Below are 1,153,433 nucleotides of genomic sequence, written 5' to 3' on the forward strand. Positions count from 1 at the left end.
TGAGCCTTCAGGCTGGTGACCTTCTACATCACCAGTTCTGAAGCTCCATTAACCATCTCTCATCTTTCCCCTGCTGACCCCCTCACACACACACCCTGCAACCTCACTGTGAGGGAGCCACATTCCCTGCTCTGATAGCCAGCTTGGCCCAGTTCTTTTCCTGTGCACCCCTAGAATGACCAAACTACCATAGAAGATAAGCAGCAAAACCCCGGGGAGTTTATGCAAAATGCACTAACGTCACCACACATAGAGAACAGAATCTAGGGACAGAGGTGAAAGAACATTTTTTGCTCCTCAGGCTATGGAAATTGTTGCTGGAAGGAACTAGAGAGGAAAGAGGTCCGCTGGCTCAGCGTCTGTTTTAGAAAGGAATTAGGAAGTTTGAGTGCTGATGGGATTCAAAAAGCCTCAGATTAAAGGCTAAAGGAAGCAAATAGGGAAGCAGCCCTGTGTCCCACTCAGAAAATGAATCTTGTGCAGTTCTGGTGCTCCTCCAGTGAGGGTCTCCAGTGGAGTGGGCTGCAGCTCCCACCACTGCCTCCAAACCGCCGTCACCCAGCAAGGCCTCTCCCCGGGGCAGCAGCAGGATCTGGAAGACTGGGGTGTTCTGTGTTGAAGCATTTAGTAAATCAAATTAATTTTAGAGCTATCTCATAAAGCAGTCAACCACCTCAGTGTGCTTCCGGGCCCTGAGCCAGCTGTGCAGGCCACCATCTTCCTTTTCCTGGAGAGAACAGAAGGAATGGGGTGGGGTCTTAGGGCATCCCTCCTCACAGCGGGGAAATAATAGGAGCTGCTGGCAGCCCCAGTGAGCAACACAAGCTTTTCAAACATCTTTCCCAGCTTCTGTCCATCATAGCATAAGAAGCTTTAAACACTGGTCTTTCTCCACAAAACTGCTACATCAGAAACTGAAGTTTATCTCTCATTGGCCTATTTCCTTCAAAAGCCAAGACATTAGACATGGGATCTAACTATTGACTCAGCCATTTCATTTTACTTAGCGAGACATGTTTTAATAATCAGAACATTGTTCTGGAAGATTGGAGCGTTCTGTGTTGGAGTAATTAATAAATTAAATTAATTTTGGAGCTATCTCAGTAAAGAATAAAGTTATCTTTTCATTTGTGAGCATATAGTCATTCTGCAAACACCGGCATAGACTTGGTATTGTTTTTTAAATGCATTTTATTAAAAACAGCCATTTGTAAAAGAAAATGCCTGTGTGCAGGCTAAAATCATCCTTCCTTTGTGAATTCTCACTCTCAAAGTTAGATAATTTCAAACATAACTTGAGTATTTACTACAACAGGAATTGAAACCTCAAGTGCTTATGGGGGCCAGACATTTGTAATGAATAAAATGGGCCATCTCTTTTTTGTCTTTAAATGCACAGGCTTCTTATCTATATTTTACTGGAGATATTTAGCAGAAGAAATATCTATGACAAGAACAACAACAAAAGCCCACTGAAAAAATAGCAATTCAGTCCTAGGGCCTGGAAATAATAGAAAAAAGTGGGAACAGTGGCAAGCTGGAGAGAACATGCCAAATCTATAGAGCAGCAGCTGCTCAACCATATATTGCTGTGTGGAAATCAAGCCTATTATTGCCAGATTATCTATTTCTCAAGAGAAGCCAGAGATTCAAATTTCCATGTGACATCTTTCATTTTCAAAATGATAGCTCAATAGTATTATTTGCTGCCTATAGGAGATATATAGCCAATATAATGACACAGATGGATTAGCAGTAAAAGGATGGAAAAGATTTATTATGCAAACAATAAGCATAAAATGAGTGTGATTATATCAATACCCAAGTAGATGTCAAGACAAAGACTATTACTATAAATAGTCACAGCAATTGGACATTTCACAATGATAAAAGGCACATTTATCAGGAAGACAATTCCAAATGTTTGTATACCAGTAACAAAGCTTTAGAATACATTAAACAAAAACTGACAAAACTAAAAAGAGAAATAAGTCAATAATCACAATTGGGCATTTCTAACATGTCTTCTCACTGACAGCAGAAATAGACAGTTAGTATATAGATTATCTGAACAATGCTATGCACCAACATGACCGAAATATGTTCCCAACAAATGCAGAATAAATGTAAATAGAAGAAATAATAAGGGATATAAGTCAATAAAATATAGAATAGATGAACATTACAGAAAGTTTAAAAAGCCAAAAGTGGATTCTTTGTAAAAATTAATAAAATTGGTAAAGCTCTAGTTAGACTAATTTAAATAGAAATCCAGATTACCAATGTGAGAAATAAACGAGGGCATATCACTTCATATCCTATAGCTTTGAAAAGGAAAAGTAAATATTTTGAACAAATTTGTGCTTATAAATTCAATGACTGAGATGAAATAGAAAAATTCTTGAAAAACATAACTTGCCAAAGTTAACACAGGAAAAATAGTTTAAATGGCCATACATATAAATATATATATGTATGTATTTTTTAAAAATCTATTTTGTAATCTAAAAAATCCTTCCCACAAAGATAAGTATAGACCTAGATGGGTTCCCTGGTGAAATCTATGAAACAGTTATCAAATATTTAAGAAAGAAGTAATACCAAGCTTATATAAACTCTTTTAGGAAATAGAGAAGGAAATTCTTCTCAATTTATTTTATGAGGCTAGCATAACTTTGAAACAAAAATTGTGACAGACTAATGTCCCTCATGCATAAACAGTTCCTTATCAAAATATTAGCAAAACAAATCCAGAAAATGTGCAATAATGGAAAATATATCATGACCAAGTAGAATTTATCTCAGAAATCCAAGATTGGTTTAACATTTGAAAATTCACTTATGCAATTCACCACATTAACAGAATAAAGGAGAAGAATCACATATTATGTTGATAGAAGAAGAAAAAATATTTGGCAATATCAACCCCCATTCATGATTAAAAACTCTCACCAAACTAGGAATAGTCCAAAACTTCCTTAATTTTACTAAAGGCAGCTAGGAAACATACAGGTAAGACCATACTTAATGGAGAAATATTGACTCCTTTCCACTTAAGATTGGGAACAAAGCAAGGCATCTGCTCTTCTCATGCCCATTCAGTATTGTACTGGAAGTCCTAGCCAGTGCAATAAGACAAGAAAAATAAAAACCATGAATACTGAGGGAGAGGAAAGTAAATAAGTATCATGACTGTCTATATAGAATATTCTGAGGAACATTAAAAAATACTAACAAACAATAGAAAATAAATACCATTTACAAGAGTACCAAAGAGAATATTGCATGATAAATTTAGGAAAAATTTTAATACTTCTACACTTCAAATGTACAAAATGTACAAAAATACAAATGTTTTCTGAGAATTATTAAAGTAGACCTAAATAGAGACATATATTCATGATTGAGTATTGTTAAGATGTCATATTTGATGCAATTCTTGTTATACTCCCAGTAGAACTTTTGTAGAAAATGAAGAGGTGATTGTACAATATATGTGGAAAGCAAAGAATCTATAATTTCTAAAATCATTTTGGGAAAAAAGAGAACTTATACTACCTGATTTCAAGACCTATTATAAAACTTTACTAATCAAGTGTAGGAGATAAATCTTTGTGACCTTCGAGTAGGTAAAGATTGCTTAATGGAACACAAAAAGCAGAAATCATAGAAGCAAAAATGGACGAGTTGGATTTCATCACAAGTAAAAACTGTTTGCTCTTCAAATGACACCTCTATGAAACTAAAAAGGCAAGCCACAACCTGAGAGAAAATATTCCTAATACACATACCTGTCAAAAGACTTGTGTCCAGAATATATAAAGAGTTCTTACATAAGGAGAAAACCCAATTTAAAAAACAGACCAAAGAATTTAACCAATGCTTCACAAAAGAAGGTATACACAAATGGCCAATAGCATCTTTGTTCTTCACCAGGAAAATGAAAAGCAAAAATCACAGTGTAATAGCACTGTACATCATTATGCTTAGTTAAAAATAAGACTAATGTTGTGATGTTGGTGAGGATGTGGAATAACCAGAACTCTCATACATTATTGGTGAGTGTCAAATAGTATACCACTTTGTAGAACTGTTTAGAAGTTTCTCATGGGGTTAAATATATACTTGTGATCCAGTAATTTCAAGAGAAGTGAATATGTTTGTTCACATAAAGATTTACAAGAATATGCCTAAGACCTTTATTCATAATAATTCCACTGGAAACATCACAAATGTCTATCAGCAGGTAAATAAACCATATGTGTTATATTCCAATGGAATGCTATTCAGAAATATGAAGAAATAAACTGCTTGTACATACAACAAGATGGATGGATCTCAACAATATGACCCTAAATGAATGACACCAGACATAAAATAGTACATACTGTATGATTCTATTCACATGAAATTCTGGAACAGATGAACTAATCTATTGTAATAGAAATCAGAATGGTGGGGAGGGGATGTTGGGTATGAGTGTGTGTTAGAATTAGCTGCAAAGGGACATGAAAAATCTTTCTGAAGTCATGGACGTGTTCTATATATTGAATATGGGATGCTTACATAAGGGTTTACATTTGTCAAGTTCATGCATTTCATAGCTTGTAAATTGTACTTCAATAAATTTGAAAAGCAGAGAGATATTTGTAAACCTTAGCAGAATAACAAGGATGGAAGCTGTTGGCTGACCTCATTGGTATGAAGATAACCTTAAGTTCAGATTCTTTCCTGGCAGTCATCCAAATGGCATTTTGCATTGTATGTTGTTGGTCCTAAAAATTCAGTCTTGTAGAGTTTGAGATCAGACCTCTAATGAGCAAGCATCCTTGAGTAAAAAGAACAGGCTTTCTTATTCATTGATGGGATGGTTGCCTTGTTGAGGTCCTAGACAATGCCTGAGACAACTGCTGGATAGGCTCTCCTCTGTGGTCTCTGAGGGGGACCTCAGGAGCGGCGAGAGCCCTGCTCCTGACATCAGGCTAGCTAAGTAGGCACCCCTCACAGTATTTATGCACTCCAAGCTTGAGGGTCCTCACAAGCGAAAATGGGGACAGGAATTGTGTAAGGATTAAATGAGACGTGTATGTAAAAGTAACCAGCCAAGCACTTGGCATATAGTAACCACCATATTTTGTAATTTTATTACTTGTTTTTGAGGATAATTCATTTTATTTTTAACTTTTTAATTAAATGATCCTTGATGCACAATCTTATGATGGTTTTACATAAACAACACAGTGGTTTCAACATTCACCCATATTATCAAATCCTCACTCCCTCTATTGCAGTCACTATCAGTGTAGTAAGATGTTGTAGAGTCAGTTTTCTCTATTCTATACTGCCTTCCCTGTGACTACTAATATTGTGATTGTGAATTATAGTGTCCCTTAATCCCCTTCTCCCTCCCAACCCACCCTCCTCCCCCCTCCCCTCCCCCTCCCCTTTGATAACCACCAGTCCCTTCTCCAAGTCTGTGAGTCTGCTATTTTGTTCCTTCAGTTTTGCTTTGTTGTTAGACTCTACAAATAAATAAAATCATTTGGTATTTGTCTTTCTCTGCCTGGCTCACTTCACTGAGCATAATATGCTCTAGATTCACCCATGTTGTTGCAAATGGATTTGTTTTCTTCTTATGGTTGAATAATATTCCACTGTGTATATGTACCACATCTTCTTTTTTCTAATTTTGGTATCATTAATATACAATTACATGAGTAACATTGTGATTACTAGATTCCCTCCATTATCAAGTTCCCACCACCTACCCCATTACAGTCACTGTCCAGCAGTTTAGTAAGATGCTATGGAATCACTGCTTGTCTTCTCTATGTACCACCTCTTCTTTATCCATTCATCTACTGATGGACACTTAGGTTGCTCCCATGTCTTGGCTATTGTCAATAGTGCAGCGATAAACATAGGTATGTATATGTCTTTTTGAATCAGGGATCTTGTTTTCTTTGGGTAAATTCCTAGGAGTGGAATTACGAGGTCAAATGGTATTTTTAGTTTTAATTTTTTGAGGAACCTCCATATTGCTTTCCACAACAGTTGAACCAATTTACATTCTCAGAAGAAAATTCATTCTATCAATTGAGCTAGGGAATACACAACTATCAAGGTACAGATGGGGATATTGTTATGAATATAAAATGCATTTCTTTATATTGTCATGGGTGACTATTTCCCTCCTCTTTAGGACAGAAGAAACTGGTACTTCTGCTTCTCTATTAGCTAGATCTCACATTGCAAGTGACAGAATTGCAACTCATGCCAGCTTCAGCAAATGGGATTTTATTTGTTTATATAACTGAAAAATCTAGGTCCTTATGTTCCAATAGCTCTCCAACTCTTAATAACTTCCACAAAAGTTCCATGTTGAGTCTCACAGGGCCTGTTTGGGTGAGGTTCACATATCTGAACAAACTTTTGGGTTGATGAGGATGGATGCAGTACTGTGTGATAGGCCCACCCCTTTAGCAGAATAGGGTCAGCACCATCAGAACCACGTGGGGAGAGAGGCAAAGATACAGGTCCCCAAAGGAAAACACAGCTGCCACTCTGTTCTGTTCTAGTTCTACACATCTGGCAGGTGGTTCCTGCACTGCAGATCATTCTCCCCTATGTGTGCCACACTGACTCCACAGTGGATTAGGCACATGCAGCTTAGTGTTCTGTGGAGAAATGCACTTCTGGGAAGCTGCCTGCACATCACATGATCCTGTCACCTACTTTCCACATCGATCCCCAAGTGAGGCACTGGTTCTTGAAATTCCTAAGTTCTTAGCTCCACATTGAAAAAACAGACTATTTCTGAGAAACATCCATGCTTTTGTCTTATTATTAAACAGACTTTGAAATCTCTTTCCATTTAAAGAGAGTTGGGATTTACTTCAGTACCACTTTTTTGTACAATGAAGGTTACTTAGTTGGGAGCAAAAGAAGGAAGAAATTGTATTTTCAAATATTCCATTTTTACAAGTGGGCAATTTTGTCCCTTAGGGCACTTTAATTGCTTCCTGTTATGAAACCAGTCAAATAGGATGAATGAATTAGACCATTCATTTGAAAGCCATAAATGCTAGCCTATTGGACAAGAAAACAAGCCTTCCTTTTTCAAGTGGCAGTCAGAAAGTGTTCAAACCAATGCGGGTGCTAGGCTGGTAGAATCATCATCATCATTTCATACTTGGGGGCTTTTCGCATTTTGCAAAGTGCTTATATAATGTATGTGTAGAGGACACTTGATTTTCTGTGATTATCAATCCTCAATCTCTGCTTTTTCTTTCTAACAGTCAGACATTCTGTTCAGATACCCAACTCACCCAGCAGGATTTAGGGGATCCCCAAGTAGAGTTTCTGATTAATCTAGTTTAATTAGCACATAGGGTTCCCCAAGAATGGCCAAGTAGAGAGATGGAATAATCTGCAGTGGTTTTGCACCTGAGTGTTATTTACCTCTGGACTTTCCCACTCTGTGATTTCTTATGTAAATTAGTGGATGCCAGGGATTTCTTTTATTTATAGCCCAAACTTATACAATGTCCCATACCCTATGAAGCACTGGCCTTTATTCAGGAAATGCTCAATGAAGAATGCTTTCTTCTTTAGCTATTCTGGGCACCAAAACTCAGGCAACATTTTTCAGCTGGATCAATGCAAGATTGCCAGGAATGCTTTCGGCTGTAAATAACAGAAAATATGATGAAAAAAGTTCATTAGACACTTAAGATTGTCACATGGAACAAAAAGTCCACAGCTGGTAGGGTGGCTCCATCATGCCGTCAGGGCGCTGGGCTTCCTCATCTTTCCTTTCTGTCATTATCTCTGTGTAGGCTTCAGACCTCATGTTTATTGCCACATGACTGCAAGGCAGTTTTTATGCCTCCAGATGCAGCATCTCATTTCAGGCAGGAAGAAGAAGGGTGGGGGAGAAGCAGCACCCTATTTCCCAGACTTCAATTTATGTCTCATGGCCAGAAATATATCACAAGGCATCCCTAGATTCATGGGAATCGGGCAGAGCAAGTGTTCCTTGTGGAACATATTGCTACCCTAACAAAATTTAATTTTCCTTACTAAGAAGAATGGGAGAATGGTTATTAGGTAGGCAGCTAGCAACGTCAGCTACACTAGTTTAGATATTTATCTTTAGTTCTTTAAGGATCTAAGAAAGTTCTTTATTGGGGATTTTATAAAGATAGTGAAAAGGTGAAGTAAGAAGGACTGAGCTCATTCCATCGAATTAACTCTAAGCATAAATAAAGGAGCCCCAAACTAGAAACAAAAACAACAATCTTGCATACTCTATCTGAGGGGAGTGATCTAAGCCTTAGCCAAATGCAGCTAAGGGAGATGTTTCTCCCAGATCTTCATCCCTCATTATCATATTCTGTGCCATTCACATTCACAGACCTTCCTTGGGTCCCACACTGATGACATATGTTTTTTTTCCCCTTTAGCAGAGCTGGTGGATCAATTGTGTACTCTCTGACCATCATAGATGTCCAGTGATCCATCTATCCACCCATTTATTCATTCAGTTGAAGTTTTCTAAATTCAAAGTAGAGAGTCTATCAACAATACTTCCAGAACTATAGCTCTGGTAGTGCAAAGGCTACTGCACAGGTCTGTGTAAATGTTCCTTTAATATGCTCTCAAAATGCTTTGTTTTGCTTCCTCTCCATCAGAGCTGAGTGGCCGTTTTCTGCCTATCTCTGTTCTGAACAAGCTCTAATCTTCACTGAAGGAGTGGAAGCAGTTTTGTTATCTGCCCTAACTTTTGACAGGAACAGAAAAGCTTTCAAGTTGAGTATTGCTTTAAAAACTTCCCCTTAGCTGTCAGTTATCACTGACTCTCTAAAACTTACAGAGATGTCCACTGCAACATAATTAAGCAACAACTCCCATCCCTCTTTCCAACCAGCACCACCAGCCTCTAAGCTCAAAGTTTTGCTGTTTAACCTCCTGGGATTGATGGTGTTTTCACACAGGGAGAAAACAAGAATAAGAAAAGTTAAGGAACAACATAATATTAACTCTTAACTCTGACAAGGAAGTCTGCAGGCTCATTTCCAAAAATCCCAGTGACTACTATTATTTTGCTAAGAAATGGAGAGAAAATTTTTTCCATGAACACATGTGAACATTATTTTCCCAAAATTGTTAGGCAGTATCTTGGGAATGTACAGAGAGGAGGTCAAGACTGGGTGAATGGGCCGTCATAACAGAGGGGCAGAGAGGACGTGTTTTGATTATTTATTGCCCTGTAATATCCGCTCCAAACTTAGCGATGGGAGGCAACCACCATTTTATCGTATTTCAGGGACTGATATCTAGTGGGTTGGCTGGGGACTGGTTGGTACTTCCTCTGCTGCCTTCCCTTGGGTTCTCCCCTGCAGGGGCAGTCGGTTGGCAGCTAGGACTGCCACTAGGCTGGATATCTGAGCTCAGGTGCTCAAGGTATGGCAAAAGGTTCCCTGGGCTCAGAAATCCTGAAAAGTCACTTCCTCCAAGTGCCTTTGGTCAAAGCAGTCAGAGGCCAAACCCAGATTAGGTGGAAGGGAATATGTAAACATGTGAGAGAACTTTTTAACTCTTCGAATGCCACAAGGAAGAGAAGGGAGGGCAGTAGGCACAGCTGGCCTATTTCAGAGCTTGCCTTGTAGCCAGTACCAGTGTCCCCCAACAGATTTGTTTAGGAGACAATCCTGACTTAGGGGCCCTGTGTTGTGAAATAGGGTTGTATGCGACTTTGCAGTCAGGCTTTGAGACAGGATCTCAAAAATACACTCATTTCCATCCATAGTTCCACATATGCTTCTACTAATCTCTTCAGAAGGAATATAAGGACTGCTTTCAAGTACTTGCCGAAAATGCAAAGCAATAACCTCATTCTGCTATGGCCAGGGCAGCCTTCATAACCACCTGTAAGAGCACCTTATTTAAGCAAAATGTGTTGATTATTTTTAGCATAACTTAAGCCCTGGGAGACTAATGAGGTGTTAACAGTGTGTGTTAATTATGTGATTTTTGTTGTCTTCATTAAAGTTAAGATTCTCAATCCTATTTGCCACCTGAAATCTCAGAGGAGCCACATTACTCTTCTGACCCTGGCATTCTTAGTTTCCCGCAGTTCACACAATCATGTCAACAGATTTTGTTGCCCCTGCGGAGAAACAGATGAGCACAGCTCACACAAACAGAAGACCTCGGAGACCCCCTTTTTAATTCTTATCCATTTTTAATCTCCATTCTTAGTTGCTGGATCTTACAGTGAGCCCATGGTGCTGGAAGCTAGCGACATTTAGCTCATTTTTGATCCTTTAGTGTCCTTCAACTCAACAGAAAACTGCCAGAGAAGCCAAAAACCAGGAAGAAGGAGAAGCACAAAAATCAGTGTTCATTGCTTTTTGCAGCATTTTAATTAACCAAGGAATTGTGTTGCATACACATGACTCTGATTATTTTAAACTTCTGCAGTATATGCTATACCTCTGTCCTGAGTGACAATACATCCCATCCAGAATAACCTTTTCTCAGGAAGAGATAATCACCTATCCCAGACTCATTTGAAGCAGCAATCAACATCCCTTTCATGACTTTGTCTACGTTGCTGATGTTCTGGAAAAACTTTATTTGGCAACGGTGTTAGGGCCTTATTGCAAGTCCAGGGGGTAATGGAGTTTGGGATTTCAGCTGAGGGTGTCTTAATGATGGCCTCATCAGGGTGTATGAGGTTGTAATGAAAATAGCAGGTGAATCTGGCTGGTGAATGGCACATTATGAGTCTTCCTAGTAATTAGAGTGTCTAAAAATGGAATGGGTTGTCACATGAAGTGGTGAGCTCCCCATCAGAGAAGCAGGGGTGTGGAAGTCAGGGCTCCTTACCAGGTGAGGGTTAGCCTTGATATTCTTTAGGGCATCTTCCAGCTTCTAGATTCCATGATTGTTTTAAGCCCACACAGAGCAGTGGTCTTGACTTCAGGAATTTGCAAGTTGGGTTCCATGATGGAGTGTGACAGAGGAGAAGGGGCAGGCCCTCTTGGGTTCCAGTGCCTGCTGCTCTGACTCTCACATTCTATGTGACTGTGAGCAGATCAGCTAAGCTCTCTGTGCCCTGTAAAATGAAAATTGAAATCTATTGCTTCAAGAGCTGTTTTAAGAGTTAGAAATAATAATTTAAAATATAAGGCCCAAGGTAGGTACTGACTACATCACTGATCTAGTTACCCTTAGGAGTCTAGTTCTTTCACTTTTTTATTCATTCTCTACTTCAATTTGTAAAAACAGAAGAAATGGAGGGTTCATAAAGATACTGGAGATAGATCATGCTGTTAGCTGGACTAGTTGAGCAAAGAAGGCTGAGAAATCTTCATGGTAAGTTACCAGGTAGTCTCCTGAGCAGGTGGAGCCCCATCCTGGGAAAGAATATCAACCTGTTTGCCCCTCCCCCTATCCCTTGGTAACAACTAATCTGCTTTCTATCTCTATAGATTTGCCTGTTCTGGATGTAGCACACAAAAGGAATCATACAATATGTGACCTTTTCTGTCTGTCTTCTTTCACTTAGCATAAAGCTTTTTTAAACATAAAAAAAGTTTTTTATTAAGATATCATTGATATACAATTTATGAAGGTTTCACATGAGCTACATTGTGGTTACTACATTCACCAATATTATGGAGTCCCTCCTACACCCAATTACAGTCACTGTTCATCAGCATAGTAAGATGTTAGAGAGTCACTTCTTGTTTTCTCTGTGCTATACAGTCTTCCCTGTGACCCCCCTACATTATGTGTGCTAATCATAATGCCCCTTAATCCCTTTCTTCCTCCCTCCCCACTCACCTTCGCCTATCCCTCCCCTTTGGTAACCTCTAATCCCTTCTCTAAATCTGTGAGTCGACTGCTGTTTTGTTCCTTCAGTTTTGCTTCATTATTATACTCCACAAATGAGTGAAATCACTTGGTACTTGTCTTTCTCCGCCTGGCTTATTTCACTGAGCATAATGCCCTCTAGCTCCATCCATATTGTTACAAATGGTAGGATTTGTCTTTTTCTTATGGCTGAATAATATTCCATTGTGTATATGTACCACATCTTCTTTATCCATTCATCTACTGATGGACATTTAGGTTGCTTCCATATCTTGGCTATTGTAAATAGTGCAGCAATAAACGTAGGGGTGCATATGTCTTTTTTGAATCTGGGATCTTGTTTTCTTTGGGTAAATTCCTAGGAGTGGAATTCCTGGGTCAAATGGTATTTCTATGTTTAGTTTTTTGAGGAACCGCCATATTACTTTCCACAATGGTTGAACTAATTTACATTCCCACCAACAGTGTAGGAGGGTTCCTCTTTCTCCACATCCACAGCAGCATTTCAAAACACTAGTCTTTTCGACATTGGCCATCCTAACTGGTGTGAGGCGATATCTCGTTGTGGTTTTAATTTGCATTTCCTTGATGATTAGTGATGTGGAGCATCTTTTCATGTGCCCTGTTGGACATTCGAATTTCTTCTTTGCAGAAGTGTCTGTTCAGATCCTCTGCCCATTTTTTAATCAGATTATTTGCTTCTTAGATGCTGAGGCATCTGAGTTCTTTATATATTTTGGATGTTAACCTCTTGTCAGATATGTAGTTTACAAATATATTTTCCCATACTGTAGGATGCCTTTTTGTTCTACTGATGGTGTCCTTTGCTGTACAGAAACTTTTAAGTTCAGTGTAGTTTCACTTTTTTCATTTTTTCTTTTGTATCCCTTGCCCAAGGAGATGTGTTCAGGAAAAAGTTGTTCCTGTTTATATTCAAGAGATTTTTGCCTATGTTTTCCTCTAAGAGTTTTATGGTTTCATGACTTACATTCAGGTCTTTGGTCCTTTTTGAGATTACTTTTGTGTATGCAGTTAGACAGTAATCCAGTTTCATTCTCTTACATGTAGCTAGCCAGTTTTACCAACACCAGTTGTTGAAGAGGTTGTCATTTCCCCATTGTATATCCATGGCTTCTTTATTGTATATTAATTGACCATATATGTGTGGGTTTATATCTGAGCTCTCTATTCTGTTCAGTCGATCTATGGATCTTATGCTAGTACCAAATTATTTTGATTACTGTGGTTTTGTAGTAGAGCTTGAAGTTGATGAGCATAATCCCCCCATCTTTATTCTTCCTTCTCAGGATTGCTTTGGCTATACAGGGTCTTTTGTGGTTCCATATAAATTTTACAACTATTTGTCTAGTTGTTGAAGAATGCTATTGGTATATTGATAGGGATTGCATTGATCTGTAGAATGCTTTAGGTAGGATGGCCATTTTGACAATATTAATTCTTCCTATCCATGAACACAGTATGTATTTCCATTTATTGGTGTCTTCTTTAATTTCTCTCTTGAGTGTCTTGCAGTTTTCAGGGTATAGATCTTTCACCTCCTTGGTTAGGTTTATTCCTAGGTATTTTATTCTTTTTTGATGTAATTGTAAATGGAATTGTTTTCCTGATTTTTCTTTCTGCTAGTTCATTGTTGGTATATAGGAATGCCACAGATTTCTGTGCATTAATTTTGTATCCTGTGACTTTGCTGAATTCAGTTATTAGTTCTAGTTTTGAGGTGGATTCTTGAGGTTTTTTAATGTGCAATATCATGTCATCTACAAACAGTGACTGTTTAACTTCTTCCTCACCAATCTGAATGCCTTTTATATTTTTGTGCTGTCTGATTGCTGTGGCTAGGACCTCCAGTACTATGTTGAATACAAGTGGGGAGAGTGAGCATCCTTGTCTTATTCCTGATCTTAGAGGAAGAGCTTTCAGCTTTTCATTGTTAAGTATGATATTGGCTGTGGGTTCATCATATATGGCCTTTATTAAGTTGAGGTACTTGCCGTCTATACCCATTTTGTTGAGAATTTTTATCATGAATGGATGTTGAATTTTGTTGAGTGCTTTTTTAGCATCTATTGAGATGATCATGTGATTTGTGTCCTTCCTTTTGTTGATGTGGTGGATGATATTGATGGATTTTCTAATATTGTACCATCCTTACATCCCTGGAATAAATCCCACTTGATCATGATGGATGGTCTTTCTGATGTATTTTTTAATTCGCTTTGCTAATACATCTGAGTTCATCAGGGGATATGGGTCTGTGAGTTCCTTTTTTTGTGTTGTCTTTGCCTGGTTTTGGTATTAGTGATGCTGGCCTCATAAAATGAGTTTGGAAGTATTTCCTCTTCTTCTACTCTTTGGAAAACTTTAAGGAGGATGGGTATTAGGTCTTCTCTAAATGTTTGATAAAATTCAGCAGTGAAGCCATCTGGTCCAGGGCCTTTGTTCCTAGGTAGTTTTTTTTGATTGGCAGTTCAATTTCATTGCTGGTAATTGGTCTGTTCAAATTTTCTGTTTCTTCCTGTGTTAGTCTTGGAAGGTTGTATTTTCCTAGAAAGTTTTCCATTTCTTATAAGTTATTCAATTTCTTAGCATATAATTTTTCATAATATTCTCTAATAATTCTTTGTTCTTCTGTGTTATCCATAGTGATTTTTTCCTTTCTCATTTCTGATTCTGTTTATGTGTGTACACTTTCTTTTTTTCTTGATAAGTCTGGCTAGGGGTTTATCTATTTTGTTTATTTTCTCGAATAACCAGCTCCTGGTTTCATTGATTCTTTCTTAGTATTTTATTCTTCTCAATTTTATTTTTTTCTACTCTGATCTTTATTATGTCCCTCCTTCTACTGACTTTGGGCCTCATTTGTTCTTCTTTTCCTAGTTTCATTAATTGTGAGTTTAGACAGTTCACTTAGGATTGTTCTTCTTTCTTGAGGTACGCCTGTATTGCAATATACTTCCCTCTTAGCATGACCTTCACTGAATCCCACAGATTTTGCAGTGTTGAGTTATTGTTTTCACTTGTGTCCATATATTGCTTGATCTCTGTTTTAATTTGGTCATTGATCATTTAGGAGCATGTTGTTAAGCCTCTTATGTGTTTGTGGGCTTTTTGTTTTCTCTGCATAGTTTATTTCTAGTTTCATACCTTTGTGGTCTGAGAAGCTCGTTGGTACAATTTCAATCCTTCTGAATTTACTGACGCTCTTTTTGTGGCCTAGTATGTGGTCTATTCTGGAAAATGTTCCATGTGCACTTGAGAAGAATGTGTTTACTGCTACTTTTGGGTGAAGGGTTCTGTAGATGTCCGTTAGGTCCATCTGTTCTAATGTGTTGTTCAGTACCTCTGTCTCCTTATTTATTTTCTGCCTGGTTAATCTGTCCTTTGCAGTGAGTGGTGTATTGGAGTCTCCTAAAATGAGTCTCCTAAAATACTCTGTTAGTATTTATTTCATATATGTAGGTGCTCCTATGTTAGTTGCATAGATATTTATAATAGTTATATCCCCTTCTTGGGCTGAACCCTGTATCATTATGTAATGTCCTTCTTTGTCTCTTGTTACTTTCTTTGTTTTGAAGTTTTTTTTTGTCAAATGCAAGTACTCTTTTCTCCCTATTGTTTGCATGAAATATCTTTTTCCATCCCTTCACTTTTAGTCTGTGTATGTCTTTGGGTTTGAAGTGAGTCTCTTGTAGGCAGTATATAGATAGTCTTGTGTTAATTCATTCTGTAACTCTGTGTCTTTTGATTGGTGCATTCACTCCATTTACATTTAGGGTGATTATCGATAGATATGTACTTATTGTCATTGTAGGCTTTAGATTGGTAGTTATTAAAGGTTCACAGGCACCTTCTTTACTATCTAACAGTCTAACTTAACTCACTTATTACGTTCTTTGAAACATAATCTAAAAAAATTTTTCCCCTCCCTTCCTTCCACTCTTTATATGTTAAGTGTCATATTCTGCACTCTTTGTATACCCCTTGACTGACTTTGGGGGTAGTTGATTTAATTTTGCATTTGCTTAGAAATTAAGTGTTCTACTTTCTTTACTGTGGTTTTATTTTCTCTGGTGACAGCTATTTAGCCTTAGGAGCACTTCCATCTCAAACAGTCCCTCCAAAATACATTGTAGAGATGGTTTGTGGGAGGTAAATTCCCTCAACATCTGCTTTTCTGGAAATTGTTTAATCCTTTCTTCAAATTTAAATGATAATCTTACCTGATAGAGTATTCTTGGTTGGGGGCCCTTCTGTTTCATTGCATTTAATATATCCTGCCACTCCCTTCTGGCCTGTAAGGTTTCTGATGAGAAGTCTGCTGATAGTCTGATGGGTTTCATCTGTATATGATCTTTTTTCTCTCTCTGGCTGCTTTTAATAGTCTGTCCTTGTCCTTGATCTTTGCCATCTTAATTATTATATGTCTTGGTGTCTTCCCAGGGTCCCTTGTGTTGGGAGATCTGTGCACTTCCACGGCTGGAGAGACTATTTCCTTCCCCAGATTGGGGAAGTTTTCAGTAGTTTTCTCAAACAGACTTTCTATCCCTTTTTTCTCTATTCTTCTTCTGGTACTCCCAGAATGCAAATATTGTTCCATTTGGATTAATCACATAGTTCTCTTATTTTTTCATTCCTAGAGATCCTTTTTTCTCTCTGTGCCTCAGCTTCTTTGTATTCCTGTTCTCTAATTTCTATTTCATTTACTCTCTCCCCTACCTCATCTAATCTGTTTTTAAATCCCTCCATTTTGTTTCATTTCAGATACTGTATTTTTCAAAGTTTCTTTCTCTTTCTTGAAGTCATCCCTGAGATCATGAATATTTTTCTGTACCTCTGTGTGAGCATGGTTATGATTTTTATTTCGAAATCTTTATCAACAGCATTTGTAATTTGAGTTTCACTTGGCCCTCTTTCTGGTATTTGAGGGATTTTAGTTTGAACAAGGTTCTTTTGCCACTTAATATTTCTAATAATTACTATGTAATTATAACTGTGTAGGCAGTGTCCTCTAGTATCCAGAAGCTCTACTCTCTGGAGTTGCCCAGCACCTGAAGCAATGGCAGGGGTTGCAGGCATGCAGTACCCATGCCTGTGGGAGGAAAGAGCTCTTTCCTGCTTCTTGGCCACAGTGCCTGCCTTCACTGCCAGGGCCAGTGAGCCAAGTGTGCAGGGAGTAGCCTCTTCATTATGCCCTTGTCACTGCCATAGGTGCGGCTGCCCTCCAGCTGTCCTGGCATGATGGCAGGGGCAGCAGGCTAGTGGACTGGTGCAGGCCGGGAGGAAGGAGCGGCAGGCTATGTATCATGGTGGGGAGCCTCAGCATGCATCTCCAGCCAGGGGGATAGATTGCCTGAACCTCCTGAAAGTTCCCAACCTTCTCGGCTGAGTGTACCAGGATAATTTTGTCCACCTGTCCTTTCTCCTGCTGTGAGCTCTGTGTAATCCTTGCCCCTTTAGCACCCCTCTCCCTACTGGAAAATCTTTCAAAGTGCTCGCTTTTCTTTTGTCTTGGAGCAGCTGGTTGTTGGTACCTGTTCTCCACAAGTGGCTGGAATTTCAGTCTCTCCAAGTATTCTACCTGTCTTTGCTTTCCAACTCCACTAATCTCCAGAGCACCATGTAATGTGGGTTTGCTCTCCCAGAGCAGTTCTCCAGGGGTGGGTGTTCAGCAGTCTTGGGCTTCTACTCCCTCCCTGCTCCATCTCTACCCTCCCACCAGTGAGCTGTGGTGGGGGGAGGGCTTAGGTCCTGCTGGACCATGGCTTTGCTACTTTACCCTTTTCTATGAGGTCTTCTCTATTTCCCAGATGTAGGCAGTCTGTTGCAGTCTTCTTTCTAGTCACTCTTTCAGGATTAGTTGTATTTGCTGTATTTTCATGTTATATGTGGTTTTGGGAGGAGGTTTCTGTCTTACTTCTCACACCACCATCTTTAAGCCCTGACGACCAGCATAATGTTTTTGAGGCTCATCCAAGTTGTAGCATGTGTCAGTACTTCATTTCTTTTTATGGCTGGATGACATTCTATTGGTGTATAGAATATCTTACTGTATATACCACAGTTCATTTATTCATTCTTCTGTTGATGGACATTTGGGTTGTTTTCACCTGTTGGCTCTTATGGATAATGCTACTGTAAGCATTTGTGTACAAGTTTTTGTGTGGCCATATGTTTTCATTTCTCTTGGGCACATAGCTAGGAGTAGAATTGCTGGATAATATGGTAATTCTGTGTTTTAAACATTGAGGAGTCAGATGTTTTTATCATGTGCGGTTCCTGTTTGTACACAGCGGCTGACATATGCTGCACACTGTGCTGCCTCTTGCTTCATTCCCTTGACAGTGGGTTTGGGAGATCTATTCAGTCATGTGCTAGTAAATGCTTAATAGCCAGCTCTCATGGGATAGGGGTGTCTTGGTTGGTAGCATTTTTAGCTTTCTATGGTACAACTGCCACTGTGGCCAGATTCAAGCTCTGAGAGGTCACTGACTGCAGTTAGGAAGAGATGCAAATAATCTGCCCCCTGAACTGGCCCAGGCTTCCTTGAGCACACAACTAGAACATTCTACATCCGAGCATAAGCTGCTGCCTCATTCCCTTTAATGACTGCATGTTATGTCATTTTAGGATGTACTATAATTTTTTAACCAGTCCCTCATGGTAGACATGTTGTTTCCAGTCTTTTATTTCCACAAACCGGGCTTTAATGGATGATCTTGTGTGAGTGTCATTTTGCTCATGTGCGAATAGAGCAGTAGACATGGTTCCATGACTTCATAAGAATCACTATGGGGAGAAATTCTCAAAAGGCAATTTATTCCTTCATTGGACAGTTATGGCTGTTAGGAAGAATTCTTTGCAAAGAAATTGTCTGTTTATGCCCCAGTTTCCTTGTGAGTAAAAGGGATGCAAATTAACTAACTGCCTGCCAGTGCCAAAGAATTAATGTAAAACTTTGAAATGAAATTGAAAAGCAGTTTTCTTCTTAAAGATAGGAATTTGTGTAAATACAGAGTAACATGGTTCACACTTGGTGACCTAAGGAGCTCTCACAAGTAGGTTAGGGAGAAAAAAATTCACACCTGAGATATTGTGACCCTGCTCTGGAGCCTCATAAGATGAGATTTCAGTCAGCTGATTAGGGAATAGGATAGTTGAAGTGTTTTAGTCAATTCATAGAAATTTTTGACTGAAGAACTGTCATACAATGTTTCTCAACCATGATGGCATCTTAGAATCACCTGGGGAGTTTTTAAAACCTTGATGCCCAAGCCACAATCCAAACAAAAAAAAAAAATCAGGCTTTGTAGTTGGGTACATAGGTATCTGTGATTTTTAAAAGCTTCCTTGGTAATTCCACTGTTCAACCAAGATTGAGAAAATAATATAAAGGGGGAATCAAATTAGGGAAATAGGAAAACACATTTTTATTAGAGCTCTCCAGAGAAAAACAAATGGTATGTGTATACACATAGAGATTTATTTTACAGGTGGCTCATGAGATTACAGAGGTGACAAGTCTAAATGTGCAAGCTGGGCCTGCAGGCTAGATACCAGGGAAGAGAAGACACTACAGTTGTAGGCAAAAGGCCATCTGCTGCTGAATTCCCTCTTGCTTGGGGAGATGAGTGTTTTGTTCTGTTTAGGCCTTCACCTGATTGGATGAGGCCCACCCACATTATAGAGAACTATCTGCTTTATTCAAAGTCCACTGGTTTAAATGTTAATCTCATCCAAAAACACTTTCAGAGAAACATCCAGAATAATGTTTGATCACATTTCTGGGCACTGTGGCCCAGCCAAGATGACACATAAAATTAATCATCACATTTTAACAGTTGTTTGGGGCTACTCAAATAATTCATCTTTAGTGTATAAACACAGGAGTTCATTGGTTATTTGAAGGTGTATTTCTCTGGTTTGGTTATAAACAGATTGTCTCTGAAATTCCTTGGCTGCTTCCCCAAGAGGAAGCATTTACTTATCACTTGTGAGCCCTACTACCAGAGCCCATAGATTTTATTAAAATTAAGCATTATGAGAAGACAAAGTGTCTTGTTCCATCATCTCTGAATTGGATGTTTTTATTAGACGATTATCAATTTTTTTGTCATCTGGAGTGAATGTTTTTAATTGCCCAAGGATCACTAGAGTGAATATAAAAAATTTGAGCTTCAGCCAATAATATATTCCTTTAAGAGAATCTGATTCCTTCTACTCTCTTGAAAGAATACCAGTATCCAAACCCAGAATTAAAAAAGGTTAGTGTTGAGAGTTCTGTCAGTCTCACCAGGAAGAAATCTGTGATTTATTGGGAGACTCATGGACAACCCAATTATCCCTTCTCTCCTTTATAAAAAGCATTTTAGAGCATTTCTAATGTCACCAACAATAAGGCTTACTTTCTTCAATAACTGGCAAGGAGTTTAGTTTGCAGAACAGTTTTCTAAGCAGCTGACCATCAGGTTGCCTGAATATCCCAAGGGGTGTGATTTCAAGTAGCAGATGAGGAATCACTTCTCTGGCTCCACAGCAGTCCCAGCCCTGTGCTTCCATCTGGGCTTGCACCTCCCACTCTTGTTCAAGCTTCCATTTCAGAGTACAAACTGGCCATATTCAGGCCAGTGAAAAGATCCAGGCCATGAGAACAATGCAGGGGGTCTGAGGACTCACGTTGAGCCTTACATGGTGGCCATATGCAATGCTCTGATTCTCGGGGTTCTTGGGTTCTGCCGTGAGCCTCTTTTAAACTGTGGAACCAGCTGACTGGTAAAGCTGGAATTGCTGTGAGTCAGCAGGAAACTGAATCAGCCTCATTGATTTGGAGTAGGAAGGTGTGGGTTGAGTTTGTTGAGACCCTGAATGGGTTTTCATGGTCATAGCAATAGTTTCATTTTGCCAGCTATGAATCAAGTAATATTCATGGAGGCCCAGGAGCAGAAGAGCTGAAGTTAAAAATAAGCCAAACTTTTATTTTTAGGCAAGGCTGAGCACAGCCCTAAAACAGGAATTGGGGCATGTGGACCTGCATGTCTTTGGAGACTTTACAGGACAGGCAGTGGCACAGGGTCTCTCCCATGCAGTGTCCCTGCCTAGACGAGAGGCAGGGTGGAAAGTGCTGTCTGAACATGGGACAGGCTGAAGTGAAGTGGCTGCTCTTCTAGTCCTCTCCCAGCCAAAGTTTGGGGTACCCAGAGCTGCAGTTTTCTACCTAAAAACCCTGCCAGAAAATGATAATCAGGTAAGGACACCTCTGCTCTGTGTAGGCAGGACTGGTACACATCTGTACCCAGCTGCTCAGGTTGTTAAAACATTTCATGCTACTTGGTAAATAGACATTGACCCAAGTCCCCTATTTGCCTTCTCACTACCAGCTATCCAGTCCTTCCTCTGGAATTTCATGGGCTTCTCTGATACTCAGAAACTAAAGGGTTAATTTCTGGCACAGTGGAGCACCCAAAAAATCTGCTTCCCTCGGCTCTCTTGAAAGAATGCCAGTATCCAAATCCAGAATTAAAGAAGATGGGTGTTGAGAGTTCTCTGAGTCTCAACAGAAAGGAATTCATGGTTTATTGGGAAAATAATGGACAACCCAGTTACCCCTTCTCTCCTTCATAAAAGGGTTTTGGAGTCTTTTCATGTTATCAGCAACAGGATTTGCTTTCTTGCATCAATGATTGGGAGCTTCAGCACCAGGGCCAGATTCATCCTGTTGGACTGGTCCTTGTCAGTACAGTAGTGGTTTAATATAGAGACCATCACCACTGGCTGTGGATGCCTGTGAGCTTCATGAAAGGAACGTGTTGGACTGGTAACCCAGGGGACTATATCCATGGTCCAGCCTACTGAGTTGTAGAAAATACTCCCCCATTTCATCAGCATTTTCCAGCTACTACAGTCCGCTGTCTGCCTTTTCCCATGTGCTCAGGCACAGGCTCCAGTTCTGCTGCTCAGACCTCTTCATCATACCGCCATGTAGTGCCTCTGGCACCACCTACCTTCTGCTGGTGACTCCAGCTTCCACCAGTCTGACCTCAAGGATGCGAGAGCTTCCTTCCTTGTGTCTGCTGAATTCCAAAAGTGGGCAGACCCTTCTACTTGATTCCCACAGGGGATCAGAGACCAGAATGTCACTTTTCACAAGACCTGGTGTAGGTGTGGGAATAATGACAGAGAAGTAAATTATGGATAAAATCTCATAGCTCTGCTGGGTCTAGGACTATCCTAGTATCATTAATAGGTCACCCTGACATGTACCCTCTGGCCTGGGGCTAGGATGAGCTTGCCTTAGCTACCATCAGAAAGGCCCCAGACATCCCCACATCTTAGAATTTAGGCCAAGCTGACTTGGCCAAGACCCGTAACAAGGAGGAAGGTATTTTCTCACCCAGCTCTAGGGCTCCCTGTGAGACGCTAACAACTTGGTCAGAGCAAATCAGCACCAGCTTCAGTCAGTCTCTCTCCAGGGGTCCAAGCATCCTGCATAGGAATCTGACCTAGAGTCAACCAGGTACAGACCCCACTTACCATGGTGGTGGTCATTTTATTGTCATTCCCATGTTACAGAAGAGAAACTAAGGCCCAGCACGGTTTAGTCACCCAACTGAGCTCACACAGCCTGTAAAGCTTCTAAGGCCTTTGGCCCTGGATAATCGCTTTGAAATTTGAGCTTTTAACCACCATCCAAAACACATTTCTCGTGAGGATCTGGGAGTTTAAAAAATCTTCTATTATGAACATGTTGCAAAGGTGCAAAAAATCATATGGCTTTCATGAGTTAAGCGTGAAGACCTCTGGTGGGTTTCTTGTGGAACAGAAGCTAAAAACAAGAAGCTTAGAGAAGGATGCATCAGGGGAATACTTTTGAAATTTTCCAGTTGATTTCTTCACCATCTTATCAGTGATTGTCCAACCATAGTAGCGGTGTTCTGGAGTTCTTCAATTGCCATGTTCCTGCTAACATTATTCACATGCAGCTGTTTAAGGTCAGCAAACACAGGTGCAATGATCATAGATGGGTGTTTTCGCAAGAGCTTGATCTGCCACATTGTAGTTTCTTTTGTACCAGGCTGCTTTCAACTGTGATAAAGCTCCATTTGGGAGTATGATTTTCTCTGCTGATCTTTTCACATTGAATTCCTCCCTGCTGCATCTTTTTTTCTATCTTTTACATCTGTCCATCAGTTGGGTCACTAAACGAGTCCTTTGATATACTTGCCAGCACCAGAAAAAAATGTTCTTATATATTCTAGGTAATCTCTTTGGTTGCCCATGTAGTTGAGCATCTATCCCAAGACTGTGAATTCCTTGGGGACAGGGACCATGTTTTAAGCATCTTTGTCTTTCCCCCCAGCTCCTAGCTCTGTGCCTTACACATTGGAATCATTGGGAATTGGTTTATATGTTCTAAGTTTCCCTCAAAGGGCAGTTTTCAGCTTGGACCCTGCCCATTCTAATGGTAGAGGCCCTCCATTCTCCTTATCACCACTTCAAGTCTATCTCATGTCAACTCTGTAACGTTTCCACTTATCTCAGCTGCACAGGGATGGTAAGAAAGAAGCCATTCTCACCCTCAAAACAGCTCCTCATTTCCTTAAATTTTAACTAAGTTCATTTTCAATATTTCACTCAGAAAAATTACAAATGCAGGTTTTTCAAAATCCTTTTCATGGTTCTCATGGAAGGCAGTCTCATACGGCAGCATACATATGGAATAATCATCTTCAAAGTAACATATTCACAGGTTTGGCAAATTAAGATGTGGACATATCTGGGGTGGGGCATTGTTCTACTTAGCACAGACAGGGAATGCATTAGGTGACCCAAAACATCTTATTGTGCCAGAAAGTTAAAACATGCTTATTAATAAATGATGGGGACATTTTAGAAGGAAACCAGGAAGGCTTTATATTAGTCTGCTTTGGCTGCCATAAGAAAGTATCACAGAATGGTGGCTTAAACAACAGAAATTAATTTTCCCACAGTTCTAGAAGTTGGAAGCCCAAGATTAAGGTGTGTCATCAGGTTGGGTTACTCTTGAGGCCTCTCTTCCTGGCTTGCAGATGGCCACCTTCTCTGTGTCCTCACATGTCTTTCCTTTTCTGTGTGTCCTGAGCAAGAAAGAGCTCTCTGTGTCTGCTTCTCTTAGGGATACCAGTCCTATTGGATTCGGCCCCCACTCGGATGACCTTGGTCAACCTTAATTTCTTCCTTATAGACCCTGTCTCTGAATACTGTCATATTGGGGGTTAAGGCTTCAGCATGTGAATTTGGGGAGTTCACCACTCAGTCCACAACAGCTCTTCCAGTTATACTGTGATCTGGACCCTGCTTTGTGAGCAAAAGCAGGTCAAGAAAGCTCTCCGGACATCAGAACATGTGTATAGGGGGCAGGATGTGGTGTGGTATGGCGTATAACCCACAGATGGCTTTTGACTCTACATTGCTTGGCTGACTATATAAGTACTCCATTTGGGCAGGTTTGTACCATTTTTCAGTTTCATCATTTGGTCTGTTTCTCCCATTAACTGTTTGATGGGACAAACAGAATTGGATTGCCATGGAATATATGAACCTAGTTAGGGCAGTCTTAAGCCTACAACTAAGAAGATAACACATTTGGGCTGGTTTCTGGCACTAAATTAGATCGTCCTAGAAGTGTCAGTAGACCACTGGTCAGTTGGCTCCCACCACAGCCAGGGCTGCTTCTATCTTCATAAATGCTCCCTACTCCCTAAACCCAGCCTAAAATGATTCTTATGGCTACACTAATGTAAACTATAAGAAAAATGGAAAAGCATTTAGAAAGCAAAAACAGAATCACTTAAAAATATGTTGCTTATATTCTTTTCTTTCTTTCCCATTATAAAATAAATGGAGAAAAATAATTCATAACCCACTTCGTTAAAGTGATTACAAGAAATTTTCCATGTCTTTCCATATGTTTCCATGTGTGTTCCAGATGATCATCCCTAAATGAATGTCATGTGGCAGTTTTAAAACATACCTGCAAATTCTTTGGCACTCCTATTGAGAGGTGGTGTCTCTGTCCTCTCCTCAAATCTGGGATGACTTAATGACCTCCTTGTAGCCACAAGAATGCAGCAGAAGTGGTGCTGTACAACATTCAAAACTGGGTCAGAAAAGGCCATGCAGCTTCTGCCTGGTTCTTTTGGGATGTTAGCTCTAGGGGAAACGAGCACCGTGTAAGAAGGACAAGTATCCTGAGACTGCCGTGCTGGAAAGCCCACATGTAGACACTGTGGTTGACAGCCCCGATGAGCTCACAGTGGACAGCCAGCATCAACTCCTAACCGTATGAGTGAGTCATCTTGTACATCCAGTCCAGTAAAGTCATCAGATGTTTGCAGCCCCAGCTGACATCTTACTGCAACTGCATGAGTAACCTCAAGTGAGAACTGTTCAGCTGAGCCCTTTTCAAATTTCTGATGCATAAAATTATGAGCAAAATAAAATGGCTGGTTTAAGCCACTAAGTTTTGAGGCAATTTTCAATACAACAATAGTAACCAAAATGAATTTTGATACCTGGAGATGGGAGACTGCTGTAACAAAAATCCAAAACATGTGGCACTGGTTATGACCCTGGGCAAGGTGTAAGAGCTGGAAGGGCTTTGAGAGGAATGTTGGTGAGAGGCTTAAAGAAAAGTAAGGAAAATGTAGAAAAGAAGCTGAAGAAAAGAGGCTATTGTTACATGGTAATGGAAAGTTTAGCAAAACCACAACTTGAAGTAATGTGGAAAGTAGACAGTGCATTTGGAGAACTCTATGATATAGCTAAGAAAACTTTTGGCCGACTGCTTAAGGTGCCACCTGGCTTCTTGAGCTGCCTGTGATAAAATGAGAACAGAGAGATGCAAACAGATAAGCTGAAAAACCAACTATTCAGTTTTCAGGTGAAATTTGGAGGAAATACAAAGGGTTCAAGAGAATATATTTATTCAGCAAAGGGTTCTTAAAATAAGAAAAAGCCTTGAGGAAGAGATTTTTAGGAAGATGTGGTTATGGTAAAAATGAAGGGGTGACTTTAAAACACCTTTTTAAAGATTTCAGGAAGACTCAAGGTGGCATCTCATAAACATTTTCAACTAGATAGATAAAAGGTGTCTAAGGATCTTAAGATCATGCTTTGTAGATCATCTTTCTTAAATAATAAAGCTTCTAGGCTTTTTTAAATTTTTATTTTGTTGTCATTAATCTACAATTACATGAAGAATATTATGTTTACTAGGGACCCCCTTCACCAAATCCCCCCCACAAACCCCATCACAGTCACTGTCCATCAGTGTAGTAAGATGCTGTAGAATCACTACTTGTCTTCTCTGTGTTGCACAGCCCCCCTGCCCCCCCCCACATTATACATGCTAATCATAATGTCCCCTTTCTTTTTCCCCACCCTTATCCCTTCCTTCCCTCCCTTTCTCCCCAGTCCCTTTCCCTTTGGTAACTGTTAGTCCATTCTTAGGTTCTATAATTCTGCTGCTGTTTTGTTCCTTCAGTCTTTCTTTGTTCCTATAGTCTTTGGGTTTAAGGTGAGTCTCTTGTAAGCAGCATAGAGATGGGTCTCACTTTTCTATCCATTCTATTATTCTGTGTCTTTTGATTGGTGCATTCAGTCCATTTGCATTTAGGGTGATTATTGAAAGATACGTACTTATTGCCATTGCAGGCTTTAGATTCGTGGTTGCCAAAGGTTCAAGGTTAGCTTCTTTAGTATCTTACTATCTAACTTAACTCACTTATTGAGCTATTTTAAACACTGTCTGGTCATTCTTTATTTTCTCCCTTCTTATTCCTCCTCCTCCGTTCTTTATATGTTGGTTGTTTTATTCTGTGCTCTTTTGTGCTTCCTTTAACTGCTTTTGTGGGTAGTTGATTTTATTTTTTGCCTTTAGTTAGTATTTGGTTGGTCTGCTTTCTTTGCTGTGATTTTATTTTTTCTGGTGACATCTATTTAGTCTTAGAAGTGCTCCCATCTGGAGCAGTCCCTCTAAAATACCCTGTAGAGGTGGTTTGTGGGAGGCAAATTCCCTCAACTTTTGCTTGTCTGGGAATTGTTTAATCCCTCCTTCATATTTAAATGATAGTCGTGCTGGATACAGTATTCTTGGTTCAAGGCCCTTCTCTTCCGTTGCATTAAATATATCATGCAAATATATATACATGCAAAATATATACAAATATATCTTCTGGCCTGTAAGATTTCTGTTGAGAAGTCTGATGATAGCCTGATGGGTTTTCCTTTGTAGGTGACCTTTTTCCTCTCTCTAGCTGCCTTTAAAACTCTGTCCTTGTCCTTGATCTTTGCCATTTTAATTATTATGTGTCTTGGTGTTGTCCTCCTTGGGTCCTTTCTGTTGGGAGTTCTGTACACTTCCTTGGTCTGATCGATTATTTCTTCCCCCAGTTTGGGGAAGTTTTCAGCAATTATTTCTTCAAATACTCTTTCTACCCCTTTCTCTCTCTCTTCTTCTTCTGGTACCCCTATAATACAGATATTGTTCCTTTTGGATTGGTCACATAGTTCTCTTAATATCGTTTCATTCCTGGAGATCCTTTTATCTCTCTCTGCATCAGCTTCTATGCGTTCCTGTTCTCTGGTTTCTATTCCATCAATGGCCTCTTGCATCTTATCCATTCTGTTTATAAATCCTTCCAGAGATTGTTTCATTTCTGTAATCTCCCTCCGGACGTCTGTAATCTCCCTCTGGACTTCATCCATTAGCTCTTGCATATTTCTCTGCAGCTCCATCAGCATGGTTACGAGCTTTATTTTTAATTCTTTTTCAGGCAGACTGGTTAGGTCTATCTCCTTCTCAGGGTTTGCCTCTGTGATCTTGGTCTTATCAATTTCTTCTGCCTTTTCATGGCGATAGATGTATTTGTGGGGAGCTGGCGTGTGTGTTGGGTAAGAGAAAGTCCCTTCTTGCCAGTTTATGACCTTCCTCTCCTGGGAGAACAATGACCTCTAGCAGCTTGTGCAGGGCAGCTGCGTGCAGACAGGGCTTCTGATCTTGCCTGGCCGCTATGGAGTTTATTTAGCTCTGCAGTTGCTTTGGGCATGGCCTGCCTCGGGCTGCTGCTCCAATATAGTGGAGCCGGTCAGAGGGGAAACAGGTGGGAGGCTGTTTATCACAGTGAGGGGCCTCCAAGCTGCATTGCGGGGGTTCGGGTGCCCAGAGTTCCCCGGAATTCGCAGCTGCTGGGCTAAGTGTCCCAGGGAGCTTCCGTCCAGCTGTGGGATCCCTGTCCCTTTAAGACTTTCAAAAAGCACTCGCTTTTCTTTGTCCTGGGTGCACTGGCTGCGGGGAACTGCTCACAGGTCTTACTTCCTGTTTCCCTAGTTTCCAGCATCCCACGCACGCACTGTGTCTGTGCTCTGGTGTGGATGGCTGGGGCTGGGTGTTCAGCAGCTCTCCCTCCCCGCTCCAACTCCTCTCCTCCCGCCGGGAGCTGGGGTGAGGGGCACTCGGGTCCTGCCAGGCTGCGGCTTGTATCTTACCCCCTTTGCGAGGCGCTGGGTTCTCACAGGTGTGAATGTAGTCTGTCTGTTGTCCTGTGTCTTCTGGTCTCTATTTTAGGATCAGTTGTATTTGTTGTATTTTCAAAAATATATATGGTTTTGGGAGGAGATTTCCGCTGCTCTACTCACGCCACCATCTTGGTTGAAAATGAGCTTCTAGGCTTCTAAGGATATTTCCCTTAGCACCTTACAGGGAGTCTAAGATAGAGAAAGATCTGTTTCAAAAACCTATTGTAGTTTTTGTCTAATGAAGGGAGCTCTATAAAATTCATAAAAACCCACACAATTTTCAAGAGAATAATATTGGCCAAAGCAATGCCATCTTGGACTGAAAAGACAGAAGCAGCAGACAATGAAGACTACCTTTAGATCTCCAGCCTTCTGTGGGAAGGAAGCAGAATGAGAAAGTTATCCAGTTGCAAGCAGTTTATTTATTATGGAAAAGGAAAGACTACCTAATGCCATCTACAGAGTCAATACAATCCCTATTCAGACTTCCAGTGGCATTTTTCATATAATAGAAAAAAAAGATCTTAAAACTTTGTGTGGAACCAGAAAAAATTTGAATAGCTATAGGAATCCTGATAAAGAATAAAGCTGGAGGCATCATACTTCCTGTTTTCAAACTATGATACAAAGCTATAATAATCAAACAGTATGGTACTGGCATAAATATAGACACATAGACCAATGGAACAGAATAAAGAGCCTGGGAATAAAGCTTCACATATACAGTCAACTAACATTTGACAGTGGAGCCAAGAATACCCAATGGAGAAAGGATAATATTTACACCACTCACAAAAAGTTGACTTGAAATGGATTAAAGACTTATACATAATATCTATAACCATAAAATTCCTAGGAGAAAAAATAGGGAAGAAGTTATTTGACACTGATCTTGCAATGATTTTTTTGGATAAACACTAAAAGCACAAGCAGCAAAAGCAAACATCAAACTAAAAATAAAAGAGAACCTTTTCTGTGGTGGGAATGTAAATTGGTACAGCCACCATGGAAAACAGTATGGCAGTTTCTCAAAAAATTAAAAATAGAACTATCATTTATCCAGCAATTCCACTTCTGGATTTTAAAACTAGGAAAGGAAATAAAACCAGATATTGAAAAGATATCTGCATTCCCATGTTTATTGCAGTATCATTCACAATAGCCAAAATATGGAAATAATTTAAGTGTTCATCAATGGAGAAGTGAAAGAAAAATCGGTATAAAAAGTGGTATATTAAGTGGAATATTACTCAGCCATGAGGAAGAAGGAAATCCCATCATTTGTGACTAAATGGATGGACATTGAGAGCATTACATTAAGTGAGGTAAGTCAGACAGAGAAAGAAAAATACTGTATGGTATCACTTATATGTGGAATCTAAAAAAAAACCAAACTCATAGAAAAAGAAAGTAAAATCATGGTAACCAGGATCTGGGTGTTGGGGAAACTGGGGAGATGTTGGTTAAAGGGTACAAACTTACAGTTAGAAGATGAATAAGTTCTGGGGATCTAATCCACAGCAGTATGTTTACAGTTAACAATACTGTAGTACATATTTGTAAGTTGCTAAGAGACTAGGTCTCAACTTTGGTCTTGATTCCACTCAGACTTTAGATCTTGGTTGTAGCAACTAGACTATTTTCTTATTTCTTATAACCAAAACTTTGCTTGGATCTGTCTAATTATGGGGAATTCATTTTCTCTTAAAGCTTTATGTTTCAAATGTGAATAGCCTGAAAGTTCTTCCTTACTAGTTGTATGTAGTATGACATATTCCTTTATGTTCCAAACACAATAAAAAACCTCATTTCTGGTCCATTCTTTAGAGTCCAAATATAGTCTGACTGTGAGTTTCACAGCATAGGAATAGATCATGCCAAGACGATCCAGATCTATGGACACAGCTATTCCCTGCACAAAGATGCTTAGCAGGAGAGGGTGTGAAAAAGGTGAAGTCTAGCTCATGTTCTACTCTGTAATTCACCTCAGGGCTGCATCTGCCCAGTAGATTGCCTTTTTCAAATTCACCCAAAGGTGTTGGATGAGCTAGCTGTGGTTCTGAGTCTTACTCCTGTGATACGTAGATGATCATTTAAATGGCTGTATACCGTAGGGTACCACTATCCAAAATCAATGCAGTGCATACAGTTCTAACATTTTCTGTGCTGTGCCCACCACCTTGATTGCAGCTGATGAGCTGTTCTCTGCTTCTTATAATTGGTAGTGGTCAGGCTGTTTGATCATCTTCTCATTCCCATTCTTTCCTCCAGGCTCCCTGTTAGCCTCACACTTGTCAGCTACATGATCTTTCTTTAAGGTTTTATTCATGTGTCTTCTTCCATTTCTCAGAGATCTTATAGACGATTCTGCAAATTTTTAAAAATCTCTTAACCTCCACACACATAGCAAATAAGTGCTCAAAATACACGTAGTTCTTTTATAAATAGAGTTTGCACACTATAATAATTTCAGAATAGGAAACATATTTACCATTTCAGGGTACAACCTATAATACAATAACTAAGCTGCATTTTTAAAAGAGTAAATAATCGAAACCTTAGATAAAAACACAGAATTCATATAGCCATCACTTACCTGCCACTTACAAGGGTCAGTATTTATAAATTAATAGCTTTGGTATTCACAGTGATTCATTCTTTGACTGGAATTATAAGGTGAAGACCCATTTCCAGGTGACCTTTGGGAAAATATATTTAAGTGCTTCACATAGGATAAATGGAATTAAAAAGTGTCTATTTGTAGCTTGTGCCTGTTGATCCTAGATCTATCACTGGAGGCAGAGAGAACATTTTATCCTTCTTCCACCTGTTGGGCATGCAGATTTTTAAAAATAGCTATCATAAATCCCCTTCTTGATTACTGCCCCCTTGTTTTCTCCTTTATAAACTGTGCCCTCTGTTCCTTCTATTGTTCACCACATGGTAATTTAAGTCAAGTTTGCCATCTTGACTGTTCTCCCCTGACTGTGTTCTTGTTAGGTTAGTCTGTAGTGAGCAAAAATGTATGTTACCAAAATGAAGGCATAACTTGGAGTGCTCTGAGAAGCATGAAATAGAGGACTATAATCTCTCTTGTTTAAGGTAATATGCCTCTCTTAATGCTACTTAATATCGCTAATTGCTTACTTAGCACCTACATTCTGCTATTGGGCCGCATCAGACAAAACCCCAAATCATCAGACATGATGTTGCTAGTAAGCCATTGCTACCCAACACTCCCTTGCATGGTTTTCTGTAGGACTTGTTTCTACCATCGCTTTGTGGTGCTTTCCTCCCAACCTCCTGCCCCTCCAGAAAAGACTACCAGCAGCCAAATCTCTGTCATGTTCCTAGACCCAGTCCCAATCCGGTCTCACCAAAACCCAGGACAGCTTTTACAACTGTTGCTGGCTGCTTATTTACCAAGCAGACTTGAAAACTTGATTTTTAACAAGAGCAACAAAAGAGAAGTGTTATCTATGAGGAAATCTGGTGACAATGATTTGTTATTATTACTGCTATTCCCAGCCCAGATGGTTCTCCAGATGAAATGGATAAAAGTTGGATCCTCTTTGTGGCTGGTGACAGGTGCAGACTTGGCCCTTCCAGTGGGGTCTCATCAGACACACAGCACACTGCTGGTTCAGGAGCTTCCCACAGGCATGTGTACTGTAGCAATCCCGAAAACTGTCAAGTGAATAATTGGCCTCTTAACTGGAGTCTTTAGAAGATTCCCTTCTGCACATCCTTTGAAAAGCTGTATCAGTCGGGTTCTTTGTTTGCAAGCAACAGAAACAGCTCTGGCTAACTTGAGTAGGATCGTTTTTTTGATGAACATGGGGGTCCTTCTGCAATTGATGAAAGGCCAGAGATCCAGACTTTGTACATGATGCAAGCCTGGGGAGCCCTGGAAATGTAGGTAGCAGGAGATAATTGAGAATCTTACCAGGGTGTGGCTAAAATGAATGAAATGAAATACAACCTTTTGTTTTCTGTTTTTGTATCATTCCCCTCAAGATTTAAAATTTGAGTGAAGAGAGTCTCATGGTTCAGATTGTTATCTCCTAGCTAGAAAAAGGTGGGGCCTTTGGTTAGCAATCTTAGGAAAGAAACACACAATAGAGAGATACTACATAAAGTTACATTGAAGAGGTGAGATTTCCAGAATGGCAGAGAGAAGAGCTCAGCATATTCTTTCCCAAAAAAACAACTATAAAACTGGACAAATTGTCAAAAACAACTTGGAGACACTGGAAACTGATGAAAGGCATGCAAAAAAGTGAGAAGTGTTTATACACGTAAACTTACTGAAACTTGGCTAAAGACAGGTGGACCCTGATGTTTTAGCCTGAAGCTGTTTCCATCATCCATTCAATTCCATCAGTACAGTCGGTCTACACAGGCAGGGCAAGCAGTGGAAACATTAATAGCAGAGGAGGCTGACTTGTTTTGGAGTGAAGCATGGGGAAAATCATGGGAAGTAGTTGTGATTGCATTATCAAAGAAATAAGGAAATTAATGTCACAGTTATTCTGAGGTTGTGATATTGGTTGGGACTAGCAATAGAATGGAAGCATAACCATAAATTTGACTGGGGCAGCTAGGGAACTAGGCAGGCATAATGGGCCTAGAAGAGCTCCAATTTATCCCTAGAGGCTGAAAGGTTGTAATCATGCTCAAGACTGAGTTCATACTCATAAGAGACTGGAGAAGACTATAGCTACCTGTGCACTCCTGGATGAATGTGAGACCTTGTGTGCATTCAGAGAAAACACAAACATGCTCAGTAGAAAATAAGAGCAGGGACAGATTTGTAAGCTGCCTTTAAAGGTATGCCCTAACCCATATAGAGATCCGTCAGCAAAGGTGGATCAATATGTTTGAGCACAATCTCTGATCATTTAGCTATGCTGAACTGAGGGTGAATATTAGAAGCCAAGCTTAGAAATAAAAACAAGAACAAAAAGACCTAGCAAAGACATTAAATGTCATACACTGAAGAGAGACTCTTCAGAAAATCCAGGCAAGTCAATAACAAACAAAAAAATAGCAATAACACAGCTCCCAAAGAGGGAGTGAGAATCTAGGGTTATTATCTAAAATGTCTAGTTTCCAATGAAAGATTACAAGACATCCAAAGGAAATGGAAAGTGGAAAAATCAGCCAATAGAATCTGTCTCTGAAAGATCCTCTAAGGTGGTGGACTTAGCTTGAATAAAACTTCAAAGGAGCTAGTAAAAATATATTCAAAAACTAAAAGAAATCATGCTTGAGAAATTAAGGGAAAGTGTGATAACAATGACTCATCAAATACAGAATATCAACTCATCAAATATATAAATTTTATTTGTGAAAGAACCAAATGGAAAAATCTAGAATTGAAAGTAAAATAAGTGAAATGAAATTTTCACTAGATGGACTCAACATCATATTTGAGATGGCATAATAAAGAATCAGTGATCTTGAATATAAATTAATAGAAATTATCCAATCTGAAGAACAAAAGAATGAGATTAGAACAAGAAAAGTAAACAGAGCCCCAAAGAGCTGTAGTACTCCATCAAACATACCAACATACATACAATAGGAATTTCTGAGTGAGAGAAGTGGGATAAAGGGTATAAAAATATTTGAATATTTTTAAATGAATGACCAAAAAATACAGTTTGATGAAAAACATTAATCTACAGATTCAAGAAGTTCTGTGAACCCCAAGTAAGATAAATATAAGTGGAAATACATGTAAGTACATTTTATACAAACTCTTGAAAACTAAAGACAAACTTGAAAGCAGCGAAACGACTCATTATATGCGGAGATGTAAATACAATTAATAGCTGACTTCTTATTAGAAGCAACGGAGACCAAAAGGTAGTAGGAGGACACACTGAAGATGCTGGGTGAGGAAAAAGTCCAGTCGTAAGGAGTTAAAATAGAAATCGCCAACAGAAATTAAGTCGGGAAATCCACAAGTATTTGGAAATCAAATAACATATTTCAAACTAACCAGTGGAAAAAAATCACAAGGGAAGTTGAAAATATTTTTAAATGAATGAAAATGAAAACAAAGCATATAAAAAATTTATGGGATGCAGCTAAGGCAGTGCTAACAGGAAAAAAATCTTTAAATGACTACATTAAAAAAGAAAAAAGTTTTCAAATCAATAATTTAAGCTTCCACCTTAAAAACTAGTAAAAAAGAGGAGCAAACTAAACTCAGAGCAAAGGAAATAATAAAAATTCTAGTGAGCAAAATAGTAAATCAAATAGGAAACAAAAATAACAGTGAAAAATCAATGAAACCATAAGTTGGTTCATTGTAAAGATCAACAAAATTGACAAACCAGCTAGACTGACCAAGGAAAAAAAGGGAGAAATGACAAAAAAATAAAAGACACAAATGACAAGAATCAAGATTAAAAGAGAGGCTATCACTACCTACTCTACAGAAATTAAAGGAATTAGAATGGATTAGAATGAACAATGAATGACAACAAATTAAACAGTTTAAATGAAATGACAAATTCCTAGAAGGACAAAAATTATCAAAATGAATTCAAGAAGAAATTTAAAAATATGAATAGGACTATAACAAAAAAATTAAATTACTACTTAAAAATCTTCCCCCCCCAAAAAACCCTCCAGACGTAGATGGCTTCATTAGTGAATTCTATCAAATACTTAAATAATAAATAACAAAAATCCTTCAGAAACCCTTTAGAAAACTTAGGGAGTGAAAATGTTTCCAAATCATTCTATGAAGCCAGTATTACCCTGATCCCAAAGTCAGACAAAGATATCACAAAACAATGAAAGTACAGACCAGTATCTTCATGAATATAGATGCAAAAATCCTCAACAAAATATTAGCAAAATGAATCTAGGAACATATAAAATGAATTATACACCATGACCATGTAGGTTTTATCTCAGCAATGCAAGACTGGTTTAACATCTGAACATTAATTAATGTAAAGCACCATATTAATAGAATAAAACACAGAAGCCACATGATTATCTCAATAGATGCAGAAAAACATCTAATAAAATCCAATATCCATTCAAATGAAAAATTTTTAACAAACTAGGAATGGAAGAGAAATTCCTCAATTTTACAGAGGGCATCTGTAAGTTGAAAAACTTAATAACTAAATATCGTACTTAATGGTGAAAAACTGAATGCTCTCCCCTCAAGATCAGGAACAAAGCAAGATGTCCTTTCTTGTCACTTTATATTTAACATTGTGCTGGAGGTTTTAGCTAGTCAATTAAGACAAAAAAAATTTTAATTAAAATCATTTGGATTTAAAGAAGTAAAACCATCTTTATTTAGACTACATGATCCTGTATGGAGAAAATCCAAAGGAATTCATACAAACATCTTTTTGAACTACTAGAATTAATATGTGAGTATGGCAGTGTCATAGGATATAAGATTAATATACAAAAATCAGTTGTATTTCTACATGATAGTAACCAACAATCCACAGAATGAAATTAAGAAAACAATTTCATTCACAATTGCATCAAAAAAGATAAAATATTTAGGAATAGGTTTACCAATAAAGTGTGAGTCTTGTGCTGCCCTGAAAATTACATAAAATTATTGAGAGTAATTTTAAGTCTGAGTTTATCAGGGACATTCCATGGATTAGAAGACAAAACTGTTAAGTCAGTTATCCCCCATATTAATCTATAGATTCAATGTAATTTCTATTAAATTTCCAGAATGTTTCTTCCAGAAATTGACAAGCAAATCTTAAAGTATATATAAAAAAGGCAGAAGTTCCTTAATATCCAAGCCAATTTTTAAAAAGAAGAAAAATGTGGGAGAACTTTCACTTCAAAACTTACTATAAAGCTATACTAATCAAGACAGTGGAGCACTGGCATAAGGAGATGTGTGTGTATATGTATGTATATAAAGCATATATATACCCAGTGTGTGTGTATATACATATGCATATAAGACATATATTTACACACATATTTTGATTAAACATAATTGAGTTTAGAAATAACATGGTCAATTGATTTGTCAAATTGATTTATAGTCAAAGATTGAGATCCTTATTTCCCATCATACACAAAAAATTAATTTAAAATGGATCATTGACATAAATTTATGATTGAAAAATATAAACTTCCAGAAAGAAAAAAGAGGAATAAATCCTTGTGAACTTGGATTAGACAAAGAATTCTTAGCTACACCACCAAAAGCATGATCCATAAAAGAAAAAAGACAATGACTTTAATTTAAAAATAGGCAAAAGATCTGAATGTATCACCAAAGAAGATATATGAATCACTGATAATCACATGAAAAAATGCTCAACATTATTAGTCATCAGGGTGATGCAAATTAAAGCCACAAAACACATCTTCCCACTGACTAGAATGGCTATAATCAAAAACACAGAGGGTAACAAATGCTGGCAAAGATGTGGAAAAATTAGACCCCTCACACATTGCTAGCAAGCATGTAAAATGTTTGCAGCTGCTTTAGAATACAGTTTTGCAGTTTCTTAAAAAGTAAATGTAAACTTAACACAGGGCCTATCTATACCACTCTCAAGAATCTATGCAAGAGAAATGAAAATATATCTCAACAAAGACATGTTTGTGAATGGTAATAGCAATATTACCATTATAATGGTATTATTTATAATAGACAAAATTAGAAACATATGTGTTCATCAACTGATGAGTGGATAAACAAAATGTGGTATATCTGTATGATGGAATACTGTTCAGCAAAAAAAAAAAAAAGTGAGTTACTGATATGTGTTTGTTATGTAAGTGAACCAAATATGGCCTCTATGTATTTGGCCCCTAGGTTGTTTATTTCTGCAGGCTGAGACACACTAGCAAAAAAAGACTGATGAAACCCAAATTTTTATACATCCAATTATTCTAAAAATAATCCCAGCAAGTAGATTTTTAGCCATTTAGAGCTTGCCTGCTTTGCATTCCCCACTAAGTCTTACCCTACATCTGCTGGCAGTAGATGAAACATGACTGGGCCATAAGGACCCCAAGATGCTGCCTTTCTCACAGACCCAGGGACAGCCTCCGCATTGCGGAGTAATCTCACCCGGACACGGAAGGCCCCTTTCTGACTCAGCCATCTGTCAGGAGTTCCCTTGCTTTCCTCCCTTCTGGAGTGTAGCTTCAGAGCCATAGCCTCTGGGTGGTCTTACCCTACAAGGAATTACCCCTCTCTTCAACTCCCAAGTACCACCCAGTAAAGCTTGCTGTGCAGTACTGTCTCTCCTGGTCATTTTTTTCCTCCCTTGATCAGCCCTGAGATCTTTTGAACCCTCTATAATGCTACAACATGGATGAGCCTTAGAAACATTATATGAAGTAAAAGAAGCCAGTCACAAAAGACTACACATTGTATGATTTCGTTTGTATGAAATGTGCAGAAAAGTCAATGGAGAGAGAGAAAATAGATTCATATTGCTCGAGGTGGGGAGAGTGAGGATTGACTTAAATAGGTGTGACTTGATGGAAATACCAGATTGTAGTGATGGTTGCACAATTTACCAATTTGCTAAAAATCACTGAATTGTACATTTAAAATGGGTGAAATGTGTGGTATGTAAAGGAGATCTCATTAAGTCGTTTAAAAACTGTATTTGTGTGCTGATTCCAAAAGAAAGAGAAGTAACATTGGCATCAAAACACAACAGATTCCCAGAAATCCTTGCACCTCAAACTGTCATTGACTCCTGCTGTCACTGTTCAGAGTGAGGTGTGCATGGAGTTGTGCAAATATACTAAGAGCAACTGTGCTAATCATGTTTGTCACTCATCAATGTGACGTTCAGTTCTCTGCCTTCTGGACACATGCTGTGATTATACTTTCTGGGACCCTGAGGTTGACAGAGCCACATAATTAGTTCTGGTCAATCCATTCTGAGTGGAATGCTGTGGGTCACTTCTGGGCTGGGTATTTGCCAGTGGAAGGAGCTCCAGAGCCTTCCCCTTTACTGCCATGGGAAACAACCATGGCCATACGATTGAAACTCTTACAGCCACTAGCCAATCTGTGATGGACAAGCAATATGGGTAAAAAATAAATCTTTGCTCTGTTACTTCCCTGAGATTTAAGGGTTGTTTCTTACCACAGTATGATTTAGCCTATTCTGACTGATATAAGGCAGCCAAAATAGAACCCAGGACTTTTGGTCCAAATCTGAGCAATGTTAATTGCTACTGATGATTTTAGTACCATTTTATTAATCAATTACAATGTACCATATGCTATGCAAAGTACTTGACATATTTCTAATTCTCAAGGCATCACTTTTAAGTAGAAATTACCTTTCTCATTTTACATCTTAGAAAACTGGACCTCAGCAAGTTGCAGTAATCTGAAGGTGATATGAGCTGATTAGCTGCTAATATGAAAAATATGAAACTCATCTACTCATCTAATCAACACATTGCCATTGCTTGCTGATCATATATGCTGGGCACCAGGGATATGATGGTGAACAAGACAGTCACAGTCTTCCCTCTCCCAGGATTTAAATACTTGAGAATCACATAGAGGCCTTAGTCCCACCCAGAGAGATTGATTTCATTGTTTGGGGAGAGGCCCTTGGAATCAATGTTTCTTAAAAGCTTCCAGGTGATTCTGTTGAGCATCTAGGATGTGAACCACTGGTTTGAGTCCAGAAGACCCAGGCCCTTTGACTCTAATCCCCTAATCCAGCCTCATCACACTCGGAAACTTCTCACTTGCTTACAACGTGGACTAGGTTTGACTGGGCCAAAGCGATCGGCTGGGTTGCCAGATTCTGCTCATTTCCTCTCACAGAACTTTCCATAATCTTGTTTCCTAAACCATCTCCCTCTATTCATTTGCGTGTGTTACAACAGAATCTTTGAAGAGAAAGAGACTTTAGTTACAAAGATAAGTGGTTTTCTAACATTTTTAAGCTCTTCTGTTTTTACAATTTTTTAAAATTCTAATGAGAGCATACCATGTAATACAGATATTAGTAAGACCTGAAAGGAATTAGGAGATAGGACCCAGGAGTTGTCTTTTCTCTCCTTTGCCTCTTACCTGGTTCTATCTGGAATCCTCGGGCATGAAGGACACAGTTTGAAAACTACTGATGACGTAGCCTTGCTCCCTCACTGGATAGGCAGAGCAGTTGACGTTCCAAGAGGAGAAGGGACTTGCCTAAGGTCCTATAGCTTCCATAGTGGCAGACCCTCAGGCAGGAGCCCAGGTCTCCTCACTCTCTGTCCAGTGTCTTTGCCACCACAACATGGATCCCCCCCCAGGCCATGTTAAGGGTAAGGGTAGTATCATAGTTCTAGAATCTGAACATGTACAACCAAAGAATAACAGAATGTCAGAAAAGCCTTCATGTAGCCAGGAGCGGTTGATTTGAGGCCTGAAGAATAAACTGGCACTGAGCAGGCCAAGAGATGTGGGTAGCATTTCATCTTAAGGGAGCTGCATGTGCAGAAGTCCTGAGGCAAGAGAGAGTGATAACTTCATCAGCTACAAGTCTGACCAGAGGACAAGCGATAGAGAGATGCGGCTGAAATAGCAGCCAGAGGCCAGGCCAGGAATGACAAGGAACAGTAGGCTGAGGAGTTTGGACTTGAACTTTGTCCTAAAGGTAATGAGAGTGACCTGGAAAGATGATATATTATAGAACACCACTCTGGCTCCAGTGAGGAAGATGGTTCAAGCTGATTTGGACATGATTTGACACAGTCCAGTTAAGCTACTGTGATAACACAGATAAGGGAGGATAGTATCAGTGTGGTGATGGCCGGGCAGACTGAAAGCCAATAAAGAGGTCATTCTCAGGGCCTGATGAATGACTATGTTGTGAGAGAATAAGAAAAAGGAAGGTTCCAAGGATGGCAGCCAAGTTTCTCCCTTGGGCATCTGGATGGATGGTGATAACACTCACAAAGACAAGGATCGCAGAAGGAGGGATCTGTGTGAGCAGGGAGGGTATGGGATCAGTCCATCAGTCAGATGCTCTTGTCTGCAAATATCAGAAACCTCTATCCCAAATGGTTGAAACAATAAGGATACATACTGTCTTATACCACAAGAAGTCTAGAGGTAGGGCAGTTACTGAATTGGTTAATTCAGAAGCTCAACACATTCATCAAAGACTTAGGATTTTCCAGCTCTGCAGTGTGATCATCAGTGTGTCTCTGAGGACCTCTCATAGCAGCAGGATAGTGCAGCAGCCTCAGGCATTACACTATACATGCTTTGTTAGCTCCCGGGGCTATTGTCACAAACTGGGTGCTTAGGACAACAGAAATGTATCGTCTCACGGTTCTGGAGACCAGAAGTCAGAGAACAAGGTATCAGTAAAGGTTGGTTCCTTCTGAGAGCTTCAATGAAAAATCTATTTCAGACCTTTCTCTAAACTTCTGGTGTTGCAAAATCCTTGGTGTTACTTGACTTGCATCTGTGCAACTCCAATCTCTGCGTCTGTTGTCATATGGCCTTCTCTTTTTATCTATGTCAAAATTGCCCTTTTTATAAGGACACCAGTTACACTGGGTTAGGGCCTAGCCTACTCCAGTATGACCTCATCTTAATTAATTACATCTTCAATGACCCCATTCCCAAATAAGGTCGCCTTCTGAAGTACTGAGGGTTAGGACTTCAGTATATCCTGTCGAGGGACACAGCCAACCTATGACAAACACCAAGGCAGAAAGGGAATGTGATAATTAATTTTATGAGTCAGTTTGGGTGACTAGCTGCTCAGATATTTGGTCAAGCATTATTTTGGGTGTTTCTGTGAAGGTGTTTTTGGACAAGATTTACATTTAAATGAATAGACTGAGCAAAGCAGATTGCCCTCCCTAATGTGAGTGAGCCTCATCCAGGCCCTTGAAGGCTTGACTAGAACAAAAACTGACTCTACCCCTGGGCAAAAGAGGATTCTTCCTGAGTGCATTCAAAATGAGACATCAGCTTTTTTCCTGCCTTCACACTTAAACTGAAACTTTACCTCTTCCCAGACCTTGTGCCTTCAGACTAGTGCAACACCATTAGCTGGGTTTTAGGCCTTCGGACCCAGATAGGAAGTAAACCATAGGTTCTCCGGTTTCCAACTTGCCTACTCACCATGCAGCCAGGCTCCATAATCATGTGAATTCCCTATATTAAATCTCTTCATGTACATGCATGCACACACACACATTACAGTTTCTCTGGAAAATCCTGATAATATAGGGGACCAACTCTTCTTGGTATCTCTCTGTTTAGAGTTAAGAAACCTTATCGGAAGCTTTATTCTCATTGACCAGATTTGGGGAAGGGACTACCATGATTGGCTTAGACCAGTCTGAATTTATCTAAGTGACTTGGGGAAAAATGTACAGACTGGAACAAAAGTAAGGGTTATCCAGCACAAAGGAAGGGGAAAGGCTTGCCAGTATCAGCTGCAGCAGAGCGTAAAGGAGTTCACAGGCAGCAGGCCTTAGGCAGCACCCAGACAGCCAGGCACCAGCCACCAGGAGGCCACGGGACAGCAGTGACCCTGCCTCAAGGCTGTAGTCCAGCAGGACAGTTCCTCAGGTATCCTGATGGGTCCAGACCTTGTCCCAGCTAACGAGTCTCCTGGACTGTATAAGTGAGAACTGGAAGGGGAATGTAGGCTGTGAATGGGGAAGTGCTGAGTCAAATCCTGTCATCACATCTTAGCAGGAACATATTTCCTTGGCCATGGAAATGTAGAGATTTCTCCATGATGTTTCATTCCCACAACTTGTTCAAATAAACCCAAAGATGCTCTGCTCTCACTGCATCCTCTGAAAAGTAGGCTCTGAACATCTTTTACCACAGAAAATAAGTCCGTCTCCACAAGCTGGATGCTGTGAAGGATCAGAAACCACCCAGTCCCTTCTCTCGAGGAGTTTGCAATCTATTCTGCACCCCAAAACATGAGCGACATAATATTCTCCTGTTTATGAGGAGTGCTTCCTAAATGCCAAACACTGAGCTGGGATCTAACATGTATCTAGTATTTACTTCTTACAACATCATGAGATATATATAGTGTTATTTTCATTTTTTACAGAAGAGGAAATGGAAGCTCAGAAACATTCCTTAACTTGTTCAGATTTATGAGTGGTGGACTTGGGACTTACTCTTAGCCCTGTCTGACACCAAAGCCTATGTTCTTGCCCATAACACCTGAATTCACCTACAAGTCACTTAGATGAGTTCAAAAGGATAAAGAATTCTTCTTGGACTTTGAAAAACAGAAACTTTTGTGGGTGGGGCAGAGGTGAAGAGCAAAGATCTCTTGAAAAGAGGGTAGCTTAAGGAAGCTCACCTTGAATGATGAATAGAATTTATTATAAGCTTTCTTTTTTTTTCCAGAGTGAGACACAGCGGGTGGCAATGAATCTTCCAAGGTCATGCCACAAGTCACTAGCTAAGCCTAGCCTGTCACTCAAATTTCTGAATTCCCAGCTCACTGAATTCAGCAGTTGAAGCAGCTATGGTAGGGCTATGTCAGTAAGTGTAAAACAAAACACTTACCTGCAATGTTTCCCCTTCTCTCCTTTTCCCACTGTGCCCCCTGCCTCCTCCACAAACAACCCTCTTATCATCCCCCCCAACAATCCATAAACTGTCCCAGGAAATGCCAGGATCTGAGAGCCATATTGCCCATGAGGGACTCGGTCAAATTCTTTGTCTTCTGGCTGTTCTAAACAAAGGGCAGTGCACAAGTTATTAGTAAATACCGAGGCTTAGTTTATTGTATAAAACTTCAATCCAACAAATAAATGAGCCATCAAGTTTGAATTTATGTAGCATTCAGAACACATTAAAGCCATCTGACCATGACAAAGGCCTTTCCTGCTTTGAATGATGAAGCCAGACCTGCAAATACCCTTCGGATGAGACATTAAGCGAGGTCCTTTCAGTTTGTCTCTGGAGACTGTCAAGGTGGAAGGAAAAGGTTCTGGCACTCCTAAAGAATTCTTTTGGGAAAATCCCATCTTGGTTAACATCTCGTTTTTCTAAAAAAGGGTTTGTGGGCCTATAATGATCAGAACAATTACAGCCATTCAGCTAGGGGTCATCTAGCTCATTGCCACAAGGTCCTAACTTACCTTGAGATGCTCTTGGAGAGACATCAAGGGACACACGAGTTCTCATTAAAGGATGTTGGTAGATGATCACTTGAGGTTCCAGCTGCTGTTGTGGCCTATCTCAGAGTAATTTCTCCATCTGCAAATCGGTTAAAATAATACCTCAAAGTAGGTGGTGAGAAATGAATGAGAAAATACAGGAAAGGGCATTTTATCAATTCCAAAGTGCTGTTCAAATAATTATATTATTAATAATATGTAAGGTCAAGAGTTCAACCCTACCTTTTCACTCCATTTTAGTTTTCTTGCTTTTGCTACAGACAATGGGAAGTTTCTCATTTCAGCTGGTATTATATACTCTTGAAGGGAGCTCTTCGGGCTTGTAGCTGTTATTAATGATTAGGGTTGACTCTTTGGAATTGAGTTCCGTCTGGCCAAGGATAGAGCCTCTCCATGAACAGGCAGTTTTCAGAAAGTAATTGCTTAGAGATGTAGAAAACCTAGGAGAAATTATGTTTGTGTGGTCTTCTTCCTGTTGCCCTCCCAACTCTCACCCAAATGAAGATCCAAAACAACCTTAAAAGTACCTCCTCCTAAAAATACCCCCCAAATTATAAGTTCAATGAATGTGTATTGGAGAGGTTTGAAAGGGCATATTCATTCAAAAAACTGATTGGACACTTCCCCTGTACCAGCACTGTCTTGGCCACTGAGTTACAAAAATGAGTAAGAGACAGGCCCTGCTCTCCAGGGGAGTCAAACATAAACAGACATGTCCAGTAATAGATACACTGTGGGTAGATTCTACAACCAAGTAGCTATGCCTTGAGGAGCCCAGGTCCATTCCCTTTGTTTCAGGACCTTTGGAATTAGGACTAATTTGTGTGAATAAGAATTCTGAGTCATCTCAGTCCCTCTTTCTTCTACCTGCAGAGACCTGAGTCATTACCTCCTCAATCTCAGCTCAGGGTAATTGATCTCAGTGGATGCACTGCAAAGTACATCCCATACAAGTTCTTTACTAGAAAGAGTGCTGGGTGACATGAGAGAGCTAGAAACAATCAAGAATTTGAAGAGGACAAAGAACACAAAGAGATGGAGGGGAGAAAACACATTCCTTGGTCTTTAGATATCTCAACTTTAGTGTAAGAGTCCAAAATAATTACCAATATTGCTAAATTCTTGAGTTATATTCTCAATCTGATTTAATTGTCACAACAACCCTGGGAAACAAATATTCATAGCCCTGTTCTACAGTTCAGGAAATGGTCACTTAGAGTAAATGTCTTTTCCAAGATTCATAGTAAAGTCAGGATTTGAACTCAAATCTAGCTGACTTCAAATCTGAACTCTGAATTGTGCACTGCACTATTCCTACTAAAGCCCTTTTACCTTGGACTCTTTGGTAAAGGCCTGATTTTTTAAAAAATATGCTTTGAAGATGAGATGGGTATAAAGTACATAGTAAAATACCTGGAATCTACTAAGTTTTGAATATATGACAGCTACTTTTCTTTCCATGGAAGGAGCTCAGAGAACAGAACCCAGCTCTAGCAGAAGGCATTGTAGGGAAGCCAGACAGATTATCACTATATTCAGGGAAGGCCCTAAGGAAAAGACAGAATTGGGTAAGTTCCTGAGACTACCTGTGGAAAGGAAGGTAGAACTTCATGCTAAGCAACAAGTTTCCAGAGTGTATGTGTCCATCCACCCATCTATCTATCCAACAAAGTCTTTGCAAGCACATCTCATGTATCTGGCACTGATATAGAGTGATGAACAAAATAGACATGGCTTTGATTCCATGAAGCTCATAGATGGGGAGTATGGAAAACAGTAAATACAGAAGTAAATAAATATGTCACCATAATTTGAGAAAAACATCATAAATATGATGTACAGGATGCTATGCTAGAGAACAGTTGAGGAGAGAACTTACTGAGAATTTCAAGGAAGGGCTTTCTGAAGAGGTGACATTTGAAACAGACGAAGGATAAGAAGCCATCCAGTAGCCATGGCAATCAGAAAAGAAGAAGATAAAAGACACCCAAATTGGTAAAAAAGAATAAAATTGTCACTATTTGCAGATGACATGATACTATATGTTGAAAACCCTAAAGACTTCACCAAAAAATTATTAGAACTAATATCTGGATTAAGTGAAGTTGCAGGATACAAAATCAATATACAGAAATCTGTTGCATTCCTATATACTAACAACAAACTAGCAGAAAGAGAAATCAGGAAGAGAATTCCATTTACCATTGCATCAAAAAGAATAAAATACCTAGGAATAAACCTAACCAAGGAGGTGAAAGAGCTACTCTGAAAACTGTAAGACACTGATGAAAGAAACTAAAGACACAAACAAATGGAAATCTATGCCATGCTCATGGATAGGAAAAATTAATATTGTCAAAATGGCCATCCTGCTAAAAGCAAATTACAGAATTAGTGCAATCCATATAAAAAAACAATGGTATTTTTCAATGAACAAATAATCCAAAACTCATACAGAACCACAAAAGACCATAAATAGCCAAAGAAATATTTGAGAAAGAAGAACAAAGCTGGGGGTATTTTGCTCTCTGGCTTCAAACTATACTACAAAGCTACAGTAATCAAAACTGTATGGTGCTGGCACAAGACCCATATATCAGTGGAACATAATAGCCCAGAAATAAACCCATGCATATATGGCCAATTAATATACAATAAAGAAGCCATAAATATGCAATGGGGAAAAGACAGTCTCCTCAATAAATAGTGTTGGGAAAACTGGATAGCTACATGCAAGAGAATGAAACTGGATCACTAACCTCATATGCAAAAGTAAACTCGAAATGGATTAAATACCTAAATATAAGACATGAAGCCATAAAACTCTTAGAAGAAAACATAAGCAAAAATCTCTTGAACATAAGCATGAGCAATTTTTTTCTGGACACATCTCCTTGGACAAGAGAAACAAAATAAAAAATGAACAAGTGGAACTATATCAAGCTAAATATCTTCTATACAGCAAAGGACACCATCAACAAAACAAAAAGACAACCTACAGTATGAGAGAATATATTCAAAAATGATTTATCCAATAAGGGGTTAACATCCAAAATATATAAAGAACTCATATGCCTCAACACCAAAAAATCAAATAACCCAACTAAAAAATAGGCAGAGGAACTGAACAGATATATTGCTCCAAAGAAGAAATACAGATGGCCAACAGGCACATGAAAAGTTGCTCCACATTGCTAATCATCAGGGAAATGCAAATCAAAGCCACAATGAGATATTACCTCATACCAGTTAGAATGATCACTATCCAAAAGATAAGAAGTAACAAGTATTGGTAAGGATGTGGAAAAAAGGAAACTCTCCTACACTGCAGTTGGGAATATAAATTGGTACAACCGCTGTGGAAAGCAGTATGCAGGATCCTAAAAAACCTAAAAATAGAAATACCTAGAAATGCCATACTACCCAGTAACTCCACTTCTAGAATTTACCTGGAGTAAACAAAATATCTGATTCAAAAAGATACATGCACCCCTCTGTTTATTGCCTCATTGTTTACATTAGCCACAATATGGAAGCAACCAAAGTGTCCATCAACAGATGAATGGATAAAGAAGATGTGGTACATACAATGGAATATTATTCAGCCATAAAAAAGAAAGAAATCCTGCCATTGGCAGCAACATGGATGAACGTAGATGGTATTATGCTAAGTGAAATAAGCAGGTGGAGAAAGACAAATAACATTATTTCAATTATGTTGGGGATCTAAAAACAAAAAACAAAATGAAAAAAACAAAATGAACAAAACAGCAATAGACTCATATACAGTGAGAAGTCATTGGTGGTTACTATGACAGAGGGGTTGGGGTGGGTGGGTGGGTGAGGGGGATAAAGAGGCATGAAATTTCAATCATAATGTAAATTGGTCATGGGGCTGGAAGTGCAGCATGGAGAATACAGTCAATGGTTGTGCAACCTCTTTCTATGCTGACTATGTAACTACACTAGTTGGGTTCAGTCTTTAATAATGTGTGTAACTATTGAATCAGTGTGTTGAATACTTGCAACCATTGTAATATTATATATCAATTGTACTTCCATAAAAAAACAATTTAAAAAAGAAGCCAGCCAGGAGGCAGGGGTGGAACAGAGTGATTTGAGACTTGCTGCCCACAGAGCTGTCCAGCAGGCCACCAACTAGGAAATCTTGCTGGCACAACAGCTCACCTGCAAGTCCTCAACCCATGTGGGAGTGGAAGCTGGTAAAAGACTCTCCCAGCATCACTGGATTGGAGGCTGTGGCCTGTGAAGGAGGCCCCACAGGGGGTCCTGAGGAGCTGAGATATCAAAAACAAGGGCACCAGTAGGGGCAGATGAGTTGCTATCCAAACTCGGTGGGCATTCTTCATGGGATGCCTTGAATGAAAGGGTTAGGAATGGGTCTGGGGGACCTGGTGGGGACTGGCCACCTAGTGAACTCTACCAGTTTGTTTTTCAAAGCCCTAAAAAGATTGCTACTGCTATTTACATTTCAATGTAAATCAAACCGCCTTCAACCAGCAAGGCTGTGTAAACTCTTGTTTAATGTCAGGTTTATATTAATATTTGCATTAACAAGATTGATTGTTTACATAACAATGCATACGTACAATCTGGGCTAGGTTTGGGTTTACACACATTTGCATAATGTTTACAGATTGATTGATTAGACAAACTGCATAAATCCAAGTAAACTACTAGTTGTTTGTTTATTTTTTCTATTGGAGCTTGGTAGCCTATATCTTAATAAATGGACTAAACTCAACCTAAGTCCTCTATTATAACCTTCACAGAAGATTTAATAGTTTTGAAAAGTAATGTTCATTGAAAAAGAGTGAGATGAAACCATTGGGGCTCTTTTTCCCTTTAATCTCCAGCACCGAGTGAGCCTGATACCGTGCTCTAGTAGAGACAAAACCAGGCTGTAAGGGCGAAACCTAGATTCAGGACTTCTTCTGCTTTACTTGTTGTGGAGTGTTTCTTAGAGAAGTTCCAGTTTGGAAGCGACCTTGACGGGTCATCTCAACCTCTGCTGCCCACTGGTCTGGAGAAGCCGAGGAAGCTAAAGCTTCCTTTTAACATTAAGCACCTCCATCTGGCTAAAGAATGATCTGGATTCTCAGTCCCCAAGCCCAAGTAGAAGAGAGCCTGGAAAAGTCAGAAGAGAAAGGTACAATGCAGAAAGAAATGAAAATGAACTAATTTTTCAAATTTTTTGTTTATTTTTCATAGACTTCAGAGAGTTCCATTAGTCACTTCCTCAGTTGTGGCGCATAGTCTGCCTGGATGCAGGCAAGTCTCTGATTTCCATTCCAGTTCATTCCCACCCACAAGGGGACACCAGTTGACTGTGCACAGAAGGTCTCTGGAGATCATGGAATCACACAAAGACTGACCAAATGAGAATAAGCAAAAGCTGTTTATTACAAGTTTCCAGTAGCAAGGGAGTCAGCCACTGTCACTTGCATTTTGGCAGAGACTCAAAGGCAGGCCAAGGGGTAGGAAAGGTTTGTAGTGGAAAAATGCAAAGGCTTCAGGTGTCCTGTGACTGGAGGCTTTTCAGGCTGGAGGAGGGCTGACTAGAAGCTGGGCATCTTATGTGATAGGCTGGGGCACATATTTGGCTTTCTCCGACTGGTGTACTAATTTGGAAGTAGGGAAGAAAATTAGGGAAGCTGTCAGTTATTAATCATGTTATGGCCATTTGGGGCCCATTGTTACAGGAGTTTAGCTTTGTTTAGCTTCTGGATTGGTTAGCAGTCTGACTTCCTTCAAGAATGGCGTTAACAGTCTTGCTCCCTTGGCTGGTGATCATAGATAAGGGTTTGGTTTCCTGGGCAAGTTGCTGCAGGTTGCAGATTGAGTTCTATTTTTATATATAGTCTGGCCATTATCCATTTGTATATCGATTTTTAAGATGTAGGTATCTTATAAAATACATAGTGTTTTCTGTGTGTATGTCTTTTTAATTTACTAAATAGTACTATGCTATAAATCTCTTGATGTTCTCACCTTTTTTTCCCTCAATACTACTTGTTAAGGGTGCACCTGAGTTGTATGTACATAGTACATTGCCCATTTGGCTGCAGTGCTCCATGGCATACATGGGTTAGTAGGCACTTGCCACATTTACATCAGGTTGCCTCTACTACCCCTGACAATGCTGAGATCAAGACCCTACTATGTTTACTTAAGGACAATATGCCATAGTAGCTGTTCATATACTCAGTACAAGAGAGCTAAGTTGTAAGGTATGTGCTCTTTGTTTCAGTATCACTGGATTGTTTTGGAGTGGTTATAAAAGTTCATATTCTATCAACAGTGCATGAAGGTTCTCATTCTTCCACATCCTTGCCAATACTTTGTAGTAACAGGCTTCCTATTTATGGAAAATGGGAGGGCACAAAGTAGTATCTATTCCCTCGATGTTTCAATTTTCTCATCACTTATTACAAGTGAGGTTGAGCATCTCACCATGTACCTACTACATGTTCAAGATTTTCCCTTCTGTGAACTGTGTGTGTTCATATCCTTTACTCATCTTCTATGGGTTTTCCTGTCTTTTCCTTGTGATTTACAGAAGCTCCTTGTATGTTTTAATGTCAATCCCTTGTTGGTTTTGGAGACTGCAGAAGTTTTCTCCCAGTCTGTCACCTTTCTTATAGTCTAGTGAGTTTTGTTGTACAAAACTTCTGGATTTTAATGGAGACAAACCCATCAATTCTTTGTGTGTGTTGGAACCACTACTGTAAGTTCTTCCCTAGTCTTAAGAACACAAAAATAGCTTTATAGGAGGGATTTTTAAGTTGGAGGGCATTGCCATAGAAGTCAATTGGTAGGTGAACTTGTAATAAATTATATTGTCACTCTATGTTATAGTTGTTACAGATATCTCAAAATTATGCTCATCACTCTTTTAAAATTGCCATAGTTACTAGATTTACTGCTGGATCTTATTAGTTAATGCTTTAATAAGGAATCATGTATTTTACTTCGCAATTTTTAAATAGCTGCATTTCTACATAATTGGTTTCCCTGGTAATCCTATCTAATTCATTTTATACATTTAAAAATATTACATTGAGAAACCCATAGGTTTCCTCAGATTACCAAAAGAATCTGTGTTAAGGACCCTATGGTATAACTTCCCCTTTCACATTTAAGTCTTAACCTGAAGTTCATCTTTGTATGTAATTTGAACCAGATTCCTGCCTCACATCATGTGCCAACACCAGAGCAGTCCTTGTCTTCCCTGCTGATTTTTGGTGCCATTTTTTATTTTGATAAAGTTTCCATATGTATACCTAAGTCTGTCCCTGTGTTTCTGTTCTGTTCTGTTAATCTTTGCCCACTCCCACCTAAATTCTAAAACACAGAGTGGAGGGGTGAAGAGAGTGTGGTGGGGTACACCTGTGAAGTCTGCATTTGGAGGTTTATTTGATTTGGGCTCTTTCATTGTTATATGTTTACTTTCCCTATGTTTGTTTTTAATATAATGAATTAAAGACTTTAAAAAATACTATTTAAAAATGCATGGTTTAGAATTACTGGTTTTTGAATGAGAAAGCCTGAACTCCCTTACATTCTAACACCAGGAATTGGCCACTTTTTCTGTAAAGAGTCAGAGAGTAAATATTTTAGGTTTTGCAAGCCTAAACTATTCAACAATTCCTTCTCAGCATGAAAGCAGACATAGACAATATGGAAGTGAATGAGTATGGCTGTGTTCCAACAAAGCTTTCTTTACAAAAGCAGGCGGGCTGGAGTGGGCCTACTGGCATGGCTTACCAACCCCTATTATATAATACTTGTAATATTTCCTTCCCCATAGGAAGTATCAAAAATCTTTATGGTGAAACTCATCAAGGAAATTATTATTTTTGATAAAGGACCCAGATCTGTGAGGCTGGGCATCAGATGTATTCAGTTCATGTGCTCCCACTATTATTAATAATAGATGATATGATTAGAAAGTTGTATAATAGAAGATAACCCAAATAGCCAGTGGCAAGAAAATCACTAGGAGAATCTTGGTAAATCCAAATCATAGAATATTATATCACCATTTAAAATGTTGATGGAAATCTTTAGTAACATATACAGATGTTTATGATGTAATGCTAACTTTAAAATAGGATAAAAATAATACATATAAGATATAAACTGTGTTTAAAAATGCATAGAGAAATACCCTAAAGGAAGAATGTTATTGGCAGCTCTGGATGCATGAAATTATGGATGATTTTTATTTTCTTCTGAATAGCATCTGTATTTTCTATGATTTCTATAGTGGAGCTATATTATTTTTAACATAAAAGGCATTTTCTAAGAAATTTTAATGGATGGCATCCAAGAAACAGTCTGGATAAATTCCCTCAATGTCAGCAGCACTGAGCAGAAAAGGAAATGAAAAAGCTTTTTTAGTAACATCCCAATAATGCAGAATGTGTAGCATTTCAAACCAAGGCTAGTTGTAGCTTTAACCATCATATTGAAAAAAGCAAGTAATTAATAATGGACAAATGTTCAGAAAATACTGAATTTATTATCCTTAGGAACTCTTATCAGAGCCCTACATGGTATCCTGACTTTTCCAGGGATTATCTCAGTTAATCTTTCCAGCAGCCCTCAAAGATAGACGCTGCTAATACCACCATCATCACCACCATCAGCACCATCATCATCTTTAGTTTCATTTTATACACGAGGAGACTGGTGCTTATGCCATTTAAGCACTTTATCCAAGCTCTGTGCATCTAGAATGTAATGGAGATGGGATGCCAATCCAAGGAGATCCGATGCCCAGCCACGCACTGGAAAAATCAACCCCTCTCCCAGTGCTTTAAACGTAACTGTTAGAAGTGTGGTGTTACCATCAAGGTGCTACTTTCAAGTGGTTATTAATTTTCACTGAAGCAGTTCCCAATAGGATCTCTGTTTACCAAAACTTGGTCTAGTTTCTTAATACTCTGATCTCTGGAAAGGTTTCATTTCTTTAAAAATACTTGCCCATCAGACCTTCTACTAGTTCAAGCAGGAAACCCTTTCCTGCCTTCTGGCTCTCCACTTGGGCCCTTTAACCCTGAATCTGTAGCTTGTGTTTCCAGTGATGTACTCAGCACTTGCAACGGGAGGGCTTCCTGGGGAAGGTGTGTGCTAGTCCTTGAATACCGTCCTCCTTCTCACTTATGCTTCTACCATGTTGATTTCTTTGGTGTTGCTCCAACATGCCCAGCTGGCTCCCACCTCAGAGTATTTTCATTTGCTGTCACCTCAGCCTGTAATAGTTGTCCCCCACATCTACCAATGGCTGGCTCTGGCTCCTCGCCATTTAGGTCTTGGCTGTAGCATTGCCACCCCTGAAGACCCTCCATGATAACCGTATCTAATATGTCCCCCAGCCCTGGCCCATCTCATTCCTATGGTCTGATTAATTTTTTCTTCATAGCACTTCACACTGCCTGTAACTATCTTGTTAATTCTTAAATGCTTGTTGTTTGTGACCCCTGTTAGTGTATTAGTTCTAGGTGGATAGAAACCCTGTTTGTTTTATTCATTGCTACGTTCCCTGTTCCTGGCACTCTGGTTATCCTCAGGAAAGGTTTGTTGTGTAAACTAGCCCACTGAATCTTCCAACAATCCATAAGACAGGTCCTACACTGCAGTTGAGGGAGCTCAGGCTCAGAGAAGCTAAAGCAATTAGTCCAAGTCCCACAGCTAAACACTGGGGAAGCAGAGTGGTGACTTGAACCCAGGTCCATCTGCCTCCCATTGTTGTAATTACCTCCGATTCAGCCTGTTGGTGAGGACCTTCTACTAGTGCAAGCAGGCATCTCCAGGACTCCAGAGATGCCAGATACATGACACCTGCCAAGGGATGTATGAAACCAATACCAATGTACTGGTCTTATATACTCACAGGCCTAAGGAGCAGGACACTGTGCCATTCAGGGCCACAAGGAGTTTGTGCAGAGTGAACCACAAGGGGCCATGGGGGCAGGTATCAAAGGGTATAGTATCAAAAGGGTGGCCTCTCCCTGGTTCTCACAGGAGTATGATGGGCAGTGAATAATTCTGCAGTCTGGCAAGCAACTGAAACCTGTGACTTAGGGATAAAACAAGAAGTACACCTGTCTACTTAGTAAGGGATGTTGTTTGACTGGGGACTTTATCTGTGGGAGCAGAATGGGAAGGGTAATTTGGGGCTAGGCCATTTGAGGCCCTCCTGATTTCACCACATGTCACGGCAGTATACAATGTGGACCCTAACTTTATGCTAACACTATACCCACAGTGAAAACTATGTTAGCAATAAAAGAGAAAACAAGAGAATTGGTAGCAAGGAGATGAAGTAGAAGTTGTCACTGAATAAGGCAGCCTAAAATTAAAGAGGGTCCACCAGCACTCACTGAGGGAAGAGCATGGTTCTTTCCAAAATACTTGGTGATCTTCACAGAAGGTTCTTTCTTATTTCAAGACTACCGAAAATTGAGCAAGGTTGGTCTTTCTGGGAAGAACCTCAAGGGCAATATTTTAGGGCATTTGAGCTCATGAAGATGATGGACGTTGGCAGACTCACATCCTGGAGCCCATTCAGCACCTACCCATAATAGCAGTGGGTCTTGGTAGTGTGATTTTAAACACCCATAAAAATCAAGCTTTATTGATGGGGAAAAACATAAGATCTCCTTGGAAGTAGGCCCTGTTTTGTGCAAAGAGACTATATACAATGTTCCAACTATAGATAACTGACCCAGGAGTCCTCTGGGGCTGTCTTGGCCTGGACATAAACTCATCCAAAGAACTCATTAAAAACAGCATGATTGGCATCTAAGTCATGTCACTCTTGCCTGAATTTTAGATGCTTGATTGGGTCAAACAAACATCAGATCATTAGGTGGAATGAAGAGGTGTTTTGCAGTTATTTTTCATTTTGCTTTGTGCAAATGTGGTGGTGTTTGTTGTTATGTTTTATCTTCAGTTTCTTGAGACTGAACTTCTCCTATACAATTACATCGCCATGTAGGAAAGAGGAGGTGGAAATCGAGGTTCAGTTTTCTGACTTGCTGGGCAAATGTACAACCTTTTTTTATGTATTATTTGGAGCGCTATCTTCTATTTGCCCCTTCCCCCATATAACATGTACACATGAGTACATGCACACACACACACACACACACACACACACACACACACACACCCCAAGTTGTATACTGATGCCACAGAAAGACTGGGTCCAGCCTGCATTTTGCCACTTGCCGTCACCCTCTTTCATTCCTGCCAGAGGAACCATGGGCAAATGTCACACCTCCTTCACCTCCTGACTGGCCTTCTGTTAGAACACATGAAGAGATGTTACATAAAATCATCTTGAAAATTGTAATGAAGTAAAGCACTAGAGAAGTGTATATTTGTATTAGGAGTAGTGGCAATGATGTCAATATGCTATAGTTAGTCCCCATTAGTAAATAATATTTACTAAGTACCCCCTCTATACTAGGTGCATTTTATTCATTGTTTTTCTCAATCTTCACAAAGATCTTACAAAAAAATAACAAAATTGTTACTCACCAATTTACTGTTGGAGAAACTGAGGCTCAGAAATTGGCTCAAAAGTTACATAGGTGGTCATTGGCAGGGCTGTATTCTAACTAATAGGAGTTTCGGGATGCCAAACAGTGGCTCCAAAAAGAAAAATGTAAATGTGTGAGGGGTGTAAATAATAGATAAAGAGATGAATAAATGGCTGCAAACAGACTGGCCCTGCTGTGTTTAGACAGGAGGGCAGGATCGGGTAATGTGCCCCTGGCATCAAATGATTGCCCTGCGCTTGCCATGGCCACGGGGCTGGACGCTCATCCCTAGAGGAGAGAAGCTTTTCCTGGTCTGGGCCCTAGATTTAAATCCTAAACGAGGTAAGCTACCTCCGGTGGTCTCTGCCAGCAGTGGGGGGCAGGCCTTCCCTGCAAGGGATTTCCTGAGTCACAAGGCGGCCCTCCAGAACTTGCTGGGCCTGCCTTAAGCCAGGCCTGCCTCAGCCCCGAGGGGAGGCACAAGCAGCCGTTGCCACTTGAATGCCGAGTCCCCTGCCTCAAGGAGGCCAGATTTAGCAATCTGTCACACACAGCCCGGCTCATTGTGACACCAGGCTCGGAGAGGCAGGCAACACAGGCAGGCAGAAAAGCATCTGTCGGCATGCCACACAGACAGGGATTAGAGAGGATGGCGGGGAGGATAATTATGGCGTTTGCTTTCCTATAAAGTGCGTGTCAGGAGGAAAGGATTAAGCTAATTGAAGAAATCTCCAGTCCTTACGTCAAAGGTGGCTGCACAGCGATTGCTTTATCTTGCATCTCACCTGTTTCTGAGAGCCCAGCTCCAGAAGACCTACCCACATCTCCACTTTGTCCCCAACCAGTCTTTTCAGAAATAGTTTGAGTTGGCGTTAGCCATTCTGCAGAGGAGAGAGGAACCAAAAATAAATGCATGTGAAGGAGGATTCTTGCCTTTTTTTTTTTTTTTTTTTGCAAAGCTCACATCAAGTTTCCCTGAGTAAGATGGAGAGCTGATTTTCCTGAGGTTTTACATATTTGTGTATGTGTGACAGGTGAAATAAATGGCACCGAGCATGCACGTACTACACAGGGACAGGTGGCAGGCGCTCTCAAACTCTATCTCTTTTTCATCTCTCTGGAACATTAGCTTATGCTCCCGAGGACCTTGTTGCATGCAAAGAGAAGCACAGACTTCAGAATCATTTATCATCGCTCTCCCCCATGCACCAGCTCGAGTCCCAACATCTCCAAACCCAGAACCTACCTGTAAGGGCTAGGCTTTTGTCTTCTGTCACACAAATGCAGCTTGGTGTTTGAATTGCCAGGTGACAGATTTTGGAGTCCTTTCTGCAATGAATTTGGAAGAGCAGTAAACAGTCAGAAAGGTTTCCTCTTTCTTTTAGTTCAAGGTATTACACAATGTCTACCCACATAATATTTGGCAAGGGGACTATTTCCCAATGTATAAAATATCACATCTGAAAAATACAGCCAATTAGCCAATGTTTGCTGTGATGCATTCTTAGACTGCCTTAGAAAATGGATTGTCGGGTGAATCCAGAAATATTTGTCTGAGTGCTTAGGACTAGAAACCTGGCTCCATTCTCCATCCCTCTCCAGCTTTCTGACCTTGGGTGAGTTATTTCAATTCACTTAGATTTCCTCAGTTGTGAAAAGGGGGTATAATGCTCACCACGTAGAGTTATTGTGAAGATAATCTGAGATGGCTGAAGAAAAACATCTGTCGTGTAGTAGGTGCTTGAGAACAGGAGCTGTCATCACTGTCATCATCTGCCAGGAAGGAATAAGATATTGTAATAGTCAGAATTCTCCAGAGAATCACAACCCATGGGCTATAAATATGGATATGTACAGATTTGTGTGTGCCTGTGTGTGGAGAGAGTGAGAGAGAAGTAGATTTTAAGGAATTGGCTCATGAACTGTGGGAGCTGGCAAGCCCAAAATTTGAAATTCCAGCAGGAGTTAATATTGCAGTCTTGAGTCCGAACGCAGCTGGGAACAGAATTCCTTCACCTTTGAGGACCTCAGCCTTTCCTCTTAAGGCCTTGAACTTAAGAGTGGCTGAGCTCTACGCACATTATGGAAGGTGATCTGTTTTACTCAACATCTACTGATGCAAATATTAATCGCATCTAGCAAAAAAAAAACCTTTCACAGCAACAGGGAGACTGGTGTTTGGCCAAACAACTGGGCACCATAGCCCAGCCAAGTTAACTATCACAGGTATGAACTGTCACAAAATTAACTCTCACAGGTATGTCACCTCTTATTTGAGGGAACATTGCACCTGACCCAGCAATGATTGTGGAATACACCTGAGGTTAACAGCATACCATTTAAAAAGGCACAACAAGAACATAAAAGGTACTCTAACTAATCAATACATAGGCCCTGCAGCCCTATTAAGCCCTGGAGAAGAAAGACTCCTGGTCTGTGGAAGGCACTCCACTTTCAGAGCTGGTGCCCCAGGTTCTAGCCCCTTTGCCTGCCCCTTTGTGAGCATGTGGCTTTTAGGCAGGCCACCTAATGTCTGAACTTCAGTGACAGCTCATAATAAGCACACCTGCTCTGCCTACTGCACAGGGAAACTGAGAATAAAACGAGGCAGCTATTGAGAAGGGCTCTGGAAGTTTCCCATCTTACAAGGAGCATCATGCTCTGGACAGATGAAGTCTAGTTATTTGTACTAAAGCAAATGAAAGGTGATTCTACTGGGTTGTAAGTTTGACCTAACTCAAGTATGTTGGCTGATGTAATCATTCATGTTTTCAATTAAAATTAATTTTCCTGCTTTCTTGGGATTTAGAATGGCGTTTTAGATGGGAATTCGATGACTGAGTTCATTGTCTGAGCACTACCCTTCTTTCCCCTCTCTTAGGACACTGTCACTGCATTCGAGCAGGGCTCAACGCAGCAGGCCCAACAAATGTTTCCTCTGGGTAATTCATTCATTGCAGAGATACTTATATAGCCCACACGATGGGCTGGGCACCACTGGGGCCCTGACTGGAGAGGGCGGTGACTTAAGGTACCAAGCACAGGCATGGCACACAGGATGTACTTGATAAATGCCAGCTAGTTATTATTTGTTCATATGTTATTATGTGGCCATTTTTGAGAAAGAAATAGGATTAATGCTTTGAAATAAAGACAAAGCTAAGCCAACATTCCTCCCAACTTCTGCAGCTTTTTCAGAGTTTCCAGGCCTGCAGTTCTGTATCAGTTCAATATCACTCCCAAGTCAGGGCACCGGGAGCCCAGAAGAATGAGGCAATTGTTCTTTGGAAAACTTCACCATCAAAAGAAATTGTCCTGTGTTGTATCTTACACTTCACACTTCATTGGAAAGCTATAAAAGCAATTACCAGGTCATTAGTAAAGGTTATTATTATTTTTTTGAAGATCTAATAGCATCTCTCCCAGAATGACCTTAGCCAGCATTTCAGTGAGAGACAGTTACTGTTGTGGCAAGAGCTAAAGCTTTGGAGTGGAAACCGGGGGACCCTGCACGGGGTGCTCTACCTTCTAAAGGAAGACAGACAACAACCACATAGGAAATCCATACTGTCATTTTAAGGCATGGTACAAGCTATAGAGAAAAAGAGAGCAGGGTAAGGGAATTCAGGACAACTAGAATGAATGAGGGACTCAAGACCAAAATCTTATTTTATCCCTTCCTCCCATCCCATTAAAGCTTTATGGAAGGCAATGTGACTGCCTTAGCGTAACAAAAGTGGCAGTGATTTTCACAAGCACAGAGCTGACATGTTGCTCCTGCCAGCACCACTGTCCCTAAGTTAGCGTCCCTCCAATTCTGGGAAGTGCTGCAGGCTCCTGCTGCCCCAGAGGCCCCACAGGGACACACAGTGAGACAGATTAAACTGAGGCAGGGCCAGGACATCCTCCACCCATGCCTGGGGTTATGATGTCACCTCTGGCAAGGCTTCAGTCTTCCTAGACATTGGCACTGATCTGGAACATTCCACATATTCCCCTACATCTGTGTATGGACATCTAGGCCACTGGTCGAGAGTAAAGCCAGAACTAGAATAGAGGCGGGTGGGCCGAGAGAGCAGTGGATAGCTTTCATTTCCTGAACGCCTCCCATGGGCCAGGTGCTCTGCAGTCACACCTCCTGTGTTTAATCTTCACAATATCTTCATGAGGTGGCCATGCCTATCCCCAGTTTTGGATAAAGAAACTGAGGCTCAGAGAAGGGAGGCAGTTTGTTCTAAGTCAAGAGTAAGTGCCAAGGGCAGGATCAGAGAACCCCATACACATTCTGTCTGTGCAGACTTCAACTTTGACCTCACCTGTGCTTTCTGCCTTTCTTCACCTTAGGGGCATCCAGTGTCATCAGTAGGTCAGCCCTGCAGGTGGTTATTAAACTGCATAAAGTCATGGGTTATTATTTATGAGCTCATATTATATTCCAGAAACAATGGTAATGACTTTACCTATATTATACAATACCATTTCATATTCAATAGATTATGTATACATCAAACTTATGAGGTGTGTCATTATGATCCCATTTTTTGAATGAGAAAACAGAGGTTCTGAGAGGTGAGGTCAGGCTCTTAAAGTCACATTTTCACTCACGCTGACATGTTGCCTCCAGAAACCTAGATTTATTTTCCAATAAGCCTACAGGTGGCTGTCATTCTCTCCCACACATACTACCAAGTAAATTTCCAATAAGAGAATTTTTTCCTGTTCTAGACTCATTTGAGGATCTGATAAAAAGTATAGAATCCCTCTCCAGAAAAAAAGCTCACAAAAACATAAGTGGGGAAAAAAATGACTTGCACTGATCTTATATTAGCAATGTATTTATTTCATGTATGTTCAATCATTTTTAAAAAGAAAATCATGCCTCTCACTTTTATTGATTATTCAAAAATTAATGATTAATTCCAGGAAGAAAAACAACTACAATAAAGCAAAAGTCTATTTTAAATCTGCTGAAAAGTAAATTTCAGTTTTATAAACAGTGGTGTTTCCCTTGAAATACAAGTTGAAACTGTAATATACACTTTGACGTGATCTGTGCGTGTCATCTTTAATATCTGATCAGTTTGACTTTTCCTTTGGAAAATATTAAATTCTGACTCACAAAAGATTCAGTGCTCCCGAAGCTTTTTGCCAAATGGGGGAAGACTTGTGCCAAGAAGCAGCAGCATTCTCCAAGACAAGGTTTGAATCACAGATCTTATTTTTTTAGAGGGCAAGTAACAAAATATCTAGCTGAAGTGGTTTAAATCCTAAGAATCTATTTTTTCCCAGGTAATATGAGGATAGGGAGTTCCAATGTTAGTTTAGCAGCTCAACAAAGTTAGAATTCTGGGTGAGCTTCTCTGCAATTCTCTTGATTTCCCCTTCATGGTCACAAAATGGCTGCAGCAGCTCCAAAGAACACATCCTCATAGGACATCACATTTTTTTAAATGTCAACAGTTCCAGAGGGGTGTTGCCATTTGACAGAAGTATCACTTCAATTTTCTTATCTGCTTCAAGTCACAGATAAGCCAGCTCAAATCCATGGAACAAAGACTTCCCCAAATCTACCTAGTTATGGCTTATTTTATTTGAAGGGTAAATAAGTAGTTGTGTCAGATGATTCAACAAAAGGGGTTTGTGCCAAGACAGTACAAAATTAAGTACAATTTTAGCCTTTTAAAAATAAGCCTTCTCATGAAAAACATCTGTATTGTACAGTGTATTTTTGGGGATGGACATAATATTGTCACACAAAAGCACTGTGGCTTTTCATGGGGGTAGACTCAGGGGGGACCCTATCATGTCCACTGATGAAAATCAAAACAAAGGATATACATAAATTCAGACGTTTCTTCTCATTGATATTTTCTAATGTAAGCTTGGTCTGAGGTAAGAAGGGCAGGAAGGCAGCCCCAGTGATGGGGATATTGCCATCTATGCCTCTCAGTGCGGATCTCTCCTCCACAGGGAGCCATAATCCCTAGAGTGCCTATTACTAAGCATGTACAGTGCTTTCCACATTGCTTTGTTTCCAGTGGAATCATACATGAGAAATAGTCTTAAATTTAAAATGAATGCATTTTTGAAGAACCCCACAGAAATACAAAGAATTATTAGAGAATACTGTGAAAATCTATATGCTAACAAGCTGGAAAACCTAGAAGTGGACAACTTTCTAGAAAAATACAATCTTCCAAGACTGACCCAGAAAGAAACAGAAAATCTAAACAGACCAATTACCAGCAGTGAAATTGAATCAGTAATCAAAAAATTACCCAAGAACAAGACCCCCAGACCAGATGGATTCACGGCTGAATTTTACCTGGCATATAGAGAAGACATAATACCTATTCTCCTTAAAGTTTTCCAAAATGTAGAAGAGGAGGGAATACTTCCAAACTCTTCTATGAATCCAGCATCACTGTAATACCAAAACTAGGCAAAGACCCCACCAAAAAAGAAAATTAGAGACCAATATCCCTGATGAACATGGATGCAAAAATACTCAACAAAATATTAGCAAACCGAATTCAAAAATACATCCAGTGAGATTCATCTCAGGGATGTAAGGATGGTACAACATTTGAAAATCCATCAACATCATCCACCACATCAACAGAAAGGAGGACAAAAACCACATGATCATCTCCATAGATGCTGAAAAAGCATTTGACAGAATTCAACATAAATTCATCATAAAAACTCTCAACAAAATGGGTATAGAGGGCAAGTACCTCAACATAATAAAGGCCATATATGACAAACCCACAGCCAACATTATACTTAACAGCGAGAAGCTGAAAGCTTTTCCCCTAAGTTCAGGAATAAGACAAGGATGCCCACTCTCCCTGCCTTTATTCAACATAGTACTGGAGGTCCTAGCCATGGTGATCAGACAACACAACGAAATAAAAGGCATCCAGATTGGTAAAGAAAAAGTCAAACTGTCACTGTTTGCAGAAGACATGATATCGTACATAGAAAACCATAAAGACTCCACTCCAAAACTACTACAACTAATATCTGAATTCAGCAAAGTTGCAGGATACAAAATTAATACACAGAAATCTGTTGCTTTCCTATACACTAACAATGAGCTAGCAGAAAGAGAAATCAGGAAAACAATTCCATTTGGTGCAACTCCACAATTGCATCAAAAAGAATAAAATACCTAGGAATAAACCTAACAAGGAAGTGAAAGACTATACCCTGAAAACTACAAGACACTCTTAAGAGAAATTAAAGAGGACACTAACAAATGGAAACTCATCCCATGCTCTTGGCTAGGAAAAATTAATATTGTAAAAATGGCCACCCTTCCTAAAGTAATCTACAGATTCAACACAATCCTTATCAAAATACCAACAGCATTCTTCAATGAACTGAAACAAATAGTTTTAAAATTCATATGGAACCACAAAAGGCCCCGAATAGCCAAAGCAATCCTGAGAAGGAAGAATAAAGGGGTGGTGGGGAGGGAATCTTGCTTCCCAACTTCAAGCTCTACTATAAAGCCACAGTAATCAAGACAATTTGGTACTGGCACAAGAATAGACCCATAGAACAGTGGAATAGAATAGAGAGTCCAGATATTAACCCAAACATATATGGTCAATTAATATATGATAAAGGAGCCATGGAGATACAGTGGGGAAAATGACAGTCTCTTCAACAGATGGTGCTGGCAAAACTGGACAGCTACATGTAAGAGAATGAAACTGGATCACTGTCTAACCCCATACACAAAAGTAAATTCAAAATGGATCAAAGACCTGAATGTAAGTCATGAAACCATAAAACTTTTGGAAAAAAACATAGGCAAAAATCTAATGGACATAAACATGAGCGACTTTTTCATGAACATATCTCTCTGGGCAAGGGAAACAAAAGCAAAAATGAACAAGTGGGACTTTATCAAGCTGAAAAGCTTCTGTACAGCAAAGGACACCATCAATAGAACAAAAAAGTACCCTACAGTATGGGAGTATATATTCATAAATGACAGATCCAATAAAGGATTGACATCCAAAATATATAAAGAGCTCACACACCTCAACAAACAAAAAGCAAATAATCCAATTAAAAAATGGGCAGAGGATCTGAACAGACACTTCTCCAAAGAAGAAATTCAGATGGCCAACAGGCACATGAAAAGATGCTCCACATCCCTAATCATCAGAGAAATGCAAATTGAAACCATAATGAGATATCATCTCACACCAGTAAGGATCGCCACCATCCAAAAGACAAACAATAACAAATGTTGGTGAGGTTGTGGAGAAAGGGGAACCCTCCTGCACTGCTGGTGGGAATGTAAATTTGTTCAGCTATTGTGGAAAGCAGTATGGAGGTTCCTCAAAAAACTCAAAATAGAAATACCATTTGACCCAGTAATTCCACTCCTAGGAATTTACCCTAAGAATGCAGGAGCCCAGTTTGAAAAAGACATATGCGCCCCTATGTTTTTCACAGCACTATTTACAATAGCCAAGAAACCTAAGTGTCCATCAGTAGATGAATGGATAAAGAAGATGTAGTACATATACACAGTGGAATCTTATTCAGCCATAAGAAGAAAACAAATCTTACCATTTGCAAGAACATGGATGGATCTAGAGGGTATTATGCTCAGTGAAATAAGCCAGGTGGAAAAAGACAAGTACCAAATGATTTCACTCATCTGTGGAGTATAAGAACAAAGAAAAAAATTGAAGGAACAAAACAGCAGCAGACTCACAGAACCCAAGAATGGACTAACAGTTACCATTGTGAAAGGGACTGGAGAGGATGGGTGGGAAGGGAGGGATAAGGGGAAAAAACCCCAAAAGAGGCATTACTATTAGCAGACATAATGTAGTGGGAGTGGGGGGCATGGGGAAGGCAGTATAGCACAGAGAAGACAAGTAGTGACTCTATAGCATCTTACTATGCTGATGGACAGTGACTGTAATGGGGTATGTGGGGGGGACTTGGTGATGGGGCGAGTCTAGTAAACATAATGTTCCTCATGTAATTGTAGATTAATGATACAAAAAAAAGGCAAATTAAAATTTACCAAAGTTTGTGAAAAAATTGGGGAAAATATTATCTGTGAACCAAGACAAATATGCCTTTGTTACTGGATTATGTTAAAGTCTTTCTCTTTTGTAAGAAGGGGTAAACTTCAGGAATATAAATTATGTGTATTTTCCCATTTAAGATGAGAGCTTAATGAAAGAACACCTTTAGAAAAGATAACAATTATATATAATGGAATATAGCAAATAAAAAAAATGAATGCATTTTCATAGATATAATTTACAAAGTGCCACCTAAAAAACCTAAAAAGAAACACTTATCTTCCCACCAAGAGATCATTCATGGGTCACAGGTTAAGAAACCTGCTTGTAAACAATTTCCATCTTTTCTTAGTGGGACAGAATGGTAAATGCTACTTTTCATGTAGTCTCAGAATTCTGTCTCTAAGAACACCACCTATGTAGGACATGCTAAGAGACTGAGATACAGATGGTTTTCAATTCTTTACTCCTCACTTTCTCAAGGGGTAGAAAAAACAGGTTAGAGAGAAAAGAGAGAGAGTGAGGCTCTCTTTGGATGCACCAGAGGTGAGGGAAAATCTGGTCTGCAGACTGACATGGACATGAGTCATGGGTTTGAATCCTGACTTCCCCATTTTCTACCTCTGGGATCTTTGTTAAATCAATTATTCTCCCCAAACTTCAAATTCTGTACCTGAGAAAATGAGAGTAATCATTACCCTTGGTTGGGCTGAACACTTTAAAATTACTAAAATTGATATTGTGTGTATGACTGGAAGTGACCAAAGAATGGCGTATTATCTAAGAGTGACAGGAGAGTTCATAGGACCAGCCTGAATTTCTACCCAGAGGCAGGGGAAGGGCCCTCCTCTTCCCCAGGGAGCATACTTGATGGGAAGGTGGGAGAATGGTAAAGTTGGTATATGATTCTATCTCCTGTGCTTGTTCATAGTGTCTGTTTCTTATAAGCAGAAATCCATGTGAGATACAAGTTGAGTTGATCCTGCCGTCTTGGGTATTCTGTCCCTCTTTAGAGGCAGCAGGGTGAGGAGGGCAATCAAGAATCACATTTGTAGTCAACACACATCAACCCTTTAAACCCGCCTGGGAAAGATGTTCTGCCACCCTTTGGTCAACATAGCAGGTAAGAAATAGGATGGGCAAGGCCAATGTGGGAGGCACCAACAGTTGGTTTCTTTATCTTGGTTTTGATCAGGCCAGAAGAAGAAACCATAGCCATGTAAAAGTTCAAGGTCACAACAAAATGTCTTGGGCAAGTCCCTCAACCTCTTGTCTTCTTCCACCCTTTCTTTCCATTTACATTACATGCATGTGAGTTTGCTGATTGTAATGTTGCTAGCATGAGCAGAGGAGTACAACTACCAGGGTAACCAGGAGAGAAGCTGGTACCATCCATTCTTAGCTGAGACCGCTAACCTACATGATCAATCTCCAACTGCATCCTTAACCCACCTCCTTCTGTGGGTTGCCAGACTGTGAGTCATGTATTTTCACTATATTGCTCATCTGTCTTACTAAACAAACATACTCTTCTATATCCACTTATTGAATATATTCATTTCCATATAATAACTGTATAATTCTTTCTGTGTGGAGATGAATATATGTAGGTATACCTACTACATTTTGTGCACTTACTATTTTACCTAATAAATGTCCCTCCTCCTGTTCAGTAGATTAAGTTCTTGAACACTAGCCATCCATGTCCTATACTTGTTACAAGAGCTCTGATAAATATTTATTTCACTTTACAAAGGAGATAAATGCATTTCTGCATTTTCTGTATTTTGAATTGTATCTCATGTTTCCTGCCTCTCAAGATGTCACAGAAATTAGATTACACTTCCTGCTTTTCTAGAGCCTGTGGAAGTCAAAAGTTGCCAAGGATCTGTGAATTCTAGGTGGCCATAGGTTCTCAAAGTCTCCTGCAGATTCTGTATCTTCCTGTGCTGCCTGGTGGGAAACTTAGTGCCCTCCTCAAATACCTGCTCTCCAATCATTCATATCACATATAAGAGGAGAGCATCATCCAAAAATAAACATTCATGGCTCTCCTCCCAACCCCCCATCCTGGGTCAACAGGGCAAATTCTGATATGGTCTACTTTGCTTTTTCTTGTCTAATTCTCCCCAGCCCCCACCTTAGCCCCTCTTTTGTAGATCTGGGTGCTCCATGAGTCAGGGAGAGATGGAGAATCAAAGGTTGGGGGTTGCATCAGAAAATGTACAGCTTTTTCTCAGACAGAGAGTAAAAAAGAAAAGAGTAGAAATGGTTAAGAAAGGAAAACCAGAAACACCCTTTAATGCTGCATGTTCCAGAAAGTGGATCCTAAGGTACACTTACTTATTTAACAAATAACAGCTCTCTGGGAACTGTTTTGAGGACTTGACAAATATTAACTCATGTGATTCTCATCTCCACCCTAAAAAGTAGGTACTATAATTAGTCTACATTTTATAGATGAGGGATCTAAAGCACAGAGAGGTTTAGTGATCTGCCAGAGATCTCACAGCTTGTAAGTGGCAGGGCCAAAACTCAAGCTCAGGCTAGCTAGCTCCGAGTTTCTGCTCTCAGCCCCACGCTCTGTTCCTTCTCATGCGGTTTGTTAACAGCATTCCCTTTTATGATATTACAGGCATTAGTGGACTTAGCTAGTAATTTTGGCTAGTGGACTGCATTACCTTGTCCATCACATCAACCTGAGACTGGCCCATGTGGGGCTTGTAATGTATTTGGCTTTTTAAAAAAGCACCCAAGTTGATGGGATCTTCTGATGGAGGTGAGTGGTTCACAGAGAAGAGTCATAACAGAACTTTACAGCCTTCTGCCTTCTCGACAACCTCCTCCTCCTCCTTCCTTCCTTCTCTCTCTTGTCTTCTTACCCTTTTCCTCCAGGGTTGCCTTGGAAACTTCAAATTATTCTCCTTCTATTACACAACTTTTATCAAGCTGCTTCTCCTCTCAAATATGCACTCCCAGAGCCATCTTGTTGCTCAGACACACACATTTTACAGAAGCCACTCTCCTTTAGACAATGTTAAAGTTTGCTTTTGGTTGAATTCCCTTGTTCCTTGGATTTCTGAAAAGATGAATCAGAACTCAGTTTTACTAGAGCATTATCCATAGGGTGCTGACCAAGGTGGAGACAGCATTCCCAGAATTAGGGAGAAGCAGCATTTGGAGTCATCCTTTAGGGTTGCCATGGAAAAATGCTCCCTTCTGACTCTTTTATGTTACTCAGCTTTCCTTCACTTCACTCTTCTGGTAAGCAAAACCTCGATGTTGGTGCTTCCTGGGTATAATTGCTTGTTGCTGAATCCCTGAACAGCCAAGGCAGAGATATTTTTCAAAAGTCTGGTCACTTTGATATCAATGGTGCCTTGGGCCCAGTGGAGAAATGTTACTTCTTATTGCCAAATTGCAAAAACACCCTCTTGAGTTTCCAAAAATACCTCCTTGCTGTAGAATTCTTTGCCTCAGAGAGGCAAGGTGATGGGTCAAAACAGCCACTGAGTAGAAGGCAGCAGGCATTAGTCACATGAGGGGGAAGTCGCAGATGAATTTTAAGAGCCACTGAAAACACAGGACCATATGGTGTCCGGGGGCATTTTTTGTTTTAGCAGATAATATCTTGGGATCTTTGAGGGAATGGTTGCACTGCCAACTCGCCAATTAATCAACCCTCCCAAGGTCGCCAGGGATGCTGTGAACTGGGCCCGGACAACGGGGGCCTGGAGAACTGACTTTAATTAAAGGATTTGTGCAGTAATGGAATCCTCAAATCCTCTGAGCAATGTTGCATGCACTGGGCCTTTCAATCCCTGTGTGCATTTTCCATGGCTGCAGAAAAGCGACAAATATCCTGAGCAAGCACTTTGAAGGAGGGTGTTGCTAACCCATTTAGAAGCCCTGCTGAAGGACACGCGGTTGGGAAAACAAGCCCAAGCAAATGAAAAAGAAAAAACAAAACTACATTCTGCAGCGGTGGGAAGGCTATCCATTCTCCAGAGGCTTGTGATAAAGTCCCGAAATGGTTGTTAAAGAGAAATTGCTTTGTGGACATCAGGTTTTGACATTACCTGCACTGAAGGGCTCACCAACTATCCTCATTTGAATTGTTAGTGATGATTTGAATAGGATAACTGATATCTGAGAATACAGTGTTGCAGTTTGTGAGGCCCACAAATTGGGGGTTCTCTGGATTAATCCTACCCTTGGGTATTATTTGACATGCAGCATATTCTTATAGGGCATCTACTGACTTCTGAAAAAAGTCAGTTCCCCTTTTTTGACTGACTGTGCACCCTCTGTGCCCATTCCACACACAAAGCCCCACCTGTTTGGCTCTTGAAGGTATTTTGTTCTTGTGACCTTGATGAGAGATTTCTCTGAAGCTGTGCTCACCCCTTTTCTGTGATTTGGCACATGTGAAATTCATACACGTGCACACACACATACCATACTCTGATGGGTTGTCCAAATTGTGGGCTGTGGCACAGAAAATAGGGGCTGAAAGTAATGCCAGTTCCTGTCCACTAACAGCTGATTGCTACATGCTTCCTATCAAGTCTCATTGCCAGGAAGCTCAGAACCTGTCTAATAGGACCTGGTCCCCAGAATCTCTTCAAATAAATGTAATTTATTTTCAGGCATCAGCTTTTCATCAGAAACTGTTAGAAGGTCATCTTTATGTGTTTTTAGAAACTGCTGTCAAATTTTAAATTTTATATTGTTCAATATCTCTTATTTAAGTAACCTATAGGCTGGTGACTCTCAGAGCTCAGAACTGGGAAAGCAGTTTACTTGTTTTCTTAATAATGAGATATGTACAGTACACTTGTCTTTGTCACAAGTATCATAACAGAATACCACAGACTGGGTGGCTAAAACAGCAGAAATTAATTTTGTCATAGTCCTGGAGGCTGGAAGTCTCAGGTCAGGGTTCCAGCTGGCTGGGTGCTGGTGAGACCTGTCTTTCTGGCTTCCAGATACCACCTTCTTACTGGGTCCTCACAGGGCGGAGAGAGAGAGGGGTCTCTTGTGTCTTTTCTTCTAAGGACACTAACCCTACCAAGCCAGGGCCCTGCCCTATGAGCTCATCTATCCTTAATCACTTCTGCCAAGGTCCTACCTCAATTACAGTCACACTGGGGGTTAGGGCTTCAGTGTAAGACTGTGCTGAGAGTGGAGGGAGACCCCATTTAGTCCCAACCACCCATGTACATGATCCATCGAATTTCCTGTCTGCCCTGGTGCTAGGCATATCATAGCAAAGTTTTGGACTCGATTCCATTGGCTTCTGTAATCTAGATTTTCATTTATAATTTGTCCATACCCCCTTGCCATCCTTCCTCAGCTCTCAGTCTTTCATCCTCATAATGATATAGGGTTTTGTTTTGTTATATTGTTTATTTACTCCATATGTGTAGATGGATTTTAATGACAAATCCTCCTAATGAAATTTGGAAGCTGTTGGGGTATAAGAATGATAAATACAAGAAAAGAGTTGTGTCATGACACCATGGGAAAGATACTCTTCAGATGTGTTTGTTTGTCTTGGAGATCTGCCTGGCTTGTTTCTGAAGGTCTTAGCTTGCAGCAGCCGTAAAACAAAAGTTGACTAACAAGAAAGGCCCAATAACAGTGGATGGTAATGCTGAAAAAGCAGGTGAATTCTGTTTTCTGTACTTTTCTTCAAGAAAGTTATTCCCAACAGCAGAGTATTAGGAACTGGTAGTCAGATTCTTTATCAGTCACTGACTCAGTAACTAGCCATCTTTTGCTTAAAATCATAGCTCTTTGGTCAGTAACTAGATTCTTCCTTCTTATTCATGCTTCATGCTTTATCTGTTATGAGCTTCTGTGAATTCTACCTCCGTACCCTTTCCCGAATACATTTTCTTCTCTTCATCTCCTCTATCCCCTCCTTACTTTGGGTCCTCGCCTGCCTTCTCATGTACATGGTTCTGTCATTTCACGTACACTATTCTGTTTCAAGTCATGTTCTGCTAAAACTAACTTGAGTGGTTTCTCTTATTCACCACTAAGAATATGACAGAATCTTAGATTCTCAACAACAGAATGTGATTCTGCCTGATTAACTAGAAAAGTAGTTGATTAAGGGTATTTAATGACTTCCATTCCAGGAAGATAGACATTCTTTCCTCTATACACGTATAATGCCTCTAAACACTAGGTATTTTATGGGTGAATAGAAGCAGTCTCTGAAAGAAGGCTGACTGGCTGGGGAACTTGGAATCCAAGGAATGATGTAGTGATGAGTTCCCTGGGCTTTCTTTTTGCCTTTCATCCCAAATTGGATGTTGCAGAAGTTAGATATCCAGAAATACCAATGGGTATAGATGAGAAGTCCCTACAGATGCCTGCTCTCTCTACCAAAATGACCAGGACAGGGAAAGCCAAGCAAGATAGAAAACTTTTTGGACAATAACCACCCCACTTGAAGGACCACACTTGAAGGAAAACACTGCAAGCCCATCCCACCCTGCCAGCAAAGGTCAAGGGCCTAGACTCCCACTCTTGCTAGGCCGTAGTGAGGTGCCCCAACCTTTCCCTGGGGTGGTGTCAGGAAAGGCTAATAGGGGACCCAGAATTTCATCCCTAACAGATAGTAAGGGAGAGAGGGAAGAAGCCATTCATTTTCCACCCGACTCCCTGTAAGGTCTGGCTTGGCTTTCTACCCTTGGTAGAAATGCCCTCTTTTGAAAAATCTCTCTTTTAATTTAAGCAGTTTCACTAGGTATATGGTCTCACATTTAACCATACTCTGGCTCAGACAAATAAAATTCAGCAGGACACATGGTATATGTACATATTAACTGTTGAAATGATAGTGTTGGTCTCAAATCTGCCTCTTAAAGTGTTCCCCATATCTTCCTTTCTCCTGCTAAACATCACCTCTGCAGAGAGGGCTACTCTAACCTGAAGTTCCAAATGATGCCTTTCCAAGTTGTGTCTGGATCCCTTTTGCAGTTCTGACCACATGTGTATAGACAGACCTCAAGAAATATTGTGGCTTCAGTTTCAGATCACTGCAATAAAGCAAATATCAATAAAGGGAGTCAAATGAATTTTTTTTTCCCAGGGCACATGAAAGTTATGTTTACACTGTACTGTAGTCTACTGAGTGGGCAATAGCATTATCTTTTAAAATGTACATACCTTAATTAAAAAGTACTTCATTGCTAAAAAATGTTAACCATCACCTGAGCTTTTGTGGAGTTGTAATCGGTGGTCACAGGTCACCATAACAAATTAATAATGATGAAAAAGTTTAAAATAGTGTAAGGATTACTTAAATGTGACACAGAGACACAAAGGGAGCAAATCCTGTTGGAAAAATGGTGATTTTCTTGCTCTATCCCCAACCTTCAATTTATAATAAACACTGTATCTGTGAAGCGCAATAAAGGAAAGCTCAAAAAAACGAGGTATGCCTGCAACTGTGCATTCAGCCATGACTGCCTTCCACACACGCTGAGGCTCCCGGGTAGGAGGCAGCATGTTCAGCTTCGCACACCCAGCAAGACACAAAGCACAAGGGCACATGGTAGGTGCTCAGTAAGGAGCACTTCACTGAGTGAGCCTGTGAATCGGAGTAGAGCCATCCCGGTGATGAGGGGGAGACAAGACATGGCAAGGCATGCAAATGTGGGGGGGCAGCCTCCTGATAATAATGTGTCTTGTGCTTCTCCTCCCCGCTCCCGGCCCAGCCTGTGTTCCTCACTGAGCAGAAAGGAGAAGCCGACTCGGATCTCCCTCCCAACTCGGTCCATCTTCCAGCAGAGGGAAGGGAGGAGACAGCACATACAGACCCACTGTCCTCAGAGGCAGGACCTGGCCAGAGTCTGTGGCTGCTCAGTGACAGTTTGGGCCGGGAGGCTAGGGAATGAACTCTTGATGATCTGCAGCCACGAACTTGATGGCGGTGTCAAAACAACCCCCTCTGTCTTCCAGAGTTCAAAATCTCAGTGTTTTTTGTCGACCTCCATCATTTTAAATTGGTCACCTAAGGAGTGTGTTGTGGTGGCTGTTGTTTCTAAGTGGCTGGAAGATGCTTTTGCAGTGAGACCTCTCCTTGGCCTGTTGCTGTCTGGAACAAATGTTGCGATCAAATTACCATCCCCTGGAAATAGCAACCTAGATGGGAAATGCTGACATCCTCTAACCTGAGCTGTGCGAATGGCACTGACAGAATATCTGAAATAAATGAATACAGGAAAAAAAAGAAAAAAGCCTGAGATCTGGGTTTCCTTACCCCAGCAGGACCACGTGGCTCTGAGCCTTCTGTGACCAGGCGGGATGGAGATGCCACAGCATGAGGGCGAGAGCCTTTGCTGAACTTTGCATAGTACTGTGTCCTGCCAGCATTGTTCGAAGGAGCAAATCTGGCTCTGAAATGAGGTCTGGTAACCAGCAAGGTGGCAGGAAGTTCCCAAACCCCCCCAGGTCTCCCCAGCCATGGCATGGGTCACTGGGAGTGCTTGGAATCTTACAGGCATGAGGTATAGCATTTATAAAGCCTTTTTGTCTTGTTCAAAATTATTTTTGAAAGAGACGAGACAGGTATTTAACACTCTACTATATGGGTAAGGAAACTGTCAACCAGGACAGGGCTCATCCAGGTCTGGAGCTCAAACTTTCTAATTCCTGTTCCAGTGCTCACCCCACCAAAATCTTGTGTGGAAGCTGAAATAATAATAGTGGTCAGAATAGTAGTGATGGTTGACATTTATTGAGCATTCATCATATGACAGGTACTCTGGTAGTTATTTCAGTGCATATTACTCATTCCCATGGCATAGACACTGTGATTATCTATATGTTATAGGTGAAGAAACTGAAGCCCAGAGAGGTTAAGTAACTGGTCCAAGGTCAAACAGCTAGCAAGTGGCAGAACTCAGCTAGACCTTTCAACCCCATACAGGAAGCCTTGCCAAGTTCAACATTAAGGGAAAGGACAACATTACTTAATTTATATATTTTGTTTTATTTATTCATCTCTTTACTCTAAAAGTGATTTGGTTACATGGCTTCAAAATTAAGGGAGATTCATGCAGTAGACTCTAGAAAAATTTGGAAGATTACTTAATAACATAGCAAGGTGTACCTGATAAACATTTACATATAAAAGCAGGATGCAAAATTCTAAGTACACTAGAGTTACAACTGTGTAAAATAAGCATGGGAAAATTAAAAACTGTAAGGAAGCACACCAAATATTATCAATAGTTGTATTGGAGTGGTGTGATTATGTGAGCTCTAATGTTCTCTATTTCTAAATTTTCTTTTTTTTTAATTTAAGGAAATGTGAAAAGCCTCCCAAAAATATAGCTCGACTTTTTGCTTTGAATCTCTGGCATTTGGGGAGCCACAGAGAAAAAAAAAAACAGTGTTATAAAAAGCAAGAAAAGTGGGAGCAGCTCATGTTTTTCATTTTTATTGTATCAAAACTTCAAGGAATTTGTCATGATTATACTAGTAAAAACTTGTCCCCACTGCCTACCCAAAGAGAGAGAGAGGAGAGGAGAGGAGCAAAGAGAGAAAAAAGAGAAAGAAGAAAGGAAGGAAAGAAAGAAAAGGGACCACATTTTGTTGCACAGCAGAACCATTAAATTTCACTGCTTTGTTTGGGAACCACTTAACAAGTCCACAAACACTAATCTTGCTGTGTAATTAAAACAGTGTAAATGTCACTATTCCAATCTTTGACATTTGGTTTGGGTCCTGACAGGGCACAGTGAATTATAGGAAAAGAATCTCCCTGTTGTGAGCACATGTGCTAATAATCCTGGCACAAGGCTTTAATATTCCTCTAGATATTTGGAAAAGTCTGTGTCGTTAGATATACGCCATTCCTTCGACACTCCATCACACGCTGCCTCGCGTGGGCACCTCATCTATTGCTGTTCTGCATTGTTGGGCAGTCGTCTTGAATCATTTAAACTTCCAAGCATCTGAGTCCCTGTATAGACGGGGCATCTTTCATGAGGGTCCCAATGTGTTCTGTTTCCTAGTAACACTCATATACACGAGAGACCATCAACCGCATTTTACTAATAATACTAATAATACAATAGCCGCCATTTATTGATCACTTACTCTGCACAAGGCTGGGCTTCCTGCTTGCCAAACCCTTTCTCATTTCCTAAGGAGCAGTGTGTGCAGTGGTCAGAGCAGGCAGCCGGCAAGCTTGAATCCCAAAGGCATAATTTTCCAGTTCTGTGACCTTTGGCCAGTTTCTCAGCCTCCCTCTTCCTGAGTTTCAGCCTCCATAAAATGAAGAATAATGGTACCTTACTTCTTAGGGTCATTACAAAATTAAATGAGTTGGTATATGTGGTACATGGCAGGCACTCAATAAATATTGGCCTTTATTATGTTAATTTTATCACTATTATTGTTCATTCTTACAATGGGAGAACTCTTGCCTCTCCCCACCCCAACTTCTAATAATTTGACAAGTCCTGTCAGCCTTACTTCAGAGTATCCTGAATCCTCCCACTGGATTTTGTCCTGGGAGGCAGCGTTGCCGTGGTGGCCCTGCCTGGAATAGGAGTCTGCCTCCCTCACTTACTATGTACATGAAACTGGGCAACGTGTACTTAAACTCTCATTTGGAGTAAACAATAGAACCTATGACATAGGGTTGTTATGAAGACAAAAATCAAATAATTCGTGTAGAACACCTGAGACAATGCCTGAACTAATGTAGGAAACACTCAGACAATGTCAGTCATTGTTGTTATTATGTCCACTAATTCCAGGTCCAAGTTGCCATCGTCGCACTTGTACTGAGGCTGCAGCCTCCTAATTAGCCTCTCAGCCTCAGTTTTTACCCTCCAATATCTTAAGCACACAACAGCGAAAGGGATCTTGATAGTGTGTAAATAAAACCATATCTCTCCAGTCCTAAGAACCTTTCAGTGGCTTCCTGTTTATTTGCTTGCTGGCTTATCTTCTGCCTGCTTAACTAGCATGTAGCTTGTTCTGGTTGGTGTAACAGATGGTTTCAAAACTTGTAACATAAAACAACCATTTATTATGCTCACAGATTATTAGGTAAGGAAGTCATAGAGGGGTGCAGTGAGGACCGTTAATTCCTTGAGGCCTCAGTGGAAGGACTCAATAGCTGGAGGCTCTCTGGACTCTTTTTCTGCCTTTGTGTAGCCTCTGTATGTGATCCTGCTAGCACAGCAGCATTAATATAGGTGGATGTCCTATACGTCAACTCAGGAGTACCACCACACACTGGAATGAGAGAGGGCTAGGAGAATGTTGTCACACTTGTATGACCTAGCTTGGAAGGGTATTCAGCATCACTACCAGCACACAGCTGTTCTCATTCAAGGGGAAGGAGTATAGACCCTCCCCTCTCCATGGAGGATTACCAGTGTCAGAGAATGTGGCATATACATACAATGAATATTATACAGCCCTAAAAAAGGAAATCCTGCCATTTGTGACAAAACGGATAGACCTGGAGGGCATTATGCTCAGTGAAATAAGCCAGACACAGAAAGGTAAATATTGTGTCATCTCACTTATATGTAGAATCTCAAAAGGTCAAATTCATGGAAGCAGAGAGTAGAAAGATGGTTCATGGGCTAAGGGGGTGAAGGAGAAATGAGGAGGTATTGGTCAAAAGGTATGGAGTTTCAGTTATTCAAGGTGAGGAAGTTCTGGAGAACTGCAGCTAAAAATTAACATACCATATACTTAAAACTTGCTAAGATCTTAGTGAGTCTATGGTCTTGATGGTGGTAATGGTTTCATGGGTGTGTACTTAAACTCATCAGGTTATATGCATTAAATGTGTATAGCTTTTTACATGTCAATCATACCTCAATAAAGTAGCATTTAAAAATAGGAAAATAGATAGGCTTTTACTCATGATTTGGTTTGTTCTCATGGTTTGCAATGAAATAAAAATAAAGTTTAATTTTTAAAAAGCCGTGGGATGAAATATACTGACACAGACATCTTTGAAAGTACAGCTTGCTGGGGAGCACCGTGAGAGCAGTGAGCTTACCTGGCTCACACTGTCCTCACAGCTCTAGAGCAGCGCCTGTCACTTAGTAGGTGCTCAATAAATTTCTTGTTGAATCAAAGAATGAAATATCCTATATGTAAATATATTGTCTTAATTTTACAGATGAAAAAGTTGAGACTTAGTGAATGACTGGTAGAAACCCAGGTCTTCCTGACTCCAACATCTGTTTCTTAACAAATTACATACTCCACTCCCTCCCCAATGTTGACCTCTGAATAAGTGAATAAAAAAATAAATCAATGAATTATTCTATGTCCTGTCTATTGAAATTACTCTAATATCACTGATTAACATTCAGATTCTAATAAGTCTTCCAATTTCCTTCCCAGATTTTTCTTTCTCAGAAGTTTTAGTACTGATGCTTAACATTGATATGTATGTACCAAGCATCCTTTTTTGATAGGATTGCATAACATCTAGTCTTAGGACATTTTAGACTATTGTTTCAAGTTAAAGGCCATGAGAATGGTTACACCCAGCCCTCAGTTGCCTCCAAACAAGGGCTGTCTAAGCAGCCTTCAAAACTGAACACATGTAAAGACTCCTTTTACTGTCACTCTCAGAAAGCAGAGGTTTTCTGTAGGCTAGTTTCTGGTCTTAGCTAGGTTTTGGTGGTAACGTCTGGGTCACTGTTCAGAGGAAGAGCGCCACCTACTGATGACCTGCTGGGCTTAGACCTTCCAGTTCATGGTCAAAGGGTGTGCAGGGGTCTTCTGAGCAGAACACTGGAGTCCTGGTTTAGACCTCCAATTCTAGTATTTGAAGTAACACTGAGACAGACAAAATCATAGCACAGTGGGTATAGGGCAGGCCAATGTGGTTCTGTGAAGCAGGATGGCAACTCAATTAAGAAAAGGTTCTTTCCAAAATCAGCTTGCATTTTTCTGGCAAGCTTGTCCACTGAATGTTCCTTTATTAAGGAGACTAATCCTGTGGCATATTTAATACCATTCTAGAAAGATGTTAACTAAGTTATTACTTTCAGTAATGAAATGGTGCCTGCACTTCCACTTTCATGTATTCCAATGTATAAGATAAGGCAGGAAAGATCAACCTCAAATAGTTCTTGTTTCAACTAGGAGGCTTGTAGATACAAGTAATAGAAAGCCAACTTCACCGAGTAAATAGTTCATACCATATGACTCCATCTGTGTGAAGTTCTAGAACAGGTAAACCTAACACAGCTGACCCTTGAACAGCATGGGGCTTAGGGGGTGCTAATCCCTGCACAGCTGAAAATTCTCATACAACTTTTGACTCTCCTTAACTACTTAATGAACTTAATAACTACTTAATAAAAACCTTACCAGTAATAGTCTACTATTGACTAGAAACCTTACCTCTAACATAGTCATTAATACATGCTTTGTATATGTGTCATATATTTGTGGTTATAATAAAGCTAGAGTGAAGAAAGTGTTCTTTCAAATTGTCACAAATCTCAAAAACATTTTCTCAATTATTTATTGAAAAATATCCATGTATAAGTGGACTTGCACAGTTGAAACATGTTGTTCAAAGGTCAACTGTATTTAGCGATAGAAATTAGAACAATGTCTGGGATAAAGGATGGAGAGGGATTAATTGCAAAAAGACACAACGGAAGTCCTCTGTTGATGAAAATTTCTAAATCTTGATGGAATTTGGGTGACTCAGCTGTATATATTAATCAAAGCCCATTGGATGGTACAATTAAAATTTGTGCATTTCAGTTATATAAATTTTTCTTGGAAAAGAAAAAAAGATGTAAGTAACTATTGAACTCTAGTTAGTGATTTGCATGTTGAACTGATTAGGAATGGAGTTTAATCATGTCTGCACCTTGCTTTGAAATCCACTAAGAAATAAGATGGATTGACAGATGCATAGAGAAATAGGTTGATGTAAGAAAAAGCAAATGGTGAAAAATGTTAATTACTGTTAGAAGTATGGTGTATTTGGGTGCTCACCATACAATTCTTCCAACTTTTCTGGATGTTTCAAAATTTCCATAGTAAGTAAAAACAAAAATGAAAAACAGAGACAAAGCATAATGGAAATAGCATACATACCCACCTTCAAGTTGAAATGACTTGAAAAATATCAAGTTTGAGCTGAAATTATCTCAACTAAGTTATCTTTTTTTATTGTTTGGTATCATTAACATACAATTTCATGAGCAACATTATGGTTACTAGACTCCCCCCATTATCAAGTCCCTACCACATACCCCATTACAGTCACTGTCCATCAGTGTAGTAAGATGTTATAGAATCACTACTTGTCTTTGTGTTATACTGCCTTTGCTGTGCTCACCCCCTACATTATGTGTACTAATCATAATGCCCCATTTTCCCCCTTATCCCTCCCTTCCCACCTATCTTCCCCAATCCCTTCCCCTTTGGTAATTGTTAGTCCATTCTTGGGTTCTGTGAGTCTGCTGCTGCTTTGTTCCTTCAGTTTTTTCTTAGATCTTATACTCCACAGACGAGTGAAATCATTTGATACTTGTCTTTCTCTGCCTGGCTTATTTCACTGAGCATAATACCCTCTAGCTCCATCCATGTTGTTGCAAATGGTAGGATTTGTTTTCCTCTTATGGCTGAATAATATTCCATTGTGTATATGTACCACATCTTCTTTATCCATTCATCTACTGATGGACACTTAGGTTGCTTCCATTTCTTGGCTATTGTAAATAGTACTGCAATAAACATAGGGGTGCATCTGTCTTTTTCAAACTTGGCTGCTGCATTCTTAGGGTAAATTCCTAGAAGTGGAATTCCTGTGTAAAATGGTATTTCTATTTTGAGTTTTCTGAGGAACCTCCGTACTGCTTTCCACAATGGTTGAACTATTTACATTCCCACAAGCAGTGTTGGACAGTTCCCCTTTCTCCAGATCCTTGCCAACATTTGTTGTTCTTTGTCTTTTGGATGTTGGCCGTCCTAACTGGTGTGAAGTGATATCTCATTATGGTTTTAATTTGCATTTCTCTGATGATTAGGGATGTGGAGCAACTTTTCATGTGCCTGTTGGCCATCTGAATTTCTTCTTTGAAGAAGTGTCTGTTCAGCTCCTCTGCCCATTTTTTAATTGGATTATTTGCTTTTTGTTTGTTGAGGTGTGTGAGCTCTTTATATATTTTGGATGTCAACCCCTTATCAGATATGTCATTTATGAATATATTCTCCCATACTGTAGGATGCCTTTTTGTTCTACCGATGGTGTCCTTTGCTGTACAGAAGCTTTTTAGTTTGATATAGTCCCACTTGTTCATTTTTGCTTTTGCTTCCCTTCCCCGGGGAGATATGTTCATAAAGAAGTTGCTCATGTTTATGTCCAAGAGATTATTGCCTATGTATTTTTCTAAGAGTTTTATGGTTTTGTGACTAGCATTCAGGTCTTTGATCCATTTTGAGTTTACTTTTGTGTATGGGGTTAGACAATGATCCAGTTTCACTCTCTTACATGTAGCTGTCCAATTTTGCCAACACCAGCTGTTGAAGAGGCTGTCATTTCCCCATTATATATCCATGGCCTCTTTATTGTATACTAATAGACCATATATGCTTGGATTAATATCTGGACTCTACTCTTTTCCACTGGTCTATGGGTCTGTTCTTGTGCCAGTACCAAATTGTCTTGATTACTGTGGCTTTGTAGTAGAGCTTGAAGTTGGGAAATGAGATCCCCCTGCTTTATTCTTCCTTCTCAAGATTGCTTTGGTTATTTGGGGTCTTTTGTGGTTCCACATGAATTTTAGAACTATTTGTTCCAGTTCATTGAAGAATACTGTTGGTATTTTGATAGGGATTGCATTGAATCTGTAGATTGCTTTAGGCAGGATGGCCATTTTGACAATATTAATTTTTCCTAGCCAAGAGCATGGGATGAGTTTCCATTTGTTAGTGTCCCCTTTAATTTCTCTTAAGAGTGTCTTGTAGTTTTCAGGGTATAGTCTTTCACTTCCTTGGTTAGATTTATTCCTAAGTATTTTATTCTTTTTGATGCAATTGTGGAGTTGCACTAAATGGAATTGTTTTCCTGATTTCTCTTTCTGCTAGCTCATTGTTAGTGTATAGGAAAGCAACAGATTTCTGTGTATTAATTTTGTATCCTGCAACTTTGCTGAATTCAGATATTAGTTGTAGTAGTTTTGGAGTGGAGTCTTTATGGTTTTCTATGTACGATATCATGTCTTCTGCAAACAGTGACAGTTTGACTTTTTCTTTACCAATCTGGATGCCTTTTATTTCTTTGTGTTGTCTGATTACCATGGCTAGGACCTCCAGTACTATGTTGAATAAAGGCAGGGAGAGTGGGTATCCTTGTCTTATTCCCAAACTTAGGGGAAAAGCTTTCAGCTTCTCGCTGTTAAGTATAATGTTGGCTGTGGGTTTGTCATATATGGCCTTTATTATGTTGAGGTACTTGCCCTCTATACCCATTTTGTTGAGAGTTTTTATCATGAATGGATGTTGAATTTTGTTGAATGCTTTTTCAGCATCTATGGAGATGATCAGGTGGTTTTTGCCCTTCTTTTTGTTGATGTGGTGAATGATGTTGATAGATTTTCGAATGTTGTACCATCCTTACATCCCTGAGATGAATCCCACTTGATCATGGTGTATGATCCTCTTGAAGTATTTTTGAATTCAGTTTGATATTTTGTTGAGGATTTTTGCATCTATGTTCATCAGGGATATTAGTCTGTAGTTTTCTTTTTTTGTGATGTTTTTGCCTGGTTTTGGTACTAGAGTGATTCTGGCTTCATAGAATGAGTTTGGGGGTATTCCCTTCTCTTCTATTTTTTGGAAAACTTTAAGGAGAATGGGTATTATGTCTTCTCTAAATGTCTGATAAAATTCAGTGGTAAATCCATCTGGTATGGGACTTCTGTTCTTGGGTAGTTTTTGATTATTGATTCAATTTCATTGCTGATAATTAGTCTGTTTAGATTTTCTGTTTCTTCCTTGGTCAGTCTTGGAAGGCTGTATATTTCTAGAAAGTTGTCCATTTCTTCTAGGTTATCCAGTTTATTAGCATATAGATTTTCATAGTATTCTCTAATAATTCCTTGTATTTCTGTGGTATCCATAGTGATTTTCCTTTCTCATTTCTGATTATGTGTGTAGATTCTCTTTTCTCTTAATAAATCTGGCTAGGGGGTTATCTATTTTGTTTATTTTCTCAAAGAAGCAGCTTTGGTTTCATTGATTTTTTTCTATTATTTTATTCTTCTCAATTTTATTTATTTCTTCTCTGATCTTTATTATGTCCCTCCTTCTGCTGACTTTAGGCCTAGTTTGTTCTTCTTTTTCCAGTTTCAATAATTGTGAATTTAGACTATTGATTTGTGATTGTTCTTCCTTCTTTAAATAGGCCTGGATTGCTATATACTTTCCTCTTGGAACTGCCTTCGCTGCCTCCCACAAAAGTTGGGGCATTGTGCTGTTGCTTTCATTTGTCTCCATATATTGCTTGATGTCTGTTTTAATTTGGTCATTGATCCACTGATTATTTAGGAGCATGTTGTTAAGCCTCCGTGTGTTTGTGAGGCTTTTTGTTTTCTTTGTACAATTTATTTGTAGTTTTATACCTTTGTGATCTGAGAAGCTGGTTGCTAGAATTTCAATCTTTTTGAATTTACTGTGGCTCTTTTTGTGGCCTAGTATGTGGTCAATTCTGGAAAATGTTCCATGTGCACTTGAGTAGAATGTGTATCCTGCTGCTTTGGAGTGGAGTGTTCTGTAGATGTCTGTTAGATCCATCTGTTCTAGTGTGTTGTTCATGCCTCTGTGCCCTTACTTATTTTCTGTCTGGTTGATCTGTCCTTTGGAGTAAGTGGTGTGTTGAAGTCTCCTAAAATGAATGCATTGCATTCTATTTCTCCTTTTAATTCTGTTAGTATTTGTTTCACATATGTAAGTCCTCCTTTGTTGGGTGTGTAGATATTTATAATGGTTATATACTCTTGTTGGACTGATCCCTTTATCATTATGTAATGTCCTTCTTTATCTCTTGTTACTTTCTTTGTTTTGAAGTCTATTTTGTCTGATACAAATACTGCAACACCTGAATTTTTCTCCCTATTGTTTGCATGAAATATCTTTTTCCATCCCTTCACTTTTAGTCTGTGTAGTCTTTGGGTTTGCGGGGAGTCTCTTGTAGGCAGCATATAGATAGGTCTTGCTTTTTAATTCCATTCTGTTACTCTGCGTCTTTTGATTGGTGCATTCAGCCCATTTACATTTAGGGTGATTATTGATGAATATGTACTTATTGCCATTGCAGGCTTTGGATTTGTGGTAATCAAATGTTCAAGGGTAGCTTCTTTACTATCTAACTGTCTAACTTAATTCACTTATTATGCTATTATAAACACAGTCTGATGATTCTTCTTTTTTCTCCCCTCTTTTTCTTCCTCCTCCACTCTTTATATGTTAGGTGTTTTATTATGTACTCTTTTGTGTTTCCTTTCACTAATTTTGTGGATAGCTGATTTTATTTTGCATTTAGTTAGTATTTGGTTGGTCTACTTTCTTTGCTGTGATATAATTTTCTCTGTTGATATCTGTTTAGCCTTAGGAGCATTTCCATCTAGAGCAGTCCCTTTAAAATATACTGTAGAGATGGTTTGTGGGAGGTAAATTCTCTCAGCTTTTGCTAATCTGGGAATTGTTTAATCCCTCCTTCACATTTAAATGGTAATCTTGCTGGATACAATATTCTTTGTTTGAGGGCATTCTGTTTCATTGCATTGAAAATATCATGCCATTCTCCTCTGGGCCGTAAGTTTCTGCTGAGAAGTCTGATCATAGCCTAACGGGTTTTCCTTTGTAGGTGATCTTTTTACTCTCTCTGGATGCTTTTAATACTCTGTCATCTTTGATCTTTGCCATTTTAATTATTATGTGTTTTGGTGTTGTCCTCCTTGGGTCCCTTGTGTTGGGAGATCTGTGGGCATCCATAGTCTGAGAGACTATTTTCTCCCCCAGCTTGGGGAAATTTTTATCAATTATTTTTCAAAGACACTTTCTATCCCTTTTTCTCTCTCTTCTTCTTCTGTTACCCCTATAATGCAAATATTGTTCCATTTGGATTGGTCACACTGTTCTCTTAATATTCTTTCATTTCTGGAGATCATTTTATCTCTCTCTGCCTCAGATTCTCTGTATTCCTGTTCTCTGATTTCTATTCCATTAACAGTCTCTTCCACCTCATCCAGTCTGCTCTTAAATCCTTCCACTGTTTGTTTCATTTCTGTTGTCTCCTTCTGGAATTCAGACCTTAGCTCCTGCATATTTCTCTGTAGCTCCATCAGCATGCTTATGACTTTTATTTTAAATTCCTTTTCAGGAAGATTGGTGATTTTAAACTCACCATGCCCTCTCTCTGTGGTTTGAAGGATTTGGGAATGAACAAGGTTCTTCTGCCTTTTCATGGCGATGGAAGTGATCACCGGCAAGTGGTACATGTGTCAGCTTGGAAAACAAAGTCCCTTTCTGCTTGCTGGTTGCCTTGCGTGTCTCCACTGCTGGTGCTGGTCAACCCCACACAGGGAGCAGCCTCCGGGTTAATCCCCTGAGCTGCTGTGGGTGGGGTGGCCCTCACGATAGCCTAGGACACTGGCAGGGGTTGCAGGCGAGCAGTGTGTTTTCTCCTGTGAGAACAGCACCCCTTTGTGATTTCGGGACTCCACAGCATTCTCCACTGCCTGTGCCGGGCAACTGTAAACAGGGAGCAGCCTCTGGGTTGATCCCCTGAGCTGCTGTGGGTGGGGCAGCCCTTGGGATGGCCTAGGGCTCTGGGGGTGGTTGCAGGCGATCAGCATGTGTTTGCCACAAGAACAGAACTCCTACGTGCTTTCTGGACTCTGCACCAGCTTCCTCTGCCTATGCCTTTCAGCTGCATGCAGGTGACAGCCTCTGCGTTGATCCCCTGAGCTGCCTTGGACAGGGCAGCATTCGGGATGGCCTAGGGCACTGGCAGTGGTTGCAGGCGATCAGCACATGTTTACCATGAGAACACAGATCCTACGTGGTTTCCACACTCCACCCTGGCTTCCTCTGCCTGTGCTGGTCAGCTGCACACAGGAGAAAGCCTCTGGGTTAATACCCTGAGCTGCTGTGGGCAGGGCAGCCCTTGGGATGGCCTAGGGCACTGGCGGGGGTTTGCAGGCAAGCAGCACATGTTCGCTGCGAGAATAAAGCCCCTCTGTGCCTTCCCGACTCTGCACCAGTGCCTGCTGTCTTTGTCGGTCGACTGCAGGCAGGGGGCAGCCTCTGGGTCTGGCCCAGTTAGCCACGTGCTGAGAGAAGCCTCTGTGTGGCTGCTGTGGGCGGGGCTGCTCCCGGTTGCTTCGCAGTAATGGTGGATCAGTCAGTTTGCCTGCAGTGGCAGTGGGGGTGAATGAACAGCAGGTTGCTTATCACTGTGAGGGGCTGCGGTGCTGTGTTGCCACCCAGGGGGTTAGGGTGCCTGAAGTTCTGGTTATTCAGCAGTCCTATGCTTTCACTCCCTCCCCACTCTGATTCTTTTCCTCCTGCCGGTGAGCTGGGGTGGGGGGAATGCTCGGGACCCACCGAGTCACAGCTTTGTATCTTACCGTTTTCATGAGATGTTGAGTTCTCGCAGATGTAGATGTAGCCTGGCTGGTGTACTGCGTCTTCTGGTCACTATTTTAGAAATAGTTGTATTCACTGTATTTTCAAAATATATATGGTTTTGGAAGGAGATTTCCACTGCCCTACTCACGCCGCCATCTTAAGAATCCTCTCTCAACTCGGTTATCTTAGAAAGAAGGACAGATTGGGGAACTCAGATGTCACCAATTAATTGTTTTTTGAATGAGAAAATGTTTAAATTTGAGATGCCCCTGAACTTCCTGGAACATCCCTGTAGTAGTTTTGGGCTCCCAAATGAAGCTAATGAGGCTAAAGAAGAAGATTCTGCTTTATCAGTTACGTGTACATTTCTGTAACCTCTTGACTAGCAAGAATATTTTAAAGATGGCTAGGAGCCTGCTTGGAATTCCCCAAGTCCATCACCTTCTTTGAATGAGAATCCACCCTCCTCAGCATCTTGTCTCTGTAAAATTCTTACCTTAGAGGGCCAGCAGAGCTTTTTAAGCCATCAAGTGAATTCAGCAAAGATGAACCAGAAGTATATGAATTAAATTTCCCCTCCAGTCCTATAGAAATCCAATAAATAAATTAAATGCATGTGGATTTAAAAATTAAAGGCCAAGGAGGCTTGAGGCAAAGTGCATTTGACATTTGAAATAATAGAAACTTGAGAGGAAGCACGTAGCAAGATAAGAACTTACCTGGTGTAATAGGGGCCCTTGATCACCACTCTGCCTCACTCTGTGTTTACAGAGCATAATGGCATTGTGGGGAAATTCAATAAAACTCTCTAGGTGCCGGGTGACTTGAGTGCTGTCCTTTAGCCGACAATGTCAGCGAACTCCCGCTCAGCCTTCCACCTAGGAGGGTGATGATTTCTGCAGTTTTTAGCGCTTTTGGAGTTACCCTTTCCTTTTAGAAGGGTTTGCCTATAGATCCAAAGCATGCCTGAGAAAGGGTCTGGCAATATGTTGCAATAACTTGAAAGATATTCTCTGATTTTGATCCAGGAATTCCACCTTGAGGAATTAGCTTAAGCAAGGAGTTTGCAGATGTTGCCAACACTTGTATGTACAAGGATATTCATCACTGTGTTATTCAACATAGTGAAAATTCTGAAGCAATCATATGTCCAACAATAGGGGACTGAATAATTGTTGCAGATGCTGTTTAACAGAGTAGTTAAGACAATAGGTGTGAGTTTGAGACCTGTCTTAGCCACCCACTAGCTTTACCACATTGGGCCAGTTCCATATGTAACCCAGCTGAGCCTCTCTGCTTCTTCATCTATAGAATGGGAATGGTAACATTACCTTATGGCACTGTTAGAAAGGTGAAATGAGACAGTATGAATAAAGCCCTTAGGTAGTGTTTGATCTCTGTAAGTACTTAACTACTGGCATCATAATTATGACTATACATATAGTATGTACATATGTATATTTATATATATATATAATAGTATATATGTGTAATATTCCTACGTAACTATTACAAATTACATTGTTTAAAGAATATTTATTGGTGTGGAAAGTGCTCCTTATATCTTTTAAGTAAAAGAAACAGTACAAAACTGAACATAAACAATGACTCAGCTGTATTAAAATAGACATAAAAACAGAAGGTAAGAAAAAAGACTAGAAGAAATGATCAAATGTTGTTAATGACTGTCATGCCTGATAGGGAGAACATGGATGATTTAAATTGTGTTCTTTGTGCTTTTCTCTATTTGCAAAATTATCAACCTGGAACACATACTACTTTGTGCAATTCCTTTTAAATAACATCTATTCGTTTACTTTGATAGAGGTGACTGAAGAAAAGAGCAGAAAGAGACCCATAATCTTATCACCCAGAAAACCGTTGGCATTTTCCTAAGAAGTTACATATAAACATGATTAGAAAATTGAGATACAGAGAAGTACAAATTAATAGTGCAACTTCCCATCTGCCTGTACCCTCTGACCATCCCTCAAAGGTAAACACAGTTAATAGTTTCCTTCAAGGAGGAAAAAAAGAAACCAGTATCTGTCAATGTAAACAGATCCATCTCATTCTTTTAATTTTCACCAAATTTTGTTTACATTCTGTTCTAGAAAAACAGTTGCTTTTTAAAGCCCTTTAACTTCACCTCAACCCACGCCCCCACTGACAGTCCCCTTCCAGCCCAGCCACAATTAACAACATCTTTGGTGAATCCTTTCACATTAATTCCTGTGTGTTTACTAACGTGATGACATCCTCATACACAGCATGTGGCATTGTTTTGGGGCTTTTCTTTTTTATGTAAATGGTAGCTACAGCACAGTGTTCTATAGTACCATAGGATATACCATAGTGCATTTAGCATTTTCCCTATGGATGGATGTTCCACCTCATTTAATTTTTATTTATTTTTATAATAAGAATGAAATATTGTTTTTAAGTTCCCCTTTCATTAAACATGAAATATATGTATATAAATTTTAAATGGGATGTTGGAAGCAAAGAATACAAAGTCCTCATGGCTCAGTTGGGTATTGAATGAATGAACTCTCGGTGGTTTCATGCTGTTCATCCATCCCATTTGGGACCCTTTGGATACACCTGGACTGTGCAGTCTCACCCAAACTGGACTTCAGAAATCAGCACTCGATCCTCGGAGCTGCTCCAGGCTCCCCCAGTTTCATCTCCACCACCCTGAGGTTTCTCTTCTCTGCACACATCAGTTCTTCTTGGACCTTCACTTACCCCCATAACTCAGGTCACACTGCTCCTCCCAGCAGGAGGGAGCCAACACAGTTTGGGACTTGCTATCCCAGCTAATGAGCGATAAACAAGAAGGAGAAGGGACGGCGGGGGTGGGGGTGGGGGGGGTTCCTTTCACCTGTTTCTATACCCTCTCAATAGAGAAATTGATACCTTGAAGTGAAATGCTGTCATGACATAAGCCTAAAATGTGTGATTCCAGTTTAGTATTCTGCCTTCCCAGACATCACAGGTATTTTGTTGCTATGCCAGTCTTTCCAGTCTTTCCAGTATTGGCTTCCTTGCTGCCCACTGCCCAACTAACTGATTTTAGAAACCGTAAAGATGAAGACCATTTTATGCAGTGGCAAAACATTAAGGAGCAAAGGAATGAATCAGGTGGGAACATTTTTGTTTAGGAAAGAACTTCCGTCATGGTAGTGAACTCATGGAACTGATGAGAAGCAAACAGATCAGAAGGCTATTAAGATTTTGAAGGGACCGTATTGCAAAAGAAACTACAAACCGGGACTTTGTTCAAGCCTTAAACCACTAGTTCAGCTGGGGTGACTTAGCCCCCTGTGGGACATTTGGCAATGTGTGGTTGTCACAGCTGGGGCAGAGATGCCTCTATCCACTGACATAGAGTGGGTAGAGGCCAGGAATATTGCTACACATCCTACGCTATAGAGGATAGACACCCCCCACAACAAAGAATTATCATGTCCAGAATTACAAACCATGGAGAACAATAGACAAGGGAGTTTTTCCCAAGGGGTTTAATTCTGGTGTAATAATGGAACCTCCCCTGCTGCCGGGCAGAGACTCTTGTTTGGCAGGATTGTATGAATGTACAAACTATGGACTCAGGGCCAGTGACTGTCCTGTGACTCCCGTGCTGTGCTTTTCTGAATGGGAATGCTTATTGCTTGTCCGTCCCTGTTCCATCATGGCCTATGGGGTACATGGTGGGCGATGGTAGACAGTTTGTCTTTTTAGTTCACAGGTCATGAACATGAACTATTGCATCTGGACTTTATGGAGATAGTACACATCACCCAGATGCGCAGAACATTAAGCTAGACACAGTAACTTGATTGGACTTTGGGTGATCTTCCTTAAGGCGGGGTATCAGTGTATTCTATGCATGGGAAGAAGGGTGTGAAGGTTATTTGGTGATGAGATGGGCAGACTGCAGTTCAGATCCCCCAAATCTAGGCTAGACGACATTGCTCAGTCTCCCTTGTGGTTTTGGTGTCGCTGTGGACCGACTGCTGAGAGGTATTGTTGGGAGCACAGGTCATGCTCAGCACTTCCCAGCCTGGCCCATAAATACCTCCTGCCAAGCCCTGTCCTCCACTCCCACCCCTACCAGGTTGATGCAGAGAAACAGGGAACTGGCAAACCCAGTGTTGAAGATGACAGAGCCACAGTATGGAGGGAATCAGGGTCCCTGAAACACTGGTTGGCAGAGAGCTGCCCACTAATCAGAGATATCTGTTTAGGGCTTTATGTGAGCAAGAAATAAACTTCTCTTGTGTTAATTGGGTTTATCTGTTACAGTGGCTAGCATTGCCTTAACTAATACGGCTACAGAAAGGAATCTAGTCCAGTGGAAATCTGGTACATAGTCCAATTTTCCTACCATACCTAGTCTCATTCTATTCACATGAATTGTGGAAACAGCACTCAGAGTAACCCTCAGCACACTTTTAATTGCTGTTCAATGTCTGTCTATAAACTCCATCAGCAAATGTGTCTCTCTTCACTACTGTTTTCCCAAAATCAGAAAATTGATCTGGGCCTGAGAATGTTCACTCAAGTTACCTCTGAACCAGGAGATCATTTCTGCTTGGGAAAGAGAGGGAGTTGATTTGAGAGGTTTAGGGCCTCCTTTGAAAAAAGACTCAAAATCCACTTCAGGTCAGGCTGCCCAAGAGGGTCTGGAATGTGAGGCTGAAACACTGAGACCTCTAGCCCACTCTCCAGCAGACTTTCAGGCCAGATGTGGCCTCAAATCTAGCCCCACTCACTCTAGGTGGGAATCCTGCCGGTCTGGTGTTTGCTGGGTTGGCCATGGCGCAGGCTGGGGGAGGAGGGGGACAGGAGGTAGCTAGCCAAGTGAGGAGGTTTATGATCTCTAGGGCTTGGCCAGGGCTCAGAGAATTCCTTTCTGGTAAAACAGATATACTGTCCTCACAGAGCATTCAGTTTTGACAGAACATTAGAGAGCATCTGTGTCAGTCTCACTGTAAAAGCTACCCCCACAGACACAAAGTCTAATTCAACCTTGGCCACGAGGGGCTTTGGGCTGTAAGAAACCACAGGACTTATGAGGTGAACAGTTGAAGAAGAAAAAGAGCACTAATTCAAATAATTTGCATCTTGACATATATATCAGTAAAATTACTCAGTGCTTTTCCAAGATTGTGAACTTTTTGAGTTCCGGGAGAGAATTCCACCCACTTCTTTATTCCCTAGGGATCAGCCACTTGCTTTGTACATAGTCAGTGCTCAGTATACTTGATGAATTCAATCAAATTGTCCTAAATAGATGCTTGGGAAGATGGAGGCTTGGGAGGTGAGTAGTCTTTTAAAAGCAGGTTTTTCATTAAAAGGATTCCTCCCTCTGCTGTATTAAGGTGTTTTCCAAATATAATAGTGTGCATTTTTTTTCAATAACTTCTATTTTTACTCTTTTCTTTAGGTATGGCTGGGACCTTGGACTTTGAAGACCTGCATCGTTCTTTTACTATTTAAGGTGAGACACATATGGTCCCTGGGCTATACTTTCAGCATTTGTAAAAGGAGACACCAAGATGTCCCGCGGGCTCACCAATATGTTGTCAGGTCAAGGGGCTAATACTTGTGCAAGCTTCTCATGCACTGTGAAGCTCTGTATAAAAAGTCTTGTTCCTCTCCTACCTCTATTCTTCTTTCCAGTGTCGTTTGAACATTATTTTGCAACGAAACCTATGCCTGGTGCTTTACACCCTTCATTTAGTTTCATGAAAATCCCATGTGATCTCCATTTTACAAGTAAGGAAACCCAAGTTTAGATGGGTTAGGAGGCATGCCAAGAACACAGCTAAAAAATGGAAAAAGCTCAGATTGAAACCAAAGTCTGTTTGATTCCAAAGCTGCTATTCTACCCCCTGCTCCTCCCTGCTTTACTCTTTCTTCCTTTTCTCCTCTCTTCTTCTCCCCCCCTCTCCCAACCCTGAGGTAAAGGTCAAGGGTGGAGAAAGCACTGTTCATGGCCTTCCTAATAGCTGTGTCCCCTGCCCTTCTTTGAACTCAGAACCCTGATTTTGTTCAGGGATAGGGTTTCCTGCATCTCAGGGGAGGCAGAGCCTCTCTCAGCTACAGGGTGAAGCTGGACTGTTTGGCTTTAAACCAATCCCAGTAATTTCATTCTTTTTGCTAACAACTGGTTTTAAGCATGAGCATGTGACTCATTTCTGGCCAATGTGAACTTCAAAGGAAGTCTTTTGGGGGCTTATTAGGAAATAAAGGGTACACATGGAAGGAACATCGGTGTGGACAGACATGATGCCTGGAATCATGGCAGCCATTTTGTTACAATGAAGAGAATTGGCCTGATACAAAATAGAGAAATTAAAGGGACATGTGTCTCTAATGACATCAGTGAGGAGGTGAACTTACCATTCCTAGAGGTGCTGGAATGACTCTGGGCTTCTTTTCTCATTAAATCATCCCCTTGTTGTTTAAACTGGTTTGAGCTGATTTCCTGTTACTTGTGACCGAAAGTCTAACTCACGTACCCTCTCCCTCTTCCTCTCCTCCTTCATTAATTGCTGTTCTTTAATGGTTGAGAAGTTCTGAGCAGGGAACCTGATTACATGAGTTTGACTCTCTGTCTACTGTGGAAACTGTGCCAGAAACGACAGAGAGGAAGGCAAGGGGGGCTCTGTGTCAGGCTTGCATGCGATCCATAGCTGCTTGAAGGCCCACCTTAGATTCACCACCTGTTGTGCCAGACTTCCCCTCTAGCTACCCAAGATGGTGACCAGAGGCAGCCCGGGTCATTCACACACCTAGCTTCAGGGCCAAGGGACTGCTGTCCATTGTCCGAAGCAGAAACAATGTTTAAAGAGAGAACTGGGGCGATCCCCCTCGCCTGCCTCATGGGGATTGAAGATCTTGAATACTGTTAGTGTTGGAGGAGGTCTAAGACATCCAAGTTCATTCCCATTATTTTACAGAGGAGGAAAGGAGGCCCAGGTAGGGGAAAGGGTTGTCCAGACTCCCAGCTGGTTAATGCCAGAAGTGGGAGAGTCTGCATCCCCGGCCTTTGGGTTCCTAACTGGGGGTTTCTGTATGGCTCAAATCTGCCATGATCAGGTAAGGTACCTGGTCCCAGATCCCTGAGTATTACCCGCATTGTCCCCGAATGCATGAAAGAAATCTTTTTCATTTGGATAAGATTCCAATTTAAAAGGAGGAAACTAACTCAGGGGAGGGGGCCAGAGGAGTGTGTGTGTGTCTGCGTATTGTGCAGAGAGGAAGAGATGTGAATGTTCTGGAGAGCGACCGTCACACTGATTTGCCTCTTAGGTTCCAAGCGTTGAGCTGACTGGTCATGCCAGCTGTGCTTCCCAAAGTCCGTCCCTTCCCGGCCTGCCACTGACAAATTGCATTGATTTGCGCAACAGACAACTCTGCAATTGCCTGAGTACATTTAATCTTTTCAAATTAAGCCAACTTCACATTCGGCATACCATATGGAATTCTTCAGGGTGTTTATAAACACAGTTACACTTAAGCCCTCGTCCACTCAGCTTAAACTGTAGCAGAAATAGAATAGAGAGCCAGAAACATACAGCTTGGAGGGACAATCTGCCACCAGGCCAAATCCTTTCAGAGGTGGAAAAGACTTTAGACATCATCTGGTCCAGAGGCTGCACCCTCAAGGCCCGTGGGCTGAATTCAGCACACAGATGTGTTGAGTTGGGCTCACTTCATGTTTCTGACAATTTCTGTGCCAACATTTAAGAACTGGAAGATTTCACATAAAAAGCCAGACTTCCTACATCCTTTGAGAAAGCTGGAAATACGGCTACACTGGGCCTCATTCCCACACACAACAACCAGGAGGGGCCAGTAGTATCTTCTCCCTCTACCAGGGGACCCTCTCCCATTGGCCAAAATTTGCACCGTAAGGTATTATCTTACACTAAATACCTGCGTCAGTCATTCTTACTTGCCTGACCCTGGTAGGCCTTTGAGTTTGTCATCCTCATCTAAATCAAGACATTCATTCACGGAGGAGGAAACTGAGTCTCCGACCCTAGCACAACCTGCTCCAAGCCACCTAACTGGCAAGTGCCTGAGCCAGGATCTGATTCCCGGTGCATGGTGGGAGGAGCTGGGCCCATCCAGGGGTGAGGAAGCCAAGCAAGCTGATGAGGGCACAAGACTGTTCCTGACCCCAAGAATGTCCAGACATTCCAGAGAGAGCTTCGAATTTCCTCAGCCCCTGGAGTTGGGTGTGGGGAAGATGGAGGAAATCAAACCAGTTTTACCCATATTTTGAGAGCCTGAGTGACCAGAGATGACTTCAGAATTAGATGAGAAGGTGAGACATTTGGTCCTTGGCCTTTGGGTCCTTGTGGAGTTCATTCCTTCATGCGCACAACCAGAATTACTGCCTTTCACCGACTACCGTAGGCTCTGGGGAGAGAAAGGTATTAAAACTGGATGCTAGTCTTCCAGGAGCTTGCAGTGGAGCAGAGGAAAGCCAACAAGCTCAAGAATTCCAACAGCCTTCCCTCCCCATCTCCAGTCAGATCTGTAGGCGGAGGGCAAGACAAAGCTGTGACAAAAATGTGAGGTACAGAAAATATATACAGGTCTCTGCTCCCAGTGTCTGACATGGAGCTCCTGAAACCTTTGGCATTTCCTGGGTGATGGGAGTGTCTTTTGTTCTAATGAGGCAACTCTGGGTGGGCTCCTGGATGGGGGCTGGTCACAGGAAAGAACTAGCCATGATTAGAAGCTTACAAATTTCATCCCCGTTCCCCATTCTCTAGAGAAGGGAGAGGGATGAAAATGGCATTGATGATCAATCATGCCTGCATGATGAACCTTTCATAAAAATCCCAATAGTATGGGGTCCTGAGAGCTTCCAGGTGGAGAACAGGTAAAGGTGTGGGGAGAGTGGTGTAGATGGGGAGAGGGCATGGGTGCAACACACCCTTCCCACATACCTTGCCCTATGCATCTCTTCCATCTAACTGTTCATCTCTTTCCTTCACTATATCCCTTTACAATAAACCGGTAAATGTAGGTAACCGTTTCCAAGTTCTGTGAGCTGTGTAACAAATTAATCAAATCCAAAGGGGAGGAAGTCAGGGGAACCTCATCTGTAGCCAAGTTGGACACAAGTTATGGGTAACCTGGGGGACCCCATGCTTGCGATGGGCATCTAAAGTAGGGGGCAGTTTCGTGGGCCCGAGCTGTTACCCTGTGAGATCTGATGCTTTCTCTGGGTACAGATTGTCAGAATCGAGTTAAATTATAGGACCTCCAGCTGGTGTCAGAGAATTATTGGTGGGGGAACACTTTTTGTGGCCAGAAGTGTCAGAAATGAGGTGTTCTGTATGAGAAATATAGAAGAAAGACACACAAGAGGTAGACAGGATTGGGTTTTGTGGGTTTGTTTGTTTTTAACACATTAAGGTGACAGGCTCGCTGGCAAATTTGGATTCAGTGATCATCCCATCCCTTCTTAGTTAGACAAAATGCTTCTCATCTAAGTCTCAGTTTTCACATCTGTATAAAATAATTAAATGCCTGCCACATAGAGTTCTTGTGAGGAAATGTGAAAAGTTCCTTGAGATTCAATAATTGGTGAATTCACTAGTTCATTCTAGAATGCTTTTTCCCTTCCTGGGTTGCTTCTTACTCTTTTCTCTTTTCCCCTTTCATTTCTCTCTTCCTTTCTAATTTGTTCCAGACATTGTTTTAAATTTTGAAATGACCAAATATTTTTCTGGCATAGCAAGTGTGGGTGATGGGCAGGCCTTATGATGAAAAGTTCCAGCACTTATTAAAATAAACCCATGTGGTCTCAACTCACAAGCTGTGCATTGTTTGTGTTACTTTTTTGAAGGGCAGAAAATGACTAAGAGTGAATCCTTAATTATCTGGTCTCTTATTTGCATGGAGTATCTTGGTTGATGGCCCTGCTCTGGGGATCTCACACAAAAAAATTCTTCTGGGCCTTGAGCATTCCAAATTCAAAAGTGAAACAAAGGACCAAGAGCCAGAAAAATCTTAAATTTTCATCCCGGGACAGATGCTGGTTCCCTTGTTGGCTAGTGGCAAATTACCTCCCCCCATCACTTTCCCCAGCAGCAATGCAGAAATCAATTATTTCCTGGCCTCACTTGAGGGCTGAGAGACTTAATTAAGCTTTCGGAGGATGGTTGTTAGTTAACCTAATTTGCTCCATAAACTAACAATCCTTTGCTTTTCTAATCACCTTCTCTCTAAACTTTTCATAAATTAGTCCCCTTTTTCTAAAGTCAGAATGTAGGATAAGTCTTCTTTTTAATAATTTGCTTCTATAAATGGGTTCTAATTATATTATTACCATTTTCCTATAAACAGGCCAACAGTAGGAAAATTCTGATGAAGAACAAGCACCTCAGGGATGGTCAAGGCCAGACAGGTGCTGGGGAGAGAAATATCCTCTCCAGAAGTGAAGAATATTCTTTGTCCTTGAAAATAGAGAAAGGTCTGTTCCCTCTAGTCATTGTGGGCACTGTAAAGAAAATTGTGGATTACAGTGAACTTGCTTATTTTTCAGTGGCATGGACAGAATCCCTCCCAGCAGCAGCAAGAGTCCCTCAGACATAAGTTCAAATCCTGGCTCTACCACTTCCTAGCTGAGTGACCTTGAACATTTGCTTCATTTCACAACCTCTTTTTCTGTAAAATGACAATCATAAAGTCTCCTTCTCAGTCCTGTTACAAGAATGAAGTTAAAGCCACATGAGTTTCCCTCTTTATATTCCCTTTTAGAGATGTACATCTATCCAATTTTCAGAACAGATTATTATAATAAAACCCTTGAGAACAGGGGTTGATCAAGTGTAGCCAGCCTTTCTCCAAAAGGATTCTGCAAAAGAATTAAACTCCATGGAAAATTATGTGTGACTATTTTCTCAATTCTCCCAAGGATGGCATGTAACTAGTACCATTTTTGATACAAAGGAGAGAAGTTAATTCATTACCTAAAATGAATGCCTTAGGGCATTAGGGCTTAATTCTTCCTACAACCTGGTTAAGAAGCAATGGTAACACTAATCATTGTAAAAGATAAACTCCAAACTTCCAGTGGTTTAATATAATAGAAGTTTATGTCTAATGGGTGTTCCAAATTGGCAGGAATAAAGTAATTCAGAGCTTCAAAGCTCTCCATGCTTATCTGCATTAAAGGGAAAGGGCAGGGAGCAGAGAGGGTTTCTGTCTACATTCCATTAGCCAGAACACAGGCACATGGCCGCTCCCAACCACAGGGGAGTTTGGGAAATATAGTGTATCTGTGGAGCCAGGGAAAAGAAGAAAATGCTTGAAGATCTCTGCCATATACAAGTATTATCCCCTTAGTGTTCAGGTTATTTTATAGTCTCTGACAGTAGGTAACGGTATTCAATAAAGGTTTGTTAAATTTATGATTGAATGATTGGATTAATCATCTATTCTTTCAGTCAGTCAGTCAGTCAGTCAGTCAGTCAGTCAGTCAGTCAGTTGATCAGTCAGTCAATCCTTGCACCCTGACTTCCTCTGCCTATCCCATGACCTACTTCCCCTGAAAACTTTCATCCAGTTGCCACATTTAAGCCCTGATAAATTGATCTGTAGTGTTAAACAGAGCATTTGGAAGGAATACTTGGTCTCAACTTTCAAAGCCTTAGATTTGAGTCTCTGGGAGAACAGTTACCAGCTGGATGACCCGGGGCCAGGTGCTTTCTTACTTATCATTACAAATAGGCTTTATAGGCTCCTTTGTGCAGAGTGGAAACCATGGCTTGTGGCCCATCTCATAATTTGGGGGAAGACTACAGAACTTGATATAAATCAAGGTACTTTAGGAAGTGCCATACAAATGAAATTCTGTTGATATTCATCTATGTTATTAGCTGGAAATACTCAAGCCATTTTTCCTCAAAGAGCATCTGTATTCAGAGAAAATTCTAAACTGATTTCTAGTGGTGAAATATCAGGAGCTTCCTTACAAAGCCATGCTTTCTGCTCAGTGTTCCTGTGTCCTAGTAATTGCATGATAATAATAATTTTCATAAGTGCTATCCTAGGGGCACTAAGGTACAGGGCTATTGTTTGAATCTGTGATGTTGGTGGGCTCCAGGATAGGGATGCATATGCAAACCTGAGCTGGTTATGGCAGTAAGATTCAAACCAACCCAGGGAAAGGGCAGGAAGGAAAAGAGAGATGGTGGGAAGGGGCTAGGATGGAGTTTCCGGCAATCCAAATTAACACCAATTGACCCAACTGGAGTATTTCCTCCAAGGAAAAGGGTTATAGAGAATCAGGGGGAAGTGCAATGAAGAAAAGAGTAATTCAAGATTTGTAGACTTGTCCAGTGGGACAAAAAAAAAGTCTTTGTCTTTTGCACAGAAAGTTGAATTCTAAATTAAACTCTTCACCTGTTGTGGAACAAGAGTTTGAAGGGCAACCTGGTGTCACAACCTTACCCCTTAGGAAGGGAGAGCTTGTGGTGTCACAGAAGACACAGATTGCAGAGCCAAATAGAGCTAGCTTCAGATCTTTGCTCTGACATGTATTTCCAGTATGTTTTTGGGAAACCTCTCTGAATTTTTGGAGATTACAATTCCTATGTCAAATGCTTGTTGTAAAGACTAGATACAACAATATGCCTGTTAGCCTGCCTAGCACATAGTAGGCATTCACTATGTGTATATTACTGTTATTAAAATAGCCAACATCCATATCTCCTAATGACATAGTGATTGACATGTCCGTTTCTGGACAACGAAAAAGTTGGCAAAGATCAAATGGAGTTTAAATATCACTGCCTTGGGGTGGGGTCTTTCCTGACCATCCTATCCAGAATAAACCCTCCTGTTGACTTCATAATTGGACTGTATTTATGTGCTTGGGTGTTATCTGACTTTTCAACCAAAGCATAAACTCCAAGAAGGCAGAGAGCTTGTCTGTCTTGTTCTTGGTGGCTCCACCTGAGCCTCAGTCTGGGATGCCCTGCGCTCAATAAATGGCTCTTAGAAGCAAGGACAGGGAAGGAAGCAGGGCTGCCTGAGTGGTCAGTAAACATTTTAACAATGACAACCCTCGCATCCCACAGAGAGAGCTGCATCCTGAAACACAGGTTCCCCTGGGAAAGGCGGCAGTTGACTGAAATGTGTTCTGACGTGTAAAGGACTCCCTAGGAGGCCCCTGCCCAGGCAAGAGTCTCCAGAGAAGGCGGGCTGGGAGATGGGGGCAGGGAAAGTGCGCATCTGGCTGCCACCTGGGCATGCGCATCCAGGTGTGCATGTAGGTTGTAAAGAGGCCCTCCCCAACCCAACCTGCCCAGCTGAACCTAATTTGCATACATCATCCACGCCCTCACATAGCATCTACCTTCCTTTTCATCCTGGTTGTGGGCAAGGGAGGAGAATATCCTTCAAGACCAGACATGAATCTTGCAGTAAACGGGCTTTACTCTGCCCTGTTGTGTGGGTTTTAACCTTTCATAATACCCACAGGGCAGACTGAAATGCTGCAGTAACGCACTATAAAGCTTCCATGTAGGCTGGGGAAACTCCTGCCATGAAAAGCAAACAGATAAAAGCAGGAAAAGCCATTATGAACCTTTTCTCCTAAAAAGAGGCAAGTAGACACACATTCTTTGTTTGCCAGACGTCCTTCTCCCTTCCTTTGATGCCTCCTTCCCTCACTCCCTGCTTCCTCCTTCTCTCCCTCTTCTCTTCTTCCTCCTCCTCTGCTCCTTTTTCTGTCTCTCTTTTTGTCTCTCTGTCTTGCTCCCGCTTCCCCTCTTGACCTACGGAGGACACTAGGTTTCCTACTAGGTGGGGGCCGAGGGAGGACAGGACCTGACGTTTATGAAGCACCTGCTGTGTGCCCGGCACTGTGCACATGAATTAGGGAGCTGTTGCATGGCCCTCCCAGCAGGCCACAGGGCAGTTGACGTCCTCGCAGGGTGACACTCAGCCGCTAACTTGTTTGAGATCACACAGCTGATGGATCAGATATCTGTCACTCTTCAGCCATTCTACTTGTTTTCCATTTCATTCCAATGGAGGAAATTTTTCTTGTAAATGTATTCATATGCCATACTCTTTCACCCATTAATATCATTTCGTCTTTAATGAAACCACTAAAGATGTACACAAAGATATGACAATGACACTGTTGGTTACAGCATTGTTTCTGATAGTAAAAAAATAATGATAACCTAAATATCCTGTGGTAGGGGTCAGTCAAATGAATTATGGAATAATTATGCAGTGGAATGTATCATAAATATTGTGACTGTTTATTGCCATGGAAACATGTTACTGATTTATTATTGAGAGTGATAAAAAACAGGTTTCAAACAATATGTAAAATACTATTTTGGTACATAATATGCACAGGCAAATATATAAAAATTCAAGAGGAATGCAAGAAAATGAACACATTATCTTTGAATAGTAGAATTATAGGTAATTTTTATCTGCTTTTCCTTCTCTGTATTTTTAAATATTTTTCTACAGTGAGCTTGCATCTCTTGCGTAGGTTGTTGTAGTTTTTTTCTTTTTAGGAGTAATTTTTAGAATAATTAGAAAGCTGCTTTTAAAACACTTTGCTTGAGGGCCCAGAATTTGGAAACATCTCTAGTCTTTTTTAGTCACTACTGAAAGGAGAAATAAAAATCCTAGCCAAATACTGACATTAGGCCAATATTGTTTCTTTTTATAATTACATTGTCAGTTGCTGATTAAAATGTAAGCGCCTGAAAGCAGAAAACATGCCCTTTTTTCCTCTTTGATCTTTGTCCCTTTGTGGTGTCCAATAAATATTCATGGTTGTTTCGTTTCTTCCCTTCACTCTGTTTGGTTTTTGGTTGGGGTTTTTTTTCTCCCTATTTTACATCAGAAGCTTATTCTTTGTGACACTGTTTATTCAGGGTTGTGAAAATTTGTAAAAAGTGGACAAGAATGAAACTTACATTTTTTTCTTTGAATATAGTTAGGGTTTATTGAGCGAGGTACCCATGTCAGCAAATGAGGTGGGATGGATATATTGAACCTACTTGGGAAAATATTTTTGAACTCTTTGCAACATCCTTTTGTGCCCAGTTAATTAATGGACTGATTTACAAATGATTACAATTCATTGAGTCGATTTGGCAGAAATTCCACCTGGCAGCGTTCTGTTTCTTGTTAGTTTGTGTTACTTGTCAGGATGGAAAACAACGCATCTACTTTGCCTTACAAATAACACAGGTTTTCGCTAATTCTGAAGCTGTTTGATAATGTGAGTGGCTCTTTCAGAGTCTTCTAATTTTCAAATTTCACTGTGTTTGGAACATAATATGTCCCTCTTTAAAATAAAACCATGCTTGTAAAAGTACAAAAGCTTTTCCTTCACTCAAGTATAGCTCGAGCACCCAGGTATGAATGGAAGGAGGAATCATGCTCATTTAATAAAAATCATGAAAATAACACCATGGTGTGTACAAGTGAAAGTCCACACCCCAACTCTCCTTTCTCCAGCCACAGGCCTGGAGGAGTCTTTCTCCTTGCCTGCTTTGTTGGCAAAAACCACAGTCCACTTCTGCTTTGAAACACAGCATTCCAGGGGTCATGTCAGCAGGCCTGGGGCGGGGACCCTTCCTCATTCAACTGGTGGTGGCTGAATGCTGTTTTAACCCTCTAATAAGATACCCCCAGAGCTTTCGCGGCCACTTGGTACCAAAATGCCAATTTGATAGAATTCTAGATTTCCCAGTTTTGCATGGTGGTGTTATTTGTTTAGTTTTGTTTTTGTTTTTTGTTTTTGCCAGAAGCAAACACTTTAATAGTCTTCCAGCTGGCAACATGCCTATCAGGAAATTTCTTTTTCACTAAATAGAACAGGTATAGAGTAAAAGTAAGAATTGATACCATGAGCACCTGGAATCTAAAATGGTCCCTGGAGATTTGAATTGTTTAATGAAGTAGCTAGTAATATGTATGGCTTTTTAAACCTTAATCATTAAAAGTAAATAAAATAGAAAATCCAGTTCCTTAGTAGCATGAGGACAATTCAAGTGCTCAAGAACCACATGTAGGTAGTGGCTACCATTTTGGAGAGCACGGATGGAGAATATTTCCATCATTATAGGAAGTTCTATGTGACAATGCTGCTCTAGAGTCTAATATAAAAGAGAGGCTAATATAAAACCGTTAGTGAAACACCTCCCTTGCAGTAGAGATATGTGTTTCAGGGTTGGGCTGCAGATATCTTACACTTTTATAATGGCTGTATTCAAATAATGTAACTGGAGAAAGGGCACAAATATATCCCAGAAACCTTACCATTCCTACGGAACAAGTTACGCCAGAAGTTAGTGCCTTAAAGCAACAACAGTCACTTTACTATCTCTCACATCTCTGGGGGCTGAGCTGAGGTAGGTGATTCTTACTCTGTGTGGTTGTACATGGTGGCTGGGCTGGAAGCTTCTTCCTTCTGTCCAGTGTCTGGTGGCCCACGTGGCCCTTGGCTGGGATCTCAGCTGGAGGCTGTCCTGGAGGAAGTAGTCTTCTCAGAGCTGGCCTGGGAGTTGCATTCAGCATCACACAGAGAAGTCCTTGCCCTCCTGGGTTCAAGAGGAGGGAACCCAGACAGCCAGTCCAACCCGAAGAGAGTCCTGGTCACGTTTGGAAGGTGTGGGATAGGCAAGCTTGGGAGCCACCATCTGCTGTCCCTTCGTAGAACAGGCCAAGTGTCCATTTCACATCACTGCCCTCTTGGTCTCTGGCCCTGACTGCAGATGGAGCCCCAGCTGGGAATTGATCACATTAAAGGAAAACTAATTACATAACTTCTGCAGTGACTTTTCCTGCCAAAGCATGGATTCTAAATCTTTATTGTGCCATGGGTCCCTTTGGCAATATGGTGAAGTCTATGCGCTTCTCAGCGTAATGTTTCCAAGTACATAAAATAAAAACAGAATTTCCAAGGAAACCAGTTATATTAAAACACAGTTAACAAAATAGTTAAATAATTATTTGGTAATGTCTAGCAAGCTCTAGCAGCAGGTGAGAGGATATCTCACCGTGACCCTCCTTACCCCAGAACCACTCAGGAGACACGAGCCCACACAAGAGTTTTTATTATCTGAAAGAGAAAAAAGCTGCCCCCAGAGAGAGGAGCAGCAGCTCGTGGGTGAGGAAGCACATTATTAAGGAGTAGGGGTACGGTGTGTTCTGCGTTGGTGATTGGATCTTAAGGGGTGGGCGACCATCTGGTTTGTGGTGATTGGATCTTAAGGGGGGGGTTAGGGGGTCTTAGGGCACCAGCATTTGCTTTCAGCAGGTCTGATAAGTGCTGTAATTTCAAAGTTCTGATGAATCTAAATGGTACCTTGGGATATCTGTTACAATTTTATGTAGTGTGGAAATATCTGTGATTTCTACTGATGACAAATTCATAGATTCTGCTAAAACTATTGGGGTTTGTTGCCTACATTCATATTTAAAGGAAATGCTAAAAATTTCAGTTAAAGTTTAGTGAAAATAAGGGTGATTTTTCTTCTTCTCACCCAGATTTGTCCATCCCTGAATCTGCCCTGCTTGGGAACCCCAGAGCTGTAGGGGTTAGCTGAGTGGGGATTCTTTGTGCAACACAGCAAGGGTGAAAACTTTGGGAAGTATAAGGTGACACATAGCCTCCCTGAAAGGTGGGTGGAGGGTAGGAAAATGGGCTAAACTGCTTAGAGTGAGAAAGTACCAGGAATCTGGATGGAGAAGGAGAAGGCTCTGGAAGAACAGAAAGCTAGAGTGGGTAGTCAGAGGTGGAGGCATAAGGAAAAAATTCCCTGGTGAGGAAATTCCATCTGGCTAGAATGGCCAAGGAAACTTCTAGCCCCACAGTAGGATTTTGCCTCCCCTCCCCCAGTCAATGACTTGAAATTACTTCTTGTGGCCACAAGGTGAGCTACTTCCCTTTGCCTGCCTTTGTAGACTTTCTTCGGGCTCATGCAAGCAGAGCTGTTGCCACGGCAGCTTCCCTGAGTCAGGTGGTCCAGTCCCTTCTGGGGGAATTTGAGGGAACTAAGTAACTACACTGCTCTCCTCTGTGCCCCAAAATTCTACATCAAATGAGAGAGCTAGGACAGAGGATATGGCTATCAAAACATTTGCTTTATTGCTACTAAAATCTGGACTGGATGTGGGCTTCCTGCTTCTCCCTGCCTCTACCACCACCCCCAACACCCCATTCTAAAGCTGGGCACCTGCACAGGAAAGGTTGAGTCTATAGAACAGACGCTTATCCAGGGTTGCCTGGCCCTGGTCTAAGGAAGGATGGTGGTGGGGGAAGAGGGCAGAGAGGGACAAACACACACACCACACACACCTATAGTATTCTTGATGGACTAGTTTCTTCCCATCTAGAATTGACAGTCACTCACCAACCAGATAAATCTTTCCCTCTTCAAAGGGAGGAGAAAGGGATGTGGTAAGAGGCCAGCAATGTCTAAGGAAAAGTCTTTAATGGCATCTGAGAGATGGAGAAGTACCCTTACCCCCAACACCATTATGTTCCAAACTGTCCTACCCAGGTATAAATAATCATTATAATTTTATTTTTACTTATTACTATTGAAGGATGAAGAGGGTTCTCTACCTTGTGATGGAGCCTAGATGAAAAATTTTAGCATGTAATCTCATTTAATCCTCAAAACAAAACTCTATGAAATTGTTGGTTTTGACTTACAGAAACAGGAATTCTGTGTCCTTTGGCCTAATGGCTCCCTCACTTTAAAGGTGAGGTCACTGAGACTTACAGAGAAGCTAAGTGACTTGCCAGGGACCCCATAGCTACCAAGAGAGCCATCTAAAACTTAATTCAGGCCTGACTCCAGACCATGGTTGGAACCACTATAGGGAGGTGGGGGCAACCAGCGACCTGCAGACAGACCTGGAGGATTTGAGGCTCATTTCATAGCACAGCAACACCCAGCTTCTCATTTCCAGGCCTGTGCCAGGGACTGAGAACAAAGAGAAATAACATACAGGTTCTGCTTCAAATGCTGCCTTGCATATAGTAGGGGCTCAATAAATATAGTTTTAACTTGGGCCAATTACTGAGGCTTACCTTCTTATACACCGTGTGAAGAAGGCCTCCTCTGCTTGGGAGAAGACTTCAGCTTTACACTGTCCAGTTCTTTACTGTTTGCACAGCTCATTCACACACATTCTCAGAGCTGGTGTGCCTCTTTGTTAACTGTCTGATGAAGGGCTGACAGTGAGGACTTAACCTGCCGCCAGAGGAGAATCTCCCCTGCTCAGAATTAAGCAGGTTTACAATAGAAATCAAGGCCAGAGAGGAACCAGCCTCGAGCCAATTTAGAGAAATGTGAGAGATTTAGAGGCAGGGCAATTTCAGATTCCTTTTGCATTTTTTCCTGAGCATGAATCCACCCTGGAGATGTCATCCTCATTTCAAATCACTCCTGGGAAAGGGTCCTACATCCAGCACAATCTACCAGGGGATTGGGCTCTGGTGAGACCCTGGGACAGTGAGACTCTGTACCCCAGGCTTGGTGGCATCTAAGCCCCTCACTGCCAAGTCCCCCTGCAAGGGTGTAGCCAGAGGCCCCACCAGTCTGCACATCCCGCCTCCTAAAAGGCCTTCGGAGTGTAACCACTTCTACTGCTGCTGTCACCACCAAAGCCCACAGGGCAACAGTCTCTTCCCCAGATTACTAATCCGCTGAAAACAAAAAACTGTTGTGTCATCATGTAGCTTCAGGCCTTCCAAAATGGTTCCCCACTGACCCTAGAATAAAGTCCAGACTCCCTCAATGGAGCCTCCTTAAGTCACTGTTGGCCTTCCTCTCCCCCTGCTCTCAGACCCTCCTCTCACACTAGGCCCCAGACAAGTAGACTTCTTTTATTCCACAAGTGTGTCATTCTCGAGAGACCCTTCCTCCAGGCTTTGATGCACGCTGTTGCTCTGCCCGGAACATCCTCCCTATCTCCACTCAGCCCTAATTACTCTGATACTTGGCCTTGACGCTTCTTTGGTACACCCTCTCTCCTAGTACTTTTCACACGCCTTTGTGTTTTCAGTTCTCTGCCTCTCACTAGATGTGCCTGAATTATAAGAGGATTTCAGTAAATATTTGTTGAATAAATAGATGAATAAGCAAACAAATAAGATTAAAATCCATACTCCAGAGGATGGAAAGCTCTTTAAAATACGTAGCCAATTATAGACTTGAGGAACTCTAGTTCTTTTCTGGCAGAGACATACAGTCTCTGGGCTCCAATGGCACATGTATATCTAGGCAGATAGAAAAGCCCATGAAAGCCTTAGCTTTCATAGTATGACGTGGTATGCCCATTATGTCATGCCAGGGGTGGATTCCCAAAAGCCCACTCTACGACAGTAGCTGTAAATTAGGATTCACTCTTTATTCTGTGGTTTTAATCCCATTCAACAATACCACGTCTAAGTCCCAAAAAATGCTATATAACCTGATGTGCTGTTATTATTCATCTCATACATGATAAAAGTAAGTTTTTCCCAGATTTGAAATGGGTGGAATCCTCAGTTTCGTGGCTGCCTGAATGGGGGAACAGCCTTTTTCAAGGACAGTTTTAACAATGTCATTGCTGCTGTCTCCTTGAGGGCAGAGTCACCTGCAATACCCTACAGAGACCAGCGCTGCCCATCCTGCAGACAGCAGGGGACAAGAAGCAGTTGTTGCCCACTTGAAAGAATCTGGATGTTGAGATATTGAAAGCAAATCACCAAGCTATGACTGAAAATATTTTTTATGCCTTAAGGACAACAGTGCCTTTAAAACCTATATTTAATATGTAAACTAAATCCAGGCAATAGATAGCATTACATAAAACTTCATACAACTAGTTCTTACAAGGAATGCCTTCTACAGCCTAAAGATATGATGACTATAACTTTGTGGAACCAAAAGAGAACATTTCCAAGGTGAAGACATACCATTAAAGATCCCAGAATAATCCTGCTGATCTAATCCATTAGCCTCAATGTTGTAGAATGAGAGTCAACAAGACAGGGTCCCAAGCCATGCGTGCAGGCATTCGTATTTGGTTTTGCCCCACAAAGCTTAGAGAGGCTACTAGAAACACATAAATTAAAATAATGAGACATAAGTAAATGCTAAAACACAAGAATCAGGGAAACTACACTTTAGAATGGAATGTCAAGTTTAGGGGTGGGGGAAAGCAAGTTTTGAAGGCCAAAGAGTCCTGTGCATTATTATAGACAAGCTGCAAATTGAACTTTGAGTTTTCTAGTGCCCAAAATGAAAAGGAAATATAACTAGTGACATTCAACATAGCACCGTTGTTGTATCTTAGAACTGCACCTCAGGGGTAGCTCTTGCATAGGAATGCCTCCATGCCTCCATTGCCTGGTAGCTGAGAGATTCCAGATACTAGCAAGACAGATAGAGTGGAGTTTTATTTTACCTTGGGTGACCTGATCTATTCTCAGTGCCCCTAAATCACATTGTAAAGGAGAAGCATATTACACATTCCATCCCCCCAGTTGTGTCCCGAGGCTCTGAATGGGTCATCCATTCAACAAATGATTCCTGATGGTTCTCTGTGTGCCAGGCACTAGCCTGGTGTGATGGGCACTGTGATGTGCTGTCCAGTTACCCTTTCAGGCATGAAGGCCTGTGGAGAGAGCTGCCGGCACCAGCCCTCAGCTGTCAGCTTACTTCGGGTCCCACCTAAGCAGAAGACAGCCACCCCACTTGGGGTGGCCCCATCTAATGACCAATCTATGGGGGGCTACAAAGGCCTGGCTTCCTTTCAGTTTGAGACAATCCTGAAGGGACATCCTGGCTTTGGAGTGTGCCATGGAGTAGTGTGGGGCTCCATAGAGTCTGCCTCACACCTCAGCTTCTCCTCTGTCCTTCCTTTCCCTTCTAATCCTGAGAGCCCTTCCTAACAACCCTCAGGAGTATACCTCCATCGCAAGACAAACTTGAAGGAGAGGAAGAAGAGGACCTACACCTGGTCAGCAGCTGCAATGTGCTTCCTGTTCAGGAAGTCCCAGCAGACGAGAGGAGTGCAGGCAGATGCGCCAGTGTCCTGGTGTTCGGGAGCCTGGGGGGTCCAGTCTCCACCACCCTTCACCTTTCTCTCCAGTGTCCTCCCTGCTGGTGGTCCAGCGTTCTTAGGCTGACCCCCCTCTCTCTTTCTTTATCAAAAAACTAATCTTGAGCTAAGAGCCTATACTTAAGGGAAATGGACTAAATGGTTTGTAAGCTCTATAATTATGATTCCTTGAACATTTTAAAACATAGCCCTGTTCTTTTAAATTTCAACCCCTTATTTCAGACAGTGCCAATTTATGCAAATGCAAGCTAAAGGACATCACAATAAACTATTTATTTTTTCAATATGCTATATTTTAGTAAATACATTTACATCACCACCACTGAAGAACATTCAATGAGCGCCCACCAGATGCTTCATACAGCACTTGAAAAATCAGTGATTGTTGAGATGTTGACATATTTAAATGTGGCTTATATTACATGAAGCAAATGAGGGTGCGTAACTTAGATTTGGGAATTACATTTATGCTACATGGCTGTTATTTCTTCCTCTTTTTCTTTTCTCCTTCTGTTAATCTCCCAGGTGGTATGTAACAAATTATTCTAGAATGCAGAGGGCCTGGATCTCTGCCGATGAGCATAACCATCGGTATACATTTTTGCCTCCATTGCTGCCACTCACAGTGGTGTAATCTGTTCCCACCAAGAACCCCTAGCCGTCCATGCTACTCGGGTGTGAGCGTCACTCCAGTAACATTTTTAAAGGCCATTTGAGAACTTCTGGAGTAAAACTTTTGTTTTAATTTTTTCACTTCTTTTCTTAAAATCTTAGAAATACAAGCTTTATCTTTAGTTTGAAAAATAAACTGGACTACATTAAAACAGTGATTAAAATTCCAGCTTTGAACACTCAGATAGACAGTGATGATATCAAATTTTATTGAGTATTTTATACTCAGAGCAAAGGATTTAAATGTGTATCTATTTATGTCTAACACTCACAACAATGTCTCCATTCATAAAGGAGAGAATTGAAGCACAGAGAGGAGGGGCAACTTGCCTAAGATTACCTGCTAAGAATAGGGAGAGCCAGAACTTTAACCCAGGCAGTATGGGCTATAGGGACCGTGTTTGAATGGCTTCCCTCTGCTCATATGTGGTCAGTTGGTATATCTGGGATACAGTACCCCCATTTAAAAGACAAGGATAGGAACATCATTTTTATTATAGGGTTGTTGTGATGTGGTAAGAGGGTGCAAGGAAAGAATTTGGTTCTCTTAATATATGTATACATGTGTGTAATATATGTACATACTATTGTCTTAGACTGGATGGCTGTAATAAAAATTACCTTAGATTTCATGGCTTATAAGCAATAGAAATTCATTTCTGACAGGTCTGGAGGCCAACAAGTCCAAAATCAAGGCTCCAGCAGATTTGCTGTCTTGTGAGAGCCCACTTCCTAGTTTATAAAAAAAGATACAGTTTTGTTATATTTTCACATGGCAGAAGGGGCACAGGGTCTGGGTTTTCTGGGGCCTCTTTTATATAAGGACATTAATACTATTCATGAGGGCCCATGACCTAATCACCTCCCAAAGGCCCCACCTCCAAATGCCAACACATTGGAGATCAGGTTTTGGCATATGAATTTTGGGAGGACACAAACATTTTCAGTGTATATATGTAATATGTAATGTAATATTTAATGCATATGTGTATAATATATAATAATACATACTTATAAAATATATGTATATATTATATTACATACATATATTACATTAACACATACATATTACATTATATACTTGTATGTGTGTATATTTCATTTTTATGTTTGTCTTAATTTGTGTTCCTCCAGAATCAAACTTTGAGAAAAGGATATAAATATATGTTGTTTGTCTACAGTCCCAGTAAACCCCAATAAGGGATATAAAGCAAGGAAGGGCAAGGTAGGTGAGGAAGGACAAGCAGTCAGCTAAGGGGCGTTGTCAAGAACACCACCACCAATGACAGCCAGAGGGCAGGCCTGCCGGGGCCTTCTGAAAGAGTGTCAGCCTCACTTCAGAGTTGTCTCAGCCAAGGGGCCAGGGAGCTGGGGGGTTAATTCACCAACTTTCCATCTGCCTTTGATTGTGGGCTATCCCTAGGAGCATTTGCTCTGGAGTCACTTGGCTTGCCAAAAGTGCTCCCAGGGCCAGAACTCAAAGCCCCAGGCAGGAAGACTCGGGGTTCACAGAGAGCGGCCTTTTGTGTGTCCAGGGGAGAGGATTCGATGGGGCACTAATAGGCTCTGCTCAAACATGCACAGAGGATGTCTGGAGGGAGATCCACAAGGAACTGGTGTCAGTGATGGAGAAGAAAAAGGGAACTAGGTGGCTGGAGGAGACGGGTGTTTTCACTCTACTGAACCCTACTGAACTTTCTGAATTTTGTGACATGTATATATCACCCATTCTCAAGGTAAACAAAATGATATCTGGAAATTAAACTGAGTTCCTGTGGAGATGCACTGGAAGCCAAGAAACATGTTTCTAGAGCACCTGGCCACTACTGATAGTCTTGCTGACATAGACACTGAATAATTACTTCCAGAGGCTGTGCTGAATCAAACGTGGCCCCTGCCCGAAGCTGGCAGCTCACAGCTTGAGGGAGACCTGACCTTTCAAAGGTGGGCCTTCAGAGTAAAGGGCTATCTGGGTACCCGGAGGCTGAGAGATTCTTTCTCACCTTTCCTTTCCTTTCTCTGCTCCCCTCTCTATCCCTTGTATGCTCAGGAGCACTTCCTACCATCTGTGATGGTCTTCTTAACTTTATTTATCTGTTTATTATCTGTCTACCCTGCTAGAAGCTGGGGCTCTTCAAAAATGGAATCATTCCAGTCCTCTTCTCACCATTTCTCCGGCATCATGAATAATGCTCAGTACAAAAGAGATGGTCAGCAAATGTTCATTGACTGAATGATTGACTACTGCATGAATGAATATTTCAAAGGGCTGGAGGAGGAGAGAAAGCCCGGATGATGACACGGGGAATAGAAGAGAAACAAGACAGGAACTGGGTGAGGGGAGATGCCATGGAAAGCATCAGGCATAGCTTCTGCCGCTTAGAAAGCTCTTCCTCCTGATGGACTGGCAGAAAGAGAAATCAGGAAAACAATTCCATTTGCAATTCATCAAAAAGATAAAATACCTAGGAATAAACCTAACCAAGGAGGTGAAAGACATTTACTCTGAAAACTACAAGACACTCACGAGAGAAATTAGAGAAGACACCAATAAATGGAAATACATCCCATGCTCATGGATGGGAAAAATTAATGTTGTCAAAATGGCCATCCTACCTAGAACAATCTATAGATTTGATTCAGTGCAATCCCTATCAAAATACCAATGGCATTCATCAACAAACTAGAGCAAATAGTTCTAAAATTCATATGGAACCACAAAAGACCCCGAATAGCCAAAGCAATCCTGAGAAGGAAGAATAAAGCTGGGGGGATTATGCTCCCTGACTTAAAGCTCTACTACAAAGCCACAGTAATCAGAACAATTTGGTACTGGCACAAGAACAGGCCCACAGGTCAATGGAACATAATAGAGAGCCCAGATATAAACCCAAACATATGTGGCCAATTAATGTATGATAAAGGAGCCATGGATATAAAATGGGAAAATGCCAGCCTCTTCAACAACTGGTGTTGGCAAAACTGGACAGGTACACGTAAGAAAATGAAACTAGATTATTGTCTAACTCCATACACAAAAATAAACTTGAAATGGATCAAAGACCTGAATGTAAGTCATGAAACCATAAAAACTCTTAGAAGATAACATAGGCAAAGAATCTCTTGAATATAAACAGGAGCAAATTCTTCCTGAACACATCTCCTCAGGCAAGGGAAACAAAAGCAAAAATGAACACATGGGACTACATCAAACTAAAAAGCTTCTGTACAGCAAAGGACACCATCAACAGAACAAAAAGGCATCCTACAGTATGGGAGAATATATTTGTAAACTACATATCCGACAAGGGGTTAACATCCAAAATATATAAAGAACTCACCTCGACACCCAAAAAGCAAATAACCTGATTAAAAAATGGGTGGAGGATCTGAACAGATACTTCTCCAGAGAAGAAATTCAGATGGCCAACAGACACATGAAAAGATGCTCCACATTGCTAATTATCAGGGAAATGCAAATTAAAACCACAATGAGATATCACCTCACACCAGTTAGGATGGCCAACATAGAAAAGACTAAGAACAACAAATGCTGGCAAGGATGTGGAGAAAGGGGAACCCTCCTACACTGTTGGTGGGAATGTAAATTAGGTCAACCATTGTGGAAAGCAATATAGAGGTTCCTCAAAAAACTAAAAATAGAAATACCATTTGACCCAGGTATTTTACTCCTAGGAATTTGACCAAAGGAAACAAGATCTCATATTTAAAAACACATACTCACCCCTATGTTTATTGCAGCACTATTTACAGTAGCCAAGATAAAGAAGCAGCCTAAGTGTCCATCAGTAGATGAATGGATAAAGAAGATGTGGTACATAAACAAAATGGTATATTATTCAGCCATAAGAAGAAAAGAAATCCTACCATTTGCAAGAACATGGATGGAGCTAGAGGGTATTATGCTCAGTGAAATAAGCCAGACAGAGAAAGATAAGTACCAAACGATTTCCCTCATTTGTGGAGTATAACAACGAAGCAAAACTGAAGGAACTAAACAGCAGCAGACTCACAGACTCTAAGAAGGGACTAGTAGCTACCAAAGGAGAGGGGTGTGGGAGGGCGGGTCAGGAGGGAGGGAGATGGGGATTGAGGGGTACTATTATTGGTACACATGGTGTGGGGGCTCATGGGGAAGACAGTGTAGCACAGAGAAGACAAGTAGTGATTCTGTGGTATCTTACAATGCTGATAGACAGTGACTTCAATGGGGTATGGAGGGGTACTTGATAATTGTCGCGTGCCCTGTCCTCGCCGGCAAGAACAGCATGCAACAACAGCAGGATTCTTCTGCAGAAAGCTTTATTCTTCAGCTCTTTGTGAAACAAATGAGTTGGGCAGGACCCAGCGGGGAAGGAGAGGCTTGCTTATATAGTTCTCATGCTCTGACCTGGTTGGTGCGGCTCCATATGCCTTATTAGCATAACCATTTGGTGGGTCTCATTGGTCCTTATGCCAAGGCGCAATTAGCATGTAGTTTAGTGGTGTGGGATGATTTGTCATTAGGAAGTTCGGGGCCTTCCGGCTGCCCTGCATTGGGCGCTATTTTCTGAGCGCGGCTGCCAACATCTCCCCCTTTTTTGTCTAACAGAAGCTCAAGGCGGAACTTGCCAGCAGAGGCGGAGACAGAGGCCTGACCTCCATCATACTTCCTGATGCCCCCTTTTTGGAGAGGGGTTCTGGGCATCTACCCCTATGCAGTCAGGCATGCCTCTCAGAGGGGTCCAAGACCTCTTGCAGTGCTTTGCCTCGCATCCTCTGGCTGGCGTTGGGACCGCTTGGTACAAAGGGTTTGGACCCTTTTTCTCAACCCTCTTGCACCATGAGCTTCTTAAAGAAAGCTGTGATTAAGCATTGAGGTACTCGGGCCTGGTGCAGTGCCACATGGGCTCAGGGTGCAAGAGCTACCTCAAGCTAAAGCCGAGCTTCCTTCTTAAGCATGTTGAGCCACACTTGGGGAGAGGCGCCAACGTCTATCGCCATTAGGGCTTGAGCAAGGATCACCTTGTCCTGCTTATGTTGGTTGCGGAGTCTGCATAACAACCAGAGTAAGAGCATGAGACCTCCAAGCAGGAACACGCCCATCCCAGCCATGCCCGCCCACTCCTTGACGTGGGAGAGAGCTCTGAGGAACCAGGAAGAGAGTCTTTCCGCTACGGAGATATCTAGACGGGTGGAGTTGATGTGGATAATTTCTCGCCGCAGCTCTTCTAGTGTCCCATCGAAGTCTTGGGACCAGTTTCCTGAAAGATACTGGGACAGGTCTTGTGACAGATTAGCTGCCCGTGTAAAATTTTTATATTGAATGCTAGTGATGCAGAGGGCACGATATTTCCGCTCACATCCCAATTGGGCCATTTGCCAGAGCACCTCTATTTGTTCCTCCACGAGATCTATGCATTGATTGAGGATCATTATTCCTCCTTTCAGTTTGCCATCAAGTGTGGACTGTTGGTCCAGGGCAGAAGCTACTGAGGCTGCAAGGTTATTGAGCTCTGTAGCCGATTTGATGGAGGTGTCTAAAGCTATACCAGCGGCGGTGGCTGCGACCGCGGTCGCGGAGATCAGGAGCACTATGGCGGCTGTAACACCGAAATCGCGCCTTTCTCGAAACAGTCATGGTGTTAGGGGCGTCTACGGGAACAGGGACCCAACGGGGGATGCGGACTACCAAAGCATTGGTAAAGTTACGCGCATCCCAACACTGAGACAGAAAGCAGGTTTCATTGGAGCAGGAGTCAAAGCTACTATTGGATAAGATAAACAGAAATGGGGGGTATACACATACTGGAGAAGGTGGAAAAAGGGAATTAGGTGACTCTGGACCTGATTTTGCTGAACACGTGTAGTTCTCGTTGTTATGGGTCATGATCATGTTCCAGTGTGCGCGCATGTGGTTATTCTCGCACCAAAAGGTGATATTTTTTACACCGATTCCCCCACCCTGGAGGGCGGAAAAGGGGGAGAGGTCGGTACACGAGCCATTGACTCCACACAGCATCCATTTATGGAAGGGGTTCATGCTCAGCTGCTGACGAAACTCGCCTTCGAGCACCTTTACTGGCCACCAAGCCTCATTGGCTGGCCGTCCCTCCATATCTGGGGAGATGGTAAACTCCTGCCTCTCAGTTGCCCACGTTACTACAGTTGACTGACAGTCAGTCCAGGGCCACAGCTCTCCCTCATAGTCGCCCACACAATGGGAGGCATATTTGGGTTGACGAGGCCTGTCGGTGGAATTGTTCCTGGGAGAGTGTACAAATGTGCCATTGATCCAGAGAACCATCTGGTGGATAGTCATGTTCTTATAGGGCGGGCTCCCTTCCTTATTAGGCCCTTCAAATTTAGCTGACATAACGGGGAGGCTACTGGCCTCTAGAATTATGTCACTGAACCATCCGTATTTCCTCCATTTCAGGGAGATACAGCCAGCTAGATTCTGAGTGGTGAAGCATAATGACCCATTAGTTACGAAGGATCGGTTTTCTCCCAGGGGAGCTACTAGGGTGTCTTTAACTAAGTAGGGCAAGTTCATACTAGCATTGGTAGTGAAAAAGCGCGGAAAAACGGCTGCATTGAAACGGACAGGCATAGGCTTAGGAAAGGCAGACAGGATTCCCCATCTCAATACTCCCTGAGTCGGGGTCTCCAGTGTCAGGAGCAGGGTCAGGAGGTATAGCGAAGTCATCTCCTTTGTTTAGGACTTTCCTCGTTAGGCGCTCCGGGATCCAGAAGGGATTTTCTTCACCCTGGGGGAAAACACACACAGCTTCCCTGGATCTGATTATGATTGGATCCGGGCCCTTCCATTGGTTAGATAACACGTCCTTCCATTTTACTAGTTCTTGTGGGTCTTTTGGCCAGTGATTATGGCGATCCGCTGCTGTATGGCCTTGAGCATCCAGATTCAAAAAATTTATAGTGAAAAGTGCTAGGGCTATGGCAGTTTTTGGTGTGGGGGGTATATCTTCAATTCCCCCTTTTTGTTTAAGTAAATAGGATTTGAGCGTGCGGTTCGCGCGTTCCACAATCCCTTGACCCTGTGGGTTGTAGGGAAGGCCAGTGATATGTTTTATCCCCATGTGATGACAAAATTGAGCAAATTTTGTAGAGGTATAGGCTGGGCCATTGTCTGTTTTCAGAATCTGTGGTAACCCCCATGCGCTCCAAGCCTCAAGGCAGTGCTGGATGACATGGGAAGCTTTCTCTCCTGACAATGGGGAGGCAAAGATGACTCCTGAACAAGTATCCACGGATACATGTACATATTTCAGTTTCCCAAAAGACGAAATATGCGTCACATCCATTTGCCAAACTTGTAAAGGCCTAATACCTCTGGGGTTGATCCCAACATGAGGTGTGGGAAGGAAGCTGCAGCAATGTTGGCAGCTAAGGACAATGTTCCTAGCTTCGGCCCTGGTTATGCTAAACCGCTTGCGCAGTGTTTCGGCAGTGACATGAAATTGTGTATGGAATTTTGAAGCTGCGGTGATAGGGTCTAGCAGGGGAAAAGCTATATTTTTGGTTGCGAGGTCTGCTAGGTGGTTGCCTTGGGTCATAGGCCCGGGAAGGCCTGAATGTGCTCTGATATGAGTTATATACAAAGGAGATTGCCTATGAAGTAGTGCTGATTGTATCTGTTTGAACAAAGTGGCTACTGGGCTGGACGCTTTGATTAGCCCGGCCACTTCTAGAGATTTGACTGCATTAACTACATAACAGGAGTCAGACACAATATTTAAAGGTTCAGGAAAGATTTGTAGGACCTCTAAGACTATGCGACATTCCACTATTTGTGGAGTGTCAGGCGTGTAGCCTTTTGTCACAACTTTGCCATCATGGACATAGGCACCTGTGCCTGTCTTAGACCCGTCTGTGTAAACTGTTTTTCCATGAGGCAGCGGGGTTAGGCTAGTGACCCGAGGAAATACTAGGAGATGATTTTTGGCGAAGTTGATGAGGGGATGTTTAGGGAAATGATTATCAAAGGTTCCTGAGAAACTGTAAGCAAGTATGGCCCAATCATCGTTCATAGCACATAATACTTGTATCTGTTCTACGCTGTAAGGGGTTATAATTTTAGCTGGAGCCTCTCCGAAATGTGTCATGGAGGTTTTTACTCCTCTCAAAGCAAGTTTGGCCACGGCTGCCGGATAGTACTCTATTGTCCTAGCCTGAGAGGCTTGGGGATGGATCCAGATCAGTGGGCCGTGCTGCCATAAAACTGCTGTTGGCAGCTCCGGGGTGGGAAGCACACACAACTCAAAGGGTTCATTCGATTGCACTCTATTTAATTGTGCTGTCATCAAAGCCTGTTCTACTTTGCGAATGGCTTGTAATGTGTCAGGTGTGAGGGAGCGCAGTGACGTTAGTTGTGGGTCTCCTTCTAGGGTTTTAAATAGTGGAGTCAATTCAGTGGTGGGTATCTTTAAGTATGGGCGCAACCAATTAATATCCCCTAGGAGTTTTTGGAAGTCATTCAAATTTCGCAATTGATTATGTCTTATCTCAAGCTTTTGGGGGCAAATTACATCTGTGTAAATGGTTGCTCCTAGGAATTTGCTAACACTAGATTTTTGGACCTTCTCGCTTGCTATATTCAGTCTCCAATTTTCTAGGGATCTAGTGAGATTTATATATGCTTCTTCTATTTCCGCTGGTTGTGGGGAGCAAAGAAGGATGTCATCCATGTAATGGATGATCTTTAGCGTGGGATAGGTCTTACGAATTGGGTCTAGCGCCCGCTGAACGTACAGTTGACATATGGTGGGGCTATTTGCCATTCCTTGAGGGAGGACCTTCCACTGAAATCTGGCATCGGGTTGTTCATGGTTAATAGCTGGCAAAGTAAAAGCAAATCTTTCCCTGTCCTTGGAGCTTAGAGGTATAGAAAAGAAACAATCTTTAATATCTATTATGAGCACTTTCCATTCTTTGGGTAAGGCAGAGAGGAGTGGCAGTCCCCGTTGTATGGGTCCAAGCATTCTCATTTGAGCATTTACTGCTCTCAGATCATGAAGCAACCTCCATGATCCTGACTTTTTCCTGATTACAAATATGGGTGTGTTCCATGGGGACACAGAGGGTTCTAGGTGTCCCACTTGGAGCTGCTCTTGCACTAAGCAATGAGCTGCTTCTAATTTTTCAGAGGATAGGGGCCACTGAGGAACCCATACGGCCTCCTCTGTGAGCCAAGGTATGGGCATGGCATCTTCAATGGCCCCTATGAAAAACCCAGGCCGTGACGGTCATTCTTTACTTTGGGCAGGATGGGCTCTATGTGTCCCTGTTGGTGTTTCCCCAGCCCCTTGCCAGGGATGTATCCCATGTCCATCATCATGCCTTGGGTGGGGGTGGAGTATTCATTAATGAGTTTGAGGCCTAAGTCTCTCATGACATCCCTCCCCCATAAACTGACCGGTAGAGGGAGTACATAAGGGGTGACTGTACCCTCTTGTCCTTCAGGGGCTCGCCATTTCAATGGTTTGGCACTAATTGAAGGGCTTGACTCATATCCTAAACCTTGTAATGAATGTGAGGATTGGGTCACAGGCCACTTGGAGGGCCACCAGGTTGCAGAGATAATACTTTTATCTGCTCCAGTGTCTAGGATTCCCTCAAAGCTCTTTCCCTCTATTTGAAGAGTTAATTTTGGTCTGTCTGCTAAATCTAATACTATGAAGGCTGAATCCCAGTCAGAGGAGCCGAAGCCCCTTTCTCCCCTCTCCGTGTTGGTAGCAGGATAATTGGCGTGGAGACTAGGTAAAACTAAGAGCTGGGCTATGCGGTCTCCCGGGGATATAGGATAGATTCCTCTGGGAGCCGAACACATGATTTTTACTTGTCCTTCATAATCTTGATCTATAACTCCGGGATGGACTGTCAGGCCTTTCAATGCAGCAGAAGAGCGCCCTAGGAGTAACCCAATGGTATTTGGTGGTAGGGGGCCTTTAAAGTCTGAAGGGATAGGCTGAACTCCCATCTGTGGAGTCAACACTATTCTGGTGGTGGCACGGATGTCCAATCCCGCGGAACCTGAAGTGGCTCTCCTTGGGGGGCCTGGTTGTTCCCGAATGACACTTGTGTCCTGGTTGCCCCATATATTTGCGGGCCCTGGTGACGGGGGCCCCTCTGGGCGTTTTTTGGCAGTTCTAAGGGTTTCCCTTCTATATCTTTAATAGACCGGCACTCATTAGCCCAATGCCTGCCTTTCTTACACTTAGGGCACAACCCAGGGGTCTTTTGGGTTGTTTGTTCTGAAGCTGGGCTCCTACACTCTCTCTTTATATGTCCTAATTTCCCGCATTGAAAGCATTTGATACTTCTGTTAGTGATCCTGGCTTGTTTGTGGCTCTGTAATATGGCCGCGGCTAGGCCCGCATTGGTGAGTGGCCCTCCTATTTCTCTACAGGCTTTCAACCAGGCATGTATCCCTTTTTGTTTCCAGGGTGTTATCGCCTGTCTGCATTCCTTGGTACATTGTTCAAATACTAATTGCTCCACTAGGGGCATTGCTTGTTCCTGATCTCCAAATATTCTGCCTGCGGCCTCCATCATACGAGCGACAAAGTCAGAAAATGGCTCGCTCAGCCCCTGAATAATTTTTGTCAAATTGCCTGATACTTCTCCTTTGTTGGTGAGGGCTTTCCATGCCTTGGCGGCGCACGTGTTTATTTGTGCGTATACCTGTAAGGGGAAGGCGGTCTGGTTGGCTACCCACTGTCCTTGGCCCGTCAGCATATCATATGACCACGCAGGCTGTCCTTCGGCCGCGTTTGCGCGTGCCTGGGTCATGCTGATATCATGCCACAATGCCTTCCATTCTATGTATTGCCCCATACTAGAAAGGCATGCCTTAGTTACATATTGCCAGTCTGCGGGTGTCATGGCTGTCTCTGTTAATCTCTCAACTTGTGCTATGGTATAGTTAGCACTGACTCCATAAGCCCGAACGGATTCTGCTAACTCCTTAACTTGTTTATGGCTCAGGGGCTGGTGAGAGCGTACGCCATTATCCTCAAATACAGGAAACATTTGTCTAATTGCCTGAAGAGTATCTGGGTGGCAAAAGGAGAGTGCACCACTCACGTAAGGTGGCGGGGCAATGGGCGTCGGGGGACACCCTGCTTTCATTTTTTCTTTGGTCTGCTTTTCAACTTTGCTGGTTCCCTTACTTCTGCACTCTGCGGTTTTATTCTCTTCCCCTTCCTCTGAGGACGTTAATTCCTCCTCAGATTCCCTATTGGAGAGTTGGAGGTCCCTCAACTCTTTCCAGGGGTATTTACTATTTTCTCTGAGGCGATCGTCACTCGCTTCTCGGGGCTCTTTCGCTTTTGCCCTAGGCGGGCTTTCTCCCTCACTCTGAGGTTTCTTTACCTTCGTTTTTGTGGCCTTTTTTCGGCCGCGCGCGCTCTCTGTTTCCCGTTCCGTTTCTGACATGCTCTCTTGGATATCTGTCAATGCTCTCTGACCTTCTTTTATTACCTTTTCACATCTCTCATCTTGCAGACAAGCTCTAATCAGTTTCCAGAGGGGCCTGGTGCCTCCCCTCAGGCTACCCTCCTCCTCCTCTCTATCAAGATCTTTCCCCAGTTTGTCCCAGCTCGGGATTGAGAGGGACCCTGAACAAATGAACCAGGGGGCCACACGGTCTATCTCCTTCACAAAAGATCCTAAGACTTTGCTGGAGACCTTCAAGTTTCGCTCTTTGAGAGCTGTCTGCAGTGCCGTGACTAATGACGGTGCATTCCCCATGGTGCCTCCTTATTTACAGAGAACCATCAACCATCATCCTAAAAAGCAGGGGCCTCTCAGAACTTACCCCTCCGGGCTTTCTTCTGACCTGCAGTTCTGAATCCTCTCCAGATGTCTGAAGGGTCCTCCCTGTGCCGGTGATGTTCTGGTTCCCGGGTTTCGGCACCACTTGTCGCGTGCCCTGTCCTCGCCGGCAAGAACAGCATGCAACAACAGCAGGATTCTTCTGCAGAAAGCTTTATTCTTCAGCTCTTTGTGAAACAAATGAGTTGGGCAGGACCCAGAGGGGAAGGAGAGGCTTGCTTATATAGTTCTCATGCTCTGACCTGGTTGGTGCGGCTCCATATGCCTTATTAGCATAACCATTTGGTGGGTCTCATTGGTCCTTATGCCAAGGCGCAATTAGCATGTAGTTTAGTGGTGTGGGATGATTTGTCATTAGGAAGTTCGGGGCCTTCCGGCTGCCCTGCATTGGGCGCTATTTTCTGAGCGCGGCTGCCAACAGATAATGTGGGTGAATGTAGTAACCACAATGTTTTCAAGTGAAACCTTCATAAGTGATACCTTAATTTTAAAAAAATGATAAAAAAGAAAGCTAGGATTCCTTCCCACTTTCTGTCTGTCACCCCCTAGAAGCTGGAGCTGCACCCTAATTTGCAGGGTGTAACATCATCAGAGGGTGATAGCATCTCTGAAACAAACTGAATTTAGATGAGTTTGTAGGGCTTCGTGCCCCATTTCCTGGGTTCATGCACCATTTGCCACTTCTGCAAGCAGGCAATGGAGGAAAAAAAACAGCCTTTTGTTCATCACCATGAAAGACAGCTTTTCCTGATACTGTGTATGTAGCATAGCTGTCATTGTTCAGATTAATATTGAGCAATACTCACTCTCCTCCCAACCGTGGGGCCAAGTGTATGTCCCTGCTCCATGATGTCAGGGTCGGCTTCCTAACTTCTTTTGGTCAGTGGAGTGCTAGTCACGATATGACTAGAGGCCTTCAAAGCACTCAGTTAATTGGCTTAGTTCTTATCTCTGGTGTTCCTGCAAGAAAAGCCCATGCCCTGCATGACCACTGCCCTTTCAACTGAGCCCCAGAATGAACACACAAGGAATCAGCCTGGACCTGATTCCCAGCCTGGAGCCTTTCCTACAGAACCCAGACCCTAAAGCAGTCACCCACTAAAACCAGCTTAGACCCAAACCAGTCAACCCACAGACCTGGCAGCAGTATTGTGGTAATACACGTTTGATTTGATAGCAGTTAGCAATGCCTGCCCCAAAGTCAGATGTGAGCATTAATAATGGCTCTTTCCCTATTAGTTGGAGCAAGTTAACTTTTGAGGATCAGTATGGTTCCTCATTTATAAAATAGAAGTAATAATAGCATTACTGTTAGCATTGTTGTGAGGATTGAATGAGATAATCAATATAAAATGCTTACCATCGCACCGAGCCCAGGGTAAACACTCTATAAATCAGAGGTCACAAATTGGAAGTGTGTTTTCAAATAATTCAGTTGATATTGGGATCAATTCCCAACTGCTAGCTGGGAGGTTTTATGTAAAAAAAAATAATCTAGACTTAGATCTTCTCTTGAAAAATCAAGTCTGGCAATACAGCATTACTATAAAGCAACAATAGATAGAGCAGGGGGCAGGGGTGGCAGCAGCATATTACTGTTTGAATAATAGAAAATGTGACCATCAGGGTTTAAATGAGTTAGGAGTTATTTTTTCTCAAGCAGTAAGATATCCAAGAATCAGAAGTCTGTGGCTAGCACTAAGGCTGAGTAATGCCATCCAGAACCTGGGCTCCTCTGTCTTTCTGCTTTGCCATCTTCACCATATGGTGTTTTGTCCTCAAGATCTCAAGATGGCTGCTGCACATCCAGCAAGCACAGCATAAGTGTCTCAAGCAAAAATTGGGGAGAGAAGGTCATCTCTCCTACAAGGCTTTCTTCTTTCATCTTGGAAAGGAAGACTTTCCAGGGACTTCACCTCACACCTTAAAGGTCAGCAGTGAGTTGTATCAGCCACACCTTCCTGCAAGTTTGTCTGGGAAATGGAACATTTCATTATTGCCTCGCCAGTTAAGAAAGAAGGGGTTTGTAAAGTTGTTGAACAACTCTAGCTGTGTCATTTCAGTTTAGCACAGACTCTCCCCAGTCAGGCTTCCTTCCATGGCCCCTGCATCGGTTTGTGTTGGCAGGTCTTGACACATGTGGTACCTGTTGTTACTCTTCTCAGCCAAGTCAGGACATTGTCTTGGAGGGTGCACTTGAGTTTTTCACTGCTTGCCTGTGCCTTCCTAAGCTCATGGCTGAACTGAACTTCCAAGGCCATGTCCTCCCCAGAAAACTTGCCCCATTCTTCATCTTTAGCTTCTCATCTGGGGCAGAAGCAATATACAATATGCTCAAAGCAGTGATGAGGAGTTTCGGTCCACCTCTTAAAAGTAGCTCTGACCATACTAGCCATATTCTTGCTGTAGCGAAAACTGAGAATAGATTCTTTTCCCTCTACTCCATTCATCCTATTTTTCCTTTTGATGGACTTTGATAGTTTCATACCATTTTTCAAGGCAGGCTATTTAAGTCCTAAGAGGTGACCTCTATTTACTGCAATAAAATTAGTGATTTATAAGAAGTCAGAATTCCTCAAGCCCCCAAACTCCGCTTTTATCCCTAACTACTGTGTCAACAAAGCACCCAGCATCCAGTATGGTTCAAAGGTCTGAATTGTGTAGCAAAATAAATCATTTTTAAAATCCCAATAGTAATGTATGGTGAGAGCATTCTTAACTTGCACTGAGTCAGGAGGAAGAGCGCAGATGCAGCCGACCTTGGCTGTAGTATATATTACTCAAGTTGATGTGGGGCAGAGAAGATTGGATATTTAATGTCAACGATACTGTAAGAGGGGGTGAAAAAATTCCAAGTTCTACTAGAAAATAAGAAGGAAAAATTAAGGTCCCATAAGCCCTAGCCTATTTTTTCTTTCCTTCTCCTCCCCCACTGTCATTTCCACTGTTTTCTTACCTTCCATCTCCTCTCTCTCCCTCCTTTCCTGCCTGCTGGAGTATTTCTCTGTCCACTGTTGAATGTTTAGCCAGTTTTTCACTGGGGCCCTAATTTAGGTTCAATGTTGACATTCTAATATATGCAGAATGTTGGTCCCAAACTTGCTTATAAAAATGCACTGATGCTGTGCTTTACATCATAATGTTGAAACCTTAATCTCTGGGGTGTGCTAAACTGCCCAGGGCCTCTGCAGAGTTTTCTTTGTTTGGGTAAATTTGCACATTCGAGCTGGTTTCTGCTTCAGGAAGCTCAGGAACCACGGAGAGCAAAGGTCAGTATGTTAGGGAGTATGTTAGTCTTGATGGGTCTGGCTGTTTAGTGACATCAGCTCACGTCAGTTCAACAAATCTGTCCTGAGCTCCTACTATATTCAGACACAGTCCTAAGTGCTGGGGACACAAAGATCTATAAGATATGATTCTTTGCTCAGGAAGCCCACCATCTAAAGGAGGTGGCTGGCCTCCAAATAAATTATTTCCCTCTCTAATGCTAAATCCCCTAGGACAATGCTTCTTGCATTTTAATGTGTGCCCAGATTCCCCAGGGTTCTTATGAAAATGGCACTTTGGCTTCAGTAGATCTGGGAGGGGCCTGAGATTCTGCATGTCTGCAAGCTCCCAGGTGATGTCCACGCTGCTGGGGCAGGCCCACACTGAGTGGTGTGGCCCCAGGGTTGGATGTCCACTGTTAGGAAGAAGCCTGGAGAGGTGCTGGGTGAGAAAAGCCTCAGGGAGCAAGGAGAGGCCCTTCTTCCAGACTCCAGAGCATTTGTTTCCTCTTAGGACACATCATAGCAGTATAAATGGGCTTTGCCTGTCCTGCTAAGGTCGCTCACCTCTGTGTGGCCACAAACCAAGGGAGCATTTTTCAGCTGTGGGCTGAGTGATGGGCAGTTTTGGTAGGGAAATATTTGAAAACGAAGCAGCATACCATTGTTGAGGGTTGAGGGGGTATAAGTGCACTATTGTTCTTCTTGGAATAGGCTTGATTTCTCTCTTTTCTGTCTCCATTGGGAAAAGGAGTTTCTCACTGCACTGCAAATTCTGTAGCTCTCCATGAAGGCCCTTTTCTCCTGTCTCCTCCCCCACATAAAAGGTACTGTACTTGTTGAATTCTTGTGGCACTCCACACACAGTAGGTGCTCCATAAGTACTTGAACAGTCTGAGTGCAAAATACATGGAGGTTGTATTCTGCTTTTTGCTTTTTAAAACCAGACACTATCCTCTAGGACTTATTTTGAACTTTTGAATATCTGTTTAAAAAACTTCTCCTTCTCCTTTCTTGTAAAGGATCATGTCAATGATGCCCTGTATGGAAACCCATTAGGAGATCAATGAGTTTCCAGTCCATGAGATTCCAAATGTGTGCTACCGTATCAGCTGTCTATTGCCATGGCTAATGCTGTGTAACAAACAACAGCAAGCCCTCATTGGCCATGAATCTGGTGGTTGACTAGGGGCTTCTACTGATTTGATCTGAGCTCATTCACATATCTGGAGGTCATCCATTTGTCCTGACTGGATAATCGGGGCATCTGGTCTCTGCTCCATGTATCCTGTCTTGCAAAAGGTTCTCCCAGGCATGTTTTCATGGCAGTTGTGGAGGATGCAAGAATGCATGCAGAGACATGCAAGTGTTTTTTTTTCAAACCTGTACCTGCGTATGTCAGCTAAAATCCCATCTGTCAAAGAAAGTCATGTGGCTAGGCCAGGGTCAGAGTGGGAGGGCATTGCAAGTTTGTATGGCAAGTGCGTGACTAAATGGAATGTAGAAAAACTGAGACTGTAAATGCAATCTATGGACCACAGCTTTCCCATGTAACACAGTCACTTTACAGTTCACAGTTAAGCTGATCCAAGCAACATCTTTGCATACAGCAAACATCTACCCTTCTCCGCTCTGGGATTGGAAAGACAGAACAGCTGCAGAAAGTCCAGCGGAAACAAAGGCATCTGCGAGGAGGGAGAGCAATGGAGTATTTACTGACAATGCTCAATTCATAATCCACATTTCATTCAAACTCAAAAGGATGTATTTACAATCTGCCAGGTTTTAAAATTCCCACTTATAAGTGGCGTCTCTGCTGCAGGAGAAATATCAACCTTGCTGCCTCTTTCAAAAGCAAGGGCCTGCATTTGCAGGGTAAAGAAGGATGATGGAACAGAAATGGCAGTGTCACATTGTTGGAAGGTGTCTAGCAGGATGCCACGGGGATGCGGTTTCATTTTGGTCTCATTTAACATCTCCATTAATGCTCTGAAAGAGGGAGTAAACATTAATTATAGTCACAAGTGATGCTGAATTGGGATTTGTTGTCTGCACCAAAGGAAGGGACCCCGACGGACTGGGCAGGAGATGAATCCAGCTTGGAGAAGGTGAACAGCACCCAGGAAAAATACCATGCCACATGGCAGGGGATGGAACAAGCAGTTTGGAAGCAATGAGGCCAAAAGGCAAGGAAACTGCCTGAAATCCTTTCTGGAACAAGCTAAAGGTATTTACAAGTAAATCAAAAGGGGGAAAAAAAGTTTGTATCAAGGAATTGGTAACAAGAAATCAGATGAAGCAAGCTAGAGCAGGAAGAAGGAGAAATAGACCCATAATTTGGATTATAAACTTGGGAGCAGGGGTACTTGGCATATTTTCCTCTATGGTTTCCTTCTCCCACTAGGATATTAGCTCCTGGTGGTGGATTTTGTCTTGATTTGTTTTCTGCTGTATCCCCAGCAGAATAAAGCTTGGGACATAGAAGTCACTTCATCAACAGTTGTGAAACGAATGCATGGATGAATGAATGAGGAATGGAGTGTGATTCCTAAAGGAAGAATTCAAAGAGGCTTTCTCTTTTCATATGGTACAAACCAGTCAGAGATGGATTAAAAAACAAAACAAAGAAAAAACAACAATTGGGGATGGGGAGGGAGTGAACCAAGGGAAGCTCAATAGAGCTCCTCAGAGAGCAGAGACCCTATTGGTTTTATGGAACAAACGAAAAAAATCGCATAATAGTGATAGTGATAGTGGTTATGGGCGTCTGCCACTGCTAAGTGCATTGTGTGCATTATCTCACTGAATCATCACGATAGAACTATGAGATATGTTCTGTCATTGCCTCCATTTGATATATGAAATACAAAAAGATTAACTTCTCCAGGGTCCCATGTTGAGAGTGGTGGGATTTAAATCTGTGTAATCATATCTCATGCTTTTTACTCCTGTATCACATTTCCTGCCACACTGGCATAAGGGGAAGGCGGGAGGTGGTAGAGAAGGAGAGAGGGAGAGAGAGCTCAGGGCTAGGAGGAGGATATGGAAAGGAAAGGGAATCAAACAGGCAAAATAGGGCAGTTGACCCTTCCCCATTCCCATCCCCACCCCCCACCACCACCCCCGCCTGCCATAAATACCATCCTAGCATTTAAAGACAGATTTTTGGGGGGTACATAGTGCCCCTTAATTTTAAACCAAGCACTTTCTCTGGTGCTCAGTTGAAGAAACCATCATTAGTCTTTGTTTATTTTCTTCTTTATTCTTCCATTTCTTGTCTCTTTTTTATGGAAGTAAAAAATTTGGTAATTTATCTTTTGCATATGTACTCATTATTTTTTTACATTATTTATTATTTTCTGTACATGACTACATACCTCTGAGTCATTCTTACATACTGAGAATTGAGGGTATAAAACCACATATCCTGTAATTTATAGGGGATTTAAGGGACTTTCAAGGCTAATTTTTTGCAGGAATTGTTTTTTGTCCTATACTCTGACTTTAAAACAAAAACCCATCGTCTTGGGCTTCTCCTCCTTTGGAACCACTCAGTGTTCCTTAACATTTTTGCCTGTGGTTCTAATTTTAAAATAATTGTCCTTGTTTTGTCTGATGTTTATTATGTGAATCCTTGAAGATCATAAATCTGATTCCTGTAATTGCCAGCATCTATAGAGGTGTGTGGTCGGGCAGAGCGAAGCTAAGGCAGAGACAAACTATTATTGGAGAGAGAATCCTGGAAATACCAAGAAATTGGGTTCAGTCCTCAAGGTACCCAAATGTGCTCTGGTTCCTGAAGTTTGTCCTCTGCTTCTAGAAGTTTCTTCCCCAAGTTACTTTTTAAAAAAATTTCTGTTCAAATTGAATTTCTATCTTTTAAAACCAAACAATTTCTTAACAATGCAGTTAATTATGTTAGGGTTTGTCCAATTCTAAAGCCTGTGCTTTGATTTCAGGATTCTAATTCTAGCATTGATGGGAGATGGGAGTCAATTTAGAAGTGTTCTGTGGGACAATGGAAAACCACTGTTCCAGGCAATTCTCATCCTGTGCTCATCTAGAAATTACTATGAATCATCTCTGAGTTCAATGCCTAAGTAGTGAAATATGCCATCAGAAAGGAATTCCTAAGGCCAATTTAAGGTGGTATAAAAAGTTGCTCCTTACAAATAAAGATAACAATAGAAAAGCATTTTCCAAAGTGTGTTCCTCTTAAAACAGCGTAATCATATAGTTTACCCTCCAAACTGGTACACTTTGGGGAATGAAAGGGGATGCCTTTAGTAATTACGGTAAGACAATGGGAATAAAACAGGGTCTTTATACCTTATGTAAAACATTCCCCAACAAAGAGGATTCCTTGGCCCAAAAAGTTTGGGAAGTCTGCATACTGTAGTTCCCTTCTTGAGGGTCACAGTAACCATTCAGTTAAAAGCTCTGAGTCTTATAGTAAAGAAACCCATTACATGTTATCTAAACTAGCATTTCCCAACTGGTTTTATTATGAAATCTTTATTTTCAGTAATACTACCTTCCCATGGACTCAATATTCCATAAGAAACACTTCAGAAAATGTTGAGCTTGAACATGTCATACTCAGATACAATGTAGCATGCTACCTACATGAATAACCTGAACCAGAGGACTCCAAACCAGAAATATCTTCCCACCAAGCTCCCATCTGCCTAAAATCTCTACCATTATTTTCTCCCTTAAGGACCTTTTAAAGGATACACATAATTGTAATGGGGTTAGGCATTATGTCATCCGGAAGGAACAACTCATTAGCTAGCGAACACCAGTGATAATTAGTTTATCTGAATAGCCACTTAAGCACCCATGGATTCTGAGTGGAGAACAGACCCCCCAGGAATTAACTTCATGGGAGGAATGGGGGAAAAGGGTCTGGAGCATGGGACCCTGGTGTGGCCTGTGCAGTATTTCAGTGGAGGGCTCTGTATTAATATGGTTCCTAACCTTTGCTCCACCAAAGATCATTTCTCTTTACCTGTTCCCCTGTATCTCTAGTTGTAGAAGATGTTGCCTCCCAAATAAACTGAACTTACTCAGTAGTGGCATTTGTAATTTTATTGTTCTCTATTTTTTTTTTTGCCTGCCCTTTGCCTTCTTTCTTCTGGGAATGCTCCTTCCCAACCTGAACCTTGAGGTTCTAGAAAGGGTTTCCACGGTCTTCTAAAATCCAACTTCGCTGGATCTACTGCGTCCCTGGGCCAAGCTGGGCCAATTGAGCCCTTCCCTGGTATTTTCAACATTTGGATCAGAATGAGCAAGTCTCAGTCCCCCTGGGACACCTGAAGCTGCTGGATGTGGGCCTAGGAGTGGCCAGCAGCCATGTTGCCAGCCATATGGAGAAATAGCCTCTTGTAACAGGGTTTCCCACCTACTATTGATTTTTGGGGTCAGATAATTCTTTGTTTTGGAGGCTCCTAGTATGTTTGGCAGCATCAGTGGCTTCTACCCACTCAATGCCAGTAGCACCTCCCCCGAGATATTTTCAAATGTCCCCTGGGTGCTAAAATCACTCTCCCTCCCTGGTGGAGAACCAATGGTCTAGAGAGTGAAGCTCACACTCAGAGAAGAGCACGGATGAGAGTTAGGGGATGAGAGAATGTCCTGGTGACATTTAAGCCCCCTTCACACTCTCCCTGAGGCTCAGCATACCCCAGTTTTTCCTCTGGATTGATTTCATGAGCCAATTAATTCCACTTTTTTCCTTAAGCTGGCTCCTGCTGAATTTCTCTAGTTGCATACAAGAGTACTATGTTCATCTATAATTGCCATTTGCATTTTTAATAAACTGAAAATAGTTCACTTCCTTGTTTTTCTCTTCCTTATTGTCCCACCTACCCCTGCCCTAAATCCAGGTGGCTGATTACATCTAAGACACCTATGAGTCAAACCCACTGTCATAGAGAAAGGAGTGAGGCGTGAATGAGGACAGAGGTAGTAAGGGAATGTGCGTCCAACAAAAATGTTTCCCCTCCTTTTTCCAGCAAGCAACACAAGTGGGCGTGACTCAAGATATTTTCTTTGGAGAGGGGATGGAGGCTGTGGAGGAGAGGGAAGTATGTTTTCCTTCCATGGAAGAAATAGGCTAAATAAAAAATAGAAAGAATGGAAAGCCGTTCCCTCAGTGTCCTAGGAAGCCTCTCCTTGGGGCTGCTACAGGCAACAGAGAATCTCCTGGGCACCTAAGCCAATGACCATGCATAGTGGGTCCTCGGAGAGGCTGTGTCCTGTCCTGTCAGCTCGGAGCTACCCAGGCATTGCCTTCGTCACCCATCTTCAGCACAAGCCCGCCATCTGCCCTAGGACTGAGTTCCCTGAGCAGCCCACACCCACAGTGCACAGGCCCCATGCCAGGCAGAGCTGTCATCCACCCAGCTTCACCATAGCATTGGGGCACAGAGCAGGGTTCTTGGAAAGGGGTGGGGGCTGGCACTTAGGGCACAGCAGGATAGCCACAAGGTTGTGGAAATACTGATGTTCCCATGCGGGTGGGCAAGTAGCTGCCATCCTGAGCCCACTGGTGTACTTTGCCAATGCAGTCCCCCCCTTGGAACCTGATGCTTCAGGAACTAATGAGTTCTTGTCTCACAGTGGTGGTCCCAGTACTGCTTCTATTCCGACTGGTTAGGGCTCCCTTTCGGGCTGTCACACACTTGGAGTATCACATTGTAAGGGAAATCAGGATTCTGGTGGACAGGGATAGGAAGGTGGCAAAAGACTTCACTTCTTTTCTGCTCTGGAAGATCCTGCATCGTCCCTTATTCTTTATGGATGCATTTATTCTGAAAGCGTTTTGGACTTGCTTTTGGAGATAAGCCGTCTTAGCTCATACTTACTGTTGGTGTGCACTGTCCGGCAGGGCAGAGATGGGTGCTGCGGTCACGGTGGAGAGCACACAGGGGCAGAGGAGGTGCTTTGGCTGGAAGCCTGCTGGGCCCCCAGCTGATGGACACCTTCATTTCCTCTGGAGGCTGAGCTGGGTTTCTGTGGTTTTCCCAGGAGCTGAGAACTGCTGGCAGGCCCATTTGCAGAAGCTCTTTGGGAGCTTGCTCACGCCTGCCCCTGGCAAGTCTGCCAGCAGGAGCTGGGCTTCCCTCCTACCCTGGGGGAAGCACCCTCTCATCCTGGCCATGTCCAGGCTTCTCTGTGCCCCACTGAGCCACCAGGGCTACATGTGTACCAGGGGAGTGATGTGACCAAACAGAGCGAAAATTAGATGGAATGGAAATTCCATTGTGACTATTTTCTTGAATTCCTTTTACTCTTTCTAATTAAGGCGTGGCAAAGTAGAGAAACTCCAGCATGCCTCCTTTACTCAACGTACACTCAGGAAAAGGAGAAACAAACCAACCACTTAAAACTACTTTTCTTGACAAGGCAAAGGAGGGGCTATGGGTAATGGTGAGTGGAGTTCATTCTGGCCAGAGTATAAGGAAGACCCGACAATGACCCCTTCAATAAATACTCTCTCCTTCCTCCTGAATCTGTATTTCCTCAGCACCACCTCTTCCCTCTGCCATTCCTGCCCCGTTAACGCAGATCCTGTGCTCATGCAACAGTCAACTATTAACTGATAAGGCTTAACAACTCCTAGCCAGTATTTGCATTTTAATAGAGAATTATTGAAGACCAAAAAGCTTTCAGCGTCCAAAAGAACAAAGCACAGAATTACAGGCTGTGAGGTGGATATTTGGGGGAGCAGAAGATTATCCAGGTTATTCTCAAGCTTTACCACGTTTATGGTGTCCGTTTCACAAAGGACAGCTGCTGTCCAACCCTCTTGCCACGTTCCCCCTTCCAGCCCCCACTGCCACACCTTCTCTACACACGCTTAGCCATTGGTGGCTTGTTTGCTGGGTACCTAAGAGAGAATTCTCACTGCCCTTTATTTCGTGAAAATTCTGATGTGCCATTCTGGTTATGGCAGCAAAGCCTGGACAGAGTGTGACCTGCCTGGGTTGGAGGCAATAGAGAGAGGGGCGAATTCTGTGGTTTAAGAAAATATCATGATGGTTAGGTGGCTGGGCTGGGAGCTATCTGCTAGAATGGAGGAAGTAGGAAGAGGTGAGAAAAAGAAAAGAGTGTCGACTATGGGGATAGATCATGGTGTTATATGGAAGAGTGGTCAATAAGAAGTTCTTGATACAAGAAAGGCCAGTGGAGTTTTATAATATGGATGTTTAATGTTTAATTTTAATGTTGGGGTACATGTGTGTGTTTGTGTGTTGGCATATGTGTGCATGTGCCATAGTGAATTAAAAGCAACCTGTCACCCTCAAAATTTCAATGGCAGCTTGCTATGCCTTGTGCCAATATGGAATGTTAAGGAAGTGCACATATTTGAGTAAGCAATACTAGCCACGGTAGCAGATAAACCTGAGACAGATAACCCCTAACCCACCACAGGTTTATTCCTCCCTCGGGTCACAGTCCAGCAGGACTGGGCAGCCGTTTGTGGCTGTGCATTTGAAATGTGGGTGAGTTAAGCTATGGTCCCCTAGCTTTTCTGTAACCTTAATGAATATAAGCTTAATGAAGTCAGAGATCTGTGTGTAACTTTTTGTTTGGAAATCATTTCAAGTACAGCAAAGTGGCAAACATGAGAATAATACAGAGAACACCCATGTACCCTTCCCCCAAATTTGCCTTGTTAGCATTTTGACCGTATGCTTTATAATTTACTCCCTCCCTCTTGTATAGAAAACATGGGATAGTTTTAATTACATAACCATGTTATATAATTATGTAATCTTTTTCCCCAACATTCGGGAGTAGGTTGGGTACATCATGGCCCTTAATTTATAATTACTTCCAGGTGTATTTCCTAAGAATTGGGATATACTCCAAATAACCACAGTACAGTTATCAACTTCAGTAAGTTTAGCTGATAAAATACTTTAATCTACCTACTGTATTCCAACTGACAGTTGACCCAATACTGTTCCTTATGGCATTTTTCCTCCAAATCAGCCTTTCTTTCTATTTGATGACATTGGGACTTTTGAAGATTAAAGAGCTTCTCTTTCAAACTCTCTCCTCTCTCTTCATTGAAGGTTCCTCAAGTGGGATTCATCTGATATCTCCTCATGGTTAGATTTGGGTTATGCATTCCCAGCTAGAATTCACCATAGGTGACATGTGTCCTCCTCAATGAACAACACCTGGAAAGTCCACTACAGCCTCCTGGCCCTCACAGGTGATGTGAGTTCTAATCATCTGGCCCAGGTGTTGTCCAGCTTCTGCGCTATATAGTTACTGTTCTTCCCATTGCAACTGATGGCCAGGCTCTAGAGAAACTTGAACCCATGCAAATCTCCTGTTCCTTATGAAAACACCTGCAAGATTTACAATCCATTGATGATTCTTGCCTATGCCAGTCTTTATTATGGTAGTGGTAAATGGTAACTTCCCACTTCCATACTCCCAGCCCATTGCTAGTGGAACTTGGTATTTTAGTTAAAGCTAGAGCCTTCCCTTGTCCCTTGTTTATTTATTTATCTACCCATTACTAAAATTGATTAATCAGTTTCTATTCTTTAATGGTTCATGGTTCACTCTTGTCCTTAATTATTTGGTACTCAGATTGCTCCAGATTTTGCGGAAGGGAACCCTTTCAAGCAGGCTCTGTGTCCTTGTGACTTACACTCATCATTTTTTTGAGTACCTCCTTAATCTCTAGTATGCATTAGAAGATGTACAAGGTTCATGTTGTACTTATATGGGTCAGGGACTTTTGTCTGTTTTGTTCCTTGCTGTAACTCCAGTACCTAGACTGTGCCTGAACATAATAGTTACTCAATAAATATGTATTGATTGCATGAATAAGGTTCTTAATTAAAAACCTCTTGAGATACTAAGATATCTGTGCTGGGCCAAACCTAAATGTTAAAATTTTGGTGGCCGGGGATAGCATGGAGAAAAAAAAAGATTTTGGTGGCTAAAAGCCTGTGGAAATGTTTAACCCCTGTAACCTACTGATTCTATTTCTAGGAATCAATCCTAAAAGGAATAATCTGAAGCTAAATATAATGTGATTCCACATAGATGTAAATATTAGCAATATTTGCACAAAGAAATTCTAGATGCAATGTCCAAAGTGAGGGAATGATTAAGTAAAACTGTGGCCCATTCACATAATATAAGGTGGCTATTAGAAGCTAGCTTTTGGGATATTTATTATTAACATAAAATGCTTTTGCTCCGATATTAAGGGGAAAGTAGGATAAAAATTTGAACATGTTGAGTGCATGAAATATGTTAACACATGCCTACAAGAAAAACAAAAGGAAATACAGAAAAAATTTTAGTAGGAATTTACTCTGTGCGGTAGGATTATGTAATTTTTCCTTTCTTTTGCATTTCCAATTTTTCTACAAGGTGCTTGCATTTCTTTCACAACTACAAAAGTTAATTTTTTAGTAAGGGAAAAGAAAACATTAACATGCATAATGAGAACTAGGTAAGGGGTGCCCCTCATGTTTGTTCTGTGTGCCACATGTTAAAAAATCAGTCCTATTTTCTGAAAAGCACTTCTGGACAAACAGATCAGACTAGCTTAGAATGGCTTCAAGACCTTATTCAAGCAACATCCTCTACCTGAAACTCTGCACCAGCCTCCTTCTGTCAATGTCTTACCTGTCCTTCAAGGTGTTGTAGTTTGTTTTCCTGCAAAAACAGACCCTGAGATATGGGTGCAGGTGGCTTCTCTGAAAGAGGAAGGTGATAAGGTATATGTTAATGAGCAGGTTACCACTAAGAATCACCTGGTGTTCAATTCCTAGAGGAACCATCTGAGCAACTTAGTGAAATGTGCCAGAGAATTGTTCCATTGTGGGATGGCGAAGCTGAGGTATTAATTCTCCAGCTTCTGTCCCACATTGTTTGAGAGCTGCCACTGGGGGCATTAACTCTGACACAAGCAGAGGAGCAGAGAGTCCCCTGAGACGAGAAGCTGTCACTATTAGGGAACTGCCCACCGCAACTGCCAGGGAGCTCAGAGATGGTCCTGGTATGAACTGGAGCAAGGCATCCACGGCATCTGCCCAAGGGCCTGGACTCCGGATCGTTCCCACACCAGCCATGCTGTCAAGTCGCTTATAAAAGCATCAATCTCTTTCTTCACCGATATTTATTTTTTGTGTATTGCCACTGCTTTCAGTGAGACTTAGGTCATGCTGTATGCCTGTCTCAGTTTCCTCTTCTGTACAATGGGGATGGTGATAGTCCCTGTGGTAAATGGCAAACATGGCGGCAGTTCTTCACCCCTCTGGTATCCATGCTTTTTATAGCATAACTTTGCAGCCCCTCTCATCAAGAGATAGAACCTATTTCCCATTCCCTGAATCTAGGTTACCCTTGTAAATTTGCTTTGGCCAAATGCAAATACAGCAGAACTGACCATGTGTGAGTTTCAAGTCTCAGCCTCTAGAGGTTTCTGTGCTCCTTGGAATCCTGCCCCTGCCATGAGGTTGCCAGAATAGGAGAGACAGAGGAAAGGGAAGGCAAACTGTTTCATCTGAGACCTTCCTAGACCAGCCAGTCCCCGGCTGCCAGATGCAAAAGAGAACCCAGCAGAGGTGCCTCAGCCAACAGCCAGCTGCCCCAGAAGCAGACGCTCCCAGCTGATACACAGACTTGCAAAGAAGAATAAATGTTATTGCATGCCACTGACGTTTATGGTCATTACACAGTATTATTCTGGTAATACATAACCAATATAGCACCAATTTCAGTAAGGATTAAAGAAGTCTATAAACATGTGCAGGATTTAGCACAGGGCCAGTACCATGATACTCTTTCCTTGAATGTGAATTATTAGTTATAGTATTGCTCTACTTTTCGGATTATTTATATGTATGTCAGTTTCTCCTACTAAAGCAAGGGCTCCTGGATGATAGAAATTCATCCTTAATAACATATTCCCTATACTCAGGAGCCCATATTTCAAGAGGGAGACAGATGTACACATACAGTCTGTTGTGGGGACCAGAGATAGCAAATGTTCAAAAGTGCTGAACATAGAGGGTTAGCACAAAGAAGATGTTCAAAAATGATAAAATAAATAATAAAAACCAAGCATTCCCACTTCAGGGCATTTTTGTGGAGGGTAAGATTGATAAGGATGAGCTGGCTGAGCCTCCATGTCAGGAAAGCACGGCCAACGGAATGACGGGCTTATTTGGTGGTTTTACAGCCAGAGCTGCTGCTCACATTTTCAAGCCCTTTCTTCCTCCAGAGACCAACCATCACATGATGAAAAAAACTAATTAGAGCAAGCATGGTGCCCAGAATAAGCAGCCTATTAAAAGAAATTTGAGTCAAATGAATGTAAAGGATATATCTTATAAATATATTGTTAAGAAGAATTTATTTTTTGTTTTGTCCAAACTTTCCTTGGGGGAGGGGTGTATTGTTTGAAAAAAAGCCTGGTAAAAATGGGAATACTTTTACAGTGTGCCTTCTGGTCCCCACAGAGATTCTCTGGAGGGTTAGCAGGCTGCATGGAGTGAGCTCCCAGCAGGGACATGTAGGCAGCACGTGCTGAGCGTGGACAGCAGGTGAACAGAGACTCAGGCAAATTCATCTTCATTTCATATCTTCGACAGCCTCTCAGCTTAGGTCAAGTCCAAAGCAAACCAAGTAATTTTATTAGAGGCAGGAAGAGGTGGTAGTAAGCACATGGACTAACTTGGATTTCCATTCGCAACCCCACAACCCACCAGCTGGGGGACTTTGACCTAGTTTTTTAATTTCTCTGCATCTCAATTCATCATCTGTAAAATAGGGATAATGAGAAGTCTCCCTGCTTGGCCAGTATGAAGATCAAAGAAGAGATGCCAAATGTCTGGCTCATAATAGCAGGCAGGTAGGGGCAGGATAGACTAGTGGCTAAACAACTGAGCTCCTGAGCTGAGGGCTTGTGTTTATAGTCCAGTTTTGCCACTTTCTAATTATTTGTGACCTGTCTGGGCCTCAGATTCTGCAAAATCAGTAAAGTGGGGGAAATTATCACTAGCTCTTAAGGTTGTCCTGAGGATTAAATGAGTTTGCATGTGGAAAGTCCTTAGAACGGTATCTGATACATGGCAAGTACGCAGTAAGTGCTGGCTATTGTTGTTCTGCAAATAGAATTATTAATAGAAATCTCTGGTGACCAGAAACCTCCTCATCATCTCACTTTAGTCCAGATATCAGCTGCAATACATTAGCTCATATGCATAAATGGCGAGAGTGGATTTAAGCAAATCATAATTCAATGAGTCATGATTCCAGTTTATAAGCAGAGAAGCACAATTCAATTTTATAGGCAGCTGGGCTGCTAATTAAGAAGCAGCCCTTAATTACAGTCCCTGATGTGGGAGACCTATCTCACGCTTGCTTGCCTTGCTTTCCTCACTTCTCCTCCCTCAATCTATGGCCCATCTGTTTCTCAGCTTATTCTTTCTTTCTCTTTCTCCATAGAGCACATGTCAGTTTCTAGAGAACTAAATACTGAAACTGTTCCCTGACTCTAGAACTCATACATCTCCTCTTGAAGAAAGAACAGTGCTTAACTCTCCAGGCGAGGGTTCTGAAGCAGACAGATGTGAGGGAGCCACAGGAGTTTGGGGAAGCCAAGAAAATGGTCCATAGGATGTACCTAAGAGAAATGGAAACCTATGTTCATATAAAAGTCTGTAAGCAGATATTTATAGTGGCTTGATTCATTGTCACTAAAACCTGGAAACAACCCAAATGTCCTTCAGCTGGTGAATGGATAAACAAACTGTGGTATGTGCACACAATGAAATACTATTCAGCAATAACAAAGAACAAACCATGGGTACAAGCGCATCCTGGGTGCATATCAGTTGCATTAGCTGAGTAAAAGAAGGCAGTCTGTATGTGTATGATTCCATTAATATGACTTTCTGGCCTGAAAATAGACCAGTGATTGCCAAGGCCTGGAATGGGTGGGAGCAGGTCGGCTACAAAGGGCCCTGGGGAATTTGGGGAAGGAAGAGAAATGTTCTATACCTACATTCATGAGTTTGTCAAAATTCATAGAACTGTATGCTGAAATAGGTAAATTTAACTGCATGTAAATTATGCCTCAGTAACCTAACTTTAAAATAAAATGGTCTGTAGGAAACCATGGAGCAGCAAAAAAGGACGTTGGCATTGCCCAAAGTCATTAACAACCTCTGTTCTTTCCTGTCTTTTATTTTTACTTTGTACATTTCATGACATCCTTGTTAGCCATTAAAATATGCATTTTTAAAGTAGGGGGCAATTAATCTCATCAAATATAGTAACACTAGCATAAGAAAATATTTCTTTTTCTAAGTAAAATCAGTCTTTAGGAAGAATCAGATGTGAATTCCATTGGGCAAAAGCCATATGCATGTCAGATGATGCATAGGATGAGGGCATGTGTTTCAGAGTCTGAAATAGAACAAAGGCAGTTAACATGTTTTGCCCAACTGATTCATAACTGACTTCTGTGCACAATGACCTCAACACACAGGGAAGCTGGTCCTGCAAAATTAGGGCAAAGCCGAATACAGACAAATGCCATGTGGGTGTTCCCAGAAGAATAGCTTTGTCCAAGTGAAGGAATGCCAGCATGGATAACAATCCAAGAATTCATATTCAAAGTACCTTCAGACTGCCCAAAGCTTAGCATTGCAGAAAGAAACCTGTTTTTCAGTTTATCACAGAAGTATGAAGGACTGTGGATTCATTGTTGTGAACTTTTTCCACCATTAACATGATTCTTTTCAATTTAAAACACACTTCACTGATGAATCATTAGTGCCCGCTTTTCATAGAGCATAACAACTCCAAAAAGTATCTGTGAATAAATGAGTAACCCAAGGCTAGGTGGGAGAGGGAACAGCAGAGTGACACGAACCAGTAAGTACTGAGTATTTGCTGAGTGCAGACCTGCATGCCCTGGTCTGGGCCCACCTCCACCTATGGAGGAAGAGGTCCTTATCACCACTTTACAGACAGGAGACGAGGGCTTGGAAAGGCAAAGCCTCTTGCTCTTCAACATTTTATATTTTCAAATGCAAATGTTCTGTGATACAGCAAGTGGAAGTGGTGATTTCTGAATTAAAATTCAGGCAGAGGTGAGGGAAGGCAAGAGGAGAGAAAATGAAAACGTAAAAAGGAGGGCAAAGTATTTAAAAGAAGGTGCTGGTAAGTGTTTAACAAGAGGCGCTGGAGTAGGAAGGGCTGGTTTATGACAAATCTACTATGGCCAAGTTGAAACCATCCATGTGAAGTCAAACAGTTTGCAAAGTTCCTGACAATTCAACAGTTAACTATTGCAAGACTTGCCACTGGGAAACTTTGGTGAGGAATGTGGGTGCACAGAAAGCCTCCAGAGAACCCCGGATGAGCTAGGACATGGGAATGGGAACAGCAGGGTAATTGGAAGAGGAAAGAAACTAAAGGAGGTAAAGGAAATAATAGAGGAAGACAGACTTCAGGGGACAAATTTGAGAACTGATGAGGAGGTCCTGCCAGTTTAATTAAGCCAAGGAAGCCCCAGAGCTGCCCATGGCCCTCTGTCCCAAAGTCCCCAAAGTTTAAGGTATGGGTGGGCCAGGGAACTGCACAGAACCTTGTACCTGAGAAAGGGCCAAGAACATAGCTGTCCCTGGTCAGGGTTTAGAGAACGGATCTGAAGAAAAGGACTGAGTTGCTGAGAAGAAATGGTGATTTCCAGTGGCAACATTATCAAACTTGCTTAGATGTCCAAGTGTAAAGGAGCAACTATCCAGTCACCTGAGCTCCTCTGATGGGCAGTATCACCCCACATCACACACACGAGGCACTGCGCCACTTCTAAAGGGACACCCCAGCATCTCTTGCTGCTCACAGATCTTACTTCTGAACACCTGATACCAACATCTATGTCCTGTTATATAGTTTCTAACTCTTGTTGCTTTGATTCTGATATTATTTCTCATCCTCCTACTTGCAGCCTCACTGTGCCTTTCAGGCTTGATGAGCCCACAATGTTCCCCTCTATACATTTGGCTTCCTGTTGGATTCTGTCCATCTCTACATTCATGGCAGTTTTAAACAAAGCTGCAAATTCTTTGACATTATTTCCTTCCAGAGGTGGAACCTGTGTCCCCACCTCTTCAACCTGGACAGGCTTGGCCCAATAGAATGTGGTGGAAGACTCCCTACATGATTCTGAGATTGGGTCATAAACAGCCTGAGCTGTCAAGAAGACAAACTACCCTGAGGCCACCATGACGGGCAAGCCCATGGAGGCACTGCAGTGGACAGTCCCAGCTGAGCTGAGCCTTTCCTCCAATTCACCAAGCCACCAGACGTGTAAGTAAAGCATCGTGTGCCCTCCTGGTGATCCCCTCCTCCAGCTGAATGCTGCCAAGTGCTCTTAGGTGACACCTCGCGGTGCACTTCTGCTGGCCCCCTGCCTAAATTCCTTACACATAAAATCATGATATATAAAGATGGTTGCTGGTTGAAGCCAACGAGTTTGGGATAGTTTGTTACACAGCAGAGGATAACTAGAACACCTCACTCCGAAGATCTTCATGCCTCCCTCTGTGAAGAGCCTCTGGCTGGACGGTGCATCTAGTCCTAACCCTGATCAATTGAGAAGTTTCATAGAGCAGCACCATGAAATGTTGGTTGGTTTATTTAATTCCACTGTATGAACCAAGAACAATTTTACTAGCCTACATTTTACATGAGTACATGTAGGCAATAAAGAATCACCTCAGCACATGTCTTTGAAAAATCAGTCTCTGGACCTGAGGACTGTCAGATACTTCTAAAATATCCTATTAATATTTGTTTGCTCCTTGTTTATTCTCTTGCTTGTGAAATATTCCCAATCAGCGAAGTAGAAGCAGGTTCCAAAGCTCCATGGACCTATTTAAGTAAGAAGATTCTGTCCATTTAAAGTGACATTTTCCCACTTGAATTTGAGAAAAAACATTTTTCAAGTTGAGCAACAAAACATGTCCATCATAATTCATGGAAAAAAGAAGAATAAATTGAGAACCTCCCTCTCAAAACGATGTCAGTCCAACTAAATAAGTAACACATGAATATGTACATTAATTATCTGACTAACTCTTGCATGTACCCATTCATTCTATGCTATTTCTTGAGCACATAATACATACCAAACACCATGCTGAAACATAATTATCTGGATAACTTCGGTAGTTTAAAAAATTTGGTGTAATTTAATGGTCTTTTTAAAAAGTTATTACTAAATAAATATGCCATCTTAAAATCAATACGGTCTTAAAATTAGGAACTATGGTAATTATACTATCAAATGGGCTCATGAAAAGCATGAATTTGAGTATTTTAATATCCTGTAATTACAATATATTGTCAAATATGCTGTGGAGTCTTGATTTAAAGTATTTAATCCATTGTGCTCCTTAGTATAATTGCATTTATCAGAGAAGGTATTGATTAGGAAGATAAGGTCATCGTGATAAGGCATAGGATCATGGGACCCGCAGAAAGAGGGATGAATTTTCTTTGAAATAGAGCAGAAGGAAAAACATTGGCTTTCTGAAATGGTGATTTTTAAAAAATTTTATCTTTAAAGATATGTACATTTTTGTCATAGGAGTAAGAGGAGTGAAAATTAGAGGAAAATAACATGAATGAAGCAAAAATACTTGGCTTATTCAGGAAACTGAGAACTTCAGTGGCTAGAGCGTATGCTTTATGAGGAAGACGATAGAGAAAGTACATGAGTCAGAAGTCAGAGCTTTACAGAGGGCTCTGTGTTTCACTTTATCCTTTACACATGAGGGATACAGAAAGATCCCTCTTTTCTGCTCTCAAAGAGATTGTGTGCATTGGTGTTAGTTCTTGCATTAATTTTTTTGCATTAGTGATCCTTTGAGATACTCATTTGACATATATACTACACTGTGTGTGTGGGGAGTCTCATGATCAGTTGTGCATGTTTTTAAAGCAACAACTGTGATAGCTGCCTAGAAAATGAATGGGGGAACCAGAGAACAAGGCTGGAGGCAGGGAGGCCAGTTGGAGGCCATTACAGTGTTCCCAAGAGAGGTGAGGTAAGTGGCAGTGCAAAGGAATGAGGGAAGCAACTCCTTCTGGTTTCATCCTATTGTTTTCCCATTTTCTTCACCACATTCTTGAATTCTGTGTGTGGGACCAGAGCAAACAGAAAGGGGAAATATGTATCAGTGGAGACAAAGAAGATACAGTACAAAGAGTACGTGAATCCAGGGGTTTAGTCTTGGAGAAGAAATTTCCCTTTTTAATTCATTTTGATTTCTTGTGGGGGTGAAAGAAGTCACTGAATGTTGATAAGAGCAGCAAAAGAAGCCCTTTCCTCTGGGATGGTATGAATGGGGAAGTGTACTTTTTATTTACAGTTGAGTTAAGTTGCAAATGTCACCCTCCTGTTACAGTTTGCAAGAGTAAAACAATGACTAAAGTTATAAAAAAACGAAATGCATTTATCATTGAAAAATTACTATGCAAGTAATTGACTATTAAAGGATATTTTAGTGAGGAAAAATGGTCACCTACTTAATCTGAACTTTCTTATACAAGTTTTCATAATTTACATAGTTTAAGCACAGTGTAGTATATATGTCAACATAGCTTTTTATCTCCTTTTGAATTATTTTCTTGGACTAATATGCCAAGGGTGGGATTATAGGGCTAAATTAACTTTTTTATGACTCAGTACACAGGGACAAACATGAGACAAGGAAAACATTCATCTCACATGCAAAATTTAAAGAGGCATCAAAAAATTACTAATGAAGATAAATAATATTTAAATGAGTATCTCAAAGGATCACTAATGCAAAAAAATTAATGCAAGAACTAACACCAATGCACACAATCTCTTCCAGAGAGCAGAAAAGAGTGAACACTTCCCAGCTCATTCTATAAAAATAATATTATCCTGGTACCAAAAGCAGACAGTGACAGTACAAAACAAGAAAACTGCAAATGTCTCTCATGAATATCGATGCAAAAATCATTTTAGCAAACAAAATTCAGCAATATATAAAAAAAATTATAGACCATGACTAATTGAATCTTATCCCAAAGATGCAAGGCTATTTTAGTATTCATAAACCAATCAGTGTGATCCACCGTATTAATTGGCTAAGAAAGAAAATCACACAATCATATTAGTTGATAAAGAAAAATATTCAATATAGTTTAGTATTCATAATAAAAACTCTCAGAAAATTAGGACTATAAGGGAACTTCCACAACTTGAAATAGAACATCTACAAAAACTACAACTAACATCAAATTTAATAGTGAAAGACTGCATACTTTCCCCTAAGGTTAAGAAGACAATATTGTCCACTCTTACCATTGCTATTCAGAATAGTACTGGATGTTCTCATCAGCATAATAAGGGAAGAAAAGGATGTAGAAAGGATATAATTGAAAAGAAGAAATAAAAGTTTTTCTGTTCGCAGATGACATGATGACCTACATAAAAAAATCACAAGGAATCTACAGAACTCCTAGAGCTAATAAGTAACTTTAGCAAGTTTTCAAGGATACAAGATCACATACTAAAATCAATTGTATGCTAGTATACATACCGGTAATTGTATACATACTAGTAATTAATTCATGTAACCAAAATTAAAAATACAATTAAAAATACTACTTATACTCTTGCTCAAAAAAACAAAACATTTCTGTGTAAGCCAGCAAGACATGTACAAGATATGTATACTGAAAACTACAAAATCCTTATGAAAGAAATCAAAGATGATCTGAATGAATAGAGAGACTTGCCATGTCCATGACTGGAAGCCTCAGCGTACTAAAGATGTCAGTTCTCTCCAAATCGATATACAACTTTAATTCAATTCCTGTCAAAATCCTAGCAAGACATTTTGTAGACACAGACAAGATAATTTTAAAATTTATATTCAAAAGAAAAGAGTAAAATAGCTAAAAACCATTCTGAAAATAGAAGTGTAAAAGGGGAGGAATCACTCTACCTGATTTCAAGACTTATTATATAGCTACAATAATCAAAGTTGTGTGGTTTTGGCAGAGGGAAAGACACATCAGGAGAACAGTATAGAGAACCCAGAAATAGCCCCACACAAGTACAGTCAACTAATTTTTCATAAAGGCCAAATGCAATTCAGTAGAGGAAGGTAGTCTTTTTCAATAAATGATGCCGGAGCAACAAGATATCCATAGGCAAAACAAAACACAAAGCATGAAATTTGATCTAAACTTTATACACAAACTAACTCAAAATGAATCGTAGAGTTAAATGTAAAATATAAAACTATAAAATTTTTAGAAGATAATATAGGAGAAGTCTTTAGGATTTGGGATTTAGTGAAGAATTCTTAGACAAAAGCCAAAAGCATGATCCATAAAAGAATAAAAGTGATAAATTGGGCTTCATGAAAATTAAAATTTTTCTCTCTGAAAGAGACCCTATTAAGAGGATGCAAAAACAAACTACAGTATGAGAGAAAATATTTTCAAATCACACATTTGACAAAGGTGTCATTTCTAAAATGTCCAAAGAACACTTAAAAGTCAACATTATGAAAACTAGCAATCCAGTTAGAAAACAGGCAAAAGATATATGGAGACATTTCACCAAAGAGGCCAATACGAGTGGCAAATAAGCAGGGGTAGATGTTCAACATCACTAGCCATTAGGGAAAGCAAATTAATAGTACTACAGGGTATCATTACATACCTGTCAGACAGCTAAAATAAAAAATAGTAACAATACTGTAATAGTTTACTAGGGCAGCCATCACACATACCACAGACTGGCTTAAGACAACAGCGATTTATTTCCTACAGTTCTGAAGTTTAGAAGTCTGAGGTCAAGGTTTCAGCAGGGTTGGTTTCATCCTGAGGCCTCTCTCCTTGGCTTGTAGATAGCTGTCTTCTCCCTGTGTCTTCACATGGTCTTTTCTCTTTGTGTGTCTGTCCTAATCTTTTTTTTATAAGGACAACAGTCATATTGGATTAGGGCCCACCCCAATGACTTCATTCAACCTTAATTACCTCTCTAAGACCCTATCTCCAAATAACAGTCACATTACTAGAAATTAGAACTTCAGGATATCAATTTGGGGAGCATACAATTCAGTCTGTAAGAAATACCAAATAACTGGGGAGGATGCAGAGAAAATGATCTCTTGGGCATCGCTGGTGAAGATGTAAAATGGTATAGCCACTGTGGAAAATAGTTGGTTGGTTTCTTAAAAATCTAAACTGAATATACACATGCAATACAACACCACAGTTGCACTTTAGGGATTTTATTCTAGAGAAATGAAAACTTACACCTGCACAAAAGCCTGTACATGATTTTTTTTCAGAGCAGTACTATTTGTAACAGCCCCAAACTGGATACAATCAAAATGCCCTTCAATAGGTGAATGGTTGAACAAACTCTGGCATATTCATATCCATACCATGAAATACTATTTAGCAGTAAAAATGAACAAACTGATGATGTTTGCAACAATTTGGAGGGATTTTAAAAGGTCGTTATGCTAAGGGAACAAAGCCAATCTCAAAAGGTCATATACTTTTTGATCCCATTTGTGTACCACTTTCTAAATTACAAAATTATAGAGGTGGAAATCAAATGGTATTTTTGCCATTTGGCAAAAGATGGCAGAGGGGAAGGGTTAATGTTACTGTACAGGTTAGCATGAGGGAGATCTTTAAAGGGATAGAATCATTCTGCATCTCAATGGTTGTGGTGGTTAAAAAATCTCCATGTTATAAAATCATGTACAAATGTACAGACATATTGTACTAATGTCAAATTCCTGGTTTTGACATTATACTATGGTTACATAAAATGTAATTGTTGTGGGAAACTCGGTAAAAAAAAAATACAGAGGACCTCTCTCTACAGTCATCCTCCCTTATGTGTGGGAGATGCGTTCCAAGACCCCCAGTGGATGCCTGAAACAGCAGATATTACCAAACCCCATCTATACTGTTTTTTCCTATGTGTACATACTTATGATCAAGTTTAATTTATAAATTAGGTACAATAAGAGATTTACAACAATAACTAATAATAACACAATTATAACAATGTGTTGCAATAAAAGTTATGTGAATGTGTCTCCTCTCTCTCACAAGATAGCTCATTGTACTTTATTCACCCTTTTTGTGATGATGTGAGGTGATGAAATGCCTACATGATGAGTTGAAGAGAGGTGAATGATGTAGGCTTAGTAGTGTAGCATCAGGTCATTATTGACCTGATGATGATTTATCAGAAGGAGGATCATCTGTTCCAGGCCATGACTGACCATGGGTAACTGAAACCATGGGAAAAAACCATGGATAAAGGGGGCTAGTGTACTATCTTTGTAATTTCCTGTGAATGCATCGTTATTTCAAAATAAAAAGTTTTCTTTTCAATTAATGATTAATAAAGTAGCAATATTTTAAATCAAGACAGGATTGAAGGGGACCAGGATTAGAGGGAGGTGAGTGAGGCAAGCTATGCAATTGAAGAACTTCATTTAAATTTTGTTATTTTGTTCAATAGATTTGTCTCAACTTTGATTTCTTTAAGTGCTGTATGAAAATGTCACTCATCTTGACCACTGAGTTTTTTCATTATCCTCTTAAATCGTGTACTCAAGGCAATGCTCAGCCCCCTCAGCCTAAACCCAGCACAAATTGTTTGTCAAGGTTTTGCTGCTCTGTAAAATATAAGCATTACCTTACCACGTTTTTACATTAAATCACAAAAATATCACATACTCAAAAAAAGAGAGTATAAAGAAAAAGTCGAAGTCTCTCACGCCTTTATCCTCTCAATCCCATTTCCAGAAGTAACCATTATTAATAATTATGTATCTTTCCAGATGGTTTTTATATAAACATATGCAAAGTATATATATGTGTATATATATATATTTAAAAACAAATGGGATCATATTCTATCACTGCTCTGAACTTGATTGTTTCAATTTTATGATATAATAGACACATTTCCACATCCTTCCATTCTGATGTATTCTACTTGAGCTGCATAGAAATTCATTTTACAGCTGTATCATAATTTAGCTATTCAATTCCCAATTGATAGACATTCAGATTGTATCTGGCCTTTATTGTTGCAAACTATGCTACATCAATAACAATCCCTAAACGTATTTTTTCTTGTTTGTTCTTATTCCAGTTTTTTATTAACATTCTATATTGCACTCTCAAATATTTTATGCATCTTTTTACTCTTTACCAGTTGTTTCAGGAGCATCTGTTTTTCCCTTCTCTGTGGCCAATACAGTCACTCATTTTTTAAAAACTTTGTTAATCTGATAGGTAAAAAAGGAATTTCATTGCTTACTTTCATACTCTTTTATTATCTTTTTACAGACTTATTAACCATTTATTCCTTTCCTACGAACCATATCCTTTGCCCATCTTTCTATCAGATTATTAATCTTTCCACATGGATTAGTATGAACTCTCTGCATATTAAGGAGATTAGTCCTTCTTCTATCAATGTATTACAAACATTTTTCTTTCTGCTTCTTGTCTTTTTATTCTGTCTCTGGAATTTTCTTTGTTTATTTGTTTGTTTTTGTAAGGGTCTTTTTTGCTGCATGGAAAATTCAGAATTTTAAAAAAATATTTTAATAGTCCATTTCATCATTACTGGCTTCTTAACCTCATGTTATTCCTAATATGAGTTTACCCGTTCAAATGTATTATTTTTTTTAATTTACCCATGTTTTCTCTTAGGGTTTTTGTTACTGTTAAGGCATTTCCTTGAGAGTTTAAGCCACTGAATTTCCTTTGGTGAAAGAAGTGATGTAGAGATCCAGATGACCTTTGTCAAATGGCTTTCCATGTTGTACAACATACTTTATTAGAAGAGTCATCTTTTCACCACTGTCTGACAGGCTAACTTCGGTATTATAATGTTCATACATACTTCTGATCATCTTTGAATTTCTTGTCCTATTTATTTAGTAGAATATTTCTGTTTCCGTATCAGTTCATAGCATGTTAATTACTGTAATTTAGTGAAACATTTAAATATTTGATATGGCTATTTTCCTTCATTATTATTTATTTCTACCTACTGGTCTTTTTCTGACTCCTCTCTCATGTTTTTCTAAATTAACTTTAGACTAATTGCATTGAATTTTTAAAAATCTGGCATTCTGACTGGCATTACACTAAATTTATAAGTTAATTTCAGGAGAATTTGTATCTTTATATATTTTTTAAATTAAGGTATTATTGATATACACTCTTATGAAGGTTTCACATGAAAAAATAACATGGTTACCGTATTCATCCATGTTATCATGTCCTCCCCATACCCCATTGCAGTCACTGCACAACAGTAATAGTAAGATGCCACAGATTCACTATATACCTTCTCTGTGCTACACTGTCTTCCCCATGATCCCCCACACACCATGTGTGCCAATCATAAGACCCCTAAAACCCCTTCTCCATCCCTCCCCAGCCACCCTCCCCCACCCCTCCCCATTGGTAACCACTAGTCCCTTCTTGGAGTCTGTGAGTCGATTGCTGTTTTGCTCCTTCATTGTTGCTTTGTTCTTATACTCCACAAGTGAGGGAAATCATTTGGTACTTGTCTTTCTCCATCTGGCTTATTTAACTGAGCATAATACCCTCTAGCTCCATCCATGTTGTTGCAAATGGTAGGATTTGTTTCTTTCTTATGGCTGAATAATATTCCATTGTGTATATGCAGCACATCTTCTTTATCCATTCATCTACTGATAGACACTTAGGTTGCTTCTGTATCTTGGCTATTGTAAATAGTGCTGTAGTAAACATAGGGGTGCATATGTCTTTTTGAATCTGAGGAATTATATTCTTTGGGTAAATTCCTAGGAGTGGAATTCCCAGGTAAAATGGTATTTCTGTTTAGTTTTTTGAGGAATCTCCATATTGCTTTCCACAGTGGTTGAACTAATTTACATTCTCACCAGCTGGGTAGGAAGGTTCCCCTTTCTCCGCATCCTTGCCAACATTTGTTCTTCTTAGTTTTTTCAATGCTGGCCATTCTTACTGGTGTGAGGTGATATCTCATTGTGGTTTTAATTTTCTTTTCCCTGATAATTAGTGATGTGGAACATCTTTTCATGTGCCTGTTAGCCATCTGAATTTCTTTGGAGAATTGTCTGTTCTTATCCTCCACCCATTTTTTATTTGGGTTATTTGCTTTTTGGGTGTTGAGGCATTTGAGTTCTTTATATATTTTGGATGTTAACGCCTCATCAGATATGTCACTTGCAAATATATTCTCCCAAACTGTATGATACCTTTTGATTCTGTTGATGGTATCCTTTGCTGTACAGAAGCTTTTTAGTTTGATGTAGTCCCATGTGTTCCTTTTTTGCTTTTGTTTCCCTTGCTCAAGGAGATGCATTCAGGAAAAAGTTGTTCATGTTTATATTCAGGAGATTTTTGCCTATGTTGTCTTCGAAGAGTTTTATGGTTTCATGACTTACATTCAGGTCTTTGCCCCATTTTGAATTTACTTTTGTGCATGGAGATAGACAATAATCCTGTTTAACTCCCTTGCATGTAGTTGTTCAGTTTTAGAACACCAGTTGTTGAAGAGGCTGTCATTTCCCCATTGTATATCCATGGCTCCTTTATCCATATATAAACCCATAAATGCATATATTCATTCTAGTCTATTCCATTGGTCTATGGGTCTGTTCTTTTGCTGGTATCAAATTGCCTTGATTACTGTGGCTTTGCAGTAGAGCTTGAAGTTGGAGAGCATAATTCCCCCAGCTTTGTTCCTCCTTCTCAGGATTGCTTTGGCTACTCAGGGTCTTTTGTGGTTCCATATAAATTTTAGAACTACTTGCTATAGTTCTTCAAAACATGGGGATTGCATTGAATCTGTAGATTGCTTTGGATGGGATGGCCATTTTGACAATACTAATTCTTCCAATCCATGAGCACAGGATGTGTTTACATTTACTGATATCTTCTTTAATTTCTCTCATGTGTGTCTTGTAGTTTTCAGAGTACACATCTTTCAATTACTTAGTTAAGTTTATTCCTAGGTATTTTATTCTCTTTGATGCAATTGTGAATGGAATTGTTTTCCTGATTTCCCTTTCTGCCAGTTCATCATTTGTGTATAGGAATGCCAAAGTTTTCTGTGTATTAATTTTGTATCCTGCAACTTTGCTGAATTCAGATGTTAGATCTAGTAGACTTGGAGTGGATTCTTTAGGGTTTTTTATGTACAATATCATGTTATCTGCAAACAGTGACAATTTGACTTCTTCCTTACCAATCTGGATGCCTTTTATTTCTTTGCATTGTCTGATTGCCGTGGCAAGGACCTCCAGAACTATGTTGAATAGAAGTGGGGAGAGTGGGCATCCTTGTCTTGTTCCTGATCTTAAAGGAAAGGCATTCAGCTTCTCGCTGTTAAGTATAATGTTGGCTGTGGGTTTATCATATGTGGCTTTTATTATGTTGAGGTACTTTCCCTCTATACCCATTTTGTTGAGGGTTTTTATCATGAATGGATGATGAATTTTGTCGAATACTTTTTCAACATCTCTGGAAATGATCAAGTGGTTTTTGTCCTTCTTTTTGTTGATGTGGTGGATGATGTTGATGGATTTTCTAATATTGTATTATCCTTGCATCCCTGGAATAAACCCTACTTGATCATGGTGGATGATCTTTTTTTTTTTCTAAATAAATCAGACTTTATTGTAAAACTCGGCCACTGACGAGACATAACCTCATTAGCATTGATTTTTTTTTTTTAGAGGGCATCTCTCATATTTATTGATCAAATGGTTGTTAACAACAATAAAACTCTGTATAAGGGGGTCAATGCTCAATGCACAATCATTAATCCATCTCAAGGCTAATTCTGGTCAGTCTCCAATCTTCTGAAGCATAACGAACAAGTTCTTACATGGTGAACGAATTCTTACATAGTGAATAAGTTCTTACATGGTGAACAGTACAAGGGCAGTCATCACAGAAACTTTCGGTTTTGATCACGCATTATGAACTATACAATCAGGTCAAATATGAATATTCGTTTGATTTTTATACTTGATTTATATGTTGATCCCACATTTCTCCCTTTATTATTATTATTATTTTTTTTTAATAAAATGCTGAAGTGGTAGGTAGATGCAAAAAAAGTTAGAAAACATAGTTTAGTGTTGTAAGAGAGCAATTGTAGATGATCAGGTGTGTGCCTGTAGACTATGTGCTAATCCGAGCTAGACAAGGGCAATAAAACAGGTGGATGATCTTTTTGATGTATTTTTGAATTCAGTTTGCTAATATTTTGTTGAGTATTTTTGCATCTATGTTCATCAGGGACATTGGTCTGTAATTTCCTTTTTTTGGTGGGATCTTTGCCTGGTTTTGTTATTAGAGTGATGCTGGCCTCATAGAATGAGTTTGGAAGTATTCCCTCTTCTTGTACTCTTTGGAAAACTTTAGGGAGAATGGGTATTAGGTCTTCACTAAATGATATATAAAATTCAGCAGTAAAGCCATCTTGTCCAGAGGTTTTGTTATTAGGTAGTTTTTTGATTACCAATTCAATTTCATTGCTAGTAATTGGTTTGTTCAGATTTTCTGTTTCTTTCCAGGTCAGGCTTGGAAGGTTGTATTTTTCTAGAAAGTTGTCCATTTCTTCTACATTATCCAGATAGTTAGCATATAATTTTTCATAGTATTTTCTAATAATTCTTTGTATTTCTGTGGTGTCCGTAGTGATTTTCCTTTCTCATTTTTGATTCTGTTTATGTGTGTAGACTTTCTTTTTTTCTTGATAAGTCTGGCTAGGGGTTTATCTATTTTGCTTATTTTCTTGAAGAACCAGCTCTTGCTTTCATTGATTCTTTCTATTGTTTTATTCTTCTCAATTTTATTTATTTCTTCTCTAATCTTTATTATGTCCCTCCTTCTACTGACTTTGGGCCTCATTTGTTCTTCTTTAACTGGTTCCACTAATTGTGAGTTTAGACTGTTCATATGATATTGTTCTTTCCTGAGCTAGGCCTGTATTGCAAAATACTTCCTTCTTAACATGGCCTTCACTGTATCCCACTGATTTTGCAGTGTTGAATTATTGTTGTCATCTGTCTCCATATATTGCTTGATCTCTGTTTTTATTTGGTCATTGATCCATTGGTTATTTAGGAGCATGTTGTTAAGTCTCCATGTGTTTGTGGGCTTTTTCATTTTCTTTGTGTAATTTATGTCTAATTTCGTATCTTTGTGGTATGAGCAGCCGGTTGGTACAATTTCAATCTTTTTGAATTTACTGAGACTCTTTTTGTGGCCTCTTATATGATCTATTCTTGAAAATGTTCCATGTGCACTTGAGAAGAATATGTATCCTGGTGCTTTTGGGTGTAGAGTTCTATAGATGTCTGTGAGGTCCATCAGTTCTAATGTGCTGTTCAATGCCTCTGTCTCCTTGCTTATTTTCTGTCTGTTTGATCTGTCCTTTGGAGTGAGTGGCATCTTGAGGTCTCCTAGAATGAATGCACTTCTTTCTATTTCCCTTTTTATTTCTGTTAGTATTTGTTTCACATATGTAGGTGCTCCTGTGTTGGGTGCATAGATATTTATAATGGTTATATCCTCTTGTTGGATTGACCCCTTTATTATTATGTAATGTCCTTCTTTGTCTCTTGTGACTTTCTTTGTTTTAAAGTTTATTTTGTCTGGTATAAGTACTGCAACACCTGCTTTTTTCTCCCTATTAGTTGCATGAAATATCTTTTTCTATCCCTTCACTTTTAGTCTGTATATGTCTTTGGGGTTGAAGTGAGTCTCTTCTAGGCAGCATATAGATGGGTCTTTTATTTTTATCTACTCAGTGAGTCTATGTCTTTTGACTGGTGCATTCAGTCCATTTACATTTAGGGTGATTATCGATAGGTATGTACTTATTGTCATTGCAGGCTTTAGATTCGTAGTTACCAAAGGTTCAAGGTTAACTTCCTTACTATATAAGAATCTAACTTAACTTACTTACTATGCTATTGCAAGCACAATCTGAACATAGATGCAAAAATACTCAACAAAATATTAGCAAACCTAAATTCCATCTTCTTCCTCCTCCATTCTTTATATATTAGGTATCATATTCTGTACTCTTTGTCTATCTCCTTTTATTACCTCTGTGACAGCTATTTAACCTTAGGAACAGTTCCATTTATAGCAGTCCCTCCAAAATACACTGTAGAGATGTTTTGTGGGAGGTAAATTCTCTCGGCTTTTGCTTATGTGGAAATTGTTTAATACTGCCTTCAAATTTAAATGATAATCTTGTCAGATAGAGTATTCTTGGTTCGAGGCCTTTCTGCTTCATTGCATTAAATATATCATGCCACTCCCTTCTGGCCTGTAAGGTTTCTGCTGAGAAGTCTGATGATAGCCTGATGGGCTTTCCTTTGTGTGTGATCTTTTTTCTCTCTCTGGCTACTATTAAAAGTCTGTCCTTATCCTTGATCTTTGCTATTTTACTTACTATATGTCTTGGATTGTTCTTCTTGGGCCCTTGCATTGGGAGATCTGTGCACCTCCATGGCCTGAGAGACTATCTCCTTCCCCAGACTGGGGAAGTTTTCAGCAATTACTTCCTGAAAGACACTTTCTATTCCCTTTTCTCTCTCTTCTTCTTCTGGTACCCCTATAACACAAAAATTGTTCCATTTGTCCCACAGTTCTCTCACTGTTCTTTTATTCCTAGAGATCCTTTTTTCTCTCTGTGCCTCAGCTTCTTTGTATTCCTCTTATCTAATTTCTATTTCATTTATCATCTCCTCTACCATATCTAACCTGCTTTTAATAACCCTCCATTGTGTTCCTCAATGATTGGATCTCTGTCCTAAATTCATTCCTGAGTTTTTGAATATTTTTCTGTACCTCCAGGAGCATGTTTATCATTTTTATTTTGAAATCTCTTTTAGGAAGATTTATTAGATCAGTCTCACTTGTTCGTTTTTCTGGTGTTGTTGAGATTTTGCTTTGAACCAGGTTACTTTGATGTTTCATATTTGTATGTGGTGCCCTCTAGTGCCCATACACTGTACTCTCTGGAGCTGCTCAGCCCCTGGAGCAATGTCGGTGGTTGCAGGGTAGTTGTGCTGGTGCCTGGGGGGAGGAAAGAGCTTTTTCCTGCTTCCTAGCTACTATGCCTGTCTCCACTGCCAGAACCAGTGGGCCAAACACACAGGTGTAAGCCTCTCTGCTTTGCGTTTTTAGCTGCTGTAGGCTGGGCTTCCCTCTGGCTGGCCTGACATCAGGGCAGGGTTTGCCGGTTTGTGAGCCAGGTGCAGGCTGGCCGGGAGGAAGATGCAGCAGGCTGCATATCACAGTGGAGGGCTTTGGAGCTGCATAGCCAGCCAGGGGATGGAGTGCCTGAAGATTGTGAAAGCTCCCAACCCTGTTCCATGAGAACTGTTCTTTTCTCCAGGTGTATGCAGTCTGGTGCAGCCTTCTTTTCTGTTGCTTTTTCAGGATTAGTTGTATTAATTATATTTTCATATTATATGTGGTTTTAGGAGGCAGTCTCTGTCTCACCTCTCACACCGCCATCTTTAATCCAATCCTCTCTTTTAGTATTTTAAATAAAACCCATGTATTTTTAATTCCTAGGCAAAAAGAACACATATCCATCAATATATTAAAGTCTTCTTGAACAAAACAGTATTGCATTATGTTGCATATCTTTGATTAGGAGCTTCAGGAGGAGATATTTTCTTTAATTCTATACTTAATACTTACATTTGTTTTTACATGAATTAATTCCATAAGTGATTATGAAGCACCTACTACATGTACCACACACAATACTAGGCAACGAAAAGATAAGGAACCAAAAATGTAGCCCCTGCTCTGACTCCTTATCAGGTAGTCTTTTCTACCACAGAGAACAATCATATAAATAATGTAGTGACTGCTCTAAAAAGGGCAATGCAATGTGTTATGGAATATAGGATCACAGAGTTTCAAGGAAAGCTTACTTTCCCTAGGACTTTGCTGGGGCCTCTAAGACATGACATATCAGCCAAATTTTAAGGAAAATTGAGCATTGGCCAGTTATAGTGTAGTACATTCGTGTATCTACTGGAATCTTGATGTTACTCAAAAAGATTATTGTAATTAAAAAATAAAAAATGAAAAATGAATCCAAAAGTATTCATTAAAAATTGGATCTCATATTTAAGCAGATTTTCATACATGTGAGTGAATTCTTTATATGGCAGATATATGAATTTTTGGCTGTTATATATGTTGTGAATACTTTCCCATCTAGCTTTAGCAACTTTCATGGGACGAAAATACAAAAATTGTAGTCAGTTAAATCTGTCATTTCCTACTTAATTTCTCATATTGTTTCAATCTTTCAAAAGCTACCATTTCTACAAAGATCTGGTAAATGGAGTCCCATTTGGGCCACCACATTTCAATAATCACAGGGAATTGCTGAATAGCATCCAAAATTGATGAGAAATGAAAAATAGGTTTCCATTTTTTCATGAGTAAAAATAAAAATAGAACTGACCAAAGAGAGAACTTGAACATTGTCTCCAAGAATAATACAGAGGATGTGAGCAATGATTTTCCATGTCCAATAATTTTGATTAAGTGACAATGAGTTTACAGCAAAGTAGAAAAGTTTTGATTGAACCCAATGCAGAACTTACTTACTTACCATCACTGTGCTAGAACAATTGAATAAACTCCAAAATAATATGAGTGCCTCCATTCCTGTAGGTTTTCCCAAGATAATAAGAACCATTTGTACCAATGGTTTACAAACTGGAGTTCTTATCTGGAGTATCCTGGAGAAGGTATAGGAAAGGGATAGGACTGTTAGCAGAAGGCCAAGCATTTATTGGTTGAACATAAAGACCTGGAAAAACTGGTTTGTCCAGTTGATAGATGGGGTGTTGACAGGTGCGGTGCTTACTCGCCTGATAGTTCAAGGTCCCTTCTCAGTATTGACTATTATTAGTAGGTAAAGGGCAGGTCACATTCTTAAAAATAACAATTTTGGTCACAGCTTTGTGATTTTGTGATCTGTACTAATTCATGTTTGGACAAATGGGCTCATAGTGAATACTTTTCCCCTCAATCCAACATATTCATAAAATTACATTAAAGTAGAAAACTAAAAGCATTGGGAATATACTTTTTTTTTTAAGATGAGAGAATAAAAAGCATGTTTTTCCATGGTTTAGAAATTCTGTGCTTGTTGGAAAGTTAGATAAAAATAGTTTAGTACACTCCCAAACTCCCAAATTAACCGAATTTCTTTTCAAAGGGCAGGCATATTCAGCATCTAAATCAATGGTCAAAATCTGGTCTTTAGTGACTTTGAACACAGACATAAAAATGCGTATTTTACATCTTGAAAAGTCTTTAATTAACTCATAGAGCCATGGCAAAAGGAGATGAGAAATTTTTTCAGCTGCATAAAATTTTCAATGAGTTCCTTAAGGATGTGGGTGGTTATCTTTGATTTTAAGATTGAGCTGATTAGTAGGAAGGAAATGTAGTATCAGAGCTTCATTTTTATTATCCAGCATTTATGCAATTCATTTCCTTTCTGAATTGAAAAAACACTTTATAATATCTTGGTTAAGGAGAGCAGTGTTACATTTAAAGACTAGAGCAGAAGATATTAGAGGAGCCCATCTGGTGACCAACCCAGGTCTCACAAGGCTACATTGTACAGATGGGGTCGCCAGGACCCAAAGTCCAGTAACTCAAGTTCATCAGATCCATTCAGGCTCAGAGAGACTGACTCACACTAACCAAATCCCGATTCTCTGAGGTCAAGAATGGGGATGGGGGGTAGTGGGCACACACATCTGCCTTTCCTTCCTCACCAAATCCTATAAAATGCTGTAGAGGTACTGCTAAAAGGAATAAATGTATTACAGTATGGGGAAATAATAGAAAGCTTTGTTAATGAGACAGAAATTTGGAATTATTCCTAAGAAAGTAAAAGCGAAAGGAGTCTTAAGAGAAGAAAAAAAAAATCCAGTAGAACATCACAGCTCAAAGCACATGCAATAGTAATTGTACCTTTGGGAGGCCTGATTTTTTAGGAAGCTGTCTGCTCAGAGCTAAAGCAATTCACTAATTCATTGTTTTATTGAATAAATATTCATTAAGCACTTATTATGTGCCAGGCACTGTTCTAGGCATTTGGAGCACATCAGGGAACAAAACAAGATTCCTACCCTCTCGAGGCTTATGTTCTAGGGGGATGAGGCAGACAAAAGGTACAATTAATAAACATGTCAGTAGGCCAGAAAAAGATGAGTGCTGTGGAAAATAAAAAAAGTAGATGGGGCAAAGGAGCTTTATTGTGGGGGAGAGGAGGCTAGATATTGAATAAGGTTGTCAGAGCAGCCTTATTGAGAAAGAAAATAGTGTGTTAGCCTAGAAGCTATCTGGGGGAAAGAATTCAAAGTAGATGCAACAGTCAGTATAAAGGCCCCAGGGTGGAAGTGGTCTGCCCGTCATGTTCTAGGGACTTCAAGAAAGCTGGAATGCCTGTAGAGGAGTGAACTTGGAGTGGAGTGGTAGGAGATGAGGTCAGAAGGTCACAGGGAGCTGGAATGTGGAGCCCTGGTATGGACCTTGGCTTTTTAATTTAAATGAAATGCAGTGGCAAGGGGAGGTGTGTAGGGGAGCCAGTCAGGTGTAGTGTTTTGAGCATAGAAGTGATGTGATCTCATGTACATTTTAAAGGGCTTGACTCAGGATGTCCTGTTGAGAACAGACTGTACCAGGGCAAGAACAGACCAGTGATCTGGGTGAGAGAGGATGGTGCTGCTGACTGGGAGGGAAGCAGCGGAGGTGAGGAAAGAGTTCAATTCTGAATATGGTTTGAAAGTAGAATGAACAGGATTTCCTGATGGCGGTGGGTGTGGGGTGTGTGGGAAAGAGAAGAGTCACAGATGGCCCACCCTTTCTGACATGCGTGGCTGGCTGGATGGCATTGTCCTTACCTGAGATAGGGACAGCTGCAGGTAGGGAAGGTTTGGTGGGATTTGGAAGAGGGCGAAGGTGGTCATGAGCTCCATTTTTGACATGTTGAGTTTTAGATATCAACTAGGCCTTCAAGGGAGGTGTCAGTAGGCACTTCTCCTGGATCTGGCATTTGAAAGAGAAATCTGGACATACACATTTAGGGGTTGTTGATAAACATATGCTGTTTAAAGCCATGAAACTGAGCAAGATCACTACATGGGGAAGTATAGATGTGGAAGAGAAAATGACATTAATTGATTAAAGGAGAAAAACCAGATGATCATCTCAATAGATAACCAAGAAAAAGCTGATGTACTTTAAACACTCATTCCTGATAAAGAAAAACAATAGCAACGAAATTCCTGGCACGCTAGAGATATAAAAACTTTGTTTAAGGGGAAAAAAGGCGTCCTTAATATATAATGAAAGAGATCATGTTTGCTAGATGGAAGACTCGATTTTTATAAACTGTTTTCTCTGATTAATATTCCTCAAATTACAAAGCCATACAGCCTTATTCTAACAAGTAAAACAGTACAATGATGTATAAAGAAAAAGTTAATCATCATTTCATTCCCATCTGAATCCCCTTTGAGGTAACAAATCTTAAGAACCTGGCATTCATTCCTTCACATCTTTTCATGGCTCATTCAGCATTACAAGCATTTATGCAGCCAGCCCACAGTTGTAAAGGTTTGTTTGTATGTGCTTTGTTTTGACAAAAAAGAATCACGCCATACACATTACGAGGTTTTTAAAATTTAATAACATATCATGGACACGCTGCAAATAACAGATGTAGATTCAACTCTAGTTTCTAGTGTTTTCCCTTAATATATACAATATATATGTATATGCAAATATACACACATATTATACATAGAAACTTTAATCTAGTTTTAAAAAAATTTTAATCAGATTTTTTTTCTATCCTTTTTCCAGCATCTACCCAAATCCCATCCCCTCAACCTGGCATAGATCCTATTAACAACCCCACATACAGCATTCCATGCTTTTCCCCAAGCTCACATAATTATAAACAAACAGAAGTTTGCATACAAATATATACATTTACACATACATATATCCTAGTTTATCACTGTGAAACATAATATAAACAATTCTCAGCATCTTGACTTTCTCACTAGGCATCTTGTAAAAATCTTTCTAATTCTAATACTTTCTTCTTAGTAGCTGCATAGTATTTTATGATGTAGATATATGCACAATACATGCAACCATTTCCTTATGGATGTATATTCTCTTTGTTTTTAGGTTTTTGCTGCTATAATTCTACAATAAACAAGTTTACATATTGCCTTCCATACTTGTTTTTTATTTTTACTGGCTACATTCCCAGGAGTGCAATCCTTGGGTCGAAGGGTATATAGATTCTTCATTTCAATAGGTGCTGCTAGACATTTGTTCTGAAAAGCCAAAGAGAATCCACATTTTCACAAGGAATGCATGAGATTGCAATAGATAATATCACTCTTTTTAATTTTTACCCATCTGTTGGGTAACTGTAATGTTTCATGATTGCTTTAATTTGCATTCCCTGATTGCTGGTGAGTTTGGGTGCCTTTCCTATGTTTATTAGCCATTTGGATTTACTATTTTCTGAATTGCCTGTTTATACATTTAAAAAAATTTTTATTATAGTATTATTGATATATACTCTTATGAACGTTTCACATGAAAAAATAATGTGGTTACTACATTAACTCATATTATCAAGTCCCTACCCATACCCCAATGCAGTCACTGCCCATCAGTGTAGTAAGATGCCACAGATTCACTGTTTGCCTTCTCTGTGCTACACAGTTTTCCCCGTGACCCCCCACACCATGTGTACTAAATGTAATACCCCTTAATCCCCATCTCCTCCCTCCTGACCTGTGCTCCCACACTCCTCCCCTTTGGTAACCACTAGTACCTTCTTGGAGTCTGTGAGTCTGCTGCTATTTTGTTCCTTCAGTTTTGCTTCGTTGTTATACTCCACAAATAAGGGAAGTCATTTGGCACTTGTCTTTCTCTGCCTGGCTTAGTTCACTGAGCATAATATCCTTCAGCTCCATCCATGTTGTTGCAAATGGTAGGATTTGTTTCTTTTTTATGGCTGAATAATATTCCGTTGTGTATATGTACCACCTGTTCTTTATCCATTCATCTGCTGATGGACACTTACATTGCTTGCACATCTTGGCTATTGTAAATAGTGCTACAGTAAACATTTGGGTACATATATCTTTTGGAGTCTGAGAAGTTGTATTCTTTGGGTAAATTCCTAGGAGTGGGATTCCCGGGTCAAATTGTATTTATATGTTTAGTTTTTTGAGGAACCTCCATATAGCTTGCCACAATGGTTGAACTAGCTTACATTCCCACCAGCAGTGTAGGAGGGTTCCCCTTACTCCAGATACTCACCAGCATTTGTTGTTCTTAGTCTTTTCGATGCTGGCCATCCTTACTGGTGTGAGCTGGTATCTCATTGTGGTTTTAATTTGCATTTCCCTGATGATTAATGATGTGGAGCATCTTTTCATGCGTGTGTTGGCCACCTGAATTTCTTCTTTGGAGAATTGTCTCTTCATGCCCTCTGGTCATTTTTTAATCTGGTTATTTGATTTTTGGGTGTTGAGGTGTGTAAGTTCTTTATATATTTTGGATGTTAACCCCTTGTCAGATATGTCATTTACAAATATATTCTCCCATACTGTAGGATGCCTTTTTGTTCTGTTGATGGTAGTTTTTGCCATACAGAAACTTTTTAGTTTGATGTAGTCCCATGTGTTAATTTTTGCTTTTCTTTCCCTTGCTCGAGGAGATGCATCCAGGAAGAAGTTGCTCATGCTTATATTCAGGATATTTTGCCTATGTTGTCTTCTAAAAGTTTTATGGTTTCATGACTTACATTAAGGTCTTTGATCCATTTTGAGTTTACTTTTGTATATGAGGTTAAAAAATAATCCAGTTTCATTCTCTTGCATGCAGCTGTCCAGTTTTGCCAACACCAGTTGTTGAAGAGGCTGTCATTTCCCCATTGTATGTCCATGGCTCCTTTATCATATATTAATTGAACATATATGGTTAGGTTTATATAAGGGATCTCTAGTCTGTTCCATTGGTCTATGGTTCTGTTCTTGTGCCAGTACCAAATTGTCTTGATTACTGTGGCTTTGTAGTAGAGCTTGAATTTGGGGAGCATAACCCCCCAGCTTTATTCTTCCTTCTCAGGATTGCTTTGGCTATTCGGGGTCTTTTGTGGTTCCATATGAATTTTAGAACTATTTGCTCTAGTTCATTGAAGAATGCTGTTGGTATTTTGATAGGAATTGCATTGAATCTGTAGATTGCTCTAAGCAGGATGGCCATTTTGACAATATTAATTCTTCCTATCCATGAGCATGGGATGTGTTTCCATTTATTGGTGTCTTCTTTAATTTCTCTCATGAGTGTCTTGTAGTTTTCAGAGTATAGATCTTTCACTTCCTTTTTTAAGTTTATTCCTAGGTATTTTATTCTTTTTGATGCAACTGTGAATGGAATTGTTTTCCTGATTTCTCTTTCTGCTAGTTTATCATTAGTGTATAGGAATGCAACAGATTTCTGTTTATTAATTTTATATCCTGCAACTTTGCTGAATTCAGATATTAGATCTAGTAGTTTTGGAGTGGATTCTTTAGGGTTTTTTATGTACAATACCACGTCATCTGCAAACAGGAACAGTTTGAGTTCTTCCTTGCCAGTCTGCATGCCTGTTATTTCCTTGTGTTCTCTGATTGCTGTGGCTAGGACCTCCAATACTATGTTGAATAGAAGTGGGAGAGTGGGCATTCATGTCTTGTTCCCGATCTTAAAGGAAAAGCTTTCAGCTTCTCGCTATTAAGTATAATGTTGGCTGTGGGTTTGTCATATATGGCCTTTATTATGTTGAGGTACTTGCCCTCTATACCCATTTTGTTGAGAGCTTTTCTCATGAATGGATGTTGAATTTTGTCAAGTGCTTTTTCAGCATCTATGGAGATGATCATGTGGTTTTTGTCCTTCTTTTTGTTGATGTGGTGGATGATGTTGATGGATTTTCTAATATTGTACCATCCTTGCATCCCTAGAATAAATCCCACTTGATCATAATGGATGATCTTTTTGATGTATTTTTGAATTCGGTTTGCTAATATTTTGTTGAGTATTTTTGCATCTATGTTCATCAGGGATATTGGCCTGTAATTTTCTTTTTTGTGGTGTCTTTTCCTGGTTTTGGTATTAGAGTGATGCTGGGCTCATAGAATGAGTTTGGAAGTATTCCCTCCTCTTGTACTCTTTGGAAAACTTTAAGGAGGATGGGTATTAGGTTTTCACTAAATGTTTTATAAAATTCAGCAGTGAAGTCATCTCATCCAGGTGTTTTGTTCTTAGGTAATTTTTTGATTATCAATTCAATTTTGTTTCTAGTAATTGGTCTGTTGAGATTTTCTGTTTATTTCTGGGTCAGTCTTGGAAGTTGTATTTTTCTAAAAAGTTGTCCATTTCTTCTAGGTTATCCAGTTTGTTGGCATGTAATTTTTCATAGTATTCTCTAATAATTCTTTGTATTTCTGTGGTGTCCATAGTGATTTTTTCTTTCTCATTTCTGATTCTGTTTATGTGTGTAGACTCTTTTTTTCTTGATAAGTCTGACTAGGGGTTTATCTATTTTGTTTATTTTCTTGAAGAACCAGCACTTGCTTTCTTTGATTCTTTCTATTGTTTTATTCTTCTCGATTTTGTTTATTTCTGCTCTAATCTTTATTATGTCCCTCCTCCTACTGACTTTGAACCTCATTTGTTCTTCTTTTTCTAGTTTTGTTAATTGTGAGTTTAGAGTGTTCATCTGGAATTGCTCTTCTTTCCTGAGCTAGGCCTGTAATTGCAGTATACTTTCCTCTTAGCATGGCCTTTGCTGCATCCCACAGATTTTGCGGTGTTTAATTATTGTTGTCATTTATCTCCACATATTGCTTGATCTGTTTTTATTTGGCCATTGATCCATTGGTTATTTAGGACCATGTTGTGAAGCCTCCATGTGTTTGTGGGATTTTTCATTTCCTTTGTGTAAATTATTTCTAGTTTCATACCTTTGTGGTCTGAGACATTGGTTGGTACAATTTCAATCTTTTTTAATTTACTGAGGCTCTTTTTGTGGCCTAGTATATGATCTGTTCTTGAAAATGTTCCATGTGCCCTTAAGAAGAAGGTGTATTCTGCTGCTTTTGGGTGTAGAGTTCTGTAGATGTCTGTTAGGTCCATCTGTTCTAATGTGTGGTTTCATGCCTCTGTCTCCTTACTTATTTTCTGTCTGGTTGATCTCTCCTTCAGAGTGAGGGGAGTGTTGAAGTCTCCTAGAATAAATGCATTGCATTCTATTTCCCCTTTTAATTCTGTTAGTATTTGTTTCACATATGTAGGTGCTCCTGTGCTGGGTGTATAGATATTTATAATGGTTATATCTTCTTGTTGGATTGACCGCTTAATCATTATGTAATGTCCTTCTTTGTCTCTTGTGACTTTCTTTGTTTTGAAATCTATTTTGTCTGATACAAGTACTGCAACTCCTGCTTTTTTCTCCCTATTAGTTGCATGAAATATCTTTTTCCATCCCTTCACTTTTAGTCTGTGTAGGTCTTTGGGGTTGAAGTAAGTCTTTTGTAGGCTGCATATAGATGGGTATTGTTTTTTATCTATTCAGTGACTCTATGTCTTTTGACTGGTGCATTCAGTCCATTTACATTTAGGGTGATTATCAATAGGTATGTACTTATTGCCACTGCGGGCTTTAGATTCGTGGTTACCAAAGGTTCAAGGTTAACTTCCTTACTATCTAAAAGTCTAACTTATCTCATTTAATATGCTATTACAAACACTATCTTAGGGTTCTTTTTTCTCTTCCTTTTTCTTCCTCCTCCATTCTTTATATATTAGGTATCATATTCTGTACTCTTTGTCTATCCCTTGATTGCCTTTGGAGATAGTTGATTTAATTTTGCGTTTGTTAGTAATTAACTGTTGTACTTTCTTTACTGTGGTTTCATTACCTCTGGTGACAGCTATTAAACCTTAGGAACATTTCCATCTGTAGAAGTCCCTCCAAAATACACTGTAGAAATGGTTTGTGGGAGGCAAATTCTCTCAGCTTTTGCTTATCTGGAAATTGTTTAATACCTCCTTCAAATTTAAACAATAGTCTTGCCGGATAAAGTATTCTTGGTTCGAGACCCTTCTGCTTCAAATACATCATGCCACTCCCTTCTGGCCTTCTTTTCTGCTGGGAAGTCTGATGTTAGCCTAATGGGCTTTCCTTTGTATGTGATCTCTTTTCTCTCTCTGACTGCTTTTAATAGTCTATCCTTATCCTTGATCTTTGCCATTCTAATTACTTTATGTCCTTGGTGTTGTCTTCCTTGGATCCCTTGTGTTGGGAGATCTGTGCACCTTCTTGCCTGAAAGACTATCTGGGGACATTTTCAGCAATTACCTCCTCAAAGACACTTTCCCTTTTCCTCTCTCCTTCTTCTGGTACCCCTATAATGCGAATATTGTTCCATTTGGATTCGTCACACAGTGCTCTCAATATTCTTTCATTCTTAGAGATCCTTTTTTTCTCTCTGTCCCTCAGCTTCTTTGTATTCCTCTTCTGTAATTTCTATTTCATTTATCATCTCCTCCACCATATCTAATCTACTTTTAATGCCCTGCATTGTGTTCTTCAATGATTGGATCTCTGTCCTAAATTCATTCCTCAGTTCTTGAATATATTTTTGTACCTCCATGAGCATGTTAATGATTTTTATTTTGAAATTCTTTTCAGGAAGATTCATGAGGTCGATTTCATTTGAATCTTTCTCAGGTGTTTTATTCATATTACTTTGAACCAGGTTTCTTTGATGTTTCATTTTTGTATAAGGTGCCCTCCTGTACCCAGAAGCTCTACCCTCTTGAGCTGCTCAGCCCCTGAAGCAATGTCAGGGGTCGCAGGGGAGCAGTATTGGTGCCTGAGGGAAGGAAAGAGCTGTTTCCTGCTTTCTGGCTGCTTTGCCTGCCTCTTCTGCTAGAACCAGTGGGCTGAGCACACAGGTATAAGCCTCTATGCTTTGTGTTTGTAGTCGCTGTAGACAGGGCTTCCCTCTAGCTGGCCTAACATCACCATAGGGTTTACCGTTTCTGAGCCAGGTGGGGCTGGCTGGGAGAAAGGCGCAGTAGGCTGCATATCACAGAGGGGGTCCTTTGAGCTGTGCAGCCAGCCAGGGAGGTGGAGCGCCTGAAGATCGAGAAAGTTCCCAACCTGCTGGGAAGAGTGCACCTGGACAATTTTGTCCACCCATCTTTTCTCCTGAGCAGTAAACTCTGTGCATCCTTGCCCCTTTAGCAGCCCTCTTGCCTTTTGGAAGTCTCTCAGACTGCCCGCCTTTCTTTTGTCCCAGAGCAGCCGGTTATGGATCCCTGCTTTCCACAAGCAGCTGGAATCTCAGTCTCTCCAGTTTTTCTGCCTGTCTTAGCTTTCCAACTCCATAATCACGAAAGTACCATGAAAGCACCATGAAATGTAGGTTTGTGCTCCCAGAGCAGATGTCTGGAGTTAGGTATTTAGCAGTTCCAGGCCTCCACTCCCTCCCTGCTCCATTTCTCTTCCTCCTGCTGGTGAGCCGGAGTGAGTGAAGTGCTTGAGTCCAGCTGGGCCATGGCTTTGGTATGTTACCCTGTTCTGTGAGGTTTATTCTTTTCTCCAGGTGTATGCAGTTTGGTGCAGCCCTCTTTCCTGTTGCTCTTTCAGGATTAGTCATATTAATTATATTCTCTTTTTATATGCCATTTTAGGAGGAAGCTTCTGTCTCACCTCTCACACTGCCATCTTTATCCTCTGCTTGTTTATAATTTTGCCCTTTTTAAAAATTTGCCTGTTCAAAAAAGAGGGTTTTATCCTTTTCTTATCATTTTGTAAGAACTTGTTGGAATAAGAAATATTAACCCTTTATCTGTTATCTGCATTGCACATATTGTTTAAATATATATTTTGACTCTCTGTTAACGGGATCTTTCACCATATGAAAGTTTAAAATTTTATATAGTTAAATATCTATCTTTTATACTTTCCATCTTTCTGATTTTAGTTAAGAAGGTGTTCTCTGTCTTTAGATTTACATGTAGTCACCTAAATGTTCTTCTAAGATTTATTGTTTACATTGACATTTTTAATCCACTTGAAATTTTTTTTGGATTTGTTGTGAAATTGGGATAAAAGTTCATTTTGTTCCACATGAACAGCTAGTTATGCCAGCACTATTTATTAAATAAACCTTTCTTCCCCACAAAATTGAAGTACTACCTTTGTCACATATTAAATTATGATATATACTGAAATCTATTTTTGGATCTGCTCTTCTATTCCATTGATTTGTCTACTCTTATGCCAATACAGTGTTGCTTGTATTACAGTGATTTTTTATTACAGTGGCTTTCAGTTGAAGGCAGGTCTCTCATTATTTATCTTCTTCATAGTTTTCTTTGCTAGTCAGGCATTTATATCTCCATATGGATTTTTAAATAATTTTATCCAACTCCCTCCATCCCCCCAAAAAAGGACTGTTGAGGTAATAAATGGAATTGTGTTATGTCTATTTAGGGGGATAATTGTTATCTATTAATCTATAAAAATGTTAGTATTTATTTCTTTAAAAAAGAAATACCATTATCACATATTAAAAATATTAACAATGTCTTGATATAATTAAATGTCTAGTTACTGTTTTAAATTTCTCCAATTATCTCATGATTATTTAGTTTATTTGTTAGACTCAGGATCAAAAGAAAGCTATAAATTGTAGTTGGTCTTTTCATCCAGAGACTCCCCCATTATGTTTTTCCTTGCAAATTACTGAAGAAAATGGATTGTCTAGTAGCATTTCCCTAGGCTGAATTTTGATAATTGCACCTCTGTGGTGTCATTAAATGTATTCCTCTGTCCCCTGTAGTTTCTGTATATTGATGGCTAGATCTAGAAATTTAGTCAGACTCAGGTTCAATTTTCTGGCAAATACTTCTATAGAAGTTGGCACAGGATGTCTCTCTGTTGCTCAGCATTCCTGTCATTAATTTGTTAGTGCTTGCACAGTGGTGGTATTTTTATTCCATCATTGCTTTGTTATTATTAACTGGAGTAGCTTTAGAAGTTTCTTCTACAAAGATACTGTGTCCTTTTCAACCACCTGGGTACCTGTAGGCAAAGGTTAAACAGGAAAACAAGATAAAGGATTAATTTCGAAGGAGGTGGTTTCCTAGAATCCTCTAAAGGTGACCACTAAGTTTTTTGTTTGTTTGTTTTGTTAAGAACTAGTGGACATAAACACACTGGATGTATTTAAAGCTATTATAGTTATTATTTGTATGTTTCAAGGGTTTGTGGGAGGCCCTTCAGGTGGAGCCGTGAGTCCTTTGGACACAGCCCTGGGAATCCTTGAGGTCATGCTAGAGAGCAGGAAACTCAGATGCTCAGGGCAGGTGGTGTGTTTCCTTCCCTAGACCTGTCACAGCTGTAATTTCAGGAGCCCTGCTGCCTTCTAGGGGAAATGGAATTTGGGACCACTATATGGGCATTTGATATTAGTCATTGTTTCTGGACTTTTTCAGTAGGTGAAGTGGAGAATGGTGTGTGTTTGCAAAAAATACATGTCATGAATTTATACTAAATAGCTTTAATTCAAATAAAGACTACAGGGTTTTTGCTTAATTCATTGATGTCCTTACTGCCACACTGAAAAATTTTAGTTGTTGACTATCCCAATAGAATTACTCACTTCCTTTAGGCCTTCTCACACACTATAGTCTAAAAAACAAACAAAAAAACCAGTCTCCATGCTGCCTTTAAAACATGAGATTTCTGAGGGCAGCTTACAATATTTTTTGCATTCTTTTTTTGCCCTTAGGGCATATCCCCCCAGTGATTGGCAATCAAATTACTGTGCTTTAAAAGTCACTTTCAATAAGCTCTCTCTGCATAGTTGTGCCACCAACCTGATTCCAGTTGGGTTGGGTTCGTTTGTTTTATTTTACTTCCAGTTTTTAGGCATTGCTTTTAAAAACTTAAACTTTGATGTATGACTATGTAAAATATATATGGTTTTAAAGTAAAATTTAAAAGCAAGGTGTATTCAGAAAACTCCAGCTTCTGTGTCTGCTTGTCCACTACCTTCCACACAGGAAGTTATTTAAAACCACTTTTATAGGTAATTAACTTTGCATTTTGCAATGTAAGTAGTTATAGATTTATGTGCATGTATACATACATAGGATGTGTATATGTGTGTCTGTATCTCCCCTTTCTTAAATGGTAGGCAATTGCGCTTTCGTATACTTCTCTGTACCTTGTTTTTTCAATTAACTAAGTATCTGAGAAATCACTCCTCCTTAATCTTTAGAACTTTAATATTTTCCTCTAATGGAGTTCCCATGCTTCTGACTTATCAGCCTTGAATTGGCCAGCATGTCCTCAGTTGAGTCTTCAAATGCACAATCTAATCTAATCTAACATATCTTCCCTTTCCAGTCCATCTACAGCATCCAGCAGGCAAGAAGTGTTATTTTATGACATTAACATTTGCCATCCAAGGGCGAAGTATATGCAAATGTAAAGATATCAGTTATATCTCATATTAGTATATAAATTTAATTCAATTCCTACCCAAGTCCTAACAGGACTTTTTAAGGGTATTTAAGCTGATTATACAATGCATGTGAGAGAGAAAGGAACCCAAATAGCCAGGAAATTTTTGAGATAAAAAGAAAAATAAGGGAAGACTTTCCCTACCAGATATTAGAGCATACTCTGAGCCCATAGTATAGACTTGGTTTACTAATACACTGTAAGACTTCTGCTCTTGGCCCTGATGAAATAGCAGGCTTCAAATTTAGCCTCCTCCCTATGCAATGAAATTACTAGACAAAATAAATAAAACAACAGTTTTCAAGCATTGCAAAATAGGCAAAACAGAGACGGAAAACAAGCGTGGTGAACCCTGAGCTGCCCAAACTTACTGCCTAGAGAGAATTTCTCAGCTGCAGCCCAGGGAACAATCACCATATGTACACAGAGTAGTCTCTGAGAGTACATGTGGGTCTTACTCAGCCCAGGCTGTTGCAATAAAATGCCATGGACTGGGTGGCTTAAACAACAAACATTTATTTCTCACAGTTTTGGAGGCTGCAAGTCCAAGATCAGAGTGTCTGGTCGGGTTTTTGGTGGGGACCCTCTTCCTGGTTATACCCTCCTATGTGACCTGTCTTGGTGCACACATGTAGAGAAGAGAGAGATCCCGTGTCCCCTCATCATTTTAGAAGAACACTAATCCCACCATGGGGGTCTCACTCCCTCAATCATCTGACCCTAAGTATCTCTCAAAGGCCTCATCTCCAAATGCCATCATACTGTGGGGTAGGGCTTCAACATATGAACTGGGGATGGGGGTGGGAGGAACAAAGAATCAGTCCAAGCAATGTGTATGAGAAAACCACATGAAGTGAGGGAAAGACCACCAGAAGGAATCAGGCAGAACAATCCCCACAACTAGCCGTAGGCCAGAGGCCACTCTGGACCCAACTAATGAAGCATAAAGACAATCTTTGCAAGGATCTAATTCCTTCCAGTAACTTAACTGTGCCCTAGAACATAAAGCAAAGCCCAAAAATATTTAAAGGAACAAAAACTATGTAGTATTGAACAGAACAAATTCAAAGTTTGCATCCAATAAAATTTTTCCAGGCATGCAAAGGAACAGAATAATATAACTCATATGATGAAAAAAAAAATCAGTAAAACAGACCCAGAAATAACACAGATGGTAAAATTAGTAGACAGTGACACTAAGAGAGTAATCACAGATTCAAGAAGGTGAAGGAAAGTATGACCATGTTAAGGAGAGAAGCAGAAAACAAAGAAAAGACCCTCATCAGACTTCATGTGAGTGACTTGGGTGTTGGCAACTGGATGCATTGAATCAGTGGTTGCTGAATTGGCTTTTAAAAAACTGGCTTTTGGAGAACTGACCAAGAACTATAACTTGGACCTGAGACTAATAGTTAGGCTAAAATTGTTCATTCTCTGAATGGAAGTAGCACAGCTGGAAGCTGTAGGCCCCCTTCTTCTTGGTGGTGAACAGGGAGTGAGAACAGTGTGGGTGTTCTGCCTCAGCAAGCTTATGTTGAGAGCAGGAGTGGAGAAAGAGAATGGACTCCATTTACGGGCATGCAGACCCAAGAGAACAAGAACTGAAAGGTTGGATCATGTAGAGAATCTATAACCCCACCCAAATGAGAAACATGGACCAAGAGAGGTCAGGGCTGGTGGAGATGGTAAAATTTACCTTCCTGGTACTCCTGCAAGAGTATGATGAATGTGCCCGGGAAGTGTACAAAGCTGGGGATAGAAAAAGGAACTATCCCCATGCACCTAGTAAGTTCAGGCCTTGTGCTGAAGATTCGAGCTTGGGTATGATGTGGCCACTGTCTCTCTCAGTGTAAGAGGCTTGCTTCCTTACTTTGTGTTTTCTTCATAAGCTTCCATTCTTATTTGCCTCCTAAATACGTCAGCACCTGTATGGCACTGGTGTCAAGGCGCTGCCCTAAGCTTCCTTCTGTTTCATTTATAGTTACCATAAAAGGGGGAGAAACTAGTACGAATTATCAGACCCTGGGTTTCCCTTAGACCCAGGGAACCAAGGCTCCTGGCCCGAGTCCTGGGCTATACATAGTTTTGTTGTATCTGTGTTCAAGTTAATAGTTACCTACTTGGAAAGGTGTCTACAGAGCCAAGGGAATATGGCCACTTGGAGTCCCTGCTCCTGGGAACTGGATCAAACCCATCACAATTGTGCTGGGGTATCCAAACAGGGAGAGAAGAGAAGATGTGTATGCCACAGGCCAGGAGCATTCATTTGCATCCTTGCCCCAGACCCCTCAAATGTTAGCAGTAAATCTGACTGGCAGTCCAAAGGTGGCCTGACTTCCTGCTTGGGGAGCTCAATGTTATTTTCACCAGCTTGAACCCTGTCTCTTGGGCCTGGACATTGTATCAGAACTCACAGCTTTACGTATCACTCTGTGTCATATCTCTGTTCCCCTTAAAAGAATTATCTATATGCCTTTTCATCTCCCATTCATTCAACCCACTTCATTTGGGTTTTCATCTCTACCACTTTTCTGAAACAGCTCATATAAAGTCCTCCATCATTTCAAATCCAGTGGTCAGATACTTGCCTTACCTTACATCTTTATTAGTTTTCTATTGCTACTGTAACAAATTATTATATACTTAGAAGCTTAAAGCAATAAGAATTTATCTTCTAGCACTGTGTGACAGAAGTTTGACAGTCTGAAGTAAAGGTATCAGGGGAACTACATTCCTTTCTGGAGGCTCTAAGAAAGAATCTGTTCCTTTGTTCATTCAGGGTATTTGCAGAATTTGGTTTCTTGTGGTTGTAGAGCTGTTTCCTTTGCTGGCTATCAGCTAAGGGTTGTTTCCAATTTCTAAAGGCCACACTCATTTCTTTTCCTGCAGCTTCCTTCCTCCATCTGCAAAGCAGCAATGGCAGGTTGAATCCCTCCCAGACTTTGAATCTCTCCTGCATCCTCTTTCATTGCATCAATGTGAGGTAGTGTTCTTCCATTTTTAAAGGCCTATTTGACTTCATTGCAAAGTATCTTTTGCCAGGTAATGTAACATATACAGGGGAAACATCAGGGGGCAAAGATCATGGAGTCAAGATCATGCCTACTATACTTAACGGCTCCTTTTTCATATGTTTATTATTCTTGGCTTAAGAGATCTGGTTTTAATGGTTGGATCTTCTGTCATCTTTGCTGGATTTGGTGGTTGATTCTTCTCAGTTGCCTTACCTGGCAAATGAAAGGGCACCAGGAGGACACCAGGGCCTGCTTCTGGCTCTCACTAATGGATGAAATGATCTCACACAGTTTCATGATTTTTTTTTTTTTTGAGAGGGCATCTCTCATATTTATTGATCAAATGGTCGTTAACAACAATAAAATTCAGTATAGGGGGGTCAATGCTCAATGTACAATCATTAATCCATCTCAAGCCTAATTCTCGTCAGTCTCCAATCTTCTGAAGCATAATGAACAAGTTCTTACATAATGAACGAATTCTTACATAGTGAATAAATTCTTACATGGTGAACAGTACAAGGGCATTCATCACAGAAACTTTCGGTTTTGATCACGCATTATGAACTATAAACAATCAGGTCAAATATGAATATTCGTTTGATTTTTATACTTGATTTATATGTTGATCCCACATTTCTCCCTTTATTATTATTATTATTTTTATTTTTAATAAAATGCTGAAGTGGTAGGTAGATGCAAGATAAAGGTAGAAAACATAGTTTAGTGCTGTAAGAGGGCAAATGTAGATGATCAGGTGTGTACCTATGGACTAAGTATTAATCCAAGCTAGACAAGGGCAGTAAAACATCCACGGATGCAGAAGATTTCTCTCAAAGCAGGGGGGGGGTGAGGTTCTGAGCCTCACCTCTGTTGATCCCCAATTTCTCACCTGATGGCCCCCCTGCGACTGTGCCTGTCTTAGGTTGTTCCTCCCTTGAGGAATCTTACCCGTCTCTGGCTAACCAGTCATCTTCCGGGGCCATACAGGGAAATGTAAAGTTGGTAAGTGAGAGAGAAGCCATATTGTTTGAAAAGGTTAGCTTTTTACTTCTTTGCAGATTTATGCCCTGTGGCTTCTATGCCCAGCATTTGTCTCGAGGTATCTTTACCACCTGGAGGAAATATGATACTCGGTAAATTCGATATGAGGCATAAATTCTATTTAAGGGTTGTAATTAGGAAGGAAGAAGAAAAGCTATAGAGGTAGCATATGGAAGAAAACATGGGAGGATTGATTATTTCTTTGACATATCTTCTTGTAGAGTACCTTAAGCATGTATAGGTTTTAAACTACTAACTAATTTGCACACACATATTAACATAATAGGAATACAGTGACATAAACATAGCAAATCTATAATTACCATCCATCTCCAGTGAAGCCAAGAAAACCATTTAGGCACCCTAGGCATTTGTGAAAATTTGTCTATGATATGATGGATATTGTCCAACTGTACTTGAACAGTCTGAGAAAAGTCAGACAGATTAAAGCAGCCCATTTCTGGGATCTGTTCACATCCCATATGTTCTTTTAACCGTAGATAGTCTATAGTCATAAGATTTTGGAGTGCTACAACTTGCACCCCTCCCAACTCCTGGTTGAGTTCCAACAGTACAGATCCGGTCAAATTCGTTGTCTCACTGTATGCACATGCCAGCCTAGACATCTCCCTCCTCATTCCAATGGCAAGTCCAGGAAATGGTGGGGTGGACGCAGCCACAACCGCAGCATCACCCAGATCCCTGTGGAGGCTTTTTGATGCTCATCCCCCGGCACGAGTCCTCCAGAGAGTGCTGATGCCGGAAGCTCCTCCTCATATCGTATCTTAGTTCATTTTCTGGGTATCCAAGCTAGGCCTTGATCTTCTGCATGGAAACAAATAGACCCTTTGCCCACACTTTGACATGCCCTCTATACCACTGTGCAGAACTCATTGGAGGTCAGCACACAGGGACTGCTTTTTTTTTTTTTATTAAGAGAAAGGAATATTATCAGAAAAGAGTACCTCCATAGCTGATCATCTGACAGACACCCTTTAAGTGATCAACATTAAGGATATTTAAAGCATGCGTTGATCTTTGATTTACCAATAGTTTTATCCTATCAAGGAGTAATCCCTCTTTTCTTTCTTTCTTTCTTTTTTTTTTTACTCTTTAATCTACACTTACATGAAGAGTACTATGTTTACTATGCTCTCCCCTATATCAGGTCCCCCCTAACAACCACATTATGGTTACTGTCCATCAGCTTAGCAAAATGTTGTAGAATCCCTACTTGTCCTCTCTGTGTTGTGCAGCCCACCCTCCCCTTTCTCCCTACCCCCCCATGCATGCTAATCTTAATACCCCCCCTTCTTCTTCCCCCACCTTATCCCTCCCTGCTCACCCATCCTCCCCAGTTCCTTTCCCTTTGGTACCTGTTAGTCCATTTTTGGGTTCTGAATTTCCGCTGCTGTTTTGTTCCTTCAGTTTTTCCTTTGTTCTTATACTCCTCAGATGAGTGAAATCATTTGGTATTTCTCTTTCTCTGCTTGGCTTATTTCACTGAGCATAATACTCTCCAGCTCCATCCATGTTGCTGCAAATGGTTGGATTTTTCCACTTCTTATGGCTGAGTAGTATTCCATTGTGTATATGTACCACATCTTCTTTTTCCATTCATCTACCGATGGACATTTAGGTTGCTTCCAATTCTTGGCTATTGTAAATAGTGCTGCGATAAACATAGGGGTGCATCTGTCTTTCTCAAACTTGATTGCTGCGTTCTTAGGGTAAATTCCTAGGAGTGGAATTCCTGGGTCAAATGGTAGGTCTGTTTTGAGCATTTTGATGAACCTCCAAACTGCTTTCCACAATGGTTGAACTAATTTACATTCCCACCAGCAGTCTCACCAACATTTGTTGTTGTTTGTCTTTTGGATGGCAGCTAGCCTTACTGGTGTGAGGTGATACCTCATTGTAGTTTTAATTTGCATTTCTCTTATAATTAGCGATGTGGAGCATCTTTTCATGTGTCTCTTGGCCATCTGTATTTCTTTTTTAGAGAACTGTCTGTTCAGTTCCTCTGCCCATTTTTTAATTGGGTTATTTGTTTTTTGTTTGTTGAGGCGTGTGAGCTCTTTATATATTCTGGACGTCAAGCCTTTATCAGATCTGTCATTTTCAAATATATTCTCCCATGCTGTAGGGTTCCTTTTTGTTCTATTGATGGTGTCTTTCGCTGTACAGAAGCTTTTCAGCTTAATGTAGTCCCACTTGCTCATTTTTGCTGTTGTTTTCCTTGCCCGGGGAGATATGTTCAAGAAGAGGTCACTCATGTTTATGTCTAAGAGGTTTTTGCCTATGTTTTTTTCCAAGAGTTTAATGGTTTCATGACTTACATTCAGGTCTTTGATCCATTTTGAGTTTACCTTTGTATATGGGGTGAGCCAGTGGTCCAGTTTCATTCTCCGACATGTAGCTGTCCAGTTTTGCCAGCACCATCTGTTGAAGAGACTGTCATTTTGCCATTGTATGTCCATGGCTCCTTTATCAAATATTAATTGACCATATTTGTTTGGGTTAATTTCTGGAGTCTCTAATCTGTTCCACTGGTCTGTGGCTCTGTTCTTGTGCCAGTACCAAATTGTCTTGATTACTATGGCTTTGTAGTAGAGCTTGAAGTTGGGGAGTGAGATCCCGCCTACTTCATTCTTCTTTTTCAGGATTGCTTTGGCTATTCGGGGTCTTTGGTGTTTCCATATGAATTTTTGAATTATTTGTTCCAATTCATTGAAGAATGTTGCTGGTAATTTGAGAGGGATTGCATCAAATCTGTATATTGCTTTGGGCAGGATGGCCATTTTGATGATATTAATTCTTCCTAGCCATGAGCATGGGATGAGTTTCCATTTATTAGTGTCCCCTTTAATTTCTCTTAAGAGTGACTTGTAGTTTTCAGAGTATAAGTCTTTCACTTCTTTGGTTAGGTTTATTCCTAGGTATTTTATTCTTTTTGATGCAATGGTGAATGGAATTGTTTTCCTGATTTCTCTTTCTATTGATTCATTGTTAGTGTATAGGAAAGCTACAAATTTCTGTTGTTAATTTTGTATCCTGCAACTTTGCTGTATTCTGATATCAGTTCTAGTAGTTTTGGAGTGGACTCTTTAGGGTTTTTTATGTACAGTATCATATCATCTGCAAATAGTGACAGTTTAACTTCTTCTTTACCAATCTAGATTCCTTGTATTTCTTTGTTTTGTCTGATTACCATGGCTAGGACCTCCAGTACTATGTTAAATAACAGTGGGGAGAGTGGGCATCCCTGGCTGGTTCCCGATCTCAGAGGAAATGCTTTCAGCTTCTCACTGTTCAGTATAATGCTGGCTGTGGGTTTATCATATATGGCCTTTATTATGTTGAGGTACTTGCCCTCTATTCCCATTTTGCTGAGAGTTTTTATCATGAATGGATGTTGAATTTTGTCAAATGCTTTTTCAGCATCTATGGAGATGATCATGTGGTTTTTGTCTTTCTTTTTGTTGATGTGGTGGATGATGTTGATGGATTTTCAAATGTTGTACCATCCTTGCGTCCCTGGGATGAACCCCCCTTGGTCATGGTGTATGATCCTTTTGATATACTGTTGAATTCTGTTTGCTAATATTTTATTGAGTATTTTTGCATCTACATTCATCAGGGATATTGGTCTGTAATTTTCTTTTTTGGTGGGGTCTTTGCCTGGTTTTGGTATTAGGGTGATGTTGGCTTCATAGAATGAGTTTGGGAGTATTCCCTCTTCTTCTATTTTTTGGAACACTTTAAGGAGAATGGGTATTATGTCTTCTCTGTGTGTCTGATAAAATTCCGAGGTAAATCCGTCCGGCCCTGGGGTTTTGTTCTTGGGTAGTTTTTTGATTACCATTTCAATTTCTTTGCTCGTAATTGGTTTGTTTAACTTTTGTGTTTCTTCCTTGGTCAGTCTTGGGAGGTTGTATTTTTCTAGGAAGTTGTCCATTTCTTCTAGGTTTTCCAGCTTGTTGGCATATAGGTTTTCATAGTAGTCTTTAATAATTCTTTGTGTTTCTGTGGAGTCTGTCGTGATTTTTCCATTCTCATTTCTGATTATGTTGATTTGTGTTGGTTCTCTTTTTGTCTTAATAAGTTTGGCTAGAGGCTTAGCCATTTTGTTTATTTTCTCAAAGAACCAGCTCTTGGTTTCGTTGATTTTTGCTACTGTTTTATTGTTCTCAATTTTGTTTATTTCTTCTCTGATCTTTATTATGTCCCTCCTTCTGCTGACTTTAGGCCTCATTTGTTCTTCTTTTTCCAGTTTCGATAATTGTGATGTTAGACTATTCATTTGGGATTGTTCTTCCTTCTTCAAGTGTGCCTGGATTGCTATATACTTTCCTCTTAAGACTGCTTTCGCTGCGTCCCACAGAAGTTGGGGCTTAGTGTTGTTGTTGTCATTTGTTTCTATATATTCCTTGATCTCTATTTTGATTTGTTCATTGATCCATTGATTATTTAGTAGCATGTTGTTAAGCTTCCATGTGTTTGTGAGCCTTTTTGTTTTCTTTGTAGAATTTATTTCTACTTTTATACCTTTGTGGTCTGAAAAATTGGTTGGTAGAATTTCAATATTTTGGAATTTACTGAGGGTCTTTTTGTGAGCTAGTATGTGGTCTATTCTGGAGAATGTTCCATGTGCACTTGAGAAGAATGTATATCCTGTTGCTTTTGGATGTAGAGTTCTATAGATGTCTATTAGGTCCATCTGTTCTAGTGTGTTGTTCAGTGCCTGTGTGTCCTTACTTATTTTCTGCCCAGTGGATCTATCCTTTGGGGTGAGTGGTGTGTTGAAGTCTCCTAAAATGAAAGCATTGCAGTCTATTTCCCTCTGTAGTTCTGTTAGTATTTGCTTCACATATGCTGGTGCTCCTGTATTGGGTGCATATATATTTAGAATGGTTATATCCTCTTGTTGGACTGAGCCCTTTATCATTATGTAGTGGCCTTCTTTATCTCTTGTTACTTTCTTTGTTTTGAAGTCTATTTTGTCTGATATTAGTACTGCAACCCCTGCTTTCTTCTCGCTGTTGTTTGCCTGAAATATGTTTTTCCATCCCTTGACTTCTAGTCTATGCTTGTCTTTGGGTTTAAGGTGAGTTTCTTGTAAGCAGCATATAGATGGGTCTTGCTTTTTTATCCATTCTATTACTCTGTGTCTTTTGATTGGTGCATTAAGTCCATTTACATTTAGGGTGACTATTGAGAGATATGTACTTATTGCCATTGCAGGCTTTAGATTCGTGGTTACCAAAGGTTCAAGGTTAGCTTCTTTAGTATCTTACTGCCTAACTTAGCTCACTTACTGAGCTGTTATATACACTGTCTGGAGATTCTTTTCTTCTCTCCCTTCTTATTCCTCCTCCTCCATTCTTCATATGTCATGTGTTTTGTTCTGTGCTCTTTTTAGGAATGCTCCCATCTAGAGCAGTCCCTGTAGGATGCCCTGTAGGGGTGGTTTGTGGGAAGCAAAATCCCTCAGCTTTTGCTTGTCTGGGAATTGTTTAATCCCGCCATCATATTTAAATGATAGTCGTGCTGGATACAGTATCCTTGGTTCAAGGCCCTTCTGTTTCATTGCATTAAGTATATCATGCCATTCTTTCTGGCCTGTAGGGTTTCTGTCGAGAAGTCTGATGTTAGCCTGATGGGTTTTCCTTTATAGGTGACCTTTTTCTCTCTAGCTGCCTTTAAAACTCTTTCCTTGTCCTTGATCCTTGCCATTTTAATTACTACGTGTCTTGGTGTTATCCTCCTTGGATCCTTTCTGTTGGGGGTTCTGTGTAATTCCATGGTCTGTTCGATTATTTCCTCCCCCAGTTTGGGGAAGTTTTCAGCAATTATTTCTTCAAAGACACTTTCTATCCCTTTTCCTCTTTCTTCTTCTTCTGGTATCCCTATAATACGAATATTATTCCTTCTGGTTTGGTCACATAGTTCTCTTAGTGTTGTTTCATTCCTGGAGATCCTTTTATCTCTCTCTATGTCAACTTCTATACGTTCCTGTTCTCTGGCTTCTATTCCTTCAATGGCCTCTTGCGTCTTATCCATTCTGCTTATAAATCCTTCCAGGGATTGTTTCACTTCTGTGATCTCCTTCCTGACATCTGTGATCTCCCTCCGGACTTCATCCCATTGCTCTTGCATTTTTCTCTGCATCTCTGTCAGCATGTTCATGATTTTTATTTTGAATTCTTTTTCAGGAGGACTGGTTAGGTCTGTCTCCTTCTCAGGTGTTGTCTCTGTGATCTTTGTCTGCCTGTAGTTTTGCCTTTTCATGGTGATAGAGATCGTTTGCAGACCTGGTATGAGTGACCACTGGAAGAGCTTCCCTTCTTGTTGGTTTGTGGCCTTCCTTTCCTGGGAGAATAGCGACCTCTAGTGGCTTATGCTTGTCAGCTGTGCGCAGACAGGGCTTCAGCTACCTGCCTGTTTGGTTTGGAGTTTATCTCCGCTGTTGCTGTGGGCGTGGCCTGGCCGGGGCTGCTCCTCCAAAGTGGTGGAGCCCGCCCTCGCAAGGCGCTGGGTTCTTGCAGGTGTGGATGTGGTCTGGATGTTGTCCTGTGTCCTCTGGCCTCTATTTTAGAAAGAATTTTCTTTGTTATATTTTCATAGCTTCATGTGTTTTTGGGAGGAGATTTCCACTGCTCTACTCATGCCGCCATCCTGGCTCCGCCCCCACAGTTTCATTTTTTTAAGAAACAGCTCTATGCTGATGACTACCAAATTTACATTTCCCGCCCTAAGCTCTCAACATGTGTTGGGCTGCTTCTTTGAAGTCTCCACTTGAAAGTGTGGTAAGCATCTCAAACTTAGCAAGACTAAAGTAGAATTCTTGATTCACTCCCTCCAGGCCACCCACTACAACCCTCCCCAGCCTAATAAACAGTTTCATCATCCACCCAGTTGATCAGACATCTCATATTCTTCTCCTTCCCCAACCATCTTCTGAGACAATCCATTAGTATGTCGTGTTGGCTTTGCCTCTAAAATAGATCCCAAATCCAACTAAATCTTGCCTGTTTTATTCCTACCATCCTAGTTTTAGTCACCAACATGTCTCACCTGGACTACTTCATTAGTGTCCACACCAGTCTCTCTGCTCTGACTTTAGCCTTTTCCCCCATAGTTTATTCTCAAACAGTAGCTAAAGCAAGTTATGCAAAAGTAAGACAGATAATGTTGCTTCCTTGTTTAAAAGTCTCCACTGGATTTCCACTGAGATTAGAATAAATACTAACTCCTTACAATGACACATGGGCACTACACAATCTGGTCCCTGCCTACCTCAATGATCTTATCTCTGTCCTCTCCCTCTAACCACTCCGGTCTCTTTCCTACACTTTACACTCATACTCATTTCCTTCTTTTCATTTTCTCTTTTCTCTGCCTCAAACATTGTTCTCCAGTTCTTAAAAAGGCTGGGTTCTTCTTATCTTGGCTCAAATGCATCTTCTAAGAGAAGCTTTTCCTAACCACCTTCTCAGTGCAGTCCCTCATATCTCCAGCACATGCATATACTCCTTATCACAATACCCTGTATTATTTTCTTCATAGCACTTAACAATATCTGAAGCCATCCTCTTCTTCCCTTGCTTAATATTTGTTACCCTCCACAAGGATATAAATGCAACAAGGGCAGGAACCTTTACTATGTTATTAATCATTATAGCCTTAGTTTCCAGAACAATTCTTGACATATAGTTGGTGCTCAATAAATATTTGTTAAATAAATGAATGAACATATATATGAGACTTTCAAACTTTCTGACAATTCATTTAGAATTTGTTTGGAGATTGTCCCTACTGAAAATAAAGAAACCAACTCTAGTATATTAAGTTAGGTTTTCTGGGAAGCAGACTCTAACACTGAGATTAGCATACAGGAAGTTTGCTAGGGAGTGCTCCAGGGGTCAACACTGATGGAAGGGAAGAGAAGAAGATAGGACTGGGCAGACAGAAAGGTTGAGCTATGATTATTCCCCCATAAGGCCTCATGATGATCAGTTCTTAGACACAGGCTGCCCTGTGGAGGAGCTGGGCTTTTGGGTTCATCTACAGACACTGTAGTAGGCCTCAGCATTTCAATTAATATTCATTTGTTCTCCTTTACTAGCTGTCTATTTTACTGGCACCCTCAGCTAGCATCCCTGATGCTCCCAGTGGCTTTCCTGGGACCCTCACATCTTAAGGGTCTGAGTATCTGATCACTATGCCATTCTCAGGATATAGCTGCTACACTTGTATATTTGTTATCAAAATGGCATGAGAGTTCCACGAAGTACTCAAATGGATCACCCGCGTGGAAAACATTCTTTTTTGCCCTCATTGTTTAACAGCAGCCTTGCCTCCTCCTGGTAACCAAGACCAATTACTTCTGCAAGGATGGTGATTCCTCTTCTTACTCTGTGTTCCTTTGGCATAAGGAGCACAAGAAATACAGCCATGGTAGAAGTATTCCCTTTTAGGAACCAGGATTCTTAACTGCTTACAACTCAGAGTTTCAGGAATGGGAAGCACACATTCCCAAAATGGATCGTTAGCAGTGCAGGAAAGAGGGGTACTCTCTCCTCCACCTCTTGATTCCCAGACCTAAGTATTCTACCTGTAGGGGTAACAGCACCATATGGACTTCATTTATTTAGAATATACACTGCATTATGAAGGCTGTCATACCATCTTCATAAGGTACTGCCTCTGAGTCAGTTCTCTTCTCAGGCTAGTGGCTTCTAGGTACTGCAGTATATGACATGAACAGTATCTCATGGTCATGTGCCTGTTCCAGCACATCCTTCAGTGGCAAGTATGTCCTTTTGTCTGACACAATACTATGTGGAATCTTGTGCTGGAGCCTTGAACATTCTGTATGTTCTTGGATAATGGTACTGGCTGAGGCCCTGGGGGCAGAAAAAGGCAAATCCATACCTATAATATTTGTCTGTTCTTGTCCAAATGAATGGCTACCCCCTCCAGGGTAGATGGTTTCTGATGTAGTTAACTTGTCATTCAGTGGCTGCTTGGTCTCTTTGAGGGTCTGTGTCATATTGGGCACTCAGCATTGGTTTCTGTTGTGGAAAGGTTGGACATTCAGTGGTGGCAATAGATCAGTCTTGTTAAGTGGGGCCATGCTGTTGCATGCTACCATGGCAACTCCATTCACGTGCCCACCATGCGGGCACTAGAGTAGCTGATGACAGAGGCTGACTTGTATCAAATAGATGTTATGTGGGTTTTTAGTACCTCATCTATGATGGATGCTGTCTGACAGACATTAAGATATGAAATAAAAATCTTCACTCTCTGTGCCTACTTCCATATGTTCATCCACACGACTTTACCCTAATCCTCATTGTCTCTGAACCCTCCTAACTTTCTGCTTCCAGACCCCTGACCAGACAGCCAAGCTATTCAGCACAGAAAATGAATCCCTGTGTATTCTCATTTCAGACCACTTCTCTTTCCATACAAAGTGTGGACCAGGTGGGAGAATTTCCCCTGACCACTGTCTTTCAAATTATGCTGAGTGGGGCAGCAGTGCAGCCACCCTCCATTTCTATCTTACACCAGCAAACCAAGTTGAGCCATTTGTGAATCGAGCTCAGGCTTTGCCCTCTTACATCAACTGATCATCAAGGATCCCTCTGTGTAGTAAGATACTTGAGCTGAGCAGTGGTACCGTGCTAAATAGGTAACATCCAACTTCTGAAAGAGAGAAAAAATATCTGATTTGTAGCATTAACTAATTTTCATGGTGTAAATACTTCCAGTATAGTCAATTTCAAACTACCAATGTGCTATTAATAGGATGATAATATTCCTGAAAAATTTAACAGTGAACTCTCATGAGCCAGTACACCACTGGAGGGAAAGGTGCTATATTAGAGTGGCAGGTGATTGAGTTCCCTGCCTGCTACCTGCTCTTAAAGCTTGCTGGTGACCTCTGGTTTTATTGACGTTCAATCCTAGATTGAATGTCAGTCCTCCTCCTGGACCCACCCCACCTTATGGCTTGGAGAGTGTGATAGAACCTAGCTTGTGAGGGGAAGTTCTGGTGTCATGGACATTTGATGTTCCATGGTGAGAGACACCTGTCTCAGTCAGAGCCTGGTAGTACTGTTTTTGAAAGGTGCATAGTTCTTTATCGCAATTGAGAATCTATAGCTTTGATCCTGAATCCTATATATCTACACTGTGATTCTCTTACGGGGGCTTGCATAAAATACACGTCTTTTTTCACCACTGATACCCCTAATATTAAGGATCTGCTTGGCTGTCTCCAAGGCCAGCTGCTTGGTCTGGGCTTGGACCTGTTAAACGGAGTCCTTTCCTGCTATGGACCTCCCTGAAAAATATCATCCTTCTATGTCACCTGCTATGTCAGTTGGAGCAGTACTCCTGAGAATATACTGCTTCCAGAATCTGACGGGGCCTAACTGGCAGGCATTGTGCTGCCTTGACGGGAGGGAGCTACAAGATACGTCATTTCTCCTTTATTTTGGAGGGGATGTCCCAACATACCCATGATCACTGAACTCAAAAAAAAAAAGTCACTTACATGGCCGGCTCCTGTATTTTTTAAGGTTTCTCTCTCTCAAGAGTGCATTTGAATTACCAAGGCCTCTAACTTCCTAGCCACCTTCTTGTACATATGGTCCAACTAGCATGATGTCACTAGTTTACTGGACCAGTGTGATACTCTGTGGATGTACTGCTGGCCTGGGTCTTTCTAGACTATGTTATGACAGAGAACAGAGTTAACATAGCACTGGGGCAATTCTATAAATGGATACTGTTTTGTGCTCCAAAGGAATGTAAATTGTTTCTGATTCTCTTGATAGCCATAGAAAAAGAATCAATTTGCCAGATCATTGGCCACATATCATGTACGTGAATGTGTGCTGATCTGCTGTAGCAAAGATAACACACCTGACACAGCAGCCGTGACTGGGGACACTCTTCAGTTAGGCTGGTGATAATCTGTTGCCATTCTCCAGGTTCCGTTTGGATTTTGCAGAGACCAGACTGGTAAATTAAATGGAGGTATGATGGGGGACCACCACTGATCCATCTTTTAGGTCTAAGGGAGGCAACCATTTTTACCTTTTTTCTCCCATTTCTTCTTAATGTGGTAAAATATATATAACATACAATTTACAATTTTAAGCAATTTTTAAGTATATAGCTCAGTGGCATTAAGTACATTTGCATTGTTGTGCAGCCTCTGCTACCACTCATCTCCAGAACTTTTCCATCTTTCAAACTGAAACTCTGTACCTGTTAAACCATAAATCCCCAATACCACCTTCCCTGAACCCCTGGCAACCACCATTCTGCTTTGCGGCTCAATGAGTTGCACCACTCTAGGTACCTCATGTGAGTGGAATCCTACAATATTTGCTCTTTTTTCACTTGGCATTATGTCTTCAAGGCTCATCTATGTTGTACATGTGTCAGATTTTCATTCTTTACTAAAGTTTAATAATATTTCATTATTGTATATACCATGTTTTCTTAATCCACTCATCCATCAATGGACATTTGTGTTGTTTCCCCCTTTTGGCTGCTGTTATGAACCTGAGTGTACAAATGGCTATTCATATCCCTGCTATGAATTCTTTGGGGTTTAAAACCAGAAGCAGAATTGCTGAATCATAAATCATATGGTAAATCTATATCTAACTTTTTGAGGAATTACTATATTATCTTCCACTGTAGCTGCCCCATTTCACGTTGCTGATAGCAGTGCACAAAGGTCTCAATTTCTCCACATCCCTGCCAACACATGTTGTATTCTGTCTGCATTTTATAATGGCCAGACTAATGGGAATAAAAGTGGTTCCTCAATGAGATTTTGATTGCCTTTCCCTAATGACTTGTGATGTTGAGCATCTTTACATGTGCTTATTGGCCACCTGCATATTTTTGGGGAAATAATCTAATCACCCAGTTTTTAGAGTGAGTTGTTTGTTTTTCATTGTTGTAGGTTAGTTTTGTCCCTGTTTTCTATTCATTGCATTTGTTCTTTATTCATTTTTCACATTTTTTTCTGCCTTCTCTGGTTTTAACTGAGCATTTTATATGAGGCCATCTTCTCTCCTTTCTTTGCTTATCAATTACACCTTGAAGAAATTAAGTGCTTTCTTGAAAAACTTAGAGTTTTCACTATACATTTTAACTAATCTTAAATTCATCTTGAAATAACCTATGGCTTCATGCATAGTGCAGGTAACTTGTAATAGAATATTCCAGTTTCTCCCCCCAGCCCTTGAGATATTGCTGTCATTGCAGTTGTTTATTTCACTTACCCATTTGCTTTAATTGTCAGTACATTGTTACTACTTTTACTTTCAATAACTATTATCTGTTAGATCATCTAAGAGGAAAAATAAAATACTTTATTTTGCTTTCATTTATTCCTTCTCAGTGTTCTTGCTTTCTTTATGTAAGTCTGAGTTTCTGACCTTTATGATTTCCCTTTCCCTAACGGACTTCTGTTAACATTTTTTGCAAGGCATTCTTCATTTGTTACAGTGATTTTTATTTCTAGGATTTCCCTTCCATTCTTTTTTAGAGTTTCCATCTCTTTATTTATATCACCCATCTGCTCTTGCATGTTATCTACTTTTTCCATTAGAGCCCTTAGTATATTCATCATATTTTAAATTCCCTGTCTGATAATTTCAAGATCTGCATCATAGCTGAGTCTGGTTCTAATACTTGCTTTCTCTTCAAAGTATATTTTCTCTTGTCTTTCATCATGCCTTGTAATTTTTTATTGAAAGCCGGGCATTGGGTAATAGAAACTGAAGTTAGCAGTAGCCCTTTAGTGTGAGGTTTTATGTTAATCTGGCTTGAAGCTAGACTGTTTAACATTTCTTGTAGCTGTAGCTGCTAGAGGTTTCAAATTCCTCTGGTGTCCTTGTTCAGTCTCCTCTGCTAGCTCTGTGCTTGCCTGGGAACTCTTCTTCCATTAGAGTCCACATCTTGCAGAGATTTCAGCTGTAATCCACTGTTACTCTACTGGAGCCCTGCTGGCCTGGCGGTAAGGAGTGGGAGGAAAAGTGTTCTAGAATCTTATGATTAAAGCTCAGTCTTTTCATGGGTCTGTGTTTCTGAGTTTTGACCTTCACAAGAATTCCTTAGCTTCTTTGTACCCCTGTAGGTGCGACAAGAAGGCTGGAGTGGGAGAAATACCCTCCCCCAGGTAGGACAAGGTTCTGGTAAAGTGTTTTCTCTTGGAGAGTAAGCCCTTGTTATAATGCGCTGGCTTATTGCACAATGGTTGTTCTTCCCCTGTCTCTACCCGAGCCACAAGCTGTATCTTTCTTGGCTCTTTGTAGTGAAAACTTGGTAGGATTCCTGGAGGTGAAACTCATGAAAGTGTGGGAGCCTCCCTCATACCAGAAATGAAGAATCAGAAGAGTTTCTTATTCTCTAGGTAGTCCACACTCAGCCTTTAGCATTTTATGAAGATGACCATTGAGATGTTCCAACCAGTTTTATGGGTCCAGCAGCCTCTGCTCCAGGTAAGCAGCTCTTTGCTATAACTCTCTGTGTGTATTTCTCAGAACTTTCCTGTGGATATATTCATTTGCTGGGTTTTCTATCTTTAAGTACTTTCACTCCAGCATGTTCACCTCTTTGAAATCACCTTTCATGCTGTCAAACACAGCAGTTCTAGCTTTACTTAATTTAGTGTACTGGGGGCTATTGCTTTTTCCATCTTCTATGTAGCAGAGGACATCATCCTACGTGTGTTCATTTCATCAACTGGGATTCTTGTGTGAGGGTTAAATACTGTATCCTGGGAGAGCACTCGAACATTGATAAATTCTCCCTTATCTATGTTCCACCTCCCACCTCTCTTCATCCAGAACCTTCAAAATTCAGTCCCATTCATACTCTCCTGGCTCTACTGGTACTGTTAGCTAGGTCTTACAACTTCCTTGGAAGTAGAATCACTTTCCAACACTATCAGCTTTTGGATGTACCTGGACAATCATACTTTCTGACTTCACCCTAAGTATAGCCTAGTGGTCAGCAGGAGGTTAGGGGTGTATTCTGAGGGAGGTGCATATTATCCTGCAGAGTAGAGGCCTCTCATGAATTCACAAGGAAGGATCACTAGGTTGTGATAGGGAGGAGTGGAGCTCTTTGGCAGGTTCAGCAGGCTGAAGGGAATTTAGGGTTCTAAGATCTTTCAAATATATCAACCTAAAGGTGCCATCCTGTGTCAGAGTCCCACTCTTTCCCAACCAGGGCCCTAACTGTGATATATCATATCCACACAAGTAGAGAATGTAATCTTTGGAAGTTTCCACTTGGCTTTCTCCTACTGTTATGTTTAAATCCTGGGACTGGTCCTCAGTTTTCTCTGCATTACTGCTGCAAGAGATGAGAACATATTTACATGCTCCCCTGAAGGTCTTCTGGCTTTCAGATTTAGCTTTGAATTGCAGATTAATCACCCTCAGCCTTTCATTATCTCTCTTTGAGGTATCAGAAATAGCCATCAAATCCCATGTGCATATAGTTCTACATTGAGAACAATGTATGCTCTTTTGCTGTACACCACATACTCTTTCCCAGTAAAACACACATAAAATTTTAAAAAACTGAGTTGTTTTCTTGTGGTATCTATGTTCCACCTGCCACCAATGATTCATTGTGGACCAGCAACCAGTGGCCAATTCCGAAATCTGATCATAGTGTCTGCTTTCTTGGACCATTCCTGGCACCAAATCTTTTTGGTTGGGTTCCATTAAAAGTAAACTCCGAGTTAAAAATTTTTGTCCAGGAAGTTTGTTAAGGAGTAAACTTAAGGATCAGCACCACTGGAAAGGGAAGATATGAAAGGATCAGACAGAGGGAAAGATTAGGTGGGGATGTTGTTGTATCTTAGGGACTTGACTGGCCTTGGTCTCTGGTTCTTGGGAGGCAACTTCTAAATCCTTGGAATTTCCCAATTGATGAGTGACTTTGTTATTTATGTCTATTCCTTGGACCACATCTGAGTTTGTGCTCATGAGATAATTCATGATGAGGGCTAGTCATGCCAGAAAGACAAAACCATGTGAGATTGTAGGGTTGGGGCTTTGAGCCTGGTGGTATAAGCCCAACTTCCTGACCTCTAGCAGGGAGAAGGGAGCTGGAGATTGAATTCGATCATGAGATCAACAATACAATCAATTATGGCTATGTGATGAAACCCCAATAAAAACTCTGAACACTGAAGCTCAGTAGAGCTTTGTGATTTGTGATGCGCCTAACTCCACAAGGAGGGGTCACAGAAGCTCTGTGTTCAGTACTCTCTCAGATCTCATCCTTTATGTATGTCTCTTTGGCTGATCTTTGTCTCCTTTATAATAAAACTGTTAGCATAAGCATACTGCTTTCCTGAGTTCTGTGAATTATTTTAGCAAATTAGTGAACCTGAGGGAGATGTGGGAAACCTTAAATTTTTAGCCTGTTGGTCAGACATGCAGGTGGCCTGGTGACTCCTGAACTTATGGATGGCATCTAGAGTACAGGCAGTCTTACTGGGGACTGTGCTCCTAATTTGTGGGGTCTGAGCTAATGCTAGGTGATTAGTATATAGTACAGAAGATGCCATTATAACAATGGTCTCAGCTGATCCTGCAGGGGCTTCTAATGCTCTGAAGCTCTAAAGCTCACAGTTGTCCCAAGTTGGGGAGAGGGGCTAGGTGCTTATACCTCCGCATTGTATTCAAACTCTCCCTGGGCAGACTCTCTCTTTAGCCAAGAAAGTTCTTGAAGGAAGTTGACACATGAAGGTTGTCTGCAGGAATTGAAGGATGTCTTTCATTGTTGAAGCAAGATTTCCATGGGAAGCCTACTACATTTTGTAACTATTTCTATTAAATAGTAGAGAGAGTACAGGGTGATTAAAAACTACTGAAGATTCTTTTGAATTTGTAAGCATATTGCAGCTAAAGAGAATTCAGAGAGAGATTGGTGGGTTGATCCTGGCAAATCCTCTGGTGTGATCATATTTTTTTCCCACTCAAACTTTTTTGATGTCTTCCTGTTGTTCTTGGGAAGGATAGTCTTAACATCCTTAGCAGGACTTCTCAGTGTCTGCATGATATGGCCCCTTGATGCAGCTTCAGGATCATGTATTCCTCATCTCACTGGGCTCAGGTTGTTCGGTGGATTGCTCTTGACTTTTTAAAGTTTCAGGGCCTTTGCACAAATTCTTTCTTCAGGTTGGAATTCTTTTCTCCCTCTTTGCCTCATCAATTTGTATTCATATTTTAGGTATTTGTTTAAGTGTCCCTTTCTCCGTGAGGTCTTCCCTAATCCTCACCCTAGATCAGGAACTTTATATGCTGTTATATGCTCTCACAGCACCTGCTCCCTTTAGATGACCTGTTCAGCACTTATCAGAGATATAACAAGATAGTTATTTATATGTTTAGTTGTTTAATACCTGTCTCTCTCCATCTAAGTATCCTAAAGTCAGGAACTATGGCTATTTGTTCTTACCTCTTTCCCAGTGCTTAACTCAATGCCTGACATGGGGTGGGGGGTGGGGTTAATACATTCTTAAGTGAATAAGTAAATGAAGTAATTAAGGGATAAGTAATAGTGATACAGCATAATGGTTAATAGTATGGCTCTGGAGTCAGACTGGGTTCAAGTCCTCCAAATCCTGACTTGTTCATTGAGAGCTCAGTAAATGAGTCTTTGCCTTGGACAATGTAGAAACTTCAGTTTATCAGTTCACATCGAGTCTATCAGACTGGGGGAACTTGTCCCCAATAACCAAACCCTAGAAGGATAATGTGGAATAAAACCACTTGTTTACCAGCAGCAGCATAGCATAACACTTAAGCATACAGACCATATGGGATGAATCTGTCATCTGGGCCACAGTACTTCTCTTTGTGTATAAGTTTCCTCACCTACAAATGCATCCAACTCATAGCTCTTAGCTCAAAGTTGTTGTAAAGATCAAATAGGTTAAAATGTATTATAAGAAATAGTGTCTGGTACCCAGTAAGTTCTTTATATGTGTTTGCTGTTATCATTATTATTTATTAATTTAGGTTGGGTGACACCTCTGGCTGGACACCTCTGGTTAGGGGCTTAAGACATTCTCTCTAGGCCAATAAATTCATGCCATAGACCAAATAATAGACCACAGGGCTGTGTAGTAGATAAAGAGGGAGAGTAAAGGAAATATTCTTTGGCAACATTTCTAGAAAGCTGTAAGGGGCTTGGTGGATGGTTCTTCTTTACTCTACAGACATCTGTCTGAAAATCCAGGGTCCGTCATTTAGACTCAGAACACTACCCCTCCTCCCAGAGGGCATGACCATCCTGGCAGATTCTGGCCCTTTGTTCTCCTTATCATAAATTCTAGAAAGACTACTATCTTTTGGTAAATATGGCCTTTTTTCAGTCATTCAGATTACAACAAAATTGATAAGGTTATAGTTTTCTGTTCCCTGGGCCCAATGAAGAAATCTCATCATCTTGATTTTAAGTTCCTTCTTTATCGTGTCTCCTTGCACATTTATGAGAAGCTGGCATCTCTTAAGGTGGGAGACTTCTGCAGGTAGAATTCTAACATTTTCTCCCAATATTTTTTCAAAATTTTACAGTTCTTTATTAGTAGCCCTCAAACTGGGAAGCAGAAACTGGAATAGAGTAAGATTTGGATTTTAATTCTTATTTTGAGACTGACTGGCTGTGTGAATGAGTTCAGGTTACCTCATTTATAAAATGAAGCAGGAAGAGAAAAAAGCTGGAAAGACTTTTCCAGATTTACAATTCAGTGATTATAAACCCTGATTTCTGACAAGTCAATACACTGTTGATGTATATTTAGGGTAGAAAGTTGTCCTGAATATATTATAAGTGAAGATACTCACTTTTCTTTGTGCTGACTTAGGAATGTGGACTTAGTACAAAAATTAAAACCCTCTTTGTCAGTTGGAGTATTAAAGTTTGTATTTAACCTTAACAATTGCAGTTGTGAGGATCTGATAAGAATCTGAGTAAGGGTCTTAAAGGGCATCCAAACAGCCATTTCATAAACTACCCTGGCTTGGGTTGGTCCACCTATCATTGTGTGAGTGTGTGTGTGCATTTTTGGGCGGGGAGCAAATGCAACAGAGCAAGCAGAAAGGCTCTAGGGAGAGAGATCCATAGAAGTCGTAAGTCATTTTACCCAACAATTTGCTAAGGCTTTAGGGACAGCACTAATGGCTGTGTGACTTTAACCTCCCTCTGCCTAGCATCCACATCTATAAATAACATCTAACTTGCAGGGTTACAGTAAGAATGAGGAGAGAGGCAGGGCTAATACTATGAAAGCACGTTATAGACACAGAGGAAAAAAAAAAAGCTAATTATACCCTTACTGCCAATTTCTCTATCACACTAAAAAATATTTATAGGTTTAATCTGTGTTCTCAGTGCTGGGTAAAAAAAGGGCAAAATTGATCCTGGTAACTCTTGACATTATCTCAACTCAGTTTCCTTACTGCAATTGAAAGTGTCTGATTAGTGGCTGCAAATTCTAGATCTGGAGTTATAAAATAATTGGGTTCCAGTCCTGGCCCTGCCCTTTATTAGCTGTACGATCTTGATTAGTTTCTTAACCTCTCTTGAGCTCAGATTTCCCTAAAGCCAGGGTAATAAAGATGGATAGAATTTCCTAACTAGGATAGACTTACCCCTCGCTCAATATCCTAAAACAGAGGGATTTAAAGGTCAAAGGTGACGACCACTCCTGAACCGCTAGCCACACAAAAGTCAGAAGGCGCCTGGAAGACGAAGCGTGTGAGCGGGCGTAAGGGCAGGCCAACGAGCCGGCGGGCGGGCCAGAAGTTCCCGCCTCCTGTGCGAGCGCGCGCACGCACGCATAGCACGCTGCGGGAGCGTGCGCGCTGGCCCAGCCCTCGTCGTCGCCGCCATTTTAGCTCCTGGTTCCGGCCGCACGGTGAAGGCTGTTGTAGCGGGAGGGGTCGGGGGGGGACCTCCAGAGTTAAGTAGCTGCCCTCCACTGCGCGGATACAGCCGCTAGCTTCTTTTTTTTCTTCCTTCGTAACCGCCAGTTCGCAGAGTCCGAAAATGTCCAAGCGGCACCGGTTGGACCTCGGGGAGGATTACCCCTCCGGCAAGAAGCGTGCGGGGACCGATGGGTAAGCCAGGCCGGGGGCGCGAGGCAGCGGCTTGGGCTTTGTTGGGATCCCGGCGGGGAGCGGGCCAGTGCCGGCTGGAAGCCCGACCCTTTGTTTCCCTCTGGGCTCGGCTCGCTAGCGGCCGATCGGGAAGAGCGGCGCAGCTCCAGGCGTTGGGCCCGGCAAGGGCGCAGGGAGATGTGTGTGGCGCGGCCGCCGCCCGGCCCAGTCGAGAGGGTGGAGAGGCCTGTCGTGGCCACGAGGGCGTCTCCTCCTCGGGCCGAGCCATGCGAGAATCACTTCGAGGGGAGCAGGCGAGTGCGAACCATGGACCTCGTGGCCTGGGTTCCCGGGTAAGGCCCGGAGCTGGCGAGATCGTGGGGGAGGGCGCGGCGAGAGTTATTCCTTCCAAGGACACCAGGTACTTCTCAGGCAGCGGGGCCAGGTAGGGGGTCTGGCAGGGCGACTGGGTGCTGAGCAAGCGGACAGGCGGGGATCGGAAAGTGAGAGGCGCGTGGATTCTAGTGTAGGCTGGGATGGGGGTGGCGGGAGTTGAGTGAGACGTGCTTGCGAGGAGTTCTCGGGAGAACGGGGAGTAGAGGGCCTGCCGGGAGGAAGGAAAACGTGGAGTATACCTGGTGAACTTGAAGGCTGCTGGTTTGGAGCCGCTGAGTTTATAGTTTGGCGGGAGAGCGCGTGCCTCGGTCCATTCAAACACTTCAAAGTAGACACTAGGCAAACTTCCGCTCTCTGGCTGCGCTCCCGCCATCTCCTTTATTTCCTGCTTAAACAGTGGTTGTTGGGCGTTTGTATCCCTGGGATAGGAATTAGAGGACATTCTTTTTTTCCAGTAAGTTATTGTTTTCTATCCTCTCTCCCACCCCCGCCCTCCTTCACAAGGAGCTTTTGAACCATGAAGACACTTAAAAATTTATTTAGTATTTATGGCAAAATGTCACTCGTGGGGAGGTTTGGGAGTTGAAATACAGAGTCATGGTATTTCACATTCCTTTCTCTTATCTTTTCCTAAAAAGTACAGAGGAATTTAATAATTGACTTAAGTAATTGCATCAGGATCATTTTTTTTTGGTTCAGTGTGTTGTCATTCCTAAAGTGTAGGGACTTATTTGGATAATTTAGGCAAAAACGGAAAGTATGAATATTCGAATACTTAGTATAATTTAATCATTTTAGTGTGTGTGTGTACACAAGTGTACAGAATGACTGTGTGAAGTCATCTGTATAACTTACGCGAATTTTTGTTTTCCCGAAGTCTTTCATTTGGATTGACTTCCAGGTATCTGTAATGTCTGGGGAGTAAAAGCTAGGAGGTTATACTTTGTGATATATTCCCGTGTTTTCAGCATGGAATGCAGAGGGATGTATCATTTTAATCTTGTGAATTTTTTAATTTATAACGTTAGACATTTGTTATCTCTCTTTTTAGGCTGTTTCCCCCACCCCCAACAAAACTTTTAATTCGTTTGATCCACAAGGCAGACTCCTTAGTGCTGGGAATGACTTTAAGGAGAGTATAATCAACTCCATTCAAGGGAGACCCAGAATTGTTAAGGTGGCTTGTGCGACTTTACACAGTTTACAGCTGGATCTAGAACCTTGATCTTTTCATTTTGACTCTTCACCCCTTTTACCAGTACCGTGTACAGACTATAACTATAGTCAGGAGTCATTACAGCCTATTTTTGATGACATTTATAATGTGTTCATAAACTAGGGAACACTTGGTTCCTGTGAAGCAAAAATAAATTGCTTGTCATCTGGCTAAGATGCAACTGATGTTTCTCACAGTTGTTCGGATTGAAACAAATATACTGGGAGGAAATGAATTCACTTACTCATATTTGTGTTAGTCTGCTATTCAAATGCTTTTCTTGGGATTAGTGGTCCCATTATATATGTGGGGTTGCTCGCTTTCTGTTGCAAAACAGATATACTTAGTAAAAGTGTGGACATTTTAGGTCAGCGCTGGTGATCTTGTGATTCTCTTGAATATTATATGACACCTGTAGGTGAAGGGAGTTCATCTTTGGAATAAAGCCCAAGTTGAGATAAACTGGAGGGAAGTTTGTATACTTGTATGTCACTTCTAATAGAATACATTTTTTTAGCAGTGAGTTAATAGTATATGGTGTTTTGGGGTTTTTTTTGGTATGATAATTTAAAGTCAACTTCTGTGGACTGCCCTGCAGTCTTGTGGATTTTTTTTAAACCCTGATAGTTAGCAAGTGTTTTTATCTGAGAACAGTGGTGGACTTGTAGTCTATGCACTCCACTGCTGAAAATACTCCATTACCCCAATACTGAGAAGGAAGGTACTTCAGCTGAAAATGTTACTCATATTCAAGCTCCCATGCTATATATGGCTTTATTTACTCCTGGTGTATTTTACTTGTGGTGTTAGGTAGAGAAGTTGAAGTTTCTGTTACATCTTGCTCTACATTTTCCCACAAAACTTTCTGTATAAAATTACTTCCTAAAATAATTTACTGTTGACATATGGAAAAACTTTGAAAATAAAGACATTTTTCACTTTGATGTTAGTTTCTGATATTTGGTAGGAGCTTTTCCTGTTAACTGAAAAAGTGAAACAAATATACCAGTAATAAGATAAAATGTAGAGTACATGCTTTGCTCCCAAACTATTCTAGCTGCTTTATATGTATAAGCACATTGTAACTACAATCCTATGATGTAAATAAGGTTAAGTAACTTGCTCCAGGGAACACAAGAAGTGTCCATACATAAAAATAGGAAGAAAAAGGCAAAACTTCCGTGAAATCTTCATTCCCATCTTTAATCCCGAGAGACAGTTTTTAGATCTCTAATACTTATTTTAATGTGAACTATAATATTTAATGGGTCTTTTCAGTATGTGTTATTTCGTTTTGGGTTTTATTCACTCAGAAATAGTCCTAAACTGTAGAATAGATAAGTGTAATCCTTTTCCTTGAGTGCATAGTAGTCCACTTGTAAAGGGGTATTATAACTTATTTAATAACTTCCTTGTTCATTGATGTCTAGGTAGTTTCCCAGTCTTCATTATTTTATGTGAAAAATGTGAACATCCTTATGTATATGTATTTGCACACTAAACATCCTTAGAAGTTCCTGGAAGTGAGATTGCCAGATAAAAAGCAGTGATTATTTAAAATACTCTTGAGTTTGATGACCAGTTTACACCTTCATTAACAGTACTGTAGTTCCTGTTGTTTCATGTAGAACTTTAACGTGATGTACATTTAAAAATAACTTTAATGATAATAAATTTATTGGGCAGTTACTATGTTCTAGGCACTTCTTTATGCACATTACATATATTTACTCATGTAGTCCTTTCAGTACTCTGACAAGATGTATGAATAGCCACATTTTATAGATAAGGCAAGAAATGACTGGTCATATAGTTAGCTTAAGTGCTGAGCCAGGAGTACAGAACCACATGCTCAACAGTCACATTTCTCTTCCCCTGGCTAAGTGAGTAATAATACTCATAGTGTACTGTTCTGAAGATGCAATTTTCAGTGGTGTATCTCAATTAGTAAATCTTTTTAACAGTAAAATTCCTTTATAATAGAAGTGCCTTTAAAAAAAGAAAACATGGATATGTGCAATAGTCTACACATGTTTCTGAAGCAGTGGATTTGAGTCCCCCCTTAACTGACATTTTATTTTTATCCTGTCTCCGCTACTGAAGGTAGAGTTTGATTCATAGGCAGCATTTCAAGGTGATTAAATTTGCGTTCTGTCTCCTTCCTGTTGCTTTATTTTAATCTAAGAGACTACTTTTTTAATACTTTTCACTTTGCAAGTTAGTTAAATTGAGGCGTACACCTTGCCAGTGGTTGTGTAACTATGATCTCAGTGCTCCTTTTACTCTTACATCACTTACCTTATTTATTGGCCAGCAGTTAACGTGTGGGTCCTCAGAATATATTTTATGCTTCTTATACGGTATTATTTTTGGTAATAAAATTTCTGATAAAGTAGGCCCTTGAAAAATGTCAGTATAGGCATTACTGTAACAAAGCAAGGTGGTATGTAATTTTCTTCATCCTCCGTTCTCTATCCCCCGTATTTCATGTCTCTTGGAATATTAGGTTCATTCAGCCTGGTACTGGGCCAGAAGTACAAGAGGAGTTCATTAAACTTTGTTTTTTGCCCCTGTCTGCCACCAGAGTACTAGAAACATGAATCCTTTTTGTTTAAACTAGATGTTCTTTAAGGGTTCTTTTATGTTCCGTGATCTTTAAGATATCCAGTCTTTGAACCATTGGTAGCTACTGTGCTTGTGGATACATTTACATTTCTATGTCCCCTATTATAAACTGTTTCTCACCCACGTGTGGGGGCAATATAAATACTCTATTAATGAGCACCTTAGACCAGAGGCAGAATGAAAGAAACAAAGAAAGGATGGTTGACAGCATAGTTCAGAGGTAGGTCAAGAAGCCCAAGTGAGTTGTGAGACTTCATTTTGTATGTTTATTAGGTTATCCTTTGGGTTCGTTTTCCATTGAGTTCCCCTCTCATCCCTGATGGGGTGAGTGCTTTAATCCTAGCTTGTATGTCTTGTGGTTCTGTAGAAGTTGAACATTGAGATAGAGGGGAAACTCATTTTTTATATATACATAAAGTGATGATACATATAAATAAATGTATACATGTGGATATATATTTTAAAAGTATATATATAAATATGAAAAGTATGTATATATAATAAGGCTTTCTATCTCTTTAAATTTCTATAGAATAATATCTTAGGAAGGACAAGATCAAATAGAACTGGTCAGCTTATAGTTTTGATCAGTGGGGAACCATCCTATCTCATACTAGATTTAACATTTTAGCTGAATTCTTCTGTGGACGGGGGGAGAGGGGGAGTTATTATTACCTTGCTGATGTACTCCTGTAGAGAATGAATGACCGTCTCTACTCTGCTCCTGGTAATTGGGGCATGGGGTATTTGTATGTCTTTTGTGTGTTATGGATAAGGAACAATGACATGTTTAGTGGCTGTGTCAAAGCTCTGTTTAGTCTTACTATTTCAAGTCTGGGTCCAAACACTTTATGACAAGTTTGTCTGCTATAGGACTTGGTTGAAGTACACTGGATTAGTAGAATGAATAAGCATAGATTATTTTTAAGTTATCATTGTATTAGGGATCATCTCTAGTGGAAGTCAATACGAGAATTGACCACTTAAAATTGATATCATTTAATATAGTGGCCATCTGCGTAATTTTAACATTTTAAACAACTTGATAGTGTTCAATGAAGCTTATTTAATAGATTATGTTTTATATTTCATTTTATGGATGATGAAAGTATACAAAGGCTTTACAAAGCACTTTCAGTGTTTTACTATAACTATTTTAAAGTTATTGTGTAAGTGTAAACAATGAAAAAAAAAGAAGTTTTAGTTCTTCTTGTAGAGTAATATATTGAACAAAATTGGAAAAGTGGGAAAGTAGAACTTAAGAAAACAAACTCCCCTACAACCCTTTAAGTCATATTTGTATTATATAATGTGAAGTGGGAATTGTCTTTGTGTCCAGAAGTAGTGTTCTTGCTAAATTTTGAATATACTTTCAGTACCAAAAAACATCTTTTCATGTAACTTGAAGGAGAATCTGGGGAAAGATTGTGATGCCATCCTCTTTTTGTCTGATTTGGCCCTACCTTTTCCCCACCCTCAGTCTTTAACCTCTGCCAAGTTAGGAAGGAATTTTACTTGCAGAAGACTGAGTTCTTGTGTTACCTCAATTGATGGCTAACGCTTACAGGAAAAGGCTGTCCCTTAACAGAATTTGAGGCATCATTATGGAAGGGAAAGATGTTTATGGGTGAGGCAAGGAAAATCCTTGATTGAAAATTCTTTTTGATTATTTCTGATACATAATTCATTGAGCTTTGTGTTGATTTATTCATTTGGTTGTTGGACATTTACTTTGTGACTGTAATGCTGCCATGAACATCTTGCATAAAATTCAGAATCTCAATTCTAAATTTTTATTTTTAGGAAGGATCGTGATCGTGACCGGGATCGTGAAGATCGGTCTAAAGATCGAGACCGAGAACGTGATAGAGGAGATAGAGAGCGGGAAAGGGAGAAAGAAAAGGAGAAGGAATTGAGAGCTTCAACTAATGCTATGCTTATCAGTGCTGGATTACCACCTTTAAAAGCTTCCCATTCAGCTCACTCAACCCACTCTGCACATTCAACACATTCAACACATTCTGCTCATTCAGCACACACAGGGCATACAGGGCACACATCACTTCCACAGTGCATTAACCCATTTACCAACTTACCCCATACTCCTCGATACTATGATATTCTAAAGAAACGACTTCAGCTCCCTGTGTGGGAATACAAGGATAGGTTTACAGATATTCTGGTTAGACATCAGTCCTTTGTACTGGTTGGTGAGACTGGGTCTGGTAAAACAACACAGGTGAGTTATTGTGTACCACAGTACTTATTTTATTAATGTTTAAATTTACTGATTGTTGTTTGTGTAATCCTGGTGTCATTACTGTTTTCTGTGTGGTAAAATATCTTGAAGAGTAGCTAGCTGCTTGGATGTTCAGCCCTTTTTAGTGACTTACAGAGTGGGAGTACTCTAGGGAGTACCTATTTTCCTGAGTCTGTAAGGAAAAATAGGAGTGCTGTTTTTCCAGTTTTGTTACTGTTAAGTATGGTAGAGTGACGCCCTCCCACCCACTTTGACTTTGGAGGTACATTTTCCAGTGTTTGGGTGGAGTGATCTGAACCACTGGAGTGGTTTTTGTTTTGATCATTCTTTTTGTTTCTTTGCTTTGGCTTTTTTATTTTTATTTATAATTGTTTTTGAGCCATGTGAATCTCTCTTATTTTAAGAGTCTCTTTTCTTGTGACCTTCCATCATCTAGTTTTACACTTAGCATCTTGTTAGTATTGTTTTAATAGGATATTTTTCTCAGACATGGATAAGCTCTTAATTTCCTGGGTGCCTGTTACAGACAGCTAGGCTGCTTCTAATGGTTGCTTTGTCTGGGCAAGTATATCTGCAGGATAAATTCCCAGAGGTGGATATTGCTGGGTCAGAGCACTGCTTATAGTTGTGATACACAACAGCCAAGTAGCCTTTTATATAGAACATACCTTCCATGAGTGTTTTATGAGAGCATATGTGGGAAACCGTTAGAGTGTACTACTGAACTTGAATTTTTACAAACCTAGGTGAAAAAATTGTATTTCAGTGTAATTTTTAGTTTACATTGTGTTTCTGTGAGTGTGGTTAACCATATTTTCATACTCTTGAGCCTGACCCATCAGTTAAAGATTTCTTGGAGATTACAAACAAAGTAGCAGCCCCTGGCCATTGTAGAAAATTTGGAAAATTCAGGAAAGTGATTAAATAAATTTGAGATTACTCAGCTTACTGCGCAGAAGTAATTATTAGTTTGTAGTATTTCCTACTGGCCTGTTTTCCATGTGTACCTGTGATGATGTTTATAACTGAGCATATTGCATATACAAGTTACCCTTTTTAAAATTATGTATGCCACCTATCAATTTGAATTTTTCCTGAAGACGTTTTGAAAGCTGCAAAAGCAACCAAAATAGGAAGATTTTATTTAAAGACAGCTTAGTGAATAGTTTTTAAGTGAAGGAAAGCTTAGTGTTGATATTAGGAACTGAAACTACTGGTCTATTTTTATTAACTTAGAAAAATTTAAATACATGGAAAGATGTAACTAAGCTTACTCATATCATACTATTTTAAGGAATTATTTCTACTGGTTTATTTAGTTTACATAATATTGCCAGTACTCAGTTAATTAACATTTGGGTAATGCCAGGTGCTGTGTACTTTGTATGTATTATGTCGTTTAAGTATATCAGTAACCCTGCAAGGATTTTACAGATGAGCAAAATAAGGCCTAGATTTATGACCCTCTTAGGCTAAGTGAGTTGCTATTGGTTACGTATAGATTTACGTGAGCTCAATATTTAGAACTTTGTCCCTGTACCTCATAGCCAAACTTACACTTCATTTCTGTTGTTCTGTGGTCTTAAACAGCTAACTTTATTTCAGAACTGAGTTTATTTAGTAGCAGTTAGTGTAGAAGAAGGTCAAGGAGGTAGGTGATTTTTTTGCTAAGTTTTTGTTCAGTTGAAGGTTTGTTTCTTTTTTATTTTGCATACTTAGGATTGCAGAGCATTCAGGATATTCAAACGGAAACTGAGCAGTTAAAATATTGAATTGCACTGAAATGCTTTTTGCATACTCTTTTTAAACTTGGACTCAAAACTATTAAGAGGAAGGAGTCAGCCACTTTTTGGTTATCTTTTTGTGCCTATCAGAAATAAATTCTCTAAATCTAATGATTTTAATTTTGACCAAGACTCACAGTAAAGACCTTTCATATTGCAACTCGGTATGTGCATACTATATCCATATATAAGAAACTGAGGCTAGTTCAGCCAGAGGAATAGGGTGAGTAAAGGGCCACAAGTTCTAGAGTATAAGGCGAGAGTATAGGGTGTGTATGAAGAGGGAAGTGAGGCAGGTGAGATGGGAACAGTAGGTTGGACCTTAATGTATCTTGCTATAGATTGGGGAGCCTTCAGAGCTTTTAAGTTGTAGGGGAATGACAAGGATTTTTATATAAATGTCCTTCTGAGTGGAAATGTTGATGACAGACTACGTAGAAAGTCATAACAAGATTTTGATTCTGTAAAGGGTGTTAACTCTGGAGAGTAAAGGATAGAAAACCAAGACTAGAGGGCTGAGGATCCATTTTTAGGAAGATGGCCTCCAATGGAGGAAGGGAAGTGGCTTAATAAAAGGAATAGCTGGTTTGAACAAGTCAGTAGCCTAGATATTTCAGTACCTACTTCCCTTCTTAATGCTATTCTTAGAAATATGAATAGATGGGTTGACTGAGTGGCTCTCTAAATATTGTCTGGAAATCCTTAAAGGTTCCTGAAACCCTTTCACAAAGGTCATAGAATTTTATTTGTATACTTCAGATAAAGCAAAAATATTGTAACACATTCAAAATAGAAGCAGATTAGAGAATCCAGCTGTCTTCTATTAAGGCAGCTATTAGAAATATGTGAAAATGTAAAACAGTTCCTCAATTTTTTTTATTTGAAAGATACAGGTATTTTTCAAAGAAAATCTGTGTGTACAATGAATTTTTATTGTTTTGAATTAATAAATATTTTAACAGTTTTTCATTCTAATATCTCTTTTTTAAAGTGGGAATGTGCTGTTCATTCTACTGGAGTGAATTAAAAAAATCTGTGAACACTCTTGCCTTGAGAACACTAAATGAGTTTTAAATAGTTTGAATTGACCAGTGAATGTTCTTTGAATTTCATTTTGATTGGTCTTACAAAGTACTTCTTGTCTTCTTTTGAGTCTTGCTGCAGTGAAGATACCTATATAAGGTTTTGCTGGGACCCTTCTCTTTGGTTTGTGGTTTTGCAGACCCTTCTCTTTCAGTTTAGTATTTTTGTTCATTTTCAGTCCTTTAAAGGGGTACATTTAAGTTCCTAGAGAAGCAGCGTAATCAGTCACCCCCCCCCTTTCATGTAATTGCCAGTGTTAAGTAATACCAAAATTGCAGAAATAACCTAACTAAAATGTAGTAGTACAGCAACTGTTTTTTTTCAGGTACACTGTATAAAAATGCTGTGTATCAAAAAAACAAAAATGCATTTCCTGTAGCATTATGTGATAGGCTTTTGGAGGCTTTGCTGGAGGCTCATCATGCCCTCCTTGGAACAGTGGAGTCCTATTTAATGTAGTGGACACATGTATTTTTCCTGTGGTTTTTTTTTTAGAGGTGAAAGAGTGGAGGAGAACTATGAAATTAAGAGGCTCTATTAGCTTCTGTTGATAGTGGAGCAGGGAGGAATGCACTGTCATTGTGGCAGCCGACCAGCTTGGCTTGTTGGCCTTTTTCCTTCCTTCCCCCTTGGCTGCCCTTCAGGGAAATGCTGCTGCTTCTCTAGGTTCTGTTGAATTTTAGATTGAGTTACTAAAAGTAACTTTTAAGATGACAATATAAGATGTTGCCATTTTGTATAAATCTCCTGAGGGGAGGGTGGAGGATAGGATCTAGTCTGCTGGCTTACAAATCAAATTTGAATTTTATTAAAAGATACAGCTTTATAACTACAAGAGTATATGATTTCTGCTTTTACCTGCATTTTGTAATTCGAATTGTGTAGGGATTTAAGTTACAGTTTTTTAGAATATTTTTTGGAAAGTAACATTTGTTAAAGGTACAATTTTTTATAAGTTGGATTTTTTTTTTTCCTGTACATATAGAAATGCTTAATGATGGGACAACTGACACTTTAGAGCATATTCAGCACAGCCTCCGTGGACCTAGCCCACTCAGAAGTACACTGTCACATAAGTGTTACACATGATAGTTCCTTGGCTTGGAGGGCCCATGGTATTACAAGTTTGAGTCAAAAGTATGCCTGATTGAATTTTGTTTTAAATTATTAGAATGAATAAAATACTTGATGTTAAATATACCTGATGTGCAGGCAGAGTAGAATTAATTTAAATGTGAAATTATTTGGTAGATTCCACAGTGGTGTGTGGAGTACATGCGATCATTACCAGGACCCAAGAGAGGAGTTGCCTGTACCCAGCCCAGGAGAGTGGCTGCAATGAGTGTGGCTCAGAGAGTCGCTGATGAAATGGATGTAATGTTGGGCCAGGAAGTTGGTTACTCCATTCGATTTGAAGACTGCAGTAGTGCAAAAACCATTCTTAAGTAAGTACTATCTTCAAAAAAGGGTGCTTCCTTTCTCTACTTACAGTCTTCCACTAGATAGGGGGCTTTGCTAGTGGAGTCTCAAGTCATCCAAATTTAGAATAGTCCAGAGAAGACCTCTTTAGTCTTACTAGATGACTTTTTAATATGGGTTCTTTTTCTGGTTAGTTATACATATAATATATTCAGTAGACATTGAAGTTCAAAGGTCAGGTTTTAGTTGGTGCTGTATCTTAAGTGAAATGTTATGTCATTTAAATGTGGTAGTAAAGTAAAGTGATAATATCTTAGTAAAAGACAGTTACTTTTAGAAAGAATGTTGTGTGGGATGGGATATGACATGTGTGGGATGGGATATGATTTGGGGGAGAGGGCTTTTAATGTTAATTATACAGCTTTTACAGAGCATATGATATGAGTAAAAGAGTCTTTTCTGTACTACAGTCTTTGAGTCTCCTCAAAGTCCTTGGTCTTCATTATAGTCATGTTACACATGACTGACTACCTTATTGAGGTTCTTTCTAACATTTTATTTAACTTCCCTAATTTGTTATGTTCATCTTGTGTTTGCATTCTGTGTAAGTAGTGATGTATGTCCCCTGATGGTAATTCTTTTGGATATCTTCTTTTTGCTTCTTCTGTTTCTTCTGTATATATGTGACATTTAGATCATTTTCTAAGAATTATTTCTTTGTAATGATGCAATTTTTTCCTTGACGTTTTTAAAAGACAGTTTTGGAACAAAATGCTATATAGGCAGTGATAGGAGTCTCTGATAGCAGAGATACCTACAGTGCTAATAGGGAAAAACTATGTATTTCATAGAAATTTTCAAATGTATACTGATGTACAATAGTACAACGAACTCCCATTTATTTATCACGCATCTTCAATTGGAACCAATCTTGTTTTACCCATATCCTGACCTTTTCCCCGTCCCATGTAGTTTGAAGCAAATCCTAGATAACATATGCTTTTATTTGTAAATATTTTAGTGTAAATCTTATAAAGATAAGATTTTGTGAGATACAACTCTGCTATCACAACTTTAAATATTTCCTTAGTCAGAACATCCAGTTACTTCAAGTTTCATGTCAGTTTTTTCTAGTTACTTTGATAGTATGTTTCATTGTATTGAAAATATACTATTTTATATACTTTTATTCAAATTAAAGAATTCAGTGTTATTTTTAATAGCAGTTGGACTTAAGTATTTACTTAAGTCAAATTTATGAGGCATGTTTTTGGCTTAAAGCTTTGTCTTGATTGAATAATCTTTTTAGTTTAGTGCTAATTACATTAGTGATCATTTTTAAGTGCAGGGTAATTGACAAGAATTACATAAAAGCATAACTTATGATTTTATACTAATATTTTAAAATGCAGGTAATTTTCAAGGACTTGATAATAAAGGGCAGATTTTACCCATCTTTAGGAGAAATACCATTCAGACATTTGATTTAGTGTGCATTAAATTTTTCTTGGTAAGCCACAATTGAGCAGAGAGAACAGAATTTGGCAATTGGGAGATGAGAAAGTTATATGCAATACTGGGCAGAGAGTATATATGTGTGTATAGTAGGAAGTGGTAGTCTTTCAAAAGATTTATGCCTATGAAAGGTTTTGGTTCAGTTAATAGGGAGTGACAGGTAACAGAAATAGATTTAATAGCTAAAAATGAAAGTGTTTCTGGCATTATGATGTTTTCTGTGGAGTGGTTCCCAAAGGCTTTTGCTAAACTATTTTTTTTTTTAAGCTTAATTCTGGACATAGTAAGCTTACTGGGATTTCTTCTAGAATCTTGTATGAAGAGCTAGAAGCTAACCTAGTACTGTATTTAAGGGATATTAAATCGTACTTAATAATATGGGGCTAGTGGTAGTTTTGACTAATGGGAATGGTTTATTGAATGCATTTTTATGAATCCCTAGATATATTTTATTTAGTATCTATCAACTCATTTCTTGAGAACACTGATGTTAAAAACAGCTAAAGCCTTAACTTAATGAGGATTAGTTACATAATTAGTTGGGAAGGAAAAGTGGATATACATCAGACAACTGTCAGTACCCTCCATCAGTTGTTTGCATATGAGATGTAAAATGCCTGTATGTGTATCTGCTATATAGCCTTAGTTTTCACTTTCAGAGGATGGTAAAGAAGATTAACTTCTGAAGATTCTGGTCCTCTGGATGTTTCCCTTTAGGTTTTTCCCCCCACCAAACTGCAAAATAACTGATGTAATTCGGTACTTAGGAAATCTAGTAATTTACATATATAAACTCTTAGCCATTCAGTCAGATAATAATTGAGTACTTTCTGTGTGTTGGGCAGTGCTATATGTATAGTAGTAAAAAGAAAATCTGGTCCCTGTCCCCAAAAGCAAATAAATAAATACAAAACTCCAAATTGTGATTAGGCTTTTGAAAGAATATTAGAATTTATATGAAAACATAAATTGAGAAGTCAATTTAGAATGGATAAGAGAAGGTAGAATTTTAAGTCAAGCTCTGAATTGAAAATAATGGTTTGCAGCGTAGGGATTAGGGTAGAGGGAGCAGTGCTTTCTCAGCAGATGAAACAGCATATTTTAAAACTTTCTGAAAAGAAAAAAATCATTCCTTTTACTTGAGAAGGCACTGTCTGTAGTTTATATTCTTAAAAATACCTGATTTGTGTAAGCATTTCTGTGCCAGATCACTGGCAAAGTTATAGGATCACTGGTAAAGTTACAGGACTGTTTTGTGGACAGTATGGATGATAAAAGATTTGTTTCTATCTCTTGCCTGATGAAAGCATAAACTCTTTGGAAACAGTGTTTGTGTATATCTATGTACTTGGATTGTATGTGGCATGGTTGAAATCTGTAATTGAGTTGATAGGGAGAAAATGAACAACAGTTTGGGTTTCAAGATTTTGTAAATCCCTTGTGAAGCTTCAGGGAGAAGTTTTGAACAAACTAGCCAAAAAAATGCTACTCAACAAGTATGAACTGGAAACTTGGAAACTATTTTAATCTCCAAAAGGTGATCTAAGCAAGAAGACAAAAGAGAATCCAGAAATACTTAACAAATGTAAGAACCTAGTACAAACACTGCTACAGTAAGGAGCTTGCTTGTACAGCTGGTTGACACTGGGGAGGATTTACCAGGAATTGCCATAGCAGATTCTTTGGGGTCCCAGGAAACAACTTTGAGGCACCACCTAAAGGACTGCTTTGAGATTCCAGAGCAGGTTTCCAACAAGACCTTATTTTAAAACAAATCACTTGAGAAGAGAATCAAAGGAAATTGATTCTAGAGCACAGACTTCTAGGGTCACATTGCCTGAGTTGTATCCTAGCTCTGCCACTTAATAACTGATCTTGGACATTACCTAACCTCCCTGTGCTTAGTGCTTGGTACTATTCAGAAGAATAGAGCTGTTAGTAACAACTGCCTGGAAAGGTTGTTCTGAGACCACATAATTAAATTTGTGTACAGCCCTTAGAGTAATTCCTATTGCCCAGCAAGTGCTAAGTCAACATTTCTACTCTTGCTGTTGCTGATGATGGTAATAGATTTCTAGTTTGAGAAATCACTGGATCTTATTAACCAGTTAGCCCAGTTAATTAGAAGGGGATTTAAAAAGTTCCTTTTAACATAGCAATTCAATTACAATTTGGGGGTTTTAACTTGAATTATGCCTTGACATTACTTGTCACAATGAAATGAATGAATGAATCCAGATGTTCTTTTAGGGCTGGAGGTAAGATGTAGAAATAGGTCTGTTCTTTAAAGACCATTAATTATACAGTTACTGAACATGTGATACGGTAGGCATAGTTCTAATTCAAGTGTAGCACTGAAGTTAAATAAAGGTAATTTTACTAGATCTTTAGGGATGATAATAAAGAATAAATATGCTTATTTACCACTTAAGCAGTTCCTATTAGAGAGACTAAAAGAAATCACTGTTGTCACCCTACAATTAAGAGTTCTATTGACTTTTGTTAATTCATAGAAAGCGAGCTTGATTTCCTAAAAGTCTACATATGTTACTACATTTGACCTTTGTGTTTATACTTAAGTACTTGCTAGGGAATAGCTAGAGAAGGGTCTCTGGTGACAGCACCAACATCTTACAAAATAAGTAAGTGGAACCTACACATTCATCCTAGCTCTCTCTAAGTTCTGTTGTAAGGGTGATAGAGCATTTCCTTCAAATGGGCAGTGTATTTTGGAAAAAGATGGCTTAGTTGACTTTTTTCCTGTCAATTTCTTAGGCATTCCTTTTGCTTGGCTAGGTATCTTCTGAAACACATACATGCGTATTTTAGCTGTTTGTCAAAATAAAGCTTTATATTCTGGCAGCTGATGGTAATGTAAGCATTTCAGTTAAGAACTAGGAGGCTTGATATACAAATGCAGCTTGATATTTTTTGTTTGCCTTCTTTTTTTTGTCCTTATTTGATATTAAAAATGCATTAAAATAGACTCAAATTATTCAAAATACCATATGGTACCTTTCCGAGTGACTTTTTTAGTAGTTTGCTCTTACTATAACCAGTATCATGCTACATACAGTGCTGTGTTGTGGTTATAGTATCATTAGTGTTGCTCATACTCTGTATGTAACAGTGTTGCTAAGATATGTCAGATTGACCTTGATCCTATAGAAGTCTTGGTTTATTCCTTTACCAATGAAAAGGAGCATTAAATATGTAAAGGAACTGCTGGTGTCACTGGCTCCTCTCCCACTTAGTTGGGAAGGTAAGCTGTGAAGCAGTTAGGAAAGTAGTTTGCGTGTCACATAAATTCTATAGGTCATTTCACAGAGAAGACGGTATGTCATCTGAGTTGAGGGGGTTAGAGAGACAGATGAACTAGAGCTAGGTTTTAAGTAGAGTAGAAGTTCCCACACTGCCTGGTTCACAGAGTGCTTAAAGAGTGCTTAATGTCTGAATAATTTTTTCATGGCACCTTAGGCCTAAAGTAATAACTCAGAATTCCACTTATTTAGTAGTTGGGTCCTAACAACTTAAGTAGTTAACATTCTAACAACTTAGTAGTCCTCTAAACAGATACCACACATAATTGAAATAAAGGAAAAATCCCAATGTTTTTATTTATTTATTTATGGCTCTTTTCAACTTATTGCATGAAGGAGTTAACACTAGTCCAAGTTAAAAGGCCCCAAGTGGTTACATTATACAAGCTGTGAGGTTTTTAAACTTGTGACAAGGGACAAAAAGGAAATTCTATTCATTGCAAATAAATTTAGATGCTTCAGTGAGCCAGAAGCACTTAACATCCATGAACCTTTTGCTGGTCTTCCTTAGCCAGCCAGCCCAGTCTGCCAGGAGCTGGCATGTGTTCTTGTGCTGGTCACCCTGCAGTTGAATTACTTCTCCATTTTCTGGATGCTCAGTTACAGTAACATTGCAGGCAAGTTTCTGTTTAAATGCCTTCACTAGTTTTCTTTTTATCATGATCAACAGCAATCCCTTAGATAGCAGTAAGGGTCTTCCTGCTGTTTCTCTGTTGAATTTTTATACGGATATAATCCTCAGTGCCAGCAGGAAGCACATTATCACCCTTACTTGCATCAGCAAAGATTGAAAGAGTGGAAGTTCTGGGTAGTGGACATACGGTGGATTCCTTTTTCCTTGGTGGAAAAGGCCTATGGAAGGAGTCAATGGGCTCAAAGAGGAGGTTGCTGAGTTCTTGGTGGTAGCTCAAAGATTGGAGCCTTTATTTCATCCTTAACCACCATTATTTACTTATGTGATGTTTGTGCCAGTTGAATAGTGCAGTTTCTTAAACCTTGGAATCAGATTGGATGGTACTGCTTTTATAGTGCATTGATTTTTGCCTTATACTTGTGTTTTATCACAGCAGCTATCAAATCCAGCTTGTCAAAGACAACGTCATCAAAAGGAATCTAGCATGATGTACAGTTGAAACTGAACTACTTCGGGGTAGTTATGTGGTTTCACATGTTGAATGCTGAAAGCAGAAATATAAATTATTTTGAATCATTGAGGCAAGAACATGTTCTTCTCTGGAAATAGGCTATTGTTTAACTAATTGAATTGATTTACTGTATTAACTTAAGTGACCTATTTATACCCAAGGAGGTAGTTCATTCTTCTCTTGGCTGGATGTAATGTATACATAGATGTTAAGGTTATATAGTAATCTAAAGTCCTATTGTGCTAGGGATTACACATAAGCTGTCCCTTAGGAGATCTTAATATTGAAAAACAATGTTTTTTAAACTGCCATGTTCATATGGATCAGATTGATGAAGCTTTTCTAACTTCATAGAACTATATAAATTGAGAAATACAGTGCTACGTAGAACTGTGTAAGTTGAGAAATATAGTACTAGCCATTTTGGACACACCAAGAAGACTAGGTTTAGTGATGAATCCAAAAATAGCCAAATCACTTCCAAGAGATAAATAACTTCATTGTAAACTGATTTATATATACTTAGGATAGATGATCAATTCTTTTTTGTATACCCATGGCATACAGAAGTAACTGATACTGGAAGAACTTGTTTTGATGGAGGAAGGTATTTGGTTAACTTTAGCAGAAGCTATTGAGTAAGTACAATAAAATTCACTGTGGGATTATTTAAATGGCTTGCTTTTTCTGATAATCAGCCATTTTGTAGTGTGGGCTTTGTAAAGGATGGGTAGGGTATACCAGATGCACCATATTTAGTAGTGAAAAGAGCTCTGTTTTATTAAATCACTATACTATATTTAGACTGTCTTCTAATATAGTTCTCATAAGTACAGGCTGCTTTAGCGTTGTCGTTTTTCTGTTTCTTACTGTGGTCATTCAGAAAGTATTCTGATGGGACTCTAAACAAAAATAGATATGGTAGGGAAAGTAAAAGTAAATAAGTATTTTTTGGTCATAGTTGCTTTCAGAGAAGTCTTGATCCCTTATGACTTTAAAGAAGTCAACTGCACACAAACTGTTTGTATAGGCATTTTCATATCATAGGCTTTTCTTTAATAGAGGTGCTCACTCATGTGACTGTATTGACTTCGTTGAAGTGGGTTAATCTAATAGAAAATTTACAACAACTTTAAACATCTTTAGTTTTAAGTTAAACCTAAAGTTTAAGCTAAGGTGAATTGATATATGATCAACTTAAGTGATCTTAAATCTGAACCATTTCCTTAAATAGGGATCCTTTGTTTGGAATTCATTATGCAGTAAATTAGCTAGTTCTTAAGGAGGGGCCCTTAAATAGGGACCCTTTGATTGGAGTTCATTATGCAGTAAAATAGGTAGTTCTTAAGGAGGTGTTTAAACTTCAAACACTTTCAAAATTCACAGTGTTTTTCTAAATTTAGGGAGAATTCATTCTTGGAGTTCTGGAATTATTCCAGACCCCTTTCACTCTTTTATAGTCATCTCACACATGTAATTTGTTTTTATAACTCATCTTTTTCAAGCTTTTCTGAAGCAAACAAGTGTGTGTGTGTGTGTGTGTGTGTGAACCCCCCGGAAGGGTAGGGGGTGTATCTGAAAACAGTCAAAGGGGTAAATAAAGCGGGAACCTGAAATCAGTCAAAGGGAGAAGTACAAGTACAGTGGGAGAAACTCACTTATTTCATACAAGCAATCCACTTCTACTCCCCCATGTCTCTTGCAACCCAGCTATGGAAGAGGAGGCCCCATCCAACCTCTCCGGTCCACATATGCCCTTGCTGGCCCTTGTAATCACCTATTAATATGGAGATGCACTGAGGCCAGGCAAGAGATTCTGGAAATACTGCTATTTTACCGGTTATCCCAAGGACTTAGTGAAGGTTAGTTAAGAAGGTTTGTTATCTAGTCTTCTGTATTGAATACTTAGCCAAGTGTCTGACAGTTGGTATAGTAGGTACTTAATGTACATTTTGTTTACTTTAAACAATAGCCACAGTATTCTCATTTTACAAATGGAGCATTAGAGAAGTGGAACTTGTTTAAGGTTAGGTACTAAAAAACAAGCAGGGAATTGAGCCTAGGTTTGTCTTGAAACAAGGGGGTAGTCTTAACCACTGGGTATGTTTACTATTCATCTCCATACTCATTCCTCATCTCCGTGTAATTCTCCACGTCTAAGTATCTATAAAGCTTTTCTAGGTGACACAGAAAGCAGTAAATCTAATTACTCAGATTAAACAGTGCCAGTCATTTTTAATAGATACCCTTTGAAGCAGATACCAAAAATGTCTTTGGGTCAGCTGAGTCACATTTTGGATTCTTTTGAAACACAGTTCTGATTTATTTGCATATTTATGCCAGGATAAAGCCTATATTTGAAAGGTAACAAAATGCTAACAGTATTGGAATAGCACTGTAACTAGGATTTTCAGAACAAATTAACTTCTTCAGCATTTATAGCAGGGTTGGTTCAAGACATGGCTGTTGACTTCTCTTACCTTGTATCTTGGAGATTATTCTAGAATAGTAAATACAAAATTGCCTTTATATTTTTAATGGCTATGTAGTTTATGCTATTGAGGGACACTCAACTTTGCAGTTTCTGCTATTAAAGATATTTCTACCTTCAGTACCCTCTTGCAACCTTGTTTGTATACTATAGAGTCATTTTTTCACACATGCACAAGTGTATATCTGAAATGAGTTCCCTATAAGTGAAATTGGTTGGGTCAAAAGTTATGTTTCAATTTTATCAGCTGTTACCAGATCACCTTCCGTAGAGATTTGATCTGCCCTGACCAATAAGTATGATCAAAGGAGTGTCTCTACTCTTGCCAGCACTGCATTGTGAACTTAAAAAAAAATATTTGTTAATATTGTGAGAAATGGAATTTTATTGTGGTTTTAATTTTGCATTTCTTTTGTATGAAATTGAGCATCTTATACATGTATTATGTGCTGTTTGTATTTATTTTTGGAACCTGAGACTAGTGCTTTTCTCAGAAATCTTTTAGGAGTATTGCTACCTCGTTGACAGTCATTTCTAAGGTGCTATTTTAAAATGCATTCCAATCACAGAGATAAATTTGAAAAATGTACAGTAATAAAAGATTGATGGAATTTGATATCTGTTCATATTGCCCATCTTTCTATGATGGTTGGCCTTTTTCTTAATGATTTGTGGGAGCTTTTAAGAAAATTAACTTTCGAAAAAAGTTACAACTAGTTAAATAACAAAATTGACATTTTGGATGTAATACCCAATTTGCCATTTGTTTCTTTGCTTTATGATGCTTCATGTCATGAAGAAACTTGAATTTTATACAAGTGTTGAATTAAGCACTTGGTTTTAATTGTTGGATTTGCATCATTGTTTTAAATAATTTGATGGGTATATTCTAGTATTTTGTTTTTGTCTTAAATGTTGATCAATCTGTAAGTTTTTTAGGAGGGTATAAGGTTCACGGTAGTGATTCAGGAAGGTGTTTACACTTTCTCTGCATCTCTGTGTGTGTGTGTGTGTGTGTGTGTGTGTGTGTGTATAGCATGTGCTCTTCCTCCCTCTCACACTCCTATGTCAAATGACATAACATTTTTACTGATGATTGTTTCCCCACATGGACACAGGTTTCCATCACTCGTAACTTAAGCATAAGCCATTGACATTCATTGAAGTTATAAATAATTCTATAGATTTTTTTTAATTTAAAAGTTTCTAGTGTTCATTTTGGAAAACTTTTCACCTTTCTGTAGATATTTTCTGTTTATGATTTTTCTTTGAACCAGACAACTTGAGATGTTTCAGAAAATTATAAATATATGTAAACACAGAACTATAAACAAGTAAGACCTTTGTAGTACATAACATTTTACCATGTTATTATATTCAGGTCAGAATTGATGACATTTGCTGAGACCAGGGTTGGCAATTGACTTGTAAGTTGTACTATGCCATCTTCATGTGTCCATTGCAAAAGATACTTAAGCAAAATTGATGCTGCTCAGCACACTGGGTTTTTGTTTTTGTTTTTGTTTTGTCTTTTTTTTTTTTGTTGAACAGTCATTGGAAATAACTTTTTGATTTACATCAACGCTGTTTTTGCTACTTTAGGCATCTGCTTTGCTTAATCTACCTCTTGTTTAATTTGATTAATTTAAATTTAGGCTAATGTGTTTCATACTTCAGCAAGCATCAGAATCACAGGAAAGCTTGTTAGAACACAGATGGTTAGGTTCACCTTAAAAATTTCTGATTAAATTCTGCGGTGCTGCCCAAATCTTGTATTTCTGATCAGTTCCTAGGTGATGTGGATAATTTTTTGAGTCTTTGTCCCAAAACAGGAAATTACTGGAGTAATAGGGTATCCAATAAAATGTAGAGTTTGGCTGTTAAATTTTTGTTTACTGTCTGTTACTAAGACTTCAAAATTATCTAATCACAGTTTTATTCCTGTGACACCCTATTCTTGTGATTCACCCTTTAGCCTGGGTAGATACTTTATTACAACTGTGAAAAGTAGTAAGAGTTGACTTAGGTAAAGGAAAATGGCTGTTGTTTTTATAAGACCACCAGTACCTGGTAATGCTTTATCTGTGTTCTGTGTTGGGTTATTTTTTTTAGCAGAGGGCTTCATAAATCTAGCATTACAGAAACCATCAGGTAGCTTTTCGCTATTACATATATACACAGATATCCATCTGAGACTTTGCTAGTGTGGGAGGGGCCCAGGATTGAGAATCAGTATATTGACACGTGTAGACCCTTGAGAAGTTAATTGCTAGTACTCAGTTTTTTACTGGAGAAGCAGCAAATTTGACCGTGTATCTTTAAGAGACCACTCAACTTCAAAACTGTCATTTTTCCTGAAGCTCTCTATTGTACAAATGGCAAGCTTCCCATATTAAGTGTTGATGCAAGAGATACGTAACTATAACATTGCATGGAATTTGAGTGATGATGAAATTAATACTGAGGAACTATGATGAGTCTGTTTCTGGGATCTGGAAGTTAGAGGGTTCCGGTTGAGTTGACCATTTAACCTGGTACATGGTGACATGCATAATTATTAATAAAGCAAGGCAAATATATACTTCATTAGTCTAGTTTACAATATTTACAGTCTACCATTTGTAACATTTCTCGTCCCAGGAGAACATCAAAGAATGAGTATTTTTGTCAGCTCTGGTTTTGAATGACTCCAATACTGTTGTGGTTGTTTGAAGCTAGAGGATTGTGGAGGAGGAAAAAGATAAAAATTAAAGATACTGGCTTTTTTTTTAAAGGAGTTTCCAAGTTAAAGTTTTACTTTTTCAGTTATGTGACTTTTCCCAGTATGTAAAATTGTGATGCATTTTACAACCTATGAAAATCTTAATAGTATCGACTGGTCGCAGTTTGGTCGTTGTCATTGCCTGTGAATCCTTTAATTTGGTCTAGCTGTACATATTGTCACTGCAGATAAGTAAAGTGCATTGTTGGGATTCCATGTGTTGAGTTTTATTTGCTAATTAAAATGTCTTCAAAAATCCACTAGGATTCCATTGAAATGACAGGTTTGGAAACTGAGCAACAGAGTGTAAATTTGATAGTGTTTACCAAATAAATATTTGTTTTTGGAAAAGTGACCAAATCAATTTTTTTTCCCTTGTAAAGCAACAAACAAGAGTTTTGTTGAATCTAAGGAAGTTACCCCCAAGTAGATGAATTTGTGTAATGTTTTGCTAGTGAGATAATGTGCCAAAGGATTTCCTGTCCTATGTCAGTAATAATCTGAAAGCAGGAGAAAATACCAAATGTCCTCAAATAGATCAAAGATTTCAAAACTAGATGCTATAGTGTAGCTGATTCATGCACTGCACTGCACTGTCAATAGGCATTGGCTGATGGTTTAAATCACACTTTTTTTGTCTCATGGACTTAGTATAAAATAATCTTGTAACTAATGATGTGTTGATTCCAGAATTGTGATAGTTTACTTTTGAAAATAAGACCAAAGAAGAAAGAAGCATAAAATACATAAAGATAGATTTGTTTGCAAAAAGTCTTGCTAAATTTAGAGTTAACTTGAGGTGAAATAAAACAGTTGTTTCTGTTGTACACTGCCAGTTTGCTGAACTTACTGCTTCAACAGATGGCATTAGTTAAAAATCGCAGCTATTTCCTGAAAATAAGGTTACAGTAATTTGTGAAAAATAGACCCAAAATGGTGAAGTTGTAAATGATGATTTCAGATTTTTATACTGCTTTTAAATCTGTAAATAAAATGACAGATATGTATTTAGCTGAATAAGCTGTGACTTCAGCATTTGCAGGCCGACTTTGTTTTGTCTAGGTGCCAAACTGAGGATAGTTGTGTTTTGTGTTCATGACAGCCAAAATGGAATGGACAGGACATAGCTGACCATAAACCCATTCTGCAAACCACCTTTCATCTGAACGTCTGGATTCTATATTAGCTGTTTAATCTTGAGCCATCCCTATGTCTGGTTTCCCTCTCTTTTTGACCCATTGATCTAGCTGATGTCATTTGCCATTTCTCTTCCATAGTTACTAGCATTTCCGTAGTGCTAATGCTGCCCTAACTCCTTGAATATATTCCTTTTTGTGTTTCTTTACCTTCATTTCATTGAATTGGGTGGGCCTGGGGAAGAGAGATGGCAGGCTTATGCTTTCTTAGTCCTTTTAAACCAGGAGCCTATGTTAGCTTAAGTGGGGAATTACTAAGGCTTTGAAGAAACATACATTTGCATTTTTAATGATAACATTTTAGTGATAAGATGCTATGAAGCAACTTAAAATGGTGTCTTTGTTTTGTTCTGCAAGTTAGAATATTCATGTGTTTTAAATTGTTTTTAATTCATTTATTTAAGTGACAGATTTTGCTTTGGCATTGTGTGAAATCATGTGATTGTTATATTCCATAATCAGACTTAACCTTGTTTTCTCAGTGCATTTCAATATTACGATCTCACTTGACAAGATTTTGATCATGTATAATTTTTTGATAACATACTTAAAATTTCTCTTAAAGCTTGATACTGCAGTTGATTATGAAACAGTAGCACATTTGTTTAGGGCAAAGTTTTTATTTTGACTTACCTAACATCTTTATATTTCATTTTTATGTCATGAAGTTCAGTTTTAAAATGCTCTAAATGAACCTTGGACAATATGTTCTTTGTGAATATAGATATATGACTGATGGCATGTTACTTCGTGAAGCTATGAATGATCCACTCCTGGAGCGTTACGGTGTAATAATTCTTGATGAGGCTCATGAAAGAACATTGGCTACAGATATTCTCATGGGTGTTCTGAAGGAAGTTGTAAGACAGAGATCAGATTTAAAGGTGAAGTAATTTCTTTTATTCATTTTGTTCATTAAAAATGTATGTGTGTAATGGTACACATACTGATCACTCTAATCAACTATAAAAAATAATTAAAATAAGCAGACAAGTACCTTTGTTGGAGTTTTTCTTCTAATCTACTTTGCTGTGTCTCCGTTTTAGTCTCTTTAAGTATACTTCGACTTCAGTGATGTATATTTAAGACAAATCTTTTCTATTTCTAACTCAGCCAGTTTTTGTGGGGGTATTTTTGTTGTTTTAATTATCTAATAAGCATCATGTTTTTGTAACCCTGCTGCTCACCCTGCCCTTTATTAAGTACAGAGGCCTTTAAGGATAAAATGTTTGTTCTTGCCCCAACACAAACATACCCATTATAACTTACAATTCTGGGGTGTTAAAATAAGTACCCAGAACAAACAGCTCCCCAGGAATACATTCACTTATACAAGTGTCTTGGTTTTTTTCTTTTAATATCACTTGTACACTGACCAGTGTTACTCTGTTAATAAGGCCTTAAAGCTGACTGGATATTCTTTGACATTTTTGTCTCCCAAAGCTTAAAAAGTTCTTCTTTTTGCCTGTTTGTGTATGTGTGTGTACCATTTGTTACATCCTAGTACGTGTTTTATAGAAGGATTGTACACTGGGCACAAATATTTTGGGTCTTAAGAAAATTGATATCTGAGTATCTTTTACATATAAAAATTAGATTTATGCTTTTGAAGAATGCAGTTGAAGAACTATGTGAGTACATGATTGATTAAGCCTTATGAGCTATTGAAGTTTTTAGGGAGAAACTCAGAGTAGAAATAAGAACTCTGGCAGAATGTTTCATGGGGGAGCCTTCTATTTAAGTAAATTTTTAATGCACTGTAATGCATGATTTACATAGGGGGGGAGGGTGACTGCACAATTAATGCAGCCTTGTATCTGAATAGCCTTTTGTAGCTGTGGCTTTTTACAGCAGTACTGTAGACTTCTGTTTTAGAAATTTTTCTAGAGAAATGCTTATTAAAGATGATTTGGAAGAAGGAAGAAAATTTGTATCTTGCAACTGACTTATTTTTTATTTTTTGCACTTCCCGTTTTTCCCTCTGTGCAAGGGTTGGCATGTTCTGTTTTAATAAAAATAGCATAATTATATTACATATTAAAGATGTCTTTTACATATTATGTAAACTTACATAAATTACATATTATATAAACTTTGGTTTTTAAGGTACTGTTTCATGAAGATAAGTTATTTGTTGGATGTCAGGTTTATTTCTAATTTTTAAAAATGTAAATACTATAGCTCAGCCTTTCTATATTTGATTTTTAGTCACATTTATTTGTATGAAGACTTTTGTAGGCTTCTTGATAACTGATTTAAATAAGAAATAAAAATACTGTGCTAGCCTTTTTTTGTTTAAGACCACGGAAGAATCCATGCAGACAGCTTCAAATAACATACTGTTTTCTTTTCAGGTAATAGTTATGAGCGCTACTCTAGATGCAGGAAAATTCCAGATTTACTTTGATAACTGTCCTCTCCTAACTATTCCTGGGCGTACACATCCTGTTGAGATCTTTTATACTCCTGAACCAGAGAGAGATTATCTTGAAGCAGCAATTCGAACAGTGATCCAAATTCATATGTGTGAAGAGGAGGAGGGAGACCTTCTGCTTTTTCTGACTGGTCAAGAGGTATCATTACTTGATTCATTATTTAACCTTTGTCATAATCTACCATGGAACAACTTTAAACTTAAAGAACTTGGCACATATTAACCATGTATTTCTTATCCCAGAATTTAAAGCTTTTCTTCAGCTAGACTGTACAGTGTGGTGGTTAGGTGCAGCAACCCCCACTGCAGTTGAAAATCCACCTGTAACTCCTGACTCCCCGGAAACTTCACTAATAGCTTTCTGGTGACCAGAATCCTTACTGATAACATTAAACAGTTGATTTACACATTTTGTATGTTATATATATTATATACTATATTCTTAAAGTAAGCTGGAGAAAAAAAAAGTCTTCAAATTGTCACAAATACTCTGAAATTTTCCAATGTATTTATTGAAAAAATACCTGTGTACAAGTTCACAGTGTAACTTGTTCAAGCGTAAACTGTATATGGAGTATATAACTTTTTATGTTTGTGTTCTAGTTAATTATGCTAAGAATGTTAAGTATTTTTAGAATTTCAGGATTTAGCAATTATTTGGAGAGACCTGGTTGGTAAGTGGTGTGTAGTAATTTGCAGTTTTTCTCAGGCATAACTTTGAATCACAGCTGCTCTGAAATACAGTTATTGAAGCTATTTAGCTTATAAGTGAACTTGGGTAACCTTGTGCCTATCCACCATCAAAACGAATGTTTTATTATGTTCTTTCAAATGTTCACTGCGGATTGGAAGGAATAACTGAAATTTCTTAGTTAGAATTTACCTTATTTTAAGATACAGATTTTATTCTCAGCTGCAGCATTATCTGAACTTGTTCCCAGCACGATGTTTATAGGTGTGCTGTGAAATTCTTGAGTGGCTTAAAGTTTAGGAAAAGCTATCTGGATAAAACAGTTTTAGAAAGGCTTTTACTAGAGATCTTCTTAGAGGTTATCATTTGTTCTAACAGGCTTTGTGCATTTTCTAGAATGTTCTTCTCAAACTAATATGTTTGCAGATCACTTAGAAAACGTGCAGATTTTGATTAAATAGGTAAAGTGGGACCTGAGATTTCTATGTACCTAACAAGATTCCAAGTACTTCTGAAGCTTTCAAAAGTTGAGTAGCAAGATTCTAGAGCTTTGCTGTCCCATTAAAACTCTTTTCAGTGCAGGAAATGTTCTGTGTTTGTGCTGTTCAATATTGTAGCCACCAATAATACAAGGGCTTTTGAGTATGAAATGTGGCTAGTGAGGAAAGGGACTAAATTCTAATTTTACAGAATTTTAATTAAATTTAAATTGCTACATGTGCTAGACCTCCTCTATTTTAGCCATTAATTAAGAATTGTTTTTATATTTTTAAAGGGTTGTCAGTAAAAATAAAGAATATTCAGTGGAGTTGGTATATGGATGCAAAGCTTAAAATATTTGGCCTTTACAGTAAATGATCTGATCTCTACTCCAGAATGTTTTTTCTTAAGTATGGTGGATTGCCTAAGTATGGGAGGAGAATTTGTTAAAACAAAGTCGGTTCTTGGTCCTTTTCCATACCTTCTGAAACTGGTGAAATTTGAGGGAAAATACAGGAGTGTTCATCTTCCATAAGCTCAGGCCATTTTTATATTTCCTTACATTTAAAGGTCACTGTTGCATAGGAATGGTTTAGCCACTATAATGCCTGTGGTACCTTAATGACACAACCCTAAACAGTATTACGGAAAATTGCCCTAGGTCTCTCAGGTATTAAAATCAGAAATCTGCTGTGTGACTGCTTGCCTCCACTAGAAGGTGAACCATCTTTCTTGTACTCAGTTTCTACAGGGATGCATGGTATATAATATTTGAGCAAATGCTGTTGTGTTAAGACTATAAATATTGAGTGATTTTTTTTTTATCCTCACAATTCTTCAGTATTGTCCATATGATTTATGATTTATGCCCCACTGGCCATGGTTTCTTTTCTGTAGAGCATGGTTTTTCAACCTCAGCACTATTATGTTGTAGGCTGGTTAATTCTTCATTATGGTGTGTCCTGTGCACTGTAGCATCTCTGCCTTTGCCCATCAGATGCAGTAACCCTTCATTCTACCCAAGTTGTGACAACCAAAAATGTTTGCTAAAGGGATGCAAAATCGTTCCCAGTGGAGACTCTTATTTGTTTGTTGGGGGAATACACTGTGTTATAAATTCAGGTTTATATATGAATCTCTTTTGGTTCTAGTCTTTTTCTGCATTTTGTATGGAGGAATTTTTATGTATTTTGTGAGCAAATGCTTTTTTGATGGTCTGTGAAACAGTAAGTATATTGTAATGCAGTGTTGAGACTGTCGAGGTATTCATTTTGTCCTTCTGTGTCTGTGTTCTAATTTCTTACTTAGTACTCCGAAATGCATAGTGTATTGCCTTAAGCAGCTATTATGTTCAGATAACCAAGCATTTTAGAATTCTGTCAGAACTATCAGATGTCCTCCTGTGAGGACCTGAAAAGGCTTTTCTCTGAGTTAACTTTGTGTAGTTATTTTAGCAACTATAGCTTAGCTGGGAAAAGGAAATAAGTAAGCCCCATGATTTTCCGATGTGTTCTGGGGTATGTGTTTTTCAATAAAATGTTGCTATGAATTATGAAACAGGGTTTTAATATGGCCTGTTAAATTTGTAACTTACCTTTAGGTGATGAGTCTTGAATTTGAAGACCTTTGTGGAGAAAGTAGTAGAGGGTACATAAAAATTATTTTATTTTATTGATTGTTCTGTAGAGCTGATTCAAAGATACCTAAAATAATTACTATTTCTTATGTCTGTGAACATTTTGTGCTTTTTACTTGTTAAGTTAAGTGGTAGATTCTGGAAATTCAGTATTCTTATCTTCATAAATTTGAATAGAGTCCATACGGAAATTTAGATTTCTCATGAAACTTTAAAATAAATTTTAAGGCCATATTACCATTTTAACCACTTAAACTACAGTGCTTCTGTAGTCATCTTAAGTTAATTTGGGAGTGGGAGAGACTACTTTTAATTGGTGAAAGGTTAGGAAAGATTTGAGTTATAGAATGTTTTGTTACACGTAAAATTTGGACCTGTGATTATAATAAAGTGTCACCTATTGGAAGTCCTTAGGGGAGCTACACTAATGAATTAGTAAGAATGATTATAATTGAAATACCACACTTGTTTGTAAAATGGATACTTTAAGATGTTGAACCCCTTCATTCTTTAAGCAGTACATTCTGTTTGTTTTTGATTTTGCTCAATAAAATGTCTTTCCACATGTAGTGAGTTCAGCCTCTTTTAATTAGTAGGGTCCAAATTAACTTACTAACATACTGGTAATTTTGGAACTGAGATCTTTCCTTAAATCAGGAACTCCTGAAGTTCTTTCTCAGTGTTTAGTATTGCTCATGACTGAGCAGATGGTAGTTTTTTGCTGATGAATGTCCATGAGCTTTGTGATCCTCCATATTGAGAGTGTTAAAGTTTGGTTAAGTTTTTGTTGCAGAGTTTCATAACTTAATGATTAGAATCTTGTTTATATAAAAACAAAGTGATGTGGGATTTCTTTTTATCCTGTACAGTAGTGATTTTACGTTAGCTCTATACATGCTTAGTAGATTGGACAGTCTAATTTCAAGTTGGAATCACCATCTTGTCAAAATTCTAGAATCTGGAAATGAATGATTTTGGACACTTAATATTCTATATATGAAATCCAGATTTTTTAAGATTTCTGACCATTTTGTGTTCTGGTCAGATATATGGTTAAATTTAACAAAATGGAAAATATTCTGAATATTGGTGTTAGTTTTCTTGTCTTTTTTTTTTTTTTTTTTTTTTTTAATTTTAGTTTAGAAAAATCTAACTGGGTTTATATTCAAATCTTTTTTTGGAAGAAAGACCTAATTTTGTATATGCATGCCAGCAGGGGGCATTCTAATCTAGATACTGCATTTGAAAGCAGTTTTTTTCCTAAAAATAATTGTCTCCTTTGCTATATTTTTTCTTCCAATGAATAGCATATTTTCATTATCTTTATGAAACTTTAGATTTCAAAATAAACTATGAACATTAAATCTTTAATAGTAATTTTCTGTGTCACAACTTCCAATAGTGTATCTGTTACCCAAGAAAACTTTATGTTTGAAGTAGATGAAAAAAATTTGTGAGTATCCAGAATGTATTCTTTAACATGGGAACAAAATTGCACATGGTTTTAAAATAATTTAAAGGAAAATCTAATTAAAAGTTTGATGTGAAAAATACAGAATAAATTTATCTGATAATTTTTCTCTCTTTTTTAAATTATTGTGTCTTTTGAATGAAAGATAGTTTGTTGATAAGGAAAACTGATTGGATTGTTCATTGGATAGGCTGCCAAATCATTTAACATACTGAGGTTAACTGAATTAATGCTTCAGTAAAATTTAAAATATGTCCCTTTGTCACCTCCTAAAAGCCTCCACCTACCCCTCTATCTCTGACTCTCTGACTCTCAAACACTCTCACTATTCATAGTGTATCTTCTCTTTAAACCTGGATTTGAATGCAAATGCATTGGAATAATTTTTTGTGGTAGGGAAATGTTTGAAGATGCTCTGAGATATTTGGGTTAGCCTAGTTCTTAATATCTGTGTTGATACTGTAAAGGTGTTCTCATTAGGTACAATGAAGCAAATCTTCCATATAATTGCATTAGTGATACGTGACATTAAAGCCTAATTGGCTTATTTAAAATATCTAGCACATCAATTTCTTTCAGGTTGTGAAAATTGAAAAGGTTATGAGTATAGTTAAATATTCCTGGGTGAGAAATTTCAATTTTAGTACAACTTGTTGATAATTAATTAGGACATCCAATTCTAAGAAAAAGGGTATTGAATGCCAGTAAGGCATTTGTATGTTTCTTTGACTGTAGAAATTTAAGGTTCCTGGATTTTTTTTTGAAATCCCAATTAAATTTGCTAAGTTAATTTTGATTAATAAAATGAAAACAAGCCACACAGAACTAGGATTATGATAGGACTTAAAATGTTTCAATGTTTATTCATTTTGTTTTCAGACTCACAAACTTTTATTTTGTAGGAAATCGATGAAGCCTGTAAGAGAATAAAGCGGGAGGTTGATGATTTGGGCCCTGAAGTTGGTGACATTAAAATCATTCCATTATACTCTACACTCCCACCTCAGCAACAGCAACGCATTTTTGAGCCTCCACCTCCAAAAAAACAGAATGGAGCAATTGGGAGAAAGGTAGCATAGAAAATATTCTCTTTAAGTGTTTCATTAATACTGAAAGAATTGTCTGTGAGATAAACTGTATTGAATTACAATGTTACGGGTGATTGTGATCTGGATTGCACACTACAAAATAATCTAGTAAATAGAAAAATGTATTAATGTGGAGTTTTGTATATCCTTTGATAATAGAGTAAAAACAGGTTCTGCTCACATGCTTGCCCCCGCTGCAAGTCCTTCCTTAGCAAACAAAGATTAGTTAGTGTGTATTAAGAAAAGAGGAGATGACCAAGTGCTGTTTTCTTCCCATTAAAGACCTTGGAAAAACTAAGCACTTCTTTCTAACATGCCTTGGCTTCTACCTAAAATTTTCATCAAGACCTAACCAAATTTCATGTCTGTGGGTATGAAGTACTGGTTTCATAGATCTCCAACAGTAGCAATATTCAACACTGAACAATATGTAATTTTCTTTAGGGAAGGAACTATACATCCTTTTGATATGGATGCCTGCCTGGCACAGGAAGGGAGCAAGGGTTCTCCATGGCACTTTGCTGGTGGAATGGGAGGGGGTTTGAGTTCTGGTTTGAAACAGAGTAGCTATTCTTACTTTTTATGAGATGGGGGTTCTAATAGAGTCTTTGAAAATCAGTTTGCACTATTTGAAAAAGTTCAAAAACCACTAGAACACTGGAATCACCTTGTCTTTTTTAAAGCTATTAGGTCCCATAATAGCTGTGTGTGAAGTAAGATTTTTAATTTTTGGTTTTAAAGTTTTCATTTTTTTAAGTGGATATGATTACTAACGTTCGTCACCTTGGGATCTGATTGTTGAGGATTAAGCTTGGTTTATATAGGATACTATACTAATGTATCTAGAACAAACTAGGCCCTCTTGGTAGCCACCATAAATTTCTTGAATTTATTCATGTAGAAAAAAAGTTTTAACCTGAAGTTATTACTCACGATTTATTTATTTGAGAATCACTTATGAAATTTATTGTTTTTTTATTTTTGTAATAGGGACTAACAGACTCACAACAACTTCTGCTGTATTTTTTTCAAATTTTTTGCTATTCTTGATGGTTAATGAAAAATCACAAATTATGAAGATACTTAAATATATATCATGGCTAACTATTTCTTCATATGGCTGTGTAAAAAGTTAACTGAACCAGATACATTTTTCGTATTGAAAGAAGTTCCTGAAAGGATGTGCAGCGCCAGCCTTGTTAATATAAACTAACCAGAGATTGATGTGAAAACATCACAGAGTTTATGTAGAAAGAGTATTGAATATGATTTTTAAAAGCCAGTCTGATTATAGCTTTATTACATTGAACTTGCCAATTATTTTTATCATCATACTATCTCTAGAACATGTTAAAATACTTCTTTCTGTATTTCTTATGTGTGTTCTTAAGTTTGGGGAGACCTTGAAATTTAAAATAATACTTTTACAATTTTGAAGTTGATTTATTGACTAAAAGGTACTTAGTCTCTGGAGTTTTTAGCTTGATTTCCTATCACTGGCTATGTATAAAGTAGCTGTTTCTTAAATATTTCTATGGTAAAGAGGAGTTAATGCATCCTTCAGGCAAATGATTTACTGATTTTTCTTGAAGTCATGTGCACTTTGTGTATCTGCACTTCCTTTAATTTTAAATGATGTTCTTATTTACCATTGAGTGTAATCAGCATATAGTAACATTTGCCATATTTGTTTTTCTTTTCTTATAATTCTCTTCATTCCATTTTGAGTTACTTTGAGAAGTATAGGTTAAAAGTTATTAAAACATTTTACATCTGAGCTCCTCTTTGCTCTGTTAATTATTAGTGTATTAGAAATTTAGGTTCAGTCTGGTGACAATCCAATACATGATACGTTTTGCAGGATCTATAACTTCAAGCCCATAGTGTAGAATTCTTTTTGAATTATTGCTTTTGTGTTCTTATAAATCCTGCGGATATTGAGAAGTTTCAGCAGTTGGATATTTATGTTGTGGTGGCTGTAGGTGATGAAAGCATTGGAGTCCTCAGGTTAGGCTTACCTTGGGATCCCATCCTGGACTTTTAATTCAGAACCATAACAGGGCCACAATACTACTTGATCATCCATTGATGGTGTTTAATTCAGCTGAAGCCACAGGACCTCTTGCTGAGAAATTATATTGTCTCTTGGCATGAGTTAACTGTATCTTAGAGGTTGAGAAAAGCACTGTCATAGCTTTCCTGGATGATCCCAGGTGGGAGGGAGGGAGGACTTCCTTGGCAATTGGTACACCATTCTCGTTGGTAGGAAAGACACTTGGAAGCCTAGCACGTTTAAGGGAAAATGAAAGCTTTATAGAAGGCTAGTTCATAGAGGAAGATTCAAACATGATCATAAATTTTTGATGCTGAGCAGAGAAGCTGCCTGGAGGAAGGAAAGAGTGCACTGGCCAGGCACTGACTGGCAGGCAAAAATGAGCAGGTGACCATCAGACCTCAGAGCCTGTTGGCTAAGGTAGAGGAGAAGAAAGGATTCATGGCCTTCTGCGGAAGGAGGAAGAGTATGAATTAAGATTCACGCAAGTTACATAAGGGAAAGTGGATGGGTCCCAGAACAGGAAGAACTAGTATTCAGTTGCTGTTTTCCTCTACTCTTACAAAAATGCTACAACTTTGATAAAATCCTGTTTTTATTATAAAGGACTAGAGACCAAGACTTGATTCTTTTGTTATGAATTCATTAATTCAACATTACTGTGCCAGTTATCAGAATGGAGCTTTTGTTGAGAAGTGCTGTCACTGATTAATATTCACAATTTAAAATTACATAGGAACATTTAGGGATTTACTGTCTCCTTCCAATTGTGTAAAACAAAATATGATTTGATTCATTTATTAAATTATTTAGTTTGTTCTAATAGAGAGATAATAGCTAGCATAGAGTAGAATGTAATTATTAAAAGTCTGGAACAAAGAGAATGTTTTAATACAATTTTTTAAATTCCACCAAAATAATTTTGTTCTGTATTACTTTCCATTTGGGTACCTTTTGTAAAGTAGTGTCTTGTCTTACTCTTCATTTTATTTATTTATGCAAAATAGTTTATAATAGGATTGTGGTAAAACTAACAAAATACCTTTTTAGTATTAAAGTTTTCAGATGTGGGCTATATTTAAGGTGGGTTGTTAATGGGCATTGGAGACCTAACCAGAATTCCTTTTATAAATAGTTAACTGAGTTCCTCTCATTTGGACTTCTAACATAGCACTCATGCTGAACTACTTCAAGTTCTTAGTGATCAATAAAGGTTGAGAATGCAGTACATATATTTATGTGAGGGTAGATACTTCTATCTGTTTTGATTGTGCTTGACATTTATTCAAATATTTGAATAGTTAAAGCTATAATAGTTTAACCATTAAAGTTTACTCACCAATAAATCAGTGCTATTCATCTTTTGACTAAGACTTAAAATAGCTGCTTTATAGATTTGGTGTTTCTAAAATCCAGTAACTATTCTTTGATTTTATTTAGTTTTCATTAGTGTTGTCTATACAAATAGCTGGTTTTCCTATAGCTTATTTTTAGTTTACTAATTATCATGGTGTAGAGCATACAGTGCACACACACACACAACAAAAGACATGTCCCTTATGGAGATGGTTCTATAGTTTTAAAGAGAAACTTAATACTCCACTATCTGAAGATATACTTAGTGTGGTGCTGCTGGGACATTTACACACAAATAAATTGATGTCCTTACTGAATTGGTATACCCCCCACCCCCTCCGCCAGAGTACCCTGGGGACTAAAAATCCAAACTAGTTTAACCTAAATGTATTAATGTATTACTGTGTCCAAATAGAATTCAAGTAGAGCAATTCAGGTACTGAGTTCTGCTTTGAAGTGGGATTATTGCAGTAAATCAAAGTAGATTCCATTAGAGGGCAGGATGTTGAAGGGGGAGGGGGTAAATCTAGATGACAGTTTACTCCTAACCCACTTAATACAAAAAGATAAAGTTGGCAGTAATGGTGAACTTTTTACCATAGGGTATGTTATCTATTTGGGATTATTTATCTGAAATAATTACTTGGTCAGTTATTGTTTGAACGCTTACTGCCAAGTTACAGCATAGAAAGCTTGGACCATTTATGTGTATTTCTATTGGTCATATGTAAGTCCCTTGACAAATTCAGGATTACTTTGTGTTGTGACCAGTTCCTAATGAGATCATTTGTCACTTAAATCTAGAACATACTTAGGGTCTGTCTCACCCCACTGTTGCGGTTCCAAAGCAGCCAGCTTGTCATCTCATTTATTTGTCTGTTGTTTTGCATTATGTATGTGTGTATGTTTTCTTCAGTCTTAGCTTTCTTATTTAGCCTTTCTTTTCTACAGCTCTTGTGGTAAAGTCATAGTAGTAGTTTCCTCAGTCATTCAGTTTATAAATGTGTTTGTCCCTTTATTGTCCCAAATCCTACCTCCATTGGTTTCAGAACTCTGTCCTTTTTCTCATGGTTATAGATACTTAGTAATTGTTAAATCTATTTTTATTACCTAAAGCTTTTTTAATCAAATCACTTTTAGTTTTTGGGAAAAGCTTGAAAATCATGTTTCTTGAAGGTGTTTTTTAATACTTATATTTTAGAGTTTTGCATTTGGATGGCAGTAGACTCATTAATAAAGATACGAGACTTGCCAAGTTGGCATAATCACAAGATTCTTCAAACACTTGTAGAAGTACATTTTTGCACCTACTTATAAAAAATAATTTGTTACACACATCCAAAGAAAACATATGCACACTAAGTGAAATTATTTTGGGAAAAAAAATTAACTACTTTAAAATACTAAGGAGTTGACCACATCAAGAAATTCCATCACACTGTATTCTGTTCTAGAAGAAATACAAGAAATTAATTTTTCACAGTAACTTTTTATTCAGAAAAAGTTAATTTCCTCCAGTATTCCAGAAAATCACAAGACCTCCAAGCATACGTAGTCACTTCTGTGTAGTTTATAAGGACTTTCCACATGCATTATCTAATTTTATTTATTTCAACCTTGTCTTAGCCAGACTAATAATAAGAATTATAAAAGGCAATTGAGGCTTGTGGATATTAAATCCTTTCCACTATAACTTAGCTACTTAAAGTTTGATTATTGGCTCTGCCACGTACCCCTAAATTCATTGCTTCTTCCACTATACCACACTTGACTTTCTAGAAAAATTAAACTTGGTTATATTTACCGAAGTTTATCTGTCAGCCTAATACCTTGGTTTTTGTTTCAGTTCTGATTATGGAGCATGCCTGTCATTTAAATACCTTGAAAATTTATAGTTGACTGCTCAACACCACAGGGGTTACAGGTACTGAACCTTCTGCCACATGCAGTCAAAAATACACAAACAGAAATTTGACTCTCCAAAAGCAACTAATAGCCTGCTGTGGACTGGAAGCCTTGCCAATAACAGTCAATTTATACATATTTTATATGTATTATATACTGTATTCTTATACTGAAATAAGCCAGAGAAAAGAAAGTCTTCTCATGTTGTTGCAAATTCCAATATACTTAGTGCAAAAGGCCACATATAAGTGGACTCACACAGTTCAAACCTGTGTTGTTCAAGGGTCAATTTTATTTCAATAACATCAAGCCACCTGTGGTTTCTTACCTATTCACTAGTTAGCAGTCTTTTCAATTGACCAATGCAAAAAGGAAGCATTATGGTTTTAACATGTAAATTATTCTAAAATATTATCCTGTTAGTGATTCTGTAGCTTGTTTTAAAACCTGCAGGATTTCCTAACATTTTGAGTCCTTTCACTTCCTATATGTGCCTATTCTTGCCTTTATACTCTTATTTTAAGTTGAACCTTCTATTGCTATCATGCTTCCATCTTCTCAGTAAGCTTTCCTTGTCTTCTCTGTGGAAGTACACCCTTTTTAAATCTCACAGAAAATCTGTGGTGTTGTTTACACTTTCTAGCCATGTCTAATCTTCCTTTACAAATGTTAAAGCTATAAGAACAAGACTGTATATGATTCATTTTATGTGTCAACTGCTTGCATATACAGGCATCTCCCACTTAATGGCAGTAATCTGTTCTTGAAAGTCAAATGTTCTGGGAAAAAATGCTAATGAGGATTTCATTTTCCCATTGTTTAAAAAGAAAAGTTGCATGTCATTTTCCAGCCTGTAACCAGTTTTCTAAAACATACCTAAAATATAGTGAAACACCCACATAAGAAAAAGAAGCCAACATGTTAGTATGTAAATGTTTTGAACATTTTTCCCTGGCAATAAAAAGTTCAAATGATTGTTAACATTGTTTTGTATGCACTAACATCCTCCTTAAGAGTGTATACTTTCTAAAACATCTACATTCAGCTCTGATGATCTGCCAGTTTTTCCTGGATTATAACTTGATATTCCCCTTCCCCTGCAATGTGCCATTTTGTTTAAACTGTTGAGTTTTGGTAATGCAAAGTTTTTCTTTGTAAATATTGCCTGAAAATGTGGAAGTATTATGCCCATTTTGTGTAGTTTGGAAATATTAAGAAGTGTTATGTCAGGGAGACATTCCATGTGAGGTGAAAGCTTTTACTGCTTTATCAATATTTTTCTTTTGATTCTTTCTTTCAATTTGAATAATCAAAGCATAATGAGGTTAAGTGATAACCTTAAGTAATGACTTGTTGAAGAAGGAAGTTGCTGTGATGAGCTAAATGAAATTCTGAATTCTTAAACATTAATTTATCTATGTAACATAGGCCATTAAAGATTAAATCTTATTTCTAGTTTATTTACTGGCTTGAAATTTGTTGTTTAGTGAAAGTTAATGGCTAATCTTACTGATACTTGGTTTTTACTTGACTTGTAATTTATGTGCTATTTATTTCTTAACAGGTAGTTGTATCAACTAACATTGCAGAGACATCTTTGACAATAGATGGTGTGGTATTTGTGATTGATCCTGGATTTGCAAAACAAAAGGTACATACTTAGTTGTATACTTTTAATTAGTGTTAGTTTATTAGTACTTATTGCCTCCTCATTTAATAGCTGAAATTTACTTTTTAGAATTATTTTCATGTTTTTCTTGTGTTGAATTTTTCAGACTTCTGTCTTTGTGTTCTAGCTGGCTCTCAGATATTAAGCCCATGTTTAATGTTTAATCCTAGGCTTTTCTTTTAAGGTTGCACTGATTTCTTTGTTTCTGTGTAGTGATGAGTGCTGTGGTCTGTAATGTCTTATTAAGGAGTGTGGGTTAGTAAGAGTATAAATTCATCATCCCTGTAGATTAGTCACTTAACCAATTAAAATTTGAGGGTCAGTTGTGTGTCAGGCACAGTTTTTAAAAACAGGTATTGTCTTAACCTTGTAGTTTAACAATACTAAGTATCAAACACTTTGTGCCAAAGGGAGTAACTATTCAATAAATATCGTGTATATTTTATTATTTAAAGATCTTTGATTACATTTTGTAGATAAAATGGAGAATTTGTTATAAATAATCATGTTTTTGATGAAAAACTTTCCCTTTAAACTGGCAGCATGTAACTGACCTCTGGACTAAGCTCAAAATACTGTTCTTGATGTCCATCCTGAACATTAGTTATAGAGATTGACAGGTTCTTTTCAGGCAGAAACCTTCAGCACTATTCACTATAGAAAAACAAGGTAAAACTGATAGAACTGAAGTCATTTTAAATTAGAAAAAGTAAAGATGATGTAAGCTATCAATGTGTTAGGTAAGAGCCTTTTTGTATCAGCTAAGTCTTTCAGAATGATGGATTCATTACCTGAAAGTAAGTTAAGGCATAAAGATGATGAATTCTTTGTTTCTGTTGCAACGTGATTTATGGCAGTCATCAATGGTACTTTATTTTGGTATCAGCTGTGGGCTTTAGATACTTCTGTTAGATCACACTTCATGTTTAACTGAATAATGAATCATTTTTACATAATTTCCAATAGGTGTACAATCCTCGAATCCGAGTTGAGTCCCTTTTGGTGACAGCCATTAGTAAAGCTTCAGCTCAACAAAGGGCTGGTCGAGCTGGACGTACCAGGCCTGGGAAATGCTTCAGACTTTATACAGAAAAAGCTTATAAAACAGAAATGCAGGTAAAGGATTTTGCTGTATCCTTCCTATATGTGTGGAAGGTTAAGTTGAATTTGTTACCAGAAGAAAATTGCTTCATTTATTTCATCTTTGCTTTAGCATACCATAAGCTCCTTAGTTTTGCTCTGAATGAAATTTATGATGCAATCTGCCAATACAACTCTTTGTTACCATTCTAAGTGGATGGAGGTGGACAACCCTATAAAGATAGTTTGCAGAAAGTATCTGATTTCTTTCTAGTTGATTCCACAAGTATTTTTCTCTTCTGAGTCCGTGGTTTCGAAGTAATGCCAAAGAAAATAACCAAGGAGACAGAGAACAGATATGTTTTCTGAAGTAGCTAAGGAGACAGAGAACAGGTATGGTTTCTGAAGTAAGAGAGATAAGGAATGTTTAACAGAACATATGTTTTTGTTTTTTGCTAGGATAACACCTATCCTGAGATATTGCGTTCTAATTTAGGATCAGTTGTGTTACAATTGAAGAAACTTGGTATTGATGATTTGGTGCATTTTGATTTTATGGATCCACCAGGTATGAACTCTCAAAGGATATTTTATCAAACCTTTCAACCAAAACTGACTTCCTCTGTATCCTATTCAGTGTATATATTATATACACTTTACCTTTTCTTCCATTATGTATCAAGAGAAGTCCTATATGGTTACCATTAAAACTAAAAGAGTGACAATTATATTAACATTTTTTTCTTTTTCTTCAGAATAACTTAATTGGGCATGAAAATACGAGAAATTTCCTTTTTCTTATTTTAAGGACAAATAGTTTGATAAATGTTAACAATTACTTAATTTAGAAAAATGACAATTTTAACTACTATATAGGAAGATTTTGCAATTTTATATGATTGTTTGCTATATTTCTGTAACTGAATTTGATCACAGTTGAGTTTGGTCCACTGTAGAATAAAAAATGAGAATGTTTATTATAGTTTGTCACAATTTTTCTTATTAAGGCAACTTGTCTAATATTAGATTGTGTTTTACCCCTAGCTCCTGAAACTCTGATGAGAGCCCTAGAACTTTTGAATTATCTGGCTGCTTTAAATGATGATGGAGATCTGACTGAATTGGGATCCATGATGGCAGAATTCCCTCTAGATCCACAGCTGGCTAAAATGGTTATTGCAAGTTGTGACTACAACTGTTCTAATGAGGTCCTATCTATTACTGCTATGTTGTCAGGTAATAGAGGGAAAGGAACTAAAAACCCAGCTCCTCAAAGTTTGGGTGGACTTTACTTTTGGTTTTGTTTTTTAATATTTAGTATGATAGTGGATTTTATAGATGGTTTTAAGGAATTCACTTTGTTTCCTAAGTATCTTGTAAATAGCTTCGTATTGACACAGTATCAACAAAAGTAAAATAAGTCATTGTGCACAAAATATACTAAAAAATATTGGCTTTCTTGTGTGCAAATAAAAATTGCAGTAAGAAAAGAATAACTCTGAACACAGTTGTAACTAAGTTCATTGGTAGATTATCATTGTTGCGGTTTATTACTGAGAGTACAAGCAGAACTTTGTTCTAGTAATTGGCGCTATTGAGTAAGCTTTAGATGAACCCAAACTATCATTTAAAGTGAGCTTTGTCTACATGTGTAGGTATGTATTCCAGCAACAGACAGACAAACGTGAATTTCAAACTTAGTATCAATTAAATAGAAGTAGTAATGTAAAATTTTAGGTTTAAAATTAATCTGATGATAATTCTTTTATAATAGCAGGAAACCACTTTTTATAAAAGAAATGCATCTAATAGATAAAATTGCTGATTTTGAAAATTAAAACATTAAGCTCAACAAATATTAGTGCTCTTCTTAGTAGCAGTAAAACTTAATCCACATGAATAGTAACTTGGAAGTTTGATTTGCCATAAAGAAGAAATACTGTTAAAATACAAATGTACACTCATTCTTACAGGAAAAAATAGAAGTCATCTTAAGTTTTTACTGACAATCAGAGTACTCTGTAATACTAGTTTCAGTACTGGGGAAAATTGACTCTAGTCACACAGTGGTTTATTGGTCTTAATTATACTTTAATGCCTCATAATTCAAAATCTCATATGAAATTAAAGGATAAATTGAAAAATTTCTTCATAAAATTTTGGCTTAGTTTAGGTGTATGGTATATTTTAATGGTGTGAATTTTTTTTATTTAAGAACTAGTTAAAATGTTTTTTTGCCGAGTTATTACTGATCAGACTCAGAGCAGATGGGCAGGGCAGTATCGAATCATTTTAATAAAATTGTAGTCTCACTTGCGGAGGTGGTGGTAGGTTGTTGTCTGCCTTTCTTCTATGTTGTTTTTGTTAGATTCTCCTGGTTGTACTTATCCCAAGAAGTTAGTTCATAGAGAATGTGTGGGGCAAGAGTTAATTATTCGTATATTTATTTGTTACCTCCCCAGTTTTGATTCTTTCAGGTTCTCTTACCAGGCATATTATGTAATTCCCATTGTTTGAATTTAGAGTATTAGGCCCTTAAAACGTTGGTCATTGTGATGCAGTTGAAATCTTCAACTACATCTCTTTATTTGTAGTAGGAGTTCTGCAAAACTTAGGGTGTACTGGTCGTCTTCTGTAGCACACCAAGAGAATGAACATTTATATGCGGCAATTAAGTAAGCATGACATTTGTGGGGGGAAATGTTAAAAGGTGAGGAAGAAGTCATGGAACAAAAATAGGTTGCTGAGCTTGTAATACTTTGTTTTTCCATTTAAATAATTTCTGAAGTTTTCAGGACCTGATATAAATAGTGCAAATCAGGGGCCTTATGGAGTTCTACTTACTCCCACTCTTAATTGGTGGTTAGTTCACATTAACCTTCACAGCTATGAGAGGTTTCTGTACTTTCATGAATTAACCTTGCTTCAATTACATTAAGCAAGACTTTTAATAATTACTGTGATCATGTGTCATTGTCTCTACTTGGCTTCTTTGGCATCTTTTTAAAGGGGAAACTGTATGGGAAAGTAATTTGATACTGTATTTGATCTCATTGTTGATTATTCCCATTATTTTCTCTGAACTGATAATTTATAATTTTTTTATTGACATAGTTTTAAGAGCTTTAAAAATGTGTTGACAAAGTCCCAAGCTGTTAAGTATTTTTATTTTCATATTGCTTTTATGACTATGGAATTGCTAAAGTGAATTAAGGAAAGTTGTATTTCAAAAATTGTAGTGCACGCTTTGTAACAAATGAAAGTTTTGTGTGAATTAATATTGAGGCTCTAAACAAATACATATTTTGATGACCCTTGAAATGACTGTTTCAGACTAATTGTCAACTTTTTTTAAATACTGGATTTTGCTTTTATTGAGGTTTTGATTCAAGTTTTTTTTTTAACTTGGGACTTTATTTACTAATCTTTTTATTATAATGATGGAAAACTAGGGTGACTAAGCCCAGCCTTTTTGAATTTTCTTAATTCAAAGGCGGTTTAACCTTCCACCACTACTGCTATCATCAAAACCCAGGATTTCATGATTTTTTTTATGTTTACATATGCTGCTGCTCACCGGTGCTAATAGTGATACCCACCAGTTGGTAATAGCCACCAGCACTAGGGAAAAAAAGTACAAGAAATATGGCAATAGACTGGTTGGAAAGTTGTTTTTAGCCCTGCAGTGCGCAAGTATAGCTTCATAACTTTCATAGCCATTCAGTGGATTCAGTGAATGGCCTTTTGAGCATTTACCTAAAAGGCTATTGACACCATAATTCTGGTTATTGGTAGAACTATCAGCACTGGTTTTTTAAGTAAGTTGAGCTTTCTAGTACTTTGATGGCCTTCAGAATAGCTGTTTTGATGCCTACTTTTAGATCTAGTTAAAGTAATGAGGTGCTCTGTAGCTTTGAAACCCTCTTGTCTTACAGATGTGGTTAGGTGTTGATGTACCAAATCAAGGTAGTAAACAGTCCAAGATGCAGTTGGAGGCCATCCTGCCCTGCCCTATGCTCTGTGAACTGACCTAGCTAGGCCTTGTTCCTCTATCTGTGAATGCGTGACTCATCGATATGGGCGTTTGTGTTGGGCCCATACCAACCTTGTTTAGTCCCACAGTGTTTTGTTCGCCCCACGGAGGCCAAGAAAGCTGCAGATGAGGCCAAGATGAGATTTGCCCACATAGATGGAGATCATCTGACACTGCTGAATGTCTACCATGCCTTTAAACAAAGTAAGTATAAATTAGATTGAAGGCACTCTTTTGTCTAAATGTCACTTGCAGCATATAAAATGTTTCTTTGTCTCAGTTTCATTTATTATCTATGACAACTTTACATTAGAAACCCAGAGGTAGTAGAAAAAACTCCTGACTAGCATTTAAAATAGAAATTGCCAATCTTTTTCAAAGTGGTTTACTTTTATAATCGGGGAAAGCATTGATGATACAAAGCTGGAAAATACAGAGTGATAAAAATGAAATACTTAATGTAAAACTTACCTCTAACATACAGAATTTGGTAACACTTGCTTATTGTTTTTTCCATAGTTTTGCGTGAATAGTTTTATATCTTTTATAGAATTGTCACTGTCTAATATTTTCACTAGTCAATAGGTCTTTCATAAAAATAAAACTAACAAAGTAGGAAAATGAGCTATAAATATGAATGACCATTCTCAGGCTATAAGAGTTACATAAACATGAGGGGAAAAATTCAAATCTACTTTAGTTAAAAAAAATGCATTAAAAAGTTACCATTTTCTCACCTGTAATATTGGCAAAGGTTAAAAAAAGTCCTTAACTATGGAGTAGTGGGTTTAATGGAACTATCATACACCAGAGGTGGGAATATAAATTGATGTCTTTATGAAAAGCAGTAGATTTTGTTACAAGAGCCTTATCTAATTTATAGCCTTTTACCTAGAAATAATCTATGGTCATCTTTTCATTATTCTGTGGACACAGACAGGTTGAAAGATTTTTATCCCAGAATTATTTGTGATAGGGAAAAAAAATGGAAACTACCTAAATACCCACCATTAGATAGTTCAACAGTTTATACCACCCACATGATGAACTGCTGTTACATCTGTAAGTAATTTTTTAAGAGTGATTTTAGTGACTTGAAGAATATTTTCTGGTTGTTTGTTTGAAAGTGAGGAAACAGTAAGTTATTGCCAGATGCGGTTGTTGGGGTGAACCATTTGTAAAAATTGAAGGAAAACTTTCATAAAGGTGAAAAAATGCAGAAATAATCACAACAGGTCCTGAAGATGTTTTGTTTCTATGTGTCCAACTCTAACCTGCTGGATTATACATAATCAAAGAATGATAGCCCTATATCACCACCTTTTACCAAAAAGTTGGGTTCTCAAATCACCCTGGTTTGTGGTTTCTGTTAATAAGTTAGTTTCCTAATTTATAGCATTGACATTCAGATTTTGTACCTCTGGTTTTATTTGTGACTCATTTTTATTATCTCATAAAAATCCTGTTTACACTCCTGAAATGGTTTGTTGGCTTTGGCACATCTCTGTAGGAGAGGGGTTGAATTTATTCATCTCAGGGTCCAAGTGTTAAGATGACCAGTATGTGGAACAGAGAGCATACATAGTAGCCAAGGCACTGCACATTGGTCTTACAGGTGGGCTCTGGTGTGGTTGAATAGAATTGATGAATATCAGGTAAGAGAAAGGGTGGAGCCCTTTTTCTGTCCATGTCTAACAAATTTGGGGCAGATAAGGGAGGTCAGTGAAAAGTGATGGAGAAACCAAAAGGTGAAGGCCAGTACCCAGTTTTCTTCAAGAACATTTATTTTATCCCTTTCCTGTCTAAAGTATTGGTAATACATAATGTTAAAGACTTTATCCCTGATAGGATAGGTCAGTTCAAGAAATATACATATTTCCTGCTGTGTGTCAAACTGTTTACTATACTGGTTGATACTATGTGACCACTAACATACGATCTATGAACTAAAAAAAACACCCTGTAACTTGTATAAAAGGAAGAACTTGAGAATCAGCAGATTCGTGTCCATCTTGGTTCTCAGAATCTTGTGATATTTAATAGTAAGTGGAAATTAAAAGATTTCTAAAGGAGCAACATGTCTTTTTTTACCCTATTTCTCTCACAAGACATTTTAATTCTTTTAAAATTAGGGGATTGTGTTACTTTGTTAAGCTTTTAGTAACTAGCACAGCCCTGTTTTTGAATTTTGTAATTGTGCTTTGAAAGTAAAGTTTAGGATTCCTATTAAGGACTGTATTTTGATCTTAAATATAAATGTAGCAGTGCAGTATTTGAAATTAGAGGAGTCTTATATTTGTATTTAAAATGATAAAATTACTATATAATACTTGTTCTTTATGTACATATTTGACAGTTGAGAGCTTTCTGGGAAAAGCGTGAACAGTAGATATATAAAAGCTTTATCCTACCCCTTCTAAATAGGATTAGCAAAGGGGATGTGTCATGAGTTGCAGTGGTAGCATCTACTCTCTTAGAAGCATGATCCTTTCCTGGTAAATGCTTCTCAGCTGCCATAGGGATGATAGGTGTTGATTGGTTTTAGACCTTTTTGCTTTATATACTTCTCTTAATATAAGAGCAAAGGAAATAGGGTGATTGTACATTTCATAGAAATGTCCCCATTAGTTACAGGATTTAGCCTTTAATCACTGGCTGCCACCTTTTCAAATAAAGAGAGCTATTTAAAAAATAATACCAAACTTCCAAATCTCCACATACTCTTTGGACATTCCATATCCACTTACTGAATTTAGAGTATTTTCACTAACAATTTTTAAATGATACTATATTATTAATTGAAACATTAAATATATTTGAAAAATATCTAATACATTATAGTTGGTAGTCAAGAGGATCTGTTTCATTAGCGACTGGGTTTTCACATCGCAAAGCTAAAATTCATCTTAACACTATTTGTTTAAATACTTTTGAGAAACAAAACTAGATTTAAGTTTTTGCAGCTCCTTATTTTCGGTGGTGTGTGTTCACTGGAATGGTGTGGCTTTATATCTTGAGTTGTTTACTGTGTTGGTGAGAAATAAATAGATAAAATTATTTTAACAGAATATTCCCTTTTAAAATTTTTTCCTTCCTATGTATCAAATTATTTCTCAAAAATTTAGAAATACAGTGGAACTACCATTTATCTTGAAAACTTAAAATTGACATTTTGTTACTTTTTACCATATGAATTCCAAAAATTTAGAACCTTGGAAAAGCTACAGATGAAAGTCAGAAAACCAACCTTTCTCAAAAGTCCCCTTTTTATAGTCTCAGCTTTGAAATTTCCATTGCTTTTCAGCTTATTAAAGAACATCAGCATCAGCAAAAATACCTCTAAAGCATACTTTCTATTTCATCTCCTGAAGATAATTCAGTGTTTTAAGTATCAGTAAGTTCAAATGGATACCTTCATTTCTCATTACACATGGGTTAATTAATAGACATTTTAACATGCCAATTCTTTATTTTAAGGATCAATTTACTCCACCTACTCACTCACTGTTTCTGATATGTGGCCGTATTTTGTAATGCATAAACATTTATTAGTATATACTGTGTTGTTCCTCTGAGAATCTATTAAGAAAATGTTATCTATTATAATTGGTGGTAGAAGCCTAGAACCATTGAGAACAGAACATGTCTAAGATAAATACATGTCATAGTAGCAGGGGGAGGATCAACACAGTTGTAGGCTTTAAGGTTTTTTTCCTCCCTATTTCACAATAACCTTCTTATTAATTAAAGAGCCTCCAATGTAAATGAACTTTTCCATTTTGACTGTCTTTGGGACATAAAAAATGCCATTGTATAATATATTATGCTACCGTTGGAGTTTTTACTTAGATGAGCAATACTAGGTTGGTTGGAACTGTCAAGGATTCAGCAGTGGAGTACTATCCCTTTGGTAACATAGAGGGAAATTACTTAAAGTGCTTAAGTAAAAGCCTTCTTTTGTTTAACATAGGAGTTGGTGGTACCAGACATGTCTTAAACTGTATCACTTGTATTTTAAACCTGTTGGTCCACCACTGAGAGTTCCATGGATCACAATAAGACACAACGTTCTAAGTGCTCCAGCTCAGGAATAATGAAAGAAAAATATACCCAGTAGTCACTTGAGTCCATTTTTATGACCTTTAAATTGTATTTGATCCTAATCTAAAACTATCTTTTCTTGGAAAATGAGAAAGACACGGCATTGTAACAAATTCCCTTAGCACACCCCATCTGACCATCTATTGGAAACAACTAGGTGGATGTTCATGGGTAAAATGATTTAATTCATTAAAAAATAATTTATTTAAAAGTACTGTTGTGTCTTCCAATAGCCAAAAACCTTAATGGTATTCTGATAGAACTTGACTACAGATTTTTAGGAAAGCTGATGACATTGTGATTCACTTACAAAAATGATGTGGGTAAATCCCCTTTCTGGATTATTTAGCTTACTCTTTATAATGATATTACTCTTTAATTAGATAATACATCTACTGGATGATTCATGGCCCCTCCTTTGTTTCCCTCCCTCCAACTTTGTAGATCATGAATCGGTTCAGTGGTGTTATGACAACTTCATTAACTACAGGTCCCTGATGTCAGCAGATAATGTACGCCAGCAGCTATCACGAATTATGGACAGATTTAATTTGCCTCGTCGAAGTACTGACTTTACAAGCAGGGACTATTATATTAATATAAGAAAAGCTTTGGTTACTGGTTATTTTATGCAGGTATGTGCATAATACAGAAATGCATAATTAAATGTTTACATAATACTGTTTGCTTTCTATTATAGGCCTTTGAGCCCACTTAAACACAAAAGTCAGTTTAAAAATACCTATAAATAGTTCTTAAATGTTATGTACAGATTTTGAAAGGACTGAAATACTAAGAAATTGTGGGTGTCTAATGCGTAACTAATTTACTAAATTGCAAAGGTAGTGATCCAGTTGTGTAGAAATGAGTTTTAGAATTACTTTTAAAGTAATGGAGTCTTTTTTTGTAACAAATAGGTATGTTGTCCATTTTCAGGTGTCATTAGCAGCTATTCAAGGTAAATTTCAACTTTTGCCTTTCAGTAAATATATTTAAAGGTTTATTTAAATCTAGGTCTTAATTGGAGACATAACAGTACTGAAAAGAAGCAGTTGTCTGAATGGATCCAGAAGTGCTGTTCACTTTATTCTTCATGCAGTTCAGATATTTTAAACAACTATTTCATTCAGTCTTGGAGAGTGATCATTAGTATTTATAACTAAGACATTTTGGAGCTGCAAAAGCCAAAAATGTCTAAAGATGAGTAATAAAGATGAAAATTTTAATATGTTTCATTTAGTTTTAAGTGGATTATATTGGATGAACTGAAGTAAAGCTTGTCAGGAAAATAGAGTGAACATTTACTTTAAGGATTTGAGACAAATTGTTTTTAAAAAACTCAATTTTTCTGGTGATAAAATTGAAAACAAATCAGTCCATTACTTGAGATGGGATTGGTTTTAATTATCTCTTCTATCTCCTGCTTCTCTTTTCATTCTGTCTTCTGGCTATGTCTGTTTAGCAAGATGTGGTGTGCCTTGAAGGCCAGATGAACTCAATAAATAGAATGGATCTAAATACACTGAGTCAGAATAAAAGTAGCTGCATTTTCTGTGTTTGAAATCAAAGCAATAGTAGGAATGTTTATTGTGGCAGCTAATAAGACCTTATGCTTAGTAGTGTTAGGTGAGTAATAGATATGAAAATTCTTTCCCCAGACACCTAATATGTACTAGTGTACACTAGCTTTTGCATGTTCTAAAATTTGCTTTTAATAACTCAAAAATGAAGACTAAGGCAACTCAAGCATCATGGATTTCTAATTCTCCCAAGATTTAAGATGTCTTAGAAACAGCGTGCAGTATAGTTCCTGTCATCTCATAGGTAGTTAATAAATACTTATTGAATGAAATTGTGTTCATTTGCTGTATTTTTATTAATATTCATTTCTGTTATTCACACATAATTTTTTTTTAGTAAATGTGAGAGAAGGTGTATATGAATCTTTTTTTTTTTGAGAGGGCATTTCTCATATTTATTGATCAAATGGTTGTTAACAATAAAATTCTGTATAGGGGACTCAATGCACAGTCATTAATCAACCTCAAGCCTATATCTCAACAGTCTCCAATCTTCTGAAGCATAACAAACAAGTTCTTACATGGTGAACAAGGTCTTACATAGTATTCACACATAATTTTTTACTTGAATTCTAGAATTGGAAAAGGCATATCATCATCTTCTTCAATATTTGTTAAATATTGAGTGTCACCAATTAATGGATTATAGATAGAAATATAGACAAGAAGCTCATGTACCTTCTTTATTCTTTTTCTCCCCCCATTCTTTTTCATATTTTTTCCTTGTAGGTCAGTTTTTGCTTTTTACTCCCTTATACTTTTTTGTGTGTGTGTCTTAAATATGAATCTTACAGTAATTGTACTAGTATTCTACATAGTAGGTTCTTGATGTTGATACGTAAGGCAGGAGGGATCATATAGTAAATATTAATTAGGCTCTTTGGGCCCATTAAGTCCCTGTTAAACTACTCACCTCTGCCCGCCTGTGTGTGAAAGCATCCATGAACAAATGGGCATACCTGTATTCCAATAAAACTTTACTTATGAACACTGAATGAGAATTTCATGTGACTTTCACTTGTCACTGAATCTTTTTCTTTTGTTGATTTTCCCCCCCATGATTTAAAGATGTATGGGCATTCTGACAGGCCTTAGGAACGCAGGCAGTGAGTTGGATTGGCCTGTAGTAATTTGCTGATGCTTGCTTTTAACAGGCAATGACGAATAGGTATAGCCATAGAATAAAAAGCAAAAGGTGAGGCCTGCCTGTTCTAATTATGTAGGTAGCTTTATACCACTTTTGTCTTGTAGCTAGCATATCAGAAGCATTGTATTAATTTACTGGGTTTTGGTTTCAGGTGGCACATTTAGAACGAACGGGGCATTACTTAACTGTGAAAGATAACCAGGTGGTTCAGTTGCATCCCTCCACTGTTCTTGACCACAAGCCTGAATGGGTGCTTTATAATGAATTTGTTCTTACAACAAAGAATTACATCCGGACGTGTACAGATATCAAGCCAGAATGGTAAGCAACACCTTTTGTTCTAATAATTTGTTAGCATTTTGCTCAAAATGGGATCTGACTTTGGTTGCAGGGAGTCTTGTCTTTCTTTTCAGTCAGGGGACCTTGGGTGCTCTCATCAGCTAGCGATATATTCCCTAGTGTATAAGGTATGGGGTTTGATCTGATGATATGGTTGACTCTTAAAATCTTTGCTAAGTGAGCAGTAAGACTGTTGGTATGGGTGTGAAGATTTAAGGCCAAATACAAAGTTACAGTGTAAATTAATAGTGTCAAGAGTGTCTTCAGAGCCATTCTCTTGCTGTTTTGATCAATTCAATCCTCTGGTTCCTGAAGTCAGTCAACCTTTGTATTTTCTCTGTCCTGTTATAATTAGCTCTCAACTATTTATTATTTATATGTTGGTGTTTTAGGAGGTAAGTGTAACACCTCTCTTTGTATCTCAGCATATTTGATTTACAAAATGTATTCAAAACAAATTATGTTATTTTAAGCAAAATTACCCTCCCACCCATCACCCACTCTTTTTGTATGTCTGGGCTTCTTTTTTTTTGCCAGAAGTCATGCCATTCTTTAACTTAAGATAGGAAATGTCCACCAAGAATGGTGGGACTAAAAGCAGTTACTTTGGTTGATATCACTTGATTATATGTGAGGCTTCTTTCCTACACTGATTTATCACTTTTGACACTTAAATTGTGTAGGACATTCATTACCTTTTTACCTGAAATGCTTTGTTGAGAAAAAATTATATGACTAAACATTAAAAAAGAGTCATTCAAGTGAATTCTTTGAGGCATGGAGTTATATTTATGGTTACTAAACTTTGAAAATGAGAAGATCCAATCATTTGAATATCCAGATGTTTCTTAGATATCCTGTATTACTATAACTTTGGAGATGTTGGTCAATGCTGTTAGAAGAAATTAATGACCTTATGGTAATATCTTTTTATTAATGGAAAGAAAAAGTTCTATGAAGAATTTATCTTGAGTTTTTTTTTAAGTTTATGGAAAACCAAAATCAAATTTATACCTTACTGGAACAACACATTTCTAAAAGTGGTGTTTGTAAGGATTAGGCATTTGGAATTTTAACTTTGATTTGGATTTGTAAATTTGCTTTTGTTCATCAATATATTAACGAGTAATGCTTATACCATTAATAACTCTAGTGCTTTAATTAAATGTTAATTTGGTAATTTTTCCCCCCCTCTGGACAGGTTGGTGAAAATTGCCCCTCAATATTATGACATGAGCAATTTCCCACAGTGTGAAGCAAAGAGACAGTTGGATCGCATCATTGCCAAACTTCAATCCAAGGAATACTCACAGTACTGAATTCAATGCATAGAACTGAAGTTTTTCAGAGGACAGCTTTAAAAGACGAATGAACTCAAAAGTTCAAGTTGTACTCTTCACGTTGGTTCAATAATGGCCTTTATTTGAAAGCTTTTTAATTTTTCTTTACAGTAAATATTCCATTCTGATTTCATAAATTAAACATTTATGCCTCCCTTTTGTGTTGACACTGTAGCTCATACTGGAAAAGTCGATCAATGTTTTGCAGTTTATTGAAAGTAGTTCTATATATAACAATGTTATAAGCATTTCTTTAGAAATGGTTGAAAATGCTTCTAAAATGTGATTATCGACCATGGTATGCATGATCGTTGTAATTGTTGACATTCCTTTTAGAAGTTGTGAAATGTTACAACTTGTGCTTATGTAGACACAATCTTCTGTCTCAGTACAGAGGCACTGACTTCAATAAAGTCTATTTATACTAATTTTGGCCAAGGCACTTTGGTATCTTTGTTTTAGTCTCTTCCCAAGTGTGGGGCTGTTGCTCTTTTTTTTTTGAAGTATACTACAGTTATGTATTTTGCATCTTTCTACAAGGGCTACTCCTTAGATAAAATAGTCATTAAAGCAGTATTTTTAAGAAAATAGCATAGCACTTTGTTAGGTTAAACAGGATGTGATTTAATGTAAAGCCTGTAGTTTTTATTCAAAATTGGATCTCAAAAGACAGAACAATGAAAGGCTGGCTTTCTCCATATTAAAGTTCATTAATAAGACTGATAATTTATTATTTTCTTACCACATTTTTAGCAGAACTTTTTGTTACACTTAGTGAAACATTCTAAGCACCCTAGCCTCTGAAACAAAAGTTTATTTGTATTAAGTAGATAGTAGGGAATATATATGTATTCTAGATCTTGGTCAGTTTTACCACTGCTTTTTTATTCAATGTACAAAAAAAAATAGTGTGTTAAAATGTGAATTTGACTGTCCATTTCCTGTAACAGGCAGTAGACAAGTTAAAAATCATTTCTTAACCACAAATTAGGTGTTTTAAGTGATCCATCAAAGGGTCTGTAATACATCAATTCCTTTCACTTGAAAACTAAGTACTGTACACATTAATGTCTGGACTCCCTTCTTTTACCCCTCCCCCCTTTTAAAAATACCTCAGTGTTAAAGGGAACTTATACTTCAAAGCATGTATCTAGTATGTGACTTAAGGTAGTTAATTGGGCAAATTAAAGATTTTCTTTAGGCTATTGGAATATTTTTTAGCGTAGTAGCTGCCATTTAATGATGCCTACTGGCTTGAAAGAGTTAATGTGCTTCTGTAAATGCCCAGGGTTGTTTCCATGTAATAATTTACATGCTAAAATAACATTTTAGGTTACATTTAAATTGGTTTAAAGTTTATCCTACATTAAGGATTGGCAACATAGCCTGCTAGAATATTTTTAGGTTATGTTAAGAAAGTCTAGGCACCTCTATAGCATCTTACTATGCTGATAGACAGTGACTGCATTGGAGTTGGGTACTTGATAATAGGGGTTCATGTTGAAACCGCGATGTTGATGTGAAACCTTCGTAAGATTATATATCAGTGATAGCTTAATTTTAAAAAGTCTAGGCTCTTGGTCAGATTGTTTTCACTAAAAAGGCAGTGTCAGAGTAACGTGTTGCCTGTTAAAATTGCGCCACAGTATACAACTTATAAATCAGCTGCATATCTTTATAATCTGATGTTCTAATTCTAAATAAGTGTCAGCGTAGTTATTGTAAATATTTAATCTTGTGATTTTTTAAAAATCTGAAGTTAGACCATGAGGTTTTCTTACAGAGAAACAAATTACAGGGCTGATAGGTAGAATAAAGTTTGGTATTTGGCAGTTTCTAGTAATGGCAAATGCTTTTTCCATCTTAAGTGATGACTGTACATTGGGAAGGAGTACATGCTAACAGTAAAGCAAGCTTACCAATATTCCCTATCAAGTTGCTCCACTGCCACCAGTTATGCAAGGCTGGCCCTACATCTGACCAAAACTGGGAGTTTCTTAATCATGATGTTATTGGGAAAGTTATGGCTTTAAAATTTTGTTTCCAACCCCTTTATTTTATAGATTTGGCAACTGAAAACCAAAGTGGTTCGAATTTCCCTTGTTCGCATAGGTAATTACAACTGTCAGCTAAGTCCTTGGTGTAGAACAAGAAAATTAATTCCATAATATCATGAACTTTTTAAAAGATTTTCTGAGGAACTGTCCTTATTTCTCAACTTAAACCAGTAAGCTGGTTTTTATTGTGAATATAGCATAAGGAAGGCCATCATCATATAGAACCTTTGACTGAAAGTTGAGGAAATAAATATAGCTTAAGTAGAAGAGGATGGCACAAAATACACCGTGTAATCAACCCATTTAGCCAAAATAATTTTTTTTAAAAGCATTCTACACTCACCTTTTTTATTTAGCATATGGCTTAGTCCTAGAATTGTATAAGATACCTGCAAACACTTGGGATTCACTTCTGAAAATTTTAATAGCCATTCCCTCTGCTCGAATACTTAAAACCATTACTTTCAAAGTTATCTTAATAATTCTCTTAGAAATGCTCTGTAACTAGTTTTTAATTATTCTTCTGGAGCAAAGCAGTTTAAATAAGGCTTTTCTGCTACCTGATGCCATTTAGATAGTTGTGTTAACTGTCATCCTTTACCCTTAAGCTGAGTAGCCTGTTTCCTTGTTAACCTTCCTCTTTGATAATGGTTTCTAGATATCTTGAACATTCCTGACTAACCTCTGCTAAGTATTCTCTGGATTGTAGTCAGTGCTATAGTTCAAACTGGGCAGAGTACTATATTTTAACTTCTATGTCCCAAGGGACCAGACATGCAGTAGCTTCTGTTCATGCAACTTATCATTACATTAACCTTTCACACAACTACAGCATACGGTTGGCTCATATTAATCTTACAGTAAATTTAAGATATCTAATTATCATATGATAGTTTTGGATGTAGATCATGGCTGAGAAAAGATCCTAACAGACTTTGGGCAATGTTAATTACTGGGTACTTCGCCCCACACATTTAACTGCATCCAAAGCTCATCAGGAAACATTTAAAAAATTAAAGATGTTGAAAAATACCTTCTTAAATATTTGGAATAGGAATATCTTGATTGTCTGCATCCTCTAATAGTTCTAAAGTTCTAATTGTATCATGAAACTAACCTACATGTTTGTTTTATCAGTGCAGTTTTTATCAATATTGAATTTAAAGATGAAGTTGCAGGTCTGGTACAAACTTAAACTGGTATATATTATTTAAACATCATTTTGAATTTTATAGCCTCTGTGTTAGAGAAAGTAGGGGAGGGTTTGTGTTCTATCTCAGGCATTTCAGGTGCCCTCATATTGTGCCTATGGATAAAACAGACCTTTAGATAACCATTGCACAAGTGGTCCAGTAGTTTGTATCTTGCCATTGCCACAGCAAACGTGTTTATTAAGAACTTAATTGCTGCAGTGATTTCTAATTCTTTTGATACACCCTGGCTTAGATTATGGGAACTTTGCTGTTCTTCACTTACTGACAATTCTCCAGCTTAGACGTGAAATTGCTTGTTCTTAGGGAATTTGAATTTAACCTAGCACAAGCAGTTCTCTAATCACCTCTATTATCAGTTATGTGTCAAGTTTCAGTCCAGAGCTAGGAGTTAACGTTTGGCAAGTTTCCTTACATTTTTAAGAATATGTGGGCATGTTTTGTTCTGTTTGAATAGATTTTTTTTAAAACATAAGTCTTCATTTGCAGTTAATAGTAGACTATAATAAATGAAACCTGTTTGTGAGAACTCAGATTATAAACATGGGAAGACCATACTTATCTAATTTTTTAAAACGTTTATCCTTGAGAGTGATTTTTTTTATTCACTTGCTGGTGGTACTCCATTGAATTTCAGTATAAATGGCTTGGTACTGATCATTGTTCATTTTATTAAGCACTAAACTGGAAGGCATTCTGTGAGGTTATAAAAATAAAGATTGATTATTCAGAGACTGTCTTGAATTATGGTCTGGTTGTGGTGTAAAAATGCATGCAAAGATCTATAAAGCAAGATATAATGAATGGTGAAGATCAAGGAGCTATAGGTAGCAGAAAGGAAAAATGTGTAAAGATTAAGCTAAAGTATTAAGGTAGTGTCAGTAAGCTAAGTGAATGGTTGTGTGAGCCATTGGAGGTAGTAAGGGCCGGGATAGAGTCACATCCCATCCTCTAGCCAGTTATGTCACAGTGCCTGATGGGTATTTTGAACAAAGCTGGAAGTCCAAATTTATATGTAAATCTGCCTTTTAGAAATTTTAATTTTTTTTCTTAAAGCAGAGTTCTGGGCAGCCATTTTCAACCTCTTAAGTGTAAACAATATTGTGAGGGAGGCTTGTTGGAATTTCAAATATTAGGATTTCAGCAGACACTGAGGGTTTCTTGCATTTCACTAATGACTAACCGTTAGTTGAGTGTCTTCATGTCCCTGTGTGCCATTGATCTCTGGTGAAGTGACTGGTCATATCCTTTGCCCTTTTTCATAATTTCATTGTTGGGTTTAAGAGTTTTTTATGTATTTTGGATCCAAATCCTTAGTGAGATAGGTGTTTTTGCAAATGTTTTCACCGTCTGTTGACTTGTCATTTTCTTAAGAGTATCTTTTGAAAGGCAGAGGTTTAAAATATTGATAAAGTTCAGTTTATCCTTTTATCTTTAATGGCTTGTGCTTTTGGTGTCCAGGCCAGTTTTGATGGTGTGTTAAGGGAGCAGCAAGAGTTCAGTTTAGCTGTAGCATGATGTCTATAAACTTTAAAAAATTAGTAAAAAAGACAATTTAGTAATACAAACCTTACAATGTTTCATGAAATGGACAGTCTCCTTTTCAGATAACTGCAAAATGGGGTGGAAGGCAAGAAGCTCTTACAGGACAAAGTATAAAGAACAAGGAAGAGACAAATAGAAAATAACTGATTGTGTTAGGGCCACATAGTCCACCTTATCAGGGTGAGAAGGCCAAGAGTTGGCTTGGCCTTTAGGGATTGGCTGGCTGAATATACTGCATTTCTGGTCAAGCAGAGCATTTAGAGGGAAACAAAAGTTATCTCTTAAGTATCAATTTGCTGACATGGCACCCTGGGCAGGAGTGGCCTGGAAATTCATGTCAACAGTAGTATAGAGTGAGGGCAGATGAGGCATGAACTTAGGTTGGGATTGATCTGTGCAGGACTTTGAAAGCTAGGGTAAGGGTGGGTATGAGTTCAGTATAGAGGATAGATGGTAAGGGGGTGAGAGGGACACTTGGAATCCACTTAGACTATAATCATTCAGGTAATGAGATTGAACCTAAAGAGAAGGAATGTTAAAGGGCGAGAGAGAAAGTAGTGATAGAAAGCAAGTCATCAAAGATAGAGAATGAATGACTTGGCATGCCAGCTGTGAATCTAGGCTTCAGATCATTTTGCCCACCAGTTTCATGTGACACTCGTGGGGTGTTTCATACCAGTTGGAGCCACTGTTCAGAAGCAGAATTATCACATACAGTTTTCCAGATACTCGTAGATCTGGCAAGGACGGGCCTACCTGATGTTTAGAATGGACTCAGTAATCTATTGCACTGGGTTGTAGCTGTTGCCTGTAAGTAGGCACATTTTCTTCAGTTTGCCAGAGCACCTTGCATACCTTCGTTTACCCTAACTACTTGGTCCTCTAAGGCATTGAGTAAGAAGGGTTTTGAAGTTGAAAAAGCTTGCAAAGCCTGCTCTTTACAAGAAATTGCGTGGGTAGAATTGAGATCTGGAGGGGAAATGATTTTTTAAAGAAAGGAGCTACCTTAACACTTAGGAAAAAAACATCAGAAAATGGGTTGAGGCCAGGCTTGGTAATGTTAACCTTGGAAATCAGAAAACTTCCTTAGACTAAAATGAAGAGAAGGGAGGAACTCAAATGGCCTCTGTTATGAGGTGTGAGGAGATCTATCTGTTGATACGAGTGGTAGGTGGATCAGGTTCAGACTTTGAGGTAGAGGAGTTAATAGTATGACAGACTTGGCTAGTGGTTTGATTGTGCGGAAGTAGAATCATCAAAGGGATGCCATAGGTCCTGGGCGGGTTTAGATGATCTCGGGTTCCTCCTCTGTGATCATAGCCTAGGAACTGGAACCAGAGAGAAGCTGCCCTGGGTTGAGGACTGGTATAGTAGGCATGGAGAAAGTGGGCAAAGTTTTAAGATTTTGCCAGTTAAGAAAAAATCATTAGGCAAACCAAGTGTTCTTTATCTATACTTAAGACTTAATGCATTCCCTGTATTCACATTTGTATGGCAACTAAAGTCTAGTATCTGAATTTTTTTTAATGCCTTGTGCTCCTGTGAGTTCTGGTGAGGAACACATCCTGTCAGCTTTGATGAACACATTCTGTGCTCATTAGTAGATGTAATGTGTTTGTTGAGAGGTACCTTCATTTCAGCTCAGAGATTTGTTATGTATATGAAGAATCGTGCAATTGAAAGAAAATTTGTATTACACAAATCTGAGGTACGATCAGAGTGAAGTGAGGCATGATGTCGATCTAAGGGAGTGACTTAAACCTTCATGAATGGAAAGTCGTTTTAATGCTTACAGAGATGTGTGTTGTTTTTTTAGGTTATATAAAAAAGTCGAATTACTATGATGAGATGTTGGTGAATATTTCAACTCTGGCACTATCACTAGTGCCTTGTCAAAGAACTTAGTGTTGCATTCACAGGGAGAAGTTACAGCGCTAATATTCTTCAAAGGGAAGCATTTTAAGTTTTACAGAATGATAAACTTGTACAGTAAGTTGTAAAAGAAATTATTAGAATTTCATCTCTCAGTTCCAGTGGTGAGTGTATGACATTAGTGTATTTGCCTTTTATCATACAGTCTCAGTTCTTGGTACAAAAGCATACTGGAGACTTATGTAAAATATTTATCTAAAATTTCTTACATCTTTATTTGGCAATTTTGTGTAATTGCTACTTCCTAAATTAATGAAATTTTTGGTAATTTAAAATACACTTTACATATTGTTTTGTTATTGTTTGTCTTTCTCATTTTAGAGAGGCTGGTCTGGTGATGTTGAAGGTATGTTTTAAGGTCTGAATGTCTTGAGTATGTACCTCCTTGTCTTTTAAAAAAGAGACATTTAATTACCTCAGAAACAGAAGACTTTGTCTAGAAAGTGAAGACTGCTTTAGAAATCAGGATCTGTTCCTGTCATTTCTGGTATAAGGTATTCTGTTTGTCAGTTATAAGAACAGTCTTTGAAGCCTAAATTTTGGTCAGTCTTTGTTTTATTACTATGGAGAAATAAAATATTGGGTGTCAGTGTAGAGGACTTCTAAGTGAATAGTAATAGCTCTTGGCTAGTTACAGTCATCTTTTCACCGAAAAATAGTTACGTGTACTGAAGGTAATGGAGTGGTCGGACATGGAGAGGAAAGAGAAAAAGCAATCAGGAGCAAGTTTTAAAATAATTTGTGGGAACTCTCCAGAGTCTTTTATCAGAATTGAACCTCACAACTCTGAAGAAGATTGCATTATTCCCATTTTTTTCCCCTGAAGAACTGAAAGCTGGCCGTTCCTCACTCTGCCTAACTAAGGGCCCCTGTACTGCTTGATGCATTTCCTCTGGACTGTTGTACCAGGGAATTTGGGTATAAAAAGTCTGGTTGGAGTCCTTGGTTTGTTGCATGGGTCTAAGATTGGTGCCCAGCATAAATGTAGAACATTATTCACATCTCATGTTACGCACCCGGTATGAACAAGCTGGGTCTGCTTTTTTTTAGTAGATGTAATGTGGTTCAATGTCCACAAGAAAATGAAAATGAGAATTTGACTGCATCCCTGGTTCTCCTTTTTGCCTAAGACCCTACAAGGGTCTGATAAGATTTTTTTTTTTCTGGTGATTTGCTTCTTTATTATAGTATGGATTTTCAGTGCAACCATTTCTTGATTATGTTTTTAGAGTGCATCAGTGATATGGTGATCTGAAGTGAACATAATCCGAAAGTCACTTGTTAGCTTTGGGATTAGAAGTATTTCCAGGCTAAAGTGAATCACTTTCCCTCCTGCCTAGTCACCCTAAACTGCTTTTCCCTATGACTTGGAGCCATCATGATGATTGATCACTTGTCTTTCCCATTTCTGTCCTTGCAGTCTGAGAATTTCAGGCTATTTTCTTCTGCTAGGCTACAAGTTCCTAAGGGCTGGAGCCATGTCACAGGCCAGTATGTCTCTAATACCTAGCAGTAGGCCTATTGGCCTGAAACTTTTCAGAAGATACTTTTAAAAATGTAATTGCTGTGGCTTTCTTGTGTTTGCATTTTTATAGTGCTGGTCCCTTCCTCACTGGTGGTGATTGTAGAACCTCTCAGATGACCTTTTTTATCCACAAGGCTAGAAACCAAATTATCTAGGTGTATGAATGGAATGGGGTAAATATGCCATAATAAGCTTTGTAAACAGATTGATGCAATTTTAAATCCCAGCTCTAAACTTATCCAGCAGCAACATTGTGGATTTGTGACTTAGCTAGCTTGCTTCTTCATTCTTAAAGGGAAAATTGATTGTAGTACTTTGCCAAAGGGTTGGGTTCACTAAATTCAGTAATATATAACTAACACTTGGTCCAGTGGGTGCTCATAAGTGGCCACTTTTCCTTTTCTACTTTTATCAGACATGATTTGAATAAGTATTCTGTAGGGCCTGAGTGAAGCCCTATTTACATGGACCTTGAAATAATTATTGTAACTCCTTCCAGAGGTCTGAATCCCTGATTTAGGATTCTTAAAGTTGTCTGGAAAGAGATTACCCTGTACAAACAATAATGTTCGGAATATGACAAGAAGATTTAAATAACCTGAATGCTTTCCTTCCCTGATTATACATATATATGCCAGGGCATGCTTGGAGGGAAGTATCCAGAAAGAATGGATTCAATGTATTGAAAGTAATCACCAGTTTTCCATGGGTAAGCCACATTGTATTTATGAATTGACAGGGCATGGGGTCTACGATGGTGTTTACAGAAGCTGTGCTGTAATCTGCTGAAGTCTGTATCTGATTACAAATAAATGATCAAAGTATTTGTCTGCAAGGGAAACTTAGGGTGTCATGTGCTCTCTAAATATTCATATTAAGTTGTCAGGAAAGGCCTTATTTGTTTTAACTTTTTAGTCTTGTAACAGGGTTTAGGCAGAGTGAGGCAAGCCACATTAGGTGCTTAGACTTAGAGAATATTTTTTTGAACGATTAAAGATAAATACTTTTCTTCTGTAGCATTTTTTTCCAGTTCCAAAAAGGAAGAGAAAAATAATATTTAAATGGCTTAAGTGTGGATATTAGCTTGTTGTATTTCATACTAAAAAGTAATACTGATAGGTTTTGTGTAGATATGACATCCAGAGAATCATTTTTCAAAACTTGGTTTCATTGTGAAAAAGGAATATCATATGTGTTCTGACAGATTTATCTCGTTAGTAAATACAAACACTGTCAGGTCATACATTTATAATTACTAAATTATATCTGACACTAGAGAGATTTGCTAATAGTGATCTAAAAGTTTTCCACTGCTGTGGATTCCCTGTAGAATTTCTAGACCTGCTAGGTTTACTTTTTTCAGTTAGTATTTAAGTTTAAAGTTTGGCTTTTTTACTACAGAACAGAGCACTTAGAAGAAGAGATAAGTGGCCGCCCATCATTTTTCAGGGCCCATCCCTCTTATTTCCAAGTTGTCACTTAATTTCTGAATATGGCATTGCAACCCTGATTTTTCTTTTTTTAACTGTTCTGCACTAAAACATTTAAGATAAGTCCTTAGGGTTAGGAAATCCTGAATCCTAGTTCTGGGGGCTTAAAAGAAATACAGGACAGGCTATGAAATAGTGTTGTCATAACTTATCAGTAGCTAATAAATAGGGTAGTTGCCTTTTGACTCCATTTTGAGTGAAGGCAGTTTAATTGTGTTGCCTCTGTTGAGGTATTTTAGATCATAGTCAAATGTGTGAATGCTGTGGTTAACATATTTCCATTACATAAGATTTGATTCCTTAAGTGATGTTTCTTTTTAAATTTCACTAGTAAAAGTATTTGGACAATGTCTTTCACTGTATGTATATGAGGAGAAACATTCACTTACAAATGTATATGTAAATCCAGTGACTGTAACAGAAATTTGCAAACACATGATTGACAGTTGATTTACCCTTGCATGTCGCTACCCCCCAAAGAAGCCCTGTGAAAACAATTAAACAATTTTGATTAACAATTTCTAATTTTTTAGTTGTGTTATTTCCTTGAAGAAGACTCCATCGCTGTTAACTGAAGATTCTATAGTTTTTGCACATACTGCATTCATGCTTCCAGACGTATTGTTTCTTGTCATAAACAGTAAACACTTAAACCATTGAGCATTTACCAGGATACTTAGAAAGGAAGGTTGTTCTTTGAGCTAATTTTTGCATGTTTTGTCAATTCAAATTTTCTACTAGGTTGAAAATCCACTTTGTTTTGCAGTGGTGATGGGTTTTATACTCTGATGATTCAACCTTTCCAATTATTGAAAAAGGAGTTTTAACCTTAGCAGTTATGATAACACTTAAAAATTTGAAACATGAATTTGACTCTCTGACTCTTAAAATGATACTGTGTGTTTTGTTGTGAAATGGGAGGGCCAAATGGATAGTTAGTTTCTATTGAAATTGCAACAGCTGTCAAAAAGTGCTGGAAGGGAGGGACCTCAGAAGTCAGTGATTTCAAATCTTCATTCTGAAAGAAAACCAAGGCCTTAAGATGAACCAAGTTATATTCAAGGTTATTTAGTTACTTTGTTTCCTCATGCCAAGGGGAAGGGCATTTCCCCCTATGCAGTTGTATACATGGTGGCATTATATGTAATCCCATTTGATTTCCTGCTCTTTCCAAATACAGTTTTAAACTATGCTGTGACCATTAAGATAACTTGGGTAATAGTTACAAAAACTTCATGTGTGTGTTGTTCTGGTTATGTAACTATGGAAGAAGTTTTAAACCTTTGCTAATAACTATGGGCTATTTTTTCCTATTCACTTGGTTTAGCATCTTACACAGCTGTGAAATGTTGCTCCTGTATAACTAAAGAAGTTGCTTTTTCATTAAGTTTTCAGGTAATGCTTACCATTTCTTGACTTGCTTAAGGAAAAATTGAATTCCAGAAGAAAAACAATTCAAACACATTTAGATTTGCCCCTACCCTTTTTTGAGTATTCATTTTATGTACCAGGTACTGTGCTAATGAGCACTGAACATGCACTAAATTGATCAGTTCTCCACAACAGCCCGGCCAAGACAAATGAGGTGCTGTGAGGTTATGTGACCCTGCCGAAAGCCTAGCAGTAGTCATGTTCCAGGTGGAGGTGGAGGGTGGGGAGAGCAGCCCTAAAACCCATTAACTCATCTGTACAGCAGTGTTAACCCACCTTACCCACCTCAGCCAGTGCAAAGCGGAACTGTGACTTACCTCTACCACTTGAGAGATTGTCTTTTTAAAGGCTCTGGATTTACGTAGAAATTGTGGAGTTCAGTTCCACCCCTTAACTCCCATTCCTCTTGGCCCTTTCTTGCTGAGTGTCGAAGCATACCCAGTCACATCATCCTCATTTGGGTTTTCTGTCCTCCCATCCCCATCCTGGTATCTCCGTGTATGCTGAGCTGTGCACTTACAAAGATCAAAGATCTTGTTACGTATATTTTCTTTTGCATTTCCAGTTGCTGTGTTGCAGGGGGTTTGCAGGTTATCTATCTAGAGAATTGCTGGATATAGAAGTTGACTGCTCAGTATTTAATCAAGAGAAAGGACTGGGGTCACATCACTGGCTGTCTAATGTTTTATTTGTACAGATGTAGAAAAGATACACATTGGTGTAAGCAGATGTGTGTGTAAGCTTAGTGGGCTCTCCCTGATACACTGACATACTTGGGCTGGCCAATTTTCTGTCCTTCAGCAAATCTCACTTGAGTCCTATTGGCATAATTAAGTGGGGTTGGTAAACCATCTCTATTTTCTTTCCCTCTGAAGCCTGACACCCCACAGTCAGGCTTTGAAACCAAACACTTCTTTGCCTGGTTAACGAAGAAAGTGAAGACTGTTTTTGGCCTCCTGCTTTGCACTTGCATCTCCACTGTGGCAGAGGTGGCTGAGGTACTGAGCCAGGGCCAGATGTGGAGAGGCGCACAGTTCTTAAGGTACATCTAAGCTCTTCCTTCACAGGGGCTTGCCTTGATTTCAAGCCGCTGCTTTGCTGAAGTGTCCTTGTTACTTGACTACTGAGCCTTTGTTCATTCCCTCGTCATTTAGGGATAAAGTGGAGTCTCCTCTTTCACTCAGGGGTCAAGCTCTAAAGTCAGTTCTTAAGGCAAAAATCATTATGTAGTCCAAATTAAATCTTAAGAAGGTGCCAAGTTAGAGGTGTATGCTGGGTTATTTCAAGAAAAAAAAAACAGCCAGTTTTTGCTCCAACATTGAAAGATCATAGTTTTGATATAGTTGGCTCCCATTCAGAGGCCATTTACAAAAAAGAAATACCTATTAAAATGAGAATTCCATTCATAGAAGACACAAACTTTAAGAGGCAGACAAGTCTTAAGCAAAGCAAAATTCAGTTTCACACCTATTTCATACTCTCAAGCTGCTTTCACTCTGAATGATGGGCCGAGTTGCCCAAACCGTTTATACTGCACTTTCTCTGTGATTGTTTTTTGTTTGTTCTAGTGTTTTGCTGATGCTTTATTGAATTAATCACATTTAATTAGTTAATTGCTATCTTGGATATTGTGAGAATGAAGTTGGGTAATCACTGTGACAGATACTTTGAAAACTGAGATCTCTGTGGTAGTTATTAATGCAATTCTTCAAATATTTCTGGTTCCAGGTGTGTGTGATAGGTTTTCACATCCCTCTTGGAAGTTAGGTATGGCCATGTGACTCGATTAGGCCAGTGAGATGGAGCAGAAATGACATGGTCAAATCTGAGTGGAAGCTATAAGAGCACAATCCTCATGTAATTACCATGCCTCCCTCTCCCTCTGCTGCAGCTGGTTCCATAGTGAGGTGACACAAAGTTCCGAGCTGACCCCAGATGGAGATGAGCAAAAAATAAGCCTATTTGTAAAAGCCACTGAGGTTTGGGGACTGTTTGTTATTACAATATAGCTTAGCCCATCCTGACTGGTGTATACCAAACACATACAGGTCTTAGGTATACTGTGCCCTTAGAAACAGGTCCAACCCAATTGAAGGCAACTATGAGGGCATAGTTGTGAGTTGTATTTAAACTGAAATCATTTGAACTCTTCACAGAAAAAGATAGCTCCAAGATACTTCAGAGATGTGTTTTGAGTCATGCTTGACTTCCACTACCTATCATGAGCAGTCATAGAAGAGGTGGAGAACTGCTATTGGGTGAGCCCCTTGTCTGTTCCTGGCATTGTGCTCCGCCTAACTGCAAATGAACTCGTTCGATCCTAACAGCTACACTGGGAAGAACCCTGTGTTATTCCTATTGCTCACTGTAGAAAGTAAGGCTGACAGACATGAAATGGCCAGGTCCCACAGCCAGCTAGTAAGCAGATGAGAATATTGTTTTATAATATGCCACCTTAATGTTCAGTGACAATTTCAGCTTAAGCTTAGAAATGGGCTAGAAGTACCTGCTTGCTAAAGATTAGTTATCTACAGTTTATGGGTTAATTATTTTTATTCTGGGTTCAAAGGGAAAATAAAAGTCCATTGTATCTTGACCTTTCTCAGAGAGTGACCTTGCAAAAAGTCACCCTGATGTAAACTTCAACATAACAAAGCTGTAACTCCTCTGTGGGCCACCCCCAGCAATTTAGAGGTTAACTTAACCTGTTTGGATGGGCATGTTGGGTGGCTAGACTCTTCTTTACCAGTTTTCTGTTCTTATTGCTTGATTTAATTTCCTGATTTATATGATTATATTTTCTCTAAACCAAAAAACAAAAACCAGCTACCCAAAATGATGGTTTTTCAGATTTTTAAAATATTACAATGCCAAAAATATTTATTTGCATTTAGTCTAAAATAGCATGAATAATGGAGCAATAGTTAATTGCTTAAGATTGTCATCATTCATCACACATTATAAAGTTATTTTAGTTTGTTATTTAATTTGTTATACAGCTATATTAACTGCATTTCTGTGCATGGACATGGAATGAGACATGAGCAGTTTGCCGGTTTTTAATGGGGGCTGCTTTATAATTTGCTGCAAAATAGTGATTATCAATCCAGCTCCCTCAGACCAATCAAAGCAAAATCTGTGATTGGGCCCCAAACATCAATATTTTTTTTTCAAAATTCCCTATTTGGTCCTAATGTAAATCTAGAGTTTAGAATCATTAAGTTAGAATCATGGGCTCTTGTTGGTCAGACAGACTTGGATTCAAATCCCGCATCTACTGAGGAAGGAAGTTGCTTTAACCTTTTAGTTTTGCCATCTGTAAAATGGGGAGATACCAGCATCTACATCATTTGTATTAAATGTGAAAGACTGTAATATATATAAAATAGCACAGTCCCTTGCCATGATCAAGTGAACAGTAAATAATTATTACTGTGGTTCATTTTTAAATGATTAGAAACTGTGTACCAAGCAGAGCAGGAAAGAATTTTCTGTGTATTTGCAATACCATTCTCACCTTCTTACCCTGATAATAAACCTTCACATTTGAAGAACCATTTATAATTCAGAAGGCACTTGCATATATGTTGGCTCCAGAGTGGATATTAGCACGTTTTTCTAGTTGTAAAAATGGAGGCACAAGCAGGAAAAGTGGCTTCCCAGGTTTCTCAAGCCTAGGTTTTCTTACCACTTTTTCTTTTTCACCTCAGGTGCAGAGGAGATGGGCATGCCATCGTCATTTGTGCATTATCAGGTTCCTCTGAATATATAAACAAGTGTATGTCAGTATGTTCCAATAGAACAGCGTAAGGGTAGATTTGACCTGGGAGTCATACTTTAAGTCTCTGCTATCAGATTAACGTGTGATTTGTAGGAATTTTCTTGGTTATTGTCTTTCCAAATGAGTTTTTGTGGGAGGACTGTATTTTGAATTACATTTTATATATCCTTTGTCCCTTACTTTTTGAGTTTTTCTCTCAGCTCAGTGCTGTTAAGGTCTGTGCTTCTAACTACTCCATAGTGTTAGGTGGGTCGTGCCCCATGTGTTCCTGCATCTCCACTCTCCCAGTGACACAAGTCGTCTTCAACTCTCCGCTGCCATTAACAGAGTTGCAGGGCCCACTTCTTGCACGTTTTCCCCATTCACCTGTCTGAGAATCTCTCTGCTGTGTGCCAGGTCATTGAGTGGGCTTCTTTAAGCCAATGGGGCTATGTCACTCTTCAGGATGGCTGCACAGTATACACTTCCTCCCACATCTCTGCCAGCAATCAGTATTTCACTTTCTCGTTTTTGCCAGTTTGATACCTCATTGTTCCCATTTTCATTTCTCAAAATGCTAATGGGTTAGACCATGTCTTCATGTGCAAAAAAGTCTTAAGTTTTCTAATTCAAAAGCTGGTTTCTTTCCCTTAGACCTCAGGTTTTTTCCCCAAAAGTCTTTCCCAAAAGCCTTCAGATTTTTTAATGGGGTTTTTCAAACATGCAAAATACTATATATATTTTACAGTAAACTACCATATATCAATTCCCCTGCATCAACAGTTAATACTTTGCCATCCGCATTTCAGCTATTCTTCCATACATGTTCAGTTGTTATGGGAAAGTTTGGAGGCCAATTCCAAATCCCAGGCCATTTCACTCAAGTGAGTTTGCAGCTCTGCCTGAGCAGGATGTTTTTATGCTATTGTGCCAACTAACAAAGTTGACAAGTCTCCCTTAATATTCATATTCATATTTCTTTAGTTATTTCGATCTAGCCTATTGCTTCTTCATGGTGCACTTGTGCTTCTGCCTCCTGCCTGCTTTCTGACCTCTAGGCATACTTGGGTGCCCCATCTGTGTGCCCCCAATGGACTAAAGCTGCCTAGGGCCTTCCACTTGTCTTTTGGCCAGCCTCCCCAGTGCTCACCCTGGCAGCTCACTTCAGGGTCCTTCCCTGGCCCCTGCCCCAGGCCAGTGGACCTTGAGGACTTGACACCCAGCATTATGACACTAACCAACCATTGGCTGTGCACCAGGGTGATAGGCTGATTAAAGACCCTTCAGAAGTCCTAATCCCTGGTACCTGTGAATAGATAACCTTACGTTCTAGTAGGGACATTGCAGATGTGCTCAAGGATTTTGAGATGAGCATATTATCCTGGGATTATTTGGTTGGTCCAATATAACCATAAGGGTCATTATGAGAGGGTCAGAGAGTAGGAGATTTTATGTCCAAAGCAGAGAGGAGTTGGAATGATTGACATAACTCCTGGGGTCCTGGAGGAAGAGGAGAAGGGGTTCCCTTAAAGAAATCAGGACTACCGCAGTCGACAGTGTGACATTAGGCAGTTGCGCTCTCAGGGCCTATTTTCTCACCTATAACATGGGAATACTAATAATAGTACCTAGGGCAAAGCAGTGTTGTGAGGATTCACAGAGCTAATACCTAGTGCGCTTAGAACATTGCCTGGTCCATCAAGGTGCTCTCTATTACTAAAGCAATCTGAAGAACTACTTTGCATACTGTAGAAGCTCTGCTAGTCAACAAAGTTGGAACCAATTTGTTGGTTAATAAAGTTAGGGCTCTTTAAAAACGTTACCCCCCTTCAGTACTTTACCTTAAAATATGCATAGATCTGGGCTCAGCTGTCAGGGCTGACATAGAATGAAGAAAATAAAGCATTTAAGGAACAAAATCAAAGGTGCTTACTCTCAGGTGCTGATCTTTACCCTCACAGACCTGACAGTGAGCATCTGCCAATGCTGCACCTATGCTCCTTGCTGGCTCACCCAGCTTCCCACTTTGCTGTCTAGGTCTGCTGTTGGAGTTTCTTGTTTGTGGTCTGCATAAGCCACACCCTGAAATGATATGGTGCCTATAACCTCTAGTTACTGTTACTTTAAAGCTAGCAAGAGCACAATCCTAGATTCCCTCTGTTGACCCCAACATTTTATAGTTGTCAGGCCCACACCAAATTCAAGAGCGACTTGTGATCTACTCAGCCATGCCAAAACATACCACTTGGGTTTTCACAGACACGGCACTTGTTCACACTCGTTTTTCATAGGCTTCTTACTATGTGATATGTGATTACACTGTGGAATCAAATAAGCATAATTAGAATAGAAACTCCCAGGCCTCTCTCTTATTCAACAGAGCTTAGAACAGTGCACACACATCACAGGCACTCAGATGTCTGTCGCATGTATTAATGAACTGGCGCCAATAGGTTTTGGAAATGAAGGGTTGACTTAGTATGTGGGACTATGTGGGCTTTTTCCTGTCCTCTGCTTTCCTCTGTGTTGGCTTTGTTTGCAGGCTCCTCTTGGACCCCAATATTTGTCTTGGTGTTTCTCTTAAAGGCTTATTTCACTTAACATATGCCTTCCAGATTCATCGATGTTGTTGCAAATGGCTGGATTTCTTTTTTTTTATAGTCTGTGTAATAGTCTATTCCATTTTCTATACATTCCACACTTTCTGTATCCATTCATCTATCAGAGGACACTTAGGCTATTTCCATGTCTTAGCTATTGTGACTAGAGTTACACTGAACATGGAGGTTCTGACAACTCTTTATGATACTGATTTCATTTATTTTGGGTATATACCCAGTAGTGGGATTACTAGATCATATGGTCGTTTAATTTTTAATTAATTTCTTGAGGAGCCACTATACTATTTTCCATAATGGCAGCAACATTCCCACCAACAATGTCTAAGAATTCCCTTTTCTCTACATCCTTGCCAACATTAGTTAGCGTTCATCATTTTGATGATGGCTGTCCCAATAGGTATGAGGCAGTGTCTCATTGGGGCTTTGATTTGCATTTCCGTGATGACTAGTAATGTTGAGCATCTTTTCTTGTACCTATTGGCCATTTGTATGTCTTTGATAAAAGGTCTATTCATGTCTTTTGCCCATTTTTAATTGGATTATTTGATTTCTTTGCTATTGACTTGTATTGGTTCTTTATATATTTTGGATATTAACCTCTTACTAGGTATATGGCTTGTGAATATTTCCTGCCATTTCAGAAGAACAGAGAGCCCAAGCATAAACCCACACATATACAGTCAACTAACATTTTAACAAAGGAGCTAAGAACACATCCATCCATCCTTCCATACATATATACAAACATCCTTCCATCCATCCATCCATCCACCCATCCATCCATCCTTCCATACATACATACATCCTTTCATCCAACCATCCATCCATCCTCTTCAGTAGGGTGCTGGGAAAACTGGATGTACACATGCTAAAGAATGACACTGGGCCCTTATCTTACACCACTACTCACAAAAATTAACTCAAAATGGATCAAAGACTTAAATGTAAGAAGACCTAAACCATACAACTCCTAGAAGAAAACATAAGGAAAAATATCCTTGACATTGGTCTTAGCAATGATTTATTGAATAAAACACCAAAGCACAACACAACTGAAAAAAAAATGTGGGACTACATTAAACTAAAGAACTATACAGCAAAGGAAGCAATCAATAAAGTTAACTTGTGCTTCTTAACAAAAGACATATCTTTAAAAATACTGGAAAACAATGTTAAAAATTATCACAAGGGTTTTCCCAAGTAAATCACAAGATTCTTTTCATGTGCTTCCTCAATGTTACTTCTACAGTGGGATTTGGTACGCAGTCGATCCACCCAATGAGTAATGACAATTTCTGACCAGTCAAAAAGTCACAAGGATAAGGTTGCATAACATGTTGGCAATGGATGCGCCTGGAGATAGAGACATGTAGTAAAGCACGCAGACACTGCAGCCATTGACTGACCAAACGGTTGATTGTATTTGTAGCCAGTATAAACTTGTGAAGTAGCTTTAGAAAAGTGGAAGACTATGATGGAATGCTACCCATCGCACCATCATGTGCCACAAAATGGTAGAAGTCCCTGAGTCAGACTGTAGCCCAAATTAACCTTTCAGTGCTTTCTGGAAGAAAGGGGGACTGTGGGGGAGTACTATCCATAGCACCAACATTATCTGCAAAATGGTCTGTGCTGGCAATTCCCTCCGGGCTGCCTCTCATGAAGGGGCATTCCACATGCAGCCCCATGGCATTGCAGCACAAGCCCATGTTTTATTATTTCCTTAGCAGAATTTTCAAGTTCTTCACTCCCTATCAGAGTATCCTCTTCTTTAAACTATTTCCTCTTGATCAATCTTCTGAGGCTATTTGGGCCTATTCTTATATAAACCTATTGACCTTATTTTTCTCTCCTCCAGGTTAAGCTCCATTTTCTTGACTTCTCCTCAAAGATACTAAAATAAAGAAGAACCACAATGCAGACAATACCAAAAATATGTGTATGAAACTATGTAGAAAAATATGTTCAAAAAGACTGGAGTACCAAGGAAACATGACAAATATCCCTGTTACTCTCTTACCAGTCACTTTTTGATTAACTCCAGTGGAATGGGCAACTTTGTTTTGGGACAATCAGATTCAGCCCCAATACTGAGAGAAATGTTTCTGTTGAGCTTAGATCTGTGTCTATGTAATTTGTCCCTCTGTTCATTTAGAGCAGCAGCAGAGAATGGGCTTGGTTCAAGGGCATAGCCCCTTATTTCAGTTGGGCAAACTAGAATTCAAGCTCTAGTTCATCTCATAAACTGGGTGACTTACTGTCTCAGTTTTGTTTTCTCATCTGTAAAATGGTGATAATACATGGTATGTGCAGATGAGCCAGGAGTGGGGATTGAATGGGTTAATGCATGCAGTTACTCTTGGTACTTCTTGGTTCGTTGCTAGTTGGTTACTACCAGGGTATAGACACCTAACTCTTCTTCACATGCCACCATTGAAAATTGGCAGACCATTGCTGTGATGCCCCCTTAGCACACCAAGTCCCGGACTTCACTTCTTCAAGTAAACATCTGTGTCCATCAGCAGGAACTCTGCTTCTCCAAGCTGCATCTGAGGTCTGCATAAGTGACACTTCCTACCTTCTCTCTCCTTTCAGCCCTCCATGAACACTCCACTCGGGCACAGTGCGGGATTCCCAAGCACACTGCCCTGAAGTACCTTCTCACTTAATGTCCTTGCACAGTTATCTACTCTTCTCTGGTGTCGGTCTCCGTCCCCCACTGCACTCCCCCTGCCTCCATCCCCCCAACAGATCAAATCTGCCCATTTTCCCTTCATCTTGAGATCTGCCCTTACTTCCCTGCCTGCTACAGTCTGCAACAACACCTTCCACTTGAAGTTCAAAAAAAGGCCTGTTAGAGTTTGTTGTGTTTTATGATTTCTCCCTAAATAGGCTTTGGCACCTTGAGGGTACTATTTTGAATGCATCGTTTTTCTTCTTTAGTGCATGTTTTGATACCTTGCCTGTGCTATCTTCTCCATCCTCATCTTCTAGCTCTTCACCCTCTGCAATATCCTCTTCCCTCTCCTTTTCAGAGCTTCAGCTTTTGAGAGTTAACAAGGTGTCAGCCATTATGAGTATAATCCACAGTTAACTCAGTGGAAGTAACAGAATCCCCATTCACAAAGGTTAGGTATCTGGCCCACAATCACAATAGTCAGAAATGTAACAAGGATAGGGTGATTCCATAGGTCTTAACCACTCTTAACCACTTAACTATATGTACAGTCCTTCCATCCCTCCACCCATCCTTTCATCCTTTCATCCATCCATCCATCCATCCATCCATCCATCCATCCATCCATCCATCCATCCATCCTCCCATCCATCCATCCATCCATCCATCCATCCACCCATCCATCCATCCTTCCATACATACATACATCCTTTCATTCTTCCATCCATCCATCCATCCATCCATCCTCCCATCCATCCATCCATCCATCCATCCATCCATCCATCCACCCATCCATCCATCCTTCCATACATACATACATACATCCTTTCATTCTTCCATCCATCCATCCTTCCATCCATCCTTCCATCCATCCATCCATCCATCCATCCATCATCCATCCTTCCATACATATACATCTATCCTTCCATCCATCCATCCATACATACGTACGTACATCCTTCCGTACATATACATCCATCCTTCCTTCCACCCATCCATCCGCCTCTCCCTCGTTCCCACCAGCAAGGCTTACTTCTTTTGCCCTAAGCACTGCACTTAGGCTCTTGATATGCAAGAGAAACTCACAGACTCATGAGGGAAATATGTACAGGCTATTAGAATCTGAACTGTTAAGTATGAAAACAGAGAGAAATAAGCCAGAGGGCAGGGGGATAGAGGAAGGGTCATATTTCTCAATCACATAGGTAGTGCCTGATAAATATTAATTATTTGTTGATTAATTTAGTTCTCTTTGCTCCCCAGGAAAAGCAGTTGCTCTCATGATGAAATAAGCATGTGGATAAACATAGTTTGTAACCTCTAAAGAATTTACAAATGTAAGAAAATATGCCTGTGGTGACCTGACCAGTGAAACACCTGAGCAATGCCTGACACGTAGTAGGTGCAAAATCCATGAGAGCTTTATTAAAGACAATTGCCAAGGGCACAGTTGGTGTGCTAGCCTTGCTAGTTTAAAGGAAAAAAAAAAATCTTCAGTCCTATACAGATATTCCCACCCTTCTTCTTCCCATTTGGTCCCATAGCAGTGATATAACTGCAGCCAGAGGGAGAGCAGTTTCATGAAAATTCTCTGTTGCTTACAACTTTTGCTTTGACCAGAATCCAAGGTGCATTCCCTTGCACCCACACAAACTCACCATCCAGTCTACTTTTCTCCCACTATTTTATCCCTAGCATATTTTATGGATTCTTCCCCTAAAGGGTTTCCCAGTCATTAAAGACATTGGAGACAGACAAAACGAGTTCCTATGTGATCTTAGAAGAGTTTCTTGCCCAAGGCCAAAGCTCTAATTCTCACATTCATATAATTAAACACCTCCCTCACAGAGGCTCTCAAGAAGATGACAGGAGGTAGCATAGCACACACTTTGGTGCCTGTCATACAGGAGTAGCACAATAAAATGATGTCCCAGCTATGTATTGCTCTTTAACAGATGATCTCAAATTTAGTGGCTTATGGCGACCATCTTACCCTCTACTCCTGATGTAGGCTCAGACCCTGCAGGGATGGTTTGGCTGGATGGCTTGCTAGTACTCCACAGATGAGAAGGCTCAACCGGGGCTAGCAGGTCCACTTCCAAGATGACTCACATGGCTGGCAAGGTGGTGTGACTGTCAGCTGGGGCTCAGAGCTCCACATGGCCTTTTCCCAGGGTCGCTTGGGCGTCCTCTCCGAAGAGTGTCTGGGTTCTGGGAGTGTGTTCCAAGAGACTGTGACAGAAGCTGCGATGCTGTTTATGATCCAGAGTCGGAAGACCCAGAACTCTTATGGCTGCTGTGTTTTCTTGGCCAGCTCAGAATCAAGAGGAGGGAAGTTAGGCCACACCTAGTGGAAGGAGAGGAGGAGTAACAAAAGATTTGCACCCAGTGACAATCCAGGAACAGTAAGTGTTTTAATTCTATGTTGTCCTGAGGCATGAGGTCAGTGCAGGCTGCTGAGCTCCCGTGCTCACCAAGGTCTATTTGGGGTCAGCTGTGGCGCAGCAGCCAGTTCTGTCCTTGCCTCCGCTGGCCTCTCACTGAACTGGAGAATGCAGGTTTCCGAGCCAACCATGGGTCCAACTATCTGTCCCTGTGGACTGTACTTTTCTATTTGTTTTCTCTGTGTATGTGTGTTGATAACTTGCATTTATTTATTTACTTTCTCATTTATTTTAAGTCCTCTTGAATTAATTTTACTGAGTAACCCTTTAAGTAAACTTTTCTTTTTTCAGGGGTATTGAAATATAATTGACATACAGCGTTATAGAAGTTTATGGTGTGTGGCATAATGACTTCACACACACACACACACACACACACACACACACACATATATATATAGTGACATGGTTATCACAATAAATTTAGTTAACACCCATCGTATAGTTACCAAAAAGATTTTTCCTCCTTGTGATGAAAACTTTTAGGATGTACTTACTCTCGTAGCAACTTTAAAATACACCAGACAGCAGTGTTAACTATAGTCATCGTGTTGCACATTACATCCTTGGTACTTATTTGTTGTGTAACTGGTAGTTTGTATTTTTTGACCACCTTCCTTCTATTTCCCCTCCCTGCTACCTCCTACTTCTGGCAGCCACAAATCTATTTTCTTCATTTTTTAGATTCCACGTTTAAGTGAGATCACATGGCATTTGTCTTTCTCTGATTTATTTCACTTAGCATGACGTCCTCAAGATCTGTCCATTTTGTCACAAGTGGCAGGATTTCTTTTTTATGGCTAGATAATATTTCATGGTGTGCATGAATGCATGCACACACATGTGTATGTGTGCTGCTACATTTTCTTTATCCATTCATCTGTTGATGGATGCTTAGGCTATTTCCATGTCTTGACTATTGTAAATAATGCTGCAAGCACTGTACTTTTCTAAACCATTTTAATGTAGAACCACAGCAAAACCTCTGAACATAGCAATTTCACGAATAAACTTGCATTCCATGCTAAGATCTTTGCTGTGACCATGAACTAATAAAATACAGATTTTGTACCCTGGGGTGTGAAACAACTTTGTTGTCATTTTATTTTGTCTTCTGGATCATACTGGGGAGTCATCCTGAATGCTGAGATGGTTTTGCATATCATAAAGACCTCAGGTTTCCTTGTGGTTCTGGTTTGCTTTTGTTTCATAATTCATACTTTCTGTAAGTATTTGGCTTGGACACATTTTCCTCATGTCTTTAAGATATCTATGTTGTTTGATCATTCAATTATGTAGAGTCCCATTTCTTAATTTTCATTATGTTTCTTATTTACCAAAACCAGCATTTCTAAAAGTGAACATTAATAGATGTCACACACATACATATACATATAAACCCTAACATCAAATAGTCTGGGGAAATGCAGACTGTCTTGAAGTCAAACAAACAGGGTTCTTTACTTCAGAACTTCTCAGAGCCTTTAACAAACTAATGTGTACTTTGTATTTCAGATGGAATAGTGAAGCCACATTTTATGGACTTATATGACCCTAGCCCCCTTTTAAAGAGCAATTCTCAGGACTTATGTTCCATGCAACACACTTTGGGAAGGGTAGGCCTAAGCCTATGCTCCTGTTTTGTGGAAGATGCACATGACCCACTCTTTTGACAGTGTCCACATTTCAAGTGCCTGCATAACTTCCCTTTTCTCTCTTTTTCCTCTCCTGGGATCCTAGGGGCAGCCTGGTAGAGTAAGAGAAATCTGGGTTATGTGGCAGTTCCTTCTCTTAGCTCTGTGATCCTGGGCAAGTTAGCTCGGATTTCTCAGGTCTAATATGGATTAATGCAGCATCCTGAGCCGGGGCAGTTGAAGGATTATAGAGGGTAATGCACACAGAGATGAGGCTAGACTAGCAGATGCCCTGTTATACACTCCCTTTTCCTTCTGGTTCTGGGACTGATCCACCGCAGGGAACAACGAGTGAGCGCGCTCGCCCCCTAGTGGGCACTTCTGCCTCTGCCACCTAAGTTGACCCATCCTTAAAGAGGACTAGATGGTTTCTGTTGTTAGCTGGTTAGCAACTGTTTTGAACAGGTGTGTGGGAAATTCGTTTTAGACTAACAAGTCAAGAAATTATTTGAATGAAGGTGATAGACTTGAGAAGAGATGTTGTGGGTTCTTTTCCCAGAAGAGACAACGTACCGTTGCCGTTTTACAGATGCTGTCCTTGAGGTTGCACAGTGACAAGGTGACACTGGGAGTCATGGATGGGCCATTTCCACACAGCCGAGTGCTCGTGTAGACAACGAGGAACAAGATCGTATCACCTTGATCATGTGAGGTCCTTACTGTTGAGCGGGGGAGAGGGAGGATTTGCCTGGCTCCTTCTGGGATTCAAGGCAGTCTCAATGTCTAAAAGTCCTACAAACAGTAGACAGCCCAGTGACAGCTGAAGTCACTGTTCACTGAGACCTTGTTCTGCCAGGAACCACCCTAAGGGCTTTACCTGTTTAATCCTTGCAATAAACCTTGGAAAATGGTAGAATGACTCTCATGCCCGTTCTAGAGCTGAGGAAATGCAAGCACAGAGCATTTGAGTGACTTGCTTAAGGTCATACGGCTTCCATGGGCTAAAACCAGCACTGAAACTCACGTAGTCAGATTTCATGCCTATGGATATAACCAGCACACCACCCTGCCTTTCTGAAAGCTGCTAGTTGACCACCTTGGTCGCAACAAGTATTTATTTAACAAGTGCTGTGTGCCCACCCTTGTGCCAGGAGCTGTGGAGGCTACATAAGATTCATGAGACTATTTGGTATCTATGATTGCTCCAAAATTGGTTTTGACTTCTTAATAAAGGGCAAAATCCCCGAGGAAAAAAACTGAATGATGAAATTTAAAAGAGCAAGTTTTCAAAGTAGGAAGAAACTGGTTAATAGCAGGCTGAAGGGCAAACGTGTTTAAAAAAAGACCCAACGCAGGGAAAACCAACACTGTATTAGTGACACATATGATTTGTATGCCTGGGAAAATGTGAAAGGGAGAGAGAGCTGTCTTCTTGAGGAAATGAAGCATAGAAGTTCATCAGGACTCTGAAGAAGTGTTAAAAGAGGAAACCCCGCCTAAAGAGCATCAGTGGTTGTCATATAAACTATGTCAGGTAGGTGCAAATTGGAAACTGGAGATGCAAAGGCACGATCTGAGGAACACATTTATAAAAATATCAGATAAATAATAAATTATTAAATATGTTAAAAGCTAAAAGGATCTTCATGTCTGCCAGGCTCTTAAATTCAAGAGAAGAAAATGCCAGCCTGGTCTGGCCTGAGGGGGTGAAGGGAAGAGCATGGAGACTGTCTGGCTGGCTTAGTCCTTCCTCTGAAGACACCGGAAAACACCCTGGGTCCAGCTTCCACAGGAAATCATTAGGCCCAGGCCACATGCAAATCCCCTGGGGAACTGAGGGAACAAGTTAAAATCCCAGGGCGTTTGAGAGATGGAGCTCCCCATCTCTCCTCCTGTGCCCAGGACCCAGAGCCCGGCGGGAGATCAGCTGCCCAGTACAGGGAGGTCTGGGCCACCAAGGGCTCTCTCTCCCCTTCCCAGGAGGGCTCTTCAGCCTCTCTGCTGCCACTTGGCCTCTCCCAGCTGCTCAGGACAGCCGGGCTGAGGTGGAAATCGGCAGACTTCTGTGGGCAAGGCTGGGGAGGGGGTGTGAAGATGTGCCTACCTTGGGAGATTTCCTTTTAAGCTCTTGCAATCTCCCTGCCACCTCTCCCACCTGGATTGGGGGTGTTTTGCCCTACACACAAGAAGGAAAGGCCATGTGGCCAGTGGAGTGGAAAGTGGGTGTGAGCACAGGATCCGGAGCCAGTCTTAGTCTGGACTCTTAACCAGCTGTAAGACCTTGGATAAGCAACCCAGCCGCTCACTGGCACCGGGAGAATGGTGGCCATTGTAGTTCCTCACTGACTTCTACAGAGCTAATTCACTCTGAATTTTGTATGTAAAGACACTTCTAAGTACCATTCCCTAGGGTTACCATTAAGCTTTTGTTTTATGTTGAGAGATTTAAATACATCTGATTTGAGATTACTGTGTGATTACCTCCCCCTCATCATTTGGGTATCATTTCAAATCATACCTCCACCCCGGCTTCCTAAATTATCACTGCCACTCCCATTTTTCATACCTCAGGTGGAATTGTTTCTTTGGCACTTACGAGATCATCTTGTTCATATATTTGCTTACTTATTTTGTGGAATGGCTCAACTCACTAGGCAGAAGTTCTTCAACAGGAAGAGTCATATTATCCCATTCTCCACTGAGACCAGTAACTCCCCTGTGTGTGGTGGGTGCCCGTGGCCCCTGTTTCTGAGAGCTTGGCCAGGTGGACAGAATTCAAGCTTTTGGGAAGGTCACGGTTCTTCCTCTCCCCACCTAAAACTAAGCCTCACTTTTCTCATCTGTAAAATGGAGATACCAGAAAATGGAACACAACGCAGCCACCAAAAATGATGTACAAAAATATGCATCGGCAAGGATGGATAATTGCGATGCGGTAAGTGGGACAGAATCAGCAACAGGAGAGCAGGTGAAGATGAGCCTGTGGAGGGCACGGGGCATAGAAATCAAATGCTCAGGCTGTGTTTCCAGGCTGCCTGGTTGCCATCCTGAATTCCCCAGTTATTAGTGTGTGACCTGGGTAATTCCACTCTCTATGCCTTGGTTGACTTGTCTATAAAAGAAGGAGGGTAAAAGTCCATGTCAAAGTGTTGCTGTGAAAATTAATGAGTCATGGCGCTTACTGGGTGTGAGGGGGTGTTTTGCACATAGTTGGAGCCCAATGAGGAGAGCTGCTGTTACTGATATTACTATCACTGCTTCCAGTGCTGCTGTGATGTGTCAAGTGGAAATAAGAGATTATAAAACGGTGTGTGTGATATAGTTCCATTATTGAAAATAATGTGTATATATGACTGCCGGTATATAGACCCAAATGCCATGTGATCTCTCTGGTAGATATACTTTTTCTCATTTCATTTTGTTCTTTTTTCCTCCCTCTGTCTATCCCCTCCTTTTTAGCTCCCTTCCCATCTTCCTCCCTTTCTTTCTTTAGGCAAACATGAATTAGTTTGTGTAATGAAACAATAAAACCAAGAAAAGTCATTTAATACTAAAAGTAATGAAATAATAAAACGAGCCAGGCATGGTTTCCAGAGATGGGGGGAGGTGGGCTGTGGTCTAATTCTGTCACTTTCGATAAAGGGGGCCTGTGAACCAGGTAACAATAAGCAACATTTACCAAGTGCTTTTATAACACTCCAGGCATTGCACTCAGCCCTTCTCATGCATTACACAATTTAGTCCTCTCAGCAGACCTGCCTGATAGATGCTATCATCGCTGTTACACAGATGAGGAACCAGGGTCCAGAGATGCCAAGTAATTTATCCAAGTGCCCAGCTACCAAGGAGGCAGCTCCCACCAGACTTACCTGACTTGGAGCCTGAGGTCTAAAGCCTTATTGCTCAAATTGAGGGGCTCTGACCAGCAGCATCAGCAACCTCTAGGAGCCTGCTAAAAAATGCAGAATCTCGCCCAGCCCTACAAAGCCAGAATCTGTATTGTGATGAGATACCCAGGGGGTTCGTGAGCAGGGTTAAGCTCAAGAAGCCCTGGTTGAGCCACCGTGCGGCATGTCTCTCTCAGGCTTTCCCCACCACCTACCTTCCCTCTTGCCTGGCCCTGAAGTGCTCTTACTCTTTGCTGGGATCTCACCTCCAGATCTCAGCAGGGGCGGCCAGTAGAAGTGGCCTCCAAATCCCTCTCTGTTAGTCACTACTTAGCAGCTCTGAGGCAAAAGCTTGAAGAATAAAGGATGTTTGAATCCATAGACCTAATGTGGGAATTATTTATGGAGTTTTTGTCCATTTACAAACAGTGGACTGTGAATGGATACTTAGGTTATTTCAACAAAACTAAATACTGCAGGCTTCATAAGCAGAGGCCCTTCTGATGTGCTTAATGTGGTTCAGGATGCCCTGATTTAAGGATCTAGCGATAGAATGGCAGAGGTGAATTATCCTGGCCTGTGGGTGTTTATATATGATGATGGAATGCAAACAAGTGTTTTTTGGCTCTGAAAGCAGAACCTGAGAAAACTTCATCTAGGTATTTAATTATACAGGGCAGAGTGGATATGGTCTTTTGTTTCCCTACTGACCTATGGTTGGAAACCCATAGGTCACTTTAAATCAAAAAGCACATCAGTGTTTAAGAAGGAACTGGAACATGACGTTTGGCAGAAGTTTTCTGCATTTCTGGTTGTGCTGTTCACTGCTAAGGCTTTTGCACGGTGTAATTCATGTATGGAGCTGCATAATGTGGTCGGGGCATGTGCATCTGCATGGCCACACACACACACACACACACACACACACACACACACGGGTGCTTTAGGGTTTACATGAGGAAACAAAAATGATCAAACAGTAATTTGCTGTTTAATTCTGCTTAAATGAAAGAAGGTCTGGAAATGAACACTTTTCCTGTCTATGTGTTTATATAGTTCTCACAACCAGATAAAGTCAAGCTACTGGGGCATAGCTTTTGTTTTTGCCAGTTTCTTATGAAATATCAGGCTTTTTCCACTGGTGTTAGAGCCAAGGCAGAGAACGAGAAAGATAAATGATTTAATTCAGGCTGTCAGGTTCTGTTTGCTTGGAAGCAAGGATTCACAAGGAGAAAAGCACATTAATTGAGGTCTCCAGGTGGTAGTAGAACACATTTTCTTTATTACTGCTTTTTGTGTAGGGGGATTGCTTTTTTTTTTTTTTTAAGTTTATTCGGTCTTGTTCAGTCAACTTTTATCGAGTAGATCCTTGCAAGGTGGGGAAAATCAAAGTAAATAAGACCAGTTGTGGGCAATGGCCCTCAGGAGTGGTAGAAACAGGCAGAAGAAAGACACGTGGACTTTCCTCTGAGGCCTTTATAAAGGGCTTTCCCCAAAAAGGCTACTTCAAGCTCAAGAAGTTCTTTGCCAGGCAGAAAGGGTAGGAAAAGCATTCCAGGCAGATGGAACAGGAGGGGCAAGCTATACTGATGTGGAAGAATCTGATGCTTCTGGAACTTTAGGGTGTTGGCAACACTGAGGCCCATGTGTCTGGGAGACCCACAAGAAGGAGCAGAGGAGAATGTTCCTGGAGATGAGACTGGAGAGGTACATGGTAGGAATCCGAACACGAGGGGACTTGTGGCTTCTTAGTCCACATGGGATCATAGAAAATGATGTCAGACTTGGGATGGGGAGCAGATAGCTAGATTGGAGATATTGGACAGGGTTGTTTTAAGGATTTGGGCTTTGACCCAAAGAGTAATGGAAGCCACTGAATGGAAGCCATGATTAGATTTGTGCTTTGAAAAGATTCTTCTATTTGCAAGGTGGAGGAAGGCTAGTAGAGGGCAAGAATGGATGCAAAAAAACCTGGCAGGAGTCTGCTATGAGGTCCTGGCAAGACAGCAAAGTCGTCTGGCCTAGGGTGGTACAGTGGAAATGGAGAGAAGTGGGAGTATTTAAGGGGAAGAAGCACTGCATATGGGTATTGAAGGGAATCTTCATACAAAATGGTCCCGACTTCCTCCTGATTGCCTCCCACAGGCAGACACCACGTGCCATCGTCTGTCTTCAAGGCGCACAGCACCCACAGGTATGATCCAAAGGTGGTTGCATGTACCCATTTCTGTGGATATCTTACCCCCTGGAATCTGGATCCTCTAATGTTTTGGTCATTGTTGGCACCAAGACAGATGAACCAGTATGACAGATGGTCAGGTCTTGAGTCCAGCCTTCACTGTGTTCTCTTCCACTGAACTCCTATAATCTGCTCTGTGGCAGATATTGTCGGTTAACTCACTCGAGAACCACTGCAACATCTCCTAATTAACCTTTTGGTACTTAGAGGTCAGAAAGCTGGAAACTACACTTCCCAGACTCCTTTGCGGTTAAGAGAGTGCATATATGTAATCAAATCGCCCCGAGCAAACACACCTGCTCCAGACTGCCAGAAGGAAGTGAGCCAAGTGCATGGCTGCTAAGTGCAGATCAGATGTTCCAGCCGTTGAGGTGGCAAAGGCTCCTTGTTCTTCCACAGCAGTGCGTGGTGAGTTTCTGGTGTCCAGTCCCCACTGTCTCGGAGCTTCTTTTTTTCTGTCTGCTTTGTTCCTATTTGTAGCTTCCAAACCCAATTCTCTGGCCCTCTCGGGAATTATATGAGTTACCTCAGACTATCTGCTTACAGTAGTGAGGTGAATTCTGTTGCCTACAAAGAAGAACCTGCATTTATAATTTATTATTATACATTTTCTTTGTTGTTCTACTTGCAGTGTTATTTTTTCTAAAAGTAGTATGAGCTCCTTAAACCTGAGGAGGCGGTCATGTGTCCTCTGTCATGTCCACCAGTATGGATGACTGCCATTTTTGCCTGCTTGACAGCCAGTCAGCATTCTTCCAGAAATAGGAAATTACCAGATAGTGCCCCCTTTCCAGAGGGGAACCACATCTTCTCCAGTCTCAGTTCACATGCTTTGGTGTTGACTCCACCAATAAGCCAAGGATGGGCATGAGACTCAAGTCTGGTCAGAGCATTGCATCCCACTGGCTACCATAATTAGTGTAGAGATGGGATGTGGCCCAATCAGAGCTAATGATTTGGAATATCAGCGTTTTTGCTGGGACTCTTGAGAGACAGAGGCATCTACGTACTCTGTTTCTGTTTGGACCACTGTTAAAAAGGAAGAGGTGAGCTAGGCACTGCTGGGGGCTCCATGGGGGTGCTCAGAATGAGGTCAATCCAAAGTCAAGCAAAACCAAGGAGCTGTGTTGATGCTGATCGAGCCTTGCATAGATACAGCCCTCTCTGAAGGCAGCCCTACTCTTGGCCTCTTAGGGAAACCAGTAAGGCACTTTTTTTTCTTTCTTCAGCTGGAGAAGTGGGATTTTTGTGTCTTGCAACCAAGAGTCCTGACTAAAATGGAAGGTGTCCATAAATACCTCCTGAATGGCTCATCAAAACAAAACAAACAGAACCAACACCAACAAAACACTGAAGGTCTTAATTCCCTACTTTCATTCTCCTTTAAAAGTTTCTGTCACTTCTATTCTAGCCCTTCTTCAGGTGACCATCATTAAGACTGCACTTTTAGTGATTTGATGGAACAAATTCAAATAAAGCTGAGATGCACCCTGATCCATTATCCTCTTAAACAGATTGGCAGCTGTTTCTGGAAGGAAAAAATCTCCAAGTGAGGGCCAGGCCATGAGAAGAGTAATGTAGCTGTGAGCTCTATCCTGAGGTAGATGCTAATCACAACTGTAGAGCGTGACTGTTAAAATCATGGACCATCGTGCCATACGGAATTAGGGCTACTTGGGTTTGAGTATTACTTCTACACTCATTAGTTGTGTGATCTTGGCTGAGTTACTTAATTTCTATGAATTAAGGCTAAAGTGCTTTAGAATTAAATAGTTTACTGGCTATGTGCTTGGAAAGTCCAGGGAGGTGTCTAGCTTCAGGTTGGGCTGGATCCAGTTGCTCAAAAGATGTAAATCAGGAATCTGTGGTGCTTTCTTTCAGTGCTGGCTTTTCAGGCTGGATTTCCTCCAGGCTGACTTGATGCTCAAGGACTTAGGTTCTTCTTGTACCTATGGCTTGGACGAGCTCCAGGTGTATGTCCTCCTGGTTTTGCTCTCCCAACAGAAAGAGCACACCTCTTGGCCTATAGCTCCAGTGACAATCTGAGGGACAGCTCTTATGAGGTCAGCTTGCATCACCTGCACATCCCTAGAGTGAGGGAGTTAGGTCAGATCACTGAGACAGAGAAGGAAATTTTCTCAAAGGAAAAGCAGGGGGCTGGTACCAGAAGAGGGAACTTATACTAACTGAGTAAAAACAACAGCTGCCACTTCTTACTCTCCTAGACTTTACTCTCTTGGGGAAAAGGGGAATGTAATATTTCCCACTTCATAACATTTCTGGAAAATGAAATGCGTTAATGTTTGGGTAGCAGGTGCTCTTGATGGCCCACCCACATCCGCACAGCCCTGACCATTGCCCGTGTACATGGATCCAGATGCTGACATCAATCTCTGCATCCCTCTGACTGGACACTTTTTCTGGATGCCAGAACCTGCTTTGTGCTTGCCACAGGTCAGACGTGCTGGGAAGTAACAATGCCTGGGAGTAGCCTCCAGTTGTGGAGTTGGAGCATCAATGCTCCAGCCTTGTGAATGGGGTGATTCTCCACTGCCTCCCAGAGGTTTGTTTCCAGGTAACATTAAGCTCCAGTTTGCCATAGTTGCATCCTTTGATGCATCCTTCACTTCCTTTTTTCACTTCTCATACTTCATCTGTGTTCCCTAGGATCTCCTCCAAGTAAACAACTTGTGCTCCAGTCCTTGTTTCAGAGAAGCCCAAAGTAAGATTGTCCTGTGCTTAAGATCATGCCTGAAATATTATAAGCATTCAGTACATATGTTATTATTATTGTCATACTTTGAGGCTCATTTTCAGCCTTAGTTTCTTTCTGCATTGACTGTCCTTGTCTTTCTGCACTTTCACAGGGTATCGTCTCCTCTGCCCTCTCAGCTTCTCCTTGTCTCACTACGTCTTAATTTTAACCTTTTCCCAGGATAATTATAATTGATGAGAGGATGTATATTTTTAAGTAATTATAAAGAAAAATTGGCAACTAAAACTGGTAGAGCAAACAACATTTACTGGAGACTGTAAACTTCTTGAAGGCAGGACTGCATAGAATTAACATATGAGTTTGTATTCAGAGGGCTTTTTAAAATAAGACAAATTAGCAGACTTTATTTTAATAAAGGAAAGAAACTGAATGAAATCTACTTCCTCTGTACATTACATCTGCTTCCCATCTGCAGTTTTAGCCAAAACGATAATTTTTTATCCACATCCACAACAATTTGGCCTCTCGCATCTGCAGAGCAGAGCAGCCATTCACTAAATGATACTCCAGTGGTCTGAGAGTGTTAATGTACCTCATTTATAAACAAGGAAAACACCCCAGCATCATCTGGACTATTAACCAATTTCCAATATGAGGTTAATGCAAAACTTATTTCTTGGGGGGAAAGTGTTTATGAATAAAGATGGATTTTTTCATCAATGGAATGATATCCGTTCAACAAATCACATATTTTCAGTGTGACAAACTGTGTCTTGGCACTATGACAGAGGAATGCATGCAGAAGAAAGTTCAGTTTGTCTTGAGAGAACCAAGCATGGTGTATTTGGAAATCAAAAGCTTTCCATTTGGGGTTTCTGTCTTCAGATTTCTGAACACTGCACAGCAAGGAGTTGGCAAGGTGGCTGGGGTGATCTTTTCTCAATGAGCTTGCAGCTTCCTCTGCTTCCCAAGGGGTTGTCTCCATCTGTTCAGGGCCCCAGTGGGGGTAAAAGGGGGTGGTGGCTTGTTTCTATGTTGTTAGGAACGAGCAAACAAACCTCCATGTTACTGTGCTAATGCCAGGTGAGCGAACCTGCTGAGGAAGAATTCTTTCAGGGGGGCAGGGCCGCCCCAGGAGAGGAGCAAGTTAAGCAAAGCAGGAGGCATTTGATCAAAGTCTGTCCAGGCCCCTCCTTGGGCCTTCCCTGTTGAAAAAAGAAAGAGGAGGAGATCTAAGGGGAGCCAAATGTTTGTGGCTGGAGGCCAAACTTCATTTATACAAATGTTCCTGTTTGTTGCTCAGAGGAGATTCTTCCCACCTGTTTCTGCCTCTTCCTCCCTGGAGATCTCTGCAGGTCCTGGGCCTGCTGCGTGGATCCATGAACCTATTTTACTGTATGTTTGGAGGTGGGAAAGACCCATTTTCAGGGAAGGAGAAGTCACAAGCCCAAAATCTTTGGTTCAAGACCAAATTCTACCACTTACTAGCTGTGGGTAGAATGGGGAGTTGGGAGTCTTTTCCTAAGCCGCAGTTTCCTCATCTATAAAACAATAACAACAGCAGCCTCCTAACAGGGTCCTTATGAGAGGTGGATGAGCTAGTGAACTTGCAATCAGTTTTTAAGTGCACACATCTCACAAATGTACATTTATTACCAATTTGGGCAGTTAAAGGATGGAATCACTGACTGTTCTTGGGGGCATATGTGAAATCGTCACATAAGAGCACTGTTGTCCAGATAGATGTGGTAGAGAGAGAGAGGTGGAGTCACAAAGTTGGTTCAATTCCTACTACTTTGTAGATGGGTGACCTTGGGCAGGTTATTTAGCAGCCCTGAGCCTATTTCTATTTCTGTGAAATGGGGATGAAGACTCCTGATTCTTCCAGGACTACCGTGGGGAATACATCCATTCACTCAACAAATGAAAAAGGGGATCATGGGGACAGAATTAACTTCCGTTGGGAGCTGAAGCCAGGGTAGCAGTAAGTGGCTGCAGGCACAGCATGTAAACTTGAGCTAAAATATATGTGAAAAGCACTTTACAGTCTGATTTCTGTAGTGCTTGGTAGAAATACTATCTAAAGGACCTTATTTAGACAGGAAGCCTAAGAAACTCTAGGCATTGGGCCTAATTTTTTATTTTCTGGTCCCTTTACATTTAATATTTATAGGAGTGGGCCTGCAGGAGGATTAAAATGGGGGACAGCATGAACAATGCTTCCCTCTTTCTTCCAGCCTGGAGATATAGAAAACAATAGAAGGAATGATGGAGAGAAGGCCCTCTATTCAATATTGGTGAGATCAGCACTAATTTTGATAACTGAATATAATTTCTGTGGGTCTAATACTTCTTAAAAACTATTGTATTTTTGAAGCCAGGTCAGTCAGCATTATTTGGGTCTGAAGTTAGTACATTAAATTTCATCTCTCAATGTTCTTTCTGACATCATTTTTTAGAAAAAAATCATTTTCTTTATCAAAATCTATAGTGGCCAGCATGGTTAGGGACTACCGATTTGAAACACCATTCTTCACAAGCCCAGAAAAGGGGATGGTGATCTATTAAAAAAAAAATCATTTGACATCTTTTTGAAAAATAAGTCAATCTCAGAAAAAAAAACAGGTAGTTAGCCAGAAATCTAGTATGTTTTCTGAATCCGTACCAGGAGTGATATTAATTACAAGAATACAGAAGCTGTCTTTCTAGAGAGATCCTTCTCTCCTGCTTTATTTCCCCTCTGAAATCATGAGCCCATGTTTGTGACATCACTGGGTTGCTGTGGAAATGTTTACTTCACAGAGGATTTCCAGCTCAGGTGGGGAATTGTGAGAGGAAGTGTGAAGTCCTGGAAAAACACAATTGGTTGGAATAAAAATGGGCAGCATTTGGAAAAAGGATTCAAAAAGAAAATAATATAAATTGCCTGTAACAGTTTGTTCCAAGTTCTCCTGGAAGGATTCAAATACTTGTAAGAACTTCTTACACCGAAATGCCTTTTTTAATTGGAATTGTACTTGCTATAAATATCGAGTATGAAGAGTTGGGCGGAGCAGGTAAGGAATAGCTTTCAGAAAAAAAATTTTTCAGCTACTCAAATCTTAAAATTGAGAGAAGAGTTGGGCCCTAAAATACCATCTTGAGGTGTGTGTATAGGGGATTATATCCGCTTACGTTTTTATAACGTACAATAAACTTAAGAGAATATAGCTCCATTTAAAAAATTGTGACTCAAGAGGCTTGAGTTTTAGTGCAGAAGCTACAAAATTCTTATGCATTTTGAACTGTTAAATCAACAGAATGCCAACCTAGAGCCTTTCTTCCTGCTGGGGCAGTATTGTACCCTAAATCCACTTTCCAGTTTTCTTAGCCTAGCCTAGTTTGATGTAGCATTGACTTAGCTTAACTACAGGAGCCGGCTAAAGGAAATGGTTTTGCATTTGGGATGGGAGGAGGCGGCCACGGGTGTGTGTGTGTGTGTGTGTGTGTGTGCCTGCGTGTGCGCGCGCGCGCGGGGTACGAGGGGCACCGGGGAAGAAAAAAATCGAGACATAGCAACTGTGTGAAAATGATTTCCCAGAGACGGGAAGAGGGGTCTATGCACGGGAAAGCATTTTGAGGAATTAAGGGAAAAAAATCTTCAACGAAGCTGGGAGGGAGCCTTTGCCAGGAGGGTGCGGGGCGTAGCGGGAGACCTGTGCGTCTCCGCGGGCATCTTTCTTTCCCTTCCCAGGCGCGGGTCGACCCCTCCCCGCCCAGCCACCTGCGCGCGGCCGCTCCCGCGCCCCCTGCCGTCCCGGGCACGCACGGCCCCGCCGGGAGGGCCGCCGGCCGGCCGAGGCGGGGCAGCCCAGGTCTGGCGGCGCGGGCTGATTTAGTGGCCGGGGCTGTAGTACAGGCTGTCCCCGGCAGCCGGCGGAGTCAGCGCGCCCACGTGACGGCCGCGGCTCTCCGGTGAGCTCCCCAAACAGACGCACCCCCGGCCACACGCGCGCGCGCGCGCGCACACACACACACACACACACACACACACACACACACACACACACACAGACGCACGCACCCCCGCGCGCACACGCCCGCCCGCTCTGCCTCTGCGCCCTCCATCCCGGCTCGCTCATTCTCTCGCCCTCTCGCTTCCCCTGCGGTCTCTCGCTCTGCGCGCACACACCACACACACGCACACGCACACACACGCGCGCACACACGCAGCCGGCTCAGGCGGCGGCGGCGGCTGCCCAAGTCAGGACGAGCCTCTCTAGGTACCGTCTTGAGAAGGCGGCGGCGGCGGCAGCCCGAGCATCCCTCCTCGCCCGGAGAGGGAGCACCGCCGAGAGTTTCCGTTCCCTTGGCCGTTCCCTTCCCCCTCCTTTATTTTCGAGAGAATTTCTCTTCGCTTACTGGCTTAATTTGATTTAGAAAATTTTGGGTTGCTTTTGTGTGTGTGCATTTTTTTTTTTTCCTTTTCCTCATTTTATTTGCATCCAGAGCATGGCGGGCTGCGGGCTGTCGGAAGACACCTTCTTCTCTTCCTTCTTTTACAACTACGGCTCCTCCTGGGAAACCCCTTCCAACCAGGTAAGGGGTGGCTCGGTGCCGGGCGGCATCGCGCCGTGTGCCCCCCGCCGCGCGCTCACTTGGCACTCGGCGGGGAGGCACAGGCTTGGGAGGGGGTGGGGAGGCCGGGGGGCCAAGTGGGTCGCCCTGTCTGGGTCAGTGCCAACCGGCGAGATGAAGTGCCCCCCTTTCCCAGTACTAGCTCTCCAGTGTCCAGGGGCTGTCCTCCTGTGCCCAATCTGCCATTGACACCACCCCCACCCCCCACCTCCCAACCCAGCAGGAACCCGAGAAAGAGGCAGGATCTGGCACGTTACCCCGAGCAACTCCAGGCAAAACCGGGGAACTCGAGCGCAACCTTCCCCAAGTCGCCACGGGCGCCGCGCCCCTGTGCGCCCGGCGCCTGCCCGCCCTCCGGTTGCGCCGAGGGGCTGCGGAGCTGCGAGTCCCCCGCGACGTGCTGTTTTCCCCTCCACTCCCCTTGGGCCCCAAGCCACCTCTTTCCCTAAAATGGCTGCAATCTCAAGTGGAGGCGTCCCCTGACCCCGCGGCAGGAGGGGGGCAGAGTGGATGCTCCTGTGCCCATGACCCGGCGCCTCCCCTGGCGCGCACAGGCACCTCACAAACACACACACTTAACTTTGATGACTGTGCAATGCAGTCCGGCTGCATCGTGCCCTCGACGCTCCCCGCCGCTGGCCTCTAGGTGTGCATGTCGGTGTGACTCGCGGGTGGGGGGTGGGCAGGAGAAGCTGGAGGTAGACGCCGGAAGGGGGGGCGTGGAAGGAGATGGGTGTTAGTGGGCCACTGATAACCTGGAGAGACAGGCGTGTGCTCAGGGTCGAGGGGTGCAAAAGCTATTCTGGGAGCCAGAGCGAGAGAGAGGAAAAATGCGTTTTAATTAAATAACTGTTGTAGTCTGCTGCCCCCACCGCTTGTTTGGTGAAAGTCTACAGGCATCTGTCATCTCCAAACTACACGGGGAAGTGGAGCTGGAGTCGAGGGAGGGGAGAGAGGTGTGTGTGCGTGTGCGTGTGCGTGTGTGTGTGTACGAGCGCGTGTCCAAGCTGGGGAAAGTTGGGGCCGGAGGCGAGCCGAAGGGGCAATGGGGGAAATGCAGCAGCAACTCGGTGGGCTGCCCAGGGCGCGGGGGATTCCCGGGCCCGGCGGAGCGCGCGCCGGCGGGGAGCGGGCAGGCCGGCTGGAGGGTGTGGAGGAAAGAGATCGGTTCAGCCCGGCTCACCGGCAGCCGCGGCGTCTCTTCTCCCCAGCCCGCCCTCCAGCCTCGGCCGCTCGCGGGGCTGCCCGCCGCGCTCGCCGGCTCCGGCGCGCTCCCTCGGGGCCGGAGGGGCAGCGCGCTCCTGTGAGCTCCGGTCAGAAAAGCCAAACCCCCAATGCAAAACAACCGAAAAATGCGCATCACCCCCAGTTTCCAAGAAACTGAAATGCCAAACTAGTAGTTGCCCGGCGAAGACCTCGCGTTTCCGGCGTGGGCTTTCCAGAACGCGCCGCGGCCATCGGAGTGAATAATACATAAGGGCGGCCCGTGAGCCTTGGGGAGGTTCCTGCCGCGGCGGCAGCAGCCGCGGGGACGGCGGCGAGCTCCGGCCAGACTGCCGGGCGGCCGCCGCGGGTGGGGGCATCTGGGCCCTCCCCGGGAAGCGCGCCGGCCTCCCGCGGGGCGCGGAGCTGCGGGTGGGGCGAGAGGGCAGCCCTGGCGCTCGGACTGGGGGTTCGGAGAGAGGCAGCGGGGAAACGCGAGGCCGGCTGTGAGTAGAAACTTGCAGGAACTGCCGGGTGGTCGGTCCGGCGCCGGAGTTAGGGACTCAGGGGTTCCCCGGCTGTGCGAGGCCGGCGCTGGGGGCTTTCTTTAGGCCACCCAGCCCCGTCTGGCGGGCTCCGGGTGCTCTCCATGCCTTCTCCGACTCCGGATTGCAGAGAGCCAACGGCTCCTCTGGCTCGGCAAACTCCAGCTCTCCAGGAGCGGGCGTCCGCGCGCCTCTATGTGTGTGTGTGTGTGTGTGCGTGTGTGTGTGTGTGCGTGTGTGTGTGTGTGTGTGCGTGCGTGTGTGTGTGTGTGTGTGCGTGTGTGTGTGTGTGATTGTTGATGACTCAGAAACCAACCCCAGCTCGCCTTTAAGGACCGATGCGAGTAGGAAAGGCTTGAACCACACACCCAGCACAGGCCCGGCGTGGATTCGGGGTTCGGGATTCCTGGGCAGCGCCGCGCTCCTCAGTCCTGGTATCAAATGCGTTCTAAGTTTCCAGCACCTGCACCTCGAGGCTGCAAAACTCGGGCACTTTCTTTCCCTCCCAAGGAAGAGAGAAAGGAGACCCGAGTGTAAGGAAGCATGTAGTGAGTGATGCAGCTTTACAGCGATGGGAGGCTTGGCAACATCTTTAATGACATAGGAAACAAGTCGTTTAAGAGCGTTTAAAAGCGAAGGGCTGAGGCCCGATTTTTTAAGACAGGCAATCACGTGCAAACTCCTTGGAAACCAAAGGAGGTGGGCGAGAGGGATGGGTGCAGGGCAGGGTTGGAGTAAAGGAAGGAGAGAACTAGAGAAGGGGGGTGGGGGAGAGTTAAAAAGAGGAAAACTATCGGCTACTTCCGATAAAGTTAGTTTAACTTGACTTGGAAGAGCCTTTTCCCAAAAGGCAAGATCTTTCTACCAGAAAGGGAGACTCATTTTGCTAAGAAAATCTAAAGGATTTCTGATAAAGCAGCTGGCGCTGCTCTGTGGAGGATGGTTAGCTGACAGTCTGGTATTGGGTGGCGTGCCACTCAGTGCTGTGGGATTGTATGGTGGGGAAAGGGAGATTATCTGAAATATTGATTTCTTCTAGTGGTGCGGCATAAACTTTAAGACAAAGTACAGAAGCAAATGAGAGATGTACACCGTTAGAGAAAGGTGCCCTCAAGTGCTACCGAAGCTTTAATCTCTCGTGGTAAATGCAGGCAGGCAGTGCGTCTTACCAGGATTTGCAGTTTCCAAGGCCGCCGTATCACCATTTTCAGGGAAGAATATAATGTGCATAGGATCTAGGTTCTTACCTCCAGTTTGCCTTCTCAGCGTTTGAGCATGGGCAAGTGACTGAGAAACCTAATTCTAACTGTTCCTTCGGAGAAAAAGCATTAAACAAAGGCAACAGTAAATCTCGTCTTGGACTGGAGCAGGGCTGCTATGGGGAGGCCTGGGCCAAATTTGAAAGAGTGAGACTTATTCATGATTTTTACCTGAATTGCTGCCAAAAAGCTTACAAATTCTCCATTCCCTAAAAATAGCAAATGCTCTTCAAATATAATTTGTTTACTCTACCTCAATTAAAAATAAAACCCTCTTCCTAGTGTTATAAAGTGCTTATGAAGGTAAGGGTTGACTGAACTAAAAAAAAAATCAAGCTTTTTATTTCTAGATCAATATGATGTGCTCTCAACATCTAATACCATGTAAAAGGAGCCTTTTTACAACATCAATAGCAGGCAGGCATGTCTCCTAAGAAGCTCTTTTCCTGGAATCACAAGGCATTTTGATTACTTTCATTTTCACAAGAAACATGATTATGACACCTCTGGTTATAAACAAGCAAGTAAAAAAAAATGAGGATTGGGGGGTTCTTTATATAGAGACCTGGAAATCTGGAACCAACTGGGGCATTTATGCATTACCGAAAACAAAAACAAAAACAAAATCCCCAACTAGGAATCCTGTTGACTGGAAGGTTTTTAGTTGTTTTGTGACATTTTATTACTAAAGCTGGGGGTGGGGTGCATTGGCGTGAATTTTTTTTTTTTTTTGGAGAGAGTCCAATGTGTATTAGAGCTGAAACTGCATCTGTTACCATTTAAAAACTGGGAAATTCTATCCTATATCTGAATAGACCATGTTTCAGATATTTTGCACCCACTTGCCAATGTGCAAAACATACCACAATGAGAGTGTGTGTGCGGGGGGGGAAGCATCTGCTTAGGTGGAATTTATTTCTTCAATTAGAATGAAAACCCCAATTAAAGTGTGTATGTGAAATGTCTCTGATTTGGCTCAATGCAGCAGACAACAGACCATTCTTTAATTTACAGTTTCACGCCTAGGGATGGCAGTAGTGCAAGCTTCCAAAACCCAGCGTTATCTTTTTATACTGTGCTTTTCAACCCCCTCGTCTCTCCTGTAGTTGTTTAAGCTTTCTGTCTCCATCGTGAAGCTGCCCATGGAGTGGTCATTACAGCTTGCAGTTTAGACCTGGGTCACCTTATTCATTGTTACTATGTAAGCCTGGATCGAAGCAGGCCAGGTCTGTATGATATTGAATCAATCAATTGAAAGTGAAAAATGGAGCCAATTAGCTGACTGCTTGGGTGTCCATAAGGCCAAACATCATGACTTTATTCACCGATTGACCAGTTTTTTGGTTCCTGGGTAGCTTAACCTGAGTTTGTGAAAAAAGACATTACCTCCAGGCTTGACTAGTTTTTTTTTACTTTTTCTTTTCCCACCTTGCCACTCCCTTAGAATTTTCAGATTAGAAGTGTACAATAGCATCCTTGTAATGACAGGCGCTATCAAGACTAGGAAGTGACTCTTTTGAATTCAACCCTGTACTTCTGTTAGCCCGTACCTGTAATTCTGTGTACTCACTCTATCTTCTCATGCAGGATGGAAGTTTCAGTGCAGACTTGTTAGTGGATGTGGGTGAGTTGTTGAAAGCTTGTGCTGACTGCCTTTTTTTTTCTTTTTGGCTTGGCATGACTTCTGTGAATCTGGATAGCCAAAGCAGAATCGAGCAGCTCATTGAGGAACACTTCTTTTCCACCCAGCTCCAAGGTCTTCAAGAATTCAGTATTTCTTTCCCCTCTTTTCTGGGTATTTCATAATTCTTCAAATGGTAACAATGTTTGGATCCACGGAGATGAGCCAAAACTTGGGAATGTCCTCCATGTACAAGGTTGTTAGAAAACCAATATCTTAAAGACAAAAAAAAGATAAACTGGGTTTCTATACATTTTAAACATTTTTATTTTCATGTGGATGCGTGTATGAGCGGCAAAATAGTTTTTAGGTGCATTTCTGTGTATCTGAAATCAATTTTAGAAATGCACCCATAAATCCAGCTCATGTAACCCAAGTTTTTCCAAAGTTGGGTTTCTCCTAAGTAAAATACAAAAGTGAAAGGGACTTGTCATTACTTGGGTTTGTTGTAGATCTTCCAGAAGGGCTCACTTCCTTTTTTTCACTCAGCTTGAAAATATTGCTTGCTTTTCTTTATAGAGTTCTGTTGACCCAAACCTTGGGAACCAAAGACTAGTGATGGTAGCTACTGTTTATTAATGCTGTTCCAAATGTTTTGCATGTATTTAACTTACTTAGTTTCCATGACAACATATGAGTTAGGTATTTTTATTATTATTCCCATTTTGTAGATGGGGGAAAATAAGGCACAGAGAGTTAAGTACCCTGCCTAAGATCTCAGTGTTCTCTATTTACTCCGCAGCACAACGTAAAGACATCTTCTGGTCACATGTACATTTCTAGCAACTTTGCAGTGATGGTGTTCATTTGCCAGCTTCATGACAGAGGGGAGATCTCCTTTCTTTGTCCAAGGTTGTCCATTTTTCTAGTTATTTATATAACCAGGTATAATTCTCATTGGGAAATGAAGTTTCCGTTCTGGTGAAATCAACCATAACTAACTGTTGCTTTCTTTTTTTCTTGGTATGGCCTGTTTGAGTTTACCATTCTTTTCGGTTTGAATGGTTGGTCCAGTTTGAAACACAGACTACGTATTCAGATTGCCAGCTCCTGACATCATAAATAATTATGATTTAGTGGAGGGCTCATTCCAAATGTACGCATCAGTAAAAGAACACTTTAGAGAAAAAATGTAATTTTAAGATACATGAACAGAATATTTGATAATCGTTCAGATGCATCAAAACCCTGTCATTCATATGTATATGTACATATATAAAACAAATATATATGAAAAATATATACATATAAAACATATCATTTATAATATGTATTTACATACATTTTATATACACATAAAACATATATATAAAACATATATATTTGCATAAATCCACTCTTATAAAATCCACATTATTTGGGTTTGTACTGTATGTATATGTATGTTTGCAGTTTAGTCTGATTTTCTCATCATGGTTGTGTTGGAGCAGGTGTCTTCTGTATCAAATCACGCTCCTAACCTTTATGTCCATCATGAACTAATGCCTTTTAGTGGTTCATCCCCTGTATTGTGATCTTCCAAAATGTAGTTGTGGGAAAGGGAGGGAGAACATTAAATGTCAGTAGTTACAGCACGACAGTCTCTAGGAAGAGGGCAAAGAGTTTCTGGCAGCTTTCACTTTCCTGTGGCCCTAGCGGAAACGTAAAAGAGCAGGGTTTGCATTGGAATGAGAATGGGGTCAGCCACCCTTTGTAGTCATCATCAAGGAAGCAGAACTTCCTTCCAGAGAGACCATAGGAAATCGATGATCACACTTAGCCAGTGAAGAGGTAACTGGACAGCACGGCACTAAATGAAAGGGCAGCAGAAAAGTGGTTTACCCCAGAAGGCAGGGTGACTTTTTCGTCTCCTCAAAGAATTCACATTTTTGATACAATAATTTTATTTAAATATTTCTTTCTTTTGGGGTTATATGCTTTTTAAAAAAGGAAAGGAGAAAGTGCCATTAGGTGATGTTACCATCTTTTTAGTTAATTTTTTAAGGAAAGCAGACTATGAATATGGTACCAGAATCCCCCGTTCCCTTACTTTTTTTTAATACAAAATGACCTAATTTATTAAAGCTACCAGATTTCTGTTTGTTTGTTTGTTTCCTGTTGTCTCAATGCAGAGGGGGAGCTTGCCATGGGGGAAGGCCCGCCTTGACAAGATGTTGCCGAGAGATCCTCATACAAGGAGAGGTGTGGAGGGGGTGGAGGGTGATCGCTGATGTAAAGGGAGCCGTAGATGTGGAAGCTTAATGAAATGTGGAAAAGCAGGTGTGCGGTTCTAATATGCTTCCTCTCTTCAGTGTGCACTACTGATTGCTTTGCGAGCACTCTTCTTCTTGGAGGTTTGAAATATAGAACTTCAGGTAATAGCTAAGGAGAAAAGTGAATGTCTGGCTTACATCTGGGTAAAGACAAAACATCCATGTAATCTCTTGCCTGAAAGAGTATAACAAAGTGTGTTAGTTGTATAACAGCAAAACAAGAAGAAAAGGCACAAAGAGAAAGAAAGCTCTAACCAACACCCCCTACCACATTTTGCTCCAATTTATTATTTCCAGTAGCAGTTTAGTCCCTAATGTTAACAATGAATGATTATGATTCTGTAGTTTCGTTTACAGCATGAATTAGCATTTTGTTTTCTGTTACGGCTTTTGAATGAGGAATTATAATGTATAATTTGCTGAAAATAGATGTTATCATCTCTTAGGATGGGAACAACCACATAAACTTGAACAAATGATAAAAATGGAATCAATTACATTTCGAATGGAAGTAGTTTACAAATCTCCAAATACAAAGTGGCAATAGTAGCTGGTTATTGTAACAAATAATTAGTTTTTTTAAACAACATTTATTGAATTCCATTGACAATTTGGTAATTGTTCACAGTCGATTGTAGCCCTCCCTCTTCCAAAATGAAATGTGGCGTGGAATGACTGCATTTTATAAATTGCAGTTTGCCTCATTATTTAGTGTTGCAACCAGAATGTATATTTATTTGCGTATGTAACCCTTTCTGAGCAATTGTAAAACTTAGCCAGTGAAGAGGTAACTGGACAGCACGGCACTAAATGAAAGGGCAGCAGAAAAGTGGTTTACCCCAGAAGGCAGGGTGACTTTTTCGTCTCTTCAAAGAATTCACATTTTTGATACAATAATTTTATTTAAATATTTCTTTCTTTTGGGTTATATGCTTTTTAAAAAAGGAAAGGAGAAAATGCCATTAGGTGATGTTACCATCTTTTTAGTTAATTTTTTAAGGAAAGCAGACTATGAATATGGTACCAGAATCCCCCGTTCCCTTGAATTGAATAAAATGGTGTCACCAAGCCTAGCTGGTAGCTTATGATAAATACCCAAAAGGTTGATGATCAAGAGTGTTTTCAGGTTTCAAAAAAGAAAGGAAATAAGTAGTCAAGATGGGTGTGTGTGAGTATATGTTGAAGGAGGAAAGATTTTAAGTGATTTATCAAATAGGCGAATCGTATTTTAACTTCAGTAAGAATTAATTTTTCCTTCCCAGTGCCATCACTCTCCTTCCTAAAGCCCTTTCTGTCTTGCATTGTTGATGTGTAAGTCATACCCCCATCCTCGTCCAGAAGTCCCTTTCTGGTAAGGAGGCCTGCTTTCCTCCTTGCCGGATCCCTCTTCATGTCTGCTTGTAGTAGCCAGACAGAGCACATGTGTTGGATAAATGGCTGACATCTCAGAAAACAACTTTATACCATTATACGTGTCACTTTATTTATTGCTTTTTGTCCCATTTCTTAGGATGCTGGAGACAATTCTGCAATGTCATTTTTGAAAATGGGAATCTGACTTGGAGAATAAATGAATCCTGCCTTCATTTAAACATCCTCAGGGAAGAACATGATTGGTTTACCATAGGCTCACTAGACCTCTTAATTTTTAAAATGAAAAATTATGAAGTATATACTTAAATTAATAAATTCAGAAAGGATAAAGGAGGAATAGTGGGAATCTGAGGGTTTTTAATCTCTTTTTTTTTTCAGTAACTGCTACATGCTGAGTGGATCATTCATTTTTGATTATTTCTAAAAGATTAATCTATTTCTTTAAAGTTAATATGCAAAGAAATATGTTCAACATCACTTTATTTTTAGATCCCACGATTTAGTCTGAAACAAATCAGTGGTGCATTATAAACACACAAGAATGTATCTAATGACAGGAGTCAGGCTGAACAGATGCTAAAAAAGATGCTTCGTGTGAAGTCGAGGAGCTGCAGGAGGGAATGGGAAAAAAAATTTCTAGAAGTTGGAGGGCTTGTGAGGTGAACACTAGAGAGACTTTTCACCCACCAAATATGTGCTTGTTGCAGTTCAGAGCAGAAGGGACTGCATTTGCTCCTGCATAAAAGTAAGAAAGATGTCATCCATCCCCTAGAATGGTTGTGAAGATTTAATGAGACCTTGGAACTGGAAAGACTAATAAAGTGTTAGGTCTTATCAGTCAGTCCTCAGATCTTACAGAGTACCTGCTATGTGACAGCCTAGCAGAATGTGTCTGGCACGTAGTAGATTCTCAATAAATTATAGTGAGTCAATAATAATGCAATCCATGTACTGGACACTTACTATAACATTTCAGAAAACATAAAGTGCTGTATATGAATTAACTCAGTTAGTCATCAAAGTCACCCCAAGAGGTGGGCACTATCAGCAATATTACTTAGTATCTTAACTAAGATCATGCAGCTGGTAAGCGGTACAACCAGAATTGGTATCCATTGTGTTGACCTTCCAAATCTAGGTTTTAGCCCCCATGCAAGGCTGCCTTCAGATGGATGAATTAAAGGATGGTGGAGGGGAATCAAAGATGAATAGAATATGCTCCTTGAGGCGTGAGCGTGGGTTACAAGTGGAGTCTCACCTCTATGCAGAGAAGGTCAGAAAAGGGCTAGTGCGTTAAGGATCCTTCCAGCTAACAGTGCTATGATCATTTGGGTGAGGGGGAGTTTACTTTGCACTAGAATCACAGAAGGTTTTGAGATGGTAATTTGGGCAAGTGAGTGCAAGAGTGAGAACGGAGCAGTGGGGGCATTCCAGCAGAAAGGAAGAGAGGAGGAATTTGTCCAGTATTTGCCAAAGCTTGTGTTTTTTTTTTTGTCAATTTTTTCATTCAACAAGATTAACTGAGCACCTGAAATGTGCTTGTCCCTTTCCTCAAGGAGCATTAATTTAGTAGGAAGGATATAGATCACATGACATATATGATATATGTGTATGTATATATATATAAGCATTATATATATAAATCCTTTTGTGTCTATATTCATATATATACATGTATCATCAATCTGCCATCTGTCTACCCTTCCTTCCATTCATCCATCCATCAGTCAATGATCATCTCCTTTAAACTGTGTGAAGTACCAAGAAAACCACGGTACACGGAGAGAAGAATGGGTAAGGGGGCAGGGTCTGCTCTGTTCACTGTTTCAACTTTGGACATTTGCAAATAGGGACTTCCAAGAGTGAATCTGCAGTCCACCTGCAGGCCCTCCCTCTCTCTTACTTAGCAAAGGAAAGAAGCGAGCAGAGTTGGGATCCTGTGAGTTAATAATTTAGATAGGACAGTTGCTTTCCACCATTATTTTCCATCTGTCACAAGCTTGCAAAAAATCTTTCGATCTTAGCTGAAAGTTAACATCTTTGCATCATTTAAAAATCTCTGTTGACAATGTCAAGAGAACAGTTTAAATTAGTAAATCAAATGTAAAGTTTTATTTTGGATCTTATTGCACTTTAATAGATGATTAAAGTTTTTCTGGGTTAAAATTAGTCACCCAAGCTAGAGAGTGATGCAACATCTGAAGTTGGAGATGCACTCTGAGGCCCACTCAGCAGTGCTAATGAAATCCTTTGCTTCTTTGTGTGATGTCAAACTAAAAGGGTTACATAGCTTTGTGAAAAGAGCCAAAAAAATTGTTAAAAGGAATGGAAACATCTCCACAATGTTTATCAAAGGCTTGTTATTTTAGGAAGTAGGACTCCATTGGTAATTGATTTTTTGACCCTGCCAGTAACAGTTGCATTAGAAATAATTGTAAAATTACTTCCCTTGATTAACCTGGTCTTAGAGAACATGTTGCTAAAACACAATGGGTTGATTTTTACATGCACTAAAATAAATGCTGGCTCATCTTTCCAAAATTTTGGTCATATCCATTCTTTTACTGTACTTGTATAATCAAATATGATGATGGTTTGGGGAGTGTTTGTAAACTGTTAAGTGCCCTCATAGTCATCATCATGGTGGAAAGGGAATTTGCCTTCTTGAAAGAGAAACTATCTTTGTAGTACAGTAGTATTAAATACAGACCCAGAAATAAAGTGTATGTTAAATAAACTAATATATACATTATTCTCACTTAGGTAGATATTTTTAGAATGCTCATTTACAATGATATTCAACATTTGTGTTGTGGGATCTCATTCCAGGAGCAAAGACTAAATCCGTATGAAATGTCTGCCTCTTCTGCCACAGACTCTGTCAAGTGACCGCTCAAAGCATCCCAAACAAGCATTGACTGAGGTCATTTCAGGCTAATGAGTCTTCTCCAAGAATTACTTCGTTGTTTAAATAAAGTAATTAGACAATGTCCTGTAACATAAGTGCCTTCGAAAATACTTAAAGACACCCTTTTCCCAGAGAATTTTGGGAAAATGCCTCATCTTGTATTTGGGCATATAGAGTATTTATGAAGGCTTCTAAAACAGTAAGCACTGCTTGAATGCTAGTGGTAATTATTACTTCTTTATGCTGATACTGTATTTAGAATAAATAGCCACAGTTTTTTTCTTAGTTGATTTATAAATGCCTTTTTTTTAAACATTATTCATACCACCCAAGACATGAGATACAGTGGGATACAGAAAAGATTGGGTATTTTAGTTGTTGACTAACATCTTTACTGACCATCTGAATAGCAAAACCACCTTTGACTCATTCTGGAAATTTAAAGAGATCAGCCCCTAATTCAAAGCGGGTCAGAAAACAGAAGGGCAGGCATGTTCCTTTAAGCACCAACTCCAAAAGACATTTGCTAAAAAGGGAGTTTCCCTTCAATATTAGGATGAATAGCTCTTTTGTCCTGCATTTTCAAGTATAGGGCATACTTTCCTTGTATGTTAGCACTTAATTTTAAAAATATATTTAAATTGGATTTTCTAGGGCACTGTTTTTGAATATCATATGCCAGAAAACTGATGAAAGAATATTATTGATTTTTTTGATTAGAGATGTGATTCATTTTTGTTTTGGAAATGTTTTTAGGAAAGTTCAGCAAAAAGAGGCAAATCAAGAGCGTACATAATACATACACTAAAGATAATCACAGATTAATATTTTAATGTATATACTTCCAATCTTTGTTCTAGGCCTTTGTATTTCATTTTTAAACTGGTATCTATATAAGTATAGCCTGATTTTAGCTCTGTAAATCATTACCAACATGCTATGTGGTATTTCATATGCCTCGATATCCCCTTTAATGGTCTGTAGCATTCTATTGTGTGAATATAGGATCATTTATTTAATCAGCCTCCTAAAGGTGGATATTTAGGTCATCACCAATTATGTCTAAACCTGGTGCCTATCTATGATGATTTCTGTAGGATAATACCCAGTAGTCAGAACTGCTGGGTGAAAGGGCATGAAATTTTAAGACTTTTTTGTTAACTGTCTCTCAATAAATGTACCAGCTAACACTCCCAGTAGCTGCTTGTCAGGCTCCCTGGGGAGGCTATTAGGAAATGAATCCTCATATTACAGTGTTTTCTTTGTCCTTATGAAAACTTCAACACAAACCTCTTTAATGGCCATATCCGTCAAGAGGTCATATTTATAACAACGATGCCCTTCTTTTGTCTTCAGTTGCAGCGAATACTTTGGGCTGCTAGAAAAAAAGGTGTCGCCCGTCACCCAAGGAAGCAGTTAATATCAAGAGTTTAACTCTGGTTATCAGATGAGCATTTTCTCTCTTTCTCTCTTTCTCCAGGGCAGATCTCTGTAAACACCTATCAGCTTATGTTTCGGTTGAGATCTACAGAGAGAAAGATCTTTCTTGTTTCACTCACTGAATTACTTAAACTTCCAAACCAGGAGTAAGTCTGAATTCTGAGCAGTATCTCTTACCATTCCTGAAGTAATTCCAGTGGAAGGGGAATATCGACGCTATACTCATGGGTCATTATTTTCGTATTGGAGGTATTTGTGGCCATGAAAACTCTTGTACTAAAGTAGAAATGATTGCATTCCACCGTGAAGGTCACTGTCGTTTCTCTCTGGCATGCTCCACTTGCTTCCTCAGGTGACCGCCTCACAACTTGGTCAGTTGTGCTTTTGGACCCTTAGTCCATTAAAAGTATAACTGCCTTTTCCCATATCTTGCCTTTACTACAATCTGATGCCTCCCTAAGAAAGTGAATTTTTGAGGTACAGTGGCAGTCCATTTGCTCACAGCCCTGCAGCCCAGAGGGGGTGGACATTGTTGTTTCTGGAACATTACTTTACCATTAGCAGGTAACACTGTATGATCCCTGTCGCCCCTGGGGAAGTCTTTGTAGACATATCATATCCTTCTTCCTGGCCATCTTATCATCTCACTGTTACTGTACCTTGTCCCCTGAGGGCTCAGACACCTGGCTTATGTCTCCTCTCTGCCCCAGCTGCCCCTGCCAGGGTGATTAGCATCTGTGCATGTGGGTGGTACCCATGGCTTGGCTCAGAAATTACAACACTTCACCCTCTACTATTCTTTGGCAGCCCAGTCACATTGCTCACACCCTGGCCTCATCCTTTGGAATGGCTGTATGTCTGGAACCTTTAACTCCAGGGTAATCATTATGATTATAGCCTAAAAGCCTTTCTGCTCCCTGACCCATTTATTTCCAAGATGGCTGGTCCCTGTAATCATCTCCCTTTTCCCCAGTTCATCCCCGTGCTTTCCCCATCGCTCCTTTTTAGCCAGCCAGTCTCAATTATACATCACTTTAACCACTCTTTTGGCAAAACCACAATGTCCTTCATCTCTTGCTCTTTTCTATTGGTCCACAAAATGGATCAGTCCAACCAATTGTCTTGCTCCCTTCTGCATGCAAGCTGTTGCCCACTGCTGGAAAAACCCAGTCATGCTAGAGAATTCCATTATAATTTTATTGTCCCCAGCCTCAGTGCCATTAAATGAGCATTGTACAGGTCATCAAGCTCATATCTCCAACTCCAGACACTGCTGTTGTCCTCTACTCCCCGGCCCAGCATGGGCTCCCTTCCTAGGTGAGGATTTGTGGTCACCCATGGTAAATTCCCTCAACCTTTGGTCTCATGTCTGGAAATCTCCATCTTTGCACCCCCATTTTCTTGCACTTGTAGGTATTATCCCTCCCCTATATATGTAGATATAACCCCTCAGCTATGATTTTGTGACTCCATACACTTAGAAATACATGTTCTAAAGTCTCTACCAACTTGAAAAATTCCTCCATCAACCTTTCACTTCCCTTTAGAGGTTTCCTGTCTCCTCTTGTTGAATGGCACGAAAGGCCCCGTTGACGTTGGGGACTATACATTCTAATGACACAAATATGCATGACTCTTAAGGTTGGTTTCCCACAGTTGCTCACAGATTCCTGGACCGGGGAGGCTGACAGTGGTCCAGGGCAGGTGACTTACCTACCAAACTCAGCAAGAGACTTGTCGGTACTCATTGTTGCCATGTGCTCCCCTCCCATTCACTTTTTAATAACCTCCGATACTTGTTTAGCTTTCACACTTCGCCGAGACTCTTCTGGCAATGATTTTGTAATTCCCAAATGCTGGGGACTCTTATGAGTCCTGTGTATGTTTTTTTTTAAAAGAGATTTCTGCAACTTTGGTTCTGCCAAGAAATTTCCTTTTACTTCAGTGGCATCTTCCTGTCTTTCATTGTGTCTCCTCCTCTCCTTCCTTGACTCCCTTGTGTTGCTTTACCTTAAATGTGATGCCCCTTGGGTCCCAACCTCCATCTCTTCTTTTTTCACTCCGTTTTTGCTCTCCTGTGCAATCTACCCACATGGGAAAATAAGTCACATGCCTGCCTTTCAGATTTGCATTTCCAAGCAAGATCTCCCTCCTAAGCTCCAGAATTTTTTTAACCAACTGGCCACTTGATAGTCCCATTGATATTTCAAGCACGGTAGGTCAAAAGTAGAGTTCCTTATCCAGAATGCATTGCTCTTGAATTCCTTATCTGGGTGAAAGGCAACAATACTTATCCTAACTTTTGCAGTATATCCAACCTTAAGGCTTCAAACAACAACCATTCATAAGTGCAGAATTATATAGGTCAGGGATGTGGGTTGAGATCAGTCAGGTAGTTCTTCTGCTGGAGTCAGCTGGGTTCACCTAGGTCCACAGTCAGCTTGCAGCTCATGGCCTTACTCATATATCTGGCAGATGGCTGGCTTTTGGCTGGGTGTATGGGACTAACTGAGCTATGTTTCCATCCTCCAGCACGCTAGCCCAGGCTCATTCACAGAGTAGTGATCACAGGATTCCCAAGAAAAGCAAGAGAGAGGAAGCTGCAAGGTCTTTAGAAGCCTTGTCTTGGATGTAAAACATCACTTCTGTCTTATGCTTTTGGTCAGAACAAGTCACACGGTCCACCCAGATGTGGAGGCACAGATTCTACCTCTGGTAGGGGGAGTTGCAGAGCCACACTGCAAAGGCATGCATGTGTGTGGTGGGCATGGGGTGGGAGACAATTAGTGGTCACACTGACCATTTCCTATATCCATAACTCATGTCAACCTGTATCTCTTGCCTTCCTTCTCCTTTCACTTCTAGTCAACCATTAGGTCAGATTGATTAGCTTTTATGTTAACCCTCTTAATTGGGCCTACCTTCAACAAGTAGTCTACATAATTCTTAAGTTTAACCTCTGTATTGGCCAGGTCTGCTGTATAAAATACCACAGAATGGGTGGCTTAAACAACAGAAAATTATTGTCTCAGTTTCAGAAGTCAAAGGTCAAGGTGTGAGCAGTGCTGATTCCTTCTGAGGGCCATGAGGGAAGGATCCATTCCAGGCCTCTCTCCCAGGCTTCCACGAGGCCATTTCTTCCTGTGTCTCTTCATGTGGGCTTGTCTCTGTCTGTATCCAAATTTTCCTCTTATAAGGGCACCAGTCATAATGGATTAGGACCCACACTAATGACCTCATTTTAATGTAATTGCTTCTGCAAAGACCCTATCTCCAAATAGAGTCACGTTATGAGGGGCTGGTGGTTAGGGTTTCCATGTGAATATTTTTGGGAGAACACAGGTCAGCCTGTAACAATCTCCCCCACTCAACCATCTTCTACCTTGCAGCATTGTTATAGTGATAGGGTTGAAATCTCATGCCCTTTGTTAAGTTTGTTAATGCCAAGTGATATATTTTTTGCCATTTTTTACATCTCCCTCACTAGAGTGTAAGCTCCATGAGGGTAACATACTATGTCTTCTATCTCCAGTGCCTGACAGTACACCTCCAATAAATAGTGGTTAATTTAGATGAATGATTGCCTGCTTGTGAAAAAATTAGTAAAATGAACAACCCTTGGTGATGGTCTTCAGTGATCTCAGGCTTTATCATTTAGCAGTGAGTGGTGAATGTGGCCTTATGCCTGTTCGCTGACCATAAACAAGGTAGTAAGATGATTCTAGCTGTCACCCATTCAAAGTCATTGATAACTAGTTCAGAATGACTGAAGGATGTGGTTGAGAGAATAGAACTTCATAGGCCCACTTTTGCAATTAGGACACATTCTTTTAGCTAGAGAAGGAACTGAGACTGCAAATGACAGCTATGTTGGACTTCTCTGAAACAGCCTGTATTGGGCTTTTTCAGAGGAACAGAAGAAACGATGTGTGTGTGTGTGTGTGTGTGTGTGTGTGTGTGTGTAGAGACACAGAAAGAGAGGAAAGACAAAGAGAGAGAGATTGATTTTAAGCAATTGGTTCATGCACTTGTAGAGGCATGGTAGGTCCAAAATCTGCAGAGCAGGTTGGCAGACTGGACACCAATGGAATAATTGCCATTAGAGTCAGAAGGCCATCTGCTGGCAGAATTCTTGCTCAGGAGAGGCCAGTCTTTGTTCTATTAAGGCCTTCAACTGATTGGAGAGGCTCACCCACATTATGGAGGGCAATCTGCTTTATTCACATTAACCAATTTAAATGTTAATCTCATTCAAAAAACACCTTCACAGAAACATCTAGAATAATGTTTGACCAACTGTCCAGGTACCATGGCCCAGGCAAGTTGACACAAGGGGTTATCCATAACACAGTCCAGTTCTCCTGGTTCCATGAGGCACTTCATGGTATCAAATGCAATGATGGCAATGTAGGCAGAAGGATTGGGATGCAATTAATAAGTGGTCTATGTACACATGTAGAAGAGACTTTTGTTGAAAATGTCATTAGGGTCATGCCTGATATAGATATTAACCAGCATTTAAAAAGGTATTCTATAGTCTAAAAAGGAATAGTCATATGCTTTTCTGTAGCTAGAGTGGAAAATATGATGAACCCTGAGTATTTAAGAAAAGTTTAAAATCTTTATTTGGTGGTAACTTAATTCCAGTCAGTAAGATGCAATACAAATATAGATGCTGGAGTCATTTTTATGCAAACATGAAATCAAAGTTTATGGTATACGCTGGGAAGGGGTATTACAGATTAAACAAAATCATGAAAGTCAAAGAATTATTTGATTAGGAACCCCAGCTGAAATGCTGATTATCATAGCTTAGTTATCATCCACTACTATTACTCTTAGAGCTATTTGTGATTCTAATCAAATTTCCTGTAATTTCTTGTCTTTGAGCATACTCAAGAAGAGTTATGAAAATAAATAATTGGTTTCTTAGACAGTTTTTGGATTCTGAGAAAATCTTTTATAACAGAAGAGGCCCTTATGGGTGGTCATTTAAGGGGCAATAACCTGGTGCTACATTTCCATTAGGCCTTAAAAACATTTATAAGGGTGAGGAATTTGGTGCAAGCTATGTTTTTTTCCTTCAAATGGCCAGATAGTCAGATGATGAAATACTGTCTTCAAAGATGTTTGTAGGCATCTGGTCCAGACTTAATATGCAGTGCTTATGAAATCAAGGGAAGAGAGAAAGGTTGCTTATAATGAATTCAACACAGTGATTATTAATACTGCCATCATTTTTACTAGTGAGTATAATTCAGGCTTCAGGTTCTTCCATTTTTACTGGGAAGAAAAGAATCTCTGAAACATTTATCTCTTCCCAGGTAGGTTTGCATTAGAATTCTACACTGCTTTTAGTTTCTACCTCTACATATTGAAATTTATCCAAAGAGAAATTCTAGAAGAAAATACAAGAATAGTGTGATGGTGAAGGTCTGGTATACTACAACCAGGTCTGTAAGTCTAACCTTCAGTTTTCTGATCTGTAAATGGATTTTGTAATATCTACTTATTGAGGTTATTGCTAAGAGTTAAGTGAGATAATACATGTGTAAAGCTCAGGGCAGTGCTTGGAATGTGGATGGAAACAGAAGCAACACGATGATGTTAATATAAAAAGAGAGGGAGACAGATGTGGCACATGTGGCCAGACTCTTATCAGGTACACAAGAGACAACTTTAGGGAAACCATAATATCAGTTTAACCTCATTTATCTCTGTCTCCCTCTGGATTTGTTCCCACAGACCATGTTGGTGGTGAGGTAAGTTTCCATAAAGTATTGTCTAGGAACAAGCACTTTTATTCCTTTGTTGAGAAGCCTTGTACTCTAATACACCCCAGTCAGTTCATTTCCAGAAGGTCTGTTGTCTACTTCAGATTTTAATATTTTTTCCCTTGATTTGCAAACAAAATGGAAAAAACTGCCCATTTATTTGCAGGGAATAAAAACATGTAATACCATAGAAAATTAGCAGGTAAAACTCTAGAATAACATGATTCTTCAGTAAAATACAATCCAATTACAGGAGACAGGTAATACCCAGTTCTTGTTGGTTGACCTATAATAAATGAGGATTGCTTAGGTATTTAACATAGAGTGGTATTTCAAAACCAAATGGTGACTATTATTTCCATTATCTGTGGAAAAAATAGTGTTAAGATAGAAAATAGTACTTTGGGCTTTAAAAATGGGGAATAAATATTTTGAACAAAATTCCCTGAAAAGTTGTGACTCTTTCAATCTCATGTTAAAGGGTTATTCTTTCAACAAATATTTTGGGAGGCTGTCATGTTCTAGGCACTGTTTTAAAACCTGAATATAGAGCAGTGAGCAAGAAAGAAAGGCCCCGACTTTGGTGGAATGTATAATCTGACGGGAAGAGAGAGAATGAAGAGAATGAAATTGAATGCTGGTTTATTTCTGAAATTAATTTTGGAAAGTAGTAAGTGCTATGAAGATTATGAAAGAGGACTGTGATGGGACTAACAGTGATGGGATGGGGTGTGTGTGAGGCAGAGGGGATGGTCAGGTGGCGGTGGGGAACAGGGTGGATTGCCAGAAGAAATCCCTGTGGGGTCTCATTGGAGCTTCTTTGGGGTGGTGTGGCCTAGCCGGAAGTGGATGGCACTGGCCATGTGGCTGCAGTTGGATGAGCTAGGCGATGTGACTGAGATAGGGATGGAGGTAACAGAGGTCAGACCCCCCGAGACTGCAGGTGCCGTGGGAGGAGTTTAGAATTCATTCTCAGTGATGGGGGATCCACTGGACATTTTTGTGCAGGAGAGGGACGTGGGCTGATTATGTTTACAGAAAGATTGATCTGGCTGCTTCAAGGAGGATGGGCCCTAGCAGAGGCACGAATGAATAAGGGGGCAAGAATAAGCAGGTGTAAAGAATGAGCACCTATGTAAAGCAGGTGAGAGACATGATGGAAGCAGGGACTGAAAATGGACATCATTACTGTAAGTGGAAAAGAATTTGGGCAGCTGTCTCTGTTCACCATTGTCAGTCATTTGAGTTTGGGTATGAAATGCCAATGGAAGACCTGCTGTGGGCTCATCAAACACTGGACAGTGGACAAAGAGTTCAGGGGCAAGGCACAGCCTGCTGTTTGGTGAAGTGGGGTTATTGTAAAGTGTAGAAAAATGATGTATCCAGATATATAGGAAAGTAATGTTGTCTGGGTTAAAGGAGAACTTTCAGAAAATTTAACAGTAGGCACTCAAGTACCTTTGCCCACCCTCTGGTCTTCCTAGAACATGCTTTAAATGTCTAAATGAGCAGACCTCTGGGTGCTTGGTTGCTGTAAAGAAGGCTTGCTTTGTTAGAAGAAGGGCTTGGTGCTGAAGTCTCTTAGGGCTGCCGGTCATTGCCTCGGTGACCGCAGTTGTTCTGTGGGGAAGGATGTCCTCTGGGCCTGTTTCATGCCAGTGTTCTTCCTTTTGTTTGCAAGGAAGAAAACCCACACAACAAACACACACATATGACTTTGGTGCATACAGAATGTAGGGTGAGGATTCAGACACATCATTCAAGGGATTCAAAGTAGGAAAGTGAAGTGAAGCCACATCTCACAGGAAGCAGGACCAGACACTGCAGAGCCAGAACAAAGGCTGCCTGCCCTCACCGTCTTAGCAGCCCTTTCAACTCTGATTCACGTGGCCTAAGATTCAGCCCAGAGGCTGCCAGTCCTGATGCTGCATCATCACCTCAGCTCTGGTGTTGCATCCTGGCTGAGGTCCCTTCTCTGCCTTTCTTCACTCAGTTTTCCAGAGGGCAGTTCTGTTTGCCTCAGGCCCTGGACTCACCTGCCTGGCCTGGTTTGTCGTGGCCTGGGACTGGTTAATGTGGCCCCTCATCCATGCACTGGTGCTGGGATGGATCCCCCTTAGCTGTTCTATGAAGAAAAGCCATGTTCGGTTTCTCCACAGCCTTGGGGCCACTTGCAGTGGGGAAGGATGGTGCCTCCATCCTGTCGTGGAGAGGGTGAGAAGGCCCTGTCGGTGCAGAGAATGTCTCTGGGCAAGACAGGAGGAAAGTGTGCAGTGGGGGAGCGGCAGTCAGATAGGAGCTGCTGCTGGTGGCTGAAGGGCCTGCTCTAGAAGGGTGTGTTCTAGATGCAGTGGTCTGCATCTTATACTTGTGAAATAAGCAGAAGAATGAGACAGTTCTCCAGTAAATTCCACCTTTACCTGTCAGTCTTCATGAGTTTTGGCTGCTCTAACAACATGCCATGCACTGGACGACTTTCAAACAGCAGAAACCTATTAGAGTTCTTCAAGCTGGAGGTTCAGTATCAGGATGCCAGAATGGCTGGGTTCTGGTGAGGCCCTCTTCTGGGTTGCAGGCAGCTGGTTCTCACTGTATCCTAATGTGCCTGGACGGGAAGACCTCTGGTCTCTTCCTGTGGTTATAAGGGCACAGATCCCATCGTGGAGGCCACTCCCTCATGACCTAAGCACCTCCCAACGTTCCCATCTCCTAATTCCATTCATTGGGGATTAGATTTCAGCATATGAATTGGGGTGGCACAATCATTCAGTCCATAACACCACCTGAAATAATGAAAGTTTCACTTTTTATCTGGCAATAAGGCCTTTCCTTGGCATCTTTCTGTGTTATAAGTGTCTTTGTCTCTGTCTTAACCTTGAGGGAGTTATAATATATAAGGGACTTGTACAACTCTGTAGCAAAAAAACTAATCACCAGATTTAAAAAATGGGCTAAAGATGAATAGAGGTTTCACTAAAGAAGACATACAAATTGTCAATGGGTCTATGAAAAGATACTTAACAGCACTAATCATCAGGGAAATGCAAATCAAAATCACAATTAAATGTCACCTCAGACCTGCTGGGATGACTAGTATCAAAAAACAAAAGAGCATGTATTTGTGAAGATGTGGAGAAGTTCAACTGTCCCTTTCCTTATCCTGGCTTTGCTATACTCTGATTTGCAGAACAAGGTTCAGCTGGGAAATAGAAGATGTGTTGGGACAATCCTGCATCACCACTCTCTTAGCTTGGCTGCTATAACAAAAATACCTCAGACTGGGAGACTTAAACAACTTTTATTTCTCACTGTTCTGGAGGCTGGAAGTCTAAGATCAAGGTGCTGGCAGATTGGTGTCTGATGAGACCCTGTTTCCTGGTTCACAGATGGCAGAAGGGGCGAGAGAGCTCTCTGGGGTCTTTTTCTCAGTGGCACTAATCCCATTCATGAGAGCTTCACCCGTATGACCTAGTCACCTCCCAAAAGCCCCTGCTCCTACTATCATCCCATTGAGTGCTGGATCTTGACATATGCCTTTAGAGGGGATGCAAACACCCAAACCATAACAACATGGACAGAATCATTTCAATGATATTGAATGAGTATCTTTTGCCCCATAATGTTCTCCATATTCTCAGAATATATTTGCCAAAGGTGGGCACTGCCTTCCCAATTAACTTAGAAATGCGTAATTGTGAAATTTGGGAATCGTTTTCATCTCTCCCACGCCCTGACAGATTTGAGGACTGCAGAGGGGCTACAGACATGACCCTAACTAAACCTCTGAAATGCTTTAAGTTCAAAGCTTAAGAAATACCAACACATTTTTTGAGAGGCTTGGAAGAATGGAATCCTATGGATACAGTTGTTACTATTTTATAATGTTAAAACGCACTGCTGGTACTCTGAACAGGGCCCCTATAAAACACATCCAGTACTGACAATCTGGTTGTGTCATTGTAGACAAAAAGGAATTGTGAAGATATTGATTTTATATCAACCTGGGCCTACTGAAACATGATTTAGGAAACATTTAAATGAAAGACCAGTCAGAGAAAGATTATATAAATCTTCAAGACAGATCATCGGTCTCGAGATCTTACTTAATGTTCACACCTGTGAATGCTGCTGACTGGATAGGGTTGGTCCTAGAAAATAGGGGAAAATGTCTTAATATTTCTGGGTGTTTTGTATAGAGCTGGTCATTTAGTCATGGGGGTGTTTTCTGGAAGGAGGATTAGTTGAAGACTCGCTGAGCGACTACTTCAATGTGGAACTACTCTGTGCAGTCAGGCTGGTCAGAGCAAGCAGCGCCCCTCTCTCTTTTTCTCCCAAACTGACACAGACTAGCTGCTCGCCAGATATTCACCAAGGCCACTGTATCCTGAATCACTTCTTCCCAAGTATAAGTCTCATCTTCTCGAGGGGGTCAGTCTGACTTTCTGATTCACACCGATCTCATCCTCCCTGATGTCCACACAGCATTTGATTGTGAATGACCTTGCGCAGTTCTCTGTTTTCCTACATTTTATTTCATTCATCTTCCAATCTAGATGGTAGGTTCTTGAGGGTAGAAACAACTCTCAAAACTGACCTTTCCTCTTGGCTACAACTTTGGCTCACACTTTCATCAATTTTTGCTTGGACGAATACAGTAGTTTCTTAATTGTTGAGCCACTAGAACTGCCTAGAAATGAAGTTTCTAAAACACAAGTGTGGCTGTGGTCATCCTTGTTAAAGAACCCTTCAGAGTCCCATTGTCTTTCGCTCACCTTGGTTTGGCCCTCTCTGACCTGTCAGGTAGCCAGCTCTTCCTGGTATCACCTCTTAGAGCCTTCACACCGTCCCTTCCCCACCTCCAGAGCTGTTTCTTGGTGTTCAAGTGCGATGAGATCTCTCATTCCACTGAGCCGTTTATCCTACTCGTCCCTTATCCAGACCTTCCTTTTCAATTCTTACAGTTCTGTGATTTGTAGCTTATTATAAAAAACAATGTACATTTTTTGGACTTAAATAGTGACAGTAAAACTGTAGGAAGAGAGGCAAAGAATATATGTAATAATGAACATTATTTGACCAACCAGACAAATATATAATTTGTGCAGGTTAAAAAAGCATATTAATAACTTCATGAGGTTAACCAATTTAGGACTCAATTAGAAATGTGATCCCAGGAACTACATACAAATTATTATAATTATGGTGACAGGAAATGGCACTCCTAGGAAATGGTAGGAGGTAGAAATTTAAAAGGGGAATATATTATTTAAAAGTCAGGCAGCTTGTCTTTGTGGCCCTACGTGTTGAATTGGGAAAATTAAAGATCTCAGATCATAAAACTACCAGCAGAATAAAGTACTAAGCTAATCCACTCAGCAAAAAGCAGTTCACCACTATAATTGGAAATACAGGCTTGTGGTTACTTAATAGAAGTGAACATTTAATCATGTCAGGGCCACTGTGTGCCATAGATTTAACATACCATCCCTAACATATTTTGCAACTTGGACAATTAATTCCACACCTGTACTGTCCCATATTCAGCTTTATAAAACATGTCCTCCCCATAAAAATAAATGTATGTGGCAAATAGCCCTCTCTCTTGTTTGCCAAATAACAGATTACTATCAGGAAGGTCGAATTATCACCTGCTGTCAACAAATGGATTACCCAAGTTAAGTCATTATCATTGCTGTCATCTTACGTATTAAAGCTGTTATGTATGAACACAGGAGTGAAATGGATGATCTTGAATTTATCTAGGGTTTCTATTAGACCTTTGTGAACTTCATTTTGCATGCTTGTAAGATTATGAATTAAAACTACCCATGCAGCCCCACATTTTTTAAAAAGAGAGACTGCCTCTTTAAATGAATTTTTTTCCTTACTGCTAAAGGTTTTAGATTAACTCAGCATCCCATGAACCTTTTCATGGTGTCGTCTACTGACATTTTTCTTTCTGGATTTTTAGAAATATAATACAAGATAAAAATACATTTGGAGGTGAAACAGCAAGAGGTAGAGATAATAAGAATATTTATTTAGTTTACTCTTCTGCTTTTGTTTTTCCCTCATGACTAATGTAATTTCTGATTCTACTTTTTTTAACCCCTAAAGTCTGTTTCAGCTAACTTTGATTTCCAGGATTGTATTTTTTTTAATTAAACTTTGTGAGGACTTTTCCCTGGTCCATTTAAATGAAACACAACTGAGGAGAGTAGATACAAACATCTTTGTATAACAGTCACGTTGAAAAATGCATGACCACTTAAATGCCACAACTCGGTGAAACATTTCTTTTTCATTCTCGTGCTATTGAATTTTAAGGACAAGCTGAAATTTGCATTTGTACCTTTGCTAAAATCAGGTCCTACCATATTCTTGGGCTAAGAATCATCTCCACGATGAGCTGGTTGTTGAGATCCCAAAGAGATTCTCCCTTCCCTCTCCTCTCTCTCTCCTTTCTCTCTCTTTTCCTTGTTCTTCTCCCTCCCTTCCTCCCTCCCCCCACTCCTTTCTTCCTTTCTTCCCTCCTTCCGTCCTCCCTTCTTCTTTCTTTCTTTCTTTTCTTTGGCAAGTAGCCAGGGCTGTGGGCCTGGCAGATGTGAGGCCAGCCTTGGGCCGAGGCAGTAAAGTCCACAGTCAGGGCAGCTGCCCCACCTCCTCCATCCGGCACCTCCAGGGCCTCTTCCTGAGTGAGGCTTCGGTTCTGCCAGGTCCAGCAAGCCTTGGGAATTAATTTTGCTCTGGGTGGTAGCTCTTCCCTGACCTGACTGCTCATTTAGTTGCTCTTTAGCAGTCAGGCTGCGGTAGCTTAGACTCCAAGAATGAGGTAAGGTCTGATTCAAATGTCCTACCAGCAGGATCCCATGGGTGGAAAGGGGCAGGGGAATACAAATCTGAAAGGGAATGAAAGGACACCGAAACAATTAGGTTATTATGAGACAAAAAAAAAATCAGAGCTAGAAGAGTGTTAGGGCACAGGAACTGGGTCAGGAAACTACCATTTATTGAGCACCTATCAGGGGCAAGACACAAATGACTATAGGAGCTAGGCAGGGAAGGACATGAATGGATTACACTGGGAGGGTGGTGACTGTGGCATGTCCTTGTCAGTTTGTCACAGTCTCCACCATTCTATAATGTCTAACAAACCAGTGATAATTGTTTTTAAGGAACAGGAATTTTTATGCTGTTTCATATCTTAACTTCTATTGCATTAGACTGCTTGGGAATGGTGAGGACACTGTGAACCAGAAAATCTGTGCTTCTCTGGAGAAGACAGCTCCTTCTCCGCTTGTGTCAGTTGTTACCATGTAGGAATACATATGGAGTGAAAAGCTCTGATTTTTCAACTGAAGTGGATGTGCTAGGTTTGTGTGTGTGTGTGTGTGTGTGTGTGTGTGTGTGTGTGTGTGTGTCTGAAATCACCTGATTTTTAATGTTGATAATGAAATAAAAACTTTAACAATAATAACACTATCAAATAAACATGTCTGTGAGCTGAATGTGTCTGGAGCTGGTGGTTTGTGACTTGTGGCCTGAGCTGTACATGAACTAGCTGACTCACTCTGCCGCCGAGCCCTGCAAGGTGTGGATGGCTACTGCCTTTCACAGGAGTGAAAGGCAACTGACAATGATCTTGGAAGAAAACTGAATTCACCTAATCTCTCCTGGCACCTACCATGTGCCAAATGCCGTATTGTTCCCTGTGGGAAGACGTACAAGAGTTCACTTCGGGTCTACCTGGAGATACCGGAAGGATGTATGAGAAGTTAACCACCGCTGCGATATTTAAATAACAGTTCAGAGCAACAGTGCAAGACCTTCCAAGATAAACTGTCAAATGATTCTCACAGACCATCACTGTTACAGGAACTCCTAGGAGGAAGAGAAGGAAGAGAGACAGACCTCTCTTTGATTTTGAAAGAGGGCAAGGAATTTGAACAGAGACGAAAAGATTAGGAATAGTCTCCAATCAGATTGGTTAAGGGGGAGAGAAAGAGTGAGAGACTGAGGAAGCCACTCTTTTGGAAGAATTCCTTCTGGTGAAAATGTCTCCTTGGAGTTATGAGATTTTGCCCAGAGGCTTAGGTCACTTGCCCATGACTAGACAGCAAATGGCAAATCCAAGAAACTTAGAGGCTGTTTCCATAAAGGGGTCATTTTGTTGGAGTAGATCTTGGGTCTTTGATGGGCAAAGATCAGAACATTAATAGCAGGAGTCTCTAAAGAGTGGACACGGAGTCCCTGTGCCTGCTGGTTAGAAGCTATTTAATGCTGCTTTGGATTTTTCCTACTTTCTTATGGAAATCTTTTTTCAAGTGAAAGCAGTGGGCCTAGCCCCTGGATGGTGGCCATATAGTTCCTAGGTATGAGAGTCTGCCCCAAACCAGCTGAACATGCATAAATAGCCATTGGGGGCTGCTTTAATGACTTCTAGCCTGGAAGAAGTAAAAGAAAGATAACAGAAAAAAATTACAGCAAGCGTAGAGAATGGAAAGGAGCATGCAGATACGTTCTAGCTGGCATAAATAAGCAGTCCTAGCTGCTCTGTAGTGATTTTTCAAACTTGATTTTATTAATATAAACCTTTTGTTCAATTGAACTTCTCACTGAAAAAAACCCCAAATTTAAAGCAGATGAACATGGTCCCCCCACACCCGCTGTACCTAAGTCTTCCCTTAGGGTGGTGCATTTAGCCCTAGGGGTGGGAAATCCATTACTGAATCAGTTCACTCAGAACATGAGAAAGATGGCTAAGAGTCCGAGATGAGGGAGGGATTGGGATCAGAGAAGGACCACGGTCTAGGAGCTTCTCTCCCAACTGCGAGGCATTTGCCCAGGAGGTGTGCAAGGACGATGGGAGAAGGATGGAGATAATAGAATTTCTGAGTCTTTTTCTTTTGTATCACATCCTCCCCAGATTTTTTTGGTTTCTGTGTTATATGATATATTAATGAAGTAGAAGTAATTTCTATACTTATAAATTAAAAAAACACATTCTCAGGGTGTTTTTTATTTATTTATTTATTTTTATTTTACTCATGAGGCAAGGATCAAAAACGTCTGGAGGCCACTACCCTAGACCATGACTTTCAATGTTTAGTACTTCAGTTGTCTTCTACGACAGGATCTAGAGGCCACTGTGATAAATAAGAAGCCCAGCTTTTCCAAGGGGAGAACCGAACTGCTCACAGACATTCTGTAATTTGTCATTTGTGGCAGGTTTTGAGGACATTAACATTGCAGTGGTATTTTGGGGAGGGAGTTTTTATCATTATACCTCCAAAACATCACAAACAGAAACAATAATTTCATTAGCAGCTGAAAATTGTAATAATGCTGTTGAATATAAATTTCACTGCTATGGTAATTTTAAAACAAGGATGATGAATAAAAAATTGCAGCAGTGTTATTGGGAATAAACTTTATTGCCATGAGTAAGACACAAGTGGGAGGATTGATGGAGACTAAAATTGGGGGTGATTGTTTTCAGTCAGTGGGATAGTATTACCAGTAGGAATATATATGTTTGTCCAGTATTGGACCCTCACCGCTGGTAGAAAATCCTTGCTCCATGGAGAATGGGGTAGGGCTCCCTTCACTCCAACATGACTCACATCTGTTTCTTACTCAGTCTTTTATTATCTCAGTAATTCTGCCCTTTACTTGCACCAAAACCAAAGGTCATCTTCTCTTTCCCTGTTTCCAACACCAAAGCCATCGCCAAGAGCGACTGGTTCTATCCTGGTTCAAGTCCCTTTCCACCTTCTCTGCCACCCCTGGTCCAGCTCTGGACATCACAGTCTCCTCTTACTGGACCTACTGATTCTCTGTACTGCTCCCTTCCATACAGTTCACCACCCAGGACCCGAGTGAGGATCGCCCTATGGTCACTGGCTCAGCCGCCTGCCAGCTAAAGCCTTCCTGGAGCTTTGCCTTACAGATTTCAACACCAACTCCATACTGTGGTCTTCAAAGCCCTGCAGGATGGCCAGCCTCATATCCTGCAGGCCTGCCTCTGGGTCACTATGTCTAGCTATTCACATCTCCTTCCTAATTCTTGGATGCTGCTATGGGCTCAGTTGTGACCCTGCCAAATTTCTGTGTTGAAGCTCTAAGCCCCCCAGTGTGTGGGTGGTGTTTGAAGGTGGGGCCTGTGGGAGGTAATTAGGCTTAGGTGAGGTCATGAGGTTGGAGCCCTCACTATGAAATTAGTGTTGCTGTAGGGAGAGGCGCCAGAGAGTTTGCATCTGTCTCTCTGGACGTGAGGGTACAGAAAGAAGACGGCCTGCTTGCTGGAGGCCGGAACGCGAGCTCTCACTTGGAACTGAACCCACCAGTTTACTTAACCCGACTTCTCAGCCTCCAGAGCCGTGAGCAATAAATGCCTGTTGCTTAAGCCACCCGGTCTATGATGCTTTGTTATGGCAGCGCTAGGACACTCCTGTTCCCCCATCTCTCAGCTGGCTCGTGCCCACCCTCCAAGTTCTCAGCTGTTGGTCCCTTCCTTGGAGAGCTGTCCCCGACCACCCCAGCGAGAGCAGCCCCTGTGGGGGTTCTCCAGGGGGCCCTGTTCACATGGAAGGGGTGGGGTGGGGAGGCGCTCCTGCCACTGTGCAATGAAGCTGTCCTTCCTCTTCTTTCCTTCACTGACATTATCCCCAGCTGACGTTACCTTGTACATTTGTTTGTTAGCTATTGCTTGGATAGACAAAAAACAAGTCTTTAAAGAAAAGGAGATGTGTGACTTTCAGTGTAGCTCCCACACTGGCAGACAAAGTACGCATGTGTTCATGTTGCTCTGCTGAGTTCTCCACACAGCATGCCAGACAGAAATTCCTCCCTGGGCTGGTGTATGCGCTGGGTGGCGAATAGGTGTCGACTTGTCTGCCACCTCTGCTCATCTGTGAGAATTGCATGGAACAGTTCCTCCCGGAGCCACACTGCAGCCTGAGGCAGGGGAAAAATCAGGAACACCCACCCTGTCTTAAATTTTTGACATTTTGTTCATCATCAGGCTTTTCTTTGTCAATTTTTTTTAACATATTGCATTAAAAATATTACCTTGAGTACTGAGATTTTGGGGTTACTTCCCTCAAGCGCATCACCTGCCCCACCCTAGTTCTGGCCCTAGCTGGGAACCTTAACTGATCAGTATTATAGAAGGAGGATATAAGGAACCAGAGGCCTTATTTTGGCTTGGGGCAATGAGTGACTGATTAGGGATGTGGGCGGTGGTGTGTGTGGAGCTGGGTACTGCAACCTGGTTGCCCACCCTGCTGAGCTGACAGACAAAAACTGTGCTTGTCAAGGGCTAAGAAACTTCTCACTGTTATTTTCCACCAGTCCCACACTGACTGAAGACTGAGAGCAGGGTCATAATAAAATGATGGGAAGAGTGGAACTTGGGAGTCTCATGGCCTTGGGCCTAATTTGCTTTTGCCAACTGCTTAGCCTGTGGTTTGGGGCATGTGGTTTACCTTCCTTGAGCCCTAGCATCCTCCTTAGTAAAATGGAGACTCAAAAATAACCCCACTTTTGTCAGGTTGTTGTGAATGGTAAATGAGATCATCGAGTCACTCACTGCATCCCCACTGGGTGCCCACAGTGTGCCAGCTCTGTGCGTGGTGCAGGATCCAGTAATGAGGACCAGAAAGGGGGAGGCCATCTGGTCCCACCTGGAGTTTGCAGACCAGAGGGGAGGTGGACAGTACCCTGAGTCATGAATGTGATGAGTACCTGTGCTATGGCAGGGGTGGTTGCCCTCATCAGAGAGGCTAGGACAGAGCAATGATGTTGGTGAGATCCGGAGAGAAAAGAGGAGTTCACGAGGCACAGCCAGCAGAAATGGCTTCCAAGTAAAGAGTTTGTGCAAAGACCCAGTTTTGGGGAAAAGGGCATGGCCTGCGTGCAGATGTGAACACATGCCCATGTGGCTGCAGTGCAAAGCTTTAATTTATGTTGTTTTCCCACCATCATCAGCCACTCTGCTGGGCTCTAGGCAAAATGGAGAGGATGGGATCCAGAAGGTTCACTGAGCTACTCATGCCCACCACAGGAAGGACAGCTCTGACCCCAAAGGCAGGAACTGAATCTACGTAGCAGGCTGCATTCCTGTATTGGAGAAGTTCCTTCTCCTGTATTGGAGAAGTTTCCAATAGGGGGTCAGAGAAACCCAACAGGCTGAAGAAAGAGGGAAAGAGTTAAACCCAAAAGAGCCAGACTTAGGATAGACAGTGGATAAACAAGAAAGGACATTTCTGTGTCACCAGCCATATTTCTTTGGAAATAAAAATTATTTTTCCAGAAATAACTTAAGTATTCAGCAAAACAACGTCCTGAACTGTGCAGCACCAGGGCTGAGAAAATTCGCTGGTGTGTTAGCGGTGCTGAGCAGAATGTACGGGAGCCGTCCCTGATGCTGCCCCTTTCCGCCATGAGCCAGTTGAGTTTTGGGGGAACCATAAACATTTCAGTTGCCAGCATGTTTCCACAGGCCTGTCACGAGGGGACAAAAATTTGGAGAGAGGGAGTGTAAAGCTGTTGAAGTTTTAAAAGTAATTTAAAAAATGTGTTGAGGAGTGATTTGCGTTTGTGAATGTTCTGATGTCCCCTGGAGGTCACGGAACAGGTGAAAAAGGGCCGCTAATTCTGTCCCTCAGCCTCATACTTTCCCAAGCCCGGCATGACCTCAGAGAGTGTGAGTTTCCAAGCTCTTCCTTGAGACACTGTGCAGTGAGTGTTTGTCATTCCAGTGCCATTTGTGGCAGCTGATAACACCTGGAAACTTTCCCAGGGTCCACCAGAAGATAATGTTTTTTTGTGGCCTTTTGCATTTGAACTAGTGACCTAGAAGTGAGAAATTCCATATTCCATTACCAACTCCCTCAGCAATCCCAGGCACCCTGATATAGCCGTGACACTTAGAGTCATGTGTGGCATGTTGCATCGGCTCATGATGTAAAGCTACACCGCCCTGAAAGCAGATCCTCCATGCAAGTCCCACGATGCCAGCCTAGCCATTAACAGCTCTGACTTTGCTGGGGGGGGTGGAGGGCTGCCTAAAACTTAACCATTGCCAAGTAGTACAAAATCCCAAAAAGAGGGGTGGTGAGTTCATAGCAAAACCCCATCTGTAGTCTGTTGTTTATGCCCCTCATTAGCTTCTGTGCTTTCTTTCCTTTTTGGGGGAGAGGGGGCAGTTCTAATCAGTGCCCTGCAAGGGGTCAGAGGGACTCAAGTGAAGATTCAGGGCAACTCAGAGGTCACAAAATGTTTTGACAATGATGACAAGAAAAGCAATCAACAGGTTGTCCTCCACATCTAGGGGCTTCCGTGGGTGGGAAAAAAGCAGTCATTATGGAGGCCAGTGAGGCTTGGTGTCATTTTGTTAATAAAGGCTTTATAAGAACTAGGAGAGCACCATCTGGTCCTGGGGCTCTGCCAGGTTGAGGAGACTTTAATAGCTTCTTGAGTTTCAGCAGTAAAAATTGGGCTATCCAGGGAACAGACCATGTGCTCAGGAATGGTGAGAGTTAGAGCTTATTTAAAAAGTGAGGGAGGCCTAAGATAACCCTTTACATTGGTGCAGGTGAGAGATGCGCTGTGTGGCCTGAGCAGCTGCTCCGGTGATGCAGAAAGGAACAGTTTGTGGCTGCAACTTAGCATCCCAGATAACCCCGTGGTCTGGGATCTGTGAACCAACAAGAGGAAGGGACTCATTATGTAAAAGTCTGTCCAGTCATCCTTTAAGCAAGAGACGTCATTCATAAACTCAATGCCCAGAGAAAGGAGCTTTTAAGGTGAGGTATCTGTTTTGCAGATAATGGTAATTAGCATTGGTTAAAGGAGATGTGGATTTTTCTAGTTTATGAAACTTGTAGGGCAAACTAAAATCCAGTGACCTATTTCATGAAGCAAACTGTCAAGAGGTGACAGTCACTCTCCAGAGAATCGCTCATCCTCCTCAGAACAAAGAAAGACAATATTTATTCATGGTATTAAAAAATTTCAATGAAATCATCTGGTAGCAGCCTCCTGAGAAAAAAAGAAACACACATAGGGACACTGGTTAGAAATGTTGCTATAGATTCAGATGATGGAGGCAATTAATATGGGAAAAAGTCAGTCTAGCAAAGTAAGAAATAGAAATATTTATATCAAAAGTGAAAAAAATCCCATTAGCTATCACCCAGGTGGACACATCTCCATGTAATTATGGAGTCTGCTAACAAAAGCAAATTTCTCTCTCCTTGGTTGCCTCTCTAAGGCATTAGAGTTGGCAGAGGTTCTTTTCATGAGGAAGTAATTTAAATAGATACTGAATGAGTTAAGGGTCTCCCCTGTAAATTGTTCTTAGTCTATAGGTAAAAAATGTGACTCCCATGGGGCAAGGAGATTAGTAAGAGAGAAGGAGACAGCCAGGTGTCTAGTAGGATTCAGTATGCCTTCCCAGAACTGTATTATAAAATATGGCAGAAAACTGGTTTGGGGAATGGTAAATAATTGAGTAGTGTTGGAGAAAGTCATTCAAGTGGATTGTCTTATTTGAGCCCCAGCACAAGCCAGTGTGACCAGAGCTATTACAGGATCCCACCTTACCTGCAGTTTCACTTTCTGCAATATCAGTTACCCATGGTCAACCTCAGTCTAGAAGCAGATGATCCTCCTTCTGATGTATTGTCAGGAGGTTAATGGTAACCTAACACTAATGGTGTCACCATGCCTATGTCATTCACCTCATTTCATCTCTTCATGTAGGCATTTTGTCATCTCACATCATGATGAGAAAAAGGGTGAGGACAGGACACTAAGGTATTTTGAGAAATAGAGGAACCACATTCACATAACTTTTATAGTATGTTGTTTTAGTTGTTCTATTTTGTTATTAGTTATTGTTTTTAATCCCTTGCTGTGCCTAATTTGTAAGACAGGTATGTATATATAAGAAGGTATGTAGTGTTTGTAGGGTTTGGTACTGTCTGCTGGTTCGGGCATCCACTGGGCATCTCTGGAACCCCTGTGGGTGGGGGGCGGCTACTGTCAATCCACAGTTGTAGGTAAAATCTCATAGAAGTATGATGACACACTGAATGTCCTACAGCCTTGAAGGGATGGAGGGGCTAAAACTGGGGCTACTTGCTCCTACTGGTAGAGAAGAAGGGTGGGTACGCTTTCTTCCAGGGCAGTTCTCGGTGGACCACACTAGGAATGTGTGGTGAGTTCGATTCCCCGCGGCCCCCCGACCCCGCAACGCCTCTTGCTTTGGGGCTATAAGCATTCTAAGGGCAGTTCCATGGCTATACTGATGGGCACCACCACAAAGGTACTCAGTTTTGGTTGGATCTTCAGTGCTTCTTGAAATCCCTTTGCTTTCCTCTAGTTAGTCACCTTTCCCATGTGAAAGGAGCTACTCTTTACCTTATGCAGATTACATAGATGATCTTGCCTCATCTTTCATAGAGGAAAAAAGTCAATCACTTGGAGATTCCCTCCCTCATTTTCCTTGAATATACCTGAACATTTGCCCATGGTGACCCGTATTTTTTCCTCTCCTTTTATGTAACAGACAGAGCTTATTTAGGTCAGCTTCTGCTATGCTCTGAATATTGGTGTCCACCCAAAATTCCTATGTTGAAATCTTAACCCCCAAGGTGATGGTGTTAGGAGGTGGGGCCTTTGGAAGGTGATTAGGTCATGAGGATGGAGCCCCCAGGGGTGGCATTAGTCCCATATAAAAAGGACCCCCAGGGAGTCTCCCTGCTCTTTTAACTCTGTGGGGACACAGCCAGAAGGTACTGTTTTTTACTGAGTCAGAAAGTGGACCCTCACCAGTCACTGAACTTACTGGTGCCTTGACCTTAAGCTTCAGAACAAATATATCTGTAGTTTGATTTAAAATGTATGTCTTATCTATGTAGCACCAGAGCAGTTAAAAAAGTGCTGCCATCTAAGGTGTAATTAAATGCTTTTGCTTGGTGTATAAGTCCTGCCAGAGTCTCTTCCTCAACAGGTTCTTACACAGGGTCCAGGGCAGGAAAGCTCTCCAGGTCACATGTGAAATAATCTCGCCATAGCTGAGCAGGTCTGTTTCTGTCTCGATGCACCTTTGCCCGTGCATCTCTTCTGAACTTCTCTTCTTTTCTGCAGGCAAACCTCTCCTTGCTTTTCACGTCTCAGCTTCAGGGTTACTTCTCCGGACCCTCCCTCCCTGCCTCCACCGGGAGATCCCCAAGCTTCCTGGCCTCCCAGCATGGCACTGGTCTCTTTGGAATGTGATTTACCTGGTGACACTGTCTCGTTTCGCTTATTAGGTGTAGAGGATGAATGTGAGGCCAATTCATCTTTGATCTTTGGTATCTAGCATGGGGCCTGGTGTACAAAAAAGCTCAGGAACTGTAGGAAAATGTGAATGTGCCTAAGAAGAAGTACATTTGTTTCACAGCCCTTACAAGTGGGTGCGCATGTGTGTGTATGCAGCTCACCTTTGAGACCCTGGATTACTTTTATATATTTGCACCCTGGGCTGCGTTCCCCTGAGGCCAGACACTGACAGCAGTGTACTATGCCACTGTCCCAGGCTGAAGAGACAGGAGTTTGCCATGAGATCCACTTGCATTTTGCCATGTGTCGGCAGCGATAGGACACCAGTCTCTGCCCTTACATTGGTTCCCTCATCACTTACTGGGGTCAATGGCTTGCAGTATTGGGCCCAATGTCAATTACACTCTGCTCTCAAAAAGCCTGAGATTCTCCCCTGGCTGGAGGCTCTTCAGGCATTTGTATAGCTCATGTTAGGAAAGATACAATTGCTGTTTCAGCCTCGGAGTGAATTCGGCTTGCAGTCACCACAGGAAAGAGTCGGGGGTGTTGGTCTGAAGGGAAGTTTTCCTCCCTTTACATGAGTCTTACTCCTCAACTACTCATGAATATTTTTCAATTTATTTTAGACCACGAGTCAGCCACCTCCTTGACGTATGATCAAATAAGGGCCCAAAGTGTCCGTCCTTGACCTTTACTTGGCCCCAGGGGCTGGATGCACGATTTGGTTTCACCTTTATTATAATTTAGTAACTTGGGTGGCCTTTGAAAAATTTCTTACATTTTGGGAGCTTTTGCTTCACCATTTCTCTTATAAGGTTGTTTGGAAGGTGTGTCCATTCAAATGTTCTGGAAACTATTAAGGACTCTCCAGATGAAGCCTTTCAAAGGGCAAAGAGAAAGGTAAAAGTGCACAGTGGGGGAGCACAAAGCACATGGGGAAAGAGATGGAAAGAAGAAAACCGGTCATCAGGTGGGAAGGGAAAGACTGGGCCCAATTCTTGGCTCTCTGGCCTTTGGTGGTTCTCCACCAGCACTGGTTGAGGGCCTTGTACACTAGGCACCGGGGAGGTGTTGGGGACGCCTGCGTGTGTCAGGGAGACATCTGTCCTAAACAGTCAGGAATATAGACCAGGGAGTCTAAGCTTTGGCACTGTTGACATTTGGGGCTGGATAATTATTTGTTGAAGGAGGAGGGCTTTCCTGTGTGTTTCTTGGCCTTTACCCACAAGGTGACAGTAGTCTACCTCACTCTGCCCCCTAAGTGAAAACCCAGATTGTCTCCAGACATTGACAATGCCCCCTGGGGGGCAAAATCACCCCCACTGAGAACTGCTGTTCTGGACAGGTATTTGCTCACCTACCTACGGCCTGGTTGGCTGTGAGGCTGCTCTAATATTGTTGGGTGGATCGCCACAGGCATGTAGGCCCTAAGCTCTGCACCTGGAAAAGCCAAGTAAATGAAGGCGTGAAAGAAAGTTGACTTTCAGCTTCCGTGGTAAAGACCCTAGCAAAAACCAGTTACGTGAAATTGTTTTCCATATGGGTAAGGAGAGTCAGAGAGCCAGGAACAAAGAGGGCCTTGTGTTTATTTAGTGAGCCGTTCCACACTTCAGGCCAGAAGCTTGGACCCAAGGCATGAGGACCTGGGTTTAATGGTGGCTCGAAGGAACCCTGGCAGATGCCTGCTCTGGGCGACTAGCTCACTGGAGGCAGCAAAGAAGAGGTGGGAGGGCTGGTATCAGTGTTCTTCTTCTTACGTGTCAGACAAATGAAAAAAAAATTCTTGCTTTCACTGCTTTCATTTCATCTATTTTCTAGGAAGGGCCCAATTTTCTGTGCTCCACTCACTATTGCTTTGCCAAAAAATAACCAGTATGCTTCTTCAAGATCTGGTAATTCTTGATAAAGCAAGTGGACCTCTTCTCTCAAGTCTCAGGATGGAGTATGTAAGAAGGCTTTCAGTAACTGCTCCCGGACGTGCAGTTCCTTCCTGCTTCTCAAGAGATGCATTAGAAAAGCTTACTTCACGTAAAAAAAAAAAAAATTGGTTGAGCAGAAAAATTACAAAGAAGAAATAGATGCAACATTCCCTGTGTATTTGAAGAAAACATTTAAAAATATGCAAGCTTCCCTAGTTTACAGGAGGCAGGAAAGAAATACAAATAGAACTGTGATGCAGGTATTCAAAAGTGGTGAAAAATTTCCCTTAATGCAGGAGGTCCAGCCTACCCAGCAAAGTAGTTCATTCTTAGCACCAAGACCTTGCTTTCTCCTGGGCAGGTCATTTGGCTCACCAGTTCCTTACTGTTTGGACCTGCAAAATGGGAATATAGATATTATGCCATTTTGCAGAGGTGGTGCATATATTAACTAAGTTCTTGCAGCTTTCCTGACGGCTGAGGCTTAAAAAGGTTAAAATGTTTCTCCCTGAGTCTTTGTGTTATAAAAACATCTACCTGCTTCATGGAAACCTGATTTCTGTGCGTGTTTTCCATTCCATCGGCCTGGGTGTTTATCTTTGCTGTCTAGCGCTATTACCCTAAGGTACATATTTTTTAGATCATTATAAGATTCCTGGTGTGATAACACTAGAGAGGGAAAAATCCATGCATGCAAGCCAGCCTTGGAACAGTTTGAGCATTTACAGCCGGACTGTGTTGGTTCTTTCTAAGCTACACATCTGCCATGAGCGCTAGACCGTACTTAAACCATAATGTACGGTTTGAAGGTCACTGCCGGTTATTATCTGACCGGTAATGACCGCAGAAGTATACATTATTGCTATTAGGAGCCATTTTTGTACTATTTTCAGTTTTCCTCTTTATTGAGTAGCTGCTGACACCCCCCCGAGTTCCACAGAGTGAGATTACAGTAGCTGAAATGCTCAGTCGTTTCACTGGGTTTTGTTTGGGGGAGAGGCGGGTATATCGCTGCTGTTTTTGTTCATATGCTGTCAAGGGGATGAAAGTTTATTGGAAATGTTCCTTTTATTTTGAAATGGCATTTGGGACTTCCCACCCTGAAAATCCATATATTCTCCCCCTTTAAATTAGAGACTAAGGCTGGAGGAGGAGTCGGATTTGTTTGTTTTCTTCCTCTTTCTAAATAATTAGTTATTATGTCTCAGAAATAATCACAATGTTAATAAAATATATTCTGGGATCATAAAGCCGTATATTAGGGGCTTTACCTCTCTCTAAGAAAAACTAAGAATGGAGTCCAACGTTAACTGATTGTGTTTCCCCAGAGGTGTAATTTTGAATCATATTTATGATTGTGTGACTGGTTTTACTGAGAAAGCACTCGTGCTGGTGTTGGAACTAGTAAGATCTTTATTTTTCCAATGTGTAAGCATCCTGTTTGAAATAGTTACTGTTAGAGCAGACATCACAGAGTGTAAAAGCTCCTTATTTTGTGGCTCGCTTTAGCCAACTTGAGTTATCTGTGCGGATTCAAATAATTATTTGGAAAGTAATACAAGGGGAAGGAATCAGGAAGGCGGCACCATTGCCAGCTGGATCCCAGATGTGAATTCTCTCCCTGAAAGTGCACAAATGATACGAAAGGTTTTATTCAGCCGAGCAGTTGGACATAAAGGTCTTAATAATGAAACCTCATTTTGACAGCTTTTACTGTTGGACAGCAGGCTTCATTATATTTGCCATGTCGATTTATTACTTTCAACATCTTTTACATATGTATGCATGCTCTGTAGCACTTTCATCTGTATCTCTTCTACCCATCGCTGTGTGGCCTTACGAAGGGATATATTAACATTTTTAATGGGAAATTTTATGTAGGAATAAGAAACACAAACGAACATTAATTATTATACTTGTCTAAAATAGAGAAGACTCTTCACCATGTATCTTTGTCTATTTATGTAAGTGTCCAATGGTGGATAAATTATACCCCAGTTGCTGCAGTAAATTAAAAAATAATAATAACCCAAGCTAGAGAAGCAGTTGTATAAATCTACGGTTCTCCAGAAATATTTCAGGAAGTGATGAAGTTTCCCCAAGACTTTGTTATTATGCCATGCACAGACCTTTGCTAATGGGTATCATTGCGGTCTAGCTATTGGGACAAAAATAATGGCCTGTGATATTTTACGGTATCTTTTATAATCTTACCATCATAGTTTTTTCTTCTGTAAGAGAAATGAGATGGGTGGAAAGTTAAGCTCCGCTTGATTCTTTGCCCGACTGGAGCATTTTTGAGTGTTTGGATGGTAACAGAATGATCTCTTTTATATCCTTAAATGCACAATCCCAAGAAGGCTTAAATCAATGTGTTAATTGGTAAGTGATACTGTAATTATATGCATAATCAGGGAAATTTTGAATCCAGATTATTTACTTGCTCTCAGGAAATTAATCTGCAGAGGTCATATATTAGATTGCTTGTTTATTAAGTGGAACCCCTGTAGTTACAAAGTGTCGACTGGCTCTGCCCTCCATGAAACATTCTTCTAGATGTTCCCAGCAGGTGTCAACGGCGCAGAGCCTCGAGTGCTTATTGATCCAGATTCAAACAGTTCATTAATCTAAGCACACATTATATAGATTTTTCAATGTGATTTTGAAAGGGTTGGAAAACTGTATTGAATGATGAGAGATAATACTCAAATTATGCTTTTTATAGCGCCATTTCCCTTGGGATTGTGGCATTCTAACTGGGATGCTGCTGGAACACAGAGTACATATAGTTCCCTTTGGTTTTAATATGTCCTCAACTCCCCTATTACTAGGTGGTTATTTAAACAGTTTGTCCAGCATTGCTCTGTATAGTTTCTTTTCCCTTTCCTATTTAGCATAATCAGGGAGTCTTCCCCCAAAAGTGACAAAAAAGTCACCCATGGTGGTGTGTGAAGGCTGAAAAAAAGTCATATAGGGGCCAAAACATTTTTTAGTATGTTTTTGTCTTTTGCATGAGCACAGTAAAATTTTCCTTGATGTTTTTCATTTCTTCCCAAGATCTTTGCTTTTATACATATGCATGATAGTTTCAAATAGTATGTTACTATGCTCTGAAATAAAGAAAGTGACTGTAAGATCTGGAAGGGATGCTAAAAATAGTCACTGCATGTTTTTCAATCCCCACCATCACTGCTGCCATTTGTACATCTCTAATTAAGCCAATGTGACATTCCATCCAAACAGGCTTGACATAAAGGCATAGTTGGGTAGTGTTTGACTCTTCCTTGGCCGTTACACAGGTTGCCAGTTCCTTTAATTTGGGATAATGCCTTTACAGCCTCTGTTAGAACTGAAGCTGGGAGAGGTAACTAGTTATCTTATTCATACTAACATGCAAATGACTGATACTTGCTTATTTCTTAAGAGAAAAAGGAGCAGTAATAGGCCTATAATAAGAAATCGATGGGAAGAGAAAGCATACAAAAGGAGGAAGGCTTGAGGTCATTGAAAGGCCCCCTCTTCCGTCAGAACTCATTATGTATCTTACCTTGATAGTCATAACTTGTCAATCAAACTGGATTACGAAGAGAATGTTTCCTTTGAATTACAGAAATATTTACTTATCTTTGCTTTATTCTGCTAGTTTAATAGAAATGTGTGGTCATGTTCTTGGATCTCATTTGGAACAACTTCGGGAGTTTCATCCCTTCTTTTAGTCAAGACATATCAAGCCCTATCATGTGTTAGGCACTGGAGAAAGCAAGTCAAACATAGGCCTTGACTTAGAGGCAACCAGGTCACTTACCTGTCACCAGGTACATGATTATGGCAAGTTGGTGGGTATTGGCCTTTCAAGAGCAACCAGAGTCTACAGATATTCAGAGGGAGGGGCAACAAATTTTGTCTGGGCCTGTGTAGAAAGGTTTAATAAGGAGATGACATTGAGCTAGAAGTCACACATGCACACAAACACACACATATGGTATTTTCCAAGGCAGGGGAACTCTAGAAATCTTCATTATCTGTAACAGCACAGTAGGGGCTATATTTTAATTTTATTTTAAATCTGAGGTGTCTGTGTCTTCTCTTCTTAGCGAATTGGCTTGAGATACTGCAATACTGCTGACCTGTTGGATTAGAATGCTGTCATGCTTAGGGATGCTTAACTAGTGGAATGCAATTATGCTTACTCAGACATTTGCAGTTGATTAGAGCTTTATTTTCCAGACCTTACCCATTGTTTCAGAAGTATTTGTGCATGATTATGGAAGTCATTCTGTTACCTACGTATGCTAACTTTCACATATTCTGAACTAAAGTATTCAGTTGTTGAATTAACAGGCTTGCCTTATATGGCTATAGTTCTCTGTAAGAACAGATTTTTTTTTTCATTTTTAAGGAAAATACAGGGCATGTTGGTGTATTTCACTTACCATTACCTAATTCAGGGTGTAGCTGGGTCTGAGTTAATAAAGGGAAGGATTACTGGAAGAAGCAGATATTATTACAAATCTAAGTTTGAGAATGAAGGAGGGACAGCCTCAGCAGATCTAGGCATGGGGAAGAGGTCAATCAAAAGAATCTGAAATGGGAAAAGGAGGTCCATGTCAGCTTTAGGCTTTGTTGTGTCATGTTTTCACTCTGTCCAAAAAAATCTCTGTCATGGGGACTTTCAAAGTTCTGTCTTTTCCTTTGACTGTACTGGATAAATGGTACTTTAGCACAGGGAGCAACAAACTGTTTTTTTGCAAAGAGCCTGAGAATAAATATTTTAGACCTTGTGAACCATGTGATTTCTTTTGCAACTACTCAACTCAGCTGTTTTTGCATGAAAGCCACCATAGGCAACACAAAAATGAATGCTTGCGGCTGTGTCCCAATAAAACCTGACTTGCAAAAACAAGCAGTGGGCTGAATTTGGCCAGTGGGCCCAAGTTTGCTGACCCCTGCTATTGCTCATTGTTTCCCAAACTTTAGTCCTTTTGTTACCACTGTCATGATACTGTTACTCTGAGTAGTGTCTGCATTATCATTTACTTAATTTTATCCCTTTTATGGATCTACCTTCAAAAAATGAACATTTAAAATTATTTTTAAAAGAATTCGGTATCATTAACAGAAATGAAAATACAGCAGTATTATGTGTTCTTACTAAGGGATCACCGAAAAATAAATACAATGAAAACAAAACAATAATACAAAACAACATAATAATGTACTGCTAATTGTAGGCACCCCATGTTTTAGGACCCACTGACTGAGGCTATTGTCAGTAACGAACAAAGCAGCTTAAAATCATTTCCTCAATTTGATGATTGTTTGCTTAGATGTTTTAAAAGAATATAAACATGTATGCTCATGTGAAACCTTCATAAGGTTATATATCAATAACCTTATGAAGGTTCATTGATACCTTAATAATAATAAAAAAAGAGTGTGAACAGATAGGCTTCACCAGGGAGGCAGTAGCTGCAGGACCTCTGGGCGCAGGGACTGATGCACGAAAGACCAGGTCATTCTGTGACCCCCCAAGAGGCCTCTAGGCTGAGGTTGTCAGGTGAAATACAAAGTAACCATTAAATCTGAACTTCAGGTAAACAGCAAATACTTTTTTAGTGTAAGTTTGCCCCATGTAATAGTCATGACTTGCTTATGCTAAAAATTTACTTGTTGTATGTCTGAAATTCAAATTTAACTGGGTGTCTTACCCCTTCTATTTTTTATTTTTCTAAATCTGGCAACCCTACCCTGGCCCAACAACAAGGGATCAGTGCAAGGACATGTGAGTGGTGGGGGGTCGGGGATGCTGGCAGGCGTGGAAGGGGTGCAGGAAAGCAGCAACTCAGCCTACTTAAAATGTAGTCTGTGGTAGGCCTCAGCAGGGGACAGTAGGTTGACCTGACCAGGAGGTGTGGGCAGAAATTAAGTCAGCTTCTTGTGACTTGAAGTCCCAGCCAGGTGTCTGTACACAATCCATTTCTGCCCCAGAAAACCACTGGAGGGTTATAAAGAAGGACATGTGTGATAGGACAGAAAATAATCTTTCAAAGAACTTTACTGTTAGCCTATTTACGTACTTATATCTTGACTTCAGTGTGCTGGAAAAATAATCAAAGGAGAATTTAGAACTGTTCTCAGATTGTCAGTTTCTCATCTAAAAATGTTAATGTACATTAAACTTTTAATTAAAAAAAGCATATCCCATCACAAACTATTTTTAATATGGAATATTTAGCGGTGGTGCACACATTCTGTTCTACACTCCATCAGGCTATTAACCAGAATAATCTGGATCTTAAAATGAACTGAATTAGGTGGTACACCTCCAGGTTAAGTCCAAAATAAAGTACATTTTTTAATATTGCCATCCTTACAATATACAGGTGTGTTTTTGGTTCTATGCAGGATAAAGTTGCAATTTAGTTGTGAGTTTCTGATGGCATCAGAAATGTCAGCAGTTGACAGAACCATTTGTGGAAAAGAGAAAAGAGGAATCTCATTTCAGGTCTTTAGACTTATTTTCCATCATCCTTTTTGTTTTAGAATGATTTTTTGTATATAATTGCAGGCCTTGAAGACTTTAAAGGTCACATAGTTGCCTGGATTTAGACTAAATAGTCGTGCAAGTTTGTGAGTTTGTATGAGGATGCATTTGGACATGAAAATCTAATGCTGACAGAAATTTTCTATTCTCTTGTCTCTTCCCGGTGATTTGGATGTGATTATAATCAGGAAATAGTTTGAATACGATAGAACCCTGGTGATTCCTAATTCTAGCCATCATGTGCACCAGCCACTTCTGTTTCTCTTTGGAAAGGATAAAGGAGTCAGCGGGTAGAAGTTGGGTTTTCAGACTGATAAGAATGAGCACATGCCTAGGCCACCTGGTCACTAGGTGGCGCTGCATGCATAAGGAAGTGTGGTCCCAGTTACACAGTTTGGCTGTGGCATTAAGGAAGTTCTCCAAGGCTGGAACTGGGAGAGGATAGCCTTTTGTATCTCTGGCTTCTCTGGATTCCGCTGCATGCTTTGTGTTTTTAGGCTGCTCTTGAAAGAGGAGAGGATTATTTGATTAGAATGTGATACTTTCTGTGTTTGCACTATAATATACACACATGCACACACACACGCAGCTGAAGATATGCTAGAGATTGGTGTTCGTTGGGGAGTGGGAAGTGAAGGAAAATATCACACTACTAGAATTTCTAAGCAGGGTGGTCTGTTTCAACTGAACAACAATATTGTCCTGATCTGTGGCCTCTGAGTGAAGAGGAATGCCCTTGTCTTTGTGTTTATCTGCTGGAGAAGGCTGGGGAAAGTGTGCTCTTACATGGCATGACCAAATTTCTGGACGATGGTAGGTCTCACAGCATCTCTTTCTCTTCAGCCTCTTCTTTTAGCTGTTTTTTTCTGTTTTTAACCATTGAGAAAAAAAATCAGTGTCCAAAAACATATTTTTTGTTTTTCCTTTCTGAACAGAAGCCAAGAATTTGAAACCTAGACACCCCACTGTCACCACAAAGAAGAGAAATCAAGCAAGCATCTTGTACGAGTGGCAAAAAGTGAAAACTGAATCACAGCACCCAAAGATGCTGTCCAAATATAAGAATTCTGGCAAATTAACAAAACTATCTCCTAACTAGTAAAAGATGTGGTATTGATTAAAATTGAAGTGTGCCTGGTAGAATAAAATTTACTAACAAATGACTTAAATATTTGCAGAGGTCATATTGGGAGTTAAATCAGCAAACAATGAGATTCATGCTGAAATGACAGATGCTATGCTTATTGAGGTCCTACTATGTGCCAAGTCCTGTGCAAGATTCTTTTATAGAGTTGTTTAACATTTCAAACAGGTTTCTGAAGAGGGTATTATCACCATATTTGGGACATAAAGAAATGGTGGGATTGATAGATTAAATACCTGAATTGGGTTCTAACACCTTTAAGATATTTAATTAGAATTAGATCTGTTAGGTTCCAACACTGTGTCTTGGTGTTTAGGGAATGACTTGTTAATGGAACTTAACATGGAGATAATGTCTGTATTGCTTGTCATTGTATCTCCAGTACCTGCACAGTGCTTGGCTCACAGTAGGACATCAGTATACATTTATTCAACCAATAGGTAAAGATCAGAGGACTAAAAGTATTCTATGGTGTTAAATTAGAAAACTGGTTATCCCTTCCAGTACAGAATGGACTAATAGCTTCATATTTGGGTGGCCTTTTACAGTTTAGGACTGTGTTGTTTCTAAACCTTGGTAGTTCCTAGATAAAATCTGAAATTGGCCCAATACACGGAGGGTAAGGAGAGACCAAGAAAGAACAGGCCACTTCAGATTGGCAGGTGGTAGGTTCAGAATGCAAGGGGACTTACAGATGAGGCTTGTCTTGGATGGTCACAAGATGAGTATATTTCCATACCTGCCCCAGATTCTTGAGTTTATCTAGAGGCTTTATCTGTCATGTAATCAGTCTAGAGAGTCCCAACTACATGTTATTGTCTCAAAGTTATGTCCTTGAAGCAACTCCTAGTGTGGAAATAGTGAGCTGAATGCACATTTTGAGGACAAAGGAGGGGTAAGGAGCTGCCAATTGCCTGGGTTCAGCTCGTGGGTCAACCAGTGGTGATGCCCTCTTGATGACATCCCCCAACAGCCTGGCACATACTTTATTTTATATAACTAACCTCAGACCTTGAGTTTACTGGAGTGGGAAGTATTGAATTTTACAAAATAAAGAAGTTGGAACTCTTCTGGGGTAAAGGAACTTTCTCAAGTTCAAGTTTCCTGATTATAGACTAAGGATCTTTTACTGCAGCCCTGCACCCCATGGATGGCCACATGATTTTGTAAATCAAAATTATGTATGACAAATAACATTCCTAATCTTTTTTATTATGTATATATAATAAGCATTCCTACAGAAAACTCAAAATATGTAGTCTGGGGTAAGTGGGGTAGGATTTTAGCCATATACAGGCTATTTCACTTAAAAAAATATCTGTTTTTTAAAACCTTTACCTGTAATAAATACTTATTCTAGAAAACTTAGAAAATACAGAGAAACAAAATAAAATATAATGAAAATTATCCCTCATTTCTCTACTTTAGAAACAGAGACATTTCTGTCATCTATACTTTTTCTATGCATATGGTTTTTGAAAAGACATGTTCTAATAATTTGCTTTTGAAGTTTAATATTCTGCATACATCTTTAGGTGTCTTTATGTGTAAATGATTTCAGTACCATAACTTCTAATGGTTGCAAGGTGATCTACTATATGAACACACCATAATTTATTTAACCAATCCTTTATTGTTGGACATTTGGGTTGTTTATAAATTTTTACTATAATGAAGCAGTACTACAATGAATATTCTTGACTATACATCTTTGTGCAGTTAATCTTGACCCATCACTTTATAGATGAACCTTCAGAGATCCTGAGAGATATGAATTTATCTGAGAGGCAGAATTTAAACACAACTTAAAGGCTTTTGGGTCCATGAATAGCTCTTTTCCTGTTACATCAGTGGAGGCCACTGACCTTGTCTGGTGGCTGTGGCAATGCCTTCCTGTGAAAAAGTAGGGATTCATGGCTTGTGCTTCCACCATTAGAGCTAGGCTACCCCCAGAAGTCAAATTAAAAAAACACAGGTACGGTGATGTTATTGCTTTAACACTGTTAGTACAACTCTTTCCTTAAACTATTTCTTCTTTTTCTTCTATAACATTGTATATTCCTTAATTTCCTTCCTGCTTTTCTGATTGACTTTCACTTCCCTTTTTCCCTCTCTCCCTTCCTTCCTTCCGTCCATCCACCAATTGTTGATTTCACTCAAGTTTCTATCTCAGATTTCTTTCCTCTCTACTCTTTTCTATTTTAATGGCTTCATCTATCACTTCCAGTCAAATGACTTCCAGATATAGACTCCACTCCTGATGTCTCTCCCACCCACCAGTTCTATACGTCTTAACCCACTATTAGAATCTCATGTGCCTGTAACCAGGCCTTCTAATGAAAGCCACTCATTTCCTCTGGCTAGAACCCTGAGCCATCTGATTCCTCCCTTGCCTTTGTCCAATCTCTCACATCTTTTCTTCAGGTCAGTTCTGTTTCTGGCCTTTAGCTTTCCTCTGCATTCCCACTTCTGCTCCAGTTCTGACGTGCATTACCTCTTGCCTAGACCATTGCGAGTGACCTCTCACACGGTTGCCTGCCCCCTTCTCTCCCTAGCCAATGCATCTTGCTGGAGTTTGGCAAATTAATCATCTGAGGACTCTGCTGTGATCCACTGTCTACTGAACAGATTCCAAAGCTATTAGCCTAGCCTTTAAGGCTCTGTAATTTGACACTGAACTACCTTTCCAGCTTCATCTCCTCTCTTTCTCTAGCATAGACACTGTGCTTCAGTCAAACTGGACTCCTTGATGCTCTCCTAACCCACCCAGCTCTGAGTCTTGGTCAGGCCAGTTCCTGGGCCTCAAGGGCCTGTTCCATTGGCATTTTGAGATTTTAAAACATGAATGCCATCTCTTCCATGAAGCATTCCCTGGTTCCTTAAGCCAAAGGTGATCTGATCTTGTCCTTTGGTTAACCACAGCCCTTTTCTGTCAATACTAAGATCCACTGTAGCTAATAGTGTACATGTTTTATATCCCACTCAGATTTTAAACTCCTTATGACTAGGAACATGCGTCTTTCTCAAATCCCTGGAATCCTATCCTTCTCCTCTTAACATAAGTGTGTCCCCATACTAGTTCTTAGGTAGTATTTGTTGAGGAAATAAATTAAAATAATTTGGGATTTATAAAATTTTATTTAAATTTATCAGGAATACAACCATTGCATAAACCATTTTTAAGGGCTTGTTCTTTTGGTAAAACAAACTTTATATGTATTCATAATAGCTGTTATTTATCAAATCTTCTTCCTCAATGTTCTGGCAATGCATATGAATGGAATAAAAAAAATAGCTGGTCAAGTCAGTAGAATTGTCTGGGAAGACCTGCTTTTGTAAATGAGAATCCTTTTCTCTATCTTTAAAATATACTCTGCCCCATTACCTTTAAGAGAAAGGTTGTAGGACTAGAGCCAGAATATTCGGCCTCTGTTACTTATCAACTATGGTACTCTGGGGGTAATTGTTCTCATTTGTAACATAGTAATGTCTACTGTATTACCAAAGAATTGCACATTGGCTGTTGGTAACAGACATTTGATATGGTTCCTTGAAAAAAGAAAGATGTATTTTTCTTTCTTGTAAATAAAGTCTATAGTTGGTGCACAGCTGTACATCTATCATGATCCCAGCTCTTACTTTGTTTTCCCTCTTGTGTGTTTTTCATCTTCAAGGTATCCTCAAAGACCAAAATGACTGCTTGAGCTCCAGCCATCATGTCAGCATTTCCATCCAGAAGGAGGAGTGCTGAGCCACCTACTCTTAGTGGCGTAAGCACCCTTTAAGCAGTTCAAAAGAGTTTTTCCAAATGTTCAACGCAACAATTTTGGCTTAGAGCTGGTGCATATCTCCCACATTGCCCACATTCTCAGTCCCAGCTGCATATTTGAAACACATGAAGGCTTTACAAGAGCAGCTGTACTTGGGCCTTACTGCAAATGAATTAAATCAGAACCTCTATGCTTGGGAAAAGGACAGGATTTTGTAATTATCCCAAGGGATCCGATTGTATAACCAAAGGTGAGGACCACCGAGCTAGGGTGACCATATAACTGATAACCCAAAAAGGGGACTCTTGAGAGTGAAAGAGGGACAACTGGCTTAAACCTGGCCTGCCTCAGGCAAACCCAGAGGTCTAGTGACCCAGTGCACTTCATCCTCTAGCCCTAGCTATAAGGTGGTGAGGCACAAAAAGATACTGGTTAGGCACTCAGGGTTTCCCTTCCCTTCCTACTCAAGCCTTTGGGTAAGATTAATTGAGATAAATGTACATGAAATTACTTTGTAGTCTTTCAAAGATGTGTTCATAAATAAGATTATCATAATTTAGTATAAATAAGTACACTAAATGGCCAGAGAAACCCAGTTCGGATCACTTAGTACATGCTTGATTAATCTGGTTCCTTAAGGTCATTTTCTTCACAACTTCTCACTCAGAAAGGGTACCTCATGTTAATTTCAGAGTGTGGACTTTGGAGGCTGATAAAATCACTCTGGGTTAGAATCCCAGCTTCTTACCAGCAAAAATCACTCTGGGTTAGAATCCCAGCTTCTTACCAGCGCTGCTTTTTGACTTCTCTACATCTCTTCAAAATCTAAGCTCAAAAGGGGTGTTACAAGGATTAAAGAAGTTAACGTGGAAAGGATTCAATCTGGGGCCGGGCTTATGGTAAACGTTCAATAATTGGCCCCTCTATTATTCATAAGATTACTTTGGGGGATGGCAAAAAAGGGTAATTTTTTTTCTGCCTCTTAAGAGTCTGAAGTAACCTGGGTGTTTTCAGGCTGCCACTGGCTGGGAGCCCTTTCTCTGTGCCTTCTGGTTGGGAAGTGAGCAGTGGAAAGAAGGAATTGCAATTGCAGATTCAAAATGTCTTCTGATCTCCAGTGGCCCCTTGTCCTACCTGAACCCCCAGCAAGGGTCTGGCTTGAAATACCAGTGGGGAATCCCAGCCCGCTAAAGAAAGCTAATAGCCAGAATTAAGTTTATTATTTCAGTGACTTGATTCACATGTTGGGAGATTTGTTCATTTGAAATAACCTTTGCCTGCGGCAATATTGTCTCCAGTGATTCTTCCTTTTGGCCACTGTGTTCTGCTGTAATCTTCCTTTCCATCCACTCAGCTGCCAACTTGTAAACTTTCTTCCCTGGGGCTTGCTCCTCTAATCTTGCCTTCTCCGTGTTTTTTGCTGTAGTCTTGTCTTGCTTTATTCATTCTGCATTGCTTTTATCTCCTTACCTTTCCTCCTGCTGAGTGTAAACAAACCTTAAGGCAAAAAAAATTGAAGCCAGGGAGGATGCTGCCTAGCTCCCTTGAAGGGGAAAACACAGTCTAAATCTTAGAGACAGGGCACTTTACGGTTGGCAGTCAAAATTCGATACTTTCCACTTGCAGCATCACTGACTGTGCGATGCTAAGATACCTGGAAAGAGTAAGGAGCAGAGTTCTGTGGGGAGAAGAACCACATAAAGAAACTGCTTTTGAACAAATTTTCAAGTTTGTAGATAGAAAACCACTCCAAGAGTCTCAAAGCACCTTCAAAGAGATGTTATTTCTAATTGGGGCTGATTCTTCTGTGTAGGGGTTTGGCAGACTTTTTCCATAAGGGGCCAGTTAGTATTTCAGGCTTGCAGGCCATGCTCTCTTTGGTGACTACTCAGCTCTGCTAGCTCAGTGCAAAAGAGCCATAGATCGTGGCAAACAATGAGCATGTCTGTGTACCAATAAAACTTTCTGTATAGATGCTGAAATTTGAATCCCACCTAATTTTCACTGATCATGATGTTTATTCTTCTTTTGACTTTCTTCTCCCCTAACCAGATACAAACATGAAAACTGTTCTAGCTCACAGGTTGTGTAGAATGATAGGTGGTGGGCGAGATTCGGCTGCTGGGGTTAGTTTTCAGACTCCTTCCTAACGAAATGGAAGGAGCACATGATTATAGTTAGAAAGCCTTGCTGCCAGTCACTTCATTCGGAGTCTAGACTCAGTTCCCTCATTTAGAATATCAGGTTAAGCTGTGACACCACATTCTAGAGAGGATACGGAGCAATGAGAACTCTCCTTCATTGCCTGTGGGAATGCAAATGGGACAGCCATTTAGGAAGACAGTTTATCAATTTCTTACAAAGCTAAACCTACTCTGACCAGATCCAGCAAATTACATTCTCTGGTATCTTCTCAAATGAGTTGAAGACTTATGTTTATGTAAAACCCTGCCCACAGATGTTTATAGCAGCTTTATTCATAATTGAAAAACTTGGAAGCAGCCAGGATGTCCTTCAGTAGGTGAATGGATAAACTGGTACATCCAGACAATGGAATATTACTCAGTACTAAAAAGAAATGAGCTATAAAAAGATATGGAGGAAACTTAAATGCATATTACTGACTGAGAGAAGCCAGTCTGATAAAACTACAGACTGTAGGATTCCAGCTACAAGACATTTTGGAAAAGGCAAAAGTATGGAAACAGTGGTTGCCGGAGTTTGTGGGGGGATGGGAGGGGTGAATAGGTGGAGCACAGGGGATTTTTAGGGCAGAGAAATTACTCTGTATGGTACTACAATGGTGAATACATGCCATTATACATTTATCAAAACCCATAGGAAGTATAACACCAAAAGCGACCCCTAATATAAATTGTGGACTTTGGCTGATAATGATGTGTCAGTGTAGGTCCATCGAATGTACCAAAGATAATGCTCTGTTGATAGCAGGGGAATCTGTGTGCATGTATGTGTGATAGGGAATATATGGGAACGCTCTATTTTCTGCTCACTTTTTCTGTTAACTGAACGTAGCTCTAAACAAAGTATCTATTAAAAAAACAAGGTTATTGATACCTGCTCCATCTAACTTACAGCGGGCTAGCAGATCTGATGAGTCGGCCGTGAAGCACTGAGTAAACAGGAAGTTGCCACCCTGAATATTAGTTCCTGAGTCGAAGTCAGCTCCCCTTCTTCCCTCCGAGATGTTCCAAGTAACATGAGTCTGCAGAGGTCTTCTGAATAAAACGTTTCTGAGTACTTCTTAGAAAACCATAATGTAGGCATGAACTTCTGAGTGGGCGTTGCCATTATGAACAACTGCCACCCAGTGCTTGAGCCTGATTGACCCAGCAGTTCCCAGACACATGCATGACTTCGGAGACCCTTAGCAACACACCACCATTTAAAGTAGAGGGGGTGGGGGTCTGCAGATTTCCCATGGAAATTCTAGTCTGAGCATCTCAGTTAATGCTATAGAAAAGGGAAACATGCAAGAAACTTACCTTCATTGAGCTGCAAATCTAGTAGTGACAGGCAAGGACTTGTCTTATACCGATATTCGTTTTACTGGTATTTGATGTTACCTATCATGTTGTTATATTTTACTAGAAAATTATGAGCCATTAGCAAATATGTGGATTTAAGCTGCCTTTTTAAGTTTGATTATTTTATTAGTTTTTTCACAATTTATTTCACTAGTAACAGATCACTGAAATGGAAAGGCAAGTTAATGGAGGAATCTGCTTCAGTTACAGATACTTGGTTTTCTCTTTACTCACTACGTCAAGAGACGAACATGGAATTTTAGTTCTCAATATAGCAGCACACATATTAGGGGATTAATTTAATTTCATAGTGAAGTTAATGACTTGTTAGACTGTTTGGTGTTGTTTGGGGGAACAATCAACTATCCTAAAACAGACGCATGTCTGAGTTGCTTATTCTGCAGGATGCTATGCAAATGAGAGGTCTACCAAGCATAGCACCTCATTTCTGATACCCTGGGTAATGAGTGACTATGTCTTCAGGAAGGCCCCCACTCCCAAATGAAATTTATATACATGCATGGCTTATATTTTAACCAGGCCATCCCAAATGTGTCCTACAGCGTGAAGGAAGATCTGTCTAGCACCTGAATGTGGTGTGATACAAGAACAGAAATTTAACATTATTTGCACTGGTAGGCAGATGATTCCATCATTTATCTATCTATCTATCTATCTATCTATCTATCTATCTATCTATCTATCTATCTATCTATCTATCATCTATCTATCTATCTATCTATCTATCTATCTATCTATCTATCTATCTATCTATATCTATCCATATATTTATAGTACTTTAGAGCATATGTTGCCCTTTAACTGTTTAAGAGTTGGGCAACTTCATCAGGAAAACAAAACACTACACATGAAGCGGTGAAGCCCAGAGACATTGAAGAACGTGCCCAAGGACTCCCAGCTAGAAAGAGGTGAGCTGAGATTTAAATTCCACTCTCAATTCCAGGTTCTTTCAACTCTATGTGCTGCCTTCTCAGAGATGGATGTCCTCTGGTTGGACAGGTAATAATGAACTTATCAATACTATACATTTAAATGACATCTGTGATGCCTACTTCATAGAATCACCTGATTGCTCATCTTTTTCCTGTAGGCTTGAAACTGTGTCTTGATAAAACCAATGCTTTCACAAAAACATTTATTAGAAAACATTTAAAAAATATTCAAGAGAAGATTGCAGAGTATAATTACTCCCTATGATTCAGTTTCCCAGTTCTAATAATTAGCAGCACATGGGCAAGCTGGTTTCAACTATACCCCCCACCTCAACTGGATTAATTTGAAAATCCCAGATATCATATCATTTCTTCTGTAAATGCTTAAGGATATGCCCCAAGAGATAATATTTTTTGATTGTTTTTGCTGTATAACAGAGTACCTCCAAACTTAGTGGCTTAAAACAATAGTGTGTTGTTATTTCTCATGGTTCTGTGGGCTGACTGGGCTCAGCCAGGCAGTTTTCATGTGGGGCGTTTAATATGATTATAAGCAAATTTCAGCTGGCACTGCTGTCGGCTGAGGCTATGACTGGGCTGGATACAAGGTGGGTCACTCATGACTCTCAGCTGGGAACTTAGGTGGGGCTGTTGACAATTTAGTTCCTATAGGTGGTTTCTTGATGAGGCTTGGGCTTCTCCAAGCATGGCTGCTGGGTTCCAGTTCCAAGACGGAATGACCCAAGAGTATGAGTGCTAAGGCACTTGGGTAGAGGCTATAAGGCTTCTTATGACCTAGTCTTGGAGCTTATGACCATTGCGTCCATGACATTCCGTTTGGAGGAGGTAGTCACTAGGGCCGCCCCAGAGTCTAAGGGGAATTAGACTCTACCTCACATGTAAAAAAATTAAGAATGATTCCTTAATATCACACATATCCAGTTAGTGTTCAATTTTGCCTTATTTGAACTATTGGTATTGTATTTTACATTTGGTGTGTTCAAAGTAGGATCAAAATGAGGTCCACAGATTTCGTTCAGTGGAGATGACTTCTATGTTTCTTTTAATCTAAGATAGTCCCTGTCTCGTTACTCTTCCCTTGAAATTTATTTGTTGAAGAAGCAGGTCATTTGTCCTTTGAATTTCCCAGTCTGACTTTTGTGGTTTGCATCCCTTATGTTCCTCTGCCCCTTTTACAGTTCCTTGAATAACAGGTTTGAACTTCACGGGTCCACTTATATGTGGATTTTTTTCAATAAATATATTGGCAAATTTTTTTGGAGGTTTCTGACAATTCGAAAAAAACATTTTCTTTTCCCTAGGTTACTTTATGGATAGAATACAGTATATAATACATGTAACATACAAAATCTGTGTTAATAGACTATTTATGTTCTTTGTAGGGCTTCCAGTCAATGGTAGGCTATTACTAGTTAAGTTTTCGGAGAGTCAAAATTTATATGTGGATTTTCGATGGCAAAAGGGGCGGGGCCAGTGCCCCTAATTCCCATGTTGTTCAAGGGTCACTGTATTTTTCTCTTGCAAACTTGTAGATGCAGAAGCTTGATCAAGTTCAGGACAATTTTGGTAAAAACCCTTCAAGGATGCTGGTTGTATGTACTGAATCACACCGGGAGGCACAAAACCAGTTTGTCTCTCTTTGATGATGCTCATATTGATTTGTGGGTTCAGTGCTGAATCAGAGCTCCTTACTCCAGTTGAGCCTTTTTAGAAAAAGCTTTTAAACTGTTACCTCCTGTTTTGCAGGCTCAGGAAATGGAGTGAAGTCTGTATTTATATATATCTGTGTCTGAATTTACTGTGTGCTAATCATGTGCCAGACGTCATATCAGATACTTTATATCAATCAACTGATTTATTTTTTTAATAACCCAATCAAAGAGGTATTATGATTTTCCCCATTTTATAGAGAAGAAACTGGGGCAAACTCACCCTGTTCCTGGCAGCCAGACAGGAGATGCTTTCTGATGAATTCTCACTTACAAAAGGGATTAATTTTCATTTTCTAAATTCCTGGAGGACACTAAGTTAGGTCCCTGAGAAAGGGAACAGGCTCAGTGGTGGTGGTGGTCGTGGGGTGGGGGGGTACAACATGAGGGATTCATACATTTAGTTGTCTCCTCTTAAAATCCAGAGTCCACTGAATGCAGAGGCTTGTGAGGCAGGTTCTGCCCCACCTTCCCAATGTAGGAGAATGAGTTATTTAATGATCGTATTCCCCCCTCTGCAGTATTCATTGCATAATAGGGTCAGCAGGACATGGCCTGTTGCCTCGCAAAAGATGTGGGGGATGCTCTGTTTTACATTTGTGCTATTTGCTTTACCCAGACACTGGGTGCCGGCAGGAGGCTCAGAAATGACAATTTTATTTTAAAGAAAATATTTTCAAATGCAATTTGCAGTTTATACATGAAGAGTAATGAGCAAAATGGATGCAGCTGTCTTTTAAATTAACCCTGCAGTGCCACCCTGGTTTGCTTTCCTACCAAAGTGATAATGTACACAGCTTTTGGGTCTTTCTCCAGGACTGTGGACCCCTCCGGCATTTCAGAGAGCGGAGGCGGGCCTAAAGACAGGTGCATGCCAGGTGGTAACTGGCATCTAGGGCTGCCATAGCTGCAAAAGAAAGGCTTCGGAAGAATAGAACCCAAGAGCACAGTGAAATTGTTTCTACTTGAGAATGAGCAGCAAGGGCCAGATAGTGGAGCCCTGAGGATGCATCTGGTAGCAGAAATGCATCCCTTTCTCCAGGGAGCATTTCTGAAGGACATAACAGCATTTCTTGCATCTCTGTGGAGCTATTTAGATCTCTCTTGGTGCTGGATGTCCAGTTTCAAGTGGACAACAGATTCCACGCTCTGTCAATGTCATGAGGTTGTTCTCTGCCTTCTGGTGCAAGTACTTCTGCATTGTTGGGGCTGACTGGAGCCAGCGCTCTCATCCCAGTGGGACTCAGCATTATGGAGAACCCGATCTTCACCTGTGGTCATGTATACCCGGCTGGATGGGTCTCTAGGCTCATAGGCCTGGCACTCTGACAAAACCAATTTCTAAATAGTGCTTGAAAGGGGGAGACCAGTTCTAGTTTAGAAGATGCCATTTTTTAGCATTACTACAATTTACTCTTAGTTACTTTAAAGGACACTGGATGACTGAATGCAGGGTAAGTCTACACACTGTTACAAGGAGAGAGACACATGCAGACATCCACACAACTTAATTTTTTGATATCCTGATGTTCATCCCTCCAAGCACGCCTCAGTTGTGATGCAGGGATACAGTTTCCCAAGAAGTTTCATAGTCCAATAAAAGAGACAGGATTCACTGGAGGCATATAATGGTTTATGGAATTGCACCCTATTTTTTTTTTTTTATTGGTGGGGTGATGGCTGTGGCCGCCACATGGAGCTTCCAGGTTAACTTGAACATATTAGTCATGCAGGACATTTTTAATGACCAAGCAGTTGCCTCCTTAAGAGCACGATACAATTTCATGCAAAGCATTATGATGGTTGCTTCTTAAAATACTTTTCTGTGGCATGTGCCTTTTTCATGGGCAAAGAGCCCTGGGATGCATTTTCTTGCTTGGTGTCTTGTGACTTGGGAATTGAGCCTTGTACTCTGTATGAGAAAAGGAGGGGAGGAAGGAATGAAGGAAGGAAGGGAAAAGGGAAGAAGGGAGGAATAAATGAGGCAGGAGGAGGAAGGAAAAACAGGCGGAAGACTTATAATAACACACTGGGCAGTTCATTGGAGTTGACTTGAATAAATCATTTTTGAAAGGTTTGTTTTCCTCGCCTGTCTTTTTCCTAAGTGAAGAGGATTGGCTGCATTGGCCAGTTAGAGGCCGCCATGAACTCCGTCTCCATCCTGAGGTATTGATGGAAAGTCTCAGGCGGGGCAGAATCCCCAGCCATGATGTCAGGAGAGTCTCTACCTCATGCTTGTGTGTCATGCACGCAAGTGGAGCATCATGGGAGCTGGACTAGATTGATGTCCCCTCCAAGAATAGCACTGATTATAGAACAGATTTTCCCATATACAGAGCCATTTTTAATTCACTGCCTACCACAGCTGCCAGCCTGCGGAGATAATTCCTTCTAGCAGAATAGCTCTAGATTATTATAGGGAAATCAAATTTGCATAAAAGCTCACGCTCTCTCTCTTTTCCTCTCCAAGTTGCTAAAGAGACACTGTCAGTTACTTTTGTTGGAAAAGCTTTTTTATGGGGAGGGGAAAATACACTTTTTTTGGGGGAAAAATTCCGCATAAAAACTTTCAATACAACTTTTAAAAGATTTTGAGGACTAGAATATTGTGTGACACTTCACATTTGTTAGATGTTTCACTGTTTTCAGAGTGCTTTTCAGTTCAACAAACTTTTATATCTAGTTTATATTGATAGAGCACAGGCCCTAGGGACAGAAAAATGAATGGTCCTTGCTTTTATAAACTTAATTTTATTTAATTTGGGAACATTTATGTGAAATAAACAAGACAGATCTCTTAGGTCCTTTAGGCCCATTTTGTAGATGACTAAACTGAGATTCAGAGCAATTTCAGACTTTTTGAAAATGTATATAACGAGTAAGTGAAGGTGGAGAATCCAGGTGTTCAGAGGCTTGACTGGGTTTGGTGTGGGGTAATGTCAACTGTCATAATGTCATTCAGGAGGGGAAAGATTGCATTGGAAATTGGCAGCTTACAGTTGCCTGGCCAAACCTTTTAATTTAACATAAAAAAATCAGAAGGCTTATTTCTCCTATTCCCACCCAAAAAAAAAGGACTTCTGGCTTTTTAAAATAACATACATAAAATATGGCAACACCAAGCCTGTGCTCCATCAAAGTGAGACCGACCACTTCATCAGACCAAGACACAGCCAGTGGCCCCCACACCCCACATCCCGATATCCAAGGCACTCATTTAAGTTACCAGCTTTTGGTCCAGATGGCTGCTGAGTCTGGGAGAGAATAGGGATGCGGGTGTTTTGTCCTGGGAGCAAGATCCTTGCACTGTTTTTTAAAATAATCTTTTAGTTTTTCCATTGCCACAAATTTTAGGCTTTAAAAAAACTTGGCAATTTTTCAGCTTTAAAAAAAAGGTTGTCCCCCGTGGCTTCCCAATCCTGATGATTCAGGATTTGGAGACTCATGAGAGATTTTTACTTTACTAGCCACCATAGGCTAATATCCTACTTGTGTTCTTAAAAAGGCTTTCGAGGCTATTATTTTATTTAATTGCTTTCTTTTTTCTGATCTGTCTTGAGCCGCCTTTTGGAGGAGGAATAGTGTGAAGGCAGAAGTCTGGGTTGCCCTCACTTTTGCATTTGGCTTCAATTTTCTGATTTTGTTGAGCAGATTTCTATGCTGAATATAGGTTCTTCATATTAGGAAAATGAGGAAAAGGCTACTATAAAAAACGAAGACAGAGATGATCATGGTGTTGAAAACTCCTTAGATACAAGGTGCTGTTAAGTTCTTAGTTAGTGAGGAAGCTTAATTAAATCATTTGATTTAACCAGGGTGTAACAAGTTAGGTGGGTCACCCAGGAATCGAAAACCAGCCCTGGAGCATAAGAGACTTTCTGGGAAGGAATTGAATGCAGCAGGCTGTGTATATGCAGTGGGTTCTGAGCCCCATCTCTGGCATACCTTGTCCTGAAGTTGTGCTGCCACTTTTTTTGTTCCATCAGAGTTGAAGTGACAATCTGTTGATGGTCCTGCCTTGGGTAAAAGTTTGTTCTGGGAGCCCACCCTATAATATTGCGACTCTGCAATCCCAAATCTGGGGATTCTGTTTACCACCTACCTCCTGAGAAGGTGGCTAGGTACATGCAGTATGGCTGGATTTCAAAGCTGGTGACAGGGACAGACTTCTTGTCCCCCAGATACTCCCATTTCTTCTCAGTGATTAAAATTTCACTTAAGTTGTGCTGTTTTGGCTTTAGGCTTTGATTTTGTGTTAAAAATCAGTTGTCAGCCTTTCCAAGCACAGACCTTGCAAAACACACCCATATACCTTATCCTACTTGATCTGCACAATAGCCCTGTGAGGTAGAATGACGTGTTCTCCTTTTGGGAAAAAGAAATACACAGCAAAGTGTATGATTTGGGAGCTAGAGAGGCTTGGTTTGAGTCCCAGCTCTAACCCATTAACTGTGTGACCTTGAACAGGGAATATGACCTCTCTGAACTTAATTTTTATATGTATAGAAGATAAAATTGAGTACTTAAAAGGGTTAGAGAGAATATTTTCATTCATTTATTCATCCACCCACTCACTCATCATTTATTTATTTTACAAATATTTATTTAGCCCCTATTGAGAGGTAGGCACTGCGCTAGGCTCCAGAGATACATCAGTAAATGCGACAGACCCTTTCCTGTCCTCATGGAGCTTGCAGTCCCGCACTGAGCAGTGTTGAGAACATGGTAGTTCCTCAATAAATGGTGACCCCAAACCACTTGATGAGTGCCGAGCAAAGGAGGAGGGGCGTTCAGATGTTGGTAACTTTGGCTCCAAAGTCTTTGACTCAGTGGGCAAGGAGAGCTCATTGTCATTGCCGCCTGAGCCACTTTCTTCCAACCATCATGTGTGGTGCACAGGAGAGCGTGTTAGTCCACTCAGGCTGCTGTAACAGAATTCCATACACTGGGTGGCTCAGACGATAGACATTTATTTCTCACAGATCTGGAGGCTTGGACTTCCAAGGTCAAGTCACCAGCAGATTGGGTGTTTGGTAAGAGCTCACTTCCTAGTTCATAGAGAGCCCTTCTGGTTTCTGTCCTCACCTGGCAGAAGGGGTGAGGGAGCCCTCTGAAGTCTCCTTTGTAATTTCCTCGTGAGTGCTCTATGCCCATGACCTTCCAAAGGCCCCACCTATTAACACCACTAGGTTTCCACAAATGAATCTGGGGCCGGGGGACACAAATATTCAGTCTACAGCAGAGAGCCTAGTTAGATGGATTAGACCCAGCTCTGGGCTGAGCTGGGCTCTGCTGTTTACCTGTGTGCCCTTGGGCAATTTATTTGAGCTCATGAATCCTCAAATTGCTCATCCACAGAGAGGGCAGAGTGACAGCACCTGCCTCAGTGGTTGTCACGTGGGGATCAGATGGAGACATTCCTGGCAAGGGTCCAGCACAGTGCTTGGCACATCATGAAGTGTTCGTTCAATGGCAGCTGTGGCTGTTGTTGGTTGGACTCTAAACAGTGTACATGTTGGTGGGGAAGACATATCTGCTCCTGCTGTTCATTACTGGACGCCCTTTCTGTGTGGCCTTTTCTGTGGCACTGTAGTAGGTGCCAAGTTGTGGCTTATCTCTCTCCTCCCAGACTCAGCTGTTGGTCTACATCCTCCTTGGAGCTGTGCTGGACTAAGGCGGGTCACGGCATGGGGCAGGCTCAGAGGACAGGCCTTCCTTGGTATATTCTGGTTCTCTCTGAACCAGCTAGAACTCCATTTGGCAGTCCTACCCTTGCCTGGGGTTGGGGGAGACCACTATGTTGGAGGAACAGGTTTCAGAGCTGCTGTGGAGAGGATGCTATATGTCTGCTTCACATCAAGCGCCTGAAGTCAGGCCGTCTGGGTTCAAGTCCCAGTTCTGCCTCTTTTGAACCAGGTAATTTGATTTCTTTAAGCCCTAATTCTTCATCTGAAAGGCAGGGATAATAATAGCTAAATTTACTATGTTCTAGGTGCTTCTTGTATACCATTTCACTTGTCTCACCTCAGCTCTGTAAGGTAGTTACTATTTTTAGGCCCATCTGTAAATTAGGAGACTAAGGCATAGAAAGATGAAGCAGTTTTGCTCAAGGCAAGTTACAGAGCCAGGTTTCTGATGCAGGCACACAGATTCTAGAGACCCACGTTCCTAACCACTGTGCCATCTCCTTTGCTAATGGAGTGGGATAATGGACATCAATCAAGCTCAGAACATAGTATATGCTTAGCAAGTATATATTTTTTAAATGAACATTTTTGATTTTGTGTTATCAAATATTTACTTCTTTCTTTACAATTTCTCCCTATCATTTATACTTAGAAATCCATCACCCTTTTGCATTTCAACTCCATTTATTCTTTTTTCCTAATGTTTTAATCATTTGAATTTTTATACTTCATTATTTTAGCCACAAAAAGTATATATTGAAATTAAAAAAAAAATCTATTTGCCACTTTACTTTATGGTGTTAAGAGCACTTAATGCAAGATCTACCCTCTTAACAAACTTTAAAGTGAACAAGTTTTTGACAATAGGTCCAAAGCTGCAGAGCAGATCTCTAGAGCTTATTATTCATCTTCTTGAATATTATTCATCTGAAACTTTGTTCCTGTTGGTTAGTGTCTCCCTATTTCCCTTACCCTGAGCCCTTGGTAATAGGACGTGCTCGCTAAATAATAACTGTCATTCTCAGTTCTGAAGGTGGGTGTGGAGCTCTCTTTCTGGAAATGTAAGCAGTAGGGTCTTAGAACACTAGTTGTGATCTTCAGAAATCTCTGACTGATGGGTACACATGTCCATCTTGGCTTCATGCTGGAAGTTTGAAACCTAATGCTCATGAGTTGTCCAGTAATAATACTGTGATACCCTTGTGGCAATAGTAATATTTACTGTAAATATGAAATATTTATTAAGTACTTACTTAGATCTGATGCATTTTCTGATGCTGCAGATATAAGTCAACAGCCCTGAATCATGCCCCTCTGAAGTTCTAAGTCCAAAAAAGAAGGCTACATTTGTTCTCCACTGATTTTACTTTTCAGTGACTCGGCATATGTACCTTACATTTTATGTAGATGCTTTTAAAAATCATCATCATCATCATCATCATTATTGTCATCTTCTCTGCCATCATCATAAAAAGCTTTTACTATGTGCTAAGTGCCATGCACTTTGCCTGAACCATCTCATTTAATTCTCACATTAGAACATAAAATGAAGATCTCTGCAAATTAGTCACCTACCAATTAAAGCAAATTCTCTGTAAATATCATTGCTAACAATAGTTACAACAGAGGAGGGCAAGGAAAGTGTATCTCAGCTCTTTGAATATTTAAGAATTGCTCTATAGAATATTCAGAGATTCCTTTGGTGTAAATGTCTGTATGCTTAGAATAATAGGATATGCTGAATATAAAAAATTGACAAAACTCTGCTGGTACCCATTTCCAGAATACTGCCTGGTAGACATGGACATTTTTATTTTGTTAATATAAATGTTTAATGAACACCTACTATGTTCTGGTACCTCAGTGTTTTCCCACACCCCACTTTCTCTGCTCACCTGTGGGAGTTCTGGACTTATATATAACGTCCTCGTGCTCTGGTAGTGAATTAACAGTTAGTCTCAGTGAGGTGTAGGGAATTTCCTAGAACGACCTCTCAGTGCTGAATGCTTTTTAGTGATGGAAAAAGCAAACTGTCAGGAAAGTTTTTGGATAGTCAACTAGCAAGACTCACTATTTTATAGGTATTGGTTCTTTTGTACTTAAAATTTTCAACCCCAATTTCCAATTATGGCTATATGGTGGGCAGATGAGATACTCTAATAAATCTTCCTGTTCAAATAAACTAAGAATGCTGGATAAAGTATAACTAACATATTTTATTGCTATCTGCAAAAAAGTGAGTGCAACTTCCAGAGGTAAAAAATCAATATGAATAGGGAGCTAGGAGGTGGGTATGAAGCATAAGCTGAGGCTCTGCCCTGAGGGCGTTTGCTCATAGCAGAAATTTAGGTTCTTAAGCTTTACCTTGTGCTAGAGACCAGAAGCCAGGCTTTGGTCCTTGCAAAATTGGAAGCTGAAATGGGGATCCTAATGTAAAGCTCAAGCCCTCAAGAGGTTGTACGCTTCATGAAAAAGTGAGTTTGAAAAAAAATTCCTCTGTTGGCCAGGACAGATATCTTCACTTTAGCCTTAGCTCCATTGGGGAAAAATGTCTCTTTCCCAAAATTTTAACACAGCCCTGCACTCAGTGGCTTTACAGGTTGAATTTTTACTACCTGAGTAATCTAGATGAGCTATTAACTTTAGAGATCCTGGATTGGTGGTGTTCAGAGTGCCTAGAAGCTGCAGATGCACATGTTCTCTGGAGAAGTGCATCTTTTCCCAGGTCCTAAGGCATCCCTACAGTTTTAAAACTAGTCTCATATAATCTCATAATCCAGGATTACAAACACACAAAGAATTTAGTTGTCATGTATTTAAGAGTCAAGGGAAATAACAAATAGTAGAATGAGACCCTCAAGTACTTCCTATATTAGAGTTATGATGATACAGAAGAGATACAGAAATAGGTAAGTTAAAATGTTCCATGAAATAATAGAACTGAAAGCATGTGCAAAGGAATTGACTAATTCCAAATAATATATATACGAAAAGTCTATCAAAAGGCATAGATTTGATTAAGGCCCAAGTAAAACAACTAGAAATAAAAATAGAATTGAAATTGAAAAGTAAAATATTCTGTTTATAAAAAAATGTGAAAAGAATAAAGAAGCCCCATAAATTAACCATTATCCTATAAGTAAGGATCAAGAAATATTTCTGTGTTATATAATTCATTCAAGTCTTTTTTTCTATGCATTTTTATAAAGTAGATGTTATATTCTATGTATAATTTTTGTTATGATTTTTCTAATCATTTCCCATCATATATGCTGTATATGAAAATAAATACCATATTGTAGATGTTCCCCTATAATTCAGTTTATTCATTTAGTTACTACTATTTATTTATTTATTGCAAAGAACATCTTGGCAAAGCTGCTAGACCTTCTTATGCTTAGGCTAGCCACTGGCACAATTTTACTTTCTCCATATTCCACTGGTTTAAGCCAGTCATATGGCAAGCTCAGACTCAGTGTAGGAAGGAACTATATTATAAAGGTATGGATAATAGGAGGTATGGTTCTTTAGGGACCTAGTAACCACAAAAATAGTGCTTTTCTTTTACCTTTTTAAATATAATAATAACATACACTGGTCTGCATCTTTTTTCAATAAAATATTTTTAGAACGTTCAGTATTAATATGTATATTATTTAGGATTAGGATTGGCTACAAGTCTAACTCCAATTAGAGTGGCTTAAATTAAATAGTTTGTCTTCTGAATTTAAGAAATTTGGAAGTAGTTGGTCTAGTTGTTTCTGTTTTGTTGCTCCTCCTCCTGTGACTTCTTCATTTTCATATGCTTTTTCATTTTCTTCTGAAAACCAATTTACTTCCAAGCGCTATGTTATTTGCTTTTAAGCAATAGTGATTAATAATGTGTCTCATTGATTCCAAGACAAGCATTTTTTCCTACATTATAGCATCTCTGAAATTGGATGCTTCTTACAAGTGATGGTGTATCATCATTTAATTGGCAGCAGTTTTCTTTCTTAGTGGCATATAAAATAATGGTGCATCTCACAACTGATAGTATCTTAGATTTGATGAGATGCAGCAATAATGACTTGTTCATATGAAGGATGGAGTAGTATGGAGGAACATGCAGAATTGTTCTCAAATTACCTCAATATCCAAGATGGATGCTGGAGTTCTAGCCATCCAGCTACCTTCCATCCAGCATGAAAGAAGGAGAAAGAGGGAAGAAAGTTTAGTCTTTAAGGATACCAACTGGATTTTACACTGCAGCAATCATTCCTATTTGCATTCCTTAGCAACATAATCACAGGACCATACCTAGCTGCAAGAGAGGCTAGGAAATACAATTTTTGTTACAATTGGACACGTGTCTAGCTAAAAAAACCTGGGGATCCCTTTTCTGAAGAGGAAGTAGAGAATGGATGTTGGGGGACCATGGTACATTACGAATTTTCTCATGTTTTGTACATATAAGTCCAAAAATAAGACTTTTGACATATTCTGCCATGTTCTTTTTAGGAAGATTGTACCAATTACAGAGTACTGAAACGTCTGTCTTATGTCACACTCATCAGCATTGAGATAATGAATTTTATAATATTAGTAGTAGTTAGAATTTTGTCATGTTTTAATATATTCTTCTTTAATTACTAGTGTGGATTGATATTTTATTTGATTTTTTCTTAGCCTTTTATATTTTATCTTCTGTGAACTTTTCATGTCCCATGTCTGTTGAGTAATTGGGCTTATTTGCCTTTCTCAATTGTTTACTAGTCACTTCATATTAAGATTTTGACCCTTTATTGTGTTAATTATAAAGCAGAAATAATGTTTCTGAGAGTCCTGGAATAGGGGATATAAGAGAATCCCATTTTGTAACTGTGATGAGTAGTGAAGAACTCTCTTCATCATACTATAAAGAGACGATTAAGATTTGTACAAGTTCCATGTTTGCATTAATAGGGTTCCTCTATAGTGTTTTAATTGCAGAAATTAGAATATCTTTCTGTGAAAGAATAAGAAGACTCGGCATGGAGGAAGGGGTTCCATGCAAAGGTCCATGTGTGTTTGAAGCATGAACTGTGGGAACCAATGCAGTGGTCTTACCTCTAAACTAATTGCCAGGGCTTCCTGAATCCTGCTTTGTCAGGTCTCAGAAGGAAGAGATAACTTATTTCAAGATACGAATTCTCTCATTCTTTCAAGATAGAGTCGGTTGTAATGATACCACCTACCCATTAGAGGGTGTTCTAGAGACAGTCATTTTGGCTATCTAGCAGTTGGGAGTATTTTATAGTCACTGTTTTATTTAATTTGCACTGGCACTCCCTCCACAGTAAGAATACTGTCAGAGCTCTTTAGTCCTGGAATCTAAAGGTCAAGAGTCAACAACTGTTAAAGAGAGGTCTGCCCTTCGACATGACTAGCTCAAACTCCTCACTTAACAGGCAGGGGAAGCAACTTGCCTAACATTCCCCAGAAACAAATCTAGAATTCTCACTTCCACTCTTATATGAGGCCACCACACTTTACGTGCCTAGCTGCCTCTGAACCTCCTGTGCCTGCACTAAGGGTTCTGACCACACACACCCGGAGCAGCCCACCTTCCTGGATCACTCAAGAATTCCAGGCACAGCTGGATACTGTGTCAGCCTGCCCCCTTGTGACTGTACCTGAGAACAGCACGCTCCTGGCCTTCCCAAGGTACCAGTTCTACTCAGCCCAGAAAGTGCAGAAACAATGATAGATACCCGGAGTGTCCCAGAAACTTGTTTCATCTCAAGAACAAAGAGGTGGGTGAGAGATTATGAGTTAGTGTGAAAGCTTGGAGGACCAGCCATACACCAAAAATGAGAAGGTAGATAGTAGTGCTGATGAAGAACAAAATGGTGTATTTACTTTCTGTTTGTCTGATTTTTTGATGTTTTTGTGATGTGAAAGCATGGAGTCTGTAGGATGAGCACCACATTTGAGTCCACATTTGGGCTTCCTCCCAAGCCCTATTATATACAATGGTGTGATCTTGTACAAGCCCCTTAGTGACCTCTCTGAATCTCAATTTATTCTTCCATGAGTTGCAGCAATGCCAGGAGGTCCTAGCCTAACACCCAGCCTTGGTATGAGGTACCAGTTGTGTTATAGCTTGAAAGCACGGGTAAAGTAATAACCCACAACCAAAAGAGATGTTTGCTTTGCCAATAGGAGGAACAGCTTTTCTTCCCAATGGGTGTACTGGAGTACATTATTCCCCATTTTCTCTTCAGGACAATTCACATTTACAGACTTGTTAGTGTCTAGGAGGAGCTATGGAACAGAAAATCATAAGGAACTTGAATCTGGGATTATAAATTAATCAACCCAAATGACTCCACCTATAGAGGACATAATTCTGTGCCTGACCAGTCCTCTTATACTATCCTATGTAAGTGAGTATCAATAAATTAAATTAAATGAGCAGGCAATATCATCCAAAGCCAGTTGGCACTGTGGTTCTTTGGGTTGTCAAAAGTAAAAGAGAAAAAATTTCTAACTATAATACCATAAAGGATCATTAGCGTTCATTAAAAATCATTTCTGACAAATCTGGTCAAAAAAATGCTCAGAATTCTCATTTTAAGTTTTCCACTGGGGGTTTATGTTTAAACATTGAAAAATATGAAGAGCATTTTACAGATGAACCAACTGAAACTTTCAGGGTTTGTTATTTACTTCGCATGCCTTATCTAGTGAGAGCAGAAGGACTTGAACCCAGGGTCTTCCTGGCTGTGCTCTGAATCACTGTTCTATATTGTCTTGTCTCAAAAGGATGACAATTTACTGTTCTAGTTATCAAGTAGGACATTGTAGCAGATATGCTTTTCATTTTCTTCTGAAAACCAATTTACTTCCAAGCTCTATGTTATTTGCTTTTAAGCAATAGTGATTAATAATGTGTCTCATTGATTCCAAGACAAGCATTTTTTCCTACATTATAGCATCTCTGAAATTGGATGCTTCTTACAAGTGATGGTGTATCATCATTTAATTGGCAGCAGTTTTCTTTCTTAGTGGCATATAAAATAATGGTGCATCTCACAACTGATAGTATCTTAGATTTGATGAGATGCAGCAATAATGACTTGTTCATATGAAGGATGGAGTAGTATGGAGGAACATGCAGATAAACACAGGGCATAGTGGGATGCCATTGGGGAGTGTTACCCATTTCCCAACCTTTCCCTGTTGTTCTAGTGAAGACCCTTGGCTTCTCTTAAATGAACTGTCATCTCAGTTTTTCATCTCCTCTCTGTCCAGTTATTTTTTGTGCCACAGTCTTCTTGAGGAACTACCTGTAGTGATCTCCCAACACCTCATAGGAAGGCCAAATACTTGGCGTGAACTTCAGGGCCCATATAAGTCTGAAATCTGTTTCCTTCCTTATGTTCCACTATATCTTTCTCTGAATCTCAATTCAGAGATTTGCAGTTAGTGGCAGGGACCACTTTTCAGTCCATCTCCATGGTTTGATCTATTCCAGTGTTTCCCAGAGTGAAAGACGATGATTCAAAATGACTTTAGGTGGTACACTAACATGACATTGAATAACCTTGAGTCACCCCACGAGGGATTGATGCAGTTTAGAATTCTCTTTCAACCCTTCAGGAAACATTGAGGAGAAAGTCTTCAACATCTTGCCACACTAGCGTCACTTTGTAACAAAGTCAGGGCAGGCTCAGACAACAGTATTTAGCTAGAATTTTATTGTTTTGTTTTCATTTATTTACTTGTATAGTTATCTTATACCTGGGGCAAGTGACATTGGATTTCCATTTATAGCAGCAAAACAAAATTCCTTTTTAAAAAATAAATTTATTTCTGAAAAATGGAGTCAGTTAAAAAGAATATTAAGCAAATACTAGTATAGAAGATACATAGATACGGCAAGAATTATGAATGTGATGGGCACACGACAAGTAATGTGGGCAGTAGTGATCTGTGCTAAGCACTTCACTTCTCTGTGTGCATGCTATTCCTTAATCCTAGGTGCTCTTTTCTTTACTAATAATTGAATGCCTTTGCTTCCTCCTTGAAGCTTTCCATGATTTCTCTATTCTGAATTAATTGTGCATGCCCATAGGACACTGCTTAAAATTTGATTTAGTGCTTTCGTTATTCTAATCTTATCATAGTAAAATACTCACATTCTCATATATATTGTGATTAGAACCCTTTATGGGCAGGGATCACTTCCCAATCCATCTCCATGGCTTTTGCAATGTCATATGTGGCTGCAGGAAAGAATGAATGGATGAATTTGAAATTCATATTAGGAATTATTTTGTGCAATTTACCCCATTTTGCAGAAACCTAGCCTGATTTTAGACAGTTCATTTGCTTGGCTTACATTTTAGCTTCAGTGTAAGTAGTAGTTACTGAGGCATTTATAGAACCTGCATTGTTCTACAGCATAAATATTTTGCAAAGAAGGTCATAGAATCATCTGAGACCATTCATGAGGAAGTTAACCCTAGGGTAAAGCCAAAGAAAAGGAAAGAAGGAGGTGTGCATGCAGGTGCGTGTGTGCGTGCGTGCGCACGCGCGCGTGTGTGTGTGTGCGCGCGCGCGCGTGTGTGTGTGCGTGTGTATGTGAGTGGCGGAGCTGGGGCGGGGAGCTGATGGGGCAGTAATCCATTGGGGTTAGAGCTGTATCTTCTGGTTGACTTGCTCTTCATTTGAAGCCCAAAAGACAAAATTCAGTGACCAAAGATAATGGTAATCTAAGCAGAAAGAAAGAGAGATAAATAAAATACTTGCAGTTTTTATACTTGAGCAGTCCTGTTATCCTTTTCAGAGTCTTAGATAAGGAGCTTTGCTCAGCCTGTATGAGCTGAGGCAATGGGAGAGTGTGCAGAATTGCAAAGATAGGTGCTGTTTCTGGAAAGAAGTTCAATTCTGCTACCAATGTTGTCCTCTGAAAAGACAAAGCAGAGAAAGAACTGGTACCACTGCACCATCAGTTAAGTTGGATTAATGGCATTCTAAATAACTCCTAATAAAGCCCACTGTTTACTATCTTATCTCTACTAAGGAGGAATGGTGTCAGGCTGCACCCAACGTTGGGGAGGTGATAAAAATGGGAGGCAGCTTTATGGGACTGCACCTCTTATCTTCTTAAAAGACTTTCAAAGCATATCTGGCTGCTTTCTATCAAAAATAGTGCTTCTCAGCTCATAGTATCTTCTTAAAAGTATGATAGCAACTGGCATAAGGTGTCACGGTTAGTCATCCAGTTTTTCTTTGCCTCCTTTTAGGATTCAACTGCATTGAGGTGCACTCAACATGATAGTTTAATTGTACTCCAAGGAATGCTCTAGTACAATCAAGACTGACACATGATGGTCTGTGGAGTGAGAATCTTTATTAAAAAAAAAATCTTTGCTTAGTTGTCAGTCATTTACAAAAAGAGAATCTGGTTTTAATGATTGATGGCAATTGGACACATCTAACTGTCCATCCCGTGCTGAATTTTTCTTGGATTTTAGTTGACAGATCTAGGGGAGGAGGGAATGGCAATAAAAATAAAGATAAAACCCAGGTTTTCCTAGGATATCCTGAGTGCTTCAGTAAACTAAATCGGAATAATTAATTTTATCAATCTGACATTAAACACTAATTTCTGCTTGTATCTTTTGTATCCTTTTTTAGAGTACAACCCTGTAGTTGGCTAATCTTTAAAAGAATATAGTGTATCTGTTTCAGAGTCCATTGAAAGCAATTTAATATTCACATGTTAAATATACGGGACAGTTGGTCTTGCTGCAGCAATACAATTATTCTGGAAAAGAATTTTAAATAATGAAAATGAAAAAATTTAAAATAGTCATAATTTACTGCTCCAGAGTGCCAGGCGGCTGTTTTCTGCCTCGATCTGTATTCTAATAAGTCTTTTAAATGAAGAGATTTATGAGATTATTTTAATTTTGATGTCTTTTTAATGCTTCATGCATTTTAAATACAACCTTTTAATAGTTTTTGAGATTGAAGAATTTAATTTTGTTTTATACTGCAGAAATAAATGTATTCTCAGGAGGCCACACCATTATTGTAGTTCTTTCTTTCTATTTTAAAATCAGCGTGTCTACTACGTCCAGTCAATTGCTAACCAGAACCAGCTAAATCTTTCTTTAGTTGCAGAACCAGCAAATTAGAAGAAAAGTGCTCATCGTTGTGTTAGAATATAACTGGTGCTAATAGAATTTCTGGGGGGGGGGGAGGTTTAAATGTGTATTTACCCCCAGTGGGGGAAACAATTCTTGATGAAGATGACTCAACCTTATTTAAGTGAGTACGGATGTGAATGGAATATATATGTGATGCATTACTTGTGAATGAAGAATGGCCAAGTCAAACTCAAATTTCAGATCATTGTTGTGTGTATATAACCATAAATTGGTTTTGAAACAAATTATGGACAATATTTACCCAGAAACATATTTTAGAAAAGTAATAGCAGTGTGGCACAATTAATTTTTTAAGGCATTGAAGAAGTCATAGAAATGGGTTGAGAAGTAGTATCTGCCTGTTGAAGGCTTCCAATCATAACAGATATTACATGTGGACTTCATAATAATATTTCACTTTTACCTTCATTTTATAGGCAAGGAAAAACCATAAAGCTAAGGAAAGCTGTTTTAGCCAAAAGGTTGGGAGTACTCAAAACAGTTCTGTTCATATGCAAATACAAAGAATTACCCCTGACTAAAAGCTTTCCCTGATATTTTAAGGCAAATTTAATTACATTCCTGATTTGGTTTAGACAACTTTTCATGTGTTAATCGGAGTTTTCAGGGGGTCATGAAACTTAGATCTCCATGGCATGTCAGAGGTTTGAAATGCATACAATTCTTGGATCTGTGCACTTGAATCCAAAACCTAAGAAGTCACTAAAAATACCATTTCAAACAATGTTAAATAACACAGGAAATGCTCCTAATGTAATAATGTTAACTGAAAAGTGAGCAAGACAAAACTGTAAATACAGTATTCCAGTGATGAGAGGGAGCAGTTTTTGTATGACATGAAGACACTTACAATCTACACAAAGTTAGAAATAAAATGTTATATTGGGGGCTTGTAAATAAGTGGATGTGCACATACGCATATCACACATATATATAAAACATCACAACACTAAAAGTATGTATTTTAAAGTTGTGGAATTTTGGATGATTTTTTCTACAATTTTCCACAAAAACATGTTTTTATGTAGTACCAAAACCTAATAAACATACATCTAGTTGTGTCAAGTAATGCATAAATGGAGGCAGAATTTATTACATAAATTGCTGAAAATCCTACCTGCTTGTTGCAAGTGTAGGTGTTTTCAAATAGCATTCTCCTTATTTGTATTTGAGGATAGAAGAGTGCTTCCGGTCTTGTGAGTGATCTATTTTGAAGCTGGAAACATGGACTTGTCTGAGGAGTAATCATATTCCATGAACTTTCAGGATATTCATGCTGACTTAGTTTTCATAGTTGCTTTTTTAAGACTTTTTCTATCATTTTTCCTGAAAAAATAAATTACTTTCAATTCCTACTCTGATTACTGATTACTTGAGTTCTACTATCCTATTTAAAACCCAAACCCATCTAAATTGCTTTGTCAACAAAAAGGCAGCCTAAACCCTCAACCTGTGTTTTATCCCCTCAGTCATATCCTTTGCTCTGGTCTGCAGCTTTAGGAAAAACCCTACCAATGCTATTTGTGGGCAATTCAGTCAATGCATTGTTCTCCTGGGCCTCAGTTTCTTGAGGTATATAATGGATCTAATTTCGGTATTGCAGAGTATAGTGAAATCAGAAGAGGTAATGCATGGAAATGATGGCATGCATGTAAGAGGTGTATCTTTGTTTTTGTCATTATTATTAATAGTGATAAATACAGTTCCCTCAAGGCTAGTGCTCCCATGCTTCCATGTATCCTTGCAACATTTAATAATAATAACTAACATGAGCTGTATGCTTATTATGTTCCAGGCATATTGCTAAGTACTCAACATACATTTAATCTCCCTTAACACTTGCAAGACCTCATGAGGTAGACACTACAATCATCCCCATTTTGCAAATGTGGAACCAGGGGCACAGAGCATTCCTGTAACTCATTGAGGAGTTCCATGCAAATAATGTTGGGGCCCCCATTCAAACCCTGCTGATGCTGGAGTCGCTCTTTTAACCATTACTGACCCTTAAAATTGTAAGCAAAATAAATAATTCTCATGTGAAGCATTATTTTAGGTGGAAAGAAGTTCAGTTCTAATGGAAATGTTGGGAAATAGCCTTTGTTAATCTAAATCGCTTAAAATTGAAGCAAGGCCTGTTAGCCGCAGGGTGACCCAACTCTGCCTTAGCGTTGTTATTTCAGCATATTCCAACTTTTACTGAAAATATTTTAAAAATAAGATGAAGTTTGTGGTAAATAGTATTCAAGTAAAAATGCAGAGAAACTTCGTAACTTTAGCACTTCACGAACAGCTCACTTACGCTGGAATTGTCTACCATCTTTGTTGCTTTGTTTCCAGTAAAATAGGTAAAAAAAAAAGTGTTTATATTTACAGATGCTGACTTTAGAGATAACAGGGTATTGTCAGTAGCATTAAGTGATTCATACTTGCAAACGGATGACTCCATCTAACCTTGTATTAGTTGTAGGCAGGGCTTCAGAATCTGGAAATGAGTCACAGTCCACAAATAGTCTGCAGACATGTGGAGATACATTTCAGAGTTCCTGTTTTCTTATTTAGGACTTTTCTTTCCACTGGTTTTGATCTCCAGTTACTTCCCTCCCTTCTTTGTAATTTCTGAAAGTTCTCATGAGAACATTAAAGGAGAATTTGAAAAAAAAAGAAACAAAACACTTTCTGATTCCTTCAACACAGCTTTTTTTTTTTGAGTTTGTGTGTTAGATTACTTTTATGATTTTCTGGTTGGCACATACAGTGTATGATTGTGGTCAAAGTGAAAAAAGAATTTTATTCATGTGATTGATGATTATATATGCTATTCCATTAAGTAGCTGTCCATAATTCATGCAGTTTTCTTCTTGTTGAATTTTTGAGTTGTTTCTATGTTCTAGTTCTTCTAGATAATGTTGTAGTGAGCATGTTGGTGTATATAGCATTTTTCTCCTATTTATCATCTGACAAATGCCTAAAAGCAGAATTATTGGGTCAGAAATGATGAATCTTTTTATGGATAATACACATAGGATGAATTTTATCTTTCTAGGTGAACTGAAAGAAAGATTGGTATAGACTTTAACTCCAATGTGGGCTAAAGTTACTACCACTAAGTTAAATAGCCAATGAGAACCACCACACAAATGAAGTTTCTTAAATTTCATGCAAACTTCTTCAAATGGTGTATATTACACAAGTGAATTTTTATCAGATCAACCTCAGGTCTACTTAGTGTTGAGTTATCCAGCTAATTTAAAACATCTTGGCCATTCAATAGATGATTTTAGCCCAAATTTAATTCATTCCTGGTTCTGCATTATTTATAGTTATAAATTGTATTCTTTATATCAGTCAACTCTTTCAATTACCTGAGTAACATAAAAATTTAAGGTGAGACTGGAATGGGATTTTAGGGTATTTTTTACCTTGATGAAAGACCTTTGAGGGTGCATTTTAGTTGAGTAAGGATAACGTCTTAAGAGCAAACATTTGAATGAGTGCTGTCATATCTTTGTTTAGTGACTATATGACTATATTTTTATTAGATGAAAACAGGTGACTTCATTTCTTTGGTTAATCATTACTGCAATCACAGAGAAGCATATATTAATAAACAATCAGTGCCCTTCTTTCTTAGTCCTGTGTTCACCTCTGATTTTGGCAGCCTCATTGTTCTCTGTTCATAGTCAAGTTTGTGAAGGGAGTTGCTACACTCACTCTTTCCTAAAATCTGAATTATTCCTCTATCTGTTGTAAGCTTCTGTCCAGACTGCCCACTCGAAGTGCTCCAGCAATGGTCAAATCAGGAATTTTACTATTAAACCTAAATGATGAATTTTGACCTTTTCTTATTTGACTTCTGTAGCCTTGCACAGTTTTGATCTTGCCCTTCTTGAAATCTCTGCTCCTTGACTTCCATGACCTGTTCTTTCTGACGATTCCATCTTGGTTGCTTTTGTTAGCTCTGCATGCCTGTCCCCAAATGCTGATGTTTCACTGATTTCTAGGTTTCTCACCTTACTCAGTCTTCTAGGATGGTTCCATTTATTCCTATTTTCTTAAGCACGTAGGTATGTGCTGAGTATTCTCAAGTCTGAGTTTATATCCTTTACCTATGACTTGCATACTAACGCATGCAGCATCTGTTCATTCTTATCTGGATGTCCAGCGTCCTCTTTAATTCTGCATGTCCAAAATCAAATTCACCGGCTTTTTGCCCAGATCTGCTTCATTTAAGTTATGGAACCACCTTTCCAGCCAGTTATTACATCTTGAAATCTGAAACTTCCCTTGGACTTTTTCTTACGCACCCACATCTAGCTGGCCACTAAGCTATGTGAATTCTATTTCCAAACTATCTCTGTAACTCCTCTCCTTCCTGCTTCCGTCCAGGGCTAAACGTATAAGAATCTCCCACCTGCAGCATCTCTGATTGCAGTCTTGCTCTCCAATAATCCTCTGCTTGCTGTAGTCAGTAATCTAAATAATTCATGTATTCTTTTCTTAATTGACATATCATTGATATCCAAGTTACCCATATTATTAAATCCTCACCCTCGCTAGTGTAGTTAATGTCAACATAGGAAAATGTTACAGAATGTTTGGCTATTTTCTCTGTGTTGTTGTACTGCTGTCCCCCTGATCAGCTTATATTGATTGAGAATTTTTTGCCCCTTTATTGCCACCCACCCACCCCAGCCCCTCCACCATAGTAAGTACCAATCACTTCTCAGAGGCTATGAGTTTACTGCTGTTTTGTTCATTTTGTTTTGTTTGATTTTTATGTTCCACAAATAAATGAAATCATATGGTATATGTCTTTTTCTACCAGGCTTATTTCACTTAGCATAATACTCTCTAGTTCCATCCATGGTGTTGCAAATGGCAGTATTTCCTCTTTTATGGCTGAATAATATTCCATTGTGTATATGTACCATATCTTCTTTATCCATTCATCTACTGACAGACACTTAGGTTGCCTCCATATCTTGGCTATTATAAATAATGTGATGATAAACATAGGGTTCCATGTATCTCTTTGAATCAGGGATTTTATTTTCTTTTGTTAATTTCCTAGAAGTGGAATTGCTGGTTCAAATGGTATTTCTATTTTTAGTTTTCTGAGGAACCTCCATTCTGCTTTCCACAATGGTTGAACTAATTTATATTCCCACCAACAGTGTAGATTTCTCCGCATCCTCACCAACATTTGTTATTTCCTGTCTCTTGAATAGTAGCCATTCTAACTGGTGTGAGGTGATATCTTATTATGGTTTTGATTTGTGTTTCCCTGATGGTTTGCGATGTGGAGCATTTTTTCATGTGCCTGTTGGCCATCTGTTCAGGTCACCTGCCCACTTTTTAATCAGGTTGTTTTTTTGGCGTTGGAGCATATAAGTTCTTTATATATTTTGGATGTTAACCCCTTATTGGATAAGTCATTTATGAATATATTCTCCGATACTGTAGGTTGCCTTTTGGCTTTGCTGATGGTGTCCTTTGCTGTACAGAAGCTTCTTAGTTTGATATAGTCCCACTTGTTCATTTTTACTTTGTTTCCTTTGCCTGAGGAGATATGTCCAGGAAAAAATTGCTTGTGCTTATGTTCAAGAGATTTTTGCCTATGTTTTCTTCTAAGAGTTTATGGTTTCATGTCTTACATTTAGGTGTTTGATCCTTGCATATATCTGTGGAGTTTTCCCAACACCAGTTATTGAAGAGAATGTATTTTCCCCACTGCATGTTCATGGCTCCTTTATCATACATAATTGATCATATATGCATGGGCTTATTTCTGGACTCTATTCTGTTCCATTGATCGATGGGTCTGTTATTGTGCCAGTACCAGTATAGTTTTGATTACTATGGATTTATACTCTAGCTTGAAGTCAGAGAGTGTAATACCTCCAGCTTTGTTCTTCTTTCTCTGGATTACTTTGGCTGTTCTCGGTCCTTTGTGGCTCCATATGAATTCTAGAATTATTTGCTCTAGTTTATTGAAAAATGACACTGGAATTTTGATAGGGATTGCATTAAACCTGTAAATTGCTTTGGTCAGGATGGTCATTTTGAGCCCATGACAGATTTCCATTTATTTGCGTCTTCTTTAATTTCTCTGATGAGTGCTTTATAGTTTTGAGAGGACAGGTTTTTCACCTCCTTGATAATTCATCTATTCTTATTAGTTTCTTGATCTAATCCATCTTCATGTTTCCTTCCCCAGCAAGCTCTACCCATCATGCATAAAGATGGAAGTTGGGTCCTTTCCCACAGTTCTCACGGTCTTCTGTGAGCTGGCATCATCTTCTGTGATGCCTGGCCATATTCTTTGCCCCACTGAAGCATTCATTTTTCCTGTTGCTTCCATGTCTCATGATTCTGTGCCTTTGCATATGCTCTGTCTAGCCTGCTCTCTGGTATTATTGAACACCTGCTTACTTTGAAAGGCCAAGTTCAAGGTTCTCCTCCTTTTATTCTGAACTTCTATCTTGGGTTACTCTCATGGTACTCTGACCTCCCTATTCTCAAAGAGATTATCACACTGTTTGAAGTTTTCAGCCTCTCCAGTAGAGTGTGAGTTCTTGAAGGTTAGGACTGTGGTTTTGTTTTCCTTTACATAACATTTTTATCCCATGATTAAGAAAAATACATTTCATCCAGAATTTAAATAATAAGTTCAAAGAAGGAAATAAAATATCATAGTACCCTCATCACTCATATTTATTTCATCTAATTTGCTTATGTGCTTACATTTATTTCTTCTATAAAATTGGTATGACAGGGTATAGGTAATCTTATAACCTTTTTAAAAAACTAGTATCATGTACAAATATCATTATATATTTAAATAGTTTCCTAAAACATTATTTTTAATGGCTATATTATATTTGATAATATGTCATAAAGATATGCCATAATTTAACCATTCCCCATGATGCATGTTTGATTTTTCAATTTTATTATGACAAAACTTTGTTAAGCATCCCTTTTTATTTTTATTTAAAAGCTTTCATGAGTTAGAAGAAGGGGACAAAGATGATCTATAATACAAGTCTAATTTCCTCAAGCTTTAGAAATTGAGTCAAAGGGAGATTTTTATGAATAGTAAAAACTGTCTGGTATAAGGAAAAGCTCTGTTTACCCTTTGGACAGTTTTGTTAACAGTACTGAGAATTAAACATGTTTTTAAAACATAACCTTTCTTGTAGATTAAACATATATGGTGTGTGAGAATGACTGTTGCTAAGAGAACCTCAGCTTTCCCATTTTCTGATTTTGCAGTAATATAGCTTTTTATGAAACTAGTTCATGTTTGTGAAGTGCTTTGAAGATGAAAGCTATTATGTAAGGGCAAAATCACTTCATAAAAATGTCACATATAAAATACAAAAATCCATAGACAGACTTTAAGATTTTCAAAGTAACATAAACTCTTTCATGTAATCACTTAAAACTACCATCTTTAGACTAGTAATCCAGGATTCATTTGTAGATTATTCTTGGAATATTTTAGTGTTACTGTTATGGTGAAATTGTTTTTATAGTGAAAGGCTGTGGTAAGGAATGATGTTATACTTTTTAACCATGGCTATTTAAGTTGTAGCATAACTCTTCAATGGGTGAGGATAAATAAAAATTGGCCATAAATATAAATCTTTCTTTCTGCCATTCAACATTGCAACCACACAGATTGGTATTTTAAAGAAATAGATTTCATCATGTGTTGTTTATATTTTAAAGTTGTAGCAATCGTGAATTACAAATCATCTGATTTCTGTAGCATATTTAAAGAAAGAGTGTACAGACTGTGTGAGTAATGGGCCTGGGGAATTAGCCAGATGTGAAAATAAGGATTTTCCCTTTGTGCATCTCCAAACAGTATTCTACATGAACAATGAGTAATGCCTAAAGGTATTCTGATGTTAACATTTGACTCTTTTATTCACATAGTAATTTTCATTTAAAAATATTTCCTTTAGAGTTTCTCTGGATTTTCCACATCCCTTCCTACATACATATGACTAAAAAAAGTTTGACTGCTGTGTCCTAAAACTGAAGCTACGTATTTTCAGCGATGACTTTTAATGACAGTAGCTCTCTTCACAGAGACACATCTCAACCCACTGACTTTAGATGCCCACAAACCATCCTGTGATTCATGCTCTTTTTGACCAGAATTGAAACTCAGTTATGGGGAACTTAAGAACAGGAGTCCAGGATTGTAATAGCCTAAGGAACCAAGAATCAGGCCAGATTTTGGTCACACTGGGCATGTCATGGTTGAAGTCCAGTAATTTTGATTTTGCTTTTATGCCTTTCAGTTGGTGTTGATGTACATTTATGCAATATGACTTCAAGTTTGGAAATTAAAAATAAATGGACTCTTTTCTGTCTTTTCTTTTTTCCTCTGAGTTCTTACTTCTTCATATTCTGGGTCCTTCCTTCCTAGTTTTCCCCTTCATCCTTACCCCTGCCCCAACCTGGGCCTGGTTGGTGTCTAGGGGTATTTAAGCATACATGAAGTATGAGAAAATTAATGTTGTTCTAGAAATCTTTTTTTTTTTTTTTTGGTTTCTAACCTTTTTGTGCACTTGAAATTGCATTTAATATTTCATTACTACAGGTCTTTCCATTTAATTTCCTGAACTTTTTTCCACTTGAAAAAAACCTACAAATTTGGTTTTGCAGTACTGAATTACAGGGTCTAATAATTCTCTAGTCTATGACAGTTCTGTAACTGGTGCCCTCTAGCATTTTTATTGCACACAATTTTATTGCCAAAAGGTTAGGTCGTTTGACCATTTTTTTAAGACTTATCCATCAAACATTGCTCAGAGAGAACTAAAATCATGCACAATTTAAAATGTAACCAACATTTAGCCATTTCTTTGGTATCCTTAAATTCATGAGAAGAACCCGAACTACAAATATAACAGATGGGTTCATGAACATAGAAGGGTGGGTAAGGATGTGGTATAGGTATGACTAGTATTTTATGCAGCTAACCGTGTAATAGTGAAGGGCAAGAATAAGTATTTCTGTAATGCTCTTCCCCTTTTAGTTACCCACAAATGTTTCTAGAGCATTGACCTTTAGTCAAATGGTGAATTTTTTCATCCTGATATGACAAGGAAAGATCAGTGAGCTAGTTAGGAAAACTCACTTGCAATCCATTTTATCTTTTAAATGGCTTAAAAATGATCAAGAGAACTATAAGATTGAAATTTTACCAAGTTTGTAGCTTTTCTGGTTATTGGGAAAGGGAAGGGTGCTTTGTATCATTTGGCACATCCTTTTGTGTCCCTAAGGATTGACTTCTATTCAGGTAACCGAATGGGTGTATCCTGGATGTGAACAGCTTCTGTGGAGAGCTGACTGCTTCTGCAGCCCCTCCTCTTCACCCTGTCCTCTTGACCCACCACAGGCTGAAGTACCCAAGTACCATTTCCTCCATAGGACATGCAGTGAATACCTGGTTGCTTTTGGAATAACTGACATGTTGGAAGGCTCTTCCACTCTTCTTGGTGAGAAATTTGTATGCTTCTGTGCGCTAAATGCATTGAAGAACTCTGTATCACACTTAAAAGTGAAGTTGATATAATGTTGAATGATAATTTCCAAAGGAAACTAATATGCATGAGCTGTTAGGTATTAGTTCATGTGTAAATGGAAAGCCCTTAAAGAGAAGGCAAGATGTGCAGTTTTCATTCAGGTGTAACATCCTTCATGTTGTACGAATTACACAAGTGATTTCTGACAGTGTTACTCTTGACGCTGCCAGTAACCATCTGGCATTGCAGGTCATGGAGAGCTTGCCCTGTCCCTCCTCCTCATCCCTGGACACCTGTCTGTCCATGTCCATGGTGGATCCCACTTAGGATCTCGAGGTTTGCTCTTTCTCTTGTGTAGGACACTCCCTCTTGGCTCTTAATATGGCCACCTCCATCCCATCCTTCCATCTCAACCTAAGTATCTCCCGAGAAGACTTCCCTGCAACCCCTTCTTTATTTTCTATGTCTCAACATCCTTTTAGTTCCATGGTGTCTCTAATCTCAGTTTTTAATGATTTTATTTCATTATTCCCTCAGCCCCCCACCACAATATAAGCTCTATGAGGACAAAGACTTTGTCTTGTGACGTGCATGTCACTAACTTCCCTTCTGGACCCAAAAGAGTGTAGATGCTCAGTGAATATTTGCTGAATGAATGATTAGGTCCACAGATGACCAGTTTAAGCACAATTCCTGCTTCGACTAGTTGACATGACATTTTCCTTTTTAACTGTCTTTTTGGACTAGCCCATGTCCAATTCTTAAATAAGCTGACTGATTTTGATAAAACTTGGTATATTGCTCATGTAAGTCTCATCTTGAATTGGATTTATAACCCAGTCTGTCATCATGAATCCAAATGGTGGCAGATAAAACTTGACAAATGGGACTTGGAGCAGATTTCAGGACTCTTTGGTACATGGGTCAATGTACCATTTAATTGAAATATGTGTAGTCTGAGTTTCATAAACCCTTAATCCTGACCTTAACCTACCCCAAATTTATTTTCCTTTTTAATGATACTGCTTTCTTCAAAACCTAACACTTGTGGCTAGATTAAAAGTGTATCGGGAGGTGAAAACCCATGAGTTTTAATCCTGGGTATTTAGCTGTTTTCTCTAAAAGTCTCTACATTGCCTAATCTGACAGGGTTGATGATAGACACAGGTTTCTTCATGACTTCTGGCAGCCAGACCACATGGGAAGGCTTCTAAAGCTAGCATAGTAGGGGTTGGGGTAGACTGTTCTCTAACTTTCCCTGAGTGGGTCTATGTTACCAGGACAGCGATAGATACAGACGGAAGAAAAGAAATACTGACCTGGGGTTAGTAAAGCAAGGCTTTCCCATATGAAGAAGATATCCCTCCACTGGGGTATTAACTATCATTTCTGCCATAGGAAACATTTTGAATGTTGTCAGAAAATTTTAATTCAAATCTGGGATCACCTCTTAGAAATACATGACATCCTGTATGAGGTTGCATGTATTTTTAGGTTAGAAAAATACTGACAAGTGATGTTTTGCAAAATATAAACTCTTCCTTGGTTTTGTTTTGGTTTCTGTATGCCTTTGCTCAATGCTGGGTTCTTTGGCTTGAGAATTTGCATCAGCGTTCCTCCATGATTTATTTGTGTTTGCTATCACATAGCAATTCCCAGGCTCCAAAACATTGGAAAAGCCACTGTCAACACTGCAGGCAGAAAGGTTAAAATATGGACTGCAGACTTATTTGCTATTTGCAGTGGCAAATTCTGACCCAGTCTAGAAAACATGGTCTCATGAATGGTTAACCCACCAAATTCTCATTTGATCTCTTCTTAAACACACAGCTCTCTTTTTTTGGTATCTTAATCTTACATTCTTTGCCACCCTCACCACCTGCCTCTTTCCTTCTGTCCCTCTTCTCTCATTTGTAAACTTGTATGACATGCTTCATTATTCCTTTCATTTTTTTTCCCTGGTAATAAAAGGCATTCATATTCATTATAGATTTGCAATCTGCAGACATGTATGTCGAAGAGACTAGAAATGACTCACTAATTTATTACCAAGGCAAACCATGTTAGCATTTTAGCATGTTTCCTATTTTTAGCATGTTTAGTTTTTTGCCTATACTTATGCATGGAGAGCATAAAGCTAATTTTCAACATCAGTCTTACAGCCATGCGGAACATTTTCCTTGCTGCTTATTCTCAGTGGTCGGGAATATTCACTGCATGGCCCTGCCAAAGCTAGGAAGGGCAAATATCTTTTATTTTCTCATCTTTTCCCTCTTCCATCTGTTGCAGACAGCTCTTTGCCTCAGTATCACTAGACTCCACTGTTCCCTCATTAGCTTCCTTTGACCGTTTGCCTCTCTCTTCCTGTGCTTTTGGCCGCAGGAGTCCAGGACTGGCCTACTTATCTCGTGGCCTGCAGTTCTGTTAGTTCACACTTGTAGCTTCTCCCTTCCAGGGCGTAGGACTGGATTGTATTGCTTCTCTGCAGCTGACAGGAGGCAGGACGTTGCTGCTCATGGTAGGGCGGCAGAGCTTTGATGCTCTGAGTGTGTCTCTGGCTACTGTTGATCTGCTCTGCCAAAGGCTGCCCTTCCTCCAGCTCTTTTCTCTGTGAGCAGAGATTCCTCCCCACCCTGCCTTGCCTACAGATTGTACAAAGGGCGTCGTAACTAACATTTGTTCTACATTGTACATGCAATGTACTTTAATACATTCATTCCTCACAGTGATCCATGAAATAAGTGTTATTCCCCTTTTAGAGATGGGAAAGTTGAGGCTTAGAGAGAATAAGATGTTTGCTCAAGGCTAGGATTCAAAACCAGGTCTACATAGCTACAAAGCTTGTTTTATCACCAACCTATAAAGTCCCCTTTGGAAGAAGAATAAATTTTAACTCAGGTGTGGGTAGTTCTCCAGTTAAAGCTAAGAACTGCAATTGTAGCAAAGATAAAAGTATTTGCAGATAGACTGGGTAGAGCAAATGGAAACAAGAAAGGGCCACCAGCTCTGAAGTGAGGTTCAGAGACTCTAAGAATGCTCAAACTGGACAGGCCCTTGGAGATCATCTATGCCGGGAGCTTCAAACCTGGCAGCATTGTAGAACCACCTGGGAAACTTTAAAAATACAAATGCCCAGCATGTGCTAACCTATGAAACAGTTCTAGAGGTGGGGCCCACCTTGGGCAAGATAAAGCTCTTGCTTTATCTTGAGATTCAGTTCTAGTGTGGACCCAACTTTGTGAACCACTGATTTAAGCCAATGCCCTTTATTGGCACTTACATGAACCCAAAGCTAACAAGTTAAGTGATAAGCCCAAAGTCACAAGTTGAGAAGGAGATTGTAGCCCGTGGAATTTCCTGTAGCTGCTGCCTCAGGGTAAGTAGAATAAGCCTGGAGCTCTGTATTAAAACTTGATCAAATCATAAATGCACATACTTCTCCCAAACTCTAGAGGCCAAGAGAGATGTATCCTTTTTTACGTGGCCTTTCCGTAAGTTGTACCAGCTAGTTTCTAAAGACAGGCAACCTTACATAAAAATGAATGCATCATATACTGGCTTTCCATGCTCTCTGTTGGAGGGTGAAGAAGTTAATTTTTTTATTATTTTATTTTATTTATTTATTAAGTTTATTCTGGGTCCTAGAGACAGAAAAGTGTGTAAGGCTTGGAGGTAGGATGAAATTGTTCCTGATAGATTAAAGGTGGCCCATGTGTTTCACATGTGGTATAACATATCTTACATAATGGTGATGAGAAAAAGCAAGGAAAGCTGATGGAAGCAAGCAGAGTGGGGTGTTCTGTGATCTTGTTTTTACTCCCTGGCTCAATTGTGTAATGAACTGGGGTACATGCTTTTCCTTTGTGGCTGGCCATGGGCCTCAGTGAGGGCCAGCCTAAGTGAACCCAAAATTCCTTTGACTGGATCAAGAGTCAAATTGTCATGGGCTAAGGGTATGGCTATTGTAGAATGAGATTTCAATTTAATACAATGATGGTCCCAATAACGGCTTCTCAAACTGAAGTCATTTATCTATTACAATTTTTGGGGAGGTCATATCTAAATATGTTTATATTTATGATCTCTTTCTCTATAAATATATCTATACGTTCTGTCATTATCAATATACTGTCACTATAATTTACCACTCTTGTATCATGAATCTATCCCTTAGGCCAAATCATATGAAAGTGCCAAGTTTTGATAATTTTTGATCTAAAAAGCACTGCCACTGGTTTCACACCGTTCAACCTAAAATATTTATCTCACCTTTTTTCACCTCCAGCAATTTATTCATAGCAGAAATTTTACTTTACCATTTTAAATGGAAAACCAGTATTACTTCACTAAGTAGAAGGATACCTAAAAAAGTTAAAAGAACACCAAAAAGTTAATATATCTAGCTAGACACTGTTGCTTGCTGAAGGCTATGAGCCTGCGATCTGTTTCTCTGTCGTTAAAAAGGGGGTATTAACAAGACAGGGAGGGCTAAAGGAGGTGGTAAAGGTGTATTATCTCCAAGACAAGGCTTTCTCTTTGATGGAATCACAGTAATTGAAAACAGGATTGAAGAGAGAGAGCACAGTATTTAATGCTGTGCTTGTCTCCCTAACATCATCCACTTTCCTGGGGAAACCATTGCACATGGTGGGTGAAGGGAGCCGTGGTTCATGGCTGTGCCTTACTAAGTCCTTGCTGATTCGGTGGGTGGGTGGGCATGGAAGTCTTGGCTGCCTGTCTTCATTGTGCCTGAATCGAATGTGTTGACAGGGCACTTGTGCCTTCTTGAATAATTATGCAACAGCAAATATGCCAAAATTCTTCTTGCTGCATTTATAGCTACAGCTTTGCAGGGTGTTAAAAAAGCATGGCTTGCTCCCAGTTAGATGTTTTTAAAAAGTGAATGGTTTGATGTTTTATGCTTCTTTCTCTGTGTGACCCTGAGCAGTTTTTCTCTTCCCCTCACAGCTTCAGTTTTCTCATGTAGAAATTGGGGATCACACTCTCTCTTTATCTACTTCCTAGGATATAATAAGGACAAATGAGATAGTGACCGGAAAGTGTGTTTGGGATGGAAAGTGTTGCTATTATTCTAATTCAGATGAATTTACTTGTGAATTTACATGTCACTGGAATGTTCCCCTCACCTCTTGCCCTTAGCAGTGAAAATGAACTGTTGAAGGAAAATGTTTCCTTGAACATAAGGTGGGAAGCTGTTAGATTTTAATTTTGTTTTTAAGAAATAACTTCGATGGCTTTTTGTCTCATGTCAAGTGATGTGCATGTTCAATGAAGACATTTACAAAACAGAAATAGGCAAAAAGAAGGAAATAATGATTACTCACTTTCTCACCATACCCTTCCAGTCTTATTTATCATTAATACTGATGCCATTTTACATATATCTTTAAATTCAGTGGCCTTAGGAAGAGATAAGACGCTTGCCCAGACTTCGGTCCTCTTCTGAAACGGTGCTTGTCAGGCCAGCTGGGGTGCTCGCGGGGGGTTGAAGATACTGCAGAGGGAGGGCAGGGTTACAGGCTTAGTCTCCATCCCACTGTCAGGAGGGTTTGCATGTCTTCTCATTTCAAAGGAGAGAATAAAACTGTTTGAAAGAAACTGAGTTAACAGGCCACGAGAAAATCGCCACCTCCTGATTGTTTCCTCTCTGTTTTTTTTATGCATCCCCTGGTCGATATGCCTTTCTCTAGTTTTTGTTTCAGGAAAGTTCTGCCTTTCATGCATGCTAAGTGTCAACTACCTGCCTTTAGCGTGGTGCTTAAGAAATTAATTAAATTAATTAAAATACTAATCATTTTATTGCACAGCCTAGTGGGAACAGGACACTTAAAGGTCTTTTTCACATTTTGTGTGGTATAAATTATATGATACAAATGGAGAGAGTAATGTATTGATATTTTAAAAGCCTTGTTCAGAGGATCTGCCTTAAAGTGACTAAGCTCCATCTGGAAGACAGAAACCCCCAAATTAGGTTCCATTATTGTTGGGATCTTAGTTATCCAGCTTCAAGTGAGAATATAGAAAGAAAAAAAAACTGGAAGTGATATCGGAGATGGGGAGAGAAGATTTAAAAAAAGTGTTCTAAATTTGCATGCAGGTTACCATGACTACAAAATCTTTATCACTTATTGAAAGTATCTGTTAACCTTCTATGGCTGTCCCATCCACAGCTATATTTCAGGATGGCTACCCTAAAAGTGTAGAATTCTTCCAAATCGCCCCTCTAACAGATTGCTGAGCCTGGGTTGGAGTTGCCCACGTGTCATGTAATTGGAGCTCAGAACTTACTCACCTTTGACCCAGCTGTTTAAGACGACTCATGTCTGACATCTTAACATACAGCAAAGCATTTCAGTTGCTGTGACTTGAAAGTGAATTAGAAATATCTCAGTCATTTTGGCAAGTTGGGGGAAGGTATTTTTAGAAAACCTTACTTATATAATTTTGATGTCTTTTCCCTTCTCTCTTCTCCATGTAGAAACCACAAGTGCGTGCATGAAGTGTTGTATTTTGGAGGGTGAAGATGTAGGTGTCCCTTCAATAAAAGGTTGAAATCCAAGTCACACTCCTTGAGGGGCTGGAATGGTCGCAGTGATTATCCCTGTTTACAGGAGTGTTTTATATTTTCTGGTCATGTCGGGTTGTTCCAAAGCACCACCTACCTCTTCAAGCACAAAAGGAGCCTGAATGTGACTCGATTTGCCTTCTTGTTTTCCTAGAACAACAAAGAAACAACAATGCCTTCATTAAGGCAGTATAACGATTAATATGTGTCTACTCAATAACCATGTTTATAAAAATTAACTTCTATTTCCAAGCCAGCAAGGGAGGAAAAGGCTTCTTTCCAGGCATTTTCAGGTGTCCCTGACATCTTCCCACTGTTTCCTCTAAATTGCTTATTATTTGCCTTAATCTGAAATTGCAATCTTCTTTCATAAATTGAAGCCCCTGGAGTTGTTTGAAGCCAGGGGTGGCTTAGCTGACCAGATTCCTCACATATTTGCTCGTTGCAAAGCCCATTTTCATTTGGAATTTTCTACTATGTGAACCTACTCTACTTAAGCTGTTAAATAAGTGCCTTGTAAGTCAAGACAGATGTTGAGGATCAGAACTTTTCTTTCTGTGTCTGCGCTTTCAACCTTGATTCTAAACAAAACCATATGATTCTCATGACTAATGTGGCCCGACTAATGTGGCCTAATTATGGCTATTTTGTGTTTGTCTCCTTGCTGCTGGAAACTCAGGCTTATCCTCTTCCTTTGTGGTTTTCCCGAGGACCCCATTTTTCCTCCCCATTTCTTTCTCAGGCACCCACTTTTCCTTCCACAGAATGGTTACTAACCTGTAGACCCCTGCCACTGACTGCCAGCCATTAACCCAAATGCTTCTTTGACAGCAATTGCTTTCCTTAAAAGGACTAAGGCCACATGTCAACAATTTTATCCTTTGTGACCTATTTTGAGCATACACACTGGAAGAGAACAAGGGTCTAAAATCACACAGCCTTGCAGTTCCTCCACAAGTGTGAGCATCAAATAATGATCCCTCAGGCACTTCTCCCCTCCTAAAATGTTCCTGGATGAAATCCCGGTGTAGTTGTCATCTTGTGAGCATGATCGGAGTTGGAAGGTAGCAGAAAAGGGAGGAAAATACTTATTTTTATTTCTGAGAACAAAAAGCCCTACCCCTGGCTGGTATCTTTGGAATTCTTCCGTGAATGACGTTGGAGAAGGGCCTGCCCAAGTTAGGGTCTGCTGGCTCCACATTCATCACCGTGGCGTGTTGACTGAAAATAGCCCAAGAATTTAGATCTTGGAGAGGGCAGAGTAGACTGTCTTTGACCAAGGTCATCTTTTGAGTAGTGTCTGTCTGGACAGGCACGGCTTCTGGCACTTTCATAACATTGAACGCTGCTGGTTGAATTGGTATTAGTTCTGCGTCACCCAGTTCTTCTGAAGCAGGAGAAACATGTTTACTGTTGGTCCTGGTGTGAGGGGGGTTAAAATAGTAGATAAAGTCAGTAGGGGGAAAAAAAAAGAAGAAAGAAGGTAAACAACCCAAACTCCTTTTCTTAGCTAGATCACTGGTAGTTGAGTCAAATATTAGAGTTTAAAGTCATCAGTCAATCCCTTCCAGAATGGAAAGGCTTCAGGTAAATATCAGCTCTCACATAAATTGTACAGAGTCAATAAAATTGGCCTAATCATTTCGATAAACATGACATGATTTCTTTTCTCATTAAAGATTTAAGGAGCAATGCTACATAAACTATAACTCTCTTCAGTGAATGAAACTGAACAAAATATGTCAGAAGACTATTTTGGCTGGCTCTAGGAAGGAGAGGCTGGTGTTTTGGTTTAAGTGCAGAAGAATCATATTTTCGACTTAATATTTTGATGGTGTGAATTTCAACTCTTTCCAACTGGTTTAAGCCCAGTGGTTTTCATCAGAGAGTGAGGAAATGTTCAGATCTTCTCCCTCCCTTATTCTTTTTCCCTCCCAAGTTGATGATTATGAGAGAAGCCAAAATTGGAAAAGTGTAGCATACTAAGTGATCTGGCTGTTCTGAATTTTTCACTGTATATTCTCTAATTTTGAACCTGTCAAGTATTATCTGTCAATCATTCGCATATAGCTTAAGATTACAGAGTCATGAATGTGCATAGGAGACTGACTTAATCCTGTGATTAGCAACAAAACTTATAAGGAAAAAGTTGAAGCACACCTTACAAAAATAGAAAACCTGTTGCCAATAAAGACTTCGATGTTTACTTATGAAAAATAGAAAATAAGTGTCGGGGGAAAGAAAGGTATTTTGGAGAAGGCAGCACAATTGGAATTTATCTGATGTACACTTAATAATATATTAACAGTGCTGCCGTACACATGATGCTTAAGAACAAGAGGGATTATTAGATTTGTGCATGGAAAGTAAAACACTGCAAAGAATTGCTTTGGGGAATATACAAGATACAGGAAATGAAATGAAATAAAATAAATACAGGGCAGATGACTGGTTTCTCTGTACTTTTGGGTAGATTTAATTAATTGCTAATATAGCACTGAGCCATGAATTACTCAATCACTGCTATTGTTCAATTTGGAATTTTCCTCTTAAGTATGGATTCATTAGAAAAGAAGAAAATGTCACCGGGCAGGGAATAAGTTTATGATTTTGAATGTTAACTTTTCACAGTCAGCTGTAAACTATGGAGAAATCTGGTGGAGATATTTTTAAATAATTTGGATGATTTTTTTTTTCCTTTATGTTGGTGGGAGGCTTTATTGTCTTCAGAAGTCCCATTGAAATCTGAAGTAAATCCATGCACTTTTTAATTATTCAGTGCTATCTCTGCATAAGTTTGTTCTTATAGGTATTTGAGAATCAGCAGGCTACAGGGAAAAGGGCCAGGGTTTTAGATTCAAACAAATCTAGTTTAAATCTGAGATTTAGTGTTTGTCAGAAGTGTGACCCTGGGCAAACCACATAAGTTCTCTGAGCCTTAGTCTCCTGCTATGTATAGGCATATTGTGAGCATTAGCAATAATTTATTCATCTGCTATTGTTGAGAACTGACAGTATACCAAGCACTGGGCTAAATTCTCTAGCTGTAACTCAATCATCAGAATTGTAACTAACACTTATTGAGAGCTTATTAAGTATTAGCTGTCACTCTACTCATTTCATGTATATTATCTAATTCAATCCTCACAGCAAAGCTATAATATATACACTATATAGGTATACACATACACCCTCACATATGTATATACACACCAAAAATATGTATATATATAAATAATTGCATACTATGAGTGGAATAATTTGCTCTCTGGAATGATCAGTTTCCTCCTCAGAGGATAGTTTAAAAGTCTTTGATTTTTTTCTTCTTTTCTTATTCATAGAAAGAAGAAAGGCTCAAATATTACAAAGTTGAACAATTACAGAAAAAATAATGTAAGACCATGGTATCAAGAGTGTGAAGGAGAAGCCCAAGACCTTCATCTCTTCTAGAGCTGGGTGGGGTCGGGCCTTTGAGGCAACTTCCCTGGAAGCGACATGACAAGCATATGTGGCTAAGTGCTTGCGACTATTAATGTACCACTCTGTGTCTGAACATCACCTCTGCTGAGGGGTCTGCCATTTGAAAAGTCATGCCACTAAAGTTTGCCATGTATGCATTCATAGAGAAAAGGGACGATGTAATTGCCACAGGAAATCCATTACGGAATTTGAATGTCTTTATATGAATAAACCTCAAGTACTTTAACTGGACATACTTTACATTCACCCGAATGGCCTGCTTCTCTTTACTTTCTTGAAAGCAGACACCTGTGGATCAGACACTGCTGATGTCTGCAAGCCGTTGATTTTGCAGTTGTAGCTGTTGTTAATAGAGGTGGACTTATTCTGGCGATCTTGGGCATCTAAAGTTTAATCTCATAAGAAAATCTTTAGCCAAGTCAGGGTTTTAATCGCTGTGTTAGTCATCCTACTGATTACATAAGGAACACTGTAGGAGCATTTCAAATGCCATCAGGTCTTGGCAGTAGAATGACAATGAGGATGAAGTATTAAAAACGAGGTCCCCATAAAGGCAGACCTGGAGAGAAGGCCTCCAATTCCCTGCTCCTGAATACGCCTCTACATTCATTCTGCTCCTTTATAAGAAAACTCCCTGGAAGAAAAACATAATTTGAATTAATTATTTGCACATATGGTGTGTTCCTGATGTCAGCAAATGCTACATTAAGGACAGACGTGCTGGGCACTCATTAAATAATCAAGTAAATATTTGTATTGTTTATGATAAACTGGTTCTTTCTGTAGGTATTTTCCATGCCTTTGTAAACATTCCTTTAGTAGATGGACTTTGTTTGCTGGGGTTTCATAGCAGGCTGAAATCTGACAAAGAGCGCTGTTTAAATTCCAAATCCGACAAAGAAACCTCACACCAACTGTGTTTTTAGGAGCTAAATGAATATTTAGTGACTCTTTAATATAATAGCCGGATCATTATTTTATATCACTGAACTGAATGCTATGTTAATAACATCAATCACACAGACTTATTCTTGTCCTAGCCTGAATGGTGTAAGTTACTGCTATATCATTTCCACTATAACTCAATAGTAATTAGTGATACAATTACTTCAAGCTGGCATCAAATGTTTATATTGAACCAACATGAATGTTAGGTCTCAACATCTAAGTGAGGCCAGCCTCTGAATAAAAGCCTGGGGCCAAGGTAAGCCAACCTAATTCTTTGGGAGAATGTGTTACAGAACTGAACTGGACACAAGGCTTATAAATGCTCTGAGTACATGAAGGGGATAGATTTTCACGCTAGTCCCCTGCGGGTCACACCCTCTTAGGGGAATACATGAAAGGATCATCTGTGGGCACATTTTTCTGAAAACAATCCAGTGTTTGGGAAAAGGTCAAGGTGAGACTGGGAGAGAATGACATCTAGTTGAGGAGATGACTTAGGATTCTGTACTTGGCAGTTGTCTAAATATAAATTCCTAATGCTTGTTTGGGCCTTCTGGAATAAGGTTCTTATAATTGTTCTTTTTTGATGAGCTTGAGGACATCTTGATTTTTTTTGGCAGGTTTGATATTTCAAAGGGCCTCTGTACATGTTCTTGAATGCCCCTTTTTGTATCCTAAAAGGAAGGTTATCATATGCTCAGCGTTGTTCTACTTAAATCTGGAAGTGAGTGGCAGTGCTTAACCAGGATACTTGGGAACAAATGGTGCCTGACTATGTCAGCTAATGGAGATTAGTTTAACTGTTTGGATAAACAGACTTGCAAACAACCTCCTGACATTTCTTGGAAAGTCAGAGGCAAGGATCTCATTCCTTTTCTGAAAGTGAGGTGAGTGGGCCAATAAATACTTCTATTTACTGTAAGACAATGTGGCTTCTAATTGGCTACTTCTTGGCTGTAGAGTTTAATTTGTGGAGGACAAACAATCTAATCATTTTACCCTCTGTACCATGCTTTGAAAAAAAAACAAACAAACGTCTAAGTGAATTGACTTCTGTAACCCCAATGGCAGATCTCTGATCTCTTAATAAGTGAATCTGTTCATTCATTCATTCACTTGTTCAACAAACTTTTATTGACTGCTTACTAGGTCTCAGGAATTGTGCTCAATGCTGGAGTTGGTGCAGAACCTGAAACTTCTCTTTTGGGGCAGTCAAATGAAATGTTGTGAGACATGTTTTTTAAAAAAGGAGGATGGTCACATTAATATCTGAGGTGGGTATGCTTCTGAGAGGGCAGGCACGAGGAACTTGGAGACCATGACCGGAGTCCGTCTCTTCAGAATAGGACACGCGGGGCAGGGATGTGAGGAATATCCTGGATAAATTGCCACACTGAAGGGAAAGGAGTCTTGCACAGGGCTTAGTCTTCTATTCTTGAAGTTACATTATTTATTATGACGGAAATACTCCCCCTGAATGTCTGAATTGTGCTGAAGTTCTGTTTATCTCTCTTTGTCTTTATTCCCTCTGTGAGAAACCCTTCTGGACAATGCATTTGTGTTTTAGGAGACTTTTTGGTCCAAGGAAAGGAACATGCTTTATGTTGTTCTTGCCTGGAGACGGTCCCTTTCCCTCTGCTGCCTCTTGGACTTTCTAGATGTCAGGAGGTGGGTTCTTTAGCTGATGATGCCGTCTTTTCCTGCTCCACAACAGAAGGTGGACATTGTTAGGAATGCAGCTTCTTTCTTTGTGTTGAGGTCCTGAGTGTACATTCCTGTAGCTTTCACCTGGGTCTCTTGCACTTAAAAATAACTCTAGATTTTTCTAAGCTAAAAAAGCTAAAACAGAGACATTCCAACAGTAGATTATCAAACTCAGGGTGTTACATATACGACCCATCTATAGAAAGGAGATTGAGAGACAGAGACAGAGACAAAGACAAAAACACAAACAGACAGACACACACACACACACACACGGGCAGAGAGAATGAATTAATCTCCTTTGGAAGAAGCTCCTAAATTTCTTGCAAATAGTGGTTGGGAAAGAAAAAAATTCTACATTTCTGGGCTTACTGACTGTATTTCTATAGAAACTTAGTTAAACTCTCCAAGGTAAACTAGTAGTTTTAGGTTTTCACCAAATCCCTGATGTATTTTATATGTGCTGTTTTCCCATCTGTCATTTAAGTCAGATCTGTCTTTCCCCATCCCCTGGAAAACCTTTTGGAATCTGGCCTCTGCTGCATCTCTCGGTTGTCTCTGATGCCCCACCTCCCTTGTTTTCCTTCTCTTCCATGTCCCTGTGAGGCTGCCACCTTCACAATCCACACTAGTGGTCCAGCCACACTAATCATAAGCAAATGGTTGTGTGTATACCATAAAAGTCCCTGCCTCATTGTTTTCTCTCATCCACCTGTGGCTTTCTGTTCTCCTTACCCTCCAAGAGCTAGTTCAAGGTACACTTTCCTTGTGAAGTTTTCTCATTTTATTGAAATTTTACCATGCTGTAAACCCTGGACACTAGACACTCCTTGTCTTTATTTAAACTCTATTTAGGCTATATACCTATATATCCATGTTTAAGCTATATAGTATAGGTGATTCAAACTATGCTATGTTATGGTATATATAAGCATTGCATTATTCCAGGGGAGAGATGCTACTATTACTCACCTTTGGAGATGCAAAATAAAACTGAGCCCTAAGGTAGAATTATTCACTGCCCCTTTGGCACCACAGCTACTGTGTATCTGCTCCCCAGTGCTTTATTATTTCAACAGATACACTGAAGGTCTTTGACCTGCTGGGTACTGTTCTAGTGCCTAGCAAACAGTGGTGCTGAAACATCTCACCCCGTTCTCCTGGAGCTCCTATTCTAGGGAGGGAGACCAAGAATACACAGGCAGATGCATGACATGCCAGGCAGTGATGGCAATAGGTTCTCAGAAGACAAACAAACAGAAAAGGGGAGAGTGAAGAGAGGTGCCATACAGATAGGCTCGGATTAGATGGGAGGTCAGTGTGGCTGGAACAGGGTGAGGGATGGACAGAGGCCAAGGATGAGTTCAGGGAGGGGAGATGGGGCCATAAGAGGAAGGGCTTTGAAGCTGTGTTATGGAATTTGGATTTAATTCTGCAACCAGAGGATGGCTGAGCAAGGAGTGGAATAATCCGATCTATGTTTTTAAGAACACATGCCAGAAGTTGTGTGGAGCATGGTCTGCAGCTGGCTAAGGGTGGCAGCTGGGAGACCTGTTAGGAGGTTTTTGCTACAACCTAGGGAGAGTGGACGGTGGCTTGAGCAAGTGGGAGCTGTGCGCCTGAATGCTGAGCTCATGATGTTTCTTGATGGACTGAGTGTGAACTGTAAGAGTAGAGAAGTGGCAAATTGGCCACTTCTCCAATTCTGTTCTTCTTCTGGTGGCCATTGTTTTAAAGAGGAAAATGGGTTTACTTTCTACCCTGATGGAAAGTGTGGGTTTGGGGGGATGCATTCATTTCCTAGGACTCCTGTAACAGATTACCACAAACTTGGATGGCTTAAAACAACAGAAATGTATTGGCTCATGGTTCTAGAAGTGTCAGAATTAAGATGTCAGCAAAGCTACATTTTCTCTGAAATCCCAAGGAAAGAATCCTTCTTGCCTCTTGTAGCTTCTGGTAGTTGCAATCCTTAGCATTCCTTGGCTTGTAAACACAGTACTCTAATCTCTGCCTCTGTAATCATGTAGCATTCTCTCTGTGTCTGTGTCTAATTGCCCTCTTCTTATAAAGACACCAGTCATTGGATTAGGGGGCACCCTAATCCAGTGTGACCTCATCTTAACTTGGTTACATTGGCAAAGACCCTATTTCCAAATAAAGTCACATTTATAGGTACTGGGAGCTAGGACTTGAGATACCATTTTGGAAGACAGATTTTAATCCACAACAGGGGGATCAAGAATTTGGTTTTAGTCAGGTTAAGTTTAAGATGCCATTGAATACCCAAGGAGAGATGGCAGTGCAGAGCAGAACACAGGGGTGTGGAGTTGGCAGGGTCTGGGCTGGAGGTACAAAGGGGCACCATCTGCATAGAGCTGCTAGTTCAAGCTGCAGGACCCGATGGGACTTGTAGAAGAGTGTATATTCTGAAAGATGCAGTATAGGGACTGAGTCAGGAATGCTCCAGTGTTGAGACGTCAGGAGAGGGGGAGGAGGAGGATCTGTCTGGAGCTTCTTTGGCCATGTCAGTCTCTCCTACAAGCTCTGTGCTCCTGGAGAGCAGCAACTGTCATTATATTCCCAGCTCCTGGCACTGGCACTGCCATAGAGAGGCTTTCCATAAATTATTATGAAATAAATGGATAGTGAAATTTCTCTGTTTTTTAAACCATAAATAAATGTACAACCTTAGTGGAAAGATAATACGGACAATTGAGCAGTGGCCTGTTTGTAGCCAAGCCAATGTGTTTGCAGCTATCTGTGCTCTTCCGTGTTGTCTGCCTGGTGTGGATGAAGAATGTACATGTGAAAGTGGGCGTCGGACAAGAGGAGAACATCTGTCCTTTGCTGAGCCTCTCTGTGGGAGTGCCAAAAAAGGCCAAGCCACCCTTAGGAGTCACTAAGCCATCAGGGGATGAGAAGTCATCTTCATTTTGTGCTGTGCAGTCGTCCTGCCATGCCTGGAGGACGTCAGGTCTGAGAAATGGGCAGCTGGGATGGACAGTTTCCATAGCACTTGGATGATATGGCAAAAGGTTCCCAAGTCAAGTCATTGTTAGAGAAAAACACAATCACCGTCTTTGACCACTTACAGTTTTATCAAGGGGAAAGGGATGAGACTGGTTTTGTATTCTGGAAGCCAAAACTAAAAACCATGGGCAGAAGTGACACGGAGGACATCTGAGTGGAGCATAAGGATTTGTGTCAGAATAGAGCATCATGGTGAAGAGAATCAACAGAAAGTGGTGTTTGAGAGCCTGGCTAGAAGCCAGAGTGCCTCTGTTTGACTCTGGCCTCTGCCATTTACTACATGACCTTGGCAAGTTATTTAATCTCTCTCTGCCTCTGTTTTCACATCTATAAAATGGGGACTATGATAGTATCTATTTCAAAAGGTTATTTTAAAGAATAAATTAGTATTTTAATATTTTGGGGGAGTACCTGGCACATGTAAGCACTACTTTTTGCACAGCACAAAAGAGCTTGGACTTTGGGATCAGAAAGACCTAGTTTTCAATTCTGACTCAGCCACATACTAACTGCCTGACCTTGAGAAGGTTACCATCCTCAGTTTTCTCATCTGTAAAATGGAATAATAACTCCTTCAATGTGCTATTGTGAGGATTAGTGAGATGACACCTGGGGACATCTCTTGATATATTGTGAACACTCATAAATGTTAGCTTTCTACTAACAGGAAGGACTCAACCATCTCTAGAGATAGCTCAGATGATAGGATGGCTGTATCAGTGAGGTAGCAATGGATTGGTTGCATTAGGAGGATGGTCAGGGTTAATGCCTTTTACAGCCTTCCACCCAGACTATTTTAGTAAGTCCAGCTGCTAGAAACAACATAGGCAGAAAGAAACTATGACAGAAATATGGAAAAGCCTAATTCCAATTCATCACTTGAATGCATTGACTAAATATGATGCCAGATATAGGATGGTGAAGTTTTGATAAAGACCTGATGAAAAGAGACAGTGTAATCTCATCTAGATGAGGGCAAGAGTGTGGACTTCAGCATCAGCCAGCCTGTGTTTGGTTTCTGTTGTGCCATTTGTTGGTGACTCAGTCTTGGGCAAGTACTGTAGGTTGGCCTGTCCTAGAAGCTGACTCTGAGTCTTAGACTAACAGTTTCTCATTTGGGTGCAAACTTATTTGGCTGCTCCTGATCATCTTGGGGAAGAGGGTCAGGAGCCAGTACAAGGTGTGTCATGTGCAGGTTACTGCTGTGGGCAACTGGAACCCCGTTGTGCTGGGACCTGTGGGTGGCCTTGTGGACCTGCCTCAGCCTGGTCCCACTTGAGAAGAGAGGAAGTTTAAGTATTATCTACCAACTCCCATCTGTCATTACTGGGGGGCTGCTCCTGACTTAGGGAAGAGCAACTCCTTGGCACTTCCACCCCACCCCACTCACGGGCCCAGGTGCTCCTCTAAGCAGAGAAAGTCCTCAGGCAAAGAGAGTAGGTGTCTGGAGAGAGCTAAGTGTGGATGCTAACTTGTAAGGGTGGAGGGTGTCTTAGTCAGCTCTGGCTGCTATAATGAAGTACCATAGACTAGGTGGCTTATAAATAACAGAAATTTGCTTCTCAGAGTTCTGGAGCCTAGAAGTCTGAGATCAGGGTGGTTCTGATGAGAATCCTCTCTGGGTTGCCGACTTCTTTTATCATATGGTGGAGAGAGGCTGAGAGAGCTCTCTGGGGTCTCCTTTACAAGGGAAGTAATCTCATTCATCTGGCCTCCACCTCATGACCCCCTGAGGGCCCTATGTATGAATATCATCACCTTGGAGGTCAGCATTTCAACATATGACTTTTGCGGGGACATAAATATTCAGTCCATTGCAGAGGAGATATGGGTGGGCACTAGCAATATCTGCCCAGACATGTCACTTGAACTCTCTAAACTTTCTTTCCTCCTCTCTAAAATAGATAAAATAATAATATAGATCTTATAGGTCTCTGTGAGGCAAAGGGATATAATGAACATACAGTGTTTAGCTTATACTACGTGGCCTGTGGCAAGCCAGCAAGGGTAGCTACTATTGTTATCAGAGAGAAATGTATCAACAAGGAGATTGTACCTTTCAAAGAGTGGTGCCTATAGACTGTACCGAGGAACTAAATTATTAGAGGCAGTTTGTTCCATTTAATTTATTTAGAGAAGTGCCCATAATAGAATCTTATATATTTGGTCACTTTAAAGAATTATGTGTGGCTGACACACTAAAGTCATATTTATCCACGTGGACAGAAGGTTCATCTTGAGTATAGAGCCTGTAATTTACTTACAGGTATATACGCAGGTTAATGTCCATGAACAGAGACCAACAATTAGCAAGTTAATTAGGGTCCTGATTTTAGTAGCGAAGGATAATCATTTATTAGCTTAGGTCAGACCCTGGGCCTTTCCGTGAAGTGACTTCCTATGAAAATATTGACTGAGAGGGACTCCCTGTAGCTTCCCTAGTACAGTTCACACATGCTTTGGAACTCATTACCTCTTATAGAGATACTGGTGAGGATTACAGTAAATTTAGGAGGCCTGGCTTCAGCTGGCCTGTTCTGAGTTGATGGCCAAAATATCAATAGGATTCTAATATAACAGTAGAAATATTGGCTCTTCCTCACCCACCCATGCTCTTCAGGGACTGCTCTGCTGCTCTGGGACTGCTGTGTGCTAGCACTTTGCTCTTTTCCAGCCAACAATTTCAGATAAATTAACACTATTATTTTAATTGAGGCATTTGTTGAAAAAAAGTAAAAAAAACCATTGTGCCTTAGGCCTAACAAGCATGAGGAAGTGGTAAGCCTTTCCTTTTTCTTCTTTTTCACAGTGACAGCCATTGACCTGTCCCTGGGATTCCATATAAGAGGCTGGAGATTATAAATCCAATTTAGAGAAGGGGAGAGGGCATGGATTGAAGGGGCATCTTGCCATATATGAAGATATACCCAACGGCCATCTCTTTGTTAATAAAAGCTGCGGGGTCCATGGCATTGGTTGTGTCTTCTTGCCTTTTCTTGGCCCTGGTCCCTGCTTAGTGTGGTTGAAAAGTTACTTAGAATGTCTCCTGCCTAATAAGGTGGAGGCTTGGCCATGCCTCATAAGCTATCGAAAGGATGTTGGACAAGGCTTTTAAAATCTGTGTGGCTCCTGTTTCCTATGCCATCCATCATGAATTGTAAAAGTGAGTTGTTTCTGTTTGTAAAATAGGACCAGGGATGAGGTCATAATGAATGTGGCTTTGGTGATGTGGCTTCAGCTTTCTGAGGGAAGGTGAGCATGCCTTGCTGGGGGCAGATTACCTCAACCGTTGTCCCGTTTTTGTTTGAGATGAACCTGCCAGACAGAGAAAATGCTTACTATTAAAAGTCCAAGCCAACAACTGAGGGGTGGTTTTAAATGCTATGTCACTGTTGTTAACATTATATAGGTGAACTAGTTAATAAAACAGTCTAAATGGTGGAAATATTCCACATTTCATTTTTCACTGCCCAGGTCCCAGCATTCTAGGTGTAGACTGGTGCACCTTTTCATGAATTGCTAACATTTAACAAGTATTCTTGTGTGGTAGGCAAAACAGTGCTCCCATCCCCTCCAAAATGTCTACTTCCTGATTCTCCAGAGCCTGGGAATGTTACCTGACCCAGGCACAATGCACTTTGTAGATATGATTAAGGTTATGGACCTTGAGATGGAGAGATTCCCTTGGATTCTCTGAGTGGACCCAGTCTAATCACATGAGTCCATAAAGTGGGAGAACTTTACCTGGCAGCATTTGATGCCCCATTGCTGATTCTGATTCTGAGGTGTAGGGGCTGTGTGCACGGAGCTAAATTCTGCCAATAACCTTAATGAGTGAGGAGATGATCCTCCCCTTGAGCCTCCAGAGAGGAAGTCAGTCCTGCCAGTGCCTTGATTTTAGCCCAGTGAGACCTGTGTCAGAATTCTGACAGACGGAACTATGAGATGATAAAGTTGTTTTTCTTTAAGCCAAAGAATTTGAGGTAATTTGTTGTAGCAGCAATAGCAAGCCACTACATCTCAGTTTCTCTGGTCTAGAATTTTCCTGATGGTAAAGTGGTTTCTGAACCCAGCCTGTGCTCTGCAATCAGGAAGGGCTGAATCATTGCCTATCAAAATAAAAAACTCTGTCTCCAATGTTTTAGAGAATTCCAACCTGTGGTCCTGCATTGCTAGAGTGTCAGAAAACTTGGGTGGCAGAGAACCAAGAGGAAATTAGTGAGTATTAATGGAGCATCCGCCATGTGCCAGAGGTGTTCATGATTTCACTTAACCCTGTAAAACTCTGTGAGGTGGAGATGATCATACTTTCCAGATGAGGAACTGGTTCTTAAAGGTTCAATGGCTTTCCTGAGTTTATAAAACTAGTAAGTGACATAGCAAGATTCTGAACCTCCAAAAGACACATTCTTTCTATCTTCTGCACCATTCTTGCATCCTTTTTAGTAAACTTCAGGAATCAAGACATCAAAAGTGTAGTGACTGAGTCTTCTGCTATAGAAAACAAAAAAATAGAATCTCTTGTCAGTCTCTTCTTAATGTTTCTTCAGTTGATAAAATATTGATGAAGATGGAAGACATAGCCCCTGCCTTTTTTTTTTCAAAACCCACAGTGGGAGAGGGAACCCAGATGGATTGGCCTATCTCTCAATCTCCGTTCAAGTTTCCTTCTATGTACTTGGCTTCCTGATTGCTAATCAGCAGTGCTTTGTGGCTTGCACAATAAGCACCTAGTTTGTTAGCAGAGGAATCAGGTTGGTATTTAAGACGAAAGAGGATTTGAAAAAGTGATTGATTATTTTAAAGGGTCACTTGGGACTGGCTTTGCAGATCCTACTGCATTAAGCTAGATTTTGGTTCGATTGCTGGCAGTGCTGGGTGGATTAGATGTGTGCAACATGCCCCTAAAATCCCAAGATCTTCTGCCAGCCATTAAACAGTCCTACACATCTTCCAGAGAGTAGATGGACTCTCAGCTAACGAACTCCAGCTCCCACTCCCCGCCCCTTGCTGGAAGACAGGCTTCTTTAAATTCTGCTGTAATGCTGGCAGAGACCTCCAGACAAGATTCGTTTAATGGGCGGTTTTAGAGCATTCACTCTGCAGCATTAAGTTCCACGAGAGTGGGAAGGATGCATAAAAAGTACTACCTGCTTCTGAGGAGCATCTGGATTAGAGGAAGTGAGAAGGCTGCTTAAAAAGATGAACAGGTTTTGGTAAACAAATAGTCCTGTGCTCCTTGGGTGGGGAGGAAACTCAGAGGTCACCTGGGCACATGCCAGGTTTGGGGCAGGCAGTTGGATGATGGTGTCTCCTGGTTGGTGTGTTTGCTCCTGGTTGGTGGGTAAAGATGCTTAAAGCAGCCCAGCATCCTCTGTGGCTTGAGAATCAAGTCCTTAGACCTTGGTCAGGGGTTGATGGCTGGGTTTGCTGTTCTAAAGTCCTGTGTCCACCTAGACCCCACCCTTGATATCTGGGGAGTGAGTTGGGCCCCTTCTGAGCAGCCTGAATGTTGTTCAGAAGCATGTTGAATAATAGCTAGTCCATTAACTTTTGTAAATTCCCTTCCCTAAGCTGGATCATGCTTCTAGAACCTTCTCTTCTGTCAACTGCTAGAGTTCTGCCCACTCATGTTGGCCATTCCTGTCCTAGATGCCTCCTTAGCTAGCTTTTGGCTAGAACCAGTGCCTCATATCTCTGTGCTATCTGTTGGGTTGATGTCTTTGTGCTCTTTGCCCCAGCTTGCAACTTGCTCTTCAGACTCGGAGCTCTCTTTCCTTACCCATCCCTGCCTCTGGGTTCGTTTCTATCTCTCCATGCCCCTCATACCCCAGGCTTTTTCTGGCCTCTCTCCTCCCACTCTCTGGTGGCCTGTATTGTCAAAGTTCCAATGTGCCTCATTTGGGAGTTGGAATAGCAACAGAATGAACCTCAAATTCAACCCTGTGGGGCCTCCTTGATTTATGCCCATCAGCTTTATAACTCCCCTGTGAATCTTTAGCTGTGAACCTAGAGCCCAACCAACATATACTCAGCTCTGAAAATTTTCACAGAAACTACTGCACAGGATAGAATAAAATCTTACAGAAATAAAAAAAAGAAAAATCTGAAAACTTCTTTCTCCTTTGTCTACTGCAGAAAATCATTTTTTAGAAGACCGTATTTAAAAAAAAAACACTGTGGTTTTCTTATTTTTGTTATAAAATAATTTCAGAGTACTCTTGACCCCAAATCAGGATGCTGTATATTTTCTGTACCATGAAATCATTTTTCCCATCAGCTCAACTGGTAAAATAAATAATTTTATATACTTAAGACAAAACATATCTTATATTGCGTAGTCAGGGTCTTTTTGGGGAATGTTTTGGGTTATATCTGGGTTTATTTTTGTTAACAAATTTTTTTTATATTGAAATCTTTAATGTGCATCTTAATGGTTTTTCATAAGTACTCCACATTCAGCTAACTATCTATAGGAAGAATAATCTGCCTTAAGCACTGATTTTAGCATATCACAATTCTGCTCAGAAATTTTGGATTGTTCCCTAGTTTCTTTTTTCCTCTCACCTAAGTTTGAGTTTCCAACTTTCTGGGTCAACCATCACCTCACCCCACCTGGACCTTTCTTTTCCAATAGTTCTTTTCCTTGTTCTTTCCCCATGTTCTGCTCATAAAGAATGAGAGACTGAAGACCCTGAGCCAGAGTTCCAGGTTCAAGTCTATTAGCCGATGACTTTGGCAGGTTGCTTAACTTGCCTGCTTCAATTTCCTCCTCTGTAAAATGGGGTAACAGTATGACCTACCTTACAGGGTTGATATGAAGATTAAATGTGTTCTGGTGAAAACCTGAAAGTATGTTTTTAGCACACAGTAAGTGTTCAGTATGTGTGAGCTACTATTTTATACCCTTTCATGAAGGGATGGGTGATTTCAGTAAGGGAGTTATTTATACCTGTTTCTCCTTTCCCTTATACCTCAGTGTAGGCATCCTTGCACTTGGTTTAACCTGCACTTCGGATTCCATTTGGAACATTTAATTGTTTTCTATTCTTTATTTTTTTAGGTATAAGGCAGATTTCAGGGCAGCTTTGCTCATTCAGATTGTACCAACTAAAGGATTTTCTGAGAAACAACACATACACTGATACTCTATTGGCACCCTTAACCACTTGCATATGCATACAAGGTGTTACCGTGACTCCAGAAAACCAAAAAGTTGTAGATTTGGGTTGTGTTTTCTTCACTGCCATATCGTTGAGACTAGCTTAGGAGGCATGTGTGAGAGTCATTCATCTCTGAATAAGGGTTTGGCTTAAATGAGGATTACTTTTAAATCAGCGGAATGTTTTAGTGGTGGTTTTTGCTCTTCTGAAGCTTCTTATTATGTTTCTCCAGCCCCTTCCCTCCAAATAAATCCCACAAATCAACTGACTTTCAGAGTTTAGGTTGGAGCTCATTGAGAACATCAGAAAATGAGAATGCCACAGTGGGTCAGACCGTTACTCTCCCTAACCCAGTTTTCTGTCATCCGTGTGGTGGGTGGGGGAAGCGTTGGCTTTTAGGAAAAATCATAGATCTATGACAAAATTATCTTCAGGAAGTCAGGGACTCACTCTAGCTGCTGGCAAAACAGAGCACCCAGTGGGTCAGATCGGGTTGGACACCACTGAATGAACCTACAAAAGAGTTCAAAGGCTCAAAGTCAGACTGTGAAGTTTTGAATTGTTCCAAAACAGTTGAATTAAAAGAAAGTATACTTGTTTTTTATCACTACACCCATTTAAAGAACACTTCTGTTTAAAAAATATTTTACACCATGAATTTAAGTCTTGGTAATACAATAAAGGAAAGACTGCTTTTTTTATCATTTGGTAGCCATTATACATTTGACCCTTGACAACACTCATGCAGTTAAAAACCTGTGTATAACTTTTGACTCCCCCCAAAATTAATTACTAATAGCCTACTGTTGACCAGAAGCTTTACTGATAACATAAACAGTCGATTAACACACAGTTTTATGCTGTATGTGTTATATACTGTATTCTTACAATAAAATAAGCCAGAGAAAAAATTTTTCAAGTTTTCCAATTGTCTCAAATCTCCAAAAAATATTCCCACGTATTTGTTAAAAAAAAATCAATGGAAAAATGGATACAAAAGAAAGAAATCCTGCCATTTGCAACAACATGGATGGACCTAGAGGGTATTATACTCAGTGAAATAAGTCAGGCGGAAAAAGACAAATATAATATGATTTCTCTTATTTGTGGAATCTAAAAACAAAACAAAATGAACAAAATAGCAGTAGACTTCCAGACACTGAGAAGTGACTGGTGGTTACCATGGAGGAGGGAGTGGGGTTGGTGATAAAAAGGCACAAAAATTCTCAATCATAATATAAGCTGGTCATAGGGATGATAGTGTAGTGTGGAGAATATAGCTAATGATTCTGTAACATCTTTCTAAGTTGACAGATAGTAACTGCACTAGTGGGGGTGAGGATTTAATAATATGCCTAACTGTTGAACCACTTGAAACCACTCTAAGATTGTCTATCAACTATACTTAGTTAAAAAAGTCTGCATATAAGTGGACCTGTGCAGTTCAAACCTGTATTGTTCAAGGGTTAACTATGTATTTTTCTCTGAAAGAGAAATCAATGGGGTTCTTATCTTTATATCTTAGTTGAGGGAGGGATCATGGTGTAATAGTTAAGAGAACAGATTCTAGGGGTAAAAGATGGGGTAATTGTCAGCAATATAATCTTGGGTAAGTTCCCTGGTTAGTTTTCTCATAGTACTTGAAACCAAAAAATAAAAAAATACACTCTTTCCCTCACCTCTCCACCTCTCTCTTATTCTGTCTCTTACAAGTAGACATATACACACACATACTCACTACATATTTTTTTTGAAAAACTTGAATGAACCATTGTGTACAAAGTGTCTAGGATACTAACTGGCTCATGCTAAAGACTCAATAATTGGAAGTTCAATCAATAAGTGCTCAAGTACCTTTATATCCATGCCTATGAAAGGCACAGGGGCCACAAAAATGAGTTAAGAAATGACTTCTGACTTTGAGAACCTTACAATAAAGATACAAGGCTTAGGAAGTCTGTGAGTTTAGTCAAAAGAGAGACATTGGGTGTGGGTTTGTTGGGTGCTGTGGAAAGATGATGGATCTACCTTCAAATGGCGGCAGGGCCTTCCACTGAGCGGCTTTGGCCTGTGTGAACAGCCTCCTCTTAAGGTGCTCCTCTGTGTGCTTGCAGAACTCCAGCTGCTCTGGCCACGTCTACTCACTCAGCAACTGCTTAGTGGATATTTAGTGAGCATCTTCTTTTTTTAATAGTTGATATACAATCTTACAACACTGTGATTCAACAGTTACCCATATCATTAAATCCTCCCCACCACTAGTGCAGTTACTATCTGTCAACATAGGAAGATGTTACAGAATCACTGAGTATACTCTCCATGCTGCACTACTATCCCTGTGACTAACATGATGATTGAGAATTTTTGTGCCCCTTCTTCCCGCTCAGCCTCCCCAGTTCCTCCCCCACGGTAACTGCCAGTCACTTCTCAGTGCCTGTGAGGCTACTGCTGTCCTGTTTAGTTCATTCCGTGAGCATCTTCTATGCACGGGTGGTAATGAATCAGATCAGAGCCCTGCTCTCCTGGAATGTGTGTGCTCCGCTGTCTGAAACGCAGGGCCTTTACTCACGTGTTTCCTCCACCTAGAATGTTCTTTCTTTGATGCCTTCTTCGCACTAACTTCCATACATCCTTTACGGCTTCAATTTTCCTTCCTCAGATGAGCCTTGCTGATCTCCTTCCCCAAATCCAATCCAAATTAAATTCTGTTATCTTTTCTCAAAGTATCCTTAACTTTTATTTCAAAACACTTATCAGAGTTTATTTGTATCATTGTTTACTGCCTCGTCTACTAGACTGTGAGCTCCATGAGTTCACAGGCTGTGCTCTTTGTTTATTGTTTTATCTGTCGCCTCTAGGACTTCATAGGATTCAAAATGGGTTCTTAAAATATGTTTGCTTATTAATAAAAGAATCAACTTCATATTAAAATATATTTTCATTTTATAAGCACTGATGGAAAATGTATGTAGATTTTTATGATAATAACACATGAAGATTGGAAGGTTTACTTTGGTTCTGTTTGTGTATATATATATATATGTAATTTTTTTAATTGCCAAGTTGTGGTCCTGGGGAGCTACTCTTTATATTTGTAAAGCTTTCAAACGGTTTTCTTTTTTTCCCCACAGGATAGCTTTTAGAGTGAATTTTTCTTGGGATTTTGTCATGTTCTTTATCTTGATAATAGCGTGGGTCACTCAGTATGAAAGTCCTTGGGTGTTTCAGAGGCTCATTCTTCAGATGGAGAATGTAAATCTGCTCCCTTGATTGCCTGTGCTGTCAGCGTAAAACCCCATCTCTGGAGATAGTGTTTAGAAGGAAATGAAGAAATGGATATTTCACCAAACAAATCTTACCCTGGTGCCTGCTGGAGTAGGGAGGACCTGGGACAGGAAGTAGGGTGGTCTTAGTTGATACGAGCTTGAAGTTTTGGCAAACAGAAACCTCCCTGTTTGGTGGAGTTGACTTAAGCCAGGACTCCGTGTTCCCCCACTTCTGAGAGGTGTTAGTCCAAGCGCCAGTACTGCTTCGGAAAAAAAATCTGCCATCACTGCCAATGATAACGTTGGATGTGCATGGAAACCCCATAAAATTGTATGGGTGATATTAATTTAGTCACCTAGGGCTTAATAGTCGTTTTATGGACATTAAGAAAAAAAGTTTGGTAGCCATAATGTTTTACCTATCTTTATGGTCTCTTACGCTGTGTTTAATCAGTCTAATTATGGGAGAAGATAATTAAATATAGTACTGTACAGTTCTTAAGATTTTAATGCTGTTATTACTAATTTAACCACAAAAAGATATAGAAAATCTAAGCCATTCTTAAAGAGAAATATCCAGTCAGAATTTTCAGTAAGTAGTGTAAATAATAGAGGTGCCATTGTGCTTTCTTTTTTTTTTTTGCCAGTTTATTTATGTCATTTAATATATCTTTACTTTATAACTGAGAAGGAAAATCAGGAGGAGCATATTTGTATGATTCTTTGAACAAAAGTGATCTCTCTTTAGCTCAAAATGGTTATATGAGAAACAGTCTTTTGCCCCAAAAGGCGATTCAGGACTGCATTTTAAAACTGAGATTATACATGAGTACATTTTATTGTATATGTGTACCCAATACATATAAGCCATATTAGTATTTTTTTTCCTGGGCATAAATAAAAAAACATTTCTGTTTTTTTTTCTTTCATTTTAACAGAAAGAGGGATTGTCAAAGAATTGATGAATGTATCCTGAGCTATCTTGCTTTAGTGAAGGCAGCCCTGGAGCTTCCATTTGCTGTTAGGAAAGCATGCATTTCACAGCTGGTCTGGCTGGTTGTAGGGTGCCTTGCACAGAGTGGAGCTTAATAGATCTCTCTTGATCTATGCTCATGTAGATCTCTGTGGTGGAGCAGGCATTGAATTAAGCTCATAGGACAGCTAGGATTCGATTAGAGAAAGCAGGGTGGCAGGGTCTGCTGGGATGGGAAGCCCGTATGAGCAAACGCCAAAAGGCTTGAAATTTCTGGGAAAGAGGCAAGTGCTATCTTTAATTTCTCCGCCCTAGGGCATGCAGTGCTAGAGGAAGAAAAAACACCAAGCCAGATAGTAGAGGCATAAAATGTCACTCAACAAATATTGAACTGAGGATAATGGAATATTATTCAGCCTTAAAAAGGAGTGAAATTCTCACATGTGCACAAGATGGATGAACCTTGAAAATACTAAGCTAAGTGAAATAAGCCGTTCACAGAAAGACAAATATTGTATGGTTCCACTTATAGGGGAGACCTAGAATAGTCAAATTTATGGAGCAAAAAGTAGAACAGAAGTTTCCAGGGGCTGGGAGCAGGGGGAATGGGGAGTTATTTTTGAGGGGGTAGAGGATAGTACTGATGGCTATATGGCCATGCGAATGTACATAATGCTACTGAACTGCATGCTTAAACATGGTGAAAATGGTAAATTTTATGTTACATATATATTTTACTACCATAAGGAGAACTTTAAAAGTACTGGGCTGGATTGCATACACAGTGGGAGGCATTGAAGATTCTTGTGGAAGGGAAGATAAGACCCAAGTGGCATCTTTGGAATTAAGCATTTTTTTTTTTTTAGCTTTGTGTTTCTGTTGACAGACTGTGTCAGAGACTATCTTGTTTGCTGTCACATAGGAAGATGGGTCCTCAGTCTCTATAATTTCATAAGAAAACACTTAGGGTCAGTGGACGGGAATTTCTAATGGAGAATGTATGGTTGAGATCCTAATTGGGGCAACAAAAAAATGACTTGAAACTGGAGTTGGTATCCTGTATTTAAAAGACTTCTTAGCAAACCCAAAGAAATTTTGATTTGCCTGTGTGCTTCTAGGAAGCTTGAGTTGGATGAAGCACTGAGGCTTAATGTTCAAAGTTTATCAGCCTGAAATTAATGAAAAATGTGAGAGCAGGCCCTTAGGTTTTAGCGAGGTTTTGTGTACAAAATTGATGTTGTGTTCTTTTTAATTCTCAAGCAAATATCTTCTTATTGCATGCTCTGAGGAAATGATTAAAAAACATCATTAAAATACTTCTTCCCCTTTCTTCTTCATTGGAGGAGGCCACGATGTCTGCTTTTTCAATTGGAACCAAACCCTTGCTTTTGTGTTCTAATAGAAGCTCTAAATGCTGATGGTGTGGTTCAGTGGCTTGGGGGATTTTACACCATGAGACGTGCAAAGGGACTCATACATCATCATTTATGATCTTTTTGCTTAAAGAGTGAAAAGCTGGGGCCCAGAGAGTTATCATTGATCTCTTAAAATTCCATCAATTTTCTGACAGTTAGAATGAATTTATACCGAATGGCAGGACTAAGCAACTCCAGGCATGTCAGGTGCACCAAGCTCAAGAGAAAAGGAAAGTCTACCATGGGTGATGAGAGAGCCAAGGAGTGAAGCCACCCCTTGCAGGACAAAGCAAGGGGGGTTACCTGGAGGAGGCATGTGTGCAATGAAGGCACCTCTGTCATCCCAGCTGGAACTGGGGAGTCGGAGCTCAGTCCTTGGGGAGCTTTATCTGGGCTGATGGAGCCCCGTTGTGGGCCTGGGAAGAGTTGGATGTACAGCTTTGAAGTTAGATCAGGGTTACCTTTGGCTTCACCCTTTATTAGCTTTGTGATTTTTGGACAAGTTATTTATTTCACCAAAGCTCAGTTTCTCATTTGTAGAAGGGCAATAATGTCTCCTTAATGGAGGTGTTCTGGGGATAAATGAAGCAATACTTGTAAGTACAGAGTAAGTGCTCAGAAAGAGTAACTAGTATTGTATCCTCAGGGGGATGGTTGAGCATCATCTGCACTGGGAGGGTTTTCTGACTCCCCTCCCACCCTTATAAAATGCCCTTCTAGACATGCTGGATGTATCTGGGACACCCAGGTCTCCCTCTGTGGAGCTCTTTTCTCCAGGTGCTGTCATTTATTTATGTGTCTGTCTGCCCCACACCACCAGTGTTCCCATAGGTTAGGGATAATACCCTCCTCGTCTTTGTATCCTCAGCACCCAGCAACAGAGCTTGGAAAAATAACTACTCAATGGCTGCTCTGCTGGCTTCACTCGACTTGTCTTGCAAAAAAGGAGGGACAAACTCAGAGGGCAGAAGCTGTTGGCCTTTTGTATGTGCCAAGAGAGAAGGATGTAAGAGTCAGAGTAAAGACAGATCTCAGTTGTTCTGGCCTTCTTACAAATGGCATATCAGGAGATGACTATTTGCTTTGTAAAACTTCCTTACAAAATTTATAAAAAGATCCTTTGCTAGATAAGGGATTTGGAGAGAGCATAAACTTTTTGGAATATGCGATTTAACAATTTAAAGAAACTTAAAAGTGCTTAAAAGAATCTTCAAAGTGATAACCTATGATCCAATAATTTTGTTTTTGGAATTATTTCCTAAGGAAATAATTGAAAATTGCAAGATGAACTTTTTCCATGAAGTTGTTCACAGTAGCATTATTTATAATAGAAAAAAAATTGAAAAAAATGCCAGCTGCTTACCAAAAGCAATATGAGTCAGTGTATTTTGGTATAATCACACATTGGAATAAGATGCAGCCATTAAAAATGATGTTGATGAGAGTTATAGTAACATGGACAATATATGGAAATATGTAAAATTCATGATGTATGCAAATTTACTATATATGTTAAAATACAAGAATAAAATCATGCATACTTAGTAATTGCTTCTCTACTGCAATAATAATGGGTGATTTCTTTCTTTTTTTATATTTTTCTATCTTTTTAGTCAACATTTATTATTTCTATAATTAGAAAGAAATCCCTGAAAATATCCATAATCCATTTAAAAAGAGACACTGGGGACAATTTTCAGTGAGCATTTCAGGAGGAACTATCCTTGCTTGAGGGGCCCTGGCACCATCCTTATCTCCTCCTAGGAGCAGGAGAGGCTGATAGGATCAATGTGTCTGAACTGACACGGTGACACAAAGCCCTTGCCAACAGGGAGGTGGAAATGCTGTCAGGCTGATAGCCCCCCTTGGAACCAGACACAAAATGCTGGGGAAAAGGTGCTCTGGAGACAAAGGACCAAAGAGTTCCTTGAAGAGAGGGATAAAAATTGAGATTTGTCCCTTTCATTGCTCTGGGCCTCCATTATATTCTGATCAAAATAATAAATGGAGATGTTTGACTTTGATTTATTTACTTCCCTTTACTTAGGCATGGTATCATCAGGCAATACAGACATACTTCGGTTTCATGGGACGCTGGTGACACTGTGTTTTTTACCCATTGAAAGTTGGAGGCAACCCTGAATCACGCAAATTTATTGGTGCCATTTTTTCAGCAGCATTTGCTCCTTTCATGTCTCGTGTCTGTCACATTTTGGTAATTCTCACAAAATTTCAAACTTTTTCATTACTCTTGCTTTTGTTATAAATGGTCTGTGATCAGTGATTATGACTTGTTGAAAGCTTGAATAATATTATTTTTTAGATGTTAGTATTTTTAAATTAAGGTTGTGCACATTGTTTTTTAGACATAATGCTATTGCCCACTTAGTGAACTACAGCATAGTGTAACCATAACTTTTATGTGCACTGGAAACAAAAGGATTCATTTGGCTCCTTTTGTTGGGATATTTGCTTTATTGTGGTGGTCTGAACCAAATCGACATATCTCCGAGGTATGCTTGTAAACAAATGGGCATATCCACCTGCCTTCTGTCTCCAGGAAGCATTTGTAATTCAAATTGGAAGCAAGACCATTTTTTCCTCTCATGTATGTGTATCTCTGTCACCTTGAGCAGCTGGTTCATGCTGTGCTGGGAATCTCGACCCTGGATGATGAACTGTCATGTGACTGTTGTCTACCCACAAACACTTTGTTTTCCTAAATAAAGGATCCTCTGCAGTGTACCCTGGTACTTATAGCTGAGGATTGAGGGATAGATTCAGGAATGCATTTCGTATTTTATTCCAAGACCTCTAAGAGGTGTCTTGGAGGAATCGCTTTTTCCTACTCTGAACCAATCCATAAAATGGGAATACCTTGCCAACATTTGTCATTGGCTGACATTTATAAAGGCCTCTGGTGTCTGCGAAAGGAACCTGAGAAAGGAGGGAAGACAAAAAGGAAAGAAGGAAAGAAGCAAGGAGGGAAACAGCGTAGTGTAGTGGGAAGAAAATTGCTTTTGGCATCAAGGACCTATGGGGCTGGCATCTTACCTCGCCTACTTACCTAATGACCTGGTAAACATCACTTAAGCTTTTATGAGTCTCAGTCTCCTCATCTATAAATGAAGATAGGCATACCTAATTTAGGGGTTATTATGAAGACTAAATGACATAATATATGCAAACACCTAACACTTACTAGATGGTCATTTACATGACTCCCTGTTCCATTTATTGACTGCCTACCTTATGCCAAGAATTATACTAAGTGATTTCCAGGGCTCCTGCCTAGTAATTTAGACAGACAATTCCCATTATTTCCTCCGAACGCAATAAAGTTGTTTTGAGTATATCCTGATAAGTAATTGCTTCCCTTAATGATACTCTAGTGGAATACAATATGGAAACCTCTGAAGGTTTTTATTCTTGAAACGAATGTTTAGGTACAAGTGCTACAATTAGTATTGCCTCGGTGTGACATACAGCATACCAAAAAAGCCCTGGGTTTCTAAATACAGAAATCAAAATACCTTGAATCCTCTGAAAGCCAGATCAGAAGGGAAGGATTTGCTCATGTTATTCTCCAACATAACTATGTATCACAACATAGGGAACATTAGCTATTCTGTTAATAAGTATCTCAGAAACAGACTACTCGATTTGCTACTAACTAACCCCCATCCAGCCCCTAGGCCCACAATACTCATTACAGCACATGAGGGAATTTCTCGGAAAAACAACGTCAGTAATGAAAAAAAAACAACAAAAACCCCCCAAAACCTGTGGTTAGTAAGCTTGGATGGTGGAATATTTTGCCAAGCTGGTGGTTAAAAATTTCCATGCAAATAGAAAAATGACAAAAATATGAACATGTGCTCGGTGAGATTCCTGGAATTGTCCCTCAGTTAGTTATCCTCCAGCACGTTGAGTCCAAGCGAGAGAAGAGCTTCTGGGGTCTGCACCTGCTTCTGACTTTGCTAAGCACTCCTTAGACATCATGTCTTTTTAACCTTCACAAGATCTCTGGCAGTATTTTTTCACTGACTGAAAAAAATGGGCCACAGAGAGGTTAATTGACCTTCTGAAGGCTACACCAATTTAGTTAATCTGAAAGTTAGAATTAGAGCCAGTTTTATGATACTTGGGGCCTCATTTTCCCAATGAATAAAATGGCTGTAGTAATACTTCGTTCACAAGACTGTTGGGGGAAAATCGAAAGAGTTAATGTATAAGAAGGTGGAATGTTGGTGCTCAAAGTGAGGCCCTTAGACCAGTAGCATCAGCATCACCTGGGAACTTGGGAGTAATGCAAAGTCCTGAGCCCCATCCCAGACCTTCTGAATGAGAAACTCTGGGGCTGAAGTGCAGTAATCTGTGTTTAACAAGCCCTCTAGGTGATTCTGATGCCCTGCCTGCCCCTATTTGAGAACGATGAGGCTAGTTTCCTTTGTGCTGCTGACTTTTATTTCTGCTGTGTAGGCCTGGTGATTTTGGCTCTACTAATATAATCCCCAGACTAGATGCCCAAGAGTTTTGATTTTTGTTCTGGCTAGTCTAACGTCTGGCTCTGATAAGATCTCTATGTCACAGGATCCTTTGTTGAAAAACAGGGAGAATGGAGTCAAAATATTGGGGAAGAATTATAAAATGATGACGAAAAATTTTGCATATGGGACATTTTGAATAAGCATGTAATAGTCATTTGTGAATGCACCATGAAATTTAGAGATGATGAAACATATTAAATTGATTTTTAATATTTCAAATGTATTTTAAGGCTTTGAAATGTCAGAAAGATGGCAAGATAGAAAATGTCAATCAGCTCCTATCCTTACCCCACTCTTAACTCTGCAAAATATTTACTCATCTATTATTTTATTTTTGACTCATGATTATTTCAGGTTGGTAGACAGGCAAGAGATTGTCTTCACTGTACAGATGAGGAAACTGAGGTTCAGTGAAACCTAGCAAGTTTCTGCAGTTCACAGTGAGAAAATTGAATGATGTTAAGAGTGTTACATCTACTAACCGCCCAGCTTATAGACTTTCCTCTGTGAACTTTAATGCATGCACATTATCTATGCTGGGGAGTATAGGGGTTCATTTATATTTCAGTTTTGCTTTGTGCCAATTGGTGTAAATGATTTTATGACTCTTTAGCTACTATTTATTTCTTGGTAAGTTTTCACATATACAAAATAAGAGATGTGCTCTGGGTTCCTGTTCATATTGAGATGGTAAGTGGTAAATGATAAGATACAAGACGAAGATGTTTCATTCATGCCACAAATTTTTATTGAGGGTTTACTCTGTTCCAGATATTGGGTTGAACTTCGGTGTTGACAAGAGTGAGAAAAACTGACCTCCATTAGATTTCATGCTGTCATTTCATCATCTCCAGCTAGGTGGCCTTTATTAATGCATGAAGTGGTACGAAGTAGGACAGCTCAGCCTTCCTCTTTCTTTGAGATCATCCTAGAAACATCTCCGAGGATCAGCATTAAAACCACCAATCTCCAGAGAATTTCAGTCATAAAGGATATTCAGTGGTGGTTTGAACAACACACCCACATGTGAACTACTGCCCAACACCAACCAACTGGCTAATCATAGATTTTCCCTTAGGGCCCAGTATAGGTGTTTTTTCCTTAGAAATGGAAGGTTGTACATTAAAACAGAGATACAGCTGACATGTTAGAGGAAAATGCTTTAGATACATTAGGAAGCCTGCTCTGTGTTAGAACTTCTTATGAAATGAAGATTCAATGAGCAAATAGTCATTCATTTATTCAGCAAATATTTTTCAAGAAGGTGCAAGTAGGACAGAAACTGTCCTAGGAACTGGAACTACAGCAATGAGCAACATGGGTAGGTTCACTATCCTATGGAACTTGTTTTCCAGATAAGGAAATAAATAAATAAGTAAATAACAGAATGCAGGGTAAGGAGGTAGTGAGTGACTGTCTAGGAGTGGGGAAGGGTGGTTTGTTTAGACAGGGTGCCTGGGGAAGCCTCTTGGAGGAGGGGAGGTTGAGCTGAAATGGGAATGCTGTGAATGAGTGGCTCAGGCTGACAGCTAGGAAAGAACATTCCAGGGAAAGGGAACTGTGAATGTTGAGGCTCCAAGAAGGGACGTGCTTGGCTAGTGTGGCTGAAGAGTGTATTTATTGAATGTACAGCATTGTGCTGGACAGTGTGGGGCTGGGCAAGGTTCTCCTGAGAGGTAGACAAAAACAAAATAAAAGATTTGTTTCCCGTCTTCAAGAAGTGAGTATGTGGCATGAAGATTAATACCAGAATGGGTAAAGGGGAGACTGCATGCCTATTTCTAAATGCGCTAAAGAATTTCGAGGAGGGGACATAGGTGGAGGATGCAGAGAGTGGATCATGAGAGAGGTGAGAAATTAGAAGGAAAGGGAAGAGGACACTTCTAGAGGTGGCAGCAGCTGGAGAAAGTAGATCCAGGAGTCAGCTGGAGAAGATGGTTCTCCATGGAGTGGTATGGCAGCATGAGGGTGAGAACCTACGTTCTCAAACCAGGCTGCCTGTGTTGGACTCCCATGTCTACCCCTTACCACCTGTGCAGATGTGGGCTTTCTCAGTTTCCTCATTTGTAAAGTAAGGGTGCTAATAGTGCCTATGTACTCTGGTTATCTATTGCCACATAGCAATCCTTCCCAAAATTGGTGGTTTAAAGCATCAGTTTATTATTCTCTCTCAGAATTTTGTGGGTTAAGTGGGATCAGCTGAGTGTCCTTGCATGGGAAATCTCATGGAGTTACAGTTACATGTTGACTGGGGCTCGAGTCAACTGAAGGCTCTACTGGGCTAGCCTGTGCAAGATGGCGTCTTCACTTACACAGTTGACACCTGGGCGGGGTGGATGTAACAGCTGGGGGCTGGCCAGGCATCCTCTCCCTGGGGCTAGCTTGGGCTTCCTGTCTACACAGCCATCTCAGGGGAGTCTGACCTCTCACATGACAGCTGGCTTCCCCCAGAGCCGGCGTTCTGAGACAGAAAACGAAAATGTGCATAATGTGATTCCCAGTGTACTCTTCTGGTCAAAGCTGTGTCATGCCAGCTCAGATACAAAGGGAGGGGACCAATAACACACCTCTCAATGAGAGGAGCATTAAAGAATTTGTACTTCTGTGACCATTTTATTCTGCCACACTATTTAATGGGTTTGTCGTGGGGATTGAATAAACTAGAATACACATCAATGCACATGGAACATAGAACACATTCAATAATGTTAACTGGTATGATGATGGTGATAAAGGAGGGTCTTGAAAGCCAGGCTTGAGATTTGATAGGACAACCCTGGTGGGTTGGCACGGTTGTCTGAAATCCTTGTTGGAATGGTGGGAAGGAGGGGTTGCAGAGAAAACTCTTTCCCTTGTTTGTGCACATTTAAAGTGGAGTCTTGGTTCTATTGGATTTGCTTTGTTAGGCTCTCTCATAGGCCATCAGTATCTCTAGCGCACTTGCTTCATTCATTCATTTGATTGGCCTTGGTGAGCATTCAAACCTCGGGCATTCCAATGCTTGGCGTTGCCCGGAGTGCTAGGTGCACAGACACTGTCCCTGCCGGTGGAGCCGTGAATTTTAAAGTAATAGTCACCAATAATTCTTTGTGATTGTCTGAAGGCCTGTGAAGAATGAGGACACAGGGCCCCAAAAGATTGTAACAGGGGATTTAGCCAAGTATCTGCAGATGACATTCAAACCGGAACAAGAAAGGTGAGGAGGAAGTGCTGGGTAAAAAGCCCCAGGAGGAGAGCTTGGCACAAGCAAAGGCTGGAGGTGGAGAGGAGGAGCGGTGGCACCGGGGGGAGTGCAGGGGGCTGTGGGACCGGTGGCAGGGGCTGGGGCTGCTGAGGCAGGTGGGACGCCATCACACAGGGCCTTGAAGGCTAGTTAAGGATTGCAGAGTTTATCCTGAGGGTAATGCTCACTGGGATGGTGGTATGTGAAGAGTTCCCAGAGTTATTCAATCTTTTCGCCTGAAGAAGAAGAAAAATATCTTAAAGTGATGGGAGATGGTGTTGAGGGATGAACTTGGCTGGTTTCACTTGAACAAATAAATCACCAGTTGCCATTTATCCACAATCAGCAATAATCCCAGCATTGTCACACTGGGTCAGGGGGGAGGGGGGACGCAAGCTGCCCACTCTGCTCCTTTCCACATTTGTCAGCCTGTAATAGCATCCTTATCTTAGGAAATCTCTTGATTGGTCCCTAACATAAACTGTTTGCTGGACAGCCAGGGTCAGCTGTGCCTGCTAAGCTTGCAGAGTGACCTAGGTGCCCCATGGGAACGGCAGAGGGTTATACGGAATTGAAGTGGCCGGTCTGACGCTGTGATGTTTACTGATAGAGGTTTGAGTCTTGGACGGTAATTTCCCGGCACCTGTGAAAACCACCCACACGAACCAGTTCATAGGCTGCCTGGCCAAGCAATGTGTGCAGCCAGACGGACGTCGCTTTCCCTCCTCCATCCCCCCACCTCTTGCCCTTGGAGAATCAGACCATTGAAAACAAGCTCCATTCATACAAGGAGGGGGATTTCTCGCAGATTGGCGTGGGTGGTGTGGGAAAAACCCCTCAAATGACAAAACAAAACATAAGATAAAATATGCATGGCCTTTGTTTATTCATTTTTTTTTTTTTGTGTGTGTGTGCCAGCATTGAAACAAAAATAGCCTCCCTTGGAAAGGGAGGTGATTTTAATTGGTAAACTGTATCCGCTAGATAGGGCTTAAATGCTTGAAGGTTTTTTAATGAGACGTTTGGGCTGAAAAAGTCCTCCTTGCCCAAAGGGTTAAAAATGTGGAACATGTATCTGAGAGCCTCTTTTCTTTTGTTAATGGGAACTGACATTCCCTACAATCAAATGGGACTGAGCCTAATCATATTCTCCATGACAGAAGAAATTAAGGTCTGTGGTTGAAGACATTATAATCCTGACAGAATTTTCATGCGCTCCAAAAACCCAAATTACTCTGTTTACTAAAATCACATGTTGGAGGATCTTTGTTTTAATGCTCTGATTTAGGGGCCTGCTAATTTCCATTTTGTGGGGAGGGGGTAGTCTTCAGTGCTGTCAGCAGCTTCCCATCATTTATCTTTAGATGTGCTTGAGCAGATAAGTGGCTCCATCCTACAGTCTTTGACTAGAAAATCTCCCCCACGCTGTATGACTTCAGGGTGTGGGCTGGCCGAGGGCAGCAGTGGGAACTGACTCATTTTGTTTTTCTCTAAGGCCCAGCGTGGTTTCTTCCTTCCCAAATGATCTGTTTGGGATCTACCAGCAGTTGAGCTGTAGAATTTATTCAGCTGAGTACCTGAGGTCTAATGCCAGGCTCAAAAAAAACAAAAATTTATGTATATATATATATATATGATGATGATGAATGATACGGTAGGTTATACTGCTTTCAATTATTGCATCCAAAGAAAAGTAGGCATTGCAATTAGATAATTTGGTTACACAGGTAGTAAGGTGGTATCCAAAATATTACACATGAGCAGTCAAAGTGGATACTGCAGCCAATCAGGATGGATGCCTGTGTAAACAACTGGTATACCAGTAGTCAGTGGTGGGCTGGCACATGTTTAACAACCGACAGTCTAAGAAACAAAGCAAAACCATGTAAAGCCGTAAGTCCTGACTTGTAGTGCATGCCAGTTTAAGTGGGGTAAATATTCCCAATACAGTCAATTTCAAGCTACCAGTGTGATGTCAACTGGCTTGCAAAATTCCTGCAGATTTAGCAATCAGCCTTTGTAAAGCCAGTATGAGTAGGTACATGCCACTTTAATATTATCCTTGCACACGCAGGCAGATACATATGCATCCAAGAGACACTTCTCTCCCTCCAAAAAATGTGAAGTTAAAAATGACATATAGGAATAACTCAGCTGGGAATAAAGTGTCTGAAGTGTTACCAGATGACCCATCAGGGTTGTCAAGAGGAAAGCTATAGTTTGATTATTTTGTGCTTCTCCATTGTAGTGAAGCTACAACTCAAGCTTCATTTTCAAAATGCATTTCTCACCATTTTTTTTAATACCCATCATCTGAGGGGAGAAAATAATTTTGTACCCTGGCCACCAGTGAAGCTAGCTCAGAAGTCATCAACTTAAAGAACCATTTTCAGATGTGGTATGTGGGCACAAGAAGTAGACAAAATAATGAGAGAATCCTGCATAACGGCAAATGGATTTGAGCTGATTTTAACTCGGTAGGTAATGATTTCTACAACATCATTTGAAATAATTCCTTACAAGCCTTCTTGGGGCAGCTATACTCTAAAAAGGGTTGATACTTGTGTAGGGCAGTGTTTTCCATTAATCCATGATCTATTTTAGAAGGAAAAACCATCCCAAACAGCCGTGGTGATTTTTGATTTGAACACTATGGTCAGAGGCCGATTATTTCTCCTTTCCGGACAAGTCCAGAGCTGTTCCTCGTAAGAGCAGTCCTTACAAAGAATTCTAATAGGCACCCTGCTGGGTGTTGTCTCTTCTTGAGTCTCTTTTCATTTGAATTGGAGAGAAACAGCAGTCAGTTGAAATACTGGTCTCTGGCACTGGCCTTTGCAGAGCTAAACAATACAAACCAACGTCCATCATCACCCATTACGACTAAATCATTGCAGCCAAGTTGAATAGAGCAGATAGATGGGGATTTTTGCACTGTACAGCTTCTGACACATATTTATCCATTCACAAACATCTCTATTGGTGCCTCTCTGGGTTCTGGTAAAGTGGTTCCAGCCATGTACTGCTATGAGGAAATTAAAGTCGGAGAAATACTTGTATTATCCTTTTTGCGTTGATTTCTTTGCATACCGAGATTAGTGTCTGATTTCCACTTGGGAGAAAATAATACAGCAGCTCCTAGTGGAAAACTTGCCTTCAGTTATATTTAGCAGGGAAATGAGTCAAACTATTGAGGGGCTGCCAGCTTTATCATTATGGGATTACGCATTTTAGTGGGACACAAGTTCGAAGGCCTTTGGGTTTGATAGTGGCGTCATGCAGAATTTATTTTTCCAAGGATTCTGAGGCCTGGAATCTACCTAGTTCTTAAAAGCCAGGTGTTGGGTGATCTCTGTTTCTTTCTGCTTCATTTTAATCACTTGATCCTTCTAACATGGCATCATTTAGTATGAGGGAATCGACACTAGCACATTTAATTCAAAGGGCACCTCTATTTTGGAAGCTTTACATGATGACTTAGCAGAGAAATGTATTTCCTCCTCTTTGGAGCTCGCTTGGGTAATTCAGGCCTGCACGAAGAGGAGTCAGGCCCTACATGTAGCAATTCTTCATTAGTACAGCTGGGACTAGGTGAGAGAAAATGGGGGCCTGTTATCTTCATGGCCTTGTAAGGCTGATTTCCTGGAACTGCTGGAATGGTGGTGTGGTTTCAGAGGACTATTAGGGCTCACATTTGGGGAGTCATTTTCTGGCTACTGATCTTGTTTACACAAGTGCAATCTTTATCCAAGTAACAAGCAGGTATTCTGAAGTTTATTACCTCACTCCTTTGGCCGTCTGTGTGTTTCTTTTGGCTGAAATCTGTAAATCTGGTTGATCTTCATGATGCGTTGAGAAGTGATCTTATGTAAAGCCTTTACATAGATTGCCAGAAGCTTTTCTGGGCTTTTTGCAAGGGGCACACCTGTCTACTGGCTTAGGCATCAAAGTCTCTCTGTTTTCATATACGGATGTCCGTTGCTTCCAAAGGACATTCATTACCTGGTAAAATATTTTTTTGTTGCTCAAGCTATTTAATACATTATTCCTAAAGCTTAAATATATCTGAAAATGTCAAAAAGAGTGAAAACCAAGTCTTCAATTTAAGTGCAATGCTTTATGGCAAAAAGGGAGAAAGGAGGAGTATATATATCATGACTAATGAATGTCAAGTCTGTTTACTTTCCTTTGGGTCTTACCGCATAAATGGAAATCTAGTTGAACAGAATCTGTGAGGCATATTACTAATGGTGGTGTTTATTTTCTGTGAAGAAAATATATTATTTATTCTAGAATAAAGATGCAACATTTCCTTCCTTCTTTCCTTTTTAAGATATGGAAGATAGAGGATAGAGGATAATTTCAGAAAACATTGCTGAAACCTGCAGGAAACAAAATGCCTCAAGAAGGTTTAAGAGAGTTTGTGGCAGTGGTTCACAGCAAGGAAAATTTTTCTAAGGAAATCCACTATTTAGAAACTTAAGTTTACCAAAAGAAATTTCCTCCAGTGTTCCCTGAAGTGGTGCCCTCTCCTGGAGTGCTCAAAATTCAATGTTAGCTATTCTAGTTGTCTTGAACATTGGCATTTTCTGGAGGCCTTGTCTTATATAATGTGAGATACACCCACGTCCAGAATGGCTCTTCGAGAGCAATTGTCTTTCTTTGTGATGAGTCAGTTTTTGGGCAACAAACATGAAGAAGTGACCCGCCCCCCGCCCCTGCCAAAAAAAAAAATTACTATGAAATCAGAGATATCCCTGTGGACAGAAACAGGTGCTTTAGAGAAAAGTAACATATCCTTCTTATAGTGCATTCAACTCATTCTGCAACAATTTAATGGAAGGAAAACATTTCTTCTGGACCCCAGATGTCTGCCTTGAGTTATGAGTATCAATAACATTAGCCATAGCTGCAGATAGAACTGTTACTTGTATGAACATCTAATCCTATTAAAAATAAAGCTCACCAAGCTACTTGGGAAAACAGTTTCTATTGCAGTGAATCCCAAAAGTTAATTATGTTATGTTAAAAGCATTTCCTCAACTCATTTCTTTTTTTCTCCCTTGAATTTTATGGAGTGGACCCTTGGTCTCGCCTGTGGCACAAGGTAACTAAGAATGTTCACCTGGTATATTCCTGGACCTTCATGTATTAATTACTTCATTCCTACTTTTTATCTTTCTTGATACTTTTATGTTTTCACAAAGTAGTAACTCTCATCTCAGGACAAACTAGGTCTTTTGTCAAATGAATGGCTTCATTTCTGATCTCTCCTTACTTCTCTCCTCCCAAGTGATTTGTTTCCTTCTCTGACTCTGGAATGATCTCCCTGTTCCTCTCCATCCCCAGGAAGAGTATTTACCCTCAAAGGCGACACTCACTTCCTGTCTTGTCTGGGTTGTTCTTCAAACTTCATTGGCTCAGTTATGAATGTGACACAGGCAGAAACACTTAGTTCTCTTTAGTGTTTGTAAATTCACTGACCAGATTGCAGATTCTCCAGGGAAGGGATTCAGGGGCTCCCCAAATGACACACCCTAGGCTTAATTAGTATTTGTTGTTTGGTAGTAGAAACTATTCTGGCAATATCAGAGACAATATTAGGACATAAGGCTGACTTAGGTCAAAGCCTAAAAATACTTTCTGTGTATTTTTCAGTGCTTTAAAAAAAGGCTGCATACGGTTTATTGGCACTTTTGAGGATGCCAGACTAAGAATGGGTATTCTCATGCAGCTGTCCGCTGGCACGTTCATAGCTTTCTCTGAAGAAGTTACCTCTCATTCTGAACCAATTGAGACACACAAAAATAGGAGGGCGGAATGTCTCCTTCGCCTGTTCTTACGCTCCTTTTGCTCACAGACCGTTCAGGTTTTATCCCTTCTGTTTCTACCTTTATTTCAGTTGGAGAGGTTTCACTATTTTCACAGAATATCTAGGAGCTCTATCTCCTGTGATCCTGTCATTTTACAGACAAGTAAGTCGAGGCACAGAGAAACGTACTAATGAGTCCAGGCTGGGGCAGGTTCCCTGATCCTCTGCCAGCCCAAAGCTTTCTCCCATATACCATCTCCTGTCATCAGCTACCTGTGTTTTTCTATTTACTGTCCTTCATTTGACAAATCATTAAAAATAGATAGCACAACATTGGCCTCAGGACTAATCTTCGAGCAGCCCCATTATTTTTAGCTTCCCATGTAGAGAATTGGCTATTTATTCCTGCTCTTGGTTCCCTCTCGGTTAAGAAGCCTTTAATCATGACAGAACTTTACCTTTCACCCTGTAGTTACCGACCTGCCTGCCTGCCTGGCCTTAATAGCCTCCTATGAGAGAGACCTTCTCAACAGCCTTTAGAAAGTCTAAATAAATTATGCCCACAGATTCCTTTTTATCTGCTGTTTTTAGCACACAATTTTCCCAAACAAAAAGCCAGGCCAGAGTGCACGTTTGTCTTGGTAGGTGCCTTGAAAGACCTTTCTGTGGAATTTATTCTTTTCTGGTGTTTAGGTAAAGATGGATGCTTGTCTGTGTCTGGCTGGGGCTGTGGAGTACAGCAGGCAGCTCGGAAGTGACGGATCCAGCCATGCACCTGGTTTCTCTGTCTGGCTGCACAGTTTTCAGGGGCGGCCTTTGGTGTTTGTTCTCTCCTCTTCTTGCTTAAGTCCTCCTGAAACTGGACTCTTCAGCGTCCCTCCTGCTCTGAAGCCTTTTTGACCCCCATTCTTTAATCCTCTTCCCTCCTTCAGTGCCCAAAGCACGTAGGGCTTCCGCTGGCTTGGGGTTCCCCAGTTTCCCTGATGCACTTCCACCATGGAGCCCCACTGCTTTGACATTCCCTTATTTACCCGTCAGTGTCACCCCACCAGACTAGCATTATTCCCTGGCTGAATGCAGGGCCTACCACGGAGACTGACAGACAGTGAGTACTCAGCCCCTACCTGCTGAACGAATGTCTTCTGTTTTCCAGGTGACTGGCCTAGGGTTAGAATATAGCTAGACTTCAACAAATGTTTGTTAATCAATGTATAAATGGATGAACTAATGAATAGGCTTGGGTAGCCATGGTTAAAGGTAGCATGTTCCCCAACTACCTGAGTGACCACAGGTAAGATACTTGCTTAACCATTTAAAGCCTCATTTTCCTCATCTTCATAATGAGAATAATAATGTTACCTACTACTAGGGTGATGGTGAGGATTAAGCCATAGGTGCTTAGAGCAGTCCTCAGCTACAGTTTGACACCTTCATTTTGATTTTTAGTTATGGATCAAAATTAAGTAATTGTCTTCTTCCTCCACGTGTACATGCAGAAGAAATCATCGTGGGCTCTGTTGGAGGAATGGTAGAGATGTTTGTAGTCATGACTGGACTGAGTTGGCCTGGGATATGGCTTAATGATACTTACCTTGTCAAATGGCTATTAAAAATTAATTTCCATTTTTAGACTTCTTACAATATGCCAGGCAACTTACATGTGTGATTTCAATTCTCAAAACCAGCCACTAAGGTAGGCATTATTATCCCATTTCACAGAGTGAAACAGAAACTCACGAAGTCAAAGGCAAGATCTTTCATGAGTGAATGGCACAGCCACGTGTGACTGGAAAGACATTGTTCCAAAAACTGACACGGAGGACTCTGAGAAAGTGTTCTCAGATTCCTGTTTGAGGAACAAGTTCACTTGCAGCTAAGGCCTCTCAGCTGTATAATCACACCTCTTTATTTTTACTTCAAGAGGCTGCTAGGACTACAGGCTGTTGAATTACAGCCCATGAAATAATAAGCATTGAAAAGAAAGCATTTGGAGTTTGTGCTGACTGCTCAGAATCTCGATGTGGACCCTAGACTGACTCAGCAGCCAGAGATGTGTGGTGGGTTCCTCTGGCCCCGGTCTCTGTCTCTCCTTAGCCCTGGTGCCCAAGACAGAACTGCTGGGACAGGTACGTTTGGTCTTGACAGATACAGCACTGCTTTGGCTGGCCCCTGGCACCGGGAGAAACTGTGATCTTCCAGCTAGACCAAGATGGATGAGAGCATTAATGATCCTGAAAATTGTTCTGGAATCAAAGAGAAGAGCCAAATTGAGCAGAGCCCCAAGCCCACAAAGGTCACCACGAAAAGTGCTGGGTTCAGAAGTGGCTCCCTTGGCCTGACTTCTGTGGGCAGGGGGTGCATGCCAGCCCGTGGTTCTTCATGAAGGTCAGAGCCCTGGGCTATGAAGTGTCCTTTCTGAAGGGGAGGCACAGAACAGAAACTTTAGATTTGCCTCACATGATCTAGTTTTGGGCTACAGAATTACTTTGGGGGCTGTCCTACATTGCACTGTAGGATGTTTACCAGAATCCTGGGCCTCTACCCACTCGATGCCAGTAGCATTGCCCTAGTTGTGACAACCAAAATGTCTGATGATATTGCTAAGTGTCCCTTGGGAACCCCTTGCTGCAGGGTCACCGGCATGTGAGTCCTGGCCCTGGGCAGAACTAGTCAGTGAAGACTTGGTTTTTTGATGTATTTCATATCCCAGGTGTGATTTGGAATGTGCAGCAGCTAATGCTGTCTCTTTCTCTTGGATGGAATTCTGTAAGATGTTTGGAGACTAAAAATATAAAACACTATGCATTTTCAGGTTTTGCATATCAAAGAAGGCCATTTCTTCAAGTGGCTAAACCTGGGATGGCAGATCTATGGCCTGCAATCTCCCCACCCCCACTCCTTGCTCACGGCAGGCACTGAGAATCCATCAAGATCCTCTTTCCTACTGACTTTAGTGGCTTCAGCATCCTTTCAACATGGGCTGTGGGGTTGTCTATCATTGTTCACAATTAGTAAGCAAGATGTAACCTATTTGTTTACTATGGGCTGGACCCCATTAAATAAATTCAAAGAGAATTGCCAGATACTGAGATTGTGGTGGGAAGAGGGGAAGAGGGTCTTCTTGACATAAGATGATCTGGACCTTTGATTTCTTTTTTTTTCTTTTTTCTTTTTCTTTCCTTAATATTCAAAATCTAAGTTGTTTGTCTTTTAAAATGGAATCAAATTTTCCTGGAAGAAAAAGGAGTGTCTTAGGAGCTGTTAATTATTCCTCATGGATTCTTAGATGATGGAACACAGGCAGCCTTAGGGACTGAAGACATACTGTCTATGTTATGATCTAAGTTAGCAGGAGAAACTGTCTCTGCCACCAGTCTGAATTTTTCAAGGTAAATTTTGAGTTTGGATTAATAATAGCTCTCAGTACATTCACTAATAATCAATTTAATGAAGCTAAGTTTTGTTCCCAGGTGATGGAAAGTTTTTTTTTTTGAAAATTAGGAACAAATGGAATCTCAATCATAATATAAATTACTCACGGGGATGAAAGTATAGCACAGAGAATATAGTCAATAGTTCTATAATATCTTTCTATGTTCACAATAACTATACTAGCTGGGGTGAGGATTTGATAATGTATATAACTGTTGTACCACTATGTTATATACTTGAAACCAATATAATATTGTATATCAACTATATTTCAATAAAAACATATCAAAAACAAAATAAAGGAAATGAAAGAAAAAAACAGATGACAAAATAAAGTACTATAACAGGAACTCTATTACAACCACCCAGAATTGGTAATTGCTTAATATTTTGTCATATTTGCCTCAAATATTCTCTTAAAATTAAGTAATCAGACCTTCACAAAGAAAATGGAATATTCAATTCATCTGTGGTTCCATGCCCCTCCCAATATTTTCAGAGGCATTCCATAATACGAATTTGTTTTATATCCTACAAGTGTATTTTTTTACATACATATCAATCTATTAACTGTGGATTCCATCATTTTAGATGTTATTGCAAAGCTTTTACATAAAGTTTGTCATGCAGTTCGTCTCCTGTTGACTTGCTTTTTTCATTCGGTGTTGGGATGTCGATGCCTGTGCAAGTTGGGGCAGATAGACCTAGTTAATTAGGGGTTGAAAACTTTTTGTATCATTTACCCATGGACATTTTTGTTACCAATTTTTTTACCTCTACAAATAATCTTGCAGGGAACAATCTTGTAATTCTCGTAGTTTCTTTAATATTAGTACCTCTGTAAAACCAGTGGTTCATTTGGCATACACATTTTGAACTTCACTAGGTATTACAAATGTTCTCTAAAGCTGGTGGTCCCAGATTATACTTCCACTGGCAACATAGGAGAATCTCCATTTCCATATATTCTCAGAAGGGCTGGACTAAAGCCACCTTCTCTTTGGACTTTTGATCAACCAGCCAGTTGTGTTATAATATACTGGCTGGATGTTTTGCGGTATGGAGATCATTCTACCATAGAAACTGAGTAAATATTCCAACTGTGGTAGAATATCACCTGCTTCCAGCCCACCACAGTATGAAGCCTTTTAAATGGCAAATGATAAAGCTATAAGGAATCAGAGATTACAGGCATTCTGAGCTTCTGGATTCTCCAGTGAATGCCTCCTGCTCTGGCTGAAACATGGTAATACCTCCTTTCACCATTTCATTGATGTCTCAATCTGGGCTGGGCGTCTCTCTCACATAATAACGTTTTCTCTTCCTTTCCTCTATTGCTGTATTCTCCAGTGTGAAAACTGATGCAAATACATTATTTAGTTTCCCTGCAATCTCCTTATCCTTTTCAATATCTCCTTTGTGCCTGCTTGTCTAGCCGACTCACTGATCCCTTTGCAGCAGTCTTATTTCTGATGTATTTAAAGAATTTAATATTATTTGTTGTGTTATCATTGGCTGTTTGTTTTCAAACACCATTTTTAATCCTCTCTAATCTGCACTTTACATCTCACCTGCTAAAGTTTATTCTTCTGTAAGCCTCACACTGGAATGGATTTCAATTTTTTGAAAGATCCTTTTTCCTTGGTCTCAATAAGCTTCTGAACCTTGCTGGTTTTCTGAGCGTTTTTGGCCACTGTTTTAGTTTTTGGTTCTGATGTGACTTCTTTTCTGATTATAGATGGAAATTTGGAATCTCTCTTTTTCAGGGGACTTTTCATGATAGAATTCCTGGAAGACACACAGTTTCTTTGTGGAATGAAGCAGTAAACATACCAACAAAAAACTTCTTGGAAAGGAAATTTCTTTATGTTTTAACAAATCACTGCCCTTTATGCTATTGGTTAGGTACTAGTAATAGATGGAGGTATTCACAGTGGGTCAGTAAGTTGCACCTTAATTTTTTTAGTAGATGAAAATGTCCCCTCACTACCCACTTTTTTGGTGGCTGGATTTGCAGAAGATGAAAAAACAAAACATTATAGGTGATTTTCTGATGAATGAAAAGAATTGAAGAATTCCTTCTCCATTTTCTTTGTTGACTCTTTCTTTGGTAGAACCCCTTAATATTGCAGTGTTCCAGGGTGTGGTCCTCCAACCCTCCTCTTCTCTGTCTACATAGGTGGTCTTATCTAACATTTCTAATTATATGTAGGTTAGATCTTTTGAAATTGCCCCATAGGTTACTGAGGCTCTGATCATTTTCAATCATTTTTTGCATTCTTCAAATTGTATAGTATCTATTGATCTATATTCAAGGTCATTGAATCATTTCCCTGTTATCTCTTTTCTGCTGTTAAGCTCAATCCGATGATTTTTGTTTTAAAAGAATTTCAGACATTCTATTTTTGGTTCTGGAAATCCCACTGGGTTTCTTTTGTTTTGTTTTAGTAGTATTTATTTTGATTTGGGAGATGTCCTATCTTCTGATTCATTACCAGCATGTTTTCTCTAACCTCACTGAGCAAATTTCTAATAGTTGCTCTAAAGTCATAGTCTGTTAGTTCCAACATCTGGGTCATTTTGTGGTTGATTTCCATTGATAGTTTTTCATGTACTGGGTCACACTTGCCTAGATTTTTTTGTATGTTGAGTAATCTTAGATTGTATCCCAGATCTTAGGAATTTTATGTTGTAGAGATTCTGGTCCTCAGAGAGTGTTGCTATTTTTTGTTTTCATAGAAAATTAACTTGGTTGCATGTAGACAGAAAATGGTATTTCTTGGGTGGCAGAAGCTGAAATCGCAGTTGAGATATTTTATCTTTAGCTAAGCTGCTTTCAGCTGGCTCCACGCAATTGTGGTTCAGAATCACAGAGATTTGCTATCCTCTGAGTCTCTAGGCCAGGAAGACAAGGATTTTTTCCTAAATAAGCTATAAACCATAAAATTGGGAAACTCATCTATGACAATATCTTTTTCCAAGTATAAGTCCCTCTCCAGGAGCTGCCTGCTTTTATTTACTTTTCAGAGCCTTTATGTAGCTGTTCTGGTATTTTGTCCAGAGTTTATCGTTTTCTGCGGGATGGTCAATCTAATAGGAGCATTTTCAGCCATATTAGAGATAGATCTTGCCCCCAATTTCATGTTTTAAAATACCATTTTCATGTTATAAATGCCTCATTTTCAACTCTAGCTGTGAATACTCTCTTGATTTCTATGTGTATATAGCCAATGGCCTATTGCACTTGGGTATCTAATATCTCCATTTGGATATCTAATAGTCATCTCGACTACAATATACCTAAAATGGGTCTTTTGCTTTCTCTATGCAAAGTATCCCTCCCCCATTCTCAGTACGTGGAAAGCCATTCTCCTTGATTTTCAAATAGGGGCCACTCTTGACCCACTTTTCCTCACTCCTCCTCCCCGTTCAGTCTTTTAGCAAATCCTATTGGCTTTACATGCAGCATATCCTTTGAATTCATCCACTTCTCTCCATGTCTAATATTATCACCTTTACCACCATTATCTCTTTCCCTGATTAATGTACCAGCCTGTCAATACTTGTGTTCATCATACCTATTCCGCATCCCCTACGAACTGATCATCGCACATCAGCCAGAGCATTTTCTTGAAATACAAATCAGATTATGTGACTTCTTGGCTAAAAACTCTTCAGTGGTCTGGATTTGTGGCACTTAGAATAAAATCCAAATTTATTAGCATGGCCAATATGACCATGTGTGATCTGGTTTCTGTCCACCTCTCCAACCTTATCGGTGACAGATTCCAGCCGCACTGTCCCCCTTTTTATTTCTTGAATAGGTCCCAATCTTCTTGCTGCTGAGATTTTGCACTGACAGCTCTTTTTATCCGGAATGCTTTCCCTGCACATTTTACCTTAATGGCTCCTTTTCTTCCCTCTGCTTAAACTCAAACACCACCTCCTTAAAGTGACCTTCCCTAACCAATCAGGAGAATTACTTTCTCTCTCATTACCTTGTTTATTTCCCTGATGATGTCTATCACATGATCACATCTGTAATTATTTTACTTATTCATTGGTTTGTAATCTTGTTTTTCTGCCACATTGGATTGTGAGCTCTGTGAAGGCAAAGTCCTTTTCCATCTTAACGGGTGTTCTTCCTCAGTGCCTGGCACATCTTCTGGTGTATAGGAGCTACTCAGTAATATTTGTTGAGTAAATGAATGAAACCCAGGGTACAGAACTTTTCTCTCTTAAACATAGTAACCCCTTAACTCGTTTAAGCAGTTTCCTTTTTCTGACACCTCATGCTCAGAAAAAGAATAATTGATATGACAATGATTTTCTCTATTTGTATCCACCCCTTTTGAGATTTTATCCTCATTACATTGCCAATTAAATGGATGATCCTGGGTTTGCCTCCCATCTTCTTGGGATCTAGTTTTCTCTACTGTGAAGTAAGAAAGTAAAATGAGAATCAGTAGTTTTCAATTATTTTTGACGTAGCAGGAAACCTTCCCCTCTTTCAGTTCCAATGAAGTCTTATGCAGAACCTCAAAGAGCTGCATTTAAAGTGCGATGGGAGGCCTGGCGCCCTTGTTCTCACCCTCACACTGGACTCCTGAGACTCTGTAGAGCCTAAGGTCTTCAGAATGCAGCCTGAAAATCATGGTCCATTCAGCTCAAGCAGCCTCTGACCCTATAACACGATCAATGTTCTGAGATGAACTGTAGATGAGTAAATCCCTCACTGTCCACCTTAGTAAAGAGCATAATTATTCCCTCTGCTACATAATAAAAAAAACATTTGTACTTGTTAAAAATGAAGGCAAGAAAAAATGACCTCAAATCTAGCAAACTAATAAAAGTTAACTTGACTTAAATGTACCTCAGAGAAGACATGTTTTTAAAGCTGTTTTTCCGCCCCTTTCCTCCTGAGAGCATAGCTGTACTTCCTGTTGGGAAAGACAGGATGTTTGGGTGTCAGAGCTCTGGAGCCAGGCCTGTCCCTGCCCACTCTCTAAAGGGTGAGGCAGAGAATATCACCGCAGTTGTACTGTCTTGGGTATTCATTAAAACAGGCAGGGCCGGCTGGGGGAAAGAGCCAGGACTTGACATGAGGGTGGGCTCATGGGTCAGCTGGAACTCTGGTTACTATTAATTAACGGCTCAAGCAACTTGTTCTTTTCAACCAGCTCCTTTGCTGGTACTGTATCAAGACTTCCCTTTATATGTATATATACACATACACACCTACACCTGAGCTCCTCAGAGAATCTGCCTTTATCAACACATGCTACTTTTTAGTCTTTTACAATGACTCTTCACGATGACCCTTTCTGCTGATTCTTTTGGATCGTGTCCGGTAGCAAAATATAAATGTTTTCAGCTTCTTCCTTGCTTCCCCTTATTTTGAAGGAAAGTATAAGCATCTTGAAGCCAAGGAGGGGTATTAGAATTGCTTCACATTTACAAGAACACCGAGCACAATGCCAGGCATATAGCATGTGCCTTTGACATTGTTCAGTTCAAACAAATGTTTAGAAAACTGTATTTTCCTCTTTACTAAAATAATATTTATTTTAGCATGTTTCATATAAGCAGAAAGAAAGAAGAGTAATCAAGTGTCAATGGATAGAGCTGTCTCCAAGGACTTGTAGTGGTGACACCCCACTGCACCACTGGTGGGGCCCTTTTCATGGCACTGCTGTCTTCAGAACAGGGAGCTACCTTATGGCTGTCTTCCTGCTTTGGAATTCGTAGACCTGAAAGTGAACTTCTTGTCCTTTGACTCAATCTCTCTCCACTTTTCAACCAACCCACCAACCCACCTACATCCATGCATGCAAGAGATTTATATATATAGCAAACTTTATTTACGATTTGGGAGATGAAAGAGGTTTATGTCAGAGCAAAACAACCTAAAAGTGAATATTAGACATGCCTATTTGTAAGAGCCATTTGACATCCTTGCCATATTGCTTGGCCATTTTTTTCTTCTCCAACAAGCCTCCTCCATTCCCCTTTGCTTCCTTCCCCACATGCAATTTTCTGTTAGTTTGTTTTTCCAATACAGAGCACATTTAACTCATTTCTTTGTTTTGTTTTGTTGTTGTTTTTTAAAATGTGGACCTATCACGGGGGTAATCTAAAATGGGTTTTTCAAAATGGAGTCATGAAAAAAAGTTTAATTATTTGATGAGGCAGCATGAGGTGTGACAGAATAGAAACTTTTCTTGAAACTTTTGTTTCAGGTGTGTGTGTGTATGTATTTGTGTGTGTGTGTACTGGGTCACTGACCAGCCAGGGGCCCAAGAAGACAAAGAAGACACTTAAGTTAGAATAATTTGAACAAGGTTTAATAGACTGTTTACCAGAGTGGAGATTAGGGAACCCATTGATGCAGGACCCAGGGGCTAGTGGCAGCAAAGCTGTTATTAACTTGTTCTTTTTTTGGGATGGGAGTGGTGGTTCTTGCTGGGGCATCCCCTCCTCTTTGTCCTAAGAGACTTATCTAGGAATAGGACCAAATTAAGAGAATTCTCTTTTTAAAGGGAATCTTGAAAATATTTTTTCTACCTTGCTGCAGAAAAAAATAAACACCTCACAGAATACCACCATTAGAATAGCCACTATTAATATTTTGGTGTAGGTTTTTGTTTTTTGTTCTTCTGTATTTTTTCTTTCAAAGAGCACAAATTTTAAGCACCTCCCCTATGTAAGTGGCTGAAGTGTTCATTTTATAGTATGGAAAGGTGAGTGAGGCAGTGCTGGAAAGCAGCTTTGGTATACAGGGTACATAACTGAGTGGAAACAATGATGACAGAAACCTGAAAATCATTTGGCAGGTGCCATTGTACTAGTTTCCTATTGTTGCTGTACAAGTTGCCGTAACTCGATGGCTTAGAACAATGCAAACCTATCTTGCAGTTGTGGAGAGCAGAAGTCTGAGATGGGTCTCAGTGCTAAAATCAAGGCATTGGTGGGACGGTGTCCCTTCTGAGGCTCTAGTGCAGAATCTGCTGCTGTGCCCTTTCAAGCTTCCAGAAGCTGTCTGCATGGCTTGGTTTGTGACCTCTTCCATCTTGCAGCAACATTAAGCTCAGTCCTCATGCTGCCATACTTCTGGTTCTGTCTTCTAAATCCCTTTTCCACTGTGATTAGTGATTAGGCACATTTGGATAATCCAGGATAATCTCTCTTTTTAAGGTCAATTTATTAGCAATGTTAATTCCATCTACAACTTTAATTTCCCTTTGCCATGTAACCTAACATAGTCACAGGTTCTGGCAAATAAAATGTAGACAACACTTGCGGGGACATTTTCTGCTACACAGCTGCAGTCACAGCTATTGGACAAGACTCTAAGGGACACGTCTTGGATATTACAGCAACCAGAAGCTGCAGCATGTGATGAGCATCAGGTGGGGAAGATGGTGGCTCTTTAAAAGGAAAAGCAATAGATTTTGAATTCTGGAACAATGTCCTGATTTGCATAAGGAGATGATGAAAGGATAGACTTATTGCTTGGTGCAGGTAGTGGGCAAAGAGGATGCTAATTGTCTCATTTCTGTTTGCTTTTGATATCAAAGGTAGTGCCCTTCACACTGAATCTGGTTGCTCAGTGGTAATGAAACTGAGGTGGATTACGGATGTGACCCAGCCACTGAGCCACCCCACAGTATAACAGGGACCTGGGGATGTGTTGCTGGACCACTGTGGGTGGTTGTAGGCATATGTCATAGAAAGGGAGTCAGGCCAGAGGACTGGAAATTTGTGGATGAATTAACTTTTTTAAAGAGAAACTATCATGTGGGTTTTGGAAAGCCCACAAACCTGTGGCTATCCTGTCAATCCTCCTAAAAAGATCCTAGTAAAATTCTGGAAAATTAAATAGCTGGTTATTGAACACAGAGAAAAGAGGAAAGATCACTAAGGTCAGTGAAAAGGAAGCCAAACTCACCTGATTTCTTTTCCATTTGTCTATTAAACTGATAAATCAGGACATGCTGAAGATTGCTTGAATACTGACTTCAACAGCATGTTTGACCAAGACTCTGAAGATTTTTTTTTTTCAGTTGGGAGATTAGTAGCTGAGGTGAAGAACTGAACTGGAGGGTGACACTTAGAAGAATTTATTGCTGATCAACAAATATGTCCTTCATATTTGTTACCCCTCACCCCTTAAACCTTCTCTGGTTCATGTCATCATCGTCCTTCTAGATGCTAAAGCTTAACACCGTAGGGGCTAATTCAGGGTAAACTTCTTATTGTCTACATGAACCCCCCTCATTCTAGTTCTAATTCTAATATGTTTTGACTCTGTACTCCGCAACATCGCTGCCACCATAGTGGTTCATGTTCCTGTTCCTTTTTACCTAGATTAACAATTTCCTTGTTCTTAGGCTTGCCTCCCTCCTGTGTTATACCTAAACGTATTACTTCCTTAATACTGATTTGATCATATCACATCCATTTTCAAAAACATTAGCTAACTTCTCATTCCCTACAGTTTGGGTCATTCTCACCTGTTTATTGCTAGTGCTAAGTCCTGCTGACTTTTCTCTCCTCTTTCTTCTATTATGAACCTGAAAATACCTACTACCCAAAGCAGTGCCCCTGGGACCTTCCAAAATAGACCTTCGATTTATTAGCCATTCATTCATTCCCCTACTCACTTACTTATTTTTTAAGTCCATGAGTTTTATTGATCATGCTGAGTTGAGTGTTGGGGAGATGATAATAAGACATAGGCCTAGTTTTCAGCGATATTGCCGACTGACCTCAGATTTACTGCCTTTGATTGATTCTGTGCTATAATGACAGATTTGAGTAGTTGCAACAGAGACTGTATAGCCTGCTAAGCCTAAACTGTTTACCATCAAGCCCTTTTAGAAGATGTTTCCTATCTTCTTGCATAGGTCATCACTGAGAATTTGCAGAAAGGAGAACTAGTATCTGGATGTTGACTGTGGTCTTAGGGGATCTGAACCACGTTGACTATAGTCTTAGGGGAAATCTATGACCCCACCAAGAACCCTGCAAGCATACTGACCTTATTCTCTTAGCTATCTGTTTCTGTGAATTCTTTTCTCTTAAGTTATAGGCACAGACTATTCCTCACTTCCTCCATTTTTGGTTTCATTCAGATTTCTTCCACAGGACAAGGACATATCCCTCATCTCCCTATGCTTATCTGCTTCAGGCTACCTTCAACTGTTGTACAAATTTAGCCTTTCAGTTCTGTAGACCTTCTGGATTTTGAATCTACACAGGGCATGAGGACACAGACATCCCAGTAATGATAATGGCCATCATGTCTAAGCAGAGGCAAACTTTGTGCTAGGCATGTAATACACATTATCTACAATTCTCAGTACCACTTTGCAATGAAGATATTATTATTCACACTTCATAGATAAAGAAATGGAGATTCAGAGTGGTTAACTAACGTGCCCCAAATCATACCGATAGTAAATGGGAAAGGCCAAGTTAAAAATCCAGTTCTATTTCACTTCCAAATGCATGTCCTTTCCACTATAATGCTCTGCTTCATAGCAGCCTCAGATAGCCATACTGTGTATATCATCTCATTTAATTGATTTTGAGTCCCTCAACAACCCACTAGAAGGTAAGCTTCAAGAGTATAAGGACCTTGTCAGACTAATTCTTAGCCATAATTTTAGTACCTGGCACGGTATTTGACACTAGCAGGTGTTTAATAATATTTTTTTGATTGAGTCGCCTCACCTTCACTCTCTACTCTTTCATAAAGGCCAATAACACATGAATTTTGCTTAGGTCTTCCTTTATTATTCAAATGCTATCACATGTGTATCTTTATAATTAAGGGGGCCACATTTTCCTATTTGCCAGGGACAGTTTCCGTTTGCTCCTGCTGTCTTGGCAATTATTAATAGATTCCCTTTCCCTCTCAGAAGCATCCTGATGTAGTTATTCAATCATATGGTCATCCACGTAAAACTCTTAAAACATTGTTGAGCTTAGGAGAGTTGAATCTGGAAGGCTGGTGGAGAGGCGATTTTAAGTACAGACCTCTCCATGCTTCCATTCCCTTATGGAGATAAGACTAAGACCTACCTTGTAGGGTTGCTGGTGAGGATTAAAATAAATTTTTACCCAAAGTACTTAACAACAGCACCTGTGTCATAGTTAGGGATCTAAGTGATAGCTATTAGGTACTCCATCCTTTAACAAGTTATAAGTTTTGGGGCCATTTCTGGAATTTCTTTCCTGTAGCATATTCATTAGAAGTCAAAGAAAATGTATAAAGCTCCCCATCCTAAAGGCTGCCCCATTGCAAAACAAGCTGGTAACCAGCAAGCATTTATTAGATCAAAATACCCTTGTACTGAGTGAGCAATTTACTGCAAGCTTTCCCAGTCATTCTGGATTCATCAGCTTGTCCTCTGGTTGATCGAATCTTCCAGAACAGGAACTTGTCTTTCCAGATTCTCTTTACATTTCAAAAGAATTGAGGCAGGGTCTTGTTGAAGAGTGTCCCCTTTCAAGGTCCGCCATGGAAGTTGATTCATAGTCTCTGTGTACATTTCTTGTTGGGACTAACACCACAGTAGAAGGAATTTCCCTGCTACATTTTCCCCCGTTTCTGGCATTTGCTTTTAAAGTGAAAGTATCTGAGCAACACAGAGTTCAGTTAAGCTGGACACGAGGAGTCTCTCTGGTTTAAAAGGCACCAGAAATGAACAACAACCAATTTCAGTTTTTCTCTCCTTTTTCTGTAACAACACTGGTTATTAGACCAGATGATGTACTCAACTCCAAAACATTCATATTGAAAAAAAAAATTGAAGAATTGTGATTAAAATTGATTTTTTTCCCTTTGGGAAGTTGGAATCAAAAATGGTTACCTGCTCATTTATGAAACAGATTTATTCTGTTGACATGAAGGCTTGTTTGAAATGTAATTGAATTTCTGTTACCTAATGGAAAGTGACAGTTAACAGTATTTATTTTCCATTTGTGTCTCAGCAGATAACATAACACAATTTTGATTTGTAGTTAGCTTCGGAATCTGAGATTGTTCTATCTCTGTAATTGAAAAGATGGGAGTGTGATGGCCCCAATACAATCCTTTTTTGTTTTTATACAACCAGTAAAGGTAGCTTAATACAGTAAGCAGCCTCTCTTCCATGCTGCTAATGGTTATATTCAGATGTACTGTGTGCAGCATGTCTTTCTTATTAGACTCTAACACATCTTTCTATGTTGATAATCTCTCCATTTAGAGTCCTATTTTTTTCTCTTTGCAGCTAATTTCTGTAAATAACCTCTCCTCTGTCTTTTCTCCCTTCTTTTTGTGCAAAAATAACTTCTATCCTAGAAATAAAGTGAATATTCTCCATGAGGATTTTACCTGTTCCTGTCTAGCTACCATTTCTGGGTGCTCTGTATACAGTATACAGGAGCTGGATGTTGTAGAGAAGGGGGACTTTTGAATGTAGTGGTAATTCAACACAGGGGCCTGAGTTTTTGCGTTAGGGAGAGGAATGCTCCTTTTGACACGACGTACATTTCCCCTTGAGTCTAGATCAAGAGGTACAAGAATATAATGACTTCTAAAGTAGACTGAAAATGGGAAAGCATATTCATTAAGGTGATCTTCTTCATTTAGGGAAGCTGGAAGCGGATCACGAGTGTATCTCCTCAGCAGAGATTCATTTATCTTCCTATACCTTTATTCCTTGGACCCCCTGCTTTCCCAGGAACCCTTCTAGATGGATAATTCCTGACTGCCATTTGGGAAGCATTGAGTGTGCATGACAAATGGCAGAAAAAGAGGCTTCAGGGCCGTTGGACTTGATTATGGAATGCCCTGCCTGGCCCTTGACTTGCTAAGTGACCATGGGGTGTTTCCTTCTATCACCTGCTGTAAACAAGGGCCTCAAAGGCCTTCGACAGTGGTTGGATGAAAGGTCTTCAGCAAAGCTACATTGTTTTGATTCAATAAAACCAGCCTTCTGCCTCAGGGCCACCTCCATCAAATACCCTGTCAAAGTGACCAAGTTTAAGACAAGCAGCCAAGATGGCCTGAAGAGCAGGGCCGAAGAAGAAATTGGCCAGATGCTGACCATTTGTAACAGGAGCCTGCAAGGGGAGAACAGACATTTCGGTCCTTACTAATTTAAAAGTTGCTCATCAGTCTCTATGGGCAGCATAGCTCTCTTCTAGAAATACAGTATTCCAGCAGGGATATTACTAAGGACATATATATGTACACATAAATATTTTTTGGTACATGGTTTTTGTAAACAGTTATGTGATCATAAAATCAGACTTTTTATACATCAGATATTCTAGCCATCACATATTATTCTACTATCAAACCATTTCCTGTTTGTGTTGAAAAACGAGTCAACAAAGAAGATGGATTTTCAAAGGTGGCTTGAAACTGGAGTGACAAAGGATTCATGAGAATGCAAAGCATCTGCCTGGAGAGGGACAACTTAAGGGGGATGATGAAGAGAATAGGAAGTGGGTGCCCCAGTGCAGGAACATTGTTACTCCCAAGTGAATGTTGAATTTCAGAAACAGCGTGCTCCACAGGGTGATTTTAGAAAACGGCTAGTCATTCAGTAAACGCGTATTGGGCATTGATCACATGCCCAGCACTGTGCTAGGTTAAGGGCAAATAATAAAAGACCTCAGGATTTTTGCATTAGAGGGAGTCACTGGTTTTAAGAACCAAGAAGCCTGAAACATATGCTTGCTCTGAAAACACATACACACACACACTTTAAAAAAAATTTTATGATCACGGGGTTGAGGAGGGTGCATTTTAATCTTCTCATTAAATGCTGACCCTTAAAGAATCCACTTTGATGGCCCTAGAAGCTAACTTCAATCTCAACTGATCTTACTATTTACTACATAGACCCCAGGCTACTTAATGACTTGATGACTCAGTTTCTCTGTCAATAAAATTATGTCATTAATTTTACCTACCCCGTAGGGCTATTTGCAATTTGCTACAAATTTCAGGGATGAAGGGCTCTAAATCACTACTGGTGTTATTATTTACTTAACAGCTAGAGTTCAATTCTCATCAACATGAACCTCATTAACCCTGGACTTAGATGGTTTTGCCAGATAGAATCTTTCCAAAATGGGGTCTGGAGGATCTGTTGCTTCTTTTTATGATAATTATTGAAAAAAAGCTTTTATTAAGGCAAAATCTGAATTACAGTCATTTATTCACCATTAATGGGCTCATAAATGATTGTTTTGACTTTTAATGTGATATCCTTCTTACACACTGAATTAATAGCAAATAAACAAATTAGGGGTTGATTTTTTTCTGTTAATGAATGAAGACTGGAAATAGGCACTTTAACACTGGTCTAATAGCTCCAAAAATTTATTAGGGACCCAAGGTTTCTTTCTTTCTGTTGTTTCATTTGTAGTGTTTGGGTTTTCAGCCATTATTTCCATATTTCAGACAGGAAGACGAGGGGTGAAGGGCAAAAAGGGGCGAGTTCCAATCTTGTGTCATCGTTTAAGGAGTTTCTTGGACATCCCAGTCAATGACCTCTGCTTACTTTTCACTGGCAAGAACTTACCCACCTCTCCACATGTAGCTGCAAGAGAAGTTATAAAATGTAGGATCAACCAGGCACATGGGTGCTTCAAATTAAGTTGGGGCTTTGTTGTTAAGGAGAAGGGAGAATGAATATTAGGCAGGCGGTCTACCAAGTAGATATTAGGTAGATATTCTCTGTGGTATGCATGTACCAGTTTATATGCCGAGGGGTCAATTTAATAACAAGTTTATTGCAGATGTTGATTTACTGCCAGATGCCAAAGGTAAGTAAGTTTGTCTAGCTGGAAAACTATATTATGCATTCGTAGTTCAGTATGTGAGTCTATACATATTTTTTCTCACACAGTCATGTATTTTGACATATGCTGATGCAATGCTTTCATCTTATGCCAATGTGCCTGTATCATGTATATTTTTAATATGCAAAAATGCTATAATTTGGAAAAATACCCTTGCTTGAAAAAAAAAACCCCGTAAAAGCAGTAATAAGGTGGTTTTGTCTTATTTCTAGACCATGACGTCCTATATATCAAAATGTGGCAAATTGAATAGTGAAGGAACTGATGCAAACTGTTTCTGCAAAGAAAGCTGAGCGTTGGTAACAGAAGCAGGAATGCCAGAGTTCTTATGCTTATTTCATGCTTTCCCCATCTGATCAGACCTGACCTTTAGAAGGCCTCAATGAATGGGACCCTCATCAGATTGGAAATGATGAGTTAATTCAATGCTTAAATTGCAAATATAGAAATGTTTAATTTGTGCATCATAAATAAAAAGCCACATGATTTTTTGATGCAGACTGTCATTTCAACATGCATGGCTCTTATAGATGAGGTTGACTAATACAAAAATTTTATATTTCTCAAAAAGGGGCTTTCTTGCCTGAACTTTCTGGCCTGGATGTTGGCTCTGATGATGATGCACATATTGTAGTGTAAGATGGGCTTTTCCTGAAGGATCCAAACAGCTTAGCTAAATGTTCTTCTTGTGGTAGTCCCTAACATAACTAAATATTAGTTATTTATGTATTAGGAGTTGACATGTCCTTAGTTTGCTATGCTCTGTGCCACAGAGACTTAACTGGATATCAGTTCATTGTCTACATAGCCATTTAAATAAGAGTCATATTTTTACCTATGTGGAGAGGAGTTAAACTGTAGCCCACATATGTGAGACTCCAAGCAGTGAACAAGCTCTTCAGCCTTACCAGGGCTGAGCTAGGTGGTTAACCATTGGCCCACAAAGAGGCCTTAGTAAATTACTGCTACAGGGTGCTCTGCACCTTAAAAAGTCCGTATACTAACTTCCATGGACCATCCTACATCTCAGATAGAACTCAGTCCCTTCTGTCACAACTGCTTAGGCAATAATGCTTATGCACAAGACATGGACTTTGGACATTGCGACGTCAGTACATCTTTATTACACTGAAAACTATGGCTTTGGTGGATAATTTTTCATATCAAAGTCCCATTCATCAACTAGGTTCTGTGGTTGGCTGTGGCGATCCATGCTGACAAATGAGGAAATCAGTGACTGAATTTAAAATCGGGTCCTTAGAGAAGTTGTATAATAAACAGCATGAAAATTTCACTGCAGCTGTTCTTTGTGTTCAATCTGTGTATTTGGCTGTGACTTTTGGCAGCATTTGTGCATTGGTTTTGGTATAGAATATTTTATCCTCTTCTTGATAATGAGACCTATGGATTTAGTTGACTCCATTCTGTACTTCTTTTTACTGCTCAGTCCCACCAGTGGCCTATTAGCTGTTATACTACTGCAGTGAGAGGAGTTGTTTAGGTGCTTATCATTAAACATTTAGTAAGCACATTTATTAAACACATATGTAGTACAAATGCTGTCTTACAGAAAGGAGGCATAGGTGTTTCTAGACGTTTGCCTTTTGAGAAGAGTATATTTGTGTGGCAGATACCTATAAAACCCAAGAACTTTATAGGAACATGTCTCTTGGACATCTGTTTCTAGCTTTTGTTTATGCTGTGGAGTTGAACGTAGTAAAAGCAGTGTTTTATGGAGATGCTTCACACTTTCTACTACATTTTAAGCTCAGACAGTTCCTTTTTCTATGAGTGTTCAATGCCTAACCCAGAATCTGGTAAGTGCTTAGTATGTATTGGTTAAAATGAGCTTAATTGTCATGATGGTAAAATATCAAATTAGTTAGGATAGGGTAGGTTGTGATACATCAATAAATACTCTTCAAATCATGGCAGTCAGTGGTGATCATATCATATAATCAGTAAGAATGACGACCAACATTTATTAAGTATTTACAACATAGTAGACACTATTCTAAATAGTTTGTACAGATTAACCCTTTTAATTCTCACAACTAAATTATATGTGGGCTATTATTATTCCCATTTTATAGACAAGAATGCAGAGGCACAGAGAGGTTAAACAACTTATCCAAGGTTATTCAGCATATCTCAGAGCCAGGATCCTAATCTTGGTAGTTGATTTCAGAATCTAAGACTGTAACCACTACACCATATTTGTGTAACCATTTAATATTTCTGTCTGCTAAAGCATCTATCCTTCCCACCCTCCCTCTATTTGGTTATAGCAGCTGAATTTTGCTTTTCCTTCAGCTGTCTATGTGATTAAGATTACGCCAAGCAGTTTCTCTCCCAGGAATTGGAATATTGACTACAATTGGAACTAGACTATGTTTCTGTGGAGGTGGTTAGTAAGAAGGTCTGTTATTTCCTGTCATCTAGGTCTCTGTCCTTTCTGAAACCTGACTCTACCATCTTTTCTTGTGTACCATGGGTTACCATGACTGCTTATTTTCTCTTTGTAAAAAAGTATTTGGGTTTGCATTGCCAAAGATGGTTTCTGTTGCTTATAACCAAAGAACTCTGGCTGACCCAGAGCATAGCTGGCAGGAAAGTTGTCACATCTTAGTGACACCTGTCTCTTCTGTCTCCATCTTTCTAGGTATGGAGCAATAGAGGCTTTGGATATTGGCAAACTAGGTTGTTTCAGCCACTTTTATCTTGTGTATAAATGGGATACTCATCTGATGGTGACTGAGTTGAATTACAGTATGAGGGCATCTTGCTTTTACCTCCCTCAAAGCTCATGATGAGCTCCAGGTATAAAGTTACTGTCTGACTCCTGGGATGGGAACAAATAATTGAAGTTGGCTTTTGTTAAGCTTTTGGTACTATATCTTCTTCTTTTTTTTTTTGCAGTTACCCTTTTCTTCTAGATATAAAGTCTACATATGGTTAAACGAAATCTGTTCATTGGCTTTTGTGGAGTATTATACATCTCCACAATGGCCCATGAAGGTAAATTGTGTGTTTGTGTTATTCGAGGTGAGCTGAAGGCTATAAGCACCTGGGCAGAAAGGAGATGCTCTTTAAAGTACACATTTGAGAAGAATGTATTCAAATCATCACAGTCTAGGGTTCAGAATAAGGGATTTATGGGAGAGGGATCACAGCGCTCCTAGCTCTACTATGTGGCATCGCTGGGAAAGCTATTTTCTCTGCCTCACTTCTCCATTTGTGCTAGGAAGGTTGTAATGCCTACCTGTGCCTGGTATATAGTAGGTGTTTATTAAACAATGCTCATTATTTGTAATATTGATTTGATGTCCAGCATCCTTTCTAATTTCAAGTGGGAGTCACTTTGACACTTCTTTCCTGTCTCTTATTTTTGTGCTTCAGTGCGTTTATCTTGTTTTCTTAATACTCATGCCCTTGATGTCTTCTTCCTTCACCATCCACCTGCATCAATCCCCAGTGTCTGACACAGTCCTCCACACATTACACATTTACAGCTGAAAAAAATAATGTGTGGATTTGAATGGTGAGATGGAAGGACACACACCTGGGGGTAGGACCGACCTTGGTATGCATCCTGGCACCTCCATTTACCTACCAGCTTTGTGACTCTGGACAGTTTCTGCAACTTGCTAAGTGGCAACGAATACAGGTTTCAGAGAAATCTGAGGATTAAATGAGCTCAAGTTATAAGGGCCTAGCACAGAGGCTGGGCACAAAAATTGATATATTCTTGATAATACCACTTTCTGTTTGAAATGTGATTGGGTCCCTACTTCAAAGGATGTAGTACAAACAATGCTGAAGTAGTAAAATTCACAAAGGTGGTGGCCACAGACCATGTTGCCATGAAGGCGACATCCTGAATAATTCAAGCAAATATTCTGCCAGTCAAATTGATTCAGATGAAGTGGCCAGACTTTGAGCTAGTTTACCAATAGGACTTAACTCCTGATTTTCTCAGGACCAGTTTAAGTTATTCAGGGGTAGGGTTGCCAGAGAAAATACTGGACAACCAGTTAATAAAAAATTCCAGATAAACCATGAACACTTTTTAGTATGAGCGTCTTCCATTCAGTATTTGTGAAGTATTTATACTAAACAATTATTTGTTATTGGCATTCAAATTCAATTGAACATACTATATTTTTATTATCTAAATCTGGCAACCCTCTGTGGGGTCGTAGAGCAACTTCCATTAATCTTGCTAGTAAAGGCAAAGCAGGCCTTCAGGATACAGGTGGGTTTCTGTCTCCACTGTCTGGTGCCCTGGATTCTAGCAAAAGGCTCTTTCTGATGCTTTTCCCACAAACTCCAACAGGACCCTGTTTTACTTTAATTTTGTCCGTATCTATTTTAATTTGTTTTAGCAGATGAATAGTATTAACTCATCCTATTTATATATAATCTATTTATAAGCACTGAAAAAAAGAGGGCATATTTGGCAGGAAAAACAACTTCTATTTAGCAATTGGCAAAAGTCAGGAGAGGTTTTGGCTTCGATCAACATCTCTGAAGTTGTGATGGAGAGGATGAAATTATTACCACCCTCTTCCTTTTGGATAAACTTAAAAGATGAAAACAAACACACAAAAACATCTCGTGATAAGAAATGGAAAGAGGTTTTGCTTTTACCCTTCTAGAATTTTCTTTGAGGCTACTTCTCAGTCCCAGCTCTCAAGGCACTAACTTAATAGCTTTGCATTAATTGGAGAGGCAGCTGGGTTGAAAGCAGCAATTGGTGCCTCTGATTGACCATGGCATGGCCAGTCACCCACGAAACTGCCTCTGTAGAAACCTCCCCATGGGCTTGCCGGTGCAGGGCGGCCTGGAGAGGGCAAGGGGCCCCAGGGCTGTGCCGTGTTATGGCACAGCCTCTGAAGCCAGAGCTGCCACCCTCAAAAAGCCTGAGGAGTATCATCCTGAGTCACAGACGTGATGGTGCCGAAGAAATGGGAGCTCCTTCTTGTCATTGCAACACTGTGGGATCACCGGGAAAAAAAGACAAGGAAATCCTGTGCCTGGTTTCTTATCTTTCAAAGGGAGAGATTAAAATTTGACTGCATGGTGATTTGGTAATCCACAGATGAAGAGACCCCTGTGAATGCTGACTCTTGTGAGAAATCTGCAAAGGCCAATGATTCTTTTCCCGCAGAAACCTTGCTCCAGGGGCGGGTGTGTGTGTGCATGTGGTAAGGCTTCCCTAGGTTTTTTTGGTGGTAACTTAGCTTGTTTGTGCTCATTCTCACTGATTTTTAAATTTGTAACCTAACTGTGCTGCTGCATTTGCTTCCTGTTTATTTTAAAAAAGAGAATTTGTGGCAATAGATATGCAATATTTATTCCCTGAGAGAGACTTCAGAAATGAAAGCTCATAAAAATTAAGTCATCCATAAAGAAACTATAATATGCATTTTAGGGACATTACCTGTGTATTCATAGACAGTGAGGCATCACTGAAGTATATTTTCTGAGCATCAACTATGTACCAGGCAAGGCACTATAGCTATTAAAATAACAATAATAATAATAATAACTAGCCTTTATATAGATTTTTGTACCTGCCAAATTCTATTTTAGAAGTTTTATGCATTTATATATTTATCTCTCTCCTCATTCTCACCCTGGAAATAGCCTCAGCTTTGGCCCCAGCCTTCTCTAAGGAAATGAAGTAGGGAAGAAATACAGAAAACATAATTTCTGTACTAAAGACCTGGATTTAAATTCAAAAGAAAAGGCATGTGTATCTGTAACAATCAGAAATCTGTCTAGTGTGACTCATAATACCAGAAACCAGGACCAGGGGAGGAAGGCTCTTGGGGACTAAGATCATTCGAGAAAGCACTGAGGAGAACTCTGACCCCTGGGTTAGGCCTTGAAGAAGGGTTGGGTTCTGAAGTGATGGCAACATAGGAAGAGCATAGGCACGTGGGGGGTGGGACGGGAGGCAGGGCAGGCTTGACTGGGTGACATTTCCGAAGCTTCCCTGGGAAAGGGCGCATCGAGGAGGTATATCATCAGGCCCTGGCTGCCTGCTCATTTGTACCTGACATTTTCCACAGAACAGGAGACAGCAGTCCTGACCTCTTACCTCTCCATAGTCCTTCTCTTCTTGAAAGTGACCAGAATTGATAAAATCAGGCGATTAAAAGCAATTCATAACAGTTCCCTCTTTCTGGGTAGGGAGTGTTTGTTGAGTGGCTATTTGGTCCCTGGAGATTAATAAGTGTGCTCCAGGGGGATTATCTGTATTCAGGCATGAGAAGAGTGCACAGGTTCTTGGGACTGTCCCCAGGTGACTGGGGCGTATCACAGAGCCCTGTGTGCTGACGGATCTGTTCGGTCGCCCTGCCTCCTCCTTGGCCTCTGCCTCCTCCTTGGCCTCTGCCTCCTCCTCCTTCTTCACCCACTTTCTGTTTCTGAGGAAGCACAGGCTCTCTCACCAGTTTTCGGTGCTTGCTACGGCCTGATCTCCAAAGTGATGACCCTTTTTGTTCTGTGTCCACAGGAGTCCTAATTATTTTTTTCCAGCTGCTCCAGCCATTTTCTCCTCAAATTCACATATGTCTTCATTTCTCACATTCTCCAATGAATTCTCTTTCCAGCTCCTCCACTCTTCACTGATTTCATGCCAGATGTTTCTCTCTGACTTACTGCTTTCTTCATGCTCCTTTTCTCTTTTAATCTATTTATTTATTCTACATGTTCTGGTCTCCACCCCAGGCACCCCAGCCCCTGAGTTCAGCTGAAACCTTCTGGCTGGTCAAGTGCGCGGGCATCGGGATCAGCTGGACTTGGGATAGCTGTGTGTCCCGGGACAAGCTGCTCAGCTCTCTGAGCCTCAGGGCCCTCATACGTGAGGATAAGACTCCATGCCTTTTATGGGTTTTGTGAAGATTACATGCAATACTGCAGGATTTCAGCAACATGCCTGGTGGAAAGCAAGAGCCCAGTGAATAGCAACCATGTCTATTATTCACAGTTTAATACCATCCTAATTCAAGTTCAAGGAGTACTTTTTAATATTTACATCATACATGCATTGATATGAAATGGTTGTACTTGACCTCTTGTCCACTACAAAACCAACATGGGGGAAATGGTGGGAAGAAGTTAATTTACTATGTCAATAAGAAATACTGAGACAGAGAGGGAGAATTTTAAATAGGCAGTTTTGCCAGGCTTAGGAGTTTGGACTTGTTATAAGAAGCAAAGGGGACAAACTTCTTAAATGAAAGAGTGATACTTGGGCACTTATTTCCAGGGGATTCATCTGGCAGTTGGGTGGAATATTTTAGGGAGACTGGAGACTGGGGAATCACTTAGGAGGCCACCCTGATGATTTGAGAGGTAGAAAATGGGATGAAGACACATATTAAATTGACAGCAGAGAGGAAAGGTGAATGGGTACTCAAGATAGTAGGGGTGCAATGGAGGGGAAGAGAGAGTAACATGTAAACCAATATTTTGTCTTTAAGGTATTGTGAAAATGTTTTCAAATCAATAAAAATGAGGACATTGCAAAGGGGAATCAGGAGAAGAGACATTGAATTAAATTTTAGGCAGTCTATTGATTCTAATGTCATTTCAAATGGATCTCAAAATCAAAATCAGATTCAGAAATCAGGGTCTGTATTTTAGACTCATTTGTATTGAGTCATTAGTTGAAATGTTTCACTTTGTTAGTTCAACATATAATTAAATTTGTCATTACATACCTACTGTGTGCAAGTTCTGTGAGCTAGAGGCTTAGGTGAACAAGCAAAATTCTGGACCTCTGGGACCTTACATTCCAGTGCAAGACAGGGGTGGAAATTCAAGAAAATCATGATCTTAAATCTCACTGTCTTCGAGATGGCACTTTGGGATGGGATGGCTCAGCACTTTACTTGGATTATTTATACTATTTATTTCTCAAGATAACTCAATGAGATAGATGCTACTATAATGTCCATTCTATAGATGAGGAAATACAGGTTTAGAGAGGCTAATGAAGGAGGAAAAGTAGAAGGTACAAGACTGAGTTTTGCAGGATATTGACCAATGGAGCTAGTGGAATAAAGGAAGAATAAGGAAGAAAGCCAAGACGGAGTCAGAGAAGTGGGGGAGAAATCAGAAGCAACTGGCTGGTTGCAGTGATCAGTGTCAAGTGCCCTGGGAAGTTAAGGAAAATAAAAAATGAGAAAAGATCTCAAGATTTAGCTGGAAAGATACTACAGATGGCTTCCCAGGGTTAGTCTCCCCAAGTAGTACAAATAGATGCTAGATGTCACATTCCTCCTCAGATTGAGGAATGTCTAGTGAGAAAGTGGACATAGACCACTCATCCCACGAGTCAGGAAGATACGTGAAATAAAATAGCTGTTAACAATCAGGGCCAGCTGAAGTGACTTTCTGTGTGAAGACCACTTCCTTCGCAGGGAGGGGCAGTAGGGAAAATAAGATGCTGGTGAGGTAAACCGGAGGAAGGACCCCCGGGTGCCTGGAGGAGATGGGATGAGGAGCAGTGGTTCAGGCTCCAGCTTTTTGGGGAGGGCTCGCCTCTTGGAGAGCGCAGGGGAGGATGGGCACGGAGATGCAAGGCCTGAATTTGCCGAGATGGAGCAACGAGTAGGGGGGACTCATACTTTGGAGAACTTTTTCTTCCAACGGTAAGACTCTGTGTTATCAAGCCTTGGTCAGCAGAAAGGACTGGGGACTACGAAGAGGGAGGAGTATTTTCAGTCATCTTTCAGGGGAATTCATCTGAATGGATTTAGTATTCAGTTGGTTGTATTGTGGGTGTCTACTACTGTTTATTTATTTATTTTGGATTTTAAAATAGCTGTTCCTCTTATCCTGTTGGCGCATGTCTTGTTCTTGTAGAAAAACGCTGGTGATATTTAAAGGAAATTTGTATTTGCACTTTTGTTAGTCTTTCACATCCTCTTTCTGTCAACTTTATTAGTGTGAAATGCCATTAATCATTACAGTGCCATGAAACACATTTTACAATAATGTTATTTCCCCCCAAGGTTTATTTCTACCATTCTGAGAGATATTTGTGTTGGAAATAGCTTTCATTGTGAGCCTTTCATCTTGAACTCCATTAGTTATTCCTGGGACTACTGCCCCTTAGTTGATAATTGGTTTCAGAAGCCTGCTACAGACTTTGTAATCTCCTGAGGGAGCTCTGTAAAGGGATGGGTGAGGCCACGAGAAAGACCCTTTGTTTTTGAGCAAAAATCATCATGTGGTTTTTTTCCTGGGACCATGCGTTCAAAGCCTCAGGGATTGGAAAACACAGCCGGGGTCATCATAAGATACAAAGGAGCTCTTTGTTTCGGGGAGACTGTAAAGAATGGTCAGCTCCTGAAGGATCTGAAGAATGAAAACCAGGGGTGTTGGCAAATTGAATGGGTTTATATAGCTCAGGTTTGGGGATGCAACAGTAAGGTCAGCCAGAGAACGGGAATGACTGGAGGAGGAATCCAAGAGCCGTTAGGTCCTTGAAGAGCACTTAACTTGGAAGGTGCCCCAAAAAGGTAGAGGTCATGTGTATGTGGTGAGCAGGCACAAATATGAGAGGAGGTGCTGTGGGATCAGCTGATTGCTGTCCTCCTTTGCTGTGCGGGCTGCTCTGAAGTCTTTGCAATGGTAGATATTTCTTCTCCATCTCATCTCTGTACCCAGACTGGTCAGGAGCAGTCTTTTTCTGAGCATGTGATGTTTACTAAATGCTTCAGGAACCCCAAATTGGTGTAATATGGTCATTTCTGTTCTGAAAGTGACAGCATTTTTTTTATTATTCTCTTCTATGTTGTGACACTTGTATCGTCTCCAACCAATGAAAGTGCAAAGGATGGGAGCAGTTGATGACTTCCCTTTAGAAAGGTGTGTGTGTCTTTGTATGTGGTGTTGAACATTTTTTTGGTCTGAAATGGAAGCTATTAATTGGTTCTTTCCCAGGGCACCAGCACTGAGTCATTTCATGATAAGCACGGTGCTTTGCTTGACTTTTTACTTAGCGCTCTTGAAAGACAGGACAAGTAGCAGTTACGTTAGGTAAAGTGAGTGGCTAGTCCCTTTATAAAAGTTAGGGAGCTTCAAATAACTGAAGGATCAACTTTAAATGGCTTGACCTTTGAAGAAGTTGATTATGATATAAAGCAAGATATGATATGCAGCCTCAAAGATCGCTCCCAGTGACCCCGGCTTCTTGTCGTTCATGCTTCTGAGTAACCCTCTCTTCTTCTTGTGGGCTAGATTTGGTGACTCAGGGTAAGTCAGTGGTTCTCAACGGGGGATGATTGTTCCCCAGGGGACATTTGACCATGTCTGGTGACTTCATTTTTTGTTACAACTGGTGTGGTGGTGGTAATTCTGGCCTCCAGTGCATAGAGGCCAGGTGTGCTGCTGGCTACCCTACAGTTCATAGGACAGCCCCCCACAGCAAAGAATCATCCAAGCCAAAATGTCAGTGGTGCCAAGTTTGAGAATTTCTGCATTAAAATAATAGAATATAACCGAGAATAATAGGATGTCTCTTCTAATATTAGGTTATAAAAAAGACTGTGGCTTCCACGTTATGTCCTCCCCCTTGCTCTCTCTCGGATCACTTCTCTGGGGGAAGCCACCTGCCAGGTCGTGAGGCAGCCCTCTGTTGGGGCCTGAGTGAAGGAGCTTAAAGGGGTCTTCTGAGGACCTGAAGCTGCTACATGAGGAAGAAAATCCTCCCGCCATTGAAGCCTGAGATAACTGCAATCTCAGCCAGCACCTTGACTGTAGCCTTGTGGAAGACTCCAGCTACACCACTCTCAGGTTCCAGATCCACCGACATTGTAAGAAAATGTCTGTTATTTGAAGGTGCTAAGCTTTGGATGCAGCAATAGAGAACTGAGACCCAAGAAATCTGGAGGCAGAGTGATCCTGGAATGGGATCAGAGATTCAGGGATCATCCCAGCCCAGGCCTTGCTGGCGTCTTTACCAGCCACCTTCTCAAGGGCTGGTCCCTGGGCTTTCCCTTCATGATCACGAGAGGGTGCTGTAGGCATCCTACGTTCACATCCAAGGGCGAGGCAAGTTCTTTCATGCGCATCTCTGTTAGGTGCGAGAGCTTCTCTCAGAAGCCACCATAGGACTCTCCCCTCAGATCCCTGTGGTGGTGGTCAAGACATATACCAACGTCTCTGTCATATGGCAGGCTGGGAAAATGAATACTAGGCTTTTTGACCTTTATGATGGGAATGGTCTCTATCATAAAAAAGAAAAAGCAAGGCTGCAGGATGACAATTCTGAATGTTTCCCTAGTGAACAGAAGAAGCCTGTAGCTTTGGGCAACTTTCCTCCGGTGGCGGTAGTCATTGCCTCAGTGCAGGACTCTATTTAGGTCTCTGGGCACTGATTTCTTGGGTAATTATATGTCCCATTCATCCCATCCCTTTGTGTAGCCAGTATTTTCCCACTGAGACATGCTTGTATGCAGGGAGCTGGTAAGGGGGGAGAGAAGACACGGACTGGTTCAGGTGTTCTGCTCTTGGCTGGAATCTCAGGGGACGGCTGCTGTAATAGGAGGCATTGTTTCCTCTGAAAGTTTGGGCAGAGTTGTTGAGGAAGGACAAACTGTGTTTTAATAGTTCTCTTTTCCTTAAGCTTCACTGCAACCCCTGTTGCTTCTGACTGTGCCCATAGCCTTCTAAAAGAGAGATTATGGAGGGAAATAAAATCACACATTTAATTCTCATGGCTGCATTGGAGGTGGTGGGCAGATGAAGAATACCTATGAGGGGGGAACGTCTGTAAACACAATGACCTGCAAAGATCATTTGAGCATGAATTCTAGTTCAGAAAAGAGCCACAGTCATATGTGAGTTGCAAGAGCCTGTAGTTTAATATAGAAATGCACAGGGTATGGGATTTGGAGATGTGTTCAAATCTCAACTCTGCTTCTACTCTGCTGTGTGATCTTAGGCAAGTCATTTAACCTCCCTGAGCCTCAATGCCATAATCCAGAATGTGTGGAAAGCACCCAATGTAGTAAGCACTGCATTTCCTTTTCCCTCATGTGAAGTCAAATCAAGTTACTTCAGTTTGATAGACTCGTGAAGCTTATTGTTTCCCATCCTCCAGCCTCTTTTTCAGAGTCCCCTGTCACCTTTTCATTCCTCATTCTTCCCTGAGAGCATCCATGTGCGTGTATCTCACCCTGTGGAAAAGGTATCTAAGGAACACAGGCACCAGTGGGGACGGGAATTTGATTTCTTACCCATTGCAGATATTTGCATTTTGAAAGGAGGTCTGTGTGGATACAGGCTAAATAGAAAACTCAGATCATGAATAGCAGGGCATCAGTAGGTAAACATTTTTTGGGAAGCTGCATCTTCCTGTGGCATCTTAAATCACACCATTTAGGCACAGTCTCTCCTGCTCTGCCCAAGGCCAACGTGAGAAATGCAGAGTTCCCGTTAGAGTGACAGGGCTGCGCACAGCATGGCTTATCCCCAATTTCCCTCTGTGGATGATTTGTTACTTTTTTTTCCCCTTCTAAGGGGGAAAAACAGGTCTGTCACCTCCCATTTCCAGGCAAGAACAGACTGGGAGAGTTCCTGCCTCCTTTGTGAAGGGTTGGAGGAGATGGGGCAGAGCTGTTCCCGGGGGTCTCACACTTTGAGAGCCCCTTCTCTGCTGTCTTCTGGAGACCCCGGGAAGTGCACCTCCCTCCAATCTTGTCAGGGCTTCGGGCTGTCCTTGTGGTGCCTTCCCTTCTAAGTGTTTATTTTCGACAGATTTCATAAGACTAAGGAGAACTATGGCCCCAGAAACTCCCAGCTAAAAACCGATGCCAAGAAGAAACTAATGAAGTGGTTAAGAACTTGACTTTGAAGTTAGACCGCCGAGGTTCAAATCCCTGTGCTTCCACTCAGTAGTCACGACCTTGAGCATGTCATTTCATTAACCTCCCAAAGCTTCAGTTTCTTCTTCTGTAAAGCTGGGTTATTAATAGTAATGATATACAATGCTTACCTGAGCATGTATCACATGTCCAGACCTAATACTTTGTATGAATTGACTCATTTAACACAGCAGTCTTAAGAGTTGAGAGTCATTATCCCAAGTCTGTGCATACAGAGCTGAGGCAGGGCAAGGTTAAGTGACTTGCTCAAGGTCACTCAGTCAGTGGAAGAACCATGAGTTCAGCTTTAGTATGGGTTCAGAGCCCCTGCTCCTAACCACTCCTGTTCTGATTTCATAGGCAACCTTTGAGGTCACACTGAGATGAGATAGGCAAAGTGTTACACTGGCTTCTTGGTGCTTGTTGTTTTCTATTTATTGGGTTACTTTCCAACAAAAAAATCTGAAGTGGGTTCTTAAATGTTGATAAGGTTAAAGAGTTATCAGTTAGAAGTTGCCAGAGAAAAATTTAAATGATGCCTTTTTCCTTCTTTCGTTCCCTCTTTCAAGATCAAATGCTACCAGCCAGAAGGAGAACTGAGTATTTTTAAATATCTGAAGGTGGACAGGTGGATTTTATGAGCCCTGTTATAAACAGGAAAAGGGGAAGCAGTATGGATCACATGGCTAGTTAGTGGTGTTGCAAGGATCCAGGTAACATCTTGCTGGACCCCAGAAGAAGGTTGATATGGATATGGTGGGAAAGTAATTAATAGAATCTCGGTTGAGAACAATCATATGTGATGGTAGATAATGATCATTTTGGATCTACTACCAATACCACATCTTTATCACTACATAATGAGTGTCACAAGGGGTAGCTTGTGGTGGAGTCAGTCTTATGTGTTGGCCTTAAAACTGTTGTAAAGGAGGAGTCAAGGCCAACAGCTGAGTTGGTTCGTAAGGATCATGGGAAGTAACAGCCGTATTATTGAAGCTGACCTTCTGCTTAAACTTGTAGCTATTTCATCAATCACCCACCGGTTGGGTCTCCTGAAGGTCAGTCAAATGATTCCGCTAATCGCCCACTCATTCTCAGGTTCTTGCTTCAGAAGTAATAAATTTTTAAAACTTTTTAAAAAATGAAAAGTTGGGTGACAGGTGTGTATGGAAGAAAAATAATCAGATGGAAGAACAGTCACTTCGGGGCAGGCAGTCAGAGCAAGTGCTGGAAAAAGGCAAAAGTTTTCCACAGCTGAGGAAGACCACACTGACTCGCAGGATCGTGCGGGGGTGAGCATGGTCCTCCAGAGATGGGACCAGGGCCTTCATTTAGCCAGGCTGTGTCATCAGCGTCACTCAGTTCTGACCACTTGGCATCAAGTGTTTCCAATACTAAGGAACGTCCAGAGCCTTGGGTGGGGACGTTCATCACAGAATTAACCACGCAGATAAGATCCTCTTCAGCGACAAGCTGTGATGGACAGGCTCCCTTGAAATCAAAGAGCTAGCGGCCTGACCCACTTCTCATTCTTTACCTAAAATATCAGCCTTTCTTTTGTTATACAAATTATTGGGGAAAACTAAACACACACATAGACCCATAAGGAAATATATCTGCTTTATTATAAGCAAGTTTCTTTTTGTGCAAAAATAGATGTTATTATTGATAACATGAGGGAAATGGGGCCACTGAATGAAAACACTGAGCAAGGAATTGCTTGGTCATGTGGATTAAAAGATTCCAGTTGTTTCAAGATCATAGGCCTCCATGTTGGCAAGACCTGAGTTGGGTCCTCATTCTGCCCAACCAGCTGTGTGACCTCGGGCAAGTTACTAAACCACTCTGAGTCTCCGTTTCCTAATTTGTAGATAAGGATAGTCGTATTTACTCCTCAAATTTGTTTTAATGCTTACATGAATACCTTCATTCTTTCAAAAAGTGTTTATTGGTACAATAAACATCTTGTGATAGCATAGAGATTAAAAGCAGAGATTTTGGAAGCAGAATATCTGTGTTTGAATTCTGGTTTCTCCATTTACTTGGACATACTGCCTAAGGCCTCTGAGTCTTGTCTTTGCATCTGTTAAAAAATAGGGAGAATAACAGTGTCTACCTCATGGGATTGTTGTGAGGATTCGATGGATTTCTATATGTGCCACCCTTACAACAGTGCCTAGCACCTACCTAGTGCTGTGTAAATGTTAGTCATTATTATGTGCTGTGGACAATGGCAAAAGAAAAATGAAAGGAAAAAAAAACAGAGATAAGATCTGTGCCATTTATGGAACTCCTAGTTTATTGGGAAAAGACAAGACATGTAACGTGCTATAGGACAGGGCCTGGCATTTAAGTAATCAGTAGATAGCTGCTATAAGCATCATTATTATTACAGAATTTACTTGGCTTGAGCCACCAAAAGCCAGAATCTGAAAGGCAGAGATGAGCTGTAAGTCACATATAGTCCATATGTCATATGTCATGCGTGCACCTCCTTCTAGTTGCATGTGGGATGGATGTATCCTTTGAGACAGGCAGAGAAATAGAGGTGGCTGCCTGACAGCCCACTTATAAAGTATATTTTTACCCATGAGGAGCAATGTTGGGCTTCTCCAACTTTGGTTGGTTGATTCAGCTGTGCATTACCTGTGCTCAAGAGAGCCCAGAGTGCAGCATGCCAGAGTGTCTTGAGTGATGAACTCCATAATCCTTCAGCACGAAGTTGCTGTTGAGAAACATGTCCCTTGAGGCCAGAGGGCCAGGAGCAGTAAAAGGGCCTGCCCGGCAATGTCTTCATATATGCAATGGACACTCACCTGAAAAGCTGAGGATGAAGTGGAATGAAATCTGCTTTCTCATTAACTTTCACTGCATGATTAGAGATGAAGTCCATTGAAAAGAATTAACTCCAAAATCTCTAATTTCCATAGAAATGCATGCTCTAAGAAATAATAAGGCTGTGTATTGTCCTCCCAGCCAACATTTTTACTTATTAATTGGAGCACAAATAATAGGAAAAGCTTTGTTATCTCTCCTTACTTTCTCCCTCCCTCGTTCCTTCCTTCCTTCCTTCCCTCCCTCCCTCCCTCCCTCCCTGCCTGCTTGCCTTCCTCCTACCCTCCCTCCTTCCCCTTCCCCAGGGGTAAGAGAGCATATAAGACATCAGAGAACAGAGACACACGGAAGCTGCCAGGGTGCAGCTCCGAAGCAGGTCACAGCATATTTCTGAGAACAAAAGCTGTGATCTCCTGCCCTTTCCGCTTCCTGGGAAGTTGGTTTCTTTATTTGGCATTTGTTTAGCATTTATTTACAAAGTTTAGGCAGCAGCTGCGACTTCAGCAGGTACACTGAGAGAAGAGCTAGCAGGTTGCCAAATTCCACGAGGACAAATCAAACGTACTGTGGTGTTCTGTGAGTTCTCGGCATTATGTGAAATTAAACTTTGGACCGTCAAGTTGCTACATGAGAAGGGATGCTTCCACTGATCTCTGCAAGCCAGTGGTCAACATTAAAGATGAGATGTGTATCTGGCTGGGAAGCACTGGGGCAGTCCTATTTGAGAGGGGGTGGGACTTGTGGGGCATTGTGGCTGGGGGAGAACGGAAGGGCTAGAAATTGGCTTTCTGGTTGAATTGGGCTGGGCCTCTCTAATAATAGCTCTCCGAGGGAAAGGCCAGTTTGCTCTCCTGCTGTTTTCTAGAATGCTTAAATTCCTTTTTCTCCGTGGCCCAGTTATGTACCTTAAGCATATGGGAACTCCAGCAACTATCTGCCCCAAATCACATATCCCAAGCACATTTCTAACAATGTGCCATTTTGATGGGGAGCAGAGAGAAGGAGAAGGGGAGGCAGAGATTGCCACTTGGCAGCTGAGAGGGGGAGCAGTCAGCTCCCCTTGCAGACAGCTTGCAGAGGAAGCTTCAGGGCCTGCGGGCCCTGCGTGTCAGTGGGGCTTTGCCACCATCTGCAGTGGGAGTGGGAGTGAGGAGACCATGTGTGAATCGGGGCAGGAGAGTCTGCCTGGGTCTGGCTGGTGAACTGTTTGTTTGTTTGATTCTGCTTTCTTTGGTTTAGAGAGATAGATACAACGATAGCAAATGTTTGGCCTAACTCTGCAGAACAGAATGATTATTTTTTCTCTCTCTCGTTCCTTCTTTCTCTATCCTCTTGACCATTTCCAAGTTCTCTTTCTCCAGTTTCAAACTTCCCTCCAAGTGACTCAAGGTTGGGGACCCCTGAGTAGATTCACCTTCTTTCTTTCTCAAGATGCCTGTGAAATCACTCAGCCTTGCTTCGCTCTTTGCCTGACATTTGGTCAATTCAAAACTTCTCGTTCCTCTGCACCATATATTTGTCGGGAAAAAAAGTGACAGCAACAGGCCATGGGTGTGCCCAAGCCAAAGACCATTTTACTGTGCAAGCACGTTGGAAGAGAGCAGAATGTGGTCAGGCCACAGAAGTATAGCGCCAGAAGGCCAAACGGATCAGGTGGCCAGGGCAGCACCAACGTTTGCTGGCCAGTTGAAGTGAAAATGCTAACACCAGCATTTTTCTCAGCCTTGTAAGCTTTTCTTCTTATTCTAGGAACATTTTTCTATTTGCCATTTTTTGCTGTGGGAATATATATCTGGAACTCAGCTGCTTAAGCTCAGGGACAGTCTTTCTGGTCACCAGGAGTGACCTGAGGGTGTGGGAGGGATGTCAGTAGTGAGGCTTTGTGTTCTAATACTCACAGGTGCAGTTTGACTGCTATGTGCAGACCGACTCTTCTGATGAGAGAGGGAAGTAAAAAGATCACCACGACTTTGTCCCTTTCTTTGCAAAGCTAACAGTGTAGGGATCTGTCACTTTGTTAAATCACAGTTGCAACACATTGTGGAAATTCAGAGACCGGTCCTTACTTAGGAGCTAAGACAACCCAGGGAGGAGCTGGAGGTCTCGGAGGGCTTCCGAGGGGACTGACACACTTCTTCAAGATGCATGAAGGACTCAGAGGACTGAGCCTATGTGTAATATATGAAGTTTTGAAAAAAAATTAACATTTTCCCCACCACCTGTTTTGTCCTGGTATGTCACCCTGTAGGTGTGATAACCTCTTAAAATTGTTGAGCCTGGAAAATTCTCAGGACAAAGCTTAGCACATAGTTGGTGCTCCATAAATGTCAGTTGAATGAATGAAAACATACTATGGACCATCACTTGGACTCGGAAGAAAGTATGGAGTTTTTTGGTGGGGGGTGGGTAGCCAATTCTTTTCTGTTTTGTTGTTGTTATTAAGAGGAATTTTAAAGGTAGAGATGTGCTGTATGCAATAGTTACCATCTTGAGCTCCTAATGTATCCTTGGTACAGTATATCAAATTTGATCTCAGAGCAGCCAGGCAAGGGAGTTTATTATACTTATTTAAGAGATGACAAAACTGAGGCTCCCAGAGGAATAGTCGTGCAGTTGAGACATAGCTGGTGAGTGGCACAGGGACTGTTTGTGCTCCTGTCTGCCTGACCTGCAGCCTGTGCTCTGGCCCTGTCCCCCTGTCATCTCATGGTAATGCTCATAGCCGATTGGAAAATCAGTTTTTTAAACAAGGGAATAAATGAAATGTGGGAATTTTATTTCCCATCAGATTTCATGTCTCTGAGAGAGATTTATGTCCCTGGACTGTATTTCATGGAACCTTTTTATGGTTAGCTAGATTTATAGGTAATAATCAATAGAGTGCTGAGCTGGGTTTCTGTTGCACATGTATACCTTTCACAAAGAGCAGGTGAAATGGTTCAGGGAAGAGATGGTCTTCACAGTCCCCAAGCATCCTAACTGTGCTGACACCAGTGGAGGGATGGGTGAGGGAGGTGGATTCTACAGTAGGAAGGATGCTCTGGAAACAGTGGGGGTCCAGCTGTATGTTCGCAAAAGGCAGAGGAGGCCCATCTGTCAGGAGAGAGCATAACTGTCACACCAAAGTCTCCATGTGTTGATTTTTGAAAATGGATACCCATGAAGGAATGCCCATTTGGAACTGAACTCATCCTTGACCACTTTAGGGGCCTGAATGTGAACTCCTTCTGATGTTAGACTGTACTCAGCAGAACTAGATGAAGCTGGGACACCTGACCCTTGATACCATGCATTTTGCTCAGAGGTTATCTGTGATCACATAACCCATGTGTGTTTATGTGTGTAGGACTGAGTCTATTGCTGTGTCATGATATTTTCCTTCTGTGGGTCATTTTCATGCCCTTTTGGAGATGGCTCATTTAATTTTCGCAGGGTATTAGTATCTTACATGACATCAGTGGGTAAGAGTACCTAAGCTATTTCTTCTCTTAGGTATATTTGAGTTTAATTGCAGTACCCTTGGAGATCACAACACCTTTAAAAGGCAGAAGAATGAATTACTGATTATGAGATTCCAGGGTATTGAGATAGCAGTGTTATAATAATTTCCAGGGCAAAGGACTGCTCCCAGATGCCTTTCAAATTTGAACACAGAGGCCACTGGTTCCTAAACTTTGATGTGTATCAGAATAACCTGGGAGCTTCTTGAAAATGCAGGAGGTCTAGAGGAGGGCTCATAATCCACACCTGCAGTTTTGAAACAAGACCCAAGGATCTCAGTGTTTGAGACCCTGCAGTGCCCATATCTGCTTACTGTCTTTCTTGTGGGGATTGGAAGTCACCAGCATGAGTATGGGTGTCGTGTGCCTGTGTCGGTGGGCACCTGGATGCACACCTACCTCGGGACCTCTAGCCAAGGTGACTTCCAGCATGCTGCCACCTAAGCTATAAACAAGGCCTCTATCTCAAGGAAAAACAAGCAGTAGGCATTTCTCTTATGTACTGAAAGGATTCAGGCCCTGCTGTCCTTTCTGAGTCTTGGGACTCTCCTGTAGATGTGCTGTGGAGCCCCACTAGACTTTGATCAAGTCATCCCCTGCTTCTTGGATGGCTGGGAGCAGATAATTCTCACCTCAAAGTGTTTTTATATTTATACTCCTATAGCTTTGCTTCTTCAAATGTCAGAATATCTTCCTTCACTCCTTTCTTTCTGTCTTTCCTTTCTCTCTTCTTAGCTTTTTTCCCTCCTGTCCTCTCTCTTTTCTTTCCTCTTTCCCTCCCTCCCTTTCTTCCTTTTGTCTTAGGATAAGGTAATCAGTATGAAACTTACTATTCCGAGAACATCTCTACGTTTCTTTCCATTAGCCTGTGTGTATTATATATGTGCACCCCAGTCGTTCATCTGTTTGGCAGTGCATGCTTGTAAATGCTGCCATAAACTCAGTTCTTCCATCCAGGATGGGAATGGAGTTGTTAAAGACAGTTGATGAGGTGGCATCTGTTGGCCAACAGTTTTATGCTGCAGTAGTTCTGAGCAGATAACATTAATAGGAATCACATTTTAAAGTTGTAAATTTGATGTAAAATACTAAATTTGACAATAATTGCAGTATAAAGCAAGAATTGTATTTATTAAAGGGCTCCCGTCTCTCTTTTGGGTGAGAGGCTCTGAAATTCTTGCTCATACCTGCCCCTAGCAATTATCATGCCTTCTCTAAAGTTCTGTTTTATTTTTCCATTTTCATAACAACTACATTATGATGTGACATATTTTTTTCTAGATATTTTGCTTGAATAAATAAATAGGATATTAAATTCAACTGGGGTATTAGATTATAAATTAGTTCTGTAATAGGCGTCATAATGTTATTTAGATTTTCAGTTTACACAGACCTTGTAGCAACTCCCCAGAGCTATGCTACAGAATTAGAAGTAGATAGAAGTTGATGTAAGAAAATTGGTTTTTGTAATATGCTGATGCCAGTAGAGTTGTGCTGTGTGTAAAGGTATTTAAATGGAGCATTCCTACTTTCTTCCTTGTACAGACAAAAGACGGATAATGAGTGCAGTGGCAGAGTCCTTGGTGCTGATATTGGCCACATAGGGAACTAAAATTTTTCTTTCCAAAATTAAAGCAGTATTTACATATAAAATCTAAAAATACATTAGTAGAACTTACATCAGCTGGCCCATGGATGGATGTTCTGCTTTCATCCAACCAGCATAAGAATGCCATAAAATCACAACTTTTTCTTGGTGACTAAGTTAATCCTTTCAGTTATGCTCCACATCAAGGAAGATAACCCATCTGGCAACACTGTGTGATTATTCAGGCCACCAGCAAGCACGACAAAACCTTACTGAACTAATACCTATTGCACACCAATGGAAAAACATGCACATTGAATAAAAAATGTGGATTAGCCTGGCGAGTGCCTATAGTAAGTTATAAAAAGAGCACTTGGGTAGCAAAAGGAATTTTTCATTGTAGTGGAGCTTTCTTAACTCTAAACCAGGGCTAGACAAGCCATGACAGGGGCCAGACAAATCCAGCCCACAGCCTGCATTTGTAGAGCTCATGAGTGAAGAATGGTTTTTGCATTTTTAAATGGCTGAATAAAAATTGAAAGAAGAATAATGCTCCATGATACGTGCAACTAATATGGTGTTCAATTTTAATGTAGAGGAATAAAGTTTTATTGAAACATAGCCATGCTCATTTGTTGATGTAATGTCTATGGCCACTTTTGCATGGTAGTGGCAGAACTGAATGGTTCAGACAGAGACCAAATGGCCTGCGAAGCCTAAAATCATCCCTATTTTTACATAACCTTTTACAGAAAAAGTTCGCTGACTCCTGCTTTAAACCCAAACCGGGGTAGACTACTGTGCTGTCACTGTCTCAGACAGCCCCGCACTCGGTGTGGGGTGCAGATTGAGCTAAGAGGTGGGTACCTTCTACTTGGGAACTCTACTCACTAGTGAATGGAGGTACTTTACCTGAGAGGGAGAAACTGAGTTAACAAGTGAGGATTGTACTTATGAGCCTTGGTTAAAAAAATGCTGAATATAAAATCAATTCAGCTAACTTCTGTTGTGTGATTAAAAATATCCTATTGGGGCAAGCTCACTTCTGTTTTCTGGAAATTTTATCTAAATACCAGAAGGTTGGTGCCCCTTGGGTCTTAGGAAAGTGCTCCAACAGCGCAAAGTCTATTTTATAGCCTTGTCAACCGTATGGCACGAGTGGACGGCAGCTGTGGGGTGGCCAGGCCAAACCTGGGCCTGGGTGTCTCTCTCACTCACCAGCCCTGACATTTTGGAAAAATTTTGTTCTTTTTTCAGGCTTCAGTCTCTTCATCTCTAAGCTAAGGTGGCTCGTCTCAGTGACCTCTAAAGCCCCATTTGGTTCTGAGATGACCTAGTATCTCTGATAATGGGAACTATCACTAGCATAGAAGGTCCCAGGAAAGGAGCTTTTTCTTTCCGGCATCTTTGTAGCTTCCTCTTGCCTCTGAAGTGCTGCATTTCATTAAGGGTTCACAAGTCTTGACATGTTTGTAAAGAAAGACACGGCAGGAATTCATATGCCTCGCCTTATAACAAACATGTTGCGAATAACCTATATTTGGAATACAATTTGTCATAGGGATGCAGGCAGAGTTTTAAATTTGAGCAGCTTCTGAAATGCGGCATTTTATTCTTCTCAAGCAGATCCCTGAGCTCTTGCACTTTACACCTTGAAGGGACTCTTTATTGGAGAAGTTGCTCTCCATTTCCGAAGAATGGGAACATTTGCATTAAACGATGCAAGAGATGCCATTGTAATTTCATGAGAATTACCCTTTCCAATGAATGTTAGATTAAGAGCCAAGTAAAATCCCTTGAAAGTGGCTGGAAGATAAATGAGAGTTGAGCTGCAGTTAGGTAGAACTAAATTTTATTCCTTCCCTTTAAAATGGTTTTTAATTGATTTGGCATACTTTTTAAGTTAATAATGAATACTGTACCTGGGTCTGCATGATCACTCCTGTGAATTAGATCTATTGCGCTCGATACAGCTTTCCCTTACAGAAGACAGTGATTTTAATGAAGAGTCTTACTGCACCGATGGAAATGTGGTTCCTGGTGGCTTCAGACAATTCTCTAATTAGTAGTCCAGTCTGTTCTCCTGAATATTTTACCTGAAACAGTATGGAAATGTAGACAGGAAAGGTGCTTTATCATAATGCTGGGAGTTCTTCCCCACTTTGCCGGACACCATGTAATGGATGGAGATCTTGGAGCTGGAAGAGTTCTGAAAAGATGTTGCAAAGCCCAGAGATCTTTACCAGGGATGGAAATACATAATTCTGAATAAACAAATGGTTTTTATGTTAGAATAATAATTTTGTTCTTTTTGCACGCTGGAGGGCACCCAAAGGGAGGGAAGGGCATTGTAGTGCTAAATTAGGAGCTAGTGATTGGATTTTCAGGTATGCCAAGGTGTAATGCAGGTGGAGGTGGGAATCTCCTGGCTGTTCCCCCCCCTTGTTGGGAAAGGGAGTTTCTGTGTATCTCCAGGGTTATCATTAATAGAGCATAGTTCGGTGGGGTAGGTAAGCTGGAACCATGTTTACAGATCATGGTTAAAGTCCACATGGAGAGACCAGGAAAGGATGACCCGAAGAAATGAAAATATAATGAACAAGGTCTTTCCATTGACTTATGACATAGAGTGAGTGAAAAGAAAGGGAGAAAGCATGGAAGGAGAAAAGAAAGGAGAAAGACTACATTTTGCAGAATATGGTGTCCTGAGAGACAGCTAACAATGGGCACATTCCTATTTTAAATAGAACATATGGTCCTTGTTAAGATCATGGTCTTAAAAATTTGGGATAATGGTTGATATGAATATGAATATTAAATGCTGATAACAACCCCTACTATGTATTGAAAACTTCACCATGTTCTAGGTGTTAGGCAAAGCATTTTTACACACAGAATGATCTAATTTAGCTGCTATTATCACTCTCTGAGGTAGGTATTACTATATTTCCCATTTTAAAGATGAGAAAACTGAGGCATGGAGAAATTCCTATTAGCCAAATTCATATGGCTATAAAGTGCTAGAATAGGGATTTAAATCCTGGAAGAACAACTCCAAACCCTGTGATAATACTGATTCTGCAGAAGGAACTAGGTTTGCTATTTAAAGGTAGAGAAAGAATTATGCTTTTCCTGAACTCCAACCACGGGAGTCAGATCTGAGGCTGCACTGAGGAGCTGCTGGGTTCCCATAATGCACTGAGAGCCAGGGCCCGCTGCTTGCTCTCTCACTACCCAACTGTAATTAAAATTATCATACAGTATAATGATTTCTAATACATTTCAGAACAAATCACCATCTTATATCTGACATGTTGTTAATGTTTACTACCATAATTACTAATTTGAAATATAAGGCAGCGATTTTTATTAGTGTTTGGTTATGTGTAATTATATCAAATATGAGACTGCAATTTAGGTTGAACTGTGTTAGCAGTGATCATACAAAATGACTATACTGTATACTTGACACCCTAGATGTTCTATGTTTCTAAAGATTTTTTCCCTCCAAACCATAAAGAATTATTTAAAGATCATCTAAAGATTATTCATAATGCTTTTCATTTGAAGAGTTTTAGAGCATGGGAATATACATACTGAAAATGGAATATACTGAATCATGGTTTAACAGAAAGGAATGGAAGCTCAAGTCCTTGCTCTCCTCATACTAACTGGTGCAAACGTGGATGATGCACCTAATAGAACTTACTTAATGAGATGGTATAGAACAAAGGACCAGCATAATGTGGTCCTTTGTTCTATATCAAGGAAAATGTCTAATGTGCCAGACCCTCTCCCAGGCACTTTGCACACCTAATTTCTAATTTTCACAATGGGTATACTATTTTCCTAACCAGAAACCAGGGCTCAGAGAATTTGAGATGTTACCCATCCAGTGAATGGTGGAACTGAAATTTAAGTTCATGATCATTCTGGGAGTTTCTTCCTGTGTGGTTAAAAAAGAGATCATTTTATGGTAGATTATTTTCGCAATGTGCTTTCCTATAAAATTGGTAGCATCCTGTATTTAATGAGATGATTTATGTGCTGGTCCTTTGTTCTATATTATCTCATGAAGTAAGTTCTGCTAGGTCCATCATCCACGTTTGCACCAGTTAGTACGAGGAGAGCAAGGACTTGAACTGAGGACTGCTGCCCTAAATTCTAGTGTTTTCTCAGGAGAGGTTGTGGCCGATTTCCTTTGCGGTCATTGCCAGGATGCTGTGCGGCTGCTCTGTATCACCGCAGACCTTGCACTCTTTGTGGTGATGTTGCTGCTGATGTGACCTGACGATGCAGGTGGCTAGCAGTGATCATGCAAGCTATTTACATTTCTTATACTCATTTAATTCTTGTGATGACCCTTTTTAAGGATAGCGAAACAAATATAGAGAGGTTCTCACTACACAGTGGTAGAGCCAGGACTGGAAAACAGACCTTGTCTGATTCCAGAGTTCACTTTCTAACATGTTCATTTCCCACAGAGATAATGATCAAGTTACTTCTTGGGATAAAGGACCTTGATGCTGTATCCTTCCCTAAGAAGGCCCATTTTCCATCCCTGAATATGTTTTTGCTATGTTCATCTCATGAACATTCTCTATTTTTTGAACATATTTCAAAAATTCCATGATCAGATTTTCTTTGAGTATTAACATTTCAGTGACCCAAAACACAAACATACAAACAAACAAAAACAGAAGACAAACATCCAAATCCAGAAAGATTACTTCCTGGACCTGCTGTATAACCAAATTATTTAAAGGACATAAATGTTTTAGATTTTAAAGGCAATTAAACTGTTGCTTTTTTATTAGAGAGGAAAATAGGGTAACCACAAACCTTAATTCAGTCGCTAATATGTGGTGATTTTCCCCTCAACTGCTCATTCACGCATACTTTTTAAAAAAGACAGTAAGCTTCATGAGAACAGGGACTAAGCCTGTTCCCTTCACTGTACCTAATTCAGTACCTGCAATAGGATAGGACTCCACGAACATGTACAAATTAGAGAACCAATCAGTGAAATATAAATATTAGTTTGTGTTGCTTTTTTATTTTGTTGTTAGTATGTCATATACATTTTTAATCCTAATCCTTTTAAATCTTGCTTGACATTAAATTTACAAAGTAACTGATTATTAGTGGAGAAATTTGCATTTTAACGAAGAGTGAGATTTTTGTCTTTGATTGATACTTTCAAACTGCACGTTGCTCTTTTGGATGAACTGGAATAATAGGCCTTTGTAAAACCAAAGGCTGTTCTCTCTCAGGTCCAGTTTGGTAGTCACAGAAACCCTTGAAGCGATCTCCATGTTTTGTCACTCATTTATGAAATCTGGGCCCACCAAAAGGGCATCTATTATGAATTCTTATTCCATCGGCAGAGAAGGGTTTGCTGGCTCATTCCTCCTAGCACGACTAGCCGGTGCTGGGCCAGTGACTGGCCCTTGCAAGGCCAGCTTTAAGATCCAGACAAGGCAGGGTTTGACCATATGTCATAGCTGAGTGAGCTGGCTGGATCCTGATGGTCGCAGTGACCGTGACTAATACTGGGTTCTGTCTGAGCCATAGGGCATCACATCAGATCACACTGAAAACGAACCTGCCCTTTCAGCCAAAAGGGAAACAAGAAAATATTTTGTCTATGACTCATCCTGCTGGATTAAAAAATGTTCATGTCAAGATCCAGAATCTTGCATTTTAATAAATCGAAATTATATTTTGTTGTTGTTTTCTTTCTTTGTTTCCAGTGTTTTCAACATCACAGAGATGTGTGAATAAATCCTTTCACCCAATTCTAAAATTGATCCCCTAAGAAAAGTTAAATATCACCGTTGTTTGTAGATTGCCAGATCACCGCAAAGATAATTCTTTTATAAATACAGATGGTGCCCTTATGGAAATAACATGACAGTAAGTACATGCCAATAGAAAAAAATGACACATTGATTAGCTAATAAAATGGTGTTCAGTAGAATTATGCTTCTTTGTCTAATTTATGGCTTCTTTGAACTTGTGATGCCCTGTTTTCATTTTGGCTTTTACTGAGTGTTCCTTTAAAAACTTCAAAAATGTGCAATAATATGAATTTGATTGTCTTGAGCATCAAATGCTAATCATCAATTAGCAGTGAATCATGGCTATGAAGCTTCCACCTCCTTACCCCCTTCTCACCCCAAGACATTCTTATGAACTGATGAAGCTCAATCAATTGCCAGCAGGCTGAAAACACAGCACTAGACTGACAGTTATAAGGAAAGAGCCAATGACTCTATTATTGGCAAATTATTGATATAAAAATCAATACTCAGGGTTTTGTCAGGAAAGGGGGAGGGGGAATGGTGAAAGGAACCTATCATTACAGAGTTCTTCTTGTCTGTCAGATCATAGAAAGAATCTCACGTTTAGGACCCTGTGGTGCTTTTTCTTCCCTCCTAGCTGAGCCGTGTTGTGCCAAAATACCCACACCCCCTTTCCTTTCTTTAACATTAGTTGAAAAAGAGTGCAGAAGAATTTTATTATGGCTGTCAGGACAAGGAGGGCATTTGAATATTAGCATTACAATTTCCACTTTCACTGCTCTGTTTGTTGGTAGGTGGAATGTTGAGAAATGTTGCCCAACTGCTTTGAAACGCACGTGAATAATCCCGTAATCAGTGTAATGTATTCTGTTATGGGAGTAATCAAGTCATTCAGCTTTGAAGTAAGATCCAATTTTTAAAAAGTGGCTGATGAATGCAGTTTCAGGTCTTCAGAGGAGGCTGATGTACCTGGACTATTTGGGTCTCTAGTTGAACAGGGGTAAACAGTACCTGGGGAAACTGAAGTGGACTGTTCTAAAATTATCTGAGTTTCAGGATGTATTTTCCAAGCGGGCATAGTATGCAATTTAAGATGTTAAAATTAAGCATGTCTGTGTGCTTTTGAATTTAGTATTGCTGAAAGCATCAGTATGGAGTGAGGCACGAAGGGGCTAAACTGTCCCAGGAAAGGCCGGTCGCTGTTCTTGCCCTGGATCTTTGCAGGGTGGGGTCCTCATTACTCAAATCCTGGTTTACATGCTCCTTCTTCAGAGATGCCTTCCCAAGCATGTTTTCCATGCCCTGGAACCACAGTTTCTCTCTCTCTCTCCCTCTTTCCTTTTTGATTTTCTTCATGGCTCTTATAACCAATAGAAATTCTTATTTACTTGCTGGCTGTCCCCTGTCCTCCCGGAGAGTGTAAACATCTTGAGAACAGGGACTTTGTATTATTCATCGTGGTGTCCATGAGACCCCAAACGGTTTCTGGACACTTTGGAGGCACTGATGAAAGACTTGATTGAAAGGGTGAATGCTTGATTCTAGGACAATGGCTCCAGGATTCCGAGGCTCAGAGGGCCCCCTCCATGTGTCTTACACAATGATTCCATGGAGCAGCTCATTCTCCGTGCACAGCACAGACCAGCTCCTCGGGGCACACCCTGGGTTCAAGCTCACCCAGTGGATCCTGTCCCAGGCGGAAGGCTACTGCTAATTGGCAGCTCCCCTTCCCAGCCAGGCCACAAGCCGGCAGCAGTCATGCAAAATGCTGCCAGCATCTCTGCTAGTTAAGCTTCCTATTACTTAAGACATCCATTTCAAAAATAACTTCGGCATCTATGGTTGTGTTCCGTACTGGGTTTGCAGGGCTTTAGCAGTCCAAATCCCATTCACACCAGAGCCCTTGCGCAAAGCCTTTTGTATTGACTTGGGTCGACTTAATCTGTGGGCTTGTGTTCCCCTCCCCCACCTTAGGCTTTTCAACAGCTCTTACCCCTCTCTCTTGCTTGCTTGCTTATTCTTTCTCTTTCTCTCTTCCTTTCTCTTTTCTTTTTCTTCTGTTTCCTCCTTCCCTCCCTCTCTCTCTTTCTTCTATCTCTCCCCTTCCTTCTTCCCTTTCTCCCCTTCCCTGCCTCCATCCCCCTTTCTGCATCCCCTTCTCCTCTCTTTTGCTTCAGAGAATGTGGGTGAGTAATACAACTTCTCTCTGCTTGTGATTCAATTCTAAGCCCTAGAGGAACAATCTGGGCTGTGGTGACCTCCTTGTCTACCCCTTCCTCTTCAGATTTATTCAGCGCTCTAATATTAAATAAGATCTTCATAAAAGCCCCATATAAAAAATCTTCATGTGCAAATAGGCAATTTTTGAACTAATCATTAGTGTATCAACACATCCCTATAGAATTTCTTTTCTTTTTTTTTTCTACCATTGATTTTCTGTTTATGAAAGTAATGCACGCTCACTGTGAAGTGTTCAGATAATGAAGAAAACCCAGGTTGACTTTAAGCAGCAGGTTTCCCCACCGTAGCCAGAAGAGGATTTGGCTTTCAAGAGAGTAATTAACAAAGCTCGTTTTAAGAGCCCATTTATAGCAGAAAATAGGGGAATTACCTGTCCAAGGGAATGAGAAGTGTTCAGATGTTGCCGACATTTCCCCCCAATGCACTGCGGTCCCAGAATAATTACTTCTTTTATAGGAAAAGGAGGAGAAGTTGCTGTGGTCCAGTGATTAGGAAGCACAGCTACTAGGCTTTCTCCGTTTGCAGAAAATATGCCCAAGCCTGCCTTTTCAAAGAAAGCCATCAGACCACATCAGAACCAAATAGGGTGTACTTACCTCATCTTTTGAGTCATTTGTTCTTATAGCAAACTCACATTTCCCAGAGTCTGTTCCACTGAACAACTGTCATGTGTGATTTTCCATGCCAAAGGGTTCCACAGTCAAATAAGCTGGGAAGTATTCGCCCATTGTCCACATTTCTTGGAGATCTGTGATGTACATTAGCATGTTAAAGAATAGGAAGGCCAGAAGCAAAGAGAGACCTGTGTTATCATTTCATTTGTTGTTTCTAAACCTTATTTGATTGTGGCTTTTTTTTTTAAAGTAACACGTATTAATATTCCCTAGAACAATTTGACTCAAAAACAAACAAATAAGCAGCTATTGTATACTACCTCAGGGCACCATAGTCTTTGGGACTTTTGCATTTCTGGTGTCCTTTTTTTTCCTCGATGGGAAGGTAGGTGAGGCAAGGAATTGGTAATCGATTGCCTAGTGCCAGGCATTGTGCTGGGCACTTCCTTGCATTACTGTGTTTGAATCTCACAGCAGCTCATGATCATTTTGTAGATGAGGATCTTAAAGCTTGAAGAGGCAAGGTGACTTGCTTAAGGCCACTCAGTCAGGTTCGTGGTGGAGCTGAGTGCAGACCATACTTGCTGACCGCTTGCCAGGGCTCTTGGATGCTCCAAACACTCATGCCCTTCAGCAGAGCACACACAGACCCCACTGTGCCCTTCCCACTTTGGGGACCATCCATGCCATTCACTGGTCATGCATTAAAAAAGCTGCTGTCAGCAGTGTGTCATCACACACAGATCCCTCTTGGTGAAGATTGCATACCTCACATGCAAATAACTTGCAATCAGGTGTGTGATGTTTTTATATCCGCGTCTGTTTCCCTCTCTCCCTCCCTCCCTCTCTCTTTCTCTACATATATATACATACACACACACACATACCACCCACCCACCCTCACCCCAAGCACATACATACCTATTTCCCAGAATCTGTTCCAGGATGTAAAACATAGTAGGAGCTTACTGATGAATATTTATTGACATGAAATGGGGAAATAAATGCTATGTGTATGAAATATGAGTTCATATCATTAGGCTGCTTAGCCTCCTCTGCTTTGTTTTTCTCCACAGCATTTATCACCATTGGACATATATTGACTTATTTATTTGTTTTACATTTACTTGTTTATCTGCTTACAGGGTGTCTCCCCATATTTGGATGTGAACTCCTTGGGGGGAATGCTCTTTTGGTCATTTATCAACACTGTGAACCCAGAGTAGGTGCTCAGTAAATATTTGGTGAAAGAATAAGTGGTCAAATACAAGTTTTTCCATCACTTCTACTTCTCTAAACTCCTCAAATTGCTTTCTTTATTCGTCTACTTCTCTCTCAGGAGTAGTTAAAATCTACTTAGGGCTGTAAATAAAGGAAGTCTACATTCTTAGCTATTCTAGTGTAGCAAATATTGAAGGGCTCTGGGTTAATGGGCATGGGGCTGTTTGCAAGGCAGAAAAAGCTACAAAGACTAGCGTACAGGAAGATGCATAGTCGCAGGGACAGTATATAAAGTCGCCACTTAATGCTTTTTTGCTATAGCCCATCACTCTCATGGCACAAATTTCTTCTTCTCAGGTTAAAAAAAAAATCCAGACAGCAGCTCTATATTCTGTCCCCTAAAACCACACCCTGCTGGGCTCCTTAACCTGGGATGGAAACATGTTTCAAGATAATGAATCACCTTTTAAACCATTGTTTTCAGATGGGGTCCCATAGATTTCATCACATAGCCAAAGGGATCTAGAAAGGGTAAGAACCCCTGAGAAACCCTGACTAATAGACTCGGTGAGATATCTTGGTTGGTGCTTAGGTATGGCAAAAGGTTGAAAAATGTGTTTCCTTTAATTGTTGAAGTTAAAAAATATCCATGTGTTTGTTCAGAATTTGCCCAAGCCCGGCCCCTCCCTGCCTGTCCGTGGGGACACTCAGAATGTCTTTCCACTCTTTGTGGCAGAAGTGTTTCTGATATCCTGCGGTTCAGGCAGACACCCCTTCACTTCTGCGGAGCACAGGCCATGAGGAATGCAGAGTGTCATTGAAAGGCATCCTGCCAACATGTTTTCCACCCAATGGCAGAGACTGAAGCATGTCCAGCCCTGATTGGATTACCAAGCACTTTAATCTCAAAGTGCTGCTCCTTTGCATGGGGGGAGCCGGGGTGCTGGGGAGGCGGTGACTGCGATGTGCTCTGCGGGCTCAGCTGTTGGAAGCTGGAGTCCCTAGCTCTGGGGCTGGCGCTGGGGATAGGAAACCGCTTGCCACAGAGGTAGAGCAAGCAATTCCTAAGTACGGGTCTGTTGATACCTTCCCTTTAATTTGGATTCCGTTGTATAAAACCTTTGTCAAAACATGCTTTTAGCACACACAGCCTGGTGGTGGTAGATTGTGTATCAGTAGCTGGTTGTGTTCAGGGAACAAACCAAAGCTTTAAATAGGGATGCACTTACATAAATGGTCTGTGTTGCCGGCTAGGGAGGTGAAGGAAAATAAATAGCTGGATTGTGAAGAAAGAAGGGACCCTTTCATAGCCAGAAACAGCAAAGTAGAAGGAGAAAGGAATGGAACAGAGTATGAATGCAATAGAATAACCAGAAAAATGCTGTCACCGAAATGAATGGTGTTCATCCGATTATAGTCATATTGAATGTTAAAATAGTTGAAAAAATTTTAAAGCCCTGATTTGAAACACATTTATTTTCTTAGGCCACACAGAGTAAAGCAAATCATAGCAGGCTGTGATGAATTACACCCAGAGTTACAAATGGGAATGAGCTGGGCTTTCCGCTCATGTAGGGCCCAGAGCCCATACAGGAGGAGGAAGGGGTCCTGTGCTTAGAGGCGAGAGGGACCATGTGACCTCGGGGAAGGGCGGGGTCAGGGGCTGAGGATCTAGAGGCTTGTGGGCATCTCGAGAGGTCAAGGCTCTGAAGGTCATTTGCACTTTAGGCTGAGGCGGAAGGCAAGCCAGGGCAGGGCTTCAGGAGTGTGGTCTGAGGGGAGGTAAAGATAGATTTGCCTGGCATTGGCATTTTAAATGGACTGTGGTGATGAGAGATGAAGGCTGGAAAACGGAAGGCAGAAGAGTACCACTGGAAACATTCCCTATGACTCAGAGGCTTTCCCAGGAGGGTGGAAAACAAAGGGGGAGAGCTGGTTTCTAGAGATACTTATGAAGACAGGGTAGGAAAATTGACAAGGAGGCAAGCATAGAGCTCACCGGAATAGGAATGCCGTGTCTTTCTGTGTACGAGGGAAGTATGAACTCACGTGCATGCAAGTAAGTGGCAAAAGTTATTGGGGAAGCGTCAAGGTGGAAATTCATAGCTATTATTTTTGTGGCCTCTAGCAACAAGAGCTAACAGGTGAAGATAGTCTAGAGACCCGAAGTGGGAAAAAAATGACATTTTAACATTTTTGTCAGGCAGGCAATTTAAAAATAAACTTGAATTCAATATATACCATTCATGCTAGAGGTTCTGTTATAACGATGCAAAAATGCCTTCTTTTAGATAGCAGTTAAAAAAAAAAAGTATGTCATAGGGTGCTGGGAACCATATATAGAAGTGGCGTATGTAACTGTGACAGCGGCCCCACAAAGCTATTGACAACATACTATGAGTCTGCCCTCCAGAATTAACACCATAACCTATGTTGGGGACTCACTATTATCCTAATATCTGCTTGTGGATTCTGTCCAGTCCCATTAGCAATTCCCATGTTGATTGCTCTGTTACTCATGAATGTTAATTGCTTCTAAATCTCTTTGGATGTTCAGATGCTTGGGGAAAAAAATTCAGACTGGCGAAGGTGCGAGTTTTATTAATGTGCATATACACAAGAAATCTGTTTAGAGGCCTCAGTGAAGTGTCTGTGACTCAAGATGTCATAACCAGCTGACGTGGCATCTTTCTTTGCATTTGCGTGCCTGTCCTCTATTGGTGGTATGGTGGTGGCAGGTAGTTGGGGGGGCAGCTTTTCAGGGATATCTGTGGTGTTTGTCCAAAATCGGCATGCTCATAAATAATCAAATCTTTTCTTTTGGGATTCCTACTTGCTTAGTATGAAATGACCTTGCTACTTTTGAGATAAGCTTATACTTAGTGTGATTAAACCAGAAGATGTAAAAATGTGAATATAGTTGTACCCATCACCTATGTATGTTGATCTCCATGGTTTCTGAACCAGAAGGAATCTTGTAATAAGCTTCTTAAGCTTCCTTATTTGACCACTGGGAAACAAAGGCCCAGGGTGTGAAGTCAGGGCCACCAAGCAGCTCACAGTAGCGCCGGACAGAAAGCAAGGTTACCCGACTTGGTGTAGGGCTCGAGCCATCAAGAGAAGGGAAAATGATAAAACCTGGTGTCTACTATATTTTTCAGAAGCATTTCACTGACTGTGAGGTTTTTGTTTTTTGTTTTCCTTTGGCTGGAAAAATCTATTATCATCCACTATTGAAAACCATTTATTAGTAATTATTAGTGTCCCAGTGAGAGTAAAAGGAGATATGAGAGGCTGGAGCACCCAGTTCAGCATTGTGAGTCATTCATTCAGCCAATATTTTGGAGTGTCTTGACTCTGGGATACAGGGTGAACAGAAAGGCTCCTGATGTTACGGAGCTTGCCACCTGGTGGTGGGGAGGGGCACAGGAAAACAGCTGGACCGCATCCCATGAGGGCGTGTGAGCCTTATGAGGAAAGAGCATGAGGGGACAGAGCGTGATGAGTTGCGGCTGTTTTAGATAGGTGTGCAGGGGAGACTGAGGAGGTATGTGAGCAGAGATCATGGGAACACCCGTACCGAGATGGCCGCATGCAAAGGGAACAGCTGGAAGGCAAACATCCTGAGGTGGGAATGTGCCTGCGTGCCTGAGTTGAGCAGAGAAGGCAGTGTGACTGCAGAGAGAGGATGGTGGCAGAGCATGGCTCTCAGATCAGGGGCTGTGGGAAGACTCCGGAAAGACTTCTAGGAGACACATCTCTTAGCATTTCTGTAATCCCAAATAGCAGAGCTCATAAACGATCCCAAAGTCATCTTTACTGAGATGTCCCCCAAAGGAGCTGTCCATCTGGCCCTGGTGTTTATGACTCACCAGGAGTGTCCAGAAACGATCTTTATGGAGGATTTTGGATCAGGGGGGTTGTCACTCTGCTCTAAAATCACTGAACCATAAAGTGTTAAGTTTCTTGATGGTGGGACTTGTGTCAGACACATTTTTGTGTCTTCCAGGAAACCACGTGCAGTACTAGATTTACACATTCCACACCGTTAAGAACTCACTAAGTATTGATTATTTGTTCAATGCATGAATAAATGGCCTGAGAGTGGTAGAAAGGAGGGGTGTCCTAGAAAGGGTTGTTAAATATACACCCTTCTAAAAATGCTGTTAGTGAGATTACTTTTCAACTGTTCTGATTTCTTTGGAATAATTTTTAAAGACAAGTCCATATGCTGTCATGTGAACATAAGTATATAACAAATTGAACAGTAGTAATGTTATTTTCAGGCCAAATGGTAGTTGGCTGGTTGTATTTTGTCAATTTAAGTTTTTTGCATGTTTTAAACTGAATGTGGGAAATTTTTCTCACCATTCTCTCATATTAAAGGAATACTGATGTCTGGGTTCATAAGACCAGAGGGTAACACTCAGCACTGTCTTATTCTGGGTAAAATTTGTTTCGTACATTGAGATTGTAGTGGAAATTTCATGGGAAGTATCAGTCCCTATGGGAAAGATGGGTGGTCAAGTTGCATGGTGATGGGGAAGATAAAAGTTGTAATTCTTATCCTCTATTACTGAATTTTCTCACTATAATGGACCAAATATTTATTCTCCTGTTGCATTTCAATATCCCCATCTGCAAAGTGGGGGTAACACAAACTTACCCTCTGCCTTTCAGGTTTTTTTCGAAAATCAGTGAACTAAAATTGGTAAAATTGGAGCCCCATGGATGAAGGGTACTTTGTAAGTATAACACATTATTGTCATGTTATGTTCTATTACTCCAAATTGCAAATACCAGCTGTCTGCTCTTGCCATCTTAGGAGATTAGTAGCACCAAGTTTCACACTCAAATATTGATAATCTGACTTCATTTCAGGAATTCCATATTTCTGGACTCTCAAATGTTTGTCAGCATGTTGGATGTCGAAATTCCTGACCCACCTCACAAAAATATTCAAGCAACGTTTACTAGACAATTTGGAAAAAATACATGTTTGCCTATTGCATAAAAATGTTGATATCAACCCTGGATATAAATGCAAGGTGTCATTATTTCTCTCTCTCTACCTCTCTTCCTTTCTTTTTGATTTGCATGTAACTCTGTGTTGAGCAGTCAGTTTGTGTGTCAAAGAAATGGTTGGTTTCAAGGAGAGACTGAATGTTTCACTTAAGTGAGCGATGTTTGGTTAGTGATGCAACTAAATTAGACATCCCTAGACAGGCTGCTAAGTATTGTGTTTCTAGGCCTGGGGTGGAGGAAGGAGGCCAGCTAGAAAGGTGAGCTAAGTGTGGATCACTCCTGTACATGCTACAGCCTAGGGGGCTTGGGAGTGGCCTCCTGTCCAGAGAATGGCCAAGGACTGCAAGTCACAAAGTCAAAGAGCAGGCAAAAAGTGTACAGTCCTAAAGCAACTACTTCAGCGGTCTTTCCTCATTGAATGGCACATTTTTTTTATTTCACTAGGTCAACCAGTGCCATTGCATTGTTTGAATAACCTAGCCTGGTGATGTGCTAGTGCTTAATCCATGGTATTCCTTTTCTTTTTAAAAGAATGGCTGTTATCCTTTAAAAACTTCAGACATAGAGAAGTTTAAAAAGTTTGTGACTGCATACTGAAGGCCATTTTAGCAAGTCACCCTGAGGTTCATGGGACTGTAGGAGCTTAGGTCTGGTAGGGACCTTACATATCCCATTTAGTCCTTTTCCTTGGCAAGTTCTAAAGATTCCAATTGCTGGGAGCTTGAGAACCTCTAAAGGCAGATTTACTACCTTGAGAGGCAACTCTTCAATTACAGCATTTTTTCTCGAGTTGAACCCAATCTACCATCTATGTATCTTTCACCCTTGGGTCCTAATTTTACTATCCATGCCTACAAAGAACAAGTCTTCCTCCTCCAAAGTGACACCGTTTTATGTATTTGGTGGCATTCATTGGGTCCCCTTAAAGTGGTCTCTTTGTCAGTTTCAGTCCCCTTAATAAGCAGACCTTGAAGGCCATGACTTCCAACTCCAGCCCTCTGGAAAGGTTCTCATTTGTCTGTATCTTCCTTAACAAGCAGCACTGAGAATCTCCCTTCTCCAGGCCCTATTCTGCATCTCAGAGGCAAGAGATCTAACCAAAGGTCCAGAAGAGAACGACTTCGAAGAAATCGTCTGGAATCACGAGCTCCTCTGGATTGGCCTGAATAATGAGACAGCAAAGCCCACATCCCTCTGTGAGGTGCATATGATTGACAGGGAGAAAGTTGTTTTGGTTAATAATACAATCTACTTGCCTCCTGGAGACACAGCAGTAGCCTACTAATTCGTTAGAAGTGAATTAAGGTTGTTTACCAATGTTTTAAAGTAACTGTCAGAGTAAAAAAAAAGTTCGTACTAGATGAGAGCACTCACCTACTTGGGAGTTGCTGTTTATTTTAAGCTGAGTGCATAAATAATATATTGAGATAGGAAGGGTGATTTCAAGCATTAGAATACGAAGCTGCCTGTTTACTAACTGTCATTGGGCTGAAGAGAATTTAAACAGCCCTGAACCTTTTTGTCTGTGAATGCAAGGCATGAAATTAACTTTCATTTCGTAGTTAGCAGAAATCATGATTAAGGCAGTCTTGTTGATGTGTCTTCTGCCTATCTGGGTCTCTTTTGCTATGCAAGACGGGCCTTGGCAACAGAACGCTTCCCACGTCATGTTTGAAACAGACCCCCTCCCGCTCAAATAAGCAGGGATCTGTCTGGGGCACGGAATCAGTTTGTTCTGGATATAAGGATAAATAGAGAAAGAATACTAGACTAGGTTCCAGGGGTTCTAGTCCTGACTGCCAGTAGCCTTCTCCGAATCTCACTCTCTTCACCTGTAGAATGGGGATTATAGCACCTGCTTCCGCTGCTTCACAGGAAGACGCTGAGACCCTACTGAGGTCACTGCTTGTGAAATGGCTTTGGAAGGCATCAGGTGCCATATTTGGGCAGGACAAGATAACAAAAGTGAATGCTATTAAGGCTGTGTTCTACGTGGCTTACATCTGTTAACTCATTTCACCCACCTGGTGGCCCTGTGAGATAAGTACTGGTCTGATCCAATTTCACTGCTACAAAAACTGAAGTCCAGGGAAGTGAAGGAACCTGCCTCATCATCTCACAACCACAAGGTGGCAAATCGGGATTCAAACACCAGGCTGTTGGGCTCCAGTGTTTGTGTTCTTAACTATTTCTTACTGATCTGGGAGAAGGGGCCAGGTTTTCCTACATATGATGGTGCCTTTCAGTCATGCTTAAGTAAATGAAACATCATTCTTAAGAGCCTGGACCAATTTAGCTTGAGAAAGGCAGGTATGGCTTCTCCACGAGTGATCCTCAGCAAGGAGGATTCCCATTGGGTTGGGATATAGCGACTATAGGGATTAATTACATTTTATGTGTAAAGGGCCTGGTGATTCTTAGATGAAAAGCCCTAAGTGAAAAAACCTATTACTTGTAATGCTTTCAGAAACAAGGAGTTTGATTCACTTTTTATCCCTGTAAACTTGAAAGTGTGATAGCCTATTTTGGAGTATAGGGAGAATGTTAGAGAGTGAATAGAAAATGTATGGAATGTTTAATTTTGCATGATTATATTTCATATTTGCAGAGGTAACTGGGGCAAATAGAACGCATGATAATATTGTATCGTACCTATTTTTGATGTTTTGATGAAATACTCTGGATTTTCCAGCCTGCTGCATGAACACTTTGAGATAAGTCCTTATGGAGCACGTGGATGATAATGTATTTGTGTTCACATTATTGAAAATACGTAATTTGTGTAACTACTTTTTTATTTTCATTTATGTTACATTTATTTGGATTTCAGAAAAGGAAAGAGCCTAAAGTGATTAATGAAAACAACAAAAAAAATGCTGTGCTTTCACAGACTTTTTCCCCTGACACATGCTCGGGCTGGAGTGGAGTCACTCCGGTGTGGCAAAAGTGGGTGTCTGATTTGTTTTGGATTCTTGAATGAAGCAGTTAAAAAATAGGATCATTTCCATAATCCCAGAAAAATGGACGGACTCATGAGAAGTAATCAGCTGAGGGAAAAAATAAATTCTGCACTCCCCACATTGCAGAAATCTCAGCGATTGCTGGTGTGTTCTAGCACTTGTTAATACAATAAGATAATTGCATAATTAAATACACTATGGAATTTCAATAATTGGAAACTTTGTTTTGTCATCACAATGAGACTTGCTGATGTGGAAAGCATCGCAGGCCTTTCCGGGGGCCGGGAGCTCGCTCTCACATCATGTCCTCTGCAGTGTTCTGCGGCTCCTCTGGCGTTTCTGAGACACTTCCCTTTCGGGTTATTTTTAGTTGGTTATATTTAGACAAGGTGAAATTAAGCAGGAAGTCCCCCAAAGACTGACTTGCCTGCCCAGGTCCTGGGATTTGAGGATCATCTTACCAAAAGTGTCCCCGGTGCCCTCTAGCACTTTCTAGGTAATAGTGGGTGAAAAGCAAGCTGAGGATAGAGCTGTGTGGAGCTGAGGAGCCCCTTGCTGGGCCATATTTGTGAGGGAGCTTAGCAGAGTCGCTGGGGGTGTAGGTGGCAGAGCTGGGCTCCTGAATTCAAACCCTGGCATGACGTCTTGCCTGCTCTGTGACCCCAGGAAAGAGACTTAGTCCCTCCTGTTTGCTTTTCTGTGAAAGGAGAATCTTAGCTTTGGTGCAAGACTTTAGTTAATATTGAGAAGAGCTTAGAAAACACAAGAGGCAGGTTGAAGCACCCAGTAAAGGTTAGTTAGTGTTGTTAGGCAATCCGGTAGGAAGTTTCAGATTCTTCTGAACATGGCAAATCTTTGAGGAAGAGCAAATAAGTAGATTTATGGTTTTGTCTATTCAAGAAATATTTACTGAATACTTTATCTACCACCATCCTGGATGTCAAAAAAACACAGATGAATAATACCCATTCCCTGCCCTGGAATAGTTCAATTGAAATGGTAAAATAGACGTGTAAATAGATGATGGTGATGATAAAAAAAATAGTATTAAACAGTGTCTGACAGATAATAAGCTATTTTTGCAGGGACTGGCCTGTCATCATAGTATCTCCAGTACTGAATACACAGATGCATAAATGAATGACAGGAATGTGGTCTAAGATTATTTTGCCTGTCTAAGATTATTATTTACCCTAGCACAGAGTGGGTTCCTAGCTGGATAGGGACTTAGCATGTAGCTGGGATTTAGTATATGCTTCGAGAATAAATGAGTGAATGAATATGTGGATAAAGTTGATTTTAAGCTGCTTCTCCTTAGGACTACTACAGTCAGCTGGAGAAAACAGGTGTGAATTTGCTGTTGTTTAATATTAGGGCCCACTCAAAGGTGAAACAATTGAGTTACCTACTGTGCAGAATTTAAGGAGGTGATCATCTCTCAGAGTTGTGCCTATGCTAAGGAGGCACTCACTCTCTGGTCCTAAGGGAGCTTCCTTAAATTTTGTACCATAGATGCTTCACCTGCCTCACCCTCCTTCAGGCCTGTTGATTACATTAGTCTTACAAGTGGGATTGTGCTTTATTTGCACATTGTTTGAAAATGGTCCTCAGATTTTATTTCAAGAAGTGTCAAAGCTACAGAAGAGTTGAAAGGCTAGTATGAAGAACACTCTGATTACCTTTTACCTAATTCATTAATTGTCAATATTTGGCCACATCGACTATGTCCCTCTCTATAGATGTGACTTTGAACCTTGTCCTAATTCACCAGAGAAATCATGCACCCTCTGCTTAACATCATCCTCCCACCTCTAGTGCATGGAACACATAAATGAATAAATGAATGAGAGAAATTTGGTCTAAGATTATTGTCTGAGTCAAAACAGTTTATGAGAATAGAGTGGCTTCGTAGCTGGGTTAAATTTTCTTCCTAAATTCTGTGTCTCAAAATTATAAATTCTGGATGAGAAAGTAAAAAAGAGGATGAAGAGAACTTTGCTTGAATATTTTTTTCAAGTTTAAAAATTGCTGCTTGAAGCTTATTTTTAGATCATTAATATACTAATGTACTTAGAGCATGGCCAATATAGGATGTCTAAAATTGTAAATGTTAGAAAGTTTTTCTGAATGCTTCGATATTCTCTTTCAGGGAGGAGAGAATTTTTTCAAAAAGGCAAATTCCCTTGACCATTTTTTTTTTCCCTGAGAGCTTTCAAAAGTATATGGTAGTCCAGTTACTAATACAATGAGATCATTGTTTTCCCTGTTAGGAATATTCACTGTAAGGTGTGATTTTGCAAATGTAATTAGGGGCTATTTATGAATCTGGTGATATGCTCTCAAATAAAAAGGACTACACACTTAGCTTTGGACTACACTGACAAACTTTTGTGAAAATTATCCTTTTTTGATAATCTTGATTGTATATAAAAATATGGCATCTGTCACCATACAAGAGTGGCAAGATGTGCCAGAAGGTTACAATATTTCAGTGTTTTTGCAAATGCTTTCTGTGAAGTCGAGGGTACCTGGGAAGAGGCCTCAGGGCCACATAGAAAGTGGGGATGGGCAGCAGAGGGAGGGAGGGAGGCCAGTGCTGGAATCCAGGTCACTCACTCATGTTGATCTGAATAGCTCTGATTTTATGTGTGTTATGTTGGCATCTGCCAGGCATCAGTGCTCAGGAAAGTTCTGAAGTTAAAAAGGAGTTGGGAGACCACAGTGCTGATGGCTAGAAGATAAAACAGAAAAAATTCATGCAGCAACGTGGCTTGGCAGTGAGAAATGAGAGCTGTCGAGTTGCAGGTTGGAAGAGGTCAGAAACACCATGAAAAGCAGACCCAAGAACTAAAATGCAGTGTCCAGGAGTGCTAGGCAGGGTCAAATGCCCATACATAGCCTAAGGCAGTGATTCTGCTACTTAAGGCACTCCTGGTTCTTAACGCAGAGATTCTCATTCAACAGATCCAGGGAGGGGCTCAGGTGTCTTACTTTTTAACAGTCACCCTGTGCCACATAGAGAAAAATTGCCTAAAAGTCACATTTATATCATAGAACATTACAGTATTTGATATTGATAAAGGTGACTGGAGTTGTAAAGAAAATGTTAAATTCAGCCCAGTATAGTGTAACCCTTTTTCAAATTCAGGGACATTTTAGAATGACTTCCTTCCAAAATGCTTAAAAGAGAAAAGATTATCCTGAATAATGGAGAGGAGAGAGACAAACAGGTCAATAATTATATTAAAAAGTGGTTACTAAGTCCAGCGGGAGGTGTGCACATAGCGGGAGGGGAAAGCAAGCTTGCGCCTGGCTCACTGCCATGATGGAGTGTCAGAGGACCTGGGTTTGAATCCTGACTAATCCTGACTTTCCCACTTACCAGTAGTAGTAGGACCTTATGAAAATTGTCTAATTGCTTGAAGCCTGGGTCTTCCTCCTAAGGAAGAATGCAGATTGACTTAGATGATGTGCCTGAAAAATAAGGTGCTCAATAAGTGAATATAATTACTATTATTACCTATTCAGAATAGACCTTAAGATGGGTAGGTTTCCAAGAGGGCAGGGACGAAGAGGGTGTCATCTGTTGGTTTTGTGTTTGGTTTTTGGATGGGATGGGGGTGGAGAGTAGCAGAATATCTTGAGGAAGAGGAACAGTATAAGCAAGCTTGAGGTAAGACATGGTGTATGAAGGGTTTATGTAGAAGGTTCTAGATGGCACAAATGTTTTACAAATATTACTATTTTAATTCTTATAGTGACTCTATGAATTAGTGTTGTTATTTAACAGACCATGAATCTGGGGCACAGAGAGGTTAAGTAACTTGCCCAAGCTCACACAGCTAGTAGTAGCAGAGCCAGGATTTCAATACCATCAGCATCTGTACTTCTAACCACTGTGCTATAATGATGATTTATGTTAATATGGATTTGCAAAATACAACCAACAGCATAAAAACTGGTTTTACAGACATTATTGCCTAGAACAATCGTAAAATTTTTAAAGGTAACATGATTTATATGAGTTATATAAAAGAAATAATAGGGGTGGCATCTAGTATGATACAAATCCTGTAGGTAATTCCTAGAGGATGTTGGCCTGAGAAGTTCTGGGACAAGGATAGATTAAGCTCCCTTGGGGGACTATTCCCTCCTAATAATTTCCCCATACCCTTCCCTTCCTCTGCCTTCTCTTTTACGTTCTTTTCTTTTTAAATTATTTATTTCCTATTTATTCATTTAATTTTAAATTTTCTTATTGAAGTATAGTTGATTTACAATCTTATATTGGTTTCAAGTATACAACACAGTGATTCAACAATTACCACATTATTAAATCCTCAGCCCACTAGTACAGTTACTGTTGGTCAACTAGAAAGATGTTACAGAACCGTTGACTATGTTCTCCATGCTGCACTTCCATCCCTGTGACCAGCTTACATTATGATTGAGAATTTTTGTGCCTCTTTATATCCCCCACACCTACCTCACCAACCTCCTCCAATTCTTCTCCATTGGTGACCACCTGGTCACTTCTCAATGTCTATGAGTCTGCTGCTATTTTTCTCACCTTGTTTTGTTTTTGTTTTTTTATTTTAAAAATAAGTGAAATCATATGGTATTTGTCTTTCTCTGCTTGACTTGTTTCACTTAGCATAATACCCTCTAGGTCCATCCATGTTGTCGCAAAATGGCAGGAGCTCTTCCTTTTTTATGGCTGAATAATACTCCATTGTGCATATGTACATCTTCTTCTTTATCCATTGGTTGCTTCCATATCTTGGCTATTGTAAATAATGTGTCAATAAACATAGGGGTGCATATATCTTTTCAAATAAGAGATTTTATTTTCTTCTTTGGGTAAATTCCTAAAAGTGGAGTTATGGCTGTATGGGATTTCTATTTTAAGTTTCTTGAGGAACCTCTATACTGCTTTCTGCAGTGGCTGTACCAACTTACATTCCCACCAACAGTGTACAAGGGTTCCCTTTTCTCCACATCCTTGCCATGCCTTCTCTTTTTCTCTCTATTTCTATGTGTTCCCCTTTCCTTCTTTGTATTGTGCATGAGGACAGATTTCAAAGAGGCCATGCCCCAAGAATGCAAATGGCTAATGCAATTCAATAGAAAAAGAGTTTAATATTCTACATGGCATTTTAATTTACCTTCAGCTTTCCAGGATGACATTTTTGTATGCCTCTACATCTCTCCTTTAGATGTGGTCAGAAAAATCTAAAAGCCAAGATAATCCTAAGCCAATCCATGCTTAGGCTTTTATATCTGCAGCAGATTTGCCTTCCAAACAACCTGTTTGAGGCTAATACCAAAATGAGTTTGCATTCCCTGGGCAAATGAGCACAGGAGTTTGTCTGTAAGTTGCAGGAAACCAGAATATATCCAGCCAGCTTGGGGCAAGGGCATCGATGGATAATTCCACCATCTCCCAAACTTGCATTTGGGGTGCCTGCCCTTTAGGCTCCAAGTCTGGGTCTCATATCTGCAGATGAGTGATGTCTTTATCCAGTCCTGTGCATTTCCTCTATCTAATTGGGGGTACAAGTGTCATAATTGATTCTTCTTACCTCTCTATCCCCACCATTTAGTGCTTGGCATACAGTATGCTTTTAACACATTAACTTCTGCCCAGATTAGTGAGTGATACCAATAATTCAGTATTTCTTGTTTCAGAAATATTTATTGTTTTCAATAATTATTAGGGAATATCTGTTCTCACAAATGTTTATTGAGCAGTTACTCTGTGATAGGCATTGTGCCAGGGGTTTCCATGCTGATCAATGCTCACCACAGCCTTCTTCACCTTGCTGATTATGGGGAAATTGAGGCTCAGAGAGGCCAAAGAATTTTACCAAGCTCAGATATCCTGATTTTTAAGCTCAGTTTTCTGTTTTCCTTATGATCCTCTCCTGGGCCTTGGAGACATTGAGCAGGTTTCCTCACCACCTATTAAACTGAAATTTCCTCACGGCCAATTCCCCAGGATCTCAATAATCAACCCATAAGTGGAAGGAATGTTTCTTCCTCTTTGACTGTAAATAAAGAATCTGTCTTCATGCCATGAGACCCTGAGTGCCATCAAATGCCACCGCCCTCAGTGAGTCCAGGAGCAGAAGCTGCTCTCTTTCTTGCAGGGGATGCACATGGAAGCACCACAGATGAGGCCAGTATGCTTGCCCCCAACACAGTTTCACAGATGAAAATAGTTGTCACAGTGGCCAAAAAATTGAATTGGTTAAACCTCCTGGTTTTAGATTGTTTTTGGAGAGTAACTCTATGATTTTTACTTGTCACAGGCTAAAAGGAAAAAAAAAAAGTGAGAGTGAAACTTCGTAGCTATTTTTCTTCCCTGTACGTTCATAGTGGTTATTTATATCTGGGAAGTTTCCATTGGGATTTAGTTCAGGATATAGACTTGGCAGGGTGGCTTCAGCACTCTGTGGTGACGTTTGACAGACTGCAGGCAAAGCGGGATGGATTTCTAATATCTAGATGGATGGATTTGGGGGCAAAGCATTGGGATCGTACTGTATTATGAAATGGATTTATTGATCTGAATCCAAAAGGGGCCCGTTGCCTGTCAATACCAGATCTGCATCAATACATTTGATAAATTAGGGCTCCCAACCCTTTGCTTTGTTTGCTTTATCAATTCCACTTGGCAATAACAATAAAAGACTCCAGGTGGCATATTGCAAATGGCTTACTGCATTCGTCATGTGTGCTACTGACCTTAGGGCCCAGTTTTGCGATACTGCATGTGTTATAACCACCCAGAAGGGCACTGCTGTGCCTGACTTCCTCCCTCAAATTAGACATTTCCCCACAATGTTGCATTTCAATATCAGCCTCATGCATTAACCTTGAAACACTGTGCCCAGGCTGTAGGTAGCATCTTCATTTTCCACATGAAGAAATTAAGAGACTGTGAGGTTAAATGAGCTGCCCAAGGCCACACAGTAAATCTCTAAAACAGCTGGGACCCAGGCAGAGGTGTCATGATTCCTGGGTGAGGGTAGGACACTTTCCTTCTCTGTGGTTACAAGGTAAAAAGATCTGAATTTGCAAAAAGCTTGCTGATATTATACTTTCTCCCCAGGTGTGGTAAGGCTGCCATCTTATTTTTGAGTCTTTTGGGGAAGAAATCCATGTCCCTGTGTAGCAAGCAGAGGGTTCAAAATATGCTTTATTTGGTCTTCAGAGCCACAGACCGAGGTTGGATGCCAACACTCAGAGGATGGTTTTATCATGACACATTGTAACTCCGGGTGAAAATCCTGGGGCAAAGTACCTTTGAAACCGAAATAAGTCAAAGGGAGAAATAAAGTTTATTTCTGCTCCCCCATGTCTCTTGTGACCAGACTTCAGAGGAAGTAGCCCCCACCCAACCTCTCAGGTCCAGATAAGCCCTTGCTCGCCCTTGTAACTACCTACTAATGTGGAGATGGCTACTCCTCTCCACCCCCAGAAATACCCATTGTATGGAGATGCACTGAAGCCAGGCAAGAGATTCTGGAAATATTGTAATTTTATCCACACATGTGTATCTGATCAGATATTGATGGGGGGTACATAGAAGACACAGTTCTTCCTCCTAAAGTGCTTACACTTTAGTTTGGTGGAAGTGACTGGATTCTAGTCTGTATTCCCATATCTTGTCAGTTGTGGGCTGGTAGAGGCTCTTGGTAGGTGGAACAGGCCCTCTAACTTCATTCATATGACCACAGCCACACATACAATCATAACGAATGATTACACTGTGTAAAGTAAACACAACTGACCCACTGCTTGGCCAGTCCTGGCAACTACCTAGAATAAGGTTAACAAAGGTGTTTGAAGTTGGCAGTCCCTCTGTGTGCCATGTGGGGTTCAGGTATAATTTTGAATATATAGCTGACCTTGTTAGTCTAAATTATGTTACTCTTACTAGTTAGACTTATCTGGAATTTTGAATTCAAGGCACTTTACTTTGTCATCACAATGATGATAAGTTGAAATAGAAAACCAAAGCTAATTATCTAGCAAAATAGAGCAAATTCTTTAAGAACTAAAATGCTTGGGAGGTAAATAGAATTTTATCTAGGACAACTTTTTTTGGTTACAAATCCTTCTAATGTTTATCATGGAAACATGCTCGTATCTCTGTTTTCATGTCTTACTATAAATGATAACGCTCATTTTTTCTCTTTGTAGAACTTCAGGGTTATCATTCTGAAGACCGGATTTGTTTTATGGATTGAGAAGATATAGGACATTAGCCAACTGATGATCTTTGGCACAAAATTTTGGACATTAGTCTATTTTAAATGCAGTGAGTTAACGAGGGCATTTTCCACCATCTCATTTGCTTCTCTTGTTCCTCAGAATATTGTCTAATAGTATGATTTTGCTTTCTCTCCTCTACCCCTCAATCCATATTCCTCAAGACTCAAAGAAGAGAGCCAGTTTTCAATTTCACATATTGTGAGAAGTGCAGATTCCCCCAGTGATACAGATTTAATCACTTTGGAGTAATATCTAGGAAATCTCCATTTCTAATACGCATGCTGTGCCTTTCTAACAAGCATCCTGACAAACTTATTAGGACCTTTATTTCTAATAAGCAGGTGTTCTGAGGCCCATGTTTTGAGAAACAGTGTTAGAGGCAGAGGGGTTGGTTCCCGAGGAGACTCCAAGTGGAGTGGGAGAGAAGATGTATGTATTAGAGGATAGTGTTCCTTTTCCTGAAAGCTGGCTTCATGGATGATTTGGTGGTGGCTTTTAGTCAATGACCAATTAGTTGTAGAATCTTGTAGGAAATTCAGACCATGCCTTTTACCCCAAATTCAAGTTTACAAACACTTATTGAAGACATTCTCTTGGGATCCCAGAATCTGAATGAGGAATAGTGATCACTGGGAAAAATATTTATTATGGGAGCTGGGTTTTTTTTATAGTAAGGATAATTTATTTCATACAGAGAATATACTATTTGATTGATATCAGATTACAGGAAGTCTATGAGAAAAGAAACACTAGCAAATTATCACATTAGAGTTATTCATCCAGCCATTTGTATACCATATGAATAAGTGCTCTTTGGAATCTTCTGTTATTCTATCAAATAGAGAAATTATGCACAGAGAACATTTTCATTACTTTCAAAGCAACACTAGTATGACTGAGCATAAGTGTGCATGTGTGTGTGTTTATGTGCATGCATGCACACACGTGTGTGTGTGTGTGTGTACACATGGCTTGTGGGTGGATATTAGCAAACAAGCTCTGAACTAATAATAAAGCAACAAATTAGCAACAATTTAATTAAGCACAATTTAAGTCAAAGTATCTGAATAGGGATATGATCACATAATTGTACGTAAAAATTTGAGGGAAAGAATAGACAATTTTTTTTCTTATATTTAAATCCACATTCCACCATTGTCAGGCAGCTGTTTTTTGAGCTGCCCAGGTCACGACTTGGGCCAAACCTTTTCTGAGGGAATGGTGTTTATGAGCTGGAGGGCTGTCAAGCTATGTGTGGTCCTTGTACCAGCAAATGAGTAAATCAGAGTTATAAGTTGCAAATGTGCCTCAAATTAACTTCTACATAGTAGGGAATGAGCTTAGCATAATTTCAAGTCCAGTTCAGTGACAGCCTTCTCTTGTGGCAGCTGAATCAAAGAGATGATGGAAAATGAAGGCATGGTGGGCCATGGAGCTTCCACAGGACATGGACTCAGTGTACTGTGCTTGAAATGTCACATTCCAAGAGGTCCTAGAATTAGCAGGCTCAGTGTCATATCGCGCTGTGGCTCTGTTCACATGATACGAGCCTTTGCTTATCTGACCTGGCCTAAAATAAGACTCTGAGATCTTTATTTATGAGCTCCAGGACACCCAGGCCCGGCTCTAAGCAGCCTTGGGGTACACAGCATTTGATCACTTCAATTCTCATTAACTACCTGTTTCTAAATGGGGAAAAGCATTTACCCAGCACATTGCGTTATTCATGAAGACACAAAAGCAGCCTGTTGTGCTGTCACTGGGGCTGATTTCCATGTAATGTGATCCAGCTGTTGAATACTGCAGTGAAGGTTTCTAATGTTAGTTTTCTCCTTCTCTTTTTCTTTCTCTCCCTCCTTTCTTTTTCCTCCTCTTCCCTTTCTTCATTCTTAAGAAGAATTGGGCAATTCCAGACTGTTAAGCACATAACCATATATATCAAGAAGTTACAGGCTGTGCCCCCTTTTGACACAGAAGGTCATAACTTGGTGGCAGAGAACCCATTTTACATAATAATGGGAGCATCTGGTGCACAATTAATATTTCAGACCTGATCGTTTTTTGTTGCGGGGGCTGTCCTATAAACTATACACTGTTTGGGGGCATCCCTGGCCTCTTCATGAGGTGCCTGTAGCACCTACCTATTTGTGACAACCAGAAATATCTCTGGACATTCCCAAATGTCCCTTTGGAAGTGAAATAGTCCCTGGTTGGTATAGTTGACAGTTAACTGGGTCTTTATTAATGAAAAAGCTCACTGACTCTGAGATTGTACAGATACGGTTATGTGGTTATCAGATCTGGATTTGGAGGTAGAAAACTAACTGGCACTAATCAGTGTGATTTTTGGGCAAAATATTTAGCTTAGCAAAGTCTTAAATTCTTCACCTATTAAATAAGGATAATACTTATAAGGTAACTGAAAATCAGTAAACTAATATGTATGAAGAATATGGCAAAATTTGATCTCATTATATGACCCAGTGTATGAAATACTGTTGTCAACTTAGATATAGAGTGAAAAAAAAAGGCATCCCGTGAGCCCCTTTAATCCTGTGTTGCTCAATTCTGGTTTCATCCTTCTCCTTCCTTCGCCTTCCATCCTCCAGCTTTTCTTACATTCCAGAAACTGACTAATTATGGCCAAAGATATGAAACTGGGAAAATGGAAAGAAAAATGGCAGGGTGAGGAAGAGAACAGTTTCCTGGTGGGATCCTTCTATTAGGAAGCCCCTGTGAAGAGGCGTGGGCAAATCTTTAACTTCTTGAATGGGAAAATATAGAAAGATTGTAAAAAACAAAGAAACCCTCAACATGCCCTTTTAATCTGAACCTCTCTGCCCTCAACAAATGCCAAACCCACCTTGTGGTTTTTGCTTCAAGAGAAAGTGAAATCGCTTTCTTTATTCGGGAACGTGGGTGACAAATGTTAAATCTGTTTTCTTAGGAAACAGCTGAGAAAACAGTCAAAATGATTCCTTGTGACTAGCACCGTTTTCTGCCCGGGTCTTCAAAGTCTGGGTCCCTTTTGAGCTGTAACTAAATCTAGAAATAAGGTTCTGGCTAAAAATGAGGGAGTCAACATCAGACAGGGAGTTAAAACTGTAATCTTTGATATCTCTCTTTCAGCCATCACATGCATATTTTGCAGAGCCTCTAAAGTCTGCTACCTCTCAGCAATTAAGAAGACCATGGCAAAAAATAACCCAAACAAACCCTACTCTTCCCATTTGTTCTGAAACTCTCCTTTCTGGGGATATTGCAGTTTCACTCATGTTCTGTAGATCTCTCTTCTTTCTAATCCTTTCTAGTCAAACTGTAGAACACAAGGGTTGGAAAGGATATGAGAGATCACCAAATCCATTGGTTGAATTGCTTCTAGACCATTCCTGCCATGTTCTATCTGACCTCTCCCTGAATAATTCCAGAGATGGGGAGCTCATTGTTATGCGAAGGAGGATGCTTAAATGCTGAACCACTCACTCTACTTGCTAGAGGAATAGAAATCTGCCTCTCTGTAACTGAACTCAATATTCCCTCAAACAAGGACATCCTGACCCACTGTGTGCCAGGACCCAAATAAGATATAGCTTCTGCTCTAAAGGAGCAAATTTTGGTCATGGTGATATGTTGTATGGCTGTAATTCATTTATTTTTCATTTAACAAACATTTGTGAGCAGTTATGATGAACCAGGTATGTTGCTAGGGGCTGAAGACACAATGGAGCAAGAACATCATCTCTACTCTCAATGGATCTTGCAGTCTAAGGGAAGAGAAAGGCCTTAATCAAAAGTTCACCTTAATGAATATATGATTGCACTGACCTAAGTGCAGTGAGAGAAAGGAGTATGTTTCATTTGTATGTAACCATGACAGCAGACTCAAATTGGGTGGGAAGGGGGATTGGGAAATGTTTCCCCACCAAGCAGTCTGTTTTCTCTGAGCTGTGAAGGATGAGTGGGAATGAACAAGGCTGTGTGGTTGGCCAGGGAGGGGTGGGCTTAGCATCCTAAGGAGGAGGATGGCAAATGCTGCAGCCTGGAGCAATCACAGGGACTGGGGAGTGGTGGAGCCAGCAGGACTGGAGTCCTGACAGCAGGGGTGCATAGGGTCAGTGCACTTCAGGGGCTATAGATTTTGGTCTTTATCTTTAGATCAAGGCTGTTGAAGGGATTTTAAGAGCTCTTTAGGGGGTAAAATAGAGAAAGTTAGTTGTGCTTAGATAGGGGCCAGATCAGATCAGTGGGTAGAAAGGGCACTGTGAGAAAAATGCAATGGGAGCACTTAGGATGGGACAGCTGACCCTGCTGGTGAGGCTGTGAGCGTATTTTATGCAGACAGTAACATCTGAATCCTTGTGAAATAAGAGTGCATGTGTTCCAAACTGGTGGTCCAGGTGGGAAATGGCAACCACACAGATAGGTAGGCCTGAAGATTTACAAGAATATTCCAGAACATAGCAAGTTATCATTTATAGGCTGGAGAGCACAGGGCCAGTGTCTTTGGTGAGCCTCAGGTCGTGAGCTGGAAGTGGGGCATGGCCAGCTGGCCAAGAGCCTTGCAATCTATGTGGAGATGGTGAGCTTTGTCCTGAAGAAGAGGCTTTGGGGAGCTTGGAGAGGAAGATTGAGATCCTTAGTGGCAGTTTTAGAACAGTCACTTGGCTGCTGTGTGGAGGTGGAAAATGGAAGCTGGGACATCCAATGTAAGGGCTATGCAATGGTCAGGGTAAGGAATAAAGATCTTTTGCCAGGACAGCAGTGGTGGGCTGGAGCTATTAAAGAAAGAGAATCAATATATGACTTAGTGTTGGGGCTCTAGAAGGCCACAGATACCCTGACTATTGCTTCTCTACTAGCTGGGAAATGCTGGCTAATGCTACCATTACTCTGGATAAATGTAGCTTGGAAGAAAACTTTACAGCAGAGCAAATGACAAGAATAAAATATGAGCAACATGAGTAGTTCCCATTTTATCTGTTCCTTTGGATTGTTCATGCACCTGTTCATTTTCTTTGTCAAAGGCAGAGTATTATTTATAAAGTGCTGTTCCTTCCCCCCACCCCCCTCTGTGAACATCTGGATGTTTGGAGTTGTGCCAATAAAACACCTGGATTTAGGCCTGAAGTTTTGCCTCTTCGTCCAGATGTTTGGTGTCCCATTGACAAAGCCCATGAGTCTTTGTGAAGAGCCATCTCATAAAACTAGGTGCTAAATACAGCTTGAGCCTGTAGATGAATTTTAAGGAGTACATGAATAAACCGCCTATAAATGTGCTATAAGTAACCAAGCTAACTAAGAATCTGAGGGAAGTCAGAATTTTTCTGGATGACCAAAAGGGATACAAAATAGGGTATGAAGCCTTTTTGGGAATATATTTTCAGGTGAGTATTTGCTATGAACAACTGGGGGTGGGGAGGTTGGGGAGACTGAAATGTTATGCATTTGGAGGGGTTCTCCAGCTGAATTAAAGTCTATCATTTAACTTGGCTGGTCCACAAAGAGCCAAAGAACTTGAAGGTTGAACTTGTTCTTTCCTAAATAGCACATTTTGTTATAAAAGTGTTTTTTAGACTTTTTGATTAACCCCTTGTATTCTTTGTAAAAGAGTGCTCCACAAAGGGTTTGTGCAATTATTTCAATACTGGAATTATACACAAACTTTAGAAAAGTACAACTCCATTGTAATATCTGGGCAGGAGAAATCACATGAGAGGATATGCAAACTGTGTCAATACACTGTGAGCAAACTCTCGGGGTTGTTTCTGGAACTAGAGGTAGGTTAGTTCAGTTTGTACCCCCTCCCGGCATCCCTTAGCATCACACTTTCTCCTGTATCCTCAAATGCTTTTAGCTTTGGATGGGAAAAGAGATGACAGTGACAGCTTACGTCTTGGATGGTTCCAGAGTCCCATGAGGCTGCTCCATGGACTGGGGAGATGCCCCTTCCTCTCTCCCCCTGCCTCGTGTGTGCCCCTCCTGAGAAATGTCTCTGCTAAAACACCACTTTCCTTCTCCAGATCGAGAAGTGCCTTAAGGCCAAGGGTGTATCTGACTGGCGACATTCCTGGGCTGGAACCGCCTCCGTTTGAACTACTGTCAAGGCAAAATTGCTTTATTTTCTAATTTTGATGATATTAGCAAATACATGTAATGGGAAATAAAATTAATCAGTTTGTGCTTGTGAAATTGCCTCCTGTTTACCTCAGCCTTGTAGCGATTTTTCCCCCTCCTACAGGGGTTATTTTAATTAACAGCGTGAATTTTTGGTAGTTTAATTTATTTTATGATTGCGTAAAAATACTCCTTTGTAAGGGTTTATATATAACTAGCCAGCTAATTAGCAGTAATATTTTAACAACAGCTGTAGAGGCAGGGAGTCCCATGAAACATGGCTTCTCCCTTCAGACCGCCAAGATATTTATTGGTGTCTTTCCTTATCAGCTCTAGCTGAAGGCAACAAAGGAGGGTAGTGTGAGCATCAGATAATTAAAAGAGAAGTAAGCATTCAAGTCCTCCTCTCACCTGACACACAGAACTTCCTAAGGACTTCTGTGTCTCTAAGCCTCTGATTTAAGACTGTCTCCTTGGCTTCTAGTTCTTCCAAAGTCTGTTATACATTCCTTGTGGGCCTCAGCATAAGACATTTCTTTCTGTAAAATTACAGGGAGTCTTTTAACTTTTAATGGCACTAACTTGAACTAGTACCAGTCACTGGCATTTGTACTACACTTTCCATTGATGCAAAGCATTTTAACATAAAGTGAAGTCGACCTCCCTTTCAAGTGTAAAAACTAAGGAACCAAGTAGGGGTGCAGGGACTGGGGGAGAGGCTTTGAGAGGGATGATGCAGAGAAACAGACATGGAGAGGCAGAGAGAGAAAAAGCCAGACACACAGAGACAACCCTTCCTTCTCTAGCCAACACAGACCCAACAGTCTGCTCCCTGCCACTTGCCATGGTCACCAAGCACCTCTTTGGCTGTTTTGGTCTGAGTTTGAGGAAAGGGTGTGGGAGCGGTGGAAAGGCCAAGTGTGTTCAAGATTGTGCAAATGGAGATGCACCAGGGGCCCAGCAGACTCAGGAGTCTCCACTACAGTTCATTACAGGGTGTGTCCTCACTGGCCACACTGGGTGAGATTCCAGAGTTCAAAGAAAAATGGTTTGTTTTTCACACCACAGTTTTACTCTCAAAGGCAAGCCAATCACTTCCTCTGGAGCGCAGCATGAATTCTGTCTGCACAGCTCTTTTTCCCTTATATCTGTGGATTTTAGATTCTGACTCCTGCACAAGTGTGTGATCCTTATAACCATGTGAGGGTGGGTATTCTGAGCCTTAATTTATACCCCTAACCTTGTTTTAGAGATAGGGCCACTAAGGGCTAGCAAAGTCAAGTGACTTGCCAAAGACCACATGCAAAGTTAGCAGAAAAGAGGCAACTGACACTATGCCCAGGCAGTAAATAAGCATGTGTGCTGTGTTCTTTGGTAATGCTTGGAAGCCTTGCCCTTTGCCTCACAGGGAGCACACTTACCTTTTCCCTGCATGTCCCAGTGCTTCGGCTCAATGACCATTCCAATTTGCTTGCTGTGGTCCATGGGCTTGTTTGTTCCCCTCATTGGACTGTGAGCTCCATGTGAGCAGAAGCTCTGTGTCTGCCTTGGTGCCTGTCTGCAGTAGGTGCTCAGTAAATAATTACCACCTGGATGAAAAATTCATAAGGAGTTGAATCTGATCTTCCAGTGTAAACATCTTGAGAGTAAGGAATCTACATTTCTGATTAAGTTCTTGATATTCAACTACTTATACCCATACTGTATCTATAATACTCCTTGTGCCATGGTGGCACAGTGCCTGCAACATAGTAAGGGCTCAAATGCCAGCTATCATTATTTCCTTAACTTAGTAAATTAGAGGGAAAGTGTCTATAGAAAGTACAAGGTAAATATTTCCAAAGAGGGTCCAAATCAATAAAACATGGGTAATCAGTGACCACATACACAAATGCCCACACACACAACCATGATTTGATCAGATTCACGAAAGCCATCTGCCAGAGAGGGACAATGTTGAGTGGCAGGGTAAGTCAAAGTTTCCTAAGCAGTGGAAACCTGATTGTACTATATGATCACTCCAGTGACCAGTATGATGAGTGACATCTGCAGAGCACTTTATATTTCACATACGTGTGGAGAAAGCAGTCATGGAGAGTCAGAGAAAGAAAACAGCAGCCAGCCAGAGAAAACCTCTGCCTCAGTAACTAACACAGGCCCACAGTCTGCTCCCTGCCACTCCTCCATTGTCACCAAGCACCTATTTTGCTTTGTGTCTTGGAGAGGGCATAGGAGCTACTGCTCCTGCACACCCAGCACTTCAATGGTGCCTGACACATAGTAGGTTCTCAGTATATATTTGATGAATGGCTGAGTGATCTTATTTGGCTTTCACCATAGCCATTTGGGGTGGGTATTGTGATTATCTCTATTTGGCCAATGAGGAACTCTCAGAGAGGTTATTGGTCCTGGTAACAGTTTCCTAGCTAATCAGTGACAGAGCCAGGAATTAGACCCCTGCCTTTTCAATTCAAAGTCTATGCTTTATTTTTTGTAAAATAACATCACCAATGATGTATTTATTTAGGTGGATCTATAATAACAGTATAAGGGCAGCTCATGGTAAAATTGAGAAGATAGTGGTTAGAAGAAGGTTCTGCAATTAGACATGCTTGTCTTTAAATCTTGATGCTGCCACTTACTATCTGTGTGTCTTTGCGTGAATTACCCAACCTCTCTGTGCGTCAGTTTCTTCACCTTTAAAATAGAAGAAGTATTAGCACCTGTGGCATCAGGTTGCCTTGAGGATTATGGGAGATGATGCAACTGGCTGAGTGTTGGGCTCAGTCAGGGCTCATTACCTATGACATAGGTGGCAGGTCCTGACTTCTCTCCCTAGCCACTGTGTGATCTTCCTAGCAGAGTCATACTGTTCTTATCTGGAAGACGAGGGGCTGGATGACATGATCTCTAAGGCCCCTCCCAATTCTAAAGTCAGTGATCTGAGCATAATTTTGCGATGTGTCACATGTGATTCCCCTCAGTATTTCTAAAACATTTTCATTCTCTGATGAAGAGAGAAAATAACAGCATGAAGTGGAAAGAGAGAGGAGAAAAGAAGAATTGTAAGAGCATCCGTAAGGGATGGAGGAAGGAGTGGGTGTCATATGCCAAGCAGCGAAATTGACCATTACAGGTATTGAACTCCATGTGGTGTGTAATAGTTGGTGAGCACTTGGCCGTATGAAACTCATATCTATATATCAACTTTCCCCAAACACCGCCTCCATTAATGAGCACTGAATGAGGAATGGAGATATGGCTGGGCAGAGATAACAGTAGAAAATATGAGAAATATAAGTATAATACTATAATTAAAGAAAAACCGATGTGACTTATGGCCTGCATCTCAATTCTTTTCTCTTTCTCTGTCAAGCAGCATAAAGCAAGAACTATTATGGAAAGCAGGTAGAGGAAGAGACATTTCTTTAAAAGTCTAAAAAAAAAAAGAAAAATCCAAACTTGGGATTTCTTTTGATGGGGAAACAATAAAGTGTTAGATAATTTTGAGGTTCTCACTGCAAGAAAACAATAATTGTATTTTGTATTTTATTATAATAATAGGTTCCTGGCTAAATGCACAAATCTAATAAAACCATAATACCAAGCTACAATGGGCTTCATGAATTGGAAATGGAGTGAATTTAAATGTTTTTGGCACCTGCCACCCAGTTCCCCTATTATAAGATCTATAATTTCCTGATGAGGGCGTGCACCACTCTTGTGAATTTAGCTCTGTAGAAGGACCAAAGGCTGTTCTCAGGGTTCGCGTTAACGTCTTATTGGTCTTGCCAGGCCCACTCCTTCATGGCTAAGCCTTTTGCTGTTTAAAAGCATTGGGAGTGTTGAGAGAGATTTTGTGACTTTTAAAGGGATTTTTGAACATATAATTAGCTGTACGGGACCAGAAAATGATGAGTCATTCTGGGCTTATTTAAGAGTGTTTCGAAAGCACTGGGTGTCACTTATACACACTTAAAGAATAGTGTGTTTGCAAATGGAGCAGGAAATGTTAATATGTGTTGGGAAGGCTCAGGGCGCAGCAGAAGAGGCTGCAGCTGCTTTGATCTGAGCGCCCGCCGTGAAGAGTTCAGTGCAGTTTCCCTAGGGCCGGATACAGGTGTGACCAGAGACTGATGTGGACGTGGTGAGTAAGTTAAGGGAGATAGGATTTCGTTTCTTTGCTCAGGTTCATGGTCCCTGACAAGGTCTGTAGGCTAAAAGCAGATGCTGCTTGGGGCCATGACCCACAGCATATCTGTGTACAACCTGGGGGACTCACGGGGTCCTGGGATCCCCTGGGGCAGACTTCAAGTTGGACCCCATTTTATGACTATCCTCGTACCAGGTCCACAGGGAATACAGGAAAAAGCCACCAGGAGCGTCATTTGCCTTTAGCTCTCTCGTTTACCCCTTCCGGACTCACATGGCCCCAAGTGCTGATGGTTTGACTCAAGACTCTGGGACCTGCAGTCTCCTTAGAAAGCTTCCTGGTACATGAAAGATTTTAAAACTGGTGGCTTTCCACTAGACATACTCCCCACCTCTCTTTGCCTCCAGCCGCGAGCTGATCTGCACCCCACAGCAAGCATTTTGTTCTTCAGGCTCATGCTGACCCTTTGGGTGTTGATGGTGACTTAATTTCTGGTGGTAAGAGTTTAATGTATTTATTAAATTTACATATTACGTACAGAACCAGGACAAGGGAAAACACACCTTTGAAAAACTTGCCGTTTCCCCCTCTGCCTCTCATCTCGGTAAAGCGTTCTGCCCTCCCTCCCACGAGGAACGCGCAGTTCAGTAGAGCTGAGTCGCCTGCCTCTGATCGCTTCCTTATCAGCTGCGGATGAGTCTACCTTGACTTTGCCCCCAGTCTCATTTAATTAGATATAAACCTACCTCAAAGTCAATTCATTCTGTTTCTTAACATTGACCGCAGTTTCTCTTTTGGCTAACTCCTTGCCTTTCTCGGTGATTGAAGCAGTGGAGGTTGATAATTCATTTTGTTCCGCCATTATTGATTTGGTGGCTCTGGTCCAAAATTTGAAAATTTCTCTCCAGGTTGTTCTTGCCCTTCGTTTTTACAAAGACATTGCATAAAATGAAGGGTGTAGGTCAGAAATAGAAGCATCAGTGCTACTTTAGGGTATGAGGGTCCACTTTCAATTGTGAAAGAGGCTTATTGTTAATTATAGAGATTTCCAAGGGCATCACACACTTCTCATGTGGTGGCTGGGAAAAATCCTCCTTACAAACGCTTTCTAAACTGAGAATGGATTTGAAAGACCATTGTCTGCTCTAGCTCAGAAATTATTCCCTCATAAAGGACTTGTGTAAAGGTTTTCAAGATGCCTTTATGTGAAAGATAAACTATATTAAGGGCCCAAGAGCTTCTGCTCACCACATTTTTACTGAAGGTTTCCTTTCTTGATTCTTATAAATGTCAGTTTCACCTAAGAGTTTCTTAAAGTCACCACCTCTCTTGGATTAAGGATTCTGAACGTGAAAATGGATGCTTCTCTGACATCCTTTCTTTTTATTCTGGATACCTTGGTGGGGTTTAAGTGGCCAGTGGAGTTTTTCTTGATGGGACATAATAAGATTATTGGTGGGCTCTGCTATTGCCTTAACAAAAGTCTTCTTAAATGAGCATTGCTGAAACCCCAGGAACCAAGAATTTGTATTGTGGGGCTCTTGTAGAAGTTTACATTTCTCCATTGTTCCTCTAGCCTGTGATGTTTTATTTTCATGCTGCAAATAGTTGCAATAAAAGCCTAGCCCTTAAAAAAAATGGGGGTGGGGGGAAACCCTCTCTTTCTTTGTTTCATTTTCCTCAATTAGTATGGCAAGCTGAGTCAGGGACCCCAAGGGTCTATTTATTGGATTGTATGAAAGAGCAGTGAAAATGAACAGAATGCATTATTTTCTTCAGGTAACTTCACTTCCAGATGAAGATGGGTCTTTTGAATTAGCTCATAGCCACAGTTGCGTGTAAGCATCTTGCTTTCCTCCCCTGAGTTTTTTAAAGAGACAGTACTCATGACATTGTCTTGTATCTTTAGAAAACTGGTAATAGATGCCTTCCAGAGACACTTATTCTAAACAAACTAAATTCTTCCCTCTCTTCCTTTCCATCTAATTTGATATCGTGGGTCTCTATAAATAAAACAAGCCTGTCATGCCAGTTTATCATTGGCTTAGAGATCAACTCAGCCTTCACCTCAATGCCTGTAATAAACTCAGTTTCCTGTGATCAGATAGTGAAATCATAACCAAAAACATGTATTTTCCTGAAGCTAGACAGAGAACCCAAAGATGAAACCACCATCTAAGGACTTTTAAAATATTTCCCTTCTGTCATTCACAACTATTAGGAAATAGGAAGTGCAAAGATGTTTATAAGCCCCACTGGCTGTCAGCTACCAAAGCATCCAGCCAAAATCGGGGAAAACTCTTACTGTGTTAAGCATTCTGGCTCCATGCAGCAAAACCCAAATCTGCCCATTGTGCTTCATTTCAATAGGTCCTCTAGATTCTTAATTACAACATGGGCTAATTATGCAGTCAAAGTTCTAAATCACAGGCACTAGATTTGCACAGCACGTTTTCCCTTCTCTCCTTCTCCCTGGCATCATTGTATTGGTTTTCCCAACCCTGTCAGACTGAGATTTAAATCCTTAACCTGACATTCATTGTGTTCTGCGTATCAGCCTTTCCTTCCTTTCTGAATTACGTGCCCAATAAAGTTCTCATTTCTGTCATAGGTCAGGACTTGGTCTTTTATAAATTCTTAAGCTGGGGCCATTTAAATCTGTTTTTGATTTTATCCTGCCTCTTCAAATTATTTGCCTTGTAAGCGCTTTAAGTTTTTGGTCTTTAGACCCAGCTTCTTAGGCTATTAATTTTTTTTTTAACTGTGTGACCATTGAAGCAAATTTATAGAAAATCTCATCGACAGTGAGGTAGCTTCATTCTGGACAGAGAAGAGAAATGTTTGGAAGGTCTTCAATGGGAGTATTTGCCAAGCCTGGTGTGTGTCTTTGTCCCCAGGGCAGGTCACCCAGGGAATCTCCAGCTGTTGGAGAGCCTCCTGAGAGTGGCACGTATAGTATATTCATCTGTGCATTTCCTCCAACCACTTCTTTGGGTGTTTGGTTGAAGTTTCACTGGGACAATGGCTTCATTGTCTCTGAAGACAGCTGAGAGAAAAAGAGGGAGAGGGAGACAGGGAGAGGACAGGAAGGGGAAGGGGGGCGAGAGTGCACCCTCTCCAGGACTATGTGTACTGTGACGGGCATGTGATAATGAACAGATCAACCTCTCACATCATGTTGGCTTGGTTATTGGGTGACTTCCGGGGATGTTTTGGTTTCTTTGTTTTGAGCCGGAGGGGAAATTTTCCAATCTCATTTTATTTGTATGAGCCTCTGAGTGAAACTACGGGCTGTGCCTACATATTCCAACCATACTTTGGAGACACATTGTTTCTAGGCTTCCTTCAAGAAGAGTGGGGGCCCAAGGCACTATGGAAAGGCGGGCAATGCTGGGAGTCTCCCTCCCCAGGGCCTGGCTGCAGCCTGGGGGCACCTCTTGTTAGGTATTCTAGTCACCACTGGACAGTCTCTGTCCATTTTACCTGCCCTGCATTCCCTCTCCATCTATCTCCTTACCGCATGTACCTGTCTCTGACCCCTGTCCTTGAGGATTTGCTTTTAGCCAGCTAGATCAATAAACATATCCATGCAAAAATTTTGGAAGCTCCAAAGTACTCAGTAGTTATCCCTTCTAGGTAAAATATTTTCATTTTAACAGAATCCTTCTAGGGACAATGCCCTAGGTCAAAAAGATAGTACTCATGGTAGGAATTTCATTTGTCCTGTGGCTATTTCCCCATCAGGCCAGGCTGAGAGTCAGCGTCTGTGTACTAGCACAAGGACTAAGCCAATTCTACTTAGCAGCATCGAGTCTTTGTGGATTTTTTTAAAAAGCATATTCCTATTTTATATACATATGTATAAGTGTGTGCATATATATATACGTATATATATTTTTCTGGATGGACAGCTTATTGATCCCAGGAGCTGTTGAATTTTCATATGCCATTTATGAATGTTCCTGTGATAGAGTGAAATTATTCAATGCAAATTTGATCAGTGTTTCCTAAAAAGGTCAAGTACTTCTATATAACTTTTGTCTGCAGACATTCTAAGGTGTTCCCTGCCAGTCCAGAGGGAGTTAGACAGGTAGAGGTAACTAATGGAGTCACAAATTGGAGGCTGGCAAGGTGGTAACAGAGGATTTTAAGCAAACCTGGTTCTGCATCAGTAGTTCTACTGACGTGAGATCTCTCAGAGAAAGGAACAATGTAATTCCGCTGCATAACTTCACTTGTACAAATCATCAGGTTTGATTCTGTTCCAGGCCTTTTTTTCCAGTGATTTCCCCTCCCCCACCCCCCATCTCAGGAAGTAAAGAATGGAGTATGATAAGGAGAGCAGTTGGTCAGCTACAGCCTAATTCAGTCATGTCACAGGCTGAACTGTCTGGTAATTTCATTGTCACGCTGAAAGACAGATTGAGACATATTTCAAAAATGTGTTTCATGGTGACCTGAAAGGTTACATATTTGAAGATGGCCACAGAAGAGCAGACAGTGTATACCATTTTGGGTAAATTTGAAAAGTTTTTCTCTTAAATTGAGGGGAAAGCAGGAAAAAAAAATGACCAAATGCAGGGCTATTTTCTTTGCTAGAATAGTTGTTACTTTTTTTTTTTTCCTCTGGAAAATAAAGAGGTTACTATCTAGGTCTTATGTTTCTCTTCCTCAACTTTATTGTATGTCTTGTCAGTTTCACTCTGGCAGTATTATATTTGACAAGAAGGGGACTGGATTTTGAGTTGGCAGAAAATAAAAAATTAAAAGTGCATGCCCCAAATTTCCAAATAGTGTTTAGTAGCACACTCATTCTTTGTGTTCCCTTATGGAAATATAATTTCTTTCTGAGTGGAAGTTTCTGGAAATAGGTATTTAACCTCCCTTACAAACTGCCACTTGAAAGCTAATTTGGGGAGGATTACAACTCCATTACAGGTCTTGGTCGCTGGGGTAAAATCCCCAAATGGGAATTCTGCCTCCTATGTTTTCTGGTATTGAGTTCTTTAGGATGGGCCATTCTCGTTGTCATGGGGAATCCTTTTATGTCATGGGAACCTTTAGGAGAGAGAGAGGACCAGACTGGAGAATGTTTTATATCTGTTTGGAATGTTAGATATGGGAATTCTGAATGGTCTGGAATATTTAGTGGAATTCACAGGTCCAGATCTCAAGAGATATGATGTACAGGGAAATAAAGTTGCCACCCTGGTGTTACAAAACAAGGGAATGGTGGAACCAGATTGTCAACCCTGACACTATTGCTCCTGACCCCCTTCATTAGTGCTATAATCCACAGCTGCAGAGAGGATTTTGGTTGTGGAGTGTGAGGTTAAGGAGACAGGCAGCGGCTGAGTCACGAAGAGACTTCGGTTTTAGGCTATGGACTTCAGACTTTCTCTTGAAAGCACTGTAGACAGAGCCTTTTTCCTATAACTGCTCAACTATGCCTTGCTTTAGATCGTTTGCTATTTGTTCTCTGTTCCTCTTCCATATCTGAGGAAAACTTTCAATTAAAAGTTAGAGACATCATCCCTTGTCAAACAATAACACTTTTTCTTCTTTTCTGTAAATTTAATGAACTGTTTTCTTACCCTCCCTGAGAGTTTCAGCCTCTTGATCAACACTCCCCCTCCCTATTTCTATATCATATTTTGAAATCCATACTGAGCTGATTTATTTGACATGTACAGTTGGCAGTTGTCTCCGTCAAGCCTAACCACACTTGTCTTAAGATACCAAGATACAAAGAGCCTTCTTTGATTTCTTCCACTTTTCAGTTCGTTCCTAATGTTAACTTTGAGCTCTTTCTCTTCTCACACTGGCCAGAGTTCTTCTACTCTGAACCTGGTCTACTGTTCCCAGATTTCCTCTCTTCTTTTGGAGTGTTCATGGTCCAGTTAGAGACCAAATTTTGGAACAAAGGAAGGTGCTGTATGGACTGGGTCCAGATAGGGAGCAAGAAAGAGTGTGGTCTACTCACTTCTCCACTAGGAACCACCTGAGGACCTGAGGTAAATTAACTTATATTTCTTACCCTCACATTCCTCATCTTTAAAAATGGAGCAGTCCATATAAGATGGGAACTGACTTCTATTAATCTTTGTCTCAGATCTTTGCCTTATACCATGGTTTTCCCCTAAAGGAAAATCTGTAAGACCAATAGAAGAATCCCTGAAGTGGGGGTATTTACTTTTTTGGGTTCATTTCATAGGCAAGTTAGGGATTTGAAGATGATCCTTCTTACCCCAAAATATGTATTAGTTTAATTATCAGGACTTGTTTATACACATGTAGTCATGCAAGAATGACTAAGGAGGATAAAATTGGAACATGTTGCTAAGAGCAGCATTGCAATCAACAGGATTACAGTGGTAGTAACAGCAGTATGTCTGGTTAAAGAGATGTAAATTGCACTTCATCTAAAAGCAAGTTGGAACCACAGTGGGGCAAGGTGGGATGAGGAACCATGGAATGGTTCTCTTTGATGCTGGCACTGGGACTTGGAGATTCTGGTTGGCATTTCTCAAAATACCTTCAGCTACCATGTTGTCCGCTGCAGAGGAATAGCCACTCCAGAGACTAGGAGGTGTCCAGTGACCAGAAAGCCTTTCTAGCCATCAACTACCACCACAACATATGTTTTCAAGAAAGATTTCTTTTGAGGGGATGAACCTATGAGTCTCACATAGGCTACATATTAGAATCACCTAGAGGGCTTTTAAAGGTCCAGGTAGCCAGGCTTTACCCCTAACCAATTATATCTGAATATTTGGGAGTGGAACCCAGGTAATCAGTATTTTTAAAAGCTTCCTGGTTATTCCAATGTGTAGCCAAGCTTAAGAACCATCAGTTATAGACCTTGTTTCCCAAAATGTGGGAATACCTTGGGGTGCTTGTAAAAGACACAGTTGCCGAGTCAGAATTCCAGGGGTTGGAGCCTGGGCATTGGGATTTTCAGTGGATTCCCCAGGCGACACTGACACAACAGGAGCTGGAAGGTCTACTGGCAAACCAAGAGGTGAACTTTGGTGAGCAGTATCTACTTTCGATGATATGAATATTCATTGTCTTCACTGGTTAGTGATAAATCTTGTTAAGTGTGATGGGTGCAGTTAGGCAGCATTAGATCAAAGACCAGGGTGGATTTTATTGTTGGGGGTCTCTGAGGGCAGCCTACCTTTATTCTTATGTTGGGTTTTGAGCAGATTGAGAAATATAGCAGTCAAAATGGGGGCCACATCTCATTGTTGTTTTCCCTGGAGCTGATGCCCAGTTTAGCCAAGAGAGGCAAAAAGCCCTGTAACCCTGGATGAGGTAGATTTCTTCATCTCTTCATCACAGGGTGTTCCCACCCTGCTGGTGCCTGCTGGAATTAGCAGGAATGCCAGCTTCCTGCGGGTCGCTCCTGGCCAAGATGAGAAGGATGGAGCTGAGCTGAACTCAGCTTACTTGGTTGTTCTTCCCAAATTCAAGCAAATGAATCATTGCATGGTCCCATTGTAGGAAGGCAGCTATTTCTTAGGCAAGTCTTTTCCTCTATGTTAACAGGGAGAAGGGAAAAGATAGTTCAGTCATTAGGCAACCCCATAAGTTATTTTTGCCTCGCATCCCCATTTTGTACTTTCACGGTTTAGGGGCTCACTGCCTTCCTCTCTGGGATTCTCCCTTATATTTTTCATTCACGTCCAATTTCCTCTCCTAGATATGGAAGATCCTGGAGTGCTAGAACCAGGCTGGAGATTGGAGGTCTGGAGCCTGAGCTGCTGTTGGGATGCTGGGGACTCTTCTGTCACTGGAGTAGCCAACCAACCAAGTCCCCACTGTTTACATCCCCAGAGTGAGCTTTGTTTCTGTGGCTGCCTCGTGACTGACAGAGTTGGTCCTTTACAGTTATCATCTTGTTTAATCTTCCCAGCAGCACAGACATCTTTGCTTTATTCTATATCCAATTTATAGTTGAGTCCAGGGAGATATAAAAAGGTTAAATAATTGGCCTCAGGTTAGATTTCTAGAAGTATTGGAAACAAGAATTCAAATCCAGTTCTGGCTGAATGCGGAGGATACGGTTTTCCTACTGTTGCATGGTCCACTCCCCTGCACAGAATAGAGAGCCAGGATGAGGTTTTTCTCTTTTTGCTAAAGATCCTGTAAGAAATTCCACTCCGAGAAGGTGTGCGAGGGTGACCGAGCACATCTGTTTCCAGCACACACCCCTAAACTCCTGCCCTTGTGCATTTCACTGTCTATAAACATCACACAAGCATAGGCCTTATGCTGGAAGGGCCTGAGCCAGATCATCTGGCCAGGCATCCTGCCTCCTGGCAGGGAACCGCTAATTATCTTTCCTTTTCCAAATGAGACTGCTGAGCAGGGAGGTTGTGGGACTTGCCCAAGATGATACGGTGAGGAGGTGACTGTGTGGGCTCAGACCCTGGGACATCTTGGGGTGACTTCAGCTCTCTCCAAATATAGACCCAGAAAAATCAACCCAAAAGAAAGGCTGTGGGATAGTTTTTCCCAGTTCATTCTAGGGGAGCTAGTTCTCTGCTTTGCCTTAGCCTTCCCATCTAACTCTGAAGACAGGAATACGGAAAGCCGCTGCCCAGGGAGAGTCCTTCCCCATCTACCCTCTTCTGCCCATGTCTTACTTCTGCCTAATCCTCCATATTAATGGTGAGCAGCCTTTCCCAACCTGCCTACACCAGGAGTGCAGAGGAAGGACCTTGGATAAATTTCTTTTCTGCTGCAAACAGGTATTAAGACTCAAGCTGAGTTGACAACAGGTGATGCACAAGGCGGGATGCTTCTGTCCTATGACCAAATTTCCAATTTCCAAGGATCCTACAGCCTGGCTGGAATGAGCACATTTCAGACAAACGTGTGGGAAATCATCCTGTCACTGGTAGTTAGAGTGTCAGACAACAGGCGGATTCAGACACATGCGCTTTGCTTAGCAGGAGTGGCGAAAGCAGGGGTGGGAGGAAACTGGGACCTTCACGGCTGGGACAAGTGCACCACAACCTGCTCTCTCTGCTCCTCGCTCGGCCTTCCCTGCTGTGTAAGCTGATTCCTCCTCTTTGTTTCCCTCTCTCTTATTTTATTATCATTTATCTTTTTCCCTCCTTTCTGCCCCATTCTTGGTTTTAATTTTTTGTTTTTCTACTCTTTGACCACTTGTTCAGATATTGGCATAACCTAAAATCCAGTCTACTGGACAATTCTGTGAGAATATCTAGCAATTTCCCAAACTTATTATGTCCCCAAAGTGGACTCCTGATCTGTTCCCTCCAAAGCTACTGCTACACAGCCTTTCCCATCTCAGCACATGGAAGCTGTGTTTTCCATTGGCTCAGACCGAAATGCCTGGGCTCATCCTTGACCTCTCTCTTTCTGTCACACACCATATCCAATCCATTTTTGCAAATCCCATAAGATCCATCTTCAGAGTATCCCCAGAATCTAATCACTGTTTAGTGCATTTCAATTATCACCTGGGTCCAAGTTTCTTAGCTGGATTATGAAAATAGGCTTGAAACTGGTCTCCCTGATTCTTTTCTTTTCCCTAAGGACTATTCTCAACACAGCTGCAGACCCTGTTAAAATTGGACGGATCGTGTCACCCTTCTGCTCCGGACTCTTCATTGGATCCCCATCTCACTCAGAATAAAAGCTGCGGTCTTAAGAGGGTCTCTAAGATTCTCAGCTGCTCTACTTCCTCTCTGAGCTCATTGCTGCTCCATCTATTCTGGCCACCTTGCTGATCTTTGAACATGCTCTGCATACTCCTACCTCAGGGCCTTTTCATGTGCTATTTCCTCTCCTTTCCTCAGATATCCACAGGGCTTATACTTGTAGTTCCTTCAAGTCTTTTCTCAGATATCACCTTCTCAGTGAGGTCTTTGGAGCACTCAAAGTCCCAAGCCTGTCTCTCACTCCCGTCTACTTGAATTCTTGCATTGCCTCCACAGCACACATTATAATCTAGTGTCTTGTATGCATCACTTAGTTGTTTACCATAATCACTCATCTCTACAGACCCTTTGCTCTGCCCCATCCCCACCCTAATGTAAGCTCCTAGAGAGCATGGATTTCTGTCTGTTTGGCTTTAACTCCCTTGCCTAGACAATTGCCTGACGCATAGCAGATGCTTAGTAAATACTGTTAAATGAGTGAATTAATTATTGAGCATGCACCATGGGCCAGGGATGGATATTGGACATATCTGAGTCATTCCTTTACTTCATTCTTTTAACAAATACTTGTTGAGGACCTGTATGACGTGTCTTTGAGGATGTTCTGGTGCATTCTCTTTTTTCTCATTAACTTACTTTTCCTCCCAGGGCTCTCTGTTTTCCTGGCTCCACATCAGCTCCTGACATCTTTCTCATATTTGACTGCTTGCCCTATTCCTACCTCCTTATCTTCATTCTCCTCCTCTTTTATGGAGCCCAACTGCCTTTGGTCTGATGTGGCAGTAGGTACACAGTCTGAACAGTCGCATATCTACCTTAGGGGTTTGGTTTTAGGCTTTCTCCCAACCCATGCAACTCCCGGGGTGAATGTCCTTAGTGATGACACTGCCTCTCCCCTCCGCCTCCCTGCTCCCAGACAGCCTCCACTGGAGGGTAAGGAGGAGGTAAGGATCACAAACTCTTATGCTTCTGGTTCTACAGTGAACAGGGCATTTAGGTGACCTTTCACTCTCTCCTTGTTTATAATATTTCTGCTGTGATTTCATGGGAATAGAAGCTCAAAAAGGGTATCTCTTTCTTAAAAGACAAACAAAACCAAAGAATAATGTTAACATATATATAATATAATAGTAACATTAATGGAACTCTAAGGGAAAGGAAGAAAAACATTGTTAGTAAATCAAACTGTACTTGTCCACATTTCCTTTCTGGTCTAGTTCCCAATCATACAAAATTTAATGTGGTTGTATCCTATGTTTTCATGTTTTCACATAACTCTATAATTACTGTTTTTAATGACTGCATACTGCTACATTCTTCTGATTATAAGATGCTACTGATTTTAAGATGCACCACTGCTTCCATAACAGCTTTTCAAAGAAAAAAAGAGATATTACCACTTTAAATATATACATTGAATACAAGATGCAGTCCAATTCCAGGAAGGCTGAAAATTTACTAAAAAATGAATCTTAAAATTGAGAAAAATAAGATAGTTCATAATGTGTATGTTTATTTTGCATTTATATTTTCATAATTTACTTCATTACAATAACCCTTTTGTAACAGTTTTTGTGTGTATAGCTTTTATCTTTTGAATCATTTCCTTGGTATAAATTAATAGGGATACAAATATTTTTATGGTTTTGAATCATATTGCCATGATGTTCTTCAAAGGGTTAAAACATTTTAGCCTGTTTCCCAAAATGTGTGCTTGAATATATGTGCTTAATTGCAACTCTACCAGCATTAGGTTTTATAGTTTTTGTTTTGTTTTGTTTTTTTGTTAATTTTATGTATGTAGACTGTATTTGCATTGTTTTGAGTTTTGGGAAGTGGTGTAAGATATATTAGTAACAAATTTAGTGATGTGTTTGAACTGCTAGCAAAAGGTGTTGCTATTGACAAGGTGATATAACATTATTTTATTTAGGTGCAGAGACTAGAATTTGTTCTTCAAAGTTCTGGCCTTTGGCTGGGGTGGAGGAGAAGATTCAATTAATAGAATTATTGAAAAAGAAAATCAATTTCTGTTTCTGAGAACAAATCTAATTAGACTTTTGCCATTTCTCAAGGACCTTTAAAAGAAGGTACTACAGTCTAACCTTGGAATTTTTAAGAATTTCTGTTGGGAACTTTGTTGCTTGTTTCTGTTACAGAATCTGTAAGAAGGGATTCAGTTTACTAACTTGGAACACATGATAATAATAGCAATAAACATTTATATATAGCATTTATCATTTTCTGGACAAAGTTCCAATCACTGTCTGTACTCGTTGAATTCTCACAATGACCCTGTGAGATAGGTATTTTCATTATATTCCCACTGATGGATGAGGAAATAGAGATACAGAGAAGTTGATATATCTAGCAAGGTAAAATACTGGGAAACCAAGCCAAGCAGTTTGGCTTCGAGCCTACTCAGTTAACCACCTCAAGGTACTGCCTTCTATGGGCATAACACTGCAGTGTAGACAGGAGGCTGAGGAAGTTAATGGACGGGCTTGATCCTTTTTGCTAACTAGCTCACTTTCCACATCTAGGGTGGGAGGATGAGATTTATTTTCTTGCCAACTGGAAGACATTTTCTAGGTGCCTCTGCCTTTCCACTGAAGTCTAGAGCCAAACACCCTGACGATATCTTTTACCCTTGGAGATAATCCTTGAATTTTACCCTTGCCTTGTACCCTTTACCTACCCCCCTGAGTTATCAATGGGTGTCTTTCAGTGAGGCAGATGTTCAGAACACTGGGACTTGCTAAAATTAATGCAAACGTTCCAAATGCTGCAGCATCTGGGATGTTTCTAGAACATTTTTTTTTCTCTACCAGACAGAATGGTGAACTTTGAGTAAAGAAAGGTCATATTGGAACAAACAAATCATTTCAACTATTTAATTTAATTACAACTCTTCCATTGTTCTTCGGAACATACCATTTTATGCATTTCCTCTGCTTTCATTTCACATGCAAATATGTCCTCTGTGTTGGGTTGTCAGGAATTAATAATATGTTTTATTTATATGAAATTTGATTCTTGATCGGAAGATTAATTAAGCCCAGTGATTTAAAGCTTAGGTTTTGGAGTCAGAAAGACCTGCCTTCTCTCTTTCTGTGACCTTAGACAAGTTGTTCAATTTCCTTAGGTAAGAAATGAGGATGATACCATCCTACCTGATGGGCTTGCTCTGATGATTAAATAAAATTAATGCTTATAAAATGCACAGGTAGTACATGGTACATATGAAATGTTTAGTAAATTAGTTGTAAAAATATATATGTAATACAATTTCAGTAAAATGTAATAAACATTTAGGTAATGTCCAAACTCATTTTTTTCAGGGAAGTGTTTCATTTTTTTCTGGCTTCCTTTTTTCCAAGTCAATGACTCCCAGTCTCTCTCACTTTCATTTTTCCTATGAAAGTAGGAATTCAAAAATTTTCCCTCTGAAAATTTCCTATGAAAAGAAGAATGAATTAAGACTTGTTTTATCTGTGCAATTAAAAAAAATGTTTAGCATGGAGAATATAGCCAGTGATTCTGCAACATCTTTCTATGTTGACAGATAGTAACTGCACTAACTGGGCTGAGGATTTAAAATGGCATAACTGTGGAAACAGTGCGTTGTATACTTGAAACCAATATAAGATTATATATCAATGATACTTCCATAAAAAAAATAATGCTGTAGTTTTTTAGTGAGCACTGGAGACATCCTTTTACTCTCCTTACCCTGAATTTGGGAGTAGGATATGCTGTTTCTTTTAGAGGACTTATTTCCAAGGAGTGAATTTTTCAAACCTGTCCAAAGAGAGAAATCACTTCTCCTTAAAGGTGGGGCACTATTACTGGGTATTATCATCAGGAAGGAATGGAGCCTCTCAACAGGTGACATGGGCAGTGGAGGTGTGAGTCTCAGACTGTGGCAATGGCTTTTGTATTGTCTCATGTCAGAATGGTCTCCAGTGCCAGGTCCAGGGTACCACTCACAGAGCATCAAATAGCAGAGCATTGTTCCTACCTCCACATTTTTTACTAGTCTCAAAAGCATCCATATTTGGGGGCTGGGGGAAGTGGACCTCTGGAGTCTAACCGGTGTCTGAAGGTGATTAGTGAAGACAGATAAGAGTTAAGGGAGTAATGGAGACAACTCATTGAGATCGTTAACTGAGCAGGACCCTTTCCCTGAGGCTTTATCTTGACCATGGCTCTCATGGGGTGGAGGCAGTGATGCAGGTAGTAATAGAAAAATTACTCTATTGCTGAACAGTTTAGGGCAGGTAAGAGCCCAGGATGGTGGAGCAGATAACCTGGTTACTCTTTGTGAGATTCTGCCTGGGAATGGAGCAATCCCAGCCTGTGGGCCTTGGTCTGGCAGCTGATCTGAGTGTTGGAAAGAGATTCTGGATGGTTGCCGCCAGACAACAAGAGTTCAGAGCATGCTGGTCCAGGTGTGACTGCCCCCAGTGGGATTCTGGCACTGGCAGAAAAGCACAGCAGTCTCCCTGGCTCCATTTCCAAGGGTCATGGGGCCGTGAAACATCTCCAGAACATTTGGCCTAGTACCACTCACACTTTCTAATGCTCAAGTTTCTGCCATCCCTACTTATAAATCAGCTGAAAAGTTGAACTGTAAGGGGAACGTAAGTACCCTTCTCTTAACTCCATCCAAAGAGCACTACAGTTGTTTTAATTGGAAGAGGATTGTGTGTTCCCATCTTGGACTTGTTCATTGTGTAGGGACAGGACTGACCTTGTGAAAGTGCATCTCAGCCAAAGCACGTTCCAGCTGGGCCACCAGGCAGGTCACTGGGACACCAATCTTGAAGGGACATTAAAACGGCACTGGGAGTGAAAGGGAAAAAAATGTTAAGTTTGTTAGAAGACTAAAATGTGGACGGAAGTAATGGCACGATTGTGCTGCTTGGGGAGAGGCCTTGGTCTTCTCAAGGGGCACAGTTGAGTAACCATGGATGTTTCCTGAACTGCCTTCTTAGGAGGATGGAGATAGTCAACTGGTTTGCTGAGTTGGATGTGAGAGTTTGGGCCAGAGCTGAATTGCTGGGGACATTATAGAAAAGATCCAGTACTTCCACCTCTTGCATCCTTCCTTTTGAAACTCTTCTAAATATTTGACCAACATCTTACTACCTTTTTGAAAAGATGACAGATTACAAGTCTGTTTGCATAACGCCATGACTTGGTCCAGCCCTTCATCCTGGCTGGCATGTGTGACAGGAGCCACCTCCTCCTTTCCTTCCTGGCTGCCTCCTTGACTCATGGCTCATTCACCTGTCAGTTTCTCTGTGAATGCCCCTAATGCCCTCCCAAAGTGTGAAGAAATTTGTGTGCATGGTTTTATTCAAGATTTTGCAAACTCATTATGAATCTCTTTTTCCTGCAACAATCATTACTACTTAGTCTTTTGTGTACCAGGCTTTGTAAGAGTCTGGTCTAGCTGCTTTATCTGGTGCTCCTTAATTCTCAGAAAAGATGGTCTGGGCCATTTATTTATTCTTTCAACAAGCATTTATTGAGCATTTGATATGTGTCAGTTGCTGTGTGCCCTACCAACATTTCAGATTCAATATGCCTCTGAAGAAAATCACCATTCTCCAATCCCTACTCTGGAAAACTTGTTTATCTTGATTTTTTAAAGTTTGTATGAATGCTATTAGCATTCTCTAATACTGCCTTTGCATCTCTGCTCGTTAAAGCAGGGATATAGTTCTTTAATTAACTTAAGAACTTACTGTTTCTTATGAATGTGAATGTGCTACAAGCCAGCTGAAATTTTGCTTGAGATTTCTGGGAGAAGGTACCTAAGGGACAAGTAAACTCTTCATTTCCATAGATCCTTAATGTAGGCTTCTCCCTGCTTCCACATTTCACATGCTATATTCACACACTTTATCTTCATTCTAGACTATGGACCTGCTACAATGAGGACCTACTTTGTGTGAGGCACTTTGTATGTGTTATCTCTTATGTGGTCTTTACTAGTATTTATATAATTTAGTTCTCTTTTAAGATGATGGAGAAGCATGGAGAGCTTAAACAATGTGACCAGGGTCACAGTTTCAAAACCAGGTCTTGATGCCTGATGAACCACCCCTTCTCAGGGAGAATCCTGGGGGATCAGAAATTCTAAGGGACATTTCCCAACTTAATTCTTTCCTAGGTAAAATTTCCTTCCTACTCTTTTTCTGGTAGTAGTTTGTTTGTAGGTTCTGGAAACTTATACCTTTCAATCCACTCACGTATTTGAATCAAAAGAAGCTGGGACTCTTGAATTTTTTTAAAAAATCTATGTGTCATGGAAAAAACAATTTGGGCCAGGAAAAAGACTGAAGGGAAAAAGAAGTTCCCAGGAGGTCTTTTCAAATATTGAAGAACCTATTGTCTCCTCCTAAAGAAAAGCTGGTTTTGAGGAAGTCAGCTACATGACGTACCATCTTACAAGAAGTTAGCTGCAAAATGGATGGGCCTGTTCTGTGAGGTTCCTCCAGCAGAAAGGCCTGCTCAGACTGGATGAATAATGCCAGGTGAAAATACCTGCCTTGGAGGTTTATACACAAATTTAAACAGAAGCTGGGGCAAAGTTGATTGATTTGCACTGTCCACAGCACCTACCACCATGCTAAGCACTTTTGCTTACCTTGCTTTTTCTGGCCTAGGGTAAATTATAAGAATGAATAAGACATCTGCCCTTTCCATATAAAGCAGATTCTCAGACATATCCCAATGAATGAAAATCCAATCTGCTCAGTACAGTAAATGCTCATTTATGTTTCTTACATTATTTCAATGTGGACGCTGCCCCACTATGGCTGTCTTGGTCATTCCCCCTGTACCTGCAGGAGAGAGGAGAAACACGCGTTCACATGGCATTATTTCATTTTTCTCTCCTGCCTCTTTCCTGTCAAACCTTTCTAAGTTTGCTTTAAAGCTTCTTCATTCATTCTTCATTCATCTTTTTTTTCCAGTAATAAATGTAGCATTATTTTAAAGTTGCACATAAACTCCTTTAAGAAGGTACCAACCTTCATTGATAAAAAAGTAAACTCAAGTCTGATAAGATCAAGGAAGTGGTCATTAGCAAAGGCAAGATTCACTACCAGAATGGTCTGATTTCAAATACTATTTTTTCCTCTGTCAAGAAAGACCTTAGTAAATTCTTCCAAAGATCATTTAATGAGCCCAACAAGCCGTTACTTCAGTGAGTGAAATTCAGCTCCGTTTTCTTAAACCTATCAGATACCAGCATCCTCCATGTCTCATGTGAGCCATTCTCTCTGCGTGTGGCTCTCTGATTCTCTGTTCCTGTGCTATGTATGAGCTGGGGAGATGCTGGTGGAAATGCTGGTGGAGTCACAGGAGGGTCTGAAGCCATTTATTTATTTATAGCCTGGGCATATCCTGGGGAGACCAACCCCTTCTCTCCCCAGACTAGAACCAGGGTCTTTGGGGCAGAGAGCCAGGGCGGTGGTGGCATTTCCTTATCCTCTGGCTCTTGGGTTTGCTGCTCTCAGAAAGTACATTTAGAGCTCCCTGTAATGTGACTGTGATTGTTTTTTTTTCTTCTGAATCTCTCAGTTGAAGCCACCAATTTGAAGACCCATGATTCAGAGCCATTCAAGTATGCTGCTTACAAAGAGTGAGGGGCAGCATGGTTGGTGTGCATAAAAGCTGAGTACCCAGCCTCTCCTGTGCAATTTCTGCCATTTAGGTACTTTGCCTTCTCCCTTCTGCTCTCAGGGTAGGCATTGCTTTTCTGCTTTCAAGCTTTACCTTCTTTGGAGTGAGTTTCATTGACAGCAGGAGAACTCGGATTAGTGTTCTGCAGTCTACGCTCCCTCCCCTCAGCACTCCTGCTCCTTGTCCTGCGGCAGACAGAAACCGACTGGAGGGGCCATCCACACACTAAAGACAGCCTGCAAGGCTTGGAGAGTGAGACCGAGGACGCAGCACACTCTTGTCAAGGGAGCGCTTGCCCAGAGTCTGGGGATCTTTGTCTTCACTGTTGTGTAGCTGTCAGTTGGGGTCCATCTTTCGCCTCGTGTCTCTCACGTGGTAATATTACCCATTTCTTAGATGCTCATGTTTGCTTCCTCCTCTCTGTTGCCAAAATCCTCCAAAGGCCTTTTTAGAAACCCTTTTCTATAATTCCTTCTGCTCAACTTTTCTACACAGGGCAAGGTTTTAAAGGAGTGTGTAAAACCCCTCTACCCACTCCAGCTCTCCTAAATCCTTAGGAAAATAATGTGAAATAATGCTGTTGTTTTTGAGGAAGCATGTCATTTGTTTTCCCGGTCTGTAGTTGATTAATTTGCAAATGATATTCCCAATAAAGTGCTTAGAAGTAGATAATTACAACTATATTAACAGTTCCCGGGGAAGCAGATGGCATTCTGAGGAGCTGCCATGTAGCATTAGTGCTGACGCTCCACTGTAATGTACCATCTACCCCAGAAAACCACAGACAACAAGCGCAAATCCTGCTGATATTCCAGATTGGGAGGAAATTGTGCTTTTGCCTCACATTCCACTCTTATCGGAATTTTTATGTGTGTTTTCTTGATCGCTACAGTGCTCAGTGAACTGGTACATTTTATGTTGAGTCCCATAACTCTCCAACTCTGTAATTCTGAATTAGCCCCATATTAAGCCTGCATGAAGCAAGTTTTCAACTGCTCATCAGTGTTCCTCCTACCATGCCAGATATTTTTAAGTGTAGATTATCTCTGTGCAAACATATAATTTCAATTTCCTAAATTACCTGAGCCAACACGCCATGTTGGATAATCAATTAAGAATTTTTGGATGCAGAGGAATCTCTTCCTCTTCCTTTCTCTTTCTGTGTCATGTGCACACCTACACATGTGCATGCACACACATACACATGTGTGCACACACAGGCACTGTTTTTAGTTAGCATCATATCTTATTAGGCTATCTGATTAAGAAAAAAGAGTCTACATGTCAGGAGTTGTTCCTCTTAAGTCATCTGGGGCTATAGAAGTGTTAATGCCTGCCAGGGCATGGGGGTGTAGAGTCAAGCACTCAATATGGTGTCCTGGTCAGCTGAGGCCTGGAGGGCCATGGAGGAGAGACTGTGGATCACCAAGAGCAAGATGCAAGTGTGACATGAGCCCTCCTTGCTGACCTCTGCTGGATCTTTGCTCTTGCTCAGGCTAGCAGGATGCCACCAGCAAGGACTCAGCAGTCTACCTTTAGTTGCTATCATCTCTGAATCACTGCTGGCCTGGAGAGGCTAAACCCAGACCATTGCAGCTGACCTGGCATGAGTACTCTTATACTTGTCCAAGTCCATAGTCATTTCCTCTAAAAGAGTAGAACAGGATGGTAAGCTTTCTCCACTTTCCTTGGGTGACAATGGGCTAGGAGAATATGTGTGGGTTGCTGAGTGCTTTGTGCTTATTTAAAGCTGCCTCAGAGCATATGCTCACTGGCTTTTCTAGAAGCATGCCTTGTGGTTCTTGCTGGGGGCTACGCATTAGGGGGCTTAGTTTGATATGCAAGTAGGCTCCAGGATTCCCAACAAGTTGCTCAATTATCACCATAAGCCTTTTTACTGTTGATGTACACTAGCTTTTAGTTTTAGCTGCCACGTTTTCAGAGTGTACCATGTACCAGGCACTGTGAGAAATACTTTGAATGCATCATTCCATTTAATTCTCACAATATTCAGTAAAACAGATGAGAGCTGCATTTCACTAAAGGAGAAATAGAGGCTCAGAGAGGTTAAGCAACTTGTCTGGGGTGACAGAGCTAATAAAGGATCAGAGTTGAGATTGAAACTCTAATCTGCCTGCTGTCAAAGCCCAGGCCCTTGTGACATTATTAATTATTCAGTTATTTTATGAAGTTAATTCAATGGACATTAAAAAGATTCCCCTAGAATGGTTTTATAGTTCTGTGCAGGTGCATGGATAGGCAAACAATGCACATCTATGATTTTACATAAGCTGTGCTCAAGGACCAAGGAAGCAGAACAGGGGGAGGGTGCGAGAGATGTTGCTTGATGAGGAAAGGTCTTGATAGTCATATGAAGGAGTCTGCATCTTATAGGTTGTGGGGAAGCCATGGACATTCAGGCTAGGGAGTCACATTATCAGATAAGAATTTGAGAGAGAGGGTGCTTTGGGAAAAGGTGGGACAGTACACAGACAATCTAGGAAGACTTTGTAACAATCTAGCTGAGGAAAGCAAAGGTGCTGGCTGGCATAGATGATGAAGCAGTGGGAAATAGCATCATGGGGAATATGCCAATGCGAGAATAAGAATAGCTAATACTTGTTAGTCTGTGGCCATGTACCTATTATTGTAAGGCTTTTAAAAAAATGTATAGAGTCACTTAATCCTTGCAATGTGCCTACAAAGAGAGCTACATTATTTTCCCCATTTTATAGATGAGGAGATGGAGAAACCAAGGTGACATCATTTGTAAGTGGCTGAGCTGGATTCAGTCTCAGCCCCTGACACTTCAGGTCTTGAGATCTGGCAAGCATGATGGGAGACCTGGACTGAGGTGAGGTCTCAGGGTCCCACTCATCTTTTCCTAGACATGCCAGCCAGCCATGCACATAAGGGCACATCAGGACACAGTGCATGTAGGATACAGGGGAAGGGAATTAGCATTAATGAGTTTGACAGCTCTGTTTGTGTCCCTGTTGGTGTTCTGACAGCTCTTTCAAGCCTATACTCAAGGGAGCAACATTCAGCTTTCTTTTTATTTATCTCACATAGGTAGGAAATACCTTCTATATTGGAATCTCTTGTGAAACTGAAATCAGAGGATCTGGGGTCAGGTCTGTCTCTGTAACTTCGAAAAGCATGATTTTGGGCACATGAGTTAAGGTCTCTGAGTGTCAGGCTTCTCATGGTTAAGGTGCAGATGATATTCACTCACCTGGTATGCTTTGAAGGAATAGCTACTGAGCACTAGCTCTGAGCCATGCATGTGCAGGGAAGCATTGGGGATACCAGCATATGAAAAAAATTACAGTGCATGCCCTTAAGGGGTTCAGAGTCTACTGGCCGATACAAGTAAGTAAATAAATAAGCAATTGCAGATCAAAGATTCAAGGAGATAATATTCATTACAGCTTTTAAAAATCTAAAGTGCTTTAAAATGGTGTGCTATTATTGTTATTAACTCTATTAGGGAAAGTGAGAGGGGAAAGTCAGAAAATGCCAGAGAAATCTAGGTCGGGATTGAGCTCCCTGTGTCTCCAAAGCTCCCACTGGGAGAGGTTCCAAGTGTGCAGCCCCTCTGATGAGGGCGCCGTGGCTTCCACCTGCTTTTGACCTTTGTGGAGAGTGCTTGTGTGAACACATTTCATTTTCAAAAGTTTAAAAATATGCACTTGGTATGGTAGGTGATTCAGCATGAATCCCAGGCCGTGAGTGTTTGGGAGAGTTGTGCTGATCTGGCGGCGTGCAGAGCCATGTGCCCCTGCACTTTGACGTCAGCAGGGCCAGCAGGCACACAGCCTCTGTGCCCCTCTGTGTGGTCATTCTGTGATGCAATGTGTTTCCACAGCCTGTGAATCAATTGCGTCTAGGAAAAGAAAAGAAAAACAAAAAACAAACATTAATGCTGATTAACTGGATATTCTACTGTTGACATTCCTGATTTTGCAATATTTAAGCACTTTCCCAGCGAACATGGTGAATAGAGTAAGCAGAAAATAAAAAGCCACATGGACATTAGATTCAAGCCCTTTCCTTTTTGAATGTTGACCTTTGAGTTTCCAAATCGAGGGAAGGAGTAATTATCAGAAATATCTTGATAAAAGGTTGTATGATTGCAATTTAGGAAAACAACTTTATATTTATAAATCCTTCTCATTTTTTGTTCACTGTAATATCAGTTATCTAATTTAAGCCTTCATGCCAACTCTGTAGAGTAGATGGAGCATTCATAATGGGACTATAGATGAAGACACTCAAGACAGAATCTGTGACCTGTGCAAGGCCCTTATGCCTAGAACAAAGGGGAGAGGAGAGAGGGTAAAGGAAATGAATATTTATTGAATAGCTGCTATGCACTAGGTGCTTGGTACACAACTGAATTTAATTTGTCACATAATCCTGGGGAATGAGTATTCTTATTCCCATTTTACAGATGGTTAAACCAAGACCATACATTTAATAATTAGAGGCTGAATTGGATATTGGATCTCAGATTGCCTTGATTCTAAATCAGTAGCTCTTTCTTTACATTCCTAACATTCTCTGATTATATCAGTAAACTGTTCTGAGTGTTTACTTCCAATAAATATGTATTTGTTTACATATAAATTATTTGTTCGTACTATTGAACTACTACCTTGTGAACATTGTAAAACATACACAGGAAATGAAAATATAAAGATGCATGAATATGAACAGAAGACTTATGTTTCTGCTCCCATTTGGAAGCCTGCCATTAAGGCTATGCTCCCTTTTTTTTTTTTTGGCAAGTTAGGAGCAAAAGTTCATTTCTGTGGCTCATTCTCTTAGAGAAATCCACTTGACCGCATAGGGACACTTTAGGGTAGGGCTTCTCAGCAGTGGCACTACCAGCATTTTAGACCAGATAATTCTTTGTTGTGAGGGGCTGTGTGTTGTAGGATGGTTAGAGGCATCCTTGGCCTCTATTCACTAGATCCCAGGTGTACTGCTTCCCCAGTATGACAACCACAAATGTGTCGGGACATTGCCAAAACATCCCCTGTTGGTGGGGGTGGGGAGCAAAATCACCCTCAGTTGAGAACCACTATTTTAGGACAATCAGTAGGAATGTTCTCCTTCTTGCTGATGCCCAAAGAAGCTGACATCAGGCAGCACCAATTTGGAAGATGTTTTTATTTGCCCATTTAAGTTCATCCAGAGGACTTTTGGCTCAGTGCCAGCCTGTGGCCAGCAACTCCTGAGACTGGCCAGCCAGAGCAAGGTCGAGCTGCTGAGTGATGGTATCAGCCTCAGGATGGCTCATACCCCCGTGAATATCACGTCTGATTTTAACACTTTGTGCTTCACTGACAATAGACTTTGACAAAGCCCAGTGTGGAAGACCATGGTACTCCAGTGTGGGGCATGGTATGGCATGGTAGTTTGTAGAGCATGGACTTTGGAATCAGGAAGACCTGTGTTCAAATCTGTGTTACTCCACTGCTATCTGTGACCTAGAACAATTCCCTTGACCTCTCTAAGCTGGTCTTTCCTCATGATGGTAAGACATAAAGGAGGAATGTCTTAACTTAGGGTCACGCTGTTTAGCACAGTGACAGTTACTGGCTTTTAATAAACAGTAGGAGCTATTGGATTGTGGTGATTATATAAAACACTTAGGCTTTTTCCTGGCACATAGTAAGCACTCAATGAATGATACATATTATCATTATGTGTAATATAAATATATGTTTCTGAGTTTGGTGAGTTTGATTACATATTCCATGAAATAGGGACGGACTTTTCTGATTCATCACTTGCTCCCCATCGCCTTAGTTCAGCTGGCCTGTCCTAGGTAGTCAGTAGTTGTGAATCCGTGTGCATGTGCTCTTCTTTGTAAGCCATCAAAAACTGACCAGTATCTTTTTTGGTCTGCTTTAGTATGGCGCATGATGGCCCTGGCTGGGTAACGCTCTCAGAAGTTCTGCTCACTTCACCGAGTACAGCTTAATGTGAATGAATATGTTTGGTTCGACCATGGAAGGAAGGGAGGGAAGGCATTTCAGACTTTTCTTTCTTATGACTTGAAGTTCAAGAAGAGGGAATTCTTCCTAATTTTATCTAGTCATTGGAAATGCAGAAACTTAGTCATCAGGTTTGTCTAGTTGTTCCCTTAGGTTTGACTGAGGTGCTTGCTGTCATGGTACATTTCTGAATTCATAATGCAAGTTTGCTTATCTGGTTTCAGGTTTTTGATTTATTCTTTGTTTCCTCTGCCTAGTTTTAGAGAAATTAAAACTCTTTTGGGCTTTACAAAAAAATAATGAATGAGGTTGGGGACAATTTTTTTTATTGGAAATGTATAAAAAATCATCAATAAATCAGACATAACAATGCCTGATAAATTTAGGGGAAAATTGATTGCAGCAGCAATAGCTGATTTAAACTAATGCCTGATTGCGTCATTACTCAAACAAACACAGGCGCTGCATCAGTTTTAATTTCTGTCTTGTTTAAAAATGGGCAAGTTTCTTTTCAGCAAATGACTGTTGATGATCTGTATCTTTACATTAAAAAGGGGGGAAATTTTCCACCATTTTCTGAGTTGTTGATGTTGTATGTTCTTCAAATGTTCAGCACCTCAAACCTATAATTTTCAGAATATGTTTTATAAAAGCGAAATTAGCAGTATGGGCTCATTTTTGTGTTTGTATGGGTATTGGGAGTGTGTTAGAGAGGTGTGTACATAAGTATGCGTGTGGTTTTTGTTGTTTAACCTAAATGAGATATGCAAGTGGAATGTTCCTTTTGTTCAAAAGGCATGTATTCAAAAAATGTATTGCCTCTCAACTTCATTGAGTAACTTCTCTTTAGGTATTAATGGAATGAGTGAATAGAAGCTTCCATTTTGCCTTGTCTAGTATCCCTCAAAGACTGATTTTATGTTAAATTATATGTAATTGCTTAGCCACATCAAAATATTAAAGAAAAAAAAATTGAGAGCAAAAGTAGCCAGCCCCATTATTCCCACTGTGTCTAGGAAAGGATGTTGAGATTTAAAAGAAGTAGCAACTGAGAAACTGGGGTTTTCACGTTCCTTTTTTCTTCCTCAATTATGATGTCTGTGAAAAATGCAAGAAAAAATTAAAAAATTCAAAGGACATATTCAAAAGTTATAGAAAATGCTCCCATCTAATCTCAACCACTGTGAGCATTTTTACCTCTGGTCTTTGGCACTTTTCTATACATGGGTTCAAATAAAAGAGTTGACAATACTGCACATATATTTTTTTGTTTCCTAATTTTTCTTTCATGGCACTTATAGTCATGTTTTTGTGTGTTTACAAATTTATAGTGGTTGAATACCTTGATTGGTGAATAAACTGTAATTGACTTACCTGTTGCTCCTCTATTAGATATTTAGGTTGTTTCCATTATTTTTGTTATGCAAAATTGTGGGCTTCTTAGTTGGCTGAGGGTGCTCTGGCCCAGTTATTTATTTATTCTCCTTTTCATACTTTTGTGATTTGCTTATACCTGTTTCTGTGGTATCTTGACTTGGCTTTTTACGTAAGCCAAGTGGCTTGGTCTATTTGGCCTGCTCTCTTTTTAATAAAATGTCCACGTCGTTAACAGGGGTGGTCTTAGACATAAGGGACCCAGAACCCAAACTGCAATTGAATTTCAAGTCTTAACTCCAGTATGGAAACACTATTGCCCTGAGCCCAAGGCATGGAGCTGTAATTGCTTTTAGCCAAGAGAAGAATTTGGCTGGACTTGACCTTGCCTCTTAAAGCCGAGTTTTAATAATTTAAGGTGTGCTTCCCCCCAAAACCTACCTTAAGTCTTGAACTGTCAGAAGTTTCTTATGTTTAGCCATATATTGCTCTTACTGAGCACGAGTTACTTTGTACAGAAAATGTATGGCTTATCAATAGTAATGGGCTTTGCAATATGAAGCTGCACCAGAATGAGTCCTAAATATCCCAGCTCTGACTTTAGTATTTTCTACAGAGGTATTGTGTTTAGAGAAAAAGCACAGTACACTGTATCATACACTGATTATGTTTCTGTGGAGAAAATTTCAGTTGCTCTTACCTAGGTTGGAAGCATAGAATCACATCCGTATGTGTTGATCTAGTGTGTGGAGAGGTCGGGGTAAACATTTTGAGCATCTGTTTCTGTAAGTTACATATTTTCCTAATTCTGCAATATAATTTTCATGACACGTATCATTTACTAAATGTCTGTGTGGTATATTAAATCTGTATCTGTATGCATGAAGTCTCTCCTTTTGGTTGGTAGTTCCATTTTTTGGCCAAAGGTCTCACTGCTTAATGTCTTCCTTTTGGGCTTGTTGACTATCTTGATCACACTGGTGATGACAATCACTAGTCTGTAAGGACATTTTCATTCATTTAAAAGGTATGTACCGAGCTCTTTCAATGTTCTAAGAGATGGCAAGTATGAAGGAAATAATTAGTATGGTATATGAAGGGTGGGTGATGCCTTTAAGATGCTCCAGATCAAAATTACTAGATATACACATGGCCAAAACCATAAAAAAATAAGACAAAAACTCTATATCTGTTGTACGGAGTTCTCTGCTATTAATATTCAGTTCTGAACTCCCGAGGCCACTGTACATGTCTCTGTCAGGCCCCATTCCTCTGTGAGCAGGGTCAGGTAAGTAAACTCATAAACCGCTAATAAGGCACAGAGTAGTGGTAGGTGCTAGAGACGAGTGGGGAACAAAATATTACTGCTTTGCTGAGGGGAGTGGTGAATTTGGTGTCCAGACCCTGATGTTCACAGCCCTCCTGCCACCTCTGATTCTGAGGAGTAGGTGGCTATGGGAAGGAATAGTTTTCAGGAAAATTATCCCAGGAGGCCTATTCATGGAGGTACACACACAGGCATCTCTCTTTTCGTTTCTTTGAGCTCTTCCTTCCTCCCTTCCTTCCTTTCTCTCATTTATTGTGTGATGTATTCAACAATACTTAAAGCAGCTATTATTGGCCAGGATGGAGACCCAGTGGTGATGAATACGACAAGGCTCCTGCCCTCACAAAGCTTATAACCAGTGGATCAGCCTATTGGTGCTGAGTGAAGGAGTACATTACAGTGCTCCAGACGTAAATGCTTCTGCTGCAATCAAACCGTGCTGTCTTAGCAGAAAAGCTCCGTTTGGCCCTTCAAGTCCTTTAACTCTTTGCTGGCCCAGTGTGAATTTTATTAACATCATGCTGTGCTCATGGAAGGCCTTCATTAAGTACTTGTTGATCAGCACTTGGCTGATTCTGCAAGTTTCCAAATCAATATTCTAGTTTTCCTTTAAAATTTCATTTTCTACATCTTTGACTTATCTCATTTCCAGGTGGAATCTCTGCAGGAATTGGCTCAATGGTGGTTTCAGTTCTACATCTATAATAAGCAAATCCCTTAAACATTTATTTTTAGAGGTCATGCTCTACTCCAGCAACTTAATTTCATGATAACGATGAACAGTACATTTTCCAATGAGCACATCAAAGCACCCATAGCCATAGAGTCAAGTTCACTGCATTCAAGTAATCCAGAATTTAACCCCCTCCAAGTCAGTTCGTTTTCTTTCAAAGAGCTCGGAGCAACTTGCCCGCTTCATCTCCTTGATCTTCACATTAACCATAAGATGTTCATGAAAGGTTTCATCACTGCCGCATCCTGTGAGTCTGCAGGCAAAAGGAGCGATTTTTGTATTCAAGATATTTTGTGCTTTTGCATTTTAAAGCCACACTCACAAATACTTCATTCTTTCTCTGTTTTCTTTTTCGTTCTCTTTAGTTTTTCTTCCTTAACTTTGAATAGTTCCTGTTTTAAAAGGATGAATCTCAAGTATTGTCCATTCTTAGTGAAAAGCAGCCATGGGGGGTGGGGAGTGGATTTCTGTGCTCCCACTGGTCGGTGATCCGTTACCGCCCATCACGAAGTCTTCCTGTGTATGGACCACTAGTTGGAGTTTAAAAGCCGTGCCCAGCTAAATTGATAATGGTTCACTTCCGGAGATGCCTCTGTGGGTATGGATCCCCAGTCTCTCTTGTAAGCCCTTTCCAGGGCCACAAACCTTTTTCTGGAGAGAGGGCAGACACCTCCCCAGCCTCCTCCCTGCTGATTTGATGACTTGGCTTCTCAAAAGGTCACACACACTGTGGCTTCTTTAAAGCTTGTTTATCTGGGAGAGGGCTTTAGAAGGGAGATTGAATCCCTGCTGTCAATGACTCTCCTGAAACAGGGCCAGGGAGATAAGGAGAGTTCATGTTGCCAGGTAATGACCTTGCCTGGACCCACTTGAGAGAGGAGCCCGGCAGGCATCTTGTTTGCTGGGACCTGGCAGAATGATGAATGGGCTGACCACCTGCCCAGGGGTGAAAGGGCCGGTGTTCTCTCTGCCTCCAAAGGGCCAAGGAGGGAGAGAGTTGACTCACAGGGAGAGTTTTCTAACTTTCTGGCACAATGCTTTTGTGTAGGCAAGCTGTTAGGGTCATTTGATATTTATTAAAGTATCTACTATGCATGAGATGCTAGTCGTCAGCTTTTACCCCAGCACATCCCACTCAGCAGTAGGCTAGAGATGGGAGGGGCACCGGGGTCACAACTGTACTTAATTTGTGAGCCTCTCTTATACCTTGAATGTATATATCCTTTATCTCTTGACAAATTATATACTCATTGAAGTTGGGGATTTTGTCTTCTGAGTTCATAGGTATCCTCTGTAAGTTACATAGAATGGTAGGTTTTTACATAATGAATGGAATAGTCTATTACAAAACAGTCAATTCAGTACAAATGAGGCCATGGACTGAAAACTATGTAAAATAAGTCTGCCTTTCAGGAGACATTCCTTTGGCCATTAAAAAAAATATGGAATCTTTTTGAACAGTAAGGAGACTCATCTAACAAATGCCTAAGAAACACCCATGTATCTGGTATTCATATTTAACAAATGCCCACACTTTGTCATGTTTGCATCAGACTTTTTTTTTGGCCTAAGAAAGAACACATTTCAGTTACATTAAAGCTCCATTTGTCACCGTTCAGCATCCCATTAGCCTATCTTACCTCTCTTAGGTAACCACTATAGGATGCTATTCCTGTTTTTATACTTTTACTTTTTATGTAAGAGTGCACTCCACAGTCTAGAGTTTTGTGAGCCTTAACATTTACATAATAGTCTCATGATGCATGTACCCTCCTGTGACTTTTCTTTTGTCAGTATTATAACAGAGCTTTCTTCAGGTTGATAACAGAGATCCAGTTCATTCATTTTAACTCCCCTATGAATAAGTTCCATGATTTATTTATTGCCTATTGATAAGATGATAGATACCTATTCCCCTATTGATGGAGACCTAGGTTTCTCCCAGTTTGTCACAATTATCAATAGCACCATTAATGACATCCCCATGGGTGTCCCCTTTTACTTGTGAGTGTGTTCCTCTTGCGCTTGTAACTAGAAGTGAAACAGCTCAACTGGTGAGTGTGCATGGGCAATTGTATTTTCATCTTTACTAGATAACAGTAACTTGCCCTCCAAAAAGGTTCTCTTCATTGGTATTCCCACCAGCAGTGTGAGAGAATGCCTGTTTCTGTACATTTTCACTAACATGCTGTATCAGAGAGAATCTTGCAGTTTTGGTGTTTTAAGGGAGCTTATTTCTGGCTGATGAAGGCTCTGATACAAAGTTCAACCCCTGCCAATGTGCTTTGAGTTCCAGGCTTGTGTAAGGTCACATAGCTAATTTAACTTTCTAAAAGCCACCCCCTTTGCCAGGCAAAAAAAAAAAAGTTATTTATTGCTTTTAAGTACCAAACTCTTACTCATTCTTCAAGTTCCAATTACAATGCCCCTGCTTCCATAGTACTTGCTCTGACTCCCCCAGATCATTGGTTGTTCCCTCTCCTTGCTCTCATAGATCGTACTTGTTGTACTTAAGATGTATATTATTACTTTCTGTGGCTATTTCCATCACTGATCTGGGAGACTCTCCAGGGCAAAGATTGTTGACATGGGGCTCAACTCATGACCTAGATCTGTGTTCACTTCCATGGAACCACAACAGTAAAATCCACAACCTAGTCTCTCCCTCCTGTGAAAAGGGAGCATCATATTAGGACCCAAGGCAGAGATTTATGAAGCATCTAGAAAACAGTGCCTTCTGTGTTGACCTGAGCTTCTGTCACTTCTGGCACCCTAGCCTTTAGCCCAGGTATAGCTCAGTCAATGTTGACTTACATAAATACTTGAGCAAATAAATGAATACATTAATTCATCCAACAAAATCTTTTAAGCATTTTCTAGGTGTTGGGAATATGGTAGAGAGCCAATCTGTTGTTGACTCTGTGCTCTCATTGAGCTTACCTGTATGCATGTTGGGATGGGAGTGGGGAGGGTGAAGGGATAGGAAATAAATAAGTCAACCAATCAATAAACACTGTGTCAGGGCATGCAAACCTCAGGAAAAGAAATCTATAAAAGGTGACAGAGAGGTAGCAGGTGCTGATGGTGCCCTGTGCCACATCCCTTCAGCCTGTCTCTGACCTCAGCTGCAGCTGCGGAAGAGATCCTTAACTTACGACAACTTCCCTCCTCTGGCACTTTCTCCAAAGCCAAGGAGCTGGTTCGTCCTGTGTGGAGCAGCCCTAACAGGACTGAACTCCATCTTCAGCCCCTCATTGGCTTTCTCTCCTGCCCTGTCTCATTCCACCACTATTTCACTCTAACTCCCTAGAATTGTCTTTCAAATACTCTGCCTACAAGTCCTCATCTCATGCTGGAGGAAACCAAACTAAGAGGGTGGTAGAGGGCCTGCCAGTTAATAAGGGCAGTCAGGGAAGGACCTGAATGAAGACAGTATGTTGTGGACACCTGGAGGGAAGGTGTCTCAGAAAGAAGAGCAAGCCTAACCCCATCCCGAACTGTGAGGTAGGCATGTGCTTGGCATGTTGGAGGAACAGCTAGGAGACACGGCTAGATCAGGGGTGAGCAGGCAAGGGAGTGAGAGATGATATCAGAGAAAGAGTGGGGACCCTGTCGACCAAGCTGTAAGGAGTTTACAACTCATTGCAGATGAATGACTTGGATGGCTTTGGACAGAAGAAAGGCAGGATGCAACTGAGATTTTAAATTAATGAATGCATCCATGCCGGGGTACTTGATGATTGAAACAGACTGAAAAAAATAATTTGGTTATTTAGAAATTCCAGTTCATGCAGATCTGAAAGGCAATGGTATTTCAAGAGACAGAGTTAAATCACAACCAACTCTTCTAGTCAGGACTAACGGGTTCCACACATAGATATCCATGAAGTCAGCAGCTGTCAGAAGTTCTTTGTTTTGGTGAGCCTGGGACGGAGAGAGAAGGAGGAAGGGGACAGTAGGAATTTGAGGCCAGTTGGAATTTCCCCAGGTACTGAGGATTTTGAGAACGATATCTGAGGCTGTGCGAAGATCACAGGTGACTTCTTGCTTTGTGATGGGAGGGTTTAAGTCACAATGTCTGCTGCTTAGTGATGTTTCTTAGCAGGTGGGCTGCAAATAAAGGTAAGCTTCCTTCACAAAACCAAAAGGGAACATTAGCCAATTTATCAGTTTTGTAAAAAATGGCGAACTGGCAGCTAACTTACTTTGTGTTCTCGGAGGCAAAGCCATGAGGGTTTTGGCATTTTGCCTGAGGGTTTCAGCCCCAGGCAAGTTCACTGTGGATTCAGTGAGACCAAGAAATGAGATTTTATCCCAGAACATTCTTGGGATAAAAGCATTTATACTTGGCTTTATTTTCCCAGGAGTAGGTCAAACTCGAGAATCATGTCTGCATCCAGCAGTCTGCAGGTCTGTAATCCTCTTCCTTCTCTGCCTCCACCCAGAGCACTGGGCAGAACTCTTTATATAGTGACTCAATCACTAATATGGTATGAAAGCATCAGCCTAGCAGTAGGCCAGTTATATCATTAAGTAGTGCAGGGTTAGGTGAGGATCCTGGCCATAGGAACTCCAATTTCTGCCACAGCTGAGTTCCATAGAGGTTTCTTCTTTGCATGGTAGCACCTTCCTGCTTCGTTGCTGGAATTTTTGAGAGGCATTTAAAGTATTTATTTATTGCTTTCTCAAAAAATGAACACTGAATCATGGAATGAGATGACTCAAGGAAAGGATTTCCCTTTTTATTTAAGTCTTAGGAGCAAAATGGTCTAGTGGGGTAGGAATACAGAAAGACTGTAGAATTACTCAGACCAAGTGGTGAACATATGGGCATTAAGCTGTGACCCAGAGGCAGGAGGATGATGAAAGTTCTAAGAGAGAAATGCCCCTTTCCCTTGTGGAGACTCAGGAATGAATAATCCCACACTAATTGGAGTTCCTCTGGGTCTCCCATTCATTTGCTCTGTGTGCATTAAATTTATCATTCAGTGGCATAGCTGGAAAATGGAGGTCAAACTTCATTTTGGCCTGTAACATGATAAAAATGACCTGCAAAAGGTACATGGCAAGTAGTTATTTTATGCCCTGGAAAATAGCAAAGATCAGGTAGTGCTTCCCTTGTGTCCTATTTTTTTTTCTTCTTCTTGAATGGCTGATACCAAATTTCCTTTATAATGCATCATAAATGCACATTCAGATTTGTTAGAAAGGTGGTCAAGGTTTAAAACAAAAACAATCTATTTCTAACTAGCAATTTCAATCAGTACAGGTTGAGTAGGCACCTTTCTCTGTGTGAGTTCTTTACGGAACCACTGACAAGTCATAAAAATATCCAGAGCACAAGCATGACATTCATACACACTTTCTTTTCTGCTTATAGTTCGTTGACTCTCAGAAGTCATCTATTTATAGTGATTAATGATTTCTAAGCAATTAAATCCCCCTGTTTCAACAACTATCATGTTGTAGGATAAATCCTTCGCCACAGAGATGCGTGTGGCAGGCCATTTCAGATCTGGAAATTGAGGCCAAAGTCGGGATGGTGCAACAGGGGACGAAATCTTACTCTATCACTCGAGGTTGGTAGGATTCACATCAAATAAGGAATATCAAGAATTGTCTTTACCTCAAGAATATGTTAAGCTTAGGAAGTGCTTAACCTCCACCTAGCCTTGCCTTGAAGGATGCGAGCAATAGCACCTACCTGTCACTCTTCCAAGGGACGGTCTGACTACTGCACTGCAGCCTTCTCCACTGGAGGTCCTTCATGAGTCAGGACTATGTGTGCTGCGCTCTGCTTTGTGAAGATCATTGCAAGGGCTTATCTTGGGTAATTGTTATTACTACCATCTGCATTACGGTATAATTACCTTTTCAAAATGCTAGATCTCTTTAGCTGATGTTTAAAGATAAGTAAGAGTCAAATAATTGCCAAGCCTTTGGATGCAGAGCAGGAGCTCTCCAGCAAGAGGTGGGCTGTGTTTACAGCCTGTGCTTCCCTCTCCCAAGTGTACTGTTCCTTCCTTCCCTGGGAGTGGTAGATGGGTGACTGATTTTCCTCCCTGGCTCTCCTTTATTTTTACACGGACTGATGACTAAGTCAATGTTATAGAATTTGTCCTTATCCCAATCTGATATTCACCCAACACAACCAGCGGGATGCGGATTGTGGCATTCAATAAAGTTAACTTTCGTGTAGCAGAAAATCATGGTGGGGAAAGTCTCTCTCTATTCCTGGGAACTGAAAGCAAAGAAAGCAGATGAGATGGATTAGAGACAATTGCCACGACTTCCTTCAGGTCAGGCAGGCAGATTTGGTATATCTTCTTCCTGACTCCTTAGCTTTTAAATAAGCTGTTAATTGGAACTTCTTTCTTTGTGATCCCTGACGCTCTGAGGGTCAGGCTACACTTTGGTGATTGAACCTTGAGCATATATTTTTATTAGCATGATCAATCAGCAGAACCTTAGCTCCATGTGAACCTGGTGCTTCTGCTATAAATCCTTGAGTATCTAAGATGTGAAACTATGGATGGTGGGCATAAAAATGAAGAGAATGAGGAAAATGAAGAAAATGGGGTGAAAAATATGGATTAATTGATAAGTCAGGGAGGAAAAACATTGGCAATATCATGGTGGTTTGTATAGGAAACAATAAGGAATTTACGGTTTTAAAATTTCTACTTTAAGTTCTTACTGCTGTTTGACAATTTTGTTGTTCTGGAAATTCATTCAGTTAAGCATATCTGGTCCAAATATTTACCTCCCTAAATCCTTAAACAGTAAGGCAGATGATTATTTTGAACCATGTGGATTAAAGGAGTAGGTGCCATGTGCCCACAAAATTTAGAGTAAGTACTAGCTTATAAAATACTATCAGTCCCCAAACTCATCTTTTCAAAGAAAACTTATGGCAGACATTATTATTATTATCATTATTATTATTATTATTATTATTATGAAGATACTTAAAAATTGGAACTATGTCACTTTGTGTCATCACCTGTAGTAGGCTTTTTGTTAGCAATCTCTCATTTAATCTACACAACAGCCCTGTGAGTTAAATTATTATCTTTTCAATTTTATAGATGAGGAAACTAAGCTTTAGAGAGTCAAATAACTTGTCGAAAATCACTTTAGTTAGCAGAATTGGGATTTGAATCCAGGTCTATCTAAGAGTCTGTGCTGCTAATTACTTACATATGGCATATGTACTCTCCTTATCTAGCAGAATAGATATCTATATATTCATAACTATATATCTATATGGTTATAAATACACACAAACTATAGCTGTGCTTGTATAGTCTATTGGATATCTTAGTGATTAGTGTGGTATAAGCCAGGATTTATATTGTACAAGTCAGAAAGGATGCTAGTTTTTTATCTCAACAGCTAACCATATTCTCCATTCCAGCAGAGAAAATATGCTATAGAAGATTTTGGTGGTTTGGTATAAAAAGATAAACCTATACCCAGTTGAAACAGCATCCCCTTTCTTGCTGTTCACACCAACCAATTAAACAATGTATAGCCCCATTTTAAGAAATATCTGCACCCATCAGAGCTGACAGTCAAACAGGCAAACCACGTAGCCTGCTGGCTGTGCTTGTGTGCATGTGTGTGTGTGTGTGTGTATGAATGTGTGTTTTAAGGCACACTAAACACACACCTCACTCCCTAAAATACATACCTGGCCAACCAGTGTCTGAAATTCCTCTGTTAGAGCTTGGTTCCTTCGGCATAGCATTTTATTCCATGTTCAAGGACAAAACTCCTGGACGGGGTGCTTTGGGAAATCCTGCCACTTATTCTAAGTGATTTTATCAGATGTTTTCTCCAGGAGCAGACTTGGATGAAGGCAGGTTAAGAAAGCATGAGGAGCATGGAAATCTTGTGGGAGCTGGAGGTTGGAGGGGGTTGGAGATTAGAAAAGGAATATTAAGGGATATGAAGGAAAACTCCACCTTCTTCCCCATTTTTCATTAAACCAACTCTAATTTTGGTTATTTAATTAGATTAAGCAAGAAGAGAAGTTAAATTGGTATTGGCTGCTCTAACGCAAGTTTCCATGCTTTGCACTGAAAACACGCATTCTTCCTAGTAGAGAGTTGCCTGGCTTATGGCCTTTCTTCTTCTTTCCTGTTGTTTATTGGTGTGCTGTGGAGAGTCTGCTTTGTGGGAGTCACTGTGCCTCCCTGGAGCATGAACAGGGAAAAGGCCCTGTGCCTGCCCACATGAAGCAACAGGTGGGGCTCACGGGTCACACACTAAGAATTGAAATGCCCCAAACTTCAGAAAGCTCAGACAGGGAGTTACTTGGCCTAGCATTGTTGGGATAGTTTTTATAGACATTATTGAATTCATGGGTATCCCGATGTGTGGAGAGGAGGCAGGGTGTGGAAACTTCTCAGGAAAGAATCATTCTGGAGTCAGAATTTTCAGGCCCTGATGAAGCCACAGATGGCTTGCAATTAGTAGGCATGAAACACATCAGTCTCCATGGGGTTTCATTTCAGGACTGTCCCCACCAGCATTCTCTTCCCTGGAAACCTGGGGAGAGGTGAGCTGTGGCTGAGCTGAGTCCTGTGTCCCTTTCCCGTGCATTCCTACAGCATCTCTGGAATTGCTGCTAACTGAATTTCAAAGCAGAAGTACCAGTCCTCTGAAAACTGGCATCGCCTTATGTACATTCCTAGCCTTGTCTCCTGCTATCTGTTTGGTAGTTACAGCTCGGGTAAAAGCAAATTCACCCCAACCAGATAGGTTAATTCATTTTAAACAAGGAGAACCAGGAAGACCTATAAATCATTGAAAAACCAAAGAGTTCAATATTTTTGAGAAAAGTTACTAAACACTCTTAAATTACATTACAACTTAACTATGCTAAAGCTTTTGCATTTATAGAGTCGGTATTCGATCTAGATCTCTTTTCTTGCTTTCTCTTTTCTAATGTTCTGGTGCTCAGAAAAACAGCATTTCTAATTTACATGTCCAAATTAGTTTCAACTTACTTATATTGAATGATAATAGATTCCTTTTTCTTATAATTAATGTTGTCTGAAAACATAATACAGATTTAACTTATCATTGTAAAGATCTTAAGATTTTAATATTTTTGCAGAGGCATAAATACAGTGTAGCTATAATTATTTCATTATGTATGTATAAAAATAGGATACGGCAAAAAGTACATGCTTTCCCTCACTGATTACTCTTAATGTCTCCCAAATTTCCTGATTTACAATATTCTCTAAGGATGTAGATTTTTCTAATTGAAGTACAGTAATTTGCATATTTTTAGACCTTGTTGACATAGTTAATTGATATGTCATTACTTATATCATGCTGAATGTAATTTACACTCTTTATTCGTGGCAGACTTACAGTGCTGTCCTTTTGTGGAAGAATTCACAAAGTCGTGTTCTTTGTCTTGCTTTTCTCTTCTGCTTAGCCAGCTTGGCCCAAGGAAAACCAAAAGGAATAATGGCCAATTGGCAGGGTTTCCTGTTCAGCTAAATATTAAGCATTCACATGATAATCGAATCAATCTTAGCACTTGTGGTAAAAATGTACATTTTTCTAGCAGCTTGCTGTTTTCAAAGAACTTTCACTTATTATCTCAGTTAATCCTCCCCTAATTCTTGAGAGAGGGATCGTTACATTTCCTTCACCCATGAGTGAACGGGAGGCTCAGATAGGCCTACATGCCGGTCTCACAGCTGGAAGGCTGTGGAGCTGGGACGGGACACAGTTCTTCCGTCTCCAGGACATTTTCCCACCGCGCTGCACATTCCTCCAGAGAGGCAAAGAAACAGGACTAGAGGGGTGTGAAAGAAAGGATAGGAAAGCAAGGAAGAAATTCGAGGGCAGCTGTGGGCCAAACATGTAAGCTTAGAGACAGGGGATAAAAGTTCACTTCAGTGGTGTCTAAGGAGGTGCGTCTGAAAAATTTAATGCTCCTTGGTACGCTTGCCCGTTTCCCACTCTTGCTGAGAACTCTGAATGGGAGGGTTTTGTACTCCCCACAGGTCGGGCCCAAGCTTTTTGCTCCTTTGTCACTCCCACAGCGCTTTGCTATGTTCAAAGGAGGCACTCAAAAATAATTGTTGAATGAGTGAATGGCATTCTTCAGAAGCTGGAGTTATGAACTCATTGTTCTCCTGATGGGCTGTGACTGTATCTGTGCCAGCTTCGGCCACCCACACCCATCCAAATCCCACAGGCCTCCTCTGTGAGGAAGAATGACTTTTTGCTGTTCTCCTTTTCTTTCCTCTTTTTTTTAAAGCCCTATTACTCAGGCTGGAGAGTTCTCTTGTTAAAAAGATGGTTGGAATTTGGCCTAGGGTTTACGTGGCTTGCTAAAGATGTAGGATCTGCTTTTGGTGGATTTCCAAGTGTACAGTCTATCCAAGCAGCTGAAAATGACAACAAATAGAGTTCAGAAAGCATGCAAAGGCGAGACATTATTGTGTAATGGAAAAAACATCAGCCTGGGAGTGAGACAGACTCAGGCATACATCTAAAATCTGCCATTTGCTAGCCATGTAACCTTTTGCAAATCACCTCCCTGAGCCTCAGTTTACTTTTCTGGACAAAAAGACTCTAGTTAATGCCTTCCTCTGAAGGTGGTCCAGAGGTAAGGTATGTAAAATGCCTAGCCAGTACCTGCTGCCTACTGGGTGTTAACTTCCCTTCCCTCATTCATGTTTCAGCTAATGTTGACCAACATTGAGTTGTTAGCTTCTGCTCAAAAAACATACACAGCTCAGTTCTTCATTCATGTTGCAGGATCATGTGACTTTCTCATGCCTCGTTCATGTCTCAGGTTTGTGTTGAGAACAGTGGAGCCCTGCCATTAGGAACATAAAGGGGCCGCCGCTTTCTTTCCTAGGTGGTTGTGGGGGCCATTCATCTCATGGAACTGGGGGTTGGGGAGGTCACTGAGCTGCCCTGTTCTGCAGAAGAGGGCAGTATTTGGGAGCTGGGTAGGATTGTCCTCCTCTTCATTGGAAAGCTCTTTTTCTGATGGAAAGGCTGGTCTTCCTCCTGAGGGTTGCAGTGGGAAGTATGCTGGGTGTGAGGTGAGTGTGGCGCCTGGCCACTGGTTGTAGTTTTCATTTGGATCTAGAGGAATGAGGTGGTAGAGAGAATCTAAGTTATGGAGACCCGCATCTGAGCTCCAACTTTGGATTTCAACTGTATGACATGCAGAAGTCATTTCATCTCTTTGAGGCTGTTTTCCCTTTGTAAAGTGGGGCTAATAAAGCCTAATATATATGGCTTCGAGATGATTAGAACCTGGGAATTAGTAGGGTTTGAGGAAATCATGGAGATCAATATTTGTATTGTTTTCATAAGATTTCTTACAGGCCAGTTGTGTCTCTGAGTGGAGTTGACTGTGATTTTACCAAAGACCGATCTGCAGCAGTGGATCCCACTACTGGCCAGGGGTTCACAATTTTTACAAGTCCTCTGTACCTTTGGACATTTTGATTGGGTTCTGGTATGAGGCTACCTGGTAGGGAGCCTCCTTAGCTGAGTACCTTGTTAGCAAGGATTTCTTTATTGGGTCAACCAACTCCCATCCCTTGTGACCTAGCAGGAAGTAGCAGAGACAGAATACGTGCTTGGGAAGAGGATGCTGGGAAATGGCAGGAGGAACAGTGTTGCTCAGTGAAATCCTTTGGTGGGGAGCTCAGGGCGGTCTGGTAGGGGTGGAACATTAGGCGATTAAAGGGAGTTAGGGCTACCCATGATTAAATCCATTTAACTAAGCACATGACAAGTGAGGGTCTCCTCTGTGCCAGGTGCTAACAAGGAGACCTTTGACTAAGTCAGCTCTGTTCTCAAGACGTTTACCACCTAGAGAACAAACTGTGAATGCAAGTCAGAGAGATAACCACCCTAAGTAAGATAACATAAATTACAGGTACAATGCAAGAACTATAGGTAGGCAAAGGAGTGAGTTCTCACTTATAGCAGGGACAATTAGAGAAGGCTTCCTGGAAGAGGTGGTGTTAGAAAGACCTGAAAGTCCAAAGAGGACAAATTGCCAACTGCTTATTTCAGTCTTGCCAGAGGGCAGGCTACAGCACTTTGTTAGGGGGTTTTCTCAGGGGTTCAGCAGAACTTCTGGGTGGGTTTGGTTCTGTCCAGATATACAAAGTGAAATGGAGAATCCAGGCAGCTCTTTGGACCATTCACGTCAATTTTCAGGCAGTTTTGGAGACTCTACTTGAATTATCCAGGTAGTTGTTCATGTTTTCCTTCTTAACTCTATTTCCCCCAGCACTGTGGCTGGAGAGAATAATATAGGTAAATGTTGTCAAAGCATTAATGGTGCTGGGGGTTCCTTAAGAGTTAGTGCCTTTGCCTGATCCCCCAATTCACCTTCCCTTTCCTTATAGAAAGCCTGACATTGAGATGGAGGCCTTGGAGATGGGGACAGGAGACACTTCTCTCCTGTGGCGGTTATCTGAGTCCTAATGTAGCCTTAGGATATGGACACGGAAGCACAAAGACACCGATGACCTGACCCTTGCCTGCCTCGCAGCTGTCTTTGGGTACTATGCTTCTCCCCTGCACACTATGTCTTAGCTGCATAGCCTTTTCTCAGTTTCTGGAGTGCACCATATTCATTCCCATCTCAGACCTTTGCACATGCTCTTCTCTCAACCTGAAATGCCTTCCTTGCACACTTTAACTAACTTCTACTCATCCTGCAGTCCTTATTTTAAACAGCACATCCTCAAAAGATCTCTCGATCTAAGTCAGGTTCTTCATGTTATTCTCTCCCACAGAACCCTGGTACTTGTCCTTGAGGAAGCTTATAAAATTTGTGATTATGTATTTACTTGTGTGCTTATTTAATATTATCTACTCTGCTAGACTCTGAGCTGCAGAAAAGAGGGAAACATATTTTTTTCCCACCCCTGTTGCTTAAGGACCATTATACTGCCTACAACATAGAAGATGCATAATCCCCAATTATTGTTAACAGATGAATGAATAACTCATAAAACTGTTGATCTGGAAGAGACCTTAGCACACATCAAATGTAAGAGCTTCTCCTTTTTTAGGGAAAGATACTGAAACCACAGATGCAAAGTGACTTAAGCCAGGTTAGGTTAAGCCGATGAAAAGGTGGCCGGGCAGAAGCAGGACCAATCTGGGTTTCCCTGAATTCCAAACCTGTGACTTTTCTATCAGACAATTTTAGAGGTTGCCTAATATGGTAATTAAGAGCGAAAATCCTGGAGTGACTTAGCTGTAGGACCATGAGAAAAGTACCTAATTGTTCAGCATCTCAGTTTCCTTATCTATATAAATGGGTACAAATAAAGACTCCCCAACTCATAGGGTGGTCATGAAAGGTAAAAGAGACAATCTAGGTAAAGCACTTGGAGAAGTACCAGCCCATTGCGGAGTGCTCAATAAATGTTAACCATCACCTTTACATCACTGCTGTCATCACCATCATCATCATCATCTTCAGTCTGTGAGGGCATTTGCAGATGATGAGTGGCATCATCTTAAGTTGCATAGACAAAGAGGACTAGTATGCATGGCATTTTATTGCCCTAAGACCCAAAACCCCTAGAGAGACAATTCCAGTGGTTAGCACTGAAGTTCTATGGTCCTTGCCATGGGTGGTGCAGTGTTTGGCCATGAAAAAAACAAGTGTATTTAAAGAAAAGGCACACCTAATTTTACTACAAATAGAAGCTCATCTGGAAAATGCCCCCAGCTGCTCAGGTAGAAGTGGCCTCAGTGGTCACAGCAGCTTTGTGCTTTTTTTTTTTTTTGCTGGCAATCAGCTGCTGTCTTGCCTTGGCAGGCCTGCCTGTGGGTCTGGTGACCTGCAGCACAGAATAAGTTAGAAGAGCAATCCTGTCCCCACACAAAGGAGCACATGCTCCAAGTGGCTCTAACTGGGTATCAACCTCTTTGCAACCTACCTGCAGAGACTACAATGCGATAATAAGGTGTGAGTATCAGCTGCGGATGTTTACGGAGTCCTTCTTATCACATGCCTGGCACCATTCTAAACCCTTTACCTGAATTCACACTCACTTAATCATTCCAACAACAAAATATTAGGTGGCCTCCATTTACAGACACTGACAACACGGAGACCCTGTGAGTGTGTGGCCTGAACATGTGGCAAGTTATGGATCTGAACCTATGTGGGCTGACCCAGAAGCACCCTGATCTTAATAACTGGGTGATCCTGCCTCATGAGGCACAGCTGTAGTTGGTGGCAGGCGGACTTGTTTGAAGCCCAGATACTCACTCTGAGGTGGCTTGACTCTAAATGGTTCCACAGAAGGTTCCTCTTTGCATTCTGGGACATTTGGCTCTGTGTGTGCCTGTCTCCATTCGTCTGTCTGTCTCTTTGTCTCTATTTATGTGTATGTGTCTCTCTTATCTCTTGCTCTCCCTATCTCTCCCTCCGTCCTCTTTCCCCTCTGTTCTCTCTGCCTTGTACAGGGCTAAAGTCTCCAATTTGCACACAGTCTGGTAATTGACATGTTCAGCAGAGGTATCAACATGCCACAAATTTATGAACATTCAAACTGAACTTGCTGTACATGAGTGACTGAAGATTAGTTTAAGAATTTTTTTCTTCCCTTTTTTTCCCTTCCTCCTCCCAAATATCTGTAAATAGAATCTGACCCAGGGATGCTTCTTCACAGATATAATGCTTTTGCTGCTTTAAAGGAGAGGAAAAAAGGTAAAAATTCCAAAGCCCTGAAAGAAAGCAATATTCTCAACTAAAAGAAAAAAGAAAAAGAAATCTGTTCTCTCCAGCTATAAACATGCAATAAATCACCCATACAAAGAGCCTAATCTTTAAACTGAGAGTTGGCAGCTTCTCTAACTTGCTTCTTGGACTGGTGAGGGGAGAAATACAATGTCAATGTCACTAGCTTTGAGAAGGATTGGGGACTACATGTTGATTGTGTCCATTCAGAACGCAGCAGTTTCACAGATGAGCATTCCCGGGGTTCTGGAGGCCTGCTTATCTTAGGTTTTTTGGGAGAATTCTAAGGTTTGCTTTGTAAATATGAGCCTGATTTAGTCCTCAGTTTTAAGATGAAAAAATCATCCACCTCTTGGTTTCTCAGGTATATGACTTAAGAATTTTAATGATTCTGGAGTTACATTGTGACAGGCTGAGTTCTTTTTTGTGGAGGGTGGTGAAGGACGTAATTACCCAAGTTTCAGGAAGTATCTGGTATTTCAAGAGGGAAAATGTCAACATTTGGTACATCTGATGATTTCATTTTATATGTGTGAAAACAGAGGCAAATGTCTGTATTTGAGGAGAGTAATTGTATAGATCAGTGTCTGTACTTTTCTCGAACACACTGTTAAAATAATAATTAAGCCTCCACACCTGTTAGACTGTGAACAAAATCCTCTTCTCAGAAAACAGTGCCTTTCAAGAAGCCCGCAGTAACACTGAGCTGGGGACAGAGGGGCTGTTTCGCTCTCCATGTCCTGGTGCCCTTTATGTCACCTGTTTCCTTTTGTCTATTCTTTCTCCTCCTTCTGCCTCTTTGCATCACTGTCTCCTTCCTTGTCATTTCTTTTCTGGGGAAAGCTATTTCCTGACCCTGAGAATGATTTTAGCTGGGATATCTCTGAACTGGGCTGGGATTCAGCACCTCCTTCTATGTTTCTTGAGCCAAGCGGCATGTCAGGTGGGCTCTGAAGGACAAAACAGGGTAGGTGAAAGAGGAGAGAAACCATCACGAGTACTGAGCCTGGGATCCTCATTTTCATCTGCCCCAAGCTGAGAGGGACACTAATCAGTCAGAAGGTATTTACTGGGCACCTACTATGTGCAAGGCACTCAGCTAGGTCTGAGGGGAGAACATTTCTGCCCTTGGAGACCTGATGCAATTGGTTTTTGCAAAACAACACTACTTCCCACTGTACCAGGCATGGGTTCAGCACTGGGTAAGGCCTGGTGAATTAATTTCTCAAACCCCCTTCAGTGTTACTTTCATAGTTCCTAAAAGACCTGTGGGAGGTCAGAAAGAAAAATATAGTTCAGTGCTCACCATTAGACCTTCCCTTGTCTCACCCAAAAATAGATTTCTTCTTCTCTTTTTTCCAGTAAATTTACATATCTCCTTAAAAAGTCAGTTTCTAAACTGGGGTTACTAGAAGTACCAAACTCCAAGTGAAATACTTAGAACAGTGCCAGACATGTTGTGATGTTCAGTAATTGTTAGCTCCTATTATTATTAGTCCATAGGTTTCCTAGAATTTGTATCACCTATGCTGGGTAGCTCAGCAATAATTTTACAAAATCACACTTCGTCTAATGCTATCAGAGGACAGAAGTACAACTAAAAAAGTTGGACACCAGATGTTAAGTGCATTTTTTTTGTAGGAATGTAGGAGAGAAAGATTCTTTTCTTCTTCTTCTTTTTCTTTTTTTGTAGGCAAGTATTTTTCACACCAAGCCTGTGTACATAGAGTTTGATACCTTTTCTACCCGATCATTTTCCAGGAGCTAGACTTCTGTAACATTTCATTAAAAAACATCTCCACCAGGCAAGACACTAAGTCGTGTCTTGCATTTTTCCTCTTATCACAAGCAGATCCTTTTCAAGATCTAATGTTCCTGATATGGGAAACAAAGTCATTGAAGGGCGAGTGAAAGGGTGGGTAAGGAATGAGAACCAATGCACACATAAGATTATTTTATATCATGGAATGCTTGCTGTGAGTCTGTGCTGAATATTAACGTGTTGTTTTCACCACAATCTAGTGCCTAGCAGAGTGTTAGAAACATACCAGGTGTTCAATGACCATTTGTATATTGATATTCACAATACTTTTTTTCAACACCTTCAAGAAACTTCCCAACTTTGATTCTATTTCTGGTCCCTGGTCCATCTCAGGACATAGACTCTCCCTTTCAATGAGGTGATGTTTCAGAACTTGGAAGGCATAGAAGCTAAGAGCCTAGGCTTTGAAGCCTGGATCTCACTAGCTGGTAACTAGTATGATTGTAGGCAATTTACTAAATGCTTTGTGCCCCACTGTCTTCATCTGTAAAATGGGGTAATGAGGATTCCGACCTGACAAAGATGACTTAATATATGTAAAGTACTTAGAGCAGTGTCTAGCCCTCAGTGAGTGCTGTAGAAGTATTTGCTCATGTTATTGTTGTTACTACTGCCAAAAATCAGGTCTTACTAATATGCCAGGCACTTTGATAAATGCTTTGTATCTAATATATTTTAGCAGTTCCTTTGGGTGGTCGTCGTCTTCTTTTTTGTAAACAACTGTCAAGGTAACAGAGGTCCAGACATGAGGCTAGAGGAGTAAGGCAGTGGGCACCTGAACTGCAAGCACCACCCCTCCATGACCTTGGGGGAGGGGACAAAAGCAAATAGAAGCCCTCCCTCTATTGCTGGTGAGTAAGCAGAGTCATCTTTCTGTGTAAAGCTTATATCCTTAAGCGTTTGTTCTATGGGTGTTCTAGATCTTTTGCAAGATTATAACCTAGGAATGGGACTGTCTTCTCAAGGAAGCAAGGTCTTTTATATATTTATAAATGTCCTTGGACAGGTCATCTGGGATCACTGGGCCATTGGGATGGTCATGTGGTCTTTATATCATTGCCGCTTGGACTCATCTACTTAGAAAGGCATTGCATAAGCTATTTTATCTTCCTTGCTGCACTTCTCAGGGTCTGGAGTCGTTTATATTGTTTCATTGATTATGTGTGTATTGTGTGACTCTCTGCACTGGGGTGTATGTTTATTGAGGGCAGAGGTACTGCCTGTCTTGTTCACCATGTGATTCCTGGTGCCCAGAACAGCCTGACGTGTAGTGGGTACTCATGAATACTGATGGATTGATTTGGTCCTCCTGCCGGTGGCACCATCTCTAAGACTGTTAGCTGCTTCTCAGGTGGCTCGGTTTCTCCACTCTCTCCAACGTGCTGTTCATCATATTCCCCTTGAAACATAAGGGCTGAGCACCATATATCAGATGTGATCTTGTCAGGCTGAAGGGCTGTGGAAGCATTCCTTCCCAGAAAATGGGGCTTCGTATGGTGTTCTCAGAGTGCGATTCCATTAGCTTTTTAATTTCTTTTTCTGCCAGGTAGCACACATTTGCTACTGGCCAACTAGACTTCATGAAGAAGGTTTCCTTGCACAATTATAGTTGACCATGCAGGACTTTAGTTCTATTCTCAAGTTTTCTTTTGTGCATAAGGTTCTGCTTGTCAAGGCTCCTGTCTTTCACCTATTGCATGAGCTCTCTCTCTTGTTTTCATGTTTTATGATTTATGTTAATCAGTATGATTTATCCATGTTCCTTCAAGGAACTGGCAGACATGTGGAGCTGGATAGAGTCTGTGACACCCAAAGTAGACACCCTATATTGACATAGAAAAGAAATAATCAAAATTACCTGTGACAGTAATAGCTAATGTTAACTTGGTGCTTTGCAAAGGCAAGGTTTTGTTCAAAGGGTTTCAAACAAATTAGCTCATTTAATCCTCACAAGAACGAACTTCCACTCTTATCACCATATATACATGGAGAAAATAAATAACAAACGAAAGAGAATAATTTACCCAACATTCCCAGAGGTGGGATTCAACCTGGCAAGGATTTAAATCTGTGTTTTTCACTCTAACACAACTGCCCTACGATCACTCTTGTAGATACTAATTCATTAGTCAGTATTTCCTGGTTATAGTAATTTTTAGCTATTATTAATTCATTAAAGTCTAGCATCTTACTCTCAAAAAAGCCATGGAGCATTTTATCCAATGTTTTGATTAAGTTAAGATTTACTCTGTTTATGGCATTTCCTTCATATTGTTTGTGGGCAGTAATTGAAGGGGCAAAAATATATTTTCAAGGCTGAAAACTGTTTTTATTGTGGACTGGCAACTATCTACTTGGATGAGGCAGAGTTACTTCTTTGGACCAGAGAGGTCATTTTTTGAGTTTTGATTTTATAAATGACACAGGAATGATGGCTTTAAATGCTTCTACTTAAAGGTTTATGTTGAGGATCAAAAGTATTAAAAACTGGTGTGGAGCACTGGGAAAAGTCTAGCAGCTTTGTACATCCATTTTCTAGTCCATGTGGATGGGAATGAACAGTTTCATAGCCTCAAAGCAATCTGATGACCTGTTGATATTACCATGCCCAACCTCAACCTGCTTATTCAGATCATGAGTGCTGAAAAGAGTAAAAACTCAACTGGATCCTAATAAATAGTGTCTGATTGTTGGACCCAGGGTTAGAACACTTGAGTACAGTTCTTCAGATGGCAGATGTTGCTCAAGGAAGTGAACAAAGGAATTGTCATCTCTATCAGAGTTCCTTTTGACCTATAAAAGCCTTGTAAGTTGCCCTTCCCTTACAGCTGATACTCAAACGTAAAGAGTTGAAGAAAATCAAATATGGATAATGCAGTGTTTCTCAGAGTAGAATAAACAGGATGATTTTTTAGGTGGTTCATAGATGAATATATGCATTTTTAAGTTATATAGAAAAATATATAAATAGTTTATAAAACAAGTGATCTGTTATTTCTTAGATTAGGTAAAGTAAAAAATTGTGGGTCCACTGAATTTCATTTAAAGAAAAATATTCAGTAAATAACAATACAGATAGTTTGCAGATTAGCAAAAATTGTAAAAGTGATATGTAAATGAATAAGCTTTGGGGAGTATCGGGGCTAATGCAATGTTAATTAAAAACATAATGTTATGTTTGTAAATGCCACTAAAAGATTTTCATGCTCATTATATTTTCAGACTCAAATTGGGTATGTAGTCACAGTGGATGCAGTCATTCTTTGCAGGACAAGGTATTGAAGGATTGTAGAAGTAAGGTAAATGATGGTAAATCCTAGAGCGACATTATTCTTTGTCAGCAATAGAATGGTGGGTAGGATCTGGTGATGAAACACATAATTAGCCCTTTCTCATTGTTTAAATAAAATAATTCCATGTTTTTGTCTTTTCATGTTACTTTACTCATCCCACCCCTAACATTTGCTTTTTAATTATGAAGTAATCTACTTTTTCTCTAACAAAAAAAAATCATACCAGCTGAGACAGCCATGACTGTCATCTGTCTCCTGCCATGCCAGTGTGGTGGTCAGCTCTTGCTGTGTAACAAACTGCCCCCAAACTTAGTGGCTAAAATAACAAACTTTTTTTTTTTTTTTTTAGCTCACAGTTCTGTGGTTCTGCAATTTGGGCTTGTCTCATGTAGGTTCGTTCATACACATATTTATAGTGTGCTGATGGCTAGCTAGGCACCTTTGATTTGGGGCCAGCAGCCTCTCACCTGAGGCAATGAGGGTGGCTGGGCCACATGTTTCTTATCATCCATCAGGCTAGCATGGGCTTGTTCTCTTGACAGAGTGAGCATAGAAGAGTGCAAGACCTTTTGAACCTGAGAACTGGTCCATTACCACTTCTAACACATTGGGTTGCTCAAAGCAAGTCCCAGGGCTTGTTCAGATTCAAGGGGAAAGAGACTCTACCTCTTGATGGGAGGAGCTGCAAAGTTACCCTGCAAAGGGAAGTGGTTACAGGAAGGGGAAGCATTGTGGTCATTTTTTGTCTATTACAACCACTTGGCAAACATTTCACCCTGGATAAGTCACTTCAGTTCTTCGGGTCATGATATCCTTGTGTCTAAAAGGGAGATAAGCATTCAGAGTTGTATCCAGGTCATACACATCAGACTGTTGTTGTCAAAACAATTTGAAAATTACATAGTCCCTTAAGAAGGTGTGATTCTGTGCTTACTTTGTACAAATTCCTCTGTACAACAGGACATCATGATAGAACTTGCCTCATAAAGAGACACAAAGAGTCAATAAGATGATGACCTCAAACGGCTTAGCCCAGTCCTGGCACAAAGAAGGATTCCATGAATGACAATGGCTCATTTTTTTTTGTTATTAATAAAAGAAAAATGAAGGTAAGCTAAAGGTGGAGAATACCGGGTAGGTTGCGATTACAAAAGAAACAAAAACATAAGACAAAATAAGCCCATTGTAGTGAAATATGAGCTTCCCCCCAAATCTCCAACCGCTTTACTCTAAAATGTATTTGTTCATCACCAGTTGATGGCTTTTGAAATTATTTATTTTCATTGTCTAACAAAGGGCACTTTGTTGAGTGCTTCATTATCTGTAAGAACGCTTTAACATTTGCACCAAAACCCCATGCTCAAATGCTGGCACCACAATACCTCTTAGTGATAATTTTAGAGTTAAGTATTATGCATCAGGTAAATGATTGTGCATATAAATGGTCATTTTAGATTGTGCATTAGCACGTAGAAATGAACCATCTTTTCCAAGAAATAGTCAACTTTTTTCCTCCCATAGTTAACTGCTTCAAGTAAGATTTTAGAGCATGCTGTATTGTTGTACAAAGTCTGATTAAAATGAATAACAATAAAGATCTTAAAATTGTTAGGTAGCTCTTCCAAGAAAGGAGTTGGTACATTTGCTGTTTTTCTTTTTTCTGCTGTGCAGCTTCATATATGTTTACCATGTTACTTGAGAAATGTGAATTGAGTACACTAATAGCAATGTGCTGTTTAGGACTTGTGGTTCCTACTCATCATAGGCAATGTTTTAAAGTACAGACACTAAGTATCATAATAGTACACGCCCCCTCTAGTGAAAGTGCTTCTTGCTTGCTGTTTCCAGCATTAGATTGTATGGCTCTGGAAGCCATGGGTGGATTTTACTTAAATCCCAGTGAGTTGCAAATCCTAGGTGCTAAATAAATATGTATTCAAATGAATATTTCAGGTGCCATTGTGAGACTGTTCACTCACATTTCTCCAACCTTTTTGATCCAATCCTGCTTTTTTGGCTTCCAACAAAACAGCCTGATGAATAAAGAGGTGTATTTCAGTTGGAAAAAATAAGTTATTAATGAATGGTGGTGGTTTATGGAGAACATGAAATATTCTCAAAGGCCATTGTTTAACCAATTCTCACATCGTTTATTAAAGACACAAGAATACATCCCACTAAGGATGTTTTCAGTTCTGCTCTTTTCGCTCACGCTGTTTGCAGGAGTATGCCTCCATAAGATAATCGGTATATGACATACAGAGAAATCAATTCTCCAATTCTCAGGCAATCTAATTTAAGTGACCCGTGTTCCTGTCGGGCCCTTTCCTTAGGTGACGGACTCCTTGCAGACAGAGCAACTGTGCTTGGTCACCTGTGTGAGTCAGCTCTCAGCGTGCCTCGTATGTGCTAGGCACTAAGAAGTCCAAGTCAGCCCTGAGGATATTGCCCAAGCCTTCCCCTAAAGGAGCTTCCCATTGGCTGTGGAGGCAGCAGAGAGTCATAAAGATAGAATTTTAAGACCCGTTTCCAAAAATCATGATGATCTTTAACTGAATTCTGGGCAAAATGTGTAAAGTAGAGCAAACTGGCATGACAGCAGGGGTTCGAGGTGCGTTGCTTGTCCTCCTGGCCTCTGGAGGGCTCTTTCTTCTTTGGTTCTGCCTCCTCATTTTTTCCGTGTGGCTCTCTGAGTCAGCATTATTATTAGTAGTAGTATTTTTCCTAATCTGGGGTTGTGCTTCTCTGAGGACATAGGCAATTGGGAGGGTTGCGGGGCCTTGGCTAAGAGGTGATAACTGTTCACAGGGGTGTGTCGAGCACAGGGCTTTGCATACTTCGCATGTTCAGGAAATATATTTTAAGTGTCTAAATCAACTAACTCCATCTCCTGTTTTTAGGTGTCTTCTAGTTGCTCATGACCCCTCTCTGTTGTAGTGTTCGTGACCTTCTGCTTCCTCTGAACAACATCTCATTGCTCTCCTTTGCCCCGCGCTACATTCAAAGGTGATTCTTTTGTTATAGCCCCATTCCCCTTTTCCCATTACACTTTTTTGTTGTCTGTCAGAACAATTCAAGGCGTCAGAGGCTCAAGAAATAAAGGCCGTATAATAAAGCAGTTGAGGGATGTTCTAAAAGGGGAAAAAAATCAACAGCTAAAAAGGTACTTGTATTCTGTGTCAGCACTGGGACAAACAGTGAATAACAGTGACTGAGTTACAGGATATTAGAGATGGAAGAAGGGAGCTCCTTATATAGCCCATGTTTATTGCATATCCTCCGAATGCCAGAAACTGTGTGGTAGATCTCAGGTCTGCAGCCATACTCCAGCCTAAGGCTCTAAAGAGTGGCTTTCTGGGGAGGAGGTGAAGTCCCAGCCCAGCGATCCTCAAGATTTAAGATGACTGGAGTGGAGGTTAAGTCGTTGTTATTCACTGTGTTTCTAGTAGGAATCCCCAGAGTGGTTGCTTTTGAGGATGGGTCAGTTGACTGTGTGCCCATCCCTCTAAGCTTTGAAAGTCCCTGTGAGATGAGAGATGCCATATGCTGCCTGTTTAAGTGGTCATTACTGTTGTCGTGAAATAAATGAGATTTCTGAGGGTTTTGTGCTCCCTTCTGCTAAATAAAGCTATGAATGGGATCACAAGGAATGTTTTAGGTATTTTATTATTTATGGTTGACTTGGAGCCATTAGTTATATATAAAATAAATGCAAAAAAAGGATTTTTAAAATGTCCCAGAAATCAGAGTAGGCTCAATGGTTGTTTTCACAAAGTGGGATCGTCTCTTTATCACTGAGAGCAGGGCTGGACCTTCATGCCTCCCAGGGCGGCATTCCATTTTCTCTAGTAAATAATACAGGGTTCCCCCATAATTACCTGATAAACTGGAATAGCTCCTTGGGATCCATTTCAGTCTATTGAGTAAATGATATGTTTTCTAATGGCATTTTTACCCAACAGTGAAGCTTGTAAACTAATGATATATATAGTCAGGCCTCTGTAGGGAGCCACGTAGAGGAAGGCGTTACTTTTATAAAGTTATACATAGGCCCCAAGCTACCAGATTCCAGGGAGACAACATTTGTATTTAGTATTACCAGAGAAAATAAACACTTTGCAAGAGCATTCTTAGGGCATTTTCGCAGGATGTCTAAAGAGGCCATGCATTGGGCAGGGTGCCATTTCCAGCCAGTGACATCCCATTTGCAATGCAGCTGCTGTTTGCTGCTATGAAAGACATGTCAGAATTAGTCTAGGACAATCCCATGACTAGTCCCATATGGCTGCCTGGATCATCAGTCTTGGAGCTGTTGATAGAGGAGTGATTTAGATTACTGAGGCAACCATGAGATCATGGAAAAAGGCCTCGAGTGGCAGTCACAAGATGCGGGTTGGCATCCCAGCTCTAACACTTACAGGGCAAGCTACTTACCTCTCTCAATTTCAGTGTCTGCCTTTAAAATGGGGATAACCATTAGTACATGACACAGGATGCACGGTCTGAGGACAGAGGCATGCCTCATGTACAATACTATAGGAAGGTTCAGGCTCTTAATGAGTGCTTTTTAGCAAACCAAACCACTGATAAATGGCTTGGCATTAAAACAAGTATTCTCCAAACTTGACTGCTCCCATGAATCACCTGGGGTGCTTGTTATCATACAGATTCCTACGCCTTTCTAACTAACCTATTAACTGAGATGCTCCAGAATAAAGGCCTGGGGACCTGCATTTAATAAGCATCCCAGCTAATTCTTATGGTCAGACTAGGAGAAAAAATAGTAGTGAAGATAAAGAAACTGTGATAGGCTCATGTGATGAATTTTTTGTTATCCATAGGGCTGAATCAGACACATGATTTGTCTGTCTACCCCATTCCCATAGCCCTTGATTGCCACAGTTAGCAATAGAACTGACCATTATGGTTAGTTATGTGTTGACTCAGTTATATGTGTGCAGTCGTGGCCCATGACTCTATGGTGACCATCTCAGGGCGGCTGGGCTGCATTTCTTTGACAGAATGAATTTTTTCTTTTTGCATAATTCCAAATTGCAAGGCACATAAATATATTCTAAACTTTGAGTGAGTATTAGTCCAAGAAGCATGATTTCCCAAAGAGATGGAAATCGGAGTGGCAAGTCTGTGCAGCCCTCTCAGCGCTGACCCAGCCCACTCCATGCTGGTTGTCTGACAGGGCAGAGTGATCACTGACATGCTCTCCCTGAAGTGGTAATGAACCATTTGAGGAGTCTGCTTAGCCACACATCTTTACAAGATGCCTCAGAGGTGCCCCATGTGTTAGAGCTACGGTTTAGTCAGCCTGGCATTTTATCTGGGCTGCACATCTCGTACAGTTTCTGGGGCATTGACAATCCTTTTCCATGCCGATGATCTAGAAAACTAGACACTTTAGTGGAATAAGAAAGAACAATAATGAGGCACCACATCTGGAAGGATTCACATATGTGTGAGGGACTTTTTAAATGTTTCCCCATTAAATCTTTCTAACATTTAATGTTACCCCATTAAATCTTCGTAACAACCCTCTGAGTTGTTCCCATTTTAGAGATGAGAAAATTGATGTTCAGAACTTGCACAAGGTTGCTGAGCTGCTATAGTGCATGGCAGAAGCGAAGCTGGGACCCCGTTTCAGCCTCAAACTTTCAGCCGTCGTGCTGGGATATTCTCCTCACAATGTACCAGACTTTTCCAGCTGCTATGTACAGATGTAGCCCCATTGATGTTAATACACCCAGGCTCCATTTCCTTGGCTTCTGTTTGTCTGGTCTTTGATAATCTGTCTCTCTCCAGATGTTTAAGACAATTTCTGCAGAGAGGGGTCTCATTTGCCCTGGAATCTCCAATACTGACCACTGCTGTTTTACTTTTATAATATCTTATGGATCTGTCAGCCCCATTTTGAATAACAGAATTGCAGAATTAGAAGGGACTTTATTGGTCTTTTAGACCAACCCTTGAACCATGTCAGAATCTTGACTCTATTATCTCTGACACACAGTGAGCCCCGTGTCTGAATGCCTCAAGGATAGAGAACTTGTTACCAACATAGGCATCTGTGGCCACTCTGGGCAGACGCCACAGACTGTTCATGTTTACTGCCATAGACAGTCTTCTGTTGGGCTGATGCAGAAGCTCAGAGGTACTAAAACACAATGTATAGTACATAGTGGTCCACTGAATCCAGGACACAGGATCCCCAGGTTTTGGAATAGTCACCTTCCTTGGATAAATGACAAGCAGCTTCACTGCAGAGCTAAGGAGAATGGTAAGGCGGCAAAAACCGAAGAGGCTTTTATGTTACCAAGGGGACTCTTGTAAAAGAAACACTGCAGTGTTTTCGGGATTGAAGGGAGAGAGTCTAAACCAGCAAGGGTGAAGTGCCATGTTTGCATTTTATTGATTTCCTTCCTATTGATCTCAGTGGATGAACTGTCTACGGAAGAGAAAGAGACTGACAGGGAAGCAGAAACGCAGACAGCCGGGCCTTCGAGGGAGGGAGGGAATCACACTGAAAACACCCCAGGCACTCACTGCTTTCCTGGCCAAACAGGAGCACATTCCAGGGCTTTAATTCTCTTCTTGGAGGGAGAGAGATTTGCGGACTTGCCAAGCCTCCTCTGCGATCCTCCCTGGAATCTCAGTTTTAGGGAAAGAGGACAAGGGATTCTCATTTGGGTCTTAGCGAGCTTCTGGTGACAGGATCAGAACTATTCTGGGCTTCCTTGTGTCTGATGCATCTGTATGTCCCCATCGCCTAGCAAGTGATTGCGCAATAGGCTGTGTGCAAGTTAGGTGCTCAATAAACAGGAGGTTTTGGAAAATGAATGAATGGATGCTTGCTGAATTGTTCCCTTTCTTTGGGGCTTAGGTATGAGAATGTTCTTAAGCTAGGGGTTTAGATAAACATCTCATTCCCTCCAGTCAGGAAATCCCCAGAGGGGTGGGGCCCACCCTTAAGCTTCTTTTTCAGTGCCCTGCTGTGATACTCTAATACATCTGGGGGGACTTGGGGTTCAGTATCAGTCTTTTTTCCTTTGATAAGACTAGATGTAGTTTTTGCCCAGTCAGGACTGCTGTTGGAGGCTGTTCTTCCTATGCCTCCATCCTCTGTATTGACTTGGAATAGGAGGATTGCCCCTGACTGGTTCCTTTTTTTTTTTTTTTTCATTTTAAAATATCTATATTGAAGTACACTTAACATTTAATAAAATTCATCTGTTTTCAGCATTATGTAATAAATTACAGAATTGTGCAACCATTGCCCCAGATTTCAAATACCTTCATCACCCAGAAAGATTCTCCTGACCATTTGCAGTCAATCCTCATTCCCACCCACAGTTCCAGGCAACCACTAATTTATGTCTCTATAGATCTGCCTTTTCTGATTGTTTATATAAGGAAATCCTATAGTGTGTGACTTTTGCTGCTTTCATGTAGCAGAATGTTTCAAAGGTTCATCCATGTTGCAGTATTATCCATAGAAAATTTCTTTTTATTGCTGAATAATTTTCCATTGTATGGACACCCCACATATTGTTTTTCCATTTACTAGCTGATGGACATTTGTATTTTCAAGTGATGTGATTAGATGGCAGAAGAGTATTCCAGGTAGAAGAAAAAACAAGTGCAAAGGCCCTGTGGTAGGAGTGTGCACAGTGTGCATAAATAATAGTAGCGAGGTCAGATGACTGGAGTGGAGGGAGTAAGACATGATATCAAAGAAATGGAATCCAGGAGAGGCAGTGATGCACTCAAAACATGCCTAGAAAGGTTGGGAGATTCTCCTACAAAGGAGAGGTGGAAGGAATCCTTGGCAGGGAGCCTGTGGTGATGGATTAGGTGTCAAATGATCAGCTGGATACAATAGCTTTTCAGGTTCCTTGCAATAGTGAGGCAACCCCATGATTCTTTGAGATAGAAAATGGCTTTTCTCTACGAAACAGGTAGGATGTCTGAGTGTGTGAGATTCCAGTTCCAGAGCCTCCACTCTGTCAGTGAGTTGATAGGACCTTGCCCTGCTGTTTGCTGTAGATGGGTGATGTGAACAACATCTCTTTTCACTCCCTGGAGCCTTGCTTGGGCCTCCCTGCCATGGCATTGCCACTTAGCTCAATTTAAAAATCAAGAATTATTTTTTCCTCTCAGTAGATTATACCTTCTTGGTGTGTAGTTAGGACGGAAGATAATTCAGTTGTGAGGCTCGAACAGGTAGCTTATAGTACATTAATGTCTACTAAGCTGCCACATGGATTGCTCTGTCAATACCCAAAACATTTAAAGATGCAATTTTAGGATGTCTTTCACACTGGGTCCAGACCGTCTCAAGCTGAAGTTGCTGCCTCTTACTCCCCCAGTTGTGAGTGGCTCTCTGAGTTTTCACCCTTCACCACCACGCAGTAGAGGATTGCTGGGGTTGGAACCAGACAGCGCAGGTGGTACCACCTGCCACACTTTTTATTTTAAAGCTTCCCTTGTTTCTTTAGCAGCTGTTGCCTCTGGTCTGTCACTGCTGTGCTGCATGGTAAGGAAGGATGGCCCGTAGATTCTGGGTGAGCGTATGATTTGTTAACATTCGTCATTAAACATTTAGGAGGCTGAAGCATTTGGGCTGCCATGGGGCTAATGTGTAGAGAGAGATTCCTTGTTTACTCTGAATTAGGGTCCACACTTTGATCATGGTGGTGGGTCATGTGTATGTATGCCTTTGGTGCAGAGGTTATCTTTTTTAAAAATAAACATTAAATTTTAGGACAGTTTTAGATTTATATAAAAATTGTAAAGATAATATAGAGTTCCTATAAACCCTGCACTAGTTTCCTCTTTATTAACATCTTACATTAGTATGGTACATTTGATACAATCAATGAATCAATATTGATATTTTACCAGTAACAGAAGTCCATACTTTCTTGAGAGTTCCTTAATATTTTTACCTCATGTCCTGCTCTTCCAGGATCCCATCCCTGCACCACATTGCACTGAGGTGTCGCATCTTGTTAGGCTCCTCTTGGCCATGACAGTTCCTCAGAATTTCTTTGTTTTTGATGACCTGGGCAGTTTTGAGGAGGACTGGTCAGGCCTTTTGTAGAATGTCTCTCAATCGGGGTTTGTCCTATGTGTTTCTCATGATTAGATTAGGCTTACGCTTTCTTTGTGAAGAAGACCTTGGGGCAAATCACATCGGACCGAGAGTGAATACTATCGATATGACTTACCGCTGCAGATGTTGAGCTTGATCATCTGGTAGAAGTGGTGTTTGTCAGGTTCTGCCACTGTGAAGTTACTCTATTCTTTTCTCTTTTCCCACATTATGCTTTTTGGAAGGAAATCATAATGTGGAACTCACACTTGAAAAGTTAGACTTACACTCCACCTCTTTGAGGGTGGCATATGTACAGAAATTATTTGGCCTTTCACTGCATCGGAGATTTGTCTCTTTTCTCTCTCATTGTTTGTTTAAATCATTTACTTTTATCTGTATGGACTCATAAATGTGTGTTTTATACTTTGAGTTATAGTCCAGTACTATGTTATTTACCTTTTTCCAGTTTTGGCGATTGGGAGCTCTTGCAGGTACTGTCTGAGTCCCTTTGCCATGCTCCCATCATTGTGTGTGTGTGTGTGTGTGTGTGTGTGTGTGTGTGTGTGTGTGTGTGTGTGTGTGTGTTTGAGCATTTCTTTACTTTCTGGAAGTGCAAGATGCTCCAGAGTTATTTTTTATGTTTCTTGCCTCAGTCTAAGAATCAGCCATTTCTATAAGGAGCCTTGGTTTCTCCAGTGGTATTAGAAACCAAAACTAGGTGCTGGGAGTTCTCATCACTAGTGGGATGTCATCTCTTCTATGCCTGGAGGGTTGGCTTTGACACAAACATTGTTTTTGAGGAGACAAAGTTGTGATATGGTAGAAGGGGCTCAAAGAATACAAAGTTGCTATCTGAGGTTCTGGCTTACATTCATCCATGTAATAACAGTGTGTGTGAGTGCTATCAAACTATCTTGTGAGCCTCATTTTCTTCTGTGATATATAAAATGGGGACATTTGGAGTCTTGCACACCTCATTTCCAGGTTTCAGTAAAGATCCAGAAAGTTCATATCATTTGAAAATATTTTGTAAATTGACTTTTTATACAAAGATTTATTTTCAATCACCCTAATAATTTTGTATATATTGTACCTTTTTGTCATAATTTTAGTTTGACATAAATTTAGTTTGACTAAATTTTGCACCTTTTCAAGTTCCTCAATACCAGCATTAAGTTATTTTTTAAAATGAAAAATAGGTAGTTTTTAACCTTAGAATTTATTTGATAATTTGTCCATGAGAAATTTCTGTTATGAAAAGAAGCTTCTAATATTTTACTTAAAACTGTTGAACTTTCCTCAAATGTTCTCATGTATTAAGAGGTTTTAAAGGAGTCAGATAAATCAGATACTAAGAGATAATGCTGATAGTTGTGTCAGAGTAGCTTGGAGGGATTTCAAAGCTTCAGCCTTGGCAGGCTCCCCTCCCATACCAAGTGAGTGTGCTAAGTTGAAACATTGCACTTGCCATTCCAAGTGTGACACTGAGACAGGTCTCTTCACCCCCGACTACCCTGCTTGCCCACCTCTGCCCTGTTGCAGAAATTCTGGGTCTGCCAATGTGGATAGCCAGAAGGTTTATTTATCCTCCAGTCTGTGCACTAGGAACAGAGAAAAGACTAAATCATGCTTTCCCCATGTTCTGCAAACTCTGAAGACTGTACATTGTACGTAATGTATGAAGCTCATGGTAATTTTAAAAAATAGATCTTCCAAGGCAACTAATTTGAAAGAGTACAATGAAATCAATCAGCCTCTATTTGATGTCCCTTGTGTAAACCAACTAGATGGTGCACACACACATGGCACCATGGAGATACAGCCCAAGTTTGAGGATGGGAGGCTCAGCTCAAAGCTGTCAGTCTCTGGGTATTGGTCTCTGGCCTGGTGACCCTGTGGAATAACCCCCAGCTGTGGCCCATAAATGATGTAGACGAGGCAGTGAACCATCTCAGCATGAAGGGAGACACATTTTGTTGGCACTGCTATGTTTATGCTGCTTATTGGAATTTTAAAACATGGTCTTATCCTGAAAAAGGACCCCCTGCTCATCCCACAGTCAACGATACTGAGATTTTGCTTCTCTACTAGGTGCCAGCTTGACTCTGCTACTGCCTGACTCAACTTCGTTTTCCTCTGCATGGAGCTCAGCTTGCTCATAACACCTGCTTAAATCAGTTTATTTGTCTTTCCTTTTCATTAAGAGCTAATGTCAGGGAGAGAGAAGAAATAAACATGCAAGATAGTTGTCTGTTGTACTATGGACACAATACAGAGATGTTCGTTTTGAAAATGCGGATTATTTGGTGCAAGCAGGTTTTCATTTTGCTGTAAATAAACTAGCCTAAAGTGAAATGACCAAGGAAAGACAGGGCAGGGTGATGGAAATCCAGTCTGCTTGCAAATGTGTTGATTTAAATGAACAGTCATGTTATCTCAAGTCTGATGTGGGAAGGAGGGCTTCTCATTGGTTTGGGAAGAGCTCCCTGTGGGCTGCTCATCTCAAACATAGCCTAACGGAGTGCTACTTAATGAGAGTGATGTAGATCTCAAATTCAATTTTGTTTCTAACTGGTTAAAGCCTGTATTTAACTTTGATCTGTAAGTAGGAATCAAGAGCATGATTGGCTAATGTTTATTTCTAGTTGGCCTAATGAGACTTTATAAATATCAATATTGCTACAGCACCATAATGTATTTGTTGGCTTTTTGTGGCAGTGAAAAAATACTGCTATTAGTCAAATAACTTGGTTTCCTAATGCCACAATAATTATTTCAATTTCCCTTTGGTGAGTGTGGGACAACTGCTTCTTAATATTTGGGAAGGTCAGCATATTTTTTAAATTGATGCTTAGTTTGACTACATCTAATGTCAGTCAACTGTTGTTAATAGGCTCTATTATAACACAAAAGTGCTGATATTTTAAACATGGTTGATGAACCCCAACAGGGCTGGTGCATTCAGGACTGCTCTCCAAGGTTGCATTAGTCATTCAGCAGTGGTGCCGAATTTATGTTGTTAAATTCATTTCAGCCATTGAAACTTGACAACTAATTTTGGATAAGAATGATTGGAATTGATAAACTCTCTTATTTTTGGAAGTGGCTGTTTTTCAAAACAAATCTTTTATCTAGTATGGCACATAATTTAGTGGAAACATACACAAATCGGCATCGCTGTTGATCATGGGGGCAGGGGAAGCATTCAAATCATTAAACCCTTTATTTCTTCAGAAGAAATAAAGAATATTGGATGAGGGCCACGATGCTCCCCCCACACAGTACACATACACCAATAGTTTGTAAATTATTCATTTTTAGAAAGGGAGATGGAAAAAAATACACTTGGTTTCTATTTTCCATGAATCTCATATTACTACATTTAGTAAAAAACAAAACTCTCAGACATGGCCGAAAACCCCAGTAAGAAGGAAATACAGAAAGTCGATTCCATGAGTGCTTTCTCCTACAGGAAAGGCTTGTTACGTATGTATTCCACTTAATCTTTACAAGAACTTTGAGAGGTAGCTAATATTAACCTCATTTTGCAGCTAAGGAAATAACTTTGGTGAGATTGAATCACTTGCCCAAGACCAATTTCTAGAAATTGGCTGAGCTGGAAGTCACTCCCAGAGGGGCCTGGCTCCAAAACCCATTTCTTTTCATTAAAAAGGAAGCTTCATGAGTGAATGGGCTGTATCATTTTTGCTCACCTCTGCATCTCCCAATGCCCTATAGAGTGATTGGCACTCAGTGACACGAGAACTTCCGGCCCACCCCTTCCTCGACCACCAACTGTACCATCTGAGCCTCTGCAAACTGCCTCTTCCCCTTAGCTACTCCTTTGTATTTTATCCTCAGTTAAGTAAAAATGTCCTTGAAATGATGATTTATAATTGCTTCCTGTCCAACCATCCTTCCTCTTTCTAATAATCTTCTCATGTTTTCTTACTGCAATCCCAGGCATAAGACAGGTTCTGTCAGCTCCATTTTCCAGGTAAGGAAACTGGCTCAGGGGAGTTAAGTGACATAGGTACACATCTCATAAGGATGAAGATGGTATCAGATTCTAGATACTTCCTACTCCAAAGCCTGGGCTCCTTTTGCATTGAATCTGAGCTGGGGCTTGAAGGCAGGCATAGAACTGTGTGGATTTGGATCTTCTAGGTGGGAACATGCTAGAATTAATAAGTGTGAGTGAAAGCTCAGAGGTGTGAGAACACGTGGCTGGGCCTGAGAAGAGGAACCCTTGAATAAAGTCATCGGGATTCTGGTGTTTTAGATTTGTTTGCTAAGGGGCAACCGAGGTCATTTAACAAAGCTGTGTTCTTCCTTCCTGACTAGTGCAATCCTGAATCATGCCCTTCCTTATTTCAGACCAGCCTGATTTGGGAACCATTAGCTGGAGGGTAGCTCTATCTGTTTGACAAATTCCTTTTCTGATTGCTCATCCTCTAGCTGCCTCCCTCATGTTGGAGGGACCCACACCCACACACCACCTTCTTATCTTCTAGGCAGATAAGAAGACTAGGCTCAGTACCCATTTTGAGTTTTCACTCTGTAAAGGTGCACTGGTTAAAATATCTTTACTCTCTCCTACCATGGCTTCCACAGTAACTCTGCCTAGTGAACACCTGGGTTTTGGCATTAAGTGGGAGAACATTTGACAGAACCAGAGATTCTCAAAAGCACATTCCTGATGAAACAGTTTTGCTTTTTCTCCCCTCATTCTGTGGTTTAAGTTCAGGGTTCTTTCTAGGGATCCTCTTGAAGTTAAGAAATTAGACCACAAACAGTGTTGCCACTGAGCTTCCATGACAAAGTGGTGTAATATGTAAGACCAGTGATCTCAAGCTTATCAAATGTTTATTTTAGATCATGCAACAAAGGGAAACCCTTAGCTGTTCAGGTCTTGCATTGCTAGGCTGAGGAAAGCAGGGGAGTCCTGATTTTCCAAATCTTTTTACCTGACAAAGGCATCTTGCATTGGCCATTTTGTCCATGCTTAAAGTTACTCACCTTCTCTCTGTCCTGCTGCTTCCTCAGTGTCATGAGAATCAGAGGCCTTGACTGTTGTCTTGGCAAACAATCCATTGTCTGCTCAGGACTGAGGAAGCAAGGCTGGCTAGGAGCACATTTTTGCTGCTTTTCCTCTTATGCAATGCCTCTCCCACCAGTGCCTTGAAATACCAAAGAAGGCAAATCCTAGCTGTCCAGTGCCTTTCACCAAATTAGCACCTGTTACATGCTAGGCTGTGGTCTAGATCTGGGGATGCAGCAACAAGACAGATAAGGCCCTTGCCCTTCTTGACCTTTCAGTTTATTATTCCTGTGGGGGCTCCTGCCAATTCAGGACAGTTTTATACACTCTAAGAGCTACTCCATTGCTATTCTTTAGAGCATTGGGTAGCATCATGAACTCTTTTTGCCCTTTTATTCAATCAACTCAACAGTTCATTAACCTGAAGAGTTTGTTTTGCTCAGCAGAGCTGGAGAATTGGGTGCATACTTCTATTTAGATCATTTATAAAAACATTAAAGACCAATACCAGCACAGCCACCAGCACCTCTTATACTCATACTATCTTTCAACTGGCTCAGCCGACAGAGGTCAGCTAGACTGTAGGTGTTCAATAAATGTCTTATTGATTCATTGATCCTCTTTCCTTGTCAGGCTATTCCCACAAATTCCAGGGTGACTCAATGTTTTAATGGCCCTGAATTTGAAGTATTGTCAGAAGTTTTTTTTTGAGGCTAAATAAACCATGTAAATTCATTTATTCTCATTCCCATACTTACCTTCTCATAGGAGGTACATGCATAAGCAGACCTGAATTCGCTGCCTCCTACCTCAATTCCATTTCTATTCTCCCACTGGGTTTGTTGTCATGAGTGTTTATTGATCTGAAAACTTTGATTCTAAGAGTTTTCAGGTCTCAGAATGGAATGAGTGATTTGTCTTTCAAGGGTCTGGACACTAGCCCCCATAGCCTTCTGCCAGTCGTGTCTCACATTGGCTACTGGTAGGAAGAGTTGCAGTATTTTGTCCAGGATGTCAACATGTTACTAAGTTGTGGCTGATACACTGATGCTCATTCATGCAACTATTAAGGGCCAGGACTTGTTTAGGTACAGAGAGCAAGGGTCCCATGCTTGGGGAGCTCAACATTCTAGCAGAGGATAGGAAAATGTATAAGCAAAAACATTTAAAAAATAAGAATTTCAGACAATGATGAAGCCAATAACTAAGGTGACATGATTGAGACATGAGGCCAGACAGGGAGCAAGGCGATGGATGAGAGAGCATCTCAAGAGGTCACATTGTATTGATAAGGCATGATGAGGCAGACATGATAAAGAAAGGTCTTTGCAGAGGAGACCTACATGAGGACTTGAGGTGGGAGCAGGTTGTGCTTTATGAAGAATTCCTGGGCAAATTTCATCTGAAACACCAGCACCAGTTAAAATATCTGATGTGAATACTTCTACATAATAGTTTTAATAGTGACTATTATTTATGAATCACCAAATGACATGCTAGATGCTTCACATCCATCAGCATTAGTTGATAAAATATAAGCCAAATGTTGGCAGGGATATTTATCTGTTTTGTTCAATGATGTATCCCAAATGCACATAGAAAATGCTCAGTAAATATTTGCGAACTAAACAAATCCTTACCAGAAGCCTTCAGAGGAGGTAGCACCTTGCCTAATTTAGAGATTAGAAGACTAAGGTCCAGAGATATTAAGGAGAGTAGGGTTCTGAATCTGAGACTGTCAGGCTCGAAACCAGTGCACTTCTCACTGTGCTGTATCGCCACTCTAATTCTAGTATATTCAACCCACCTGCTTCTGAAGTTTGATCTAGTTAGCATGCCTCTGAGTCAAGAGTGAGGCAGGGAGTTAATTTGGTTGTTCTGTTCCCTTCTGTTCATCAGGGAGTGGTCCTCTGGCAGCCTGATCATTATATGGTCCCACTGACTTCTGAGCTAACTTGCTGCCTTTGATATCAGCTCAGATCTTTTAAAAAAGCCAGACCTCAAATTCTGACTGCCAAAGCTTGCCCTCTAAGAGGTTTTACATAAATCATGGAGTCAGAGCCTGGTTCATGCTTTTATATTCAGGCAAATGAAGGGAGCAGGAAGGAAGAGAAACTCACATCAACTAAATACCTGCTCTGTGACTCATTTGTGATGTGCATTTTGTTTTTCTCTGTACAGAACCTAATTTAATTTAATAATTAATAGTTATTATAGCAGAATGGTGAGAAGAATTGGTTTGGGGATCAGACAGATCTGGATTAAATTCTGAGATTAAGCACTTAGCTGTCTGACTTTAGAAAAGTTATTTAACCTCTCTGTTCCTTAGTTTCTTACTTATAAAATAGGTGTAATGTTACCTATCCCGTAGGCTTACTGTGAGGATTAATAAGGTAACATTTGCAAACTTTCCCAGAGCCAGCATTCAATGGATATAATACCTTGCTATGCTTTATTGAGTGTAAGATGCCATATATTAAGTACCATTATTTTAGATGCCTCTAAGAAAAGATGCTACCAATTTACCTATCATGCACTAATCAATTGTAAGATACATTCTGATATCAGAGATGGAATGTGGGAAAATGTGCATCTTAGAATGAATGAAATATTGTGTATGTTATAGGTTATAGAAGCCATTAATAATGACAATAAATGAATGAATTACTGAGCATCTAAAACAAATCACCCAGTATTGTTTGTCAGATGCTTTAGCAATCAACTGCTGGCACCTTTCTTTACAGCCTCTCTCAATTATTCATGACTCTCAAAATCAGAAAGATTTTCCTTACATCAAATTTAGCTGTCCCACAACAATTTCGGCCAGCTTCTGCTTGTTTATTCCACTCTGCAGATAATATAAACAAGTGGTCAGTGTCCTCGGAACACTCATTTATTTGCTTGTTAACTTACAACTTAAGTGCCTTTCTTTCAGACTAATTACAATATAATTATCTAGGCCTGCAGAACATCTCATCAGTGTAATGTGGATGAGTTAGGGAATTAAGAGATCTGAAATGTTTGTTCTCCATTCATTCATTCATTCATTCATTCAACAAATACCTATCGAGAGTATAATGTGTGCCTGATCTTTTTCAAGTATTAGAAAAAGGACTGTGGGCTAGATAAGGTGCCTGCTCTCATGGGATTTGGGGGAAGAAAGATAATAAACAAGAAACAAAGAAATATTATTTCTAGTAGTGATGAGGTCTATAACAAAAATAAAGCAGGATAATGAGCTAGAAAGTGACTGATGCTGAGGCCTTTGTGGGTAGAACACTAGGGAGACTTCTCTGGGGAGGTGACTACTTACTGAACAGAAACTTGGAAGGGAGGGAGAACATTCTGCTCCAAGGCAACAGGTATTGCAAAGACCCCTAAGGTAGAAATTAACTTGGTTTATGTACAAAACAGAAATATGAGGAGAGTGTAGTAAACGTAGAGGAGAGCACAGGAAGGAAAGTAGAGAGGTCGGCAAGGGTTAGATCATGATGGGCACTGGCAAGACCAGGATAAGAGAGAGGAGCTTATTCTAATTGTAACAGGAAACCAGTGGGGATGGTGGGGGTGGGGGTGGCAACATTCAATTGGGGAGTGATAAGATCTCATTTATTTTTAATGTTTTTCTGATTTGTCTGGCTACAGAAGAGAAAATTGTGGGGTAGGGGATAAGGGACAAGAATAGAAGCAGGGAGGCCGGTTAGATGGATGCCAGAGATTGAGAGCCATTCTCAAAGGGCAGGGAACACAATGGGAGATATGGTCATATCAGGGCAGAGTTTGGGGGTAGAGTTCTAGGGGTGTGGGTCTGGGAGGGGTAAGGAAAGAGAATCATTAAGGTTGACTCCTATGCTTTGGGACTGAGCCACAGAATGGATGGTCATGCCACTTCCCGAGGCAGGAAGGGACAGGGAGGAGGGCATTCAGGGGGACGTCTGTGGTCAGGTTACCCCTGAGATGTCTGTTAGTCATCTAAGGACAGGGGGACAGGAGGCAGATATGTGAGTCAGAAGTTCAGGTGAAAGTCCCTGTTAAATGTATAAATTTGGGGTATTATTTAAAGCTCAGATGAAGTTTTCCAGGTAAGAATGGAGATACAGTTGAGAAGATGTTTGTTTAGAGAAAGAGGAGAAGCAGCCTGGGAAGCAGACTCAGAAGGAACCCCCACAGAGGGTGGCGCTATGAGTAGAGTCTTGGAGATCAATTGAGAGGAGTAAAATAAGCAAAGGATTAAAGACACTGAAGGCTGGATCGTGATTGCAGTGATGGACCTGTTTTGGGCTGGGAGTCTGGTAGAGAGACTTTTTCTAGGAACAATAACTGATGGTGACCAATGGAGCAAGCTACCTCTCATTTTGCAGAAACTGAAGCATGGAAGGGTTAATTGACTTGGCCAATGGGATAAAGAGACAGAACTGGAATTTGAATACTGAGATCTTGGCTCTACTACCATCCATCTTCATTGATTGATTGGTTTTCCAAATGCTCCCTAACCACCAGACATGTTGTTGCTCCTGTGTGGGGTCCTTGACGATGTTTAACCGAGGAAAATAAAGAAGAAGGTTGTGTACCTCAAAGGAGCAGCAGAACGGGAACTGTGGATTGCCGTAGTGAAAAGGTATTTCAGGTCCCTTTGCCATTTGGGTAACAGTGCCATTTTGAAAGAGGTCAGAAGAAACAGACGTAGTAAAAATAAATGTTGTTTGGAACACAGACAGCAGACAGGCTTCATTTTCTCTTTTTCTCTTTTTGCTTTCAGGTAGTTCTGAGCAATAAGGGCCACCAACTACTATTCATATCTGATTAAACAAAAGTTAAAAAAAAAAAAAGCAGAGGAGAGACTGCAAGAGCAAGTGGCAAGCTTAATCTTTGGTATTTAGAATGATGAAGAGAAGCAATATGTGAAATCCACTTAAAATATGATTTCATGTTCTAATATACATTTTGAATTTATGGGGAACTGACTTCTGCCATTTATTCAGAGAGCAAAAAAAATGCATATGCTATGCAGCTGAACTTATCATACCATAATGGGACACCTAGCATTTTTCACAAGTGATTGATCTTCCCCACCCCTTAACAGTTCTTTCCTAACTGTTACAAAAAATGGAATACATTTCAAGCTTCTCTTGAGTTGAATTGAGCAGAAAACCAAAGAAGCCACTAACATTTGCCAGCTTTAGTAAGAAAAAAAGGAAAAAAAAAAAAAAGAGGTAGGGGGTAGGGAGAGTGTCTTCTTCACTTTATTAAAAAGGAAGAAAATTTCAACTGGGAGAAACATCCTGGGGGTGAATATGTTAATTGGGATATTCCCCACTAAGGTTAAATAGAACTGAAACACTGTTTGAATCCTATGTTATATATCCCAAAATACATACTGAACCAGGAGGTAAGGAAACTGGGTTTTATTTCCAGCTGTGTCATTGATTTGAACAAGTTGCTTAACCTGTCTGTGGAGCTCAGTTTATCCATCTTCAAAATGAGAAAAACAGTTTCTGCCTATACCCAGCAGAACCTGAAAGCTGGGTTTCATATTCAAAGCTCAGGGTCCTATTTAAATTTGAGTTTTAAGGCTAGTGTATATTTAAAAAAAAAAAAGGTTCAGAATCCTGAGAATTAGAAGAAAGAGAAACAGCTGGATATAGGGTCTGAAAAGTCCTTTTGCGCAGATATGCCTCCAATTATACAGATCCTACTGCTTTTTCCTTTCTTGGAACTCTTGTGGAACTTGTAACTTGGGCTCATCCACTAGGGTGTCCAACTTGTGATGATTTGCCCAGGACTTGCCTGGTTTTTTATCACCAAAACCTGCTCAGTCTGTGTCAAACCCGGATGATTGGTGCCCCTAGTATCCACTGAGCCCTGGGCCACACCTGCCTCGGTGTTCATATGTTCACAACAAGACTACAAGATTCATGGAGGCACAGGAAGTGAAATATACTGATGGTCCTATTCCCCTGGTATTTTGGCAGTGAGTGTGAGTGAGGTCTATAGTATGTCCTTCTTGAAAATACTTCATTGATTGATTGGTTTTCCAAATGCTCCCTAAGATCTTTAGCACCTACCTTTTGCAGAATGCTCTGCTAGGCAATTTCAAAGACATCATCATTTAATACAAGAGTCCATTGAAGGTAGCCCTGAACTTCCTACCTATAGATAAATAAACTGGGGTTCAAAGAGCAGAGTGATTCACACAGTCCATCTGTTTTATAAGTGGCTGACCTCAAACTAGCACCTAGATCTTCACTGATCAAAGCCAGACTCTTTCACTACATCATGCTGGTTTGAGGTCTGGAAAAACCTTGCTGCCCACTTGGTGGGTGGGTATCTAATATGTTTCTCAAGGGTTAGCTTAAGACTTAGCAACTATTCCAAAGGACTTTCCCCCATATTCTGACCTGTTAGAATGTCTGGTTTTTTTTTTTTTTTTTGAGTCAGCATCATTCTTTTTTCCATTGAGACTTAATCTTATCCTGTCTTTTGTAATATTGGTTTTCATATTTGTGTCATGCTTCGTGTTTCCTGGGTGACCTTGTGCTTTGTGAGGGCAGGGATGAGAGCTTCACCCACTTTTGAATTCCTAGCTCCCAAGTGCCTGCTTACTCATTCATTCACTCATTCATTCAAGGTTTGATGACTGTTTATCAATATCTTGATTGCAAAGGAAATGGGCGTGCATTTCACCTGGCTTGAAGTCAGTGGGAAAACTGGATACCAGAAAGTAGAGGATGTCTTTAATCAGGTTAGCTGGTCATTTATTTTAAATTTTAATCAAGTGCCAGACCACCGTGACTTGCAAAAGCCTCTTCCATAGCATTTGTCCCAAGTCTTTTGGCAATGTTTCAAGCTCTGCCAGTCAGACAACAAAAATATTCAGATTTTATGAATATTAGGAAAAGGTCATTTGCTTGATTAATGTTTTTGATTGGCATTTCTTGAGCATCTGCTGTGTGTGGGATGTTATGTCCAAGTCCTGTGTGGGATTTGAAGAGTGTTAAGTTCAGTTCCTGCCATCCAGAAGTTTGCCGGAGAGCCAAACAGACACATTAAGCAGTGTGTAGAAAGCAGCTTATGAGTTCATAGGATGAGGGGAAACACATCACATAGGTAGTGACACTGGATCACTTTCTGGAGAAGATGGGACTCAAATTTGGCCTTGAAATTAATGAAATTAAAAGCAATAGTGATCATCAAGTCTCAAGCATCTGAATGGGAAAGGTGGCTCCTGAGTTTGGGTTTGTGAGTTCCCTGTCTTTGCCACGTGGTCCACTCTCTTTCCTGGTGAGAAAATCCGGCCATCCTGAGACAATTGTCCTGTTTTCTCTTCTCCCTCCCTTCCTTTTCACTTATGTTCCCTACCGTTTTGTGTCCCCCACCCCCTTTATCATTTGGTGGAAATTGTTTTCATTTGGCAAGACCAGCATTCCTCTTTGGGGCCAATGGCCCATCCCAGACTGGTTTCACTCTGACCTTGTTTCTGTGTTTGTGGTGACGGACATCCTACAGCGCAGCCCATAAAAATGAGATCTCACCACCTCCATTCATTGTCAGAGTCACCGTCAGCCTCCATTAATATGGCGGAGGAAATAATATTAGGTTTTCGTGTGAATGAAGAACATGGGGAAATATTTACAGCATTTTAGGAGACTTTTATGGGCTAAGTAGTGATTGACATGTTAATAAACAGCAGAATTAGATTTTGGTTTGCTTTCTAGTTAGCCTCAAATTTCCTATTAGAAACCTGTTTTCCATCGGTGTATGTCTTCATGGCCAGTGTACATATGCCTGCTTGTAATTGCTATTTTTACTTTATTTATAAAGAAATCCGGAAGGAACTTTGGAACACCAATCTGCACCATATAGTTTCTTTTTTTTTCAGATTAAATCTTCTGTCGCTGAAGGAGGCAACTGCTAATGTTTGATACTGTTTACAAAGCATGCCAGTTTTTTGTGATGTTTGTTATTTAAATTATCATTATTTCTGAGTGCTGAGAGCCTGGCAAAAATAATTGAATTGTCAGAGTTTGGTACAAATTCTAATATCCACTGACTAGGTTCTTTTCAGTTTATGGGTTTTCCTGATTCTCTTCCGTGTGACCATATAAACAGAATGATCGTGTAATCTGTGTTCCCAACAGTCTTTGCTCCTCTTCAGTACCTTCTCCACATTTTAGCTCATTTTGCCTTCTGTATCCAAAGTGTCTCCCTAAAATCAGAGTCAGTGCTATTATTACTGTTGCTAACAATAGCTCCTGTCCGCAGCAGGAAAGAACAATTAATAAATTCATGAATTGTGTTTGTTTACATGTCTGAGCTCAAGGCTAATTATTTAATTAATGTCTTCTGTCTTGAGCAGAAGCATTAGCACATGGAAGTGTTGCTGAGTGACAAGGTGAGGTTTGAGAAATTTCACCATATTTGTGATACATAAATAGACATTTATGCATTGAAGACCTAGAATTAGGGTAGGAGTGTTTAATAGGTAGGAGTGCTTAAATTTCAATGGTTAACTTTAGGAAGGCTTGATAAAGAGTTGATTAATGAACTTAGCTAATGCCTTTTGTAGTCACTAGACGATAGTTCATCACTGACTCATCATCCTCATAATCATAATAAATGGCAAACTGTTCAAATATTTCGACAAAGGCTGTGTCACATTTCATGTTGTAGTATTAGACAAATGTAGCTACTGATTATTCTCAGCCTCTAAGCCCCAATTAGATCTCTGACTTTTCTGTGCACTTCCGTAACTCCTTATTTATATTTTGCATATGGTGGTGTACTTTGCCTCATGGGAAAAGCCACCCTCACTCCCTGTGGGTGCTGACTCACATCGTGATGGCCCCAGACCACTCACAGCATTTCACACACTTCAGGTGCTCCATAAATGTTTGCATGAGCAGAAGGCTGATTTTCAACGTTTCACTGAGTTTAATACCTACCAAAGAAATAGTTTACCCTTGGAGAGGCTTCTTTTTTAAAGATGTTAAGTACAGAAAGAAAAGGGAGACAGTTACCAGGACTTTGTAGTTAATAAAAGCTTCTTTTAAAGTTTATCTGCATGGTTTGGGTGGAAGTAGCTTAAAAAGAAAAAAACAGCAGCTTGAAGCATGCAGCAGTCCTCTCGTTGAGGAGCAGTGACTTTCTTCCCCAAAAGATGAGCTCTGGCACCAGGGCCTTGTTGTTTAAACAAATGAACCAGAGGCTTCCTGGTCCTGCAGTCTCTGCGTTTTGTTGAATTTGATTGTTCCAACCGCTGTGCAATTATTTATTTGTTTCTGTCTATGCCTGAGGCGCGCTGCTGGGGTCCTTTGCAGAGGCATTGGCGTACGTGGGCATGCCACCATGTCAAAGCTGAGAGTGTGACCTCTGGAGCCGCGAGGCCTGTGCTGTTCATTTGTTAGCTCTGCGGTGTATGGGCTGCCTTACTAATCCCCCTGTGCCTTCGCAATCCCATCTGTAGGACGGGGATAGTTCTAGTAAGAGATAATAACCTATTCATAGGACTATTGTGGTAAATAAGTGAATGAATACATCTAATTACTATAAAGAGCTTGGCACAAAAATATGTGCATGACATAGATATAGCTAGATGCTGTGGACTGAATGTGTTCCTCCAGAATTCACAGGTTGAAGGGCCTAATCTCCAATGTGATGGTATTTGGAAGGTGAAACTTTTGGGAAGAGATTAGGCTTAGATGAAGTTGTGAGGGTAGAGGCCCTGTGATGGAATTAGTGTCCTTAAGGGAAGAAAGAGACTAGCGGCCTCTCTCTCTCTCCTCTCTCTCTCTCTGTCTGTCTCTCTGTCTCTCCACCATGTGAGGACACAGCAGGAAGGCTGCCCTCTGCAAACCAGGATGAGGGCCCTCACCAGGAACTGAATCTGTGACACCTGGATCTTGGACTTCCTAGCCTACAGAACTATGAGAAATAAATTTCTGTTGTAAAGCCCTCGGGTCTATGGCATTTTGTTCCAACAGCCCAAGCTGACTGAGATGTTAGGTGCACAGTTGCTGCCTTCTGGCAACATGCAGTTTGTGATGGGGAGGAGGGACAGGGTACAGAAATGTGGAAGGGTGCCTAACATTAGATCCGTAGCAATGCCATGTTGGCAGGAACATGAGGCAATAGGAATTTACAGCAGAATCTTGAGGAGTGGTAGATTTTAGAGTGAAGGGGATTCCAGGAATGGTGAATTACATAGGAAAACTGCAGTGGCAAAGCATAAGGCATATTTGGTAAATAAAGGAGGTAAGTGACAATAGAGAGGAGAGGGTGGGTGGGGAGTCAGTGGAAAATTAGGGTGGGCAAACTGTGGCTTGTAGTACCTAGCCACAGAGGATGCATAAGGGAGTGGGCTTTGGAATTATCCTGCTTGATGTGACTCCCAACCTTGCCTTATTCAGTTGTGTGACCTTGAGCCTGTCGATACCACACTTTTCTGAGTGTTAAGAGTCCTCATCTATATACCAAGCCTAATTTGTAACCCTAATGCTCCAGGTACTCAAAAGATGGCTACAAGTACCTGTCTCGTGTGTGCAGTACACACTGGGGTTTTTGCAGTTGAGGAGTTACACTCTAGTACCAGCCTTTTAGAGTTAACTGGCACAAGAAAAGAAAGGATCTCCTGGTTGGAAAATTTCAAAGGAGTTGGACTAATTGGGGTGGGTCAAGCCCTCTAGTTTTAATGTGGAGGGTTTAGTCTATGTTGATAGGTTTTCTTCTGAACATGATTTAATCAAAAGCTAAAGCAAGAGGTCTCATTCTTGCTCCCACGAGAAGCACAGAGGCTTCAAAGCCACCAAAATACTTGTTAAAGGAAGTTTGTAGAAGAATAATACATTCATTGAGATTTGTGTAGAGTACCCTTTTATGTTCCACCCACTTGTCCTTTCTGCATTGCAAATCCCACAGCCAGTTGGTCTCCATTGACCTCTTCTTACTCAACAGTTCACAAGTACACCATTCTGGGAGCAATTTTTAACCACGGAACACAGCCTGGTGTATCGCTTCAGTTCGTGACTGAAGATGAAATAAGATTCTCTCCTCTTGTTTGCACTGCTGATTTGTTAGCTCTCTATTGATTAAAGATTGCAATGCACAATTTGTTTTCTATCTTAAGTAAGGATATTCTGTGTCTGTCATCCTGTCTATGAGTTATTGATTGACTATGATCTGTAAAAACTTGTTTTGTCCCCAAATTTGGGGGCATGCCACCTTCCTGAAGGGTTTTGGAAGGATAGTCATCTATCCTATTCCAAATCAATGAAGTTCAACTTCCCCCCTGAGGTTTGCTGTTAGTTAAAGAAAAATCAGATTTAGATTTAGATGAAAACAGTCAAGGCTAAGAAGGCCCCTCTTAATTTCTATTATTTCACAACTGGCTTACAGTGGGAGGATCTATAAGTATATAGAGCTGCTGAGCATAGCTTTGACACTTCTCAGTACTTTTTTTCCCCCTTTCCTGAGGGCGGTAGGCATCATGGCATTTCCATTCTGTTTGTAAGTGCATTTTAAGAACATGCGCATCTATTGGACCATTGGAGGATAGCTTGTCTGAGCTCTTACAAACTGCATAACTCATTCACATCAGGAAATGTGTGTAAATTGTAAAATATATGAAACCCAAGCCTTTAATGGCAGTAAATTGATTCTCCAAATGAACAAAACAAATTAGTAATAAAAATGGTAACACAATGGGCCTTTTTGCTTTAACCCCAGCCCAATTCTGTAGAAATAGGTTCTGTCTTTTCACTGCCAACCTCTTTTTTTATTAGCAGATTGTCATAAAAGATGCTAGATATTAAAATCTTTTTAAAACTTCTATATCCAACAACTCATTAATACTGCTTACCTTGTTTTTATCTTTTAGAAATATTGGCTTTAGGAGCAAATAATGAGTTATGGAAATATATACAGGTGGCATATCATCGTTATTCTTGATTTATCATGCAAGACAGAGAGCTGATAATAACTGTACTCATATAGAAAGCACTTGATCAGAACTACTTTATTCTTTAATTCCGTGCCAACATGAGCATTCTCTTTGTATTTTACCAGTTATTTTTTTGCCATTCATTTCTCTGTGCTTCTCCCCTACCCCACATTTAAAGATAAGTGCAGTAATAATTGTAATGGGCATGTTGAAAGGGAAGACCAAATCGAGAATAATATTTGGATACAGCATGATTTGAATGCAGTCTTTGATGCTATTGAACATGTCAGAGTTTTGACTGATAAATCAAGCACATGTGTTTACACTGCATTTAGAGAGGCATTTATTCTTATGTCATTAATGGGTTGTCTCAGCTACTGTTTGTGAATATTCTTAGTTATGAAGAGGAAGTAATTTTCATCTGTCGTGACAAATGTATCATGTCCATGTCTACATGACAGAAGCATTTCTAGGCACATATTTGTCTGTGTTGTACACACATCTTTAGCTTTGATATGGTGATACGGTGAGCTACTAATCTTTATCCTGACTTGGCCACTTTGAACTTTGGATTCATTACAGATACAGTGGCACCTGTTCTGACCCTGAACCTGTGCAGGAGACCTCAGACCTCTCAGCCCATTTGTTGCTTTGTTTAGTTCTTAACACTTGGTGCTGTAATTTATGTTGATGTGCTGGTTTCTTTTCATTCTGCTAGGAGCTCATCGAGACCTTATCTCCCCCGTCATCACATATCCAGAACCTGACAGAGCACATAGTAGATGCTCAACATGCAGGGAAGGAATTTCAGTAGTTGCCACATGGAGCTGGTGATCATGACTGAGTTTGCAAGGGGGTGTGGTCACTCTACTGGACTCGAAGTAGCCTTTAAAAGCAGGTAGGATTAGAGCAGGGCCATGAAAACACAGTTTTTATGGACAGCTCCAAGTACATAGGTAAAGGAGCAAGATGTCAAATGTAAATTCAATGCATTGACCCAAAGTGGGTGTGTATTTGATTGTGAGGTAGGAAAATCCATGCAGGTAGTTTAAATAAAGGGGGTGTGTGTGGTGGGGTGGGAAGCAAAATCACACAGGCAGGAGGTGAAAACTGCTCAGACCTCAGGTGAGTCGGAATCAGGCATCTGTCAGGAGTGGAGAACATGTCTCACACCTCCAAGAGGGTGGGCCTGGCTTTTCAAGTTTCTGAACCACTAAGCCACTCAGTGTCTCGCTCCAGCTTCTCTCTGACTCTACTGGATTTGGACTGGTTGTTTTGATGGGTCAGTGTGGCTGTACACCCTGATTTGCTGAAACCTCATAACTTTATCACCCATAATCAATAGATGGTGGGTCTCTGTGGCTTGTAGATATTCCCTTAGGAGAATTTGAGCTGACTGGCTCCAGTGGGTTGGTTGGCTGTGACCCTGTGGCTATTTCTCATCCAGTTGGCCAAGACTGGGTAGAGGGGCAGGTAACCCCTAGCAGGGTGTTGGGGTGATACAGGGTCTTCAGAAGGAGCTATGTTAGGGCAGGGATTCCATGTGCCTAATGGAAGCAAGAGCACAGGGAGGAGGCCTCTCAGGTGTCAAAAGGCTTCGCCATGCCCTTTGTGGCAGAGAACAGGTACAAATGCTTGGCCTTCTTTGTCCTTATGCAGAGAGCTGGGAAACAGCTCCTCTTCCCTGATGCGTGTTGCCATCAAGTCCTTCTTAAAGAGCCTGACCTCTGGTTAGAGCATGAGCCCAAGACATGTGATGTCTGCCTCTCCCCAGACCTCTGCCTCCTTCACCATAGGCCCCTTGTTCTTCACTTCTCTTGCCCTGGGTCAGGCTCTGACTGATAGGACTGTAAGGACCAGAGACAAGTGTGTCAACGCAGGACAGGAAATGAAAACCTAGGACTGTTACCTGCCAAGGCAGGGTATCTGGCCATCTGAATCAAAATTTCCTAAAAGCATGACATTCATTCAATGTTCAACAAGTACTTACTAAGTGATGACTGTGTGGCAAGAAGTGTTCCAGGCCTGGGGGCTATGATGGTGAATGTGACAGATATGCCCCTGACCTCATGGAACTTAGTTGGGGGGTAGGCAGATAATAAAGAAGAAAAACAGCAAGATAATATTAGATAATAAGTGCTGTAGAAGACAACAGGGAAATGGCACTGTGAGTGCTTCATTGGATGAGGTGGTCAGGGAGGACCTTCTCCGATGGGGGACACTGTTGAAGGTGCTCAGATCTGTTGCACGAGAATGCCCAAGTGCCCCATTCCACTTAGCCTCATTCTGAGCTGCTGTTAAGGTCCAGTGTTGGTCATTGTATTGCTTGTATCTTTCAGGCCTCATTTAGGTTTGTCTTTGGGGAAATGCTAATCTGACCAGGAACTCTACTACATCCTCCTCAAAGGGTCTACAGATGCTGTGCTTACCTAGTCGTGGGCAAAGACACTGTGGACACAAGTGGAGGGATACTTGAGGCGATGTGAAACTTCTGTGCACACTGACACCGGGAAAACACTCATGCAGAGTTTTGGGGTTCTTTGTTGAAACTTCAACACTGACTTCAGTGAGTTCTTTTCAATTAGGACTTCACATTTGCAGAAATGTGCATTCTCAGTAACACATAAATCATCAGGAATACCAACACATGAGGACAGATAGGCATACACATGGCTAATGCTAAGTGATAAACCAATGCATGCTCTGTTTGTACTTTGTTATGATGTAAATACTGATTTTTGCTCTAGCTCTTTGATTCAACATCCATTACACTAGTGTCTGAATGGGACAGGGAAATCCTCTTTGAAGATTTCTTTGATCAATATTCGGAAAATCTGACCAAGTGCTTCCCATCTTGGAGATTCAGAGGACACATTAACATTTTATTGCATGAGAGAGATTTTGAGGTAAAATGAATCTATTTAATTCTCTTTAATTCACATACCCAAACTTGTTTGGCCACTAGGCTACTTTCTGGGGCATAAGACCAAATAGTTCTAGGCGTACATATGAAAATATTCACTGGACCTGCATTGCCCAACATTGAAATGTAAGGCACAGAGAAAGCTTCTCATACTGGTGGAAGTTTCAAGCACATTATCACTCACTTACAGGCACTAATGACTCCGATAATGTAGTGAAGTTTAGCATAAATAGGCTCATCATTAAAGTTGATGGCAGAAGTATAAACAAGGCCCACACTATTAAATTTGCTATTTGTTCGTTATGCATCTGGAATTATCTTCCTGTCTCTGGCTGTCTCCTACTGGGTGTTTCTAGACCTAAAAAGAATGCAGTATTATTTTGTTCTGTGAGTGAGCTGATTTTTTTTAACATCTTTCCTACAAACGGGATTAGCAAATCTGGGAAGGATAGATTTTTGTCTTTTCCAAGGTGGTGATGTATGCCATTCTGGTTATAAGGTCTTTTAAATGTTGTGATTTTATAGAAAAAAAGCTCATCAGTAGATTCAGGAAAGAGGGTGTGACCTTGGCAAGACACTTAGGCTTGCTGTGTCTCTGCACCATTCTCTGTTGGTAGAGATGATAAATGCAGCATAATCTACCGTAAAGGGTGGCACAAGGCACTGTGCTGTCACAGGCTCGGGGAGTGGGGTGGGGGGTTTGGAGCCAGGACGGCTGGTTGTGGCCACTGGTTTTGGCTGAGTGACGCTGGGCAAGGTACTTCACCTCTTATAGATGGAGATGATAATAAGGGAATTGTGAGGGTTAAATGTGTAAAAACGTATAATGTATTTAGGCCTGTGCCTGTCTATATATATATATAATATATATACATACACATGCACATAGCATTTATTTGAATATATATACTTAAAAAAACACCAGCTTTTACATAACAAGATGTACTTGAAAGGGTGGAAAAATGTGGAGTCATGCAAGATGTTAATTATTCCTGGTTCCTGAGGATCCAGAGACTAAAAAGAAAACTGGAAACAGGTTCATTACCCTCCCAGAGCTTGGGAGTGTGTACGCACTAGCTGACATACAAAATAACACTTCGGTTATTTCACTAAGTGTCGACATTGGAGGAGGGCTAACATATATTTGAACAGTGTGTCCATTTCGTGGGGTTGCTGGCTCTGTTCTTCTAATCTCTTGTTGAGGTGATGATGAGGGTACAAAGAAGGCCAGAGTGAGAGGGAGAAAGTGGACGGAGAGGAGACAGCCTGGTGGGGCATAAAGGAGGAATTTCCTAGTAACTCTGTCTCTGCCTTCATCTCATCATTTGACCTAAACCCAGATTTCTCTTCTGTGCAGTTCTCTAAAGTGAGGAGTAGGCTTCCCTTGGTGAATACCTAAGGCCAGCAGTGGTCTGGAGAAGGGCCCAGTGGTGGCTGTGAGCGTTAGCTTGCACATCCATAAGTGGGAACTCCAGGCCTCTATTTAACTCCTGCTTTCTTTTAAAACTTAGTTTCAGTGTCACTTTCCCCAGGAAGTTATCCTTAAATGTATCAAGTAGAGTTTTACCTATTTCTTAATCACAGATCTGCGTATACTTCCATATATGTGTTCTTTAGACCACCAAGTGTCTTAATAATAATAATAATATGCACCTTTGGGAACTGACATCATATATGCTGGCACTGGTGAGGGCTTTGAATACTTATGACTTTAAGGTAATCAAAAGGGTTAATATCTGTCCATTCTATTTGCTAAAATACATGTTAATCATCACAGGCTAAATGTACAGACACCTTGGGAAACTGTATGCTGTAATTGTTTGCCTATCTCGTGGAACAGGCTGCAAGCTCCGTCAGGGGAAACTTTCTTCCACCTCTGTGCTTTAACCTCTTAGCACTGTGTCAGCATAGAACATGTTGTCAATAGGGCTGGTTGAATGTGAATAATTAAAAAACACATATACTCATTATTCAGTTAAAAGCATGCTTAAGAAAACCAGTTCAGCTGCTATTTTTACTTGAAGCTTGCAGCAACCTTGGAGTTAAGACTGCCAGGTTCCTGAAATTCGTCACTGGCTCCTCCCGGTTTGCTGTAATGCCATGGTGGAGTTGTGCTATCTGTTTTTGCCTCTGATTTGACTTCAGCCTGCCTGAGAGCCGGGGCCATGTCTGTGTTATTTATGACACTATTCGCAGCTTACCTGTAATAGATGTTCAATAAATGCTTGTTGAATGAATGAGTGATCAAAATAAAATAAAACATTGTCATCATCATATGACCATGTAAGACTATGTATACACAGGTTTCCCCTGCTATTTAAAAGTAGAGTGCTCCTATGAAACCATTTGTAAGCCACAATCGTGTAAAGTGGAGCAGTGGTTATCATTAATTTATATGGAAAAATTTTGAGCATTCCCAGATCCCCCAGAGTCACCTCTCTTAGGCTTTTCTGATTCCTTAGGACATATCTTGCTAACAGATGTGTAAAACAAACCAAGGTAAAGCACACATGATCACAGACACAGTGCAGAGCTCTGACAGGTTGATGCTGAGATGCTGACGTGGTTCCTGGGGAAGGAGCTTGGCAGCACCACTCTCTTGGCTCTGGGTGTGAGATGCCTGTATAAGACTTGCTGCAAAACAAATGCTGAGCATTATTTTCGCTTTTCCCATTTTTTTCATAAAAGCAAAAATCCTCTTAGGATTTTTTTTGATTAGTGAAAACAGGTAGTAATATAAGAAATAGCATAGTGTGAACTTTCAAAAAGTCGGGGATAACTTTATACATATTTCAGGGGATAACTTTATGCATATTTATATATATAGACATTATAAATCACAAACATTGTATTATACATATGTTTTATAAGTATCTCTATCTCTATAAAAGCTATTCATATTCACATCTTCTCATGCTTTTCTAATTTACATTTCTTCATTTATTATACCTTTACTTTAGTTTCTCAATCACACCTCTTTCCTGCCTCAGGGCCTTTGCATATGCTAGTCCCTTATTTAGAAAGCTCTTTTAGCTACTCTTGCATGCTCAGCTCTTTCTAATCCATTGGTTGAGCCTCCTCACTGAGACCTTCCCATACCACTGCCTCCCAAACCTGTTATTCTCTCTCTCAGTTGTGTTTGATGCTTAATAGCACATGCCACAACTTGCAATACTTTTGCCCATCTCCTGTTTATATTGCCCCTCTCCTCTATTAGAGTATCATTTCAGGAGGGAAAGTCCTCTGTCCATTCACCATTATATCTTCATGTCTGGTACACAGCACTTGCTGCATAAACACTGGCTGAATGAACAATTGAAGGAATCCAAAAGAAGGGAACAAAAATCACTCCTAGTCTTCATAATTCTTTCCTCCCAAAATAACCACTGTTAACATTTTTGCTATGTATTCTCCTATTTTTAAAAGATACATATTACACATGTATTTTTAAAAAAATAATGTTTCACCCTTTGCTGACAATTTTCTTACTTGCCTTCTTCCTCACATAATAGATGTTAATTATGCATAGTCATAATAATTGCTATATTTTGCCCCTCTCCGTGTTCCTACTACTAACACTTTGTTCTAGTCAAAGTGGCCTGTTTCTTGCTTGACCATCCCAGGCACACTCTAGCCTCAGGGCCATTGCACATCCCACGTCATCTGTCTGGAAACCAATTTCTTTGGATTTCCACATGACCAATGCCCTTATCTCCTTTAGGTCTTGTTCAACTATCTCTTTCTCTGTGTAGTCTTCCATGACCAGCCCCTTCCTCTGCTTCAATTGAATTGTGGTATATTTCTTTCTCTCCTCTTTGTTTTTATCTATAGTATTTACCGCTGTCTGATATCATACCTATTTCACTTATTTATTAGAGCTTCATTTCTATCCCTTCTAAAAGGTAAGCTCCAAAAGAGCAGGGAATTTTGTCTTTTTTCTTCTTTGCTGTATCTCCAGGCCTTAGAACAGTGCCTGGAATACTTCATTGATGTTAGTCTCCATAAATCTTTGTTGAATGAATTACCCCACAACACCATCATTTTAGGTGGTTGGACTGTGTGGGCCATGATGATTTAATTTGTTGAGTGAATGTAATGCTACATGCTGACTCTCTGAGAATAGAATAATAATATAATGGAAGTTAAAGAGTTCTTTGAGCATCTCAGAAAAGAATCATAAATTAGTTTTATGGGTGATCATTTTTAACATGATGCCATGGTTTTTGAGCCACTGTTTGGTAGCAGATTTTGTTCTCTGATTAGAAGTGTGGCCACTTTTCTTGTTAACTGTTCTTGACCCTCTCGACCTGCAGTGTCTTATTTTCACTGAAAGAAACTGAGTGTTTCTTTCTTTGCTTCAGATGGTCACATCTTTAGATCCTGAGACAAGAGATGCAGTCCGTTCTCTCAGAAGCCCAAATGCAGCAACAGATTTTGCCTACAAGCAAGTACATTATGCCATAAAAACAAGCAACTTACCCTCTCCAGCCCATCTCTCATTTGAATTTTCGATGTCTCGGTGGTCACTTTGAGATGATAGCTAGTAGTAGTGAAGTTTCTGCAATGGAAGGGGGAACATGTACCATTTTTCCAAGGGCCTCATGCTTTTGCTTGATAAAGTAATTCCTTTGATTTCATATTCTCTGCCTCTAGCCACTTTACCTGGAGTCCCTGCTGGTTCCTCTGAGAAATGCATAATTTGGCACAGCCAGTTAGCAAACCCCAGGTCTGGGGTCAGATTCCCAGTAGCCCAGCATTTCTTGAGGTCAGGGCCAACACTAAAGGTGTTGGCGGGACTTGACAGCTGCCTATGACAGCTATCTAGATGCTTCTAGAAATGCATTCACTGAAGGGTGGGCAAGCTCAGGATAGACAGGGGACTGACTGTGTGGACTCTGAGGCCAGCTGACCTTTGTCTTACTCTCTGTGCCTCTTTAACATGCCTGCTGTCTTGTGAACCACAGAAGGCATTTTGTCAAAGCTGTGTTGAAGCTCTTCTGGAGAGAGGGATTTTGCCTGCTTCTCACTTCCCTACTTCTCTCCCCAACTCACCGCTCTAAGGATCCTGGACCAGCATCCTCTGGTGCCTTGAATGGCTGTGAAGCCTGTGTTTAGTGATCAAGCACTCCCTAGAGTTCTCCCAACTCCTATTTGCCCTTTTGCTATCTGGACAATTATTCAGGGCAGTTTGGAGGAGGAAGGACAGAACTGCCAAGAACACCCTACATCATTTTTGGGTGGCACTATCTCTTTGCTTCCTTTTGGGGAGCTCCTGGGTAGGATGGAGGCGATGTCTCATAGTGGTATGAAAGAGCTAGTGTTTCTCAATGGATTTGGAGGATAAATACATTCCTCAAGAACTGGGGTCTGAAAGAATCCTACTAAGTCACGTGTCTCTCAGGTAGGTGAGCATAAAGACAAAGATCCACCTCTTTTTGTCTCCCTTTCATCAGCAGAAACTTATTTTTAGGCCCTTGGCATATAACACAGATTCCCTTGAAACAGGGTCCTGGCATTCCTTTTAGGAATTTCTGGAGTCCTTAATAGAATGTGACTAAGTTGAGGGCAGAGTGTATTGTCTCTGTCCTCTCCTGGCAGTACATACATTTGAGGAGCATGCTATTTTCAGAAGCTTTCCAGGGTGGTGCTGGCTGATGATCAGGCCACCAAATCACAGTTCCTAGGCATTGTTGTGAACAAAAGAAATTCTTGTTCCTGTTTCAGGGCAGTGTGGTTACAGGGCCCGTGATCAGATGGGTGACCCAAGATGCAAGCCTTCCTGAATGTGAGGCAAGCTTATCTCTACCTGTCCTACCTTTATCTCTGCATGTGTCCTTTGCATTTGATGATGGTGTGGCTGTTGGATTTATTTTCAGGCCTGCCTGCACCGCGCCTCGTGCTTACCCTTGGTGCTGTGCTGAGGGTGAATCACTCTCTCGCCCATGGCTCTGCGGCCTGGTGTCACACACGGACAGATGGCAGGCAGGCGTGGAGGGCCGTTTGGCTACTGACCCAGTGACGCTCCCTATAGGACCTCTGCAGTGGCGACTCTTTGCGTGTTACCTGGAGATACCCCAGTGCTTCCCCGTTCTCCCCTGGAAGGTGCAAGCCTTGTTTTTGTTTGTTGTTCAGAGCGGCTTCCAGTTGGGCCTTCAGATGAACTTTTCAGAGATGTTGCCTTTTAGATTTAATCCCGTGGATGACTGAGCTATGGTGGACCAGTTTTACAAACCCCCTTTTCTGTGTGTTCAGTTCCAGCATTTAAGCTTACAATTGAGCACTTCCCTTGTGAGTCACTGAGTGTGCAGTTTGCCTGGTGCCCATGCTGAACTGCTTATCAATATGTAGGAAGGAGGAAGTATATCCTCAGGAGGGACATGCACAGGATCCTACAGGCACTGTTAAGAGTCCTCGGGTAGCCTCAGGGCCATGAGAATGGGAAGCAAGTCAGGGTGTCAGCGATGATCTTCATGTAGAGATTTTGTTTATTTCTCACTAAACGGGATCATTTGGGTGATATTTCATCAATTGAGAGCAAAAGTCTGTTTTTCTCTCCACATAACACTCTGTAAGAGAAAGTGCTGTTTACTCAAGCAATCTGTGTATTTCACACTTAGAGTCATTAATGTCAGTTGATTTTTTTTAGATAACTATTTAGCAAAAATTCACTAGTAAACATATGTAATTAAAAGTTGCTGATGGTAGAGAAAAACAGCTTAGTAGCTTGCTTCTTTTGAAATAGCTTAACCCTCTTTGCATCCACCATTGATTCAAAGGAAGAAAAACTACACTGGAGAAGTCCACAGTTTACAAGGAGATATTACTCATGGAAACAGGCATCCCTCGGTAGATCACAATATATGGCCCAAAACACAGAAGTTCAAAGTGGTGCTGGATGGATGCTACAAAATACCTTGTAGGTTAAAGGAACAAGTCTCCAAATCAATACTCTTGCTTAACAGAAAGTTCCTGTCATGTTTTCAGGCAACATGAAATGTATTCATATGCACATATAGGATCTTCGCATTACTGTGGGTTTTCCTTGATGTTTCTAGTTGAACTGAGTCGTGGTCTAATGGTAGAGCTGAACATTTGAATGACCAAAGGCCTTCACTGTCGTGGAGAAGAAAGACAATACTACTCTTTTGCTTCTTAACAGGAACAAGCAGGAACTAAATCCTGTTAGGCCTGGTAAAACTTCAGAGATTTGCAGAAGCGAATGCATCTCATGTGACCGAGCTGGTTATTCCCAGGCACATATTTTGGGATTTCACCAGGAACAACCAGAGGCCCCAAAACAAACAGCCCTAAAGGATTTGTGAACAGGAAGCGTTCCTTCCCTTGTTGACCTTAACTTATATGTTGAGTAAACAAGTCCCTGTTCTGTATACCCTGGTGTATCTAAGGCAGCTTCTAATTTCACTGGTTTTGGACTGTGTCCAACTGTCCCATTGGTTCTGGTTCTTAAAACTGCCAAGAATTGGAGGATAAGAGAGAGACCTGGTTTAACTAGAGAAATGAAATCGGATCAGGCTGTGTATGGGTGAGCATGTTTCTCAGGCGGGGGGTGAGGTGTCTGACCTTCAGGGGGGATTAACAGGGGCAACACATGACTTGGTGGCCCTGACTGGCTGCAGTTCAGCTGCAAACCTGGCAGTGTGTTCATAGCTCTAACTTTTAGGTATGTTGTAGCTGGTTTAATCTGGTAATTACACAGACCAGGGGCGTGGGTTGTATGCTCAGAATCTTGAGTTCCGCTCTATGCCTGGTCTCCTGGTGCCCTGGTTTGCTCTTTGCATGGAGCTATTCAGATGCTTGCATGACAGTCTGTGTACACGAGTGAGACAGGTTTTCACAATCACGTTAGATGGCTTTTTTTTGGGGTGGGTGGTAGTCAGAAAAAATCGTCAGGTATTTTAGTCTGTATAGAAGGGGAAAAAGTGGGTTAGACATTTCTCTTGTTTGGCTGGCACTTGAGAGAAGTGATTTTTGAAAAAGCTGTTTACTTGTATGTAGGGTCTCCCGCTGACCCCTTGTTGGCAGCTGAGACACACTGAAGTTACATTGAGATATGAATCTGCCCTTGGCCAGAAGTCGGAATGTCATCTAGGCCCTTTGTTTGATGAGATTCCCTGTGCCCACTCTGCTTCCATTTCTTATGGGAGGCAGTTAAGGTCCAGTAGCCCAGGCGTGGACCGGGAGTCTGGGTCTCTAAATTCTGGAAGGTGACTTCCTCCTTCATCACCAGCTCTACCACCTTTAGACAACTCATCGTTATTGGTCTGTTTCTATTTGTTAATCTGTATAACGGGTTGGGGAGAGTAGAAAAGGAGCTCATGTTTTCTGATGGTGTGCGCTACCTGACCCTCTATGGTATGTGATGGCACCGGAGACTCAGACCATTCTGTATTTGTTTCCTAGGTCTGCCAAAACACGGCATCACAGACTGGGTGACTTAAACAACAGATCTTTCCTTCCTCACCGTTCTGGAGGCTAGAAGTCTTAAGCCAAGGTGTTGGCAGGCTGACTTCATCCTGAGGCCTCTCTCCTTGGCTTGCAGATGGCCATCTTCTCCCCGTGTCTTCACGTGGTCTTTCCTCTGGGTGGGTCTGTGTCCAGTTCCCTTTTCCCATAAGGATGGCACTCATATTGTGTTCGGTCTCCCGTATGTCCTCCTTTTACCTTAATTACCCCTTTGAAGGATTTGTCTCCAAATACAGTCACATTCTGAGGTCCAGGGGATCCAGCATATGAACTTGTTAGGAGGTGCAGTGGGGGGAGGACACAGTTCAGCCTATAACATGGCCTTTCTGAGGTAAGTCTAATATTACAGTGTTTAGGTGAGAAAGCAGGCTGGAAAAGGCTGTTTAACTTGACACAGAGAGAGGCAGATCCCAGACTTGAGTCCCTCTCTGATTCTACATCATTTGCTCTATTTTGTTTCTCTGCTTCTGTGGAAGCAGACCTCTCTCCTGGGGGCAGTTGGTCCAATGACTGCACAAGTCCAGCATTTCCCTAGCACGGCTCTCACGGTTCTTCACCTCTGATTCTGACATTCCAGAGAGAGTTGGATAACTTCAAGTCTGCTTAGCTTACACTCGAGCCATGAGATCTTATTACATCTGTTCATAAGTTTAGTACCACGCTGTAACTCTTAGTTTTCCTGTGCTCCATCAAAAATCCATCTACAGAAACATGGATTCTGGGATTTCAAAGATCATTCTTTGTGAAAATGGCAATTGGTATTACCTTTGAATCACCTCTTCATAGCCTGAGTTCACAGAATAAATGCTCATTGACCCAGTTGACTGTACCCTTCATAATCTTGAAACAGTTCAATTAAGTGCCTGTACAGTGACTCCATATGTTGGCTGGATGTGAGGTGCCAATATTTCGACACTGCTCTCTCATTAAAATGATCAGGGCATAAACCTGGAAGATTCTAGTGTGTGCCTCACCTGGGATCTCCCCAAGGGAAACGTGCCTGCCAAGCAAACCAGAAATAGTGTCAGAGAGGAAGCATACCCCCTCCATTGGCTCCCCTCTTGGATGGAGTCATTAATGAGCACTTTTTACCCTTGGCAGGACCAGGTAAGTTTGAGAAGTGTACCTCCTGTGGCGTTTAAACACATTCCGGTTACTCCCATGGTAGCAATGCATGAAGAATCAACATATTGACCCCCCCAGAGTATATATTAAATTCTGAAGGATTAATCAAAACTGCACCATGTTGTGTGCAATTAAACCCTTGAAAGGCAAAATAAATTTGCTGGAGCAGTAGCAGCTCGCGTACCACTTCTAGCCGGAATGAGGCATTTTTCAGTTCTATTACTAACAGATGAGTTTTTGCTCAGGCGCATTTTTCAGGACGTGGGAAGGGCCAGAAGGAGGCATCTGCAAAACACTTTATGGATGGAAGGAGAGCAGGGAGTCAGGCTCTTCAGTGCTACCTTTTGGAACTGGGTAAATACCAAGCAAAATCCAGCCACTGGAAGGAGCACTGGATTGTGTCATTTTTCTTATTAAAGGAGAAAATGCCAAAGAATTGTCTCAGAAATACTGGAGGGAGGAGTATCTCAACTGTCTGCCAAGGTCCTCAGTGGTGATGGGTGTGCCCTGGAAGCAGGGCCACGGGGAGGGTTACTCTGCTCACTTAACCTGGCTCTTATCCTTCATGAAGATGACAATTGGGTATGCATTTCCAAATCAGGCGACATCTTGGAGAAAACTCCTTTTGGAGAAAAAAAAAGAGTCCTGGAGAAAACAGAGGTACCTTGGCACTTCCATTTAAATGTTGCAACATTTAAACTGCAACATTATGTAGCCAAATTGCAACATTATGTAGCCATTTTCATTTATTGCATTTTATAAAAAGTCAATTAGATTTTGTTGCAAAGAGTGGGAAGCTGTATAGTCAGTTCATCAAGGAGTGAACGAGGTAAAGGTTGGCAGGGGATTGCTCTGGAGTGACACATTATAGCCACGGGGTCACAGAAATAGTACTCCCCAGCCAGCACTGTGTGCTGAAGGAGAATCCGAACAGTGTGAGGTCTGCAGGAAGGGAGTTAGTTAAGAAGTGAAAATAGTCTTAATAAAGGCGTGAATGAGACCAAGTTTACATTTTTCTCTGTCCACTTTTGACAATAAATTTCCTGTGCCAGCCAGAGTGCCAAGGCTCAAGAAAGACCCGTGAGGATGGAGAGGATAACACGCTGTTAATGGTACAAATTTGCCCCCATGTCTCCTGTTCTACCCGAACAAGAAAAATTAGCAAATCAAGATGCCTAAGTTGCTCCCATAAATAATCCAAAATTATATTCATTGCAAGAAAAAACTATTATGTAGAATGATGTGAAATTCTTGAATTAATAAATTCAGAAGCCCTCACTGTGTTAAATATAGCGATTAGGAAAATAAGGATAATGTGCTTAATTCATACAAAGTACATTTGTGTTTTTTTTCAAAGTTCAGAAATAAATTTTATTGGGAGATGCATGGAAAACTCTTATGACATCTGGAATATGGAGATTTAATTGCTGATTCAATGGCATTGCGAACACGCAAACTTATTTCCTTGGTGAAATGTCAAAAAGGCAGCAATCAAAATGAAGCGTTCAAGCATTAAAATGAAGAAATGATGACTGGGTTGATTTGTAAACATCTATCTCTAAACTTACTTTGTGAAAAAGAAGGGATAAGTTTAGGAACATGATGGTAAATTTTTGCACATTCTAAATCCTCAGCATCATGAGGGCATGGAAGTCTCAAGATGCGTGGTGGATTCACTCACGATTTGTATTTCCCTGAATTCTGGCAACCCCACTTGGCTTTTTGTGGTGGGTTTATTGCACTTTAATGAGCAGCAAGAGGTTGCAAGGGGGTTAGGGGAGGAGTAGGTTTATTTTCACCTCCAGCTTAGTTATTCTGAGACACAACCTTTCTGTATCTTTGAAATAATCACTTTTTAATGTGTTTAAGGAGTCATTTACTTGTGCTGTGATATTGGTTGATGACAATGTCTGCTTTCACTCATGTTACTGAATGAGGTTGGGAGCTTCTGGTCCTGGCTTCATCAGACTTTGGCCTGACTGTAACCCTGACCACTTCTTAGAGCTAATCGTTCTGAGGGCTAGCATTTGTTCAATTTCATTATATTTGAACAGAATATAGGAACAGAATTGGAGGCAGAATACTATTTCAGGATATGTCTCAAGTTTGCTGCTGCTAATAGAAGTACCTAACAACTGTTAACTGGGATATTAACTATTAAACCAAAACATGTCAAGCCACCTTCCAGAGAAGGCCAAATAAACCTGTTGCTGAAGCATGCTTCTTTGTGTTTGTCTATGCAAAGCAGCTCTATCTTCTAGAGCACTCCAGAAAGAAATTCCCACGAAGGGGGAGAATTATGAAGTCAACAAAATGCTCCATTTAGGGAGGGACTTAACAGTTATCTTGGCCACTAAATGAATAACCTGCTCCATATGAATTTATTTTCAGAGTCCCAAATTCTGCCAGTATACATATACAATGAAATCGCTCTCTAACAAAGACCCGATAAAGAAATAAAATCTGCTGGAGAAGTGACGTCACCTTCCACAGAGGCAATGCCTTTGTAAGATCTCTACTGTATTGTGCTTGCAAATAACATTTATTTCTGTAGTGTAAATATGCAAGAGTTCATTTTAATAAAAAGTAAGTCCTAAAATAAGATAAAACCCATGACTAGACTTGCATTTGAAGATTTAGAGTGCATTCATCTGCCGGTTTTCAGTATAAATATTCATTGGTTTTGAGCTCTCAGGTGTTGGAACTTTTAATCTGCATTCCGATGGAGGTACTTTAATCAGAGAGTTCATAAAAGTCTGCAACTTTCCCCCCCAAGGAAAAAAAAAAACAGAGTAACAGAATAGAGGGTGCTAGGACTTCAGAATAACTCACCAAAGCTGAACTGTATTGCTAGGGGGGCGGAAATAAACACCAAATGCCATTTTGTACCATAATATCAATATTCTATTAAAAATAAATCTCTTGCTGTTAGACTGAAAAGTCTCAAAAACCTGTCACTTGACTGCAGTCTTCAGAGATGACTGATAATGGGTAAAAAATCCCATAGCATCTGTTTACCATGTACTCACACAAACTGTTAGGAATGTTTTTAAATGTCAGCAGTAATGTATGCTGTGTATTAGCTCTCACAGAGCAACGTCGCCACCAAGACGGCACCAGGGACAGCTCTAGATTAGGCAGGTCAAGTGAAGAAGGTACCAGAGGAACTCTTTGAAGGGATGCTATTTGTCTGAAAAAAAAAAAAAAAAAAAAAAGCCTGAACTGTAAATGGTAATACATGAATACCTGGGAAATCCCCTACCAGATTTTAGGTCAAGCTTTCAATCACAGGAAAGCTTATCAAGACTCCAGTGCTAAGGTCAGTTTGGGCAGAGCAGAGGGTGGAGGGAAAACATTTTGCATTAGATGTATTTTGCATTAGCAGGCACTCAGATTTCTCTTGGTAACCTAAGCACATTGTCAAGAGAAGAAAGTCATTGAGGTACAAATGCTGACTAAACAATATAATGGTGGCAGTGTTGTTAGCAGCTGCCGTATTGCTTGAGAATTCTGCACTGTTTAACTGCTTAGAAGGGGACACTGCATATTGTCCCAGCAAAGTCATTGGGACTCCAAGCAGTCTTCAAAATGAGCTTTACAGCAGTTCTCGCTTTCTTCAAAGAATAAAAGAGGCTTGGTAACGATTTTGATAATGGATTTTATTTTTTCTGATGTGGCAGAATCCCACAAAAGTGATATGGCATAATGGTAACAGGAGGATAGAGGAGTCAGGAAGAAGAGAGGATGAATTTTGATTCCACCACTTGCAAGAGCGTCATGTTGGATATGTTTAATGGCAGATATGTTTATGCTTTTGCCTCAAGTTTCTTCCTTTTCAAAATAATGCCATACACTTATGGGGCTGTCGGACGGACTCAGTCAGATAATGCATACAAAATGTCTTCCTCAGCCCTCAATAAATGCTCCAGACAAATTCAGAGGAAGGCCAGCATGCATTTGTGAAAAACCTAAACTATGCCATGTTTTAACGTAAATGTGGGTTTGATATTTTCAAGTGTGTCTGAGAATTATTCTATGCTGTCTAGAGAGTTTTGGCTTTCATGATCTGGTGGCAGGATTCGTAATTCACATATAAGAGCTGCTGGCCTCTGCTGCTATGAGAGGTGTGTCTGTATACAAACTGGTTCCTGCTCAAGGGTTTCTAAGAGGTGACTTCCTTTCTGGTCTTGTTTTCAACATTAGTTGACTTACCAAATTTTTTTTCCAAGAATAGAACCAAGGTTACCTTTAGAATACTCACATTCAGGTTTCTATTTTAAATTGTGGTGTTTTAATGAATGTGTTTTCTTTTGGTTTGGTTAATCATATAAATTGCAGAAGGGAAAAGAAAACAGAGAATCTATATAGGTGGTTTCTCTCCTTGTGTCCAATCTAATTAGTTGGGGAAGTATTCAGAAAGATGCTTAACTTTCTGTTTTTTGTGGCCCAGTATAAAATTCCTCTCATACCATGTATCTTATCTCAGTACAGTTACTGATGTACACTATACATATTTGTCTTCCCAGCTAGCATATGATTTCTGCTGGGGCAGAGACCAGACCTTATTTTTTATATCTCTGTACAGTCTCAGAACAATGCTCGGCACTTCAAAGAAACTCATTTATCATTTGTTGACTGATCAGAGTTGTAATGGTAGAGTGGTAATGGAATTAGTGAAGTAAGTTCTTAATACTTTTAGAGCCACAAACAGATTGTGCTTGGGTAATAGACATAACCTTGGTGTTCAGATGAAAACTGTTCACATTTCCTCAGACTACAAGTTTATCCCCTGCTCATTCAAGAGACATCTTTCCACCAGGCCCTATGTGCATGGCACTGTGCTAGGTACTAAAGATAGGCATAGTCCCTGAGTGCCGCTGAGAGAGGTGGACATATCAGTCAAGAAATGCAATAAAGTGCAAGAGGTTCTGTGACAGAGGGAGGGGAGGGCTGGAGATGAGGAAGGAGTCAGTTCTCTTTGAAAGGCACAGGAAACATTTTCAGCAGTAAGTGAGTGGGAAAATCCCAGCAGGTTTTTGCTGGGCAAAGAGTGCTTGGTGGGGAAAGAACATTCTAGGCTGAGGGAACATGGTGCAGACCACATTGCTCAGCAGGCTGGAATTGGGTGGGTGTTTGAGACATGAGTCTAGATTGCAGAGCAGAGCCCATCACCTGTACTAAGGAGGCTGGACTGCACCTTACAGGTAGTGGGTAGTTTCTGATGGGTCTCGAGTAGATTGTGGTGTGACTTGATTTTCATTTATAGAAGCATCAAATGATAGAGCTGGAGGTGGATTAGAAAATATTTTAGGACACATGTATTCTAAATCCACCTATTTTACAGAAGAGAAAATTCAGGCCTGGAGACATGAAGCATTTTGGGTTTTATTCTGCATAATAGGGAGATTGGGGGTGCTCCTATGGGGACAGTTTGTGGTCAATATTGAGTCTAGCCATCTTATTAATTTGTATTTCATCCAATAAATCATGTAATCTCTCTGAGCCTCAGTTTTTCCATCTTTAGAATGGAGATCATAATTTGACCTGCCCTACAGTTATGTAGGCAGGTATTGTTGTGAGTCTCAGTTGAGGCACTGCATGTGCAGACCAATGAGAGCCTGATGGGCATGAACAATGTGAATGTTACTCATTGGAAGCCTGTGGACTTTGGCCTCAGATTGCCCGGATTTGAACTTTGGCTCCTCCAACTAATTGGACAACGTTGGCCAAGCAGCTTAACCTCTCTGTTTCTGGGTTATACATGGAGATGATAATAGTACCTACCTCGTTGATTGTTGTGAGTATTAAATGACAATGCATATAAAATGCAGTTCCCCGCCCATTAACAAACTCTTAATAAATGCTATGCATTATTAATTTATTGTTTTAATTATTATTAGTCTAATAATCTTTCCAATACATTCTGCTGCTTTCCTTTGATGCTCTGCAAGACAGCTTTAAAGCCACAAAGATTGTGGAATTGATCAGATGTATGTTCTGGACATTATGACGAGCTGCTTGCTAGGAGATGGCATGTTGGCTTTGGCTGTTCAGTCCTAACCCATGGAACTCTGGGTGCCATCTATAGATCTCTACCCATCAGTTCATGGAGGCCTTTGGGTGATCCTAGCTAATGGGTTATCTAACATTGCCCTCATCACCTAGGTGCACCATCTAGATCTCAGTGGTTGAAATCTGTAAGATTAGATCTTCCACCTGCCACTCCCATTACCATTACTTAGATGCAGTCTTATCCTATTATATGTATTTGCTTTATATATATCTATGTATGCTTCAAATGACTAGAGCACCCCGATAAGTTCATTTTAACCTTAGTATGAAAAGTAGGAGTCCTTAAAATGCAGAGTTGCTTTTAAAATTCTTGTCACGCTAACATGATACACTTCTGTCATTTGCCGTCCTGTGACTCCTATTGAAGTGTTCTGCTCTTCCTGGGGAAGTACTCTGGGTGGCCCACCTGCCTAGAGAGGAAAGACTGTTCTGTCACTTTCTGCAGTCATTCACTGGGTGAGGCTTCAGCAGGTGTTAAGGGGGACATTGCTTCATCTTACCCCAGACTTCAGATCCTTTTCTTAAATGAGAGGTGAGTAGCGTCCTATTTGGGATGGAGAGAATTTGTCTGGCTTCTCACCTACCCAGACTAAAGTGTTTTTGAAAGGGTATGGGGAAGATAATTGCTTCTGTTTTTCTAACTGCTATGTAGCTAACATAATGTTTTGAAAATAAAGGTAGAAATCATCTATAACCCCACACCCACACTTATACTGGTTTTAGATTTGCTTATTCCCTTCCTATCATTGTAGACACACACACACACACGCGCGCGCGCGCAAACACACACGTATTGACACAGTATGACAGCCTTAAACATTAATTTTGGCTCTGGGAGCTGAGATTACCTTTCGTTCTTTCTTTTAATTGATATGCAACTTCTCAGGACTGTGTCCATGATTCACTCTTGCAACCTTATAATAGTAATAATAATAATAATAATAATAACAGTAATAATAGTAATAGTCAGTTATTTTGTACTACTACTTAAGAGGCATTATTCCAAGAGCTTTATACATTTACCAATTCATTTAATTTTCACAATGCCCCATATGTGGTATGTCCTGTTATTATCATCTCCATTATAACGAAGAAATAAAAAAGGAGTCATGGTGAAGCTAAGTGGTGGACCAGAGCTGGGAAGTAGGAGAGCCAGGATTTGGACTAGGTTCTCAAGCGGCACACTAGCCTGCCAGGCGGTGGTGGGCCTGAGCACACCTCACGGAAGAGGCTGTGCCAGAGGGCGGAAGCCCTGCCTCTTCCGACCGACTGTCCCTAGGACACTAAAGGAGCTCATTCCAACGAGATGCAGACACACAATGACTCGGGCGCGAGGAAGTTTAAGAACAGTGCTCAGCATTTGTGTTCCATCCACACACTAGTTACGGAGCTATCACAGGCACAGAGAAAAGCTGGGAAACTAGTCTTTGTCTGATTCTATTTTGGGGGACTCATTGGTCTTTCATGGCTTCTTATTTACCTTAGGGCTAGATTTTTATGCACTCCTTATCTTAATTTTTTTCTATACTGGCACCCTTACTGTTGTACTGATGTACTAGTTATGTTGCTATAACTCCTTCCACACATACTGATGTTTGTGTAGCCCAGTTTGCATCCTGGATTATGGACATTTTCTCCTGGAAAAAATGGAAAGTTGCCATAGAACTTGAGTTTTTATGAAGTTGAATCACTGTGTATATATATTGTGTATGTGCATATATAGTAAATATATATACACACGCATTTATATACGTAATGTCATATATCGTTGAAATGTATTTATCATCTGATTCTTAAGAATTGTTGTACTGAAATTCTAATAGCCAAAGAATGATCCACCCCCATCTCCATCCTTTTCCCCACCAGATAAAAATGTTTCTAAACAAAGGCTTTGATGTGATAGAACATCTTCAAATTTGAAATAAAACTTTGGTGTTCTGGTTTATGCTGTTGAAAGGTTTCTGATCCCTCCACCGCCGCCCCAGTTTTTATCAGTTGAATTTTCTAAGCGCAGGGCACCTCTGTAATTTTCCAAATACTCTGGCCATGGCAGCTAATGGTTGGCGGTGCCGTGGTTAGGAAGTTTCTGAAGGCTAACCATTTTTCAAAGGGTGAAAATAAAAACAAAGAACCAGGTAGACTGATAAAAAGGGCATGGTGTTCTTGATGACGCAGGCAAAATCTCAAGGCCTGGCTCATCCCCTCTTCTAATTATCCAGTTCGTTTAGTCAGCTGTGACCCAGGACTTGGGGAGGTCACCTGGGGGATGGGACATGGCTGCCTAGGCTGCCTCGTGCGTTTACAAATGGAACCTGCAGAGAAGGACTCCGTGTGATGTGTGGTGCTGAGAAGTCCTCCAGATGCTCTGAGCTTCCTCGCACCGCATCATAAAAAAGTAATTGTATGTGAAACTCCAGCTTTTGTGACGGCCCATTCACTTGAACAGACACCTCCAGAATTGAAAGTTAACAGATAATGTGACTGGGATGCAGCCCTCGGGCAGTCGTAATTAATGTCAGTGCTGCTGTTAGACCCCTGAGGGCTGCCCCCCATCTTTTCCCCACCTCTGTGGTTATTTGATAGGCATGGGGCAACCTTTTGGGGCTTCCTACCATCACAGCTAGACAGCCTCTGAGATGTCATCTTCAGGCAGGGGGAAGTGGCCAGGAAAACTCATCCCATTCCCGCCTCGCTGTCTCCGACATGCACCTGTCCCAGGGTGACGAAGGTGCTCACCTCATCCTGCTACCGGGCTGCTGCTCATTCCCCTGGAGGTCACACATCCCAGTTAAACCACCCACTGTCTCAGAGCCACGTGAAGTGTGTTTCATCTGAGAAACTAGAGAAAAGAGTTTATTCCTTGTGTATCTTCAGACTGCCAAGGGCATTACTGATTAGTTCACTTAAAGCAACTTTTCAGTCAGTTTACCCATGTAAAAAATGATTGTGTCTGTGTGTGGTGAGAAGCCAGGCCCAGCCAATAATTTGCATCACTATGTCAACACTCACCAATGGGGGAGAAGTTAGTCACTGCCAAGTGATGCACTGCTGGCATCTCTACTGGGTGGGTCTGGCCCAGAGTCTGATTCTGTCACTTACAGGGAATGGGTAGGCACTGCCCTCTGCTCGCCACTTCAACTTTTTGATCCTCAATTTTCTTTTCCTTATCTGTAAAGTGGGGATGATGACTACCTCACAAAGTCATTGTGAAGATTCCAGAGCAACCTTCATTTTATGGACGGCCAAGGCTTTAAAAAATTACTCTTTTGAGTTCATCCTTTTGAGTTTGGTTTTGGTCTCATGGGGGCTAGGAAAGGTGTTCACTGATTTATCAGGAGCCCTGTGTGATCCCTCTAGAGAAGCAGGTGGGTCAGATAGATATATAAGCCACAACCCCTCACCCCAAGGAACCAAGGAGCCAGTTGCCCTGCTGTAGAAATATGCCACATTTAGTAAATTTGGGGTGTGAGGCCTTTCTTCTCATGTGAACTGCTAATATTCTATAAAGCTTTCAGCAACTTTGCAGATTTGAGGTCATTATTTGTGAATTGCTGGCCTCTCCTGCAGAGATAATCACACATAAAGGGGATTAGGATGTAGGGAAGGAGAAGAGAGGAGGGTGGAGTCATCCTCTGCTGAAGCCTAATGGCCTCGCTCATGACAGGTTGCTGGGCTTGCTGAGCTGTTTCTGTGAGGAGAGGGTGGCCAACCAGGTATCTTTGAAACTAATGGAAGATGCTATGCGGGTGTGTGTGGCTTCTCTGGAAGACTCAGAGGCTGCGTGTCCACACTCCATATCTTATAATCACAGAGGCAATTGAATATTTGCCTGGAGACCATCCTGGAGAAGGCGACGGGGAGGAAACCTTTTTGGGTCTGTGATAAAAATGCCTTTATAAGTATTTTGTTGGCACTCTAGCAGAGGGAGGACCTGGCAAGCTTCTCAAAAGCCCCGAATGATAATGGTAAGTGGGAGTTAATTATGTGATCCCCATCGCGATTAATTTAAGATGTGTAACATACCATTTTTGGACTCTGTCTAGCAGGGGATCATTATTCTGCAGGCCATTTGTTTGGTCATAAAACATATTTTGAGAACTTTTCACAGTGCTGCCCTCACCTCAGCCTGTCTAACCTAATAGTTTCTACAAAGCCTTAGGTTCCTGACTGTGAATTTCAGGAGATTCTGGACTAACCTGTATCCCATGTTTTTCGTTCATTGTGGCGGCGGCAGGGGGGTATATAAAGTATTTACTCTGAGAAATTTCAAGACCTAAGGAGGTTTTCTGAAATTCTTGTGCTCTCCTGTGTTCACCATAAATCAGAGACAGCGATGCAATCACACGCTTATTTATGTCTGAATACAAAACACAAATACAATTGAAACAGAGCAGTCTCTCACTCTGGCATCTTGCATCACAGGTTGCACATGCCTCTTCCAACCAAGGTGGGCAGTCACTCGCACCGTCAGGTATTGATTGATCATTTAGTATGCGGTAAATTATTCTCTGGACTAACATTTGCATCCCTTCCCTAAAAAAAAGTGCAATTCTTTCTACCTTCAGTTCCCTCTCCAATATCATTTGAAGACTGCATCTGGCCAGCAAGTGAGGGCCCCCTCCTCCCTGACTTGCCAGAGAACAAGTCACTTCTGGTAAAGACTTGTGACTCGGGGTTTCCATGCTGCTCTGGAGTGACACCCGCATTGCAGGCCGTGCCATGGACTGTCAATGTAAGGTGTCTGCTGGCATCAATAGGATGACTCTTCAGGAAGTGATAACTTTAAAAATGTATTATGAGTACCACTGAATTAAGACAGATGGGCTGATTTGTGTTATTCCTAAAATAACTGGCAAGTAGGTGTTTATCTCATTTTACAACAGGACAGAATTGCTTTTGGAGTGATTCATTTGCGATCCCAGCTAAGCTGTACTATTAATTTACTTGACTTCTGACTGGTGTGTTTGCCTCAGTGTTTATTGTGTTTCCCATCAGTATTGTCAAACCGTGTAGCTGCTGTGACACCTCAACATTTGCATTTAGATTGTGGGGTTATGGGTTAGTATTGTAAGACAGTGCATACAGCTACAGTGTGGTTATTGAAGGTATATTCATAGCTGTTTCTGACAACTTTCTTTGGGTTCTGCATGTGGAGCCTTGATGATTATTGTAACCCTCCAGTAGGTTCTCCTGACTCCAATCTCTCCCCATTCCTAGCACCCATTCTGGGCACCATTGCTGGAGTGATTTTTTTTGACATGCAAATTTGACTCTTTCAGCTCCTTCTTTTAAAAGCAAACCTGGACTCCTGCAGGGAGCCAGCTAACCAAAGGCATGACTTTGACAAGGTGTGGTGGGGCCTGTGAGGACAAGGGGAGCATTCCCCTCCTAAAAGAGCAATGCTATTTCAGCTCATGGGAAAGTCAGCCCAGCCTCTTAAGGGAAGTCAGAAATCCAGGTTCATGCAGAATGTCTTGATTTTGAAGACCTTGCATAGGCTGAACAAATTGCATCTGTGCCCAGCCTCAACTTAGAATGCCTGGCTTATAGTCACTTGCTAGTTCTTGCACTGGACCTCATGATAAGGTCCAGGCTCTCACACGAATACACAACTCCTAATAAATTGGGCTTTGTTTCCATGTTTATCTCTTTCTACGTTGCACTCCATTCCTATTAATCTCTGTGCTAGTCACACTGAACCATTTATAGAGTAAATACAATTAGTGGGTTTCTAAAAAGTTAACTGTGTAGAATGAAAGGGGCAGGGGTATAGGCTAGGAGGTGGGTGAAATGACTGGGGGAAGCCTATGCAGCTAGGTACCCAGGCTCCAGGGAATATACTGCAAGAGCCAAATCCATTCCAGCCCCATCTGTAGTTTGCCACATGGCGGGAGAGGTCTGTTGCGGCCTAGATATTGATAGGAACTGTTCTGGTTGGCTAGAACTTTCAGGATAGTGGCAGTGATTCCAGAAATCTCTAGCTGGTTGACATCTGTTCTGGTGACCTGCTCTGGAGCAACTGGGATGAGAGATAACTTAGTAGGCGGGACTCAGTGTCAGCCTCCCTTTGTGTGCAACACACATGTGCACATGTACACATGCACCCAGCACCCTGAGAGGCACACATGTACATGCACAGAGCAAAGAACTCAAGCTGCACCCATCTGAGAACTGGGGCTGGTTAGAGGAGCCGATTCTTAATTATGTCCAAATTACAGCATTGCGTGACATGTTATCCTGGGGTTTTCCTGTACCTATAGTTATTCAAATGCCAGCACAAAGCTGTGTTTAGCCTCTGGGCCTTTGTAAGGACTGTTATCTCTGGTGCTGTCACTCTCCTTAGCTCCTCTTAATCTTTGAGATTCAATTTTTATTCAGCCACCTCTCTGAAGACCTCTCTGCACCCCTAGAAGTCAGGCTCTTTCTCTTCACAATTCTTGGTACATCTGCACAACTCATCACATCTTGGCAACTGTTCATTCTACTCTGGGTCCCAGGCTAGCCCTGCATTGCTCAGGGACAGGGATCATGTCCCCATACCTTTTCTTTTCCCACTACCTTGTGGTGCCTAGCAAGTATTCATTAAATGTTTGCCAGATGTCAGGAAGAATGGGAATAAAATGCAGCCAAATGGCTGCAGACAAGTTTGCCAAGCAGGAATGAAGCAATTTTGTTTGAAATATATATAAAAATATATTAACGTATTTTATATACAAATACATTTATTTTTATTATTTATATCGATATCATCTCTATCTATTTATAAAATGTCCTGGCTCCTACAGAGGAGCTGAGAAGTTAGCCTACCTTCCTCTCCGCCCCTCCACTAGGGACATTATTCCATGTTTTAGTTTTGCTCTAAACTTGCTGGCCCAGAACGAAGGTCTCCATGAGTGAGGCCTTTCTTGCTGCTTCCTGGCTTGGCCCGAAGTCAGGTGCAGCAGAAAGGAGCCTCACAAATAGGTCTGCTCTTGCCAGGTCGCCAGCCAAAGTGAGAGGACTTGATATGCTTGTTGAAGTTCTAAGCACACCATCACACCGACCCCAAACTCTCTCTGCCCGTCCTCGTGCCTTCCTCCCCATTGCGAGTATTAATGTGCTTTGGTTCATTTCCTTATCCTTCAACTTTTCCACTCTCTTTGAGTCAGCGTCAGTGACGTGCTCTTCGAGCCTTGAGTCTTGCTAAAATGAGGTTCTCAGGAACAAAAGGAACTCAAGTTCAGGGTTAAGATGCTAAAATCAGATTGTTCTCCTCTGGCAGTAAATTGGTATGCCACTCTCACCACTGCTGCAGATAAAATTAACCATGCGTTGAAATCATTGCAATAGGCAGTGTCATCAAAGCTTATTTGTAATGAAAATATGATGTTTCAAACCTAAACTCAGGAGTATAATGAATGTGGGACCATATGTTCCCCTCCTACGTAGGGCTGCAGAGAGGAGATGCTATTTAAAATATATAGCTGCGGATGGGCTCATGGTTTTCTCTGCGGGCTTCACCCCTGGCCACCAGAAAGAGTGGGAAGCAGATCACAGGTGCCCAGGCCTGGCAGGTGGTGCCAGAGGGCTCTCTCACTTGCTCAGCTTCCCTCATTCAGTGGTAATTGTCTCAGTCTTAGTGATCTTTGTCTGGTTGCCATAGGGGTTGTGCTTAGGCAACTGTTGTAAGGAGGAGGTAAACACTAGTGAGTGGGACCCTTGAGACCAATGATGATGCTTAGAGGTTCCTGAGGTGGGTGTTGGTTGGTGTTCTAACTTGTTTGAAACTCAGAGATGGAGAAAGAAGTCTTCACTCTGCTAGCCAGAAGCCCGTGTTTTCTCTCGTCAGCCTTTCCCTGGCTGGAGCTGGCTCTCAGAAGGGGCTGACTCTGCCACGTAACCAAGAGCTTCAGCCACCCATGTGCTTGGGCTTCTGATGCAGCAGTACTGGAAGTCCTGGATGTAACCTTGAATCCTTGTGGTAACCCTGACGGGCTGTTATTACCACCCCTGTTTTTCAGATGAGGAAACAGGATGAGAGAGATGAAGTCACTTGCTGGAATGATGACTAGTAGGTTGAATTATCTCCTGCTTTAGGAGCAGGAGACAGTAGAGAAGCCTGTTTGCCTGGTTTGAATCCTGGCTTTGTCATTTAACAGCTAGCTGTAAGATGTTGGGCAAGTGACTTGGTCTTAACCTTTTCATCTTTAAAATGGGAGCATCGCATATCTCAGAAGTCTTCATAGGGATTAAATGAAGAGATTGCATGTAATGGACAGGAATCAATCCATAGTAAGTGCTCATTAAATCTTGTTTCTGAATATCCTGCTTTTATCTCTGCCGGCATCCCTGGAGTTACTATCTGCTGTCTGTGAGCCATCCCTTCCCACACCCCTACTGGCCAGCTTTGCTGGGGTGGGACCAGATGGTTAAATCTCTACTTCAAAAGAGTTTATTTTGCAAAGATTAAGTGAGATAATATCTGTAAAGCTCCTTGTGCATAGCAGGCATTCCACCCCTGTGAGATTTTTCCCTGTCCACACTCAGCTGCCTTCCTCTCAAGCCCCTTGTAGTGTCATCCATCCCGGGTATCCTTGTAACCCAAGAAAGGACAGAGGACCAGAAAATCTTTTAAGACTCAAGGCATATGTTTCCGGTGGAGGAATTTCAGTCCTGTTCTACAAATACAAGAAGGTGATTTTGAATGTGTTTAAGAGTGAGTGAAGAGGGGGTGGGTTTCTGGGGGTTTGTGGGGCCAAGGATGGCTCAAGCAGTCATTCTTGTCCCCCCAACTCATGCCAGATTAATGGAAATGGATAAAAACATTCATTTTTTCTTTCTTCCTCTCTCTACTAAAACATGCACCATAGTATCCAAATTCAAACCCTCCAACCAGTTATTTGTGATTTTTTTTTTTTCACCAGGTGTGCATATGGTGTTATTGCGAAGCTGGGCAGACCTTCGCCTTTCTGGTAGGCTTGTTAGAATAATGAGGTGCAAATGAAGTGCTCAGCTAGGGTTCGTTCCCTAGATGCTACTTTGATCTCCTGACAGTTTGCTCAGTAGCCACAGAGAAACTCCGGTATCTTTCGGCCCTTCAGTTTTTACAACTGAAAAATTTGGCAGGGCACATTTCTGCCCTCTAAGCCTTCAGCTCTAGTGGTGGCACAGCTAATTTGGGGGGAACATTCTGGGTGCTTCTGAGGAAGTGGCGGCATTGACAGTCAAAGGGGCCCTGCTTTGTTTGGACTGGACTCTTAGCTCTCACACTGAGGTTTTGCTATCCAGCTGGGGCAAGGGGCGGGATGAGGGGGGCATCATTTGGAAGTGGGAGGAGGAAAATATCTCTGTCTCCTCTTCTTGGTTTTGATCAAACGTCTTTTAGAAAAAGGTTTCCTGACAAAAGCGCCTTCCTCAAGCCGTCAGGGAAAGCAGGCTTGGCATTCCGTTTTATGTTGAGACAATGCAAAACAAAATCCCTCCCCAATGACTGCCTGATAAAGGAATAAATTGACTGTACAAGGTGATGCGTTTGATAGGTCATTCTCACCGATGCACCAGAAACTCCTTCTATTAAGAACAAAATGAGGACAAATTTGTTATGCACCTTTTGTTATTTTTAGATTGCATTGACTTTTTTTTTTCAGGTTGGAGCCTATTATCCTGAACTTCCTCATAAACAGGAGTGACTTAGGAAATGTTTCATTGTGTTGACCTTTACTTAATTTTCTATGCTATTGAAAAAACTATTCTCAACACTTTAAATATCCCATGTGTGTACGTTATGCTTATAAATAGATGTGAGTAGGGCTTTTGAGTGTATTTTTATCAGCTTGGGTAAAGGTAAAGGGCTTATTTTAAAAAAATTATATATGTATGTGTGTGTGTGTGTCTATATTTATCTGTTTCTGAGAATGGGGTAAAATGGTTCATTTAGGACCATTGTGGGTCTACAGATCATGTGGCTGCTATAATGTTAAAACCGGTAGTGTTCTAAAAATAATAATATTCCGCTGTGGCTTGCCTTTGGTGAGAGCTCTGTGTAGGACAATTAGACCCAAATGATATTCTGTGGCCGATTTCCTCTTTAGCAGAAAGCAGTGGCCAGCAGTGGAGTTAAAAGTTGTTGGCAGGGCCAGAGAAACATCACAAGCAGCAGCACAGGGTGGGAGCGGCACCTTGTAACATTTGGGGATTTTTCTGTTAGTTTTCTTCAAGCGTTCGAACTGTAGGGGGGTGGGTAACGCAGCTGTTCTTTGTAGCTCCTCTCCTGGCAGCCCGACAAGAAAATCAGAGAGCTGCTGGAGTCCCTGACTTGGCTCATAAATAGCGGCAAAGTGCTCCGTTTTGAAATGCCTGCGTAGCTCATTGACCGCGCGCGATGGCTGGGATGCTAATGGTTTATGTGGCCTGCAGGTGACAGGAAGATTTCTGCAGGCAGGGCTTTGTTGTAAATTCAGTCTGCTGCGCCGCCTCCCACCATCAGAGGTGGTTTCCTAGTGATCACAGGCTTTTTGAGTTACGGCAAGGGACGCCCAGATGAATGATGGGGCGGCCTAACACAGCTGTTGCTCCTGTCATGTGGGATTCCAGAGGACGTGGATATAGAGATTGTGCCGTGGAGATGGGGGAATTCGAAATGAGGCCCAACTTGTGCGACCCAGCAGTGACTTTTGTGATGACACTCTAAGAATTGCTTAGGACTTTGAGGTTACTGTTCCAGAACTGCAGTGGGTGTGAAGATAACTCATCCAACACATACTGGTCTTCCTTATTATTACTGTTTATTAGGAATAGCAATTATTCTTGTTCATCTAAAGGACTTCAGTTTCACAGTGTCCTTATATCTGTCATCTCATTTTATCCTCAAACCAAGTGGCAGAAATTTATAGAGGGGAGGAGTTCTTTCTGGGGGAGCCACCGGGCTTCTTTGAAGACTGTTGTGGGCCAGGTGCTGCTGAAAGTTAATTAAAAAGACACATTCTTTGCCCACTAGGCACTTCTAGGCAAGAGAGATGAGAAAACCGCAAATGCTAAACATGGAAGAGCCAACCTCCAAAACCTACCACAATCTTGATGGACTTGTTCCTGGTGGAATAATGATAAACAACATCACACCAGGGACATTAGTATGCAAGTAGCCCTTTCCTAGCTGGCCTTTGCATGGATTCCTCATTAAATGCTCAGAGCAACTGGACAATGTTGGTCCCACTCTTAGCTCTGTTTTACCAGAGGAAACTGCAGCAGAGAATGAGCCCAAGGCCATGCAGCTAGTAAAGGAAGGCATTGGCAGAACTTGCATCCAGGCCATTTGGTCTTCTTGGAAATGTATAGAGTTCTCTATTTATGGGGATATTATTACTTTATGGTTCTAGAGAGCCTTCTGGGAACCCCCTTGCTCAGTCGAGATGTAATCCTTTCAGAGGAAGCAAAACCATTTCTTTCTCAGGACTATTTACCAACTTCACTGCATAGTCATCAATTTTTTTTTTTGAACTTTGTGATGGGCAGAAGAAAACTGCAGTGGGGAACGCAGCACAACTCTGAGGGGGGCTCCCAAGGGCCAGCCTGAACTCTATACAAAAGGATGGGACACGGGACACAATCTTTTAACCTACGAACAGCAGGGCTCTGGTTTGGGGGATTATGAATCTGAAGGTCTGAGTTTGAGACTCCAGGAGTATTTGGGACTATCTCACTCCTTTTGCCCATTCCGTTATGTTCTTTGCTCCTATTGAGCCTATTCTCCTCTCTGAGCCTTTGTACATGCTATTGCTTCTGCCAGGAGTGCCCTTCCCAAATCTTTGCATTGGCTAATTGTCTCTTGTCATGCTCACAAGTCAGCCTCCAGAAAAGTCTTCCTTTGACCACATTACTGAAGTGGCAGCTCTCTGCTCTTGAGTTTCTATTGCATTAATATCTTTCATATTTTTATTATGCTTAGTATATTATTAATATACTTATTGCTTTTAGAAATGGGCTTTTTATTTGCTTACTTGTTGATTGTCCATGACCCCAAATGCACTAGTGTCAGCTCCTGAAAGCAGGGACCGGGACCACCTTATTACCTGTGTAATTTCAGTGGCTAGAACTGTGCCTGGTGCAGAGAGGTCACCTCAATAAATATTTATTGCAAGACTGAACGAACAAATGACCAAGTCAGTTATCTAGTTGGAGGGTTATTTGCAATAAAGTAAGTGAATATCATATAAACAAATTATTGTAAATATCAAGAACGAACAGAATGAAAACAAGGGAGCAGATCTGCTTAGGGTGTTTAGATGCAGCCAGGTGCTCTACCAGGAAACTTGCCTAGGTGGCTGCATAAGGGCTATTCTCTCATCCGCTTGTGTCAGGTCCAGTAACTGGAATGCAATAGAACAAAAAACTTAAAACTAAAAAGCTTCTTCCCCCCACTATTCTTATCATTGTGTTGGAATTGAGTAAGTAAATTTCTTGGATGTATTCTTGATTGGAATTGAATAAGAATCAATGCGAAGTGAAGCCCAAAGCCTTCCTTTAGATCTTCCTTCAGACAAAGTTTCATGTCTCTGATCTTATCAGGAAGGACAATCAACGGGAGGATGCGTAGGGTCGGTCTTTGGATAAAAAGGGGACTCAAGAATAGCCATTAATGATTTTCTAATGCTTGGTCAGCATTAAAGCATCATTGTTATATAAAAACGATTGCATTTCTGGTAGCCATACCGAGTTCTCATTTTACTGGGACCTGTTGGGGAACCTCTTAGGTGCACTGCCATTTGCATTGTGTTTGAACTGGCATAATATGAATCCTCGTGGATAGTGTTTGGAATCAGAAAACCCTCCAAATATGACATACACTTTCAAAAAAGATTGAAACTGAGATATTTGTCTCCACAGAACACATGGGCAGAATGATGAATGCCAAGATACTCAGTTTTTTGCAAGCCACAGGCTTTTTTCCTAAGCATGTATGGCTGTCTTTGCCACCTACCCTTTACCAGAAAAATGTTTATTTAAATATTGTACCATCCCCACAAGCACTTTTATTATTTACCGATTTAAAAAAATGACATCGTTACTTTTCTTCTAAATTTTTTAAAGCGACAATTGTGCAATTAAATTACTGAATTCATTTATATTTAATTGTACTTTTGGTTTTAATGTGCTATTGGACGACATTTCTTTCTGAGGCTGTTAGTTTTCCATGCAACACGGAGAATCTAAGGCTATATCAAGGAAATATATTACATGGGCAAGACAAAGTCTCATTAGTGTTATTTATAGCATGCTGAAACCTCATTAGGAGAAGGTATGCTGGATTCAAAAATGCATTACCGGGAACGCTTTATTTTTTGTACCAGAGAAATTGCTTTTATTGTGTTTCTTTGTCACAAGTGTAGTGGCTACTGGACATTTTGGTTTCTTAAAGTATGAAATAAATTAAGTTAGAAGAAAAGAGTAATTAATCCACTAGCAAGTATAGCCTCATCATATTAGCAGAATGGCCTCCACATGGTTCTAAGGAATTTCTATTTACCCACGCACCTTACCCTCCAACCAACCATTAATTTATAACTTGCTTTACCTCAGGCAAAAAGCAGTATTTTTCAGGGCAGTAGTTTGCATCTTAAACAGTAATAATGTGCTTTTAGTGCATTTCAAATCAGGGATGAGTGAAACTTGAGGTGTAAAGTCACAAATTGCCCAATTTAGGAAGTCCTATTTGTTCTAATGTGAGCCATATATTCAACCCTGCGTAAATACTGTCCAGGAGGCATGCCAGAGGACTGTGATTGGAGGCAAATGGGAACAAAAGAATGAGTCCCTGAGTTGTCAGTCTCAGGAATGAAACTCCTTTGGAGTGTGTGGTTGCTTGATGAAATGGAGCAAGTAGACATCTTACTACTGCAGTTACATTCCGCTTCTTTCCAAAACTTCCCTTGCTGAAGGGCAGGATAGTGGAAGTAATTCAGACCCAGCCACTGATTTCTCTGCTCCATTATCATCCTGATTGGGGTGGTTTGTTGTCATCTGTCTTTGGGTGAAAGGCTATATTCAGTAGAGATTCAGAAAATTCAACTAACAGTTGTTTACACATTAATTATGTTTATTATTCGCTTAACAGGAGAGATGGGTGTTCTCGGGGTTTGTTCGGTGGCTCAGCCATGTCATAAGAATCCAGATTCTTTCCATCCCTTTTCTCTGTTGTTCTCAACCTTTCTCCTCATGTTTATTGCCACTTGGTCTCAAGATAGCTGCCATCGCATCAAGTATCACATCCTCACACTAAATGTTATAAACAAAAGCATATGGCAGGAGCAAAAGTCTTTAATTTTGTTGTTGATGTTGTTTGTTTCCATAGAAAAGAAGCTCCTTGCTCAAACTCTTCAGGCTTCCCCTTAGGGTTCATTAACCAGAACTGGTCCACTTGACCCTTTCCTTCCCCAAACAAATTACTAATGATTGATAAAATTACCTGGATTGGACTGAGGCGTTGAGAGCAATCCCTGTTCTCTGAGGTCAAGGGTTCTCCCTGCAAGAAGAAAGTAGAGTTATGGTTACTGGGTAATAAATACCCTCTTTGTTGTCTCCCACAGGCAATTTATAAGACTTTTTTGCACAGTAAGTATTTCTACCAGTCACACTTGAGGTCATACTCTCTGGGCTAAGAGAGGTTTTCTCATCCTTCTTCTTTCTCTCTACCTATCCATCTCCATCTACTCACTATCCACCTACTAAATATATCTGCTTACTGCACATATTAATTGCACTGTGGAATAGAGAGATAAATCAGGCATGAATTACGCTCTAAATGGAACCTTGATATATTCTGGAAATTAGACAAATGTCCATGTAATTGTAATTAAAGTTAGAAAGTATGACTTTACTTGAGAGTTCAGAGGTGGGAGAAACAGGGAAGCTTTCGGGAAAAAGGTAGCATTTGAGCATTTTGTATCTCTCTAGCATCCATATTAAACAGAGCAGCCCTCTCTACAACTTTCTCATTGGAAAAAATTTCCATGATTCTCTCAGGAGTTGTTTTTGACTGCTTTGCTTGCCCCAGCTTCCTGTAGCTGCCAGTGACACATCTAGGGACAGTATGGTCTCTGGTTAAGAAAGAAGGAGTGACAAGACAGAGATGGGTCTTGAAGTTCCTTTGCCTCACTTGATAATGAGTGCATTTGAATTTGTGGATGAATTGGGTGGCTGGTTTTGATGAGATTGCTATTGGAATTATGTCACCAGTGACTCCAAGTAATGCATCCAGGGCAAGATCACTACAGCAAAATCCACGAAAAGAAATAGAAATCATCAGCCACATTAACAGTGATGAATGATCATGGCATTGACATGGTCTTTCTTGGAAGCAGACAGCCCTTCACCTGGCTACATTTCCAAGACATAATGACATAAATAGCTCATAGGTGTGCATCTACAAATGGCCTACCTGCCAACTTAGACTTGAAGTCATAAACCATTTAGGGCAGAAGGACAAGCTTGAGGCTTGTGGGTCAAATTCAGCTTGTGGTCATATTTTGTTGGGTATAGATGGTGTTTAAAAAAAAAATCATGAAATAAAAAAAAATAATTCAGGTTTGGGGCCTCTCTTAAAAAAATGGTAAGATATAGAAATTCTGGGTCCACATCCCACTTGGCAACAATTGCCTGTTAAGTTCCAACTGCTTTAATGAGGGCATGCCCTCATCAGTTCGCCACAATACCTACCATTCCCTATTGCCTCACACTGGACCTACCTGATTCACTTATATTCCCTGGTGGATGATGGAAACTTGGGAATTTTCCATCCCTGATTTATTTGTTGTAGTTTGGATTTAGGCAACACAGAACAGATACACTCCATCCAAAATCATTCTGCTTACCTTCCAAAGGCTTCAGAGAAAGCTTACTACTATCATCTAATGGTTTTATTGTTTATTTGTTTGTTTTGTCTAAAGTCATGAATAGCTGCATATTTGAATTGCTAATAGCCCTCTTTATAATGTGTTGACATTTCAGTTGGTTTTAAATGGAGTAAAACTATCTCTGGGCAGAGTTAATCTAGCTAAGTGTAAATTAATGTTTCTTTAGTACTATATACTATAGATATATATGCAGTATAGAACATCTCCGCTGGGAGGCGTTTTGGAAGACAATTAACTCTTTCAAGAACTATTATTACATGATCCCAGGTGGCTTGGAAGAATTAACCTATCTCCTAAAATATGCAATTAGCTTCTTTGGGGCACTGCAAATTACAATCCTGGAAAATTTGGTTGAGTTATTGTGGTTGTTACTATTGCTGTTAAATAGTAGTAACAATAGATTTATGTAGTACCTTGACACCACAGAGCTAAAAACAATTACGTTTAAATATCAATTTAATTTAATGTGAAACCATGTTTTGTCTAATCATTGTAGCTAATTGCCATCCTCTAGAAGCAGTTTCCACAACATTTTTATTAATGGTCTGCTATCAAGTAAGCTGTTTGAAAGTTTCTTACATGAAGTATCATGCAGTGTGAATTTATGTGTGTCAAACATATCTTTTTAAATGTATTTACTAGCTGATGTGCACATAATGTATGACCTCTTGAAGATTAGAAATGTCAGTGAAGTGAATATGTCTTTGAATCAAATATGTCTGGAGAATGTTCATGAGGATAAGAAGAAGGCCTCAAATAATGAAGTCAATTATACAAAGCAATGAAAAAAGAAGGTTGGCCCTCCACCTTTTGTCCATGAGGAAACCCTATTAACAATCAATATTAACAGTTGCTTAACAATCAATAATTGTTCAATGAACACCCAGAGATACAGTATTGTAATAAATAATGTTTGCATTAGTCTCCCTGGGGCACTGCAAGATGTGTGATATCAGAATAACACCAAAGAAAATTAGACACTAAATGCTTTTTCCTTTAAGCCTCTACAACAAGAGATGATGAAAAAGTCAAAGTCAGTGGGAAATTAAAAAAAAGAAAAAGTTGCATATATATAACAACAAGACAGAAGGGCTTAAACATCAGAAGATCTAGTTTTCAGATCTGATGCTTCTACTTTTTTGAAGTTATTAGATATTTCTGAGCCTTTTTAATTTTACCCTTTTTAATGAAGATAGATATTACAAATATCTCACAGGGTTTTTGAGAAGTTGAAGAAAGTGGTTTCTGATGTAAGATGAATTGTGCACCTTGTGTGTTAGGAATTTTCTAGAAAGAGTCAATATTATTGGATTGAGTTCATGAGAATGATCTCTTTATTGCTATCTGCATTTTGTGCCTCGTCTGAAAATGCCTATCAGGCTACCTACCAACATGTGGACCACCTTTCCTGCTGGTTATTTTCATGATGATTGCTGATTCTTGTTGCTGAGAAGGGGAAGGAGTTAGTTGGTTTGCAGCTGAGATTTTAAGTCCCATCCTACCAAATTAAGATGATTTAGACAGGTGTTTGTTTAGAACATACAGTTCAGGCAATGTAACAGCATCTACTTGATTCCACATTCAGGTCAACCTCTTCCTAAAAGCCAAATGGATGAGATATTTGTAAGTGAAGTGGGGCATATCAAGCTCTTAAGTTAAAATTTGGTGTTTTTTTTTAATACCCATACTTGGGTCATCTCTATATAAATGTGCTCACTGGTCTTCCTACCTACGGCTAAGTCATGTGGTAGAGAAGGGAAGGATAGGTCAGGTGGCCCAGTTGCTCAGGCTTGCTGGGCCAACAGCAGGAACACTGGGTGAACAGAGAAGTGGTGTGGAAGAAACTGCAGTCTGGTTGCCACCTGGAAAAGGATGGAGAGCTCAGAGGACAGAGTTGGGGCCCCCTGCTGGGAGATGGTTGCTGGGAGTCCCACGTCCCCTCAACTCTCTAGGCCCCTGGGGCTGCTTCTTTCTCCTCTTCCTCTGTGCAGATGCTGAACTCATCTATAGCACCTGGAGGGGAGGATCTCTGGCTCTGTGCCACCACTTCTAGGGAGGCAAAAGTAGATGAGGGAATGGAGTTTCAGCTACACGGGCTCCATGTGCCTCCTTTCCCACCCCTTCCCACCTCTTCCCCCGTGGCCCACATCCTTGAACTTGTTCCTCCCTCCCACCCCATGGCTCACATCTGTTGTGGAAGTGTAGAAAGGAAAAGAACTTTGGGTTACACCACTTCTCAGCATCTGTTTTCAAAGTTGATTTTGGGGATCAATAATTGAGCAGTGAATTTCAAATATGAAGTGCCGTATAAATGCTAAATAGACTTGTAATTGATGGGGACTCCAATGTTTCAGATACCAGAAGTTGGGATGGCAATGAATAAATATAAAGGCTTATTTCATAAGTGTCATGGACAAAGGAACACATTTATATGCTCAACAAATATTTATTGAATGCCTGAGTGTCTTCTAGGAGCCAGACATTAATGCTAGGTGTTAGAGATACACAATGAACAACCACAAAATCTACAATAAACTTTCCCCTCCATCCCTGTCCAAGGAACCTATGTACTGATCAGGAGAGATAGGTGATAAGCAAAGGAAAAAGATACATAGTATCACAAAATAGTGTTAAATGCTACAGAGAAAAAATAAAGCAGAGAGGTGGATAAGAATTTGAGGAGAGGTGCAGTTTTAAGTGGGATGGACTGGATTATTATATTTTAGTAATTCTAATCAAGGAGTTAAGAATTTCCAAATTAAATCTATTTCAACTTACAATAAAGAATGTCATTTCCATTATGTAGCTATCCTTTCTAGAAATGGCATTTATGGTTGCAGGGGTCCATGTGTGTGTGTGTGTGTGTGTGTGTGTGCGCACGTATGATTTTTTACTGCTCCAGAGTCAGAATTCTGTTTTCACCAATACTTCCAGCCTCCACTAACTGACTAATCCTTTTTCAAACTCTTCCCAGTTCTTTCAACTTTTCTTTCCCCATCTTCTTGATATATCCATTCTTTTCCCTAAGTTTAGTAGCATCTTCTGGCCATAGTCACCCCTCTATGTGCTCCTAGAAATCCGAATTCAGAGGCCCTTGGGAACTCATGGGTGAGCCCCAGGCTCCGCTGGGTGTGCACAGTGGTGACACTGGGGTCCAAAGCCCAGGCACTGCAGTCGGCACTTGGATCTTGGGAAAGTTATTTGATTTTTCTGGGCCTTAGTATCCTCATTTGCAGAATGAGGATAATGATTCTTCCTTCAGAGAGGTGGGGTGTGAATTAAATGAGAGGACCCAAGGGAAGTGTGCAGCACATGGCCTGGCCTATAATACACTCAGGAGGTGTTAAGTGCTCATCTCCTGATTTTTCCTCATTCTAAGTTTTAGAAGATAATTAGGATAGTATTTTCATCTTAGAGTTAGGATAGATCATGGAAACCATCTGGTTGAATGTTTTTCAAATTGTTATCTTTCAAATCATAGAAGGAACCCTATTTTTTGCAGATGAAATCTGGCACAGAACCTCAGTACATCAGGAAGGTAAATGGGATTAAACTTGAACTGGGAGTTGGAAGTCTGGATCCTGCCCACTCAGCGAGTGCCCCTTGAGACCTCAACATTCTCTTCTTTCCCAATGACAGCCTCTAAGGCATTTCTGAGAAACTCTAGGGTTTCTTTGGTCTTTTAGACCAACTGAAGTGTTTATCAGAGAGAGGCAGATTCTAATCTTCCTTCAAACACTCTGCATCCTTAAATTCTCTTTGTAAACAAGCAGCCAACCTTGCCTCCTCCCTAGAAATATTTGGGGTAGGAACTGGCAGTTTGAGTTTCTCATGTACCTGCACCATTTCTTTCTCCTTTGTATCCTACTGAGTTTTCCTTTCCAAGGTCACTAGAGGCTGTCTAGTTGGCAAACCCAGTGGATTTTTCATTCTGTTTTAACTCCGTGCAGCACCTTGCTACCAGCCATCTCATCCTTCCTGAAACTCCATTAGCCTGGGGCCTCCATGATCCTTCAGTAAGAATCTGCATCCTCTCAAGACTAATAGATTTAATTACATCACTCCGTTCCTCAGATGCCCTCCATAGCTCCCATTGTCTGTAGACTCAAGTACACACTCAGCAACTAATATGCAAGGCCTTTCATCATCCATCTGATGTAAAACTTCCTTTTTAACCTTAAATTTTATGACTGTTCTGGATTGTCACCTGAACCTGCTCTAGACCTCCCAAATTGTGTTTTTAGAGTTGAGGAGGTTTACTTACAGCTGAAGAAAGAAAAGTTAATCATGGGATTAGGGAAGACATAAAGGAGAAAGGACCCTTCATCTGAACCTGGTAAGATGAGTAAATTTAATATGGTGGCAGTGACAGCAAGAGTGTGACATGCTTCCCGCTGTGCATTAGCAGTGAGTGGGCACCTTGGTTGTCCTTACTAGGTGGGAGCAGTTTGAGATCAGGGACTCATGTGTTATTCGTCTTTGGAGTCCACGTACTATACTGGACACACAGACCTGCTTATCATAATCCTCACCAAACAAATGCACAAAAGAGGGAATAACTGACTGAGTTTGAAGTCTAGCAAACTTAAAAAATTTGTACAAGTTAATATAGCCTATTAATGAATAGACTAAACCCTTTGAAAAATGAAAACTAATATAGAAATGTGTTTTTATTATCTAATTACCTAATGTGTTTTTGTTTTCATTTTATAAATGATGCAATTACATTATTACAATGTATTTGTGTTCATTAATAATTTTGTCAGAGAAAAGCCAGGGTCTTGTTGGAATTATTTGTATACCTGGACTTTTATCACAGCTTTTCAAAGGTAGCTCTATTAGGTTTTTTTCCCCCCCCAAATAATGTAATACAAAGCACTCCAAAACTTAGTGGCTTGAAGCAACCTCTACTTTTATTTCTCTTGAGTCGAAGGGTCCTCTGTGCAGTTCTGCTGGTTTAAGCCAGGCTTCGATGATCTCAGCTGGGTTCACCCTCATGCCTGGGCCAGCTGGGGGTTCAGCTGAGGGTTGGCAGCTTGGAGGACTACCTTGGTTCTCCTGTAAGTGGTCTCAAGCTAGCCCAGGTTTGTTCTCTTAGTGAAGGGAGAGGAAAAGGAGAATGAGCAGATGCATGGAAGTCCAGTAGGCTCAGGTCACATTCACACCATCACTTCTACCACATTCCACCGGCTGAACATGGCAAAGGGTGTGGGGAGGGCATGGGGATGCGGATGCAAAGAGAACTGGGGACATCTGTCTTTGCAGTCTACCACAGAACATACATGCTTTGTCAGTTTTTCTTGAGATTAAGAAGGGGATCAGGGAATATGCACATTACTCTTGCTTGAAAGACCATGGACTTCTTTTTGCCCCCTTGATACTCAAGCTGCTACTTGAAGGTGCTCAGAGGATTACCATTCAATCTGCCCCTGAAGCTGATTTAATTCTTTAAAGGCTGATTCTATATTCTGTCCTTTTCATGCCCTCTTAGTTTCTTATCTTCTAACACAGGAAATGATAGATCAGTTGATTTGTTGCCTTTGTAACTATAATGAGTGGAGAAAATAAAAGACCCTGGGACGTTGGTAGAAAGTAGACACATGGAGAAATGTAAAGAGCTGTCTTTGGTTTGCCTCTCTCTTGGCCTGTTTTTTAAAGACAAAATCTAGAAGAAAGTAGAGTCAAGTCCCGGTGGATATTTTTTGGTTTGGGCAGGATCTAACTAGGTGCGCGAGGGCATCTGGGTGGGGGGAGTGAATGGAAGTGCTGATCTGGAGTATTGGAAGGCATGAGAAAGAAGGAACTGATCAATAGCTATTTTTCAAGCACGGAACATAATTTGTGTCAGGCTGCTGAAATGAGTTAGTGCTTCATAGTTAATGGCTGTGAGCACATTCCTTTATTGCAGCACTCTCCAAAATGTTTGCCATCAACAATTCTAAAAGGCTGTGAGTGACTCACAGCTGCCCTGGAGCTTCATGAGCTGGGGCATCTTTTCCGAAAAGCCTTCTCCCTGGACATCGTGTGTCTGTATTTACATCTCTGGCTTGGCTCTCCCTCAGATCATCTAAGTACTCTTACCATCTTTTTTGGACAGTACTGTTTTTCAAGTTGCCCTTCTCCTGGTTCCCCCACTCAGTTCTTTCTTGACCCCTAAGGAAATACTATTCTCTTGCTATTCAGTGTGATCCGTGGACCAATAGCACAGATACCACCTGGGACTTTCAGGCTCCCCTCCAGACCTACTAAATCAAAGCCTGCATCTGAACAACATCCCTAGAGGATTCGTGTGCACACAAGTTTGAGAAGCACTGCACCACTCCACAAGCATTGATTTCCACCTTTGCTGTCTCTGCTCCCTCACTGCTAATCTCCCCAAGGCACTTTTTGTTTCTTACCTTATGTTAGAAAATGCTTCTCAACTTTTCACTGATCGCTGTATGAGTGATTCTCAAGTGTTGTGAGCTACACTAGCATGGATTAAAATAAAGTCCCATTAAAAGATTTTCTTTTAAGTTTGCATATTTACTGTGGTAATTGGAAACTGGCAGTAGCGGTGGGGTCTTCTTCCTCCTCCTGGAGTATGAGCCATGAAGTAGTCTGAAAATTAGATTTACAAAAGCAAGTCATGCTATCTCAATCTTGCCTGACCCCCAATATTAATCAAGACATTCTGCCAGAAGAGTGGGTACTATGTGTGATTAGAAATAGGACTCAATTTAAATGGCTCCCACTTGGGTGAGTGACATCCTCTCACTGAATGTTTTCCTTGAACCACATGCCACACACCGAGCCAAGTGGTCTTTATTCATGATGAGATTTAACCAACACATCAGCCCAGTGGCTGATTACTCTATCCTCTATGATCCCCATTGCACAGATGGTGAAAGTGAGCCAGGGAAGGGAAGGAAATTGTTACACAGCTGGTGAATTGCAGGACTTGAAAGAGGCTGCATTCTTAAGTTCTATGGGATTTCTTCAACTGGAAACTCCTTTTTCTGTTCTAAAAGGTGTTTTGCTCTGGGTTTACCAGATATGTATTTTTGAGAACAGGTATTACACTAAGCTAATTCTGGACCTTCTTCCACACCTGGACTCAGGTATTTTGAGCCCCGGATCCCCAACCTTTTCTCCATTGCCTGATTCGGATATGCCACCTCCAGCATGATGTTCATCCTGATACTTCCAATGGGATGTCACCTCTCTGTTTGAGTCGTGTTGCCTCTGGTCCTCCAGAAGCTTTACTGGCAGGTGGAATTACCTGGCACTTTCTCTAATAAGGGCGTTCCATCCTTTGCTCCCCTCTACACCCTTTGTCCTGCCTGGCACTGTGCCTGCACATCACAGACAACACACATTTGTTCAGTGAATTGAATCTGAACTGAATTCTCCCTGACAAGGACCCAGGGCATGTCAGAGAACTCTGGGTGGAGGAAAGGTTGTAAACAGAGGAGAATTTCTCTACACAGACTATTTCACACTTTTTGTCAAGGGCCAGTCCAGATTTCTCTTAAGTCCACAAAGAACTGAAGCTGGGGGGATGATGAACCGAAGTCTGTTACAGTACCCCAATAGCCACTCTGGCTGCCTTCCTAGGAAGGGGGAGCCCCCTCAGCTTCTTTCACCCCTTAAATATCTCAACAAGAAAGAAAGCAGAAAACATTTAAAACTTCCTCTTGGAAAGCTATTCTGCCTTTGATTTTTTTTTTTTTCCAGAATGTCTTCAAGTGATTTGGGTCTATTTTTAATACCCGTGAGACATGATGTTGTAAGGAGAGCTAAATATAGGGGCCACATCCCCCTTTCTTTTATTCCTTGGCCTTAATCTTCCTAGGAAGAAAAGAAAACACGTACGGTATTTCACCACGGAGTTGTGACGTTTGCCCTGAGGGGCCCTGTGGAAAGGATATTCATAAACACGGTGTCGGAAATAAAGATAATGAATGGATTCTTTTTGGAGAAACGTTAAGTGGGAGTTTTTTTCTGTTCAGCCTCCCCTGTGTGCTGAAGGCTGCGAGATAGTTCCTCTTGTTTTCCTCGGGGTCCCTTGGGGAGAGCAGTCAGCCTGTGTCACTAGAGCAAGCTTCAGCACCCTACCACTGGAATCCAGAAGAGCAGGACACCCAGCCAAAAATAACACACAGCCTCAGAGCAGCAGCTATAATTCCAGTTCATTATATACTTATGAGGCTTCTTGTTATTATTTTTTTTCCTTTTTTGTAAAGAAGGCACTAAGCCCACGCTAAAAGCACACAACTTTGTGAGTACCCATCAGACCAGAAGGAGAGACCGCAGCTGCGTGCAGTGACCGTCGCCCTGGGAATCTGTGGTGGAGGGCTCCGCTCTCCATCTTAGTGTTCTTTCACGTCTTTGCATTTCCCACACACCTTCGCGACCCATCCATTTGTTGTGGGTGGAGCACTGTATTATCAGCATCTGTGGTGTGGCTTGGAAAAGCCCCCTGGGTGAGTCTTCAATCTGGTGCGGGGTGCCACACTGCCTTTAGCTGTTGTGGAGGCTGATTTAGAAGGGCAGACAGGAGGGAGGGTGGCTAACAAAATGGGCTCTGGAATCACCAGCTTGGTGTCCCTTCCACCCCTTAAAGTTCATAAGGACTTTGGAAGGTCATTGAACTTTTCCATGCTTCCATTTCCTCATCTGCAAAAGAGAGATAATAGTAATACCTCACAGAATTGATGGAAAGATTGAAATATGGCACATCACACGTTAAGCACTCAACAGCCTTTAGCTTCCAAGTCTGCCATTGTAACAAAGGGCGGGGCCAGTGAATCTTCTAGATAAGTGACATGATACAAGCCCCTGGTTCGATATATTAACTATGTTTTAACAGCCATCCTGCAGAACCATCTTGGCTTAATTAGGTTTCTAAATCTGACTCCCAGTGCCGTTTTAGGTCAGGTAGCAGTGTCAGCGTTAGACGAGAAGTTGCGCTTGCAAGTGTTGAATCCATGCTCTGTGCGGCTGCCTCTTGGAGAGAGCACTCTCTGCCTCCTCTGCGGTTCCTCGAGAAACAAGAGCAGCGCCGTAACTCCCGTCTGAGAGGGGGAATGCAGCTGGATTTCTTCCAATGAGGTAGAAATCAGAAGGTCCTAGAGACCCCTCTTTCTGCCCAAGGCCAAGAAATCCAGTCCCCACCCACTCCCTGAACCTTCCCACCCAAACTGACCTTTTGAATTTCTTTGCCCGTGTGTACTCCCGTCCCTCTGTCTTGAAGAAATGCAGCTCTCCGAAGGAAGAGACATCTTTGTAAAATGCCATTCAAAAGACCATTAACGTCTCTGCTGATCTCAGATTGGTCTGCTTCTGAAGAGGACCTTTGAAGAAACAGGGCATTGGGGCTACTAGGTCAGGAGGACCCTTGTCCTCAGATTACTCGGTTTATACAAATCGTTGACTGGAATCTGGCAGAGAAGAGTTATTTTTTTCTTTGTGGACATCAGTGTGTTGTAGGTCTCCATGGGCATTTGGATTTGGAAGTGAATTTAATAAGAAAAAAGAATCCGTATGTCAAAGTACTGTGAAGTCCTGGCACTGTGGCTCGTATTGCCATAGGAAGATTTCAATAATGATGTTACTTAAAAACACGGACAGCAAAACCCTTAAACCTAGATTTTATGCTTGAGGTTGGGACAGGGTCTCCATATTGCTAGAGCTGAGCTATACTGGGGCCTGTCGTTTGGATGGGATGGATCTTGGGGTAGTGGGAGCATATTGTCTTCTCCATAGCTCAGATATTACTTGTGGATGAGATTTGCCTACTTGGCTGTCTGCTGCCCAGGATGGTGAAGACACGGGTGTGTTTACTCATCTCTCAATGACTAGTGCCCAACACCATTCTTAGCATAGTTGATGTCTAAAAGCTTTTAGAATCTCTGTGCAAAAAAGTGATTAAAAAACGTGACTTTACATCTGTTTACTTATGAAGAAAGACATTTATCTTGATTTCTGTTACAGGATTGGATTTATCTCTGATGCCAGCTGAGAACTCAGAAAAATATTTGAATTTGAATTCTGACATTTGGTCTGTCTATAAATTTATGGTTTATTTGATAGTTCTGAGAAGCACATTTAACATACAGAATTAAGTGAATTAAACACATTGTAGAATTTGTCTCCATCCTCCTACATCCAAAGACTGGAAGTGTTAAATAAATGGGTGCATAGTTCCGTGGTTGCTATCTTAATACATGGTCTGCATCTTCAAATTGGATTTATCTGTTGTAGAATCTTAAACAATTACGGCTGTTCAACAGAGGCTCAAAAGTATGAATTCGGCTCTCATTTTGTAGTTGGTCATAATGCTCTTCTGGAAAAAAAGAAGAGCTTGTTACAAGTGATCTTCCTGTAAATTACAGGTGGTTCAGGCGGTTGGTCCCCTACTTAAAATGGTTCCAGTTAAGACTTTTTTGCAATGGTGTGAAAGCAATCCACATTCAGTAGAAAACCACACTTCAAAGTTTGAATTTTGATCTTCTCCTGGGCTAGTGGTATGTGATACATACTATACCGTGATGTCACAGCTTCTGGTCAGCTACATGATTATGAGAGTTAACAAGCAACAGATCCACTTACAACCATCTGTACTCACATGTCCTTTTTCTTTTTCATATTCTGTATAGCATTCAATAAGATACATGAGATATTCAATACTTTATTATAAAATAGGTTTTGTGTTAGGTGACTTTGATCAACTGTAGGCTAATATAAGTGTTCTGAGCACATTCAAGGTCGGCTAGCTAAGCTACGATGTTCAATTTAGCTTAGATGTAGGTTAGATGTATTAAATGCATTTTCAACTTAGGATATTTTCAATTTCTGATGAGCTTATCTGGGCATAACCCCATCATAAGTTGAGGAAGAGCTGTTGAAATTTTTCTGTGTGGTTTTTAGCCAGATCCATGATGTTATTTTATCTTGTTTTTTATGGTTTAATTTATTTTAGTTGGTAAAGATTATTCATCACTCATTTAATTCCAGGGTTATCTATTGATTCTTTTCTCCTCATTTGGTATTTTCTGACATTTTGTGGCACTCAAAATTGATTTATACAAGATCAGTCATCTAAATGTCCAGAGGAGGCATTGTTCACATGTCATCAGCTGTTTTTCTGAACTAGTAAAATGGGATAGTCATGTATATCGAAGGTGTTAAGGAATTTAAGGGCCTGAATCCTGCCCTTCACACCACTGGATCATGCTTATAAACATACTGGTATAATTTTGAAAGCGATATCACTGCAAAGTTCTCCAGTGGTAGAAACAAGCAGTTTCTTGGTGGGGGTCTAAAGTCTTCCCTGTAATGTTTATCAGTCATTCTGTCCCTAAACTTCTCTAAATCTACACTCCAAAAGAAATTATAATAAAGCTTGCTATGCAAATAGACATTTCAGGTAAGTCTCTCTAGCCCACAGTTTCTTAAACTTCATTTTAACATCAGCCTTGTTAAAATGCAAATGAAGTTCTTTAGATCTAGAGTGGGACCTGAGATTCTGCATTTCCACCAAGCTCCTAGGCAGTGCTGGTCTGGGCACTTTGAGTAATAAGTGCTCAGCCCACCTTTCAAGTTTGTACCCTAATTCCCTCCATTTTGAAAATTTCAAGTGGTCTGAGGTTCTTCTTGCATTAAGACGTTAGTATTAGGAGTAAATGTAGAGGGAAGAGATGTTCCCCCACCTCAACTTGCATTTTATAGCATGTTGTGAGAACCTAGGGATGTGTTACAAGTATGTAAATCAATTGGGTAGTTTTTAATAATCTTCAATCAAAAAAACTTGACAGTTGATGAAGTCCAAATTCATGAGTCTTTGAATTCATATTTCCTAAGTTTACTTGTGCCTGAAGGACTTTGAGAATCCCTCACCTCTGTGTCTCTAAGCCTTTCTCCTCTCTGAGGTTCCGCTTGTCCCCATCCTTATTCTTTGCCTGGTCGCAAAGTGTCTTACTCCCCAAGCTGAACTGAAAAGTAACTGTGACACTGTTAGGAGATAAAGCTTGTGGTCACTCCTCCTAGGGGTATTTGCAAGTTCATAGAGAGTGACAGAAAAGTTTTAAAAATGAAAGATGTGACTGGTGGAATTTTTAGCCCCAGAAGAGACTACTGGAGGGTTTTTGTTTCTTTTTTCTCGGAGGCGAATGGGAAGAGGAGAAAGAGGGAAAGAAGTTTCCAGCCTGCCATATAGCCTGTTTCTCATTTGGTCTGCTCATAAGTTCTACCTTTCCCACTGCTCATCAGTCTATTGGTTATTATTTCTGAAGCTTATGATTTCAGATAGTATTTAAAATAAACTCTTCTGGGAAAGTATTTTGTAATTCATTTCTGCTGTGCTTAACATGTGCTAAGGCAATGATCTTTGTCTCTGGGCTTTCTTGATGTCCAGGATATCACCAAATCAGGAACAGTCTATAAGCATACTGGAAAGGAACATATTATTTTTATATTGAATTGGGAAGGGTGATGTATGGAACATCTTCACCTGGTCGGACTTAGATTTGATTCTTCTCAAATCAGTGACAGATTCACATGTGGAGAAAAATTGAGGTTCTCATCTGTATGTTGTTTTTTATTACATTATTTTGCTTCAGGCTCAAACATATTGAAGTAATTCAGACACTGTGGATGAAATCATCTGATTTCCTTCAATAAATGTCTACTAAATCCTTCCGATTATAGGCATTTGGTATTATTACATAGTTATAGAAAGACATGGTAATGCTATGCAGTAATTAATCGGAGTCTATGTGGCTCAGATTTATGCAACGTTTAATGTTTATAGTTATAGCAAAGCTATTCCTCACTTCAGTGTTATAAGTAGGCTTAGGTATTGAAATGGATTCCAATTTTTGGTTTGAATATTTGAGTCTATTGCTTTCTATCTCTGCTCATTATGTGTAGGTTAAGAAAAAGTCCTTCTGGTTTAGCATTTTCTTTTTTATCATTGAAGTCTTTTTATTCCATATAATTGAAAATGGTCATTGACTGATTAATCATGTAAGTTGGTTAAATTGGGGAATCATACTTGATGTAAGTACACAAAGCATTTGATTTTTGCTTAAGATTCACAAATGCCTGTGTATTCAGCACTCTGTTGCTGTGGATCCAAGGCCTTTTCTGCAAGTAGGCGTCCACAGAGTGGAATTTGGAGCCCTTTATTTGTAAGCTATAGTGTCTGAAGGAACCTCTACAGATTCAGTTGCAGTTTCTTTTAAGTGAATTAAGAATTTGAAGATAGTGCACAGCAACTTGAGTAGAGAGTTTGTGTAGATTTCTATGATCCCTGTCCCACACAGCAATTTTTTTTAAAGCAATTTTTCTTTAATGGATCTTTCCAAAGTATTTGACTAGTTTCATGGAAGCAACAACTTCCTTTCCATTGAAACTTGTATTTTGGAGATATATTATTTAATTAAATTATGCAATTATATTAACAGACACAACCAGCATAAATAGGACTGGGGACAAATGCAAGCAAATGTTGGCAGCATACAACTCAGCTACACGGGAGGATCCGAAGGACCTGGGTATCTGAGAGTAATCTACCAGCCACAGTGTTCTAGTGGCCACAGTCATGAGGTCATCACCGTAGTTCAGTTCAGCTGTTTTACAGGGGGAATGGTAAGCGTTAATTACTCTAGCAGAACAGTGAGCTGGAACCCAATGTTCTATATTTTCTTCCTTTCTGAAATACTGCTACAGTATCCAACTTCATCCTTTTCATATTTAACAGTCTCATGACATCTATTTTTGTTTGTTCTTATTTTTGTTTTGTTAGAGTTAATACACAGACATCTCTGGTGTTGCTGGCTGGAAACATTATTACAGTTTTTTGGTGAAGCAAATTTCTGAAGATAAGCATCTTAGTACTTAGTACTTCCGATTAAAAAAGCAAAAACAAAAGTAAAAGTTTGTGCAAAATGTCTTGGAAAATTTCATTGAGAATGGATTTCACATGAGAGCGTATAATAAGATGGGCGGTATCAGCTCATAAAAATTCTAGCCCAGGTTTTAAGGGAAAGTATGTACAAAATCCTATCTGTGGGTAAAAGACCATCACATTTCCTCCATGCCTGGGGACTCTTGGCTCTGTGCTTCTTTTCAATGTCCCCCTCTGCCCCCACCCTGAGCCTCCTTTCATTTTCTTTTCTAGGCTGAATATCTGCATCTAATAGAACAGACTAAAGTGCCATATTCTACTAACATGGAACACTGTGGAATGCATGGTTTAACTCACTTGGGAAACTCTTTATTTCCTAGTCTTCTGATTCTCAAAGTGAATACATTTTTACTGTATAAGTTAAGGGAATTTTCCTTAAAATCCAGGGAGGACTGACTGATGATGCATTTCGTATAGATTTTTCCTTTTTTTCTTTTTATATAGGACTTTCCCATAAGGAAAATGTTACACATTCTAAAACTCTTTGTTTCTTGTTAGTCAGCATATTTTTAATAAGTGGCATATCTTGAGGGAAAAGTAGTGATTTGCCGCCAATGCTCAGCATTCCTTGGCTTGCCAATGAATCAGCTTCGTCTCTGCCTCCATCTTCACATGGCGTTCTTCCCGTGTGTGTCTGGCTTTGTGTCCACGTTTCACCCTTTGTTAAGGACACTGATCATATTGGGTTAAAGCCCACTCTAATTACTTTGTTTTAGCTTGATTAACTTTATGTCCAAAAGGGATCCCATTCTATGGTGCTAGGGATCAGGACTCCAACATTTCTCTTAGGGAGGACACAATTCAACAAATGACACAACAGTTATTAAAAACCATTAAAAAAAACCCCAAAAACCCTCCTAGTTGTGTCCCAGAACAGGTTTGAGTTTGTGCCTTTTAATGTCAGTGCTATGCTATGATCTGGCCAGGATGTTATCGATACTTTCCTTACACTTTATTTTCATAGTTGAACCTTCCTTTAATGAAAATATTAAACCAAGACAGAAACAATAGTGATTCTGTTTTGACTGCTTGATTTAAGAATAGTGAATAAAAGCTATGCTATTTAAGAAGCACCCATATTCATGTATGTTCTCATTATGTTTACATTTTGGAGACATGTACCTTATTTTATCAGGAGTGAATTCATGCTGAGCTCCATTTATTATTTGATGCTTCATTTTGCTTTCACTAATTTCTTTGCTAAATGATAAGTAGCATTAAAGTCATGCTATTCTGAGTTTTCATTCTGAGACAGAGTGACGCTGCATTATTGAACACTTTTACCCTTTCTTCTTAAAATTCATATTTTACAACATCTATGGAAATTGCTACACTTAATGGGACTGAATTATGAGCAGGAAAAACCCAGGCTGTAAAGGAAGGGGAAATAGCGGAGTATGCGGGACATGAGTAAAACAGACTTGGCTTGTAACAGAAACTATTGAAAATAATTTTGCAGACTCACTGGAGGCTTGTGGTGAATGTTCTAGCTCTGGTGCTTCACGTTATTCTTGTAATGACTCTGTATAGTAAGGACAGTGGTTTGGTCAAGGCAGGCAGGGTTATTCTGAGGGAACAAACAACCCTGAAAGTTTAGTTTTTGTTCCCACAATATCTGTGGCTGGTCCAGGTGACACTCTAAGGCAACTCTTCTCCTTGACGTTAAGGCATGTCTTACCAACACATGTTTCACCTTCGCTGCAGCAGGGGGCGAGTGGGCTGAGAGACAAGTACTAGTGAGTAAGGTGCCCCTTCCCCGGAAGTGACGCCCATCATTTTTCTTATACTTCATTGGCCAAAACAAGTCATGTGGTTATGGCTAAAATTAAGGGGCTTAAGGAAATGCAGTGTGTCTAAAACAGGTGCATCAGATATTGATGAAAAATACTATGCCTAACTGAGACAATAATACCTCATTTTTACAGATGTGGAAACTAGGGTTCAGAGAGGTTAGATGACCAGCCCAGGGGCATAGGGCTAGATATTAATGAAGCTACTAATCAAACCTAGATCTCTGTGACCTCAGAGACTACTTTCAACCACTTTGTATACTGTTTCCTATGAAAACTGTTTCATCTACCTTGAACATGATGTGAGTCAAATGTTAAAACTGATTGCTCTCAGATTTTCTGATGGAGTCCTATTGACTAGGATTTGAAGGAAATGGAGAAGAGCTGATGATTGGTGGGGTGTGCACTGAGTCTGATCTCTGGAGAAGTTTTCTGGATGTGTGCTCCTTCAGCCTTTCTCCCTTATACCTCAGGATAACTTCTGAAGAAGTGTCTGAATATTCTCAATAAAAAAGAGAAGCCAAGAATGTAAAGGAAGGAATTTGCATACATCTGCTTTGCTACAGGTGAGGTGGAAGGTATAGTCAGTCTTGTAATTATTAGAAGAATAATAATGGCAAGGCAGTCTACAAAACATGTTCCCATATAATCTGAAGATGAGAGCAAACCCATGTGCACTGACTGTGACATCATATCAGTGAGGTGGGATTGTCGGAACAGCTGGTGGGACCTGAGACTGCATGGGTGAAAGGCCATCGACGAGCATGAAGTAGGGATCAAGAACACAGGCCTTAGAGTCAGATCTGGGGTATTTTCTGGCCCAACACTAGGCAAATGTCTTTGTATCTCTTGGTTTCTTCATCTGTAAATCAGGGGCATAATGAAGACTTCTTAGAGTGTTTATAAAGAATAAATAAATGTTTATAAAGCATAAATAAATCCTGGGTATGCATAAATGTTAATGAAGCACTGCACCCAGTGCCAGGTCCCTAGGTCCATGCTCAGTAAATGCTGGCTGCTTTTATTATTATTGTGGTGGTTGTTACTGTGAGGATTTTTCAAGTAAGACGTGATCATTAGGCTCCCTGTGCAGATCTCCATAGCGACATATTATAGTTGGTTCTAGAATATTACAATCACTATCACTAGAGAACGTGGAATATATTTGGAAGCCAGCAGCCAGGATAGAGAAATTACTTGAAACTGTATACACCGTTTGCAGAAACAACTTGCAAGATCTAACCTGGAAAAGTGAAACTTTAACAGACTTGGGGACATGGACCACTACTGGCTTTGGATTTCTGAAGGGTTGTCCTACAGAATAGGGTTTAGTCTTATTCCTCATGGAATTAAGAAACAGTATAGCCATGGGAGTTTCAGAAGAAGGATATTGATTCATTTTGAGGCAAAGCTGTCAGCCACGGGACAAGCTGTGCTGGGAGGCAGAATTCTGCCGTCATTGGTGGCATAAGCATTGTTTGGATGTATATTGGCATGTGCAGGGTGGGAGTGGGGGTTCAAGCATCAGATGAATAGAGTAGAGAAACCTTAAATGATACTTAATACTGATCTTTGTGATTCTAATTCTAGCCACTCAGTAGAATCCCTCAGAATCATCCACATCCAGTGAGATTCAAAACAAAAAGAAAAGCAAAAAACAGTGTCTTTGGCCCCACCGTAGACCATTAAGTAGCGATCCCTGGGATGAATCCTCAGGTAACAGTATTTTTACAAAGCTTCCCAGTTGATTCTATTGTTCAGCCAAGTTTGACAACCATTGTTCTAATTGAAAAGAAGTAAGTGCCATTGACAGTAGCCCCAGCTAGTATCTCAAAACCATAGGTAATCGATTCTGGACAGCAGGGAAGAGTATTGCTCTATGTGAGAAACAGTAATGAGGCAGGACAGAGTTTGGTTGAATCTGTCTTGGTTGGGCCCTAAATTTAGAGGAATCTATCCAAATTAAGCCTTTGATCATTTTGGTTAATGTTTCAGAAAAAGAGTTGAGGTCCACGGTCAGGTTGAATGTTGGCTGCAGAACATCATATGTAGTGAAAACAGGGACTATTGCTATTCAACTATAGGAATGAGTCTATTTTCACCCTAAGGAGCTCACTATTATTTAAGTTACTGGCTGCTGAGTGATTCATAGAGTGTTGGGGGAGATGTGTTCAAATGAAATGTGTTGCTTTTATATAAGAACCTTATTTCTTCGCGGACACTCCAAAGCACTGATGCAACTCTGCAGAACAATGCAAATTCTGGTGTGAGCGTGTGTGTGTGTGTGTGTGTGTGTGTGTGTGTGTGTGGTGTGGCAAAGGGAAGATGGAGCACACATGGAAATGCATATTTCTAGGGCACAGAGCATGCCTTCCCACTTCCCTCTGACCTTTATGCCAGAAGCATAAGAATGACCCATTGTGCACTGACCCTGGAGCTTAGTTGTTCCTAATCTCTGGATACTCAGTGGCTGAGCTGGCCTCCCGCCTGGCCAGTTGGCAGCTGTCAGGATAGCCCCATGTATCCCAAATTTGTTCCCATGTGGCTTCTTCCTGCCTGATCCCTCATCCTCTGGCATGGCATTTTCTCCATGACAGTCTGCCCCTGAGCTGCCCTCGCTGCCGCTTTGGTAAAGGCTTGCAACGAAAGGGAGTAACAGCTCCTGGCGAATCCAGTTTGTGCAAGCAGCATCGGCAATGGATGAGACCTCCCCCAGGCTGGAAGAAGACTGGAAAAAAGGACTTCAGCGAGAAGCGAGCTGGCAGGTAAGTGATGTCCTCAGCTCCAGACAGATCCAGATCTCTGTCTCATCTCTTTTGGCAAGTTTAGGTAGTTTACCCCAGTCTATTTGCAGAAGTGTATTATCTGCAGGCACATCCACTTGGGAAACAATCATCGTTAGTTTCCATTTCTTTGTAAACCATGCAAATAAGACTCCAAGTGTATTTACTCTAGATTCTTGAGCAAGCTAATAGGGTTTTAAAAATCTATAGATGTTGCTAAATTTATACTTTCTTAATAAAGGCCCTTGAATTAACAAGTTGCAGGTGTTTATCAAAGGAAACATGCAGATTTGATCTGTGTGAGTACAAGTTCATTGTAATATAAAAATTTAATACAACACCTGTCATCAGACTCACTTTATGGTGTTATAGTGGCTTGGAATAAGGGGCTTGGTTTTAACCTATTTTAATGAGGTGACCCTTCTTTTAATGCAGCCTGTGTGCCTTTCTTATTTATGCTGAACTCATAATAGGTAGAAGCTCTGTGGTATGCAGAAAGTTCAAGCTAAAGGATTCATTTTGGTATAGAGGCAGTTTTCATTAAAATATGCAAAACAGTAATGTTTATACGTTACAATACCTATTTCAAATTAGCAAAATTATATGCTCCTGTCTTGTAAGCTGCCAACTGAAATCCCTTCCTAAATACTGTTGAATGGCTTTGATCACTCTTCTTCACATTACACATTACACACTTCTAATGCATATTTTTACGCATCCACTCCGTTGCCATTTAATTAGACAACAGTATTGAAGAGGGATGTCAGAGGTTTTTTTTTTGTTGTTGTTGTTTTCATAGTACCGCTGCCTTATGGAAAGAGAATGCATCCATCCATGAAGAATTTCTTATGGGTGGTGTTGGACAAAGCAAAACTGATTTGCCATTTGGTCTATACAGAAAGCTTCATATAAAAATGGTGATTTGGAATTAGTTGCCTTTCAACATCAATTTAAAAAAACAATTCTCCCTTTTTTATAATAAGAAGCAATCTTTCATAAAATACCTCCTCTGCAATAGACATTTTAGTGAAATGTAATACTGATATTGACAGGTATGTTCTGTTCTGAGCAATGTGATGTTAAATAAGGAGCTTCAGAAAAAAACATCCTCCAGGCTGTCATGAAATTGGAATCCTTCCGCTTTGAGTGGGAGCATTATTTAGGAAGGAGGAAGGGATACAAGATAAATCTCTGCATGCTGTTTTAAGGATGTCATGCGGTGGTCTCTAGGGGGTAAACAGATATTCAGATGTTTTATGGTAAGTGGATATGAATTTTGGATTTTTGGCTTTTGTTTATATGTTTTCCTTTAGAAAGTTGGCATCTTAAAGATAGTCTTCACTTCAAAGGAGTTAGAAGGAAGGAAGGATGTGAAGAGATGACTCAAAGATCTCTATGGGCAAAATGTTTAAACTAGAAACATGAAATCTAAATGTTTATGTAAAAAAGCATGTGTCCCATCAATGTTAGCATCCCATGAACCTTTAGCTTAGTAATTTCCCAAAAGGCAAGTAATCAAAATGTTCTCCATGCTACTTGCCTCCAAATATGTGATCCTGCACAGCTGGTCAAGCCCTGGTGTTTCTGTTGTGATAACTGACGCTCTCCCTATAGCTAGTGGAAGGAGTGGTTATGAAAACAGCATCCTAGTCTCTGATTTGGTCTCCCTGACTCTATATAGGTAATGCATGCCGTTGAGTACAAAGGATATTAAATGTGGCAGCTCCAACTTTACCTGCTTCTGGCCCTCTACTTCCCCAATAAGGGCTGCCAGGTGCCCCCACTCTCCAGTTATCTGTATTGCCATGCTGGGTTCCCACATACACAGAGTCACCCAACTTCAGCTGAAACTCAAGCTGACCCAAAGGGAGGAAGTCCAATCTAATGGCGCCGGATGCAGAGCTCTGTCATGAGAGCGACTCCTTTTGGCCATCCACTGTAGTGATAGAGTTGGGGAAAGTCTTAAAAGCAAGTTGTGACTGATTGTAGCTCTGGAGAGAAAGCGGTTCCTGGTCTGGAGCAAGTTACCTATGAATTGAGGAAACCAGAGGAGGACAAGGGGAAGGGCCGGTTAGGAGAAGGAGTTTTATTGCTCACAGCTTGCTTGGGTTCGCTAGCCAGCCCTTGCTCCATCCATCCCCTCTGGCCCTGGCCTGCACTCCCTTCCCTCATCCACCTCTTTTGGGAGGAAGTCCATGGGCAGGTCCTTAGTGACTGGTGAGCGCCAGACATTATATACCAGGAATGGTGGGGAGGAGAGAACGGCTGTTTTCTCTCCACCCCTTGCTCAGGCTGCGGGTGCTGCTGTGGCCTATTGATGTGAAAATAGGGGAGGAAATTCTGGGTTCAAATTTCCATTTACCCAACACTGATACTGAAGATTTAGTTTAGCCAAGTACTCTATTTCTTACCAAAAATGATCCAATACTTCCTACCTACCCACTATTGACTAATCACAGGGCTAGGGAGTGTGTGTGTGTGTGTGTGTGTGTGTGTGTGTGAGAGAGAGAGAGAGAGAGAGAGAGAGAGAGAGAGAGAGAGAGACAGAGAGACAGAGACAGAGAGACAGAGAAACAGAGATGGAGAGGGAGAGAGGGAACAAACACATATACACACTTTCTAATTTTCATAAAAAGACTAGGAGGTATATAGGATGGCCCCCATCTTTTAGATGAAAAAATTAATTCTCAGTGAGGTTACATAACCAGTTCTCAGCCATCTAGGGTTCAAGACCAGGCCTGTTTGACTCCAGTGCCAATTCCACTTTTGTTACTATGTTAACTGAACTGAATTTCATCTCATTTTTTAATCTCATGGAATAATAGTTTATGAGCAGCTGGGATGTGGGCAGGCAGGAAGCAAGGGGAAGAAAGGGAAAAAGCATGACAATCTCCTAATGGAATAATCAATCTCTGAATCATTAAGACTTTAATAAAATTTTTTTAATAGTTTGTTTTTTAACGCTTACTCTATACCAGGTCATAAGCGACATTTCTAATTCCTACAAGTACTCTCACAGACAAATATTATTTATTCCTATTATACAGATGGGGAAGCTGAGACTCAGTGGTGTGAGGAAGCATTCCAAGGTCCCACAACTACTGGGGCGCTGGAAAGGGGTCCGGACCTGCTGGCCTGGCCAGCAGTCTGTACTCTTATACAAAGCTGCCTCTCAGAGTGTTTTTCAAATTACATTTTGATTATACTTATTTCAGCTACCTCATCTCACAATGGTGTGATGGGATTTGGTCTTGGAGAAGTTTCCCTCATAGTTTTTTTTTTTTTTTAAATTAAGAGGTGGGCAAAAATGGCTTGCCCACTCACTTCCTCAGAATATTTTTTGATTGGATGCTGTTTGTCTTAAATGAAGCAGCTTAACCATGGAGTTTAAAATGAACTAGATGTAGTTTCTAGAATCAACTTTAAATCTGAAAATCCATTGAAGCATATAAACTATCCTAGAAAGCCCGTAGCAACTGTGTCAAAGTTTATGCCCCTGTCTTCCATAGCCCAGCTGTGAGGGAAACTTGGAAACAGATGGCAGACCTTATGCCACCAGGCGACCATCTGACCACGGGCAAAGTGACTGGAGGCAATGCCTGTGCTTCCTCACTTGTAAACCAAGGTGACTATGCCTGAGTGGGGCCTTGGAGGGAGATGGCAGGAGGCTGTGGCTGCTCTATTGTTCTGGGCAACCGTCAGTTGAAAGACGTTATGGAGTGGCAAATGACTCATTTCCAGATAGCATTTTATCTCGGGGTGGTTCCCTTGAAAATAACTGATGTGAGTGAAGTGTGGCCAGTTTGAACTTAACCATGGAGTTCATATTGTCCGTGTGTATTGTCTGTCTGGGCCAGTCCCCCTATCAGAAGATCCTCAAGGGCAGAGATGCACCTTGTTTGTCTCTGTGTCTCTGCACTTAGCACTGAGCCGGGCACACACTCACCCTGATGATGTTCGCTGAAATAAGGCAATTACGAATTTGAGCTGGAAGGAAGCCGAGGCATGATCTAGCCCTGATTTCACACTTGAAGAACCGAGGCTGAGGGAGGCTGAGTGGCTGCCCTGAGGTGCCCCATCAGCTAGTGAGGAGTAAGGATTATTTCTCTATTTAGCTTCTTCCTTCTCCCTGGACTGCTTCTCCATAAACTTCCTATACCTCAACTTTCTCATTTGTAAAATTGGAACTAGAGCATATCACCTGTGTGTATTTAGCTGTCTTGATTTATTATGGTTCCCCTATCTGGGCAGGTGCTCTAGTGTAAAGGTCAAGAACATGGGATCTAGAGCCAGGCCTCTGGGTTCGAACCTTGGTGTCATCAATTCCAAACTATGTAACACTGGTAAAATTTTAACTTCTCTGTGCTTCAGTTTCATTTTCCATTATTTCGCAAAATGGAGATAATTATCCTAGCCACATTATAACATTGTTGTGAGGATTAATGAGTTATTTTATGGAAAATGCTAAGAACACTTCCGTAAGCACTGTTTAGTGCCCCACAGTGTGCATTATATATGCCAACTACTATTTATTATCTATGTAATGAGATCAGCAATTCAGTGTTTCCTTGAATACCTACTATGTGCAAAGCACATTCACACTTAAGGCATGAGGAAGTGACCCAAGATACTGCCCTTGAGGTTGGGGTCATGGTGGGGCAAGTACACTGTGTCATCATAATTATAGGATAGCCACAAAATGCTGCATGTATCATGGAAGCACTAAGGAACAGTCCCTACTTTACCTAAAGGGTAGCATGGAGGAGGTCATCCTTGAGCTAATTAAACACAGAGAAGGAGTTAATCCAGACAAAGAACTGGGAAGAGGATTGAGGCCATCGATGAAAGAGAACATGTCAGAGACAGGAAGAGGAGAGACTTCAAAGCATATGTTGAGCAGCCAGTTTTCCTGTGGTACTAGCCTCTCAAGGGTAGGCAGGAGTGGAGGAAGATGTGTCTAGAGAGGTAAGGAGGAGAAAGGTCCTGTGTGCCTGGACCAATAGCTTCAAGGGGCCGTGGCAAGCAATTGACAGGTTGTAAGCAGAGGCATGACATGGGGATCAAAAACATTCTTTTAAAGAAAGATTATTCTAGCTTCAGTGTGGAGGATAAATTGGGCTGTGACAATACTACAGACCAGAAACCCAGTTAAGAAGTTGCTTAACTCACTTTAAGTGAGGGTTGGCTGGACTGTGGAAACAAAAATGGAGACGGAGAGGTGGAATCAGAAATATCTAGAAGATACCAACCTCAGTATTTGGTTATTGATTGATACAAGGCATAAGGGTGTGGGAAGAGCCAAATGGACCCTAGATTTCCCTTTAGGGTAGCTAGTTGGATGTGGGTGCCATCATCTGAAAAGTAATGACCAGAGAAGATGGTCTCTGGGCTTGTGCTAGAGTGAATGATAACTAACAAAGTGGTGGAGAGTCTACAATAAATATGAGTAATATAGTATTTTAGTAATACTATTGAGGATAAACAAAACCCTGTGAGGACTTGGAAAACTCCAAGGAATTAATCATATCAGAAATAGTTGCATTGATCAAGAGCTTACATTTGCAGAGAGCTCTTTTAAGCATTTTCCTTACAGTAACTCTTAGCATCCTTACCACCATGGCATTAGGGAGACTGATAGGAGTTGCATCCTCATTTTGTAGATTAGGAAGTTTCAGAGAGGTTAAGATCACTTAACTAGTACTTGGGACCTGGGCCAAAGTAGTCCAGATCTAGAATCTGTAAGCAACCCAGAATTATGTCCATCTACATTGAGCTAGGGGGCCAGGGATGCTTCATTGGGTAGATGGCATTTGAACCAAGTTTTTATGGAGGAGTGCAATTTTTAAGTAGTGAAGACCTGACTTAGAGTCCAGGTTCTTCTACTTCACTGCTGGGAGATATGCTTTACTTGAGGCAGATAGAACAGTTTCTTGCACATGTCTCCAGGTTCAGCAGGTCTCCTAAGGTTATTGGCCTAGTTGAGTTTCTCAGAGTGGTGCAGGCCAACTCCATAGCTCCCAGCAGAGGTTGCACATGGTGAAGGAGGCCTCTGGTAAGGCTGGCCCAGTGCCCAGCAGGCTGTGGTGTATGACAGTCCTGGAGAACAGAGGCCCTGACTGGGAAAGGTCTCCTGGTCTTAGATATGCGACCTGAGCCAAGTCCCTCACCTCTCTGAGCTGTTTCCTCCTCTGTAAGATGGAAAGCAAAATAATCACCTCCCAGGTGAAAATTCAGTGAAATAATGTGCATTTAAAAGAACTTTGTCTGCTGTCAAGCATTATACACATGAAAGATTTTATTTCTATTAACTGAAAATAAGGCAGAATCTTATCTTTGAAATAATACCAAATACAAAAATTGTTTTGTGTACTCTCTTTTTCCCTTCCAATTCCATTACTATTTTGTGTTTCCATTTCCATGTAGGGAGGAAAATAAGTAGGTTTGATGTTTCCTGCTTTCAGGAAAGGATTCATTTCTTCATGTTTAAAGCACCTCACACTGTAGTCAATGGAATAGTGGTTCATGTTTGGAGAAGTCTGCTGCACGATACTAATGTCATCTATCAAGTGAGTAAAGCTTGATGGTGGGTCAAAACCAGCACCTGAGGATGTAGACTGACAAGTTCTAACTTTATGATGGACCTAGCAAGAAATGGTTTGAACATACAGGCTGTAAGAGTTTAGGTTCATCAGAAAACAAGTTCCATTTTTTCTTCTATTGTTACATTTCTGGCACAATGGTATGTTTGAGAAGATCACTTTTCCTGCTGGTTATAATTTTTTGTTGTTACCTTTTAAATTCTGTGGGATGCATCTATGCATTCATTTGGTCAAGGAAGGTGAAGCGTTTAATTTCTGAGATCCAAACACCATGGTTTCATAAGGCTAGAGGAGCCCTTGGGATGACATGTCATTGTTTGTTTCATGATCCTCATTCTGGGCAGAAGCAAGTCCAAAAGACTGGGGACAGGTGACCTTACATGGCGTCTCTCCGTAACTCATCCCTGTGTCTAACAAATACTTCTTAGGCTAAGGAAATACTTCCTTGTGGAGGATTTAAACTGTACCCATTGCAGCTTAGGACCAGTTCTGCTTCTTCATCCTCCCTGGAGGTGGAGAAAAACAGCTCAGTCACTGTCCTCGGGAATCAACCCTCCTAGCCTTGAAGATAATTATGAAAGCAGCCCTCAGCTTTTGCTTCTCAGGCTGAGCAACCTAAATTCTTAGATATAATTCTTCATTTCCATCTTCCTGAGTTTCTCTGAACCTTCTCAAAGTCTGCTCATTACCCTTAACTTCAATAGCCTGGAACTCTTCAAGAGGATCTAGTCAGGGCTAACCAGTCGTGATAGTGTGCTCATTCATTTAATCAGCGAATACACTTTTATTGAGCTCCACATTTTAAATAGTAGGCCCCTGGGCAAAGCCCTGAGGGCACAAAGATAAGTAAGAACAGCACAGTGCAGCACTTAAGAGTCCAGTTCATATCATGGATCACTGCTTACCAGCTGTGTGATCGTGAGCATGTTACTCAGACCCTCTCTGTCTCACTTCCTGCATGGGCAAAATAAGATAATCATAGCATCTATCTCAGGGTTGTTGTGAGGATTCAATGGATAAATATATGTAATGTACTTGGAATAGTGGTTGACACATAGTTATGGCCATGTGACTATTTGTTAAATAAAATATGAATTAGATCTGATGCAGGGTTGAGCTGTACCTACTCTCCTTAGAAGGATACACTAATAAATACACAACCAATTACACTTCATTATGTTCAGTGCCCCAGTAAAAGTCTCAGCCCGTGGGACCAAAGTTCACAGGACCAAGAGGAATTACGTTTCAGGCCATCAAGAATGGCTTTCTGGGTTCCAGAAAGGTAAACTATTTCATGTACCTGTTAAATTCACATATCATTGACTTAATAGGGCTGGGAAAGACCTTGGGATGCTGTCTCATTGTTCACATCCACCCTATAGATCACTGAGCTGGATCTTAGAAGAGTAAGGACTTTCTAGGTGGTGGCGGGGATGAAGAGGCCTTCTAGTCAGAGGGAGCCTTGTGAACAAAGAACAAGAAGAGTGAATGTTCGGCATATGTTTGAAAAATGGTCAGCAGCTCGCTGTGTCATGGGGTGTCACGGGCAGTGAGCCTGGGAAGAGGTTCTCCTACCCGAGTGGCATCAGACTGAGTGGAGCTGGGTGCCTTGCTAAGGCCTTGGCCTTACCCTTAACTCCATTTGTGCACACGGGGCTTTATTTTAAGCTGCAGATTAGTTAGGGAAGCTGCCAAAATATTTGATGTTTCTCTTCTAGTAGTTTTCTTACTCTTTCTTGGATCAGAGTTATGTGTCAATCCCTGGAGGCCAGAATCTGAATCTTATTCATTTTCCTATTTCTCTCAGGGGCTAGCATAGTACCAGGCGTGACGTCGGCTTAAGCCATGTGTGTTGAAATCAAGTTTGCCGTGTATAACCAGTGCCCTCATCTGCCTGTTTGAGGACAACCAATTGTGCTTATTATGCATGAATGAACAAATGTAAATAAATGAATCCAGGGATTTTACAGTTTTCAAATTTGACTCAATTTCAAGCACCTCTTGGGAAGGGAACAGTTTTGTGTAAAACCCAAAAAACTAGTATGAGAAGTAAATTCTCCCTGTGGTGTCTTAGTCTTTTCCATTCAGCTTCCTGTACTCCTCTGCGCCGCATTCATGGCTCATTATTCTGATTGGGGCCTGATGAACCTTGAGTGAGTTTAAGACTTACACTGTTCCCTTCTCGGATTCCTTCTTGAGCAATAACTTACATAGGTCACAGTGCGCACTGATGGTGGCAAAAGAACATTCAAGATTGGAGGGCAGCTTTTAAAAGAAACTCGAGGGGAAACAGCAGCTCTAACTTACCTAAAGAGACAAATATATTTCACATCAGTTTTCCCTGTTGAAAAAAATGTCAAAAGAAGTAAGAAATACTCAAATTGTAGCAGCTGGTGGAATACAGTGATTCTCTCACTTATGGCACAAAAACTGCAATTTTCTAACTAATTCACTACTCAATCATTCCATGGCCCCTGTCTCAAGCTCAATTTAAGCTCAGTCCCCAGTACACAGAGCGTACTTTATACAGTATATAAAGAAATGACTGGCCGAAGGGACTGAGGGGAGGAAGGAACCATGTGGAGACCCAAAGCTTGAGTTACCAAGTAGTCCTGGGATCACGTGGCATCTCTCTCCAGTGCTTCTCATAAAATCCATGCAAAATAGGTCGTTTCTCCTTTAGCCTTTAAATTGTGATTATCACCTCCTAATGGGATAATATGATCAGGCATAGCCTGATGCTTCTGTTCAAATGCTCACCACATGTATTGGGGAAACAGAGAAATTTACTGGAGACTCATAGGTAGTGCCTGGACTGAAAGTTTGCTGCCTCAAGGGCTTTGAATTGAAATGGAAACAGGCTGGCTCTGCAGAACTCTATTATGGTTGATGACTATTTGTCTTTTTCAGAGGAGTTTGGGTGAGCAATAAATATGACTGCTCTTTAGGGAGCATGTCCTGGAAACTGCTGGATCTTTTCTTACACATGTCAAGTGTATTTCAGTTTTCAGAAACACTTTTCCATTTATTTTACACCTTTTTCAATCTCATAGAAGCCCTGTTGAAGGAAATAGCAGCAATATTATTATTACCAATTGTCAAATGAATAAATTGAGGACTGACAGGTTAAGAGCTTTGCCCAGCAGGATGAAGACTAGAACCTGGGTCTGAAATGCAATCCCGTGCTTGTTCATTCGGATTAAGTTGCGTCTTTGTTCAGTGGTCAAATGTCAACTCTCCTAAAGATTGAAAAAGTTGTGTTATTAAATGAAGACCTGATTAGCCCTGAACAATTGTCATCTTTCTGGAAAAGTATCACATTTAAGGCCAAAATCTTTTATGTAATTGTTTCTGGAGAAGGGCTTTTCCCCCCAACCCCAACAATGAAATTTTTTGGTGGAAAATCAAGATATTCATGTTTTTTTCTTTGCTGATCATAATGCTTCAGGCACAGGCTTCTTGCAGTGGTGGGAGTCCAGCAGCAGGGCTATTACACAGTCAGTAATCCGGGGATGTGCTGCAGAAATACATAATTTTGCGTAACTCTAAAAGACTTTATTTTTAGCATTGCTGGATTGCTTTTTCACCCTGCAAAAGGAGGCACACCATCTCCTGCAACTCAGCTCCTTGCCAAGATGTGACTTAAATAGCATGAATCAAAGTTTCAGTGAATCAAAGATCTGAACTAATGAGATCAAAATGTTTTCTCAAGAAGTTTTTGGAAACTGAAATGGCTGAGAGGTCGCATGATACAGCATTGTTATTTGTAGGGGAATACTAATAAGCTCTTAGATGCATTGGTCTTTGAAATATACTGTTTTCCTTTGTAATTGATCTTGGTGTTCACGTATAACTTGAGGAAATACGAGGAAGCATCCTACGGTGTACTTGTCTTGCATCATTGATGTACTCTTCATGTCTGTGTTTCATCTGCCTAGCATCAATTTACTCTTCTCTCTTCCATCTCCTTCACAACTCCCAAAATGCAAAAGACCTCACAGTTATCCTTAAAGTCTTCTATCATCAACTCATACTTTCTTGAAATTCTAGAATAATATACCAGTTGTATTACTTACAAGCATAATCTCTGTAGTCAAACCAATGTGAAATCGAATGTTGCTTTTCCATTAGTTAGTTGGATAACCTTGGATTTATTTCTGCCTTAAAGCTTCAGTTTCATTTCCTTTAAAATGGGATTACAGGAGGAAGTTTCTTCTAAGGTTATATGAAGATTAGAGGGAATAATATACCCAAATCCCTTGGTAAATGGTTAGCATATAGAAAGCACTGAGCAGAAATGAGCAGTTATTCTCATTGAAAATGTGTTTTCTTTAAGACCAGGACCATGACAATGCTTTTAATAATCCCATTCATGCAACCTACTAATACATGGGACACAAAATTAAGATAAAGAAAAGAAGAGAAAAAAATTATATTATGAGGTAAAATTATGATCTACCTAGGAAAACAAGTTTATTTAGAAAAACTGAAAAGTTATTAGAAAAAATTGAGAGTTGAGTTCGATTCAATATAAAATAAATATACAAAAATTAACTTTCTAGTATTATAGTGACAACCAGTTAGAAAATATGAAGATAAAAATTCCAAGTATCACCAAAATATTAACTAATAATAAACTTCTTGAGTAACAACACACACTGTATATGAAGAAAACAATAAAACTAACACAAAACATAAGAATTAGATATTTGGAAGTAGGTGTCATCTGCCTAAAAAGGAGGAATGAATACTGTCCACCCTTAATATTTCTCAAATGAATACACATCTTTAATGTAGTGCTAACCGAGCTCATGTTGCTACTGTTGTTTTCTGGAAACTTGACCAAATAGTCTAAAGTTCATCTTGAATGATAAATGGAATGAAAGAGCTAAAAAACTATTTAAAAAGAAGAGCAGTAAAGCAGGTTTTTCCTCTGGTAACTATTATAATGTTTTTTATTATTATAAAGTTATGGTAATTAAAATAGGATGTTTTGGAGTAAGAATCAACAGACAAATGGAGTTAAAATAGCCCAGAGGAGACTTTAATAGAGATAAGAGTTTAAGATGTGGATGTGGTCAAGGTTAGATTTCATATCAGTTGAGGAACTGACAACTATGCAATACATGGGGTTCAGTCACCTGGGGAACTGACTGGGAGAAAGTAGTACAAACGAAATTCCAGACTGAAAGCGTAAAATGGGAAAAATTCAAAATACATAAATAAAAGGAAAAAATACAGAATAATATTTATCTAATCTTGGAATGGGGAGACTATCTATGAATAAAGGAAAAGTGATCATTTTGATTATGTAAAAATTTAAAAATTATCTATGTCAGAAATGTAATAAACAAAAATCAACAAATAATAAAGCAGAAATTTTTTTTGACAAATCTGGTCTAAAAGGCATGGTATCTTTACCAAATTAAGAGTTCATACAAATAAGAAATAACTTAATATTTCATGGGGAGAAAAGGACTTTGGTCTTTGGGCAATTAATAGGAGATATGTATTGCCAATAAACACATGAAAAAGACTTGCAGTCATATTTTTCAGCAGATATATCCAAATTAAAAGAATAATGAGACACAACTGGTAAAGCTTTTGAGAAGCAATCGTGTTGGTGATGATGTTGATTGTAATAGGATGACTCTCATGCAGGTACTGTCTCTGCCTTTCGAGGAGAAGGGTGAAATTATAACCACCTTTCTATGAATAAACTGATAATATGTATCAGTAGCTTAAAGTTAAAAAAAATTGACTTAATATTACTCTAGAAATAGATCTTAGAGTTATCAGAAACAAAACTTCTTGTAAAGGGATTCTTATTTTGATGTTCACAATAATAAAAATTGAACTTGTCCAGAATTTCTAATTATAGATTAATGATATGATAGAGCCATAAAAATAGTGTTTTTGATATTTAATATAGGGGAGTATGTTTTTGATATAATATTAAGTGAAAAGAGAAGAAAATGTACTTTGGATTAAATATGGTACCTGAAAATCAACAAAGACAGCTAAGACCTAAAAAAAAGTTTAAATCCCAAAGGACAAAGGGAATGAAAGAGGAGATGACATTGGTGAAGAAATGTCAACTACATTTTGAAAGCTCCAAAGAGAATAAACAAATGATAACTGACTGGACACAGCATTAAAATATTAGTGAAATTTAAGTTGGTAGGGGGAGGAATCAACAAAGTACAGAGTTTTTTACGCTGCCAGGTACTGGAAGTACTCAGAAATTGGATGTGCCAAGTATCTTTGAAGGTGAAGATGTGAGATAGGGTAGAAAATAGGTGAATAAGCTGGAGGTATACAGAAAGAGAAGACCATATATCCTTTTTTTCCTACTGGACCAATGCAGAAAATAAATAGTTCATATCCTAACAAAGTTGAATTAGAAAACATCTGGATTTGAGGATAATCAGGTATATGCAGTAATGAAAATAATGAGGTTCCAAGTGAAAATCTGCTTATTGAACTTACTAGACCCCAGTTCTCTCATCTCTCCAAAGTGTTGGCAGCTTGCTTTATTTTCTGCCAGACAAGACAGTGAAGGAGTTCTTTGCAGAGTAAGTGACCAGTCCAATAGAAAAGGCCTCCTATGAAAAGGTCAACAACTCTTGTCCATGTCATATTACAGTAACACCCACCACTTGTAACTCCTTCCCATATTCCTGGGACTTCCAGTTAACCTTGGATATTTCACTCTCAAATGGAACAGATAACCAGATATTACTGGAAGACCTCTAATATGAAAGAAAGACTAAAAGAGAAACAAAAAATACTTGGAGTAAACTAAGGCATTGCAGAACAGATGAAAACATTAAAAAATATTAATTTATTTGAAGGTAAGAGAACATATTGCATCGTGATACAAGAACAGACAATGGGAAGGAACACTCAAAAAACCAGAATGAGCTCTTGAAAATTAAAAATATGAAAGCAGAAATTAAATTTAGTAGAAGTGTTGGAAAATACATTTGAGAAAAATCTCTGAGAAATGAGGTAAAAGACACAAATAAATGGAAATAAAAGAAGGAAAAAAACCAAGATAATTTGAGGAGCAGTCCAGGAAATCCAACATTACAAAAATAGGAATTTCAGAAAGAAATACCAGATAAAATTAAAAAAAGGGTACTGTTAAAGAAATAATACAAAAGAATTCCCTTGAACTGAAAGACATGAGTTTACAGATACAAGGGCCCACTCATTTAATGCAGTATGGTGAATACAACACGTACACACACATACATACCCACCCCACCCCATCCCACCACTTACCCAGACACATCACTGAAAAATGTTAGAACATTTGAAATAAAGAAAACTTACTAAATGATGCCAGGAAGACCAAAAAACAAAGCCAAATTCAAAGGATTAAGAATCAAACTGGAAAACACCACTTGAACTTAGAAGAGACTAGGTTCTATTTACAATTTTAACTGAATCTCAACCTAGAAGTCAATATCCTGCCACTGCCTCTCACTGACAAGGGAATAAAAATAGCAGGTATTTCATATTATTAACTAAGATAATGAATGCAAAGATAATGATAATCACATTTTGGAGTAGAATAATATTTTCAGGTTATAAGATCTTTACAGCTTTCAGAAAGTTACTAAAGACTGTCCTCCATTAAAACAAGAGAGTAGAAGAAGGTATAGACTCTAGGAAGTAAGAAATCTAAACCCAAAGAGAGGCAAAGGATATTCCTTGGATGATGGCAAAAGGGAGCCCTGGGATATCAGCTGTGCTGAATGCCTGAAGGGAAGCCAATTCAGATCAAAGCAGGAATAATAAGGACTCCTCCTGGAGGGATGCTTCCTGGAAAAAATGGAATGGAACAGTTGTCTGATGTGAACATATTGAGAAGTATTTTTCAGCTCTGACAAAGAGCCATATTAAAAAAAAGGGAAATAAAAAATTTAGACAGTTACTGATTCCAGAGGAATAAAAAGTATGTAAAAAAAGAAAATTTATTCGTGAGAAACTACATAGTTCAGCAGTGGACAAAATTTAAGTACAATGACATAAACATAATGTAATTAACAAAAACTAAGACATATTGGGAGAGGAAGTGTGTGTGTAAGTAGCGGTGGTATAAGACCTAATTCTCCTCTTCCATGTAGAAAAGTCAGTAGATGATACCCGGTGTAACAACCTGGTGATGGACTATTATAATTTACAAAAAGAGAAATGAACCCAAGGGTTGGAGGATTTGTGCAGGTTTCACAGCAAGCCTGAGTTAGAGCCAGAACTAGAACCTAGCTGTCTGGTCCCCCCGGTGTGGTGCTGAACTACGGCAGGATGCTTGGTCAAAACACATCCTTTGCCTTTCTCTGGCTCTTCTCGTACTTCCAAATTGAATGAATCAATAGAAATTCCTCCCTCCATATACTTGGACTGAATTAAAATAGATAACCAATTATTTTTAATATGGATTCCATGTGAGTTTGATTCTAAGAGGCAGGCATGGAGCTGTTAAGAAAATGTTTAGTAGAAATAGGCAGAATCTATATATCAATTGGTTTGAGTGAACTGGCTTTGTCGTTACTCTGTCTGGGTTTGAGGGCTGACTTCCTTTTACTGCTTAGCTGACTGACCTTGGGCCACCTACTTCATCTACCCATCCTTTGGTTTTCTCATCTGCAAAATGGGAATAAAAGTACTAGGCTTCTCATAGGGTTCAACCAGTTAATAAATGGAATAAACAAAGTGCCGGCCTCATAGAAGAGCTTACAACATGTGAAGGATTGTGGCAGCCGTAGGAGTGTTGTTATGGGGTAGAGAGCAGGAGAGCAGTTGATCCCAGTAACCCGTTAGAAATATTCCTTTGGAACATAGTTGCAATGTTAAAATTATATTATGTGACTCTTGGAAACTATGACATAAAAATGTGAGAGGAACCTGGAGATAATGTAGTGAAATGAGTCAAACTGGCATGGTACCAATTTTAGGTCTCATGTCTTCACCAACCACTTGTATGGATTAAACTTCAGCTCTGGTAGTGGTATTTAATAACTGGAGGGGAACAAGTAGTAGTCATATATTACAAGCTTTGTTATTCCTCCCAGTTAGCCACAGAATATGAATATGGTTTCATGGGACATCTCAGAATATGGAAATGGTCTGAAGAATTATTTGAAAATTTTCATGGGTGATTGTTCTGAGAAATTGCTACTCTAAATTGAGATTCTTGACCTTGATTCCTGCTTTTAGAGGTAGTCCTGGTGGTCAGACACTTTCACAGGGAAACTGAATGGACCACTAGGTTGCTTGGTCTACAGTGTGAAGCCTACTTGGCAATTTCCTTGTTTTTAAGAAACACACCAGTCATGGTACAGAGTATTTTCAAAACATGGTGTATTATTCAATGATAAGCCCTGTTCTCTGACATATGAGATGGAGATGGACTAATATAAACCTGAAGAGGGGAGTGTTTGTTTTTCCCTCTAGGGAAATGATGCATTTGTTTCTCTCGCCTGGGACTGCTACTTGGCTTCTGGGACTTGAAGGGAAGGAAGGGGAGGCTTAGGGCTCACCTTCAATCTCTGGAGCAAAGAGCTAGAATCTCTGAGGGGTGCCAGGAGGATTTCCCTTCTGCTTTCAGGAAAGTACTCTGCAGTTTAGGGAAGGTGGGAGTTTCCCATTCACTGTACTCTGTGCTTGTGGTTCAAAAACCCCAATATCTCTCTGTGCAGAGTTAGGGATGTACGAAACACTTGGTCAGGCAGATGCTTAAGGGCCAATGCATCCAGTTATTTGCATCTCACTGCACGGGGCAAGGGTTTGCAGTCGGTGGGGATTCCCACAGGGAGAGCACTTTATCCAGAGTTGCAGAGAATTCTGTGATGGAATGAAAGAGTGAGACTGATTTCACAGTAGAAAGATTAGGGGGTGTAAGGGAAAGAAAAGGGTCATGTGGGAGAAATGACTTCCACTAGAAAGGCGATATAAAGAAGGGAATCATCAGGGAATTAGGGGGAAGACATTTTAGGTAATAGGTTGCTGATGCATATGTGGTAATTTACATGTAATCTTCACAGAAAACCTGCATGTATAATTTTATAATTTCTCCCATTCACAGATGAGTTGAAGGTGGAGAAGTTGGTTCTCTGTAGGGTGCCCAAGCTGACACAGGTAGACTTTCTAACCTCATTTTCCTTCCTCATGTCAGAAGGAAGTTAATTCTTTTACTTTCAGATATTTTACAGGTACTGGAAATCCTCTTTGCTGGGTTCCTCCCCTCCCAGTGTCTGCTGGGCCAATCCACTTTTCCTTCTGGTAATGATTTGCGTTTTTTGGAAAACCTCTGCGTGGGTGAGGAGGAGCCACTGGGCATCCAGGCTGGGAGCTGTTGCCACGTCTAGCTGGGCGTGGTGCTGGGCACCCACCAGGAACCGGAAATGGGGCCAAAGGCATCAGAGCTCCCTCCGCCCTCTCCCCTCCACCCCAGCACGTCCACAGGCCACAGACTGAGACACGCAGTGGGCAGGGAGCTCCTCGTGATTGACTCTAAAGAGGAGAGACCAATTTAATGCTCGTCAGTAACATTAAAAGGTCCAAATCCTGGCTTTCCCTCTAGTAGCTGTGAGAACTTGACAATTAATATAACCTTTTGGTGCTAACCCCTGTGTCTCCCCATTTGTAAACTGGTGGTAATTACGGTAGCTGTCTCACAGGGTTGCCGTGCTGATTAAACAAGACAGTCTCACCTTCACCATCATTATCGTCATCATCACTACCACCCCCAAAAAGCCTGTACAGAGAAGGTGCTCAGGGCATGTTGGCCCTTTTCCCCTGAGATTGGTTTCAGCTATTGAAAGTTTGAATTTGCAGGAATAAGGGTGAGTGAAAGGAGGGGTCAGGGCTGAAGGGAAAGAGAAGCAGAACTAGGAACAGTGCTTGTGAACAGGAGCTCCTTCGGAGGCATGTTTCTCCTCTTGACTCTTGTGAACTGTCCACCCACCTCCCTCACACATAAAGACATATGCACACTTGCTTCTCTCCATTTTTATTATGGATAAAATCTACCATTCACCAGCATACTCTGAAATCTGTTTATGAGAAAAACTAGAAGTTTCCTGGATCACCTTTCTGTATTGAATCAAAGAAGATGCCAGGGAACATTTAAAAAGACATCTGGGACTCCATGCTATCCTTGGAACTACTACTATTCATGCATATCTTTAATGCATCTCTAGCTGAACTTAAATTTGCAACTAAATACATATATGTCATGTGATTCTGAGTGCCTTGAGGCACTTCTACCCAATGACTTCCCTTTAGCAAGTCTCACTTGGCCTGCAATTCCTGGCCTATGTTTCTACCTGGTTTTGTCTCCCTGGTGCCAGTAGCTTTTTCCAGGAGTCACTGAATTGCTCTAGCATCTCTGAGCAAGGCCAAGACACCCTCAGCCTTTTAAAATACCAAGAACCTTTCAGACAGTTATGGTTCAAAATATTGAGGCTGTTTGGGGTTCCTGAAGTCTGTATGTGCATTTCAAGAAGGGTAGTTTAGACATCTTTGATCATCGGGTGCACTGGGACTGCAGATTACTACTGAAGGGATGACAGTGTACCAGGGAAATGGCTAAACCATTAAGAATTAACCCTCTCTTTTTGTGTGCGTGTTTGAATTCCTAATTTTTAGATTTATAAGAGCAAATAATTATATCACCAATTAAATGAGTGAAAAAAAAATCTATAAAACTAAAGAAACGCTATTCTTATTGAATAATATATGTACATAAAATCGGAGCAATCCACAAATGTGGAATTCTAATGCTATATTAGATAGTTGCAACTTCAGAGCCTGCATTCATATTTCCATTACTGCTCTGTTTTCCTTCAGTTCGAGGAAATGTTTCCCTTAACAAAAAACTCTAATGCGTTATTTTGGCCTAAAGGGATAAACCTCATACAAGATCTGTTTTAAGTGATATTTTGAAGTTTTGAAGAAATAAAATGTTTTTATCTTAATCTCATTATTTTGTTTTTCTTTTTGTTCTGGGAAGACTCAGACATAAATGAACTTTAAAAGTTGAAACTTCCCACCTGCCTAGGTCCCAGTGAAGAGATTGCTTATGAATTGCAAACCACCCAGAGAGAAAGTGAGGGAATTAAGAGGAGGCAGAAATACAGAAATCTGTCATTGGAAGGGACTTTAGGTTCATTTAGCTCCACTTGGTCCTCTCTGTGATCCTTGGAAAATGTGTGTAAAAGCAATACACATGTCTAAAGTTCAGTATTATATCTAGCCCATCAATCAAGATATGAATTGGAAGTAATGTCCCTTCTAACTTTAATTAAAAAAAAATAAATCAAAATAATATGTGGTTGTGACATTTTCTTTAAAAAAAAAATCCAGTGGTTCAAAGGGACTTGTAATAAAAACAATTGGCCCTCCTCTCCCCACTTTGAGCCCTACTGCCTGGAGTCAAATACCATGTCCCTTCCTGCCTCTCAGGCTATAATAACAACAACATACAACCAACCTTAAATACTCTGAAACTGCCATTTGATATTTCAAATTCTCATATGATGCTGAAGTGGGATGCTGAATAACTAATTAGAATTGATGGGTGAGTTATCTTCATGTAAGTATGGGATGTGATAATGAGAATATGATCTAAACTAGCTCACTTATATCATAAATGTAGAAAACAGTCTATAGAGATATTGTCCAAGATCAAACCATTAGTTTGTGACACTCTATGAAATAAAACCTAGATCGGCTGCCCTTTCCTCTCTACCATACTGCTTCTCAAAATGTGTTCTGACACAGTTCAGGCACACACTAAAGAATGTTCTGACAAACTAGGTCTCTTCTTTAGACAGATTATTTTCAAATGCTAGTTAACGTGGCTGCAATGGGAGTGATGCATATGCCATTTAAAGATGAGCACAAAGTATAATGTATCTATAAAAACTATAATGTACCTGTAAAACAAACCCAGTTTGGCAGGAAAACAAGAAAGAAATGGGCAATTTGGAACAGGAAAAAGAAAGCATTATTGATACAGGGAACTATGTAATACCAGGAAGTATAACTGGTAGCAGCTTGCCAGTATTAATGTTAAGTTTCAGTAATATCTTTCCACACTTGATGTTTCCTTCAGTTTGTCATTAGATTAGGAAACAGAGTACCGGTGGTTTGGGGATTATGGAAGACAATGTAATAGCAAGCAGAGGAAATCTGAGAGTATAAAGACTGTGAAAATAGAAATCAGAATTTTGGGTGTGTGTGTGTGGGGGGGAAGCTGTGTAAAGTACATGGAGATGGTGATGGTAAATTAGAGCAGGGGGCAAGAGAGTACTCTGCAGTTCTAGAACCATCTTTGACAGAGGCTGACACATTTGAAAATCTAGTCTTAAGGTCAGAAAGAGTTTGATCAGGTAGTAGCTAGGCCAGTTAGGTCAGTTTCACAGACTGAAAGAAAACATAACTGGCCTAGACAAGGGGTTAGCAAAATGATCCGGAAAGGGCGAGAGGGTAAATATTTTGGGCTTTGCTGGCCGTCAGGTCTCCGTCGCTGTTACTCAACTCCGCTGTTGTAGCCCCGAAGTGGCCACAGACAGAATGTGAACAAATGGTCATGGCAGTGGTCCAACAAAACTTTACTTACGGTCACAGACATTCGAATTTTATATGATTTCCATAGGTCACAAGATATTATTCTTCCTTTGATATTGTTTCAACCATTTGAAAGAATAAAAACCATCTTGGCTCATGAGCTATATAAAAAATGGATGATTGGCTAGATTTGGTCCCCAGATCATAGTGTGCTGACCACTGGGCTGGACAAACTCAGGGTTAGGGTCAATTATTTAAGAAATGATTCGGCTGTCCCAGCAAACAAGTAGAGAAGAGCTGCTTCCTTTCTTTCTCCATGCTTTGTGGTTTCCGGAACTTAAGTGTTCTCTGTTTTGCTTTGCTTTCTGTAGACCAGCAGTCTTGCCAGAAGACAGAGTAGGATCTGTGTGTGATCTTTTCACTCTAATACCCGTTTCCTGATCCACCAAGCATTCCAGTGGAGAAAACAAAGAGGGTTCTTTACTGCATTGTACAGACCTTTGGCGAATAGGTTTGCCATCCCGACTAAGGTATAACACTTTTATTAAAGATTTTTGTTATTCTGAAGTGCATTCTGACACAGTTCCGTGTAGGGTATTAACTGGTGGGAAAACCTTTCCACGTGTTCCTTTGGTTCTAACTTCCTCCCATGTCAGAGGGGCTCTGCTTTGTCAGCAAACCCCGGAGGCACACTTAGTGAAGAGTGCCTAGTTACCTCCCTCACTGTTTACTGACATCCCTCACTTAGCAGAATTCATATTTCTAATCCCTATGCTTTTGACTGGTTGCTGGCCCTTCTTATGACAGTAGTACCATATACTAATGGTGTGCTTTCAAGGTGACATGTTTCTTCCTTTCAAAGACTATGATACAGAGGGAAAAGTGATACTCCGGGAAGTCACACAGACAGGAAGTGGTGGAACTATAGCTCAAAGCCAAATGGGATTCCAGATGCATTGTTCCTTCTGCTCAGCCATGCAGCTTGCCTCTCATTTAGAGTTTATAGGGTTTGGGATCTAAAGCCACTTGTAAAGTTTGGTTTGATGAGGTCAATTATTCTTAAAATTTATTGCTAGTAGAGAGTGTTTATGCATTTTATTAATGTGTTTGTTTTCTCCTAAGTGAAAGTCATTGAGTTGATTGTAGGAGGGGATCTTATGCCTTAGAAAGTGAAAATGAATACTGATGTTCAAATTTGTTGAGCAATTAGCTCCTTTACCCGTGTTGACCTGGGGAATTTTGCTTTTGGACATTAAAAGAAAATGGATACATAAGGAGACAAGAGAATTTAAATAAAAGATTAAAACATACCTTGAAAATTAACTTTCTTAAAATTTAAAGGATGGATGGAGATACGTACAGATCCCTCCTGTCTCAACTAATTTATAAATGACTTGATTGTGTTCCCAACATGTATTTATCCTACATGTGGATCCCTACACACAGTCACTGATTCTTCTGCCAATCTACTTTGAAAACCCGTACCCTTAGCAATACCCTGGCTCCTGGTGAAGATACTGGGGAAGACAAGATTTGATTATTGGCTCAAGAAACATGAAGTAGTGTTGGAAGAATCAAGAAAGCTTGAAATAATTCAATAAAAATATGAAACTATATGACCAGTGCCAATGTGAAAAGTAGATATACTAAGCTGGAGAGGATTTCAAAAAAGGCACATATCAATTTAGGCACAATGTCTGGAAAAGACTTCATAAAAAAGTACAGATTTGAAATGGAAATGGGTGAGATTGGGAGAGACAGAGAAAATCAATATTCCATGAGTGTGTACTGTACTGAGTACTGAAGTTACTCATTTAATCTTTACCAAACATCAATATCACTCTATCTACTTTGAAGTTGAGGAAGCCAAGACACCCAAGAGAAGTAGGATGGCTTAGGGGTTACATCTCCTGGGGCTGGCTCTAAGCACTACTATTTGACTAGCTATGACCAGTGCAAGGCACTGTACCCTTCTTTGCCTTAGTTTCTTTCTTTGCAGAGTGAAGATCATAAAAGTACCTTCTTTGTAGTGTTATTATGAAGTTTGAATGAGTTAACACATGTCAAGTGCCTGGCACATATTAGATGCTCCATAGATGCCAGGTATGGTTAATACTATCATTACCAAGCATTGCGCCCAGCAGCAAGGCCGAGATTAGGGTGCAGGTCTGACCCTAATTCTGTGCTCATTTCTCTAAAGCCCAGGTGTGGAAGGTGGTCCTACTGGATTCAGCACCAGCAAAAGCCTGGAAAGCAGAGGGAGGTACCACAGTGGTACCATGAGGTCTATGGGAAGAGGCCGGTGATGAAGTAGGGTATTTGAGGTGATGAATGGCAGGAGAAAAAGTTGGGTGTGCAGGGGAAGTACTAGTGTTGCTCTTTAGGGGAGGATACATTGCTCACTAGACAGTTCCGCAAGGCTATGACTAGGTAAACATTACTACATATCTTTTCCTGTCACTTCAATTCAGGCCAGGTCTGTGTGTGTCTTGTTCTGACACCACACTCCTTCTACAGTATAAGTACATGTGCTCCCATTCACACACACAGCGGTGCTGGGCATAGTCCAAATCCTAAATGTGATGGGACCTAAGCTTGCATATGTCTCCAGCCTTCCCTCTTTATCATCCCCCCCACTGTGTTCCAGTAACACAGAACTAATTTGTAATTCCCAGAAGTCTTTTGGAATGCAAGCCCTGCAAAGGCAGGACCATATCTGTCACACACCACGATAACCCTACCACATGGGTAGTGCCTAGTACATAGTACGTGCTCAGTGAGTGATTGGTAAAAAAGGGAAGGGAAGGCAGAGTAAATGAGGGTTCTCTTGCACCTCTTCTGCATATATTGTTCGCTCTCCCTAAAACTGTCTTCCCACTTCTCCTTACTTGTCCGTTTTGCCAGTCACCTCTTCCAGGAGGCATGCCCTACTTCTTTCCCCATTAGTCATTCCTTTCTTGGCATTTGTCACACTGTATGGCAATTTCCTCTTTGTTAGTCTGTTTCTCTCATTAAACTGTAGCTTCTGGAGGGTGAGGTGGAGGATTTCTTACTCAGCACCACATGCCCTGTGCCTAGCAGATTGTCAGAATCACAGGAGGGCCTGGGACCTGTCTGGGAACACAGGGAGCACGCACGCCCTGTGCACACGTGCACAGATCCTTTCAGGAGCTGTTTGGGTCTGGCCCCTCTGGGAGAATGAGTCACCAAGGTAAGTAACAGGTGACTCAGGACAGTGGCAGATGTCTCTCTCCTTTGCTGGCAGCAGGAGAAAGCACAGCTCAGCCTCCACAGTTACTGTGGCAGTTGGGATTCGGTGAAATCAGCAGCTGACAGCACAAGTGAAGTGGTGGAGACGGGAAGCCCGTAATCAGCCTTGGGACTTTTAATGAGTGTTCTCTAGAGCAGAGTCACTAACAAACCATCCTGGACTCCCTTGATCAGTTTAATTGGAGGACAGACGGTCTTAAACATTTTAAAAAGCTGACAGAAGGATCTATTCCCAAGGCTTCCCCTTGAGCTAAACCTGGGCCTCCAAAGCTCACTTTCTCGGACATGGGCAATGCTTGCATTTTGACCTCTCGTGGATTCTAGATCGCTGTGTTCCCAGCCCTGTTTCTGAGCATGATCTTAATTTTGTCCTTTTGCGCACACACAACGTGATACCAAACTCTCTCAATTCTGATGTGTTGCTCCTGGGAATGTATTTGCGAGAGGGATCACTGTGAGGGCATTTCAGTGCCTGGGTACACCACAGATTTTTGTTGATCTGTTTTTATAAAGCATATTTAAAGCTAACTCTGTCTTTACTCCCTGCCTGTTTAGGAATTATTAGAGAATTTCCTAGTAACCAAGATGCTTCTTTGCATTAAATGTGTTTTGTTTTCTTAACAAATTTAAATACTTGGAAAATTGAATTTTCATATTAATAAGTTTTGTATTATAGAAGCTGATAAATGTGAGATTAATGGCCAAAAAGAGACATTTCAGATGGATAATTTAGATTTTTATCATTTATTAATCATGGAAAATAAACCTGCTGTATAAGTAATTTTAGTTTTATCAAGAAGATAAATTGTTCTGGCTAATGAATGTATAGATATTCTATGCCAAAGGCATTTGGAGTAATCTGTTAATCATTTAACTGTGTCAGGGCATATGCTATGTCTTCATAAAGCAATTAAAACAGAACTTTCTCCACTGAAATGTGTGTTGGCCTCTTTGGCCTAAAGCAAATACAAATGGCATTTGTCTTAGGCTTGGTTTTGGTAGTACAATATCTACAGGCAAAAAGCACGGGAGGCTATAGATGTCATGGCAAAGAAAGACTAGTTCAACCTCTCATTCTTTGGGTGAGGTTGCATATCACTCCCGGAGTGGAGCCGTACTAAAGAGGAAGGACTTTCTGGCCCCCAAGTACCTACCACAGTAGACGAGTTCTTGGCAGAAGCTCCCCGGGGACCTCATCCTCTACCAGTGCCTAGGGATTTACATCTGTAGCTTCCATTAGCATTAATGGGTGCTCCCCGCATGCAAACTGTCCTCTCACTGATGGAGGAGCAGACCCCTGCATAATATTCTTGCTCCATTTATCTGGTGTTTGGAGATGGACAGAAGGCTGCATTAATAGGGCCTTGATAGCGTCGTGGTGCCATTATGCTAATAGAGATTTGTGTCAGCTTCTTTTAGGAGGGTCATAATTCTACATTTTAAACTCTTTAGACTGAAACAAATTTTTAAATATTAATATTTGTTTTTTTCAAACAAACAATCACTGCCACCAAGAAATAAATGGCTCTTTTCCTCACTCAGCTATAGCTTATGAAAGGCAATTTGCACTCCACTTGTTTTCCAGACATCCTTCTGCCCGATTTGCCCCGAGCTCAGGGCTCAGCTTCAGTCACCCTCCGCTGTGGGGCTCTGTCAGTAATGAGTCTTAGAGGACCCCCACGAGGGAGGCACGTGGCGGAAAGTTTTGGTTGGCCCCTGAGGAGACCAAAGGCAGAGAGGTGAAGTAGTAGCTTGAGATTTTGTGCAGGCTGGAGGCTGAGATCCACTTGCATTGGAAATCAGATTTCCAACCCTGCCACTCAGGGTTGGTGGGAACCCACAAGTCTGGCTTTGTTATCTTACCATGGGCCTGGTGCAGTTGCTTCTCAGTAAATGAGTAATGAGCCAGCAGATGTAGGGATGGACATCTGAACTTGAAATTCGCTTTTGTACTTTTCTTCCTGTCTTCATAACCTCCCAAATCTTAGTTTCCTCACCTGTAACCTAGGGAAGGGGGTCTGCTCAGACCTCACAGTGCCTCCCTGAGCAGTCCAAACACATAAAAGCTTTAGCTCAAGGCCTAGCCCAGGAGACACCCCGTTAGTGGTTCACTTTGGAGCAGTTCTTCCTTCTGGTGTTTCTTCTTCAGACTGAGGGTCATTCGAAACAGGGACAAACCATACTACAAAACTGGCCTGCCAGCAGTCCAACACTGGTAATGGATTCTACTAAAGGCACTGCTTTTCTTAGGGCATGGCACAACAGACAAGCTGGGCTGCATTGGGGTTTTGTGGGGTCACTTCTTCACCTGAGTTAGGTGGGGATGGGAGGCGATCAACTGAAGATCAGGGTGTGTACAATTATTGGTAAAAGCTTGAATGAAGAAGGCAGCATAGATCTATGAGGAAGGGTCTGCACACCAGAACCGAATTGACTGCCAACACTGGCAGAGCAAGACTCTTGCATTGGGGAGCAGGTGCAGTAGGCAGGTCCTGATGAGAGGACCCAAAGGAACTGACCTCTGCCCGCTGGCTTTCTTCTTCCAAACCCACCAATCAAGTAGGTCCCTTCCTCCACCCTGGAAAGGAGGGAGGCACGGGGTGGAAAGAGCAAATACAAATGGCATTTGTTGCTCTAAATAACACCTCCCCCCATGGAAACAAGCTCACAACTTCTTAACAATATTCTAGGACAAAGTCCCCAAACCTGTACATTAAAGAGTGATAGTCTGTTTTTCCATAATTGTTTTGAACCCCACCATCCACGAACCTGGATGGTATGTGAGGCCCATGAGGGGCAGCTGTGAAAGGGAAAGAGGGAAGGGCAGTCATTTCATAGTTAGCAAGTCATTACATGTTAGCACTTAAAAAACCCAGTAAGGACAGTGTTTTATGTAGATGAAATCAGAAAAAATAAAAAAGGAGGTACAGAGGGCAGTTGGAAGGAGAGAGTTGTTTCGAAAGGACAAGGGGCAGTGGAGGGGTGCAGGGGAGAGGACAGCTGCCTGGTGACTATGTAGGAGAGCATCTTGAACTGGCCTTTTGTCACATTTCCTGGCAGAGACCAGCTCTTTAGTGTCTCCTGCAAACCCTGGCTTCTGCCTTCTGCTCCCTGACAGCTCTAACCAGATCCGGTTGTCCTGGACTGTCAGCCCAGGGTCAGCCCTGACTCCCTGGTGCATATCCAGGTGTGGAGGAGGAGCCCCTCCTGTTTCCTCCCTTCCTGAACTCTCTCTCCCTGTTAGCCTGTAGCCATGTCCCAGGCAATGGAACTGTTGTGACTAGCCACCATCTCATTGCCTCTGAGCCTACACTGTAGCATCCCTGTGGGTCCAGCCAAGCCTTGGGATACTCTCTGAGCACTTGGGGAGTGAACGGTCCCTGCCTTGTTATAGAGCCAGGGCACCTCCTTGTTACAACACCCCTCTCCTCCTTTCTTATTGCCACTGAATTATCTTCCCAATTCTTTGTCCTAATTGGCTTCCTCTTCTAACTTTTTAAGCCCCAAATAAAACCAGCTTCTTTTCTGGTCATGGAGGTCTGTGTGCAGCAGTGTTCACTCCTGTTTGGTGCCTGGGAGCCTGGGAAGCCTCTCCTGGGAGGGGAAGGGGAGAGGGAGTTGCTGCTCGGGCTGGGCCGTTCAGATGTGGGTGCCTGGCCAGCTCCGGAAGACTGGCCCACTCCAGAGTCTTGAACACAGATTCCCTGCTGAGTAGCATGTTGATGCCAGCAGACTGCCAGGCGGGCCCCCTGATGTTTGTAATACACAGATCCATATCGGCTTTATGAAGTTCCATATTAATATGATGCTAAATAGGGATTCCAACACATGCAAAGGGGGAATGGAGAAGCGTCGAAGGAGGTCACCAGTAAAAATGAAAGCCCTGAGACTGGAATAGCAGCAGACTTTCAGGTGACCATCGAGATGCATTAGCATTAGGGGGAAGCTTGAACAGCATCTGCCTACATTATTCTTGGTTCCAGCCCAGTGCCCCCTCTCTCCTCTTTCTCATTGAATTTGATGCTTTATGGGAGCTGCAACGTCATAAAAATAACACTCTGCTGCATCCTTCACCCCAGGATCTCAAAGCCCTCTATGGATATTAATATTTATCGCTAGGAACCTGGGATGTCGGTTGAGAAATATTATCCCAATTTTACAGATGAGGAACTTGAGATTGGGCAGTTAAGTAACTTGGCAGAAGTCAGTCCCTACCTACTGAGTGGTGAGGCCATGGCCTGGGCCAGATCCTAGAAGAGTATTCTGAGCCTTTGGCAGAATGGGAGAATGCCCTTTGTTTAAATGGAAGAAAACAGACTGTGCTCTGAACAAGCTGGAGGAAGGTGGGACAAGGGGTCTCACCTCCTCTCTTGACTTCGGTTCCTGCCTTGTCAGGCCTGAGGGAGTCCATGCTCGTGGGCTGTGTAGTCGGCACTTCTCTGCTAACCTTGCCCTTTAAACCTGCCAGCTTGGAATCTATGGCTGGAGCGTGGTGGATAGTTTCAGTTACAGAACTTTCAGGAAGTATGAAAGGGCCTGCTTAGAAGAAGGACATCTATAATAGTTAAGAAGAAGGTGGACCTGCCATGGAATGGCAATAAACCCACCCCCACCTCTGAAAGGACGGAAGCCGAGAGGAGAATAACACCCAAGTTCAAGGAGTCTTGCGGACTTCAGAGAGGGTGGATCATTGGTAGGAGGCCCAGAATCCTAGAACTATGGGCACATTTTCTTCTTTACTTTGCAGTTGTTCAAGAGGAATAAAGGGTAGATCTATATTTTTCTGTGTACATGTAAGGACTTTTTTGAAAAACAGATCACTTAAAAAAAATGGCTTAAAGACACTTGTAATTGAGGCATCCATTTTGAAGGCAATGTCTGGCTATTTGGGTGGATACCAGGAGACAATGCTGCAGTTTTAGCTTCCAGCACTTAGTGTCTGGCTACAGAAGAAAACTGTAATGGTGGGTGGGATGGTGCTTTCCTAAGCATTTGCTAAGCATCTGTAAAGCTCTGACAGTGGGCCATAGACTACAAGGCACCAGCAATACAGAACAGCCTAGAATGGAGCTTCTCCCCTGCCAATGGGGGCCCCCTGGCTAGCTGGGGGAGGCAGATGTGCAAATGAATAATCGTGGAGTTGTGAACTGAGCTGGTGCAGGGACTGGTAGGCTGGGCTATGTGAGCACAGAGGAAGAGGTGATGCATGTCAGGGAAATTATATTCTTCCTAAGCTGGTTTCGATGAGGCTGGCACATTTTACCTATTAGGAATTGAATGGTGACCACCTGGTTCATTTTATAGGTAAACAAAAGCTGTTCTGAAACATTTGATCTGGTTGAGTATTAGTCATGTCCTGTGGAATTTTAGGAGGCATCAAGAGTCCTCTGAAGAGTCCCCATGAGAATTGTGTTCTTGTCACCTGTAGCACATCCTGAGTACCGCTGGGTAAGGGCATCAGTGTTGTTCTCTTAGGGTCAAGCCATGCTATTTCCTTGTTTCTCAGATTTTTATTGGTAATATTGGAAGAATATCCTAGGATCAAGTCTGCAAAGGGCTTTGTTTATTGCTCAGAGTGCAAATAGGTAGTAGCATCTGTTTTGTGGCGTGGTGTATTTGGTAGAATCCAGGGTCCTGTGTGCTAAAGTGCTGTAGACATGATAATTTCTTTCCATGAACTGCCAGAAGATTATATAGATGATGAAGTAAAGGACACCATATTAAATTAAAAACTGAGGCTATGCCCCCCCACCCCTCAAACTCTGTGGAACCCAAGCTTTGGTCAGCTGGCTGGGCCAAGAGAAGGGGGCTGAGGATATCTCTATTCACACTGGGGAGACCTAAGTGATGCCCTTTCTTCTGGTTTCTATTTCAACCCTAAGCCTGTCCTCACTGCTGTATGTGAGCATCAGTTTAGAACAGCAGTTCTGACGGAAAGGCCACAGAGACTAAGACACCTGACGCCTGGGTCCAAAGGGGCCACAGCACCTGTCTGAGCAGCTTGGAGCCTCCCTCTTCGTCACACCCTCCTGTGCTGCCATGGCTCAGCGTGTGGTCTCATCCTGACGCTTCTCTGAAGGAGAAGCCAACTGGTCCACAAGTATTTATTGTGTGGAGGACAGTACTTATAGCTTGGAGGGATAGAAGATCTCCATCTTATTCTGGTGGTTGCTGTGGGCCCCAAGGAAATAGAAATGGGATGGTTTTTGCCCTGAAATTTGTGTGGTTTCTAAGATATTTGTCCAGGTTCCCTTGGGCTGAACTTCCTAGGTCAGTGTACACAGCCTCTCCCAAGTGGCCTGCGTGAGTGGAATCCAGTCACCAGGCCAAACCCGGATCCCAGCCAAGGCCACTGTTTGTCACCCATTTAAGCCTGAGCAGTGAAAACTGGGTCAGTTTGTAGAGCAAGTTTATCACCACCATGTTAGCATGGTGGTTAACAGGTGGATTCTAGAAGGAGGTGGCTCTGAGTTGAATGCCTATGTGAGGTTTGACACTTTGATCCTGTGACTCTTTGATCTTCTTTCTCTTCATTTTTCAGAACAAATAAATATGTTTATGCCTTGAGGATAATTATGAGAGTTGCAAGGACTGAAGTAATAATGGATGTAAAATATTTAGTATTGTGCCTGGTATGCGGTAGGTGCCTTCCGGTCCTCATCTGTAAAATTGGGTTACACATAATACGGACTCTGTAGGATTTTTGTTAGGATTAAACAGGTGGCATGTAATGATCGCTCAATAAATGTTACTTTTACTGATGTGTCATCCTGGTATTATTTTTATTTACTTATGTAAAGATTTCCATGGAAGACCTCATGAAACACTGTGCTTTTCTCCTCACTGGGCAGAAAGAAAGATTTGATTTGAAAAGTCCAAGTTGCTGCTGGTCCACGTGGACATTGTGATCAACTGACAACCTGAAAGCATTTTCCTAAAATCTCCTTTTTAAAAATAATGTCTTTCCTCAACCATATAAAGGCTTAAATATTAAAAGGCAGGGCTAGGGTGCTTTTGCTTTTTCACAGGGACATTTTTGCTTTTGTTGTTCTACAAAAGTATCTTTAAAAATAGCACAACCCAGTATTAGACAAAGGTTTGTCTGATTATATAGGCACATCAACCACGAGACCATAATGAGGTAGAGTTACTAGAAATTCTAAATGTGAAAAACAGGCATATTAAAATGAATGAAAAATTATAGGTATTACTGTGGTAAGCTGCTTGTAACGTTCCTTAACAGCATATATTTCCTGAAATTGTACTGTGTAGTGGTTGGCTTACAAAAATGAAGGAAAGCTGCTTTGCAAGGTCTGCTTGTGTGGCAGTACATGTAACCAGCAAATGCTAGCAACTTCTGTGTTTGTTTATTTTTTATTTTTTTGTTTGTTCATTTTTTTACCTTTCTGAGCTTTAGTTGGATGAAGTTCAGTCTTTCTGTATTTGGATCTTCAGAGCTTAAAGCCACGTGCTGCTGGTAAACTCAGGAGTCTGGAAACAATAGCTTTGCGATGAGCCTTTCTGGAAAGTAGAGGCTCGCTGCTCCCCAGTGCCAGGCTCGGAGGCAGAGTCTAAATTGTTCTGGTGCATAGTGGGGTGGAGGTGCAGAGAGGAGACCCCAATATTCACTTCTAGGGTCATGAGAGATGGGACCCAAGGGGCTTTAGGATTTCTTATAGCTTTGAAGGAAATGATCATTTTAGGCCACATTGCCCAGATCTTGGAGGCTACTGGGAATAACATGGAGAAAAGATATCTTTGTTAGAAGGGCTTAAGAGAGCTGGGGAACCCATAGGGCATGCTAGGAGACTTCACATAGGATACCAAACCCAGATCGTGAGCGCAGTGTGGGGAACTGGCAGCATTTAGCTACTGTTCAACACTAGAGCTTGTCTGGAAGATGCTATTAAACTTTGCGGGGAAGTGACCCCTGTCAAGAGTGTGAGACAGCCACAGCTGAGCCCAGGATGGGGAACTGGGGAATGAAGAGTGTGGGTATAGAGTCAAATGCAGTTGGCACTTAGGAAGAGGAAAAATCACTATGGCTGTTCTTCCTTTTCTCTCTCTCCCACCAAAGAACACCTCCTGAGAGACTTGGGGCTTGTCAGTAAGATGAATTGCTAAGTATGAAGTTGACTGGCTGTTCAGAGTAATGTTCAAAAGCAGTTTGCTCAGCCTTGTCACGGGGACAGTGCATTCCGAGGCACACTTGGGTGAGCCTAAAGCCTCCTGCATTGCAATTCCCACCTAAATAACTGATACTTGGAGTGGATTTGCACCGAAACGTTGGATAAATTCTGAGGGAAGTCCTCTAATCCGAAAGTGTGGTGAGGCCAGCTGCTGCTCTCCTTGGAAAGGTCAGGATAGCATTGCATTAAAAGCACATTTTTGCTTTTTGCTCTTGGTAACTCATTATGCATTTTGTTCAGATATTTCCCCCTGTCGGAGAGCCACGGTATTGGCATGCTCTCTTTGGTTAACACAGTGGGGCTTGATTGACATAAACAAGGAAAAGAACTCAGGAAGAGATCTTTTGATAGACTTTATTGGTAAAATACAATAAAAACCATTTCCAACACCACTCCCCCCACCACACAACACATACAGCTATTTTTCCTTCTTTTGGGTCAACTGTATCCTAGAAATTCACGGTCCTCAGTTCATACTCGAATCTGTAGTTTTTTATGTTTTTCCTCTCAGCCATACTTTTCACCAGTTGCCCTGGGCTCATCCCTTTTGTCTCCCTTTCCAAATTCATCAGTATGGCGTGAATAGGAGGAGGGGGGATGTCAAATCAGTGTCTGCCTGGGTATGTGGTGGACAGAGGGGCCCCTGATTCGGGGTGGGCAGCAGAAGTAAATGAGCTTGCAGATTTCAGGAAAGCCTGTTACCAGTGTCCTCTGCCAGGGCTCATGCCGAGTGCCAATTACAATTGATTTCTAAATAAAATTGTGTTCAACCTTCTGCAGCGTAAGCCGCGACAGAGCTGACAGAGAACTGTAGAGAACTGTCTCCCTTTAAAAATTTTATTCTTTGCAGTCGGTTTTGTTCTTGGAGGTTTATTATTGTTATTAGCCTTGGACCAAGAAACACTCACCTCACTGGCCTTCATAGATGTCACAAAACAGGCCGAGTATGCGGAGGAAGTGTGGGAGTGATGCACCATCCCCCCAGGCTATCCCTTGGGGACAGGGCTTGACACTGGGTACCACAGGAAGATGCCACTGGCTCCTAAGATCCGGAAGTGCAGGAGTTTGTGCTCTACATTTGGAATCACATGCTCAGAGCCTTAAGGGCTGTTTAGAGCAGATCGGGTCCCTTCCTCCACTCAGTTGCTCTCCTCTCTCCTTTAGTCTCTCTTTCTCTCATGCCTGTGCAGCTCAAGCACAGACATGACTGCCCTCTGCTTTTCATTCAGAGCCCATTACTTTGAGAACCACCAACCAACCAACCTATTAAAACACGTTTTTGCAGTTGCTGGAGCAATTTCCCCAATGCTGAACCTTTCCACCACCACACTGGGCACCCTCAGCTCTCCACCTACGCTCAGCTCCCAGAGGGGCCCATCTTGTGCAAAAGATGTCAGTCTATTCAGTGTTGCTTTGTATTCTGAGGTTCAAAGCATGCATCTTTCTCTCAGGAAGCCAACCTATTCTAAGGGGTAGAGATGTATGCACCCTTCATTAATACCGCAGCACTACCTCCACCAAGTCACCGCCACCTTTCCTACCATCTTTGCAAGAGGTTCTGCATTCATTGAACAGTTCCAATGAGCCAGTACTATTTTTCCTTTTTTCATTTCAGGCATTTGGATTTATGTTATTGCTCCCCTTTCTCTAAGCTGGCCATCCCCCTGGTTTATTTTTTAAGTTATTTTTACTATGTTAACCATTTTTAATGTGTCTTCTGTGCAATTAAGGAGAATCACAACATTGTGCAACCATCACCACCATCCATCTCCAGATATGAGATGAATCCCATAAAACTCAAACTTTGTACCTATTAAACAATAATTTCCCACTTTCCCCTCATTCACCCCCTGGCAACCACCACTGTACTTTCTGTCTCTATGAATTTGACTCCTCTAGGTATCTTGTGCAGGTGGAACCATACAATGTTTGTCTTTTTTGTGACTGGCTTATTTGACTCAGCACAATGTCCTCTGAGTTCATCCATGGTGCGGTGCATGTCAGAATTTCCATCCTTTTTAAGGCCAAATAATATTCCATCACATGTGCCTACCACATTTTGCTTCCTCTTTCATCCATGGATGGACACTTGAGTTGCTTCTGCCTCTTGGCTGTGATGAGTAAAGCTGCTATGAACATGGGAATAAAATAAGTCTTTGAGGTCCTGTTTTCAATTCTTCGGAGCATATGTTCAGAAGTGGAATTACTGGACCACACAATGATTCTATTTTTAATTTCTTGAGGGACTGCCATACTGTTTTCCACAGCAGTGGAACTATTTTACATTTTCACTGAAAGAGCCCAAAAGTTCCAGTTTCTCCACATCTTGGTCAACACTTCTTATCTTTTTGGTAGCAGCCATCCTCATGGGAACAAGGTGGCCCTCTCAAGTACTTCATGTGTCTCACAATTACCCTATGCAGGAGACAGTATCATTTTCCTCATGTTAAAGATCAGGAAATTGAACTTAAATGTTTCACACACACAAAAATGTAAATACAGGAGGTGATGTATGTGTTAGTTAACTCAGTGGGGGGAGTTCTTTCACAATGTAAATATATACCGAATCATCATGCTGTACACTTTAAATATCTTGCAATTTTATTTGTCAATTATACCTCAATAAAGCTGGAATGAAAAAGATCAGTAAATTGAGGCTTAGGTATGTCAAATAAATTGTTCAAGGCTACACACAGCTGGTTACACATTTTTAGCTGGCTCTAGAGCTCTTCTAAGAAAAATAGGGTCTCTATTCTATAACGTCTGTTGTGCTGGCTATATTGACAGCATATCAGCAAAGAATTGGAGGCTTTTCATTTTCCATTTAATGGCTAAAATTGCTGTACACCTTCTCAGGGTAACAGAGCTCTGCACATTGCATATGAGCACAAAGAAGACATTGTTCCTTTGTTAGTCTAAGAAAAGCAAAAGGAAACATAAGCTAAACAACAATGGGGCAATTTATTCTCTATGCCATAATAACTCTCCTAATTGGCCAGGTAAGAACCGACCTGGTGACCCCTCCTAGGGTTGGAAGGAGAATGGCTATTTTCTGTCAGCCTAAGAAGAACATGCCTTTGTGAAGAAGAATTGGTGGCATGGAGGGTAAGTACTATCCTAGATCTAAGGGGAAAGGCATAGACACATGAATGTATGCATTTCATTGATGCCAGTGAAATATTTCTGTGCAGCAATTCTATAGCTGAGCCCTAAATCTACGAACTCCTAACTAAGTAAGTTTAGGCCAATTTATTCATCTCTTTCAACTTTAGTGTTTTCATCCATTAAATCAGAATAAAAAATATCTAGCTCATAGCATCTGTTCTCTTCTGCCTAAAGAAAGAGTGAGAACAAATAAAATCTTTTATGAATGTTAGGAAGTCATCCTGGTACCCACCACTGTCCCTTTAGTTCAGTGTGACAAGGGGAATCCCTGATTCAGATGGATGGCTTTGTCACTAATCAACCCTAGATGTTTCAGCGGAGATGTGGTCTGGTGCCAGACACCAGTGGGCAAGCAGGAGGGCAGAGCAAAGATGGCCTCTCTGGACTGGATGCCAACATGCATACGTGGGCAGAGGGAACGAGTAGATTGGTCTAGTCTCATATTAGCATTAGCTTAATGTGTGGCTCGGGGCATGGCATTGAAGCTCTCCCAACAAAAGTTCTCTAATCTGCAAGACAAAGAGCTGACCTTTGCTAATAAGTCAATCTAGTTTTCTTAATTTTCTGTAAGTTAACAAAGCTCTTTTGATCTCATTTGTAGCTCTCTGTCTGAAGTCTGCTCTGATGAGATGAGTTCTTACATGTAAGATACTCAGCACTTTTGCTGGGACTCTGTAGTTGTTAATTAAATATATTCTCTTGCCTTTCTCTTCTACCTCCCTCCTATTTACACTCCAGAAATGAGCCAGGTTCTCAAGTAATGGCTATGGAACCCAGAACCACTTTCCTGATGCCTAGTCAGTTTATTTTCCATCACTACTCAGACCTAATTCATAGATGCTTCTTGGATGAAACTGGCTGGTCATATTCTCGGAACTCATGAGATGGGTTCTTCAGGACAATATTTGCCTGAAGGACATGGGGGCCTCCGTGTAAAGAACTGTGGTCTCAGAATCAGACATAGATTAGAATCCAAGCTTACCTTTCTTGTAGTCATGCAAGGGAGATGCATTCTAGAGAAGTATTAAAAATCTCAAACTCTTATGTCTTTCTTGGTTTAAATTCCAGTTCTGCCACTTCGATAGCTGTGTGATGTGGAGAATACTCAACCTCATAACTGTGCCTCAACTTCCCCTTTCTGGAAAAAGGAATAGCAGTAGAACTTAATTCAGAGGCGTGTGAGGATCAAATGTGATAAAACACATAAGACACATTTAGAGCAATGCCTGGTGCAATTTAGTAACATAGTGACTATTAACTACTACTATAATTAGTGTTAACTGTTTTTACAGTTACTACCACTGCTATGATGGAATCACCTGACTACTTAACAGCATTACTTATTTCATGACTCTTTCTTGGATTAAGGTATAGCTCATGCAATCTACCTTAAGGCACAATCGCTAGGTGTTATGTACTGATTTCAAGTTCCAAAGGGATTATATTTCTTTACTTAAGTAGGATTTCTCATATTGTTAATACAGTATGTTAATAGTAACTCATTTGCCAGTTCAATGAGATTATGTTTTTACTATGAGAGTTAAATATGTATGTGAAATGTAAATTATGTAAAAATTTTGCTTCATTGCAAAGGTATCTTCAAGCACCCACCACGCACTACAGAGTAACTTTTTCCAGAGCACGAATAAGACTAGTGACAAAGAGAAGAGGGTAACATTTAAAAAGTCTAAATAGACATATGCAAAACATAAAGTTGAAAATTCAAGTGCAGTGAACTTCTCCAAAAAACTCTCCTTTTTCACAAGATATCAGTAATAGGCTATTACTTCAGATGGGTTATTTCTTCTCACAAACATATTTTCTAAGCACCTATATAGTTTTTTTAAATAAAAGATTATACTAAGGGGAAACGCATTTCATTCTTTTCCAGAAACCACCTATTTCAGCAACAAATAATACTGTACATATAAGAATGAGTATTTCTTTTCTCCTTAGGATATCTCTTCTTAAAATCACATTCAGATCCTAATTCCAATACTTTTAACAGCTGGTTCTGTCCTCTAATCCTTTCTCCATTAGAGAATTCAACACTATTTTGAGCAACACTGGTTAGCTGATGACCCAAATCTCCTTAATCCAGAGCAGCCTTAATGCTAGACCAGCAACTAGTGTATGTTTTTCTAATTTACTCCACACATTTTCTGTTCCCCTCATGTCTTCATAGTGTTCTCATGACAGATGCAGTGTCACATCGAGAGGCTTGTTGGCTGAGGCTGATATGATAGGGAGAATGGGGTTGAAGGAGTGAGTTTCAGATTTCTTTAGATTCGCCTCAGTACCTAGCATGGTATTATAATGTTTTGAATAATACCTGGGGTTTATGGAAACATTTACTGTGCCCCAGTCAGATGCTAAAAGCTTAAGCCCATTACATTGTCATTTTATCCTCACAACTAACCTGAGGCTTTATCTCCCTATTACAAATGAGGAAACTGAGGCAGAGAATGAAGCATCTGTTACCGCATCACTCAGTTACTGGCAAGATGGCTGAAACTCAAACCGAGATCTGTCTGTTTTCAAAACCTTCATTCTTATTCACTGTAAATACAGTGTTTGGATGGATGGGTGGCTACATCTAAAATTCCATTATTAATGGCTTCGGAGGGTTAGGATTGATGAACCCTGAATTATCTTGTTGCCCCTCATCTTTTATCTTTCATTTGTGCTATTCCTAGGATCGCAGTGGCCCTGTGTCATCAGAGCTGTGCCCTAGCTTTTCATGAACATGACCACTTCCTCTCCTGTTGGGCCCTTTCCATGTGTCCCATATGTCCAGTGCATGACATAAGACTAATTCCTTAGGTTATTGGGGTAGCCCTTTGGGCCCCTATTTGACTTAAATTCTGATGGAGTTTAAAAACCTTATGTTAACTGGATTGATATTGTGGTTGGGTCTTTTAGTTATGAGAGAACTTGGAGAATAAAAAGTCTTCCTGATTAAAAAAAAATTCTGGAAGCATTCAAAAAATTCTGACAGGAGACTTTCCTTGGAATCACTTCTGTAAATCTGAAAGTTTACTTCATTATCTAAAACAACTCAGAGGACAAATTTAAAGAGAATGTGGAGAAAGGGAGGAGCAATCAGTAATCAGTCTGCTTGGCTACAATAAGGGCAAGTTAAAAAAATAAAGAAAGAGTACAGGGAATGTAGATTGTTCCAGGGACAAGTCTATGGGATCTGATTCTGCTTGGGAGGCTCTGCCATCCCCTCAAGCTCAGCTTTTCTAAAATACCTCGTTTATTCATTTATTCTCTCAGCCATTCATTCATCTTTGTCTTCACTGTGAGAACATTGGAGTGTCTAACACCCACTATTTTGTCAAACTCAAACGGACGACTGTTCCTGATTTGTATGTTTTTCAATAATAGTAGTATTAGTTATCAGCCTCGGAACTTCAGAATCATTGTTCCCACCGTCCAACAAAGTCCGATATCCTAATTTCACCCACTGTTTTTCTGTAATACCCATTCTCCACACTCTATTATTATCCCACCCATTGAGTATGGGTATTTTCTTCTAGTCTCCAGGTTTCCAGTTTTCAGTTTGTGGTACATTGCACCCTGCCGCTGAGAATAGCTGCCCCTAGTTAACATGCTCACCAAGTTTCTCCCCTGCTCAAAGCCTCCAGCACCTTCTCCTTCTCTTCTGGTTTCAATGCTCACTGCAGAACCTGGCTTCCCAGAGAAGGCCGAGGCCACTCCCTTGGCCTGCATGTCCACTCCATGCTTCCATTGCTCCCTGACTCAAAACTTGTTTAAGCCACCCTACTGTCTTCCCAGCCCCTCTTTTTACTACAGTTCACCAGGCATGGACTGTGTGCCTATATACCCATGCTCATTAGACATTTTTAGACTTAAGAATGCAGATACTGTAGATAGGAATTCTGGGTCTTCCACCAGTGAGTTGTATGATTTGGGCTAGTGCCTTAATTTCCATTATCCTCAATTCTCTTATCTGTAAAATGGAGATAACAACAGCAATTAATTTATAGTATCAAAATAATGAACATGAAGTCCTTAGCACAGAAAGAACCCACATCGAGTAAGGGCAAAATGAAGAGCTGTCATTATTATTGCTTCTACTTATGATAGAACATGGCCTTTAAAAAAAAATGTGTTCCATTTTTCTCAAATGCAAAAATATTTCCTTTGAAACCCTTTTCCAGATGGCCATATCTCTCATTATAATGAACCGTAGCTTTTACTATATTCCCCGCTCTTCATATACTACCTGGCATCAATAAAATATTTGAATGATGTTCTATGAAGAGGCTAGAGTCTAAATAAAATGTTAATTGGATTTGGTAGCAAGGCTGATAAAACTGCTTTTGAAATAAGCTGGTTGTCAATGAGCATTTAAGGATTAGACTTGCCTTAAACAATCTACACTTTGCAGAGATAGATTCCACAATGCCCAAACAACCACAACTGAAATGTTTTTTCTAAGAAATCGCATTAGAAAGTGAAGGAAACAAGAGGCCAGAGAGGCTGCTTCATGAGAAGAAGGAAGCCAGACTACTAGAGAACTGTGATATGAAGGGATTAATTGACAATTACTTGGCCTAACCCTTTAACTAAATTGCGGAGAGGAGAAGCTTAGAGGAGTCAAAAAGTCAAAGAGATTTTTGGTGAAAGTGTCAGAAAGCTACATCTGAGACTAAATAAAAAAAAGTCTAGTCACTAAACTCTATCATATAAATCAACAAGATCATATAATCTATTCTAAGCATTCTTAAAGCTAACAAGGAAGTAGTTGCCAACAAAATCTTCAGAAAAATAACAGAATACACACAAGAAACCATGGAAATACATAGTTCTCCACAAAGTCAGTCCTTGATTAAGTACACTAATGGAGGTGGATTCAGATAAATCAAATTTGTGGATAATTCTCAAACTATTGGTTTGGCTTTGAAGTGCTTGTACACTCCTCCCCTGCACAGAGAATGAACCTTCTAACTGCATTTGCTAATGTCATTCTGAAATCCTCTGATGTTCAATTAGCTAAGTAAGGGCCAGTAAGTCAAAAGGACATGCAAAGGTTGAAGTGGGCAGTTCTGGATTTGGGAAGGTGAAACCAACCTGTGGCATTGGGTAATGGAAAGGTGAATAATCTAACCTTTATAAAGCCAAAACCTCTCCTAGAATAGTCTTGGTGAGGATCAAGTCAAAGGAACATAGTCATTGCCAGTGATCTAACTTTTCATTGTTATCTCTCCAACAAATGCTCAGCAGGTAGGACGTGAATAACATCCACAGCATTTCTCCCCTGTTCCTACCTTGTCTTTCAGATAGACAACAGCCATTCCTTCAGTCCTCACTCTCCTCTTCATTCTCTCCCAGAATTTACCCAAAATTCACCCTAGGAAGCTATTGATTTATTCTTCTACCTCATACGTAAACTTTTTATTTTTTACCTTTTTGCAGAATAAATCCCATTTTTAAGCCTTCTTAGGTTCTCCCCTTTGCTCTTTACCCTAACATATATATTCTGGCCTGGGACCCCATAGGAGGAGAACACACCAAGACTAGAATTTTTCTGGGGGATGGGACAAGGGAAAAGGCTGTAAAAATGTGTTGTCCCTATAGTAAGTATATGGATAATGGGGAGTTCCCTACAGGAAGCAATACATAAAGCAGAATATCATCTCCATTTTACACACAAAGAAATTACGGTTCGGAGATGTCATATGTTGACTAATAATAGGAAGATTTTTCCTTAATTTCCATTAATTAGAATTAGTTTATTACACTAATTGACTGAGTTTGGAATAGGTTGGTATCTAGGATTGAAGTGTGAGCTCTGGATGATTGGGGGGAAAATATGATCTGCGGACAGCATAGGGGAAATTATAAAAAAGCATGAGAATAACAATGCAGTATTTTTCTCCCCTACATAAATTCCCTAGGCTCAGGTTGGGTAATAGGCAAAATTCTCTCAGGCACCATTTGGGGTAAGATACAATTCAAAGGCTGGCTTGTACCCTGGCTTGTACCTCACAGGTACTGAAGCTGTCCATTGATCATTGCTTATCCTCATTACTCTTTGGAATTCTCAAGTTTTAAAAATCTAGACCATAAGATGTGTTTGCTTATTTACATCTTTGCAAATCAAAGAGCCACTTGTGACCATTGATGATAATTGGGTAAAAATGAGAGACAAATCTAGGTAGAGAAGTTAGGTACTGACCAAGGGGTAGAGCCATGGAAGAGACAGGCCAACAATTTTATCAATTGTTATCAAGGGAAGATTCTGATGCAAAGGCTCATTCTGGGATGCCTGAGATTGTGGAGTGCATGTATGAGTATATGTGTGTTTGTTAGAGCACCATTTTGCTTTTAAAAAAGATAAAGAGGGAATACTGCAGCAAGGAAGACGAGAATGATAAATGGATTAGAGGGCATGACTTGCTGTAGGAAGAGAGATTGAAGTAATTTAGCATAGATAGTCTAGAGAAAAAAATAGCAAAGGAAAAGGGAAATTGTTAATACTTTAAAGCACCTGAGAGGTTGGAACATGAGTGATACTCATTTTGGAACTTGAGCACATCAAAAAACATGCTTAGTGTGTCCTGGAGATGCATATTTACCCATTTACGCACTAAGTTCAGTGGCAGTGAACCAGAAAAGGAAGTAAGTGAAGTGTAAAGTCTGAAGACTTGGAAAGCAAACCTTTTAAGTGTTTACATTACCTTCAACGAATGATATTATTAACTTTCTGCTCTGTAAGATTAAGAGTGGCATTAAGCATGGGAGATTGCATAGTTTTCTGTGTGTGTTCATGAATAGAATCTCTGGAAGGCATCTGAGCCTTCAAAGTGGCTTGGGATAGACCTGGTGACTTTTGGACCCTGAATACTTTTCTGCTATTAAATGAGAAGGTCTCCTTACAAAGCATCTATTAAGTCAAGAACTAGTAGTTAAGTTCTGTATCCATCTGCATGGCTTCAATTTCTGACTCAGTTTGACACGAGCTGGCAATCTGGCAAGGAACTTAACTCCTCTAAGAATTAAGTGTCCTTATATGTAAAATAAGAATAAAGAATAGTCTATTTCTTATGGTTTTTCTGAGATATGTATATATACATATATATATGTATATACATATTATTAATATGTAAATATATATACATATTATAAAATATATAAAATATATAAAAATATATAAAAATATATAAAATAATATATACATATTATTTTATATGTACTAAGTAAGGGCCTACATACATACATAATCTCTCTCATTCTATCATCTATCTATCTGTCTATCTAAAATATATAAAATATATAAAAATATATAAAATAATATATACATATTATTTTATATGTACTAAGTAAGGGCCTACATACATACATAATCTCTCTCATTCTATCATCTGTCTATCTGTCTATCTATCTATCATCTATCTATCTATCTATCTATCTATCTATCTATCTGTCTCCTTATCTGTTAGCACAGTGTCAGGCACATGGTAAACACTTGAAATTATTACTTGTTACTCACTCATTTATTCAAGAAACATTCAAGGGTTTACTTTAGACATGGTTAATCAAGGTGCTGGGGATACAGAGTGAAGTGATTAAAGTTCCTATTCAAGGGGCTTAATTTTTAGTGGGAAAGAGAGAATGGAGAAATGTATGCATAATATACCAAGTAGTGATAAGTATGATGAGGAAAAATAAATCAGGCAAAGAAATGGGACAGTGTACTATTCTGAGAGCATAACTCTAATGGAATCAAAGTCAAGAAGGAAATAATGAGTTTGGAGAACCATAATAGTTCATTGAGGAATAAAGATGAAATGGGATGGAGAAGAGTAATGAATGAATGAATGATGAGATGGAAGAGGTAGGTAGGGCCAGAAAAATTAGAGCTCCAAATGATGTGTTGGTCAGAGTAGGCTAATTGCTGTAATAAACAACCATCACAACTCAGCGACTTAATACAGTGAAATGAGTATCTCACTCAGATAGCAGTTAGCTTTCAGTATTAATCCAGAAATCCAGATTCCTTCCATCTGTGGTTCTACCATTTCCTAAAGCCCCAGAGCCCTGTAACCATCTCTGCATCTAGCAGAAGACTGGAGGAAAAAGCTGAAATCTTTATGGACTGGGTTGAATATAGCACATATCATTTGTTTCAGTTCCACTGGCTAGAAATGCACTCACATGGTCACACCTAACTGCAAGGATGGCTAGGCAGTGAACTCCAGCTGTGTGCACTTAGGATAAGAGGAAATGAGTTTGATGACTACATAGCCAGCATTGTCCACCACACATGGCATACCAAAGATCTTGAGGTTAATCTGGAAAGCAGTTGACAGTCACTAAGGGAATTTAAGCCAGTGAATGATCAAGTTTGCATTTCAGAAAGATCAGTCTGGTAGAAGGACTGGAGGAGCCAAAATTTAAGTTAACAGAGTGAATAATCTGAAACACAATGAGTTCTCAACCAAGGGAGTGATGTGGAGGTGGGGAAGAGGAGATTCAAGAAATGTGGAAGGGTTTGAATGAACAGGGTTACAGATTCGTGGATGGAAGTGAAGAGGATAGGAATTGCTGTAGAAGGATCAAGAACACCCAGCTATGATTAACTAAGAGAAGAAACATAGGAGGAGAATGAGGGGAAATGAGTTTGAAGAACAAAACATCTCCCTCTGTTTTCTTCTGACTCTTATATTTTTGTGATCCTGTTTTCCAAACCAATATTAGAAAGTTGTGAGACCAGCAAATTTATAATCAGGATTATTTAAAAATATCCAGGTTGTACTATTACTCTAGATCTACTCTTTTCCATAATTCATATGTTCATCCATTCACAATATTTGTTCATTTGATATTAATTGAGATCTTAGTATGTGCCAGGAAGAGTGCTTGGCACCTACAATTAAATCATGGCTGCTATTGCTCTGTGAATCAGCCAGAACAAATAATTGCATTGCTTGGTGATTGACGCTAAAGAATAGGGTTTTTTTTTTATTGGTTTATGTAATGTAGCCTTTGGTAGTTGTATTGTTTTTAGACTTTGAGGTCAAGAGATGCCTGGTGTGCTTGTTATGGACTTGTATCACCCCCAAAAGATAGGGTGAAGTCTTAACCCTAGAACCTGTGGATGTGACCTGATTTGGAAATAGAATCTTTGAATATTTAATCAGTTTAAAATGAGGTTATATTAGATCAGGGTGGTCTCTAATCCAGTTAGTGGTATTCTTACAAGAAGGGGGAAATATGCATACAGACACACAGGGAAGAATGCCACGTGAAGGAGGCGAAGATCAGATGAACGCATCTAGGGCAAGGAAGGCCAGAGATCACCAACAACCATCAGAAGCTAGAAGTTACAAGAAAGCTTTCTATATCCACATTTATATAGAGATTTATTATAAGGAATCAGCTCTTGTGATTATCGAGGCTGAGAAGTCCCAGAGTTTGCTGTTTTGAAGCTGGAGAGCCAAGCTGGGGGTGTAGTTCTCATCTGAGTCCAATGGCCTAAGAACCAGAACTGGTGGTATAAGTTTCAGTTCAAACCCGAAGGCCTGAGGACCAGGACCGATGATGTAAGTCCCAGTTTGAGGGCAGGAGAAGACTGGTGTCCCCATTTTGTCAGGCAGAAGGAGCAAATTCTCTCTTCCTTTGTCTTTTTGTTCTATGTAGGCCCTCAACGGTTTGGATGATTGCCCACCCACAATGGGGAGGGCCATCTGCTTTTCTCAGTCTTCCAACTCAAGTACTAATCTATCCAGAAACACCCTCGCGGATACACCCAGAAATAATGTTTAACCAAATATTGGGATTCCTTGTGGCCCTGTCAAGTTGTGTCACAAAATTCATCATCACAGAAGAACTCCTCTCCTAGAACCTTAAGAAAGGGCATGGCCCTGCTGACGCCTTGATTTTGGACTTCCAGCCCCCATAACTGTGACAGAATACATTTCTGTAGTTTGAAGCCACCCAGTTTGTGGTGCTCTGTTATGGCAGCCTCAGGGAGCTACTGCAGTGGTATCTAACAGCACCAAATAGAAAAGGTATTTTGACAGAGAGGTATGGCATATCTTTGCTCAGTAGATGATTAAAAAATATTTTTCTATTACTAAATTATAAAATAATTTTTATACATATTCTCATATCATATAATTTTTACTATAAAGAAGCAGCTAAGGTTCAGTGAGTTAAGGAACTTGCCCCAGTTTACATAGCTAGTGAGCAGTCTCGAGGTCCTCTGGCTTCAGCAATCATCCCTGGAACTAGTGTGATCCCTTCTGTGCAAGAATTAGGATGTGGGCTCTTGCTGAGTCATCAGGTACCATCTAGGGAAATTAGGAAGCAGTGACCCTGCAGGCTGTGGGTAGTTCTCCTGAGAACTTCTGTGCTCAGTAGGGCTTAAAATACTTGCCTGTGCAGAAAGGCTTACCTTTCCCCCTCTGTGAGCACCGCCTGGAAGTACAAAAGACAATTGCAAATAAGGAGCTGTTCTTGGTTGCCATGTGAGCTGTATGCAAGGAGTTTTCGACTCTTGTCCACTTACAAGGTTTCTTTGGGTGTTGTCCAAGTGGCCTTCCAGCTGCTAGAGAGTGAAGTGTGTTTTCCAGTGACCAGCCTCGCCAATTAAGTGGGTGCCTGGTGCTCTGGTGACACTCTGTGTCACTGGATGTTATTTTGAGAGGCACCCAGCACTCTCTTGGCTCAGAGGTTCTGCATGCTGAGTGTGCATGATGCCTAAAATGTCTGAGAGCAGTTGACTGTGCCTTAGCTCAGATTTTCCACTCCAAATTCTGGGCTACACAACCAATCTTTTGACAGAATGAAACATGCTAATGCTTGGTGGAGAGTTATGAGGTACGTATTCCTTATTAAAACAAACCTAAAAAGGCCATTCTGATCATACGTGAGGTTTCTGTGAGGTGGCCATGATCTTGACTGATGAGATGGTATTTCTCAGCTATTTATGCTGTGCTTGCAGGCACAAGAGGGCTTCTCTTAGGAAACTCTTCACAGTGCCACTCAGATTAGAATCTGACCTCAAGGTCTTTTCAAAGAGGAAGCCCTTGTGAGAAACTGCAGACCAAAGTGGCATTCCATTTGCATTCTATGTAAGTAAGTGCTCCGGAAAGCTGCAAGGGAGGCAGTGGTTCCCACTCAGAGACATACTCCATTCCTTTGGTAAAAGTGGCAGAGGTCCTTGTTATAGTCAACAGCCATCTTGTTCAAAGAGCTTCCTCCTGGGAGTTGGTTGACATCTCTTAGAATCCAATTTAGTGATAGTGCAGTGACCCAATTTAACACTCTTTGTTAAGTGAAATCCAGTGTACCCATAGGGCATTTTCAGGCCAAAGTGATCTACAGAGATGGTATCTCAGAATCTGTAGCTGTTGGCTCTTGCCTTGCCCCAGAATTGAGGGCATGTAGTTTCTTTCCACCAGCCTTCCTCTATTCCTTCCTAAGTTATTTACAGGGGCAGTGGGAGACACAAAATTAACAATATCCAGTTCAATTTTCAAGCTACTTACTATATAGTAACTGGTTTAAGATAAAAGCAATAACCATAGCAACCAGCACAAAAGCCCTATCTGTGCTTTAAGTATTTTATATGTTAAATCCTCATAATTAGTTATTATTATTGACCCCATTTTATAAATAGGCAAACTTGGTCTGGTAGATTACAAGTAGTAGTTTACAAATAGGTGAACTACTATGGGATAAATCTGGGGTTGGGCTGGAGAGCAGTGGGTCGGAAGGCATATAAAAGATGTCCTAACAGGTTACAAATGAGGTGATATGCGAACTGTCTTAGTAAAGCCATTTTCTATTGGTAGAGGGAAAAGATGAGCAAATTCATGGTTGTAAAGTAGATGTTACCTCCAGGGAATGGTGATGTCATTCATTTGGAACCCCTAGTAACATAAAGCAGGGAAGTGGAAGTCAGAGTAAAGGCAGTGCCAGATTATTAAGGGCTCTGAATCCCAGGCTATGGAATTCAAACAATTTCTCCTTTCAGTAGGAAAAGCCTTTGAAGGGTTTGGGACAGGATGGTGGGGAACAATCAAAGCTGTGCTCTTAGGGAGAGTAATGTGGCAGCAGTATGTTTGATGGCATCAGGGGCAGGGTGAGGGGGTGACAAGGAGAGAGTTCTTTGCACTTCTGAATCTGGTTGTATGTTCATTCTTTTAAGATTCAACAGAAGTCATCTCCTGATTTAGTAGGAGAGGATCCATGTAGTGAAAAGATGAAGGGAAGATACCACAGTTTGCTGACCCCTGATAGATGCCTACAAGATTGGTAGCTTTGCGGCAGATTATAAAATCATGAGGGACAACATCACATTTTCAGATAGACTGCTTTCTCTGTACTGCTGATGACTGATGTTAAAGGTTGTCAGCAAAGAATGTGACTTCAAAATCTTTTGCCCCATTACAGTACTGAAAACCACATAAGATCTCAAAATTTATCTAGAGATCCATAAAATCTAAAGTAGGTAAATAGAAAGAAGATGACCATGGTCGACTCTTTTAATAAAAATATGCATTATTAAGGGCACTTTTTTTTTGAATGAAAATATATAATCTGAGAGAGAACCAAGGAATCTTGGGGTCAATTCCAAACACAGAGGGGTTGTGATATGATACTTTATTATAATAAAAATAAAAGTACTCTCAAGAAGTATGTGTATGCACCTGGGAATATTGAGACATAAAAGACTGCCCAGTAGTAAACGCACTAGTGGGGGTGAGGATTTCATAATATGGGTAAATGTTGAACCACTGTGTTGTATATTGAAAACCAATATAAGATTGTATTTCGATACTTCAATAAAAAATAGTTGATAATAGAAAAAAAACAGTCACCAAAGTCATGAAGGAAATTTTTGTTAATAAAAAAACTAACATAGGATAATAAAGAGAGGCACTCTAGTACTAATAAGCTATAGGAACTATGGAGTATATATCCCACATCATCTTTAAAATTAGGAACACCAAAGGTATCTTTTATGCTAATCTTATTTTTTGGAGCTAAAAAAAAGAATAATTTATATGCTCATAGGACATACATGAGTTTATATACAGTATATCATGGTATTTAAACAAGTTTATAAAAAAAGGGTGGCTTTTAAAAACAGGGTCATTAAGATGACTGACAGAAGGAAAACATTAACTAGGGTTTTTTCCCCATGGTCCTCGGTTGACATTTATTCGGTCTAGTGTCTGTTGCATGGTTCTCTGGTCCCCCCGAACCACACAGAATAACTTAAGCTGCCATTAGCTTCAGGAATATGGAAGAAGGAGCTGTGTTTTCTGGAATCAAGGATTATGCAGTGCACTTTAAATTTTAATAGCCACTGATAGAGACCTTAACAGATTTAAGCACGCTGGAGTGTTGGACTTCAGCTTTTATTTATTTATTTTTTATAGAAATAAAACCATGGGGAAGGCATACAGGCAGAGAGGGTGACTCTTTGAAGTGGAATTTATTTTTCATCACAATTCATGTATTTTTTCTATTGGGGTAACTTGGTGTATACATTTTTAATATTATGAAGCCACTAGTGTTAATAAAAAAACCAGCTGAATACATATCAGCATCCTTGGAGATCAGGCTTTGGAATGCTGAGTGGGTCTGGTAGATTGTAAAACTTAAGAAATCTCTTCCAGAGCTTTTTAAAGACATTTACTTATCAGTAGTCCAGATGGCACTTGAAATGATGACTAATAAACTTTACAAGTAGGTAAAACATTGGGTGTTGGAAAAACATTCTAAGGGTGTATGTGATAAATACTTAAATGATATGAAAAATAAAGTAAGAAATAAAATTAAAGATGCCATGTAGAGTAATATCTTTTATATCTATTCATTATTTGGGGATGTTCTTAGGGGTGAGGTGCTTTCTCATCACTTCATATTTCACAATCCAGTATCTAAAGTAGGAATCTTTAATGAACAACATGGTACCCATATAATTAATTTCTGAAAATAAAAACAATTTTCTTAAAAATCACTTTGCCATATTAGGGATTCATACTTTGGGACCCATGGTTGTGCTTCAAGGTATTGGCCAACTCTTTGAAATTGTAACAGAAAAATCATATGCATATGACTGTGTGCATTTTGGCAGAGAAAGGTCACTACTTTTCTTTTTCCATTTAGGTTTTCAAAGGAGTTTGTAACCCCCAACAGGCAGAGAACTACTGGGCTAATGGGAGGTAGACATATCAGTCAGGATTCTAGTAGGTAACAGATGGCACACTGAGATGGAATTAGAATTTAATGAAGGAACGATTTGTAAGGGTGTGGGAAGGTTTAAAGGGAATCAGCAAGTGATGAATCCCCAGGACTGGCAGCACTGGAAGGCCAGCATGACACCGAGACCTGAAGGTGCCTGGGGAAGAAGCTTGCTCTGAAGCCCAGGTAGCTGAAGCTGAAACTCACAAATAGGCCACCTCCCCAGTGTCCAGCCTTTGGCCTGTCCAGCAGTGCCTTTCAACTTGTGCCCAGCAGGGAGGGAGTTAGAGGGAAAATGCCCACCTCATTTTTTTCCTGGCTTTGAATCTGTTGTTGGTGCCTCCCAGTATCTCAGTCTAATCAGAGGTGGAAGGCAAGGAAGCCCATGGATGCAATCTTTCAAGGTCAGTCTCTGGGGCACAAGGTAGTAGAGAAGGGCAAATCATAGACCTAGAGGAGCAGATAGAGAATGTTCAGTCCAATGAAACATGGCTAGCACACCTTATTATAATCCCAGGGTCTGTTTTCCTACATTTCCTGCCAATGTGAACTGAAGCCAAATTCTGTTATAATAGCTTTTTCAGTTTAAAAATATTCACAACCTAGATCAATGCAGTTTTATTTCTGGTTATTTTTTTTCTATATTCTACTTCTGAAGGATGGTTTCTAATTGAGCCATGTGAACACTAGAGGGTTAGCAGCTTAAAATTAATTTTATGTTGAGATGAGTATTATGGATGTTGGGAATTTTTAAATCAGGTAGATACCATGTGAGCATATTTTGCTAGGCTGCAAACAAAGAGGACAACAGTCACTTATTCTCTCTTAGTAAAACAAAACTATGATTGAACTATATTCAACATAATTTGTACTTTGTTTTTATTTCAGTGAGATACTCAGACCTGTAAGCTCCAGTATTGCATTAACTCATTGTACAGAGTTCATTATTGTAATTAGACTGCTTTTTAAGATTATTAGTGGATTCACTAATGTACTCTTAAAAAGCTTTATTTGGAGGAAAGTCAATATCCAAAGCCAATAGAACTGAGGAGATTGTGCCACATGCTCTGTGGCTGAAAATCATGGTATCAATGTTCATGTGACTGTTAATCAATTAGACCGACAGAGAGATGATTTGAAGTCAATTTTCTGTTTATTGCTAAATTAGCATTTGATCACGTGTGCTTATTTTGGGTTTCAAAGAAGCTTTGTCAAGAGAAGAATGGAGGTGCATGATGGGAATAATCATTCATGAGTTAAAAATATCTGCATGTTAGGATACGGAGTCTACAACTGTTAGCTATAGAGTTAAAATGGCACGTCTGTGGGTGTGTTTGGGTTGGGACAGCAAGCACAGGAAGACTGATCTGATAAAGGGCTGCACCTGAGGCAAACATGCCTAATCCGCACATCACCCAGGAAATGAATCAAATATTGGATGTTTGGTGGTTTCTTAGCATGTTTTCCTCAAAATGAACAAAGATCCAGTTTTTCAAACGGGAGAAGAAGTAGGCTATTAGATACACTGTCTTCGGGGTAAGATGCAGGGATATTCTGGCTATTGTGAAACAATAACGATGCTATGCTGCGGCCAAAGGGTTGGTTAGATATTGAGAATATTGGTAGGAAATAATAAGGGACTAAGAAATGATCCAGTGGTTAGCATAGCATGTGATGGTGATGCTGGTGGTGGTGGTGGCAGCTCATATCTTATTGAGTACTTAGCATGAGCCTAGCACTATGCTGAAAGTTTTAGAAAACATACTCTGTCAGCAGCTCTAGGAACTGCTCTCTGTTGCTAGCTGCTTTTAGGAGCTATCTCTATTTAACAGAGGAAGCTTTTTTTTTTTTTTTTTAAACTAGGTAACAGTCTATCTAATTGCTCTGGGAGTTACATCTTTAAGAAGAAGAAAAACATAGGAAGGTAAAGTGCTTTGTATATTAACAAGGTTGAACTCTGTCTAACTCCAGAGGTTGTAAGCTTGACCATACTGCTAGATTTTCTGAAATGCAACCAGAAGGTCTCTTTTTGAGGACCCCCTTGCACTCTATGTTGACTGAACCTTTAGCCTCCATTTCCTCATACATAAAACAAGGCGTTAAGCAAGATGAGCTCTAAGGTCTCTGTAGTCCTAAATATTCAGATTCTAGAACTATCCAGAAGGGAGCAATTCCTCTCAAACATAGAATATTATGCCAATACTCCAATTATAAATCAAATACTAGGGAATCTGGAATGCAGACATTATATTTCTCATAAGAATTTCAACTCCTTGTAATTGCATATTTTCAATTACTCAGTAGTGTAATTGAAACACTAAAGTAAGGCTCTTTAATTTATGTTGGATAACAGGTGGACAAGTTTACTATCAGAAGTGTTGCACATTCTGACTTTTCTTCCTTTAAGATATGCTTCCAATTGGAAAGCAGAATAAATTACTGAGGATTGGTCGATGATTCACAGTTACGGAGGGAAGATTAAAGCTTTGGGATGACAGAATGTATTTTGTCCATATATTTGGACAAGTGAAGTTGGGTTTAAATTACTTATCATAATATTTAATGGTGGGCCAATAAATGCACTGTTGTCTATTTCGTGAGTGTAATTCAATTGTGTAACACAAGACCTCACTGTGGCTCTTAGCTATTAAATCTCTGTAGCAACATGAGGTGAGACTGTCAGGACTCAGCCTAAGGAGTTAAGAGGGAGGGTTTGCTAGCTTCTGTTGTGTATCACTTGTTCTATTTGGATTCTGGAATGGCCATCTCAGTGCGGTGTCTGGGGTGCACTTACAAGGTTTAAATAGAAATTAAATTAGAGATCAGTCCATTGCCAAAAATAGCCATTTGCCTTCATAAACACAACTACAGGGAGAGAAAAAAAATGAAAGAACCAAAAGGAAAACTGTAAGCAGCAGCCCATAGAGAAACACTCTTCTTTTTCTCTGAGGATCCCACAGGGAAAAAGACTCTCAGGGAGAACATTTGGGATGGTGTCAGAATTTGGGATGGATTTGGAATGTTCTTGCTATGGACTCACTGGGAAAGAATTAGAAGAGCAAACTGGACCCAAAAAACCCTGGATGATGAGAATCAGGAGAGGCAGTTACTCTAGCCCCTGGTCCCTGAATTACAAGCTTCCCTTAATAGCATTTTAGTTCAACTTTGAATTAACTGCTTTGGCTTGGTACACACTTGGGTTATGGAGAATGGATGCTACTGGGCATCCAGTTAAAGGAAAGTGTGAGCAACCAGGATTGCACCCAGGTCAACCCTTTGAGTTACAGTAATCTTATTTGGAAGTAACAAAGACATCCAGATTAGGTTTACAGAGAGGACTGCAGGTAATCATGAGCAAGAAAGTTGTGCTCAGTAACGCCATAGGCACTCTGTGTTTCTGTGTTGTTTTGTTCGACAAGGTCACCATGTTCTCTTGGTCATGAACTTATGTTTGGGCAGATTGTTTACTGCCTAAGGGGACATGGTTTGAGGGGACCGGAGGGGTGGCTGAAATCCAGTCCATTCTCAGCTTGCTCAGCTTTGTGTCCTGGTATGGGACTGCTTGTGCTGGAAGAAAGGGGTAACTTTGATTTTTAAAAAAAGCTGCCATTTAGGCTAGCAGCAGCCTGGATCATTCTAGACATTTAGGTCAGCACAAAATTGTTGAGTACCTACTTTGTACCAGGCACCATGCTAAGCTCTGGTGGGTATGAGATGAGCAAGCTGTGGCGTCTGCTTTTTAGTAGTTTTTGGTCTAGTGGCGATGGCAGCCGGGTACATGGATAAAGGGGCTATCTTGCAATATATGCAGTGATAAAAGTACACAGACACAGCATGTCATAGATACAAAGATGAGAGAGGCATAAGTGGTTTGGCAAGGTTGAGGAAGGTACATACACAAATATACACTCACATGCACAGAATCCTATGCTGATTTTTCCCTTTTAGGTCATTGGAAAATCTGTCAGTAATCAAGAGACAAATGCAAACGTACAGCTAGGGACACCATGCTTTCTCTGCTTGTAATAGAGATAATACTTAAAAATAAAATCATAATTGACTGCCATATTGACAGGCTTTCACAAGCATATCTGTAAATAAATTGGAGTAGATACTCTTATGTGATCTTGAAAGATCATTTAGCCTTTCTTAGATGAAGCGTACATAAACATTTTGAAATGATTCAGATGAAGGTTAACCTGAGAACATAGCTAACTCAATTGTAATTAATGCCTCTAAAATATTCAGCTTTAGCCCTGATTATTTTTTATCTGAAATTAAAGGTTAAATCAATCTAATAATAGTAATAGTTGCTGACTTGATAAGTATCTCAATCTTACGAAGCAGCTTCTATTATCAACTGTATATTAAAGATAAAGAAACTGAGACTCTGGGATGTTAAAGCACATTGTCATGGCTTGTAAATGGCAGAACCAGGAATCAAAGGTACATTTATTTGACTTAAGAGGCTGTATGCTTACTTGCTAAGGCCTGATGATGCTTCCAGAGTAGTGACTGGGACTAGTTAACCATTCTCTTCAAATAATGTGACCCCTCTCGTTAGGATGAGACTGTATAACTTTGGTACCATTGTAGCACATATAGGCTCTCAAGAAATGCTTATAGACTCTGAAATGAATCTAGAAGATAAGAGTAAATATTAATAATAGCAAATACTTCCAGAGGGCTCACTATGTATCTGACATTGTTCTAAATACTTTTCCTTTAACTTTACTTTTGATCAATGTATAAAAATATGGTGAAGCATGTAAAGTTCTTTAATCTCAAGTGTACAGCTCAATAGATACTTAAATGTGCATACAGTGTTTCCAACACTCCAGAAGTTTCCATTGTGCTTTTTTCAAGTCACTACCCTACCCAAGAGGTTACTACTTCCAGAGATTATATGTATCATTATATTGGTTTTTATACTTCATATAAATGGAATCACACATCATTTATTCTTTTGTTCCTATCTTCTTTAGGTCAACAAAATGTCTTAGGATTTACCCATGTTGTTACACTTATTAGTAATTCCTTATTTTTATTGCTGTGTAGCATTTCAATTTAATAATTACCACAATTTGTTTAGTCCTTCTGCTGTTCATGGACAATTTGAATTGTTTCCAGTTTGGGACTAGTATAATTAAAAGTGCTAGAAACATTTTCATCCTTGACTTTGTTAGACATATATACCCAGTCCTTTTGGATGTAAATTTAGGAGTAGAATTTCAGGGCCATAGAGTAAGCATGTATTTAGCTTTAATAGCTACTGATAGATATTTTTCCAGAGTGGTTTAATCCAGTTACACTCTCAGCAGCAATATATGAGAATTCTAGTCACTCTATAACTGTGCAAACACTTGGTATTGTCAATCATTTTAATGTTAGCCATTATGGTGAATTAAATAGTGGTATCTCATTTTTTTCTTCTAACACTTTACATTTAATCCACACAGTAACCCCTAGAGATAGTCACTGTCATTATCCCCATTTTGTAGATGAGGAAACAGGGCCACAGAGAGGTTAACTGACTTGCTCAAGGTCACACAGCTAGTCAGTAGCTAAGCCAGTATTCAAACAGAGACAGTGTCATTCAGCAGTTTGTATTTTAAACCACTTTACTATATAATAGGGCACTTAGGAGGAGTAAACAGGTAGCTGCTTTCTGGGATTCTCCCATTTTAAGTCTCTGAATGATACCTTCAAACATTTTGCCATGGTTATTTACCAATAATACAAATATTTATGTAATTTTATTTAAAACATAATCATAGCCTCATCCTCAACTATTGCATCTGTGTGAACACCAATTGCTTTCATCTTAATAAATATTAAAAGGAAATTTATAACTCCTTAATAAAAATTGTTTGTGGACCATATAAAGTCACTTTGCATAATTACCATTTTGGTACTCACACTTTGGAAACAGATTTAAGTTATGTGATGATCTGACTACCCAAATCCACCATATCCTAGAAATTAAAAAAAAATTTTCTTGCTATATATAAAATGATGAAACAATTACTATTAAATTTAATTTATTGGCCCTACAGAGACACAAACACTGTCTCAATAGTTTCAATAAGTGTTTTTCACACATTTCCTAAGTCCTAGATATTATGTGAGGCTGAGTGATAAGCAAGACCCAGTCTCCGGTCATGGAGATCACAATCTAACGGAAGAGGAGGGGAGAGAATTTGATACGGCCACACTTTACAGGACTGGAAGTCAGAATATATCACTTGCTATAGAACTGTTCTCCAGGTCATTGTCTCTAAAACACTTCTGCCTGTCTTTAGAGCATTGTCTTTAAAACATCATCCAGATGCTTCCCAGTGTGCTGTTGAGACAACGGGTGATGATTTTATGTTCCACTTTTTGGTCAGAGGGAGAAAAAGCCATTCTTTCTTCATCCTCAATCACTTTCTTTTGAAATATTTATTCTTGCTCCTATAAAAATGAATTAATTTTATTTCTTATCATCAAACATATAAAAATGTAAAGAATAAATAGTACTTACTTGTATAGGATAATAGTATAATGAATCACTGTGTACCTGTTACCAGCTTCAACAATTAGCAATTCATGGTTAGTCTTGTTTCTTTAATACCTTCATCCACTTCCTTCTCCCATACTCCTTTGAAGAGTTCCAAGGTGTTATTTCTCCTATAAATACTGCATTATGTATGTTTAAAGCAAAGCAATCACAATGCCATTAGCACATCAAAAATTTACAATAATTCTTCTTATAAAATATACAGTGTTAAAACTTCCTATTATTTTATAAATACCGTGGTTTTAGCAATTTGTCTGAATAAGGATTTAAATAAATGGTCCATGTGTTGTTATTTGTTGACCTGTGTTTTAAGTTTCATTTTCTCTCTAGCACCTCTCCATCCTTTTGTTTTACCATGTAATTCACTTATTGAATCACTTCCAACTTCTGAGTTTAGAGTAACAAAATGAAATATGCATATTGAATTTTCTTTTCTCTCTATCTCAAGTTTCTTGAAAGAAAAAGACCTTAGGACTGACTTCTGAGTTAGGCCTTGGGAGAAATAATGAGGCTTCTTTACTTGTTTAGAAATACATTTTGTGCATGTCCAGCAGATATCTATGTAATTATTTATTTATGATGCTATGGCACCACTAACCTGAAACTCTGCTCACCCACGTGTTTAGGAGATGAAGGCAAAATGAATCACTCAGCATCCTGAGGCTTCAGAGCCAGAACTTGGTCATTTTGATGTGAAAGGTATTTTTGAGGGAAAATCAACTTGAACATAGCTTAAATGTAGCAGTAAATGAATATGAGTTGGAGTTAAGCATCCCATCAACTGGCTCCACATAACCCATCTCTTCAGCCATCTGAAGCCATTTCTGCAGAACTCCGCCTAGTCAGTTTCACACAGGGTAGCAGCATGACACAGGAATGACTGCTTTTGTATGTCTGCGCATGTGCCTCTTCCCCTCTATCATCCACTCGAAGGCATTTTGGAATAGTGTTTTTTTTTTTTAACACCTTATAAAGCTAAATTGAATTCAGGGCTAGTAAAAAGGGTAGCTTATGTTGGAGACAGGGATGTGTTCTTTCAACTCTAAATGGAATAGCAAAAACCTGAATTCAAGGTGTTATTTCCTGTGGGGCAAGGAAAGATTATTTCCCTCTGTGATACTTCTCTGTACCACTATTCATTCACTCTCATATACTACTGTTATCTAATTGGAGTGTGTGTGTGTGTGCATGTGTGTGTATTCTGTCTATTCATCCTCTCTTTTATTATGAAAATAGTAAGTGTTACATATGTATTAGCTATAATGTGCCAGTCAATGTTTAAAGTATTTTATTTAGATTGAATCATTGGTCCTCACAATAACTTTTTGAAATAGGTATTCTCTTACCTACATTATACAGATGAGGAAACTGAGGCAGAGAGAAGTTACTGGTCCTGGATCACACAGATAGTATGTGGTGGGCTAGGGATGTGAATCCAGAAGTCTGGCTTCTGTGGCTTTAACCACTACTCTGTTTAGCCTTTTTGTAGTTGTATATATATTCACTTTGGACCATATGCTCCATCTGGACTATTGCTGGGGCAATTCTACATACAAGCTGTGTGACTTTAAACAAATCCTTTAAAAATCTCTGCTTCTAGTTATTATTAAAATGGAGGTATAGCTTGCAGAAGGCTTTTGTGAGATCAAATAGCAGAGCAGGTAACCCCAGAGCAGGCAGTCCATCAATTCAATGTGGTTTCTCAAGCATTAGTTGAGCATGTGTTCTGTGCAAGGCAAAGAGGATACAAGAATGACCGGCACAGACATGGTCCATACCTTCTTGAAGCTTCCCGTCTAGTGGAGGGGATGGACAAAATCAACAAACAATGACCAATTTTGAGAAATACTCAGAAAGAAATTATTATCTTCTTTAGACATGCTTAGTCTTGAGCTTGGCCCATAGAAGAAGCTCAGCAAATACTTGCTAGATAGAGGGACTACATTCAGCTTCTGAAGACTGTCACCAAATGTGGTTGACAAATGCCAGTGTCAGATGAGAAGGGCATCTGAAAGTGTAGATGGCAGAGCAGGGCTGACTCAGGTAGACCACAACCAACACATCAGAAGAGTGTTAGGGGCCTGGAGCAGGGTGAGCCCTGAAGGCACATGACAAGTAGAAGACTAGAGGCTCAAAAGCTAGGGGCTCTGAGTAAGCCCTGTTTCTGCTATTGGCCTGTTCTTGAGCCATGGGCATGATTTTTAGCCTTTAGCCTCTGCTCCTCATTTGTAAAAATGGAGCTAGTAATATGGACTTTGCAGGATTGCTGTGATTGTCATATTAAAAGGTTATGGGAAAATGCAAAAAGGTTCTTAGAAAAGTATCTGGTGCATTGCTATTGCTTAGTGAACATTCATTTTTATTATTATTGTTAGTAGTAGTAGTATTTTAACTTCATTATTGTAAGATAGTATCTATATTGCTGCTAAATCAATGTTAGTTTCCTTCCTTTTGAGATGCCTCAATAGAGAATGTCACATAGAATCATGGTGTGGTAGCAAGAGTCTTGTTTGAGTAACAAGAAAGATTCTCTTCTGGGATTTTGTCTGCCACCATTGGCCATGGGCTGTTGGACAGCCATTTCTTCTGTCTGGGCTTCAGTTTCTTCACAGGCAAACTGAGTTGGGCTGTATAAGCTCTGAGGTCATTTTTAATAGTGGCATTCTGTGATGATCTTCTGACATTGCATATGGACCACTGGAGACCCTTAGAGCAGTGAATTACCAAGGAACCTATCATCTACTGTGGTTTTCGCTTGAGGGGTTATTTTGGCTGCTCCCCACCCGGGAATATGTGGCCATGTCTAGAAACACTTGATTATCATAACTAAGAAGTACTGCTGACATCTGGTGGGTAGAGGTCAGGAATGTTGCTGAACATCGAACAGGCACAGGACAGACCTCTACAGTAGAGAATGATCTGGGCCAATGTGTTAATAGTATGATAAATCCTTGCTTTCTTTGTGGTTTTGGAACATTGGAGCTGAGCCACACTGCACATGCATGGATGCCCCATTTACAATTATATTAGGTATCTTGGTCATTTGAAAAGGCTGCTTACAAATTTTGTGATTCAGTAGACTTTTCTTCCTGTTCTCTTCTGGCTCTTTGTGACAGGCATTTGGGAACAAAGATGAGGTGTCATATGACCTAAGAAATGAAATCAGGGGCACCTTAGAGTGGAGAGCATGAACCAGCTTTTGGGCAAAGGGGCCATAAAGGAAATGGAAATAGGTCACAAATCTGTCTCACTAAGGGGCTGATGGGTAGTGAGCAATTAGACTCTCTGTAACATTAATTCATCCATTTACTATGCATGGAGTACCTTTTGCATGCAAGCTGCTGAGGGTAAAGCAAAGAGCAAAATGGACAAGTCTCTTTAATATGAGATTTCCTGAGCCTTGCCCCTTTCTGTTTCCCAGGCAAGTCCTGCTAATCCTTCCAGACCCAGCTCAGAGAAGCTGGCATTCCTGACTCTTTCCTGGTGAGCTAGGTACCTAACTTTCTCTTCCCACTGAGACCTGCACTTACCTTCTCAGGTCCTGGCAGAGGTCAGGTCTTCTCTGTATCCTGAACATCTCGCCTCATGCCTGGCTATGAGCAGGTACTCACAAACTGTTGAAATGAGTAAGAGAGCAAATGAATTACAGAATGAATGAGGTAAGGCTTCAAAGGCCAGTCTTCATGCAGTTTTTAAGGCTTTTCTCTTTCACCTTCCACCCCAATTTGTGTGTCCTAAATGAGAAAGAGAGAGGAGAGAGGTGGGGAGGACAGCTTTCTGGCCGAGGTCTCACTAAGGTGCATAAAGGTGACTGTCACATGCAGAGAGGGATACTAATGGGATCTGAGGGCAATTTTAACACAAGTGAGAACTGTGGGTGAGCTAGTATTGTGGGTCAGGGGCGTGAAGGTGATCAAAGGAAATAATGGGAGTGGCAACTGCTCTATTAGGGGGAAATATTAATGATCTCCATAAAGATGGTATATCGCTTAAAAGGTATTATTTTTAATAGATGTCTTGGAGTTGTATGAATTAATAAGCAGCAGCTTGGGTAGTAGAACCCATTAACTTCTCAAATCTAACTTATTTACACCAAATGTAAACCTCTCTCAGACTGGTGGAATCAGCCATTATAAATGATGGTCCCCAGTGTGAACTGTATTTTCTGGTACAGATTGTATTTCTGTCATAGGGCAGGGGGAGGGGAGGGAGTTTTCCAGATGCCCTGGATACCTTTGTATAGGTGACTTCATCTTCTCTTACCCGAAATCCTCACTGAAACCAAAAGTTCAATGAGGTTTCTGCCAAGACATTTGTGACCCATCAGAGTGACCGTGTTTGTTAAACTCTATTGTGTAGCAGTTAATTCAGTTCTGTTAGAATCGCTTAAGTTGGTCAATGGTCTGTTGTCCTTGTCGATAGGTTATTAGTGTTAATTTACAGTACTGTCCCTCTCTTTTACTTCACCAGCAAAAGCACTGTGTTTGCATGGTGGGTGGCTGACTGTTGAATGAGGAGCCTCTATCCCATATTGGTTTCTCCCTGTAAACCCTTTTTCTGTCCAACATGCCTCCTCTATTGAGAATCCTTGGCAGCCTGTGCTTTCCCCAGCAATTATTAACAGAGGACATTTCTCTCAGGCACTTGGTCAAATGGCCTTATTCACTGAGACTATTTTTTTTTCTGGCAATGGAATGAAAGTGTTGTCTTTCATATTACTATTATTTTTCCTGTGGCCCAACAGACATTTTGGAGCCTTGGCTTTAATTAAAGAAGAGTGAAGCGATTCTATCCAAGTAGGTCTCAGACTTTATCATGTTCCTCTCCCCACTTACCTCTGCTACCGCTGCATCACCTGCTTCACAAGGGAGAATGAATGGAGCAGGGAAATCGAGTCTGTTGGATGTTTTCAATATGGTGTCTGCTCCGACCATTCCTCTAAGGTAGGCCTTCTCACTCCAGTCATTCAGATGGGGAACTCAGAGCTCTGAGACAGTAGGTCATGCCGCTAGGATCTCAGTGAAGAACTGGGATTTCCAATCCAGATTTATATTTGCTCCCACCTTCTGGTAAGTCCCATCAAATGCCATCCATAGGAGGAAGGAGAGGATCCTCAGAACATCCTTGTAGCTTCCTCCTAGGTCAGGAGCCAGGGCTTAGAAAGAGTCAAACTCAATCTCTGGTCAGCAAAGTTATCAGCATCGATGTCTCAGAATTTATCTTCTTGATGCTGCTTGAATTTTTGACTCCCTTTGTTGTGAGTGGAAGGACAGAGTAGCAAATAATTATTACTAATGCTAACATTTATTGAGAACTTTATGTAATAGGCAAGCATCTAATCTAGTGCTTCTCAAACCAATTGTGGGGAAGGGACCCCCTTCTTTTTCTTTTCTTAAGAAATTCCCATCTGTCATAGACTGTTGCCCTATTAAAATATGATAAAAGTTAAAGAAAAATGAAATTATAAAATGTCATAGGAAATCCAAGCCCCATTGTTCTATTATTATTGGAATCAATGGACATAACAATTACCCTCTCAAATGGGTGATTTCAGTATTTATCTGATCATGGATTGGTGACATATGGGATACAGACCGGTGTGGTCCCTGGGCCATACTTGGAGTAGCTTTTCTTAAGCAACTTATATGCAGTCCTTCTTAGGAGGCTTATTTACCCCATCGGGCAGGAGAAGGCACAGAGTTACCGAGACTAACTTCCCCAGACTACTGAGCAAGAGCCACAAGGAACCACCTTGGAAGTAGGCAGCTGGTTCCAGGACCTTCCCGGCTAACCTCTCTGTATTCTGTCTCGACTCATCGTGCCTGGGGTTTGGGCTTAGAACAGGATGGACTCCAGGGCTTGGGCTTAGAATAGGATGGACTCCAGGCAAGTCCTGACTGGGTCATTTAGCACCTGTATGACATTAGGATTAAATGACACCTCAAAGGCTCATAGATAGCCTCTGGCATGGCGTAGGTGCTCAACAAATAGAAGTCATTTATTTTGACAAGAACAAAATTCCAAACGGCACTTTGATAATGATTTAGGGTGGATTATTTGATTTGGTGCAGTCAATATTCCACATGCCAATGTGCCTCAACTGCCATGTTTGTCAGAAAACACTTTGTCAGAAAGTTTTTTTTCTATGAAATTAAGTTTGACTTTATCATTTTAATATCTCTGCCCGTTTATTTCTAAACCTTGTGGCAGAAACAGACAGCTACAAAACTTACTAGGATAATAGATTTTGTTTCCTCAGACAGTCAGTTAAACAACTGTGGGACTGATACCTGGTTTTAAATTCTACCTTTTCCAATAATTCACCATGCGCCCTTGACTGAGTTTACTGTCCCAATACTCAGTCTCCTCCTCTATAAAATGGGGATCATACTAATAAGATCTATTTCAGAGTGTTGCTATGATGATTCAATGAATCAATACATGCAATGCACTTGGCACAGTGCCTAGTGAATAATAGGCACTTAGCAAATGTTAGTCATTATTGCTGGGGCTGATTTGTGAGAAAGAGTGAGATTCCAAGATATCACCCACGTACTAGATGTGGCCTTTAACTGAAAAGTTTGCAAAAATTACTGATAATATTAATGGTTAATCATTAGAACTATTTTTCCTGAGCACCTGTACATGCCAGACCTAGTGCTAGGCATTCCCACACACATTATTCATGTAATTCTCTCAGCATTTTACTGACCAGTAATTAAATCTCAGGGTGGTCAAGTTATTTGCTCATTGTCCCTTAATCCATGCAGAGAGGCCCCCCTGCAAGTTGAACCCAGGATTCACCTGGCTGCGTCTGACACTGTTTTTCAGTTAATTTCTAGAAGCAAAACTGATAATAAATAATGAGTTAGCATTTACTTTGGTCTGTGTTGGGCCCTGCTCCAAGTACTTTACATGAGTCATCTCATTTGATTCTCCCACAATGCAATGAGATAAGTACTGCCATTAATATATATTTATATAAAACAGGTTTTTATAGATGAAAATCTATAGATTTTTACAGATGAAACAAAGTCAAGGGAAATCGGGGACTAAGGTAGTAAGAATGAGACCAAGCTTTGAATGAAACTGTCAGAGTCTAGAGTCTGAGCTATTCTTTAAATGGGTGGGGGGTGGGTGTGGTTAGAATACACACACACACACACACACACACACACACACACACTTCAACCTGTGACAGGTATGCATTATTGCTCTATTTCTTGGGTTTAATGTTTTCCTTTCTCTGTAAAATCAAAGGGTTGCATTAGGGCATCTTTAAAGTCCCTTCTGCCATTAAAAACCTATGGCTCTGTTAGTAGGAGGACAAAATACAGCTTTCCTTGTATGGTTCCACCGTATTACTGACCATTAGAAAATGGCCATCACATGGGTGGCTTAATTTATACTTAGGCCCTATTTATGCAATTTTGGGTAAAGAAGTCAGGATGGAGGCCCAACAGAGCAATTTAGAACACGCTGTCATCTTCTCACTTGGGATTTAGTCCTGGAGTGCTGTTTCTCTTGCGACACACATCCAACTACATTGTGGACCAAGAGATTTCTCAGGTTCTATTTCTTATCCCACAGCTTTCTCCCATATACCCAGCTCCTTAGAGAAACTGCAGACAATTGCCCATTGTGCAAAGTGGACCGACCCTCTGTGGCTCAGATGGAGGACAGGTGATTATTTGGTGAAAGTGTGCATCTAAAGATTTGCCAATTTTCCCCATGGAGTCTTTGAATGGGCCATTGGTAATGGCTCATTGGTTGGTCTATAAAATAAAAAAAAATGTTTTCTGAAACTGCACGCTCTTTATTCTATGGACAAAAAAGAAGCTGAAGATCAGAGGGGTGACTTGGCTCGGCTCAAGAAGCTCTGGATAATGGATAATATATACCAAGGGTTCTACCTACCTCTGAAGCTTTCAAATGAATTTTATATGTATAAACATTTCTCAGAAGAGAAATTTTATTAGGAACTGTCAAAAACCCATGGGGCCACAGATCATGCAAAAGAGCAACAGTCAGGTGGAGGGTAGTTGGGGCTGGTGAGGAGTGTGGCCAACTGTATACCACATTGTATATCACAGTCCCCATTGTAGGAAAAAGTGGCTACTCAGCATCAGCCAATTGTTACCACAGGGTAATGCTGGCCTAGTAATGCAGACCTTTGAACTTTTCAAGAGAAGCAAATTTTCTAGGACTTACCTAAAAATTTAAATTTTGTAGCATCAGCTTATTCAAAGATTTTTAAAGTCATACAGATCAAGCATAATATGATATTGAGTTAGACACCAACTGTGGCCCACACATTGGCAAACAGAATTATAACTTTCATCAGATTCTCTAAAGAGACCATGATCCAGAAAACATGGGGAAATGCCAGCTTTCCTAGTGACAGTTACTGGACTAGGACACAAGTTTCCTCCTTTTTCTGTTACAATTGTATTGTATGATGATTTAAAAAACAATCACCTAAGCCTCAAGTTATAGTTAAGTCAGTTGAGAGCAACTCCTTTACTGAGTATTACATATATGTATGATAATGTCTCTCAGCCCTTTTCCCTCTGTCTATTGTACTGGGAGCCTTGCAGAGCTCTCTACCACCGTTATTAATATCCATAGCTTCTTTCCTGGTGACAAAGACCCATCTGTAAGGGGTGACGCACTCGACAGAGGTGACTGGAAGCTCTAAATAAGCAATAGAAACATGTCAAACTCAGTTAAATAAGAGAGGTTAGAAGTTGGAGGGGGGTGGCACTGAGGACAGGAACAGATCTGTGATTCTTGGAGAGGGAGGGAGAGTATTCCTTCAAGAAAGATGAGGCAAATGACTGTGAATTGAAAGAAACTGGAGATTTTATCACTGCAGATAAATCTCTACTGCTCTCTCCAAATCCAGGGCCTTTGCTGTGACATAAAGATGATGGTGTGTAGTCAAGTGTAGTGAAACTCCCAAAGATGTTTATTTGACATTCAGAGTTAATAAAATACATAGATGCATCTCTTTAATTCTCTTTTCCTCACGCTCCCCTCCACTCCTCCTTGTTAATTTATCCCCTTTAGCACCTGAAGAAATCGCCTTTTCAGAAAAGGCATTGCAGAACTCGTCACTCTGGGTGTATCCTCTATTTAAGGTCGTCCAGGAATGCTCAATCTGCGACTAGGACTCATTTTTACCTTTAGGAAAGGAAATCCTGGGTTTAGGGACAGGGACATTTTGAATTGCAACTTTGTAACAAGGTAAATTTTCAGCTTACTTGTCAAAAGGACTTAATCAGTCTTAAAAGTACTAAGTAACTTGTTACATCTATAACAGTGGGAGATAATTAAATCCTACATGCTTTAAGGAATCAAGCCAGGGCCAGCGCTGTTTTGCATACAGCATGCACAGATTAGGTGAACATAGCCTGTTTAAGCTGTCACTTGATATTATATTAACTATTAGATAAGTGGTACAAAACTGTGGCGCACAGCAGAGATTTGGCAGCACCTGTCCATCCTTGCATTGGGCCATGGCGTGAGCTAGTACTAGCTTACTTGGGGATAACTTGATACACTTAGACAATAAGAGAGCTTGCTCACTGGATGGTCAATTTAAATTGCCATTAAACAGTGTAATGCATGGTGCTTTTCATTTTCCAGGGAACCCTTGAAGTTGGTCTTTGAGAAGGATCTGGGCAGAATGAAGTGGATCTAATTTGCGGACTGTCAGAATTTGGGGACTGTCATGATGGTTTGTGGGCAGCAAGGTGACCATACTGTCGATAAACAACAAACCAGAAACTGAGTTAAGTGGGAGGACGTGGGTGAACAGGGAAGGTGGAGACGGGAGCTGCTTCTTGTGAACCACGCTAGGGAAGGGCTGGTTGCTGAAGCACAGTAAATGGAGTGGATTGGGAATCTGGCTCCATTGCTTACCCGCTCTGTGACTTGACTTAACCTCTTAGCGTCAGTTTCCTTGTATATAATTGGGCTTATGCAAGGTACCTGGATCAGGGCTTACCATGCTGGTCCTGGCTGGATTGGATGTCTGACCCCAAACTTTGTAAGGTGCCCATTAGTGAGTTCAGTTTGAATACTGATCAAACACAGAGAGGATATTTGTCCTTTCTTATTCTAGTTTGCCTGGTAGGTATGGGTTGCCAGTGGCCCCCAACTACTGAGATTGTACCCAAAGGACAGGCAGAAATAAGTGAGCATACCACTGTTTGCGACATGGACATCGTAGGATAGTATTTTAGCTATAAACTGTCATATAAGTCAGTTGCACTTTGGAGTACACTCCAAAGAGAAGCTTAGATTCCACCTGCTTTGAAGGTTTGTAACAAAACAACCCCAGCCATTTACTGTCAGAGATGTCACTACCTCATGATCACCCCTCATACTTTATTTTTAATTTTATGTGCCACTCAGTGTTTCTATCTTTGGACACAGTGTTTGGGGGTTTTAAATCTCCTCTAGATCCAATCCTTGTATGGTCCAGATTTGATGCATCCAGAGTACCCAGTACAAGCCCTCCCCATGACAAGAGCTCAACAAATGTGTATTGAATGAATAAAGAGGTTGCTGAAAGGTTTGAGGATGATATCACTGATTTGTCTTAGTTTCTCTTGGCTAATAATTATTATATTATCTGTAAGTATCCAGGGGCAATAAGACTTAAGTCAGTGGCCTCAGGGGAATGTATTTCCTGTGATATCAGCTCCCAGAGCCTTGGTTATCATGGCTAGAAAATGCTGGACTCCAGAGATAAGAGTTTCCTGAACAGTAGGGCGGGAAGCCCCAGGTGCAGTGCCAACGGGCACTGGTCTCCATCTTTCACCACTTCTTAGTGAGGGGCTCAATGGGTCCTATCTGTTCTTCTCTACACCTATTTTCTTTGTTGACTTAGACTTCAGAAACTAAAACAAGTGGGACACTTGACCTGAGTCACAGCAGAATGGAGTGATCATGTGGGCTGTGACACACCCCTGCCTATGGGGCTTTGTCTACTCTCCAATGTGAGGCAACTGGTGATGCCAACTTCCAATGTGGTGTTCCAGTTCCTCCCTAGAGAGGTTTCCTGCATCCCTGCCTCACCTCCCATCCCGGGCCAGCCAGTCTCCTTCTCCACCATAACTACAAATGCAGGTGTCACTGTAGAGTGATTACCATGTGCCAAGTACTTTGCTGGGTGCCTGGAAAATATCAGTGAGCACACAGGCAGAAAATCTCAGCCCTGGGGCACTTGAATCTTAATGGGCAGGGAAGGGGGTCCAACAAGATAAACCAAAAAATAAAATGATAGAAAGGTTGGGAGATAGAACATGTTGTGGGAAAGGGGAACAGGGTGAAGGGGGAGACCCAAAGGGGAGGCTAGACAGAGAGACAGAGCTGGAGATAGAGAAGGTGGGGGAGATATTGCCATGCACGGTGAGAGGCAGATACCAGAGACAAGCCAGAAAGAAGAAAGAGAGAAACTTTGAGGGTCAGTGATGAGATGCACAGGAAGAGTTGGGACACAGGGGAGCCAGGCAGGAAGACAGCAATGGCTCCACCTCCTGTGCCCTCGCCAACCCACCTGCTTCTTAGTCTTCTAATCTCTCCCATACAGCCCTACTGTCTTGTCTGGGTGCCTTCTCACCCCACTGCCATAGCCATCTTTGTCCCCATCACAATCCTGCCTGAAGGTCACCCAGACCCCTTGCTGCCTGTGGGGTACTTGTGCCCCTAGCACTGGCCACTCCTTACCTCTGTGGTCTCAACTCTCCTTCACCCCACCTGGGCTGCATTGCGGTAAGTGGCCTTTCTCAGGAGGGAGCTTTGTATCTGCTCTAAAAGGGCTCCTTTGACTCCCTGTCCATTCAGGGAGGAGACCCATTTTAATGCCCCCCCTCTTCTTGTCTCAATTCTTGGTGAACTGGGACATGGGATCCTAATTCTGATGCCCTCCTAGGATGCGTACGGAGGACCACACACTGTGCTGAGCTCTCCTGTACTAGCTTGTTTAATCCTTCCAACAATCCTTGAAGGGAGATTCTATGATTACCTTCACTTTAGAGATGATGATTCTGTGGCACAGAGAAGTTTAGGAACTTGCCTGAGGTAACCCGTCTTATAAATGGAAGAACCTACTCTTCTGACCTAATTATATCAATGTGTACATGTTGCCCTTTATCCTAACACTAGATTTATCACCATTTTTGTGATGTGTCTATGTTCGTCCTTTTCTCCCCAAGCTCCCACCCCAACAAATCATATAGACTCCTGGACTGTGAGCTGCTTGAAGACAGGATAGGTATCACTGGTGCATAGCTTAGCACCTGGCAGAGTCAGGTCTGAATACATCCCTCTGGCGGGGGAGGAAAGGGTGCCTCACTGCTGGAACATGCATACAGGAGAGGGGCTGGCCAGGGACTTGTGTTCCCCTTAGCCATGGCTCTGGAAGACCTGAGTGACACTGTCCAGGAGAAGCCTGTCTTAGGTAGCACAGAATGGCAGGGGAGGGATCTTCCTGGGCACGGAGGTCTTTGGGAGCTAATGGCCCATGCCCCTAGAGGCAGCTGCCCAGCCAGCAGACTCTCTGTGAGTCCTTGTGAGCCCGGAGGCAGGGTCAGATGAAGGGAACCTTACCTCCAATGGGTCAAGAAGCCCTCTTCCAAGCTCTCATTTTCAGCGGGCCTGATGCCTTGGGTACTGTGCAGGTCTTTGCCAAGGAGCCTGGGCAGTGACTGGAATCCCTCTTGGTTTCGCAGCCTCAGAACTGTCAGCCCAACCCCTGGAGGCAGGAAGGGTGACCAGGCCCCTCCGACCTGCGCAGAGCCTCAGAGGCTGCGTTTTATCTCTTGTCAGTGTCTTGGGTGGTGTTTTCATGGGGATTGTTGAAAGAATAGAGAGTTTCTGAAACACAGCCTGAAGCCACACCCACAGTACTGAAGGTGCCCATGGGAAAAAAATTCATACCTAGGTGGACACCTGCTCCATGGAGGTTTCCCAGAAATCAAGGGTGTGAGGAATCGAGCTCTGGCTGCAGAAGAAGAGAAAGGGGTGTTGGTGTAACTCCTCTGTTCCCTCTTCTGTTTCCTATCCCAGTCTCAGTACCCACTCCCCACCCTCAGGCCAGGGGACCTGTGAAATCACAGCATTTAAAAATTAGTCACATATCCTGGCCCATCTGGAAAGATAATGAGAGCCCATCTCCTTACACACATCAGAGTGACTTTCCCTAGTAGCCAATTGCTTTAAACCTGTGAAGTATTATCTTGTAGGGGGAGAGAACATTGAAGGCAGAAGGAAAACATAAAATAAATAAGAGCTTTTAAGACAGTCCGTATTGATATTATACTTATAAAACCTAAAAGCCCCTGCTGACTGTGGAAAATTAATGATAGGTACAGTCGATATTAATTGTCCCTCCAAAAAGCAGGGGGGAAAAAGCTTCCAAAATGAGGATCAATATAATCCCCTTGCCAGTACCGTATTGAGCCTTTCTTCCAAAAATAAATATATATTTTTAAACCATTGACAGGATTATTTAGGAAAGCGTTTACTTAGTTCTGCTAATGGAAAACCATGATAATGATCTTTGAACAATAGGTTTTAGAAACATCAGCTCTTGGGTGGTAGACTGGCTTCCCACCCAGTCAATGCAGCAGTTTTTCTTTGAAAAGGAGCAGCGGGGCTCACGGTTGGAAGGGGTTTGGATACCTGATCTCCCCTGTAGAGCTCTGTGTGTGTGTGTGTGTGTGTTTTCTTTCTTTCTTTCTTTCTTTTTTGCATAACCCATGAATTATTAAATGCAAATCCAGCAATGCAAGGGATTGGCCAATTGCTCAGTTCTGGGGGGACCCCATGTGTTTCTATTCCCTATATACATGTGCAGACATGGAGCATGATCCTTACTGCATCTCAAGTGAATGATTTGTCAATTAGCCTGTTGTTCCTTTGTGGTATTCCTTTTGCAGTCTTATGTGGGTGATGTAGAGCAAAGGTTTAAGAGGTTTTGGACAATTTATGTGGTTTGGTGAGGCTGTTTGTCAAGAAACAATATCTGTAACAACTTTTATGTCCAATTTGAGTCCGAGGTCTTTTGCTTATTTTTATAGCACCATTTTCTAAGGTGTTAAAACAAACTTAAAACAGTGTTTAAGTGTTGGTGTTGGTGTTGGTGAAGTGTTCAGGAGGAGACTGGGCGAACTGAGAACACCATGCCCGGAAAACGTAGAGACAATGAACATTGGTGCAACCGGAGAGCTGTTTGTTGAGTCTCGTCAACTCTGAAACATAAATATTTTGTTTGAGCTGAAAACTTGACCCCAAGAATGGTAGAATAGGGTGGCTGGGTTGGAATCCAACCAGATCTGGGAATGCTACTTCCTAAGACAAGTTACTAATTCTCATCATCATATCTGTTTCTAGCCTATTAAACTGGGGTTGGTACAGAGATTAAATGAGATAGTACATCTGAGTCCTATTATTCTCTCTGTTATTGTTGCAGCTGCTGTTAGGAATCTAGTCTAAGACATGTACAAAGATATGGATATGTACAAAGATTTAGTTAGAAAGATGTTCCTCACAGTGTTTATAATAATGACGGGATTGACTAAATATATTATGGCAGATAAATAAATGGCTATTGTGTTAATTGACTATTAAGAGCCATGTGGTTGAAATGTACTGATAGAACAGTACCCAAATATTTTAAGTGAAATGTTAGGTTGTGAAATAGTATTATCCTGTCATTTGGTCAAACAGAACAAGCATAAAATATACTCATACACCAAAGAAAAGTATATTGAGATGCGTCCTGGGTGAGTGAATACAATTTTTTATCTTATAATTAGTTTTATTTTTTGGCTTATCTGAATTTGTTTGTACAGCATCTGTATGCTATTTTTGATTCAAATATATTTTTGTTTGGAGAAAAGAAAAGCTTAAAATGGAGTGAGTCTCCCACTTGGGGGATATTGTCCTTAAAGGTTAAAAAGAAGTCACAGTGTCAGTGTGGCTTCACCAGAGATTTCGGGATGTGACTTTGGGCATGCTAGAGGTTTTGTCACTCCATCAGGAAACATAAGTAAAGGATGAAAGATCAGGAACATTTGAAAATGAGATCACGAAGAATGAGAACTATATTGTCGCTTGGCCCCATATATATTTTTTAATGGAAGACTTACTGACATTTGAAAAATGGAGACCTGTGCCTCTGACTTGAGGTTGATTGGCATTTATGGGCAGTATAAGGCATTATTTGCCCCCCTTTCACCACTCCCACCCCACATCCAAACCCTCACCCATCCACCCTTTGAATTAAATTGGATAAGCTATAAAACTTTCTAAAATTGCTATGTGCAGAAAGACTAGTTGTCGTTTTCAAAATATGACTTATCTGGATAGAAATCTGAAAAAGTCACTTGTGACATTTTAAACACTTTTACTGACTCTTGTTAAAAGAGGAAAAAAAAATAGAGAAAAAAGAAAATCGTACCTGTTCAGAGAGAAAAAAAACAGAACTGAGAACAGTTTCATATCACATCTTTATTGAAATAGTTGACTCTAAATCCAACAGACTTTGTCAAAATTGAAATAATATTTGGAAGGAGCACATGATTGCTATAAATACCTATTTATATTCATACCTCAGGAGTAGGATAGGTCCCTTCATTTTCTTTATAAGTGGGAAATTATTTTCACAAATGAAGGTTTATCATTTGTGTGATGCTACAACTTGACCCTTATTGTTCTGGGATTTTCCAGGCTTCCAGTTGAATATATGTTTAAGAGATGGGGTGCATATATGTTCACATGTAAGACAGTGGTGGAAGGCTTATGAACTCTCCTTTTTTCCTTCAAAAGGTTAAAGCACAGTTATGAATATTTGTATTCTTTTAACTGCAAGGTTTTTTTTTTGAAGGGACACTTATATTTGTTTTAAAACCATTAGATTCTCAAATATGTGTACAAACATATTTTTCTATCTGTTAAATATTTCATTCCAGTAATAACAAGCTTTCTTCTGGGATGCTACTCATCTTCAACACAACCCAAACATTGAGCATCACCAAGTATGCTGAATGCCATGCAATTGGTGACATTATTGTTGATAAAAAATTCTAAAAACTGTTTTGCTAGTGAGACTGTTCTAAGTGAAAATTTAGAGGGATTGTATTTAGATCCTTCAAATGCCTGTTTCTGCCTTTGTTCCTGTGTGTCTGATCTTTCCCCACCCGTGCTTCTCTCTCTCCTTCCATTCCCCTTCTCTCTGTATCTCTTGCTGTCTCTCTCTGTCTCTGTTTATCTGGTTTGTCTCTCTGGTGTTCACCATTTTTATGTGCACCCCACCTACTTTCCTCCAATCCCTTCACTTGCCCAGGAGAGCTTAGCTTTCCCAGTAAGATTCACCCTCATCATTCGCATTTCCTCAGGGCCCTTTTACTGAGAATTATATCATTATATCATTATAATTTCATGCAGAGAATCAGGAGATGAAAATGTCTTCATGTTTTACAGCCTGCTATCGAGGCCACAACTGGCTACCTGGTTGCTTTCTTTGATGCAAGTCCTGTTTACATTTCTTAATTGGTTGCTGGGGCTTTAAGATTTTACATGAAACTTTGGATTTTCTTTAAAAAAAAATCAGAAGATTGAACCATCTTGTGTGCCTCACCTCATGGCAATAGTGAGCGGAAACAGAGAGGCAGCCCTCCATTTTCTCCAATAAGTCACAGTTCGTCACCACACCCTTGGGGGTCTTTATTCATCTGTGTCTTTGCCCTGATCTCTGCAGGCATCTGATGTTGCCGTCTCTGTCCTCTTCCTTCCTGCTCCTACAGTTTCCTCTCATGGAACCCCTCTTCCCTTCCACCAAAAGAAACGGGAGCAATGGGAATTATACTTATGATGGCTGGGCCAGTGCTTTTGATTATCCCTCAAATGACTCCTCAGCTTATGTATAAGGCTGAGCCCAAGACAGAGCACATCCATGTAAGAGTTCCTATGAATGCCACCGGGGTCACTGATATCTGAGCCCGTCAACCATTTATATTAATTGGTGTAGTTCATTCTCTGTGATCTCTCAGGTGTATTATTCATTCTTTTTTTGAGCTTAAATATATTTATCACAGTTTGAACAGTATCAAAAGTTGAAAGAACTTAAGAATTCTATTGGTGCATATCTAGCCTCCAATAATATGCATATATTCATGGTTCTTCTGGTATTGGAAGGGGTCTTTCATGGGATCCTATCTGAGTTTTCCTTTTTTCTCCACAAATGTTTGATAACTTCTCCCTGGTGTTGCCCCATCTGGCTGTGCCGATCTCTCTGAAAATGCCAAGTACACCAGTGCCTCACCTCTGCTTAGCATAAAATAGATGTTTATTAAATGGATGCACATTTTAACATATGTGTGTGAAACTGAGGCCAAAGGAGGAGAAACAACTGCCTTTGGTCATATCATGAAGTCACTGAGAACTGGGATTAGATTTGGCTGTTAAGCTCCAACATTTGTTTAAGTGAGAAAATGTTGCCTTTCTCTGGTTTCTTCCCATCACACCAACACTATAACCCAGATTTTTAGCAAATGTTGAATTTCCCCTTACCATGAGCCCTTGAAATGGTCATGTCCTGGTGATTCTGATTCTAATTCATGCTTCCAACAGAATTGCCCTCAAATAATGGTTTCCAAATTCCATAACATTTACAAACTTTTCCCTTGCTTAGATGATTGGTGGAATCCTCGTGTTTTGGGTTCAGAATTTCCTATTCACTTTGCAAACATTGCAGCCTGTGGTACCACTGTTGGCAGTGATTTTATCAACCAAAATACACGTAATCATGTATTTGTGTATGTCTTATCAACCTGAAAACAACTCATGCCTTTGTGCTTTTGGGCTTGTCCCTGAAAATCAATCTTACCTCTTTGAGCAACTCTTGGCATTGAACCCAGCATGTTTATTTCAAATTCATATATGATGTCTTCCTGCAGTTTTCCTCCCTACAAAATGAACATTAGTTTAGTTTAGTTTCACTTTGTTTTCCTGCTTTGGGCAAGACTTTCTCTGTGCAGCCTTTGTATGAGTTGTATATGTTGCCTGTTAGACCCAATTTAATTCATCTGTCAAAAATGACATACACTTTGGAGGGATTTCCTGCCAGAGTCTCCCCATGTATGTACACATGAGCACACCACACTCATACACACACAGACACACACATATGCCACTGTGAACTGAGAATAGTTCTGAGATGCTCAAGATCTAGGCAGCTGTGAAGAAAGCTTTGCTTAGAAATGAGACCTTCATCTAGAATGAACTTGCACTTGTTTCTTCCTTCCCTGGGGCGCCCTGGTTGCTAAAAAAATTAAGGTGAAGATGAAAAAGAAGATCTTTAGAATGGAGAGTAAATAATAACTATTTTACCCATAAAACCACTGAAATCTCAGCTTCAAGACACATGATATGCACCAAATGGAAAAGAGTATTCATAGGTACCCCAGGGGCAGAGCGGTTTGCAAGACCTCACTTTATGAAAGGAGGTGGATCCCATCTCCATCTCTATCTCTATCTATCTGTATCTCTATCATCTAGACCTGTGCCTGTATCTAATGTATATATGTGTATGAATATGTACATGCACATATGTATGTACATACATGTAGATACATACACACACATGTAAATTTCATCCACTGTATATAGTCTGTTTCTGTTGGCCAAAAAAGATGAAATACTGATGATTTCATATGGTCCAGCCCAGTAACTTTACCACAGATTGGGTTCTTGGCTCCTTTTCTTGATTTCCCTACCCCTTTTCTCTATTTCCTTCCATGCTAGAGAAATGACCAGGATCTAGAAATGTCAGCGAGAACTGCAACCTTGTGGTAGCCAGAATTTCACCATGGCCCCCAAGAGTTCTTCTCCTCGGTGCACATGTTCCTGTAATCCCATCCTCTTGAGTGTGGTGAGGCCTTATGCATGGGAGGCTGTATCATTTCTGTGATTAGGTTTCATTATAAAGCAAAGGTGAAGGGGTGTTGTGGTCCCAAATCAGTTGATTTTTGAGTTAATCAAAAGAGAGCTCATCTTGGGCAGGTCTGACTTACCAGGTGAGAGTCTTTGAAAGAGGGACTGGTTCCTTCCTGAGGAGAGGGACATTCCCCTCATGGCTCTGATGAAGCAACCAGCCACACTGTGACCTGCCTGTGGAGAGGTGTGGCGCCTTGGTCCTGGAAATCTCAGTCTTACAATTTCAAAGAGTAGAGTACTGCTAACAATCTGATTGAATTTGGAGAAAGATCTTGAGCTACAGATGAGGGCACAGCATGGTCAACACCTTGATTGCAGCCTTGTAAGACCCTGACAGGGGGCCCAGCCAAGATCTGCCCAACTTCTAGCACACAGAAACCATGAGCTGATGAGTGCTGTTTTAAGCCACTAAAGTTTTGGTAATCGGTTATGCAACAATAGAAAATGAATACAAACATCAAAAGATCCACATATTTAGATAGTAGGTCTGGTGGCACCTGTTCCTGCTGCCACCTGCCTCTTTAGCATCTTGCTTCATCTGCCTCCACCCATGAGCTGAACCAGAGAAGGGATCTAGGTGAGAGTCTGAATTCCGGAGACAGCCGTGTGTTTGTTCTGGCTCCAGTTGGTGTTTCTGCACCTGTATCTGTGAACTCAGCTTCCTTCATATTTGCTTTAATCTGTTACTGCAACAGGGAGAAGTTCTCTTTTCAGAAAAAAGTACTTAGTTTGCTCTTGGTTTGAAAACATCAGACACTGGAGGCGAGGAATGGGGTCTTGGACTGTTCTGTGCAGGCACATCACCCTACAGCACTGTTTGCAGGAGAAGGCATGTGGCTGCCATAATATACTTCTTTTATTTCCCTACTTTGTTTTGAAATGATCATGTGTGTTAAGGCTTCTCAACTTTTTCTTCCTTCCCTTTGCGGGGTGGTATCCACCTTGAATGTTGATGAGGGAAACTTGGTTCCTCCCCAAGAACTTATTTGGGGGTAATTAATTCTTGGCACCATAGCAGTGCTTCACATATGTGACTTTCTTAGGTATGAATTGACTGATTAGATGTCCAGGTATAGGACATGTGCAATTACTGTGTTTCCTTTTGCTAAAAATTAATTGTCTGTTGAAGTAGTGAGGATGGAAATGCTGATTGTGTGGGGAACAATAAGGACAGAATTCACTTGACGACAATGAGGGAATACATGAGAATATGGGCTTCTCTCTGAAGTCATTTCCTTTATAATTTTATATTCTGGAGCTCTGCCAGAAGGCCAGTCTAGGAAACTGAACCATGCCTCAGGGAGATTACAGTCTCTTAGGGCAGCAAGCGTGCAAAGAATGATCACTCAAAAAAAGATTTGATGGACTGTGCAGCCACGACCACAAAGATGTGGAAGAGAAGAGGAGATAAAACTGTGCTTGGTGATGCAGGGAAGGCATCTGAGAAGTGGTGTTTAGCTAGAGTTGGGTAAGGAGAAATTGGCCAGAAGAAGAGTATGTGTGTGACGCTGATGAATTTATTGATTTTTCAGCACACATTGAACTTGTACTTAAAAGTGAGTGTAACTTTAGGGAAAATTTTGTACTACCCCCTTCGTGGCACAATAAAAATGAATTACTTTAAACTTTGCTAGTTTAGAATTTGTGGGAATTTGCAGTATAAATTCTGCCAGGGCAGGAGTCATCTCCATCTTATTCTTTGTTGCATCCATGATGCCCAGCAGAGTTCTGCGAATAGTGGGTGCTCAAACACAGTTGGGTGAATGAATCTCACCACTGAACAACCTGTTAACAGGCTTTCTAATAAGATTATGTGATTGCATTTAAAAAAAAACGGGAAGAACAAACTCTTTACATTTAAATGATTGCTCAATCGCAAAACATTGTTTCCCAGTCAATAAAGCAGATTTCCAAAGCGAGGCTGGAAGTGAATGTGTTGGTAGTTCAGTGGGATTCACTGTATATTTTGAATGCATGAAAAATCTTTTTCTAAAAAAACAGTATCTGTGTCATTAGTCTTCCTTTCTGTCTCACCTTCTGAATTAGTAAAGATTTCATGAGGTTTTGGCAGGTTCTCCTTTTTGATATTTTACCAGGTATAGGGACATTAATGGGCTTCAGAGCGTAGGTAGTCAGTCAGGCCTGACTTCAAGACAAATGGTCCAGATCTAGAAAGTGCTACAAAGCAGGACCTAAGAGCAGATGAGCAGCTCAGTACCAGGTAGGCCATAAAGAACCTGGGGCAGAGGAAAGAGTCCAATCTAGAAGGGCTGTCAATGGTCATAGAACAGTTCAAATATAGAGGTCCAGGTAGATACTGTCTGTGGATGGGAGGCTAAGAGTGAACCGCAGAAATCATATGTCCAGTCTGATTAATGGATCAGGGTTGTCATAAGTTCAGGTCAACCGTTAAGAACTGAAGTGTACTTCCTGAGAATAAACTCCCCTAGTATCACCATCGTCACCTAGCAATTAACCAACTCTGTGGTTGCCCAATGAGGGCAGCTGGTCTACATTATACTTTTTCTCTGACAAGGATCATCTCTATGTATTTGGGGAATTTTAGCTTTAACCCCTTTGGAAACTTGTCACAAAAATATTTCCTGCTTTGGATACACGATGGAAGCTCCATTTTGCAAAGAGAAGCTCTATCACTATTTTCTCAGTGAGTATTGTATATGCTCCTGTGAGGGGGCTGGGAGTATGAAAGGTATAATATCAACCCAGGTTTCTATTTTAGGGAGCAAGGGGTTATGTGCACAAAAGACCTTTTGCTGGATTGCATGTTAGATACCTCATTTACTTAAAAACAGAATTTGAATGTAAATTATAACCCTGGTTATTACTCATAATAGCAGTTCAGATAAGTTGGCAGTTTTCCCATACCTTCATAACCAGTAACCTCCAGAATAAATCACACAGTGCACCTAATACCAATCGTCCTCAAAGAGGGAATACTTGTTCGCAATGGTATAGGTTGCCACAGGTTCCACATGAAGCTGCTTTCACAAGCTTGTGGTAGTTTATTCTCTGTCTCCCCTTTCCCTGTGGGCTCTGAGCAGACTGAATTCAGTTCTTAAGCATGCTAGAGTGTTATATTTGGTTTTAGTGACTGTGGGTCGGAAAAGTTTGATGAGAAGGAAAATCCAGGACCTGGCAGACATTAAACAGCAGTTTCTGTGCAGCTTGTAGGAGATTTCAGATGATTCTCCCCACAGCCTACAGAATAGAAAGCCTTGGGGTTCTGACACATCCCCTTTGGGGCTCAAATTGCCCTGTTTATTCTCCAAGATGCTGAAATGTTCTATAAGCTCCTTGAATTAGACTCTCCATTATGTGTATGTGTGTGTGTGTGTGTGTGTGTGTGTGTGTGTGTGTGTGTGTGCGCGCGCGCGTGAGTCCATGAATGTACAATTGGTTCCTCTTTGTTTCCAACAAGACTTCAAAGTGGGAAGCAAATATTCCGATGGCTGATGGATACATACCTCTCTGTGGATTCATGTGCCTAACAGCTCCAGAGAGGAGGGATAGAAAGTTTTGACCTTTCTAAAAAGGAGATGATCCTACTTTAAAATCTATTATTATTCAGTTTACTTAGTTCACAGTCCCAGAAGAAAGAAGGGGTGGCTGCCTGGAGTTTTACAGGTAGCAGACAGGCTGATGGTGATCGCTTCCATTTGTTCTTGAGACTGCAGTGTCCTGCTTCTGCTACCAGTTCTTTGTACATCCCAGCATTCTCCCCAAAGAAACCCACTACCCCTCATTACCAGAGCTGAACAGATGGTTCAGAGCAGTTCTCTGGATTTCTGTAGGATGCCAAGTGAAAATTAGCACTCATGGGGACTCTCTGTTTTCTAAAACCAGTATCTTAGTTCTGCTATTTGGAGACCCCATCCCAGCCCGGATGGACCAGCACTCACAATTTTCAGCACTTCCGTGCCTCTTTGGCAAATGTTAAGGGGGTGCAGTGTGCTCTGAGGAGGCTCTGGGGACAGTTGTAATTTCTTATCTCTCTCCATTTCTTGATATTTTAGGTACATGCTTATCAAAAATTGTCCTGTGTCCAGAAAAATTGTTGTACAGGCTCAGTGATTTGTAGAAAATAGTCATAAATAAATATACACTAAGTGATCAAATGAATGATTACTGTGCATCATTACTTTGATGTCTTGAAAGTTAGTATTTTTTTAGTGTTCCACTGTGTTCTAGGTACTGGGATAAGTAGTCCGTTGATACACAGATGAGTCCCTTTTTTTGTAATTGTCTGAGGTATGTGTAATGAATATATACCCATCTTATAAATGAGGCAACTAAAGTTTACAGAGCTTAAAGACTTACCTAAGAACACGGTACTAACAAGACAGGTGCCCGTGATAGGACTCCATGCCTGATTAACTCCAGAACCACCTCTTGAACTGCTAGCACTTTCCGGTGTCTTTCTTTGATTTGTTTATTCAGCCAACAAATCAAGTCACCTACTCTTCTTGGGGGCATTCTATGTATCAGGTACCACTTTGGGTTTCTGGAGACATAGTTTCTGCTTTTCCATGTTATGAAGGAGGAGAGGAAGTCGGGGCAGAGATTGTGGGAGGCGGTGTAGTGGGTCAGCTTGCCCTAGTAGGATGAACTGACAAGTTGCAGCCAATTTGCTTCTCGGATATTCCTGATGGAGGGGGCGATGCACAGGGAAATGCCCCAAAGCTGGGCCAGAGTAGAGAGACACTCAGTTTAGGAGACATGGCCACTGCTTCCAAAACACACTCAAGGGTTGTGCTCCGAAATGAACTGCTGACTTGTCTGTTTCCATCCAGTCAAGTTAAACCCAGAGCTGTTCCTTAAAATATTGACCCAAGTCTGTGTTCCCTACTTCACTTCCTTTCTGAATGGGAGTTCACAGAGGGTTGTTCGTAGTTACAGGGAGAGTGAGAAGGAAGCTAGCAATATATCGCCAGCCTGGAAATTGCAGCTTCTTACTGCTTATCATCCTAATGGGATGATGGACTCTTCAGGGCCACTTATTGGTTTTCATTTAGGGCTGTATTATTTTATTGTTGCTCGCATTGCTTCATAATCCTCACGCCACCACCAGCAGACACCCCTGGTATGAGCACGGTCAGACCCTGATCTCAGGATGAAATCTATGGAAGAAACTTGACCACCTTCCTTCTTGTTTCCTTCCCTTGCAGACAGTTTCAGAATATTTACATTCATGTGCTAAAGCCAGGCTGAGCGGGAGGGGCTCTGAGCTTCACGATCAAACTCTCAATTAATTATGTCCAATTCTTGTAAAATAGTGAAGAATCATCAGCCGTGTTTTACCTTCCAGTTTTACCTTCCCTGTATTTTTTTTTTTTTAAGAGGCTGCGGGACAAATTGCAGTAAATATTTCACACGGGAGTTTGTGCCACCGTAATAATTAATGCCAGAAAGTTATGTGAAGGTCTTCCTGTATTAAGTAAACTGGCCCTTGCTGAGAATAGAAAGATAAATGGTGGGAGAGTTGAGAAGAAAGCTGCTGTAAAAATGACCTAAGATTTAAGATATATAAACTGCGGGAAAAGAACCCACATATTTTTATCTTTGTTGAGAAAGGTTACTATTTTTCTAAGACAGTAACAGAATAATAACATCTTCAGTTAGCAAATAATTGTACAACTGTGTGATCAGATGCTTATAGATGTTGCAAAGAAAAAAAAATGAACAGGGAACTGTGCTTTGCCCAGCTTTTGTTTGCTGCCCTTCTAGTGATTAGATTCTGTCAATCAAAGAGTGTTTTTATATAAAAAGCCATTAGGAGTTAGGTCTTCAGTACTTCTGAAGGGCACCCAAACTCAAATGCAGCCAGAGACAGCAGTGACTCGATGGCTAACGTTATCATGGAGTGAATTATAGGTATTGGCAGTTAGCTTTGTAAACTGTGCTTACCTGGGGATTTTAATAAACCATGGATTGAAGTTTTATGTTTTCCCTTCCTAAGAACATACAGAATTTTTACACTGAGACTTTATTAGTGGTTCATATGGCTTCATCAAATCACAGTTCATAGGGTAGGTGTTCAAGGACTGGAAATAGATATATTCCAACCAGCAGAATAAGATCGGTGTGTAAGTCAGTATCTGCCAAGAAAAAAAAAAACTCCTAAGCACTCTTTGTGTTCCCGTTAAATAAAGAGCTCTTTTTCTACCTTTATCTCCCCTCAGTTGGTTATGAGATTTCAGTGCATCTGATGCGGGCCAAGCCAGAGGTACTTTCTAAGCACTGGAATGCTCAGGGGAGGGTACGGGCTCATCATGTAACTTCCCGGCTGGGCTAGACCCGGCCGACCACACGGGCCATGCCTGTTCTCTCCGTGTGTCCCCTTCTCTGTCATGCTCTGTTCCTGGGCTCCCATTTGCAGTAGGAAACTTTATTGAATATTCTGACCTCATTCTCTGGGTACTGCTCCCAGGATGTCACTGCAAGGTCTTGTAAAAAGAAGCGGCGATGGAAAGGACTGCACTGCAGCGCTGAGGTCCGCGTGGCTGAGCTGGTGAAGAGGGCAGCCCTGAGTTTATATTTATCCACCCGTTCTTGTCTGGACCGCTAGAATGGTCTCCTAATCTGTACCCTCCAGTGGACCCCACGTGGCATCTAATATGCTGTTTTTGATCTGAGCATCCTACCTTTTGCACCACTTCCCCTTGGTTTTATCTTTTCAGTGCCTTCAAATTCTCTGAAGATAAAGACAGAGCCCTGCCATAGTCTGACTAATGTGCCATTCCACCCATGTTTGTGTCCACCCTCCTTGTCCTCTGGACTCCAGCGATGTGGCCTTCTCAAAGCCTTACTTTCATCTACCAAAGGACCTTCTGAAAGGAAACTCCCTCTACGCAGAGACTGCCTTCAACCTTCACCTTTACTTCTTAAGCACGACAGCCTATTCTTCATTCCTCAGGGAAGTCTTCCCAACTAGGTCATTACACTGTCCTATACTCCTTCGCAACACCCATGCACCCTGCCTTTCAAGCACTTTATTATTCTTGCAGCTCTATGTTTGTTTTTGTGTTCTTTGATCAGTGTCTGTCTCTCCCGAGTAGATGATAAACTTCACGTGGGCAGGGCCATTTCTGTTTTTGCTTGTCTCCAGCACCCGGTGTGTGCCTGTTATAGAGAAGGTACTTGATAAATCTTAGTTAAAATAAGAAAAAGATGAGAGAATGAGAGAGAGAGAGTGATAGTGATAAAGTATCTGCACACACACAAAGGGTAAAGAAAAGGAGAGCGAGAGAGAGAGAGAGTTAGAAATGGGCAGGTCACCCTCCTGTAGCCTGTGGAGTATAGTGATGAAAGGCCCTCCAGTCTGCGTTGGATACTGTGTTTCCTTGTCTAAGATAGCATAATGGTGTGATACACAATTACTTTATATATCACACACACAAAAAAAATATTGTCAATTCAACTATGACATGTTATTGCTTATAGAATGCCTCCTAATTTTAGGCCTCAAAATTTCAGATGGGAAGGTGTGAAAAGATGTGCATCTTAGAACCGATGCACAATGGAATTAGATTACATTAATCCAGGATAAACAAGCTAAATGCACAGGAAATGGATATAGGTTGACAAATGATAGCCATGAGAATTGGTGCTAATGTACACAAATTTTGAATATCCACATACCACTGCTGACCTCAGGAGCTTCTCTTCTTTTATGGTAATATGACATGGATAGAGGCACATATGTCTAAATCACAAAGGCATGCCTTGGTAATCTGGTGAGAAGTAGTATTCAAGTTTAAGGTGGCTGGGATTATGAAGGGCAGTTAACAGTGTGGCAAGAGAAAGACATTATGGCTGTCAGAGGTATGCACTAACCAACAGACTAGCAAGTTACAAAAAGGATGGAAAGCAATCCAAAGAGGTGCCCAGGCATATTTTCCTGCTCAGCTCCTGCAGAGTAGCAGAGTGATGCATCTCTCTGAGACTGTTTCAGCACCATGCTACTCTGAAGAGGAATGATGGGTTAACTGGATTGTACCAACTATTAGAGGCAAACCTATACATCACAAAGCCATCACTCACTCTTGTTTCCCAACATTTCCTCATATGGGCAGGGCAGCTTTTCTCTATTAAACAGCCTGTAGAATTCCCAGTGGAAAGACTGGTCAATAGTCAAGAATCTTGGTCCTGATCCTGGGCCTATAACTAGCTGAGTGACCTTGGCAGGTAATGTCACCCCTGTGAACTTCAGTGGGATCACATGTCTCCAAAACTCTTCCAATCCCTAGTCTTAATCTGAGCCTCCTCCCCCAACCATGTGATAATTCAATTTTAAGATTTTGGGTTTGGTGTAAGTCTGCGCTCTCTTCTCTACACTCCCCCACTGATTCCTCTGCATCTTACTTTTTAACTGGCCAACACATATTCAGGGCCTGTTACTATGCCATGGCGAGAACTTTGCTTTTCTTCTCTGTGGTTGTGTTTTTGTTCTCACTCCAGGTATTTGTTCTTTTCACAGGTCCAGCCTTGGGTTCTTTCCATCGGCTTAGGTGTAGCACCTCAAATCCAGAAAGCTCCAGTTGTGTTTAGAAATGAATATGTGAGTCATGTGGCATGTAACACTGCTGTCTAGTTCCTGTAATTTTAGGGCCAGAGCCATATACGAATGCTGGGTCTGACAGGATCTGTAGGAATTATCTTAGCTAATTAGCTCACTTAAAAGATGAGCAGACTCTCAGGGGGACAGGGGAATGATTTACCAAAGGTTACCCAGCTGGTAGTGGTAGACACAGGATCTGACTCTTTACGCTGCCATCTCATGCTCTCTCTGGTATACTAAACTGACTTCATTCTAAACAGTACCAAGGATAATAGATTCCTGTCCCCTACTTTACGTTTTTATTTACTTTGTCTTCTGAGTTTTGCAAACCTTCTGAGTTTTGAAAAAGAATCTTATCTTTTTTTTCAAAAGCTCTTCTTTTATTTCACATTTAAAAAATATGAATGTGAACTTTCTTACAAATATAGTGCTTATAATTTTCTTTAAACCACCAGCTTCAAGATTCTTTGTTGCTGCTTTTGGAATTTAAATCCTTTCTTAGGAATACCTAGGGATACAGGACATTTCTTCATTTCCTCAGGATCCTGCCTTAAGGATTCTCATTCCCTGGATACCTTGTCTCTGTTTGCAACGAGATTGTCTTAGCTCAGGCAATTATAACAAAACTACCATAGGTTGGATGGCTTAAAGAATAGACATTTATTTCTTACAGTTTTAGAGGCTGGGTCTAAGATCAAGGAGCTGGCAGATTTGGTGTCTGATGTGGGCCAGCCTCCTAGGCCATGGTGGAAGGGGCAAGGGAGTTCTCTGGGACCTCTTTTATAGGGCCACTAATCCCCTTCCCAAGAACTCTGTCCTCATAATCCAGTCGCTTCCCAAACGCTCCACATCCAAATACCATCACATTGGGAATTAGGTTTCAATATATGAATTTTTTTTTTTTGCAAGAGGGTAGTGCGCAAACAGTCTGTAGCCAAGTGGTCTTTTTAAGTCATGAATGCTGCTGGAAAACCCTCAATGGAGATAAGGATGGGCAAGCTGGCAAGGGATGAACATTTCTTGTGTACTTATTTTGTGCTTACAAATATATCCTCATGTTAACCCTCCCAACAATCAGCTGTTAATATGACTTTTGTTTTCATGAATAAAAAACTGAGACACAAAGAGGTAAAAATAAGTCCCCCAAGCAGAAAGTAGTAGAACCAGAATTCAAACCCAGATCTGTCTCTTTATGAAGCCTGGTGTACTTGCTAAGCATTTGCTTTTTCAGAACCAAGAATGTGAATTTTTCATAATGTGTGGCCGGTGTGGTTCTTGAGCTGTTGACTTAATTATTCATCTTTTACCGAAGACCAGTAACACAACCAGTGATTTCCTTAAAGGGATTTATAACTGTCCCTTTTATTTTCCATCTTATCTGAACATCCCTGGGAATTTATTGCCAACAGGCAGCACTTTAGAGGTAGAATCTGTGCTGCGTGTAGTCACTACCTAAACTGAATGGAGATTGGCAAAATGAAATTAATCACTTTGAATTTAGTGGTGGTGCTGGACATCCTAGTCTTTCATTGCAGGAACATACCAGTTGTGTTTTAATCATCCCAACTCATCTAAACCTTGATCCCCACAGTCATGATCAGCTCTTCTCAGAGGCTGCGTTTCTGTCCCTCAAATCACTCATGCCACTTCTTTTAAAAGCAAGAAGATCTTTGGGCTCTTCTTCATAGACATGTACTGTTTCACCCCACATTTAACATGGAAAGCTTAGGTGACAGAAGTCTGACATGGTTACAGCTTGGGGCACCAGAGACTTGCCTAGGTTAGAGTTTGGGTTTTCTTAATCTGCATCATCAGTAACACAGATGGCTTGAATTCCAATGAGGACACAAGCCAATGATGCCCAACAGCAGTTTCATCTTGCTGTGCTTCAAAGATCTATGACACAGTGTTTCAGAACATGGTCAAACCACATACTTTTGGCCAGTGTCGAAGGTTAAGACAGTTTGTGAAAAATATCATTGCATTATTCTTTTTGAAAATTGTGATGCTGTTTATGTAATGACAGTCACTGCTTCCATTTAGATTTCACCTTAACATATTTTTTCAAAAGGGCTTCCATGTATGTTATCTCAAGCCTACAATCCATTCTTCACACTGCAGCCAAAGTAATCTTTAAAAGAAAAAAAATACCCATCTGATTATATCACTTCTTTGCTTAAAACCCTCCATTCACTTTCTGTTACCATCAAAACAAATGTCAAATTCCTTTCCATGGTTTGAAAATTCCTACAGCAGCTGGACCCTGCCAACCTCTCTACTCCATCTCCTACTTACTCAATTGCATCCATGTTGGTCTTTTTCCTATTCCTGTAATTCCCTTCTGCTTCAGGGGCTTTGCACTTGCTATTTTTGAGGCCTAGAAAGCTTTCTTTGAAGTTGTCTGTGTGACTGGCTCCTTGACACCTGAAACAGGTGTCAGATGAATTAATCCTCATGGTCTTGGTAATACTCTCCGATGTGTTTACTAACTTGAGAGCCCAAATGTTCATCTTCTTCCTTACTGGAATCTTCTTCAATTGCATATTTTCTATCCTAATTCTGTTCTTCTATCTACTGGACATCTGTTTTAGGCCTTTATGTACTTTGAAAATGTATTCAACTGTGTTCTCAAAGGCTGAAGGAGCATATCTTTGATTTCTTTGCAATTTCCCCCTGCAGTGCTGTTCACTTGAAGGTAAGAACTTATGAGCTTACACAGCCTGGTGGAGGGAATATTGGACTTCGAGTTAGGGGATGTATGTTCTAGACAGACCCACTTGCTAAGTAGCTGTGCCGTGTTGGTCACCTACTCACCTTTCTAGGTCTTAGAGTGTCCTCTTTTGGACAATGTGATGCTTTTGATTCCATCTCATTCTTCTTATTCATAAAGAGAGTTTTTAAACATGACCACGATTCCTTGTGTGATCACAAAAATGGATTTCTCTGTGGTAATCAAGAGAGGATCAGACTAAATAAATCCAACAAGGTTGAAATGAACATTGGAATAAAATTTCAAATTATTTATGTGTTTTGGTAAAGATTCAAGGCCCTTTGAGGTGGGCCTAGTCCCATTTAATGCAGGTCCATTTTCCCCAGCAGGTCTGACTGGGACAAATCAGAGCAACAGAAATTAGGACAATTGTGGGTATGTGTGGCGTGTCAGGTAGCTGGATGCAGACTGTGAGAGAGTTGCATACAAGGAAGGCCACTATAAGGTACATTTTCTAGTTCTTTATCTGGAGGTTTCTATGGAGAATTACCAATTCAGTATTGTGTCTAGTTCTTTTTGTTTGTGTTTTTGTGGAAAACAAAGATAGGAAAATATTGTCATGATTGTTTAAAAAAAAGCAGCCTGCACTTTTGAGAGCCATAATTAACACTGGGATTATGCCAGGATATCTTGGTTGATTTTTGCAAAACCCTTTCCATGGTCTTAATGGCAAATTGCAAGGAGATCTGTGACTTCTGCTTTCTGGAAATGATGAATCAGGTCAGCCTAAATTTTTAAAAGCACAGGAGCATGTTCCAAATTTTCAGGCATTCCTAGACATGTTTGTCAAGTTCTCTTTCTTTCTTTCTTTCTTTTTTTTTTATCATCCATTTGTGTGAAACAGAACAACTAAATAGCAAACCACATCAAATGACCCCCTTCTTGATGGTCATGACATTTGGCTGATTGCATGCCTCCCCCTCCTTCACTTCTTGGTGTGCTTGTGGTAGATGTATGATTCAGCTGATTATATCTCTTACTTCTTGAACTAATAGATTCATTATATCTCTTCGGATACTTGAAGAGCGTTTATTTCGGAGCCACACTCTAATTAAATGCTGGTGCCCAGCTGTAGGAGTTTACAGTTCTTTAACAGCTTTTCTTGTGTTGTCACACGGAGTTAGCTCTCTGAAGACAGACTGAGTTTTGCAGCAGTTAAGGCTCTTGAAGGGGATTACCGTAATTACCAGTGAGCAGGTTCAATGCCACTCCACCCCACCTCACCTTTGCCCCTTTACAAGAGAGGCTGGAGAAGGAAAAAAAATAATCAGTGAGAGCAACAGTATAGAGAGCTTGATTTAGTTTACAAGAAAACAGATTTGGTTTGGCTTTTAAAATATAGATAGGCTCAACTGTTTCCGAGTATTCTCTGGCAAGTCAGTTGCTTGATTGTTACTATATTTTTACACGATGGATCAGGTTCTTTTTGAAGAGATACTATGTTCTCACTTAAATAAATTACTGGGACAAAAAAGTCATTTGATTTACCCCTCTCTGTTTCTTACAAGGGCATTCTATATAGTTCAGTAGGAGAGGCTGTGATTGGTTTGTGTTAGCAAAGCATTCAAGGTACTGCAAAGATACAACACGAAAAGATCAAGGTCTGTCTTGGAGAGATGGATCATCCCCCTCTCCCCCTTACCAACTACTGCTAATTAATAGCATATTATAACAAAGGAAATCATTAAAATGTGAAGGTATGCTTTTTCAAGTCACATTTATCAAGCATGGTAAAGTAGTATTGAGCTCTATTAGTCCCTGTGTATTCTTAACATGATATATGGATTTTCCTTTTCTATTGTTCAAATGTGAAAATGTTTTAAAAAGAAAAACATGCTTTCATTGCCATTTTTTAAAGTATTGAAGGGGATAAAAAGGAAAATGTAATAAGAGCAGTATATTTTTATGTCAAAAGTAACCTTTCTATGGGACTCTTCAGATAAAACCGAATATTGGGAAAGAAAAGGAAGATAAGTAGTTCCCCTATTCATCTTAGTCCAAAATCTATTTTACTCACTGCTGGTTGTTGGCATTGCGTGATGGTGTGACATGGTACCAGATCAGATTATCAGAAAAGGAGATTCTCAATTTAATAGTTACTCACTGAAATTTTTCCCTTATCTCTACATCACAGAAAAATAAGTAGTTGTTAAATTTCAAATCCTGCAGTCTTTCTGATTTATCATCAAATTGTGGATGCACTTAGCTGCCTAGCATCAGGGAATCCAATAAGTTCTGTCACATAAGAAGAAAAGAAAAAAATCCCATTGGATAGTGGGTTACATTCTCCCCCACAGTGATTTATTTCTGTCCCAAGACTTAATTTTATCATGAGGCAGATGCTCTGTCTGTATCAATGTATTCATTTCTGCATTTATCTGCTTCATTAAAAAAAAAGCACCTGCTGCATTTGGGGACTGTATTTTGCTTCTTTTTTATATGCCCCAATGACCTGCTCATGCACTACTTAATCACATCTTTAATTTCTACTTTTTTTATGATCTGAAAATTCTTTAGCTATTTTATAAAGTGAGTCTGATGTGAAGGGGTGTCACAGCAAATGCAGCTGCATGGGGTAACCATTGCAGTGACAGAAGGTGTTAACATCTGAGCTCTCTGGTACCAAGTCTCTGAGATTCATGTCAGAGGGAATAAGCAGAGCTTATCGGGGTTATCGGGCAATACCTGGGATGAAGCGGTGACAGCCTCTGTTATGAATTAATTTTGTTGGCCTGCATGTGGAAGACAGCATTGCCATTCACCAAATGTGCCAGATAGACTTAAATATATATATGAAAGAAAAAAGAAAGTGGCAATGAAGGGAGAAGAGAAAGAAAAGAATAAAGGAAGGAAGAAGGAAGAAAAAAGCAAGCAGGCAAGAAATTTAAAGAAAAACTCATCGTTTTTATTAGGTCTGAGTCACTACACTTCACCAGAGAACATTTTAATGACGTGCTTGTGTCTCATCAGCTCGACCCTCCCTCCAATCTGCCACTTAATATAGCTTCTGCTCCTATGAATAATCATCCTTGTTCTTAGGGCAGCTGAGGTCTACAGGTTGGAATCCTTCGCCAACTGTCACCATTCCAGAGGAGCAGCTACATCTGCCTCTCCACATTACTCCATGCTGCAGTCTCTTCAGTGCGAAGTACCTTTTTTCCCTGCAGTGCAAGGAGGTCCCAGGGAGAGACTGTCAGACAGCTGAACTGTTCAATAAGCTTAGGAACCTGCAGTTCCCGTTTGACGTTCAGCCCAAAGGACTGTCCTGTTGTCATCTTCCAGTGACAAGTGACAAGACAAACTGTGACTTCTAGGAAGTTTCCCAAATCCCTTCTTTACCTTCTTAGGGCATCTCTTCTTTCCATTCCTACTTCCTCATCTGATTTCCCTTAGAAAACAAGACAAAAAAAATCAGCCCAGACCATTCACATTTGGGCTTTTTTTGGCATCAAAGAGAGCACAGGGGTTGAGGTAGACTGATTTTGAGTTCCCCAGATTTGCATTTTAGTGGCATCGCTGCAAGAAAGCTAATAGACAGGAAAGGAGACCAAGTTAATGACAATTCTCTAAACAGCTGTTGTACGATTCAGCTTCACTACTTCAGTTAATTAATCAGCACCTTGCTGGCAACTCTGGGGGAGAGACTCGTTAGATACTGGTAGCAAACAGACAATGCTTTCATATCAAATATGTTCAACAACATCAAATACAGCAATAACGTCCACAGAAGAGGGTAGGGAATACCGTGGCTTATAAAGGCACTCGGAAAGAGGTCCTTGGTATTCTTGTACATATGTGCTTCCTAGAAGTGCTACATATGCTGTTTTCTTTGTTGTCTGTAACCAGCCCCAATAAAACATGGGCAAAAGAATCTCCAGTGTTCCCTGTTATCCTAGATGCCTCTTTTTATTGTCATATATAAATATGTATTCGTAGGTTGATCACAATGTTGATGATACATAATAAATCAAGCATCTTCATTTCTGATTTTAGTCACAGCATCCCATTTGCTATTTTAATCATTGAAATAGTCCTTAAACTTGACAACTAGGGGATATCAAAACATTCACAAACAGGCCAACTCACCAAGCTACCACGGCATTTAGGATGAGAGCTATTGACTCTTGTTTCTCCCTGACTTTTTATATTTGAAAGGGAAGCAGCATCTTCTAGGAAGTCAATAAAGCCATACATATTTTATGAATGATAATGCACAGAAATCTTAAACAGACAAAATTATATCCATATCTGGCCAATGTACTCCACATTTTCTTACTCTTCCAAAAAAATTGTCAGTACAATCAGTACTGAGTTTAGTGTAAAAGTTCCATTATTCTAAGTTTCCTGTTATCCCATGGCCTTCTCATTGAATAATTAAGATACCAGTTTGCATAGTTCTTACTCTTTTCTCTTTGTAATTCTATGTCTTTACTTTGACATTATACAGGCATAAGGTAGACATATGATAGCAAGAAAACAAAAGATACTTTTGTTGCCACCAAATGATACTTTTCCAGTTAAATTGAAATTTCCCATTATTGATAATAATGTGGAACATAATATTGGTTACGATAAATAATAAGCATAATGGTTACATAAGTCTTAAAACTACACATATATGTATCTTATATAGGTGTATGATCTTAACCATTTTATCATTTTCCTTCCTTAGGAATAAAATTATGGAGTAGAAAATGTCATATGTGTGTAAAGATTATCATGCTCCAAAAACTCCCTTTTAATTCCCTTCTCTGATATTCTTACAAGTAAAATGCAGCCTTGGGTTTCCCCACCTGCTAGGGGTCAGGTGCAGAACTTCATACCAAAGATGTGAGGTTGTATTAACTGATTCATTTGGATGGTGTATCCAGCTGGCTCGTATATACTGATGTAGACAATTACAGTTTCAATTCTTTAAGGAATCCTACTGTTATGGCAGAAGAATATCATAGGGTCTATAATACTCCAGGGAACTATAAAGAGAAATGTTCCTTTTAAATTAGTTTTACGGCACTGAAGCTTTATGTATTTACTTGCAAGTTCAATATTAACTCAAAGTGTGATACTTGAACTGTTGCTATTGTTGACAACATGGCTCATAGAAAGGGCTTTCTTGGCAGTTATTAATGGTGAGTCTGTTTAAAAAAGAAAAACAATTCCCATCTGCTACAGTTGTTTTTGCTACAAAGAGAGCAGGACGCTTTCTTAATCCTGGGTAATCTGACATATACAAACCTTAGATGAAAAAAGAACTTTTGCCTAATCCAACCTCTCAAAGTGTTATTTACTTTTAGATTTTGTCTATAGATAGAACTTTTTGACTTTTTTCTTTTTCCAAACATAGGTTCGTGATTTGTGCCCCATTTGGAATAGAAGCAAGATAAAATTCACCAGGGAAAGAGGCAGTAGCAGAGTGGTGGTTTGGTGATCACTCGGCTTTGGTGGGTCTTGGGCTACTTGAACCCTATACATTGTTTCATGGTCTCTTTTAAACTCGTGTGTGCAAAGCTTAACCAAGGATGGCAAATATGACACATGTACAACCGTGATTTTTCTGACATTAGAGCAGACATCTATAACTGATTGTAGCAACTTTTCTACTGAGCCCATAGATAATCTTAGAATCTTTGTGGACACCAAACTTCAGGAAGCCAATTTATTGCTCAAAGCTGGCACCTGGGATGAAATGTGTTTAATGACCTTGACCTAGACCAGAGGTTCACAAACTGTAACCTCTGGGCCAAGTATGGCTGGCCACTTGTTTGGAAAATCAAGTTTTATTGGAATACTTCCATGTTCATTCATTCACGAATCACCTGTGGTCGCTCTCGAGCTATGGTGGCAGAGTTGAAGAGCTGTGACAGAGACCGTATCTCTCTCAAAGCCTTAAAGTATTTACACTTTGGCCCTTTGCTGAAAAATTTTGTTGACCCCTGGCCCAGATCTCTATAGGTTTCCTGTGTCCAGGCTGTCCTTCTTCTGCAGAAACAGAACATGCTAGGGAACTTTCACAAGGGAAATACACTGGGAAGGAGGGAAAGAGAGGAGAGAATGAAGCAGATGGGGAAGTCTACCACCCCGCTGAGCTTTGTGGGCTAATCTTTCAGGCTTTGATCAGGCCTGGGTGGCACTGGGAATGAGAAACAGTGCGTTTGCTTCTGCAATTCTGCCTGGAAAATACTTCTGAAAGCACCAGAAAGACCATGCTTTCTCCTTAGCATCTCCAAGAGCTTCTAGACTTTGACATTTTTTTTCTAGCCTTTAAGGATCTTTGGATTCGGCTCAAAGTCAGGCTACCTTTGGAAGGCTAACTAGGATTTCCCCCACCTTTTCAAGCATTCTGTATTGCTAAAGGGAGTCTTCATTGTCTCATTTAGCTAATCATGTAAAACTGAACATGACTCATTTCCTCCCCACAGTCTAGCAGAGGAAAAAGTACTCATTTCCCCACAGAAGGGACTCTTCAGCAGAATCTTGACATGCAGAGAATAAAGAGAATATGCAAAGGGGTGTGGTGAGGATTTCAGGCCTGTGTACAGTAAGGAGGCAAACATAAAAATCAAAGTGTGAGGAGGTCCCTGCAGTGGGGTACTGCTGGATAGTGGTAGGAGGCAGTTGTGGAGAGAATCACAAAAATCTTTATGCATGAAGATAAGGGAATTTGAACTCTATCTGCCCTGCCAGGGAAGGCCACTGAAGGATATTACAGGACAGTGACATGATCAAATGGTGAATAGGTCCTCAAAAGAGTTATTTTGGAGGTCAGGGAGGAAGTGCACACGGAAATGTGACACTTGGAAGGAGAATAAGCCCCTGGAAAGATGAAAAAGTCCAAACGTGTGTGTGTTAGTCTCCTTTGCAAGGAATCAGTCTACATGACTTGCTGACGTTATTTTCTTCTTTGCAGCCCAGGATGTGGAGAGATCAACAAGAACCTGCCCATCCTTGTTTGGACACTCTATGTCTCTGCATATTTTACTCAGACCTGAGGAGTTTAGATATAATCAATACCATTGGGGTTTTTTAACTGGAACTTGTCACGAAAAGAGATTGATTATATAACAATGATTTAGTCTCACATTAAATTATATTGAAGTGCTAACTTAGGTAGGCCACAATCAATTTCGAACATACTTTAGTAAATGTGAGTTTCTTTTTGGTCAGCAATCCTTCATGCAGGAGATTGGTAAATATTTAAAGTCTGGGATGCTCTCATTCCTGGTCTCCTGATTGTTGCTTCTATCAGTCACCTTTTATGGATGTTGCAGTGACCAGATCCATTCCTTGGTAATGTCTTGTCACTGTCATGTCTGATAGGACTCAGCTGTGGCTACCCTTTTCTGCAAAGCCTGACCAACCTCCTTTCTAACCCTTCAGGCTTCTTACTTTATTATGATATTTTATGCATTTTGAAATACACCCTTCTGCCTTCTGCGTCCTTTTAGAGTCCTGCTGAAGTCCTGGTTTTGAGACAGTGGGGCATGCTAGGAGGAAATGGACTTTGAAATCTGACAAACTTGAGGAGGAAATCTGGAAGTGTCGCTTAAGTATCTTTGTGACCTGGCAACAACTTTGCTTAAGTTCTCTCATTTTCCCTTTCTTCATCCATAAAAATGAAATGACTAGCACCTACCTTGCAGATCCTTGTCAGGTTTAGATTGGGCATGAGGAATGCATCTACCATGTACCTGCTGCAACTCACAGATGGAGAAAATGATGATGGTAGGGCTTTATTAGTAGTTCCCCTTCTCTCTCCAATCTGAGTGAACGTTTACATCCATCATGAAAGCCTATTTCATTAGCAGGAAGACCGACTTTCCTGCAGATCTCTTCTCTCCTCAGCCCCCTGGAAGACTTATGCCCCAGGAAACAAAACAGCTCTTTTCTGTAGTACTTTCTGACTGGTATACTTTAAAGTCTCTCTGTTGAATCTTCCAGGCAAGATCAAAAGAACTCTGAGCTCCTGGAGCTTCAGAATGTTTTAAATCTGCTCGGGAGCCTTTAACTGGTTACTGCCTACACACAGGGATTACATAGATGGGGAGGGATGGGTTTAAGCCCAGACAGAGGGAAAATGGCCAGAGTGGTAGTACAAAGAGGGTTTGCCTGGAAATGAGGTGACCAGGGTTCTAATCCTCAGCTTATTACTAAGCTCATGACATCTGAGTGGATGTGGGTATTTTACCTCCAATTCACATTATCTGGAAACTTCTGCTCTTTCCCTCCCACTTCTTTTGGCCCAGCAGAAATTGTCAAATCCAAGTGATCACTGTTCTAAATCTGAAGTTCCTTTAGGAAGAAAAAAGTATCCAAAACCCCTAGGATACCACTGAGAAAATTACTCTTAAGGGCACTAAATGGCATCCTAGTCATTCAAGAACTTATTATGCCTTCACTGTGCTGTTTAGAAAAAAAATAATCCATTTCCTTTCCTCTATCATCTAAATGCTTGCTGACTTCTCAATAGCCCAGAGACTACATAGGAAGGTAACCAGCAGTCATGAGAGCCTTTTACCTTAGTGGTCAAGAGCTTGGACTTGGAAACTTGGTCTAAACTCTGCTCTAGTCCTGATGAGCTCTGTGCCCTTGGGCAAGTTACTTACCCTTTTCAAGCCTCAGTTTTAATATCTGTAAAATGGGGCTGATGACTAGAGTCCTTGGCTCACAGAAGTAAACTATGAACAGAATCTATTAAGCCCCCAAAATAGGCAGAGCATGGTTAATTTCAAACACGCCACTGCAAAGGTCAATTTATTTTTTGGCCGTCACTCCTTCTTCATGGAGGAAGTTGGCAAACATTTTCTGACTAGGAAATATTAGATGTTAGGGTTTCATTACTGCTCTGTGGTCAGTAAGTTTTCTCCTCTTCCCCTATTTGTTATCTTCTCTATATTTTGCAGGGGTTAAGTCTACTCCTTTTTAGTGATTTGGTGTTTGACATGATTCAGTGTTGAAGGAAGAAATAATCTGTGTGAGACTTGGTGTGTTACCTGGCATGTAAAATGTACTCAATAATTGTTAAATGCTATCATTAGATTCCTGTTAGCTTCTATAATGCAGTAACACAGAGTATTGCTTTTCTTTGTTTTTGATTACTATGTACACTGAGTTTACTCTTTTGTTTTGTTTTGCTTTGATTGATCATTTACTTGTTTTTCTTAGTAGCTCCTGTTTTTGAAGGGAGACAGAGTCCAGCCAATTCCCTTCAGATGCTAGGATTAGGGGATGAGGTTAATTTGTCATCAAAAGGGGATACAATTAAACTTAAGTAATAATTTAGCTACCAAGAGGATCTGATTAAAAGCACCTAAGGCTCTTTGAATTTTTTAGAAAGTGCTGTGTGAATTAAATATTGTTAATTGAAAATTAGTGTGCTTTCATTGGCTTTTCAAATGCTGAATTATTTGGCTAGAAGGAGCCTCCAGACTTCATTCTGACACGTGCATATAGAGGGCAAGAGTGGCCGAGGGAAGGAGATGAGTTTAAAATGGAAGCAGAAGAGCTGCAAAGGGAATTGAAGAGATTTTGCTACAAGTGGGTATAAAATTAATGGGCTATATCGAGCCTTTCAATCACTCTTTTAAAATGGGAACATGTAGGTTGTCAAAGGTACCATCAACAGTCACAGAGCCGGGCATCCTCCATTTAGCTGTGATTAAGAAAGTGGTCTTTGGTGTCAAACCAACTTGAGTTCAAATCCCAATGCTGCTCTTTTCTGGGTGTGCAAACTTGGTAGGCAAGTTATGCAATCTCTCAGGCTATCAGTTTTCTTAATTTTTAACTGGAAACATATAATACCTATTTTATAGGATTGTTTTGTGGATTAAATGAAACAATATACTCAGTGCATGGAAGAATACCTAACACACAATAAGAATGGAACATCAAAGTAATAATATTACCTGATGGTAATCATATTAACAGCAATACAATGAGGTGTATTCCTGGCCTCGGTACTAGCACAGTGGCATAAATGAAACTGCTGAGAGAGTTCTAGTTTCTTTTTGACAGATATGGGGAAATATGATTGAAACTTTCCTTCTCTAGGACTTGAAAGGATGGGAAAAAAATCACCAAGCAGTAGTTGATGCAAGAATCATTTATTATATTGTTCAATGCATGTTATAAAAAGAATCCCAAATTCCTTCCAAAGTGCAGTGCCTGGAAACCATTTTATTCTGTTGAACTGAGATCTTGCCTAGTATGAGACAGGGAAAACTTGCTAGATTTGAGGAAATTCAGTGCCAGTGATTCTTGCACTTCAATCTTATATCATTTCTCAGCTCAGATTTCTTGCTGTGTTTTATTTTTTTTCCATGCCTTTTTCTTTATAGCTTGGCTTTTGACCTTTGTCACATGTTAAAGTTTTAGTCTAGTTGCTAAAATGCCTTAGTATAGAGGAGAGAATGTGGTAATGGGCTTCAGAAGCCTATCTTCCCATCTCTGCTCTGCCTTCTGTTAGTAGGAAGTTTTGAGCTGCTGATTTAAGCTGTCTGTGTCTCAGTTTTCTCCTGAGGTAAAATGAAACTCTTAAACAAGACTCTGTAGGGTAGCTGGAGAATAAGCCCAGATGATGTGGGGTAAGCTTCCAGAGCAGGATTTGACCCACTGTAGGCTCGGGTATGGCCACCTAGTTTTTCCTTTCGTGTTCTTGCTGAAGCTCTTGCAGGAAGGAAGAAGGTGCTTTCTAGATGGGATCAGAATTGAGGAAGCCCCAGGCTTGAGGAAAAGCAACAGACTGTGTTTGTTTGAGTACATTCTCAGATCAGATGCTTCTCTGACCTGGTTAGTTTTTGTTAATTCTGAAGTAATCAACTGTTTCATTCATTCAACAAATATTTATTGAGCAGCATTGTGCTTGGCTTTGGGAGTTCCCAGTGGAGAAGACATAGTTCCTAATTCTGTGAAACTTTCATTGTAGTCCTACATCTTTCTTGTCCAAACAACCAAGCTGTCTGCCTGCCCATCTCTCTTAAGTGGTCTTGTGTCTGGAGGAATGACCATCACTTCTAAAAACTGTCATGGCCCTATCGTTTGTGAGTAACATTTGGGGGCTGGGTTTAGGAAGGGCTGTCCTTCCAGGTCCATGATGTGATTCTGTCAAGCTCTTTATCTCTCACTCTAAATGGATATGGGACAACTAAATTTAAACAAGGCTCCTACTTAAAAGGATACTTTGATTGCAGCTGCCAAACTCTCACAGGGTGAGATGTTTAGATACTTTCATTTTATTGTAGCGTTTTGGGGAGCAGTTTTAGCAACAGATGCCAATTTCTGTATCAGATGGTGGTGTTTCTTTCTGTCTCCTCCCTCACTTTATTTTTACTTTGTCAAGTGGTCATGTTTTATTCCCCCCAATTACAGAAACTGATTAAAAATCGTGCCTAACCGTTCAGTACTCTTGCCTTACTGTTGATCATCTAGGAGTTAGTGATGCCTGCAAGAAGCTCTGCAAGAAGTCCATTTAGCTGATTCCACCTCTGAGTGGGACCTGAGCACAGTAACTCAATTCTCCAGTGATCATGAAGTGCTGAGTTTCTCGGGGAGAACTTATTCCTCAAAGAGTTCGGCAGAGTTCCTCCCACAATGAAACAGGAGATGGATATTGTTCCTTACGCATCTTGGAAGCACTTGGCAGTTTTCTCACGGAGAATGTGGTATCCTGGGAATTACTGTAGGGAAATGACCTATCCTAATGTGTATTGGTTCTTCTTACTACAATCTTCAGTGCACTACTGTTGGTCAGGCGAGGCTGTGTAACTAATACATACATGGCACATAGTATAGTGAATGTGATATTTCTATAACATAATTTACTATTATTGGTATTGTTATTCTGTGCATCCAGGATACCTGGTAAATTATCAACAAGGAGGCTCAATACTTTTTTATTGTTACCTTCTGTGAAATGAATATATTAGAAGTGAGCATTTCTGCTTGGGACAATTTATTTAAGCTAATTAAAAAAATCTTCAAAATGTTTGCCTTTTGGGGTAGGGATAAAACTCCCTAATTGTCTGTTTTCAATATGTGTAATTACTTTAAATAATTTTTAATCTTGTCAAGGAATAGTCTGAGAACAGAAGATTTCATACATTAGGAAGTTCAGTGAGACTGAGGGTCAGGAAATTAGAGTTGAGGTCCTATTCAGACAGATCATTTTAGTACTCATTCATTCATCCACTCACTAATTCATTATTTAATTCACTAAATATTTAGTGAGTAACTACCATGCTGGGGATAAAACAAGTGATGAGAAAAAATCAGATAATGTCTTTATTCTCATGGAATTTATGCTCTTACGTAAGTTACACAACTTCTCTACATTTTGGTTTCTGCAGTTCTGTGTAGAATAGTGTCATGAATTTCTCTTGCCTGTCTCTCTTTCTCTAACCCCAATTTCCTTGAAGGATTGTCGTGTCTGTGAAACGGGATAGTATGTAAGAATGCTTAAGAGCACAAGTTAAAAATATAAAGGCCTCATGCCACATGCCTGTTCCCTTACCTACTTGCAAGTTATGAAGACAAAGCATACATTTAAAAAAATGTGTCAAGGAAGTGATGCAGTGTTGAACTGCTACAGAAACCATTAATTATTGACATGACCTCTTGTTAACCGAGGATTGAAATGTGCATTATTAAAAGAAAACTCCACCCAAAATTCTAAAGCCATTAATCTGAAAGTTAAGAAGGTATTAGATCTTATAATGACAGGGACATTAGGAACACTTTGATAAATATATACTTGCTGGCAACCTATCCAACCTTGCTTTTCTGAAAATCTGTGTCTGTTCAAAAGTAAAATTTGTTCCCTAGAGGTCACAGAATTAGAAGACTACTTTATATACATGCACATACACACATACATACACACAAACACATAAACTTATGGTACAAATTTTTATTTTTCTGGTTAAAACATTTTATGTGTTATATATAATATTTACTATGCATAAATATATATAGACTATGTATGTATATAAATATTCATAGATATATAATTTTCTGTGTATATGATTTTCACTATAATAAGCAGTAAGGCCATTTGTACTATTGGGATGATTTCTACCAATACAAAACATAAATATATCCTAAGTACTTAAGAGAGCAGGAAAAATTATTAATCTTCAGTATGCTATATTTTCACCAAATTTGTCTTTCAAAAGTTTATTAATTTGAGAATGGTATTTGCATTTGAGTATTTCCAATAATATTGGACTCCAGAGCTATTCATTTGCATTTGTTTAATAAGTATTTATAGGTAACCTATAATGTGCTACCATTGAGCCAGGAACTGTGGATACCAGAGTATACAATCTAAGGTTCTACTCTCATGGGGCATATTGTTGAGTAGGGCAATTGGTCAAAGAACATGTGGGTATAACTTAGAAGTATATGTGAGAGAACATAGAGGTAATGAGATGCCCTGGGAACATAAAGGAGAGGCACCTATATTCCTGATCATGGTAGGTTGAGATAGGAAAGGCTTCAAGGAAGCAGTGACACACTGACATGTAAAGGAAGAGTGTTAGGTGGGCAGTGGGAGAGAAGCATAGGGTTGTCTGGGCTGAAAGAACAGTATGTGATAAGCCTCAGAAGCAAGGATAGCATGATGGGCTTAGGGAGCCAAAAGTTGCTCTTAAAGGATACAATGGACTTGGGAGGGCAGAACAGTGAGGAGAAAGTGTTAATAAGCAGACCAAGGTTAGAGTCTGTAGTGGAAAAAATCACTTCCTGTAGTTCTTTAGCTTTGCAAAGCATTGTGTGTTCTTTGTGGCTTAAGTGCAGACCTGCCTATAAGGGGTGGAGGTGGGCAGACTCAATGTTCTTAATATTGTTTTCAGCAAGTGATTTAGTTATTCTGTGCCTCTGTTTTGCTATTTCTGCCATATGGGCTACTGTAAGGAAGATTCCATTTTGCATCCAGCAAATACTTGTAATGCACATCATAGGAAGTATTACAGAACCTTATAGTTGAAAGTAGACCTAGCTATGTTGGGGTTCACTTTTACAACAATGATCTGGGATGCTTTGGCAACCTGTAGTTGCCAAGTTGTATTGGAGAATTCAAAGATAAGGAGATATAATATTCTTGATGATGTTTGATATACATTTTGTGAGTTTATTTTTAATCCCCTCTATGAATATGTCACTTATTTATCATGGAGGCCCAATTATACCATGTTGTTTTCTAATCTAGCCCAGAGAAGTGATAGCATATGATGGAGAGAACTGGCCTGCCTGAATTTGAATTGTGTTTTTGCTGGATTCTGGCTAGTGACTCAAGGCTAATAGGACTTTTGTCAGCCTCAGTTTCATTATCTGTAAGATGATCCTATCGACTGTTGCTGTGCTATTAAAACAGTGAAATGAGATCCTAATGTAGGCTAGGTTTCTATAGGCTTTTGCTGTAAAAGTTGCCCCTACTTCCTGAAGGGAAATTCAGTTGCTCTGGGCTTGTTGAGAAACTGCAGAGCTGTGTTCACTTGATAAATACTATTCCACTAGCCTTGCAAGCAGAGTCTTATTAACTATTACTTTTAACTGAATGTTACCTGGGGTCATATACAAATCATTTTAATTTGAGAACTTGAGTCAAAATGTCATTACATTTAAGTTTAATTGACGAAGGATGCTGTGAACCAAAGAAAGGTAAAATCTTCTTTCTATTTTTCCCCAGCTAATCTCTATTAAGTGTATGTAAATATTTTAGACTTTTTTTACTCTGCCTTGAGGCATTTCAATTAATACTAAGATGCATCTCAGTGAACACTTTACTTTCCAAGTTTTTACTAGAAATTCTCTAATTTTCAGATTGACATGAAGGAGGCCTTCAGTACATAAGTTACCTTTAAAAACTCTTCAGAGATTTAAAATCAGGTCGCCTGAGAAAGGCATTGGGCAGTGCCAGGTCAAGTGTTCTCACAGAAACTGAGGTCTAGCGAGATGAGGGGTCTTTGTCCAAGTTCATATGGCTGGACACTTCGGTGTTGACTTGGATTTAGTCTCAGAATTAAGGCTGGAGGAACAAGTCTTCTGATTTCTTGACCAGCATCTTTCAAATTAGTTTATCATTTTCTATTATAATTTCCTCATTAAAAATTGGTTGCAGTGTGATAGCTAACATGTTTTTGGCATGATTGGCCTGCATGAGTAATAATCCCCAAAACAACCATTCTATTTTCTTCTTCTCCATTAACTTGAAGATGAACTAGAAATGTCTAAATTGTCTCTTATTCTTTCTGTAATCTCTGAGATATGTGACTTGTGTATGATTTTATATTTAGGTTTTTTCTTTTGAACTTCATTCTCAAATTTGAAAACACCTCCTACTCAGACAAGTAATTGGTCAAAATCACCCTACTTATAGCTGTGCATTTACCTCTGCTTCCTACCTGTCTGTTTAGTCAAAATATTTGCTTTTAAAAACTGAGCATCAACATCTACAGTTCAGAAATGGTCAGCAGGAAAAATTGCAGAGATGTACCTAATTTTCCTTGCCTTTTCTGCTTTGTGCATAGCAGCCACCTCTGAAAGACCTGGCAGGATCTGCCTCTTGCATTGAATTTCCACCAGAATGAACACTGTTAGGTGAGCCCTCTCCCTGCAGGATCAGGGAATGAGGCACCATACAGGGGTGAGTACTGTGGTCTAACAACCATTTGCTCACCCAGTCATCTATGTAGTACATGGAGAGTCCTCCTCATACAATTTAAAGTGATTTCCCATTTCCTTGGTCATCTTTGGAACTGAAGAACAGCTGGCTACCCAGCCTTCATGTAATAAACACTGATGGCCTTGAAGGCTGTAACTCATCTCTCAGTTTCTGTCTTTTCAGCTTTCACTGCAGCTCTGTAATCTTTCTTCATTTTAATTCCCAGGGCTTTAATTATTTCCATTTCTGTTTTCTGGCCACTCTGAAATGTTTGTCAGTGTGATATGGCATTGCATATAGTGGATTTTTCTGACAGCTCTAATTTATGTCTTCCCGAGGGCATCGAGAATTTCCCACAGCCTGGGCTTGCTCACCACATCCTGCCTAACAGTGGGTGGTGTGGCTGCATGGGGGAGACTTGGGTTGAGTGCTTACTCTGCTACCAGCTAGCTGTGTGGCTTTAGGAAAATCACTCTAACTCTCTGAGTTTCAGTTCCCCCCTCTGAAAAAGGGGGACAAAAATCCCTGACCTCATCACCTTGAAGAGGTGTTGGGAGAATCTGATATGATTACAGATAGAAAAGGCTTTTTGAAAAATGATGATGCCCCTGGAGTGGGATATGTGATTATTCACCTGGCTTTATCTTATCAGCTGCCTTCTTGAAAGGCAGTTCCTATTTTCTAAATTTAACCTTTCAGGCATTTTTAACATCCATTTCTTTTATAGAATAGTTTCGTGTATTCATTTAATCAATATTTGGTAAGATCTATAATATGTCAAAGTGCAAATGATTAGGACACCCTGGTAAGTAAAACAGACACGATCTCTCCTCTCATGAGAGGAGAGAACCGGCATTTGAACAGGTATTAGAATTGGTGATGGGGTGGGGTTGGCAGGGAAAAAGGGAGAAAGACACTAGTTGAATGACTACAAATGAGCACATAGATTAAACTGTGGTAAGTGCTGTGAAGGAGAAGTAAGAGTTCTAAGAGCAAAGAACAGGCCCTTCATGGTGTGAAGGTTCTCTGAAGAAGTGACCCATCCATGAGACCTGAAGTAAAATGAGTCAGGGGACAGAGGCTGGGGAGAGAAATTCAGGTCTGCACGTCCACGGGGTGGGGGAAAATATTAAAAATTAGCTTTGTAATAACTTTTTATCTAGCCTTTAAATTTCTATTTTTGATATTTCTTTTAGAATCACCAATTCTAAATGTATTTGAATATTCATTTATTTCAGTGGATGTTAAAATGTTTTCACTAATAGACATAAGCTCAAACTGGTAAAAGAATCCTGTTTTGGCCACCTAGAACAGAATGACAAAAGGTCTCATAAAGGAAAGAAGAATATGGACAATTTTAAGAAACATCTAGAGGAACAGTATGGTTAGAGAGCAGAAGATGAGGGACTGGTAGGATGTGATGAGCCACAGGGGAACAAAGGATGGGCCAAGAAAGAATCTTCTTACGGTAAGAACGTTAGAAAGACACATTACAGGCTTCCTCTCTTCTTCTCTCCCTCCTCTTTCTTCTTTGCATTTAGTAAATATTTCTGTGGGTGAAGCTTTCTTCTTGTATATTCTCTGTTTCTAGAAATTCTTGGCTTAGATCTTACACCTTCCCTTTCAAAACTTTATATGTTTTGGCCACATTTAGATAAGAACTTCTCTTTATGTGTACATGGATGCTGTTTTTCCTACTTGCGTTTCAGGATGTACAGTTTTCCCTGACGTAACTAGCGTGAGGTGGCGGGCTGCGGGTGGTTGTGCCAACGTTTTAAAGGCACTGCATCTGAGTTTAATGTATGAGCACATCAAAGAGAGATATTCGATTTTGTCCCATGATGTCTTGCACGCATTTAGTAGTGTTTTTGTAGGACTGATGGCGACCATATGTCAAGGAAATTAAAACAAGAGTAAAGGTTAAAGAATGTTTACAGTGTGTTTGGTGATATGCTAGGTACTTTATATAAATTATTTCTTTTATTTTTTACAATAATGTTATGAAATAGAAAACATGATTTATTTGCAATTGAGGAATCACCATGTACGACTCGGCAAAAGAAAGATTTGGTTGACTTTATACATCAGAGATTGGCCAAGTTTTTCTTAAAAGGGTCAGAGAGTAAATGTTTTAGGCTTTGCAGGCCATACAGTTTCTGTCTCAACTACCCAACTCTGCCATTGAGTGTGACAGCAGTTGTGGACAATATGTAAACAAATGGGCTGTGCTCCAGTAAAACTTTATTTACAAAAACAGATGGTGGGCCAGATTTGGCCCTCAAGCCATAGTTTGCTAACCCCCATTTAAAATTATAGCAATAAAATATTATTAACTGTTGTTTATCAATTGCCAAGTCTGTGGGTCAAGTGCTTTACATGTATTATCCCACTGAATCTTTATAAATCTGTATGATTAGTATAGTATCTTTACTGTATAGATGAGAAAAGTGAGACTTAACTAGAATAAGTAACTGAGTTGAAATTAAACAGCTGGTCAGTGACAGTGCCAATATTTGATTCCAGTTCTTTTTTATTTCTAAACTTTTGGCAACACTGTTGGGTGTCCCCAATATCTATCATTTCTTCCTTGAGTATAGGAGCTCTGAGTTTCAGCTGAACCCCAACTGCCCACTTACCGACTACATTTCCTTGACTCTCTTGAAGTATGATGACATGTGACAGCTCTAGTCAGTGAGTCAATGCAAAGTGAGCGAGATTGGTGTATTCAGCTTCCAGGCCCAGCCCACAAAATAGAAGGAGCATGCCTACTACCTTGTCTTGTTCCTCGTCTGGCTGACTGGAATGCTGTTGTGATGGCAGGAGCTAGTGTAGCTCTCTGGATCATGAATTGGAAGTAGTGCTGAGAATGGCTGAAAAATTAATATTTAAGCTGCATACCTAAATTGGACCTAGCATTTCAGCCTAGGATTGTATGTTATTTGAACTACAATGTGAACCAAATTTAATCTTGTTTAAACCACTGTTATTTTGAGGATCTTTGTTATATGTAGCAGTAAATCTGTTTCCTTACTAATATAAAAAATAATATTAGGGGAAGGGGCTACATTCTGAAGTATTATCCCAGGAATATCTTTTGCTTATGGGTAGGACTGGGTATACTTTCAGTGTGTGAGGAGAAATGAGCTGAAAAGGGTCCCTTTCTCCATGTGTCTAAGTCAAAACATCTTGTTCTTTGGTTAGTTCTGGGCCCCTCTCTGGGTCATACATTTTCTTCCTTGCCTCAGGGCCCATTTGTCCTACTGCCTCTTACGCTTCCCTTCCCTTTCCTTTCATTTACTCTCCCTCCTCCCATCCCTGAGCTTTCCCTTCCCACCAAGCCAGCATCTCCTTACCTTCCCACTCTTTGTGTCCTCACTGCCCGTCACTTTGTGATCAAACAAACCAAAGCAAGACAAATGATACACAACAAAGTAAAACCAAAACCAAGCAGGGAATAATAATAATGTTTTAAAAAGGTGCTATGAAGAAATCACAAAGCTTATGATGTTCCTGCATTCGGGGACTTGGTTTCTGGTTGTTGAGGGCCTGCTCTTACTTCTTCTGTTCTGTGAAAATGCCTTCCTTCTCCTGACGCCTTCTCTTTGATAGATGAGACTGATCCCTTTTTTTGGAAATGCTCTGTTTGCAGTCCGCACCTAATTTCCCTCAAGCTGCCAATTGGCTCGAGTGGCTATGAGAGCCTTAGAGGGGAACTTTCTGCAGCAATGGTGTCCTTGAAACATTTCCTCCTCCTCCTCCTTGGGAATGGGATGCCCTACGGTGAGTGTGCTATTTGACTTGGTTCTCTGAGTTCAGAAGGAGAGAACACACATGCAAAGTCATTCATGCTCTTCTAGGTATAAGGCCAGCAATTTGAGATAATGGACACCAAGGAACATCGTTCCTGACTTCTCCCCTCGTGCATTTACTGAGGATTATAAGTAGTGTACATAGTAAGTAGGAAGCTGGGCAAGTCATTCATCTTTACCAAAACTTCACGGCTTCTTCTATGAAAGGAGACCACTAGGTTCCAACTGACAGAGTGTTGGGAAGATCAAAAGAGATGATATGTGTGGAAATGCTTTGCAAATCATAATGTAGTGTAAATGTGTTTAATCAAGCTGAACATCTGAGATGCAGATAATAAGTTAAAAGGAGTGAGTTCAGAGACAAGGTAGAATATTACATACATAAAAAAAGACTTGAAGAAGGTCTTACGGAGGAGGTAGAATCATAGCAGCTGGTATAGCAGATGTCTGCCAAGTTCATGGTCACAAATGTGACCTCCCTGAAGGACAAATGCTGAACCTTCTTATGAGATTCTTTTTTAAGGTGCTGGCATGGGCTCTAAGTTCTACATGAGATTTCAGTTTGGAAAGAAATTATGGGAAAGAGTAGGCTGCTCTGAACCTGTCACCAGAGGCAGCAGTGGGTGGGAATCTAGGGGAAGCCTTCCTTGCCTGCCTCTGTCTGAGGTAGTGAGAAATCTCTGGCCGGCCTCGAATGCCCTGGGTCCCCACCAAGCAGGCCTGGGTGCTGTTTGAGCACTGCTCTTGCCTACTTAGCCTCCAGCCTGATGCTCTTGGAGTTGCTGGGATAATTTTTTTTTTCAGCTTAAACTGGCACAAATGGGTTCAGTTGTTTTCCAATTAAGAATCACTGCTGATAAAGATTGGGAGATTTGTTAAGTAGAATGGCCAAGAGAACATATATATATATATATATATATATATATATATATATATATATATATATGCTCAGAATAGAGTGTTAAGCAAAGAAAATGAATTCACTCAAGCAACGAATTCATTGTCGTGGAAAGGAGTTAAGTTTGGAGTGACAGACTGGGACCAGGAGACAAGTGCCTTAACTGCCTTGCAGGGGCAAGAGGACCTTCAACCATGGAGAAAGGCAGCTACTGAGGGTGTCTGAGCAGGTAAATGACATCGCCGTATATGAGTTTGGAGGAAAGTGAAGATCAGGCCCCTTATCTCCCCTTTTCTCCTGGCTGGGAATTTGAATTCAAGCTGCAGAAAGTGATGCTGGCTAAATTAACTAAAACAGAAAAGAAAGGCTATGGAGTAGCTTACTGAATCCGAGGAAAACGTGAAGAACCAGGTTTCAGCAAATGAGGACCAGAACATTCCTGAGGCACAGATACTAGGAATCATAAAAACAGTTTCAGTGGGCTGATTGACGCCTGTGCTTGCCTGTGGCTAGAGGGAGCCATGTACCCTCATTCATGGTCCCAGTCAGACCGCCTATGGAGAGAGAGGTGGTTCTCCAGGGAGATCAGGCACTATGAGTAAATGAAAGAGGAGATGTCCACTACACCTGCCTTCCGTGATAGCCCTAAAGCCATTGAACATAGAGGTACAAAGTATAGAGGTACAAAGCATGTCTGAGTCTGAGTAAAGGTGAAACAAAATCATCAGGGTGGTATTTTCCCTCCCTGTACAGCAAGGACCCTTGGCAACATCCTTCAATAGGTTTACAGCAGCTTCTTGTCCCCCCTGCAGGGTTGTGAATTGGGATCATTAAGTTTTAAGTTGTTCTTCTGCTTCCGTGTAAGTGATCATGTAAATATAGGGATGCTGGATGGGGGAAGCAAGTAACGGCATGACTTTCAAGATCCTGGATTATTGCTTATTAACTTACATCCAGGAAAAACTTAAGAATAGCACCCCATCCCCCAAATCATAAGCAGAGCATACTTAATGAGTGCTGCGTTAGAAAGGCAAAGCTAATAATTGTAACCATGTAGATGCAGAAACCATTAATGTTTCTCATGCCCTGTGGTAGGAAGAAATATATTAAAAATTGATTTTTGGTTTCTGCCTTTGTGTAAGATTTATAATAAAGGATACAGGAGAAAGTATTCTTTTAAAATGATATTTCAAAGCATTTTGGGCTTGGTGTTAAAATAAATTTTTATTAATGGTTTCATATAGCATAGTAAAAGGTCAGCATCTGAATATGACAATTTTATCTTCTTAAAAAAAAGATGGTGCTAGCATTCTTCCATAATTACATATAAGCCAGACTTTTGCTCCATGACTGGGTTAAACCACTTTTAGCCATGAAATTATTCTTTGAATGTGATGTGGGCTAATTGTAGTAAAATGCGTGGCTTTTATTTCTTCCTCCATTCTCTCTTTTTTTTTACTCTTTTCCTGTCTCTTTCTATGTGCAATAAGGTGTAACTTGTTTCCATGCTCTATATACGGTAAGTGGTGAGTCATGTGTCCATAGTACTTCTTTGTCTCTGGGATTCTATTATCAGTTTACTCTTTTATAATTGAAGAAGCTTTTGTACATCTGTGAAAAAAAACATTTCATTTCATTTTGTTCCTGTTTAAGCTTCTTGGACATGATATGGTGAATATACAATCCTGCGGGTGGCTTCCCCCCCTCCCAGTCACTTTAAATAAAATATACTTCTAAAAAGCCTATCCCATTTGTTCTGAACGTTTTAGAATGTATCTTAGCTGTAATTCCCCAGAAACGAAAATGGCATGGTTCACTTTCTGATGGGCTTTCATTACTCTGGTATCGTTTTGCTGCTGATTTGAGTTTATCAAATAGGGTTAAAACCTGATAGAAATCACACTGTCAAATGCTTGGATTTATCATTTGTTTTGGAATTCCATAGATGATCTGGGCAAGATGGACCCATATCAGAAAAAAGCCTTTGATTCAGAAGAGATGCAAAGGTTTGATGCGTTAATTGCCAAACTACCTTAAGTGTATAAAGAATGACATCTTATGCTACCTCATTCATCATGTTTTTCGAAGACTATGTGATTGATTAATAAACATAGAAAATCTTCTATGCAAACCAAATGTTTATAATAGATGAAGCATAATCTAACTGTTCCACAATAAAATGAATTAAAATAGTCTCTACCCAAGTAAAATCAAACAGAATAGAGTAGGATGGTTAGGGGACCTTAACAGGCGAGCATTTTACCATTGAATATATAATTTCCTTCCAAACGCTCCTCTCCTGTCAGGTTGGAGTGGGTTCAAAGTAACACTGGAATCTTCTTTAGCTGGAAAGTAGGCAAAACTCAATGCAAATTGGATGTCTAAAGGCTGGGGGTTGGGTGCTAATCTGGCCACTCGTACATGAATGACATCCTGCTCTAAGTACCAACTGAAAAGTACTGTCATTTTGATGTGATCCTCTGCCTTGTTGTATATTGTAGTAGTTGTTTTTAAAACTTGGAATCTAGTTACCATTAGTAGATTCAAAGAGAAGGTAAACTAATATAAATTTAATATAATTGTGGTGAGAATATGTCAGGAGGCTTACAATATAGACATGCCTCAAATACTATAAACCTTTATTTTTGCAAACAGGTTCCATGTTAGCTTTCCAAGTTGGGAGGAAGGGGTGATGATGATACAAGTTGGAAGAAAGTGCAAACATGCTTTCCTTTATCCTATTTTTGTTCATTTTAGAGCTGCCCATTTCTTAGATCCTGTCTTTACTCATTGCAGCCACCTATAAGGTAGACAGCTTCTCTGAGATTTTACTTATTTTATGTTTTTGTTTTTGTTTTTTTTTTAACAGTGAGAAGTTTTAAAGATAGCAAAGCTCCCATTCTATGCTTCTCTTTAGGGTAATGGTGCTTTATTTACAATATAGTTTTGCTTTGGGCTCCATTTCAGTGAAGGCAGTGACCAGGAAAGTTACTGGATGACCAGTCCTCGTGGGTTTAGTGCACATGCAGAAAAAGCTAGAATCTGGGTGGCACCTTCGTGGGGCTGAGGAGTGTGGAGAGGCCAACTCACCCTCCGTGAGGATCCTGGGAAGGCTTTTCAGCAGTGATTTTATATGTGGTCCAGGCTGGATACCAAGACACTTGTTCTTCTCCTCCTCCTCCTCCTCCTCCTCCTTCTCTTCTTTCTCCTCCTACAATTCTCTCTACCTTTGCTCTTTCTCCTTCTTCAACAGTTAAGCAGAGGAACTTTACTCAACCTGTAAGTTCCTATAGCTACTATCCTCATTTGCTTGGGCTGCCATAATACGATCCTGTAGACTGGGCAGCTAGACAACAGAATTTTACTTCCTCATATTTCTGGAGGCTGGAGGTCTGAGATCAAGGAGACAGTGGGTGGCTTCTGAGGCTTCTTTTCTTGGCCTTCAGGTGACTACCTTCTCCCTGTCTTCACAGGGTCTTTCCTCTTCACACATGCATTTCTGGTATTTCTTCTTCTTGTAAGGACCTTAAAACAATAGAATTAAGGCCTCACTCTTACGATTATATTTAAGCTAAACTATCTCCTGAAAGGTCCTATGTCCAAATACAATCACAATGGGGGTTAGGGCTTCAGCAAAGGAATTTTGGGGAGACACAGTTCAGTCCATAGCAGCTACCATAAAGGCTGTCTTCATAAAAGGTCTGTTTAGATCATTATACTAGAAGTCACCTTAGACTATTTTGTGGGAGTAAAAATTGTGTATCTCACATCCAAGAGCAAACTATCTATGAAGGAGTCAGTATCCCCTCTGACCCCTACAGCCCCTTTTAATATCTCACTTCTCCTTTTCAGACCAAATATTCTCCTCTTCAGGGTCCCAAATCTCTACTGCTGTTGGGGTGTTTTTAGCAGAGCCACTAGATTTTAGGAACTGTCTTTATTTAATGACTAAATGAAAGTTCCACGGTTCCTCTTTCCTGCCCTACATCGAAGCTGACCTCCCTTCACACTCACGCATTCCAAATTGTGCCCTTCATATGTCTGGATGCCTCAGATCTGCTAAACCAAAGCTGACTGACGTGTATGGTGAGAGTTTCAACCCCCAGTAGCTGGCAGATAAAGGACCACCATCATCCACGCCACTGCTGTTGCATCAGCATTACTGGCATTTATTGGGAAGACTTTGCTTTAACTATATTAACTTATTTGATCCTCATTCAATCATATGCTGCAGTTAGTTATCTCCATTCATATTTACAGATGTAGGAACTAAGAATGTTAGGTTATTATCTGCATATCAGAAATTAGACACGAATGCCTTAACAGGTTAAGTGACTTGCCCAAGATTACACAGCTTATAAGTGAGCAAGAATTTGAACTCAGGAAGCCTGGGTCTAGCCCCTGTACTGTTAACTGTTCTGGTGTTAGGAGTAAACAGCAGAGTTTAAACCTGGAAGAGACCCTAGGAAATTTCCTGTAGCTTGACTCAGTTATGTAAACTGATGAAGATGCCAGGATCCCAAATCATTCTTACTTCCATTTGGTCCTACAGTGAGATGCCCCTCAACAAACTCTAGGCAACTGGGATTGCTTTTTTTTTAATTACAAATAATAAAAATAACCTTTACAGTGTTGTGTACTTAAATCCCACTTTGTCTATACAATCTCAGATTTTCACAGTGGAATAAGATAGATTTCAATCCCCCCATTTCACAGGTAAAGAAATTGAGGTCAGTAAAGGGATTAACCTACAGCAGGGTGTAATGGACTCCAAACTCAAACCAGGTGGCTCTTTGTGTTCTAACTATATTCTTTCTTCTCCCTTGTCTTTGTTTTGTGCCTGCAGCCATGGCTCCAAATCCTGAGCACCCCCCATGCCCCTTGCAAACTTTACAAAGAAAGATTATGTGTGTACCGGTCCCACTTCAGGCAGTATTGCAGATGGTCCTGGGTGCAAGCCAGCCTCAGAAACTAACTGTGTAGTTTTTTAACCTCTTCAAGGTTCTCTGGGACTCCACTTTTTCGTATGTAAAAGAGGAAAAATAATGGTAACCACATCAAGGCAATATTTATTAATTCAATATATATTTACTTAGCACCATGAGTAGACACAGGGATTTATATGACCATGAAGATTAGACATGGGTTTTGGCCTCAAAGGTCACTGTGGGAATTAGATTAAGTGTTACATGCAAAGGCTTAGCAGGTTCTGGTACACAGTAGGTACTCAACAAATGTTATGAGGTGGTATGATGATGGTTACTGTTACTGTATTATTGTGGGTCCCATGGCAGATGTCTGTTCTACTTGCATAGTCACAGATGTTTTGTAGGAAAATGCATACACACACGCACATACACTCTTAAACAGAGAACATTTTTTCCTATGTTATCACTGGCTCCTAACATTTAAAGGATCATTATTTGATAAATAGTGGGCCTGATGCAGCTAATTCTTACCTCTCAATCTATCCAGTACTTGGGCTGCTCTCTATGGCTTTGTAGTCCTTCTCCCTTTCCATCTTGCTAGTCCACTAGAAGTCTCTCTTTTTGATCTCCACTAGCTCTCAAGGAAGCTGGAGAAATCTTTTTTACCGCTTGAGCCACTGTTTCCTCCTCCACAGCCACCATATGCTGCCCTTTCTGTGATTTGGTGATGAAGTACCTCAAAGGTTACCAACCATTCCTGGCACCCACCAATTTGTTTTGTTTTATGGATATTGGTGTCCTTTACCAATGATGTTCTGTGCTTTTGATTGCATTTCAGAAGTAGATCCCATATATTCAATTAGGAACACTTAAAAAACTTTCTACTGGTTTATAGTCCCATCTGGAGGAAGGAAGTCACTCTGCAGAATAAATTGAGTGTGAAATTTGGCTATGCAATAAGAATTCACTTCCGTTAAGGCAAAGAGAGGAGATGCATAAAATTCAAATCAGGCATAGAATAAATGCTATATCTTTAAGAAACATATAAACAGGCATAAAGCACCATACAAACATAGAGGGTTTCCTCTCTCTCTCTCTCATGTCTCACTGTCTCTGTATCTCTCTTTTTAGAAATAAATTTCTGTGCAATTTCACAGCAAAAACTTTTCAGGAAAAGATTATGCATGTCCAGTGCTCATAAGACTGCCCAAGTATAAATTTTATGATGCACTTACTTTAGGATCCCATCTTTCTCCCAGTATAATCAAAGAAAGGAATATTTGAAAGCCTTTGGAGTACCAAGTGTGGGCACCTGAGGAAATCAAGGAAGAATTGAAACCCTGAAATTGCAGCTAATGTGTAACGTTTTTGCCAAGGCTGCTCTCCTTAAAAGAAGGCACTTGCTCTAAATATTCTTTCCTTCTTTATGCCCAGGACTGCCCTTCCTGCTAACACTTGCCAGTGATAAAATGCAGGGTAGGAAGTGAGGGGATGAAGCAATTAGGGAAGTTTGCAAGTGCATCCTGAGCCCAGGAAGACCACAGTGGGCTGATCCTGCAGGGAATTGGCAGTACATAGAAACCCTAAAACTGAATAATAATGCAATTAATCTGCTTAATCAGCAGCTGGAGGGCCCTCGAAGTAACATCACTGCGACAGGTAGGGAGTCATGGGTGAAAGCCTGAGAGGGGCCAGCCTTTGAGGTCCTGAGGGTCAGACACCTGAAATATGCACAGAAAACTTATTCTAAAAATCTCTCAATAGCAAAATAATAGCTTATATTTTTCTAAGGTAACATTTCCCAAACTGTAACACATGAAACTGGTTTGTGTGCTCAGGTAGATTTGGGAAATACTGATTAAAGAAAGAAAGAATAAAGTATTATTGTTGTAGGACTTTTCAGAGCGTTTAAGAGACTCATGAGCATTGTGAATATTTAAGAGAGAAACACACTGTGACATAGTAGTTTAACTTTTCACTGAGTGTCTCACTAAGGTCTCTGATACACTTGAGGTTACCTGGTGTATAGTGCTTCACAGAGTACTTCCATACAGGTTACGTCTGAAAAGTGAGCACAAGTTTATTCCATAGAGAATGTGCTAAATTATGGTCTGTCAGTTTAATAAAATCTGTTACCTGAGGGGTTGCAATTCTCATCTGTAATCACACAGAGTCACAAAAAGTCATACTTTGACCATTCCTATCTACAAGCCTCCGAAGCTCTCTGGCTTGCACATCTGTGCTTTCTATATTTAGAAACTGCTGTTTATTTGCAGGAAATATTAAATTCATCTTCCTAGACTAGGTTTACTCTGCTGGCAAGAGATTTCAGATTTTCATTTTTATCATTATCTCTTTAAACCTGATTGTGTTTAACTTCTTACAGTTTCATTATTCCTAAGCAGCACCTCTGACGTTTTACATTTCAAATTTTACTTCATTTCTTTAAATGTCTGTGCCTTTATTCTTGGGTCATTTGGGGAGGGTGAATTTCCTCTTTTCCATCCTGCTTAACCAACATCATCAGAGATAAGCAACTTGGCAGCCATAACATGCTGTTTTTAAGTATATATGATGATCCAGAGGACAGCTTTCATATTAGTATTTGGGGAAAAAGTGCTGTTTTCTGCTGAAAATATGAATGAGAGAAGCTTGACCACTAGTCCAAATGCCTAAAAAACAGGTCGAAGGTGCCATCTCCATATCGTTTAGGGAGGTGGCCTTTACTTCAGGCCATTTTCCTGCAGAAATAGATTAACCTTCTGTAAATGGTAAATTAAGTAATTCTGAATACACTCTGTCATGTCCACATCGATTAAATGAATTATTATTATAATATCTTAAATTTATATGGAACTTTACCTTCAAAAAAAATCTCTAAATTTTCTTGCACTTCTAATTCCATCTTGGGATAATATTTGTAATACATAACTGCAGATTCAATTCGGCAAAGACCAATCAGAATGGACCCAGGTCCAGTCCAGAGCAGGACCCTGGAGCCCCCAGCTGTGCTGGACTAGCGCGTCCCTCTCGGGTGTTGGATCCTAGGGCAGTCTGACAAATCATGGGGTGAGCACTGGAGTACCTAGGCATCGCCAGCATGGAAGTGTTTTCATATTTTAACAACCGATGCAGCTCTCCTCTGCCAAATATCAGACTGGAATATATTATGAGAAGGGTATGTACTGGGAAATAGACAGAAGTGGGTACCATTTTTCTCACTTTAGAAAAATTGCAAAGGGAAAAAACATCTGGGGTATAAAGGCCTTTTGAACTTGAACCCAAATCACAGTCACTGACACTATGAGTATAGTTACCAACCTAGTATTCTCTCCATTGAGGAAGGAAGAGAGAGTGTCAAGTGGTGACGTGAGGTTCCTCAGCTGCAGGCACCACATTTTGTGTGGATGAGCAAGTAGTTGTGAGATTAAATTGATTGAGGCAAAGATCATAGCATATGACCCCATGAATGGTATCCACCATTCTCTGAGGATGAAATTCAAGCTTGTTAATTGTGCTAAACCTCCAGGCAGTGCTTCCCCGTAGTTACCTACCCTGTTCAATAACCACCCGTTAACAGTGTCTGTACCAGACATAAGCAGCCAAGCATATAAGTCATGATTTGAAAAATTGGAGGGGTAGACTGGGACATGTGACTGACAGCTTGTGTCCTGCTAAGTTGCAGAATAGCAGGGGTTGCAAGGTTCATCTGACTTCACAGCCTACCGTTAACTCATTCAGCCTCAGCTCCAGGAGCAAAGCCCAAGGAGGATGCCACCTGAGTGCCTCAGCCCTTTGCAGTGGTGGGGAAAGGTTTGTGTGTATCGTTTGTTTCCTGTCTTTCCCAATGGTTGTTGCTATGGTGAGCTGGAATTCGTTGCACTCAGGCCTTTCCTCCAGTCCGCTCCAGACTGACACAGGCATTCTTAGATCCAGAAATGAACGGTATTTCGTAAAATAAGTCTGTCTAAATGTTAGTAAATCCACATTACTTTCGGCAAATGAGAAGAGGGGTAGTGACATACTAAACCATCCCATAAAGTGTCACAGTAACTGGTGTGGAATTACATCTTGGGTCACTGTATTGCTGTGTTTTGTTTGCTTTTGGAATGAGGAGAATTGTTCCTGCATCTCTGTGGGAACATAAAAAAGGAACAGAAGAATGCCCTCCCCTCATGCAAGGAGAAAAGATGGACATAATGGGACATTTTGAGTAAGTAGTATTGAAGTTGCCTCCTGCTGAGAATGTGTGATTCATGCTCAGCAGCTGCCCTTGAGGCAGGCACATGTCTAGGAGTCCCAGTGTGGGTGGGCCCCAATGATGACCCAATGGCAGAAAGACACCAAATAACAGAATGCCCACAGGCCTAGCAGTGGGACTGAATATAAAAAGATATTAGAGAAATTTGATTCATAGACAGTTGTGATCATTACAGGAGCTTTGGAAAAAAATAAACAATCAAAGCCTTCCAACTTTCTAAGATACTTATACTTCTGATGATAGAGTAAGCTGTTATAATAGTAATAAATACGTATTCATTGAGACTTGCCTAAGAATTGGTGGTTTCTAATGCCAGTAAATAATCCCTCTGCTCACACGATGTTCCTAAGGCGCAACTTACCCTCAGTAAGTACAGAGCTTATGTAGACAGTTAGAACTGCACCACCACCATGCAGGACGTAGCCCTCCTCAGATGCTGAGATACATACACTACCTACCATTTTCTCCAGTATTAGCAAAAATACTATTATGATTCCTTTTGTACAGACATGGATAAGGAGGCTTAGAAAGGTGAAATCCTTGCTGGGTGATATGTGGCTATATTCATTGTCTTCTTCTAAGTACTAGAGGATTCTCATCAAGTGAAGAGAAATTCCATTCAAGAGAGGCAATATGCATAGTGGTTCTGGATACGGGTCATGGAGTTGGCCTAGGTGTAGTTCACAGTTTAGTGACGTCCCCCTCACCACGTCATAAACTATCTACTTCTCTATGACTCAGTTTCCTTGTCCATAAAAAGCACACAATTGTAGTCCCTGTTTCAAAGGATTATTGTGAGGTCAATGTGCTTCATATGTATATAACACTTTTAGAACAGCATGCACAGTAAACACTCAGTAAATGTTAGTCATTTTATCAAGACTCTTACCAGACACTTGATGTTGTGGCTATAAGGCTTGGGTCCCAACCTCGGCTCAACTCTGAAGCAGCTGTGTGGCCTCAGACATGTCACTTAGCTTCCAGGCCTCTCGGAGGCACAGTGTACTGTCAGTAAAATGAGGACTTTAATGCTGGTCCTCCGGCCTGAGGGGATTATTCTGCAGATCTCTGTAGGAGTCCCTCTGGTGAAAGCCCTTTGCAAGATTCAGAGTTCTAGGCAAGAGACAGTGTCCATCATTGTTATTTTAATAAGGCATTTATGATTAAGAGTAAGTTGTTGTGATGTAGTTGCAAAAATAAGGTGTACAGAAGAAAAAAGTGGCTATGACTATGTACGAAGGCTGAACAGCGAGTGCATGGGAAGCACAGAGTGCTAAGCTACTCCAGGTGAAGGCAGGCTCTCCAGAGTGATCTGAGAGGGCTGGCTGGGTGTGGTGGGATCGGCATTGTGACTTGAAGGAAGGGAAGGCCCTAGACCAGCTGATAGGGGACAGTGAGACCCCGTTCAGTGAGGAGGGTGATGATGATGATGAGAAGCCCAAAGTCCCCCACCTGGCATGGACGTAACCCTCCTCGGGTGCTGAGATACACACACTACCTACCATTTTCTCCAATACTGGCAAAAATACTACTATGATTCCCTTTGTGCAGATGTGGACAAGGAGGCTTAGGAAGGTGGAGTCCTTGTTGGGTGACATGTGGCTACCAGTGGTGCTTTAGGGATTTAGGGGCTGTTCTGCCTTCTGCATGATTCCTGGGTTTGTGGGGGAGGCTTTCTGCCAAGGGGCTCCAGTGCCTTCTCCCGAGGGGGGCAGAGCTGGGACCTGCTGCCCTGGCGAGCGACAGTGCCACGTGGCTCCACTTCTGGTTCTTCTCTGCTGCTGTCCCCGTGGCCTGAAGCAGTCTCTTCCTTCATCCATTTGACTCTCTTCTGCTCCTCCTTTGATATAAGTTTTCTGGAAAGTTTTTCTCGATAGTCTTCCTTCCCATCTCTGGGCTGCAGGTCCCTAGATACTTTCTTACCTAGCCCTTGTTGTACTGTTGGGTCACACTGTTTCTGTGTCTACAGCCTTCAGCTGGACTCTGAGCCCTTTGAGCACAGAGGCAGGGTTGGCTGTATTCTTTGTGGTATTCCCAATGCAAGGAAGGATGGAGGATGGAAGGAACGAAAGAGGGAGGGTTTATATAATAAAAAAAAATTAGCCTAGTAAATGTCTTTGGAGGTTCAGATTGTGGAAAAATTTTTAGAAGCCTCTTTAGTGCAGAATTCTTGTACGCCTCCCTTGGCACATGCACACATATGGGAAATACATTAAACTTTCCCTTGAACCTGAAGCTCTCCAGAGCCACTAAGAGTCTGGTTCCGGGTAGGCTGACTCATGCCATCAGAACTTGAGCCGCTGTTGTCTGCTCAGATCTGTTTTACCTGCCTAGCTGACATGTGGGCCCCATTGCTCAGAGCCATTGCAGCCAATTTGGTCAATAATCTGCAAATTAAAAATTCAATAAGTAGTTCCCAGAATCATTTTCAAAAGCTGGGATGTAGAAATTAACATGTTAATAATCTGTGCACGGTGGGGTGGATTTTCTGCTCTGGCTTGTCATTGCTTTAATTTGGCATTACAAAAAGGCCACGGGATGCGTTCCTTTAATTTTGCTGCACAGAATATAGGCTTTTAGGGGTGTTTGTTAAGTATTGATGTGGGTAATGATATTGCACATGGATTTTTGTGGCAACTTAGGCAGGAAATAAATAGGGTATGGTAGGATTCATCAGAATTTCCTTTAATAACAAGGCCTTAGATCTGTGCAGACTTTTACTGTTTAGCACATCCTTGAGTGGATCTTGCCTATGTTCCCAACAAGTCTGCAAGGCAGACAGGGGCTGACATGTCTTCCTGCACACACACATGAAGAGATGTATCTGCAAATGCATGGCCTCATGCTACCTGGTAGTGAGTGGTAAGGTGTGAAGAAAAACTACATCTTTCCAATCCTATTTGAGTTGAAGATGTATGGAACAATGTATATGAAATGGAAGATGTATCAGGCAATCTTTTCTGTGTTAGCCATATGGTAGCCATTAGCCCCATGTGACTACTTAATTCAAATTGATTCCACTTAAAATCAAAAATCTAGTTCCTCTGCCTTATTATTCACATGTTAAGTGTCCAGTAACCACATGGAGCTAGAGGCTACCATATTGAGCCATGTAGATACAGAACATTTCCATTACTTCAGAAAGTCCTATTGGATATTGCTGCCTTAAGAGAAATAACCTCTTAAGGGAATGGATAGGGAGATGTCATGTGAAGTCTAGAATCCACTTTGCCACATGAAGAGGTGATGGGCCAGTGGGTGGCCCACTGTCCTGTTGTTTGACAGCCTTGTTTACACTGGCACTGTGCAAATCATGCGTGAGGAGTATAGCACAGCACATCGTTTAGGCCCACTCCAGAGCATCCTGCTGGTAACTGTGTGGAGCGCTGCGAATGGTGGGTAATTTCCTCTCAGGTGCCTGTTCTACACGCTTGTTTGGCATGCTTTATTGCTGGGTGGATTTACACTCTGCATTTGCCATAAAAACTGTTTCCAAAAGAAACAAGAAGCGTGGCAAGATAAAAAGTGATATAAAAAGGGTATTTTATGATTTATTTATGTCAAATTTATGGAAGATGACAGGAGGCATTACAGTTCCAAAATTAGTTGTCACAGTCAGGCTATAGATCCTGCAGGACAGGAGTTAAAGGGGTGTGTTGGCAACTGGGACCCCTGAGTCTATGAGGGGCCCATGGGAAGTCTAAACAAAATAAGGGATTTCTAAAGACATTCCACAGAGAGGCTTGGCCAGCCTTTGAGCTGAGAAGCTGGCACTTATAGCTAGTGAGTATTAGATGCTTACTGTATTTTAAGCATGTTCCATGTATAATCTCACTTAATTCCTACCAGCTCTATTTTACAGGTGTTGAAACTCGGTACTCTATCACTGCACCAAGAGGTACAGTGAGTAGGGGTGAAGCCAGAGTGAAGGTGGAGGCTGACTTGAATGCACCTGGTATGCTTCACCAAGGATTTAAATTCTTACGGGTCCACAAGCATTTGTCTCATATTCCGTGCATGCCAGACAGTGCCATGCAGTAGTGGTATGGAGAGAATAAGATAAGGCTCCTGCCATCAATGAATTTTTGGTCTAGCAAGAGATATGCACACAACTGTGGTATCAGTCAGACTGAAAAAAATGATATGACTTAGATATATATGGAATTCTCTAGGACTCTCCAGGGGAACATGGTTTCAGTTCCAACTAGAGTGCATGGAAGAGCTTCCTGGAGGAGGTCGTCTTTGAGATGACGACGAGTTGGGTCCATGACAGTCAGAGATGAGGAGAAGGACAGTCAGAGATGAGGAGATGAGGAGCGCTCCCCTTAGCCAGCGCTAAGTTCCCTTATTTTCCCAGGAAATGAGCTGGCACAGCACTAATCCTTCTACACTGTCTTAAATTCCCTTAGTTGGCTGGGGAGTGGTATTCTGAAAAGGTAGGTGGAGGAAGATAAAATACTTCCCCCAGTTAGAAAAATATAGGTTCAAACCAGTTGAGACACTCTTGTCTCTTGGCTTCCATCAGGCATTCCCCTTGGGCCACTCCTTGCTCTCTGTTAAAGGCCCTTTTTTGTTCAACCCTTAAATGTTGGTCTCTCCCTCTTCCCCAAAGGGATTCTCTTTAGCATTCTTCCTTTCTCACTCCTTACACTGTGAGTGCGATCTTACCCACTCATGTGACTCCCTTTCCCAAGTGTTTCCTGATGGTTCCCGCAGTTCTAACACCAGCCCTCACTTCTCTCTTGAGAGCTCCGTATGTCCACCTGCCTCTTACACGTGTACCTGGGTATTCTGCAGATACATCAGACTTGCTCGGCACGTCCCACACAGGCTCCTCTTTCTGTCCCCCCACCGCTATGAGAGATGCCCTGGACCATCTCTTAAGTCAAAACCCCTTAACGAGTCCCAGTCATCCATGCTCTCATCATCTGTGCATCCTGCTGTGAACCCAGTCCTTACTATTTCTCGAATCTGTCTCCATGGCCTTAGGAAACGCTAGTAGCTATTATTTGAGCGATAGGAGCATAGATTCTGGAGGCAGTGCGTGGGGTTGAATCCTGGCTCCGTAACTTAAATTACTGCTCTTCTCTGTATCTTAGTTTCCTTATCTGTAGCATGGAGGCAATATGTGATGCCTCTTATAACTCTGGAGTTTTTTTGAAGATTTAATGAATAATAGACAAGTGCCAGGCCTACATAAGCACTGTTTGAGTTTTTACAATTGAACATTTATTGTACTGAATGTTGCTTTGAGCAATTTACATTTTTTTCTTACAGAATCTCCACAACAGTATGGGGGTTTTTGTTAGTCCCATTTTACAGATGAGTCTTTAAGAAGGGAACTAAGTTGCCCACATATCTATCTGGTGAGTACCAAAGCCAGTATTTTCACCCGTAACTGACTGGTGCCAAAAGTCAGGCCCTTAGCCCCTTACCCTTTTCAGATTCACCCTATAAACACTCCTAACTAGCTTTCTGGCCTCCAGCTTTGCTTCCCTCTCATGTCTCCTGCACATGACTGCTTGACCATGTTATAAAGAACACTTATAAGAAGATTAAGACATCAAAAACTTCAATATTTCCTCTCTGGCTGCCATCATGCCAGCCACTCCAGCACTCTCATTTTCCATCCCTTTGATCAACTTTCCATGAGCACCGGGAGTGAAGGCAGGACTGCCAGGGTTCCTAAGTGCAATTATGTATTTAACAGAGACTTAATATTATGCGCACACATTTGTGGGCCATTCAGCTGCCCGGAGGGGGTTGGGAAATGTATTGACCTCCTTCTAGGGCTTGAGTCAAGACTTTGCCTCCATGTGGACCCTCAGTCCTTCCCAGGTTCTCTACCTCTGTAAAGGGAAGATACCTCTTATTTCAAATAGATTGTGAGGTTTAACTAATGATCATGAATAGCTTACAGGTGTGAGAAGACAAAGGCATTACTTCAATACACACATAATATAAATCATATATGGATAAAAAGAGACAAGTAAATTAGGTCAACCAAAGGTCACTCATTTACTCAGCTGGGCATTCTAAAAGTTCATCCAGGATTGTCTCTTGCCAGGAGTGAATGGATTTGAAAGTAAAAATTTTCAATGGTATTTTGTTCACAGAAGGTTCCTGCAGAGGGTAAAGAATCGTGCTGCTCATGGTAATAGCAAGAAGAGAAGCTACTGAGGGAGAATAATTTGAAAAATGAGTGTCTCTTGCTATTTTCCTTTGACGAACAATCATAAAAGATCTTCTAGGTTTAACACTAGGTCCCAGTTTCTTGAGCCTATGTTTTAGAAACTGATTGATTGCAGCTTTTAACTGGGTCTGCACCAAGTCCGGATCGCAAAATGTCATTTTGCAATTAGATGGCCCCCATCTGAAAGGCACCGGCAGATGCCAACTGCAATTCAAAAATCTCAATTTTCAAATATACCTTACAGTTTATTCCTGGTGAGAAACACTTTCCCCCCTTCATGGGCACACTAACTGTGATGCTGAGAAAAAAGGTGAAGAGTGTTCTTTTGAATGAAAGGAAATTTGTAGCTAGGAGCTCAAGTCCCTGGAGCGTAAGAAGCCTTCCTGCTTTTAGTGTTTCTTGCTGTGCAGCTTTCCCTTGGGCTCAGGTAAGAGCCAGAGACAAGTGAAATGGGAAAGGCAAAAGGCAAAGACTAATGGCAGTTGTGTTTATCACCTTCTCTACTCGGGCTACAGTCAAGGTTATAATCTATACATGCAGGTACCCAGCAGGTTCTGTGCTCCCAGTGGACCGAGTTCATGCCATAAGCCCTTGGCGAACAGGAGTCCTGTATTGACATTTGGGGTTGCTCAGACTAGGACAAATACCTTCCTGGCTAGGGGGAGCAAACCCCAAGTTCTAATACCCAGTCTGGATGTGGGAGTTGGGAAGTGCTGATTGCTGTGCACTGTCCGATTGTCTTGGGCAGCCTTGAACACAGAGACTCAAGAGCAGTCTTTTTAGCCATGGATCTGCAATAGTGGAGCAGAGAAGCCAGTGACAGGATAAAGTAGGAAGTTTTGCCTCCTGGTACTCTTGTTAGAGAATTGTTTGAGCAAGCCATTCACCCTCTCTGCCCCTCACCTTTCTCTTTGAAGTGAAGGTGTTGGACCAGGTGACCTCATGGACCTACATGCTATACTTAGGTGACTAACCTACATTTAGTCTTTTTCAATGATGCTCTGCGTTCACCCATACTATACGAAAGAATTGGACAATTATTGCTGAACGGCTGTCCAGGCTCTTCTGTCCCACTATTATTTTATCCAGAAGGAAAACTGCCCCTTGCCACTTCTGCTTTCTTTTTGGTGTTACTTAAGACAATGAGAGACATTGTGGAAGATGGACGCATCTCAGCAGATTTCTCAGCAGATTTGCTATCTGATTTTTTTTCTAGCCCTTTTCTTACTGACTAGAAAGGTTTGATTTAGTTGGAAATGGCACCTAACAGTGCAAATGCTCATTATCTTTATTGGTCATGATCCTCACACCCTATTTCTTTGTCCAAAGCTCTCCAAACAGCCTATTAGTTAACGAACTTAACTTGGACACCTTTAGGGCTGGTGTTGCCATGTGGAGAAAAGGATGATTTCAAAAGACTTCAGCGATGAGCATCTCATCACTGCATAACAAGCACAGGATCCTTGCGATAGGCAGAGAATATGGCCACTTAAGGCCTGTCGCAGTTGCCACAGTGAAAAAAGCTAGCTCTTGTACCATGTGCTTCTCATGCAATACCGGAAGATAAGGGAGGGTGGGAGAGCACGTGTCCATGTCAGTCCAGTTGTCATGTGCTGCTCTGGGAATTGGATTCATGCTGAGATTACCCACAGGTTTCCTAACCTTTTATAAGAAGTGTAATGTGGGGGTCAGCAAGGGAGATGAGCCCAGTAAGTTTTGAAGGTACAACTGAGCATGCAGAGAACTTTCCAGTACCAGCTGGTTTCAGGGAGGATACATGATGTCATATACTTTAGCTGCATCCCTGAAATCCTCCACAAGTGGAACTGCCATGACCTGGGCCTCAAGATTCTGTCCTCCTTTTGAGTTTGATGAAATTTTGATCAAAGGGAAATTAAATCTAAGTCACTGTTCTATCATCAGCCTTTCTACTCTGGTGGCAGATCATTTAGGGAGAGTATTGTTCTAAGATGAATAAAGGAAAATGGTGTAACTGCACCTCTCCTGGCATTTATTAGTAACTGCCTAGATGTGTGATTGTTTTTTTTTTGTAAGAAAGCTATTTAGGAAAACTAGACACACATACACATAAACACACACACACACACAGCCTTTTAGCCATCTTTTGGCTTTTCCTGCCAACATGTAGACTTAGCTAAATTAAAATTGGAGACATGATGCAACTATTCACAGGTTATTTCCTTGATAACTCTAATTAAATGAGAGTACTCGCTGATCAGGGGGATTCATCTAAGTACTGTTTTTTTTTCCATGTGTGTATAAGCCCATTTGTCCATTAGGTTCCCAGAGAAATTGGAAACACTTACTTTAGTAATGTTTCATTTTGTTATGAGTTTGGGCAGATTAAGGGGAGCTTGGAGCCTCAGGCCCTGTAACTATGTGATGACTTTCATCCTAGACAGAGGTAATGGAGCTGACTGAGTGTGCTTGTTAAATCCTGCCCTTCTGCAGGACACACTGCGCGATTCAAGATGGTGAGTCTTTCTGCCAGAAGTAATGAGGATGTTACTCCTTTTTCCTTTTAGTCATTTTCACAGAACAAGGGAATCATGCCCGACAGGACTCCATACAGGCTTTACTGGACTGAGGCATTCCCAGTGGACCTCAGGTATTCTTGAAGGTTTTACCCATTCCTGCCCCTCAAATTGGAGCTAGAGGTTGCTAGTTCACTTATGTTGGCCAAACTAGCTATAAATTATCTAATTTTGTAGCTCTAGAGGTTTTCTTGGTAATACTTCAGTACTATTGACACTTCAGGCCAGATAATTCCTTGTGGCGGTTGGGGCACGGGGCCACCTGTCTGGTGTATGTAGGATATCTGGCAGCTCTCTGACCTCTATCTATTAGATACGAGGAGTACTCCTGCCCGCCCCGCCCCCCATGTGGTTACAACTGCAAGTATATCCTGACATTGCCAAACGTCCCCTGGGGGACAAAATCACTACTGTTCTGGAGGTATTTCTGACACAAAAGGATGTGAATTTAGGCCTTCATATCTAAAATAGAGGCTGAATCTATCTGGCCACCTTATTGGGAGTTTTCAAATCAGTTTTTAAAGGTTAGCCTAGATTGCTCCCTGATTCAACTCAGCAGGACAAATCATACCATGTTGTGTGTGAAGTGACTATAATTTATTAGCTCATTAGTCTGGCCTTGAAATCACCATTTGAGCACTTGCCCAGGCTGACCATGCTTACAGGCTGAGTTGCTTTTTTATAAACTCGAGGTTTCCTCTCTGTTCTTGGGCACTTGTTGCAGGAGCTTGCTGAGCTTAACCATGGCCTCGTGCATGTACTGATGAGCAGCCTTTACTTGTGGATCCAACAATTTGGAATCTGCTGCTACCATTACCTTCCCAGCTGATGTATGAGAAGGACAAAGGAGTGTGGATCAGAGAGTTAAGAAGGGGAAAGACTGACCTGTCCCATACACTCTTTTCCTTCCACCTTCATAGGAGAGAACAAGCTCTCACAGCCTTTTGAAGGTTCAAAGGGTAGCAAGGGTCACTACGCTCACTGCTGGCATCTTACCAAATGGCCAAGAGGAAGGTAGGGTGACTGATTTTCCCCAAAACCGCATTGTGCTGCTAGGTCCCCACTGAAGAAATGGGAAGGATGCTCAATACCTAATCTCACTCTGTTCAGCATATCTTATCATCACCTGCTGTGGAGTTAAAAATCATACTGGCCAATAGAGGAGGTTTTCCCATTCAGAGGTATGTCGTACACATTCTAACATGATCATAGTTACTGAAATATGCAAGAGGGGCACATTTCATTTTACCTTGGACTTGATGCCTGCAAATAATTTGGAGACTGGGCAGCCAATTCAAATATCCTGATGGATTTTTATCTGACCAGGTGTTCATTTTGTTCCCTGCTTAGTTTTCCATCAGCAAAGAGCCCCTCCTCATGTTGACTCCATCGAGGAGGGCCATATGGTGGGCAATGCCTCCCCTCAATCAATGTGAGCACAATTACATTCATTCTCTGATAAGACAGTAAAGGGGAGACACCTTTCCTATGCTGGGAACCTTGTGCTTGGAGAACAACTGAACATAGAGGGATGGAGGCTTCTTTTTCGTGTGTGGATGTGCATGAAAGAAATTAAGGGTGTTAGCTAAAGTCATTTATTTGCACACTGAAAGCTCTAGGGTTCTAAATTCCACTCCTCCTGTCAAAATGAACAAACCCTCTGGAGATAAATCACACTAATACACACACTCTTTAAAAAATTAAGGCAGCTAAGATTCTGTTTGGGTGTATCTCCACCATTTTTTTTGCCTTTCTTAATAGGATGAAAATATTACTCTATTTTTATTCTATGATTCTATGCTAAAAACAGTTCTGTTTCATTCATACATTTAGGTACTTTGTAAAAGTAATTTTACTATAAAGATGATAAGTATAAAATCTGTTTTCTATTAGCTATTTTTCATTAAGTATGCTTTATTATTTTCCATTAAGTATGTTTCTGTAAGAAAACATTTCTATAAGAAAAATTTCATATTTCTAGAGTCTCTGTTTTCTTGTAGAAAGTACAAGGAGTTACATTCACAAACATAAGTATGTATTGATATCCACATAAGACCATTTATTTGGAAACCACCCTTCTACTTAAGCAAAATTGATACCATTAAGGTTAAATGAATTGTCAGAGTAGATTACAGTTGATGCAGATACATTTACTTAAAGTAAGCATAATTTTAAACAAGGTAAAGAAAATTTTTAGTTCTGAACTTGAAAACTATGTTTAAGCCCCTGGGTTCATATTTCTTTGCTATGAATTTTTGGTTCATCTGAAGCCATTATCAGCTATTTTTAATCTCAGTATACCCATTTACAGGATTATCTTATCAGGGTTTTATGAAAATTTTATAATAATATTCAGGTTATTTTTTTATGTAGTATACTTATACTATTTCTAATGTAACTGTAATTCTACATACAGTAAAATGACTAGTGAAGTTAAATCATTTGTGCTTTTCATATGCAACTAAACAGGTATAACTTCCATTGTTCCAAAAGTGACTGTTTCTTAAACAATGGAACTGTGTTGTTTCACATCTTTCCACTTTGCTTATTTGCAGTGTACTTATTTAACTGCACACCCAGGAATGGGATGCTAGCAACCAAATGGTTTAGTTGCAAAATATAATTTTTAGGCTCCAAACAGGCAATATAATCAGCCTAAACTCAGGTGTCCCTCTATCCTTTTGTCAACACTCCTAATTTTTGCCATATTGGTCATATGTATTATTTAAAGACCAGAAGGATCTGATTCTTGTTTGTATACATAGGAGCTGATTAATAACATTATAAATATTACTTATAAATAGCTTTCTATTTGTGATGTGCATGTGGATAGCTATCTAAAAGAATGTCCCTTTAGTAAGCTTTTGTCTCTTTATGGCATTCATCACTGCCCCATTCTCTCTCTCTCTCTCTCATCAGACTGTAAAAGGCACAAGGACAGGGATTTACTTTCTTTGCTATTGTATGCTTAGGACCTAGAATCATGCCTGGCATGCGGTAGACACTTAATAAGTATGGGAGGGAATGAATGAATGCATGCATGATGGATGTTGATGGGAACAATTTAGAATTAATCTGATTCAATCCCTTCTTAATACATATGTGGACATTAGGCTAAGAATGGCTTATCAAATAGATTTCCTATCCATTCATTTATTACTCAATCTTTTTGTTCATCAGATATTTATTTAATACCTACTACCTGCAAAGCATAGTATTACCTGATGTCTAGACCAGAAGAAATAAAACAAAGACCCTGTTAGGGTCAACATTAGTAGGAGAAATCAACACAGAAAGACATAATGAATCTGCCTTTATGCATCTTTATACGTTGAGGGGAGGAAAGAGGTGGCAGCATGATTTGGTATTGAGAGAGGAGGAAGATGCAGAGAAGGATGTAGGATGAGGAACTGCAAGGGCTTGGGGGTAGGAAATGCATAGCCAGGGTCAGGGACTCAGTAATTAAGTATGATGAGCACATGAAATGACTTTGGGAGGGAGTGACAACTCAGTGGTTGGGTTTGGCGTCTGAGGACCTGGGTCCAAATCCTTGCTCTGTTGTTTATGAGCTCTATAAATTTGGGCAACTTACCCACTTTTTGCCTCAGTTTCCTTATGTGTAAAGTGGAAATAGTAGAAACTATATATAAAATATATATGAAAAATTATAAAAAATATATGAAATAGATATAAAATCTACTTTATACAGTAGTATGAAGCAAAGATGAAGAGAAATGCAAGTGTACCTTATACATAGTGAGAGCTTTACAGAAGTTTGGACTGTTACAATTATTATATTTAAGAAATGGCATAAGCCAACATTGGCAATGTTGGTTAGGTAAGACAATAAGACTAAAAAACTTAGCATTTGAATTTTATTTTGTATGTATGGGCCACCACTGAGATGATTATGAGTCAGGGAGGCAAATATGTTTGGATTATAGTTTATAGAGAAAGAAGTCTCAGATTGCCAAAGAGGAAAGACCTCCAAGAGGAGGGACAAAGACTTAAGACCTGTTCGGAGGTTGTTATTGGACATTGGCACTGGGGATGATGAGGCAGAGTCTTTAGAGGTTTAATTCAGAGGTGAGACAGTAAGGAAAGTGGAAGGGGCTTCATGGTTCCCAGCTTGGACAACCATGTTCTTAAATAAGGTCATTAAACAAAACTGGATAGAGGAAAATCAGTATCTTTAGCAATTGCTTAGGATAGCATTACAGTCAGATCTTTGATCTTTGGAGCATGGTCCATGGACCAGCAGCATCAGTATCTCCTGGGGGATTGTCAGGCATTTAGAACTTCCAGACTCCACACTAGACCTCCTGAATCAAAATCTGCATGTGAAGCAGCCTCAGGTGATATGTACGTATATTAAAGTTAGACAACAAGAGTCCAGAGCAGGTTTTACAACTATAGCCACCTGACCAAATCTAGCCCACTGTTGGTTTCGGTTTTTTACCGGTCACTAAGAATTTTATTTACATTTTTAAATGCTTGAGGAAAAGTTAAAGGAAAAATAATACTTGGTGGCACATTAAAATTATGTGAAGTTTGAATTTCAGTGTCCTTAAGAAAAGTTTTCCTGGAATATGGCAACATTTGCTTTTCAATGACAGAGTTGAATAGTTGACACAGAGAATGTATGATCCACTAAACCAAATATATTTACTATCTGGCTCTTCACAGAAAGTTTCCTGGCCTGTGATCTAGGGAAAGGACTTGGAAATTAGAAAGACATAGGTTCTGGTCCTAGCATTGCTATTTGCCAATGTGTAGTTAGTTATTTAAGTCTTGTGCCTTGATTTTTCCCACTTGTAAAATGAATATATAATGTCTACCCCATGGGATCATAAGAATGTTCAGGAATAATGCCTCTATTGTACTTATCTTAAAGATTAGCATGCATTAAGTGCTCAGTACATATTGGCTGTTATTCTTATTACTCAATAAAGACATTAATACATGACTGCAGCACATCCCTGGTCCTTAGCTTTTTAATCCTGCATGTTTCCCACTGATGCATCTGTCTCTCTGAGCAGTCACTCTGAGTTACCTTGATTTCTGCTCTTGTCCAACTAACTGATTTTAGAGGAATGCCTGGTAATAAAGAAAATTGCTCCTTTACACCAGTAGTTAAGCCTGTCATGAATAATGATATTAATAACTAATAGCCTACAATGTGGTGTAGAGACGAGGGAGTAATTTATTTTGATATTTTTATGCCATCATAATGAATTTGTTTGTTATTCATTATAACTCTACTTTCAAGGCATAAATCAATGTTGTTTTATATTCTGGGCAGATGCTGTGTGTATTTCCAGAGGTTTTCCAGGGTAAAGAATTAGAATTTATTAATAGTAACACAAGCATGGAGTGTTTTCAACATATTTTACAGGCATAGATAAAAAAATCACTGCCGTGGATGTTTTTCCCAATTTGAGGAAATGCTGCAAATCACCATGCTGGAATTTAATACTAGGACCTTGATTTGAACTTAAATTGAATGTAGATAAACATTTTGGTTATCTCCTCAATTGAAGTATAATTTTTCCTCAAAAGAAAGATAGTGTTTCAAGAAAAATGGAGTGTTTCAGCCTTTTTACCTCTGCCTTTTCTTACTAGCTACATTCTGATATCTCTTCTAGAAAATAGTGATATCCAGGGATGCTTAGTGCAAAGAGCAAGACAACAGCAAAACTGAGAATTTATGTGCTATTTCCTGGTTGCCAATATAATATTTGGGCTGCAGTATTAAGTATCAGATAATTTCCTTAGATAGTCAATTATTGTAACTGTTTTTTCTTAGTACAGTCTTTAAGAGTTAGGAAATAGAGAAATTGACTCAGATTTCTAACACGTTAAAATCACTACAAATAAACCAGAACAGACTCATTTGCCTCAGTATGAAACAGTTTATTTCTTTACAGCTTTGGGGAAACAAGGACGTATGTTTTCTGTTTATGTTCTTATTCTCCATCTCATTTTGCTTTGTTAATCAATAAACATTGTATTTTTCAGATTGGCATCTACTAGAATTCTAGTAAAATTATGTTTCATACTACTGAGGCTGTTTTAAACTTTCATTTAAACTTCAAGTTAAACATTTTCATGTAAGTTCTCTCTAGATCTCAAGTTGTAAAACAGAATGAAAGGATTTTCTACAGTGATTTTAAATATTAAAAATTATATATTATATTTAAATTACAGAAGGTGCAAATTTTCCATAAAGCCCTTAAAATGACAGTTGCTTAAAATAACTACGTATTTGGTTACTAACACATGCCTAGGACTAGCCTATTAGCAAGTGTGCAATATGTGCAAACTGGATATTCCCACAGTTAGCATTCCTAAATTGCTAGTGGAAAAACAAAGTATGCTTGTTTTCTGTATCATATTTAGTATGGTTAATTTGTTATGGATAAGATCTTATTCTCCTATGCCTTATCTTTCCATCCTAGAAACCCTAATGTGGTAATATAAATTTCAACTTGGTTAATAAAGGTAGCCAGCATCCATAAGAATATATTGCCATATTATTGAGGTTTCGAAATTGCTATGAACAGTTAAAAAAAAAAAAAGAAAAGAAAACCTGACTGTAGGAAGTTAGGTGGATAAGTGATGATTTGGAGGGAAAAAGCCATGTTTCAAGGAAATTTAACTGAGTATTTCTTACTGGACTGTGTAGTCTCATGAAAACTCTTAGTAACAATGAGTGCACTGTTCTAATTTGAAGCACTTTTATCATACGAGGTGCCTGGAATACCACTGTATATTTCCACATGTGACAATGTGGCCTTGTGTTTCCTTTTGGCACATAGCTCTTAGAGTTTCTAACTTTGGAAGGTGAAGTTGTTTGACAACTTGAATGAGTTATAAAATGGTCATCATTTCTTTTGTTACTGAGTATTTGTGAACATTAGTAATGACATGATTCTGAAAACTGAAAAGAAACAATCATGCAATACACTATTGCAGACTTAATCTGAGTCTGTTTTGAATTCTCGGGGAAATGAAACCCTGGCTACCTCACTGGGGATATTACTCTTTAATCTAGTGATTGCATAATCTTGAATGCACACCCTAGACATTAAGTAAAGGCAAGGAGTTGATCATTGAAACATTTGCATCAAATACCTGCAGAATTCTGTATTCTGTATGGTTAGAGCCAAACTAACATGGTTCCATAATAAAGTTCTTCCGTTTCTGTAACATAACAATACTTTGTTGTGGATGGCTACTAAGAGGTTTATTCAAAAGAAGCAGCAGGGATGTGATTTAGAAATGCTAGAACCTGCCCTGCAATTACAGCTACTAAAAATCGTAGTTGACCAAATGTGTTTGAAAAGATGCCATCATATTTTATGGATTTAACAAGTGTATACCCAATACATTTAGCTTGTGACTGGCTTGGAAAGGCTCCTAAGAGAGTAAAATACCTCCTTCTATTCCTGCCTGGTTTTATTTTTTTACTTACTGCTTTTAGACAGAAAGCTGAGACTCAAAAGTTAGACTAAGTTGTAGCAAATTAAGTGTTTCCTAGGAAGGGAGTCAATAGGAGAAGCAAACAAGGTTGCTTAGCACATCTTCACACGACATGCTAGAATAGACTCAGAAATAAGGATTTCTGAGGACATGGGATCTACACAGATTGCTTAAATGAAGACATTTTTATAAAGATGTGACCATGTAAAGAGCACGCACAGGCATGTTGGGGCATCAGAGACTACCAACTCCGGCAGTCTTTAGCAGAGAGGGGACTTCCTACGAAGCTGATCAAGGTCAGGCTTACGGTCCCTCACATTGAACAGAACCTTCCCAAGGCCCCGAGAGGGGCCAGCAATGTGTTTGCATGGGCCATATTACTTCAAATAAAATTTATAAGTTTAATTATACAAGTTTGGGCTCCCTAAAACCTGGATATGCCTCTGACCTTTAACTCTCCTTTGACTGAAGAGGAGACTGACATGGAGAAGACACGGTGTTTCGTGAGCCTCTAGAGAACTGGCGTCACAGGTTAAGGCGAGGAGGGGAGCTACCCAGTAGGACGTGAAGCTGTAGAGACACAGATGCTTCTAGGAGGGCAACCCAGAAATAGGGAGGGAGTAGGAAGGAAATCCCTGGAATCTTCTCTTATCCCATTTTTTTTTGGTTCCTGGTGATGTTTTCCATTGGCTAAATCCAATGGGCAGGAGCTGGGTGAGGCTGTCCAAGGGCATCCTAAGGTGCAGAGTGGAGAGACAGATGAGAATGAACAAGAGGGGTTGGGGCGCAGGGAAGGCAGAAGAGGCAGCAGAATAGTGAAAATATCAACACTGTGACCCGGTTTCTGATTTGGATGGTTTAAATGTACAGTTGGGTGCTTTGGAGTCTCTTAGAGAGCTTGGGGGTGGGGCTTTGTTATGGTAGATTCTGAAAAGCGTAAAATGCAATACAGTGTTAGAGTTGTACTGCAGCCTTTGTTTTGTACAACAGCCTCGGTCAGAACAAGGAACAGCGCACATGGAGTGACTGTGGGCCAGTGTGTTGAACCCCGCGGGAAGTTGTGACGGGGAATCGGAAGGAAATGACCATGAGTTATAAACAAAATTATTCAATCTACGGATACTTTCCAGATGAACAACTAACTTTTAGCCTGAGCTTTCGTTAATAACTGTTCAAATATTTACACATATCACTGATGAATGGAGTGAATGTTAGACTCCTGAGGAGCTGCCTTGGACCTGAAGATAACGGCTTTCTGCTAGAGCAAAAGGGAAAGAACTTATTTTTCACAAGCAAGATTGTTAAGCTCCATCGTTTTCCTTCTCACTTCTGAGGTAGAGTCTATTTTTGTGATTTTCAATCATTTGGAGTCAGCTTTCCAGTTTCCCTTTGACTGTTGTCTCCATCACTGTACATATCCCACTGTTCCTTATTTGGGTAACAGATGTTTTCTTCAGAATCTGTCTTAAGCCTATGTTTTGCAAACTGGAATGTATTTTGCTTGTATATCTTGATCTTTGCTTTAAGAAAAACTGTGTGATATGTATCAGTGGTAAAGAACCCTTTTATAATGTAGGGCACCATATCCCATATTCTTAAGTTATCTGTTTATCATATACCCTAGCTTCATATTCCAGACCTTACTCTTTTTTTATATTTGTTTTCCAGTAAAAAAGAACAGCATGTAGGCACCATAAGGTTTTGTTTGTGCTGTTCCCTGTTCCTGACATACCCTTCCTGCTTTTGGTCATTCAACTAACTCTTACTCATCTTGACCTGAATCTTGATCTGATATCCCTTATAAGAAACCATGCCCCAATATCTGTGTACCTTTATTTCCTCATTCACATGGCATATGTCATATCAAATCTGTGTGTTTGACTCTGCCTCCTAGACCATACAGTTTTCAGAGTCAGGGAAAAGATCTACTTCCAATTAATATTGAGAGTATTCAGAATCTGTCATGAAACAGGTCATCTATAAGTATTTGTTGAACTGAACAATTGTATAATTGTAAAAATTCATTTTCCCCAAAGTTGGAAACACTGTGTAATCCTCAAGGTAGCTCTAGTGTCCTAGTTAAAACTTAGTCCAATGTGTAAAATTTAATTATCTCTCTCTGATTAATTGGCTCCTGAGATGACTTTTGGATTTTCCCTGTACTTGGGGTAAAATTAGACCAGTAAGTGTCTGCTTCATCATACTAAGCTACCTGCTAGAGCAAGCTGTACTTTATGTTAAGATTAAATTGCAGATTAGGAATATCTTTTATGTGAAGTATTAGAGAAGGGAACTAACCCCGATCATCACTGTGATGTCAAGTCCACGGTGAATAAAGTGGCAAAAACAATGGCCATTATCACACTGGATTCTCATGCACACTCCGTAATTTGGAGAAAATAGGGATCTTACTGTCATTTTTTAGCCAAGAGAGATCACATAATTTTCCCAAGGTTACCATTCTGGAGGAAGCAGGATTTAAACACTGGCCTTTTTGAAATAGGTCCAGTGTTTTCTGTCCTTTATTCCAAGATGTCTCTCAGCCCTGAGAAAAGGCTCCATCACAATCAGGTATTATTTTAACTTACATCTGACCAATACTTACTCCCACATATGGCTTTGATGAGGATCTGGTCTCTCCTTTAAGGCCATCTTGGGCATTGGGCAAATGAAAATATACATTTTCATCCATCTATTGAAAGTCGCCTTTAAGGTGGTGTTGGAGAGAAAGGGAGTCTATGAAGAAGTAGATAAATGTTAGAGATTGATGATATGTTGAGCATGTGACTTTTCTTAGGGCAAGGAAACAGACTTTTGATTTCAGAGAATAGTTGTATTGGTATTCTTTAAGACGTATGAAATATATACTTTTGTAGGAGGTGGATTAAAAATCTACTTTGAGTCTTATACCTATGATAAGTCAATTTGCCAATGAAGTGGTTGAGGGTTGGACTATTTCCTATCTGCTTTCCTAAGTACACAACTATTTTATACCTTGCTAGGCATCATCTATTTCAGAGGAGAGCACTTTTGAAATGATTTTCCCTCTAAACTCAATCACATTTTTAGTGCACTGTGAAGTTCATTTGAATAATAGGCTTTATTTTCTATGTGCTTTCAGCAGAGTTGTGGGCACGGAAAGAAAACAAGGCAGATTTGTAGGGGTAGCCACGAAGTGAAAAATATGCATTTAAGTGGTGATGGCATATGATTGTTTTATTCCCACACCTCTTATGGATAATTTCCCAGGGTTTTATGGATTGGGAGAAGGGGTAACTCTTGTCCTTGAATTCACATCAGGACACCATGACATTTTACAATATAGATTCTAGGAAAGGAAAAACAAAACAAAACATCTTGAGCTCTGCAGAATCTAAAGAGGTCCCACAAAATGGAATCTATTTGCTTAAAATGGTAGGGAGTTTGTTTACTGGATTAAGTGTGAAGTATGTTGATAACAGATGGAACCTCTGATCACATGACATATTTAAATAGTCTAAGGATAACCTCTATGTCCTGGTCAATGTTCCTTCTCTCGATTAACGCCAGTGCTAATTAACTGGCACAAGTGTTTCTAGCCATATGGGGGACGTTGCTGAAAGCCGGCTGGCAGCCTATATCCAGCCACTACCTGTATGTAATTTAGTGTCCTGCTTGGTGCTTTGGGACTTCCACAATGGAACAGCCCAGCACAGAGACAGCCGATGGTTGCAAGCGTCATGATGTTTTCTTTGTTTCTTTAGTGCACCTCATTCCAAATGTGATTGACAAATTAGAAATTGCAGTGACTTTCTGCAGGATAAGTGAGGCTGTACTTGGCCCATATCTGCATGAGGGCTTCTTGAATTTTTGAGTGGTCTATTAGCTGATCTTTATTCTGGTTTCCTAATAATGGGCAGCTAATTCAGAAATGATCTTCATTGAACTCGTACTGTGCCACTCAGCTATTTGCCTTATGACTTGAAATATGAGGGATAGAAATAGTTTAGACTAACAGGGGGTTATGTGCCTTGAGAATTAGGTCAAAAGTCCATATGCAGCTATAATTCTCATAGGAAGCAGGTGTACTGGGAGAAGAATGTCACTTGTATTGGTCCCCAGTCTTTCTACCCTGGGAGCTTCCGTGAACTGGCTTGGGAAACAGAAGCTTTAGGTTTAACAATGTCAGCCTTCTCTAAGCCAACCCTAATAAGAACAAAATCAAAGTTAAACTAGAACGACCATAAAACTGATCATCAAAATGGATCACTTGAAAGTGAAAAGAGGAGTTTATAATAATTACTTAGCGTCCACAGGCATAAAGAGGGTCTCACCTGGGCACACCAGGATGTGTGGTGTCTGTAAGTAGGGGCAATGTGCTCACTTCGCAAATGCAGCTTCAAGACGAGCCTCATAAAGCTCATACAGTGCAGGAAGCTGCTTCTTAGAACTGTAGAAGGGATTAAATGAGATGTGTGTAGAACCTCTACAAGGGGGACAGTGCCCCTGGAGTTGCCCCTTGGTAAATGTCTCTGTTCTCCTTCCCCCTCCTCCCTTCCTTAGGTAGAAAATTGTACTATTTTGAAGAAAATAAGTAAACATTTTCAAAGGGACCATAGTTTGATATTCCTTACTAACTGCTGAAGTCTTTGAAGTTAGTCACAAAAGGCTTCTGAATCATTTATCCTGACCACATGGTGCCTGGACGGAGTAGTGCTCAGCAAACATTTGTTGGATAGATGAATGGATTAAAGAGTAAAAGAATAGCCAACCTTCCCTAGCAGGGGTTTTGCAGACAAAGAGGAATGTGGTTGTATTCTGGGCTGATAAGAATTCAGGAAGCAGGAGAACCTAAAGTGGTCTTTCCCAAATGGTAATTTAGACTGAGTGGCACAATAAGAATGCTCTTCATGAGGCTTTGTCGTAAGCAAGGAAGAGTTGGGCCCTCCTGTCCCTACTTGGCTCCCCAGTTCCTGCTGAGTTTCTGAGATGGAGAGGAAGCAAATATGGAGCCCAGGACAGCAGGGAGGGAGAAACACATGTAATTCCCTTGCGCCCACACTCTGCCTCCCACACCAGCAATTATGTAGCTCTTCTCTTCTAAGGGCCGTTCTAACAGGCTGCCACATGCCCAGGGTGCAGTGGACAGACCCAGCAGCCTGAGAATGACAGCTCTTCTGCTGGACCTGAGAGGTGCTAGAGCCCCACACGTTATGTCTGTGAAATCTGATGGGTCATGTCTCGACTCAGCGGCTTTTGTTTCCTGTCTGCACTAAGAGATAGTAAGCAAGCTTTGGGAAATGGGGCATAAGCAGATAGTCTTGAGGAAAATATGGATATGATCTGAGCAGTGGACCAGAGCACAAGCTCTGGGGGCATCCTGTCCAGGTTCAAATCCCACCTCCACTAATCAGTCATAGCGTGACCATGGGCAGACTGATCAAATTCTTCAAGTCTCCATTTTTACATCTATTGAACAGTGCTAAAAATTATATCTACTTTAAAGAACTGTTTTGAAGAAAATATCAGATAATCTATGCTTGGCACATACAATAATTATTAGCTGCCATGTTTCTTCTTAGTACTGGTAAGATCATCACCATTAGCTTCGTTACCGGTGGGTTCTGAACCTGACCCTTCATTATATAAAATTCTCTCAATGAGGTGATTGCTCCCAGTTAGCAGGCACCAGGGACCCTCGGGGGGAAAAGTAGATATTGTAAGACAGGGAATTGTCACATCAAGTATATTACATGCTCCAACAGCCAGAGGCTGATTAGTACAAATCGAATTTTGCACCAACCTGCCAGAGGCAGAGTGAACAACTGGGCTCCAGGTTCAGTTTGATTGTGTGTAAGGCAGCATTTACACCAGAGGTGTCATGTGAATATTAAAAAATACTATAGCAGTTTATACTTTGTAGTAATTGATAACAACAAATACATACATACATACATATATTTAAAAATATTTTTTACTTCCCCACCAAGAAAGAAATATATCTACCTGAAAACTACTCTTATACTTGAAATCTGGAGGCCAAGATCTGCCCTAGAGGGAAAAAAAAAAAAAAAAAAGAATTAATCCTCTATACTTTTAGAGCAGGCTTTATCGACGTCTACTTCCCATTCTTGCATGTCTGGGTTGCACTGTGCCTTTGCTCTCCCGACTAATATTATTCTACTGTCAAGTTCCTGGCACGCCAGAGTAGGAAAGAATTTTTCTGTACTTTGAGCTTGATCTGGGCCCTGGGAAATCCTCCTGTCCTGGATTTGTAGCCTCCTGATGCCGTTCTTCAAGCTGAAGCCACTGTGCCCTTGTGCCTGGCATTTTGGCAATTGTTAGAGCCAGCCCTGCTTTGGTTCATGAGGGGCTCCACTTGATGCAGACGAAAAGTGAATTTCTCCTTTGTGCTTCCATTTGTGGCTCAAGCGCGATGAAAATAGAACCTGCTTTAATCTTGCTGAGCCTGACAAAGAGATAGCTCCCAGACTGTAAGTCAGCATTTGCCCATACGATTGTTTAGCAAAATCTATTTTTAAAAGTCCATCAATTCTACTGGTAGACAAAATGGGTACTGTTTTTTGGGGGAATGGGAGGAAACACATACCCCATTATGATCTGTCAAGGAATGAAGCGAGAGCCATTGCCCACCTCTCCTCACACGCTCTCTCTCCGGGAGCGTGGCATCCTAACGCTCTCCGTGCCCAGTTATGATATGGAGGGCATTGACGCTGCCCCGGGGAGGCGGGAGGGGCCGGCCTGTCATTCTGTGACCGCCTCCAGCTGTGCTGGGTTGTGCTGGTGCTGCATCTCCAGCCGTTGGTGACTCACATCTGCAAGTCACATGAGGCTGACCGTGATGACATGTGCGTCACTGGTGTTGGAAATACAAACTCAGAAATCAGGTTAGGCTTCTTTTGGTCTTTTGTTCCTCTTTCTATGCAATGTGAGCAGATCAAGAAGGCTTAATGAGGGTTTTATTAATCAGGAATTAAAAAAAAACAAACTTGGGGACTTGGTGAGAATGAAAGGACCCAGATTGTTGTAAAGATATAAAGGGCAGGCTTTATGTCTGTCACATGCGTATGCCCAGAGCTTCCCTGACCCTGTGCTTTGCTCATGCTGGCTCTCCTGCTAGGACCCCTCTCCGTCCCTCCTCCGTCCCCAGCTGTCATCTTACAGCTTCATCCTTACCTCTCTCTTAAAATTCCGTCCTAATGATTGCATGTTCTGGTCACTTGCCTGCTCCCCAGAGTTCATTTTAGTGTATCTATTACCCTGCTGAACTGGGTAGTTTGCAACTTTTCAGCAGCTTTTTTGTCCCTTGTCTCTTTAGCTAGACTGTAAATTATTTGCAGGACAGGATAATTTCCTATGTATCTTTGCTATGTATCATCTGTGTATGTATGCATGTTTATTTATTTTTTATTAATATTTCAATAAGTATGATATATTTTCATTGTCTACAATTATGAATAGACATAGACAAAAATAAATTTAAAATAATTGAAAGTATACATCTTAAAATGGCAAACATTGTTCACCTTCTGTTATAGCTTCTAATATATACATCTATCTATATATATCTATAATATACACACATACATATAATATATATATATATAATGTTGATATATATGTATATATATATTTAATCACTCCATCTGGGTGATAGAGACAGGAAGAGAAGTGAGGGGAGAGCAATGTATTTTCTGCATTAACTCCTGAATCTTAGGAACAAACCTATGGGATATATGCAATGGTCACTGCTTTAGAGATGAAGAAACTGAGGTTCAGAGCTGTGAAGTGACTTTCCTAAGGTCATATAGCTAATAAATGAGAGAGCATGATATACATAGTATTTTCTAATCTACTTTTTCTTTCACTTGACAACATAGGAACCCATTGATTTATTTAACAGATATTTATTAAGTACTTGGTATGTGTCATACATAGTGTTAAGAGAATTTTGCACAGAATCGAATTTAGCCTGCTCTGAAGAAGGGAGATGGGACAAATGAAAAATCAGATAATGTGGTCTGTGCTCCATGGTAAGAGAAGTTCAGGGTACTGTGGGGGTAGGGAGCATGGCAACACCTGACCTGGAAGTAGTGTGCATACTTACTTATCACCACTATTCATGACTGCATAATTTCAATGTAACTTTTTATTTAAGAAGAGTTTTAAACTTATGGAAAAGTTGTAAAGCTTGTTCAGAGAATTCCTATACACCTTATACCCAGTTTCACCTAATTTAATATCTTACATTACTGTGGCATGCCTGTCACAACTAATGAGCCCATATTGATACATTACTATTAACTAAACCCACTCTTTAATCAGACTTCATTAGTTTTCCCTAATGCCCTTTTTCTGTTCCAGGGTCCCACCCAGGATAACACATTACATTTAGTCATCATGTCTCCACACACTTTTCTAGGCTATGACAATTTCTAAGGATCTCCTTATTTTTTATGATTTTTGACAATTTTGAAGACTACTAATCAGATATAGGATGTGTACATCACATTCTATAATACTCAGTTGGCTGTACCTAATGCTTTTCTCATGGGTTTTGGGGAGGAAGCCCACAAAGGTGAAGTACCATTCTCAACAGTCATGTCAAGGGTACATGCTATCACCGTGAAGTATGATGATGTTAATCTTGATCACTTTGCTAAGGTTTGTGGGTCAGACTGCTGCCTTGCACCCTATATTTCATGTTGCCCTCTTTGGAAACAAGTAACTAAGTATAACCCACACTTGAGGGGTGCAGAGTTATGTTCCACTTCCTTGGCAGGAAGCGTGATTGCAATTTTACGCTGCATGGATATTCCACAACTGAATTCTCCAAACCCCTACTGATAAACATTGAGGTTTTTCCACTGGTATCAACTGCTTAAAGCAAATGCCATGTGAATATCCTTTGCAAATATTCCTGAACCCCTCAAATTCTTTTCTTTAGAATAAACTCTTCTACACCAACTTTGGTAGGCATTTTCAAAAGTCTTTAAACTTACCTTGGTAAATTACTCTCTAGAACGCTAATACCTGTTTCAACTGGTGAGTGCTAGCTTCCTCAAACCATAGCGATGTTGTGGATTATCCCTTTCCATCCTTGATGATTAGGTAAGTAGAGAATTTAAGCATGTAGTATAAATACAATTAAAAGAAGGATATAGAGTCAAAGTCCTATTTTGACTGTGAAATCATAATCACTTCCTTATTTTATGATGGAACAAACTCAGTTTGACTAAAAACTTAATTTAGTGGGTATTTGCTGGACCATTTCTGGATAGGTAAATAGTTCCTACTCCCAAGGATATTTTAGTCTAGTGATGAAAGCAACATGAAGAAGCGCAACTTTTCCTTGCAACTTGAAAAATACCTACAGTTCAAATTGTACTTACATTTACTCCATTAAAAAGTCACAAAATATCTCTTAGACTGTCCACATGACTTTTCATGCTGAAACAATGGTGAAGATTGCTTGAATATTCTATAGTGCTAAAATTTACTTAACATGACATTTAGAGGCCTACATAGATGGAGTGATTATTGGTGCATGAAGGCACCTATATTCCAGACAGAAATTGTTTATGAAAATATTAGACTCTTAACAGGTCTTCAGTGAGGAAACCTGGCTTTGTGAGTTCACAGATGCCAAATGGGAGGTGATTATGAAAGAGTGATGAATTCCAAGATTCAGTGCTACATTGCCTAAGTTTAGATTCCCAAAGGGACGAATGTGGGAGTGATAAATGGGATATGGTGAAACAGAGCTTCAGATTCAGTAAATTTGGAAGTGAATTTTCAATAAATATCAGCAATGTGGGCTTTCAAAAAGTTGAGATTTTATTTCCCTAAACCCTATTTATTATTTGGGATGAACTTAATGTAGTACATCTAGATTGGTTACCAGAGCAACAGGAAACAAAATATCCAGGAATATTAACAGCAAAATCCACTGGTTCTGTTGAATATGATGATGCAGAATTGATAAGACACTGGGAATCACTTAGTTAACAAAGTCTAAATATTGATACAAATTCCTTTCCCAGAGGGACATTTTCAACTTTTCTTTGGTCAGTTCAATTATTTCTTCCTCTCACCGCTCATAGGTTTTTGTGTGTCCCAGTGAGGACTGCACTGTAGATGGTGCTGTTTTAGAGCACACTTGGGTCAGCATGGCAAGAAGTGAAATCTGAAAATCCTTTCATTAGGTTGAAAAACCATGAAATTATAGTTCTTTTCCCTCCCCCTCATTCTTATTCCTGTGCTCTTTGGAAACACCTTGACTTCTGCAATGTGAAAATTATATCGGCTTATATTATGTGGTGTTCTTGGATGATGAATTTAGGAGCTAAATTTTTTCCCCTAAGCTTAGAGTAGGGAGGGCAAAGAGCTCTGGCCACGCTCTGAAACAATGGCAGTTTTTTAGTTTCCAAATCCAATTAAAATAATTCTTAGTAGTAGTACAGGCAAGTAGGAAAAGGAAAGATATTATAGTCATTCTTTATAATGTAATTGTAGCGGTGGTCAGCATTGTGACTTGGGCTCATGCACTGCGTTTTTTTAGTGATGGTGCCCAACATGTATCCAGGGAAATAACACCTAAAAGGATCGATGGACATGGAGCCCAGTTAGTGGTGACACTCTGCCCTAGGACTGTACATGGCCCCCATAAAGCTAGAACAGTCTTGCATCAGAATTCCTACACCAAAAGCAACACTAGGTGCCCTCTGACATGGAAATCCATCACCAGAGTCATTCTCCTTTCTAAAATGAGTATGTGTAAAATGGAATATATATCCTATCTGTGGAGTTTATAAGTCCCTTCAGGGACAAGGTTAAAGGTGGGTCGTTATTTCCATTTTTGAAGGTAATACCGATATTCTTTGTTTATATCAGTATATCTGATCCAGTCTGATGGGTATCACGCTCTCATCTACAAGTTGGATTTTTACTTTCTCTCTTACAAAGTGATGTGGATTGGATAATCCATTTTAGACATAAGGCATTGAAGACATCTACTTTCAGTGATTCAGAGTTCTGTTTTTGCCAAGGTCTCTGTTTAACAAACATTAATTCTATAAGACATTCTAGCTAAAGCTACATTTTCATCTATGGTTTGGGGACACTACTTTACCTCTGAGACTTAAAAGTTGATCTGTTTCATAGAGAACTAAGTTGTGTTCTAGACTCTGGAGGGAAGTAGTCTTATGCTGGGGCTTTTAAGTATCAGTCAACCAAGAAAGACCCAGGCAAATTGGAATCAGATCTTATAAGCTGACTTTTTGTGAGGTCCAGGTCAAGTTTGTCAGAAAGCCCACAAAATGAGACAATTCCATGAGCTAACTACAAAACAAAAACAAAAACAATGAGAACGTACAGACATGCTTGAATTTATGAGATAAAAATGTCTCATGGATTAATTTTGTTTGTGTCTTCTAGTTTTATGATGTTGGTACTACTGGCCATACAATTACTATTCATTTGATATTATCATAAGCATGGAGAGTCAGTGCTTCAGTAAAGATTAGGTATCTCTTTTTTACTTCTTTTTAATTTAAGAGTGGGAACCATAGCATATTGTCAAATGGAAATCTAGAATATGTTGCAACTTGTCTTCCTTCCTTTGACAATTGCCTGTTGAGGTCACCTGAAAAATTTCAACTTATCTTTTAAGACTTAAATGAAATGCTACCTCCTTCTGGAAGTTTCCCTGAAGCTAATGGAAGAGTTGGCACTTTCCACCATATTCCATGTGGTGCCTTCCATAATACTCTGTTATAAAATGGAATTTGTTACATTGCTGTAACTCTTTGTTACATGTCTCTTGAGTTCTTCAAGGCAGGAATGGTATTCTTCCACCTCTGTAGATAAACAGAGAAGCAGAAGGCAAAAGGCAAAAGAAGACACTTAATTAGTTTGGTAATTTAATTACTAAATAAAAAGAGACCCACACAGTTTTGATAGGTTTTGGTAAATCACCAATTACATTTTAGAAATTTGGACCAATAAGGTGAACTTAAGAACTTGGAGTTCTAGGGAAGATTTTAGGGATGCAAAAGGTTAAAATATATTTTCAAATCCATATTATTATTAATATGCAGTACCTGACCACTTCCAAGAGGGAAGATAAAAGATAGCTTAAATTCATGATGATTTTTTTTCCTTATTAAGAGGTAACATGTTTTTTTTTTTAAATCAGACTTTGAAGGTTCTTATTGTGACCTTTCCTTACAAACTTGTTTTGATGTTCTTGACCCTGTGTTCTCACAGGCAAAACTATACTAATATCAACTTTTAGAGTAATATTGAGGGTTAAGTTACGATGTTGCATGCAAAATTCCCAGCATTAGTGTCTTCTGCAAGTAGTTGGTTAAACGGTAGTCATTATTATTGCTCAAGTGAGGATCTCTAACTCCTAGGTTTTTGGCATAATATTAGTGAGCTATCTTCTACTTTTCGCTCTAATTTTCAAACAGGATATAAATTCATTCATTCCCTAGAGAATGTTCACATGTAGGGCAAAGACAGCAAAATTTCTGAAAGTCCCTAGCACCACCAAATCCTGTGACCATGATAATCTTTGAAATGTGCTTTGAATTCTTAAGGAAAGTTTATAAATAAAAAAAATAGATGTTATTTTTTAAATGTTCTTTGACGTAGAGGGCAATAAGATGAAACACACATTTCTGAGGATGTTCGTTGCATTTATACATTATTTTTGCCCATCTGTCAATGAATTAGTCTTTAATTTGGGCTGAGCCATTTTGGTATTTCAAAACAAACAAACATTTTGAAACAGCACAGAAAAAAGTCATTATGGATTCTAATATGTTTACTATGTTTTATTTTGAGGGATTTGGATATGCAAAACTCCTATTGAAATTCAGAGGACGTTGCCACCATTGATTTGAGTACTAAAAATAAGATGTAGTCATGTTCTTCTTCCTTGTTTTTTTTTTTTTTCCTTATTTGAGTAATTGTATGGTACAGAGCTAAATGACAAGGAAAACAGAATGCTAAAAAGTAACACTGGGTGAGCTGCCCTGGCCAGGCAATCATCACCATGGACCCCATCCAGCCCAAAATAGCCTTGATGAGCTTCTGAGCAAGAGCAGCTGTGGAGGCTTCTCCTGACTCTAAGAGGGCAGCTGCCGGGGCAGCCACAGCATGCCTGCTAGCCGCCAGAGGCTGACCTTGGCTGGGCAGCAGACGCACTGTCTTCTTGCAAGTCTTATTTCCCTGCACAGCTGTAACGTCTTACAGGGCTGGAAGGAAGATTCACTTTCTTGACATTGTCTCTCACTACTTCTCTAGCCTTTGTTTCTAACCTTTTTGCTCAACCCTCCTTTTTTTTTTTTTTGAGCTCTACCTAATGAAAGGGGTCATGGTATTGCCACTCTCTCAAGTGTCCTTCTCTCACTCCTGTGCCTTGTGCTGTATTCATTGTTCACAGCACTTTCCACATTGTATCTTCAAGGAGGCCTTCCTTGTCCTGTTCAGAGTTAATCATTTTCTCCTCTCTGTACCCTTAGCATTGTGCATTTTAATCAGTCTTTAAGAGCCTGTTTTTCTTACTTTACTGCAGGTTCCTTGAAGGCACGTCTTATTTGTCAATATATCTTCCAATGACTGCCTAGCAAAAAGTATGACACTTACTAAGTGTGAGATAATTTAGTGAAAGGGTGAATAAATGAATGACACAGAGAGTTTTTGGATCATGAAAAGGTGTATTTCTTTTTAACTGAGAATTGTCACTTGGTACCTCTGCTGTCCGAGGAAGGACTTTTCAAGGTTCCTCAGATTTTCTCTTAGTAGTTCTTAATCAGGATACTAAAAGGTACTGTGATTAGACTCCCTGACGAGAACCGGAGGGTGTATTTAACCAAAACCTATTTTTTTTGCTGGTTTTCCTGTCTCTGTGCAACTCTTCTACTTCCTCGGTTCACTTATTTTTGTAACCTTTTGAGAGCCCTGACACGGGATCTCTTAGGACCCATTTGAGCCATTCTGAGCCTCCCATGGGTCACTACATTGGTTTCTTTTGGACCTGACTCCAAGCACAATTGTGCTTATGCATAATAGTCTGACTTTGCAAACTTCTATTGAGATGAATGGGATGTTTGTCAAGGCACTTCCCTTTGGGACACTGTGAAAAGGGACTAATCCTAAATAACAAGAAGTTGTATAATAGAATGGACTGTGATGATGGGGCAGAAAATATTACCACACAACAGCTCTGCTCTTCCTTCTGGGGAGAGAGACAGAGAGATTGTTTCTGTCCTGGTAGAGGCCTGTTAACCTTTTCAGACTTGCAGGGTATCAAGTGGGATAATGAGGACCCAACAAGTGAATTTATGATCAATGATTGGACACTCAGCAGTGCCATCCCACTTCTCTGGAAGAAGTAGACCTGCTGAGAACAGGTAGACATTTAGCTTTGAATGTTGAAGAGAATCAATAGAGTTTCTGTCTGGGTTAACCTCTTTTTTCTCCAGTGAAAAGACTAGGAAAGTTGTGGGCTGGGAATTGGGACTTTTGGGTATGACCGACATTCTATCTCTGGCTTAGTGCCAAGTTTTACTTTGGGCAGAAATGGTGGAACTTCCTGAGCCAGGTTCCCAGCTCAGAATGGGATTAACAACAGTTTTGAATACATCAGCATGTATTGCATAAGTACCTTAGAGAGGAAGACATTAAATAAATGAAATGTGAATTTTACTTGTAAAACTACCATAAAGACAGTGAATGTGGGATGAATGAGTAGAAGTGACATAGAGACCTTGGGGATATTGTAATCTAAAGGTATCTACTGTTCTCTCTTCCCCTCTTTTCTATGTAAAGATGTGTGACTAAAAGAGTTTCACCATCTGTGGATCAGGAAGCTTGTGCTTTTCTTCTGTGGCAACTGCCCTTCACAGTATCACTCCTGGTCTCTTGCCATCTTAGTGATTTTGCATGGAAAGTGCTTCATCATTCATGCATATTATCAAGGAGTCTATACTTTTGATGTCTCATACATGCAGGAGCTGGTGCTTTATCCTGTACTGGGAACCTGTTTCTTTCTTGTTTTTGTATGATTGCTCTTCTTAACTACTTCTGCTGCTTTCTATATCCTATTGATTACCATCCTCCGGGTTGTTGCATCAGTAGGGTAGAACCCAGAGCCAGTTTACCTGGTTCATATTCTGGCCCCCTAACATAACTGTGTAAAGTAGGACTAATTATAGTACCTACATTGTAACGGTGTTTGCTGGATGAGACCTGCCATGGAAATGACTTAGAACAGTAGCTAACGCATAGTAGGTACTCAATATGTGCTAGTTTTTATTGTTAGCTCTTGAAATCATTTTGGTGGATCAGTTATGTCAAATGCTTTGTTATGACACTGGCTTATCATTTAAAATTAAATGCATTTGATTAAATTTTATTCTGGATGTAGGCAGGAATTAATATACAGTAATGTCAATACTTAATAGTTACTAAACATATGTACTAAAAAAGACTTACATGGTAAGAGGACAAAAAAATTTAATCCATTTGCCTTTTTGTCTTCTTGAAAAAATAGAATTATAGGTCTACTTATAAAAATATGTATTTAGATACTATCCAACTTTGCAATTCTTTTTTAAAGGTTCATATTGAACTGTTATACTAGGGCATAATTAAGATAGTGTAATAGTTAACAATTTAACAATAGTTAAACTTTGTACTCAGATAGTCCTGAGTTTAAATCCTGCTTCTCTAACTTACTAGTTGTTATCATAGGCAAATCATTTAAACTCAAAACCCTTTGGTTTCCTTCTCTATAAAACAGAGATACTAATGCCTGTCATATAGCTTGTTACTGTAATAAAATGAGATACTGCATGTATATCGTTTTGTTGCCTGGCATAAAGAAATTATTCTATAGAAATAGTTTCATATTGCACACCTCTGGGAGGCACTCTTCACATTATATATATCCCATGTAAATGGCATCCCTCTGAATTGTGCAGTAAGTAGCTCCAATACAAAAATTGTTATCTATTAACATTATCATTGTGAGGATGCAACTAGGAAAACTACCTGTGAGCCAGAAATACATGATAATTTGCTCTTTCTTTGCCAAATGTATAAGCAGGAAAAAAATGGCCAAAATTGGTACATTATATACGACCAGATGTTACCTCTCTTTAATGTTACCAAGTCATATTTGAGAGATTTTCTTAATGTGTGTTATATTTTTTTCAATAATCAAATCTGTGATTCTTATGAAACTTAATGGGTAAAGGAGTAAGTGTCATCTTTTCTTGCTGGAGGTTCTGTCTGCCAGGGCTTGATCCTGGCCACCCCACCTCCTGGCATGCGGGTATTACAGACAGCCTTTTCAGGAGGTGGTACAGGGACACCAGTAGTATTTTGCAAGAAGGATCCTTGGGTTTGCCTGTGGAGAGGAGAATGTGATCCCTAAGCTGGAAGCCAAACCACAAGCATGTGAGCAGAGCCTTGAGCCTGGTGGCTGCCCAAGTGCACGAAGGGGAGTGGAAAAGACAGGGAACCTTTGTGAAAATGATGTGGCCTCACATGCAGAAACAATTCCACAACGTCTGTGGGATATGTCACCTTTGTTCCAAGGAAGAGAAGTTGTTTCCTGTTTACCTAGAATCATCTCCGTTGGAAAGAGAATCTGTTCACCCACTTCCTGGGTCTGGGGTTTTAGGCGAGCCATTTAACCTAAATGAGCCTCAGTTTCCTCATTTATAAATTGGGACTAGTAATAACTTGTCTGCCTATAACGTAGAGTCTGGCCCAGACCTGTTGCTAAATTAATATTTGTCGTAAATGTAACCGGTGTGATTGGCTTGGCCAGCATGAGCCTCACGATCGTGTTTCTTATTAATCAACAGAGTATTTCAGGTGCCGTTGTTGCAGGAAGTTGAAATTGTCCGCCTGAACTCTCTCCATCATCTTCAGATCTTAATCCTAATTATTTCAGATAAGTTGTTTTTGTTTTTGTTTTTTAAACACCAGGGCAGGACCAGCGCCCGCCCGACATGGTCTTTCTAGCAGCACCGCTACTTTGGTTGCCACCACACGGTGTCTCTGTTGAATGGCCATCCTGCACGGCAGGCACAGTGGAGGCTGTCCCCCTGTCCCCATGTCCCCCTGCACAAAAGACCCAGTGAGAGGCCCTGACTAGGGCCCCAGGTTGCCACAGGCCCGTACAGCATTATACCAAGACGGGCTCTGAGCGGATTGCCAGTCTCAGCCAAATCTGTCTTTCCTCATGTCAACCGGTTAGGCTGCCTCCCCTTCTTGTAGGTCCTCTTTGGGATCCTCACTGGGACTGCTGCATTTTAATGAAGGGAATCCAATAGCATTGAACCTCCCAGTGAGATTCAGTGAGACCTCTCAGTTTTTCTTTCTAGGTGTCTCCTCATGTCTTACGACAATGTGTTCACCTCTCCCCGGTGGACGGTTCTGCTTAGCAAGGCATAGTGGGAGACACCTTTGTTAGACCACACAGGATACATTACCATCTTTCCTGGAAGCAACTGGTGCTCATGGGCCTCATCTTTTCATAACTAAAGAAAGCCTTGCTTTGCCCACCCCATGCCAGTACCCAGTGTAACATGTGTGATTAAGTAATATATGTGAAAAGGTCTTCTAAACGAAAGCACTCACTATTAAAGTAAGCCATTATGATTATTATGATGATTAAATGGTCAGGGATGATTTATGCATGTAGCATAGGCCAGACTAGCACTCATGAACTTCAAGTGATAGCCAGAAAGCTGTTTGAAATGCTTTCCAGTGCCTCAAGAGTATGCTGGGCCAGTGGGCTATTTTCCTTAATGTTGAATCATTTCTTCTGCTGTTTTCCTCTGTCATCCACGTTCCTGTTAGTTTCATAAGCCTCCAACCAGTATGAGGGGAGCAGGTGAGAGTTAGTTCAGCCAGCAAACCAAACTTGGGCATGGCAAGTGGGGAAAAGGAAGCTGCCAACACGTGCTCCGAGAAGCAAGGGGAAAATAATAGTATTAATAATCTGTAATATGCCAGGCACCTCAATCCTATCTGTCTCATTTGAACCTCCAAACAATCCTGAGAACTTTCTTGTTACACCTGAGGAAAAAGGGATGAAGGTCACAAACTTTACGGACAGGCCCAAGCCACACAGCTCTGCAATGGCCAAAGGAAGTTTTGTCCCATGCATTTGTTGCCTTGCTATTTATTTGGTTGCTAATGTTTCTCTACTTATACGGAATCTTTGTTATGCTTTTTTCTTAAAAGACTCTACTAGGGGCACTAGCCACAGGTCAGACCCCTTTATGCTCCTTATTAAATGTGTGACCCTAGAAAAGTCATTACATATCTCTAAGCTTTGAACTCTAAAATAGGAAGAACACCATATTACCAGGCTGAAGGCAGAAGGAGGGTGGACTAGGTGATTTCCAGCTCAAGGGGCGATCGGTCCTATGGAGGGCCTTCTCTGGCGCTCTCCGTCTTGGCATGCATCTGGGTCCTTTTAAAAACCTTTCTATCTTTATGAATCCTTACCTGCGGTGTTTAGTTACCTGCTCCCAGTACTTCTGCATAATTGCTACTTTTACTTGTACTTCTTGCCCTTTCAATTTCCTAAATAAAGGAATGGGTTAGCCTTCTTTTCTACCTTTGTACTTCCCTACCTACCTATTCACCGTCACTACTACTACAACCACTGTCACTATCTGCTGAGTACCTGCTACCTGCCTGACTTTGTGCTAAGTGTTAAACATTACCTCCATAATCCCTCTGAACAACTTTGACACTTGGGGGTTATTATCCCCATTCTATAGATAAGGAGACTGAGGCTCAGCAAAATGAAATAATGTGCCTGATGTCACATGCTAATGAATGGTGGAGCCAGAATTTGGGCCTGGGTATCTCTGACTCCAAAGATCATCATAGCTTCTGTAGCTTCCCAGGAGCTGCTATTTATCCAGCACCTACCACACATTGGCCATATATACAGTATATTTCCCCTGTTGTATCCTCACAGCAATGTTGCAAACTAAGTAGTAGTATTCCATTTTACTGCTGAGAATAATACAGCTTAGAGAGAGATGTTAGGTAAGTTCACCAGAGGCACACAGCCAATAAATGTTCTCAAATCCAATGTCAGATGGTCTTCCTTCTCCTTCCCTTTCTGCTCTCTTGCTTTGTGAATGAATCAGTGAGTGAATGGGTCACCTTCCTTTCTTCCTCTTTTTCACTATACTTTGCTTCCCTTATTCTCCTTCTTGAAAAAAAAGAAAAGAAAATATGACTTTACTTTTCAAATTAAAAATCTAAAACATGCTGGAGGCAAAAAAAAAAGAGAGACAGAGAGAGGGTGAGGGCAACAGAAAAGCACAACCAGAGCTGGTGCTAATAACCTTCCACCCAGAGGTAAGCGCTTTCCTTTTTTTTTCTCCTGCCTCCCCTGCCCTTCCCTTTGCATCCCCTTAGCCAAGAGTCACATTCCTTCTGTACCTCCTCCAGCACAAACTCCCTTTGGGGGTCCGAGTTTCCCCGCTGCAGCTCTTGGCATAACGTGCAACACACACATTTGCAAAATTAATCAAGTGTGGAAGGGACAGGGAGTCCCAGCACAAGCTCACAAAGGCAGTGGCTGCCGTGACAGCAGATTCCTTTTCTCTGGCCCCCAAGGTGAGGGTGAGCTGGTGACTCCCTGTAACACAGCCTCACAGCCTCAGCTGCCCCTCACCGGGACAGAGAAGCAGCAGAGGCCCTGGCAACGGAAAATGCCACCGGACACTCCAGGTGGCGGCATGTGCAGGGCCGCCCCGGGAGCCTTTCGTTCTAAGCCAAAGTTCAACTGAAGGGCAGTAGCCAAGCCAGAAAGTCATGTGGCTCTCATGTTGGTTAGTGTGTCACTTTGAACAGCTCTTATCTGATATTATTATGACTAACCCAGTGCTGACAGCATGGGACAGATTATAGGGGCCATGTGATGATTATTTAAGGCTTCACTGAGAGCACTGTGCAGCTTATATTAACCTGTTCTTCCCAGGATCCCTCCCCTACATGAATTCACTCCCTTGAGAGTCTGGGTAGGCAGTGGAAGGAAAAGAAATAAAAAAGTCCAGTGTACCTTGAAGGGTCTGGCTGGGTCCCATTTGGATGGCCTCTCAGCAACATTTCATTTTTGTCCCCATAGCATGAGTGGTACTATGCTCTTTGGCTTAAAATAAAATCGATGAGGATGGTTGTTCATATTTCAAAACCTTTCTTTTCTTACACCTTGTACAGGTAAAATTCTATGCCTTTGTTGTTGTCACTAAGGTTGATCTTCAAGATATTAGAGAACTGTATTGAAGTCCCAGCTACAGAAATAGTCCTTCGGCGTTGTACCTAAATGTCAGCAGTGAGAAAGTGTTACTCCCCACAATATGATTGACCTTGATGGTACAAAGCAAACACAAGAAATGCTGTTATTTATTATTTATATGCTGCCCTAAGTGTACACAGAATGGCACAGTGGTCTGCAGCTGCATAGGGCTGCCACACCAAAATTCAAATTCACAGCCACTCACCCAGCAGAGAGGGATTTTGTCCTGCTTGAAGACATGTGAAGCAACGCAAGTGATCTCCATGTTGGAGTGAAAAGGAATTTCAAACCTTATTTGAGGACTTAAGAGTAAATAAAACAGTGTTCATATTCAAAATTCAGATGACATCAATGGAAAGATGTCCCAGGTGCTAAACTATAAATATGTTCCGTGGTGTACCCAGAGTGACAAGCAATGGGGTCTGCAAAGCCATAGGGGACACTGGACAACAGACATGCTTTGAGGATTCCCTTGGTCAGTTCAGGCCTGTTAACATTCAACAATAAATTGGAATAATAACAGAACCTTCCACATAGGATTGTTAAAAATATTAATGAGAAGTGGCTTGGAAAGGCAGGCTAGGGCACAATGAGTGCTTAGTAACAGGTGGCGGGTGTTATTCTAGTTATGATTCTTATTGTTATTGTTTGCATGCTCAGCAGCAGAAAGCAGAAACCTTTGAGCACAGACATATATTTGTTGACATTTCCAGGATGATTTTAACCTTGGGACCACTTCAACCTTCTCCCTCTGAGCGTGAAGCCATTTCCAACCTCCTCCAGCCCTAATTTCCCATGTCCATAATGAATGCTACACTTGTTCTGCTCAATAAATTGTCTATTACTGTTTTAGTCACTGATGTTCAACTGTGGTCACATGCGGTTACTGCGGAGGGACCAAGACCACTTCCATAAACATGATGGAGAGAGTGGAAGGGGTCGCTGGAGGCAGCATCAGCCTTACACCTGTTGCCCAAGCAATTCAGCTCTTCCCCCAAACTCACATATGTCGCTTAACCATACAAAATGCCTGTGGGTAACTGGGCCTACAACCTTAGTTGGTGGTTTAAAGAGAATCTACCATGCTGTGAGGACATACTTGGGGTATTCATTCTTCCATTTCGAGCAATTTATCAAAGTTTTCCCTCCTCCACATAAGGCACATTCTGCCTCATCTTGTCTACAACAGTGCTTTATGGATTGGTGTGTACTTCCTCAGTTGACCTAACATTTAATCCAGCTCTGATGAGTTACTTGTTATTTATTTAACAATTCTTATTGAGTGCTTGCTTTGTGCCAGATACCCTTCTAGGGCCTGGAGATACAGGAGAAAAGAGAGCCTAGGAGCCCAGAATAATTTTGCTGCCTCTGCGTTTCCACCAGAAACTGTGGGTTTTCCTTCTAAGGAAATTCTACTCCATGGTAGTCGTGTCCAAAGATGATGGCCCTTGGGAGAGTAAAACATCAAATACTGAGAATTGGCCAGCCACTTTGTACTGATACCTTTATTCCCGTGGCTGAGATCAAGGTTGCTATTCAGCTGATATTCTGGCAGTATTGGCTGTCAAAATACCGAAATGTGAATGGGTAAATAGCTGCTGCCCAAGCCCTCTGAGTGCTCAGAGCCGTCACCATGCCTCCTGCTCTTAGAACCCTTTGGCTCCTCAAGATCCAGGTACCAAAGGATTAACTGTGATAGCAGGGGCCTCTAGGCTGTGTTCTGACTGGCTGGTGCCTATTTGCATGTTGGTTGTTACAACAGCACAATTCTGCTCCATGATGTATAAGCCAATCATCATGAGCTAATATTGATTGAAGGCAGTATAGTACACGATCGAAGAGCCTGGGTTGCATCAAGATCCCATCCCTTCTGATTCATGTGGCTTTAGATGAGTTATTCTTTATTTAGGCTTTAGTTTCTCTTTGTGGAGATGGGGAGAATAGTAATGCCTAGATCCCATGCTGCCTAGGGTGGCTGCAAGGATAAATTAACTCAGACATACAAAGCACCTCACACAGTGTTTCAGCAATGGTAAGTGCACATGGATTATTATTTATCATTGCTGTTACAGGAAGTTTGGCAAAATTTGATTAATTTTGAGAAAAGGTTAAATGGCTCCAAGCACCCTTTTCCCTAACTGTAAAACCAAACCAAACCAAACCAAACCAAGAAAAACAAGAAAATTTTCCTTGATGTATGTGAAGTAATAGCCCTTTATGAAGTTCTGTTTTTACTGACATAAAATGATAGTATTTTTAAAATTTCTATGTGTAGGATATATGTGTGTATGTGTTTTTGTGAAGGAGATAACGTATTTAATACTTGTTTGTTGTTAGTACATGGTAGACATAGCGGTGAGTAACAGAGAGCCCCTGCTGTCAGTGAGCCCATTGTCTATTGGGGGAAACAGGTATATAAACCAATGATTATAAAGTGCTAGATGCAATAGTAGACAAGTACACTAGGTTCTCAGGGAACCTTGAGCAGAAGGCTCTCTAACTTAGCCTTAGGGGGTCAGCACGGCCCCCTGGGAGAGCTGACATCATAGTTAATTTTTGAAGGATGAAGAGATTTTAGATAAGGAAAGAAGGTCTAGAAAGAGATTTCAGGTAGAGTTTGAGCAAAAGCATGAAAAAGGGCACTCTTTTGGAAGTTGGAAGCAGGAGGTGATAGAAGTCAGGCTGGAGGCAAGCACAGGGGGCCCCTCAGAGGACTCCCTGTCACGTGGAAGAGCTCCCTGTAGGTCAATGTGGAGGCACTGAAATAATGGATACTGAGGTGCAATGTGTCCAGAGTTATGTTTTTAGAAAGATCACTGGGGTGAGCTTGATAGGGGCCTGAACTAGGGCATTGAGAATGGAATGGAAAAGAAGGAGCAGATATGAGTGATGGAGAATTAAAAGTGATAACTCTTTATTTTTTATTTTGGTGCATCTTGTTGCTACTTTCCATGTGATGCAAAACTTAGAGAAGCAGCTGGGTTGGGGAAGGGATGGTAAGGTCCATTTTGGGTACTTTGTTTCCCTACACCTGCATTGGCAGTCTGTAGCCAGCCGACTCAGAGGCTGAGATGGGCATTCTGGGCTGCAGACGTCGATGTGGGCATCATTACTGTTGGGCTGGTAGTTAAAACCTAGAGAGGTATTGACATCATCCAAGAAGAGTGAGAAAAACAAACAGAATGGGTTGAGGGCAGAATTAGAGGGAACTCCAGCACGAAAGGGCTAGAACACTGAGAACCTGCATTTAGAGAGGCAGGAAAACCAGAAATGCAGTATGACTAAAATAAAACCCAAGAAGGTCAGAGAGATATACAGTCATGCACAATTAATACTATTCTCTTAACATACTTCCTTGGTAACATTTTAAGTTTGAAGTTTTATAGAAACTGTCCAGACTGCCTTGACTGAAGTTTTTTTTTTTTCTTTTTGGTATTTTTCTTAAGTATCATGTTTCATAACAGGTAACTATTTAGCACCAAAGTGATTTTTTTCTTTTTGCCTGTAGACTGAAACCAAAGTATTAAGTGGGACATAAAAACAATCCTCCTATATCCCCTTGTGTCTCAACTCCTTCCAGTGACAACCAGACTCATAAAACCTTTCACTGGAGTCCTGACCTCAGTTTGGATCAATTCATTTTTTTTTTTAAACTGAATCTATTCCATTTCCTTTCATCAGCCTCAAAATATGTTCCCTTCACTGCTTTTCACATCCTTTTATGAAATGTTTGTCCTAAATCTCTTTTATTTTGAGTGGCACTTATAAACTAGACTCTAGCATGGAGCAGATGTATTCATTTAATAGTTTGCTTTGATGGATCCTTTAAGAGGCTTTATAATCTTTATATTTTACCATTGGGTTCGGAATTTTATGCTCCTTTAACAGGTGTATTACCTTCATCAGATGTTTTCATTTTAAGCTGTTGACTTATAAACACATGGCCTGCGGGGATTGATGTGCAGAAAATTTATTCACTTACAGATTTATTCTCCTGTTCATTTTTGTATTTAGTACAGGGATATGCAAAGAACCTTAGATTGATTGATAATGACAGTCCGTTGGTAGAAGGGAATCTTCCGGTGACCAAAATAATCATTTTCTCCAGCTGACAATGGGTTGGTGAAAGATCACTGGTATTGACAGGATTTTTAGAAAAATTAATTAAAAACAAATTCTTTCAGGCTCATGTTTAATTCTCCGGGTTTGCATTTTAGGAGAAAATGGTGCTTACACATCTTTTCTGAGGACACTTGAAGGTTTGTCTTTTAAAGTATCTAATTGTTCAAGTAGTTCGTACTTTTCTAAACATAATGTGTTTTGCTTGAAACTGATGTGGTCTGATCTTAGGACCATGAACCCATCATGCTTCCATAAAAGAGGAGAAAGGGGAAGAAAACAACCCTCCTTCTGTCTGGTGTATGAACAAAGATGTAACAAGAGAGTATTAAATAAAATCAATCTGTACAACTAAGATGCTGTGACAGGTGCCCACGTCCCTTACACATTTTGATGATGTGGATGAGGGAGGAATTCAGTGAGTGACTATGTGAGGAAGTGAGTCCTGCCTGGGCTTGGTGTTGCATGGAAGGTTGTATATGCAAAAGGAAAACTGTCCAGCCTCATGCTTGGAGTCCTAAAAGAAGGAACAGATTAAAAGACTCTTCCTTTACTTTTGGCCTTTGAACCTTGGACATCTACTATGGGCCTTAATTGAGCAAGCCTTCTTCCAAGCAACACTGACTGTCCCCAAAAGTTGAATAGGGAACCTCATAGGATGGGCAGGGCAAAGTCTACACAGAGAGGGAAGCTTAGAGCTTAAAGACAGGGGCCATCTGGTGCCCCCCTCTTTTGCAGATGGTGAAATAGAGTTGGTGGTTAAATCAATCTCTTGTGACTAGTTATCTGCTTCAAAAAACCACTGTGATTCTACATAGTTCAGTATCATTTCTTCCTGTGCCCACGAGAGGCCAGGACTGAACCAGCAGGCAAATTGATTATTTGGGCCCCAGACTCAGAAACAGCACCCCTTCTTAGAAAAGCCTGCGAGAGTAGGCCAGCCCTGGGACCAGATCTCATAATTTCACCTTGTACCCTGGGTCGTGGTCCTCTCAAAGAAAGCTACATGGCTTCAACAAGAACAAAAAGAATGAAAATATGAAGAAGGTGTTCGGGTGGGAGTAGGTTTGAGGAAAATGAGGTTGACAAATTATCCTGATACTGAATATTTTTGGAAACATCTTATTTCAGAGGAAAGGTGGGGGGCACATAAAGCCTCTCTCTTTCCCATCTCAGGAGGTCAAGGTAAAATTTTACTTCAGTACGCTGGGAGTATTTTGGGAATCTGTTTCTAAATATATGCAGATCAGGTCATACCCCCTTCCTTCCTTCTTACTCTGACAGCTCTTTGAAGCACTTCTTTTCTGGCAGCCATTTCATTCTCTTTTTTTATGCCTCAGAACTATTTTCTGTTGACATGCATTTTCCCTACAGGACTGAGGATTTGAGAAGAGTACCCATATTCACTTTTTTGTTTCTATCCCTAGCCTCCCACCACTGTGCAGGATCTTTCTCCAGCTAAATGCTCATTTGCTGAATGAATGAATATGTGAATAAATCAAGGAATGAATGATAGGGCAAGTAAAGAAGCTATGACAGGATGTATATAGAATAGGATTGTTTTCAAGAGGGCAAGTTGAACATATAGCCACAGTCCTCAGCTGCATCTGCTGACCTGCATATGATTTAAGACTGACTTACTTCCACACCTCAGTCTGCCCATCTATGCAGTGTCTTGAAAAATACTTCTTGAACACTTGAAACCATGGTGAGACTCAGCTGTTAGAGCTAAGGAGCCCTGATATCCTTGTGCTAAAAAAAAAAAAAAAACCCACTGTGCTCGAGGCTCTATTACTTTCAGAAAAAAAATAGCCTAGCATTGTACAGCACCAGAGGAGCTAACAGCAGCTAACAAAATGAAAACCAAAAGCTCCAGGGGGAAAGTCAAGAACGAGAAAACGCAATAGTTGGCTGATAAAATGTCTGCTTCAGTCTTGGCCAACTTCCTTGAACCTTGCCCCATTGCAGTGGCCCCGAGTTGAAGTGGCAAAGAGGTGTCAGTGATAAATCACCCTGCCATGAAACAGCACAAACTTTAGTAAATTACTTGTGGAAGCCAGAGAGGGCACAATAATGGTGGAGAATAGATGCACCAGCAGGCCCTGGTGGGGTTGAATATTTATCCCTCCTTAGCCACGGGATGCCTTCTGTTCATTCATAGATGGAAAATGAGTTGGGCATTTTTCATTGAAGCATTTCTGTGTATCTGTCAGGGGTAAACCAAACACACACACACACACAGGGCTAAAATGAGCCTCCACCTCAGACTCAGAGAGTTAGTTCCTTCCCATGGAGTACTGAGGTCAGCTCCTGCATTCACTCTTGGTTTGTTTTTAACATTAAAAAAAATCAGAGAAAGGTGAACTACCTGAATCAAGTTAATCCTCTTAAAACATGACAGAGTTAAAAGACAATGAAGCTTAGCCATTTTGTGAACACGGCTACTCCCCTGCTCTTCTTGGGGGAAAGGAAGGAGGGAAAACCCCTTGGTAGCTATAGAAATTCAGACCACGCATGGATGTGTACCTGCATATCTTGGCAAGAAAGTGAAGTTGTCTTAGAGATGCTTCTTTCTTGATGTGATGGGATGTCGAGGGCTCCCTGTTTTCTGTTGGATACTGAGGTTAGCAATATACTTTGCCCCTGCTGGAGTCAATTTCTCTTTGAGTGCCAAACACCCATCCATTAGGGGCCAGTTCCTGACATGCCTGACATTTCTCTCTTGCACCAAAAGATCTTTGGTGTTTGTGTATTGTTTCCCCTATCGGACTGCAGATTCCATAAGGTCAAAATCCAGTTCTGATTCTCTGGGTATCCTCCTCTGCTCTGCCCAGCTTGTAGCATCATAGGAACATTTCATCAAGATTGTGGATGCTCAGTGACTACCTGTGAGGTGAATGCTCTTATTCTCTGTGGATGGGGAAGAAAGAAGGCCTAAATTTGTAGAAAGTGTTCTCTAACATTCTAGCACCACATTATAATTTGGGGATTGGCTGAGGCATTCCATTTAGGTGAATGCCTGTGTTTTCCTTGAAACCACAGGATTATTATTTTTCCTTTCAGATTGAGCTTCTTTTTGAAAGCTGAATCCGCATAGGTTTTCCTTCTAACTAATTCACAAAATTAGCACCGGTATAAAATCTCACTTGCATTCAGTAGGCTCCATGAGCCTTTTATGATAAACGCCAGAAGAGCTCCCAAAAAGTGTCCTTATCTTGTTAACCCCTCCCCTGTCACCTGCCTGTGTTTGATGGGATCTTAGCATCTTCAGACAGTTCTACTGTCGCCAGTGAAATGTCAAGCAAAACAGTGTTCAGTATGCCCAGGGGCTTTACACAAGGAGCTGCCTGGCATCCTGGCGTCTGCATGCAGTGCCATGCGTGTTACCGTAAGGGCAGCCAAATCAAATGCCACGCCTGCCTGGCCTGGCTCAGGCTGAGAAATGGAGATTGGAGAGAAATATAGTTTTAAATTGCAATGTGTTTCACTCACATACACTTCTCTTTGTGGAGACTTTCTCAGGAACTGAAGAATCCCTTCTCATTCAGTTCAGTTCCTTACACCCTCCACCCCCCCACCTCTGCCCCCCCCTCCACACACATACGCGCACACACACACACACACACACACACACACACACACACACACGCACATACACCGATACACACACAAAGTTGGTTATCTGAGGACAAGAGCTGGGTTGTTTACCATTTTCCCAGAGTACAAAGTCTTGAGGAGTTTAATTGTGAATGTAATCTGAAGAATCAAAGTCTGCCCCATTCCTCAGAAGAATGTGACCAGTGGGAGAGAGAATTGTTCTGGGCTCAGCGCTCAGAGTGGTTACTCCACTTTGAGGTGCTGGTAGGAGGGACATGGGTGGGTGGATCAGGGGACTCAATGGTCCTTTATATCGAAGCATCCCCAGTCCTGTGGGCTGTGCCCCCCGGCTGCTTGCTGTTCACTTGGTGGGCAAGCCCAGCCTGGGGTGTGTGGTTGGTGTATCCTCAGCAGCGACCATGTTTTGGCTGGGACAGCCTCTCTGTTACTGGAACTGGTTTGAAGAACAGGAGAAACTCCTCTGTATCTTCCAAACAAGGACATGAATCTGGCCTGGCTCTGGCAATTTCAGTAGCAGGGCCAAAAAAGCTGAGTGATGATATTGTAGGACATGGGAGACTACATAAAAGAATTCCAGCAAAACTTTCTCCAAATTTCCCTTGTCTGAGGTTGGGTTGGAGAGTTGAGAGGGGGAAAGGTGGGGTGGGAAGAGGAAGGGACAAGAAGAATAATTTCAGTGTTATTATAGACATTTTAGGGTTTCAGGGAGAATGAAGCTTTGGGGTGTCCACAGACTACTTAAGCAAAAGGATTAGGATATTTATGCCTGCATCAAATCACCCAGGGACAGGAGGCACTGCTTGCCGCGTCTTGGGTCCCAGTTGCTTCAGTGCCGCACCAAGCCACTGGCCAGATCGTGCATTCTGCAGTTGAACAGTTTAGTGGTAAGGGATGGCGGATTGAAGGCTTGACCTCAAACTACCGTTATGAGGAACAGTATTACATATTAACCACCGTTCTGTTTTTGTCATCTTAAAATTCAGATAGATCAAGTCAGAGTAACCAGCAGCCTCTTTCTTGGTAAAAGACCTGGTAGATGACTGAATTAGTTCATCACCTGCCGTGGCAGGTTATCGTCCCACCGGCTGAAGCTTCTCTGCATTTGTTCTTAATCCATACCATTATCTTTATGATGCTCCTTTGAACATTTTATGATTGATCTTTTAAGATCAATAGATAGTTTTTGACAGATTATGACCAGATTTCTTTCTGCATACCACTCATCCGGCTGAGTTAAAAACGATAGTCTCTAACATGATTTCATTTACATTTGATCCTGGGTAGACCTCAAGGGTCAAACAGGGCAAGTCAGACATTTGGATCTTTGCTCTTTCCTTAGCCTCTCACCCACCTCTGGTGATTCTTGCTTTCTTATTCCCATCGTCTTGTTGAACGCTGGCTTCTGTTATATCCTCTTAGCAGGGTCTCTTATTAGCAAGGACCTTACAGTGCAGACTCGATTCTTCCAATCTGACTCAAGTTTCAGATACTTCTTTGTCTTCCACTTACTCTCTATGCGCTCAACTAAGCTACCTTATCAGCACGTGAAAAGGGTGAACATTCTGTCAATAACAATATTTTATCTAGGGCTCCTGACCAATTAGTGTAAGAGCCATCACTCAAATCCTATTTTCTATTAGTAAGAGGGTGGACTCTTTTTAAGGGCTGAAGTAACAGGAGAGAATCACCATTCATTTACTGAAAACTTAGAATAGAGAGTGAAAGCTGAGCTGCCTCTCAAAAGAATTCACAATTCACTTCTTTTTCAAAGAAAAAAAAACTCTTGTTGTATTAGATGAAAAGAGAAATTTCAAACTGCAATATTCCTCCTTGAAGCACAGTATCATATGAGATATGTAGAATCACTGACTACAGGTTGATTTGGGGCCTTAGTATTTTTCTATTGCTACCTCTCTATTTTAGAGATGGGGAAACTGAGGCCCAACATAGTGACACAAATGTATATGAAGTCATGTATGTGGTAAGTGGAGAACTAGTACATGAAGCCAGATTTTCAGGGCTGTGAGACTAATCCTTTCTCCATGCTAGCATATAAAAAGTATTGGTTAAGTATATCAAAAAAGAATTTTTTGTTATGTCAGAAGTATAATTTGATATAGCTATATCAAAAGCACTTTTTGATATAGCTAGCAGTGTAGCAGTGTGCTTAGTGCTGTAGAGGCTAACAAGAATGAGGATGGAAAGTTGCCCTCAAGGAGCTTTGTGATTGTGTTTTAAAAGTAAGAAATATCCAAATGAAGAAACTAAGAAGGATGAAGCTTGCTGTATAATCAAGTGCTGGATGACACAGTGTGGAAGGGGCACCACTCAGAATTAAGCATGTTGGGTCATGGTTTATGAAACAGATGGGTCCTCAAATAACTCACGAAGAACCTGTAGGATAGAGTCATTCAGAGAGAACAGCACAGGACAGAGGGCAGGGTCAGTATGAAACATATAATAGGAATGGCAAATTCTGGACACACAGGCCAATCGTCCTACTCTTTAATCATGGCAGACATCACTCATCGCTTGCAGAACTTTTCCCAGTGTTCATGCTCAAATTTCTTTGAACAATGAATTCCTTATAGCCATTATGAAATCTTTGGAACAGGCAAGAGACAATGAAATCTATTTGCTAACTTCCATGTTGGGATAAAAAGATCTTCCTGGTGAGCGTATTGATTTCCTATTTTAATATGAGGAGATAAAAATATATAAGCTCTGCCTTTGATAGTCATGATTAATGTATTTGTCAGGAAAACCCATTGTTAAGAAATCTCAAATGTTTATGTATAATCTATTCGTATTTAAATTATTATTTTTGGTCAGGTTGGCCCTCCCCAAATCTCATGCTTACTGTACTGTCCAGTACAGGTTAGGTATGCAGGAAATATTTGTTGAATGAATGAAACTCACAGAGAAGTTAACTGTAGTCTTGAATAGGTGAAAGGCCAGAGTTTTATAAGCTGAATCCATCTGACTCATGCTGGGACCTGAGCCAGGAAGTAGTATATCTGCAATATATCTCAATGTACACACACCATCTTCTTCTGTAATATTGGTATCAGCAGGGCCCTCTGTGTCCTGCCATGCACATTTACTCTAAGTCACAACATTAATTAATAGAGAAAAATTATGGTAAAAAAAAAAGAGTAGCAATTCTAAAGTACTTGTTTTCATGCATTTGGATGCCCTACCCGATTCCATCCTACCAGACGTAATATGGCAGATTTTATTTTCAGGAAATACATTGGTACTTTTGATTTCAGTTATTAATCGATGAGATTATAAAATACTTGAGATCAAGGACTTCAGATATTATTTCAACTGCTCACTCACAGGTGAACAACATTTATTAACCATCTTCTCTTGTGAGACATGCAAAGTCAAGGCTCCAGAGAAGCACAGAAAGTGGTTTCTAATCTGCAAGATCTCAGAGTGTAGGAGGGACAGCGATGTGAATTAACAGAGCTGCAAAATCTGCCACTTACGTGTGTACCTTGCCTGGTAGCTGCATGTTTCATTCTTAAATCCTCAAAATGGGGTGAGCAAATACCTTCATCTCCCTGCTTGTTGCAGTTGTTTTATAATGGTTACTTGGAATTTATTGTCAAAAAAGATTCTGAAGCCATGGGCAGATTCTGTCAACAGTGGCAATCAGAGAGTGATGCCAGTGCATGAGCAAAGGAGAGTGAAGGTGGTGTCATGTGCCAGGAAAAAGTACACAGTCTTTATACTAAGAAATGGGCTCTTGGAAATATTTCTCAACACCTTTCCCTAGTTCTGATTTATTAGTTCATACGCTTTTCCTGTTCAGATGTGGAATCCCTAAATGCCATGCTTTTTGAATGATGGTGTGAATACAATTAGATTGAAGCATCATTTCCAGGGAGTTAAAGAAATAGTGAAAGAAGACCTTTCAAGAGTTTAATGGTGATGTCTAGATATTTATTTTAAAAATAATGGTGATGATAGCTAACATTTGTATATTACTTTGTAGTTTACAAAGCACTTACACAAATTGGAAACAACCTAACTCTGTGAATGGAGTATTGGCTAAATAAATCAAGGCACTTTCATAGACTGGAATACTAGGGCAGATATTTTATAGAATGATGTAGATCTTTATTTGCTGGTATGAGATAACACACATGATAAGTTTTTTAAAAAGCAGGTTTCAGAGCAGTATATTGTATCTAACTCTGTTTAAAAACTATATTTTCATAAACATATCTGTGGATATAGTATAGTAAGAAATCTGGAAATTTATCCAAGAAAATGCTAATAATGGTTGTCACTGTTTACTGGGATATAGGAGATTTTTACTTTCACTTTTCTGTCTTTCTGCATTTTTGAAAAACTTATGATGAACATATGCTACTTTCATGAAAATAGAAAACAAATCATGCATTAAAAAACTTAAGCACATTAACATATATGCCAAGGGTAGTCATTATCCATGTTTTGCAAATGAGAGGCGCACGTTCAAATTAACTGCCAGTACTTAATTTTACTATGTGCCAGGCAATGTTTTAGTTGATTTACAGATATAAACTCATTTAATTCTTACAGTAATCTTTTGAGGTAGGTCCTGTTATTATCCACATTTTAAAGATGAGGAAACTGAGGCACAGAGAGGCTAAGTAAATTGTCAAAGGTCATACAGCTTATAAACTTATGGAACCAGATTTAAAACCAGGCTGCTTGACTCTAGACTCTGCATGACCCACCAGTATGCCTTGCTGCCTGATAAAAAGTACAGAGTGGTGGGGAGGTGGACTTGATACCTAAACTTAGCTCTTCTGGCTCCAAATTCTTTTCCCTTGTTACTACACATGTTCATGTGCCTCTTAGTTTATGCTGATCATGGATTGTCAGGCCATTATCTCCCCACCCCAACATAGCCTCATGGTCTGGTGTAATTTATTTAGGGGATCTCATGATAAATTTCTCCCAGAATTTAGTATTGAGAATGAAATCTCTCCTGACTACAATATGTGTGTGTGTGTGTGTGTGTGTGTGTGTATAAAATCTACCATGTGCCAGGCACTGTTCTAGATACTTGAAATAAAATAGTGAACGAAAAAAGACTCCTGTCCTCATGAACTTTATGTTCTAGTGGAAAGAGACAGAAAAAAAATCAAAAGATATATAATTTAGTGAATTGATAAATGCTATAAAGAAAAACATAGAAGAAAAAGGGGTATTGGTGTCTGAGCACCAGGAGTTGGGGGCAGGCATACAGTTGAACTACAGAAGTCAGGAAGTCCTGTTTCCTTTCGTTGGATAACAAATATTTATTTAACCCAACACATTTGCTTTTTGCCCAAACAGCCAGGAAACTCAGAGCTAAATTCAGAGCTCAGTTACAAAAAAGTAGTACATTCCAAGTATATACTAACATTACTTCCTTGTTCTTTTTAGCCCAATTCGATCTGGTTTTCATTTTTAATGTCTTCTTTCATATGTCTAACTCTGTATGTCATCCAGAATTCCATTTTTGGAAATAGATAGGATATCCATTTTAAACATCAAAAAAATAGAGTCATGAAAAGTACCAAAGGTACCAAACAACCTATTGTCCTTTAGTCCAGAGGAATCTTTCCTATTTACCCATATTGCCTGTTGAGTTAATCTCACCTCCGGTTCGATTTGGGAGTCTAGCTTTCCTTTGTTGCTTTCTCCCCAGTGTGCACAGCTCCCTCCCCAACTCTTCCATTCTCTCTCTCTCTCTCTCTGACCCTATCTCTCTCTCTCCGTCTCATAATTTTCACTTCCAAGGTATAGGTTTTTATTTCCTGGCTAGAAGTGGTCTTTTTCTTTAAAGGTACAAAATGTTTACTCATTGCTGGAAACTTTTTGAGTGACTGTGGAACCTCCTAGGACCATGGTCAGACTTAGCAGGAGTCATGAAGGTAGGTGGATGTTACAATTTTCTCCAGTAATTAAAACTACAGTTATATACAGGGCTTCATTTAGAAATTGTTAAAATATGTAGTTGCTGCTAATCAATGACAAATTCATGCTATTTATCAATAAGGCAAGATGATTGTATCAGCATTGTTTTGGTTTTGGTTGCTTTTTAGCATTGAGATCTTGAGAAATAATGTTTTGTGCTGGCATGAGTGCCTGGAAGGTAACTGAAAACACTAATGTTGACTGACACCCAGGTCACTGTGTTAGGTTCAGACCATGTTGAGCTGCAATTAACATGGTGTCTACTCTTTACTTACAAAAAAGAGATTTGTTTTAAATACAATTTTTAACATCTATTTATCATGCATATCAATAATATTTCTCTTTGGTTATTTTCCTTGTGTAAGGATAGGCCAGAACACTCAACACATTTCTGTTGGCTGTGTTCAAAATTATATTCCCAAGTGGAGAAGTTTTAGGGATGGCATATTTATACTTACGACAAGGCCTTTGTAAGAATGTGGGAGTCATAGCCTGAAACTGTAGTTGTTTGTGGGTATGTCTATCTCTTCCAGTAGATTTAAGGACAGAGATTATGTGTTAATCAAATTGGTGCCTAGCAGTGTGCCTTTTAGACAGCAGGTGATCAATAACTCTTTGAAGAGTAGGTATGCGAATTCATGCCTGTGTGATTGTCTTATAGGAAAGGATATAGATGATACATATCAGATTCCCAATGGTGTGAAGACAGCTAATAAATAAATGTAAAGGGCTTAGAACAATGCCTGAAATATAGTAAACACTCAATAAAATTTAGCCATTATTAATACTGTTTATTAACTGTCTATTCCCAGCACATAGCGTGGTGCTTGGCCCAGAGTTCACCTTAATAAAGATTCATTTAAGAAATAAATGCATGAATGAATGAATGACTGAATCCTGTCCAGAAGAGGGTAGGTGGGGTAGGTGTCCATTCCTGGAACTTCTTTGGCTTCTTTTGAATCACTTTTCTCCAGTACATTCTATGAGCATAGTTAGACTTGTTCATTCATTGCTTACTTACTAGCCTTTCTTTTGTCTTTCTCTCCACAGTGTGAAGGCTAGCACAGCCTGTAGAATGCAGCAGGTCATTGTGGATGGATGGCTGCCCAGAGGGATGAATGAATGCATGCCTTCTCCATGATGCTCTGTTAGCTCAGGAGTAAAATGGTGTAGATTGATACTAAGTAATAGGAAAAAAATTTTCTTCCTTCTTCTACGTAGCTGTAGAATTCTAATATTCATTTTCAGTGCATATTTATTGAGTTGTTCCATTCACTATTTTAGACCTGTGGACATAGTTGTAAACAAGGCAATTTCTTTGTCTTCATGTAGACTATCCTCTAAACATCTTTAAGCCTCATTTTATTCACGTTTCCCCTCACCTGAGAATCCTACATTTACTTTTGAAATTACTAAAAATTACATTCCTGGGTTTTTTGGACATTTTGCTGGTCAATCTACTCCTGATAAAGGACCTACGTTCTATCTTCTTATTTATTACATAGGAATAGTAGAAAGCGAGAGAGAAAGGACAAGAAGAGAGAGTGTGTAATCTGGAGAAACTGGCTCTCAGGGTTGTGAGGGCTGGCAAGTCTGAAATCTGTAGATCTGTAGGGCAGGCTGGTTTGCAGACTAGAAACTCAGGCAGGATTTCTAGGTTACAATCTTGAGGCAGAATTCCTTCTCAGTGTAACCTCAGTTTTTGGCCCAATGGTATACAACTATTTGGATGAGGCCCACCCACATTATGGAAATCTGCTTTACTTACCGTCAACAGATTGTAGATGTTAATTACATTTAGAAAAGACCTTCACAGCAATGTCTACATTAGTGTTTGAACAAACAAGTAGGCACCATAGCCTATAAGTTGACATATAAGCAATCAGTTGCATTATCTTTTATGATCCTTATAGAATCCTTGTGAGACCCTAAGAAGTAGGCACAGTGAATCTATTTTACAGGTAAGAAAACCTGTTAAGACCCAGAGAGCCTTCATGTCTTTTCTCAGTCCATATGGCTCTGAGCCAGGGTCAGTGTCAGAGTCAAGGGTATGAGGCTCTGCTCTGTATAATGCTGCCTCTCAGCCTGGTCTGGCAAACCTATCAGAGCCAGAAACCTACCTGCTTTTGAAAATTTCTTCACTGGGACTTCTCTCTCTCATTTTTTAAAAACTTTTTCTAACTTAATTTCCTCATTAAAAAATGAGTTTCTCACTGGGTATCTTTGCAAACGGATCCTTTTGACTAATGACTTCTTTGTGGTCCATCTTTTCATTTTGTGATTATTTAGTTGATAATTAGTTATATTTGGGGACATGTAGTTTCTGAACAGCCCCAGGATCACATTTCTTTTAAAATGGGTGCTTTTTAGAAGCTACTGATATGCATGTCAGTATATAGTTCTTGAAATCATTCATAGTCACATATCATGATTTCTTTAGTCCACAGTAGACACTGTCAAGTTGTTTTGCAATTGGGAAGTTATTGACTAACTATAGTGTAACATGTGTTTCTTTGTTAAACTCATGATCATTTATCTCAGTTTATCAACAGTTAACATCAGATACTATCAGACTGGTAGGCCATGGGAAGATCATCAGGTGACTATCAGAATTTAGTGGTGTGATCATATCAGGATCTTATTTGTATATCATACCTGACGTCTCAAGATTTCAGGTCATCACCACAATCTATGTGAACTTATATTAGAATTATTTGAGTTCATGTCTCTGTCCCTGTAAGATCATAAACTCCTTGAGATGATAGATTCTATTTTATTATTATTGGTAAGATCAGTGGAAAATACCATTATCTTGATCATGCAGAGATGACAAACAGTGATTTCCACTGAGAATGCCCCATGCTATTCTAGGAACTATAGAATGGTTTCAAAAAAAAGGGAGGTGGGAGAAAGGCCCAGCTCTGAAGTACCTGCTTCTCCTTCCCTACTCTCTTCCATGCAGCCTGGGGTTCTCTGTTCTTTGTGTTACCCTCACTATGTTCTACAGATTCCTTTATTACTCCAGACTCATGTATTCTGATGTCCCCCATTAAACTTTGGGCTTTGTGAGACCAGGAGCCAGATGTCATTCAACTGTGTAGCTATAGTGCTTCATCCAAAATTTGGCCATAGTTTAGTGAGTAAAGGTTTAAAATTTTGTCAGGTGATAGAGGGAAGCATTTTAGTGGGAGAGGGTGTTAAGGGCATGCACTCTGGAACCAGGTTGCCCAGGTTCGAGTCCCAACCTTATCACTTATTAGATCTGTAAACTTGGGAAAGTTCCTTAACTCTTTGTGTTTGCTTCTGCACCTGAAAAAATTAAAGGAGTATAATATTTCCCATTTCATAAGATAATATATATAAAGCCTTGAAAAAGTAATGGGCACATGGTGGACATTATATTATATGTTGCACTGTATCTTTTAAAATCCACCTATTTCCAATTTAAACTACTTTTGATTTTGTATCTTTGGTCCTCAGGTGACTTCCTAGAAGTTCATGGGTTAAAGACCGATTTTCAGTAATATCATACAAGCAGTGGATCCCATAAACCAGGTGACAGCCAAATTTCGGCTCTCACTACCTTTTGTATTTCTTTGTATTTCCCTTAGAAGCCAACAATGGACATTGTATGATTCACCATTTGTCACCAGGAGTTTTTATTTTCTAGTTCCCTCGGTACTGAGAAAAACTAACATTTACCAAATATCTACCAGGTGCCAAGCTAGGTATCTGACCCTTATATTTTCCATGAGGACAATGGTTTTATGTCTATTTTATGGAAGCCCAGGAAAATTAAGTATCTGGACCCATTTCAGAGAGTCACAAAGTGTCAGAACCTGGTTCTGCCCCCAGATTGGTCTTATCTCAAAGGAAATTCTCTTATCCTTCTGGGGTCTCAGCAGGTACCCCTAAAAGCTCGAGGAATCCATATGTTATTTTCCAGCCACATATACTTCTTGCAACCCTTTGTTCTGGATCCCAGAACATTCACTGGATGGTCCATGAATGAATGGGCAAGGTCCTGACAAACCACATCTCTGTTTTCCTATTTCCATTATTTGAATGTTGGCACCCACAGAGGATTACCCAATGCTGCAGTAAACTAGTGAGCAGGGCACATAGCAAAGCCCTGCAGGGACACCAAAGTTTTTCCTCTGAAAAACTATTATATTTGATCACTTAAAGTAATCATTAAAGCAACTATTGTGACAATGATTAAAACTCTGTTGGTCTTCTCTATACATATGTGATTTAGTAATAAGTATAGTTTTTATTTTGAATTATATATGGAACAGGGGCTTCTAAAAGTCTTCATAGGGCCTTTCTGTCATTCTCATTCTAGGCTGTTTATAAGGTTAATGAGATCTATTTTCAGTCTCCTAAATGATCCCCATCTCTTCTCCCTTAATACACTTGCTGTTGTTTTGTTCACATGTGTAGTATGTTGACTGACTGTGAGTTTGACCTTCCACTCACTATTAAACTCTAGTACTTTTAGTGCAGAACATTATAAAATATTATATGAGTTAAAGACATAGTAAATTTTTGTTGATTTGCTGACTCATAAAAGCTGACTGTTTCCTCTTTTATCTTGTGGTTCTACACATTTGCAGGTATTTTCCCACATATGTGGCTAGGTTTAGAGAGATTTGTGATATGTGTTTTTCTCTTTGCCTTAGCATCATGGAGCTAAAATAGTTCTTTGACCCCAATAAGATCTTTTATGAAGGAGTTTTAGTTTCAATTTTATTTTTTAGGATCAGCTTTATTTACCTTTACAAGATAGGAAGACTGAATAGTTAATACTTACTAGGCAGAGTTCATGTAGAGAAAAAAGTCCATTCTACAGCCTTTGACAACTCTAAAGTTACTGTCTGAGTGCCATAGATACACAGATGTTATATGTGAATGGCACAGTAACCACAAAGAAATGATACTTCTGGTAAATATGTGAAAGAAAAAGCATAAAAGAATCTAAACATAACACTAAAGAAAGCAATCAAACCATAACAGAATAGAAAAAGAGAAGAAAAAAACACAGAAGAAACACAAAACAGCCAGAAAACAATTTAAAAAATGGCAGTAAGTATATACCTATCAATAATTATTTTAAATGTAAATGGACTAAATTTTCCAATCAAAAGACATAGGGTGGCTGAATAGATTTAAAAAAAAAGCAAGATTCTTCTATCTGCTGCCTGCAGGATAGAACTTAAACTTAAAGATACTCACAGACTAAGGGATATTTTTCTTCTGTCCCTTAAAGTGAATGGACAGAAAAAAAATATACAATGCAAATGTAAATAAAAAGACAGCTGGGGTAGCAATACTTAAAATCAGGGATACTTAAAATCTTCCATCTGCTGCCTGCAGGAGACTCACTTTAAACTTAAAGATACTCACAGACTAAGGACTTTTTCTGTCCCTTAAAGTGAAGAGACAGATAAAAGATGTACCATGCAAATGTAAATAAGAAGACAGCTGGGGTAGCAATACTTAAAATCAGGTAAAATAGACTTTAAACAAAGACTGTAACCAAAGACAAAAAGCACATTACAGAATGATAAATAGGTCAATCCAACAAGAGGATAAAACATTTGTAAATATTAATGCACCCAACATAGAAACACCTAAATATATAAAAGCAAATATTAGCAGAAATAAAGGGAGAAATAGAGAGCAATATAACAATAGTAGGAGACTTTAACATCTCACAATAGTAGATACATCAGGTTGAAATTCAATAAGGAAATATTAGCTGTAAATAACACATTATACCAGATGGACTTAATAAATACATACAGAACATTACATCCAAAAACAGCAGAATACATATTGTTTTCAAGTGCACATGAAACATTGTCCAGGATAGATCATATGCTAGGTCATGAAACAAGTCTCAATAAATTTAATATTATTTAAATCATATCAAGCATCTTTTCTGATTACAAGGGTAAAAATACTAGAGATCAGTTATAAGAAGAAAACTGGATAAAAAAGACACATGGAGACTAAACAATATGCTATTTAAAAAAAAACAGTGGGTCAATGAGAAAATTAAAGAGGAAATAAAAAATACCTTGAGACAAATAAAAATGGAAACGCAATATCCTGAAATCTTTGGGATTCAGCAAAAGTAACTCTGAAAGGAAAATTGTTAATGATGCAGGCCTACCTCAAGAAACAAGAAAAATCTCAAATGAATAATCTAACTTTGTGTTTAAAGGTACTAGAAAAAGAAGACCAAAGCCCAAAGTTAGTAGAGAGAAGGAAATAATAAAGATCAAAGCAGAAATAAATGAAATAGAGACTAAAAAATATAAAAGGTGTTTCTTTGAAATAATAAACAAAATAGAAAAACCTTTAGCCAGATTCATTAAGAAAAGAGAGAGAGCCCCAATAAATAACATTAAAAATGAAAGAAGAAAAATTACAATCAATACCACAGAAATATAAATGATTATAAGGGAATACCACAAAAAATTATATGCAAACAAATTAGACAACTTAGGAGAAATGGATAAAATCCTTAAAATATACAGTCTTCCAAGAATCATGAAGGAATAGACAATCTCAATAGACCAATTCCTAGGAATGGAATTGAATCAATATCAAAATACTCCCCCAAAACAAATATCCATATCCATATGGTTTCACAGGTGAATTCTACCAAATATTTAAAGAAGGGTTAATACTTATTCTTCTCGTATTTTTAAAAAAATTAGAAAGAAAGGAAAACATAAATTCATTTTACAAGGCCATCATTACCCTAATCCCAAAACCTGACAGAGACAATGCAAAAAAAGAAAATTATGGGCCAGTATCCCTGAAAGGATCATATACCATGACTAAGTAGGATTCATTCTAGAGATTCAAGGATGGTTAAACATCTGCAAATCAACATGATACACCAAATTAAAACAAAAAGGATAAAAATCATATGATCATCTCAATAGATGAAGAAAAACATTTGACAGAATTCAACATCCATTTATAATAAAAACTCTGAATATACCTTAACATAATAAAGGCCATATATGACAGCTTATCATAATCAACAATGAAAAGCTTTACCTCTAAGACAATGGAACAAGACAAGGATGCCTACTCTGTCCACTTTTATTCAACATAGCATTAGAAGTCCTAGCTATAGCAATTATGCAAGAAAAAATAAATAAAAAAATATATAGACCCTAAAGATTCCACCAAAAAATTATTAGAATTAATAAACTCCATAAAGTTGCAGGGTACAAATTAATGTACAGAAACCTGTTGTGTTTGTATACACTAATAATGAACTATCAAGAGAAATTCAGAAAACTATCCCATTTACAATTGTATTAGAAGGAATAAAATACCTAGGAATAAATTTAGCCAAGGAGGTGAAAGATACATACTCTGAAGACTAAAAGACATTGATGAAAGAAATTGAAAATGACACAAAGAAGTGAAAAAATATTCTATATTTATGAATTATAAGAATTAATATGGTTAAATGTCTATACTACCCAAAGCAATCCATATTTAATGCCATCCCTGTCAAAATACCAATGACAATTTTCATAGAACTAGAGCAAATAATCTTAGAATTTGTATAGATTCACAGAAGGCTCTAAATAACCAAAGCAATCTTGAAAAAGAAGAACAAAGCTGACATTATCACAATTCCTGATTTCAAGCTATACTAAAAAAGCTATAATTATCAAAACAGTATGGTATTGGCACAATAACAGACACAAAGAACAATGGAACAGAATAGAGAGCACAGAAATAAACCCATGTTTATATGGTCAACTAATCTATGACAAAGGAGGCAAGAACATGCGGTGGGGAAAAGACAGTCTCTTCAGTAAATTATTTTAGGAAAAATAGACATCTACATGCAAAAGGTTGAAACTGGGCCACTTTCTTATACCATATACAAAAATAAACTCAGAATAAATGAAAGACTTAGATGTAAGATCTGAAACCACAAAACTTATAGAAGAAAACGTAAGCAGCAGATCTTCAACATTGATCTTAGGAATATCTTTTTGGATGTGTCTCCTCACACAAGGGCAATAAAAGCAAAAATAATCAAGGGGACTGCATAAAAATAAAACCTTTTCCACAGTAAAGGAAACTATGAACAAAATGAAAAGGTGACCTACTGAATGGTAGAAGATACATGGGAGCAATCTATCTGATAAAGGATTGATACCCAAAATATTATAAGAACTCATACAATGCAATAACAGAACTATGTACATAAATAACCTGATTAAAAAATGAACAAAGGATTGCACTGCAGCATTATTACAATAGCCAAGATAATGGAAGCATCCTGAGTGTTCATTGATAAGTGAGTGAATAAAGAACATGTGGCACACACACACAGTGGAATATTACTCAGCCATTAAAAATGAAATCTTTACATTTGCAACTGCAGGGAAGGACCTAGATGGTATTATGCTAAGTGAAATAAGTCAGAGAAAGACAAATATCAAATGATTTCATTTATATATGTAGAATCTAAAAACACAAAACAAATGAACAAGACAAAACAGAAACAGACTCACAGGTACAGAGAACAGCTGGGAGTTGCCAGAGGGGAAGTGGGTGGGGGGATGGGCAAAATAGGTGAAGGGGATTAAGAAATACAAACTTCCAGTTATAAAATAAATAAGTCATATGGATGTAATGTACAGCATAAGGAATATAATCAATAATATTGTAATAAATTTATATGGTGACAGGTGGTAACTAGACCTATTGTGATCATTTGGAATGTAAATACCAAGTTGCTATCTTGTATACAAATACATACCAATAATATATATCAATCATAATCCAATAGAAAGAGTTATTGCTGAGACTGTAAATAATGACTGTAGACAAGAATTGAAGAGATGGATTTTTTGTGGGTAATTTTCCAAGAGGTATGATGTTTTCTTTACTGTTCTCCTTTCAAGTAGTATTGTTTACTGATAATATATCAAAAAACAATATATGGGTCTGAGAGTATATTTTTTCTCTCCTGTAACACAAGTTTAATTTGTTGTACTTAGTTTAAACTCTAGAGATTTCTAGACTGCTTTGATGATGCAGATATTCAAAGAAAGTTTAGAGCTGTGTGGCATATAGTGGTTAGCATAGCTGCCTTCCAAAGAAAGCTTGGGTACATATGAATAATGTAACTTTCAGGTTTTCTTTGCTTTTCTTTTCTAAGTGGGAAATTACTGCATTCACCTGTTTTTGAGTTTTCAGAATTTCAATTTTTCATATTTAGTCCTTGATCCTTTTTGGCTTTAAATACCTGAAGTAGTGCTTGTGTTGGAAAATGTACACATTATCTGTCACTGGTGCTTTTAATGAAAGATACATTTTGTGGCAATTTGCACTATATCTTCCCTCATACATTTGTCCAAACTTGCAATGACTAAGCATTGGCAGTAAATCCCAATATCATTTCCTTTACCATTTCAGTTTTCAAGATTTTTCTTTCACATGAATCTTTGATCTTTAAAAATGCCTGTCTTTCACATTTCATGAGGTTCACTTTATGCTCTGAGCAGAGATGTCATTCCTTCACTCCTCTGTATGTGGGCAAGGTACCCACAGAGAGGGAAACATGAGCCCTGGTTCCCATATATGTTTGTATATTCATAAATCTTAATGTCTATTTTATAGGATAAAAGGTACAAAAATCTTATTACATATATTTTATTTTAAAATGCTGTAGAAAGGGAGGGAGAGGAAAGGTTAGGAGGTGAGAGAAATAGCTGGAGCTGAGAAACTAGCAACATGAAGGCAATGGCATTTGTGTAGTGTCCACTGCAGTGAGGTACCCTGTAAGGCTCTTACCTACATGCATTCAGTTCATGCTGTTGAACCCTCATGCTAAACCCATTTTCTAGGTGGAAAAATGAAGACTCAGAAATTAAGTAGCTTACCTGGTGGGATTGCGGTAGAGTGTATTAAAATGGCTTCCCAGTCATGTTTGTGTTCTTGGTACTCTTTGCTGAGTGCAAGGCCAAGGCCTTCACAGCCAATGTATCCCGCGTCCATCTGAATTCTGATTCTGCTCTGAGCTGTTCATTCCTAGTAGCATAATTTGCATACCTAGAAAGGGATCATGAATGTGAACTTGGCTTAATAGTCTTTTAGGAAGTGAGTTTCTTTTTTCAAAGTCATTATCTTTGGATCAGACCTCAAAAACTTACCTAATCAAAAGCATGCAACTACTCAGTTATAATCAGTGTGGCTTTGATTTCTTTTTTGTAGGTACAGTGGTGTTGATGGACCTGGGGTTTGCAGAATTAGTAATTGCATGCCCACTTCTCCAAATGGCTATAGGCCATCACTGTTTGTCTTTGTACTTCTAGGCTCCAGAAGGTGTGAGGGTGTCAGAGGAGGCGGCCTATTCTGACTGTATTCTGGGCCATTTGGCCATATTGAATGATAGCCCTTCAGTTCACCAGGTCACCCAGGTGCTTTGGATTTTAGTAATAATTGTTTGAAGACCAGAGACACAAAGTTCTCAAAGCTTACATTTTTTGGAACTGCATTCCATGGAGTTTGTTTTATTTATGTTTCCCAAATCACATATTTTAGCCCCTCTTTCAGAAACTTGCACCACAATGAGTTTTGAATGGCACTACCTTATGTGACCTTTTCATAGTTTACTATGCTTCTAAGCAAAGGCTATACAATATGTAGTAGAAGTTGATTCAGTTATTAGTATTAAGAGCCAAGGTTAAACTCTATTTGTGGAGCTCTGTTCTAGAGTGAGATAAACACATTATATGGTAATAGACTTGAATGGAAACACATTGGTGGCATGGAAAACACCTTTGCCATGTGGTCTGCCATGTGGTCTTCAGATGTGTTCTAACCTGGCCTTTATTTGCATTTCCCATCTTCAGAAGATGTCTTACTTCTGTTTGGGAAGAAGGTACATTATAATAAGGGCCCCTTCTCCAAGAGTGCTCTTTAATGGTCTAAGTCAGACACCCCATGTTAGCTTGAGAGGTTGGTCCACAAAGAAAGGTAGATTCTTTTACATGGTATGCCCAGTCACCTTCATAGACACTTGTAGTATGGCTTCTTTGGACCAGAGCAGGGTGACCAGTATTGGCTGCATTCCTGATGGAGTCCTGCCTTTTCTTAATTACCCTAGTGATTTTAGTTAGATGCATGATTTTTCACTTTGCTTCTGAACATGAAGCTGTGGTTCCTGTCTGATTTGTGGGGCGACCCGTAGATGTCTAAGCATGTGACTGTTGAGCACAAAAGTGCCAGGAGTCAGACAAGACTGACTTCACATCCCAGGGCTCCCAAGTACCAGCTTTTTGCCTTTGGAAAAGTTAGCCACATTAAGCTTCAGTGAGCTTAAGTCTAGAACTGACATAGTAATCGTCCTTGCTTCTACTGGGAGTGTAAGAATTAAATGAGGTAATCCACATAACTAACTACTCCGCACAGTGCTTGGCATGTAGGAAATATTCACCAAATGTGGGATATAATTTCATTATTGCTATTGCTTTACTCTAACTCAAAGAGCTAAGAACTTTTGAAGTACAGAAGACCTTGTTCTTCAAAAGTTGAAGAAAGGGGGAAACAGGAGTATGTTGCTTCATTTCCCATTCTTCAGACTTGTTTATTACAGTGGTAAGTTACCATGGCAACTTTCAGGATTAGGATGGCATTATTGAGTTAAGCATTCAGTGACCACCTTGGGGGAAAAAAGCTGTAACACATATGCCTGCAGTTAAGTCATTTTAAAGTGAAAGGGTTATTGGGGGTTTGAAGAGGGGCTGGCAGTTACTGACTTTTGCTTGTCTCACAGAGTTTCCTGAGTCCTCTGAGAGAATTATGATCAAGAGTCAGAACTGTGATCCTCACCCTGTGCTTGCCCCTTTGCAGACCATTCCGTAAAGTTGTCAGTAGTGTAGCCAGAATTTCAAAATGGGAAGCTGCTCTTTACGTACCAGGGAGTGTGGCTTTCCAAAATAGATTCTGAAGTCGAAAAGAACTCCGAGTGTTTTTTGAGAAGGGTTGACCTCCTTTCATGCCACTTACTGTGAATTAAAGCTGCGAGGGAGAACTAGTTTGGGCATGTGGTACAGCACTTGGAGCCGCCGCTGCCAGGGAACAAGATTTGTGTTTCTAAGGAGATACAACAAAAAGGAGAATGCTTTAAGAGCCAGCGGCTGTCAGAGTGTAAAAGTATCTATGCTCAGAAAGGGAAATAGAAGTTGGATTAAGTAATTTTATAAACATGTTACAGGGTGCCCTTCTGCTAGTGATTCTTAAATGCAAAAGCAAATAGTTGTGGCCACAAAAGGCTTAGTACTTCTCAGCTGATTTTAGTTCTCAGACTCAAACTGGATATGATTGGTATTGACCTGCTCCACGCATGTGATTTTAAGATGGTCTGACTCGCGTCTGTCATTTTGTTGGGTTGTATTAGTAACAGGGGACGAGGGTGACATATTCCAGCAGAGGTTTGGGCAGCCACCTGACAGCCATTCTGCATAAATGAGAGGAGGAAAACCCCAGGGCTGCCAACTGGAGCAGCAGAATCCTCTACCAGTATCGGCAATGCCAGTTTCAGCCAGTTTGCAAATGTTTAGTCGGTTGTTAGTAAGGAAGAATGTCCTGAATGGGTTTGTTGGATAAAGTATCATCACAGGACAGAAATCATAGGAAGAGTGCACCAAGGAAAAATTACAGTACAGCTATATTTACTTAGTGCCTCTGCAATAGGGTTTTATTTTCCACAGTTGGAAAGGGAACCACCTGTCTCTACTGCTGATGTCAGAGAGCTCCCTCGAGACATAGAGCTGTTGGAAAGCACATGATACTGTATATATATTTGCTCTTACGTCCCTATCTGGCTGAGATTGGGTTTCAGATTTGTGCCCTATTGTGGAGTTCATTGAGCAGTGACTCCCAGGTGCCCTCCACGTCATCATGCCCTTATGAAATAAAGTAGCGCATGTAGCCCCTGTCGTGAGTGTTCCCCCAACTTGCCATGCAAGTATGCACACTGCAGAATGGAATGCGTCTGGAGGTGATCATGGACACGGCTTCCGAAGTGAGTACCCAGAGGCATCGTCTCTGCACCTGGGAGTCAGTGTGCTGGTGGTCTGGCTTTTGTTTTATTTCTAATGACCAGGGCTTATAAAAAAAGATATATTAGATTGGGAGGTTTTGTGTGTAGATTGTTGAAGAGGCAAAGAAAAAAAAGAGAAAAAAAGTGGTATGTGCCTGTCTTATTTATTTATTAATTTATTTTATTTATTTATTGCTGGTAGCATGCCCATGTAGTGAAATTGTTGTAAAGGGTGAATGAAATGCCTAATGCCTGATTTGGAAAGACTAGATATTATGACCATGCGTTTCAAGGGACCTATTGCATTATTATTATTTTTTAAAAGATTTTCAGAGCTGTATCATCACTGTTCCAGTTCAGTTCTTTGTGCCTGAGGAAGAATTAGGCCTTGTAAACATAGTTCCTTATGGAAATGTGAGGGCACAACTGCAGGGAACACCATTTATGTCACAGTCAAGGACCCATGCTTGAACGATCCCGCTGACTATATGTCCAAGTCCAGAAAATATGATGCTATCAGCATTGCTCAAACATTACATAATAATGCAATTGTTACCAACAATTGCAGAAGGCTTGCTATTACTAAAGTTGTTCATTATGTTAATAGTGCCATGCATCTCAGTTTAAATATCTTTACTAACTTGCAAATTATATGGTTGTTACACAAAATAGGTGGAAAACAGTCTCTGAGAGTGTAAATTACATTCTTGGGCCACATCAAATCAATGTTCTATGAGGGATCAGAACCACAGATCTCAATTCCCAGACTTCCCATGATGCACACCTTCAATTAAATTAATACATGAAATAATGCTTATGTTTTTTTCTCAAATCCTAAAAATAGAGTAAATAAGACAGGCTAAGACCCCTTGGTTCATCCAATCTTTCCCCTCAGTGTAGGATTTTCCTCTGAACCATAAAAAGTGTTATAATGTATGATTGATATTAATTAGTTTTCTGTAAAGTACTGCACTCCTTAACATGAACTGAACTAGAAATAAATATATTACCATGAATTAAGATTTTATTAGGTGCAAAGAAGAATTGGATGAAGGCACCTACGTGAAATCCTAAGTACAAGCGTCAAACTGAATTAATGCCAGCACTGCCTTGAGATTAATTTGAGTACTGAATAAGAAATAGGGTACCATAACCTAACTGTTTACTGAATCATTTTGGCATCAAAAACTAAAGCTACATTATAGATGCGACAACAGGCTTTTCTCCCTTGGAAGAGAGAGGAGGTGCATTTTGTAATTAAAGTGAATGTTACCCTCTGAAAAATGCCTCTAGTCTCCAGGAAGAAAACAGTCATCTTGAGAACATTGCATCCCTGTATACATCTTGGACTTGGCATACGTTGTGTTGCTCTGGCCTTCTTCTGCATCCTATTAGAGTTTCGGAATATGATCAACTCTATTTTCTACCCTCCCAATCTGGAGTACTGGGTAGACCTCACTTTATAACTTTGCAGCTCATTATTACGTATATGTTTTGAAAAGGTGTGGAAGGCGTTGAAAAGATGTATGGGGTTGCCTCGGGAATATTCTGGCAGGCATCCTGATTATGTAGGGAGGGTGGATTATGCAGCATTTAATACAGGGCTGTGCAAGCTGAATACTGTAAAGCTTCATGGATCAGTCTTCACAGACTGGGGTGTGAATAATGCTCCCTGGAGTTGTGTACACTGTGGCCCTGCTCTAATACCCCTTTTCATTTTGAGGTTCTCTGATTCTATAATTCATTTATTTTATTTGTGTGTATACTATCATTTACCTGAGGGTAAGTACAAAACTTAAGACCAGCACTGTCAAGCAGGAAGATTATGCACATCACATATGTAATTTTAGATCTTCTAATGGCCACATTTAGAAGAGTAAATTTGATTTTAATGAGGTTTTTAATTTTTCCCAAAATATTAAAAGTATTATAAAAACATACAGTCAATATAAATTATTAATGAGATATTTTCTATTCCGTCTTTCATGCTAAAACTTTGAAATCCTCTATATAGTTTACATTTATAGCATATCTCAATTTTGACTAGACATACTTCATGCTCAGTAGCCATATGTGGGTAGTGGCTGCTTTACTGGACAGCAGTTTTCAGTTTATATGCCAGCTTGTCAGCATTTCATTACAGAGAAAGATTACTTGCAAGGAAAAAACCTTAAATATCTAAGACAAAATATAACATATCCTTTATGTTATTTCATCAGTTTAAAAAGTGATTATATGATTGATCACAAACCTGCAAGAAGAGAATGAATGCTAAGATGATTTAGTTGATACGCCACTGGTGGCAAAATCAACTTTATATTGAATTGTTTTGCTGCTGGGGCTTTGTTTTCCATTCTTTCCCCATAGTTACCGTCATTTTAAGACAAGATTTGATATTTTGTGATTTGCATTTGCAAACTCATCGTATCTTGTCAGTTTTCATACACCATATGGATGTCTTGTTTCTTAACAAAGAAACTCCTGAAAGACTTTTGGCTCAAATAACTTTTGTGGACAGCATAATGGAAACAAAAACTGTTTTCTGCACTTGCTGCTTCTGGTGTCTTTAGAGGCTGAGCCAGGTCAGGACCAGTATGAGGCTGGTTTTGCTTTCCTTCAGGGAAGCAGAGAAGCCAGCAGACACATGGCTCAGGTGATGGTTCTGTGTGGGCACTTACAGAAAGCCAGCTTAGAGGAAGCCTTCAAAAGGGAGTCTGCTCTGCTTTATTTCTAGATCTTTCTTCAGATGAGGAAAGCAGCAAGGACCAAAGTTAATGAATATACCCTAATGTTGTTTGATGTTGAGTTGAGTTTTGAGGATTCATTTATGATTAACAGGTATTATTATTGGAGGACTTATTATATGCCAAGCACTGCACTCATATACATCTCTTTAGCTCTGACACCAACTATGTAAAATATTTCATTGCCATTTTCATAGATGAGAATATGAAGTGAAGTACTTTGGGTAGCTCTCTTGGGTAGCTCTCACAGATAGATATTAAGTGGCAGATCTGCACAGGCTGAGCCCACAGGTCGTGTCCTAAGAGAAAGGGGCCATGTTTTCAAACCAAGTCAATGACACTCTTCAATAATTAATTTTAATCCAAGGGAAAAATATTAAAATTTTAGAGCTGAGAGTTTCTTTCACATTCCTTTAAGACATACATTCAGAGAACACCTAATCCTATCCCATCTTTTGATAGAAAAGACATCCAGAAAGTTGAAGTGGCTTTGTCCAAGGTCAAACAAACAAACCTAGACATCAGGTCCCTTGATTCCTACCCTACCACTGTTTATGTGGTTTAAAGGCCTCTCTACAGAGACCCAGTGAGCATTCAGAATTCTTTTTTTTAACAGGTAGAGACTTTAAAACTTATAATTTAGGAAGACTCACCTGAGCCATGTGTTCCTTTAGGAAGACTTTCTTCTCTTTGCATTTTAAACTTTGTATTGACATATAATATGAAACTGAAAAGTGCATATATCACAAGGGCTCAGCTGTATGAATTTCCACTTACTAAACATACCCATATAACCCACACTGACAGCAAGAAATAAACTATAACTGGCTTTCTGTGGCCCTGTTCCCACAGTCATCCCCCTTGTGGTCCCAGCCACCAGAAAAGGCATCCTCTCTCCTGACTTCCAGGTTCATAATTAGGTAGATACTTGTGTCTACACTTATTTATATGAAGAATTAAATAAAGCTTGTACTTTTTTTGGTGTGTCTGCTTCTTTTCCTTCACATTATGTTTGTGGGAATTTATCAACATTTTCATGTATAATAGTTCATTCATTCATCATCATTGATGTGTTTGGCTATACTTTTGAAGTATAAAAGCCCCAACAACCATAGTAGTTTAAATGGAATTAATAGGTTTATTGATCATTAATTTTTATGTACATTGCTCTTTTTTCAGAACATGATTAGTTGTAGTTTCATTTGCTTCAGTCTAAAAGAAGTAACAAAGCTCAACTATGGTACCTTAGCAGCTGCGATGCAAAGGTACTTCTCAGCAAAGCACTCTTGTCCTGTGTGTTTATGTAATAGCCGACAGGTTAAACCATAGAGGAGACAGAGCAGTCTGAAAATACCCACAGCAGAGTGCTGAGGTGGAGTTCCCACTCACTTGCTTTGTACAGCTGTGTAAAAGGTTAGATGTGGCCTGTTTTTAGGTTCCTTCATGAAAATGGATTGACTAAAATGGACAGTAGAAAGTTAGACCTCAGAAGTTGTCAGAGATTTGTGTTTTAAAAAGAGGCAGGAAAAGAATCCTTTCTGATCATCCATTAGGGCAAAGCCCAACCTGAGCTCCTTTAAGAATAGTACAGCTTTTGGCATGTTTAAAAGGAAAACTTGTAAACTGCCTTTTGGAGGTTGTTTCACAGGCACAGAAATCCAACTTTCTTATGTTAGTTTTTTTATTGTTTCTTTTCTCTGGGTGCAGGAAAATCTGAAGTTAAATATGTTGTGCTAGTGAATACTGCTTGAGCGTCCAACACTGTATGAGAGTAGCTGGTGGCTTATCAAGGCTTTGTTCTTACCAAGGTTTGTCATTTACCTGGTCTTACTTGGCTTATTCCATTGCCAACAGGGTTCTCTCTACAAATTTTCTACTAGGGAATTTAGTGTGCCTGTGGTATTCATTCAGCCCTATAGGAAAATCTCCAAGCTGGGTGTTACTAGATAGCTCTGAAGCACAAATCATCTACTTCCTGCTAAATAAGGTTGTATACACAAAGAAAACAGCTGAATAGAAAACCATGTAACTCCCAGTAGTATATCCACTATTTATCCTGTGATATAGTCTTGGTTTAATACATTTGCTAATAATGCCATGATAAAATATTTTAGGCATATGACCCCCTTCTCTCCTACCAGCCCTACAGCAAGATCTCAGCTGATTTACCTCAATTAAAAAGAAGTAAGTCTCCTTTTACAAAATATGATGAGCTTTTTATTTAGGAGGGGAGTACTCCCATATTAGGAGGCAAAGTTACTTTAAGCTATTTTCTTAGATGATACAGACTTTATTCCTATTTACAAAACCCTAAATTTAAGGCCCATCTTCTTTTCTAAATTTTCTTTTTCTGGGTAACACCATTTTTTACCAGTTGTAAAACCCAGTCACATGTTAGTGTGTTGAATTGCATCGACATGCAGGTCTAAGCAAACAGTCACTATAACATCAGTTGTGTGTTTTCCATCCTTAGCACGCACATAGGAACTTGGTCTTACACATGACTTGTGCTACTTAATAGAAGTAATGATAAACAAGGTGAAAGCTTGTTGTTTCTCTGGCGGGGAGTTTGTAAGAAACCCAGGTTCATGGAAGCTGGTCTTCTCACAGCCAAAATGTGTTCTTTTGTATTCTTTTTCTGGAATGATTAGAAGTTACATGTCCATACTGGAAGGAAAGTGATGAAGCTGTGCTCTTTGAGTGAAGTTGAGCACTGGTTACTTTTCTTGAACATCCTCCCTCTGTACAGCACAAGAATTGGATTCACCCTGTGCAAAGAAGTATTCCCAAGTTGCTTGTCTCTGTCAAGCAGACATATCATTGTATTGGAGAGGTGGCAGGGGTCTTAGGTATAACTGAATCTGGCCATCTCCTTTGACAGGTAAGGAAACCAGGGCTCAGAATCAGTAAGTGAACTGCTCAGAGTTGAAGTGTGGGCTAGTGCACTGTTGAATGAAGACCCATGTTCTTTCTGCCATCCTGTTCTTCCCACCATGGTCTTCCTCTCTTCTTTTTCTTTCCATTTGCTGATAAATATCTATCAGATAGACTTGAGCCCCTGGTAATCACTTTAAATCTCATGAAGGTGGCCTTGGTTCCAGCCACATTACCCCCCTTCTCATCCTTAATGGTCAAAATAATGATCACCCAAGTGTAGGAGGAGTGCTATACAGGAAAGGCCCCCACAACTGTGAGCACTCTTACTCTAAGAGGCCAGTAGCAAAGTTTTCATTCTTAGGGAGATAGTCTTCCGATAGAAGGAGAAAGGTCAATCTCTTATATAATATTTGGAGGGCCCAGAAGGAGCTTCTTGCCTAAGAACAGGGCTAAGTGACCCAGGTGGCAACACATTTGGGAACAGGCTGTGCTCCAGAAGTTCAGTTGCAAGTCACTGGCTTGAAACCTGGACTGCGGTTTCCTCACCCTGCCTCATCCTGTTAGGTTCAGTTATCTCCAGTAGAAGCCACATCTCCAACAGCTCCTCCTAAGCCTTTAGGACTGCCCTTTCCTAGTCTCCAGTCAGTACAAATCTCTTCTTGAGAGATTTTCTTAATAGTTTAGTCATACCATTTGGAAAACATTTACCACTTTTTTTCCTTCATATGTGCTTCTGAATTCTATGAGATGCTAGAAGGGAAGAAAAAAATATGATTAACAAATAGATGCCTTTGTGTAAATAACTGAAGCTCCCTAAACCCTTCAGAAGATAATTACATTTTTGAGTGGAAGGTTTGTTTAAATTAACTGATGAAATTTCAGGTTGAGAAACAAAGTGAAAATGGTAGTGGCATCTTGGGGCCCACCTCTGAGGCAAGCTTATAGTAGTTGAGAGCTTCCTCTCCTTGCAATTCAGGGTTCAGGAGATTTCTCAGAGTACTAGGCACTAAATTTTCCCAAGGTTACTCAAAAACCTTGCATCCTGAGTGGAGTAGCTATTAGAAGGTAGACAGAAATAGCTTCTTTTTAAATATATGATGAATGTTTGAGACTTAAATCGTATGTCAGGGGCTATTTCTATTTGCTACATTCCCTGTATGTTAAAAAGGCATAACTGTTAAGTCTGAATCTTTATATTTCTTTTAAAAGTGAATGGTTTTCATTCTTCTTTGAATATAAAAGTTATACATGTTTATCACAGAAAATTTAAAAATGACAGAGAGGCACATACACCCACACAAAGAAAATTTAACACAAAATGTTGTGAGCCACTGTTAACCACTTGTTAGATATTCTCCTTGTTCCCCTTTCTCTTCCCTTCCTTCTTTCTGTGTATACTTTTATGTAAGTTTGTTGTGATTATAGTTTTTTTAAACATAATTTTAAATTTAGTACATTTTGAACATTTGCTCATTAAGCCATTAATATTTTACATCAGTTTTTAGCGATAGCATTGAATGTGTATATATACATTCAATATATATGTATATGACTATATATTTATAATTTATTTAACTAGGCCATTTCCATTGGACATTTGTGTTGCTTTCAAGTTTTCAATAATGTAAATACTGTAGCATTGACTATCCTTTCACCAAAAACTTTTGCACACATCCCTCTGTTATTTCCTTAAACTCAGTTTCTAGAAGTAGAATTTCTGGGTCTCTGGGGATGCCCATTTTTAACATTTTTGATATATGTTGTCTGCTTGTCCTCTAGAAAAGTTTGTACCCATTTATAATCCTACCAGTTGCATTTGACATCTATTTTTGATTGAGCTGCTAAATGTGGAGGTCAGTCTTAGTCACTCTTGGTTAAAAATGTTTCTTCAAAAATCCTGTTTTTGGCTCACAAAGGTAAAATAAGGTTTTATATAAGTCATCTCAAAATTTAGCTTAGACCTTAAGCTAATTGCTTTTTAAGCTGAGAATTCCTTTCTTCTACATCCCCACAATTTTAGGATATACATACACATTAGCTTTGCAGAGTGAAATTCAAATATCAAAGCACTGAAAAAAAATCTAGAACAGAAACAAAAGCAAAATAATCAAAATCTTTCCAAGGTTTATCTGGAGAGATAAGAAAAAAGAAAAAGAAATGAAGAATCTTCACTTATTTAATTCTTCCATCTTGAGACTAATTGAAAATTCAGTTTTCTTTCCTAAAATCAAGGAAAGTTAAGCTCATTAGGACCCATGCTCTAGAAATAAGTACCAGGGGAAACTGTTTGACTAATAGTTTTTTTTTTCTTCAATTTAATAATTTGTGTACTTCAGTTTTCTCTGGCCCTCACTAACTTCATTAGAGGATAGAATATCTTTCTTACTAAGTGAATTATTAAGTCCTTGAGGTTTTAAGTTTTTAAATAGTATGAAATTTAATAAATATGATGTGCTTTATTTTCAATTTCAGTGAAAATATTGCAAAATAATCCTATTGAACATTTGTTATTTAACCAATAACTCACTGCATTATAGATGAATTAACCTGAAATAATTAAGGTAAATGAAAATGTCTGTAGATGCACAAATATGGCAGAATTAAGCATCAGGCAAAACAATTTAACCATCCTTGTGTTGTCTTTCATTTATGGGCCTAATAAGCATGTTTCTTGCTTTGTGTTCAAATTAGTCCAAATGACTGTGACTTGGATTAATTTTTAATGTTTTCTTTTTGGTTTGTTTTAATGTGAAAAATGTCAGGGGAAGATTTTAAAGCTGGTGTTAAAATCTCGGCTGACTCAGTTGCATAGAGCCGGTCTACAGAACATTTTCTTAGAAATGAGAGGTGTGTTGCTGAGGGAGTGTATCACTTCTAGTATATTAAAAAAGTAAATAAATAAACGAATACTAGGAGGCAGTAAAGCCATCCAGTGACTTTCCTGTTTGTTTCCCCCAAGGTGCTTTGTTCACGACTACCAACTTTTGTGCCCTGTACAGTCTAAGCTTCAAATACATCCCAGGGTCTGGAGTGTGTGCTCAGTAACTGATGTGAGGTACCGGGATCAATTAGCCCCTCCAGGAATTCAGAGCAAGCAATTGAATGCCTGTGAGCAATGATTAACTTTTAAAAATATTAGCAATTCTGGGCAGATCCCTTTCCTTTCTGGAAGAATGCTCTAGGCAGGCAGCATTCCCAGGAATGTTGGTTTCCAGTCATGTAGACAGTCTCTTGGATATAAAGTTGCCTTATGGGTCTTTGCTGTGCTGTTCATTTGGGAATGCCTATTATTTTTACATATGAAACTTTGGGTCTTCCTAGAAGGGTTTCCAGAGATCTGTATGCTCTTTTTCGCTACTACCTAAACTTGTACTCAGTCTTGGTCTTCTCAGTTACATAATGGGTACACTAATACATTGTTATTGGGTAGTTTTGAGGACTAAATTGCTTGGCATGTGGTACATACAATGCTGGTCTTAATGCCTAGCCCATGGGAGCTTTGCTGTATATGTTTTCTTCTCCATAAACCTTTCTTGAAAGGTTTCAGTTTAAAATTTATTCTTACATAGTTTATTGTAAGCTTGTAAAAAGCAAATGGGCAAAGGTCTCACTTGCATATAATAATGACATCAAAACAAATTATCTTTGGTAGTGTGTGCTTGGGTATTTGAGTTTGTGTTTATTTATTAGAAATGGCAGCTGTCTGAAACAGGGAAGTGGGAAAAGCCTTAATTTGGGGCAGACACGGGGAAGAAAATCCAAATGTTATGCACTTACTCAAGTATTTTTGTCACGGAATTGAATTATTCTCTTGAAGTTTTATTTTTCTCTTTTTATAAACTCTAAGGATAGACTCTCTTGTTTCCATTAATGTTGGAGCCTTGAGAAAGGTTAACAGAACTACTGAGGGGAGAAATTCCATCGGTGTGGAATCTAGGCTCTGTGTAGATATGGAACACTGCGGGCACTCAGCAGATGTTAATAAATACCTATTTCTATTGTTGAGACAAAATGGGGTTGATTTGGGTGTGAATTGTAGTGGTTAGTGAACGGACCTTGTACCTAAAAAGGGTGTGTTTGAAGGAGAAGGGGAATCTGGATATGGAGCAAAGTAACACTGTATTTGTCATATCAAATCAGTCTCCATTTTTAACGGCTGTCATCCCCCTAAAATTGTGAGCTCCCTTGTGTCCATGTCATATGCTTGCCTGGCAGTCCTTGCAGTACATTGCTGTGGGCATAGTGAGGTTCCAGTAGGTCCTTGTTGATTGAAACCCAACATTTGGAAACCTTGGAGGCAGAGTTGAGGGATCGGTGAACGGCGGGCTGCAGGGAGAGAGGAAGAGACACAGTCAAGGCAGAGAGAGAATTAAATATAGAAACCACCCGGGAAGCCAGAAAAGAGCAAGGCTGGTGAGCAACTAACAATTTATGTTCTCCTGAGAAAAGAAAAAACTGGACAGAAGAGAATTTTTAATCTGAAGAGCTAATTAACCAAATTATAAGACCTCTAAAATATCCCTCTCATTAGAGTAGTAATTTTGAGACTAAAAAGCATACAGTGGAAGGTCCTCTAATTTTCCCCAAGAATCTATTTAATGGTTTATATAATAGAAACTTGAGGGGAAAAAATGCTGTAGTTTATAAATCACTTCAATGTTTTGATTCCTACTAACCCTCTTTGCAATGTTGAGGAAAAAAAAAAGCATATATAAAACCACCTCTGATTTCAGTGGCTGTGCTGATTTGATTAAGAAAAAGTGGAATTAGGTGTCAAAAAGACAAACAAGAAAACCCCACCACCACCCTGTGAGCAGGTTAAAATATCAAACAAAGTGTTTCAGTGTAAAGAATGTCTCTAAAGGTGTGAAAAGAATTTAAAAATATGTATAATGGATGCCTAGCATTTGATGAGCACAATTAAGAGTATCAGAGAATATCAAGACACAGGGATTACCTGATAATAATTAATAAATGTCAACTCTTCTTGGTCAAGTGACCAAAATTATTTCACAGTTGACTGTGTTGAGAGTAGAGCCAATAACCTTTGCCCTGAATTTTAATAATTTACTATAGTTTTACATTAAATCAGAATATAATTGGGAAGAAAATTACTGTTTCTTTGTGGAGAGTGCAGAGTAATGCCACTAATTGCATGTGTAAAAGCCTTCCCAAGGTTGTATTTTCCTGTTCTTTCTTGATTTAGAAAATTAAAACTACAGTAATTTTCCATTATTTGTAGGTGGGAAAATGTGCCATTAAAATGTATTCAGCTAACTTAAAATATCAAAGCTTTGGGCAATCTTTTTTTTTCCAGTAATGACAAACTGTCAATTTCATCACATTATTTAGGAATTTACTAGGTACTTGTTGCAGATATCAGAGTAGAAAACCTTTTATAATACATATGGTCTGAAAGAAGAAAAACAAATTTGTTTTTCTCATTCTTTCACTTTACTATTAGAGCAACTTTTTATTGAAGATGTGTTAGAGCAAATCACCACTTTTTTTTTCTTCATAGAGTGATGGATAATAGAGAACACATTACATGAATCTTACTTGAATAGGAGATTAAATTAATCGTACTTTAAAATTATTTTTAGGTGCCTGGGTAATTTTGTGAGATAAGTTATGATCGAATAAAAGGATTGAGCTGATGTTAAAAGTATATTAGGTTTAAAATTTTATAAAAGCATATGTATGCACAAACATGTGTACCCGTGTACATGTCTCTGGAACTTGGAAGGGTTAAATCAGACCACTGTAGTGTTATGGGAAGTGTTTTTCGGTGGTGTCTAATACCTTGAGTTTGTTATGTATTCAGTATGTAGTGTCATCATAAAACAGTTGCACCTGCATTTAGTCCTCATTGTCTCAGGGTAAAAGCTGAAAAATAAAAAACTGAAAAAGCTCAAGAAATGAATATTTCTACTAATAGTGTGTCAGTATTTTTCCCTTACTCCATGAACATTCCTGATCTCAAATGCAAACTGCACAATCCAGGGCACTAGAGTTGGAATCCAGTGTTTATTTAAAAAAAGCACCCTAAGGCAGTTAGAAAATATTACAGGTATGAAAAAAAAAAAAAAGGCAGTAGGAAACTAAGCTGATCTGGGCACGGCAGCAGTGATCGTATTTACTAACACTTGTTTTCTGGGAGCCTATGAAAGAAATGGAAATAATTTCAAGGAGCCTGAAAGGATGGTGTTTTGTGGCTTGTTCTCCTTATATGGAGCAAAGCAAACCGCAGTGACACTTCAGGAGCTGGTATTCCCTACTGCCGCCGGGACAGCCGATTCCTGGGTGGAGCAGTTTGTTTAGACCTTAACAAATACAAGCTGTTCTGCTGATTAAACAAGCAAAAATGAACGTCCCGTTCTCCGCTTTCAAACATTTCCCTCAATCAGAAATTGTCTCATAAAAATGTATCATGTGAAACGCTCTTGCTTTAGTCCCAAATCGAACTAGAGTCCACTTAGGTCTTAGAATTCAAGTCCTTGGGGAGTACACATTTTAGCAAAGAATACAGTTACTCTGCCATGAAACAGGAGCTTTGCCACTTACTTGTTTTAGAAGGAAAATACATTAAGAAAAGATTGCAGGGGATTTTAGTTATTATATGGCCAGGGATCCGTTTAGAGTCTGGGGCTTTCAAAGCTGGCTTTAATCACAGCATGATGCTTGAAGCCTCCAAAAGTCCAAGTGTTTCCTTTCTTTCTTCTTTCTGTTTTTTTTTTTAAAGCGTTACTTCACTGAGGCAGAGGACTGCCTTTGAGTGACGTCACGAGTTTGAGCAGCAAGCAAGCAGCACAGGAGAAGGGAGGCTGGGTGAGTGACAGCCCAGCCTACTTTTTAATAGCTTTGTCATGTGACTGGGGACTGTAGTAAGACAGGTGCCTTCAGTTCACTCTCAGTAAGGGGCTGGTCGCCTGCATGAGTGTGCGCTCTGTGTCACTGTGGATTGGAGTTGAAAAAGCTTGACTAGCGTCATTCAGGAGCTGGATGGCGTGGGACATGTGCAACCAGGACTCTGTATGGAGTGACATCGAGGTGAGCTGGGGCTGGGCTCGGCATTGCAGCCAGGATTGAGGCTTTCCTCGCGATGCAATTATTCCTGAAATGGGGGAAGGGCGCTTGGGTGAGGAGAGGAGGCAGAAAAGTAGTCCCGGCAGGAGCTTTTGGAAGGGAATCTCAATCTTATCTTAACTCCAATAAGTTTGCTATTTTAAGGTGACTCAGAGATGCCTTGAGCAAATCAAAGCTTAGCTGCTGTCATGCATATCTGTTGCAGTTGGAAACTCTTTCCATGTGCCTTTGGCTCTGTTTCTACTCATATGCAATATTTATGCTCTAAGATATTGATATGAATCAGAAGCTGAAGTCTTTCCAGTGGTGTTTAGTGGCCTGGTTGGAAAAATGCCATTTCTATTTATAATAAGATGAAGATAGAAATATTAAAATGGATGTGCTCAAATATAGTCAGTTTTGACTCTAGTCCGAATTCCCACCCCCCACCCACCCCCTTCCTTCCCCCGCTCTGTTCATCAGACAGAGAACTCACAAAATCCTAAATAATCCTGCTGGGCTATTTTAGATTGCTTTTCCCACGGAACAGAAAACAACGAAGCTGATTCCTCTCCTCTATGTGTTTGAAAGATTGGGCCAGCAAATGAAAAAAATGTGCCTTACAATGCAAGGTTTTCCATTAGCATTGGTGGCAGGGAAGCCAATGGTTAAATATCTCTGTACCACGGAGAGCTGCCTGAAGCCGGAGAGAGAATAGAGTTTATGCAGGACTGTGTGTGGAGCTGCTTGCTGCTTGTGTAAAAATAGACGGCAATACATCAATTCCACGGTCTCTGCTGGCTACAATTCATGCAGAGGGGAAAAAGCAAGCCGTTTCCTCGTAATCTCTGGAGCCTAGAGTGACTAGCGGAGGAACAGAGGACCTCGGCATGTTTGCATTCAACACAATGGAATGTTCTCGGAAAGTTTGGGCAACTTGGGAAACAAGCGAAACTTTCTGTGGACTGTGATGAGATGGACCCGAGTTGAATTGCACGGAGGTTCTGAGCGGCTAACAATGAATCTGGCAAAGGACTGCAAGTGCTTCCTCTGGGCAGCTGGGGGCACGTAGGGTAAGGGGGAGGATCAAGTGCCACACGTGATTTGATTAAATAAGATGTTCATGTGGTGCAGCGATACACATCTAAAGTGAAAATAATTTGGCCAAGACCGCCTGTGAATGCATTTTTCCTATCTAGCGAGGCATGCCCTGGATTCTTAACTCTTTGCTGGGTTTGCAAATGTTGGCTCTGTTTGCCCTCTCCTGCCTTGGCAGATTGTATTTGCAGACTGTGATTGTTCTTATCTTGTGATTTCTTGGTAAGGTGGAATGGATATGGATAATTCCTATGTCCTGTAGCTGTTCTGAGTCAGGGTTATGAGTGGCTTCAGAGTCCTCACTGCCTCGGAGTAGCTGGAGAGTCCTGTGGGTGGCTGTCTGGCTGGCACTGTGGGTCTCAGCTGCTGTAGTTTCATTTTTCCATCATGTATTATTCCTGATGCCGCTAGAAGTTGATTGAGGAACTAGATCATATGGAAATACGAAAGATTTATTTTAATCCTTGGAATTCCTGCAGTCATTTTCAAATAAGTGTCAGAGCCATTTACAGCAGTGGCCCTTTTATTTTTTTCTTCAGAAGGTTAGGTCTCGGGTTAATTGTCCAGCTGTGGATTGAGTTGTCGGTCGGTCAGCTAAGACTGGCCAGTGGCTTCTCTGGTGCTCTGTAGGTAGCAAGCTTCTCGAAACTCTGCGTTTGTCGCGGTAGCTCTGGGAATCACCTCCGCCTGTCTAAAATATTCTGAGCAGCAGGTAGCATAGGCAGCTTTCATTTTTTGAATCATTAATGTTTGCTGTCATCCTAAAACGTATTATGCCCTTTTGCACATAATGACAGGACAGCACATTGGTTAATAAAGGCCACTATCACTATAGCTACTCAGAGTCCCTGGTGTTTCACAGTTTAATGAAGGTGATGTACAATAAGGTTACTAAGATTGATAGAGACAATTCACATGACATACACTGCACTAAGACTGTCATTCTTTACTGCCCCCCCGCCCTCCTCCCTGTCCTCTGTCTTGACTAATTTTTTTCCAAGAAGTAAGATTCTTTTTTCATTAATATAATTAATGTGGCCAAGTCCACTCTTTCTTCTCTCTCTCTCTCTTTAAAATTTACCATCAATGGCACAAAAACCTCCAAAAGGTTAATGGGGAATTATACTTAATTATAATGATTCATTATCATCAGTGCAGTTAAGCTAATTTATTGTCTGCTCCTTAACTAAGAGAAAAGTCTGTTGGGGTGAAATAACGTACAATAATTAGCCTTTTGTGTTTAGTGACTGCTTTATCCTCTTAAATCTTATTATAAAATTAAGCCTACAGTTGTGAAATAGCTGTCATAGTTGCAAAAAGGCAGTAGAATGTGTCTCTGTAATTGCGATAAAGCACACCTGTTACTGATGTATAGGGAAGCAGTAAATATCAGCATGTCAGATGAGGACAGTTACAGGGCTCGGACTGTTAAGTCTGGCATCATCCAAAGGCCAAATATAAATTAATAACAGGAACACCTGCTGCCACTAATGTGTTTTAGATTATCAGGATAATGCTGCATTCTGAAGTACTGATTTTATTAGCATGTCAACATGGGCAAGAGCACATGCACATTTTTCAACCATAACATAAAAGCAAAAATGAGAGAAAGAGAAAGGAAAGGAAAGAAATGCAAAGGCACATGTGAATGACAGTGTAGCAAAACACAAAAAATGTGTCTGGTCTTTTCAGTGGTTTTCAAAAGTTACTTAAGGATATGTATTTTCGAAAGGTTAACGGGCTTTGAGCAAGCCATGTCTGGAGAGGAGAGTTAACGAGAGAGATGGCCAGAAGTTGCTCGCGCACTGGGATGGCACTTGAGCGTGCCAAGCTACAATTTTCTAAGTTACACTTTCCACAAACAGGACCTGAAGCCAGATGTAGAGGTCCTGTTGTCTAACTTATTTTTGATTTTTGTTGCTGTTGTTTGCTGTTCATGCTGCTTTTTTTGAAAGGACTATCCCCAGTGAAATCCTACTTGTTTTCGCACCATTGAAAAAGTTGTCTCCTCGCCACTGAATTGGTCGTGTTGTGGAAGAGTTACCACTGTGTGTTGGTGCTCGGAGGATAAGCAGTGTGGGCAAGCACGGAAAGTGGGAGGCATTACACCCATAACCAAACATCAACACTGCACAGAACAAAATCTTCTCTACTGTTCAACTTCTGCTTACCTATAAACCGAATCAAGTACAGTGATCTCTAACTTTGGGCTTACTCAGATAATAAAAAAGGAAAGATAAAATAAAATGATAAGGAAAGAGTTTAGGTGGAAAGGATTGCCCTTTCTTTGCACTACCTCTGTGCTTGCAGTGTGGGACCTGGTGGTCTTCGGGAAGAACTGCACTGATTTTCAGGCCCCTCCCGGTCTCCCCTTACCAACTGCTGGCTCCATTACCCAGTGCCTACTTCTCAGTGTGAAGCTTGTGATCACGTTGCTGCGTATGACCCGTGTAATGTAGCCTGCCAGGGATGACAGGGGTGCTTGAGAAAAAAAATCTGCATAAAACTTATTTTATTCAAAACCTAAATGTCAAGCAGGATCTTCAGCTTCATGCCCAACTGCTACCTGGATGTGAACAATGTCACAACATATCTCCTGATCTTGGTAGGGCCACAGTGACGCCACTTCGGAGTGTGCACTTGCCAAGTTAGACACCTTGGTTTACAGGTGGATAAAGTCCTTAGGGCTCTGGAATCACCAGACCTTGGCAAAGGAAGTTTCTGCAGGTTCTTCACAACATGCAGTGAGGAATCAAGCAAGCAGATTACCAATTCCAAGTTAGAAGACCATCTCTTTGGTAAAGAGGTCCACTTCCCTCAAAAAGCCACAGTGAGGGACATTTAAAAGACCCTAGATGTGCTCCCATCTTGGAGGTGATAGACTTGCCAGTCTAAAATAACCTCGGTGACAGACAGCCCAGCCATAGTGTAGGACATTTTAAGTGCTCAATATATTGAAATCATTTTAAAACTCCAAAGAGAAGTAGTTCTATAAGACACTTAGACAATAGTTTAGGAATGCATGAATGATGAAAACAACATAGTTGTGGTGTGCTATAGTGATTTTTCTTTCCAGACATCAGGTGATCCCCAGCATAGTCCTACATACACAAATATAGGCACCCCCACACACACCAACACACATGACTTGCAAGTTACACATAGTGAAAGATAAAAAGATAACATAAAAAAACTGTGATATTTGTCCTTCATCTCAAGGAACTTGATTTTGCCTGCTCAAGATAAAGTTCACAAGCTCATGAAAAATCAAATAAGAGTAGAAGTTTTACATAACAGTTCAAGAGAACCAAAGACAAGTTAAAGGGCTTGCATCATTAGTTGCTAAATGACTTATATGGTTTATAATGGTTAAAAGCCTAAGTGGAGAAATTTTCCTAGTAGGGTTCTTATCTTCTGTTTTGCATTTATTAGTTGCTTGTTTTGTCTCTATTATGTGTGATGGCAATTCCCAGGTAAGAATCAAAGTTGTCTCTTTTTCTCAAGGAATTTTACTCGAAAGGTAGAATGAAACTTTGCATGTAGTTAACCAGGAACAATTTGAAGCTTGGTAAGGGCAAACTATCAGAAGGCACAAAGCCAATTGATTTCCAGCTGCAAGAATCAGAGAAGGCTTCGTGGAAGCATGGCATTTGCCATGAATTTGGAGAGGTTGATTTTTGGATCGAATGGGTGCAAAGTGAGTAAAAGAATTTAGGATGCTTTTTCTGGTGACTGAAACCCTGGAAACCAGCTTGAGTGGTTTCTTTGAATTACCGAGGCTTAACTCCTATCACATGCTATTGCGGTTTAATAAATTCCTGCAGTTAATGAAAGCTGGGTTTTTTTCTTTCCCCCTGCCTCCTGCAGTGTGCTGCTCTGGTTGGTGAAGACCAGCCTCTTTGCCCAGATCTTCCTGAACTTGACCTTTCTGAACTAGACGTGAATGACTTGGATACAGACAGCTTTCTGGGTGGACTCAAGTGGTGCAGTGACCAATCAGAAATAATATCCAATCAGTACAACAATGAGCCTTCGAACATATTTGAGGTAAGGGCATTCTTTGGTGAAAATTCATTTCTCACTGAATTTGGCTTAGGCCACACTTAACATGATTATTGGCCTGAAAGCCTTATGGATTCTTACTTGATTGTCATCAAAAGACTTTATCACAGTTAGGTGCTTCCTATTTTGTGGAAAAGCAATGTTTGAAAAAATTTTTTTTGAGAATTAGAGACCCAACCAGAGTGCATTACAGTGTGTTGAAATACTAAAAGATTGTGAAAGAATTAGTGACAAAGAAGAGCAAAAGTCTAAACCTGTTTATTCCTGTCTGTTTCCCACAGAAAATGATGCCTAATATAAATTAATGTAAAATGTAAAAGAATGCATTTCTTTTTAACGAAGGGATTAGATTTCTCCCTTTGTTTTGCAAAGTAAGTGAGCAGTTTTTATAATTATTATTATATTTTTTTATTGTACTTGATTTCTCTGTATTGTAGAAATCTCTAAACCCATGTTTATATTTACTTAAAAATTAGTCAGAATTCACTTAACTTTAAGTAGTGAGAATTACCTACCAGACTCTAAACTCTTTATTATCAGCCTCCCTTGTAATAAAGAATGTTAACCTACTCCTATTAAAGTGTTGCTTTGAGAAAAGACATTCTTTCTCGCAAGAACAGTACTTACTTACTTGAGAATAAATGGTTTCTTATAGGTACAAACATTAAGTGGTACTCTGGCAAGTGAATTGAATGAGGATTGTCAAATCAACTAGTTTTTAATATCACGACCATGAGCACCATCAACATCATCTAATATTTTCTCCCTAATATGTGGCAGGCTTCATACAAAGCATTTAAATCTGTTTTTTATCCACCAACAGAGACATTTCTGATACTTCAGGGTTATTTGGTTGAAACCTTGAGCCATTAAGAAAGCCAATTTACAATATTTATTGATTTTTTCCAGCACCCAGCCCATAAAAGGCATTGAATAAATGTTTATAGAGTCATTAAGAAAACCAATTTTACTGTATTTACTGGGTTTTTCCAGCACCCAGCACACAGAAGGTGTTGAATAAATGTTTTGAATAATGGGTGAATGATGAATATAGTAATACTTATAACAGTAATAGTAATAATAGTGGTTGATATTTTGGCTCACTCATGCCTCCAATTAACACCTTGTTTCTGTACTATCATTATGATTCCTATTATATATATGCAGACAGTCTCAGAGCTTAAGTCACAGAGAGGGTGAGTGATTTCCCCCAAATCACACAGTTGACAAAGTTTGAACCCAAAACTGATCTGATTCAAAGTCTATATCATTGATTAAAAATAGAGTAACAGTGAGTTTGGGTGACAGCTATTCTTTACAAAGACATATCAAGCTGCTTCTTTACTCAATATATTTAAAAATAGGACATAATCTTTCCTTTCAGTGTTAGTTGACGTGGAAGCAGGGATAGCTGATGATCTGAGGTGGCTGTAGGGTCTGTCAATGACTGAGATTTTATAGTCTGTCTGGAGCATTGAATGGTCTTAGAAGATAGTGAGGTTAGGGCTGGGAGAAGGCAGAGGGGAAGGAAACACTGAAAGTCTGTGGTTTGTTCTACTTTCCCAGGCTACTCAGCCGGGTCTTAGAAAGTTCATGTGAGGACTTGGCTGGTTAGAACTGGTAAACTGAACATTCCTCATTCAGTACACTTGTCAGGTTACAGGCCCATTTTAAGTCATGCTGCATTAAATAAACAGCACTTTAAAAAATGTCCATCTCTATAGACCTCTTATCTAAAAATCTGCTATTCCATGTTGGGTGGATGCCATGCATTTTGTGATGATGGTGAGGGGGTGATTGAAAGGTTGGGGGAGACTGAAAGTTTTTGTAGTCAGTGCCTTCCTGGTGGGCCAGTTACAGAACAGATAACTTTCTCCATGACCCTGTGTCCCCATATTTTGTGTTGCGGCACCTGCATGAGGGGTTTCTCATTTATACCTTCGGGAGACTTTGTTTGGTTATGTAGAGATGCTCATTTACACAAATACACCCTTTTGTGTCCTTCTATAACTTTTTACCATTGATAGAATTGTTTTCAATGCTCTAAAACACAAGAGGTTCATTTCATTTTGTCTCTCATTAAGTCATTTTCAACCAGTGACTCTCAACTGGAGGCAATTTCACATCCCTGGGGACATTTAACCATGTCTGGAGCTGCATCTGATTGTTAGGACTGGGGGCAAGAGGCTGCTCCTGGCATTTAGTGGGTGGGGACCAGGACTGCTGCCGAATACCTGACAATATGCTGGGCAGCCCCCACAGCAAAGAACTGTTTGGCTCCAAATAACAATTGTGCTGAAGCTGAGGAATCCTATTTGCAAGAAAGTCACTGAAATTACCCTTTATAAAACACTAAGGAAGAAGTCAGCTTTCTGAGAGCAAATATAGTGAAGATACAGAATATGAAGAACCAGAAGGTACACAGAATTATCAGGATGCTCAGGGCCTCGGGAGTGATATGTCAGAAATTCACGTAGTGACAGATAGCAAAAGTGACTGTTTAGATAAGTCCTCATAACAGTTTTTCTGGTGTCACAACACCCATTTTTCTTTGTCTTTGCAAAGGGTAAGGCCTTCTGTGGCAATACTGTGACAAACAGAGGCAGCTTCCTGAGCACTTGCATATGGAGAAGATACTCTACCTTTTGCCCTCTACCATTAAGCTCAGACAGCTTTTCTATAATGGGAAAAAGAGTGTGCTTTGAACATAGGTGGAATTCTCAAGTTGTGTCTCCCCTTGTGAAGAAGGTCCATGTGCAAGAAAATAACCCTTGAATGGCTACAGTTTTGTGTTGCTTCTACCACAGCTGCATTTCCCTGAAGTCATTTCCCAGAGCCTGTGTCTTTAAACCTCTCCCAGTGGACTTTCACCGGCGCTCACTTCCAGGTCACAAAGCCCTACCTCATCACGTTTGGGACAGCCTTGTACTTGAGCAGGCCAAACAGTCACGGTTTCTGCCACCTCTGATCTGCCAATATCAAGCATTATCTCCCTCAGATTCCCAGAATAAAATACGGCACCGATAGTTAAACACTTTTGCCTAACTCAAGTAGAACGTTGGAAACTGGCCACAGGTTTTCTGAATTCTAATCAATGCAGAAAGAAAATGGTGTTTAGAGCTGTAGACAGTACAGCAGAATGTTAAAATGTGGGAAGTTAATCGAAATGTCTTCCTTTGGCCTCTTCTATACATTTGAATCTAAGTTTAATTTTAATTAACTGTGGATGAAAAAAGAAAAGAATACAATTGAATGTTACAGTTCGGGGACAAGTGAATTCCTCCGTGGGCACAAGGTGTGCGAACACACAGTTGTCCATGATGGTTGAGTAACTGGACACACAAACACAATCTCTGCTTGCACAACCTATGTTTGGATGTGTAAATGCAGGTGACCAGGTATTATTCAGGAGCCACTTAGAAAAACAGGACACGGGTTTATAGGTACAGCCTCTAGTGGATCTGATCCATGTGTCAGGAAAACAGGATGCTGTCCCTGGACTGGCTGGTAGCAAGATTTATGTTTCAGAATATTGCAACATAACTTCCTTCCCTCTCTAGCCTTTGTGCATTGTTTGAAGGAGGAGAATAAAGGGCTACTTTTACAGCATGGCAGTGTGTAAAGATGGGTGGCATGGGGTTAGTTTAAATAGCACATTGGCCCTTGTGGGCCCCTGTGGGCCACCCTGTCCCTGCTTTATCTTAACATCTGCTTTAATGGCTCTGTAATACAACCTGATGGGCATCTTTCATTCACGTCTAAATGCAGCTACTTGGGGTTCTGTAGGACAGAGCAAGTGAGAATGTAGTTGTCTTGGAGTCATTACTCATAATATGTTCTGAGGCCTGCTTTTGCTGATGGGGAGAGAAGGGCTCACAGCTGTAAGCCAGCATTCATGTTGGATAATTACTGGAACTCTTGAAGTTCTGATACTGTTAAGTTTCCTAGGAGAAAAAGGGGTGGGGGAGGTTTCCTCTTCTCTGTCTATTAAGTGTACTGCTATATGCTCCCAGAGGAATGGGGGATGGAAGCCTTCAAGATTACTTGATTATTTGGGAGGGCATATAGATGATTCTGCACTTCTTTTTTTTGACTTTCAGTTGTATTGTACTTTTTTCTGAAATACGGGCATATATTATGTACTTATAATTAAGTTAAAAAATCAAATCTTGACTGCTCAAAAGACTGTAAGATTTTGGAAGCAGGGAACCTACTTGTCTGGTTCAATGAAGTTTTTCTAGATGTTTTCTTAGGAAACAGAAGAAAGTAAGTGCTCAATGAATACATGCAATACAATGAATGAACTGACCACTTCATATTTATTGATGGAGTGAAGTATGTTAGGTAACGTGAGGATGACATATAAAACACAAAAAATGTGTTTCCTAAACACTGTAAACCTAATTTGGAAAATCAAATAAAGAAATGTGAAACAATTAGCAAGCAATGAAAGATTGTGTATACATATATACATACCTATGTATATTTTCACATATGTTAGCAATGGGTGAACAATGTAAGACTGTGTGCATACATGTAAATGTATACATGTATATTTATATACGTGGGGTTATATATGTTATATATATTAGCAACTGGCAAATATTGCAAGACTATGTGTACACATGTGTATAGGCATGTATGTGTATATATGTATATGTGTATCCCAGGTACAGAGGGAATCAGCAAGAAAAGCACCACCAAGGCTGATAAGAGAATCAGAGTGAAGTGTTTTTATAGAGGTATTATGAAGGTGAGGAACTTGGTATGCTCAAAGCAAAAACATATTGATGGAAACAAGAGTGGGAAAAATAAGTTTGGCTTTAGGGTGGCCACAAAATTAAGGCAGGCTAGAGAACACAGTTGGAGGTGGTTAGAGTTTATGTGGTAGGAATTAGGGTGGCATTGAAGATTTCTAACGGGAGAGCCATGTAATGGAGATGGAACCTAAGCGTGATCATTCTGATAGCCCTAAGAGCTATGGGCAGGCAGGAAGTAGGGGAGATCTGACTGCAGGTCCGCTGCGTTCCAAACCCCATGCGATGCACGTGCAGAGAAGGGCCAAGGTGACAGCAGAGGGGACAGCGTCCAGGGAACAGAAACTTGAAGCACCTTCAAGGAAAATTCCATCAGCTCTGATGAATATGGGTTCGGTTAGACAGGGAGGTGGTGAAGAATGCTAACTCAAAAATATTCCACAGAGAATTAGAACTTCATGGATCTCCTCCTGGTTGAGTTTCTGCACACCTTTAGGAGCTGAAGTGCTTTCTGAGACTCGAGAGTCATTTTACAAAGGGGCTCTCCATCTCCCTGCTGCCTCAGGGGCAGAACATATTTAACCCAATCCACAAATTTATGTGGTGTCTGCTTTCTTCCACTTGTCTCCTTGGAGAAAATTCTGCAGCCTTCCATGGTAATGAATTCCTGCTTCTGACTGTGTCTGTGGTCAGGCAGACTTTTCTATGAATGGCAAACCTCTTAGAATTTTAACAAAACAAACAGAGGAAAAAAAAAAGTGTGTCAAAACAACCTCACCTTAATTTAATCATCAGAGAATAAACTCTCCTTTGTTATGTGGAGAAGCTGAATTACTTCACAATAATCACTTCTTCAAAATTTCTGGAATTTCCAATTTGCAATCAATAGATGTTTGTCATTTAAATTAAATTTATGGCCCACAACCAGATTTTTGCCACGCTTGGTAATGACACTTATGGAGAACCTAGACTTCAAGTAAGAAAATAATAGCCATTTAAGTGGGGAGATAATTGGCTGTAACATAAGAACATTGAAGAATGTTGAAACTCGTGGAGACTTATGGAGTATTTTAAAAATTTATGTTGTACTTATCTTTGCATTTGCAGTCTACCACAGAATTCCAAATTCTGGGTATAAATCAGCTAGATGTTCATCTCAGAAAGTCACAAATCAGGAAGCAATAATCTGACCCAGCCTGTGTGTTGCTTTACTTCCAACTTCTACTGTCCACTTATGTTGCAGGGCAACTAAATAGTGTTGTGTGTGTGTGTTTTCATCTGCACACCTCAGTTAAAGACTAAAATATTTTAGACTTCTTGCCTTGATAACATCTGGTTTATCTTGAGAACATCTGTGTTTTATCACCCTCTTTCCTCCCTGCCATTATGCTGACCACTGGAAAAATATGGCTCAGGAGTTCTGCCCCCCAGGGCTCTGTCTACTGGCATCAACCCCTACTAATAAATAGCAAGTCACAGGATGCTGGTTACATGACAGATTTTTACCATCACCAACTTCCCTGGTGGTTGCTTTTGTTAATGTAAGTTATGGTTGCAGGAGAGGAGGTTGGCTGCTGTTTTTCATGGAAGTCAATCCGGTTCTTAGCCATTTGCAATTTGGAAAGTGAGAATCTATATGTTTAATTAGGCACAGTGATTGTAGAATGTACTGTTTAGTGTTTTTCTGGGTAGAGATCCACTATTTCATGTTGGATACTCGGGCACTCCAAGAAGTAGGTAAGACATATTCTGGGCATATTTTAGGCTTTTTCTACCTCCTGGACTCTTAAGTATGCCATTTAACTAAAAATTACTTCACTTGACTTCCTCAAAGCTAGAAAAGTGGAGACCCATATTCACAAAGAGGAAAACTTGGAGGGAACTCAGAAAAAAGTGGCTCATTGCTGCTTAGATTTACTCTAATGATATTAGTCTAGGTTAAAGTAATCAAGATTCAGGATGCCACACTGGACAAACTGTCTATTTGTATAGCAACTGTGTGTGCTTGTGTAGTAACCTTACACATATGTCAATGTCTGTTTGTCCACATCCCGTATCTCTGTGTGATGTCATGGAAACAGCCCAGCAGATGGCTCACCTCTGAATGAGATCAGCCCACAAAGCAGATAGAAAGATGAACTTTAAAGAACACGTTGTTAAACGGAGAGCCAAATTGTGCTTCTACTGCTCCCTACCCCAGACTTCACATTTTTAACAAGGTTAATTTGTCTCTATAATTATGTGCCTATTCTTTTAGCAATGAAAACTTTTATTGTGGGTTTTATAAAACAAACTGCCTGTGATGTAAAACAATTTTTTAAAGACTGTTTTTTTTCTTCTTCATCTTTAACCTCTGAGGTTACTTTCATGATTGTGAGCTCTGAGGTATAGTTTGAAAGCAAAGCAGAATACTGTTTTCCTGTAGCCTGCCAAAGATGCTGAATTACAAGTAGCTAGAATGAAAGCAAGGGAAAAGGGGTGAGAGAGACACAGTGAAATACACACTGTTATTCTTGGCAAGGGCAAAATTTTATGAAGATAAATGACTTCTTATCCGTTTTGCCATTTGTCCCAAAACAATGATAGGAGATACTTGTGTGCCTTTTCTGTTCCAATATGATAGAATAATTTGCATAGTTTTGGATTCTAAACACTAATACTTTGTAGACCTGCCCATCTCCATTACTACTGCAAGTTATTCATTCAAGGTCTATGGCCGGATGGATTAATGAGTTACCAGATCTTGCGTAAAATGACTTGGCCTGACTTTTAAACAACTAACCTTTTTTTTCCTCCTTTTTTCTTTTGGCCGTTATTGTGATTGGTGCTAATGGGCTCTAGAAATCAGGCTCCTTATAATTATTTTTTTTTCCTAGAAATAACTTCGTTAAGTATTTCCCCCACTTTTCCATTTTCTCCCAAACTTCTGCTCAGAGGCAGTCGGTTCAAGGAGGTACAGCAGGCTGGTGTGGCAGGGAGAAGGTAAAAGATGCAGCAGCCAAATCCTACGTGGGCAGTGCCCTTCCCCTGTGCCCAGTCAGCAGTGATTTCTCAGAGCCTGGTCTTCAGCACGACCGTGTTGAGAGCCAGTTCTTGGTGTTCCTCCCACAGTATGCATAGCTAGAGCTCTGAACTTTGAAGGAAAGCCTCTAAGCTATTTGCAAAGTGCTGGTGCTTAGTGAATACTAAATTACATTTAGGAAATAGTCTACTGCTACCAGTTATACTTCATTTTTATTCTTGACACAGACACCTAAATCAGAGAACAGTAACATTTCAGAGATTATGGAAGCAGTTTGGGTATGTTCCAACACTATAATAGGATCAGAATTTTAAGGCCTTTTGTATTATTACCAATAGTCACTTAGTTTCTACTGCAGTGTACTTTGTAGGGAATTACAGCTTTTACTAAAAAGATTAAAATGCTATTATGCAAATGATTGCAGTATGTTATTATGTTTACAAATTAACATCCATGGCTCAACACACAAATTAACTAACTATTCTATCTATGTTATTAAGGATTTAATAAAGTAACTGTTAATAAAAATGGGTAGCTTGGAACACTTAATAGGAAACAATTGTGATTTAGCACAGAACTCGAACATTGTGTTTAATGTTCTAGGTGATATAATGGTAAAATAAAGTTGAGCAAAGCACAGAGAAGAAGTGGGGCTGTGTGCACTGCAGAGCTGCTCGTCTGAGATGCTGATGACCGTGAACTAAATAGCTTCAGGCTACAATGTACAGTGGGTGGCATATCAATAAATCTGAGCAAAGCACAGACCATCTTCTATTAATAAATAGTTCATTGAAATGATAATTGCCCTCCATTACATGTTTGATATGTTCCATACACAAGGAGAATACTTACATTACTCTAAAATAGAGCTTGGAGCATATTTTGCTGTGGCGAATGGAATTTAGCTGCAGAATATCACCGTGTGATAAAAGAGGAGAACGCTAGGTTCAGACAAAGATGGCTTTACAAACAGGCTGCAAATTGCCATTCCTGGCTGTTCATAAGAGATCATAAAAGCAAGGAGATAAGAACCACCAAGGTCCCTGAGAAATGAATGTATGTGATTATGTTATCTTGTGGGTTGGATTCACTAGACAGACCGACAATGCTTTCACTTCAGTCCAACAGGAAGAGTAAAAAGTGATGTTGATTTTGGACAGCAAACTTCGTTAGAGTGGAAGCCCCAAAACACTCTAATTAAAATGTTTCCAAAGACATCCAGGATTCTAGTCACTGATCTTTTGCTAGATCTCAAGCCAAGAGCTAGGGTTGGTACCTAATATGAAGCAGATAAACTAATAAAAAGGAAACAAAATGATTACTAGAAAATCCTGAAACCACTTAATTTATATTTCAGATGTTTGGGATTTATTTTTTAACAGTCCAGTTAAGATGTTGAAGACTCCTATGTAAGCAATAGCCTTTTTAGGTTGACCTAAAAACAAATAATTCAATTAAATAACAAATAAATAAATAAACAGCCACCTTTTCAGGTCTGTCTACAGAGGGCCACTGCCTGGAGCTTCTTAGCAGGAGTATCTGGGTGCACTTAAGAAGCATACGCTCAGGGAAAAAAACCACAAACTTGGTCAAGGTTTGTACCCCTGCATACAATACAAGCAATTTGTTTTGTTCCAAATAGCACTTCTGTTGTTGGAAAGCTACTTATGCAAATTTTTGATATCTAGCTTTAGCAAGGCGCCTGGTTCCGTCCTTTCCTTCCACATTTGTATAAATTGTGTTGTTCTTCACTCTTCCAAATTTGTCCTTGTGGAAGCCAACACTTGCAAATCGGTTGAAGCTTGCTAAGAGAAAGAAAGGGAGGGGAGAGAGAAGAGGAGGAAAAATACCTGGCCAAAAACAGTTGCTGGGGCAGGTTATGATATGATGGTTTGTGGTCTTTGTCTCGTTCCCAGGCACCTGATCGAGAAAGTGGTACAATCCTATTATGCAGGCATTCTAGAACTCATGCCAACATTCACCTGACATGACCAAGGTTTAAAGTATTTGCTGTAACTTTACCCAGTGCAGTGGAAATGTGTGCCTGCCTGTGTGTGTGCACACATTCACATGCTTTTTTTTTTTAGGGAAAAAAAAGTGATACTTGCCGCAGAAGGGTGGTAAAATAATTAGTCCAGTAGACAAATGTCTTGGCCCATGTTTAAACAGAGCTTTAAGGACACAGTGTTCTCAGGAGTCACATATCTAAATACAAACCAGTGTCAGCTGCCATGCAGACCAAAATGTAATAGCCTGCTTTCACGTAGGTCATCGTCAACCCATTTTGGTCGCAGTCACACCGCACATCTGTTTCTGCGCGCTGCAGCTTCTTAAGGTGGCATTTGGACTTCCTAAGAACACAAACATCCAAGCTATAAATTCCCACTGCTGGAGTTATTTTAAATAAGTGTATACTGTTTCATATTTATAATGGTGAGGCTTCATAATATTCACAGTGAATATATAACGCCGATCAGTTCAACAAGCATGAAATTGTATGTTGTCAACTTGTCACATAAATAGAGTCATATTCAGGCTTGCAATAATGTTGAGCTCAGGTTTCCCCCCCCACCGCCACACCCCCAGAATTGTCTAGAGGGTCACAAAAAAGTGGGGAGGTAGCACTTCCTTCGGATAGACCGTCAGGTGATGGTAAAGTCGACTGTCTATTACTGAGTTCCTCTTCTTCCTTCTCTCCAAAGTGTTTGTGTTTCGGTGGGTGGGGGGGCACTGCTAATGGGCTAATCGGGTTTGTTTCTTCTGTCATCCAATGGTGTTTTCAGCCAGTGCTAGAAGGCTTTTTCTGGGTTGTGTATGTCTGAGTAGCTTTTTTTGTTCTCCTTTAAAGCAGTTTTATTTGTTGTTTTATTTTTTTCCCCCTGTTGTAGCGCAAATCATTGCTAATTGTCGTGAAATTCTCTAACTATACTCTGGCACGCTTTCTCATTGCCTCTGTACCCAGTTAACTCTTCATTCCCAGCATGCTGGGTAATAGTGAAAGCTGGACATTCTGCTCAAACTTTCCCACACTAGGGAATTTAGAGAGATGCAGAAAAGAAATTATTGATCCAAAGTTGCAACTTACCGAAAGCAGAAAGAAAGACAAATGCAGTGTCTTCGCTAGAAGAGGCCAGTTACCGCAGCTGATATTTCTGCACCAGAAGCATGAGTAGAAACTGATGCAAAGTACCTTTTCACTTTTGAGAAATTCTTAGATATGGGCAATCCTCCCCATCTTCCTAAAATGACCTGAAGATGGGAAGTGTTGCATTAGGTCTGTGCCATCGTGTTGATTCACCTGGTTAAGTTGCAAACTGTAAAACCTCAGGACAGTGCATGTGCAGTATTGATTATTACCAATGCTGGGCTTTTTATCCCATATCACTTTTAGTTTGGATTGTCACATTTACTCATATCGTTTCCAAGGTTTGCATATTTTCACATTCCTTCCTGCTTTTTGTTTTAAAAGTTCCTCTATTTTCTCCCTTATTCACCCATTCATCAACAAATGATTATCGTTAACCATTAGCATGCTCATCTCATCTCCTTGTCAGTTTCCGGGATGCAGTGCTTAAGAGTAGACACAATCCATGGCACCATGAAGCTCATGATTAGGAATGAAGACAAACCTTTAAAATCACGTGAGCTAAGCTGTCGGACAGAAGAGGCAGAGATTTTCTCCACCTGTCTGGTCATCACTAGTAGATGAATTCTGCCCTTTTCTGAATTAGCGCACTTAGCATCTTCAGAAATTCCTTCACCTTGAAGTGGAATTTTGCTGGAAAGCACTTCTTCTAGCCATTGGGAACTTCTGTTCTAAACCATGAGCTCAGGTATAGGGCCCAACAAATGCAGGGCAGTGGGACAGAAACTTGAATTTGGGACACCTGGGACTTAGCAGTGTTCACCACATAGCATGTTAAGGAAAAGAGCAGTTTGCTTATTGGAATTGCTGGTGGAAGACAAGAGGAAGCCAGCCTAGGGGAAGAGAGCAGGGTTGTCAGCAGAAGTTCCTTACCCAGAGTGCAAAGCTGACGTGACTCGGATGCTGTGCCCCTGGCAATGTATGTGGGGCTCCTTTGGACGAACAGCGTTTTGTACCATTTTAGGATGGTTGACCTTTCTCTCTGAGAATGATATCTCAGTCCAGCTGGAAGGGCTGACATGCTTTTTGCCTCTATGTGTCATCCTGAATATGTGGCTTTTCTATCTCCTGGAGCCTTCTTCTCATTGTCTCATGGGGTCATCCAGCAGGGACTATGCTGTTCCCTTGATGAGGCGTGCACAAGAGGAATGCCACCTACCCCTGTCCTTTCTTTCCGGTACCTAGCATTGCATTTCTGCTGAGTATTATTCTCTCAGATCTCTTTCACTTTCTTATAATACTTTGGCTTAAATCTCTTCTCCTCAGTCTTTTCTAAGAAGTGTGTTTCTGCTTTTGAATGGTGCTTACATAGGGAAAAAGTGCCTCTATTACAGGAATGCCCTTGGTTTTTCCACGGGCTCTTGGTCTAAGGACATTAGCTTCCCTGGGTGCCATCTCATTTGTTCAAATGTGAAGTTGGAGCTTCTGAATCCCAGACATAGTTCTCCTGGGTGTCCAGGGATCCTTGCCAACTCAGATTTTGTCCAGAAATGTTCTCATGTCAGGATCCTCTTGTGTCTTGCCAGCACATGCTTAGTGGGGACACCCTGCACTCCTCTGAGCTGTATTTGCAGCCTGGCCTTCTCTTTTAGGCAGTGCCACCTGATGGGCAGGCTTACCTCCTGTTCCCACTGGAGAGGAGTCTGAGCACATGCCTGAGCATTTGAACGTAGCAACACCGCACGGGATAAGTGAATTCTTTCCCCTGCTGCTCCCCAAATCCAGGGCTCTGTAAGCAGCAGATTTGAGAGTTACATTAGGTCACAATGCCACTTTCTAGTTCCTTTAATCCTATCAGCTGGCAATCTCAGCAGTACAGCTGGGATGGCTGCCCCTGTCCTAAAGGAATTTGTGTCTACATCTCCTGGGACAAATCCAGTCTGGATTGCTTTGCAATATTTGTTCCAACTAAAAATTTTGACAAAGACATTTTGTCCATACAGAACCAAAGAATTTCTGTGTTGAGATGCTTTTGGAGGTAACTGCATGTTGCCTGGTCTTGGTAGATAGCTGAGTCTGGTGATCTATGTAGCTTGACTTGACTGTGAGTGGCAAATGTGTTTCTTCTGAATCAGCAGAAGGCATGATGCCTTCCAACAGTCCTGGTGACTTCACAACTGCTTTTGTGGTACAGCAAAACTAAACACTGATTCCATGTTTTCCCCTTGGTTGTGGCCTCATTTTCATTTCTAGTTCCATGTTTCATATCAAAAAGAGAAGATATGTGCTCTGTAGATAGGATGCATTTTTACTTCATCACAGGGGTTATTTTTATAATTCATATCAGCAACCCTCATTTCTTTGGCCATTATTAACATAGTATTTTTCATTGTCTGAAACATAGCTGAAAATGCACCATTTGTAAAAATGGCTCCAAGAAGCCAAACCAGATGCAGAGAAAACATGCTTTCAAACTTAATGCATTTTATTCCCAGGTAACCTTCTCCAACTTTCACTTATCACTCATTTCCTTTTGTTTTACTTACAATTTAAACCAGCCCAGTCATCTGTTTTCTGAGCACATGGGAGATTAGGAAAAGTTATTTGCAAAGTTAACAAGCTGGTAGAGGCAAGGAGACCATAGCAGCAGGGGCTGCATTGTTTGGGGGTGGGTGGGGCCTGACCACAAGAACAAGATTACAAACTATAAAAGGTAGATAAACACTCAGAATATGATTGACTGTCTGGGGCCATTTAGTTTGAAGCCAAATAGCCCTGGATTTCTCAGGGCTGTATTTCTAAGTAGCTCTCAGCAGTCATTTTGCAATACCACACAATGCTACAAAAAATCAATTCTCATAATTTTTAAGAGGGGGGAAACATGTAAATGCTTTGGAAATCTTTCCATTAAATGCTTTAATAAAGAATTTGGAGCTTAAGCAAGTCAAGTTCTTGATTCATCTGTGCAAGTGCCATGAGGATTAATGCCTGATGATGAGTGATAAATGAGGTATATATACAAACACACATATGTATTTTTAGATCTAAAAGATTTTCATGGAGTCTTGATGTCATCCTCTAAATCTAAATAAGAGAACACTACATGGAATGTTCAACTTCATTATGTGATCAGATTTCTTTCTCCCTTAAAAAAAAATACGACTGTTGAAATTTCATCTCATAAAGACACTACTGATTTTTTTTTTTTGTCAATGTAAAGTCGTTGGCTGTAAGGCCACTGGTCCAGACAAACTCAGCTCAGCAGAGTTATCCTTAAATAATTCCTCACATTGCTGTACAATGAAATTACTTATATTTTCCCCCACTATTGCTTCCCTATGCAGTCCCCAAATAAACAGTCACTCCAGTGATGCATATTACGTGTGTATATTCATTTGGAGCACACTAATTGTACTATTGGCACTATGCGTAGTTTCCCCTTTCGTCCCCATTTTATTTGGAAATCCTTAGAAATAAATCAGCATACTTAGGGATTGAAAAATAATCACTCAAATGTACTTCTTGGTTTTGGATAAAGGATTTCAAGTAATGTACAGAACTGAGTTCCCTAAATCTAATTTCTGGCTAAAACCCCGAGGAATATTAAACCTGCATCTTCTTCATCCAAACTCCCTCAACCAGTTCTGCCACCTTTCACCTAAGGTGAGAGAATGGACAGCGTGGGTTTCTACACGTGGACGCTGAGCTTTGGTTAGGTCATAAACCCCTCATTAATATTCAAACTTTGGCAATTTCAAAGAATGCTGTCCCCTCAGACTACTGTGTGCAACCCAGCTCCCCTGGTACTTACTCACGCTTATCCTTTGTAGAAAGGCATTTGTGTCTCTCTTCATGTCCCTTTCAGGAGTAATTCTTCCCTTGTTCCATTTTCCCCTTTCTCTTCATGGCTGTCATAATAGCCCCTGATACCATCAGGCAGCAGTGACCCTGTCCATCACTCACCAGCAAGCTATTCTTGAACTAGCGGACGGTCCCTGAATGACCAGATTAATTGTGCCAGTGGTGGGCCTTTCCAGCGACCTTTCATCCAGCAGCATAAAAGCTGACTGCGCTGTGTGCAAGGATCACTGCCCTGCCATCTCTGTGCCCTCCATGGAGCCAAGCAGCGGAAAGGAGGGTACCCATGCAAATTAAGTACACAGGCAGGCGTAGAAAAAGGTGTGCAGTTGGGAGGGTAGCAGAAATTAAATCACCAGTAGAAATGAGTCTTCAAGAGTGAGAGTCCAAAGGAAATTTCCCATGACACAATTTCCATAAACTGCATTATAATAGTGTGCTATTCTAAAGGTTGGTTGCTTGGTCTGTTCTCAGTTGGAGCCTTTACCAGGCACAGGATAAAACCATTAAGTCCCTAAATATAGGAAAGTATTTGTGACCCTTTTGGGCACAGAGTGAGTTTTTATTGTCACGTGTGCAGAAATGCGCCTTCTCCTTTCGTGTGGGCCTTGAGTTATGGCTCTCATTGGCTAGGTGAGAACTCTGACACGGCCCCTCAGGTGGGCCTATAAAGTGCATGAGGGCAAGGATGTGCCATACGTTGGTGCCTTATCGCTTCTCAGTGCCCAGCACAGAGACATACACATATGGAATTCTATCTCTGATGTCTGTTGATGGATGGATTTATAGTGGTTCTACCAAATTCAGAGAGACTGAAAGAGAGAATAAAATGACCTTTCCAGCCATTCAGACCAATCATGCTAAAAATAAGACATATCAAAGATCTGAGAGCATGTTTTGTAAACAGAGCCAATGTTGACAGCAGTATGTTGTGTGCCTGCCAGAGTGGCTGTGAATTTACCTTCTAATTTACTGAGAAGACTTGGTGCTCAGATCAAGATACATGAGTGGCTTTAATGGTAGTTGGGAGACATATGGCTGGCTGTGCTAAACCAGTGTACATTGGCACATAAGGACAGTGTTATGTGCCTACAATGGACGTTGGCTATTCACTCCTTTCCCCTATAGGAGAGGAGCTATTTCTCTCACTCAATAAAGGGATAAAGAATTAGTACCTTAACAGGGTTCCAGAGCATCTGTGTAATTCTGCCTGTGTACAACGAGCCAGCTGTGACTTGGGAGCTCACGAACACGCACAGCTGCAGGTGTCTAACACGCTGCTTCCCACACTGGACCCATATTTCCTGGCCTGCTTCAACTCTCTTAACAGAGACTTCAAGGTTCTGCAAATATTTTGTTGATGTTACAGTTTCCTTATCAAAAATAACAATGAAGAGAATTTCCTTCTTGCAGAAAAGTGATTGTAGGATTACACAAATTTACTGTACAAAGTTGTCTGGCAGTTAACTGATTTCATGGAAGAAACACACACAGAGGCTAAAAAGAAATGGTGGGATGGTGAAAGTAGCTGTTTTCCCAAGGCATGTGGGCTTCTCAGGAGTTGTAAATGGTTTTGGCCTTGCTTTCATTTATGGGCTGTGCTCATAGAATCCAGGGCACAAAAAGAACAAAGAGAGAGGATCCCTTTAACTTGGAATTTCTTCATGGTTTGTATAGAGCAATTGAACTTGTGGGTGTCTTTGCTATTTTAGCAAAGACCTTGGTGAGCTAGAAGGAAAACCTTTTACCTGGTCCAGGGCTTTAGGCTGCTCCAGCTGTTGAAATTCTTATATGGGAAGCTCTGATGCAGAAACCAATTTCATTTATTTATCAGTGCCAGCCTGTAATTTAGGTACTCATAATACAAAGATGTATTATATACATAATGCTTAAGACACAGGTGTTGGTTATCTAATGAAAAAAGCTTAAGCAACTAATTATAAGATACTGGTATGAATTCTGTGGTAAAGTTAGAAATGAAGTGTCATGAAGGTACAAAGAGTAAAAAATGTCTCCTAAGAGTGTGAGAAGAGAGGAAAACTGGGAAGTGTCAGTAGATTATTTACTCTTAAAACTTTATCATACATATCCTAAGTTATTTATTTACCATATCCTACTTTTATTTACTTATAAAATACAAGAAATTGCATCCCTCACCTCTTAGGAGTGAAACAATGGTCCAGAAAAGGATGCACATAGTAGGTCCTTAGTAGCATTTTTTGATGAATTTACCTTCTAACAAGGGCTGTCTACACTATACTCGGCAGTCCAATAGCTCATTAGATTTTAACAAAAAAGGCAGAGCTAAATAAGAATTCTTCATTCAGGCACCCGGGGCAGTATCTCTGAGAGCAACTGTGACAAATAGAATCAGAAATGAATTAAATAGTCAGCTACAGCAAGCCAAGTTTAAAAAAGCCCCGAAACGGCCAAAAATGGAAACATATTACAGTTATCTGCATTCACAGTACAGAACAAGTTTGGTCGTATTTAAGATAATTCTCTAGTGCCTGCTATTTTTAGCCCAAGGGTAAGCTCCTCTAAGAGTCTTTCGGCATTGCATCCTTTTAACCTGGCCTAACAAACTAAGCCAATAAGCTGTGTGATTTTCCTCTTCTGTCCGGGAGGAAGAGAGATAGCTAAAACAAACCATTTGCGGGGAAAATGTTCAGCCTATCTTGTATTAAGAGCCTTTTTTCATATAGATTTTTAAAACATCCCAATATTAAGTGTTGCCTGTCAGAGACCAAAATGTCAAGCTTTGCTGTTTTGAAATTGTAGGCTCATGGTTATAAAAAGAGGATTTTATAGGCCTAGTCTAATGGAAATAAACATTACTCCATTACCTTCAGTAAAACCAAATCTTTACAGTTCAAGCTATCATTATTAATGTCTATGAGAAGAAAGAAACGTTTCCAGGGGGTTTATTTATTTATTTATTTTTTAGGCACAGAAAGACCAGAGAGCTGTACAGATGAAAGTTTTCTTAAAGCTTTCTCCTCAGTGACTTTGCAGTGTGTAATTTAAAAGCAAAGAGCAAAGAAAATGCAGTTTTAAAACACTAGGCTGGCTATTCCTTACATATTAACAACCCTCTCTGAGACTGTTGCTCTGTCAATTCTTGTCTGTCTGTTTCTATAGAGCATATACAAATGACTTTTTCTTTTCTTTTTTTTTTTTGAGAGGGCATCTCTCATATTTATTGATCAAATGGTGTTAACAACAATAAAATTCTGTATAGGGGGGTCAATGCTCAATGCACAATCATTAATCCATCTCAAGCCTAATTCTCGTCAGTCTCCAATCTTCTGAAGCATAACGAACAAGTTCTTACATGGTGAACGAATTCTTACATAGTGAATAAATTCTTACATGGTGAACAGTACAAGGGCAGTCATCACAGACACTTTTGGTTTTGATCATGCATTATGAATTATAAACAATCAGGTCAGATATAAATATTCGTTTGATTTTTAAACTTGATTTATATGTGGATCCCACATTTCTCCCTTTATTATTATTATTATTATTTTTTTAAATAAAATGCTGAAGTGGTAGGTAGATGCAAGATAAAGGTAGAAAACATAGTTTAGTGTTGTAAGAGAGCAATTGTAGATGATCAGGTGTGTGCCTGTAGACTATGTGTTAATCCAAGCTAGACAAGGGCCTTAAAACATCCACGGATGCAGATTTCTCTCAAAACAGGGGGGGTGAGGTTCTGAGCCTCACCACTGTTGATCCCCAATTTCTCACCTGATGGCCCCCCTGTGACTATGCCTGTCTTAGGTTGTTCCTCCCTTGAGGAATCTTACCCGTCTCTGGCTAACCAGTCATCTTCCGGGGCCATACAGGGAGATGTAAAGTTGGTAAGTGAGAGAGAAGCCATATTGTTTGAGAAGGTTGGCTTTTTACTTCTTTGCAGATTTATGTTATGCCCTGTGGCTTCTATGCCCAACAAATGACTTTTATCAGCTATTTATTGTTCACAACTTTCTTCTTTGTGTGTGTGTGTGTGTGTGTCTGGAGGCATAGGTGTGAGTCTGTCTTAGTTGAAATTGTAAGAAGCCAACATGTGTGCATCACATCACTTAACGATGTATTATCTTTTACTCCGTTCCCCAGAAACAATGGTAGTAATCATCAAAAACTTGATATTCTACCAAGGTTTAACAGTTTGCTGAAATTTAGAAGACTGAATTTGCCAATTCAGTGTGGGGTAGATTTTAGCCACCATTGCTACCTGTCAAGCAACCAATAGCCAGATACTTATTGAGCTCATCTTATGTGCAAGGTGTTATGGCAGGTATGGCAGAATAGGTGTTTAAAGCAGAATGAGGAGACTTGTCACCAAGTTGCAGAAATAAGGTACCCATGCCCACATAGTGGCAGTCAAAAAGTTTAGGACATTTACAGAGCTCTACTACTTCCCAGACACCATGCCTGTCTTCTCTCTTACAGAGTGAGCCCACCTCAATTACCAGCCTTCTTATGGACATTTCACTGGGCCCCTGCTAAATGCCCTATCACTACCCTTGGTTATGTGTGATTTCTGTTTTCCCACAGATTAGGAATTTAGGAGTTAGTATTTAACCAGAACTCAAATTTGCTAGCTTCCACTGCTTTAGCTCAGTGTCAGTAGGATGGAAATGCCATTTTCTATGAGGAACTCTCAGAAACAAAGGCCAGTCTCTGAGTCATGTCCAAGGATATATTTGCTTCACTGAGATGCTCTATGGACTGTTCGATGACCAAATGGGGCCTATTCTGGCAGTGCACTGGGGGGATATGGGCACTGGTCTCCCTGCAGTTGCAGCGGGCCACCAATGAGGTGTTTTGTGCTTTGCAAACTGGCTCCTGATCTTTCGTCCCCTCTAAGACTGGCTGTTAATCTTTAGCACAGGCTGACTCTGCAACACAGTGCACACCAAGTTGCCTAACTTCTTGTTTATATGCTCCTAGGGATCAGAAACCAGTTTGCTGTTTTTTCCCCCAGACCACAAGCCTTGGAGTCACTGCCTCTGTCTCTCTGTCCTTTGCTCTTCATGTTCAGTCTGTTGCTGAAGACTTCCTTTTTGTTCTTAGCTGAAGCTTCACCATCTTCCTCCATCATTTCTATTTAACTCTCACTAATTTGTCCTTAAAGAGTCATAGCCTCCTTTACTGCCTCCCTCTTCCTTGTCCATGCTATTCCCAGCTACTCCTGAAGGGATCATATCCCACACATGCTAAACTGATCATGAGACTAATAATAATGTTTCTGCTTCTGCTGTGTGCCTAGGACTTTGCTAGAAACTAGGTACATATGAAAGAGGTCTAAGGACTTTAGGGATGCTCTTCCTTTGGGGATGCACAGCTTTATGAGGACACAAGACCAACCCATGTGAGATAGTCAATGGGTGAAATGTGCACGGTCATTCAAAAAAGCCCTATTCTAGGCACCATGTGGAAGGTCTGAATCAGTGATCTAGCACCTACCTTCAGTCTCCTTTAAAAACTAATTGTCCCATTAGGAAACTTGTGATCCTTGGCCTGATATTAGCACTGGATGTTGTTGGATGAAGATACTCTAGGAGTCTTAGAGGTGGAAAGATATCCACAAGACCTGTGGGGGAAGAGATAAGCCAGGCTGGTGGTGGCCACCTCCGAAACAGATGGAGAGAGAGTTCCATTGATAGAGAGGAAAGGGAAGCACTTCAAACAGCAGCCGTTATCTATTATTTCCTTAACACATACTTATTTATGACCCACTATGTGCCAGGATTTATGCTAGGTGTCTGCATAACAAACTGGCTCAGACAAGGGTATGAGCAAAGTCATGTGGTGCGGAAACACAAGAGGTGGTTGGATGTAAGGACTAATCTCAAATGGGCAGGAGACAAAGTAGATACAAGTGATAGAATCTTAGAACTGTACCAAAATCATATGAGGAGAGATCATCAATAGGGAAACTGAGGCCTCGGCATGATGATTTCCATAATAGATGTCAGCGTCAAGTGAGGACAGACAGGGAGAAGGCAGATGATAGGGTTCATTATCATGGAAGAGGGGTTATCTCGGACAGAGATTGCAGGCAGGATCACACTGAGGAAGTCATTGTAGTTTTCAACTTGAGAAAATAGGGCTTGAATTCGGGGGTAATGGTGACAATGGAAGGGGTGCATGTGGGAGACTAGAGATTAAGGACTCCATGAAGGTGTTTATCACATGACGTGATGAGTTCACTGCTGCAGGGGGAGGAAAGGGAGTCAAAACAGCTATGGTTTCAAGCCTCTGTAATTTGCAGAATGGGGGATCACTTAAGGAAAATATGAGCATCGGGGGAGAATATGATTTGGGGAAGTGGCCAAGAGGAAGTATGTAGAATGTGATGTGTGTAGACTGGAAAGCACATAGGGTGGCTGCGGTGGGAAGTCTGGGCACAAAATATAATAATGACCAAGCTCAGAAGTAGTTCTGGAAGTCATTATGAGGAACAGTGTCTTCAAGGAAATATTTATTTGGCAGACACAGTGGAGGGAGGATTTCAGGGTTCCCCTTGGTCTGAACATATTAAAGACTTTTCACTTTTGTTTTGAGGTTGATAATTTGCCAGACTTTTTTTGCCAATAAGAATAGTAACTTTGGGTATTTTATGTGCCAGACAAGGGGGTTAAGCATTTTTTAACATGATTTTAATGTAAAAAAAATAGTTTTATAAAGTTTAATTTACTACATTAAAAATAAGTGATCTCCTAGGATTCTCATAATCACCATGATGGGCTTGGAAGTGTTACCTCATTTTACAGTTCAGAAAGGAGGCTTAGATGAGTAATTTGCTTGGGGCTAAGTTATAAAAAGTAGCCAGAAGAACTAAGATTGTCTAACTCCAAAACTTAACATTTTTACCAATCCCTTATATTGCCTCTTACTCAGTACCTCTATTGCCAGGATCTAAGCCTGTCATCCCCTCCTACTCCAAGTTTTTTTTTTTTCCCTAATTTTCCAAACGCCTGGAATTATTTCTGTCCTTCTTTTTTCAATCCTCCTGAATCCTAAAATCACAGAACCTCTCCAGTGCAGGAAGTGTTCCCTGATTAATTCTACCTCTACTTAACAGCTAGCAGAACCCAGACCTGGTCTTGCTGGAGTAGATTTCATGTTATTCAGTGGAGAGATCAGCATGAATCCATCTTGCCACAGGCTGGCCAGTGTATCAGAGGTCATGCCCTACTGCCTGTGGGTCTGTAGATATTTTCATTTGCAGGGAATTCCACTTGACAGCATATATTAAAATTCTAAGCCCAGGAACTGTTTGTGATATTCTTTGTCCCCAGTGTGTATATTCTTGATACTTGTTGACTGATTGACCAAGATCGGTGTGGGCATTTGGTTGAGAATGTAGCAATTACAAAGTATTGATAATGCATCCTACACTTGACTTTCAAGTCCTTTATTGAACTCTTCATAAACAAGATTTGGTAGAATATGCCTGTAAGATAAGTATCCCAAAAGACAAGTTTAGTGGGGGAATATAACTCTTTTAAAATGCAATTGAAATTAGGTGTATTCCCCGTAATAAGCCATTTCTTACAAATTGCACTTCACTCAGATCATTCTTCTTCTTTAGTACAAGATCACTGAAAATGAATCATTTTGCAGTTCTACCTGTGTATTTTTTTCTTCTTAATAGTTCGGCTTTCTATTGCTCCTGTGTGAAGGAGTCAAACTGTGCCATATGCACCTTTTCCTTATAGGAAATGCCTTGTCTGTAACAAGAACCCACTAAGCATATGATGTAAGACCACTTGTTATTCCCTCAGATTATTTTTAAGTATGGATAATGGTTTTTCTTTCTGTTGGTTCCTGTATTCTCTGAGCAGTTCTTCAGTTCCCAATTCAAAATTCTGTACACGAAAGGTATTCAGTGCTGCCTAATGAATGAATAAATGAATGAATGGCATTTAACTCGTGATCTTCTAAACCACCCTAGAAATATTTTTAGGGGACTGGGAAAATTACCTGGGTAACAAGATCTGTTGAGTAGCTGCCAGGGTCTGGTGACTGTATCAAAATCTTTGGTCAGGCCAATGATTCCATTTCAGCTTGTTCATTCTTTGTTTCAAATAATACAGGTTTTTGTGCATTGATGTCTAAGATAAAGCAGTGCCCATTTTGCATTTCTGGTTATGTTTACAAAACAGTATTTTATTGCTGTCTAAACATAAGAGTGCTCACAGTCTCTCCCACCGCAGCACACTGAGAAAGGACTGTTACAGGTGCTTGCCCTTCATTTGAAATATGCTGTATTTAAAGGTCATAGTGTTCTGGTTTGGGTAGCAAATTATTGATCAGGGTATTATGATAACAGCTATACTGCTTTTGGGTGAAGATAAATACCCAAGAATGCAACTGGTATTACCTGGCAATATTGTTTTTCCAGAAGCCTGGTTATCCCCTGAAAGCTAAGAATGGTCACCTACTAGGTGAGTATCAGCAGGTGTGCAAGCCAGGGGCACCCAGTGGCCACCAGGCACCGCTGCTCAGATGCTGGCCCTTATTTTGTCCTGCATTTGTTTTTTTTTTTTTACTCTTTATTTATAATTCCTTGACTTCTTATAATTTTTCTGTTGTTTCCAGCTTCTTTGTCTTTTTAAACTCACTTTTTAAAATCCATTTTTTGAAGGATTATGAGGAAACAATATCAACACATATACTTCCCTCCCTCCCTCTTTAAGTTTAAGGGTACATCCTCTGAAATCATCAGGGATTTTTAATTGCCTAATATAAAAGCCCTTTTTAGGTCCTCATTCTTCTGGAATTTTCTGTGCTAGGTGACTATTCCCCATGGACCAATGTGTAGCGAAACTCTTTGCTCCTTGGTGTTTTATTTCAAATGCTTTAGTTTTGTTAATATTCCCTTTTGCAGCCTCCTAATTTTCTTCCTTCTTCTTTGAAGACTTCTTTTCCCCTTTTTGCTAGAAGCTCCTAAAGGTACTCTCCCTCACACTTTAAGCGTCCAGTCGGACCAGGGCTAATTGGACAGGTTCATCAGTGGCTCAGTGTTGACTGTGTTGACATCATTTCTGAGTTGAGCTTTGTCTTTGTCTGACTCTGGGAATGGAATTTTAAACAATACCACTCTTCCCTAATTACCAGAGGCAACCCAAGGAAGAATGCTTTATGAAATGATCCTTGAGCAGTGTTCTAATATAACTTCATTCCCTGGGAAGTCCAGGGAATCCAATGGAGTAGATAATTCACTCAAACAGTGTATTAGAATGAGCTGTTATTAGAAGTTTACAATAATACCTTAATTTATATCTTTATGTTATATGAATCTATATTTGTATTGCCTTAATTTGTATTTATAATATATCTTATAAAATGTAAACATAAATTTATTTCAATTTATATAATTTATTTCATTATATATATATTTACCTTAATTTATATTTATAATTGACCTCACAGAGTCAGTCCATACTGCTTTCATTAATTCTCCCTGCCTTCCTAAAATAACTAGAGGGCAGGTGTTGTGCATTGTGGGACTCAGTCTCAGAATTAAGAAGCTTGCCACTCCACCAACTGGCAATGGCAGAGGTTTCTCTCCCAATGTTAATGTATTGCTTCTACATGACAATTTCCATATGTACGAGGAAGCTATGGGAAGCCTCTAAAAGCCAGCTGAAGGACATCTTTCCACTTCACGATAAGGAAACCAGCAATCAGAGGGGCTTGCCCAAGCTCCTGGACATCAGCCAGCCTCTCCTTGTTTGCATCCCCAAAACCTGAAGGCATAGCAAGACAGTTAAGAAATTGCACACTGGAGTCAGACAGGCCTGGGTTTTAAATATTCTTTCCACCACTTACTTGCAGTGGGACCACGGGTACATTTATTTAACTTCTCTGAGTCTCAATTTCTTGTTTAGTTTAACAGCGCCTACCTCAGCAGATTATTCATTCATACAGCAAACACTTACTGATCATCTACTGTGTGTGAAGAACCTTCTAGACACTGGGGATTCAGTACTGAACAAGGGAATAACAAAATCCTGCCCTTCTAGAGCTTACGTTCTAGTGGATTGTTGCTGGGATCAAATGAGATACTGCATTGAAAGTGATTTGCACAATGCAGAACATGGTGGGAATGGAATAAATGTTTTTGGATAAAATATCAGCTGGAGGGGATGATATTTGCCCTTCATCCATAAGTGTATCTATAATGATAGTAAATGTAATATTTAAAAAACTTTCTCCAAGAACCTATCTGTTCCTGGAAACTATTCACAATTTAGCTATAGTAGTTGAAATTTATAATTTAGAGTTCTTTGTCTGCAAACAACAGAATAAAAGAAATGGAGTCTTTAACTTCCTCATGCAGAATAGCCAAAGGGTATCAGAGGCGATTGGAATTGAAGAGAGGGTGTTGAACTGGGCTTGGAAACCCTGGAACAAAACTATAGGAGAATTGTGATCACAATTCAGATTTCTGCAGGTTTCCCCATGGGTTCTGGACCAGCCCTGAGTGGTGAGCCAGGAGTGGGGCTCTTGCTGTTCGGCTTCAGTGTGTATCAAGTAGAGAAGGAGCAATTTTGTAAAAGGAAATTGAGGTGCTGTTATAAACATCCTGGGCAGCCAAGAAACAGCACATGAAAGCGGTAGGGTCCTAAAGGTGTCTGGAGGATCTTGTCTTTGTAATGTGCTTGACGTTAAGAAAAAGTATGGGGTTCCTGCTCCCAAGTAAATAGTGGGAATTCTACCACCCTGTGACTATCCTCTGGGATTCCATGAATTGAAAATTGGGCTTCTATTTTAATTATTTGTGCCTTTAAAATATACATGTATCTTCATATGTGTGTGTATGTGCACATACACACATACTCAGTCCATTTTATGAAGCCTTACCTCTGACCTTATTTGCCAAAGGTAAGCTCTCCATCTTGTGGTCTGTGCATCTCACTGGTATTTGGCATTGTGCTCTCATTGCTGTCACAGTGATCCAGCAATTCTAGACACAGGCACGGAGCATCAGCAGCGAGCATCTTCTGTGAGCCCAGTGGTGGGCTGGCTCTGGGAATGTGGAGGGATGTGTTACATTCGATTCTATAATCAAATATATTTGCTATCCCTGAGGAATCATTCATGTGTCTCTGCCAAGAAACATTAGTCTTTTCATTTAAAAAAATGTTCGAGTAATATGTGTAGAAATAATGTAAGGACCATGCATAGTTCAGTGCTTGTACGTAATTGGTAGTCAGTAAATGGCAATTTGTAGGAACATTCACTACCCCCAGCTTCCTGGATAGCTCTGTAAAATCAAGAGTCCTTGGGATCAAAACTGCAGAAGTCTGGGCAAGATTCAAAATCCGGCGAGGGATTGTCCAATAACCTGCCGCTGGGCTCTGGGCCAGCCCCTCAGTGATGGGGGAAAGTGGTGCTTTTGCTCACTGGCTTCCTAGTGTGTAGCTAGTAAGTACCTTCAATCTAAGGTCCATTCCATGAGGGGGAGGGGCTGTGTCTCTTTTATTCATCACTGTACCCTCCACTTAGCTCCCCTCTTAGCACATGGTACGCACCTAGGTATTTGTTGGAGAAATGACCAAACTGGGAAGCTCTAGACAGAGGCCAAAGGGAAATGACTAAGCTACTTGCTTGAGTGGCTATCATTAGTGCATAATTTTCAAAAGCAATCTTAGCACAGGCAAGATGTTTAATCTCTGTCATGAAATGTAACCTTTGGAGGGAAGACAAGCAACCACAGTGTGACTTCTCGGAGTGCCCTGCAGCTTTGAGCATGGCCTGGGCCTCTCTCTGATGTGGCTGATGAGAGGCAACAGCAAAGACATTTTGTATGTTAAAGTGAAGCACATTTAGTCAATGATGTTTGCAATGACTAATGAGTCCAGGGTAAACAGAAACCAAGAAGCAGTGGCCTCCACTACAGAAAATATCGACACAGAAAATCCTTGCTCAGAATACTGTTTGCAAAAGTTCAGCGTTTGGCATTTTCAGCAACTGCTGTTTGATTTTCTTCACAGTTGTAGAGACACATTGTGGGAAGGCAGTGAGCTCTAATATATATTGTGTGAGTCATCGGGGGTAGGGCTAGGGATAAAAATGTTTTTTTGTTTTGTATTATAACTGACAACAAATTTCCAAATGCCATACTTGATTTCAGTGCAAGATGGGAGAACTCTGTGGTGGTTAAATGTCAGATGGTTCCCATAACATATGCATAACCATTCACTTATTCAGTGACTGCTGTATGACAGGTCTGGTGCCACTTTGGGTTTTCCTATGTGTGAGTTATACCTAGTTTTGTTTAGATGTAGCATGCTTCTTTAATCCATCTTGTTGCTTGCATAATTCCTTGTTATCATCAAGATTTCCCTTGTACATCACTCCTCAACTATCTTTCTCTGGTATCCTAAGACATCTGAGTGCCTCTACTGCAGGCCCTGCAGAGCTGCACCTTACCCCATGATTTCTCAATTGGTCTGTTTCTAATCTATTCTCCTGGCTCACTGGATGGGAAGCTCTCTGTGGGTCTGAGTGATGATTTTCACTAACAGTCCCATTACCTAATTCAGTGTCTGAAGTATAGTAAGTTCTTATGAAGTCTATGTTGAAAGAATAAAGAATTAAATAAATCAGAAATACTTTTTTGACTACATTATGCAAATACACAATGCTATGTCTTTGGAGAGCCGTCCAGCCCGAGTAGGTACTTGCTTGTCTTAAGGGAGCTTCAGTTAACTCAACTATTCTCACATCTTTAACAAGTGCTTTTTAATACTATAGGTCACCATCAATTTGAAAGTAAAGGTGTGTATTTTAAAAGATGACTAAAATTCAGTGTTCTTTGTCTTGAGTCTAAATGGTAGGTCCAATGTCTATCACAAGTGTCTAAGTGGTCGGCTCCAGCAAGTCAATGAGAAGTGAAGAAGGCTATGGGTAGGAAGATCGCTTAGAGAGGTTGGTAAAATATTTCAACCTATGTTATTTTGAAATAGGCTTTTCTTTCTTTTCCCTCCTATTTTTCTTCTTTATATCCATTCATTCATTCATTCATTCATCTCAGATTTATTCAATATCTGCTGTATTAGTACTCAGAATAAACGGCACCTCCCTCCCTAGGAATACACACAGTTAAACTTTTTTAAAGGTGAACCCTGCCTTTGAGGCAAACATTTTAACACAGTGCATATTAACAGTATTAAAATGCACCTTTATTGCTAACATTCAGATAATGAGCCAAAAAGTATAAATGATAGCAAAAAATATGTGTTGAAGTTTTTTATTGTTGTTGGTAAATGTCAATATGTGAAGCTTTCTATTTGGAGTTGACAGCCTTCTGTTACATATATAATATCAAAGAAATCATGTTTTTTTTTTGAATTGTGACTTTCCATTTTAATTTTAGCCCATCTCTAACTTGTATACATCCTTCTGACTTTACTGGGTTCGTAATTGCAAAATATATAAATGAAACTCTACTCCTACAGTTGAATAAAGGTAAATAGATTGTTAAGAAGATAAATAAGAATACTCATCTTTGTGGGACAAGGATGTCATTGTTGACAGAGTTTTCGTGCCTTCTCCAACCTATGTTTCTTTGCTAGGCCTGTGGAATTATTTGACTTTATGGCCTCTTGTAAGGACAGACCAGTTGGGAGGTCACTGGAAACTTGTACATGCTTTGTGGTAATTGGATAGGTCCATAATCAAGGTTTGTGTGAAGTCTAAATGTGCTCATGCTGTGCCTGCATCCTCCAGGCCACAGGGAAAACTTGGATGTGTTAACACACGTAAACCATAGGAGAGGTCTGTTTGTAATAGTACTGAAGGGATTTCTATAACCAAAATAATGTTGTATCCTGAAAATCCCACGACTTGATAAGAAATCCCTTACCTAGATACCTGTCAATGTTATTTTTTTTCCCTGTAGAATTCTTTACCTTTATTTTGGCAAAATCCCTATGTTGTTATAATCAAAATATTTTTGTGTTCTAAAAACAAGATCTAGTCACAGTAATGATTGAAGGAGTAAAAATGGTGTAATTGTATTCCAACTATACATTATTTGAATAATTTCCAAAAAGTTGTATATTAAAGTAAATGTAAAAGTAAAACACAAAATGCACATTATTTGATTCTACTTACATAAAAGTCTAGAAAGCGCAAACTGATCTGCAGTGACAGAAATATTGTGATAGAAATATTCATTACCTTGCTTGTGGGAATGGCTGCACAAGAAATCCTGCTAGTTGCAGCAACATGGATGGATCTAGAGGGTACTATGCTCAGTGAAATAAGCCAGGCAGAGAAAGACAAATACCGTATGATTTCACTTATTTGTAGAATCTAAAAACAAAGCAAAACACAATGAACAGACAACGTAGACTCATAGACACTGAGAAGGGACTAATGGTTACCATGGGGGAGGGGTTGGTGGGTAGGTTATGTGGGTACGGAAGCTAAAGGAGCACAAATTTCTCAATGATAAAGTTGGTCCTGAGGATAGTAATACAACATGGAGAATATAGCCAATGATTCTATAACATTTTTCTGGCAAGGTTACTTAAAGCTAAAAGTGATTCTCCCTTCTTAGAAGTAACCCTCAGTATCTGAATGGCTTATCTGACACTTGCCATGCATTCATGCAGTTAGTTATATTTTCATTGTGCTTGTGCTATTTCCTTGACTAGATCGTAAACTCAGAGGATAACAAAAATAACATTTAATGGTAATTAATATTTATTGAAGGCCTCTCTATGTGCAGGGCAGTACTCTAAGCACTGTGCATGTTGTAATCCATTTAATCTTGACAATAACCTTGAAATCAATATTACATAATTGTCTTCACTGTAGATGGGGAACTGAGTCCCAGAGAGGTTCAGCAGCTTGCCCGAGGTCCCCAGCTCTAGTAGGCAGCACAGTTAGGATCCACGCCCATGCATTCTGACTCCAAACGCTTTACCCTTAACTACTTCATCATATGACTTCCCAGGATATCTCATGCTCTTGACTAGAAGGGGCTCCAAAAATATTTAATGATTGACTTATCAAATAATTTTCCAAATGTTTTCATGATTTTATCAAGTTTTGATATGAAAATATCCTTCTGGATAGGAGATAGAGAGCAGTTTTTATTACCTTAATATTCTCAGTAAGAGTTTAAAAAAGGAACAGGAACGATTTCAGGTGTAGCTTAAGAATTTCCTGCAGAAATCCCTCCTCATTATCACTACTGAAAATTCACAGTAACCAAGTGCTCATCAGGTTCAAATACGGAACCATGTCTGACTCCCAAATCTGAGGTTCATGCAGTACATTCCTGCCTCAAAACAGATGTTATTTTTCTGAGATATAACTTAGGAAACTTTCTTTTCACCTGTTAAATAAGTAATAATTCCTTGGCTCATTGTAATAGAGCATACGAAGTATTATGACCCTAATGCAAATACTGCTCTTATGCTGAATTTTCTGGACCAACATTCTTTCTGGCATGCCTCTCACTTTCCCTACTCTAAGAGATGGTTAAGAGAGTGCCTACCACTAAAAATGATCCCTTTCTACTGTAGTTCCTACTGTACTTACCTTCAATCAAGCTATGAAGTTCTAAGTTGTTAAAAAGTTTGACTATGTCTTCACTTTCTATAACCAAAACCTTCTCCTAATACAGAAAAGTAATATCCTAAGTGCTAGAGGCTTAAATGGAAACAAAAAGCCTTTACAAATCCCTTAAACAAAAAGGAAAACCTGTGAAAAGAGATCTCTCATAGCTGCAGAATAAAATCAGCAGACTTTGCTTGTCATTACTTCATGTGGATCTTCTTGTTAACCTGTGACTTGTCAACACTTTGCAACTTCCCCAAGGACTGTAACAATCTAGTTGAAAGTTGAGGTAATTGGTACAGTGTGAACACACACACACATGCATATCTGAGTCATGTATCTTGTACATATCTATTTTACTACATAAAAAATATAGTATAAGCTAAAATTGTATAAGAATAAAACATAATTCGATGTGTTAAAGTACTTTAAAAGAGTTAAGTTGGCGTGCCTAAACAATGTTTAATGGGACAGAAAAGATCCAACAGGGTCTTAAGCCAGACTTAGGATTTCTATGAGAAAGAAACAAAACAAAACTGGGAAAAGCATCTTTCAGAGATACCAAATAAGGAGGCAGGAAAATGAAGAATAAAACAAAAACACAGGGAGAGAGTGGCTCCAGTCCCAGTGGGAAATACAATGACGACGGCCCGGGAAACTCAAGGTCAGGGCTGAGAGGAGTGGTCAGGGTTGGAGAATGGGGAGGATTTCCCCTGTATAAAGGGATCAGTTGCATTTCAGACCCTGTGATCTTCTGATTTCTTTGGGAAAAAAATCAGAAATTTCAGAGGAAATTTTCAGTTTAGTAAATATTATTAACTAATCTGTGTTTAAAACCTTTTGTAGGTGAACACCATGTTATCCAAACAAAACATATGTGTGGGCTAGTTCTGGCCTCAAGGCCTCCAGTTTGCAACCTGAACTAGAATGAGTGAAATGATACAAATCTAAGTCATAATTCAAAATGTTATGACCTGCCTGTCCAGTGGGGATTAGTTGTCATGAAACAGAACTTTTCTGTCCTTCACGATGGGGGCAAGTGCTATAGAAAATGGGCGTAGTTGATGAAGAAAACTGGAGTCTTGTTACTCAAACTGTGGTCCGTGGTCCAACAGCATGAACATTGTCCAAAAGGCTGTTAGAACCTCGGGTCTCATCCTAGACTCCTTGAATCATAATCTGAGCTTTACCAACATTGTCCAGTGATTCGCATGCAATGAGTTCTTGAAAAGCACCCAATTTAGCATACTTAATGTTCTTGCTTTTAAATAGACCCCTGCAAGACAAATCACAGCAAAATTTGAGCAGAGAGCAAAATTTTTGAGAGCCTTTAGTTTTACTCAAAGAACATGGAGCCCAGAAAGTTCACTTTCACTGAAGCTTGAAGAGAGCAGTTAATATGGTAATGTTGACATATTTAGTAATGCTTTCACAGTGTTAAGTTCTTTACAACAACTTAGTGAGCCAAATACAAGGCTCAACACAGGTAATGCATTTATTTGGTAATCAGTAAATTAGCTTACATAGTCAGTAAATGTTGAATCCTGAACAACTTAAGATCTTTAGCTTTCATGTGTTTTTTGCAATATTGTGCTCAGCCTCAAGTATAAATTGAATAGAGTGACCTTTTGATACTCCATGAAATTGACTGCATTTCCGAAGATTCTGTGGTTTCAATTACCATACATTTTTTATATTTGGTCCACAGCCATCGCATTGGCCCCGGCATAACAATATCTTATCATTGGTTCTCATAATGCAGTCCACCAGCATGTTGCTACCAATGTGTGTATGAGCACATGTGGGTGTGTTCCCAGGCAGAATTTCATGTCAAGTCCAGAAACAATTTACAATTTACCCTATTCTAATCTAACCACTAAATGGATTGCAAAATGTGAATGATTTTGGTTCAGTGATGGAAATTGTGTTCTAGGGTGCTAGCTAGATCATGAATTTGTGAGATGGATAAGTCAATTAGTGGTTCCTCAGTTTATTAGCAACTTAATTGTCAGAATGTAATAGAAACTTCTGAACTGCAACAACTCATTAGAAGCAATGAAACATGTGACTTTTTTTCTAGATATTCAGTGAGCTGTGTTTTTTTTTCCCCACAGAGATCTTGAAAATAAAATTAACAATTAAGTTTAAGTGCACACCTGTGAAGGTATAAAAGGTTTGAATCCTACCACTGGAAAAATGCTCTGGAAAAGTTAGGCATGATGAAGAGAGGGGGAACCTGGATTCATATTTTTACTCTGGGAGGCTAGATTCTTAGCCTCCTCAAACTTCAGTTTCTTTATCTGTAAAATGCTGATAAAATGGGTATTTCCAAGGATTGTTATGCAGACAAAAGGAAATAGCATGGGCACAGACATCTCTACCACATAGCAAGAGCTCAAAGACTACTATTCTCTTTTGTCAATGTAGATATTTTTCTTCACTTGCCCTTTATCTTGAAATAAGTTCAATTTTAGAGCAACCTTATTTTTTTTCAAGATTAAAGATATAATCATTAAGAAGCCTGTAGCCATTGTATCATCTGCTAGAAAGAAAGCTTTATCTTGCTGTCATGTTTGTACTTTATAGAAATTGACAGTTTCTGCCAAAACAGGAGTTTACTTTTTTAGTTCCCTGGTGGATTGTGGTTTGATTTTATTTGCCCTTTATGGCAATAATACTCAGATCACTGTCGCAGAAGCTCAAAGAAAAAAATCTTGTTTCTCCTCTAATGTCTTATTATAGCTATAGCTCCCAAAGAAGAACTTAGCAATGTTTAAGAATAAAGAGCAGTTGAAGAGTTGTGTGTGGTGATTAACCTTTAATTCACAGTTCAAAGATAGTCATTATTTTCTGAAGCCCACAGCCTGAATGAAAGTATAATATGAAAAGAGTATTACATTTTCAACTAAAAGTGATGATAAAATTATGGATTATTCCATTCTTCTAATTCCCCTGTGTCTGATTTTCATATTTCTTTTTATCTGTATTTTCATTTTTTATTCTACCTTTTTCTCAATGTAAAATTTAAATAATTATGGTATTACATACGAATGACTGCTGGGTAGCTAGGATGCTGTAAACATCACACGGACATGGGCTGTGGCTTTTAGAACCACTGCTCTGTGGCTAAGACACCTGCCATCCAAAAAATGTTTTCCAAATCTACAAATGGATAAAAGAAGGAATGAATGAATAAAGCCAAAAAAATCCAAAACAAAACAAAACAAAACAAAAACATGACCATAGACTTGAAGCAGCTGAAATATGTACTGAAGCCTTCTTTCCATTTTTTTAAAAGATATTATAAAGAATTTCAGTAAAATTCCTGCTCTATTTACTGAAGGCTATTTTACCTGGTCTTATTTTTAAATAATGTGAATTAATTATTTCCTCCCCTTATCACTGTCAAACACAGCACACTTTTTTTCCCCCATATGTATTCCCTATTTATATTTCCTATGACTCAGTGGCACTTGATTTTTTTAAGTGATATTTTTGTTCTAGTTCAACTATTCCAAATTGAAGGCAGTATCTGTAACGTTTTATCAGTTACTAAACCCAATTTATTATATAAGTAGAAAGGCTATGTAAACATTGTGGAATGGCTCATTTTAAGTAATAGATTAAGTTCTTATTTCATAGGGTTTCTTAGAATTTCTTCTTAAGTTTTGCTCTTTTACTGACAGGGTAATATTTTGAAAATGATTTTTAAAAAGGAACATCATTAGAGAAATAGGAAGAAATGCTCTTTACACCTGTATTTCATTAAACCCTTACCACAATGTTGTGAAGCATCTATCTCCATTTTATAGTTGATAGCAGTGAGGTCTCAGGACCTGAATTCCTTCTCTAAGACATAGGCTAGTATGTAACAGAATTAGAACTTGAACCCCATTCTTGGAAGGCCAAATCCTATAAGATTTTGACTACTACTTTGGAAATATTCACAGCAGACATGATATCAATAGGAACAGAAGCAAAATGAGACATCTTGGTTAATGTTTCAGAAATACTGAACTACCCACTGAATGTTCTTCTTTCAGGGGCAAATTGAGCAGCAATTGAGGTTGTAATGGCACAGAACTATTTTGCTATCAATTGCTAAAGCCTGCTGTTTTCATATTGTGCCTAGAGGTGAAAGGATCTGCTCCAGGGCCACCCTTAGCTGATAGCATCAGATCTTTCAGCCCCAGACAGATGACAGCTGGCTGGTATCATCCCGACAAACAGACCTACATAGTTTGTCTACAACTATTGATGTCAACTGGGACAATGGGGATTCCAGAGAGAGGCAGTGAGGGTGGCTCCTCATCTCCTGCAGGGCTTTCCTGGGGAGCTTGCTATCATCTGCTTGTAAGTGAGCAGTGTTGTGAAGAAGAAACATATTTAGATATACAACTAATATGTATAGTTCACATTCAGTAAATATTCTTTGATTCTATTTGAGATGCATACATCTATCTTTAGCACAACGTTTTTGTGGAATGCTTCTTAACACCTTCTCAAAGCATAATGGTACTGTGCTATTTTTACTTCCAGTAACCTTAGGGGAGAGCCAGGCCAGATTTCACTGCAGCCATTTTACAGAAGAGAAAATTAGGGCCCAAGGAAGGCAGTTCTAAGCCAGAGCCACAAAGCTGAGTAAATCAGGCTGACCTTGAGTAATGAGTTAATCACACTTAAACTTCTTCTTGTCCTTTTTGTCGTACATTAGACATGCTTTTTATCTTTGCATTTTTATTTCCTAAATATGAAAACACTCATTATAGAAAGTTTAGAAAAGAACCAATTGAAGTGAAATCATCAGATGTCTCACTTCCTTACAATATTCCAGGGTTGATTCTTTCAGATGTTTCCCAGGATACATACTGATCTAATAATATTTCATGGATATATTTCATTTTAATCATATACGTCTGATCATCATCTTCATGTATGGAGCATGTCACTGTGTGGCGCATGTCAAGTTTTCATGGCCTGCTTAGCCTATGGGCAGAGGTCACATCTCATGTTACCTGTGATGATTTTTTTTAAAGAGGAATCTAATTTGATAGCTGCAGCCTAGCAATGAGCCTCTTGGTTGGTCCCTGCCATATGCCAAAGATCTACTGATGGACCTATGAGTCTTGAAGAAGGGTCCAGGACTGTAGAAAGATACTGACAGGAACTAACCAAGAGGTTCTAAGACTGGACCTTTGCTTGGTGGTGTGACATGTAGATTCTGCGTGGGTTACTGAGGGAAGAACCAGGAAAGTAAGCCCCCTCAGCAGAAGGGTGAATTGGAGCTGGACTGCATGAAGGTGGAGCCTGCCCACTCTGTGCAAGTCGGGAGGGGTTCACAGCATCCCACTCTGAGGCGGAAGCCTTCTCTGCTTCAGTCGCTGAAAGAGATCATAGCAGGTAGGTTTGCCTTCCATTGGAGGCTCTACTATTCAGTCTTCTGTAAGGGTAATTCTCAGGCCTGGTTTCCATTAGAATCCCACAAGGGAAATTTTGAAAAAATGCTAACTCCCACCTCCAAAGGTACTGACTTAATTGCTCTGGGCTGGGGCAAGCATAAGTATATAGTTTTAATGCTCACATGATTCTATAGAGCCAGAATTGAGACTTATGGCCTTACAGGCATTTTTCACCTTGTGTGAAAGATGGCCAGCAGGAAACCTTTTTTGAGTAAAGTTTTTGTACTAAGAATTATATTTTCAACAGTTTTAGAGATTTAAATGTTTCTATGGTATCCCCTATTAAGCCTGTTCTAAGAAATACACCCATGCTGTGCTTTTGTAAATAAATCTGATTTTAAAAAATATTTGGTAGAATTCTTATTGTTTATTCATTCATCTATTCCTCATAGCAATTTTGTTTAGAGCCATTTATTTTGTTGGCCATATCCTCCTGCGATAGAGTAAGCTCTGTAAGGGCAGGGAATTTTTTTTGTTGTTCATTGCTATACCCCGGTGTCCAGAATGCTGGTCCATAGTTGATACTCAAAACTATTTGTTAACAGTTTTTGATACTCAATTTGCCACACAAGTTATGATTCTGATTCCTAAGGAGCTTACAATATATTGAAAAGCACAGACATGGAACTTAACCGCAGTTCAGTATTACTACAGAGGTTTGCACTGGGAACTTCTCATTTATAATATTTTAAACGATTTTGAAGCCTGAAGAAGAAAAATGGCAAGAGTGAAAGAAAGGTACTTTTGTTCTCCTGGGAAGCAACATGGTATAGTAGAAAAACTAAGGAGCCCATTAGCCCCAGAGAAATATATAGATGTAGATGAGCTACTGATGGACCTTAAGAAAGTCTGTTTAAGCTTTTAGGTATCAGACTTCTCATCCCCAAAATCACCCAGCTGGGTGAGTTGACTGTATTTAGCCTGTACTATTGGGTATTTCTGTTTCTTCATTCTATCATGATGTGAGCCCATTGTTATGTGACTTGTTTTCTCCTTTTTTCATTCTGTAACTATTGAATTTTTATACAGTTTGGTTTGTACTTCTTTGGCCATTTTTCCATGTTGTTACAGGTACATATGCTTTTTTAATACAGTTATTGAGGTATAAAAGGATGTCCCCTTTGGTGGTGTTAGCCGCTTTGTCTAACTGGATGGCATAAGCTGTTCTATGTGCATGCTCACCACATATGCACTTAAATCACTGATAATCATGAATGATGCTGCATCTAGAACCAATTCAGTATAAAGTATTTAAAGATTCTTCGTGAGAGGTGCACTCACTATGGCATTAAAAGAAACTCAGTGTCTAAATCCTATGAGATTGCAGACTTATTCACATGTTAACCTAAACCTATGTGGAATACTTAAGATAGGAAGTCATTGTGAAGATAAACTTCTTGTATTGTATTTATCCAGCAAGTACTGATTGACAACCTACTATTCTGTGCAGAACACTTTGGTGGAAAGTGAAAGTTCCTCAGTGAATCCAAGATCCAAACACAGGCTCTAAATGGCCCCTGCTCTCTTGAAGGAAAAGGTAGGAGGAGCACAGAACATTACCAGGAGTCCACTTGGATTTCCTTCACCCTGAGTGACCCCACAGAGAGGATGGCCTTGCCTCTGAATAGTTTCTACCACCCTGAGACAATTCTCTCTCATTTTAATGCTATTGCCAGAATATTGCAGCAATCAGATCATTTGACATCACCTCTGTCTTGGCGTCCCCAACCTTCACATGCCACATGGATCCAGGTACCAGGGATCTGCGGCTTCAAGGTTAGCACATGCATCTGGTGGTGCTAAGTCATTAAGGACAGATAGCATTGATATAAGGATGCCTTCTAAGCACTCTTTTGAGCAGAAAATATACTATCCTATGGAGAACTTATTGGTGGTGATGGAAAAATATTATATACATTTCTTTCAGAGTCAGTCCAAAAAAAACATTGTTATACCCAAGGTTAATATAATCTGCTGATTTGCCACAATAAGATTTTATGAGTCCTTTGTACTAGGCCTCTTTTCTGAAGTCCTTGTACTGCTCTTCTGATTGAACAATGCTCATGTGTAGTATTTATTAAATATTTTCAGTATCACCTCCCTCCTGCTTATACCAATAAGTTAACTACAGAAAAAAAATTACTCATTGTAAGTTCTCACCTCAAGATCTTTGTACTTTTTTCTCTGCCTAGAACATTTCTTTCTCAGCTGTTATGACTTGCTGGTATATATATATATACACACACACACACACTATTGAATATATATTTATACTGCCAATATATATAATGGTAGTATATCTATATATATTTTATACTATCACTTTATACATATTATCTCTCTCTATGTGTATATATATATACTATGTATATGTGTGTACATGTATATATTCCCTATATATATGTGTGTGTGTGTGTGTGTGTGTGTGTACTCTATATATGTTTATATATTCTATCTTTAGAAGGAGCTTGTTTGTTATCTGCCACCCTCTCTCCACCAAACTAAAATGCAAGCTCCTGGAGAAGAGATGATAGCACACAGTAGGCACTCAGTAACTATGTGTAAATAATAAAAAGATGTGTACTTGTCAGTAGGCATGGTATAGGTCTGCATGTGTGTGCATGAATGGAGGATATGTCAAACGTAGATTTCATAGTTCAGCTTGGTATGGATTTCAGATGATCACTTGCTGCAATAAGCATGCAAGTGGCCTTATGCTTATACTTATCAAAACTGCAGAACTGTTTTGGACTGTTCCTCTAAAACTATCATTCTCAGCTGGAGGCAATGTTGCCTCCCAGAAAATATTTGGAAATACCCAGAGACATTTTTGATTGTCACAACTGGGAGGTGCTACTGGCATCTAATGGCTCAAGGCTGTGAAACCCTAATGTGCACAGGACAGCCCCCCACTACAAGGAATTTTCTGGCCTCGGATGTTGATAGTGTCAAAGTAAAACACCCTGATCTGCGATTTTGATTTAGTGGTTTGCTCTGGGGCCCAGAAATTTGTATTTCTATCCAGGGATCCGGGTTGATCTTATAAAGGCTTTAGGGAGTTTGAGACATCAGTGTGAGCTGGATTTGTTGAAAAACATCCCATCAAAGAGGGAACACTTAAAGCAGGCTTTGAGGGAGGGGTGGATATGAACAAATGAAGGGAAAAGGGAAAAACATTCTCATAGAAAGACAAATCACACCTAGTGGGATTAAGATAGGCTATGCAGTAACACTGGGCCAGCAATGAATACTGAGCAACCATCTCCAACCTCTTCCTTCTTCATTTAAGGCCAGCTCTGCGTCATGGGATGTAATGCATTTTCTGCCTGTGTTCTTATCTTTTTATAGTTAACTGATATGCCTTTCTGACTCATTATGCATCTTCTAACATGAATATTGATTAGACTAGCCCATGCCCACTCTCACTTATTGTTCTAATAATATCTTCCACAAAATTCCCACATATAAAAAAAAGGATTGAGTATAAGCTTTTATCAGATATGTCTGGTTTGATATGTCTTTGCCTCTCATTAGCCTCATGAATTTGGGGTTAATGATAGGGTAAATGAGTTTAAATGAAATAACATGTATAAAGAAATTAACTCAGCACCAGACATGTAGAAAGCACTCAGTAAAGGTCTGCTACTATTTATTATTATTTTTTAATTAAAATAGCATTTTTCTGTCACAGTATTTATGAAACTACTTCAATGAACAGAATAAAAGTGATGTTGGGGCTTATGATCAGTATCTTATATCAATCTTAGCTGCTGATTATTTTGTACTTTGTTTTGATCAAAAAGGATTGAGAAGATCCTGCTTCATAGAAATAAGTATTTGTAAATAGCTCCAGGTTTTAAACTGTTCATCCTCACTTCTCAAGATACTTCTTAAATCTTGAGATCAACACAACATGATTCAGCTTGGCAGGTTAATGCAGCAGTGGTCTGTACTCTATTTATGAAAAGAGAAATAACACATTTGAGTATGCATGTTGCTTTTTAAAAACAAGTTATATTGGCATACGAGTTCCACTATATAAATATATAAAATATCACATACCATAATATTTATAATAAACCCTTGCAGAAATTGGACTGATGTCCAGGATTCCATGGGACACAGCTTGAAAAAAATCTTTGGCTAGGAATAATATATACTTCCAGCTTAAAAACGAGTGTGTTTTCCAATATGGAATAAAACAGCTCACTCTAGCCCAAATGGATTATTATGGCAGTTGTTTTCTCTGAGCAGTAAGCTTGATGTTCCTGCATGGGCAGATAGTAAGTAAGTCTGACATGATTTTTCTTCACAAATCATCTTGGCTCTTTTGAGATATTTATAAATTAATTGCTTGATGATGCCTTCCAGTGTCCCCCCAAACACCAGAGTTGGAGGGAATTGATCTCTTGCATTTACAACATCTATCCCAGACCCTTGCCTTGCAAATGGTGGGCATTACATTGATTTACAGATTTGGTGCTTTGGGCTAATTTCAGAATTAGTTCCTCTGTAGTTGTCTCTGTTCATATTTCCTTCTTTCCCACTAAGAATATATTGGCTGCTTGCCTAGCCTATCAACTGGTATATGAGAATTGAGTGCAAGCTAATTTTTAATCATAGCTGAAGATTAGCATTATTAATAAGATAAATCTCCGAGGGGTGGAAAGGAGTGGGAATTACAGAGCAAACAATGACAACAAAAGGAGAATGAAAAGTCCCATAATATTCTTAGGACTGGTTAGACTTTTTATTTATTACTCTTCATTTTTATTAAACATGTACTATATGGCAAGTGTCCTGATAGTAATCAGACAGGCCTCCCAGTGCTTCTATTTTAGATTGACCCTGAATAACTTAGGTCAATAAATAAATATATGTATGTGTGTGTGTGTATGCATACATATTTTTATATTTACATATTTGTTACATATAATATATAATGTTATATAAATAAATGTATATTGAGTTACATATATATTGAGTTACGGAAATAGGGGCCAAAGGGAAAAACAAACCAAGAAGATGGATAGACTTTATCTGGAGTAGTTGGGAAGCCTCACTGGGAAAATGACATTTGAGTAAATGAAGGGATGAAGAAGGGGCAAGCCATGTGGCCATCGGGCACTGGAGCTTCTATTAAAGGGAATAGCAGGTGTAATGGCCTTGGGGTAAGAGAATTACTGGCTTATTTGTGGACTAGTGAGGAGGTCTGAGTGGTTGGAAAGGATTCAGACAGATAAGTGTGGGTCACTGAGAGGGTCAGATGAGATAGGTCTAGCATAGGGCAACCAACCAAAATCTCAGTTAGCCAGAGATAGTCTGGATTAACAACTGAATGGTTGATTATTTATAATATTTATTTATACCCCTGTGACTCTCAGAAGTGTTCTGATTTGGATGAAAATTAGATGTTGACTCTAGGGCATGCTTAGAATTTCAGCTTTTACCCTTAGAAACATGGTAAGCCTTGGAGGGCTTAGTCAAAAGAGGGGTAAGAGAAGACTTAGGTTTGATCAGGATCACATAGTCTTACGTGCTGGGAATGGACTATTGGGATAGGGTGGCGGTGGCAGAGGTGAAAGCAGGGAACCTAGTTAGGAAACTGTGGGATTATTGTTCTAGCTTGTGCAGTGCAGCCAGAGTTGAGGTGTTTCGCTTGAGGCCATGCAGTTAGCTAGTGGTGCAGATGGGACTGGGATCATCTCTCCTGACCTCCAGTCTGGCGTTCTTTCCATGGTGCCCAGTTTCTCTCACACATTAAACCTGAAGACAAATGGAGTGTCCGGCTGACTCTTTACAGGTCTATTAAGTGTCCAGTTTGGTAGCACAACGTAGTTCCTTCCTCTTCACACTGTAAAAAGTAGACATGAAACATCCTCTCTGCCCCCACTGAAATAGTTCATTTTGAGAGCATTGCCTAGGATTTCCTTAGGTCCCTCTCTTGAACCTCTGAATTTACCCTTTGGCTCCTGTACCTCTTCAGAATAATGAATTCCACATGTTCATTAACTCATGTTTATTAACTCATGAGTGAGTGGTTTAAGCTAATAATTCAGAATGGAGCCTTAGTACAGATGTGAACATACATTTTATGCCTACTTAAATAGAAGCATAAGTATTAACAAGAATTAAATGGACTCCCACAGGTATAAATATGTCTATGGAAGGAACTCTTTAGTTCTGCTTGTATTTCTTCCACTTGCTTCTAATTTTAACTGTAGGAATTCCAGTTTTTGATTATTGCTTTCCTCATTAGAGTGGATAATTGAAAGAGTACATGTGCTGATTATACTCTTGTATAGTCAACTACAATTGCATATGTGCAAATATTCTTGAGACTGAGATGCACATGTACATAGTCTGTTTTAAAAATGTGTATTTGAGATGCAAACTTGTGTACACTGAGGAAGCATGGTATATATAGACACATTTATATTCATATTTTAAGCAGTCTGTATATCCGTGGGGAGTTGCCCAAATAGTGAAATTAAGATTTATATTCTTTTTTTCTAGCTACTATATCAGCATAACCTTAAATTCCAGTAACTTTGGTGTCCGCCAGAGCAAACACAGCATCCCAAAATATGCTTATCTTGTCTCTCCTGGGAATAAAATATGGGAATAAGCTCAGGGTATCTGGAAGAAATGAATAGATACAAAAGTATTTTTAATAAGGAACGTTTGATGCAGTGTAAAGCAGTCTCTATTGTCTTGATTATTTTTCTGTTGCATATCTATGCTAGAAATGTCTTAAGTCTTTTTTTCTCCTTCAAGTTCCCATCCCTTTTCCAAAGCCTTCCCATAGGCTGAACAAAAAGCGGTTTATTTTTGGGACTCTTCCTATTGAATAGGATAGGATTTAGCTAACTATATGGAGGGATTCTGCCTATTTTCTGTTGGGGTGTGAGCAGGCAGGGAAACATGCTATTACTACCCGTCCATGGGTATAAGAGTATCAAGAAAAATCAAAGTGGATTTTAGAGAATTCAAGGAGAGAAAGAGAAGAGAAAGAGAAGAAGATGAAAAAGAGTTGCTTGAAAGTGGGCATTCAGAATATTTAACAACATATTCATCAAAGGCTGTGACCATTCAGAGTGGGTATGTGCAATAAACAATTGCTGACGTGGCTTAAAGGAAAAAGCTAGTAACCTCACATTCTGTTTTAGTGGTCTGTGTCTAGTCTGAATTGTTATTTTTCATTTCATTTCCAAAACAAGTTCATCTTTTCTTTGTTTTGAATTCACCTTCTTGAAACTCTTAAACTTCATATGCCAAAACCAAAATCTATACATGCAGAAGTTTTCACCTTATTGCACATGAAACTCAGATACAGAACTTTATGTATGGAGATTCAGAAAAGGGACTCCTATAATCAGTTGTATTCCTTATTTGAACCCCTGAATCTATCATAAAAGTAACTTTCTAATTTATTTACTTCAACTCCTGGTGGGGTCTGGTGGAACAAATAATACCAAATAGTGGATAATCCAAAAAATGTCATTTATATTTGGCTTCAGAATACATTACCAGATGTTACTCTAGCAGATTTCCCTTCCTAATTAGGCCTCTCAAAGTAGGAGTTAATTTTGTCTTCATTAGCTGCTTCCAAATCAGCAGGATGGGGTGAGGAGGGAGCCCAAGGCATGCTGGGTATTGGGAAGAAGCTGGCCTACTGCTCAACATGGGCAGCAGATCATGCTCAAAGGATGAAATGCAAATACAGGTGATCAAGATGATGGGCATACACACTGGGAAAGATTTTTGAGCATCTTTTTGAAGCATTATCAGGCCTTTCTCAACTCTTTATTTCCCTTAATCATGAGTGCAGAAAAATTTTGTAGTAGGAATTAGTTAAAAACCTTAAACTTTATATAGAAAAAGACAGGGATTCAGAGAGGTTGAGTGACCTCTCACAGAAACTGACCCCTGAGTAAACAGTACCTAAGCTACCAAAACTGATTACTGAATGATAAGAAGACCCCACTGTTTCCTTCTTATTGATGATTTGAATAATGAGGAAGCAAGAATTCTCTTGGCCTAATTCACATTAAGAGAGCTAAGATAATGAAGCTGTGATTAAATGGTTATTAAACTATTTTTATCAAACAGAGATCAAGCAAGTGTGAGAATCTGGGGATGCAGAGTGTAATTGCAACTCTCCAAGATGTGGAAAAAATTACTATCATAAGCAGGGCATGGTCCTTCCATAATAGCCTGCATTTAAAAATCTTTGGGATGCCACATGTAGTTTTCACTGTGCATTTCTCCCTTCAGGTGTCAGTTAGTATCTCAGTCCCTTGTCTCTTTCTTAATTCAGTGGATTTATTCTCTTCCTGTGCACACGTGGGGGAGTTGAGTGCAGTTGCCCCACTATGTGTAACTGTTAGAAGATCCTTGTGCCTACTATTCTCAAAGGAAGAAGGTCCAGATATACTCTGGATCCCAAATTTCAAATCTTGAGGTAACTGGGCACCTGAAGCAGCAGAATCTACCTTCCTTTAACCTTGACTTTTGAATAATATTACTCTTAATGCAGTTAACATGGGGACCCAGCAGTTGCAAAGAGCAGCAGTGAGCTTTCTGGCTGAATTGAGTGTTCTGAACTATCATCTACTAATGACATGGCATTACTTTGGAATTGTTGCACATTCTACATTTTGTTTAGCATACATGTATGTGTATCATTGATCACTGGAAAGCTTTTACACACTGAGTTTTTGTTGATGTGCCTTCTTTAGTCCTGGAGAGCCCTCAGAGGAGGAAATATTAGAGTCACATGGACCTTTTTTTAGATCTGAAGAACAGAAGCAGACTTGCAGTGTGTAAAGGGAGCCTGAGGTTGAAACCCGCCATGGGAAATGTTGCTTGTTAGCCACAGAGCTCCACTGTGGAAATGCCCTTGGTCTGTTCCCTACGTTGCTCCTACCACCTGCAAGACTGAGCTCAGTTGGTGTCGCTGTAGATCACTACCCAATTGATGATCTGCTCTCTGTTGTTCACCTCTTTGCACTTCTTTTCTTAACTTATATGGAGCTAATAAATATATTTTTGTAAAAACAGTAATTTTGAACAATTACAAAGCAGTATCAGAGCTGAGTCTTTGCAAGGTTATCTTGTAATGTCATTTTACTGACTAAGGTGTTTCCACGGCCTGTCACCTGTGAGCAGACATGTATTAGTAGGCCTGTGTGCTTCATCTGCAGTGACTTTGATTTATTTGCTCTTTAAATTGGGCTGGAGCAGTAATGGAAAGTGACATTAATTGTTTAACAGAGTCCTTTTTGTCACATCCACTGCCTTCTCTGGAGTGTTTGGCTGTTGAAACTCATGCTAAACTAACTGAAATTGCCACAGTGAGGGACATTGTCCACTCAGCTTTACATATAGGAGTATCTGGTGAGCTTCAACACAAAAATGTCATCAGTAAATATCACACTTTCTTTCATCTTCTATGATTAAAGAAAACATAGAAAACTTGAAAAATAACATTCTCTTCTTCCATAATTCAACAACAGCTCTACTAAAATAAATTGTCTTGGAGCATCTCTCTGAGTCATCCACATATAGGGATGATAACAAAAAGGTTTAATAATAATTTCTAATGGAAATTGACTATAAATAATGATTATGGCCCTGCTGGTCCATACTCTTTAAATACCAGCTTTTCCTACCCACATAATCCAAAACACACACACACAAACAATGCCAATTTCCATTCCACAACCCTTTTCTCCCACTGTAGTTTCAGGAGAGAGGAGAATTTAAATAGTTGGTTTAATCAGATCTTGTAAATTAATGATGACGTTGTCAAGCTCCAGTATTTCTGCCTTTGTATTTGGTATACATTCATTCAGGCTTATTAAAGAAATGGGAGAAAACTAGTTAATTTAAGTGTTCTTTGTCATTGTGACTTGATTGGAATTATTATAGTTTGTTTACACAAAGGATAGAGCTGGGGTGCTATTGTATTATGTGATTGAAAGCAAATACAGGCTTGTAGTATTGCTGGAAAGCCAAACAAAAGACTTTAATCAGGGTACACAAAATTACTCATTTATTGGTAAACATTCTTAACATTTTCTTGTGCTATTTTTGAAGTTCAGTAAAGTAATCCTTTCTGAAAATTGGAGTACCTGGAAAAAATGTCCAATTTACTGAAAATTTGTGTATGTGTGTGTGTATATGCATGAGATAGTTTCAAAGATTATTTTCATCAGATAATGTGGACATATTTATACTAAGGTAAATACCATGATTTTGAGATGATTTAAAATAATATATATTGCATTTAAATATAAGTTTTATTTAGAATAGTTTAATAACCTGAATTCAGTTTTTGGTGGATGTTGGGGAATCTAGATTGAAATAAAAAGGGGGAGATTAGAATCTTTGGATACCAGATTATGATCCTGGTCAGATTATCAGGAAAAAAATCACTTCAGTAACTTTACTATTAAGATTACATGGGTAAGTTCAGAAGAATTAAGGGGAAGGGGATAGTCAATAAGATTTTGTTATTGAATTGCACGATTTGGATTTTAAAGAACCAATCAGTTTATGGAAGGAAGTGGTGCCATTTTGAAATTACCTTTTATCACTTTTGATTTGGATTTACCTTGTGTATTAGTGTCTTAAAAAACTCTGCTTGTGTTCCCAAAACCACTTGACTCTCAACGTGAAGTCCAGGGAGACACATTTTGCAAAAGTAAAAAATGCTGAGTAATGTCTACCATGAGTCCAAATGGCTCTTCTTAGATTCTGAGATCCAAACAAGAAAGAGTTTGTAATTTTACTCCAGGTTGGAGACTCATCAGTAATAAGGGAAAACAATTTTTATGTGAAAATAGAATGTATACGTGATAAAGGCCTGCCTAATTTCTCTAGTAATACAATTTGATTTTCTGATTAGCTGTCTTATTCTATGATTCTTGTAATTTTGTCAGGTCAATTAACTGGAGTTCAGTGCTAGAGAGAAAGGACGTGTGGGCACTGCTGGCTTCATTAGATGTCAGCAGCTTAGGTGCATTTTGTAATAGAATTTGTATGGGATAATTTAGCCAATATTGTTAATGTCATAGCATACAGAACTTAAAAAAAAGACTTATGAGGCAGGTTAAATTAGACAAACAATATGAAGTGCCAAAGGTAGGAAAAGAAAATGATCTACACAATATATATTCTAGGCAATAAAGGCAGATAAATGAATTATTCAGCAAGTAATCAATGACTGAACTGTATGCCCAGAATTGGCATTGGTACATAGAATATATAAGAAAGACATTGCTCTTAAATAAGGTATAAGCTCCAGAGTGGGAGGTCTTGAAAGTTTTTGTACAGAGTACTGAAATAAATATTATCATTTTAATAAATTATTTACAAGTTTTTCCATTCTGCTGGAGGGTTTATGGAGGGGCAGAGTTTTGTCTTGTTTCTCTTTGTATCTTCAACACCTAGCACAGCCCTGGCATAGTAGGTGTTCAAAAATGTTTGTGGAATGAATAACTGGAGGTTAGCTTTCTAAGGGTGTGTTGTGGGAATGAGCATGGCAGAGGAGAAAACAAGTTAAAATACGTTTCAGGAGCCCCTGTTAGAAATAACAATGCACTAGAATAGTATGAAGGCTGGAAGATATGAATGCATTTAAGAGATGTTACAAAGTAAGACTCTACTTAGTGACTGGCCAGATCAAAGAGGACTCACGGCACTTTCAGAGTTTAAATTGGAAGAACTGTTACCCAACTCAGGAAGTCAAGAGAAAGAGCACTTTTGTTGTAACAGGTTTGAAGTTTGAGTTTTGGAGATGAGGGACTGGTTATCAGGTGGAAATGTCCAGTATGCAGTGATAGATTTATGATGGAAGTTGGGAAAGATGTCAGGGAGAGAACTCAATGACTGTGGAGTGTTCAATAATGAGATTGTAATTGAAATCATGAAAGTGTATAGTTTCTCTTGGTATAGTTTCTGTTTCTGGTGTTCTAAACATTTTGTTGGGTATGCTGTATGGGAGACTGAAACTGTATCTGGAGGTGAAATAGATGAGAGATTTAGAGACTCTCTTAAGCTTTGAGATTCTCTAAATCTTCTCTTCTAGTTAGGGAAATAAGACGTAAACATGTGGAAAATGACCAAGAGCAAAACAGAATCATACACAGCAGTATTAAGCAGTGACATAATAAATTGTTAAATTGGGATGTTTATCAGTGATTGGTATGGTAAAGGTATTGATTAATTTTGTGACTAAGACCAAAAGTAAATTTGGAGTCTGAAGAAGGCATGACCTTTGTATAATAGTGGAAGTATTCAAAATTTCACATATGCTTTACTCAATTGAATAAACAAGTTCAGTCTATGCCGATGGACAGGTTTTTCCATCTCCCAATGTCAACTGGCTCTCATCTTCTTCCGTTTTTGCAGAAGATAGATGAAGAGAATGAGGCGAACTTGCTAGCTGTCCTCACAGAGACCCTGGACAGTCTCCCTGTGGATGAAGACGGATTGCCCTCATTTGATGCGCTGACAGATGGAGATGTGACTACCGAGAATGAGGCTAGTCCTTCCTCCATGCCTGACGGCACCCCTCCGCCTCAGGAGGCAGAAGAGCCGTCTCTAGTAAGAACCCTTCCTACTGTTTAACAGGAAATGGAGTTGCCTCTGGCAACCCGCTGCATGGGTATGATGCAGTAACAATAAGGTTTGGATTCTTAATTTAGACTGATGCTAAAACAGTTCCCAAGCACACTTGGGGTTGCAAGTTCTATGATTCTGGGTTTCAAAATGTTGAAAATACAGTTTTCACTGTGGTCCTTATGGCAGTTTTTTAATTTCAAAACTATCTTTGACTCTTTATATGTGTGCATTTTTATTTCTTAGTGTTATTTATGCTTATGAAGAGACTTAGAAAATGCAGATAACCAAGGAAAAAAGAAAAAAGCCAAGAATTCACCTGTAATTTCAAATAATCTCTAATATTAAAATGATTACAATTTCTTGTCTTAAGATATATCATCAACATGTTTGTGAATTTTACATATATGCATAATTTTTAATGGTTATATAGTATTTTATTGTTGGGAGATGCCCTAATTTATTGAGTGATCCCTTATGGTTGGATATGTAGTCTTTTTTCCTATTTTTCACAACCACAAATTATATAATTGACATATTTGTAGTTTTATTCTTATGCATATGATTCTAGAAATGGAAGGTAGATCAAGGGGTATGCAATATTTTAAGGCTTTAGGTCCATAATTCTTATGAAGATTGAAAAATAATAGCGATTTGCAACCTAAGTTACCTAAATTTATGGTAGGCAATGAAGAATGAATGTGTTGACATGAAGAGTGAGTTTTCTTTTCAGTGTGTTGTCTGACCAGAATTTTAGTAGCTCTAAGACCCAGTTTACCTTCTCTTCTATTGTAGACATTTGTCATTTGCCATAAATCTGATCTAAGAGAACACTGTGTAAATTATGGAATGCCATCTTCCAACCTTTAATAATGTGTGTTGGCAGTCCATTTAGAGGTTGTTTCTCTTCCATCTCTAAGTTTTTATATGTTAAAAGCACTCCATGTGAATATATGTACATCTCCTTGTATTCCTTTGTGTTTGAGATTTCTGGTCTAGAGGTCTAGTTTTTATTCCCCAATTTCTCCATATGTCATTGTCACTGGCTTCTCTGTCTCTGACGAGTACTTTGATTTCTTTACGCTAATATCAGATGATTTTTATGTACACAGTTTGACTGGAAGTGGTTGTTGCCTCCGAGTCACTCGGCAGGTCTAGGCAGAGAGGTCCTGGAAGGCCATCGAGTCAAATGAAGATACAGATATCAAGACATGATCAAGGCTTTGCCTGACTGTACACTTTGTCACATCTCCTGACTCTACTTATAAATCCTTTATAGTGATAGCCACTCTTTTATCCCAAATAGTCCTGGAATCAGTAAAGATTTATACCTTGATTGTGAAAGCATTATAGAATCTCGTTTATTGCCACTGATTCTTTTGGGTTATTAGGGGAAGATGTACATATATTCCCTCCCTAGCCCTCATGTTCTCATTTAGAAAGGCGGCTTTTCTCACCTTGTTGGTATTTGGAAATCCTTTAGGAAGATCCTTTTGCCTTATTTTACCTAGAATAAAAATCAAAGTAGACAATACTGTCTGGAATGTAGGAAAAGGAAATCCTTTCACAGTTGGTAGTAAAATGCCAAACTTCTTACTTTTTAAAAAATATGTTTTCTTTAGCACTATTGTGTTGAGGTGTGATATAATTAAAGAGTGCAGAATAAACTTTTATAATTGTAATTAAAGTTTAAAATGTCAATAACTGATTCTAATGCTTACAAGATGCATAACTGTTCTTGCTTTTCCCCTTCTCTGGTATGTTTCTAGCTTAAGAAGCTCTTACTGGCACCAGCCAACACTCAGCTGAGTTATAATGAATGCAGTGGTCTCAGTACCCAGAACCATGCAAACCATAATCACAGGATCAGAACAAACCCTGCAGTTGTTAAGGTATGATGTAAACTTTTTGATACAGGAGGAAAATGAACAAAAGGTATTTGCTTGAAGCTGAACAAGAAAGGATAGGTTTATTTATATTTATTAAGTCAGCTGGGATCCTGCAGGTGCTTCACAATGGTAAAACATTATGAAATAGGTTTCTGAATTTCACTACTTTAAACGAGGCAGAGTTCATTTACATGTTGTCTTTGGATGATTGCACTGAAAACTCCACTGTCTGTTACTACTTGCCCACTTTATTAATACGTACAGCAATGTGGGCTACAATAAAATTTGCTGATAGGCTGCTACTAGTGATGAGTGACTTTAAGATGCAGGATTGCCATTTTGCCAGCTGTCTAACCTGAGAAAGATTGTTCTGGAATCACCACAAAAGATCTATCTCTGCCATTAATTGGCTGGAATGCTGGCAATGACATAATTCCGTTAGCGGTCTGTATTAAACAATGTTTGTCTTGCCATTCACTGAGAGTGAAAACAGAGCGTTAAGGGGTACTTAAGAGAATAGTGAATACTGGGCTCCAGCAATCAGTGGCAAATTAAGGTTTAAACCAGCTTATTTTTTTTTTATTCACAGTAAAGGCGCTATAGGGTCTTGTTAGTTACATGTTGCTGAGTAGGAACATTGAAATGTAGGAGAAATGAAATAAAAAGCTGCATAAATGTCATTTAGGAATTTTAAATGTAATTTTCTTTCCTTGTTCTGCAAACAATTATTCACAGCTCATAGATCTAGTACACTTAGACTGAACACTTCATTGAAAATCTCATCTCTTCAGAAAACCTATATCCATTCTGATAAGGTTCAGTTCACTAATTTTAGCTTGCTTTATGCCTTGTTTTTAAGACCGAGAATTCATGGAGCAATAAAGCGAAGAGCATTTGTCAACAGCAAAAGCCACAAAGACGTCCCTGCTCCGAGCTTCTCAAGTATCTGACCACAAATGATGACCCTCCTCACACCAAACCCACAGAGAACAGGCACAGCAGCAGAGACAAATGCACCTCCAAAAAGAAGAGCCACACACCATCGCAGTCGCAACATTTACAAGGTAGGCTGGGGACAGGCAGCAGGCTGAGAACACTTCGGCTTCCACCCCACTGGTGTCTCTCTGGAAAGAGAATTCACCACTTTCTTACAGTTGCAGGGGCAAAAAAAATCCCTGCTTAGCCACAGGTTGAACATATCCTATTCAGCTGATATGCAGCCCAATTCACAATCACCTAAAGACACCTGAAATGTTAGCTGGGTGCAGAGGGAGAGGGGACGGAAGAGGGAATTGCAGCATCAGATTGTCTGAATCTCTGAACTGCTGAGATAATGGAAGTTCTGCACAAGCTAGGTTACCAACTCATTAAAGAGCTTTATTTATTTTTTCTTTCCAATAATGGAAAAAAATGAGACATTGCTGATTTGCTTTGTATACTTTAAGAAACATATACGGTATTTAACAGCCTCTTGCTGTTAAAGTGCATCCTTCTTTTTTTTTTTAGATGATGTGGTATGCTCACAGATTTTATTTCATAAATAAGAATTTGAAAATTCTTGGTGTTTTTAAAATTTGCTCTTTTTAAAAAATATAAATTGCCTAGATTGAACTAAACATCTGGGTTGATTTTTATGATCCCCATATATTGCTAGAAGGCTGACATATCTGAGGCAGATGAGGTTGATATGGGGAAAACCTCTCTTCCCAGAGATACAATTTTCTTTTTGACTCCTTCCCTCAAAATATTCTCATTCTAGAGGCCCAAAGAGAGTTGGTTAAAAGCTGCTCTTCCTTTAAAATATCCCAGCTTCCATGTGACTCAACCTCTAACCTTGTAGTGGAAGGAGGCATTTTTTAAGCTGACAATTTTAAACGTCCATTTCTTTTGTTCCTTGCGCTTCCCCGACTTGCCCTTCCAGCGGCACAGTGATAGTGCCCGATCCCTGCTTTGAACCATGATCATTTCATCTAGGTAGGCTGGTGTTCCTGGTTTTCATAAGTTTTCCTTTCCAGTGTTTTGAATTTCCTCTCTTATCCCTACCTCACCATAAACCCAGGATTTTTAGGAACCTTTCTTTAATATTTAAATTGGCTCACAATTAGGTTTTCCCTGGTGGGGATCTCAAAAATCACTGTCCGTTCCTTTTGTCAACTCAGGGAAATATATTTATTGAAATGGATCAAATTCTTCAACAGCTGGCTTTCCCTTGATCAGCCCCTCATTAAGCACGTTCTGGAGCAGTTCTCCTAACACGGAACCAGCAGTGCTGTCGGGTTCACCCCTGTTGAAGGCCTCAGGTGAAGAAAGCCAGCGGGGCTCAAGTCAGCACGAGAACTGAAAAATTCACTGGGCTACTTACTCCCCCTCCCGCGAGCGTCCCAGTCATATGTTCACTTTCGGGAGCTGAATTTGATGCCCCATGCTTGATAAAACCCTATAGGGCAGTGAACCCAGCCCAATGGCCCATGTTTTAAAGATCATTTTTATTTTTAATTGCTTTAAAATTTTGTTTGGTCCTTTGGACTTGCAAATGTTTTTTTTTTTTTCTGTAATCTACTTACCACTAAATATTATTGTCAACTTTTACAAACCATGGCAGTGAGGAGTTTTGTTGGCTGTGGAGGAAATATTCTTTAAATGAGACCTGACAGATGTGGATTATTTTTACAGGAATATATATTGTGGCAAAGCATAAAAACACTTATCCCAGAACAAAGCCTGTTGACAGAAACCAAAGCCAAAAACCAAAGAAAACTCCTGTAGTTATTAAAGGCCTAAAAGGAAATGAGCATAGTTGGCTGCTGACCAACAGGAAATCATGCTGAGCTGCAGGGATTATTTCAGTTATTACTCAAAACTTAAAAGGAAAAAGTATATGAACACTCAGAGATGATAACTAGGAGGATCTATGGATGTTTACCTTTCTTAATGTATTGTAAGTTTTCCTCACTGAACTTCACATGTGCTCTCTGTGACATTCTGGGGTCAAATTCTTTTCACTTCCTTCGGATAATGGGGATCTGGCCTTTAGCTCCTATGGGTGTCCCATTTATTCATTCATATGCTGATGAATTCATTCATCAAAAAATACCATGATCTGCCTGAAAAAGATGCCTTCCTGCCCTCAAGGATTTTAAAGTCTCTATTCTTGCAGCCATTGGAACAGTGTGGATGCAACTCCCAGGAAGCCAAATCAATGCTCTCTCTTCTAGTGATAGCTTTTGTGAGTGTGGGTTTATTCAGGGATTAGGTTCTGTATGTGGCTTAAGGCTATATCCATCCATGGCCCTTATTTCTTGTTTGCCTTTGGTCCCATTAATATGGCCACTGCCTATTCCCCTCCTTCTATTGCTCTTGGACTTTACTGGTACCCAACTCTTAGGTTTTTGGGGTTCTTCCTTTGAGCATATCAGACAGCCTACCTTATACCTGAAAACTGGAATTCCAGTGACTGATTCTCAGTGTACACTTAATGTGTGACATAGCACAGAACTCATATCTGGTGATATTTTCTATAGAACCTGTGTGTATTATCTTAATTATTAGTTGAACACCATAAAAGTTGGTAAAGTTCCTTAGTGTGTTCATCTTGAAAGCCTCATTATATCAGACATGCTAAAAAAATTAATGTAAAACCAGTTCATTTATCTATGTACATGAAAAGGCCAATCAATCAATGTACCTAATTTGTAGAAGACAGCATGAGCTTCATATTTTTGGATGCACATCGGAGAGATGACTTAAACCATTCAATTGTTTAAAAACTAAATCTAAATCCACAAATTAAATATGTAAATACTATTTGTCCAAGTAAAGTACCTAATTTCAGCCTAATTTGGACATAAATAATATGTTCACATTTCAAAGGACCTTAATTACTGGGAGTGACTAATTTACTTTAGTATTTATTGAATGCAATTCCTTTTGATAACAGAGGAAAGAAAACATATTCTGAGCTGGCTCTGCCAGTAACTAGTTTTATGGCCCTGGAAATATCATTTAGCATCTTTAGATCTCAGGGTTTTCATCCATTAAATAAGAAAGTTTATTCTAAAGACCTTTTCAATTTCATGTCTATAACTTTCATTACATAAATGACTACCTCTTGACCTTTTTTAAGCAGTCATTTTAATGATAAAAATGGACATAAACCTACATACATATAAACATCTCTTTATAGATAAGCATATATATATATATATGTATATATATATATATACATAGTATGTGGATGTATATCCCAAGTACGTTTCTCATCATGTTTTCCCCTCCTTCTGTTCAAAACACAAGACTGCCAAGGAGAAGCAATTGCAATTTTGTAGTGAGAAGATTCTTACTCCATCCTTCCTAATGGGAAATGCCTCCTGTAGGAGGTAAGATTTAGGAAGCATAAAAGGAAGTGGATGAACTCTCTGCAAGTCTCTGCGTCTTTCAACCCATCTGTAGTATCTTCCTTTACTTGTTCGTAAGATAATGGGGATCTGAGCCCCTTTTAAACCATTTGGGCAATGGCCACCATTTGTCATAATCCCTCAGTTAATTTTCAGTGAATGGAATGGTTATTGCTTGAGCTTTGGCCTCATAGAAAAAACCTATTCTCAGGGCTAGATATAAAATTATACATTTTAGGAGAAAAAGCAGCTGAATATTCATAACGTTCTGTTGTCTTGTAGTTACTCTGCTGTTTTCTTGTCTAAACAAATCGTGTACTGTATTCCAAATTAAAATAGAAAACATTATTTCTCTCTGATGGTATGATGCAAATTTTGTATCCTTAACAGGGATGCTACATTTTTGGAAGAATTCTGTTTTTGTATGTGTTTTCGAATGATAGTTTACTGAGGCAAGTGTTTGGAATTTGTTTTCGCATAATGGACTGTTGTCTGACTTTGATCCAATGCCCAGGGATTTCCTTGCTTTAGTTTTCCAGTTTCCAGTTTTCAACCTGACTGTAGTAGAAAGAAAAATTTTTTAAAAACACTCAATATTTCATAATTAGTTTCTTTTTTTTCCCTTTAGCCAAACCAACAACTTTATCTCTTCCTCTGACCCCAGAGTCACCAAAGTAAGTATTAAGAAATGTAACCATTTTCAGAAAGGGAAGGGGGTTCTTATACATTTGGCTACAGCAACTCCATTTCAGTTTGTTTTTATAAATGTGCCATATCTTCCAGTGACCCCAAGGGTTCCCCATTTGAGAACAAGACTATTGAACGAACCTTAAGTGTGGAACTCTCTGGAACTGCAGGTAAGCATTACATTTCACTTGAAACTGTGCGTGTATGTGTGTGTTTCTGTGATATATATTAAATGAGAGTATACTATGTGATTTATGAAGTCAGCAAAGAGTACAAACAATCCTGTATATGCATTTGTCTTTACATATTTTCAGTTGTTTATTTATTTTATGAGAATACACTTATTATATGCCAGACCTGGACTAGAACCTCTGTTGTTGATTATTGCTTTAGATCCTCAAAGAACCTTATTTCAGATTAAGACACCAAAGTTTGAGTAGGAGGAGAAATTCACATTTATCTGTCTCCCACCCAATAAATGTGCCAGGTGTGTAAGTAGTTTGGGTTAATTTCACAAGGACCTCTGGAAGATAGTTGTAGTTTTTGCATTTCAAGATGAGGAAATAAAGTTCAGAGATGTTCAGTAACTTGTTTCTGATCACAGATGGAAAGCAAGGAGCAAAGTTTTGAACACACTTGGAATATTTTCTCACTCTGCATTACACAGAACAGGATAAGGATCTCCTATATATACCATTTTTTATATCTTTCCAGCAAAGGTGAAAAATGAAAATTTACCTCTCACCAAAACTAAATATTCTTATGTATTTTTAAACAAGGGCAATTTCCTTCAACATTTGTACTTTTGAACTCATTTAGCCAGTCTTGCTTCAAATATTGAAGAGGAAGGAGCTTTAAAAAGCAGGACTAACTTCAGAGAAATTTGTTAATCCAAGGAGTTCTTCAGCAGACTTCTTAGTTGGTTGTAAATGGCATCTTTGCCCTAAGTGCTCTAGGGTCAGGTACTTGAACCCCACAGGAAGTGAATCCTAGGATGTCTGTAACAAGAAGTTCCTTGGCTCTGGCCATTGCTGATAAGGGTAAAGGAACAGTAAGTTAAACAAGATGCTTTCAACCAGAACTATGGTGCCTACATGCACCACGGTCTTTGTCACTAAGTTTAATTTCACACTTTGAGTTTGCTAAATTACCTCCTTATGAAAGGTCTATCGCATGATTGCATGATTTGGTCAGGCAATAGAGTAGTTAATTTCATGGTATTTATAGCTATATAAATTTGTGTGTGCATGTACATATATAAATGTATCTTTATGTCCATACATATACACACACATATTCACTTATATGCATATACATAATTTCTTAAATAAATAATTTACATATATGATTAAAATTAACTCTTATGTGTATATATATAATGTGCAAAAGACACCTTCTTAACTGACCAGTGAGAATGAGTATTTGGTGGTTTTATCTAAAAAGTTGACTAAAGTATATGCAGTTATGTCATTTTACTTTTGCCTTAAACATATAAATAAACATCAAATATCAAATTTTGGGTATTAGACAAGAGACCTTTGCCTGAAACTTAAATGTGCTGAGGATCCATTTATCTTTTTCGCACAAGCTGCATTAATAATGCATCATAGATGGTATCCACTTTTCATTTCTTACTCTTTGAAGGAAAATAATAAGGGATATTTGTGTGGTAGTCTGAGTACAAAATTGTTCTAGATTTTTATGATTTTTGTATAAATCTTAATCATAATCCTCCATGTTTTCCTAATGTTTTCTGATACCACCCACCTGCAACTAATTTGATGGCCCTTCTCTTAGACCTTAATTTGTCATACTGTTATTGGGTCTTTTTATAGAAACAACTTTTCTTACTCAGATTTCATTTATTTACATAATACTTTATTATCATACATAATTTCAGTCACCAGTATAATGGACATTAACTGGTTTGGGAAAACACTGTTATGACTCATGGTAACAACTCAACTGAAAGGAATATATTAACTAGGAGTGCTCAGAATATTGTGGGTTATTGGTCAGTTACTTTGTTTTAGAGGATAATGGGAAAGCTTCTGCTATATATACTGATACTAAGCATTCTGGTAAAGAAGGGTTTTTATTATTCTCTGATTATAAACAATATAAGCTTACTATAAAATGTCAAAAATATAAACTAGTGCAAAAAATATTCATAGTTCTAAGATGCAAAGTGGTCAATAGCACTGTTTCCCATGGAAATTTTCATACATCTATGATCATTCTGTATATAGATATATAATTTTGCATCCCGAATTTTCAATTAACATTTTAACAAGGAATTTTTGTATCATCACAGACCCTTTATTATCAGGCTTTTAGCATGCTGTATAACATTATTTCGAGTAAGTACATGAAAATTTATTTAATCACACTCCTATTGTTATGTATTTAGGTTGCTTCAAAGTGTTACTGTTTTGAAATAACACTGCAGTGGAATGTTTGTTAATAAAATTTTTAACTTTATTTACTCAAAATAAATCCTTAGTAGTTATTAATACTGAATATAAGGATATAAATATATTGGGAACTTCTGGTGAATATTGCCACATTGTTTTCTGAAAGGGGTGTTTCCATTTATGGTCTTACTGGCACTAAATGGATATACTTAATTTATTACATCCTTGCTACCACTGGGTAGCTCCATTTTTAAAATGTTTTTAAAATGTTTTGTTAATTGCATTTCTTCTGTTAGTGAAATTACAGTGTTACAACGAAAGCAGTTTTTATTTTCTTCTTGCCAGAATTTTTATTTTTTTAATTTTCTTCTTGCCTAATTCTAAATAATGTAGTTATAATTTTGAAAGCTTAGTAGTGTACACTATTTAATGGCAGGTAGAAATTTATGGAAGATACTTTTTAAATGTGCTTAGAATCCTTAAAATTGTACACAAGTGGATTTTTTTCTGTCAGTGACCTAGAATTCCTCTTACTAGTTTCAATCCCTTTTACCTAGTGCTTTGAAAGATTATTGGATATAATAAAATTCAATTTACCAACATATTTTTAATACCTGCTTTATGTATGCAATAAGCTAGGTCTTGGTGAATGTACAGCACGTGTAAGGCAGAGAGACTAATCCATCATAGATGAGTAAAGCATAGAGCATAATACTTGGCATGGTACTTTTGTTTAAGATGTAAGCTACAGTCTGTTGGGAAAATAGCATACATCACACATGTAGCATGAAGAGAAAATATTACTTATCATTTATGTTTTGTTACCTTCTGGTGGCCCAGAAGGTGGTTTTTACTTTGCTGAGCATGGGGGTTGTAAGTACGAAGATGAAAATGAGAGAGGCTGAGGTAGGGCCAAATTACATTACATAAGAGAAGTTATTTAGAGCTAAAGGGAAACAAGGGGTGAGGAGGAACTTGGGGCATGCCCAAGGTGGCTGGAAGGAAAATTCTGGAACTTGTCTGGAAGGTGGTGTGTGGAGGAGGAGATTGGGAGAGAAGAGGTTTTTTGATAGAGATATCATGAGTTTGAAATGCTGTGTGTCATGTAGGTGATCTCCATCCCCTTTAACAATCTTTAGTAAAATTTGTTGTGCCAGTAGTGTTTGGAGGCTGTGAAAAACACTGATTGTGCCTCAAGAGAATCACCAAAGGGAGAAAAGAAGTTATCAAACGGACCCCTGTATCATGGCTTCAAGTTAAATACAATGATTGCACAGAAGATTGGAAAGAATGGTAGAGACAGCTCAGACTGAAAGAAGCATTAAGGCAATACCGTTGTTCGGTGAATGACAGAGGTGATGCCTGGAAAGGAGGCTGGAGGAAACTGAGCTCTCCACAGGCTGACCTGACTTGAGAAGCCTTAAGGGAGAGAAATATTTGTACCGTATTTTGAAGTGTACTGGTGGAAAGGGAGGAAGATACTGAGGGAGCAGATTCGAGAAGGCAGGACATCACAGAGATGTTTAGGGAGCACTGAGTTGGGCATGGGCAGTGAAATCCACAAGGAAATAGAGGACGGGACACACGCTTTCCCTCCTTCACATTCTCTTTGCTAAGACTTCTTTCTATATCCTTAATCTCTAAGTCTCAGTTTCCTCAATTTTAAAGTCATATTTATAATTCTCAAATGAAATTACTGTATGACTCAAAGGACTAAAATAAAGACTGAAACATAAATTTGCCAGTATTCAACCATTTTGACATGCAAAATGGCAATTTTATATGCTTCACCCTGAGTTAAAAAAAAAACTTTATAAGCAGCAAAGCTCCAAATGAAAGTAGAGTATTATAGTGTTTTAAAAGCAGACAGCATAGCTTCGTGAAATTGTGCAAAACCTTGGCTCTGACACTGAACAAACCCAAGTTCAAATTCTGGATGTACCCCCATTTAGCTGTATGGCCTTTGGTCAATTTAATTAACTTATGCACAGCTTAGGATCCTTATGCTTCAAATGAAGATAATAATAGTACCTGCATCTCATCGAGTCTCTGTGAAGATTAAGTGAGAGAAAACATGAAAAAAGACTAAATCCAGTGCCAGCAAATAGAAGTATTCAATAAATATTAGATATTTAATTATGAAATCTGTATTACTTTCTTTTACTGAGGTCACTGTACATTGTTACTCAACTTTTCAACTTTTGATTATCTTTATCTGTGCCCTTTCACTGACCTTAATGCTGCATCTTCTTTGGTATTCTCATATATGAAGTTTTCTGTGGGAAAGTCTCCTTAACTCCCAACAAAACTGAACATCTGCTTCTTTTGGTGTAGGTGTGGATTTAGCAAACCAAGGTAGAAGAATCTCTGAACAATAGCCTCTTCTACTATTACTATACATTTTGGATGTTAGGCACCCCCAGTAGGCATGTCACATGTCTTATCTTCTTGATTCTCTGGCTATTTCATTGTTGAGGAAAAACCTGTATGTTGACACTAGCTCTGCGGTAGATCCTGGGTTCAAAGCAGTTCTGACTAGAGATCCTATCTCTTTCCTGAAGCCTGGATTTTAAAGATAGTAGTCAACATCTGTTATGTTAAATAGGCTTCATCTCACTTGCCAAGTGTCATTGATTGGGACTGGCTGCCAGGAGCATTGTGTTGAGGAGGATTCTAAGGCCAAGTCTGTACTCAGTGGGAATGTCATGATCAATTAGTGATGTCTGCCAGAGGTGCAGCAGCGGGTGGACAGGGTGAAACTGTATTCATGTTGTTGATTTGTTTATCCTTCATTTACATGCTTATTACTTTTGGTTGCAGCAGAGGAAATGGATCAAGCTGTTGCTGGGCCTTCCTGGTATCTTCTTTTACTTTACACTCACAAATTTAGTGAAATTTCCCAAGCACTTACGAGGAAATGTAAAGAGTCAACAAAATTCTAAGACCTCCGGAATAATCCCTCTGCCCCATCTGCAGAGGCTTCGGGAGACAGGAGGGCTGAGATAGGAAGTGTGCTTTATAAGGTATCGCCAGCTGGTCTGACTTTGTGATTGTCCTAAACTAGCTCATTTTGGCTGATAAAAAAACGGCTTCTCTTTTACAGGTGTAAAAACTAATTTGATTTCAAAATAGCTGTTAGTAAAGCAAGATGAGAGAAAAGAGAATGCTCTTTTGGCAGAAGGCATTTAAATCTATTGCATATGGAGATTTTCAGAATGCTAGGCTTTTTTGTTCCGAAATGGGAATGGTAAAGCAATGTCAGCTCAAGAAGACAATGGGTTTGGCCACAAGACATGACAGAATGTGATTAGGGGCCAAAGCGCCTTACCCCAAAATTGCATGTATATGTGTATGTCAATTGTTATTGTTAGCACTGTAAAAGTAATAAAAAGCAATGTAACTATTTGATAACTAATCAGGGAAATGAGGAGTACAAAATAATCAGCCATCTCATCACTCTAATACTCTAGGTCTTTGCAATGTGTTTCGCCATTGATTTGTGTCTTTTCCTCCTGGTTTTAATGACAGTGGGCATATGATTTGGTGTCATTTATTTTCCACTTACTGTTTTCCCTTGGTTTAAACTGGCAGTCATTCAAATTGCACTTAAGTGGACTTGCTTTAAAAAAAAAAAACCTCATTAACCAATCAATCTGTAATTTCTTATTCTTTTATGTAGAGCTTTATGCCATCTGTTTTGGATTTCACATTTAAAAATTCATTTTTTTTTCTGGATGGAACATTGGCAAACAGCATAAATTTGCTGTACCTTTTTGGCATATACCACTTTTGCATGTGACTTATCTTTGAGGAAATAGACCCAAGCAAAATATGAGCAGTAGCTGGCAGTTTTAAAAGGAAAACCGTAGCATCAGAGAACTGGAAAGTGATTTTGACAGGTCATATAATCCATTTCTGTGCCCGAAAGATCCAGGAAAGGGATACCCAGCAAATCCTCTTTACAGCTCATTGCAATGTTTGGCAACTCTTACTGTCAGGAATTTCTTCCTTATTTCAGCCATATCCTTGATATTCTGTTTTTTATCACATTCTACTTGACCCAATATCTGGAAAGATAATTCCTTTGTTCCTCAGTGTTATTTTCTGGAAATGGTAATATTCAATTTCTTGATACTAAGCAATTTGCTGTCCCCCATCAGCCTGGGGGCTTTGCTTGTAGACATCCAGAAGGATAGGTTTCCCTCTCCCCCTCTCTGCACCCTCTCCTGCCCCAGCTCTGTGACAAAGAGCACAGAGGCCTAGTAATAATGTCTTCATCTTCCACAAGCAAGAGCTGGGGAATTACGCACGTGTCATAGGAATGTTCTGCAGTTTTTCTGCAAGTCCAGCTTGTTCCACAGTAATCAGAGGTGATAGAGGAAATACTTAAAAAACAGAAAAGGAAGAAACACTCCCAGAGCAGGTGAGACTGATGCCAGCTAGGGAACAGGAACACAGGGTGGGAGGCCCCTCGGGTGCCCAGAGTTAACACTTTGGTTGCTGTTTCCTGCATGTTCCAGTGAGTCCGGGGAATGCTGGGGGTGGGGAAAGGCCCTGGAGGGGCTACTATCACAGAATATTCTAACAACTGGTGGAACAGGATTCAGTTCACTACTGAATATATCAGCCCTTCCTAGGCTCACTCGACACCCACTCCAAGTTCTTGAGACCTAAAATAATGTGAGTAGGGTAAGTCGCACACCTCTCTCTGCCCAGTCTTCCTTTTTTGGTGAGGTTTTAAGCAAATTAGAAACTCATCTTCTCCTTGTTTTTTCTTAAGGAATATCTGAAATGGCATGTGACGTAAAAAAAATCCCACTCTCAGATTAACTCCAGAGCAAGTACACATTTAGCACTAGATTCTGCAAAGTGTGATAAAGTATTACAAAAAAAGTCCTGCCAAAGTCATTGGGTGGATAGTGGAGCACAAAAAAAATCGGAGAGGAGCCATAACCATCTATCAGAGTCATTCAATTAAACAAACAAACCCAAAAGAGAGCTCCTCAAAGAAAACTGTTTTACAGTGCATAATGAAAAGCAAAACAAACCTTGTCTCTGACTTTTTTTAATAAAAGGGCTGTTTAAAAAGATGACTGTAGAGTGTGTACCACTTCTCCAAGATTTGCTGTGCAGAAGTGCATAAGTGTGAGTGATGTAGAGGTACTTGTTTATTATAGAACACATTTCAATGCAGTAATCATAAATATTGCTAAGGTTGTGCTCTGTTGAAATATGACCTACATACTCTTGATTGTTTGTGTTACGTGATTTGTCTGACACCCATTACATTCTGGGTAATAGCAGCCATTTGTTGCTCTGCACAGCAGGCTCTTTTGACAAAAGAAAATAGGCGGTAATAAAAAAGCTATAGTCTGAATTACATTCTGCACAGTGCTGCACTGCTGAGAGTTTGCGCAAGGGTGTTAACAATGCTCTGAACTGCCTCTTGTCAGCCTTCAGCCTGTAATGGCCATCTGTCCTCACATAAATCTGTCAAAACCTGCTAAGTTCAAGAGAGAACATGGAATATACCTTGTACTGTCAACACCAAAATGTACACATTCCCCAGAAAATCAACACACAGGAAATAATCCGGAGGTTATGGGAGGCATTAGCACTGTTGACTCAGGCTTGTGGGGTGAAATGGAGAGCCCTACGGTTAGAGGGAAGATGAGCAAAGCTAGCAGGATTGAGGAATTGAGTATTGACTGGCCTCCTACCACAGGGGAAAAAATTTCTGGGTAGGGGAGATGGGGATAGAGAAATCCAATTAGTTCAGGAGCAGCAAGGGGTTCCTGTCCCATCAGCAGCTCTTAAAAGTTTGACACTATGTTAAAAGAAAAGAAAAATGCTTCTTGTACTTTTATTTTGTTTTGGTTCTCAGCTCTCTATGGAAATAGATTTCCAATTAGGCACTGGTAGCTCCATCCTTGAGCTTTCTCAAGTCTTGCTGGGAGGTATTCTCTGAATAAGGATGTTTCATTAAACAGGTAAAAAGTTGAGGGAATTATTAGAATTACTCTCTTCTACACACCTACTCAGTAATCCTAAAATAACTTCCGTCCACTAAGCAAGTATTGTTATTTTTTTTAACAAGTAGTGTCAACAGAAATTTGTATCCCTGATATTTTCACTTCCAGGGTACATTTGATCATCTCAGAAAGTTTATGTTAATCTTAAGCAGATATACATGAAAATATACTTACTTCAAATTTTAAAGAATTGCCTCTTTATTAAAATGAACCATAAATTCATGTCCCTGGGACTGGCTCTCTGAAATACCAGCATCTGGTGTATTATTGAGTACATAGTAGGTGTTTAGTAAATGTCTACTTAACTGCCACAGGCCATCCAATAAGCAAACAAGGTAAAAAGGCTGTTTTTAAGTCAAAGAAACTACAATCAAGGTGTCACCACTCCCAGGAGCAACTTGAGAATCAGTTATTTAAGCGATAATGAGCTTAGGTAGTAGGACAAGGGTTTCAAATGTTCAAGACTAAAAAGAATTTCTATATTTAAAATCCCTAGATAGCTGGGCTATTTTTAGAACTAGTCTCTCTTTAATAGTGGCCTAATTTGGTGTTTCTGAAGTTTAGAGTTTCTTTTTATAAGTCTACAATGTCAGTCAAATACATAAACCTCAGAACAACGTGATATGCTACCTAGACCTGACAGGACAGTGGCTCTCTATATGTGGTCTATGAACCATCTCATTAAAAATGTTTGACCAGCTTCCCAAGTGATTCTTGGGCCTCAGAAATGTGAAACCCACTACTAAAGGAAGACCTAGAAAAATAAAAATAAAAATGAGTAAAAGGTTTTGCAAAAATAAGCCCAAGCAACATTGTGCTAAGAGTTTATAATCTATTTGGAGAGACAAGATATAATTCACATTCAAAAAGATTTAAGCAAAAATATATAACAATATCTGATAAGTATCAAGTGAGTGTTCCTGGCAGTAAATTATTGGAAAAGTAAAAATTACCCTAATTTGGTAATCATGAAAAGATTTATAGATTTGGATTTTAGGACGTTGAATGTCATTTTCCCCAACCCAAGAGCTATGTCATTTGGAATATTTTACCATTATTTACCCAGCAGAGAGATTATCCATCATTATTTTTTGAGTATCTTAGGCTACAATGAGAGATATTTGAGAGCCTGACATTTCTTTGCTGGGTGTTATTATCTTGTATCTTTAAAGTTGTTATCATGATAATTGAAGGTAGCATGGGGTAGAAATCACTGTATTAGGAATGGGGAATTCAACATGTAAAGAGAATAAGGAAAAGAGAAAGAAGAAAAGATTGATCATATAGGCATTTCTTAGATTGAGAAAAAGACATACCTGTCCATGGAAGTGAGCACAAAAGGAGGGTGTGCTTCAGTGACACAGATGTTTTGTTCAGTAATAAGTCACCTCTCTAATGTCTTCAAGCAAAGAGTGGGATCGGCATACAGTAATGAATGGTCATGCTAATAAAAGTGGCTGCTCATAGAAGGAGATTTTTGGAGACTCAAAGGTGTCACTTCTCTCTGTGTTTGCATTTTTCCATCATTTTGAACTTTTCTGGAATGTATTTCCAGTCAAACTACCTCATATTTTTATATCTTTTCTTCCCTCATTTAGGGAGCATTAGCTGTGCATAATACAAATTGCCGAATATTAGTGTAAAACATTTCATTTTAGGGAAAATACTGATTTCTTCCCTTTATTGTAAAATAGGAGAAGGAGATAGCATCTTCCTGTCCATGCCAAAATTTCATGTGGCTTTCTGTGACCTACTTGGTTCTTTATATATATATGAATATAATTTTTTTTTCTTTTTCTCCAGCAAGGTAGAATTTCTCTGTCTTGCCTTGGAATGTACAGTTGCCTTAAGTCTAACCCCAGGCTTGTTAGCGGGCTTGAAGTTCTTTTTTGCTGAATAGTGTTAACCCGTCCTCCTAAACAGAAAGTTTATTGTAAACTAAAATGTTCCCTTGTAAGCATAAAGTCATTTGAACGCTAACCTGCCCTTCTTCAAAGTCTCTTGGACTCTGGGGCCATTTCATAAGTATTCTTTCTCAGCATAAAGGGATGAGCAGAACTTACTCAGGAGTGAACCTTAATGGGGGCAACTGCACTTCACAGATTCTCCCACGATGACTCCTGATGGAATTTCCTGTCCTTCTGTAGAAAAGCACAAAAGGGAACAAATGATGGCTTTCCACCCTTATTGCTTTTTTTTAATTTTTTTTTTAATTAGTTGCTGAAGGTTGGATTCATTTCAGCCCTTCAGGCTCCATAAATAAAGCTCTAAATAAAATGGTCTGCTGGCACTGCAATATTTAATGTTACTGTTCACTTAGGTTTCTGTTGCAGAACCATATTTTAGACAGAATGTATTAGTTATGCTTACAAGAAAGTATCATACCTACATTAGCTGTGGTTTACTAAGTTAATGAACTGTGAAGATAAAGAGTCATTGCTGTCAAGTTGTAGTATTGTCTGATTCCCTGCATTTGTATGTTGCATTTTTCTGAACTTTGAAGTTGCCTATGTCATGGCCACCCTACCCCACATTTGCTGCCATCCCACTTTCTTTTTTTTTAAAGTTTCCTAAGTCTTGGGCTCCATGGATAGATATCCAGGATTGGACAAAAATTTCAGAGCCACTTGCATCCTCAGCCACATTCTTTGTAGATAAACACTAACATCGTTATTCTGTGATTCCCCTGAAACCCACCGTGCTAATTTTCCACAATGCAGGTTCTATGATGCCCTTAAACATATGTAAGTTTGGTAATGCCTGGTGCTTTGGAGGCCAGTAGTGATGCGGTAATGTTCCTGGGAAGCAGGATCTGGTAGCGCTGGTGTTTGAAATACAAAATATCAACAGATCTCACTGCTGACCTGGCTTTGTGGATCCATCTTTTCTTTGTAACAAAGGCTTAGGGAGAGTCACTTTTTCAAGTCTTGTCATGAATTTAGCTTCCTTCTTTTTCCCTCAGTTTTAACCATTGTCTGAAATCACAGAAAAGTTAAGAAAATGTATCCTAGCATTTAACAACCTTATCTCTTGTCTCTTTTTTCTCTTTCTTTCCCTAATTTTTTTTTCTTGCATTTTTGTATATTTTTGCCTTAGGCCTAACTCCACCCACAACTCCTCCTCATAAAGCCAACCAAGATAATCCTTTCAGGACTTCTCCAAAGCTGAAGTCCTCTTGCAAGACTGTGGTACCTCCGCCATCGAAGAAGTCCCGGTACAGTGAGTCTTCTGGTACCCAAGGCAATAACTCCACCAGGAAAGGGCCCGAGCAGTCTGAGTTATACGCCCAGCTCAGCAAGAACTCAGGGCTCACCAGTGGACACGAGGAAAGGAAGGTCAGGCGGCCCAGTCTGCGGCTGTTTGGTGACCATGACTATTGCCAGTCAATTAATTCCAAAACGGAAATACTCATTAATGTATCACAGGAGCTCCAAGACTCTAGACAACTAGAAAATAAAAATGCCTCCTCCCATTGGCAGGGGCATATTTGTTCTTCCACAGATTCAGACCAGTGCTACCTGAGAGAGACCCCGGAGGTGAGCAAGCAGGTCTCTCCTTGCAGCACCAGAAAACAGCTCCAAGACCAGGAAATCCGAGCCGAGCTGAACAAGCACTTCGGCCATCCCAGTCAAGCTGTTTTTGACAACGAAGCAGACAAGACCAGTGAACTGAGGGACAGTGATTTCAGTAATGAACAATTCTCCAAACTACCTATGTTTATAAATTCAGGACTAGCCATGGATGGCCTGTTTGATGACAGCGAAGATGAAAGTGATAAACTGAACTACCCTTGGGATGGCACGCAATCCTACTCATTGTTCGATGTGTCGCCTTCTGGCTCTTCTTTTAACTCTCCATGTAGAGATTCTGTATCATCACCACCCAAACCCTTATTTTCTCAAAGACCCCAAAAGATAATCTCTCGTTCAAGGTCCTTTTCTCGACACAGGTCGTGTTCCCGATCACCGTATTGTTCAAGGTCAAGATCGAGGTCCCCAGGCAGTAGATCCTCTTCAAGGTAAACCTTGTCCAAACCCACCGAAAGCAAGGTATTCCAGAAAGTCAGAGAATGCATGCAAAACCCACAGGCAGTCCAGCCCCTCACCACTGAGTTCCAGGGCTGCAGGAACTAATGCGATTGCTGTTAAACATACATTTCTCCCCATCTTCTCTTAAATCTGTCAGCCTTGAGCACAGTGCCTTGAGCCAGTCAGATCGGTGAGAGCAATTTGTAAGAACCTTGCTCATGTAACTTTTTCCATTACCTGGAGAGCTGCCCTGTACCAGGATAGTTGAGATCCATGCAAGATAAAGCTGACAGTGTACCAGACTGGTGCTCAGTGTTAACATCAATAAGAGACGCTGGGAAGGAACACATCACTCCCAGACCTCTAAGCTGACTAAATGATCACCAACTGTCACTGGGAAATCTCACTAGAAGCTAGGAAGAAAAAGCCGGCTTATGTAATACGGTGTCCCAGGGGATGTTCAGTCATGACGATAAACTAGGGTTAAGTGGCAGTTGCAAATGCTTTTTGTTTTTCTTCTTCCTCCCAGGTCTTGTTATTACTACGAGTCAAGCCGCTGCAGACACCGTGCGCACCGAAATTCTCCCCTGTGTGCAAGATCACGTTCAAGATCGCCCTACAGCCGTAGACCCAGGTGAGGGTTCACGTCATTTTCCCTCCTTCTCTTCCCATCGTCAACAAGACGTTATCTAAAATCCTACCCATCCCCTGTTTACTATTCATTTTGCTTGTTTGGGCAAATGGAGGTGGTTGACTTAATGATGAAGTTATGTTTCTCAGGTATGACAGCTACGAGGAATATCAGCACGAAAGGCTCAAAAGGGAAGAATACCGCAAAGAGCATGAGAAGCGGGAGTCTGAAAGGGCCGAGCAGAGGGAGAGGCGCAGGCAGAAGGCAATTGTAAGCAGCTTGGAGCTCGCTTTAGTTTTAAAGGAGAGCTTCTTTCTCCTTTCCTTTTCCTTTTCCTTTCCTTCCCCACTCTCTCTCTCTTTTTGTAGATTAGAAAATAAACTAAAGCTAAGACTTTGTTAGAATATGCAATATTCAGCCTTTTGGTTTGGAAACATCACTGAGTCCCCAGTCTCTCTGAACACAGATTTTTGGAACACAAAATGGTCATTCAGTACCTTTATCATTTTTACTTCGAATTTCTCATTCATCTGGAAGCTCATTACTATTTTCAACTTTTGTTTTCAAAAATGGAGGGGGTAAAGATTTACTCCAATACTGGTTTCAGCTCGTCAGAGGGTGAATTTTTTTTTTTTTTTTTGACTTTTCACTGCTCCTTTTTTCTCTGAGTAGAAAATGAGGGGATGTCCCTGTTTGGTTTCTATTTTCATTGTTTTGGACATGAGGATTGGGTTGTCCATGAAGAGACTGGGTTCAAGTTAGATTTACAGGTGGCAGTAGAGGAAGATTTGCTGAGGAAGTCATCATTTCTTGCTTGTGCAGGGTTTACACCTGACTGGATAACTGATGCATCCACATTTCTTATGAACTGCTTTGAAGTAAGCCAGTATGTATTTCAACACCACTGACTGTAGGGTATTGCATTCACTTGACGTATAGACAGTACAGACCCTTAGGTGTAAAGACCCATGTGATGTTAAGTGTTCATGCTCTGCCAGTCTGTTTTAGCAGCTGCCTACTAATGGGTAGGCTTTACTTTAGCTCCCTCCCAGTGTTTTCAACCTAGGCCTCGGATAGCAAAAACAGAGGCACTCCAATTGTCAGTATCCAGTCTTGTCCATAGCAGACATTCCTAATCGATTATAGAACTCTTTCCCACTGAGCCCCCTTGAACACTTTGGGTCTTTCCCAATATGGTGCTCCACGGAGCCCTGACTAATCGATCAGAAATGGCAATGATCTTCACTGCAGCTGCTTGTCTGCGCTGGCTTCTAAGAGACATTTCGGTGAAGACCAGCTTTTGACATATTTTGCATGTGAGGCTTAGGGAAATGATTTTTAACTGTAAAGATGAGATTTATATGATACCTCTAAGAAAACCCTCTACCATCAACAAAATCTTGACAATACATAAAAGAGCAGACTAATAAAGTAAAAAATCAAGCAGTGGCTAATAGTTACCAGCTAGAAAAAAAGTTAACCGAGAAGTTTGGTAACTGCAGGTGCTCATGGAAAAAGAAGGAATAAGTAACTGAGTCCTTAAACTAAAGGTTTAAGGTGTTTGCTGCCATTTAGCTGTGAATCTACCTAGGACTGTACCAGAATGCTTTGTTCAAATTATAGTTTTCTTCATTTTTCTCAACTTTCAAATGAGCTGTGATATTAAGTTCTGCCAGAGTATCATTAGTTAACACTTAAGACTAATGAAAAGTGAAAATTCAATTTTTCTAATTTTGCTGTATTTAATTAATAGCCTATTCAATAATTATAATAGCTCACATTTATATAGTGCCATATAGTTTACAAAGCCTTTTAATATGACACATTACAGTTAATCTTTACAAAAGAGAATCATGTTGAGCAAGCATGTAGGAAAATAGTTAGCCCAGTGTTTGCAAATTCATATCTTTTAAAATCCTTCATGTTTCTTCCCAAAGGTATGACATTAAAGAGAAAGATTAATAGTTTCATCACACATTTGCTCATTTGGGAAAAATACACCATCATTATAACCAAAGCTGTGCAGCTAAATGTAGCTAAATGACATGTGCTTATTTTATTCCTTCTAAAGATGACTTAGTGCCAGATACTTAACTAGAGTTCATAAAGAAAAGGAGGTGTCTTTTCATTTGTCTGTCTCTTTGCAAGAACTCAAATAGGTGATTGGTCTACATTTCCTAGTTGTTTCTGAGCTAAAAGTACTTTTGAGGTCACTAGGCTCAGACTGAAAGCAGATACCCCTTGCTTCCCCTTTTGTTACAAATGTTGACCAGTTCCTTAGCTAATTTTTGACTAGGACAATCTTTATCAATTCTATTTGAAAGATGGCTTATATAGTATAAATGTCAACTTGGATTACCTTAAATCATTATAAAGTAACTAGACATTTGCATGAGCTTTGGCTTTGAGATTCGTTTTTGTTTTGAAAAGCAGATTTTAAAAAACTAGCACATAGACATTATTTACATTACCAACACAGTTAGCTATATACAGGTAAAGAAAGTTTTGAGGCTGTGAAGATTCAGGACTTACTGTTAAACCAAATACTTCTTAGACATTAATGTACTGTTATTAATAATGTTATATTCTATTTCTGCTTAACATAAATTAAAACTCATGACTGTTTATGTGACAAACATTTGCTACATACTTGGAGTACAAAATTAGATAAGACCTGGTCCCCACATCCAGGGAGCTCCAAGTCTACTGACAGATAAAGATACACAAAAAGGAATAAGTGTGATAATTGCTCTTTTAGAAGGTACATTTGAGGTACTGTGGTGGAACAGAGGTGGACACCCAGACTTGGGAATGAGGGAGGGAATCCCTTGAGAGCATGAGATCTGAAATCTAAAGGAACAGAGGGCACAGGTAACCTATGCTGTCCAATATGGTTGCCATTAGCTGTACAGCAAACTTAGCTAGAACTGAATTAAAATGCACTGTAAGTATGATTGGTCTTTGAAGACTTAATACAAACAGTGTGCAATACCTTGTTAATATTTTTTATATCAATGCCAAGTCAAAACAATAACATTTTGTCTATATTGAACTAAATAAAATATATTATTAAACTAAAATTTCTTGTTTCTTTTTATAGTTAAGAAAATGTGCTTCTTAGAAAACTTAAAATTATATAGCTATATTATATTTTTATTGGACATTGCTATTCTAGGCAGAGGCTATAGCTCATATTGAGTCTCTGGAAAAGAACAAGGTGTATTGGGAAATTGTTAGTTGTTTAGCTAGAACACTGGGGCATAGAGCAGCAAGAAATATTCTGAGGGGCTGTGAGGAAGCCAGATCCTTAAAGGTCCTGTAAGTCATGATAAGGATTGTGAAGTCTCTCCTGTAGGCGTGGGGAAACTATTGAATGAGTTTACCCACAGGAAGATTTTCTGATCGATGTCCTTCCTCAAAACGATCTCTTTTCTTATGTTAGAATGTGTTTGTAAAGTGTATTTTTATGGACTTGGGCACAGAAATACATCTGCCACAATTTTTGACTTATTTGAGTGGATTAGCTCGAGGAGTCATTCATGAAAGAGCTAAAGGAGCCAGGATCGCATAGCTGGTTTCCATTCATATTTTGGTATACCCTTAAAGTAATGAGTACATAGCAAATTACTTTTGGAATATCTTCGGTGCAGTCCTGGATAAGCCATTAATTCAAACAATCTTATAATTAGGGGTTCACGGAATGAAAGAAATAATGTTCAAATAATTTAATAATTGATGTTTTACAAAATTAAAGTCGTCTTTGCTGTGTGGTCTATATTGCTTTTGAGTTCCATAAGGAGATAGTTTAGGGGTCTGTAAACATTTCTTTGCTTATGCCTCTAAAAATCTTTCTCCAGATCAACCTGAGAGCATCAAATCAGAGCTAAGAGAACACTAATAATTAGTAATTCCTAATAGAGAATCATATATTGTGGTTGAATATTACCATTAATTTGCTACTTTCCTCCAATTTTCACTCAAACTCTTTCTCAAAAACCAGTTCCCTCTCTGCCTTTCTCAGTTTCACTGACTCGAAATAATTCAGGTTCTATTGGAACTCTGCATGCCAGCATTTAGTACTTAATGTCTAAACTGTCACTGCTCTAATTTCTTGTAGAGTTCTAAGTCCAACTCCATTTGCAATCTGTACAGTTTTCTGCCAGAAAACATGATAATGGGATGTTAATTTAAAGGGCAAATCGAGACATTATGATATGGCTCAGTGCTTAAAACCAGAACCAGATGTGTTTAGGCAATGACTGCCATTTCATTTCTTTTTCCATTGGCTAGTGTGCAGCCCAGGAGCCATGAATAGTGCTTCATCACTGATAATTATCAGCTTCTTCAGGTGAAAAAAACAAAAAATAGTTACGTTATTTCTCATAGTCACTCTTGTTGGAGGAAATAATTTTCTCTTCAATCCTTTTTCAAGATACATTGCATGTGAATGAATATATATATTCTGAATCTAAGCTCACTATTTAGAAATTATAGGTTGGATTAAAAGTAGTTAGACATATTCTCAGTCTATAGTTTTCATGTTTTCTGACTTATCAGTGCGTTTACTAGTATCTTAGCTCTTGCTTGCATATTAGCTCTTAAGCAAACAAACCTGGAGTTATTCACATTTGCCCAACCTTAGACATGAACGTAGTCATGTGGCAGTTCCCTGAGTAGTGCTTGGATGGGGGTAACTTTGGAAAGCTAAGTGCTATAGTTTTGTTTCTCCCCTAAGAGTGCCCCCTAGTGGTAGGCACTTACTGATTGCTGCCGAGTTAGATAAAGATAAGCTTAATCAATATGAAGGGCAAGAGAGAACCTTTTTTGGTATTTTGTCCAAGTTTTGACACTTTCTTTTTGTCCAGAAATGCTTGGCCATTCATCCTTCTCACTTTATCATTCAGATCGAGGACCTAGCTACAGCATTCACTCTAGAAATGCCATGGGTTTTATCCATTCATCTCATCTGAAGTGTTTGTAATATCTTTGGCGTTTTTGAGGAAGTCAGGTTATAGCTAATCTGGAAATGAACACAGATCTAATTTACATACAGTTTCGTTAGCATTGGAGGAAGAATTTTTACATTATCTTGACTTTGACATGTAGAATAAAAGTTCTGAGAACGAAAGTCTAAATCATATTAGGCTGTTCCTTGTTGTTACGTAGCACTGTGGAATATTTTAGTGAGTTAACCTATTAGACATCAAGCACAGTATTTTGCATATATTAGAATTCAATAAATGTTACACTCCTTACTAATTTCTTTTATTACTTAGTCAAACCCCTTTTACCAGGAGTAGCTTATTTGATGAAAACAATCATTGTATGTTTTCCCCAGCCAATTGAGAGACACTATGGAGACTCCTTTTGATAAAGATTTTGATAATACAAAGGTAGTTAATTCAGTGAGGTTTTTTTTTCTTTATCCTCTTTTTTCTTTTATCCTCTGTATTTTGATATAATAATGATTTACTATACCTGTTAATACAACATAAATCTTCAATTTTATTATCCACCCCATCAGCAAAGTAGCTTTTGTGAAAATTGAAGCTAAAAGATACTTGATAAATGTTCCATCCTCCCCAGTAGTGAAAACTAGTCTGAAAATCATTTTTCAGGGACCTTTTTCCAAAGGTTTAGAGTTCCTCCAAGCCTTTACAAAGTTGGAAATGTTATTAAGCATTTTGATTTCTTTTCCTTTCATCTCCTGTTTAGAAATTAATGTCTTGAAAAATTGGCTGCAAATGTTAAGGTTTTTTAAAGCTATAGAATCTATTCATCTGCCTAATAAAACTACAACATATTAAAAATAATCAGTTCTTTGCTAGACATTTGGCCAATCTTGGGAAGACTTATGCCTTTGCATTTTTAGACCTTCAGATGCCTTTCAGTTTCATTTTTAGCACTAGAAAAACCGAGCACTCAAATTATTCTCACAAATGAGAATTTCAACATGTATTCAATCTCTAATCTTTGTAAGGAAGCAAGACATGGTCCCATTCCTGTGTTTCATAAAAGGTGATAATAGACAAGTAGATAATTTAAATGATCGTGGACCAACTCTTTAGATTTCTGTTTCTCCTGTTTAGGATGTGTCTTCTTTTTACTGCAGAATGTATCAGTATCCAAAAAGATCCTCTGGTTTATCTTCTTTGTGGGATCATTGTTGTGTACAGCCTTGTATAAAGAAGCAATTCAAAGACTGCATATGGACGTGCATATGGTCGATTTTAGCTTTAACTTCAAATTTCCTTGAATACGTAGGCTGTGTGTATTCCCATAATGGTAGTTAAGCAATTTCTTTGTGATGGTTCAATTTCTTTCTCTCTGAGTTTCTCCCTTCTTTTCTTTTATACAGTAGTAACCTTTCTAAAAAGGCTCATTAAAAAAAAATCTGTAACACCCACATAAGCAGGCGCCAGAAAGTTTAGATAACAGTCCCATCACATTTGGCTGTTGGGCTAGTGCTGGCTGCATAAATAGAATGGAATGCGGTGTTATGACCTCCTTGCTCAAGTGCGCAGCACTGCCCCAGGAGGAGCCTCACCATCCATTTGTATTTACTGACCTCCAGAATGGTCTAACTTCTCTGAAACAACTCAATTACTGCCTTCAATTGAGGCATACAATCTACATGGAAGTGAATGAAACAAGCTGTTCTTTTTGCTGTACTTCACCTGGTCAGTTATTTAGGTTCAATAGCTGGTGTCATAAGAATTATGTTTTATTGACTATTTCAGTGGAGCTCCACCTCTGATTTTCAGAGGTGATTTTTAAGAGTGAGAGTCCTGCAAATAACATAGCTACCCTACACTTCTTACACTTAAACCTGCACAAGAAAATCATGGAGACCTTTGTTAATTCCCTCAGCTGAGCTACCTGGGCAAGGTTTTTCAGATGATTTAGCACCAAAACTTACTTTCATTTTCCATTATTTTAGAGTCTCAGAGAGTAAGAACCACACTTAGGCATCTTTGATATAATGAAGTGTATGAGAGTTAAGTGTTAAAAGTGACTAATTGGGGAGTGATTGATTTTTCAACAAATTGATTTATTTTTCATTGAGACTGATATTTCGAGTGCCCTCAGAATATAGTGGTCACTAGGACAGATATGGTTTCTGTTTTCATTGTATGGGAAGATAGACATTAAACACTGAATAACCTATTATTTAATTATAATGGGACATAGAACTACAATGGAGAAATAGAGTGTGCTATAAGAACAGCTAATAGGAAGCTAATAGGAGCTCTTAAGTCTCAGAAAGGAAATGATTATTGAGTTCAGAGTAATTCTAGATGGCATGTATATGTTGGTGGAGGGGAGTGAGAGGTAGTATGTAAAGTATATTCCAAGTAGCAGGGGAAAGGTTGTGCAAAGGCCCTGGGAGAGGAAGGAGCACAGTCCCTCCAAGGACTGATAAAGGCTCAATGTGGCTGGAAAAGAGTAAAGGAAAGAATGGAATGTGGGTGACAAAGGCCATGGTGGACATAGGCCCAGACTATGCAGGGCCTGTAGGTCCTGTTAAAATCTTAGGTCTTTCCTTGAAAGTTATGAGAAGTCATTGAAATGTTTTAGACAGTAATTGACATGATCAGATTCCTGTTCCCTTAGCAAAGACTATGCTGATTGAAGTGAATAAACTGCTTGGAGGAGAGTAAATACAGATATGGGATCCAAGGTAAGAAGCTATTGTGCTAGTCCAGAAAGAGATGCTAGCAGCTTTGTTTAGGGAAGCTGAAATCAAGGAGACAGACTAGAGAGAGACTCAGGAGGTAAAAATCAAGAGGACTTAATGAGTGACTGGATAGGTGGAGGGGACTCAGAGGGAAGAGCCAAGGAAGGTACTCAGGTTTTGTCCTGAATAACTGGCTACATAAAGTTAAACTTAAACAAGAACATTGGAGAAATACCTGCGGTGAAGAGGGCAGAACTCGAGAGTTTGGTTTGGGTAATGTTGGTCTAGATTGAAGTGCCTAGGGAACATCCAACCTGAGATGTCAAATAGATAGTTGTCCATGTAAGCCTGAAGCTCAGAGGAACTCCCTTGATGAAAATAGAAATAATAAATGTTGCATATGGTGAAAAAACATAAGGCATGGATGACCAGATTACCTAGGAGGACATGTGTTATAGAGGCTGTGAATTGTTCACTTACATTTTGTGAGTACTTAATAAGTGCCCACTTTTTGCCAGATCCTTTGCTAAATACTGGCATATGAAAAGGAAAGACACTCAGTAAGTAATACAGGACATCTCTTTGACCTAAACTAAATTACTGTTTGCATCGTCCAGGACAGGATACTCTAAGTACATCCAGAGAAAACTCTTAGGCAAGCTAGATCTATACCTTCGTCCTTTGCTTCCTCTGCTTTGCTTCCATCTAACTTAAATCTCTGTAAGCTTAAGTTCATTTCATTCTTGTTTGTTCTTGATGGACATATGGATTAGTTGGTAAGCACATTCTTTACGTTAACTCCTTATATTTTTGTACAAGCTCTCTTTTGAGAGACACCATCACTTTTGGCCTTGTCTCCTTTGAACAAGAGGTATAGGATTGTTTCTTACACAAAGTGTTTCTTAGTGTTTTGTTAAAACCATAAAATCCATCCTCAGGCTGTAAGATACTCTCCCCATATTTTGTAGGTTATAAATTGCTAATGACTGTCATATTATGATGATATTGACTCCACTTGTGAAAATCAGGCCACACCTTTCTAGTCTGTTTCTAAAATAAGATTCATTGGAAAAGTGAAATTTATAGCCTTTTTTATAGCTCTTATTCTTTAGAGACTCATGCCCTGAAATAGACTACCTTCTTAGACTGCATTTTTCAAATTATTGTCTTTGGACCACCTGCTTCAGAATCCCTGGTGTGTGCTTGTTAGAAAATGAAGATCATTGAAACCTGTCTTTCAGTTCTTTAAAAGAAATACAGATGAGTTAAATCCCCCAAATTTGCATTTTTAATAAACACCCAAGGTAATGTTCATTTATCCTAGAGTTTAAGAATCATTATTTTGAGGGATGTCGAAATCTGTACCTCTCATTATTAGAGTTAATGAGAAGTTAAACAGTTTGCAAATCAGGTTAGGGTCTTACCAAGTTTGAGGGTTAATAATCAAGTCACAGGTGTTAAAAATATTTAATAGGTATCGGTCAGCTATTCAGTGATAACAAGTCCATATTACACATATTTCTTTTCTAACCATCAAGTTCCTGTCAGAGAAGAACAGAAATGGATAAAAAAAAAATAGAGAAAGAGATGCAGAAGAAAGCACAGGTGAGAAAGTGCTATTGAAGAGGTGGAAAATAAAACTTGGTTTAGCCTAGTCTTCCATTCAGCTTTACTGTATATTTTGCTTTAATTGCCATGTTCAATCTGTTCTTGTTTTGCACGATTGTGCATTTATGAATGTTTCTAGAGTTCAGTCCTATCTTCAGAACTAGCGAAAGTCTCTCTTCCTCCCCCTCCCCCTGCCCCCCGCCCCCAGGAAGAACGCCGTGTGATTTATGTTGGTAAAATCAGACCTGACACAACACGAACAGAACTGAGGGACCGTTTTGAAGTTTTTGGTGAAATCGAGGAGTGCACAGTTAATCTGCGGGAGAATGGGTAAGAATCTCCCAGATTATTTCTTATTTAGAAGCTGACATATGTAAAAGCTTATGGCCATAATATTACTGGGATGGGAATGCTTTGACAGATGACATGTTGAGTTTGGAATCTTATTTATTTTCTTTTATCCCTATTTATTAATCTTTCTAGTTGAGATCTCCTGTCCCAGAAGTAACTATTTAGCGACTTGACAGGACAATCACACTGATAAATGGATGCAATGGTTCAGACGCTGGCACCAGTGAAGTGTCCCCAAGTAGAAAGGGTTACAGTCTTATATGCTAATGCTTCTTCACTGGCTTTGAACTTCTCTTCTTTGTCCGCTTCAGAGACAGCTATGGTTTCATTACCTACCGGTATACCTGTGACGCTTTTGCTGCTCTTGAAAATGGATACACTTTACGCAGGTCGAATGAAACTGACTTCGAGCTGTACTTTTGTGGACGCAAGCAATTTTTCAAGTCTAACTATGCAGACCTAGGTATGGATTTTTCTGTACATGGGATGAGGAATCCATGACATAGGGCTCAGAGTGGAAACAAATGTGAACTGTAGGCCCATTGGGCTGGACCATCACTTTACTAGAGAGAATATTTGAATACAGATTTTATCTTATGGTTTACTTTTTAACGTACACAAGTTTCAGAAACAAGGAGCTTAGGTTTTGGCAACAAAGGAGAGAAGTAAATTTTTGGTACTCTGCCCACATGCTAAACTTCCTTATTATTTGTATGTGCATGTCAGCATGTGTTTATTATTTATGTCGTGTGTGTGTGTGTGCACTTGTGATCTGCTATTGCTTTCCATGCCTACCCTGAATCCTTTTCTGTAATATGATGACCAGCCCATTGTCAGCATTGTCTAGGGAATAGAATATGCAAACGTCTTGCTCTTTTTTCCTTATTATTGTGCAAACTCCTAGAAATCTTAACATTTTCTACAAATTACAACTTTAGAGGAGCAAATAAGATTTCATATGCTATACTTTCTTTAAGACAAAAGAAGAGAAAAACTTATTGTTTGAGTGCTTCCAAATGCTAGACGCTGTGCCAGGAGCTTGTAAGCATTTTCTCATTTAATTAATAGAACAATTTAGGAGATGGATATTATTATTTGCATCCCATTTTACAGATAAGGAAACTGAAGTATACATAAGTACTCATTTTTGCTATTATAAAAGCTATACAGACTCAAGGAGTAAAATTTGGAAAATATAAAAAAGTAGTAAGAAAAATAGTAAGATCACCTGTCAGCCTATCCCCTTGGAGATAACCACTATTGCTCAGCGTGTGATTTGCAGTCTGATATTTTGTCTTAAAACTCTAATTTCTTATAGTTGAGGACATTTTATATGTACATAAATGTTTAAATCCTACTTTTCTCAATTAATATAAATTGATTTTCTGCTATGATTCAAGGACTGAAAAAACTTATCAACATGTTTTAATGGCTGTATTGTATTCTTCTAGGGGAATGGTACTTTTATATTTAATCATTCTATGATAGCTAAATATGTATTTAATTTCAATATTTTGATATTATAAATAATGCCAAAATGGACATCTTAATTTCATCTCTAATTTCAGTTTGTCTCCTTTGCATGTCATTCCCTGTCCAATGTGTGTATTGTAAGCCTTTAAATTCTTTGATGAAGGAATGAAGGAAGGAGAATGGTAAATGTGCATATGACAAAATTATTTTAAATCAATTTATAATAATCATAAAATTAACTTATAAATCTATTCCTAAGTGTTACTATGTATCTGTCTGCACTTGCATTGGCTTTGGTATAAAGAAAGAAGTGAATGTCAAATACAGGGATACTTTTTCTCCCTTCCACTGAAGGGATGTCTTCCTAAAGTAATTGATAGAGGTGGTGTGCATTGTTCATAGAGGGAATATGCTATAATTCACTTCACGCACTAAACAGATAAGATGTAGCAGGAGAGAGGCAGCTGACTGTTAGAGAGATAGAGGCTAGGGATGAAAATATAAAAGGTGGCAAGTCATTTGTTCAAATGTTGGCTGATAAAACCAGTCAAGACAGATTGAAGTCTTGAGTTGATTTGACTTACTTTCTTCAGTGATGAAGGCCAGGGTGTTTCTAGTCTCTCAAAACATCTAGAGTTTAAAATAAGCTACCTAGAGGGACCTTAGATCACGATTCATCACTGGTAGAGGGAGGATTGGATGGTATTTCCTAATGGCACTGGAGCCTCCCTGAAATATTTTTAAGAATGCTTGCCCTCTTGTTATCTCTCTGCCTAGCCAGTAGCAGTAGAGAGTTTGCCACTGCTATGTTAGCTCTGTGTTTTCTCAAGAGTGTGTTTGACGTGCACTGTAGTAGCAGATGGGTTTTGCCCATTCCCTCAAGACCTATAGTTGCATGCAGGTAGTCAATCTGAAAGTAGGCATGATGTGGTTAAAAGAGCTCTGGCTTTGGAATCTTGCAGACCTGGTTTTGAAACCTGACTTAGCTTCTGACCTTGAGCAGAACAGTTAAATTCCCTTTGCTTCTGATTCTTCATTTGCAAACTACTTTATGATACTGTTGTGGAGATTAAATAAATGTATGTGAAGCTTTGGCATAGAAGAGGTGCTCAATAAATAGCTATGGTTATAATTAAAACTGGTGGGAATGAGAAGTTGGAAATTTCAAGTTATTTTAAAATTGAAGAATCAATATCAGGGGCTAGCTTTGGAAATGAACAGCATTTATATGTGTCTTGTCTTTGTCCTCTGAAGAATTCAAGTTAAATGCTTCAGGGCATGGCCACTGGATATAGTGAACAAAAGACTGTACGGGACTCATAGAGGGACTGGGAGCTTACATATGTGTCAAGAATAAAGTGAAAATGATGTGATACAGATTAAGTTTAGCAAGAATGAAGTGACCCTTTAGCAAGAGTATTTGTTTGATAGATCTAACCTTTTTTTTTTCTGGTTTTATTTGCTCCTGCAAATTAAGTTAGTTCACACATTCTGTTTCTCTACTACTGAGGCCTCGTATGGTTACCACAATACTATTAGTGCAAAACATAATGATTCCAATTACTGTTCTTGAGCCAGTTTTATAAATGAGACTTGGAATTTAAAAGAACAATCAAAATTACCATTATGAAAGCAGGATTTAAATCCATGAATCTGTAATCTGTATCTTTGTATTTACTGTCTTATAAATGAGGAAATTAGGCCCAGAATAGGAGAATGGGTCATTATTACAAATACAATAATTTTTTGATCAGGAATTAGTTATGGTATAGAACTTAAGTATATGAGAAAAATGAAATAACATATCACAAACTCTTCATTAACTCAAAGAAATGTATTTATCAGCATCTTGTATATATGCATAACTTAACTTCCACCCTAACCATTCATTGATAAGCCATTCCCAGATCCCAACAAAAATATTTTCAACCACAGTTTTTAATAGGCTGGTGTTGAAGATTAATACATTCATTCAACAAAAAGTCATTTTAGTACCTACTTTGTGCCAACAGATTTCTAGATACTAGAAATGGATGTGTTTCTCTTTCTACAGCGTCATTATTTCTAACAACTGATTTTTAAAAATAATTAAGAGTGGCTTTCAGTTTACTCCAATAAAAATTTTATTATCTTACTCATTTTGCAATAACCTTCCTTTAGTGGGAAGACAGGGGTCGAGTAGATGTTGTTGTCTCAGGAATTGCATGTAACCACAATCTATCTTCATGCAAAAAAAGATTTTGTGGGTGCCTCTACTATATGATACAGTAGGCCTATGTAAGTGCTTATATGCTTGTAAATACCAGGTACGATAGTTCATAGTGAAGAAACTCTTGAGAACCACTGTTTCAAAATACTTTTTGCCAATGAAAATCCACAAACACTGAAATTCTGGGTTTCATATGCCTTTTCTAACATTAAGGCATTTGAAACATTCTCAAAATTCCCTCCCAGGAAGGATCCATAGGTATGTTTTTGATGGGTCTATGCTGACGTTAATGTCACACACACTCCCATTATCAGGAGGCTCTTCCATCCTCCTCCGTCACGTCAGTGGGATTCTGACCTCATGCACTCTCTAGCAGTGAGCAGGACTTCCTTTCTTGTCTGTTTCTAGGAAAAGGACTTTGATTTGAGCAATAGTGGCATGTGAGGCTTTAATAATACAAGCAAACTACTCATTAGGCTATGAAGAAAAGGGTGGAAGCCAGTGTAATTTAAGAATTGACTATATAAGATGTTAGTGAGGGAAGACTGGCCATTTTTGTCCTTCCTTTTATGTCCTAGGCCAACTGTAAATGCTGTTACCTGGAAAAAAACTTGCTTGAAAAAAAGAGTCAAGACAAAGGATGATAAGAAGGAAAGAAAAAAAGAAGTGAGGGAAATTCCTTGTCTGGAAATCTAAGATGGGTAACACAGATTGAAGTTTAGGGGTAAAAGTCAGGTCAGTGCTGGAGAGCTTGAGGGATTACAACCTTTTCAGCAAGACAGCTTGTGTGGGTGATGATTATGCCTCCATATTATCTAACATTACACTATTCTGTCCCTTTGAATATTTCTATTTTGTAACTTATTCTGGGCAAAACACAGAAATGTTCATGTTTGAGTAGGATTGTTAATGTTTCCCAAAAAGGTTTCATTTCCCTTCAAATAAGTGCTTTCAAAAGAATGAATGTATTCAAAAGGCTGTCTACTATGTTTCCAAGATATCCTTTCTCACCTAAAAGACCAGCAGTTACATCTGACTTGTTTATAAATGTCAGTGGAGAAAAATAAAAAATATTTAACGAAATTTCACTTTATATCCAACATTGCGGAAGCACATCAGTTTTGTTAAGGGCTATCAGAACTAGCATGTGGAACTTTGCACAAAAGCTGAGCTGAACCAACATAAGGTCTAAGAAAAACCGTGGCTTTATTTATACTTGCATATTTTTCCTCTCCTCTTGATGAGCAAAGAGGCTGAATTTGTCCTCTTTGGATATGAAGTACGTCCCTAAACCTTCTAATTTGGAGAGAGTTTGTGCCAGTCTTGCTGGAATGCCCCAAGGTACTGGGGTCAATGACTGTATCATATGTCCCTCCTGCATAAAAGGGGAGCAGCAGGGTGGTGAGTGGGTGAAGGTCAGATGATTCTCTCTTCCACTTAACTGGCTTTTATGTTCAATGAAATCAATCGTATTGAATAGTAAAATTAGTTTCAACATCTACTCTCTCCTCCTCATCTAGGTTGTTGAGGAACCCTGGGTAAGCCATTTAACACTGCAGGAAGGGGATGGTGGTTCTTTTAAAAAGTATATTGATTGGATATGTTGTTATTGAATAGAGATATTAAGTATGTTCCGATTACTCCCAAGCAATGTTTAAGACTGACACCAGTCAAGAGAGTAGTGTTATGTATGCTCATCAGTCCTTATTCTGTGCAAATATAAACATACTTCTACATATAAATTGAACATTTCCTATAAATTTGGGCATATTTTTAAAAGTCTATCAGTTGGATAAGTTGCTACCAAATCAGGCAATGTTGAATTGGATGATTGAGTTAATGACCACCAGAAGAGGGTGCATCTAACCCAACCTGGGTTTCTTTCAGATTCCAACTCAGATGACTTTGACCCCGCTTCCACCAAGAGCAAGTATGACTCCCTGGATTTCGATAGTTTACTGAAAGAAGCTCAGAGAAGCTTGCGCAGGTAACATGTTCCCTGGCTGAGGATGACAGAGGGACGGTGAATACCTCATGGGACAGCGCGTCCTTCCCTAACAGACTATTACAAGTCATACTAAGGAGTTTCTCCTACTTTACACTCTCTGTATAAAAGCAAAACAAAACAACAACAATACAACAAGAACAACAACAATGGTTTACATGAACACAGCTGCTGAAGAGACAAGAGACAGAATGGATATCCAGTAAGCACATGTTTATTTGTGGGTGTCAGCTTTGTTTCCCTGGAGTTTCTTGGTGACGGAGTGTGTGTGTGTGTGTGTGTGTGTGTGTGTGTGTGTGTGTGCGCGCGCGCGCATGCACGCCTGGTTTGGGGAAATATGCACGTACAGTTGGGGGACTGGGGGCACCTGACCAGAGTGTGCCAGGGCAAACCACTGCAAATGGCAGCAGTTCCATGAAGACAAACTTAAAACCTAGAACTTCAAAATGTTCGTATTCTATTCAAAAGAAAAAAAAAAAGAAATGCACACATTCAAAAGGAAAGAAGACCAACCAACCATAAACCACCTGAAAATGACAGCCACTGATATCTGGGCATCTGCCTCTGTACTCTGGTTTTTCAGAAAGTGCAAATTCAACGTGAAGCAAGCTTTCTCTCATAACGTATTATATGACAATCCCGAAGAAAACACAGGTTCTGAGTAGGACTAATATCCTTTCTTGCTCTCTTTTTCTCCTTTTTTTCTTTTTTCCTGTCGCTGTGGAATCTGGGTGGGAGAGGATACTGCGGGTACCACAGCGCTAAGCTCTCCTAACATTTTGAAGTTTCTGTAGTTCACCCTCTATTCTGACACCCATGTAAATGTCCAAATGTTGATCTTCCATCGCAAATTTCAAAAGCCTTGTCATTGGTCAAACGTGCAGCTTGTTCAGCGGTTCGTGCTGAGGAGCGGGCGCGGCGTTACAGTACTAACGAGAGTTGGGGAGGACTCTCTGGGATGTGTTCAGATAGTGTAATTGCTACATTCTCTGATGTAGTTAAGTATTTACAGATGTTAAATGGAGTATTTTTATTTTGTGTATATACTATACAACAATGTTCTTTTTTTGTTACAGCTATGCACTGTAAATGCAGCCTTCTTTTCAAAACTGCTAAATTTTTCTTAATCAAGAATATTCAAATGTAATTATGAGGTGAAACAATTATTGTACACTAACCTATTTAGAAGCTGAACTTATTGCTTATATATATTTGATTGTAAAAAAAAAAAACACAAAAAGACAGTGTGTGTGTCCGTCGAGTGCAATAACAAAATGATGCTTTATGCACATCCATCCCTTCTTAGGTGAGCTTCAATCTAAGCATCTTGTCAAGAAATAACCTAGCCCCCTACAGGTATTAACCACTTATGCGATATTTTTCCACATTTTCTTGTTGCTTGTTTTCCTTTGAAGTTTTATACACTGGATTTGTTAGGGGAATGAAATTTTCTCATCTAAAATTTTTCTAGAAGATATCATGATTTTATGTAAAGTCTCTCAATGGGTAACCATTAAGAAATGTTTTTATTTTCTCTATCAACAGTAGTTTTGAAACTAGAGGTCAAAAATCTTTTTAAAATGCTGTTTTGTTTTAATTTTTGTGATTTTAATTTGATACAAAATGCTGAGGTAATAATTACAGTATGATTTTTACAATAATTAATGTGTGTCTGAAGACTCTCTTTGAAGCCAGTATCTCTTTCCCTTGGCAGAGTATGATGATGGTATTTATCTGTATTTTTTACAGTTCTGCATCCTGTATAAATACTGATATTTCATTCCTTTGTTTACTAAAGAGACATATTTATCAGTTGCAGATAGCCTATTTATTATAAATTATGAGATGATGAAAATAATAAAGCCAGTGGAAATTTTCTACCTAGGATGCATGACAATTGTCAGGTTGGAGTTGCGGTGTTTCATTTGGGAAATTCAGCTTCTGCGGAAGCCCCGTTTCTACTTGCACTAGCATGGCCTCTGACGTTGTTGTTCTTGATGACCTTGCTTCTGCTAAATTCAATAAAAACTTCAGAAAAACCTCCATGTTGAGCATCAGGATTTCATCTGAGGGTGGAGCCCCTGGAATGGAAGTCAGTAAAGTTTGGAGTGTGTATTCAAGTTTCTAAATTGAGATTCAATTACAGTTTGGCCAACGTGACTTTTCTGGAAGACATGATCTACCTACTACTTAATTGTTCTTTTCCTTTCTCTCGCCCAACACAATCTTATAACATGGATTTCACCCCCAGGCCAATGCAGCTAATTTTGATGGCTGTATTCATTTATCACCAGCATATTGTGTTCTGAGTGAATCCACTGTCTGTCCTGTCGGATGCTTGCTTGATTTTTGGCTTCTTATTTCTAAGTAGATAGAAAGCAATAAAATACTATGAAATAAAAGAACTTGTTCACAGGTTCTGCGTTACAACAGTAACACATCTTTAATCTGCCTAATTCTTGTTGTTCTGTAGGCTAAATGCAGGTATTTTAACTCTGTGTGAACGCCAAACTAAAGTTTACAGTCTTTCTTTCTGAATTTTGAGTATCTTCTGTTGTAGAATAATAATAATAGAAAAGACTATTAAGAGCAATAAATTATTTTTAAGAAATCAATATTTAGTAAATCATATTATGTGTTCAAGGACCAGATGCGTTCTCTATTTTGCCTTTAAATTTTTTGTGATCCAGTTTTAAATACATTCTCCTTTGCCCTGGATTGTTGACATGAGTAAAACACTTGGTTTCATTTCTTACTTATCAAAAGACAGCACTGCAGATTTCATGTCGAGGATTAATTTATCCCCCCTCTGGCCTGATAAATATTGTTACCGTGAAGATAGTTTTTCTCCATGGACTTCAAATTGCATCTAAAATTAGTGCAAAGAGAGTATTAGTAAACCATCGGAATAGAGCTTTTGTGTCTTATGCAGACACTGTGGGTAGCCCATCAAAATGTAAACTGTGTTCCTTTTATTTTTATTTTTAATTTTTTTGGAAAGAATATTTCAAATGAACACATGCACCCCCATCATCACTGGAGGCAAATTTCAGCATAGATCTGTAGGATTTTTAGATGACCGCGGGCCATTGCCTTCGTGCTGTGGTAAGTACCACATCTACAATTTTGGTAACTGAACTGGTGCTTTAGAAATGTGGGTTATTTTATTTTTTTAAAAAGAGATGTAGCAGAATAATTCTTCCAGTGCAACAAAATCAGTCTGTGCTCAAAGACGCTGAGGGCAACGCAGTTGGGCTGTCAACATTCAAAGCAGCAGAGGGGGAGTTTTGCACTATTGGGGTATGATGGTTGGGTCCGTTGAAAAAAGGAAACCTTTTCATGCCTTTAGATGTGAGCTTACAGTAGGTAATGATTATGTGTCCTTTTCTGATGGCTGTAACGAGAACTTCAATCACTGTAGTCTAAGACCTGATCTATAGATGACCTAGAATAGCCATGTAATATAATGTGATGATTCTAAATTTGTACCTATGTGACAGACATTTTCAATAATGTGAACTGCTGATTTGATGGAGCTACTTTAAGATTTGTAGGTGAAAGTGTAATACTGTTGGTTGAACTATGCTGAAGAGGGAAAGTGAGCGATTAGTTCTGCCCTTGCTGGGCTGTTTTTCCACCTGCCAATTCTACATGTATTGTTGTGGTTTTATTCATTGTATGAAAATTCCTGTGATTTTTTTTTTAATGTGCAGTACACATCAGCCTCACTGAGCTAATAAAGGGAAACGAATGTTTCAAATCTACTTCTGCTTTTCTTATTTATTGTAACCACACTGCTGACCTGTTTCATAGAGATCAGTACGCCTTACTGGCTTATTATCATTCTATTTCCTCTCTGTATCTCCCTCCTTTCTCCCTGCTTTTCCATATTCATGGATGGATTTCAGCTCTAAGGTAACGTGCACCTTCTGTATTTTACCTTGTCTCCTTTCAAATGGCAAAGGCAGAAGTGACGATCTCTATAATGAGAGGTGATGTGGAACATGGTCAAATGGATTAGCTCTGTTTTTGTACTTAACCCCAGAAAGTGTGTTTCTATGTACAAGCCATTGCCCCTAGTGAGAAACCTCCTGAATATTCAGCTTAGGAAGCAGTTCTACTCTAGATAGACTGAATATTTCTCAGAGACTTGTAGCCAGATGCAGCCCCCCATCAGATGCAAGTTGTCAGGTTAAATGTGAGACAAGCTGATAGCTGGGGACATGGCTTGTTGTCACGGTGCCCTCTGTGCCTTTCAGCTGTTTGGTGGTCTTAATGATGGAGACGACAGGGAATGTATTATTAGTGTTCTGCCCTCTCCCAATTTCAGATGGTCATCCCACTACCAACCACTGGTATTTGGTATGGCAAACATAGTATAAGGTATAAACATAGTATATCCTAAATATATCCCAGCTCCTGCCCCACCACATCATGGAGAAAAAAATATATATATTTGTAGTTATTGGTAATGTGATACGGCAATCAATAGTACATTGACATCTGCTTAAGAACACAAGAAGCACTTTCAATGGTTCTATTTCTATTTTATGCCACTGTAAGATTTGCCAATTATTTTATCAAAATAGAAAATAAGAACATTATTTTAGCCAAATATGACATTTGTCTACAACTGTAGATACCAAGCACTGCTAAGATTCACTGAATGAACCTCAGATCCTGACTTTTCTCCATTGATTCTTAAATTGTATGATGCAGTTTTTAATCTTCTGGCTGGTCTCAGGAAAGACATTAGAATAATGCAAGTCTTTCTTTAAAGGGTTAGCTTTTTTACCTTTAAAAACCTTTTGAGGGTAATGAGAGACTGAAGAAATAGCAGTAGTAGCTGCTACTCTGGTACAGGGACATTCTGATTGGAGATAAAGGATTCATTTCATGTTGTCCTCAAAACATTAAATCACTTCCATCCTTGATGACACTAATGGCAAAATAATTATTGAAGCCAAAATTAGGCTGATAAAAATAAATGATCACTGGACAGGGATAGTTTATTTAAAAGGAGCTTGTCTAAATTCAAAAGTCCTCCATACTAAATCTCTCTAAACTGTACAATGTGATATTGATTCAAAATTTATTTCCAGCATCGCAGTTTTCTCTTCATTGTAGCATTATTTAGCTAATCATTGGGTATAATTTACAGCCCTAACAACATTATTATACTCATTTGACATTGGTGTTACTAGCTACACAGTTGTAACTCAGTATTAATTATAGCATATTTTAGCCAAAGTGTACTTTTTTGCAATATTTGCTTTATATTAATCTTATATTTTGCAATTCTCATTGCTCTTCCTTGTTTTCAAACACATTATACACCATTATAAATCAGTCTTCATACTTTATCAAACAGCAGAGAGTAATAAAGAAAGTCACAACTCATAGAGAGTTCCTTGGAGGTTTGTAACATCATGATTTAAATCTCAGAAAGATTTAATCAAAAGCTGAATTAATCCCTGGGGGTAAAAGATGCTATATAGATTCTATTGATGGGCACAAAGCAGCCTATTTTTTTTCTTTGGTCTCTGTTAACACATTGCAGAAAAGAAACATAGTTTTTCTGCGAAAAACAAAATGAGATTTCCTTGGTGGGGGAGGGATAATATGTAATGACCTTTATGCCAAAGTTCTTTTTCATTCAAAGGGACCTATTTGATTCTATTTACTATGGCATTATTATCTGTTCTTTTCGTGCATAGTTAAGTTAAATTCCCTACACCCTCCTGGTCCCCTAAATATATCCCATGTGAGTCCAGTAATTCTGCAAAGTCCCAAAGGCTCCACTCCAGTCAAGCATGTGGAATGTCTGGATCACATGAGTTGGTTTCCAAGTCTTCTGCTACAATCAGGTGACTGCCCCTGGGCAATTTCTCAGTGTCTGGGGACACTGGAAATATGCAGGAGGAAATGATCATAAAATGTAGATATTTCTAGAACCAGGTTCTATTGAAAAGCCTAACATTGTTCCACAACTAGGAGGTATACTAAGGACAAGAGACTAACACCTTCCCATCTGCCTTTTTTCTGTCCATAATTTTGTAGGAATCTGTAGGAGTGTGACCATATTCCTTAAAGCTCAAAAACCATTACTTAACCGTCAGCTGACTTATAGAAGGAGCAAAGTGGAATTAATTAATCGAAAAAAGTGAGAGAACTTTTAGAGGAGAAAAACCAAATGATCCTATAATATTTTCATGATTAAATTAAATGAGCATAATTATACATGCACATATGCACACCGAGACATTATTATAATCAAGAACCTTAAAATATTGTATTGTTTCAAATTTATGCACATAGCACTTACTGAAGGCAAGTAGCTGGTGTGATATTTGAATTTGCATATTGACCATTTTCATATATGAATTTCTAGTAGGAAGAAGCTGAAGTATTAGGAAAAATCCTGGGGTGATTTAGAAAAAATATTGTGCTTCTGCTCGTTTTTGAACATCAGGGCACTTAGGAACATTATCTTTTTTTTTTCCACATAGTTTTCTGTGATGGATTTTCAACAAGATGACATCCAAGTGAAAGCTGAAATTAAATGGGAAGGAAAGAATGTTAAGTGGTAAAATCCTAAATAGCTTATTAGACTACTTAATTGGAGGGAATTTATTTTTGCTGCTGTTAGGAGCTCTATAGTCAAGCCTCTCTTTAACAATACTAATTGATGAAAAAAGTAGCTATAGTAATATAGTTACCACACAATACCCTCCAGCAAGTCATTTAAGGGAATTCACAGGTACTTTCCTTTGATTGACTTTGGTGTTGTTGAAAATCAAGTCCTGTCTTCACTCATACCATTGCTTTCTCACTTCATTTCTAACCAGGTTTCTTGCTTATTCCTACTAGAGCTTCAGAGGGCACTTAAAAAAGACTTGAAAGAAAATGAGGCCTTGCTTGTTCCTGATTTAACCATTTAGCAGGTTTGCAGCTTGATCACTAGACCCTTTAATCAAATGACTAATGTTTCATAGTGCTCAGACGTGTTGCCCTCTGTAAGCACTTCACTCTCTGTTGGCAGGAATATGTGTACACTATCCCAGAATGATGATTAATTACTCTGTTTTCTAGAGAAGGATAAGTTAGTAAACTGGTCACACAGCATGGGATGTGGCCATGTTACTTTCATGTCAGGCAACTTAATAATCAAATGCAATGCGTGGCCTAATTTCCCTCCAGTTATCTGGCTATGTGGGGAAAACATCCTGCTACCTATTGAATGAACTGCCTTTCCCAGGGTCATTTAACAATCTGAATTGAGTTCAGACTGTCCAACAAGGAAACAGTTGGAGGGAAAGCAAAAATTGGAGTTCACCATCCAATGTTTGGCCTCGGTGTCTGAGGGTGGGAAGTACCGGTATGTTGGAGTTGACACTTTCCCATTTTTGATGGCAGGTATGGTGGCATCAAGGGAGTGCCAGGGCATGCACCTGATGAATGAAACAATTCATAGAGCGCTCATAAGAGTTCCTTTGTCACATGGTGCCAGGGGCCCATTTGAGAGCCACCTCTGCCATGGCACACCATGGTGAAGACTGAGACTAGAAAGGTCAGCTGAAGGAAAGAGAAGAAATAAATAGGAGGTTAAGCAAACACATTTGAACTTCAGGTACAAAGAAGGTTTAGGCAAAGGTTCTTCACAGTTTCTTAATTGCCTTTATGCTGACTTATTCTATGGGATTATATACACAAAAGAGGCAATTGTACACCTAAAGCATAGAGCTGTGAAAGAAAGAATGGAACCTACACCCCTGGTTCCGTGTGTCTAAGTGGTTCTGTGCAGCTAGAAAGCCATTGACCTGTATTTGCTCACAGTTGATGAAAATCCTGTTCAATGCCTTGGCTACTAGATTGGTAGGAGGTTCCTAGGGATTTCCATAGCCAGTCTTTTGGATAGAACTTTTCAGCTTTAATTTTGTGGAATGGTAAAACAATGCCAACTGTATGCACACAATAAACAGTGCCCTTCACATTGAGGAAGACCCTCTTTTCACATGTAATTGATTCAGTTTTACCATTCTTTAGCCATCTGCAACAAGGTTATTTGGTTTTTCTCACACTCTTAAAAACTTAGGCTTACTAACTCCATTTGGAAACCTGATCAACACGGAGTCTTCCTTTCTGGGAATCAACTCTTCGTAACACACCTGGTTATCTTGTCGCTCAGCAATTCCACCTCAGTTGATGATGTTACCTAATCTGACCCATTTCCGCTGACGTCTTCATTTTAAATTAGACTTATCTTCCTACTGCAGTAAAAAGGCTAAAATGAAAGGCTGTCTTCTTTATAAAAGTCAAGTAGATTCAGGATGTGATTAAAACAGTGAAGAGAATGATAATAACTAGGATGGGCTGAGTTAACATTTATTGTGGGCTTTCTATCTTCTAGTCACTTTGCTTGGCTCTTTATGGGATATTTCTTGATTAACCCTCCTAACTAAAGGATGAGGTGGATATTCAACTATTTCCATTTTACAGAAGAGGAAATGGAGATACAGAAAAGTTAAGCAACAGCCAATGTTTGGGTAAATTCCAGTTCACCCCAAAATTTATTTAATTGGCTATCTTACTATTTAGAATGCCTCCACAAATAAAATACTAACTTCCAAAAGAAAACATTTTTCCACTGGAGGAAATTGAAAAGTTTGTGTGGTTTTGTTGTTACCATCTGGTTGATGCCAAACTTAGCATATATTATTCTCATTCACTTCATATTCATTGAGCTCTTCCAACGGGCCAGAAATCACACTAGACACTAAGAGTAGAAATACGGATTACATATGGATCCTACCTTACATTTTATCTGGCAATATAGTAAGAGAAAATTTAAATGTGTGCTTACTAATAGCATAAAAGCACTCTTTCGCCAGGACCCTTGGTGTGAATTGTGTGCATGTGTTTTCTGGAATTTATATTCCAGATTGAATAACCAGTGTCTGTGAAGGTCAAAGCCAGAGATTCTCATACCCAATAGGCAGGAATGTCTAAGTGCTACAATCTCATGGCACACAATTAGATTTAAAAGGACTGGTAATCAACTTAAAAAAAAAAAAGGCAGACCTCCTCAATATGTTAAAATGGATTTGGAAATTTAAGTTGGCACAGTATTATCACTTAAGCATTCAATAACAAAAATCAGATTGTATAGCTCTTTACGATTTTACAACACTATTTAACATTTTCTGGTTTGAGGCTGGGATATGTGCAAGTGACAGGCGTATGGGCAAGCCACCTTTGGCTGGATGCTTCCTCATTCATGTGGTTCTAGTTCATTGTTTTCTTGAATATCAGGAGTTCATGAGAGAGGACTTTGCAATTTCTTAGGTGTATTTGTCTGCATTTCTCTCTACAGTGGTAACCTTTCTGCATTTAGATCTTAGGATTACTGTGGAAATCTATCATTGGACACACTCCCAGTTTATGGATGGCCTTTTTGGGACCATGTCCTTGTTATTCCTGACACCAATGGCAGAAAAAAGAGGGTTCAGTACCTAACACTGAAATATCTGGGTCCCATTTCACATTCAGTGGCCAAGCTCAATGAGGTCAGTTAAAATTATGAAGTGGGAAGAAGGGGTAGTTGATCATGGAGTTTGGTCTTTGGAGTTGTATGAACCTTGAAAAAATTAGTCTAGGGCTTGTGTTCTCCACGGTGAGAGAACACTGTTCAAGAAATGACTAGTTGAACAATGGCTACAAAGTGGGTATTGTCACAGATTCTTTGAAAATATTTTAAACTTTTAGTTGAAAGCATTTCAAACAAACATGTAAGTGCATAAAATAATAGAACAGAGCCCCATGTCTGTACTTCCTAGACTTATGAGCTCCCAACATTTTACCTTGTATACTTGAGATCTCTCTTAAATCCTTCTTTCTTCTCGGTAGTACACATCCTTCTTTCTTCTCGGTAGTAACCTGTCTCTTGTTGGTGTGTGTTATTCCCATCCATTTCTTTTTAACTGTATTTCTGTATATCTAAAATTAAGATGCAGCATTATTTTGTGTCTTTTGGAAATTTACATAATGTTTTCCCACTGTATGTATCCTTTTTGCAATTTGCCAGTGGTGTCTTTTAATGCAAATGCAATTAGAACAATTCAGCCTTGGTGGGAACCAGAAGGAAATCCTTCTTTCCAGGTGTGTGGAGTTGCCTTAGCAGCTGCTCCCACTGTCCCAGCTCATCATTCTTCCAGTGTTCCTGACATTTTTGGCTTCCTATTTATCACTTTGGCTAATGGTTAAGTGTGGTTATGCAATATCTTTAAAAGTCTTTGACCCTTGATCCACACCTTCATCTTGCTTATTGAGTGGTTATAAAGTTATTGCAAAGGAACAGGAGGTCATAAAATCATCGTAGGAGATGAAAACCCATACCTGGGGGTATTTCGGGTTTTTCTTTCTTTTGGGTTCTTTCATTTTTCTTCTTTAAGTCAGAGATTTTTGCCAGTCTCCTAACCTTCCCATCTGCATGTACCTAAGAATGACCATGCCCTCACTAGGGAAGACATTGAGGAGCTCCAGCATTGAAGAAATTATTTCTTGTAATAGTAACCGATTAAACTAGTTACCAGCTGGGGAGCATGTTTCAGCACTTAAGTTAATTGAACTGTTGCAAACTAAATATGATTCTAAATTGTTTCAGTATTCTAAAGCACTTCATGCATGCAGATAAAAATGAGAAAAAAATACCAAATTGGTTTGAAATGTGCAAATCAGGCATACAGTGCTGACATTTAGATCTATGACCTGATAACTCTGCAGTAGGTACCTTGAAAAATTTTGTGGGCTTTTCTTTTTTCCTTCTTCTTCTTCTTATGCTGAACTCTCCTTTGAAACCCCTGAACCACTACTTGATGTGATACTCAATAAGTGGAAGTCAGGCTGCAATCAGAAGGGGAACTGTCTGCATCAGGGTTTTTCCACCAATTTGCCCAGAAAATAATCTCTTCATGATTCATTTCATGAGCCAGGTAAGAAAGGAATTGTTGAAAGGAGGTTGAGCTTAATGGAGGAAAGGCAGTATTTTATCCTGGGGAATTCTGTCTGGAATTCAGTTTGTGAGTCTGTTTGTAGGCATAGCTCTCCCTGAGGAGGTGGCCTTTCTGTATTTAGGACCACTGTACACAATCAGTGAATGTTTAGTTTCAAGAAGATGGTCCCGATGTCCAGATGACAGAAGAGGCCACTCCCTCATCTGATATGATCCTTCTTCACGTCTCCCTCATCACCCAACACATACATAGATGACATCCCATTTTCAGAGCATTCTGTTGCTGTGAATTTTACTACCATTTACATGGATCAGTGCAATGGGCGGGATTGAATAGGTTAAGTGGTGTGAATGAGCTGTGAACCCCTTGGCAGCCTAACAAACCATTAAGTAACAAGGTACACAAAATCCATGGTGATTCTAACATCCCTCTAAGGTCACCCACACCCTCCCAAAGGAGCCCTAAGAATGAGATGAAGTGAAATACCATATTGGTTGACTTCATGGATTCTATTTGAGAAAATGAATAAAACTCAAATGGTTATAGAATTAACAGCAGGATGAGGGTCCTAGAAGACACACACAAGGATGCTCAGGGTCAGAGAAGTTTTCTTGCTTCAGTTCATACAGTGATGGAGTCTAGTTTAGAATCCAGGCCACCACTGTTATTTCAGTTACACCACAAGTTGCCAGGCACCATAGAGGATCAGAACATGAGCCAGCAACATATTGACAAGAACAAATTTGTGCAGAACAAAAAAGAGTCCATAGGGCAACAGGGATATTGCTGAACATTCAGGTGTGGTCAAAAAAGGAGGCAGAATCAATCTTATTACAGATTAGGCACCTGCATCCATTGAATGAGTTGAGAGGCCTGTGTGCAAATTCCTTTCCTCAAGATACTTTTTCTATGGCTTACAAACAATACTGGAAACTCATTATTTGGCAACTCCTACATATTTTTTAAGTAAACTGAAAATACCCCTAGGAAATATAACAAACTATAACCATTACCAGTTCTAGCCCACTGTTGTTCAGATGATTTCAAGATGAGAACTAGTTGTGTGAGGACAAAAGTGACAAGTCTGGGTATCTGAGTCCTCCCTGCTTGGCAGAAGGCAGGAAGGACAAGGACATGGGTGATCAGAAGAAGGATATATAGTGAGTGTATCCTCAACTTCACTAGCAGGCTAAAGTTTTGAGCAGGCCTCTAGAAGATGTAATACTCATATAACCAATATCTTATTTATGCATTCATTAAACATTAATTAAACACCTACTTTGAGTACTGTGCTAGACCTGGAAGGGATAAAGCATGCAGTTCCTACCTGTAAAAATCTCCTAATCAAGTGTGTGGAGACACATAGTATTTGACAAACTTAAGAAAGTCTATTATGTCTCAGACACTGTTTTAGGTTCTGAAGTGTCAAAAATGAATTACTGAGAGACCCTCTCCTCAAGCAATTTGCAGTCAAGCAGATGCATCAATGTTATGAGCATACAACTAAGAAATGTCCCAAGATCCATGGGAACAAATCTGCTACTCAGAAGGGTGGGTGGACAATGAAGGCTCCATGGGGTCCTTATTGCCTGAGCTGACCATGCTTTGTAGAACTCAGAAGTGGGAAAGTGGAAGTAGTATATCTCTCTTTTCCCAGATCTCCTCTGGAATGCAGAACATTCAAGATTTCCCTAATCTATCTGTCTGTGAAAATGTGCCATCTTTTATTGACTTAGTTCAAGTGTTGCCTTCTCTACAAAAACTTTCCTGACCTAGCTCTCCCAACTTTCTGCCACAGATCTGTAGAGTTAACTCGTTCATTTTTGTGTCTTCTGCATATACATCCATTACAGCAATGGTAATGTCATATTCTAATTTATTAATTTACCTTTCTTTGGCCCTCTGGTTCTGTGAGGGTACTAGCTGACTGGATGGATGCATGAAAATTGACAGAATTTTCAAGTGTAGCTAAACTAATCCCCAGATGCCATGGCTCTAAATTGTTTCCAGAATATCATTCTTTCTCAGCTCCTATAAAAATGGCAATTTGTGATTCTTGAGATGGAAAAATGATCCCTCAAGCTTTCTCTGAGAAGCTGGGTGTAAGGCATACTCATGTCATGGCATTTTCCCTCTCACGGTTCATTCAAAGAACCACTTTGTGACACCACAGCTTTGCTATAACAGAAACGTGATTTCTTCATGAGGAGCTTGTGCTACTTGGTTCATGCAAAACATGGGCTGTCCTTGGAGCTTTAGGAAATCTCCCTCCACAGGCTAGCTCTGGGGAAGCTATCTGCTGTGTCTTGGTCCTAAGAACCTTTTGCTTTTCTTTCCTAGTTGCATGGCTCTGAGATGTGACTCTTTGGATTACGTATCACCTTGGCCAACCTTTTGGTTCTTTACCTAAGCAGGAACGTGGGTCAGGCAAGGGGCCTCTGATGACTGGGGCACAGAGCCAGCTTTTCCAGGAGCTGGCCATTATTTTAAGACTCTAATTATAATTTTAGGGGACTTCTCTGGGAGCCTAGAGAATTCTGCTGATCTTAAGGACTTATGGATGCTTGAAACTTAGCACAAAAACCTCACCTGAGCTCAAATGGATGAAGCCAAGCAAAATTGCTCATGCCTTCAGAATATCTGGCCCAAAAGTCTCATTTCTGCTATTCTGTGAATTGTCACATTCATGTGCATCCCTTACCCAGCAATCTGTTTATCAAGAAAGAGAAGTCTGTTGTCTCCCAATTTCTGCTTTCCAGGTGACTGATATTAATTAGTTTGCAGCAGGCACAATTTATCTCTAGCTGAAACCAAAGCAGATGAAAATGCTGCCATGCAGTAAGATTTCTTTTCTTGAAACGATGAATGGGATGAAGATATTTATCTGGGAGAACAGGTTTCAGGTGGAGCTTCTATCAGCATCATTTTGAAATGCATTGTTAGACCATGGCTGATCTGGGTAAGGAATAAAAATTGCATGTCATATTTTGACTACACTAACTCATTTCAAATAACAGGCCAAAGTCCCTGCAAACTGATAGACTTGCTCTGAAAGTAGAAAGCACCGACTTCGTTAATAACTCTGGAGTTAGTTCTTAATTATTGGCATTTCTTGAAAGATAGTGCCAGTTTCCCAAAGCTATAGCTCCACTTTAGAATTCATCTCAGTCCCCTGATACAGAGAAGAAAGCTTTGAGATCAATGTACCCCCTTTTTGTTGTCATTAAGATCACTCCCCTGATGCTCTCCCTTCTGGGTAGTTTGCATATAGAATCAGCCCTGAGTCACCAAGACAAACAGAAATAATCAGGACAACCTGACAATAAAATACCTGCTTTCCTTAGCTGTGTGATCCTAGGAAATGTCTTTGCATCTCTGAGCCTGTTTACTCAATAGAAAATGGGAGAATAAAGCCCATTGTGTGGTGTTGATATAGCATTTCCTGGGCTAATCTATGTAAAAGAATGTGGCAAATGATGAGCACACTCCCTTCTCTTAGTGGCCCAGATGGGCAATTGAAATGCCTTTGGAAAAATGGAAAGTTGTGATGAAACTTGAGGTCAAAGGGATAAATTTTTCATGGATTTTTTTTTTCAGTTTCCCATACACTATACTAGATATGAGACTAAAGGGAACAAAAACAAGCACAAAACAAAAGTCCTGGCCAAGGCTGGAACTAGAAGATCTGTGTCTTAGTTCTAGTTTGGAAAATTGACCACTTTTATGTTCTTTGCCAATGTTCCTTAACTCTTTAGGCCCCACTTTCCACATCTCTGAAGTGAAGGAGGCAGATAGCTTCTGATTCTAACTGGCTGTGGAAATAGAAAAATAGACCTGGTGTTTTAACCTCTCATCTTTCTACTTCCTGTCGTTAGCGATGCATTGTCTTCCTTCACCAGTCTCTTCTCTTCTACTTGTCTCATGTTGAATCATCATAAATCCTCCCTTCCTTTGTTCACCGTTTCTTATTTCACCAAATCTAAAATCACCAAGTCTTGCTTCTTTCAAAGTTCTGAAATGGATCCCTCTTCATTGCTCCAGTTATAACCAATTCCAGTTATAACCAATTCTACCCTATCTTCTATTTAGCAGTAAAAAAAATTGCTTCTAAACTTTGATTTTATCCTGCCCTGCCTTTACTTCGAGCCCGCTGATGGTGTCACATGGCTCTCTGGAACCAAAAGCCAAGCCTTTAGTACTGAGTGTAGGTTCATCTATGAATGGGCCCTATTCTCCCTGCAAACATTATGTTTCCTCATGCTCTCAGCCCCATTGCTCCCTGTACTTCAGCTCCACTCTTACTCCATCCTTTGTAGCGTCTGGGACACAGTATACCATTCTCTATCATATTTCTGAAACTTTGCAAAAGCTACACTCTCCCCCTGGTAATGACCTCCCTCGCTTCCTTAGCAGAGAGACTGAGGGTCTTTTTCCATGGCGGTTAAAAGCGTATGGTTCTGTGTAAGACATACCTGGGATCAAATCCCAGATCTAGTACTTTTAAGCTCTGTAAGGTGGTAGGCAGATTATTTATGCTCTCTAAATTTCAGTTATATCACCCTTAAAGTGGAAATAACAATACCTGTTACATAATGTCCTAAATATTAAACATGATGCATTTAGTTTCCGCATATGGTTTCTGGCACACAGGATTTGTGACAACTGTTAACTAATGTTTGCCTTTTACAACTAAACTCTAAGTTATTAATTACATCCCCCCAAGTAGACCCCTCTGTGTCCTGATCTGGAATTTAAGCTCAATGGAGTCAGGGACAGTCTGTTTTGTTCATTTTATGTAGCATTTGCCTCTGTGTCTGACTTAACAGCAGGCCCACTGTAAAGTTGTCGTTTCCATCAAGATTAGACTCAAACATTGAGTTGAGTTTAGGAAGCTTTCATTAAACCCTTCATCTGCCCTCACATTGGTTAAGTACTACTCTGAAGTAATATGCTCTGTTTATTTGCTATTAGAATGGTTTCTCTTTCTTCTTCAGACTTGAGTTTCTGGAGGACAAACATGGTATCATTTATATCTTCGTATCCCTAACAACTTTCCCAGCTCCATTACAGCAGCACTCAAGAAAAGCTTTTTGAGTGTATGAATGGATAGATACATGGATTCTGTCTTTCATTCATATCACCTTCTCTCTTTTTTTCTTCTTACCATGCTCCTTTTATATTCTTTATAAAAATCATACAGATAATGTGGAAACCAGTGAATGTCAGGCAGGTGAGACCACTCCCTTACCCCAGAGTGGACATGTTTGCTAGCACCCTGGTGTTCTGCTAAAATAATCATTTGACAGCAGCACCTGGGTAGGGAAGATTTTCCTACCGTAGGGGTGTTAGACAAGCTTTTCCCTGAGCAAGGGCATGAGAACAGCCCCAGCAAGCTGCTGGGGATTGTGCAGGTCTCCCTGAAGGCAATCTGAAAATCTGGAATGTCTCCTAGAGTCCACACTGTGACTCTACCCATAGGGGTTTAAATAAGGGTATGGAGGACAGTGCATTTCTTTTTTTCTTTTTTCTAAATTAAGGTATCATTAATATACACTCTTATATGGTTTTACATGAAAAACATTGTGGTTAGTACATTCACCCATATTACCAAGTTCCCCCGCACACCCCACTGCAGTCACTGTTCATCAGCATAATAAGATGCCACAGAGTCACTACTTGTCTTCTCTGTGCTACACTAGGACAGTGCATTTCTAAATGCTCAGGTCTGAAAAGGAAGAACGCTTCTCTACTTTCTTTGCTGGGCCGTGGTCTCCAAACCACCTTGTAGGCAAGGCAAAAAGCCGACCTGACCCTTTTATACGTTGAAATGAAAGGGTTTGTGCGCAAATCAGGGAAGAATTCTCTCAGCATCTACAGGACTGGTGCCAGGGAGTTAACATTTGGAAACCTCAGCTCGGTGCCAGGTCGTTGTTTGAAAAGCAGCAGATCTTGGAGCAAATGCCAGTGAGGTACAGAGGGGAAGAAGTGAGGACAAGGACTCCAGGAATTAGCTATTCAAGAATGTTCAAGAAACCTGATAGCTCTTCTCCTTGTCAAAAGAAAAAAAAAGAGAGAGAGAGAGAGAAAGAAAAGGACATTCAAAGGAGCGCTCATCGAAGCAGGCTGTTCGGGGTTTTCAGGGAATTGGGAGGGCAGATGCTACAAGGTTATTGGAGTCAGTGTCAAATGCGAGAACAAAGTGGCGGTGACATGAGCTAAGAAATGACTAAGCACTTGAGGCCTGGAGTAGCTAATAGACGGATCCAAATGCCAAGTGAAGCAGTTGTCTGAACTCATTTGAATACTTCTGAAGAGGTGATGATAAAATAGCAGGAGGGTTGGAACCTCTGTTGGAAAATCCCACCATTATAAGATAATAAGGCCTCACTCTTTTACTCCGTGATTGTGATTGAATCACGCCCCCTTTAGTCTCTTTCTCTGGAGTTTTAGAATGGAAGTTCCAGGACCAGAGCACACGGAATTTCCATTTGCAATGGGGGCCTTTATTCCCAAGGAGTCACTTCCTGTTTGCAGGGTGGGGCTCCCTCTCCCCCAGGAAGCTGCCCTGCACAAGCTTGAAGATCAAGGCTTGGTTTAACACTCAAGCAGTTAAACTTTTGGTTTACATTGAACTTCCTTCTCCCTCCCATTTCTGTTTTTCCTTTCTCACCAGCGTTTTTGTATTTTGGGGAGCCTGCAGAATTTGCATCTGAAGGATATGTGAAGTGAGGGGGGACTAAAGAAGACAACACTCATACCACCGATGTTATCCTCTCTCAGGGAGAGTTTGTAAAGAGTTACTGAGTAAATGTGAGGCTCATGGTAAATGCTTGCTAAATATGCCTATCCTTGCTTCTACCTCCCCCTATTTAGTTTCTTCTCTCCCTAGCCCCTCTTCATTTCTGTTTTTATAAGAGGGATAAAGATTGCTCTGAGAGAGTTATCGCTAGTAATAAAAGCTACTAGTTACTGAACGCCTCTTCTACACTAGGCTCTGCTAGGCATTTTCATGACCTCAAGTATGCATCATTGCAACATGGAATAGGAGGGAAAACTATACCCACTTTACAGATGAGGAAACTAAGCAAACACAAAGTAAGTCATTGCCCCTCTAACTAAAAGGTGAAGGAGCTGGAAGGCCAACTCAGGTTCTCCAGGTTTCAAAGCCATGCCTTTTTCTGATGCTACATTCCTTGCATACAAATGCATCTTTCTTGGAGCAAACTCATGTCACCTGTTTAGCACCGGGGCCAGGGCTTGTTAAGCAGATGAATGTGGCTCTGGTGGCCTCCCTTTGATATGCTCCTCTGAATTCCCTCTGCTCCACCAGTGGCCAATCAAGACACCCTTTTGCTTAAGTGCTTTAGTTCATCTCCTGTAATGGGGCTCACCCACCCTGTCTCTTTGTCCTTTTGGGGTGCTATGTCTCCATTAGCTAATTAAATAATCTGTCCTAATAGCTCTGAATTCCAAAGAAAAGTGCCCTTTTAGATATCTGATACATAGCCAAAGATGGGAATTTCCCATAGATGGGAATTTCAACTCAAGCCTCTGGAGAGGTCCTAGGATGCTGGACATTTTCTGTCTTTTTCATGGACACTTTTATAGCCTGTTGAGCACTTAAGGAAGACACCCTTGAAAAGATCAAGTATCAAGTCGCTAGGAAAGAAAAAAAGATTAAGAAAAAAAGAGGGATATTAGTTTTAAACTGCCCATTTAGAATTACTAGTTTCAATCAATGACAATTTTAAGATATTAAATCCATTCTGGAGTAACTTGTCAAAAAAAAATAAAGAAAGAGAGAAAGGTGCCATTACTGATATTCTCCAAGGTTTTTCTAATAAGATCAGGGTCAGTGATGAGAAATAAGCTGGAAGATGAATAGGATGTCAGAATGCAATTGAGTTCCAAGTAGTTACTGCAACTTCCGAGTAAATGCAGCCTGAGCAACTTTGTTCAGAGACAAAGAGAAGTCTTTGGTGAAAATGGCTAGAACAGCTGCTAATTTCTCATCACATAAGTAGTATTGGAGCTTCCTTGTACTTAACCTGTTGAAAACATATTTTGGCATTCTCCTGTGAGTTAGGGGAAAGTGGCTTCCACGTGAGCCCTCACTGCTCCTCTGATTCTGTACTCATTTTTATTTTGACAGGAATCCTTGATAGATTCTTCACATAGCCCAGTTTGGACCCAATCCTAGCTCCATCAGCTACTAGCTATGTGGCTTTAGGCAAGCATGTCACTCCTCTAAGCCTCAGCTTCTTTATCTGTAAGATGGGGATGATATTCATAGTGGCAAATCATAACACCAAACATCAAAACGGTCATTGTTTCCCTGTTGAAGCCCAGCGGGAGATCCATCCCCTCATTGGAGGCTCTCAGTCAATAGCTCTTATGGTCAAAAATCATCATCAATTCAGAAATCATTAAAGGTGACTTTTTTTAAAAAGTTAAAATTTTTTTTAATAGCAAATGACTGTGTAACTCCTGTGATAACCGTCTCTGCCAGGGAGGAATTTTCATTATTTAATAGAAGGCATATTTGGGGACAGCTTCTGCTTTCAATTAGCGGCCCCTGGAACTTCCGCTCAGTCCTGTTGGGGTAGTAAGACATCTAGTTGACTGACAATATGTACTACTTAGTGAGCAAGTGTGTTGAGTGTTCACATGCGGTGATGATTCTTGTTGAATGCAGTGCGAGAGAAAGGGAGGGAGTCAGTGTGTGTGTGTTTCCATATGCACCATTTGGCACCCTTAGAAGTGAAGCAGGAAATCACTGTTGCCACCTGAGATGCTGATTCTGTAACCTGCTCTATGCTTTGGTCTGAAAATTTCCCAGCCTTGAAGAAGCCAGCGGATGCTTGGGTTTCATCTTCCCCGGGACCTTGGCAGGGTCTCCGTTTCCAGGAGTTCAGCCCTGCAGAGAATGCATTCTTCTTGCACAAGGAAGGGAAGAATCCCTTCAGCTCTGCCATCTCTTCTCTCCAGCCCTGCTGGCCTCTAGTCTTTTCTCTGTTCCACTCTTGTTATGGGATCTGTGAGAAAAGAAAAATCAATTCTCTAGTTAAGGTCAGCTAGTAAAATTTGCTCATAGGTCCCCTAACCATAGCCTGATAAATCCAGCCACATTCCTCCTGGGTTACAATTCAATAAAGCCTCCTAATGGACTTTATCATGACTTCCCCTCACACAGGCCCTCAGCAGCCACCTTTCATGATCACTTTTAAACCCCCTTGTGGGCGATAATTTTCTCTTTTAGTTTTTCCCGATCATTTGGGGAGGTGAATTGGACTGGGACATGGAGAGGGAGGGTTCAAAAACAACACCCTGGGCTTCTGGCTGCATCTAGTTATTCCAGCTAGGTTTGCAACAAATTATTAGACTAAGAAAGGGTAGCTTCAGACCATGCTGACTGGTAAAGGCTTGGGACAGCTACTTGCTAAATTTCACCTGGGTCCTGAACTGTCACGCCACAGCTTTGGAATCATTCATTCATGGCTGGCCCTGGGTGAGAAGCCTCTTGAGTCCCTACTACATGCAAAGTAACATGGCAACAGAGAAGGCGTGTTAGGCTGTGGCTCACACTCTCACAGGTGGGAACAGACAAGTGAACTAGTAAGTCAGAAAGCCCTTAATTGCTTTCCAATGGCAAGAAAAGCACTTATACTTTCTGTGGGGCAGAGGACATCAGAGGAAACCTTTCTTGGCAGGGTAGCAATGCATTGAGTCTTGAGCATCAGCTGTAAGTTAATTAGGTGAAGAAGCATAATAATTAGGTGAAGAGAAAGATAATGCTTTTGGAAACAAATTACTTATCCCTTCAAAAGATTGTTGAAGTCTAAAATAGATGTAGCCTGTTTTGCAGGGATTTGATGAGAATTAACAAGATATATATAAATGCAAGACTATGTCTAACACTGAGAAGGAACTCAATACATGGACTCTACTTTTGTTATTATTATTATGTATGATAATTATTTGCTTTATATTATGAGTCTATCAAGGATCAACTCAATAATAATTAGAACTAGAACATGACCTATGGAGTAAATGAAAGAATTTCAGTTTGGCAATAGGTATGGAGGAAAGGGGCAGGAAGCCTGGGTAGGTGACAAATGTAGATGGTCAGGCAGAAGCCAGTTCATGAAGGGCCTTTAGCCTTCACCAGTACTAGAGATTATGTTCTTGAAGGGGATTTGGAGCCATTGAAAGTGAACCATTTTTTAAGAAAGGTTGTGCGGAAGCAACTAGACATCCCCGTGACATGGCCCTTCTTGTCGTCAGCTGTTTGATCTCAGCTCTCAAAGCCTTAGCTCATTTACCACCTAGCCATGGAAAATAAAATCTCAGGAACCACTTTGCCTCTGAAGAAGTCTCAGCAATTTTTCAGAGTAAAACATTCTCAGTGAAATTCTTGAGGATTTCTCCCCCTCACTCTGAAATGCCCTGAATTTCAAGCAGTTTATAATGTTGCTGACTCACTTCTAGTTTCATAAGGATCTGGGTTGAGTTGTCATATGTTATAAATCTCTAGTTTACGGATTCTCTCGTATTGCTGTAAGGTAGATATCGAAGTGTGTCAAGGGAATTCAAGGTGGGCTAAACAAAATAGGAGCTTAAAAAGTGTTCTGTAATTTTGCTCATTTTTTTTTTCAAAGAAAGGGGACTTTTCATGTTTTTGCAGAAAGTCGTTATTTAGTTTTTGTCTTCAGGAAGAAATATCAAGGAGTGAACTTCCAAGATATATGCCTATGTAAGACTGATATATTTAACATAAATTTCCCAGGGCTTCCTTTAATGCTTTGTGGAATCTGTCCAGATTATTCAAGCCAAAAGTATATTACACCTCTGAAGGGAGGGAAATTTCTCCTTTAGGGTTTTAGCTTTACTTTGTCTATCATGGACAGGGACCTCGGAAATTTGGGATATTTGGGAAATTGGATTCCCAACCCTATGCGTTAAACAAGAAATGCAAAGACGTGGCAAAAATGCAAAAAGAGGCTGGGCTGAAGACAACTATAGCTTATGTCATAGTTTTCTCCCAAGAATCAGCTCTTTTGACAAAGCCTACAGAATAAGCTCCATGGGACTTGAATATGTTTTTGCAAACCAGCTTGTATGGGGGAATCTCTTTCCAGGGGGGGATAAACCTGTCTATGCTTTTGCATAGTGCCTTGCTCTTCCTAGAATACATGGATGGATGAATGGGGATGGATAGATGGCCTAGAATTGCAGCCTCTGTCTGAAAATGTTACTTTTTAACTCATTGATATACTTATTTTTTTCACTTTTAAAAATAATGTTATCTCTGAAAGTTTGTCCTTGAATATTGTTACTAATTTCTTTGAGATTTTTCTATTGCTACACTTTGACTTATTCCTGTCTTTTGTAGGTTTAACCCCCCAACTCTTGATATAAGGACAAGATCAGGGAGAACAACAGCCAACAGACTGTTAGTTCAAATTGTATCTCCTGGTCAAGAAATTGAGCTTCTACCTTTGGTTTCTTGTAGGGAGGGAGAGTGATTTATAAATAGGCAGGAACATACACCAAATTTATCTTTTATGCTGATTTTTTTAAACAGCAGGTCTGTGGTATCTGAGAATGTCAAATACCGGGGCTTAATTTACCATAATTACATAATATAGAATGGCGTTATCTCTGTTTCCTTACTACACATCATCTCTCTTTCCATCACTAGAAATGTAAGCTGGATGAGGACAAGGATGTCGAGGTTTTGCTGACTGATGTGCACTCATCACCGGGAACAGTGCCTCCTCGCACTAGTAGAAACTCACTAAACATTGAAATAAATGAATGAATGCAAAGTCAGATGTCCTTCTTCATTTGTTTATTGTCTTTGCTTTATCTGGGTTTTTGTTCCCTCCCTGAGGAGAGGCATCACAGTGTCATGTACAATGAGAGAACTTAAACATTTTTCAAGATCATGCCATTTTTATCACAGGGAGCTGGAATTTCCATGCCCATTCTTTCTCACTGACACCAAATGATTTTACGTCAACCTTTCTATATTTTTCTTCATACGTTCTTTGTACTTCTGGAGCTGCTTGTAGCAGAAGTATCTTTTTCTTATATTGTTTTTTCATACAAATATACTCTTTTAATGTATTATTAGACTTAATTTTATGCTTATTTGGTTCCCCACCAACTGTATTTTCTTTTCTTTGTACTTTCTCATTTGTTCTTCTCATATGTAATCCTTTCCTTCCAGATCACCAGACAGCAATCATCTGAGTTTCTTGATAACATCTCTCTCTATTTTGGTACCGCCTGTAGTATCTTTTAGCAATCTTTCCATATAGCCCAGATGGAATAAGTACATTCCATGTACTTGGCAGGAAAGTGTTAAGCATTAACTCCTAATAGTCCCTTCTTCTTTTTTTCCATCCTTGTTAAGTTGCCAGATAGATTTGAAGTAGGAAATGGAAAGTCACTCAAGCCAGGGTCTCTTTTCCTGTCTATGGGAGAAGCTGTTTCCAAAAGTCACTATCTAGAAACAAGTCCCATCCATTGACAGCTATAGTTTGTCCAAAAGGGCAGATTAATAATCTTTTGTAAAAGGATAGCAGGGGCATCTTTTATATACAACAGTAAGTATACTTTGACCAGGTTTCAAATGTTCAAACGCAATGATGCAGGGATGAGGATATAAACAATTAATTATCAATACAAAGGGCATAGATTGTTTACTAGTTATAAAAATGAGTACAAGGTCATGATAATGGAGCTTTGAATAAATTCAATGACATTCTGTGTATCTTCTTAACTAGGTAGTCATGAAGATACAAGGTCAATTAGAACTTACGGAAAAAAAACAGGGTACAAAACAAAACCAAAACATTCAATTGGTATGTCTGCTCCTCCCCCAAAAAAGATATTATCAATTCCTGGTGAGCATGGTTATGTTTGGATCATTAATCATACCTACATAATGTATGTATGCAATTTAAGAAATGCAGGTATTAAGTGGTATTTGTGAGAAAGTGTGCTATCAGCAGCAGCAATACCTACTGTGGGCATGGTGCTTGGAAGCACTGGCTTGAGGTCTGTGAAATTTTCATTGTTGATTCATATCTAACTACTACTTCAGTTACATTTAGTTTTCTTCTGATAATTTTTTGGGAGAGTTCTGAATTTATTATAAAATTTGCTTCTGGAAAGGTTAATGTTTCATAATAGCTATCTGGCCCATGTATTACTTGTCCAGTTGGGGTTACTACAAAATTGTACCCTGACAGATTTCAAAGCACAGAATAGATATCCTGTGTGGACTTGAGGAAACAGGAATGTTGACCTAAGAAAGGATAAAAATGTACAGTGCAAAATGCACCACTGCTTTCCCTAAGGTAACGATGTTAGAGATTTCAATTAGGTTACAAAGGACTGTTGGCGAAGCTGTTTTCAGCTGCAAGTAACAGCAAACCCAGTCAACGGTGGTGTAAACTAATAAAGTAAGTTTTTCACTTAAGAATTAGAAGGTTGACTATTGCTGATGTGCTCAATAGCATAATAGTATCAGGGCTTGCTCCTCTTGAATTCTCTTGGACTTTTTCTTAATGGTTATCAGATGGATTCCCTATCACTTAGTCTCACATCTACCTTAAAGTTAGAAAAAATGGGGTAAGATAAAGAATCAGTGATGTATGCTCATTTTTTCAGTAAAGACTTTCACACATCACCTCTGGCTTTCATGTCTTTTTGTTTAGAAATGTGTCATATGGCTCACCCTGGTTGTAAGGGAAGCTGGGAAAACACATTTAGCCTTTCTGGCCTCTGTGGTGGATGAGGCAAGAATGAAGAATGATGGAGGTAAGTACTGAATTAACCTCTCAATGTTTACTGACAAAATCCACCCCTTAAGCGAGTGGGCATCCATGCATATCATACATCATACATACATTTTTTTAGAAATTACTCATCCCTCTTGCACATGAAGTAACCCTGAATATCATGCATTTTAGAATCTAGCTTGATGTACATCATCTCTGAGTGATATCTACTCCTCACTGTCACATCCAGATGTGGATTTTCTAGTCTAATGACTACTAGCTAAATGACAAGTTATCTGTTCCTTTCATCCAACATGCAATGGTGGCCATTACAATAAAATCTCCATCTTGGAAAGGAAGAGTGGGAATTCCATACAAATTACTGGCTTATAACACACGTCAAATAGGAAGGATTTGTCCTGGCAGTGGAAGAAACTTTCTTTTTAGACAATCTGCCTCTCCTTTTCTAGGAGGATCCCTAGTACCCATTATGACCGTATCTGAAATAGACTTTGGAGAAGATGCTCTTCCCGAGGAATGTACAAACTTCCAAGTTTATCTCTTATTCATGAAGTTTTGAGTTCTTACAGGTTTAAACAGTCATTATTTTTGAGCACTATGACTCCCTCAAATACATAGTAATCTTGGGGGTGATTTTGCCTCAAGTAATTTCCATGTGGGACAACTAGAACCAAATATATGTGAGACATTGTCTTTGTGAGAAATCCTGCTGCCTAGTATCTAAGATTTTGGATTAGTCTAATGGTCAATGCCTTTTGAGACCTGAAAAAAATAGGCTCGTGTTAAATGCCATCTTACATAAAATCTTGTCTAAGGTATAGTTGTAGTAGTTGTTAAACACTGGAATGCTTTCATACTGCTCAGTAAATAGCTTCTTCTCCATATCCCCGGGCTGTACCCTCAGATCCAGCTACTAAGGAATTAATGCTTGACATAGAATAGTGGCCTTCCAAGACCCTTTTGCAGTCCTGTTGCCAGCACTCATTTTGATTCCTCAGTGCCTCTGCCTTGCCAGGTATTAAATAGTTTGTATATCACCTCTGGCTTATACCCAGTTAAGGCAACAGGTTCTGGGCCCAAGCCAAACATTTTCCTAGGGAATGTCCCACTAGGAGAATGCTAATCAAAGTCTTAAAAAGTAACATCAAATTGAAAGGACAACTTGTAAGGAAGTAATAAAAATAAAGAGAAGGTCAAAAATCAGTTGGTTTGAGATAAAGTATGAATTGATTGAAAGAAGATTCAGGAAATAATTATGCTAATGTAGACCAACCACCGTGGCATCCTTCTCCTGTGTGTCTTGGCTCAGTGCACTGCCCAGGGGCATGTTCTTAAAACCATTGACCCACCCTGGATGCAAACCAAACAACTAAGGGTCAGGAGCAGAAGCCCAATTAATCAGGTACCACCAGTGTAGGCCAGCAAGGGACCAGAAAGTCAGCTAGGCAGAGGGAAGCAAGAAGATGTCAGGGCACAGGCAGGGTCCAGAGTCCATGAGGTTGGGAATTTGGCAGGAACGGCTCTAGTAATAAGGGTTTAACTTGGATCCTAGGGCAAAAAAGTGCTTCTTTGTACTCAATTGCTGCCTGCTGAATGTGGATGAGTTGGGACCACAGATGCTGGGCAGTGTCAGGAAGACTCAAATGCTTTCTGTACTTAAGGGCAGGATAGAGCTGGCAGCAAGAACTTACCTAAATTTTACTACTGAATTACCTTTTTTGGTTTTTAATTTTTATCCATTCATTTGTTATATTTCTTGAGAACATACCATTATTACTATTAATAATAGCTGACTTTTTCAAGAGTGTTTATAACATGCCAGGTATAGTTCTAAATGCTTTACATCTTATAAATATTTCATTTAACTTGCACAGCAATAATATGAATTTGGTATTTTTATCACATCCACTTTATAAAGCCTCCACCCACTTTTCTTTTTTTTACCAAATTCTCTTCCAGATCTCATCCTCATCCATCAATCTGTCCAATCATTCATTCATTCAGCAAACTGATGTGCAATTTGTTGTATTAGGTGGTGGGAATACAATGGTGAACAAGATCAAAAAGCTCACTCCTTTGGAGTTTCCAGTAGAAGAGTCAGACAGTTATATCATCACTTGTGATAAAGTGTGACTAGGTACAACAGTAAGATGCACTATACAATGTGAACTCATGGGGGGCACTTAATGTTGTTCATCAAGGAGTAGAAAAGCTTTGATGAATGATACTTAAGGTGAAAAACAATTGGTCACTGAGAGTTCAGTGAGCAGCAGTAAAATTATGTTCAACAATTAGAAACACACACATGTCCTAATTTGAACATAAAATGGGAGGGATTAGAACATGAGAGATTAGGCAAGAAAGGAAGGCAGGATGCCAGACTGCAGAGGGCATTCTGAAGCACTTGGACTTTATCTTAACGGCACTGGGAAGGCTTTGATGAGTGTTAAGTTAGGGGAGCGACATGATTTATCCATTTTGCATTCTAGAAGTATCACTCTGGCTGCAGATGGATTGAATGGGGCAAGACTGTAGGCAGAATCATTTGGGATGGAGTCAGTTACAATCTCTGGGTGAGAGGTTATAATGGCCTGAACTATGAGGGTAGCCATTGGGACAGAGAAAAGTGAATGGGATGGAGAGATATCTAAACAGGTGAGCTTGGCAGAATTTGCCATAGGCCTTCCACACGGAACGTGTGATGTAATGTACATATTGCTAGTCATCTGGAGTAAATGTGACTCAAGATATTGTGCCTTATTTTTAATATCAAATTGAGGGACTGGGAGCTGATGGGGAACCTATGGCAGCAAAATGTACATTTTCATATTTGGTAATATAGGAGTAAAGAACCTCTCATTTTCATGAAATAGGCCTGATTTCCTTGGCCAAATATGGGTTGTATTAGTGTACCCTTGAACTCTTTCCTGAAATCATGAAGATAAGTGGAAGTTCCACATGAGGCCTTAAAATTATAGGGCTCAGTGGAGACATTTGGGGGAGTCCTGCCTGACAGCAGTTATTTATTTCAAAAGAAGAGCGTGGAAGAAACCATTCTGTCTCACCACGCTTAGACTCGACTCTTCCTTTCAGGTTACTTTTTATATAAAGAAGGACTTGAGGCCAGATTCTATGAAAACAAAATGACAGCAGCAATTTGGAAGAGCCTGAACTCAGCCCACATGCCCACGTGTGGCTGCGATGTAAAACCAGAGAAGCCTCATTTTTCATCCATTTCATAACCAAAAAATACATGAATAGAAACCCCCTTTTTTGGCTTTATATTGCCTCACTATTGAATTTAACCTTTGTCCAATTGCAAAGACTCATATATTTTACTGCCAATCATCCCAGAAACCATTCAGCAGCCCACTGAGAGCAGTTTTTTCTTGCCTGGGGAACATACTCTTGTTTCATGCTACATTCTGTGACCTACTCTCATTTCTACGGTGTGGCTGGCCAAGACCTAATCATCAGTCTGTCATTGTTTCTGAGCTTCAGCCCCTCACACCTTGTCTTGTGAAGGTTTCCATCTCATATTTAGATTGGCATCTTGATGAAGCCAGATGCAGGGGCTCCCTCCTGCCTTCACTCCATAGCTCTCCTGTCATTTCCCAGGGAGGGAGGCAGGATGTTGGAGGCCCTCCAGTGCACAGCAGCATTTCTTGATCCACGGCCCCAGAGCACATTCTTAGAGAAGAGTGGAGCCAGCAGAGTCCCTGCAATGCTCCCATCAGCTCTGGCCCAGATGGGTGCCACAGGCCACTCTCTGACCTCTCCCCCACACTCCTGCTGTCCTCCAAGCCATCTCCCTCCTGTAGCCAGTGTGATTTTATTAAACATGACCTGAGCTTCTCTGCCCCTTTCTTTAAGCCCTGGTTGATATTGCAGCCCTTCAGAATCTCACCTCCCACTAACTGTCCCTGGATTACTATGGCCTATATAGGCTGATCTTTAAATTTTGTGGATTGGCTGTGCTTTTCCTCCCACTCAGGACGTTTACAGGAAATCTTCACTGCCTGGAATAGTTATGCAACATTCCTGTCTATTCTTCAGATCTTAACTCTCATTTGCTCTGGAAATTTAATAATCCAGAAACTAGGTTTGATGCCCTTCTACTCCCACTTCACATAGCTTTCTCTGTTTCTCTTATCATACCACTAAGCATGTCTCTTTTCTAGCACTGCCATGTCTGTCTTCCCTAATAGAATATAAGCCCTTTGAAAGTAGGAACTGTATTTTTCACCATTAAATCCTCAGTGCCTGCCATGGTGGCTACCAAATAGTAAGAACATGTAAGTATTTGTTGACTCTTCAGAGCTGCAGGAAAGAAATATTCTCAGTTTTACAAAAGAAACCTCCCTTATTAATCAATGGAAGTACCTGATATTAACTAATTAATTTATGTTTACACAGTAAATATTTTCAGCACCTATGAATATGCCAAGGGCTATGTTGAACACTGAAGATATGGAGACTAATAAGACACTTTTCTTTTCCTCAAGACATTCCAAGACTGGTGAAATAGACAAGTAAAGAGGTATAACATGATGTGGTATCTGCTATAATAAATATATGCATATGTTGCTATGGGTCTTAGAAAATGTAGTGCTTCTCTACCTGAGCATCTAAAGATATCCCACTTAAATGGATTTGATGAATTTGTAAGTGAGTGTCTGTCAGAGAAGAAGAAAGAAACAAATTTTAGGAGGGGCAACCAGCACAAGCAAAGGATCAGAAGCTGGTGAGAACGTTGGCATATTCAGCAAGCTGACAGGTTAGTGGAGTGTCCAATGATGGTAACTTATTGAAGTTGTAGGGTAGTAAGACACTAAATGATTATGTCTTTTGATACAGTTAAAAAACTGGGGGCTATTAATTGGTTTTAGGGATGAGAGAGAGATGGTCAGAGTGGTACTTTAGAAAGATCATTCTAGAAGTGGTGCAGAAGATGGACTGGAGGAAGGTAATAGTAGAGGCCAGAGCGATCTGTGAAGAAGACCTTTTAATTGTATTGCTAAAAAATATGACGGACCTGCCATCTATAAGTTTCTAGCAGTATATCTGGAGAGAAAGTAAAAGAGTTAGGAGTGATTAAGGGGGCAGAACTGTATTGCCATGCATTGGAATAGGTTGCCCCTTCTTCTTGTATTATTGTTCTCTCCTTTCTTTAGCTAATTATCATCTCTATCTTCTATCATGCAATGCAAGGGTTGCCTCTCGTAAGTTTTCTCTGACTCTTCCACTCCAGTCTGATTAAGAGAGCTGTGCCTTTAAGCTCTCATTGAATAGAGTATGTAGCCTCTGCAACATTAAATTGAAAGCCGCTTGAAAGCAAAAATAATGTCTTATTCAACCTGGCAAAAAGTTATCAGAGATTCTGGCACATGATATACACCCAATATGTATTTACTGCATAGATGAATGTGTGAGTGACTGACTACCCATATGTGGGAATTTTAGGAAAAATAAGTTAGTGTGACTCTCACTTTTCTGCTTGGATAAGAAGGGAAATGGCGGGGATAATCACTGAGACAGAGGTAAGAGGGGTAAAACAAACTTGGAGAGTAGTTTGTGGGTGTTGACAATGATGACATTTATTTAGGACAAGCTAGGTTCAAATGGCTTATGGAAAGAACACTTGACATTTTTAGAAGAACTCCTAAAAGTGATCTGGAATGAGGTCAAGAGTTGTGATTCATTTATTTAGGTAGGTGGCAGTTGAAAATATGCAATTTGGTTATCCAGAAGTATGGTATACATAGAGAATAAAAACAACTTAACGGAGGATCACTATCCTAGTGGTACGTGTGAGGCAAAGAGGTCAGGGTGGCCCACACAAGTGGTTCGACACAACAGAGAAGCTCAGAGGGAGTATTGTAATAGAGGACAAAAGAGACATGATTTTCAGGAAATAGTCAATAGCAAATAATTCCAAAAGGGAAAGTGTAATAATTGAAAATAACCAATTTATCTTTTGAAAGTATACCACTTGTAAAGTTATTTATTACTTGTGAAGAGCAATTCTAAAGGAGTGTTGAGGAGGCTATAAAGTTTGTAGTGATTTGAGAAATAGAACCTCTGAGAACAACGAGGGAAACATATTCTTCTCAGAAGCTTGGGTTTAAAAAAGAGAAATGGATGGGGTAGAGAATGGGATGAGTAAGAAGTGAGCTACACAGTTAAGGGAGCTTTATTTTCTTTCCAAAGGGAAAAAAAGAACATGGTGAAATCCTGAGAATAAACAGCAATTTAAGAGTGAGGCATTAATAATGTAGGTGGAGGAAATGTTTGCAAGAACAAGGCCTGGGGTAGAGTAGGATTAAGACCCCAAAGGAAGGTTTAGCACTGGTTGCAAGAAAGTCTCTTCCTGAGATTAGAGCGAAGAAAGGATGTTTACACATGCAAGTTAGTTAAGTGGGGAACTTATTCATACCTGATTTCCCCTATTTCTCTAGGGAGTAGGTAGCAGGACTATCTGCAGAGAATGAAGGGGATATAAGTGATAAAGAACATTTGTTGATAGTTTCTATGGGAATTAAACATAGAATTAAAGAGACTAATGAAATAATTATTGTGTGGCTGTGCAAACCTTGCTCAAATGGATGAAAGTGTATCACTGGTGTATTAATTTGCACAGCTGTGTGATTTATACAGCATTATTCAAAAGCTTGTGTCCACCTAAATTAAGGAAGAGAGAGAATTATAGTGACCCACATTGGCATTAATAAGGTGACATATTAATTTCTAACCCAGGGTCCATGATGCATAGTTTATGTATAATTTCAGAAGTAGGTATCTTGTGGATCCCTAAAAGGCTCTGAAAAAAGTTGCATATATACAGGTTTTTATGGGGAGAGAGTGGATAGTTTTCATATGACTTTCAAAGTAACCTGTGATTAGATTTTAAGAATGAAAGACTGAGGGAGAAGTACAATAATTCTTAATGAATGATCCTCAAAAGGTGGTGAAAGAATGAGGAGGTGATTCTTTCTTTTGGGTTACAACGTTAATAAGGGAATTTTTAACATAAGGCAATAATTTAAAAATGTACAAATAACAGAATATATAAAGATCTCTCAAAATTCCATAATTAGGAAACAAATAACACAATAAAAAATAAACAAAACATTTGAACCTACAATTTACTTGAGAAGATATATAGATGACAAATAAACCTATGAAAAGTTGTTTAACAGCATTAATTATTAGAGAAATTCAAATTAAAACAAGAAAGAAATAGCACTACACAATTATTATAATGGCTTAAAATATTTTTTAATGGCAATCACAAATGTTAGTGATAATGTGGAGAGACTGGAACTCTACTATATTACTGGCACAACTTCAAAACAATACAACCTTTTATAAGACAGTTTGGTAGTTTCTTATGAAATTAAACATATACTTACTATGCAACTCATCCATAGATTCTTTGGTATTTACCAAAGAGAAATGAAGATGCATGTCTATGTAACAACCTATACATAAATATTTATAGTGGCTTTATTCATAATTGTCAACAATTTGAAAGAAGTCAAATATCCACCAGCTGGTGAATGGTGTAAAAACTGAGGTGTAGCACATCTTGAAGTACTGTAAATTTTTTATTCAGCAGTAAAAAAGGAATGAAAGGAAAACATGGAATGGAATGGATAGTTCTCAAAAGCATTTGCTAATTGAAAGAAGCCAGACTCAAAAGGCTACCATACTGTACGATTCCCCTTCCATAACATTCTGAACAAAGAAAGGCTGAAAGGGACTTCTGATCATAAGTTGCCAGGGGCCAGGAGTGAGAAAAGGGGATTTCCACCAAAGGCACACAAGGGAACATCTTGGGCTGACAGAAATATTTTACGTCTTGATTTTTGTGTGGTTATATGGCTATATAAGTTTACCCAAATACATTGAACTGTGCCACTAAGAAGAATGCGTTATATTCTATGCAAATTATATCTCAGTATGTGTCAGAAAAAATAGAGAAAAACCTCTACAGAGAAGTGCTCTTGAAGAAGCATAATGGTGCGGCTGCATAAATACATTAGGACTATTTTCTCCTCAGTGTCACCTTTCACATGGAGTTTATTCTGTTTGATCCAGCTCCTTCCTCAATTACAGATGTTAAGCACAGAATCCTCCAAAGTTTCTACTAAGAACAGCTCTAGAAGGAGAATCTCCATGCGGAAGAGAAGATCCTCCTAGTAAAATAAAAATCACTGGGAAACCTCTGGACCACTCCCTATCCAGAGTCTTCTTACTAACTTATTTTCTTTTCTAAAACTTTGAATTATATTAATAATGAACTCTATTGTCTTATAGCATTATACGCAAAGGCAAACTTTTGCCCCAGGGAGAGGTAACCAAGTTAGTTCTTACCATTCCATTCCTATTTCACCTTACACAATAATAATGGAGATGAATTTAGTAGATCTTTGTACACCAATGAAAGCTTGTCTTTCTTGGAATGCAAACAAGGGGAGGGCATTGCTTAAAAATAATGATAGAGGAGTATGTTTCCAGAAGTCCAAGATCAGAACAGACACAATGTTATGAGAATTGGCCTGATCAAGTCATAGTATGAAGGATTTGAATACACAGGAGATGGACACATATGGATGCTGAGCAAAAGGAAGTGAAATTGAGGTTGAAAAGGTGCTAAGAATAAAATAATAGCAACTTCTCATCATTGGATCTCACAATACCAAGTACCAAATGTGTACCATAAATGTCTTCAGACTTGAATTCAATTGAATGACTTGAGTTTAGTTAAACTGAATGGTCTCAAATCAAGAGGAGAGAAAGGCTCTGAGTCATGGCCTCTGGAAAGTGGGTTTTGCTTGTCATAGAAACTCAAGACCCCATCTCAGAAATGTCTCTGGCATTAAAACATAATTCCAAAGATTGGCCTCTAAAAATTTTTCCTCTTCAAAATATTGTTGATGATGGTGATGACAGGGTGCCTCATGGGCCAAAACACATCTTCTCATCCTCAGATACCTGCTATTTACACCAAAATGCTTTCAGGACAGTAAGTTGTTTACAGCTGACATACACTATGAAGAATTCCTACATAAAATCAGTAGCAGGAAATTGTAATGAATCCACCCAAAACTACACATATATTAGTTTAACAATAATAGCCCCCAAGAAGCTACAGGCACTGTTAAACAGGATGTGACTCCTTCCAGTGTAGTTCCCCAAAGAAAATTACTCTTTGCTCAAAAGAAGTAGAATGGAATTCTCTCCCACTATAATCTGTGCAATTATGGAATAGGAATGCTGATAGGAAAGATGATGGAAAGTAAGAAGGAGAAAGGAAAATATAAAGAAAGATGTGGAGATGAAGCCATCATCTGGGTAAAAATAATACCTGGTCATAATTTTTCAAAATATGTCAAAGGGAGAACAAACTTTAACAATACCATAGGTAAAAAAGTAAATAGCCCAAGTGAAACTTAAACTACCAAAACTTTAATATACTGCAGATTGACTGAGAAAAACTAACTTGGATAGAATAATAATTTAGATTTAAGAAAGAAACTAGTTCAGACTACCACGGAAGAAGAGCAGCCCAGGCCTCACCACTACAGGTCAGCAGAACACGGCCCCAGCCAAGAGAATCACAGTTTACACTGGACTGGACTCACAGCCAGCAAGGGGTTGTCATCAATTTCTTGGGAAGGGAAAACTGGAAATTAAAATGATAATTATATTTTACATGTAACTTGAGTTTGCTAAATATAATCCATTTACATTATGCATGTGGGTAAACAAAATGGAAGTTTTCGTTCCATCAAAGTCCTGGCAAATAAGTGATGTACTCAAACTGAGTAACACAAAAAGTGTTTAATGAAGATAGTGCTTTCAAAGATGTAGGGGAACCACAAGAAATAGAAAGTAGATACCAGGAACTACTAAAGGAGGTGGGAGGAACATTACCCTTTGTAGGCATAAAAGGTCAGAGAAAGACAATAGTTACTGGAACCCAAAGAAAACAAATACGAAGTGAGGACCACTTTGACTTAACAGGGGGAGTGAGGAAAATAGTATGACTTCTTTCTCTTCTCGATACCTGGTTTCTTGCCAATGCCCCCCTTTCGGTGACCCCAGCAGGAACCCAGGTAGATGAGAATTGACTGATGCAACATGTATGGGTCAACCCCCCAAGTCACAGAGCAGGGTGTGGAAGAAGAATGAGTGTATCTGGAGAGGCAAGGAGATTACCAGGAGCACAGCCAGTCCTGGCTGCTCAACAACTGCTCTTGTCCTTCATCCATTACAAATCTTATGCGGGGGACAAAGTTGCTACTATATCATCATGAGTTGATGTCAATTCCTTCATTCTTCTACCTGAAACTTAAGGCATTAGCCACTGGTCATCATATAAAATAGTAGAAAAAGAAAAAGTAAAGCATCATAACATTTAGTTGCTGTGTTGATAGCTGGTCATGAGGTCTAATTTGGTGATCGTAGCTATCATCTCCTACCATGTAATTCAGGTTTCTCATACCTTTTGGCAGCATCTTGGCTGGGTGGGTGGTGACCTGAACCTTCATTTCCATAGTTTTGCATCCTTAGGGATGTTATCTTTTGGGGAGAATATGAGGAGGCAGATGATTTAGTTTTTCATTCATTAGTACTACTGGGCAAGGGAGCATGAAGAAGCTTCCCAGGTGGCATCCTACATTCCATGGATGGTCCTCCTTGTACTCTTGGATAGCAGCACTCTGATGATGCAAGATCAGTCACCCCTGCAGGTGCAGTGACCCTTCTCTGCCTGTTAGTGCAGCTGCATAAGCAACATGAAATGGCTGAGGCAGAGAATCAGCTCTATTTCAATAGAATAAGGACTAGCACCTTGTTCGAGATGTCTCTCCTTTGGCATTAGGATCTCCAAATCCATTTTGTATGGTCAAAGCAGTGAATGTCATAGGCATTAGCCCACTGTTGGGTTACCCTTGCCTTAAAAAGTGTCATCTAGTTGGAGGCTGTGTTCTCAAGCATACTGTATTAGTTTGCTACGGCTGCTGTAACAAAGTGCCACAAAATAAGTAGCTTGAACAACAGAAACTTATTGTCTCACAGTTCTGGAGACCACAAGTTCAAAATCTAGGTGTCATCAGGGCCAATACTTCCTCTGAAGGCTTCAGAATGGTATCTGTGCTAGCTGTCCCTTTCAGCTTCTGAAAATGCATTGGCTTGTGGCAGTGTAACTCTAGTCTTCACATGACATTCTTCTGTGCATGTCTCTGTCTGTGTATCCACATTTTCCCTTTTTATAAGGACACCAGTCATCTTGCATTAAAGGCCCACCTTACTCCTCTGTGACCACATTTAAATGAACTAATTAGATAGGCAATGACCAAGATCACATTTTGAGGCATTGAGTGTTGAAACCTCACCTATGAACTTGGAGGAGAAGGGATATAATTCGACTCATAACAGGAACCATGGAAATCAATATGGCGATTTCCCCTCCTATACGAAGGTAACAACAAAGCACTGCAGGAAGCTGTGCCCATTGGAAAACTTTTTGTCTTTCAGGAAGATGGAAGACATGCATCACAGTTCCTACTCCATGAGGTGAGGGCATTTTAAATAATCATTTTTATTATCTTTATAAAGTCTTGAATTAAAGAAACTTTCCAGATACTCACTATATATAAACACCCTGATTGAGTTGGCCATAAGGCCGGATAAGTAGCTCCCTACTGAACAATGCTTTACAAAGTCTTCTTTCTGTCTCTCTGTATTCTGTGCTGTACGTTTCCCACAAACATTGAAAATTTTGCTGAAACAGTTCTGCATGGATGAAGATAGACTCAAATAAAGGAAAACCTGGCTTTTGATTAGATCCAGTCATTCTGCATTAGGACTGGTATTTTTTTTCTCATTGGGGGTAATTCTATAAATAGGTCTTCAAAGCCTTTAATTATTGTTTCTGTAATCATGTGTGATTTTAAATTTTTTCTAAGATCAGCATATAGCTATGTGTACACGTGCACATAATGTAAATAGCCATTTACATGATATATTATATAAGTGGCAGTAAAAGACCCTTTTTCTTGCCACAAAGCCAACATCCCTTTCACCCACTTTGAGTTCCAGAATTATCACTATGTAGCTTCCTGTGACAATGTTCTATTTAGAAATCCATTGTCCTAAATTTTTTTCTTCAGATTAAGACACTCGGGCGCAGTGAAAAGATGACAGGCTTTGGAGTAGGGAAATATAGAAAATATCTCAAGTCTTACCCTAATTGTCCATGTAGACGTGATGAAATACAGCCATTTGATCCTTTCTTACCTCTATAAAAGATAAAGGTATTAGATAAAATCAAGGTTTCTAGAAGCTAATGGCTCAAAATAAGCACAGGTTGTGTTTGTTGAATGATAATTTTCCAGACCCACTCCAGACTAGTCACGCTGAATTCCCTGCAACAAGGACCAGCGCATGTTTTCGTACTTGCTCTGACCTCTGCACTCTACCCTAGTACATAGAATATGAAGTGGCAACTTGGGGAAATGTCATATTCTATCAGGTTATTTCTAAAGTCCATAATTTCTCCAGTTACCTGTTGAAACTCAACACAAGCCACTGGACCAATGAACACATTAGCTCACTTTAATTCTTCACAGTTTTCCCATTATCATCAAGTAGAATAAGGTCTTGAAGAATAAGGCTTAGGATGGGTAACCTCTGATGAGCAGACAGTTTGGGGAGGCAGGAGGCCCAGATGTCAGATGTGACTGAGGAAATTTGGATAGCTGGAGGATAGAATGAGGGCTGCATGGATAAATTTGGGGATAAGAAAAAAAACTGTGAATGTGTATATTATCTATGAATATATATTATATATATGAATCCAGAAGAAACAGACTAAGTGTGCAAATTATGGATGCATTTATAGAGATTTCTAAAAATGGAAGTGTAGATCTATATTTATTGAAATGGGAAGATGCACAAGATGGATTTCTAAATGAAACATAGATATATCTCATAGGTTTCACTTTTTAAAAAATTATCTTTGAAGACTATCCATTTGAAGTATGGGTGAATTTCTGAGAAGTGAGAGTAGTTAATTTTTATGCCCTCTTACTTCTCTTTTTATATAACTGAAGAAAATTTTTACAATGAGAATTCAATATTTTACAGTCATAAACAGCAATAAAGCTATTTCCATTTCGACAATAAAAGAGAGCAGAGGTTGCGTAGGGAGGTGAGAATGGTGGTTGGTGCTGGATGCATGATGCACCAAACAGCAGGTGAGAGGATGAGTTGGATGGAAAGCAAGGAATCAGCAGGGCTTGGGAAGAAAAGAAAGGAAATGAGAGAGGAGGGCAAGAATGGCTGAGCAGGTGAAGTCTGCATTCTACTAGGCTCTTATCACTACTCTTGGTCCGCTGGCCCCAGTTACAGTCCTGAACTTTGTTCCTTCCTGGGGCTAGTAAGGAAGCCATGGGTCAGTGCAGTGGGGATAATTGCTGTGCTCAGGCCATATTGGACTGTTTAAGATTTAACTCCTCTACTGCTAGTTATGAGCCTGTAAGGTTGCCTGGGGCCACCCTCTCCACAGACCAATGTATTTATTTCTGATGTGTGACTGAGGATTGCAGGGTTGACTAGCCATGTGGAGGGAAGGCAAGAGAGTTGAGGCTATTTATAGCAGAAGGCAGCAAAGGTTTCCTTTCTTCTACCAGAGTTGTATTTCTCTGAAACTCTGCCCATGTTGTGCAAAAAACAAAAGGACAAGAGAACAAGTTCCTTAGAGTTGGTTGGAAAGTTATGGGGCTCTGTTTTTAGAGCAAATCTGCCAGCTTCAGGGGAGGTTGCAACCACCCTCGGATTCTAAATCAGCTTGATGGCAGTGCAAATAGATGCAAATGAGGGTCAAATCAATTTCCATAATGAACAGCACAAGCAGAGCGGACTCCTCTCCACCTGACTCAAAATTACTAGAAATCCAATGAGGGGGAGAAAAGAGACAAAGGAAAAGGGAGTGCAAACATGTTAGTGACTTGAAGACTGTCACCCTTTGGATCTTGGGAATGAAAATTGTGAGTTCCAAGAATGATTCTAGACTTTATTCTGGGAGTTTGTCCAGGAATGGACAGGTCCCTTACAGCTTTTCTGAGGATTTTAGTTGCAATCAGTCCTTTTGCTTTTTTTTTTTTTTTTGCCGTCGTTCACCTTTCCCCATTCATAGGCTCTACTTAATACCAGACCCTGGTTGGCTTTTTTTTTCCTGTATAACAGCCTTATTGAGATATAATTAACCTACCATAAAACTCATCCTTTTAAAGTGTACAATTCAGTAGATTTTAATATATTCCCAGAGTTTTACAATAATCACCATGATCTAATTTTGGGACACTTTCACCGCTCCAGAAAGAAACCTTGCACCCATTAGCAGTCACTCCCTGTTAACCCATCCCTCAATCCTGGGCAACCACTAATCTACTTTCTATCTCTATGGATTTTCCTATTTTCAAGATTCCATAGAAATGGAATCATACAACATATGGCCTTTCGTGTATGGCTTCTTCCACTAGGCATCATGGTTTAAGGTTTATCTATGTCGTAGGATGTATCCATCCTTCATTCCTTTCCACGGTGGGTTGGCCTTTTTAAACAGAACCAACATGAGGGCTCCAAGCTCTGTGTCTCAGAAGACTGCAGTGAGCTCCATTTATTTTATGGGAAGCCACATGATGTTGGAGATAATAGTAACATGACCTAACCTTCTTACTTTTCCATTACGTCTTTGCCCACCGCACTTAGATCTTGATCTCACTGTATTTCAGAAATTAACTTCATGTCATTCAACTAATACCGGGCTGAGTTGACTTACATTTATAATTAACAGGTACTTTTATGAGCCACAATGCAGAGGCATTCATTTCCAAAGACTATTTTGGCACTTTGGCACAGCCTGTGTCACTGCATATGGTTGAGAGTTGCTAGAACTATCATACATATGGGCCATTGAATGAACCATCTGAGGAATTTTTAATTGGTGTGAATATGGAATGCAATAATTTATATGGATCCATTACTTTTATATGCTTAAGTACATGGAGGGAACTAATCGAATGGGTTTTATTTTCTGGAAGGCCCTGAATGCCTTTGGATAACCCAACATTTCATCATATAAAGCTAGCCTTGCATGCAAGTCATTATCTTTAAGACACATTTATCAAATATTTCCCCCGTGTATGCCCATACTTTGAAGAAAAGTGGTTTCCATCAGTAATGACGCACAGGAAACCTTTGCTTTTGACTATTCAGCCAGTAGAACTTCACAATTAATTGGCAAATACACAGGCAGACAGTAGGATAAAAAATTGAGGTTCCTAATGATGTCTCCGGGGCAGGGCTTGAACCTGTTGAGGCAGGGGCAGGGGAGTCAAGTTTAACCTTAAGTTGTGTTTATGGCTGGGATTCAGCCATGCCAGGGCATGTCTGACAAATGAGTGGGAAGAGTGTGCCAGAATCTATTTTTCACCAAGTGCTAACAAAGGAGGAGTCTCCTGGGAGAAAACTCACTTGCTCCAAGGTTGATCTGGGATCTCAACATAGGATACGAGTCCTATTGGGGTTGCCGTGGTATTCCAGAGGGCACCTAAGTCATAAAATGGACTAAAAATATCTGGAGAAAGAACGTAATTATTTTACATTAACATAATGCTACAGAAAGCATGCCAAATTTATATGATTTCTTTTCTTAGATAAAAGATGAGACATCACAGAGATTTTGCTGTCATGTCAGGCCACTTTTGGCTCTGTTCCCAGATGCACAGGGTTCAAGTTCACTGTGCATAAAACTTGGGTGGGAAGTTTGAGGATGCTAACTAGAGTGACTTTCTTTTCTATGGAAAGAGAAAAGCAAACGAATTGGTTGAGTTTAGTAATCTGACTGTTACTGGAAAGGGAATCAGACTGATTCAAACAAAAGAACACTTTCAGTCATTCAGATTTTACCCTAACCTACAACCATATACTCCATGTCCAAGAAACTTAAACCCTTGTAAAATACTGAGCCTTAAGAAAAAAACGTTTTTGTGCCTACATCACAATTGTGACACAACAGACTGCAGCAAAACATATTCTCCAGCTTGGCTCAAAACTGGAAGTACCCAAGACTCAGGTGGCAGGGAGACAGGGGTGGGAGTGCCTACAAGTAGCTCCCATTGTGGCAGTGCTCAGAGGGCAGAAGGGTGGTGGAGGGTGGAAGGGGAGATGATGGCTACGTTTCTGGGATCAGTGGGATTAATAGGGGAGAGTTATACAGCTTCTTATGTGGATCTACTATGGTCACATCCTTTCCTCACCAAGAGTGCCTATTTCTTCTCACTAAGTTCCCCATTTGGTGAAAGCTAAATGTGTCATGTTCACAGGCACATTGAGGATGACTTGTGGGGGTGCTCAGAATAGGTGGGTGAGATTATCAGGGGCTAGAAGTCTGCAATAGCAGGTTTGGGTCAAAGCCAGACAAATAATAATTATGATTGGAATCATTAAAATAATAGCTATGGAGTAGACTATGTGGTAGGCTCTGTGCTCAAGTGCTTTATTTCCCTTCTCTTTCAGTCCTCACAATAACTCTTTAAGTTAAATATATTTATCCTGTCCTTGATACCGTTGAGGAAACTGAAGCATCATAAGTTAGATTTTTGTTGAAAGGGATATAATCAGAATTCAAAGTCAAGTTTATTCCTTACTCCTACCCAAGCTCTTAAGCCTTGTATTATAGTACTTCTCAGGCACTGCTATAATAAGACCTTATTTTTTTAGCCATTCATATATTGCACATTTGTATGAGTATTTAGCAACAATGATATATTTCTTGGGGATGCCATTTAAAAAATTTAATTTATATGCATAAAGATATAACTTTGCATTTTTGCTCTTATATGCTACATTCACATGGATAAATGATTACAAAAGTAAAGGTCTAAGCTTTATAAAAGAGTGGTTTGAATGTGAATAAAGACTGGTATAGTAAAAGAAGCATTCTTATTAGCATTCAAGGGCCTGACAGTGAAGGAAAGCAGGAAGGAAGAAGTGTTTACTGAATATCATGGTATATGGTAATTAGGATAACACTGGATCCTCACATCATCCTTGTATGGTTGATATTGCTGTATACATTCTATAGGTGATGGAAAGGAGGCTCCAAGTTACCAAGTCACCTAAAATCTTAAGTCAAAAATGAGATTCAAAATCATGTCTGACTTAAGCCCATCCACAGTACCACTGAGGCCAACTTCTAGCAGGATATTAAAGAATAGAAGGAATCATCATTTTCTTAGTCCTCAAACATTGTTAAACATGCAAGACATTTGTTCTATTCTTCCAGCAAATACTAGTGAAGTATCTATTATGTTTATGCTGGATACTGGGTGTTAAGTCTTAGCATTGACTTTGTGGGGAAATTCAATTACCAATGGAAGAGACACAACTTATGCAGATTGTTAATTAATATGCAAGAAGTACTAGGTTCTATGGAAGGAAAAGGGAAGGAAAGAGTTCATAAGCCTGAAAGATTTAGGAAAAATTTTATAGAGGAGGCGAGGCTCATCCCCTCTCCTCCGGGAGGTTGCTCAAGTCTCTAGTTCCCTCCTTCAAACCCCTGGTCTCCTATAGCTCCTGTGAATCCCAGGCCGAGAAGATCCCCCAGCAGACACAAAATCTCAGTTCTTCACATTCTGCCATACTCTCATATTTTTCCCCAAGCAGAGGGAGATTGTTCTTTGCCTGAAGTTAAACTTCACAGAAATGCTGACTGCTTCCTCCTTGGTTTGGCCCAAATGGATTATAGTGGCAGAGCTTTGGATGTTTCCACCCTTCAAGGTAGTCTGATAAGATCTGAGATGGCTAGGGCTTGAAACTGGTCACCTGGGACCATAGGCATCATCATCCACTTACCCTCAGAATTCATACAATTGTGCCATTTTCTGTGTATACCATGATATGGAAACACAACTGAGAAGAATTAGAAAGGCAAAATTGCTCCTGGGGGTTAAAGTAGGAAAAAAAACAGTACAGACTTAGAGAAACATTCTTCATTTAACATTGTCCACATTAGACTGGAAACATTTCCAGAGATCTGAATTCTGCTTCTGGCTCTCTTTATAGCTTGCTTTATGACCTTGGCCAAGTCAATTAACCTTTCCATTCCTCGGGTTGACCTAAGTAAACTTAGAATAATATATCCCTGCCTGCTTGGCTCCCAGGCATGTGGGTTGAAAGGGTTAATGGGAGAAAGTTTAGCAAATGTTCAAAGCACTGGTTATCAGAGTCTGCGGTTAGTAGTGATAGGTAATCTATGAGTATATGTGCTAGATAGTAGAGTGTTATGAAACCTTGGTAAGAAAGATTATTGAGCACAGTTATCTTTTCTCCCTGAAAGCCCTCAACTTTCAGGTCAATAAGCATTTACTTACTGGGTGATATTCAAGGTTAGAGGAAATACATGCCTTACTACTGTATTGTAACAAATCAGTTAATTACAGGGCAACCTGTTCTTAACAGCCCCTGAAGGCACTGCCTGACCTTGTACCAGGGCTGTGAAAAGACACTTTCCTGACAAGGAAATAACTGGACTTGTGAGGGCTCTCCATGTATTCAGGTATTTACAACAGTAGCTAAATACAGCACTTACAATTTCCTTTGAAAATCACCACACCTCCTCTCTCTCAGTGGTTTGTCAACTTTGCCCAGAAAGGACAGTAGCAAAGAGCAAGTGAGGATTTGCTTGGGAATTGCAATGACTTGATAATGGGAGGTCCACAACGCAATAAGTTCCATATCATTGCTAATGCATAGATGAGGCTGAGTCCCAGCATAACTGGCAGATAGACTAGGGAAACAGAGAGAGAGCCTGTTTCTAAGGTCACATTCAATTCACATTGGCAACACATTTGAAAGAATGGAGTAAAGAAATATCAATTGGCACAAGCTGATCAGTACACATGATTTAGAAACCTACTTGTCAGCATCTGTTAAGATTAACCTTTCATGTACTCTGTGACCTAGCAATTTCACGTCATAGCCCTATAGAAACAATCACATGTGTGTGGAGACCACGAATATGGAAAAATATTCTAGCACACTTTGTAATTTAAAAAGGAAGGGAGGGATGCCTTAAATATGAGGAATGGCTAAATTAACAATGGAGAATTTGTATTGTGGAATATGACAGGATGATTTTAAATTACATAGGAACATATGTCCAATCCACCAGCCAATCCTGTTCTTCTTCAAAAATGTACCCTGAGTCCTCACCAGTTCTCCCCAATTCCACCATAGGCATCCTCATCCAAGACACCGTCATCATGGATGCTGTGAAGTCGGACCTCAGAATAACGTCCTTACTAACCTCCTGCCTCCCTCTGTTGCCTCCTACAGTCTATTTTCTACTCAGTCATCAATGCTCTATTTAAAATTCAAATAGGGTCATATCCTTCTAAATTTCTCCTCAGGCTGAGAACAATACCTAAGGTTCACTTAGAACAACACCTACAAAGCCATGCATAATAAGTCTTGACTACCTCTCCAAATTAATTTTTACCATTATTTTTTCCCATACCTACATCATGCCACATCATTGGTGTGTAGCAAAACATTGCTAAGTCAGTGAAAGATGGGCTCTGTATGCACTAAAAGGAAAGATCAGCAAGACACGCAAACTGAATAAACACATTGGCTACCAGTTTAAATGCCTATTTTCAAACCCTTATTTCATCCCAGTTTTTAGTTCTGTGACCTTACACAAGTTGATAAATTCTATGTATTTTGAATTTCTTCTCTAAAAAAATGGGAATAATAATGCTATTTATCTCATAGAACTTTTATGAGAATTAAATGACCAATTCGTAGAAAGCTCTTAGGGTCATATCCTACTCATAGTAAATGTCAATTAACATTATTTTACAACTGCTTGGAGTCCTTATAACTTGCTGTTTTGCCTTGTTGTATTTTCACCACATCACGTGTCATGAGTTCTGTTTCATATAGTGTGATAAGGAGGGATTTGTGGGTAAGATGATTTTAGTCGAGAGCTGAAGGCAGTGTGGCTGAAGATCACATAGCTTTCTAGAGGAAAGAACATTTAGGCAGAGGAGATAGTTGGAGGCAATGCCCTGAGATGGGTGCATCCCTCAGTATTTTATATAAAACAGTACTTATGATACATGATGCGGTGGAAATATAAAGAAAGAAGAAAAGACATAGAGGCTCTAGTACGTTATTGCAGTATTTATTAAGATTTATTGTGTGTAAAATACAGTTTAAAGTGCTTCACTCACACTTAATGCTCACAGTAGTTCTACGAAGTGGGAGCATTCCTGAATGTTCCAGATAGAGCAAGAAGGCCAGAGACAAGTGAATGAAGAAGAAAAGGAGAAGGAGAAGAATCACAGAAATGACAAGGTCGGGTGGGACGTAAGACTAGATGACCTTTGGGAGTCATGGAAAGGACTTCAGACTATACTCTGAATTAACTAGGTAGCTTGTATTTAGAAGATTAACACATTAGGAGAAACACCAGTTGGAAATGGGGACATGTCTGTGTGTAATAATCTGGGTAAAAGTGATGGCAGCTTGCAAAGAGGGCACATATTTTGATGGTAGAACTGACAGGCTCTGCTCAATAACTGCTAGTGGCGTGTGAGAAAAAGACGGAAGTCAAAGACGGCACCGAGACTTCTGCTTGAGCCATGATAGACTGGTTGCTTACAGATTCCCTGAAGGACTGTGGGAGAAACAATCTGGTAGCCTGGGAGCAGCAACAGGTTCAGTCAAGAATTTGGTTTTGATGTACTATAGGAAATGTAAAAGTCTCAAGTTTTGCGGGAAAGGCTGGGTCTACTGAAACCCATTTGAGTCTGTAGAACTCAACCTTGTGCGATACCTTTAGTGATTTTGTTGTCACTGGGATGTGTATGTTGAAGTGTGTGAGCAGAGATCTTTCTTGTTTCTTATTCTTCTCTAGGTTTCAGTTCCAAGGGTTTCTATTTGACTTGATTCTTCCCACCCTTTGAAGGAAAGAAAAGAGATAAGCTGTTCTGTTTTGTTTTTTCTTTTTCAGTTTCCATTCAAAATCGTGCTGCTTTTGGAAAAAAACAGGATAGGAGCCGGATGACCACAGAAAGGGAGATCTAAACTGAGAATTGACAATGATCAGAAATATTTGATATGAGGAAGGAACAAAGAACGGTTCATACTATAAGACCTCAGTAAGATGTACTTAAGATATTCTTGAATAGAGACTAAAGGTGGAAAAATAATCCAGAGTATTTGTTATGATATTTTCAAAGATACACAAGTTATAATAGTCGTATTCTTCTTAGCTACCATCATGTTCAATAGTTCTTGTTATCTTTCATTGCTTCCAAGAACCGTATAGCATGTTGGGCGTCACACTTAACATACATTACCTTATTCTATCCTTATACTTTGCTATGATATTATTGGTGTCTCTGTTACTCAGATGAGAAAATTGAAAACATGCAATTTCTTTAATATAGATGGTCTTGGGCCAGGATTTCCCATTTATTTCACAGAATATTAAGTATTATGAAAAGAAAATAGTGCCCTCGAAGATTGAGAATTGTTAGGTGACATAAATAAACCATGCTTAAGAGGACTCCTTACGTCATTAATATGCTAATATTATATTATAACTCTCCTAAGGGAGGTATGACATGCAGCGTTTCTCAGTTACTTAAGCACAGAATTGACTTTTTTTATCCTTGGAGGTTTTCACACTTCAGTATTAGGAAGAACATGTTTGGGGACCTGTCGCTCTAGGTCAACTTAACCCTGAGGAATGTTGTATGTCCATAACTTCATTTTTCTAGGGATGTTTTTCTCACAGTCTTTTTGGGCCTTCTGTGTCATGTTACTATAGGCATGTGGTGCTATCCTGTATTTCTGATCTCTCACTTTTGATTGATGTACTGTTGTTGGTCATGCAAACACGATTTCGCTTTGAACATGATTTCAATTTGACGGATGCCCAGAGTGTTTGTTGTATGAATAGGGCAGGCGACACAGGGTTGTACTTTGTCCAACTTCAGCTTCAAACCGTCACTCCAATGCTGTGGTCATCCCTTAGGCACTGGGTGACTCGTGCTGGGCTTGTTCTCTGTGGAATTGCCTCTGCGTGCCTCGGCTTCTCCCATTTTGGTCCATAGCTACCCCCATTCCTGAGTTCAGCCGCACCCCAGTTGATTTTGCACCAACTCAGGCAGAGAGTGCTTACAGCTTTAAACATTTCCATCATCAACTGGGGAGTAGTTTGAACCTTTGCCTTGGAAATAAGGGCATGTTGTTCCTTGCTGAGAATGAGGCCTCGCCACCTGGACATGAGATCTTAGGCCTGCGTTCTACTGGGCACAGCCTTTGTATCTGCTCCGGTCCCACTTAGTGAGTTCCTGCATCACTATCCATTCAAAACTGTCCGTTATGCTTAAAGGATCCCATTTGGTTCTTGTCAATGTCCCTAGAGAATAACGATTTGACTGTTAACTTTATCCCATGTCTAGAGATCAGCTATCCATAGACAGATGCCTCACACAATGGCTTTCTTAGATGTGTAAGCATCTCTTACCCGAGAGTCTCTTTAGTTGTGTCTTGCTCCTGTTGTTACACTGACACATTGATGACAACAGCAGAAGCTTCCATATTGTGAATGCTGACTATGTGCAGGCTCATGCTAAGCTCTTTATAAACATGATTTTAATTAGCCACATAATCAGATAAGTACACTTATCCCCATCTTCAGACAAAGGAATAAACTTGCCACTTGGTAGGGACAAGATTCAAGTCCAGGATTTTATCCTTACACCTGCTTGCCAAGATAATGCTCCTTCCCATATACATTGAAGACACTTGATCACTATGCTTTACCTGAATTTGAGATGTTTTCCTTAATTTAAATGTATATAGTACTTACTATAGAAAGCAAAGTTACTTTGTATCGAATTTAATTAATTCATGTATTCATTTGCTAATTAATCAAACATTTACTGAAGACAAACTGAGTGTTAGACATTGAGCTTGGTGAGGGCAATGAGAATTTTTTTTTTAGAAAGCATGCTTTGTGATTTCAAGGGGCTCCTGATTTTAAGGGACAGTAACATAAACATGTAGGGAATATAATGGCTACTATTACAAGCAGTCATACTTTTAATACTTATAATCCTTTAACTCAGTAGAATGATCAGTAGGACATTGCAAGCACCATTGCCTAGTGTTCCTAAAGCCAATATAGCTAAGAACAAATAGTGCACATGCTTATTTGAAGAATGTTCTAGAAACTGCTCAGCAAGCTGGCTCAGTGAAATATCAAGGTGGCTCCTCTGGGTACATAGGTGATGGCACTCCCTTTCATGAGTCATTGAGAAATCTCTAGATGTGTGAAGAATGGATGATAATCCAGAAGTAGAAGAATCAGGTTTCTCAAAGAGATCACAGGCAGAAACCCTCCTTATAAATTATTTATGCACCAGACTAGACCTCCCACCAGGCAACAGGAGCTGAGTGGGAAACAGAAAGTTTAGGCAGGGCCCTAAGTGTTGCAAGGTTTGAACCAGCAAATGTTGTCATTTAAGACATTGACACTTATCCTCGGAAGGATATAGTAAATAAGCAGTTCTACGTGAGGGTGCTGGAAAGGCAAGACGGTGTCCTCAGGCAACATGGTTCACAGCCAGGCTGGGGAGGAGGAGCCGTACGGACAGCTGTGCCAAACCCTTGCAAGAATGTAATTATGTCAGGAATAGGGAGTTGGGGGTGTGAATGCTCTTCATTGCATTTCCTGGGATGTACAGAATCAGAAAAATACATTTGATATAGTGAACTGTATTATGAACTCTATAATTTTCATTGGTTCTAGTTATTTTTCCACAAAGTGTCTGGTCAAAATGTCAGCCTGTTTCAGTTATTCTAAGGAGAAATAGGAGATGCATTTGTATCCAGGGTTGGACCAGACAGAGAGAGAACTTCCCTGCTGAGATGGAAATTAGTAAGAGAGAGGGAATGTGCAACAGGAGAGATACAGATTCATGGTGTGCAGGGAATGCAGAACAGGGAATGTATAATGTCAGTGATTCCAAAACATCTGTCTTCTCAAAATGCAAAGATTTCAGTAAAGGATATTAGGTTACTAGAATTTTCTGGTAACCAAGGAACAGAAAAACCAACCCTGTTTTGATTGTGCTACATCAATCAATCTTATCAGCAAGTCTAGGATACAAAGGCCCCGGGATGAAGAGACACTGTTAGCATGGACAACAGTGAAGGTGGGAATTTGTTTGCTGTCTGCCTCATCAAGCAAGACTGTGCTGGTCTTTCAGAAAACTTAGAAGTCTTTTCTCTCCATCCTGTCCCTGCCTCCTTCCAATTCTGACAGCTCATTCCTGACATCCTAAGAGAGTACGTTTAGCTTTCTAAATCATGATGTGATAGGACTGCTGGAGCTTGGTGGAAGAATAATACTAAGTTTTAGCCAGAAGATAAATTGTTTGTTAAACTCTGTTTACAGAGATCCTTGTATCATTCTTACAGTTTGCTAAAAGAGAAAGGTAATGTATTTGATCACTCATTCACTCAAAACTATTGAGAACAAACTGAAGACAGGGAAGATGAGCAAGAAAATACTTTTAATATAGGAGCCTTATGTTTTGATAGGTTTAAGTGTGTGAAGCTCTAGAAGCACAAAATAGTGACAACTTACCCAATACTGGTGGCTGAGGGAGATTTCTTAGAAAAGGCGACATTGATACAGAGGCCTTAAAAATGACTTAACGTATGGTTTAGACAAAGACCGTGGGCTAACACTGAACCAGCAAGATTTGGAGGGAACAAAGCTGAGTCTCTCTTTAAAGGTATAAGCCACTCTAGAAATTAGCATAATCATGAGACAGTTAATGATCATTATTAACTGTGATGTGTGATAGAGATAAGTTTATAGGCGGTCAGAGAGGGGAAAAGATCTTCATGGTTATCAGTATGACCAATTTATAAATGACTTAATTTGGACACTCACTCTGATACCTTGCCATCTGCTTTGAAAGAATTTCCTTCCATGATGTAAAACACCTGATCGTGGGGTGGTGCCTGTATTAATGGTTGCTTTTTCTTTTAGAAAGCCTCATGTGCTCCATCTCAAGTTGAGCTCCAAAGTCAGATTGCCTTAGATGTTCATGCTGTTTGCCACTTGGCAATCCTAATCTATCAACAGCTGTCTGGGAAGAGTACTTTTGTGCATAGGGCCTTTGGAAGAAGTCAGAGCTAAGGAAACTCAACAGCTCCTTTACAGACGAAAACTCACAAGGCACACACCTAATGGTCTAATCTTTATGGCTGAGCAGGAGACGCAAAGTATAATTTCAGACATTTTCTTGGCATGTGGAATCTTGTACTCCTGAAACTTCAAAATGTACATATTTTCCCCAGATGAGATGTAATTCTGTTGAGTTAATTATCATACAATTATAGCAATGAAAAAGAAAACCCTAATCAAATGTGAACAGCTTGTCTAACTATTAACCAGGCCATGGTGAACCATTACTTAGCTCTGACTTGCATGATCCATCATAGACTTTCGGCCCTATGTGAGCAAATGCTTAAACGAGTCCACAGTCATTTAAAACTGAGAGGCCTGGTCGCCTGGGATCCTGTGATTGTCTTTAAATTGTTTAGTCATTACATTTTACTGGCATGAAGTTATATAGCAACCTTCCTCCTTACTCCCATCTCTTCTGCATGGTGGGAAGGAGTGGGCAGGACATGACATGAAAGACATAGCTGCCCAAGACTCTGACCTACAAAAGTGGCAACTTGTTTTAAAATTTAGCTACTTATATTCTTTAAATAACTAAAAAATATTAGAAGTAAAATTTCTCTGGATAAGCTTCTTTCTTAAGAAGATCCTGAGTTCAAAGCATCAAACTGAGGGTGTCTTTTATTACTAATCCAACTTGGTCTTCAGCTAATTCAACTATTGCCTATAGTCCAGACAGTCAAATATAAATAATCAGGATAGGGAAGGAAAAACAGGAGGGATAAAGCCAGTCAGATGGTCTGATGCTATCCTCAGGGTTAGGTAATGAGACTCTGGGTTCATTTTATGCCCAGGCACATTAGAAGCCAGGCATAGAACCTAGGGAAAACCAACTATTTGTGCATCCTGACCCCTGTTACACTGATCTTGCCTTGATATCAGCCACAGGAGCCTCCGAGCCATCAGCTGCTCTTCAGCAAAGGCAGGAACTGGCACTCCCTATGGGACTACATGGCATCCGGTATACAGCCAATAACAACGTTGACTGAACATGGAGCAGATTCATCTGTCTTGGGCTTTGACAGGGTGTGGGGTGTTCAGAAATGGAAGCAAACGCTGACTGTAATTCTGCAGACACAGGCTTAATTACAGCCTGTGAGCTTTTCCATGACAAACAGGTCTACATGGCATTTTGGTCTTCTATCCTTTCCTGATAACTAGGGTCTGGGCAAAGCGGGGAGGAGATGTGGGGCAAAGACAGGGTGGAGGCGAGTCCCTGCTGATGGTGTTGTTAAAGCTGCCACAGCAACCACAAGTGGTAACCACCCCAAGGGCCCTACTGTAAACAAACAGGCTGTTCCCATGAAAACATCCGTCTCAAAAGACCAAGATCAGCAATCATACTGTGTCTTCCTTTTCTCCACTCCAGCCTTCTGCTAACAAGAGAAAGACAAACATCTCGGGAATAAGACTCAGTTGGGATGAATATTCCAGGATGCTTTGAATGTCAAGGCTTGCCTTCCAAGCTTACCTTACTCCTGTAAAGAGTTCTGAAAAACTGAAAATTAGCTTTGGAAGAGATCCCAAGTAGAAGTTTGCATGGGAAGAAAATGCCACTGAGAAGGAAGTGTATAAAAAAAGGGCCCAGGCCAACGCTAGGATGAAGTCAAACTAATAAGAAGGAACAGAATAGGGATACGTTAATTTGCGGAGGTGTGTAGTGGCTGCAGCAAAGGAGAGTGAGAGGGAGGGAAAGCAAGGAGAGAGGAAGCAAAGAACGCCAGAAGAGGCAGAAAAAGTATGGGTTAACGGAGAGGTCCCTGCCTTGTGGAGTAACAGTACCCAGGAATTCTAGGCTGTGTGCCAGGGTCATACTACAGAAGCTGTTTGGCATCACAGTTCAGGCTGATGTCTCCAATCTTTATATTAGGTGGACTTTATTAAAGGTGATGAAGCCATTTCCTGCACGTACTTCATGAGAGCATTCCCTAGGGAAGATGGGGGTAGATGGTTTCTCTGTAGAGAAATAGGTTGGCTTGGTAGTGACCCACACATCTATCTTCTACTTAGGAAATGAAATGACATCCAGGTTGTAGCAGGAGCTACTTCTCAACGTTCTGGAGTCCATCACTGCCTTATTTCCATCAGTGGCACTTAGGTTTCTTGCCTCTGATAAAAGAGGGCTAAATTGAACTGGCTTATGTGCCCAGAAGATGTGGGAATGTGTGGATTATAGGAGCTTTGGGTGATTTCTAAACAGTTTTGTGGTCAATGTCAAATTTTTCTCCAAAAAACTACTAATCAGAATTGAGGAAACTGCTTCTTTTAAATAGGGTGTGATGTCCCTAGGCTAGCAGCAGTGCAAGAATTTTGAACAATAGCAGAATGAGATTCTGAAAGAGAATAAAAAAGTTCCTGGGTGGTCCAATACCACCAAAGCAGTTTTGGATGTCTGCTGCCCATTGGATTTCCCCAGTCGGTGTTAACTGGCGCAAGCTTCAGTAAAAGTTTTGCTCTCTGATATTTTGAATAAATAATAACAGAAAATTCCATTGAACACAGGCAAGTAAGAGTCTTTCCCTGATCAGCTGTTTGCTGTCTGGCTCTTAGCATAATGGAGGAGTCTACCTAATATTCCTGTTTTTTCAGTCGATCTCCTTAAGTCTGGATGAGGGATGATTTAGGGGTTTAAACTTTTTCTTGTCCTGAATAAGTAATGTTTGTCCACTCTTATTCTGTTCTCATTTAATAATAAATAATATTGCTACTGAAGAATTCAAGTGTTTCATTTACATTATGTTAATTTCTAATAGTTTTGTATTAAAAGAGTAATGACAACAGCTACCGTGTATTGAGGACATGTTGTCCCAGGCAATATACTTTGTTTTTATATGCCATCTTGTTTAATCTTCATTGAAATTATGCAAGATAATTATTTTTATATTCATTTCACAAATGAGGAAATCTGGGAGTTAAACCTGAGTTTACACAGCTAGTAAGTGGCAGACAAAAAATTCAAACACAGAAAGAATCTATTCTAGAACCCAGAGGCATCATAACCATTAAGGTATATAACTTCCTTCGGGCATCTGATAAAAGTTTGTGATAGCCGTTACTAAATAAATGCTTAAATAATTGAATTGAATTCAAAATTGAATGGAAAGTCATCCCTCCCTAGACCTTGTCCTCAAGGCAGTATGCTTCTGACACTTTATGGACCAATGCCTTTTAGTATTATAACCAACCTGAGGTGTGTGGATTTAAGCCTGGATGGACCTGTGTTACAATCCCAGTTCTTCCGCCTCTACCTGTATGCCCAAGGATGGATTTTTTGACCTTTCTGAATCTCAATACACTCATCTGAAAAAACTCCCCTTTGTAGAAAGGATTGATATACATAAAAATGCAGCGAGTTGGCATACATTAGACATACGAAATACTTTCCCTCTGTAACAGCCTCATGGCACTATCTGCTTCTTAACTAGTCTGAAAACTTCCTTTGAGGATGTCAAAAACATCACTCTTTGGTCTTGAAATCCAATTATTTCCTTTTAAGAACAAAAAATCATGTTACATTTATGGAATATTCCTACTTTTTTATGTGATGTCTCACAAATGATGGTGGAGTTCCCTACTCCTCTCTTTATTACATCTTTATCCATGACTAATAACTGTCAACATCTCAATAAGTAACCACTGTGTTCTGCAAGTGACAGAAGCTTATTTGGAAGTTGACACTATTGATTGCTGATGCCTTCTTTCCATCAATAGACTTTGGTGTGACTGGTACTTACTGATCAAGGGCAATAGCACCAATCATGGGGCCATTACAGATGAGTTTGGATTTCATTGAAATCTGTAGTGCAGGGCTAATGGGATGTATTGTCATCCTGTAGACAGCACAAGAGCTGCTCTGGTTTCCTTAATTTGAAAGGACATTTCATAATTCTGGCTAAATTGGAATTCCAAGTCAGATGAAATTTAGGAGCAAATTATAGTGATCTTGACCTCTAGAGGCTTTGAAAGAGTAAGTCTCTGCTGCTGTTGGTAATGGCTATTGATGAAGTTCTTTCAGCTCAAGAAGGAAAGCTACTATTTCAGGGGTTGAGAGTTTCTGGGGCCTAATGACAAAAATGATCAATTCCTCACAAACTAAAAAGACTTATGATTAAAAAGGGTAGGAAATATTAGTGTTCAATGAAGCAGGGTAAAATTATTTTTAGAAATATTTTAAGAGGGCATAATGGCAAAGTAGGAATGTTAGAGCACCCAATGTTAGAGTTCTAATATCAAATTTAGAAGATAAAAAAATATTAAATGGTGGTATTAGGTAATTATTTTATGTCGGCAACTGTGTTAAAAACATAATTCTGTCGTCTAAGTCTTATAACCTTGTAAATAATATCTAAATTTAAAATCTCTGGCTTAGAAAGATAAAGTAATTTGCCTTAGTGCATATAGCTATTACAGTGTATGACTTGGACTTGAATTCAGAATTTGTCAGATAAGTGTCTTCTCTTCCTACCATGTAAATTTTGTTGCCTGCCTCTGGGCTTGTAACCTTTCAGTATCACCCTATTGCCTGTTAGCCTCAAGGATGAGACTGGGCCTTCTGTTCATTTGTTGAAGGTATAAATAGCTTACCTTTAGTATTATATGAGGGATCAGCATTACCCAAGAAAGAGCTAAGGGTAGAATCTGAGATCAGTAACATATGAGTGGAAGAGATATTTGAGGAGCATATTTGAATTCCAGATAGTCCATAGGCCTACTGATAGACACACCTGAGACTCGTGCTCTGCATTATTTGGGTTTGTCCAGGCATGTTCACATATGCAAGAGGGAGATAACTATGTTGAGTATGAGCTAAGACATAATCTCAGTAACAATCATAAGGCAATAACCATTTATTGAACAGCTACTCTTTATCAGGTGCTATGCTAGCTGTTTTAGCTCTAATCTACTTAAATCTTTATAATTTTTATTTTTAGGGTAAACTGGGAAAGTTTTGAAAGCTAGCATCAAGAGGGATCAAATAAGTTGTGTAGAATCACATACGGTTACATTGGTCCACTTTAACCTGACTCATTGGTTAATGACCAATACTTATGTACTGTGTGCTAAGCCTGGTTTTAGGGAATCTCAGATGAATAAGGAGCAACCCCTTCCTTTAGGGCTTTGTCTTTTGTATTTTAGTCAATTTTATTATATTATAAAGAAAGCTTCATAGCTCCTTGAACAGGACTGAGCCTTATTTTTTCCTCATCTGTTTAGCTCTACACAATATTAGGTAAGCAGTAGGCATCAACAACACTACATATTTGTCTTATTTATCTCAAGACTTTGCTCATCCTACCATCACCTACTTAGAGAGATGAATCAGGGTCATTCTAACCTCGAATCATGATCCCTCAAAGCTTTGAAAATTCCCAACCTTGTAATTCCTTTGCACGAGCACAATTAACAGAATTTTTTCTCTATTAACAGAAATGGAAATAAGAGTGGTTAAGGATATAATGCCAATTGGGCGTAAAAAGAAGCTGCAAACATCAGCAGGAAACAATATATCATAACCTCATAGGTCTTTTCCCTTTGGGATTTCAGTACTTTTCTCCTACTTCCAGTTGCCACCATGCTTTTGCCCAGATCAATAGAGGAAGGTGAAAGGAAATAACCTGTGAATGGAAGTTTTGTGTGATGTAATCTCACTCATCTTCTCTCCTTTCTCTGGGCTAAGGGATGGAGTGGGAATTCATGAACTACCAACTTCCTAGCCTGGGCAACTGGACATCAGCTTCATCTTAGAGCCCTTCATCTCCAGAACATTTCGAGTTCTTGAGAGATGCCACGTGTCTGAAATGATTCACAGAGAAAGGTGAAGTTTCTTCAAATCTGGCTTTTCTCTTAGGGCTTAGAAAAGCACATAATATATTTCTCTTTCCATCTCCCTCTCTCTGTCTCTTCCTCTCTTTTCTCTTTCCCTTATATTGCATGGAGAGCAACATGATTTTAAAAAGTGAATAGTCTGTAAAGTAAGGGAGAGGACTCTCTTCACTGTCAACCAATAGTCCACAAAACTCTAGTTTTTACTAAATTTAACAGTTACTTTGACATATGGATACAAATAAGCTAATATTGCTGGTCTACTCATTTATTTATCCAGTCAATAAGTAGTAATTTATAGAGTGACTTCTATGTAAAAGGCGTGGCTTTAAGCCAAGAAAACAGTTGTGGATTAATAGACACAGTCTCTGCCCTAAAAGACTTGACAATCTAATGAGACTAATTCTCTTAAATACGAGGAAGACAAATACATAGACAATATTATTTTATATTAAATTATGAAAGGAAATGGCTAAGGTTCTGATCTCAAAGTAGTAAAAAATATATCTCCATTTTTTTCTCTTAATGTATTTAAATATCCTCCAGTTTATTTTGTTTTATTTCCCAAACCTCTGGCTTGTCCTGAACATACTATATAGGTAAAATAAGTACATGCTACCACAATGACAAATATTTGTTGAGCATCTTCTATGTGTCTGTCACTGTAAAGGTGCTCCATCTATGTGTCACATTGTGCTATGAGCTTAATAGAATAAGAGCTAAGATTTAATGGGTACCTTTTATGGGTCAGTGATTTTCATGTAATATTTATTCACTTAATCTTCACAACATCCTTGTGTTATTCAGGGTTCTCCAGAGAAATAGAAGCAATAGGAGAGCTACAGATAGAGATGATATAGAAAGAGGAGATTTACTACAGGAATTGGTTCACATGATTATGGAAGCTGAGAAGTCTGCAAGCTGGGAAAACAAGAAAGCCAGTATAATTCAGTCCTAGTTCAAATGGGGGATAGGGAGTGGGGTGATGGCTTAAATCCTGTTGTGAGTCCAAAGGGCTGAAGAGCAGGGACACCAATGTCCAAGGGCACAAAAATGGATGTCTCATCTCAGGCTAAGTGAATTCACTTTTCCTTTACCTTTTTGTTCTATTAAGGCCCTCAAGGGATTAGAAGATGCCTGCTAGCATTGGTGAAGTTGATCTTCTTTACTCAGTCTCCTGATTCAAATGCTAATCTCTCCTGCAGACACCCTCACAGATGCACCCAGAAATCATGTTTTACCACCTATCTGGGCATCCCTGAGCCCAGGAAAGTTGACAAAATTAACCACCACAATTCTTATTAGGTTTTACTAGTATTACAGTCTAAGTAATTTTCAAAATTCATACAACTGATGAGTATCTGGACTCAGATATGATCCCAGCTGGTTGTCATCGATGGTGTGCACTCTAACCACAGTGCTAGAGGGTTCATAGCAGCATAGTCTAAAAATGCACTGGAACATATCAGAATGCACTGCATATATAAAAGAAAGTATTATTTGGAAACATTTTGTCAGTTATAAATATTTATAGAGACTTAACAGATATATGTGCATAGAGTCAAAATATAAGATTCATTTCTTATGTGCATCATGCTCAAAAAAGCTTCAAAAACCCTATTACTAAACCACAAGAAACTCAAACATGTGAGTGTATAGGAATCCACCATTCATCCCAAAAATGTCTGCTATTTAAAACAGGCCTTCCGGAGAAGGCAATGCAACTTGAAAGTGGATGCACTGGGGCTGGGAGGTGGAGGAAATGGAGAGAGGATGGTAAAAGAGCATAAACTTCTAGTTGTAAATGAATAAAGTCTGAGATAAATATATCTATATTGTAGAGACTATAGTGGATAATACTGTATCATATAAATGAAATTTGCTAAGAGGTTAGAACTTAAATGTTCTCCTGCATATACACACAAGGGTAAATATGTGAGGTGGTGGATATAATAATTAACTCAATGGAAGGAATACTTTCACAATGCATATGTATATCAAGTCATCATTGTACACTTTAAATTCATTACAATTTTATTTGCCAATTATATCTCAATAAAGCTGGACAAAAAGTGGATGCATTTTTTGTGTTTCATGAGCTTATAGAGTCAAAGACAGCTGAGCTCACCTCCTAAGGCTGTAGACAAGGATGTTGGGGATTTTGGACAAGTCCTATGTTTCCCCAGTGAAAATGGGAATAATCAGATGTTTTTTGTATGGTTGTTATGCAGATTACATGAGATATCAAATTTAAATTGCTTGACATAATACTGATGCTTAACAAATATTCTGAGTGCCTTCTCTTTACCCAACCCCCTGCAATTCATACTCTCTAGGTCTTGGACCCTGCTCAACGAAATTCCTAAAAATGTCATGAGTTAGCTGTGTGGCCCCAGCTGTTTGGCACACTTATCATTTGTAACCATTTGCTTAGGCTATAATGACAGAGAAGAAGCAAGCCATCTATTCTTTTAGGAAATAAGTAATGGAGCAACCAGTCAAGGGAGCCAGGAGCCAAGATCTACAAATATACCCACCCAAATCTTACTCAAAGAATAAGACTATGATTAGGAAATATCCTGGGATAAAAAAATAAAGTAGAACTGGGCTTCTTCAGGTCTCTTTGCATCAGTACTGTTTTAGAAGGTAAAGCTGCTACGATAAGTCACATGTTGGAAGGATTCATGGAGACTCATTGAGCTTAGGGGTCTTTAAAAATTTGAAGACTGTAGAACCCCTTCCTGGGTTACAACACCCCGAGAACTCTGGAACCTGTATTTTTCCAATTCTGCAAGGACTCTTGCTCTGAAATGAAAAAACAGATGCTCCTTGCAGCTGGTTTCACCTATTAGCTCTTTAATCTATCCTAGAAGAGAGCTCTGCTTCCGTAATAGCAATGTGTTCCATCTGGGTAGATGTGCAAGATGCCGGCCTGACAGCATTAAATTGCAGAGGAAATACCAGATACCAATTCTCTTTCTTTACTTCAATGAGTTTTCTCTCCTCCTCACCCCTGCTCCAAGCTCCTACCACTCTTAGCTATAAGTGGTACCCCTATCCCTGCCATCACCCTACCCCCTAACATCACCACCTTTGTAGTTGGACAGAGATGAATGCAGTGTGTTTCTAACTACTTAGTTTCAATCAATCCCCAGCTTTCTTAAGATATTGAAAGACTCTTTTCATGTTGTTTTCTTTAGCAACATTTGCTTTTATTTGACTTGCTGTTCCAATAATTGGGAAATGGAATCTTGACTGAGAAGGTGTAAGTAAATAGGACCTAATAGTTCCAATTCAGTTTTAGCTATAGGAAACTTTTGAGGGTTATAGCCCTTGTCAGAGTGAGACACTTGCTTTTATGAAAAGCATATATTTGAACAATTGCAGCTGAACACAGTCATCCTAACCCCTGCACCCATAAACAATGATTTTTAAATGGTAACCTTTAAAAGAAAAAAAACCGAAAGATTCTTAGATGTGGGGTTGACTAGGTTGAATTGCATTTTTGCAACAGCTTTTCAGATACATGTGTGTGTATGCATGTGTGTGTGTGTATATAACATTGTATATACATATATATATATATTTTATGTCTTATTTTTTAAATCTTTTTCTTCCTAGTTTACTCCTGAAATTTACCATTATTAACCTTCACTCTTGACTCATTTCTTTTACTTCACATCTGCTTCCTGGTGCCCAGGTTAAAAAAACATTCACCTTCAGCCATAGGCATCTACAGAAGCAAATACCAACTAAAACATGACCAAAAGTCAATTGAAGGAGAAACCGAACAGATTGGCATTCCTTGTGGCCCCCCTCCTGGTTTCTTTTGGGCCCCAGGCAAGAGAGCATGTGCTAATTTGCATGGTTGACTAAATGGCATGCTTAGACCCCAAATTTGCATCTCCACTTGGGTTCAAAGTGGGTCCCGGAGCCAGTTTTCCCTTAGCTTCTGCATTACTTCCCACTCACAAGTTAAACCCCTTTGGGAGTACTGCTCACCAGGGTACAGCTTAGTGCAGAGAAACAATAATTGGTTGGGCCCCATCCTGCCTCTAATGTGGGGTACAGCCAGCTGGTACTGATGCGCAGGGATAGGATAAGGTAGGAGAGAGCAAGGGATGGGGAAGGGAAGGAGATCGTCTCTAAGGCAATCATCCAGAAGGCACGAAGTGACGCGCTTTACTCTGCTCCCTCTCCAAGGGAAAAGGTTCACTATACCTAAAGGCCTTCTTAGCTTTCCATCCTCCTTCCACCCCAACCCCCCCCCAGTCCTGAATGGGGTGGAGAGGTTCAAGGCAAGCTGAGGAGCTTTACACAGACCATATATTTCTCTGTGCCTCAATGTCCATACCTGTAAAATGGGAATCAGATACTTGCCTGGTCTAATACACTGGTTGTAAGAAAGGTTCCAATATGTTTTGAGATTATTAAGTTTCAGGAGTAAAATGTAAATTTCATCTTGAATACTGTGCTCTGAAAGCTTCTAGCGTAGGAGGAAGGAATGCCAAGGTCAGCACTTAGTAACAACGGGCCAAGGGAGGGCGTAGCATAGTGTTCCCCCAGAGCTTCTGATCTGGTTCGCACCTGTCATCTCACTGATGAGGAAATTAATACCCAGAGAGTTCAGGTAAGGCTACTACATATTTTTTAAATTATAAAGGATTTTATTAGGGTGCTATTTCAGTCTTTGCTTGGGAAAAAATTGAGCTGAGTAATTCTTTGGTGAGGGTTTCAGTTTAGTGACAAGTGTCAGAAACCTAACACTACCAAGCTATTGTGAGAGGGCCATTTCATATTCTTATGCAATTTTGTATTATTATACACGAATTTTATTCATTTCTTACACAATGAGAGGAAGGGTCTTCATGATTCTTACACAATCATGGCAGAGTTGAAAAGCAAACAAGGGCAAAAGCAGGGACCCAGCTGAGCTTCAGCAACAGCAGGAACTGGAGGGGGCAGGGGACCACCTTTTACTCTCCCCCTAAGTCTCACAGCTCAATCTGTCTGCATTTCAACCTTATTATTATTATTTTTTTTCACCTGATACTGTTTCTGGGAGGCCCATGAAGAAATATGATTCACATTTTTTGCTTTGGCCACAAGAGGGAGGCTGTACCACCCTCTCTGTCCTCTGACATTTAAAACACCTCAGGAAAGGGAAGCGATTGGTCCAGACTGGGGAAGCGAGTGAGGCTGCATAAAATCATGGCAGTCCCCGTCAGGAGCACAGGGAATAGGGAAGGAGCTGGTCCACAAAAAAAGAGTTTCCCTGGGCAGAAAACAAATGTGATGGAGTCGCTTAAAATGCATAGCTAATCACATAAAGACAACTACAGGTCCATCGGATGCCCAAGAGTTCTCTTTTATATCAAGACTTTAGGGAGATGGATCTGGTGATGGATGCCATCATCAATCTCAGCTTCCACACTGTGCTGAGATATATATTTTTCATACCCTATGTCTTTTCAATCCAAGCAAACTGCTTCCTCTGGAGAACAGAGAAAGTGTGGGAGCAAAAAGGGCCTGCTTTGGGTCTGCTATAAGGAAGACAGTGTGTGAGTCTCGCTTACCCTGTCTTCCTTTCATTTGGTTTTCAAGAGTCATTAGACTTGATAGGTCATCATTTAGGGCTCCAAAGTGAATCTCCGAGTAAGATGGGACTCCTGTGCTGACTGCAGCAGAGTTGACAGAGCTGTGCTGCAAGTTCCAGGCGAGATATCTTCATATTCTCTTTTATTCCTGGAGCATCACGTGCAGTATTGCAGCTTCTCTTGAGCTTGACAAGCTAATAAGTCACTTGTATTCTTCAGTACGCCTAGTAATTAAACAAACCAACTAACCAAATGCTAAGTGAAAATATTAAAACCCACCCACAGCTCCTGGGTGGCTGCAAGGGCAACTGAGGTGACACAAACAAAGAAGTCCCAAAGCTTCTCTGAAGGCAGTTTTGATGTTGTAGCTAGGTATTACCAAGATTAGAAATGCAAGGTATCATAATTATAAGGAAATTACTTTGACCACCTCTAACCTATAGCACTTATAAATCAGTAAGTCATTGCTATGTTCCTGGAGAAAGGAGGCTTTCCAAATAAAATAAAACATCTCAGAATTTAATTGTATTTTTCTTCTAGTAAATAACATTTTTTTTTTTTTACCTACAGATATGCCTGAATGCAAATCAAGGGGAGTTTTCATATTCATAATGGATTCTACATTTAACCGTACCACGGATTTAACCAGGCCAAGGAGTATAGAAGGAGGGTAACATTTATTATAAATCGTTGCCAAAGATCTTGTTTCATTCTATACCTAAAGTGGAGCTATGCACCCATCACACGGAAAGAGAACAAAACGTTCCCATTGTACGAAATAACTAGAAGGAAATATTATACAAATATTACTCATCGAGGAGTTAACATTTAGGTGATAATTTGCATGTACCAGGCAGGATATTTACAGGATATTTCAAAAATTCTCACAGCAACCCTGTGTGCTAGATTTTGTCTACTTACTAGGGATAGGAAAACTGGGATTGTGTAACATTATTTGACACATTCAGGGTCACACAGATAGTTGTCAGAGTGGCGTGGATTTCTCTTGCAATCTCTATACTGCCCACTGCATCAGCCCCCTCTATTTTGTTTGGATAATGCTGATTCAAGAATGAATGAAACATGTTCAACCCTAGTAAATGCTATCATGTACTTCAAGCTTCCAAAAGACATTATTATAGTTGGGATTTAAAAAAAAATGCCCTTTCAACTTCACATATTTATGAATGTGTCAATGAACACTTTAAGAATGTATCTATCAATATCAAATAGGGTTTTTAGCAGAAACCTTGAAAAAAATTGCAGAATTATCCTCTGAAATATTGCTGCTATTATTTTTTTAAATTGCAAGAAAATGTTCTGCCATTTCAGACCATTTATCTCTGTTAACAAGACACTTTTTTAGTTGGATGGATAATATACACCCATCTGGTCTACAGTTTCTTCATTTACTCTGGTAATAATAAGTAAAGGCATCTCTCCATTGCTTTGGCAGTGCCCAGGCCAGTCTTTTACCCTTCCTGCTGTTGATGTGGGATGCAAAAAAAAAAAAACAAGAAAAAAATTGGGACCTGGTCATAATACACAGGCAGTCCCCTTAGAATGTAAGTGTTGATGAGAGGACAGTGCCAAAGGGTTAATGGGAGCAAAACCTTATTTAAAACATTCCTGGCCCTTCAAGAAAGACATAGGAACATTCCACAGAATATTTTTTGTACTTTTAGTAGACACCACCCCATTCTTTTATCTTCTTTTTCACTAAATCATCCAATGTGAGGTTCACACATTTGTGAATATGTGTGTAATTCAGATTTTTTGCCTGAGTTTTGCAGGCAGATTAAAGAATTACAAAGAACTGGGCTAACTTTTCTCTTGGCTTCATCTCTGTTTACAACACAATGAGAAGTGAGGCATTGACACAATTTTCTGAATAATTCAAAGTAAAGAAAATGAATTTGCTTTCATCTCCTTGATGTTCAGTAAAGACCATTCTTCAGTATCTACGTAGCTGCTTCATTTCTCCATTTTTTTCTTCTGTATTCACAGAGTTGGCATGTTGGCATAGAGTTGCCAGAGAATTCTAGAAGGGATTATTTTTTTTAAGTGTAAGAAAGGATGAATTTTGATCCTGAAGCTGCAAGCTCCAAATTCTCCCTTTTTCTTTTGTTTCCATCTCTTCTTATGTTTTCTCTCCATCCCATAGTTGTCTTTTCTCCTCATTATTCCTGAAGCTGCCTGACCCTCTGTTAATTGGTTTCATTGAATTTGGTCTACCAGAATGCAGTTGAATTCAGAGAAAATTATGTTTTGCTTCAATTTGACTGAATTGTTTTCTCTTTAACGAGTTGTTTTTGCTGTGCAGCAATACAGCTAAGGCGTGAGCTTATTCCAGGCCTTTCTTGGCAGGTAAATAGACCTGTCTCCTTCCACTCACCAGCTGGTAGCAGAGTTCTGCACCCCAGCTCCTAGCCAGGCTGGGGATGGGGGAGGAGGCAGAGGTGGAGAACAAAAAACTGGTCATTTTGCAAATGTTGCGTAACTATTCCTGCTGAATTCAAGAAGTTGTTAAAAAATTCAAATAGGTCAACAAAATTCAACTAGGAGTGGCTTTATCTTGAAGCAATTTATTTGTGTATTCTTCTTTTTTTTTAAAACAGAGCTATAATGAAATTTGGTTCATATACAATAAGCAGCACACATTTAAAGTGTGCAATTTTATATGTTTTTACATACATATACCAGTGTCAGCCCTGAAATTCTAAAAAATTCCCATTCCTCCTTGCTTAAAATTGGCTATGCTTATTATAATGAGACAAGGCTCTTTTTATTTATATAAACAATTTTATGGTAGACCCTAGAATTGGAAGTAAGCAGACTAGAGATGATATAAGATGCATTCATTTTACAGATGAGGAAACTGCAGATCAAAGTTAAGTCTCTTAACAAGGTCAAAGATTATTTGTGATACAGCCCAGGCAGGTCTCCTGATTTGCAGTTCTGGGACAGTTCTATATACCTATTTGTCACTTTTACTCTTGATGGTAGGAAAATAACTTTATATATTTATAATTTATACATATTGCATATATTTGTATTTTAATACATTATATATATATATATATATATCATACATAGATAAGGAAAAAAGCTACTCTCAATTTAATGTTAAAGCCTAATTGGAATGCAAATTTCCTTACTAAATTTGCTAGGAAGTAAATTAGAGAGGTGCTCTCAAATATTCCTTTAACGTGTGTCTGCACCCGCACATGTATTTAGAAGGATATATTCCAAGAAACGAGGTCATGGGACACCCACACAGATATTGGCAGTAGCATTAAGAAAGATTTATCAGGTAGAACTTAGCCATTTTTTTTATATTTAATAAACTTGTGCTCACTAAGTTAAAAATACTCAGTTCTTCATAAAGCAAACCAATATATGAACTACAATGTGTAGATTCAGTACTGCTACTTTTCTTTTTTATTCTTATTCTGAGATGTTCTGTGTTCTTTGTCAGGTTTTTCTGGTGACCTTTCCTCTTGGGATACGGAACCTGGGCTCAGGAGGTCACTCAAAGTTTTTAAAATCAAAATTGGGTCCTTAACATGTTTAAACTATAAAGCAAGCTTTATAAACAAGCATAAAAAGGAGGAAATAAAGGTCAACATATTAAATGTCTCCTTTCTGGCTAAAACTGAGCTGCTATATCTGAATGTCAGAAGTATGAAAAAGCATCATGTATATATTTAGTTGGAAAGTTTCCAACTCTGACATTAAACCAATAGGTATAAAGTCAGAGGATCAATATTTTAGAATGTTGTATGCAAATTCCTTTCTCTTCTGTGTTTTGCAGCACACAAAATGTTTTATTTGTCTTTCTTTAATTTTTAGCTTTAAATCTTTATCATCCTTGTAGCTGACACTGACAGTGTCAAAGCCATATGTATTCAAAGAAGCACTCACACATATTAATGCTAGAAAATAAGCATTCAAAGTAGTTTGAGAAAATATTTGAGGTAAGAAAAACGTCTTCAGTGATAAATATAAAATATGTTTTATAGTACTATTAGAGTATAGCTTCCCAAACTTCTCTGTCCCTGATGCATCATCTTGTGAATTCCCTGAATATAGGGACCATGTCTTTCCTCTTTACTGTTACATATTCAGCACCTAGTGCTTTGCCTCAGTTGGGTCCTGAACACCTTTAGTTAAATGAATGAATAGTCAGAGTAGATACTTCCCAGGTCACTCTTAACCTAATGGTGACCTAACTGAAAGATTAATCACTAGGGAGAATGACACATTAACTCAGTCTGGCCAGCATTCTGTCTTCCCACTAACTTATGCCACAAATATTAATCGAGCATCTGCTATGACCATGGAATGTTCCAGATATTGAGGTAAAACCATGTACTCTCTTAGATCCCTGTTCTTTTCAAGCTGGCATTCTACTTGCTAAACAAATTTACAAGTAATTCTAGAAAGTTCTATATAAAACTTAGAATAGTGAGATGGAGAGATAGATGGGGAGTGTGGGTCAGGAGGATGATCTGGGATAACCTGCCTCTGTAGGTCACATTTGAGTTGATGTCTGAGTGAGGAGAGGAAGACAGCCTTGTGAAGCTAATTGTGTCCTAATCAGAGGGAATAACAGGTGCAAAGGCTTGAGGCAGGAACAAGGTCAAAGTATACAAGGAACAAAGAAAAGGTCAGTGTAGCTGGAGTAGAGTGAGGGATGGGAGAGTCCTAGGAGGTCAGGCAGGAGAGGAGGGAGGAAGACCAGACCACGGCAGGCCTAGGGAGTCCATTCCTGATGGCTTCCATTAGCTTTAAATGAGGCTTCTTTCATTAAGTACCAGAGCTCCCATTATTTAACACATGTCTACTTCATAAGGATGGGATTTTACATTAAAATACAGACATTATTATTTTTTTACTTGGTATTTTTTGTTTACTTGTAAGTTTACGTTTAAATCATTTTTTATCAAAGTATCATTAATATGAAATCTTACATGGGTTGCAAATATACCACGCAGTGGTTCAACAGTTCCCCATGTATTAAATCCTTACACCCTCTAGTGCAGTTACTATCAGTTAACACTGCAAGTTGTTACAGAGTCATTGTCTATATTCTCCATGCTGTACTGCTATCCCCATTGACCAACTTATATTATGAATGAGAATTTTTGTGCCACTTTATCCCCTCACCCTCCACTCCCATCCATCCCAACCCCTACCCCAGGATTACCACCAGTCACTTCTCAGTGTAGCAACATGGATGGATCTAGAGGGTATTATGATTAGTGAAATAAGCCAGGTGGAGAAAGTAAAATACCATATGACTTCTCTTATTTGTGGAATATAAAAACAAAGCAAAACAGAGTGAACAAAGATACTGTTTTTAATGCTTCTTGAGGAATTATGGTGCTATGAGGTAAACTAGAGCACCTTGTTCCAATAATGCTTCACAACACTTGGTGGGGTACTTAGGACTTGCCTCAGTGAGAAGGTGCTTGGTTTATAGAAAAGGTTGGAAATTATTTTTAAAGAGTCAAATGTCACATATTTTAGAGTTAGAGGGACAAGAGGCAAAATTTAGGATGTTAAGTGGGTGCTTACATAATTTGTGTGTGTTTGTTGTAATTACAGGGAACATAAAGCTTAACCATTTGAACCATTTTGAGTGTACAACTCCTTATATAATTATTTATAATGTAACCATGTAAAAATGTAAAAACTACTCTTACTTCTTGCGCCATGCAAAAACAGGCAGTGGGTCAGTTAGCTGTGAGCCATCGTTTGCCAGCACCTGGTTTACTGAAATGAAATAAATACTTTTTTTGGCAGAATAATTGGAATCGACACACAAAAAAGTATAATGCACTCCAAATTCAGGTAACTTTGAGTTGAAGCTGTAATATGGAAAGCAGTTTGATGATCCTTTTTAATTGAGCCCAGAAATTCCTGGTTTTGATGTGATAATTTAAGAAATATTGTTTGATGAAGTTCGTGGCATATGTATCAGCAAATAGAGTTGATGGTTAAATGTTATGTGACAAAGTGGCTAGGTTATGGTGCCCAGCTGTTTGGTCAAACACTCATCTAAATGTGCTGTGGAAGTATTTTACAGATGTGATGAACATCTTCAATGAGAGGGAATGGCAATAAGGTGAGTGGGCCTCATCCAGTTGGTCAACAGCCATAGAACAAAAACAGGTTTCCTGGACAACAAGGAATTCTACTTCAACATGGTAACAAAAAAATGCTGCCTGAGTTTCCAGCCTGCCAGCTGGCCCCACAGATTTCAGACATGCCAGATCCTGCAACTGTATGAACCAATTCCTTAAAACAAATTGTATATATATATATGTGTGTGTGTGTGTATATATACATAGATATGGTTTATATATTATATATGTGCTTATCCTACATATGATTCATATACATATGTGATCAGAGTTAGCTGTGTCATTTGCTACAGCAAATATATATATATATGGATGCACATATATATGTTTATACATATTTATAAATATATAAACATATTTATATATTATATATAATAAATCATATATATTAATAATAATATATATATTTGTTCCTCTGGAGAACCTTTGCTGATACAATGCCCTTATGTTTTTTTGAACATGAGAAGATCAAAAGTTGCTGTGACTTTTTGGAATAAAATCCTACTATTTAGTTTTTAGTTTCCAAGTTTAAGCTTTACCATCAAAGACAATATAGACTTGGTCTACTGGGTGCAGAAGTCTGTGGCACTGAATTTAGGAAGTAGCCAATAATTTGGACAGTGACAAGTCTTAAGATTTTTTTTCAAATCTGACAGACCACCTGTCTTCGGTAAAGTCCTCCATTCTATAAATAGAACGTGCAAGTGCTCAGCAAATGGATTCACTCTATATGCAAGTCTCTATTTGCATGTTTCCTCATTTGGCCTTGTAAATAATCCACATAAATCCTCCAAGTATAGTTTATGAGAGTTCCTACTCTCAATTAGTCATGGAATGCCGGAAAGTGGCTGTATCTGCTGCAGAGAGCACTCTTCTCTCCTCATTAACTCATCGCTTCAGAGAACTCGGTGCCTAGGGGAGCCCTTGTCTTGTATCAGGGTTTCAGGCGGTGTGATTTTTTTTCCCCAAGAATTGAATGATTGTGCTATTGGGGAAATAGCATCATCTGTGACAGATAACTTCTTTATTGGGAAAGATGAATAACAGTGACTGCAGCACTGATATCATACTTAAAAACCTAAGGAGGAAGAAAGGTGATAGTGGGTATCACCCAACACCTGTCCATAAAGCTGATGATTCATCACACCCAGACAATTCTGTGGGAATAATACATTCACTGTGTCATGGCCACCGAATCCTCCCATTTAATGGCTGCTGCAGACCCATGGTACAGTAGACGCCGCTGAATTAAGATGATTCAGTAGGTTCCAATTCATCCTAAATAAGTGGCTGTCTAGATAAATGAAGTTCGTCAAATTGCAATGAATACCATGTAACAACCTTGCTGGGTTTGCCTGCTCCTGGGACATGGACCATGTCTAACTGTGTGCTCTGAAGAGACTCCTGTGCTAGGACTTTGCAGTCTATGTTCGGTAACAACAATAGGACAGTGTGTTTGCCCTGAGTCGTTTTATTTTTTATCAGCAAAGTTCATGCTTTAACTACATCAATTGAGTCACTTAAGTTCAACCAGTTAATGAAATGCCCTTACGGAAGGCCGCTCTAGAATGATTTTTTAAAAGCAAACAAAATAAAACAAAAAAATCAGTATAAATTGCATCTCATTCAACTTATTAAAAAGAAAAAAGTCAACCCAATTAAGTTCTATTTTAGCTAATGATCTGTATTGAACCTTAGCCATGCAGGTTTCTCTTTGCCCAATAACTTTCTTCTCTAACACACTGCAGGACACCAGCTAGTGACAGTGTGATAAAAGGAGCTGAATTGTTTTGGAGAGTGACCCTGGGGGCTCACCCTGGAATGCTTGGACACTGAGCTAATAGGGCACCTCCCCTTCCCCACCCAGCTTTTTCCCCAGGGAGAGAGACTGCACTCAAGTTCACCTTTCAGGAACAAGGGCCTCCTTCTTTCCAGTAGGGAAACTGCAGGTTCTCATGGTGTCAGGGACTCGAGCGGCAGACATTGCTTATGGAAAACTGGTTCCCACGTCCAGACCATCTGGTGGCAAGAAGCACGTGCATTCTCCGTGGATAACACTGCCTTCTCACACTTGCCCATATTAAGGAGTGAGGAGTGAGGCAAGGTCCCTGCTCTGGAATGCACACACACACTGCATCACAGGCCTGGGCCAGGCCTACTTCTCCCTGAGATGATGGCACGATCATCAGACCCTTATCTTTCCCTGTCTAGCTGCCCCTTGGCTGATGTAAATTTTCCCCATTCTCCAAAAATGCCTACTCCTTCACCTCTGTCAAGTGACGCTGTGGAATCCACCATGAATTTCACTGGCACGTGGGGATGACCCACCTGGGTGGACTCACCTTGAACACCACACAGTCTACACTGACTTTCTGAGCCCTCATTTCTAAGAATTGCTTCAGTTTCTATAACCCAGCAATTTCATTTCTTTGAGATGAAGTGTGTCCCTGGCATCAGAGGAGGTCACCTCTTTAGTCTAATGGTTTTCTTCCAGGTACTGCACTGCTTTGCCACTGGGAGTTGAGGGTGGAAATAGGCATCTGAAGCACTCCTTCTAAATCCCCCTCAGCCAACTGTGCTTTACCACCTGGACGGAGCACAACTGCTGCAGCTTCCTCCTCTGCTGGCTTCCCTGCTGTGGAAACAGGCTGGGCAACCGCATTTTGTTTTGCTGCCATGGTGCTACTCATGGACTTCAAGACATGGGACCAAAACTATACTTTCTGTCTTGACATTTCCAACAGAAACACGAAGTTTGGAAAAGGGATATATCCCTTTCAGAGCCCAGACCACAATGGTAAAATATATTTACCTTTTACAAATGCTTTGGTGGCATGAAGGAAAAAACAGTGGATTTGGAGTTTGACTACGAGATGTGAATCCCCTTTTACTCTTTAGCAAGTCCCTCCATCCTTCCGCCTTGGGGTGTTCAGTCCCATGTAGCACGTAGTGGAAAGTGGAGAGGGTGGAGGCTTACTGCTAAGCAACTTCTCCTGGAGGGTTTGTGTAGGGAGCAGGTCTGTGGAGAGAACCTTATAATGTTCAGTGTGGTTAAAGAGGTGTTTGTTAGACGGTCTCTTGGGTAGGAGGAAGGAAGGGTATTATCACCACTTAAGATACAGTTACTGAGAAAGAGAAAAACGAATTGACTTGATCAAAGTCATGTAGCTAGTGAGTGACAGCTGGGAGTAGAACCCAGATTTTCCACCTGTGGTTTCTATTGCTTTCTAAGTATACTTCCTTTTCATTTCCTTCAATAACACTGAAGATATGGTATGACTCATGCTTAGAAGAATAAAAACCTGGAACTAGTGAGATCTTCAAGTTCTGAGAATTACTCATCCACCGATCACTTAGCCCACTGTAAGGCAGCAGCCAGACAAGTTCAGTTGTTTTCACTTAATCATTTGATTTTGTTGTTATATGAGGTTCATAGAATATACTGTCTGATGTCTCTAGGGATTTGGGGTAGAAAGTGTAAGAGACTCTTTCAATTCACCTTTGTTCATGGGGAGTTGGATATTGTTCATAAACAATTTTATGCATGTCTGAACCCCAGACTGATGTCATAGTTAACACCTCATTCCTTCTTATTAGGCATTTTCAGAGACCTTGCCTAGTCTTTAAAATAGTTGCAGCAGTACAAGAAACTTAGAACTCTGTATGTGACTCTCCAAAAGGCATTTGCTTACACAAATCACTGTCTGAAGGAGGCGTCCCCATTGCAGGAGATGGAGGTCCTGCCACTGAGTGGTTTTTATTTTTATGTCATGGGCCCAAGGTATCCATCCTTTGAACATTAGAAACACTTAATTAGAGTAGGATTTTGATCAATTTTCTCTTCTTTCCGAGACCTGCCTGAGCCCAATGTTGGTGATCCACAGGGATGATTCTATCTGGTTTTCTTTTCTCTAGCTCTCACGCCCCTGAACATCTCCAGTGTAAGGTGACGCTGTCAAGACACAGAGCAGGAAGCTTTCTGAGTGAGGACTTTCCATGAGAGACAAGAGCAGGAAAGACTCAGTTCTGGCTTATTTCTCTGTAACTAAAGGACCAGGAGAAGTCTTCATCTCATCTGGCTCAGCACACCACATTCATTTGGGCAATATGTCATGTGCATTGCCTGAAAGGTAGGAACATGAGGCGTCTTGTTCTTACCACAACCAAGTTCTACTCTCAAGAAATACCCATTTCTTCCTTAAGGTTAGTATATATTGTGATATTAAGCTCTTTCTTATGTTATTCAAATCACTAAGTGATGTCTTAATTTCTTCTTCTGTAAATATATCTAAGACAAGATATTAAGTGAACCGTGGTTATCAGCATTGACACTCAAATACCATCAACTCTGTCTCTCCTCTCTCATTCCAGGTACCAATTAGGCAAGGTCGGGAGCCTTTAGCTAATCGTCTGGTCCTTGCTAACACAAATCAATAGAGTATAAGACGACATGAGGTGAATGTGCTAATATAAATCTTTAGGCAGTAGTTGAGTGGGCATGAAAGAATTATATCCAAGACCAGGTAGGAAAAGGCAACACTGTGGCCATGAAATTACCTGTAAGAAATAAGCAAAGTATAATTACAATGGAAAATCTACATGAGTAGTGAGAAAATCTTTTTTTAGACATATTTGGTACAGATATGCCTATGGAGGTGTCAGAGGTAGAGGTGACCCCTACTTTGCTCTGACTTTTTATTCATGCAATGAAAAATTCCAGATCTAGGAGGGAAAGTGATATAACAAAGTAATTAGGTAAGGTTTTAAGAGTTAGAAAGTCTGGGTTTGTACTCTGGTTGCATGTCCTACTGGCTGTATTAGTCAGTTATTGCAACACTGCTGAGTAACAAACTGTTCCAAAACTCAGAGGCATACAAAAACTAGAATGTTTTCTTCCCTCAGGTACTTATGGGACAGCTGGGGCCTAGCTGATCCTTCGAGATGGTGTCAGATATGATCTAAATTGGACTCATCTGGTCTTGGCATCAGACCATTGGTGAAGTTCAGGTGCACTCCATTTATCTTTTATTCTTCTGAGACTGACAGGTACTTGGGTCATTTTCTTGCAGTAGTGAAGACACAGGTACAAGAGTTTAAGTCCAGCACATGCAAGCATATTTCATACTTTGCTTATGTCATATCTAATTACTCCTCATTGACATAAGCAAGTCACAAGGCCAAGTCCTAAATAAAAGGGAACTAAACTTTCTGAGGCCAAATGAAGTATCATGGCCCAGTCCAATATCAACAGGATGCAATCCTCTAATGGGTAGATGTGGTGAAGGGAGGGAGGTGAATATTCAAGTAACAATAATCTAATATAACATACTGGCTCTGAGCATTTTGCTTAACTTCTCTAAATTTTAGTTTACTCATCACAAAAAGTGGGAAGTAAAGATACCCAGCTCAAATGGATGTAAGGATTTTATAGGATAATATATTTAAAGTGTTTATGTTTAGTACTATCCCATAGTAATCATTCAATAAATGCTAGTTATTCTTCATCTATCTTTCTGTCATCATCATTCACAAATCTCACTGTGTCATTTCCTTTCTAGACCCACACTTGGTCAATAATTTCTGATTGTTGTAATACTCAGTTTATTAGTCATGAGCAACAGAAATAACTCTATTGGGTTTAATCAGAAAAGGAATTTAATGAAAGAAATAATGCAGAGCCAAGCTCAGGAATGACCAGGATAGCAGCAGATAGTTTCACTTTGAGACCATTCTTTACTTACAAGGATATAGCTGTCACTGCCATTGCACCCAAGATAATACCACTGTTTTGCTGTTGCCTGTAGCCTTGGGTACGTAGAAGCTGTAATCTCCTGCTCCCATATAGCCCCACCTGGGCTTTTGGCATTACTACTTCCTGGTAAGGGTCCCTAGTGCATGCATCCTATTGGCTGAGTGTAGGTCACATGTTCATGAGAAAGCTTTGAGAAAATGACTCTTGACTTCTGTTTTTTTGACATTTCAAGCAGAGTTAAGCTGTCTCCCTTCAAGACTTGTTTCACTGGGTATGAGGCAGACCAAAATGTCAAAGTCCATTGAAACTGTCATGTCTAGTTCCCAAATTCAGGTTCTGCCTCTAGATTATAACTTCCAGAAAGTTTACAAAAATAAATCAGTGCTACCTTGTGAGTCATGGATGGCTTCAATGTGAAATGTCTTCCCATGTGTTTTGTAGCCTTGTGTTTCTCTCATTGGTACTTATGCTAATTGTGGGTGATATCAGTTTTCTCTGTTTTTTCTATCAAGGGTTTTATTAAACCGGGTTCAAACAACTAATTTGGTATCAGGCTTCTGAGTTGCACTTTTAAGCTCGTAGCCCTGTTTAGTGTGTTCTAAGGCATACATGTATATTTTAGTAAGAATTAGTAACTGAATCTTTGAACCTATCTGAACCTACCAGACATTACTAAAAGGAGGTGCCTAGACTGATAGGTATCTAAACAGCATTGTCCATATCATTCTTAGTTAGCCACATAACTAACTATAGTTTTATGTATCTAGGTCCTTATGGCTATTGGTCTTCTTGAATCTGTCAGACAAGTACCCTTTTCTGGAAGAGTGGAAAATGCATAACCTCAAATTGAATCTTGGTTCTTTAATTTGCTGGCTCTGTGTCCTTGGGGAAGTCACCTGACTTTTCTGAGCTTCATTTTTTGTTTCCCAGGAAAATACTAATTCTTACCATGAAAGTTCTTACAAGCATTAGAGAAAATGTATTTTCACATTGGGCCAGTTTTTTTCTTATCCATCTGCTCTAGCTAGGCTGTTTTTTTTTTTTTTTCCTCTTGTTGGCATGAGACAAGTTCCTTCCTATCTCAGGGTCTTTTTCATGTTTTTTGATCACTCACATTTCCCACCCCCTGCTAACAACATTAACTTATTCATTTATGTAACAGATATTTAGTGAGTGCCTACTCTGTGCCAAGCATTGTTCTAGGTACGAGGGTTTATCAGTGTACAAGACCACCAAGAATGCTTTCCTTTTTAAAGCCCACATTCTAGTTAGGAGAGGCAGTCTTAAATTAGTGGAAAAGACTAAAGAGAAAAATAAGTCAGGGAAGGGGATGGGAAGGATTAGAGAAGGTTGGAGCTACAATTTAAATGAGATGATTTGGTACAGACTACTAATTTTCTGTCTCTAAAATATCAGAAAATGTCCAGACTTTTGCATTTAGATGAGGCCATTCCACTGACTTAGACCAATGGGTTAATAGTAAAAGTGATATGGTAACTTCCATTTAGGCCATGTAAGAGAAGCTGCACATTCTCCATGGCCATTCTTCCTCTGCCACTGAGGCCATGGGGTCTGCATGTCATAGAAAATGCTGATGAAAGATGGCAGTCAACCTGGCCCCCTCATTGACTGTGTAGGGTACAGACCACTTGACCAACTCACTTTGGACACATAATATGGGTAAGAAATATATGTTGGTTGTGTTAAGTTAGTGATATGGTGTTAATTTGTTACCACCATATTACCTAATATATCCTGACTATTACAGTTGGTTAGACAAAACTCACCAAGAAGATGACTTTTGAGTCACTATCTAAATGCAGGAAAGGAGTGAGCAGATTTTTCATCTTCAGAGGTTAGCTTCAACTTGCTTAATGCCACAAGGTCTTAAAACTCTGCAAATAAGTATTTTTTTCTTATTTTTTTAATTGAACTTCCAACATCGTGGGAATTCAATACATCTTTGAAAAATGAATGAACAATATATAAATGAATGAATTACACAAAAAATTTTTAGGACACAAAAAATGATAACTGTTCTATTGTATTGAACATTTGATTTCCTCTTTTGCCTTTCTTGTTTATTTTTTCTTCAAATAAATATGATAATAAATACTTATTTAATTAAGCTCTTTTAATTATATATTAATTATAAGAAACATTTGGACGTAGGGAAACAGGAGTTATATTGAAGGTGTGAGTCTGCTTTATATGTCAGTTTTATGGCTACTGAGGCATAGTTGATGATAGTAATGTCTAATATTTATTTATTGGAAAATCACTATGTGCCAGTAATGTACTAAGCCTTCACATGTACTAATTTATTTAATTCTCATAATGGCTCTAATGGTAGGTCCACTGTTTTGTCATTTCATAGATGAAGAAACCAATGATGTCCAGAGGTTGAGTAATTTGCCCAAATTACCTCAGCTATTAAGTGACAGAACCAGGATCTGAGACCAACTACTCTGGTCCCGGAGCTGTATCACTAACAATTCCACCATACAGCATCTTTCTGGACCATCCCACCTCTAGGTTATCTACTGGAAGTTGCAAAGGTCCTCAGCAGAAAATTTCAGTGGTCTCAAACTTACGCTTTGCCATTCATGTAACTCAGCTCCTCTTAATACATCTGGGTCTATCTGCTTCTTGCACCATGAACTCATTTATTCTTTATGTCTATAAATCTTTGTGAACTTTGCCACTTTGTTTACACTCACTCATAACTTCACTGGTCCTTCATGCCTTGGCCCTGCATTATGGCTTCTCCCTGTAAATCCCTTAGGTTTCAGTCCTTGTTACTGACTCCCTGATTTTTTCAGAACTCAAGCAAGAATCCATTAGATTCCTGGAAGCAGGTCATATTTAGACACCAGGCCAGATCATACTTTCCTAGCCACCTCATAGGTCACATGTTGGGCCTGGATACCAACTGCATAATCATCTGTGGTCAAGGAAGACTGCTTACTTAAGAAAGTTTTAGAACATTGCAGGATTCCAATTAGTACATATACCACGATTATCTCTGATGAGCCAGACATTACACAAGATGCTTAGACACGTTGGATAATATAATTATGATGCTTAAAGGTGGGTATTATTATCATTTCCATTCTACAGTGGCAGATACCGAGTCTCTAAACTTTTCCAAGGGTCCATGGCTAAAAAACATCAGAGCAGATATCAGTAAAAATCCCTTGGCATTTTTACTATACTAAGCCAGAAGTTTCCTTTGCGCATGTTTATTTTTTTAAAAAAATTTCTGCTCCCTTTCCACCTGAAATAAATAGAACACTTGAAAGTCACCACTACTGTCAATATTAGAGAGATGTCAGATGTTGTGACTTAGCCAGAAAGCTGCTTGGGAGTAACTCTGTAATATGATACAACATGACAAGCTCTCGTCCTCCATGGCAACATTAAAGCCAGGGGCATGTGGCTTGTGCAAAATCTCAAAGCCCTTAGTCGAAATTCCAGGACCAGAAGGCTGGAGAATTCACTGCCCAACCCAATACGGTCTCAGACCTGGAGAGCAGAGACCGCTCTGCATGGGTAGGTTATTTTCATTCAAGGCGAAATGTGTGCCAACATTCAACTTTCTGTTCTGGAGCTAGCTGGGCACGTTATCTTCTCAGTGTGGATTGGATGAGGGAAGTGAGAAGCAAAACAGCAAATTCTTGGCAGCCAAAGACAGGCAGGCAACATAGAGGAAGGGAGAAAAGCTGTCAGGGGACTGTGGAGGAGTCATTTGACTCATGTGATATTTTTGCCATTTTTCTTCAGTCATCAGCCTGCTGGTTGCAGGCTTGATATTTATTTAATAAACTAAAGATGACAGGGAGTCATAAGAATGAAGAGACTGGATGAGGTCATAAATGTTTCTCCCTTCATCCAGATTGTCACCGCCATAGCCTGGTTTTTTAGCAGTTCAATACTTCCAGGAACAGGAACGTCCACGTTACAGAAAAACCCATTTACATGATGAAAAACACAAATAAATGATTTTTTTTAATTCATAATTCTACATAACTCTAAGACCCCCAGTTTAGAAGTTAGATTTGTTGCATTTATTTTTCTATGTTTGTATTGTTGAGTTGGCTTTATCTAAAGGTTGCTTTTCTTTCTGTTCATAATATGGCAGCCAGGAGTGTCCAGGCTACACGTGTCCTGGTTCTGGAGGAAAGAATACACCGTCTTAGTAGTGCTCCCAGAAGAGCAAAGGAGATTCTCTTCCAAAGGCCCCAGCCCAGATATTCTTTGGCCTCATTTGCCCCACTTGAGTCACATGCCTGGTTTCAATCCAATTACTATGGCCCCAGTGAGTGGACTTTGCTCATTAGCTTCAGTGGATTAAGAAATACCCTTGGGGCTGAGGATGAAGTCTTCACATTCAGACTGCAGACCTAAAGTGGGGGAAAGGTAGCTTTCCAGGAAGTCTGTGTACCACCAGCAGAGGAAATATATTCAGAAGAGCAGCAAGAGAGCCCATGATGGCTTTGTCAAATCGCGGCTAGATTATCTCAGCAAGTCTGTCTGTTGACCTCCTCACCTCTAGTCTTGTCCCCCTTGGTCCATCTTTAATACTGCTCCTGAGGGCGACCGACGACACTGAAGCAGCTCACATGGAACAGAAAGTCTTCATGAACTACTTCCTAGCTGCCTTCAGTTTCTTTTCTATCCTCTCTCCACAGTGACCTGGGTGAAGCTCCTTAAATGTTTTTCCCAACTTCTCCACCTGACTAACTGTCATTCTTCAAGTTTCATCTCAACCATTTCCCTCTAGAGGACTCTCATGACCTTACTGTCTTGGGTTGGTTTCACCTGCTCTGTGCTTTGATGGTAATCTGAGTTTACTCTCCACCACAGAAATATCCTACTGTATTGATATGCATATTTTTTTCCTTATCGAGAGCGTGAGCTTCATAAAGGAAAGGTCCATAGCTCTGTATACTTAGGTCCTGGGACTCCACATGGCGTGATGTCACTTAATGCATGTTTACTGAGTGATTATGATTTGCTAGTAAACTCTGCAAGGTGGTGTGGGCACAGTGTGAGCAGAAAATAAATTCAGCCTGTTAGAGCCTATTCATTAAAAGAATAAATAACCAAATGTGAGAAGGAGTATGACGCATCTTCCAGCATCCAAGGAGATATATTGAGAAGAACATAAAACTGGTCTCTCTCTGTGTATTCTCTCTCTCTTCCTCTCTCCCTCTCTCACAGCATTTTCATCACCTATAAGGAGATCTCCAATGCTTAACATTCAAAAAAGTTAATTACATTTTAACCTAGGGTTTTCCCTAAAATTGGGGGTGGGAGAAAGTTGTTGTCACCCTGAGATGTTCCTCTGGATACCTGAAGGAGCAGCAGTCATGCAAATTCCTTGTGAGCATCCAGGTGCCAACCCCTTAAGCAAGTAAGTGTTCAACAGTGTCAAGCCCTTCCTTAGAGGACTGGTCAGTTTTTCTTTGTTGATAACCAAGAAGCAGAATTATGACCAAGTACTGATGCCAAAGCCAAAAAAATAGAACATTATATTAAGCGGGAATTTAGTGAATTTAGTAGCAAAGTGAATCTCGCCTTGCTCTTCTGCCAATGCTTTATTTCAACTCCCTGCCAAATAAACTTTCACCTAATTTTTAACTAATATTTAATGTTTGAAAATGGTAGGGATATAATTTGCACTAATATCAATGATACATTAACCTAATTCATTAAAAACTAGCTTATAATTAAGAAAACAGATGAGCAAAAGACACTTTCGTGATGCAGTGGGCTCAATTTATTGTCATTTTCCCCCTTTTTTGCCCACTTGCTTATTCTCAGTATTCAATAATCTGCACTGGGTATCCCAGTCATTAGGATGAATTGGCAACACCCCACTGTAATTCACTGTAATCCACCAGAGACAGACTTTCGATAAACGGAGTAAAGGCTTTAATGGAGATCAGTACGGTGAAGCCAAATTATAGGAAAACGAGGTCCCTTTGGTAACTAGGCTTTTGTTTGTTTTCCTTATCCTGCACTTCCTTATGTCTTATAAAACAAAAAGATAAAATATATGGAATCTCGAAAAAAAAAACCTCTTAATCTGAACTAGGTTTTAATAAACTTAACCTTAATAAAGAGCTTGCATAATTAAAGTAAGGACTTCTAATCAATCCAGACCGATAAGATCACAGTCATAATTGCATTGGCTGTTATTATTTCCTTTTCATTTACTTATACCAAATGGAAAATAAAGTCTTGAGATGTCTACAAATGGAAATGAAAATAATGGTTTTCAGTGATAATTTGATGGGAAGTAATTGGCCACCTGACGAGAAAAACCCTCATCATGGAAATAATTACAAGTAATTGGTTACTACAAGATTGGACTATATTTGATACACTCAGTACAATAAATACTCTTAACTAAAGATGATAGCATGGAGGTTTGAGGGGTGTTAGCAGCCATGTAAACTGGAGACAATAAAACAGTTTATAGACTGAAAAGTCACAGTCCCACTTTGGCCCGTGGATATGATTTATTGGTTAACAATTATTTTGAAATATATTTTAATTAGCTGTCAATACTTAATGATGAAAGTTTTACACAAAAACCAAGATTAATAGTTTTTCTTTTGAAAAATATAGAAATACAGACAACCCTGGGTTCCTATTGCCACACTAGCAGCAATGCTATGCAACTAGAGCAGACGCAAGAGCTGCACCCAAGTCCAGCCCACCTACCTCACGTAGTAAAACTGCAACCTGGCCCTTGAAGATGTCTGAGTTTGTGACTCCAGCTCTAACATCCCGTAGTAACATAAAACTGTTGAGTGTTACAGTAAGTTCACAGTTCTTAATTTGGTTCTTACAATAACTTGGTAGAATAAGTAGAGTTTACAGAAAATAAACTGAGGCCTTATTTAACTGGCTCACCTAAGGGACAAGTCAGAAGCTAAGGAAGCCAGGACATGAATCCAAGTCTTTTAACTCTTCATCTCCTAACATTTCTACTGTGCTAACTCTTACCTGAGATCAATTATGAAATGCTTCATTGGAGGAAAAGGTGTGCTCAAGTGAAGTAAACATCCTTTCTTTGGTGCCTAAAGTATTAGCACTGCCAAATTAGATGAAACAGTTTGTTTAAGTGAGAAATTCTAAATGGCCAAGAAACAACATATGATTCCACATTCTTATTCATAAGAAAATTTTGAGAAAGTTTGAGAATTTTTGAGAATTTGTTTAGTTAGAAAAATAAGCAATTTCAGTTTCCCACCCCTAAACAGAGCGTATTAGGTTTATTACCTGGTAGGATGTATCTCCTTTCCTCACTAGGTACTCGATTTTCTCCAACTTTGAGTTGTTTTTCAGAGACATCAGAACCTGGGGCAAAGTAAGTTAATGTTATAAGTGGAGCCTCCTGTAAATGAGAGTATGCAAAATATGACATAAAGTATATTTTGGAATCCTTAGGAACTTCTGAGAGTATTTACAGCAAACATTACTGAATAGAAGTAAAGTTACATTGAACCGTTTACATCTACGTGGGTCTCTCGGCAATTTTTCAATGTCTGGTGCCACCACTCTTGCAGGAATTACTTGGGCATTAGCTCTACCATTACTTAATGGAATGTTTTCCTGATTCAACTTCATGATTCAGAAATAACACCTCAACAACAATTTCTCCACCTTTTTATTCATTTTAAGTCTGGCCAGCCCTGAATGAGCACCTCCAAAGCAAAATGGATATGAATAAGCAATTTTAGGTAAATGGACAGTAAGCATATTGAAAAAAATTCTATCTTTCTGGACAAAAAGAAATACAAATATAAAGCACATAATTTAAACAAAATAATAATATATTATTAATTACTTACTAATAGGCAAGAACTTTAAAATTATCATATCCATTGTGTCCAAAATTCTGGGAAACTGGTATCCTTACACATGACTGGTATGAGTGTAAATTGGTTCTGTTTGTCTGAACAGGAAATAGTACTTGTATCAAAAGTCTTGAGAATGTGGAAACAGTTTAAACTGATGATACAATTGCATGGTTTTGAATTTATCCTTTAGAAATAATTAAGGATGAATACAAATATTTACTTACATGGATGGATGACAATTATTCTGTATATTATCAAAATGTAATGATGATGATGATAATAATAATAATAAATTGGAAGCAAATTAAATTCCTAAGTATAGTGTATTAGATCAATTCTCAAATATTTCATATACTTCAATTGCCATGCAGCCAGTGAAACTGTAGGAAAATATTTTATGATATAGAAATATGTCCCCAGTGTATGGAAAAAGAAAAGTTTCTGAAGAGTATGCAGCATATGATCCTATTTCTGTGTACATACAAACACCTAGATGTTAGACATGCATGGAAAAATGTACTATAAGCTGTTAATCATGCTCATCCAGATGGTGGAAATACAGATTTTCTTTTTGATGCTTATTTATATTTTCAAAATTTGCTTCAAAAGAATGTATATATCATTCGTAATTAACAAAAATAGAATTGAACATTCTTAAAACTAGTTGAATATTATTGTTTCATGGCAAATTCAGTAAATCTCATTTAAGTCTCACAATCCTACATTATGTTGATTTAGAAGTATAGGGAATTATTCAAAGCCAGATTCTGTCACATCTTGCTTGGACCACTGCAATAGATTCCTAATTGGTCATGTCAGTCCACAGCTTAAAACTCTTCAATGGCTTTGCACTGCATTCAGAAAAAAATCCAAATTGTGTACAGAACCTTAACAGACAGGGGCCCTCCTCTGACTCTTTCACCTTCTCTCACATCACACCCTCCCTTCAATGCTAATCATATTTCTTCAACAAATTAAAAAGCTTTCTACTTTAGGGACATGACAGCTGTTATTCCCCGCGCCTGGAATGTTCTCCCCTTTCTTTCCCTATTCCAGGCTCTTTCTCACTTTCTGTGTCTTACCTCAAATGTCACTAAGTGAGGAAGGAGCAAGCTCTCCTGAGAAAAAAGCCTGTTTTACAGCCTTTAGAAATCTTTTCACTACATCAAAACTTCTGCTTAGATATTGTTTCACAGTTAAGCACTGGTTAGTTCTATGAGATCAGTTTCTTTCTCCTTAAATGCTAGCAGAGACCTGCTTGGTTTGTTCACTGTCACATCCCCAAGCAGAAGAAGGTGCTTTGTATGTTGAAGGTCTTTATAAAGATAAGAACACTTTGTTCTTGTTCTGCATATTTTCCTTTCTTCAGAGCTTCTGCTGACTCACTTGCCATGATTTTGATTTGCATGTAACACCTCACAGAGATTTCCATAAAGCAAAATGGCCATGATAGCAGCCTGTATTTATGTCAGGTAATTTCAAAATACCTGAATTAACACCACTGTTAATTCCAATGTCATAATAAAAAGTAAAATATGATTGCTATCAACTTCTACACCAGTGAAACTTAATATAAATATAACACAAGCCATATGCATAATTTAGAATTTTCTAGTAGTCATGTTTACAAAAGTAAAAAGAAACATGAAATTAATAATACTACACTTTATCTAAACAAATATTCCAAAATATTTTTTCAGCAGGTAATCTATACAAAGATATTTATGTATCTTTTATTTCATTTGTACTAAATTTTTGGAACTCTATATGTACTTAACACTTATGGCAGATCTCAATTTGGACTAGCCACACTTTAAGTGTTCAGTAACCACTTATGGTTGGGTATAATGCTTCTACATGTGGTAGTGGATTTTGTTCTACCTGAGAGAAGATTAAAGTTATTCTGACCTTTTGGTTAGAGTAATCTCAGAGCAGATGATTGGGAAATATGGCCCTTGTTAAGATAAATAATAGTGTCCATATCTGGAAGGATGGTAGCAATGAGATCCTAAGAAGTAGATTTGGTCTCATGAGGATAAAGAAACAGAAAAAAGAGGGAAACAAGCACTGGAAGAAGAGAGATAGTTAGGCTGTAGGGAAAAAGCTAGAAATTGGGCCCGGGAGAGTCTCTCCACCTTTTCCCTGTCTTCTTCTCTTGTCTCACCCTTCTAGTATTTTATTTAAAGCATCTGCTGCTATTTGAAGCCAACCCTATCAGGGCCTCTAGTAGTAACTATGAACCCAGATCAATCCTGGTGTGCATGAAAAAAATTCATAAACAAATAAAAAGATGCTTATCATGGAAAGAATGGAAAACATCCACAAGCTACCTGGGAAGGATTTTAAGTAAAGGAGGAAAATGATCAGAACATTTTCAGAGTATCATGTGGTTCTGTTCATCTTTCTGTGTAATTTTAGATTTTTTTAAAATGGCGAATTAATGATATAATAGGAGAAAAAGTCTGGTATTTTTGTACTTAAAAGTATCATGGTGCCTTCAATGTGGGCTAGTAAAACTGGTATTATCATTACTAGTATCAGTCACCCTGGCCTTTTTCTTATCTCAACTCAACTCTTATTCCCATTGCATAAGGACAAATTCTCTCTGCACTTTTTCATTCAAATTCCTTAACGAGAAAATCTTGTTCCATTTTTTTTTTTTTTTTTGCATTTGGCCAAATCACCATTGGCTGGCCTGTCTCTGGATGGTCAATTCTGGAGCCACGCCATCCAGTAGTTCAACCAGCTGTGGCCAGGAGAGTCAATTCAATCCCCATGTTGTTGTGAACAAGTTCAAATAGTAAATGATGCTTTTCAGCACACTTGTGCATTGGGCAAGGTGGGTGGCCAGCTTACTGGCTGCTAAGCTTTCCTCGAGGAAATAGAGTAGTAGATGACATCATGGGTGAGCGGATCAGACTTCCTGGGTCCAAATATTGAAGCCACCAAAACCAGCTGAGAGTTCTGAGGCAACTTTCTACGTCTGCCACAGATCTTGCGTCTATACCATGGACATACTAATACTAACAACATCTTGGTTGTTGTGAGGGTTAACTGAGAAAAACAATGAATTATGTGAATACAGCCTGGCTTATAGTTTCTGCTATGTGGTATTGTTTTTTCTTCTCTCACTCATACCAGCCTAACCTTACCTAGACATGCTGTGCCTTATCTTGTTCATCTTTCCAACAACAATGAGCAATGGCTGTTGTGATCACCAAGCCACCTATGCGGCAACAAGGCTAAGGAGCCTCAGGTAAGGCTCAATAGTCATTAGCCGTTGCTCATTCGTTAAAACCACACAAATTAATAATCAGCAGGAGTGGGACCTAAAGTAAAGGCTGACTGGTTTCAAAGGCCAAGTTCTCTGTTTTGCTACAACTATTTCTGTCTCAAGAGACCATATGTATAGTAAAAGCTGACTGTCTAGAGTCAGCATCCTTTGGGGGATTCTATTTCAATGATACGTGGTTGATTATTTGAGAATACATTATCAGAATCTTCTTTGATTTTCCATGAAGCCCCAATTCTAGCCCCATGTCCTGTTTATTTCTATGCTTAGGCCGCCAAAATGCAAAACCCTTCACTGGGTGCTCCTGCTCTGTACAGTTGGGTCCCTCTGCCATCGGGTCATCACTGATGTGTTGAAAAGGTGTGGTTCAGTTTGCTTTGCAGAGAATGAACCGATGTCCCTTTGGGCCAAGATCAGGCACACTGTTGCAATAATTTGGCTGTAGAACCCAGTCAAAAGGACCAGGCTCCTGTCCCAGTGACAGAACAGCCGGCAGTGCTCCAGCCATCCTCTTCCTGTGCCGTAGTCTCGAAATGGTTTGCGTGACTGACCTTGACCAGAAGCCTCTTGGGTTTGCAGAACATTCTCTGTCATGCTCTGGCTTTTTAAAAAGAGATCCAAGCTTTGAACTGCTCCTCCATGGATAGACTTTGTCTTTGGAGATTTGGGGAAAAAAACACACACCTGTGTAAAAAAGTGTGAATGTATCACATTTAAGGGTAGGGCCATTATGAACGTTGATGCTGTTAAATTCTGAAAATCAGGACTTGGAAGGGAATGCCTCCTTTGCTGATTGCACTGTAACTGGTGTAGCTATAATAGACTCCAGACACTACTAGAATAGCAGATATTCATGTGTGACTACAGAGGAATATATAAGAAAGAAAAAGACAGATGGTGTACTTAGGTGCACTTAAGCCTGATTGCATGAGTTGATAATGAATGTTTAAATATGGCACTCCCATAAAATCAGATACCTGTAGACAATACTGGAATAACTACAGACTTGCTAGGAGAGAAAAAAATGAAGTTGTGCATTCTGATTTTTGTTTTTGTCATTATTATGATTGTCTATTTAGTTGCGTGGGAATTTTCCTAACTTTCTCGGAGCCTAGTCATAAAACAGAAAAACACAATCAGCAGCGTAGAAAACAGATTCTTAGAAATGAGAGGAAACTTAAGATCATGTCAGAGCTTTGGGATCTGATGGCTACAGAGATTAGATGGCAAAGGTCAGATAACTCTTGGTGACAGGTTGAGGATTAAAAGTCATATTGCATATCTCTTTGCTCATTCATCATTTTACCACAAAGCATCATTCTTTCTCTCCAAGAAGATTATATTAAAATACTATAAACAAAGCAAGATTCATAAACAAGACACAACCAACATTGTTGAAAGAGGGATGACCTTCTGCACTATGAACTACCTTGCTTTACAGACTTTGTCAGCTCCCCACCAAACCAAATTAAGAAAGATTTTCAAAAACCTTAATATAACTTGGATTTTATTGTAGCGAATATGCACTCCATTTTCCTAAGGGGCTCTAATTTTAACATCTTTCCTGCATATGCTGAATATGTTCAAACACCCCTGTAGTTAGACTATCAAAATTCCAAAGAGGAAAAAGTCAGAGATCTTGCTTGAATCTGATCCCAGAATATGACTATGGTACCAGGGGGTTGTGGAGAAGGTGCTCACTTCACATGTGCATAAGGATGGTGAGGGTACTGAGAGAGGGAATCTGATCTGAAATGCGTGCTCCACGTGGAAAGGAGACATCAATCAGAAGCTGTAAATAAATTGGACCTGGCACCTTAAGTACCTTAAATGTTTGGAGTTAAACTTAAATTGCATCCTAATTCTTAAAGGAAGCAGGTGAAACTCCCGTCAAAGAGGCTGGTGGCATAATCAAGATGAGTAATGCTGCTGAATTCTGAAAGACTTCACGATCTGAGGAGGGAAGACTGTCCCTGGTGCAAGGAACACTAAAAGTCCACATGCCACTTACCATAAGCAGGAATCTGGTTAGTGGATGATGCAGACAGTGCTGACATATATTGGAAACTTTTCGCAAGGTGTTGGAAACCAGGTCTCCATCAGGCTGCTAAAGATTTTGCTAGAACACAGAGGGGTTTGAAAATGACTTTTCAAAAAGCAAGGAAAAGGACAGCTCCACATACAACTTAAAATTACTTCACAACTCTTAATTTATACATTATACAATTGTATTAATACAGCTATAAAGTTACTTATAATTTCCATATGAATACATACATTTAGTATAAAAATATGGTACAAATGTTACCACTCAAGCTTCCAAAAAGTTCCTTTTTTTCAAGCCATCAAAATGGCAAGATGACCATTCATTCCAATTTGCAAAGATGAGAAAAATACTACAAAACTTGTACACTTTTATAACAGACTAAATGGAGGAAGAGATGCCATCAGCAAAAGAGAAATTTTGAAGAATTCTGGAAGTCAGAAACCACCTGGAATCAGATTGATATATAAATTAGAATGGAGAAAATTACAACTGTGGGGATAAGAGCAGTTGCTCCCAATGTGGACCAGAAGACAGCTCAGCTCAGGAGTAAGGTGCAGAGACAGCACGAGTAGTCAGCGGGCCAATTCTAAGGGATAAGTATTAAGGCTTGATTATGGAAGAGTTGGTCCAGCTACCCTCCTCCCACAAGATAACAGGGCCCCTTGCAGCACATGATTCTTAGCTAAAAATAAAATGTATCCCTGATAAGGGTTCCTAGCAGTGTGTCAGGCAGAGCTGGTAAGCCAGTGAGAGTATGTTATGATTTCAGACCTTTGTAGTGGATCTGGAAGGATAAAAATAATAATAATAAAGGAGAAAGAAACAGCAGCTGAACCCAATATTCAAAATGTGGAAGGCATTGAAACGTTTCTCTTGCAAAGGCACCTTTCTCTAGCAATTTGTGGGGAGGGGGAAAATTTCACCCTACGCCCCATCAATCCACTAAGGGAAGTCAGATTGTCAAACCCAGCCTATTAAGTATAGCACCTAGCCAGTCATCATGTTCAAGGGAGTGAATAAAAGAGAGAAATCAGGAATAAATTCATTTTAAATGACAAAGATGACATAGGCTACAGAGAAAAAGTTTACAAATATGATTTTAAAATTGAGTTGAAATGGTTGATTTTTCTGGAGGAACATAAATGACCAAATTGATTCAAAAGGAGGAAAATAATCTTAGACTGAAATCATAGCAAAAAAAATGGAAAAAGTAGTCAAGATCTCAGTTTAATTCCCCATCCTCTACCAAAGGCAATAAATCAAGACAGTTTTGCAAGTGAGAGTCATCAATATCTTATAAGCAAACAAGTCCTTTATTTACGTGAAAATGATGCCAGATCTTGGATAAAATACAGAGCTTCTTAACTTATTCTGGAAAGCTACCATAATCCTTATATAAACACTGGGAAAGGATAGATTTTGAAAAGGTAAAAGAAAACTGTCCAAATCATACTTAGAAATGTATAGGCAGAAATTCTAGATTAAAATTTGGCAAACTAGATCCAATAACTTATTAAATATATGTTTCATGATTCAGTATTACATAAGCAAAGAGGTATATTCAAAACAGAAATATCCATTATATGTTAAGTAGCCAGCTTACGTGGTATGCTATAAAAATATTGTTATTTTCTATGTTGTCTTGATGTAAATATGTTCAAGATACCCTAGTTTAACTCAAAATGTTTGGTACATAATAATATGCAAAATGTAATTTCACTTAGGGTAAAAAAAAATGTGTGCTTGGCAGGTGAATTGTGTATTTTTAAAAATTAGAAATTATCTGGAAGGAAAACTGGCTATCTGGATATTCAAAAGTATAGAAACAATTGTTACTTTGAGGACAATCACTGTAGTTGTGCTAAATATATCTGCAAATATCACAGTCATTATCATATAGAAAGGTCCTATTTGTTAAACTGAGTACATAAATTGAGGTTGAAATGCAACTTTTTACTATAGCTATCTGTTTAAATATTTTTAAATGAACATATATTTAATTTATTGATTAAATTATTATTAATTAATTAATTTATTTGAACACATTTATTCACATTAATTAATTTATATGAACATATATTTAATTTATTGATTAAATTATTAATTAATTAATTAATTATTAATAATGTGATTTTAATAAATTAAATATATGTTCATTTAAAAATATTTAAACAATATAGATACCTATAGTAAAAAGTTATATACACTTTCATTTACAAGTATGATTTGGACAGTTTTCTTTTAAAAACTTGTTATTTCTTTAAAACTTTCTTTTAAAAAGTTGTATACTTTCATTTATAAGTGTGATTTGGATGGTTCTCTTTTACCTTTTTTAAATCCTTTTTTCCTTCTAGATATTTTCCTATCACTTGCAAATGTATAGTTATTATTTCCCAATGGTCATTCATTAACAAATACTTGTTGAAAAAGTATAATGTGCCAGGCACCGCACTAGATGCTTAGCATCAATCGTTGAGCAAAACCAACGACATAGATTTCAAGTCCAATCACACATTTATCTATTTATTTATTACATAACTGTGATTATTTAATCATTTATTAACCTATCAAATTGATGGAGCACTTAATCTATTTCAGATACTCTGTTAGGAGAAATCTATTGAATCTTATAAAAATAAAAGTTCTCTTAATTATATTTTCCTATATGTATACGATGAAAATTAATAGGAATCAGTTAGGGAAATGAGTAATTGCATTCATGTGCTTTCTTCATAACTGGGCAGATTTCACCAGCATGTATCCTAGGACTTTATGTATGATAACAACATGAATTAATTCTAAGGAAGAAGGATAATAAACTGCTTATTATCTGTGTAAGTTAAGCAAATGCAAAGTCTTCTAACAAAGGGGAAATAGATCATAAAACATTGAGTTTGAAATTGGATTGATCTGATTTTAAAGGCTGTATTGCATATGGACCTACTTTTGCAGTGCAGGATTGAACACTCTGCCAGGGTAAAGGACCCTGTGCTGACATGCTGCTAGGAGGGTTTTAAAAGCTAGAAGAAAGTTATGATGCACATCAAGTGAAGTAGAAACACCATAACTCTCACGGCACACCATGGAAGAAGAGTTCAAAAAGCTCCAAGAAGTGGGCATTTTAGAGTGGATGTAAGCCTGAAAACTCCACTGGGTGATTATGTTCCATGGGAGAGCCCAGAGAACATTTTGTTTACCAAAGTAATACAGAGTTTACTGGTGAAAAGGGCATCAGGGTCATTGAGAACCTCAGTGATGGTTTTCCTCGGGCACTTCGTTCTATTGGGAGATGTTACACAATTAGCTTCTTATAGCATTGGGGATGATAGGGTCTCAAAGAAAAGAGACCAGGTGGCAGTACTTAATTCTCAGAAGCAAGAGAGGTACAGTTATCATAACGAACAGCAGGATTGGCGTGGCAACCAGGAGGGCTTGACCTAAAGAGCTATGGAGATTGTAAATAGAACAATAGCCAAAAGCATACAGCATGCTCTTTATTAACAAAAGAAATCGTGATGGGATGATCAGGAGACAGAGAGTAGCCACCCAATGAATGTCATGATCTCTTACTTAGCTTTTAGATGGAAGTCAGTTTTCACATCTGGAACCCACTGACCAGAGGAGAGGCCATATAGGGAGAAAAGAACCTAGAAAACTATGGCAAGGGTAGGGTAGTGTTTCCCTCTATAATTCCCGAAGGGACCTTCAATCATATGCAAGAGAGGAAGGGGAATAGTCACATATTTTAAGAAAAGAGGACCTGTGTTAACATTGAAACCTGAGGCTCCAGATTTCATGACTCTCCTGGTGAAGTTGAAGCATATGGAGACCAAGTAATATATGGTGTTCTGGCCCAGGTCTGGCTCACAATGTGTCCAGTAGACCTGAGGACCTACCTGTAGATTATGTCCCAGCCCCTTAATGTATGGTTGGGATAGACATAATAGTTACCTTCTATAGTGGTCCCTTTGCTTGTAGAATAAGAGCTATTATAGTGAATCCTTGGCTTATATAAGTGAAGCCTCTGAATTTGAACCTTTTCCTTTTGCCAAGATGGCCACTGAAAAAAAAAATTAGCAGAAACTCATGCCAACTAAAGAACTAGAGGCTACAGGATAGTTAATTCACCAGTCCATGCCTTATAATAGTCAGATGAATTCTGAAAAATAATAATGCTACTGCCAACTTAATTGAGTAATATGCCAATTGCAGATGTAGTACCAGATGTGTATTTGCCAGAAAAGATAAACACAGCCTCAAGTACATGGTATTCAGCCACTGATCTGGCAAATGATTTTTATTTTTATTTTCGCATCCCCATCAAAGAGTAGATCAAAGTCTGTTTACATTCATATAAAAGAGATAACAGTATACTTTTACAGCCTTGCCCCAGAGCTATGTGAAAACTCTCCCATGTTTTGTCAAAATATAGACTGGAGAGAGCTGGAATGTCTTCACATACCTCAAAACATCACATGAGTCCATTCTACAAACATATCATGCTAAGTGGTATGAGCAAGCCAGAAGTGCAAGTATGTTAGAGACCTCCATATGACATGTGTCCTTGAGAAAATAGGAGATAATGCAATAAGGATTGGTGACACCAATCTATCAGTGAAAAATTTTAAATTCCAGTGGTCTGGGACATGCTGTGACATACCTCCCAAATTAAAAAGGAAATGATTATATTTCTTATCTGTGATGAAGGAAGCACAATATCTCACAGGTATCTTCAGGTTCTGGAGAGAGACAATACCACACTTGGGACCATTGCTCAAATCCATATCCTGGATGACCCAAATATCTGAGTGGGCCTCAGAGAAGAAAAGGGCTCTATAAAAAATTTGGGCTCCATGCAAATGGCCCTAGCTACGTCAGTCATATGACTCTGGCCGACTCCTAACTGGCATACATGATTTTAGTGCTGGTAGAAGACACTGTGTAGAATTTTTGGCAAGGTTCAGGGATGGTGATTTGTCTCATTCCACACAGTAAGCCAGTCAGACCAGACAAAGGTTACTAGTCAAAATAGAGAAAAATTTAGAATGGGTAGTACAGGAAAGAAATGACAATGTATTTCAGCAAGAGAGAAAGGATGATATACTTCAGAGTCATTTAAAATAAGGTTTTTTTTAAAGATTATTTTGAGTAAGTTAGGATCTCTCTGAATTTTAGTATACTTTCCTGGAACACGGTACTAATTTTGAAACACAAGGCTAACAGAAAGAACACACACAGCTTCCGGTGATGAAAGTCAGACAGAACCGTATATCCAAAAGGATCCAAGTTAACCTCTATGCTGTGTTGTGTACCCACTTTATATCACAAAGTACCGTATCATTTCATGTAAACCTCTGTAAGTGACTGGACAGAGATACAATGACTCCAGTGAGCAAATGTAGAATCCAAAGCTTCAGAAAATTAAGTAACTAGATAAATTCACTGAGTTGATACCATTTGAATGGCTGATTCTTTTGTTCATATAGTCGTTCAACACCTTTTCTTGCTGAGAATTCATTCTTGATGACTGGAGAATGAACTGTGGTCAATAACTCACCACATATATGCTTGGCTTTGTATATTTCCAGCTCCACTGGTTCTTTTAAAATCACAGAAAAATAATAGCTTTATTTTCATCTTCTTATTAACCAGAACACATAGGCTCTACTCCTAGATTTCTTTGTTTCTTGGTAATAATTCTATGGGAGGTTACTTTCAACAACAATAACAGTAGCAGTAATAGTAACAATACAACTAAATATGTTGAGTGTATTTTGTATCCAAGGGACTGTTCCAAGGAATTTTTGTATATAATTCATTTAATCCTCACAATAGTTCTCAGAAGTAGTATCCCACTTACTTAGTATTTGTGAAAATTGAAATCAGAACTTAAAAAACTTATTTGAATCCATACATTCACAAAGTGATTGAAATAGGTTTGGAACTTATACTATCCAGCCACTTTGAGCATACTCTCAACCACATGCCATATAGCAGAAATGACTCCCAAACTGCATAAAATCCAAATCGATGGACCTCTGAATAAACTCTCGTTCTCTTCAACTGGTTGTTTGAAAAAAAGGCTTACCAACTATTGGAAAACAAGGATTTGGAGTGTTGTGAATGGTGATTGCAAAGAAAGCTTTCTCTTGACAATGAAACTAGAGCACACTTTGCTTCTCAATGGGCTCGCTAGTTTCGAGTGGTGGGATCAGCATCATGCAGAAAAAAGATCAAGATGATTGCACTTTATTCACAGTTTTGTCATCAATGTCTGTGGAACCATAAGCAAGTCATTTAACCTTATGTGACCAAGTTTTCTCATGTGTAAATAGCTATCAATATTACTTCCTCATGAGACTGTTTTAATCATTAAATGGACTAATGTTTGCAAAGCACTTCATGAAGTATCCCCATCCCAACAAAAACAAACAAAAAGCATGAGTGATTTATAGGATTGTTGGAGTAACTGACTCTATGTCTGTTGGGTGATACAACACTAACCTGAAATGATCGAACGCATCCATTGGGATTTCTGTCATCAGTAACATTTTAAACATCTCTGGATCAGTTATTGTATTCAGAAACAGACAAAAGGATTTAAATGTAGAGAGGGATTTTGCTGTCTACTTTTTATGGTCCTATGGAGTTTCCCAGAAGAGCTCTTTTCCTTTTAATTCTATACTGAATGAGATTCCAAATTTTTTGTCATTCTTTTCATCTTCTGATACCAGCACCATAATTTTCCTTTAGAGAAACACCAATCATATCCTCTTAGCACGTGCAGTTTGGGGGAAGAGAGGCTAATTTTGCTTTTAGCTCTGTGGAGGGCAATTTGAGTGGGACATTAAAGGTGACCCATGTCTGACCAATCAGAGAATTGCATTCCTTGGCTGTCATGATTGGTGCAGGGGTGGATGTAAGAACTGAAACAGGCCAATCTGAGGCAATGAGGCTGATGCCGAACTTCTTTTAAAACTACTGGGAAAGAAACACATTTTTTTCCACTGAGGTTTCTAAGAGGGTAAGATATTAATATAACCTTGGAGCTGCTGGAAGCTATCTTGCTCTCATGAGTGAAGACTCTGCCTTACAGTGGAAGCAAGCAGAGGAAAACATAGTTAAGAGATGGATAAAGATTGAGTCCTAAGGATACCATTGATTTTCTGTAGATCCATCTATTTCTGAAGCCAGAATATGATCAAAATTTTCAGTTACCAGGGCCAACATGTTATCATTTTTTCCCTAAACTAGTAAAACTGGTACTACATCACTTGCCACTAAACAATACAAAGATAGTTATTCTCTTGACTTCAAGTGCTGAAACTGCCAAATGCATTTACAATGCTCAGCACCATTGGCAACAAATATTCCAACCCTTTTACACTGCACAGCTATGCTCTCTATGCCTGTCTCAATTGAGTGCTGACTCTCAGATCTAACCAGTGAGCCGCTTTGCTCAACTTCTCATCTTGCCACTCTGTTCATCCCTTAAGAATCTAATATAGCATTTGCACTCATAACAGAATGGCAAGATTGTTTTGCATAAATGCACATGACTTCTTCCAAGTCATTCCCAAATGAGTCCTCTCCATCAGTGCTAGAGATGCCCATGGCATATGGCTCCAACTACGCTATTACATTCACTCCCTGTAGAGATTCTCTGGGTCAGCTCCTAGAGACAGTAATTACTCCTTACATGGGAGAAGCTGTTCATCACTCAGGGGCTTTTTAAATTGATGTTTCTTACACCAGTGTTTCTTTCTTTTTAGAGATGCCTCAGACAGCTGCAGACTAACTTATTTGGGTAAATTTTATTTTTTCTTTCTTTATTTTTTTAAGCAAATATCATCTTATGATGAATTTGGTCCATTTATGTAACGACTGAATCCATGTCAGATTCATTGCCTTGATAGTGATAGATGACCTCTTGAAGTGAGTCACTAGCTATTTTGGAAAAAGGAATCATATTTAATTATTGACAATTGTGACTTTATCTGCTGAAATTGCAAAGTGACTCTAATATGAATATCAAAAAATCTATGTTGTGGGCAAAGAACTTACTTGTTTGGTCTTTGAAGACTCACCTTTTCATTTTTTAGGCAAATACCATGGCACCTCAAAATACTAATGCAAGGAAATGTCATTTGCTCCCATCGCTTTAGAATACAGAATTTAACATTCCACAGACTTAAGGCTCATAATAACTGTACAAGCTGAAATTATAAGGGCAACTTCTTAGTTGGCCTAATATAAGTATAGAAGAGGAAGTTTTGAGCATGTGCCTATCTGATAGAGGACCTTATTTGAAGAACATTATAGCTAAATTGAAGAGAGCATAGGGCAACAGAAATGATAAATGGAATGGAAGGGATTACTGAACATATGAGAGGAGATTAAGAAAAATGGTGTTGTTTAGTCTTGAAAGAAGATGAGTCTGAGGTGAATTGATTGAGGAATTTGAGCTAGCTAAGGGCCATGATGCAATTAAGTTTGATCCATTTGAAGGTGTACCTTTAAGCAGAAATGTATGAAAGGAGAATTAAAGGGCTCTTACTTTACAGAAAATGTGGTGATAAGCAAAGAAGGGACTTGTAGGTACTAAGCTAAAATAAAATTGTATTATCATACTTAAGAAAACATTTGTACTGACTAATTGAAGACTTGCATAAGCAAAGGAGAAAGACAAGGGGAATAAGGATCCGAGGACTTGACATGTTTTTTAGAAGTAAAAACATTTCTATTTATTGTTTTCTACTCATATTATATCAGAATCAAGATATTTGGGTTAAATTCTGACTTATTCACATGCTATCTAATTGATCCTGTTACTTAGTTTTATCATCTGTTAAGGTAGCAGAGTTAATATTTGTACTATTTTAGTAGATATTCAATAACTAAATAAAATTTGTAACTCTGGAGTTTGAAATATAAAATATTATATATGTATATACTATATTTACCAAAGATTTCTTCCCAGTGTAAATGTGGCCATGGATTTTGAGAAAGAATAAATGTTGTAGAAAACACTTTGTAAAGAATTCAAATAATTTACTTGTCCTCCCTATCTTGTTCCAAAGCAACCTGAGGTAGCGGCCAAAAATATATAAAATGAACTAAAATATCCAAACTATGTGCAATAGGGAAAAAAATGTCACCAACATAAAATGTAGTGAGGAATCAGACTAAATCATATATCACATGGACTTTTAATATGGGTAGACTACAAACTCTTCTCTAAACTTTCAGCCAAATGGAAAAAAAAAAGCCAAAACCTGAGAGTTACACAGTATAGTAAATTAGGAATAAAAACAGACTAACCAATATGACAAAGAACAATTATTCTTGGCATTACAGTCAAATGAGTATGTTTCTGAGGGTCATTCTAGGGATTACATTACTATAATATACAAGTCAACAACATGTTTAACTACATGCAAATAATACTTTTCATAGTACTATTTATTTTAATGTTCAGTGGTATAAACAGTTGGCATGAAATCAAAGCATAATGCAAATAAATACAGTTCCAGTGAGACTTGTATAAATTGATCAAAATATCCAGTCCTTTTTTGAACTCATAAATAATACGTTCTATTCATTCATTAATGTCCTCATTCTACCACTTCACATTGAGAGTCAACTATTTTCCAACATTAAGTTAAATCTTTAAAACATATAGAAAGAAAGTGTAGTCCCTTAGTCACTTCTGCTTCTGGATTTAATGGAATAGCTGGTTTTAAGCTAAACCTCTTTCCATTGCTAAACTATAAAATATAAAATATGGATAAAAGACAAAAGAAAATAACCAGATTCTTAAAAATAATACAAAACAACCAAGGCAATCAGGATTTGAAAGACAAGATTTCAGGTATATATTTCTAAGAGAATTAAAAGCTAAATAAAAAAATAAGCAGTTTTTTAGTGTTTGGAGACAAAATTGAACTTTAAGGCAAGGAAAAAAATGCAAAAATGAAATTCAGGGCAAGGTTTTTTGAGAATCTGGAAGAGTTATATCCTGATAACAAGCATAAATGATAAACCAGCCTTGATGGACTAAAGTGATATGATTTATTCTAGCTTCTGACAAGAGCAACAACAAATCATCTAAAAGATAATATCATCAGGATCTCTAAAATTGTTCATATAATATCTAACATCAAATTAAATAAATGCCATAAAACAACAAAACAACCAAAACAGAAGAAGAAACACAGAAAATAGAAAGAAAACAAAACCTTGGATGAAACAGCTGTCAGAGTTGCCCAACAGAAACTTTAGGATAAGCAAGAAAAATGTGTTAAAAATAGATAGAAAAAATAAAAAGTTGACATTAGACTTAAGTATGTGAAAAGAAGCTGAATAGAAATTCTAGTACTAAAAAAAGAAATTAGCAGATATTAGGAAGTCAATATATCCTTTTAATAGAAAATAAGACACAATAGATAGTAAGATCAAAGAATAGGATTATAGAGCTGTAGGAAATATCCAGCTGGAGGCATAGAGAAAAAAACACAATGCAAAACACAAAAAAGAGCATAGCAGACATCTAGAAAATAAAAAAGATGTCTAACATACTTGTAACTTGAGCCCCAGAGTAAAAGAAATAAAGAGAGAATGAGGCAAAAATATTTTTGCACAGATACTGACATTTTCCAAAAACAGCATGAGATTAAGCCGAAGAGTTAAAGCACTTAGGGAAACCAAAATAGGGCAAGTACAAAGAAAGCTGCAATTGCTAAAAACCAAGGACAAACAGAAAACCTAAAAGCCAAAGAACAAAACATTATTTTCAAAGGAGCTATAGGGATAAGAAAGCTGACTTTTAAGCAGAAATGATAAAAGGAGAAGATAATGGAATGGTTTAAAACTATGGAAGAAAATTCAAATGCAACCAAAAAATGTGCCCTAATAATGAAGATGATGTAAAGGCATTTCAAACTGTATTAGCATTTTATTGCTGCCGTATCAAATTGCCATGCATTTGGTGGCATAAACAATATAAATTGTTTTACAGTTTTATAAATTGAAAGTCCAACTCTAGTCTCACTAAACTATATCAAAGTGTAGGCAAGGCACTATTTCTTTCTGAAGTCTAGAGGAGAATCCACTTCTTTACCCTTTCAAGTTTCTAGAGGCCCCCTACATTTCTTGGTCTATGGCACTCTTGTTCCATCTTCGAAATCATCAATGGTGAACCAAGTCTTTCTAACACTGCCTTTCCTGAAATGATTCTCCATTTCTAAAGACACATGTGATTAGATTGCACCTGCTGGATAATTTAGGACAAGCTTCTTACATCAAGGTGTACAACCTTAGTCATATCTATGAAATTCCTTTTGTCATGAAGGGTAACATACTGTAACATATTCAGAGGTTCTGAAGATTAGGGCATGAAAATATCTGAGGTCCATAATTATCCCTGTCACACAGATGAACAAAAACTTTGAAAGTTGTGGTCAACAGATCTTCACTAAAATCAATACCAAAGGGAGTTCTTCAGTAGCAGGGAAAATGATTTTAGGCCATGATAATGCAGGAAGAAGCAAAAATCATCAAAAAGTATAAATATATGGATAAGCATAACTATTGAAAATAATAATAATATCTTGAAGAATTGCAATATACATAGAATCTGGTGATGTGCTGGAGCCAGCTAGCAAGAAAATTTGCAAGAAATTTTCAGTAATTCTGAAGTTAATTATTGTTGTTTTAACCATCATTTAAGTTAAATTGTATAATATCACAATAAAATATAATAAAAACAAAGGTAATAAATACTGAAAAGCCATCACTTCCTTATTATTTTACTACATTTCATTTTATCTATACCACTGAGATTATGTATGATGGAAATACTATACAATGGTGGACAAATACACATCTCTTTCCAACATACATTCAATGATGTCACACTGTAACTTGGAGTTGGCTGTCATGGGAGTATTGCACACCATGAAAATTGACAAATACTATGAATCAATGCTTGATATATTGTTTTTGTTAACTGTCTAGAAAGCAACCAAAATGTTAATTATGCAGATTAACTATTATGCAATTTTGTAAGAAGTTGCTCATTTCAGTGTGTCAAGCTCTGACATTTATCTTCATTATCTTTGTTTCATTTTCATCATGAATGTTAATATAACTAAGATATAAACCCATTTATGTCATAATTATACTTATTGACCAAATTCAACTATAGTTTGACTAAGGATGTAAGAGTGTCTGAAAATAAATCAGTGTAAGCATTCTGTGAGAATGAATTGACTATATGGAATTTAAACTAAAGAGAATTGCATATTTTATTTTTCTTTACAATTTAGTATGATAAATACATTTATCCCAGGTAACTGGTTGCTAAACATTTACTGGTGTGTATTTAAGTAGGCCAAAAAACACAGTAGTGCAAAAAGTGAAGTTGAAGTGTTACTTGCATTGTCTGAGAGACAGTTAAAGTTATTAATTTAAGGTCAAGAATACAAGTTGTAATTTCTAGGGTGGCCATTTAAAGAATAATAAATATCAACTTATTAGAATGGAAGAAGACAGCCACAATAGGCACTCTTATCTAGAATGAGTAAGAAACTTCATCCATTTCCATTTCATGTGATTACTGATATATTTGGAAATAAAAAGATCATGTCATTATATTTCTTTATTTAGACCATCTAATTTTATTCCTTTTCTCTTTTTACATTCTCTGTGTGTCTGGTTAGACTCTTAACAAAATTGTTAACATTTCTATATACAGATTTGTAACCTGACTTTTCACTACATGTTATATTGCATGCCATTAAATATTCTTTGAAACATCATTTTTAATGGCTACATAAAAATCTCATTATATGTACTATTATTTATCCTTCCTCTTATTGGTTGATATTTTCTTTTTTATGAGCTATTATAAAATAATGCTATGAGGAACAATCTTTTCCATACATTTCTTGAGCAAATCTCTGATTATTCCCATAGGGTAGATTACTAGGAATAGAATAAGAAGGTATGAATTGTTTTAAACACTTCATACATATTGCTAATTGACTTTCAGAAAGGTTGCTCTAATTTACATTCCCTCTAGTAGTTAAAGGATATTCCTTTCTCTCTCTAGTTTCTTCAACATTAAATATTGTTACTTAAAAATATCTTTGCCAGTTTTAAAATTGAGAATACATATCTCTTTGCCATTTTGATTTATATTTCTTTGATTACTCTTCAAGCTAAATAGCTTTGTGATTTTCTTGGCCATTTATGTATTTTCCATGAATTGTTGGCTCATGTGTTTTGCCTTAATTCTTCTTTTTAAAAAAATGTTCCTATATTTTCATAATGAGCAATTGATCCATGGGATTGCCTATAACAATATGAATCCATTCATTAAATATTTACTGAGAATTCCTAACTTTTAGACTTATGACAGATGCAAAAACATGTGATTACTCTAAGGAGCCCATAAAATTAGTGGATAGCTGTTGATTCATGTGATAACCTAACCCAATTCATAGTAGAGTTAGGACTAAGGGCCAAGTACATATCATAGACACTAAGTGTACCTGCCAGGAAATACTAGGAACTGGCAAATCTTTTTATGGAATTGGAGTATACATTGAGCATTGAAGGATGGATAAGATGCATTTTGAGGGAAGCAAAGTAAAAACAAAAAGAATGGAGACAGAATCTATGTGTGGGGGTGAGTAGAAAGAGTGGAATTTGTGGGGTAGTGCATTTGGCAGATGAGTTGATGTGACACTAATTGAGATCATTGGTCCCATAGACATGTGACTTGATGTAGCATGTAGTAGCTTGTGCTCCTTTTCCAATCAAAATTTACTTCAAGAACCACCAGTGAGGTGAAAAACAATAATAACAGGAAGACAACGATGACAACGAGAGAGGAGGGCATGTGCCCACCAGAGGTGGTGTCAAGGGCAAGTCACTTTAGTGTCAGCACTAAATAAGGAAGGATGAAGGGCACTGTTCCTGGAATAGACACCACACCCAATAAGATGCTCTACAAATGTATAAATTAAGTAAGTGAGCAGATGTACCTCTCCCATCTAAGCATAAATGAGTCCTTAAGATTTTGAAAGACTTCTCTTGGGACAGTAAGTTTTTAGATTGCCTGAGCAGTTTAATCATTTTCTTCCCAACACACCCTGTTCCCTTTAAAAACAAATAACAAAACACATATAAGCATCCAAACAATAAAAATAATTTTCATAAGCAAATCATTTTGGAGCTTCCCCTTAACTGGTACTGGGCTTGCCCTCGTGTTGTAAATAACAAGAAAATCAGTCAAAATGTGCGAAGCCCTGGGAAACAGGCAGAGGAGGATGGAAGGGGGAAACAAAAGGATGCGAGCCCTGCAAAGGGCTGAGGCCACCCCACAGACGTGCTCTCGGGACTGCAGCACAAGAAGGGGCACTAGTGCCGGCGAGCAGAACACTCCACTCACCGGGCAGAAAAAAAAACAGAGGGCTTGTTAAAATACTAAGTCAAAAGTTGTCACATTTCTCCAGATAGCCCATCATGGCCTCCCAGCTCAGGAAGAAACCTTCCATTAGGCAATAAATCCTTCATTCCCCACCTTCACCTCCGTCACACTTGTTCACTCTTCTTGAAGAATGCAGCGCTTCTGACACTTCAGGCTTTGCCTCAAACAAACCAGGCTTTTTTCCTCCCTTTTCCATTTCCTTTTCCTTTGCCCTCCCTAAGGACACCCCTCCCCAACTTCCCTGACACCATTTCCTATGGATTTTTTCCTTACTTCATTTAGGTCTCCACTCAATTCTCACCTGTATAGATAGACCGTCTGCAGCCATTATATGTACTATAGCATACTTCCCCCAGCATCCAGCATCCCCTGCCATGCCCCTCACCTCCTGTTATTTTCCTCCATAATATGTATCAATGTATCACTCTTGTTTGTTTGGGTGTCTCTCTGTAACAATATTTGAGCTTCATGAGTCCAGAAATGTGTCTATTTTCTTTACTGCTCTGTGCTTAAGGCCTGATGCATGGTAAGTGCTAAATAAACAAGTATTGAATGAATAAAAGCCTAGAGAGAATTCCAGGCAAGGTGGGACAGTAAGTGTAGACTTTCTAGGGGACTTGAAAGATGCGGCTTTATTAAGCTGAACATGCAATGCCCAGAGTGATCAGTGTGCACAGCAACATGGCATGAGAAACAAGGAAACAATTTCAGATCACTGGGGCTGTGCGTGGGAATCCGAAGGAGAACATCAGAAGATAAATCAAGTGGAGGAGAGCCTTGAATGTCAATTGAGGTTTCCTGTTTGTTTGCTTGATTTTTTTAATACCCCTGGAAATCCACAAGGGTAATTGGCATTGAGTACCTTGAAGTGGGGCTTTGATTTGTTTACAGTAGTATTTCCAGAGGATGACTTGGACAGCAGAAAGAAGGCAACTATCTGAAAGAAAGTTAGCTCTGGAGGGTCGTGTGGGTCCAGCCAATTAACAGGGGTATCATGAGCACTGGCTCGCTGTCACAGTAATATCGAGCTTTGGTGATCAAAAGGAAATCACTAAAATAGGACACTTTTTTAGCTTGACTGTTGCTTGCCAAGCATTCTCTGTGGATGATCAAGGGCTACATAAAAGGAAGGTTGAAATACATTAGTACCCTTGCAGGACACCTATTATTGTGAACAATCGATTTCTCCTCCCCAACCCTTGGGGACAATGTGACCTCAATGCAGGGACCTAATAACAATTTCTGCAAAAGTGCTCCAAATCAATTCAGCTGAGTCTCTTAAAGGAGAAAGATGTTAAGTTAATGGCATTTGTGTTTTATTAGAACCAATTGCCTTTAACATGCAGATTCTCAACAATTAGTGACTGCTTTCACTGGTTAACTATTTTTCAGATCCCTTTCTAAAATGCAGGTCCCATTTTACAGATGGGGGAACTGAGACCCACAGAAATTAATCAGTTTCCTTAGATTCCATACAAAGTCTGGGTCAGGCAGGAATTGGGGCATGGCAGTTCTTTATCTTTAGTCCATGATGTTATGTTGGCTCAGTTTTCTTATTAACTTAGACACTCGTGTGTATGTAGTTGTACTGGAATATTGTACATGTGATTTTCAAAAGGGACACCATTTGGTGACATCAAGTTATCAATAATCAGAATTTATGTTATCTGGGACAATGAGAAGGTGATAAAATAAAAGTCAATTATTTGATGCTTTTAATTTTCCAAACTTTCACATCAATTTTTTTCTTTTGATACTTACTGTATTATTATGATTTTAGGAAAGATAGTCACTCTTACCCCTATTTCAGCAGCATTTTAAAAAGACACAGTTCTGTTTGCTTCTCAAATGTTTAGAATCCCGTATACTATCCCTCCTTCATGCATTCCAAAGAAGTTATTTTTTTATTTATTCACTTAGCAAGTATTTGTGAGTATCAGCTATGTGCCAAACATCTGACAGGCTCTAGGTATATGTTAATGAATAAAATAGGAAATCCCAGGTTTTTTAGATCTCACATTCTAGCAGAGGAGACAGGAAATAATACCTGAACAAATATGTCTTTGCAAATTGAGTGAGGAGTTGGGAGGGGGTTAGATGCAATATCAAAAAAATGTCAGCAACAGTCCTTTGTTAAGCTAATAAAGGGAGGCTTCTTCAAGAAGGTTATGTTTAAAGTTTATATAAACATGGAGAAGAGAACAGCTATTAGAATGATAGCACCAGTGGAGGCTGAAGAGTAGGTAGCAGCTGTAACATTCAAAGTTAGATGATGACAAGGAGTTAAGTTCATTCTAAGTAGCATAGGACACCATTGGAGGTTTTAAGCAGAAGAGTGATTATGATCAGACTTATGAGTTAAAAAAGAGCACATGAGATATATTGTTGGGAATAGATTGAGGGTTCACTGGGTTGGCAGAGAGGAGAGTGAAAGCACAGAGATACTGAGGGAAGCTCTCACAGTGATCCAGGTCAGGGCGGATAGTTGTGTGAATAGTGGAGAGTCAGACTCAACATTTTTGCAAGGAGAACCAACAAGAATAAATGGATTTGATGTTGGGTAGGGAAAAAGTAATCATGGATGACTTCTAGTTTCTGGCATCAGCAACTGATAAATGGCAGAGCCTTTTCTGACAATGACGTGGGAAAATCCAGGATTTCATAGGGAAAAGATATTCTGGTTTGAGCAGACAAGTTTGTGGGTGTCTTGACATATCTAAATGAGGGAAACAATGATGTAGTTTGGTATACAGGTCTGGGACTTAAAGGGCTATAATGTTGATAATTGAATTTGAGAGTTTTCTCCATAAAGATAGTCTTCAAAGCTATCTTTGAAGGAATGGAGTAGATCATGTACTGAGAGAGTACAGGAATGAACAAAGAGGGTTGAGACCTATGTCTTGAAAAAATTTCAGAATTAACAAGTGAGTACAAGAGGAAAATCTTGCAAAGAAATATCATAAAAACGTACAAGGAAAGAGGCAGGAAGACAATCAGCTGCCTGCGTTTTCCTGGAAGCAAGGAGACTATTTCATTCACCCGTCCTTCTCACCCCTGTGGGCCTCCAGCCAGATTTCAGCTCCTAGTATGGGTGTGCTCTTCTGTAGGGTGCCTTTCCTCATGAAACCCTTTAATTCCCATACACTACTTTTGATTGGTCTATGATTGTATTACAAGAACAACTATTAATGTTTGCCACTTATTAAATTACACTAAAAATATACCAGTAGCCACACTGTGCATTTTACATGCATGTATTATTTCTTATGCCATAATCATAATCATTAAGTAAAATTGATTACTTTTTTCCTCAACTTCAGTTGCAGTAAATAATATCTACTTTGGGACACACTGTTCAGAAAAGAGAAGTAAGAAGTCTCATGTTTGGCACAATGGCTATTATGTAAAAGGAACAGAATCAATAGTAGGAAATTTTTTCCCTCCCATATTAAAATGCTTAATGCACTACAGTTTACCAATTTACATTTTGTAATTTACAATTATAAATTCAAAACTTTGCAATTATAAATTTACACTGTATAAATCTATCTCCCCTACAGACCATGAGCTCTTTAGAGAACAGATTATTTTCTATTCATCTGAAATTCCCAGTACCATAAACACTAGTGGGTAAGTTTTATGAGCACAAAGAGTTTTATGAAAGTATTAGTGTCTATTTTATATTGCAAAGGTACAGATTTCAAATTCTAGATGTATGTGTTCAGTGGATATGCGTAGCACCATTATATTTTAGAGCATCTTTTAAATTCAGCATGAAAAATCACTATATTTTAATTGGGATTATTTGGTTTTAAATGCAGTTTTAACTGGTATATTTTGGAGAGATGGAAAGGAAGTAATGTATTCAAGATCTGGTATGCTGTGCTACAGATGACTTTCTTCCAACCTGACAAGTTTACAGAGCATCCTTGGAGGCAGGAGGTTATACCCTGGTTGAACTTCCTGTTCAATTTTGAGATACCTGTGGTCCATTTCAATTTATATAAAGGGAAGATATTGCTTCCTCCTCTTCATAGAAAGACTTATTACATTAAATTCCTAGTAGATTTATAAAGGAGCATTTTAATAGAGTATATCTTGATTAACAATCATGTGGCATAACCTGCTATGCCTAGGTTTGTATCAATCTTCCATACCATATTTTAAATGTGTATTTTCAAATCAATGTAATTTGCATCCTGTCCATTCTTTAATCCCAGAAAAAATAAAAATTTCCTAGGATAAAATCTAAATAACACATAGACATGGAAAACTAGAAGTCCTCAGGAAAATTTTAAAGTGAAAAAATTTTTGAAATCACATCTGAAGCATCTCATCATGTAACAAACATGTTAGATATGTGAAAATAAATTAAAGAAGACAGGAAGAGCATAATGTTTCACTCCTGGATGTAGAATATTTTGGGTAAGCTGAGACACCATAGAGGCTGTCACAGCCTGGCTTTGAGCAGCAAGAAATGTCAAGGCTTAGACCATCAGAGAAGTCAGTTCTCAGCAGAATAGATGCTTGGCTTCTCACCTGTCTTGAGCTCGTTGACCTCACTTGGATATTCTTTATATTAAAGGAGAAAACTGGTCACATCAACTGAAAATTTTAATAGTTTATGAGTAAGTTCTGTTAGATATGTGCCATTTAACTCAGCTGTATTTTTGAGGTCAGGGATGGTTTGAGGACCTTGACTGGGTAAGGACAAAGTGAGAGTCATGCATGGAGTGGAGCGCCAGGGCGAGATGAGGTTGTAGGTTGTGCATACCACTTGGCAAATCAGAACATTTACTAATTGTAGCTTACAGAGTATCCTTGAAATGTTTTAATTGCTGTATCCCTAAAATAATTTAAGGAAACTATACACATGCTTATACACTTTTCAGTTGGCAGCTGGTACTTTTTGTCATCTATTTAAATACTTTCAAAGATGTCATTTCTGCATAACAGAAATAATAAAATTTTTAAAAACTAGTAGATCATGCTTTCAATATCTCCAAAAGAATGTAAATATCATAATAACAAATACCTGCCACGATTCATTTAAAATACATGAACAATTTTAAATAAAACATCATTATTAATACTCTTCAAACTAGTATTTTTATTTTACTTCCTCCAGAAAAGTTTTATCCTAATTTAATACATTTATGCTTAGAAGGACATTATTGATTACCTTAACATACTTTTCTACAATAAACCATGTATATAAATTAAGATTTAACTTTTAATATGTTTCCTGTAACCGTAAGACCATTAAGTGTTAAAATTATCTTCCACATTAATTTATAATTGTCATAAGTACACCATTGATCAAATCAACATATTGTATTTGAAATTTGAGTTATAGTTATTAAGCATTAAAGTAATATTTTATTGGAAAATCATCCCTTAATGAGATAAATGTCATTTTATTCTTTCATTGGCTCATATATCTATGGGTGGTTATTTCTTATTGCTAGAATCACATAGTTAGTGTATGAGTTCTGCTGCTATATTTGGTTTTTATAGATGTAAGCATGGAAAAATCACATTCATATAAATAAATGGATGGGAATGGAAGGAGCAACGCCACTCAATTCTTTGATCTTCTTCAGAGAGGTATGCCAGAATTCACATAGTCATCTAGCCTCATAAATAATTTTTAATTTATTAACTGACAACTTGATTAGGTTCTCTTCAATTTTGCTGGAATTAAAGAATTGGAAACCACCTGACTTTCAGAAAAGAATTGTCATCTCAACATTAAAGTCATTCAGTTCTTCAGCATCTCCACCAATATGCACCCCCTTTGTTTGGTGTCACAGAGATTTATATACCCCAGGGCATTTCACCAGAGGTGGATTCTAGGATTAGTAAAAGCTATGCAATTCTGTCTTAAAGTAGAAGAAAAGAGGTTATGTTAGAGGATGTAGAAATAAAAAATCTGTATCATGTCCATTCGGTTCTCAAGGAGACTAATTTTAAGAAAGAGCACCTAAGGAACTTGGGAACAATTACCCCTTGGAAAGTCTGCATTTACCAGCAGGGGTACATGATGCAGAGCACCCCCAACTGAAGCTCCAAGTATATAGCCTCTTGCCATTAGCCTCATGTCATAACAGGCTCTTTAGGGAGTCTTCCACTGATTACTACTCACTTGATATATTCATATATTGGATGGGTGTTAGTCATCTATTAGATAGGAACACATATGGCATGTTTTAAAGGGGAGATAGTAGCATGGCAAATAGGACAACATGCTAACATGTCTTAAGAGATGATATTAGACAGTGGGGAGTAGGGTAAAGAAAGTCTATAAGGATGGTAGCTGATACATTTGATATAGATCTACATTGAGTATCTACTTTAATAAAAATGTGCCAAATAAGGATGATTGTTTTGCAAAACAAATATTTACTGCAATATTATTTACAAAGGTGATAAACTGAAATCAACCTAAATGCTAGTTCATGGTACATTGGTTTAATAAATATGGCCCAATTCTTTAAGAAATATTTTCCAGACATTATATTTATGCTTATGGAGATTATGAAATAATCTCAATTAATGTTGCTACATTAGTTAATTTCTACAAATTAGCTATTTAGTCTGCAAACCCTATGTCAAATACAATATGAACTATATGAAATATATACGTATTATGAAGGACTTGAGAAAAATACATGAAGGAAATAATTATCTTGGGTTGATGTCTGTGTTTTTCCCCCTTTTCCTCTAAATAGAGGAAATATAACTATTGAACGTGAGATTATAGATTTCTTCTTCGAAGATTTGTATTTTTTCTTTGAAGATCTTTAGTTGTTATATATAGTTAAACATAAATGTGAGATGAGAGGTTATCTTTTCATATACCTTTTATTTTTATAAATACATAAAATATATTTTATTTGTATGATAATATATAACATATATCTTCTACAAATTATTTAACAATTAATCGATGCACATAATAAAATAGCCAAACAGATAAAACTTTCCAGTTCCTGTCTCCCATGTCTACTTTCTCCACACCAACTTCAGTTTTGTTCTATTTCTACTTTTCTTTTTCCTGTTGGTTACTTGACACTCTTAAAATTTTTTAAACCCTCATAAATGGATTTATATATTAAATACTTATTTATGAAAGAAAGAGGGGAGAAGCACACTTAAAATTCCTCCAACTTTATTTCTCCTTTTTACCTTGGGATTTGCATTAGTTATATAATAAGTCCACATTGTCAGAATTAAAGAACATTTATATTGCATTCCACAATTGCCAAAGCTCCTTATTCTTAATTTTCATTTTTGTGCATTTTTTACCCATTTCTAGGATTAGGTCCTCCACTAATTGGTTTATGAGAGAGTCCACACCAATTTTTTTTCATTAAGATTTTATGGGTGCTGTATTCTTAGAGTTCTTGAAAATTGTATAAAACTTTTGGTAATACTTCCTTAATCTGATGACTACATAAATATTGTTCTTCACACATTTCACACTGAGTTTTAAACTTCACAAAAATTTGAATCAAGCCTGAACTTTCCACTCTCATATATACATTGAATATTATCCCTAGATAACCTCCTTGTTTACTCTTTATTATTTATTATTTTTATATATGCATAAAATTTTCTCAGGCAGTTTTTCCTTTCATTCTTCAGATTCAGGTCTTCTTGCTGGGAACTTTTATTATTTTTTTTAGTATTTTCCTGTTTCACTTTTTGTACTTCAACTGGGATACTAATTATGTACATGTTGCATTCTTTTGACTGTCTCCAAGATCTATCATTTACCCTGTAAGTCTTTTAAAACATTTTTTCCATTTTACTTTGTTGAATTTTCTGAAGCCTATCTCCTTGTCCATGACTATGTTTTAGCAATGTCAACTCTTGGGTATATTGCTTCTAACATAATTTTAATAACCAAAGTTGTTTGAAATTTTCTCCTCCAGTTCTTTTGAAATGTGGCTATGTTTTCATCTTGTTATCTCTCTATTTTTTATCACCATACTTTGAAGTCTTATTTTAAGGATGACATTCATTTTTTGATTACTGTTATTTTCTTTAAAAAATACCTAATTTTGTTACTTTTTTGTTACGGTTGTTCTGATGATTGTGCATGCATTTATTTAAGTTTCTTTGATTTCCCTCCCTCTCCCCATAGCTATGCTTCTGTGTAGTTCTAATATTGGTTATTTTCATATCAGTTTTTAAAAAATTGGCTATTCTTTCTGAGACTAAGTAGTTTGTGAAAGAAAACAGTAGTGTGGCCAGATAGTCTAGGGAAGGGTGCTAAACAGCTGGCAGCTTGGATTTTGGTCTGTTGACATTAACACTATGCCCAGGAACATGCTTCTACTCTGAGTCAACAGAAGGTCTGCCAATCTCACAGCAAGATCTAATTTATTACAGCCATTGTTTTAGTGGGCTTACTGTTTTTGTTTTACTAACTGGCAAAATCATCAGATTCATATGCGAATGCCAGCTCTGGTTTTTCATCCACTTTGCCATAGTCGCCACCAGCTTGTTATGAAGTTATGTGTATATGCTTGTCTTCATATAGCCCCTTCTCCTCTGTGGCTGTGGTTTCAAAAGAAGCTCATTAAGTCTCTCACAATGTCATGATTCACTTTGCAGTCAGTCAATAAATTTACCCCTCAAAATAAGCCATCCAAATATGAAGAACTCCATTAACTTCCCAAGTCCTGGGTATTTATCTGTTCTCAAAGTCTTCCCTCAATCTAGTCATATTTCACAATGTTTTAAAATGATTATTTACAGTTTATGAATTAGCAGAGTGGAAATGTTCTGTTTCCATCATGGAAGTCATTATCAGCCCCTTTGTTCTCTTTGTTGTTTTAATTGGTCCAACTTAACTAGAAGCCCTTATATTACCTTTAAAAGTGAGAAAATACATATTCAGTGATCAAAACAAGGTAAGAATTTTGTTGAGACCTGAAAAATACGCGGAGTTTATCATCAAATATGAGGTTATAGCTAGTATATATAACAAATTATAGATGCAAGAATTGCCCAGGGCATGTTTCAGGAGAAGGAATGGTTTGGCTGGAGTATTTTAGACTAGTGGGAGGTAGGTCTTAAAAGACAGGTTGGAGGAAGATCATTGAGAATATAGGATATAGAGTTTATTTTTTATTCTTCAGGAAATTGGGAGCTGTTGCAGTTCTCTTAGCAGAAAGGAAAACAATCATAGCTCTTCTTCAGAAAGATTAATTTAGATGTGGTATAACAAATGATAAATTGTATACAGGGAATTCACTTAGTGGGGTTACTACAATAGTCTCTATTAGTTTTCTATTTTTGCATGACAAATTATACACAAATTTAGTAACTTAAAACAGCTTCTGTGGTTTGGGAGTTTGAGCACAGATTAGCTTAGTCTTCTGCCCAGGATCCTGCAGAACTGTGAAGAAAATGTTAACTGGCCCTGTAGTCTCATCTGAAATTTGGGCTTCTCTTCCAAGCTAACTCAGGTTTTTGGAAGACTTTATTTTCATGCAGCAGTAGAACTCATGGTAACTTGCACCTAAAAGCCAGTAGGATTTGACCTCAAGGGAGTCCTAGCTTTTTTTAAAAGAGCTTTCTGCTGATTAAGTTAGGACTGTCTATGGTAATCTCCCTTTTGATTATCAACTGATTTGGGACCTTAATTACACCTATAAAATTTCTCTACTTTGCCTTGATGTAACCTATAACGTTATCTAGTCAATGGTAAGACTCAATTCCCTTTCCCATATAACATAACTTAATCATAAGCATAACACCAAAGGGTGGAATTCATAGAGTTATTTTTAGACTTTGCTTTCTGTAGTATTTATAAGGGACGTTGAGGAGAATAAGCATAGTACCTTGAAAGAGATATGTGAAAGGAATCCACAGGGTTCTGACTCATGCTGTTGTAAAAATAACTAAATATACAAACAGATACACAATTAAATACAGGTTGATAGATGCAAATATAAATGCATATGTAAGGTACCCTGGTAGTTCAGAAGAAGGAGCCCCTAGTTCTTTCTTGAAAGCAGAAAATCAGAGGGAGCTTCCTAGAAGTGTTTCTTGAAGAGTGAGTGAAATTAATAAGATTAACAAACACAGAACAGATACAGAAAGAGAGAGGAATAATTATCAGCAAATCAATAATCTCTTTGACATTTATAATGTATAATATTTTGATATCTTATTCATTGTGGAGTTTCATATTTGCTTGATTTTTAAAAATACATATTAAAGTACTACCTATATTGATTACTGATTTCTTTTTTTATATCCTTTTAAGTTGCACTCCTGAGGCAAATGCCTCATCCTCCTCACCCTAGCCCTGGCCCTGAGCATCAAGTAGCAGAATGATACAGGGAACTGTGTTTGTGTAAGTATTGCTGAAGTCTAAGGTCAAGTGGAAGATTGCAGGGAGGAAAGCCAGAAAAAGTGGCTGGGGTAAGATCATGAAAAGTGTTGTTCTGGTCTCTGAAGAACATCTCCAAAGATTTGACCCTGAGAACCCCGAGAAAGAGTCATGGCTTTAAACTGGAGAAGAACCAGATGAGACTGACATTTAGAAAGATCACACTGGCTAAAGTGTGGAGGCTGGTTTGGAAGGGTTTTCTCTTTTCCATGAAAGGAGAACAATTAGGAAGCTATTGTAGTGGTCATCATAGTTGGTAAGTAATTATACTTATGTTACCCATAGTATTTGGCTCTCTGAGAAGTATTTTAATTTGGAGATTCACCAGCAGAAACTGAGAATTTCTTTTTGGAGAGCATGTTAGATGGCTTTTTTTATTCTCTGAATGGTAGACCTTTTGCTTAATGTGATTTTTTTTATGGCAATCACATTTATGGCTGAAGCATTTCTGTAACTGTATACAGCTTATTTCACCTGAGAACTGTTTTTGATGAGATACAATGTTCTGATATGTGATGCCAGGATTGAGTCTGATCCTATAGTTTTTATTACATTTATATGCAGTGATGTTAGGTTAGGAGTAAGGCAAATGAATTCTCACCATACAAAATTGAACAACCCAGCTTTATAATTGCTTCAGGATAGCCGATTGCCTATTTTGTCTCTGCTCCAAGTACCCAAAGGAAATCTTCCTAGAGCCATTGAAATATCAGAGCCTGCAGATGGAGACGTAACTGTATAGTACCGGCTGTATATTTAATATACAACTAGTGCAAATTGATTTAAAGGTTAGAGCCAGGATTACAATTGGATCCTTGATTAGAAGGGTTGATATAGCCAAGAGGCCAATCTATAAAGGACTATTTTACATAGTGAAAAAATGGCATATTAAAAATGTATTTACTGCCCTGAAAAATTCTAAGTATGCACAACATAAATGCTGACAAAACCTTACAGTCCTTTATATGCTAAAGTTATTTAATATCTCTGATACCAGCCCCTATTCCAGTTCCAGGTCTCCGACTTTTGGATTTTTTTTTTTTTTTTTTTTTGGCAAACTGCATAACCACTCTAGTCCCAGATTGTCTTCTTCTTTGTTGGTAGAAAACAAATATCCCATGAAGCTTCATTTATTTATTGGGGGTATTTCTTTTTCAATTAGAACAGGACTTACACATTTTAGAGTTTCTTGTCATATGGAATGACATCAGTTATCTGGAAAGTGTCATGAAGTTGATTCTTGAAATCGTGGCTAGAGTTCTTGTTGTAAGTTTAATTGGAAACTTTTGGAAACAAAGTGAACCCCCAAAATGTTATGCCTCTTGCAGCTTGTAGTATCCATCACTGAGTTACTCTGTTGTAGAGTTTCATGAATATTTGGAGCATGCAAATCAAGAGGTACAGCCCCAGAAGGAAATTGCTCAAAGACTCAAACCAACAGCAAACAGGTGATGCTTCCATTGTTGGCATCATTTCAGCAGCTCCAAAAAGTCTTCCAGACTTCAGAATATGCTCGATATTTAAAATTCCAATACACGACACAATTTTTATTAGCTAATAGAATTTTAGAAACAAGGTTTAAAACATAAATCTTACTGGGAGAGTTTACATTTTAATTAAATTTTTATTAAAGTAAAAATTACTGATGGCTGAGCTTTTCCCAGGAGACTACTGTGATAAAAGTCCTGATATACTGAGTTAGAGGATGTTTTTTGGAGGGAAGGGAAGGAAATAGAAAAGAAGACACATCAGCTACTGTCCCATTTTACCTTTATCATTTTGCTTAACAAAAACAACCACAAAATCTCAATTTCAAGTGAAAATGAAATGAGTTGATTTGCTGGAAATATTGAACAGTATTAAAGTGTAGAAAATAAAGTGCAATGCTTACCTCTACTGCAGGTCTCCAGCTCTCTGGACCTCTCTCTAGAAGCAATCATTGTTAGGAAATTTTAAAATATATTTCCCCAGAAATATTCTCACACTGAATTAAAGGTATGCAAGTATAATACACTTGTATAGATATACACTCTGTGTGTATGTGTGTGTGTACATGTTTATTCTCTTCAGTTACACAAATGAGAATAGATGGTGCCTTATTTCTCCTAAATGTACCCTCAAGATCACTCCTTGTCAGCACACACAGACACCCTCAGTCTCTCCAGTACCTGAAGAGCCAGGGTTTCTCAGTCTCAGCACTATGGATATTTTGAGCCAGATAATTCTTTGCTTTGGAGGGCAGTGTGGAGAAAGTGAACTTTCTTGTGGCCAAGATTTTCACCTGGCCCTGGTTGGCTTGCTTGTTATCGACTCTACATAAAGAGCTCTGCCCACTGCTCTGGGCTGCTGCACAGCTGCAGGGTTGCAGGGCTGCAGGAGAACAGAGACTGGAGTAGTGGCAGCACTGAGAACAGAGACTGAGAGGGCTGTGGGGGCAGAGAGGCCCAGAGGCAGAGACCGGCTTGCTGTGTGCACACTTGCTGAGTGGACAGGAATCTAGTGATTGGTCTGCCACCATGGGAATAAAGTTGGGTGTAAACCCTTTTACCTCAAGAATGTTCCATTGTCATTTTTTTGGTCTCCGAATCCATAGTGAATTTTTCTGGGGCTAAGACCTACTGGCAAGACAGGCAATCATGTGCAGGGGAGATTTTCAGCAGCACCTCTGGTTTCTATACACTAGATGCAGTAGTATTTTCTCTGGAAACCAAAAATATCTTCATAAATTGCCAAATATTCCCTGAGGTACCAAAACACCCTTGGTTGAGAAATGCCAGTTTAGAGAATCCTATTGTATAAATATGTATTCCATTTTAATAAATATTTAAGTCATTCTCAACTTTTGTAGTCACAAAATAATATTGCATTAAGCATTCCAAATCATATGTCTCTGAGTAAATGTATACACCAATCTGTAGGATGAATTCCTAGATGAATTCTCATGTCAAAGAGGATGTGTACTTTACATTTGTATAGATATTGCCAAACTGACCTTTTTTTAAAACTATTTTGCCTTAAATCCACTCTCTCAGAATCTCTTGCTGTCTATGGGTAGGGAAGAGGACACTCAATAAATGTTTAAATCATATATTAAAAAGCTCTAAAGAGGACAGCAGCAGTTGTTAATTGCATTGATCTAGACTATCCTAAAGCAGAAGATGACATGTTAAATGTTTAGATTTCAAGACAAGGATGGGAGAGGAGCAAAGGCAGCAAAGCAGGAGGGGATAAGAAAGAAAGCATTCATTCATTGTATGTCTGCCTTTTATGTCCAGGTGTTGTGATGTGCACGTTATATATGTTATCTCCAGTGCATTAGGAATTATCATTGTATTTCCCTCAGAGATTGGCTTCAGTCTCTGGGCACTAACCCAAAAGAGATGAGAAGGCTTAAGGAATAAACAGCACCAACATCTGTGCAGGTGCTGTTTCCGTTGTGCAAAGATAAGAGCCACCTCCTCAATGGCTTGAAGATAGACTCAATTTTATAGCACATGTATTTCATTGAAATAGCCCATTCCTCCAGCCTCCCTAGGGTCCTGTGACAGATGCTCGTGTCATATTTTAACCTCAAAGTCACAAACCAATGGCTAGATGGTTAGACTGGCTGATTCACCTGAGTGTTTCAGTCCTGGGCAAGTTCATTATGGATTCAGTGAGACCAAGAAATGACAATGGAACATTCCTGGGGAAAAGGGTTTATACCTGGCTTTATTCTCATGGCTGTAGGTCGAGCACTAGGATCACATCTGGAACCAGTAATTCACCTCCATCTCTGCCTCTGCCCAGAGCACTGGGTGGAGCTCTTTATATAGTGAATCAGTCAGTACAGCTCATTGCCAGCTAGTATGGGCAAATTAGCCTAGCAGCAGGCCAACTACATCATCAAGTAATTTAGGGTCAGGTGAGGATCCTGGCCGTAGGAATTTCCATTTTCCCCACCATGGCCCACAGATACACTTTGGTCCCAACAGTGTTATACAAAAAATGAAAAATCGAGAGATGTTATACAAAATCTCAAGTTCTAGTTTCTCTTTTAAAAGAACTAAGATCTCCAAAAGTGGGTAGGCATTCCACGTGGCAGCAAGTGGCATTAGCTGAGTAAGCAGCAGATGTTCCCTATGCTATGGATTTGCCTTCTGATTTATTCTAGTTCCCACCATAGAGGGTTACTTCATATAAAGGTCTAGGCTGAGTTTCTATTGAAATAATAGGCCTGATGTTTATCTTCCAGTTGAGAAACTTCTTACTATCAACATTCTTTAAATCTCAGATAAAGGAATTTTAGAAGGGAACCATATACAAATAGGAAAAAGGGAGAGAAGATAAGCCTAGCTCAGTGGTTCTCAAATCTGTATGGATATTAGAATAACCTGAAAAGTCTTTAAAAATGATGAAGGCCTGAGTCTTACCTTCTCACCTTCATTGACTTGAAAAGGATCTCAGGCATCAGTAGTTTTTAAATGTCCCCAAGTGATACTAATATAGAGAAAAAATTGATACATCTGTCTTAATCTAGATCATATTGTGTAACCTGGCACCTGTTAAGTTTTTCAGCTTTAGATTCCCTACCCCAAGCCAATCTCATTAACCACAGGGCTTATACAGTTGTCACATCTAGTTTACCTCAGTAAGTGCATATTTAAGCAAAGCACACTACAGGATATAATAGACACTAAATATACTTCAATAGTTTCTTACCTTGAGTCTAGGACATTGCTTCTCTTTTCTCACACTTTATCTGGCCAGCGCAGTACAGCCTATCTTCAGTGTACCGTATCTATTCCTATTTATTGTGTCCACTTCTTCCTCTTGTTAACAATTCCAGTTTTCTAGTGAAGACACTGGACCTCAAGAGCTCAATCAACTTAATGAAGATCATCCTTTTGATAAAAGGATAAAAGGCAGACCCAATACTCAACCCAAATGTTTCTGATTCCAAAAATCCACACTGTATTGTCTCAGACTTAGGATGGAAAGTTATAGCCCTCCATTCAGGGGCTGCCCATGGTGGGAGCCATCTATGAACCATGCATCTTCGGGTTTAGGGGCTCCTCCATGGCCTTTGCCTCCTTCAGAGCACCTTGCAGCGCTGCTGTCTTTTGCTGCAAAGAATCCTTTACCTCCTCCACTGCACCTCACAGTTCATGTTCTCGCACTGCCTCTTGTGCTTTTTGCAGGGATACGTCCTTCTCCTTCATGGGACTTTACCTCTCCCACAAAGCCTTGCAGCAACACCAGTCCATCTTTTAACAAATGTTTTACTTCCTCTACAGCACCTTGTAGCCGGCATTACTGTGCTGCCTCCTCTTGTATGAATACCATTTCAGTCTTCAGTGAGTCCACAGCCATTCACAACTCACATTCTCATGTCTCTTTCAGGAACATGTTCTCCTCATTTTTAGGTTTTTTTTTTAATACTGTGAGAAACAGCCAACCCACGGTTCCTACTGCCTTACGGGCTCTCTGTTTCTCAAAGGACCTCCTTGTCATACCAAAGACCACCCCTACTGCCTCAGGTGTCACCTCCACCTGCCTCCAGTCCTGCGGTGGGGCCTATGCCTCTAGGAGGCAGGCCACCTCAGACCACATACCCACTGGGGGGCAATCCACTGTCTCCCCATTCATCAGGGCAGGCCACCCAAGCAGCCCTCCCATGAGGGCAGCCTGCTCCATTCTTCAGTCTACAATGAATCCTGCTAACATCATCAATTGTCTTGCCAATGGGTTTCAGCCCCAGGCAAGTTCACTATGGGTTCAGTGAGACCGAGGAATGACAATGGAACATTCTTGGATTAAAAGGGTTTATTACCCATTTTGTTCTCTTGGCAATAATAGGTCAAGTACTAGAATCACATCTGCATACAACTTTACAGGTCTGTAATCCTCCTCCATTTCTGCCTCTACCCAGAGCACTGGGAAGAGCTCTTTATATAGTGACTTAATCAATAATAGCTTATTGCCTCTGGGTGTGGAAGCAGTAGCCTCGCAGTAGGTCAGTTACATCATCTAGTAGTTTAGGTTCAGGTGAGGATCCTGGCCGTAGGCGTTTCAATTTTCCCAACAACCCATTGGCAATAAGCCATTATTGTCCATGTTACTACATAAAGAGCTCTTCCCCGTGCTCTGCCCAGAGGCAGAGACTGAGACAGGCTTATTGCAAGCAGACTGTCCTAGAGGCAGATGTGGTTCCAGCACTTGACCTCCTGCCACTGTGAGAATAAAGCTTGGTGTAAACTCTTTAACCTCTAACATTCTGTTGTTATTCAGTCTCACCAAATCTGGAGTGACCTTGTCCATGGGAAATTCCCCTCAGGTGAGACATGTGGTTTCTTTATTTTCTTATCCATTTATCTTGAAATTAATATCAAATGATAGATACAACTTCTCTCTCACTTCATCACCTAGTGTTGCTCTGTTACAGATTCACTGAAATTCTTTGAAAGATTTCTAATGGTTGCAACATACTTTGTTGTAAAGAGCCACTTCGGTTTATTTAACCAGTTTTAGCAGGTTATGCTAAAGATGAATTTTAAAAATGTAGGGGTATTTTACAAACAAGGGAACACAGGCCTTCTGTGCCAGTTCTGTCTCAGTATTCACTGACCTGGTTTACTGCTCAAGAACCACAGCTGTAGCTGTTCTATTCTCATGGTTGACTATTTGATTTGGATTTGAACTGAATCTTTGGAGAGTTTGGATTATGCCAGTCTTTTAAGAAAAGGAAGATCAAACTTAGAAGAGAGAAAAAAAGAGGAAACAGATTCAAAAGGGAATTATTTTATTAAGTTGGAAATGCATAGGTGTTTTTCTTTACCTTTGAAACATCTAGAAGAGGCATTTAGCACTTTAGACAGGGCATACATCGAGAAATAGAAGATGAAGTTGTTAGTTGAATATCTTCCTGAACTAGCATTATCACTAATTAATTATGAGATTTTAAACTGTAACATTTAAGTATTATTCACTGGACATATTTTCTGTGCCAAATACTAAACATTAAGGATTTAATGATGGGCAAGGGAGAAACGTGATTTAATTTCTGATTGATTTGGAAGATAAAATAACAATATTTTTCAATTTACTTCCTCAATTAAATTATAAAATAAAGGCGTCTCTGTAGCAGCCCCTTTCAATGATAAAGTATTATTTTCTCGCTTCATTCACTAATTTAAGAAACATTTATTAAATGACTACTATGTGGCAGGCAGTTTACTAGTTTTTGCTGATGCAAAGTTAGTTGCTTTTAAGAAACTCACTGTACAGTGAGAGTAGGTAATAGAAACATAATTTGCAATGAAGTGCGATGGCTTGCCATTATGGAAATATGCAACTGGTGATTAAAGTCATATAGAGGAAGCATGTTTTTTGAGAGGGAATGGGAAGTCCAGGTAAGTGATGAAGAGAAGACAATGAATTGTTGCAGCAGCATAGGAGCAAAAGTTTTCCATGCAGAGAATCTGGGAAGAGGCATACAGAACATACAGCAATACAGGAGCACAAGAGAACATTATACATTCAAGAAATGATTGAAATATAAGTAACATTTATTAATTTTTTCATTCCACAATCATTTGTTGCACACCTGGAGTGCTAGACATTACACTAAGCCCTCAGAAAGTAATGGAGATCCACAGAAATATGGGCCCTGACTCCAGAGCATTCAAAGTTGAATGGTGGAGAGACACAACAGACAAAATATCACACAGATCAACATATAATTGCAAGTAGTCACAAGGGCTGTGAAGGAGTTGCCGCAGTAGGATTAAGAAACTTAAAAATTATCTGGGGGAAAAAGTGGTGGGGATGCAAAACATTCAAAGAGGTAGAAATAATACATTCAAAATATCTCTTAAAGAAGTGGTGATTTGGTGGAATTTAGTGTCATGCAGCTGAAGCATGCAAGACAAAAATGATTGTTACAAGATGGATCTGAAGTAGAGACTAGGCCAAGTTGGATAAGACCAAGGGCCATTCTGGGCCATGAAAGGGACTGACTGAGATCTTTGATTATGCTTAACATTTATTAATGTGGTCTTTAAGTCCTATGTCATCTGGCCTGTACCTAGTTCCTGAGTTTCTGCTTTTACTGTGTTTCTCCTCCCAGGTGGACCTCTTGGATTTTCTATGAGCTACTTCTCTTTTAGGAACTGCTCTTTCTCCATTCCCATGGTTACCTGCTACTCCCAGCTTCACCACACACATCAGTTCCTAGTGATTGGCTTCAGGGAGACACAACCCAATCGGGCCAATCAGTTGGTGGTACCCCTTGAGTCAGAGCGTAATATGTGGATCAAGAGGTTTTTCTAGTAAGTTTCTTCTTGGATTGTTTTTCTTGAAAATTGCAAAGGATATGTGATAACACATACCATGAGTTACACAGAGTGCTAGTAATATCATTTTTTTAAATTAGCAACTTAAGAGAAATAGTACAGGACCCCCCAAGACTCTGTAATTTTACCTGGGGTGTGCCTGGACTGTACCTGGAACTACCAATAGTGTATGCATGGGGCAAAAGTATCCAGGAGAAAGATGCCACCCACCTTCCCACCACACTGCATATTTATAGATCAACCTAAAGGAGGGTAGAAAAGATCTGGTATCTGTAAGTAGCAAAGAATGTGTCATGAGATCTCTGGACCCAAGAGAGACAGAGTATGAATATCATAAGTCAGGTCTATACCCCAACATCTCTGAGAAGAGCCTTGAGGACCTTCCTCATGCTGGGATCACCAATGCCAAAGGCCTTGGCATTTTTCTGTCAACCAGCAAAGTCCAGTTCCATGCTGAATCCCAAGAGAAAAAAGGGAAAGAAAATTTGTCTCTCTTCATTTACTTAACCCTAAAAAGACATTGGCCCATGTTCGCACTTCAAAGCAAAAAAAGGCATCAAAGTCTCAGCAATTTTGTTAATTTGAACCACAGTAATTTGCATAAAATACATGAAATCTCACAGATGGAGTCTCTTTCCTGGCACTTTTGGGGTTCTCTGGGTGGAACAGAAGTTCCAGAAAGAGGCAAAAACTTCTTATAAATCTTGTCTAGAGAAAATTTCTCCATTATTCAAGGCTATTCCCTCAAACCATATGTGAGAAGGAAATATGCGTGGCTGTCCCCAATACAGACCACATGACAGATGCCATAGCCAGGCCACCTTCACACACCCTAAGAAGTGGGATTTGCCATCTGTAATGCAGTCTTAAGGTTTCTACTTCTAAAAGGAGACTTTGAACTGTTACTCCATGAATGAATGAAGTGGCAATTTGAAGGAGACAATGAGGAAAGATGTGAACAAGCATAATGCAGAAAAAGCCCAAAATGAGTGTGTGGTTAATTAGGTTTAGTAAATATTGCGTTGAATATGTGCAAGACTTTTCAGAGCTTTTTATAAGACAATCTATATTGTGAATTTTCAGAGGTAAAACTATAATCATGACTTCCAAAATTTAGTTAGCTAAGGAAACCTTTTTCTACTCAGATTTGTGAAGAACTAATTCTTATAATAATACCACTAATGCCAATTGAGCATTTTATATGTCAAGCACTTCAGTAATTAATTTATTCTAGTTATTTAATATTCATGACAAGTCTAAGATGTACAATCTATTATTTCTCTCATTTTAAAGAAAGAAAACCTGAAGTTCTGTATATTTAGCATCTTCCCCCGAACACACTGCTTGTTTATTGATACGCTTTGATTTGACCAAGAAAGTATGACTCCCGAATTTGTTATGTTAACCGCCTGATATTGTCACCCTTCATTCCTTAGCGTGCCATGAAGGAAAGCTGACATAGAATATAGAACTTTTTATCAATGTTTGCCCTCTGAATGAATTGGTCTCTTATTAATTGGATGTATGTTGTTTTGGAATACGTAATTTCCCTGGAAATACACTAGCCTAAATAGAATTTGTGACCATAAGTCTTGTTTAGATGGATCCACCAATATTTCTGCAAGGAAATTTATCACACATTTTATTTTTAAAAGACTACATCATAGAAAGCCTAAGATGTGCTTTCCTATTTTCCCTAACCATGAGCTGGGTAGATGTGTAATCCTTCCTTTTGAAAATGAATCTTTGGAGCCTATACATACCATTGCTACAGTACAAAATACATTTGGATTCTTCATGGACTATTCCATCCTTTTTAAATCATACTCTAGTCACAACAAGCTTTATCCTGAGGTTCAGAAACTCTAGGTTTTATTGGAATAAAATCACACTAGAATCTCCAAAAAAGGCGTATCATCACATTTTTCCTGATTCTATACTAAAATCCCTGGCCTGTTGATAGTTACACGCTTCCTGACTCAACTGGCATATAGTTCCAGGGGACACTAAGGTGCCCTTAGTGATAACTAGTGGGACTACTTGGTTTATATATCTGTCCCTTGTGATGTTTTTTAATTGTGTGGCACTATAACTGTTGGGATAACTCATCCTGAGCTCTGAAGATCCACTGATGGAAGATATTTTTTTGTAGAGGATCATCTTGAGAATATCCTTAATGTGTAACATGCTGAGGGAGATACAGTGAGTTGAGATGGGATTTCTCTTCATTATTTGCTATACTGCACTCCAGTTTTGATGTTGGTAAAATCCTGAGACACATGTGATTCTGTCCAACCACAAATAAAGTTAAGCTGTCACTGGGTTGCCAAGAAAAGAAAGAGGACTTAATTTTGGTCAGAAACCCTTTGATGACAGCAATATTGGATTTTGCATAAACACAGCAAACTTTATTTGAACTTCTGTACTTTACGTTATAATGCTAGACTTGTAGAAATGAGGTATATCCTTAGGTGAGTTTTCTCTGAATACACTTTACCAACACCTCCAAAACAGATAGACAGTTAGGAGAACCTTTGAATTATAGATAGCTTTATATTTTGCAAAGCAATTTTATGTTTGATGACTTTATTTAATCTTCACAACACTCTGATACTTGTCCTCTATTTTGTGAATGAGGAAAGAGGCTTAAAGAGGTTATATGGCTTGCCTGAGCCACACAATTAACAAATAGACAAGCTCTAGACTTCAGAATTTGGTCCCTGCCTGGCCCTCTTTTCATTAGATCTCCCATTAACCCTCCACAGTTCACCTCTTTTCAGAGAAGTAGAAAACAAGGAAGCATAATGCAAATCAATAGAGATTCCATTTTGACCGTTCAATTATCAAATGTGTTTTTTTTAATTACAATATTCCAATCTGAAGGTAAGAGATTTGCTATTCACCTGCCTGCCTAATAGATTGGAAATTAAATAAGGTTGGCATGCAGCAGAGTTTTGAAAAATTTCAATCTTTTTATCTAATAATTCTATCATAAGTAACCCATATTTAAGTTAAAATGTAAAAAAAAAGTTTATGTAGCAAGATGTTTGCTGATGTTTATTTTTAGTGATGATAAAATGCAACACTTTCCCGAAGAGTATAGTGAAAATGCTTCCTTGCTTACTTTTATGGACCTGAAGGAAAGTATTTGCCAATATTCACAGTGTAATACAGTCATCAGGGTGGGTTTTAGTCAGTGTTCTGGATTGAAAGCAATGGAAACTGATTCTGGGTAAATTCAATGGAAGGGAATTTACCAGAAAGGTAAGAAGGAAGTCACAGAACTGATGGAAGCCTGGAGAACTAGGCTTACAAATGAACAGGTGACAAAGAGCTCCAAGGTATTAGGAGGAAGCATGGCAGTCATATCATAGCAGGAAATATTTGGTCACCTGGAAGTTAGCATTTTCAGTATCCAAATAAAATTAAAATAAAGGCTAACTGCTGTCATGTAACACCTCACCCAGATGGTCCCAGTAAAAACACCAAAGGCTACAACATGTCAACAATGCAAAGCTTTGAAAAGTGTTTTAATGTCCTAAACACATTTTAGTATAATCTGAGTACTAATTCTCATAGAAGCCACTAGTGGTGGTCTCAGATCAAATGGTATTTTCCACTGTGAAGCAGAAGACTGCAGTTCATTGCAGGATGCTTGATACTGTAGGAACCTGAATTTTTACAGTATCTTAGACACAGGATTATTATTACTATCATTATGTTGGTTGTTACTCTGGTGTTCTTCAAGACCTTTTGTTGAGAAGGACACAGTCTTCGGCCAGGTGAAGCTGCTCTCAGTGCTCTGGGTAACCTGCTAACGCCTCAATTCCTTTGTAATTAAAATCTTTTGAAGTGGTGCGTTGAATCTGCGACAACGCCCTCCCGACAGCGGAACTGAGCGGAAGACCCAAATCGTCAGCCTGTTTCCTCAGTCTTTTACATAGTAACATTCCCCATGTAGACTCAGAATTCTTAAAGCAGCTTTCACTCAGTGAGGCAAGCATTCTCTTACAGGGTCCAGGAGCCAAAGAGGGTTTTTACACAGGAAGTTGACACAACTGGCTTTAACTTCTGTCCTAAAGGGAGATTTTGTCAGCTTTGGCTCTATTTACTTAGCTAGTGTGGTTAACCAGGATGACAGGTTTGATTTGCAAATATATTTCTTCAAAAGAATATAAATACGCCCCCCCCCCCTGTTTTGAGAGAAATCTTCTGCCTCCGTGGATGGTTTATTGCCCTTGTCTAGCTTGGATTAACACATAGTCTACAGGCACACACCTGATCATCTACATTTGCTCTCTTACAACACTAAACTATGTTTTCTACCTTTATCTTGCATCTACCTACCACTTCAGCATTTTATTAAAAAAATAGTAACAATTATAATAAAGGGAGAAATGTGGGATTCACATATAAATTAAGTATAAAAATCAAACGAATATTCATATTTGACCTGATTGTTTATAGTTCATAATGCGTGATCAAAACCGAAAGTTTCTGTGATGACTGCCCTTGCACTGTTCACCATGTAAGAACTTATTCACTATATAAGAATTTGTTCACCATGTAAGAACTTGTTTGTTATGCTTCAGAAGATTGGAGACTGATGAGAATTAGGCTTGGGGTGGATTAATGATTGTGCATTGAGCATTGACTCCCCTATACAGAATTTTATTGTTGTTAACAACCATTTGATCAATAAATATGAGAGATGCCCTCTCAAAAAAAAAAAAAGAATATAAATAAATTACTGGGGTGAGACTGTCAGGACAGCTATAGCGGGAGGATGACACAGCTGTCCTGGACTCCGGTGAGCAGAAAGGCTCTGCGTCCTCCCGACCTCCCGAGAGCCCAGGTAACGCCCCTTGTGGTGCCTCTTAGAGTCTTGTCTAGTCCCAGGGATTATTCCTTCCCAGCCATGCCATGTTCTCCCCCAAACCTGGACTAGGTTGTCTCATTGTTTTCCACTAATGTTCAGTGATCATAACCTGCCATTCTGTGCCTTCCTTTGCCCTCAGCTGGTTACCACTGTTTTAGGTGGACAGGTTTCTTCCCTGTCCTGCTTTCCCTGCCATCTCCCTCAGAGGCAGCCCTTCAACTGGGAGGCCCTTCTGGTTCTAATCATCACGGAAGTAACACCTCCTTCATAGCCTTCCTTTTTTAGGTACAATTATGGGTCCATTCTTAGTTGTTCTTTCCTTACTGCGGACCATGTGCTGTATGTAATACAGCACTGCTGAAGTGACACTGTGACCTGCTCTCAGAGCTTACCATCTAGTAGAGAAACAGAAGAGTAATTGCAGCACATATGATAAGTGGTGGGTTGAATATGGGTGTTCTGGGGAAATCATGGCCTTTCGTGGTATTACTAGGTCCTTCTGGGAGGTGTTACGTTACAGAGGTTACCGTTGAGTTTTCATTTTATTTAGATACTGAGAATGCTTCCTCACTAACTTTTATGGACCTGAAGGAAAGTGTTCACTAATATTCTCAACATAGAATGGTCCATCAGTGTGTGTATTAGTGTTTTTGATTGAAAGCCATCAGTGTTTTTGATTGAAAGCTGGGATTTGGATTGTTTTCTTCCTTAATAAAGTAAATGAGCAGAGAGATTAAGTGAGAGTCAGGTAGGTGAAGCAGACACATGTACCAGCCAAGGAATCAGGTTCTCTCATTGTTTTTAATCAACTGTATGGTTGATTCACACACATCGTAAAATTTTTGGAAAATAGAAAAGGAAAAAGAAGGAAAAAAATAATTACCTTAAGTAATTTACCACCCAACTATTGCTAGCCATTAACATCATGGCACCTTTTCTTCTAACCTTGGGCATGTGTATGTCATTGGGGAGGTGAGAGGGTCAGGTGGAGATGAGCTAGATTTTGTATTTTTCAAGTTATTTACTGTATACGCACTTTTGATTACTGACTTTTTCACTTAAAATTGTATTATAAGCTTTGTTTCACTCCATTAAAGCCTTCAAAAACATCATTTTAATGGCTCATTTAGTCTTTCTAGATGAGTCCCTCCTGGTTTCTCTCACTCCCGTGGTCACACCAGTAATCTCTCATGTTCATGCCTCCAAATCAGACTGGCCTTATTAACATTCCCTTGGAATTGAGAATATTGGTCACATTTGTAATTTCCATCATTTGCATGCATTTAGAGTGGCCCAGTGGCCCCAAATGTTTAGAGCGAATGTGCCTAAACAGGGGATATTTCAGGCAACTTTAACTAACTTTGGGATTCCCTTCTGCGTGGTCAGTAAATGTTCCTGAATAATCAAGTGATGTTCCTTTAAAACAAAGACCAGAATCAAAAGTTAACACACCTTAGCTGAATCTATTCTGAACCTTATTTGACTCCTTTCCTTGAGCAACATCTAAGTACCTCACACTGTGAGTCATTGATTTTGTCAACCACCATTTGTCCTGTAAATTTCCCTTTAATCAGGGTCAGGGTAAGGGTTAGGGCATCATGTGCCAGGTATTTATATGCTTCCTGTCTTGCCTAAATAGTTAATTATTGGCAGCTGCTGTGCAAATCAATGCATGGGAGCCACCATTATTATATCTGTATCTCTAATATCATTATCGCCACTATCAATATTGTCACTGTGACTGATACCATTCACAGTCTACTTCCTGTAGGCCAGTCATTGTGCTTAGCACGTTATCCATATTATCTTATTTAAAATTTCAAAATAACCATCTGAGTTAAGTGCCGTTTGCATCCTTAAATCCAACAATTTGAGAAGAAGATGGAGAAAAAGAAGAAAACAACTAGTAAAAATGGCTGGGTTGATGACTGAACCAGATTTGTTTGATTTAAGAATGTGTGATCTAAGGACAGGAGAATAAGAGAGAGAGAAAGAGAAAAAGAGAAAGAGAGAGAGAAAGAAAGAGAGAGAGACTGTGCTTGAGAAAAGAGAGAAGAAAGAGAGGTAAGGTTGGGAGAACAGAGAGAGGAGAGAGACCAGAGGATATCCTTACTTTAGGGAGATTTGAGATAGCTCATTAGATTTATGTTTCTTATTTTCAAAAAGGACATCAGGCAAAAAACAATGCCTATGTTGGCACTGAGAACCCAGACTTCAGTGGAAAAAAAGGTGTTCATTTGCAGGCACGGATTCTTTCCCTAAAAGTATTACTATTATATTGGCTGCTTTCTTTTCTATACTAGGTAAAGAGTTTCTGATCTTTTTTCCTTCCAATCTCACTTAGTCCTGGAGTCAAAGAGAAAGCCAAGCTGCTGTTTTAGGCTCAGATGAGGGATAACATGGCCAATTTGCCTACAGGCTTCTTGAAGGTATGTTCACATGCTTTTTATTTCTGTTTACTTTTATGTTTCTCTTCTTATTTTATCTTTCCCCCACCTGTATCCTGGGACAAATATAGTACAGAAAAAAACAGATGTCTTATATTAATTGTATTTTTTTATTTTCTGTATATTATGATGTTTTGACATCCTAAAATACCTTTCTGGCTGAGAAGAAACTGCCCCTCCCTGAGTGGCCAGTTCTTACAGATAACACGGGGCCCAGCCTGGAGTGTGTCTTTGATATACAAACTAACCAATCCAGAGACATACCTTCTACATCTGGCCCAGTTACTCCCAGAGGCAATATTCTTCTGCCTGAATCATCCTAGGGTCAGGTGCCAGGCATCTAGAAACCATCCCTGTAGCCCAAATGCAGCAGAAATTATTCACACTAGCCAATTCTGAACTATTTATCCTGTCCTGACTTGTCTGTCCTGCAGAAACACAAATAAAGGCTCCGGCCTAAAACTTTCCCTTGTTTGTGCTTCTGCTTCCTGACTAAAACTTTGTGTTCTCCCTGTGGCCCTCTGTGGTGAGTCATACCCTTCATTTCTGGGGTAACTGTGAGTAACATTACACCTTTATTTCAATGCATTGACTCTGTGTGTCACTCACACCTTTAAACATTAAGACCCAGGCACAGAACACATTTAAGGTGTGACATTTGTAGCAGAGAGATTCTAAGGTGCCCTCCATGATGTCTGCCTCCTGGTGTGCATGTCCCAGTAGTATCTCCTCCCCTGAGTATGAGATAGATGTCACTTTTGTAATTATATTGCATTATGTAGGATTTCATCTTGTTAGGAGACTCACTGAGACTTTTCTTGCTGGTTTGGTGAAGGCAATGGTAGGAAAGCCTTCAGGGAAAGAAACTTCTGGGAACCTCTGGGGAGTTGAGGGTGGCCTCCAACCTACAGCCAGCATGCAGCTGAGGCCCTCAGGTCTTATGACTTCAAATAAACGGATTCTGAGAACAACCTAAGTGAGCCTGGAAATGAGTTCCTTCTCATTTGAGCCACCAAATGAAAATGCAGCCCACTGATGCACCTTATGAGACCCTAAGCAGGGGACTCAGCTACACTCTTTTCAAACTTCCACATAAACTATAGAATAATGTATGTGTGTTTTATTGAGCTATAAATTTATTATAATTTATGTAGCAACAGATAATGAATACAGCACTTGAATACAATCTAGTCTTTTTTCCTTTCCTTCCACTGATTCATTCTAGCAGAAGTTACCAGTGACCATCATATCACCAATATAATGGATCCTTTTTGTCTTTATATTACAGGATCTTTCCATGACATTTCCAGCAGCACCTTTTGAAACTCTACTTCAGTGCTGAGCCAGAAGCACGAATCAGAATCAGTGTGGGACTTTTTCAAAATACTCATGTCCAGACCCCTTGTAAGAGGGGTTGGGTCAGATTTGAAAAACTAGAATAGAAGTAAGACCTGAGCCCATGTATTCTGAGAAGGCAACACAGGCAAATCAGTAGACATTCTTTGAAAGGAAGCCCTGTCCCAGTCCCATGCCTTCAAAAGATAACATTCCATTTCAAGCTTCCATTTCTGCCTCTCCATCTTCCTTCCTTCCACATGCTTTCATTGGTCAATATAATATACCTTTGCAGTTTTATAACTATGTCCACACTGATGACTCCTAAATTTCTATCTTCATTCTTGATGTATACCTTAAGATGTATATACCTGACAATTTACTGAAAATATACAATTGAATGTTCCACGGCCTCGTCCAACTCAGCACACTGACAACTGAATTCACCATTCCATCCTTACTTCTCAGTCTGTTCTCTCCCTGTATTCTCTTGACCAGTAAGTGTCATCCCCCTTCCTTCAGACACTCAGAAAACTGGGAAATAGTGTTTTTTAAGCTTTAAATCCTTATATGACTCCTTATTACTGACAGAATGATTATAAATTCCTTAGTCTCCCAGAGGCTTCCCTGAACCATCGCCAACCTACTGCTATAGCTTTAATTCTTGCCCTCACCATTTTATATTTGAGATGCATATACTGCTTAAACTTCTTGAAGTCAGCCATGTCACAACATTCTCTCTCACTTTATTCCTTGCACACCTGTGTGAAAGGCTCTGCATGTCTATTTCCCTCTCTTCTCATCTGTATGTTACCTCTTCTCCTTTTCTGAAATTTAAGGTATACCCCAGATCTCTTCTTGTGTTATTACATGCATTATGTATACATCTTCTATTAGCTCTTATATTGATTCCTGTATTTATATGACTGCCTTTCTTATTGGATGATACATGCCTTGAGGGCAGAGCTTGGGCCTAATTTCCTTCTTTTTACGTCCAGTGCTGTGAAGTATGCTCGGTGTATTGCAAGTGCTCAACTGGACTGTACATTTGTTTGAACTGACGGACAGCAGGTGTAAGTTCACTGGTATATGAGGCGTGCTTAGCTCCTATAACACCTTGAAATGGCAGATATTGTATGGAGACTTGGGAGAGATGGAGGAGAGGAGGCGGCATACTATGTGAATCAAAGACTTCTAGCCACTCCAGTGGGTGACTTTGCTATTAGTGTGTTCTTGAGAATGCCTCTAAGGATTTGGTCAAAGCAGTTAATTGCTATTTTTATCAATTCTCTCTTTTATTTTCAAGCCCAATATCATTCAAGTTTCTGCAGTTATTTTAGTCATGGTCTCTGAGAGTCTTGGTACTATTTTCAAATAAATCAGCCTAATGGGAATGGGGCACTATGGGGCAGGGGTAGGTATGTGTGAGGGAAACTGAAGGGAAGAAAAATCATATAAAGATAAATGCATGCAGTCGCACACTATGACTCCACAGTAACATTCCTACGCAGCCACAGCTTGCTTGCTGACTGTCTTTCTCTGCACTGTGTGCTAGAATGAAATTAATAAGAAAAGTCAGCAGTGCCAGGTGTGATTGGGGTTAGACTAGGCAATGCAAAAGGTCTCTTAATGGTTGTCAACAGGAACAAGTCAGGTCCTAAATTTACCCTTTTCCTTTATCTTTTAAATGTACAGATAATTAGAAGGTATCTTGGTTGTTTTCCATTGATGTTTCCTAGCGTGTGGAAGGCTGTGTTGCACAAACAAAAAAGCTAGGAACAGTAATGCTGCATGCTCACTTCCTCTGCTTTTTTTTCCCAGTCCCCAAATACAGCTAAGGCTCAGACTCTGGGATCTAAATCCTGGTGTCACAAAGTCAACAAGGCACAGCAAAAACAGACTCTATATCTTCTTTCTGAAACGTTTTAAAATTTGGGCTTTATGGAAATCTGTGTTTGTGGAAGAATGTGACATGCAATTCATCCAGACAGATGCATTCAGTATGAATAGATGTATTGCAGGATGGCAGATGTGTCTGAGGAAGCCAGATGTACCAAAGCAGTTACATACACATGTATCCCAAGCCAAGAACTTGAAAGGAGGAGTGAAAGGTAACAGCAAATATACAAACAAATGTGGACAGTCACAAAGGTTCAGTTGTCCTTTGAGTATTAAATCATACAATCCACAAGAAGTGGATAAAAGAGAAATGTTCAAAACCACTGAAAGAGACGACAGTGCTGCCAAGTTAGTGCTAACCACTGCCTGTTTATGTTTTTATTGTAAAATTCTAGATTCCTCTTCTATGCCTCCTATTAATAGTGTAAATTCTTTTGTTAGCCTTCACTTCTAAGAAATAACATTTTATAGCTATTTGCAAAATTAGCATTTTAAGCTTCAAACATAAGACTTAACACATTCTCAGATTGAATCAGAAAACATTGGTAACAAGAATCACAAGACTAAAAACCTGTTCGAAGCACATTTAACCACATTTCCATTCTGGTCTGTGTCCTTGTTTTCTCTTTGCTGAAATGAAGATCTGATAAATTTTTCACACACCATAAGTAATGCAGGGAGGAAGAGGAGAAGGTAATTTATATGTGCAAGCCCATGAATGAGTCATATTCAATGTCTCTTCCACTTTCGAACCCCAGTGCTAGGGCTGGGAATTAGAGGGAAGGAACAGCATAGAAAATTGACCATTTAGAACCACAGAAAAGCAGGAATGACAGTTTACAAAGTAATAATGTAACACTTTGCAAACTAATAAATACTAAACCCATGTCTTCCCCCTCTCATTCTCCTCCCCCGCCCTTGAGGACAACCACTATACAGGCTGCCCTTCAGGTTCACCCAGGAGAAGCTGGAGAGAGTTATTCTCTAACTCAAGAAAATGTCTGACAGAATTAAAATTCCTCTTTTTATATGGGGTGATATAAAGATGTATATACATACAGATATGTTTTATTTGAATTGAACATTGCATTTCATCAGCATGAAGTGTTTGTTGTTCTACGGGTAGTGTTTGTCTGTTAAAAATGAAGTTTGTGTCATCATTCTAGGTTTTAAAGTTCTGAAATGAAAGTTTGAGAACAAAACCACTTGGCTTTCAGATGTGGTGTGTGGGGGTCTGCCAGTGGAACAGAGGGTATCACTTGGTGATTTTCAACTGTGCCTTCCTATTAGATGAATCTGTAAGCTATTTACAAGTGCCAGTGTGGCAAAGCTTGAGTCCTACACACAGAGATGCTCGGGTGGGGCTCCCGCATCAGTGATCCCTCTAAGTTCCCCAGATGACTCTCATGTGCATCCAGATAGACAAACCCTGGAAGAGACAAACCAATGAGACAGAGATGCAATGTATCGGCTAATATTGCCTAAGGAACTGGGTTCCTGGGGCAAAAATGGACTTAACAAAGCCTGTGAATTTAATTCCATTAAATGTTCACATCGGTCAATTTAGGCTTCCTGGCTCTGGTTCTATACTAACTGAGCACACTTTTGGTTATACTCATGTTGGTTTGACTACTAAGTTTGGGCCAATCATGTTAACACTGGAGTTACGGGTTATGAGTCACTTGTGTGTCTTACCTAGGCAACTGTGGTCTTTTTCTTAAATACACTTTTGATTTTATAACAGTTTTAGGTTTACAGAAAAATTGGGATGATAGCGCAAAGAGATGACACATGATTAACATTTTACATAAGTATGCTGCATATGCTATAATTAATGAATGAATATTGATAGATTATTATTAACTGAAGTCAATACTTTTATTCTATTACCTTAGTTTTTTTTTTTGAGAGGGCATCTCTCATATTTATTGATCAAATGGTTGTTAACAACAATAAAATTATGTATAGGGGAGTCAATGCTCAATGCACAATCATTAATCCACACCAAGCCTAATTCTCGTCAGTCTCCAATCTTCTGAAGCATAACGAACAAGTTCTTAAATGGTGAACAAATTCTTACACAGTGAATAAGTTCTTACATGGTGAACAATACAAGGGCAGTCATCACAGAAACGTTCGGTTTTGATCATGCATTATGAACTATAAACAATCAGGTCAAATATGAATATTCGTTTGATTTTTGTACTTGATTTATATGTGGATCCCACATTTCTCCCTTTATTATTATTATTTTTATTTTTAATAAAATGCTGAAGTGGTAGGTAGATGCAAGATAAAGGTAGAACACATAGTTTAGTGTTGTAAGAGAGCAAATGTAGTGATCAGGTGTGTGCCTGTAGACTATGTGTTAATCCAAGCCAGACAAGGGCAATAAAACACCCACGGATGCAGAAGATTTCTCTCAAAACAGGGGGGGTGAGGTTCTAAGCCTCACCACTGTGGAACCCCAATTTTTCACCTGATGGCCCCCTGCGACTGTGCCTGTCTTAGGTTGTTCCTCCCTTGAGGAATCTTACCCGTCTCTGGCTAACCAGTCATCTTCCAGGGCCATACAGGGAGATGTAAAGTTGGTAAGTGAGAGAGAAGCCATATTGTTTGAAAAGGTTAGCTTTTTACTTCTTTGCAGATTTATGCCCTGTGGCTTCTATGCCCAGCATTTGTCATGAGGTATCTTTACCACTTGGAGGAATTATGATACTTGGTAAATTCGATATGAGGCATGAATTCTATTTAAGGGTTGTAATTAGGAAGGAAGAAGAAAAGCTATAGAGGTAGCAGATGGAAGGAAACATGGGAAGATTGATTGTTTCTTTGACATATCTTCTTGTATAGTACCTTAAGTATGTATAGGTTTTAAACTACTAATTAAATTGCGTACACACATTAACATAATAGGAATACGGTTACATAACCAAAGCAGACCTATAATTACCAGCCATCTCCAGTGAAACCAAGAAAACCAGTTAGGTACCCTAGGCATTTGTGAAAACTTATCTATGATATGGTGGATATTGTCCAACTGAACTTGAACAGTCTGAGAGAAATCAGACAAATTAAAGCAGCCCATTTCTGGGATCTGTTCACATCCCATATGTTCTTTTAACCATAGATAGTCTATAGTCATGAGATTTTGGAGTGCTACACCTTGCACCCCTCCCAACTCCTGGTTGAGTTCCAACAGTACAGATCCGGTCAAATTCGTTGTCTCACTGTATGCACATGCCAGCCTAGCCATCTCCCTCCTCATTCCTATGGCAAGTCCAGGAGACGGTGGGCTGGATGCAGCCACAACCACAGCATTGTCCGGATCCCTGTGGAGGCTTTTTAATGATCATCCCCCGGCACAAGTCCTCCAGACAGTGCTGATGCCGGAAGCTCCTCCTCATATCGTATCTTAGTTCATTTTCTGGGTATCCAAGCTAGGCCTTGATCTTCTGCATAGAAAGAAACAGACCCTTTGCCCACACTTTGACATGCCCTCTATACCACTGTGCAGAACTCATTGGAGGTCAGCACACAGTAACTGCTTTTTTTTTTTTTTTTATTAAGAGAAAGGAATATTATCAGAAAAGAGTACCTCCATAGCTGATCATCTGACACCCTTTAAGTGATCAACATTAAGGATATTTAAAGCATGCGTTGATCTTTGATTTACCAATAGTTTTATCCTATCAAGGAGTAATCCCCCTTTTCTTTCTTTCTTTCTTTTTTTTTTTTTTAATTTTTAATCTATACTTACATGAAGAATACTATGTTTACTATGCTCTCCCCTATATCAGGTCCCCCCTAACAACCACATTATGGTTACTGTCCATCAGCTTAGCAAAATGTTGTAGAATCCCTACTTGTCCTCTCTGTGTTGTGCAGCCCACCCTCCCCTTTCTCCCTCCCCCCCATGCATGCTAATCTTAATACCCCCCTTCTTCCCCCTCCCTCCCCTTATACCTCCCTGCCCACCCATCCTCCCTAGTTCCTTTCCCTTAGGAACTGTTAGTCCATTTTTGGGTTCTGTAATTCCGCTGCTGTTTTGTTCCTTCAGTTTTTCCTTTGTTCTTATACTCCTCAGATGAGTGAAATCATTTGGTATTTCTCTTTCTCCACTTGGCTTATTTCACTGAGCATAATACTCTCCAGCTCCATCCATGTTGCTGCAAATGGTTGGATTTTTCCACTTCTTATGGCTGAGTAGTATTCCATTGTGTATATGTACCACATCTTCTTTATCCATTCATCTACCGATGGACATTTAGGTTGCTTCCAATTCTTGGCTATTGTAAATAGTGCTGCGATAAACATAGGGGTGCATCTGTCTTTCTCAAACTTGATTGCTGCTTCCTTAGGGTAAATTCCTAGGAGTGGAATTCCTGGGTCAAATGGTAGGTCTGTTTTGAGCATTTTGATGAACCTCCATACTGCTTTCCACAATGGTTGAACTAATTTACATTCCCACCAGCAGTGTAGGAGGGTTCCCCTTTCTCCACAGCCTCACCAACATTTGTTGTTATTTGTCTTTGGGATGGCAGCTATCCTTACTGGTGTGAGGTGATACCTCATTGTAGTTTTAATTTGCATTTCTCTGATAATTAGCGATGTGGAGCATCTTTTCATGTGTCTCTTGGCTATCTGTATTTCTTTTTTAGAGAACTGTCTGTTCAGTTCCTCTGCCCGTTTTTTAATTGGGTTATTTGTTTGTTGTTTGTTGAGGCGTGTGAGCTCTTTATATATTCTGGACGTCAAGCCTTTATTGGATGTGTCATTTTCAAATATATTCTCCCATACTGTAGGGTTCCTTTTTGTTCTATTCATGGTGTCTTTCGCTGTACAGAAGCTTTTCAGCTTAATGTAGTCCCACTTGCTCATTTTTGCTGTTGTTTTCCTTGCCCCGGGAGATATGTTCAAGAAGAGGTCACTCATGTTTATGTCTAAGAGGTTTTTGCCTATGTTTTTTTCCAAGAGTTTAATGGTTTCATGACTTACATTCAGGTCGTTGATCCATTTTGAGTTTACCTTTGTATATGGGGTTAGACAATGGTCCAGTTTCATTCTCCTACATGTAGCTGTCCAGTTTTGCCAGCACCATCTGTTGAAGAGACTGTCATTTTGCCATTGTATGTCCTTGGCTCCTTTATCAAATATTAATTGACCATATTTGTTTGGGTTAATGTCTGGAGTCTCTAATCTGTTCCACTGGTCTGTGTCTCTGTTCTTGTGCCAGTACCAAATTGTCTTGATTACTATGGCTTTGTAGTAGAGCTTGAAGTTGGGGAGTGAGATCCCCCCTACTTTATTCTTCTTTCTCAGGTTTGCTTTGGCTATGCGGGGTCTTTGGTGTTTCCATATGAATTTTTGAACTATTTGTTCCAATTCATTGAAGAATGTTGCTGGTAATTTGATAGGGATTGCTTCAAATCTGTATATTGCTTTGGGCAGGATGGCCATTTTGACGATATTAATTCTTCCTAGCCAGGAGCATGGGATGAGTTTCCATTTTTTTAGTGTCCCCTTTAATTTCTCTTAAGAGTGACTTGTAGTTTTCAGAGTGTAAGTCTTTCACTTCTTTGGTTAGGTTTATTCCTAGGTATTTTATTTTATTTGATGCAATGGTGAATGAAATTGTTTTCCTGATTTCTCTTTCTATTGATTCATTGTTAGTGTATAGGAAAGCTACAGATTTCTGTGTGTTAATTTTGTGTCCTGCAACTTTGCTGTATTCCGATATCAGTTCTAGTAGTTTTGGAGTGGAGTCTTTAGAGTTTTTTATGTACAGTATCATACCATCTGCAAATAGTGACAGTTTAACTTCTTCTTTACCAATCTGGATTCCTTGCATTTCTTTGTTTTGTCTGATTGCCGTGGCTAGGACCTCCAGTACTAGGTTAAATAACAGTGGGGAGAGTGGGCATCCCTGTCTGGTTCCCGATCTCAGAGGAAAAGCTTTCAGCTTCTCACTGTTCAGTATAATGTTGGCTGTGGGTTTATGATATATGGCCTTTATTATGTTGAGGTACTTGCTCTCTATTCCCATTTTGCTGAGACTTTTTATCATGAATGGATGTTGAATTTTGTCAAATGCTTTTTCAGCATCTATGGAGATGATCATGTGGTTTTTGTCTTTCTTTTTGTTGATGTGGTGGATGATGTTGATGGGCTTTCGGATGTTGTACCATTCTTGCATCCCTGGGATGAATCCCACTTGGTCATGGTGTATGATCCTTTAGATACACTGTTGAATTCTGTTTGCTAATATTTTATTGAGTATTTTGCATCTACATTCATCAGGGATATTGGTCTGTAATTTTCTTTTTGGTAGGGTCTTGGCCTGGTTTTGGTATTAGGGTGATGTTTTCTTCATAGAATGAGTTTGGGAGTATTCCCTCTTCTTCTATTTTTTGAAACACTTTAAGGAGAATGGGTATTATGTCTTCTCTGTGTGTCTGATAAAATTTCGAGGTAAATCCATCCGGCCCCGGGGTTTTGTTCTTGGGTAGTTTTTTTATTACCATTTCAATTTCTTTGCTCGTAATTGGTTTGTTTAACTTTTGTGTTTCTTCCTTGGTCAGTCTTGGGAGGTTGTATTTTTCTAGGAAGTTCTCCATTTCTTCTAGGTTTTCCAGTTTGTTGGCATATAGGTTTTCATAGTAGTCTTTAATAATTCTTTGTATTTCTGTGGAGTCTGTCGTGATTTTTCCATTCTCATTTCTGATTCTGTTGATTTGTGTTGATTCTCTTTTTCTCTTAATAAGTTGGGCTAGAGTCTTATCTATTTTGTTTATTCTCTCAAGGAACCAGCTCTTGGTTTTGTTGATTTTTGCTATTGTTTTATTCTTCTCAATTTTGTTTATTTCTTCTCTGATCTTTATTATGTCCCTCCTTCTGCTGACTTTAGGCCTCATTTGTTCTTCTTTTTCCAGTTTTGATAATTGTGATGTTAGACTATTCATTTGGGATTGTTCTTCCTTCTTCAAGTGTGCCTGGATTGCTATATACTTTCCTCTTAAGACTGCTTTCGCTGAGTCCCACAGAAGTTTTGGCTTAGTGTTGTTGTCATCTGTTTCTATATATTCCTTGTTCTCTATTTTGATTTGTCATTGATCCATTGATTATTTAGTAGCATGTTGTTAAGCCTCCATGTGTTTGGGAGCCATTTTGTTTTCTTTGTAGAATTTATTTCTAGTTTTATACCTTTGTGTTCTGAAAAATTGGTTGGTAGAATTTCAATATTTTGGAGTTTACTGAGGCTCTTTTTGTGAGCTAGAATGTGGTCTATTCTGGAGAATGTTCCATGTGCACTTGAGAAGAATGTATATCCTGTTGCTTTTGGATGTAGAATTCTATAGATGTCTATTAGGTCCATCTGTTCTAGTGTGTTGTTCAGTGCCTGTGTGTCCTTACTTATTTTTTGCCCGGTGGATCTATCCTTTGGGGTGAGTGGTGTGTTGAAGTCTCCTAGAATGAATGCATTGCAGTCTATTTCCCTCTTTAGGTCTGTTAGTATTTGCTTCACATATGCTGGTGCTCCTGTATTGGGTGCATATATATTTAGAATGGTTATATCCTCTTGTTGGACTGAGCCCTTTATCATTATGTAGTATCCTTCTTTATCTCTTGTTACTTTCTTTGTTTTGAAGTCTATTTTGTCTGATATTAGTACTGCAGCCCCTGCTTTCTTCTCACTGTTGTTTGCCTGAAATATGTTTTTCCATCCCTTGACTTTTAGTCTACGCTTATCTTTGGGTTTAAGGTGAGTTTCTTGTAAGCAGCATATAGATGGGTCTTGCTTTTTTATCCATTCTATTACTCTGTGTCTTTTGATTGGTGCATTAAGTCCATTTACATTTAGGGTGACTATTGAGAGATATGTACTTATTGCCATTGCAGGCTTTAGATTTGTGGTTACCAAAGGTTCAAGGTTAGCTTCTTTAGTATCTTACTGCCTAACTTAGCTCGCTTATTGAGCTGTTATATACACTGTCTGGAGATTCTTTTCTTCTCTCCCTTCTTATTCCTCCTCCTCCATTCTTCATATGTTGGGTGTTTTGTTCTGTGCTCTTTTTAGGGGTGCTCCCATCTAGAGCAGTCCCTGTAGGATGCCCTGTAGAGGTGGTTTGTGGGAAGCAAATTCCCTCAGATTTTGCTTGTCTGGGAATTGTTTAATCCTGCCATCATATTTAAATGATAGTCGTGCTGGATACAGTATCCTTGGTTCAAGGCCCTTCTCTTTCATTGCATTAAGTATATCATGCCATTCTCTTCTGGCCTGTAGGGTTTCTGTCGAGAAGTCTGATGTTAGCCTGATGGGTTTTCCTTTATAGGTGACCTTTTTCTCTCTAGCTGCCTTTAAAACTCTTTCCTTGTCCTTGATCCTTTCCATTTTAATTACTTTATGTCTTGGTGTTGTTCTCCTTGGATCCTTTCTGTTGGGGGTTCTGTGTAATTCCATGGTCTGTTCGATTATTTCCTCCCCCAGTTTGGGGAAGTTTTCAGCAATTATTTCTTCAAAGAGACTTTCTATCCCTTTTCCTCTTTCTTCTTCTTCTGGTATCCCTATAATACGAATATTATTCCTTTTGGCTTGGTCACATAGTTCTCTTAGTGTTGTTTCATTCCTGGAGATCCTTTTATCTCTCTCTATGTCAGCTTCTATACGTTCCTGTTCTCTGGCTTCTATTCCTTCAATGGCCTCTTGCATCTTATCCATTCTGCTTATAAATCCTTCCAGGGATTGTTTCACTTCTGTGATCTCCTTCCTGACATCTGTGATCTCCCTCCGGACTTCATCCCACTGCTCTTGCATTTTTCTCTGCATCTCATCCCATTGCTCTTGCATTTTTCTCTGCATCTCTGTCAGCATGTTCATGATTTTTATTTTGAATTCTTTTTCAGGAGGACTGGTTAGGTCTGTCTCCTTCTCAGGTGTTGTCTCTGTGATCTTTGTCTGCCTGTAGTTTTGTCTTTTCATGGTGGTAGAGATAGTGTGCAGAGCTGGTACAAGTGACCGCTGGAAGAGCTTCCCTTCTTGTTGGTTTGTGGCCTTCCTCACCTGGGAGAATAGCGACCTCTAGTGGCTTTGTGCTGGGCAGCTGTGTGCAGACAGGGCTTCTGCTTCCTGCCCTGTTGCTATGGGGTTTATCTCCGCTGTTGCTGTGGGCGTGGCCTGGCTGGGGCTGCTCCTCCAAAATGGTGGAGCCCCTTGGAGGAGGAGCGGCTGGGAGGCTATTTATCTCCCTAAGGGGCCTCTGTGCTCCCTGCTGCCCAGGGGGTTAGAGTGCCCAGAGATCCCCAGATTCCCTGCCTCTGGTCTAAGTGACCTGTCCTGCCCCTTTAAGACTTCCAAAAAGCACTCTCCAAACCAAAACAACAACAGCAACAATGAGACAGGAAACAGAAAAAAAAAAAAGAGAAAAGAAAAAACACGTAATTTTTTTTTTTCCTCAGGCGCTGGTCCCAGGCACCCGCTCACTAGTCCCGCCACCCTGCCTCCCTAGCACCAGGGTCCCTGTCCCTTTAAGGCTTCCAAAAAGCACTCGCCAAAAAGAGGAAAAAAAGGGGAAAAATGCGCGATTTCCTCCGTCCTCAAGTGCCGGTCTCAGGCACCCACCCACCAGTCCCCCAGGGAAAAACGCGGGATATTCTTTGTCCTCAGGCGCCGGTCCCAGGCACCCACTCACCAGTCCCGCCACCCTCCCTCCCTAGCACCGGGGTCTCTGTCCCTTTAAGGCTTCCAAAAAGCACTCGCCAAAAAGAGAAAAAAAAAGGGGAAAAACGCGTGATTTCCTCCGTCCTCAAGTGCTGGTCCCAGGCACCCGCTCACCGGTCCCGCCACCCTGGCTCCCTAGCAACGGGGTCCCTGTCCCTTTAAGGCTTCCAAAAAGCACTCGCCAAAAAAAAAAACAAAAAACCGCTCCGGTTTCTTTCCACCTGCCGGGAGCCGGGGGGAGGGGCGCTCGGTTTCAGCTGGGCCGGGACTTGTATCTTACCCCATTCACAAGGCGCTGGGTTCTTGCAGGTGTGGATGTGGTCTGGATATTGTCCTGCGTCCTGTGGTCTCTATTTGAGGAAGATTTTTCTTTTTTATATTTTCATAGCTCTATGTGTTTTTAGGAGGAGATTTCCACTGCTCTACTCACGCCGCCATCATGGCTCCCTCTCCTGAATTTACTTTTGTATATGGGGTTAGACAATGGTCCAGTTTCAGTTTCCTACATGTAGCTGTCCAGTTTTGCCAGCACCATCTGTTGAAGAGACTGTCATTTTGCCATTGTATGTCCATGGCTCCTTTATCAAATATTAATTGACCATATATGTTTGGGTTAATGTCTGGACTCTCTAGTCTGTTCCACTGGTCTGTAGCTCTGTTCTTGTGCCAGTACCAAATTGTCTTGATTACTATAGCTTTGTAGTAGTGCTTGAAGTTGGGGAGTGAGATCCCCCCTACTTTATTCTTCTTTCTCAGGTTTGCTTTGGCTATTCAGGGTCTTTGGTGTTTCCATATGAATTTTTGCATTATTTGTTCCTGTTCATTGAAGAATGTTGCTGGTAATTTGATAGGGATTGCTTCAAATCTGTATATTGCTTTGGGCAGGATGGCCATTTTGACGATATTAATTCTTCCTAGCCTGCAGCATGGAATGAGTTTCCATTTGTTAGTGTCCCCTTTAATTTCTCTTAAGAGTGACTTGTAGTTTTCAGAGTGTAAGTCTTTCACTTCTTTGGTTAGGTTTATTCCTAGGTATTTTATTTTTTTTGATGCAATTGTGAATGAAATTGTTTTCCTGATTTCTCTTTCTATTGCTTCATTGTTAGTGTATAGGAAAGCTACAGATTTCTGTGTGTTAATTTTGTGTCCTGCAACTTTGCTGTATTCCGATATCAGTTCTAGTAGTTTTGGAGTGGAGTCTTTAGGGTTTTTTATGTACAGTATCTTATCATCTGCAAATAGTGACAGTTTAACTTCTTCTTTACCAATCTGGATTCCTTGCATTTCTTTGTTTTGTCTGATTGCCGTGGCTAGGACCTCCAGTACTAGGTTAAATAACAGTGGGGAGAGTGGGCATCCCTGTCTGGTTCCCGATCTCAGAGGAAAAGCTTTCAGCTTCTCGCTGTTCAGTATAATGTTGGCTGTGGGTTTATGATATATGGCCTTTATTATGTTGAGGTACTTGCTCTCTATTCCCATTTTGCTGAGACTTTTTATCATGAATGGATGTTGAATTTTGTCAAATGCTTTTTCAGCATCTATGGAGATGATCATGTGGTTTTTGTCTTTCTTTTTGTTCATGTGGTGGATGATGTTGATGGGCTTTCGAATGTTGTACCATCCTTGCATCCCTGGGATGAATCCCACTTGGTCAAGGTGTATGATCCTTTTGATATACTTTTGAATTTGGTTTGCTAATATTTTATTGAGTATTTTGCATCTACATTCATCAGGGATATTGGTCTGTAATTTTCTTTTTTGGTAGGGTCTTTGCCTGGTTTTGGTATTAGGGTGATGTTGGCTTCATAGAATGAGTTTGGGAGTATTCCCTCCTCTTCTATATTTTGGAAAACTTTGAGGAGAATGGGTATTATGTCTTCTCTATGTGTCTGATAAAATTCTGAGGTAAATTCATCCGGCCCGGATGCTTTGTTCTTGGGTAGTTTTTTGATTACCATTTCAATTTCTTTGCTCATAATTGGTTTGTTTAACTTTTGTGTTTCTTCCTTGGTCAATCTTGGAAGGTTGTATTTTTCTAGGAAGTTGTCCATTTCTTCTAGGTTTTCCAGCTTGTTGGCATATAGGTTTTCATAGTAGTCTTTAATAATTCTTTGTATTTCTGTGGAGTCTGTCGTGATTTTTCCATTCTCATTTCTGATTCTGTTGATTTGTGTTGATTCTCCTTCTCTCTTAATAAGTTTGGCTAGAGGCTTATCTATTTTGTTTATTTTCTCAAAGAACCAGCTCTTGGTTTCATTGATTTTTGCTATTGTTTTATTCTTCTCAATTTTGTTTATTTCTTCTCTGATCTTTATTATGTCCCTCCTTCTGCTGACTTTAGGCCTCATTTGTTCTTCTTTTTCCAATTTCGATAATTGTGATGTTAGACTATTCATTTGGGATTGTTCTTGCTTCTTCAAGTGTGCCTGGATCGCTATACTCTTCCCTCTTAAGACTGCTTTCGCTGCGTCCCACAGAAGTTGGGGCTTGTGTTATTGTTGTCATTTGTTTCTATATATTCCTTCATCTCTGTTTTAATTTGTTCATTGATCCATTGATTATTTAGGAGCATGTTGTTAAGCCTCCATGTGTTTGTGAGCCTTTTTGTTTTCTTTGTAGAATTTATTTCTACTTTTATACCTTTGTGGTCTGAAAAATTGGTTGGAAGAATTTCAATATTTTGGATTTTGCTGAGGCTCTTCTTGTGGGCTAGTATGTGGTCTATTCTGGAGAATGTTCCATGTGCACTTGAGAAGAATGTATATCCTGTTGCTTTTGGATGTAGAGTTCTATAGATGTCTATTAGGTCCATTTGATCTAGTGTGTTGTTAAGTGCCTGTGTGTCCTTACTTATTTTCTGCCCGGTGGATCTATCCTTTGGGGTGAGTGGTGTGTTGAAGTCTCCTAAAATGAATGCATTGCAGTCTATTTCCCCCATTAGTTCTGTTAGTATTTGTTTCACATATGCTGGTGCTCCTGTGTTGGATGCATATATATTTAGAATGGTTATATCCTCTTGTTGGACTGAGCCCTTTATCATTATATAGTGTCCTTCTTTATCTCTTGTTACTTTCTTTGTTTTGACGTCTATTTTATCTGATATTAGTACTGCAATCCCTGCTTTCTTCTCGCTGTTGTTTGCCTGATATGTGTTTTTCCATCCTTTGACTTTTAGTCTGTACATGTCTTTGGGTTTGAGGTGAGTTTCTTGTAAGCAGCATGTAGATGGGTCTTGCTTTTTTATCCATTCTATTACTCTGTGTCTTTTGATTGGTGCATTCATTCCACTTACATTTAGGGTGACTACTGAAAGATATGTACTTATTGCCATTGCAGGCTTTAAATTTGTGGTTACCAAAGGTTCAAGGTTAGCCTCTTTAGTATCTTACTGCCTAATTTAGCTCGCTTATTGAGCTGTTATATACACTGTCTGGAGATTCTTTTCTTCTCTCCCTTCTTATTCCTCCTCCTCCATTCTTCATATGTTGGGTGTTTTGTTCTGTGCTCTTTCTAGGAATGCCCCCATCTAGAGCAGTCCCTGTAAGATGCCCTGTAGAGGTGGTTTGTTGGAAGCAAGTTCCCTCAGCTTTTGTTTGTCTGGGAATTGTTTAATCCTGCCATCATATTTAAGTGATAGTCGTACTGGATACAGTATCCTTGGTTCAAGGCCCTTCTGTTTCATTGCATTAAATATATCATGCCATTCTCTTCTGGCCTGTAGGGTTTCTGTCAAGAAGTCTGATGTTAGCCTGATGGGTTTTTCTTTATAGGTGACCTTTTCCTCCCTAGCTGCCTTTAAAACTCTTTCCTTGTCCTTGATCTTTGCCATTTTAATTATTATGTGTCTTGGTGTTGTTCTTCTTGGATCCTTTCTGCTGGGGGTTCTGTGTATTTCCATGGTCTGTTCGATTATTTCCTCCCCCAGTTTGGGGAAGTTTTCAGCAATTATTTCTTCAAAGACACTTTCTATCCCTTTATCTCTCTCTTCTTCTTCTGGTACCCCTATAATGCGGACATTGTTCCTTTTGGATTGGTCAGACAGTTCTCTTAATACTGTTTCATTCCTGGAGATCCTTTTGTCTCTCTCTATGTCAGCTTCTATGCATTCCTGTTCTCTGGTTTCAATTCCATCAATGGCCTCTTGCATCTTATCCATTCTGCTTATAAATCCTTCCAGAGTTTTTTTCATTTTTGTAATCTCCTTTCTGGCATCTGTGATCTCCCTCTGGACTTCATCCCATTTCTCTTGAGTATTTCTCTGCATCTCTGTCAGCATGTTTATGATTTTTATTTTGAATTATTTGTCAGGAAGACTGGTTAGGTCTGTCTCCTTCTCTGGTGTATCTGTGATCTTGGTTTGCCTGTAATTTTGTCTTTTCATGGTGATAGGAATAGTTTGCAGAGCTGGGATGAGTGATGGCTGGAAGATCTTCCCTTCTTGTTGGTTTGTGGCCTTCCTCTCCTGGGAGAACAGCGACCTCTAGTGGCTTGTCCTGGGTTGCTGCGCGCAGACAGGGCTTCTGCTTCCTACCCGGCTGCAATGGAGTTTATCTCTGCTGTTTGTGTGGGCGTGGCCTGGCTAGGGCTGCTGCTCCAAAGTGGTGGAGTCACGTTGGAGGAGGAGTGGCCAGGTGGTTATTTATCTCCATAAGGGGCCTCCTGCTCCCTGCAGCTCAGGGGATTAGAGTGCCCAGAAATCCCCAGATTCCCTACCTCTGGACTAAGTGTCACACCCTGCCCCTTTAAGACTTCCAAAAAGCACCCGCCAAAGCAAAATGACCACAAAAAAAAAAAAAGGGCCGCTCGTTTTTCCTTATTTTCCGGCGCCAGCCTCAGGCACACGCTCACCAGTCTTGCTGCCCTGTTTCCCTAGCATTGGGGTCCCTGTCCCTGTAAGAGTTCCAAAAAGCACTCAGCACAAAATAACAACAACAACAACAAAAAAAAATGGCCGCTCGCTTTTCTTTTGTCCTCTGGCGCCGGCCTCAGGGACCCGCTCACTATTCTTGCAGCCCTGTTTCCCTAGTATCCAGGGCCTCACGCATGCACTTTGTCTGCGCTCTGGTCCAGATGGCTGGGGCTGGGTGTTCAGCAGTCCTGGGCTCCTTCTCCCTCCCGCTCAGACCTCTCCCCTCCCGCGGGGAGCTGGGGGGAGGGGCGCTCGGGTCCTGCTGGCCAGGGCTTGTATCTTACCCCCTTTGCGAGGCGCTGGGTTCTCGCAGGTGTGGATGTGGTCTGGATGTTGTCCTGTGTCCTCTGGTCTTTATTCTAGGAAGAGTTGTCTTTGTTATATTTTCATAGATATATATGGTTTTGGGATGAGATTTCCACTGCTCTACTCATGCTGCCATCTTGGCTTCCTCCTATTTCCCTTAGTTTTTACATAACATTCTTTTTCTTTTAGGATTCCATTCCAAGACATCCAAGAATATTCCTGAATTTCATCCAATGTTTTTCTCACAATTAGACTGGGCTAATGACTTTTGAGTGAAGATCCCAGGATCAAAGAGTCATTTCCAATGTATCATATCAAGGGTGCACAATGGTAACATGGCTGATACCAGAAAACTGTGGCTGTTGACCTTGATCACCTGGCTAATATAGTGGCATATGGTTTGGTGATTTTCTACAGGTTTCTCCACTGTAAAGTTTCTCTTCCCTGCCCCTTTCCATTCTGTTTACTTGGAAAGGAAGTCACCATGGGAGCCCACACTTAGGAGTGGGGAGTTATGGTCTACCTCCTGGAAGGTGGAGTGATCGCATAAATGATTTGGAATTCTTGTGCAAGGGAGATTTGCCTTTTCTCCCCCATTTATCATTTATTTACATCAGTTTGGACTCATTGGATATTAATTTTATATTTTAAGTTATAATCCAATACTGCCTTATTTATTTTGTTGTTCAGATTGTTCCATCTTTGCTTACTGGCGGCTCTTCCAATGGACTCCTTGGTCCCTCTCACATGTCCCCATTATTGATCATTGTGTGTACATGTATGTATGTATATGTGTGCGTGTATTTAATTTATGTCATTACCATATGTTTCAAGCTCATCTTGTATATTCTTTGCCCTGGTTTTAGAATCAAACATATCTCCAAGGAATTCTGGTTCTGTTTACTGGAGAACAGAACTAGAAAACAGGATATGGGTTCTAGATGTTCTCATTGCTCCTGGGCTGTTGTCACTTCTAGGCATGCTCAGCTGACAGAATGAGGAAATGCATGTTTGTGTATATTGACCAGTGTATATACACCCAGATCTATAAATGTTTCTATGTATAACCATTGGGATCTATATTAAGCTAAGCATAAATGCACAGTGATGTCACTGACTCTAATCCCCTACAACATAGGTCATTCTAGTCTTTCGTACTTGCTTACCTATAACTTCTCATGCCACCAGTGAGAGATCTAGCTCCTACCATCTGCCATCAGTTTATTTAACTGTTCAATTACAGTATATAAGAATAGTGGTATCAGAGCTGTGAACCAGACTCCCATGGGAAACAACATTAACTGAAGTACAGTGCTTATGCATAATTTCTTGTGCCTTTAGACTGATAGATAACACTCATTTCCAAAGTGACTTAGATTAGCAACTCTCCCTCACCCCTTCAGTGAGGTTTTCATATACTTGTATCTGATTAGATGATTAGATTGTTTTGTCATATTCTGCATGCCATTCTAGGATTTAAATGATTTTTCAAAAAATTGCAGACAATAAGAGACAAAAAGACAATTGCATACATTCTTTGTGGTATAAAGACCATAGTGTATTTTTATCTCTATTTTTGTGAACTATTACTTGCACTTCATTGATTCATCAGTAAATAAAATAATGTGTATAAACACTTTTGGTATGTGGTCTAGTGATAAAACTTTCTAGAAAATTCTGTATTATTTATACATTTATATTTATTTATATCCATATGTTATTATATGTTTATATATATAATTTATATCTATGTAACTTGTATAAAAATAAAAAATATTTCTCCTACATATTTGCTGCCATCACAGTTCTATTGTCAGACATCTTGGTTACATGTTACAGAACTTTAGTGTAAGCAAGTGAGAGCTCCTTAAGAGTTCAAGGGAAAAAAATAACTTTTGGAAATGGAATCATCAACATTAGAAGCACATTGTTCCTTCTTTACTTTTTTTATGTTAATTCAATGTCTCTAGCATATTTTTAAGTAGAAAGAAAAGTACACTAAATCCCCACATAGCAGTTACTGTGATTTGACAGTTAATGTTGCTTCAAATTTGTTTCATTGTTCTCTTCCTTCAACACTTTTTTCATGTATTTTGAAGCAAATACCAGATAACAAGTCATTACCGTATCTAACACAATAAACATCTCTTAATACCATCTAATAGTCTCTAGTCAGATTTCTCTGATTGTCTATAAAACCCTTTTACAGTTGGTTTGACTGAATTATAAGACAAATGCACTATTACATTTCTTTGTTGTAACTCTTCATGTTTTTAATCAAATGCACAGCCTTCTCACTTCGCTTTCCACGCCATTGACTTGGTGCAGCAACCAATCAGTTGTCATGCAGAGTATAACACATGGTGTGTTTTGTCTATTTCTTTTTGTATTAAGCTGTCCCTTTTATTTCCTGGGTCCTAATGCACTGATATTAGCTCTAGAAACTTGGTTACATTCAAATTCAACTTTTTGAAGAGGGTGATCCATGGGTAGCTTCATATTGCATTAGACCAGGAGTCTAATGACTTTTGTTTTCCCTACCTGCAGTGAAGCTAAGATTGATCAGTGGGTTTGGATGATAGCAATTTGATCGCTACAATGTATTCCCCATTTACTTTTCATTTAATGATCGCATCCACTGATGATTATTGCCTGAACCAGTCATGTCACTGGGCATGCACAATGTTTGTTTTCTAATATTGTCATTCCTCCCACCTTTATTAACTTGAAATCCTGCCAAAAAATTTTCCCACTTATCTATGACTATTTGATTACTTTGCATTTCATGGTCTACGAAAAGGTGGGATCCAGACTAAATTCTTCTCTTTTAACTGCCAATATTCAGATAAAGGAATGAGACAGGAATTGGTTTCCAAATTTCTTCATGACTTCATGAGATGTCTGTTGTATATGTACACACATATGTATATGTATTTTCATTTATTTATTTTACTATATACATTTTAGTTCAATCACAAAGTCCTGTTTTTGGATAATATTTTATGCTTTTTAATCACTTACATAAATTATTCTTTTTGGTGCCCAATATGAATAAGGGCTGACTAGGCCTTCTTAGCTTCTTGCTTTTGGTACAAACATATATGCCCCAACTTCATTTTTTAAGGAGTCCTTGTTCCTTTTAGGGAGAGCGGTATTTAGGGACAACAATCTACTGATAGGCTCATTTTTTTTTTTTTGAATTACCATTGTCTCCAGTCTTTTCATTGGCTAGGGCTATATGGTATGTATTTTTGGACAGAAGTATGATTACATACTAATGTTTCCAATTCAGATGTAGTATTATAGTATTATAGGCCTTTTACTTCTTTAAGTATATTCCTTCATTTATTTTCTCATATTCTGTAAATCTTGATTTCTAGCACTAAACAATTATTTATTTTTATTATTCTACAATATAAATAAAATAATGAAAAATAGTATCAACATTGCTACAGACAATTAAATTATTAAATATAATTCAAGACTTTTTTTACTTTTTACTGTTCTTCAAATGCATACTGACTATGGAGAACAAACAATCAAAATATTGTGTTTCAATGTCACATTAATTCACATCTCTGTGATTATGTCATCACACATTCAAGTTTGCAAATCTTAGAGCTTGGCTTTTAAATGTAATTTTATTTTTGAGTGTGTGAACACTTACAAGTATGTAAGAAATAGAACTACATTCAGAAAAATCTAACTTCTCTTCCAAAAAATACCCGACTCCTCCTTGTTTTTTTATCTCTCCTATGATAACTACTTTATTAGTTTTTGGTTTATCTTTACAATCTTTCTCTTTGTAAAAAACAATAAATGCATGTTTCTTTCCCTTTATTACACAGAAGAATCACAGTGTACATCATACTCTAGACTTTATTTCATGGAACAAATATCATAGAGACCACTCCATATATTGTGTAGAGATATTTACTATATATTTTTTTAATGGCTATTGGAGTTCCTTTGTGTGCATATACCATGGTTGGTTCAAGCAGTCCCCTATTGACAGATTTGTCATTATAAATAATATCTCAATGTGTAACTTTATGTCTAAGTAATTAATGCATTAATCTTTTCATAATGTTTAACATATACTTTCTATATTTTGTTTATTTTTATACTTTTAAAGTCTTTTTACTTCTTAAATTTTAAGAACTTACTTTCTTTGGGAGATATTATTCTTTTATGATCGAATTTATAGAAGTTATTCAAACAAACAATCCAGCAAACTGTTAACTCCAGAAAAGGAGAAGTTGGCATTTTAATCAAGATTATATCATCGTCTGTTTCAAGGCTCATTCAAACCAGTTTCTTCAGCCAGCTTCCCTGACGCCATCTCCCACATCAGGTCTCTCCTCTCTGGCCTATAGTTGCCTAGACTTCAGAAATGGCTCCAGTTGCTACTGAAATATTTTCTCCATAAAGACTGCAAATTCCCTGGATGAAGCGTTCTCTAAAAAGCTTTTCCTCCCCTTACCAGCGCTCTTCTGGACACATACTTAATCTCAATAACTATATATTGAATCAAGCTTCATAAATATCAATTTTAAAGTTGGAAAGAAAGAGTCATTTTAAATGGTCTGTCATTCAGACTTCCAAATAACTTGGGCTTCAGTTTAGGTGCTGAAAGTGCAAACTTAAAATCTGGGTTTTAATATTCTATCTGTATTACCTAAAACATAATTATATGATACATTTCATATTTATATTACATAACCTATTCTATTACACATAATAAATTTTATATTATATATATTTGTATATAGTATGTAATTATTATACTATGATATATGTTATCATTAGATTACATATAATTATATGTAATTAACCTAATATTATAAATTATGTATTTTATCTACATACTGTCTTATTCAGAGTTATATGTACTGACACAGTTAATGACTTTGAGACCAGTTTTCCAGCTCCCCTCATGTTGGAATCTAGGATCAGAAGCCTCCCTTACCAGATTATTGGGAGGATAATATGATCTCAAATTCCTGCTGGGAACCTAGCTCTCTCCATGGTCTGTTTCCTCTTTCTTGTCTTTCCCTTCATCGCTCACTCGGTTCCACCCAGGTTTGTTGAATGCTTTGTGCTTCCTTATAGGTCAAACTCATTCCTGCCATAGGGTCTGAGCATTTGCTCTTCCCATTGGTCCTTGCATTTTTACTTATTCTGCAATTCCCTTAAGTGGTAAGCTCTAACACACTTTGTCATATGGCCTTTCCTGATCACTTCTGTATGCAATAGTATACAATAACTATTTTTCTTCATAGTACTTATTTATATCTGAAATGTATATATTGCATACTCATTATTTTACCCATTATCTTTTTCACTGAAATCTAAGCTTCCTGAGGAGTAAGATGCTGTCTCCTTCACTTTGACATTTCTGGCTTACAAGAATGTGATAGATCCTTAGTAAATATTTGTTGAATGTTTAAATAAAATGACGTAACATGTAAAATGTTTGGCACGTAATAGTTGTTTATTGAATGGTATCTTCTTTTTTTTCGTTTATTCAACAAGAGCAATTTTTTTTGTTGTAGCAACACTGAAGACATGTGTAAAATATTCCTTATTCCTTCCCTACATTCCTGAACTCTGGTTAATAAAGACAACTAATTTGATTTCATTTGAGAATTGCTTGTCCTGGGTATTGTTTTTCCCCAACCCAAGCCCTTCTGCACTTGACAAGAGGTCACAGCATGTTTAAATGCCCTTCCTTGTCATTAGTCATGCTGATTTCTTGGGTTCTGGGTAGGCTCAGGTGTCCAGTTATATCTGGAATGTTTGCTTTCCAGATCCCAGAAGCTACATACCCGCATTTGCTTTCCACAATCGATCTCCAGCCACAACAGTGTCTCTCTGGTAGTTGTCATTTTGTCAGTCAGGACTTAATGGTGCTTTCAACTAAAATGGAAGACATTCAGGCCAGTTTGACTTATCCATTCTTTAAGTGGAAAGGTCCTGGTATCACTGATTTTCTTTAAGATTTATCGGAGTAATAGTCTAAGATTGAGATAGAGAATTGCCTGTCCTACTGAAAGTTTAGAAAAATGTGCAGTTTGGGAAAGTTTCTGACCAAGCTTGACATTTCTCTGAACTGTCAAAGCCCTGGCACTCAGGACCAGGGCAAGGCGGAATTCATCTTCTGTGGTCATGGCTCTTTTGACAGATATGATGAGAGGATCTAATCACCAAAGGGAGACACTGAAAATGCTGAGGAACAGGGCAAGGATCAAAAGACTGAGAAAGGAACTAACATCACCATGTGTGCACTGTGTACATGGCACAATGCTGGGAGAGAGGTCAGGGTCACTTAAGTAACTCTCAGAGCCATAAGTGCCTGGCAGCTCTATCCCAGTGCTGTCTTTGGACTATCCCACTGCTTTACCCCTTCAGCCCTGCTATGTCTGAATGTTTGCATCCCCACCAAAATTCAAATATTGAAAGTTAATCCCCAGGTGATGACATCAGATGTGGTGCCTTTCGGCAATGATTAGGTCAGAAAGATGGAGCCCTCATTAATGGGATTAGTGCCCTTACAGAAGTAGCCAGGAAAGCCCCCTTCCCCCTTCCACCTTGTGGGTTTATATGAGAAGACAGCTGCAGGGAGAAAGTGGGCCCTCACCAGGGGCTGAATCTGCCGGTGCCTTGAACTTGGAGTTTCCAGACTCCAGAAGTGTGAGAAATAAGTGTTTGTTGTTTATAATCCACCCCTGTTTATGGTATTTTTGTTAGAGCATCATGGATGGACTAAGAATAGCCCTCCGTGACTGCATCTGGAGCATGGTTCCCAAACTTCAGGCATTCAGGCACGCTGCCTCTATAGGTTTGGTCACATTTGAGCACCACATGTACTGTTATTTATTTTTAATTTTTTCCTAATGTCAACTTACTTTAAAAAAATGCATATAAAAGAAGATGTTATACTGTTCATGAAACCATTGTCTTTCATCATAGAAAATAACTATTAATTAAAAATTATTGTTGTATCATCTAAAATTGTATTGCAAATGGCCTGAGTCCCTACCTTATTTTAAGAAAGACGGGAATTCTGGACTTCGACTCCAAAATATCTGAATGACAGATTTGGGCTCTCATTTCTTGTCTTACCTTATTATGATACTAGGTCACGCACTTGGTCTGAGTGACAAATTGTCTCTGGCCCCTTCAAGTTGTCTTCTATCTCTGCCACTACACATGCAAAGACCTTAGGGTTCTATTTTCCTCTCTTGCTGATTTAGTTTCCAAACAAAGCTGGGCATCTTTAGGTCTTTCCTTCTGGCACATGGAAACTATAAGGGGAAAAAAGAAGCAGCAAAATCATTTTTAAAATGTCAGCTATGAACCAAATACAGTTCCCCATGCTCTATAAACCTGAATCCATTCAATACTTGCAAACCATTCACGGCATCCCCATTTTACAGGTAAGGAAGATGCACTGAAGAGAATATAGGAAATTTGCAAAGGTAACATGGTAAAGCTGAGATGCAAACCAAGCTATTTCTGGCAATAAAATATGTGCTTCTTCCAGTAAAGATCCTGAAAAGAGTCCACTGGCATTTCAAAGATATGATAAGCAGAGTTGATAATCTCTCTTAAACTGACAAAAACTCAATCATTTTTGTGATTCAAATAGCTACAAAATATATGTGTTTCTGATTCAAGTCGCACTTAAGGTGTGAAAAGACTGCTTTTTCAAAGAGCCATTTAATGTTCAAAAGCCTTTTAAATAGGATCAGGCGACTCAAGGTAGCTAACTGAGAAGATCTATTTCTTGTTTTAGTCTTAAATGTGCTGAAATGATATCCAATTCATAATGCTACTATTGATATGCCCAGAGGGCAGAATCCTGTGACCACTTAATCTCATGTTCCCTCAGAGCAGAGGACTGTGTAATCTTTCATTGTGTGAGGACACCATAATTCATTTGAGCATTTCTCTCTTTTGGGATATTTCGGTCAATTTCTTTGCTTATATGAGTAATCATGTTATTAGTTTTAAAGCCAATTTGATAGGTAAGGATGATATTTTACTTTTAAATGGATTTCTTTTATAGTTTACGGATTTAAAAGTTAGTATATGCGGATACTAGACACAAACTTTATTAAAATTTTCAGTTCATGTACATTCTGCTTTTCTCTGTTTGTATGGCTGCCTTTTGCTCATTGTCCTGCAAGCCCATGAGGAGAGGGACCTTGCTTGTGCTGCTCAGTGTTGTATCCCAGCTTCCAGAAGAGTACCAGACACAAGACGCTAGATTAAATACAAAAGCTCCCCTGCGGTTTACCTAGAAATCATTTCAATGATGTTAATAAGAACTGTCCTTAGAGTGAGAAAGCTACACAAGGTAGCACAAAATTTCAATATCAAGTACATATTTCCTGAGTTCATGCTCCATGACTTCTTAGGTATCACATACATCTTACACAGCCAATATAAGTCTGAATTTCTACTTTTCTTATTGTAAATTTTTAACTAAACTACAGAGAAACATAGATATCCAACACTCCCTTTTTGGGCCATGAAAAAATCCTCTAAAAATGAGTAATAAGTAAGTGAATAAATATTGATTTAAAAATAAAGACAGTCCAAATGGCAAAATTGAATTTATGAGTTATGAAGGAGAGACAACTTAATGAGAAATTGTTATATAGGTCAACCATTTACATGAAAAAAAAAAGGAAAGAGAATATAAATATTTACATTGTGATGGAGTTTTGTTAATCTTCTCAAGTTTGAATGGTTTACTTCATAACCTATAGCCTCCTCTGTCCTGATTAATACTGTAGCCAGACTTGAAGCTCATTTTATATGGTTTATATAGTTTGTATTATAAATTTAATTAAGGACAGTATAAGAAAAGGAGGTAATAGGATTACTTTACTTATTAATGCAGATTTTTAAAAATATATGTATATTAGATTACATATTATATTGTATTTCAGTAAATTGTATAAGCTTTACAAAATATATTATGATCCTTAAACTAGCTTTATCTCTAGAATGCAAGCTTGGCTTAACATCAGAAAGTCTACCAATATGATGATATGTTATATTAATATAGGAGATAAAAATGATTATCTGAAAGATAAAAAAGAATATTTAATAGATTTAGCATGTGTTCATGATTATAAAATTATTGATGAACTTAAAACTTAAGAGCCCCTCTTATTTTAGTGTTATTAGTGGGAAGCAGACCCTAAAACACATTTTCATGTAGCAAGTTAATTGAGGAATCCTCTCACGAGCAATACTGGGGCTTGGGGAGTGTGAGAAAAGCAACACTGGGCAAAAGGTCAACCTCTGTGAAAACTGTAACAAGGCCTCACCTAGTCCTGTAAGGAGCATGGGAGCCAGCATGGCTGCACAGAGTTGAGCTCATTTGAAACAAGAGGGCCATAATTTTATACAACCAGATCTACCCATTATTAGATACAGTATGTCCCTGGGAAAGAACCGTGATCTTGAGCAAGAAGGGTCTCTTCAACGAAGATCAAGTGTTGGAGGGACAGCTGAGAGCTGTTGATGAGCCACGCACTAGGAGAATGATGGCTTCAGCTTTGAAGGGGAGGATGTAGCCAGTGCACCGTGGTACTCACTACATTTGGTAAGTATATGTAGCTGAGAACTTTGAATGTATTCTCTATAAGGCAACAAAGCCCACCATGATGGTTTTTAAGAATATAGTACAGGAGGTCCTGGGGAAAGTCCTTAGATAAGGAAAAGAAGAAATAGGTGTAGGGATTGAATGGAAAGATCTAAAACCATTGTTCTTTGCAGAAGATAGGAACATCTGCAAAGAAGAAATAATAGAAGTACCAAACAATTATATCAAATGAGAAAGGTTAATAAAGTTATCATATATATGATAAACTACAGGTAATCTAAAGATCACAATAAACTAAAGAAATTAAATTCAATTTCATATATCAACAGAAACTGTTCTGAATCTAGGAAACAACAAAGAATTTACAGGACATCTCTGGATACTGTATTCTATCAGTGGGATGACCTACTCTTTTAAATTCCCTACAAATTACTTTATAATCTTATATTTTAAGCATTAAGTAAGCATATTCTCAAACTTATATAGAAAAATAAAAATGCACACCATGTATTAGGAGAATTGAACTAGAGGAATATGGATCTAGTTTTGTCTTGACTTAGTACTATATTTTAATCATAAGGAAAATTTCTTTAGGCATCCATGTAGAAAGGCCAAGCCTACTTGCTAGGGTAAAAACTTCATATCAGCCTCAGACTTCTCAGAAAGTTATGGTAAAGATGAAAAAATTCTAAGAAAAAGAAGGTTTTACCTAAAATTGTCATACATACAAACCAAGATATGCTCAAGCAAATAGGACAATAGACATACAATAGCAAAATACATATACATTTGAAAAAAAAAAATCAGAGAGGATATCATCCATAATCTCCTTAGAAAATACCTACTAAAAGATATCCAAGTAGATTAAAATAAAGAGCCTCCCAAATAGGACAAGTACCTGAGAAATCACTGAATCCATTTAAGAGTTTATAAGATACAATTGCTGGGAGGATTGTGTTTACAAAGCTTAATATCAATGCTAGAAAATTTGAAACAAAATATATGAATCAAAAATGAAAATTAAGGGAGCGACAAAGTGTGAGGAAATACTAAGTCTATTTCATATTTGATGACAAGCAATCACTCAAGATTGTCTGCCTTAAATAATGCATTTAAATACATCATTCTGCAGCTTAATGTTTTTAATATTTTTTTCCTTACATAGAGAGGAATTTAAAGGTTTCATTATCTCCTAATTGAAAAGCCAAATAAAAAACATTTAAGTAAAATATATTAATTGCCTTAAATTGACTACATTGGCTTTAATATTCTTTAAATCCAGATATAATTAAATTAAGTCTAGAATATTAGCATGTCTTGATGTGCATGTATCTGTTTACCTCTACCGTATCTCACTAAATAGATTAGAAAATATGAGTTCTTGTATGTATAAAGAAATCCTACTGCATATTGATGATTTCTGGCAAATAAGATTATTTGGGATCCTTTGTTGTGTTATTATTTATATTTTTTATTAATAATGTGCAGATATATTAGTAAAACAATAAAAAGATTATGCTTAATGAGATAAGTAAATATAATAAAATGAAAACCTATAAATAAGAAAATAAGAAATTCTATTAAGAAAATTTAGAAAAGAGACTGGTTGCAAAATTAAATATAAATTCAACAGATTATTTACATATCAAATAGCAGCTAACTAGAAAACATAATGAAAAAAAATTGCATTTCCAAGAATAGTAAAAATCATTAAGATCCTGGGAGAAATTTAACAAAAGATGTAAAATTTAAATGAAGAAAACCAAAGATTCTACTGAAGGCCATGGAGAGGCATATGTTATTTGGAGGTAGGATGGCTTAATATTATAAAGATATCAGTTTTTCTAAATTAATTTATGAATCCAAAGCTAGCTCAGCCTCAGCTGAAATCTTCAAATCATTAAAAAAAAATTGAAAATACAGATACCAATTTTAAAATATGTTGAAATTCAGTATATGACATAGATCACATTTTATATCAGTAGTTAAAATAAAAATTAATTTAATTTTCAGAGGAAAAGCGGGTTCAGCATCTAAAACATTGAATTTGTAAATAATTCTTTATAATACAATGCATTATGAAGGGATTAAATTTTTAAATAAAATGATACCATAAAATATTGAGATAAAAACAGTGACTACATTTATCATCTTGGAGCATAGATGATATTTCTAACTGTGACGTGAAACCTAAAAGCTGTTCTAAAAAGATGACAGATTCGGAAAGATGGCAGCGTAAGAGAGTGTATATCAATAATACCTTAATAAAGAATTAAAAAATAAAATCAAATCAAAAAATAAAAAGATGACAAATTTGAAAACATAATATTTTAAATATTTCAGTGTGAAAAAAAACTGAACAGGGTGGAGCCAAGATGGCGGCATGAGTAGAGCAGTGGAAATCTCCTCCCAAAACCACATATATTTATGAAAATATAACAGATAACTCTTCCTAGAATAGAGACCAGAGGACACAGGAGAATATAGAGACCACATCCACACCTGCGAGAACCCAGCACCTCGTGAAGGGGGTAAGATACAAGCCCCAGCCGGTGGGACCCAAGCGTCCCTCCTCCCAGCTCCCAGTGGGAGGAGAGGAGTCAGCAGGGAGGAAGAGGGAGCCCAGGACTGCTGAACACCCAGCCCCAGCCATCCGGACCAGAGCGCAGTCACCGTGCATGTGTGGGGTCCTGGATACTAGGGAAACAGGGCAGCAAGAACAGTGAGTGGGTCTCTGAGGCCAGTGCCATAGGACAAAGAAAACCGAGCAGCTTTTTTTCTTTTTTTTTTTGTAATTATTTAATTTTTTTGGGGGGGGTGAGTGCTTTTTGGAAGTCTTAAAGGGACAGGGACCACAAAACCGATGGAAGTGTGCCGGGACACCTAGGCCAGAGGCAGGGTATCTGGGGATCTCTGTGCACTCTAACCCCCTGGGCAGCAGGGATCACAGAGGCCCCTCACAGAGATAAATAGCCTCCCAGCTGCTCCCCCTCCAATGGGGCTCCACCATTTTGGAGCAGGAGCCCAAGCCAGGGCACACCCACAGCAACAGCAGAGATGAACTCCATTGCAGCTGGGTAGGAAGCAGAAGCCCTGTCTGCATGCAGCTACCCAGCACAAGCCACTAGAGGTCCCTGTTCTCCCAGGAGAGGAAGGCCATAAACCAACAAGAAGGGAAGATCTTCCAGCTGTCATACGTCCCAGCTCTGCAAACTATTCCTATCACCATGAAAAGACAAAATTACAGGCAAACCAAGATCACGGAGACACCAGAGAAGGAGACAGACCTAACCAGCCTTCCTGACAAAGAATTCAAAATAAAAATCATAAATATGCTGACAGAGATGCAGAGAAATACGCAAGAGAAATGGAATGAAGTCCGGAGGGAGATCACAGATGCCAGAAAGGAGATTACAGAAAAAAACATAGGCAAAAACCTCTTAGACATAAACATGAGTGACCTCTTCTTGAACATATCTCCCCTGGCAAGGAAAACAACAGCAAAAATGAACAAGTGGGACTATATTAAGCTGAAAAGCTTCTGTACAGCAAAAGACACCATCAATAGAACAAAAAGGAACCCTACAGTATGGGAGAATATATTTTTAAATGACAGATCCAATAAAGGCTTGACGTCCAAAATATATAAAGAGCTCACACACCTCAACAAACAAAAAACAAATAATCCAATTAAATAATGGGCAGAGTAACTGAACAGACAGTCCTCCAAAAAAGAAATACAGATGGCCAAAAGACACAAGAAAAGATGCTCCACATCTCTAATTATCAGAGAAATGCAAATTAAAACCGCAATGAGGTATCACCTCACACCAGTAAGGATGGCTGCCATTCAAAAGACAAACAACAACAAATGTTGGCGAGGCTGTGGAGAAAGGGGAACCCTCCTACACTGCTGGTGGGAATGTAAATTAGTTCAACCATTGTGGAAAGCAGTATGGAGGTGCATCAAAATGCTCAAAACAGACCTACCATTTGACCCAGGAATTCCACTCCTAGGAATTTACCCTAAGAACGCAGCAATCAGGTTTGAGAAAGACAGATGCACCCCTATGTTTATCGCAGCACTATTTACAATAGCCAAGAATTGGAAGCAACCTAAATGTCCATCAGTAGATGAATGGATAAAGAAGATGTGGTACATATATACACAATGGAATATTACTCAGCCATAAGAAGAAAACAAATCCTACCATTTGCAACAACATGGATGGAGCTAGAGGGTATTATGCTCAGTGAAATAAGCCAAGTGGAGAAAGACAAATACCAAATGATTTCACTCATCTGTGGAGTATAAGAACAAAGGAAAAACTGAAGGAACAAAATGGCAGCGGAATCACAGAACCCAAAAATGGACTAACAGGTACCAAAGGGAAAGGGAATGGGGAGGATGGATGGGTAGGGAGGGATAAAGGGGGGGAAGAAGAAAGGGGGTATTTTGATTAGCATGCATAATGGGGGGTGGGAGAAAGGGGAGGGCTGTACAACACAGAGAAGACAAGTAGTGATTCTACAACATTTTGCTATGTTGATGGACAGTGACTGTAAAGGGGTTTGTGGGGGGGACCTGGGATAGGGAAGAGACTAGTAAACATAATATTCTTCATGTAATTGTAGATTAATGATACCAAAAAAAAAAAAAAAAGAAAGAAAAGGAGGATTACTCCCTGTTAGGATAAAACTAACTGTAAATCAACAATTAATGCATGCTTTCATATCCTTATTTTTGATCATTTAAAGGGTGTCAGATGATCAGCTATGGAAATATATTTTTCTGATAATATTCCTTTCTTTTAAAAAAAAAAAAAAAGAAAGGAGTTCCTGTGTGGTGATCTCCAATAAGTTCTTCACAATGGTATAAAGGGCAAAGCAAAGTGTGGGCAAAGGGTTTGTTTGTGTTTATGCAGAGTATCAAAGCCTGATTTGGCTACCCAGAAAACGAATTAAGATACGATATGAAGAAGAACTTCCAACATCAACATTCTCTGGAAGAGTCATTCCAGAAGATGATCATCAAAAAACTTCAACAAAGATCCTGGCACTGTTGCAGTTGTAGCTGCATTCATCCCACTGGTTCCTGAACTTGCCATTGGAATGAAGAAGGAGATATCTAAGCTGGCCTGTGCATACAGTAAAACAACAAATTTGACTGTATCTATACTGTTGGAACTCAACCAAGAATTAGGAGAAGTGCAAGTTGCAGTGCTCCAAAATCTTGTGACTATAGACTATCTACTGTTACAAGAACATATGGGATGTGAACAGTTCCCAGGAATGGGTTGTTTTAATTTGTCTGATTTCTCTCAGACTGTTCAAGTTCAGTTGGACAATATCCATCATATCATAGATAAGTTTTCACAAATGCCTAGGGTGCCTAACTGGTTTTCTTGGTTTCACTGGAGATGGCTGGTAATTATAGGTCTGCTTTGGTTATGTAAACGTATTCCTATTATGTTAATGTGTGTACACAATTTAGTAGTTTAAAACCTATACATGCTTAAGTTACTCTAGAAGAAGATATGTCAAAGAAATAATCAATCCTCCCATGTTTTCTTCCGTCTGCTACCTCTATAGCTTTTCTTCTTCCTTCCTAATTACAACCCTTAAATAGAACTCGTGCCTCATATCGAATTTACCGAGTATCATAATTCCTCCAAGTGGTAAAGATACCTCAAGACAAATGCTGGACATAGAAGCCACAGGGCATAAATCTGCAAAGAAGTAAAAAGCTAACCTTTTCAAACAATATGGCTTCTCTCTCACTTACCAACTTTACATCTCCCTGTATGGCCCTGGAAGATGACTGGTTAGCCAGAGACGGGTAATATTCCTCAAGGGAGGAACAACCTAAGACAGGCACAGTCGCAGGGGGGCCATCAGGTGAGAAATTGGGGATCAACAGATGTGAGGCTTAGAACCTCACCCCCCCTGTTTTGAGAGAAATCTTCTGCATCCGTAGATGTTTTGTTGCCCTTGTCTAGCTCGGATTAATACTTAGTCTATAGGCACACACCTGATCATCTACATTTGCCCTCTTACAGCACTAAACTATGTTTTCTACCTTTATCTTGCATCTACCTGCCACTTCAGCATTTTATTAAAAATAATAATAATAATAATAATAATAGTAATTATAAGGGAGAAATGTGGGATTCACATATAAATCAAGTATAAAAATGAAACGAATAATCATATTTGACCTGATTGTTTATAGTTCATGATGTGTGATCAAAACCGAAAGTTTCTGTGATATGACTGCCCTTGCACTGTTCACCATGTAAGAACTTATTCACTATGTAAGAACTTGTTCACCATGTAAGAACTTGTTTGTTATGCTTCAGAAAATTGGAGACTGTTGAGAATTAGACTTGGGGTTGATTAATGATTGTGCATTGAGTCCCCTATACAGAATTTTATTGTTGTTAACAACCATTTGATCAATAAATATGAGAGATGCCCTCTCAAAAAAAAAAATACTGAACAAAACAAAATACCCACTGGTGGTAAGGCTGTGAGGAAATGGACAACCTCATGCTTGTTAGAGAGGACCTTAAGTTGGTTCAAATTTCAGGAAGTGAGTTTGTCAATCTTGCCAAGGTTTTAGTAATTCATTCTCTTTGATTCAGTAATTCCATTTAGTTCATATAACCATTATTATTGAAGATCTACTATGTCCTTGGCATTGTGGCAGGTTCTGTCAAACATAGGTGAATATGGGTCCTTTCTTCTCGGATTCAAAACATTTTCTTTTCTTTCCTTTTTTCTCAGTTTAAGAATTTATTTTATTATGGGAGAAAGGGGATTCATAATCTGGAATGAAAGACTCACTTAAAGGGATGAAGTATATACATACATATATATATATATACACACACACACGCACACATACACACATATACATATATACATATTTTAATTGAAGTATTGTTGATATATAATCTTATATTGGTTTCAAATGTACAATACAGTAGTTCAATGTTTGCCCATATTATTTAATTCTCAGCCCCACTAGTGCAGTTACTATCAGTGTAAAAAATGTATGTTACAGAATCATTAACAATATTCTCCATGTTGTACTAAGGAATGAGGAATATTTTTTCATAATGGTAACAAAGCTTAAGCTTTAGAGTCCTTTATGCAAACAGTCCTTTTCTAAAGCCTTAGATGTTTTTATGCTTAAATTTGAGATTTATTTCTTAAAGATGGTATTTTAAGCCCTCTAAAACCTGACTCTGGCCCTGCTTAGAATAAATACAAACTAATTTATAAAAATATCCACATAAAGATTATCATAGTTACATGGTTAGAAAAAGAAAGTGTAATCTAAATATAGCACTAATAAAAAATATAAAATACTTACAGAGTCCTTACCATGCACTAAGCACTTGTCTAAGGTCTGTACACTTACTAACTCAATTTATCTTTAAGTAATCTGAGAGTAGTATTCCTTAGTCCCATTACACAGATGAGAAAGACAAGCCACAGAGAGCTTTAAATACAATCTAAGTGTCCACCAATAGACAATGCATTAAATAAGTCATGACATAGCCATATAAGATGATGTGATGGGATCAACATGATAACTCTCTATTGGTTGACATGGAAGTACATCCAATACATTGTTAAGTGAAAAAGTAAATATGTATATAATATTGGTTGTATGATTCACTTTTGTAAAAATTTCTCTGTATTTATTTATCTCTTCATCTATTTCTGTTCACCGTTAGTCAGATCCATAGCTAATCTGTATTGATAGGTTCCCATTTGCAGAAAGAGATACCAGGAAGAATGTTCTGTAAGTGTTACTAACAGTTTATTTCTAGGCCAATGAAATTTGGGATGATTTAAATTTTTTTCTTATTCATAACAGTATGCATTGCTTGAATTTTTAACTGTGAATATATTTTGCTCTTTGAAAAAAATATGCTGCTTTTGAAGGGAAAATATATAGCACAGATATGGAAGAAAGATATATTGTAAAACTCCATGTATGCTTTGTAGGTTTGTATGATCTAATAAATGTCCATTAAAGTCTGTAATACTATACAGCATGGAGTTAATAGTACTTATGTAATAAGGTTGGCACTAACTTTGAAAATATTTTCTTGAATATCTGCATTTTTCAGTATTTACTCAAATGTGCATATTGTACTCATATGATAAGCAGGAATATTGACCTACAGACACATTACAAACAAAAATGTCCACCATATATATTTTATGTATTAAGTAATCTTTCTCAGTCGGCAAACTCATTGAACATATATTTTATCTACCTTTCTTCAAAAGTAGGTTTTATGACTGCTTCTGAAAAACCAAGTATCCCTATACCTGACCTTTCTCCCTTTGCTCGTCATCCTATCATTAATGTCTGCATCTTCCAGTTTTTCTTCATTTTTGCATTTCTTCTGCAGGTTCCAGGATTCAAACTCATCATCACTCATTCCATAGTATTAATCCTTTCTTTATTGCTTTTAGTGCAATTTCTAATATATTGCATTGTAATCTCCTTGTAATCATTCTTTATCATGTCAAATTCCTGTTTTTATTTCTACCAACTCCCTTCTTATCTCAACTTATTTTCATATATTCTCATCTTTCATTTCTTTATTCAGAAACTGGAGTTTTTATTTCTATTAGGATTACAAAGCAGGCAATTTCTGCAATTTCTTTTTCCTTTAGTGACTTTTAAACTATTCTTTTTCTTCATCTTGATTGCTCATTCCTCCTTTTAATGTGCAACATTTTCACTGGAACCATCTATTTTTCTGTTTTCAGTGGTGTCATCTTTAAACAAGGGGTTAACTATCGATGTTTGATGGAGGACTCTTATCATTCCTCTCCACTCAGCCCTTGCTTACTGTTAAAAGCCCCTCTTCAGATCTTAAGCAAAAAGGCTGGTTGATATACATGTTTCCATGCCACATTTATGGTGTCTATCTGTTATTTATCTAATGGTGATGTCGGTCTTAGGAGATACTCCTTACTCTTGAGGTATTGTTACATTGCTATGAGGAATAATTGGGATGTTAGCAATATGCATTAAAATGGATCATTGAAATTCTGGGTCTTCCAGTTATTAGGAGAGTCATTTAACCTCCTTTACCACTTTATTTGTGAAATGGACAGTATAATAAGCACACACCTCATTGTGTTATATGAGGACTGACACTGATATCAAACATATATTGGATTGAAGTACAGCAAAACTAACTCATGGAATCCTTCCAACTATTTTTGTTCCATTTTATAGATGAAGAAGGTGAGGCAGCAACATGTTAACTAATTTGCTCAAGGTCATGTAGCCTATAAAATGTAGAACTAGGATTAGAATCTAGGCGACTAAGTTTCCAGTAAGGAAACTTACTCAGTATGTAGCATCTGATAAATATTTACTGTTATTATTGCTAGGAGGGAAGATATATTTATGGATGATTGAAAGTAATGAATAGTTTTTTCTTTCCTAAAACGGTCAAGGAAAACTCAGTGTTCCACTTACATATATATTTTTTCTTCCTATTGTATTCTAAGATGAAAATTTTCCATAGCTTAACTCCTTTGCCTCGGAGTGTATAGAATTTCTGATAATTGTAATTCCTGAAAATACTTAGAAGTCCAAACTTGGGAATCTGGGATGGAATGTGTGTGTGTGTGTGTGTGTGTGTGTGTGTGTGTGTGTGTGTGTGTGTGTGTGTGTGATCCTTTCTATCTGCTATACATATATGCATACATATACACACACACATATATCTCCCACATGCACAAACACTTTAAAATCTGTGTTCTATATTCTATTTGGTAGAGCTGGGACCTTACAATCTCTGTGGTAGGCAGTTGTCACAGATTCTGCTGTCATAAGCCATGGCATAGGTAATTGTATTGATGTGCCTTTATTGTCCTTCACATTGGAAGTTTTGATCCCTTGCAAGTGACAAGGTATGTGTTAATGTCACCTGACAAATGTGTTTCTCTTTCCACTCCATGAATATTATAATTAGAGGAAATTCCTCTAAGATTTTGGTAGTAGATTAGTTGTCAATCTTAGTTTCTTGTTTTTTATTCACTCTCATCTCTTTCTGTATTTCCTTCATATGTTATGATGAAAATCATAAAGTCTGAGATGAGGAATGCTCTTCAATCAGTTTCTTAAACTGTGTTCTCCTCAATCCCACCTCTGCTTTCCAACTGCACACACACACACACACACACACATACACACACACAGTTGGAAATCTTAAACTATATTAATGCCAGTGGCAATATAACAATAAGGAAAGGAATTATAACATTATATGAGAGAAAAAAAATAGCATTAATATCCTTAGGAATGCTTGCTTTGTGTCCGTTACTCTGTGATAACAGGAGGGTCCAAGTCAACATAGATATAAATGCAGATAGATTTGTGCATTGGAGGGCTTAAAATGTTCAGGAAGTGCCCTTTAATTGCCAGAACTGTCAGAAAAGAGGTAAGATATGAGGCTAGTTATAGAAAGTGAGAGAGGTAAGAAGGGGCTTGAGCTATCAGAGATTCCTGATAAAAGTTTGCAAAAGCTGCTGTTTGGAGTGGAGAAGAGTCGTTGCTTATTTAAGATAAAGATGTTTCTGGTGTGGTATAACAAAGACAAAAATACCAGTATCTCAAACAAGGAAGATGCATATTTCCCCTTCATGTAACAAACTTAGCATAAGCAACAAAGACTTATTTAGCAGCCGCATAGTCTTGGGGAACTAAACTCTTTCCATTTGGTTGTTCTGTGTTATGTCCTCATCTACATCATCCAAGATTACTTCCCACCATGTCCACATTTCAAGCAAGAAGTGGGAGGGTAGAGGGCAGAAGGAGAACTCATCTGCTGACGTTTTTCAGACCACTCATAGAAAGCTGAACTCATCGCTTTCTTTCACATTCCACTGTAAAAGTTCAGCATTTTCACACCCGGCTGCAAAGGAAGCTGGGAAGTTCTTGGAGTCCTCCACTGGGCAGCCCTACCCATAACTGAAGTTTAGTGGGTCTCTTATAAAGTAGGAAGGCAACAGTGAAAACGGGAGGAAGCAACATTCTATGCATGTTCAACAAGGATCAGATATTACAGGTCCCAGCAAAAGTTGGGGAGCAAGCCAAGTTTCTTTTTGGAAGACTTCTTCTTTCCAATTGCCCTCACTTCCAGTGTTTTCATGATTTTCACCAAACGTTTAATGACTTTTCCTGCTATGTGCGGCAGGAAATTATTATCTCTCCCAGCTTTCCATCTATGCTATACTTTCAGGTTGTCAGCTGACTTCTACTCAGACAGTTCCAGAGCAAGAACTCAGGATTTCATTGGATTGTTGGAAGTTCAATCTGTAAAATTTTATTTTTTCAATTAATTTGGTGATGCTGTTATAAATTAAAATAGAGCAAAGCCTATTGCATATTCAACATTTATCTCTTTTTATTTCCATGCTAACAAACTTCAATTTGTTCAGGTAGTGTAGTACCCTTTGATTGCTAGGAATTTAGACTCTTATCCCAGAATACAACATGACTGATGTAATCCAGTCATCAAAACATCATTCCCCCTTGGCCAGCAATGTTGCCCAGTTCTGAGTAATGAGACAACAGGAGAAATCAGGGAACTGGTGAATGGAGAATTTTCTCCCTAACTTAACAAAAAGAGAGAAGTGATTATACTGGCAACTGGTTAAAGAAATGCAGTTTGCTTTTAAAATTATAGAGAAAGAAAGTGGAATCAGTGAATGGCTCTTACAGAGGTTGGATATCACACACATTGATGCCATTCAATTAGCAATTTCTGTAGGAATTGACTGCAGCCAATCAGAATTGAAACTTAGAACTTGCTAGCAACCAAGAAATTTAAGGGTTAGTATATGAGGACAGGGCGCACACTTCTGCCCTGAAGGGAGGAATTCCATACCTAGGAGCACGATGGTCCTAAAGAGAGTGGAGAGAGTTAGCAGCCCAGACAGTTAATGCAGAGATGGCATGAAAGAGAGAGATAAGGAAATGAAAGTTATCCGGCAAAGAGACAATAGGCAATCACCACTGGGTGCTTCACAGGAGGCTGAAAGGCTTAAGCCACTGCATTTGTGAAATTTGAAGGTGGGCTTGCAGCCCTTAAGAGGCATCTTGAAGCTTATAAATAAATAAATGAAGCAAGAGCAGCCAATGAAGCCGAAGTAGCAAGTTTACTAGATCAAACATACAGAAGGAATTTAGATACAGAAGAATTATTAGGGGGCATGGTTTTTGGAACCCAAGTGCTAAGAAAGTACATAACGTATTTGAACTAGGTTACAGAGACAGACTTTTTGGAGTTGACTTCTCTATTTTGGGAGATGATGATGCAGAAACATCATCCCCTTATTCTTCCTCACTCTCACTGCCTCTCATTTATTCCAGTGCCACCAGCTCCTGAATTCTGACTTCATTTCTTTGTTTTTCCTTTTTTGTTGCTGCCTCCTGGACTCAAAGCTTACATGTGACTGTCAGCGTTCTCTAACGCTTTACCTCCAATGTCCTTTAGCTCGTTGTATTGCTTGCTTGTTCTGTTTGTTTGTATTTCGCCCCCACCCCCCCACCCCCCGCCCTGCGTTATTTAAAATCTCTAGCCTGGACATGGTTCTGTGCTCTGGCACCTTCTCTTGGCCTTGCTCAGTCCCAGCATGGGTGGGACTCGATAAAGGGTCAGGTAGGTTGTCACCGTCAAGTGTTGTCACTTCCCCCAGATGGGGAAAGGTATATCAAGAATCTGTTTCAGAGATAGTAAAATCACCAAGTTAAAAGAGTGAGGGTCGCGGCTTGAGTGATAGGAAGCAATCAGGTAAAGACCAGTTGTTAGAACTGGTGTTAGAGCAAATGGCCTTCCAAGGACCTGGTGACTTGCTAAGGAGCAGTGGTTGCTTTATTGAGATCCTCACCCTTGGCTGGACATTTTTGGCACTAGAGAGAGTTAATGTTTTATTTCCCTGATTATATTAGTTGAGACAACACCAGAGGACGGCTACTCTACTTGGCATCTAGTTGTATCATCCTGTCTTGTTCTACTTGTCAAACAAGTTTGAAACTGTCACTAGCATCCTGACCAATTCACCCTGCCTTGTATTTCTTGGCCCCAGACATCTGGAGAGTTGAGGCCCTGCCATCAGATCTCAGATTTTCATTCCCTCTCAGTCCCAGCAATGCATGTCCCTGGTTGAAAGGAAAATATATTGGATATACGATCATCCCATCTCTGAACTCCTAATTTTCAGTCACATTTCATTTTCTCCTTCCAAAGTGATTAGGTGCTCTTCAAGAGACAGCTTGTGTGCTCTGACCTGGACTTTTTACTATGTTATCTGACTTAACTACCTCATACTTTCTCTGTGTCTCCTTTGACATCAGTAAGTTATTCCTGTTCTCTTCCCAAGTATTCTCAATCTTGTCTTATTCTTTCTATATCTCATCCTCTGGCTCTCTTTTGTGTATACTTCCATTCTCTACAACTCTTTATATATCCTATATGGCAATTTTCCCCCAGTAGTGACAGGAAAGGGACAGATAAGCTATTGCAAGCTTTCTTTCTAAGATTTATAATTACATTTTAACAACAGAAGATTTGTATTGATTGCTCAGCATTTTTCCCAGTCCTGGTGATAAAGTGATTAAAAGACAACCCCTTCCCCAAGAGGAGCTCAGAGTCCTATTTTAAAGAACAGAGATGAACAAACAAATAATTATAATACAGTGGGGTTAATACTATAGGACACATAGTCATATAAATCTGTAAGAATATAAACGATGGAACAATATACTCTGTCTATAAGGCAATATAAAGATATAGACTAAACCCAACAAATTAATGCCTTTTCCTCCTGTACATACTCAGGGAACTTATTCAAAACTGAAAAAATTCTAGAGATAAGGGTATTCTTTATTTTATCCATGGGAAAAAAATATAGACCTTGAGAGGTTGAGTGGCTTGCCCAAAATCACTGAACATGTGTTGACACCGCCGAGGTCTTATGTGTCGGTCAGGATAATCAATATTAGCTACTACAATGAACAAAGCCTCACAATCTCAGTAGCTTAATACGACAGAAGAGTCCCTCCTTTCATTCAAAGCTGATGTGGACTAGGTGGTCTTCATGCAATTTATGGGTTTGTCATTCAACACATGGCCTCCAAAATTGTTCTAGCCAGGAAAGAAAGAAGAAAAAAAAAAGACTTAGCATGTAACTGCCTTGCCCTTGAAGTGCCAGATCTCTCTCTCTCAAGTCATTAGCTTCCACAAGATTTATTAATCCAAATATGAGAAATGTGTAAGAATGCACGACAATATTTGGTCCAAACTATCTTTGCCACATCTGACCTCCTTTGGGAATCTTGCTTTTACTCTCAAAGGGTATTTATCAATGCACACTGGCGGAGGAGGCAGAGCATGAAGTGTATGATTCAAAGGGATGGATGGATGGATGGATGGATGGATGGATGGATGCATGGATGGATGAATAAAGGTGAGGTACCTTCTATCAAATTGAACATCATTATTTCAGCTGGTCTTCTTAGATAAGCTGGTGTTTATTTTCTACCCCAGTTTTCTTATTAGTGGACTCTGATGCTCTTCAGCTGAAGGGCATGACCATCCTTTTACCCAACAGAATTCAAGAGAATTTTGGTAGTGCAGCATGGGACATCATTTGTTAATCATTTTGTGATGAGCACCGCAGAATAAAATGCCTGGCTTAGTAAATAATAGCATTAGATCTGTCTTTGAAAGAAAAGGTCAATATTATACCTGCTTGCTGATAGGAGAGATTAATACACTCTTGCTATTATTAATAATAGTAATTAGACTCTATTGCTTTAGCTGATCCTTAAGTCCATTTATAGGAACAGTCTAATGTTCTTGCTGAGCATGACTTGGCAGATTTTAGCACGTCACTGCAAGCATTCAAAATCACTGCCAGGATCTTCTTTTCTTTTATTATCTTATTTGACACTTGGATTTTGTATTTGTATTGGGGCCTTCCTTTTCCACCACTGAAAGAGTTAACAGGGATTTTTATATGAAAAGCAGAAGACCTTTTCTTAATAGCATTTCTAATTGGGGGGCATAACATAGATCTTTGTATATTTTGCACCATTTAGCACAGCTACTGTTGCAAATTAAGAGGACAGGCATCCTTGTCAGGCCAATTAACACTTGCAGCAGAAAACTCTTCTTAGCCATGGGGGGAAAATTTTAAATTGAGGTTGTCATACAGAGAAACCTTTTAGATATTAGAAGCAGAAACAGGGGAGAGGAAAATGGAATGCTAGGTGTTTAGTGGCCGGATCATCAACCTGTTTTCTGTGACAATTTGTCTATCAAGATCATCTTTGAGAACTGTGCAAAGGGTTTGCAGAAATATAAAAATATGCCAGGATGGGTGATCCTTGTTTAAAGCCTAAACACATGGAAGGTAATTTTAGGAGATCCCTCACTCAAATGAATTCTCTCCCATGTGCTTTCCTCTGCCATGGAGTTTCACTAATATTACCAATTTGAGATTAAGTCACTATAGTCCTCTATTAAAATGAACCAGTGTTACCAAGCAGGAGTAAAACACTGACTCTTTATCATTAATGTCTTACTGTGAATAATTAAAATGAAATTTCATCCCTCAGCTAAGCCTTAAGAAATAATAGTGCTAATGCTTAAAAACCTAAAATTCATGGCATGCTAGATTTCATAATGTCACCTGAGTTATCTCCCATTTGTTTCTTACAACAATTATGTTAGATGAAATGGAAGGGAAGGTTATTCTTGTTTATCAGGTGAAGGGTCTGAAGTTCTGACTGGTGAGACAGTGGTCCAAGGGTTCACTAAAGGCCTAGATTATGAGTAAGTAGTGAGGAGGAGGAAGGAGGAAGCGGACACAGCATACGGTGGGGGCAGTTCTTACTGGCCCAGTAGGGAGAACAGCTAAGATTTGTGTGAGGATTTGGAGGCTCTTGAGGGGGTTTAGATTACAGATAGATTACAGACAGGGGCTACTAACAATAGCTGCATAGTCCACCTTTTCTTGAGTGTTCGTTATCTGTTACCTGCTAAGTACTGGACTAAATTCTTCCACATGCTGTTTCATTTCTTCCTCTCTATAATCCTGCAAAGTGGATTATATTCCAAATTCATGAGCAAACAGGGGTTTGGAAAAATTAAAGATTTGTTCAAGGCTACTAAAAATATTTCCCTCTTCCGAAGTCCTGCATTCTTTCACAGCCACATGCTACCTTGAAGAAAGCAAAGGTCATGGCAGGGACTTGAAAACAAATTTCTGTTTTTTCACATTTGTCTCAGATTTGGCTTCTCTGCCCTTCACCTTTCATTAAGACTCTAATCCTGCAAATAACAGAAATTGGATCACACCCTGACTAAAGGGAGTGTTTAAAAATTTCTACCTGGACACTTTTTTTCAGCTTTCGAAGTTTCTCATTCTCCCTCCAGATTCATTATGTGGAACATTTTATATGTGTATTTCAGTAAATTTTCTATTGTGTTGAAATAGAATCATGAGTGTTTTTGATGGTTCATTTTTGTTTTTTTTACAACAAGGCAGTGTTTTCTCCCTTTTTGAGCAATACAATTATCATGTGTTTTACTCTTGCATCAGAATTTACCCCCAATTACCTTTAGGTGCAATGCAACCTATCAAAAATTTCTAACCAGATTTTTTTCCCAAGCAAGAAGTCATGAAGGGCAAAGAGTGAGCAATATAATGGAAGGCAGGCAGCTTAACTTCCCTTAGCATTTGCTACCACCGTTGCTGTAAACTGGAATTACTGACTGAAAGGTGGCCACCTCTTGGGTGAAATGTGGCAGCTGCTTAACAGTGTACATTAATAAAACATGATTGTCTCAGAAGCAGCGAGTAATGATGAGCTATGCATTTAATTGACAAGACAGACAGAGGCTCATCAGGCTCAGAGGTATTTTTTGAGTTTTCATCTCCCTGTTGAGCAACCTTGAGCTTAATTTCTCCATTACTCAGTCTCCTCATCTGTAAAATGGGAATAATAACACTTACCTAGCTCATGGAGGCTTTGTCAGAATTAATTAACTTGGGCAAATTCCTCTGAGATCCCTGGATAAATGGTGCCACACAATTGCAAATGATTAGTATCCTTATTATTCTGACAGTTGCCCATAAGGCCTATCGATCAAATACTGTTCTAGCTGAACTGGACAGAGCGATGGATTCTGTGACTGCGTTCAATGGCAGTTTGCCTTAAAGATAAAGTCTGTCACATACAATGTCTCCCCAGAGCAAATTTAAGCTGGTAGCAGTATTGATGTAGGTGATCTGCCTGCCAGGATGCACACAGGCAATTTAACTAGAGCTAATTATGGCCAGCAATAATGCCAGAGCCAAGAATTCACCCCTGATTATGATGGGATGTTCAAAGAAACTATTTCTGAACCAGATAATCAGGCAGAATTTTCCACACCATTGGTATGGGGAGCATTCTGAAGGATGTCAGGACACCTCAAGTTTTAAAGGAAAGTGACTTGTAATGCTTTTCTAGGGGGGAAGATATCCAGAGATTTTTTATTTTTGAAAATTGCCTAGAGACTAGGATATGTTCATTACTATTTATCTTGGCCATTTTTCTAGTTGTTGTGCAAATACTAAATGATTCTTAAGATAAGAATAAAGTGATGGAGAGAGTTGGCAAGCAAGAGAGGTGAGACAGAGCTCCCAATTTCATTGGAGCTTTTGATCTAAGGAGAGCAAGATTAGATATGTATAAACAACACATACAAAGTAGAGGCAGTGGAATGTTGAGGGAGCTGCAAACCAAGCTGAATAGAGGTGCTTTGATGTGATGCAGTTGATGATAGTGGTGATAACATACCAAACTGTACGTGTCAGTGCAAATATCCTTATTTCCATGACTACCATCTTAGTGCAAATTATGATCACTTCTCCACTGGAAAACTGATAAACTTATGACTGGTGTCACCTGTCTCAACTCCTGTTCTCCTGTAGTCTATTCAACACACACCAGATCACTCAAAGTTACTCTTCTGCCTAAGTCTTTCAAGGCTTTCATCCCCATGGCACTTAGAATCAAATTCAAACTCTGTAATTGCTTCTTGTTTTTTATTGACCATCTCTACACTAATCTCACTCCCAAATCCAGCTGTTCTCTAAGTTCCGTGCACATTAGTATTTTTTCAGTACTCTGTACGATAATGCTTTTCCTGCCCCAGGGACTTTGCATGTGCTCTTCCTGCCTGGAATGTTCTTCCCTAGATTGCCTTTCCCTGGTTAGACCTTAATCCTCAAAATGTTTCAAGTGTCACATATTCAAAAGGCCCTACATAAATCATCATCTCCTCTCCCATGCCAATATCCTATGTATTGCTGTTCCCCTTCATGGTAATTATTAAAACCTGTAATTATTCATTCACTCACTCATTCTTTCATTTACTTTTTAATGGGTTCTGCCCCCTGCAGGTAAACTCTCAAAAAGAAAGAACTAACCCTCACCCCTTACTTATCAGTAGCCAGTACAACCCCTGATAAACACAAATAGAGGATTTCTTAATGTTGTTGAGTAATTACTACCTTTTTTTTTTTCTTACATAGTGAATAAATTCTTACATGGTGAACAGTGCAAGGGCAGTCATCACAGAAACTTTCGGTTTTGATCACGCATTATGAACTATAAACAATCAGGTCAAATATGAATATTCATTTGATTTTTATACTTGATTTATATGTTGATCCCACATTTCTCCCTTTATTATTATTATTTTTTTTATTTTTAATTAAATGCTGAAGTGGTAGGTAGATGCAAGATAAAGGTAGAAAACATAGTTTAGTGTTGTAGGAGAGCAATTGTAGATGATCAGGTGTGTGCCTGTAGACTATGTGTTAATCCAAGATAGACAAGGGCAATAAACCATCCACGAATGCAGAAGATTTCTCTCAAAGCAGGGGGGATGAGGTTCTGAGCCTCACCTCTGTTGATTCCCAATTTCTCACCTGATGGCACCCCTGTGACTGTGCCGGTCTTAGGTTGTTCCTCCCTTGAGGAATCTTACCCATCTCTGGCTAACCAGTCATCTTCTGGGGCCATACAGGAAAATGTAAAGTTGGTAAGTGAGAGAGAAGCCATGTTGTTTGAAAAGGTTAGCTTTTTACTTCTTTGCAGATTTATGCCCTGTGGCTTCTATGCCCAGCACTTGTCTCGAGGTATCTCTACCACCTGGAGGAATTATGAGACTTGGTAACTTCGATATGAGGCACGAATTCTATTTAAGGGTTGTAATTAGGTAGGAAGAAGAAAAGCTATAGAGGTAGCATATGGAAGAAAACATGGGAGGATTGATTATTTCTTTGACATATCTTCTTGTAGAGTACCTTAAGTATGTATAGGTTTTTAACTACTAACTAATTTGTACACACATATTAACATAATAGGAATACGGTGACATAAACAAAGCAAATCTATAATTACCATCCATCTCCAGTGAAGCCAAGAAAACCATTTAGGCACCCTAGGCATTTGTGAAAATTTGTCTGTTATATGATGGATATTGTCCAACTGTACTTGAACAGTCTGAGAGAAATCAGACAAATTAAAGCAGCCCATTTCTGGGATCTGTTCACCTCCCATATGTCCTTTTAACCATAGATAGTCTATAGTCATAAGATTTTGGAGTGTTACACCTTGCACCCCTCCCAACTCCTGGTTGAGTTCCAACAGTACAGATCCGGTCAAATTCGTTGTCTCACTGTATGCACATGCCAGCCTAGACATCTCCCTCCTCATTCCAATGGCAAGTCCAGCAAACAGTGGGGTGGACGCAGCCACGACCGCAGCATCGCCCGGATTCCTGTGGAGGCTTTTTGATGATCATCCCCCTGCACGAGTCCTCCAGAGAGTGCTGATGCCGGAAGCTCCTCCTCATATCATATCTTAGTTCATTTTCTGGGTATCCAAGCTAGGCCTTGATCTTCTGCATAGAAAGAAACAGACCCTTTGCCCACACTTTGACATGCCCTCTATACCACTGTGCAGAACTCATTGGAGGTCAGCACACAGGAACTGCTTTTTTTTTTTTTTTTTTTTATTAAGAGAAAGGAATATTATCAGAAAAGAGTACCTCCATACCTGATCATCTGAAACCCTTTAAGTGATCAACATTAAGGATATTTAAAGCATGCGTTGATCTTTGATTTACCAATAGTTTTATCCTATCAAGGAGTAATCCCCCTTTTCTTTCTTTCTTTCTCTCTTTTTTTTTTTAATCTTTAATCTACACTTACATGAAGAATACTATGTTTACTATGCTCTCCCCTATATCAGGTCCCCCCTAACAACCACAGTACGGTTACTGTCCATCAGCTTAGCAAAATGTTGTAGAATCCCTACTTGTCCTCTCTGTGTTGTGCAGCCCACCCTCCCCTTGCTCCCTCCCCCCCATGCATGCTAATCTTAATACCCCCCTTCTTCTTCCCCCCCCTTATCCCTCCCTGCCCACCCATCCTCCCAGTTCCTTTCTCTTTGGTACCTGTTAGTCCATTTTTGGGTTCTGTAATTCCGCTGCTGTTTTATTCCTACAGTTTTTCCTTTGTTCTTATACTCCTCAGATGAGTGAAATCATTTGGTATTTCTCTTTCTCCGCTTGGCTTATTTCACTGAGCATAATACTCTCCAGCTCCATCCATGTTGCTGCAAATGGTTGGATTTTTCCACTTCTTATGGTTGAGTAGTATTCCATTGTGTATATGTACCACATCTTCTTTATCCATTCATCTACCGATGGACATTTAGGTTGCTTCCAATTCTTGGCTATTGTAAATAGTGCTGCGATAAACATAGGGGTGCATCTGTCTTTCTCAAACTTGATTGCTGCTTTCTTAGGGTAAATTCCTAGGAGTGGAATTCCTGGGTCAAATGGTAGGTCTATTTTGAGCATTTTGATGAACCTCCAAACTGCTTTCCACAATGGTTGAACTAATTTACATTCCCACCAGCAGTGTAGGAGGGTGCCCCTTTCTCCACAACCTCGCCAACATTTGTTGTTGTTTGTCTTATGGATGGTGGCAATCCTCACTGGTGTGAGGTGACATCTCATTGTGGTTTTAATTTGCATTTCTCTGATAATTAGCAATGTGGAGCATCTTTTCATGTGTCTGTTGGCCATCTGTATTTCTTCGTTAGAGAACTGTCTGTTCAGTTCCTCTGCCCATTTTTTAATTGGGTTATTTGTCTTTTGTTTGTTGAGGTGTGTGAGCTCTTTATATATTTTGGACGTCAAGCCTTTATCGGATGTGTCATTTTCAAATATATTCTCCCATACTGTAGGGTTCCTTTTTGTTCTATTGATGGTGTCTTTCGCTGTACAGAAGCTTTTCAGCTTAATGTAGTCCCATTTGCTCATTTTTGCTGTTGTTTTCCTTGCCCGGGAAGATATGTTCAAGAAGAGGTCACTCATGTTTATGTATAAGAGGTTTTTGCCTATGTTTTTTTCCAAGAGTTTAATGGTTTCATGACTTACATTCAGGTCTTTGATCCAATTTGAGTTTACCTTTGTATATGGGGTTAGACAATGGTCCAGTTTCATTCTCCTACATGTAGCTGTCCAGTTTTGCCAACACCATCTGTTGAAGAGACTGTCATTTTGCCATTGTATGTCCTTGGCTCCTTTATCAAATATTAATTGACCATATTTGTTTGGGTTAATGTCTGGAGTCTCTAATCTGTTCCACTGGTCTGTGTCTCTGTTCTTGTGCCAGTACCAAATTGTCTTGATTACTATGGTTTTGTGGTAGAGCTTGAAGTTGGGGAGTGAGATCCCCCCTACTTTATTCTTCTTTTTCAGGATTGCTTTGGCTATTTGGGGTCTTTGGTGTTTCCATATGAATTTTTGAATTATTTGTTCCAATTCATTGAAGAATGTTGCTGGTAATTTGAGAGGGATTGCATCAAATCTGTATATTGCTTTGGGCAGGATGGCCATTTTGATGATATTAATTCTTCCTAGCCATGAGCATGGGATAAGTTTCCATCTTTTAGTGTCCCCTTTAATTTCTCTTAAGAGTGACTTGTAGTTTTCAGAGTATAAGTCTTTCACTTCTTTGGTTAGGTTTATTCCTAGGTATTTTATTCTTTTTGATGCAATGGTGAATGAAATTGTTTTCCTGATTTCTCTTTCTATTGATTCATTGTTAGTGTATAGGAAAGCTACAGATTTCTGTGTGTTAATTTTGTATCCTGCAACTTTGCTGTATTCCGATATCAGTTCTAGTAGTTTTGGAGTGGAGTCTTTAGGGTTTTTTATGTACAGTATCATATCATCTGCAAATAGTGACAGTTTAACTTCTTCTTTACCAATCTGGATTCCTTGCATTTCTTTGTTTTGTCTGATTGCCGTGGCTAGGACCTCCAGTACTATGTTAAATAACAGTGGGGAGAGTGGGCATCCCTGTCTGGTTCCCGATATCAGAGGAAATGCTTTCAGCTTCTCGCTGTTCAGTATAATGCTGGCTGTGGGTTTATCATATATGGCCTTTATTATGTTGAGGTACTTGCCCTCTATTCCCATTTTGCTGAGAGTTTTTATCGTGAATGGATGTTGAATTTTGTCAAATGCTTTTTCAGCATCTATGGAGATGATCATGTGGTTTTTGTCTTCCTTTTTGTTGATGTGGTGGATGATGTTGATGGATTTTCGAATGTTGTACCATCCTTGCATCCCTGGGATGAATCCCACTTGGTCATGGTGTATGATCCTTTTGATACACTGTTGAATTCTGTTTGCTAATATTTTATTGAGTATTTTTGCATCTACATTCATCAGGGATATTGGTCTGTAATTTTCTTTTTTGGTGGGGTCTTTGCCTGGTTTTGGTATTAGGGTGATGTTGGCTTCATAGAATGAGTTTGGGAGTATTCCCTCTTCTTCTATTTTTTGGAACACTTTAAGGAGAATGGGTATTATGTCTTCTCTGTGTGTCTGATAAAATTCCGAGGTAAATCCATCCGGCCCCGGGGTTTTGTTCTTGGGTAGTTTTTTGATTACCGTTTCAATTTCTTTGCTTGTAATTGGTTTGTTTAACTTTTGTGTTTCTTCCTTGGTCAGTCTTGGGAGGTTGTATTTTTCTAGGAAGTTGTCCATTTCTTCTAGGTTTTCCAGCTTGTTGGCATATAGGTTTTCATAGTAGTCTTTAATAATTCTTTGTATTTCTGTGGAGTCTGTCGTGATTTTTCCATTCTCATTTCTGATTCTGTTGATTTGTGATGATTCTCTTTTTCTCTTAATAAGTTGGGCTAGAGGCTTATCTATTTTGTTTATTTTCTCAAAGAACCAGCTCTTGGTTTTGTTGATTTTTGCTATTGTTTTATTCTTCTCAATTTTGTTTATTTCTTCTCTGATCTTTATTATGTCCCTCCTTCTGCTGACTTTAGGCCTCATTTGTTCTTCTTTTTCCAGTTTTGATAATTGTGATGTTAGACTATTCATTTGGGATTGTTCTTCCTTCTTCAAGTGTGCCTGGATTGCTATATACTTTCCTCTTAAGACTGCTTTCGCTGCATCCCACAGAAGTTGGGACTTAGTGTTGTTGTTGTCATTTGTTTCTATATATTCCTTGATCTCTATTTTGATTTGTTCATTGATCCATTGATTATTTAGTAGCATGTTGTTAAGCCTCCATGTATTTGTGAGCCTTTTTGTTTTCTTTATAGAATTTATTTCTAGTTTTATACCTTTGTGGTCTGAAAAATTGGTTGGTAGAATTTCAATATTTTGGAATTTACTGAGGCTCTTTTTGTGAGCTAGTATGTGGTCTATTCTGGAGAATGTTCCATGTGCACTTGAGAAGAATGTATATCCTGTTGCTTTTGGATGTAGAGTTCTATATATGTCTATTAGGTCCATCTGTTCTAGTGTGTTGTTCAGTGCCTGTGTGTCCTTACTTATTTTTTGCCCGGTGGATCTATCCTTTGGGGTGAGTGGTGTGTTGAAGTCTCCTAGAATGAATGCATTGCAGTCTATTTCCCTCTTTAGGTCTGTTAGTATTTGCTTCACATATGCTGGTGCTCCTGTATTGGGTGCATATATATTTAGAATGGTTATATCCTCTTGTTGGACTGAGCCCTTTATCATTATATAGTGTCCTTCTTTATCTCTTGTTACTTTCTTTTTTTTGAAGTCTATTTTGTCTGATATTAGTACTGCAACCCCTGCTTTCTTCTCACTTTTGTTTGCCTGAAATATGTTTTCCATCCCTTGGGTTTTAGTCTACGCTTGTCTTTGGGGTTAAGGTGAGTTTCTTGTAAGCAGCATATAGATGGGTCTTGCTTTTTTATCCATTCTATTACTCTGTGTCTTTTGATTGGTGCATTAAGTCCATTTACATTTAGGGTGACTATTGAGAGATATGTACTTATTGCCATTGCAGGCTTTAGATTCGTGGTTACCAAAGGTTCAAGGTTAGCTTCTTTAGTATCTTACTGCCTAACTTAGCTCGCTTATTGAGCTGTTATATACACTGTCTGGAGATTCTTTTCTTCTCTCCCTTCTTATTCCTCCTCCTCCATTCTTCATATGTTGTGTGTTTTGTTCTGTGCTCTTTTTAAGGGTGCTCCCATCTAGAGCAGTCCCTGTAGGGTGCCCTGTAGAGGTGGTTTGTGGGAAGCAAAATCCCTCAGCTTTTGCTTGTCTGGGAATTGTTTAATCCTGCCATCATATTTAAATGATAGTCGTGCTGGATACAGTATCCTTGGTTCAAGGCCCTTCTGTTTCATTGCATTAAGTATATCATGCCATTCTCTTCTGGCCTGTAGGGTTTCTGTCGAGAAGTCTGATGTTAGCCTGATGGGTTTTCCTTTATAGGTGACCTTTTTCTCTCTAGCTGCCTTTAAAACTCTTTCCTTGTCCTTGATCCTTGCCATTTTAGTTACTATGTGTCTTGGTGTTGTCCTCCTTGGATCCTTTCTGTTGGGGGTTCTGTGTAATTCCATGGTCGGTTCGATTATTTCCTCCCCCAGTTTGGGGAAGTTCTCAGCAATTATTTCTTCAAAGAGACTTTCTATCCCTTTTCCTCTTTCTTCTTCTTCTGGTACCCCTATAGTACGAATATTACTCCTTTTGGTTTGGTCACATAGTTCTCTTAGTGTTGTTACATTCCTGGAGATCCTTTTATCTCTCTCTATGTCAGCTTCTATACATTCCTGTTCTCTGGCTTCTATTCCTTCAATGGCCTCTTGCATCTTATCCATTCTGCTTATAAATCCTTCCAGGGATTGTTTCACTTCTGTGATCTCCTTCCTGACATCTGTGATCTCCCTCCGGACTTCATCCCATTGCTCTTGCATTTTTCTCTGCATCTCTGTCAGCATGTTCATGATTTTTATTTTGAATTCTTTTTCAGGAGGACTGGTTAGGTCTGTCTCCCTCTCAGGTGTTGTCTCTGTGATCTTTGTCTGCCTGTAGTTTTGCCTTTTCATGGTGATAGAGATAGTTTGCAGACCTGGTACGAGTGACTGCTGCAAGAGCGTCCCTTCTTGTTGGTTTGTGGCCTTCCTCTCCTGGGAGAATAGCGACCTCTAATGGCTTATGCTTGTCAGCTGTGCGCAGACAGGGCTTCTGCTACCTGCCCGTTTGCTATGGAGTTTATCTTCGCTGTTGCTGCGGGCGTAGCCTGGCTGGGGCTGCTCCTCCAAAGTGGTGGAGCCCCATTGGAGGGGGAGTGGCCGGGAGGCTCTTTTTCTCCGTAAGGGGCCTCTGTGCTCCCTGTTGCCCAGGGGGTTAGAGTGCCCAGAGATCCCCAGATTCCCTGCCTCTGGTCTAAGTGTCCTGTCCTGCCCCTTTAAGACTTCGAAAAAGCACTCTCCAAACCAAAACAACAACAGCAACAATGAGAGAGGAACAGAAAAAAAAAAATGGAAAAAACACGCGATTTTTTTTTCCTCAGGCGCCGGTCCCAGGCACCCGCTCACTGGTCCTGCTGCCCTGCCTCCCTAGCACCGGGGTCCCTGTCCCTTCAAGGCTTCCAGAAAGCACCCACCCACCGGTCCCACAGGGAAAAACACGCGATATTCTTTGTCTTCAGGCGCTGGTCCCAGGCACCCGCTCACCGGTTCTGCTGCTCTGCCTCCCTAGCACCGGGGTCCCTGTCCCTTTAAGGCTTCCAAAAAGCACTTGCCAAAAAGAGAGAAAAAAAAAAGGGGAAAAACGCGCGATTTCCTCCGTCCTCAGGCGCCGGTCTCAGGCACCCGCCCACCGGTCCCGTAGGGAAAAACACGTGGTAATCTTTGTCCTCAGGCACTGGTCCCAGGCACCCCCTCACTGGTCCCGCCGCCCTGTCTTCCTAGCAATGGGGTCCCTGTCCCTTTAAGGCTTCCCAAAAGCACTCGCCAAAAAGAGAAAAAAAGAAAAGGGGAAAAACGCGCGATTTCGTCCGTCCTCAGGCGCTGGTCTCAGGCACCCGCCCACTGGTCCCATAGGGAAAAATGCGCGATCTTTGTCCTCAGGCACCAGTCCCAGGCACCGCTCACCGGTCTCGCCACCCTGCCTCCGTAGCAACGGGGTCCCTGTCCCTTTAAGGCTTCCAAAAAGCACTCGCCAAAAAAAAAAAAAACCGCTCCGGTTTCTTTCCACCCGCCGGGAGCCCGGGGGAGGGGCACTCGGGTCCCGCCAGGCTGGGTCTTGTATCTTACCCCCTTCGCCAGGTGCTAGGTTCTTGCATGTGTGGATGTGGTCTGGATGTTGTCCTGTGTCCTCTGGTCTCTATTTTAGGAAGAGTTTTGTTTGTTATATTTTCATAGCTCTATGTGTTTTTGGGAGGAGATTTCCACTGCTCTACTCATGCCACCATCTTGGCTCCGCCTCTCCAATTACTACCTTTTTTAATCATCTACTGTATGTCATGCACTATACTTTATACTACAAATTAAAATCTCAATTTTTTTTATGCTTCAACTTTGAGAGGTTGGTATCACATAGCTATAATTTTCATACAATTAAATTAAGGTTCAGGATACTCCAACTTGCTGAAGATCAGAGCTTGGAGTTAATGAAATTCATTTCAAGCACAAGCTTCCCTGGCTCAAAAGTCAGGGCTGGTCATATTGTTCCCTGACTTGGATAGCTGTATGAGCAATACAACTGAAGGGTTCAAACATAAATCCTCTCTCAATAGCATTGAACATGGATTGGCTTGAAAAGCATTTTTAGAAAATTGAATGTAAGGAAAACCCCAAATTGTTAAGGACTGAGAGCTAGGTGATGACTTTCTATAGAAGAATTAGTAAAAACCTTAGAAAGGGAATGCCAAAACAATGTTTTTCTGCCCTTTGTAGGAAGTATTACCATTAATTTTCTAACTACTTCTTACCTAGAGGCATCTCAATCTTTGGCTTCTGATTCCTGATTCCCAGAGGAAAGTTTCAGGAGTGAGAAAATCATTTCACTTTGGCTTCACTTCAATTTATGTAAGAATCTTGCACATTTGAGAACCTAAATAAATAAGTAGCAAAAACGTATTGAACTAAAGTATAAAACTGTAGATTTTCTTTTCTTAAATTTTGACCTTTATCATGTGGCATTTTGTTTGTGGTTGAAGCACCCTCATAACTAATACAAACAAACAAGGTAGCTTTTAAAAATGAGACAAACATTCAAGTAAAAGTTTGGTGTTTTCTTTGATATAATTAAAAACAAATACTTTCTATTCAAATGGGAAGGATTTTCTATCATGATATGACTATTTTCCCAGAAAGATAGTTTTCTGTGGTTTTTCCTATTTGCTTTTTGTTTTTATTTTGTTTTGGTCTGGTGTTATTGGTTTAAAGAATTGTTTCATTGAAAGGTTTCAAGTTGCCTGTGATGATAGTAAAAAGATGTTAAAAGAAAGCCATATATGTATTTAAATCATCAAATCTCAACCAGAGCAATCAAAACAACCATAAAGACATAAGAAGATGAGATTTCAAATATTATGGCACAGCTGTGGACTGCTGAGCAACCAAGAGCTAAACTAAAATCAGAAGTGTTATTTAAAATTGAATAATATATCTATGTCCCAGAGACTAGGATGTGTTCAGTACCAAGAGAAATACTGGGTGTTAAAGGATAAAACAAGTCCCTCTAGACTCGTAGGAACCAGTGGTGATGAAGGGAAAGCAATTGACAGATCATTGTAAGATGGTCAGCGTTAGGGAAGAAGTAGCCACAGGGTTGTATGGGAAGACAGAGAGAGGGTAGAGCCCTATATCCAGCTAGACTTCCTAGAGGAGGTGACGCCTGAACTGAAATTGTCAAAACCATACCAGTGCATTAAGAGTGCCTTAAGATTCCTTCTGCTTTTCAGCTTATTCCTTCTTATTTCAATGGACCTTCTCTTCAGGCAGAGAATGTTACTGCCCCACTCAGTTTCCAGAATCATATTTCTTTAGACAGGAAAGAATTTCTCTCTTCCCAGCAACCATTTGAAAAACCCTAATGAAAGATTCTGATTTTTCCTTCATTGAATTTCCTCTCTAACCCTTAGTCTAATCAATTGAGCCAAGGAAGTGGTGCTTTCTGGTTGATCTAGCTTTAAGCCATGCCACACTCCTTGTATATTAGTTATGCAGGATGGCAGTTTCCGTTTAAAACCTGTGACTTAATATATGAGAGAGGCTTTAAAAGGGAAAGAAAAAGAAACATTTATCATATGTTAAAAAACAAAGTTCAACTGAATAGATTTAAAAAATATTGGCTTTATTCAGTGATTCATCATTAAGGCAGCACCCCGTCTAACAAATAGAAAGGGACTCCCAAGAGCTATACAACATCAAAGACTTTTATAGGCAGAAATGGGTGGGACCAGGAAGTTACTACCAAAGAGAAGACTGTTATGGCAAGTTCACCTTCCTTTAGGGGTTGGCACTAATGCTGATCAGGTAATTCCAGATTGACTGAATTAAGATTCTACTCCTGGGAGAAGTTGAAAGTGTAATTAAGTTAGGTATTAAGTCTTGGTTTGGTAATGTGGGCTTAGCACAAGCAATGCTATTCTAAACTTGTTGTAGCTTAAAAAAAAAATGAAGCATAAAGGATTATTAAGCAGATGAAATAGTTGATATTTCTAGGGACTGTTTTCCAACCTACCAATGGCTAAAGTAGTGAAGCCACTGTGGCTACATTTACCTACTGAGAGACTGTTCAGCAAGAAGAAACAAACATTTGCTAAGTTATTTTCTTTTCTAACCCTTTTTTGGGGTTTTACTTTCACTATCTCATAGAAATTTTTACTATAGCCTTGAAGAGAAGTATTAATTTAAGTTTGAGGAACAAAGAGGTTAAATAACTCTTAGACGATCACATGGAGTAAGAATTCACAGAGATTTAATTTATTTTTAATTAGCAATTCCAGGTTCCTTCACTACCCAATGTGAGATCTTTGGAAAATGAGATTCGTAAAATAATGTATGATCTTCCAAATGGCCAGAGGTGTGCAAATAGGAGCATAGCTTTGTTTTCTTTTTTTGCTGACTTTATGATAAGACGGTCTTCTTCCTTCAAACTTTAACGTGCTGTGTCAGGAGAAAATACGTAATGAGGGCTCTGGATTTTCTGTCTTTTGAGCTGATTCTGTAAGATGTGTCACATGTCTCTTCCTCAGAGAGAGTAATTAATGGAGTGTGTTGTTATTTCCATATGATATGTCTCTGGAAGAATTTCTTTTTGGGCACACAGTGCTGGGGTGGGGAGTGGGTGGGAGGGACCCTTGTAAATTTCTGCATTGATATTGAGCATTTCCCAATCAGATGGCACAAGAAAGCACCAGTAATTAAATAGGAAATACCCTTTCATCTTTGTAGAGAGATCTTCCTATTCAGCTTGGGTGACAGCTTTTTAGGAAGGGTCATTATCACTGGCTCTCCAGTTGTGGCCTGGCAGAATGTGGGGGGAGAGGCGGGGTGACTGAAAAGAGAATGCTTGGATTATTCAGCACGAAGACAATAACTGCCTATAGGCTGGCTCATTGCTTATTTCATCAACCATGCACAGGGTTCCCCGGGAAATTTTTTCCTCTCTCAGGTAAATAGTAGGCTTAGTTACAGAGATGAAAGAGATGTATAAATAGAGGAGGGGGAAGGTATATCTCATTTTATTATTCTTTTGTGTAATAGTAGTAAAAGTTTGTAGGGAGAATTGTATACAGTAAAACAATCATTTGTCAAAGGGTAAACTTACTGAACACCAATGTTCTGTTTTTAAAAGATCTCTTGTGTGTCATGAACTACACACTGTTCATAAACAGTTGTACTCCAGGGTCAGATAGTCTTTCTTCCTCAATTACTAGAGTTTTCAGAAGTCTCTCAAGGAAGGATTAAACATTTATTGTCAGGAAGCACCGGGTTGCACTTTGTCCCACGCTTTGACACATTCATTAGCTTGGATTCTAAATTTTCAATTACTGAATCCATAAAGTGGTACTAAAAAAAAATGTTAAAAGTAGTGAGGTAGGAAAAAAAAAAGAAAGCAGTAGGCAGGACTATGTACTGCGGTTTTGAAGACCGTCTTCCTGCCCTGTCATTTCAGTTTGTTCGTTACAGGCAGTGTGTCCCTTTCACGAATGATATCTGAAGTTACTTTTGAGTCATTAACTGCTCTGATTATGTACTATTTGATATCATAAGAAAATATTTGCTACCTTTAATCTTTCATCTCTAGTGGAGAGTTGATATGACTCATGTAATAGATGAAGAACGTGGAAGAAATTAAAAATTCCTCATGACAAATTCATAGGGCTAGAACATTTTTGGATAAAGATGCACATATAAGGAAACATCACTAAGAGGAAGGTAAAAACCAATTTCTATGGCATGGTCATTCAGAAATTCTAATTTGAGAGACTAGCATAAATTATACATGAAAAATAAAAAAAGAGTTTGAAAAATATAGACTGCTGACTTCCATTCTGGCAGGTAAAGTGACTGAAATTTGTCATCCCCAACCTTAAAATAAGAAAATGCTAGACAACCTGAAAACGAATGACTTTTCTTGATCCAGAGAATTCAGGTCTCAGGGCCAATCACCACCCTGAAGTCTCTTGAGGCAGGTGCATCTGGACAGATACAGCCTGGATCTGTTTATCTGGGATCCTAGAGCCAAAAACTGGCAGTAACACTTAAGTAGTAATTTTGATGAATTGCTTGAGGCTTAGGGTGGACTAGCATGAGATTGGGAAACGCCTGGTAGCCACAGCCTTGGGGCGGCACAATTATCTGGACTTTATCTCCAGGAACTCCAACAGGTTCTAAAATACAGATAAGATGCCTTCATGGCCCAGGAAAAGGGAAGGGAGGGGTAATCATCGTGAAATGCACCCAGAGCCTTCTCCACAGCAAAAGCCTACTCCTCGGGGAAAACAATTTGCTAGAGCCTAATCCCAGCTGGGGGAATGGAATACCTCCCTCTCCAGCCCCCTTTAACCTTCTTTTCTTGGCTAAGGGGGATTTAGTTCTCCAAACAAAGAGATTGAGAACCTTGCATCTATAGAAGGGAGTAAAGGACTGGGAGAAAAGCTGCACCTGGCAGGAAACACTTATGAAAGTCACAGCCCTGAAAAAAAAAAAAAAAAAAAGACCCATTAAAGGACTTCAGTTTAGTGAGATGATTATACAATACCCTGTTTTCCCCTCCTTTTACCCCTACTTAAACAGTGCTCCAGTATAACAGGGTGTACAGCTGAAAAAGTTATACATACAGACTCTTTCTGAGGAGCAACATATTAAAAACTGAAAACAAGAAGATAAGGACACTAGAGGAATTTGAAGGCTCTCACATCTACAGTTACAGCAAACATTAAACAATGTCGAACTCTTAGCCAGATCAACTGAAATGTACACACTGAAGGCCAATTCCTCAATTCATATTAGCCAATCAACATGTCTGGCTTTCAAGAAAAAGATTGCAAGATGTGCCAAAAGGTCAAAACAAACAATCAAACAACAGAAACAGTACAAAGAGGCAAAGCAAAAATGAGAACCAGATTCAGATATAACACAGGAATTGTCAGACAGGGTGTCTAAAATGACTGAAATTAACACATGAAGCATTTTAATGAAAAAACAAGTAGAAAATGTGAAAGAATAGTTGAAAGTTGGAAGCCCTAAGAGAGAATCAGAGCATTCTATTAGAAATGAAGAGTGCTTTTTGATGTTTATCAATAGACTTGACATAGCCAAGAAAGAATCTGTGCACTTGAAGGTAGGTCAACAGTAACTTACCAAATAGAAATGCATTTTGAAAACAGAATGACAGTCAGAGAACGTGAGACGTTATCAACAAATGTAACATACACAGCGTTGGAACAGAAGAAAAAGAGAGTTGAGCAGATTAAATATATGAAGTAGTAAAAGCTGAGAACTTCTAAAATAAAGCCAGCAAACCATAAGTCCAGGGAGATCAGGAAGCACAAAACAGGATAAATACACAAAAATACTATCTTTAGGCATATTATATTAAAACTGGAGGAAAAAAAAAATTAAATCTTGAGAGAAACTAGAGGGGAAGAAAAACAAAAAACTTACCCAGAGAAGGATAGGAATAATAATTGTTGCAGATTTCTCATCAGAAACTATACAAGCGAGAAGAGTATGGAATGAAATACTTAAAATAGTTACAGAATTGCCTCCCCTCATCTAGAATTCTACAGTCAGCAAAATTATCTTTTGAAAGTAAAAGAAATATGTTCTCAGACAAATAAAAACTAAGGAGATCTTTCTCCCACACACCTACTCTGCAAGAAATATTAAAACAAGTTCTTCAGGCAGAAAGTAAATGATGCTATGGACGGAGTGCTTGTGCCCCCACCTGCCCTGTTTGTAGCCTTAAACACCCTGTGTAGCTATATTTAGATATGGAGCCTTTAAAGAAGTATTTAAGGTTAAGTGAGGTTATGAAAATGGGGAACTTATCTGATTGATTAGTGTCCCCATAAGAGATGCTACCATACCATGTGTTCTCATACACACACACACATAATACTAGGAGAAATGGCTGATTTAAGACTGTGGGAAGAAATATACAGTATAAGTCTGAATTTCTCATAGTGCCAGAAAATATGGAAGTTCTTGAAAAAGAAAAAAGAAGAACAGCCCAGAATGTTGAGTGTATATCAAAGGGTCATGGGAGACCCCTGAATGAGCTACCAATAGCCAAATCTGTAACAATTTGGAGCAAAACATAATTAAAGTAGTGTGGCGATTAATATTACATGTCACCTTGGCTAGGCCATTGTACCCAGATATTTGGTCAAACATTATTTCAGATGTTCTGTAAAGATTTTTTTTTAGATAAGGTTAAGACTTAAATCATTAGACTTGAGTAAAGTGGAGTATTCTCCATAATATGGGTGTGCCTCACCCAATCAGCTGAGGGTTTTAACAGATAAAAGGAGACATTTTCTGTTAAGGAAAAATTCTCCTGGGAAAAGGAGAATTCTTCCAGTAGCTTGCCTTTGAATTTCAGCTGCAAATCTTCTGAGGTTTCCAGGCTTCCAATTGACCCTTAAGATTTTGGATTTATCAGCCTCCACAATCACATAAGTCAATTCCTTAAAGTCTATCTATCTATAACTATCTATATCTATATCTATATCTACCTCTAATCTTTGTCTTTTTATCAGTCTATGTCCTATTTATTCATTCAGTCTGTTTCTCTGTAAAACCCAGACTAACAAAGGTAGTTAAATATTGGATTATCATCCCACAAGTAAAAACTTCTCATACAAACAAATTTCAAATAATTTGTAGATAATGCCCTCTTAAGTAGGTGGAATTTAAATCCCCATCCCCTCTTAGCATGCTTTGTCCTTAGTGACTTGCTTCTAAAGATTTGAGTACAGAAAGAGAGAAAAATATAATTTTACACTGGAGAAATCTGTTTAACACTTCCTTGACCAAGTGACTGAAATTAACCTCAAGGTAAGTTAAGTTGATAGTATGCATTGTTAGTATGATTTGATGCAGACAATTCATTTCTGTGGTCTTCCTTCCCAAAACCCATAACCCCAGTCTACCCAAGAAAAAGACATAAGACAAACCTAGATGGATGGACCTTCTACAAAACACCTGAGCAGTACTCTCAAAGCTGTCAAGGTCACTAAAAACAGGGAAAGCTTGAGAAATTGTTACAGCCAAGAGAAACCTAAGAAAACATGATCATTAAATGAAATATGGAATCCCAGATGATATCCTGGAATAGAAATAGTTCACATAGGAAGAAGCTGTGAAAATCTGAAAATGAAAATACAGCAAATAAAAATTTATCAATAGTGATCCATTAATTCTGACAAATGTGTGTCATATTAATATAAGATGTCAATGATAGAAGAAACTGATTGGATATATGGGAACTGTGTGCTATCTTCATAACTTTCTGTAAGTTCAAATGCATTCAAGTTTATTAGAATATATACATACACATAAACACACTATGTGAGAATAATATTGAGTTAATAATGTAACTTTTATGGTCAAACATCAATTGCTTTTTTTTATTTGAGGAAAGAATTGAACTTAAAAGGACTTTCAGTAGAGGCAGGACCTCTCAGGTTTAAGAGTCAAATATTTAGGATATAGGATGATTGTCTATCTTGACAACTAGTATTGACTTGTGAAACTCAGACTTAAGGTAATTACATGAGTTTTGCCATACTTTTCAGATATAAAGACTAACAAACACATTTGATTGTCTTTTCTTAAAATGCATATTGAATAAACCCTTAGTATACTTCCCATGCTTTGTGTTGATGGAAAAAATCCATCTTTGACCATAAAGCAATTGATTTTTGTATGCATCCTTTTCAAATATTACAGATTTGTATTCTGTAAAGCCCCTTATCACAGGACAGTTTGTTTGAGTGTAACCTGCTCCCTCCCTTGCTTGGGCTCTGGTTTATTCAAGTTACCAAAGGACAGAAATAGCTGCAGTTTTGGCAGTATCCATTCTCTTCCTATAGGGAATACTCACTATTTAGCAAAGAGCATTTTCAAATGCAAATGACCCTCCAAATTAGGGCAGTCCTCCTTCTTAGAGCCACTACTAAGCCACCACCTGCATGTGTTCCTATTCAAAGCTGGCCTACTCAGCCCATATGCATCTCCTCCAGTGTTTTATTTGACAATTTGTTTCAGCTTCACAAGGGAGCTAGCAAATTATGTATTGCTCATTTTGTCAAAGTCATCACTGATGACAATTCCGGCATCAAGAGGCTCATTTTATTCTGCAGATGTTTTTATCAAATAGAAGAAAAATCATGGTTCCCCATCTTGTTTTGTGTTGTACTTCTGGGGATAATGGAGGGCACAAATAAAAACCCTTTCATTAATAAAGACAGAGGGGAATAGGCTCAAGAGGCTCACAATGCATGATTTTCAGTACACAGAGCACACACTGCGGAGAGATTATATTTTGCACCAATGTAACAGGGTTAGGGGTAGTGGTGTTGGGGAGGTCATCTTAATTTTTCAGAGATTAACTTCTCATTCTCGTGGGAATAGTGGGCCCAATTTCATATAGAATTCCAATACAGAGCAACATTCACCATAGCACCTCCTAGAAAGAAGCATTGTGAAATATTCCTGAAAAAGTAATGACTAATTTCACTGGTAAATCATTGTGAAGGATTGCCTTGATGTTCTCATGAAATGTAGCTAGTATCTCTGCTATTTTTGACATAGACACCAGGGATCTAATGGCCTGCTGAAGTCTACACTCAAATTTTGAATTCTCAAGGGGAAAGAAAAAAAGACAAACAGATATGTGAATCTGTCTTCACCTTCGGCTATAAAGTATAGATATCTGAGAAAAGTAAAGCAAGACTCTTAAATAAAAAGAAATGTTTAATATAGGCTCACTACATGCCAGGCACCGGTATTCTTTTAGGATTCCATATGTGCAATTAAAATGGTCACACATGCTTCATGACAGTCCCTATAGTCTTTAGCGCAATATGGAGTTTGATGGGATTGAAATCAGGGCCTGGTATGGGAGTCATGAGAGGGGAATGAAAAAAAACAGCATTGTGAGAGGCAGCCCGATATGGATATGGTTTGGGAAATATTCTGTATGTTGGTAACAGGAAAGAGAAAATGTTCAGAAGTAGCTGACAATAGAAAGGGAAGCAGTTAATATGATTCTACATTTACTTCTATCAGCATCATTTCCAATGACATTAACCATGTGCCAGGCACAGTACTATACACTTTATACATATAATTACTCTTTGTCTTCGCAGCTGCATCTTGAGATATCATCTTATTCTATTTCAGTATGACAGGTGGAGGCTCACAAAGATTATACCCAAAACACAAAGCTAAACTTGGTGAATCATTTTGGACAGTGGCTGAGAGCACAAGATTTGCATTCAAATGGTCTTGGGTTTGAATGTGGGCAATTCAACATTTCTGATCATTGGAACCTCCATTGACTGGCATTATTCTTAACTGGGTGTGTGTATCACTAGGTATCATCAATTTATTTATTCATATATTCTTCTACCACCTATTTCTTGAAGATCTACTATCTAACAAGCCTTGTGCTGGGTTCAAACAACAGGAATAAAATATATTATCATCTGATCAAGAATAAAGAGAAAGGAATTGGTATAGCAACCTCTTGTTTGTGAAGTTTCCATGGACACTTCCTTCTGAGACTCCAACCAGGCCTCCAGGAAGCCATTAGATGTTTTGCATCAGTATTGCAGTTTATTATTTAAGGAAGAGATTCCTTCTTATTTCCCAAATGTTCTCCCATCAAGTCTGAATAAAACATAAACTGATCAATATAGGAAGATCCATAGAACTAAATTTTCTGTGTGGATTTTCCCCCCTTTTACCTTTGCTGCCATGTGATTTAACATTCAAGTGAAGGCAAGAAGAACAACAAAAGAACAGGAAAAGCAAATAAGACTTTAACAAGCTTTCAATAGGCTGGCATAGGGGGATGGGAAACTAGAAACAGGAAAATAATAAGCAGTAACTCTGCCAAGAAATACAGCCTCCAAATGGATTCTGAATGAGAAATGCACTTATTTATTTGCATCTTTCAGTTCAGTTTTGCATTAACTATTTTTTCCCTCTTGTTTTGAAAATCATTTGGATTTATTACATCTCCTTGTGTTCTTTTGCATTTTTTGTTTGTTTTCAACCTCCAATCTCCTTATTTTAACATCTCTTTATGTTCAGATTTTCAGACACCATTTACTTTTTTTTCCCTACAAATAGAAATCATGGAATGAACAGTTAGAGTTATTGTTACTGCACAAATAGCTTAAGACAGATCGTAAAGTTCCCAGTGATCAAGGAACTATATAATGCTGACTGGCTCCAGCAGCGACAGCAAACATTTTCATAAGCCAGATGCTTAGCTTTCAGCTCAAACCCATCAACTTATCCTCACCATGTGAGAATCCCCTATTACTTTCCCAAAAAAGTTTATTTTTTTGGGAAATAAATTAAGTTTCTGAGGTCTTTCCCCAGTTTCATACAACTGTACAGAACTAAACATGGGGAAAGACAAGCATGCATTAATTTTTAGCAGCCATAGCAACTTCAGATGCAGAATTTTAAAATGGGATACTAAAGGCCTTTGGATAAGATGCTGCCACTTGTAGTATGAGTTCTTAGAACCTTCTTGAAAGCATAGAAGGTGGATAAGGCAGTTTCATTTCTTAAAGAGCAAGACTGGGTTGCTTAATGAGCTAACATTTTGGATATATCATGACTCAAATTACCATGACTTGGGGTGCATGAATGTGACAAAATGTTAACTGACTTTTGAAGAAGTTTTCTGATCTCTTTAAACCACAAAAACTGTCTTAAGAGTCAGTGTTTAAAACATTAGGCAAGCTGTTAAATTTTCTATGAGTTTTTGTAACCTTCTGGGTATAACACCAAAATCTGTCATATGGAGGCATTGCATATTTTAGAACTTTTCTCTCAGAAACATTAGGAAATTAAAGCTCAGAAAAATTTTGTGCTGGCAATGTCATCTGCATAAATATAAGATGAAGAATTAACAAACCAGCCAGGAGGGTAACAAACAAAACCGGTGTCCCTTCGAACTAGTGGCTTTAGACACTTAGCTCAATGTGGGTCACCTATATGAGGCAGACAACTGCTCTCTGAAGTGAATATGATACATGGCTGCATGAAGAAAATTAGGAAATCTAGAATATAGGAGATAATGGTTCTTAACTACTGAGAGCCTGTCAGGCCACACTAATGCACACAAGTGTGTGTGTGTATTAGTGACTCTAGGCTGTCATAACAAACTATTATAAACTGGGTGATTTATAACAACAGAAATTTGTTCTCTCAGGTCTGGAGGCTGGAATTCTGAAATCAGAGTATCAGAAAGACCATGCTCTCTCTGAGGAGTCTTGGGGAGGAGGATCCTTTCTTGCCTCTTCTAGCTTCTGATATTCCTTGGTTTGTAGATACAATACTTAAGTCTCTGCTTCTGTCTGCACATGGCATTTCTCTCTTATGTGTTTCTGTCTTTGTCCAAATTTCCCTCTTTTTATATGAACAGAAGTAATACTACATTTAGGGCCCCACACTAATACAGCACGACCTTATCCTAAGTTGATTACATCTTCAAAAAACCTATTTCCAAATAAGGTAACATTCAAAGGTCCCCAGTGGATGTGACTTTGGCAGGGACACTGTCCAACTCAGTACGCTAAGATTCCAAGTTCCGTCTCAGGTGACGTATATTTAAGAGGCATCTCTAACTTAACATGTCCAAATCCAAGCTCCTGGTCTTGTCCCAGAATAATGCATGCTTTTTTCAGTGTCTTTTCCATCTGGTTTCAACAGCAACTGCATTCTTCCACTTGCTTAGGCCTAGAAACGAAGAATTTTCCCTTTTAAGTTTCTTTTCATAGCCTACATCCATTGCATTAGAAAATTCTCTTGGTGATAACTGCAAATTACCTGTAGAATCCTCAGTGAGCTGGCATCATCTCACTTGTATCATTTCAATTGTCCTCCAGTTGTCTCACCACTTCTACCTTTTTCATCTACAATCTAATTTTTACACACCAGATGGAGTGATCCTTTTGAAACATGGATCAGATTATGTCACTCCTGCTAAAACCCCTCCAGTGACTCCCCATTTCATTTAGAGTAAAATCCAAACCTTAACAAAGCCCAATGTAACTCCACCCACCAGCCTATCTGACCTCATCTTCCCACCTCCCTCTCTCTGCTCCCCTTACAATTTGTGAAACATCCCAGTTATGCTCCACCTTAGGGTCCTTGCATGACTGTTCCTTCTAACCAAAGCCAACTTTGAAGTCACTCAAGTCTCTACATTGCTGGAGTAGTCAAGGTAAGTTGGACAAAACCTTGTTCAAAATAACGTAAAATGAATCAATGTATCATTCCCAGTTCTCTGAACTAGAGCAAAGAAAACTCTTACAGGCTACAATAAAGAAATATCTTTCAATCATTTGAATGCTTACAACAACTTCAATAAAATTCTTTCAAAATACTTTCATATTTGCACTGGACACTTTGTTAAAATGACTGTACACTGTAATGTGATCTATAAACTCTTAGAGAATCTTAGAACCATTAGGATATTGTAAAGATAACTTTCAAGTTGTGGCAAGGGAGAAAATAGTGTGTAATTATGTGATGGACAGAAAAACTCTCTTCCTTTTCCTTTTCCAGTATAAGCATATCAATTCTGAATGCCTAATCCTGGTTCCATAGACCCATCAGTAGTTTATAGGGCAATAATTGATTTATAGGAAGTCCAAGGCTCTTCCCAAAGTTTTCCACCCAACATCCTTGGAACTGTCATGCGCATTTGTTTCCTTACAAAACGTAATTTAATAAGAAAACATATTTCATACACTAACAGAATTATCCAAGGACACACTAGATGACTTTAGATGCCTAAGTCTAAGGCTTAAAAAAATAACATTGTTTGTCTATTAAAACAAACAGAGAGCAAACCAAGGTGTCAAACAAAAGATACAAGGACGTAAAGAAGAAATTATAAAACAGAAGTCAGAGGTGAAAATTGAGCCGGTAGAGCTCAGGAAGGATAATGCAGAGAACAATGAAAACAGAACAGAGAGCAAAGACACATAAAAAGCAACAAAAAGACATAACTTCAACAGAAAAAGCTGTCAGGAATATTGTGAATGGGCTTGAGGAAATTGCATAAAATGGAACAGAATAAGATAACATTTAAAATTGATTATAGAAAGTATTCTCAGGGTGGAAGACAGAAAAAAGGAAATGCAATACATTTAAAAATGGTGTTTCTGAAGATGAGAATAATGCCTATGGAATATAAAAAGTATTGAAGTATACAATGAAAATAAAACTGTCTTGATATTTAGGAAAATGCTTGAATTTGCAGCTGAAAAAAAGTACATCTCTCTGTAAACCATCCGAACCGAAACATACCTGCAAAACAACTGAACTTCAAAAATACAGAGAAAACAGGGCTCCTATTTCAAAGAATAGGGTACCAGATTGTTTGGGTACATACTTTTGCTAAAAGTAACAAACTTGCTAGGTGATATTATGACAAATAATATTCAAAGAATTGGATATTGGAAAGTAGTGAGGAATTTGTGGAAACGGAGGATCCCAGAGGGGGAAGTGGTGTCCTGCCCTGAAATAAAGGGGTGTTTTCTCCAAGGGCATCTGTCGCTACTGGCAAACTTGGGCCTTTGGTGTGGCAAGGAGTGCCATCCAACGCTGACATCTCTACCCTAAGCTGGGAAGATAAAGGTGAACAAGAAGGAACTCTGTCCTCAGAGGACACAGGACAAAGCTGTGACATTGAATGGATAAAAGGTGGAAAAGGAAAGAGAATTTAAAACCCCAGCAACTCTGGGAAGCTGTGGTGACTGCATGGCTACTGCACTGCTGTTGCGCAGATTTATAGTCTAGACTCAGGTTGCCTGGAGATTACAAGCAAAACACAAGTTTTGATTAGGAGTGGCCATTGGTAGAAAGCAACTTCATCCTAAATCATAGAGAATTCATGCCTCAAAATATTTTTTCTAAGACAATGAACAATACACAATGAGAAACATCCCCAAACAAAAAGGAAATAATAGAAGAATCAATAAACTAACAATTGAAACTGACTCGTGAAGACTGTAAGCACAGAAACTATGACACAGTTTATAAGTACACTGTACTTCCCATATGGTTTCCAAGAAGCTGTGGTTCCCCCACAGGAAAACAATGAAGGGAATTCTCAGGGTGACAGCTGTACAACAAGTCTAGTGGACTTTAAATCTAGGGCAGAAGAAAAGGACAAAGAGTTCTTAGAGGAAATTATCCAGGAATAAAAGAATGATTTCATGAGCTGTTAGGAGTTTCTTTAGACTCTACATGCTTAATAGCAAATAATGTAATATAAAATAAAAGGCATTGGAGCTTCCAAAGAGAAAGGTCTTATATAAAGAGGAAATGTTGGGTTCAGTAAACAATATGTATACGGTGATACTGATTTTATTTTCACCTTCTAGAATTAAACTGTTCAAAACTAAATTAAGGTCAAAAAATGAAGAAAATGAAATGATATAAACATGATAAATTAAGAAAAGATAATTTTATCTAGACATAAAATACTCTCTTTTAAGTGGCATTGTTTAGTGTTTCTTACGGATCCATTTGGACTATGTACTTAGAAGTGTTAGAAGTGGAACACTTTATTACTTTTCATCTTTAACAACCAAACTCAGGCAAAGCTGGACTGTATAATTATGGCTGCTGAATTCAGTTAAAATGTTACAAACCTTGACAGTATAAAAGAAATAGTATTTCTCAGGGAACTTGATTGCATAGAGAAGAAATAAAGGTGGTATACCTGAAAAATACCTCATCATTCAAAGTAGATGTCAAAAGATAATTACTTACATTTGATAAATATGTATTTTGCACACTTAATTGTCCCCATTTGAGCTGAAATGAATGATTTACAGTAATTATCTGAAGATAGTGAGAATGGGCATGTCATTGGGCTAAAAGAAGTTCCTATTTTATATCTTCTGTATTTTGAAATTATTTTTTTATCATTTGCACTTACTATTCACATAACAATCTATTTTTATATATAATATTAGTTCGTAAAGTATCTAGTAAGTAGTTTTCTCCTATACCCTGTCCAAGTGCCTTTGTTGGGAAAGCTTAAACCTCAAAGTACCCTCCACCCATTTCAATATCAGTAATAACAGTATTAAATGCATCAAATCTGAAATCAGACAAACATTATTCTAAGTTCAACATTTATTACACTTTCCTAATTTAAGAAATTCAACTCAGTATTGTAGTGGCAGTCGCATGAGTATGTATTTGCATGTAGCACTTAGCATAGTGACTGGCACAAAATATGGGCCCAAACTTAAGTGATGACAGGGTATTGGGTCACCCCTATTTAGAGACCCCACTCTTGGTGAAGCATCACTTCCTCTGAGAGGCAGTGGTATACGGTGTGTGTGTGTGTGTGTGTGTGTGTGTGTGTGTGTGTGTAATTGTGTATTTTAAGGTTTTGTATTAGGTTACTTATGAAGACTATCAAAGTTGAGTATTCTTCCCACACACACTTTTTATTCTATAAAAATATCAACAAAATAAAAACCAGTTTGGAGGCTTTTAAATTTTATGGTAAGAAGCTATGACTTGTAAAATAATCTTTTACAATTAAGCTATTTTCTTTAAAGCCCACTTACCAAAATTTAGATTTCCTCTGAATTCCTACTGAACTATACACCTGCTCTTTCATCATTCCATCTTATTGCCAGCGAGATTTCAGAGGCCCAAAGGATGGAATGTGAGAATGCTCCGTTTGGCAGAAGAGTCTCGAGTTAGAATAAGAAGACCGTGTTTCAAGATTCAGTGTTCTGAATTATCTCATCTTTGTGTATGTATGCTTTCTGTTAATATTAATAAAGATTACCAAATGACAGTTTTTTTCCCCTATTCTTATTGAACATAAAGCAGATATTTAATTTAAAAAATGATGTTGCTCAATTAATTAATTAATTACAGGCAGGACTCAAGTTGGCAAGGGGAAGTGAAACTGTTAATATAAGTCATTTATTCTTTTTCAGGATAAAAAATGACACCAACCCTGATACCACAGGAAGAACCTGCATTTGGTTTAAAAAGAGCCTTCTTGTTTCTTCACTAGCAAGTTCTAACAAGGTGCATTGTGTAGGGGTATGAAAGAAATTCTGAAGGAACTTGTCTTTGGGGAGAACCTGATAACAGGTTGAAGCTCTGCTTTTATGATTTGACCACTATCTCCAACTGACCATCTCCTAGAACTTTATACTCTATAAATATTTAATATCTTTATGTTTGATGTAGACTCTTCCAATTCAAATATAAATATTTTTTATCTCAAAACATCTATTTCTCTATCAAAACTCAGCTTAGTGCTCACCTTACCCAAGAATCTTTCCTCCACACTGCTGATCACCCCGACACTCTAACTGCTCCCAAAACCTTCCAGTCTCAGATCCTAAAACATGGTCCTTTTATTGCATTCAGTCCCTTCAGTGTGTGGTCAATGGTGTTTTTGCACATCTGCTTTTTTTCCTACATTAAAGTCAAGGGGTTAGGGAATGATTTGTATTCATTGGTATAATTCCAACATTGAGCTGTATCTTTTATAAACAATATGTAATAAATCTGAATGACTGAGTAGGCCCCAACTCTAATCATTTTGATGGCTTATTTGTATGAATTTGCTAGTTGGCCCAGTATGTTTGATTTTTTAGCAGCTTTTCTAAGCTTTCACTTATATACCATAATGCTCACACATCTGAACTGAACAATTTAATGATTTTCCCATATCTTCTAGGTTTGTTCTCCCCACAATTTTGGCAGAGAAGTTTTCCTGGAAATCTTGCATGGGCCAACTAAATGGTTTTAACCTGAGGATAAACAACAAATGAAAAGAGACAAAAAAGAGGAAGGAAGAGAATGTGATATAATCATTTCAATATTTTCTACGACAATACTAGTTAAGGTGAAATATATGATATTAATCACTACTTTGAAGAGATGCATTTTTAAGTCAGATTTGCTAATTCATTTCTCCACTTTAAATTATAGATGAGATTTTCCTTTAGCTAGTTATCACTCCAAAAGAATGAAGGGGTTCAGAACAAGCATCCCCAAAATGAACCACTTTGGCACGTGCATTACTTTGAGCTAAAGTCAATCAAGGCCTAAAAGACCGAGGAAGAGTTTTTAATCTCTCCTGTCATTGCCCAAAAGAATTTAGGTAGAGGGCCTGGTCGAAGAAAAGAACTATCACTCCATGTAACTGCAAAGACTATGGGTGAGGTGTGGTAAACGGGAGGATGCTCAGCAGGGCCTGGAGAAGGAATTCCTTTCTGTGTCCCATTGTCTCTGATTGGCACGGCAAATACTTGTTTACCAAACCTTTGCTCTTCCATCTTCCTGCAAATTGTCTTTCTCCTCCTTGACATTTCAAGCCCTTGCTCCTTCTGCTTAGCTCAGGATGGCATATAAGCCTCAGTTGCCAGAATGCCTGTGAGTCTTATATAATTAAATTCCTTTTTCTCCTGTTAATCTGTCTTTTATCAGTTTCCCAGACAAAGAACCTAGAAGGGTAGAAGAAATTCTATTCTTCCCGAACAGCTGGTGAGCCAGACAGAAGAAACTTCACTGGCTAGATACTGCTTATTCTGGTCTGCTACAGTTGAGAGATCCCGGGACCTGTGACAAGCACCAACACAAGGTAAGAATTCTTTCACATCATCCTCCTGGGTCTCTACCTACAGAGTCCATTGGAAACAAGAGTAATGAAAGTGTTTTTTTTCCTTTTCTAAATTTTAATTAGCAGGAGAAAATACTTGTGGAACTAATTCCTTGTGTATAGCGACCCTGGTAAAGATTTATTATGGGTACTCTTGATTTTTTTATTGATCCTTTTCCTCACAGAGATAATCACTGTTTTTCTTTGTCTCTGTTGTGTCATTTTTCATAAGAAAGGAACCCTTAGGATGGGATGAAGGCATATGCCCTATTAGCTGGCTGTTCTAGCTGACCTTACAGACTGGTGAGCTCACAGTTCACACTTGACTGGCATCTATTTAAATAAACTTTGCTGTGGGTTAATGTGCATATGAGATAAAGGCTGTTGCTAAGGGACATCTTGCAAGATAGAGCTGCAAAGTTGGTGGGAACCGGTCAAGCACTTAAGAGCTGTTAGAGGCCTTGCTAACTATTGCAAAGACTCTTACATTAGGAATAGTTGGTTACAGAATGGGTCAGATTGGTATTAGGTCACCAAATAACCTCAAGAAAACTTCCATGCAATAAGGTACTTTGTAAAACATCACACAATCCCCAACCTAGTGGCACTTCTCTCTTAGGTTAGTTTGGCTCTGAAAGACTCACGGCTTAGCGAAAGCTGTTAATGTGCATGTAAGAAAAACCAGATGAGATATTCCTTTCATCTCGTCCTATGTCTTATAAACTTGGCTTTGTGACCAGTGAGAATATTCTGGGGTTTTAAGACATGAAGTCAAAAGCAGCCTGGCCATGCCGGTCTTCAGAAGAGTCTGTCCTGACAGGGCCAGTCTTTAACAGGCCTTTGTCATTTCAACCTTCATTTTCTTGTTAGGGCTGAAAAAGTCCCATTCTGGTAGTGCCCGCTCAGTGTCACAGATTAGTGGGTCCATGAGTGGAGGCATGTCAGATTCCTGTGAGAGACTGGAGACAGTTTCACTGCACAATTTTTACTACCTGTGACAATGAAAGCTTTTTCTTTCATAGTTCAACTCTGGGAGTGAAATTTCTAGATGTCATGAGGGCTGCATCTTTAATACTTTTCTTTGAAGACAACTCTTGTGTCCTTGGTTAATTCATAAAAAGGCTCATTGATCTGAGTCACTATTGAGATTAATGTAAGATCCTACTCATCAATGGCCAGATGACGGATCCTTTGAATTGGTTAAATTTGTGAAAAAAAGTTTTTTAGAGAGCTGTCATCCTAAACTAGTGTCTCATCTAAACAAAAGTAGACACAAAGCTGTACAATGATTAGCCTTAGGGGTTCCTTAGAACAAAAATTAAAGTCTCCATCTAAAATAAATTCCCCTTCTTAAAATCTGGCCCTGGCTCCTTAGCAAATTCCTTTAGCTCCCCAAATTTCTCTACATTCTCCAGAAAATCAGCTAACCCTAGCTGCATATTTTAGTTTCCCTTTCCCTCCAAGATTTACAGAGAGCATTCCAGCCTTATCTCTAAGCTCAGGATATACAGGTTACTCATGGAAATACTTAAGCCAGGAAGTAAATTTCACAGAAGCACCAAAGATGGACAATAAGTCTCAGGCATGAGGATCATTTTTCTGGCATCTATAATCAGGCCGTATCAGCTTCTGGCCTTCCTATGCAATGTCCTCTGCAGATATATATCTTAGACTCTCACCTAAAGAATTCATGTCCTCCAGAGAGCAGCAGATCTTTTAAATTATAAAGCCCTTTTACCTTCACTTTGAGAGGATCCTACCAAGTTTAAAGAGGAATTAAAAAGGTTGATGGCCATTTACAACTTTATCCATAGGGGCCTTGAATGGCTACTATGGGGTTCTTCCTACTCAAGATTATATTATAGCTCTCAGACACACCAGGCAGTCTCCTTAAACCACCTTCTCCCCAACAGGAAACAGATAACCAGAATTTCTTCCAGGTTCTCGTTAAATGATCAGTTGAAGGCTAATAGAGGAGTTTTCCCCTAAGGTGAAATAGTCCAAGAATGAATTGTACACTCAGAAAAAGGACTTTGTTAAAACACTTTATACACACTTTACAAAGGCATATTTAATTAAACCCTGAAAATGTTTGTTCCCCTGAGAATTTACAAGATATTTAAAGGAATTTTTAAAAATTGGAGATTAGCCAGAATGGAAGTTAATAGTCAGAGCCTGTTGGAACTTTTCTGACTACCTCCCCTAAGTAAAAATGAAAGTATGTACCCAGAGGGAAAGATAAACCTTTTGAAACTTTGAAAAAGTATTTACAAAAAATAAATAAATAAATAAAATGAAAAGAGAGATAACATAATTAGATTGGTGAATCAACCTTTGATATCATTTATGCTACAACCAAATTCTTTGAGGCATTGAGACCAGCTGTGGTTATCTTACAAATCTTTATAAAACTAGAAATAAAGCTCTAGGAGCTGTTCAAAGTTCACCTATTACTGTTTACCAGTCTCCATAGCTCCCATTATTATCTCTAAAGACTTGTAAATATTGGCCATAAGAAACCAAATTTCTTCTGGAAGGAACTTGCATTCTTTCCTTGTGCCTTTGGGATGTATGCCTTACAAGATATCCTCTGAGAACTCTTATCTAAACCATCACCAATTCCTAGGTGAAGAAAGAAAAAGTGGAGCAAGAGGCCTTTTTAAATACAAACTACTAGAAAAGCTCCCTTGTCCAAACTCTAGACCATAGCCTCCTTTAGATTACTTGTCAAGAACAAACACAAATATTAAAAGTCATCCCCAATTATAAACCAAAAAGAAATTCAAACATGTGATGACCTTAACTTGTTCCATCTGCCAGAAACATAATTATTTATAAGCTACTGAGTTGACTATTATACCTAATTCATGGTTAAAGTTTTGGAATGAAAGCTATGAGATCTCTGTTTGCGTTTGTCTGTATGTTATGTATATAATTGCATGTGTACATGTGCATGTGTGTGTGTATTTGTGTTATAGATGTGTAGTATTTTCTACTTTGTGATGATATTACTAAAATTAATTTGTAAAAGAGCTCTAATTGGATTAAATATAAGAATGTATATAAATGTGGTATTTATAAAAATTCTCAAAACTAAAATAGAAACTAACTGAAATGCTTTAAGGATCATGTGAGTTGGGAAAATATTTAGTATTTGTTAGGATGGAGAAAGGAAAAACAAGGACATGCAAACAGAACAGAGAGATGCCATAGGGGGAGAACAGACCAGACCCCAAAGTCCGTGCCGTATATGGAAAGGGGACAGCTTTCCCTGAATTCCATCCTGATGTGCCAACAGGGACCAGGATGTCAGCCTCCTCCCTCTTGGAAGGAAAAAAGTTTCTAGTTGACTGTTATGTCACCTTTAGCCAATCATACCTCTCAACACCCCCTTAAGATAGCTTGACCACTCCTCCCCCTCCTAATCCCTTATAAGCCCCCCACCTCCCTAACTGGGCGTGACTTCTCTGGCCTCCGGCAAGAAGGCCACAGAACCTCACCCGGGGGTATTTAAATAAAGTACCTGGCCCTTTGTTGCCTCTCTTTGCCTGCTTATTCCCGCTAGAATTTACCTTACAGTATTGAAGTTGGTTTAAGTTATTTGGCTTAATTAATATAGACAAGTCTTTGGAGTAATCAGAATCATGCTTATTTTGCCAAGGTTTACTAAAAGCCAATAAGCTCATGTTATCTCTGTTATAAAATTTGTTAGCAAGAGAAAATATAACTTAATATGATGGTTAACTCCTTTAATGACCATTGAAACTTTCATGAATAATCTAAATATGATTGATAAGAAAAAATGAATTAAATAAATGTGAGGTAAGAGTTTTTAGGTGAACTTTTCTAGCAATAATTGTTTCATGATATGGCTACTTAAATAACTTTCCCAAGTCTCTTTGGTAATGTATACACTTAAAATTTTGCCAAGTTAAATTAAATGATGGGAATTAATTAAATATCTGAAATATTCCCAAATAAGATAAAATTCTAAAACATTAGTTGGTAAACAAGTCTAGGTTTACCTACTTTTGACCTCTTATTACAGGGAAACTAAAGTCATTTGGGTCTGTTAGTAAATATGTCTTGCACCACATTAAAAAAAATTGTGAAAGAGCATATGCTTCTAGGTATAATGAAATGTATTCATAAATTTGCCAGTCTACATAACACTGGTATCACAGATCATTCACAATTATTTATTCCTTAGTTAATTTTTTGCACAATTAAATATTCTAACATATGTAATTAAAACTACTAGAAAAATAAGGGAAGCATCTCCATATGTAAGAAAAGTAAGACATGTGTTTTCAGAAAAAATAAAACAGTGGGGACAGATGAAGGATGGAAATGTATTTTTGTTGAGGGAAAAGCAATTTTTTCCTAAAATAAGGCTGGTTATTCCAAGAATGGGAAAAATAGCAAAGAACAAATTAAATTGGACATGGAGCATTGTAGAAACTTTGTGGAAAAGGAATCTTGAGAAAGGAATTTTATGTGTGGTCAAGTTGGCTAAGACTTAAATGGATTTAATTAAGTTTAAAAATATTGAATGAATTTTAGTATCAAAATTACACTAGTATAAAATTAGAATTTGTTTTTCTTTTCCTTAAAAGGACAAATTATTCTTAGATTATTTGTTCAACTCTTGATAAGATATTGTGAAAAGGTTTTACCTTTTAAGTAATCTCCCTAGAAAGCAAAGATTTTGTGTTTTGTCAAAATAATTTCTTCTACTGTTGTATGAGGTCTTGGATTACTTAAGAAAACTGAGCCTTGTACTAAAAGAGATTTATAACTTATAAGTATTTAACTTTATGTATTTGTCTGAAAAGTCTTTGTTACTATGATTAAATGGAGAATTAAGTATTGTTTCACAGTGACCTATTTTTTTATTTTACCAAATGTTTTAAAACCACTTTAATATTTTTGACAGACTTCCCCAAAATAAAATTCAAACTGAAGTCTTTTGAACTCAAACTAACTGGAATTTTCTAACAGTTCCTGGAAAATCAAAAAGATTTGCTCTCTCTCCTTAAAATAAAGAGGAGATACTAAACTAATGAGGCTTATTTGATATGTCAAATTACATGGGAACATTGTCAAATAAGAATATTAAGGCTTCTCATATCATGTTGTATAGTATATGTTATAACTGTTAGACAAATTGTATGAAATACCTAGAAATCTAATATGTTCTGGTATAATGTTATCAGTCATAATTCCAATTATTATCTTAAAATGTTCTATGTTCAGAAATAGGCAAATTTCCCTGTTAATTGCATTGCACTGGACTCTTCATCAGATCTTTTTTTATTGTTTTACTCTGATAGTTTGCAAACATGTTTGCAAAAATGTCTCATCATCAAGGAGACTCATAGGACGTATTCTAGAATGTAAGTTTCTGATAACTTTAAGATAAAAAATGAACTGCATGAGAATTTCCAGAGTTAGTGGAAAATCTGGATTCAAACAGAATAATATTAATTAAGTGGGACTGACTGAACTGAGGAAAATGATTATAATGCTTTTATGACATTTTTATTCAAAACATAGCTGATTTTTAGAGTTTATTTACCCAGTTTAAGGAAAACTTACCTCTTTTTTCTTAAACTACCTATGGTTTAGAACAAAGATGAGACATTTATCTTTATCTTCCAACAGATCCCTCTAGAATTCAAAAACTCTCAAGTTGCATTCTTATACTCTGATGGCAATATATCTGTTTTCATAAGTTCAATAAGAACTTATGATGGAAAACAATTTGAAACACTGGTTGTATTACTAAGGCTTTGACTGGAATGTCATGATTGAGCGAGACATGTAGAAACTCAAACATTCAAACATGACCAGACAACTTTAAAGAACTAAGGTTGACTTTATAGAACCAATAAAGCTCTGGAAAAACTGGCCTGGAACCTTGTTTATACAGCTCCCAGCAACCTTTCCAGAGGAGTACAGAAGGTCACTTCTTGCAAGGTGGAAAAACCTCAGGGTACTTTAGGGACCTCATGAAGAGAGGAACTGGCCCAAACATATGAACTTGCAAGTGAAGTGTGATAACAAGTCTTTGGTTTGGCTTCTCTGCCCAGAGAGTCTTTAAAAAGTCCAGTCTGAGATTTCTTATAAAAAGTTCCAACAAAGCAGATTAAAAGATTCTGTATGGTCAATCACTGTTTTTGCTGCACTTATGTAAATAATCAATTCAAGGTTATTGTAACTGACTTAATTTGCAAAAACAATTAGTTTTACTATGGTTATCTTTTGTAGAAATGGAGATAAGTAATTGCATTGAGAAAAATTGTTTCAGTAGAAACTATAATACTCACCTGTGGAAATTAGATTCTAGTTCTGCTAATTGTCTTCAAGGTTTTGTTTTCTCCCTAAACTGGACTAGAACCTTAATTCTTCTAGTTTTTTCCAATGTCTTGAAAACTCTCCCAACTAACATTTCCAAGTTTGCCCCACCCTTCCTACTTGGAATTATTGAGAACTACAAGTACCCTTTCTTTGGAGGCATACAAGTTAAAGCTAGACAATTTGATATAAATTTCAGAGAAATCACCACAACAGTTCAGAAACAATTTTTGTTCCTGTTGCTCTGTAGGCCACTCAGATCACCAGAGACATTCAAACCTCAATCCAGGAAAATCTATCAGACTGCCTTCTCTCACTGCATCTGAAGATGCTTTGAGCCAGACCTCTAGAAATCTTGGCTGGCTGCCTTCAGAATTCAAAAGATGAGACTTTAATCTGCTTCAATTGATTTTATTTTTCCATAGAAATACATCTTATGAAGTATCTAATTGTTTGAACCATAGGCCTAATTTTATGAGTTCACCTGCATTATTGCCTCCTGCAATAAGACACTACTTTGTTTTCAGGACTAAGAGACTACTCAGTGAAATGGAGCAATCTATCAATTCAACTTCTGGACTGAAAGGATTCAGAATGAATCTCCTCCAAACAGGCCATTTTGGCATATAAATAACTTTGAGCTGTAATCAGTCAAGGCTCACAAGATCCAGGAAGACCTTTTTACCTCTCCTTCCACTTAGGAAGACCTTTTTACATTCATTTAGATAGAGGATCTGGTCCAGAAAGATAATTATCACCAATGATAACTACAAAAGCTAAGGGTGAGTTGTGGTAAACTGGGGGATGCTCAGCAAGGCCTAGTGAGAGTGTTTCTCTCTGTCCCATTGTCTCTGTATGGCATGATAAACATTTATTTACAAACCTTTGCTCTTCCCATCTTCCTATAAATTGGCTTCCTCCCCTTGAAGTCTCAGGCCCCTACACTCTTCTCCTTAGCTCATGATAGTATATAAACCTCAATTGTCTGACTGCCTGTAAGTCTCATATTCTTGTGGGGCTCCATATGTACATAATTAAATTCATTTTTCTCCTATTAATCTGTTTTATATCAATTTGGCAGCCAAAGAAACTGGAAGGGTAGAGGAAATTATTTCCCTCCCTAAAAGATGTGAGAATGTAGCCCTCTATTTATAAAGATCAATTCACCTACCCCCTACAATTTCTTGATGAGAGGTTGACAAGCTTTAAATAGTCCCAGGCAACTTCCCATTCATTCATTTTATGGTAGGAACTTCAAGAGAATTAAGTATTCAATTGAAATCCCAAGGATGTTTTAAGAAATAATTATCCAAGTGGAGGTACTAAAATAGCACCAGAAAAATAAGCCCACCCTCAATCTGCTCCACAACTCCCTGCACCCCACCCCCTCTTCCAAGGGAAAAAATACTGAATAAGAAAGTTAACTCATTAGCATAGTTATTTAAATCTTGTGAAACTACTTCCACACCCTTGAGTTTGGAGGTCAGTCTAATTTCATGATTAGCTGAATGTATATTAAATTGGATCTCTTTGAATTTTGGGGTTGTCCATCAATAATTAATCACTTGTTAATTGTATGTAAATGTCTGTGTCTCTTAACCTGGCCATGTGTTAATTCTCACTCCTTTCATCTAGTGTTCACCATCCATATTCCACCTTTGTAGACATATTTTTTTTATTAAGTGCCCTTTTATTGGTATTCACAAGCATCTTAATAATCTTTTTATTGTACCGCTAGCTGCATATCCATCTGCATTTCACATTCCTTGCCACCATTGCCAGATATAGTCTATTGATTGCAAGGCCATTTACCTTACAACTGCCTTGCAATGATCCTTTGTGAAAAGTCTTGTTCTACAGCAAAGTCATTCCCCCTGCAAAACAGCAAATAAGCAGGGTGCTGCATTATGTCCCTTTTAAGCAATAATTGGTTGCTTTGCAACTCTTTTGCCTGATGCTTCCTAATTTGTAATGCACAAGGCGCTGTTCAAAAGAATAACATATTTCGTTTCTGTTTACAGAACTAACACTTGATGCAAAAAGAGATAGAAAATAAGATTGTCCCTTTATTGGTGATAATTATACCAACAATACTGAGCAAGATATGGGAGGGTTAGATAAAAGCAAATGAACTAACTTTTTTAATTGAGTTTACTAGATGTAATCATATAACAAAGTACAAATCTTTTAGCTGTTCAATTAAAAGTACCTTATTTTTTACAATAATTTAGAGGTCCATTTTTATATTATTTTGCATAAGTATTTCAGCCGATTTCCATAAATTTGCATTTTTGTTTAAAAAGCCCTAATGCCAATTATGTAAAATAAATGTAATTAATTTGTGCATTCCACAGCAACTGAATTCAAGCCTAGTCTGCAGTCAGAGACCTCCGAACAGCTGAGCACTGGGAACTGTGGGCTGGTAAACCAGCAAAAGTGAATCCCACAGCCCCACAGCACTCTGAAAACTGAGAATGGGGAATGCTTCCCAGAGAGGTTAAAATGTATATCAGCTATGGGATGCCTAAGAAGCTTCGTTTCAGTAAACCTCATTTAATGCATAAAAATAAATAACGAGGGAAAGGCCAACTTGTGCCAATATTATCATCTGCACGTAACCATTAGTTTTGTTAACTAATCATCAAGCCAGTCTGGCCAAGATAACCTCTTAGTATAGTTTGCTCTTTTGTAGCACATGCCTTTGCCAGACTTCTCTTAGGAAGAAGAGGATATGGCATGAGTTGCTCATGCTGTAACATGAAACTTTGTTTTCCAATTGAGTTAATTCAGGAAGCAACAGGAAAACATGTCATTGTCTTTATAGGCACATGTAAGGGGATGTGTCTGTAATTCCTCGTACTGTGATTTATGCTGGAAAGTTATGCCACCAGGTACATGTTTTGTGTGTTCACTAATAGGAAGCAAAGAAAACCTGTAGTGACAACATCAGCTCTAGTTTAAAAATTTTTTGGTACTTGTAAGGTTGGGAGTGACCCTCTCCCCATTTTAATCATCAAAATCTCCAATGATATTAGAAAACTATAATAATTGTCCCAACTGGATATGCCCATCAGGTTGCTTTAAGCTCAAGTCTATATATTTGGAAGCTTTAATGCAATGGGAATTGGGAAAGAAGTGAATGACTCACCTTCTTATCTAAATTTGAGTTGCATGTGAGGCATATCTTAGTTATTTCTTAAATTGATTCCTGCCTGAATGCTCCCTTAGGGCTTAAAATGTATTTTCACATATTATAGTTTGATAAATATTCAGGAGGGCAAGCTGACCCTCTTTTGAAATCTTGAGAGGTCCTGCGTTGTTTGAACTTCAAGTCACACAGCTGGAGCCACCTTTCTGTCTTAGGTGTTCATTCAGTCAGTGTTGACAACACCCACAAGGGATCTGGTGGCTTTGGGATGGTCGGCCGTGGAGTGGTAAGGGAGCAGCCACGTGATTGCCTGGGATCCTGCACTAATGGTCTTGTTTGGACTAATGACAGATGTTTGCACAGCCACCAGATTTAAATATACAAAAAGTAGAAGAGTTTTAAGCATTACACAGACCTGCTGTGTGAGACAAAGTTGAGACTGTTAGGTTGGGGCAAAGTAATTGAAAGAAAAGATACCCCTGGCCTACTTAGGAGTACTTTCTGGTATGCTCTATGTAGGATTAAGTTTAACCAAAGCTTCTTGTTTTATTCCCCATCATGAGACAGGAGTTTACCATAATTATGATTCCTTATAAAGCAACTGGTTCTTTGAATTTTTATCTTAGAGGTTTCTAAATGACTCACTTTCCTCTTTCTTATGTCAGTGCAGATAAGAGAGACATTGCACATATTTTCAACATAATAATATATATTAGCACTATCAAGCCTGCACAGGATGAAACAGGTTGCTTGAGGCGATCGCTAATACACACATCCCAGGGCAAGCAATGTAATGAGCTGTGACCAAAGCCCTGTGTCCAACAGCTGTGGCAGCTCTGACTGCGTACCACCAAATCCAGTGGCATGGAAAACCACATAGCTTTTGACTTGTCCTTAGTTTTAATAGGATCTGATGTCATTCAGAAATTTAGAAACTTTTAAGAGTGAAAGGGAAGATCTGATATTCCAGATATAGCCCAACACTGTAAATGTCATCGATTTCCAACTGGATTTTAAATATTTCCTATGCTGAGGTTTGACCAGTTCTTCAGCAACTCAGCACTTCTGGTGGAGAGTGTGATTCTTCTGAAAGAGTAAACATTCCTGGAAAAAGGCCCCAAGGAGAGCAGGTGTTCTGAAACTAAAGGGGTGTGTGAGTGTGTGCATGCGTGTGTTTTCTTACTAGAATGTTGTAATGGAGTCTTTTCAGTATCCATTTAATGTGTTTGCCTCCCTGGCCCTGACTTTATCCTTCAAGACCCAGTTCCACTGAATAGACAGGGAAAGGTGACCATGGTATTTGATTATAACCTAGTGTGAGCCAACGTAACACTTTTGAATGAGAATATCATGTTACTCAATAGTGCTATAAAAGTACCAAACTTCATGAGCAAGAATTGCTACTTGGGAATTCCTTGTGATGACAACTTTGATATCTTCCTTGTCATGTACTTACCTTCACTTGGGTTTCTTCTATGTAATAATTTAGGTAACAGATGACATCTTGGGATAAGATAATTTAGGTGATCTTCTCAAACTACCACCTAGATGGAACTTTTGTTTTCTTACATATCTATACAAATGGAACACTTTACAGAACACATAGGTTATCTTCACAACAGAACTGTGAACGGAATAGGTCTGGTGTGGGTTGGAAAAAATAAAACTCAGAGAGGATAAGAGACTTGCACAGACCCAAGGTAACTAAAAATTTTTAGGTACAGACTAATAGGATCAGATATTTTCATTTTCAACAAAAACCTTCATTTATTGATCATTGTCTGCTAAGGATGATGGACCCTGCTACCAGAAGATCCTCAATTAATGGAGAAGGGTGGTGGGTTAGATTAAAGCAAATTTGGAGACGTAATCCTTTTGCAGGGGGGAAAAAAAACAAGGAGCGTGTGAGAGGAAGGGATATGTCAAAGAAGATGTTTGCTGGCAAACCAGGAAATAGGACAAACATTGCCTGAGGAAAGGACAAAGAAAGAGGCTCAAGAAAGGAGATTTGTAGAAAATGTGTAAGTGAGGCTGATGTTTGGGGTATGCAATATACATACTTCTCCCTTACTTATTTTTGAGAAAATCTACATTGGTGTGCATAGATTTCAATGAGGTAATGAGATATGCTAGGTCAAAGATGATAGGAAGTGGAAATAGTGGTTTATGCTAGAATACCCTACACCTGGATTGCAGTATTATTTTGAAATCACTTATGTTTATTTATTAGGCGAGATTATAAATGACTCAAAAGTGCTTTCTTCATTGTTTTATTTCTCGTACCTATTTCCATATGAAATGGGCCATGTAGTAAGTGCTTAGTACATTTAATTTAAAATTTTCTTGCTGTTGGAAACTTTCTTTCTAGTGACCCTATAGAGTAATACCCATAATTAATAGGATTAACAACAGCCCCACACCTGAAGAAATATATTATGCACAAAGCTTGTTTTTCTTCATAATTAAATATTATACTTATTTATATCCTACTTTATACTAGAAAGGATTTATGGTGGATATATCCTTTAGGATTTTGTTTTGTTTTGTTTGTTTGCTTGTTTGTTGTTGCAATAATGGGTGACCTGAGCAAAAGAAAATTTACTGGAAAGATATTGGGGAGCTCACAAAGTCAGTATGTTGACCAGAAAACTGGACCACACACATGCACACACAGTTTCAAACACATCAAGAACAATCAGGGCTGGAAAAGCTATTCAGCCAAGGTATCAGGGTACCAGAGTTAGGATAAATGAATACCAACTATGCGTCTTTTCAGTCCTTGAATCTCCCTTGTAGAGATTTAAAGTTCCAGGAGGAAGAATCTAGTTGGTTGAGCTTAAGTCTTACAGTTGCCCACCCATTGGTTATACTGAATTGGAGAGAAAAGATCTGGTTGGAAGAGACTATGATGTCACCAAAGAGCCCTTCTGCTCCTATTGTGCAGAAAAGAAATGGTTTAAAGTCCCATCAAGACTGCAATCAATGGAGGAGAATTAATTCCATGAAAGGGAATATGAGGGCTTTTGGAAAGCACCCATGGATGCCAGGCAGCCAGAACAGTAAATTCCACAGCATTTGGGCATCTGCAATGGTTCTTTCCATCTTCAGAGAACAAAAACTGTGAAAGCAGTCCAAAGTGTTAACCTTTGTAGTTAAAGACCATGAGTAAGAGGCAAAAAGAAAATCACACACATGCACACACACACATGCACACTCGCACACATGCACACAAACCATAAAGCCACCAGGATTCACTGAGAAAGTTAGACAGAGAGGAGAATATTACCACTTCAGCAAAAGATGGGATTAAAGATATTAAAGATATGAAACAAAGGAAGTCTCTTCTGGATTGGTTCTTGTTTTCTTTTGTGTTTGAATTATTTTCTCCAGATGCCTTGAAGCTAAGCTTTCTTTCATTCATCAAAGAAATTGTAGTTTCCACCAAATGACAATATTCTTTCCCAATTTCCAACAGCTGTCTATCTTAAAGGGGTTATCTAGAGATTTAAGAGTATCTATAAGAACGTTGAATCTTGGGTCTGAATGGCTAAGGAGAAACCAATATTGGGGAGTTGTGAAGACTGGCTAGTTTAGGAGCCCATCATTTCTATCTATCACTGACAAGTCACCAGGCCACTGTAATTCAAAAATCATTAGTCATGTCTTCTTGAAGCACAAAGGCAAAGCAATAGAAAAGCAGCAAGCACTGGAGTGTTTCAGGAGGATAGATACTTTTTTTCTATGCACTAGTCATATTCTGACGACCTTACAGATTTAAAAAAAAAATGACACATGCCAGCAATACCATACTAGATTTGTGCCAACCTATTTTAAGAATGCAGCAAAGCTGCAAATTTTGCTGATTCAGGATTCTACCTTAGGAAAAGGAATTCTGATAATCCTGTTGTGAGAATACTATTCAAAAGATTACCAAGAAAGACTTCATTTGTTACACTTTTGTAGGAAAGACTGGAAGGCTACTAAAGAAAGTTTTTTAAATCTTGAAGAGATAGAAATACAATATGCCAAAATATCAAAGAGAAGCAAAACTGTATTTGTTAAATACATGCTTTGCAAAGCCAAACCATTGCCTGTTATACCATCTTACATGAATTGCCTGCAAACGGCTTTTAAAATGTGCAGAGCATTTAACAGATCACTGTAAACCTAAATACCAAAGAGTCCACTGAGGTGAGATATATTTAGCTATCCACTGTGCCCATGCCTGCATTCACCATTTTTGCCTGCTGCTATGTCAAGGACTTTGAATGCAGCATTTTAAGAAATGCTCCTTTTGCAGGTAAAAAAAATCAAATCTTGATGCAAATATGCATTGGAGGGTGCAAACTTTTTCCCTGAAAATGTGCATTTATGCCTGGGGGTTAACCTCAGGCTCTGTCAAGAATACATCCTAAATGAGGAAGAAGTAGTTTGTAGGACTAAAAGAATTTGGAACAGTGCCTTGTGAAAAATTATCTCTCCTCCCTCACCCCATTAAATTATATAATTTTGCTTTAAAATGCAGAACTCCTATGAAAAAACTTATTCCACAAATGAACCTCATTTGAATGAGAGTAAACATGTGTCTCAGAAAGACAGCAGAGGTAACTTCGAGAAAGGTGACCTTGGAACATTCCAGAAACATGATCGTTCTTACATTGGTTCTGGCCAGATGTCACTGAGACACAGGAGGAGAAAGAAAAAAAGGTCTTTGGCAAGATCCCACTTATTTTGCTATCAAATATCTTTGTTCCCTCCAACTAGATGTAGTTCCATCACATCAGTCATATTTCAATATTGGGTAGACAGATGAACTTGTCTCATTCAATCACTAATATTGATTCCCTCTCACAAAAATGAAACTTTGAGTTGCCTTGGCACTAAATGTGCTATCCATATGCAAAATTAAAAACAGTATTCACAGGTGCTCCAATCAAACCTTTTAGAATGGATTCAATAATGGCCCAGGTTCTATTACATTTCTTCTCTAAATATTATGGAATAACCTCTGCTCAAGTACAAATATTTCCAAATTAGTATTGGTGTTCCCAATATTGGTTAATATTGGAGATATTATCTAAATATTACATAATTCTATTTATACTCTGTTAAGCCAAAACTTTGTGTCGATCTAAAGGGTACAGTTTTGGGGGGAGTTTGGAGAGAAACCTGTCAATTTTCCAAACTGGCCTGTGAATGTTATGTTATATAGTGCAAGGTACCATAACATACATGGTCCCATTTCCTGCTAAAATCTGTTAATAATTATGTAAAACAGAGTAAGGCACTCTAGACTTGCACATGTATTTAGAAAATTGCATCATAATATTTGGAGATACATATTTTTAATATGTATACATTAGAATGCAAGATGGTTTTGAAACTTTTGAAAGATGGGTGGTTTTATATGGAGGTACTTCAGTAAGTGCTTTTATATCAGAAAGTTGTACTAGTAGTTGTTGTGATGCTCTCTGGGAACACTGAACTGTATAGAATAGATACTTGTCTTTTTGGAAGTATCAAAGTTGATCCTAGATCAAACAGAAAAGAGAAAGGGTGGGAGATAGGTTTGTTGAACAACTTGAGTTTTCTCTGCTCCTGGATGATGGTGTCATTATAGAAAGCTGTTTCTCAGTAAGCAAATATACCTCTCCCCATTATGTTGTGGTCCATGTGCACTGATATTATGTACATGGCCTGAATCCGATTTAGACATTATAATGTGCAGATTCTTACTGGTAGAAAACAGGCCACCCAAGAGGTTTGAAGAGGGTTTATCCTCAGAGCTGCTTATCCTCCACAAGCATGTTATTTGATTGCACCAACCATAAGTTTTTCTCACATAAACTACAGGGTATACTTGTTTTTTAAACATTTACTTGGATGCAGGCTTTGAAATTCCACATGATTAGTTCTATAAATCTGATGTAGTTTCAGCTCTCTGTCCTGTTAGCTACTCTGACCATCAGCTTGCATGAAACATTCACTCAAGATAAATATAACAATAAGCCACAGGTAGCATTTGGTGGCCTTTATGGTCTCTGTCAGGCAACCAGAAACCTTCCTAACCAGTGACCTGGCAAGGAACCTTAGGAATTGCTTGCTAAAGGACAGCATGGATTTGAACACCCTGTTAATTTCTCTAAAATATTTTCCCATATATATATTTTGAATATTTTTACCAATGAGAACTCATTTCTAATAGTAACCTTGGTACTTAATGTCATACTAATTTTGACAGTTTCTTTTTCTGACAATCACCAAAGTACTTTGTAAAGCATTGTTATTCATCTAGACATGGAAAACAGAAGCACAAGTAGGAGCTAATTCTAGAGTAAGAGTTTTATAATTAGAATGCCAGCTACACACCCCTGGAGTGTCAGTGCCTGATTTGAGTTCTGACATGTGGGTTCCAGCTTAACCAATCAACAAAACAGTAGTAACAGCATAACATAGAGGGCTATGCTGAAAGATTTTAAAGTCAATTCATTCATCTCACCAACAGCAAACAGTAATTACCACTCTGGCTTCATGCATAAAAGAAAAACAGCTACATTTTATTTTATTTTTTCACTGAATTTTTACATTGAAGTAAGTATATCAACAATTATAGTTGATATCCAATTTTATATTAGTTTCAAGTATAAAATACAAGTGATTCACCAGTTACCCACATTATTAAATCCTCACCCCAAGTAGTAAAGTTACTATCTGTCAACATGGAAAGATGTTACAGAATAGTTGGCTATATTCTCTATGATGTATTACCATGCCTGTGACCAACTTATACTATGACTGAGAATTTTTGTGCCCCTTTATCTCCCTTCCCCTCCTCACCCACCTATCCCAACTCCTTCCCCACGGCAACCACCAGTCACTACTCACTGTCTGTGAGTCTACTGCTATTTTATTCATTTTGTCTTGTTTTGTTTTTAGATTCCTCAAATAAGGGAAATCATATGGTATTTGTCTTTCTCTGTCTGGTTTATCTAACTTTATATATTACCCTCTAGGTTGATCCATGTTGCTATAAATGGCAGGATTTTTTTTAATGGCTGAATAATATTCCATTGTGTATATGTACCACATTTTTTTTAACCATTCATCTATTGATAGATACTTAGGTTGCTTCCATTATCTTCACTACTGCAAATAATATAGCAATAAATATAGGGGTGCATATGTCTTTTGGAATCAGGCTTTTTTTTCTTTGGGTAAATTTGTAGAACTAGAATTACTGAGTCATATGGTATTTATATTTTTTTGAGGAACCTCCAGACTGTTTTCCACAATGGCTGCACCAATCTATATTCTCACTAGCAGTGTATGAGGGTCCCCTTTTCTCCACATGCTCTCCAAAACTTGTTATTTCTTGTCTTTTGGATAGTTGCCATTCGAACTGGGGGAGGTGATATCTCATGGTTTTGATTTGCATTTTGCTGATGATTAGTGATGTGGATCATCTTTTCATGTGCCTGTCAGCCATCTGTATTTCTTTGGGAAAATGTCTATTCAGGTCCTTTACCCATTTTTTAATCAGGTTATTTGCTTTTTTTTGGTGTTGAGTCATATGTGTTCTGTATTTATTTTGGATGTTAACCTCTTATTGAATAAATCATTTATGAATATATTCTCCCATACTGTAGGTTGTCTTCTTGTTCTGTTGATGGTACCTTTGCTTTACAGAAGCATTTTAGTTTGATGTAGTCCCACTTGTTCATTTTTTATTTTGTTTCCCTTGCCCAGGTAGATGTGTCTAGAAAAAAATTGCTCATGTTTATGTTCAAGAGATTTTTGTCTATGTTTTCTTCTAAGAATTTTATGGTTTCATGCCTTACATATAGGTTTTTAATCCATTTCTAGTTTACTTGTGTATGGAGTTAGAAAATAATCTAGTTTCATTCTCATGCATGTAACTGTACAGTTTTCTCAACACCAGCTATTAAAAATATTGTCTTTTCCTCATTGTATTTTCATGGCTTCTTTATCATATATTAATTGACCATATATGTGTAGGTTTATGTCTGGGCTCTCTTTTCTGTTCCATTGAGGTAAGAGTCTGTTGTTGTGCCAGTACCATACTGTTTTGATTACTGTAGCTTTGTTGTATAGCTTGAAGTCAGGGAGTGTAATACTCCCATCTTTGTCCTTCTTTCTCAGAATTGCTTCATCTGTTTGGGGCTTTGTAGTTCCATAGGAATTTTAGGATTATTTGTTCTATTTTACTGAAAAATGTTGCTAGTATTTTGATAGGGATTGCATTGAATCTATAAATTACGTTAGGCAGTATGGCCATTTTGACAATATGAATCCTTCCTATTCATGAGTGCAGGATAGATTTCTATTTACTGGTGTTTTCTTTAATTTCTCTCATGAGTGTCTTATAGTTTTCAGAGTATAAGTCTTTCACCTCCTTGGTATGTTCTATTCCTAGGTATTTTACTCTTTTAGATGCAATTATAAATGGAATTGTTTTCCTGATTTCTCTTTCTTCTGGCTTGTTGTTAGTATAGAGGAATGCAACAGATTTCTGTGTATTAAGTTTGTATCCAGCAACTTTGTTGAATCCAGTTACTAGTTCTAATAGTTTTTATGTGGAGTTTTTAGGGTTTTCTATACAGAGTATCATATCATCTGCAAATAGTGACTTCTATTTCAACTTCTTCTTTACCAATTTGGCTGACTTGTATCTCTTTATCTTCTCTGATTGCTGTGGCTAAGACTTCTAGTACTATGTTGAATAAAAGTGGTAAAAGTAGACTTCCTTGTCATGTTCCTGATCTTAGAGGAAACACTTTCAGCTTTTCACCAATGAGTATGATGTTATCTGTGGCTTTGTTATATATGACCTTTATTATATTCAGGTACATCCCCTCTATGCCCATTTTGTTGAGAGTTTTTATCATTAATGGATGTTGAATTTTGTCAAATACTTTTTAAGCATCTATTAATATGATCATATGATTTTTATTCTTTTTGTTAATGTGGTATATCATATTGATTGATTTACATATATTGTACCATCCCTGCATCCCTGGAATAAATCACACTTGGTTGTGATGGACTATCCTTTTGATGCATTTTTGAATTTGGTTAGCTAATATTTTGTTGAGGATTTGGGCATCTATGTTCATCAGGGAAATTGGTCATAATTTTCTTTTCTGTAATATCTTTGTCTGGCTTTGATATTAGAGTGATGCTTGGTTTCATAGAATAAGTTTGAAAGAATTTCCTTCTCTTCTTTTTAGAATACTTTAAGAAGGATTGGTATAGTTCTTCTTTAAATGCTTGGTAGAATTCATCTGTGAAACCATGTGATCTTGGACCTACGTTTATTGCGAGATTTTGATTACAAATTCAATTTTGTTACTAGTAATTGGTCTGTTTAGATTTTCTGTTTTGTTCTGAGTCAGTCGTGGAAGATTGTGCTTTCTAGAAATTTTTTCACTTCTTCTAGGTTGTCCAGTTTTTTGCCATGCAATTTTTCATAGAATTCTCTAATGATTATTTGTATTTCTGTGGTGTCAGACATAACTATTCCTTTTTTGTTTCTTATTTGGTTTATCTGTATTCTCTTTTTTACTCTATAAATCTGCCTAGGGGCTTTTCTATTTTGTTTATCTTCTTAAAAAACCAGCTCATGGCTTCATTTATTTTTTCCAATTGTTTTATTCTTCTCCATTTTACTTATTTTGCCTCTGATCTGTATTATGTCCCTCCTACTAACTTTGGGTTTCATATGCTCTTCTTTTTCTAGTATCTTTAGTTGTGAGTTTAGACTGTTTTTGGGGATTGTTCTTGTTTCTTGAGGTAAGTCTGCATTGCCGTGTACTAATGTTAATCCCTTTCCTCCAACACCAAATGCAATGGTGTATTTTTTTCCTACATATATGTATAACAGTAAAAATATTATACACAGAAGTAATAGTAGTATAACTCCATTCAGGTTACTGGACCTGATTCCAATGTAAGTATGTGAGAGGATCTTCCCATACATACTAATGCCAAGCAATTCTTGACACCAGCAGGGTGTCCAAGAACTCAATTCAATTCTGATGCCATCCGTCCAGAGACAGCACCAGATTCCCCAGGTTAAGGGTTCCATCCTACAAGACTGCCCTCCACCCCCCACTCTGGACTCCAGTCACAAGCCCCAGGCTGTTACCTGTGCTTTTGACCAACTGGCTACAGATTGGAAGTTCCTACAACCACCCACCCTTTGGTTTAGTTAATTTGCTAGAGCAGCTCACAGAACTCAGGAAAACACTTATGTTTACCAGTTTAATAAAGGATACCATAAAAGATACAAGTTAACAGCGAGATGAAGAAAGACATAGGGCAAAGTCCCAAATAAAGGAGCTCCTATCCTGGTGGAGTTTGGGGCCTGGCTCAGTGGTGCATGGAGGTGTTCTCGTTCCCCAAGCCTAGAAACTCTCCCCTCCTGAGAAGCAGGAACCAACTGAGCACAGCAGAGCAAAGCAGAGTGTGAGCGAGCTCTTTGAATGGGTTTTTGTGAGGGCTTCATTGCATAGTCATAAATGACTAAATTATTGATCATTGGCTGATTCAGCCTCCAGTCCCTGCCCATGGGTGGGGGTCTAAAAGTTTCTGTTAACATGACAAAACCCCAAATTTCACCTTTAAGACTGCAGTGTTTTCAGCAACAGTGAATGAAGACAACATATGCCTGGGAAATATATATTTGGTCATATGAATGACCAAATGTGTTATTTGTTTTCTTCATGTAATTTATTTCTAGTTTCATACCATTGTGATCTTAAAAAATGCTTGATATAATTTCAATGCTTTTGAATTTATTAAGGCCCTTTTTGTCTCCTGATACATGATCTTTTATGGAGAATCTTCTGTGTGCACTTGAGGAAAGTGTATATTCTGATGCTTCGGGTTGAATGTTCTGTGTATTTCAGTTAAGTCCATCTGATCTAGCATGTTGCTCAGTGCCTCTCTTTCCTTATTTTTCTGTCTAGTTGATCAGTCCATTGATGTAAGTAGTGTGTTAAAGACCCCTAATAAGACTGAGCTGCAGTCTATTTCTCCTTTCAGTTCTGTTAATATTTGTTTCACATATTTAGATTCTACTTTGTTGGTTCCATAGATATTTATAATTGTTATATCTTCTTGTTGGATTGATCCCTTAATTATTATGTAATGTTCTTCTTTGTGTCTTGTTAATTTCTTCATTTTGAATCTATTTTGTCTGATAAAAGTACTGTTTACTCTTGCTTTTTCTCCTTTTCATTGGCATGAAATATTTTTTTCATCGCTTCATTTGCAGTCTATATATGTCTTTAGGACTGAAATGAGCCTCTTGCAGTCAGCATATAGATGGGTCTTGTTTCTTTATCCATTCTGCCACCTGTGTCTTTTGATTGGTGCATTCCGTATATTCACATGCATGGTAGTTATTGATAGGTACGTACTTACCGCCATTTAATTGTTTTCTGGTTGTTTTTGTAGTTCCTCTATTCTTTTCGTCCTCTCTTATACTCTTCTTTTGCTATTTAATGTTTTCTTTAGGGTTGTGATTGGGTTTCTTTTTAAAATCTTTTTCTATATCTATCATAGGCTTTAGTTTTGTGGTTACCATAAGATTCATGGATAGTTGCCTGAATATACAACAATCTGTGTTAAATTAATGGTCAATATTTCAAATACAACCTATTCTTCATTTTTATTCTTCTTCCTTCTCTGTACTTTATGTATTACATGCTATAATCTGAATTTTTTGTGTGTATATCCTTTAACTGATTTTGTGTATAGCAGATTTCCTACTTTTTTTTTAAATTTCATAATCTCTTAGTAAATAATTGGTCAACTACCTGTACTGTGGATTCACTTTCATTGATGAAAAATATTTAGGCTTAAGAACATTTTCATCTACATTAAGTCCCTTTAACAAATCCTGTAAAACTGGTTTAGTGGTAGTGAATTATTTAAATTGCCATATACCTTGGAAAATTTTAATCTCTCCTTCAGTTCTAAATGATACCTTTCTGGGTAGAGGATTCTTTGAAGGTCCTTCTGTTTCAACACATTAAATATTTTTTGCCACTCCCTTCTGGCCTGTAAAATCTTCTGATAGCTTTAAGAGGTTGCCCTTATAAGTAATTTTTTTGCCACTCTCTAGCTGCTTTAAATATCCTCTCTTTATCTCTAATCTTTGTTATTTTAATTGTTATATGTCTTGGTGTTGTCTCCCTGGTGTTCTTTTTATTAGGGGCTCTTTGTGATTCCAGGACCTGAGTATTTATTTCCTTTGCCAGACTGGGGAAGTTTTCAGCTATTATTTCTTCAAAGAGACTTTCTACTCCTTTGTCTCTCTCTTCTCATTCTGGCACCTTTATTATGTGAATATTGTTTCATTTAGAGTTGTCACACAGCTCTCTTAGCATCCTCTCAATTCTAGAGATTGTTTTATTTCATTCTGTTCCTCAGCTTCATTGTTCTCTAATTTCAATCTCAGTGATTGTCTTCTCTACTTGCAACAATCTATTATTCATTCCCTCGATTGTATTTTTCATTTCAGTTACTGTATTCTTCAACTCTAAGTGGCTGTTTTCCAACTCTTTATGTCTGTTAAAATCCTTCCTGGGAAAGTCAATACCTCTCTGCAAATCAGTGAGCATATTTATGACTGTTAGTTTGAAATCATTGTCAAGAAGATTTGTGATTTCCATTTCATTTAGCCCTGTTTCTGGTGTCTTATCCTGTTTTTTTTTTTTTTGGAACATGTTCCTCTGCCTCCTCATTTTGTCTGGGTTTCTGTGTTCCTTCCTGTGTATTAGATAGATTCACTATGTCTCCTGGTCTAGAAAGTAATGGCTTTATGAAGAAGGAGTCCTGTGGTGCCCAGAGCCCAAGACTCTTTGCTCACCTGTGTCTAGTCCTCCTTTGCTGTGGAGCTGCATTTGCTGTTGGTGGGCTGTGGGTGGGGCTGCCTTTCTATCTGTCTGCAGGCAGTGGCTGTTCTCATTCAGCAGAAGCCCTTTGTGGGCCAAACATCTGGGCTTCTGCTGGGATTGTTGTGGGTGAGGCCACCCCTCTGACTATCTTGCCAGCAGTGGCTCATGTCAGTCAACTCATTATGAGCCATGCAGAGGCACCTCAGCTGGGATCGTTGTAGGCAGGGCCACCTTTCAGCCTGTCTGATTTCAGTCAATCAGGGCTTACAGCTCACCCTCTGCCTTCCCTGCAGGGTGTGTGGAGCAGGTATTCAGGGGAGCCTGGCATAGAGCTGCCCTGCCAATAAGGAGGAAGGAGTGTTTGGAGATGACTTCTGCAGATGCCTTTCCTATTGGGCTGAGAGGAGGGCCAGGAAAGCTGGGAAAGACTCCCTCTGCCAGACAGCAGTCTGACCACAGCTGGACTGAGTTAGGGGAGGGCAGGTGTGCAGAGAAGCATCTCAGGACTGAGCCACCAGTGAGAGGGATGGAGCATTTGGGGCTGGCTCTGCAAATACCCAACCACTTTGGCTGAGGGAGAAGTGTAGTCCATCTGCTCTTCCTTCCACAGAGAGAGCTCTACCCAACCCCCACCTCTCTGGCACTTTACCTCTCTGGATTTACCTCTCTGGTAAATCTTTCAAACTGCTGCCTCTGAGTTGGGTTTCAGCAGGACCAGAGCAGTATGCCTGTCATCGACAGAGGCAGAAGTCTTAGCCTCCTAGAGTGCTCGGACTCGCCCTGGTGTCTGTCCCCATTAATCTCCAAAGCCCAGTACAATATGGACTTGGGTTCCCAGAGCATATCTCCAGGGCCAGGTGTGCAGACTTCCTGAGCAGTTATCCCCTCTTCACTCTGTTCTTCTCCCACCCACTTGTGGGCTGGCATGGGGGCAGGCTTGGGTCCCACTCAGTAATGGCTCTGACACTTTAGCCTTTCTGTGTGGTCTTCTCTTCTTCACCAAGTGTAAATGGTCTTTTCTGCAATCTTCAGGTCATTTTTAGGGTCAGTTGTTTTTGCTGTATTTGCTTTCTTGGTGCATATGTAGGAGGAGTGATCCTTGCCTTACAAGTCTGCAATCCTTTTCACCAGAAGTCAAAACCAGTTACATTTTTCACTCTTAGGTCTATAGACTTCTCAAGGTCTAGATACCATAGTAATTCATGATATTTCCCAATTTCTTAATGCTTATTAACAGTATTGAGTACTGACACTACACAAGGCAATGATCAAAAGCAAAGCTGAATTCAAATATAGAAAAGCTCCCCAGCCTTCAACAGTTTGAAGTTAAAGATAGATACAATTTTTATTTCACTGTCTGAAATAATTCCTAACTAATAACATTAAGTCCTTTGAGGGTGTTTATAATTATTTCACTCATCTTTGAGCAAAGGACAATGTCTTAAAGCCATTGACATATACAGATTCTACAGAGTACTATCCCCATGGCATATAATTAACTGATATCTGTTTATGGAGGCTGAACCATGACATTAACTCAGTGCCTTGACAAGAACTCACCTTCTCAGAGTTGCATAGACAACCCAATTTTCTTAGAGTTAAAAATAAACTAAGTCCAAATATTACTGCTAAATAGCTGTGTGGTCTGGATAATACTCTTACTCTCTATAAACCTTCAATTACTCATCTACAAAGAGGAATGAGGACCCTCTGTTTCATAGTCATTGTAAAATGTAAGAAGACATATAACATTCTTAATGACATGTTTCGCTCATTGAACTCACACAAATCTATGAACAAAATGAATTTATTACCTAATAAATAACTTGCCCTACAGTTTTTTTCCTCCCCTACCAAAACTGTATAATAAATATAATTGCAGTGCTGGACTGGAGTACAGAATTGACTGGTGAATATAAACTGGTTACATTATATCAGTCTGTCTTTCATACATGTAGTTGTTTTAAGTGTATCATTTTACCCCACAGAATATCAAAGTAACTGAAGCTATTATTTATTTTTAATCAGGTTTTAGGATATTTTATTTATATTAATTTTATAGATTATACGTGCTCAAAAGCATTATTTTGTGTCCTCATCATTATTAAACAGTTATGAAAATAAGTCACTATTTTCACTATATTAATTAGTGGAGTCTGCTTTTAACTCATATAAGTTGAACTAAATTCTATAAAATTAATATGAAACCTCTGGAGACATATCGATAATACTGAAAAAATCTTTTAAAATATTTTTGGTTATCTTCTGTGTTCTAGATATTAGAAAGCTGTGATGTAATTTAATCCTCTCATAAGGCCTTCAGGTAAAGTATTACTGTATCCATTTTATAGATGAGAAGCTGAATATAATAGATACCTGTATCCTTATTTCACATATAGTACAGCTCATTGTAATCAGACTTCTATTGTCATCTATCTACTGAAAATTCACCAGAAAATGTCATTAATAATCTCCTTATATTAATGGATGAGCATTTTGAATTCGAATCTTACTTGACCTTGACAAAATTCAATACTGTGATCATTTTCTTTTGGAAATCCTTTCTATTTCTTTTCCCTAACATTCATTCCTGGATTTCCTCCTACATCATTAGCCGTTGTTTTACTGTTTTCTTTACAGATTCTTCTCTCTCTGTGTATCCTTTAAATATCAGAATTCTATGGGGGGGAGGGTATCTATCCCTTTTCACTCTCTCTTTATGTATCACCCCTTCCCAATGTCATTTACTACAATGACTTCAATAATTGCCTCTATGCTGACCACTCCCATGTCAATTTCTCTAACCTAGATCACACCCCAGAATCCTGACCTATATTCCCATCTGCTTACTGGAAGCAAATTTTCTACAGGCTCTTAAAATCTGATATCCCTAAATGAACTCTTCATTCTCTCAGAGACCAGCCTCCCACTCCCAGCTCCACCAGTCACACACCACACACACACACACACACACACACACACAGACACACACCCCTTTACTCTGATATCTGTCATCTTCTTCTAGGTCTCACTTTAGTGAAAGGCATCACTACCCACCTGATTTTTTCCCAACAGAAATTTTAACCAATAAATCTAATCATTGGCCAAAGTCCAACTATAATTTCCTACCTAGTATCATACAAATCATTGCTTCTTCTCTATCATTACAGTTAGACTCAACCACCAGCTAATCATTCCAAAAAATTGCTTTCCCGCATAAACTCCTTCACTGCTTTTCACACATCTTCAGGATAAAATCATGAAGTATCAAATCAACATGAATATCAAATATACTCATGTTCTGAAACTTGCTTAATTATAAGAAGAAAATAAGTGCTTGCTAAATGTCCAGCTTCCTAAGTTAGACCTGGGAAGTCTAACAGTGGGTCTGGGAGAAAAGTGGGTTACTGTGAGTCTATACTTTGAACAAGCCCCTTGGATTCCATTGAAAAGACTAATTTGAGAAATAGTGGTATGCATTCCTTTTATAATCTGGTAGCTGCCCAGTATTTACTTTACATTTTATCACTATTTGGCAATCATCAATTTCTAACATCATGCCCTGCATTTTGCTGGATTAGTCAATGAATAAACTTTCCAGGATGGAATTCAAACCCACAATCTTAGTTCTGACTTTAAAGAGTATGATTTTAACACATACTAGTCAGAGTAATAGAAGGAAAATGCACTGTAGAGGAAAAATATAGAGCTATTTAAATTTTAGTCCTTGGAAGCTGATAGTTGGTTTATATAGAACTACCACTCACTTTATTTCCATGGTGTAAGAGCATGATTCATTCATACATGCACAAAATATATTGATCATTGGCTATGTACTAGTTATTTATTAAGCACCTGAAAGAGCATTGATCAAGACAGACACATTCCCCATACTTACGGAGTTCCTACTCTATGAAGAAGATAGGAAATAAACCACTGAACAATGTGATTATCATTCAATAAGTAGTCTGAAAAAAAGAGGATACTCTATAAGATACATCTATGCATCCAGATTCTCTATGAATACAGGGAGTTATACTTCAAGTAGCTGAAGGAAGTCTGACTGTGGAATTGATATTTAAACTGATGGATGCATCACATAAAGAACTGGAAAAAGGTTGGAGGTAGAGGAAATACCAGGGTCAAGATCTCTGAGCTAAAAGAGCTACATGTGTTCAAGGAGTCAGGGAAGCTCACTGTTTCTGAGCAAGGCAAGGGGTAGCCTGACATGAGTATAGAAAGTAAAGTAGGTACAGATTATGTAAATCACAACAGGTGCAGATGAAAAATTATCGAACAAAGGATTTGGGCATTTTTGGCTATTTCATTTATATTTAATCATCCATTTGATGCATAGATTTTTGTGCCAATGTTTCAACAAGAGATAGCCCACACTCCAGCATCTATTATGGAATTAAACAGAAGGAATCTTTTTGATATTTGTACTAGGGAAAGGATTTGCATAGTGTAGTTAAGAGGATGCTAGTTCATGTTATTTGAAATAGTCATATGAGATGGTTATTAAAATAGGGGTTATCATTTTATGAAAATATCAAATTTGAAAACCATTGAAAACCTAGATTGGTAAGTTACTAGAAGAGCAATAATGAAGTAAAATGAGAGTTATTCCTTAAAATTAGATTCTCAAAACACAGAGAAATAATTTTACAAACACATGGTTAAGAATTCACCAAAAGAGAAATTCTCTGCACATTACAGATGTTTGACAAAGGTATCAGTGCTTATATGTGATCAGAATTGGAGATGAATCCTCCTGAATAGTCATAACTTTTGCAGTGATAGGAAGAGTCCCAGCTTTTGTGAATATGTCTTCATAGTTTAAGGAAGGGAACAGTTTCATGGTCACAGGCAGGGACAGAAAGGGAAACAAGATATTATGTTAATGTGAAACTTTATCCAGAAATCACATTTTGAATTAAAAAAAACCTATTTGTAACAAATACATTTTAAAATATACAATATCTATCTCAGGAAGTTAAATTTTCAAAGGCAAATTTTACACTAAGAGTACTGAACAATTCTTTTAGTATTCACAAATGTTCTGGTATGATACAAATAATTTAAGACCATGACACATCAGTGCAATTTGTAGATGTTGACCACATAACGCCCCAACAACTTGATGGGAAGAAAAATCAGCCATTACAGAGAGACTTTTGTTTTGTATCTGTAACATTCTGTTAAATATCAGAACCACCTTTAAAAAATAATACAACTTTAAAAAATAATTTAAAGTCCCTTTCTTGTTTACTTAAGAGAACTCACAGGGCTCCATATATTAAATAAATTTTAAAGTTATTATTTTCACTGGATGTTCAACACTGGAGAAAAATTTCTTTAGTCACCAAAAGGAAAGAAAAAATAACCAATCAATAGAGATTTTCATAGTAGTTATGGAGTGTTCAGCACTGGACTGGATGTCATGGGAAAAGGATGTGAAAGACTGAATCACTGCCTTCAAGGAAATTGTAGTTTAATTGTGGGAGTGCATGAACGGGCTAGAGATAATTTTGGAAGAATTCATGGGGGGAGTGGAGATGATTGAGAAAGTTTCATAAAGGAACTGAGACAGTCTGGGTCTTGACAAGCAAGTAGGATTTTTAAAGGCTGGATAATAAAAAGGAGAATATTTCTCGAGCCCTACTAGGTGCTAAATTATGTGATAGACACATATTACATAATTTTACTTTTAATTCTTATAGAGGCCCTGGGAGGTAGATAAAGTTATTCCCATTTGGAAGTGGGAGAAACTGAAGCTTAAAGAAGTGAGATAATTTGCCCACAATCATAGGTAGTACCTGGCAGCCACTGGGTTTCAATCTCTGTCTAAAGTTTGTCTCTATCTCTATCTACACTCATACCTACTTTTACGTTGCTTTCTCTCCCTGTTTGTATCTAAAAATAATAATATATCTTTATCTCTATATATCTTGTCTTTAAATCTGTATTTCTGATTGCCTATCTCTGTAACTATTTCTATATTGATTTCTATATGCACATGCATATCTCAATTTCTATCTCTATTTACCTATGTAAGATATGTAAGAGTATTTCTAAATCTGTTTCTACATCTATATCTATACCTGTATCTACACTTACAACTATCTCTAAATCTATACCTATTCCTATATCTATATTCATCTCAAACACATCTCCACTGGAACCAACCTAGTCTAAGTCATTCATCATCTCATAGTTGGCTTACTGTGATAGTTTCCTATTCTTCCAACTTCTATTTTAGAATTCCTATAATCCTTTAACTATGTAAATCACTTAATGCTAATTTCAAAAGTTTCCAATGCCTCCCCTCACAGTAAAAATATTCCTGCCACGGCCTATTGTCTCTACTTTTCCTCTCTCATTTCCTTAGAGTCTCTCTCTCAATCTTCAAGCTCACTCCAGCCACAGTAGTCTTCACTCTTTTCTCAAATACATCAATCACATAAGCCTCAGGATTTTTGTACTTGCTATCCCTTGCCGTGTACAGTCTGCTTTCAGAAGTTAGCATTTTAGTTTCTTCTTGTCATTCAAGACTCAATCCGAATGCCACCTTCTGAGGAGAGCCATCCTTGGTTGCTTGGGTCAGAGACCCTGTGATAGGTTGAAGATGGTCACGTGTGCTTCAGCGCTTCTCCCATTGAGCGGTCGGGTGCAAGTAGCATCTCTTTGAATCCAGGTGGTCTGTGACTGCTCATATGAAGAAGATATGGCAGAAGTGGGTTCTGGCCTTAAGACACTGGCTATTTTCATTTACACTTAGAAGCAAATCGTCATGAAATTGGTGTGATTCCCTTCCAAGTTCATACTCGCAGAAGCTGAAGCCACATGGAGAGACCTTGGAGAATGAAGTGCCATGTGGAAAGAGAAAGTGAGCAGGAGGTTGTTGGAAAGAAAGTAAAAAGAGGGCGATTCTGAAGTGCTAGACCTGGGAATAAAAAGGCTGCTTTTGGAAGTGGCTTTTCCGGTCCCAGCTGCCACTATGTGGATCACAGACAAACCACCCACCTGAATCTTTCCAGAATGCTCAACTCAAAAATTGCAAACAAAACACAATATTGTTTTAAGCTCCTAAGTTTTTGAGCAATGTGTAGCATAACAATAATTAATCAGACACATACTAATTATGGCTTATCACGTTACCTTTTAATTTTCTCACTAGTTATCATTGCATAAAATGTCCTTCCTTACAACTTTCCTCCCTTCCCCCTTTCTTTCCTTATTTATCTTTATTTCCTTCTTTTTTTCTTTGTTACCTGGCTACTGTCTCAAAACTCTTAAGATTATGAGCACTATGTAAATAAGAAGTTTGTGTATCTGCTTCCCCACCGATCTTTGATATGCACAAGACTGCCTCACAAAGAGTTGGAATCAGTAAGTGACTATGGAATGAATGAAATAAACCTATGCATTTAATCATTTGCTTACACAAAGTTGGTAGTCCCTCTATCAAAATTCTGATATTCTTTCTTTACGTAATAAACAAAACAGCCCTTCTAAAATATTTCCAAATGTAAATGTGGAAGGAATACTTGATATATGGCATTCTGTAGTTTTACAGTGAGGTGGGTTTCAGCGGAGCAGTGTGCTTGAAGTAGCTGAAAACCTATACCTCTCTACGGCTCACTGAAGTATTAGACTTCAGTGGGATTACTATTGGTTAACTCAGTGCTGTAATGAGCTTCAAAGGGGGAAAATCCACAGATTTTGAAGTAGCTTAAAACACATTGCTAGATCTTGTAGCTGGCAGAGTTCCAACCCCCTTTTCATCAGCTACATGATGACCTGGACGAGGCTCTGTGGATCCCAGCTACCCAGCTGCTTCTGATCTGAGGAGCTGACACAGAAATAACTTCCATTGCTCAAAGATGACTCTTCACAAGGGCAGAGTTAGTACTACTCTCCAAATACCAACTCAGGGCCATTTGATAATTCCTGCTGTGGAGAAGATGAGGTTTCAAGATATAAGGAGAGCACCTTTCACATCCTCACCTTCTGTGCTTAGTACAAAGACAGAAAAAGGACACAGAGACTTAGCAGAGATTCCTGTCACCCATACAGTAACTAAACTGAGCTAGACACTTCCTAGGGAGCCCGTCCAGCCTGGTCCCCTAAAAATAAGAATAAGAGAATAAGAAATTCTCTCCTGCCTCCACAGAGACAGGGGGGAGCTCTTGTCCTGCCTAGAGTCCAGCCACCCTGGCCTTCTTTTTGCCTTCTTCAGTGTGTGGCATTGCTACCAGGCTCGGGGCTTTTGCACAGTGTATTCACTCTGGAACTTCCTTAACACCCTCTTCACTTTACTCAAAATCAAGTCCCCAAATGTCACTTTTTCTAAGAAGGCTTTTCTATTTACTGAGGTGAGGTTATGTATCTTTGCTATACACCTTTATTGCATCCTACGCAGTAGGAGCTCCTCTGTACGTGAACAGACAATTCACACCTACTTGTGTTCTCTGTGAATATCAGTCAATCCGTAGAATTGAGTCTTTTCTGGTGTTAAGCATTAAGCAGGATAAAGGCAGAAATCAGGCCTGTTTTTTTCTTTTCTATACTGGATGACTTAGCATGATTCCAGGCATAGATAGACATTCAGTAATTAGTTGCTGAGTGAACAAATAGTTGATGGTGGATGGATTGCAGGAACAATATGTGTTATTTTTAGATTTGGAACAATATGTGTGTCCCTAGTAAAGGTGATATGCTTCATGCCTAAATTCTTTATTTCTGATCCTCAGGTTAGTGATCTGTTTGACTGAAGCTTTAGTTGCTCCCTGTGTTCTGGACCAAATCTGACTTGAGTCAGGAAGTACATAAGAATTCCCATTCTCTTACTCATGGTTTCTTTTATTCTTTTCTTTTCTTTTTTTTATTGCCAAGTTGTCTTTCTAACAAGGACACTAATGCCTTTGATGCTCAATTATGGGATTATTACAAGTATTTCTTTTTAGGGTGATCCATTGTGATAGAAGAAACCCAGCACACTTCCAAGCCTTAGGTTCTGCTGTATGTGATAATTACTGAAACTTATTTCATTATCTAGCTCAGCCCTTGGCATATGGTAGGCACACAATAGTTGGTAGCCATCATTATCAAAGTAATATTGATTATAAGTCAATGTCCCAATCACATAAGAAGTCCCTCTCTCTGTCTGAGATCTGTGTTTACTCCCTTGATGTCTATCAAGTCCCCTCAAATGTGTCCAGAAATATTCACCCTGACTACTGCATGAACTCACGGTTTCCTCTCCCTGATTATTTCTGAGGTTACTACCTTGTTTCTCTTCCTGCAACTATAGAGCATTTGTGTTGGCACTTCATTTATTGAAGCTCTGCTCATGTGTTGGAAACCCCTAGCTACTTTTTGAATTGCTATCTTAGTAGATCATTTCAACTGAGATCCAGATCAGATATTATTGGGACCCATAGATATCATTGTTACCTTCCATGACTGGGAACACTTTAGAATTACTTAATCTGAGAACCTCTAATTTCTAATAGTTAAGAGCCTAGATTCTAGAGTTAAACAAGTTTTGAAGACAGTATCTTCCACTTATTAGCTGTGAAAACATGTATTACTTGAGGGTGCAAATGATTTCTTGGGTGCCAACATTTTAAGTACTAATTGAATCCATTCTCTAGGATAGTCTGACTACAATAACAAATATTCTCTTGTGATTCTGTCACTTGCTTGCCAATCTCTCAAATAAATGGTACTGTGGATTTTTCATTCAAAATATACATTGAAATTATTACTTCCAAAGGTTCTTTTTAATGACTCTTTTTCTTTCTGGATGATAGAATAGATATAATTCCCTTATAATTCCACTAAGTACAACTAAGAATACTAGATAATACATATAAAACAAATGAAAGAAGACTGAAATACAGAGAGAAGAAGGCAGACTGGCAAAGAAATGTAGGATCTAAGGAATGATTTGGTGGTTAGTTAGCTAGGTTTTCTTTTAACCTCTTATAATCCAATTCAGAGCTGTTGAAGTCAGCAACCTGGAAACACCATCTGGCACAGAAAAAAGTAGCCATAACAAAAGCTCACTTTCTCTAGCCAGAGGGCTAGGAAAGGGAAAGCCTAACAATACAAAACACTTCAGATAATAACTGCTCTATTACAGTTAAACAACACAGAAAAGAGTCCAACTGCACCTTACCCATGCTAAGGCTAAGTTGGGACCCACTTGAATTCCAATACCACTACTGGACTTGGGTTGGAGAAGGTTAGGTAGGGAGATAGAATTTTAATCACTGATGGCCAGTTCTAAACTTTCAATAAGTAATTACAAACATGCTTGTAACAAATGGAGAAATAGCCCCAATAAAGAAATAGAAAATCTGAGCAATGAAATAGAAGATGTGAATAATAACCAAACAGAAATTTTTAAACTGAAATATACAACTACTGAAAGTAAAAGCTCAGTAAATAGGCTCAACTGCAGACTGTAAGGGACAGAGGAAATCATCAATGAATGGAAGATAGAATAATAAAAATAACCCAATCTGAACAGGAAGGAGAAAATAGATTGAAAAAGTTAATATAGTCTTAGAGATCTATGGTGCTATAATAAAAGACCTAACATTCTTGTTATTGGAGTTCAAGAAAAAGAGGAGAATGATGAGAAGGCTGAAAAAGTTACACATAGAGATAATGGTCAAAAACTTCCCAAATTTTTCAAAAGAGATAAAGTTAAAAATTCAAAAAGCTGATAAACCCAAACAGGATAAACCCAAAGGAATCCAGGAAAAGGCACATTAAAATTAAAACTTAAAACTAAAGACAACAAAAAAATGTTGAAAGTGGCCTTACTTTTAGGGGAAAAACAATTCAAATGATAGCTGGTTTTTCATGAGAAATAATGTAGAGCAGAAAGAAGTGGCACAATAATTTTCAATAGTGAAAGAGAAGCAGTGTCAATCTAGAAACTTATACCCAGCAAAAATATCATTCACCAATGAAAGTGAAAGATACTCTTAGATTAAGAAAAGTTAAGAATCTCTCACTCTCAGAACTGTTCTAAAAGAATGGGTTACATAATTTTTCTAAACAGAAAGGAAAGTATAAAATAAGGAATACTGGAATATTGAGGAAGAGGAAAGCACAAGATTAGGAAAATATCAAAAAATAAAATAGGCTTTCTTTCTTCACTTGAGTAATCTATTTTTGTGATGACTGAAACAAAATTTTAACATTGTGTGGTAGTTCTAAATGTATGCTGAGGAAATATTTAGAACAATTGTATTATAAATAGAGGAATGCAAAATAATCTAAAGGGGAGAATGTTTCAATACTTTATTTGAATTTGTAAAATATGGACACTAGTACATGTGAGACATACACATATACACATGTATAATATAATACCCAGAATAATCAGAAAAGAGGTATATGAAGAAATATAATAAAAATACTATGGATAAATTAAAATGGATTATAAAAATATTTTTGAGTAACCCATAGAAAGACAGGAAAATGAAAAAAAGAAAATGAAAAACTAAGAGAAAAAACAAAATAAAAATGAAATGGCAGGCTTAACCCTTAACATATCAATAATTACACTAAATATAAATTGAATAAATGTGCCAGCTAAAAGAGATTGGCAGAGTGAATTATAAAACATGCCCCAACTATTTAAAATATATACATATATATATATACACACACAAATACATGTGTCTCTATCTGTGTCATGCATCAATACCTATAATGCAAACATTAACCAAAAGAAAGCAGGAGTTCATATATTAATATAAGATAAAGTAGACATCAGAACAAAAAAATTACATGAAAGAGTGACATTACATAATTATAGAAAAATAAAGCTACAAATAGACACAAAAGTTGTAGATGTGTATGTACTAAAAAACAGAGCTGTGAAATGTGAGGGAGAAACAGAACTGTAATAAAAAATATACATTTTACTTGGAGACTTTAGTGCCATTCCCTCAACAATTTAAAGAACTAGACAGAAAATTAGCAAGGATAGGAAAAATTCAACATCATTAACCAACATTATCTACTCAATATTTTTAGAACACCCAACAACAGCAGGACACATTATTATCAAATGCCCAAGAATCATATTCTAAGTAGAAAGCCATAAAATAACCTAAAAAAATGTTAATGAACTGGAATTATACATACTGCGTTTTCTGACCACAATGGAATCAGACTAGAAATCTTAACAGAATGATTACAGAAAAATTTCCAAACAGTTTGGGGAACTAAGAATCATATTTTAAATAACCTACAGGTCTAAAAGGTAGTTTCAAGAGAAATAAAAAAATGTTCCTTTAACTGAATGAAGATAAAAACACAAATTATTAAAATGTGTGGGACACAGCTCAGCTAACGCAGTGCTAAGAAGGGGATTTATAGAACTAAATTTTTACATTAGAAAAAATGCCTCAGATCAATAATCTAGGCTTCCACCTCAAAAATGTAGGAAAAGAAGAACAAAGTAAACCCAAAGCAAACAGAAGGAAGAAAATAATAAACATAAGAGCAGAAATCAATGAACTTGGAAACAGACACACAATAAAGAAAATCAATGCAACCAAGAGCTGATTCTTCAAAAATATCAAGAAAGCTGACAAACAGCTTGGCAGACAGAGACAAAAGAAGTGAAAATAAAAAAATTACCAATATTAGAAATGAAGCAGGGGATACCACTACAGACCCTGTAGACATAAGAACAATATATATATATATATATACTATGAACAACTCTGCCCATATAAATTTGACAAGTTGGAGGAGAGGATCACTTTCTTAAAAAACACATACTACTTCTATTCCCCCAATATGAAATAAGCTGGGAAACAGATGACTACAATAGCTGTATAACCATTAAGGAATTTAAGTTCAGCTATCCAGGAAGTGAGTTCGAAGTCCTTATAAAAAGTTAATACTGTTTATTTCATACCGACTCAGCTAAGAACGTAAGAAAAATCATAACAAAGATCACTTCATTTCTTTAGTAATTTGACATTACATTCCAGGCTTGTTTCTTCTAAAAGTTTTACGGTACGATGTTTACATTTAAATCTAGGATATATTTTGGGTTAATTTTTGTGTAGGTATAAGATTTATGTTCTGTTTTTGACCAATCATTTAAGTATGTATCACTACCAGCTAACAAATTATAAGTAAATAAATGAACAAATAAAAGGACCAAGTACACAGTTGATTTTCAGTTCAATAGAACTTGAGTTTCAGCTTGGATCATTTTAAGTACATTGTGGCTGTGACCTATGAAATAGGAGCTTGGCAAAATGAATCACACTTCTTCTCTTGGGTGAAAAGGACTCAGGATAGGGACTTGTAGTCTAATTTTGGTATATTTGTATCTAATTATCTGTCTTACCTTGGACCATCACTTAAATTCCTTGGGTAGGTAATTGGAAAAGTTAACAAGAGATTATTTTATGTTATTCTCCTTTTAACTATAACATTCCTTTGATTCAAATCCAGTGTGTCCATCAAAGCTAGATTAAGGGGCAGAGTGGCCAGGGTATCTTCGGCAAATTGCATTTTCCTATCATGGGCACACCAATATGAGTTCCATACCAATGCTATTTTTATAAGGTGATATGGATAATCCTCTCTTGAGAGAGGAGGGCTCTGGTCCATCCCTTTAAACCTGGGTATCTATCTGCACCTACTTCAACAATGACAGTGTGGCAAAATTGGCACTTGCTTGACTTCTGAGGCTAGGTTACAAAAGGCAATGTAGCTTCACCAGGAGCTCATGGTTTCCCTGTTTCTGTCTCTGTAAGAATTTGTGTATTGGGAGACCTAATCTCCCATATAAGTAGTTATGAAGCTGCAATGCTGGAGATCACACAAGATACCCCATAAAGTTACATAAAGCTACATGAGGAGACCCTGCTGTTTCCAGATGTCCAAGACTTCTGAGAGTCCCATGCGTGTGAGCGTGGAAGGCTTCATGACACGAGACTCAGCTACCATCACACTGCAAATGCATGAAAGACCTTGAGCCAGAACTACAGAGTTGGAGCTGCTTTTAAATCTTTGATTTATATAGATCACGAGAGATAATAAATGAATATTGTTGTTTTAATTCACCAAACTTTGGGATGGTTTGTTTCACAGCCACTGTTACTAAAATTATGTCCACCTAATGATTCCTAAAACATCACTGGAAATGTAGCAAGATGGAGAAAATTGTGTTTCCTAGAATGCCTTGGAATAGATGAATGTATACCACATAATCTCAACAGAATAAACATATAAGGGGTATATATTTTGCATGTTTATGAAACCTAAAGTAAGAGGAATAGGGTGGTGGAAGTCAAGATATTTGCTAATCATATCTAAAACCAATACATTAGGGTTAGTTCATTTTCAGATAGCCTACTGAGCAAGACTGAGAAAAGCAATGACCTTGAGGGAGCCCAGCATAGAAAAGGAACAAACACTTCCGCCTACAGAATGCAAGAGACAGCCTGAGGGCATGTGTTCCTTCTGCAGGGGTGCATGGTCATCCCTCTGTGCTAAGTCTTTGGTCGTAAATTCTCTATTTAGAGACTCTAGAATTCCAGTGAAAGCCCAGGCACTGGATTCAAGACACAGGGGTGGCCTGGAGAGCAAACAGGAGAGTATTATAATCTGATAATATAACCTGACCGACATGATAGCGTTGGGTCAGGTTAAAATATTGTTCAAGATATCTCACTCCCACCTTTGTAAGAAGTTTATATAGCCTCATCTTTGTCATATAGCTTGCAGTGGCACTGTGTAGGTGGCATACACTTTCCTGCCCCACTGTCCAGTGTATTCTGAATGAATATGATGTATGCCGTGTTGGAGTAGAAGCTTTAAATATAATTTCATGGTTCAACTTAATCTCTTGCTTCTGCTTTCTGTCCTGAGGACAGTAGGTTCCAGAGAGAGGCTGCTCCCTCAGCCTGGAAGTCTAACTGAGAAGACACGTGTTGCAGAGTCACTACTGGAGCAGAACTCTACCGGCCTAAAGCTTGCATGTAATACACGCAAAAAATAAAGCTTTGTGTTATATGATATTGAGATGTTGGAGTTTATTGTTATAGAAAAGCTACCAAGTACACCCACCTATGGGAACTCTAATAGGTGGGCACCCACCTAGAAATTTGGAGTACTGTGGCCCTTTACCCTTATTCTAAAAGAGTATGTGTGTATGTATCTTAGCAGGAAGTTTTGTCTAGATAATTAGATAATTTTATATTGGATGATTTAGTGACTTTGAGTAATTTGGAAAGGCTACCTATGGCTGATTTGTACTCATTCTACGGAAGCCAGTGGAGTAAATTTAATATACTAATTTAGATTTGACAATGCTTTCTACAGTCAGTATTATAAGCAAATGGAGGAAATATTCTGTTTTGAATTGATAAAGGACTGTATTAATAAAACAATTTCAAGTGGCAGGAACCCAAGTTATACTAGTTTAAGCAAAACAACAATAATAATAACATAAATAAAAAAATGTTTCTGTGTGTGCACGATATGTATGTGTGTGTGTGTGTGTGTGTGTGTGTGTGTGTGTGTGTGTGTATGTGTGTGTGTGTGTATTTGTTAGAGAAGGCAGTTTAACTGTCTTGTGTAACCGAAAATATAGTTGAGGGCATGGCAGGATCTAAGATCTCAAACAATGTCATTAGTGTTTTTGGTCTGTCTTCTTTCCCTCTGTCTTTCCCCTCCCCTTCCTTATGTGCATCTTGCTCTGGTCCATCTCTCTGTCTCTGAGCTACATCTCCTCTTGTTTTGGCTCTTTTCTTATATCTAAGGGTGGGAGTCCCTTCACAAGCCACACAGATTGTAATATGAGATGATATTATCCAAAGGAAAATTAGGGTGTTATTATCAAAGAGAGAATAGATGCTTGGCAGGCAAGATATTTTAAAAAAAATCTATTACAGGGTTAAATCCCAAAGAGCATGCTCAGTATAACACTGTTGCTTGCTAAACTGCTTTTTATGAAGTGCAAAGAGTTAAATGCAGGTCACTTGTTTTGTTGAGTGGAGAATGCCTATATGGGGACAGAGTTGAATTGTTCAAGGACGCAACGGAGAGAAAAGAGGACCACCTTGTTCCAAGTTCAGTAAACAAGCTCTTGCTAAAGGAACATTAAAAACAGCTACTTAGAAATATTAGCTTGAAAAGTGACCACTACCAACTTGTGTGCTTGGCAGGGGAGCTCAGCACTTATGCTTCAGCACTATCTCTAGAACCTTGGACTTTAAGCTCAACATTACTGAGTATTGATATTTAGGATTGCAGTGGAAGAATTAGAGTATTCTGTATCAGATAATGGTATCGGTAGGTCATGAACCTTTACTCACTTTAATTCTTTTGGTAGTATTTTGTGTGCTATGATAGCATGATTCAGTATCTTTGTCTTCATTTTTAAAAAATTCTCTGATATGTAAAAAGCTTCTCAAATACATTCTCCCAGGTGTCTGTTTCAGCCTCAAGCCCCTTTCCTTTCTTCTATTGTTCTCTTAATTGTTACTTCACAATTAGTTGGATATTCATATGCAAACATATGCAAATGAAAAGGGGCTCATATATGAGATTTTCCAATACTAGTTAATTTCTACTTTTGGGTCTCCTGATAAGATCTGCAAAGCTATTTTTTTTGTATTCTTGCTCCTTGGGGCACAAAAGAGAATGGATGGCAAGAAAACCACCTAAATATCTCAAAACTGCCATTGTTAAAATCCTTCTTTAGCTTGGAAAGTGTGTTCCTGAGTTGTTGTTTCCCTTGTCTCCCTTGCTCTCTCTCAGTGCGAATGTGTTGAAGCTTCCATTATTTGTTACTGACTAGCTTATTCAGGATCTAGAATGGCATTTGGAGCATTATAGTCGATTCAGTAACAGGGCTGGGAAAGGACAGGAATAATCAGAAAAATAAATGGGATTTGATTGTTAAAACTACTGTTTTAAGACATCAAAAAATATTTATTTCATATCATGAATTCAAGGAAATCTGATGCATAAACTTAAAATATTTTTTAAGCTTCTCAGAAACATCAGATAATTTGTGGGATGGGAGGGGTAATTACAGTCTAACAATTATGGTTTTCTTTGAGGTAATAGGTTAAAGATGCCTGCAAAGTGTTTGTTGTTCTACTCTTAAGACCAGGTTTCTTTCCCTCCCCTTGAATGCCTTAAGCATGCCCTAAGTGATTTACCTGACTAACGGATACAGAGAAAGTGATTTTGGGGGGACTTCTGAGGCTAGGTCAAAAGGTGTTTTCAGGCTTTCAGCTGAAAGAATACTCATTTTTAGGAGCTCAGCTTCTCCATCCACTATAAGGAAGTCCAAGTAGCCTGTGGATAGGTGTTGATGGTCCATATGCAAGATGCCCTGACGAAAGACTAAACTCTTAGCCAACACGAGCATCAACTTTCTAGCCATGCTGTTGGGGGGATGAGTGTGTTCTCCTCGGTTCTTGCCCCTGCTACAACAAAGAATTGAAGGCAGGCACAGTAGTGAAGTAGAATCAAAATTTTATTTGAATACACTCTAAGGGAGGAATGGGCCAGAGTCAAGGTAGGCAAAGTCGGGTTTACTTGAATAAAGCAGAGAGGAAGGAAAAACAGAGGGAGGAAAGGGAAGCTAATTGAACAGGAACTTGTAGCCCAAATCACAGTTCTCAGTAACCCCTCCCTACTTATCTGGAGTAGGACAGAGAGAGTGAAGACTTGGGCTTGAAGTCTGGAAAAGAGAATGGAATTGCAAAATGACAAAGACTCCTCTAGAAGAGCAGAGACAGAATGTAATAAGTTGAGCAGTAAAAAGTCTTTTAAAAATGCACACTCCTGGAAAGGGGAGTGTGGCTGACCTCAGAGAGGATAAGGCATGCCCCAAAGCTGGGATTCTGTCTTTTAAGGCTTTCAGGAATGAGACAAACGTAAAGGGTTGGGGACATAGGCTTGTCAGGTGGTCTCATCTCATGATTCTATCACTGGTGAGAGACAATATGTCATTGTTGACAGCTAGTCCTCTAGGTAGTTCTGAAGGACAAACCTTTTCTTTCTCTCTAAGATAATGGCCACTTCTAAGTACTGGGAACACATCAGTTAGGACTGCTTGCCTTGCCTTAAGATGAGTCATTAGCTGAATCTAACTTCCCAATTCTCTTGCAAAAGTGGAATCTTAGTCTTAAAATTAAGTCTTTCCTGTTCTTATTATGCTAATCTCAGCATTTTTTAAGGAAAATTAATCATAATGCTTGTCCTTTGTCACTGTCCTATCTCACCTGCATTATCTGGAACAAGTCTCAAGGTCAGCCCAGATTCAGAGCAGGTGGAATGAACTCACACTGCAAAGGACAACAGTCCATTCAATCTGGATTAATCTAATTAACTCCCTGAGTTCTTGGTGGCCTCCACCCTCTTCTCATCACGCCCCCATCTGTCTTTCCGCTTAACGATGTGACGGAGCTGTCTTGGAAGTGAATGCTCTCACACCCAGTCAAGCTACTCCAGTTAACATCTCACCCAGCAGAGATGAGATGCCACCTAAGCACATCCCAAACTCCTCATCAAATCACAACCCAAATACATTGTTTTAAGCCACTACATTTTGGGGCAGTCTGTAACACGTCAACAGGTAATAGGAACACTACACATGGATTAAAACAAACAAACCCAGCTGGTTTTATGAAAGCAGTCATACTACTACATACACAATTACCTTTGTAAAGCTACATAGGTGATCTATTCATAGATGGTTTAAAAACAGAAAGCAATTAAATCCAGTTTACAAATGCCTAAAAGAGCTTTTAATTGCTAAGGTTTCCTTCCCCACATTTAACCTTGGCACCTTCAGTCTCTATTTGCCGGTGGAAACCCTGGCGGAGAGGTGGGCGGCCGTTGGTGAGGATAAATGTGCCGGCCAGGACTCCAGCGTCCTCTGCACAACCTACAGATGCCTCAGTGACTAATCTTCATCTGCAGATAATTCAGAAACAGGACAGATCCCTTGGATTTGAAAATGGGAACTAAAACTCATCCATCTTCGCCTGATGGCTAAACAGGCTATTATTAGCAGGCCAGATGATTTAATAGACCAGGGATAGAAAGGCACATGTTGATAATTAAACACTCCAGAGTTCCATTCCAAAGCAAGTGTCCTTTAATAACATGACTAAAGTTTGTTTGGTTTTCACACTCTTCTCTTCCACTTCCAAGACTCTGGAATGTGGTCAGGCATCAATATAAACTTTTTTTGATGGATAGAAAGGATGCGTGCCAAGCCGGTGCTCAATTGTTCGGATGATACATTACACGGAGTTACTGGTCCCGAGTCAGTGTTGTGTATTTTTCCATATAGGAATTCTGAGTAGAAACTGAACTACTCCTTCCGCCAATATGAACTGAGTCTAGTAGGTTGTAGCAGAGGGATGTAAGAACTGTGTTTTAGTTCTGGCTCTGCCTAGCGGCTGTTTAACTTTGAACAAGTTAGAACCTCCGATGCCTTAGCTTGATCATCTGAAACTGAAGAATAGATGATTCAGTTTCCTGCAAGCACTAAAGTTTGTTCATTCTACAGATTTCATTATCAAACTGAATCCTCGTCTCAATTGAAAATTGGCTTAAGGGGGGTTTGAGTTCATAGGAAACACCATTTTTTGCCTTAAGCATCTATTTTCTCAGCCTTCCTTATTTTTACCATATTACCTAACATTCTTTTAAAAAATATTGGTATTTAAATAATAGTGAATATTTATTTTACTCATCACTATGTGCCAAGCACTGTGTTAAAAGATTTTACATATAATCTGATGTATTTCTTAGAACAAGTCATTGAGGTAAGACATATTTAGACTGACTTTACAGATGAGATGGTTGGGTCTTAGTAAGGCTTAGTATTGCACACAAGAGTGGTGGAGTTAGCACTCAAATCTAGGTCTGTATGATGCCAGAGCCCAAATCTGATGTATGTGTCCTACGATGGTTTATTTTAATACCTACAGTCAGCCTGAAGACCAACAGAGCCTTTTAAAACAAAATAAACACACACACACACACAATGCCAAAAATAATGCCAAAAAACAATGTGAACTTGAAGACTGCAATGTCAGCAAGCTCAGTGAGAAGGACTTTTTCACATGGGATGCTGTTCACATTGATCTCCTGGGTGATTCTTTTCCATCCTCAGCTTGGAAGAGGTTTCAGGGAAAAACTGAACTATGGTGCAGGGAAGGAAAATAAAATAGATTCTCCAGAGAAATATCCTTCTTGGTCTTTTGTGGTAAGGCTGCTTGGCATTATTTTCAGTGCATTGCAGTCCCAGGGAAGTATTAGGGAAGAGACTTTATTTTTTATGCTGGAGATTTGCTATCTGGACATTGCTGTCTGTTGTTTCTTGAGTTGCAAACTCAGGTTCTTCTTTGACAATGGAGTTCCACTGTTCTGAAAGAGTCACTACTATATGACCTTTCAGTTAAATAATTGTATGGAACAAATCCATACCTATTATTCACAAGGGTGTGCTTCTGAGCATGGTTTTTTGACTGAATTAGGGCTTAAGGCCAGGTTGAGTAAGACTGCGGTTGTGCCTCCTTGCACACAACCTTAAAGAGTTGAGAGAGCTGGGAAATTTGCATAAATTAAAGGGTCTCCTGGACAAGGTCAGGAGTTTGCAAATATTTAGAATATATTTGACATATTAAAATGATCCTGACTGAGGCCAGCTATGAGGAAAGACCAGAAGCAGACGAGGAAAGACCCACTGAAGCAGATATTATTGTCCATACTTCAAGCAGATCCACCTAACTCCTGTTATGAACTAAATGCTTATGTCCCTACTGGATCCTAACCCCCAGTATAATGGTGTTTGGAGTAGGGCTCTTGGGAGGTAATGAGATGATGTCTTGAGAGTGGGCCCTCAGGATGGAATTGGTTCTATTATGAAAGGAAGAAGCCCAATCTCTTTCTCTCTCCATGCATACACACACTGAGGAAAGGCCATGTAAAGATAGTGGAAAGTCAGTCTTCTGAAACCCAGAGAGACTTTCCTGGAAACTGAATTAGAGGGCACCTTGATCTTGGATGTCTCAGTATCCAGGGACATGAGAAAATTAATTTCTGTTGTGGGATCCACCCAGTTTATTTTGCAACTTGAACAGACTAAGCTGGCTGCCCTTCACTGTATCTTTGCCCTCCTCCCCTAGCTTCAGTGGTGTTTTGGCCTCCAATAGCGAGCTCTCTTCTTGGAGAATACCCTTGGGAGCTCTCCTGACCCCACTCAGATCAAGGCAACCCTAAGCCGTAGTTTATACTCCAGAGTTCTTTAGTGTCAGGATTGGCATAGCACTGTATTTTGGCTTCTTATTTCCTATTCTTCCTCCACTTCTTGACAGTTTGTCCTTGGAGCATTTTCTTAATAGATCATTCGCACATGATTCCTTGTCTTGGGGTCTGCTTCTGGAGACCCTGACCTAAGGTGCTTGTTATAAAAAAAAGGGATACCTACACTGTTGACCTGACACCAACAGGCTTTAAGGTTTGAACTCAGGAACAGCATCAAGTTCAAGAGCAAACCCCTATTGCACTCTTATCTTCATGCTTAGCACAAAGGTTGAAGAGCTGGCAGAGAGTTAGAGATTTCCTTCAGCTATAAAATAACTAAACTGAGTGAACTGCTTTAACAGAAATCTCCCAGGGTACCTGCCTCGTCTGTAATTTATAGTCCCATCTCTGAGAAGGGCTCTCCTGCCTCTAAGATTACAGAGTTGTGCTGCCACTCTACCCATTTTCCGTCCACTCTGGCCTTCCTTCAACTTGCATGTGTGCCATATTTTTCAGTGGCAGGGTTTTGCACCTGCTATTTACTCTTTCACTTTGCCTGAAATTTTCTTACTGCTTACCCTTCCAACACGACGTCTAGAGTAGAACCAATCCATCTGAATTTTTAGAATCTGCAGGTAATTGTGATGTATAACTAGTTGTTCAAGTCCTAGCCCTTTATTTCAGTGGAAAAGTACAGTAATTTAATATTGCTACTTAACTCAAAAGAGGACATGATATCAGTCAAAGTGACAACATCTTACTCCACCATTCTGATTGTTTTGTGTTCATATTGTCAGCCTACCTCTTCTGGGAGCACCTGAAGGGAAATCACCCAGCTTCTACTTATTAAATTCTTAACAAATACAAACTGATTGATTAAATAAAATCTTGAATTCTTTACTTGTACCCCTCTGCTTCAATAACTACACAAATAAAAAATCAATACACGTACATTATTAATTATCTTCTGTGATAGAGAAATGCAAGGAACACATGTTGGAAATTTTACTGTGTCTAACCTCAGAGTCTAGGGTCTGAGCTGGGGCTAGCAAGGTAATAGAGACGCTGCAAGGCAAACTCAGGTGCTAACCCTCAATTTAGTAATTAACTTCTCTATTCTCTACCTCTCTTTTATACTCTGGCTGTCTAGTAAAACAACTCTGATATAACAAGCCAAAGTTTATTTGAGTGTTACTGTGAGATGTATCAGGATTGCAAAAGGGATCAAAAGAGATTTTTTTCCCTTCATAGCTGTATCATGGGTGTTGAAAGCTAAGGAAGGCATTCTCAGACCCCTGTCCCTCCCCTCTACTTTTATCCTTTGTTTAAAAAAAAATTGGAATGTCAGGATCTTAGGAAATACATAATAAAAACAATGATCTGAAAGTCATAGGAATCAAGTCCCTGCCACCAAATCAGAGCAAAAACCACCCACATGCTACTATGTTCTGGAAAATAACAAGTTTCATATCTGCCCACCTATTATAGGAATTTTCTATTAAGCCCAAAACACCCTGATTTGTTTAGAGAGATAAATTCTACCCTCAGCATTTCTTTAATAATCCTTTTATACTTTCTTCTTATCTCTCTTCTTACTGCTATTGTTTGATAGTGCCACTTAAACAGGTCTTACCACAAGGTTACTCAAATTAAACATTAGCCAGCTCAATAAGTAGCTACAGAAAACTACTGACGGTATCTAGTAAGATAAACAGCCACACACCAAACTTTTGAGACTTCTTTATTTCTACCTTGATTGTCTCAAATGAATGTTTTTGAAAGACCACCTGATTTACGTTCTGCTGTGTTTCAGATAGTAGGCTTTCTGATGCCAAATGAACTTTGTGGCATTGATAATTAGCTAGATTTATTTCATTTGACTGATAGGAAACTTGATCTTTACATGGTCTGTGCTTGGATTCTAGGGACTGAGACTCTACACTTAGAGATTCATTTCTTTGAATTAAGCAATAGATGTTATTAAAGGAACAATATATCCATTATCTGTGGTTCTGTAAGGCAAAAAAGCAACAAAAATCAAATATAAAACACAAAACAAAAACCCCACCAACACGAAGAACTTCTTGGCTAATACCTAAGTGATAATTAGTTTATCAGAGAGGGTCTGCTTGTTGGAAATTCAGATAAGCTAAGAGCACCAGATGCCTAAATAGTGGGGGACTGCATACTACAAAGATGAAATAAAGCCTAGAAAAGGAATATTACAGGTGGGATGTATCACAGGTAACCTTGGGCTGCTGCTCATTTAACCAAAGTCAACTCTGAGTAGCAAGCCCTGCTCCAGGGCAGGTATCCTCTCTTCACTGCTGTTGGGGAATCATGGACTGAGCACCAACTTTAGGTGCAGCCATGCTTCTGGGGAAATCTGCCTGCCCATTACCAGTTGTGAAATCAGGATGATACAGAGCCTCATTAAGCTCAGGCTCATCATCTATAAAAGGTTCATAATAACTTACATTCAGCAGTGCTGTTGTGAAGACAAAACAAAATAATGGTTATTAAGTATTGCTTTGTGCAGAGGCCAAGTAAGTACTAGCCCACATCTGGCACAGCAATCTCCCTTGACCTCATGTACAATTTAGTTTTTGTCTTTTCTCTTGTCCCAGCATCCCTGAAAGAAAGGATGTGTCATTTTAGCAAGGCATAAAAACTGCATAAGAGTCAGCTGATCACTGGTAGCTAGATAGTTGGCTCTGCTTATTTTCTCTCCCTGTGTCCTTCTCATGCTCCTCAAAGAACTTAAGTGCTTGGTTTGGGCTTTGAATATACAGGATTGGCAATTTTCAAGAAAAACACTTTTAATAACAAAAAACTACTGAGAATTCCACTCATATTATTGTCTATAATATACATATGTAGATATTCAAAGACTCCTAGGATGTTCATCAGAAGAAAAGCAGATGTCCCTGGGTTTTACTATATTATATAATACAGAATAATATTATATTACTGTTATTATGATAGTGTATATGACAGTATATTACACATAGGGTATATTATAATTTATTATTATACAGTATTATAGTTAATATACACTATTATTAATACTTTTTATATAGTAAATATACATATTAATCTATATTTACTGTATATTCCTCCAGAATATATGGTGAGGTCCCTTACACAACAGAAGCAGAAAACACACAGTTAGTACTAACAAGATGTTCATGAGTTCAGTTTTCAAAGAATGTGGAATTCCAGAAGAAATAAAGAAGTATTTTGTCTTGGGGTATGTGTGTCTGTAAATAAGGGCAAACAGAAGAAAGAAGAGAGCAGATTCTGAAGGCTTCCAGTTGCTAAGAATCAATCTATGTGCCTCCTGAAATGCCCCAGGGTGACCGCTTAGGTGAGAGCAAAGAACATTTTCTTTTTATCTTTCAATCACTGCCTTTGTAGGTATAAAATAAGAATATCGATTACTAGAAGGTGATAATGGTTTCTCAGTCAAAATGTTATTTGTTGTTGGAATTCATTTCCCTTTTGTTTGATTTTTATGTCACTCTCCACAGTCTTCAATTTCTTCAGATGTGGCCAATGTACTGGCAGGTCTCGGGAAGATGTGATGGCTGGGGCATTCTTGGAAGAGACCCAGCCTAGCCAGGGGGGGAATCCTTCTAGGACTCACACCTCAATTCCCAGTCCCCTCCTGCTTCCTACTGTTAGCATAAAACAAAAAAACCTCGACTTTTATTTCCTGACATGACTACAAATTAGCATAGTATGCATCTCTTCCCTGAAGCTTACTCTCCTGTGATCCAACACAGGAAAGAGAGAAGTGTGAAATACATAAAAGCAACTTAAAAATACCAACAACCTTGAAATTTTAACTGATGAAAGGAGTGAATGACAGACCAGGGCAGGGGAAATCCCAATGTCACAACATATAAAGAATAAAAATATGAATTAAAAGTAAAAATTTGAAGGGGATTTTCAAGATGGCAGCATGAATAGGGTGGCAGAAATCTCCTCCCAAAACCATATATATTTTGAAAATACAACAAATGCAACTATTCCTAAAAGAAAGACCAGAAGATACAGTACAATAGCCAAACTACATCTACATCTGCGAGAACTCAACATCTCATGAAAAGGGTATGATACGAAGCCGTGACCTGGTAGGAATGAGCACTCCCCCCACCCCAGATCACTGGTGGGAGGAAAAGAATCAGACTGGGGAGGGAGTGGAAGCACAGGACTGCTAAATAACCAGCCCTAGTAATCTGCACTGGGAGCACAGACACACATTTCATGGTGTACTGGATATTAGAGAAATGGAAAAGCATAATCCAAGACTAAGACTATGAACAGGTCCCCACAGCTGGCTGCCCTGGCACAAAAGAAAAGTGACCCTTTAAAAGTCTTAAAGGGACAAGGATTTAACAGGTGGACAAAATCATCCTGGCACACTCAGCCCAGCAGTCTGGGAACTTTAAGGAACTTCAGGTGTCCTAATCCCTTGGGTGGCAACGCAGATCTTAAGACCCTCATGGCAATAAGCAGCCTGCTGTTCACTCCTTTCCACTGGCACTGCAAGCAAACCAGATGACCAGCCATTCCTGCACAGCAGCCTTCTCCCAGTGCACAGCTAACCAGGCCAGACCCACAGGCTGTCCCTAGTGCACAGCTGCCTGGCACAGACAGCAGACACCAACACAGAGCCCGGAAGGCACAAAGGGGCTTTATTCGCAAGACAAACATACACTGCTTGCCTGCAACCCCTGCCAGTGCCCTAGGCCATCCCAAGGGCCAACTGACCAATGGCAGCTCAAGGGATCAACTCAGAAGCTGCCCCATGAACCCCTTTGACTGGCACAGGCAGAAGAAGCTGGCGCAGAGTCTAGAAGGCATGTAGGAGCTCTGTTCTTGTGGCAAACATTCACTGCTCACCTGCAACCCTGGCCAGTGCCCTAGGCCATCCCAAGGGCTGCCCTGCCCATGGCAGCTCAAGAGATCAAACCAGAGGCTATTCCCTGTGTGTGGTTGCCCGGCACAGGCAGCGGAGACTGGCACAGAGTCCAGAAAGCACAAAGGGGAGCCGTTCATGCAGGAGAACACACGTGCTCACCTGCACCCCCACCAGTGCCCTAGACCATCTTGATGGCTGCCCCACCCACAGCAGGTCACAGGACTAACCAGAGGCTGCTCCCTGTGTGTGGTTGACCAGCACAGGCAGCAGAAATGGGCAAGGTGGCCAGCAAGCAGGAAGGGACTTTGTTTTCCTAGCTGTCACACATGCAACTTCCAGGTGATCACTTCTATCACCATGAAAATGCAGAGGAACCGGGTTCACTCCAATCCCTCAAACACCAGAGAGAGGGCCTGGTGAGACAGAAATCACCAATCTTCCTGGAAAAGAATTCAAAATAAAAGTCATAAAGCATGCTGATGGAGCTACAGAGAAATATGCAAGAGCTAAGGTATGAATTCTGGAGGGAGATAACAGAAATGAAACAAACAATGGAAGGATTTAAGATCAGATTGGATGAAGTGGAAGAGATTGTTAATGGAATAGAAATTAGAGAACAGGAATACAGAAAATAGGCAGAAAGAGAAAAAAGGATCTCTAGGAATGAAGGAATATTAAGAGAACTGTGTGACCAATCCAAACAGAACAATATATGCATTATAGTGGTACCAGAAGAAGAAAAGAGAGAAAAGGGGATAGAAAGTGTCTTTGAAGAAATAATTGCTGAAAATTTCCCCAATCTGGCTAAGGAAATAGTCTCTCAGATCATGGAAGTCCACAGATCTCCCAAAACAAAGGATCCAAAGAGGACAACACCAAGAAACATAATAATTAAAATGGCAAAGACCAAAGAAAAGGACAGGGTATTAAAAACAGCGAGAGCTAGCTAAAACATCAGCTACAAAGGAAAACCCATAAGGCAATCATTATACTTCTCATCAGAAAGCTTACAGGCCAGAAGAGAATGGCATGATATATTTAATGCAATGAAACAGAAGGGCCTTGAGCCAAAAATACTGTATCCAGCAAGATTATCATTTAACTTTGAAGGAGGGATTCAACAATTCCCAGATATGCAAAAGTTGAGGGTATTTACCTCCCATAAACCACCCCTACAGTGTATTTTAAAGGGACTGCTCTAGATGGAACTACTGCTAAGGCTAAATAGATGTCACCAGAGAAAATAAAATCACAGCAAAGAAAGTAGACCAACCAAATACTAACTAAAGGCAAAATAAAATCAGCTATCCACAAAATCAGTCAAAGGAAACACAAAAGTGTACAGAATAAAATACCTCACATATAAAGAGTGGAGGAGGAAGAAAAAGAAGGGAGAGAAATAAAGACTGTGCTTATAATAGCATAATAAGTGAGTTAAAGTTAGATGGTTAGATAGTGAAGAAACTACACTACCCTGAAACCTTTGGTAATCACAAATCCAAAGCCTGCAATGGAAATAAGTACATATCTATCAATAATAACCCTAAATGTAAATGGAATGAATGCACCAATCAAAATATACAGAGTAGTAGAATGGATAACAAAGGAAGACCTATCTATATGCTGCCTACAACAGACTCACCTCAAACCCAAAGACATACATAGACTGTAAGTGAAAGGATGGAAAAAGATATTTCACGCAAAAAATAGGGAGAAAAAAGCAGATGTTGCAGTACTTGTGTCAGACAAAATAGACTTCAAAACAAAGAACGTACAAGAGATAAAGAAGGACATTACATAATTAAAAGGGGGTCAGTACAACAGAGGATATAACCATTACAAATATATATGCATCCAACACAGGAGCAACGACATATGTGAAACAAACACTAACAGAATTACATGGGGAAATAGAAAGCAACACATTCATTTTAGGAGACTTTAACACACCAAAGGACTGATCAACCAGACAGAAAACAAGTAAGGACACAGAGGCACTGAATAAAACAATAGAACAGATGGACCTAATAGACATCTATAGAACTCTACACCCAAAAGCAGCAGGATACACATTCTTCTCAAGTGCACATGGAACATTTTCCAGAAGAGCCTCAGTAAATTTGAAAAGATCGAAATTCTGTGAATGTACTTCTTATATCACAAAGGTATAAAACTAGAAATAAATTGTACAAAGAAAACAAAAAGCCTCACAAGCACAAGGATGCTTAACAACATGCTCCTAAATAATCAATGGATCAACGACCAATAAAAATAGAGATCAAGCAATATATGGAGACAAATGACAACAACAGCACAATGCTCCAATTTCTGTGGGAAGCAGCGACGGTAGTTCTAAGAGGACTGTATATGGCAATCCTGGCCTATTTAAAGAAGGAAGAACAATCCCAAATGAACAGTCTAAATTCACAATTACTGAAACTGGAAAAAGAAGAACAAATGAGGCCCAAAGTCAGCAGAAGGAGAGACATAACAAAGATCAGAGATGAAATAAATAATATTGAGAAGAATAAAATAATACAAAAAAATCAATGAAATGAAGAGCTGGTTCTTTGAGAAAATAAACAAAATAGATAAGCCCCTAGCCAGACTTATTACGAGAAAAAGATAATCTATACACATAAACAGAGTAAGAAATGAAAAAGGAAAAATCATGACAGACTCCACAGGAATACAAAGAATTATAAGAGAATACTATGAAAATCTCTATGATAACAAACTGGATAACCTAGAAGAAATGGACAACTTTCTAGAAAAATACACCCTTCCAAGACTGACCAAGAGAGAAACAGAAAATTTAAACACCAATTACGAGAAACAAAATTGAATCGGTAATCAAAAACTACCCAAGGACCAAACTCCTAGGCCAGATGGAATCACCACTGAATTTTATCAGACATTTAGAGAAGACATAATACTCACTCTCCTTAAAGCTTTCCAAAAAGTAGAAGAGGAGGGAATACTTCCAAACTCATTCTGTGAAGCCAGCATCACTCTAATACCAAAATCAGGCAAAGACACCACAAAAAAAGAAAATTACAGACCAATATCCCTGATGAACATAGATGCAAAAATACTCAACAAAATATTAGCAAAATGAATTTAAAAATACATCAATAGGATCATACACCATGATCAAGTGGGATTCATCTCAGGGATGCAAGGATGGTACAACATTTGAAAATCCATCAACATCATCCATTACATCAACAAAAAGAAGGACAAAAACCACATGATCATCTCCATACATTCTGAAAAAGCATTTGACAAAATTCAACATCCATTCATGATAAAATCTCTCAACAAAATGGGTATAGAGGGCAAGTACCCCAACATAATAAAGTCCATATATGACAAACCCACAGCCAACATCATATTTAACAGTGAGAACTGAAAGCTATTCCCCTAAGATTGGGAACAAGACAAGGATGCCCACTCTCCCTGCTTTTATTCAACTTGGTACTGGAGGTTCTAGCCACGGCAATCAGACAAAACAAAAAAATAAAAGGCATCCAGATCGGTAAGGAAGAAATCAAACTCACTGTTTGCAGATGACATGATATATATTGTACATAAAAAACCCTAAAGAATCCACTCCAAAACTACCAGAACTAATATCTGAATTCAGCAAAGTTGTGGGACACAAAATTAATACACAGAAATCTGTTGCATTCCTATACACTAACAATGAACTGACAGAAAGAGGAATCAGGAAAACAATTCCATTCACAATTGCATCAAAAAGAATAAAACACCTAGGAATAAACCTAACCAAGCAAGAGAAAGACCTGTACCCTGAAAACTACAAGACACTTGTAAGAGAAATTAAAGAGGACACTAATAAATGGAAATTCATCCCATGCTCTTGGGTAGGAAGAATTAATATTATCAAAATGGCCATCCTGCCTAAAGCAATCTACAGATTAAATGCAATCCCTATCAAAATATCAACAGCATTCTTCAATGAACTGGAACAAATAGTTCTAAAATTCATATGGAAACACAAAAGACCCCGAATAGCCAAAGCAATCCTGAGAAGGAAGAATAAAGCAGGGGGAATCTCACTTCCCAACTTCAAGCTCTACTACAAAGCCATAGTAATCAAGACAATTTGGTACTGGCACAGAAACAGACCCATAGACCAGTAGAACAGAATAGAGTCTCCAGATATTAACCCAAATATATATGGTCAATTAATATATGATAAAGGAGCCATGGATATACAATGGGGAAATGACAGCCTTTTCAATAATAGGTGTTGGCAAAACTGGACTGCTGCATGTAAGAGAATGAAACTGGATCATTGTCTAAGCCTATACACAAAAGTAAACTCGAAATGGATCAAAGACCTGAATGAAAGTCATGAAATCATAAAACTCTTAGAAGAAAATACAGCAAAACTCTGTTGAATATAAACATTAGCAACTTCTTCATGAACATATCTCCCTGGCAAGGGAAACAAAAGCAAAAACGAACAAGTGGGACTATATCAAACTAAAAACCTTCTGTACAGCAAGTGACACCATTAGTAGAACAAATGGCATTCTACAGTATGGGAGAGTATATTCATAACTGACATATCTGATAAGAGGTTGACATTGAAAATATACAAAGAGCTCATGCACCTCAACAAACAAAAAGCAAATATTTCAATTAAAAATTGAGCAGAGGATCTGAACAGACACTTCTCCAAAGAAGAAATTCAGATGGCCAACAGGCACATGAAAAGATGCTCCACATCCCTAATCATCAGAGAAATGCAAATTAAATTCACAATGAGGTATCACCTCATACCAGTTAGGATAGCCACCATCCAAAAGACAAACAACAACAAATGTTAGTGAGGATGTGGAGAAAGGAGAACTCTCCTACACTGCTGGTGGGAGTGTAAACTAGCTCAACTATTGTGGAAAGCAATATGGAGGTTCCTCAAAAAACTAAAAATAGAAATACCATTTGACCCAGGAATTCCACTTCTAGGAATTTACCCTAAGAATGCAGCAGCACAATTTTGAAAAAGACAAATGCACCCCTATGTTTATCACAGCACTATTTACAATAGTCAAGAAATGGAAGCAACCTAAGTGTCCATCAGTAGATGAATGGATAAAGAAGATGTGGTACATATACACAATGGAATATTATTCAGCCATAAGAAGAAAACAAATTCTATCATTTGCAACAACATGGATGGAGCTAGAGGGTATTATGCTCAGTGAAATAAGCTAGGCAGAGAAAGACAAGTATCAAATGATTTCACTAATTTGTAGAGTATATGAACAAAGAAAAAACTGAAGGAACAAAACAGCAGTAGAGTCACAGGACCCAAGAATGGACTAACAGTTACCAAAGGGAAAGGGACTGGGGAGGATGGGTGGGAAGGGAGGGATAAGGGGTGAAAAGGGGGCATTACAATTAGCATACATAATGTACGGGGGCCACGGGGAGGGCTGTACAACACAGAGGATACAATTAGTGATTCTACAGCATCTTACTATGCTGATGGACAATGACTGTAATGGGGTATGTGGTGGGGACTTGATAATGGGTGGAGTCTAATAACCATAATGTTGCTCATGTAATTGTACATTAATGATACAAGAAAAAAGTAAAAATTTAAGATAAATGATAAATAACAAAACTTAAGAGCCAACAGGGATTACTTGCCTAGAATACAGAGTTTTAGGATGTTACCACAGACAATAGGAAGGCATAGAGAGATGAAAACAAACTTTAAATGAGTTGAAGTATATGGAAACAAATTAGCAGTTTAAAATTTTTGTATGATTCCTTAAAGGTAAGGAAGGTCAGAAATGGAATGGAGTACACATTTTTAGAAATAAGGGCTAAGAATATAGTACAGTTTGGGGGTAATAAAAGGACTCAATTTAAGAGGAATTATAGAGTGTCAAATAGTTAGATAATAAACCTACATGTAGAAAATTTATGGTGAATGCCAAGAATAAAAAATGGCAAAAATAATATGCTAAAACTTCCTAGACAAAAAATGCAAATCACTGAACATTAAGCTTCTCAGCAGCAATAAGGAAAAATAACGGAGCAGTGTTTTCAAACTGTTCAAAAAAACACTAAAATTAAAATTATTTAATAATCTAAGAAATTATTTAAATACACATATAGAAATAAAGCTATTTTCGGTCTTAATAAGGTTTACCCTATGTAGCCTTCTTTGAGAATATTTTTGGAGGAAGCACTTAGACAAGACAAGAAATCCTAGAGTAGATTATGTATATTATATAATATGCACATGACACTAAGGTTGAGTAAATAATTCAATCCAGTTATAGTTAAAAGAAGCCAGTAGGGGAGAAGATACAGTTATTAATAAGTTTTAAATGATATATTAGTGGATATTTATAAGTTAGGCGTAATTAACAGAAAACAAAAGTAGAATGTATATAAAGAAATAAGAAAGGAAATTAAAAACATACCAGGGTTAGCACTAAGTGACAATATAAATGCATTTCTAAGAGGGAAATAAATAAGCATCCAATGTAAAAAGTTGGAAAAAAGCAAACAAAAGTAAAAGCCAATTCAGGAAGAGAAGAGCTGATCCTAATGTTAGCTGCACCTAGAGATTACCACTGACATGTAACCTCCATGAAGGCAGGGGTTTCACCTTCTCTACTCGCTGCTATATCAGAGTACCTATAACCATGCCTAACACAGTACAAGCCCTCAGTAAGTATTTAATAAATGAATGAATAAATAAACCTGATCAATATGTAGAGAATATTACCCTAAATGTGCTTTTTTAAAGGATCCATACGGTAAAGCCATCTCTGGCAAGAGTGAGTCGAGGAAAAAAATAGAAGAGAATATACAAACCAATAAAATATAGAATGAAAGAGATATTATATATATGTATAATATATACACAGATATATAAACTTTAAAAATAAGAATTTATTATAACAGCTATACACATTTGAAAACCTAGAAAGAAGAAAGAAATTTGTCTAAAAATATAAAGAGCCAGAGTTGGAGCAAAGAGAACAAAAATCTGAATAGACAAATAACCATGAGAGAATTGAAATGATAATTTCCAGCTCTCTTCCAAAGTCTCAGGTCCAAAAAAGCTTCATATTGAGTTCTCCCATAGTTTAAGGTATAGATCATTCTTATCTTATAAAAGACTTCTCAGAAAAATGAAAAAAGAGATAGACACCCAAGTTTTTATGAGGCTAGTGTAATATTGATTTCTAAATTGGATAAGTAGAATACAAAATAAAGCATTTACAGATTCATTTCATCTTTCATCACATAAAGGACTAATCATACAACTATTTTAATAAGTACAAAAAATTCATTTACTAAATTTCAATGTCTATTTGATCTAGACTCAGAAAATCACTTATAGAATGAAATTTTATTATTAAGTTAATAAAAGCCATATAATTCAAACCTACAACTTCTTATTTAAAGGAAAATCTTAAACTACATCCATTCAAATTTATGAATAAGATAATGATGTCTTTTATAACCACTCTTGTTTAACATAGGACTGGATTTGTTAAATCTATGCTATGAAAAACACCAAAGAGATAAGAAATCTAAAGATTAGAAGATTACAAAACAACATAAAATTTAGGTAATATGACAATCTGCATAGGAAATCCAATATACTTATAAAATAAAATATTAAATTTGAGTAATCTGTTAGGTTACCTAATACAAGATCAATTTATACAATTCAATCATGTTTCCTTTTAACCAAAAATATGTAAGAAAACAGCAGAAAATATATAACATTCATGTAACGATAAAAACTATATGTGAACTGTCAGAAAATAATCTGACAAAGAACCCAAAATGCTTTTACAAGAAAACCCCTTAAATTCTGTTAATTGTCCTAAAAGAAAATCTAAAACAAATAGAAAGATTGCAATATACTCCTGAATGGTTAAATTTAATTAATAATAAGGTAAATAGTTTACAAATTTCATCAGTTGACATAATATCCTTGAAAACGTCAACTTAATATTCCAACAAAATTGAAACATTAATCCCAAATTTAAAAGAAACATGGAAAAGAAAGGAAAACTGGCTCAGTTTAGAGGGGAAGAAAAAAAACATTGATCCCTTTCTTACATCATATAAACAGAACTTTCACCTCCTACCACAGGTGGCTTAAGCACTTAAATGTTAAAGATTAAGCTTTTAGATTAAAAAAAAAAGAAAAAGAAAAGAAAAAGTAAAACAGGAGAAAACTTTGACTCTGGGTAGTATGAAGAACTTCTTGGAAAAAAATGGAAAAAGTGAAACATAAGGAGAAAAACTGCCAATTATGACTATCTAAAAATTAAGTATAGCTGCTCAGTGAAGGAAATCGCTGATAAGATTAATAACAGATCATAGACTGAGAAAAAATTATTTTCAACATCAAAAACCAATGCAAGATTAATAATGAATATAAAGGGAACTCTTACAAATCAAGGAGAAAAGATAGGGGAAAATAACTATGTAAAAGTAGTTAAAATATGTGAGTAAGGAATTAACAGAAATGAAAATCAATATACCAGTATTAGTAATAGTAGTACTAAAATCCTTTCTCAGTTATTGAGACTGCTGACCTGCAGAAGCAGACGAGCTAGATGGACTTTGGCACAGTAACTTTGAGAATGGAATAGAGTTGTGGATTGAGGGGCCAGAACTGTCCTATCAATTTTTTCAGCATCGATGCATTTGAAGTCTCAAATACTTCCTGCATGGCAACTAGAACTAGATAATAGGAAAATGACAGACGATAATTAATAACCAAGGAGATGGTCCTCATGGCCATCTGTGAGACATTTTTGGCAGCTTTTCAGAAACAGTAAAACTGGGAAGGGGTCTTAAAAATTACTACCTTAAGATTTTAACTGGATATTTTTTTGTCATTTGTGTTAGTAGATATTTTATTTTCATTTAACATGGCTAATTTTCAGAATCCTAGTATTCCAGAGTTGACAGGGACCTTTAATCCCCCCAGTTCTCATCCATTAATGATACTTTTTCATGTTTAAACTGATAATATTTCACCATATAAAATATAACAATTTCTTTAAATCCCAGCTGTTTATGTTTACATAAGTTTACAAGATGATCTCAACATTTATATGGACATAGAAGGGACCTAGGACAGCCAAAATAAGCTTGAAAGAGAACAAAGTTGAAGGGCTCAGGTTTCCCAATTTCAAAACATTACAAAACCATAATAATCAAAATAGTGCAGTATTGGCATACAGATCGACCTATAGATGAATGGAATAAAATTGAGAGTCTGGAAATAAACCTTTACATAATCTGTCAATTTTTTTAAAAAGATACCAAGACAATTCAGAAGGGCAAAGAACAGTGTTTTCAACAAATACCATAATGGTACACCACTTTACACATCCAAGCATAACTCCAGTCAAAAATACAGACAATAATAAATCATGACAAGGATGTAAAGAAATTGAAGAAATGTGAAGAAATGGAATCCTTACATATTGTTGGTTGGAATGTAAAATGCAGCCACTTGGGAAAACAGTTTGGTAGTTTTTCAGAAAGTTAAACATAGAGTTACCATACTATTTAGCAACTCCAAGTATATATACATCACACTTAAAGGAAAACATATATCCACAATAAAAGTTGTACATGAATATTCACAGCATTATTTGTAACACTCAAAAAAATGGAAACAACCTAAATGTCTATCAATTGATGAATGGAGAGACAAAATGTGGTATATTCATAAGATGGAATATTATTCAGCAATAGGAAGGAATGAAGTATAAATACATGCTACAATATAGACATACCTTGAAAACATTATCTAAGTAAAAGAGACCAGTCACAAATGCCATTTATTGTATGATTACATTTTTATGAGCTGTCCATGAATTAGAGCCAGTAAATTAGTGATGGCTTAGAGCTGGGGATGGGAATGGGGAGAGGAAGTGATTGTGAATAAGTGTGGGATTTTATTCTGGAGTAATGAAAATGTTCTAAAATTAGATTTGCATGATGGCTTCACAAATCTGTGATTGTACTAAAAACCTGTGACATATACTTTAAACAGGTAAATTTTATGGTATGTGAATTATATCTCAATAAAGCTGTTAAAAGAAGTAGCATTATTTTAACTTGCTTGCATTTTTGAGAGGTGTGATTTGATCATTTAATATATTTTCTATCCCTCCCAGTTAATGTCAACTGCATATGTGTTGACTAATTTTGTAAACCAGAATAGAGACATTAGTATTCTTTCTCTAGGCTGGTATGCATCACACTTCCTTGCTCGTGTCCATTCTGTAAGGAAAACCATTCATTTACTTGTTTGTGAGCACCTACTAAAGGCAGGCATTATATTCAGGATGTTTAATGCCTACCCGCTGCTGTTTAAGAGAAGACAGCGTGTAGTGTGAGCCAAACAGATAGGGGGTAAGTCCTAGAAGAGTGATACCTATTAGGATCTTTTTGGTTGTGTTCATCAGAAATCAACTGCAGTTAATTTAATTAAAGATCATATTAGAAGGCTATGAAGTTGTTTTCAGAACTGAAGGGAAGGCTGAATAATGAAGGTTTCCAAATGGACAGGAGCCAGAGGGACTCCATGATGGAAGTCAGGGACGATTCAGTGGTTTTGACAGGCTGCCAGCACTGGTATTAATCAGCTCTAGCCACTCTCGGTCCTTGTGTATCTCCACTCAAAAGCTCAGTTTCCAAGAGAGTAAGCTCAACTGGCCTAACTTTATCTCAGCTCCTGGGAATGCACAGCACTGGGGAAAGAAAATCAGGAAAGGAGGGCATGGATTCTGAGCAGACCAAAACCAGAAATGACCACAGAAGAGCTTATGTCAGGAGAATGTAGAAATACATAATGTCAGCACCAGAATCACCGTGAAGGATTTAGGGAGTCTTCCTGTGGGAAGTGATGCTTGAACTGAAAATATGAAAACAGATTATTTGTGTGAGGTAGGGAGTTTGGACTGGGAAATCAAGAGGTATTTTTAAACAGATGGAGTAATACGAGTCAAGGCACACACAGGTTTGAAAAACCATGATTCACTGAAGGAGTGGAGAATTATTTAGTCACAGAGAATCGAAGAGAGACTTTGGGATGAAGGATGTGCATACAGCTAAAGAAGTAGACACCAGTAAGACTATGAAAGTCTCATGCTTTCCTGGAATGAAGTCTGAACATTTTAGAATTCAGGAGAATCAACTGCTGGTGCTCAAGCAGGTGAGCGGCATGATGAGATCTGCAATTAGAAACTCTGGCTACTGAATGTAGTGATTTGAGGTCTGGAAAAGGCAGGCCGATGGGTGAGGAAGTTACTTTAAGGGTCCAGTTGATACTTGTAAAGAAGATGGATCAGAGAATGTCAGTGAGAATGCAAAAAATATGGGAGACACTGCAGAGGAAAGAAGCCGAGGGCTGGGTTGGTAATTGCATATGGATTTGGGAGAGAGTTGTGGAACGGAGGGAAGGTGTCAAAATTGTCACTTTGATTTCAGGTCTGGTGAATCCTTGAATTACTCAACAAGACTTTCCTCTGTTAGGGTTCCTAGAGTAGCCCCTCAGGGCGTCTAGAATGTGACCGCCTTGTCTCCCAGATGACAGTGTGGAGCCTGCAAGCCCCTCCCGTTTATCTCCAGGCACTCACGTTCTAGGGACCCCCATTCTGATCCAGTCCTGTTTGTCTCGGAGTCCTCTAGAGTCCTTGGAGGTTAAAGCACAGACAGTCTCGTTTCCTCTGGTGCCGCAATGCTTTATTGCAGAAGCTTTGCCGCCTAAGCACCTGAAGTAAATCGAGAAGATGCTGCAGTCTGGTCATTCACGCAACCCGAAAGGTTTTTTTTGCCAAAGCAAGCTAAAATGGTCTCAGCACCAACGAGGCTTAGCTTATTACTACTCTGGATAGAGCACTGGTCCCAGCTGCACTGGCAGCGTGCTGTCCTGTGGGTCGCTGCCAACAGGATGAAATTCAAACGGGCCACTCAGAACTGAAAGACTCTCTTGCAGTACGAATTCACTGATCCACAGGTGCAGTTTTAACTTTCTAATCGATTCAACCAGACCATCTTTCATCTAACCTGGGATCACCAGGTTAGAAGGGACCCCGAGAGGGCATTTGGTCTAACCCATCTGCATCCAGGTAGGACCTCACATGAACCTGTGGAAGAAGGTAAGTAAGTGTTTAGGTTTGTCCTAAAACACCCGCTGAAGCAGTAATAAAACTGCCAGTGGTGTAGCCTTGTGTAGCCAGGAAGGTTTTTTAAGGATACATTCAATTCTCTCCTCTGTCTCAAGTCACTTTTGTCTTGTTCTGGACTCAGAAGTGAGGGAATCTTCTTGTCACTCATACCTTTCTTTATATACTTAAAAGTATTATTAATTGCTTATTCAGCCTTTCTTTCTCTAGGCTAAATAAATTCTGCTCCTTTGGTTTTTCCTCAGAGGGAATAGTAGTCTAAACTTTAATCATTTTAGTTGCTTTCTCCTGGAGAGCTACCAAATTTTCCAGAGTGTTTTATCTAGGAGACCTGAAATGGAATGCAGCAGGGTAAAAATCTCATGAAATCGGATCCTGCCAATTTGAAATCTGTGACAATTCAGACAGGGATTTGCTTAACCAACCCTTTCTTCACTGATTGAGCAAGGTCAAGTGAAACTGGATCAGGAGGAGGAGGAGAAGCAGTAGAAATTATGCAAAACTCTCATAGGAGTTAACATTTTTCTAAGTGTATCAGTGGTACACTTTCCCATGGATCCACCTGTAGGCCAAGTGTTACCTGGACATTTCAGCAAGTTCCCTAAAGACCTACACTAAGCTGCAGTACAAGATTAGATTGAGTTGTTACTGTGGCCATATATTCTCTCTCCTGTGAGCATGCTTATTGGGCCAAAGGCCTTAAATTTATGTCTAATACTGTTCCAAAATTCTAGGCTATAAATCACTATAATGTCTGTACATATCCTAAAATTACACAATTATATTTCAATTTGGTGTTGGGCTTTTAACCAACTCCAAGCAGCTATTCTTTCATGAATTTCTATGACCATATTTTTTGTATGCAAAGATTGCATTTAAGTTCTAAATATGTTCACTTTGCAAGTGCAAGTGATTCATCCATTTATCTGCTGAATGAACATCTACTGCATGGCTACTTTGTGCTAGCTATTTTCAAAGAAGAGTTTGTGGCCCCTGACCTCAATACCTCTCAGCCTGGCAGTAAGTATTATAGGTATCAATATAGGTTCTTGATTGAGGACAGAAGAGGAGCCTACAGTGCTCCCTAGAGAGGCCAGGAAAGCTTGATGACAAAGATTTCTGAAAAGGTAACCTCATCTCAAAGGGGGAGCAGGACTTTTCCAGATGTACAAGGTTGAGGAAAGAGCTTGTACAAATCAGAGAAGCCTGGGTTTCCAATTACACTGTAATAATTTAAGCAGATTTCACTTATGGCTGTTATAGTGACTGAATGTTTTTGCTGTGAATATTCTGAAAAGGCAGACTTGCCCCCCTTGCTGTATATAACTTACTTGTTCTGAGGATGAAAAAGAATCCTGCCTTGATTAGAACATATTGAGACATTGAATATCTCAGGTGAAGAAATATAGACTAAGATATCTTTGTTAATTGGTGAGATGGATGGATTGGAGGGTATAGCTCAGATAGTAGTAACACAGGTTTCCTAAGATTGCAGGATTTAACGCTCTGCACTAAGTACGGCTAGGAAACCATAGGCCGCATGACACAAAGGCAGGCCCTTTTGTCTAGTTTATTTGAAAGAGATCTGTTCTACCTATAGGTAGGCAGATACCAGGAGAGTCCAGAAGCAGCTGAATCTATATTGGGCTTAACTCTTTATCCCAGATTTACCTATCAAGCAACTTATGGGGTCTGAGAGGCCAAAAGTGTTTCTCTACTTAGTATCCTTTGAAATAAATCACAAGAACTGTGCAATAAAGGTTTCAGTTGGGTTCATAACCTGCCCCATTTTCCATAAGTGTGATTATAATCATCTACAAAACCAAAGCAACTCCTGAATTTAATCAAGTGCATTATTGTTCTCTGTTCATTTAAAAATGAGGGGACAGAGCCTTAGGAATACAGGATCCACATCGGTGAAACTTGGATCCTACTTCTGTCCCTTCTTAACTGAAGGTCCTTGAACAAGTGACTTAACCCCTTGTGTAAATGTGGATAATAAGAGCACCTACTTCACAGGGTTGTTGTGAGGCTTAAATGAATTAACATATGTAACATATTCCTATTGGAGTGGGCACATAGTGGGTGCTGGACAAGTGAGTCCTCCTGTTACATGTGTTTCTGTCTAATTCTAGGGTGAATTGCAATATGGCAGGTTTTATTCATTCTTTCATCCATTCAAAATTAAGAAGCAACATGCACTATGTACAATGTGCAAGAAATTATAGCAAAACTTTTTAAAACTTTATGTGCTCATTGGTCACCTGGGAATTTTGTTCAAAAGCAAGTCACATTCAATGAGCCTGGGATGGAGCTTCAAGATTCTTTACTTCTTAAAGTTCTCAAATGATGCTAATACTGGTGGTGGGTGGACCACATTTTGTATAAAAGGGCATAGACACTGGTACCATGGATCTATAAATCCATTTGGATGTGTCTAAAGAAACAGGATTAAGTGCTGCTTCCAGATACAGACATCTGGGTTTGGCTACAATGGCATATTTCTTTATTTCTCTAAGTGCTTTCTCAATTACAACCTGTGTAATGCATTTGTGTCCTACTGCTTGTGATTTACAACTTATAGTCGTCTCATCACTTACTCTCTTAATTCTTACTCTAACTCCTTAATTAAGACAGAGCCAGAAAACATCCTTTGATCAATTCACCACTCCGACAAAACCTGGTGCTTGAGGACAGGTTAAATCAATAAAGATTTCCTTCTAGCATTGGTTTTCAAATTTTAGCATACATTGAATCACATAGAAGACTTATTCAATCACAGATTGCAGGACCCCATCCTGCAGGTTCTGATTCAGTAGGTTTGGGTAGAAGATTACGAATGAAGGTTTCTAGCAAGGGCCCAGGCAATGCTAATGTTGCTGGTCTGGCAACCACATGAGAACCATTGCAAGGTCTGGACACCTGTGAAGAGGAACCAACTCTTTTGGACAAGGGTGGCTGATCATAATTTGGTACTATGAAGTTGAAGAATAGCAGAGATACAAAACACATGTGACCACAGATTAAGGGAGTTTAGAGGAGGAAAAATTCTATTTAATCAGAACCCACAGCAGCTAATACCAGCCTACAGCATTCAAAGCTCTTATTTACCATCAACAGAGAGGGCTGCATGAACTTGAGGGAAATTATCATTTGTAAAGGCCAAATCTGTATTTCAAAACCAAGTGATTTTTGAGGCCCAGAAAATTTGCAAATTTTCATTGGAAAGTACCATGAAAGGATTCTGCTTTAGGTCTCATTATGTGTGAAATACCAACAACATCTCCACCTCCTCTTAGAGCTTTTTCTGGTAAATTTCCTCCACAGGGTTTTGTAGTATCCTTACTACCTTGGTAGTTATCCTGTTGACATGTTTCAAGACTTGGAACTCGTGGAGGACAGTGATCATCCTCTAATCTCTCTATTTTCAGGGTCTATGACAGTATCATGTCATTGTAAGGATGGGATATTATATTTACATGAAAGTATCATTTCTACCCTGCACAATCATTTCAGTAGCATAATTGATTCAGATATGATGAAAAATTAAAATGTATATTAAAAAATTTCCAAGTAAAGACATCAAATATTCATTAAAAGAAGAATTATTTTTAAAATGGGGTTTATTGATACCATGGAATATTATACAGCAGTAAAAATGAATAAAATGTAACTGCAGTCTATCCTTATTCATTGATTCAGTGGTTGCAAACATCCTATTCACTAAAATATATTTTAAGCTCTAAAACCAATGCTTAAGGCACTTTTGTGATCATTTATGGACATATGCAGAATGGAAAAAATTTGTTGTTTAATGCACAAGATCTCTGCCTTATTTCAGCTTTAATACCATAAACAGTTTCCTTTTCACAGTATGTTTAGTGCCACACTTTTCTCACTTTTGTGCCTTACATTGATGACTTTAAAGGGTCTCCAAGTGTAGTGCTGAAGTTCTGGATATTGTTTCTAAGTTCAAGCAGGCTTTTATGACTTATAGAGAAATTATATGTGTTAGACAAGCTCCAGCTAGGCATGAACTACAGTGCTGTTGGCTGTGAGGTCAATATTAATGAATCAACAATACATGTTAAATAAGATGTATTTAAAGAGAAACACACATAAAACATGGTTATGTACTGATTAGTCAATGAAAGTGTGACCAGAGCCTCATAGGAACCTAACTCTGTGTATCCCCTAGGAGCAATGGTTCTGTATTCAGCCTTTACAGTAACTTTGTAGAACATAATTACTGCAAATAATGAAAGTCAACTATATGTACAGCTAGATAAAAAAATTCTTGACATAATATTGAGTGTAAAGAGGCACATTTTGGGAGACTACATGGTACCCTTCTTGCAAAGTTCAAAAACAACTAAAATTAAACAGTTATTTGTTAAAAAAGGTACTTAAATAAAGCAAAGGAAAACAAAATTCTGGGTAGCATAATTAAGTTGTGGGAGCACAGGGAATGGGATTGGGTAGAAGCAAGTTGATACATCTAAGATATTGGGTGATGGGTTCATGAGTATTATTTATCTTCTTAAAATCTATAAATAAATAAATTGAGAGAGCCATGCATGAAAGACAACAGTGTGTCATAAATGAAGGATTATAATTAAATCAATTATTTCCACTGTCACATTTGTACATTTTTCGTATCCACAAATATATGCAGCAAATGAAGGAATAAGTATATGTATTTTCCCCCACAGAAGTAAGTGGTTTTTTTCCCTGATTTAGGGGTTTCTGAATAAAAACTCTTGGGAAAGGGATCCCCATGCAGATTGGGAGGGCACCCATCACAGAAGGAAATGACGAGTTCTCAAAGTTTGAGACAAGTACCTTGGATTTCTTGTCATTGATGACAGTTTAGACACTGTATGGATGTGGCACTAACAAAAGGGTGTCCCATTGATCACAGCAGCACCCAGATACCCTTGTGCAATTCAGACTCATCCCTGACCCAGGTAGTCAAAACTGAAAGTATGGAGTTGGGAGAATCATTTGAACTGAGATAGCAAGCTGAAACCAGAAACGACTAGATGTAGTGTGCTCTTAAGCTGTAGTTTATAATTAACACAAGCTTTAAACTCCAGAATCCTGTGGAAGTGGGTGATACAGAGGTGCTTGCAATATTGAGAAAGATGCAGTAAATGTAAAAGGTCTGAAGTAGGAAATTTCTGCCAATTTGCCATGTGGGCTGAGTCTGAAAAATCCTGAAGGGAAACTAGTATGATTGAATTTTGGGAAAGGCCAGTATTGTAAGGCAACAAGGTGCTCCCTCTTAAATGAGAAATCAAGGTGCGTCCTCCTTGGAGGTTTTCCTTTAATATATGGATGTTCTCTTCTAGCAACCAGTTCCCTCACCACGGTCGGTTGGTAATTTACGGTGATTTGTATATGTGTCTTGCAAATGACACGACCTCTTTCTCTGGCTGGGCTGCAGTGGAGTCAGGCTGGAAAAACTGAAATGAATGCCTGATATTCAAGCAGCATTTAATCACACGTTTGGTTTGATTTACAAATGCTATTGTCTTTCCATTTTCTGTTAAGAAATTATTAGCAGGAAGTAACTCGGCCCGAACGCCACAATATGTTGGATCAATTTAAGAGACAATATAGATCACTGGGATTTCTTTTGTCACATGAAACCATTAGACTTGCATATTAAAAAAGCATATATTTCTATTTCAAGTATGTGATAGATTACTTACCATTATGTAAAAGACCACCATGCAGACAAGAGGAAAGATGTGGATGGATGACAGGGAGGGGATGGTAAATGTGTTATTGTATATGCAGCTTATATTTGACCATAGGCATCTTGTTTTGTGCATTTCTTATTACCTTCATTCCCAAGGCTCTGTCATCCAGGAACTCAGAGACTGAGTCCACATTCTATTCTTCACACAAACGTGTCACTATAAATATATTCCAACTATATCTAACTTCTACTAGGGCCCCTCTTAAGCCTAAGTTTTTGATGTACACTCTGCTTGAACATCAGACTCGGGATATATTCTGTTTCCTTTTGTCATCATACAATGCATTTTCCACCAACGCCTGTTTTTCTGTGTCACATCAGGTCTGATTTTCAGTGTCCCACTGTCTTTTGCTAGACAGTGCATGGACAGAACAGCTGAGTAATTATGTCAGTGTGACTGCAATTTTACCTTTGGGGCCCTCTTGCTATCCCTGCATGCAGGTGACTAAGCCAGGAATGGTGACATTCCTTGCCTGTGAGGGATGGGCCATGTGACTTTCAACCAGCAGTACAGCAGGCTGCTGAGTCACATCAGTTAACCTTATGGCTTGGCAATGTGAGTCTGACAAAGGCCGGTGAAACAGGACCGGAGGCACTTTGTCCCCAAAGAATCTGGCTCCAGATTGTGACTAAACAAACAAGATCTAAAGAGACTGCGGACCAGGGAAAGAAGCCCTCTGGACTCTCACTCTCACCCTCTCTAACCCTGGACCAGGCACTAAATATTTTGGAGCATCCATTTTCATATATTTAAAATGGTATTTCTTTTCTTCTCTTCTTCTCATATACATATATTATGAAAACCAGTAAAAATAATAGTAATAGTAGCAATTACTAAATGCAATGGTGTAACAAGAAGCGTCTTTTGTATGCCCTGGTAATTAGCCAAAAAGAAAAACAGCGCAAAGGCACTGAGGCTGAATACACTTAAACAAAAGCAAATTGTACAGAAGCAATTTGAGCAACAAGAACAAATTGATACCAAACTAAATATTTTCTCTGTTATTTTTTTTCCCTCATGTTGGCAAATGTGGGCATACTACAATACAGATTTATATAAGCTTTTCATGTTATTAAGTATTTTCCCATGTTCCAGGTTTTGTTGCTGTGATTTTCCTATGTTTTATTGTCTTCTCATTTCTAATTTACTTCCAGCTGAGTTTTTTCCTCTCTTTGCTATTAGCAGCCACAGAAAGATGCCTGTTTAGTTTGCTTTCAAGTAATATCTTATTGTTGGACATTTTTGTTTGTTCTGATGAGTCCCTTGTTATTGTCATTTAAGTTGCTCCAGTTTATACACTTATTTGAAAGCTAGAATGGCTACTTCAGACCAGTGAACCAAGATTGGTCAAAATAAGAGAGAAACGAAGTTGTGGAGACTGCACCAGTCCCTGTCCGCTTTGCACTTCTGGATTTACTGAGCATTTATGTGCCAGACACTGAACTTGGCTCTGCGGCTGTAGGAGTCATTCTGAAGGCTAGGGTCCTTGCCTACATGCTGCTGATGATCTAAATAAGTACACAAACAGGACCAAAGTATAAATTCCACAAAGGAAATCAAGCAACAGGGTATGTTAGGGAGTAACTCTGTGTAACAGTCAAACTGTGGCTGGAAGCAGAATGTCTAGCCCTGATCAGATCTAGGCACGAAGTATTCCAACAACACTTGGAGCTGTTTACCTGGACCTGGGATTTTTATAAGAAGGTATGTGAAATAAGATTGGAGAGAGATTTTGGGAGAAGTTCTTTGAGAGGTGAGAATGTCATGATAAGGCAGTGTTGTGGGTTGACTTGTGTCCCCCTAAAAGGGGTTAAAATCCTAACCCCCAGTATCTGTGAATGGCCTTATTTTAAATTGTCATTGCAGGTGATCAAGTGAAGATGAGATCATTAGGATGGGGCCTCATCCAATGTGACTGTGTATCTCTATGAAGGGGGAGTTTTGGACACAGATAGGGAGAATGCCGTGAAAAGCTGAAGGCAGAGATCAGAGTGATGCATCTCCTAGCCAAGGAGTGCCAAAGACCACCAGCCAACCACCAAAAAGCTAGGAGAGAGGCATGGAGCAGATTCTCCCTTCATGACCTTCAGAAGGAACCAACCCCGCCCTGAGCTGGCCTCCAGAACTGGGAGACAACACATTTCTGCTGTGAAAGCCAGTGTTTGTGGTACTTAGTTGCGGCAGCCCTAGCCAACTAAGACGGGCAGTGACCCCAAGTCCATGGTGCCGTGGCAGGTGTTGTCCCTGAACCTTGTGCATGGCATGGCTCAGAATGCTCTTTAGAACAACCCCAAGGAGCCAGTACAAATTAATGGGATGCAGCAAAGTGGATGAAACCCACTGAGCTCACACATTCAAAGTTGCTTGGTTTGGCCTGGAAGACAAAAACCTTTGAAAAGCCTTTGAGAGTTTTTGAAGAGACAGTGAAATGAGCCATCTACCTCTTGACTTCACTTTCCAACCCAAGGGCTGTCCGAATACCGACCGCCCTCCTTGACCTGCTGCCGCACTGATTTCAGGGTCACGGGAGTGCTGGTCTCTGTCCATCTCGCTGTAAACTGGAAACCACTTGAAACCAGGAACTGTGTCTTATAGTTCTGGACCTCCACCTTTCCCAGGCCTGGTGCCCACTAGGTGCTCATTAATTACTCACTTGGTGGTAAACATCATTTTCTCACCTTTTTTTTTTACTTTGAAATAATCTCACACTTTCAGAAAAGTTACAAAAATACTGAGAACTTTCATAGTCCCTTCTCCTTGATCCACAAATTGTTAGCCTTTTGCCATATATGCTTTATCATTTTCTTCCTCTTTATATGTAAGCACACTATTTTTCTCATTGTGAACCACTTGAGAAAAACTAGTTCTCATCAAGCCTCTACTACTGAAAATCTCAGTATGTATTTTCTAGGAACAGCATTATACTGTTCTAGTATAAAAGCATTGTACTATGTAACCACAATAAAGTTATACAAGCCAGGAAATAAAGTATTATTAAATACTCTTATTTATAACCCATGTTCAGATTTTTCCAAATGGTTCTTTAGAGAAAGTTTTTTCTGAGTCAGGATTCAAGGCAAGGTCATCCATTTAATTTACTTGTCATGTCTCTTTGATCTCCTTTAATCTGCAACCATTTCTTATCCTTTCTTTGCCTTTCATCATATAAACATTCTTGAAGAATACAGACCAGTCCTGCCATAGAATATTCCTCAATTTGATGTGGCTAATGCTTTTTAATGATTGGATCTAAAGAATGAATTTTTAGGCAGGAATGCCATGTGTAATGACATGTCCTCAGTGCCTTACTGTAGGAAGCACAGAATATCAATTGATTTGTCCCATTGGGGTAATTTTAACTTTGATTTTTTGTTTAAAGTGATGACTGTCATGTTTATCATGTTTATCAACTCAGTTACTGCTTTCCCAGCACGTAACACATAATTTTTGGGGAGGGACTAGGGTTAGCCTTCATTGTTGATTTATGTGTGAGACCATTGCCATTATGGTGATCTCACAGTGATGATTTTGCTTTCAATTATTCTACTTTTATTAGTTGGCATTCTGTTTTACCTTGTCCCAAATGTTTATTTATCCATTGGTTATCAGTATAGGCTATGTGTTCACAGTTTATTCTATGGATTATAACATACTAGCATCTTTATTTATGTTGATGTTCAAATTGTCTCACATTTGCCTCCTAGGAACCACTTGAAGCTGACTCGTTTACACTTTTTACACAACCTCATCATTTTGGGGGCACTTTT

The 1,153,433-nt window shown here is 39.6% G+C and overlaps 2 protein-coding genes, 1 long non-coding RNA gene and 1 pseudogene across 9 annotated transcripts; 2 read left to right on the top strand and 2 right to left on the bottom strand.

The window, feature by feature from the left end:
* The first annotated feature begins 190,682 nt into the window (after positions 1-190,682).
* Positions 190,683-242,928, top strand: DHX15 (DEAH-box helicase 15). The gene is made up of 14 exons (XM_017653383.3): positions 190,683-190,907; positions 196,927-197,362; positions 201,502-201,695; positions 214,822-214,981; positions 216,452-216,670; positions 221,712-221,879; positions 228,776-228,862; positions 229,847-229,996; positions 230,420-230,528; positions 231,005-231,196; positions 234,075-234,197; positions 238,539-238,729; positions 240,973-241,142; positions 242,362-242,928. Exons 1-14 carry the CDS (start codon positions 190,837-190,839, stop codon positions 242,477-242,479), a joined length of 2,388 nt encoding a protein of 795 aa, XP_017508872.1. The 5' UTR covers positions 190,683-190,836; the 3' UTR covers positions 242,480-242,928.
* On the bottom strand, positions 201,709-210,996 carry LOC140849652 (eukaryotic translation initiation factor 1 pseudogene; annotated as a pseudogene).
* Positions 242,929-278,475: 35,547 nt separating the features above from the next.
* PPARGC1A (PPARG coactivator 1 alpha) lies at positions 278,476-886,870 on the top strand. Of its 7 annotated transcripts, XM_017653378.3 has the most exons (15): positions 278,476-278,725; positions 280,158-280,247; positions 602,392-602,559; positions 799,108-799,287; positions 847,498-847,692; positions 849,477-849,599; positions 850,456-850,660; positions 854,619-854,664; positions 854,774-854,847; positions 866,220-867,141; positions 867,681-867,785; positions 867,932-868,052; positions 877,277-877,398; positions 877,731-877,882; positions 882,989-886,870. In XM_017653378.3, exons 3-15 carry the CDS (start codon positions 602,491-602,493, stop codon positions 883,090-883,092), a joined length of 2,418 nt encoding a protein of 805 aa, XP_017508867.2. In that variant the 5' UTR covers positions 278,476-278,725; positions 280,158-280,247; positions 602,392-602,490; the 3' UTR covers positions 883,093-886,870. The 7 variants fall into 7 exon arrangements, with proteins under 7 accessions (XP_017508867.2, XP_073093878.1, XP_073093877.1 ...); XM_073237775.1 differs by lacking the exons at positions 278,476-278,725; positions 280,158-280,247; positions 602,392-602,559 and adding exons at positions 452,013-452,293; positions 454,915-454,979; XM_073237776.1 differs by lacking the exons at positions 278,476-278,725; positions 877,731-877,882 and having other exon boundaries at positions 279,705-280,247.
* On the bottom strand, positions 732,730-741,092 carry LOC108392881 (uncharacterized). Its single transcript, XR_001852140.3, has 4 exons — positions 740,899-741,092; positions 740,295-740,339; positions 736,915-737,045; positions 732,730-735,044 (listed from the first exon to the last, which is right to left on the bottom strand). It is a non-coding gene; the product is annotated as an uncharacterized lncRNA (long non-coding RNA).
* Positions 886,871-1,153,433: the final 266,563 nt, after the last annotated feature.

The sequence above is a fragment of the Manis javanica genome, chromosome 5, assembly GCF_040802235.1.
Source record: "Manis javanica isolate MJ-LG chromosome 5, MJ_LKY, whole genome shotgun sequence".
In the NCBI taxonomy this organism is placed as follows: Eukaryota; Metazoa; Chordata; class Mammalia; order Pholidota; family Manidae; genus Manis; species Manis javanica.

What these genes read in the sequence shown, in the direction of transcription:
- DHX15 (XM_017653383.3), top strand. Translation starts at nt 190,837, where the DNA reads ATGTCCAAGCGGCACCGGTTGGACCTCGGGGAGGATTACCCCTCCGGC. An exon ending in CTGGATTTGCAAAACAAAAG is followed by an intron (nt 228,863 to 229,846) that starts GTACATACTTAG and finishes AATTTCCAATAG; the next exon opens with GTGTACAATCCTCGAATCCG. An exon ending in TGATTTTATGGATCCACCAG is followed by an intron (nt 230,529 to 231,004) that starts GTATGAACTCTC and finishes TTTTACCCCTAG; the next exon opens with CTCCTGAAACTCTGATGAGA.
- PPARGC1A (XM_017653378.3), top strand. Translation starts at nt 602,491, where the DNA reads ATGGATGAGACCTCCCCCAGGCTGGAAGAAGACTGGAAAAAAGGACTT. An exon ending in GGCGCAGGCAGAAGGCAATT is followed by an intron (nt 868,053 to 877,276) that starts GTAAGCAGCTTG and finishes CCCCGCCCCCAG; the next exon opens with GAAGAACGCCGTGTGATTTA. An exon ending in GTTAATCTGCGGGAGAATGG is followed by an intron (nt 877,399 to 877,730) that starts GTAAGAATCTCC and finishes TGTCCGCTTCAG; the next exon opens with AGACAGCTATGGTTTCATTA.